The 1,050,000-nt window shown below is 40.5% G+C and overlaps 1 protein-coding gene across 2 annotated transcripts; it reads left to right on the top strand.

Moving 5' to 3' along the window:
- Nucleotides 1-83,763: 83,763 nt before the first annotated feature.
- CDH12 (cadherin 12) lies at nt 83,764-979,914 on the top strand. 2 transcript variants are annotated; one of them, XM_070747113.1, is made up of 16 exons: nt 271,121-271,151; nt 293,763-293,831; nt 358,133-358,219; nt 492,692-492,774; nt 627,065-627,215; nt 762,002-762,420; nt 839,301-839,595; nt 896,966-897,085; nt 907,613-907,780; nt 928,581-928,768; nt 938,493-938,746; nt 953,351-953,487; nt 957,078-957,199; nt 965,062-965,179; nt 967,413-967,664; nt 978,602-979,914. In XM_070747113.1, exons 6-16 carry the CDS (start codon nt 762,190-762,192, stop codon nt 979,099-979,101), a joined length of 2,385 nt encoding a protein of 794 aa, XP_070603214.1. In that variant the 5' UTR covers nt 271,121-271,151; nt 293,763-293,831; nt 358,133-358,219; nt 492,692-492,774; nt 627,065-627,215; nt 762,002-762,189; the 3' UTR covers nt 979,102-979,914. The 2 variants fall into 2 exon arrangements, with proteins under 2 accessions (XP_070603216.1, XP_070603214.1); XM_070747115.1 differs by lacking the exons at nt 271,121-271,151; nt 293,763-293,831 and adding an exon at nt 83,764-84,120.
- Nucleotides 979,915-1,050,000: the final 70,086 nt, after the last annotated feature.

Below are 1,050,000 nucleotides of genomic sequence, written 5' to 3'. Positions count from 1 at the left end.
TAAAACTTCTGAAGAACTTGTCAACTTCCTTACTTTTTTTTCTCTTCTTCATCTTGGAACTTTGTAACACCTGCAATCTCTATTTCACCAAGACTAAGGTTTGATTCCATCTCCTTGGCTTTATACCCCTCCACTAAAGACTTACTAGAACTGAACTGAACTGAAATCATTGGAAACCGATATTACTCACCTTACTTGATATTCCATAGAAATACTGCCCTAACATTTACTGATCTTTGAGATTAATGAATTGAACTCCTGAATTGTACTGTTTATTTTTGAACTCCGGATTCTGATTCTGACCCTTGGTTCCCTTTCACTTTAACATATTATACAAATATTATATTATATACAGTGGTCCCCCGAGTTTCGCGATCCCGATCTTCGCTAAACGCTATGTCGCGATTTTTCCACCCGGAAGTAAAAACACCATCTGTGCATGCGCGGCCCTTTTTTCTATGGCCACGCATGCGTAGATGGTGGAGTTTGCGTTCCCCCAACAGATCAGCTGCTGGGCGGCTTCCCTGGGTCTTCCCCCTCTTGCTGGCGGGAGGGCGAGCGGTGGGCATCAGCGAGAAGCCGGGGTTTCCCCTTTGCGTGGGCGGCCGGTAAGACCCCAGCGCCGCTTCCCAGCTGAGTCCCGAAGCTAAACGCGGAAGTTCGCCTTTGCCTTCTGGCTTCAGGACTCAGGTGGGAAGCGGCGCGAGCGAACGGCGTGGGCGGGCGAAGGGCGGGCGAGCGGCAGCGAGGAGTTTGCGTGGGCGGTGGGGAAACCCCAGCGCCGCTTCCCAGCTGAGTCCCGAAGCCAAACGCGGAAGTTTGCCTTTGCCTTCTGGCTTCAGGACTCAGCTGGGAAGCGGCACGAGCGAACGGCATGGGCGGGCGAAGGGCGGGCGAGTGGCGGGCATGCGGGCAGGCAGGCGGCGGACAAGCGGCGGGCGGACAAGCGGCGGGCGCGGCAGCAGCGAGGAGTTTGCGTGGGTGGCGGGAAACCCCAATCTTCGGCTCCTCGCTGCTGCAGCGGAAGTAAAAATACCATCTGCGCATGCGCAGATGGTGTTTTTACTTCCGCACCGCTACTTCGCGAAGAATCGATTGTCGCGAGGGGTCCTGGAATGGAACCCTCGCGATAATCGGGGGACCACTGTATATTGATAAAACATATATACCTAATTGTGCAACATATAAGACATTCTAACATTTACTTTAATTATTGAATTACTCAGATAGACTATATGTTTAGATAGACTATATCGTGATTTGACAGGTTTATTCTATATTAACTTTAGATTATAGATCTCATTATTAATTATCTCCAATTAACTTCAAATAATACTTAGACTTATTTAACTGATTCTATAAACTGTGATAGACACTAATTTAATGTCCTAAGATTTAATTGATTTAATTGATTTAACTGATTTAACTGATTTAAAGGGCTTAACCGATCGATTGATTGATTGTTTTTCTCTTATATTGAATAATTATTATAGAAGATACCATTATTGGGGTTATACTAAATTAACTATCAACTCTCTGATTGTTTGAAATTTTAATATAAATTTTCCTTCTTTTCCACCTCTTAATTTTAACAAATTTTGATTTTTCCTTAATAATATTCTATTAACTTTACTCTTAAAACTTTACTATATATACTATAATTTTCAACCCTACCTGAACTACCCCAAATTAATTACTTTTGATTACATTATATACATCGTTTTTATTACACCATATACATACCTTACTACTTATACACTTTATATAACTGTCATAACAATTTCCGTCTACTACAAAAATGTCTACTTCAAACCAACCGACCTTAATGAAATCATGGAAGAAAAATTCTAACCAACCAGCAACACCAACTTCAACTCAACAGAATCCAGAATCGTCAGACAAAACATCTCTCCAGCAATCATCACAGGTGACCCCAACCATAACTTTAAACTCCTTATTTGAGATGATGATTAAGATGCAAGACTCACTAGACACTAACTTTGAATCCTTAAAGGGAACGATGGGGGAAATGAAAGAGGACATTAGGAAAATTCAAGACCATGCGGGTCACCTTGAAGAACGTACGTCCAAGCTAGAAGACTGAATGGAAGTCGTCCACGAAACAGTCACGAAAAATATAGAAAAAATAACCACCATTGAAGATTTAACTAATAGGATGGACACTAGATTTCAATTCTCAGAAGCTAGAGCAGAACATCTTAACAAATCCCTGGAAGAATCCCTCATAAATTTGGAGCTTGAAAAATCAGCCTTCTTTTTACACTTCCAAAACATAACTGAAACTGACCAACAAGACCTCCCCACTACCATAGCAACCATAGTAGCCAAAATTACTGGCAAACCCGCCGAAGAAATCCTAGCGCAAATGGACGAGGTGTATCGACTCTCCACCTCATATGCTAGACGAAATAGGCTTCCCAGGGAGGTCCATGTACGTTTCCTTAAAAGGAAAATGAGAGATGAGATCTATATCGCCTCCAAAGACAATCCAGTCACTCACCAAGGCCGAGACATTGTAGTTCTTCGCCAAATCCCAAGACGGGTTAGGGAGAAGCATAAACCATACCAAACTCTAGCTACTAAGCTAAACAAAGAAGGCATACAATTCAGGTGGTACCAGAAGGCATGTCAATTACACTCCTGGACAAAAAAATACAAAATCTCTTCCCCCAAGGATACCAGAGATTTCTATGCCCATATTTTGAAAACGGACCAGACCACCCTGAAAGAATTTGACACTAGAGATACACTTCCAACCGAAGAAACCACTTCTGACGACAACCTTCAGGACAGGGACCAAGAACCTCAAAATCATAATGGAGAGTCACTCAGACAAGGACCAATTACCCGGGCGAGGACGGAAGCAAGAAGAGAAAAGACTAAAGAAACCACTTCGCAACAATAAACAATCCAACATTTCATTATTCTCAACTAATATAAATGGTCTGAACTCACATAAAAAGAGACAAAAAATATTTCACAAACTATCTGAGAACAACTATGACATTATTTCTTTACAAGAAACCCACATTAAAAATGAAGAGATTACCCTATTAGCTATTCCAAATTTTGAATTTTTTTGTACTTCCGCTGCTGAAAAAAAGAGAGGCATAGTCCTATATGTTAAAAAAATTTACTCCCCCAAATTAATACACTCCCACGATAATGGCCAACTACTAATTGTTCAAATAGCATTAAAAAATAAGAAAACAATAAATATCATAACAATATATGCTCCATCCGCTAAGCAATCTACTTACTTTAAGAATCTCCATAAAAAAATATTAGAATTAGACTTAACTAACTTTGTAATAATTGGAGACTTTAACGCAATAGTAGATATAGACAAAGATTACAAAGGCAATTTCAAACATCGTACCCGCAATATTATTCCTTCAACTTTCAAACAAATAATTTATGAATTTGCCTTAAAAGATATTTGGAGACATTTTTACCCAGAAACCACACAGTACACCTTTTTTTCTCCTCCCCACAGAACCTGTTCACGTATTGACATGGCTTGGTCCAATATAGAAATCATAAATCAAACTATCGACATTCAAATACTTAACGCAACTTGGGCAGACCACAATCCCCTATTATTGACATTAACAGATACTACTTACAATGCTTCTCACAGATGGGCAATGTATCCAACGATTATTAATCAAAAACAATTTCAACAGAAAATACAAAATGATATCCCTCCGTTTATTAAAATCAATTTCAATGGCGAGATACCAAATGAAACAGCCTGGGACGCCACTAAAGCCTATATATGTGGCATTTACATCTCCTATACTGCAAATAAAAATAAAGAAAAACATGCTCAACTCCACAAACTAAATACATCTCTCCAAGAAGCCGAAAAAGCACTTCATAATGATCCTAAAAATAATACAATCTTACTAGAAACAAAAACAATTAAACACGAAATAAACTTAATAACTCAAGAACACATCGGCCAAAAAATTAGGGCTGCAAAACAATCATACTTTGAATTCGCCAACAAACCAGGCCGCTGGCTATCATCAAATTAGCCCACCAAAAATTAGATAGAAATATAGATGCCTTAGTTGACTCCTCCGGACATCTAAAAACGACCAATTCTGATAAAAAACAAGTTATCCAAGATTTTTACCGTCAACTTTACAAAGCTTCTAATCCAGATGCCGATTTATTATTGAAATACTTACACACAAATGAACAAAAAACCATGATAACAGACGACCAAAGAACACTTTTAAATAAGTCAATCTCTATTTCAGATATCGAAACAGCAATAAACAAACAAAAAAACAATAAAACCCCAGGGCCAGATGGAATTCCATCCGAATTTTACAAATACCACATTGAAACAATGGCACCCATACTTTTAAATATCTATAATAACGCACTCTTGCATGCAAAATTACCTATGTCCTGGTCCGAAGCCTACATCACTCTTATCCCTAAGGACACCCAAAATAGACACCTTCTGGAGAACTATAGACCAATTGCACTACTCAATACCGACTATAAAATATTTACATCGATAATTGCAGACAGGCTAAAAAATATACTAAACAAAATCATTCATCCAGACCAAAACGGATTCTTACCGGCAAGAAACATTTCCACAAATACAAGAATGATATTGAATACCATGGAATATTACGATAAAAACTACGATAAAACAATTGCACTAATATTCATGGATCTAAAAAAAGCCTTTGACAGCCTTCAATGGCACTATATCATTAATCAAATTGAACACATGAATTTCGGCTCCAAATTTCTTAACTTAATTAAAACCATCTATACTACTCAATTGGCTAAAATTCTCTTCAATAATAACATTATGGATACAATCTCTATAACTAAAGGCGTGCGCCAAGGATGCCCTTTGGCCCCTCTCATTTTTATTCTGGCCATAGAAACTTTCCTGAAAACTATAAGAAACAATATACAAATTCAGGGCATCACGATTAAAAAAGAACATTACAAACTACAGGCTTTTGCGGACGACATTGTATTTATACTGCAAGATCCTATACAAACAGCACCTGTGTTATTTGACGAAATATACAAATTTGGTGAAATATCTGGCCTACAAATTAATAGGAATAAAACCCAAATTTTGACCAAAAATATGACATCAAAAGATATACTTTCCCTGGAAGAACTAATTAAAATTAAAACCACTAAAAAAATTAAATATTTAGGAATATGGATGACCTCAAATTATGCCACGATCAAAAAAGATAATTACGAACGACTCCTTAAAGAAATTCAACAAGACCTCAATAGATGGTCGAAACTAAATCTATCCCTTATGGGGAAAATATTTGCTATAAAATCGAACATTCTTCCAAGGTTTCTCTATCTATTTCAAGTTGCCCCACTAAATTTGAAAAAATCTTTCTTTAACACTTTGCACAAGCAAATAAAGAAATTTATTTGGGCAAAGAAAAAGGCCAGAATAAAACTGAAAAACCTTCAAGATCATAGATCTAAGGGCGGACTTGGACTCCCGGATTTTTATATTTACTACCAATCCACAATCCTAGCAATGATAAAAGACTAGATCACTCTTAAGAACACTAGACTTCTAACCTTAGAAGGTGTCGATCTTCTTGCTGGGTGGCATGCTTTTTTAACATCAGACTACCACAAAATACCCAAATACTTTAAAAATCACTACTTACGCAAAACTTTAATAACAATTTGGTTTACAATTAAGAAAAACTGTTACATTTCAATACCAAAATGGACCTCTCCCAATGAATTACTAATTTTTCCCAACCTTTTTTCCCACACCAAAATTCTGAGATACCAACAATTACTTGATAAATCAGATGCCCTCATATCAAAACAAAAATTGAACGATCAAGGAATAAACATAGATTGGTTAACATATTTACAAATTAAGTTAAAATACGAACAACACAAAAAACAATTTGGATTCCAAAATGACAATGTGATAGATACAATTCTTTTCGGGCCCCCTACAAAAATGATTTCTAAATTATATAATTACTTGCTATCACAAGAAAACTGTGAAGAACAAGTGAAAGGCTGCATGATAGCCTGGGCTCAGAATTTTGGGTATACGATCAATTTAATCGAATGGGAGAAAACATGGACACTAAACTACAAAATGACTACAGCGATGTCCTACAAAGAGAACCAGATAAAAATGTTCTATCGATGGCATCTGCCCCCAGCAAGAATATCCAAAATGTTCCCCAACTTCTCACCTATATGCTGGAAATGCCAAACAAAACCGGGAACGTATTACCACACATGGTGGACATGCCCGCTCGCGGAAAAATACTGGACAATCATTCAAAACTTAATCGACCAAGTCATGTCAATTAAATTGCCACTCAAGCCCGAGCTTTACCTTCTAGGTATATTTAGACAAAACCTTACCAAATCACAAAAGTACCTCATCCTCCAAATTATAACTGCAGCTAGGATATCCTACGCTCTTTTCTGGAAATGAGACCAAATACCCTCTTTATTTGTAATAATCACAAAAATCATAGAGTGTGCTGAAATGTCGAAAACAGCAATGGAATCACAAAACAAAAAAGATTCAGAATATTACGAAATATGGGAACACTGGTACAAATGGATTTCTCAAAGAAAATATCAAAATCAACTATAGCAAAATCACTATCTTATTAAACCATCAAACATATCCAAACCTCGAACACTCAAATCAACTCCAAGTAAAAGATTGAGCACCAAAAACCATTCAAATTCGCAATAAAATGCATACTATATCTCTTTTTATTTGACTTTTAACAAACTCAATACATATTACAACTCTAACAACCTTCACCAACAAAACTAACATGTATAACCTACCTACTATATTACTTATATACTCCTTATACTACTATCTGACAAAAGTCGTCACTGAAAGCGTCTGCACTAAATGCAGATTTTTCTTTTCTCTCTTTTCCCCTCCCTTTTCCTTCCCTTCCCCCTCCCTTCCTTTTTTTCTTTTTCTCTTTCTCTTTCTTTTCTTCTATTTTCCTTTCTTTTCCTCTATCTCTCTTTCTATCCCTTTAATCTACCAATATTTCTATAACCTGTTACTACCTAATACATATCAAAAGAACTATAACATTTACTATCATAACCTTAGACAATCTCTCTTTTTTTTTACCCACTCTTTATTCACTCTTTGTTTATAATGTTTAAAAATTACAATATTTCTACTGAAAAGTTGATTTAATGTCTATGTACAATGATTAAGAAATATACTATTCCTTCTAAGAAATATATGTACTATAATCTACTCCTAACATAATGTATAACTATATGCTTTATTTCAACTATTTGATTATGTATCTCTCCCCTCCTCTTTCCTCCCCCCTCTCCCTGACTCCCTTCTCCTCCTCTCTTTCCCTTCTTTCCTTTTTCTCTTCCACCATATTTATAAATAAAGTATATTTAAAAAAAAAGAGTTATCAGTTATAAATCATCATAAAACATGCTTATAGGAATATTTTGGATTGGTTTTTTAAAAAAACCACAAAGCCTAAATAGACTGCTCTTATTTTTAACAAAAATCTCTATGAAGATTATGATTCTACTGTTTTTCTCCATAAATGTCTTATAGTTATCTGAAATAAGTGCTTGGCCTTATTGACATGCACTCAAAAGGCCAATTAGGCTTATTATCAGGAGATGTCTTATTTTGGAGAAAACAAGGTAGTGACACTTTTGTTAATGGCTAGGCCATGTCCTTGCATACTTATTATATATTGATTTGTGTTACTTTTGCACTTTGGACAAGATACTACACAACTGCATGTTCTTTATTAGCTAGGTTAAGTTTTGTTATAGCAGTCATTTTTTACTTTTAGACTTTTTTATTTTATATTTTTACATTGGTGTATTTTTAAAAAGTTACATTTGCTTAGTTGTTTCATTTAGAAAAGTTAGTGCCAACTGACTACTGATGGCAATCAGTCTCTTTCAAGTAGGACCAAGTCTCAATATATTTTCAAAATAAGTTATACTAATGTGCATAAATGAACACTGCAATTGATAATTGCATTCTGGCAAATTTTATAGTCAATAGACAAGAAAAATTTCCATGATGACACTATCATCCAAATTTAAAAATGCAAGAGATTTCATGAGACTTACATTCTGTAAACTTTAATATTGAGATTGTAAATGAAAACATCAACATTTCATATTGCAATCAAAAAATCCCATAAAATTCCATGTGAGGCAATGTAAAACTAAGATGTCTCCAGAGTAGCAGAGACAATGATATTGGCAAAGACTAGAAAACTGGTGGTAACCCGGGTATAGAAAAATCTCTCCAGAAAAGGAAAAGTTGATAGATTGCCCACAATTCCTTATTGAAGCAAACGATGGCTATTCCTCACAAAGATACTACAGGATACTGGTTGATTAACCCATTCGTAAAGGGGCCAGAGACAAGAAAAGCTTATCAAAATCCCCACCATAATGCAGCATTTGAAGATCCTGGTTTGTCAATACCAGTGTAAAGGGCCAGCGTTAGAGCTGGGGCTTCCATGCTTTGCGGCCTGTGGTTTAAACACATAGGTGGTGTAGATTTCCCTAAGGTTTTATCCATATGTTTTTGACGTAATTGCTAGTGCCAATACGTATCAGTGGTTTAAGGGTTTGTACATTCAGTTTCTTTGTTATTCAAAATTTGTGTCAATCGATGTTTACAGTTTGTCGTTTCAATTTGATATTATAGATATTATGATTTGTAACGTAGATTGCTGGTTTTACAAGTTGTTTTTGTTGGATATTTTTCTTGATGAATAATTTTTAAGTAATTTCTTTTTTTTAACCAATGGTACCATTTGTCTCATGCTTTATAGAAATCTGTCTCATCCTTGTTTTGCAGTTCCATTGTTAGCTTGGACATTTCTGCACATTCCATTATTTTAACCAAAAGGGATAGAACGGTTGGGTTTTTTTCCTGTTTCCAGAATTGTGCATATAAAATCCTTGCGGCTGTAATAATGTGAATTATAATATATATGTTTTCTTTATTAAAATTTTGTCTTATGATTCCTAATAAAAATAGTTCGGGTTTTGCATGGATGATCTGGGAGGTGATTTGTTCTAGCATAATTTTGATTTTATACCAATATTTTTGGGTGGTTTCACATGTCCACCAGATGTGGTAGTATGTACCTGGTTTTTTTCTGCACTTCCAACATAGTGGTGATAAGTTTGGATACATTTTTGCAAGTCTAGCAGGTGGCAGGTGCCATCTGTAGAACATTTTGTAATGATTTTCCTTATATGAAGTTGCCATCGTTAGTTTGTAGTTAACAGTCCAAATTTTTTCCCATTCATTAAATTAATTGTATATCCAAAATTTTGTGACCACGCTATCATAGTTCCTTTAACTATTTCTTCTACTGTATCGTGTTGAAGGAGGATATTGTATATGTTTGATATTTGTTTTTTTTTGTGGACCAAAAATTATCTTATCAAGGAGATTGTTTTTTTGAAAGCCTAATTTGTTCTTATCTTCATTATATTTTGATTTAATTTGTAGGTAGTGTAACCAATCCACTTTAATACCTTTTTCCATGAGTTTTTGTTTAGGGATTAGATCATTATTTTCATTTAACAGTTGGTCCTATGTTATAATTTTGTCAGGAGTTAATGCATTCAGGTATATAATTGCTTCTGTTGGGGATATCCATTTTGGGATACAGAGGTAATGGTTTTTTTTAATGAAGTGCCAGGTGTTAATTAAGGTTTTTCGTATGTAGTGTGATCTGAAGTATGTTGGTATTTTATCTATGTCTGCCATCAGAAACTTGTGCCACCTGGATTGAAGGTCATAACCTTCAAGTATTAATATTCTAGAATTTTTTAGTGTTATCCATTCTTTCTTTCTTTTTTTAAATATTTTTATTGAATTTTTTAAAAAGACAAACGAAGACATACAACACTAAACATTTTTTAAAAATAAATTTTATTAGTTTTCATAAAATAGACAAACAGACGCACCAACATTTAACATTAAAAAATGGGGTCATAATTTCCCCACTTATCTTAAAAGTATAAATTTGAATATAGAAAAAAGAATACATGTTCAAATACAATTCATTGTTATAGATGTTAAAAAAAATGATTTGTTAAATTTCACATTAAAATTTTTCACATTTAAACTAATACTAATATAAATTCAAAATTCTTCTCGTGATAATTCTTCATATATAAACTAATTCTAATATACTTCTAAAAACCAAACTTATTCTGTCTAATACTATTATAACTCATAACTCGTATTTTTACCCAAATAATTTACACATTCATTTATTTGTTCATCATATTACTATTTCTTCTTATTTATCCAAATATAAACTTTGTTCCATGTTTCATAAAATTCCGTATCTTCTTGATCATTTAAGCGTCTTGTCATCATATCCATTTCAGCGCAATCTAATATTTATATAATAACTTCTTCTTCTTTGGGGATATCCCTCCCTTTCCAGTTTTGCACATATATAATTCTAGCCGCAGTTAAAATATGTATAACCAAATATAAAATTTCTTTCTTGTAAGTCTGATTTGTAATTCCTAATAGATAGAGTTCCGGGGTTGCTTCTACATCCTTCTTCACTATTTCTTTTATCATTTTTTCTATCATTTTCCAATAGAGTCTAGCTTTACTACATGTCCACCATTGATGATAGTAGGACCCTATTTCCTTTTTACATTTCCAACACAACGGAAACATTTTTGCTATCCTATTTGGACAACACTAAACATTTAAGGAGCTACCATTGCTCCGCTTGTTGTAGAAGTCTATCTAATACAGAAATATAAGAAATCCTAACTGTAATCAGATCTAAGCAGAAATACCACACATGTAAGTTGTTTTTTTCCGCTGCAAATGATATTATTAACCCACGTATGTAAGCTTTAGTTGTATCCCATAAGTTTTGAGGGGTAGTATCAGTATTTTTATTTATTTTAAAGAAAAACTCTAATTCTTTTTCTATCCATTTTTTATACTCTGGATCTTTTATTATATTTCTATTCATTGACCAATTATTTATTTTTCTTTTACCTTTCCAATATATGGATAAGGGGTTGTGATCTGCCCAAGTATTTGTCTCTATTTCTATTTTACTAATTTGTTCCATTATATGAGACAGGGTCCAAGCCATATCAATTCTAGACCAAGTCTTATGGGGATTAGAATAAAAATTTTGTCATTTAGCATATCCTGATCTTCCTTATTTATTTTTTCTGTATTTTCTAAGCTCTCGAATAGTTTATTTATTAGTTGTTCATTTACATCATCTTTTTTATACAATTCCTCAAAGAAGGATTTAATTATTTGTTTTTTATCACTAAGTGTTTTTAGGGCACCTGTATGATCATATATTGCCTCTATGATTTTATCTGCTTTTTGATGGGCGAGTTTTGAGGCTAACTATCGCCCGGGTTTGTTTGCAAATTCAAAATGCTTTTGTTTGGCAATCCTTAATTTATGTGAGAGTTCTTCTTGAGTTTGTAGGTTTATGTAGTGTTTTGTAATATTCAGTTCTCCTAAAATTTTGGTGTTGTTTGGTTTGGTTTGTAGGGTTTTTTCAAGATTCTGAAGTTTTATTTTTAGTGTGGATAGGCTGTTTTGTTTCTGTTTTTTCTTTTTACTTTGGTATACAATATAGATTCCTCGCACATAGGCTTTCATTGTGTCCCATAGGTTTTGTGTGGAAGTGTTACCATCATTGTTAATTTGGAGAAATTCACATATTTCTTGTTTTAAAGTTTTTTTAAAGTTTGCTTCTTTAAATATTGTTTGTTTCATAGTCCATCGTCTTGAATAGTTATTAGTTGAATCTCTCCATTTCAACAATATGGGGTTATGATCTGCCCAGGAGTTTGGAAGTATTTGTATGTCTGTTACTTCATTGATAAATTCTAAATTAGGCCAGGCCATATCAATACGGGACCATGACTTGTGAGGAAAAGGGAAAGAGGTATGTTGTCTATTGTTTGGATTAAAGTGACGCCATATATCTTTTAGAGCTAATTCAGTTGTTCAAAAGTTGTCGGTAGTTGTTTTCTCTTTTTCATTTGTTTAGTGCTTTTATGATCCCTTTTACTATCTAATATTGCATTGAAGTCGCCCACTATTATCATATTTGTCAAGTTTAATTCCGTAATTTTTTTGATGTAGTTTTGCATAAAAACTGGATTGATTTATTGTGGGAGCATAGATTGCGATTATATGTATTTTCTTTGTTCCTGATGTAATTTGTACTATTAATATCGGTCCGTTGTCATCTGTGTAAATTAGTTTGGGGTTGAGTTTAGGTTTAATGTATAGTACTACTCCTCTTTTCTTGACTTGGGCAAGGGATGAGAAGATTTCTCCAAGCTTGGGATGGTTTAAAATTAATTGGTCTTGTTTTCTTACATGCGTTTCTTGGAGACAAATTATATCTGCATTTTGTTGTTCGATTTTGTGGAAAGTTTTTTTCCTTTTACTAGGAGAGTTGAGGCCATTAATATTAATGGAGAATAGTCTTATTCCATTGTTCGGTAAGGTTTTTTTGTGATGTAGGTTAGTTTGCTGGTTCTCTTCTTTTCTCCTTTCTCACCTCCGCTTGAGATCTTGTTGTTGGGCCGTCTCTGCCATATTCTTCCATTAATTTAAGTCCAGTTTCCTTATCTGAGAGAATGTCTTCAGAGCTAATTTCATCCAGGCTAGGTTTATCTTTTGATTCTTGTTCCCTAATACATTCCTCATCCACCTTTTTGATGACTTGATCATAAAAGTCCCTTGCATCTTCTATCGAAGTTATTTTGTATTTTTATCAATTAAGGAGATAAGCATGCCCTCAGGTGTCAGCCATCTAAACGGTATCTTGTTTCTGTTAAGTTTATTAGCTAGTGTTTGATAGGGTTTCCACTTTTCACGAACTCGTCTGGGAACTTGACATAGGACTATGATCCCTTTTCCTTTATATGATGGAGGATTTTCCTTTGACATATTGTAGATTTCATCTCTTTATGTACGCTTTATGAATCTAATATGTACTTCCCTGGGTAGGTGATTTCTTTTTGCATAGCTTGTGGATAGTATGTAAATTTCATCCATTTGTTGATACATTTCTTGTGGGGTTTTGTTTGTGATGGATGCAAGAATTTCTGACATGATCTGATGCAGGTTCTCTTCACTTGATTCGCTAATATTCTGAAACCTCAAGAAGAATGCTGATTTTTCAAGATCGAGATTTAAAATGGCCTCTTCCAGATTTTTATTAATATATTCTGTTCTACTTTCTGCGTATTGTAGTCTGGTTTCCATTCTGTCATTTAGTTCCTCAATTTTTTTAATTTTTTCATATTTGAATAGAAAATTATTTCACAGTTAAAAGAGGATTTCCATGCTGTAAGGTTTTTTTTAAAGCTACTTTGTGAGTAAAACTTAATCTTCAAATATATAAAAAATGAAATAATAGTTTGATAAACCTGGAGAATGTAAAGTAAATGGCCAAAACACTAATAAGACTTTAATTTAAAACAGATTTAAATGGACTAAGGCACAATAAGAATTTACCATATTGCGACATATTTAAAGTTTTTTAAAAATAAGATCAATAAAACAATGATCTTTGTGAGAATCTAAATTTTTAAATCTACCAGGAAAGAGATAATTACTGAGATTTTATATAATTTGGATATTAGAATGGTGGGAAAATAAAGAGAGGAACAAGATTTATTTTTATTTTTTATTTTGGATTTAAAAATTCACAAAATTACACATTAAATTCTGCTGGCTGGCTGGCTGGCTGGCTGGCTGACTGGCTGGCTGGCTGGCACGATGGCACGATGGCTGGCTGGCTGGCACGATGGCACGATGGCACGATGGCTGGCTGGCTGGCTGGCTCGATGGCACGATGGCACGATGGCTGGCTGGCTGGCTGGCTGGCACGATGGCTGGCTGGCTGGCTGGCACGATGGATGGCTGGCTGGCTGGCATGATGGATGGCTGGCTGGCTGGCACGATGGCTGGCTGGCTGGCACGATGGCTGGCTGGCTGGCATGATGGCTGGCTGGCACGATGGCTGGCTGGCACGATGGCTGGCTGGCACAATGGCTGGCACGATGGCTGGCACGATGGCTGGCTGGCACGATGGCTGGCTGGCATGATGGCTGGCTGGCACGATGGCTGGCTGGCTGGCACGATGGCTGGCACGATGGCTGGCACGATGGCTGGCACGATGGCTGGCACGATGGCTGGCACGATGGCTGGCATGATGGCTGGCTGGCTGGCTGGCTGGCACGATGGCTGGCTGGCTGGCACGATGGCTGGCTGGCTGGCTGGCTGGCTGGCACGATGGCTGGCTGGCTGGCACGATGGCTGGCTGGCTGGCACGATGGCTGGCTGGCACGATGGCTGGCTGGCACGATGGCTGGCTGGCACGATGGCTGGCACGATGGCTGGCTGGCACGATGGCTGGCTGGCATGATGGCTGGCTGGCACGATGGCTGGCACGATGGCTGGCTGGCTGGCACGATGGCTGGCACGATGGCTGGCACGATGGCTGGCACGATGGCTGGCTGGCTGGCTGGCTGGCTGGCACGATGGCTGGCACGATGGCTGGCACGATGGCTGGCTGGCACGATGGCTGGCACGATGGCTAGCTGGCACGATGGATGGCTGGCACGATGGATGGCTGGCACGATGGCTGGCACGATGGCTGGCTGGCACGATGGCTGGCATGATGGTTGGCACGATGGCTGGCACGATGGCTGGCACGATGGCTGGCACGAGGGCTGGCACGAGGGCTGGCACGAGGGCTGGCATGATGGCTGGCACAATGGCTGGCACAATGGCTGGCACAATGGCTGGCACGATGGCTGGCACGATGGCTGGCTGGCACGATGGCTGGCTGGCACGATGGCTGGCTGGCACGATGGCTGGCTGGCACGATGGCAGGCACGATGGCTGGCTGGCTGGCACGATGGCTGGCACGATGGTTGGCACGATGGCTGGCACGATGGCTGGCACGATGGCTGGCACGATGGCTGGCACGAGGGCTGGCACGAGGGCTGGCATGAGGGCTGGCACGAGGGCTGGCACGAGGGCTGGCACGAGGGCTGGCTGGCACTATGGCTGGCACGATGGCTGGCACGATGGCTGGCATGATGGCTGGCACGATGGCTGGCACGATGGCTGGCACGATGGCTGGCTGGCACGATGGCTGGCATGATGGCTGGCTGGCTGCCTGGCACGATGGCTAGCACGATGGCTGGCACGATGGCTGGCACGATGGCTGGCACGATGGCTGGCACGATGGCTGGCACGATGGCTGGCATGAGGGCTGGCACGATGGCTGGCATGAGGGCTGGCTGGCACGATGGCTGGCTGGCTGGCACGATGGCTGGCTGGCACGATGGCTGGCACGATGGCTGGCTGGCACGATGGCTGGCTGGCTGGTATGATGGCTGGCACAATGGCTGGCACGATGGCTTGCACGATGGTTGGCATGATGGCTGGCACGATGGCTGGCACAATGGCTGGCTGGCACGATGGCTGGCTGGCTGGCACGATGGCTGGCACAATGGTTGGCATGATGGCTGGCACGATGGCTGGCAAGATGGCTGGCACGATGGCTGGCATGATGGCACGATGGCTGGCACGTTGGCTGGCATGATGGCACGATGGCTGGCATGATGGCACGATGGCTGGCACGATGGCTGGCACGATGGCTGGCATGATGGCTGGCACGATGGCTGGCACGATGGCTGGCTGGCTGGCATTTCAAAGGATCCTTGAAGAGTTGGGAGAGAAGTCAATAAAAACAAAAGGAAAACAATAATTACTATACATAATAATGTATTTATTATAATATATACATTTTTGAACATTTTATGGTTGGGAGAGAAGTCAATAAAAACAAAAGGAAAGCAATAATTACTATACATAATAATGTATTTATTATAATATATACATTTTTGAACATTTTATGGAGACTAATTTTTGGCCGGCTGAAACAGGGAGGAAGGAGTCTGCATGACATCAAAGCCCTGCCCCCGGAATCCCATCGTGGGATTCCCCACACACTTTTGCTTCCAGCGCCAGTGCGGCTGGCTGGAATGCCCTACCTCCTTGTTTATTTTTACAGAAATGGATGCCGCAGCGGATTGTTGCTGTTCGGGTTCGGCGAACTCACCTCAACTTCATGGCAAAGTTAGGGTGAGTTCGCCGAACCTGATATTTTTGGGGTTCGCCCAACACTAATAATAACAGCAACAGCAAAAATAAAGAAAAATATTCATACCTGATGGTCTAGCAGTTAGGATTTGGTCTCTGGTCGTCTAGTGGTTAGGATTTGGTCCCTGGTAGTCTAGTGGTTAGAATTCAGTCCCTGGTGGTCTAGTAGTTAGGATTCGGTCCCTGGTGGTCTGGTGGTTAGGATTCGGTCCCTGGTAGTCTGGCATGATGGCTGGCAGGCACGTTGCCTGGCTGGCTGGCTGGCTGGCTGGCATTTCAAAGGATCCTTGAAGAGTTGGGAGAGAAGTCAATAAAAACAAAAGGAAAGCAATAATTACTATACATAATGTATTTATTATAATATATACATTTGTGAACATTTTATGGAGACTAATTTCTGGCCGGCTGAAACAGGGAGGAAGGAGTCTGCATGACATCAAAGCCCTGCCCCCGGAATCCCATTGTGGGATTCACCACACACTTTTGCTTCCAGCGCCAGTGCGGCATCCTGTACTGTAAAACTAAAAGGAAGCAAAAGGTGGTGGGGAATGCCCTACCTCCTTGTTTATTTTTACAGAAATGGATGCCGCAGCGGATTGTTGCTGTTCGGGTTCGGCGAACTCACCTCAACTTCATGGCAAAGTTAGGGTGAGTTCGCCGAACCTGATATTTTTGGGGTTTGCCCAACACTGATAATAACAGCAACAGCAAAAAATAAAGAAAAATGTTCATACCTGAGGGTCTAGTAGTTAGGATTTGGTCCCTGGTCGTCTAGTGGTTAGGATTTGGTCCCTGGTAGTCTAGTGGTTAGAATTCAGTCCCTGGTGGTCTAGTAGTTAGGATTCGGTCCCTGGTGGTCTGGTGGTGAGGATTTGGTCCCTGGTAGTCTGGCATGATGGGTGGCAGGCACGATGGCTGGCTGGCTGGCACGATGGCCGGCACGATGGTTGGCACGACGGCTGGCACGATGGCTGGCACGAGGGCTGGCATGATGGCTGGCACGAGGGCTGGCACGAGGGCTGGCATGATGGCTGGCACGATGGCTGGCTGGCTGGCACGATGGCTGGCACGATGGTTGGCACGATGGCTGGCACGAGGGCTGGCACGATGGCTGGCACGAGGGCTGGCAGAATGGCTGGCACGAGGGCTGGCACGATGGCTGGCACGAGGGCTGGCTGGCAGGATGGCTGGCATGATGGCTGGCACGATGGCTGGCATGATGGCTGGAACGATGGATGGCACGATGGCTAGCATGATGGCTGGCACAATGGCTGGCACAATGGCTAGCTGGCACAAGGGCTGGCACGATGGCTGGCACGATGGCTGGCTGGCACGATGGCTGGCTGGCACGATGGCTGGCTGGCTGGCTGGCACGATGGCTGGCTGGCTGGCTGGCTGGCTGGCTGGCTGGCACGATGGCTGGCTGGTTGGCTGACTGGCTGGCACGATGGCTGGCTGGCACGATGGCTGGCTGGCATGATGGCTGGCACGATGGCTGGCTGGCTGGCACGATGGCTGGCACGATGGCTGGCACGATGGCTGGCACGATGGCTGGCTGGCTCGCTGGCTGGCTGGTATGATGGCTGGCACGATGGCTGGCACGATGGCTGGCACAATGGCTGGCACAATGGCTGGCACGATGGCTGGCTGGCACAATGGCTGGCTGGCACGATGGCTGGTTGGCACGATGGCTGGCTGGCACGATGGCTGGCTGGCACGATGGCTGGCACGATGGCTGGCACGATGGCTGGCTGGCACGATGGCTGGCTGGCATGATGGCTGGCACGATGGCTGGCACAATGGCTGGCACGATGGCTGGCATGATGGCTGGCACGATGGCTGGCTGGCACGATGGCTGGCTGGCACGATGGCTGGCACGATGGCTGGCTGGCTGGGACGATGGCTGGCACGATGGCACGATGGCTGGCACGATGGCACGATGGCACGATGGCTGGCTGGCACGATGGCTGGCTGGCTGGTACGATGGCTGGCACAATGGCTGGCACGATGGCAGGCACGATGGCTGGCATGATGGTTGGCACGATGGCTGGCACGATGGCTGGCACGATGGCTGGCTGGCTGGTTCGCCCAACACTAATAATAACAGCAACAGCAAAAATAAAGAAAAATATTCATACCTGATGGTCTAGTAGTTAGGATTTGGTCCCTGGTCGTCTAGTAGTTAGGATTTGGTCCCTGGTAGTCTAGTGGTTAGAATTCAGTCCCTGGTGGTCTAGTAGTTAGGATTCAGTCCCTGGTGGTCTGGTGGTTAGGATTCGGTCCCTGGTAGTCTGGCATGATGGGTGGCAGGCACGATGCCTGGCTGGCTGGCTGGCATTTCAAAGGATCCTTGAAGAGTTGGGAGAGAAGTCAATAAAAACAACAGGAAAGCAATAATTACTATACATAATAATGTATTTATTATAATATATACATTTGTGAACATTTTATGGAGACTAATTTCTGGCCGGCTGAAACAGGGAGGAAGGAGTCTGCATGACATCAAAGCCCTGCCCCCGGAATCCCATTGTGGGATTCCCCACACACTTTTGATTCCAGCGCCAGTGCGGCATCCTATTCTGTAAAAATAAAAGGAAGCAAAAGGAGGTGGGGAATGCCCTACCTCCTTGTTTATTTTTACAGAAATGGATGCCGGAGTGGATTGGTGCTGTTCGGGTTCAGCGAACTCACCTCAACTTCATGGCAAAGTTAGGGTGAGTTCGCCGAACCTGATATTTTTGGGGTTCGCCCAACACTAATAATAAAAACAACAGCAAAAATAAAGAAAAATATTCATACCTGATGGTCTAGTAGTTAGGATTTGGTCCCTGGTCGTCTAGTGGTTAGGATTTGGTCCCTGGTAGTCTAGTGGTTAGAATTCAGTCCCTGGTGGTCTAGTAGTTAGGATTCAGTCCCTGGTGGTCTAGTAGTTAGGATTCGGTCCCTGGCAGTCTGGCATGATGGCTGGCAGGCACGATGCCTGGCTGGCTGGCTGGCTGGCTGGCATTTCAAAGGATCCTTGAAGAGTTGGGAGAGAAGTCAATAAAAACAAAAGGAAAGCAATAATTACTATACATAATAATGTATTTATTATAATATATACATTTGTGAACATTTTATGGAGACTAATTTCTGGCGAGCTGAAACAGGGAGGAAGGAGTCTGCATGACATCAAAGCCCGGCCCCCGGAATCCCATTGTGGGATTCCCCACACACTTTTGCTTCCAACACCAGTGCGGCATCCTGTCCTGTAAAAATAAAAGGAAGCAAAAGGAGGTGGGGAATGCCCTACCTCCTTGTTTATTTTTACAGAAATGGATGCCGCAGCGGATTGTTGCTGTTTGGGTTTGGCGAACTCACCTCAACTGCACGGCAAAGTTAGGGTGAGTTCGCCGAACCTGATATTTTTGGGGTTCGCCCAACACTAATAATAACAGCAACAGCAAAAATAAAGAAAAATGTTCATACCTGATGGTCTAGTAGTTAGGATTTGGTCCCTGGTCGTCTAGTGGTTAGGATTTGGTCCCTGGTAGTCTAGTGGTTAGAATTCAGTCCCTGGTGTTCTAGTAGTTAGGATTCGGTCCCTGGTGGTCTGGTGGTTAGGATTCGGTCCCTGGTAGTCTGGCATGATGGCTGGCTGGCATGATGGCTGGCTGGCTGCCTGGCACGATGGCTGGCTGGCTGGCTGGCATGATGGCTGGCTGGCTGGCTGGCTGGCTGGCTGGCTGGCTGGCACGATGGCTGGCTGGTTGGCTGACTGGCTGGCACGATGGCTGGCTGGCACGATGGCTGGCTGGCACGATGGCTGGCAGGCATGATGGCTGGCACGATGGCTGGCACGATGGCTGGCAGGATGGCTGGCTGGCACGATGGCTGGCTGGCATGATGGCTGGCACGATGGCTGGCTGGCTGGCTGGCTGGCTGGCACGATGGCTGGCACGATGGCTGGCACGATGGCTGGCTGGCTCGCTGGCTGGCTGGTACGATGGCTGGCACGATGGCTGGCACGATGGCTGGCACAATGGCTGGCACAATGGCTGGCACGATGGCTGGCTGGCACAATGGCTGGCTGGCACGATGGCTGGTTGGCACGATGGCTGGCTGGCACGATGGCTGGCTGGCACGATGGCTGGCACGATGGCTGGCACGATGGCTGGCACGATGGCTGGCTGGCACGATGGCTGGCTGGCATGATGGCTGGCACGATGGCTGGCTGGCTGGCACGATGGCTGGCACGATGGCTGACACGATGGCTGGCACGATGGCTGGCACGATGGTTGGCATGATGGCTGGCACAATGGCTGGCACGATGGCTGGCACGAGGGCTGGCACGAGGGCTGGCACAAGGGCTGGCATGATGGCTGGCACGATGGCTGGCATGATGGCTGGCTGGCTGGCACGATGGCTGGCACGATGGTTGGCACGATGGCTGGCACAAGGGCTGGCACGATGGCTGGCACGAGGACTGGCACGATGGCTGGCACAAGGGCTGGCACGATGGCTGGCACGAGGGCTGGCACGAGGGCTGGCTGGCAGGATGGCTGGCAGGATGGCTGGCACGATGGCTGGCATGATGGCTGGCATGATGGCTGGCACAATGGCTGGCACGATGGCTGGCACAATGGCTGGCTGGAATGATGGCTGGCACGATGGCTGGCACGATGGCTGGCACGATGGCTGGTTGGCACCATGGCTGGTTGGCACCATGGCTGGCTGGCACCATTGCTGGCTGGCACCATGGCTGGCTGGCTGGCTGGCTGGCACCATGGCTGGCACGATGGCTGGCACGACAGCTGGCTCGATGGCTGGCACGATGGCTGGCACAATGGCTGGCATGATGGCTGGCTGGCACGATGGCTGGCACGATGGCTGGCTGGCTGGCACGAAGGCTGGCACGATGGCTGGCTGGCACGATGGCTGGCTGGCTGGTACGATGGCTGGCGCAATGGCTGGCACGATGGCTGGCACGATGGCTGGCACGATGGCTGGCATGATGGTTGGCATGATGCCTGGCTGGCTGGCATTTCAAAGGATCCTTGAAGAGTTGGGAGAGAAGTCAATAAAAACAAAAGGAATGCAATAATTACTATATATAATAATGTATTTATTATAATATATACATTTTTGAACATTTTATGGAGACTAATTTCTGGCGAGCTGAAACAGGGAAGAAGGAGTCTGCATGACATCAAAGCCCGGCCCCCGGAATCCCATCGTGGGATTCCCCACACACTTTTGCTTCCAACACCAGTGCGGCATCCTGTCCTGTAAAAATAAAAGGAAGCAAAAGGAGGTGGGGAATGCCCTACCTCCTTGTTTATTTTTACAGAAATGGATGCCGCAGCGGATTGTTGCTGTTCGGGTTTGGCGAACTCACCTCAACTGCATGGCAAAGTTAGGGTGAGTTCGCCGAACCTGATATTTTTGGGGTTCGCCCAACACTAATAATAACAGCAACAGCAAAAATAAAGAAAAATGTTCATACCTAATGGTCTAGTAGTTAGGATTTGGTCCCTGGTCATCTAGTGGTTAGGATTTGGTCCCTGGTAGTCTAGTGGTTAGAATTCAGTCCCTGGTGGTCTAGTAGTTAGGATTCGGTCCCTGGTGGTCTGGTGGTTAGGATTCGGTCCCTGGTAGTCTGGCATGATGGCTGGCTGGCACGATGGCTGGCTGGCTGGCTGGCACGATGGCTGGCTGGCTGGCTGGCACGATGGCTGGCTGGCTGGCTGGCTGGCTGGCTGGCTGGCTGGCACGATGGCTGGCTGGCTGGCTGACTGGCTGGCACGATGGCTGGCTGGCACGATGGCTGGCTGGCACGATGGCTGGCTGGCACGATGGCTGGCACGATGGCTGGCACGATGGCTGGCTGGCACGATGGCTGGCTGGCACGATGGCTGGCTGGCACGATGGCTGGCTGGCACGATGGCTGGCTGGCATGGTGGTTGGCACGATGGCTGGCTGGCTGGCATGATGGCTGGCACGATGGCTGGCACGATGGTTGGCACAATGGCTGGCTGGCTCGCTGGCTGGCTGGCATGATGGCTGGCACGATGGCTGGCTGGCACGATGGCTGGCTGGCACGATGGCTGGCTGGCACGATGGCTGGCTGGCATGAGGGCTGGCACGATGGCTGGCACGATGGCTTGCACGATGGGTGGCTGGCACGATGGCTGGCTGGCATGATGGCTGGCACGATGGCTGGCTGGCTGGCACGATGGCTAGCACGATGGCTGGCACGATGGCTGGCACGATGGCTGGCACGATGGCTGGCACGATGGCTGGCACAATGGCTGGCATGAGGGCTGGCACGAGGGCTGGCATGATGGCTGGCACGAGGGCTGGCACGATGGCTGGCATGATGGCTGGCACGATGGCTGGCTGGCTGGCACGATGGTTGGCACGATGGCTGGCACAAGGGCTTGCACGATGGCTGGCACGAGTGCTGGCACAAGGGCTGGCTGGCACGATGGCTGGCACGATGGCTGGCATGATGGCTGGCACGATGGCTGGCATGATGGCTGGCACGATGGCTGGCACGATGGCTGGCACGATGGCTGGCACAATGGCTGGCTGGCACGATGGCTGGCACGATGGCTGGCACGATGGCTGGCACGATGGCTGGCTGGCACGATGGCTGGCTGGCACGATGGCTGGCTGGCTGGCACGATGGTTGGCATGATGGCTGGCACGATGGCTGGCACGATGGCTGGCACGATGGCTGGCTGGCACGATGGCTGGCACGATGGCTGGCTGGCTGGCACGATGGCTGGCACGATGGCTGGCTGGCACGATGGCTGGCTGGCTGGCACGATGGCTGGCATGATGGTTGGCATGATGCCTGGCACGATGGCTGGCATGATGGCTGGCTGGCACGATGGCTGGCTGGCTGGCACGATGGCTGGCACGATGGCTGGCACGATGGCTGGCTGGCACGATGGCTGGCTGGCATGATGGCTGGCACGCTGGCTGGCTGGCACGATGGCTGGCACGATGGCTGGCACGATGGCTGGCACGATGGCTGGCACGTTGGATGGCACGATGGATGGCATGATGGCTGGCTGGCTCGCTGGCTGGCATGATGGCTGGCACGATGGCTGGCTGGCTGGCACGATGGCTGGCACGATGGCTGGCACGATGGTTGGCACGATGGCTGGCATGATGGCTGGCACGAGGGCTAGCACGAGGGCTGGCATGATGGCTGGCACGAGGGCTGGCACGATGGCTGGCATGATGGCTGGCATGATGGCTGGCTGGCTGGCACGATGGCTGGCACGATGGCTGGCAAGATGGCTGGCACGATGGCTGGCACAAGGGCTGGCACGATGACTGGCACGAGGGCTGGCACGAGGGCTGGCACGAGGGCTGGCACGAGGGCTGGCACGAGGGCTGGCACGAGGGCTGGAACGATGGCTGGCACGAGGGCTGGCTGGCAGGATGGCTGGCACAATGGCTGGCACGATGGCTGGCATGATGGCTTGCACGATGGCTGGCACGATGGCTGGCATGATGGCTGGCACAATGGCTGGCACAATGGCTGGCTGGCACGATGGCTGGCACGATGGCTGGCACGATGGCTGGCACGATGGCTGGCACGATGGCTGGCTGGCACGATGGCTGGCTGGCACGATGGCTGGCTGGCTGGCACGATGGCTGGCACGATGGCTGGCACGATGGCTGGCACGATGGCTGGCACGATGGCTGGCTGGCACGATGGCTGGCTGGCACGATGGCTGGCTGGCTGGCACGATGGCTGGCACGATGGCTGGCACGATGGCTGGCACGATGGCTGGCACGATGGCTGGCTGGCACGATGGCTGGCACGATGGCTGGCTGGCTGGCACGATGGCTGGCACGATGGCTGGTACGATGGCTGGCTGGCACGAGGGCTGGCTGGCTGGTATGAGGGCTGGCACAATGGCTGGCACGAGGGCTGGCACGATGGCTGGCTGGCACGATGGCTGGCTGGATGGCACGATGGCTGGCACAATGGCTGGCATGATGGCTGGCACGATGGCTGGCACGATGGCTGGCACGATGGCTGGCATGATGGCACGATGGCTGGCATGATGGCTGGCATGATGGCTGGCATGATGGCTGGCACGATGGCTGGCTGGCTGGCAGGCATTTCAAAGGATCCTTGAAGAGTTGGGAGAGAAGTCAATAAAAACAAAAGGAAAGCAATAATTACTATACATAATAATGTATTTATTATAATATATACATTTTTGAACATTTTATGGTTGGGAGAGAAGTCAATAAAAACCAAAGGAAAGCAATAATTACTATACATAATAATGTATTTATTATAATATATACATTTTTGAACATTTTATGGAGACTAATTTTTGGCCGGCTGAAACAGGGAGGAAGGAGTCTGCATGACACCAAAGCCCTGCCCCCGGAATCCCATCGTGGGATTCCCCACACACTTTTGCTTCCCGCGCCAGTGCGGCTGGCTGGAATGCCCTACCTCCTTGTTTATTTTTACAGAAATGGATGCCGCAGCGGATTGTTGCTGTTCGGGTTCGGCGAACTCACCTCAACTTCATGGCAAAGTTAGGGTGAGTTCGCCGAACCTGATATTTTTGGGGTTCGCCCAACACTAATAATAACAACAACAGCAAAAATAAAGTAAAATATTCATACCTGATGGTCTAGTAGTTAGGATTTGGTCCCTGGTCGTCTAGTGGTTAGGATTTGGTCCCTGGTAGTCTAGTGGTTAGAATTCAGTCCCTGGTGGTCTAGTAGTTAGGATTCGGTCCCTGGTGGTCTGGTGGTTAGGATTCGGTCCCTGGTAGTCTGGCATGATGGCTGGCAGGCACGTTGCCTGGCTGGCTGGCTGGCAGTTCAAAGGATCCTTGAAGAGTTGGGAGAGAAGAGTTGGCACGATGGCTGGCTGGCACGATGGCTGGCACGATGGCTGGCTGGCTGGCACGATGGCTGGCACGATGGCACGATGGCTGGCACAATGGCACGATGGCACGATGGCTGGCTGGCACGATGGCTGGCTGGTACAATGGCTGGCACAATGGCTGGCACGATGGCTGGCACGTGGCTGGCATGATGGTTGGCATGATGGCTGGCACGATGGCTGGCACAATGGCTGGCTGGCTGGTCCGCCCAACACTAATAATAACAGCAACAGCAAAAATAAAGAAAAATATTCATACCTGATGGTCTAGTAGTTAGGATTTGGTCCCTGGTCGTCTAGTGGTTAGGATTTGGTCCCTGGTAGTCTAGTGGTTAGAATTCAGTCCCTGGTGGTCTAGTAGTTAGGATTCAGTCCCTGGTGGTCTGGTGGTTAGGATTCGGTCCCTGGTAGTATGGCATGATGGGTGGCAGTCACGATGCCTGGCTGGCTGGCTGGCTGGCTGGTTGGCTGGCATTTCAAAGGATCCTTGAAGAGTTGGGAGAGAAGTCAATAAAAACAACAGGAAAGCAATAATTACTATACATAATAATGTATTTATTATAATATATACATTTGTGAACATTTTATGGAGACTAATTTCTGGCCGGCTGAAACAGGGAGGAAGGAGTCTGCATGACATCAAAGCCCTGCCCCCGGAATCCCATCGTGGGATTCCCCACACACTTTTGATTCCAGCGCCAGTGCGGCATCCTGTTCTGTAAAAATAAAAGGAAGCAAAAGGAGGTGGGGAATGCCCTACCTCCTTGTTTATTTTTACAGAAATGGATGCCGGAGCGGATTGGTGCTGTTCGGTTTCAGCGAACTCACCTCAACTTCATGGCAAAGTTAGGGTGAGTTCGCCGAACCTGATATTTTTGGGGTTCACCCAACACTAATAATAAAAACAACAGCAAAAATAAAGAAAAATATTCATACCTGATGGTCTAGTAGTTAGGATTTGGTCCCTGGTCGTCTAGTGGTTAGGATTTGGTCCCTGGTAGTCTAGTGGTTAGAATTCAGTCCCTGGTGGTCTAGTAGTTAGGATTCAGTCCCTGGTGGTCTGGTGGTTAGGATTCGGTCCCTGGTAGTCTGGCATGATGGGTGGCAGGCACGATGCCTGGCTGGCTGGCTGGCATTTCAAAGGATCCTTGAAGAGTTGGGAGAGAAGTCAATAAAAACAACAGGAAATCAATAATTACTATACATAATAATGTATTTATTATAATATATACATTTGTGAACATTTTATGGAGACTAATTTCTGGCCGGCTGAAACAGGGAGGAAGGAGTCTGCATGACATCAAAGCCCTGCCCCCGGAATCCCATCGTGGGATTCCCCACACACTTTTGATTCCAGCGCCAGTGCGGCATCCTGTTCTGTAAAAATAAAAGGAAGCAAAAGGAGGTGGGGAATGCCCTACCTCCTTGTTTATTTTTACAGAAATGGATGCCGGAGCGGATTGGTGCTGTTCGGTTTCAGCGAACTCACCTCAACTTCATGGCAAAGTTAGGGTGAGTTCGCCGAACCTGATATTTTTGGGGTTCACCCAACACTAATAATAAAAACTACAGCAAAAATAAAGAAAAATATTCATACCTGATGGTCTAGTAGTTAGGATTTGGTCCCTGGTCGTCTAGTGGTTAGGATTTGGTCCCTGGTAGTCTAGTGGTTAGAATTCAGTCCCTGGTGGTCTAGTAGTTAGGATTCAGTCCCTGGTGGTCTAGTAGTTAGGATTCGGTCCCTGGCAGTCTGGCATGATGGCTGGCAGGCACGATGCCTGGCTGGCTGGCTGGCTGGCTGGCTGGCATTTCAAAGGATCCTTGAAGAGTTGGGAGAGAAGTCAATAAAAACAAAAGGAATGCAATAATTACTATACATAATAATGTATTTATTATAATATATACATTTTTGAACATTTTATGAAGACTAATTTCTGGCGAGCTGAAACAGGAAGGAGTCTGCATGACATCAAAGCCCGGCCCCCGGAATCGCATTGTGGGATTCCCCACACACTTTTGCTTCCAACACCAGTGCGGCATCCTGTCCTGTAAAAATAAAAGGAAGCAAAAGGAGGTGGGGAATGCCCTACCTCCTTGTTTATTTTTACAGAAATGGATGCCGCAGCGGATTGTTGCTGTTCGGGTTTGGCGAACTCACCTCAACTGCATGGCAAAGTTAGGGTGAGTTCGCCGAACCTGATATTTTTGGGGTTCGCCCAACACTAATAATAACAGCAACAGCAAAAATAAAGAAAAATGTTCATACCTGATGGTCTAGTAGTTAGGATTTGGTCCCTGGTCGTCTAGTGGTTAGGATTTGGTCCCTGGTAGTCTAATGGTTAGAATTCAGTCCCTGGTGGTCTAGTAGTTAGGTTTCGGTCCCTGGTGGTCTGGTGGTTAGGATTCGGTCCCTGGTAGTCGGGCATGATGGCTGGCTGGCACGATGGCTGGCTGGCTGGCTGGCACGATGGCTGGCTGGCAGGCTGGCACGATGGCTGGCTGGCTGGCTGGCTGGCTGGCTGGCATGATGGCTGGCTGACTGGCTGACTGGCTGGCACGATGGCTGGCTGGCACGATGGCTGGCTGGCACGATGGCTGGCACGATGGCTGGCACGATGGCTGGCATGATGGCTGGCTGGCACGATGGCTGGCTGGCACGATGGCTGGCACGATGGCTGGCTGGCTGGCATGATGGCTGGCACGATGGCTGGCACGGTGGCTGGCACGATGGCTGGCACGATGGCTGGCTGGCTCGCTGGCTGGCTGGCACGATGGCTGGCACGATGGCTTGCACGATGGCTGGCACGATGGCTGGATGGCATCATGGCTGGATGGCATCATGGCTGGATGGCATCATGGCTGGCACGATGGCAGGCTGGCACGATGGCTGGCTGGCACGATGGCTGGCTGGCACGATGGCTGGCTGGCATGATGGCTTGCTAGCATGATGGCTGGCTGGCATGATGGCTGGCTCGCACGCTGGCTGGCTGGCACGCTGGCTGGCTGACACGAGGGCTGGCTGGCACGCTGGCTGGCTGGCATGATGGCTGGCTGGCACAATGGCTGGCTGCCTGGCTAGCACGCTGGTTTGGATAGCCTGCCTTGCCTGCCTTGCCTGCCTTGCCTGCCTTGCCTGCCTTGCCTGCCTTGCCTGCCTTGCCTGCCTTGCCTGCCTTGCCTGCCTGCATACCTACCTGGCACGATGGCTGGCTGGCTGGCTGGCTGGCTGGCTGGCACGATGGCTGGCTGGCATGATGGCTGGCTGGCTGGCACAATGGCTTGCTGGCTGGCTGGCACGCTGGTTTGGATAGCCTTACCTGCCTTGCCTGTCTTCCCTGCCTTGCCTGCATTGCCTACCTTGCCTGCCTGCATACCTACCTGGCACGATGGCTGGCTGGCTGGCTGGCTGGCTGGCACGATGGCTGGCTGGCATGATGGCTGGCTGGCTGGCTGGCACGATGGCTGGCTGGCACGATGGCTGGCTGGCACGATGGCTGGCTTGCACGATGGCTGGATGGCATCATGGCTGGATGGCATCATGGCTGGATGGCATCATGGCTGGATGGCTGGCACGATGGCAGGCTGGCACGATGGCTGGCTGGCACGATGGCTGGCTGGCACGATGGCTGGCTGGCACGATGGCTTGCTAGCATGCTGGCTGGCTGGCACGCTGGCTGGCTGACACAAGGGCTGGCTGCCTGGCTAGCACGCTGGTTTGGATAGCCTGCCTTTCCTGCCTTGCTTTCCTTGCCTGCCTTGCCTGCCTTGCCTGCCTTGCCTGCCTTGCCTGCCTTGCCTGCCTTGCCTGCCTTGCCTGCCTGCATACCTACCTGGCACGATGGCTGGCTGGCTGGCTGGCTGGCTGGCTGTCACTATGGATGGCTCACATGATGGATGGCTGGCACGATGGCTGGATGGCTGGCTGGTACAATGGCTGGATGGCACGATGGCTGGATGGCCGGCTGGAATGACAGCTGGCTGGCTGGCATGATGGCTGGCTGGCTGGCTGGCTGGCATGATGGCTGGCTGGCACAATGGCTGGCTGCCTGGCTAGCACGCTGGTTTGGATAGCCTGCCTTGCCTGCCTTGCCTGCCTTGCTTTCCTTGCCTGCCTTGCCTGCCTTGCCTGCCTTGCCTGCCTTGCCTGCCTTGCCTGCCTTGCCTGCCTTGCCTGCCTTGCCTGCCTTGCCTGCCTTGCCTGCCTTGCCTGCCTTGCCTGCCTTGCCTGCATACCTACCTGGCATGATGGCTGGCTGGCTGGCTGGCTGGCTGGCTGTCTGACTGGCTGGCTGGCTGGCTGTCACTATGGATGGCTCACATGATGGATGGCTGGCACGATGGCTGGCTGGCTGGCTGGTACAATGGCTGGATGGCACGATGGCTGGATGGCTGGCTGGCACGAGGGCTGGCACGAGGGCTGGCTGGCAGGATGGCTGGCAGGATGGCTGGCAGGATGGGTGGCAGGATGGCTGGCATGGTGGGTGGCAGGATGGCTGGCACGATGGCTGGCACGATGGCTGGCACAATGGCTGGCACGATGGCTGGCTGGCACGATGGCTGGCACGATGGCTGGCTGGCACGATGGCTGGCTGGCACGATGGCTGGCTGGCATGATGGCTGGCTGGCTGGCATGATGGCTTGCTGGCACGATGATTGGCTGGCACGATGGCTGGCTGGCACGATGGCTGGCTGGCTGGGAAAATGGCTGGCTGGTTGTCATGGCGGTTGCCTAGCTGGTTGGCTGGATGGCATGATGGCTGGCTGGCATGATGGTGGGCTGGCACGATGGCTGGCTGGAACGATGGCTGGCTGGCATGATGGCTGGCTGGCTGGCACAATGGCAGGGTGGCACGATGGCTGGATGGCACAATGGCTGGATGGCACAATGGCTGGATGGCATGACGACTGGCTGGCTGGCTTGCTGGAACGATGGCTGGATGGCTGGCATGATGGTTGGATGGCTGTCACGAAAGCTGGCTGGCACAATGGCTGGCTGGCACGATGGCTGGCTGGCACAATGCCTGGTTGGCACGATACCTGGCTGGCATGATGGCTGGCTGGCTGGCACAATGGCTGGCTGGCAGGCTGGCACGCTGGTTTGGCTAGCCTGCCTTGCCTGCCTTGCCTACCTTGCCTGCCTTGCCTGCCTTGCCTGCCTTGCCTGCCTTGCCTGCCTTGCCTGCCTTGCCTGCCTTGCCTGCCTTGCCTGCCTTGCCTGCCTTGCCTGCCTGCATACCTACCTGGCACGATGGCTGGCTGGCTGGCTGGCTGGCTGGCACGATGGCTGGCTGGCATGATGGCTGGCTGCCTGGCACGATGGCTGGCTGGCACGATGGCTAGCTGGCACAATGGCTGGCTTGTACAATGGCTGGCTGGCATGATGGCTGGCTGGCATGATGGCTGGCTGGCTGGTACGATGGCAGGCTGGCATGATGGCTGGATGGCACGATGGCTGGATGGCACGATGGCTTGCTAGCATGATGGCTGGCTGGCATGTTTGCTGGCTGGCATGATGGCTGGCTGGCACAATGGCTAGATGGCATGATGGCAGGCTGGCACGATGACTGGCTGGCTGGCTGGAACGATGGGTGGATGTCTGGCATGATGGTTGGCTGGCTGGCACAATGGCTGGCTGGCACAATGGCTGGCTGGCTCTATGGCTGGCTGGCACAATGGCTGGATGGCATTATGGCTGGCTGGCACGATGACTGGATGGCTGGAACTATGGCTGGATGGCTGGCATGATGGTTGGCTGGCACGATGGCTGGCTGGCACGATGGATGGCTGGCATGATGGCTGGCTGGCATGATGGCTGGTTGGCTGGCATGATGGCTTGCAAGCACGATGGCTGGCTGGCATGATGGCTGGCTGGCACGATGGCTGGCTGGCTGTCATGATGGTTGCCTAGCTGGTTGGCTGGATGGCATGATGGCTAAGTGGAACGATGGCTGGCTGCCTGGCTGGAACAAAAGGTTGCTGGCTGGCTGGAACAATGGCTGGCTGGCTGACATGATTGCTGGCTGGCTGGCACGATGGCTGGCTGGCACGATGGCTGGCACGATGGCTGGCTGGCACGATGGCTCGCTGGAAGGATGGCTGGCTTGCACGATGGCTTGCTGCCACGATGGCTTGCTGCCACGATGGCTGGCTGGCACGATGGCTGGCTGGCACTGGCTGGCACGATGGCTGGCTGGCACGATGGCTGGCTGGCACGATGGCTGGCTGGCACGATGGCTGGCTGGCACGATGGCTGGCTGACACGATGGCTGGCTGGCACGTTGGCTGGCTGGCACGCTGGGTGGCTGGCATGATGGCAGGCTGGCATGATGGCTGGATGGCACAATGGCTGGATGGCACGATGGCTTGCTAGCATGATGGCTGGCCGGCATGTTTGCTGGCTGGCATTATGGCTGGCTGGCACAATGGCTAGATGGCATGATGGCAGGCTGTCACGGTGACTGGCTGGCTGGCTGGCACGCTGGCTGGCTGGCACAATGGCTGGCTGGCACAATGGCTGGCTGGCACAATGGCTGGCTGGCACGCTGGCTGGCTGGCACGCTGGCTGGCTGGCACGCTGGCTGGCTGGCATGCTGGCTGGCTGGCATGATGGCTGGCTGGCTGGCACAATGGCTGGCTGCATGGCTGGCACGCTGGTTTGGATAGCCTGCCTTGCCTGCCTAGCTTTCCTTGCCTGCCTTGCCTGCCTAGCTTTCCTTGCCTGCCTTGCCTGCCTTGCCTGCCTTGCCTGCCTTGCCTGCCTTGCCTGCCTTGCCTGCCTTGCCTGCCTTGCCTGCCTTGCCTGCCTTGCCTGCCTTGCCTGCCTTGCTTGCCTGCATACCTACCTGGCACGATGGCTGGCATGATGGCTGGCCGGCTGGCTGGCACGATGGCTGGATGGCTGGATGGAATGACAGCTGGATGGCTGGCATGATGGCTGGCTGGATGGCACGATGCCTGGCTGGCACGATGGCTTGCTGCCACGATGGCTGGCTGGCACGATGGCAGGCTGGCACAATGGCTGGCAGGCACGATGGCTGGCTGGCACGATGGTTGCTAGCATGATGGCTGGCTGGCTCTATGGCTGGCTGGCACAATGGCTGGATGGCATTATGGCTGGCTGGTACGATGACTGGATGGCTGGAACTATGGCTGGATGGCTGGCATGATGGTTGGCTGGCACGATGGATGGCTGGCACGATGGATGGCTGGCATGATGGCTGGCTGGCATGATGGCTGGTTGGCTGGCATGATGGCTTGCAAGCACGATGGCTGGCTGGCATGATGGCTGGCTGGCACGATGGCTGGCTGGCTGGCAAGATGGCTGGCTGGCTGTCATGATGGTTGCCTAGCTGGTTGGCTGGATGGCATGATGGCTAAGTGGAACGATGGCTGGCTGCCTGGCTGGAACAAAAGGTTGCTGGCTGGCTGGAACAATGGCTGGCTGGCTGACATGACTGCTGGCTGGCTGGCACGATGGCTGGCTGGCACGATGGCTGGCTGGCATGATGGCTGGCTGGCACGATGGCTCGCTGGAAGGATGGCTGGCTTGCACGATGGCTTGCTGCCACGATGGCTTGCTGCCACGATGGCTGGCTGCAACGATGGCTGGCTGGCACTGGCTGGCACGATGGCTGGCTGGCACGATGGCTGGCTGGCACGATGGCTGGCTGGCACGATGGCTGGCTGGCACGATGGCTGGCTGGCACGATGGCTGGCTGGCACGATGGCTGGCTGGCACGATGGCTGGCTGACACGATGGCTGGCTGGCACGTTGGCTGGCTGGCACGCTGGCTGGCTGGCATGATGGCTGGCTGGCTGGCACAATGGCTGGCTGCCTGGCTGGCACGCTGGTTTGGATAGCATGCCTTGCCTGCCTTGCCTGCCTTGCCTGCCTTGCCTGCCTTGCCTGCCTTGCTTGCCTGCATACCTACCTGGCACGATGGCCGGCTGGCTGGCCGGCTGGCTGGCACGATGGCTGGCACGATGGCTGGCTCACATGATGGATGGCTGGCACGATGGCTGGCTGGCTGGCTGGTACAATGGCTGGATGGCACGATGGCTGGATGGATGGCTAGAATGACAGATGGATGGCTGGCATGATGGCTGGCTGGCTGGCACGATGTCTGGCTGGCACGATGGCTTGCTGCCTCGATGGCTGGCTGGCACGATGGCAGGCTGGCACAATGGCTGGCTGGCACAATGGCTGGCTGGCACGATGGCTTGTTAGCACGATGGCTGGCTGGCTCGATGGCTGGCTGGCACAATGGCTGGATGGCATGATGGCTGGCTGGCACAATGACTGGCTGGCTGGAACTATGGCTGGATGGCTGGCACGATGGTTGGCTGGCATGATGGCTGGCTGGCACGATGGCTGGCTGGCACGATGGCTGGCTGGCACGATGGCTGGCTGGCACGATGGCTGGCTGGCACGATGGCTGGCTGGCATGATGGCTGGTTGGCTGGCATGATGGCTTGCAAGCACGATGGCTGGCTGGCTGGCAAGATGGCTGGCTGGCTGGCAAGATGGCTGGCTGGCTGTCATGATGGTTGCCTAGCTGGTTGGCTGGATGGCATGATGGCTAAGTGGCACGATGGCTGGCTGCCTGGCTGGAACAAAAGGTGGCTGGCTGCCTGGAACGATGGCTGGCTAGCTGACATGATTGCTGGATGGCTGGCACGATGGCTGGCTGGCACGATGGCTGGCTGGCACGATGGCTCGCTGGCTGGCACAATGGCAGGCTGGCACGATGGCTGGCTGGCACGATGGCTTGCTGCCACGATGGCTGGATTGCACGATGGCTTGCTGCCACGATGGCTTGCTGCCACGATGGCTGGCTGGAACGATGGCTGGCTGGCAAGATGGCTGGCTGGCTGGCACAATGGCAGGCTGGCACGATGGCTGGCTGGTACGATGACTGGATGGCTGGAACTATGGCTGGATGGCTGGCATGATGGTTGGCTGGCACGATGGCTGGCTGGCACGATGGATGGCTGGCATGATGGCTGGCTGGCATGATGGCTGGTTGGCTGGCATGATGGCTTGCAAGCACGATGGCTGGCATGCATGATGGCTGGCTGGCACGATGGCTGGCTGGCTGGCAAGATGGCTGGCTGGCTGTCATGATGGTTGCCTAGCTGGTTGGCTGGATGGCATGATGGCTAAGTGGAACGATGGCTGGCTGCCTGGCTGGAACAAAAGGTTGCTGGCTGGCTGGAACAATTGCTGGCTGGCTGACATGACTGCTGGCTGGCTGGCACGATGGCTGGCTGGCACGATGGCTGGCTGGCATGATGGCTGGCTGGCACGATGGCTCGCTGGAAGGATGGCTGGCTTGCACGATGGCTTGCTGCCACGATGGCTTGCTGCCACGATGGCTGGCTGGAACGATGGCTGGCTGGCACTGGCTGGCACGATGGCTGGCTGGCACGATGGCTGGCTGGCACGATGGCTGGCTGGCACGATGGCTGGCTGGCACGATGGCTGGCTGGCACGATGGCTGGCTGGCACGATGGCTGGCTGACACGATGGCTGGCTGGCACGTTGGCTGGCTGGCACGCTGGCTGGCTGGCATGATGGCTGGCTGGCTGGCACAATGGCTGGCTGCCTGGCTGGCACGCTGGTTTGGATAGCATGCCTTGCCTGCCTTGCCTGCCTTGCCTGCCTTGCCTGCCTTGCCTGCCTTGCCTGCCTTGCCTGCCTTGCCTGCCTTGCCTGCCTTGCCTGCCTTGCCTGCCTTGCTTGCCTGCATACCTACCTGGCACGATGGCCGGCTGGCTGGCCGGCTGGCTGGCACGATGGCTGGCACGATGGCTGGCTCACATGATGGATGGCTGGCACGATGGCTGGCTGGCCGGCTGGTACAATGGCTGGATGGCACGATGGCTGGATGGATGGCTAGAATGACAGATGGATGGCTGGCATGATGGCTGGCTGGCTGGCACGATGTCTGGCTGGCACGATGGCTTGCTGCCTCGATGGCTGGCTGGCACGATGGCAGGCTGGCACAATGGCTGGCTGGCACAATGGCTGGCTGGCACGATGGCTTGTTAGCACGATGGCTGGCTGGCTCGATGGCTTGCTGGCACAATGGCTGGATGGCATGATGGCTGGCTGGCACAATGACTGGCTGGCTGGAACTATGGCTGGATGGCTGGCACGATGGTTGGCTGGCATGATGGCTGGCTGGCACGATGGCTGGCTGGCACGATGGCTGGCTGGCACGATGGCTGGCTGGCACGATGGCTGGCTGGCACGATGGCTGGCTGGCACGATGGCTGGCTGGCATGATGGCTGGTTGGCTGGCATGATGGCTTGCAAGCACGATGGCTGGCTGGCATGATGGCTGGCTGGCTGGCAAGATGGCTGGCTGGCTGGCAAGATGGCTGGCTGGCTGTCATGATGGTTGCCTAGCTGGTTGGCTGGATGGCATGATGGCTAAGTGGCACGATGGCTGGCTGCCTGGCTGGAACAAAAGGTGGCTGGCTGCCTGGAACGATGGCTGGCTAGCTGACATGATTGCTGGATGGCTGGCACGATGGCTGGCTGGCACGATGGCTGGCTGGCACGATGGCTCGCTGGCTGGCACAATGGCAGGCTGGCACGATGGCTGGCTGGCACGATGGCTTGCTGCCACGATGGCTGGCTTGCACGATGGCTTGCTGCCACGATGGCTTGCTGCCACGATGGCTGGCTGGAACGATGGCTGGCTGGCAAGATGGCTGGCTGGCTGGCACAATGGCAGGCTGGCACGATGGCTGGCTGGCACGATGGCTGGCTGACACAATGGGTGGCTGGCATGATGGCTGGCTGGCACGATGACTGGCTGGCTGGCTGGCACGATGGCTGGCTGGCTGGCTGGAACTATGGCTGGATGGCTGGCACGATGGCTGGCTGGCACGATGGCTGGCTGGCACGATGGCTGGCTGGCACGATGGCTGGCTGGCACGATGGCTGGCTGGCAAGATGGCTGGCTGGCTGGCACGATGGCTGGCTGTCTGGCACGATGGCTGGCTGGCTGGCACGATGGCTGGCTGGCACGATGGCTGGCTGGCACGATGGCTGGCTGGCACGATGGCTGGCTGGCACGATGGCTGGCTGGCTGGCACGATGGCTGGCTGGCTGGCACGATGGCTGGCTGGCTGGCACAATGGCTAGCTGGCTGGCTGGCATGCTGGTTTGGATAGCCTGCATTGCCTGCCTGGCCTGCCTTGCCCGCCTTGCCTGCCTTGCCTGCCTTGCCTGCCTTGCCTGACTGCATACCTCCCTGGCACGATGGCTACCTGGCTGGCTGGCTGGCACGATGGCTGGATGGCATGATGGCTGGCTGGCTGGCTGGCACAATGGCTGGCTGGCTGGCACGATGGATAGCTGGCTGGCTGGCTGGCACGATGGCTTGGATAACCTGCCTTGCCTGCCTTGCCTGCCTGCATACCTACCTGACACGATGGCTGGCTGGCTGGCTGGCATGATGGCTGGCTGGCTGGCACAATGGCTGGCTGGCTGGCACGATGGCTAGCTGTCTGGCTGGCTGGCACGATGGCTTGGATAGCCTACCTTGCCTGCCTTGCCTGCCTTGCCTGCCTTGCCTGCCTTGCCTGCCTTGCCTGCCTTGCCTGCCTTGCCTGCCTTGCCTGCCTTGCCTGCCTTGCCTGCCTTGCTCGCCTTGCTGGCATGATGGCTGGCTGGCACAATGGCTGGCTGGCACAATGGCTGGCTGGCTGGCACAATGGCTGGCTGGCTGGCACGATGGCTGGCTGGCACGATGGCTGGCTGGCTGGCACGATGGCTGGCTGGCTGGCATGATGGCTGGCTGGCTGGCACGATGGCTGGCTGGCTGGCACGATGGCTGGCTGGCTGGCACGATGGCTTGCTGGCTGGCTGGCACACTGGTTTGGATAGCCTGCCTTGCCTGCCTTGCCTGCCTTGCCTGCTTTGCCTGCCTTGCCTGCCTTGCTCAACTTGCTGGCATGATGGCTGGCTGGCAGAATGGCTGGCTGTCTGGCACAATGCCTGGCTGGCTGGCACGATGACTGGCTGGCAAGATGGCTGTCTGGCTGTCATGATGGTTGCCTAGCTGGTTGGCTGGATGGCATGATGGCTTAGTGGAACGATGGCTGGCTGCCTGGCTGGAACAAAAGGTTGCTGGCTGGCTGGAACAATGGCTGGCTGGCTGACATGATTGCTGGCTGGCTGGCACGATGGCTGGCTGGCACGATGGCTGGCTGGCACGATGGAAGGCTGGCACGATGGCTGGCTGGCACGATGGCTCGCTGGAAGGATGGCTGGCTTGCACGATGGCTTGCTGCCACGAAGGCTTGCTGCCACGATGGCTGGCTGGAACGATGGCTGGCTGGCACTGGCTGGCACGATGGCTGGCTGGCACGATGGCTGGCTGGCACGATGGCTGGCTGGCACGATGGCTGGCTGGCACGATGGCTGGCTGGCACGATGGCTGGCTGACACGATGGCTGGCTGGCACGTTGGCTGGCTGGCACCCTGGCTGGCTGGCATGATGGCTGGCTGGCTGGCACAATGGCTGGCTGCCTGGCTGGCACGCTGGTTCGGATAGCATGCCTTGCCTGCCTTGCCTGCCTTGCCTGCCTTGCCTGCCTTGCCTGCCTTGCCTGCCTTGCCTGCCTTGCCTGCCTTGCCTGCCTTGCTTGCCTGCATACCTACCTGGCACGATGGCCGGCCGGCTGGCTGGCTGGCTGGCTGGCCGCCTGGCTGGCCGGCTGGCTGGCACGATGGCTGGCACGATGGCTGGCTCACATGATGGATGGCTGGCACGATGGCTGGCTGGCTGGTACAATGGCTGGATGGCACGATGGCTGGATGGCTGGCTAGAATGACAGATGGATGGCTGGCATGATGGCTGGCTGGCTGGCACGATGTCTGGCTGGCACGATGGCTTGCTGCCACGATGGCTGGCTGGCACGATGGCAGGCTGGCACAATGGCTGGCTGGCACAATGGCTGGCTGGCACGATGGCTTGTTAGCACGATGGCTGGCTGGCTCGATGGCTGGCTGGCACAATGGCTGGATGGCATGATGGCTGGCTGGCACAATGACTGGCTGGCTGGAACTATGGCTGGATGGCTGGCACGATGGTTGGCTGGCATGATGGCTGGCTGGCACGATGGCTGGCTGGCACGATGGCTGGCTGGCACGATGGCTGGCTGGCACGATGGCTGGCTGACACGATGGCTGGCTGGCATGATGGCTGGTTGGCTGGCATGATGGCTTGCAAGCACGATGGCTGGCTGGCATGATGGCTGGCTGGCATGATGGCTGGCTGGCTGGCAAGATGGCTGGCTGGCTGGCAAGATGGCTGGCTGGCTGTCATGATGGTTGCCTAGCTGGTTGGCTGGATGGCATGATGGCTAAGTGGCACGATGGCTGGCTGCCTGGCTGGAACAAAAGGTGGCTGGCTGCCTGGAACGATGGCTGGCTGGCTGACATGATTGCTGGATGGCTGGCACGATGGCTGGCTGGCACGAAGGCTGGCTGGCATGATGGCTCGCTGGAAGGATGGCTGGCTTGCACGATGGCTTGCTGCCACGATGGCTTGCTGCCACGATGGCTGGCTGGAACGATGGCTGGCTGGCAAGATGGCTGGCTGGCTGGCACAATGGCAGGCTGTCACAATGGCTGGCTGTCACGATGGCTGGCTGGCACAATGGGTGGCTGGCATGATGGCTGGCTGGCACGATGACTGGCTGGCTGGCTGGCACGATGGCTGGTTGGCTGGCTGGAACTATGGCTGGATGGCTGGCACGATGGCTAGCTGGCACGATGGCTGGCTGGCACGATGGCTGGCTGGCACGATGGCTGGCTGGCACGATGGCTGGCTGGCACGATGGCTGGCTGGCACGATGGCTGGCTGGCACGATGGCTGGCTGGCAAGATGGCTGGCTGGCTGGCACGATGGCTGGCTGGCTGGCACGATGGCTGGCTGGCACGATGGCTGGCTGGCACGATGGCTGGCTGGCACGATGGCTGGCTGGCTGGCACGATGGCTGGCTGGCTGGCACGATGGCTGGCTGGCTGGCACGATGGCTGGCTGGCTGGCACGATGGCTAGCTGGCTGGCTGGCATGCTGGTTTGGATAGCCTGCATTGCCTGCCTGGCCTGCCTTGCCCGCCTTGCCTGCCTTGCCTGCCTTGCCTGCCTTGCCTGACTGCATACCTCCCTGGCACGATGGCTACCTGGCTGGCTGGCTGGCACGATGGCTGGATGGCATGATGGCTGGCTGGCTGGCTGGCACAATGGCTGGCTGGCTGGCACGATGGATAGCTGGCTGGCTGGCTGGCACGATGGCTTGGATAACCTGCCTTGCCTGCCTTGCCTGCCTGCATACCTACCTGACACGATGGCTGGCTGGCTGGCTGGCATGATGGCTGGCTGGCTGGCACAATGGCTGGCTGGCTGGCACGATGGCTAGCTGTCTGGCTGGCTGGCACGATGGCTTGGATAGCCTACCTTGCCTGCCTTGCCTGCCTTGCCTGCCTTGCCTGCCTTGCCTGCCTTGCCTGCCTTGCCTGCCTTGCCTGCCTTGCCTGCCTTGCCTGCCTTGCCTGCCTTGCTCGCCTTGCTGGCATGATGGCTGGCTGGCACAATGGCTGGCTGGCACAATGGCTGGCTGGCTGGCACAATGGCTGGCTGGCACGATGGCTGGCTGGCACGATGGCTGGCCGGCTGGCACGATGGCTGGCTGGCTGGCACGATGGCTGGCTGGCTGGCACGATGGCTGGCTGGCTGGCACGATGGCTTGCTGGCTGGCTGGCACACTGGTTTGGATAGCCTGCCTTGCCTGCCTTGCCTGCCTTGCCTGCTTTGCCTGCCTTCCCTGCCTTGCTCAACTTGCTGGCATGATGGCTGGCTGGCAGAATGGCTGGCTGTCTGGCACAATGCCTGGCTGGCTGGCATGATGACTGGCTGGCAAGATGGCTGTCTGGCTGTCATGATGGTTGCCTAGCTGGTTGGCTGGATGGCATGATGGCTAAGTGACACGATGGCTGGCTGGCTGGCTGGCTGGAACAAAAGGTGGCTGGCTGCCTGGAACGATGGCTGGCTGGCTGACATGATTGCTGGCTGGCTGGCACGATGGCTGGCTGGCACGATGGCTGGCTGGCACGATGGCTGGCTGGCACGATGGCTGGCTGGCACGATGGCTGGCTGGCACGATGGCTTGCTGGAAGGATGGCTGGCTTGCACGATGGCTGGATGGCACGATGGCTGGATGGCACGATGGCTTGCTAGCATGATGGCTGGCTGGCACGATGGCTGGCTGGCACGTTGGCTGGCTGGCACGCTGGCTGGCTGGCATGATGGCAGGCTGGCATGATGGCTGGATGGCACGATGGCTGGATGGCACGATGGCTTGCTAGCATGATGGCTGGCTGGCATGTTTGCTGGCTGGCATTATGGCTGGCTGGCACAATGGCTAGATGGCATGATGGCAGGCTGGCACGATGACTGGCTGGCTGGAACGATGGGTGGATGTCTGGCATGATGGTTGGCTGGCTGGCACGCTGGCTGGCTGGCACAATGACTGGCTGGCACAATGGCTGGCTGGCACAATGGCTGGCTGGCACGATGGCTGGCTGGCACGCTGGCTGGCTGACACGCTGGCTGGCTGGCATGATGGCTGGCTGGCATGATGGCTGGCTGGCTGGCACAATGGCTGGCTGAATGGCTGGCACGCTGGTTTGGATAGCCTGCCTTGCCTGCCTAGCTTTCCTTGCCTGCCTTGCCTGCCTAGCTTTCCTTGCCTGCCTTGCCTGCCTTGCCTGCCTTGCCTGCCTTGCCTGCCTTGCCTGCCTTGCCTGCCTTGCCTGCCTTGCCTGCCTTGCCTGCCTTGCCTGCCTTGCCTGCCTTGCTTGCCTGCATACCTACCTGGCACGATGGCTGGCATGATGGCTGGCCGGCTGGCACGATGGCTGGCTGGCACGATGGCTTGCTGCCACGATGGCTGACTGGCACGATGGCAGGCTGGCACAATGGCTGGCTGGCACGATGGCTGGCTGGCACGATGGTTGCTAGCATGATGGCTGGCTGGCTCTATGGCTGGCTGGCACGATGGCTGGCTGGCACGATGGCTGGCTGGCACGATGGCTGGCTGGCAAGATGGCTGGCTGGCTGGCACGATGGCTGGCTGGCACGATGGCTGGCTGGCACGATGGCTGGCTGGCACGATGGCTGGCTGGCACGATGGCTGGCTGGCTGGCACGATGGCTGGCTGGCTGGCACGATGGCTGGCTGGCTGGCACAATGGCTTGCTGGCTGGCTGGCATGCTGGTTTGGATAGCCTGCATTGCCTGCCTGGCCTGCCTTGCCCGCCTTGCCTGCCTTGCCTGCCTTGCCTGCCTTGCCTGCCTTGCCTGCCTTGCCTGCCTTGCCTGCCTTGCCTGACTGCATACCTCCCTGGCACGATGGCTACCTGGCTGGCTGGCTGGCACGATGGCTGGATGGCATGATGGCTGGCTGGCTGGCTGGCACAATGGCTGGCTGGCTGGCACGATGGATAGCTGGCTGGCTGGCTGGCACGATGGCTTGGATAACCTGCCTTGCCTGCCTTGCCTGCCTGCATACCTACCTGACACGATGGCTGGCTGGCTGGCTGGCATGATGACTGGCTGGCTTGCACAATGGCTGGCTGGCTGGCACGATGGCTAGCTGGCTGGCTGGCTGGCACAATGGCTTGGATAGCCTACCTTGCCTGCCTTGCCTGCCTTGCCTGCCTTGCCTGCCTTGCCTGCCTTGCCTGCCTTGCCTGCCTTGCCTGCCTTGCCTGCCTTGCCTGCCTTGCCTGCCTTGCCTGCCTTGCTCGCCTTGCTGGCATGATGGCTGGCTGGCACAATGGCTGGCTGGCACAATGGCTGGCTGGCTGGCACAATGGCTGGCTGGCTGGCACGATGGCTGGCTGGCTGGCACAATGGCTGGCTGGCTGGCACGATGGCTGGCTGGCTGGCACGATGGCTGGCTGGCTGGCACGATGGCTGGCTGGCTGGCACGATGGCTTGCTGGCTGGCTGGCACACTGGTTTGGATAGCCTGCCTTGCCTGCCTTGCCTGCCTTGCCTGCTTTGCCTGCCTTGCCTGCCTTGCTCAACTTGCTGGCATGATGGCTGGCTGGCAGAATGGCTGGCTGGCTGGCACAATGCCTGGCTGGCTGGCACGATGACTGGCTGGCAAGATGGCTGTCTGGCTGTCATGATGGTTGCCTAGCTGGTTGGCTGGATGGCATGATGGCTAAGTGGCACGATGGCTGGCTGCCTGGCTGGAACAAAAGGTGGCTGGCTGCCTGGAACGATGACTGGCTGGCTGACATGATTGCTGGCTGGCTGGCACGATGGCTGGCTGGCACGATGGCTGATTGGCACGATGGCTGGCTGGCACGATGGCTGGCTGGCACGATGGCTCGCTGGCACGATGGCTCGCTGGAAGGATGGCTGGCTTGCACGATGGCTTGCTGCCACGATGGCTTGCTGCCACGATGGCTGGCTGGCACGATGGCTGGCTGGCATGATGGCTGGCTGGCATGATGGCTGGCTGGCACAATGGCAGGCTGGCACGATGGCTGGCTGGCACAATGGCTGGCTGGCACAATGGCTGGCTGGCAAGATGGCTGGCTGGAACGATGACTGGCTGGCTGGCTGGCACGATGGCTGGCTGGTTGGCTGGAACTATGGCTGGATGGCTGGCACGATGGCTGGCTGGCACGATGGCTGGCTGGCACGATGGCTGGCTGGCACGATGGCTGGCTGGCTGGCACGATGGCTGGCTGGCACGATGGCTGGCACGATGGCTGGCTGGCACGATGGCTGGCTGGCATGATGGCTGGCTGGCACGATGGCTGGCTGGCACAATGGCTTGCTGGCTGGCTGGCACGCTGGTTTGGATAGCCTGCCTTGCCTGCCTTGCCTGCCTTGCCCGCCTTGCCTGCCTTGCCTGCCTTGCCTGCCTTGCCTGCCTTGCCTGATTGCATACCTCCCTGGCACGATGGCTACCTGGCTGGCTGGCTGGCATGACGGCTGGCTGGCATGATGGCTGGCTGGCTGGCTGGCACAATGGCTGGCTGGCTGGCACGATGGCTAGCTGGCTGGCTGGCTGGCACGATGGCTTGGATAACCTGCCTTGCCTGCCTTGCCTGCCTGCATACCTACCTGACACGATGGCTGGCTGGCTGACTGGCATGATGGCTGGCTGGCTGGCACAATGGCTGGCTGGCTGGCACGATGGCTAGCTGGCTGGCTGGCTGGCACGATGGCTTGGATAGCCTACCTTGCCTGCCTTGCCTGCCTTGCCTGCCTTGCTCGCCTTGCTGGCATGATGGCTGGCTGGCACAATGGCTGGCTGGCACAATGGCTGGCTGGCTGGCACGATGGCTGGCTGGCACGATGGCTGGCTGGCACGATGGCTGGCTGGCTGGCATGATGGCTGGCTGGCTGGCACGATGGCTGGCTGGCTGGCACAATGGCTGGCTGGCTGGCTGGCACACTGGTTTGGATAGCCTGCCTTGCCTGCCTTGCCTGCCTTGCCTGCCTTGCCTGCCTTGCCTGCCTTGCCTGCTTTGCCTGCCTTGCCTGCCTTGCTCAACTTGCTGGCATGATGGCTGGCTGGCAGAATGGCTGGCTGGCTGGCACAATGCCTGGCTGGCTGGCACAATGACTGGCTGGCAAGATGGCTGGCTGGCTGTCATGATGGTTGCCTAGCTGGTTGGCTGGATGGCATGATGGCTAAGTGGCACGATGGCTGGCTGCCTGGATGGAACAAAAGGTGGCTGGCTGGCTGGAACGATGGCTGGCTGGCTGACATGATTGCTGGCTGGCTGGCACGATGGCTGGCTGGCACGATGGCTGGCTGGCACGATGGCTGGCTGGCACGATGGCTGGCTGGCTGGCACGATGGCTGGCTGGCACGATGGCTGGCTGGCACGATGGCTGGCTGGCTGGCACGATGGCTGGCTGGCTGGCATGATGGCTGGCTGGCTGGCACGATGGCTGGCTGGCTGGCACGATGGCTGGCTGGCTGGCTGGTACAATGGCTGGATGGCACGATGGCTGGATGGCTGGCTGGAATGACAGCTGGATGGCTGGCGTGATGACTGGCTGGCTGGCACGATGCCTGGCTGGCACGATGGCTTGCTGCCACGATGGCTGGCTGGCACGATGGCAGGCTGGCACAATGGCTGGCTGGCACAATGGCTGGCAGGCACGATGGCTTGCTAGCACGATGGCTGGCTGGCTCGATGGCTGGCTGGCACAATGGCTGGATGGCATGATGGCTGGCTGGCACAATGACTAGCTGGCTGGAACTATGGCTGGATGGCTGGCACGATGGCTGGCTGGCACGATGGCTGGCTGGCACGATGGCTGGCTGGCACGATGGCTGGCTGGCACGATGGCTGGTTGGCTGGCATGATGGCTTGCAAGCACGATGGCTGGCTTGCATGATGGCTGGCTGGCACGATGGCTAGCTGGCTGGCAAGATGGCTGGCTGGCTTTCATGATGGTTGCCTAGCTGGTTGGCTGGATGGCATGATGGCTAAGTGGCACGATGGCTGGCTGCCTGGCTGGAACAAAAGGTGGCTGGCTGCCTGGAACGATGGCTGGCTGGTTGACATGATTGCTGGCTGGCTGGCACAATGGCTGGCTGGCACGATGGCTGCCTGGCACGATGGCTGGCTGGCACGATGGATGGCTGGCACGATGGATGGCTGGCACAATGGCTCGCTGGAAGGATGGCTGGCTTGCACGATGGCTTGCTGCCACGATGGCTTGCTGCCACGATGGCTTGCTGGAACGATGGCTGGCTGGCATGATGGCTGGCTGGCTGGCACAATGGCAGGCTGGCACGATGGCTGGCTGGCACGATGGCTGGCTGGCACAATGGCTGGCTGGCATGATGGATGGCTGGCACGATGACTGGCTGGCTGGCTGGCTGGCACGATGGCTGGCTGGCTGGCTGGAACTATGGCTGGATGGCTGGCACGATGGCTGGCTGGCACGATGGCTGGCTGGCACGATGGCTGGCTGGCACGATGGCTGGCTGGCACGATGGCTGGATGGCTGGCACGATGGCTGGATGGCTGGCACGATGGCTGGCTGGCACGATGGCTGGCTGGCTGGCACGATGGCTGGCTGGCTGGCACGATGGCTGGCTGGCACGATGGCTGGCTGGCACGATGGCTGGCTGGCACGATGGCTGGCTGGCACGATGGCTGGCTGGCATGATGGCTGGCTGGCTGGCACGATGGCTTGCTGGCTGGCACGATGGCTGGTTGGCTGGCACGATGGCTGGCTGGCTGGCACAATGGCTTGCTGGCTGGCTGGCACGCTGGTTTGGATAGCCTGCATTGCCTGCCTTGCCCGCCTTGCCTGCCTTGCCTGCCTTGCCTGCCTTGCCTGCCTTGCCTGCCTTGCCTGCCTTGCCTGCCTTGCCTGCCTTGCCTGACTGCATACCTCCCTGGCACGATGGCTACCTGGCTGGCTGGCTGGCACGATGGCTGGCTGGCATGATGGCTGGCTGGCTGGCTGGCAGAATGGCTGGCTGGCTGGCACGATGGCTAGCTGGCTGGCTGGCTGGCACGATGGCTTGGATAACCTGCCTTGCCTGCCTGCATACCTACCTGACACGATGGCTGGCTGGCTGGCTGGCATGATGGCTGGCTGGCTGGCACAATGGCTGGCTGGCTGGCACGATGGCTAGCTGCCTGGCTGGCTGGCACGATGGCTTGGATAGCCTACCTTGCCTGCCTTGCCTGCCTTGCCTGCCTTGCCTGCCTTGCCTGCCTTGCCTGCCTTGCCTGCCTTGCCTGCCTTGCCTGCCTTGCCTGCCTTGCTCGCCTTGCTGGCATGATGGCTGGCTGGCACAATGGCTGGCTGGCACAATGGCTGGCTGGCTGGCACAATGGCTGGCTGGCTGGCACGATGGCTGGCTGGCACGATGGCTGGCTGCCACGATGGCTGGCTGCCACGATGGCTGGCTGGCTGGCTGGCACGATGGCTGGCTGGCTGGCACGATGGCTGGCTGGCTGGCACAATGGCTTGCTGGCTGGCTGGCACACTGGTTTGGATAGCCTGCCTTGCCTGCCTTGCCTGCCTTGCCTGCCTTGCCTGCCTTGCCTGCCTTGCCTGCCTTGCCTGCCTTGCCTGCCTTGCCTGCCTTGCCTGCCTTGCCTGCCTTGCTCAAATTGCTGGCATGATGGCTGGCTGGCAGAATGGCTGGCTGGCTGGCACAATGCCTGGCTGGCTGGCACGATGACTGGCTGGCAAGATGGCTGGCTGGCTGTCATGATGGTTGCCTAGCTGGTTGGCTGGATGGCATGATGGCTAAGTGGCACGATGGCTGGCTGCCTGGCTGGAACAAAAGGTGGCTGGCTGGCTGGAACGATGGCTGGCTGACATGATTGCTGGCTGGCTGGCACGATGGCTGGCTGGCACGATGGCTGGCTGGCACGATGGCTGGCTGGCACGATGGCTGGCTGGCACGATGGCTGGCTGGCTGGCACGATGGCTGGCTGGCTGGCACGATGGCTGGCTGGCACGATGGCTGGCTGGCTGGCTGGCTGGCATGATGGCTGGCTGGCATGATGGCTGGCTGGCTGGCTGGCTGGCACGATGGCTGGCTGGCTGGCTGGAACTATGGCTGGATGGCTGGCACGATGGCTGGCTGCACGATGGCTGGCTGGCACGATGGCTGGCTGGCACGATGGCTGGCTGGCTGGCACGATGGCTGGCTGGCACGATGGCTGGCTGGCACGATGGCTGGCTGGCTGGCACGATGGCTGGCTGGCACGATTTCTGGCTGGCACGATGGCTGGCTGGCACGATGGCTGGCTGGCACGATGGCTGGCTGGCTGGCACGATGGCTGGCTGGCTGGCATGATGGCTGGCTGGCACAATGGCTGGCTGGCTGGCACGATGGCTGGCTGGCTGGCACGATGGCTGGCTGGCTGGCACGATGGCTTGCTGGCTGGCTGGCACGCTGGTTTGGATAGCCTGCCTTGCCTGCCTTGCCCGCCTTGCCCGCCTTGCCTGCCTTGCCTGCCTTGCCTGCCTTGCCTGCCTTGCCTGACTGCATACCTCCCTGGCACGATGGCTACCTGGCTGGCTGGCTGGCACGATGGCTGGCTGGCATGATGGCTGGCTGGCTGGCTGGCAGAATGGCTGGCTGGCTGGCACGATGGCTAGCTGGCTGGCTGGCTGGCACGATGGCTTGGATAACCTGCCTTGCCTGCCTTGCCTGCCTGCATACCTACCTGACACGATGGCTGGCTGGCTGGCTGGCATGATGGCTGGCTGGCTGGCACAATCGCTGGCTGGCTGGCACGATGGCTAGCTGGCTGGCTGGCTGGCACGATGGCTTGGATAGCCTACCTTGCCTGCCTTGCCTGCCTTGCCTGCCTTGCCTGCCTTGCCTGCCTTGCCTGCATTGCCTGCCTTGCTCGCCTTGCTGGCATGATGGCTGGCTGGCACAATGGCTGGCTGGCACAATGGCTGGCTGGCTGGCACAATGGCTGGCTGGCTGGCACGATGACTGGCTGGCACGATGGCTGGCTGGCACGATGGCTGGCTGGCTGGCACACTGGTTTGGATAGCCTGCCTTGCCTGCCTTGCCTGCCTTGCCTGCCTTGCCTGCCTTGCCTGCCTTGCCTGCTTTGCCTGCCTTGCCTGCCTTGCTCAACTTGCTGGCATGATGGCTGGCTTGCAGAATGGCTGGCTGGCTGGCTGGCACAATGCCTGGCTGGCTGGCACGATGACTGGCTGGCAAGATGGCTGTCTGGCTGTCATGATGGTTGCCTAGCTGGTTGGCTGGATGGCATGATGGCTAAGTGGCACGATGGCTGGCTGCCTGGCTGGAACAAAAGGTGGCTGGCTGGCTGGCACGATGGCTGGCTGGCTGACATGATTGCTGGCTGGCTGGCACGATGGCTGGCTGGCACGATGGCTGGCTGGCACGATGGCTGGCTGGCACGATGGCTGGCTGGCTGGCACAATGGCTGGCTGGCTGGCACAATGGCTGGCTGGCTGGTACAATGGCTGGCTGGCTGGCTGGCACGATGGCTAGCTGGCTGGCTGGCAGGCACGATGGCTGGCTGGCTGACATGATTGCTGGCTGGCTGGCACGATGGCTGGCTGGCACGATGGCTGGCTGGCACGATGGCTGGCTGGCACGATGGCTGGCTGGCACGATGGCTGGCTGGCTGGCGCGATGGCTGGCTGGCTGGCACAATGGCTGGCTGGCTGGCACGATGGCTAGCTGGCTGGCTGGCTGGCACGATGGCTTGGATAGCCTACCTTGCCTGCCTTGCCTGCCTTGCCTGCCTTGCCTGCCTTGCCTGCCTTGCCTGCCTTGCCTGCCTTGCCTGCCTTGCTCGCCTTGCTGGCATGATGGCTGGCTGGCACAATGGCTGGCTGGCACAATGGCTGGCTGGCTGGCACGATGGCTGGCTGGCTGGCACGATTGCTGGCTGGCACGATGGCTGGCTGGCTGGCACGATGGCTGGTTGGCTGGCACAATGGCTGGCTGGCTGGCACGATGGCTAGCTGGCTGGCTGGCTGGCACGATGGCTTGGATAGCCTACCTTGCCTGCCTTGCCTGCCTTGCCTGCCTTGCCTGCCTTGCCTGCCTTGCCTGCCTTGCCTGCCTTGCCTGCCTTGCCTGCCTTGCCTGCCTTGCCTGCCTTGCCTGCCTTGCTCGCCTTGCTGGCATGATGGCTGGCTGGCACAATGGCTGGCTGGCACAATGGCTGGCTGGCTGGCACGATGGCTGGCTGGCTGGCACGATGGCTGGCTGGCACGATGGCTGGCTGGCACAATGGCTGGCTGGCTGGCATGATGGCTGGCTGGCTGGCACGATGGCTGGCTGGCTGGCACAATGGCTTGCTGGCTGGCTGGCACACTGGATTGGATAGCCTGCCTTGCCTGCCTTGCCTGCCTTGCCTGCCTTGCCTGCCTTGCCTGCTTTGCCTGCCTTGCTTGCCTTGCTCAACTTGCTGGCATGATGGCTGGCTGGCAGAATGGCTGGCTGGCTGGCACAATGCCTGGCTGGCTGGCACAATGACTGGCTGGCAAGATGGCTGGCTGGCTGTCATGATGGTTGCCTAGCTGGTTGGCTGGATGGCATGATGGCTAAGTGGCACGATGGCTGGCTGCCTGGCTGGAACAAAAGGTGGCTGGCTGGCTGGAACGATGGCTGGCTGGCTGACATGATTGCTGGCTGGCTGGCACAATGGCTGGCTGGCACGATGGCTGGCTGGCACGATGGCTGGCTGGCACGATGGCTGGCTGGCACGATGGCTGGCTGGCACGATGGCTGGCTGGCTGGCACGATGGCTGGCTGGCTGGCACGATGGCTGGCTGGCACGATGGCTGGCTGGCACGATGGCTGGCTGGCTGGCTGGCATGATGGCTGGCTGGCACGATGGCTAGCTGGCTGGCACGATGGCTGGCTGGCTTTCATGATGGTTGCCTAGCTGGTTGGCTGGATGGCATGATGGCTAAGTGGCACGATGGCTGGCTGCCTGGCTGGAACAAAACGTGGCTGGCTGCCTGGAACGATGGCTGGCTGGCTGACATGATTGCTGGCTGGCTGGCACGATGGCTGGCTGGCACGATGGCTGGCTGGCACGATGGCTGGCTGGCACGATGGATGGCTGGCACGATGGTTCGCTGGAAGGATGGCTGGCTTGCACGATGGCTTGCTGCCACGATGGCTTGCTGCCACGATGGCTGGCTGGAACGATGGCTGGCTGGCATGATGGCTGGCTGGCTGGCACAATGGCAGGCTGGCACGATGGCTGGCTGGCACAATGGCTGGCTGGCACAATGGCTGGCTGGCATGATGGATGGCTGGCACGATGACTGGCTGGCTGGCTGGCTGGCACGAGGCTGGCTGGCTGGCTGGAACTATGGCTGGATGGCTGGCACGATGGCTGGCTGGCACGATGGCTGGCTGGCACGATGGCTGGCTGGCACGATGGCTGGATGGCTGGCACGATGGCTGGATGGCTGGCACGATGGCTGGCTGGCACGATGGCTGGCTGGCTGGCACGATGGCTGGCTGGCTGGCACGATGGCTGGCTGGCACGATGGCTGGCTGGCACGATGGCTGGCTGGCACGATGGCTGGCTGGCATGATGGCTGGCTGGCTGGCCCGATGGCTGGCTGGCTGGCACGATGGCTGGTTGGCTGGCACGATGGCTGGCTGGCTGGCACAATGGCTTGCTGGCTGGCTGGCACGCTGGTTTGGATAGCCTGCATTGCCTGCCTTGCCTGCCTTGCCCGCCTTGCCTGCCTTGCCTGCCTTGCCGGCCTTGCCTGACTGCATACCTCCCTGGCACGATGGCTACCTGGCTGGCTGGCTGGCACGATGGCTGGCTGGCATGATGGCTAGCTGGCTGGCTGGCTGGCTGGCAGAATGGCTGGCTGGCTGGCATGATGGCTAGCTGGCTGGCTGGCTGGCACGATGGCTTGGATAGCCTACCTTGCCTGCCTTGCCTGCCTTGCCTGCCTTGCCTGCCTTGCCTGCCTTGCCTGCCTTGCCTGCCTTGCCTACCTTGCTCGCCTTGCTGGCATGATGGCTGGCTGGCACAACGGCTGGCTGGCACAATGGCTGGCTGGCTGGCACAATGGCTGACTGGCTGGCACGATGGTTGGCTGGCACGATGGCTGGCTGGCACGATGGCTGGCTGGCACGATGGCTGGCTGGCTGGCACGATGGCTGGCTGGCTGGCACAATGGCTTGCTGGCTGGCTGGCACACTGGTTTGGATAGCCTGCCTTGCCTGCCTTCCCTGCCTTGCCTGCCTTGCCTGCCTTGCCTGCCTTGACTGCCTTGCTGAACTTGCTGGCATGATGGCTGGCTGGCAGAATGGCTGGCTGGCTGGCACAATGCCTGGCTGGCTGGCACGATGACTGGCTGGCAAGATGGCTGGCTGGCTGTCATGATGGTTGCCTAGCTGGTTGGCTGGATGGCATGATGGCTAAGTGGCACGATGGCTGGCTACCTGGCTGGAACAAAAGGTGGCTGGCTGGCTGGAATGATGGCTGGCTGGCTGACATGATTGCTGGCTGGCTGGCACGATGGCTGGCTGGCACGATGGCTGGCTGGCACGATGGCTGGCTGGCACGATGGCTGGCTGGCTGGCACGATGGCTGGCTGGCTGGCACGATGGCTGGCTGGCACGATGGCTGGCTGGCACGATGGCTGGCTGGCTGGCTGGCATGATGGCTGGCTGGCTGGCTGGCACGATGGCTGGCTGGCTGGCTGGAACTATGGCTGGATGGCTGGCACGATGGCTGGCTGGCACGATGGCCGGCTGGCACGATGGCTGGCTGGCACGATGGCTGGCTGGCACGATGGCTGGCTGGCTGGCACGATGGCTGGCTGGCACGATGGCTGGCTGGCACGATGGCTGGCTGGCACGATGGCTGGCTGGCACGATGGCTGGCTGGCACGATGGCTGGCTGGCTGGCACGATGGATGGCTGGCACGATTGCTGGCTGGCACGATGGCTGGCTGGCACTATTTCTGGCTGGCACGATGGCTGGCTGGCACGATGGCTAGCTGGCACGATGGCTGGCTGGCTGGCACGATGGCTGGCTGGCTGGCACAATGGCTGGCTGGCTGGCACGATGGCTGGCTGGCTGGCACGATGGCTGGCTGGCTGGCACGATGGCTTGCTGGCTGGCTGGCACGATGGTTTGGATAGCCTGCGTTGCCTGCCTTGCCTGCCTTGCCCGCCTTGCCCGCCTTGCCTGCCTTGCCTGCCTTGCCTGCCTTGCCTGCCTTGCCTGACTGCATACCTCCCTGGCACGATGGCTACCTGGCTGGCTGGCTGGCACGATGGCTGGCTGGCATGATGGCTGGCTGGCTGGCTGGCAGAATGGCTGGCTGGCACGATGGCTAGCTGGCTGGCTGGCTGGCACGATGGCTTGGATAACCTGCCTTGCCTGCCTTGCCTGCCTGCATACCTACCTGACACGATGGCTGGCTGGCTGGCTGGCATGATGGCTGGCTGGCTGGCACAATGGCTGGCTGGCTGGCACGATGGCTAGCTGGCTGGCTGGCTGGCACGATGGCTTGGATAGCCTACCTTGCCTGCCTTGCCTGCCTTGCCTGCCTTGCCTGCCTTGCCTGCCTTGCCTGCCTTGCCTGCCTTGCCTGCCTTGCCTGCCTTGCCTGCCTTGCCTGCCTTGCTCGCCTTGCTGGCATGATGGCTGGCTGGCCCAATGGCTGGCTGGCACAATGGCTGGCTGGCTGGCACAATGGCTGGCTGGCTGGCACGATGACTGGCTGGCACGATGGCTGGCTGGCACGATGGCTGGCTGGCTGGCACACTGGTTTGGATAGCCTGCCTTGCCTGCCTTGCCTGCCTTGCCTGCTTTGCCTGCCTTGCCTGCCTTGCTCAACTTGCTGGCATGATGGCTGGCTGGCAGAATGGCTGGCTGGCTGGCACAATGCCTGGCTGGCTGGCACGATGACTGGCTGGCAAGATGGCTGGCTGGCTGTCATGATGGTTGCCTAGCTGGTTGGCTGGATGGCATGATGGCTAAGTGGCACGATGGCTGGCTGCCTGGCTGGAACAAAAGGTGGCTGGCTGGCTGGCACGATGGCTGGCTGGCTGGCTGACATGATTGCTGGCTGGCTGGCACGATGGCTGGCTGGCACGATGGCTGGCTGGCACGATGGCTGGCTGGCACGATGGCTGGCTGGCACGATGGCTGGCTGGCACGATGGCTGGCTGGCACGATGGCTGGCTGGCACGATGGCTGGCTGGCACGATGGCTGGCTGGCACGATGGCTGGCTGGCTGGCACGATGGCTGGTTGGCTGGCACGATGGCTGGCTGGCTGGCACGATGGCTGGATGGCTGGATGGAATGACAGCTGGATGGCTGGCATGATGGCTGGCTGGCTGGCTGGCACGATGGCTGGCTGGCACGATGGCTTGCTGCTACGATGGCTGGCTGGCACGATGGCAGGCTGGCACAATGGCTGGCTGGCACAATGGCTGGCTGGCACGATGGCTTGCTAGCACGATGGCTGGCTGGCTCGATGACTGGCTGGCACAATGGCTGGATGGCATGATGGCTGGCTGGCACAATGACTGGCTGGCTGGAACTATGGCTGGATGGCTGGCACGATGGTTGGCTGGCACGATGGCTGGCTGGCATGATGGCTGGCTGGCACGATGGCTGGCTGGCACGATGGCTGGCTGGCATGATGGCTGGTTGGCTGGCATGATGGCTTGCAAGCACGATGGCTGGCTGGCATGATGGCTGGCTGGCACGATGGCTGGCTGGCAAGATGGCTGGCTGGCTGTCATGATGGTTGCCTAGCTGGTTGGCTGGATGGCATGATGGCTAAGTGGCACGATGGCTGGCTGCCTGGCTGGAACAAAAGGTGCCTGGCTGCCTGGAACGATGGCTGGCTGGCTGACATGATTGCTGGCTGGCTGGCACGATGGCTGGCTGGCACGATGGCTGGCTGGCACGATGGCTGGCTGGCACGATGGCTGGCTGGCACGATGGCTCGCTGGAAGGATGGCTGGCTTGCACGATGGCTTGCTGCCACGATGGCTTGCTGCCACGATGGCTGGCTGGAACGATGGCTGGCTGGCACGATGGCTGGCTGGCTGGCACAATGGCAGGCTGGCACGATGGCTGGCTGGCATGATGGCTGGCTGGCTGGCACGATGGCTGGCTGGCTGGCACAATGGCTGGCTGGCATGATGGCTGGCTGGCATGATGGCTGGCTGGCACGATGACTGGCTGGCTGGCACGATGGCTGGCTGGCTGGCTGGAACTATGGCTGGATGGCTGGCACGATGGCTGGCTGGCACGATGGCTGGCTGGCACGATGGCTGGCTGGCACGATGGCTGGATGGCTGGCACAATGGCTGGCTGGCACGATGGCTGGCTGGCACGATGGCTGGCTGGCTGGCGGCACGATGGCTGGCTAGCACGATGGCTGGCTGGCAGGATGGCTGGCTGGCACGATGGCTGGCTGGCACGATGGCTGGCTGGCTGGCACGATGGCTGGCTGGCTGGCACGATGGCTGGCTGGCTGGCACGATGGCTGGCTGGCTTGCACAATGGCTTGCTGGCTGGCTGGCACGCTGGTTTGGATAGCCTGCATTGCCTGCCTTGCCTGCCTTGCCCGCCTTGCCTGCCTTGCCTGCCTTGCCTGCCTGCCTTGCCTGCCTTGCCTGACTGCATATCTCCCTGGCACGAAGGCTACCTGGCTGGCTGGCTGGCACGATGGCTTTCTGGCATGATGGCTGGCTGGCTGGCTGGCAGAATGGCTGGCTGGCTGGCACGATGGCTAGCTGGCTGGCTGGCTGGCACGATGGCTTGGATAACCTGCCTTGCCTGCCTTGCCTGCCTGCATACCTACCTGACACGATGGCTGGCTGGCTGGCTGGAATGATGGCTGGCTGGCTGGCACAATGGCTGGCTGGCTGGCACGATGGCTAGCTTGCTGGCTGGCTGGCACGATGGCTTGGATAGCCTACCTTGCCTGCCTTGCCTGCCTTGCCTGCCTTGCCTGCCTTGCCTGCCTTGCCTGCCTTGCCTGCCTTGCCTGCCTTGCCTGCCTTGCCTGCCTTGCTCGCCTTGCTGGCATGATGGCTGGCTGGCACAATGGCTGGCTGGCTGGCACAATGGCTGGCTGGCTGGCACGATGGCTGGCTGGCACGATGGCTGGCTGGCATGATGGCTGGCTGGCTGGAACGATGGCTGGCTGGCTGGCACAATGGCTTGCTGGCTGGCTGGCACACTGGTTTGGATAGCCTGACTTGCCTGCCTTGCCTGCCTTGCCTGCCTTGCCTGCTTTGCCTGCCTTGCCTGCCTTGCTCAACTTGCTGGCATGATGGCTGGCTGGCAGAATGGCTGGCTGGCTGGCACAATGCCTGGCTGGCTGGCACGATGACTGGCTGGCAAGATTGCTGGCTGGCTGTCATGATGGTTGCCTAGCTGGATGGCTGGATGGCATGATGGCTAAGTGGCACGATGGCTGGCTGCCTGGCTGGAACAAAAGGTGGCTGGCTGGAAGGAACGATGGCTGGCTGGCTGACATGATTGCTGGCTGGCTGGCACGATGGCTGGCTGGCACGATGGCTGGCTGGCACGATGGCTGGCTGGCACGATGGCTGGCTGGCTGGCACGATGGGTGGCTGGCTGGCACGATGGCTGGCTGGCTGGCACGATGGCTGCCTGGCACGATGGCTGGCTGGCACGATGGCTGGCTGGCACGATGGCTGGCTGGCACGATGGCTGGCTGGCTGGCACAATGGCTGGCTGGCTGGCACGATGGCTGGCTGACTGGCACGATGGCTTGCTGGCTGGCTGGCACGCTGGTTTGGATAGCCTACGGTGCCTGCCTTGCCTGCCTTGCCTGCCTTGCCTGCCTTGACTGAATGCATACCTCCCTGACACGATGGCTACCTGGCTGGCTGGCTGGCACGATGGCTGGCTGGCACGATGGCTGGCTGGCACGATGGCTGGCTGGAACAATGGCTGGCTGGCTGGCACGATGGCTAGCTGGCTGGCTGGCTGGCACGATGGCTTGGATAACCTGCCTTGCCTGCCTTGCCTGCCTGCCTGCATACCTACCTGGCACGATGGCTGGCTGGCTGGCTGGCATGATGGCTGGCTGGCTGGCATGATGGCTGGCATGATGGCTGGCTGGCTGGCACAATGGCTGGCTGGCTGGCACGATGGCTAGCTGGCTGGCTGGCTGGCATGATGGCTTGGATAGCCTACCTTGCCTGCCTTGCCTGCCTTGCCTGCCTTGCCTGCCTTGCCTGCCTTGCCTGCCTTTCTCGCCTTGCTGGCACAATGGCTGGCTGGCACAATGGCTGGCTGGCACAATGGCTGGCTGCCTGGCACAATGGCTGGCTGCCTGGCACGATGGCTGGCTGGCACGATGGCTGGCTGGCACGATGGCTGGCTGCCTGGCACGATGGCTGGCTGGCTGGCACGATGGCTGGCTGGCTGGCACAATGGCTTGCTGGCTGGCTGGCACACTGGTTTGGATAGCCTGCCTTGCCTGCCTTGCCTGCCTTGCCTGCCTTGCCTGCCTTGCCTGCCTTGCCTGCCTTGCTCAACTTGCTCAACTTGCTGGCATGATGGCTGGCTGGCAGAATGGCTTGCTGGCTGGCACAATGCCTGGCTGGCTGGCACGATGACTGGCTGGCATGATGTCTGGCTCACACGGATGGCACAATGGCTGGCTGGCACAATGGCTGGCTGGCACTATGGCTGGCTGGCACAATGGCTGGCTGGCTGGAACTATGGCTGAATGGCTGGCACGATGGTTGGATGGCACGATGCTTGGCTGCATGATGGCTGGCTGGCACGATGGCTGGCTAGCCTGATGGCTGGCTGGCATGATGGCTGGCTGGCTGGCATGATGGCTTGCTGGCACGATGGCTGGCTGGCACGATGGCTGGCTGGCATGATGGCTGGCTGGCTGGCATGATGGCTGGATGGCACAATCGCTGGATGGCATGATGGCAGGCTGGCATGATGGCTGGCTGGCTGGCATGATGGCTGGCTGGCACGATGGCTGGCTGGCACGATGGCTGGCTGGCACAATGGCTGGATGACTGGCACGATGGCAGGCTGGCATGATGGCTGTCTGGCACGATGGCTGTCTAGCACGATGGCTTGCTAGCATGATGGCTGGCTGGCATGATGGCTGGCTGGCATGATGGCTGGTTGGCATATTGGCTGAATGGCATGATGGCAGGCTGGCACGATGACTGGCTGGCTGGCTGGAACAAAAGGTGGCTGGCTGGCTGGAACGATGGCTGGCTGGCTGACATGATTGCTGGCTGGCTGGCACGATGGCTGGCTGGCACGATGGCTGGCTGGCACGATGGCTGGCTGGCACGATGGCTCTCTGGAATGATGGCTGGCTTGCACGATGGCTTGCTGCCACGATGGCTTGCTGCCACGATGGCTGGCTGGAACGATGGCTGGCTGGCATGATGGCTGGCTGGCTGGCACAATGGCAGGCTAGCACGATGGCTGGCTGGCACGATGGCTGGCTGGCACAATGGCTGGATGGCATGATGGCTGGCTGGCACGATGACTGGCTGGCTGGCTGGCTGGAACAATGGCTGGATGGCTGGCATGATGGTTGGCTAGTTGTCACGAAAGCTGGCTGGCACAATGGCTGGCTGGCACGATGCCTGGCTGGCAGGATGCCTGGCTGGCATGATGGCTGGCTGGCTGGGACAATGGCTGGCTGGCTGGCTGGCACGCTGGTTTGGCTAGCCTACATTACCTGCCTTGCCTGCCTTGCCTGCCTTGCCTGCCTTGCCTGCCTTGCCTGCCTTGCCTGCCTTGCCTGCCTTGCCTGCCTTGCCTGCCTGCATACCTACCTGGCACGATAGCTGACTGGCTGGCTGGCTGGCTGCCAGGAACGATGGATGGCTGACATGATGGATAGCTGGCACAATGGCTGGCTGGCTGGCTGGCTGGCACAATGGCTGGCTGGCTGGCAGGCACAATGGCTGGCTGGCACAATGGCTGGCTGGCACAATGGCTGGCTGGCACAATGGCTTGCTGGCTGGCTGGCTGGCTGGCACGCTGGTTTGGATAGCCTGCCTTGCCTGCCTTGCCTGCCTTGCCTGCCTTGCCTGCCTTGCTCGCCTTGCTGGCATGATGGCTGGCTGGCACAATGGCTGGCTGGCACAATGGCTGGCTGGCACAATGGCTGGCTGGCTGGCACAATGGCTGGCTGGCACGATGCCTGGCTGGCACGATGCCTGGCTGGCTGGCTGGCACGATGGCTGGCTGGCTGGCTGGCACAATGGCTTGCTGGCTGGCTGGCACACTGGTTTGGATAGCCTGCCTTGCCTGCCTTGCCTGCCTTGCCTGCCTTGCCTGCTTGCCTGCCTTGCCTGCCTTGCCTGCCTTGCCTGCCTTGCCTGCCTTGCCTGCCTTGCCTGCCTTGCCTGCCTTGCCTGCCTTGCCTGCCTTGCCTGCCTTGCCTGCCTGCATACCTACCTGGCACGATGGCTGGCTGGCTGGCTGGCTGGCTGCCAGGCACGATGGATGGCTCACATGATGGATGGCTGGCACAATGGCTGGCTGGCTGGCTGGCAGGCACAATGGCTGGCTGGCACAATGGCTGGCTGGCCCAATGGCTGGCTGGCCCAATGGCTGGCTGGCTGGAACTATGGCTGGCTGGCTGGCACGATGGCTGGCTGGCACGATGGCTGGCTGGCACGCTGGTTTGGATAGCCTGCCTTGCCTGCCTTGCCTGCCTTGCCTGCCTTGCCTGCCTTGCCTGCCTTGACTGCCTTGACTGACTGCATACCTCCCTGGCACGATGGCTACCTGGCTGGCTGGCTGGCACGATGGCTGGCTGGCATGATGGCTGGCTGGCTGGCTGGCACAATGGCTGGCTGGCTGGCATGAGGGCTAGCTGGCTGGCTGGCACGATGGCTTGGATAACCTGCCTTGCCTGCCTTGCCTGCCTGCTTACCTACCTGGCACGATGGCTGACTGGCTGGCTGGCATGATGGCTGACTGGCTGGCTGGCATGATGGCTGGCTGGCTGGCACAATGGCTGGCTGGCTGGCACGATGGCTAGCTGGTTGGCTGGTTGGCACGATGGCTTGGATAGCCTGCCTTGCCTGCCTTGCCTGCCTTGCCTGCCTTGCCTGCCTTGCCTGCCTTGCCTGCCTTGCCTGCCTTGCCTGCCTTGCCTGCCTTGCCTGCCTTGCCTGCCTTGCTCGCCTTGCTGGCATGATGGCTGGCTGGCACAATGGCTGGCTGGCACAATGGCTGGCTGGCTGGCACAATGGCTTGCTGGCTGGCACGATGGCTGGCTGGCACGATGGCTGGCTGGCACGATGGCTGGCTGGCACGATGGCTGGCTGGCTGGCACGATGGCTGGCTGGCTGGCACGATGGCTGGCTGGCTGGCACGATGGCTGGCTGGCTGGCACAATGGCTTGCTGGCTGGCTGGCACACTGGTTTGGATAGCCTGCCTTGCCTGCCTTGCCTGCCTTGCCTGCCTGCATACCTACCTGGCATGATGGCTGGCTGGCTGGCTGGCACGATGGATGGCTCACATGATGAATGGATGGCACGATGGCTGGCTGGCTGGCTGGCACAATGGCTGGCTGGCTGGCACAATGGCTGGCTGGCTGGCACAATGGCTGTCTGGCTGGCTGGCACAATGGCTGGCTGGCTGGCTGGCTGGCTGACAAGATGGCTGGCTGGCTGGCAGGATGGTTGCCTAGCTGGCTGGCTGGATGGCATGATGGCTGAGTGGCACGATGGCTGGCTGGCTGGAACAAAAGCTGGCTGGCTGGCTGGAACGATGGCTGGCTGGCTGACATGATGGCAGGCTGGCTGGCACGATGGCTGGAGGGCACGATGGCTGGCTGGCACGATGGCTGGCTGGCACAATGGCTGGCTTGCACCGTGGCTTGCTGCCACGATGGCTGGCTGGAACGATTACTGGCTGGCATGATGGCTGGCTGGCTGGCACGATGGCAGGCTGGCACGATGGCAGGCTGGCACGATGGCTGGTTGGCTGGATGGCTGGAACGATGGGTGGATGTGTGGCATGATGGTTGGCTGGCACGATGGCTGGCTGGCACAATGGCTGGCTGGCACGCTGGCTGGCTGACATGACGGCTGGCTGGCACGCTGGATTGCTGGCATGATGGCTGGCTGGCTGGCACAATGGCTGGCTGTCTCTCTGACACGTTGGTTTGGATAGCCTGCCTTGCCTGCCTTGCCTGCCTTGCTTTCCTTGCTTTCCTTGCCTGCCTTGCCTGCCTTGCCTGCTTTGCCTGCCTTGCCTGCCTTGCCTGCCTTGCCTGCCTTGCCTGCCTTGCCTGCCTTGCCTGCCTTGCCTGCCTTGCCTGCCTTGCCTGCCTGCATACCGACCTGGCATGATGGCTGGCTGGCTGGCCGGCTGGCACGATGTATGGCTCACATGATGGATGGATGGCACAATGGCTGGCTGGCTGGCTGGCACAATGGCTGGCTGGCTAGCACGATGGCTGGCTGGCACAATGGCTGGCTGGCACGATGGCTGGCTGGCACAATGGCTGGCTGGCACAATGGCTAGCTGGCTGACATGATGGCTGGATGCCTGGCTGGCACGATGGCTGGCTGGCACGATGGCTCGCTGGAAGGATGGCTGGCTTGCACGATGGCTTGCTGCCATGATGGCTTGCTGCCACGATGGCTGGCTGGAATGATGGATGGCTGGCACAATGGCTGGCTGGCTGGCACAATGGCTGACTGGCACGATGGCTGGCTGGCACGATGGCTGGCTGGCACGATGGCTGGCTGGCACGATGGCTGGCTGGCTGGCACAATGGCTTGCTGGCTGGCTGGCACGCTGGTTTGGATAGCCTGCCTTGCCTGCCTTGCCTGCCTTGCCTGCCTTGCCTGCCTTGCCTGCCTTGCCTGCCTTGCCTGCCTTGCCTGCCTTGCCTGCCTTGCCTGCCTTGCCTGCCTTGCCTGCCTGCATACCTACCTGGCTGGCTGGCTGGCATGATGGATGGCTCACATGATGGATGGCTGGCACGATGGCTGGCTGGCTGGCTGGCACAATGGCTGGCTGGCTGGCACGATGGCTGCCTTGCCTGCCTTGCCTGCCTTGCCTGCCTTGCCTGCCTTTCCTGCCTTGCCTGCCTTGCCTGCCTTGCCTGCCTTGCCTGCCTTGCCTGCCTTGCCTGCCTTGCCTGCCTTGCCTGCCTTGCCTGCCTTGCCTGCCTTGCCTGCCTTGCTCGCCTTGCTGGCATGATGGCTGGCTGGCTGGCTGGCTGGCTGGCACGATGGCTGGCTGGCACGATGGCTGGCTGGCACGATGGCTGGCTGGCACGATGGCAGGCTGGCATGATGGCTGGCTGGCTGTCATGATGGCTTGCTGGCACGATGGCTGGCTGGCACGATGGCTGGCTGGCATGATGGCTGGCTGGCTGGCAAAATGGCTGGCTGGCTGTCATGACAGTTGCCTAGCTGGTTGGCTGGATGGCATGATGGCTAAGTGGCACGATGGCTGGCTGGCTGGCTGGAACAAAAGGTGGCTGGCTCGCTGGAACGATGGCTGGCTGGCTGACATGATCGCTGGCTGGCTGGCACGATGGCTGGCTGGCACGATGGCTGGCTGGCACGATGGCTGGCTGGCACGATGGCTTGCTGGAACGATGGCTGGCTTGCACGATGGCTTGCTGCCGTGATGGCTTGCTGCCACAATGGCTGGCTGGAACGATGGCTGGCTTGCACGATGGCTTGCTGCCGTGATGGCTTGCTGCCACAATGGCTGGCTGGAACGATGGCTGGCTGGCAGGATGGCTGGCTGGCTGGCACAATGGCAGGCTGGCATGATGGCTGGCTGGCATGATGACTGGCTGGCTGGCTGGCTGGCTGGAACGATGACTGGATGGCTGGCATGATGGTTGGCTGGCTGTCACGAAAGCTGGCTGGAACGATGCCTGGCTGGCACGATGCCTGGCTGGCATGATGCCTGGCTGGCATGATGCCTGGCTGGCACGATGCCTGGCTGGCACGATGCCTGGCTGGCACGCTGGTTTGGCTAGCCTGCCTTGCCTGCCTTGCCTGCCTTGCCTGCCTTGCCTGCCTTGCCTGCCTTGCCTGCCTTGCCTGCCTTGCCTGCCTTGCCTGCCTTGCCTGCCTTGCCTGCCTTGCCTGCCTTGCCTGCCTGCATACCTACCTGGCACGTTAGCTGGCTGGCTGGCTGGTTGCCAGGCACGATGGATGGCTCACATGATGGATAGCTGGCATGATGCCTGGCCGGCTGGCTGGCTGGCACAATGGCTGGCTGGCTGGCACGATGGTTGGCTGGCACAATGGCTGGCTGGCACAATGGCTGGCTGGCACAATGGCTGGCTGGCACAATGGCTGGCTGGCACAATGGCTGGCTGGCACAATGGCTGGCTGGCTGGCACGATGGCTGGCTGGCACGATGGCTGGCTGGCACAATGGCTTGCTGGCTGGCTGGCTGGCACGCTGGTTTGGATAGCCTGCCTTGCCTGCCTTGCCTGCCTTGCCTGCCTTGCCTGCCTTGCCTGCCTTGCCTGCCTTGCCTGCCTTGCCTGCCTTGCCTGCCTGGCCTGCCTGCATACCTACCTGGCATGATGGCTGGCTGGCTGGCTGGCTGGCATGATGGCTGGCTGGCATGATGGCTGGCTGGCTGGCACAATGATGGCTGGCTGACTGGCACGATGGCTTGCTGGCTGGATATCCTGCCTTGCCTGCCTTGCTCACCTTGCTGGCATGGTGGCTGGCCGGCCCAATGGCTGGCTGGCTGGCTGGCATGATGGCTGGCTGGCACGATGGCTGGCTGGCACGATGGCTGGCTGGCACGATGGCTGGCTGGCTGGCTGGCCGGCTGGCTGGCTGGCTGACTGGCTGGCTGGCTGGCTGGCTGGCACGATGATTGGCTGGAACGATGGTTGGCTGCACAATGGCTGGCTGGCACGATGGCTGGCTGGCACGATGGCTGGCTGGCTGGCATGATGGCTGGCTGGCTGGCTGGCACAATGGCTGGCTGGCTGGCACAATGGCTGGCTGGCTGGCACGATGGCTGGCTGGAACGATGGCTGGCTGCCACGATGGCTGGCTGGCACGATGGCGGGCTGGCACGATGGCTGGCTGGCACAATGGCTGGCTGGCTGACATGATGGCTGGTTGGCTGGCACGATGCCTGGCTGGCACGATGGCTCGCTGGAACGATGGCTGGCTTGCACGATGGCTTGCTGCCATGATGGCTTGCTGCCACAATGGCTGGCTGGAATGATGGATGGCTGGCACAATGGCTGGCTGGATGTCACGATGGCTGGCTGGCACGATGGCTGGCTGGCACAATGGCTGGCTGGCTGGCTGGCTGGCTGGCTGGCTGGTTTGGATAGCCTGCCTTGCCTGCCTTGCCTGCCTTGCCTGCCTTGCCTGCCTTGCCTGCCTTGCCTGCCTTGCCTGCCTTGCCTGCCTTGCCTGCCTTGCCTGCCTTGCCTGCCTTGCCTGCCTGCATACCTACCTGGCACGATGGCTGGCTGGCTGGCTGGCTGGCACGATGGCTGGCTGGCATGATGGCTGGCTGGCTGGCACAATGGCTTGCTGGCTGGCTGGCACGCTGGTTTGGATAGCCTTACCTGCCTTGCCTGTCTTCCCTGCCTTGCCTGCATTGCCTACCTTGCCTGCCTGCATACCTACCTGGCACGATGGCTGGCTGGCTGGCTGGCTGGCTGGCACGATGGCTGGCTGGCACAATGGCTGGCTGGCACAATGGCTTGCTAGCATGATGGCTGGCTGGCATGATGGCTGGCTGGCACAATGGCTGGATGGCATGATGGCAGGCTGGCATGATGACTGGCTGGCTGGCTGGCTGGCACAATGGCTGGATGGCATGATGGCAGGCTGGCATGATGACTGGCTGGCTGGCTGGGATGATGGGTTGGCTGGCTGGCACGCTGGCTGGCTGGCACAATGGTTGGCTGGCACGCTGGCTGGCTGGCATTATGGCTGGCTGGCACGATGGCTGGCTGGCACGATGGCTGGCTGACACGATGGCTGGCTGGCACGCTGGCTGGCTGGCATGATGGCTGGCTGGCTGGCTGGCACAATGGCTGGCACAATGGCTGGCTGCCTGGCTGGCGCGCTGGTTTGGATAGCCTGCCTTGCCTGCCTTGCCTGCCTTGCTTTCCTTGCCTGCCTTGCCTGTCTTGCCTGCCTTGCCTGCCTTGCCTGCCTTGCCTGCCTTGCCTGCATTGCCTGCCTTCCCTGCCTTGCCTGCCTTGCTTGCCTTGCCTGCCTGCATACCTACCTGGCACGATGGCTGGCTGGCTGGCTGGCTGGCTGGTACAATGGCTGGATGGCATGGTGGCTGGATGGCTGGCTGGAATGACAGCTGGATGGCTGGCATGATGGCTGGCTGGCTGGCACGATGGCTGCCTGGCACGATGGCTTGCTGCCACGATGGCTGGCTGGCACGATGGCAGGCTGGCACGATGGCTGGCTGGCTTGCTGGAACTATGGCTGGATGGCTGGCACGATGGTTGGCTGGCACGATGGCTGGCTGGCATGATGGTTGGCTGGCACGATGGCTGGCTGGCACGATGGCAGGCTGGCATGATGGCTGGCTGGCTGTCATGATGGCTTGCTGGCACGATGGCTGGGTGGCACGATGGCTGGCTGGCACGATGGCTGGCTGGCTGGCAAGATGGCTAAGTGGCACAATGGCTGGCTGGCTGGCTGGAACAAAAGGTGGCTGGCTGGCTGGAACGATGGCTGGCTGGCTGACATGATCGTTGGCTGGCTGGCACGATGGCTGGCTGGCACGATGGCTGGCTGGCACGATGGCTGGCTGGCACGATGGCTGGCTTGCACGATGGCTGGCTGGAACGATGGCTGGCTTGCACGATGGCTTGCTGCTGTGATGGCTTGCTGCCACAATGGCTGGCTGGAACGATGGCTGGCTGGCATGATGGCTGGCTGGCTGGCACAATGGCAGGCTGGCACAATGGCTGGCTGGCATGATGGCTGGCTGGCACAATGGCTGGCTGGCATGATGGCTGGCTGGCATGATGACTGGCTGGCTGGCTGGATGGCTGGAACGATGACTGGATGGCTGGCATGATGGTTGGCTGGCTGGCACGAAAGCTGGCTGGCACGATGCCTGGCTGGCACGATGCCTGGCTGGCACAATGCATGGCTGGCATGATGCCTGGCTGGCACGATGGCTGGCTGGCACGATGGCTGGCTGGCTGGCTGGCACGCTGGTTTGCCTTGCCTGCCTTGCCTGCCTTGCCTGCCTTGCCTGCCTTGCCTGCCTTGCCTGCCTTGCCTGCCTTGCCTGCCTTGCCTGCCTTGCCTGCCTTGCCTGCCTTGCCTGCCTGCATACCTACCTGGCACGTTGGCTGGCTGGCTGGCTGGTTGCCAGGCACGATGGATGGCTCACATGATGGATAGCTGGCATGATGCCTGGCTGGCTGGCTGGCTGGCACAATGGCTGGCTGGCTGGCACGATGGTTGCCTGGCACAATGGCTGGCTGGCACAATGGCTGGCTGGCACAATGGCTGGCTGGCACAATGGCTGGTGGCACAATGGCTGGCTGGCTGGCACGATGGCTGGCTGGCTGGCACGATGGCTGGCTGGCTGGCTGGAACTATGGCTGGCTGGCTGGCACGATGGCTGGCTGGCACGATGGCAGGCTGGCACAATGGCTGGCTGGCTGGCACAATGGCTTGCTGGCTGGCTGGCTGGCACGCTGGTTTGGATAGCCTGCCTTGCCTGCCTTGCCTGCCTTGCCTGCCTTGCCTTGCCTGCCTTGCCTGCCTTGCCTGCCTTGCCTGCCATGCCTGCCTTGCCTGCCTTGCCTGCCTTGCCTGCCTTGCCTGCCTGCATACCTACCTGGCATGTTGGCTGGCTGGCTGGCTGGCTGGCATGATGGCTGGCTGGCATGATGGCTGGCTGGCACAATGATGGCTGGCTGACTGGCACGATGGCTTGCTGGCTGGCTGGCTGGCACGATGGCTTGGATATCCTGCCTTGCCTGCCTTGCCTGCCTTGCCTGCCTTGCCTGCCTTGCCTGCCTTGCCTGCCTTGCCTGCCTTGCCTGCCTTGCCTGCCTTGCTCACATTGCTGGCATGATGGCTGGCTGGCCCAATGGCTGGCTGGCTGGCTGGCACGATGGCTGGCTGGCACGATGGCTGGCTCACACGATGGCTGGCTAGCACGATGGCTGGCTGGCACAATGGCTGGCTGGCTGGCTGGCTGGCTGGCTGGCTGGCTGGCTGGCTGGAACTATGGCTGGATGGCTGGCACGATGATTGGCTGGAACGATGGTTGGCTGCACAATGGCTGGCTGGCACGATGGCTTGCTGGCACGATGGCTGGCTGGCTGGCATGATGGCTGGCTGGCACGATGACTGGCAGGCACGATGGCTCGCTGGCTGGCATAATGGCTGGCTGGCTGGCAAGATGGCTGTCTGGCTGTCATGATGGTTGCTGAGCTGGCTGGATGGATGGCATGATGGCTAAGTGGCACGATGGCTGGCTGGCTGGCTGGAACAAAAGGTGGCTGGCTGGCTGGAACGATGGCTGGCTGGCTGACATGATGACTGGCTGGCTGGCACGATGGCTGGCTGGCACGATGGCTGGCTGGCACGATGGCTCGCTGGAACGATGGCTGGCTTGCACGATGGCTTGCTGCCACGATGGCTTGCTGCCACTGTGACTGGCTGGAACTATGGCTGGCTGGCATGATGGCTGGCTGGCATGATGGCTGGCTGCCACGATGGCTGGCTGCCACGATGGCTGGCTGGCATGATGGCTGGCTGGCACAATGGCTGGATGGCATGATGGCTGGCTGGCACAATGGCTGGCTGGCTGACTGCCTGGAATGATGCCTGGCTGTCATGAAAGCTGGATAGCACAATGGCTGGCTTGCACGATGGCTGGCTGGCACAATGGCTGGATGGCATGATGGCTGGCTGGCACGATGACTGGCTGGCACGATGGCGGGCTGGCACGATGGCTGGCTGGCACGATGGCTGGCTGGCACGATGGCTGGTTGTCATGATGGCTGGTTGGCTGTCATGATGGCTTGCTGGCACGATGGCTGGCTGGCATGATGGCTGGCTGGCTGGCAAGATGGCTGGCTGGCTGTCATGATGGTTGCCTAGCTGGTTGGCTGGATGGCATGATGGCTAAGTGGCACGATGGCTGGCTGCCTGGCTGGAACAAAAGGTGGCTGGCTGGCTGGCACGATGGCTGGCTGGCAAGATGGCTCGCTGGAACGATGGCTCGCTGGAACGATGGCTGGCTTGCATGATGGCTTGCTGCCAAGATGGCTTGCTGCCACGATGGCTGGATGGAACGATGGCTGGCTTGCACGATGGCTTGCTGCCAAGATGGCTTGCTGCCACGATGGCTGGATGGAACGATGGCTGGCTGGCATGATGGATGGCTGGCTGGCACAATGGCAGGCTGGCACGATGGCTGGATGGCACGATGGCTGGCTGGAAAAATGGCTGGATGGCATGATGGCTGGCTGGCACGATGACTGGCTGGATGGCTGGCTTTAACAATGGCTGGATGGCTGGCATAATGGTTGGCTGGCTGTCATGAAAGCTGGCTGGCACGATGCCTGGCTGGCACGATGCCTGGCTGGCATGATGCCTGGGTGGCTGGCACAATGGCTTGCTGGCTGGCTGGCACGCTGGTTTGGATAGCCTGCCTTGCCTGCCTTGCCTGCCTTGCCTGCCTTGCCTGCCTTGCCTGCCTTGCCTGCCTTGCCTGCCTGCTTACCTACCTGGCTGGCTGGCATGATGGATGGCTCACATGATGGCTGGCTGGCACGATGGCTGGATGGCACAATGGCTGGCTGGCTGGCACGATGGCTGCCTGCCTGCCTTGCCTGCCTTGCCTGCCTTGCCTGCCTTGCCTGCCTTGCCTGCCTTGCCTGCCTTGCCTGCCTTGCTCGCCTTGCTGGCATGATGGCTGGCTGGCTCGCTGGCTGGCTGGCTGGCTGGCACGATGGCTGGCAGGCACGATGGCTGGCAGGCACGATGGCTGGCAGGCACGATGGCTGGCTGGCACGATGGCTGGCTGGCTGGCACAATGGCTTGCTGGCTGGCTGGCACGCTGGTTTGGATAGCCTGCCTTGCCTGCCTTGCCTGCCTTGCCTGCCTTGCCTGCCTTGCCTGCCTTGCCTCCCTTGCCTGCCTTGCCTGCCTTGCCTGCCTTGCCTGCCTGCATACCTACCTGGCTGGCTGGCTGGCATGATGGATGGCTCACATGATGGATGGCTGGCTGGCTGGCACAATGGCTGGCTGGCTGGCACGATGGCTGCCTGCCTTGCCTGCCTTGCCTGCCTTGCCTGCCTTGCCTGCCTTGCCTGCCTTGCCTGCCTTGCCTGCCTTGCCTGCCTTGCCTGCCTTGCCTGCCTTGCCTGCCTTGCTCGCCTTGCTGGCATGATTGCTGGCTGGCTCGCTGGCTGGCTGGCTGGCTGGCACGATGGCTGGCTGGTACGATGGCTGGCTGGCACGATGGCTGGCTGGCACGATGGCAGGCTGGCATGATGGCTGGCTGGCTGTCATGATGGCTTGCTGGCACGATGGCTGGCTGGCACGATGGCTGGCTGGCATGATGGCTGGCTGGCTGGCAAGATGGCTGGCTGGCTGTCATGACAGTTGCCTAGCTGGTTGGCTGGATGGCATGATGGCTAAGTGGCACGATGGCTGGCTGGCTGGCTGGAACAAAAGGTGGCTGGCTGGCTGGAACGATGGCTGGCTGGCTGACATGATCGCTGGCTGGCTGGCACGATGGCTGGCTGGCACGATGGCTGGCTGGCACGATGGCTGGCTTGCACGATGGCTGGCTGGAACGATGGCTCGCTGGAACGATGGCTGGCTTGCACGATAGCTTGCTGCCGTGATGGCTTGCTGCCACAATGGCTGGCTGGAACGATGGCTGGCTGGCATGATGGCTGGCTGGCTGGCACAATGGAAGGCTGGCACGATGGCTGGCTGGCATGATGGCTGGCTGGCACAATGGCTGGATGGCATGATGGCTGGCTGGCATGATGACTGGCTGGCTGGCTGGCTGGCTGGAACGATGACTGGATGGCTGGCATGATGGTTGGCTGGCTGTCACGAAAGCTGGCTGGAACGATGCCTGGCTGGCACGATGACTGGCTGGCACGATGACTGGCTGGCACGATGCCTGGCTGGCACGATGCCTGGCTGGCACGATGCCTGGTTGGCTGGCTGGCTGGCACGCTGGTTTGGCTAGCCTGCCTTGCCTGCCTTGCCTGCCTTGCCTGCCTTGCCTGCCTTGCCTGCCTTGCCTGCCTTGCCTGCCTTGCCTGCCTTGCCTGCCTTGCCTGCATACCTACCTGGCATGATGGCTGGCTGGCTGGCTGGCTGGCTGGCATGATGGCTGGCTGGCACGATGGTTGGCTGGCACAATGGCTGGCTGGCACAATGGCTGGCTGGCACAATGGCTGGCTGGCACAATGGCTGGCTGGCTGGCACGATGGCTGGCTGGCTGGCACGATGGCTGGCTGGCTGGCTGGAACTATGGCTGGATGGCTGGCACGATGGCTGGCTGGCACGATGGCTGGCTGGCACGATGGCTGGCTGGCACAATGGCTGGCTGGCTGGCTGGCTGGCACGCTGGTTTGGATAGCCTGCCTTGCCTGTCTTGCCTGTCTTGCCTGCCTTGCCTGCCTTGCCTGCCTTGCCTGCCTTGCCTGCCTTGCCTGCCTTGCCTGCCTTGCCTGCCTTGCCTGCCTTGCCTGCCTTGCCTGCCTTGCCTGCCTTGCCTGCCTGGCCTGCCTGCATACCTACCTGGCATGATGGCTGGCTGGCTGGCTGGCATGATGGCTGGCTGGCATGATGGCTGGCTGGCTGGCACAATGGTGGCTGGCTGACTGGCACGATGGCTTGCTGGCTGGATATCCTGCCTTGCCTGCCTTGCCTGCCTTGCCTGCCTTGCCTGCCTTGCCTGCTTTGCCTGCCTTGCCTGCCTTGCCTGCCTTGCTCACCTTGCTCACCTTGCTGGCATGGTGGCTGGCTGGCCCAATGGCTGGCTGGCTGGCTGGCACGATGGCTGGCTGGCACGATGGCTGGCTGGCACGATGGCTGGCTGGCACGATGGCTGGCTGGCTGGCTGGCCGGCCGGCCGGCTGGCTGGCTGGCTGGCTGGCTGGCTGGCTGGCTGGCTGGCTGGCTGGAACTATGGCTGGATGGCTGGCACGATGATTGGCTGGAACGATGGTTGGCTGCACAATGGCTGGCTGGCACGATGGCTGGCTGGCTGGCATGATGGCTGGCTGGCACGATGACTGGCAGGCACGATGTCTGGCTGGCATAATGGCTGGCTGGCTGGCAAGATGGCTGGCTGGCTGTCATGATGGTTGCTTAGCTGGATGGATGGATGGCATGATGGCTAAGTGGCACGATGGCTGGCAGGCTGGCTGGAACAAAAGGTGGCTGGCTGGCTGGAACGATGGCTGGCTGGCTGACATGATGACTGGCTGGCTGGCACGATGGCTGGCTGGCACGATGGCTGGCTGGCATGATGGCTGGCTGGCACGATGGCTCGCTGGAACGATGGCTTGCTTGCATGATGGCTTGCTGCCACGATGGCTTGCTGCCACGGTGACTGGCTGGAACGATGGCTGGCTGGCATGATGGCTGGCTGGCACGATGGCTGGCTGCCACGATGGCTGGATGGCACGATGGCTGGCTGGCATGATGGCTGGCTGGCACAATGGCTGGATGGCATGATGGCTGACTGGCATGATGACTGGCTGGCTGACTGCCTGGAATGATGGCTGGCTGTCATGAAAGCTGGATAGCACAATGGCTGGCTTGCACGATGGCTGGCTGGCACAATGACTGGCTGGATGGCTGGCTTTAACAATGGCTGGATGGCTGGCATAATGGTTGGCTGGCTGTCATGAAAGCTGGATGGCACGATGGCTGGCTGGAAAAATGGCTGGATGGCATGATGGCTGGCTGGCACGATGACTGGCTGGATGGCTGGCTTTAACAATGGCTGGATGGCTGGCATAATGGTTGGCTGGCTGTCATGAAAGCTGGCTGGCACGATGCCTGGCTGGCACGATGCCTGGCTGGCATGATGCCTGGGTGGCTGGCACAATGGCTTGCTGGCTGGCTGGCACGCTGGTTTGGATAGCCTGCCTTGCCTGCCTTGCCTGCCTTGCCTGCCTTGCCTGCCTTGCCTGCCTTGCCTGCCTTGCCTGCCTGCTTACCTACCTGGCTGGCTGGCATGATGGATGGCTCACATGATGGCTGGCTGGCACGATGGCTGGATGGCACAATGGCTGGCTGGCTGGCACGATGGCTGCCTGCCTGCCTTGCCTGCCTTGCCTGCCTTGCCTGCCTTGCCTGCCTTGCCTGCCTTGCCTGCCTTGCCTGCCTTGCCTGCCTTGCCTGCCTTGCTCGCCTTGCTGGCATGATGGCTGGCTGGCTCGCTGGCTGGCTGGCTGGCTGGCACGATGGCTGGCAGGCACGATGGCTGGCAGGCACGATGGCTGGCAGGCACGATGGCTGGCTGGCACGATGGCTGGCTGGCTGGCACAATGGCTTGCTGGCTGGCTGGCACGCTGGTTTGGATAGCCTGCCTTGCCTGCCTTGCCTGCCTTGCCTGCCTTGCCTGCCTTGCCTGCCTTGCCTCCCTTGCCTGCCTTGCCTGCCTTGCCTGCCTTGCCTGCCTGCATACCTACCTGGCTGGCTGGCTGGCATGATGGATGGCTCACATGATGGATGGCTGGCTGGCTGGCACAATGGCTGGCTGGCTGGCACGATGGCTGCCTGCCTTGCCTGCCTTGCCTGCCTTGCCTGCCTTGCCTGCCTTGCCTGCCTTGCCTGCCTTGCCTGCCTTGCCTGCCTTGCCTGCCTTGCCTGCCTTGCCTGCCTTGCCTGCCTTGCTCCCCTTGCTGGCATGATTGCTGGCTGGCTCGCTGGCTGGCTGGCTGGCTGGCACGATGGCTGGCTGGTACGATGGCTGGCTGGCACGATGGCTGGCTGGCACGATGGCAGGCTGGCATGATGGCTGGCTGGCTGTCATGATGGCTTGCTGGCACGATGGCTGGCTGGCACGATGGCTGGCTGGCATGATGGCTGGCTGGCTGGCAAGATGGCTGGCTGGCTGTCATGACAGTTGCCTAGCTGGTTGGCTGGATGGCATGATGGCTAAGTGGCACGATGGCTGGCTGGCTGGCTGGAACAAAAGGTGGCTGGCTGGCTGGAACGATGGCTGGCTGGCTGACATGATCGCTGGCTGGCTGGCACGATGGCTGGCTGGCACGATGGCTGGCTGGCACGATGGCTGGCTGGCACGATGGCTGGCTGGAACGATGGCTCGCTGGAACGATGGCTGGCTTGCACGATAGCTTGCTGCCGTGATGGCTTGCTGCCACAATGGCTGGCTGGAACGATGGCTGGCTGGCATGATGGCTGGCTGGCTGGCACAATGGAAGGCTGGCACGATGGCTGGCTGGCATGATGGCTGGCTGGCACAATGGCTGGATGGCATGATGGCTGGCTGGCATGATGACTGGCTGGCTGGCTGGCTGGCTGGAACGATGACTGGATGGCTGGCATGATGGTTGGCTGGCTGTCACGAAAGCTGGCTGGAACGATGCCTGGCTGGCACGATGACTGGCTGGCACGATGACTGGCTGGCACGATGCCTGGCTGGCACGATGCCTGGCTGGCACGATGCCTGGTTGGCTGGCTGGCTGGCACGCTGGTTTGGCTAGCCTGCCTTGCCTGCCTTGCCTGCCTTGCCTGCCTTGCCTGCCTTGCCTGCCTTGCCTGCCTTGCCTGCCTTGCCTGCCTTGCCTGCCTTGCCTGCATACCTACCTGGCATGATGGCTGGCTGGCTGGCTGGCTGGCTGGCATGATGGCTGGCTGGCACGATGGTTGGCTGGCACAATGGCTGGCTGGCACAATGGCTGGCTGGCACAATGGCTGGCTGGCACAATGGCTGGCTGGCTGGCACGATGGCTGGCTGGCTGGCACGATGGCTGGCTGGCTGGCTGGAACTATGGCTGGATGGCTGGCACGATGGCTGGCTGGCACGATGGCTGGCTGGCACGATGGCTGGCTGGCACAATGGCTGGCTGGCTGGCTGGCTGGCACGCTGGTTTGGATAGCCTGCCTTGCCTGTCTTGCCTGTCTTGCCTGCCTTGCCTGCCTTGCCTGCCTTGCCTGCCTTGCCTGCCTTGCCTGCCTTGCCTGCCTTGCCTGCCTTGCCTGCCTTGCCTGCCTTGCCTGCCTTGCCTGCCTGGCCTGCCTGCATACCTACCTGGCATGATGGCTGGCTGGCTGGCTGGCATGATGGCTGGCTGGCATGATGGCTGGCTGGCTGGCACAATGGTGGCTGGCTGACTGGCACGATGGCTTGCTGGCTGGATATCCTGCCTTGCCTGCCTTGCCTGCCTTGCCTGCCTTGCCTGCCTTGCCTGCTTTGCCTGCCTTGCCTGCCTTGCCTGCCTTGCTCACCTTGCTCACCTTGCTGGCATGGTGGCTGGCTGGCCCAATGGCTGGCTGGCTGGCTGGCACGATGGCTGGCTGGCACGATGGCTGGCTGGCACGATGGCTGGCTGGCACGATGGCTGGCTGGCTGGCTGGCCGGCCGGCCGGCTGGCTGGCTGGCTGGCTGGCTGGCTGGCTGGCTGGCTGGCTGGCTGGAACTATGGCTGGATGGCTGGCACGATGATTGGCTGGAACGATGGTTGGCTGCACAATGGCTGGCTGGCACGATGGCTGGCTGGCTGGCATGATGGCTGGCTGGCACGATGACTGGCAGGCACGATGTCTGGCTGGCATAATGGCTGGCTGGCTGGCAAGATGGCTGGCTGGCTGTCATGATGGTTGCTTAGCTGGATGGATGGATGGCATGATGGCTAAGTGGCACGATGGCTGGCAGGCTGGCTGGAACAAAAGGTGGCTGGCTGGCTGGAACGATGGCTGGCTGGCTGACATGATGACTGGCTGGCTGGCACGATGGCTGGCTGGCACGATGGCTGGCTGGCATGATGGCTGGCTGGCACGATGGCTCGCTGGAACGATGGCTTGCTTGCATGATGGCTTGCTGCCACGATGGCTTGCTGCCACGGTGACTGGCTGGAACGATGGCTGGCTGGCATGATGGCTGGCTGGCACGATGGCTGGCTGCCACGATGGCTGGATGGCACGATGGCTGGCTGGCATGATGGCTGGCTGGCACAATGGCTGGATGGCATGATGGCTGACTGGCATGATGACTGGCTGGCTGACTGCCTGGAATGATGGCTGGCTGTCATGAAAGCTGGATAGCACAATGGCTGGCTTGCACGATGGCTGGCTGGCACAATGGCTGGATGGCATGATGGCTGGCTGGCACGATGACTGGCTGGCTGGCATGATGGCTTGCTGGCACGATGGCGGGCTGGCACGATGGCTGGCTGGCACGATGGCTGGCTGGCACGATGGCTGGTTGTCATGATGGCTGGCTGGCTGTCATGATGGCTTGCTGGCACGATGGCTGGCTGGCACGATGGCTGGCTGGCACGATGGCTGGCTGGCTGGCAAGATGGCTGGCTGGCTGTCATGATGGTTGCCTAGCTGGTTGGCTGGATGGCATGATGGCTATGTGGCACGATGGCTGGCTGCCTGGCTGGAACAAAAGGTGGCTGGCTGGCTGGCACGATGGCTGGCTGGCACGATGGCTGGCTGGCACGATGGCTCGCTGGAACGATGGCTGGCTTGCACGATGGCTTGCTGCCAAGATGGCTTGCTGCCACGATGGCTGGATGGAACGATGGCTGGCTGGCATGATGGATGGATGTCTGGCACAATGGCAGGCTGGCACGATGGCTGGATGGCACGATGGCTGGCTGGCACAATGGCTGGATGGCATGATGGCTGGCTGGCACGATGACTGGCTGGATGGCTGGCTGTAACGATGGCTGGATGGCTGGCATGATGGTTGGGTGGCTGGCACAATGGCTGGCTGGCTGGCTGGCACGCTGGTTTGACTAGCCTGCCTTGCCTGCCTTGCCTGCCTTGCCTGCCTTGCCTGCCTTGCCTGCCTTGCCTGCCTTGCCTGCCTTGCCTGCCTTGCCTGCTTGCCTGCCTTGCCTGCCTTGCCTGCCTTGCCTGCCTTGCCTGCCTTGCCTGCCTTGCCTGCCTGCATACCTACCTGGCTGGCTGGCTGGCATGATGGATGGCTCACATGATGGATGGCTGGCACGATGGCTGGCTGGCTGGCTGGCACAATGGCTGGCTGTCTGGCACGATGGCTGCCTGCCTGCCTTGCCTGCCTTGCCTGCCTTGCCTGCCTTGCCTGCCTTGCCTGCCTTGCCTGCCTTGCCTGCCTGCCTGCCTTGCCTGCCTTTCCTGCCTTGCTCGCCTTGCTGGCATGATGGCTGGCTGGCTCGCTGGCTGGCTGGCTGGCTGGCACGATGGCTGGCTGGCACGATGGCTGGCTGGCACGATGGCTGGCTGGCATGATGGCTGGCTGGCACGATGGCTGGCTGGCACGATGGCTGGCTTGCACGATGGCTGGCTGGCTGACACAATGGCTGCCTTGCCTGCCTTGCCTGCCTTGCCTGCCTTGCCTGCCTTGCCTGCCTTGCCTGCCTTGCCTGCCTTGCCTGCCTTGCCTGCCTGCATACCTACCTGGCACGATGGCTGGCTGGCTGGCTGGCTGGCACGATGGCTGGCTGGCATGATGGCTGGCTGGCTGGCACGATGGCTGGCTGCCTGCCTTGCCTGCCTTGCCTGCCTTGCCTGCCTTGCCTGCCTTGCCTGCCTTGCCTGCCTTGCCTGCCTTGCCTGCCTTGCCTGCCTTGCCCGCCTTGCCCGCCTTGCTGGCATGATGGCTGGCTGGCTGGCTGGCTGGCTGGCTGGCACGATGGCTGGCTGGCACGATGGCTGGCTGGCACGATGGCTGGCTGGCATGATGGCTGGCTGGCTGTCATGATGGCTTGCTGGCACGATGGCTGGCTGGCACGATGGCTGGCTGGCACGATGGCTGGCTGGCTGGCAAGATGGCTGGCTGGCTGTCATGAGAGTTGGGTAGCTGGTTGGCTGGATGGCATGATGGCTAAGTGGCACGATGGCTGGCTGGCTGGCTGGAACAAAAGGTGGCTGGCTGGCTGGAACGATGGCTGGCTGGCTGACATGATCGCTGGCTGGCTGGCACGATGGCTGGCTGGCACGATGGCTGGCTGGCACGATGGCTGGCTGGCATGATGGCTGGCTGGCACGATGGCTGGCTGGCACGATGGCTCGCTGGAATGATGGCTGGCTGGCACGATGGCTTGCTGCCACAATGGCTGGCTGGAACGATGGCTGGCTGGCATGATGGCTGGCTGGCTAGCACAATGGCAGGCTGGCACGATGGCTGGCTGGCATGATGGCTGGCTGGCACAATGGCTGGATGGCATGATGGCTGGCTGGCATGATGACTGGCTGGCTGGAACAATGACTGGATGGCTGTCACGATGGTTGGCTGGCTGTCACGAAAGCTGGCTGGCACGATGCCTGGCTGGCACGATGCCTGGCTGGCACGATGCCTGGCTGGCAGGATGCCTGGCTGGCATGATGCCTGGCTGGCACGATGCCTGGCTGGCACGATGGCTGGCTGGCTGGCTGGCTGGCACGCTGGTTTGGCTAGCCTGCCTTGCCTGCCTTGCTTGCCTGCCTTGCCTGCCTTGCCTGCCTTGCCTGCCTTGCCTGCCTTGCCTGCCTTGCCTGCCTTGCCTGCCTTGCCTGCCTTGCCTGCCTTGCCTGCCTTGCCTGCCTTGCCTGCCTTGCCTGCCTTGCCTGCCTTGCCTGCCTGCATACCTACCTGGCACGTTGGCTGGCTGGCTGGCTGGTTGCCAGGCACGATGGTTGGCTCACATGATGGATAGCTGGCATGATGCCTGGCCGGCTGGCTGGCTGGCACAATGGCTGGCTGGCTGGCACGATGGTTGGCTGGCACAATGGCTGGCTGGCACAATGGCTGGCTGGCACAATGGCTGGCTGGCACAATGGCTGGCTGGCACAATGGCTGGCTGGCTGGCACGATGGCTGGCTGGCTGGCACGTTGCCTGGCTGGCTGGCTGGAACTATGGCTGGATGGCTGGCACGATGGCTATCTGGCTGGCACAATGGCTTGCTGGCTGGCTGGCTGGCACGCTGGTTTGGATAGCCTGCCTTGCCTGCCTTGCCTGCCTTGCCTGCCTTGCCTGCCTTGCCTGCCTTGCCTGCCTTGCCTGCCTTGCCTGCCTTGCCTGCCTGCATACCTACCTGGCTGGCTGGCTGGCTGGCATGATGGATGGCTCACATGATGGATGGCTGGCACGATGGCTGTCTGGCTGGCTGGCACAATGGCTGGCTGTCTGGCTCGATGGCTGGCTGCCTGCCTTGCCTGCCTTGCCTGCCTTGCCTGCCTTGCCTGCCTTGCCTGCCTTGCCTGCCTTGCCTGCCTTGCCTGCCTTGCCTGCCTTGCCTGCCTTGCCTGCCTTGCTCGCCTTGCTGGCATGATGGCTGGCTGGCTGGCTGGCTGGCTGGCTGGCTGGCTGGCTGGCATGATGGCTGGCTGGCATGATGGCTGGCTGGCACGATGGCTGGCTGGCACGATGGCTGGCTGGCACAATGGCTGGCTGGCTGGCACAATGGCTTGCTGGCTGGCTGGCACGCTGGTTTGGATAGCCTGCCTTGCCTGCCTTGCCTGCCTTGCCTGCCTTGCCTGCCTTGCCTGCCTTGCCTGCCTTGCCTGCCTTGCCTGCCTTGCCTGCCTTGCCTGCCTGCATACCTACCTGGCACGATGGCTGGCTGGCTGGCTGGCTGGCACGATGGCTGGCTGGCATGATGGCTGGCTGGCTGGCACGATGGCTGGCTGCCTGCCTTGCCTGCCTTGCCTGCCTTGCCTGCCTTGCCTGCCTTGCCTGCCTTGCCTGCCTTGCCTGCCTTGCCTGCCTTGCCTGCCTTGCCTGCCTTGCCTGCCTTGCCCGCCTTGCCCGCCTTGCTGGCATGATGGCTGGCTGGCTGGCTGGCTGGCTGGCTGGCTGGCTGGCTGGCTGGCTGGCTGGCACGATGGCTGGCTGGCACGATGGCTGGCTGGCATGATGGCTGGCTGGCTGTCATGATGGCTTGCTGGCACGATGGCTGGCTGGCACGATGGCTGGCTGGCACGATGGCTGGCTGGCTGGCAAGATGGCTGGCTGGCTGTCATGACAGTTGGGTAGCTGGTTGGCTGGATGGCATGATGGCTAAGTGGAACGATGGCTGGCTGGCTGGCTGGAACAAAAGGTGGCTGGCTGGCTGGAACGATGGCTGGCTGGCTGACATGATCGCTGGCTGGCTGGCACGATGGCTGGCTGGCACGATGGCTGGCTGGCACGATGGCTGGCTGGCATGATGGCTGGCTGGCACGATGGCTGGCTGGCACGATGGCTCGCTGGAATGATGGCTGGCTTGCACGATGGCTTGCTGCCGTGATGGCTTGCTGCCACAATGGCTGGCTGGAACGATGGCTGGCTGGCATGATGGCTGGCTGGCTAGCACAATGGCAGGCTGGCACGATGGCTGGCTGGCATGATGGCTGGCTGGCACAATGGCTGGATGGCATGATGGCTGGCTGGCATGATGACTGGCTGGCTGGAACAATGACTGGATGGCTGTCACGATGGTTGGCTGGCTGTCACGAAAGCTGGCTGGCACGATGCCTGGCTGGCACGATGCCTGGCTGGCACGATGCCTGGCTGGCACGATGCCTGGCTGGCATGATGCCTGGCTGGCACGATGCCTGGCTGGCACGATGGCTGGCTGGCTGGCTGGCTGGCACGCTGGTTTGGCTAGCCTGCCTTGCCTGCCTTGCTTGCCTGCCTTGCCTGCCTTGCCTGCCTTGCCTGCCTTGCCTGCCTTGCCTGCCTTGCCTGCCTTGCCTGCCTTGCCTGCCTTGCCTGCCTTGCCTGCCTGCATACCTACCTGGCACGTTGGCTGGCTGGCTGGCTGGTTGCCAGGCACGATGGTTGGCTCACATGATGGATAGCTGGCATGATGCCTGGCCGGCTGGCTGGCTGGCACAATGGCTGGCTGGCTGGCACGATGGTTGGCTGGCACAATGGCTGGCTGGCACAATGGCTGGCTGGCACAATGGCTGGCTGGCACAATGGCTGGCTGGCACAATGGCTGGCTGGCACAATGGCTGGCTGGCTGGCACGATGGCTGGCTGGCTGGCACGTTGCCTGGCTGGCTGGCTGGAACTATGGCTGGATGGCTGGCACGATGGCTAGCTGGCTGGCACAATGGCTTGCTGGCTGGCTGGCTGGCACGCTGGTTTGGATAGCCTGCCTTGCCTGCCTTGCCTGCCTTGCCTGCCTTGCCTGCCTTGCCTGCCTTGCCTGCCTTGCCTGCCTTGCCTGCCTTGCCTGCCTTGCCTGCCTGCATACCTACCTGGCTGGCTGGCTGGCTGGCATGATGGATGGCTCACATGATGGATGGCTGGCACGATGGCTGTCTGGCTGGCTGGCACAATGGCTGTCTGTCTGGCTCGATGGCTGGCTGCCTGCCTTGCCTGCCTTGCCTGCCTTGCCTGCCTTGCCTGCCTTGCCTGCCTTGCCTGCCTTGCCTGCCTTGCCTGCCTTGCCTGCCTTGCCTGCCTTGCCTGCCTTGCTCGCCTTGCTGGCATGATGGCTGGCTGGCTGGCTGGCTGGCTGGCTGGCTGGCTGGCTGGCATGATGGCTGGCTGGCATGATGGCTGGCTGGCACGATGGCTGGCTGGCACGATGGCTGGCTGGCACAATGGCTGGCTGGCTGGCACAATGGCTTGCTGGCTGGCTGGCACGCTGGTTTGGATAGCCTGCCTTGCCTGCCTTGCCTGCCTTGCCTGCCTTGCCTGCCTTGCCTGCCTTGCCTGCCTTGCCTGCCTTGCCTGCCTGCATACCTACCTGGCACGATGGCTGGCTGGCTGGCTGGCTGGCACGATGGCTGGCTGGCATGATGGCTGGCTGGCACAATGGCTGGCTGGCTGGCATGATGGCTAGCTGGCTGGCTGGCTGGCACGATGGCTTGGATGCCTTGCCTGCCTTGCCTGCCTTGCTCACCTTGCTGGCACGATGGCTGGCTGGCACGATGGCTGGCTCACACAATGGCTGGCTAGCACAATGGCTGGCTGGCTGGCTGGCTGGCTGGCTGGCTGGCTGGCTGGCTGGCTGGCAGGCTGGAACTATGGCTGGATGGCTGGCACGATGGTTGGCTGGCACGATGGTTGGCTGGCACGATGGTTGGCTGCACGATGGCTGGCTGGCACGATGGCTGGCTGGCACGATGGCTGGCTGGCACGATGGCTGACAGGCTGGCACGATGGCTGACAGGCTGGCATGATGGCTTGCTGGCACGATGGCTGGCTGGCACGATGGCTGGCTGGCATGATGGCTGGCTGGCAAGATGGCTGGCTGGCTGGCATGATGGCTTGCTGGCACGATGGCTGGCTGGCATGATGGCTGGTTGGCATGATGGCTGGCTGGCTGGCACGCTGGCTAGCTGGCACGCTGGCTGGCTGGCACGATGGCTGGCTGGCACAATGGCTTGCTAGCACTATGGCTGGCTGGCACGATGGCTGGCTGGCACAATGGCTGGATGGCATGATGGCTGGCTGGCTGGCTGGCTGGCTGGAATGACAATGGTTAGCACAATGGTTAGCACAATGGATGGCTGATTGGCACGATGGCTGGCTGCCTGGCACAACAGCTGGCTGGCATGATGGATGGCTGGTACGCTGGCTGGCTGGCTGGCTGGCACGATGGCTTGCTAGCACAATGGCTGGCTGGCACGATGGCTTGCTAGCACTATGGCTGGCTGGCACGACGGCTGGCTGGCACAATGGCTGGATGGCATGATGGCTGGCTGGCTGGCTGGCTGGAATGATTAATGGTTAGCACAATGGTTAGCACAATGGATGGCTGATTGGAATGCTGGCACGATGGCTGGCTGGCATGATGGCTGGCTGGCTGGCACAATGGCTGGCTGGCTGGCACAATGGCTGGCTGGCTGGCACGCTGGCTGGCTGGCTGGCACAATGGCTGGATGGCACGATGGCTGGAAAAAAATATACACAATTAACCATTAACTATAAAATGACTCTGGCTGTCTCCTACAAAGAAAATCTTTACAAAATGATATACAGATGGCACCTTCCACCAGCTAGGCTTTCTAAAATGTACCCAAATGTATCTTCTTTATGTTGGAAATGTAAAAAAAACCAGGGAATGTATTATCATATGTGGTGGACCTGTACATACGCCCAAAAGTTCTGGACACAAATTATGAGAATAATGGACCAAGTCATATTGACAAAGATCATAATTAAACCAGAGTTATTTCTTCTGTGCATTTTTAGACAGAAATTAAGTAAAGAAGACAGATACCTCACTATTCAAATACTAACGGCCGCTAGACTAACTTATGCACAACATTGGAAAAAAGAAGACATCCCGACAAATCTAACTGTCATTAGTAAAATTATGGAATGCGCAGAACTAACAAAATTAACAATGGAAATTCAAAACAAAAATGATTCAGAGTTCTACAAGGCATGGGAGAAATGGTTTAGATGGCTATCCAACTCTAAAGATGACAAACCAAAAAATAATCAAAATCGCTTAACATAAACTAAAATTAAGATACGTATAACCAAAAAACGGACCAAAAACAATTCAATCCCTATCTGAGTTCAATCCATTTGATAACTACTAGAAATATACTAATATCACAACTTACGATAAACTTTCACTAACAAAAACAACAAATATAATTCATCTAAGTCGTCACAACTTAAACGCCTGCTTGGTTGCAGGTAATATTTCTTACTTTCCTATTTCTCTTCTTTCTCTTCTCTCTCTCTCTCCTTTTTTCTCTCTTTTTTCTCCCTTTTTATAGTTTATTTTCCCACATTATTGTTGGGTTACCAAATACTACAGCTATAAAATATTTAAAAAAGAACTCTCAATACGAAATATTTACATATGGACAAATATCTGAAATGTATATACAATAATATATATAAGCTGTGATATAATAATACTGTTTACCCCACTCCCTTCCTACCTTCTTTTTTCTGTATCCCCATTTCCCTTTCCCCCCGTTTTATTCCTTTTTGTATAAATTAATAAAGTATATTTTTTTTTAAAAAAGGAAAATGATAGAAAGAATAATAAAAGAAATAATAAAGCAAGAGATAGAAAAAACTCCGGAATTTTTCTTACTAGGTATAAACAAACAGAAATATAAGAAAGATATTTTACATTTAGTTATTCATATAACGACAGCGGCCAGGATAGTATATGCGCAAAATTGGAAGGGGGAAGATATTCCCAAAGAGGAGGAGGTTATTAAGAAAATATTAAACTGCGCTGAAATGGATATGATGACAAGACGGTTAAATAACCAAGAAGAATCTGAATTTAATGTGATTTGGAATAAAGTGTATACACTTTAAAGTGTATTCACTTAAAGTAATAGGTTGACTTAACATATTAATAATGTATTCTTTTTTCTGAAATGCAAGTTGATTTCTTGAACAAGCGGGGTATCTGCAACCCCAATTTTATGTTAAATGTGTGTTTGTATGTTTGTCAATTCTAAGAAAATCAATAAAGTTTATTTTTAAAAAAGGAAATGGCATTGGAGAAATATTTAATCAAGTTTATCAAATAAACTTTATAAATAAAATTTATGATGTCAGGAGTCAAGGCTGACTCAAAGGATAGAGATGGAGATATGTCTTAAGCTGTTCTTTGACTAATTCAATATATAGATAGATAGATGTATTATTGAGAAAAATTGGAAGAGAGGGATCAATTGAAAGCAAAATACAGAGGCAGGGAGTTGTTTATGTGAGAAATATTACACTGCACCTAGTATTAGGTGAGCTGAATACAGTAATGATTACCTTTGGGGGAGGGCAATCATTGAGTTCTCTTTGCTGAGAAGTGTAAAAATCTCATACCTTTCCATATGAAGACATTTGGTAACATTGCTCTAAGATCTTAGGCAAAAGCCTTTATTGCAGTTTTCCCAGAAAAAAATTACATGTAACTTGTCTATGATAACTGCAAATATATTCAACACTGTCCATTTGCATAAACAGCACAACAATTGAAAAGCATACCTAGGCAGAATTACAGTAGCACTCTCCACACAAGATTTCCATATACTGTAAAGGGAATGTCATTTATAAATAGTGCTGTTGTGACTTCTTTCTTTAATGTTCCGGGTGCCTTATTTGAACTCCAGATCATTTAACTACAAATGCCATCTGGAATTTAGCTAAGCAGACTTCAGTGTGAAAGGGATCACAGAAAGATCCCCCCCTCCCCTTCAATGGAATGGTTAAAAAACAATTTGCAGAGCAATCCAGGAACAGATAGAGCAATTGTAGAAATCAATGGAAAGTCCACGGACTGAGAAACAGAATTGTCATTTTCTAGAAAGCGCTGAGCTAGATGGGCCAACCAGATAGTAAAGATCTCAGCTTGAACAGCCTTTGGGTTTTAAAGGAGAAAATGCAGCACTCGGGGGCTTCATTACATGGAATGCTCAAATGGAATACCATCTAAGACATGTGTATCGAAAAACCCAATTCACAATATGTATGTGAATTATTTCATATTGACGTACGCTCACTGTACTCGATGAGAGAGGCATGGTTGGAGGCCAGCAAGGTTTGAAGCACTGTGGATCCTGTTTGAGTCTTTTTGCGTTAAGGCACTTTTCTCCTTTAAAGATGCCAGCTGGGGGCTTCTTAGCTTAGTCAAGGCATCTCATCAGGCAAAATAATAGCGAAGCTTGGAAAGTCTCTGACTCTCGCTCTCCCGCGCGCACACACGCAAATTGAGAGAGGGGTTTAAAGGATCTAGCAAGGGGTTAAGATTAATTGTCCTCCTTTGCTCATAACTAATAACCTTCTCCAATACATGGTTTGCGTGTCTCTTTTTGAGGGCGGGCGACAGGAGGCGGGGATCCTCGGTACTTATTGGCTGAGCTCTATCAGCTGCAGTTTAGCTCAAGCTGCTGCTAAAGAGCTGTATTGATCTGAAGCGTAAACGTGGGGAGGGAGAGCGAGCGAGCGAGCGCGCGCGAGAGAGAGACAGACAGTTGGAGAATCCGGAGCCAGATTCCCCGGTCATTTCTGAAAAGAAAGAAGGACTTCGGCTAAAACGAACGTGATTTCAACCTGTCTGCTCTGTCTTACTTACTCATCTGTTCGGTGAACGAAAAGAAAAAGAAAAAGAGTGTGGGGGGGGGAGGACTGTGGAGAAAACAGTTTCTTGCTACGGTGGAGTAGAAGCAAGATTCGCTTAGCAGGAGCTGCTGTTAGCGCTGCTTCCGCTGCTTTTTCTCTTACAGCTGCAGTTTTCGTACAGCAGGTAAGCCTTCTTTTCTCAACCTCCCCTCACCCCCATCAAGTAAAACCAAATCAGGGGGATTTAACAATCGACTTCGGCATCCTGGATCCAGGATGTGTCATTGCTGCATCGCTAGATAATATACAGGATCTTACAAACTAGAGAAGAAGGAATCTGTCTGTTGCTGGACAAGATTATCCCACCAACGGTGAAAAACGAAAACTTGAATAAGTTCTAAGGAAAGTGGGCAAGACTTAGGAAGACAGGCTGCATCATTTGAAATGAGAAAGAGGTGTTGTGAGATAGCAAAGGATTTTCCTTTCCCTAAGGAGATGAATGCATATGTCAGATGCTTGGATGCTAAGATGTTGATCTTTCAATTAAAGAAGGTGTGGGGTCTGTTTTTTGGAAGTAAAGAAAAAAAATCTTGCACTTTTTTTGTACATCTGATTGACAATTACTTGTAGTTTTCCAAACAGAGATTCACCTAAAACAGATAAGATTTGCAAGAGCTGACATCAGATTGCCAGTTCCTTTATCTTGGCTAAATAAATTACCTGGCAGTGGACAATAGGTCCCTCTTTTTTCAATTAGTCTGATATGAATAAAATGTAAACATACCAGAAAAATGCAAAATATTGAGGTGAGAAAGTACACCTGCCTTCTGCTTTCTTCTCTGGAAGTATAATTTTATTCTCTCATCAGAAATGTGATTCACAATTCTGTGACTTGAATAGCTTGGTAGTTGTTTGATTTTTTCTTTCCCTCCTTCCCTTTCATGTGTGCATATTTTTTTTTCCAAATTAGCATTCTAACCTAAAAAGAAGCTTCAATGGATTTTTGTATTGAGGTTCTGTGGGAGGGAGGGGGGTTGACAACAGCTGTTCCTTGGGTTTGTTTTGGTTTTGGTTTTGGTTTTGATGCACTGTGGAATGAATCCAATCAATGATCAGGAGGAAAAATATGCTTTGCTTGATGCTGGAAGAAAACCAAAAAGCCATCTGAATTTTTCTTTGCCCTATGGTTTTTTGACTTCCAGTGTAATGAACAAAAGCCTTCTAATGATAGGGAGACCAAGAAGGTGTTAAGAGCAAGCGTTAGGAGTTAGGAATTCCATGCATAGGATTTTTTAAATGGTCAGATAGCCTTTTTTCTCCATTAAGACCCGATTAAGATGTTTCAATGATTGCCACCAATGACCAAGAGGGATTCTAGGGTTTTTATAACCAGAAAGAGAGAAGTCAAATGTTTTTATAAACAAAATCCCAGGCAGTTAAATTTAGAATTGATTCAGAATCCCCTACAATCCTAATAGTTAATTTGGTTTGTGTTCACTTCTACCAAAGGGTCCTTGGTCAGAACAGGTACCATAATATATTTTCCTATTGGTCATATTAATGTGGGTAATACATCTAACATTTTAATGTAGAAAGTTACATTGGAGGAAAAAAATGTTTTCTCCCCAGTCCCTCTTTATATTTTACTCCTCCTCCTTTTGTCTTGAGGTATTTGGGATTATTTTGAAGATCCCTGGGCTCTTTTGCTACATTGAGCATCAGCTGGAGTCTGCAAGATCTCCCACAGCTGATGTTCTAGTCACCATAGCAGAAGGCAGTTCTGCTCACACAATGTGAAAGTCCTGCTTACTCATCCACTCCCTGAACTATACGGCTAACTGCTTGAAGCCCTTCATTATTATGATCGTTTGTTAGAGCTGTATAATTGCTGGTGTACATCTACTCAGGGCTTTTGCCTGCCTCCCGGATAAATTTGTCCTTTGCTTGCCAAACTAATAGCATGGATGTTTCAGTGAACCATAGTAGATTGAAATGGTCCAGAGACTTATTCAATAAACTATTTACTTTACTTACAGTGACCCAAAGCATAGGATGATTTGTTCAGTCAGAAGGAAACTCACATAATTGGATTTGATGTAAAATGCTGGTCCACTCAAACTATTAAATGGCTTATTCTACTTCTTTAAATCACAACCAAACTACATTTACTTAAAATAATTTTCCCAATATTAATAACTAATGGGCCCAGCTGACTTCCCCCCCCCCCCCAATGTTGCATGAACCAATATAGATTTTTGTCTTATATGTACGACTTGGAAACACCAATAAATCTAGAATTTTATAGAAAAAGCAAAAGACTCCTCTGGAAATTAAATTCTAATCTATATTGAGGAGACTTTCATGGGATTTGAAGTTTCTACTAGATGTATTTTAGCAATGTGACTATTTCCCCTTCCATAATTACATAATTGCTGCCTGACTACATAAGACTACATAATTGGTAGTCCTCAACTTACAATCATTTAGTGATCTTTTAAAGTTACAATGGCACTTTTAAAGAGTTATTTGTGACTTTTCACACTTACGCCCATTGCAGGATCCATACCAGTAGTCATGTGATCAAAATTTGAATGCCAGGCAACTGGTCTGTATTTGTGATGGTGGCAGTGTTCTGGAATCCCATGAACAGCTTTTGCAACTTTCTGACAAGCAAAGTCAATAAGGAAGCCAGATTCACTTAACAAATGTGTAACTAGCTTAGGAGCTACAGTAATTCACTTAACAATTGAGGAAAGAAAGGTTATAAAATAAGGTAAAACTCACTCAACTGTTCTTGCTTAACAACAGAAATTTTCTGTTCCCTTGTGGTGGTAAATTGAGGACTACATATGGAATAACACTGGATTATCCCCTTACATAGAGAAAGTTGTTGGTTTGGGATCCAGCAGATTTTTTTTTAAAGAAACCGCTACTTTTTCTGTGCCCCCCCCCATCTAGCAGTTCATGATGCATTCATTTAAAAATTTAACAATTTGTTTTTAAAAATCTGGGTTTCAAGGCAATTGTTGTAAGCATTGTGCTACAGCATCATTCATGGTAAAGTAAGCTGTCAAACATATTAGAGACAATGGTAAGTACTGACTTAGCTTATGAGATATATTCCTACCTCTGCAAAGGATTCAGTGAACTGTGGCGGTTTGCCTATATCAAATTATAGCACACTTTCCCAACAGAAATACTTGCTATAATTTGAAGATTGTATTTTGGAAGTTATATAGAAAAATGCACACTAGCAGAGAATGAGGGATGAATAGAGAATAACAACATCCATCAACCAATAAGCTCTCAGACTCTTTCTGATAATTCTTTCCAAAGTCCACTATAAGAAGCACCAAAAATGAATGCCAGCACAGATTGCAATACTGTAAGTGGGCACTTTCACATGCTGCACAAGATAAACTGTTACATGAGTACAAAGTAAGAGTGTAGGAATAAGTAGATCACCTTGACAATTATCTGGCTCTATGGATTTGGTATATATAATTTTAAACATGTCTTTGGTGACTCAGGTGAAGGACCATTAATAATTTCTGCAGTGGCCAACTTAACTGTGTGGCTTTGTACATTTTTATTGGGCCTGATTTGATTTCATCTGAATAGTTTTAAAGTAGGTTACATTTAAAGAAACAAAAAAAAACCCCTTGTTATTTTACTTTTGCTCCATAAGCTGTGCATCGTGTGAATTACTGAAAATGTGGTTTGTCTTAATTTTACTTTCCTGACAATGGAATTGAGACATAGAGATAAAAATTAACCCTAATAATCCAATACCTGATCATTTTGTTGTTGCGGTTATTCAAAGCAAATTGACTCTTTATTGCAATAGCTTTTCAGAACATGAAAGTATGGTTCCTAGATAAAGAATGGGATGATCTTCTAGATATTGTTAGGATGCAATTGAGAATAATGAAACTTGCATACCATTTCATAGTACTCTATAAACAGTTTACAAAGTCAGCATATTATTATTATTATTATTATTATTATTATTATTATTATTATTATTAATTAGATTTGTATGCCGCCCCTCTCTGAAGACTCGGAGTGGCTCCCAACAATCTGGGTCCATATTTTACTGACCTTGGAAGGGTGGAAGACTGAATCAATCTTGAGCTGGTCAGGATCAAACTCCTGGTAGTGGGCAGATTTAGCCTGTAATACAATACAATGCAATATAATATTATATTTTTACCTCAAAATGGTAGAAATCCATGTCAAAAACTGAACGACCTGCAGTAATACAGCAATAACTTTATGAAATGAAAATAGGACTCAGATTCAAGTCAGGTAGTCCTCACTTAGCAATCATAATTGTAACAAGCAGCTCCATCACTAAGAGACATGGCTATTGAGTGAAACATCATGTGACCGTGAAGGATTTAAAACTTCACTTCTGCCACAGTCATTAAGCAAATCATCCACAGTGATTAAGGGAGATATCATGTGACTACAACTTGCAATGACTGCTGGCTTGTCCATTGACTCTTCTTATTGGAAGTCAACTGTGAAATGCACTATTGGCCACTAATCATGTGATCATACGTGCAATGATTGGTAATAAAGTTGCTTTTTCAAGAACCATTTTCCTGCGATGTGCCAAATCAACTTAAGTTCTAGAAAAATAAAATTTATGGAGGAATGGAATTAATTATCTCTTGAATTTCATATACATCCCCTCTAAAACAGATCTTAATTGTAAGAAATTATAAAAAAAATCAAGCAAATAAAAACTGAAAACCATTGTAACAACAGTGTCATATTTTAAAACATGCTAATAAAGCAAAATTATGAATATTACACATAGTACATAATTCAAATACTTTTTGCCTGCAGTTACTGACTTGTAATCTATTGATCTGTAATGTTCTGGGAGTAACTATGAATATGAAAATAACTGTTTTAGCAATCCTTTCTTTTTATATACACTGTCATTGTCTCATAGAAGTGCTTCCTCTTTTAATGAAATGTTTACATAAAGTTTCAAATATAGAAACGTTTTCCAAAAGTATAATAGTATTTGATGTGATATACCTATAATGCTCATGGTACGGCAAAGGCACTTTCCATGCACATTAGTGACCTATGACATGTAGACAAACATTTCTAAGAAGCAATATTGTCAAGATATCAGGGTCCTCAACTTCTCATACTAATGACAAATTATTAAATGTATATGATGCCCAACTCCAAATGATTGCAAATGGTTTATAAGCTGTTGATAACATTTTTTTAAAAACAAGAAACTACGCAGAACAAAAAGGAATAAATAATACAGAGAAAATAAGCATACTGTAGTTGGGAACATCTTGAACAACAGCTGATCATCTTTAGATTTCCAGGTCATTCATATGAAACCCAATTTCTTGTAACTTCATTGAAGTGATTCAGGCAGTACTTTCAACTACAGTTATTTAAATAGCTTGAAATTGCCTCACAATATTTTGTCTGATTTTGTTGTCTAGCTTATGGACGTGGGATTTCCTACCCAAGCAGTATCTTATCTAAGCAGTAACCAGGCTTCATGCCTTTAGCTTTGAAACCTAGATAAGGTGAACCAAGCACTGTCCCCCATTTGATCCACTAACCATTGGGGGAGGGGAGCTTCATAAAATCAAATCCTTTACCAGGAAATCTAAAGCAAGATTAACAATAGAGAATTGGACCCTTCAGAGTAGCTCCAAGTCAAATAGTATGTTCAAAGGGCAGGAAGCCTTTCTGTTTGTGATCAGAAGAGTATGGAGCTGAAGACCTGATGTAATATAAAATGGGAACATATTGTCTAATCGAGGAATGCAATTTCCAAAAAATACCAAAGTTCCTGCATCTCATTAATTTCCATAAGTATGTCATACATCAAGGGTGGTAGAAAAGCAGATATAATAACAAATGTGATAAAGAAAAGGTTTGTAAGATATTTTAAAATCAGTGAAGTGTAACCACATATTATTCAGTTACATCTATGGACTCTTTTTAACATTCCAAGGCAGTACCATATGCTGCAACGTCCTGCCTGTCGGCGACTACTTCAGCTTCAACCACAACAACACAAGAGCACACAACAGATTTAAACTTAATATTAACCGCTCCAAACTTGACTGTAAAAAATATGACTTCAGTAACCGAGTTGTCGAAGCGTGGAACTCATTACCGGACTCCATAGTGTCATCCCCATTCACTGTCAGTCAAGAATTCACAGCCTCCTTCTGGCTCTGTTGCAATATCACCATGTTTATTATCATTAAGCTCCTTTAATGTTGTAGTACTCTTCTCCTATAGTTCATGTTGTCTTCCCTTAAGTTGCATATCAATCTTCTGGCACAAGAATAGGAATTGCACAATTCTGCTCATATAAAAATATATGATATTCATGGAATGCCATTGAAGACCTTTACAATGGAAGTTGTACTGAAAAGTTGCTATTAAATCACATGGGCTGCATGAAATTATGTTGACAAGTAAATCATTTTGGATTAATTTATTGGTAGAACTCTTGGTTTAAAAGGCCTTTAAAATTGGAGAGGGAAAATTATGCACAAATGCGACTCTTATTTTATTTCCTGAAAAATGTTCCTATGTCCTTAAAAATTGAAAATGTGGTGATTTAATTAGGTGGTTTCCATATTTTCCTAATGTTCACTTAATGATCTTAAATGCAGAATAATAGAAATGCTGCCATAGGGAAGAATCCTTTATTTGAGATTCTGCAGAATAGCATTTACTTTCTGGAGAGAGAGAGAAGACTCCTGCCATAAATAGATATTCAGCTTTGTATATGGAAATGGATCAGAAGCAATGGTGTTCTATTCTTAATCTCTGATCCTACTAAGCAGCCTAATGATTGTGGTTTGAATAATATATAGTCTCCAAACCTCAGATCTCAAAGGCATCACAATATACACAATACATTACAGCATCTAACCAGATATTATCAAAGCATCGATAGTAATAACTATTTCTATTCAGAGTCTGGGTCTGGCATTCTAAAATTAGCTGGCAAAACAATGTTAATTTGGACTTTTCTAAATGAGTTCATCTAGACTAGGTAGGTGTTTGGGGTTGCAAATATTGTTGACACTCTCTAAGTTCATTCTATTCAGATCGAAAACTAATTCAAACATCACATTAAGAAAACTCATCAATTTTCTTCAACCAATTTTAGTTGATTTGTTCTATGTTAGGGACTGCATCCTAACTGGTTTGAGGAAATTTTGTTTATAATCATTTAGCGTACTAAGGAATAAAATTTCTGTTTGAAATTAAAATAGTGTCTTTTCCTGTGATTGGTAAGTAATTGTATGGTACAGAGAGATAAGGAAGTAGTCCTGAAGAAAATATAAGACAATCATTAGAAATGAAATATGAACTTAGATTGGGGAAAAATGAATCCATGAGAAATTATCTCAAGATTGCTCTTCCTTGATGCTCTTTGCTATAAAATGGAGGGAAGGGGACATGTTGCCAGGCTTTCAAGTTTCTGTATTGTAACCTATATCAATAAAGTAGAATTTTAGCATTTCTTGGGATGTCTGCTTCCTGATTTTGTGTACCTTGAAAAGTTGGTATTTGAACTAAATCAACAGGTTTTATTAAGATTTAGAATATACAGCCAATAAATAGATTAATAGGAAAATATGTCCTACTGAAAAGGTTAAGTAAAATATTGCCTACCAAAAGCTTTTGATTTCTAGTTCTGCCATCATGTCAGGATGGTCCATTATGGGACCTGTGCCTTAAAACATTAGGGCAGCTTTCCTGCCCAAAAAGTAATATTATGAAAATAATATTATGAAGATATTGTGGTTCATATTTAGATAGAGCTATATTTTCTAGGTTAAACTGTTATTTGGTCAGTTAAGAGTTAATATCTTTTTGGGTATAATTTTTTTATTGTTTTTCACACCTTACAGAGATTCCAATTTACATACCTCAAATTAAAATATAATACAATACAATATCAAATGCTAATTTCTTAGTCAAATTAATGATTTTTTTCTAATTATTTATCCAATTATTTCTGGTATATATCATTCATCCTGTGCTACCTCCTTTCCAAATGCTATCATCCGGATTTTAGATAATGTTCTTAGCTTTCATTTATATTTAAAGTGCTATAGCTATCTGAATTTCTCTTGGCTATTTGCTGTTTTTCCTAACTATGCCATCGTGCTTCAGTCCCTTTCTAGTGTTCTTAGAAAACACATTCCTACTTTCATTTTTTTTAAAAACCCTCATTTTATCATAACTTCCCTTAACAATAGAAAATATCCAAATTTACATCTCTTTAAAAGTCCAGGAAGGAAAGAAAAAAATAAAGAAAGAATAAAAGAGAAAAGGAAAGCAAAAGGAAAAGGAAGAGAAAAGAATAAGAAAAGGAAAAACACTACTCATATCATATCTTAGTCTATACATAGAAGGAAGGGTTAATATTAGAAATTTTAAAATACATTTCCTACTCAATTCATTTATTTCACTTCTTTCATTATATCAGTATGTCATTTCTACTTTAACAAATCAAAATAAATATAAATCATTATTACTTCATTATTTTATGCAAAAAATATCCTCCACTAAAAAAATAAAAAAAATAAAAATATTAATATTCTTCCCTAATCTAGATATTTTCCACTGCTGTTCTTAGTGTGATAATCTTCCCTAATCTATAAACCCCGTTGCCAATCCCAGCATAATAATCTTCCCTAATCTATGTGTCACTGTCATATCAGTGCAATAATCTTCCCTATTCTAATTGTTTTCACTGCTAAATGCAGTGTCATAATCTTTCCTAATCTATATATTTCCCTAATCTATATATTATCCCCAGTTCTAAATGTCTTTCACTATCCAATTCAGTGATAATCTTCCCTAATCTATTGATTTTAACTTTTCGTTGTTTCATCTGTCTTTCCTATATAATACCTAACATAATTAGTGCTAGTTATTATCCCATACAATCCTACTCCTGTTATTGTAACTCTCCTCCCTTATCTTTTCCCCTTCCTCCCACTTTATTTATTACCATAAATCAAATAAGCAATTTATAATTCAATCAATCAGAATAATAAAATAAAGGGAGAAAGCAAAGCAAAGAAGAAAATAGAAAAAAAGGTTGTCCAAAAATAATCATACTCATCAGAATCATTGCCAAATATCTCATATATATTATGCACAATAATAAAAGCTATTTTCATTTTTTTCATTTATAAGCCATTATATTTTCCCCTCTTATATAATTCTTCCATTTTACACTTTATATCACTTGCTTGTATATTTGTATATATATATATATAAGCTCCCATAAGATTAAAATATTAAGAAATCCAATTCATTAAGTATACTCAATTATTTTTGTAATTTATAACTTTGTAAGAACACAGAAAAGAGAAAAAGGGTGCTAATATCTTTTAGTAACTTTTAAATATCCTTACACGTATTTTAATTTTCTTTAAAACATTTAATTCTTAAAAGTATTTAATTTCAATTTATATTATTTGATGTAATTTCAGTCAAATCAATCAATCCAATCAGATCAAATCTATTCAAATCAGTTTAATTACATTTAAGTAATTTCATCTTGAACATTACCTAACTTCCATGGGTTTAGCTAATCAGTCTTCCCATGGCAAGAATACTGTCTTTAAACCTATGACAAATGTAATTTCAGTCAAATCAATCAGTCCAATTAAATTGAATCAATTCAAATTAGTTAATTCAGTTCAAATAATTTCATCTTGAACGTTGACTTCCTTAATGCATTGGCTGGTCATTCTTCTCTATAATACTGTATTTAAAACCAGTAGCAAACTGCTAAATTTCCTCCGGCCACACAATGTTTCTAAGTGATCAATTCTCCAAGTCTTCTCTATGTGGCTCTTCTCTGGATAGCTTTAAAGGAATCTTTTACTGTAGCTTCCTGTTTCGTACTTCCTGTGTTATGATGTTCTTTGTTTATAGAGGAAAGGAAAGATAAGGATTCCAAAACAAAAATTAAAAATTTCAAATTCCAAAAGGGGAATTTCAAAGAGAACCAATTAGATAGTTGAAAATAATCCAAATGATGGGCAATTTCGCTATTTTAAAAGCTTTCGCTGAAATGCCACGTTGCAGTTAGCTGCCTTCTTCAATCTCAGGCCATTTTAACCCCATCCAGCAACCAAACAAGAAACAAAAGTCTAAAATCCCATCCAGGCATTCTCCGCTTATCATCATAGACAGAAAAATCTCTGCTTCCCCTCTGCAAGTAAGTCTTTCAATTCTCTTTCCAGATGGAATCATTCGGCTATCTTCCCGGCTTGGCTATCCTCTGCAGCTGTGTTGGAACAGGCATGGCTGCCTGTCTGGCTTCACCACAAGCCAGTTCACCCAGCGGGGTATGCCAGCCCCTGCCAGGCCCCTGGCAGCATCCCGAGCATCACTCTCCCTGCAGGAGAGATCTGGTCTAATCCAAAAGGACCAGAACCCCCAGACAATGGTCCTTGGGGACATTTCCCAGGAGAGAGGGAAATATCCTGGTGCTACAGTCATGAGACTCCGCCCCCCTCAAAAGAGTTAATATCTTCTGCTCCAGATATAGTTATGGTTCATTAAATTATTCAGTGATCATTCACAAAAAGTGACAGTCTAACATACAAATTTTGACAGAAGAGTTTTTCAGAGCCCTATACAGTTTTGAACTTGTTCTCTCATAATTCAGTTCTATAGCATTTATTCTTATTTTACTTCAGACTGAATGCCTACTTACCTGTATAGCCTGCCAATGGAATGCAACAGACAATGAGTGTTGAACGCAGCCCATAAATCTAATTTATTTTCTCTATCTGCTACAATGAGTTTCTGATTGGGCTGTCCTCCATACTTCTTACATAGTAGATTAGATACTGTCTGAGACAGATTGGGAATAACTTGTAGTAGATAGCTAAAAGTACAGATACAGATATGAAATATTTTAATGTAATAAAAGTATACAAAAGAAAGAGAGAGAGAGAGAAAGGAGGGGGACACATGACCTTTTTTCTATTGATTGAAAGCAGCTTTTTTTCCATAGTAACACTCTACATATTCCCATTCTGTTAGTCTTGCTGTTCTTGTTTGTTACACTCTGTTGAAGTTCATTTTTTCTGCTCTCAGTTTTTATTATTTTCTTAGGTTTGCTACTGTTCTAACTTTCATGCTACTACCTTGGAAGGCAGCTCTGTCTAGTCTCAACCTGCTGTGAACCCCAAAAATCTGTTCCTTGAAGTTAGAGAAACTTACTGTTTGAGGTGGGGTTGCAAACCACAAGAACATCACATAGGACATTTGTCTCAAAAACATTATATGCCCCCACTCTTTATATTATTTTAATGGTATATACACATCCATAGAATATAGAGTTGTACATATTGTACGTTTCTTAATCTTGCCCTCAATTTCAATGTCAGATCTTGGTTGACTTCGCAAACAAAAACTAGATAGTTTTGACTTTTGTTTTGAATCCTATTAAAGACCTGAGATTTAGAATGGCTGAAGTCTAGCATGTTCAAAGTATAATTGATTTTGAGTGACCTATAAATGGCCTAGATATAATGTTGCCATTTGAACTAAAATGTAGCTTACTCTTCAAACTCTTTATGGACTAATCTTTTGGTGCCTTCAGCTTAAAACTTTCTATTTGCTAGACCTATTGTGTCAATATTCTTGATATACCCAGAATGACCCCATGGCTAAAATCAATTGATCCATATAAAAATGTTGTAAGATGCATTTTCAAACTGTTCTACAAGCCCCATGAACCTTCTCTCCACTCGCATAACCCCAAACCTATCACTTCCATCCTTAAGGCAACATGGAGGAGAGAAGCAGAAGGCAATTGATCCTTCTCTGCTAAGAAAGCAATTGTGAAGTAAACAAACAAAAATGGGTCACAAGCTTTTGAGGAATTCCCTGATTATGATAAGTGAACTTCAGGAAATATAAATCAAGCCAAATCACAGAGTTTAGAAGATTCATTCATTCCAATGAGCATTGGCAATGTATCAATATTTTGCAACCAGCCTTCTAAGAGGAGATCAAACTGCCTAAAACATAGCTGGAAAATAACTGTTGCCTGAAATGTTAACCTTGGACAGCTCACTTGAGAGCAATCTTTAAAAAAAGAAGAAAAAAACCCCTAATGTTCAGTTTCTGCACTGTGCAATATCCCCAGATTGCTGCATTTTCTCTGATTAAACTAAAGCCTTTGCAACTGTGACAAAGCCTTTGAAACTTTCCTATTAATTGGGTTTGAAATTGAGGCGGCTATTGGAATGGAATAGGGAAGAATCAGTATTAACACCTGGATACACGTTTATGAAAAAAATCCAGCATTCCTAAAGCAGCAATTGAACAGCTTAATCTTTAAACTTGCCTAGGTTCAATTCAAGATATCTATTCTGAAGGGCACTTTTAATTCATCATTAATTGCTCCTTCACTTTAGAAGTTGCTATTTTAATTTGCTACTAAATTTTAGACCCCCCTTCGAACTCCATGATAGAGCTAACTTTTAAAAAAAACTTAATTGTTTGTCTTTTTCTCCAAGATAAATATTTGCATAGAAAACTGTAGCTTTCTGTGTAACCTCCAAGGGGTCACATGACTATGGCCCCAGCAGAAGAGCTGGTGAAGCATATCAAATTATATCCACTGCAAAAAGATAAGAAAAAAGAAAAAAGTATCAGGCTAAGAAGGAAAATGCTGACCCCAGAACAACTAAGACTGAGCTACTGGGACTTCAGGTATGGGATGGGTAACTTCATGAAGACTTAATATAAAAAAGAAGCTGCCATGAGTTGTTTCATAGTTAGGTGGGACTACAAGCGAATATATGCTCTAAGTCGGGAAAAAGTACATTCCTTGAGGAGGGATCAAAACAGTAATAGATAAACAACAGTAACTCTGAACTGAAAGTGGTATTTATACAATCAGAGTATCGCCCTCCATTTGGAAATATATATGTTATCGTAGAATCACAAGGCTGGAAAGAAAATTTGGAAGCCTTCAAAGTCCAGCCCCCTGCCTATGACAGAAGACTTTATACAGGTAGTCCTCAACTTCCAACCACAATTGAATTCAAAATTTATGTTGCTAAGCGCCAAGTCACAAAATGGGGCAAAATGCACTTAAGTGAATCACTACATGACTACATTGAATGAATCTGACTTGGCTTGTCCGAAGGTTGCAAATGGTGATCACATAACTTCAGGACATTACATTGATTTAAATGCAAGTCAGTTGTCAAACATCCAAATGTAAATTGCCTGATCATGGGAATGCAACAACAGTCATAAGTATGAAAAAATGTCATAAGTCACTTTTTCCAATGCTGTTGTGATTTCAAATGGTCACTAAGCAAATTATTGTAAGTACTATCCTGAACAAATGGTTGCCATTTTTTCCCCTTAAAATCACCAGTGATGGTGCACTGACAACTCAATGAGGCAAACTGTTCCATTGATTAATCATTCTCACTGTTGGGAAATTTCTCATTTTCAGGTTGGATCTTCTTCTTCTACACATTACTTCTAATCCTGCACTCAGGTCCTATGGAGTATCTCTCTAAAATGACTTTGTCACATAAAACACAGGCATTTATTTCTACTGCTAAATCTATATAGTACAAGACTATATACAGAGAGTACTTAGTTTTCGTTCTTTCTTCTACTTCCTCTTACTTTAATAGAATATAAGTCTCTATAGCATTAACACATTTCAAAACCTGCAAATCAATTGTGACCTTTTCATTTAGAGGGCTGTTTCAGTAATGCAGCAGCTCAGAAGGTTAATGATGGCTCGTGACAATACTATTTCCAGAGTGCTGTTCTCCCAATGCTTGTTTGGCTTAGATTATTGTATTTAAATGACGAGGCAAGCCATCTCCTCATTCCTGGAGATGATGATGCTACTTACCATCAAACACAGTCTGCTGGGAACAGTTTAAAAAAAGGGCAGCGACAACTTTAAGTATATTTGAATGTCTGCAGATTGGCTCTCCTTTCCAGTTCTTTAAAATTTGGGCTTGTATTCATTTCAAAACCTTATAGGCTGACTGATTTCCCAGCCAACTTTTTTTTTACTGTAGCAAAAAAAGCAGGGATGCAAAGAAAAATCACCCCAGGTTTTTAGCAGAACAAGTGCAATGTGACAGGTTCTTCCATGGCATAGATTAACTGCAAAAGGAAATAGTTGGCACCAACTTTTTTTGGACCAAATAAAAAAGTGTATCATTTAAAAAGGATATGTCTGAACTTTTATTTTTGTGCCTTTCTCTGATTTTTCTATGAGACTTTCTGGTAAGAAAAAAATAATAAGAGGGAATCCCTTGCCTTTTCTTTAATTTTCTTTCTTTCTTTCTTTCTTTCTTTCTTTCTTTATTTGATTTTTATGCCGCCCTTCTCCTTAGTCTCAGGGTGGCTTATAACATGTTAGCAATAGCACTTATTATCTTTTTATTGATGATCTGTTAAAAAATGTACGCATGTCTCTTAGAATTAGAACGAACCTTGATAAATTCACTTTGGTGAGTATCAGGAGACTATCAGACATTCTAGTGAATACAAGTTATAAGGGTGTGTTTCAAGACAATAAGTTTATTGGATTTCTTCACTTGCAAGATTTATGGTCTGATCAATTATAAAACAGAAAGTGAAGCAGACTTTTTTTCTTACTAAGACACATAAGTATCAGAAATTTGTATTTCAGAGAGAATTAGATTTGCTACTCTTTCTGAAAGATGCTTCATCAGGTGCTATCAAAGGGAGAAACTTCTGGATACATTTTATTTTTCAGGAAAGAAAGTTATGTTTTAAAAATCCAGATAGGGAAAGTATTGGAGGAGAGGGGATCCTGATAAAACAGTTGTTTAATTTTCTATGTCACAAAGGCAGTGCCAATGTCCCATAGCAACTAGATAAGCCAAACAGAAAGTTTTATCTTTTTTAGCAAGAAATTTGAATATCCAAACCTGAAAGACAACATTTTCTTGCTTAACAAAACCTGGCAAATGGGAATCATGCCATGGCCATTTTGAGGGCATCGCCAACAAGAAGAATGTGGACAATAGAAAATGACTGAGGCATTTCATTAAATTGTGAGCATTGCCTCATTAACATTATAATTCTGGACCAATTTTAAAGCTGTCTTCAACACTCATTAACCCAGCTGCACTCTAAAATGCACTTACTGTGAAAATGGAGAAAATGATGGCTTTAGAAGCCCTTGCTGTATAATTACTTCAAAAGTTTTGCACACTTCATTTGACTGAGGTCTTTGACATTCTCTGTTCTTGGAAATACCTCAACATTGTCATCAGGCATTTGAATGCATCATTTGGAGGTGATGTTCTGAAGGTGGTCATTTCAGTCGTTCTAATCCAGAATTGCCTGGTCTTGGCTAATCTTCATTAGCAATTCAGATCAATGGCAATAGTGATTTACAGAGCAAAAGATTAATCCCAGATGCTCAGAAGGATGCCATGGCTAATGGTGTGAAAAGCTGCCAAAATATTCAGATCTAATAGTACATATATATTTCCTTCTGTCCAAAAGTCACAGATGGAAGGGAGCCAAAACCTCATATAGCTAACACTATATTCCTCATGCCATGGTCAAGGGTAGAAGTTATACAAGGCTTAATACACATTGTCTATGATGGACAAGGTTGTTGGTAGCATATATAGTACAACCTATGCAGTGGAGGGATTAAACTAATTTAACCAGTTCTTCCTAATGACCAAGTGGGTGTGTCTTGTGTGTAGGGTGGGTGGGTCATGTGACTGAATCGGCATGACCAACTTGATGTAATGGCAAGGTGAGGTAGCGCAGGTGGACCGAAGTGGCGGTGACGATGGCCAGAGTCTTAGTCTTACCTTTATACAGCAACAGCAATGGTGATACTACAATGCCTGATCTCTTGCTGGATCTTGCTGCCCATCAGTCAGGGTTTTTAAAAAAAAAATCAGCAGGAAATAGTGGGCAGCAACTTCCAGTTTTTGTTGATTCAGCTGGATTTAGCCAGGTTTCTAGATTTCCAAGAGAAATCAACCTCATCATAAGATGAACATCACTTTTGACAAAAATTGAGGTGGTTGAACTGGGCCTCATTCCATCACATATAAAATGTGTGTATGTTACACAATTCAAGTAATGTTCTTATAGCTACAATAGAGTTCTGACGACTATAGCTTTAATCACATTTCTTTCTTTTTTCTTAGAAATTGGTTTATGTTTCAGAGGGCTTTCAGAATCGAGATAAAATGGATTGGGGACAGTTGGCAACTGAACAAAATCTATCCAAATAATGCATACCTCAGTGTTCGTATACTGCTAATGAAAAAACAGGCAGGTTCCTGAAAATCTCTTAGCAGGCTGGCTGGCTGATTATTTACCATCCTACCTGGAGGTCATTATTAGCTATTTAGTGTTCTTTGATTATCTGACAGGTGGCTATAAACCTTGATGGATGCCCCCTGCCAGCAAAGCAAAATGTGATCTCCCTCTCCCCAAAAGTTTGTGAATCTTAATAGCATAGATTACTTGATTGATGCACACGCTGCCATTTAATTACAGGAATAAATGAGGAAGAGGAAATTTGTTACTTCCCCATTTATTATTCCATAATTAGACTGCAAATAATCAGGCCCCATGATTGGCTAAAGGGAACATAGAAATAATTTACTGTAGCTCCTCTGTAAGAAGATAAAAGGGAGGCATAAATTATCATAAAGCCAGGACAAGACAAAAGTTAAGAATATTTTTTTAAAAAAAAATCCCAGTAAATTGAAGACTGAATCTTCAGCCTGTCGGGTGAGCAATTTATTGCAGCAAATGAAATGCTTCTACTGTACAATGACAGAGTACTTTTTCAGTTTCTAATATTTATGCATATGCTATTTTGGAGTGCAGCATTGATCAATATCATAGCAGAGAGCAGGGCATTTATCTTGCTTTTTGGCTTGCATGTAACACACTCCGTATACTTTGTTTAATGAAGCCTAGTGAACATACTAAAAGCATTGTGATATTATCACAACTCCAGAATTATCAGATCTTCATTGTGGCAACTTGATGCTAACTGAAAAATTTAATTAAATATTAACACCAGTTAGAATTTGTCAGTTTGGTTTGGAGAGAGTACTAACTTTTCTTTGCTGCTTTTGATAACCGGGGCAGATACTAGCTTACAAAAACCCTTGAAGCTTCTACAATTGACAAGAATCTCTCTGGTCGCCAGCTGTGTTGTTTCAGATGTTTTCTCAATTACTGCTCTAACATCAATGGTAGAAGGTTTGTGCACTGTTAGAAAATGATTCAGAATAAGTGTTTGACACCTCATATGAGGGCAGAACCTTTCTGCTATTTTTGGCTTCTGAGTAAGCCTAGAAAAATATATTGCTGCTCCAAAGAATCCACCCATTCAAGTTAAGGCAACTTCAAGCATAAATCTTCTCTTTTAGGGTGGGTGGAAAGCTTAAAAATGTGATTGCTATAATAAATAGGAAAAAATAGTGCCCTTGGTGCTGAGAAAAATCAAGGCAATAGTAAGATAGGCTAACATAAGACAACTGGATGCTATGAATGATAGCATAAATATGAGTTTACAAGAAGTCAACTTGTACTGGCAAATTATCCTCTTGTCCACTGGATTAGGCAAAGTTAAGAATAGGGGACAATAATTCTGTGATTGCATTCACCATAAAACCTGAAGCTTGGTTTCTGAGTATGTACATCTTAATCTGTAACACTTCAAATGTGTAACATCAATCCAAGTTTGTCTCCAGCTACAGAAATAATCTCTTTCTCCTATTTGAAGAGATTGGTTTGCAGTAGCATTATCAAAACATTCTGAGTCATTGTTCAGAAGAATGAATGAGCATTGGAATGATTTAGCAATTTACTAATAACAGATATTGCTGTCTAAAAGAAGGGAATGGCACAATTATACAGTCTAGAGCAGGGGTCTCCAACCGCCGGTCCGCGGACCGGGACCGGGCCGTTGGGGGTTTTCAGCCGGTCCGCGGCGCCAGGGCCCCCTCGGCCTTTCCGCGCTGCCCACCGCCCGCCCGATTTGCCCCCTCTGCTCCTCTGCCACCTCCTGCCTTTCACCGCAGCTCCTCCCGCACCCGGAACGCACGCCCTGCCCGCCTCACATTTGCCGAGAGGACTTTCGCCCCGGGCTCTCAGCAAGGGGGCTGCATGAGAGGCGGGGCCGGCGGAAGGTGATATTCAATGTCGGGGGCGCACGGGCGGTTTTGCGCGCGCTCCCTATCTCCCTGCTAGCCCACTCGGAATACTGTATTCAAAATAAGAAAAGCCTTCGCCAGCAAAGGCTTTTCTTATTTTGAATACGTATTCCTTCCGCCGGCCCCGCCTCTCATGCAAACCCCCTTGCTGAGAGCCCGGGGCGAAAGTCCTCTCGGCAAATGTGAGGCGGGCAGGGCGTGCGCGCGTCACCGCTGAGAAGAACGGAGAGAGAACGAGAGTGAGTGAAAGCAACAGACAGCAAGATAGAGAGAAAGTGAGAAAGAGAGAGTGAGAGAAAGGGGGGGAGAGAAAGAGATAGCAAGAGAGAGAGAACAAGAGAGAGAAAGAGCGTGAGAAACAAAACAAGAGAGAAAGAGTGAGAGAGAGAGAAAGCAAAAGAGACAGAAAGAAAACAAGAGAGAGAAAGTGAGAAGAAGAGAGAGAAAGAGGGGGAGAGAGAGAGAAAGAGAGAGGGGGGAGAGAGAGAAAGAGAGGGAAAGGGGGGAGAGATAGCAAGAGAGAGAGAGAGAAAGAGAGAGGGAAAGGGGGAGAGAGGGGGGAGAGAAAGAGGAGATAAAGGAAGAGGAGAGAGAGAAAGGAAGAGAAAGAAAGAAAGAGGGATAGATAGAAAGAGAGAGAGTGAGAGATGCTCAGTGAGCCTTTCTTTGAAGTTGCCTTTCTTTCTTTCTTTCTTTCTTTCTTTCTTTCTCTTTCTTTCTTTCTTTCTTGCTCTTTTTCTTTCTCTCTTTTACCTTTCCTTCCTCTATTTCTTTTCTTTCTCCTTCCTACCTTCTTCCCTCCCTCCCTCCAGTCCTTCCTCTCTTACTCTCCCCTTTCATAAGTTTCCTTGCTTCCTTCCTCTGTTCCTGTCCCTTCCCTCTTTCCTTCTTTCTTCCTTCCTTCCTTCCTTTCCTCCCTCCATTTCTTGCTTTCCTTTTCCTTCCTCCCTTCTTTCCTCCCTCATTCCCTTCTTTCACTCCTTCCTCTCTTACTCTCCCCTTTCACACCTTTCTTTGCTTCTTTGCACCCTTCTTCTGTTCCTGTACCTTCCCTCTTTCCTTCCTTCCTTCCCACCCTCCGTCCATTCATTCACCCATTCCTCTCTTGATCGCCCCTTTTACGGCGCCGCTGACAGCTAGCTCCCCCCCCCCCCCCACCGGGCCATGGAAAACTGGTCTAGCTGAAAGCCGGTCCCTGGTGCAAAAAAGGTTGGGGACCTCTGGTCTAGAGGCTAAAATTACCTAATTGCATAAGTGAAGGTTCATTTTCCATCATTTGGTAAGGACCCAGGACTCATTCCATTCCCTCTCTTGATTGATCTACAAAATATCCAAAGTATCCTTAAAAAGGGAAACAATGTCCAATCTCTTGCAGGAATACTAATGATCCCCATTATCTCCAGTTTACAGAAACACATTTATGTTTCCCAAAATTGGATTTCTACAGATGCAATAACTCTGAGCATTATTTTTTTCTGAGTTTCAGCTAAAAGGTTTTGAGTCAATTTGAGTCAATTTTTTTAAAGTATGTAACATATGAAGAGAGAATAGATGAGAAAAAAAATAGGCCAGATCAGGGGTGAGTTCTACTTACATTCCCTACTGGTTCACTTTGTGATGGAAGTGCAGCTTTTGCATCAAGTTGTGCAAATGACCCTCTGTGAATGGTTTTTTTGCAAGCTGTGACAACTGGAGAACTGGTTCAGGGACATGGACAGACAGCCATCTTTGATAGTTCAGCAAGCAGGTGTAAATTCCCGCCACTGGTACGGGCAAATAGGTCTGAACTGGCAGCAACCATTGGGCCAAGATCCTTTAATTCTGTAATTACCCTCATAACTGGACTTTTATGATGTTGCTGACATAATTTCAGAAAGTGCACTGATCTCTCAAACAATGTCAAGTATTTCACATTGTAATATCAAGTATTTCACATTGTAATGGGTATATTAGGATTATAAAATCTTAACAAATAGGTAGATCAAATGCCAAAGAGTACTGTAGATAATTTAATAAAATTCCCATTTGTATCAGTTATGTTTTTAATCTCATCTTATCTTTTTCTTTAACATGCAATTTGCATCACAAACAGCCTTGTGCAATATATCCATTCTCTATCAATATATATATATATATTTGCATTTTTCTCCATTCTCAAAATAATCAACCTGCAGGCATGACATGGGAGGTTTTTCCTGTAGGGTATCACATGCTGTATCAGAAGAAAAACTTTATGGTATCCATTTCAGAAAAAAAAACAGAAAATAAAATTTAGGATTTAAAAATGATAATCTGAAAGCTGTGATATGTCATATGAAACTTCACATTTATAATTTTTTTATACCATCTAACTTGGCTGTTTTTTTAAAAAAACAACAACAGTCATTTCTATTACTTCTATTTCTAGACTGGCCTGTTTTAGGATTATTGTTTTAGAAGGGCTTCTTATATGGTTATCAGATCAAATTAGAATGTTTCAGATAAACCTAGCCAATGAACTATTTTTATAACTCCAAACTGGGCTCTTAAACAGCTGGTTAGTATCTAGAAAGCCTTAAAGTGCAGCACACCTCATATATACTCCCACAACAAATTCAAATACATTTGTCATTAGTGAAAGCTAATAATAAAGTGAATATTCCCAAAGACTCAATGAAAAAGTTGTGTGGACGAATCATATGATACTTTCTTGTAATATTGATGAGGTTTTTTTCTTTTTCTCTTGATGTAATATGTTTCCAAGTCCACTGAGTTGTAAAATGTGAACATATCTAATAAAGAAACTAGCAATAACTTTTCACTTAATGGTTAAAAATGCATCAGATAATGTCCATTTACTGCAGTGCTTAATTAGATCCCATCCATCCACACTGTGGGATGAAATTTGTTTTCATCACAATCACATGACTCAGAATTGCTATATTTTCATAATTTAATAAGGTTAAAAAAATCAATTAATCAAAGAAGGAAACATCCAGCTGTTAGCTGAACTCTGCCATGATGGTGTGTAAATACATGCAGAGGATTTTAATAAGTTCTCTTGGCACACTGTAGATTTATAAATACTGCAGTGTTTAAAAAAAGCAGTATTTTGGTTTATTAAAATGTTTTCCTCTCATATTTAATAATAATAATGGAGCAATTACAACTGCTAATAACTAAACAAGTAAATATGGATTATTTGAAAAGCAAAAGTAATATGTTTAACCTGAAGTCTTGACAACTGCATCAATATTTCTGTTGCTAAACAAGATACAGTATTTTTCGGATATAAGACGCACCAGAGTATAAGACGCACCTTCGTTTTGGGGGAGGAAAATAGGGGGGGGGGAGAAATCTGTCTACCAGATATTCATCTAGCTAGTGTCCTTAGTCTAGTCAGTATCAGCACATTATTTTATCCCCTGGTTAGGGCTTTAAAAAAAACCTTATTTGGAGAGAATAACAATGAAAGAGGTGGCAAGCTGGTAAGAACTAGGAACATTGTTAGCACCTGGTTAGGGCTAGAAAGAAACTTATTCGTATCAAGTAGAGCAATGAAAAAAACCTGTAAAGACTTAGGTCTTGGAAAACATTCTTTGCAGAGAGTTACAATGAAAGAGCCTGCAAGGTAAGAGCTGGGAAGATAGTTAGCACTAGTTAGGCTGAGGGGAAAAAGCTTTGAAAAAAGCTACATTTAGAGTATAAGACACACCCAAATTTTCAGCCTCCTGGGAAGGAAAAAGGTGGACTTTATATTCTGAAAAGTATGGTAATCATTAAATGAGTTGTGATCTCTTTTTTTTGGCCACAGTTAAGGAAATCATTTCTGTTAAGTGAATTGCATGATCTTTAAACAAAACCAGTTTCCCACATTGTCTTCCTTGTCAGAAATAATTTGTGATGGTCCTAAATGGCAGTCACATGATGTTGGGAGATGCAGCTGTTTTAAATGCATGCTAGTTGCCCAGTGCCCAAATTTTGATCACATGACTGAGGGGTTGTTTCTGCAACATTTGAAAGTGTGAGGACAAGTCATGTGTCACATTTTTTTAATGCTTCTGTAACTTTGAACAGGTGCTAAAAATTGTTTTTAATTTGAGGACTAACTGTATTCCTAACCTTTCAGATAACCTCATTGTTATTGTAACTCTATATCCTGAAACTGAGCCATATTGAACGCATTTGGTTTTACTCTGACAAGATATGCATAGTATCTTGCTGCAAAGTGATATTTTTATGCTAATTCTATTCCCACTGAATATACATGTAGTCCTTGACTTACAACTAAGCCCAAAATATTTGTAGCTGAGACAGTTGTTAAGAGAATTTTGCTCCAGTTTAGGACTTGTCAGGACTTTCACAGTTGCTAAGTGAATTGCTCTAGTTGATAAGCTAGTATGAATTTTGATTATGTGACCATTGGGATGAGCAACAGTTGTCAGTGTAAAAAACAGTCATGCCAACAATGTTGGAATTTTGAATGTGGTCATTAAATGAACTGTTGTAAGGTGAGGAGTATCAGCATTAGCTTCTCCACTAACAGATTAATGAAAGTTGTAGCCTATCAAAGTATGCAGAAATCATGCTGGTATATTTCTATAGGTTCCCCATGAATAAACTGATTGGAAATTAGTACAATTTAGTGCTGTTTTCAGGAGCACTGCCTTATAAGCTTCCATTGAAAGTGTTATTATATTATCTTGAGCTATTGCAGAAAGATAAGATACCAAACAACAAATAAATATACTGTGTGGAAATAGCATGTTGGATAAAATTCAAGCATACCTTCAACCATAGAAACTCTCAGATTCAATTTGAGTTAGGATAATCCAAAACTTCATAGCATTGCTCTCATAAAACTGAAATAAAAACAGAACACCCTGTAAGACACTTAAACTTCTAGAAGATCTAACAATCAAATAAATATTGTATAATCTATCTTTTTTTCTTGAATATCTGCCGTCCTGGGTTATATTCATTTGAGTTCATCATTGCTCTGTTGCCTAGAGCTCTCCTGAACCTTTTGATAACATGATCCATTTTTTCTTGAGGCTATGCAAGCTCAGAATTTTCTTCTAAAAGTTAGAAAATCCAAATTGCAAGTCTTGTACTAGACATAAACAAGCACATTTGCCTCAGTGATATATCTAGTCTATTTGATAGCCAGAGCAGAATGTTTTAATGTCTCCCTCCTTCATTGCTGAGAGTCAGTTTGAAGTTTGAGGTACAAGCATCAGAAACTAGGAGACTGCCTTAGTCACAAAATCAACTGGGTGATTTTGGATCAGTCACTTTTCTTAGCTTAGAACAGTGTTTCCCAACCTTGGCAACTTGAAGATATCTGGACTTCAACTCCCAGAATTCCCCAGCCAGCGAATGCTGGCTGAGGAATTCTGGGAGTTGAAGTCCAAATATCCTCAAGTTACCAAGGTTGGGAAACACTGGCTTAGAAAAATTGACAAGCTTTTTCAGGAAAAATGCTGCCAAGAAAACTGCAGGGGATAGGTACCAGGAGACTAAACTGACTTGAGGGGTCACACTTTTTTCCTGTGTTGCTGCTGTGCTGATGACAATCACCAGACAGCTGCTTAGAAGTTGTACAACAGCAATGCAACTCCACACCCATCATTAGTCCCTCATGTATTTTGGTAGCACCCTCATTATTGCCTCCACCTGGGGTGAACAATCTCCTTACTTCTCCTCCCATGTTGACTGTATGACTGTAACTTGTTGCTTATATCCTAAGATTTTTATTAATATTGCTTCATTGCTTATTTGACCCCTATGACAATCATTAAGTGTTGTACCACATGATTCTTGACAAATGTATATTTTATTTTATGTACGCTGAGAGCATATGCACCAAGACAAATTCCTTGTATATCCAATCACACTTGGCCAATAAAAAAAAAATTCTATTCTCCCATCCCATCCCATGCCAATACACCACCGCCCTTGATTTCTTTTCCCTTTCCTTTCCTGATTTTTTAAAAACTTTTAAATTGTAAGCTCTTCAGAACACAGCTGTTCTTGTTTTTTGTGGTTTTTAATGCATAGAACATTGATGTTACCCTTGTTGTTTTCATTTATCTTATTATGCTTTTGCACAGTAGCTAAAAGAAAAAAACAGTTTTCTCTATGGCACAGATTTTATATATGCAAAGCATACCTTACAGTTTAAGACTATTAAGCAATGAAAAAACCTGTGAGCTTCTTTGTCCTCCTAAGGAACCTTTTTTGGTTGCTCCCTAGAAAAATTGGAACACAAGTCCCATCAGCCAAAGCAAGAAAGAATGGTCGGATTAGTCTGCAAAATCTAAAGGAATATTTTTTATAAAGGCAAAATATATACAACAGATTGTATCAGGAACGCCTGCTTGACAAGAAAGTGAAGGTCTCTGAATTCTTACCTTACCCATTAGATTTACTTTTTCTCTTAATTTTTATATGGTACTTTCTGCTTTTGTTGTGCTGAAATGCACCAGCATAGAGTCTAGCTCCAAGAGCTTGAATAAATCAAATTCAAACCATTTTGTGAATCAATTAAATAAATCCTACTGTGTGAGGTATTGTTTCCTCCCCATTTAGATCATCTTAATTGGACAGTTCATATTGCAGCTAATGTGCTGCATGTCCTTTCATGCTTATGGTGTCCTCCCCATTTATATCTCTATCACTGCTGATAGCTTAGGAAAATAAATGGATTTAACGAGGGAGAATAAATAGGGAAAATCAGGCAAAAAATCAGGCTTGATCTGAGAAAAGAAACACAATGGAATTCAGTACCTGTTATTAAATCCTATATGAAATCCCTTTTCTTACCTTCACCTAACTTGATGTAGACATGACCTGACACCTTTTTTTAAAATTCTTGTCACTTCATCCTCAAATCATACCTGAGACAGCTTAAAATTATTTTGATGTGATAATATTCTCTCCTCTCCTGCCTGTCTTTAAGAAAACATCAAACTAAGTGCTGTTGGGAAAGTACCAGCTAGGCTGGAAATGGACAAGGGGACAAAGCAGCTCGGGATTATTGGGCAGCCACAAAAGGCATAAGCTTGACCCTGCTCAAGATCCTTGAAGGCTGATTTTGATTTTTGATTTATTTATTTTGTCAGACACATATTAGATAGTACATATAACAATAAACATGATTTGAATACATGAAATGAATACAATAAAAATAAAGGGGTACATTAGGACAGTGATGACAGGCATGCTGGTGTGCTTATGGACGCTTATGGACACTTATGGATGCCTATGCACACTAGATAAGGGAAGTCAAGCAGTCTGAGAAAATTATTGTAACTTTGGTAGAAAATAATAAAGTTGCTTACCTGGCAGTTTACCAGTGGTTCTGCTCGCTTGAGCCTGAGGGTTCATTGTTGTCTTCATGTGAGATCATAATCACCTCTTTATGGAGATATATCCTTCAGTGTCTAGGCAGTATTTTCCAGAACTTATTCTGCTTTGGGCAGAAAAAGAGCCAATTCATTGAAACATGGGTGTCTTTCTGATCTGGGAGATTGGATCAACCCCATTAGCAGTGGCAAGAGGACAGAGAAATTTTTTTCTGACACTTTAAAGCAGAAATATTTTCATGTCCGTTAGTTGTTTCCTTGTTACATTTGAATGGGATTGAATGGGTTCTTACTGACATGCCTTTTACATTGTACATAAAGTAGCATTTGGTGCCAGTATCATACCTCTGGCAAGATAGTGGTCACGAGTAGGGTCAGCAAAAGTTGTGACTCCTTTTTCTGTTTCCATTAGGTCAAAGACTGGTGAAACAGTGAATGTGGCACAAAGAAGAAACTAGAGTCTCTATTTCATTTTCCCCTCACTGTTTTTCTCCAAAGTGCTTTTTCAAAAGGCACTTGGGCTGGGTTTCCATTCCCTCTTAATTAAAGAAGGAGAACAAAATGTTTTACTTCTCATCCAAGAAGCTCTATCACTGATGAAAGGTTAGGAGTTGGCAGTGGGCAGTTGGCAGTTGACTGTTGAGATTCAATTGTGGGGTGGGGGGAGTGGAAGGAAAGATTCTAACAGGATGCGGGAGGGGGGAGGGAAATGGGAGGATTGTATTTCTTTGAAGTAAGCACTCTCCTTATCTTTATCTTTGCCCTCAGTCACCTGATTTGATTTTTTGTATTGTATTTTTTCTATTTTTGATTCAGATGACTTTGAGGTGAGCCTGAGAAGTGTGCTAGAACATGCCAGTTTTGTTGATAATTACTTTAGGGTGCTCATCTTCTATTTTTTTAATATTGTATATTTTATTTGTTATTTATTTATTTTATGGTAAGCCATCCAGAGCCATGTATGTGAGATTGATGCTGTATAAATCAATCTAACAAAAGTATGCTTATTTTCAGTGGAAAAAAAATCTTAGATAGAAACATAATCTTTGGGGATTCTCTTAGGAGTTCACAAACTACTTCTGTTATATATTACAGGCATTTAATTATTTTTCTAACTGCACCAAAGAAACATTTCTTTTTTTTATTCTTCTACACATATGGTGGTGTATTTTTAGCTCTGACAATCAGTTTTCCCATATTCAGAAAATGTACCCTTATTCTCTGAAAATCCTTCTTGTCTTTGCACAATTTGTCTGAAATTTGGCACAGTTTCTTCCCACTAGCTAGGGCTACTGTCACTGTAAATGCTATAAACTTTCTCAAAATTACCATGTTACAGACCCAGAAACCCCTTCATTGAAATGCAAGAAATTTGGCAGACTTGGTGTAAGCATAAAAGGGTAGCTTGCTAGCAAATTTGAACAGAAAAGAAGAAAATGTGTTTTAATGAATCCTGTACTAAATTCAGACATGAAATCATATCACACAATTTGAAATCTGGAAAAACAGCAACATTGGAGATGGGGGGAAGGTGGAGATCACGATGCGTAAAGGAGGTATCACAGGATCGCAAAACTATTTCCAATCCATTTCTATCTATGTCACAACTTCACAGGTGCAGCGAAAATGGCAAAACTTTGTCGTGTTGTGGTGATTCTGCTTTTTTTCGTTTTAAAGAAAGCAGAGAGATCCCATGGAAGCCACTGCATCAAGTAGTTTCCAAATTGATGGAGTTGGTCCCCAAACTAAATAGATTTGAATGGGTTTTCATAAATGACTTTGGAAGAATATGCTACTCTCCAATAAATACTAGTGAAGGCTTCCCACAAGAGGTAACTGTAGTGTTTGTTTTGTTATAGTAATCAAATATACTGAGAAATCAGTGTGGGCAAACAGTATTCCCCCATGGAGCTTTGTTGTCTCAGTAGGAAATCTTGTTTAGCATTACATTTAGCTAAGCCTTAAGCCTTTTTATAAAAAGTGTGAAACTAACAGGATGCCTCAGTTTTAAATGTGCAGAAGCGATGTGGCAGCTGTGTGAAATTTTACTTACTATTTCCCATGTAGATTTGTAACTACTGGTCTTGATTACTTTTATTTATAAGCAAATGAGCACAGGGATTGGAGTTGAAGAATCATTGGCATGTGCAAATTTAAGCACCTGTCCAGAACAAATTGGCATTATTCACAACCCTGCTATCCTTATCTTGGAGGTGGGTTCCTCCAAGTTCGGACTGGTTCATCCAAACCAGTAGTGATTTGCTGGTGATGTCACAAGGACATCACTGGACCGGATCAGTCAGTGCCGGTCCATAGGCACCACCATCTTCTTTACATTTCTTTAAAGAGAGTAAGGAAGATTAAAAGAGAAAAAAAAAAGAAAAAGGAAGGGGGAGAGGAAGAAAGAGAGAGAGAGAGAGGAAGGAAGGAAGGAAGGAAGAGAAGGAGGGAGGGAGGGAGGAAGGAAGGAAGGAAGGAAGGAAGCCTGGTAGTAGACATGGCTTCAGAAGAAATTTTGAAACAGCACAGCAATTTAGGGCTGGAAGACATCTTGGAGGTCATCAAGTCCAAACCCCTGCTGCAACAGGAAACCTTACACTGTCTAGATTATTTTGGTGCCTCTGATACAGTGGTTCTGAACCTGGGGGTTGGGACTCCTTTGGGGGTCAAATGACCGTTCCACAGGGTTACCTAAGATCATGGGAAAAGACAAATTTCCCATTGTGTTAGGAACTAAAGCTGTCGCCTTGGAACACGTTTTTACAATCCAAGCAATCAAGCGTTTACAGTGGGGGTGTCCCTCTGACCTTCCTGCCAATCAGTTTAAAGTTCCCCCAACACAATTAGCCGTTCTTCCATAGAGGGTCCAATAGCTTTTCCAATAAACAGCACAAATCTTTTATAACTTATACAATTTATAATTTATACAACTTTTTTATAATATATACAATTCCTATTCAGTACATTTTGAATAAATGAGGTTTAATGAAGTTTAATAAAGGTTTTCAAAGTTTTTTGCATTAAAAATAATTCCCATAATCCTTGATTGAGAGAGCTATAGTTATAGGAATAGAAAATTGGCTGTATTTAAATGTTTATTCTTTGTTGGTGGTGTCACAAAGAACTCCACCAACTTTAGAGTTCCATGGAGCACAGTTTTAAAAACCCTTGTGGAACTCAGGTTGGAAGAATGTTATTACCCATCACAAGCTTAATTAACCAAGATTCCTTTCTGCTTACCTCTTGAACTGTCCCACCTAATTAACAAAACCAAGTCATGTATTAAGTTTTGGAAGAAGCTTAATGGTATTCAAGGTTTCATGAAGAAAATGACTTCAACAAGCATTTGACGAAGTATATAAAAAAGATTTGAGCTCAAACTAACTTTTGATATAATATAATTAAATCCATCACAATTGAAACTGTTAACTTGTTCAGTTGTGAGTCATTTGGTATCTTACTGGTATCTTGGTGGGCAAGAATCAGGAGGTACTAGCACATGATGCATAATTTCAGATTAGAGAGCCAGATTAGAGTAGTGATTAAGATACTAGGCTAAAAATTGGAACACTATGAGTTTTCAGTCCTATCTTATTCACAAAGTTACTTGGGTGACCTTGTGCCAATCACACTTTCTCAGTCCTGGGAAGGAGGCAATATAGTAGAAATGTATCATATTTACAATTCTCTTCTGAATTTTTTAAAAAAGATTCCCTACAGCAGAAAATACTAAAATTAGAATTTTCAGCTCTCAAAGATTCAGTGCTCAAATTATATGTTGTGGGGTTATTTTTATTTCAGCAAAAAGACTACTGAAAACATATTCCCTCCTCCATGACTAATGGGATGTCTTTCTGTCCCATGTAGTTTATGGCTGTAATCTCATTTTTAAATAATATAAATAATATTTAATGCTTATAGTAATATAAGCATTTCCCTTGAAGTCTTAACGTCCACTCCACTAGAATATCTGGAAATTTTGACATGTATGAATGCTATAAACATATGGTCATATGTGTTTACTAAAGTTGTGCAGTAAAGGGGAAAACATGATTTGGAACATGGATAGACACACATGAAGCACTTATCACTCTTCCATATAACAAACGTATTTTTCTCATGGAATCTCATTTAAATGTCTGTAAGGGATTGCCAATAGGTTCTCCATGCAATCTCACACAGTTCAGGAATGTTAAACTTGTGCCCCCCTGTTGCTATCATCAAACGTAATGCAGGGGCAGATTCCTCTTACCTGCTGCTACCGGTGCGCTGCGCTCACAGCATGAGAATTCTTGCATGTGTGTGCACGCCCCCAGTGCGATTTTGCTTCCACGCATGCACATGCTCACAATCTTGTGAGGGGATGTGTGTACGCATATCAGATTTTGGTGAGTTTTTGCTTCTGCGCATGCATGGAAGCAAAAAATCACCAAAATTCACATGCATGCGTGTCCCCTTGTGAGATTTTGCATCTGCACATGCACAGGAAACAAAAAAGGTAAAAATTAAAAAAAAGAGAGATGGCAGTGCCTGAAGGCGCAGCACTGGAGTGGTCACATGCAAATTGCACAATCTGGCGGCCACTACCGGTATGGAATTGCCTACCGCACAGGTAGCAACCCACCACTGACATAACATGATGTTTTTTCTTTTTGCGAAGCTAGGGTGGGCATGACTTACATGTGATGCATCTGGCTTGCAGGCTTCTAGTTTAACACTCCTGCTCTAAATTACTTCTCTGTTCTGTCCCAGCTGCAGACCAGAGAAAGGGCAGCGCCGGACTTACCCGGCAGGCAGGCTTTGCTGGAGGGACCGGGAGACACGGTCCCTCATGGCGGCCGCCATCTTGGATCCCGGGCGAAGTCTCGCGATGCGAGACTTCGCTCGGGAGATCAGGGCCTGATTGGCCAGGCCCTGATTGGTCCGGGCGGGTCCTGCTTGCCCTATATAAGGGTGAGCAGGCCCGGGGCTCTTCCTTTTCGCCCGGACCGAGCTTCTGTGCAGACACCCGCCCGCCCTCCACTATTTTGCAGTGTGCTTCTGGGTCGCCCTTAGGGGGCCGAATGGGAATTTTTTGCAGTTCTGCCTCTTAGCCGAGCTGTTTTTTCGCCCATTCCACACTGGGGTGACGGATGTGCGGTTAGGGGGTGCTTGCATTAATTAGGTTAATTGGCTTACCTTTGGTCATTTGGGTAGGCAGGTTAGGGGCGGAAAATTGGGTGGTTTAGCAACCGCGCGTTCTCCCTTGGGCATCTTTGGGGATGATTGACAGGTTCTCCGCAAGCTCATGGAGGGAGTTTCTGCCTGAGCAGCTGGGGGGAACCTGTCTTTGGGTCCTGCACCTTTAATTCCCCGATTCGGGTTAGCCGGTGGGACCCCCCTCATGCACAGCATGGCAGAAAAGGTCACAGGTGACGGCCTGGCCCTCACCTGGACCTTGCATCGAGATACGCCCATGAGTTGCCCAGGAATGTTTACTGGCATAACGTCATTTCCGCCCCGGAAGTATTTGTTTGACCCTGCAGGTCCAGTTCCGGGTCATAGTTGTTTATGCTAATTTATGCAAAGTATTTGAATAAATTATGCAAATTTATGTTAATAAAAATGACCCAATTTTAAATCCAGCTCTGGTGTCCGTGTCGTTACTCCGTCTCTCCAGCAAATGTAGCACACATGCAGTTTGTTCAAACCTAAATAAAATGTTCACACAAACAAATCTTAAATACGGCATTAAAAACTGACATAAATCCATAAAATCATAAAGCAAAGATAAGTAATTATTCCTGGATATCTCAGGAAGCTTATGGAGCTTGGCAAGATGCCTAGAATCAGTCCACAACACAGAATCCAAAACAGATAAGCTGAGCAGAGGTTTTCCAAACAAGAAGCACACAAACAAACAATCAAATGAGTTGTTTCCTGCAGAGTTTTTACTGCCTTAAGTAGGCTTGGGGAATGGCCAATTAGCCCCAAGCCTACTCTCAAGGAGACCTTCTTCTGAGTAGCTATTCCTGCCTTTTGGGAGCTCTGCATGCTCATGCATTAAGAAAAGACTCCTCCTCTTCTTCCTCATCATTGCTGTGAGTTGCTGGAGGTTCCGGAGGCTCTGGCTGAACCTCTGCCTCCGGCACTGAATCCTTGCTTGCCTCCACTGTACAATTGGGTGCCAGCTGCACAGGCTACTTGCCCATTACTCATTGGCCTCATTTCAAATGGGATCTGCTACCAGTTGCACAGGCTGCTGGAGGGTCACAACATTTTCCTCTTCAAAATCAGATTGCTCTAAAGCACTAATATGCAGCCCTAATTCCATTATTAGCTTACTGAATGTTGAGGAATAATAAGTAACATGTGACTGAAACAATCCAACCTTATGTCTCTTTGAAAGACAGACTCTAAACCTGAAGGCAACTGCCTTGGCTTTTACAAAGTCTGTAAAAGATAGGAATATTATATCTTTTCATGATAAGAATACTTCTGTTTAAAAAAATAAGAATCATTTTCAATACCAAGAGGAAAAAATGTACCCCCTTAGGAGGAAGGTAAGGCACTGACATTCACAAACTATTCTATAAATGTCAAGGCTGGCACATTTGCAAAAAAGTATTTTTCTTAAAGCAAGTTTTAAATTCAATTTTACAAATGACTTGTTGCCAGTCCCTTTACTCCTTCCCTCTCTCCTGATCTCTCTCCCCTATTAATCCAGTATTGGATTATTATCAGTGTATGAGTACCCATAACTGTATAATGCCATGCAATAACAGAAATTTAGTTTGACAATATCCCTCTTTTCTATTTCCCACAAATATTACCCACTCCTCTGTCCCCCCTCGACATATATTTACCACATTTTAGTCTGATAACTTGAATTTGAATTTAAAAGCTTTAATTCTCAGGTTATTTTTCATACGTGCTTTCCCTTTTCTATGATGTACCAGTGGTGGGATTCAGCTGGTTTGCACCAATTTTGTAGAACCGGTAGCTATTTTTTTTCTGGAATTCAGAGAAACAGCTGAAATGCGGAGCAGGAAGCCCTGCCATGCGCGGCAAGAGGGAGGGGTTTGGGGAAGACAGCAAGAGAAGCCCCATCTCACTCCAGCCACTTCCCTGCCCTGCCCTCTCCAGCACTGAAAGCCAACTGTCAGCTATGCACTTAGTCATCCATTCATCCTTCTATGTGTGTCTGTGTTTATATCTTTGTCTGTTTCTGTGTGTATCTGGGCTCACCTGTTGCCACGGTCCATCGTGCAGGCTGGGAGCTGCCCTGACATCCTCCACAGATTTGAGATGCCACTGAGGAAAGGTGCCTACAACCTGAATGCAGGTATGGGAGAGGTGCCATGGAAAGAGGCAGTGTGGTCAGGTGCATCAAATCAGAGGCCTTTAGGAGAAACACACTGTTTGGGGGCTGAAAAGCAATGCAGGTGGGCGCTGCTCTTGTGTTTCTTCTTTCACTTTGTTGGGTCTGGAGGTGCTTTCTGCCTTGAGTCGCTCTCCTCACTTTATCCAGGTAGAGATGGCATCTTAGGAAGCCATGGTTTAATCATGGCATGATGTAATCCTCTTTCTTTCTCCAACTTTCTGGGGGAAGTGAGGGCATCTGTGTGGTGGTGGATGGAGCAAGCTCCACAGAGTAGCACTGCAATGGAGAAACAGGAAATGGAATGGACAGTGTGAGGAAGAAGGAGGCCACTTGCACTTGCCCTCTTCCTTCTCCCTGCTCCTCCTCCTCCTCACCCCATGCCAGCTGTTCAATTTCCTATTTCTCCATTGCAACACAGTGCCCAGGATCCACTTTTATAATGGTGGTGATGGTAATTTAACAACTGATTTGCCCAGGGTCAGGTTGACTGTTGCAGGAGGCTCTGTGCATGTGCAGTGGAGCTAGAGGGTGGGGATGGGCTATGCCTCCCACGATGGTCAACCTGACCCTGGGCAAACTGGTTGTTAAATTACTTGAATCGCACCATTGCTTTGAACCATAATTGCACCGATGGCTACAGAAACATTTTTGAAATGGTCAATGCAGTGGGCTCCATCTTGTACAATAAGATTAGTGGCTCTGGAGGCGACCTTGGAAGTCCTCTATCCAATCCCCTGTGGAAGAAGGTGACCTTACACATTTCAGACAAATGGCTATCTAGTTTCTTCATAAATAGTGCCGATGGTCTTTACTCACCGGCGCCTTTTGCTGGAGGCTCGGGAAGACACGAGTCACATGGCGTAGCTGCCATCTTGTTTTCGGCCGAAGTCTCGCGAGATTTTGCGAGATTTCAGCCGATAATCAGGCCAGAGTGGCCTGATCGATGACGTGTCCGGGCGGGGCCTGCCAGCCCTATAAAAGGGCGGGCAGGCCCGGAGCTCAGCCTTTTCGCCGGGACTCTTCACCGACAGCAGACACCCGCCCGCCCTCCCTATTTTGCAGTGTGCTATTCTGGGTCGCCCTATGGGGCCGAATAGGAATTTTTGGCGGTCCGGCCTCTTAGCCATGACCGTTTTTTCACCTATTCCACACTGTGGAGACGGATAAGCAGTTAGGGGGTGCTTGCACCTGTTAGGTTAATTGGCTTACCTTTGGTCATTTGGGTAGGCAGGTTAGGGGTGGAAAACTGGGTGGTGGTTTAGCAACTGCGTGTTCTCTGTTGGGCATCTTTGGGGATGATTGACAGGTTCTCTCCAAAGGCTTGTGGTTTTGACGACCTGAGCAGTTGGGGGGAACCTGTCTTTGAGTCCCGCCCATTTAATTCCCCTTCTAGGGGTTAGCCGGCGGGACCTCCCACATGCAAGTGCATGGCAAGGTCTCAGGTGAGGGAGTGGTCCCTCACCTGGATTAGCATGGAGCTACGCCCAGAAGTTGCCCCAGAAGTTTATTATACGTCATTTTCCGCCCCGGAAGCAATTGTTTGACCCTGCAGGTCCTTGTTAGGGTCATAGTTAATTATGCTAATTATGCTAATTTAATGAAATAAATTATGCAAATTTATGTTAATAAAATGACCCAGTTTTAAATCCAGCTCTTGTGTCCGTGTCGTCACTCCGCTTCTCCTGCAAAAGCCTCCAGTGATAGAGCACCCACAAATTCTGAAGGCAAGCTGTTCCATTGGTTGATTGCTCTCATTGTTAGGAATTTCTCCTTAATTTGCTACCCAGAAGACATTTCTTTATGATGACTCCACTGTTAGTGTCATTTATGAGACATGTCTTATAAATGATATATAACTGCTATCAGGTTAATAACTTGCATTAACTTGATTGAGAATTGGCAGGGTATAAATTATAGGTCATAGACATACTCTCCTTTTTTTTTTTTTTGCAGCTTGCTGAGTCTTGTTGGAACTCAGAAGTTTAATTTCCCCCCTATTTTCCTCTTCCTGAAAGTCAGCAAAGATAAGCCTTAGAATAAGAAGCCTGCTGAAATTTCTAAGACACTTGAAGCCAAAAGTCAATGGGCTTTGCCTCTGTGTGATGTTTTGAAAGAAAGTACTTCTGCAAACAATAGCCATTTGTGTTCTTTAGCTTTATCTCTAAAAACAATATCCTATATTCTGGAATTTTTTAAAAGTTATCTCCAAGCAATTTTACAATTAGGAAATTATAAACAAATATATAATATTACGTAAAACTATTAAAGCGGAAAACATTCAAAAGTCCATAACCTAATTGCAAGAAAATATATCTACAAAAGTAATCATTATCAACCTCCCTCAAATTGAGCTTTTTTCCTGGTGAGTTTCCATTTACCTTTGTGAAGTTTTCTTCACAATATGGAAGTTGTTTGCTATTATCAAAGTTTCTTTCTTTTTTCTTTTTTTATCATTCCTGCAGATTAGGCTGCTAGCCCAAGTGCATTGTTCCTTAGGTTTCTTAGACCAGTCAAAGCTGAGCAACAATCAAAGTAATTCCCTATAAAATGTGAATTGGAGCAAAAGTATTTTTAGGACCTGTCTGATGAAAGAAGAGCAGGCCATGGGATTTTATTTTATTTTTTAAGAAAAGCCTTGTCTCCATGGAGACTGCTAACTGATTTTAGGAATGGAAACTAGGCCAATAAAGTGCAAGGCAGTAATGTCCTGCCTGCCATAGCTATACTTGTGGATATTTGAGTTTATGCAAGACTTTCTCATTGGAAGGTACTGTAACAGTGATAAACCACACGTTTTGCATGTAAATGATCTTGGATTCGATCACTTTGAGTATTAGGAATAGGAATGATTGTCACTCAGTAATTTTAGAGAGCTTTTGCCAGTGTAAGATTATTTAGTTAGTTAAATCAATGATCTGGATATTTAGAAACACTGAGATTACTATCTTCATTTTAGATTTGGATTTAATTTGATTGGCTGTTCTTAAACAGCCTTAGTTTTCTTGTTGTGTATATGCTTTTGTTCATCAATCATGTGCTTATACACAATTCTAGGAATTTCTATCTTCCCTCCATTCTGGAGAGGTTTTACACATTGGAGATATGATGCATTCTTTTTTTGCTAAAGATTCTTGAATCAGACCAATGGTTCTTAAGAAGGACTGGAACCTTGAAAATCATCAGCAAGTGATAACAATTAAAATATACTCATTGGTTTTTCTATACTTCATGTTGTATCTTTAAACACAAATCTGTATCTTCCTGCTCATGATTTAATGTCTCAGTGCAAATACTTAGCTAATCTATTAATATTGTGATCTTTATTTTTCCATACCTTCATGTCATTCACTTTCTTTAAACACCATTGCTGTGCTATTCCCTGTGATTAATGAAACAATTGTAGCTATTCTATAAAGTATATCATGGAATCAGAACAATTGGCATAAATGATCAAGAGTATTAGGTCTAAAGGTTGAATCGTGGAAACTGGACCAATCTTTGTTAAACTGAAACATTTTATTGTTCTTCCAAGTAAATTCATCAGTCATAACATAATTAGTTGAGGTTCTCCCTCAAATGGGATGCAATATGTCAATGAAGACTCAATTACCCAGGTCAAAACATCTCAGATTAACATGGTCCAGTTGCTATCCATCCATCCATCCACCCACCCATCCATCCATTTATTCTATTTCTATGCTGCCATTCTCCTGAGACTCTTTAGCCTGTAGACATGCTATTCTTGATCTTTTATGCCACATCCCGTTGAGAAAAGTTTCAGGAGTTAAATTAAGTGCTCTCTTTCTCTTGCCTTATTTAACCATGCAACTTTTGGACACAATGATAAAGACATACAAGTAGTCCTCACTGAATGATGCTAATTGGAAATTTCTGTAGCTAAGTGAACCAACACCAATTAATGATAGCAATTTCAATAGCCCCAGTTTTTGTTGTATACATTTCTCTACTATACAAAACATTATAAAAACATAAAATCTGGGTTTCAAATTAGAGTATGAACCATATTCCAATTTTCATCAATGCTTCAGAAATCATCCTTCCTACAATTTGCCCACAATCACTTCCCACCCACACATACAATGAGTTCCTTCCTTTTATGAGTAGTGCAATGTAATATGATATTCAAATAGTAGCAGAAAATCATAGAATTGTACAATTCATGTTTAATCTGTAAGGACATGATTGAGCCCTCTTAAAGCACATTTTTAATGCTGAGCTGAGATTCAAGTTATTTCCATAAGATGCAGACTATGTTAAATTAATTATTGTTACATGAGTCTGAGTATTTTAACATCAATTTGTAAGAAATTTCAGCTAGTGCTGGCTGTTGCACAGAGGCACACTAACATGCAAATACTATAATCATTGTGCATATTAACAGCCTGTTACAGTACTGTGCTAGGCCACATACAATGCAGACTGGTACTCTTCCTGCACCAAGCATCTCATTTAAATTATCCCCTGCCCTTCACTTACATATAGGGCAAACTCCTGGGAGCAGATTTATTTTTACTCCCTTCTGAAGACATGACCTCCCTTGTTTTGTGTACTTGAGCTGTTCTCTCTTTGTTAACAATGCCATTCGAGAGGGCTCGCAGACAAGGAAATACCTTAACATTTCACTCTTTAGGTTTTTCAAATCTTTAATTGGTCACAAAGTCACTGAGGTTTGCAGCTTTGGTCAAAACACATGTGTATATATCATTGTACAACAAAGCTGCAACTTTGTCCCATCACTTAATTTTGACACTGACTTTCTGCTATGAGACATATGCTACAGTTGCTATGAAATTTGCCTTTAGCAAAAGGTTAAAAGGTGAAGACAAATCAACTTCAGAGGCAACCCTGCAGCTCTGAAGATGGTCAGGAATGAGTCATTAGCTTTCAATTGAAAATGTCTCAATTGCATTGCTGGGAGGATAAAACAAGAACCTGCCATATACGCTGCCATGAATTATTAGAAAAATATCAGTTATTTAAATGTGATTAATACATAACCATACAACATGTGGCTATAGTCAATCTTAAGTTATGGACCACATTTACTGTTCGAAGTGTTTGGGTCTATACATTACACCTCTCCCAAATAAATAAACAAAATAACATAGGATGTGAAAACCTATTCATCTGTAAGCAAGGGATTTTGTTAACACAATGTGAACACCCTAACCTCATTAGAAGGGAGCAAAAGAGACTGTTAGGCTTTTGGCTGTTTGGGGGCAAAGCTATTCCCTTCATTAGTTTATTTATTTATTTATTTTGTCCAATACACAATGAGAGTTTTAGTGGGTATATATATATATATACATACATACATACATACACACACACACATAGTAAAATACATGATGAAGGTTATAGAGGAGATACTCATGGTAAAATATATCTATGAATGAATAGAAAAGAAGATATAGTAATAGAACATATCAATGAAAGAATAGAAGAAGAGATATAGGAATAGATAAAGGAATAGGAGATACAGGAGAGCAATAGGACAGGGGACAAAAGGCACTCTAGTGCACTTGTACTGGCCCTTTACTGACCTCTTAGGAATCTGGATAGGTCAACCGTAGATAATCTAAGGGTAAAGTGTTGGCGGTTTGTGGATGACACTATGGAGTCCGGTAATGAGTTCCACGCTTCAACAACTCGGTTACTGAAGTCATATTTTTTACAGTCAAGTTTGGGGTAGTTAATATTAAGTTTAAATCTGTTGTGTGCTCTTGTGTTGTTTTGGTTGAAGCTGAAGTAGTCGCCGACAGGCAGGACATTGCAGCATATGATCTTGTGGGCAATACTTAGATCATGTTTAAGACGTCTTAGTTCTAGGCTTTCTAGGCCCAAGATTGAAAGTCTAGTCTGGTAGGGTATTCTGTTTCAAGTGGAGGAGTGAAGGGCTCTTCTGGTGAAGTATCTTTGGACATTTTCAAGGGTGTTAATGTCTGAGATGTGATATGTGTTCCAAACAGATCAGCTGTATTCGAGGATGGGTCTGGCAAAAGTTTTGTAAGCTCTGGTAAGTAGTGTGAGATTGCCAGAGCAGAAGCTACGTAGGATTAGGTTTACAACTCTTGAAGCCTTTTTGGCTATGTTGTTGCAGTGGGCTTTGGCACTTAAATCTTTTGTTATTAGTATACCGAGGTCTTTAACCGAGTGGGGATTATCTGTGATAATTTGATTATTCAGTTCAGATTTGAAGTTCAGATTCTTCTTCCCAATGTGTAGGACAAAGCATTTGCTAGTTGAGATTTGGAGTTGCCATGTATTAGACCACTCAGAAACAGAGTTCAGGTCTTTTTGGAGAGTAGTTGTGTTATCGGTGGTGTTGAAGAGTTTTACATCGTCAGCGAAGAGGACACAGTTGTATTCTACAAAGAGGCACAAGAGGAAGTTTACTCTGAGTAGCAAGGACCATGTATTTCTGGGACAATTTTGTCCTGAAATCTACAAAGGGATAAGGAATTAGCAAAAATCATGTGAGTTTATTTGGAAAAACAAACATTTTCTGATGAAGCAAAGATGCAACAAAATATACAGTGGAATATCTATATTGTTCTGTATTATTCTTAATTTTCAATTTAAATAATGTTTCTACATTTTAGGAGTTAGTTCAGAGTAGTTATTATAGGAAAAATAGCTAAAGGGATAGAGGACAGAAAAATGGAAGAAAGAAGGGAAAGAATTAAAATATTAGCAAAAACTATTATTTTTTCTCTCCCTAACTTTCAGAATGGCTTTCAGTGTACCTCTCTCTCCTTTTAATTTAAGAAATGTAACTTTATTGCAGCATAAGACTTTTCCTTAGTAATATTGATTAAAGTGGTTATGCCAATGTAGAAGAAAGTTGGAATTTTCAAAAGAAAACAAATACAGCAAATCAGCTGAGTGCTTTTCTCCTATGAAAGGTTTAGAGGAAGTGGAGCAAATCTGAGCAGCATATATGTATACTGCATCTTATCCTTCCTTTTTTTGCACAAGGGATAATAATTTGTGCTTGTATAGGTTTGCAATGAATTTTTTTTTTCTCCTTTCTTTTTTTGGCACTGTACTGTGAAATGCTGAAACCTACTGGGGGAATGCAAGACTCAAGCTGCTGGTTACAAAACAGATGGCTGAACTGTACTAATAAAAAGCAGTAACTGGTACCTGTTGATGCATCTGGATATAGATTCAGAAGAGGATGCAGCTGGGCCTGGGATAAAAGTTGGGGAGGAAAAGAGGACTCAGAAACAGGCACATTAAAAATTGGTGAAGTTTGAGGTTTTGGCTCAGAAGCATCCCTTTTCAATGACACAAGTCTTTCCATTAAAAAACTGAGGCCAAGCATCTGGAGAAAAAGGAATCATAAGACTGAAAATAATAGTTTGGAAATTTAAGAGTAAAAGCAGAAGGTAGGATAATAATAAACCTACAGGAAGTAAGTAAAATTGAAGATTGATGAAGATCTGGCAAATCTAACAAAGGAAGATTCAACAAAAGGGGATGCATCAGGCAATCATTTGCTTATCAGGGCTGACTAGTGTGGTAGTTGATGTAGCTCAACAGTATCTAGCTGTAAACAAGTTCTTGCCACCTAAGCAGAAGGAAAATCACCAAACAGCATAGAAAGAAGCATGCATGCATGCATAAATAAATAGATAAATAATAAATAAATAGATAGATAGATAGATAGATAAAGACACACACACAAACAAACAAACAATAAACAACAAACTAATAACTAGAATGTAGCATAGATTGATTACAAGAAAGCATTTGACTCCCTGCCATATAATTGGAAAAATGCCTAGAAATAACAGGTGTCTGTAGAAATATCAGAAGCTTTGTGCAAAGATCAATGGCACAATGGAAGACCCAGTTCTTGGAAAATTGTGACAGATTGGGAGAGATATCAATATCAAGAGAGGAATCTTTCAAGAAGACTCACTACCACTGTTTGCCAATTCGCTGTTTGTCTATAAAGTACTAAACAAGTCAGTCTATCTATACCAGTGATGGCAAACCTATGGCATAGGTGCCACAGGTGGCACACGGAGCCATATCTGCTGGCGCATGAGCTGTTGCCCTAGCTCAGCTCCAACATGCATGTGTGTGCCGGCCAACTGATTTTTGCCTTGCACAGAGGCTCTGGGAAGGCGTTTTTGGCTTCCAGAGAGCCTCCAGGGGGATGAGGGAGGGCGTTTTTACCCACCCCTGGCTCCAGAGAAGCCTTTGGAGTCTGGGGAGAGAGAAACATGAACCTACTGGGCCCAACAGAAGTTCCCAACCTCTGGAGGGCCTCCAGGGAGTGAGGGAAGCTATTTTTGCCCTCCCCGGGCATTGAATTATGGGTGTGGGCACTCACATATGCACGATAGCATGCATGCATGTTCTTTCAGCACCCAAGATAAAAAAAGGTTTACCTTCACTGATCTATACAATACTAAACAAGTCAGGCCATGGCTATCAAACATGAGAATTTAATTTAATTTAATTTATTAGACTTGTATGCCGCCCCTCTCCGCAGACTCGGGGCGGCTCACAACAAAATAGTGACAATGTAGCAAATCTAATATTAAAAACATTCTAAAACTAACATTGGAACCATACAACACATCATACCATGTGTATACTGTATAAGCATGGGGGGTATCTCAGTTCCCCCATGCCTGGCGACATAAGTGGGTCTTTAGTAACTTACGAAAGGCAAGGAGGGTAGGGGCGGATCTAATCTCTGGGGGGAGTTGATTCCAGATGGGCGGGGTGCCCACAGAGAAGGCTCTTCCCCTAAGGCCTGCCAGATGCCATTGTTTAGTCAATGGGACCCAGAGAAGGCCAATTCCGTGGGACCTTATCGGTCGCTGGGATTTGTGCAGCAGAAGATGCTCCAGAAGGTATTCTGGTCCAATGCCATGTAGGGCTTTATAGGTCATTACCAACACTTTGAATTGGGACCAGAAACTGATCGGCAGCCAGTGCAGGCCGCGGAGTGTTGCAGAAACGTGGGCAAATCTAGGTAGCCCCATGATAGCTCTCATGGTCGCATTCTGCATGATCTGGAGTTTCCAAACACTTTTCTTTTCTTTCTTTTTTTTTTCAAAAATTTATTTACAAATATAATACAAGGTACATAGAATACATGAAACATTACATCCAATAAGAAAAATAAGAAACACAAAAAACAAATAAAACAAAAAGAAACCTATATATTAAAATAAAGGTGTGTACAGGATCAGTATCTATATTCTTCTGAAACTGTAAATTTTCTTTAGATTCAGTAACAGTTTTTATCGAAAAAGAAAAAACATTTTGATTTTTTTAGACATTCAACTCATTTAGTAAATCATAACATTATCTTACTTGCTCTTTTTGTCTTCATCAGGGATATATATATATATATATATATATATATATATATATATATATATATATATATGTATGTCACATGTTTAAGCTGAATTTGAAAATTAAGGGAGACTAGGATAGATCTATTTCGGCCTTATTTTGGCCTCATCAGCTAGCCATACCCACTGGGACTTGAACCTGCAACCTTTGCCTTGTAAGGCAGAGAATTATCCTCTAGGCTACAGTATCCAATCCCTTCAGCTCACATGTTTAAGCTGAATTTGAAAATTAAGGGAGACTAGGATAGATCTATTTCTATCTATAGATCTATATATTTGTTTTCGTAGATTTTCACGGGTATATGTATGTAGATTGTTCTGAGTTCAGGTTTTGCCCCGTGTAATATTTTGAGTGTCTATGCGACGTTTCAGTGAAATCACATTCACCATCATCAGGCTGAAGTTTTAAGCTTCGTGCTGTTGTAAATATGGAATGTTTGCAACTGCCATTTCTTCCTTATATATAGTGTTAGGGGTGGAGATTTGGTTTGAATGTAGCAAATAGATTGGGTGACTATGTTTTAGTGATTTGATTGGTTGGTGGAATCACAATTACTTGAAGGATTGACATGGTGATTATTATGAAATGTTTTTTTTGTTTAAGGCTGGTTTCCAAATCTCTGGTAGGCGGGACGTATCATCTCTTTTGTTTATGCAGAGGGGGTGTTTCTCAATCTCTATTGCTTCCATAGTAATTCTTCTATATAAATTTTCTGTTTTGGAAAGTAATTTAGTTTTTTCAAAGTCAATTTCGTGCCCTGTTTTTTTAATGTGCTGGACAAGGGGGGAAGTCTTTTCTTCTTTTTTAACTGCATTCTTATGTTCTGCAATGCGTGTGCTCACTCTTCGATTGGTTTGTCCAATGTATGTGGCTGCACATGTTTTGCAAGGGATTTCATAGATTCCTTGGTGTTCTAGTCAGATTTTATCTTTTGGGTTCCTTAGGATGTTTGCTATTTTTTGGTTAGTGACAAATGAAGTTTTGATCTTATGTTTGTGCAGAATTTTACTAATTTTGTCTGTGGTGCCCTTGATGTAAGGGAGGAGGGTGGTACCATTATCCTGTTCTTGATCTTGGTTTTTGGGGGGTGTCTCTTTTTTTATTAGGTTTGTGATTGTTTTCCTTTCGAATCCATTAGAAATTAATACATCTTTGAGTTTGTTCAATTCAGTTTTTAAGTGCTCATGGTCAGCTAGGCGTTTGGTTCTGGTGATGAGAGTTTTGGCTACTGAGGTGATCTGTGCGGGGTGGTGGTGGGAGTGTGCATTTAAATAATGGTTGGTATGGGTTTTCTTTTGGTAGATGGTATGTCTTAGGGTGCCATTGGGTTTTTTATAGATTAGTACATCCAGAAAGGGAAGTTGATCATTGGCTTCTGTTTCCATAGTAAATTTTATTTTGGGGTGTAGGCTATTGAGATGTGTGAGGAAATTGTCTAGTTTTTCTCTTCCACGTGGCCAAATTACAAAGGTATCATCAACATATCTCAGCCAAAGTTTAGGTTTGTGTTTAGATTGCTCTAATGCATTATTTTCAAAATATTCCATATAAAGGTTGGCGATGACAGGTGAGAGGGGTGATCCCATGGGGGCTCCCTCTATCTGTTTATATCTTTGTTCATTATAGATGAAGTATGTATTAGTCAGACAGTGGTTGGTTAGATCTAAGATATATTTGGGGGGCTTGTGTTTGTTTTGGATAGCTGTTAAGGCTTCTTTAATAGGTATTTGGGTGAAAAGGGATACGACATCAAAACTCACAAGTAGGTCACCAGGTTGTAGGTTTTGTTTTTTAATTATTTGTATAAAGTGGAATGAATTTTGTACATATGAGGTGATAGTTTCTGTATAGAGTTGAAGATATTTGGCTAAAAATTTGGCAAGATTTTGTAGAGGGGAGCCTATGGAGCTGACTATTGGCCTGAGAGGTATTCCTTCTTTGTGTATTTTTGGAAGGCCATAGAGTTTTGGACATATGGAAGATTTTTCTCTGGGGATGATTCTTTTTTTGATTTCTTCACTGATGGGAGAGGCTTTTATTTTGGATTTGGTGGTTTTTTCCAGGTAGGTGGTAGGATCTGTGTTTAGAAGTTTGTAGGCAGGGTTTTGTAGTAGGGTGGAAATTTTTTCTTTGTAGTCTGATGTGTTCATCACTACTGTGGAGTTTCCTTTATCAGCTGGGAGGATGATTATATCGTTGTCTTTCTTCAAATTGATAAGTGCATCTCGTTCCTCCTTTTGTATGTTGCTTTTGTATGTAGACACACCATACCAACCCATACCAACCATTATTTAAATGCACACTCCCACCACCACCCCGCACAGATCACCTCAGTAGCCAAAACTCTCATCACCAGAACCAAACGCCTAGCTGACCATGAGCACTTAAAAACTGAATTGAACAAACTCAAAGATGTATTAATTTCTAATGGATTCAAAAGGAAAACAATCACAAACCTAATAAAAAAAGAGACACTCCCGTGTAGGATTTGGAAATTTCTGGTGACGTTTCGACGAGGTCCCACTCGTCATCTTCAGGCTGGTGCTTCTGTCCTTGTTCTAGGGCGAACACAGCGAGACCTGAGCTGCCTTCCTTCTATATATACTGGTGGCTGGGTGTGGTTTGATTGCTCAGCAATTGCCTGCTGTGTAGAAACTTCCTGGTGAGTCAGTGGGGTAACACCTGGGGTCGTTGATGTAACTGAGGTATGCCGATTAGTTAATGATTGTGGATTAGGAGTGATATCCTGAGTAGTTGGAGCTTGCAGGCTACTTGATTGTTTTGCAATGTGTGTTCTGAGTCTAGTTTCAGTTTCTATGGCTGGGATACGTTTGAGGGCTGGTTTCCAGATGTCTGGTAGGCGGGAGGTATCATCCCGCTTGTTCATATTTTGGGGATGTTTTTCTATCTCGATGGCTTCCATGATTATTCTTTTGCTGTAGTGTTCTGTTTTGGAAATTAATTTAGTATTGTCAAAATCAATTTCATGTCCTGTAGTTTTGAAATGTTGGAAAAGGGAGGAGGTTTTTTCTTTTTTCTTTAATGCATTCTTATGTTCTGCAACATGTGCATTTACTCTTAGTTTGTCCAATATATGTGGCTTGGCAGGGCAGCTCAGGTCTCGCTGTGTTCGCCCTACAACAAGGACAGAAGCACCAGCCTGAAGATGACGAGTGGGACCTCATCGAAACGTCGCCAGAAATATATATATATATATATATATATATATATATATATATATATATATATATATATATGTTAAAATGTTTTCAGCTGGAATTTTAAAATTAAGGGAGACTAGGATGGTCCCATTTCGGCCTTATTAGGCCTCATCAGCTAGCCACACCCCTTTCTTTTACTGGGATTCGATCTGGTGAACTCTGCATTGTAAAGCAGAGAACTAGCAGTTAGAGCTATTCGATCTGAATCCTTCCAGCTCTGTACCAGGGAGGGTACAGAATATAGTTGTCGGCTATAAATATATTAACTGCCTTGTAGTGGTCCTGGGTTGGGCCTAGAGGCAAAAAGGAGCTGTGACGTTCCTTAAATATACCAGGGTGATCCGACATAAGAAAAACATATATATATATATATATATATATATATATATATATATATATATATTACATGTTCATATTGTAATTAGCAAGGATTTTTTCTTTTTTCTAACCAGTGGTAGAGTAAATTCCAACAATCATAAAATTGTGATCTTCTTTGCCTTTAATTTGTAGGGTCAGTTTAGACATTTCTGCACATTGAGTTATTTTTTCTAATACCAATTCGTCTTGGGTGATTTCTGCTTTTTTTCCACGTTTGAGCAAAAGCTAGTCTTGCTGCGGTAGTAATATGAATAATCAAATAAATATGGTGTTGGTTAAGTTGTTGGTGTATAATCCCTAATAGGAAACATTCTGGACTTTTTTCTATGGTTATCTCTAGAATTTCATCGATCCACAGCCCCCCACTCCCAACCCCTCCAGCTGGCGCAGAAGGATACCATGGTCAATGGTATCAAAAGCCGCTGAGAGGTCAAGAAGCACCAGGACAGAGGACAAGCCCCTGGCCCTGGCCCGCCAGAGATCGTCCATCAATGCGACCAAAGCAGTTTCTGTGCTGTAGCCGGGCCTGTATCCTGACTGCTAAGGGCCTAGATAATCGGCTTCTTCCAAGGACTGCTGGAGCTGGAGGGACACCACCTTCTCAACAACCTTCCCCATAAAGGGAAGGTTGGAGACTGGACGATAGTTATTAAGCACGGCTAGGTCCAGGGAAGGCTTCTGCCAAGCTATCTTTCCATCTTTATATGGATAATATGAAGCTATATGGAAAGACATCATTTGAAATAGAATCCCTGTTCAACAGTGCAGTATATGCAGTCAAGATATTGCATATCCAAGATATGGAATTTCCACTGGACAAATGTGCTACCTTCAACATCAACAGAGGAAAAATAATAAAAACTGAAGGAATCTAGATGCACCTATGAAAATAGCATCAAGAGATGGATAAAGATGATCCCTATAAATAACTAGGCATCCTTCAAGCTAGCAAATTGACAGTTGAATACAGAAAACACAAACAATTGGAAACCAATTTATTATTTGGAAATACAAGTCAATTTATGGTCAATACTTGAAAAAAACAGAAGCAAAAGTTGATTTTAAAAAAAGCACATGGAGTTGCCAACTAATTGCGTGCTACAGCAAAGGTTACTTTTCTAGTAAAAAGGATGAAACAATTGCCATTTGATGCAGCAAAGGTTTAATAAACTGATCAAAGCAGTGTTATGACCAAGTAACCAGAATTATTCATTGGAAACTTTGTCAGAGGTTTGGATTTGCATGTAGGAAAAACTACTGAGACTATCAAATTGAGAAGGTTTTTGGAAGTAAGTGGGCTAACATCTTAGGCGATTTTAAAATCCAAACAGACAGGCATTTTGTTCATAAGGTGACCGATTTGAGAGTTATTGAAAGAAAAGAAGAATGCATGGCTCATTGATGTTGCTATACTGAATGATGCTAGCATTAAAGAAAAACAATTGGAAAAAAATTGTGAAATGCCAGGACTTATAGATCCAAGCTTATGGAAAAATAATTCCATTGGTGTATCATTGGAGCCTTTGGAGCAAAATAATAATAATAATAATAATAATAATAATAATAATAATAATAATAATAATAATTAGTTCATACACCACTGGTTCTGCTGGATGGGGGGGGGGAATTGTTGAATCTGAACTTGCACTTTATCACTTATAATATGTATTCTGATGAAGCAAGAAATATCAAATAGACTAAAACCTGTTTTCTGTAAGATATTGTACTCTGTGCCCCTGTTCTTGATACAGTCTTTTTATGAGCTTTTCAAACAGCAATAAAATCAAATGGAATAGTGTATAACAAAGATGGTAATGGGAGAAAATCACAATTCAGCTGTGTGCAAATTAAAAGGGGAGTATATTGGGAAAAATGCATTTGAATTTCCCATGTTTCTGAATTTTAGGTTTGCTGGGTGTGGATAAAGACAAACTTGTAGGAAGGCTTTTTTTTTTTTTTTACAGCATTGCCAATAAAAGGCAAAACAAAACAATCATTTCCCTATTTTTTTTCATTGCATATAATTCCAGGAAATGTGATACAGAAATAAAGTAACTTTTTTAAAAAGAAAGAATGATGTTGCACAAAATGAAGCGGAGCTCAGCAAGGCTAATTGACTGTGAAATTATTTCCCAAATACTGTGTTGGAAATTTGTGATGTCTTATCTTTTTAATGGGGTTAGAAAGTATACAATCTGAAACAGACCCTTTTCAGTGTGACTGAGGCAAGAAGGAGCAAAAAATAATAATCAAGGACAGTATGGGACACGCATTCCAGAGGCAGTTAATTCTTCAGGTTTCATATGGAGAGAATATAAAAATCACAATTTGGCCCTGGATATGATGACGAGAAGGCTGAATGATCAAGAAGAATCTGACTTTTATATTATTTGGGATAAAGTTTATACATGGATAGATAAGAATAAAGTTGAAAATAAGGTAATGAGAACGGTATGAATATAATTAAATGTTATTGATATTTTTTGGTGTTTTTAGTGTTGTTGACTTTTTTATTTTATCAATTTAACTTTATGTCTATTAGAATATGTAAACAATAGTTCTTCTTTTCAATTAGAATATTAGTTTGATTTAAAGATTTAAGATTTTATCCTTTTTTCTGCATTAAAAATTGACTTCAAGAAAAGAGGGGTAATTGTAACCCCTAACATGTGTTTAAATGTTTGTAAGTTTGTATGTCTTTTTAAATTTAAAATTAATAAAGTTTATTAAAACAAATAAATAAATCACAATTTGGCCCAACCATAGAGCACAGTGGGTGTCTGTGGTCTCAAAACAAATCTTAGACCAGCCAATCAAAAATATTGAAAGTAAAATTAAAGCATCCTTTATTAAATGAAAGAATGTGGAAGTAGAATAATGCTGGGGGAGGGGGAGTCTGCTGAGCCCCAATTCTGGGCTTCCCCAAATTCTCTGTAGCTACTGTATTTTTTGGAGTATAAGATACACTTTTTCCCTCCCTAAAAGAGGCTGAAAATTTGGGTGCATCTTATATTCTGAATGTGGCTTTTTTGAAGCTTTTCCCCAAGCCCTAACTGGATGCTAACAATCTTCTCAGCTCTTGGTTTGTAGGTTCTTTCATTGTTATTTTCTGTGAAGAATGTTGTCCAAGCCCTAAGTCTTTGCAGGTTTTTTCTCCCATTGCTCTAGCTTGCTCCAAATAAGTTTCTTTCCAGCCGTAACCAGGTGCTAACAATGTTCCAGCTCTTACCGGCTTGCAAGCTCTTTCCTTGTTACTCCTTGCAAACAATTTTTTCCAATCCCTAAATCTTTGCAGGGTTTTTTTTCATTATTCTACTTGCTCCAAATTGTTATTTTAGGTCCTACAGAGTTGGCCTTCTCCAGGTCCCATCGACTAAACAATGTCGTCTGGTGGGACCTAGGGAAAGAGCCTTCTCTGTGGCGGCCCCGGCCCTCTGGAATCAACTCCCCCTGGAGATTCAAACTGCCCCCACCCTCCTCGCCTTCCGCAAGATGTTGAAGACCCATTTATGTTGCCAGCCATGGGGGGACTAATCCCCCCTTCTGACTTGTAGCATTTGAGTGTGGTGTAATTGTGTAGCATTAATTGTTTTTAGTAATAATGGGTTTTAACTTGTTCTTTTTAATATTAGATTTGTATTATATTGTATTGTTATTGTTGTTGTGAGCCGCCCCGAGTCTTCGGAGAGAGGCGGCATACAAATCTAATTAATAATAATAATAATAATAATAATAATTATTATTATTATTATTATTATTATTATTATTATTATTATTATTATTTCCAGCGCTAACCAGGTGCTAATGATGTTCCCAACTCTTATTAGCTTGCAAGCTCTTACATTGTTACTCTCTCTGAATAAAGTTTTTTAAAAGCCCTAACCAGGGGATAAATTAATGTGCTGAAACTGACCAGACTAAGAATGCTAGCCAGATGAATATCTGGTAAGCAGATTCTTTTCCCTATTTTCCTTCCCAAAAACTAAGTTGAGGCTTATACTCTGGTGCATCTTATACTCTAAAAAATGCGGTAATTTGTTTCCTTTAGCACTATGCTGCTAAAATTAGCAGACACCAAAATGCTGTCTGCTAAATAAACAACTTTAAAAAACAACTTCATGATGAGGCAGAGAGATGATACAGGATATAGCAATCAATAGATTTATTCAAAAAATTTGTATTGCTGCCCATCTTAAAAGCAAACTCCAGGCAGCTTATAACCCAGCAATAAAAAACCCCAGATATAACAATAAAAACAAACATAACCATTCACTGATCCTACCTACTACCATATTTTTATCTTCCCTAATCTTTGCTGAAATCAAACCATTAGAATCAGGTTACCCATATCACAATGTCTTAGGATACAAAAGGAAGAAAAGAATGAAATAAATCCTTAATTTTACTACCCACTCTACCTGATTGTTGCTCACCTCCCATGCAGGGAAATTGTGCAAAGACTGTGTGCCTGAGCTGGCCTTATATTAGCAATGGATGCATTTTATATATGAAAAAGGCCACAGCCATTTCCTTATATTTCCGCCTTCATCCCTGTAGTCACAGCCCCATCAAAGTCCAGGAGAAAACATAATAATTTTGTAAAATACTCTTTCCTTTTTCATCCTCTTCAGCGTAGCTATTTGGCACAGGCATTTCCCTGCCGCTGTGGTTTTTATTGCTAAATCTTTATTGTGTTCCATCCCCAAACAACTAAGCATAATCTGCCCCTCCCGCTAGAATTGAAAGAAATACAATTGAAAGTCCCTGCTGCAATTTATACGAAATTTGATACACCATCCTCCACAAGAGCATTTGCTTTTCTATAAAATTCATCCAACTGTACAATCAATCAGCAAGTGAGCTACACCGGTAGACTATAGGAAAGCATGAAAGAAGAATAAAAAATATATTTGGAAATTTATTTCTTAATTTAATACAGAAGTGTACACTTTCTTTTCATCCCAAGAAGCACACTTAACCTTAGGGCTGCGTGCCTGGGCTTTGTTCTCAAAAGTAATGATTAGGGTCAGGATAAAACTTAATTTGATTTTTATCTTTTGTACAATTCAATTTAATTAAAATCAATCTGATTACTCTTTAGTCTTGTATTTAGTAATTTTCCCCTTCTGTTACATTAAAAAATAGAATTTAGCAACATGTGTTAATAGGCTCTGAGGACTATGCTCCAGGCTTAAGAGAGCATTGTATAGCCCTGAAGCCTCAGATTTTATAGGTCTGGTATATTAATATGTGATCAATGAACTCTGCAGCAAGATAAGCGGCTTTCTAACATTGCAAAACCTGAATTCAGCTATCTAAGCAAAATAATGAAATTGCTTTAGAGTGCTGAAAGCTGAAATGTCAGGCTAGATGAGAAGAAAGTTGATAATCTAATGGTAAACCTTGTGCAATAGCGGGAAGGAAGTGCAGTTATTTTGTCTCCCTTCAATGATGAATCTTGAGCGAGAAAATGTGGTCAGCAAAACTGCATGCAATTCTGGATTCTGCTTTTATTCCTATTTAAATTACAGTAGGAATCTTCTCTATTGGGATGTTTCTGGATGTGTTGGGAAGCCATAATGCCTTGGAAATAATGAAAATTATATTGCAATATATATCAGCTTTTCCCCCATCCTCATTAATGTGTCTGTTAGATTGTTTGAGATTCAGAAGTGACAAAGCCCTTATTGTATAGCACACCAACTATTCTTGCAAGCTGTGAAGCTCTCCTGTTAAATATAGTAGTTTTTAAGGCTAGTGACTAGTGATGGGCGAACCGAACCCACACAATTCGAGTCCGTACCGAATTTTGTGGTGTTTGGTATGCCAAAAACAAACCCAAAATTTTTTCAAACTTTGGGCAAAGTTCAGGGTCATGTTCGGCGTTCTGAGCTTTGACGTCACCGGCAGGTTGCTAAGGACGCCAAGGTGATCACCTTGGTGTCCTTAACAACCTGCCAGTGATGTAAAAGCTCCGCCCCTGGAATCTCTTCATGGGAGGGATTCCCCAGCTCCTTCAAAGGGAGGTCTTAACGTAAAAATAAACATTGTTATTTTTACGAAAAAGGACACCGCAGAGGCTCTGCAAGCAAAGGGTGGTTCTTTCACGTAAAAATAACAATGTTTATTTTTATGTGAAGACCTCCCTTTGAAGGAGCTGGGGAATCCCTCCCATGGAATCCAGGCATTGTGTGGGTTCATTGGCATCCTTAGCAACCTGCCGGTGATGTCAAAGCTCCGCCCCCGGAATCTCTTCGTGGGAGGGATTCCCCATTTGAGTTCGGGTTTGGTTCGGGTTCGTCTGAATTTTGCATAAAGTTTGTCCAAACTTGCCAAACCCAAACACTGTTGGGTTTGCCCATCACTACTAGTGACCATGCTTATATTTGTAGGATGAATATAGGTTATGGTGAACAATAAACAAGGGGCAGATGGCAACCTAATAGGGAGCAAGGATATAGATTAAAAATTATGTTTAGAATTCTTGGTGAGTTTGTGATCTAGATAGTGTGTTATTTGTAGTGCATCTTGTTAGGAACTGAATGATGTGTCCATCATACACATCTACAAGAGGGAATTGACAAGTCTGTGATAATTATAGAGAAATATCACTGCTTTCCATTGCAGGCAAGATCCTTGCACAAGTGTTGCTGAATCGCCTGACTGACCATCTGGAACAGGGTTTATTACTTGAGGCACAGTACAGTTTCTGCAAAGAGTGTGGCACTGTAGACATGATATTTGCAGCCCGGCAGCTCCAAAAGAAGTGTCAAGAGCAGAATTGTGAATTGTACACCACCTTCATGGATCTCACTAAGAATTTGGTCATGAAGGTCTGTGGCGCATCATGTCAAAATTTGGGTGCCCTGATAATTTAATCCTGATAGTACATCAGTTTCACGATGGCATGATGGCTAATGTTCTGGACAATGGAGAAGCTTCAGAGACCTTTCCTGTTACAAACATCATCAAGCAAGGGTGTATGTTGGCACTGATCTTGTTCAGCATTATTTTCAGCCATACTATTAGATACCTTCAAAAACAGTTCCTTGGGAGTTAGTTTGAGATATAGGATCGATGGAAAACTGTTCAACCTGCGAAGACTCCAGGCTGTCACCAAGATAAAGGAGACTGTGTTACATGACTTTGCTGATGACTATGCCCTAAATGCTGGATCAGAGCAGGAAATGCAAGCCAGTGTGGACAAATTTGCAGCAGCATGAGACAACTTTGGTCACCTTATCAACATAAAGAAGACCAAAGTGATGCAACAGCCAGCTCTGAAAGCCAAATACCAAGAGCCCACCATCACAGTGAAGGGACAAAAGCTACAAGCAATGGACCAATTTACATACCTTGGCAGCACCTTCTCCCAACTGATATTGAGGTCAACTGCAGAATTGCCAAGGCAAGCTCTGCATTTGCAGATTATTGACCCACATATGTGGGACTGTCATGGAATAAACCTTGCTACAAAGCTCAAAGTCTACTGAGAAGTAGTACTAACTACCCTAATGTATGCCAGTGAGACTTGGGCTGTATAGAGGAGACATGCTAGGCAATTGAACCATTTCTCCATGACCTACTCCATAGAATTTTGAGGATCGGGTGGCCCGATAAGGTGACAGACACATAAACCCTCTCCAGAGCAGGCCTGTCATCAATTCACACCCTGCTGATGAAAACCCAGACAGGCTGGGCAAGCCATGCTGCAAGGATGCCTTACTACATTGCACTCCTAAACAGCTCCTCTATGGTGAACTGTCTAAAGGAAAGCAATCACACAAGGGACAAGGGAAGCAATACAAAGACACATTGAAAGCCTCCTTCAAGTCTGTTGATATTGACACCACCTCCAGGGAAACCCTGGCACAAGATCAATCAACATGGTACATGCTGATCCACCAAGGCTGCCAGACATCTCAGGACAGAAGAACAATCCTAGCAGAAGAGAAGTGAGCACTCGGCAAATCCAGAGCTGCAAATGCTGCAATAATGGTGCCAACACAGATCTGACCAACGTGGCAGAACTTTTTGTGCCCATATAGGCTTTACCAGCCACCTGTGGACAGATCATGGATAGTGATGGGCGAACTGAACCCACACAATTCAGGTCCATACCGAATTTTGCGGTGTTTGGTATGCCAAACACGAACCCGAAATTTTTCTAAAGTTCGGGCAAAGTTCGGGGTCATGTTCAGCGTTCGGAGCTTTGACATCACCTGCAGGTTGCTAAGGACACCAAGGTGATCACTTCCTGGATTCCATAGCAACCTTCCAGTGACGTCAAATCTCTGCCCCCGGAATCTCTTCATGGGATTCCCCATTCGGGTTTGGTTTGGGTTCGGCCAAATTTTGCGTAAAATTCGGCTGAACTTGCCGAAACCAAACACCGTTGGGTTCGCCCATCACTAATCATCGACAGCCCACAACTTGTTAAATGTCAATGTCTTTTTCAAACACAATGGACAAACATCATCAACTTGTTAATCCATGTCAGTAGTAGCATAATAAATGTAGCTTATGATAAAAGAAAGAGAGAAACCAAATAAAACATTCTTGCAGCTACTATTAGATTACCTATCAACTGCCAATACGCAGCATTGCAGATAGCAATCCTGGGTACACTTTTTAAGGAACAGAGGGCTGATATACTTATGCAACAAGATAATCTATGAAGGGCAGTATCATGGGAAACATCAAGGAAACTGCTTGAAGTAAACTGAAGTCTCACAAGTCCCACTGTCCAAGCTCTCCCTAGCCCCCCCCCCCTTCCTAACACACATTAAATGAAGAAGTATATTCCCTGACTTAAATATATTTCTTCCAGCTAGATACAGTAGTGTACATGGTATGTGATAGTTCAGAAGAGTCAAGGTTTAAGGTTCCACTACTAGCATATTAATAGACTCAGAAACTCTTAGGGTTATAAAAAGAGCTCTATTTGATTCCAGGCTGTCAGCTCGCAGATGAACCACTGAAAACAATGGGTCTTATATCTTTATAAACACTCTAGCATAAATCATCTATTAAAGCTGCAAAATAAATCTAAGACTGTCTCTGGTTCTAAAGCATTTTGATTAATATTTCAGTACTGTCTAGTAATGTAAACATAGTATTAATCAATGAACATCTAAGAAAAGATAAAGACATAAATTTTGTCAAACATTTCTGGGAAAGACAATTGAGAAGGTAGCAGCAATTCCAGAAACATCTGGATGATACTGGTTATTTGAATATTTTCAAATGTGGTTTCATCTGTAATGTTCACTGACACTGTTTTGATTGCTTTGATGGATGACTTATGCCACAAAATAGATTGGAATAGATTGGAAAATAGTGGAACATGCTAATTCTCCAAGATTCTTGATGAGTTTGATGATTGCTATGTCCTTCAAAGTGTCTTCTTTTCATTGTTTCTTGTCAGTCCACTTTGGAGTATGATGCTAGAGGACCACAGATCCTCAATTTGATTACTTACTTTTGTTGTCCCAGAGTACAATTTTGTCCCACATACTGCTTAACATCTGCATGAAACTGCTGGGGAAGGTCATGCAAAACTTGGGAATTGGATGGCATCAATATTATCATCCAATTCCAATGAATCAGCCGGTATCCTCTAGCATTGTCTAAAAAGTTAAAGTGTTCAGATTTGTTGTTTCTGTTAAAAATGTTTTATTGTATTACAATTCTTTAATAACTTTTCATATGTTTATCTTTAATAAGAAAAGAGACCTGTCTCTTTAAGGAAAAAAAAAGTGGCGGCCTGTTTTATGGCATTGCACTTGTCAAATACTTTAATGAGCTCCCAAGAGATTTTCCAAATAGAAGTATTATTTCACATATCCAGACCCATACCATTGAAATGGTCTTTTACCAGATCTGTGTCTCTTCTTGTCTTTCTTCTTGTCAAGTAGAGATGGAGGTATATGCAACTTTTTTTTCAGGGCTCAGAAATAGTTTTTCAATGACTGAAGCTATTTGCAATTTCATTATCTCAAACTCAAGAGATCTCTAGATTTCATCCACATTAAAACAATTAAAAGGGTAAGGTAGAACAGAGTTAATGGAAGAAGGAAGACAAATACAGCTTCTCAGGTAATGCTCTGTTTAAAAATAGCCAATATCTTATATTCAAATGACATAGGTATGGAAAACCTTATCACGCTATCTTGGGGCTAATGTAAGCAATGTGCAAATTGCTTAATTGTAAGCAGAGAATCACTCTTTATAAACTAACACAACCTCTTCTAGGTTTAAATAAGTATTTTTCTTTTCTCTTAATTCTTAGTTTTTGTTCAGTTTAATTGTACTGTACTTGATTATTTGTTTATGCATTTATTTGATAAGCTCAGGTGGTGGTGCTGGGGGGTTAAAATTAAAACCTGCATACAGAAGAAAAGCAAACATAAAAACCAGTTGAGCAGAAAGGATAATTGAGATGCCTCTCATTCAATAACCCCCTTAAGCTGTGCAGTGATCATATCCAGAACACTTTATGCTTACATAAAGTATTGTAAACGTTAATAAATAACATAAGTAAATAAACATTAGCAACATTTAATGATATGTATAGTAAGTCCACTGGATGAATTGTCAAAAGAAGAAAATTGTAATCATATTATCATGGTCAAACTTCTGCTGCGGTCTTTCCTCTTTTGAACCATCCCACAAGGAGATTGCTGCTTCCTGATTGTCCTTTTAAGTAGCCAAGCACGTTTTTATCATCCATATGAGTTACTCAAAACTAGTCCACTTTTTTGTTATCTTAAAGCTGCCTTATACAATTGGAATGAAGTTGTACCTGCCTATACATACTGAAAGAACTTTCCATTTTACATCATTGTAAATAAAATATATATTTATTATTCACAATTTAACAAGCTTGACTTCCAAACCATGCAGCCATAACACAAACTATTTTTGTGATAGCATATTCTGGATGGCAAGATCATTAAAATAGGATGCTTTTACTAGGTCAGTGTGTGTTTATATCTCTCTCAAGAATTCATTAAAATATTACATATTAGAACCGGCTTTGGTTATGCCTTCAGTGTTGTCTTTTTGACACTAGAGAACCAATCTTTCAATTGAACACAAATATCTAATAATTGGATAGCTCAGCTGAGATTACTTTCTTGAGATTGCCATAAGTGGCAAAAGAGGATAGTAATAGTATATGACAAAATGTTGTAAAGTTTAGGATTTTCAGCCACCAACTTCAAGGATTCTGCTATTTTTATACCTGAAGAACTTTTTCTATATACATTCATTCACAAAATTATTTTTTGTTTTCACCAATATCATTTGTCACAATGTTTCACAAGGTGAAAATGTAGATCACTGATTAAAAACAAACCAACCAACAAAATAAAACACAGCAATTTCATTCTCCCAAGATACTTTCAGTTTGGATAACATAATCCTTCATTTCACCTAAAAGATGCAGACACCATTCAATTATTTATGTTTTCTTAAATTTATCTACCTGATTTTTATACCATTGAATACTAACATGTCTATTGTTCCGTTCCAAATGACCCAAAACAGTATGCAGCCAAAATAAGGATGAAAACCAAAAGAACAAATAGAAAACAACCTCAACCATCATAAGACAATCCAGCAGGAACAGATCACAAATAGGGTTAGATCCCAAGCACTTCAGTGCTTTCTTCCTGACCCATTATCAAGTTTTTGTGGAATCTCAGCAGGAAATTGGTAGTTCATGTTTGTATGCATGCATGTAGCAAGTTATTGAGTGGTGCAGTGGCTTAGAGATGGAACTCTTACCTCACAATCAGGAGGCTGTGAGTTCAATCCTGGGTAAATGCACAACGAGAATATAACTGCTAAACAAAACTCTGCATTGGCAACAGGAAGGGCATCTGGCCATTAAGCAATCTGCTTGCTCCATTCAGTCGCCCAGACTCCACACACAAGGGATTATGAAATCATTAAAAGAAGATGAATATAGCAAGCAATTCCACAGGAGGTGTGTCACTACTGAGACATCTACCATGAGATCTCTGCAGATGGAATCTTTACATGATACCTTCAGCAAGGCAATTCTTTGAGATCTTATTGGAATAGCAAATAAATTTGAGCTAGATAGCTTATATTACTTGTGTATCTTGCATGATTTTAACTTTATTTAACTTTCTTAGTTATTCCTATAGCCTAGAAGGACAGATTATTTGTTAATATGGAGGACTGTTTTCCATCATGGGCATCTTGCAAATATGTGACCTTAAATTTCCACAATTTTCAGCCAAGATGATTCTGTCTGAGGAATTTTGGGAATTGAAGTTTAAATATCATTTGGGCCCCCAAGTCAGAATAGATATAGATTGGATTTCAATAGCAACTGATGTTTGGCTGATGAGATAGTATTTATGAGGAAAATCATGGATGGCTGCTAGATCTGGACAGCAAAATCTATCTCAAGGAAAGAGAAGATGAGTGTGATAATGCATGTGACTCCAGACAGGTCTTTCCTGTAAACAGGAAAAAGGAATTGTGGTTAGCTTATGAGTGGAATAGCTGGGAGTCAAAGAATATCAATTAAGGTCATAGCCTCTTAAGGACAAAGGAACCTCATTCAGTAATCACTTTTTGGATAGTGTTTTCATTGTTTCTGTTAAAAGTAAGACCCATCAAATCAGCAATTTTTTATTGTATTCACTGGGTGAATTGCCTTCTTCTTGGAGAAACATTTTTTTTAAAAAAGAAGAAATTACTTTAAAAGTACTGGAAAATAATATTATTTTCAATTAGCATTTTTTGGAGTATAAGATGCACCTTTTTCCTCACTAAAAGAGGATGATAATTTGGGTTATTATACTCTGAATGTAGCTTCTTTTTTTCCCCAGCCCTAACTAGCTGCTAACAATCTTCCCAGCTCTTATCTTGCAGGCTCTTTCATTGTTTCTCTCTGTGAAGAAAGTTTTCCAAGCCCTAAGTCTTTGCAGGATTTTTTCCATTGCTCTACTTTCTCCAAATGTTTCTTTCCAGGTGCTAATGATGTTCCCAGCTCTTACTGGCTTGCAAATTCTTTCATTGTTACTCTTTCAAAATAAAGTTTTTTTAAACCCTTAACCAGGGGATAAAATAATGTGCTGAAGCTAGCAGACTAAGGATGCTAGCCAGATGAATACCTGGTAAGCAGATTCTTTTCTCTATTTTCCTCTTCAAAAACTAAGGTGGGTCTTATAATCCAGTGCATCTTATACTACAAAAAATACGGTTTATACCAAGAGAGGGCTTAGAATATGGATTTTTGAATATTAACAACTGTCAGGCACAAGTAATCAGATCTACCTGTGTACAATTCATGCTAACTGCATTATTGATTTCTGCTTATAATACAGAACTCTTTCTGAACTGCTTGCCTTCCTTGGGAACAAATAGATAAGGTTCCATGGAAGTTAGGGAGGAAAGGGATGTGTCAATCCTGGATATCTTGCAGCTACACAATGATTCAAAGCTAACTTCCCATTTGATTCCTCCTGTCTGCCTGGCTGGGCATTTGCCAATGCCAGCAAATTCAGTGTCCTGATAGACTTGGAATTATAATTTTCAGTTAATTAGAATTCTTTCTGTGGAAAATGGTGACTGTTTTGGTCTTTTTAAAAGTAAACATGATAATGCAATCTAGGAAGGTAGAGGATAATAAATTTATCTGATTAATGAAGTATGAAGTAAAAACTTGGATGAATATTTTTCACTATTCATCTTTAAAATTACTTGATATGATAAATTGTGTATTTATAAAATTACAAAAAATGGATACATTTTAAATAAATGTGGATTTAAATGTGTCATTAAGTAATTTTTAAAAAGGATCTGAAAAAGAAGTCTGCTAAAAGATGTCTGAAAAGAAGACCAAAACAGTCACCATTTCTCACAGAAACAATTATTCTACTTAACTCAAAATTATAATTCAAAGTACATTTGGACACTTAATTTGCTGATACTGGGAAATGCCCAGCGAGGCAGATGGAGTCAAGTCGGGAATTAGCCTGGAATCATTATGAAGCTACAAGAGATCAAGGATTGACACTTCTCCTCCTTCCTGAAAGATTCTGAAAGATTCTTGGGACAAAAAAAGAGGAACAGAAATCAAGTGCTAGGACTATATTTGAAGGAATTAAAATTAATATTATTTAAAATATAGGAAAGTTTAGTTTAGTTTACTTTTATTGGATTTATATGCCACCCCTCTCTGAGGACTTGGGACAGCTTACAGCATATAAAAAGATTAGATTAGATTAGATTTATTGGATTTATATGCCGCCCCTTTCCGAAAACTCGTACAAAACAATGTACATCAAAATCCAATTGATTAAAATTAAGAATTATATCTAAAAACTAAAGAACCAATTAAAATACACACATATCCATTCAATCAACAAACCCACTATACACTCATCTGCTAGGGGGCAGAATCTAATGACCCCACGTTTGGCGGCATAGGTGAGTCCTTAGACTCTTATGAAAGGCAAGGAAGATGGGGGCAGTATGAATCTCTGGGGGGAACTGATTTTAGAGGGCCGGGGCCTCCACAGAGAAGGCTCTTCCCCTAGGTTCCACCAATTGACATTGTCTAGTTGACGGGAACCTGTAGAAGGTTGACACTGTGGGACCTAACTGGTTGCTGGGATTCATACAGGAGGAGGCAGCCCCATAAGTAATCTGGTTCCATGCCATGTAGGGCTTTATAGGACATTTAAAGGCATACAGGGTTGGCTTATTTGATCAAAGTTATTATTATTATTTTTTAAAAAGTTATATTTGATTTCCCTTACTGGACATGTCCTGGTAAAGAATGAATGATGAGGATTTTGGATTTTATTTTTTGGTTTAAGGGACGAATTACAAGATGAAGGGAGTATATGGTTGTACTATGAGATGGTGATAACTGTTAAAATTGTTTTTACTTACTGGGGAAAATTACTTCTTTTGTTTTCTACATTTATTTTCTTTTTCTTTTTAGATTTCTATATTTTTTGTATTTGTATTAGGATATATTCCTTTTATTTGTAAATCTTACTATTTTTAAAAGAGCACATTTAGGCTAATATGTTTACTATGACTAGCAATAACTTTCAAAGTCACTTCATCTGCTATTTGAGTTCTTTGACCGAAGAAATGAAGGCAATATTACATAGGAGCAATGGCTTGAAGCCATGGCAGATTAAAATTGCAAGGAGGGAAAAGGGATGCTCTCTTCTCCTGGCCCAAAATGGGAGATATTTCAGTTATAATATCAATACTAATACAGATAATGAAATAAAAAATATGTTCCTTCATATTTATTTTAGAGATGCCACTGAAAACATGATTATTTGGGTGTCTTTCCTAACTAAAACATTACAATAGTATAATTCATAGTTTCAGAAAAAGCCTGCTAGGTTATCAGTAGAATTTGTGCAAAGCAACATTTGAAGTTCGTTTTTTCCCTTAGGCTAAAGAGCCAAGAATAGTCAGTATCCCTTTGACAATAGTGCCTCAGTTTTGAAGAGATAAGATGTGCATATCCCTCAACTTGTCTGTTTTAGCTTTCTACAAATGTTGAATGTGAGTGTTAGATGCTCAGTACTATCCAGTGCAAATTCAGGACCTTTTATCCTCACATGTGGTCTAACTATCTATTTCTATTTCTATGGATGGATATATATCTAACATATACTGTATATACTGTAGATTATGTGCACACAAAAATGCTCACCTGCATACCCACATCATATACACTGCATTTACATCTCCCTCAAAAAGGGACTATGGCCAGGATACAGTACACTCTGCATATTTGTGTATATACCGTAAAACATCTGGTCCAACCAAAAAACCCCCACAGTTTTCTTTTCACAGCCAATTTCCCTTTCCACACCTTTTTCTTCTTTTTTTAAGTGTCAAATTTCCAAAATTAGGTTCGGGTCATGACCAAATCATTTTGCGACCAAAGTTATAGAACAAATTATGGTCATGACCACAGGTTCTACTCTGTGAAAGGTGAATATATATATTCTCTCTCTCTCTCTCTCTCTCTCTCTCTCTCTCTCTCTCTCTCTCTCTCTCTCTCTCTCTCTCTCTCTCCCCCTCTCCCTCTCCCTCTCCCTCTCCCTCCCTCTCCCTTTCCACACACATACTACACACACACACTGTCTGGGGTTACCTTTGCAAACAAAATTATGCATACAACTTTTGTCACTACATGGTCAGCATGCAACAGAGCTTGCTTTATTGGTCAATTAATTCTTTTTTATTTATTTCATTATGTGACCAAGTGGTTTTAGTCAAGAGATGTATATGTTAATGGCACAATAAAACATACCCTAGAGTACCCTAATGCTAAAATAGAGCTTTGGTTAAGCTTCAATACTTTTATTAAAAATGCCCTTTTTAAAACAGTTAAACAGTGTCAGGTAATTCATTAGGATTATAGCTTTTCAAAAACTGTTTTTTCTTCTTTTTTCATTTAATTAAACTCTTCATTTCATTCACCATCCCCTGTATGTCAACTTCCAATGGGTTACTTACTGCTAAAATGACATGCAATTAATGTGTTCCCTGCTGTAACAAGTTTCATGGTTTTTTGAAGCTCAATTGTCCCTAAATTGCTGTAACTTCTCTTGGGAAGAGAAGATTTGCCTCTGAAGCTTCACTCCTGTAGAGCAGAGATATTATCTCCCCTCCCTCATTATATTACCTATTCATATCAGACTACATGGTGATCATTCAGACCAGTGATTTTCTTAAAGATTGGCATCTTCCTTCCCAGTTATCATATTTAAAACTCAGCCAAGCCTTACTTCATTTTTTGTCTTAGGGTAGTGACAAAAGTTGTATGCATAATTTTCTTTGCAAAGGTATCCCCAGATACCTACAGAAAATTGGAAACCTACAGAAGCAGTCGCATATTATGTATGCTGCAATAATGGCCAAAATTCCAAACTCCATTGTGGTTGTAAGTCAAGGTTTAATACAAAATGCTATATTAACTGTATTTTGTTCAAAAAATCATAATTGGCCAAATTCCAGAATTTGTTATGCCATTAACCATAAATCACAGTATCTACATTCACACAATACACTAAGTCTAAGCCTTATGCATGAACAAGTTAATGTATTCTAGTTATTGTACCTTAAAAATTGAAAATTATCAAAAAATGATTCTAGTTGCATGATCATCTTTGATCTTATCCCATTTATAATAATGCCCTTCAACTTTTACATTAGTTCAGTGATTGTTTGATTGATAAGCAACAGTTCTCACATTTTTAGGGTTTAATATTTGATCATACATTTCTGTTTTTCTTGCAAGAATAATAAATATATAAAATGTATATTTGAATAAGAATCAGATTAGAAATTGGAATGAATTAGAAACTGATGAGGCAATTGGTTTTGGCAATTGTTAATATATTCTGCATCAGGATCAATGTAAATAATAGTGCACATAAGATCTGGCATATATTGGTATGCAATCCTATAAAATAACAATTTGTCATGCACATATCCTATAAAATAGATAGCTTCAATCAAAGCAGAAAAAGTTTATTATATCTCATTGATAAGGCTATCAGCATCCCCATAAAATCCTGAGCTTCTCCATCTTTGTTCTGACTCTTTACAAACCCTTACATTTATTTCAATAAAAATAACAGTAATCTGAATCTCATTATAAACACTTACAAACCTGAATAAAATATAATATAAATGATATATTTTCACCTGAATTTACTAATCTATCATTCATAAAATAAAGTGGGGCGGGGGAGATGAATCGTGAAAATATAATTGTTGAAAAATAATATCCCAGCAGTGTGAGAGAACATATGTTATAAATCCCAGGGATTCCATCCTCAGATATTTCAGTAGTATAATACCTGTTCAAAGAAAGCAGTTTATGTATATAAATTATAGGATAATCTTACTTTAACACTGCAATTTTCTCTTCCATTAAATAATGGCTCTAATATGTTTTCTTTCCTTTTTTAAAATCAAGATTACACTATTTATTTGCTTCAAACTCACTTCTAAACTACCATCTGCTCTTGAGAACTTGCTTTTGATCACTAGAGCTGATTTTCAGAAGCACATTTGGTTTGGGTCTCAATTGCAAAAGGTTTCTGCACCTGGCAAATAACCAGGCACTTTCAATAAATTAAAATGTAGCAGTATTCTATCTCATAGCTTTTCTGAAACTACTCATGCAGATGGTTATTTATAAAGGACATGATCAAAGGCTAAACCTATTTCTGTATAGGTTTTTCTTGTCTACATATTTATTTATATATACTCTACAACATCTGATTCTATATTTAAACTATATCTAACCTTCAGCTATTTCATCAGTTTACCATATTTTTCGGTGTATAAGATGAATCTTTTTCCTCCCTAAAGAGACTGATAATTTGGGTGCATCTTATACTCTGAATGTAGCCTTTTTCCCCCCAGCCCTAACTAGCCAATCTCAAAATCTATTCATTCCTCTTCCACTTACAATGAGGGCAGTCACCTAGCTATCTGCTGGAAATAGGAAGGAAGGAAGGAAGGACGGAAGGAAGGAAGGAAGGAAGGAAGGAAGGAAGGAAGGAAGGAAGGAAGGAAGGAAAAAAAAGATGGAGGCAGGAACAGCAAAGAGAAGAAAGAACCATCAAATATCAAACTACTGCCACTAAGTTCTATTTTAATTGATCCCATAGATAGAACAAAAAAAATGTATCATGGAGTTGCAGCATTGCTTCATTGAAATTAAAATTATATATTAAATGACTCAAAATAACCATAAAATAGAACTTAAAATACTAATTTAGTATAAAATTTAGGAATCCCAAAATGAACTTTGTAGTTACTCAAAGCCATTGATTTTAGCTATTAATAATTTTGCACTGAATTCAGATTTATTTATGGCTAAGTAAAATTCAACTTGAACTCAAAAACGTTTAAGTCAGTAATACTTTCATGAAGTCAGAGAAATAAAATATGAGTAAATATGCTTTTGGGATTAATTTTAGAAGGGGAGGTTGGTCCCTGTATATGTCACAAATTTTTCAGAAGAAATATTCTGAACTTTATGTAAGTAAAGTTCCTGTCTAAAATTCATTAAAGTCATTCATTTTCTCTTAGGATTTCTTAAAATTGCTGCCTCTGCATGGAAGAAACTAACCTTAGACTATTTATTTATTTATTTTAGGCCCACAATAAAGTTTGCAGAGAGGAAGATTAAATACTTTAATGAATGGCAGAGAAGTGTTGTGCTCATTGGAGGCTGAAAAATTTATTCTAAATTGTACCTGAAGCATGTACTGTGTACATGATGTCCTCTGCAGACATGCATTTAAAAAAAACTAATTGCCAAATATACAGAGCACTGGTGCTTATCAGTCTCCTGCAGTGTTTTGTTAATTATCTTGCCATAGTTGTCAGAAACAGATCACAATCTCTCTAAAATAAAAGGCAGATTTAAAAAGACAGAATTAATGAAAATTGATTTGTGCAGCTGGTTGTGGCAAGATCTGCTGGGAAAACCTCCTTTCCACCATGAGCCACCAATATATTTCTTAGCATAGATAGTGTCTCTGTTGTGGAATGCTCATTATGGTCCCTCCACAGGATACATCTGTCCTGATTGACAGCTGCATGCATGACAAATATCTTCAGAACTGGGTTCGTTTTGAAGTACTCGGGGAGGACCACCTAACTATAAATATAGGGAGGCCTTAGAAATTAGAAACCAAAAAATCAGGACAATGAATGCATGATTAATTAATGATAGAATAATTTGCATGCCAGAAAATATGCTTTGTGTTTAGATGAGGTATCACCATGCAAACTTCAGATGCTGCCATATGAAAACTAACAGAAAGTAAAAAAAATACCTTAAAAGGTGGCACTACTACTATTCCAAAATAATCTGTGCCCATCATTCTTGCTGTCCTCTATCTAGTAACACTGTAACCATTAATACTGTAGTTAAACTGCTCCAAACTCGATTGCAGACTAGGTCATACAAAACTTTTGCCAAACCAGTCCTCAAATACAGCTCGTCTGCCTGGAATCCACACTGTATATCAGACATTAATACAATCAAGCAGATTCAGAGATATTTCACTAAAAGAGTACAATAGAATGCCTTATGCCACTAGACTTGAAATTTTGGGCTTGGACAACCTTGAACTTAGATCTGACCTAAGCGTAGTACACAAAATTATCTGCTACAACATTCTACCTATCAATGATTACTTCAGCTTCAGCCACCATAATACACAGGCAAACAGTAGATACAAACTCCAGTTAAAACTGCTCCAAACTCGATTGCAGAAAATACAACTTCATCGATGCCTGGAATGCTCTACTGACTACTGTCTACCCTGGACCTAACCCCATTCCTAAGAGATCTGTAAAGGGGGTGTGCATAAGTGCACCAGTGTGCTACTGTCCCTGTCCTACTGTCTCCGTTTATTTATATTCATTTCATGTGCCCATGTCCATGTTTATATTTATACCTGTTATCTTGTATATGTTATGTGTTTATGTTATAAAACAAATAAAATAAGAATACAGGTCTTTATCCTGTATTAGGCATAAGATTAAGAGAGTTTACTAGATTTGATAGATTCTGTTTTAATTGATAGATTCAGGTTTTTTAAAAAAATATGTGTATGTTTGAATATGTCCTTCCTTCTTTTTCTTCAACGATCTTGAATTAGTTTGAAATGACAGTGGGGTCAACTTGGTTTTCATCCTCCAAGATTATCAAAACAATTCCATTGGTTTTGACATAGACTGATGATTGGCTTCAAAAGCTGTATTTCCTAACTTTAAAAATGTACAGTATGTAGGCCGTACATTCTGGAAAAATGTCTGTTCACATAAATCTTCCCATATATTAAGAAAAAATCAATGAGATGGCATGTTCCCCAATTTTGCCCATTTACAAATGCTTAAATTGGCTTAAATTCCGTTTGATAGGAATCTTTTGGATTCATTTCATTGTTTTAAAAGGAAGAATAATTTGATAACTATCATTCTTCTTCCCTTGTCCCCAAAAAACATCATTGAAAGAAAATGTCACCTGCTTTTTCAAATGTACTTGTGAATTTCTATAGTCCTCTGAAACTTTAGGAGAAGATATAGTATGTTTGGTTCAGCTCACTTCCAAAATTTCCAGACTTGCTTGCAACAAGGTTCAGATGTCTCCCCAATCACCCATTCAGGTATTTATGTAAGACTCATCTTATGGAAAAGCTCTTCTGGGTTGTATTAGCAAATCTGGGTCCATATTTTGCATGATCTCTAATAGAAAGTAGGAAGCTGCTTTTTGCCAAGTCAAATTTTATAGTTAACTGTATTTCAAACCAGCATTTTCTAACCAGAAGAACCTCTCCAGGAAGAGATTGGGAGAGCCTTTGTACAGGCTCATCTTATGCACCAGTTGTAACTTTTCTTCATCCGGAAGGTTCAGACAGTTACTCATTCTCTGGTCACCTTACAGCTGGATTATCGCAAAGTGCTCTACATGGGACTGCAAGTGAAAATCATCTAGATGCTGTAGCTGATACAAATTCATGGCACCCACAGCAATAAGCCGATTTTCCACCATTGCTATGCAAGCTACATTGATTATCAGGTGCAATGCAGAGTGCTGGTAATTACCTATAGAATCCTCTATAAGGTAGGCCTGAATTCTTATGGGGCCAGCTATCCACAATTATTTCTGCCTGACTCGTGTGTTCTGGCATAGAGAGTACATTCCAAATACCTTATAAATGTCATCATCTTATAGATCAAGGAAGTGTGCCTCCTCTCTTGCAACCCTTGCTCTCTGGAACAGCATCTCCCAACACCCCCCTTCCCAAGTTATGAACACCACCTTCTCTCCTAGGATTCCAGAAAGCACTTAAACCTGGTTTTGGTCATAGGCTGCGACTACTGGTTTGTTTTGTTATTATTTTATTGTTTTAATCTTTACAACCTACAAAGTTGTTAAAGATTAAACTGGTTTTTATTGTTTGTATTTGTAAGCTACCCAGGCTATGGGAATGGTGGCTACAATAAATTTAAAATGATGATTATTGGGCAATGTACAAAAAAGGAGTTTCCATGTTTCCAAATATATTCTTAGCACCTTTTAGTACAGTATAATAATAATTTTATTGCTATTAAAGCATTCATTTATTAGTTGGACTATATAGCCCCTTCTTTCCTTATAATCAGGCCTGGTAGATTTAATGTATTTCATATTCTAGATGGTAAATCTTTTTTTTCCTTGGGTACCAACACCCATAATGCAATGCCACCCCTTGTGCATGCACACACAACATCCCTGCATATGTGCACAAACACCCCTCTGCACTGCCTCCCCTCAGTGCATGTGTGTAGACCTCACTGAAGCCTCTGTACCTCTGGTAGGCCCATTGGGTGGGGGGAGGCTGTTTTTGCCCACCCCAGGCTTCATGAAAGTCTCCAAAGCAAATGGAACCAAACAGGCCTAGGGGAAGTTTGTAAACAAATTTCCATTTGGCTCTATTTCTTAATTTTCTTGCTGATTCCATTACCATTGACATGTTTTCTTGTTTGCCTCTTCTCTAGAAAAGATATATTCATCAAACACTTTTTCATTCTTTAGAAATCATCTCATTCCATATTTGTTTTCAGTGGAGAAACATTGTACAAAACTGGACAGCAACTAGACAGAGGTTTTATTTAATTATTGCTTTTGATCTGGGCTGTCTCCTACTTTTGTGTCTTCTGATGTGGTTCTCATAGAACCTCTTTGGAACGTTGCCCCATCAAAAGCTTTGTCAGATGGCTTAGCATTATGTATATATTTTCAGGATACCTCCTCCCTCTCAAATGATAATGCAAGTAATTCTGCAAAACCCTTGAGACTTTGGATGCATGTTCAAGCACACATATCTTTTGACAAGCTATTTTTTGTTCTCCAGGGAAGGCTGAATTAAATAAAAATCTACTTTTGTTGAATCTTTGTTTAAAAATAAGCTTGTATTTTTTTAAAATTGGAATCTTTGATTCCTAGTCACTATCTTCATATAATTTGAATCACATATAATGCAAGTCCATATGTGTGCCTTTGTATATCTGCTGTCTTGGTTTTTTAAATTATGTATTTTACAATGGAACTAGGTTTAATGATTAACTGGCTGTGCTGAAATCCCCTTGTCTGCTTTTGAGGTCACTTTGTAAAACTGAAACATTGATCTCGGGTCTTTCATTCTGAAAATATGTGTCCGTTTATACATAGAGACAGAGATTTTGCTATAATGCAGGAATTCACACAATGCTTTAAACAGGTAGAAAATGTTTTATGTGACATTATCCTTCTAGTAGCTGAAGAATATGTTTGAAGAAAATCTCTCTAGGAATCAAAATATGCAATAATAATCAGCTTGATTGTGATGCTGCAAGTAACATTTAAAAGACATTGCACCAAATTTGTGCTTCTTGTCCAATAGAAAAGCACAGAGCCAAGGAACGCAGCAGTGAGCTATTGTACAGACAGCTATAAAAATGATACTGAATGTTATTGGGGGGAAGCAGGCATTGTCACTTTGTTCTGTCATTATTGAATGCATCAAGTATCTTACAAAATACCTGTTTGCAAAAGATTGAGTCCCCTATAATCCAGGTTATTTTGCAGTCTAGACATCGTAGAATCTGGAATGAGTTCCATTATGTGAATCATCATGCTTAGTCATTAACAAGAATATTGGCTACTGAGAAATAAGGGTTTGTTACATTTGATAATAAATGGGCTTCTCTAGGATTTGGGCACACTCTATGATTACTTATCATTAACAATCATAATGTTCCTTCATGTAATCCACTTTTGTCCCAAAGTGTAGGTCCACGATGGAGAACCTATGTGTATCAGCCTCTCTGCTGATACGCAAACCATTGCCCCAGGTCAGATCTCCACAGTGTTTCTTTTGTGAGCTTCTATTTCCCTGCAGACAACGGAACAGAAGCTCACGAAAGAAAAAGATCTTACCTTTTGCCATGCTGCCAGTGTTGGGATGCCCTGCCTTCCACTGGCCAGATAGTCTTTGGGTCTGTGCTGCACATACACAGTCATGCATGTTTGCACATCCACACATTTGTGTATGTCCATGCATGTGCAGGTCCACACATGTGCATATTTGCACATATCCACACACCTTTAAGTTTGGGCAAGTGCGAACATGCAGTTTCGGCACTTGGTGTCTAAAAGGTTTGCCATCACTGGCCTAGATACCTCAAGCTTCATATAACATTTTTCAGAAGCCTAAGAAACTACAAAGGAAAGGAAGAGAAGAAAATGAATATCCCTTATATGAGTATTGTACCAGATAAAACCTTACCATCCTCTTCAGTTAATGTTTTCAGGCTACCCTTAACAAGGAGATTTTTATATACAAACACACAAACACAAACTGGACAGTAACCCTCTATCTCTACTATTATATGCATAGAATGTCTTATGTTCATGAATGCTGATAGGCCATGGATGTTCTGGGCCATTTCTGTGAAGAACATTCACAATTTGTCATAGACATACATACATACTGTTCTGTCTGGGTGCCCCCAGACTTCAACACCAACTGGAAAAAGCAGCCAGACACGCTGGTAAAAGCAAAAGCACTTTATAGTTTGAAAAATAAACACAGAGAAAAACCTGTTCTTCCCAACAGGCAGGCTATGAGACTTCACAGCAGAGTCCTGATGGCCAGACAATACAGCAGACTTCTTGCTGGCACACCCACCACTGTAGAGAATAAGACCCACACCTTTTCCCCCCAAGGTTTCAGTATTCAAAGTCACAAACCAGAATTCCAAGACGCCAAAGATCACAGCCAGGTCCCAGGACTCCCAAAGATAATACTCCACAAGCCAGGAAGGGTGGGTCTGCCTTTTCAGCCTTTCCAGAGAGCACCACACCCAAACCCAGCTGTTGCCTCTTTAGTGCTGAAAGTACCTGGCTAATTGTCCCCTTCGTTGTGTTGCTCTTCTCTGCCGGAGATCGATTATTGCTTGTGCATTTTCATCTAAGGAATCCAGGCTGCTTGCTGGGGAGAGCTCCCTCTCGGGGGACTCTGGCTGTCCTCCCTCTCCCTCAGCCTGAGATTCCTCCTCCCCGTCTGCCTGAACCTCCTGTTCCTCATCCTCCCCCTCTGAGCAGGAAGCCGGCAGAGGATCAGCCGTTCCCTGAGGGGCCTCAGATGGAATCACAACACATACACACACACACAAAGAGTAGTGGGTTCTAAATCCCATCACTATTGGTTTGCTTGTGCATGCACACAACATTTCTGTGCCTGTGCAGAAGTGGCCTGGGCAGGTGGGCGGAGCCTCCTACCACCACAGCTACTGTTTTGCCGAACTGTGCCAATTGGGAACAACCCACCGCTGATACACACCCCTTCCAAGTGTAAGGAGTTTTAAAAACATTAACATAGGATAAGTTCCTAGTTTCAAATACTTTGACTGAAAGTATCACATTCACAGTGCTGGACATTCCTTCAGATGTCCAGAGACATTGAGCAGCAATTCTTTCTTCCATGGAAATGCCCAGTAACCACTGGCTGCCATACTTGAAATTGCAGTTTAACTAGGAGAAATTAATTCTAAAATTGGATTGTATCCACTTTTCCTTCCCCCCCCCCTGCAATTTACTGTAGCACCCTTTCCCATTTTATCACTGTTCATGTGCACATTGTTAAAACATAAAAAAACAAGCAACTGTGATGCACTGGCATTTGAATTTGTTTGAAGTTCTTTGTAAGTGACATGCATCACATAATGACAATTTTGAATCATGCACCAATTTTACTGGTTGCTTTGTTGTTTCCCAGGTGTTTTATCAATGCACACATATTGATAATGTAAGCTTCACTGCAATCATACACTCTATTTACCCATTTGTATTCTCTTTGTATAGCTACGGTATATATAGGATTATACTGAGAAGTCTAGAATAATCAGTATTCCAAATTGTCAAGGGAGACAAATAATTTAATACTGTGAAATAAAAAGTAAAGATTAAGTGATAAGAAATTTAGAACCATTTTTATTACTGTTGGTGCAATGTTAGAAAGGAGATATCATTAATGCTCTTTATATAATATGTACAGTGAACCCTCGATCATCGCGAGGGTTCCGTTCCAGGACCCCACGCGATGATCGATTTTTAGCGAAGTAGCGGTGCGGAAGTAAAAACACCATCTGCGCGTGCGCAGATGGTGTTTTTGCTTCTACTGCCGCCCGCCCTTCGCCCGCCCACCCCGTTGCTCGCGCAACGGCTTCCCTGGGTGCCCGCTCGCTTGGGAACATCCCAGCTTCGCTCCCCAGCTGGGAAGCGGATCTAGGGAGTCCCCACCGCGCGCGCGTTGCTGGGGAAAGCGCGCACGCTTGGGAACATCCCAGCTTCGCTCCCCAGCTGGGAAGCGGATCTAGGGAGTCCCCACCGCGCGCGCGTTGCTGGGGAAAGCGCGCGCGCTTGGGAACATCCCAGCTTCGCTCCCCAGCTGGGAAGCGGATCTAGGGAGTCCCCACCGTGTGCGCGTTGCTGGGGAAAGCGCGCGCGCTTTCCCCAGCAACGCGCGCGCGGTGGGGACTCCCTAGATCCGCTTCCCAGCTGGGGAGCGGAGCTAGGCTGCCCCAAGCTCGCGCGCGCCGCCCGCCCGCCCACGCTGTTGCCGGCTCCGCTTCCCAGCTGGGAAGCAGAGCTAGGGTGCCCCAAGCTCGCGCTCCAGCCCACCGCCGCTGGGGTCTTACCGGGGCAAGAGGGGGAAGACCCAGGGAAGCCTCTGCCCGGCGGGGAAACTCCACCATCTACGCATGCGTGGAAGGGCACGCATGCGCAGATGGTGGAGTTTACTTCCGGGTTGCAAACTAGCGAAATAGCCCTTTCGCGATCCTTGAGGACGCGAAACTCGAGGGTTCACTGTATTTGGTATTGAAGAAGTGCCTAATTGTTTGGAGTCCCCACCTTCATTTCTCTTTACATAAGATGTTTATTGTTTTTACTAAAATGACTCATAATTACAGTAAGCTCATCAACATTTGGAAAACAAATGAAGTAAATTGCCAGCAACTTTAACATCATATTTTTCTTCTTTATTGCACACATAGTTGAGAACAAAGACCTAACTCAATTTGTTTTAGTAACTAGGAAATTAAAAATTCAAGACATGCAAAGAAGAGAAGGACTATTTGTGTATCCTTTGTTGACTTTGAATTTATTGTGAAGAATATCAAATTATTCCCTACACTAGTGTTTTCTGATTTTCTACTCAGAAACGAAACAAAATAAAACCCCACTTCATTTATTTGTTTGCAACAATATCCTGTATGTACCAAAGAATTATCTGGCATGTTCTCAAATGCAGACTAGCTTAATGGAAACTACTTGTCAATCTTACATATTCCTGCATGAAATGAAGCTCTACTCAAATATTTGTGAAAATGAGTAAAAGTGAAACACTAACAGAAGAGTAGGGGTAATGCTATGTTTTCCACAGTGTTCTATCCCGGGCCTATGCACATTGAAAACAAAGGAGAAATCCACGCACTGATATTTCAAATTAATATTTTTATATAGAATGCATCATTTATACAAGCCAAATTCATTAACAGAGGACTAGCTTTGGTACCTTCCCTTCATAGTAGCTATTTCAATTTGTAGGAAAATTACCAACATCCACATATTTTTCTTGGCAGCAATATACTGTATTGTCCATTTTCTTCTTCCAAGATGGATGGATGGGTGGGTGGGTGGGTGGGTGGGTGGATAATTTACTTTTGAGCAGCCTATACAATAGAATTCCCTGGTGATTTTCCACGAATTAATTAACCAAATCTGGTCTTACTTAGCTTTTTCAGATCATCAAAAATCAGTGAGCTCCTGAGCTAAAAAAATGGCAATGAAACTCCTATAATTTAATATTTCAACTCTGTGTTGGAAAGTAGTCTTCATGTTTTCAGTTTTGGTCTTGGATGTTCATATTCTCAGACGGTTGGATATTTTGAGGGAAAGGGTAACTTACACAAACACACACACATACGCACACATTGTCAACTTGCAAAGATTTCAAGTTGCCATGAAATGGAGTAGGAGAGAGACGGAGGATGGCTGACTGCATTAACTGAAACCACATTGCACAAATGTTACTTTTACGGATTGTGTCCTACTGCAGTCAGAAGAAGAAGTGTGGGGCTCACAACTCACCAACATGATTCACTGAAGAATGTGATTTATGACATGTCCAATGAGAAGAGGGAAAATAGGGTCATGAGGGCGTGCAGCCTAGTTGAACTCAATTCTGACGGCATCCGAGTATTGCCAGAATGTCACTCCTACTAAATCTTTATATTTCTTTTGGACTTTGGCTTATGACTCATAAATTAATTAGGGCATCTTTCGGAAACTTCACACACACACACAAACAAACAAACAAACAAACAAACACACACACACACACATACATACATACACACTACACAGTTGGATAGATAAGTATGCTTTTCTAATTTGCTGGTCTCCAGGGGTTTTGAATAGTAACTCCTATCCGCTATGGCCAGCATGACCAATGATAAGAGAACATATTGCAATTAGAATATACAATGATCTCCCAGGTTTGAAGGAAAAGGCTATAGTTTTTATGATTTATGATAATCATATGATCTTCAACTTGGGGAACAGCAAATTTCTTCTTTGTAAGACACAGAGGCATCATAATGCAAAATGAATTAGTGAGGGTTATTTATCTTTCTAAAGGTAGCATAGATTTTCTTTCTTTCATACATTGAGGCTACATCTTGACATTTTGTGCTGAATTCCTTTATCAAAACACTATATCTTTTTTTGTCTTTTTTTTTTGTCCAGAGAGAACAATTTGATCAGAACCCTTTAGGTCATACTAAGCATGGCAGTACTTTATTTCTGAGTCTTTGTCCTAAAATCTCACCATAGATCCTGAGCTTCATATAAGCTGATTTTTTTCCAGTGCCTCTCAGTCATGAAGGAGCAATGTGACTTTATTCATTTTATCAATTTTTATTACTGTTATGCAACTTAAATTGGAAATAATTGACATACATCCAACAATCTCTAAAGACTTATTACCTATGGGGAATCATCTATTAAATCAGCTTGTGTCAAATTAAATGTTTGGTCTACGGGGAACTGAATTTAAGCAGCATTTTTTAAAAAATCAGGTGGATTATTTCAATAGTAGTTAGATCAACCACAGATAGCCAGTTAATTCACATTTTTAAAATGTTTTCCTGAGGAAGAAATATAGAATATAATTAATTATAGGTATTTTTATCAGATCCAAAGGTTTCTCCAAATTCAAGATCACGAATAGTGACTGGAAATTAACCAAGGAAGCAGCACTATTGATAAAAAATAGTGAGGTAAAAGAATATGAAGAAATTAAAATTGCAGCGATAGAAAGTGCCCAGGCAACTATAGTGCTTGGGTGGAAAGATGCTAATAAATGGACGATAAAAAATTGGTGCAGGTAGATGGTGGATCACATTCACTACAAAATTATGGAAATTAGATTACATAATAATAATGAAGAGAAATTAGCAGCAACAATGAGGCAGTGGGAAAAGGTTAAAAATCATATATTAATAGTAGTAAGCAATGCAAATGTAAAAAATAAAATTCAATCACTCTAGAAAGAATGAGCAATGTAACCCAGAGCTGAGGTAAATGAAAGATATAGAATTGAATATTCCCTGGTGGAGGGATATATGATTATTTTTGTTTGGTGATGGTACACACATTTATGTTTTGAATTTATGTTTTATCTTTTTGTTAAAAAAAATAAAAAATAAGAAAAATAAGAAAAAAAAATCAAGATAATTGAAGTGTTTTAATGGGACTGTCATGCTTGCACTTAGTGTGGTTACTGGCAGTAAGTATTGCTGTACTTCAGAAGGGTTTTTCTTTAATAACAATATTTAATCTAGTTAAATATATATACACATACACATAAATATAAATTTATCCAGATATACATTTATGTGTGTGAGAAAGTGTGAATAAATTATAACCATGTTTTGAACAGACTTTTCTAGACAAAAATATGTTTTCTCCAAAGAAGTCCCTTAGCCCTTCAGAAAATGTCACCCATATTACTAAATATTGAGTACTGAAGCAAAACTAAGTATGATGAAAGAGAAAGAATAGTCAAGGACAACTGAGTTACAAAATGACAGGTAAATCTGCAGAAAATAAATGACAGGCTTATGAACAGAGAAGGTCATTCTTGAAGGTTAATAGAAACTGTATACAACCACAATGTGCAGTTTGGATTTTTTTCTTTTTTTATGAATGTTTTATCTAAGCATAGAAATAGCCTCAAAGTGATATTATAAATATATCAGTAAAACATCTGTGATTGGTGATAGCAAGAGGGAAGTCAGCATGAATACATGAAGAAAGAATGTCCAAAGAATTATTCTTCTGTCAAGATAAAAGATAAAGGGAATGTTCATCATGCATTGGGACATTTAGCTGTAAATGTAGCTGTTATCCCATATTGCTATCAAGATGCTGAAATATTCCTGGGCAGTGCCAATCCTCTTCAAGCAACAATCCTACTTCATGGAAACAGAGATGATATTACAAGATGAAGGCTTTTCTTGAGCCTTCATGATTATGTAACAGCATTCTGAGGAAGGTCATTGGGGACAACTCTTAGTTTTTATGCTACTTTAGTAGAACATCTTCATCTCTTGCTGTCTAGTAACAGAAGGTGGGATTTGGAGTTCTGGGTATGCAAGCATGTTTTTAGACATATATTAGTAGCCTATAGTGGGAAAATGATGGGTCTAGAACCAGGGTCCATGAATTCTTAGTCACAAGTGATCCAGGAAAGAGCCATTCTTGGAGAATTCAGTGTGTCCTACTAACTCTGCATTGCAGCCCCTTGGGTTGTACCTGTACTTGGTCATTAGATTCTCAGATATACAGATTTTTGGCTGCTATTGAATGTCAGATTTGCCTGTAGTAAGACCTACCTATCCAAGACTTTAATGGAGAGGTTTCACTTGGCATATATTACCAAGATCTGGCTAGACATGGAAAAATGATGGATAGTTCCCCTCTCGGAAATCCATGTGCACTTTAGATGTGACACTAGGGAAGAGTTGAGTTTAACTCTCATCTGAACACATAGATCAATTTAGGTATGAAATTTATGCACTGCCAGAACTCATTCTGTCCTTAACATTTTTTCAATAATAGTACTAATAAAATTTATTCCCAACACCCTATATTCCATTTTATGTGGACAGGAAGCATTAAGTTGTAGAAAATTGATACATAGTAAATTAAACCAGTAGTAGCCCATCATCTGTGATTATATGTTTCAGAGATTACAACCTGTAGTTTACTCTAACCAGCTTCAGGGGTGAAATGCTACCGATTTGGACCAGTTTGGCAGAACAAGTAATGGACATGTGGCCTGGGTTGCAGAACTGGTAGTGACCGCTGGCTGCCATGCCTCCAAACTGGTCCCCCAGTTACCGCTTACTTGCCCTGCCCCACCCAGTCTTTACTATGTTGCTTGCTTACCTGTACCCCTGCACCCCTCGTCTGCCTGCCAGGTAAGCCTATGAAGTCATGGCCGACCTAACTGCTTCAATTCCCCACCATCCCAGCCTGCCTTTCTTACTCCACTCCCTGTAGCTCATGACCCCGACATGCTTGCCTGCCTTCCATGCAGCCTTCCTGGTGTCCTCATGGCCAGCTTGCAAAGGCAGACTAATGGAAGGCCATGTGGAAGACAGGCAAGCATGTTGGCCCATGGGGAGGAAAGCTAGCATAGTGTGGAGAGTGACAATTATCTATACCCTCTCTGGGCTTTGAACTTGAACTTCCTGTTACTGTGGCAAGAGCATGTATTCTATTGGTTCTATCTATCCCATGGGGCTATGCAGTAGTAATTACTGAGGTTGTCTGAGTTAAAGTTGGTTGAAATCTGGAGGGTGATGATGCAATGAACAGGCTTCCTGTGGGCAATTGTGTCTTAATGGCTTTGCCTTGGTTTGTATCTTGAATCTACCTTTGTTCCAAATATCCTCTTTTGAATGGATTACCAAATCTGCATTTTTAAAAGCTGGGCTCAGCTTAGTATCTGCTTGGCTGCAGGGAATTGTGGTTCTGAGTTGCTTTAGAAACATGTTTCTCCTTTAAGGGAAATATAATATTGTGCCTTTTTAATATTTCTTTAAATATTAAAATATTATTAAAATAGTGTGGGTGGGTGCTAACATTCTATAAAAGAAATAGTATGTATATGTTGAAAATGTGTATAAAATACAGAGATGTTTCCACAAGGGATGTACCCTGTTTTTTGCTCCATAAGACACACCTTTTTTTCCCTCTCAAAAGTGGGTGGAAATATCTGTATGTCTTATGGAATGAATATGGGCAACAAGTAGCAGCGGCGAATGGCGGCAGAGATTCCCACTGCCTGGAATAGCTGATTGATGGTATTCTGGGAGGTTGATCCAACTGCTGATCACCTGCTTGGACTTGAAGGCTCCAGCATTCCCCAGCAGAAGCAGCAGACACAGAGGAGGCAGGCTGTTTCCTGTTTGCTGCAAGGGTACTAGCCAGATGAATATCGGATGGATGCTGGGAGGCAGAGGCAGATTTTCTTTCTTGTTTTCTTCTTCTAAACCTAGGTGCATATTTAGTACTGTATAAGCAAAGTACGGATCTTTTTGAAGATTCTTTTTGATTGGAAAAAAGAACAGCAATTAAATATGTAAAGCAGCAATATTAGACATAGGCAAGAAAAATGTGCAATAATGTTCCAAATGCTAAGCTTCAGAAAGCTATCACAAAATATTCACCAAATCCCTGGCATTCCAACAAATACTCTGAGGGTCATGAAAATGTTACTACTATGTTTACTCTTTTTCTTTCTGCCTCTTTCTTCTATGGAGTCTTTTCCATAGAAGTGGGTCTTTGTTAATGTGTCCAAAGTTGTTTAATTTGGGCCTGATCATTTTTGTCTTGAATAATAGCTCTGGTTAGATTTGTTCAGTGATCCATCGTTTTGTTTTCTTAGCTGTCCAGGGTATTCTTAGGAATCTTCTCCAACACCAAAGTTGAAAGGAAATCAATATTCTTGCTATCCTGCTTCTTTATAGTTCAACTTTTGCTTCTGTAGAGTGTCACAGGAGAACCACTGTTTGCATGGTTTTCATCTTTGTGAATACAGACACATCACAACATTTAAATATATTTTCCTAGGCTTTCAGGTCTACTCACTGGAATTCTAGTCTGTGGTGTATTTCTAGACTGCTTGTTTACTGTTGATGGTTGATCCTCAAAGATAGAAGCTATCACCACTTTGACATTTCTTTGTCAGTTCTAAGGTTAATTAGTCTATGCATTATCATCTTTTTGGTCTTCTTTATATTTAATTTTCATCTCATTTCTTTCCTCATGATCTTGGACTTCTAGGACTGGTTAATTGAGAGACCACTAGTTTTCCAGCAATTTAATCTTGGAAGGTTGACATGCTCCAAGTCCCTTCCAACAATGCTTTGTCTCAAGATTCTAGGAGTATGCCTTTTTTTGAGCAGATAATGTACATGAGAACTGAATTTATAAAACATTCCATTGTTATTTCATTGAAACTATTTTAGCTGTACGTCTACCTCAAAAAAGGCATTATCATCACAAATCTATTGCCAATCAATCATTTAATAAATAAACATTCATTTATATTTTTTAAAGCTTTGATAAGGGGAAAGTAAGTTTACTGCTGCTTTAAGACAATTGACAATTTAAAGAAGGCTATACAAAAAGATACAAAGTGTACACAAAATTATATTTGCTGTCATAAAGTGGGCTTATGGACTTTTGTGATCCCAAATATGGTTGAGGCATCAGGCCTTCCTGCCAAATAATTTGAGACGTGCATCAAAAAAAGGGCGGTAAGAGAGGGTAATAATGAAATATAAGAATATAAGCAGTGCCACATTGGATTGGACCACTCACTCATCTAATCCAATACTTTGTTCTCATATTGGTCAACCAACCATACAGGGACGCCCATTTCTTACAGCAGAAGATAACAGATTAACAGAGTTTGAAGGGACCTTACAGGTAATCTAGTCCAACCCCTGCCCAAACAGGAGACCTTTACTTTTGGTTCTACCTAGGATCGAACTCCCAACCTCCTGATTGTGAGTTCCCTCTCTGGGCCAAGGTAATAGTCATTGATTCCCCGACTTCTATGAATCAGTCCAACATTATTTTTAAGTCATTGAAGCTGGTAAATGACATCACATCATGTGGCACATACCTCATGAGACAATAATCATAATTTGCATACTTGTGTCAGATGTTGGAAGGCAAATACAGTGGTACCACTACTTAAGAACTTAAGCAATTTTTCCCATAGGAATCAATGTAAAAGCAAATAATGTGTGCAAGCCCATTAGGAAAGAAATAAAAGCTCGGAATTTGGGTGGGAGGAGGTGGAGGAAGAAGAGGAGGAGGGCAGTCGCTGCTGAAGGAAAAGATGAGGTGAGGGGAATAAAAAAAATCCAAAACTTTAAGGCTTAAAAGAAAAAAAAAAGAGGGACTCTAAGGCGGCAAGGAGGAGCACACACCTCCCTCCACCAATGAAGATGTTCCGCCCCAGACGCCTGATGGACCCAGAGGGCTTTCAGACGGCACTTGGGGTTATTCCAGAGGCACTCGTCCACAGTTCGGCGGAGTCTCTCGCGGAGGCCTGGAACACGGCTGCAGCGGGGGCTCTTGACCGGATTGCGCCTTTGCGACCTCTCCGAGGCGTTAGACCCCGTAGAGCCCCATGGTTCAACGAGGAGCTCCGGGAGTTGAAACGCCAAAAGAGACATCTAGAGAAGCGATGGAGGAAGAGTAGGTCTGAATCCGATCGAACACTTGTAAGAGCTTTTATTAAGACTTACAAAGTGGCGCTCAAGGCGGCAAAATGCGCGTACCATGCCGCCTTGATTGCATCAGCGGAATCCCGCCCGGACGCTCTGTTTAGGGTGACCCGCTCCCTTCTTAATCAGGGGGGAGTTGGGGAGCCCTTGCAGAGTAGTGCCGAGGATTTTAACACGTTTTTCGCTGATAAAGTCGCTCGGATTCGGGCCGACCTCGACTCCAATTGTACAACAGAGTCGACTGACAACGAGTCAGTCGAGGTGACTGGGGCACGTACTTGTCCACCTGTCTGGGAAGAGTTTGATCTGGTGACACCTGATGAAGTGGACAAGGCCATTGGAGCTGTGAGTTCCGCCACCTGTTTACTGGATCCGTGTCCCTCCTGGTTGGTTTCGGCCAGCAGGGAGGTGACACGGAGCTGGGCCCAGGAGATTACCAACGCTTCCTTGGGGAGGGGAGTTTTTCCATCACTCTATAAAGAAGCGCTTGTGCGCCCCCTCCTCAAGAAGCCCTCCCTGGACCCAGCTGTCCTTAATAACTATCGTCCAGTCTCCAACCTTCCCTTTATGGGGAAGGTTGTTGAGAAGGTGGTGGCACTCCAGCTCCAGCGGTCCTTGGAAGAAGCCGATTATCTAGGTCCCCGGCAGTCGGGTTTCAGGCCCGGTTACAGCACGGAAACCGCTTTGGTCGCGTTGATGGATGATCTCTGGCGGGCCCAGGACAGGGGTTTATCCTCTGTCCTGGTGCTCCTTGACCTCTCAGCGGCTTTCGATACCATCGACCATGGTATCCTTCTGCACCGGCTGGAGGGGCTGGGGGTGGGAGGCACTGTTCTGCAGTGGTTCTCCTCCTACCTCTCTGGCCGGTCGCAGTCGGTGTTAGTGGGGGGTCAGAGGTCGACTCCTAGGTCTCTCCCTTGTGGGGTGCCTCAGGGGTCGGTCCTCTCCCCCCTGCTATTTAACATCTACATGAAACCGCTGGGCGAGATCATCCAAGGACATGGGGTGAGGTATCATCAATATGCAGATGATACCCAGCTTTACATCTCCACCCCATGCCCAGTCAACGAAGCGGTGGAAGTGATGTGCAGGTGCCTGGAGGCTGTCGGGGCCTGGATGGGTGTCAACAGCTCAACCCGGATAAGACGGAGTGGCTGTGGGTTTTGCCTCCCAAGGACAATTCCATCTGTCCGTCCATTACCCTGGGGGGGGAATCATTGACCCCCTCAGAGAGGGTCTGCAACTTGGGCGTCCTCCTCGATCCACAGCTCACATTAGAACAACATCTTTCAGCTGTGGCGAGGGGGGCGTTTGCCCAGGTTCGCCTGGTGCACCAGTTGCGGCCCTATCTGGACCGGGACTCATTGCTCACAGTCACTCATGCCCTCATCACCTCGAGGTTCGACTACTGTAATGCTCTCTACATGGGGCTACCTTTGAAAAGTGTTCGGAAACTTCAGATCGTGCAAAATGCAGCTGCGAGAGCAGTCATGGGCCTACCTAGATATGCCCATGTTTCACCATCACTCCGCAGTCTGCATTGGCTGCCGATCAATTTCCGGTCACAATTCAAAGTGTTGGTTATGACCTTTAAAGCCCTTCATGGCATCGGACCAGAATATCTCCGAGACCGCCTCCTGCCGCACGAATCCCAGCGACCGATTAGGTCCCACAGAGTGGGCCTTCTCCGGGTTCCGTCAACTAAACAATGTCGGTTGGCGGGCCCCAGGGGAAGAGCCTTCTCTGTGGCGGCACCGGCCCTCTGGAACCAACTCCCCCCGGAGATTAGGACTGCCCCTGCTCTTCCTGCCTTCCGTAAACTCCTTAAAACCCACCTTTGCCGTCAGGCATGGGGGAACTGAAACATCTCCCCCTGGGCACGTTTAATTTATGCATGGTATGTCTGTGTGTGTGTCTGTTAGCATATGGGGTCTTTAATATTTAAACATTTTAAACTTGTCTGATTACCCATGATTTGTTTCTACATGTTGTGAGCCGCCCCGAGTCTTCGGAGAGGGGCGGCATACAAATCTAAGTAATAAATAAATAAATAAATAAATTCACTCTGGACTGCCAAAGCCTCCTTAAGCGCCACCAAAAGGGTTCTCTGGCAGCCCAGAAAAGCCTGAGATGGCCGGGATTAAAGGGGGAATGGCAGGAAACTGCCCGGGCCTTCGTGCCACTCTCAAATTTCCTGGGAAATTTTTCTGGGCTCAAGTTCTTAAGTAGAAAATGGTTCTTGAGAAGAGACAAAAAAATCCTGAACACCCGGCTCTTATCTAGAAAAGTTCTTAAGTAGAGGCATTCTTAAGTAGAGGTACCACTGTATTTGTATGAAAATTACATAATTTTAGGGCCATGCATACTTCAGAAATCCATCATAAGGCATGTATGCTGAATTTTGAGAAGATGAGTTTCAACATGATAAATTCCTCGCCCATTTATATTAAGATCAAATTCCCACCTTCATTTGTTCTTGAGTCAATCTCTCTTATGGGCTTAGACCTAAAAACAGTTACATGAATATGTGTCACATCTGTGCTGAATGCAGTCCAATTTATAGTAATATAAAGAACCATTATACAGTATGCACTGTTGAGAAATTCAAAAGAGGCTTCTATTAACTAAAGCTCCTCCTCTGATAGTTTGGTAAGCTCCACTTATTTTGAGGTTTGTATTTTCAAGTGCAAGATAAGCCCAAGTATTCAAAAGCTACATCTGTTCAAAGCTTACAGATGGTCTTTTATATTATCTCCAGCTTCTGTATAATTACATGCGATGCTGCATTTCTTTTGGAGGTACTGCTGCTGTGTAGAGATACAGTATAATTGAACGTGAATCTGTGCATGTTCCATAGGGTTTTCCACAATGGTTATAATGAATTCTTCAGTCTGCACACTGGAACCTCCTGAGCAAAGATTAGATTTGCAAGCATTAGGCAATGATACTGATTCCTACAGTACTCCTGGCAAGATTGAGAAAAGAGGTTAGTTTCAATGGTCATGTTTTTTTAATGCAGACATCTCTTTCTCTTTACCTTATCCCATAGAAAAAAGAAAGCTCTCTAACATAAAAATATTTGACAATCGAATTATCAAACCCAAAAAAATTACATCAATGCTATTAAATTTGCTGGAGAGACGGAGTAACGACACGGACACAAGAGCTGGATTTAAATTGGGTCATTTTTATTAACATAAATTTGCATAATTTATTCAATACTTTGCATAAATTAGCATAATCAACTATGACCCGGAAATGGACCTGCAGGGTCAAACAACTACTTCAGGGGCGGAAATGACGTTATGCCAAAAAACATTCCTGGGCAACTCATGGGCGTATCTCGATGCAAGTCCAGGTGAGGGCCAGGCCGTCACCTGCGACCCTGCCATGCTGTGCATGAGGGGGGTCCCACCGGCTAACCGGAATCCGGTAATTAAAGGTGCAGGACCCAAAGACAGGTTCCCCCCAGCTGCTCAGGCAGAAACTCCCTCCATGAGCTTGCGGAGAACCTGTCAATCATCCCCAAAGATGCCCAAGGGAGAACGCGCGGTTGCTAAACCACCCCAGTTTTCCGCCCCTAACCTGCCACAGGAGTGGGGGTCAGATCTCTATCTTGGCCCCCCGACTCCCCCCTCTAGCTGCGCCAGCTCACGCAGAGACCGCTGCAGGTCCTGTAAGAAAATGGCGTTCCCCCGCTCAGACAGGTGAACGCCATCGTCCCGGTAAAGCCATGGCCGGTCTATTGTGATAAGGGGATGGGGCACTACCACTCCACCCAATTCCCTAACTGTTTTACCCATAGCCCTATTCACCCGTCGCCTAGCCCGGTGAATGGCCCTAAGGGAAGAGGCGTCCCTCCACACAAGCCTAGGTAATATTTCTGACCACACCACTTGCGTGGTGGGCCATACCTCACGAAGCCTTCGCAGGTCTTCGCGTGCCTGGATGATCAGCGCCAGGCCTCCCAGTATGCACAGGTCATTGCCACCTAAGTGCAATACCAGCCACCTGGGTGCGGCCACAGGACGCTGCCCACCCAGACCCCCTTGGGCACGACTCCAGGAGCTGCCCCCCATAGTGCCGGGCGCAGCCACAGAATGCTGACCGCCCAGCAACGTCGGTAGGAGACCCTCCCACCGCATACCTCTCCGGCCCATCCAGGTAACCTTGACTCACTGCCCCAGGGACAGATGGGTCCTGATGGCGCTCCTGGCTGCTGCGCGGCCAGCCCAGAAAATCATGCTGTGGCCACACAGCAGCGCCGTCGGTTTCGTGTTAGCCTGGGGACCTGCAAGAGAACACACACACAGAGAGGTTACCTAGCCTAAGCCCTGCCTAGGATCCTCAGCGGGCCTAACATAACCCAAATATGCTGCTGACCGCCAGCGGCCGATCTCCCGAATCCGATGGGCCGGGAAACCAGAAAGTGCCGCGCTAGTGGCGGCGCCGATACGGAACGAATGCGTTCCGTAACCGGAGGGATCCATGCCCACCTGGGCCATCGCCCTGGATACCAGCGCCCAAAATTGGAAACGGGTCAGAGGGGTGCCGTCCCAATGCCTAAACAGGTACCCCTGACCTGACCCCCGCAGACCACAATAAAGCTGTAGGGCGGCCACCGGACACACTGACTGGTCGGTGGCCGCACTAAGTTGGATGGTAACCCCTCTGTGCAGCTGATCCGTCTTAGACCGCCTTACTACAAGGGACACCCTCCCTTGTCTAAAGGCCAGATCAGCATACTGGAAGGCTCGGAGCGAAGTGTCAGCCTGAGATGAAGCCATGGCCTCACTGACCCGAAGGGCCCCAAAAAACATGACACAAGCCGCTGCCCTGAAAAGACGGGCCTCGTACAATGAGGAACACAGACTGTCAAAAACCACGTTGATTAAAGACAGCTGCTCCACCGTCAGAGCCTGACGAGTGTCACCAGGGGCCCCCGCTCACTCCCTAAGCCAGCCTTCCAGCATCTTCCGGATGCGAAAGTCACCCGAAAGATCTGCAAACCCCCCCGCCTTGGACAGAAAGGCGAGGCCGGCTAACCGGGACCGGATCGTCCTAACTGACAGGCCACGCTGCCTAAGTTGGACGCAAAACTCGGCCAAATGCTCTACAGGGACAGGCCAACTAAGCTGGTAACCCCTGCCCTGCCTGAACTCCCCAAACTCCTTACCTGCACGCTGGTATGCCCTGAGGGTGCCGGGCGCTACAGACAAGGAGATTGCCCGGGATGCCTCGTCTCTCCACCACTCTGGATCCCCCCCCAGACTCCAGAGGTGGCTGGGGAACGCTTCTGGCAACTCTCGGGCCCACGGGGCCAGGGTCCGAAACCTGGACAACTGACCACGGGACAAGGCATCAGCAACCCCGTTATCTAACCCGGGGACATGCTTAGCCAAAAACAATGCGTTTAGAGACAAGGACCTGTGCACAAAATGGCGGACAAGCCGCATGACCCTGTCGCTCTTTGAGGACAGGGCATTCACCACATGGACAACCGCTAGGTTGTCACACCAAAAGTGCACGGTCTTGTCCCTAAACTGCTCCCCCCAAAGCTCTAAGGCCACTATTAAGGGGAAGAGCTCCAAGAACATCAGGTCCTTAACCAACGAAGAGGCACTCCATTCCGGAGGCCATGCCGACCAGCACCACTGGTCACCTAACACCACCCCGAAACTATAAGTCCCCGCGGCATCAGAGCAGAGCTGCAACTCAGCTTCCAAAAGAAGCTCGTGCCTCCAGAAAGACAAACCATTAAACCTAACCAAGAAATCCCGCCACACACCGAAGTCAGCCCTTACCCCAGCGCAAAGGCGGGTACGATGATGGGGCAAACGGAGCCCCTTCATCGCATCATACAACCTCCTGGAAAAAGCCCTACCAGGAACCACTACCCGACAGGCAAAATTAAGAATGCCTGCCAATTCCTGAAGCTGCCGTAGGGTCACCTTCCGGCAGCCCAGCACCTCATCAAGCTTCCGCTTAATCTTAACCAACTTCTCTAGGGGCAATCTGGAAGATTGCTCCTCTGAGTCCAATTCAATACCCAGAAAGGTAATCCTGGTGGCGGGGCCTTCGGTCTTCTCAGAGGCTAAAGGCACCCCCAATTGAGCACAAAGGGCTTCGAAGTCCCGCATCAGAGCAAAACATTGCTCAGAATGCGCAGGCCCCGCCAACAGGAAATCATCAAGGTAGTGAACGACAGTACCCAGACCACTTTGCCTCCTGAGCGCCCATTCCAAAAAGGTGCTAAAACTCTCGAAAAGAGAGCACAAGACAGAGCAACCCATGGGCAAGGCTCTGTCCACGTAATAACCCCCCTCGAAATGGAAGCCCAACAGCTCAAAGTCGTCTGGGTGTATGGGGAGGAGCCGGAATGCCGACTTAATGTTGCATTTACCCATAAGGGCTCCCACCCCACACTTCCTAACCATAGTCACGGCTGCGTCAAAGGACGCATACCGGACTGAACACAGCTCGTCAGGAATGAAATCATTCACTGACTCCCCTTTTGGAAAAGACAAATGGTGAATCAACCTAAATTCACCACTCGCCTTTTTGGGGACCACACCTAAGGGAGACACGCGAAGATTCGGGAAGGGCGGTTCCGGGAAAGGCCCGAGGACCCTGCCCTCGGCCACCTCCTTCCGAATCTTCTCCCTAACAATGTCTTCATGCCCAACAACCGACCTAAGGTTGTCAGACATGAAGGCCCTCCTAACACCCAGGTAAGGGATCCTAAATCCCTCCGAAAAACCTAGCAAGAGAGCGGCCGCTCTCGAGCGAGGGTGGTAGTCACCCAACCAACCCTCAAGCACCATTAAATTAATTGGGCTGGGCCCCTTTTCCCCCAGCAGGTGGGGGAGGCTTTGGGAGACCCGAGCCTTTCTTTTCAATCCCCTTCTTGGGGCGGGGGCACACGGCTGCGGAATGGTTCCCCCCACAACTCCCGCAGGCGTGACGAAACCTGCAAATGGGACGAAAACACGCCCCCTTTGCAGCGAACTCGTGACACACCAAAGAGGCCCCTTTTCCAACGGCACCCGCCACGGCCTCCTCTTCCATAAAGTGACCGCTATCGGTCCTATCGCAGCCCTCCTTCCCTGACATATGCGTGGCCTGGAACCACAGGTCCGGAACCACCATATCCCAAGGCAAGTAGGGGTCATGGGCAATACGCATCCTGAACCCCTTGTCGTAATGCCTCCATATGGTGCCCCCATATTCAAAATGGGCCCTCGCTATAAGGTCGATGTACTTCAGCAAGGCAGCGGCCCTACCCGGCTGCCTCTGAATTACCACCGACGCAAAGGTCAGAAAGGCGTACAGCCACGAGCTGAAGCACTTTGTGACCTTTGTTTTCTTAACCTTCTCCCCAGGGACCATCTCCTTGTCCTGCTTAGGGACCTCCCTGTTTAAAATGGAGAAAAGATCGACATACTCCCCCCGCCAGATTGCCTCCTTCACTGACGGGTGAAGATGGTACCCTAAAGGCATCGCGGGCAACCCACAAGGGATGGCCCCAGGCTTGATGCTGGCGAACGGGTCCCACACCGTGGTGGCCCCCGAGCCCAGCACACCAAGCCCCGGTGGATACATAAAAGGGACCGGTGGCATAATGGCCGGTGGAGGAGGGATCCAACCCCCCACCCCCGCCCCGGTTGGGACAGGTACCCCTGGCGCCCCCACTGGCAGAGCCGGCGGGGACCAGACCTGTCCACAGGTTCCTGCAGCAGTCCCCATAAAGCTGTTGCCGCTCCCCAATGCGGGGGGAATGAACCCGGGACCCTGCACGGGAAGGAGCGGTGATGTGCCTACATGTGGTGCAACCTCACCTGCCCCGTAAGGGGTAGAAGCCATCCACGGTGGGCCCATCCTTGTTGGGCCCTGGAACGATGACCACTGCCCCGACTGGGCCATCTGCACGGTGTGGGCCGTCTGCCCGGTGTGGGCCGTCTGCCCGGTGTGGGCCATCTGCGCGTTGTGGGCCACTTGCCCTTCTGGGGTTGACTCCTCTTCGGGGTCGGTGCCCCATGCTGCGGGGGCAGTCGAGGGAAGCCCCTCCAGGCCTGCACCCGACCGCCACCTCTCCAATTCATCAAGCCGCTCCAAGACCCTGGCCCAGGAGAGAGAAGGGGACATCTTGGGTTGAGGGACCGTGGGTATAAACCCCACCACCACCCCCGCCGGGATCCCCCCCGGGGGCCCCTCTGCCGCAGCCCGAGCCCGGGCAGACGGCCTGGCAGCCCTCCTAGGCCGCACCACTGGTTGGGTAGGGAGGGCCTGAGCTTGCCTCCTTTTAGGGGCCATTACCTGAACTTGGTTCTATTTTTAACAGAAGGAAGGAGAGAGGGCGTGACCAAACCCCCCAAAGGACCCTGCACCCCTTAGGCAAGGCCTGCCTTAAGCAGCAGGCCTCAGCAGTGCAGACCTCCCAGGAGGCGAATCCACCCCCCTCCCAATGGGCAGCAAGGCCCCCCACCAGGCCTTTATACCCAGGCCAAAGGCCCCCCGGTAACCACCGCGGGCCCGCGAGGCCACCAGAAGGCGGCACCCCCCACAACACCCAACCAGGCAATGGGGCTCCAAACCGGAGCGGAGCCCAGCCGATGCTGGCTCCGCTGTTACAAGCAAAAGGCTTTCCGCAGTCCTGCAGGCCACAAAATGGCGCCTCGCACGAGGTTGCCAACAAAATGGCCGCCACGAGCAGACTGATGAATGTCTGCTCAGCTCTGCAGTCCGGGCGAAAAGGGAGAGCCCCGGGCCTGCTCGCCCTTATACAGGGCGAGCAGGCCCCACCCGGACCAATCAGGAGCCTGGCCAATCAGGCCCTGATCTCCCGAGCGAAGTCTCGCATCGCGAGACTTCGCCCGGGATCCAAGATGGCGGCCGCCATGAGGGACCGTGTCTCCCGGTCCCTCCAGCAAAGCCTGCCTGCTGGGTAAGTCCGGCGCTGCCCATATATTAGAAAAGATGCCTTTTCCTGGAAAAACTGGCTTTCTCTTTGTAACAGACTTTGTTCTGTTGTAGTGAGTTGCTTTCCTATTTCATTTTATTCAAAGATTGGGATATAATACACGCTTTCCAAGACATAGCTAGTTCTTCTCTACGCTGCATACATTTTGAATACATGAACTTCAACTTTCTGGACACAGAAACATTTATCTTTGACCTTAATTGAAATGAAAGAAAATGTATTTAGATATGGAATTTTGCTTCTGACTACAATAATAATAATTTCAACACAGGAGGGAAGTTATCAGTTAAAGATGGTGGATTCAGGTATTATTGACCTGGTTGTCATTTGTGGCTTAGACTGTAATTCTATGAGCATGTGTTGGGGCATTCACAACTTCTGGAGGCAAGCTGTTCCACTGGTCAACCGTTCTGACTGTCAGAAAATTTCCTGACAGTCAGAACGATTGACCAGTGAAAAGGCTTGCCTCCAGAAGTTGTGAATGCCCAACACTGGAAGTTTTTAAGAAGATGTTGGGTAACAATCTGTCTGAAGTAGTATAGTGTTTCCTGCCTAAGCAGGGGGTTGGACTAGAAGACCTCCAAAGACTCTTCCAATTCTGTTGTTGTTGTTGTTGTTGTTGTTGTTGTTGTTGTTGTTGTTGTTGTTGTTGTTATTATTATGTGAGACTACTAAATAATACATTTTTGAGCAGAACATGAAGAGAGATGAACAGTTTTTACCCTCTAGTTGTGATGATACTGAATAGCTTGTTTCTACAAGTACAACCTGATTATCTTTATAGCAATCTTTCATCTATAAGCTGTGTGTGAAAATGTCCCCCTAATCTCAAACATTGTTTTTATTGTTGCTCCAGTTCACATGAAAACATTTTCCAATACATGAAAGACTTCATTTCCAGACAGCGATGCTGTATCCATGGTCTACCTGCTGTTTACTGATGTGAGAAATGTTGCTGAGGTTTTTATAAAATATAAGTTCCATTTATTCAGTAAATCTTCTTCTGAGAAAGAATTATCAGGGTTACAGAAATTAAATTACAGCAGCTGGATGTATTTGAGGAAGCATTGGATATGGCTAGAAATGAGAGCACAAAATTTAGTTTAAAGAGTCATGGACATCTGAGATGACTTTTGCTGCTGCTAGTGGTGCTACTGAGTTTTAGTAATGGTCTTATTATTTACCCTGGCAACATTTTAGAAGGAATCTAACTTCAATCCCTAACATATAGTTTACTTATTCATAATAAGTTCCATAAGTCATGTATAACTATTATGAAATCATATTCATTGAAACATGAAAAACTGAGAAGCTTTTTTTGTACACAGAGTGAAATCTTTATTGTATAACTGTTATGATAAATGAATATTTCAGGAAGCGATATTAGCAGAAATATGTGCGGGTATATGATACACAAACATGCTCAATATTATATCCATATCATATCATGATTTATTGACTGAAAAATAAAAACCATCCCATTGCTTTTGCTTGCCTTATCTTTGTGCTGCCTAGCTTACAGAATATATATATATCTCTCTATGTCTGTATTTATATCCTTGCAATTAGGTCCTTATTGTTCATCATTTATCTTAATCACTAATTGTCACATTCAGTAACAATAGAGAAATTGCTTCTGTCACCTGTCTTCCAAATCAGAATTCTAGGGGGGGAAATGTAGGCTACAATAGCAGCTTTGCTTTTATGTTGTGTCTGGTTCTTCTTGGCAGCAATAATATTTATCCACAGGGAAATGAATTGGTTATTTTGTGTTAGCCATCCTATCCCATAAAGAATTTGCTATCAGAATTTGTACAATGCTTCTCACTAGGGTTTGTTAAGAAAGAGTACTTAGATAAATACTATCTGGCAGCATTTGCCCAAGCTCTCAAGCTGGAACCTTTCACATCGCCTATCTTTTCCTATGAACTAGAACTATCAGGCATCAAATCTGAATATTTTTTTCATAATGAAAAAAATAGATGAGGAACGGGAGTGGGCAGGCATGATAAAGATGTACAAAATCTTTGAACTGAGGATGTTTCCCTAAAGAAATTTTGTGTCATTTGCATTTACTGGCATTTGGAGCCATCCAGGAAATCTCAGTGCTAAGAGATTCAAAAATGGAATCACTCCTCTATGCTGTGCAGTATTATAAATGTAGAATTTCTAACAATGGATCTAGCATTGGCTACAGTCTTGGAAGTTAATCTCATCTTTAAAAGGAGGTAAAATATATATCAAACCTCAGGGTTTGCCTTAGGGTGGTGTGTGTGTATGTGTACAAAGGTCCGATGCGGGGGGGGCTGTGGCCATGCTCTGGAGTTGCCCTGTTGAAGCTATGTGCCTGGAGGCAACCAGTGCAACGCAACAGGGACGCCTGATGCTTTGCACCCGGGACACCCAATGTTAAGCTGGGCTGTCAAGTGGAGCCAGACAAGCAATTTCTGGGCATGGCCTGTGCCCGCAGAGGATGGGGCCTGCCTATGTAATGCACTGAGAGGTGACTGCTCCCAGCGCTGAATATAATTCCGGATTGCATCTGTTTCGTGACTAGTGCTTTTTGGAGTTCATTCGTGTGCCTGAGTCTGGCTTATTAAAACCCAGTTATCACCTATCTACATGGTATTGGTGGTTGTTACTGCTGGGGTAGGTTCAGACAATTGGACAATTTGAGAATATATTTATGAAAAAACAGGTATGGTAATTGGTAGTTCCCAGATATAATGGCATACACTTTATACACCTGCCCTCCCAGGAAAACCAGACAGGAAACACAACTAGAAAATCTATTCTACGTTATTATAAAGCTGGAGTAAGAAAATCTTGAAAGTCTGAATATATGAACTTCCTGCTGCCAACTTTAACTACTGATATATCTTAATTTTCTTTCTTCCTTTTTGACCACTAACCCACTTGGGGCTCCTGCCTTGTTTATCTGATTGTTTTCTAGGCAGCTATCTCTTTATATCATTCCCCAAGGTAATCCACACTTTCAGTTACAGTATATTACTTCCAGTTAAGGAAATATTATATATTATGGTTACATATTATGCTGGGAAATAAGAGTAGGAGTGGTCAATTGCATACATCCCCCATTTATTGGTTCAGACTACATTTACTTTAGCCTTACCTGGCTTGTGGCCATCAATAGATTATGCTTGAAGATCTGAAATTCTGCGTGTCAGGACTGGAATGGGAGGGGAAGAATGTCCATTGAAGCTGCTACAAATGTTTGTTTATTTTTCTCCCCCCAATATTGACTGGTTTAACAAGAAGTTCCTATGCCTGGGAATATAAAAGAAATAGTTGTGTGAATGAACTTCAAGGTCTATAATTCAATACAGTGGTACCTCAAGATACGAACCCCTCGTCTTACGAACAACTCGTGATACGAACCCGGGGTTCAGAAAAATTTTGCCTCTTCTTACGAACTTTTTTCGAGTTACGAACCGGCGTTCGGAGACTGTTGGGAAGCCGCACGGCTGTTTTAAAAGGTGACAGCCGGGCGGCGGGGCTTCCCAGAAGCCTCCCGAACGCCGGTTCGTAACTCGAACAAAGTTCGTAAGAAGAGGCAAAAATTTTCTGAACCCCGGGTTCGGTTCGGGAGGTTGCTGGGAAGCCCCCCAGCCCGGCTGCGACCTTTTTAAACAGCCGCGCCGCTTCCCAGCTGTCTCCTGAAGCCAAACGCGGAAGTTCGCGTTTGGCGTTGGGCTTCAGGAGACAGCTGGGAAGCGGCGCGGCTGTTTTAAAAGATGGCAGCCGGCCTGGGGGGCTTTCCAGCACCCCCCGAACCCCCAACCCGGGTTCGGGGGGGTGCTGGAAAGCCCCCCAGGCCGGCTGCGACCTTTTAAAACAGCCGCGCCGCTTCCCAGCAGTCGCCGAAAGCCATTTTTTTGCGGGGGTTTTTTGGTTGCACGGATTAATTGACTTTACATTGTTTCCTATGGGAAACAATGTTTCGTCTTACGAACCTTTCGTCATACGAACCTCCTCCTTGCACCAATTAAGTTCGTATCATGAGGTATTACTGTATAAGCAAGATCATGTCTTAGATTTTAAAAGAGTAATATGTGTGTATTGTCTCTTATTATTTCTTAGTATATTAAACCACATATGGCCAAATTCAATGGAATACCAAAAAAATGTGGTTTATTTATTTTTTTAAAAATACATTTTCAAATCAATAACATGTTTGAGTATCTTCTTTGGAAGATTATATCTAGATGGCTCCATTGTTGGGATGAATATTCTCATTCTGTGTTTGCCTGGGGGTTGTATATTTTGTTTTTAATAATATTTACCTTTTAATATTGATTCTTATATGATCATTTTATATATGTTCTGTGTTATTAGATGACTTTATGATACTCAGTGTCACTTTTTTGTATATATAAAATAGTAATTTATGGCCTCCATACAAATAACAAGTACACCCATAAATTAAATTTTGTAATGTATCTACAACAGATGTTCCATTTTGAGATCAGAATATTGTCTGCAGAATAATACTGTTAATTTTATATGGTTATTATGTATTTCACCAATAATTAATTATTTAATACAATTGGATTTTTAATTTTTGATGGATGTGGACTTTCTTATTCTCTTTATGGATTAAGAAATGTATTTCAGGAGTATACTTTTGGGTTTAAAAACCAGATGTTAAGATTAGCTTTAGCTTCAGAATTTCAATATTTGCCAAGTCTCTTCTGCAGACACAAAATATCAGTCCCTGGCAGGATTTCTCTTTAAAGTATTTTATTTGTGGAGAGGGGCATGGCCAAGCACCACGGTGACACAGAGTTCCCCACACTCTACTGGGGAACCCCGATACTCATGTCACCTAGGGACCTGGTTCAATCAGAACCAGATCAGAACCATCCTATAGGAGTGGGGAAGGAGAGAGATACCATCAGGGAACTGGGAGGGAATGGCAACACCTACACCCCGCCCGGGTCCCAACAAAGAGCTCTTCAGCAGCAGCACTGGGAAAGGCTTGTAAAAGACGACCAAGCCACGCAGCCATGAACGGATGGATTGATTTGGTTTTTTAGAAGGTTGGAAGTTACCTGGAAAAAGGAAACTAAAGAAAAGTGCTGGAGAGAGGAGAAAGAACAAAAGTTAAGCAAAAGTTTTTTTAAAAAATTAAATAAGGAACAAGTAGCTATTCAGTAGCTGGAATCAGCCCAAAACAAACTGAGGAGTAAAGGAATAAAGATTAGTTTAAACCTGGGGGCAAGGGGAGGGCCCTTTTATACACAGCAGAACAGGAAAAAAACATTCAAAACAGTAAAAACTTCACTAAACTTTTTTTTAAAAAGGCAGAATTGATGGACTGATACCGACTAAACCAGATCTGTGACACCATTGTCCCATCACCAGAAAGTCACTAATGGTTCGGGTCATCTGGTCTGAACTGGAAGGCACCTACCCCAATATAGATGCTTTGTTGGAAAGTACATTTGAGTCCCCTAAAACTCCTCTCCCAAGTCACTCTAATAAAATTTTCATGATTAAGATTCCTATTGATTTAAATGATTATGAATGAACAGCTTGAAGCTGTTCCCTTTATAATAAATAATTCATAACTATTCAACAACTAAATATTATTCTTTTTCATTATAGACTGAAGTTTCTTGGGATTCTTTATTTCTTGCTGTGTTTTTCCATTTCTATTGCACTCCCTGCCTAAATAGCAAAAACAATAACACCATTTGTGTTTTCTTACAAGTGCAGGTGATGTATACTTGGCAATTATTATAAAACAGGGCAGCTGTTTTAAGAATACTTAATCTGATCTGCAAAATTATCAACAACTTTTCCTGGACTTTCTGAAAGTATTCACTATACTCGTAACCATATGTATGTGTGTGTGTATATATATGTATGTATGTATGTATGTATGTATGTATGTATGTATGTATGTATTTATTTATTTATTTATTAGATTTGTATGCCCCCCTCTCCGTAGACTTGTATGTATATACATACCCACACATAAACACACACACACATATATATATATATATATATACATACACACACACACACACACACCTGTTTTTCTAGTTTTGTATCTATAATGGTCAGCCTTTCAAGGTAACCCAAATCAAGGCTAGATTCCACAAACTCCACAACCACATTCCAAAAAAAATTTGGACCTCTACTTTTTTGACGTAGGCTATAAACAGGGGTGGGTTCCCACCAGTATATGAACACTGATAGTGGCCCACTGGTGATATAATTTTGGTGTGACTGTTCTGGTACTGTCTGTGTCAGTTCATGTGAACCACCATCTTTTGGGGAGAATTTTTGAATCTTCTGCTTTGAAGAAAAGTCTTCCCACCTGCACCCAGCTTAATACTGACCTTTATTTCTTAGTCTGAAGCACAGCTAAGCTGCTCCTCAGCTGTGTTTCGAATTCAAACATCCTTCTGAGCATGCACAGAAGTAAAATCATGCAAGGGGACGCATGCATGAAACATTGCGGTGTACACCAGTAAAGGCAACTGGAACCCACCCCTGCTATACTAACAGAATCTTGAAATCCTTACTGTGTTTTCCTTTCCTTTGTTTATTATTACCCATGTTTCCCCCCAAATAAGACTCTATTTTTTTGAACCCTGAAATATGCCTTATTGCCATGCACTCAAAAGTGATTGGCCTTATTATCAAGGGATGTCTTATTTGGAAGGGAAACAAGGTACATTTATATGCTGCTCGTGTTGATGTTCAAAATGACTCATTTCCTTCTATATTTCTGTGAATTACTGTGTAATCTTAACTTTTTCCGATCATTTTTTCTGAGTTTAAAGTGAGCTTTTATTTTTGTAACTGTTTCTGCATAGTCACCTCTGTGATTCTCTGCAATAACTCCTTTTTACAAACCTGTAATCCCTTCATTTGGGGTAGAGTTGGATGAAGCTGGATGGAGCTGAGCATTTACTGGTTGGATGCCCTGCCTGAGCATTTTTCTTTGCACTCTAGGAGAGAAATATCTGCTGCTACCTAGGATTGAACTCTCAATCTTCCAAGTGGGATGCAAGCATCTTCACCAGGAGTCTCTATGATATCTATGTCTATCTACAGAGACCTAAAAGAATGTAAATATTGTTGTTTGAAATATGGTTAGCTGGCAGTTTTTGGCTACAATGCATTACTTTTCTTTTTGGCTTTTTGGGGGGGCATTACTACTTTTTTGACTACAATGCATTACAGTCTAACTTACAATTTTGCTTTTTGCTTTATTTATTTTATTTTATTTATTTATTTTGTCAAGTACGTATTAGTAATATGCAAAGATATAACAATGTTTATATACATAAACATTGGAAGAAACATTAGGACAGGGGACGGAAGGCACTCTAGTGCACTTGTTTGCTTGCTTGCTTGCTTGCTTGTTTGTTTATTCAGGTTTTTTTATGGTGTCCTTCTCCTTAGACTCAGGTTGGCTTACAACATGTTAGCAATAGCACTTTTTAACAGATCCAGCATATTGCCCCCACAATCCAGGTCCTCATTTTACCCATCTCGGAAGGATGGAAGGCTGAGTCAACCCTGAACCTTATGAACTTATGCACACCCCTTACTGACCTCTTAGGAATCAGGAGAGGTCAACAGTAGATAGTCTAAGGGTAATATTTTGGGGGTTAGGTGATGATACTACAGTCAGGTAGCGAGTTCCATGCATTAACTACTTGGTTACTAAAATTGTATTTTCTGCAGTCGAGTTTAGAGTGGTTTCACTAATTTTGAAAAGAAGAATCGACTTAGTAACAGGAAAAGTTCAAATGGCTTTCCATAATAACTTATCCTTGATGTTTTAATACAATCTTTGGCAAGCAGTTAGAAAGCTTTTCCCTGGCCAGATTTAGCAAGAATTGACCATTCATTTTTTTTCATGCCCTAGCCATACCAAAGCTATCCAGCATTGTGTGTTTTATATATTTTGTTTTTACTTGTCCACTGCATTTTTTTAAAAAAAACAAAAAAACAGCAACTTGTCCTGAAGTACTGAATGAGCTCACTATCAAGAAGGTCTTGAACCTTGGCTTCTGTAGTTGCTGTCTGTAACTTAGCCTCTGGCATACATGATTGCACTTCTCTTAATTTCACTTTTAAATAATATGCCATATAGCAAGTTAATATTATCTTTGTAGGGAAGAAGGGGGATTGAGGTGGAAGGATGACACTTTTAATGGGATGTGTTATTGTCCTTGTATTTTATTTTATTGTGTAGGTATTATAGTTTAAATAACAGTAGCCAATTCATTTTCTTCTATATTCTTCTTCTTCGACACAGAGATAAGGGAAGAGGGGAAAAATAGCAATAGCATATACTGCTTCACAGTGCTTTACATCCCCTCTAAGTGGTTTACAGAGTCAGCATAATGTTCCCAACAATCTGGGTTCTCATTTGACCAACCTTGAAAGGATGGAAGACTGAATCAACCTCAGGAATCGAAGTGCCAAACTGATGGCAATCAGCAGTCAGCAGAATTAGCCTGCAATGTTCCATTCTAACTACTGCGCCACCATGGCTGATAATGTTTTTCCATTACCTTTCTCCTTCTGGACTGGAATTTAATATTTGTTGTGTTTGGGCTTGGGCCAGCCATTGCTCCTACAGATGGGAGAGATGTGGCACAAAGTGAGTGCGAAAGCCTGGCTGACAGCCAGGAAGATGTGGCAGACAGCCATGAGGATGAAGCCACTGGTTCAGAGGCTTTGGCAGACAGCACGCAGGACCCAGAAGACAGCCCAGGGGATTTGGCAGGCAGTCACTCAGACAGTCTATCTTCCTTGGATTCCTCTGCAGACCAGCTCATAGACATGCGTAGCCGAAGAGCCATGCAAAGGAGGGCTCAATTAAAGGATTATTATCGGTGATCAGAGTAGCACCTGGGCTGGGTGTGGTTCTTATACTGAGGGCTGGGTGTGGTTCCCTTAATGAGGGCTAAAGGTATAAAAGGAAACAGAGGCAAAAGGCAAACTGTGGCTGTTTATCTGTGTGACTTGGTGGTTCCTGCTCTGAAGTTTCTGTTCCATGCCTTTGGATTTCAACCCAGCCTTTTCAGGCACGTTGGAGGTGAAACCTCTGGGACTTGCTGTTTGCTCTCGAGTCTCCAAGATTCAAAGTACTCCTGAAACGTTTCTGCTCCATGCAGGTTGTCTTTGTTTGCTTTTTCCTGTGTTTTGTATTTGGGCTGATTTACGCCTTGCACTATCGTTTATTCCTGACAAGGACTGTTTTTGTTAACCCTTTTTTGTTTGTTTAATACAAGTTTGCTGATCAGAACAGCACGTGTGTGCTTGATTTCTTTTCCTTGGACTGTTACTAATTGCCTGAGCCCACTCAGGCAGAACAATATTCATGGTCAATGTTCTAATAAATTTCTGTATCAAACATAAATAACTAGACTGTGATATTCATTTTCCAATGGACCTGTATAAAATGTATAACGCATTGTGATACAACCTCTTCCCATTAGTCTCCTCAAGGAAATGCAGCTGGGGAAGGAAAACATTAATGTACAAACACATGTTTCTTGAGAAACAGAAATTTGCAGTATTTTGCTTTTATGATCTGTCATTTAAAACTTATGTAATATAGGTCTTACATATAGTTCTTACCCTGTCACCAAACCTATATTATGGTGTTAAATAAATAGGAATATATGTCTGGGGAGTGCAATTTGACTTTCAAGAATGGCTACTTAACCTGTGCAAAATTATTGAGGCTGCCCTTATGAGTACAGTTCTATGTGCATTTGTCTCCTTGTGAGCATGAACCTGGACATTAAAAATTATTCATTGATGGTTAAACTAACAGTGGAAATTTAATGCATCAAAGGTGTCATTCAATTAAATTGTCCTAGATAGTTGATATACCAATAAAATCCCTGATCTGTCAGTGTGACTTATCTTTACTCAGAGGCATTTGCGGCAATCACCTTCAGAGCAGTGCTTAATATCATCAAGAAAGCCCACAAACAATGACATCTACCTCCCCTTCCTGGCCTTGGTGTTGCAGCTTCTGTATGACCTGAAACCTGAATGGACAAATTTCTAACAGGGCTATATCTCCATCATTGCCCAACTCTCCACCCTTTGCTTAGTCACTGCTATATTGTAAATGGATGCAGTTGTGTTTCAACCAACTTGGCATCTTTTCATAGCACCTGGGGCCAGACTGCTGATAATGGAATATTGTATTGAGCTCATACAGGCTTGTGAATGCTGGTTGTTAAATTTTCTGAAAATTTCTGATTAAGACCAGAGCCTTGCCTGCCAATCAGGTGTTTGGTAGCATCTAGAGTGACCCATTAGTGGCAAGGGAACCAGCAAATGATTGTTGGTACACAGTTTTTAGCAGATCACTGGCTCCAAATCAGGATCAACTGAATTAGAAGAGTGACTTGCTAGAAAGGCTTCATCTCAGTTTAAACTCCATTGTGTCACCCCAGAGATTAATTCCAGTCCCCTTCTCATAACATTCTGGCAAGCTCCAATTCACCATTCAGTAGACCAGCATTAACTACCAGAAGCAGGCAAGACACTCCTATAGGCTTTGCATAGTCACCCAATAATTCATAGTATGTGATCTTTAAATCTTCTCATCCCTAAGGTAGTAAATTCTCATTCCTCTAAACTAGGATTGGTGAGGCAGGACCTCACCAGTCTTCTCAAGAAAGCAGAACTCTTGAAAGGAAAGCCATTCCAAAAGTCCATTTTTAGAAAATATGAATAGCAAGAAGATGTAGTCAGGAATTAAAGTTTCCTGCTCAGAACATTAGATCAAACCATTGCAAACAGACCCCCTCCAGTCTATCAGCAAGCCAATCCTAAGGTGTAAAAATTTTATGAGAAATGCAGGCCAAGAAGATGATACTGCTACTCTTCTCCGGAGAGGAGAGAAGCCAGATGACTCCAAAGGCACATTCCTTTCCTCCCCCTCCCAAGGTTCCAAAAGTTAAAGTAAGACAAAGCAAGGAATAGAAACAGAAACCCCATACAAAGATTCCCCCAAGCCTCCCCCTCCCACCAGAATGATAGCATCCCTATAGGAATTAATGGGACCTGACACACTAAATAATCCCTGTCTTGCCCTTCTGCCTCAACAAGGGTGGATGTATTTATTTTAGTTAGTTGGTTATTTATTTATTTATTTATTTATTTATTTTATTATTTTATTATTTAGATTTGTATGCCGCCCCTCTCCGAAGACTCGGGGCGGCTCACAACAAGATAGAACAAATCATAAATAATCCAAATAACTTTAAAATATTTAAAGATTTAAAAGAACCCCATATACTAACAGACACACACACAAGCATACCATGTATAAAATATACAAAATATAGTTAGTTAGTTAGTTAGTTAGTTAGTTAGTTAGTTAGTTAGTTAGTTAGATAGTTAGGTTATCAATTATAAGTATTAACATAATGTATAAACATATAAATGTTTATACTTATATTCTATTGCAAGCAGGGGAGTGGAGTATTCTCATGAAATACCTCTGGTCTTGCTCAATTGTATTAATGTCTATTATACAGTGTGGATTCCAGACAGATGACCTGCATTCTAGAACTGATCTTGCAAAGGTTTTGTATACCATGGTTTGTAGTACAATGTTAGCAGAGAAGAAGCTCCACAAAATTAGATTTACCACTGTTAATGCCTTTTTGATAATGCAGTTACAGTGAGCTCTGAGGCTTAGGTCTTTTGAAATGAGTACTTCTAGGTCCTTGACAGAGTGAGGGTTTTCTAAGGGGCCATATCAGCCTAGCTTTTATTTAGTGTTCTGATTTTTGTTGCCAATGTGTAAGACAGAACATTTGTAGGTTAAGATTTGAAGTTGCCAATTGTTCAATCATTCTCACACATAGGTCAGAAAGGTAGCTTTATAGGGCAACAGTATTGTCGGTGATGTTAAATAGTTTTATGTCATTAGCAAAGAGAATGTAGTTGCTTATAATGATCACAAAGATCATTTATGTAAATTAGAAAGAGTGTGTGCCCTAGAACACTGCCTTGGGGGACACCACTGTTAACTGGTGCAGGGTTTGAATAGGGCACTATTTAGTTTTCTTATCATTTTCCTTTCTATCCTCTTCAGGAATGAAGTAGAACATCTTTTGGTATAGATTGCTCAGAAAAGGATAAGCAAGCCACTAATAGTAGTTAATCATTGTTTCTTGGAGGAAGATAGAAGGAAGACTTGCTTCAAAGTCTAATACTAATAACAGAAAACTGATCAGACTTGCCTAGTATTCTTTCTTCTATTGCTTGAGGCAACTGCATGTCAAAAAGTTAGAGCCCTCGGGCACTGTTTATGTTTTTCATGCTTCCCTTCCTTCCTGTTGTAATAGGCAAAACATTTACAATTGCAATATTCAGTATAAATGAGTGAGGACAGGGTGAAAGTGAAAACACTAGCAAGCTCTTTTTATTCATCGATCACCGGAACATAGAAACTTTAATAAAACCACTTAGCTTTCGTTAGCGTGCTGCTAACTTCGTCAGAGTATTAAAAATGCCATGGGAGACAATCACCTTTATAAAGCATTATTCAGTCTGCTCATTGCCCGCGTCATAGGGCCACACCCGCGGGCAATGAGCAGACTGAATAATGCTTTATAAAGGTGATTGTCTCCCATGGCATTTTTAATACTCTGACGAAGTTAGCAGCACGCTAACGAAAGCTAAGTGGTTTTATTAAAGTTTCTATGTTCCGGTGATCGAGATGGCTGCTGCCTCATCATTCACACACGTACCTGGAACTCGCAACGGTTGCAGGTTCAAGTCCCAGTGGGTATGGCTAGCTGATGAGGCCAAAATAAGGCCGAAATAGATCTATCCTAGTCTCCCTTAATTTTCAAATTCAGCTTAAACATGTGACATATATATATATATATATATATATATATATATATATATATATTTATGAAAAAGACAGAAGTGTTAAAAATCCCATATCTTTTAAACATATTTCAGTCTACTATCTACTACAAATTTTAGTGTGAAATAATGACTTGGAGTTGAAGCAAGTTATTCTCTCATAAACATGCATGTGCTTTCAATTATCTCACTCCATTCAGAAGTAAATCCCATTAACACTTATGAGACATATACTGTACACTCCACAAGCCACCAGTTCCTGGTATTGGAACTTTCACTAACTTGTCTTATAATAAATGTGTGTTTTGCATTAGCCATTTTCTTCATAGCAGCCATTTCATAAAGCAGAATGCATTTGAGACAACATCCATAAAAGCTTATCGAGATTCTTATCAATAATGAGAGATTGCTTCCTGTTACATTTTGAAAGTTGGAAGACCAACAACAGTTGCTTTGAGATATTCAAGTGAAGTCATTCCTTACAGTGTGGATGGCACACACATTTCTTTGGTTTGCAGCTGCTTCAGGTAAGCCTCGAAAAAGTCTGCACAATCTGCTTACCCAGGAAAGGAAAAGAGGGTAAATGTGTACCCCACAAGCAGCAATATATCTTTTGCACCACCTGAAGCTATCAGAAGAAAAGTGTATGTCTTCCAGCTAGACATGTGTTAATGGCATGTGGTTTCTCCAGAAAGAGGGAGGGAAATGTGGAAGTGGGGCGAGGGGGAGGATGAGAAATATTAAGGGAGACTTGGCCATAATGTTGCCGTATTTTGGCCATCTTCCTTTGCATTGGTTAAGTTTTAGAAAGTAATGGATTAAAAAGAGGAGAGGGACATTCTGAAATGTGTTCAGTTTGAAGCTGGCTTGGTCATGATGCAAAATGGCTCAGGATTCATGTCTTTATAAGCAGTTACTGGTATTAGAAGGAGATTATCACAGAGAAGGGGTAAATAAATATGCAAAGAATCAAGCTCAAGAAAAACAGTCTAATATGCAGTTCCTAATGAACAATTAGCATAATTTTTAAGAATTAGTTGCACTAGTTTTGAAAAGCCAAATGTAAGAATATTACTATGTAAAATAGGCTTTGGCTGGGTCAAAGATGAAAACATTTCCCCTGTGTCACTCACTGAAGTTGCAAAATCAGTTCACATATACTTGGGAACTGGATAGCTTCTTCCTATTTTATTCTCAGATGCTTTTGAATCTTGTCTACCTTCAAAGTGATCCAAATAATATAATTTATGCTGAGGTTACTGAAAGTATTACATACTTGTGGAGGAAACTTTTCCTGTATTTGAAACTGTAATGGAGAAATGGTATTTTTTTAAAAAAAAAATTCAATAGTTTCTTCAAATCCAATTATCATCTAAGGCTTAGATTTAGAGTAACAGGCAATTGTTTATGCAAAGAGACTATACTTTTAAAGCACTGAACTGATTTTCATACAGTGAAAACCATTGTGTGTTGCTTTGGGTAAGGCTTAAAGCAGCAATATTCTTTTGAATATATTATGTGTTGGAGGCTTATTATTTTTTTAGTAGCTTTCAGATCTTGGAGTCCATGCAATTTCATGGCTAGCTTTGTTGAATGTTAGAAATGGAAATGGATCTAAATGTTATATATGCTACATAAAACCACACATTTTGTTTTCTTTCACTACAGTTAATGTGCCAGTAACAAACAAAAACATTTACATATACATCTTTATACAATACTTAAGGGATAAGGCTAGCTGACTTTTTTCATTATATTCATTCTATTGTTATGTCATCTCCCTATGTTACAGCAACTGGAGAGTTAGTTACATTTTACACTTATCTTTAAGACATTACAGCCCCCCCCCCATTGCACTGCTGACATTAGCATATTTGTCAAGGCCATTGTTGGAAGTGTTAATCCAATAGCAGTAACTTGTCAACAGAGGCAAGAGGCAGTAGTATGTAGATAAAATTAAGAATGTTCTTTGGTTTCCTTTTTGCCTAAATCTCAGGTCACTTTCATCTGCTTTTCTTTCCAAGTACATAGGCACAAAACACATATACTCTGACTCTTTTTCTGGTAGAATGTGTTCTGCCGGGCTCTCTGATAGGAGCCTCCTGAAAATTCAAGGGTACAAATTTCAGACACACACACACACGCTTGAAAATTAAAAACAATGTTCTTTATCACAAAATTCAAAATAAACAAAGCACTCTTTGTATTGCAAAGAGCACTCTTCCCAAAACAACCGGATAGTCTGTAGTTTCCCTTAAGCAGTCATTAAGTACTTAGCTAGCAGCTGTGAAGAAACTTCACACCCCTTCTTCTTCCAATGAAGTGAGACACACACACACACATTGCTCTGCTTTGGTTTCAAAGGCGTGAAAAAGCAACAAAGTCCAGCAACACAAGATTCCTGACAAACTCCGATCAGATATTCTTCCACAACGGCAGCAGCCCTAATTACTGGAGCCCCACCCAAACACAGGTGGCCTCCCTTATTTCCTGTAATATGTTCTTACTTGGTCTCTTCTACGCATAATTCTGTGCTTGCGTGGGTCCAAAATGTCATCATCTGAATCAATGGAAGATTGCCTGGGCTGTGTGCCAAGCCCTCCTCTGCTGAGTCACTCCCACCTTCTTCTTCATCCAAGAAAACTAAACTCTGAACGGATTCTGTCGGCAATAACACAGGCCTGTGACATGTTGAATTTTCCCCTGCATCCACCACCCCATTCCCTGGGGCAGGAGCTGGGCCAGAGCCAACCACAACAGAATGTAGTACATATGGGCATAGGCTTTGCTGGGTGTTGATGGGGGCGGAGAGAAGGAGGTCCTCTTTTATAGAATGCATAAAATTAATTTTAAAAGATGCAATAATTTAACTTCTTATGAAATAAGAAATCCTTTGAGAAAATATTTTCACATGCCAATCACTCTTGTTCTGTCATACAAACACATACAGAGATTCCTCTAAACATCAAAAAAAAGGAGGGTAAGAGAGGGTGATAATGAAATATAAGCAGTGCCACATTGGATTGGACCACTCGCTTATCTAATCCAGTACTTTGTTCTCACATTGGTCAACCAACTACACAGGAAAGCCAATTTCTTACAGAAAAAGATAACAGATTAACAGAGTTGGAAGGGACCTTACAGGCCATCTAGTCCAAACCCGAGCCCAAATGGGAGACCTTTAATTTTGCCTCTACCTAGGATCGAACTCACAACCTCCTGTTTGTGAGCTCCATCTCTGGGCCAAGATCTTCAGAGACAGGCACAATGCCACCAAGGTAATAGTCGTTGATTCCCCTTGACTTCTATGATTCAGTCCAACATTATTTTTAAGTCACCCAAGCTGGTAAGTTACATCACATCATGTGGCATATAATCATATTTTTCATACTTGTGTCAGATATTGGAAGACAAATACATAAAATGACATCAAGATGTCAGCCTACAGGTGTCATTTTAATGCAGTGTCAGTTTATTTTGGTCACTTTCTAGTAAGGAAAAAAAACCAGTAGAATTAAAATGAAAACAAAAACCAAAACCACTATCTACAGAAAGATTATTGAATTGGCATGAAGTGATCAGGCAGGACAGAAAGTACTTGGATATAACTATGAAACATTAAAATTCAGCTATCAACCACAGCTAATCTTCAATATTGTTTTTCAAATAGAGTTTTTTTTAACAAGGACATCAGCAACTAGATAACACCCTCCTCCAATAATCTTTTGATTTTCAACAACACCTCAAAGAATATAAAGTTTCTCCCCCAATTCAAATAAGTATCATTTTTAAATCTATCATTTCTGGCTACCTTAAAAATGAGACTTTTCCCTTCCAAATATTCATTCTGCAATATTGCTTAAATTAAAAAAAAACATTTTTTTTAATGGAGAACTATATGGCAGAAATCATTGGTGTATTGGTTTGATGTGCAAATTGGTTTAATTTGCATGAAGATGCATATCAAGATTTCCTGTCCAATTACTAATGAATTTTTCAAGTCGGTATCACAAACAAGTACTGTTGGCATTGTACAATAGTGTGGGGGAGACTTTAGTACTGATTTTTCTCCCATTAAGTGTTGTGGATAGCTCTGGCCCAGCTCCTGCCCCAAGGGCTGTGGATGCGGGGGAGACATCCACATGCTGCAGGCCTGTTTTGCCCCCGGTGGAATCTGCTGATGAAGGCTCCTCTGACCAAGAAGACATGAGTGACAGGGAGCAGGAGAGTGTGGCAGACAGCTCAGAAGGAGATCAATTATCTAGCTCTTCCTTGGATTCAGAACAAGAGTTAATGATACAGCCACGCATGCGGAGAGCGATGCATAGGCAACAACAACTGAGAGATTATTATCAAAGAAAATGAGGCCACCTGTGGTTGGGTGGGGCTGTGGTAATTAGTGAGGCTGCTATAAATAGCAGCCTGAGGGTTTGGCCATTGTGGAGGGTTATCTGATCATTGTGTTTCATGACTGCTTTACTGACTTTGACCTTTTGTGTGCTGATTTTTCCCCGCTTTGAAACTAAACCAGAGCAAAGTGTGTTTCACTTTGTGAAAGAAGGACTGTGAATTGCCTCACAGCTGCAAGCTAAGTAACACAGAACTGATAAGGGACTTGTACAAATTACCAGTTTGTTTGGAGACCAGTGCTCTTTGCTATACCAAAAGAGGGCTTGGTTTAAGTGAATTTTCATTATAAAGAACATTGTTTTGAATTTTCAAATGTGTGTGTGTCTGAAATTTGTACCTGTGAATTTTTGGGAGGAGTGTACCATAGAGCCCGACAGAACATTAAGCAAGTTATTATCTCTGAAAATCTATCCACTCCTTTCTATTAAAAAAACAAAAAAACAACAGTTATTTTCAACCTGTGTGCAGTATATTCCATGACCACTGCTCTATCTCTCAAAGCTTTTGTAGCAAACATTAAGAGTGCTGTAAAAGCCAAACATATAAAGGTAGGAAATTGCCAGGCAAACATGCATTGTAAAGATATATTATAAATAAACTACATACTGTAAATAAGTCTTGTGTGAAGTAGTGCTTAATAGGTTGGACTAAACCTCCGAACAAGTTTCAGTTCCCCATAGAAACATAGAAACATAGAAACATAGAAGACTGACGGCAGAAAAAGACCCCATGGTCCATCTAGTCTGCCCTTTTACTATTTCCTGTATTTTATCTTACAATGGATATATGTTTATCCCAGGCATGTTTAAATTCGGTTACTGTGGATTTACCAACCACGTCTGCTGGAAGTTTGTTCCAAGGATCTACTACTCTTTCCCCATTGAGGGGAATTGCTAAAGAGAACTGTTTTTTAAAAAAATGAGTGACTTTAACTGCTTAGAGGGAAGGTAGAATATATAATGAATAAAAAATTAAGCAGATAAATGAACTACAGTACTATTCATTTATTATAGCTTAATCCCTGATATAAGGGTTGTTTTCAAAAAATTGGGGATATACTTTATTTTTAAGCAAAAAATGTAATCTTAATACATACACTAGGTTTCATTTTTCTAACAGAAAATGAAATATCAGTATTTACTTCTACTTCTTTGTCCTTAGAGAAAAGATATGTAAAGCAGTCATTCAGGTTTATCCTTAAATTAGGATAGCTATAATTAAAAGTATGCGTTTTTTAAAGAGAAAAATTCATTTTGGGAGTTCCCCCCCCCCCAAAAGGATAGTTTGATTTGGAAGAAAAAAAATGAAAAATAAAGTGTTTTTTTCTCTGTGTGTCTTTTTCCTTCTTTCTCTGTATATATTTTATATATGCATGTGTGACCACACAAACAAAGCATGTATGCATAAAATGCTGTCTCTTATTTGTATTAAAGAGCAATTACAATACAATATAATTCATTTTATGCTTTGAATAATTATACTCGAGATCGGTTCCAAGCCCCTAGCTGTATTTCAGATATGAATTTTCCAGGTACATATATTGCGCTATATCAATCTGGTTATTGGTTTTTCATGACACATTGACTCAGAGTCACCTGACAGAAAAGGATAAAAAGGCTTAGCTAAAGTTCAACAATAACAAGTGGGAAGGTGGAGAGGGATAAAACTGATGAAATCAGCCTCATGATGCAGATTCTAATCCTTTTTGACATATGTCACCTATGTTGCTAATCACACACACACACAAACATCCCTTTTCAATGGAAATAGCAAGATCCTGTGGATACCACTTTATGAGAGTGTGACACCCCTCTCCCAGGTACGGATTGAACATGTAATTTTAAATATACTTACCAAAACTCAGCCAAATGACTCTATGTGAACTTTGGGATTATTACTGCTTTTCAGCAGTTTTAAGCACTAAGGAAGATCACCATGGATTTCTGGAGAGGTCACATATACTCAAAATACTACTTGGTGACTTTATATTTACTTTATATTTCAGTTATTTTTTTAGATCATGAGATCATGTTGCACATGTAGGCACATTCACACACACCCACACAGAGGGAGAGGAAGAGATATTTGACCCGGACCGAAAATTTTTCATTTTAGGTACTTATTTTTGGTCTTTTTGAAAGCTTTTTTCACTTGGAAACTAGTTTGAACATTTCTGCACACAATGAAATGAAAATTGAACTGAAAAAAATTGATGCTTATTGGTTTATTTTGGTCATAAAAGGCGGCCCCTATGCTTATACTCAAGTAGGCTATGGTCTTATATTGGAAAATAAACCGATAAGCATCATTTTTTTCAGTTCATTTATATTTTTCTTATGATCAGGAATGTTCAATTATGTATATCAAACCTTTTGGGGGGAAATCCCTTGGAGATTTGTAGCCTAAAAAAAATATAAACTGACACAAAATGCTCAAAAATGGGGGTGGGGGCCTTTTGATCAAAATAAACCAATAAGCATCAATGTTTTCAGTTCAATTTTCATATCATTGTGTGCAGAAATGTTCAAACTAGTTTACCAGCAAAAATGTTTTCAAAAAGACCAAATATAAGTACCTAAAAAAATATTTTTGGTCTGGATCCTATAAGACCCGAAACATTAAAAGTGTAAGTTTTTTCCCCAAAAAGATTTGCCCCTACCCCCCCCCCCCAAAATATTTTTATGATGATCAGCAATGTTAAATTTAGTAAATCAATGCCTAAGATGTTAAAAATATTTCAAATTTGGAGCCTAAAAAAAATTTAAATGGTTGCAAGCAGCCGGGGGGGGGGGCGGCTTATTTCTGATTAAAAAAACCAATAAGCATCATTTTTTTCAGTTCATTTATATTTTTCTTATGTTCAGAAATATTTTACAGGGGCTCAAACTTTGATTTCAGGTCTCTCAGACCCAAAAATAACAGCAGGGTTATTTTAGGCATGTCTATCCACTGCAAAATGAAGGCCTGTTCCACATACTCCTCTCTCTTTTATCAAATACTTGGCTCATCCTTTCAGTGAACAAGACAGAAAAACAATTTAAAAACAAAATACTGAAAAAATATGTTATGAGGAGCCCAATTTATTCAGAGCTAAATACTGGTATATTTGTTGAGAGATTGCATGGCATCCATTGAGATATGATACGAAGATCTGGAAATAGAAGCAAATATGATCAATTGTTTTGCAGTTGAGGGATACATGTTAATCAAGAATTGCCAAGTGTACATGCAGATATGCTCTGATATCATAGAACAAGTAAAGGGAAAATAATTTTATTGTTTAGGACTGATAAACCTATTCGGTTCTTCCTCTGAATTTGGGGGTGTAATTTTAAAAGCCTGTAAGTTGTACAACATGAATTATAAAGCTTCGTGGAAGTCAACAGCTGCCAAATTTTATACAAATGCACGGCCAGTGTTTTAAAGCGCCAGCCGAAATTGCCCCCGGAGCTGGGCGACTCTGCCGGAGCTCTGTACTTCTGGTTGCTAGCGAAACCGGATGTTCGGCTTCTGGCAGCACACCAGGCTGGTGCGCTGTCTCCTGGACCCTGGGGGGAGGTCCTAGGCTGCCCTATTTAAGGTCGGCTTGAAGTGGACCTCCTCCTTTCCACTTGGTCATCCTGAACACGAACACCCACCCGTCCTCCTCTATCATACAGTGTGCCTAGATGGGGTCGCTTCGGGGCTGAATAGGAATTTTTTGCGTCCTCTCTTACGGGTGCAGCCATTTTTCGCCTATTCTACACTGACGTTAAGGATGGACTGGTTAGGGGATGTGGCACAATGTAGATATACATTTGATCAATTCGGCTTCCCTTTCGTCACTGGGTTTGGCAGGTTAGGGGCAGAAATGGGCAGTAGGAGCAACTGCATGTTCTCCTTTTGGGCATCTTTTCAAAGATGATGGGCCGCCTCTCCCCAGGAACTATAGATTGGTGCAACTTCGGGGACTGGAGAGAGGATGCCCATGGGACTCACCGGATCCAATTTCTCTTGGGGATTGGAGGGTGAGCTCCTCCCACATGCTTATGGGTGTGGCTCGAATCCAGGTGAAGGTGGCTACCTTCACCTGGTTCAGCAAGGAATTATGCCCAATAATTGCCTAGGAATGTTTTGATAGGAATTTCCACCCCATTAGTTGTTGGCCTCTGCAGGTCCATTGTTTACACTGTTATAATGTTTGAGTTACGTTATTTAAATTGACATTATTTAAATTTATGCTAATTTAATAAAGTGACCCTATATTAAAACCCATCTACTGTGTCAGTGTCGTTACTCCGCTTCCGGGGCAAAATGGTACTGCTCTGATAGAGATTCCATTGAAATATATCTGATGTTGTCAATTCAATTATTCCCAAAGCTTCTCAAAATATTGCAAACTGCAATATTTTATACTGATTTACTTTTTTAAAGTGAGGATTTAATTTTAGATATCAGACATCAGGATCTCCAGAGCATTTGCTGCACCAAATACAGTATGAGCATAGGAATAAAGATTTTCTCTCTGATACGATTAGAAAGATAGAGCCTGCTTTTTGAGGAATTTTTAAAAGTAAATAAAAAATAAAAAAATGTTGAGAACATATTCTAAAAGATTTACCTGAGAATAGACATATTTGTTCCATTTTAGGCTCAGAAAGGAAGAGGAAGGGGAGTAGGTTTCACATCAAGCTGAGTATTTTAATTTTAGATGACTGGAGCAAATGTTATCAGCCAAGATTTTAAATTGCTCTACAAGCAAAAGGCAATTTTGGTCTGGTACTCAAAACTATATGTTAAAGTTGAACAGTTCACATTTCCCTTTTAGTTAGGAGAAAAATTTGTTCAAAATCTTTGAGAGCCACTTAATAAGTTTTAGTATTCTTAAAGTTAAAGGGTTTGCCTGTTAATTATCAACTAATGGTATTATTACTAAAATTGATCTTTGTGTCTTCTGGATTTTTAAAAACTTTCTGTTTGCACTTTATTATATACATATAAAAAAGAGAGAGACTAAATAGTTAGGCAGACAAACAGGTAGGCAGACAGGTGGATGATAGAATTGAAATGTAAATGCAAGTGGAGTTCAGCCATGTTTTTCAGAATCATTCAAGGACAGACTAGTTATATGAGCTGCCAAATCAAATTCAGTTTTTTCTTTTATTACAACTTTCCTGTCTACTTGCTATTCCTGAAAAGAACAAAAAAGTTTATTCTCAAGGTAAGGGAAAGCTGCCAAGTTTTCCTAGCATTTCCAAGAAAAAAGAATTTACAATACTTATAATAGAAATCTTACTTATGCGTACTGAAAAGTCTTACATTTATTCTATTTGAGACTGAAATTATAAAAAGCCATGTCATTGCCAGATTTTGCATAGTACATTATAGGACTGTTATATAAAATGCTCCATTCAGTATAATTCACATACTTTACATATATTTTACACTTGTCTATACTGTATTACATATTTCAAATGCTAAAAGCACTTCATACATATTATCTCAGTAACCATTTCATAAATATTACTTTAACAGTTTTTATTATAAACTTGTAATTTAGCCTAGTGTCCTTTCATAATAGGGATGTGAAATGGTTAAATTGGTATGGAAACATTCCAAAATTTTCAATCTACTGTAACTTACAAGGTGTAAATGTAGCAGGGCAGAATGCAGAAATATTTAGGATGAAAGTTACTTTCCTCCACCTTTTCCCTCCATCTCCTTCTTTTTTCTGTTCTTTGACATTCACAGAAGATTATGCAGTGGGGAACAAAAACCACACACCACACCATTATGGTGCAAATTAACTTTGAATCCATATAAATATGACTGAAAACAAATGAATATGCATTGCTTGCAGGAGAAAATGGATGAATAGGACACGGTATTCTGGAAACAGCTAACACAATCTCCCCAGTAATCAAAGTGCTGCAATGTGTTATAATCAAAATAAATCTTTTGGAAATCAGGAAACATTATTTAGCCATGTATACATTGTGCAAATATTTTTTGTAAGGATTTTCCACGTACATTTGGAAAAGTCACCAAAAGTATCTCGCTTTGAGAATGTGTGAAAATGCTCTTGATCAAAAAATTCCTTGTCTAATGTGACAGGCTGCTATGCTAATCTAAAAATGATGAGGTGGAGGTTTGTTCTCTGCCTTTGTGGGCTAGTTTCCAAACATTTTGTTACCAGGCTAGGTAACATCTTTAGCAGAGTTTAGGGGGTGTCTGTTTATAAGGGCCTCAGGTGTGAGTGTGTCAAATGAGGGTCTTCTGATGGACGAGTATGAGTCATCAGTGACCCATCACAACACCTGACTTGACATACAAATCTAATAAATAATAATAATAATAACATCCATACCTGAAGCCCTTATAAACAGAAGAACACTGTCATTCCCTAAACTCTATTGAAAGTTATCCAGTGTGGTAATGAAACATTTGAAAATCAACCTACAAGCTTAGAGAACAAACCTTCAGCCTCATCCTACACCCAAGCAGTGGTGGAATTCAAAAATCTTTTGCTACCAGTTTTGTGGGTATGGTGGTGGGCGTGGTATGACTTGGCAGGGAAAGGATATTGCAAAATCTCCATTCCTTCCCCACTCCAGGGGAAGGTTACTGCAAAATCCCCATTGCCTCCTCATCAGCTTGGACTCGGGAAGCAGAGAATTGATGGGGGCAGGGCCAGTCAGAGATGGTATTTACCAGTTCTCCAAACTACTCAAAATTTCTGCTACCAGTTCTCCAGAACCTGCTGAAACCCACCTCAACATCCAAGCTACTGATGTTCACTATTGTTGCTACATTCTCATTTTGGTGGAGGGGTCAGAATGAATGATGTTGGGTGATGGGAGCATGCATCATTGTGTATTTTCTTTTATGTAGTGTGTATTTGTTGTTATTAAAATAATAAAATTTATTTTTTTAAAAGATGTTCACCGCTGTTGCTATAAAAAGAGCTCCCTGGGAAAATGACATGCCATTTTTTGGAGTAACTATTTTCCAAGGATGATCTTTGGTCACCCACATCTTTGAAGTGCCAGAAGATATTTTTTCACTGTTTTTTCTTTTAAAAAAAATAATTTTATTAGATTATTTACATTAAAACAAGAACAAGAAAATGCAATACAAAAACTAACAAAGCAGGGGGAAAAACACATACCCGTATATACTCGAGTATAAGTCGCTCCGACTATAAGTCGAGGCGCCTACTTTTGCCACAAAAACTGGGAAAATTTATAAACCCCTGTATAAGTCGAGGGTGGAAATTGCAGCGGCTACTGGTAACTTATAAAAATGGAAACCAATAAAATTACATCAATTCAGGCATCAGTAGATTAAATATTTTAGAATATTTATTTCAAAGAAAGCCAGTAAACTAGCTCTGTAAGTTTAAAAGAGGGTAAACAGGTATATATCCCCCCAAGGCAGGTATAGGCAAAAAAAATGCAAGTACCTAGGTACTTACCTCAATCCCCTGCTCCTGCTGGTTTGGGTTAGGGTTAGGGTACTTGACCTCTCCTTGCCTCAAAGAGATACAATTGCCCTCTATATTTACTATTACTGAACATCCAAAATATACTTAATTCTATGTATATATGCCATATGTGTAAATAAATATTACACACAGGCACACAAAAATATACTGTACATTATCTACTATATAAACTGTATGTGTATATACAGAGAGAGAAAGAGAGAGAGCTCTTGTAAAATTATATATGGTACATTCAACCTCACTTACTGTAATAGGAAAAACAAACCCAGAGTCCACTTTCTGCCACACAGTTAACCATAACCAGAACATTACACATGTCTTCAGATGTATCGGTACTTCCCCAGCTTGCACATCACTGTTAGAGCTAGAAAATGTCATGGATTGAGTAAAATGTGGTGATTCTCACTTAACAATGCTTTTGCTTAACAACAAATTTTGAGCTCAATTGTGGTCATAGATCTCTGTCTGTCTGTCTGTCTGTCTTCCTTTCCTGTCTGTCTGTGCCCCCCTCCTCTCCCCTCCCCGGGTAAATTACAGAGTCAATACTGTATTGTTTTTTTATTTAAGGTTACAAAGCAAATGAAGAATCATTTTGAGTATTCTTTAAAATTTCTTCAGTGGGATCCATAGCTAATCTGGCAAAAGATTTTTCACCTGGCAAAACTTTATATTGTTGACATTAGGCACAAGCAGACAGATGTCTTAAAAGGCAAACAAACTGTCAAAAAAGTATGTTTTTAAAAAATATAATATTTTGGTTGTTGAATTAAATTCTGCCTTGGCAGCCCCTGCAGATGAGTGGCTGGCGAGGACCACGCATTCCCATCTTTGTGTCCGCTGGAGTTAAAGGAAAGTTTAGGGATCCCCGCCCCTTGGAGAAATGCCTCGGTGGTGACATTCTGAGCGTTTTTGCCTCCCCACTCCGAAAATCCCACTTCTCGGCAGCTTGCCGAGGCTGAGAGGAGAGTGATTTTAAAAGGTACTCTCAGCTTGGGGTTTTCTCCCCACTGAAATGTTTCTCTCGCCACTGACAAATTGTTCGCCCGCCGCCCTCAACACCCGCTTTGTCCTCGACCCGGCAGAAGAAAACCGCGTCCTTTCCTGTCGCTCTCTTCCTGAGAGGTGGGGGGGGGGTATTGAGAAGACAGAAGCAAGAATCCACCCCACCCCACACACACACACCGGCTTTTTTTCCCTCTAGCACGACCTTGGAGTGGTTGGCTGGCTCTTTTGCTTGCGGCTAGAGGGGGAAAAAGTTGGTAAAGTGGGTGGTGGTGGATTCTTGCTTCTATCTTCTTGCCACCCCCCCTCACTGGCTTAGGAACATCGTTGCCTCCCACAGCCACTTCCCCACGCGCTTCGGATGTTCCTGCCTCTCCTACAGCGAAGACAGGCGGCACCTTCCCGAAGCACTCAGCTAAGTGGCTGGGGGAACGGCTGGCCATTTGCCGCCTCTCTCCGCTGTAGGAGAGGCAGGCGCAACCAAAACAATGTTCCAAAGCAGTCTCCGGGAAGCAATCGAGGGAAAGGCAGTCATCTGCCTTTCCTTCAGCTCTAAAGAAGCGGCAACTGCCCTGCCTTCCCCCAGCCGGTTAACCGAGCGCTTCAAGTTAACCGGCTGGGGGAAGGCGGGGCATTTGCCTCCTCTTTCGAGCTGAAGGAAAAGCAGACGACTGCCTTTCCCTCAGTCACTTCCCGGAGACCGCTTTGGAACATCGCTTTGGGAGAGGGGGCAACTGCTCCCGGTTAAGAAGCAAGAATCCACCCCCTAGCCAAACGGCTTTTTTCCTGTTTAGCGCTCGAACGCTGCGCTAAACAGCAAAAAAGCCGTTTGGCTAGGCGGTGGATTCTCCCTTCTTAACCGGGCAGTTGCTGCTTCTTTCTGTTTAGCGCAGCATTCGAGCTCGAACGCTGCGCTAAAAAGCAAAAAAGCCATTTGGCTAGGGGGTGGATTCTCCCTTCTTAACCGGGCAGTTGCCGCTTCTTTCTGTTTAGCGCAGCGTTTGAGCGCTAAACAGCAAAAAAGCGGCAACTGCCCGGTTAAGAAGGGAGAATCCACCCCCTAGCCAAACGGCTTTTTTGCTGTTTAGCGCTAGAATGCTGCGCTAAACAGAAAAAAAGCCATTTGGCTAGGGGATGGATTCTCCCTTCTTAACCGGGCAGTTGCCGCTTCTTTCTGTTTAGTGCAGCGTTCGAGCGCTAAACAGCAAAAAAGCGGCAACTGCCCGGTTAAGAAGCGAGAATCCACCCCCTAGCCAAACGGCTTTTTTGCTGTTTAGCGCTCGAACGCTGCGCTAAACAGCAAAAAAGCCGTTTGGCTAGGGGGTGGATTCTCCCTTCTTAACCAGGCAGTTGCCGCTTCTTTCAAGCTGAAAGACGGCTGTCTTTCCCTAAACCGCTTGTGCCCTCTTGTGGTGACCTGTCAGTCACCCGAGTATAAGTCAAGGTCGGGTTTTTTTAGCCCATTTTTTGGGCTAAAAAACTCGACTTATACTCGAGTATATACGGTACATAGAAGAAAAAAATAAAAAAATTAAACAACGCACTAACAACTATACAATGTAACCCCTAGGGTTCTCTTACAGCAATTCAAATCAATAATTTACATTAATATGGTTTGTATAACTTACATTATTTCTCTACTATTCTTTTTCTCCCAGCAATATGTTTTCTTTACCACTCATTTACAACAGTTATAGTCTCATATTATATACAAAATGCCATTTCCATTAATAAGTTGAGTATTAACAATTCTATATATTTTATTTATTTATTATTATTATTTTCTTTTTTCCTCCTTTCCAACCAATTGTAAAACAAGTTCCAGAAACCTTTTTTTGTCACTTCACATTGTCATTATTTTAATGCTACTTTAATGTCATTGCATGCTATATTTAGTGTTTTCCTTAATACTCCTCTTGATTTTTCTTATATTGTGTGGTTTTTCTACGTGCACTTTTGTTTGTTTTTTGCATTATTTTATAATAGTTTTAACTAGTAATATTCTGTCAAAGAACCCTTATTACTGGATTCATAATGGTACAATAAATACTCAAACCTAAACATCTTGAGGAAATATACTCAACTACAAATAGCAAACCAGAAATGGAATTGTGTGAATTGTGTTTGGCCAATTGTAGGTGTGATGTCTGGTGAACAATGAAATAACCATGTTTAGCCTAACTGTGTGCTGAAATAAAAATACAGATATGCTCTGCAAACCCTGTTATAACATATTCCATTCATTTTTAAGCCACTTGTTTCCCCCCTTAGTGTTGTGATTCAGCCTGAGGCTCCTTAGGGACCGGCTGGAGCTCTGCCGGATCCATGCCCAGAGGAGGAGGACAGTGACCAGGAGGGGGAGGACCAGGCAGACGGGAGAGAGGAACGTCAGGAGGAGGAGGAGGGAGAGCAGCCTGAGACCCCCGGGGGGGGGCTCTCCCCAGCTAGTAGCCTGGATTCATTGGATGAAGACGCACAGGCTATAATAGACATGAGGCAGAGACGTGCAGCCCAAAGAAGGGGCCAATTAGAAAGATATTTCCATCCCTGAATTGGCAACAACTGGGAGTCCTGTGACCTTGCTTCGATTCTTGGCGTCTCTGATCTTGGCTTGTGGCCTAGAAGCCTGGAAGACTTGGGGGAAGCGTGGGTTTTATTATCTCCAGAGTTGTTTTTGCCAGCAAGAATCCTGTTTTATTGCCTGGCCTTCGTGAAACCTCTGTGAAACTGCATCGTGTTCCTGTCTGTAAGAACAGTTTTTGTTACCTGTGTTTGCTTTCCAGTATATAAACTGCCTTTGCTTTTTACCAGTGTGTCTGGATACTCTTTTTGGTTGGTGTTGGCATCTGGGGGGATCCAGACAGAACACTTAGGAGTTTGGTTTTTTTTTTTTAAAGGCAAGAATTAGATTATGGATTCAGTGTAGTCTATCCTTTCACAAATTTTTGAGATTCCAATCTAATGAAAGATTGAGGTATACAATTCTGGGTAAAAGCAGATGAGAAACAGTTCTTTTAAAAATGATTGCATGTACAACAACAGATCTGTGAATTTGTGATTACAAACTAGGTAAAAAATGGGGAGATATTTCATTCATCATCATTATTCTTCCATACTGGGTGTTGGACATAATCTAGTAAGCAAAATAGGATCTCAGCCCAACATCTTTCTAATAGAATATAATTATCTTTAAAAGATAAACCATACATATAGACATATACACAAATACCCAAATGTACAAGATTCAGAAATGAACCAATGAATGTGTAAAATCCAATGCAACTGTGCAATGAAAAATTTCTAAGCCATTTGTCCCGATTCAGGAAAATTTTCCCATTTAGCTTTTAGAGTTGAGTTGATGTATAATGGCAGGAGAAGAGTCAAGATAAAGGATATAACATTACAAGGTAATCAGCATCCTCTTTTCCTATGTTTTGTGCATATGGCACAAATAAAGTTATAGGGCTAAAATCACCATCATTGCAGCTACCATCTTTGATTTTTGAGCCCCCACTCAACAATGATCTATAATCTAAAATTAAACAATCAGTTAATTCAATTTAGATTATACCTGAGGAGCTATAAATGCAAAATATGTACATTGCTGTTAAGCCAACAGACATTTTCTATTCACATATGCTATGTACAAATCTCCATTGTAAGCGGAGGAATAAATCCCTTTGCTAATTGAGGTTTATCTCAAGATTCATTTGGCAGTAAGCTGTTCATATTCAGAAGGAGCTGATAAACTAAAATAGGTTGTTCTTTCATTGCTATTGCTAATTTAATTAAGGTCATGAAATGGGAAACAACCAGTGTGCTGTAATGTCTCTGTATGCCACTTTTCTATGACTAATAATTTAATAACTGAATGAGACTTCCCCCTCATCTATAAAAGCCTAGCAGACAAATTCAAGCTGGAAAAAGAAATCCTAAAATTTACCCTTATTAATGTTTCACAAAATATTCACGCTGCTAAATAATAGAGCCAAAATGCATATCAACATTATTTGTACTTTTAAAAAAAACACGGAATCATTCATTCAGTTAGCTTTAATGCAATATTGACAATCCTATAGATTAAATGGCAACAGATTTTTTTATGTAAGGGGAAAAAAGACACCATTTGTATGATCTTCAACTACCATTTGGGTTTAAAATTTCCAGAATTTTTAAAAAGGTTTCCTAGACAAATTAAAGCTGGTTCACCAAAACTTTGGCATACTGGGAATTACCAGACATGAGTAGCCACATCTTATTCTATGGGGTTTAAGCAATCTCTCATAAAATAAGCTCATGAACTTTAATAGTCAATTGCATACAGCTTTAGGAGCTATCCAACTCCAGATACCCAGTAATTTCAATAGAATATTTGTAGTTCATGGTTGAAATGAAAGGTTCTTGGTGCTCTATGAGCTTGGTTGTTTTCTTGCAGGCATTTCATTACCCAAATTAGGTAACAACCTTACTGCAGACACTAGCACTGATGATGTTACCTTGTTTGGATAATAAAACACCTGCAAAAAAACAACCAAATTCAGAGAGCACCAAGGACCTCTCATACAGTGATTCACAGGAAAGGAGAATGATACAATCCATTGTCAATGGTAAAGGAACCAGCCAGTCAAGAAATGCACTATAGACTGGCACTTAAAGCAGAACTGTCAAACACCTGGCCTGCGGGCTGGATGCATCATGCACTGGCCATACCCACGCCCAGTTTAGCCAAGGAGAAAAATTCCCGATATAGCATGACTCACACGATGCTTTGATGACAATGTGAGTTTGACATTCCTGACTTAGAGTAACAGTGAAGGCCTTGGAAAAGATATTCAAATGCTGGAATGTGTCTGTACCTGCAAAAATCAGAATATTGCAGACCATATTTTACTTGTGACACTCTAAGGAAGACAAAGTTGAACTTTGAAGAAGGTAGTATTGACACTTTTGAACACTGATGTGCAGTGAAGGGCTACCAAAATTTTTACTACCACACTGTTGGCGTGGCTTATGCAGGACACCCTTCATTTTCTTTCCAACATCTTTCAGTGCAAATTGGATGCTCTGGGGTGGAGCTCCATTTTTGCTACCCCACTGCGTCAACCCCCGTCCTGGTAGTAGCCCACCCCTGCTGATGTGGGAGAAGATTCTTGACGATTCTGCGGAGGCACTACCTTAGAGCAATAGCACCTAGACTTACAATGCTTTACAGCCCTCTCTAAGCGGTTTACAGAATCAGCATATTTCTCCCAATATTTTAACCACCTAGGAAAGATGGAAGGCTGAGTCAATCTTGAATCTGGCAAGATTTGAACTGCCAAATTGCAGGCAGTCGGCAAAAATAGCCTGCAGTACTGTACAGTGATCCCCCGCTCGTTGCGAGGGTTCCGTTCCAGGACCCCCCGCAACGAGCGGGTTTTCGCGAAGTAGCGCTGCGGAAGTAAAAACACCATCTGCGCATGTGCAGATGATGTTTTTAACTTCCGCAGCGCTAGCGAGGAGCCGAAGATTGGGGGCGGCGGGGCTGTTTTAAAACGTCGCCGCCGACATGGGGGGCTCGCTAGCACCCCCCCGAACCCCCAACCCAGGTTTGGGGGGTGCTAGCGAGCCCCCCATGTCGGCGGGGACCTTTTAAAACACCCGCGCGGCTTTCCAATGAGTCCCGAAGACACGTCTTCGGGACTCATTGGAAAGCTCCGATCGTTTTAAAACAGTTGCGCCGTTCTCCGCTGACTCCTAAAGCGGGGTGCGAAATGACTTGGAGGAATGGGAAGCTGAAACCGGCCGATTTGGACTTCCCATTCCTCCAAGTCACTTCGCCGCTCGTGTCCTGGCTAAACCGGGCAGCAGGAGACAGGCTTTGAGTTTTGGCTGCGGGGCGAGGGAGTTAGGAAAGTCCTACTTCTCCCCCCGCAGCCAAAAACTCAAAGTCTGTCTCCTGCTGCCCGGTTTAGCCAGGACACGAGCGGCGAAATGACTTGGAGGAATGTGAAGCTGAAACCGGCCGGTTTCAGCTTCACATTCCTCCAAGTCATTTCGCACCCCGCTTTAGGGCGACAGGCGGTGGGCTGGGAGCCGCAGATGAAAGGAGCTCGGGCATTGTTCTCCGGACCCCGCCCGCTCAGCCCCGCGGCGGCCCTTTCCCTCTCCAGGCTGCGGGCGGGGTCCGGAGAACAATGCCCGAGCTCCTTTCGCCTGCGGCTCCCAGCCCACCGCCTGTCGCCCGGTTTAGCCAGGACACGAGCGGCGAAATGACTTGGAGGAATGTGAAGCTGAAACCGGCCGGTTTCAGCTTCACATTCCTCCAAGTCATTTCGCACCCCGCTTTAGGGCGACAGGCGGTGGGCTGGGCGCCGAGAACGAACGGCAAGGAACGGCTTTTCCACGCTGTTCATTCTCGCCGCTTTCGAGCTGAGTCCGGGAGCAAATTCGCTCCCGGACTCAGCTCGAAAGCGGCGAGAATGAACGGCAAGGAACGGCTTTTCCACGCCGTTCATTCTCGCCGCTTTCGAGCTGAGTCCGGGAGCAAATTCGCTCCCGGACTCAGCTCGAAAGCGGCGAGAATGAACGGCAAGGAACGGCTTTTCCACGCCGTTCATTCTCGCCGCTTTCGAGCTGAGTCCGGGAGCAAATTCGCTCCCGGACTCAGCTCGAAAGCGGCGAGAAGGAACGGCAAGGAACGGCTTTTCCACGCCGTTCATTCTCGCCGCTTTCGAGCTGAGTCCGGGAGCAAATTCGCTCCCGGACTCAGCTCGAAAGCGCCGAGAACGAACGGCAAGGAACGGCTTTTCCACGCCGTTCATTCTCGCCGCTTTCGAGCTGAGTCCGGGAGCAAATTCGCTCCCGGACTCAGCTCGAAAGCGGTGAGAACGAACGGCAAGGAACGGCTTTTCCACGCCGTTCATTCTCGCCGCTTTCGAGCTGAGTCCGGGAGCAAATTCGCTCCCGGACTCAGCTCGAAAGCGCCGAGAACGAACGGCAAGGAACGGCTTTTCCACGCCGTTCATTCTCGCCGCTTTCGAGCTGAGTCTGGGAGCAAATTCGCTCCCGGACTCAGCTTGAAAGCGCCGAGAACGAACGGCAAGGAACGGCTTTTCCACGCCGTTCATTCTCACCGCTTTCGAGCTGAGTCCGGGAGCAAATTCGCTCCCGGACTCAGCTCGAAAGCGGCGAGAACGAACGGCAAGGAACGGCTTTTCCACACCGTTCATTCTCGCCGCTTTCGAGCTGAGTCCGGGAGCAAATTCGCTCCCGGACTCAGCTCGAAAGCGGCGAGAATGAACGGCAAGGAACGGCTTTTCCACGCCGTTCATTCTCGCCGCTTTCGAGCTGAGTCCGGGAGCAAATTCGCTCCCGGACTCAGCTCGAAAGCGGCGAGAATGAACGGCGTGGGCGGGCGAAGGGCGGGCGGCAGCGAGGAGTTTGCGTGGGCGGTGGGGAAACTCCTCGCTGACGCCAGCAAGAGGGGGAAGACTCAGGGAAGCCGCCCAGCAGCTGATCTCCCGGTTGCCATCTACGCATGCGTGCCCACGGGCACGCATGCGTAGATGGTATTTTGACTTCCGGGTTGAAAAATAGCGAAGTACCCTGTTCGCAATGGTTGGGGACGCAATAAACGGGGGATCACTGTACTGTAATCACTGCACCACCACCGGTCATTATGGTTTGATCATTATGATCCTGATGATTCCAAAAAAGATGAAACTGCTAATATTGTATCTCCTGGGGGGTGGGGGCGCTATGTAACTGAAAATACCATAGTTTGTGAAAACTAGAGAAATTTCCCCTCATTCTCTGAATGAATGGGGTGGAGGGATTTGGGTGGAAGCAATTTAAAGTCCTGCACATACTGACATGACATAATGTAACATCTGTATCCCTATCCTTTGAGAACATAAGTAGAAGTGGACCTAGGGCTGGAACAAACCTAATAATGCAATGTCATCCAGAGACATGTTGCTGCCTGTGACAATTCTAATAGAAACCTGCTCCTTGGTGAACTATGACTGACAGTGATTTTTTTTCTTTGCCTTTCAACCTTTCCAACCTTCATTTATAAATTATTCCCATTGCCCAACATGCCATTACTGGAAGCAAATCGTGTTATCTTGTGTAAGACAAGCCAACTCCTAATGTAGTTGAGCTGCCTAGTTCAGTGCCTTTCCTTTTAACAACTGGCAGAAGGTGTGGCTTTTATTCAATTAGGTCTCATTTGCAGTGATCTCTGTTGAAAAAGCAGTTGCAAATGCCTCCTGTAGTTTATGAGCCCTTTCTTGCTTCTCAGAAGGCATTACTTAATTTATTAGATAACCATGCTACCAAGGGTTTCTGTCCACCAACTGTCACTTTTGAGACCTTTTAACTATCTACTCCAGCAGCTCCATTGACATAATTTTCATCATTCCCTAATTGTCCATGACTCCTTCCCTTCTTTTTCTCCATTAAAGTTAGAATGATAAAAGCAGTCCGGCAGCGTAAGCTTTCAGAATCATCAGTAATTGAATCTTCTTTCCCACTTCTGCTTTTCAAATGAATTTAGGCACTTGAAAGCGGAGTCCTGTTATTCTCAGAACCTCTGTTTCAATGTTCCCTCTATTTTTTTTCAGTATAGACAAGTATAGCATAGAGCACCTGAATTTTTCAGATGAGAGGCTCATGGGTTCTTTGGAAACAAGGAGTAAGATTTGTTTGCTGCATGAGTTACTGTATTTATGAAAAATAAAGGTGAGATAAAGTGATTACAAAATATAATACTATCAAATAAAACCCCTTAAGCAAGAGGTCTTTCTCAATTTTTTGTCTTTTTTGTCTTTATTTCAGAATCTAATGGCATTTGTCTTCTTGTAAGACTAATTTTAGGTTTCCCCCTTTAAAGGTAATTGGTGAGAAGACACAGGAGTACATGATGGGGGGAAATAAAACTTTCCCCCCCTTGCAGATCTCTTCGAACAACTCCCATGTTCCTCTGCTGGCATCGTTGTACTTTTTTTAAATTATTCATTTGTCCAATACACAAATACATAGGAAGAAAAGGAAAGACAATTGGACAGGGGACGAAAGGCACACCAGTGCACTTATGTACGCCCCTTCCTGGCCTCTTAGGAACCTGGAGAGGTCAATTGTGGAGAGTCTAAGGGAGAAATGTTGGGGGTTAAGGGGTTATTGAGTCCGGTAATGAGTTCCACGCTTCGATAACTCGATTGTTGAAATCATATTTTTTACAGTCAAGTTTGGAGCGGTTCGTATTAAGTTTGAATCTGTTGCGTGCTCTTGTGTTGTTGCGGTTGAAGCTGAAGTAGTCATTGACCGGTAGGACGTTGCAGCATATGATCTTGTGAGCAATACTCAAATCGTGTTTTAAGCGCCGTAGTTCTAGAGATATAAATTAAGCACAAATGTGGTAACCAGAATTTTTAATGACCGAATTACAATCATGCTTCATACTTACTTTCACAAAAGCAAAAAGAAAGGTTAACCCTTTACTAACTAGCCAATATATAGTTGAGTTTATGCAGTCAAACCAAAGTGAATGTTTGGCCCACTGAAATATCTGCAGCTGTGATTTCTTGTACTCCCTCTCTCCCAAGAATAACTTCACTGTCCTCAACAGAACTTTCCCCCGGCAGATATACTCGGACTCTTCAAATTCCTGTTTACATAGCTCACATTAGATGGAAACTTTAGCAACTGTAATCCAGAGGCTTTGAGAGGAACAGAGTTGGCAGAGGATTCTGGAGGCAAATTGGAATAAAAGGAATGATGAAAACTGAAGGGGAAATCCATTTGGCTTTGACTCGCCGAGAGCTCACTGTAGTTTCTGCCCAATCCGTTCCCTCTATTACAAAGCGAGGAAGCTTTTTCCATCCACCCGCATTCTTGAGCCCAAAAGGCGAGCTTTTCTCCCCACCACACACCTCCCCTGCAGCCAATGGCTCTTCTTGGTTAGGTTTTCACTTCCCCTGTTTTTAAGTCCTTAAAAGTAGGTGACTGCATTCTCAGATAGGCTAACTCTGGACTGTGGGCATGCTTTACTTTTCCCCAGCCATCATGACTGTGTGGCAGTTCAAAAGTGCTGTGCAACAGTGTGTTGTGTGTGTGGCCGCACAGCTTAGAGGGAACAGTGCTGTATTCTAAACAAGAGGAATGTAGCTGTGAGCAATTCAGTGCCATGATGAAGTGGTGTGAGACTAGGGGTGGGGATGGGGGTTGAGGATAGTGGATATGGAGGAATGCGTGGAAAAGAATAAAGTTTATTCACTCACTTTTCACATTATAATCTTAAACTGAGCAATCAAAAGTTACATGCAGGTACAGGTAGTCCTCCTTTAGTGACTGGCTTGTTTAGAAACTGTTCCAGCAGTGGGTTGCTCCTGGTTCAGCCTGGTTCTGCGAGTTGGTAGTGGTGGTGGCAGAAGTCTCCACCCACCCACCCAAGACACTTCTGCGCATGCGCAGCATTGCACAAGTGCAAACTGGTAGCAATGGGATTTAGAACCCACTACTGAACTGTTCTTAGTTACACTGGTGATAAAAAGTAACTGTACAACCAATCCTCACATTTATAATTGCCACAAGTTTGTAAAGCAAAGAAAAGCTGAAGTAAGTTCATAAGCATAGTCATGGTTTCAGTTAATGAGCAAGTTACTGGCTCCAATTGTGGTCACTAGACAAGGACTACCTGTAATGTAGATCTGTAACACCAAATAGGCAAGTCAACCATACATTTTAGTTTGTTGATGCTCAACAATCCTTCAAATTGTCCGAATTTCACAGGCATAAATTCAGATCTTTATTGAATCCTAGCAACTATGATAGTGGCAGGGTAGTGAATCTTCAACATTTTATAATTGGCTGTTGTTTAAGTACTGTGCAAGCAGAGCTTGGAATTCAAAGTATTTTTGAAGTTAGGGATGTTATATAAATATAAAATATTGCTTAATGTTTAGATCACTGGATCATCTATCATGACTGAGTTATATCCCTCATCTTTACTCTCTGGATCTAGATTATTATTAAGTGATTATTTCATGAACTTGATGCATCAATCAATTTGCATAATTTTTATTGTAGGGGAAAAAACTGCAGCTTTGAAAAATGACTAGAAATAAATTGATGAAGTAGAAATTAGATAACAAATAATTTAGATATTCACATAACAAAGATTTATTAGCATGATTCGTACTTTTCCCCAAATTTCTTTCTGAGTATTTGTGCTTTGTCACACTTTTTTCTATATTGTAACAATAGAAAACTCTGCTTTTTCCTTTCTAATTTATTAAGGATTAATACATTTCTGGAATATTTTATAAGGATGGCATGGTAACAATCTAAAGCATTTATTTGTTAAAAGGAAATTAATGGGTATTCTGAATGAACTTATGATATCAGTGCAATCTGTAGAAGAAATTCTGAAAAGTAACTTTTTTCTTTGCAGACAAATGGACTTTCCCAGGAAAAATATTTATTATGGATTAACTGAATGCAAATAGACTTGATATATTTGATTTTGCTCACTTTCTCATCTTGCAGTCCTTTAATTCATTTCATCCTGTTTTCACACCAGTGTCTATATTTTCTTTTAAAGAAGCCTTGAAAAAATAATTATATATACTTCTTTTGTTCCACTTCACTGTATAATTTCATTTTTACATATTTTTCCCAAAAGAAGACATGTTTTTTATTTTGATCTAGTTTTTCCTCAGAAATACTATTTTGCATACTTTATATTCAGAATTGAATTGCAAAGGCTTAACATAATCAAATAAGCACTTTACTTTAACATACACATTTATATGCTCAGGAAGGGAAAATTGGATAAGATCATATCCAGATGCAAACCAAACAAATTACTTCACTATTTTAAAAGTGTGTGCTAAGAGCATTATCTATATTATTTAGATGTTATCAAGAAGCTTCCATAATTATCAAACTGGCATTCTTGACCACTTTCCAAGTTTCCATTCAAATTTCTTCATTTTTAAAAATATTTTTAATATTTTTAAAAAAAATATACAATTCAAGAAAGCAGCAGTGGGCTACTAGATGGAATGCTAAATTGTGTTCGCCGCGGCAACTCGTAAGTGCTTGCAGGGCCAGTGCGATTTTGCTGTTGCACCTGTGGAGGTAGTAAAATTGCGCCCGAAGCCACAGGTGCACCGGTGTTTCGGCGAGGTGTTTTTGCTTATGTGCATGTCAAAACATGGGCGCACCTGTGGCTCCATGCGCAATTTTTCTACCTTCACAAGTGCAGCAGCAAATTTGCGCTGGCCCCACAAGTACTTACGAGCTGCAGCGGTGAGTGCAATATAACGTTTGGGCTAGTAGCCCACCGCTGCAAGAAAGCAAATATACTAAATACTTTTGCTGAAAGAAAATAACTAGTCCAAAGTTATCTGGCTGGCTTTTATGCTTAATGGAGGCCTGTAACTCACTGATTTCTGGCTGGCTGTCTCATCACTACCCCAAATTCTCAACACTAGTGGCACAGCTGATTGAAATTTGGTAAGTGTGGTTCTATCTCCATTTTTTTTCTTTTTTACTTCTGACATTAAGCTCATAAGCTCACCATTCCTAATTGATATGATAAGTAGTTTACAATTGCATTAAGTGTTATATGACAAAAATGCCTTTATGCGCTGAGCTCTTTGCTGAGAGAGAATTGCATCTTTTATGCAACTATATAATCATGTAAGTGTCCAGTTTACATTAACTTAGGCAACTGGTAGCTCTGACATTTGACAGCTCTTTGATCTCCCAGTCTCTCCCTAACAATTCTGCATACATAAAAACATTACTCTTGATGTAAACTTGTTTACAGCCAGAGGTCAGATTTTTAAATTTAGTTTCCAGAGAGTGCACGGGGTTTAGCTGTTGATGTCAGAATGTCACCGGTGTTAGCAATAACTTGCTGGGTTTTGTTGTTATTGTTGGGTTTTTAAGAAGTCTGCGATTGGAAAAGCCTTGACTCTTGAAAACCTATGGCATCATTTTACTATATTCACCTCTTCAGAAATAGGAATGTGCTTGATTTTAGAGACTTGTAAGAAGTGAAATGGGTGTCTCAAGTTTTTATATATCAGAAAACATTCATTTCAGCCCCAAAAACACATATGAAAAGATGTGACTGTATCTATTTCTGTGATGAAGCTGACATAGCTGTTTTAGATGCCATAAAATGGTTCTGTCGGGACATATGTGGTGTTCTCTTGGGAATCACTGCACCTGTGGATCAAAAAAGGTGGACAATTTGCCACCAAGCCAACCTTTTCAATAACACAGCAGACATGAAATATATGGATCATAGTAAATAGACTTCAATATAAAAATATTTTATAAAACAGTGACTTTATTGCTCTATGTTCCTACCTTGTTATAGCTCTTTGTAGCCTATTCAAAAACCAATGAAGCCGATAGGCAAAAAAGTCAAGAGTTCTGATTCAATTTAAGGAGAGAGATTTTAGAAATTCATGGGAAGGGTTGAGTAAAACATTGCAAAGCCAGCACCATCCTTTTGAACATGTGTAAATGGTACATGCATGATCAGAGGAGGTGGAATTTATAGCAGAAGTTGCCCACCCATCTTTCTGATTTTAACTTTGGGGGGGCGGTGTTGGCGCGTATGCTATTGTTTTGGTGGGTATATAATGCAAATTATGATGTACCCCTGCTGAAGATTCTGAACATCCTATTTTAATGAATCCTCTAAAAAGTGTTCTTATATATGAGAGAATATGTGAATGTTTTGCATCCTACTTTGTCACTCCACAAATCAATCCTCTATTTTATTTTGCATCCCTCCTAGGTAACTTCAGCAGAATTCATTATTATTATTTTTCACCCCACAGGGATAACACATAAAAGAAAAGCTGCATGCAGTCTAAAGATACCTGAAATCATATTCCTTCTGTTTTAGACAATGTCCTTAATTCGTTTTCTTTGACTTGATTCCTAGGGAGAGGGAAAAAAAGTCTCTCATGCTCATTTTTGAGATAAAGGTAAATCTATGTAGAAATAGCTGTGATTTCTCCACTGTTCCCCCCGCCCACTTTTTTTCCTCCCCACCTTCTCTGTTGCTCATCAAAACACCAACCATCTGTCGGAACGACAATTGGTGAAAGGCATGTTGGAGACAGTTTTCTGAGAAATAGATGCTGGCATATTTTGTAAGTGTCAATGGCATTGATTTGAGGTAGGGCTTTCTTATTCAATGAATGACAAGAGTAGCTAAGGATAACAAAAAAAATACATATTTCCCCTGTCAATCACACAGCCTCTTTTGGCTTTCTAGAGTAAACTTGGAATTGTGTCTGAAGTTTGCTTTGCAAATTCATGCCAGGTTCAGTAGTGCCTCGTTTATGAATCATATAACTGAAGGCAATTGTTGTACCATTCTGCCTCATTCCTCTTGGGAGAACCATGTGTGAAGTAGAGGCAGATGGAGCTCACCATTGTTTGCTCACTCTTCTCTTTAAACCTGATGGATGCCTCTGATGCTGATGAGATTCTCTGTTCCCATCTGGGGGGAGGGGGGCAATTGTATGCAGCAAAACAAAATTAGAGCAATATGGAATCCAATGTGTATGCCTGTATTTTAAAGAGATGTACCACAAATGAAAATATTCCTGACTCTCTCTGATCCTGGCATCCTTGTGTAGCTGTTGGCAAACCTTTCACAGAGTTACAGTTCTTATTTTAGTGAAAAATCACTATTGCTAAACTCATTGAGCTCCTTGGGATTCTATATAGCCTTAATCCTAAAATAGTTTCTGGAACTTCAGCTGATTTAACAGCAAGTTGAAACTAATAACCTACTCTCTAACAAACAATTTGGTTTCAGAAAAAAATTATTTTGCAACCTGCAACTCCTTCACTGCAAAAACCTGTTCTGCCGGAGCCAACCACAACAAAATATATGGACTACACATCTCGAACAGGGCAAATAAATAGATGCAATTTTCATTGACTTCTGTAAAGTCTTTGATTCAGTGGTTCATGATAAACTACTTCTAAAACTCAAATCCTATTGCATCTTAGGATCCCTCCATATTTGGTTAACTGTGTTCCTATCAAACAGTCAACGTTGTCAAAATAGGGAATATAATAATTTCTAAATAAATTCTTTGAATTTGAGATTGTTTTCCCCAGTGGTGAAATCCAATTTTTTTTTACTACCTCTTCTATGGGCATGGCTTGGTGGGTATTTGAGAGTCTTCTAGGTGGAGGGGTTTCCCGGGCATGCCAACGGATGCACCATTCAGTCCGCGCTCAGGTGGAGGGAGAAGAGTGGTGGAGAGAGGAGAGAAGGGGAGGCCTCCGTTGACCATCACCATAGAGCAGGAAGCACAATCATATATCAGCTGCTGCCCTGGCTGGGGGTTTGGGAGCCACAGAGCCAGAGTTGGGGGTGGGGGAGAGAAAGAAAGAAAGCTTCTGCTGGTTTCTTTACCTGCAGCCAAAAGCATGTCTGTCTGTCTTTCTTTCTTTCTTTCTTTCTCTTTCTCTCCCCCACCACCCTAAATTCCAGCCCTGTGGCTTCCAAACCCCAAATGGACAGCAATTGAGCTGGACTCTTCCTGGGGAGGGGAGCCTCACAGGGACCCTTGCCTGGACTCCCTCCCCCCAGTCTCTGCTTACTCTTCCCTGCAATGAGGCACCAGGCAACCATGCTGAGAGCAGCCCAGACAGCCACAGCTCTGCCTGCAGCTGAGTTTGGCCTGCAAGGGGGGTGGGGTGGTAGGGGCTTCCGTAGGCACTGGCAGCAGCGAGAGCAACAGCAAAACCCATAGCGCTTCAGCCATCCCTGCCGAGCAGAAACCACTTGGGCAGAGGGACAGCATAGCACCGAGACAACGGACCTTTTAGCTGCACACTGCAGTGCAAGAAATCTTTCTCCACTTTCACTCTGAGAAGGCTGCGCAGGCATGAAGACTCTTTTCTGGTGGAGTTTGGGAGAAAGATTTCTTGCCTGCAGCCAAAAAGGTTCCTTGTTCTGGGGCTGTATCTCCCACATCCTGAGAGAACGAAGGAAGGAAGAAGGGAGGAAAGGCAGGTGCTTTACCTCAGGCAGCCTGGGCCCACCTTCCTGGAGGATTTCTTCCCACTGGTGGCTCCCAGGCAGGATTGGCTGCTGCCACTGGCTACAACAGCAGAGGCACCCTGTCAATCATGCCCAGAAGCCACCAGCGGGAAGAAATCCTCCAGGAAGGTGGACCCAGAGAGCGTGTGCTTTCTGGGCCCACTTAACGGAGGGTATTGCTGTTGCTGCTGGCTGAGGCAGTGAGATTTGGCTTCTGCAGAAGTGCAGAAGCCGAACCTCGCATCCACTGCGCATGCACACGCGTGAAAAGCGAGCGATGATGGAGCTGCACACACAGCTTCATTTTTGCCGGTGGAACAGCGTTCCATGCCATGGTCCTTGCTGCCCAACTCTGGGTACAACACATTGATTGTCATGGGGTCAAATGAACAATGAAGAAACAATCACTATTAATAAAAATCTTAAGGATACAAGCAACATGTTACAGTTATACAGTCATAAGTGGGAAGAAATGGGTGATAGGAATGATGAGAAAAAACTAGTAATAGAACCAATAGAAAATAGAAAATCATTTGTTTTTAAATGAGTGGATCATTTGTAATTTGATTACCCCTTTCATCCAGCAATATTTCTTAATATAATCCTTCACACATTCTCACATATCAGCAACTGTGTAGGGGAAATTATGATTTTAGGCTGTTTTTTAATGTTGTAAACTGCCCGGAGTTACCTGTGGGTGTATTGGACAGAAATATAAATTTGTTCAATAAATAATGCTAAATTAAATCATTGCTCCAATTTCTGTGAAGAAGGATTAGAGGTTATCTAACACATTTTGATGGGTTCAGATATTTCATGAAGAATCATAGGGTCCTTTTCTATGTATGATATATTTTACTATTAATAAATTTTATTTATTATTCCATAACGATGTACTGCAAAGGCCTTGTTTCCTTTTATTCATTATAGTTCTAAAAGCATGATAGGGATTTGTTGGTAAATCCCAACATACACATAACTTATGCAATTATACATGTAACTTAATCCAAAGCAGGGGAAGAAACATTATGTATTCATGACCCATGTGCATTATGTCACCTTGAATATTTCCTCCTGATGTTTAATATAATCTACTTCACTGTCATTGTTTTAGAAATGAATATAGAGAATAGTATATGGGTCATTAAGTTTCATTGGCCTTGGCCTTAATGTGTGATCTTCTGCCAAGAGTAATACGCAGAAAAAGCAGGCACAATTTTATCCTTTTTATTACATTTACAGAGATCTCTTTATTTATGCAGCTAAATTAAGGACGGACTTCTTTATTTCTTATTCTGATCCAGTGTAGATGAAATTTGTACTTGGTAAAGAAGAGTCCTGCATGTGTTTATGAATTATTGCCTCTCTCTACCACCATTATTTTTTCATTGGCTCTAAGTACTGCCATGGATTTTTTAGAGTCAGAACTTTAAATTAATAGCCAAGTAAAATGAAAAACTTCCATGTAAAAATTGTTGTTAATCTGTCGTGATAGACCACAGTACAGTAATACCTCATGATACGAACTTAATTGGTGCAAGGAGGAGGTTCGTAAGACGAAAGGTTCGTAAGACGAAACATTGTTTCCCATAGGAAACAATGTAAAGTCAATTAATCCGTGCAACCCAAAAACCCCCCGCAAAAAAACGGCTTTCGGCGACTGCTGGGAAGTCGCGCGGCTGTTTTAAAAGGTGACAGCCGGCCTGGGGGGCTGGGTTTGGGGTTCGGGGGGGTGCTGGGAAGTCCCCCAGGCCGGCTGTCACCTTTTAAAACAGCCGCGCGGCTTCCCGGCTGTCTCCCGAAGCCGAACGCCAAAGCCGAACTTCCGCGTTCGGCTTTGGGAGACAGCTGGGAAGCCGCACGGCTGTTTTAAAAGGTCACAGCCGGCCTGGGGGGTTTCCCAGCACCCCCCCGAACCCCGAACCCGGGTTCGGGGGGGTGCTGGGAAGACCCCCAGGCCGGCTGCGACCTTTTAAAACAGCCGTGCGGCTTCCCAGCTGTCTCCTGAAGCCGAACGCCAAAGCCGAACTTCCGCGTTCGGCTTCGGGAGACAGCTGCGAAGCGGCGCGGGTGTTTTAAAAGGTCGCAGCCGGCCTGGGGGGCTTCCCAGCAAGCTCCCGAAACCGAACCCGGGATTCAGCAAAATTTTGCCTCTTCTTACGAACTTTGTTCGAGTTACGAACCGGCGTTTGGGAGGCTTCTGGGAAGCCCCGCCGCCCGGCTGTCACCTTTTAAAACAGCCGCGCGGCTTCCCAGCAGTCTCCGAACGCCGGTTCGTAACTCGAAAAATGTTCGTAAGAAGAGGCAAAATTTTTCTGAACCCCGGGTTCGTATCACGAGTTGTTCGTAAGACGAGGGGTTCGTATCTTGAGGTACCACTGTATGTGTGTTGTCTATTTCAGAGACTGTAAGCCACACAGAAAGGATTTTGGACAGTGGAATTTAAAAAAGGAGGAGGAAGGAAATACAATGGGGTATTAGACTGTTAGACACAAAAGCTTGAATTTCCAGCTTGCAATTTTTTTCATACAAAACGTCCTATAACTCAAATATTTTTTTCATATCAAGCTCAAGCTTCTTTATTATTAAAAAAGTAAGTAACTAAAAGATTTGGCGAACTCAATGTCAAACATACTTCGACATCCTGTCACACTGGTGAAGTACCATACATCAGTGACAAAGTATAAGCTTTTTAACGGAAAAAAAATAGTTTGATCCATAGCATCTCATGATATGCCTGGGGAAAAAAAGTACGAAACTGAAGAATAATTCATAGTCAGTATCGACAGTTACTAAGCTAGGTAAGCTAAAGTTTTGGCTCAAATAGAAATTATTTCTATATGTAACAAGACAACCAGTGACTAACTGGGTTATTGTTTCAGAGATATTTCTTTATCTAAATAGAGAAATAGGATGGCAAGGGTAGGCAAAAAAGAAGAAAAAAGCTGTGAGAATGGCAGTGAGTTCTAACTTCCTGCTGGTTTCCCTATTTGCCCCCCCTTTTTTTTCTTTTGTAGAAAAGGTTCAGGAAACATTAAAAATAATCATGTCACTGCAGCTGACGATGCAACACAATGGTACAGCACCACAGTAGCATTAAATCAGTCACAACTTTACCAAATTTCAGTCCCATTGGTATACAGTGATCCCCCGAGTTTCGCGATCTTGATCTTTGCGAAACGCTATATCGCGATTTTTCCACCCGATGACCTCACTCCCTTCCTTTCTCATCTTTCTTTCTCTCTCTCTTTCTCTATCTTGCTTCTTCCTCTCTCACACTCTCTTCCTCCCTCTCTCATCTCTTTCTTTCCTTCTCTCTCTTTCTCTATCTCTCCCCCTCTTGCTCTCGAGCGGCAAGCGAGCAGCCGGGCGGGCGGGTGAATGGGCAAGCGAGCAGCCGGGCGGGCGAACAGGCAAGCGGAGCGGCCGGGCGGGCGAACGGGCAAGCGAGCAGCCGGGCGGGCGGGTGAACGGGCAAGCGGAGCGGCCGGGCGGGCGAACGGGCAAGCGGAGCGGCCGGCCGGGCGGGTGAACGGGCAAGCGAGCAGCCGGGCGGGCGGGTGAACGGGCAAGCGGCAAGCGATCTTGGGGTTTCCCCTTTGCCTGGGCGGCGGGAAGACCCAGGGAAGGTTCCTTCGGCCGCCCAACAGCTGATCTGCTCCGCAGCGCGGCAGCAGCGAGGAGCCGAAGATGGGGTTTCCCCGTTGCCTGGGCAACGAGGAAACCCCATCTTCGGCTCCTCGCTGCTGCCGCGCTGTGGAGCAGATCAGCTGTTGGGCGGCCGAAGGAACCTTCCCTGGGTCTTCCCCGCCGCCCACACGCAAACTCCACCATCTGCGCATGTGCGGCCATGAAAAAAAAGGGCGCGCATGCGCAGATGGTGTTTTACTTCCGCACCACTATATCGTGACAAATCGAGTTTCGTGAGGGGTCTTGGAACGGAACCCTCGCGAAACCCGAGGGATCACTGTAATGGGATCTTGCATTTATTCTATAAATTAATCAGCAAGGTTCATTGATTAAAAAACTATAGCCCTGTGAGCATGGTTATAAAGGATACAAACAATGAAACAGATACAAGAGTTTTAGCAGAATATAAATGCAAATTGCTGGTTCAAATGGAATTATAACTGCATCTCATACAAGAACCATCATGGAGCCACTGTTAGACCCCTTGCAATTTGCCTACTGAGCAAATAGATCAAGAAATTATGCTGTTAATATGACTCTGCACTACATCCTACATCTTTAATCTCAAAAGACATATGCAAGGGTCCTCTTTGTAGACTTCAACTCAGCATCCAGTACCGTTATTCCAGACACTCTTCTCACTAAACTAAACCAGCCTAGCTTCCACCAGAAGAGGCAGGTGAAGCTAGGCAAAATCACACCAGATACCTGCACAATTAGCACAGGAGCCCCCCAGGGTTGGTGCTCTCTCCACTTCTCTCTACATCTCAAAAGATCCCTCTTTTAAAATATTGAAGTTTGCAGATGATACAACAGTGACTGCTCTCATTTCTAGATTCTATGATATCTCAAGACTTAAAATGGACATCTAACATCAAAAACATCATCAAAAAAATACAACAAAGAATGTTCTTTCTATGCCAACTCAGAAAGCTCAAACTGCCCAAAGTGCTGCTGATAGAGTACTACAGAATTATTGAGTCTGTCCTCTACACCTCCATAACTGTCTGGTTTGGCTCTGCAATCAAACAAGACAAAAACAGACTTCAATGGATAATTAGAACTGCAGAAAAAACAATTGCTACCAACCTACATTCCATTGAAGATCTGTATATTGCACAAGTCAAAAAGAGGGCTGTGAAAAGATCTATAGACCCCTCACACCCTGGACACAAATTGTTTCAACTTTTTCCCTCAAAACAACACTATAGGGCGCTGCACACCAGAACAACTAGACACAAGGACAGTTTTCCCTCCCCCGAATATCATCACACTACTTAACAACTAATTCCGACAACACTGTGAATTAATTTATGAAGACGGTATTACACTTCTTCTCTTCCTTCCTAGTACCTATCTATTCCCACGTATGACTATAACCATGTAGTTTGTATCTTTCAATTTATGTTGTTTTTATTTTTTTCAGTCAGGTCTGCTTCGCTCAGAATTTAGGAAAGTAAAACTCAGAGTCCATTTTGAACTTAAAAGGTCACTTTTACTAAATCAGAAGTGAATGCATCAAAAGAAAAGAAAAGTCTGAGGATAAACGCCGAGAGATGGCTATTATAAAGTACTGTAACCCCAATACACACATACCCTTGGCAGTTCATCCAATCCACATTGTCCATAATCATCAGGTGGGTGCATCTTCGCTGGCGTGTTACGCTTTTGGAATGTGGCTGTTAACCTTGGCTCGCTGATAAGCAGGTGTTCTCTGCGCATCTGTGCCAGCTTCCAGCTGCCCCCCTTCTTCACCCTTTCTCATGCAAACTCAAAATTCCCCTGGGCTCCTCCAGCAAGTCCCTCCCCGCAAATACTGAATGCCTCCCCCCACCCCCATTTCTTATGACAGCTAAAAGTGCAGTTGAAGATAGGAAGGAAAATGAATGGAGGCTGACAGTAACCTTGGCTATCACTGTGTTGTATCTTTTTATTCTTGATGAATGTATTTTATTCTCCTTATGTACAGTGAGACCATATACATGAAAGACAAATTCCTTGTGTGTCTAATCACACCTGGCTAATAAAGAATTCTATTGTAGTCTATCTCTACCTTTATTAAGAGGATTGCATTCTCTCTCCCTTTCCTTCTCCCTTCTCCTCTTTTTCAAGAACTCAAGGTAACTTTCAGGAATCAGCTATCATTATTATCCCAGCAGCATGCAAATTGGATTAAAAGATAATGACTAGTCCAAAGTCATCCATTGGTTGGTGCTCCTTTTTATTTGTGCTACTTTTTCTTGCAGAAAATACTTGTGGACAGGGGGATAGCAAATTGAGTTCACTCTCTTAATATCTTTGAATTTTGAAATGCAGCTCTCAGCTCAGGGTTATATCAAAAATAATAATGATTCAGGAAAAAATGATTATTTTATGGAAATACAATTTAAGATATGTATCTTCAGGAAAGTTGAAAATACATGCAAATTTCATTGTGGGCTTGTGTTTTTTAATTGCAAAATGACATAGCAAAATTATATCTAGCCAATAATAGAGGAATAAAAATGTTCCTTGCATAGAAAGTATGCAAATTGAGAACAAAAAACCCCAAACCACCTTATAAAACCCTTTTCATGTTTCAATGGGAGATATAACCATAATAATCATCATTAGTTAGTAGTTCAATAGATATACTATAATACCTATTTTTCCCACTATTTTTGCCATTATAATATTATTATTATTAGAACTTATTGCATTTCCATCTTCATCCCTACTTCTTCCATCTTGCTTTATAGATATATGTTTTTCATTGGGGTTAACTCAACCACATTTTATCCTCTTGCCATCCCCCTTAAAAGAAAATAAAAGTATTCTTTTCATTAATTGAAAGATGCTGTAGATTCTACACAAACTAGTTATTATCATCATAAATGGGAATGCCTATATTTAAGTGCCTTTATAGATGCTCAAAATGTGTGAAGATATTTCAGCAGCTATTTAAAGAGGTTTTGAGCATGAATTTGATGATGCAAGAAGAAGAAATATTAAGTATTTCCCAGTTTTTGAATTTCTTTTTAAAATTTACTATCCAATTGCATCTGAGATTTGCAATCTCTTGTTACAGCTGCTAATATTAATGATTAAGCTTTTTTCTGATAGAGGTGAATATTTATATTGTATAGGGTTGCTTTCTCAGTGAAATCACTGATAAATTGCATTTTCTCATTTTTATTCCCATGGGTTTAAAATTAAGCACTGGATTCCTAAAAAAGGTCTTGTCCATGGATCGTTTATGATAGAGCCAAGACTCTTTACATCTTCCCAAGATATTATCACCAGGTAGACTGACACAGTTTTGGGGTAACAGTATAATGTAATCTGATTCTATAAGGTTCACATTTCATTGGTTATAAGAAGAACTTTGAATTGAACCTGAAAGTCCACTGGTAATCATCTTAGAAGACATGTTACCTACAATGATAGTTGACATCACATAGGTCTTCCCATGGCATTCAGGCCCAGTTGTAGCTCCCATGTCTTATCCAAAGGCTGTTGTATATAAAGCATATTACATAATCTAGCCAAATGGGGATTTCAGATTTGAAACATCCTGATTCTGTTTACTAAGGCTGGACAATGGTCCCAACATTGGATCTGATTACTTGAAAGCAGTAGTCTATGAGACACTTGTAGCACGACACACAAAACATCTTCTTGAGCATGTTTTCTTAATCTTTGGGATGCCATGAACACCATTGAGAATCTGGTCACAGACACTTCTCAGAAAAAAAAATTAAGTGCAAAGAGTAAAATACAATAAATTCAAAACTCTGTTCAAACACACAAATATGGGGAAAATGGTCATTTATAACAGAAATATGCATGATTTTTTCAATTCTACAGAGGTCTTGGTGCTCTCTGAGCTTGCAACATTGCATTAGCCGATGAAACTATGGTTGAATCTGTCCATGTGTTGTGAAATTAAGATGCTTTGGAGGGCTTTAGGTTGTCTCTATGTTACAGTGATGATGTGTAGTTGTAATAGTCTATTTTTTTAAAAAAAATATTAAATCAATAACACAATTCCTTTTTTAAATTATAATGATTTTAGAGAGTAAGATTTATTGAAGCTGAGCAACATTTTAAAATCTAAAGATCATAAATTTATTGTTATGCAATCACTCACTAAGTCATGTCCTACTCTCCACAATCCCAAGATCACAGCATCACACAGACACACAGACACACACACACACACACACACACACACACACACACACACAGAAACTGTCCTCCATTCTTTCCCAGTCTGCCCAAATTGATGCCCACAGTTGTCAATGACATAACCAAAAACCAAAATCAAAAACCAAAAAATTTGGTTATATCCATTATTGAATGGAAAGCTAAAATTGGGTTAGAGATTATTAAAAATTAATGTATTTTTCCCCAACCAAATTCAAATAAATAGCCAGTCTGATGAGTCCAAAACAGGATGGAACTAATCATATAATGCCTTCTGATGGTAATATAATTGAAAACCATACAGGATATATGCTATGTAAAAATACAGAAATTCTCTCTTCAAAATGTAATGTCTGAGAATTTAAGGGAAGCTGAAATATATATGCCATTCTGAAAAAGTGATGACAGGGAAGGAACTTAAGTTACAAAACTGCCAGGCCCAAACAAGGCACAAAACTGTCTGCTTAAAAATATAAGTTTAAAGTGCCTATAGAATCCAAATTATAAAGAGCAAAGCCCAAACCACAGAGAAATCTATCTACTTTCTTGAGTGCAATAAATTCTAAAGAATTCCTCAAGACTTGCTCACCATACTGGATTGTGTTCAATTGGAGCAAACATGAGTAAGCATAGATGAAGAACTGATAAAATCATATAGCAAGACTTCTCACATATCCTTCCTCCAAATAATCTGATTAACTGAGTTGCTGAATTTGGATTACAATATCCTGTTCCCCCACCTTTGGAGTGTGCATTAAGTAATCAATATGTTTTTTTTAATGGAAAGTTTCTGTTCCAGGTTTGCTCTTTGCATTTTTAAGAAGATAGAAATTGATGCAAAAATGCAGATTTCAGCCAATATGTGCTTTTATTTATTTTGAGCTATATAAAATTGCTTGTCTCCAACAGAGATGTTTCCTGATAATTTTTCCCAGGTATATGAAAGTAATGTATCCTTTCACTATATGTCCCTTTCTCCTTTTCCTATTCGGATTATATGTTGTGGTTACAGAATACTATTTCTAAAATTATTTAATTTATTAAATTATTAATAGTTAAATTATTAATATTAATAAAATTTAAATTTATTAAATAATTTTATTATTTAATAAATTAAATAATAAATTAAATAAATAAATTAATAAATTATTAATTATTTAATAACACACACACACCAACCTCTTCAGGTGCTGACTGATTTAGATACACATTTCCTTTTCCCTTATTGGTATTATTAATTAAGCCAACATTTACATGTTCTTTTACTTACCCACTACTCCTTAATCAACCATTTGAAATTACAATAGCACTGAACAAGTTTGTTTGTTTGTTTGTTTGTTTATTTGTTTATCTATCTATCTATCTATCTATCTATCTATCTATCTATCTATCTATCTATCTATCTATCTATCTGATTTGATTTGTATGCCGCCCCTCTCCATAGACTCGGGGCGGCTAACAACAATAATGAAACAATATGTAACAAATCTAATATTTAAAATGATTTTAAAAACCCTTATTTTAAAACAAACCAAACATACACGCAAACATACCATGCATAAATTGTATAGGCCTGGGGGGAAGGGAATATCTCAGTTCCCCCATGCCTGATGACAAAGATGGGTTTTAAGGAGCTTACGAAAGGCGAGGAGGGTGGGGGCAATTCTGATCTCTAGGGGGAGTTGGTTCCAGAGGGTTGGGGCCACCACAGAGAAGGCTCTTCCCCTGGGCCCCACCAAACGACATTGTTTAGTTGACGGGACTCGGAGAAGGCCAACTCTGTGGGACCCAACTGGTCGCCGGGATTTGTGCGGCAGAAGGCAGTCCCAGAGATATTCTGGTCCGATGCCATGAAGGGCTTTATAGGTCATAACCAACACTTTGAATTGTGACCAGAAACTGATCGGCAACCAATGCAGACACAAGTGATCCTTATGTGCCAGCTGTCAGATCACGTATGTGATCATGAGAGAGTTATCTTGGTGTCTGGCAACCAGCTGGCAATTATATTATTGAAGTGCCTCATTATTATTATTATTATTATTATTATTATTATTATTATTATTATTACTATTATTATTACTATTATTATTACTATTATTATTATTATTATTATCATTATTATTATTAATTAGATTTGTATGCCGCCCCTCTCCGGAGACTCGGAGCGGCTCACAACATAAAACAGTACAGATCCAATGATTAAAACAATTAAAAAACCCTTAATATAAAAAGCAATCATACATCTCATATAAACCATACATGAAACAGAACAGCCCAAGGAAATCAATTTCCCTATGCCTGATGACAGAGGTGGGTTTTAAGGAGTTTGCGAAAGGCAAGGAGGGTGGTCAAGTGATCACTATTTGTGCCCTTCCCAGCTTCCAACGAGTATAGTCAACAGGGAAGTCAGCAGGGACAGTGAAGTCCCCCTACATCTCCATGTATTAATAAGTAGCCTATACTGAGCCTCCCAAGACTCCTCCAACCTCCCACACTCCCACCCACCCCATGACACATACGCACTCCATGGCACCCTGCATTTCTTACTTGGATTCCTGCTACTTCCTGATTAATGATCCACATATCTTGGACTTATGATGGCACTGAGGACTGCCTAGTTGAGGTTGCTAAACAATACAGTTTCTCTTTACAGCCTCTTTGTATAGTTGACAGAAATTTGGGTTCCAATTGCCATCATAATCCAAGGACACCTGAATACATCAGTAAAATTTGTGTTAGTTCTGTTTTATCAAAAGGACAGAAAAAGAGAAAACACGAGTTACCATTACATTAGCACTGAATCTCTATAGGAGCACCAAATTACCTTGAAGTAATAATTATAATACATTAGTGGTGGTTTAATTTCCAATAAGTGCTGTCTGTTTAACTAATGGCACTCATACCCAAGCTAAGAAAACAGTAGATTGTATTGCTGGTGAGGGGAAAAAAGATTCTGCATGGATTTAAAAGATGGATCATTAAAAGTGCATCATTATTAGAAAAATGGAACCAACACACATCCTTTCTCCTATTTTTATAGGAGGAAAAACTCCCTTTATTTGCTTAATGTGTTGTATGATAAATATTGTCATTTTGCTATGTACAAACACTCAAATCTATCACACTATTGTAGAATTGGATGGAACCTTCACTTTGATGCCTTATACCCGGAGACACTCATACACTGTGGTAAATGATAGGATGAAAAAGTAGTAGCCATGCCTTAATTTTAAGATACTGCTTTCCACCCTATCAGTTTATATTCTGTATTTCCAGGAGTCATGTCCATGTAGACATTCAATTGACTCAGTCTTCAATATATATATGCCATCCTCACCTCTTTAGCCTGGAGCTTGGCATGCTGGTGGCAGGGTTTGTGAAAATGGGAAGTTCCCAGCTGCCACCACTGTTCTGTTTACTTTGCTTACTTATTTGCTAATCTAGCTGTCCCCCTTGCTGTCCATTGTGAGTTGTCCCAAATGCAATACCTTGGGGAGTTGTCCTGCAGTGACCAATCATCTGTGAATTGGCAGATGCAACGTGGCGGTTGTGAGTTGCGACAGAGAACTGGCCATGCCCAATTGTCTGACGACCCTATTACAAAGGCACCAGGTTACTGAGGACTTTTGGAGTGGGTACATAGTTTGCATCTCATTGGGGTGAATGATGCCTGTGTGAGCAAGGAACACAAAAGTGGGACGTGATAATTGGCAGCAAAGGCTTGGTATGAAACTCAGATCTACATGGCACATAGGTTTGTGTGATAAAGTATTGTGAGAATTCTCTTCCATCTGTTACCTGGTACATTTTCCACCACTTGATTTAATCAGATGTGTAGGAAACAATTATGTTGCAGTAAGTATTTCAGAGAATGTTTTTGCTTGTGAGATAGAGACCCATGAGCAGAGAAGAAAGTACACAAATAAATCTTGTTCTGTTTCATTGGAAATATTAAAAGTAAGTACAGTAAGTAACCACGCCATTGAAAGGAAAGGTAAATCTTATGTACATGTTCTGGCCTCAAACTAAAGTTTTTGTAACTGTTGAAACTAAAAGATCCTTGTTCAGTTACAGGCCAGACCAGCATGAAGGCATCCCATTGAGGTGCCCTGGATTTGGTACACAGCAGGACATATTTCTGAGTAATTGAGCCTATGACTGGAATCAGATTGTATTTTAAAAAATGATAATGTAGAAGCATTTATCATTTTTAAATAAAGAAGATGCTAAAGGAAACACTATTACACACTTAATAATTTCAGCCGGCAGATATTAAATGCCTCCATTAATGTGGGGGTGGACTGGGATGGTTTGTTTCTTTTATTGATTAGAAAACTTGTGACATTTGAAAAGTGGAAAGTAGTTAATCAAGCTGGCAACTTCCAAAGTCATCATAAGTCTTGAATTGGCATGGCTTAGCAGTAGAGTACCAATTTATTTTGTTAAAGGGATCAACATATAGAATATCTCATTCATTTCAATGGAAGCCTTATCTTGCCTTTTTATGAATGACAACACCATTTCCAAGGCTAGAATCCCACATAATATGCTATAGCTATGCTATTAATTAATGTATTTTTCGGAGTATAAGACGCACCGGAATATAAGACACACCAGAATATAAGACGCACCTAGATTTTAGAGGAAAAAAGTAAAAAAGTATTCTGAACCAAATGGTGCAATAATATATTATTTAATAAAATACCAGTGTAGCAGAATACTTTTTACAAACATGTATACTATTTATAACCATGGGCAAGTTTTACAAAGTTCAAACTTGCTTGCTGCCCCCACCCGGATTCTTCACCTCCTTTTGCTTGCACCGGCAATCCTGAGGTGGGGAATCCTGGCTGTGGCAAGGACCCGCGTGTCAGCATCAGACAAGGCTCCCTGGCTCTCCCTGGGTCACCCCGTCGCCTTAAAGCAATGAAGCCCCCCACTGCCGCTTTTGCTCGGTCCTCCGTAGGGGGGAGGAAGAGACACGCCTGAAACTGGAGCCTGCTTAGGAGCCACTGCCTGTTCGCTTCCTCTCACTTGTTCTACTTCAGCTCTCCCCCCCTCCTGCGGAGGATCAGGCAAAAGCAGCAGCAGGGGGCTTCACTGCTTTAAGGCGACGGGATGACCTAGGAAGAGCCAGAGATAGCCAAGGAGCCTTGTCTGAGGCCGAAGAACGGGTCCTTGCCACAGCTGGGATTCCCCACCTCTGGACTGCCGGTGCAAGTAAAAGGAGGCAGGGAATATCAGCGGGGACGGCAAGCAAATGGGAAATGGGATTGGCTCCCAGGCGGCCTTGGTGCAGCAGTTAGAGTGGGCAGGATGGGCACCTTTGGTGAAGGGGAGGCGACTGGCAAGGCGGGTGGGTGGGAAGGTGGCAGCTCTGGGCTCTCCTGTCCATCCAGAAGCTGAAAATTCTGCCCTTCCCTACACCCGGCTTTGGCCCCTCATAGGCTTCTGGCAGGACGGGGCGGCGGGCGATGGATGACCAGAGCTCCCACAGACACATTTTGGCAGTGAGATGGTCTCGCCCACCGCTCCCTCGCCTCGCCTCTGTCCCCACTCCGTTCGCCTCCACTTTGTCTGCCCACCACTTTTTTAAAAAATGGGCTTGCATGCATTATTCGCTTTTACATTGATTCCTATGGGAAACATTGTTTCATCTTATTAACTTTTCTACTTACAAACCTTGTCACAGAACAAATTAAGTTCATAAGATGAGGTACCACTGTATATACTATTTGTAAATAAACCAGTTGATTCTGGTAAATGAAACCATTCATGCTTCTCTCACACCTCACTAAATTCCATACATTTTCAATCAAAACAACCTTTCTGTGCTTATGTTCATTGTTATTCTACTTCTTTTTTAGATTAATATTCTGAACCATTTTCACATCAGTAAAATTGGATTTCTGCATTCTCACTACTACCTGCTTCCCAGTTTATATTTGCCAAACTTCATTCCTTGTTTGTCCCAGCATTGATATGTGAAATCCAATGTATTCCATTACTGTGTAAAGTTTGTGATTTGATTCATATATGTTTTTTCCTTACAGATTACATAAGTGACAATTTATTTATTCAGCTTTGTAGATTTAAAGTCAGAATGTCAGGTACAGATCTATTTTTTTTTAAAAAAGACGGTGGTGGGTTGCCCCTGGTTTGGCCCATTTCTATGTAGTGATACCGCTGGAGGCCAGAGGCTCCGCCCTCCCTTCCCGGGATACTTGTGCACATGGGCAGAAGCTTCTGTTGGATTTAAGTATAAAGAAGTCATAGAGCAGCAAAAAACAACAACACATTTTGTCTCAACAGAAGTTTTGAAGAAAACCATGTGAATTTCAGGCCATACCCCAAATACATCTATCCATCTCAAGCTGAGAGCCAGCTTTATCAAGACATTGGCCTTCCAAACTAGAACACAACAAAACTGTTTGAAACAGATATGTAATAGTATCAATACCAATTTCCTTGAAGAATCACATTTATTCATATCAACCTACTTATACACCCTCAGGTTACATTTTTAAGCTACACATTTTCTTCATAGGTATAGTTACAAAACCTGCCTCATCAGCCTGTTTGTCATGTTTTTTGGCAAGTCTGTCTCTAGTTTTGCCTAAATCAGATCATTAAGCTGCTGTGGAAAAACAATTTTACCTTTAGCTACTTGCATTTTATTTTTATTTTTATTTACACTTTCTTTCCTTAGAGGAGTTTTGTCTTTCAAATGGCACAGTATTGATGTTTTAAGATGACTAATTGGAAGCCAATGTGAATTTAAATTGTCATGATTTAAAGCAATCGCAGGATCTTAAATCAGTTTTTCATTAGCTACAACTAAAACAGGCTATTAATATAGATATATCTTTTAATGATTATTTTTAATCTTTCTGTCTTTGAAATTAATTTTCTTCAATATCCTTCCTATATTACTTTTATTACTTTAGTCATTTTTCTCTTTTTATGACATTTATTTCTCTAATCTCCCTAATTATTTTTCCCAGACTCTTCACACAATTAATTTTTGTTTCTCTTCCCTTTTCTTCTGTTTTATATATTGCCTTTATTCCCAAATCACCTGTTATTCATTCTTTCCTCTTTGTATTGAGAATGGATGGAGCTGTCAGTTTCAATTTTTCTCATTTTGCATTTTTTTTACTCTTCAGTTTGCCCAATTTCCACGTTGTTTTGATTTCTTTTAAAGAAACATTTCCACAAACATTGTACATGTTATTGAAACCTAATTTATACATATGAAAATACTAAAATATTCATAGTGTTGATCTGAAAATCAATTGGGGATGCCCTTGGGATAAAAATAGTTTCTTTAGCTTAATTTAAGTTTTAGATTTAGGCAAATGTTTAGCTTCAGAAAACAAATGTAAACTTTAAAAACATCTGTATTCAATGCTTCTATTGAGATTAGTATTTCTAAAATAGATTAGTATTTGTAAGAAGATAATTAAAGAAAACATTAAAGATAATTAAAGAAAACATTTTCAATGTAGCTAATAATAGTAATCTGTTGCTTCAGATTTGCAGCTGGAAACATTTCACACATTATAAATTCCATTGACCCATTCAAAGATATCCTTTATTTTCCAATATTTTGCAGGAATAAATTTGTGGATTTTCACTATTCAGAAAAAAATAATCTTGGAGAAAATTAGAGGAAAAGAAAGGAGAGGGCAAAGCAGCTCAGCTAACAATTTAGAAGTAGGGACACAAAATAAAAATTAGGAGACTAAGCAATTCATTCTCTACAATTCCCAACATCCATATTAGGATATTGAATTTCCATATTTACTTTTGAGTAAGCAGCAAGCATGGAACTACATCAGTGCTTTCTGCTTACTCTACTTTAGATGGAAGTAAATATGGAAAATGTGGTCCAGTTTTGAACCTTAATCCTTTACTCTTCCTTATTGTATGAGACAAGATCATATATGCAAATTTAACACCAATGATATATGCAATTTACATGATTTATTTAGGAGAATATAAATAAACTTTTCCCCTGTTTTAATGACAGATTTCTTGTGTAATAGTTATTTATTTATTTATTTATTTATTTATTTATTTATTTATTTATTTATTCATTCATTCATTCATTCATTCATTTATTTGTTTATTCAATTCTTATGCCGCCTTTCTCCTTAGACTCAGGGCGGTTTACAACATGTTAGCAATAGCACTTTTTAAACTGAGATAGCATATTGCCCCCACAATCTGAGTCCTCATTTTACCCACCTCGGAAGGATGGGGGCTGAATCAACCTTGAGCCGGTGATGAGATTTGAACCGCTGACCTACAGATCTACAGTCAGCTTTAGTGGCCTGCAATACTGCACTCTACTTGCTGCACCGCCTCAGCTTTTTATACAAATAATATATGATTTGAATCTATACAATGTTGCCAGTGGGATGTTAGAACTACATTACTCTCCACTAAGACCTTTATGTTCTCAAAAGGTCCTGTCTACTTTTTCCACTTTTCCCAGGTAAACCTTTTCTTGTTGTTTATTTTCTACCAACACTCAATAGGGCAAGCAAATTATCTCATGTGCATTATGACATCATCATAAATTTCATGACTTAAGCACTTCCATGAGCTGTCATAATACAAACATATATTCATCAGATATATTTATTATTTATTCAGTGACATATACAGTATATTCAGAATATCAATCTTAAGATCAATATGGTCTGAAAGATGTTATTGGTAACTTCTCTGTATTGCTAACTCAACTTGCTTAGTCTTATAGTAATGACAGAGTTGTCAATGTCATTATAGTCAGTGAAAATTGTAACTCTAAATGACATGTATTTTTTAAAGAAATTCCCATAACCTGGTGATTTGAAACATTTCCAACTATTCCTGACAGATGTGCTTTTATGAATTGATAATCCACAAGCAACTATGATATAATTCTGAGGCTCATAAAATTTACGGTACAGTAACTTGATTGGTTAACAAATAATTTTTATCTACCTTCCTAGCATAAAAGATTTATGACTATGTATAAAAGATGGGTGTGAGCTCGATAAATGATTTTTTTCCTCTTTTTTGTTCTCTTCAAAATGTTTATTGAAGCCATAATCCTTCTCTAGTGAATAGAAACAATAACTAATTCTGCCTATTATTTCAAGTAAAATCTAAGACATGTTTAAAAAATATTTTAGTGTAAGGACAGTATTTTACCTTTTCTAACATTATTCAATTGATTACTTCAAACAAATATTTTAAAAAAACCTTGCTTACTTTGAAACAAAAACAACGAAGATAGTTTCCTATTAACATTGGCCAAGAATAATGAAGGTGTGAAATTAATAATAATAGCAATCAAAACAGAATGAAGACATTGTTTTTTTTCCTCAAGAAATCAAAATCATTTTCTTCTGAAGCATAGATGCACTAATATATGTTGATGACATCTGAGCTAATATTGAATAATCGGGAATGAGTTCTTTGAGTTTTGCTGGAGAGCAAGCTGAAAATAACACTGTGGTTGATATTTGTTGATACAGCGTTTGGTTTAGTGAAAATGAACAGTTCAAAACTAGATCCCAAATATTATGTCTGCATACAAATATATGCTACATATCAAAAGTGCGGATTAAATGGGAAATGTGCTTTGTTTGAGTTTTGAGTAAAACCTCCAACTTACAATGTCTACTGTGCATAGACTACTGAATTTGCTTCTGCATGGCATGGTGATAAAACTTCCAAAGTAGTCTTTTTTTACAAAAACAGAATGCATGGTAATAAGGCTATCTAATGGCAATATATTAGTTCCAACATGAGAAGATGCTTCAATATTACTTAACACATGAATAAGGACGCTGCTGTCTCGTTTCACTATGTGCTTCGCTTAGGCCTCAGGGCAGACATTGTGGGAAATGGGATGCTGCTCTAGATGTTTTATGATGAACACTGAAAGTCACCTGACCATTGAATCATCACGTAATCATTCTAAAAGTAGAGAAAATAAGTTATTGTGTTGCTGTAAGAACAGTGAACACAATAGATAATAAAGTCAAAGCTGCAGAGATTGGTTGTTGTCCATGTTGACCTGATAAAGCACTTCATGGAATTGAGGTTCAAACAGTCAAACAGCAATAGTTAGATGTCATTCCTTCGAAGGATTGCTTCAGCTGAAGCTTTGCAAATCAATTTTATAGAGAACCAAGTCGGAGAGAGGCGACATATAAATCAGATAAATAAACAAACAAACAAACTTAAATTTAAACAGCAAATTTGTGATGGCCTAAAGGTGTAGGTTCCTAGTGGTGCAATCTGTTGCGGGTGCTCCAGTAGTCGCCCACCAATGATGCAATTTGGCGCAATGGCTTCGGTGCCATCTGTGTGTGCCACCATATTTTTTTCCTAATTTTTGATGATTTTTTTCATAAGCATGCAAGGAAATAAAGTCGTCCCTCTGAGCATGCACGGAAGTAAAATCGCGTACAGGGTTGACGCACCAATAGCTGAAGGTAAGAAATTTTTGTTTTTAGAGAATAGAACATAGAATAATAGAATTGGACATAGTCTCAGATGTCTTCTAGTCCAACCTTGGATTGTTGTTTTTAAAATTTATTTATAGAAAGTAAATGTCCTAGGAACAATCTGAGCAATCTGAATTAATTCAATTAATTAACTTGCAGCTCTATGTTCTAGATGAACTGCTATCTAGAATATAATGTAAAAGTAATTGGCTCAACTTTGACTTTCTGGAAAACTTTTCCTTTAAATAATTAATGTTCTTGTGGCTGCTGTTCTCAAATATCTCAGTAGAAGGATAATAAAAGTAATCAAATTAATTTCTACTTTTCACTATGTTTAATTACAGCTCACAAACAACCCTGTTGCTTTTGTTTAATAACAATATATGCACAAGATGATACAAAAAATGTAGGAATCATTATAGCAACATTTATAATACAGGTCAGAAGAGGCAGGTAAGAAAGATAGAATACTGTACTGTCAAAATAAAGCCAATGTGTAGTAATGGTGAGACTCAGAACTGCTGATGACAATGATTAAAGATCTTCTATCAGTCCATTTTTCTGATGAACATTGCCATTCATCTCCCCCATTGCTATTTTCTCCATTTATCCAAACTTCTCCAATAGCTGATTTGGTTCCAGTGCAACCAAATCAACTCACGTGCATTAGTCATGATTATTCACAGCTTTCCACAATTTATTTGAAGAAAAGGGGAGGAGACTATTTTCTGCAGATAATCTAATAATAGATCTTATCTTAATGCTCTTACTGATTCTTGTTCTCACCTTTGAAGAGAGAGACAACTATATAAATTTGATGAATAAATATTGCTTCTAAGATTAATGCTGAATTAACACATGCATATACATTGGGATGATAGACTGTGAGTGGCTCTCAGTCATCCAGCTGGATTTCATGGCTAAGACACAACTTGAACTCATAGTCTCCTGGTTTCTTGCCTGGTGCTGAGTCACTTCGTTATGAGAGAGGTGGCAAATAAATTTAATAAATAAATAACTAAACTGGTCAAGTGGGCAGAATGATATGAAATTAAGAGTTAACTAACAGACCCTTCTGATTATATTAATTATTCAATTTTTCCATTGAATATAATAAAGGAGTTTAGAGAAATCCATATTTTGAAGTATTTACTTTGGAGCTCTAAGAAATGAAGGAAGAAAAACACGGCAGCTCACTAATTATCCAGAAAATAGTCTATAAATAAGTTATAATGACTGTTAAGTATGCTAAGCATGAGTTACTTGGGAGAATTCAAAAGTTCATGGTTTTGCATATTCTGTTCTGATTGGTTGATTGCTTTGGCGCTAAAATTGTAACACTGTCAAAGTTGCCTGTTGCTGGGGCCAGTTAGTATAAATACTTAGAGATGAGGCATACACTCGCTCGCGTCTAGACTTGTTATATAGAATCCATTTAGCAATAGTGTTCCTGTCAGTCAATAAACTGTGAGAAACAGTATCAGACTTGTCGAGAGTTATTTCAATGACCAATACAGAATATCACCTGTTCCAGCTTAACTATAAAATCATTTAAGAACTTGAAAAACTAAGCAAGATAGAAAAAGTCATCTTTTTTTTTGACGAGGCATTTCTTTTCAGCTAAAAATGCTTGTTGGCATGGCTCAATAACCAGTTTCATTTTCTGTTGTCAGTATTAGGGAATCCATTACTATACTCAACCATAGTTCCCTCTAAGCTGAGCAGTGAGCAATCGCTCACTTAAAAATCATCATCAACTCAGAGTTTTCCAAACCTGCCCAGAAGCCGAGAGGGAAAGAGTGAGAGGGAAGGAGAGAGAGAGGAAGAGAGGAAGAGAGAGAAACAGATAGAAAAAAGAGAGGAAGGAAAAGAGAAAGAAAAAGAATGGGAGTAAGGAAGAGAGAAAGAAAATCAAAATCTAGTTTGAAACTAGCTCAACTATTTAAGTGGCATTTTGATATTGATAGAGTTGCCCTATTATGAGTTCACTGTTATAGACACACAGTACAGTATTTTATTTTGAAATTCTCTGAGGCAAAACAGGGTGGGTTTTTTGTTTGTTTGTTTGTTTATTTATTTATTTATTATTTCTGTGTCACCCAGTCCCGAAGGGACTGCCGCTCAGACACTATACATTTCCGCCGCCCCCCCCCCCAAAAAAAAAAAATTAGAGGGAACACTGCACTCAACACTTTCTCAGTTTTGTTCTTGTATGGAAGGAAAAAATACCACAACATTTGAAGAAGCAGAGTTATAAATCATTAGAAAGTCCATCAAATTTTCAAATCATCTAATTTTTCCAAATCTATTTGAAGATGGCTGTTTCTATTCAATGATTGAAAATAATTTCAAGAATTGATTTGAAGATTTGGAGGGATGCTTTAACTGATTTTCTTTACACTTGAATCACCCTTTCAAAGCTTAAAACAACCTAATATTCAAAATTTTCTCCCTCTGCCTCTTTGAATACTTTTGGGTTGGTCAAATATGTTTTAGTTTCCAATATATTAGAATGATTCTTCCACTCAACTGATATACCATAATTGCAAATTGGTCAGTCATGGTTTGTTTCATCTGAATTTGCCATAATGGCTTTGTCTGATTCACTGTTGCACAGGTAAAAAGTTGCGAGCACGAAAATAGCAGTTCTGTCATAATTTTGGGTTGGTAAAAAGGAAAATGACATTTTAAAATGTATATTGGCTCTAGTTTCCATGATATAAGCAACCGACTAATGAAGTAAGGTATATAAAATGCATCTTACATATAATATATAACATATAACAATCTTACCTAAACCTGAACTATTCTTGCTAGGCATCTTCAGGCAAAAAGTTACAAAAGAAGATACCTTATTATTCAAATCTTGACAGCTGCTAGAATTACCTATGCCCAACATTGGAAACAGGAAAATATCCCTACTGCTATAAATATTATCACAAAAATTATGGACTGTGCTGAAATGACGATGGAATTACAAAACAAAAATGATTCAGAGTTCTACCGGGCTTGGGAGAAGTGGTACCGATGGTTATCCAACAAAAAAATATGAAGCAACTACCAATAAGACAAAAGAAATTATTCAAACGCACGTTTCTATCTCACAACAGACCACGTTGTAATTTTAAAAAATAATGCCGTTCACATACAATCGAAAGTACTAAATAGACATTAGTTTCATAGACTGTCTGAACTCAATCCTATTGATATCGATTCATTATTACTAATCAACTATATCTACCTGTAAACACTTACAATCCTACTCTTTCCTTTTTATCATATACACCCACCATACGTCACAACTTAAAAGTCGTCAAGTCAAAATTGCCTGCTATCTCGCAGGTCTTCCCCTCTCCTCTTTCTCCCCTAAACTTCACTTTCTCATATATCTCTCATCACCCTCTTCATCCTCTAATACAATGAATTAAGCTAACCCATTTTTGAACCCCTATATGTACTTGATTTGAAGTTCTGTTACTATATTTGTTTTGAAGTTATGTTACTATATTTGTATAATCTCGACCTTGAACAAAAATGCTACTTTATCATGCATAATTTACTATCCTATCTTAATATGTATAGTTTCTCATGTTATTCTGGTATGTGCTTTTTTGTGTCTTTTTTTTCTGTATACTTTTCCCTTTCGCCCTTTTCTCCCTTCCTTCTTTTTTAATAAATCAATAAACTATTTTTTTAAAAATGCAGCTTACATAATCAGTATTGGTGACCAATAGAAAACTGTCACGCGTACCAAGATGATGCAATAGTAGCTAATATTACATAACCAAATTCTATAAAAGTCACAGTATCTGCTGCTTGGTGAGTTAGACAGCATTTTAAAACATTGTTTTGCGCTAGTTAATTTAGTTATGCCTCAAACCTGTTTAAATAAAGCAGATAATTTCTGCTATATTTGTGGTAAAGTTACTTTTGCATTCCAAAAACGAAGGATCACAACCATGATTAAGAAAGCCTACAACTTGTACTTCAGTTGCATAATGTGAGACCAGGACAAAAACTGGGCACTACACATATGCTGTAATTCATGTGGATCGAGACTTGTCCAATGGTTGAATGGGAATAAGCCTTCTATGCAATGATAGGTTCTTACAGGTATGGTCAGGAGCGCAGTACCAGTAGCAAAATTTGGAGCTCCACCCCAGAGCACCCAATTTGCATTGAAAGATATTGAAACAAAATGCATAAGCCATGCCCACAGTGTGGTAGTAAAATTTTTGGTACCCCATCACTGCTTCTATGCCTTTCGCAGTGCCAATGATTTGGAGAGAAACAACAGATCATGTCAGTAATTCTTATTTTTGTATGGTGCCTACAATTGAGAAAGGTCTTACTAAGAAAAAAAGTTGTTTGTGCAGTATCCAAACATTACATCAGCAAAATGTCCAGTATCTCATGGAGAAGGACTACCAATTCCAAAAGTGGCTGAATCTTTTCATAGTTGAGTCCAGTGAGGAAGAACCTCAGGAAGCTGAGGGGTGTGCATGAGGGGCGTGCATAAATGTATCATTGTGCACGCCCCTTATTGTGTGTTTCCTAGTGCTGTGTCTTTCCTAGTATCCTCGTTTATAATTACTTTTACTTATGCTATATTTATACAAACTATTATACTATACATGTTTGACAAATAAAATTTACAAATTTTTTTAAAATAAGATTGTAGTAATGAACAAACAGCCTTTCATGACCCAGATTATCTGCCATCCACATCTGCTGAACCACACTTCATAACACAAATGGAATTGAATGACCCAATAAGAGATCTGGATCTTCTGAAGAACAAGGCATAGGTTTTGGGTTCAAGATTAAAGCAGTGGAATTTCCTGGAAAGTGATGTTCGTACATCTCTATGCCATGACCATCAAAAATATCTTCTTCCATTCTTTGACCAGGAAGATGACATCACATTTTTTTGGAAACTATAAACCAGCAACTACAAGGAAGTGGTTGAAAAACTCATCCAGGCCTACAAAAATCTTGGTTGTAACATGTCCTTAAAAATCCATTTTCTGCACTCTCATCTAAATTTCTCTCCTTCAAATTGTGGAGCAGTGAGTGACAAGCATGGGGAATGTTTCCAGATATTAGTGTGTTTTTGTGTTTTTGTTTCTGCCTATTCCATAAATTTTAGCATTGTGTCAATTATAGTAATTTTTTTGGTCTCAGTTGGACATGGTTGCATTATTTTTCTCAGTTGTAAAATTGATATTGACTTTTTTTCTGGGAGTTAGGACGTTTAGTTTAAAGGAGGAAAAGTTAATTTAATAATTAAAAAAGCTTCAGTTCAATTATTATTTGTAGTTTTATTCTTTAAAGGACATTTTTATTATTGTAAAATAATATTTTTATACTAATAATAAATACTAATATTCATAAATTATTATTAACATTTTAAAAATTTGGTAGCCTAGCCTGTTTCATACAAGAGGGTAAATTATTTTTTTCTTCTTCTGTGTCTTTGGTATATTACCTCCAGATTGAAGATGTACCAGTATAGACTCAACTGGAACAGAGCTGAAAGATCAGGTCCACTATTTTCATATTTTTAGGAACCTCTAATATATTAAGGCCAGAAACATAGTTGAAATTTAATTTGATGGAAATGGGGGTGGAGGAGATAGATCATTTGTGTATTATTTTTACAGTTAACAATACTGCCTAACTTTGCAAAGACTTACAGCACAGTGAAAAAGTTAATGGCTGTAAACAAATTGCTTAAGCAATTAAAGGATGATCCCAGTATTTTGGTACAGTTACTGTAAATCATTGAGACATAATTTCCTTCTTCTAAAGATACAGCATTCATGAGCAAGAGAAGATTACTACCCTGGAAAATTCACATCCATTTTCATTGCCAATTATTCCTAGTTCATAACATTTTCTGTTTTATATATTTTTTTAAAAAAAATATTACAGAATCTTGCTCATAATTTTCCTCAATATGACTGAAATAAATATTCCGTCTGTTATGCATATTCTTTTATGCTGTATATACTTGCACTCTGTGGTTCTTCTGTAAGCATCCTTGATTGGGCAATACAATTGGGGCTAGCATTTCCACCAGTAAGTGATGCAGTCACTACTAAGTGAAATCAAGACTGTGCTTATGATCTTCCTTCAGTTTTCTTTTACTTTACAGACCTGTGAGAGTTATAAATGTGGTCATAAATGTTTTTCCCGCTATCACTGTCATAACAGTGATGAAAGAAATTTTGCTAAATGAAGTTTGCTAAATGAAGCAGTCACTAAACAAGGATGGCTTGTATTGTATTCATTTCCCAAATGTATACTTCCTCCCACTTTCAATTTAGCTGACTCCTTTCATTGCTGCTTCTTCCTACCATGACAGATCCTATTTAAAGACACACTTCAATGTGCTTTCATGAAAAAAAATTCTTTCATACCCTTAATGAATAGTACATAGAGCAGATGTTGGAGGAGCATTTTATATTTATTTATTTATTTAATTTGTCTAATACACAGTAATACACAATGAAGGTAGTAGAGGACATTTTCAAGGAAATAAAATTAGAGAAGCAATAGAAGAGAGAGTATAGGATAAAATAAATCAATGAGAGAATAGAAGAAAGATAAAGTGATAGAAGAGAAGATATATGGGATATAGGAGAGACAATAGGACAGGTGTCAGAAGGCACTCTAGTGCACTTATGCACGCCCCTTACTGACCTCTTAGGAATCTGGAGAGGTCAACTGTGGACAGTCTAAGGGTAAAATGTTAGCGGTTAGGGGATGATACTATGGAGTCCAGTAATGAGTTCCACATTTCAACAATTCTATTACTAAAGTCGTATTTTTTACAGTCAAGTTTGGAGCGGTTAATATTAAGCTTGAATCTGTTGTGTGCTCTTGTGTTGTTGCAGTTGAAGCTGAAGTAGTTGTTGACAGGCAGGACGTTGCAGCATATGATCTTGTAGGCAATACCTAGATCACTTTTAAGGTGGCATAGTTCTAAGCTTTCTAGGCCCAGGATTGTAAATCTAGTTTCATAGGGTATTCTGTTACAGGGGGAGGAATGCAGGGCTCTTCTGGTGTTAATGTCTGAGATGTGGTATTGGTTCCAAACAGATGAGCGGTATTCTAGGATGGGTCTGGCAAAAGTTTTGTAAGCTCTGGAAGGAGCGTAAGATTGCCAGAGCAGAAGCTACATAGGATTAAATTAACAACTCTTGAAGCCTTCTTGCTGAGGTTGTTGCAGTGGGCTTTGGCACTTAGGTCTTTTGAAATGAGTACTCTGACGTCCTTAACTGAGTGGGGGTTATCTGTGATAATTTGATTATTCAGTTTGTATTTGGAGTTTTGATTTTTTTTGCCAATGTGCAGGACAGAGCATTTGCTGGTTGAGATTTGGAGTTGCCATGTGTTAGTGTCTAGGTCTTTTTTGAGAGTAGTTGTGTTATCAGTGGTGTTGAAGAGTTTTACATCAGGGTAAAAGGGAAGTTTTAAAGAAAATTATGGATTGTGCAGAGATGAATAGACTGACAAACAAGATTCTGATTTTTACAGAATTTGGGGAAAATTTTATGAATGGATGGAGATGTTTTGATGTTGTTAATATTCAGATACTGTCGATAAAATTGAGACAAGAAGGTTTAGTTTTAAATATTATAACCCAGATGGAGAAGATGAATAATGGTGGTAGCACTAAGTATTAGTGATGGGCGAACCCAACGAAGTTCGGGTTCAGCGGATTCGGGCGAACTTTGCAAAAAATTCGGGTGAAATCACCGAACCCAAACCCCAAACTTTTTAAAAATAGAGCCGCAGAAGGCAGCCCTGTTGGTTGCCCACAAATTAAATTTGCAAGAGGGTGAACGGGGACGCAGAGTAGCAGGAGGAGGCAACAGCAGCCACCCACCAGCTTTTGCACAGCAATCTGATAGGCGGCAGCCACCCACCAGCTTTTGCACAGCAATCCCATATGCAGCAGGCATCATCTTTTTCACAGTAATCCCATGTGATGGAAGGCCATGCGCTCTGTGGCACTATCGGTCTTTGGCCGCTGTGACCAGTAGTAGCAACTTGAGGCTTCAGATTACACAGAAAAAGGAAAGGCAGAGAAAGAAGGGAGCCTTGTGGTTGGTCAAAAATTAAATTGAGAGACACCGCTAGTGGCTTTTTCTTGCATAGAAAAAGGAAAGGCAGAGAAAGAAGGTGGCCCTGTGGTTGGCCAAAAATTAAATTGAGAGACACCGCTAGTGGCTTTTTCTTGCACAGAAAAGGGAAAGGCAGAGAAAGAAGGCGGCCCTGTGGTTGGCCAAAAATTAAATTGAGAGACACCGCTAGTGGCTTTTTCTTGCACAGAAAAAGGAAAGGCAGAGAAATAAGGCGGCCCTGTGGTTGGCCAAAAATTAAATTGAGAGACACGCTAGTGGCTTTTTCTTGCACAGAAAAAGGAAAGGCAGAGAAAGAAGGCAGCCCTGTGGTTGACCAAAAATTAAATTGAGAGACACGCTAGTGGCTTTTTCTTGCACAGAAAAAGGAAAGGCAGAGAAAGAAGGCGGCCCTGTGGTTGGCCAAAAATTAAATTTGCAAGAGGGTGAATAGGGGGTCCTAGAGTAGCAGGAGGATGGAACAGCAACCACCCACCAGATTTTGCACAGCAATCCTGTGTGATTGGAGGGCATGAGCTATGTGGCGTGCTGGGTCACTGGCCACTGTGGGCAGTAGTAACAGCAGACTGAACACTGAGGGTTTTCGGTCCACGTGTGATCTAGCACCTCGTCATCACCCCTGGTATCTTCTTCCACCGACTCCTCCTCACTAGCCTTACTCTCAGACTCTACATTGCAGTAAACTGCAGGATCGGTGATCTGGGTCTCATCATCTTTCCCAGATGATGCGCTGGACACCCCCTCTTTCTCTTGTTCTGTTGCCATGGCTGGATGGCTTTGCACACTAGACAAGAGTGGCACACTGGCAAATTGCAACTGGTGGAGAGAGAACACAAACTGTGTTTGTCAAACCCAAATATAAGTATAAGTATTGATATAACACACATACAAAAGTACTGTTGGGATAATCTACTGTAAACATATTCAAATTAACTAAATTTTAAAAAAATATTTAGCTTTTTTAAGATGTGATATTCAAATGTACTTTATATTTAATTTACTTTACTATAAAATATGATATACTTTCTTATTAGAATAATTATTTTATTAGATATATAAGAAATGAATTTGTTGACCAGCGATTAATGTAAAGGTTATTGTAATGTTCTAATATTAGAGAAGAAAAAGCTATACTTCAAAAGTTTTTTTGAATATATGACATGTTTTTACAATTACTTTGTGAAAGAAAGAGATATAAGAGCCCCCATTGAATGATTACAAGGTAAAAAGGAAAATTTGTATATGTTTGACAATAAGCTGGACTTTGTGTTGGAAACTATGTATTTTTTTTTGTTGGAGAAAAAAAATTATGATTGAAATATATATATATATATATATATATATATATATATATATATATATATATATATATATATATATATAGCTACCCCGCATCCTCTGCAGGATTCGCGGTCAGATCGAGAGACAAGATAGTTTCTTGTTGTAATAATCGAGCCATGGATACACTGGATACATTGAGGATACATTGGATACATTGAGGATACATAGGATACATTGAGCCATGTTTCACAGATAAAGACAATATCAAAGACTGAGGAGTCTAGAAGAAGGAGGAATTCAGACATCTTCTTGACTATACTTCTGGCATTTAATAATTTGCATTTGAGATTAATTCTGTGTTGGGAGTAAGTTTTGGGTTGGTTAGAGGTAGTAATGGGCGCACTTTCCTATTCTTTGTTTGTGGTGTTTGGGATGCCATTTTGTTGTTGTTGTGGTAGTGTGGTTAGTTGGTGGGTATCAGTTTGTTGTTGTGGGATGGTCAGTTGGGAGATGTAGGCTGGTTGATGAGAAGAGTTTGACTGGAAGAAGTAGGGAGGGTTGTGGGTCCTCGATTTGATGCATTCATTGCGGTAGTCTATGTATAAATTGGTTTCACCCAAATCAAGGTGTCTCTTTAGTTCTACCCTTAGTTCATGGGAGCAGATGCACTGAATGAGCAAAAGGTCAGGCCTGGCTCTGAGTCTGTTGTATGTGATGTTGTTTCTGGTTATGAAATTAATGGTCTTGATGAAAAGCTGTTTTGTAGGTTTATTTTTACAGACCACTCTGCAGAAACGTGGTTTCTGAGCTTATGCTCTGGTCTGTTTCTGGAGACTTATAATATTTCATCTGGGGAGATTGATTGAGAGTATTGTTGGAGGATAATGTTCCTTATTTTTGTTATTTCAGATTCATCATTTTCTTCAAGGCCCAATAGGATGGCGTTCCGGCGTTTATGTTCATGCTCCATTGCATCTTTGACAAGAGTGGGGATGTCTGGGGAAGAGTTGGATTGTCTTTGAGTTATGGCTGGTGGTTGAGGTGGGCTTGTTGGAGTGTAGTCAGGTCGAGGTGAAGTAGTAGAGGTAGAGGGGATAAGGTTTGGAGGCATAGTTCCCTCTAAGCTGAGCAGTGAGCAATCGCTCACTTAAAAATCATCATCAACTCAGAGTTTTTCAAACCTGCCCAGAAGCCGAGAGGGAAAGAGTGAGAGGGAAGGAGAGAGAGAGGAAGAGAGGAAGAGAGAGAAACAGATAGAAAAAAGAGAGGAAGGAAAAGAGAAAAAAAAAGAATGGGAGTAAGGAAGAGAGAAAGAAAATCAAAATCTAGTTTGAAACTAGCTCAACTATTTAAGTGGCATTTTGATATTGATAGAGTTGCCCTATTATGAGCTCACTGTTATAGACACACAGTACAGTATTTTATTTTGAAATTCTCTGAGGCAAAACAGGGTGGGTTTTTTATTTGTTTGTTTGTTTGTTTATTTATTATTTCTGTGCTGCCCAGTCCTGAAGGGACTGCCGCTCAGACACTATACTTTTTCGCCCCCCCCCCAAAAAAAAAAAAAAAAATTAGAGGGAACACTGTTTGGAGGTTTTGCATTTAACAGTGCTTGGATGTTTTTTTCCATGGATAGTAGGCGTGGCTATATGCTTTTCATGAATGTTTGATGTGTTTTGGAAGTTGTTTTCAATGTATTGATATCTTCAGCCAGGTTGTTGAGGATCTCTAATTTTGGGGTAGTTAACACAGAAGTAAAAAAAATGAAGAGTTCCCACGGAGAAAGGTGGCTATCTGGTTATTTATGTTTAGGCAAAAGTGGTGAGCAGAATTATTGCAGGTTTGACATTTGATGTATTTGTCAAAATCATTTATAGTGTCCTACAAACTTTCTTCTTATCATGTTGGGAAATACACACTTTGTAGGTTTGAATGTGCTTTCATACTGATCTAATGCATTGCTAGTTTGGGTCATAGTTCCTTTTGAACTTCAGGCCAACACATACATCATGCCCTTATCTAAAGGAAATTATTCTCATTGCAAAGGAAGATGAGCAGAAGATGCCTTCTTAAATACTGCATTGGAAGCATTGCATCATTTGTGTTCATTTTATTCTGAATCAATATCTGAAAACCCCCTTTGGTCTAAAAACTCATGCACTTAAATTTTGTTTCATTGGGTTTTTGGAGAAGATTAACTGTTAGAGAGGCTTTTGCTTGAATTACCTGGGGCTTTAATTTGACTTTTACAGAGTGCATTTGGTCCTTGCCCTATTGACTCTTGATTTCTGTGGAAGATCATCAAAGGACTGACTTGTCTGTAATGCCTCTGACAGGTTCAATAAAACATGCTAACTGCATTTAAGCTGAGGTGAAATATTTTTTATACCCTAAACTCTAAGTTAAAGGGCATTTTTTGTCTATTTCATGAAATAACACATCTTCACATTAATCTACCATTTTTTAAAAAAATGGTCAGTCTTACAACTGTAAGGCTGAAGTTATTGGCTTCGTGCTGCTTTGAGTATAATCCTACTTTATTTATTAACCATACTTTATAACCATACTTCCAGCAGACATCCAAGAGATATGAGTAATTATTCAGTCATACAAAACAGATACATAAAACTTCAATTAGTGTTTAATTTTGGAAATAGCACAATCAAGTCAAAACAGTCTGGTCATAGATATTCAAATCAGTCAATATCTTTCAATACAATAATAATAATACTATGAGCCTATCTTTACATATCAGACATACACTACAGCTTACAAATACATCAAACTGTCATCAAATACACAGAGCTTACTACATCAGCCATAGTGAATCAATAGAAAAGAACAGAGAGAGAGAGAGAAAAAAAATCATGCTTTCTGGCTCCCTCTTATGGCAATTTGCCACACTACCACTTAAAGCTATAGTACTTCAATGCATACATTCATTGTTAGCTTTTTAATATATTGCAAATGGTCTTGTACCTAGTACTAACAAAAAGAGTCTCCATATGTGAGTTGGGTAGCCATAAAAAACTGTTTAATAAATAGCAATAGCAATAAGACTTGTATACTGTTTCATAGTGCTTTACAGCACTGTCTAAGCAATTTACATAGTCGGTATATTGCCCCCAACATCTGGGTCCTCATTTTACTGACCTTGAAAAAATGGATAACTGTGGAAGACATCTTGGAATGCTAGTTGGCAAACATTTAAATATGAGCCAGAGGTGTGCTACAACTGCCAAAAAAGTAATAATGGGCTGGCGGTGGGGTTCCCTAGACTTATTGTCTTGGGGGACCTTAACCTGCCATCACTCGGCAGGTCCTCTGGACTGGCACAGAAGTTCATGGCCACCATGGCAGCCATGGACCTGACCCAAGTAGTACAGGGTCCGACTCACGAGGGAGGGCACACACCCGACATGGTATTCCTCTCTGAGCAACTGAGTAATGGTCTGAGATTAAGGGGCTTAGAAGTGTGACCTTTGTCATGGTTAGACCATTTTCTGCTGCGGCTTGACTTCCTGGCTCCAATTCTCCCTCGCAGGGAGGCGAAACCGATTAAGTTGTTCCGCCCCAGGCGCCTGATGGATCCAGAAGGCTTTCAGAAGGCACTTGGGGCTCTTCCAGATGCACTCGTCCACAGTTCGGCAGAGTCTCTGGCTGAGGCCTGGAACAAGGCTGCAGCAGAGGCCCTTGACTGAATTGCGCCGCTGCAACCTCTCCGTGGCACTAGACCCCGCAGAGCTCCATGGTTCAACGAGGGGCTCCGGGAGTTGAAACGCCAGAAGAGATATCTAGAGAAGCGATGGAGGAAGAGTAAGTCCGAATCCGATCGAACACTTGTAAGAGCTCATATTATGACTTACAAAGTGGCGCTCAAGGCGGCAAGATGCGCATATCATGCAACCTTGATTACATCAGCGGAATTCCACCCGGCCGCTCTGTTTAGGGTAACCCGCTCCCTTCTTAACCAGGGGGGAGTTGGGGAACCCTTGCAGAGTAGTGCTGAGGATTTTAACACGTTTTTCGCTGATAAAATTGCTCGGATTCGAGTGGACCTCAACTCCAATTGTAAAACAGAGTCGACTGACAACGAGTCAGTTGAGGTGACTGGGGCTAAACATCTTTGTCCATCTGTCTGAGAGGAGTGACTTGGTGACACCTAAGGAAGTGGACAGGGCCATTGGAGCTGTGTGTTCTGCCACCTGTCTACTGGATCCATGTCCCTCTTGGTTGGTTTCGGCCAGTCGAGAGGTGACGTGGAGCTGGGTCCGGGAGATTGTCAACGCTTCCTTGGGGAGTGGGTCTTTTCTAGCCCCTTAAAAGGAGGCACTTGTGCGCCCCCTCCTCAAGAAGCCTTCCCTGGACCCAGCTGTACTCAATAACTACCGTCCAGTCTCCAATCTTCCCTTTATGGGGAAGGTTGTCGAGAAGGTGGTGGCATTTCAGCTCCAGCGGTCCTTGGAAGAAGCTGATTATCTAGGTCCTCAACAGTCTGGATTCAGGCCCGGCTACAGCATGGAAACTGCTTTGGTCACGTTGATGGATGATCTCTGGTGGGCCCAAGACAGGGGCTTGTCCTCTGTCCTGGTGCTTCTTGACATCTCAGCGGCTTTCGATACCATCGACCGTGATATCCTTCTGCACCGGCTGGAGGGGTTGGGGGTGGGAGGCACTGTTCTTCAGTGATTCTCCTCATACCTCTCTGGTCGGTCGCAGTCGGTGTTAGTGGGGGGTCAGAGGTCGACCTCTAGGTCTCTCCCTTGTGGGGTGCCTCAGGGGTCAGTCCTCTCCCCCCTACTATTTAATATCTACATGAAACCACTGGGTGAGATCATCCAAGGGCATGGGGTGAGGTATCATCAATACGCCGATGATACCAAGTTATACATCTCCACCCCATGTCCAGCCAACGAAGCAGTGGAAGTGATGTGCCGGTGCCTGGAGGATGTTGGGGCCTGGATGAGTGTCAACAAACTTAAGCTCAACTCAGACAAGACAGAGTGGCTGTGGGTCTTATCTCCAAAGGACAATTCCATCTGTCCATCCATTACCCTAGGGGGAGAATCACTGGCCCCCTCAGAGAAGGTTCGCAACTTGGGCGTCCTCCTCGACCCACAGCTCACATTAGAGAAACACCTTTCAGCTGTGGCGAGGGGGGGCGTTTGCCCAGGTTCGCCTTGTGCACCAGTTGCGACCCTACTTGAATCGGGAGTCACTGCTCACAGTCACTCATGCCCTCATCACCTCGAAACTCGACTACTGTAATGCTCTCTACATGGGGCTACCTTTGAAAAATGTTCGGAAAATTCAGATCGTGCAGAATGCAGCTGCGAGAGCAATCATGGGCTTTCCCAAATATGCCCATGTTACACCAACACTCCGCAGTCTGCATTGGTTGCCGATCAGTTTCCGATCACAATTCAAAGTGTTGGTTATGACCTATAAAGCCCTTCATGGCACCGGACCAGATTATCTCAGGGACCGCCTTCTGCTGCACGAATCCCAGCGACCAGTTAGGTCCCACAGAGTGGATCTTCTCTGGGTCCCGTCAACTAAAGAATGTCGCTTGGCGGGATCCAGGGGAAGAGCCTTCTCTGTGGCGGCCCCAGCCCTCTGGAACCAACTCCCCCCAAAGATTAGAATTGCCCCCACCCTCCTTGCCTTTCGTAAGCTGCTTAAAACCCACCTCTGCCGTCAGGCATGGGGGAATTGAGACCCTCTTCCCCCTAGGCCTTTACAATTCTATGCATGGTATGTATGTATGTATGTTTGGTTTTTTTTATATTAATGGGTTTTTAATTGTTTCTAACATCAGACTACTATTGTACACTGCTTTATTGTTGCTGTTAGCCGCCCCGAGTCTCCGGAGAGGGGCGGCATACAAATCCAATAAATAAATGAATGAATGAATGAATGAATGAATGAATGAATGGATGAACGAACGAACAAACAAACAAACAAACAAACAAACAAACAAATAAATAATGCCTTGATAAGACCATGCTTGAAATACTGCATCCAGTTTTGGTCACCACAATATAAAAAAAGGATGGTGAAACTTTGGAAGGAGCTGATTAGGCAGCTGGATGCTAAAACATATAATGAATGTTTGCTGGAATTGTGTATCTAGTCTAGTAAAAAAAGGAGTGTCATAATAGCAGTGTTATTTGAGGGGCTGCCAAAAAGAAGGTCTGTGGTGTGTGTTTGACTTATTCTTCAAAGCACCTGAAGGCAGAACATGAAGCAGTGAAGGGAAACTTATGAAAGAGAGAACCAACCTAGAACTAAGGACAAATTTCCTGCCAGAACAATTATTTGGTGGAATCACCTGCCTCTAGAAGTCCCTGGTACTCAAACACTTGAGGTTTTTGAGATGAACATTTGTTTGAAATAGTATGTTTCCTGCTTGAGCAAGGGATTGAATCAGAAGATCTCCAAGGTCCCTTTCAACTCTGTTATTCTGTTAAATAAAATCTAGCAAGATAGGTTAGCTAAAATCTTTCAAGGGATGATAAAAAGAATGTAGAGGCATGGATGTCATCAATGGAACTTCTATACAAGCATCCCTCTGTTGCACAAATACATTGAAATTGTAAAATGTTTACTGCTGATGTCCCCATCACCCAAGCCATTTTCGGATAATAATCTCTGAAACACGAGTCTAACTTTGGTATTAGTTGGAAGCAAAAAAGCTTCCAAGTTAAACCGTAAAAAAAAAATGTCCGTAAACCATTAATTGAACTAGCATAGAAACACATCATAAAAACAGTGGCTATTACCCATATGACTTTTAATGAGAAACAGTAGTAGTTAGGAAATACTTTAAATAATTACTTAAAGTCGTGACTTTTAAGCTGGTAATGAGAAAAGATGAGGATGGGAAACCAGCCTCAATAGAAAACATTTTCAAATCGGTTCATGTTGTATATAACAGTAATGCTATGCTGTCATCATTTGGCTCTTAATTAAGAGTTAAAGGAATCTGTGCATAAATTTGAATTGCAACATATCTTAAGTTTTTATTTTCTCCCAGAATATGCATTTGTAAAATTTACAAAGCTTTTACGTGTGCTTTTGTGCAAATAACACAGGAAATGGAAGCATGCTCACAATAGTAATAGCTTAGATTTCCTGCACCTAAAATTCTTAAAGTCAAATTTTCAATATGTGCCAAAAGAAGAAATTGAATGGACTATAGCAGTGTTTTTCAAACTTGGCAACTTTAAGATGTATGAACATCAACACCCAGAATTCCTGAGGCAGCATGCTCTTTGAAGAATTCTGGGAAATGAAGTCCACACACCTTAAAGTTATGAAGTTTGAAAACACTGGACTGAATCAACTAATTTTGTAAAGTATTGTTTGAAAAATGCATCAAAATTCCATGTTTTGTGCTCCTTCTCTTTTTAGTAAAATTAAAGATAGAGGGAAGGGCAGAACAAGTCTTCATAAATTAAAAATTATGTTTTGCCTTATAGGAAAAAATGTGAATGAAAATCCTCCTTCTGTTGGAGAAAAACATCTAGATTTCCAATGAAATATATAGCAATCTTGGAATTTTGAACCTCTTTAGAAAGTAGAATAAAATAATTAAAACCTGCATGCAAAAAATAAAATCCTGACACCCCTCCCCCACCATGTAAAGTTGCAATAAATTATAATAACAGAGTTGGAAGAGACCTTGGAGGTCTTCCAGTCCAACCCCTTGCTTGGGAAGGGGACCCTATACTACTTCGGACAAATGATTATCCGACAGTGTTGAAGCATTCACAACTTCTGAAGGCAAGATTTTCCATTGATCAATTGTTCTAACTGTCAGGAAATTTCTCCTGATTTCTAAGTTGCTTCTCTCCTTGTTTAGCTTCCATCCATTGCTTCTTGTTCCACCCTCAGGTGCTTTGGAGAATAGCTCAACTCCCTCTTCTTTGTGGCAACTAAATGTAGTATTCCAAGAGTGGCCTTACTAAGGCATTATATAGTGGTATAAACACTTCATATGATCTTGATTCTATTCCTCTGTTAATGGAGCCTAGAACTGTGTTGGCTTTTTTGGCAGCTGCTGCTCACTGCTGGCCCATATTTAAATGGTTGTCCACTAGGATTCCAAGATCTCTCTCACAGTTACTACTGTTGAGCAAGGTACCACATATACTGTAACTTGTGTATTTTGTTCTTCTTGCCTAAATGTAGAACCTTACGTTTTTCACCATTGAATTTAATTTTGTTTGATAGCACCTAATGTTCAGGTCCGTCAAGATCCTTCTGTAGTTTGAGCCTAACTTCTGGAGAGTTGACTATTCCTGCCAATTGGTGCCATCTGCAAATTTGATGAGTTCCCCATCTATCCCTTCATCCAATACTTTGATGAAGATGTTGAAGAGTACTGGGTTTAAAACAGAGCCTTGCGATACTCCGCTGCATACTTTCCTCCATGTAGATGCAGTTCCATTGAGCACTACATGTTGAGTGCAGTTGGTTAGCCAGTTTTGAATCCTTCTTGTACTGTTGCTGTCCATCCCACATTTTTCTACTTTATCTAGTAGTAGGTTATGGTCAAGAGTGGGCAAGCAGGCAGGACGGGGTAGAACGCAGTTCCACTGGTGGAAATGAAAATGGGTGCTCAGCTCCAGCTGATCGGCGACTGTCACTTCCTGGATTACGGGTCTTGGCTCAGCTCTCCTTTTTTTCCCTGCTGCTGCTTCTGCACTCCTTGCTTTTTCCCTCTTTCTTTCCTTTTTTTTTAAAAAAAATATTTTTTATTATTTTCAAAGTAAAACGAACAAAGACATACAACATTAAACATTTAAGGAGCTACTATTGCTCCGCTTATCTTAGAAGTGTAACTAATACAAAATATAAAAAACTCTAACTGTTACAAGATCTAAGCAGAAAAACCACACTTGAAAATTACTTTATCATTAAATTTAATTATAGATTTTTAAAATTAAGATTATTGATTGAGTTTCTCTCTCTATATTTTTTTTTGTACAAAAAATAATAATAATATACTTATATGTATATATATATCAAAAAACAATAAGCAAATTATTAGTAATGCAAGAAGAATAAAGAAAATAATAATATAAACACTTAAACTATATAATTCTATCTTATAATTTTTAAGTAATCATTTATTCTTATATGTTTAATTTTTAATACTATTTTTAACATTCCACCAATCATATACTTTATCCCAAATTTTATAAAATTCTGTTTCAGTTTGATTGTTCAACCTTTTAGTCATCATATCTAGTTCTGCACACTCTATGATTTTTTTAAACACCTCAGAGTCTTTCGGTATCGTCTTTTCTTTCCATTTCTGCGCGAATGTTATTCGTGCCGCAGTCAATATATGTATTATTAAATAGTAAATATCTTTTTTATACTTTATATTTGAAATACCCAATAAAAAAAATTCAGGAGATTTTTTAATCTTCTCCTTTGTTATTTCATTTATCCAATTCTCTACTTTATTCCAAAATATTTTTGTCTCCGAACAGGTCCACCATGTGTGGTAATATGTACCAACTTCTTTTTTGCATTTCCAACAAATGGGCGATACCGAAGGAAACATTTTAGAGATTCTATATGGTGGAAGGTGCCATCTATAAAACATCTTAATTTGATTTTCTTTGAAAGAGATTGATTTTGTTATTTTCCAATTATAGGTCCATATCTTTTCCCAAGTATCTAAATCAATCTCTTTGCCAAAATTTTTGCACCAACTGATCATATTATCTTTCAATATCCAACCTATCGTTCTATGATTTAGTAAATATTTATAAACATTTCCAATTGTCTTTGTTTGATTTTGGAATAATAATTTGCCCAGTACATTATTTTCTTTTTTAAAAATGTAAGTCTTTACGTCTATTTGATATCTAGAACTAATCTGCATATAATGCCACCAATCTAAGTCTATACCTAACTCGTATAACTCTTGTTTTGTTCTTAATTTTAATTGATTATTTAACAAATCACTATATTTCCAAATCTTACCTTTTCCTTTAAGATTTGGGTGTACTATGGCTTCAAGGGGTGAAACCCATTCTGGCATTACTAAAAAATGATTTTTCTTTATTTCATTCCACACTTCTATCAATGCCTTTCTAATAACATTATTTTTAAAATATGAGTGGGTTCTTAACTTATCGTACCAAACAAATGCATGCCACCCGACCATCAAGTCGTGGCCTTCTAGGTTAAGCAATCTTTGATTTTCTAGTGTAAGCCATTCTTTTATCCATGTCAGAGCCGTGGCAAGATAATATAGTTTCCAATTTGGAAGCCCCAGGCCCCCTCTCTCCTTACGGTCTTCTAATGAATTTTGTTTTATTCTTGATTTTTTACCTTGCCAAATAAATTTTCTTATTATCTTATTCAATTCGGCAAAGAATTTCGCTCCTGGATTTATCGGAATCACTTGAAAAAGGAATAGTATTTTTGGAAGGATATTCATTTTAACTGTGGAGATTCTTCCTACGAATGATAATTGTAAATTACTCCATATTTCTAAATCTTTTTTAATCTGACTTAATAATTTTAAGTAATTGTCGTTTTTTAAAGATAGGGCTTTGGAGGTCATCCATATCCCTAAGTATTTCACTTTTTTCGTGATCTTCATGTTTGATAAGTCTCCTAAGTGTTTTCTCTGTATTTCAGTCATATTTTTTGTTAGTATCTGTGTCTTTTCCTTATTTATTTTCAACCCTGCGACTTTCCCATATTCTTCAATCACATTTATTAAATTTAGGATAGATTCTATTGGGTCATCTAAAATAAAGACTACGTCATCTGCAAATGCTTGTGTTTTATAAACTTCTTTTCTGATTTTCAATCCTTTTATTTTCTGATCTGCTCTTATTTTTATCAGCAATACTTCTAAAGTCAAAATAAACAACAATGGTGATATTGGGCAACCTTGTCTTACTCCTCTTTGTATAACTACTTTTTCTGTTTGTTCACTATTTATTATAATTTTAGCAGTTTGTTCAGAATATATAGCGTCTATTATGTTAAAGAACTTTGTTCCTACTTCCATCTTATTTAATTGTATTTTCATAAAATTCCAGTCCACGTTGTCAAATGCTTTTTGAGCATCTAAAAATACAAGTGCCATTTGCTTTTCAGGGTGTTGTTCGTAGTATTCCAAAGTGTTAACAATTATTCTTAAATTATTTTTAATTTGTCTTCCTGGTAAAAACCCATTTTGGTCACTGTGTATCATGTTGTTTATAATACTTTTAAGTCTATTGGCAAATATTGATATAAAAATTTTATAGTCTACGTTCAACAATGAGATAGGTCTATAATTTTCAATTTTTTCTTTCTTGGTATCCGCCTTATGTATTAAGGTTATTAAAGTTTCTGACCAGGTTTTTGGTAATTTACCTGTTGTCAATATTTGATTATATATCTCTAGCATGTTGGAAAAGAATATTTCTAAATCTAGTTTGTAAAATTCAGCTGGTATTGCGTCTGGACCGGTCGCTTTATTATTTTTTTGATTCTTTATAGATTGTTTTAATTTTATATCTGTAACGGGTCTATTTAATCTTTGCTGTTGGGCTTCCGTTAAAACTGGAAGTTTTATTTGTTCCAAATATTTAAAAATTAAATCCTCGCTTATCTCTTCTTTCTTATATAATTGTTTATAGAATTCCGAAGCTATTTCCTTTTTGTCTTCTATTCTATGTTTTATAGTACCTTTTGAATCCATCAGATTTTTTATAATTTTATTTTCTCTCTCTTTTCTAAGTTTGTATGCCAGCCATCTTCCAGGTTTATTTGCATATTCAAAATAATCTTGTTTTGCTCTTTTTATCTTTTCTGCAATTGATTCTTGTTCTATTAATCTCAATTTATGTCTTATTAATTCTCTGATTTTTTAATTTGTCGTCCTTATCCTCTTTTTGCATTAAAATTTCTAATTTTCTTAATTCTTCTACTAATGTTTCTTGGTATTCTTTCTTTTCTTTATTCTTTTTTGCTGTGAATGCTATTGTTAATCCACGTATATATGCTTTGGTTGTGTCCCATAAATTTTGAGGGGTAGTATCTGCATTTTTATTTATTTTTAAGAAAATCTTTAACTCCTTCTCTACCCATTTCTTATATTCAGGATCTTTTATTATAATTCTATTCATTGACCAATTCTTTATTATCCTTTTACCTTTCCAATATATGGATAGAGGGTTATGATCGGCCCAAGTATTTGTTTCTATTTCTATTTCACTTATTTGTTCCATTATTTGAGTAGGAGCCCATGCCATATCAATTCTAGACCAAGTCTTATGTGGATTGGAATAAAAAGTATACTGTTTATCTTTTAAATGCTGTTCTCGCCATACATCTTTTAATGCCAATTCTGTTTTCATTTTCCAAAATGATGCCGGTAATATTACCTTTTTTTTCTTTTCTTTTCTTTTCCCATTATAATCCATTTGGTCATCTGATATTGCATTAAAGTCTCCTATTATTATCATATTTTCAATTGATAACTCATTGATTTTTTCATGTAGGTCTTTATAGAATTGTTTTTGATTATCATTTGGTGCATAAATTGAGACAATTGTTAAAGGTTTTATTTCTAAATCTAATTGTACTATCAAGATCCTTCCATCACCATCATTATATATTTCTTTAGATTCAATTAAATCATCAATATACATTGCTACACCTCTTTTCTTTTGGTTTGCCAAACTTGTGTATAATTTTCCCAATTTGGGATTCTTAAGGAGACTTCTTTTTGATTTTTTGATATGAACTTCTTGTAGGATGCTTATCTGGGCTTTTTGTTTCATAAGTTTAGTTAATACTTGGTTTCTCTTCCTTGGGTTATTTAATCCATTTACATTGACTGAAAATATTTTCAGATCATGTGTCATCTTTATTTATAGTACCTTTTGGGTTCTTTTGGTTCTTGAAGTCGGGTATCTAAAATTAAGTCTTGTGAGATCTGTAGTTGTTTCTGCCTTACCACCAACGCTTCTTCCCCTCCACCACCTGTGGCCCCCTTCACTTCGTCGCCAAGCTCTGATTGGATCTGAATTTGCGCAGTACTGTCCAGTCCACTTCGTACAAGGAAAGATCGTGCTTGTTCTACACTTTCTATTTTCACTCTCGTTGATTGCCATGTTAGGGTCAAACCTTCTGGTATCAGCCATCTGAAAGGAATGCTCTTTCTGATTAAAATACTTGTAAGAAAATAATATTGTCTTCTAGCCTCTCGGACTCTCCTCGGAACTTGTTTCAGAATCGCAATTTCTTTTCAATTACGTTGGAAAGACTCGTTTTTTGTGTATCTCAATATCGTATCTTTGACAATTCTTCTTGTGAACTTGATGTGGACTTCTCTGGGTAAGTTGTGGCGCCTAACATATCCAGTCTGAACTCGGTAGACTTCGTCGATCTCTTTTACCAGGTCTGTTGGGTCCAACTGCAAAATGGCTCCCATAACTTCTGCCATTTTTGCGGGAAGATCTTCGTCTTTTTCTTCTTCGATGTTTTGAAACCTCAGTCCATGTTGAGCAGAGTGAAGTTCTAAATTGGTTATTGCTATGTCAAAGTCTCTACGGGCAGCGTAGTCACGGTCTTCATATTCTTCTACTCTCTGTCCCACATCTTGAATTTTCCCTTCTGTCACTTGTATTCTCTTTTCGCTGTCTTGTAATTTTTGTTGAATAACTTTTATATTTCCATCCATTTCGGCAACATTTCCTTTTACTTCAGTTAATTCAGTTCGAAGTTCTGCAATTTCTTTTTTAATTTCGTCTTTCATCTCCTTCATCTCTTGCCTCAGTTCCTGTAAGTAGGTTTTCATTTCCTCTTTGTCTGTGTTGCTTTGATTTTTTGCCTCGGTTTGTAATGCCTTGATGTCAGCTAATGCTTCTTGGATAATCTGAAGACCAGGGTCCATCGTAGGCTTGTCTTTTTCTTTCTCTTTAGCTAACATTGTGGGTATGGTCATTTGTTGTAACGGTGATGAAGTTGGAGAAGTCCTAGGTGTTGAAGTTGGAGCGGGAGTAGTTGGTTGTTTTCGCGTTGTTATTGTAGTCACTGAAGTCACACTCTGTGCCCTCTGGGAACCTTTCATAGTCCAAAATTTACTGTTAATTATTTTGTGTTAAAAAAAAATATTTTAATCTGGATCTTATGTATCTTAATAGAAAAATGAAGCAGTAAAAGGAAAAAAGAAAGATTAAATATATTGATTTAATTCAATTAATGCTATAATTTATTGTTGAGTTTAATTAAAAGGAAAGTAAAAAAGAAAAAGAAAATAAAGGGGTAAAGGTAAAGAAAGAAAAAAATATTTTGGTGAGTTCCTAGATTCCTTAAGTGGGGGTCAGGTAGGGGAAAGGAAGAAACCAATATTCTAGCACATATCTATTTAATAATAATTAAAAAAAGAAAAAAATATAGAAGAGAAAAAAAAGGGGGAAGAGAAAAAGAGGAGAAGAAAAAAGGAGAAAAGTAAAAGGAAAGAAGGATAGAGAGGGTTTCTTCAAAGAGGGGTAAATAGAAAATAAAATCAATACCTAGATAGAATTTCTTTTAAGAAGACAGAAAAGGGAGAGAAGAAATAAATATTCTATATATATATATAAAAAATAGAAAAATATATTTAAAATTATTTAAAAAATATACTTATATGTGTAGGAGTGCAAAAATAAAATAAAATGAAATAATAAAATAATATAAAAATTAATCCAATTAATAAACAGACTTTTTGTTAAAAAAGAGAGATATATCAAAAACTCTAAGGGAAAAAGGGTTCAAAAATTTCTAATGAGTCCAAAAAAGAAAAAAAAAAACCCAAAAAGAAACAGTAGGCCTAACTTATACTCTAATAAAATTATCCAGAGAAAAAGGGAAAAAAGAGAAAAATAGGTCCAAAATCAATGTCCAGAATATTTTCTAAATTCAAATACCAATGAGATGGTCCAAGTTTCTATACTATATATTTAAAAAGAGAGAGAACAACGAGAGTAAAAAAAGTAAAAATACAAAAAATATCCTTACGCCTCTGAAATCAGACAAAAAATAGTCCCAGCAAGTCCAAGGAAAGATTTATAATAGAATAAAAATAATATCAAAAGTTTTAAGAATAGGAAAATAAGATGTATACTCCAAAATTCGTTTAAAATATTTATAGCTTCAGAAAAAATCCATTGAAAAGAAAAAAAAAACATAAATTGAATTAGTTCAGTACATTAGTTCCACAATGCTCAATTGATTAATATATTAATATATTTTACTTCATTCACTCCATGATTTCCAAGTCAAACTTTAGTTTTAGAAGAGAAAAAATTGTAACAAGAAAAAATATACGAAGAAAAGGGAAAGTAGACACACCACACTATAATCTTAAGTAGCAAAAAAAAAGTGAAAGTTATACTCAGTTGTAACAAAGGCAAGTAGTTCCGGCTGATCTTCTCCACTGCGGATGGATATCACTTACAGTTTTCTTCTTTTGTTATATTCGCCTTAGAGTTGAAAAAATCTTCTTTTTCCCAAACTTGTGAAGATACCAAAGGAATTCCGTGTGGTGCTGTGAGTCTCCTCTTTCTGCTGATCAATTATTTGTAGACTTCTTCTATTTTTTTGACCTTCCGCTGTCGGCGACCGCTACGGCTGTGTCCAGGCAGCCGCCTGGGCACAGCTCTCCATGCCTGCAGCTGCGGGGCTATCCCTCACCCCGGGACCATGGCGATCCGTCCCAGGGTGTCCGGGAGACCCCCTGTCCTGTGCCGATCCCTCCAGAGTCGGCACCACGCGAAACCGCGTCCTGCAGGCTGGAAAGGAGGACCGCGGTGCCGGAGCTCAGCCTCCGCTCCTCCGGCGCGATCGGGCTCCACCCGGAAGTCCTCTCCCTCTTTCTTTCCTACTGGCTTCGGATGAGCTTCCCTCTCTCCTGCCCAGCTCCCCTCCAGTCTCACGCAGCCTGAGGTGCAAGCAGAAGGCATGGGTGGAAGCAGCGCTGGAAGAATTTATACTTCTGGCAGCACCTGTTCACCTAGCTACCCAGCCTGAGGTGGGGGAGGACCCAGGAAGGAGAGCACGGGAGACACAAAGCAAATTGTCACCCCAGCGAGCGACACTGGTAAGGTTGTAAGGCGAGGACTTAACAGTTCACTTGAACGATTATCATTCAAGCCACTCCCACCTGGTCACATGGCCGGCAACCTACTCCTACCCAGTCACATGACCATTAAGCCACACCCACAAAATAAGCCACACCCACCGCGTGGCAGTAAAAAAATTGGCTGCCCATTAGTGGTTATGATCAACTTTATCAAATGCCTTACTGAAGTCCAAATATATAATATTGACAGCATTCCTCTGGTCCACTAATTTTGTTATTTTGTCAAATAATGCAATAAGATTACTCTGGCATGATCTATTTTGGACAAACCTATGTTGCTTTTGGTTATTACTTTGTTTACTTCTAGGTGTTTGTTGATTCTTTGCTTGATTGTCTTTTCCAGAATCTTCCCTGGTATTCAGCTCATGTAATCTCCTACACTGAGTATTTCCAATACTATTTACAGCCATGCAACTTTACATGCAACCCTTTAAAACATCTGGTATAATAAATGAGTTTAAGATTGGCTTGTGGACAGTGTTTTCCACTATTCCCATTGGCAAGGTATTCATTTTGAAAACTAGTTAGTTGTTTATTTTCCCATTTTATCTATATGCTAGATAGGGCTGAAATGTTTTGTCTATTTTATTTTTATCCTAAGAAAACATCCTTCTCTATCAAGTTGTCTGCAATTAAAACTTTATACAGTTATCACATCCTTTGGGTTTCAGAGAGTCCATATATAGATATGCTATCTATTTATTTTGTGTTCAGTTAATTATAATTTATCATTTATATTTAACACTCGGTTTAGTAAATAATCAGTCTAAAGGATCAGTGTAAAAATTTTCATAGCAAGTTCACATATATATCCTGTTTATTTCAATGATACTCTCTCTTTTTCAGCAAATCTTATCTGCCAACATACTTTATATTTATTTGTTTCTCCAGAATCTGCCAACTTGTGGATCTGAGTTTTAGAGGGGGGTTTTCTATCAGTCCTAACTATCTTATTCATATTTTCAAAAATAACATTGTGCTATTATTTTCAAACCTAATAGCAAGGCTCTGCAAATTACCCAAGATCTTATTTCAATTTGCAATTCAAGCTGAATAATAGATTTGATTTGTGTCTGTGATTGGCTGAATCGATTCAGTGATAAGTTCAATGTTTGAATTGATGGAAAAAACACTCAGTTCAATATATCAAATTGATTCACAACCTACATTGGGAAAGGTGAGTTGATTGAATTGTGTACAAATGAAAACTCCAAAAGAAAACTGTTTTGAATAGACCTCAAATGAAATGCTCTAACTGCTTGCCTATTTTGACTCTTTTCTTTTTCTTTCTTTTTTGCTGTTTTAAAATTAGGTGACACTGGCTTGTATTTTAAATACAGTTGAATGCAAACTTCTAAAAGCAGTAAGATTCTCACCAAGTTATTTTGAGATGCCAAATTACCATTCCTTTATAAACAAATGAGAATCATTCACAAGTGCATCCTAAAATCCACTATTTAATTTTAATATCCAAAACTGCCTAATATTGTTTCATCTGAAATAATATGTAGTTGTGTGTGTGTTTCAATTATCTATGAAAAGTAAACTGCTACTTTTAAAAATTCTTATTTGGGTTAGACATTGTTATTCCTATTGAGACACTTTTTCAAACTTGACGGATCTTCAGACCATAATTATTCTTTTGGTTCTTATCTTGTCTTCTCTTGAGATACAACCATGCATCCCCCCCCCTTCAAAAGTCAAGAGTTCAGTTTTAAATTTTAAAACACCTTGACAAAGTATATCAAATTAATATTTAGACCAGTGATGGCGAACCTATGACACGCGTGTCAGCACTGACACGCGTAGCCATTTTCGGTGACACGCGGCTGGAGAAATGGGGAGCTTTAGGGCAGCGGTCCCCAAACTACAGCCCGCTGAGGCCATTTACCCGACCCCCGGCAATGTACGAGATTTTACCATAAGCTCCCGAATCTCCCCTCCACTCTGCTGCTGAGCGTCTGGCGGCAGCAAGGAAGAAAGCCAGGGGGCGGGGAGGAAAGCATCCTATGGCAGAGCAGCAGCAGTTCCTCTCCCTGAAGGCGAGAAAGAAATTGGCCAATTGCAGGCCCGCTTTCCTCCCCGCCCCCTGGCTTTCCTCCTCCTCCTCCTCCAGACGCTCAGCTGCAGACCGTCTTGGTCCCTCCAGTGCCGCTTTTTTGCTTCTTCGCCACCCCGCGGGAAGCCTGGAAGCCCTGCAAGAGCGGCTGGAGGGGGCCGTAAGCAAGCCATCAGGACCCCTGCCCACTAACTTGTTGACGGCCATGCCGTCCCGGATCGCAGGGAGGGGAGCTCTTCTCCCGCCAAGCACCGGCGAGGCCCTCCCAATGCTTGCCCGCCCAGGCCATGCACTTGGAGCCGGGGTGACGGGCCTAGCCTCAGCTTACTTGGCCCCAGCGCGGCCAAAGCGTGGGGCGGAGTAGGCGGCGGCTGCTTCAGGCCCGCCCCCGAGCTGAGCTTCCTTTGGCTTCCTTCAAGGCAAAACTGCAAAGCTCACCTGCTGCCTCGAAGGAAGCCAAAGGAAACTCAGCTCAATAAGGATCGGCTGTTGGTCTCTTCAAGCTGCTGCCGCCCACTGCGGAGATCCCTTCGCCCGAACAGAGGCGGCGGCGGCAGATTCAAGGGACCAACAGCCAGTCCTTTTCGGGGCTGCGTTGTTGCAGCGTCTGAGGCCGCCGCCGCCTCCACCTCCAGGCAAAGGGATCTCTGCAGTGGGCGACAGCGGCAGCTTTAAGGGACCAGCAGCCGGTCCTTTTCGGGGCTGCGTCGTTGCAGCCTCCAAGGCCGCCCACCGAGGAGATCCCTTCGCCTGGAGGCGGAGGCAGCGGCGGCCTCAGACGCTGCAACAACGCAACCCCGAAAAGGACCAGCTGTTGGTCCCTTGAACCCGCCGCCGCCTCTGTTCGGGCGCCCCCCCCCGCCCAGGAAAGAGTTGCAGCAGGAAAGCAGCGCATTTGAAAAGCGTGCTACTTTCCTGTAAAACCGGCTTTCCTGGCTGGCACAGGGCTTTCCCGGGCAGCTGGCTTGAGCCTTGTGCCGGTTAGCAAAGAGGAAGGAAGAGAGTGAGAGAGAGTGAGAGTGTTTTTTTCTCAAGGTGACACACCACCCGAGTTATGCTCGGTTTTTTGGCAAATTTTGACACACCAAGCTCAAAAGGTTGCCCATCACTGATTTAGACTAAGGAAGAGCAATCTTTCTAATATATATTTGCAGACTCCAGATTAAGTTGTTCAATTCAGGAGATAAGTGGGAAAATGTTGAAGGTAAGGTTTAACTGAGGAGCTTATAACAATGAGGATGGGACTGGTTTGCTACCCAGATGTTTCCTGTTCCCATCTCCATACTAGCCCACTATCATTCCCAAAGTAATCTCTCTCTCCTAATCATCATATCACCAGATGGCCTCCTATAGCCAACTAACGTGAAAATTGGAATTTGAAGCCCAAATCTTCTGCAAATATTGGTCATCTTCACTACAAGATATCAGTAATCCTTATAAAGCTATAATGGACCGTTCACAAATAACATCTTCCATTTATCTCCTCAGTGTCATTTGATCAAATGTTCATACCAGCTAACAGCACAGTTCAAAAATATTTGCAATGCTGCTGTAGCTTATCATGTTGAATCAAGGCCTGGGAAAAGATTTCTAGGGATTTTACTCCTTTGAATTTTTCTGAACCACCTTTCAATATGAGTAGAATGAAAGACAATTCAATAAACCAAGAAACAAGGAGATAAACTATTTCAAAAACACACAAAAAGCCCAGAAAATGAATGTATTAATATTTCCAGAGATAAAATGTATACATATGTTATTGCTTCCACCTATTGTAAGAATAAAATAAGAAATCACACATTCTTAAAGATTATGAATTTTCAATGCAAAGACTTAGCCTTAAGCCATATGTTTCCCATAGTGTGGCTGCCATAAAATATATATAGGCCATGTGATACTTGATATAAAAATGACAGTACAATATATCTTTTCTCTTTGCCAGATGCTATGTGTCACTGTACCCAAGGGTGAGCCATGTTTAATACAACCCATATGGATTCCAAAAACATATGGAGTAATTAAAATTCCTAACTTTCTTTTCAGAGTGTGTACTTATTTAATAATCTGCATATTCTGTATATCACAGGTGATAATAATTTGATGCACATTTTTAAAGTATCTTCTATAGCTCAACATGAACAATTTTATTACAGCTTATTCCTCTTTATTTTTGAAAGTTGGCCCAAACAATGTCATTTATCCTCTTCGCCAACGATGTAAAACTCTTCAACACCACTGATAACACAACTACTCTCCAAAAAGACTTAACTCTGTTTATGAGTGGTCTAACACATGGCAACTCCAAATCTCAACTAGCAAATGCTCTGTCCTACACATTCATTCATTCATTCATTCATTCATTCATTCATTCATTTATTAAATTTGTATGCCGCCCCTCTCTGTAGACTCGGGGCGGCTCACAACAATAATAGAAAAAACAATGTAGAATACAAATCTAATAATTAAAACTAAAAACCCATAATTTAAAAAACATGCACACAACAAACCATACATAAACAATATAGGCCTGGGGAAGTTATATCAGTTCCCCCATGCCTGACGACAGAGGTGGGTTTTAAGGAGTTTACAAAAGGCAAGGAGAAATTGGGAAAAAGAATCTGAACTCCAAATAGGAACTGAATAATCAAATTATCACAGATAACCCCCTCTCATTTAAAGATCTCGGTATACTAATAACAAAAGATTTAAGTGCCAAAGCCCACTGCAACAACATAGCCAAGAAGACTTCAAGAGTTGTAAACCTAATCCTACGTAGCTTCTGCTCTGGCAATCTCACACTACTTACCAGAGTTTACAAAACTTTCGCCAGACACATCCTCAAATACAGCTCATCTGTTTGGAACCCATATCACATCTCAGGCATTAACACCCTTGAAAATGTCCAAAGATACTTCACCAGAAGAGCCCTTCCCTCCTCCACTCGAAACAGAATACCCTATGAGACTAGACTTTCAATCCTGGGCCTAGAAAGCTTAGAACTAAGACGCCTTAAACAAGATCTAAGTATTGCCCACAAGATCATATGCTGCAACGTCCTACCTATCGGTGACTACTTCAGCTTCAACCACAACAACACAAGAGCACACAACAGATTTAAACTTAACATTAACCGCTCCAAACTTGACTGTAAAAAATATGACTTAAGTAACCGACTTGTCGAAGCGTGGAACTCATTACCGGACTCCATAGTGTCATCACCAAACCCCCAACACTTTACCCCTAGATTATCCACGGTTGACCTATCCAGATTCCTAAGAGGTCAGTAAGGGGCGAGTACAAGTGCACTTGAGTGCCTTCCGTCCCCTGTCCTATTGCTCTCCTATATCTCCTATACCTTTCTTCTATTCTTATATCTCTTCTATTCTTTCATTGATATCTTCATTGATATGTTGCTATATCTTCCCTTCTCTTCTTTCTTAGATATATTTTAATATGAGTATATCCTCTATAATCTTCATCATGTATTTTACTATGTGTATACCCACTAAAACCCTCATTGTGTATTGGACAAAATCAATCAATCAATAAATAAATAAATTCTTGTCACAGTAAGTCCCAAACTCTTATGATTGTGCCTTAATGATGACACCATAGCTTTAATAAATATCTTCCTTATTTTTTCTTGTTTCAGAATGTCTCAATTCCTTCTCAAGTTTCTTGAGGATTTCCCCTTAAAGTTCGGTTCAAATGTGATTCACTGAGAACCTTAAGAAATTATCTTAGCTTCACTAAAATTGGATTTTCTAAAAGTTCCTCAAATACCGGAATGTCACTGAAGATTGCCCTACATCTCAAATTATTATTTGTTGCATTTCTGTGGGAAAAAAGACATATGGATTTTGCTCTAACAAGAACAGTATTTAACTATATGCTATTTTTGAACAAAAAAGAAAATTAATTTATTCATCAGAACTTTTTATTGGAAGGCCAAACTAGATATTATGAAGAAAATCAATTATTTAGATATCCACATCTTTTTTAAAAAAACCTGATTACTCCACACTAACAAATGAGTGAAATAACTCTGGTCAGTTGGCACACTGAGATATGGGACATAGTCTACAAATAGAGTAGTTATGTATTTCAAGCCATTATAGTTTGAAGCAGAATAGATTTTAATCAGTCTACATATTCAAAATCAGGTTATAAATATTTGTGCCTTATTATGAAACCTTTAGCCTTTAGTTTTCCTACAAACACACTTTCTTTAAATTTCTGTAAATTCCATGAATATTTTATGTGTCTTTCAAAACAAACAAGATACTTCATCAAGTTGCCATTTGGATGATTCCCTCAGGTTCTTTTTTATGAAGAAGACAAGAATGACAAAATATCCAATTAGATCATGAAAGTAAATTCAATTGTGGTGTGATTTTCCAGTGTGCCCTGAGACTCTTTGTGTTGTTTGTGTCTATTTATTGAACCTTATCTAATATTCATTAACTTTAAAAAGGACATGGAGAAATTTGCTTCCTGTCAGGAACTGTCATACATTTATTATTTTAAAATATCTCTTTTTTCCCCAGATAGTTTCTAATTATAATTACCTCTGAGACATTTTTCAATCACATCAACACACAAAAGAGGTAAGTTCACTATAGCTTTATTTCATTATTCTTAATTAGCTTTCATACCAAATCCAGACTATTGGCCCTCACAAAGTTCTAAGAATTCAGTTATTAAACAGAGATTGATAATAATTAATCCAAGAGGGAATTTAATGGAGAGGGGGGTTTAGCTTCACTTATTATTTATGAAAAAAGAAATCCTACAATAGCATACTAAAACTTCTCTAGTTAATTACATGAAGCTTTATTTCCCATAACCTTAGCAAATTAAAAAATATTTATTAGTTTGGAAAAGTAATTGTTCATTATTATTTTATCAAATGCATTCTTCAGGGGATATACATTTGCTTGTTGCATTTGCTATACTATGAAGTGGTAAGAATTACCCTTTACGTTTGGTGCAACACAGCTATATATCTATGCACATCTGAGATTGAATGTCTTCTTTCTTGGGCTGAATGGAATATTCAAATAAATTGATTTCCACATCATAATTTACTTTCTTAGCTTTTTATCCTACTTTTTAAGTGTCATAAATAACTCAAAACTGCAAATATGCTTCTATTCTCCTCACGTTCACTGCAACAATGAAGGACTACCAAAATTTTTACTACCACACTGTGGGCGTGGCTTATACAGAATGCCCTGCATTTTCTTTCAACATCTTTCAGTGCAAACTGAGTGCTCTTGGGTGGCGCTCCATTTTTGCTACCCCCCTGTGTCCCCCCCCTGTCCGGGCAGTAGCCCACCCCTGCCTATGAGGTGAATTGGCTCACATACAGTGACTGACCCAAATTCACATAGACAATTTTCATGCCTTGTCCATATCCGTCTCTTTCCTAATCCTAGAACCTCTCCTTGGAACAACAACATCGCTAGTACTTAGCACATGTACCCTGTACTAACAGAAATGTACATTATGGCAGTAAATTAACACCAGAAAGTTTTCTTAAATGAAGTCACACTAACTCCTCCCAATTATTTAAATAGATCTACTCGAAACATGACTAAGTCAGGGTTTAACTCAGCTGCCTTATCTTAATACTACAACACTGTTACATTTCAGACTACAGTGATCCCTCGATTAGCACGGTCTCGATTAGCGCGAAACGCTGCAACGCGGTTTTTCAAAAAATATTAATTAAAAAATAAGTCCGTGCTAGTTCTCTCTCTCTTTCTCTCCCTGTTGCCGGCGTGGTATATGAGAGAGAAAGAGAGAGGCAGAGGTCGGGCGCATTACCGGGAGGTGGAGGCGGCGTGGGGACGCTGGGTGCCGGGGACACCGAGGAGGGGGTGGACGTGGCCTCTCAGCTGCAGAGCCGAACAAGGGCGGAGGCAACGGCGGAGTCCGGCGCTGGGGCCATGCGGGGCCGCTCATCCAGGGGGGCGTGGACTGGCAAGTCGCCCTCCTTTCTCTTTCTTTCTCTCTCTTATACCACACCGGTAACAGGGAGAGAAAGAGAGAGAGCGGAGGGCACCTTGCCGGTCCACGCCCCCCTAGATGAGCGGCTCCGCATGGCCCCAGCGCCGCCCAGGCAAAGGGAAAACCCCAAGATCGCTTGCCGCTTGCCGTATTGCAGCGAAGGAGGCGAAGCAAGGCTCCAAGCTGCAATACGGCAAGCGGCAAGCGGCAAGCGATCTTGGGGTTTCCCCTTTGCCTGGGCGGCGGGAAGACCAAGGGAAGGTTCCTTCAGCTGCCCAACACCTGATCCGCTCCGCAGCGCGGCAGCAGCGAGGAGCCGAAGATGGGGTTTCCCCTTTGCCTTTACCCCATCTTCGGCTCCTCGCTGCTTCCGCACTGCGGAGCAGATCAGCTGTTGGGCGGCTGAAGGAACCTTCCCTTGGTCTTCCCCGCCGCCCACACGCAAACTCCACCATCTGCGCATGTGCGGCCATGAAAAAAAATGGCGCGCATGCGTAGATGGTGTTTTTTACTTCCGCACCACTATAACGCGGAAATCAATTAGCGCGGGAGGTCTTGGAACGTAACCCCCGCGCTAATCGAGAGATCACTGTATACTTGTACAGAGGCTGTTAAAATTGATGTGGCTTTCTGGAAATATAAATTGCATGCCGCCCCGAGTCTGCGAAGAGGGGCGGCATACAAATCTAATAAATAATAATAATAATAATAATAATAATAATAATAATAATAATAATAATAATAATAGTATAAATTATTCTTTGCTATTTAAAAGAAGATACAAAAGCACTGGGCCTCTTCAGATCAAGATTCAGATTCCCCCCCCTTTTCATTGGTAATTTAGAATATTAAAGCCCTCCTCCCCCCCCCAAAAAAAAACTCACAAAAAGGGGGTAATGACCTGTCTTTCATATTAAGTGAAAGACACAAGTTGAGGCCCAAAAATGGGTAGTCAATCTTCAGAAACTAAGCTTTCTGAGGCACATTACTAGATCATAAATTCCCAATACACAAACTGGCATGAAAATAAAATATTTATTTTATTCAGAAAGATATGAAAACAAAGAGAATCAATGAGATTTACTGTGCTTAGAGAAGAGAATAAATATCTAAACAAAGGGAGAAATGGTAAATTCCTTCATAATTGAGGAATTTGAGATTGGGGATTGAGTCTCTGGAAAAATAGCTGTTAAAAATGCTGGGCAAAGTTTTGCACGTAAAAGTCTTCCTGTTGTTGATTTTTGGTTTTGATTTGTTTTAGAAAATATAAATTATATGATGCTGAAAGTTTTTCCCCTTTCTCCCCATTAATCCTGAGTCTGGGAAGATTTAAAGACAAAAATCTTCCTTGTCATTTTTTTCTCTCAAGCAAGAACAATCAATTTACAAAAAAATAATGAGCTAATCCACTGTTTAAATATGGACCTGTTGCTGGTGCAATATGAACTTTAGATTTACATAGCTAATAGTACCTAATAAAGTATACTTTATGTTTAATTTGCTCAAAATCTGGTCATCCAATAATATCCACAAATAATGCTAATTACCCATCAATATCCACTTAGTTTCTTTGTGTCTAATTATAACTCCCAACCTAATGCAGTCATAAAAACATCCATTTCCCAGATAGTAAAGGCAAATATGTTCCATGGAGTCCCAGAGCTTTTGCAAATGACCATCATCTCCAGTAATGCTTCATCTATAAATGGAAAGATGGAAGAGTCCTTTATGAAATAACTTTGTGTCAGTACATTAACATACTCTTAGTTGGTAGGATGCCATCAACAGACCATCAGCTTGAAAAGTTCTTTCTAAATTGAAGATCCAAATTTATATAGAATGTTTTGAGTATCCTTGGAATAAATGAGGCTTTGGTCATGCTTGTGGCTTACTGTTCAAAAAATACCAGCAATGATTCCAATGCTCTTACTATTAGCAGAGCATATTGCATGTGGTATGGGTTCACTAAAGTTAATAACATAGTGTACAGCTCCTTCACTTTACTAGGTGAAATGTGAAAAGCTCAACTGGCCAAAGTCAAGACATGTGGTGTAAATCAATCAATATGGAGCCATCTAATCAAAACAAAGGATTGAAGTTTGCAATTTTAAATGTTAAACTTGTGAATGACAAGTGCATGAAGTCATAAATGGAAAAAGAAAAAAAAAGAATGTGGAGCTGTGAAGCTAAAAGAAAGGAAAGCCAGTAACAGATGTAAAGAAAGGGCCTAAACTTATACTTGAGGATTAAATATAAATAGGACAATGTATGTGTAGATTTAATATGGATTAAAATATGTGTTAGGAACTATGAGTTAGAGTTATTTTGATTTTTCTGAATATGAAATTAGGACATAGATCGTGATAGTAATGGTAGTAATGATTATACTGCAATGGCTCTGGATAATACAGGAACAGGAATGAGTTTGGTGTGTGTGTGTGTGCGCGTGCGTGCACACTTCTAAATTCATGCAACTTAAAGGGGGGTTTCTTGAATAACATGAATGGAATGATAGTAACAAGATGAGAGAATATAGAAAAGCTGATAGAGCAATTGGAAGACGCAAAAACATTTGGAAAAACAATGATTATGGAAAAAGGGGAGTGAAAAAAACTAGAGTGAAAGTAAAACAATTGCAAGAAAAGAAAATATGAGTCCAGTATGAGGAGGGGAGTATTAGAAAATGGATTAATCTCCTAATAGAACAAATGGAAAGTGTGTGTAAAGAAAGAAACAAAATAAAAACATCCTGTTTGCCATAATGTCCTGGACCTGCTAATCCATAACTCAGTGGCTTTATGCAAAACTATCTAAGCCGTGATTTTTTCTTGTGATTCAACAAAGGAGACAGTATTCCATCATCTAAATTTTATTAAATGCTGCAAATTCTGCAAAACTGTAAAACAACAACAACAATAGTATATGATAACAACTACCTGCCATGCTCCACAAATGAGACCATGTGCTCCTAGATATAAGGCGGGCTACTTACTGTCTAGCCCAGGATAGGCAAAGTTGTCTCTTCTATGACTTGTGGACTTCAGCTCCCAGAATTCCTGAGCCAAGCTCAGGAATTCTGGGAGTTGAAGTCCACATGTCATAGAAGAGCCAAATTTGCATACCCCTGGGCTAGCCAAAAATGTAACTGTTCCTAAATCCTCCAGGGCCTAAACTGCCTAAAGATGTGTAAGGATATACTGCTTACCTAAGACTCCTCCAGGTCAGGCAATATTGTATCTGAGTGGTTTCTCTGAATGAAAGATGAAATATTCCCATCAATGCTTGTAACAGGAAGTGACGAGACTGGGAAGGGGAAGTTAAATATGGTAATAATCCCTGAACACTTCCTTATTAAGGAATATTCTGTGCCTACTTTGATTAGAAAGGTAAGTATTGCCTAATTTATCTGTAAGCTAGCTAAACAGAAAGAAATCAACCCTCTTGTGGCAGAACAACAAATGCTCTGGGGACAGAATACACAGAAATACATGGATGTATAATAATGAAATATTTAAAAAGATGTTTGGTGGAATGTAGACATGAATGATACTGTGGCTGGGAGGAGAATGATTGTTGTAAAACAAATCATGATGAGAAAAATATTACATAAAATATTGAAAAAGAAACCAGTTGCAATGAATGAAGTAAAAAAGGAGCAATTAAGATTTTGAAATAAAGTAAAATTCAGAATAATTTTTGCAGGAAAAGTGTTTTGAAAGACTTAATAAGAGCTGAACAAGAAACTCTCTAGGGTAATAAGTGACAAGCCTGTCTAGGATGAAACTATTTTGAAGAATATTAAAAAAAGCATTTTAGAGGTCAATGATATCCAAAAATAGAAATTAAGCAAATGTTTTCAATGTTAATTTCCAACCAAAAATAATGAAAAGGAAATCAAAACTGTGAAGATAGTGAAAAATTATCAGTTTATAGTGAAACTAACTGATAAATTTTAAAAGATGGATGTGGTTTGCTCATGGAGTTCTTGGAAAAGTGATGTTATTATTCTCCCAAAAAAGCAGAAAGGAAGAAAATATTAAAACTTATTGGAAATTAATTAATTAATGGAGATTCACTTTGGTATAGTGGTTCAAGTACTAGACTACAAACTGAGAGGTTGTGAATTCTCCTTTAGACTCAAAATCAGCAGAGTAGCCTTGGACCAGACACCCTCTCAGTCCTAGAATGCAATGGTAAGCCATTTCTGAAAATGGCCAGAAAATGGCCCAAAAATGACTTTTAAAAGGCCTGTTTTTCAGGGTGTTGTCAGGCTGTATTTTGTGCCATTTTCAGGCTGGGTTTTTTTTTTTTTTTCAGTTTTCAGGAATTTTTTGGGACCAAAACAAGCCTGAAAATGGCCCGCACAATGGCCAAAAATCAGGCATGCACAGTGCAGCCAGCTGGTCTAGGGTTTCTGGTACTCCAGCACATGCACATGTACATGCATTCTGGTTAAGCACTCAGTGTCGAAAAGGTTCACCATCACTGGGATAGGTTGTCCCCTTCTTCCTTGTGACAGCCTCTCAGATATTTGAAAATCATGTCACCCCCAGTCCTTCTTTTTTTAGGCTAAACATATTCAGTTCCTGCAACTGTTCATATGTTTAGTCTCCAGATCCCTAATCATCTTTGTTGCTTTTCTGTACACTATTACAAAGTTTTAATATCTTTTTTTATATCATTGTGACCAGAACTGGATGCAATATTCCAAATATGGTCTTATGTTCCCAAGAAAGCTGCAGGGACTTTTTCACACAAGAGTCAATGATGACTCAAAGGCACTATAGTACTATTACTATTACTGCTAATAAATCCAGACTAAACATCTGGCTGTCTCTGCAACCAACCATAATTATAATTTATTAAGCATCCTTATGACGTTATTTGGCATATTTAGATTAAAATAGTATGAGAAGTGATAGTCAGCAAAATTTCAGCAATGCTTTGTGCCAGCAAGGCAGTCCAGGCCAGATTTGTGGATTTTTTTTAGCGGATCAATACGAAATGTATGAATATGATAAAGTGTTGTGTATTTGTAAATCAAAAGAAAGCACATCATAAATTTTATATATTTAAATTATGGAATTCACTGTGTGAATATTAAAAGTTTGTTGCTAAAGGTGACAAGTGTGATTGATGATGGAAGTAAGTCATGTAAGAATGAATGGCATGCTTAGAGAATTATTCATTGTTTAGTAGAGACTAAGACGAGGATATGAGTTGTCCCTTGATTGTGAATCTATGGTATTAATTGATGAATATGTATAAAATGTTTGTATAGGTAACAGTAAAGGTGTGTTGGTTGGGAAAATGAATAGTCAGATGTCTAAATGGCATGCCTTTTAGCCATTTTGTTGGCTAAGAACATATATTATTTGAAACAAACATAGTGTAACTGATGTGTTGCAAAGATAAGTATGGAACTAAAAATTAATACAGTATATCAAAACCAAGATAAATGTGTTTGAAAGCAAAAATGGAGTGGATGGTTGCAAGTTACAAATGCATTTTTTAAAAAAAAAAAATCTAGAGCAAGTAGATGAATCTGTGCATTAGGTAGAATGTGTAAGGTGGGAAAATGAATGTAGATATTTCAAGACAGCCAAATGATGGAGACATTAGTGGGCTTTATACATCGCCTATTGTGAGGAATGCTTTTTTTGTCAAACCAAAGAAAAATGGCTCTGTGAATGCATGAGAGATCTGTGGCATATAATAAATAAATATGCCAGGAGAAACAGGTAAGCTGTATATAGTTGAAATGAGGTATTTAAGGATTGTGTGAAAATAAGAAGAGATGTGGGACTAGAATAATTAAGTGAATATGGATTGTATACAAAAATACTTTTAAAGTGCTTTGGTTGTATAGAGAGAATGAATGAGAACTGTATTATAAAACCAGTGTGTAAAAGGATATTTGAATGAATCGGGAAGAAATAGGACCCAGAAAAACCAATTGTATGCAGTTGATGAGGTCCTCATAAAAAGAGAGGTAAGAAGTTTAAAGAACAAAAAGCCATGTTGAAATGATATATGGAAGGGGTGAAAGCAAGGATGCTTTTCATGAATAAAAAGTTATACAGTATAGAGATATAGTGAATGAGGTTGGTGTTAACTAGATTTTATCTATTCTTTTCCGCTCTCAGCTTACTATTTCTTTCTCCTTTCTATACTTTCCATACAAAGGTATAGTGTAGGTGTGCGTCTCTTGACCCACTGTAACTGCAACTTTCAAAAACTGCAGCTAATGAGGCTATGAGAAAAAGGGGAAAGGTTGAATGGTTTTAAATTGTATTATAACTACACCCCTTGAATAATAATAATGAAAAAAACTTCTTGCAGCAACCAACTACTTGTTGATAAAATGTCTTCCTTATCTTTAAAGCAATAACAATACTGCCTTCTATCTTCTTTTTCCTGTAATGGGTTGAGATCTCTTCCTATTCCTTCTTTTTTTAAAAGATTTGGCTTGTTACTTCCTTTTAATGAGTATGCTGAGGTTACCAAACCGGGCATGCAGATTGATTACTACATATCAACAAAGAGTATCTGTTATCTAGAGATTATCCAGATTTTTTTCAGCCAAGATCAAGTATCCATGTAATACATTCCAGTGCATTACAGAAACATTTGTCCATTAAGTGACAGAAGGTTGTAATCCATGACAATAACTTTATTCCAGAGGAAACCCAACTCCTATAATTGTTGCTAAAGTTCTTAAGACTCATGCACTTATAATAAAGAGTTGCAATGAGAAACAAAAAAAAATTTTTTTTTGGTAATATATCATGTAAACAAAAGGTGAGAGAAAATGTGAGTCATTGCGGGTAGTTTTAATGAGAAAATACTTTTTAATCATGAGATGGTCATGCGAGGGATGCTGCAATTTGGGCCAGCTTGATATCCATTCAAGGCAATTTATTTTCATTTATTTTCTTTCTGGAAAAGAAATAATAGCTCACACATGGCGCTGGTGCAGTAATTTGAAGCATTTGGATTTGCTGGCTCTCTCTCATCTCCTCTATTGCTGATTTCACATGAAGCCTCCAACGATGGGAGGCAAATAGAAAGAACAAAGCTGTCACTTGAGGGATGAAGTAATAGCTTTTTAAATAGGACAAATCATTCTGTTAATACTATTGGTGCATATTAACAGGGTGGGACTTGCAACAAGGTGCAATATGTGATGCTTTTCTTCATGATCTCATTGAATTTGACTCTTTCAGATGCCTGTCTATCTTAACTGAGTCTTTAGTTTTAGGTAGCCAACAAAACCCAATATTCCATGTGTTCACTGAACTGTGTCGGTTTCCCACTCTCTCCAGCAAATTAAGATGTTGCTTCTTTATGTATTTGGATTTTGAGTTCTGCAAGCTTGGAATTCTAATTCATATGCAGCTGTCCTTTCGCTCCAGACTATTTTGACATTAGTTCCCAAATACAAGGGACGATGGTCAGTAGATGCAGAAATACTAAAAACACAATTTCAAATGCTTTTCCCAATGAGAGGGAAAATGAAGGCAATATATGGGTTCCTCAAAAGCTTAGTGAAAATCTGAAAATACAACAATAAAAAAGTGGAGATAAAAGAGCTGGGAAGGAGGGCAGATCTCCAAGGAAGAATATATACAGACTGAGATAGCATTAGAAAGGTTAAAGCTTACAATGGACTGAGATTGACAAAGGTTGCTAAGGACAACAACTCTGGCCTTTTTCAGATTTGTTGGGAAAAATATAACAAAGAATGAAAAGAATTAGGATACCAGCTGGTCAATGGAAAATGCTAACAGTTGAGTAAAGCAAAACTACTTAATTCATATTTTGACACAATTCTCCAAAAAGGTACTTATTGGTTTGAAAAATGTATAAAATTATACATATAATATTATATATAAAATTATACATATAATATATAATATATATAATATATAAAATTATATATATAATATAATATATATAATATATAAAATTATATGTATAATATATAATATATATAATATATAAAATCTATGAAATCTACACCAAAAAAATCACACGTAACCCTTCCCTGGTACAAGCTGATACAGGAGTTGCGCCTGTAGCCTAATGGCTAAGGTCTTTACCTTACAAGGCAGATGCCTGAGGTTCGAATCCCAGTAAAAAGGGTGTGGCTACCTGATGAAGACAAAGAAGCCCGAAATAGGTCTATAGTACTCTCTCTTCCTTTTCATTATCAGCAAAATATGTTGCATATGTGTGTGTGTGTGTGTGTGTGTGTGTAAAACATATTTTTGCTGAAAAGGAAGGGAGACTAATATAGATCTATTTCAAGCTATTTTGCTCTCATCAACTAGCCATACCCTTAGCGGGATTTGAACCTGGGGAGTAGCTTTAACCTCTAGAGCAGCGTTTCCCAACTGGTGTGCCGTGGCACACTAGTGTGCCGCGAGACACAGCCAGGTGTACCGCGGAGCTCCTAGGGAAGCTCCAGCTGGGCGGGGCGCTGCCGGTGCCGGTGCGGGCTTTCCCAAAACGGACAGAGAATGCCCTCTCTCGCAGCCCCCTGGCTGGGAGCGCTTTTGCTGCGAGAGAGGGCTTTCTCCGTCCGTTTTGGGAATGCCCGCCACCCCTCTCTCGCGCGTGCCGCTCCCCTTTTCTCTCAGCCCTCCCTGGCTTCGCTTCTCAATCCCTCCCTCCTTCTGTCTTTCCTTCCCCTCAGCCGTTCTGTCTGGGGGTCTCCCGCTCTTCCCTTCCCCGCCTCCCAGGCTTTGCCTTCACCACCCCACCCCCTTTTTGGTTGGCAAGGAGTCCTTTGCCGCATCCTGCAGTTCGCACTCGGCTCGAGGCCGCTTTCCCTGGCTGCGCTCTTTCTTTCTCTCTCTCTCTCTCCCGTGAGCCGGGGGAAGGAGAAAACAAACAAACAAAAACTTCTTGCAATGGGCCCGCGTGCGCGCTCGTGCCCGCGCTCGTCACTTCAGCAGCGAGGGAGGGAAGTCAGAGGGCGAGGGAGCGAGCGAGCGCTCTTGTCCTCGGTGCCCTCTGCAGCCTGCCTTCCTTCTTCTTTGCCGCCGCTGAGGGACGGAGAGAAGGATAGAAAGGAAAGAGGGAGGGAGAGATAGAAAGGAAAGAGGGAGGGAGGAAAGAGGGAGGGAGAGATAGAAAGAAAATAGATAGAAAGGAAAGAGGGAGGGAGAGATAGAAAGGAAAGAGGGAGGGAGAGATAGAAAGCGCTGCTTGCTGCTCCATCCTTTGCTTGGTTGTCATAGAGACGGAGAGGGGTAGATATTAAAGGGGGGTTGGGAAGTGTGCAGGAGGAGAAAAGTTTTGTTAAGTTTCGATTTCCCAGATGTCCGCGAGACCATTAGACTGGCAAATTCCTGAGATGCCCGGGAGGAGCATCTTGGAACCACCTGATGCGTCTGGACAATGAAGATTGGACGGATGTCCAACAGGGGGGTGGAAAAGGGGTTTTTAGTATGTGGGTTACGCGCCATTTTCTTCAGATTTTGCTTTGCTTCTGATGCTTCAAGTTCTGATTTTGATAAATTCACTTTTAAACTTAAATGAAAGGACTCTGAGTTTTATTTGTCTGAATTCTGACTGGCAGCACCTGACATTAATTTTATGAGTAGCATGTCAATAAAGATGGCATGATAATGAAATTGAAGTATAAGATGCATCAAAAATTATCAAAATTCCTTCATCGTCTCATCAAAATGGATTTGGAGTGGAGTGTCATATGACATGTCATAAAGTTCTTCCATGACCTCTCTGTTTCTTAAACGTTTCTTTATTAATGTTTAGATAAAGAACGGGGTCAATGATCATCAGATCTGTAGTTGACACAAAATTGGGTGGGCTCTATGGACTGAAAATGGACTGAATAAAATTTAAGAGTGTCAAATGCAAAGTTACTCACTTAGGAATCAGACAAATGTGGCTCCTTGTTTTACAGGAGCATGAAAAAAAGGTATCATGGAAATGTTTAGAAGACAGTGTCTGATTTAGAGCAAGGATTTTGAATTCTATCCTCTATTTATATCACTATATATAAAAAAGGAAAGACTTTGTGCAAGATTTTATTAGACTGTTAGTAACTGAAGAGCTGACAATGCTCTGGCAAAGCAAGAGATTTTTGTTGTTATCTGTACTCGTGTAGCTGTCTTTATGTATTAAAGGTAAAAGTTTCTGTCAGTCACGTCTGATTCTAAGGCATGGTGCTCATCTCTATTTCTTGGCCAAGGGAGCCAACATTGTCCAAAGACAATTTTTGTGGTCATGTGGCCAACATTGCTATACACCAAAGGTGCACAGAATATTTTTACCTTCTCATCAAAGTGGCACTGTTTAATCTACTTGCATGTGCATGCTTTGGAACTGCTAGGTTGGCAGGAGCTGGGGCAAGTAATGGGAGCTCATCCCATCTCACAGAGCTCAGGTCTCAAACGTGGGCTGTCAGATCTCCAGCTGACAAGCTCAGTGTCTTTTAATCACTGAACCATCATGCCCCCTTTTCTATGTCGGAGGACAGCACCCAGAACAAATAGAATAATTTATTTCAACTACAGTATTATCTTTAAAAAAATTAAAATATGAGCCAAAGTTTTTTATAGGGGAAAGAGATGTTTCTATATTTAAGAAAGATAATGTGATATGACTGGCACTTGACACGAGATGGCACTTGTTGATCTAAAAAACAGATCCTGCAGCTGCAGAAAAGATGATGATGATATGATGATGATTGTGTTATATGCTGACTGTTTTTGCAGGGAATGTTTGTTGAACTGATCTGGAGTGCAAAATCCTAGCATAAAGCAAGGAGGTATAGAAATCCCTTTGATGCCATTGATTGATTTCTGCATTTTGCAAGCTAGATGTGTGCACCATCAAGAAATGTACTATATAGTCATATTCTCACTTTTTCTCTACAATTTTCTCCTTTAGATTTTCAAATCATTCTCTTATATGTTCCTTTGGTATTCATTAAAATCAATCCTGCTTGCCTTTATCTTCTTGCCCAAGGCCTTTTATAGTTTTATTATGATTTTATGTGGGCTTTTTATGATTCGGAGCTGATTGTAAGATGGGTGGCTATATAAATATTTAAATTAAATAAATAATATACTAAACTTCTTTTTCAGATAGGAGTACTTTTTAGTTGATTCTGAGACTTTTCAAACAGTTGAGCTGGCATTCTCTCAGCTCCATTAAACCCCTGCAAGAGCATTAATAATATTACAGCATGTAAGAGCCTGTCAATTACTGTGAATCTCCTTAAAGACCCAAACCATCTCATTTCCCTACACAACATTCCATTCATAAACAATGTGTGGTTTCCTTGTGAATGATGAATAATGTAAGACATTCCACAAGAAACTTCAATAATCCATCAAGTTTCTTTCAACACACTTATTACTGGTATTGAATAATGAAAGTTTTATTTACTTAGAAAAAAAAACACACTTAAATAAAACATTGATGTTGTCATGACAGTCAGCTTTTCAGAAACCATAAATAGCCATTAGGAAATTTTCATACATTAGTTCATTGATGAGAAGAAGAAAAATTGCTACTAGATACAGCCTGCTGAAAGGTGTAGAGTTGATCAAATAACATTGTCCTTGCTTGTGAAACTGACCAAGGGAAATAGACCATACAAGTAATATACATACTGTATAAACATACCATATTCAAATTTTGGTGTATTGTTTATGCTTTTATTTTCAAGATCAGAGCATATTTTAATTGGGTTAGCTGAACATCCCCTTCCTTTCTTTAATCAATAAAGATTTATATTAGTCAATATACTTTTCCATTCAGGTTGCCAAAAGTAATAAACTCTGACATGAAACCCAAATTCCATTCACTCTCCTAATGAGGGATCTAGTAACTCCAAAGGGAGGCAGCATTTTAGAGATGACAAATGCCACAATTATTTCAGTTGAGTGACAAGTCTGCTTACCATTTGTTGTGCTGTATAATTACTGATTTTGGATAGTGTTATAACCAGTTCCCTTCAAAATAATGAGACTTGAGTCAAAACAGATTCACTTCCAGACTGTCAGTCGTTCATTCTCCCTTGTGATTATTTCTTTCTTCTTTCTTCGATTCCCCATATCTGATCTTCTTTGCCATTTAGATTTAGAGGTTTTGACCTGATTGTATAACATTCCCCTCTATCCTGGGCTATTTATACAATCTGACCCCCCTCTCCTATTTATTTATACTTATTTATATTTATATTCATGTCTACGTATCTATTTATCTATATCTACCTACCCCGTTTCCCCGAAAATAAGCCCCCCTCTAAAAATAAACCCTCCCTAAAAATATTTAAATGCATTCACAGCCGGTTCCTGCCATTACCTCTAGTTAGGGAGACAGCTGAGAATCAGGTAAGACGGCAAGAGGAGCCCCATCTTGCTCCATGCACCCCAAAATAATAAGACCTCCCTCAATTCAGGTCAAAAACTTTGTCCATGTCTTTTCACATGATGTTCTAAGATGTACCTTGTCTCTCCTTTTATTTCCAAATTTGAGAGTTCTACAGATAAATGATACAATCATTATTTTTAAGGGATGTCAACTGTTCAGTCACATTCCAGTTCGCCAGATGCTGTTTCATGCCTTATGACAGTACAAAATTTCCCGTTAGACATGCTGTTCTGTTGTTTGATGATAATTTTTTTCTGGGGAGAATCCTGTATCAACTTACCATATTCCTTTTTAAAGAAGTATTATTTATAATGCTGATCAAAGAATGTCGCAGAGAAATTTAATTTCATACATATTTACCAAAAGTTAGATTCCACTGAACATGGTGGTTTACTCTGCAATACTTTTTGAAATGTGTCCCTTTATTTCCAAAGATATGGATTTCCCCACTTGCTGATTTAGACATGCCAGCTCTTTTCTTGATTCAGATTTGCCCAAACATTTGATGCACTTTGCTTGATGCACTTCTGTATTTAAAAAAAGCACACGTCCCTTCATGATCTTCATTCAAAAGTCCATAGCTCAGAACAGAATCGCTGCTGTTTTCTTTGTGGTTTAATTGTACATGGCCCATTCACCCATTCACCCATTCTGAGCTTTGAAAATATTGTCAAACATATTACTGTTTAAAATATCACACAACAGCAAATACTTTTTTTTTTTTGCATAAAGCTGGAAAATGCATCTTGCAAAGTTGTTTGTGAGTCTGTGCAGTTGACACCCCTACCCCCCCTTTTGGAAATACTAAAAGCTGCCAGAGGCACATGTGAGAGTAGTTGGCAAGATGTCCTTGAGTTGAAAGACAAATGCTGGAATGAGAATGGAAGGTTCTTTGCCAGTACAGTGGAACCCCGACATAAGAGCTGCTCTACTTAAGAGCAACTCGAGATAAGAGCTGGGAGGGGAGAGATATTTTTGTTCTACTTACAAGCCCAAATTCGAGATACAAGCGCCAAGGAGCTGTCTCCTGAAGCCAAACGCTAACTTCCGCGTTTGGCTTCAGGAGACAGCTGCGAAGCGGCGCGCATGTTTTAAAAGGTTGCAGCCGGCCTGGGGGGCTCGGGGGGGGCTTGCAGCTTTCTTTCTTGCTCTTTTTCTTTCTCTCTTTTACCTTCCCTTCCTCTATTTCTTCTTTTCTTTCTCCTTCCCACCTTCTTCCCTCCCTCCCTCCCTTCACTCATTCCTCTCTTACTCTCCCCTTTCATAAGTTTCCTTGCTTCCTTCCTCTGTTCCTGTCCCTTCCCTCTTTCCTTCCTTCCTTCCCACCCTCCGTCCATTCATTCACCCATTCCTCTCTTGATCGCTTAAAGCCGGTCCCTGGTGCAAAAAGGATTGGGTGGCAGAGAAGTTGAACATATGTAAATTTAAAAGTTTAAGAAAGTTTACAAGTTAAGTGAAAGAAACTTCATTATTCATTTATATGTACATGTACATTTCTTCATTAAAAACATGTCTTTCTGCATAATTTAGACTAACTTTGTGAGTTTTTTGAGGGCTGGAACCAATTAAAATTATTTACATTAATTCCTATGGGGAAAAGTCGTTCGAGATAAGAGCTGCTCGACTTAAGAGCCCAGGTCCGGAACGAATTAAACTCGTATCTCGATGTACCACTGTATTTTATTTCTACCTATCTGTCTATCGTTTAAACTATGAAGCAGATTGTGTAATATTTCTTTAAGTGACAAGTGATTCTGAGAAGGCAGTCACTGTTTCACAGGAAAATGATTGCCTGGTTAATGTCAACAATGTTACATAATGAAAGAAATCAAGAAACGAACAATTTAGTTAGGGTCTTGCAGATCATATAGCGTAGCTCGAATAGCCATTTCTTAGAAACCTGGGTTTCCCATGCACTGGATGTAGGGATATTCAATGGGAGAGGAAAAACCCCTAAGTTTGTCAAGCTTGCATTCCTTGAGAATCTACAACGTGTACTTTGGAGTGTACAATCTTTTCCAGACATTTCTAGCTTTAGAATTAGAAGTGAAAAATAAGTGCTAATATTACATTCTGAAGAATAAAATATTAAAATATTTTAAAAGATGCTTCCCCCACCTGCTTCCTGAAAATTTTCATTGAGGATATTAATTAATTTTAAAAGTGCAGTCCCTCCCCAATCCATGGCCTTAATGGTCTAAACATCATTTGAAAGTTGTTTAATTATATCCGAGGAGTTTAACTATTAGAAAGACAGTTCAAAACACTAGTAGATTTCAAAGAGGAAAATGTTTTACGATTATATATCATTATGCTGTATACCAACCTGCCTTCCATACTGAAGGATTCAAAAAGAGGGCTGTGAAAATATTTACAGACCCCTCACATCTGGATATAAACTGTTTCAATTCCTACCCTCAAAACAATGCTAATAGAGCACTGCATACCAGAACAACTAGACACAATAACAGTTTTTTCACAAACTCCATCACTCTGCTAAACAAATAATTATCTCATCACTGTCAAACTATTTACTAAATCTGCACCACTATTTATCTTCTCATTGTTCCCATCAACCATCATCTCCCACTAATGCCTGTATGACTATAACATCATTGCTTGTATCCTTATGATTTATATTGACTAGTTCCTAATATGATTGGTACCTGGGCTATCATTAAGTGTTGAACCTTATGATTCTTGATGAAAATATCTTTTCTTTTATGTACACTGAGAGCATGTGCATCAAGGCAAATTCCTTGTGTGTGACACTTGGCCATTAAAAAATTACATTTCGGATCTTTATACAGATTATAAATTATCTAAATAATGATCCCAAAGAGATAGTGGATGAAGACAGAGGAGGAGGCCAAATTAAATTGATGCTTTATATTCCGTTTTATAAATAGTAATGTATCCGATGGATACTACTTAAATGCTTCAGAATAGGCTTCAAAGGTGACAATTGTATTGATTTTCAGATGTTATGCACTATTAGGATACCACAAAGCAAAGTGATGCTGTTAGACTCTTTATGGTCAACCAGAGGTCTTAGGAATCCCTATAGACAATTTCTAAAGTCAAGATCCAAAAGTGTTTAACATTTCACAGAATCTCATCCGAAGGTTCAGAACAAACAAATCAACAAGCAGTGAGAGACAATTTTTGTAAGTCAGTTTGACACACATATCCCATTGACAGAATACCAGCTCCAAAATACTTGGTATGTTTCCATAACAATCACTTATATAAAATGAAAAAAAATCAAGCAAGTTCAATTTAAGGTGATTTTGGGAAAAACCATGTAGATTTTTGGCAACAGTACAATTTACCATTATCATTTCCTTTTAATTTCCTAGTCTAGTGAATCTACAACCCTGCAATTTTGGATAGTCTCTCATTTGAGAACTGATTAGGCCTGAATGCTTGGCTTTGAAATTCAGGCAAGTTCAGCCAAGTGCTGCCATCTGCTGAGATGATTGCTTATGTAGCTAATCATAAATAATAGTGAATTACTCAAAGAGTTTCATATTTGCAATTTCTTAGGTTTTGTGCATGTTCTCCAAAGCCTCAGAAATACTTAAAGAAACATCAACAGAAGGCAGCAGTGGAGAAAGCGAAGGACTCTTTTAATGCACATCTGAAAATAAGTCATTATGGGATTACAAGCTTCAGAAACTAGTGATAAACTGATGTTATTCATGTTCTTCCCATCAAGGGGAAATAGGCGTTGATTGCTTACCTGAACGCCTCTTCTCGTACGGTGAGCGGGTACAGCAGTCACATGGGTTGCTCATGTCCAATCCGGTGGAACTGAGCCTAGTATTAAAAAAGCTTGCCGGATCCGCCCCTTCCCCAGAATTCGCGAATCCATAGACTAGGCTCAGTTGTGAAGCTCTGTAGTGTTCAACTCTCATTGTTAGAGGAAAGAAAGATATAGAAAGGTAAAGAAGACACATACAAGGGCGGGAAGTGACTGCTGTACCCGCTCACCGTACGAGAAGAGGCGTTCAGGTAAGCAATCAACGCCTATTCTCCGTACTGAAGGAGCGGGTCCAGCAGTCACATGGGACATACCCAATAGATGGTCCCTAGGGAGGGATTAGCTTGCTATCGTGTGAGATAACGGATTGGAGTACCCTTCTGCCGAAGGCAGCGTCCGCTGAAGCGTAAGAATCAATTTTGTAGTGCCTGATGAAGGAATTTGGCGAGGCCCAAGTGGCTGCTTTGCAGACCTCCTCCAACGGGGCTTGAGTCGCCCAAGCGGCCGAGGTGGCTGCGCTCCTGGTGGAATGCGCAGTGATGTTCCTTGGAACTGAGAGGGAGGCCGACTCGTAGGCCTTAGATATAGTCCCTCTGATCCAACGGCCTATTACTGATGAAGACACTTTGGCCCCCATGACTCTGGGATGATAGGCTACAAAAAGTGCTTCTGACCTCCGAAAGGGTCCTGTGCGTTGGATATATATTCTCAGCGCTCTGGTGAGATCCAGGGTGTGCCATCTAATTGCCAAGGGATGGTCTCGTTGGAGGCAGAAGGAAGGTAGTACAATATCCTGAGATCTGTGGAACATGGAACTGACCTTGGGTAAGAAGGTGGGGTCCAGTCGCAAGACTACCTTGTCCTGATGGAATTGGCAAAGGTCCTGCCTGATTGAGAGGGCAGCTAGCTCCGAAATGCGTCGGGCAGAGGTAATAGCCACCAAGAAGGCTACCTTAAAGGATAGGTACCTGAGGGACGCCGATTTTAGGGGTTCGTATGGTGCCTGCGTGAGGGAATGTAGAACCCGAGGCAAATCCCAGGATGGATACCTGTGGACCTTGGAAGGTCTGAGGTTGGCTATGCCTTTGAGGAATTCCTGGACTTCAGGGAAGGATCGGAGAGGCTGTCTGCGGGGACCCCCTAGGACAGATGAAATGGCTGCCAGATGACGCCGGAGGGTGCTGGTGGAAAGTCCTTTATGGAAGCCTTGCATAAGGAAGGAAATAATTCTGTGTATGGGGATGCACAGAGGGGAGAAACCTTCCTGTAGGCACCACTGGTGAAACTTGGACCACGTGTGGTCGTAGATTCGATTGGTCGAGCCCCTCCTGGCCTTTAGAATGACCTCCACTGAATCGGAGTCATGACCACGCAGTTCTAAATCTCTCCTGATAACAGCCAGGCGGTGAGGTGGAACCACTCCGGGTCTGGATGGAAAGAGGCCCCCTGCCGCAGCATATCCCCCGAAACGGGGAGTCGCCAAGGGTCCTGGACGGACAGCTGTTGGAGATCTGCGAACCAGGGCCGGCGGGGCCAATGAGGGGCGATCAAGATTACTCGGGCCCTCTCGGTGAGGACCTTGTGAATCACGTCCGGGAGGATTGGAATTGGAGGAAATGCGTAGAGTAGGCCTGGAGGCCATGGACTCCGGAGGGCATTGATTGCTTCCGCTCCCGGGGATGGAAATCTGGAATAGAAGCGAGGGAGCTGGGCGTTCGCATTGGTCGCGAAGAGATCCAGGACTGGTAGGCCGAATCTGAGGGTGATTTGATGGAACAGGTCTTGGTGAAGGTTCCACTCTCCTGGGTCTATCGTTGCTCGGGATAGCCAATCCGCCTGGACGTTGAGACTCCCCGAGATGTGATCGGCTAGGAGCGACAGGAGATGTTTTTCCGCCCAAAGACCCAACTTGAGGGCCTCCCTCATGAGAGCCTTGGATCTCGTGCCCCCCTGTCTGCAGATATGGCTTTTTGTGGCAATGTTGTCGGTGAGAATGAGAACGTGCCGGTTGGGAATGCGAGGGGAGAAATGTTTCAGAGCCAGAGAAACGGCTCTTAACTCTAGCCAATTGATTGGCCTGGAAGCTTCCTCCGGGGACCACGTGCCCTGGGCTATCATCCCCTGGGCGTGGGCGCCCCATCCCGATAGACTGGCATCTGTGGTGATGACAAATTGATCCGGGCACCTGAACGGGGATCCTCTGTCCATGGCTGGAGACTTCCACCACTTGAAGGATCTGCGAACACTCAGTGGGATGACAATGCGTCGATTTGAGTTGCTGTGCCCCGATCTCTGAAAAGGCAATAGTAGCCACTGGAGTTCCCTAGCATGAAGGCGAGCCCAGGGAATGATGCCTATGCATGACACCATCTTCCCCAAAAGGGAAGATAGAGTAACTATGGATACTGAAGGCTTAGATAAAATGTTAGAAATTAACTCCACTATACTGAGTTTTCTCTCAGGAGAGAGAAAAACCTGGGAGGATTTTGAATCAATAATGGATCCCAGGTGAGAAATGGAAGTGGAAGGTTGGAGGTGACTTTTATCAAAGTTGATGGAAAATCCATGGTCCTGGAGGACTGACATGGTGACAGAAAGGTCTGTTTTCACTCTCTCTAGGGAGTTCCCATGAATTAAAATATCATCAAGATAACATAAAATGTGGATGGGAGACGCCCGGATATAGGCCGCCAGGGACCCCAAGAGCTTTGTAAAGACCCGAGGGGCCGAGGAGAGGCCAAATGGCATCGCCCTATATTGGAAATGCCTGCCTTGAAAAGAAAAACGTAAAAATTTTCTGTGGCACTTGGCTATAGGAATGTGAAGGTAAGCCTCAGTGAGGTCTAAGGAGACCATAAAATCTCCCGAGTGAATGGCGGCCAAAATAGAAGACAAGGAGTGCATCTTAAACTTCCTATATTTGATGAATAGGTTTAGTTTCTTTAAATCCAAAATGGCTCTCCAACCTCCGGAGGACTTTGGAACCATAAATAGGATGGAATAAAAACCTAGGCCCCTCTGACCGGAAGGGACCGGTTGAATGGCTCTGATGGACAATAGATGAGAAATGGCCTCCTCCATACGGTTACAATCTGAGGATGACCTGGGAGAAGGGCAGGAAATAAAACGTTTTGGGGGAGGAGAAATAAATTCTAAAAGAAGGCCTGATTGAACAGTGTCAATGACCCAAGGGTCCTTGGAGGAGAGACGCCAATTAGAGGCGAAATGAGCCAGGCGACCCCCTATGGGAATGGAGGTAAGATTACCATCTAGGTTTTTTTGAAGCCCTGTTAGAGGAAGCTCCCCTTTGGAAACGAAACCCTCTACCCCTGGAGTTCCTGCCTTGGGAACGAAAGCGGGGGGAATACTGACCTGGAGATCTCTGATAGGAAGCCGCTTGCTCTTGCTGGCGCCCTGGGCGACGAAAGGACTGCGTTTTGGTAACCTTTTTCGTGGTTGGACCCAAAACCTTCTTCTTGTCCGAGGTCTCCGTGAGGAGTGGATCCAGAAGATCACCGAAGAGAAGGTCGCGCTTTAAGGGGCCCTGGGATAACTGCCACTTTTGGCGAACTCCCGCTTGCCAAGGGCGAATCCATAGGAGTCTTCTTGCCGTTGTAGAAGCTGCAATAGACTTAGCAGAAAATCTAGTAGATTGTAAGGTGGCATCAGCCACGTACTGGGCAGCTGCAAAGACCTTGTTGAAGTCTTGTTGACCTCTCAAGTCATCGGGAGGAATGTGCTGTTGAAGTTGGCGAAGCCACAGCAGCATGGCTCTGGAGAAGAAGGAGGCCGCTGCAGAACTTTTAATAGCCCAGGAATCAGCGGTGAATCCTCTTTTGAGCATTTGCTCGATGCGCTTGTCCTCTGGGCGGAGGACTTCCTCCGCCTCGCCTGGCACAGCCGCTGCCGAGTGAAGAATCTTGACAGGTTCATCTGGTTTGGGAAAGGATAGAAGCTCTTCATAGGAAGAAGAGAGTTTATACAACTTTCTGTCCTTGGTAGAGGGATTAAGGCCAGAGGCTGGAAAATCCCACTGTTTGAGTAAGGCATCTTTAAACAGTTTAGGCATAGGAATTACCTCGTTATCCTCCTGTTCCTCTGTGAAGTAAGGTAGATTCTCCTCCGGGGGATCAGTGGAAGTGGAGGCTTGTTTCTCCTGGGCCGCTAATCCCGTAGAAATTCTAGCTTTGAGGAGGAGAGATTTGAATAGTTGAGAAGGAAAAATAGTAATTGGAGGAGGGACCTTTATTTGGGATTCCTCATCCTCTGATAATCCCTGAAAAGGGTCTTCATCCTCCTCTACATCCTCATATTCATCCTGGGAGGATTCTGAATCATCCTGAATAGGAGCTCTGACCGCTGGGGAAGAACCCAAGGGGCGGGAGGAACGAGAAGGAGGAAGAGGTAAGGGAAGCTCATTGATGGTAGAGAGTTTGGCATCAATGGCTTTGGACAGCACAGCAAATATAGACTGGAACTCAGGAGGTAAACTGGAAATATCAGCAGAAATGGCAGAAGAATTCCTAAAGGCCTGGGAAGATCCTGGCTGGGGGGAATCTTCAATAATATCTGGTTCCTCTGGACCTATGCCCCATAGGTTAGGTTGGGGTCTGTCTAGGTTTGGCTCATCCAGAGATAACACAGGGACCCCAGAGGGAGGCAGACTAGAGGCCTCTGGTGGGTCTTGACTACCGATTACTTGGGCCTGCACTTTCAAACGTTTGGCTGATTTGTCATGAATTTTTTGTAGGGCTAGGTCCCTTCTCTTCTCGGCCCTGGTGACTTTGGTCGAGGGGCGGGCCCCTGGAGAAGAGGAGGAAGAGGCCTGGGGGATACTGGTAATCTCATCGCCTGTAGGCCTGGCCTCTCTGGGACCTTTAGTTGTGCCTCTCTTGGGAAAAGAAGCCATAGTCTGACAATTAACAGAAGACAAGGCTGAGCCAATAATTAAATAATGAGGAGAAGAATTTCAAGGACTTCCCAAGAGGAATGGATCCTGCTTCGAGGCCTCGAAGCTGCTGAAGAGTGAGGACAATCTGGGCAAACCCAGAGTTCGTGCCCCCAAATCCAGCGGGGCCAGCCTCCCTAAACTTTGTAATTAAGTAAAACCAAGGCACTCTGGTTGGAGGCTTAGCCGGTGGAGAATTTAGCCTGGGACCCCCAAGGCCCGCTCCCGGATCCACGCGGTGGACTGAGGCCTACGCGGCTGGCAGAAGGCCAACACGAGAGGCCTAGATTTTTAAAAAAAGGGCGCGAAGGCCTTCGCGCCGAAAAAATCGCTTCGTAGAAATTCTTAAGGGGAAAGCGATCGACTAAGTCCAGGAGACTAGAAGGCGTCTCACTCCGCAGGAGGTATTTTATAAGCCCTTAATATTTTTGTATACAATAAATAATCAATAATTCAATGGATAAATACTTGCACCGGGACCTCCAGGCCAAGGGATTGGAAGAATCCACAAGCGGCCGCAGGAATCGTAACCGGCAAAACCGCCGGGGGAAAACGAAACCGCAACTTCTCCCAAGGAAAAAAGCCTAGCCGCTTTTATTCTTTTTTTCTTTTAAACGGCTGGCGCAATTAGTGCAAGTAAATAATAAAAGACAATAAATCTTACTACTTTTTGAAGGAAAAGATCGAAGGGAAGGTGTTAGAATGTTGAACGAGCTATCACATACAACCGCAGGATATGCGAACTGAGCGAATTCTGGGGAAGGGGCGGATCCGGCAAGCTTTTTTAATACTAGGCTCAGTTCCACCGGATTGGACATGAGCAACCCATGTGACTGCTGGACCCGCTCCTTCAGTACGGAGAAGCCTTGGGGCCAGAATCCTCTCAAATACACTTATTTGATTTCGCCCATTTGAATTAATTTTGGAGTGTAACTTCACAATAAGGTTCCTCTTATCATAACATGCTTGAATTTGATGAGAGATGTTTTCCAGATTTGTATATGGAATTTTCTTTTCCAGATTGTATACAAAATCTAACTCTCAAGAGATAAGATACTTAAGAATCAGTGATTATTTCCCCCCCAGTATTTCTGGAATGTCTTTCTTGGTAAGCACCACCATATTCTTTAAAGTTTTGGATAGCTCTTACAAAAAGAAAATTATCCACTTTATGACCTTCTTAATTAATTTACTAGAATTACTTACCCTGAAGTCATTATTAATGTAGCCATTTTGCCAGTTGCTCAAGAGGTATCTTTTTCAATGAGGAGGATGACAATGGTTGCTGTTTTATAATGCAATTTTAAGCACTTATTGTCATTTTTCCTATATTTTATTGTAGCTCTTAAATCTTTATATTATTTTACAATCATTATATAATAATTGCCTAAAAAGTAATAATACAATTACATTAACTGTAGTTTCCCAAGCTTTCTGCTAATGTTTGTGTTGGCATAAACTTTAATCTGATGTTTTTTTGAAGAATAAAACTATTTTCGAAGATGCTAAAGTATTTTGATGAAACTACTCAAGTAAACAAATTGTTGAGCATTCCTGTTAATATTATGAGATTGGTAGTACATGAGAGGTGGGAAGGATCACCCTCACATCATGGGGCCCATAGATAGTGTAATCAAAATTCCTCATAAGTATTGTGTTTGGGGTGATTTGAGATTACCAATTCATATTGATATTATGAGATACATGCAGCTGTGATGATTACCCAATTAATAGTAGTACTATTGTACTGATAATTGTAAAGCCCCTATTACTAAATGTATTGCTAACATTAATTGGGATAGATTTTTTTTTTAAAAAACCCCAAATCCTCACAATATTTATCAAAGAAATAAGTCCCACTGATTTACTTAAAGTAGGCCACAATGTGGAACAATTTAATGTTGCTTCTGCAAATAACATATTTGTTTACTTAATGTGCTGGTGAAGCAAATATGGACATTGCAATTTATAACAATATGGTGGTTTACAATATAAACTGTTGTACATGTCAGCTTATCTTTCTCTTGCCTATAGGGTTATTTATCTCAAGGGTAAAATGTTTTATGGTCTTTGCTTTTAAAATCAGTCCTTCAAGGCGGTGGTGGGATTCAAAAATGTTTACTACTGGTTCTGTGGGTGTGACTTGGTAGACATGGCAGGGGAAGGATACAGCAAAATCTCCACTCCCTCCATGCTCCAGGGGAAGGTTACTGCAAAATCCTTATTTCTTCCTGCTCAGCTGGGACTTGGGAGACAGGGAATAGATGGTGGTGGGGGGAGGAACAGACAGAAGTAGTATTTATCGATTCTCCGAAGTACTCAAAATTTCCACTATCGGTTCTCCAGAAGTGGTCAGAACCTGCTAAAACCCACCTCTACTTTAAGAGTCAGAGGGCACATGGCAGTAACACAGTGATATAAACAGAGGGGTAGAAATGTTGTCTTGCTTCATTTTCAAAAATTCTCAGTTGCTGATTTGTTTTACTTTGTTCTAGTCAGCGGTGGGCCACAATCGCCCGGTGCTCCCGGAATGCAGCATGAGCATGCATATGCTCCTAGCACACGCACGTGTTCCTGGCGTGCACTCATGTCCCCGGCAGGAGATTTGGCTTCCTGTGCATGCACAGAAGCCAAATCTCCTGCAAGGATGCTCGTGAATGAAGGATTTTACCAATTGTCAGTTTCTTTGCTTCCGCGCATGCGTGGAAGCAAAAAAAATAGTGATTTTTACCGGAATCATGCCGGTTGCATGTGCACGGCGCATGCATTGTGGCCGGTAATGAAGCTGCACGCACAGCTCCATTTCCACTACTGGAGTGGCATTCCCCCTCCCCCTCGGTTCTAGTAGAGATTCAGCACTGATCAAAGAAGTAGAGACCCAGAATTTTGATAAAAGGATTTTTTTTTAAAGCGGCACCGAAGTTTACAGATTTTCCGTGATTTTTTGTGACATGAGCTTTGATTACCCACCTTGGATTCCACTGACATGCTATCATCATCTTCTGCATTCTTCTGCCCTGATCAGTTGTAACTCATGATTTATAATAAAAAACAAGTTATTACATAGTATGTTGATGTGATGGCTTATGATGACAGAGGTGAATCTAAAGAGAGTTAGGATTGTCTGTACTTTGTGCCCTTATTCCTTAAGAATCCTGATTTCAGTCCTATCTGATTAATAATCTGCTTTGTAACTAATGTAATCAACTGCATTTAAATGTTTGTGCATATTACCAAAATCCTTCTTAGTATGCAGAATAAAGTGTAGGGTAATATGCAATTTAATAATCATAACACATTGTTTCAAGACAAAGCCACCTTTAATTGTTTCTCTTTTTTTCATTCCATTTTTTCTGGATGCACATGAGAATCAAAATAACTTTCAAAAACAAACAAATGTGTCTTAACTTGCAGTTCTGCTGATTAGCATTTGCCCTCACCAAATAATCAACAAAAGCTTGAGTTAATTAATCTACTGTTTTATCCAATTAAAGCTTGCAGCTCTAATAAACACTGTTAGTACTCTATTAAAGGACTCAACATTTACTATTTGTTCCAAAGGCAATACAGGGTTGGCAGGAAAAGCTCAATGACATCAGCTGTCAAATGGATGAAAGAAGATTAAAAAAACTATTAAGGAATTAAATCCATTCCATAAATTCTGCTTTAAAAAAAGGCTCCCCCAGAAGGTGCATGTTAGATTGTAGGAATTATGGTAGGAGACAGACTTCAATGTAACTCTTTACTTGGGAACTGTTCAAGACCAGCAATTTACAATCTGACAGCTAGCCCTTTTATAGCTTCCTTTTATAGGGAGCTGTCAGACACAACAACCAATAGCATTTGAGTATTCTCCCGCTCAAACGCTGGACCTGGATGAAACCATGTATAACTTAGTACATAGTAGCCCTCCCCTCTAGGGCACACTGTGGGTTTGGGAATCCTGCAGATTGCCCCTGGGGGCTGGGGGAAGGCAAAAACACCCCTAGTTTTGCAAAAAAAAAAAATGCCCTATTTTTCACCTCCCCTCCCCCCCAAAAATGAGGTGTGCAGAGGGTTTGGGATGTGTGCAGGTTGCTCCATTTTTGAAAAAAAAATAGGCTTTCTTTGCCCATTTTTTCACAAAAACAGGAGTGTTTTTGCCTTCCCCTAGCTCCCAGGAGCACTCTGCAAGCCTACCAAACCCTCTTTTGCATAAAATCGGCCATATTTATTTTTGCAAAAAACTTCAGGAAGCCAAAAATTTGTATTTGGTGTATAAGATGCACTGACATTTTCACCTTCTTTTTTGGTGGGGGGGAGGAGGGAAGGTGCTTCTTATACTCTTAAAAAATATGGTAACACTTTACTTGACAACTGATCAAGACAATCAACAACTGTCAGTTTGACAGATAGACTTTTATAGGAAGCTGTCAGACCAACCAATAGCATTTGAGCATTCTCCCACTCAAATGCTGGGTAAAACCATGTGTAACTTTCAGTACATAACAGTGCATCCTGTATACAATTTTGTCTCAGAAATATATTTTCCTACAAGAGGTAGAGGTTTGAAAGAAGTAAATATTGATTTGGGTGACCATTCAATGCATGTTTAGCGAAACAAGGGGAAGATGAACTGCTTACTATTCTCAAATTCTCAGTTTCCAAACCAGGACTCAGAGTATCTAGTTTATGGACTAAGCTCAGTAATAAAGAACTTCAAGAAATTGTTAAACCAGGGCATAACACAATCCAAGGCCTTACAAACCCATGATGAAATGCTATTTCTAAAGTCAGCATTGAAGCATCAGGAAAGCAAGACAAATTCCTGCTACCAAACCAAAGGCTTACATGCCACGGTGTTAAAAAACTCTACATTATTATTTCCTTCAGGTCCCAATCCTCATCTTCTTCTTCAGAAGACAACTTGTCCCAAAGAGGCATGACCAGAAGAAAATAAAGGTACTGAATCCACCAGAACTGGGAAAAGAAAAATGGATTAGCCAGTATTTTGCCCTGGAAATAACAATTATAAAAATAATGGAAGATTTTTAATTTAGTGGTAGATTTCACATTTCACATTCTAATACAGTGGTACCTCTATCTAAGAACGCCTCTACTTAAGAACTTTTCTAGATAAGAACCGGGTGTTAAAGATTTTTTTTGCCTCTTCTTAAGAACCATTTTCTACTTAAGAACCCAAACCTGGAAAAATTTCCCAGGAAATTTAAGAGCGGCAAGAAGGCCAGTTTCCTGCCATTCCCCCTTTAATCCCTCGCCATCTCGGCTTTTCTGGGCTGCCAGAGGATCCTTTCAGTGGCACTTAAGGAGGCTTTGGCAGTTCAGAGCAAACAAAGCATTTCCTTTCTCTGGGTGCTTGGAGAGGGAATAAACTTCTGCCAATGCCCAGAGAAAAGAAATGCTCCCTTCACTCTGGGCAGCCCAGAGCAAACGGAGCATTTTCCTTACTCTTGGTGCTTGGAGAGCAAACACTTCACAGTGGCGACTCCCTCGCGCTGCCTACCATACACCCGGCGCAAGGTTGCCTCTTGGAGCATCTGGGTGTGGAAAGGCAAAAGGGGGCACTTTGCCCTGGCTGGATCAACTCGGCTTCAGCCAAACTGAGGAGTCAATACAGTGAAGGAAAGGTGCTGGCTACAGGTAGAAGCAGCCACCACCTTTCAGTCAAAGGAACGGGAGGTTCCCCCCTCTTGCCCGCCTGGGTTTCTCTCTCTGGCTCAGTGTATGGGAGACAGCCTTGCGCCGGGTGCATGGGAGGCGCGTGCTCCTCCTCACCGCCTTTTTTTTTAAGCCTTAAAGTTTGGATTTTTTTTATTCCCCTCACCTCACCTTCTTTTTTCAGCAGCAACTGTCCTCCTCCTCTTCTTCCTTTTCCTCCTCCCACCCAAATTACGAGCGTTTATTTCTTTCCTAATGTGTTTGCACGCGTTATTTGCTTTTACATTGATTCCTATGGGAAAAATTCCTTGTACTTACAAACTTTTCTACTTTAGAACCTGGTCACGGAACGAATTAAGTTCATAAGTAGAGGTACCACTGTATCTAATAACGGAGACAGATATAACATTGTTGTGGTGCAGTTAGGTGGGCATACAAAAAGAATTAAAGAAAAGATTTATTCAGTTATTTGGGTGGAGGGACATTTCAACTGCTGCCCTTTTCTCAGCAATTAATACCTTATAAATGATGGAGTCTATTGTAGATCACTCATAGTCCTGATATTTGTCCATCCCTAGATGATGGAGGAGGAGGAAGAGAAGGGAGGAAGGAGGGATGGAGGAGGAGGAGAAAGCACTTGGGCCACAATGTTCAGAACATATTCTTTTCTGTGTATATCCAGAATTCTGTCTGTAAAGTATCTGTAGCAGAATATTTAATTCAGCCGTGCTCCTAGACCTCCCAGCAAAAGTCAGAGACTATTTTGAACAGCACAGATATATGTTCTTTTGTGTTTTGATTGATAAACCCTCTGGAGCCAAAAGATTGAATGTTGGTATGGAATTTACAATTCATATTAAATCTCTGCAAATTCTTCAAAAGAAGTAGAAACCTGTATGAAGTAGCTTTCTCCAAATCATTTAAAGAGGCCACATCTTTTTCCAGACTTCTATAACTTTGAAAACTATTCTGCACCTGTATACATAGCTTCTCTATACAGATGAAACTCGAAAAATTAGAATATCATGCAAAAGTTCATTTATTTCAGTAATGCAACTTAAAAGCTGAAATGTAATATGAGAGCCGCCCTGAGTCGTTTGAGAAGGGCAGCATAGAAATCAGATAGATAGATAGATAGATAGATAGATAGATAGATAGATAGATAGATAGATAGATAGATAGATAGATGAGACTCATTACATGCAAGGCAAGATAGATCAAGCTGTGATTTGAAAACTCCAAATCCACCATCTCAGAAAATTAGAATTACATGTGATCAATAAAATAAGGATTGTACATAAAATAATATTGGACTTCTGAAATGTATAAACATGCATGTGTACTCAGTATTTGGTTTGGGTCCTTTTGCAGCAATTACTGCCTCAATGGGGTGTGGCATGGAAGCTATCAACCTGTGGCACTGCTGAAGTGTTATAGGAGACCAGGATGCCTTCAGTTCTTCTGCATTGTTTGAACTCATGTCTCATATCATTCTCTTGTCAATGCCCCATAGATTCTCTATGGGGTTCTGGTCAGGCAAGTTTTCTGGCCGATCAAGCACAGTAATCCAGGGCAATTGATCCAGGTTTTGGTGCTTTTGGCAGTGTGGGCAGGTGCTAAAAGCACCAAAACTGGAAAATTGAAGTCAGCATCTCCATAAAGCTCATCTGCGGAAGGAAGCATGAAGTGCTCCAAAATCTCCTGTTAGATGGCTGCATTGACCCTGGACTTAATGAAGCACAATGAACCAACATCAGCAGATGACATGGCTCCCAAATCAACACAGATTGTGGAGACTTCACACTAGACCTCAAGCATCTTGTTGTTTGTACCTCTCCATTGTTTCTCCATACTCTGGGTCCTTGGTTTCCAAATGAGATGCAAAAGTTTCCACAGTCTCTGTTGATTTGGGGAGCCATGTTGTTCTGTCGGGCTCTCTGGTACACTCCTCCAAAAATTCACAGGTACAAATTTCAGACACACATACGTTTGAAAATTCAAAACAATGTTCTTTATAATGAAAATTCACATAAACTAAGCTCTCTTTTGGTATAGCAAAGAGCACTGGCCTCCAAACAAACTGGTAATTTGTACAAGTCCCTTATCAGTTCTGTGATACCTAGCTTGCAGCTGTGAGGCAATTCATAGTCCTTCTTCTTTCACAAAGTGAAACACACTTTGCTCTGGTTTAGTTTCCAAGCGGGGAAAAAGCAGCACACAAAAGGTCAAAGTCAGTAAAGCAGTCACGAAACACAATGATCAGATAATCCTCCACAATGGCCAAACCCACAAGCTGCTATTTCTAGCAACCTCACTAATTACTACAGCCCCACCCAACCACAAGTGGCCTCATTTTCTTTGATAATAATCTCTCAGTTGTTGTTGCCTATGCATTGCTCTCCGCATGCGTGGTTGTATCATTAACTCTTGTTCTGAATCCAAGGAGGAACTAGATAATTGATCTCCTTCTGAGCTGTCTGCCACACTCTCCTCCTCCCTGTCACTCATGTCTTATTGGTCTGAGGAGCCTTCATCAGCAGATTCCACCGGAGGCAAAACACACCTGCAGCATGTGGATGTCTCCCCCACATCCACAGTCCTTGGGGCAGGAGCAGGGCCAGAGCTAACCACAACACATGTCATCTGCTGGAGTTGGTCCACTATGCTTCATTAAGTCCAGGGTCATCTACCAGGAAAAATAAATGAACTTTTAAAATTTACTGAGATAAATGAACCTTTGCACAATATTGTAACTTTTTTTAGTTTCACCTGTGTTTCTTAGGAAAACAGGCTATGCATGCAGGTGCATGTGAAGACAGCCAGAAAAAAACTTCCACAGCTGTTTTTATCTTCCAAAGCACCTCCTCTGAATGTTAACTCTCTCTCAAGGAATATGAAGGTTTGTGGCTAGGATTAATATGAAGGATTTTGGCTAGGATTCATTGATTATGAATCAGTCTATTCATATGCATTATTCAATTGGAATTGGTGAATTGAGATTTAAAAGCAAATCAGTTTGATCCCATCTGTTTTGATTTTTAATTTGGAGGAAAAGGCCCATATATGTTAACGGGGAATTATTGAAATGGATGATATATCTGCCACACTCGTGACCAATGTAATGAATGTAGCAGGGATGACAGAATGTTTTTCAAACTTGAACTGTTCATTTCCACGTGTTTCATAGGAATAAATTGTTGAAAAGAATTGTTGAAATATTCTTCCTTCACCTGCAGAGATGGTTGAAATATTATTGCAGTCTCCAGCAAAACTATACATTGTCTTTTAATTTACCACTTACTTTTCTATAACCTTTACCTGATGCTGAAAAACAATCCCTCAGCAGTAGTGGGTTCTAAGACTTGTTGATACTGGTTTGCATGCGTGTGTACTTGCTCATGTGCCCTTCTGTGCATTCGCAGAAGTGTCCCAGATGGGTGGCCAGAGCCTCCCACCACTGTCGTTACCTGTTCGCAGAACTGGACTGAACTAGGAACAACCCACCATTGCCCTTGATTTGTTGTAATTTTACTCCCCCCCCCCCAGGAGTTATCTGGGGTATGTTAGCAAAGTTGGCAAATTTGACCTTTTCTAGGTGGAAAAAGAATCTCATTTCTTGGCTTTGTGGAATATTACAGTAGACAGGCAATCATGACTAACTATGCATCTTTTGGACTTTACACAAAAGAATGATCAGTGAACCTTTCCCTTATTCATTCACGTCATTTTCTGTCTCTGATCTCTTAATTTTTTCCAGGTGAAAGGAAATTTTGGCATAACTAGTTGATAAGTCACATTTATTTTCCCATGAAAACCTTTCTCAAAAGCAGAGTCTGCCAAGGAAAGAGCTTTATAGCAATATAGCAATAGCATTTAGACTTATATACTACTTCACAGTGCTTTACAGCCTTCTCTAAGCAGTTTACAGAGAGTAAACATATTGCCCCGAACAATCTGGGTCCTCATTTTACTGACCTTGGAAGGATGGAAGGCTGAGACAACCTTGAACCTACTGAGATTCAATCTGCCATTCTACTTCAGTTAATTAGCAGACAGAGCACAGCCAATCTAACCTGGTAACATGCAACACCAAGGAAATAGGCAGTCTATAGAGAAAGAAGATGAAATAAATGATATTAGTCTTCTCTCTGTCTACATACACACACATCCAATTTTCATAAATAAATAAATAAATAAATAAATAAACAAACAAACAAACAAACAAACATCTAGGCCAATCCCTCTATCTCCTGGCCTTGATCTAATGTATTCCCTGACAAGAGACTTGCATTTGGCCCAAAGGTTGAACCAACCATGAGATCAGCCTTGAGCTCATTTTCAGAGAACTGAAATACTTTGAGCTCCCAGCTGCACTGGCAGGACTAGCATAATAATTTCCTTCCCAGTACAGGAAAAGATAGCAAAGTTAAGGCTGACACCATCCCAAAATAACTTTAATGTCACAATCTGAGTATCTACCCCATTGCTCAATCCTTCTCAACATTTCCATACATAGAGCTGAAACAACATTCAGTCCTCGGAAAGGGGTGGCATATAAATCAAAATAAAGAAATAAAGAAAAAAGAAAGGAAGGAAGAAAGAAAGAAAGAGAGAGAGAGAAAGAAAGAAAGAAAGAAAGAAAGAAAGAATTTTTTGAGTGTAAGACACACCTTTTTTCTCCCTAAAAGAGGCTGAAAATTCAGGTGTGTCTTATACTCTGATTGCAGCTGAATGCACAAAATAAGCTATGACCACAGAGTGGTAGTTTTAAGAAAAAAGAAACCACCCCTGTGTACCATGATGGAATTTTGTGGTAAATGAACAAAGCTTTATCATATTTTGAATAGAGTGAGCAAAACAGAAAGGTCAGTAAAGCTGGTTCACATAAATATCTATATTCTTATTCAAATTAGCCAAATTCTTATTTATTTATTTGTTTGTTTTGTGAAGTACATATTGGTGGTATACAAAGATATAATAATATTCATAGAGGAGAGCTCTCTTCAGAGAGAGGTGGCAAGCGAATCTAATAAATAATAATAATAAATAATAATAATACTAGTAAAAAAGAAACATTAGGACGGGACGGAAGGCACGCTGGTGCACTTATGCACGTCCCTTACTGACCTCTTAGGAATCAGGAGAGGTCAACAATGGATAGTCTGAGGGTAAAGTTTTGGGGGTTAGGTGATGATACTACAGAGTCTGGTAATGTGTTCCATGCATCAACTACTCGGTTATTAAAGCTGTATTTCCTGCAGTTGAGTTTAGAGCTGTTTACTTTAAATTTGTATCTGTTGTGTGCTTGTGTGTTAGTGTGGTTGAAGCTGAAGTATTCGTTGACAGGAAGGATGATGTAGCAGGTGATTTTATGGGCTATGCTTAGATTGTGTTTAAGACGACGTCTTTCTCAGCAGTAATGGGCAGCCAAAACTTTTACTGCCACACTGTGAGTGTGGCTTATTTTGTGGATGTGGCTTAATGGTCATGTGACTGGGTAAGAGTGGCTTGCCTGCTATGTGACCAGGTGGGAGTGGCTTGAACGATCATTATCATTCAAGTGAACTGTTAATTTCTCGACTTACAACCTTACCAGTGTCACTCACTGGGGTGACAATTTGCTTCGCGTTTCCTGCGCTCTCCTTCCTGGGTTGTCCCCCTGCCTCAGGCTGCATAGCTAGGCGAATGGGTGCTGCCAGAAACATAAATGCTGCCAACGCCACTTCCACCCATGCCTTCTGCTTGAACCTCAGGCGGGAGGTGGTCACGTGAGGCTGGATGTGAGCCAGGCAGGAGAGAGGGAAGCTCGTCCAAGGCCAGGCAGGAGGAAAGAGGAAAAAAGCAAGGAGCACAGATGTAGCAGCAGCAGCAGGGGAAGAAAGGAGAGCTGAGCCGAGACCAGTAATCCAGGAAGTGACAGCCGCCAATCAGCTGGAGCTGTGGACGCATCTTCATTTCCGCTGGTGGAACTGTGTTCCACCCCGTCCTGCCTGCTTCCCACCCCTGGTTCCAAGATTTCTAAACCTAAGATTGTAAGTCTAGTTGCGTAGGGTATTCTGTTGTTGAGATCTTGTCACTTAATGCAGCAAGGCCAAGAAATGAAGAGAGGGATCCAAGCAGAAACAAAGATAACAGACAAAAGATTATCATATGCAATCCTGACACATTACTGTATGTAATTTGACCCTCACAAGTAGAAGGAAGTTTATGCAAAGAGGTATTGGGGATTGTTCCTTAGGAGGTAATATCCAACACTTTACTTGCTTCCACTTTAAGGATAATTAGGACAAATAAACATTATATGCCTGGGGAAAAATAGTCCTGCTGAAACAAAGTTTCCATCGGATCTAACATTCTGTTTCAGTGCACACTTCCAGAAATCCCATAAGGAAGATAATTATAGTAATTGTCCCCTCCTGCTATGGTTTAAATGAGCATTGCTTAGTGACATGTTGACTCTGAATTGTGACTTACTGGCACTCCATATTTCTATGCTTCTACTTTACCTATACCTACAATCTCCAAGCAACTTCTACTCTATGTTTTCCCCCCTAAGAGTTCATTTGTGCAAAATGTAAACATGTGGGGAAGTACGCTAGCCTATTTCCATTAATTAGAATACCTAAAGAGAACTCCCATATTCACAGAAATAGAGATAGGAGTCATCTAAAGATGTTGTAATAAAGAGAGGGGTCAGTAGGTGGTAGAATACCATAAATACCATAAGATTTCCAACAATACATATTTATTTTGTATAAATAATATGTGAAAAGAATTTAACCATAGGAGTCTAACTTTTTGGTTTGCCTTGGCCAATGATGGTGAACCTATCTTCTGGCACGCAAGCTGTTGCCCTAGCTCAGCTCCAACATGCATGTGTGTGCCGTCCAGCTGATATTGGCTCACATAGACGCTCTGGGAGGGTGTTTTTGGCTTCCATATAGCCTCCAGTGGGGGAGCTTATAGGGAAAGGCATTTTTACCACACACCCCAGCTCCAGAGAAGCCTTTGGAGCCTGGGGAGAGCAAAACACGAGTCTACTGGGCCCACCAGAAGTTGGGAAACAGGCTGTTTCTGGCCTCAGAAAGGCCTCCAGGGAGTGTGGGGGAGAAGGTGTTTTTGCCCTTCTCAAGTATTGAATTATGGGTGTCGGCACTCATGCATGTGCAGTAGCGTGCACTCCTGCTCTTTCGGCACCCTAGGGAAAAAAGGTTCGCCATCACTGGACATTCAGTGAAGATGAATTGTCTTGGGCCATAAATAAAATATATAATATAGTTAATTGTTATTCGTATGTATGTATGTATGTATGTATGTATGTATGTATGTATGTATATGTATATATATATATGTGTGTGTGTGTGTGTGTACCTACATACATGCACGCACACACACACACATATAATCTTGTGGGATGGTGTTGGGCCACATACGGCCTGTGGGCCAATAATTGGACATAACTACCTTTAAACAAAATGCTTTTGGAGAACAGGAGATATACAGTGAATTGACATGGATTGGATTGCCAAAATATTAGAAGGAAGAGTAGAACGAATCAAGAGTCTTTTTCACATCTACCTTTGACCTTAAAATATTAGTATTCTCTACTATTCTGTATTCTGGGACAATCCACAATAAATATTCTTGAATCAACAGCAGATGTCAAAAATAGCTTATAGCAGCTCCTGAAAAATTAAAAAAAAACATTCTGCGTTGATAGCTATCTTTGCTTTATCAAGGTTTTTAAAATACATCCATCAGCCTGACAAATTGAGGTCTGATTTCTGCTGTATTTTCTTTTTTTGTAATATATGGAAGATGAGGATCATAAAGTTTAACTACAGGGCTCTTGTTCTATTAAAAAAAAAAAGCCATATCAGCTGCCATTGAAGAGTTGTATTTCTAAGCATTAATACATCTAAGAAAAGAAGCTAAATCCTAAAATATGTGTCTGTTTCTGTAAGTAGTTTAGTATTTATGGTCACTGACTCTGAGCTACTGCAATGGACTTGTAACGGTGTGAACTAATCATTTGCAACAATTCATGGTCTTAATCCTTCAGTGGAGTGGTCTGTAGAAGAATGATAGCTTTGCATGATGTCCTGTATTTCAAATCATCAGGGAATAAGAAAAGTTCTTTGCCTTAGATTTCACAAAATGGTTGCTAATAGCAAGAACACTTCTTATATACAGCTTCACAGTGCTTTACAGCCTTCTATAAGTGGTTAACAGAGTCAGCATATTGCCTCCAACAATCTGGGTCCTCATTTTACTGACCTTAGAAGGATGGAAGACTGAGTCAACCTCAAGCTTGGAATCAAATTCCTGGAATGAGCAGCGAATTAGCTTGCAGTACTGCATTCTAACCACTGTGCTACCATGGCGCCTAGTGTAGCATATAATGCAGAGATAAAAGGAGAAACTCCATTCCTGCACAAGGCAGCTCCTCGAGTTGCTAGGATACAAAACAGGGATAAAATTCAAAAATTTTCCCTGATGGTTCTGTAGGCATGGCTTGGTGGTCATGTGACTGGGTGGGTGGGCATTGCCAAGTCGATGTCACTTCTTTGCCTTAATGACCTACAAAAAGAAGCTCTATCAATTATTATACACAAAACAATAAAAGAGGTACACAAATACTTACATAAGAGCAATATGACTCTTATTGCTCTATTGTAAGTATTTGTGTACCTCTTTTATTGTTTTGTGTATAATAATTGGTATATCGTTTTGAATTTCAGCCCCGATCTATCTACTTGCTTTCTCCAATCTGGTGCTTTCCCATTTGTTATTAAACTACATGTCCCAGCATCCTTGTAACCTTGTAACCTTGGTATTAATGGGAATTTCTGTGTACCTAATAAAGTAAACAAGAGCTGATAGCTGGATAAAGTTTGTTTTCCTGTTTGATAGGACGCTTATCTGTGATTAATATGTATGTATGTGTGCTTCTCTTTTTTTCTGCAGAAAATAATGTTGAGGATGAGGAGAAGGAAATTTCTTTTCTTTTTCTTGGGAAATAGTGTTATAAATTATATGTAATTTTGTCTTCTCTCTGTTCACTTCTTTATTTTGATCCCCAATGCATAACTTAAATGTTAATTGGTATTATTAAGCATAAACAATACTGAAAGAGTAGTAGATCCTTGGAACAAATTTCCAACAGACGTAGTTGGTAAATCCACAGTAACTGAATTTAAACATGCCTGGGATAATCATATATCCATCCTAAGATAAAATACAGGAAATAGTATAAGGGCAGACTAGATGGACCATGAGGTCTTTTTCTGCCATCAGTCTTCTATGTTTCTATAATCTTAACACTCCTCTACTTTAAAGGCATACAGGTAGAACCTTGTTTAACAACCACACTTGAGATCAGTCACTAAGTAGTTTGGTTGTTAAGACAAGACATTGTTTGGTTACAATAGGACTTCAACCTTATTTCTTTCATGATCATGATGTGACTCACCCATGGTTGTTAAGTGAGATATAATATGACTGTAACTTGCTAGCAATTTTAAATTTTACTGGCAATTTCTGTATTGACTGGTCATTGGAAGCTGGTTGTGAAGCACGCAAATGGTGATCATAACTGTGGGATGCTGCAGTACTCATAATCATCTGCTGGTTGAGAAGTGTCTGAATCTCAATTGCGATGACAATGGGGATGCTGCAATGGTTGAATGTAGGGTACTGGACTTAAAGTTAAAGTTAAACAGGCAGTCATTAAGTGAGAATTAATTATAGTATGTTCCAGCATACATATACAGACATGCAATGTCCATAATTGGTTTAGGCCTAGGATTTACAGATTAACAGGAAGGTACCTTACAGGTCATCTAGTCCAACCCCCTGCCCAAGGAAGAGACCTTATATCTGCCCTTTACCTAGGATTGAACTCACAACCTCCTGATTGTGAGGCAAGAACTCCACGTCTAGGCAACAGCAGCTGGATTTAATGTGTGTTAGATGGTCCTTTTTGAAATGATAGTTCAGCTCCTTGTTTGCATCAATTTGCCCCCTTAGACACTCCCCATCTTTAAACCCCTGTCAGCCTCCAAAAAAGCACTTGTTTACTCTCTTTTGATGCTATTTAGTGTTGCATCAACATCATCTTTTTTTAGCATCAGCTTCTTACAAGAGTATAATGTATAACGTTCCTGAGTATAATGTTCCTGATTGTTATGCATTATAATCGAAGAGAGCAAGAGTTTGCCTTGCATACTAATAAATAAAGCACATCTCATCCATGATTTCTGAATGTGGTTAGATACTTTTGCTACTATATATGGGTTTCCCGTAAAGCAGGCCACTGCTGTCTCTTTATTTTACAAATAGCATCACTCACAAAACTATATTTCCTTCTCCATATTCTCTCACTTTCTGCTACATTTTGGAAGAGACATTTGAGTTTTCTTCATTTGCATAAAAAGTAGAAGTTAAAATCCTTCTTGCTTATTTCTCCCAGGAGCCTGCTGCTTGAAAGAGGGAATATTACATTCATAGAAAATACCTGTTTGTTCCTGTCGTCTCCCCTCAGAAATCTTTCCTGAAAATTATGAAACAGACTATATAACCTTCTATGAGATGTCATGTCTTAACGTATGGTGCTTCCGAAAATATTGCCATCCACCATTTTCCCCTCTTCATCTGATTTTTTTTCTGGCTCACATGAGGGGTGGGGGAATAACTTATTTTACGATGAAGCTCAGCTGCTTAGTTCTCTGGCAGATGTGTTTTGTTGTGTTATGACAAAGTCTTGTTTTATGAAAAGGTTTTAATCCAAGAAAACAGCTGCCAGGAGCCCCATAAGGCTTGCTATTATGCTAGTCAGAGTTCAACCTCCTTAGAAATATACTCCCAAGTGATGCTAAACTCCTGGATCTGAATTTGCATTGTACTTTCCCACCATATTTCCAATATATTATCAGTATGGATCCACCGAGTTTTGAAGATATGACTATCCACTACCAAAGATAAGAACAGTATAGTTTTCCATAATTGGAAAGTACAATTTTGGCGAAATCCTATCAAAATTTAAGTGATTGGACTATTTTTATATGTTACTGCAGTAGCAGCTGGAAATACATGTACCTGTTTTACCATGCTCCTATTGTGTCATGGGTTCCTTTCCTCTCTACACATTTTCTGTGTGAAGAATAAAATATTCTAGGATTTCGCTTTCTCCAAATACATTTGACAGCTCTATATGCTCAACACAATCAATGAAGCACCTATTGACACAATCTTCATAGCCTTCTCTTCCCTGTTTTCTCAGTTGCCTGACACATCAGCAGTACTGTCTGTTCTTCCTTGGCCTTTTCTAAAAGCACTTTGAACATCTGGCAACTCCCTGTCAGTGTAGGATTTTAATCTGCATTAAATTATGCTAAACATATTTTGCCAGAATGTCAAATTATATGATAGATACATTTCCACATTTAGTTAAATCTCCTTATAATAACTGTTCAATTTGAATGAAAATTAAAATTCCCAAGGTGCAGAAATTAAAAGATGAATTTCACAATTGCTTGGAAGGTTAATGTTTTAAACAAACAAACCACTGTTCAATGACTGGAATATGATTGCTTTTTTTTTCTAAAGAAAAATTTCTATCAACAACCCCAAGTATGTTGATTTTTTTTCCTCCTTAGTGACTCATGAAACTCTCTCTGATTCTCACAGAACTTCAGAGAACACTATTTGAGAATTCTTGTTGTAACATATTTTGGGAAATTACAGAATTTTAGTATACTCCTTCCACCTGAATATACCTAACTATTTACCCCCAACCTTGGGATTCACACATGTTGGAGCCATTAGTCCTGCATTTCCTTTCTGGCTTTTTCATTTATTTTTAGCATAGCTTTCATGTTCATAGATCACTGCTAAGTGCTGCTAAGACACTCATTTTAGAATGCATTGCTCCCAAAAGTACATTTTATTTTTCAGATAATGCATACAATAGTCATAAAAGGGTGAATAATAAAGCAGAAGTACATTTCAGTATATATAATGTTTCCAGAAATGTAGTTTACAAAAGTTTATTCCGAAAGAGCACCTGAATGAAAATCCCCCCCCCCCTTTATGCTAACTATGGTTCCTTCCTATAGTCATAGCATGAGCCTTTTCTTAAATACAGTCCTCCATATAAAACTCTTCCCACAATCAAAGAAAAAAAATAAGCACGCTTATCAGAGTTGAGAAGAACAAACTAGCCATTTTGGAAGGAAGGAGAGGTTAAATGAACACTTTGTCATATTAAATGGTCAGATTTGCTCACCCACATCCAGGCAGCTGCTGAAAAAGTCTAATGAACTGGCAGTGATGCAACTAATTAGGCCAAATAGGACTGTATAGCTGGAGGCATTATGATTACAAATGGCACTGCAATTTCCAAATGAGACATATATTCACTCTTCATTTCACTATAATTGTTTTTACATTTCTTATAATCTATACTGTAGTCTTCAAGCTAGACTATAGGAAATCCTAGGGGTTTATTTTATGGCATAATGGAAGTCAAATACCATAAACCCAGATAAGAATAATCACTGAGTTTATTATTTCTATCACATTAGGGATTGCATATATTGTTCCATTCTAATGTAATGTTGTTGGGAAGGGGTTTGTTTGTACCAAGGTCAATGAATGAATAATTGTTGCAGAACAACAAGCCACAGTTTGAAAACATTTGTGTGGGTTTATGTTTCACATATAAAAGGACCTTAGAGAAATTAAGAAAATGTACATTGCAGTAAAAGAGACAAAGAGGCATAAAATAAATACAAGCATCCATCAGATCTCAAAAACCTAAATACTGACATTAAGCCTACTACTGCTTTATGTCATAGAACAATGTGGCCTGGCTGATTCGATAAGAGTAGCTGATGTACATGGACAGAAGTGTCATACTCGTCATCTTCAGGCTGGTGTTTTCAGCTTTGTGCTTGGGTAAACAAAGCATGACCTGACCTGTTGTCCCTTGATAGGTAGGTAGGTAGGTAGATATACATTATAGATATAGGTATAGGTATAGATATAGTGTGTGTGTGTGTGTGTTAGTGAGTGATTTTTTTGTCAAGTGGTACAAGCTGATACAGAAGATGAGCCTGTAGCCTAGAGGCTAAGGCCACTGCCTTACAAGGCAGAGCCCCAGGTTCAAATCTCTGTAAGGGTGTGACTCCCTGATGAAGGCAAATAAGCCCGAAATAGATCTATTGTAGTCTCCTTTCCTTTACATTATCAACAAAAATATGTTACATACATACATACATACATACATACATACATACCTAAACACACACACACACACACATATATGTCACATGTTTTTTTGCTGAGTTTGAAAATTAAGGGAGACTAGGATAGATCTATATCGGCCTTATTTTGGCCTCATCAGCTAGTCATATCCACTGGGACTTGAACCTGCAACCTTTGCCTTGTAAGGCAGAGAATTATCCTCTAGGCTACAGTATCCAATCCCTTCAGCTCTGCACCAGGGAAGGGTTACATATTTTTGTGTTGAATCATATGGCTCAAGATAAGACAATAAGGAAGGCAGAGAATTATCCTCTAGGCTACAGTATCCAATCCCTTCAGCTCTGCACCAGGGAAGGGTTACATATTTTTGTGTTGAATCATATGGCTCAAGATAAGACAATAAGGAAGGCAGCCATAGATAATCCAGCTATTTGTGATCCCAATTCTTATATAATTCAGACCTTGAACTCTGATCACTGTTTCCCAAGGGAAGACCTATCGCTATGCAAATAAGAAAGCATGGGCAAAAGCTTCACTGAAGGAGAAGCATCTGGCCCAGACTTGTCTACTTGGGAGCTGTCTTGTACTGAACTCAGGAGTTACCACTGGCAGATGTGCTCAGGTAAGGCCTGCAATTTCCTTTATTTAAGATCCCAGATGAATTTATTTAGATTAGAGTGGTAAGTGTTAGGTATCATGTGTCAAGCAGGCTGGTATGTTTTTATGTTTCAAAGTAAACTCTTCTTGTATCTCACTGTTTCCCCTCCCTTCAATCATTATGTGAAGTAGATTGAATAAAGAAGCAGCTGAGAGCAGACTTGAACCTGGGTCTCCCCAGTCTGGCATGTCAGCTACTAATTGCTAGTTATTTAACTCCATGTGATGGGGACCAGGATGAGAAGCACTCTTATCAGCTTGAAAGGAAGCAGGAAAGGCATTGTACTGCCATCAATAGAGGTTTTTTTCTTTGCAGCATTACTCCAAAAAGCACTTTAACAAAGCTTCAAACAAAGTCCCCTTTGAAGATCTGTGTGGCCTTTTAAGTAGATCATGGCAGCTGAGCTGTTTCATCATGAGCAATCTTTGACACTTTGGAACTTATTAGTAATGGTAGATAAGCATCCCTCAAAAAAAAGCATCCCTAAAAACCATCCTGCATTGTTTTTCATTCTCCTTATAAATATAGAATTATGGAAAATATAAGATAAGCAGGTAGCCAGATAAAGTTTAACACAACAGCAGAGACCCTTTATAATACAGCTGTTCAAAAAGAATGTCCTATTTTTAAATACATAAATGTATCCAAATTTTATTATATTTGTTTTTACCAGAAGCCAATATGTAGGACAAGCAATAGTAGATTTTGACTGCATTATTATAGTCTGATAAAATTAAATTAAATGAGAACCAGGTTTTCTTCTCCGCAAGACTTGTAGCACAAACATTTATATTTTACTAGACAGGAGACAGTGTAAAAGGAAATGAGGTAATTCCACTTCCCTGGAGTCACAGAGTCAAATAAAGAGTATTATGGTATCTAGATCCAGTGCCAAAGAAAGAATGAAATAGTTCGGTATATGGGGTCAGGTGTCTTGAGTAGTTTGAAGGTTCCACAGACATTTTATTATAAATAAATACATTTTGGCACAAAAAATATTAGATAGGTAAGCAAAGGATAGTAAACTTGTTCTAAGAAACACTGGACATGCTGGACAATGAGTATGTTCTGGTAGGTTCGTAAGGTATATTAATTGTTCTCTTAGTATTTTCAACACAATGAGGAATTCAAAAGAAAATCAGTAAGACCAACGCTGCTTATTTAACTATTTTGCTCAATTAGAACTTATAAAACAGCTTACTTCAAGCCAACAGGCTGAAAGAAAAAAAAAGGTTGTACCGTCACTACAAGCATATTGTAGAACACATATGGGAACTGCAGTGAGAGTATAAGAATTTCTAATTATAGAACTGTAGAACTTCTAACAAACTGCAATCCTTGTCGGAACATCTGACATAAGACATAACATAAGACCATTCTGTTCAGAAAGTTTCTCTTCAAAATGTTCAAGGCAGCAAGGGACATCCAGAAGTATCTAAAACTTTGACTCATATTTCCTTAAGCACATTCTACAGAATACAGTATCTGTAGTGCAGCAACCCAGGTTTCAAACCTTAGAAGACAACCTAACTTTTTTGGGGGGAGGGGGAACCCTCACATATTTAATAAGCATCCCATCTGAATCCCATAAAAAACATTTGTATGTTCTTTATTTTCTAAAGCCAGAGCTGTTTAACTGTAATACTGTATTGGCAAAAAGGACGTACATCAGGGTTGTCAACTCCCAGCCCATGGATCGGTTTCATCACAGGCCAATCCACCCCCATTTTAGCAAAGGGGAGAGAAGTCCTGATATATCACGTGATGCCGCCATGATGAAGTGACTTTGACATCCCTTCCTACAGAGTTCTTCTCAAGTCAATAATGATTCTCGGTCGTGTCATTCTCCAGCCTTGTAAATAGGATGAGTGGCAGTTTATCAGCAAACCTTGCATTATGTCATAAGGCAAACTCTGCAACTTCATGACAACAGTAGTAATAAATGACTTAATTTGTATTATGACATCATCACTGACAGTTTGATGTTATTTTGGTTAGGAACAAATGCATGCACAGCAAGCTTAAATATAGGTGGGTTGGTGATTTATATATCTGTGTGCATCCACATCATCAACTAGCTTGACAGTGCTAGTTATTTGTTTCTTTTGGCCATTAAGGGATAGGGACTCTTGGGACTACTATTTGAAAGTTGTCCTACCATCCAGCCCATAGTATCCAACCCTTAAGACATCACTGGACCCAACAATTCTGGACAGTCGTTGAAAAGTTGTGGTTGACAACTGCAGAGAATCCTGGAAGAAATTAATTATTTCAACGCATTTAATTTGGGCTCCAGACTGGAGCATACTACTGACAAAGCATTGATTGCGCTTGTTGATGACCTTTGAAAGAATTAAGGTAAGGCCGTGCATCCATTCTGATTCTTTTTTTAAAAAATATCAATTTTTTATTTTATCCATTTAAAAAAAAACCTCCCCAAAAATGGGGGGAGGAAGAGATCTTGTTTCTTATTTATTTCCCATCAGCTTTCAAATCATGTTATCCTTCTGGACTGACTGAAAAGATTGGGAACAGAGGAATATCATTTTGTGGTAATTCTCTTTCCTCCATGATCACTTGACAAGATGAGAGAAATTTGAAATGAGAGGTCCTTGGTGCCCTCTGAACTTGATTGTTTTCTTGCAGACATTTCATTACCTAAACAAGGTAATGTCATCAGAGCTTGGACTTGCCTATGGACTCAGCATTCTTTTCTTTAATTTCTATATAAAACTGCTGGTTAAGATAACTACTTCAGCTTCAACCACAACAACACAAGAGCACACAACAGATTTAAACTTAATATTAACCGCTCCAAACTTGACTGTAAAAAAAATATGACTTCAGTAACCGAGTTGTCGAAGCGTGGAACTCATTACCGGACTCCATAGTGTCATCCCCAAACCCCCAACACTTTATCCTTAGATTATCTACGGTTGACCTATCCAGATTCCTAAGAGGTCAGTAAGGGGCGAGTACAAGTGCACTAGAGTGCCTTCCGTCCCCTGTCCTATTGCTCTCCTATATCTCCTATACCTTTCTTCTATTCCTATATCTCTTCTTCTATTCTTTCATTGATATGTTCTATTACTATATCTTCTTTTCTATTATTTCTTAGATATATTTTACTATGAGTATCTCCTCTATAACCTTCATCATGTATTTTACTATGTGTATATATATATTTACCCACTAAAACCCTCATTGTGTACTGGACAAAATAAATAAAATAAAATAAAAGTATGCTGATAAAACCTAACTCTAATCTCAACTCCCAGGTCACTCAAATGATGGTGTTGATGTCCTTGAGGTTATTTGATTCTGAACAAAGAGAAACAGTTTCAAGGTCAATAATGATAAGACTGAGTGACTTATGATTAGAACCCTCAGACTCTGGAAAATTGGGTATTTAATGGGGTTGCATTTTTCTAAAAAGCTATAAATTAATCTAGAATTGAAACAAGTTGAATTCTGCTGAACTATGCTGGGCTGGAGAAAGGTATAGATGACATCTTGTCTTTCCTGGCTGAATGAGACAAGAAATGTCATATTCTAGGTATTCAGCTAGGTTTAATAATATCATCCAATGAAGACAGGAATGGTTGACTTTATCTGGAACATACTGTACTACTGTGTGTTCTTTCCAGTTAGTTCTGAAACTAATTGTTAAAAGTTGATGCTCAATATTCTTTGATCCTTAGTACCTCATATGCACACTCACACCATATCTTAAAACTAACTTCAATATGAATGAAAAGTCACACCATGAAAATTTTGGTCAATAGCACATAAAGCTATGCTGGCGTGAGATTACTGAACTATTTGCTGCTGAGGATACGACAGCTTTCATCATAATCTGTAGCCCTGTTCAGGTTTTATAGAAAATAAAGGTTCTACTAACTACAGTCTAGTTAAGTTTCTTTCATTTCTAATTTCTAATTGCTATAATGGGGCTTGTGACTGCTTTAGTATACTCCCCACTATCTTTCCCAATCTGAAAGGCTTCCATAGCAGATGGATCATTGTAGAAATGTTTCTCATGAGAATAAAAAAAACCTGATGATCTAAGCATGCTAGGAACTTTTCAAAATTTCATCTGTATAATTAAGGCTTTTGGGAACTGCTGAAAGGGCTAGGTTGGCTTACTTCACGGTGATTAATTGATTGGATGAAACATAACTGGCCACAAATCTTGCTATCAGTCACCATGAGATATTAAGCATTGATGGAGCAATTTTGTGGAAAAAGGTTCACTGAAAAATTTGAAGAGGGGAGGTTTGCTCACATCTGATTCTCAAAAATATGCCGAGTTGGACTGTTAATTTGTGATATTGATAAGCCTGAAATTCACCTATTAAATGATGCATACAGCTTCAATGGATTTACAGAATAAATCTGCTTGCTATAATTGTACATGCCCAACATTAGAATATCTTATGTAATTTTCTGTCATCCTGACAGAATTAATAACCATCTACAGATCCTTGCTATTCTCCAATGCAAGTAGGTCCATAACTTTTACAGGATAAACATTTACTTTGTCAGCAAATGAACCAGTTACACACTGATGGAATAATCCAATGTGTTTAAGGATGTAGTATTTAAAGATGAACTATTTTTTTCAATATCGGTAATGATATGTATTATTATCATTTGGGATTCTCCCCCACTCTTTTTTTTAATTTGCTAAATGGTGCAATAGTGATGCTTAATGGTGAAAGTTGTAATGTGAAATACACTTATCTGAGGGTAAATCTAATGAACTCAAAACATACTCCTATGAAACTCTGCACAGTTTTGCCCTATTAGTATGAGCTCAAATTGCTAAATGCTAAATTTAATTCAATGAATAGTTTGAGGCAAAATGAGATACTATTTCTTTTTTTAAAAAAAATTAAATTGATTTTTATAATATAAGAAAAACACACACACAACATATAACAAGTGCTCAGTGATTGTGCCCACCACCAGACAAACATTCATACCCCACCACCAATCGGGGGTGTTTCTTATATAAATCATTTTAACCCAAGAGTGAAATATTTATTTACATATTATAAAGTGATTCCAACTTGTTTATTATAGCTTGGTCTCGGATCCTACTCGCCATATATCGTCTTACCTTGTCCCATCACCCCATCAGTTGACGCAATTCAGTTTCATTAATCAAATTCATCCTTTTGTCCATAATCTCAAATTGAATGTGGCCAACCATGTACCTATACCAATTTTGCATTGTCCATTTTGTCGCGTCCTTCCAACCTAAGACTATTACCGCCTGAGCGCTTTCTATCTCTACTTGTTTTATTTCTCTGAATTCTCCCATTTCATTACTTTTAACTAATACACTGCCATTTCCTTAATAATTATCCATCTTATATTTAATATCCTATTAATATCCTCTTTCATTTTTTGCCAAAAATTCTGCACTGCTGGGCATTCCCATAGCATATGCAGAACACTCCTTTAACTTGGAATGAGATACTATTTCCACCTTCACTTCATTATAGAATAATCCCAGTTTAGTCATCAGATTTGAAATACTTCAAATACTTACTTAATTTAAGGGTATTCTCGTTCCAACAGGATTGCCATCTGAATAGAGGACTTTAGGAGAATAATCTAGGATTGGGGGGGAAATATACATCATTCCAGATTGGATTGGAGAGTTCACCAATCCGCTGAAGCAGATTTCAAAGGGCAAGGCAAGGGAAAATTATGTCCCCAAAAAAGCAAGGATTGAAAAAAGCCTTGATCTGTCTAGCTTACTCTGCCACAGGGCATCTATCATATCTGATAGAGAGAATGATACTTCAAACTTTTGCAGGACATTTCAATTGAAGTTCCTATAATCCATCTGGTGCCCTCCCAAACCCAAAATGACATGCATAGTGCTTTGGTGATTTGAGTTTAATTAGGACTGAATAACATACAGAACATATCCTCATCAACCTTTCCATAATCTTCTCTTATACTTAGGATTTGTGAATACTGTATATAAAGGCATTATATCTGCGTTCGATTTAACTGCCATAATTATAGCATTTTTTCATTTTAAATCAGAAAGGCTCTAATGCATAATGTTTTCTTCTGTTGTAAAAATATTCCCCAGTCACTTCAATTTCCTTTAAAAGTAGCTTGGGGACGGGGTGTGGCCAATGTTGCAGGGCTATGGGTGTGTCCCGTGGTAGCTCCATGGGGAAACCCTGAATCCCAGTTACTTGGGGACCTAGAACCAGACTGGAACCAACTTGGAACTGCCCTGGAGGGGCATGAAGAAGAGAGGCACCAGTCGGTGGCCCAGGGAGACTAGCAACCCCTTAGGGAGCCAGCACCAGCCTCTTGAACAGCAGCTTTGGAAGATGATTTTGTCATCATTTTGTCATGGGACAGCCATGATCGGAACAATAGGAGCTGGGTGAAAAGATCTAAATGTTTGTGCTGGAGTGATGTGAAGAAGTGTTGAAGCTGGGCCGATTTAATGATAAAATGAAAAAAAAGGAGACATAAGAGATTTCAAAATGGAGTGAGCAGCTATCTAGCAATTGGAGATACCATAGAGAGGTTAAAGGAACAGACTTTAAAAGCCCAAGAAAATTGAGGATGTTTTTATGATTGGACTTGGTGAATGTTTTAAAGTAAAAATCACACGTTTGAACTTATTTCATCTAAATGGAATTTTCTTCTATTTAAATTGGTCTGTCAGGAAAAGAAATACTGTTTTCTATTGTGTAGTATTCTAATTGTAATGTCCTTCCATCTGTATCCTCAACCTAGTATTGAAATACTGTTGTAAAATATGAACTTTCCCCCCCCTTCTGACAAATGACATGAGGACATCAGTTGGAACAAATCTTTAAAAGTATTAGATCTTTTAGATCTTATCAACATCTATTTTACTGTCACCATTTTGTTCTAGATCTTAAGCAAAATTCTTTTTCTCTCAATGTCAGTAATACCTTTTTCCATCTCTTTATTTATAATCTCATACATATACCTACATACACATGTATGTATGTATGTATGTATGTAACATATTTTTGCTGATAATGAAAAGGAAGGGAGACTACTATAGATCTATTCCTGGCCTGAAATAGATCTATAGTAGTCTCCCTTCCTTTTCATTATCAGCAAAAATATGTTACACCTATAGATTATAGCAAAAAGGAAGCTGTGATGTTCCTTCAATATACCAGGGTGACTCGACAAAAAATCATACATATGTATGTATGTGTGTGTGTGTGTGTGTGTGTGTGTGTGTATGTATGTATGTCGCTCTCTCTCTCTCTCACACACACACACACACACACACATATGAAGGTCTTGGCATATATACAGTATAACATATATACTGTATTACATAATCATTACAGATTCTTCAATCTTCTTAAATTTCTTCTTTTACACCTTCTGGTTTTATTTTTAACCACTGCAGTCAACCTATTCCTAAATTATTCAAACATTTCTGCATTAAATTTCATGACATATGCCCCAAGCCATTAACTGTTGTAGTGAACTCTTATCCTTCTCCTGATATATCAGCTTTTCTTCTGGTTGCCATTATGGGAAATTATGTCCATTGCTTTAGTGAAAGTATAGACAGGTTTCTCTCTCTTTCTCTTTTTTAATGTTTTGATGGTCTATCTTTGACAGTTAATGATATCCAATTAGCTCTCTACAGTTACAGTCTCATAATTCTGATCATGTTTTATAAAATCCATCAATTACTTCTTAAAAATAAACTATCAGCCTTCCCATGGAGGTCCAGTCTGTTAATATAACTAATTTTGTTATTTCCAAAAGTCCTTACATTACTTTTTTTTAAAAAAAAATACTGCCCCTTTATCCATGTAAACTTTCTTTTAGCATGATCTTGTTAAACCTTTTATTTTTAAATTAAAATTCCTTAAAATAATGTATGTGGAGTGTTCCCTATTTTTAATTTCAAAAAGAAATTAAATACCTACCAAGAGTTTTGATCTTCACTGCCATTCAGAATATCATTCTTAAGCTTTAAATGAATATATTTTAAAAAAAAATGTATGCTCATTTAGTTGTACAGCGATTAAAGACGCATTGTAAATTATTTGGTTCTGATGCCACTTCACTCATGGTTCACAAGAAAGTCTATTCCTGCCTTCTTCTTGGAATGAGCAGCTATTCCAGAGCATTAAAAAAATAAATACTGTATTTTTCAGAATATAAGATGCACCAGAGTATAAGACGCACCTTAGTTTTGGGGGGAGAAAATGGGGGGAGGGGGAAATCTGCCTACCAGATATTCATCTGGCTAGTCCTTAGTCTGGTCATTTTCAGCATATTAGTTTGCTGGTTTGACCATGGGTGCTTGGTTTTTATCTTCTGGTTGGGGATAAAAAACAATTTCTGTCCTACATCCTCCACTTTATCTTCCATTGTTTTAATTCTTTTTTCATTCTCATGCAAATTTTGTTGTATAACTTTTATGTTTCCATCCATCTCTTTCATGTTTCCTTTCACTTCTCCCATTTCAACTTTGAGATCACCCATTTCATCTTTAAGATCTCCCATCTCAATTTTCATTTCTTCAGGGTATTTTTTCACTTCTCTATTTGTATCCATAGAGATTTGAGTTTTCTGCATAAAGTCTTGAATAGTGGCCAAGGAGTCTTGTATGGTCTGAAAATTTGGTTCTGTCAGAGCTTTCTCCTTTTCTTTTTCCTTGTCCTTGGCCAACATTGTTGTTATTGATCTTTGTTGTAATGGAGATGGTACTGGAGATGCCTTTGGGGTGGAGGATGGAGTGGATGTCTGTTTTTTTTTTTGTTATTGTGATGGTGGTCGTACTTAACATCCTGGAAGAACTTCTCATACCGCTAAAATTTTTCAATCTAGCATCCAATTAATAGTGCAATATCTTAACTTATTCTCTATTGTTCTTAATATTACTGCTATGTTGTTTATAGCAACTATAATCAAACTAATTAATAATACAATAAAAGGACAAGGAAATAAGAGAGAAGTACGATAATAAAACAATGAAGTATCAAAAAAGAATTCTAGTATAAAATATAGAAAAAAAACTTAATTAAAAGGCTAAGTCTATAATTTTTAACTTCAGTGAAACAAATATTTATCAATACACTTATCCACACAATTAATATATGTATTATATTTGAAAAAAATTTAAAAAGAAAAAAGAAAAGAAATAACACTATGTAATTAATTAATTAGTTGTTAATTTCAATCCAAACTATTATTCTGTTTAATCTACAGAATCAACAAAGGATTAAAAATTCAGAAAGAGGGGGAATAGGCAAAAAAAGAAAGAAGAGGGGGGGAAAGCAGATATATATCAACTTATAGAGAATAACCTGTCTGTAAAAGTTTGGAGGTATACCAGATCAAGAGGGGGGAAATTAAAAATTTAACACCTCATTCTATAGCTTAACTATCTATAATAAAAAGGAAAATATAATGAGAGAAAAAAAATGAAAAAAAGAAGTCAGTGAATACTTGGGTTGTATGTTCAATATAAGTAATTCCAGACAGAGCAGTAAAAAAAGATTTTTAAATTTAGTCTTTCTTAAATCCTTCTTAGGTTCTTCTTCTTCGTTTCCTCTATCTTTTATTCTGTGATATTTGGTCTATGGTGTTTATTCCTTTCTTGGGTTCATAATTGTTTTAATCCGTAAGACAAAGTCCAAAAAACTTAGCATTAATCCATAAAAAGAAATTTCTAAAACACTTCACTTCTCTCTCTCTTCAGAGAAGAGAGAAAAGCAGGCAAAGGGAAGATCGCTTGGCTAGCAAAGCATGGCAAATTGCTTCCTTTGTTAGCACCTAGTTAGGGCTGAAAAAAAGCTTCTAAAGGACAGGAGCCCAGCTGATTGTCGGTGAAAAAAAGTGAGCTGTAGATCTGTAGGTCAGCGGTTCTAATCTCATCACCGGCTCAAGGTTGACTCAGCCTTCCATCCTTCGAAGTGGGTAAAATGAGGACCTGGATTGTGGGGGCAATATGCTGGCTCTGTTAAAAAGTGTTATTTATTTATTTATTTATTTATTCATTCATTCATTCATTCATTCATTCATTCATTCATTCATTCATTCATTCATTCATTCATTCATTCATTCATTCATTCATTAGATTTGTATGCCGCCCCTCTCCGGAGATTTGGAATGGCTATTGCTAACATGTTGTAAGCCACCCTGAGTGTAAGGAGAAGGGCGGCATAAAAACCAACCAACCAACCAAACAAACGAACGAACAAACAAACAAACAAACAAACAAACAAAAAGTAAATCAGTGAAAAAAGCAGGTAAAGCGAAGATCACTTGGCTAGCAAAGCATGGAAGATCACTTCACTGGTTAGCACCTTGTCAGGACTGGGAAAAAAAGCTTAGTAAAAGCAACATTCAGAGTATAAGGCACACCCAAATTTTCAGCCTATTTTAGAGGGGAAAGGTGTGTCTTATAGTCCTAAAAATATGGTAATGACTAAAATGTCTCTTTATCTACAGATATACTTTTGTCAATCAGAAACTAACTCCTGCTTAACATTACTGTCCCCATTAATGGAGTTGATTGCAGGGACATCTAACCCACTATTAGTCCTCACCTGCAAGTTCATTTTCACAAAATTCTTGATGTAACAAGAAATATAAAGTTCATAGAACTGACAATAAAAAGCAAAAAATAAAATTCAAAAATGTATTGTAAACAGGCAACAGAAATGATATGTTTTCTGAGGTCTTAGACCAAATGTTGATTAAAAAATAAACCTGGGTTCCTGATCAAAAACAAACTAAGTATACAAAGACAATTAACAAAATGAATTTTGAAAAAGAAAATTCACTAAATAACTGTATTAAAGACACAGTTGGAATATAATATATAATATAGTATATACTGTAATATAGAAAATATAGAAGCCAGTATGTTATGAATTCGCCATAAATTGATGGACAGTGAAAAGACATAATACTTAACATTTGTAGGTTCTATATTGTTTACCATACGGTAGTTGGATATCAAATTGTCTATCCATCATATACAGTGGTAGTTCTACTTAAGAACACCTCTACTTAAGAACTTTTCTAGATAACAACTGGGTGTTCAAGATTTTTTTGCGTCTACTTAAGAACCATTTTCTACTTAAGAACACGAGCCCGGAAAAATTTCCCAGGAAATTTGAGAGCGGCACGAAGGCCCAGGCAGTTTCCTGCCATTCCCCCTTTAATCCCAGCCATCTCAGGCTGCCAGAGGAGCCTTTCAGTGGCACTTAAGGAAGCTTTGGCAGTCTAGAGTGAATGAAGCATTTTCCTTTCTCTGGGCACTTGGATAGGGAATAGCACACAGAGAAAAGAAACACTCCCTTCGCTCTGGGCAGCCGAGGAGTCACCACAGCAAAGGAAAGGCGCTGACTACAACAAAGCAAGCGAGTGAGAAGAGAGTGGAGCCCTTCAGCATGGGAAGGAAGAGGCAGCAGATAGCAGCAGCAGCCAGTATATGGGAGGCAGCCTTGGGCCAGGTGTAGGGGAGGCGTGTGCTCCTCTTTGCTGTCTCAGAGTCCCTCTTTTTTTTTTTAAGCCTTAAAGTTTTAGATTTTTTTGATTCCCCTCACCTCACCTTCTTCTTTCGGCAGTGACTGTCCTCCTCTTCTTCTTCCTCCTCCTCCCACCCAAATTCTGAGCTTTTATTTTTTTCCCTAATGTGTTTGAACACATTATAATGTAATATATATAAATATATAAATTATATAAATTATATAATATATAAAATATAACATTCCATGACCAGGTTCTTAAGTAGAAACGTTCTTAAGTAAAAGCAATTTTTCCCATAGGAATCAATGTAAAAGCAAATAATTATTTGCTTTTACATTGATTCCTATGGGAAAAATTGCTTCTACTTAAGAACCTGGTCACGGAACAAATTAAGTTCTTAAGTAGAGGTACCACTGTATATACACACACACACACACACTCACACACACAAATATATATACACACACACAGTGAAGGGCTACCAAATTTTTTACTACCATACTGTGGTCGTGGCTTATGCAGGACGCCCTGCATTTTCTTTCAACATCTTTCAGTACAGATTGGGTGCTCTGGGGTGGAGCTCCACTTTTGCTACCCCACTGCGTTCCCCCCTGTTCGAGCAGCAACCCACCTCCTGCACCTCCCCCCACACACCTGTTTTCATAGATTTTCACAGGTATATGTACGTAGTTTGTTGTGAGTTCGGGCTTTCCCCTGTGTAATATTTAAAAAATATTACACGGGGGAAAACCCGAACTCACAGCAATCTGTCTGTCTGTCTATCTCTATCTATCTAATCATACATATAAAATTATTGATTGATGTTTAAATAGAATGTTCTAATACCGCAAAAATAGGCCCACTGTAACAAAATCTAGAAGGGTTTACTATATGGATAGTAAGATCAAAATATTTTAGTGATCACCTTTTGCATCTTCACACATAGTTTAAAAGTTAATTCTGGAGATTGTGAAATGATAATTCGGAACATTTTATGAGGAAAGACAATGGTAGTATTATCTTGGACCAAGGTGAACCATGTAGTCCGTGTACTTTTCATGAGGGGGGTGATCAAATATAAATGGGAACTTGTGATGAAAAAAGACTGGTGCTTGAAGCTCTGCCTTATTTCATTCGCTTCGGGGAGACATGTTTACAGCAGATTGATGAGTTTGACAACTTGGAACAAAGCTAAATGTTGTTTTATCCATTAGAAATAAATGGGTAGGACATTTATAGCTGCCCTAATTTTGACCTGTTAGTTCATTTAAATATTCTATAAAGTGCAAAACATTCATCTCTGTCATTCACTTCTCCCCTTTAATTCCAGAAAATCCATATAAAATCAGGTTTTATTTACTGTTTGATCCTGGAAAAGAACAGCAAAGGCTGCTTGTCCACTGCAGTTATGGCACAGTTGAAGATAATCCAAAATCAAGTAATGAATAGGTTGCAGCTAACCTTAAACTATCTATCAATCTAATAATTTCAAGCCTTACTTTTGTAGAGTTTTTCAGAGTGAAGAATTGATTGCTGTTCCGTTCGGGTCGTATGTAAAAAATTTTCTCTACATATCTGGAACTTGAAATTACATGACATTATATCACGTGAGGGGTTCTTTTTTTGATAATTTTTTTTGGGGGTTGGGGGGGTTAGTTTTTGCTGGGCAAAAAAAGTCACACTTGTACTGCAGGTCGTATACGATCCGGACCAAAAAAGGTTTAATTTAGGTACTTAGATTTGGTCTTTTTGAAAATTGGGATCCTAATTTGAACTTTTCTGAACACAATAAAAGTAAAATCGAGATGAAAAATTTTTTGTGCAATTTTGTTCATTTTTATCTAGCTCAGACTGTCAGTTCAAACTGTTTTTCCCCTTTTTGTGTTGGATCACTATTTTGAACATCCCTGATCGTTAGAAAATAGAAATGAAGTGAAAAAAGTTATGCTTCTTGGGGTTTTTTGCTCAGAAATAGGGCCTCCCCCCCATGGCTGTGTGCAATCATTTTCACTTTACCATTTTTTAGGCTCCAAATCCTGCCAGTTGCAACCTTTTTGAAACCTTTTTCACTGTGATACTAATTTGAACATTTCTGAACATAATGATATGAAAATTGAACTGAAAAAATAGAAGCTTATTTGTTTATTTTGCTCATAAATTTCCCCTCCTCCGCTTTGTGCAATTTTTTCAATTTATATTTCAGGCTCCAAAATCAAAATATTATTAAAACTTTCTGCATTGAATTACTAATCTGAACATTTTGTTTAATACCCTAGGCATTGATTTACTAAACTGAACATTGCTGACCATCATAAAAATATTCCCTAAGGTTTTAAATTGATGGTTATATTTTTATTTCACTCAGAAAGCCAAAAAACGCATTTCGGCTGTGTGCAATCATTGCCACTTTACATTTTTTTAAGCCTGCCACTTCCAACTTTTTTGAAACCTTTTTGGATTGGATTACTAGTTTGAACATTTCTTAATGTAATGATATGAAAATTTAACTGAAAAAAATGATGCTTATTTGTTTATTTTGCTCAGAAAAGGGCCACCTCCCCTTGGCTTGCTGTGTGCCATTATTTTCAGTTTTTATATAGATTTGGCTGAAAATATTTGGAATATTCTTTTGAAAAGCAAGTACACGATGGCCAGACAACTAACTTTATGAAAGAAATCCATTTTACTAAAAACAAGTATGTAATCTTGAAATCAACACCATAATTTGTATATAAACTGAAAAAAATTGAGCACAGGCTAGTGGGGGCATTTTCTGAGCAAAATAAACAAATAAGCATCATTTTTTAAGTTCAAATTTCATTTCATTATGTTCAGAAATGTTTAAACTAGTAATTCAATGCCTACGTTATTGAAAATACTTGGAATTAGGGGCCTAGAAAAATTTATAAAATGACATGGTTGAAAAAATGGGGGGCGGCCCTTTTATGAGCAAAATGAACAAATAAGCATCTATTTTTTCAATTCAATTTTCATTTCATTTTGTTCAGAAATGTTCAAACTAGTAACCCAACACCAAATATAGCAAACTTTTTTGCAGTTTGCAGGTTAAACTATCTATAAATTGAAAACAATTCGCAAAAACGCTAGGGGCGGCCTTTTCCGAGCAAAATAAAAATATAAGCCTTAATTCTTTCATCTCAATTTTACTTTCATTGTGTTCATAAAAGTTCAAATTAGTATCCCAGAGAAAAAACTTTTCAAAAAGACCAAATTTAAGTACCTAAATTAAACCTTTTTTGCTCAGGGTCGTATACGACCCAAACAGTGCAAGTGTATACTGTAGTCATTTAGAATAGAACAGCAATGAAAAGCTTCTTAGTTGTCTGTCTGTCTGTCTGTCTGTCTGTCTGTCTGTCTGTCTGTCTGTCTGTCTGTCTATCCATCCAATTGTGATTTAACAATAAACCCTATATCAGTGATGGTGAACCTATGGCACGTGTGCCAAAGGTGACACATGGAACCATATCTGAAGGTACATGAGGCATAACAAATGCCTCATGTACCTTCAGTAGCTCCAGCGCACATGTGTGTGCTAACCAGCTGATTTGGGGGCTTCTTTTTGGCCATTTTTCATCATCCCCAGGCTTCAGGAGACCTGGGGATGGTGAAAAACAGCCCAAACGACCCAACTGGATGTTAGTTTACAATATTCCAGTTGGGCCATTTAGTCATTTTTCACCCTCCCCCAGCTTCTGAAGGCTTTCCTGAACCCTGGAGAGAGCTTTAGTGAGGCCTGTGTGCATGTGCGGGGGGTTTGTATGCATGTAAGGGGGCAGCACACATACACCAGTGCGAGGGCATTGCATCATCATTATCATCATCATCATCATCATTATTATTATTTATTAGATTTGTATGCCGCCCCTCTCCGCAGACTCGGGGCAGCTCACAGCAGTAATAAAACAATGTACAGTAACAAATCTAATATTAAAAGTCTAAAAACCCATTATTTAAAAAGCATACACACAAACATACCATACATAAAACTACATAGGCAAGGGGAGATGTCTCAGTTCCCCCGTGCCTGACAACAGGGGTGGGTTTTAATGAGTTTACGAAAGGGGGTGGGGGCAATCCCAATCTCCGGGGTGTGTGGGCACATGCGCGCATGCTATCTCACATGTGCACACCCTTTTGGCACTCAAGTAAAAAAAGCTTTGCCATCACTGGCTTATATAGTATCTTTCTTACTTTGGTTCCAGAATTCCAAAATGATATATTCTCAATTCCAGAATATTCTTTTGATTAAATAATAGAAAAGGATTGTCCACAGATATAAAAGTTCCATAGTTCAACAGTAGATCTACGGTTTTTATTAAAAAATGGAGGACAGCATAAGAAAGCCATGTGGTTAAACAAAAACATTTAGTGAAGATTTAAAAACTGAAAATACACATTCAGGAATTGATCAAAAATATTACAAAGAAAGAGTATGTATAATATCCTGGGATTGTAGAGGAAGGCTAAAGTTCAAAATCAGATAAATCCAACAGAAAGTCAAAATTATTCAGTTACTGTATATTTTGATTGAATTTTCTCTTAGACTAGGACATACCGGTATATTCTACTAACTAGACAATTGTAAAAAGCGGGATGAAAGGCAAGATTAAAGCTTAACAGAGGGAGAAGCGTTATCAAGGAATATCTATTTAGATTGAATCTGTTTAAACCCCAGGCAACTGCATTCAAGGGAAATGAAAAAAAGTTCCCATGACCTGCTGAATCTTTATATATTATTGTGGAGCAGGGATGTCAAATTCACATCATCACAGTGACATCATGTGATGTATTGGGACTTTCCCCCACTTTATTAAACTGGGCAGGAGAGGGGCCAGTACATGATGCAACTGGTCAGTGGGCATGAGTTTGACATCCCTACTCTGGAGAATAGGTGAAGAGCTAGATGGCTAGAAGGGGTTAATTTTTAAAAAACAAACAAACACGTGCTTTCAAAATAGAAATTAGAAGAATTATGAACCAATCAGTCTGTAATAATAATTTGGAAAGACTATACAACAGATAATAAAAAACAGATCTATGATCATCACAAGAACAAGAGAGTGATTTCTAGAAGTCAGCAAAGATTCCTGTCAAGTCTTGAAGACTAACTATATCCTATTTTTTTCTAGTTATCTTGTCTAAAATAACTTCCTTTGTAGAGTGTGGAAATACTCTAAATGTAATATACCTTGCTTTCAGCAAAGTATTTGAAAAAGAACCACCAGATATTCTACTTAGCAAGCTAATTAAGTGTAGGGTAGATGTCTTGGCAAAGGGATACATAGATGAATCAAAAATTGATCAGAAAATCCTTATTAAAACTTCCTCATTAAAAGGGAACAATGTAGTACAAAATTTAGTCCTAGGTCCTATTTCTTATACTCTTTAACACTCTTTATCTGGTCGATGAAGTGAATGGAATGCTTATCAAGTATGCTGATAGCATTATTGTGCAGGATTAATATAATTTTGGGTGAAACAGAAATAATATTCTGAAAGGGAGGGTACATTAAATAATCAGCATTTCTTAGTGGTAAGAACAATTTGACAAGAGGCGCGAATACTGTGAGAAGTGAGATAATCTCCTTCTGTTGCAGACGTTTTTATTTAGATTGCTGTCCTCAGCAGAGCTTTTCCTCAGTGATGTAAATGGTCCCTTCCAATTCTGTTCATCAACAATCTGGAAACTTCATCTAATTAAAAAAGCATTCCTTCTCTGTGTTGTGGTTAGCTCTGGCCCAGCTCCTGCCCCAAGGACTGTGGATGTGGGGGAGACATCCATATGCTACAGGCCTGTTATGCCCTGGTGGAATCTGATGATGAAGGCTCCTCTGACCAAGAAGACATGAGTGACAGGGATGAGGAGGGTGTGGCAGACAGCTCAGAAGGAGATCAATTATCTAACTCCTCCTTGGATTCAGAACAAGAGTTAATGATACAGCCACGCATGTGGAGAGCAATGCATAGGCAACAACAACTGAGAGATTGTTATCAAAGAAAATGAGGCCACCTGTGGTTGGGTGGGGCTGTGGTGATTAGTGAGGCTGCTATAAATAGCAGCCTGTGGGTTTGGCCATTGTGGAGGATTATCTGATCGTTGTGTTTTGTGACTGCTTTACTGACTTTGACCTTTTGTGTGCTGATTTTTCTCCGCTTTGAAACTAAACCAAAGAAAAGTGTGTTTCACTTTGTGAAAGAAGAAGGACTGTGAATTGCCTCACAGCTGCAAGCTAAGTATCATAGAACTGATAAGGGACTTATACAAATTACCAGTTTGTTTGGAGACGAGTGCTCTTTGCTATACCAAAAGAGGGCTTAGGTTAAGTGAATTTTCCTTATAAAGAACATTGTTTTGAATTTTCAAACGTGTGTTTGTCTGAAATTTGTACCTGTGAATTTTTGGGAGGAGTCTACCAGAGAGCCGGACAGAACACTCTGTGGCATCATATTATTAGTATTGGGAGAAATCCCATTAAGCAACTAAGCATGTTTAAAGCACCCGCTTCCTGTCCTCCGTTGTAGCATTTTTCTTCCCTTGTTCTTTTTCAAGACACATGGAATAAGAGCAGGAAGTTGGCTACCTTTCTTCCCCTCCATGTTCCTTCTGCCCAAGTTGCAAATTCCACTAAATTTATCATCTTGTTATCTGTCAGGAGATTTCCTTGAGTATTTTTTCCCCTCAGTTTGATAGAAATGTTCTCTCTGTTGCTTTATCTTTTCTTTCTTATTCAGACATGTGCTTAAGAGATTTAGGTTTCCCAAGGAGGCTACATTTTTTTGATGTTACTGGTGTTGATGACTATAAGAAAGCTAATTACATGCACACAGGCATCATGCAGATGGGAGGATACTGTTAACAGTATGCTTTGGGAAAAAATACTACTATATCTTTCACATCATACAACTGAAACAAGGCTTTTCTGAAATCAGAATTGGTTCCTCTGTGTTGCTGAAGGATGAAAATTGCCATGATATGTGTCTCCCTTTTCGGCTTCTAAAATATCTTGAAGGACTTATCATTATTATTATTATTATTATTATTTATTGGATTTGTATGCGGCCCCTCTCCGTGGACTCGGGGCGGCTAACAACAGTGGTAAAAACAGCATGTGACAATCCAATAGTAAAACAGCTAAAACCCCTTGTTATAAAAACCAATCATACAAACATACCATGTATAAATTGTAGAAGCCTATGGGGAAAGTATATCTCAGTTCCCCCATGCCTGATGACAGAGGTGGGTTTTAAGGAGCTTACGAAAGACAAGGAGAGTGGGGGCTATTCTAATCTCTGGGGGGAGTTGGTTCCAGAGGGTCGGGGCCGCCACAGAGAAGGCTCTTCCCCTGGGTCCCGCCAAACAACATTGTTTAGTTGACGGGACCCGGAGAAGGCCCACTCTGTGGGACCTAACTGGTTGCTGGGATTTGTGCAGCAGAAGGCGGTCCCGGAGATAATATGGTCCGGTGCCATGAATATAATATTTTATTATGTATGGTTTTCTTTAAAAAAAAACCCCTTTCTGATACTAGAGGACCAGAAATAAATGTATAACAGGTGAAAGCATAAGTCTCAATAACTGCTCTTGGGTGGGAGAAGATCATATTATTATACAAACTTTTATTGAAAATGAAAACAGTAATGTTAAACATTGCATGATAAAATGGTCAAAAATTAATTTTAATATACTATTGGACAAATGGAAAAGTATGGACAAAAGGATTTATATTTTCAGTGGATTACACAACCGGCAAACCTTCATCTAACTAAGTGTATTTACTCAGGCTAGAGGTAAAAATATTAAAATATAAAATATATAATAAAATATTTAAAAAAAATTCCCTCAAGATATATATATATCTTTTCCTTTGAAATGCTCAGCACCTCAGGAATGCATGATGCAGTATGACTAGGGACTTCCCTCTTTATCCTGGATGACTTTCAGAGCTATTATTTAGATAGAGGCATTAAAAAAAATACAGGCAAGATGAAAGTAAGAGAAAATATGTCTGATGGCTTATTTGAGGTCTTGGTGTTCTGAAGAACATTTTTTCTTTTAAAAAAAGAAAAGAAAAGTCCCAGTTTTGCTGCTGCAGTGCAAATTCCCCAACCTATAACTTGTGACAAATAGGTTTCAGTCTTTCTAAAGCCTAAATGCTATATGAGGCACATAGTTTCTGTGCTTCAGAGTTTATATCTTATGTTTTATTATGAGCTACTTTGAATGCCTTCAAAGATGTGCTATATATTACAATAGCAACGAAAGCAGTAAAGAAACCCCATTTTCCAAGGCTTTGGTCATATCTGCTACCCGTCTGTAGATTATCCCTTTGGCCAAAACTGTCCTTTCGGGGGGGGGGGGGGGGAATTACATGGACTGAATTTTACAAAATAGTAAAAACAGTGTGAAATACTTAGTATGTTTTAAAAATCACTCATCTAGCAAAAATAATATCATAATACAGCTGATTGACCGTTGCACATAAGATGGCATAGTGAACTCTGCAGGGCTTTAAAAGAATGAAAATGCATTAATATGGATATACCATAGTCTTGTGACTGTTTGGTTATTTTCCAGAAGTAGCCAGACTTTTCCCCCCCTTTTTGTGTCATCATCGAGTAGTGTAAGTAAAGGAGACAGTGGTGCTACTTTATTTTCAGATTGCCTGCACCACACTGTGTAACTGATTGTTTTACTTGGCAAAACTCTTATCTGATATCAACACTTTAAAAATGTGTTGCCATGTACATTTGGTGGATTTTATTAAATGTATCCAGTGACAAATTGTACACTTGAAAAATGCCATGGAAAAAGATTTATATAGAAGCCGGAGGGCTCTGGTGCTTTTTCCATCAGTAGAGGGGTAACGACTGTGGTTTAGAAGGATATCTTTTGCTTTTCTTGTTCTGCGGCAAATAAAACACTGTATACTGCAGGTGCTTGAGATAAGAGCAAGATATATATTGCAGATTGTCTATCTGTCTGTCTGTTTCCAATACTTTGGATGATAGATAGCTAGATTGTATCTATCATCCAAAATATTGGAAATTGCCAGGTGCAAAAGATCAGGTCCATATGTGAAGGTACAATGAAATTGATTTACTGCTAAATAACCTTCTAAAATAATTAAAAGATTAACAGAGTTGGAAGGGACTTTGTAGGTCACCTGTGGCTACATAGGGACTCTAGGCTAATCCCTCTTTTAACTACCCTCCCCCCCATTTGCCCACTCCTTTTACAGAAACCAGGTCACCTTCCCAGAATGCAATACTAACAGGTCTTATATTGAAGGACCTATATTCATAAGCTGAATCTAAGCCCTTAGCCTTAAGGAAGAGGTGTGAGGTAGCAAAGTCTTCTGCAAAACCTTTTTTCCCTAGGAAAATGCAAACACAAAAATGATTTTCAGCCCAATTCCACTTTTCTCAAAATAACTCTACAGTATTTCTTTTTATGCTTGTGCTACGTTCTTGTTCATTTAAGATAATTTAACCAGAGGCAGACTTCATTTTTGTTGTTGTTCTATTTTTAACTTGAACTGCAAGAAAGATGCCTGTTTTAAACTAGCCAAGTTTTCTCATAAATCCTCTAACTGCAAATGGTTATGAAGGGAGCCATAAACCAGTCTCGTAAATGAATACTTTTCCTCCTCCAGATGTAATGAAGGAGTCCAAAATAGAATGCAGGTTATCTCCAAGTTACATGTAGGTGTTTTTGTTCATGGGGATGTGCATGTGTGGTTTTGTGATGTCTGCAGTGTTTCACTGGGATATGTTATTCCAGCCAGGCAGGCAATTTTAACTCCTTTTCAAAGTCATAATTCCAATGAAGCTTGAGATAACTGATCAAAAACAAAAAGTTTTTAAAAAGCATACATAGACTAGAGTTAGATAAATACGGATTGATTCATTTCTTTTGCTTGCTGTTCTTTTTGTATCTCATTCCTAAGATCCTTTCTGGTTGCTTTATTTTTAAGACACACACGTGCACACACACACACACACATACAAAACATAGAAACATAGAAGACTGACGGCAGAAAAAGACCTCATGATCCATCTAGTCTGCCCTTATACTATTTTCTGTACAGTATTTTATCTTAGGATGGATATATGTTTATCCCAGGCATGTTTAAATTCAGTTACTGTGGATGTATCAACCACGTCTGCTGGAAGTTTGTTCCAAGGATCTACTACTCTTTCAGTAAAATAATATTTTCTCATGTTGCTTTTGATCTTTCCCCCAACTAACTTCAGATTGTGTCCCCTTGTTCTTGTGTTCACTTTCCTATTAAAAACACTTCCCTCCTGGACCTTATTTAACCCTTTAACATATTTAAATGTTTCCATCATGTCCTGCCTTTTCCTTCTGTCCTCCAGACTATACAGATTGAGTTCATTAAGTCTTTCCTGATATGTTTTATGCTTAAGACCTTCCACCATTCTTGTAGTCCATCTTTGGACCCGTTCAATTTTGTCAATATCTTTTTGTAGGTGAGGTCTCCAGAACTGAACACAGTATTCCAAATGTGGTCTCACCAGCACTCTATATAGCGGGATCATAATCTCCCTCTTCCTGCTTGTTATACCTCTAGCTATGCAGCCAAGCATCCTACTTGCTTTCCCTACCGCCTGACTGCACCGTTCACCCATTTTGAGACTGTCAGAAATCACTACCCCTAAATCCTTCTCTTCTGAAGTTTTTCCTAACACAGAACTGCCAATACAATACTCAGATTGAGGATTCCTTTTCCCCAAGTGCATTATTTTACATTTGGAAACATTAAACTGCAGTTTCCATTGCTTTGACCATTTATCTAGTAAAGCTACATATTTTTACTGATAATGAAAAGAAAAGGAGACTAGTATAGATCTGTTTCAAGCTTATTATGTTCTCATCAGCTGGCCATACCCTTACCAGGATTTGAGCCTGCAGAGTCTGTCTTGTAATAATATGTATGTGTGTTTGTTGGTTGTATTTTTAGCTGATTTTGAATTATGCGATTAACACTATCCATCTCTCCATTTCACTACCTATAGTTTCCTATCTGACCAAATTTTCTGAACCAAAAAAGAAAAAAACCCCACTTTTTTCATGATGTCTTCCTTTAGGTTTAAATTGATGCAGGAAGGCCACAGAGATGATGCTACAATTACAGAAAGGACGTTCACTTACATGTTTCAATCACTTTGTAGATCAGTTGAACACTGGATCCCCACATCTAACTCCTTTAAATTGCACTGATATGTTATATGAAGGATAAATGAGAACAACTTTTCACCGAACTGATTTAGATTGGTTGTGGGACACTAGGTGGAACATGATTTATTAACAGCACAGCACTAGCCCTATTATTAACTAAGGTTACTCTGGTCATTTCTTCTTTACTGGAGAAGCTGTTGGTAGCAAAAAACCCTAACTTTAGGAACCAATTACAAAGCTGCAATCTGAAAATATTTCTTTCTGAAAAGTTCATTGCAACTGCTAGCTTTTACTTTACATTATGTTTCAGGATAAGGGCATAAGAATCATTTTGTTTAAGTATTTACTTCCTCTTTCCCTGTCTTAGTTAATACCGTGAACTTGAAATCACATTTTTATTGCTTAGCTCAGCTCAGTAGTCACTGAACTGGGGAAAGCGGCTGTAAAATGCAGTGGAATTAAATGAATTTAAAAGTTAGACTTTTCGGTAAATTGTTTGTTGGTGAGTTGTGTTAATATATGTATTGGCAAAACCTTATTTTTTGAGCACTTTGGGTTTTCTTCATGTTCCCAGGTATACATAAAACATCCATTATATGTCTCAGATACTCCTCCTCCTCCTCCTCTTCTTCTGCCCCTCCCCCAGTCCCGAAGCCTGGCAAAGTTTGCAAAAAGTTTGCAGCCAAATGCACGCAGCCCTTCCAGGGAAGCGCTGAGCTTCCACCCTTCCACCCTTCAGCTTTGGAGTTGGCCTCTCCCGCAGCTGCAGCACCCCGTCAGGCTGGAGATTTTCTGGTGGTGGTGGCAGGTGAGCTTTGGGGCCCAGCGGCAGCAGGTGAGCTTTGCAGCTCTCAGGCGGTGGGAAGGGCTTGAGTTGAGGTGAGCCTGCATGGGGCAGTGGGGCAGGAAGTGAAGGCAGCACCACCAGGCAGTAGCCACGGGGCGGTCAGCTGTGAGCAGGAGCTCCAGGGCAGAGGCACTGATGGTGACAGCTGGACATACATGCTGGCGCTGCGCTGGGCATGGGCATGGGCTGGCACCTCCTTCCCAGGCCAGCCATTGGTGCCTCTGCCTTGGAGCTCCTGCTTGCAGCCGACTGCCCCACTGCCGCCCTGCGGCTACTGCCTGGTGCTGCTGCTGCCAGCACCCTCCCACTCCTACTTTGATCCCTGCTTGGCGGCGGCACTTTTGCTGCCCACCCTGCTGTGCTGTGCCCACCAGAGCTGCCCTGCCCTACTGCTCCCGCAGGTCCACCTCAGGCCTGAGCCCTTCCTGCTGCCTGAGAGATGCAGCGGGGGAGGCAGCAGTGTGGTGTACAAGAGAGAAAGAGAGAGGGGGGGAGAGAGAAAGAGAGAAAGGGAAGAAGGAAGGAAGAGAGAGAAAAAAGGAGAGGAAGGAAGAGAGAGACAAAGAGACCAAAAGTGAGGGAACGAGGGAGAGAGAAAGAAAGAGACAGCGAGGAAGGAAGAGAGAGAGAGAGAAAGAAGAGAAGACTGGATTAAGAGAGTAAGAAAGAGGGAGGGAGAGAGAGAGAGAAAAAAAGAATTTCTTTTGATGAATTTTTTAGCGCCACCCCCCCCCCCCTCCCCGGGTCCCTCTTTCCCAATCTTAAAATCTGGTCACTTTATATTAGTGCATCCAGGTACAAATTTCATATATACACAGAGAGTAAAACACACAATCCTCCTCCTTTCTACAATTGAAATGTACTGTATATAAAGAAAAGCCTAGGAAAGGCCATCTTGTCACATTGAATTTGTATATACTGTCAGTCATAGAGTTTAGAATAATTTATGTACATTAGCTCAAGAGAAATATTTACAACCCAAAATCAAACTTGGCAGATTACTGCAGTACCTACCCTATATAAACAACTTTGGGAAGAAAATAAAGGTTTAATATATCAAGTCAAGCATATAATTGCACAGAAATACAGGAAAAGGGTTGTAATAGAGTGCTGCAATATAAATAATTGGATACCTATTCTCTGACCTCTACTGAAATATCTAAAGTAGAAGAAGATGTAAACACAGAAATTCTTTACAAACAGACGGATCTTCTGTTTATTGTTTTTACTTTGAGTAGTGGCATCCATATATATATAAGGAACCTTTGTAGTAGCAATTAAATAGATTCTTACCTCCCCTATTTTGATACAATCTTATGGTTATAGTAGCCCAGGAATAATACGTTGCATTTAAAATCAAAGTTATGCAAGTTGAAGAATACTGTCCATTCTGAAGTCAATATTAAATTGAAAAAAACTGATCATCTTCCCTCCCTCCCACCCACCCCCACCCTTAGGCTTCACTTTTCTTTTTAGTTCTGTTACAAAAATATATTCATTGCTCTTTCTAGAAATCTGCATTAATCACCTGCAAAGGACTTTTCAAATAATCTTAAACCTCTTATGGAAGGCCAAAGGTTCCTGGTGTCCCACCTGTGTCATATATTGAACTCATTTTTCAAAGACTGCTGCTTTGTGATGAGGTGATTAGCATCCTGGGAACAATTTAAGGCTTTGCAAAAAAATATATATATATATACAAAAAAACCCACCTTGTTTGAGGAGTGTTTTCTCTTAAACATTACATACTTAATGACTATGGAATTATTATTGGCCTAAGATGAGCTAGTTGGGAGGGAAAGGAATGGAATAGAAGAAGATGTAATAGATGTTCTAGAATTCTGAAAAACAGCACATTTTAATGCAATAATTATTAATGATAGTTGCTGGTACATACAATCCTATGTCAAGGATTCAAAGTTGTCCACAGGAAGGGAACAAGTGTTGTAATCATTTTTTGCCATATTGTGATGCAAGTATGAAAAAATAGAACTTGTGTTACAATACCAAGATGCACAGTCTGTATTTAGTCAACATTGTAGTTAGGAAAAGATCTATGTATGATAATTTCCAAAACAGGCTGAAGGCAATATATACAAAAAGGGAAAAAACAATAAAAATGACTTAAACACCACATAGCATTGGAACAAAACAGATGCATGTGAAATAAAATTAAGAATCACCATAATGAAATTACAGTTGCATTTATTTTTATTTGGAAGGACCTTCAAGCAGAATATAAATTTTACTAAAACAGGGTATCAAGATGAAATTTCATGTAAACAACCTCCTACTGTTAATTAATGCTGCAAGAGTTTGCATATCCTTCCTTCTGGTTCCATTACAATTCTAGAATAGAGATTAGTGTCAGTGCTATCATATTTGCCTGTCCACAATTTCAACTCCTCTGGAAATAGAACAACACTATTTTTCTCTTAGTTTTTCTTTTACATGCGAAATTATTTATTTCATCTAGTATGGAAGGGAGGGAAGGAAATAAGTCATTTTTATATCATGGCATGCATAGGCTTAGAGGATCATAGGAACTTTTTTTGGGGGGGGGGGACTGGATGTTGGATGTGTTTGGCATGGAATAGTCACAATGTGCCAACACTGTCCTTTACGATCCTTACCTTCTTAATAGGATATTTACATATGGTATGGCACTATTAGGGCTAGTAACTAAATCTACATGTTATTTGCCTCCTCTAACAAATGTTATGTGATCTAAGCAGATCAAAGCTCTGATGACTAGTGAAAGTCAATATTTTGGATGCATCTAGTGACAACTATTGCATATAGTGGACTGCAACTTGGAAGGTTAAAAGAGTAAGTCATGAAGTGCATGATCATAAGTTAATGAATGGAAAGAAAAATATTTTTCATAACTGAAACAAAGAGAAAAGGGAAAAGTACAATAGATCTGAATGAATGAAATTGTTCTTGAGGGCTGAAGGTAATGAAAATGTATCAGGACTGTTGCAATTTTTGAAGACTAGAATTGGTTTTCAAGAAAGAAAAACATGAAGAATCGTAAGATTGAACCTTGTAGATAGTGTAACTGGAGAAATATTAAAAGTCAGATGTAATTAGGTTATGGTGAGCTTATGCAACCTGTTTATCCTGTTTCAAGATTGTCAAATTGATATTCTCCCAGAATTTTAGCAAGAAAACATGAGACCTTGGACCGGCTTACAAAATGTTTCCAGACTTCTATTGTTAGTTCAAAGTGCTTGATCTCTAAAATGTAATCTATACAATTGATTTATTATACATTCAATCATTACCTTAGCAATGTAATAATATTTATCTGATATTGACAGAAAACATCCTAAACAGGATTGGATCTTGTTAATACTTGGATGATGAACACCAAAACATCCCAGGCTGATAGATCAGATTTGGAAACTGGAAATAAATAGGGTAAAAGTCAGTAGCAATAGCAGCCACCTTCCATATTGTTGTTAGGATCATTTCATGAATACAGTGATCCCTCGATCATCGCGAGGGTTCCGTTCCAGGACCCCTCGCGAAGATTGATTTTTCGCGAAGTAGCGGTGCGGAAGTAAAAACACCATCTGCGCGTGCGCAGATGGTGTTTTTGCTTCCACTGCCGCCCGCCCTTCGCCCGCCCCACCCCGTTGCTCGCGCCTGGGGTGCGCGCGCGCGCTTGGGGACATCCCAGCTCCGCTCCCCAGCTGGGGAGCGGACCTAGGGAGTCCCCAAGCGCGCGCGCTTTCCCCAGCAACGCGCGCGGGGTGGGGACTCCCTCCCCAGCTGGGGAGCGGACCTAGGGAGTCCCCAAGCGCGCGCGCTTTCCCCAGCAACGCGCGCGCGGTGGGGACTCCCTCCCCAGCTGGGGAGCGGACCTAGGGAGTCCCCAAGCGCGCGCGGCTTTCCCCAGCAATGCGCGCGGGGTGGGGACTCCCTCCCCAGCTGGGGAGCGGACCTAGGGAGTCCCCAAGCGCGCGCGCTTTCCCCAGCAACGCGCGCGGGGTGGGGACTCCCTCCCCAGCTGGGGAGCGGACCTAGGGAGTCCCCAAGCGCGCGCGCTTTCCCCAGCAACGCGCGCGGGGTGGGGACTCCCTCCCCAGCTGGGGAGCGGACCTAGGGAGTCCCCAAGCGCGCGCGCTTTCCCCAGCAACGCGCGCGCGGTGGGGGACTCCCTCCCCAGCTGGGGAGCGGACCTAGGGAGTCCCCAAGCGCGCGCGCTTTCCCCAGCAACGCGCGCGGGGTGGGGACTCCCTCCCCAGCTGGGGAGCGGACCTAGGGAGTCCCCAAGCGCGCGCGCTTTCCCCAGCAACGCGCGCGCGGTGGGGACTCCCTCCCCAGCTGGGGAGCGGACCTAGGGAGTCCCCAAGCGCGCGCGCTTTCCCCAGCAATGCGCGCGGGGTGGGGACTCCCTCCCCAGCTGGGGAGCGGACCTAGGGAGTCCCCAAGCGCGCGCGCTTTCCCCAGCAACGCGCGCGCCGCTGGGAAGCAGAGCTAGGGTGTCCCCAGGCTCGCGCGCACCGCCCGCCCGCCCACGCTGTTGCTGGCTCCGCTTCCCAGCTGGGAGGCGGAGGTGGGGTTTCCCGCGCGCGTGCCGCCCGCCCGCCCCACGCCGTTGCTCGCGCCGATGCTGTCTTACCAGGGCAAGAGGGGGAAGACCCAGGGAAGCCTCTGCCCGGCGGGGAAACTCCACCATCTACGCATGCGTGGAAGGGCACGCATGCGCAGATGGTGGAGTTTACTTCCGGGTTGAAAACTCGCGATATGGCGTTTCGCGAAACTCGAGATCGCGAAACTCGAGGGATCACTGTATATCTGAATTATCAGAAGTTAAGTTAGATTAAAGAGTTTTTAAACTTAAAAAAAAAGAATCTGAATTTTGTTTTATTTTTACCAGGGAAAATACTGGAAAAAACCCTTTGTACTTTATAATTTGAAGAATTTCACTGCTTTAGATGAAAAATATTGATTCATTTGACTATTTAAAATATTTTCCATGTGAGATGGAACAGTGCTGCTTTTTATTCATTTTTACTAGATGACATGATTGTTTTAATAATTTGTGCTATATTTTGCTAACATTGAAAGACTGCCATTAGATGAAATGCTGACTTTGTTTTTTTAAAATTTCATATTAATAATAAATATCCCCTTAATCATTTAATTTTTCCTCATTTTTTTCTACAATAATCCACTGGAATCTCAAAGATGTGCTGTTGGTTTGCCATGTCTAATAATTATGAATTTTAATATAAAAGAAATGTATCATTGTCTTGATACATAATTGTTTTGGCTTTGTTTTAACAACATGAGGGATTCTCATCAAATTGATTTGGGTAGATAATTCTGTCATACAGGTTGTATGGTAGGTAACTACAAAATCACGGTTGATTGGTCCCAATAATAATATATAGTATACTACTATTTAATTGAATTAATTGTTTCAGGCTTTCCAAAACACAGGATCCACAGTATATGGAAGCAATTAGTAGAGATCAAAATTTTGGTAGAGCGTATTCATGCACAGCATGTCTTAAGCTAACTGCAGAATCAGTTATTATAGGACCAGGGCCCCCCAAACTTGGCAACTTGAAGACTTATGGACTTCAACTCCCAGAATTCTCCAGCCAGCATAGCTGGAGTTGAAGTCCACAAGTCTTCAAGTTGCCAAGTTTGAAGACCTCTGTTATAGGACACTTGACACTTTATATGTACAGTAATACCTCGCCTTACGAACCTAATTGGTTCCCGGGGGAGGTTCGTAAGGTGAAAAGTTTGTAAGACAAAACATTGTTTCCCATAGGAAACAATGTAAAATGAATTAATGCGTGCAACGAAAAAAACCCGCAAAAAAAAACGCCGCCGCCTGGCTGTTACCTTTTGAAACAGCCAGGCGCTTCTCAGCGTTCTCCCAATGCTGAACCTGGAAGTTCGGGTTTGGTGTTTGGATTCTGGAAGACGCTGAGAAGTCCCCCGGCTGTTTCAAAAGGTGACAGCCAGGTGGCGGGGCTTCTCAGCGGCCTCCCAAACCTGAATTTTTGCCGAACTTCTGGGTTCGGCATTCGGGAGGCCGCCGAGAAGCCCCGCCGCCCGGCTGTCACCTTTTGAAACAGCCGGGGGGGCTTCTCGGCGGCCTCCCGAACGCCAAACCCAGAAGTTCGGGTTTGGCGTTCGGGTTCAGGAGGACGCTGAGAATCCCCCCAGCTGTTTCAAAAAGCGACAGCCGGGCGGCAGGGCTTCTCAGCGGCCTCCCGAACCTGAACTTTTGCCGAACTTCTGGGTTCGGAGTTCGGGAGGCTGCCGAGAAGCCCCGCCGCCCAGCTGTCACCTTTTGAAACAGCCGGGGGGGGGGCGCTTCTCGGCAGCATCCCAAACGCCTAACCCGGAAGTTCAGGTTTGGCATGTGGGTTCAGGAGAACGCTGAGAAGCCCCCCGGCTGTTTCAAAAAGCGACAGCCGGGCGGCGGGGCTTCTCGGTGGCGGCGGCGGGTTCGTAAGATGAAAAAAGTTCGTAAGAAGAGGCAAAAAATTTCCAAACCCCGGGTTCGTATCTCGGGTTGTTCGTATGGCAAGGGGTTCCTATCATGAGGTACCATTGTATAAGTTTCATGACCTATCTAGTCCTACACATATCCAAGGTAAATGCCCCATATCTACAATTGCTTTTTTTGGGCCTCCTTTATTGAGTTATGGAGGTAAAGGGAAAAAAAATAAGTTCTTCTCAAAGAGATTGCTCTTGGAAGAAGATAAGTTGTAAGCAGGGGTGGGTTCTAAGTTATCTCGCTGATGGTTCACTTGCTCCTGCGCTGCGTGGATACTTCTTGTGGGCACACATGCTTTGTGTGCATGCTTATGTGCAGTGGCAAAAAATCCCAAAATATTCCCCCAACAAACCAAACCTGAAAACAAGAGGGTGGCACATATACAGTGCTGGAAGTTCAGCTTCTGCACATGTGCAAAAGAAAAAAAAAACAGGAAAAAATTCAGTAAACAAATTCAGAAAAAATAGTTGGTGGCACCCACGGACCAGCACTGACCGCACCGGTTCTATGACATCATTGTGACATCATCAGTAGGTTGCTACTGGTTTGAGTGAACCAGACCGAACCAGGAGGAACCCACCTCTGACTGCAGGCAATATTACTTGTTTTCCTCCCCCCCCCACTTCTCCTCCTTATACTGTAATTGCTACAACAACAACAAAGAATGATAATACATAGGTCTTAACAGAAGCTTGACATATAATGTTACAGCTTTCTTAAAATATATACTCTGGTTCCTATATTGATAACAGATCATTAGACATACCTGATATTTTATCATCATTACTGTACTACTATTTTTAATTTATTATTGATGTTATGATTGGTAGCACAGTCAAGCAGATGTTTAGATAGAATTTGGCATTTTTATCCACCTATCATATATGTTGAAATTCAGTGCTTCAATTCATGTTTTGGATTCCACCCAAGCACCCTATTAAATTAATTGGTTTTTATTTTATGTTGTACATATAAAAATATGACACCACAACTGCCAATTATTATTATTATATGGAAAATATGTATTTTAGATCTGAAATGTTTGCAAAGTTGAAATGTTTGCAAAGTAGGAATGTAGTCCAATTTCTTTAAAAAAAATCTTCTTGTGAGCCACTGACTGACAGGTAAACTAGGTAAAACACAACTTTCTTTTGAATTAGGGGTGCTTCACAGCTTGTAGAATATTATATGTAATGTTCCATCTGGGCGTATATTCTATATCAACACACTTGTCCTCTTTTTCTTATTTTCTTCTAATGGACTATATATGGAAAAAAAAAAAATCTTCCTAGCAATGTCATTCGTTACCAGATGAAATTCAGAATTGTGGTTCTTTCTACAGAACTTTTAGATTCTTTAGCCCAAAGTACTGTACATCAAAGAAGGTTTTCATATTTTAAGCCCACAAAAGTTATGCAAATAACAATCCTTATTTACATGCAATATTTATTTATTTATTTATTATTTAGATTTGTATGCTGCCCCTCTCCGCAGACTCGGGGCGGCTCACAGCAAGATACAGCAAATCATGACAAATCCAAATAAATTTAAAATATTTAAAAATATTTAAAAAGAACCCCATTTATTAACACACACACAAACATACCATGCATAAATTGTACATGCCTGGGGGAGGTGTTTCAGTTCCCCCATACCTGATGGCAAAGGTGGGTTTTAAGGAGTTTACGGAAGGCAGGGAGAGTAGGGGCAGTTCTAATCTCTGGGGGGAGTTGGTTCCAGAGAGTCGGGGCCACCACAGAGAAGGCTCTACCCCTGGGGCCCGCCAACCGACATTGTTTAGTTGACGGGACCCGGAGAAGGCCCACTCTAGATGACAAATATTGTCTATCAGTTGCAATTCAGAGCATATCTCTAAGTTTCTTTGCATTTGGGATGTCTCTAAAAATGGAACAAGGAAACTCACAAGATGAGGAGCAAAAGCACAAATTATTTCCAAAGATGAATTCTTTGATGCCTAAGAATGCCTAAGAAGCACTAAGAATGGAATAAGGAAACTTACTGGATGAGAATCAAAAGTGCACATTATTAACCCAAAACCTCATTGTTGGTTCCATGTAAAACATATATTAATGCGTATGCTCCATTAAAATAAAATAACAAATTCACATTCTCTGGCATAAGTAAAATATTTTTTAAACATGTTTGATATTTCTATTGGTTCACCTTCTCTTCATTTTAATTATATATTAGCTGCACCTTTATCACAAAGCTATTTGGTAATGCCTGGTGACAGATTATCTTTGCTTCAGGGTTATATATTGAAATGAGTGTCTTATTAGAAAAGAGATGTAGATGTTAGAAGTGGGAAAGAAATTACTACATTAGATTTACTTTCTAGTCAATGTGGTGGTTAGCTCCAGGGAAGTAAAAATAACAAGCTTTATAGTATTATATTTGAGTCTGCAAAATAATGCCAAGGGGAATTAATTAGACTAGCATCATTGAGGTCCATGTGTGGCCCAGTTAGATAACACATTAGCAATTTTGAAAGCCCATCAGATAAATCTTAATAAAATCCAGTCTCTTTTCCTTCTCCTCTGTCTCTCTCTTTTCCTCTCTCTCTTGTTTGAAAGTGTGGAACATTGTTTTTTATGTACTCTAGAATTAATACACAGCAAATTAATTATTTCTATTAGTAGCAACTGCCTAAGGATTTCAAAATTGGAAAGATTAAAACAACAGCAACAACATTAGTTCTTTCTGCAAGTGTGATTTCCCATTTCCTTTTAACAAAACATGTTAACACAGCAGAGTACACACAAATGAACAAAAAGCACAATGCATATTCAGCATTCATCACAATCCTTCCTCAGAAAACAGGACCAGAATAAACTGTGGAGAATCAGGGGACTCTGTACTCATAGTAGAGTACAATGTGTTCCTAAATTTGTATTTTTAAATTTCCAGATTAATTCCATCCTTGAGAAGTTAAAGGAGCTACAGACCACTTAGACCAGGAATATCAAATTCGAGGTACGTGGGCTGGATCCGGCCCTTGGGGTGCTTAAATCTGGCCTGTGGGGCTGCTTTGGAAACACTGAAGGACTGGCCCTTAGTGCCTTTGTCAGTGAAAATGGGCTTCTGATTTCCATTTTCAACTGGGATGTCCTCCTGTAATCCTCTGCCAGTGAAAATGGAGCTTGGGAGAGCCACACTGGCAGAGGGTTGCAGGAGGCCATCCCAGCCGAAAATAGAAATTGGGAGCCTGTTTTCACTGACAGAGTGCTTGGGCCACCTCAGGCTCCCAACACGAGTGACATCAACCTGGCCACACCCACCCTGGCTACCCCCCCAGCTCCCCGAAGGTCAAACACAACCTTTATGAAACTCTCAATGTAATCGAGTTTGACATCCCTAACTTAGATTAACTTCAATACCTAAGAAAATTTTGGAATAGATTATAAAGTGATAAGTCTATTGTAGTAGTGGTGGTGATGATGATGATGAACCATCAAATTCTTTTTGATCTCTAGTTACTACATAGTGCAGATGGATTTACTTCATGTGATTACTCTGTAAAATGCATTGTTTTAAAAGTATCTATTGTAGAAGTTACTTGAAAGAAAACATGAAGTTCATTTGACAAGAGTTCTTCTTTGTCAATCTATGTCATCTTGCATTGTTTTAGACATGGATTGACAACGAACATCTCTTTTCAAATAAACTTCATGTTTTCTTTCAAGTACCTTCTTCAATAGATTGATGGGAATGCTATGGACATAGGGATGAGCAAAGCATTTAACAAACAATTATATATCACGTTGGTTAGCAAGGCAGTAAAATGTGGGCCAAACTTCAATAGGTGGCAAGGTGGAACCTCTGGGCATTGGCTATATTTAAAAATTAATCATCATTACCATCATCTCAGAAGACATCAGTGGGAAATCAGTGTTTTATTGTTGCTCTGAAAATGGTTGGCTTCATGACTGTGAATATGCTGGGTATAAATGAAGTATAAAAAATAGATATCATTACCAGTCATCAAGCTTAACTATAAGACATCTTTACATCTTTACACAAATATGGATGGATGGATGGATAGGTAGGTAGGTAGATCTTAATATTATAATTTTTAGGTGGATCCAGGTCCATCAAGATTAAGATGTTTGCTAAGTACTCTTTATCAATGACCTGATAAAGATATGGAGCAAATGCTTATTAGGCAGAGTACCTAGGAGTCAAACATAAAATTTTAAATAATCTTGGAAGGTTAGGATATTGTGATGAAAATAATGGATTTAAAGTTAATGGTATCAGGTTTCACAGACATGTTGGAAAGAACAGTTTGAACACACTTCATTTGGAGATTGAAGATTTTTAATCCGCAGTCCGTGGCATGTTCTAACAATCAATAAGTCCAAAAGAAATGTTGTCTGCAGCGAAGGCTCAATATTCCCGCCTACAATATAAATGTTTCCACACCACACTCCGCAACTCCACCTCCTCTTCCTCCATCACTCCAACTAAACCAGGATCTATTAGAGTCTGTGTTAGGCGCAAGCAACCCAAGACGCCCGCCAGCCAGCTGGGTGATTGTTGGCTTCGTTAGAAGTGCCAGCAGTGTCTTCCAAGTCACAGCAGAACCATCATAGCAGGAGCAACGAGGGATTTTCCCCCAGCCTGAACGACAGACTGATCATTCAAATAGAGGAAAATGCATAATTCTTCACTTATGAGAAATATATTAAAAAGTTATAGTAGGCAATTTCCTACTTGGTAATAGATGAATATATAAGACACTGCAGAAGGAAAGAAAGGACACACAATGGTACACAAAATGGCTGCACAAACTTGCTTGCAAATGCAATGTGATGTAATAATTATCTGATCAGAACTTAGATTAGGAAAAATAGAACTAGACTAGTGGCAATGTTCCCTCTAATTTTTTTCCGGTATGAGCAGAAAAGTATAATGTCTGAGCGGCATATTTTCATGCCTGGGCTTGGTTCGGTTAGAAACCCGGTCATTAAGTGAATCTGGCTTCTCCCCCTCTCCCCCATTGTCTCTGCTTGTGAGATGGTTGCAAAAGGGGGTCACACGTGACCTCAGGACACAGCAATGGGCATAAATATGAAATGGCAGTCAAGTTTTGATCACATGATCATGGGGCTCCTGCAAAGGTCGTAACTTGCAACCCCTTCCTTCCTTCCTCCCTCCCTCCCCTCCTTCCTTCCTCTCCACTTCTCTTCCCTCCATCTCTTTCCCTTTTCTTTCTTTCTCTCCACTTCTCTCTTTTCCCTCTTTCACCGTCTCTCTCATTCTCTCTGACAGCTTCAAGACTTGTGGATTTCAATTCCCAGAATTCCCCCACCAGTCATGCTACCTTAGGAATGGGAGATTAGTCCACAAGCCTTAATCTTGCCAGATTTGAAGACCCTTGCACTTTTAACCCCTAACTCAGGGGTCTTCAAACTTGACAGGTTTAAGATTAGTGGACTTCAACTCCAAAATTCCTCCACTAATCAGGCTACCTTAGGAATGGGAGTTGAAGTCCACAAGCCATAAACTTGCCAGGTTTGAAAACCCTTGCACTTCTAACCCCTAAGTTAGGGGTCTTCAAACTTGACAGCTTTAAGACTAGAGGACTTCAACTCCCAGAATTCCTCCACCAGGGCCAGGACCGCAACTGTCTAATGCTCCTGAGCTGCTGTATTACACCCTGCCTCACCTGCCCAATGGTGGTCGTTCCTCCCCACTTCTTCTGAGCTTATCCGGGATAAGCTTCCTGGTTTTACAGCCAGCCAAGCAGGATCCACTTCTCTGCATTCCAGGTTTCTTGGATCTCTGGCCAAGCTCCACCCCGCGGCTCTGGTTTCAGCTGCTGCTATAGGGACCCCCAAGAACATGGCACTGGTGCAGGTGATGGTTCTGCCCCTTCAGAGCCTGTTCGCCAACCTCCTCAGCCTCGCGATTCAGCGGCGGTGGTGCGTGCCTGTGGTGTGGACGTGACATTCCCTGGAGGAAAAACTCGGTGTGATTGGCAAAAAGGTTCCAAGTGATATCTCTGAAGTGTTGGAAAGGTAAAACATAAGGGGAAATATACTACCATTTATGGTGGGCATACCCAAACATAAGAGGATTTTGAGATAAGATTAGAAGGTTGCTGGAAGAAATTTTACAAAATAAAATTGACTTGAAGCAGGAAATGTTTCTACTGGGGATATTTTGTATGAAACTTACAAAAAAGGAAGGATATTTGGTATTACATATCACTACAGCAGCTAGAATAGTATATGCCCAGAACAGGAAAACAGATAATATACCCACATCCTTGATGGTGATTAGAAAGGTGTTAGAATGTTCAGAGATGTGTAAATTGATGATGGAGATACATGTATATAATAAAGAAGATACTGAATTCTATGAAATATGAATACAATGTATAGTTGGTTAAAATGAAGTCCAAATTTAAATATCTGATTATGAAATCAAGATGAATGAAGATAAATCCATAAATGTTCATACTTTCTCTTAACCTCGGAAAACTTAAGTTAATGATATAACAAAAGTAGGTTAAACTGGAGACACTGAAAATAGAAGTTTAGACAAATAATAAATATAGATAGCCTTAAATAAGTAATAGTATTTTGGCAAAGCTGTAAAAATGACTATTTACTGGTTTTGTATTCAACGTCTGTATTATTGTAGTTGTATGCATGTTTTTGGTTTTGTTTATTAGTTTATCTTGTTTGTTGGTTGATATGGGTTATATTAAAATTCAATAAATATATATTTTTAAAAATAATTTAATCTGATCAGAACTAAGTAGATAATGAAATAATTATTTAAAACACTGTTATAAGGCGTTATGCAAACTGCATGATATTTCACAATAAACTAGCTAACACTAGCCTCAGTACATAAGGCTTACAAATGGCAGGTCTTTTTTCCAAGTGATTCCCCCCCCCCCCCCCATTGAAGTCACAAGGAATTTAAGAGATTTTACTTTTAAAATTTCAAATGTGGCTTGTTGGGTCAAAGAAACTGGGGCTATGTAAGCTTCACTCCCTCCTGAATTGTGAACTAGCATTAATCACTTTAAACTGAGCTGACCAGCAAATAAAAGCAAGATTCTAAACATAAATAAATAAAATAAAAAAATATACTGATTGTCCACACTTTTGCAGCCTAGATATGGGGAAATATTGAAAATTCCAATGAGCAAAATTGACTACATGTTTATGATTCCCTATTGTGATATTGTTGTTGTTTCAATAATCATCATTATCGCTTTATTTTGCCCACAGGGGAAATACTTTATTGTGCAAAACTCCAGAAATCTCAGTATTAGTCTAAAATGCATATCAACAAGATCTATATGTAAATTTATTCTCTGGCTTGCATATGTAAATACAATATAATTAACAATATTAGAAATATATGATTATTTCATTAGGTATCAATAAATTGAGCTAGATTAAACACACACATACACACACACACACACACATACTTGTTGAAATAATATAGCAAATATAATTTTATAGTTACAACCATTGAATTATTGCTTTGCCTTGAGAGTTAGAAAATCAAGTTAGGTTATACACAATGCTCATTGATATAATAAACCTAACATTGCAGTTGCAAACATTGATGATTATAAGAATTACGAAAGCATACATTTATTTTTCCTCTCAGCTATTAAAGATTTTTAAAATTATTTTCATTGGGTTCTTGCCAGTGGTGAAATCTACTTACCTTTTTTAATGTTCTGAAACACATGTGCATACCACCCTTGTGCATACTTTTTTAGCCTCTGTGCATGAGCAGAGGGTTAAGAAAGAGAAAATGACAACCTCTGGGTGAGTGGGCGGAGCCTCATGCTGCTGCCGCTACCGGTTCTCTGTATATAGACAGCCGCTGCTACCAGTAAACGAGTGCCAGGCCGAACTGGTAGCATTTCACTCCTGGTTTTTGCCCATTTTTTATTAATTCATACTAATAATATTCTAAAACTAAATTCCAACAATAGTAGTTCTTAAAGGCAGGCTATATGCAGTAATGTTACTGTCTTCAAAGTGGAGAGTGAAAAGGAGTAATATCCACCCCCTTTAAAGGTCTATTTGATGCATACTCATAAAAAGGAATGGCTTTTGTTTGTGTATCCAATTAATACTTAACATTTTGAAGTCAGTAACTGCAATAAATTCTGCTTAAAATGAAACAAGCTAAGAACAAATTTATTTTTTTTTGCTGTTTTGTTTGATGACCCAATAAAGATCTGGCTTTAAAAAAGGTCAGAAACATATCCAAGAAATTACAATTTGGAAATAACAATACTGTAGCTATATTTCTTACCCATGCAACAACCTGTTTGGTTGATTAATACTTTGGGAAAACTTGTAAAAAAAAAAGATTGAATATTTAAAGGTAATATAGTTGGTTTTGGTGATTATGTAATGAATTATCAGTTCAGATGCCAACTATTGTTTTTGAAAAGACAATAACTGATATTTGTCAAGATTATTTGCAGAAGCTCCCAGTCTGGCTCCCCTTAGCACCCCACCCCCTCCTCCACATACAAATGCTTAGATGTTTCAAGCTGAAATGGGCTCATTCATTCCCAGACTGAGCAGTTTACTCCTTTTCAATCATTGCAAATGAAATTGGTCATTAAAGCACTGTTGGCAGCAGGCTTTTAAAAATACAGTCATTTATTCCACTGCACTTGCTAATAGTGTTTTGGATAGGCTAGGCAAAATGAAAAATAAATGGCTATTTCTAATAAGTACTTGGGATCAATAGATGCAGGGGTACAAAATTTATATTAATAAAGCACTGTACTATGGGTTGATTACAGGTGAATTGCCATCTTTTTATTATCCATTTATTACTATCATTAATAGAATCAGCTTGGCACTAACAAACATCTCTTGAAACAAAATGTTACCAGACTCTATAAATTAGTTGGCTGTACTGTATTCATTAAGTATAGGATTTAGCAAACTTTACCTGCTTCACAATTGAACCTGAAAGAACAATTCAACATAGAACATTCTTAACACACACAAAAAAGAAACCAACTTCTTAGACTCCATCTGGTTGCTAGGCAATCAGAACTCTAATTAGATTTGCATCTAAGGTGACCTTGCTTTTGTACTTTTTAATGATCTCCTAGTTTGCTCCCTGCCATCACTTTTCCAGCCAATTTTCTAGCTAAATTTGAAGTGCATGCAGTTCAATTTTGTAGAATTAGGTTTTCATCCTAATAATATGGATTAAAATAAAACTTTCATTTGAATATCCACATTATTCTAAATCTGTCTCCATTCCATTAAAAAAATATTCATACATGTATGTGTCTGTCCGTATATTTTTGAAACAACTTGTCTTTAAAATATTTGAGCAGTTTTTCCATTTTAGAACTGTATAATCTCTAGTGTATAATTAGGCTGGAATCAGCAAATTAATTTAAGAGTTTTAGATTAATTTAGTTCATAACAGAATCCACAAAAGTTGAGTATCTCAAGAGTTCATTCTATCAAAATCACCCTATAACTCACATTGTTCGGGAGAGACTCCAGCCTTTTAGAAAGGCTTTACAGTAACAAAAGTTTTTGTGTGGGGGCTGTATTCAAATTAGAGACAGTTCTTTCCTAAGCATCCATAGCATGAGTTCTCTTCTTCTGATTTCACCTTTAATGTTATGGGCAGAACAGGGAAATACTATGCAAGCAAAGAAATGTTTTCCTTAATATACAGGTAGGGCCTTTTGCATTAAGGGTAAGGAGTATGTAAGAAAATTGATGTGCTTTAATGACATTGCAGTGTGTTGGAAGAAATGTCCATCTGAATTCAATTCCAAGTGGGGAGCAAGACACTAGAACATGGAGGCTGCTTGGAAAACTGCTTTAATGAAGCGGAATCATTAAGCACATGGTCCTGGTGCAACTGAATACATGGAGTGGAGATTGAGTGTTATTTATGCCCTCTCTTGGGCTTTAAACTTAAGCTTCCTGTTCCTGTCGCAAGAGCAAATATCTAATTGGTTGCTGTAGGGATCATATGCAAATGCTAGGAATTTGTCTGAGATAAGTGGTTGAACTGTGCTGGGTGATGTAATATCCCCAGGTGCCATGTGGTGAGTTCTGCTGCTAGATGGGTAAAGGGCTAATCCTATTATGTCCTGAGGGTGAAGGTCTTTTGTCTTGTAGATAAGCTAGCACCAAAATATCTGTTGGGGGCAGAGAGCTGGAACTGAGTTTCTGTCTCCAAGAACAAGTTTGTTTGTTTTTTTAAAATCATCCAGTAAAATACAATATTATGCTTTTTTAGTGGTTCCTAAAATATTTCATTCTTCTAGGAGAGGCGTGAGTAAGACTTTCCACAAGTGTAAATGTCTTAAATATTTGCATGCAGCTTAACATGGGTGCTGTTGTCTCTGCTTTCCCAATTTACATACTATATGAACATTTCAATACATAGAGTTTGCCTATCTGTATCATTTTATTGCATGTTTCCTTTCAAAATAGTTCTCAAGGTTGGTAATATTTTTTTAAAAGCAGACAAAACACAGCAGTAAAATTACAAAGTATCCCAATCTTTTGGAAGAAATCCAGTGTCTATTGATTAGATTGGCTGTTCTCTCACCAACAAAAGTCCAGCCTATATTGGGAATAAATCAAGGAAGGAATAGATCACTACCATTCCTAAAATAAATGTTTTCCAAAACCTCAAATCTACTTGAAATTGTAGCACCCAAACAGTGATCCTAGGATTGGGGTTTCATGCAGCTTTTCAGTTTCAAATACTGCCTGTAAAATAGGCAAAAACATAAAATGTAATAATTAATACACAAGGTCCAATAGTTAAAACACATTTCAGATTTAAACCACTTGAATAACATGCTTTCCAGAAGGCTGAAAGGCAGCAGCCCAGGACTATGAAAACTCTCCAAATATGCATCTACATGGACCTTTAGACAATATGATCCTGTTCAAGGATCTGAAAGTTTTGGCAGGTTCACATATGGGAGTAGATGTTATTTCAGAATCAAAATGGCCCAGATAATTCTTATTTTCTACTCCTTCTGCTGTTACAACATTTCTCATTTCTTTAGTTCTTCTGTACTACATCACATGGGAATATCATAACAAATTTCAGGGGTATACATTTTTTAATGTTTTTCACACCTTACAGAGATTCCAATTTACATACATCAAATTAAAATATAATACAATACAATACCAAATGTCTATACCGAGTCTACGGAGAGGGGCGGCATACAAATTTAATAAATAATAATAATAATAAAATGCCAAATTCTTAGTCAAATTAGTCAAATTTTTCTAATTATTTATCCAATTATTTCTGGTATATATCATTCATCCTGTGCTACCTCCTTTCCAGGTGCTATCATCTGGATTTTAGATAATCTTCTTTGCTTTCATTTAAAGTGCTATAGCTATCTAAATTGCTCTTGGCTATTTGCTATTTTTCCTAACTATGCCATCATGCTTCAGTCCCTTTCTAATGTTCTTAGAAAACACATTCCTACTTTCGTTTAAGAAAAAACCCCTCATTTTATCGTAACTGCCCTTAATAATAGAAAATATCCAAATTTACGTCTCTTTAAAAATCCAGGAAGGAAAGAGGAAAAAAAAAGAATAAAAGAAAAAAGGAAAGAAAAAAGAAGAGTGGAAAAGAAAAAGAAAAGGAAAACCACTATTCATATTGTATCTTAATCTACACATAGGAGGAAGGGTTGTTAGAAAATTTAAAATACATTTCCTACTCAATTCATTTATTTCTACTTTAACAGATCAAAATAAATATAAATCATTATCATTCCATTATTTTATGCAAAAAGTATCTACCATTAAAAAAGACCATTAAAAACTTCCCTAATCTGTAAACCCCACTACCAATCCCAGCGTAATAATCTTCCCTAATCTGTGTGTCACTGTCATATCAGTGCAATAATCTTCCCTATACTAATTATTTTCACTGCTAAATGCAGTACTATAATCTTCCCTAATCTATATATTTCCCTAATCTATATATTATCCCTAATTTTAAATATCTTCCACTATGGAACTCAGTGATAATCTTCCCTAATCTATTGATTTTATCTCTTTGTTATTTCAGTTGCCTTTCCTTATAAAGCCTAACAAAATTAGTGCTAGTTATTATCCCATATTAATCCTACTATTATTATAACTCTCCTCCCTTCCCCCCTTCCTTCCACTTTGATTATCACCATAAATCAAATAAGCAATTTATAATTCAAACAATCAGAATAATAAAAAAAGAAAACAAAGGGAGCAAAGAAGAAAGAAAAAAAAGGTCGTCCAAAACTAATCATAATCATAACCAATTTTAGTTGTCACAGCCTCTTTTTAGTCACATTTAGTCATATTCCATTGTCACAGTCTCTTTATTCACATGATTTTCTTCTATTTTGTTTACATTAGGATATTGGGACCATGTTATGCATTTAAATGGGAATTTGCTTATAATTAAGACTTGAGATGTGGAATATTGACTTTGCTATATGTTAATAAATGCTAATATTTTAGAGCTTGGTTTGGACTTTTTGCTGATAATTGGACTGGCGAAAATGTTACTTATTTGATTTGCCTGGGATGAATATACGATGAAGAGGGCATGAAGAGCTTGTTAACTAAAAGGAGGTGAAGAGATTATGAAATTGTATATACTTGACATGATGGGGGGGGGGGGGAGTTGCTTTCTGGTGTGTGTGTGTAAATGTGTGTGTTTCCATATCTTTCCTTTTTTTAGTTTGCATTATCTCTTATTGTTCTAAAGCTGCATAAAATGTTAATGAAATTATTACCAACCCCTGTCTTAATTTATAATAAATATTATCCAGAAAGAAAGGGTTGACACATGACCCCCATTTTTGGCAGCAATCATGAATAAATCAGTTGAATGGAATATAATTAATCATATATTGATTGTATCTGAGTGTGTATTATAATTTTACTTAATATGCTTCCTTTCATATTCTTTCCTTTGCACATTCCTGAGTTTTGCAATGATTCGGGGCACTTTAAAATAGTTTCTTCTTTGACAAAGTCATGTTTTGTGTAAACTTTAATCTTCTCTGCAACTAAGCAAATTAACTAAGCAAACTAACTGACTGAAAGCAAAATCAAGACAAAGCAATTAATGAATTGATTTGTTTTGCAATTATGCAAACACTTATAAGGATAGCAAATCACTTCTATTTCTCAGAAGTCAATACAAAGCAAGGGACACTGCAAGTAAAAATCAGGATGTCTCCATGGCTCCAGGCTAGACTAGTAAAAATCACAATGGAATTTTAATATTAAGGGAAGGGAAAGGAAAGGAAAAGGAAAAGGAAAAGTTTTGCCTCTTTCAGGAGTAAAGGAAAAATTGTATATCAGTTTAGTTTAAAGGAACTAATTCAACACCCAAAATTGTGACTAGGATTTTATGAATCAGAATCTCTCTCCAATCTTGCCCTCATTAGATAATTTTCTGGTCCTATGACTTTGCACATGGTGGTGTGCATGCACACATTTAACATACATTTCTCATATGCCCATTTTCCTTTGCATACATAACTTTTTATTCACAAATTATACAACTTTCATAGATTTTTAATATTGACCGCCAGGATTTTTTAAAAAAATATGTCTATTGCTTATGTTTATTTTCTTAATATGATTTAAATTTAGATTGCACTAGCCATTTCTGATAAAATGACTGCCCCATGTGTAGATATTGCATATTGAACTTTAAAACATGCTCCTTTTTCCACAGACATTTTTTTAAAATACCTTTTTGTACATTTTTTCCCTCTTTCAGAGAAAGATGGATGCTACAAGATTCTGTTCAGTATGGCCATCTTTATTTCAGCAGGTCACACAAATCTGCTTCCACAGAAATACAAGATTTATTTTATACCCCTGTAACCAACTCATTTGGATGGAGGCATTTATGTGATTCATAGAAGCACAGCAAACAGAGAGCCCATGATCTGGTGCCCCAGGGATGAATAATGTCTCACCTCAAAGCCTTCTGGGTAATACCAGAACTCCACCAAATGTTTCCACTGAATTATGCATTTTTTTTTAGTATTACAGAAGATGGAAACTATTTAATGTGCAAATAATTATCATATTCACCATATCTAATATCAGATTTAAATTAAATTCCAACATGCCACTAAAACAGAAAATGCATCTATTTATTCATTTTTAAATTTATTTATTTTATCCCAACTTTATTATTTTTTATAAATAACTCAAGGTGAGTGAACATATCTAATACCCCTTCCTTCTCTTATTTTTCTCATCACAAGAACCCTTCAAGAGCAGTTGGGCTGAGAGAGTGATTGGCCCAAAACAGAGGTGGGTTCTTCCCAGTTCGGACCAGTTCTACAGAACTGGTAGTAACTTGGCAGCCTGGGTCGCTGGAACAGCAGCGACCCAGGCTTGCCATGGCCCTAAGCCGGGTCTCTCGGTGGTGCCAAAAGTGCCACCATTTTGCTTTTTTGCTTCTGTGCATGCACAGAATCTTTTTTTTTTAGTATTTTGCATGCACAGAGGGTCATTTCTGGGAAGTGACCTGCATGTGCGCACAAAACATGCACTTATGTCATGATGCGAACTGGTGGGAAAGGTAAGTAGAAACCACCCCTGGCCTAAAGTGATACAGATGTCTTTCATAGCTGCTGAGATGGGACTAAAAATTATCATCTACCAGTTTGTGGAAATCACTAGCTAAAGGAGAGCATGGAGAAAAGATGCATGACAATATGAAATTACTCTGGGGTAGGAAGCAGCATAGGCTGGATCAGTAAAGCCCTTATCTGCTGGTTCAGATGGGAATTCAATCAGTCTGGTGAGATTCTTATAAGTAGATTATCAACAATAAAGAAACTGCTTTGGCTTATTCACAAAATTATTTTCATTGATTGCACCTGATGCCAGTTTCTAGCCTGGTGCCTTAACTACTAGGCCAAACCAACTCTTTGCTTCCTCATACCACCCCGGTAAGAATATTTATTTTACTCTTTTCATTGATTGGATTTATCGTCTAGCTGTTCTGACTTTTTCTGGATTTCTAACAGGAACTTTTTTAAAAAAAAGAATCATTGTCTAGTTGTTAGACAACAGTGGCCTTAGAATTGATACCTCTTTTGCACTTTTCTCATATTTATGAGTGAGAAATATATGCAAGCACAAATCATAGATAAATTTTCATTCATTCATTCATTCATTCATTCATAAATTTATTCGCCACCTTACTCCTGGTGCATATAATCACTAAGTGATCATTTTAAAAATCTCTCTAACAATCCACCCCTTTCCCTCAAAAACTCAAAACAAAGAGAATTTTTCTGCTATTGTCAATTTTATGTCTGAAGATAAATCAACTGTACCATACATCAGAATATATCGTGATTAAGACCGAAGTGGTTTAATCATCAGTCATTTTTCCTGGTTAATTCTGGAAGACAACATCTATTTAGATCCCCAAATATTGTGTAGGAAGTCATGACAATGAAACTTCTTCAACTTCAAAACATTTTCATTGAGTCAAAGATTTCTGTCCATCTCGCTGTCTCTCTCTGTCTTTGTCTCTCTAACTCTCTTTCTAAGTATATATGACTTTGGTTGAATTAGTCTCTCTCAAACCAACCCACCTTTCAGGGCTTGTTCTGGGAAAGTAGGAAGAAGGAGGTGTGTTGGATATGTTTGCTAATTGAGTTATTTGTAAAAAAAATAATAAAGGCGGGATCCAAATATTGAAATAAAATAATGTCTGTTTGTTTAAGTCTGTGTCTGTCTGTCGGTCTCTCTCTCTCTCTCTCTCTCTTTCCCTGCCTATCTATCATCAAATGTCTCTCATATTTTTATATTAAACCATGAAATATGGGGAAAAGTAGGAACTGCATAGAAAAATGTATACAACTCGAAAGATTGCTGCTGCTTTCTAAAGTGTGCATTAAGCTGAAAATTGCAGAACAGATTGGTTCACTTTGAAATTGAGACCAAAGAAAACCCTTAAGCCCTTCTAAGTGTTAGTAGGAAGACATTAAGGAATTTTTCTACACACACCGAGTAATGATTCCAAATCAATATGAGGCAATTTTGAAAAAAAGATTCACTGCATGTTTATTTCCCTTCCCTGTCAGGATAAAAAACAATGGAAATAAAACAATGGAAACTGCTGGATGTTATACTTGCAGGATAAGAACATCTCATAGTTTTTTGGAAATTGCTTGAGTAGTCCAGGCCAATACTCTAATTTTCTGCTTCTCCCCATTAAGTTCCAAAGAAACCTTATTCTTTTCATGGATACTGAAAAGTAGCCAACAATTCCAGAATAAAAAAATATATATGAAATTGTGATTGTACATAGTTTTGCCTCTTAAGCAATTAACAAAGAAGAACAGATTTGGCAAATTCAAATCTCAACTAATAAATAATCAGAACATCAGACACCGGTTGGGTGGAAACGAACTCGTAGACAATTCTCACTTTATCAAGGACCTAGGAATACTCATCTCAAATGATTTAAGTTCCAGAATTCACTATAACAGCATTGCCAAAAAGGCATTAACACTTGTTAACCTAATCTTGCAAGGTAACATTGTATTGTTAACTAGGACATATAAAACCTTTCCTCATCCACCTGGAATCCACACTGTATATTGGACATTAACATGATTGAGCAGGTCCAAAGGTATTTCACGAGAAGAGTACTCCACTCCTCTACTCACAAGATAATCTGTTATGCCACTAGGCTTGAAATTCTGGGTTTGGACAATCTGCTGTCCAATCTAAGCACAGTACACAGAATTGTTTGCTACAATGTCTTACTCGACAATGACTTCTTCAGTTTCAACTACAATAATACATGCACAAACAACCAATACAAACTCAAGGCAAACCACTCCAAACTCAATTGTAGAAAATGCGACTTTAGCAACAGTGGTCAATGACTGGAATACTCTACCTGACTCAGTTGTTACAACCTCAAATTCTCACAGCTTCAAACTCAAACTATCTACTGTGGACCTCACCTTCTTCCTAAGAGGTCTGTAAATGGGGCATGCATAAGAGCACCAGCTTGCCTACCATCCCTGCCTTAATGTTACCATTTATGTTTACTTGTTACTTACTTCCTTTGTTTATGTTTTTGTTTATACCTATATCTGCTATCTTGTACAGGTTTGGCAAACAAACAAACAAAATGAATTTGTCACTGAATCTTAAGTATGGGCTTTTTCAAGCAGTAGTGTTTTAAAAAGTGCAACAAATACACCACATAAATATTAGCAGAATCCTACTTGGAGTGGGCAGGTGATTTACATATACATATACATCTACAATTTATTCTTTTAAAATGCAACATTTGAGTCAATGAGCAGGGAAAGGAGGACTATATAGACCAAATGAAACTACCCAGGAAGATGAATCTTTTGCAGGGAGGCAGAATAGTTTAAAACCCTGCTGTTCTGTTCGGGTCGTATGCGACCCGAAGCAAAGTTTGAGTCCCTGTAAAAAATTTTCCCTGCATATCTGAAACTTGAAATTTCATGACTTTTCATCATTTCAGGGGTTCTCTCTATGAGAATTTTTTTGGGGGGGTGGGGGGCTTAGTTTTTGCTGGGCAAAAAAAGTTACAAATCTTCTGTTCCCGGGTCACCCTGACCCGGACCGAAAACTCTTCATTTGCAGTGCTTATGTTTGGTCTTTTTGAAAGCTTTTTTCAGTTGGAAAGTAGTCTGAACATTTCTGCACACAATGATATGAAAATTGAAATGAAAAAAGTAAATCTTATTGGTTTATTTTGCGGATATAATGCACGCCCCCCCATTTTTGTGAAAAAAATTTCAATTTATGGATAGTTTTGCTTGCAAAATGCATTCTATTTTACTAAAGTTGGTGTGGGATTGGTAGCTTGAACATTTCTGAATATAAGAAAAATATAAAGGAACTGAAAAAAATGATTCTTATTGGTTTTTTAATATCAGAAATAAGGACCCCCCCCCCTCGGCTGCTTGCAACCATTTTCACTTTTTATTTTTTTATGCTCCAAATCCGAAATATTCTTTAAAATCTTAGGCATTCATTTACTCAATTTAACAATGCTGATCATCAAAAAATATTTTTGGGGTGGTGGCTAATTGTTTTCTGGGCAAAAAAAAATCATAACTTCGAGTCTGTTTCTGTTCGTATATGACCGGACCAAAAATAATTTTTTTAGGTACTTGAATTTGATCTTTTTGAAAATTTTTTCAACTGGAAAACTAGTTTGAACATTTATGAACATAATGATATGAAAATTGAACTGGAAAAATTGAGACTTATATTTTTATTTTGATCAAAAAGCCCCTCCCCCCATCCTTTTTGAATTTCGTGTCAATTTCTATTTTTTAAGGCTACAAATCCCTAAGGAATTTCCCCCCAAAAGGTTTGATATACTAAATTGAACATTTCTGAATATAAGAAAAATATAAATGAACTGAAAAAAATGGTTCTTATTGGTTTATTTTTGCCACAAAAGGGCCACCCCCCGGCCTTGCTATGTGCCATTATTGTCACTGTTTATACATATTTGTCTAGAAATATTTGGAATATCCTTTTGAAAATCAACCACATTGTAGCCAGAGAACTAATTTTATGAAACAAATCAATTTTACTAAAAAAAAGTATGTAAGTTTGAAATTAACAGCATAATTTTTATATAAATTGAAATAATTGAACACGGGGGGAGGCATACATTTATGTGCAAAATAAACCAATATGCATCAATTTTTCCAGTTCAATTTTCATATCATTATGTTCAGAAATGTTCAAGCTACCAATCCCACACCAACTTTAGTAAAATAGAATGTATTTTGCTAGCAAAACTATCCATAAAGTGAAGACTATTTTAAAAAAACCGGGGGGGCGTGCATTTCATCAACAAAATAAACCAATATGCATCAATTTTTCCAGTTCAATTTTCATATCATTATGTTCAGAAATGTTCAAGCTACCAATCCCATACCAACTTTAGTAAAATAGAATGTATTTTGCAGGCATAATTATCAATAAACCTAAAGAAAATTCACAAAAACGGGGGGGTAGGCATATTTATGTGCAAAATAAACCAATAAGGATTAATTTCTTCAGTTCAATTTTCATATCATTGTGTGCAGAAATGTTCAGACTACTTTCCAAGTGAAAAAAGTATTCAAATTGACCAAACATAAGCACTGCAAATGAAGAGTTTTCGGTCCGGGTCAGGGTGACCCGGGAACAGAAGATTTGTTACTTTTCTTATTAAGCTTTTTAATCATGAGGTGGAACACCTCTGAAGTTCACCATAATTTGCTTATTTATTTTATTTATTTGTTTCAACTTCTATGCCTCCCAATCCCATGGGATTCAGGACAGTTTACATCTTACTTAGAGTAATTGTGACATGGTTCCAAAGGTCTTGCACTGTAAAGTAATTCATGTTTGCAAGCTTTATTTCTCTATATTACTATTTTCAGTAAGACCTTTTTGTCTTTCTATTTTGGCAGACCATCTTTTTGACTTCGTTGGTTCAGGACATGACAAGTTAAAACTGCACTACAGAGATCTTGGAGGATGTGGATTCATCTTTGCAGGTAGAAAATAAATAGTGACTGAAGTTTAAAATCTTATTTAGATGCTCCCAAACTTGGTCGGTACTGGAATTTAAAATCCCCACGCGAACCTCCCTACATACTTAAAGATCTGTACTATTCACTTACTTATTCACACACATCTATTTTTTTCACCTACTCAAAACATTCAGATAATAAAAACTATTTTTTTAAAAAAACATACATGATAATAAAATAGGCCTCATACATGTTAGTCAACCTAAACAGTGCCAATAAAAAGCTTTTGCCCTTATATTATTCTCTCTGTTCCCAAGGCCCTGCAGAAAAGTATTGCTTTTGTTGCTTTGTGGCCATCCTGACAGGGTTGAGTAGGCTATTTTCAGTCTGGGGAAACCTACAACCATTAAGATCAACTCCCAGGCCACATTTTCTTTTCTCAAGAGAGAAAGGAATCTGCAGCATACCTTTCTGGCCAGGCTGTATTCAGTAAACAGATGTAGTCTGGGGAATGCTGTTTATTACATGTTAATGTTTATGTTTATTAGATTTGTATGCTGCCCCTCTCCGTAGACTCGGGGCGGCTCACAACACAATAAAAAACAGTTTATAACAAATCTAATAAATTTACAATTTAAAATATTTAAAAAAAACCCATTATTAAACAGACATACACACAAGCATACCATATATAAATTGTATAGGCCCAGGAGAGATATTTCAGTTCCCCCATGCCTGACGACAAAGGTGGGTTTTAAGGAGTTTACAAAAGGCAAGGAGGGTAGGGGCAGTTCTAATCTCTGGGGGGAGCTGGTTCCAGAGAGTTGGGGCCGCCACAGAGAAGGCTCTTCCCCTGGGGCCCGTCAACCGACGTTGTTTAGTTGATGGGACCCGGAGAAGGCCCACTCTGTGGGACCTAATCGGTCGCTGGGATTTGTGCGGCAGGAAGCGGTCTCGGAGATATTCTGGTCCAATGCCATGTGCTATAAACTCTTTGAAGTATCTTATGGGGTTTTTTTTAAGTTTCCCGTGTGGCATGAGACTTGGAAGCAATAATCATTGTCTTTTAATACCCCATAATCTCTTGTGGGCTGGGAGTCCGGGCAACTGAATGGAGCTGAGTGTTTACTGGCCCTCCCTGATGCCAATGCAGAGTTATATTCAGTAGATATAATCTCATCCTGCTTAGAGAGAGTAATATCTGCCTCTACCTAGGATCTAACTCATAGCCTCCTGATTGTGAGGTGAGAGCTCCACCTCTGGGCCCCCGCATCATTACCTGAGAGCAATATATCCTAAAAATAGAAATGTGAACATTATGTGGAAAAAATGAATGACCCTCTTGATCAGTGATGGTGAACCTTTTTTTCCTCGGGTGCCGAAAGAGTGTGGGCATGCGCCATTGCGCATGCACGAATGTCCACACCCATAATTCAATGCCAGAAATGACCTGTTTCCCAACTTCAAGTGGGCCCAATAGGCTCATGTTTGGCCCTCCCCGGGCTCCAAAGGCTTCCTTGGAGCAGAGGGAGGGTAAAAATGCTCTCCCCCATCTCCCGGAGGCTCTCTGGAAGCAAAAAACGCCCTCCAAGAGATTCTGTATCAGCCAAAAATCAGCTGGCCTGCACACACATGCACATTGGAGCTGAGCAAGGGCAACAGCTCACGTGCCAGCAGATATGGCTCGTGTGTTACCTGTGGCACCCGTGCCATAGGTTTGCCATCTCTTCTCTAGATTGCGGTGTTTTGAATACTGATTTTCTATTTAAGTGATTTTAAAGTATATTTCCCCAGCATTCTATAATAATTTAAAAGGGGACATGCCAAGAAAAAACACTTGCTTAAAGAATAGCTTTGAGTGTTGAATGGATAGAAATGGCTTTCAGAAGATCACAGGTTCTTTGCTACTTGCAAATGGCAGCTTTTATCAGCTGATAATGTGTATATTATTTCCCCAATATGCAGTGACATTTTTGTTCTTCCTGCATCATTCAAAAGGTTAGAGATAAAATAGGTTACGTGAGCATTATTGGTACAAGTGATAAATCTATCACTGAAAAGATACCATTCAGTATAATACCTGCATCCTTTTAAAGCATTCCCTTATGCAGATGTCTTTCCAAGCTAAATGCATGTTTATACTGAACCTAAATATTGGTCTAAACTGTAACAGCAAAATACAGAAAAGCAATAACAATGATATAAATAACTTCCATAGGAATCAAAGGAATCAAGATTAAAAACACAACAACTCCTTTTAGGTTTTTCTGATTCTTACAATCCTGAAAGTGTTGAAAAATAAACCATTACCCCCCACACTAGCCAGACAACATATCAGCCCCCTCCCCTTTTACAATTCATTTCTCAGGAAAAAGCCTTAAATATGATAGAGGTTTTATAGATGGGTTTATTTGCATCTTAATTGGTATGGCATAGTGGAATGTAAGTACTTATAGCTATTGAAGGGAGGATTGAAGGTAAAGATATCCATAGAACTAGCAAAGTAACTATGCTAGTTATTCCCCTTTACCATTGCTTACAATAAGATGGTCCTATATTTTAAATGTATATTTGAAGTAAATGTAAATATAATTATAAAAATAAAGTTCAAAGGCTTATCATCTGGATCCATATATTCACAAGATGTGACTATTGTATTTATTGGCCATCTTTTTATTATGTAATTTTTTACTCTTTTGTTAATTTTTTCTTGACAACTTAATTATTGGTGTTCCCCACTTTTGTGTTGTTCTACGGGTACTCCAAAATTCTTCTCTGATTCATCAATATAAGGTATGAAAGCGTATTAAAGTTAGATCTTTAGAGGAATGAAGCTAAACAAAGGAATTGCTGTATTTCTTTTGTTCAGTGTGTATTGATACTTGCAAATAGATCGGACTTTCCTTTTATTAGTCTTGACTCAACTACCTCATATGAACTTAATATATTTCAGAAGTTTTAGGAATTATGGAAGGGTGACAAAAAAAAGGCCCAGCATAGATCTGCTGTTCTGCACAATTATTAGACTAAAGTAACCAAATGAGGGAGAGGAACATACCTATATGCTCCTCTCTTCAACTTGCTGCACCTTGCAAGATTTCATACTCCCAGAATTCCAATTCCAACCAATTCTGGAAAATGTCAATTTAGAAAGCTCTATTCTTGCATCCTAGGCTGATAACTGTTTTCTTTTTTTAAGCAAGCCACAGTACATCATTTTGCCTTTACCTGATGTAATTACAACAGAAAGAAAAATGGAAGGCTAATCCAAATGATGTGATTGCCAGTTTGATGTATCATGTTTTCTTTGCATTAGGCACATCTTGCTTAACTTGTAATTACCCTCTTCAGTAAGCAAGAGCTCCGAATATGTTGTGCAACAATAGAAGCCAAAGCTTTCAGCTGTTTCTCTCATGAGTTCATGCAGCTGCTGTTATAGCCATGTTGCTTTCAATTTAGCATGACAAGTGATCATCCAGGGCCTCATAACACTACCTACTCTGATAGAATCCCTCTCCCTCAAGATCTTAATAACCAAGCAAAGAAGTAACATTCTTTGTGGCAATCAGGGGACCACTGCAGGATAAATAAGGAAACTTCTCTGTTAGAGGACAACAATCTGCCATTTACTTCACAGATTTATCTATAATTTAAGCCACAGATAGAACAACCACATGTTCTGTAGATACTCTCAGCGGATGGGGAGAAGTTATCTGGAGTCTCATGAATCATAGGGAGGATTAAAAGCAATGAACATTTATCTTCTTAATCCTGCGAAGCAATACTATAAAGCCAAGGATTACAACTTGCTGTGCATGTAATCTTTGTTTGGGGATAAAAAGAAAAGTGTCAAGCTTTTCCTGTATTATTCTGGGTCTTGTTTTGCTTTATTTTTTTAAAAAAATACTTAGGGAAAAAAAATTCAATTAGCTGTGATGATGCCATTGAGGGACCTTAAAAATTTTTTGGGGGAAAGTATTCATTTAATTCTCAATAAGGTCACTAACATGGACAAAGGTGATGCTAATTTCATGTTGCATCTCCAATTCTATATCTTATTCATGAAAACTGAAATTGCTGTTATGACACTTCTAGTCAGAAAGATCATAAAAATCTCTACTAATATGGGTTCTCTACCATGTGTCCAAAATATTGCACAACTATTGTGTCTGCAAAAGTGCCAGTAATGTTATATGCTTAAAAGAGAAAATAGGGGATGCCTGACTAAGAAACAGACAACAAGCACAAACAAATAATGCTTCCCATACCACTTACAAAGAATATACTTGATTGAATAATTTGTTTAATATTTAATCTGTTGTAACGTATCATAAGAAAGCAGAATCATTTATTTATGCTAAATCATCCCATTTGTTGTTTGTTTTTACACTGAGTGAGTAGTAGCTTCTTCCCCTTGGCTAGAAAGTTAGTAGAAGGAGGACTAAGACAAGGCAACTGGAGTCAGCCATGGAAAGTTCCAACACAAATAATAGAAGGGAAATGGCATTAGCATTCAAGGTTCAGGCCATGCCATTTCAGATTTTATACCAGAATCTCATCTATATCCAGGAATGGTACTCCCTCATGTGAAAAATCAGGAAGGTGGAGGAGTGCTTAGCTGCAACGAATCAGCTGATTAGCATCAGTTATTTTCCAACACTGACCAAATCTCTCTAAATCCCAGCTATAAAGAATTTGCCTCCTTCAATACCAACCATGTATTTTAGTGGATACTTTGCTTTAAACTTCCCTTGTATCACCATTTATATAGTCATTGGGATATGTCTTGATCTGTAGCCATTGCTTCACTCATAACGTTATTTGATCCATGAAACTTGATAAAAAATTGCGGTAGTTTTTATTCATTTAGGTTTTTTACAGTGATCTTCCTTTACAAGAGGCCTATATCAGGGGTGAAATTTAGCAGATTCTGACAGATTCTGGAGAACCAGTAGTGGAAAGTCTGAGCAGTTGAGAGAATCGGCAAATGTTTCTGGCTGGCCTCAGAGTGGTGTGGGAATGGAGATTTTTCAGTATTCTTCCTCCAGGAGTAGGGAGGGAATGGGAGTTTTGCAGTATCCTTCCCCTGCCACACCTAACAAGTCACACTCACAGAACCAGTAGGGGGAAAAATGAATTTCACTTTCTGACCTATATGCATTATCTACAGCGGTGGGCTATGAGCCGGAACGCTAAATTGTGCTCACCGCCGTGGCTTGTAAGTTCTTGCGGGACCAGCGCAATTTTGCTGCTGCACCTGTGGAGGTAGCAAAATTTATTTATTTATTTATTTATTTATTCAATTTTTATGCTGCCCTTCTCCTTAGACTCAGGGCGGCTTACAACATGTTAGCAATAGCACTTTTTAACAGAGTCAGCATATTGCCCCCACAATCCGGGTCCTCATTTTACCCACCTCGGAAGGATGGAAGGATGAGTCAACCTTGATCCAGTGATGAGATTTGAACCGCTGACCTTCAGATCTACAGTCAGCTTCAGTGGCCTGCAGTACAGCACTCTACCTGCAGCGCCACCCCGGCTCTTGCGCATGGAGCCGCAGGTAAAACCTCACTGAAACACGGGTGCAATTTTGCTGCCTCCACAGGTGCAGCAGCAAAATCACACTGGTCCCACAAGAACTTATGAGCCGCAGCGGCAAGCGCAATTTAGCGTTCTGGCTCGTAGCCCACCGCTGATTATCTATTCCATCAAAGAATGGCTGTTTTGCAGGTTTTTTCCCTGTAAACTTTGAGTAGCAGAAGAGTAGGCTGGAACTGATTCTCCATCTGTTTTGCCAAACCTGCTAAATTTGGCAGCCAAATGACAGAGTGTTAAACTCCTTGGTTTATTTTGCCCATCTTACTATTATCTGGTGTTAAAGTAGTTATCCTGGGTCAGGAGCCTTGTAAAATATATTGAGGAGGAGGCATTGCTTATTCACTAACGAAGTTTCATTAAAGCAAAGAGAGCAAAGGAATCTGTATAACAATTCTTCTTCCTTTTATTTGCTTCATTCTAATGTGACACTGGCATTTCTCTTTAAACAACACAAGAAGCCATGCACAATTAGTAATCAGAGGTGCAACATTATTTAGGTCAGCCATAAGTTGCAAGTACACACACAGCTGAAGGCAGGCTGCTGAGCTGAAAAATAAAAATGGAAACTTAGAACTAAAGCTAAACAGACAGAATCAGTAATGACATTTTCTGTCTTGCAATATATGTACCCTTAGTGGTTTAGCTTTTGGTTGTCATAGCTGATCTCAGAGAAGTGTTTATTTAAAAAAAAAACAGTAACACCATCTGTCCCACCCCCTCCTTTCTTATACCAACAACTGTGTTCCTAATTAGCTCTGTTTGGATCACAGCCACCCCTGGTATTGCCTCTTTTATTTTTTATCTCTACTCATCTTGTATTAGATGGAGTACTCATGTAACAGCTTTGGTGGACTCAGAATGCATTCTTTGACATGGACCTCAGGCTGGTCTGCATATGCTCAGGGCAAGAATAAATTGAATGCATATCGTTCTTAGTGCTGCTTTTTCACAGTTTGATCACTTTGTTCTTTACTGCATGCTGCTATATACAAACTCTTTATTTTTTAAGAGGACAATAAACTGAAAATGGTAACCTATTCACAAAATAAATTGTCCAGTGAAATATTTTCTTACAATGTCAAAAGTTGCCATCAGTAAAGTAGAGAAGCAGGCTAGTTATCTGAATCTACATGAATATAAATTTAATTTGAAAAAAAAATATGATTTCATACTATTTAGACCAGTGGTGGCGAACCTTTTTAGCACTGAGTTCAGCAGCCGAACTTCTGGGTTCTAGCATGCATGTGCTGCTGACAATCAGCTGGCTGGTGCACATGCACAGGTCGGTTTTTGGCACTGCCCTGCATGCAAAGGGATCACGTTCCGGAAAAGCCAAAATTCTGGGTGCTAGAATGTATGTGCATCTGACAATCAGCTGGCCAGTGTGCATGCACACATCAGTTTTTGGCACTGCTGCATGACAGCTGATCGTCATGTGCACATGCATGCCAGAAACCTGGAAGACAAACAGGCAAGGCTGTGTGTATTGGGAGACATGGCTTCACGTGCCACTTTGGTACACATGCCATAAGATCGCCATCATTAGACCAGCGCTGGGCTACTAGATGGAATGCTAAATTGCGCTCGCCGCCATGGCTTGTAAGTTCTTGCGGGACCAGCGCGATTTTGCTGCTGCATCTATGGAGGTAGCAAAATCGCTCACGGAGCCGCAGGTAAAACCTTGCCGAAACAGGGGCACAATTTTGGTACCTTGACAAGTGCAGCAGCAAAATCGTGCTGGTCCTTCAAGAACTTACGAGCCGTGGCGGCGAGCGCAATTTAGCATTCCAGCTCATAGCCCAACACTTGTTTAGACAATGTGTTGCTGCGTTTAAAGTGTATAGTTCATATAGTTTTTCTTTTTTAAAAACAAAATGATTCTGTTTTGCTGGTACTCATTGCTGATTCAAAAATCAGTGTTTCATTTTGTTCTTTCTTCCTTCGTTAGTCACTTCAAAGTGAGTTGAAGATGCTCATTTATTATAAAACTTATATCATAAAGTCACCCTCAAAACTCATTTTATTCCTGCAAAATCAAATGAAACCACCTGGCAATTAATTTTAAAAAGTACTATATATAATTGCCCTTTTTTGGAATACTGTTCACAAATCAGGTTGAAGATATGACTTGCTAATATCATCATAGTCTTATTTGTGCATTATGAAATTAGTATACTTATGCAGAATAGTTTAAAAGTAATATATATACAACTTGCAATAATTTTGGAGGGCATTTTTGATATACCAGCTTCCTGTGTAAGGAAGAGAAACCTTTTAAAAATCTTTGGTTGTACTTTTAAGTTTTAAAATTTGTTTAGGATTGTTTGATTTTGCAGTTTATATGACTGCCCAAGTTGTGAACTGCTAATGTAGGATTGAAACATGAACAATGTTCAATGAAACAATTAACATGAAAAAAAATCTGAAGGTAGAACATAAAACAACATAATAAGGCTGATCCCAAACTTGGTAAAAGACAGACAACCACTTATCAGATGAGACTAGCCAACATCTTAGCCAGTGCTGAGGAGGAAAACAGAATAACTTCCTTATTGAAGGCCAACAGAATACAGGCTGTGCAAATCTCATGCATACAGGTATGTTATCCCAGAGGATAAATGCCATGAGAAAAAAGCAAAGCTGTAAAGGTTCCATTAGGTAACACTACATCATAGAGGGAACCTGAAGAAGGTTCAATTTTCAGATCTCACAATTCAATTACACACATTTGAAATAGGCAATAATAGGCAATAAGTTAACTTTGTGCTACTAAGGTGAACTTGTATTAGAATCTTGTTTTCTATTGGATATACTGTATACTTATTTATTTATTTATTAGATTTGTATGCCGCCCCTCTCCATAGACTTGGGGCGGCTCACAGCAACAATAGAAAACAGTTCATAAATCTAATAATTTTAACGATTAAAAAAGAAAACATTAAAATCCCCGTTATTAAACATACAGACATACCATACTTAAATTGTATAGGCCCGGGGGAGATGATTCAATTCCCCCATGCCTGATGGCAAAGGTGGGTTTTAAGGAGTTTACGAAAGGCAGGGAGGGTGTGGGAAGTTCTAATCTCCGGGGGGAGCTGGTTCCAGAGGGTCGGGGCCGCCACAGAGAAGGCTCTTCCTCTGGGGCCCCCCAAGCGACATTGTTTAGTTGACGGGATCTGGAGAAGGCCAACTCTGTGGGACCTAATTGGTCGCCAGGATTCGTGTGGCAGAAGGCAGTCCCTGAGATATTCTGGTCCGATGCCATGAAGGGCTTTATAGGTCATAACCAACACTTTGAATTGTGACCGGAAATTGATCGGCAACCAATGCAGACTGCGGAGTGTTGGTATAATATGGGTATACCTAGGGCAGCCCATGATTGCTCTCGCAGCTGCATTCTGCATGATCTGAAGTTTCCGAACACTTTTCAAAGGTAGCCCCATGTAGAGAGCATTACAGTAGTCAAATCTCGAGGTGATGAGGGCATGAGTGACTGTGAGCAGTGAGTCCCGGTCCAGATAGGGCCGCAACTGGTGCACCAGGCAAACCTGGGCAAACGTCTCCCTCGCCACAGCTGAAAGGTGGTTCTCTAATGTGAGCTGTGGATCGAGGAGGACGCCAAAGTTGTGGACCCTCTCTGAGGGGGTCAATAATTCCCCCCCCCAGGGTTATGGACGGACAAATGGAATTGTCCCTGGGAGGCAGAACCCACAGCCACTCTGTCTTATCCGGGTTGAGTTTGGATATATTGGATATATATATTGGACATATTTTCTGTTGTATGCTGTCCAGAGTTACTTGATTGTGGTTGACCATGTAAATTAAATAAAAATAAACCATTTCACCTTGCAAAGTACTAGTATTACATGGGTACAGTACAATGCACTGATAATCACCTGTGTTGCCCTATTCTGGATCATTTACACCTTCTGAATGGTCTTCAAGAGTACTTCATGTATACAATTCAGTAGCATAAGCAGGAAGTAACCAAGAACTAAGTAACTATGAGTAGAGCCTCCGATCCAAGAATGGGAATAAGTGGCACGCAAGGTAGAATTTATCCTGGCTATCTGCTGTTCATGTGGGTGTGGGGACATAGGGTTGAACTTTCAACTGGGTGGTGAAACCCTGGAAACTTCAAATTCAGGTTTCATCCAGATGTAGCAACATGGACCTGAGAATAAATTGGGACTTTGAGGAATACTTTCACTTGGACTTTGATTTATTTCTGGATGCTATTTGGAACCATGACATCTACCCTGTAAGCCTGTGAAGTCACAGCCTACCTAGCTGCCCCTGTCCACCCCCACCATCCCACCCTCCCTTCCTTATTCCATTCCCTACAGCCCACAGCCCTGACATGTTTGCTTGCCTTCCATATGATCTTCACAGCATGCAAAGGCAGGCAAGTGGGAAGCCACGTGGAAGGCATGCAAGCATGTCAGGGCCACAAGGAAGGGAGCTAGCAGCCTACTCCATTCCCTGCAACCCAGAAAAGGCACAGCCTTTTCATCTCACTCCCCTCTTTGAATTGCCCTGCAATTTTCTGTCTTTGCAGAAACAGGATGGATGATTTGTATGAGGATTGGCAACAGAAATATTGGCAGCCCTCTGGGATGATGAGTGGGGCAAGAGATAGCTCCGAGGTTTACTTGGGCAGTCAAGCCAGGTGGCGGAGGGAAACTCAAAGCGTTGGGGGCTTCAGAAGGGTAGAATGTGCTTCAAAATGTGCAGCTCCTGGCTCTAACAGTGAGTGACATGAGTGATGTCAAGTTGGCCATGAAGAGACTTATGAAGAGAGATTGCTGAAACTGGGCATGGATAGCTTAGAGAAAAGAAGGGCCAGGGGGGACATGATAGCAGTCTACAGGTACTTGAGGGGTTGCCACAGAGAGGAGGGGGTCATGCTGTTTTCCAGGGCACCAGAGGGTCAGATGAGGAACAACAGTCAGAAGCTGACCAAGGAGAGATTCAACCTAGAAATAAGGAAGAACTTCCTGACAGTCAGAGCGACCAACCAGTGGAACAGTCTGCCAGCGGAGGTTGTGAACTCCCCAACTTTGGATATTTTCAAGAGGAGATTGGACTGTCATTTGGCTGGGTTGCTATAGGATTTCCTGCTTAAGCAGGGAGTTGGACTTGATGACCTGCAAGGTCCCTTTCAACTCAAACAAACAAACAAACAAACAAACAAACAAATAAATTTGACCACCAAGCCACACCCACAGAACCAGTAGGGATTTTTTTTTTAGATTTCACCACTGCTTTGGAGCATACTCATCTGGAATTTAGTAACATCTTTGATGTGGACTCCAAGAGCTTTCTGAGATTAACAGTTGGCCTATGAATTGAAAAATAATTTCTGTCCTAGTATTAGGAGAATAAATGCAAGCACCTATTTATGAATTCATGATGAGTTCAATAGTCAGTAGAAGAGTTTGTGCAGCGGTTTGATTTCTTGCAACTAGGAGTATATTTGGACTAGTCGATTTTTATATCCAGGAATTATTTATGACATTGCATGAAAGCACATATGTGGTATAAGAACATTTGTCATCTTTAGTCCTTTTCAAAATACAGTCATACCTCGTGTTACGAACCTAATTGGTTCCAGGGGGAGGTTCGTAAGACGAAAGGTTCGTAAGACGAAAGGTTCGTAAGATGAAACATTGTTTCCCATAGGAAACAATGTAAAGTCAATTAATCCGTGCAACCCAAAAAAAAGCCCCACAAAAAAACGCTGCCGCCCGTCTGTCACCTTTTAAAACAGCCTGGGGGCTTCTCAGCGACCTCCCGAACGCCGAACGCCAAACCCGAACTTTCGGGTTCGGCGTTCGGGAGGCCGCCGAGAAGCCCCCAGGCTGTTTTAAAAGGTGACTGCCGGGCGGCGGGGCTTCCCAGCAGCCTCCCAAAGCCCGAACCTGGAAGTTCGGCAAAAATTCGGGGTTCAGGAGGTTGCTGGGAAGCCCCCCAGCCTGTCTGTCACCTTTTAAAACAGCCGGGCGGCTTCCCAGCAGCATCCCGAAGCCGAACGCCAAACCCGAACTTCCGCGTTCAGCGTTCAGAGGTGCTGGGAAGCCGCCCGGCTGTTTTAAAAGGTGACAGCTGGGCTGGGGGGCTTCCCAGCAGCCTCCCGAACCCCGAACCCGGAAGTTCGGCAAAAGTTCGGGGTTCGGGAGGCTGCTGGGAAGCGCCCCAGCCCGACTGTCACCTTTTAAAACAGCCGGGCGGCTTCCCAGCAGCCTTCCGAAGCCGAACGCCAAACCCGAACTTCCGCGTTCAGCGTTTGGAGGCTGCTGGGAAGCCCCGCCGCCCAGCTGTCACCTTTTAAAACAGCCGGGGGGCTTCCCAGCAGCCTCCCGAACGCCAAACCCGGAAGTTCAGGTTTGGCGTTCGTAACACGAAAAAAGTTCGTAAGAAGAGGCAAATTTTTTCTGATCCCCGGGTTCGTATCTTGAGTTGTTTGTAAGATGAGGGGTTCGTATCTTGAGGTACCACTGTATGTGAAACAGTTGGGACTGCATTTTTTGTTTTGCATGATGGTAGACATTTTTGTTTCCAATACAAGTTTCTTTCTGTGTATCATACTGCTCATTGAGAGAAAACAGAACAATGAAATATTATGCTGCTTAAGTAAACATTAGTAAAGCAAATATGAGTTTATGCAAATCACTATATGTCTTGTGACACAAATTCCAGCTAATAATATTTCACTATCTTCTACTTTTGAATTACATAAAGGTCAACAAACCCATCTGATCATTATTTGGTGTCATTGTGTATGTGAAATGAAATGGAAGTTTCAGCTCAGTTTCTAATGGCTGAAATTGTTACTGAAAGACTATAATCAAAGCTAACACTAATTGGTACTCTTGCTGAATAATTGTGATCATATTGTGTGCTTAAATATGGGAGTTAACAATCAATAATTACATAAAAAAATTCTTCCTCTGACAGAGTGGGATGAAAATACAGTGATCCCTCGATTTTCGCGGTCTCAATTTTCGCAAAACGCTACACCACGGTTTTTCAAAAAATATTAATTAAAAAATACTCCACGGTTTTTTTGCTATACCACGGTTTTTCCCACCCGATGACGTCATACGTCATCACCAAGAGTCTTTCTCTTTCTCTTTCTCTTTCTTTCCTGTCATTCTCTGCTTCAATCATTTTCTCATTTCTCTTTTTTTCTCCCCTTTTTTCTATCATTTCTCTCTCTCTTCCTTCCACTCTTCTCTCTCTCTCTTTCTTCCTCTCTCTCACTCTCTTCCTTCCTTTCTCATCTTTCTTTCTCTCTCTCTTTCTCTATCTTGCTTCTTCCTCTCTCACACTCTCTTCCTCCCTCTCTCATCTCTTTCTTTCCTTCTCTCTCTTTCTCTATCTCTCCCCCTCTTGCTCTCGAGCGGCCGGGCGAACGGCGGGTGGCCGGGCGGGCGGGCGAGCGAGCGGGCGAGCGAACGGGCGAGCGATCGAGTGGCCGGGTGAGCGAACGGGTGAGTGGCGAGCGAGCGGCCGGGCGAGTGAACGGGTGAGTGGCGAGCGAGTGAGCGGCCGGGCGAGCGAACGGGTGAGTGGCGAGCGAGCGAGCGGCCGGGTGAGCGAACGGACGAGCGGCGAGAGAGCGGGCGGGCGGGTGGGCGAGTGACGAACGGCGGGTGAGCGGGTGCTGGGGGGACGGGGGCAGCCGACATTCAAAGCAATCTTTGTCGGCTTCCGCACTTTCGTCGCTCCCCGCCTCCACCATCTGCGCATGCGCGGCCATGGAAAAAGGGCGCGCATGCGCAGATGGTGTTTTTACTTCCGCACCACTATACTGCGGAAAATCGATTATCGCGGGAGGTCTTGGAACGTAACCCCCGCGATAATCGAGGGATCACTGTACTTCAAATTGTTTCTGCATAATAAGGGAAGTTTTCAAAGGAAAAAAAAATCTGCTTTTCCTGAAATCCAGTTTGATTTCAGGTTTACAAATAACTTTAAAGAACAAGAAATTATCCTAAGTGAATTAATTGTTTCAAGAGCTCATACGTTAGAGATCATTAATTAAACAACTGAATGATAAATCATTTTTTCTAATAATGAATATGGACACTATATGATTAAATGGTCCACTGTGTTAAAATCACATACTATAAGTTTGAAGCTTTGAAAGGTTGACTTAATGAAACTTTAATTAAATTATTATATCATGGCCTGCTTAGAAGTCACAATTTAATCAGATGATTCCAAAATGCTTCAGAAAACTGACAGATATTTCTATTTCTATTGCTCCTGGGATTCTTTTATACCAGGGCTGTCAAACTCCCAACCCCTGGGCCAGATGCATCCCATGCCAGCCATGCTCATGCCTGGTTTAGCAAAGGGGACAAAAGTCCTGAAACTTCATGTGACACTGCAACGATGATGTGAGTTTGACACCCCTGTTATAGACATTCTATAAACTTTTAATTTAAATTCTATGTATGGAGAACACTGAGTGGGTAGGAGTTGAGTTATAAGGTGGGCTTTCTGAAAATAACACGAGTAGCCAGCTGAAGAGTTTTGTCACATTATTAAATAATTCTTTTTTGTGCGCCTAGGTTAATATTACTTTGAGTATTAATTAATATTACCAGCCCTAAGCCATATCTTTAGTGGGAGATCAACTTATGTTTCAGCTATTTTAATTGTGCTCAGAACGTATCAGTTTAACACTATGGTCTTGGTCAGATTTCATGACCTACCTATTATTTTACATACTGCACATAACTAGGGCAGGTTGAGACATTACATTACAATAAGTCAACATCTGCCAAGCTTGCACTGGTAGGCAGCAGTCCAAACATCTTTTTGCTTTTTACAATGGAGGAGAGAAGCTATGACTGACTTTTTGTTCTATGCTAGTCAATTCTGCAGCCTTTGCTAATTAACTTATTGCCACACGCTATCAGTATATTAAAACAAAGTCATGACAGTGTTGAGAGGGTTCTTTCTGGGAAAGGCCAATTATATCAGATTTCACCCAAGGAAATGTAGAGGCAAGAAGCTGAATGAATCCACACTGACAATTAGGTTCTTCTTCTATGTCCTAACTAGAAATGGGTTCTGTCCATCCTGACACCACACTAAAGCCACAGACTGCATACTCATCAGCTAGAGACCTTCACGATGAAAGATAATATATAAATAATGCAAAAAATAGCAAACCAATACTTTTATTTATCCATGAATGTTTACTAAAGCTTTCTGCACTGGAAGTTTTGTTTGTTGGGTTTTGCACATGTTGTCACATGAAGCTTCTATTGCAGCAGCACAATGTTAAATCACTCTACCATCTTGGTTTCCCCTGCAGATATCACTATCTCTATATTTTTATTAGCACGATCTCTATATTTTTATTAGTGCGGTAATAGCCAAGTATGATTGATTACCTGACATTGCAGTAGTGAACACTCAAGGATCATTAGAAATCAAAGTAATATAGTAAAGAAAAAGCAGTCTCAATCAATGAAGAGCTGAAGAGTGCATTACAGCAGGCAGACAGTGGGGAAAGTCAGATAAGCGGTTATCTTCATCATTTCAAAGTAGATTTAACTGTGTAAACTACTATAATTTGTGAAAATGCCACTTTTTCTGGCTATATAACACCCCTTATCTTGTTTGCTAGGGGAAATACAAGAAAAATGAACTGTAGACATCCAGCAGAAATGAAGAAAGATTAAGTACCCTTGGTAAAAGAAATGGAGTATAAAATGTGCTGTACTATATGAAAAATGTTTCTTGGAGATTTTGAGTATCATTTCTCCACTTTACTTTACCAAGGGGAAAGGAAGTATCACCAATCCATATTAGAAAAGAGCAGTGCTCTGACAAATAAATTATGCCTACCGAAACAAAGCTACTAACCTTAAACACAACAATAATACCTTTTAAAAATTTAGAATGGTTCTAATCTGAGCATTTTTTCTTCAAACATCAGGGGGTAAAAACAGAGTGTGTTTTTCAGGAAGACAATATATCTTAGGTTTATTATTATTTTGCTTCATCACATAGTCACACAGATACTTAAATTGGATTTAGCATTGTTAACCAACTATTGAACCCCTCCCAAGAACATTGGATAGGCAGATATTGTTGTTTAATAAAAAATAAAGCTATCACTGAAGGGTGTCAGTGCTCCAGATAGAATTGCAATTGACTGATGGTGATTTTGTTAATCCCAATAATGTTCAAATGGTGTTCCAGTTCTTTAGGGATTTCACCCAAGGTACCTTATTATAATTACTGCTGTCTTTGCTTTCTTTTGTCATAGTCATTTTAGTTCCATTTGTAGGTTTTTGCATCTTGTGAATTTCTCCAGTTTATTCTCTTGTCTCAAAGATGCTTTATCCAAAAGGCAACTGGACTTCCTTATTCTTTTTTTTTCTTTGAAAACATTTCTCATCCAAGAAGCTTCCTCAATTCTGAAACGTCATCTGAACTGAAGAAGCTTCTTGGAGGAAAAGCAAAGAAAAAAAGAATAAGAAAGTCTAGTCGCACAAGGGGATGTGCGCATGTGCATGAGCAGAGCGAGCCCATATGTGTGAATTGTTGTGATGCAAACCAGTGGCAAAGGTAAGTGGAATCCACCCCGATCCTAACTACTGGACCACCAGAACTTTATCCTAACCACTGGGGCATCAAATCTTAACCATTGACCACCAGTGATCAAATCCTAACCACTGAATCACAAAAGAATGAAACTTAACTACTGGGACATCAGTAAATGTATTCTAAACACCAGACCAGGCATCAGCAATCCATGGCTCTGGAGCCGCATGTAGCTCTTTCACCCCTCTTCAATGGCTCCCTGTCAGTAGTTGGCTCCACAATTGATAGGACTTTCAGTTAGGACAGGTAGAGGAAAAAGGATGCTGGGCTAGGAGGGAACTCTATAGTGAGGGAACTGGACTTCTGGTCGGCTCAATAATTGAATGGGGGGCTTCCAGTTAGGACCTTTGTGGTTCTTTGAGTGTTTAAAGTTGCTGACCCCTGCACTAGACCACCAGGGACCAAATCCTAACCACTGGATCCCCAGGGACCAAATTTTAACAACTGTATCACCATGGACCAAATCCTAACTACTAGACCAACAGGGACTGAATCCTAACCACTAGATTACCAGGGCCCCAAAACTAATCACTAGGTCACCAGATAAATTCTTAGACCACCACTAGACCACCAGGAACTGAATCCTAACTATTTGACTACGAGGGACAGAAGTCTAACCACAAGACTACAAGGGAAATCCCAACCACTCTGTGTTGTTGTTGTTGTTGTTGGTTCATTGTACAGTCAAATAGATATTCGGTGGATTCTGTATTTTTGCCTACCTATCAAGTTGTTTCCAAGAATACAGATATTGTCACAGGATTTAAGCTGTTCCAAGTAAAGTTACCTTTGCAACTCACTGATGGTGAGTTGCAAAGGCAGCCAACAGTATTCCAGTGGTGCTCCAGCTGTTTTGGGATTGCACCCAAGGTGCCTATTACTATTGGGACTACTTTTCTTGCTTCTGTCATAGTATTATATTTCTATTTGCAGGTCTTTGTATTGTACTGCCATATCCTCTGTCCAAAGTTTTTTCTCTTTTTTTATTGACAGTTGTTTAGTCTGAGGTGTTATGTGGCAGGCACCTGTCTGTTTGAATTATAAAGTCCCAGAGCAATTTAGATTCTTCATTTTCTATGACTCTCTATTTTATGGTCTCACCAGTTCTTGCTAGCAGGCAAGTGTTATTTCTTGCAGATTTTCCAGAGCACTATAGTTGCTACTTTGTCATGACATTGCTTGTAGTTAGTATGGTCATTTTCTGGCAGCCCCTAACCAGAAGGTCTACTATTTATTCAGCTTCTGTGCGGAAATGGCATGTTCTATTTGTTGCTGTCTTTTCAATTCTGGCTTTGTGTGCATTTTTTCTGAAGACTTGGTCTTATGCAGTCAGAATTAGCTCTTTCTTCAGCTTTCCTTCTCCTAGCCATTGCCAGGTCTTGTCATTACCTGCTTTCCATGCATTTTTTAAAAAAATACTCTGCCTATGTAGTGCTTTGTTTTCCTATAGCCACTTTGACTATGTAGTGCTCTGTTTTCCCATGTCATCCTGTTCTTCCATTCTGTTCTTCTTCATTCTTACCAACCAGTTATACTTACATACCTCAGTGCATCTTCTTCACTATCTTTCATCTATTCTTTCTTACCTTCTTCAGCTATCTGGTATACTTGCAACATTCCATGCCTACCTAATTTTGTTGGTGTGTGGAATCTGTCAATGTCACTGCAAAGATGAAGAACATGATTCATCATCATTATTTTTCTAGTATTCCTATCCATGGCTTTTAATTCTGTTTGTGTTCTGTACCACTATTCCAACTGTGTATCTAATGTTTGGAATTGCCCAACTGTTGATTGCCTTGATAATATTTCCGCCACTGAGCCTGGACTTTAAGATCTTTACTCTCTTTATGTATTCACTTCCAATCTTTTCCTTAATTTCAATGGGCCTAATGTTGTCAGATGGATACTCAGGTGTTTGTAGTAATTATCTTCGTCCAGACTGTTGATGTTGATGTTATTTTTTCTGATTGCTTCAGTTTTTACTATTTTTCCCAATTTGATTATGAGTATGGCATATTTGCCCAGTCCAAACTTCATTGCAATACCTTGTCTGTATATATGAACACAAACAAAATGTTAAAAAGTTATGATATTTATGTACATAGCAATACTATCCAAATTATATTAACGTAACAAGGATATATTTACAATTCCCAGGGCATGTCACAACGTTTAAGTACCCCTAATGTTTGGAAATGGAAAGCTGAAAAATTGACACATGGCCAGTGATAAGCAGTGATTCTGTTTAATAAGATGTTTTTTCCACACAGCTTCAGATTGTCCATGTAAAGGAAGTTGGAGAGCCTGGCAGATATTTTTGATATTGGATAGCCATGGCGTGATTTTGTTGTTACAGAAATGGCTTATATTTACTAAAAAATGTAAAGGAAAAAGTTGAGGCTACATCTATATTTTGTATTCTACTGAACTGAAAAGTCATTCCTTTTCTTTTCTTTTTTCCTTTCCATTTTCCCTTCTGATTTTTATTTCCATTTTTATTTAATGTTATATGACTGATACATTCTTTTCAGATATCTTATTTTTGTTGGACTTCATTTGCAATGACAAATGCTTATTTCTTTGTTTTCAATCTTTGTATATTGATGATGGATAAACACTTTTCCCCCCTAGTGGTCCTTCAAGCTTATGCCCTTTGTTGCTCAGACAAGAGTCTTAAGACCTATCATTCATATTTCACCAAATGTTCAGTAACTTCAACATTTAGTGCTATCCTTGTTGACCGGGGTGATGACCAAGACAGTATGAGTTTCTGTAACTTACGTCTCACTGTATTTTTATTTTATTTTTATGGGAGAGACATTGTTTGATTCTTCTAATGAGACTTGTGTAGTATGGTTGAGCCTCTAGTATAGTATGGAGCTCATCTTCAGAGCACACAAGACTCACACCAACATCACAGTATTTCCTCAATATTTTTAAATGTTTTTTTTTAGAAAAGATAGCATAGCTAATGATTCCCCTATTAAATAAATTAAAGTATTTTATGCAAGACAGATAAGTGGGAAAAACTTCTTAATGCAATTTTTGTGTCCTAACCTTTATTCTAGATAATGCAGACATTTTAATTTATAGATTTCAGAGAACTATAGTGCTTGCAAGAACCTTGTATGTTTCAGATCCAAGTTTCACATTGCAGAAATTACTACCCTGTTTTCCCCAAAATTAGACATTCCATGATAATAAGTCCAATTGGGTTTTTGAGTGCATGACAATAAGACCAAGCCCTTATTTCAGGGTTTTTAAAAAAAAGACAGGGTCTTATTTTCAGGGAAACATGGTATGAAAATATGATGTAGGATTATTGTCAACATTGGTATTTCCTATTTGTTCTCATTGTGATTTAAGTGGTTAAGGCAGTCTTGCCCTGAAACAAAAAGAAATAAAGTCATAGTATTAACATGGACAGTGAACAAGGTATGACAAAAGTCTAATAAAATGAAGAAATGAAACTGACAGCAAAGCGAGTTTTCAAATGATGGGAGTCCTGAAGTCCAAAGTCTTCAGATCAATTATGAGTATATTTAAAAGCTTTACATCATGAGTGGCCCATTCTGAATTACTTCAAAATTTAATGCTTATTATTCTGATTTTTTTGGAAAGCTCTTTAAATTTAAAAAATCCCCCTTTGATTGCAGAACCCCTGCAGAGTGCTATGATTTCTTGAGGTGGAACACAGATGTTTATTGCGCTTAAGCATGGCATTGAAGAAGGATGGGGTTTTTTTCTTTTGGCATGGTAAACATATCATTTACTGATGGCTTTCTCTTCTCCCATTTACCCCATCTTCTCCCACTGACCATTGAGAGGCAGTAACAGGAAAAAAAAGACACAGGAGATAAGATCTGATTTAGTTCTGTTCTCTCCACTATGATGAAGGATTGGGTTTAGAAATGGGCATTCTTAATAGTAGACCCTGGCTGGTACATTGAGTTTCTGATGCACTCATTAAGGGTCACACAAACCTCAGAGGGGTGCGGTGCTGAATAAAAATTCAAGAGAAACATCCTTCAAGCTGTGCTGTGTGAAAAAATTTGACTATTTAATTCTAATTCTGTCTAATAAAAGGATGCCATGGAATGACTTTCCATCACTGCTTGGTTGTTCTACTTTGTGTCACTGCTGTATGGCTTCAAGTTAATAACATCACAATGATTTTATAATGATGATCATGATCATCAAGTTATTATCAATGCAGCAGTATAATTTTTTTTCCATAGTGATCAGTTCCTAGGCTATTCCTTCAGTCTTTCGGTTCATCACTATTATAACTGAGTTTGTTTTCCCCAAAATAAGACATTCCAATTGGGCGTTTCAGTGCATAGTAATAAGGCTGTGCGCTTATTTCAGGGTTTAATCCTTATAAAACTGGTAAGGTAAGTAGCATTGTATTATTATGCTGATTTTGATAGGAAACCTTAGATATCTTATGTCTAAGGGCATAGTTTGTCTGTAAATGATTATTCAAATTAGTGATCTCAGGATATGAGTTGATGCAGAACAAAATTATTTATTTTATTTATTTATTTTGTCCAATACACAATGAGGGTTTTAGTGGGTATACACATAGTAAAATATATGATTAAGGTTATAAAAGATATACTTATAGTAAAATATATCTAAGAAAGAATAGAAGAGAAGTTATAGGAATAGAACATATCAATGAAAGAATAGAAGAGATATAGGAATAGAAGAAAGGTATAGGAGATATAGGAGAGCAATAGGACAGGGGACGGAAGGCACTCTAGTCCACTTGTACTCGCCCCTTACTGACCTCTTAGGAATCTGGATAGGTCAACCGTGGATAAACCAAGGGTAAAGTGTTGGGGGTTTGGGGATGACACTATGGAGTCAGGTAATGAGTTCCATGCTTCAACAACTCGGTTACTGAAGTCATATTTTTTACAGTCAAGTTTGGAGCGGTTAATATTAAGTTCTTGTGTTGTTGTGGTTGAAGCTGAAGTAGTCGCCGACAGGCAGGACGTTGCAGCATATGATCTTGTGGGCAATACTTAGATCTTGTTTAAGGCGTCCTAGTTCTAGGCTTTCTAGGCCCAGGATTGAAAGTCTAGTCTCATAGTGTTCTGTCTGGGTCACTCCGGAAGCCAATACCAACCCAAAAAGAGAAGCCAGACACACTGGTAAAAGGCAAAGGCAGTTTTATAAAAGTCAAGAAAAACACAGGTAACAGAAAATGTCCTTACAAACAGGAAAATGCTGTATCTTCAGATATATCCACGAAGGCAAAAGTCCATGCAGCAATACAGAATTCTTGCTGCCAAGCCAAGGCTGTAGATAGCAGACCTACACCTCCCACGGGTCTTCCAAAGCCACAAGCCAGGAACAGAGATGCCGAGAAACAAGACAGGATAACGCAACTTCAAACTGATAACACTCCACATGGCTTCAAGGGCTTGCCTGCCTTTTAAACCCTGCTAAGGAGGACCACACCCAAACCCAGCTGTTCCTAATTCAGTGCTGATAATACTCCTTTAATTGATCCTTTCTTTGATCTTACCGTCTCTGTCGCATGTCAATGACGGCTTGTGCGTCATCACCTAATGACTCCAAGCTACTGGCTGGGGAGAGCCCCCCCCCCCCCCGGGGCTCTCATGCTGTTCTCCTTCATCCCATTCCTGAATTTCCTCTCCCCCGTCCGACTGTTCAGCCCCCTCCTCTTCGCTGTCCTCCTCCTCCGGGCATGGAGCCAGCAGAGACACAGCTGGTCCCTGAGCAGCCTCAGGCTGAATCACAACACATAGGGTATTCTGTTTCGAGGAGGAGGGAAGGGCTCTTCTGGTGAAGTATCTTTGGACATTTTCAAGGGTGTTAATGTCTGAGATGTGATATGGGTTCCAAACGGATGAGCTGTATTCGAAGATGGGTCTGGCGAAAGTTTTGTAAGCTCTGGTAAGTAGTGTGAGATTGCCAGAGCAGAAGCTACGTAGGATTAGGTTTACAACTCTTGAAGCCTTCTTGGCTATGTTGCAGTGGGCTTTGGCACTTAAATCTTTTGTTGTTAGTATACTAAGGTCTTTAACCTAGTGGGGTTAAAACAGTGCATAGCACTGCATAACAGTGCATAACACTATGCACTGTTTTATGTTGTGTGTATATTAAACTTGCTAAAAAATCAGTAACTATATATTAAAAAAACCGAGTGGGATTAGGGTTAGGGTTAGGGTTAGATGAGATACTAAGAACTCAAATTCTAGTTGTGCACTGATTCAGTGTAAAGGCTGCAGTTGATCTGGAATGAGGTGATACTGGGTGGCCTTGAGGACAAATGGAACTGCCTAACTTCCATTATCATCCATGAACTTCTGAATCAATAGCCTTTTGGAAGAATGACAAGATCATGAAGGGAAAAGAGAAACATTGATTATATATTTTGCTATTCTTGCAATTGTTCCTCGGTATTGTCCAGGATTTCTTCTTTTCCATCCGTATACGTAGTGATGTTTCCTTTGTCACCAACCAATTTATATTTTAACTATTCTTGATCATGTTTTCACTTGATTTACTATCCAATTAAAGAGTTTTTCTAGTTGCCACCTTTCATACCTTTCATTTTCATATTTTTAATTCTTTCATTCTTTGGCAATTATATTTTAGTATATTGTATTTAAAGAAAATTACTTTAGTTGGTTTTGTGTATTAACACCTGCCTGCTTCATTCATATATTCTTTGCATAAAGCATCATTTTTAAATATGAAAATATATAAATCATTGTACATTGTACAATATTGTACATTTTATACCATTTGCTTTTTTCTTCCTTTTAACTCTCATCTGATAACAGCCTTGTCACAAATTAAATGTAGTGGTTTGAACTAATCATTCAAAAGTAGAAGCAAAGTGGGGATGTGAGTTAATTTGTATTGAGCACATCTAAGCACAAAACATCCTTTTCTTGAAATGTTGTTCTTGCTTAGCCTCTGAAATTCCATAGGTTGTTTTCTACTATCCTGACTTTCTTGTATTTTGGGTGTTAGGTGGCAACCATCAACCAAGTAATTTTGAAAGAATACTAATGTGGAGCCAGGAACAATTACATAAGCAGAAATTATGCCAGATAGCTGATCAGTAGCCACCTTTGAGGAAGATCTAGAGCAGGGGTCCCCAAACATTTTACACAGGGGGCCAGTTCACTGTCCCTCGGACTGTTGGAAGGCCGGACTATAAAAAAACCTATGAACAAACCCCTATGCACACTGCACATACCTTATTTTAAAGTAAAAAACAAAATGGGAACGTACTATTTAGAGGGGGGGGGGGAAGAAGTCTGAAATTCATATATGTTTATGTTTTGTTTTTAATTTTCTTTTGTTAACATCTGATTGGCTATACTGTACAAGGTTTTCTTGGCTTATAGAAAAATGTATAAAGAAAGAAGGAAGCACTTTGGCATAATGGTTAATAAGTTAGAAATATAATTGGTGTTGTACTTTTTTGAGGAGGGAATTTAATTAACTGGATGGCAAAATTAGAAAAAAACCTTTTGCAACATTTTTGATGATTGATATTAGTTACTAACAAAATACAGTGATCCCCCGATCATTGTGAGGGTTCCGTTCCAGGACCCCTAGCAATGATCAGGTTTTCGCGAAGTAGCGCTGCGGAAGTAAAAACACCATCTGGGCATGCGCAGATGGTGTTTTTACTTCCGCAGCGCTAGCGAGGAGCCGAAGATTGGGGTTCCTGGGAAGGGGACTCAGCTGGGAAGCGGCGCGGCTGTTTTAAAACGTCGCCGCTGCCATGGGGGGCTTGCCAGCACCCCCCGGACCCCCAACCCGGGTTTGGGGGGCTGCTAGGAAGCCCCCCATGCTGGCGGCGACGTTTTAAAACAGCCGCGCCACTTCCCAATGAGTCCCGAAGACAAACGCGGAAGTTCGCCTTTGACGTTTGTCTTCGGGACTCAGTTGCGAAGCCGCGCGGCTGTTTTAAAACGTCGCTGCCGGCATGGGGGGCTTCCTAGCAGCCCCCCAAACCCGGGTTGGGGGTCCGGTGGGGTGCTGGCAAGCCCCCCATGCCGGCGGCGACGTTTTAAAACAGCCGCGCGGCTTCGCAACTGAGTCCCGAAGACAAACGTCAAAGGCGAACTTCCACGTTTGTCTTCGGGACTCATTGGGAAGCCGCGCGGCTGTTTTAAAACGTCGCCACCGGCATGGGGGGCTTGCCAGCACCCCCCCGAACCCGGGTGGCCAGGCGAGCAGCGAGCGAATGGCGGGTGGCCAGGCGAAGGGCGGGCGAGCGGCGAAGGGCGGGCGAGCGGCGAAGGGCGGGCGAGCGGCGAAGGGCGGGCGAGTGGGTGCTGGGGGGGGGCTTCTCGCCCTCCCGCCAGCAAGAGGGGGAGCGAACGGCGTGGGCGGGCGAAGGGCGGGCGAGCGGCAGCGAGGAGTTTGCGTGGGCGGTGGGGAAACTCCTCGCTGATGCTCGCCCTCCCGCCAGCAAGAGGGGGAAGACCCAGGGAAGCCGCCCATCAGCTGATCTGCCCGGCGCCATCTACGCATGCGTGGCCATAAAAAAAGGGTGCGCATGCGCAGATGGTGTTTTGACTTCCGGGTTTAAAAATCGCGATTTAGCCCGTTCTCAATGATCGGGGTCACGATACCCGGGGGATCACTGTACTGCATTTTATTCATGGAAAATTAGATGTGCTCCTGTCACTCACCCGCGGGCCGGATAAATGGCCTCAGTGGGCCGCATGCGGCCTGCGGGCCGTAGTTTGGGGACCGCTGATCTAGAGTTTAAGGCCTAGACCAGATATTGGCTGTATGACTGTAACTTGTTGCTTATATCCTAAGATTTTTATTAATATTGCTTCTTCATTGCTTATTTGACCCCTATAACAATCATTAAGTGTTGTACCACATGATTCTTGACAAATGTATATTTTATCTTATGTACACTGAGAGCATATGCACCAAGACAAATTCCTTGTGTGTCCAATCACACTTGGCCAATAAAAATTCTATTCTATTCTATTCTATTATAATGAAGAAATACTTCAATGAATCAATCAATCTATCAGAATAGAGCTGAAATGGACCTTGGAGGTCTTGTAGTCCACCCCCCTGCTCAAGCAGTAGACACTATACCCTTTCAGAGAAGTGACTTTCCATTCTCTTCTTTAAAACCTCCAGTGATTAAGCAACTTCTGAAGGTAAACTATTCCTTTGGTTATTTCTTCTAACTATCAGGAAATTTCTTTTAATTCCAGATTGTTTCCTTTCTTGATTATTTTCCAGCCATTGTTTATGTATTATATAAAAATCCCCTTTGCATCATTTGTGTCCCATTTAACTAGAAATGATGAAAAGTATCATATGAAAAATAGAGAAAGCATCCAAAATTCTTCTCTCATCCATTTCTATAATTTCAACATTTTTGAGGTCCTTGGTTTCCCAAAAATATTAAATGTAACCCTTGATTTCCAGAAAATTGCCTGTCCCTGAGCTAGTCAAGATAGTCAATATTCCTGATATAGGTAGAAAGTTCTGCTTGACCAAATGCTTAATTGCTTACGTTTTTTTGACCGTACATTTCCTTTTTGCAAGATTGTTAATCTTTACTAGAATAGAGCAAAGGATTTCATATTGGCACATCTTCACTTTATTTCCATTTTGATTTTAAATATTGTTTCCTTGTCATTTTTTCTTTCTTTTCCTTCCTTCCTTCCTTCCTTCCTTGTTTCTTTTTTCATGAGCACTCACTGCTCTTTAGTTTTGGTTCCTGTGAGATTTGAAGCATTTTGTGTTTCATCATGACTAAAAATGTTACATGATTTAAAAATGTGTGTGATTTCAGCCAAATAAGGGGTGTGTATGTGGTGATGTCAAATACTTAAAGGCAATGCATTATTGTAACATAATGCAAATGTTTGAGAGATGAATACTTTATTCTGCAAATGTTGACTTTGTGCTACTTTAAAGTGAATATTGATAGAATTCTTGTGCAACAATAACACAGTTGAAGTTATTAACATTATTATCTGGAACAATATCCAAGATATAGGAAAAAACTGAAACTTGTGGTTGCAGTGTAGAGTCATTTGGTTAATAGCTGTCTCCTGACAGCATATTTTACAGGACCCGATAACTATGTGTGATGATGGAAATTTAGCAAGCATTGTCTTCCCAAAGACTTCCCAATTACATAAAAACCTTAGAAACCATGTACATTGTTCTGTTCATCAATAAGCATTCAAGAAAAATGGCAATTACTATGAGATTAAACTGATATCACTGATATATTTCAGAAATAAAAATGTGTCCTTGACACAAAGTTAGTTCTAATCAATTCCATGATATGAATTTGCATTTATATATATAAAAATCAAGTATCTCTGAAAATTATTCACAGCCCAGAGACTTTGGGACAATTTATATTACAACATCCAGCAGTGTTAATTAAGGGAGAAGCATCTCTTGGGTTTAATGCTATGTTTGCTAGAAGAGGAAACAGCCATAGTTAATTTTGACTTCTAAGTATGAAAGAGAGGGTCTTCTAACATTATTACACTAACTGAAGGAAACCACTGGGAGGTAAATAGTTTGATAGGTTATTTTCTTACTTACTTTGTTACTTCATCCAATCCAGAATCTGGACAGGAAAAATACAAAAGCAGCATAAAAGATGAATTAATTGACTCCATGTTGAATGCTGCAAAACAGATGGAATACCACTGCTTTGTTATGGAATGTCAAGAGCAGAGGTCTTCAAACTTGGCAACTTTAAGACTTATGGTCTTCAAACTCTCAGAATTTCCCAGCTAGCTGGCTGAATAATTTTGTGAGTTGAAGTCCACAAGTCTTAAAGTTGTCAAGTTTATCAACCTCCTGGAGACAAACTGGTCCAAAACATGGGAATCACAATAATTTCCTGCCCCATAGTCCACTTCTCCTTAATATCACACTGAAGGGAGCTTCTCGGTAGGCTGTTCCAAGATATTCTTATTAGGCAGGCAGATTCAATTCTAATATTCAGTAATGTTTGTTTATTACATTCTGTCTTACTAGCTCTGCTATCATTTATCTAATCAGTAAATGCAGCGATTGTACTGTGGCCTGTTTGTGGCAGTTTCCTACTGTTTGTTAATTATGTATCTTTTTTCAGCCTATTTTCCTCTCTTCACTGTCCCCTGCTGGAAATATTACTGCCCATGGCTTTATAATGATGTTTAAACCTCCTGTTCTTGAATGAAAAGAAAGAAATCAAGTCACCTATAAGGCTGAATAAGAATTTTAGTTCATTTTTTAAAATAAGAGTTGACTACAAGCATTCATACATTTCTTCCTCATTGGGACAAAGAGTATTGTTTTATATATACAATCTAAAAGATTAGTAAATTAAAATGTCCAAATAAGTTGAAGAAGTTAGTTCTTTAAAATAATGGTTCATGATTCCTATGCATTCAGCTCGTGCTCAGCTAAGGATTCAAATACGCCTTTTATATTTGCCATTTAATATCAGACAGGCATATTACAAAATAGTTATTTTTCTTTGTTAAATTTGATTGATAAATGATAACTATGCCTCTGAAATTAACTTCAAATTAATAATTTATGTGGGAGAAAACAAACCGAGCCTTCTGAAAGTAGCTTTTCAAATTGTAGTTCCACCTAGATTTTGCCACAAATTTCACTACATATGCAATATAGGCCTCTTTTTGCTAGAAACAGCTGCTCCAATTGCAGCCAGGGCAAATAGGTAAGAATTTCACATGTTTTTCTCCTAGTATGAGCATAAAGAGACTCAGCCATAGAATTACATTAAATTAAATATGGGGAAAGATGGAAAATCTGGCTTTCCTTTGACACCGGTGATAGAGAGAAAGGAAGGGATGTAATCTCAAAGTGATATTTAAAGGTTTAAAGATTTTTGAAAATATTTGTCTCGAGGCTCCTGGAAAACATTACATCTTTCATAAACTGCTAGATTCCAAATGGTGGTGGTACTCTTGTTCTTACAACAGGTGAAGAATGGGAAACTGTTATCAGCATGTGCTATAAAGAATTCTTTGCATACAGTGAACATTTCCTTCCAAGGGATGTAATATTGAGTCTTGTTATCTGCACCTCCTTTAATTTCCCTAGCCAGAGATTATGTCACCTTCTGCTGAAAGTTGAAGCTTGCAGGTTCTTTAGTCAGTCTCCCAGCTCTTTGTCTATTTCCATATCACACTTTCTTGGGTAGTAATAGAGCATTCCTGCTTCCATTCATTAAGGGATAGTTCATTCAAAAGATCAGGATTAACTTGCCGGCATGGTATACATTCGTTAATTCCTTCAAATTTTTCACAATTTATTTTTCATATTAGTGGATTGTGTCACTACATTCTTTAAAACAAAATTGGAAGGCATTCCAAAACAATTGTTAGAAGAGGAGGAGGTCCAAGCTTTTACCTATAAACTAGGGGTGGGCTACTGCCAGACGCGGTGGGAATGCAGTGGGGTAGTGAAAATGGAGGTCCATCCTAGTGCACCCAATCTGCACTGAAAGATGTTGAAAGAAATGCAGGGCATCCTACATAAGCCACGCCCACAGTGTGTAAAAAGTAAACTTCACTGCTATAAACATACATACATGCATACAATTCCACACTACTGCCATATGATATTTAATCAGGCATATGCCTTGACACAGTATTTACAGTAATATATTGATTATCTGACATAAATGGGCAGGCTGATCGTCTTATAGCTGAAAATGTTGGCTAATCCAGAGGGTCTAAGAAAAGCCTTGAAATCAGGCATGGATTCATGTGAGTTTTGTTAGGAATGGGCTGCATTTTGATTAGTCAGATGCTCCTTGGGGGCGGGGGAGAAATACGCTTTACCTTTATTTAGGGACATAGGCATTATCTCTGTTAGAATATATACAGTGAACCCTCGATCATCGCGAGGGTTCCGTTCCAGGACCCCACGCGATGATCGATTTTTAGCGAAGTAGCGGTGCGGAAGTAAAAACACCATCTGCGCGTGCGCAGATGGTGTTTTTGCTTCCACTGCCGCCCGCCCTTCGCCCGCCCACCCCGTTGCTCGCGCCTGGGGTGTGCGCGCGTTTGGGGACTCCCTAGATCCGCTCCCCAGCTGGGGAGCGGATCTAGGGAGTCCCCAAATGCGCGCGCTTTCCCCAGCAACGCGCGCGCGGTGGGGACTCCCTAGATCCGCTCCCCAGCTCCCCAGCTCTGGAGTCCCCACCGCGCGCGCGTTGCTGGGGAAAGCGCGCGCGTTGCTGGGGAAAGCACGCGCGTTTGGGGACTCCCTAGATCCGCTCCCCAGCTGGGGAGCGGATCTAGGGAGTCCCCACCGCGCGCGCGTTGCTGGGGAAAGCGCGCGCGTTTGGGGACTCCCTAGATCCGCTCCCCAGCTGGGGAGCGGATCTAGGGAGTCCCCACCGCGCGCGCGTTGCTGGGGAAAGCGCGCGCGTTGCTGGGGAAAGCGCGCGCGTTTGGGGACTCCCTAGATCCGCTCCCCAGCTGGGGAGCGGATCTAGGGAGTCCCCACCGCGCGCGCGTTGCTGGGGAAAGCGCGCGCGTTTGGGGACTCCCTAGATCCGCTCCCCAGCTGGGGAGCGGATCTAGGGAGTCCCCACCGCGCGCGCGTTGCTGGGGAAAGCGCGCGCGTTTGGGGACTCCCTAGATCCGCTCCCCAGCTGGGGAGCGGATCTAGGGAGTCCCCACCGCGCGCGCGTTGCTGGGGAAAGCGCGCGCGTTGCTGGGGAAAGCGCGCGCGTTGCTGGGGAAAGCGCACGCGTTTGGGGACTCCCTAGATCCGCTCCCCAGCTGGGGAGCGGATCTAGGGAGTCCCCAAACGTGCGCGCGTTGCTGGGGAAAGCGCGCGCGTTTGGGGACTCCCTATATCCGCTCCCCAGCTGGGGAGCGGATCTAGGGAGTCCCCAAACGCGCGCGCTTTCCCCAGCTGGGGAGCGGAGCTGGGATGTCCCCAAGCGCGTGCCGCCCGCCCGCCCACGCCGTTGCTCGCGCCGCCGCTGGGGTCTTACGGGGGCAAGAGGGGGAAGACCCAGGGAAGCCTCTGCCCGGCGGGGAAACTCCACCATCTATGCATGCGTGGAAGGGCACGCATGCGCAGATGGTGGAGTTTACTTCCTGGTTGAAAACTCGCGAAATAGCCCTTTCGCGATACTTGAACACGCGAAACTCGAGGGTTCACTGTATATATAAATGCCAAAATGGGGAGACAAAACGAAGGCTTTATGTGCCTCATATATGTTCGGTAAAAATCACCCAAGAATCCTACTTTCCCATTAATTCTGGCATTAATGATTTTCTTTGCTCTGGAAACAATTTAGGATTATGTTATCTTCTGAAAGTTGGTGTCTCCCCTCATCAGTATTTTTAAAATATTTGGGGTTGTCTTGCTACTAAACATTGTGTTGTAACTGTTTAAAATTCCTGATCATTAACCTGGATGAACTCTTCTTTGAAGAGTAAATGTTTTATTCTAAAAGGAATAAATATGTGAACTAAAGTTCGTTTAATTGTACCTGTTGAAAACAGGTTTTAACGACATGGTTTTATTCCTTCTCCATTCAAATGTTAATTAAAAATTAACATTCTTTCAATACCTTACGTTGCAAGACTCAAGTTATTTAAGAGAATTCTAGTAGAAAACTGGGGTGTACATCTGATTAGAGCTTGAACTGGGCTACTTTCAGATAAAACATGCTGGGTGTTTGGAAATAGCCTGAGTAAAGTTTAAGATCTTTAAAGACAATGCTTTTAAATGTAAGCTTGAAGAAATCGAGCTTCCCTAATGCTAACTCCTAATCTTCCATACCTGTTCTGCTGTCTTAAAAAAGGACCTACCATGCATTTCATTGAAAGTTGTTCCTTCTTGAGCCGTGCGACAAATTGTACCATTGGTTAAAAAAAAGAAATTACTTAAAAATTATTAATGAAGAAAAATATTCAACAAAAACAATGTGTAAAACCAGCAATCTACAACACGAATCATAATATCAAATTGAAACGACAAACTGTAAATATCAATCGACACAAATTTTGAACTACAAAGAAACTGAATGAACAAACCCTTAAACCACTGATACATGTTGGCACTAGCAACTATGTCAAACACATATGGATAAAACTTTAGGGAAATCTACACCACCTATATGTTTAAACCACAGGCCGCAAAGCATTGAAGCCCCAGCTCTAACGCTGGCCCTCTACACTCGTCTTACTACTCTTTTTTGCTCTAATTTTCTATCCTTCCTCCTTTTGTATCTCTTCCCCTTCTTCCCCAATCCCCCTCCCCTTCTTCTTTTTTCCTTCCCCACTTACGTGTACTATATAAGTAAATTATAATTGCTAGAATGTACATTATATATATTCCCTTTACTTTTCTGTACCCTGTTTTTAATGTATATATTCAATAAACATATTTTTTTAAAAAAAATAAAACTTCCAGAAATCTCACTGAATCCATAGATTGTAGACTGTCAGCCTCTAAGATACTACTTCTAAAATAGTACATCAATGAAATCTGGTTAAAAAAAAGGTCATAGTCCCCATGCATGCGCTAGCAGGGAAAACATTGACAGCGGGTAAATATGCACATATGCCAGCTTTGAGAAGGCATGCATAGTTCCCTGGGAGCTATAGATACAAATACTAATTGAACTATTTTCCCCTGGAAATTTGCTGAGAAGCATTTGTCAGGTTTCTTTTCCCAAATCATGGATCTGCAAGATATTGTTTGCTGTTTCATGCTGCTAGCACTTAACTGATATGGATTCAGCTGTTTGCAGTATCAGCTTGAGTTCCAGATACTGAACAATAATGCAAATGCTATTAATCAAAAGCTGCAATCCATTGGATACACTACTGAATATAAATCCAACGCTGGTCTTGGAAATGTGAACTGAATAATTTGTTCACAGAGTTAATGTTCACATTAAAACAAAATAAATCCATTAGTCTTCATGCTATTATGCGGCTTACCTGGCATGCTAAAATAGGTTTTCCCCTATTTTTGGACCAAATATGTCAGAATGGAGATAGGTGAAAATGTAGGCTGCTATTTATGTTTGCATGTTATGACTTTATTAATTTTTATGATGTACAAAAGGCATATTTATATGAGAAAGCAAATTATGTATCAATAAAATCACTCTTTTTTGTTCCTTTTTTGCCTACCTATATAATACCAGAGTATCTTAGATTCATATATCTTCAAACAGAAGACAGAAGCCATAATATGATAAACAAAAAGAAGGTTGAACTAAAAGCAGCAACTCTGAACAACTCTAAAGAACTCAAGGAATAAAACTTCTCCTATGTAAATTTGTTTAAATATCCCCATGAGCCTCTTCAATTAATGCTCAAATAATCTGACAATGTGACATTGGTTCATATGAGATACTCTTTTTATTTTACTTTCTTCTTCTGACTTAAACAATTAGAAAGTCAGTGAGAAACCTTCTGAAGGTATCATTGGCCTACTTTTTAAAATGTGTTGGCAGTTCTTTGATTTAAATTGGGAAGAGACAAGATACCTAGAATCATTCTAATTGCATGTTAATTCTCCATAGCCATAGCCTTCATAATATATGTGGGAGTTGCAGATTAAGGCAGTTTCTGTCTTGATGTAGAGGGACATTTAGATTTCAGACCTGACATCTGAAATTATAGAGTCTGACACTTCTCCATAGTAGATAGAGCTAGCCTCCAAGAATGGGAAAAGACACGGCCCTTCACTAATTAGGACTGAGTCTGAACCTCCATGCCTCAGTTCCCACTCTTTTGACTCAGTCCGGAACCAAAGACTTTTCTTTACTTAAGACTTCTCCAACGTCATCTTTCATCTGCTTTCTACATTTTTGAGTCCCCTGACATCACACTTGGGTTGAAGGCAGCCCAGGGTGTCAACCCAGCTGTTGCTCACCCATCTAGCCGAAGGCCCTGTATTTTGCTGTCATCTCATACATACTATTCTGGCTGTGGAGGGAATGAGGACTGTCTCTTTTGACCATCCAAGGGACCAGGGCTTTTCATGATCATTGGCTGGCCTGTGTCTTAAGAGCCAATAAGGCTGCCTGGCAAGTCTTTCAAAGGTTCTAATAAAGGGCCGTCTTACATGGCCTCAAATGGGAGATCTTTCCGATCCAGTCCTTATCTTGGTTGTGGGCCACCGTGCTTCGCTTTGAAGCCAGTTGAATCACTCTACAGCTGACTGTCAAATCAAAGAGAAAGAGAGAGAGAGAGAGAGAGAGAGAGAGAGACCGAAGCAGAGCTCTGTCAGCTGCTGTCAGTGATCATAGGCCTCCCCACATGGACCCCGCTGGGCGAGCGAGGCCCTTATCTTCTTTGCTGATTGTTCTGCCATTTGAAGAGGCCGATCATGCCATGGAGATTGGCAGCGTCTTGCACACAGATTCTTAAATTTCTGGTGCCTTTCTTAAGCCCTGCCTGTTGTTTGACCACTGTAGCCTTCTGGAAACCAAGAGATTTAGTCCCTCAGTGCTATCAAGCCCAGCTCTCCCCTCACAAAGGCCTGTCAGCCATTTTGAATAGGAACCTCATAGGCGACTGTCATTTTGAGCTTGCTGGCCAATCACTTCAATTTCTGATTCCAATGGCAGATAAGAGTAAGGAAAAATGGCATGAAAAAAAGTAAAACATGTTTGGGATAGTGTGTTGAACATACTCAGTGGATGCCTTGCTGGGGGAAAAAACCCCTAGAAGGAATATTTAAATGTTCCCTTATGATCAAATTTTGATCCCATAAAAATGGATGAATGTTGATACCTCTGGCAAGAGAGTAAATCTTTTTAAAATATGTGAGAAATTTTCAATTCAGTGGTCGTTTCCATTAGTTGATTGGCTCTCAAGAACCAAGTATTCTTTCCTCAGCTCACTTTTCCACAAACTGAATGTTATTAAAAAAACCAGAACCATATAATTCAGAAATGAAGACAGTCCTATTTCTAAGTACCAGTGAATCTAGGGAGACCCTGTAAGCGTCCTACCCTATCCTTAATTTTGTTTAGACAGAAAATTGGTATTTTCCGAACATGACAATACCATATGAAAGTATCCATTATACGCTTTCAACATTTCAAATGTGTCCAAAATGGTTGCTTACCCAAATAATTGTTAAACATAATCCGTCTTACATTCCTGAGATCTTGGCAGATAAGCAAAAATATGTTTTCTGTTTTTTTAAAAAGGATTTTAAGAATAAAAGTAGCTTATTTCAGACTCAAGTCATTTGCAAAGTTGTTCAGGTACCATATTTTGTTTGTTCTTTAGTTTTGTTTGCCAAATAGTGGAAATTAATCCTTTGATTCTACCACAGGTTCTTGGCAGTCTATTCTTCTTTGTATCCTGGCATCATGTTCCACAAAGTTTCCACGGCTCATCTTTTTGGTGTCAAATGCGAGATATACTGTGGCTTTCAAGTATAACTCAAAATTATAATGCTTAGGGCTACTGGCAGTAGTGAAATAGATGTTCTTGTTTGAAGTAGTACAGACAGAATTTGGGGCGGTACAAAGAGTAATAATATTATTTTTCTTACTTTAAAAAGAGATAAAATTCAGTATTAGCAAAGATAAGGGCAAAAGTGGAAAAGAAAGATTACTTAGTTAGCTCATTTAAAGACCATCTGCTATAATATACAGTGGTCCCTCGAGTTTCGCGATCTCGATCTCCGCGAAACGCTATATCGCGAGTTTTCAACCCGGAAGTAAACTCCACCATCTGTGCATGCGTGCCCTTCCACGCATGCGTAGATGGTGGAGTTTCCCCGCCGGGCAGAGGCTTCCCTGGGTCTTCCCCCTCTTGCCCCGGTAAGGCGTGAGCAACGGCGTGGGGCGGGGTGGGCGGCACACGCGCGGGGAAACCCCAGGGCCGCTTCTCAGCTGAGAAGCGGCCCCAGCAACAGCGCGGGGAGCGGGCGGCACGCGCGCACGGGGGGAAACGCCAGGGCTGCTTCTCAGCTGAGAAGCGGCCCCAGCAACAGCGTGGGGGGGGCGGGCGGCACGCGCGCGCGCGGGGGAAACCCCAGGGCTGCTTCTCAGCTGAGAAGCGGCCCCAGCAACAGCGTGGGGGGGGCGGGCGGCACGCGCGCACGCGGGGAAACCCCAGGGCTGCTTCTCAGCTGAGAAGCGGCCCCAGCAACAGCGTGGGGGGGGCGGGCGGCACGCGCGTGCGCGGGGAAACCCCAGGGCCGCTTCTCAGCTGAGAAGCGGCCCCAGCAACAGCGCGGGGGGTGGGCGGCACGCGCGCGCGGGGGGGGAAACCCCAGGGCTGCTTCTCAGCTGAGAAGCGGCCCCAGCAACAGCGTGGGGGGGGCGGGGCGGCACGCGCTGCGCGCGGGGAAACCCCAGGGCTGCTTCTCAGCTGAGAAGCGGCCCCAGCAACAGCGCGGGGGGGTGGGCGGCACGCGCGCGCGGGGGGGGAAACCCCAGGGCTGCTTCTCAGCTGAGAAGCGGCCCCAGCAACAGCGTGGGGGGGGCGGGCGGCACGCGCGCGCGCGGGGAAACCCCAGGGCTGCTTCTCAGCTGAGAAGCGGCCCCAGCAACAGCGCGGGGGGGGGGGGGGCGGGCGGCACGCGCGCGGACAAGCAGCAGCAGCGAGGCGGCGGGGAAACCCAATCTTCGGCTCCTCGCTGCTGCGGTGGAAATAAAAACACCATCTGCGCATGCGCAGATGGTGTTTTTACTTCCGCACCGCTACTTCGCGACAAATCGATCATCGCGAGGGGTCCTGGAACGGAACCCTCGCGATGATCGAGGGACCACTGTACTACTAAAAATAAGATGTAAGATGACATTCACTTAAATGCTGAATAGAAATGGAAGGGAAAATAACTGGCTGTGAGTGGCATTTATATTAAACCCAACAGTTCTTACTTTATCAGCTCTCTACTCCTCACATGAATTCTGCTTTTAAGCATAAAGGTTCAAACACTTGTTTATCAGAAAACATATTTAGGCTTCCCAAACAATTTTTGAAGGATCTAAATTTGGAGGGAGAGGGGAAAGAGAGAAGTCCCTATCTCTGTCTCTGATGAGATGCATATGAAAGAAAGCAAACATGAGGCAATTCAGAAATTCCAGGAAATAATTTATTTTTCCTATGCGTCCTTGGAACAGGAGTTATAGGCCTGAGCTTCTTATCTCCAGCCCTTGTTATTAAACATACTCCTTCTCTGCCAGTGACCAACTTCGGGTACAATTAAGTGCAAGTTATAGTACATAGAAGATGAATATATTGGAGTTGCTTCCTATTGGGAGGATTTCAGTCCAGAGACCGTTTTCTACCGTCAGTCTTTATATTGATTAGATTTTTAAATTTCTTGAAATTAGTACTTACCCATGGCAAGATTCAGTGTTTCACACATCCCCACCCACAGAGAGACAACAATCTATTATACCTTAGCATCATTTATAATTCCAAGACATTCTCCATTGTGGGTGGAGCCAGCAGTCAGGATGAGAATTTTCTAGTTTTACCAGCACTGATTTCATCTCATGAGTTTCTATAGAACCAGTAGCCAGAGCAAGCTCTGATGGCGGTTAGTGAGCTGATGTTATTCAAGGCTGAGATCCTACACCAGAGCACGCTCTAATAGCCAGTGGAGTCAATGGTGATTTAAAATGGCATTCTGCGGCTCAAATGGCACACAGCTGGAACTGGTCTGCAATCTTCAGAATGGAGCCACAGCCCCTTATTGTCCCTGCACCAAGAAGGACCAGTAAATAAGTCTTAAGTGTTGTTATTTATTTATTTATTTATTTATTTATTTATTTTGTTCAATACAAATTGAAAGTTAAGTAGAATAAAAACGTGTAGTAGTAAATATCAGGGAAGGGATAGAAGAAGATATATGAGAATAGAATACATCAATGAAGAGTAGAGGAAGGATATATGGATGGGAGAAAAGATATATAAAATATAGGAGAGACAATTGGACAGGGGACGGAAGGCACACTAGTGCACTTATGCTCGCCCCTTACTGACCTCTAAGGAATCTGGAGAAGTCAACAGTGGAAAGTCTAAAGGAAAAATGTTGGCAGTTGGGGGTTGACACCATGGAGTCTGGTAATGAGTTCCACGCTTCAACAACTCGATTGCTAAAGTCATATTTTTTACAGTCAAGTTTGGAGCGGTTGATATTAAGTTTGAACCTGTTGCATGCTCTTGTGTTATTGCAGTTGAAGCCGAAGTAGTTGTTGACAGGCAGGATGTTGCAGCATATGATCTTGTGGGCAATACTTAGATCATGTTTAAGGCGTCGTAGTTCTAAGGTTTCTAGACCCAGGATTGCAAGTCTAGTTTCGTAGGGTATTCTGTTATTATTAATAGTTATTTCTAAAATATCACTGCTACTAGATAAAATGTAATTCAGGTTCAGATGTACATGGCTTCTTTTATTTTTAGATGTTTTTATGCCATGTATATAACTTCTATATCGTAATTCAAGAAGTTCAGCCTCTAAATGTTCATTTGAACAAGTTTTCTTTGGCTGGGGGGAGATTTTGATTTTCCAAATAAAAATTATATTGTTATATAATTTATTTGAATGAAGCAATGTGCAGATTTGCTTATCTAGTAAAGGCTAGACAATATTTTACTTTTGTTTCTAAAGAGTTTTTCTAATCAGGATTACTTGTAGATGAATTGTCTGAAATCTGAGCTTAATCAAGATTTTGTTCAGCATTCAAAACAGCAGAACATGGGAAATTTACATCCTGCTAAGTTGGCACACAGTAATGAAACTGGATGTCCTTTTTTATTTATAACAACAACTCGAGAATTCTCTTTCCCACAAAGTGATAGATAAAAAATCCTGTTGACTTGGAAGAACTGAAAATATTGTAAAAATATAATTACATTCAGCTAATATATTTATACTCCCTTTGAATCATGATGTCCTCCTCTGGTGATGCATTCTGAACAGATTTTGGAGGGCTGATTATGACTTTTCCCCCCCAAAAAGAGTTTTTAAACACTTTCAGTAGTTATTGTAAGAACTCCATATGACTAAGGAGTGAAATAGGAATACAACAAAGCACAAATAGATAAACATATTTTACCTGCTATATCTGTGCATTGACGGAAGAACTGCAATTTGAGCTAACTGGCTTTATGCAATAGCTTATAATCTTAAGAATAAACATGTACCTGTAATTTCTTTTCTAGGTAGAAGTACAGAGCAGGAAAAATAATAATAATAATAATGACAACAACAGAAGAAGAATAGAATGTCAAAAATAATTTTGTTTTCATTTTATCCAATTTGCTAAATAGACTGAGTACTCCTGTGGAATCTTCTTGCTTTTTGACTATTTTTTTGAAAAGTTCACGAGTATTTATGAGGAACACTATTCAGGTTACTGCATATTACTCTCAAATGTTGAAGTGAATAGTTTTTGCACTGTATAAAGAATCACATAATCAGTTTCAATGGAAAAATATGCTTCACCTGCATAAAGGACATAGTGAAGTTTATGTCCAAGAAAGAAGTGTGTATATACAATATGTGTGCAAGAATGCATTCTGTACAATATTAACATATAATATTTATTTATTTATTTATTTATTCATTCATTCATTCATTCATTCATTCATTCATTCGATTTGTATGCCGCCCCTCTCCAAGGACTCGGAGAGGCTTCCAACAACAGTACAATTTACAAATCCAATATTAAAACCAGAACATACTTAGAAACCCTTATTAAAAACAATAACACAATTCAACAAACCATGCATAACGTGGGACAGCTGGGGGAATCAATTTTCCCATGCCTGGTGACATAGGTGGGTTTTCAAGAGTTTGTGGATATTTTCATCTTATTGAAGTGAAGCCCCAATGCTACTTTCCCCTTCAAATTTTAATGATGATTTTTGTGCCATTTTGGGCATTAATTCTTGGCTTCATATATCCCCATTCTGCTAGAACCACATCAAGCAGAACATTTAACTCTAGTTGTGCAAACAGACTCATGCCAAGCTGGAAGTGCTCTCCTCACATAATTTCAAATCTCTGGAGAATGTGTCTGTCTATAGCTGAACACCTTGTATCATAAACCAACCAGCTACATTTTATCCCAAGATACTATATAAAGCCATCTGGTATGTCAGATCATTTTTCAATGTGTCATATGTTTATTAAAATTGAGTAAAACAAATCTCTAATAGCCATGGATAAGCATGTTGAATATTCTATATCTAGAAATGTCTAATGTGATTGTATAGAAATAATGGAAAGGCAAATACATAAATGCCATGCAAATATAGTCACTAAAGTTCAATAAAGACATGGATGGAATCTGCCCCATCTGGTCAGTGTCCCTAACTATTTTTCAATATGTGTGAGAATGTGATTGACATAGTCTAGGATGTCAATACATGGTGAAAAATAACATTGGGATAGGGAAAGGAAAGCAAGTACTGTACTATTAAGCTAAAGTGCCATTTTATCATTGAACATTAAGTAGTATGTGTTTTATTACTTTAATTGATAGGACATTATGCATAACACTTAGAGGGAGCGCTTTCCAATTACCAGTGAAAAGATCCCTTAAAAAAAGAAGTATCATCTTCATATTTTACACTGCCATTTTTTAAAAAAAATGCTGTTATAAATTTTACATTTATGTTCCTACTTTTATGTTTCCACCTAAAAATGTCTGATTAAAGTGATGAATGATTACTGTTAGGCTCACATCTACAAATTTTGAATATTTTCCCCATTTTTGATTAAACCCATTTTGCTTTAATGATCCATTTCTCCAGACAATAGATAAATTCCCTGAAAAAATACATATTGTATCTGTTATGAAAACAGAAAAAAAAGATTGATATTTGTAAATATTGTCCAAGAAGGAATCATCATACTTTCTCCTACTTCTATTTGAGATGTAAACTGATGACAACTTTTGCATAATCCCCGAATAGGATAGATGGATAAATGGAGTGATATAGATGATTTACGATATGATATGATGATTGATATGATATGATATACTATAGATTAGATAGAGATAGACAGGTATAGATTATACCCTATGTAGAAAAATATAAATAGATACCAACAAGTGATAGATGTCTTACTGTTGGGAAAAACAACTACAATTACTCTCCTGAATGTATAAAAAGATGGGATAGGAGAATCTGGGCACTCCTTCTCACATTTCTCCTATTCTCCATCAGCAATGAGTCAGAATATTTTTCAACTATTATTTTTTAAATACCAGGATTTTTTTTTTAAAAAAAACACCAGTCTCCTTGGACAGATACTCCTACTTTAGCCTGCTTGCTTTGGCATGTTTGTCAAGCTCTTTCTGGAATTCAACAAACTTGCATAAAGACTCATTTTTTCAGGGTTATAAATCTTAATTTTTGTTCTCTATTTATTTGCCATAATATTGATCTCTCTCTCTCTCTCTCTCTCCCTCCCTCCCCCCTCTCTCTCCCTCCCTCCCTTTCTCTTTCTCTCTCTCCTCCCACATTTTGAAACAAAAAAAGATAAAATATAGATGCAGAAATTGAATGATAAGAAAGGGAAACTGCATTCAGGCATTTTTGTTCATTGAAATAAATCTACACAATACATGATTAAAGATAAGTTAATCCAGGTACAATAATTTTTGTGAGACAATCAATTTTTTTTAAAGAAAACCTATGAATTTGATAGCCAGATTCTGCCGCAAGTAGTGCAGGCCTAACATATTTTGCGCCACTATTACCTTTGTGTTCCCTCCCTAGGGACTGGCAATTTGCTTTGATATGTCCCTATCTGAATGCAGACTCCAATCTATTCGGAATGGGTGTTGTCCTACCTGAACGCCCTTTCTCGATGGTTGGAGTCAGCCACTCTGTATTCTTCAGTAACCATTACCTGTTCATTGTTATATGTTTGTATAATGAAGCAATTTATCTCTCTACTTCGGCAGTTGATGTGTCTTTTGTCTGGAGGGGCTTTCTTTTTCTTCTCTAGCAGGAACTCTGGATGTCTATTCCATGCCGAGTCTCTCTGTCCGGCTTCATCTAAACTGTATATGAAGGCAACATGGTGGCTGGATCTATCAATCAATTGATTGACAGACTCAGTCCTTGATATGATTGGATGAGGAAAACCCTATCTGAATGCTGACTCCAACCATAGAGAAAGGGCGTTCAGGTAGGCAACGTCCAATCTCTGAAAATCATTTAATAAACTATCTTCACGTCACAGCAACTGGACCATGGGGATGAATCCTTAGACACACATAAATTTTTCAGAGTTACAGAACAATTCTTATTGTATACATTAGCATTGTGATTTAATAATAATAATAATAATTTATTAGATTTGTATGCCGCCCCTCTCCGAAGACTCGGGGCGGCTCACAACAAGCGATAAAACAATATTGTACAGGCACAAATCTAATATTAAGAAAAAACTAAAAAACCCTATCAATTAAAAACCAAACAGCACATACATACCAAACATAAATTATAATAAGCTTGGGGGAAAGGTGTCTCAAATCCCCCATGCCTGGCGGTATAGATGGGTCTTAAGTAGTTTACGGAAGACGAGGAGGGTGGGAGCAGTTCTAATCTCCGGGGGGAGTTGATTCCAGAGGGCCGGGGCCGCCACAGAGAAGGCTCTTCCCCTGGGGCCTGCCAGACGACATTGTTTAGTCGACGGGACCCGGAGAAGGCCTGGGGAAATGATATATATGCTCCCCCAGAGTCTCTTATATCCCTGAAGATTCTTATAAGAAAAATAACATAAGAGGGTTTAAATTCTCATTGGATTAAAAATAATTCTTCATTAGTAAATACGGTATTGCTGTATATGCTGTAGAAACATAGAAACAGAAGACTGACGGCAGAAAAAGACCTCATGGTCCATCTAGTCTGCCCTTATACTATTTCCTGTATTTTATCTTACAATGGATATATGTTTATCCCAGGCATGTTTAAATTCGGTTACTGTGGATTTACCAACCACGTCTGCTGGAAGTTTGTTCCAAAGATCTACTACTCTTTCAGTAAAATAATATTTTCTCATGTTGTCTTTGATCTTTCCCCCAACTAACTTCAGATTGTGTCCCCTTGTTCTTGTGTTCACTTTCCTATTAAAAACACTTCCCTCCTGAACCCTATTTAACCCTTTAACATATTTAAATGTTTCGATCATGTCCCCCTTTTTCCTTCTGTCTTCCAGACTATACAGATTGAGTTCATTAAGTCTTGCCTGATACGTTTTATACTTAAGACCTTCCACCATTCTTGTAGCCCGTCTTTGGACCCGTTCAATTTTGTCAATATCTTTTTGTAGGTGAGGTCTCCAGAACTGAACACAGTACTCCAAATGTGATCTCACCAGCGCTCTGTATAAGGGGATTACAATCTCCCTCTTCCTGCTTGTTATACCTCTAGCTATGCAACCAAGCATCCTACTTGCCTTTCCTACCGCCTGACCACACTGCTCACCCATTTTGAGACTGTCAGAAATCACTACCCCTAAATCCTTCTCTTCTGAAGTTTTTGCTAACACAGAACTGCCAATGCAATACTCAGATTGAGGATTCCTTTTCCCCAAGTGCATTATTTTACATTTGGAAACATTAAACTGCAGTTTCCATTGCTTTGACCATTTATCTAGTAAAGCTAAATCATTTACCATATTACAGACCCCTCCAGGAATATCAACCCTATTGCACACTTTAGAGTCATCGGCAAATAGGCAAACCTTCCCTACCAGACCTTCCCCTATGTCACTCACAAACATATTAAAAAGAATAGGACCCAGAACAGACCCTTGTGGCACACCGCTTGTAACCTCTCTCTGCTCAGAATACTCGCCATTAACAATAACTCTCTGATGTCTATGCTTCAGCCAGCTTGAAATCCACTGAACTATCCAGGGATTAAGTCCAATCTTCACTAATTTATCCATCAGCTCTTTATGTGGAACCGTATCAAAGGCTTTGCTGAAGTCCAGATAGGCAATATCCACGGCACCACCTTGATCCAACACCTTTGTGACATAGTCAAAGAAATCAATGAGATTAGTCTGACATGATTTGCCTTCAGTAAAGCCATGCTGATTTGGGTCCAATAAGTTATTGTTTTTTAGGTGCTGATTTATCCTCTTTTTGAGTAGAGTCTCCATAATTTTAACTACAACTGATGTCAAGCTAACTGGCCTGTAGTTACCAGCTTCTTCTCTACTGCCCTTCTTGTGGATAGGCACAACACTGGCCATTCTCCAATCCTCAGGAACATCTCCTGTTAACAGGGATTGGTTTTAAACAAATCAGTCAGGGGGGGTAGCAATGACAGATCTGAGTTCTTTAAGAACTCTGGGGTGGATGCCATCTGGACCCATTGCCTTATTTATCTTTAATCGTTCAAGTTCTTCTAAGACATCGGCTTCTAAGATCACTGGAGCTGAATCCGTACAGCTGGAAGCAATGCTATATCCCCCTATAGTATTAGTTTGTAAGGTGTCTTTTGAGAAAACTGAACAGAAGTAGCTATTGAAATGGTCAGCGATCTCCTTATTCCCATCAATGCATGTATTATTCCCGGCACTAAGCTTTGTGATGCTGCAGTTTTTCTTCTTCCTATCACTAATATATCTGAAGAAGGTTTTATCCCCCTTCTTTACAGATTTTGCAATTTCTTCCTCTTTTGAGGCTTTAGCAGCATATATTATCTGTTTCGCCTCCTTCTGTCTCATTTTATACACCTCTCTATCAGCTATACTTCCAGACTCTTTATACCTTCTATAGGCAGCCTTTTTTTCATTGATTATAGCCCTTACATCATTGCTAAACCATAGCGGTTTCTTCTTCCTTTTACCTTTAGTTATTTGCTTTACATAAAGTCTTGTGGCTTTTAAGATGGCCTTTTTTAATACAGTCCACTGGGTGCTCGCTCCTGCCATTTTATCCCTCCCTTTTAATTCATTATTTAAATATTCCCCCATTGCATTAAAATTTGTTTTTCTGAAATCTAATACTTTGGTTGCAGTGTAGGATTGCTCACAATCAGTTTTTACATCAAACCACAAACATAGATGGTCACTGCAACCTAAATTTTCTCCCACCTTGGCCTCTGAAACCCAATTCCCATTTGTAAAAACTAAATCTAGAATATTCTCCCCTCTAGTTGGTGTCTTAACTAGCTGTGCCAGAGCTGCTCCTGTAAAGGCCTCTACTATATTCTTACTTTTGCATGTAAGGGCACTGGGGATATTCCAGTCAACATCAGGCATGTTGAAATCACCCATAACCACAATATCTCCCTTTACTGCCATTTGGGTAATTTCTTCCACCATCTTGTTGTCATGTTCCTCAGATTGCCCTGGAGGCCTATAGATCACCCCAATTCTAATGACAGAACCGTCTTTATTTTGCAGGCAAATCCAGAGGGTCTCCAGATCTTTACATGTATTTTGAATTAGTATTGTTTTTAGACTTTCTTTAACATAAATGGCTACTCCACCTCCCCTTCTCTCTATTCTATCCTTCCTATACAGTGTATATCCTGGTATGGATATTTCCCATTCATTAGAATCCTTAAACCATGTCTCAGTTATGGCGACCAGATCCAAATTATCTCTAGATATTATGGCCATTAACTCACAGAGCTTGTTGCTCAAGCTTCGAGTATTCGTGCACATTACCCGAAGAACATTATTTTCCTTGTTAGTTTGACCCTTATCATCAACAACTACATCTATTTTATTTACAGCTCCCTTTTCATAAGCTTCCAGAAACTGATTTATCCTCATTGGTCGGGGACAGAAATCATCCACATCTGGTACATCTCTGTCCCCTTTACCTAGTTTAAATGCCTGTCCAAAAAAGTTCTGAATTCCTCACCGAGCACCTGGGTACCTCTGTATGATGGATGCAAACCATCCCTCTTAAACAACTCCCTATTAGACCACCTACTGACATTATGACTTACATAGCCAAAACCTTCAGCTTTACACCACTGCCTTAACCACACATTAAACTCTCTGATACAAGTTGTTTTATCCTCCTGGCCACAAACCGGTAACACCTCTGAGAAAGTCACTGAATCAGTTATTTTACCCAGCTCCACACTTAGACATTTAAAATCTCTTTTTACTACATTAACATTTCTCTGGGACAAATCATTTGTGCCAAGATGCACCACCACATCAACGTTATTACCTTTACTCACAGCCTTGATAATGTTTGCAATCCGCCTCCTGTCCCTGCGGGCAGTGGCTCCTGGGAGACACCTCATCACCTTCACCACATCCTTCCTCTGTCCCAAATCAACACCTCTAACAATCGAGTCACCCACAAGAAAATGTGTCCTCTTTTTATTTCTACTAACTGGACTTGGTTTGGTGTCACTATGCACCTCGTTTACAACAACTTCTCCTTTGAACATCCCCTCATTCTCCGCCTGAGGGGCCTTGCTAATACCTTCAACATCCTTACTATTTAAATCCGCAAGAACATTATAGGAATTGGATACAGAGAGACCAAAATTGCTATGTTTTTGCTCAACTGCACGTAATCTTCCTGAACCAACAGTTGTCCACACAGCCCTCCTCCTCGGGGGGCGCTGTGGAAGTGGAGGCTGCACACATGGCTGCATTACAGCACGTGGCTGGGACAATCTTTCCACTTCTGCCTGCAAGCTACAAACTAAGGACTGCAATCTAGAGATCTCGCCATCTAACCTAGATGTCCTTATGCAAAGAGGGCAGCACCCCAAGTTCCACAAGGTACTACAGAACACAACAGCCAGACAAGTGTTACACTGCACCAAGCCAATATATGGGTAAGTGCTATTTGAAACAATTCAACAGAATGTAAGGCACCACGTTATGATAATATGTCAGCAAGTATCAAACTATTATGTCACGGTAAACAGGTATATCATACTAGGAAACAAAATTGATGAATGCTAATACAAGGCTATGGTAAGGGAATTTCTGCCCTCTCTTTTTCATTAAGAGAATTAGAATCAAACCTGTGATTGTTTTCTCAAATTATATTTGTGCCTCAGACTCAAATTTCTTTTGCCTGCCCTTTGTGGCTCTTCCTCCTGCTTCTCAAAGCTATTTCTATTGCCTATTATAAATCTGTACATTCATCCAATCCTCCCTCAATTCTGGTGATCATATAAATGCAACCTATGAAGCACTGGTGAAATTCAATTTTTTTTACTACCAGTTCCATGGGTGTGGTGGGGGAGTGGTGGGCGGTTGCTTGATGGATGTGACAAGGATACTGCAAAATCTTCATTCCTACCCCACTCCAGGGAAAGAATACTGCAAAAATCCCTGTTTCCTCCCCACTACTGGGGGAAGGATATTTCAAAATCTCCATTCCCACTCCACTCTGGGGCCAGTTCTCCAAACTACTCAAAGTTTCCGGTATCAGTTCTCCAGAACTTGCTGGATTTCATCCCTGCTATGAAGTTGTTGTTGTTGTTGTTGTTGTTGTTGTTGTTGTTGTTATTATTATTATTATTATTATTATTATTATTATTATTATTATTAATTATACTTGTATGCTGCCCTTCTCCGAGGACTTGGTGCAGCTCACAGAATACATTACAATAATAATATGTGTACAAATCTAATAGTTAAAAACTCTAAGCTAAAATCCCATTACATTAAAAAGCAGTCAATTAACTCAATCACATCCATGCATAACATTTAATGGTCAGAAATAGAGGGGCATGATCTAACTGCCCCATGCCTGGCAACATAGGTAGATCATAAGGCTTTTGCGAAAGGCGAGGAAGGTCGGGGCAGTGCGAATCTCTGGAGGGAGCTGATTCCAGAGGGCTGGGGCTCTTCCCCTAGGTCCCGCCAGATGACATTGTCTGGTCAAAGGGACCTGGAGAAGGCCAACTCTGTGGGACCTAAACGGCTGCTGGGATTTGTGCAGCAGAAGGCGGTCCCATAAGTAATCTGATCTGATGCCACGTAGGGCTTTATAGGTCATCACCAACACTTTGAATTGTGTCCGGAAACCAATCGGCAGCCAATGAAGTCTGCGGAGTGTTGGAGAAACATGGGCATATCTGGAGAGACCCATGACTGCTCGCGCAGCTGCATTCTGCACAAATTGAAGTTTCCGAACATTCTTCAGAGGTAGCCCCATGTAGAGAGCATTGCAGTAGTCGAACCTCGAGGTGATAAGGGCATGAGTGACTGTGAGCAGGGACTCCCTGTCCAGATAGGGCCGCAACTGGTGCACCAGGCAAACTTGGGAAACGCCCCCTTCACCACAGCCGAAAGATGGTGTTCTAAAGTCAAGTGTGGATCGAGGAGGACGTCCAATTTGTGGACCCCCTCTGATGGGGTCAGTGATTTCCCCCCCTCCCCCAGGTAATGGAAGGACAGATGGGATTGTCTTTGGGATGCAAAACCCACAGCCACTCCGTCTTGTCAGGGTTGAGTTAAAATAATTTCTAAAATGCAAGATTTGGGAAATGTTCCTGCAAATCAGTAATGTGCAGAGAAAAAAAGAACGATCAGAAAGATGAAAACACATTATAACACTGCGGTATTGCAATGCAAGTTCCATCCAATCTACATCAGGGTTCTGACATAGGACATCATTCTGAAAAGATAACGCTCATTTTGATAAAAGCAAGATGCTATGGACATCACTGCTGTAAATCATACACTTTGATTTAGAAATTAGCCTTTTCTGCTGAACAAAGATTGTAGAACAACCCCCCCAAAAAATAACTCTGTTAACTCTGCCTTTGGAAAGAAAAAAAAATAGATTCTAGGTTCAAACTCAATAGCATTAGTTTGAATGCTATTAGTTTGATAAGTTGTCTCTGTGAACCCCCAAATTTGTTCCATCCTACATTATAGTAGTTTTCTCATGAATATATTTATATAAGGAATATGTTTCTTGTAAATCTTTCACATCACTTATTTCTCTGGATGGACATTTTTAGAAGTGGTCACAAATGATTTAGTATGGAATGATAATTCTGGGGAATCCCATAGAAGCTCACTAGGTGAACTTGGACAAGATTAATAGAGGAGAGAGGATTTCTCAAGCTCCTGAATGAAAGTCAGGATATGCATACATCTATCTGAAAAACATAATACAATTAACAGATAGATTTAAAAGCTAGAAGATGATACATAAATTTTATCATTTCTGCTCAACGTAGTGTGAATGGCAGTTAATTGTTCCAAAGCGACTTAAATTATGGAGAACTCTGCTGTAAAGTTTAAGGTAATATGTCTTTTGAAAAATAATATAAGAAATATGCTGACTATAGGAATTTTAGTTACAAATTAAGAAAATCACGAGAAAAAAAGTATGAGTGTTCTTTATTTTATCCATTTTGTTTTTTTCTTTTGCAAAATAGATTATGCAAATTTATACATTCATTTTATTCTTCAGGATTTTTATTTGTTTGTTTGTTTGTTTCGTAAGACATTAGTAAAACATAGAAAATGGCAAACATTCCCTCATTAAACAACATGGAAGCAGCAAAAATAATGAAAACAATTTCAAGGACTAAATGAATGATGAATTAATGAAGAAAATGCTTTAAAAAAAGTAGAAAAAAGCTTCCCTTGATCAACTTTGACAATCAGCTGTACTGCACAGTCATTGGAACAAGGTGTTTTTTTTTAACTTTTTTAAAGCCTTTTTTTTACTTCTGGTTCTGGCGAATAGGTAGTAAAAATGCTTTTAAAAAGTAAAAAAAAAAGGTTCCAATAATCATGGGCACAGCTGATTGTTACAGCTGATTGTCGGAACTGTTTGTGGGGTTTTTTAAGCATTTTTTTTTCAGGAACCTGGTAGTTTAAAAATGCTTTTAAAAAGTTGGCCATGCCCACCCAGTCACATGACCCCTGCCAAGCCACACCCACCAAGCCATGTCCACAGAACTGGTAGGGAACATTTTTCAATTTCACCACTGGCCCATTTCTGCTACAAAATGAGGTTCAGCAGTAGGATAATTAATGAAGTATTTAGCTGAATATTCAATGAGCATAATATAAAACTATGAAGCCTGCTTGAAGGCAATATTTCTTCGCTTTTATTTAAGCTAGTTCTGCTTTTCTTGTAATTCTTAAAGAGTGCTCAGCTGAGTCCTGCACTTTTATTTTAATAGTGGCATTTTACATTACCATGAAATTAATTGGCAACTCTAAATTGTACTCGTTTACTCTAGTCACTAAACACAACTCCTTGAAACTAAAAGCTATAACATGTTCCTGATGACTTTAGAAGCTTCATTAACTACTTGCTTTCTTCAATGCGATAAACAAAGATTTAAAAAAGGGCTGCTCATTTTGAAGCCTCTGCTTTATGAATCTGGGAGCTTAATGCAACCCTGGGAAAAGGGAACCATCTAGGGCAGTGATGGCGAACCTATGGCATGGGTGCCACAGGTAGCACGCAGAGCCGTATCTGCTGACATGCAAGCTGTTGCCCTATCTCAGTTCCAACATACATGTGTGTGCTGGTCAGCTGATTTTTGGCTCACACAGAGGCTCTAGGAGGGTGTTTTTTTGCTTCCAGAGAGCCTCTGAGGGGGATGGGGGGGCATTTTTACGTTCCCCCAGCTCCAGGGTAGCTTTTGGAGCTTGGGGAGGGCAAAACACGAGCCTTTTGGGCCGACTAGAAGTTGGGAAACAGGCCGTATCTGGCATCCAGAGGGCTTCCAGGTGGCTGGAGAAGCTGTTTTTGCCCTTCCAACACATTGAATTACAGGTGTGGGCACTTGCACATGTGCGATAGCATATGCCCATGCCTTTTAGGCACCTGAGGGAAAAAAGGTTCACCATCATTGATCTAGGGGGAAATGAATGAGAGTGGCTACAGTAGTTATGCCATGGAATTGAATTAAAGGAATTCAATAAGGGATGGCAAACTATTTGGCTACAATTATCTTGATAGATTTACTAAAGAGTTCCTCTCATCCCTTCATTTCTGAGGTCACCAGACCAAAACCCTGCCTTCTTCCACACCCTTCTTTCATTTTGGATGATCAGAGACATGAGCATTCCATGATTTCACACAACTTCATTACCTTGGATAAATCCGGATACTTATTAGACGATACCAGAGGAAGGTACCTGGTGGTTCAGACCGGTTCTATAGAACAAGTAGCAGGAATTTCCCTCTGCACACTAAACCAGCAGCGCTGGCTGGCTGGACACTCCTCTGAAATGCCTCTCAACAATGCAATTGGTGGCACCATCTTGGTTTTTGCTTCTGTGCACACACATAATCTGGGGTTTTAGCACTGTGCATGCGTGCCTACTCCTGCATGTCATGTCAGGAAATGAACCGGCAGCAAGGTAAGCCAAAACCCACTCCTCGATGATACCCAACAGGCATATGCTCCTACTCTTTTCTGACATTGAATGGTCATTAATGGTTTGAGACCCAAGTGTCATGACTTCTGGTGAAAGTGACCAACTGATGCTACATCCAGAGAGGTCACTTTTTCAACTTACTAACAGAAGGAACCAACATTCTTTTAGTTTATATGATTATTCTGGATGAGGAAGAGTCCTTGAATTACCTTACAAGAACTTGCATACAGCAACAGTCTGCAAGTAGCTCCAGGAGCTGGACTTTGGAGTAACTGGTGAGCCAACAGCCTGCGGGATAAAGCTGCAATCACTTCATTGTTGAAAAAGCAGCTGTTTAGGAATTTATTTTTCAAATGGACAATAGTGTGCCTTTAATTTCTTAATCACTCTTAAGATTATCTTTATTAAGCTAAAAGAGGCTCTCTGCAGCCACAGCCTATTATTCCTTTTTGAAGATTATGCTATTTTGGAGACTTCTTTATTGTTCAACAACAAGGAAGAAGGTTGCTGAAGAAAAGCTAAAATTAGGGACAGTGAAGTCTCTTTAAAAAACTGTGATGGAGAAACATAAAGGTAGAAGGTTGTGATTTTATTTTACTATTTTAAAGTAATTTATATCTTGGTCTTCTTTGCTATGGGTGGCTAAAATGTTTGGATTTTTACAAATTCTGATTAGCCAGCAATTCTTAAATATCTTAAAAATATCCTTTGACCACAGAAGGGAGTTAAGAAGATGGAGTACAGATTTGAGTAAATTATTAGAGATATATTTGGAAAATTCTTAAATAGAACCCTTTACTTTATAGATCAGTTACGTTCTAAGGATATAATAAATACTCAAACTATTCTAGAAATGCAATTATGTGCAGAAAGGTACCAAACCACTCAGGAAATTTTACAAGTAGCTAACAATGTAAAGGACCCAGCTGCAATTGTGGAATATAAATTGGACACCAATCTTTTTTTATGATGATGGTTTGAATCAGTGGTGGGATTCAATTATTTTTTTTTGCTACCAGTTCTGTGGGCATGGCTTGATAGGTGTGGCAGGGGAAGGATACTGTAAAATCTCCATTCGTACCCTACGCCAGGGGAAGGATACTGCCAAAATCTCCATTCCCTTGCAATCAACTGGGACTCAGAAGGCAGAGAATAGATGAGGGCAGAACCAGTCAGAGGTGGTATATGTCGATTCTCTAAATTACTCAAAATTTCTGCTACCTATTATCCAGAACTGGTCAGAACCTTCTGAAACCCACCTCTGGCTTGAATATAAACCTCCCAGCACAAATGAAAGAATAATTTCAAGAAAATCTTCAACTTTCAAGAATACAAGTTTGTTTTTGTTTTTTCCCATGGAATGAAAAAAATAGTTGAGAAGCCATTGAGAAAAAGAGAAGTCTATAATTAATTATTAGACACTCCTGAGAAGAAAAAGAAAATATTCTGTGAAGATAAGCTAAATGGGGGAAATTTAAATTTAATGAATTAATTGGAGTTAAGATGAATTTTTACCCATCAGATATATGTAATTGAAAGTTTTAATGTACATTAGTTTTGAAAATATGTTTTCTTCTTTTTTTATAATAAGTAATTTATAAAGCTTATAAAATATTATTGACAGTGTATTTGACAGTATCTATGTTAAAATACTATCTATTCTCCAAAGCACCGGAGGGTGGAAACTAAACAAGGAGAGAAATAACTTAGAGCTAAGGAGAAATTTCCTGACAGTCAGAACAGTTAATCAGTGAAACAGCTTGCCTCCAGAAGTTGTGAATGCCCCGACACTAGACGTTTTTAAGCATATATTGGATAACTTTCTGTCTGAAGTAGTGTAGGGTTTCCTGCCTAAGCAGGGGGTTGGACTAGAAGACCTCCAAGGTCCCTTCCAACTGTGATGTTGTTATTGTTAAGAGAAAGTTAAAAAAAAGATGTATAGTAAAACCTCTGTTCACAACCATAATTTGTTTCATAACTTTGATTGCAACCTGATTTGGTCATGACCCAAGCCAAAAAAATTGGCAGAGAAGTGAAAATCAACCACGGAGAAAAAAATTGTGAATTTTTTGATCCGGACTCAATTTGGTCATGGTCAGAAGTGTTTGTAACAATAGAGGTTCTATTGTATTGCAATTTGATTTTACAAATATTTTTAAAGAAAAGTTAAAGAATCTGAAAAAGTACAGTAAATTTTGCTCGATTGAATAATAGTTTTTAAAGATTAAGAAGTGCAAATCGAAATATTTTCCACAACAAAGGAAAAAAAAGAAGAGTAGAAATTTAATTGATTCCTTTATTCAAAGAAAAGAATATAATTTTATTTTTATTTGAAATTGCACCTAGATTTTCTGCTTGTGATAGAAAAATAAAACTTTAATTCTGATTTTGCTGTTTAGACAGGTTTGTTGCTAAAGAATGACTAGTATAATGACTAGTAAAAAGTTGAGGTAGTAACGGCATTATTTTCCACTCTGCTAAAGAGAGTGGGAAATTAATACCTTTTCTGTTTTTTTCCGTTTCTATCCCCTACTTTCTTTTTTCCCTCCCCTAGTTCCCACTATTTTTATTTTCCTTTGTATTTTATAGCACACTATTGTTATACAGTGTATAAACTATTTGTAGTTTAAATTCATATAAACTATAAAAATGTCTTTTTTTAAAAAAGAGAACCAAGTATGCATGATGGGGTGACCTCCCATTACCTGCCTCAGCTCCTGCCCACCTAGCAGCTTAAAAGCATGCCAATGCAAGTAGATAAATAATGGGAAGGTAACATCATTCCATCCATACATCTTGGTGTACAGTCATGCTAACCACATGACCACAGAAAGATGATCTGACAATGCTGGCTTCCTCAGATTGATTGGAAAGTGGATTGATTGGAGTACCCAGACCAATATCTCTGGCATTCTTAGTTGCTGATGTTTGCATTTCAGCCAGAAGAAATCACAAATGACTGTATTTCAGCGCTGTGTGGAAAAACTGTACAGACAGATGCACAACATGATCTCTCGATGGTTGTGCAATAGCGGCAAAGTGTGTGGGCAGTGTGATTTATGCTAACATGTTTTCCACCTGGTTTCTGGCAGGAAGAAAGTACAGCAGTATAGTGGTGTTTGTCAGGATATAAAACCTGAAGTACTATTGCAAGTATAGTAGAAATGCTGTAATCACTTTACTGTAAAGGTAATGCTGAGTCATGGTGTTTTAGCAGAATGATGCAATCTGTTCTATGCCCTGATTGGTCAGTGCATGTATATAATGTTTTACACCTTTTGTGTGGGTGTGGTTAAGTATGGTTTGGTGTGGTCTGGTCTAGTGTGGTTTGGTAGTATAGTTTAGTTTGCTGTGATCAAGATTAGTTGGTGTTTAATATAGTGGTTTGTTCTGTAATATAGTATAGAGTGAATAGCTATTTTTGATACTACTTCTGAAGAAGTAAAGGACCTTTTGATAAAACTCCTGCTGTAGTGCATTTATCAAGAAACCCTTCTAGCGGCTGGTGTCCTCCATGTTTCCAATTCAAATTTAAAATACCTCTGATAGGTTATGGGCCCAGAGTTGGAAGTCAACCAGTATTGGAAGGAAACCAGAGCTGGTGGGAAACTAGACATAGGCAGGTAACCAGAATTGGCAAGAAGCCAGGTCTACGACAGAAAATTTGTTCCAGAGTGAGTTGAACTTTTTTTTTTCTGTGAGGGCTGTTTAAATTTAGAAAATGGCATTTTCAGCAGGCAGTTTTCCGTTTGAGAAACTCAACGAGACTAACTAGCATGCCTGGATGAGCCATATGTGTTTCACCAATTACTACCATTTGTCCCATCCCCAAATCTGTTCCTATATGAATACAGTCCTTTGACTTAATAAGAGTTCCTATGTCTAAAGAGTACAGGGGAGTTGCAGTATGCAAGGAGAAAAAAAATATTCCATGTGGAAATTTTCTTTCTGTAATATGATAGATTTTCTGATAGCTTCAATATATGTGTCTTGGGGGTGGGGTGGGGTTTTCCTCAGTACTTTAATTTTCATATTAGCTTGAGGTCAATAGTTATCAATATCATACTCCTTAAGTCATATTGCCACTTCAGACTTTTTTCCCCAGATAGAAGCCTCACTGAAAGATGAAAGCCTGAATCCAATAATGCTGGCATTTATATTATGTGGCCTGTGTGAAAGTTTGAACTACAAGGAATGTATAATGTGTAATATGCCATTTATGGAAGGCAGCATGGGATTAAAGTGGCTGTCTGACTATTTATAAAGAATGGTGATAGATAAAAGACCATTCTTAATAAAAGATATTAAAAATCACACTAGCCAGATTTACAGAAGCATTGTAAATTCAATTAGATAGGTAGAAAAGAACCAGACCAGAATATATTTTGAGTTCATATGGTTTTAGTTTATAATTTTAGGCAGTGGTTAATTTCTGCCAATGATTCTCATTGCTCAAATGGAGAAAATGTGTCATTCAAAATATTTATGTATATGTTTCGTTGCTCAGGTGACGCTTTGATCGCACTGGGAGGACGAAGACATTGCTCCGTCTTCGTTTCTCCCTTTTCCTTGTTATAGGGCACGTTTTGTGCTTTGCTCAAGCCCAAAGGGCTCGGCACAGAACAGGGGGTCTCCCGGGTCCCTAGGGGCAGATCGCCACTGCCCCGAAGGGTAGGGGAAACCCCGCAGCTGTAGCTTGGAGAACCGCGCCCCAGCATCGGCAGGGACGCGGCCATAGTGGTCTATGGAGGGAGTTAAGAAAATGGATGTTTGCTTTTCAAGTGGTACTCTATTATTTATACATCATCTAAAAGCATATTTTATATGGTAGTTATTTACAGAGCATGCTTTCCTGTATATTCAGTGAATGACATCCGTTCTGGAAATCAAGTCCATCCTTTCCTTGACCATCAAGTAAATTCATGCACCCATGAAAATTACTTTTCTTAGAATTATTCTGTTTGCCTTCCCTTTCTCCACTGCACTGCTCAGAGAGTCCAACGTGGGTAATACTTCAGCCTTATTGGCAGGGACTGAGTTAAAAATTAGCATAATTATTATGTCCCGCCCACCACTGCCCCCTCTTAGCCAGTTTTAAAAACTCAGTCATAGAGTAGGGACTATGAGTTTTGTTCTCTCCAATTAGGAGATAGATTCTAATAATAAATGCATGCTTCTGTTTCTTTAAAACTAATCTTTTCTTCTCCCTTTTTTTATCTCCCTCTGCAGGAAATAAAAGCTGGAGTTCCTGGACTGAGAGCCTCTTCCCTCTGGGGTATCGTTCTCCAACTCTTCACCCCTGAGAAGCCTCTGCTCCCCGGAGCAAGCTTTGCTGACAGGGTGCGCTGGTATGGGGTCACTGACGTGAGCGATCAAACCCCCCTCCCCAATTAGACCCAGGTACCTCCTTGGGTGGCCAGCGTGAGGCAGCACCTCCGGTTCGGTTGCTATGCCGAGTGTGAGGAGTCCCGGCTGTCTCATTCCATTCAAAAGCTTGTAAAACAGCTATTTAGCGGCTAAAAGGACCGCAATTTAATCGCGGCGGCAGGGAAGCCTTGTAATTGCCGAGCAGGAGTGGATTGCCCCCATCAGCACGGGGAGCACTAAATTGCTGAGAGGGGGCTGGAACGCCGCCCCAGAGCTAACCGGCAAAATGGCAAATTATGGGGATTAAAGATTCTCCTTGCCTCGTTAAGGGACAATTTTCTCCTCCTGCCTGACGTCACAGTCGCCATTTTAGCAGAATGACTCAGCTACTTAAAGTTTTCCCCAGCTGCCATGTTTTGGAGACTAACAAGAGTTGCCATGACAACGAGGTCAGTCAACAGACTTCTCAAGTCATAGACCAATCAGCCACTAGGGGGCGATGACGCGCTTTTTAGGTGTCACAATTTGCTTAGTCATTTTGCAATCTACTGGCCTGGTGAATAAGGCTCTCCTTGTTGGCTGTCTGTGAGTAATTATATGATTATGTCGCAGTTACCACAAAACCCCCCTAGTGAGCTTAAAGTTCCCTCAACAAATAAAGGGAAAGGCAAGGCTCATGGCACAAAATCTAAGGGGAAATCCTGCCAATCCTCAGGGAAGGCCTCCCAGTCCTCAGCACTAAAAGAGGCTGAGCAAAAGATTAAAGCCTTAGAAGCCCAATTGGAAACAACCAAGGCTAAGAAGGGCCCTAGCCCCTCAAGCAGTCTTCCCCCACATCAACAGAGCCCCTCGGTCTCAGAGATTCCAATGGAGACCTTTCACTTCACAGGTGCAGGGGGATTGTCACCTGATCGCCCTTTAAGTGCACCACCTGCAGAAGGCTTTCAGAGGGCAGAATGGTCCAGACCATCTATACAGCCAGGGTCTCAACCATCTTCAGCTGCAGCAGCCACATTCACACCAACTGCAGCGGGCTTTAGAGGGCCCATGGACAATTGGCAAACAATGTCTCCATCCTTGCAGGATATGATTGCTTCGGTCTACTCTCAGGGCATTGCAGTGGGTGCCCAGCAGAGGCCTTCCACTCTCCCTAGGCCTACCAGACAGGATCCTTGGACTGTACCTGAGGTGGTCACATCTGTGCATGATTCCTTCCAGGAGGACCAAGACCTGGGTGAAATGCCCATGGACCAGGAGGATGAGCTTTCAGGAGATGAAGCCACCTTGCCTGAGCAACCTCCGTTAGCAGGTCTATTCAAGCAGTCTCTCTTCAGAGTTCTGTTAAATAAGGCCAAAGCCACTTTAACTCCTGATAACGCTGCAAAGCCAGCAGCTCAGGATGTGGGCATCATGCCAGCAGCCAGACTCATCAACGAGCCACAGAAGGAGTCTGAGCACATCCCTGCAATACCCATCTTTGCAGAGAACATCAAAAAGCCCTGGAAGCAGCCAACTGTAGCCCTAGGACCATCAGCCTGGGACAGGAAGTTCTATACATTTGACCCAGAGGTGGAGGATCTACTCCAGTATCCCTCGGTGGATACACCAGTAACATCCTTGATGTCCAATGCAGTCGTGCCATCTGACATGGCAGATGGACTGAAGCCGGATGATAGAAGGGCGGAGAACATGATCAGACGAATTCATCAGCTGTCCGCCTGGTCACTCAGAGCGGCATCGGCCGCATCTTTCTTTAACAGGGCCTCCATCCTATGGTTGAAGGATATGCTTGCCAGACTAGGCCCGGAAGATGCCAGGCTCCGCCAAGATGTTAATAAGCTTATTGCTACTACAGAATTCTCCGCGGATGCCACTTTAGCGGCAGCTAGGTTCTCCTCCCGCACCTTGGCATTGAACTTATCAGCTCGACGCTTGCTTTGGCTCCGTTCGTGGCAGGCAGACGCCAAATCGAAATGGCGCCTCGCTGCGGCCCCGTATCAGGGCTCTCAACTCTTTGGCGAATCCCTAGACAAGGTCCTCATTGAGGATAGGGACAAGAAAAAAGTTTTGCCACGATCAGCAAGGCGTCAGGACAGGCGGGGAGCCCCTTATTACCGCAGGCAGTCCTTTTGTTCTGACCCCGCCTCATCTTCATCCCCGGTCACAAGACCTTACGGTCAGGGGACCTATACACCCACCTATCGCACTGACCGAGGAGGCTATGGGAACAGAAATCAACAGTTCCAACAATCCCGTAGACCATTTCGAGGAGGCAATAGGGGAGGCTATCGAAATCAGAAATGACTCCTCCCAGGACAGTCCCATCGGTGGGCGCCTGCAGTGCTTCACCGACTTTTGGGAGTCCATATCCACAGACGTCTGGGCCTTGGACACCATAGCTCAGGGTCTTCAACTAAGATTTCTACACCGGCCTCCCAACAGGTTTATAGAAACCTCATTGAATCAACCACAAAAGCGAGCCATCATCCTGCAGGAGGTTCAACACCTCCTCGACATAGGAGCAATAGAGCCTGTACAAACGTGTCAGGAGATGCTGGGATTCTATTCCATCGTGTTTGTGGTACCCAAGTCTTCCGGCGGCTGCCGCCTAATTTTAAACCTGAAACAGCTGAACCTTTACATCAGGTACCAACGCTTCAAAATGCATTCTCTGCACACTATTCTAGCATCTATCCGCCACCGGGACTGGATGACCTCCATCGATCTCAAAGAGGCATACCTCCATGTCCCGGTCCATCCACACCATCGACAATTCCTCCGCTTCTCCCTTCTCAACCAGCACTTCCAGTACAAGGCCATGCCCTTCGGACACAACCGGCAATTGCCCAGATTCTTCTCCCGATTTCCGACACCAGAGGCCGAGCAGGTCAATGCACTGCTATCACCATGGCCCAAGGGGCTTCTGTACGCTTTTCCCCCAGTCTGTCTATTACACAGGGTGGTGGCCAAGATCATTTCCGAGGAGGCGGACATTCTCCTCGTAGCTCCTTACTGGCCCAGGCGCCCCTGGTTTGCCGACCTGATGGGATTGTCAATCTTACCACCATGGAGAATCCCACTTCAACGGCTGGTCCTGACACAGGGATCAATAGTGCATCCAGACCCACAGTGGTGGAAGCTTGCCGTGTGGAGGTTGAAGGGAACCGCATGAGAGAGAAACAGGTTCCAGAAAGTGTCATTAACACCATTCAAGCAGCACGGCGACCATCAACGACGCGTATTTACCAGGCTACCTGGGCGGCATACTGCACCTTTTGCAGAGCTCAGGGAATCACGCCCTTGTCGTCCTCAGTACTACATCTCCTGGAATTCCTCCAGAAAGGACTAGATCAAGGGTTGACGCCCAACACACTCCGACGACAGGTGGCGGCGATAGCAACAGTTCTCCGACCAGACCCGTTTTGTCCAATTTCTCATCACCCTTGGGTGAAGGACTTCCTACGAGGAGCAGCAAACCTGTCTCCTCCCGTCATACACCACTTTCCATCCTGGGACTTACCATTGGTTCTAAGGGCGTTAACAGGACCCCCCTTTGAACCTTTGAGGGAAGTATCACTTCGTTTTCTCTCAATAAAAGTAGCTTTCCTAGTAGCCATCACCTCGGCCCGTAGGGTCTCGGAACTTGCAGCACTATCGGTTTGGCCGGACCTCTGTGTTTTTCATCCAGATAGAGTGACTCTGCGTCTGGACCCCTGTTTCATACCCAAGGTTAACACCAGGTTTCACAGAGCCCAGGACATTGTCTTACCAGATTTTTGCACACATGGCTCTCACCCATCTGAGCTGCGGTGGCATAAGGTGGACGTGAGAAGAGCAGTTAAGATTTATATTCGCCGCACTAGCACCTTCCAAAAGTCGGAGGCCCTCTTCGTGTCTTTTCTCCCTTCTTCAATGGGAGGAAAAGTTTCATCTAAGACCATCAGCAGATGGATCAGGACTTGTATCATCGAAGCCTATCGGTCCACAGCAACACCCTTACCGGGTAGGATTACAGCCCACTCTACCCGAAGCGCGGCTACCACAGCCGCTTGGACTACGCAGGCGCCAATTGAGGACATTTGCAGGGCAGCTACCTGGGCTGCCCCTACGACCTTTATTAGACACTACCGCCTAGACTCTTTTGCTTCAACGGAGGCAGCCTTCGGCAGAAGAGTACTACAGGGAGTTTGTGTTCCAGCGCCCCTGGTCCGGCCTATCCCTCCCTAGAATGTGGCTTGGGTATATCCCACGTTGGACTCTCTGAGCAGTGCAGTGGAGAAGAACCGTTGAACTTACCTGAACGGTCTTCTCGTTGCACTGCGAAGAGAGTCCAAACCCGCCCGGCTTTTTGGCCCAGGTGCACAGTTTCTTAAGGGTTACAGTTGTTAAATAAAAGTTTTTGTTCCTTACACACAAAAATCTCATGAGGGGATGCACACATGCGCATGCACGGAAGCAAAAAAATCACCAAAATCTGACACGCATGAAAGTCTCCTTGTGAAATTTTGCTGCTGTGTATTCACAGGAAGCAAAAATACAAACAATTAAAGAAAAAAGATGGTGGCACCCGAAGGACTGGCATTGGAGCGATCGCACACGAATTACACAATCAGACAGCCGCTACCGGTGCGCAGTTGCCTACCGCACCAGTAGCAATCCACCACTGCAGCATTGAATGAAAATACACTTCTCCCTAAATGCCTGTTGCACTTGACGGGCAGGGACAGAACAAATACAGGTTTTAATTCAATTTACTGAAGTACAATTTAACTTTAGGTAATAATTAAAGCAGTAAAGTTAATGATCTTGATTGTGTTCAGAATAAACTGCAAGATGAAAAATGAAGCTAACCTTTGTATTAACAAGTCAAACAGCAGTATTTCCCAGATCATGAGGGGAAATGTAGAAAAAAGGAAATTAAATCTAATGATTGTAGACTACCAAATGGTCTGTTATTCAATTAAATTATTTCTTAATTTATGGAGAGGGTACTATTCATATTTTCTTTGTAGTGCACGAAGAGATGTAGCCACCTTTGAAAGAGTGACTTTAGATTATGAGGAGTCATCAGATGGTAGAGGGAGTTCCTGATATAAGTTGACATACCTATATCAGCAGCTGATATGTGAATTCTTCCCCTCTTGTACCTTACTGATGATACATATATGCTGTGGTGATATATATTTTTGCCTTACACTCATGATGTTCTCAACCCATGAGGCTTAAGCTGCTCTTAGTTGTACTGTTCCATTTCTCTCTTATCCCAAAACTGTTTTAGAGCAACAGATTCCATAAAATTTCTCAAGCTTCCTTAGTCATTATTTTGCAGAGCAGCTGATTCCATGACCTAAAATAAAATAGGTAAGGCAGAAATTATAATGGGAAATAAAATGTGTTTCTATAGATTTCCGCAAAATCAGAAATGGATGGAGAATATTTCAACTAAGTATTGGGGAAAGGCAAGTCTTGAAACTATGGGACAATTTTTCAAAGAAAATATAGTCATGCTTTGCAATTGTATCTTTCAGTCAAACACTGTGTTGTTTTGCTTGTTCTTACTCAGTTGACAATATCTAATATTATGACTTAATAATTTCACTGAATTGCCTTATAGGTTATCAGTTGCCTTGGGCATCTGGAAAAAATAGTTTTCTATCCCATTAGATTATCTCTCTATCGTGTAATGTCAGCCCTGCTAAATGCTGTATAGCCAGATACATGTCTCACAAATATCACATACTTTGTCAAGGAAAGGCCACACAGACCCAGATGTGCATCTTTTCTTATTCTCTTTTCTTTTCCTTTTTATTTACTTAATATATATGTGTTACTCTATCTTGATTTTAAAATGCTGATTCTTTTTCAGGGTGCAAGACATTCTATATCATCTCAATGATTGACAGGTTTGAATTATGAAAAAATGACATTGGGCCAAAGATAATCGCTTGGTGGCTAAATAATAACAAGAGAAACTGATTAAAGCAGCAATATGGATTACAAATTGTTGCTGTGCCGCTTGGATGGGGGCAGAGGGCTGTGTTGAGGTAGAGAATAATAATCTATTTTATTTTATTCCTTTTAAAAGATATTGAGGGAGATTTTATGGCATTGCTTATGCCATTGTCAAAGCAACAATGGCAAAGTTCAAACCCAGCAAGGCTCATATTATGAGATGATTAAATTGTATTAGGATTTGAAATACACTGAACAGAGACTTGCAAGCTTTGAAATGGCCTTGTAATAAACAGTGAGAAATATAATCAATGAGAGTCACAGATACAGGTATCATTCATTGTCCAGTTGATTGAGATCTTAGGAACCATGGACCATGTTTCTCTATTGTTTTATTTTTCTCTCCAGTGTACTAAAAATCATCTTGAGTAACTACGCTATCATGTCTTGAATGCCAAGCAGATAATTTTCTCTCAATAAGGGACAGAGGCTTGTGAAGAATGGCATAAGGCAATACTGTATTTCTTTTTGGAAATACGAGTTAGATGTACCTGGTGGTTAAATAAATGAATATGGTGGTGATAAGAACTTCAAATCTTAGTTAATATATGATATAAAGAATACTCCATGTTATTGTAAAAAAAAAAATGGGGGTGGTGGTCACCAAGATTTTGTTAGTATAACGGCCAGCCACATATTTAGATGGGATCTGGCATTTTTGTCTTCCTACTGGGGTACTTATTCTACTTATTCCATCATTCCAGATGAGCCATTCGAAATCTTAAAAGATGATACAGTAAAAGTGCTACAGTCAAGATCTTTGGAAAAATCAGTAGTGGGCACATGATTAGAAAAGGTCACTTTACATTCCAATTCCAAAGAAAGGAAATGCCAAATAATGTTCAAACTATCGTACCATTGCGTTATCGTATCATTTCACATGCTAGCAAGGTTATGCTCAAAATCTTACAAGCTATGCTTCAGCAATATGTGGACCAATAACTAGTAGAAGTACAGACAGGATTTCATAGAGGCAGAAGAACTAATCAAGAGATCAAATTGCCAACATACGTTGGATCATGGAAAAAGCTAGGGAGTACCAGAAAAAAAATACTTCTGCTTCATTTATTCTAAATCCTTTGATTGTGTGGATCACAACAAATTGTGGCGAGTTCTTAAAAAGATGGGAGTACCAGATTACCTTATTTGTCTCTTGAGAAACCTATACTGTAGGTGGGTGAAGAAGCAAGTTGAGAATTGGACCCAAAACCACTTATTGGTTCAAAATTGAGAAAGGAGTCCAGCAAGGCTGTATACTGTTGCCTTGCCTATTTAACTTATAGGCAGAGCACATCATGAGAAAGGTGGGGTTAGATGAATCACAAGTTGGAATTAAGATCACTGGGAGAAATATCAACAACAGCAGATATGCAGATGATACCACTCTAATGGCAGAAAGTGAAGAGGAACTAAAGACCCTCTTGATGCAGGAGAAGGAGGAGAGTGCAAAAGTTGGCTTGAAACTCAACATTAACTAAAATAATGGCATCCAGCCTTCTCAATTCCTGGCAAATAGAGCGGGGGAAATGGAGGTAGTGACAGATTTTATTTTCTTGGGTTCCAAGATCACTGCATATGGGAACTACATCCAAGAAGTTAAAAGATGCTTGCTTCTTGGGAGGAAAGCTATGGCAAATCTAGACAGCATACTAAAAAGTAGAAATTTAACCTTGCCAAAAAATGTGTGTATAAGTCAAGGCTATATTTTTTCCAGTTGCAATGTATGGCTGTGAAAGTTGGACCATAAGGAAGGCTGAGCACTAAAAAATTGAGGTCTTTGGACTATGGTGCTATAGAAGACTCCTGCGAGTCCTTTGGACTGCAAGGTGATGAAACCAGTGAGTCCTAGAGGAGATCAACCCTGATTGCTCTTTTAAAGGCCAAATCCTGAAGATGAAACTCAAATACTTTGGTCTTTTTATGAGAAGGAAGGACTCATTGGAGAAGAGCCTAATACTGGGAACGATTGAGGGCAAAATAAGAAGGGGACAGCAGACAATGTGATGTCACAGAGTGCAGCACACAAGATGGCGATAGGGACAGTTGCCTAGAAGATAGTGGGGAATCCAAGTTGTAAAAAAACGTTGAAATCTTAGTGTTAGAGTTGTTATTCTGGTGTTAGAGTTAGAACAAGTTGTTAGACAGACTACAACTGCCTATAAACTGACCTAATAATATGCAGAACCAACTAAACAAGCAGAAACCATTGAGCCACGAGGAATCCAAAACCTACCGGACAAAGGCAGGACAACTCAGGACAACTGACCGTAAGTGATTGAACCCTGCTGCCCATTAAACCCATGAAGCCTCAATCTGCCCCAGCGCACCCCTGGATCACAAGCCCCACCTAATCAACCCTAGCGCTCCCCAGGACCTCCAGCCCCAGCAAATCCACCCCAGCACACCCCAGGACCATCCTCAGCAAACACCAGCAGCCGAATCCCCTGCAGAGACTAACTTACCTGGTCCCCATCCAAGCTGCCATATGAGGCTTGGAACTGCAACGTAGTCTGCATGAGCTCAGCCTGCCTGTTCTCATTCTTGGTGCCATCCGAGGTTTTTAATAAGCAGCGGAGCCATCCCGAATCCCCCTGCCTGCCGGGAAATATCCCTTGCTGAGCGCTCTGTCCATTTGAAGCTCGGAACTAGGAAGAAATTGCCTGATCTTGGAGTCCCAGCTGAACAGTGGAAGATTCTGCAAAAGCCCTGTATAGCTGCTAGCGAAAGAACTCCAACCTGAGGACTCTCAAAATGAGAGGGAATAGGCTGAAACAGCTGTTTTCCCCAACCTCATTACTTTGAATCATCTGAAGCCCCCCTGACTCCCCCCTGGCAGCCAGCCTGAAAGAAAGAAATTAAAATTACAAGGAAGGAGAATTTCCTCCTTGGCAGCCAGCCTGAAAGAAACAATAAGGAAGGTGTGATCCCTAGGAGAGTTTGTTGAAACAGCTAATTCCTCCCTGTAGCCACAACTTTGAACCTCCATCATATACTTTTTTACATTCTTTTTTACTGATGCCATTACTGAGGACACAAAGCACCAACCCACGTGATCCTCCATCATCTTTCCTCAGATCTACATAGCATCTCAAGGGCTAGCCAAACTCTAAAGCATCAGGTAACTAAAGCCCCGCCACTCAGTATACCATAAAACAATAAATGCCAGTGAAGAAGAAAACACAGAATCTTCATTCAAAAGATTCAAACAACATTCTATGTTGCAACATATGCAAAGACACTATAAACGATCTTGATAAATACATCAAATGTCAATCTTGCAAAATTCCTACACACCAGTCTTGCCTAAACATAACTAATCCAGTAGCCGCCTTTCTTCAAGCAAACTCTTCATTTCTTTATATATGCTCATCCTGCACCCCCAAGCTAAATATACTCAGCAGTTTGTCTGAGGAGATTAACACCTTAAAAGAAGCCATCAAAACCCAACAAGCATTCATAGAAAGTATTGAACCAAGATTTCTCAAAACCCAATAAGCATTCACAGAACATATTGAATCAAGACTTTCATCCATGGAGAAAAATATCCAAACACTGATTATTCCAAATCCACCCGACAAAATACCACTCACCACTTCACCACCTCAACCTCAACCACTGTCAATACTCCAAAAACCCACTAAATCTACCACTGATATCCCTATCCTAGTCAAGGATGCCATGGAACATGAACAAAAATGCCAGAATGCTATCCTCTTTGGTCTTGAAGAAAGCCATGAATCAGATATAACAAAAATAAGCAACATCATCCACCTCCATCACTCACATGCACAAACAATCGCCCAAGAAGACATTTTGGAAGTTACCAGAATTGGACCTGAGCACAAGTATAATGATGGCTCAATAGCACCCCGCTTCTGCAAAGTGGTATACAAAAATGAACAAATAAAACAGCAATTCATCAAGACCATTAACCACATTGCCAGAAATAACAAGTCTTTCAACAAACTCAAATCCAGACCAGATCTTTCTCTCCTCCAATGTATTCACTCTCCCTTACTTCCTCTAACCACCCCAAAACCAATCCCAAACACAAGACTAGTCTCAAATGTGAAATTTAGTCAACAAAATGTCTGAATTCCTCCTTCTACCTGACACCTCCAACTTCGATATAATTTTTGTATGCAAAACATGGCTAAATGCTTCCTACCCAGACTCCATTATCACATCAAAAACTACCATGTTTTCCGCTCTGACCATGAATCCTGCAGAGGAGGTGGAATAGCTATATTCTACAAAAAATAGCTGAACTTAAAAATCCTCAAAGTTGCACAGGATCTATCGGTACCCGAAACTATTGTCTGTGATTTATCCCTAAATACCACAATTCGCTTCTTACTCTGCTATAGAGCCCCGGACTACGACATCAAACATGCTAACAAATTATCCACATTACTCGTGTATTGCTGTAGTTGAAGATGAAGTAGTCATACTTTTTTTCATAGTAAAGTCTTTCTTCTCTTTTTCCAAATTATATAAAACAGTGAGCTGTTTACTAAATATTATGTCACATGGGCTAACAGATGTCATGATATGGTAATACAATTCCGTAAGTTATGAAAGAATTAGTGCAAAGCTGGTTGTATACAAGGAACCAGTAATTGCAATCAATCAATTGACTGGTAGATCTCACTCTGTAGTTAAAATCATATTCTCTTTTTCTGAATGATGAGGGAAAAGATCCTTTTCAAAATCACCATGCATATATTTCAAAACTGTTTATTTCAACTTGAAGTCATTTTTCTCGAGTTGTATTTTTTTTTAATAATATACTTTCAGGAAATCTGTCCCATTTTCTTTCGGCCCCTTGTCTTCCTTCACTTCACACTATTATTTTATGGACTGTCTTATCATCCTCAGTTCTCTGGCTGAGCTTCTGGAAGGAGAACAAGAAGACATATGATCATGAAAATATACAGAACATAGCCCAGTAACTTCCATCACTTAATCAAATTCAAATATAGAATTAATACATATTTTCCATTATGTACATAGTGACTGCTAATTATCTATTTATTCATCACTGTTAGAAAGAAATAAGAATTATATTGTACCATTAAAATATTATAGTTTTGTTTTGAGATCTCAAGTATAACAATAGTTAGCAGACTATCTGAGTGATTTTGTAATCTTCCTAAAAGAGTCATGTTCTTCAAAATCAATTCACCATAAGCATCAGATCACAGAAACATGTTGGATCTTGCTGAAGCAATAACATTTTCTTAATTAGGTCTGAATATTCCAAAACAATACACAGCCTGAACATAATACACAGCCTTACTGAACATAGGTCTGATAGCGATGTCTATCATATCTTTTTTCTACTATAAGCTTGCTCCACAACATGTGACACTATTCCTCTAATAAACTTCTTGGTTGCCTTCAGTTTCCACTGTGTCTATGATGAAACTGAACTAGCCCTTGCTATCACCAAGCCTCAATTTTCTTCAGATTTTATAGATGAGAACAATTTTGAATTCTGGCCAAAAACCAAATAGCAAGGCAGCTTTTCCAAACTACAGTTTCCAAACTATAGGAACCTTCATAGAGACAAAAGTGTTTCTCAAAAGTCCAAACTATAAATTTATCAGATTTTAAAAGACTGTGAGCTTTATACAGTAGTATCTGGAAAGTCTTGGTGACCGTGAATAGGAAGATGGGTCATATCTAATGTGTTCAAAGATTTAATAATAATAATAATTATTATTAGATTTGTATGCCGCCCCTCTCCGTAGACTTGGGATGATCTCACACACACACACCCAATACTAATGATCGCACACCCCCTTCAAAAAAAAGTTAGAAAAGCCTACCTGCATTTATCTTATTTTTTATGGAATTTGAATCTTTCAGCATAAAAAATGCATTTGTCACATTTTTTCATAGCGTAAAGAAAGAAGATATTCTTAGAGAATATTTAAGAGAAAAAAATTAAAAGAGGTAAGAACAGAACTAGTAATCAGTAACATTTTGATTTTTTTTAAAGCCCCTTTGCTTGTCTACAGTTCTTTGATAAATTAAGTGTGCTGCTGCCACCACAGCTGATGGCATTATTTGTGTATTGGTGTTGGGCATGCACTTCTTAGACACATAATTCTTTATTATCAAATGCTAGCCTTATATAAAAGTTAGAATAAGGCACACGAGAAAAGTTTGTCAGTAACATCCCTAGCACCAGATACACTGCTGATTTATTTGTTCTGAATAAAGTGAAATAACCAAAATCGATGTGTGTGGGATTGAAACATTTTATCCACAGCATGGTATATGATACGCCTTTACTTTCTCTGCTTGAGATGCCAGAATGTTTTCAAATAGGATGTAAAACTGCTTTATAACCTGTGCACAGATGTTATCCTCCTACCTCTGAGAAAATAGTTGGGGGTAAATGGAAGGAACTGTGAACATTTTCTAATGTTCTGTGCTTTTTTTCATACGCATTGAAAATAAGACTTAATGTTGCATAATCTCATCTCAGGTAAGAGGGATGAAAAAGTTTCATACTGAGTTTCTTAAAAATTACCCTATGTTTTGGACTATAAGACACACTTTTTTACCTCCAAAAGTGGATGAAAACCTGGGTGCATCTTTTACACCAAATGTAGTCCCACCCAGCCACTTCCACACTTTGGCCTCTTCCTCCCAGTAATTTACCTCCTTGTAGCAAACAGAACAGAGCCTGTAAAGTCAAACAACTGATTATCAGCTTCCCAACCCTCAGCTGATTGAGGCTGCAGGCGGGCCATGTGCTAAAACTGAAAGTGAAACTAAAGCTTCAAGGAGGCTAATTGCTGGGAGGTAGAGGTAGAAGCAGAGACAGAATTTTATTTTCTTGTGCTAATCAGACTACTGAAACTGGATGCAAGGAGATAAGTCAATAACTATAAATATTTATAGAATATTCAAATTATTAGTCTTATGTTTAAAGACTGCTTTATTATTGTTCTAGACAACTTAATAAAATGAAGAAATGTTTTAAAATAAATGCCTGATCTGAAAAGGCCCAGTGCTATTATATATTCTTTTAAATGGCAGATAATAATGTGTAATTCAAGAAAGCCACATCTAAGACACATCTTTGGGGGGAGTAAAACAAGGGAGGGAGATCTGCCTCTGCCTCCCAGCTATTTGTCTCCCAGCAAACATTGCTGATACACTGTTTGCTATGTATTTTTGTGCATGTGTACCTGACCCATAGAAATAGCAAAGAATTGGAGAAATGTACATTATGGCAGTATATTAATGCCAGAAGGCTTTCTTAAATGTAGTCACACTAACTGCTCCCAATTATTTTAATAGCTCTATTGAAAACATGACTAAGTCAGGGTTTAACTCAGCTGCATTCTTAAATTTCAGATTATACTTGTACAGATGCTGTTAAAATTGATGTCTTTCTTGAAGTATACATTATTCTCTGGTATTTAAAAAAAGATACAATAGCATTACAACAGGCATTTATTTTAAAAATCTTCATTTTGTTAAGTTGTCTAAAACAATAATAAATCAGTCTTTATAAAATAAGTCTAATTGAACATTCTATAGACATTTGTAATTATTGACTTACCTCCTTGCATCCAGTTTCAGCAACTAATTAGCACAAGAAAATAAAATTCTGCCTCTGCCTCTCCTTCCTAGCAATTTGCCTCCTTGCAGTTTTAGTTTCACTTTCATTTTAGCAAGTGGGTCTGCTTGCAGCCTCAATTAGCTGCTGATTCGGAGGCCAATAATCAGGCTCTGTGCTGTTTGCTGCTAGGAAGCAGAGGTCAAAGGGTGAGGCTACATTCAGTGTATAAGACACATCCAAGTTTTCACCCTCTTTTTGAGGGTAAAAAGATGCATCTTATACTCCCAAAAATATGGTATTTCTTTGTGATTAGCAAAATAAAGTATTTCGTCATTCCATTACTCCTGAATCCAGCATTGCGAGCCTTGAAAAGCAGGCGATCTAACCAAAATTAGTTATTTAGTAGTGAGTTTACACAGATATCATCATAAGAAGATTAAATTATTATTGGAGTAGTTAAAGAAGCTAATAAATTAATTTGATATCTGCTTCAAATCGCAAAATCAAATCTAATTTTTAATTTTTAAATTCTTTTAAATGTGTTGTAAATGTAGATATCTGAACCTGGGGACACCTGAGCCCCTTGGTGTAAACCAGGTCATTGCTTACCATGCCTGAGAGTCCTACTCTGCTTGCTCATTTCCTGCAGTGAACTCACCCATCCCTTACCAATTGCTGCTGCAGGGATGGAGAGACAAAGAGGTTGATACACAGGCTGGTCTGCACTTGCTGGGCACATTCTGTTCCTGGAGAGATAGGGTGAGCAGGGAGACTCCCATGGGCTATAGGGGACAGGACTTTCCTGTGGAGTGCCCATCTGCCATTATCAGGTCAATGCAGTCACTGGATGCCATGTCTGGAAGTCTCATACTGCCCACGCTTGCTCACCTCCTGTGGTGCCCCAGGCTCTGCCAGCCAACAATGAAAAAATGATTTTTCATTGATTCAATCTATCCTGTCAAAATAAATTGTGAATTGGCCAATTTCTTCACATCCAACTTGCTTTAGTTCCAAAATAATGTAAAACTGAAAATTAGTAGATTAATTAAATTTCTGGTAATAACAACTTTGAATTATTGAACAGATTTATGAGAGAGTAGTATTCAGGGTTTTTCTTTCCCAAGTCTTTTTTTTAGGAGTAACATTAATGGGTAATATATCTAACTCTTGATTAATTAACATGTGATTAAATATTTCCAAGGATTTAAAATTATTTGCATTGTTTACTGGCTTGTTTTTCTGATCAAATAAAAATAATGCATATTTAATTTGTGTTCCTTTTATCACTTATTCCCCAGATCCACTCAGTGTTTTTTATATTAATAAGCAATGTGCTAAACCAAAAATAGGGGGGAGGCTTTTCTTAAACACAATTAGATATTACATAAATAAGAATTTACATTATTTATATCCTTGTTAGCTAAAGAGAAATGATAAATCTTTTGATAACTGCTTCAGATTTGAAACCAATTTTTCTTTTCTCAAGTTTTAAATAGCTCCAATATAATTTATCAAATGTCGTTTGATAAATTGGGGAAAAAACAAGTACAAGATAAAAGAATAAAACATTAAAATACATTTAATAATATATTTACAGAATAGAATAGAATTAGAGAGTTGGAAGGGACCTTGGAAGTCTTCTAGTCCAACTCCCCTGCTTAGGCAGGAAACCCTACACCACTTCAGACAAATGGTTATCCAACATCATCTCCAGCATTGGAAAATTCACAACTTCCGGAGGCAAGCTCTTTCACAGATTATTTTTTCTGTCAAAAAATTTCTCCTTAGTGTGTCTCTCTTGATTAGTTTCCACCCATTGCTTCTTGTTCTACCCTCAGGTGCTCTGCAGAATAGTTTGACTCCCTCTTTTTTATGGCAACCCCTGAGATATTGGAACACTGCTGTCATGTCTCCCCAGTCCTTGTTTTCATTAAACTAGACATATTCAGTTCCTGCAACCGTTCTTTATATGTTTTAGCCTCCAGTCCCCTAATTATTGGTCTTCTCTGCACTTTTTCTAGAATTTCAACATCCTTTTTGCATTGTGGTGACCAAAACTGAATGCAGTATTCCAACTGTGGCCTTATATAATGGTATAAACACTTCACATGTCCTTGATTCTATCCTTCTGTTAATGCAGCCTAGAACTGTGTTGGCTTTTTTGGCAGCTACTACACTCTGCTGAATCATATTTAAATAGTTTTCTACTAGGACTCCAAGATCCCCCTCACAGTTACTATTGTTGAGCAAGGTACTACATATACTGTACCTGTGCATTTTATTTTTCTTGCCTAAATGTAGAACCTTTTTTTTTTCACCATTGAATTTCATTTTATTAGATAGCACCCAATGTTCAAGTATGTCAAGGTCCTTCTATATTTTGAATCTTCCTGCAAGTTTGGTATCGTCTGCAAATTTGATGAATTCCTTCTCTATCCCCTAATCCAAGTCATTAATGAAGATTTTGAAAAGTAGTGGGCCTAAAACAGAGTCTTGGGGTACTCCATTGAATACTTCCCCCCATATAGAAGCAGTTCCATTGAGTACTACATGTTTTGAATCCATCTAGTGGTAATACTGTCTAATCTACATTTTTCTACTTTATGAAATAGTAGGTTATCAATATAGTGGAATGGCTGAATTGGGCACCTCATCTCTGCTTAGAGATTAGAGAGTACAGATTAGAGATTCTAGACAAGTAATCTGTCCTCATAAAATTTTGAGTAGTTCAGAGAACCGGTAAATACCACCTCTGTTCTGCCCTGTCCCCATCTATTCTCTGCCTCCCAAGTCCCAGCTGATCAAGAACAAATGGGATTTTGCAGGATTTTCCCTGGAGTAGGGAGGGAATGAAGATTTTATAGTATCCTTCCCCTGCCATACCCACCAAGCCATGCCCACCAAGCCACCCCATGTACACCAAGCCCACAGAAAAAAATATTTTGAATCCAACTGCTGACACAGAAAGAGAGAGAGACTCAAATGCACAAACACAAAATATACAGGGTATGCAATGTTGTTCTAACCTACTTTCCCAGTTGTTGTAAAATACTGTAAAAGTATTTTTCCACTCATCTTCACTAAGCAGAAAAATTGTGTGAAATTTCTAGTACTAAAACTTTTGTGAGTTTTTTAAAATATATATTCTGTAAACAACTGCTCCAATCTAGGAACATATTTTGTTATTTTAATCCAAATAACAGAGCATCTGTTAATACGTAACACTCCAGTGTTAAAATGAAGAATGTAATACTGTATATTTACATGAGGTTATTAAAGACATCTGACTGTTATGCGAAACTCAAATTATCCTTCTGTAACACATCTATTCTTTTTAAAATTCAAATTTATATAATATGTTCTATAATTTATTTTAACATTTCATCTCTTTTGAAAATAAAAAATGGTTTTTTATATGTTTTGGAGTCTCAGGTTAAACTGTGCTTACTAGATTATATTTTCTTTCATAAATAATTTTAATTTTTAATGAATTTTATTGTAAAAAAAAACACCTTTGAATCTTAGCAACATATTGGTGTTAACAGTTTTTTGGCATGTCTCCAGCAGCGTTTTGCCATTGTCTTAATCCTAAGATTTTTAGAGACTGACCTAAAGCAATCCAGTTCACAAGATTAACAACTCTTCGTGCCTTTTTAGCAATGTTGTTACAATGGGCACTGGCACTTAGGTCATTAGATATGAGTACTCCAAGGTCCTTGATAGAGTGGGGGTCATCTACAAGGTCACATCCTCTAAGCTATTTGCACATGGAAATGTTAGAATTGGCTTTGCTACTTCTATATCCAAGTCAGCTCAATAAATAGTTACCCTTGGCAACAAAAAATGTCCCAGAAGTCTTGCTGCATGCACTGAGTCGGGCGGTTGACAATTAGTAAGTAAAAACCTGTACTGGATCACAATACTGTACTTTCTTAAGCACAGGGTGGTAGATTCATAATTATATGCAGCCTGAAACAAATTATCACAAGTAGCAAGAAACAATAGAACATTGCTAATGACATGGGAATAAAACCTGCAACAAATCCAGATGCCTATTTAGCTCCCATTTTCACCCCAACAAGACTGTAATAAATTCTTATAACTTTTCTTCCCTTAATGTGATAAAACAAGTGCAGGAATTATCCGTCTGGATTCTACATGGGATAAACAGGTCAGCCTTTGTACAAAAGTATTAATGGATACAAATTAGACACTGGGGCTAGGATAAAGTACTAGCACAGCTTTATAACCTGCTAGGACATTATATTATAGCTCTCAATGTAGGATTTTGGGAATAATGTAAATATATCAGCACAATCAAGGAGAGACTTTAAAACTTCAATATATCAAAACATTCTGGCTATCTCAGAAGACTTTAAAAACAACGGGTTTAGACACATTATAAATTGTTAACTGATATGATATCTATATGATATCTGTATCACATATAATCTTCTACTGTATAACATCCTTTATTCCTCTATATGTCTCATTCTAATTTAAATCCTACATTACTTTCGAAACTAGGCATATCTGATGATGTGATCTGTAGCTCACAAAAGCTTATGACTTTTAATAATATTTGTTGATCTAAAATGTTGCTACCAGACTCTAGATTTTACCTATCATTGACTAATCTAGCCAAGGATTATGTTAGGTGTATTAGAAATTGAAAATGCTGTTTAACCCTTTCCAGATGTTTAAAGTATGCATTATTTCATTTACTTTAATTGCTTAAATGTGTATGTACATTTGGCAGGTTCAACATTTATTAAAAATTAGATTAATAATTAGTAATTATTAGGAGATTCCATTCTCTCCTCATTTTAACCATGTTCCAGTAAGGTATATGAAAAATGTGTATGAGATTACTGTGATATCATAAAGAACTGAGCTTTTATTTACACTTTGAACCAAGGTTGGATCTATCATTATTCAATGTTTAGTATTTGATCATGCTATACGTGATCTATGATTTTTTTTGCCTAAAATAAATGATGATCATCTTCTCATATACTAAGTTAATATCATTAACCATATGAGAAAAATAATTATGTACTGTATATAGTTGTTAAAATTAAAATTCTCGTAATCTATCTTTTTTAAAGTGGTCTACCCATTGAATCTTTAACTTTAGACACATGTGCATGGAATTTAAGTGAGATGATGAATTCATACATTTATAAAGTGAAAAAACAGTAACTAGAAGAGAAGGTTATAACTAATGGATTGCATAAGAACTTGCATAAAGGAGATATAATTGCATTCTGAAAGATTTAAATTAAACAATCGTTACAAATTCACTACTTTGTAATGCAATCAAAATATTTCTTTAGATATCATAGAATTTTCGGAGGAACATTTGTAACCTGATTAAGGGAATGTGTGGCAAATATAAACAATGAGCTCTTTGGAGGAAGAAATGAAAATTAAAAGTTGATGCTTAATTATTCTAATAACACATTATAAATTTTGCTTGCATATCTAAAATGTTTTCATAAATGATATGTGAACGACAAATGCTACTATGGCTACATATCCAGCAGCCATGGACCTTGCTGAAACATTTCATTCACGATCTTCTAAGGACAAAGTCCAATAGCACATGTTTTATTGGTTAATAATTGAACATTTGAAATCAAATTCAAAGCAGCAGGTTCTCTCTCTTTCCCTCCTTCCCTCCCCCTCCCTCTTTCTCTCCCCCCCCCCCTTTGCTTCTTGGTCTTCTGAGCAGCCTCTTTCATAAATAATAATAATAATAATAATAATAATAATAATAATAATAATTTATTAGATTTGTATGCCGCCCCTCTCCGAGGACTCAGAGCAGCTCACAACAGCAACAAAATACAATATGATACAAATCCAATATTAAAACTAATTTAAAAACCCATTATTACTAAAAAACATTCAATTCTACACAATCACACCATTCTCAAATGCTAGATTCAGAAAGAGGAGGGGGAGCGTTAGTCCCCCCATGCCTGGCAGCATAAATGGGTCTTTAACATCTTGCGGAAGGCAGGGAGGATGGGGACAATTCAAATCTCCATGGGGAGTTGATTCCAGAGGCCGGGTCTGCCACAGAGAAGGCTCTACCCCTAGGTCCTGCTAGACAGCATTGTTTAGTTGAGGAGACCTGGAGGAGGCCAACTCCATGGGACTTAATTGGCCGCTGGGATTCGTGCGGCAGAAGGCGGTCCTGTAGGTGTTCTGGTCCGATGACAGATAGGACTTTATAGGTCATTACCAACACTTTGAATTGTGACTGGAAACTGATTGGCAACCAATGTAAGCCGCGGAGTGTTGATGAGACGTGGGCGTATCTAGGGAGGCCCATAATTGCTTGTGCGGCCGCATTCTACACAATCAGGTAGCCCCATGTAAAGAGCGTTACAGTAGTCAAACCTCGAGGTGATGAGGACGTGAGTGACTGTGAGCGGTGAGTCCCTGTCCAAGTAGGGCTGCAACTGGTGCCACAGCCGAAAGATGATGTTCTAATGTTAGCTGTGGATTGAGGAGGACCTCCAAGTTGCAGACCCTCTCCGAGGGGGGGTGTCAATAATTCCCCTCTCCAGGGTGATGGATGGACAGATGGAATTGTCCTTGGGAGGTAAAACCCACAGCCACTCCATCTTGTCAGGGTTGAGTTTGAGCATGTTGACACCCATCCAGACCCTAAGAGCCTCCAGGCACCTTCCACTGCTTTATCAACTGGACATGGGGTGGAGATGTACAGCTGGGTGTTATCAGCATACTGATGACACCTCACCCCATGCCCTTGGATGATCTCACCCAGTAGTTTCTTGTAGATGTTGAATAGTAGGGGGGAGAAGACTGACCCCCGAGGCACCACACAAGGGAGAAACCTGGAGGTCAACCTTTGACCCCCCTAATAACACCGACTGCGATCAGCCAGAGAGGTAGGAGGAGAGCCACTGCTGAACAGTGCCTCCCACTCCCAACCCCTCTAGCCGTCGCAGAAGGATACCATAGTCGATGGTATCGAAAGCCACTGAGAGGTCAAGAAGCACTAAGACAGAGGATAAACCCCTATCCCAGGCCCGCCAGAGATCATCCATCAGTGCGACCAAAGCAGTTTCTGTGCTGTAGCCGGGCCTGAATCCTGGCTGTTGAGGGCCTAGATAATCGGAGCTCTCCGGGGTCTAGTGCCACAGAGAGGTTGCAATGGCGCAATCTGGTCAAGAGCCCTCACTGCAGCCTTGTTCCAGGCCACAGCAAGGGACTCTGCTGAACTGTGGATAAGTGCATCCAGTAAAACCCCAAATGCCCTCTTGAAAGCTCTCTGGGTCCATTAGGCATCTGAGGTGGAACCACCTAGTTGGTTCCACCTCCCTGCGGGGGAGGATTGGAGCTTTGAAGTCAAGCCGCAACAGAGAATGGTCTGACCATGACAAAGGCAGAATATCTAAGCCCCTTAATCTCAGACCATCACTCAACTGCTCCGAGAGAAATATCATGTCGGATGTATGCCACCCTTGTGAGTCAGATCCTGAACTACTTGGGTCAGGTCCATGGCTGTCATGGTGGCCATGAACTCCTGCACTAACCCAGAGAATCCGCCAAGTGATGGTAGATTCAAGTCCCCCAAGACAATAAGTCTGTGGAATTCCACCGCCAACCCAGCTACCTCCTCGAGCATCACAGGCAGGGCTGTTGACACGCAGTTGGGAGGCAGGTACTTGAGCAACAAACCCACATGAACCCCTAGGTCCAACTTCACAAAGAGGGACTAACAACCCGTAATCTCAGGAGCAGTGAGTCTGCGTAGGCTAATAGTCTCCTTGGCTACAATAGCCACTCCTCCCCCACCTTCCCTGGGGTCGTGGCTGATGCCATACCTGAAATCTGGCTGGGCATATTTCAGAGAGAGGAACTCCTCCCTCTGGGCCCAGCCAGGTTTCAGTCACACATGCCAGATCGGCCTCCTCATCCAGGATCAAATCCTGGATGAGGAGAGCTTTATTTACCATCGACCTGGCATTGAGTAGCAGCAGCCTTAGTGCAGGGCCAGAATTACACTCATCACCAGTATCCTGGGTTGAGCTCATGGAGCCGTAAGAAGGGATCGCTATTAAGCAGCGATCTTTCCTTCCCCTGGAATGGCTGGCTTCGTGGTTCCTGCCATATCTGCCACTCCCCAGCAAGACCGGAATATTCTGACCCTCTGCCACCCCAGAGATAGGTGCCCCCTCCCCTCCTGCCTCTCCAACGTCAGGTGTGCCAAGTATATCATTCCTACCATATCCATTCCCTTCATCCACACCATAGTCCCACCCACCCCCATCCCACCCACTCCCATTCCATCCACTCCATTCATTCCAGTAATCATAAGCATCCATCCTTAAAAGAACTCCCCAATAATTAATTAAAATATAGATTAATTAAAACACTAATTAATTAGCTAATGGAATATAGACAGAATAATTATATTAAAATCCAATCCCGCTAAAATCAATTAAATTAATATAGCAATATGTTCACTTAATTAATGTAGCAATAAAGTGCAATATAAGAGACAGGTTGAGTCAGTTTGCAGCATTGTCCTAGAGGCAGTTAAATCAGAGTTTTTTTCACAAGTAAGAAGTCTTTACAGTCTTACAGTCTTTACTGTCTTTACAGAGGGGAATGAGGGAATAGGACTCTCCTTCTGAAGGTGACAGTCCATGTGGGGGAGGGGTATCACTTCAACCTCCACCCTCAGCAGTCTCTTCTCCCCCCATCCTTGCCACCTCTGTCTCCTGGTGCCAGATTCATCCACCTTTCTGTCCACTGATGCAATGGGGGAGGGGGGGTGTCGGTCATCACTGGCTGGATCTTGATTTCCCAAGGACCCTCTCCGATGCCGGCCATACATGCTGGGTTCCATCCGGCCTCCTGTGCCTCCTGGTGCCCCATGCGTTCGCAGCATGTCCGACCATCAGCTCCTCAATAGCTCTCCTTCTGGTGGCCGGTTTGGGGCTCGTCAGTCAGCAGATCTTGCAGCGCTGGCTGCTCTTCCTCGCCAGCACCCCAGGTCCACCCGGTCTCCTCGGCCAGTTCCCAGACCCGCCCGATCGATCTCAACTCGCAGCTTCCGATGATGTTTTGCTCGATTTTCACTGGTCTTGCTCTCTTAGCCTCGCCCGGCATGGCTTCCATCGGCTTAGCTGCTAATCGCTCTTTCCGCCTTCCTCACACAGATTAAAACTGCAGAACTCACAATTTCGGCTCAGTGGTCTCTGGTCACTCAGTTCAACTCCTCTGCTGCTCTCTACATTTTCCAGTACTTTAAAAGCAGAGGCGGAGGCGGTTCCAAGAGGCAGACGCCATCTTCCGCCCTACAGCTGATCTCCTCGCTGTGATCTTTGAAGTTTCTCACCAGTTGCCTCAGTCTCAGTCTCCTGAACCCCGGACAAGCACAAGATTTGGCTGCAGGTTTTTATTCAGTAGGACAGTGCTACAATACTAGCTCAAATTGCATAAAGCTGTCTATATTCCAGATGGTATGCTGTAGTCCGGCGGAACAGCGCTTCTCTCCTTCCTCCTGCTGCCCCCACCGGAACTGGTGTCATGCTGTAGCAGTATTTCCTTTTTTCTTTCTTTTTTTAAAATGATAGTTTCTGTGTACCTCTAGTGATTTTGTTATATTCTGGCAAACATTCCTGGTTTGGAAAGTGGCAGTTCCGCAAAACTATGTAAACTTTCAGTTTTACACTTCCTTTGTCATTGAATGTCCCTATAAAATCTCTCACCCGTCCAATTAACTTTGATTCTGAAAATATATATTATTGTTCCATGTAGAAAAAGGACTGCTCATATCAGATGTACATCATATTCGGGCCTGAAGTACTTTGAAGTTGACCTCCTCAGAACTTGCTGCTTTACCTTTCCTAATGGGGAAGGTAAGAGAGGGATAAAGCCAGTTCAATGGTTTCCCAGTTGTCAACTTCATCTGGCTTTAGGCATTCTTCTACTGAAAGGTCAAGATTGAGTGAAGTGTTTGTTGAGGTGGAAACTCCCCAGTGATCCAGATTTATTCCATCTTATCTGTTTCTGAAAAAAGAAGGTGTGTTAAAGTGAACTCTACATTTCCCAGCAAGGGAAGGGAATGCTTCTTTATTTAAGAGTATGGTAGTCTAATGGAAAAACCTAACAAAATTAATCTAGTACACAGACTGGAGAGTCTGCATGTCCTGCCTTTGACCACAAACCTACTTTTCTCCCTACAGTGGTTGACAAGAAAATGTGGAGTCCGTTATAGTTAATCTGTAGGGAAGAAGATAAATTTTGTTTGTCATGTGAAAAAAAAAGTTACAGAACATGCAAGAAATCTAAACTGTAACAGAAGAGGCAACCATGGTGTTTTTGTTTTGTTTTTTAAAGAAAGATCACGATGATAGATGCCTCTATAAGAAGCCTGGAGAGATGAGTAGTTTATTGTACTCATTGTTTATTTATATTTGCAGGGCTATTAATGGACATTAAGCACTAAATACTGCCCCTGTGCAGAATCTGCTGAGATTAATGGAGGCTATTGCTTGATAGGGTTTCTTGAAAGTGCTAAAGGATTGTTCCATCAGAACCCATCAAACAGAGTTTGAAATCTAAAATGGCAGAGATTTAATTTGGATGAGTGTATAAATTGTGTGCTTAATGTTAATAATGATTATGTCAAATAAAGCACAACCTTTTTGTTTTGTTTTGTTTCTTTATTCCCGCAAGAGTCTTTCATGTCATTGCTTCTGTATTATGTACTAGATAGTTCCTGTTAGTGTATGAAAGCACTTAACCTGAGAGGAAAAGAGAGGGTATTTTTAGATCACTTTCCATTTAACATTAAAATCCAGCTTGTGGTCCCTTCTGGCAAAGCCTGGATTGTGCCTGTAAGCCTCAAAATAGAAGGGCTATAAAATGCCATTTGCTAAGATGTACAAAAGATTAAATGCATTAAAAGCAAAGCTATTATATTATTAACCTGCAAGTAGGAAATAAATGTCACTGTGATTTTTTTAGTAAATAATACATACCTTTCATGTTACCCAGATTATATACGATAGAAGAACAGGAACATCACTTTTGTTCACAATTAAATTATTATTATAGCAGGAAACAGAATTTCATTTTTCACGCAGGCCGAAGTGCTTGCAGTAAAAAAAAAGACAATGAAATTATCTTATCTTATCTTCCAAGCTTCTGCATGTATGTTATCCAAATCTAAGCTGAAACTGTTCTGTAGATCTCCCATATTTTGTTCGGGAAATTTTGGATTAATTTAAGATGACAGCAAAGAGATACCAAAAACTAATGCTGCTGTGGCATTGAATTTTACAATCCAAATATGGGAGTTTTATTATTCTTTAATCTCCCAATATTCATATTCCAGTTTATTGAAGCATTTCTTATAGTTTATGTTGATAAACTTGAGTTTAAGCAGTTTTTTCCCCAAGTCTACTTCTTGATCTGGCCCTAAAAAAGCTCTCTTCTGCTATAGCTGAACCTCTGAGCATAATTTTTGAAAAATCCTTCAGCAGCAGCACACTTCCTAAGCTATGATCGAAAGCAATGGTCATCCCCATCTTCAAAAAAGGAGACCCCTCTCTTGTAGATAACTACAGACCAACATCACTCTGCTGCGTCCCATGCCAAGTCATGGAATCAATTATAAACCAATCAATTACCCTCCACCTTGAAACTAATAATCTGCTCTCCAACAAACAATTTGGATTCAGAAAAAAATTATCCTGCAACCTACAGCTCCTCCACTGCAAGGACATATGGACAACTCATCTTGATCAAGGAAAATCTATAGATGCAATCTATATTGAGTTCTGCAAAGCCTTTGATTCAGTGGTCCATGGCAAACTACTACTAAAACTCAAATCCTATGGCATCTCAGGATCCTTCCACTGCTGGATTACAGCATTCCTATCAAACAGACAACAAGTGGTTAAGATAGGAAACACCATATCTACCTCTGTCCCTGTTAAAATCTGTGTCCCCCAAGGTAGCGTTCTGGGACCAATGCTCTTCATTCTCTACATCAATTACCTTTGCGATCTCATCACAAGCAACTGTGTTCTCTTTGCAGATGATGTTAAACTTTTCAACACCACTGATAACACAACTACTCTCCAAAAAGATCTAGACTCTGTTTCTGACTGGTCTAACAAATGGCAACTCCAAATCTCAACCAGCAAATGCTCTGTCCTACACATCAGTAAAAAGAATCAGAACCACAACTACAAACCTAACAAACAAATTATCACAGATAACCCCCACTCGGTTAAGGACCTCGGAGTACTAATAACAAAAGACCTAAGCGCCAAAGCCCACTGTAACAACGTTGCCAAGAAAACTTCAAGAGTTGTTAATCTAATCCTATGTAGCTTCTGCTCTGGCAATGTCACACTACTTACCAGAGCTTACAAAACGTTTGCCAGACCCATCCTAGAATACAGCTCATCTGTTTGGAACCCATATCGCATCTCGGACATTAACACCCTCGAATATGTCCAAAGATACTTCACCAGAAGAGCCCTTCACTCCTCCACCTGAAACAGAATACCCTACAAAACCAGACTCACTATCCTGGGTCTAGAAAGCTTACAACTACGACGCCTTAAACATGATCTAAGTATTGCCCACAAGATCATACGCTGCAATGTCCTGCCTGTCAACTGCTACTTCAGCTTCAACCACAACAACACAAGAGCACACAACAGATACAAGCTTAATATTAACCGCTTCAAATTGGACTGTAAAAAATATGACTTTAGTAATCGAGTTGTTGAAGCATGGAACTCATTACCGGACTCTGTAGTATCTTCCCCTAACCCACAACATTTTACCCTCAGACTATCCACAGTTAACCTCTCCAGATTCCTAAGAGGTCAGTAAGGCGCGTGCATAAGTGCTCTAGTGTGCCTCCCGTCTCCTGTCCTATTGTCTCTCCTATATCTCATATATCATATCTACTATTCTTCTATTCTAATCTTCTTATACTACTCTCATATTATCCTTCTATTCTCTATTTGATATATTCTATTCCTAAATTTTCACTTCTATTCTTTCTCTAATATATTTTACTCGACTATAACCTCTATAACCTTAATTACGTATTGTTGTGTATTGGACAAAATAAATAAATAAATAAAATAAAAATAAAAAATTCAAAGAACTGACACTATCTCCCCCACAACTGTATTCCTCCCAGCTGTGTTCTTTTTCAAAACGGTTGGCAGAACAGTGCTCACCTATAGTTGGTGTAGTACTTGTGATATATTCTGATTTAATCTCTATTGATAAAAGACTTGACACATTACTTATCTTTTAGAACACCCTTCCATCACTTCATCTGCTAAAGAGAATAAATCTTGGAATTCAATGAGGATTTTCATTTCCTTTTGGAAAAATGGATCTCCTTCATGTTCAAACAGCTTAAATTATGCTTCCTAGTAATTCCAGTACATAGATATATACATTTCTTACTCTTCCGCTGATTGATTTATTGAGATTTATCTTTCAGGTGGACTTTGAAGCAAGAGGTTGGCTTCCTGCTGTCTCTGACAATTGCAGAATTTTCCTTAGGTTTCGGATCCAAATCATTCCATCTATGCTATTTAAGATGATGAACTATGTGACCCTTTGGGAAATCCATCCCGTATGTTTGTTTTCATTCTAAATATCTCATTTTTAGTTCTAAATGCAGGTTTAATTCTTAAATACAAAACAATAAAACCATTACTTTATTTAAAGCTAATGTCTGAAGCCTTATCTTGCCTTATGCAAATGTTATGTATACAGTGTCTTGCCTTGTGCAAATATCTTGTCATTAGAATCAATAAAATTCTCATTTGTGAGACCTACACCTTGAGACTCAAACTCAACCCAGACAAGACGGAGTGGCTGTGGGTCCTGCCTCCCAAGGACAATTTCATCTGTCCATCCATCACCCTGGGGGGAGAGTCATTGACCCCCTCAGAGAGGGTTCGCAACTTGGGCGTCCTCCTCGATCCACAGCTCACATTAGAGAAAAATCTTTCAGCTGTGGCGAGGGGGGCGTTCGCCCAGGTTCGCCTGGTGCATCAGTTGCGACCCTATTTGGGCCGGGAGTCACTGCTCACAGTCACTCATGCCCTCATCACCTCGAGGCTCGACTACTGTAACGCTCTCTACATGGGGCTACCTTTGAAAAGTGTTCGGAAACTTCAGATCGTGCAGAATGCAGCTGCGAGAGCAATCATGGGCTTCTCTAAATATGCCCTTGTCACACCAACGCAGTGCTTAAGCTTGTAATAAATCTTCATACTCAATTGAACTGTCTGAATCACCTGATTTCCCCAGCACTTGACACTCAATTCCATAACAATTATGAAAATACAGCAACACAATACAGGAAACTTCAGATCGTGCAGAATGCAGCTGCGAGAGCAATCATGGGCTTTCCCAAATATGCCCATGTCACACCAACACTCCGCAGTCTGCATTGGTTGCTGATCAGTTTCCGGTCACAATTCAAAGTGTTGGTTATGACCTATAAAACCCTTCATGGCACCGTTACCTCAGGGACCGCCTTCTGCCGCACGAATCCCAGCGGCCAGTTAGGTCCCACAGAGTGGGTCTTCTCCGGGTCCCATCAGCTAAACAATGCCACTTGGCGGGACCCAGGGGAAGAGCCTTCTCTGTGGCGGCCCCGGCCCTCTGGAACCAACTCCCCCCAGAGATTAGAATTGCCCCCACCCTCCTTGCCTTTCGTAAGCTACTTAAAACCCACCTCTGCCGCCAGGCATGGGGGAATTAAGACTTCTTCTTCCCCTAGGCCGTTACAACTGTATGCAAGGTATGTTTGTAGGTATGTTTGGTTTTATATATTAAGGGGTTTTAATTTACTTTTAGCATTGGATTCTATTGTATATTGTTCATGATTGTTGTTAGCCGCCCCAAGTTAAATCCAATAAAACTTGAAACTTGAAACTTGAGATACATACACTCAGTTGCCAAATCTGTTCTTCAATTAGAATTGGGATACATCTTAAAGACAGATTTATATAAAAATATCCTTAAAGATAGTGAAAATATTTTAAATATATGTGGTCATGAAGGTAAAAACTCCTCTTCCCAATTTATTGAGGTTCCCACCTAACTCCAACATCTAGAGACTATATACCATCTGGAAAAAGAGTCACAGTCTAGTGAATGACAAAGCTGCTCTCATGGATGACACCCAGAATACACCTGTAAGATAGCACCCAAAGATGAGCTGCTAGGGGAATTCCTGAGGCAGCAGCAGATGTGAGAAGAAGATCAAGCAGAAAAGATGTCATGGCAAAAAAGATCTTGCATACAATAGAAAAATAGCTGAGGTGGAAAACACTGGGAAATCCTAACAGTGGTTGGAAAGGGCTGAACTAAAAGGCAGCATTGAAGTACTGATCATAGAAGCTTAAGAACAAGAACCAAGCACTAAGATCCATAGAAGCAGGGGTCTGGACCCAATCTATGCAGTAAGATACAGACATTAACATCATGCACTGAATGCCATGACCAAGGAGCTGGCATTATGTACAGCAACATCTGTACCGAATATGAGCTAGACCTACCTAAACAGACAAGATAGATAGGCAGGTACAATCAACCAGTTATCATGGTAGTAGACAAGGACTAGAAGAAATGGTAGTTTATAGATATAGCAGTGGCAAGTGACAGCACCATCAGGAGAAACTGAAGAGGTACCAGAGCCTGAAGTTAAAACTAGAGATGATGTGGAAAGTAAAGGCCAAAGTGGTCCAAGGAGGAACATTTAGGGCTATAATTACTAAGATATTAGAATAGTTCCAATAGATCCCAGGAACGACATCAGAGTTTTCTTTCAGAAAAGTGCAGTGTGACAATATAATCCCATATCACTTTCCTTTTGTTATATTTAAAGACTGGGAACACAATATTTCCATTAAAATCACAAGCGAATCAAAGTTTGTGTTTTCTAATTCATCCATCAAATCCAAGAATGTTATTGGGTCAACTTATTTTAATTTACAGCTACTTCTAAAACTTATCTAAAGTCAACAAATCAAAGATAGGGAGCCAGAAAATATACCAGAAATCTCTGTGGAATAGAAATAATCTTTTAGAAAAGACTTCAATATGAGCTTCAGAGAGTGCAGGAAGGCAGTTCTATTTGCTGTCCACAGCTGGAAAACACCTGCATTTTTCTGCTTTGGATTTTTTCAGATGTGTTCCACTTCTGTCTTTGGTATTTCCTTCTGACTAAGACTAAACAAGAAACAAAAACCCCCACAATCTCCCCCCTCCCAAGACATGGCTAAGACTGTCTGCCTTTCCTGTTCCTATTCTTTTAAACAATATATAATTATTGCAACCTCCACATCCAAGTTTAAAGTTCTTTATCAAAATAAGCCATGTAATTTTTTAATGAAATGCATATGAAATATCCCCAATATTTTGAGCCAGCCATAATTTGTTCAAGTCTCTGTGTGTTCCAGCAGTCAAATGGAGAGTTTTAATAATCCCCTAATGCTTCTGTGATGACAGCTATAACCGCAGCCATTTCTATCTCTGCAGCTGCCCCTTTTCCAAGTCCCCCCAAAATATCTGGAGCTATTGCTGAGAAGAGCAGCTGGCTAATTCTTCTCCATGTGGCCATGTAACACATAGAATACAAACATTGCTTTGAATAAAATAATCCAGAAAGTCGTGGGATTCCATGAATATATCATATCCTAGCTGCATATATAATTATTAATAAACTTTTTTCTCAGATGTTCTCTACTTTCCTAATATTAGATTATGGATTTTTACTTTTTTTATTGTTTATTACTGAGAAGTAACTAACAAGAAGCAGCATAACTGTCCTTTATTGCATGACCATTTTATTATACCATCTTTCATTTTATAACCATTTTTGTTATACTTGCATTGCTTTGAGTGGTCCAAATATAATTTGTATGCAATTTACCTTTACAATTGTATTTTATTCCATTATATTACAATTGCTAAATTAAAGACAAAAATTAGGGCACTGCAAAACATTGCAATAGAGTGATCAGCATCTGGAATGCATTACCTGACTTTATAGTTTCTTTCCCAAACCCCAAAATCTTTAACCTCAGATTGTGTACAGTTGACCTCTCCCCTTTTCTAAGAGGTTTGTAAGAGGCAGGGGGTGCATAAGTGCACCATTGTGCCTACTGTTTTATTGTCTTTTTTATCATTATTTTCTACTTATGTTATGCTTATACAAACTGCAATCCTATAATTGTTTGACAAATAAATAAAATAAAATAAAATAAATAAAATAATGATAACATGCATCCCTTCAAAGCCACTCCTCTTAAACAATGACAATCTTCTATAAGGCAAAATAAAATCATACTCATTGCAGAAGTTTCTGATCTGAATGCTCAAAACTGTTTGAGATATAATTTAGGGAAAGTGCTTCATTCACACTGTCAATAATGCAATGCCTCTCCAGATATGTTAAACAGCTGCAATAATTGAATCCATGTTCTTTCTGGTCTCAATCTGAATGATTGGTCAGGACTTGATATGCTGCACACTTCCACACTAGTGTTGAGAGGCTCTAGTTTTTATTCTCCTTAAGACCCCAACATGTTCTCCTGAATTCCATCAGAGCTAAGTACAAAACAATGCAGGTAGAAATTCATAAGAATCTCCCATAAATATCTCCCATATTAACTGCAAGTTGTTTAAGGACAAAACTAATAGCCAGAAAGTGACCAACAAAAACATAGGGAAAAAAGGAGAAATCCCTCCAAACACAGACACAATTTGTTATTTATATTGACTGGCTCCTAATATGATTTGATTGCTTATTTGTATCCAGACTATCATTGTGTGTATCCTATGACTCTTGACAAATGTATCTTTTATTTTATGGACTCTGGAAACATATTCACCAAAACAAATTCCTTGTGTATCCAATCACACTTGGCCAATAAAAAAATTGTTCCGTTCCATTCCATTCCATTCTATTCTATTCTATTCTTTTCTTATTCTATAAAGCCCTTATGTTTCAGGTTTCATTTTGAAACTTATATACAGGGCTAATGTATAACATTAAAAAGAAAATGGATTGTTGATTGGGAAATTTGCTTTAAAAATATTTGATATTTAACCCTGCTGTTCTGTTCGCGAAGACAATACACTTGTTCTCTTCCTGGGTCTATTTGACCCTGTTGTGATTCCGTCTGAGGCTCCTCAGGGAACGGCTGAACCTCTGCCGGCTCCCTGTTCAGAGGGGGAGGAGGAGGAACAGGAGGAGGAGGAGGAGGCCCAGGCAGAAGGGGAGGAGGAATATCAGGCCGAGGGAGAGGGAGAACAGCCAGAATCCCCCGGGGTGGAGCTCTCCCCAGCAAGCAGCCTGGAGTCCTTAGATGAAAATGCTCAAGCCATCATCGATCACAGGCAGAGAAGAGCAGCACAACGAAGGGGACAATTAGCCAGGTACTTCCAGTTCTAAATAGGTAACAGCTGGGTTTGGGTGTGGTTCTCCCCAGAAAGGCTGAAAAGGCAGACCCACCCTTCCTGTATTGTGGAGTATTATCTTTGGGAGTCCTGGGACCTGGCTGTGATCTTTGGCGTCTCTGATTCTGGCTTGTGGCCTAGAAGGGTGAAACCTTGGGGAAAAAGGCGTGGGGGCTTATTCTCTACAGTGGTGTGTGTGCCAGCAAGAAGTCTGCTGTATTGTCTGGCCGTCAGGACTTTGCTGTGAAGCCTCATAGCCTGCCTGTTGGGAAGAACAGGTTTTTCTCTGTGTTTATTTTTCAAACTATAAAGTGCTTTTGCTTTTACCAGCGTGTCTGGCTGCTTTTTCCAGTTGGTGTTGAAGTCTGGGGGCACCCAGACAGAACAGACCCGAACTAAAAAAAGATTGATTTTAGCTACTGGAAGTGTTTTTTTGAATACCTTTTGCATTAGCATACTAATTTGTACATTCCTGATCATAAACAAATGAAATGAAAAAAATAATGCTTATTTGTTTATTTTGCTCAGAAAAGCCCACGCTGGCTGTGTGCAATTTTTTCACTTTATATATAGATTAGGCTGCAAATTCCATTTTTTAAAAATACCTTTTGCATTGGTATACTCATTTGAACATTTCTGATCATAAACAAGTGAAAAATGAAGTGAAAAAAATAATGCTTATTTATCTATTTTGCTCAGAAAAGGGCCTTCAGGCTGTTTACAAATAAATATGTTCACTTTATACATAGATTAAGCTGCAAGTTCCAAATTACATCCTTGTTTTAATACAATGGATTTCTTTCATAAAATTAGTTGTCTGGGTATCATGTACTTACTTTGCAAAAGTATTCAAAATATTTGGAACTTGCAGCTTAATCTATATATAAAATGAACATAATTGCACATAGCCGGGGGAGGGGGGCTTTTCTGAGCAAAATAAACAAATAAGCATTAATTTTTTCATTTCATTTTTCATTTTTTGATGATCAGGAATGTTTAAATTAGTAAACCAATGCAAAAGGTATTCAAAAAAACACTTCCAGTAGCTAAAATCAACCTTTAAAAAATCTGGGTCAAATAGACCCGGGAACAGAACAGGTGTAAGTTTTTTTCACCCAGCAAAAACTAAGCAACCAAAAAAAAAAATACTCATAGAAAGAATGATGCAAGGTCATGTAATTTCAAGTTTCAGATATGCAAGGAAAATTATTTACAGGGTCTCAAACTTCATTTTGGATTACATATGACCCAAACTGAAAAGCAGAGATAAGTATATCAACCAACTTTGGCTGATCTGTTAAAACTATACTTGGTCAGATCTGGTTATTACTTTCATGGGAAACCAGCCAGAAATTCCATATAATTCAAAGAAAAATCCCAGAAAATGCAACTTATTTTAAATTACTCTCTAGAAAAATATAAGTGTCTATGTAGTCACTAATATCCAAGCTCAACTTGATTTACCGTATATACTCGAGTATAAGCCGAGTTTTTTAGCCCCAAAAATGGGCTGAAAAACACAGCCTCGGCTTATATTCGGGTCATTGACAAAGTCACCACACGAGGGCGCCATTGCTTGAGCCAGAGCGAGGAGGCACCAGCTTTTGTCCCCTCTGGCACGCCGTAGTTCCTCTCCCTAGCTCCAGCTCAAGCAAAGAAGGCAGCCATTTGCAATGGTGAGTCGGATTAAAAAGGCCCCCTGCTGTCAGATTCTCCTCCCCCTCCTTTGAAAGGATTTAAACTGTTTAAAAAATGGTATTTTGTGGTAGTTGCTGTCCTTGCTTGGATAGGATCTAATAATGTGTTATGAGGCAGAGCTAGACAGGAATTCTTTTTCTATCTGTCTGTCTTTCTATCTATCTATTTTTCTATCTATCTATTTTTCTATCTATCTATCTATCTGTATCTATTTCTTTCTATCTATCTATCTATCTATCTATCTATCTATCTATCTATCTATCTATCTATCTATCTATCTATTTTTCTATCTGTCTGTCTATCTTTATATCTATCTGTCTGTCTATCTATCTATCTATCTATCTATCTATCTATCTATCTATCTATCTATCATCTATCTATCTATCTGTATCTATTTCTATCTATCTATTTTTCTATCTAACTATTTTTCTTTCTATCTATCTATCTATCTATCTATCTATCTATCTGTATCTATTTCTATCTATCTATCTATCTATCTATCTATCTATCTATCTATTTTTCTATCTGTCTGTCTGTCTGTCTATCTATCTTTCTATCTATATCTATCTATCTATCTATCTATCTATCTATCTATCTATTTTTCTATCTGTCTGTCTGCCTGTCTATCTATCTTTCTATCTATATCTATCTATCTATCTATCTATCTATCTATTTCTATCTATCTATCTATCTATCTATTTTTCTGTCTGTCTATCTATCTATCTATATCTATCTATCTATCTATCTATCTATCTATCTATCTATCTATCTATTTCTATCTATCTATCTATCTATTTTTCTGTCTGTCTGTCTGTCTGTCTGTCTGTCTATCTATATCTATCTATCTATCTATCTATCTATCTATCTATCTATCTATCTATCTATCTATCTATCTATCTATTTGGTTTTCTATGCTGATAACCTCACAGCAGCTAATGCTGAAGCTCTTCTTTGGATACATTTGTTTGTTTGTTTGTTTGTTTGTTTATTTATTTAATTGGATTTGTATGCAATCCCTCTCCAAGGACTCAGGGTGGCTCACAGCATATATAAAAATAGAACAATAATGTAAATCCAATTAATGATGAGAAGGAATCCAGTTTTGAAGGATTTTAACTCTTAGGTTTTAGCTTTGTTCCTGATCGAGCTACTTTTTTTACTTTTTAATTTATTGTTAATATTGTTAATTTGTTTACCCTCTTTTAAATTTACAGAGCTAGTTTACTGGTTTTCTTTAAAATAAATATTCTAAAACATGTCTCAATTAATGTAATTTTATTGTTTTCCATTTTTATAAGTTACCAGTAGCCACTGCATTTTCTAACCTCGGCTTATACTCGGGTCAATACGTTTTCCCAGTTTTTGTGGCAAAAATTGGTGCCTCGGCTTATACTCGGGTCGGCTTATACTCGAGTATATACGGTACTTTATATAGTCTACTTACAGTATTCTAGGATATTGACTTTTACATATTTTTTCATTTCTTTAAACATGGATTAATTTATCACATTTTTATTAAACTAATCTAAACAAATACAAATAATTGCAGATATAGAACTCTGCTCTAACTTTAACTTAAATGACATCCTGGGGAAGAGCTAGGAAGTAAGTAGCCCAGATGCATATCATAAGCTTCCGTGGTTGAGGGTAAATTTAATTGTGGATTGTTTGATTGTGGTCCAGAACAGGGCATCATGTTGGCTTTCTTTGGTACCTTAAAAATATTCTTGATGACCTATAAATTACCAACTTTTTGAATTGCATAGTGCATTTGTTTATTTGTTTTCTCACAAACAACTACAAATTCAAAGAGCATAATGTTCAATTTGCATTTATTTATCTGCATTGATGAGTAGTGCCAGTCTTTTCATTCATTAGAAAGCACTCAAAGGTGTCTCTCAGTGAGCTTCAGCTAGGGAACTTCGCATAGAGAACCAAAAAAGCTAATGCATTGTCTTTCATTGTAAATACGATCTCAACTTTGACAAATTGAACATGCTAATTCTTACTCAAAATGGCATTGTCACATTAATGCAGCTGGAAAAAGGCTCGAAAAAGAGAAGTCCATCTAGCAGTAAAGTGGTTATTGACTGAAGGTTAATGTTGTGTGTCAAAGAGATCACTCTGCATCCTTTTGATAATCAAATAAGTGCAGAATTTAATGACTGACTAAACTGCCTGGGTGAATGTCCACTGGAGTTAACAGAGGATATCAGCATTGATTATTTAAAGAAATATCCACAAGTCTGAAAGGTTTTGAGTTTTCAATCCTCAAGTTGCTGGTTGACTGGAAATGATAACATTTATATCAAATATAAAATATAATTTGCACAAAAACAAATTTGTTTTTTTTAAAAAGCATGTGCTTTTATTTCTTAATACTGAAAAACAGATTTTCATAAGCTTTGCAAATGTAGTTATTAGAAAATAGAATATTATTCCATATCTACCAATCAATCAATCTGTATTAAAACATAACATTGTTGTAAACAATGTTTAAACATAAAATTGCCTGCTACAATGTCTTACCTGTCAAAGACTTCTTCAGCTTCAACCATAATTGTACATGGGCAAACAATTGATAGAAACTCAAGTTAAGCTCGGTTGCAGAAAATATGATTTCAGAGTGGTCAATGCCTGGAATGCTCTATGCAACTCTGTAGTTATAGACTCAAACCTTCACAGCTTCAACCTCAAACTCTCTACCGTAGACCTCACCCCATTCTTAAGAGGTCCGTAAAGGGTCATGTGTAAGCGCACCAGCACCTACCATCCATGTCTGACTATCCCATTTATCTGTACTTACTTCCTTTGTTTATGTTTATGTTTATATCTACACCTGCTACCTTGTACATGTTTGACAAACCAACCAACCAACCAACCAACCAACCAACCAACCAACCAACCAACCAACCAACCAACCATGAAATCAAGGGCAGCCTAGTTATCATCGTATCTCACATAGTGACTAGCAAATACCTGGAATACTGTAGGTCCCAGAGTTTGAGGATCTTAGCTCTCATCTCTTGCTACTATTCTCACTGTAATATCAGAGGCATAGTATATTAGTATCATATATAAATAGATTTCCAAAATTTAGACTACAACGCTATCCTGTTCATTTTATTTACTAACTTGTAATAAACAACAAATGACTACAGAAACTCTCTTCTTCCTCTCTCACGGGGCATTTGTGAAGATGAGATTAGAGTTTGTTCCCATTTTTAATAACTTTAGTTCAGCTCAACCTGGATAGGCTCTAAATCTTCCTTGAAATAAGTTGTTTAGCTTTCATAAACTGTATTTGTCAGTTGATTATCTGTGAAGAAAATTGAGTTTAAAGCAAAAAATTCATGAAAATTATTTTATTGCCAATCAATTATGTTCCATTTGTATTCAGTCTCATGGGTTTTTCCTTTATATAAGTGAAACAGCAATAATTTTTAAAATAATGAACAATTCTAATATTTATTATCTCCATGCAAACACTGAAGCAGCAGAACATTATGAATCAATGGAGTGTCCACTTTCTATTCTAACTTTGGAGATCCTTTCTAGCATTGGTTCATGTCTCAACTAACTTTTCTGTCTTGGTCCAACACTATCCGTTCATGTAGTCTAACAGCAAAACCATCCTGTTTGTGATTCCTTACTTTATTTGGAGAGACTTTCATATTGCTTATAGCTGATTTATATTCCTGACAAGCATACAAAGTGTAGTGAAATTCCATGCATTTTTATAGTGAATCCTGTAAAAGCCACCCTTTGACTAGAATCACAGGTTATCCAAACAACTCTTAAATATGGTGAATGAAATATGTCTAAGGATCCAATACAAACAGTAATAATCAAGCATTGCAATAGTCTATGCCAGTAGCCCATAATAAATTCTAATATATATATGATTAACTTTTCACTGCAAACTCCTGGCAGACCTATGACAAATGTCTGATCTTCTTGATACAAATTGCTTTAGCTTCATATATTTTGATGAGATTAATATTTAGTGTTCTTAAATTACCTCAGCTAACAATTAGCCTGTCTAAAAGAGTCAATTTCCATTTTCACACTAATGAAATTCTCTTTAGAAAAAGTCCTGAGACAATTCACAACTTAATAATACAGTATGTGTGACCTGAATATATTCATATCCTATTGACCCACGATTGTTGCAGATAAGGTAGAAAACCAGCTTTGATTACATGTGAACAAACTAGCCTATAGCAGTGAAAAATGGAAAAAAAATTCAGAGACATTTATACTTTTTTTCTTTAATAGCAAACCAAAAATAAAAGTAATGGATTGATTGATTGAGTGATTGATTGATCGATAGTTATGTTAGCTGACTATGTCTGAGTATTTCTCTCAGCATAATTTCTCTTTGACTTTCAACAGTAATTGCTTATTTTACTGCATAATATTCATACCAGAGTTCTGTTTCCTTCCCTGTGATGAGATTAGTTTTTCTTGGTTACTTCATCCATATTTTAAAGTATTTATATCCTACTTAAAGCCAAAGCAGCATACTAATATGTGAGGCAACACAATGAGAGTTGACATAAAATCATTCATCTCATTTTAGCTACTTTTTCCAACCTTTCTGTGATTTTCAGAAAACAATTTCCTGTAGTAGCTCAGGTTTCCATAATGTTCAGAATGTGTAGTAAATGCATTATTGCTCTTGGTGTGTTGATTTTTTTCTCATTTCTCCTTCTTCTGTCATTGGATTGTGACAGAAATATTAACACTTCTATTTTGTGGTGGGCTGCAGTTGGCAAGAACAGACCACATAGATACAACAGCATTTATTGACTCAACTGCAACTGTGGAACAACCGGCAAATCCCTATAATTTATACTCTGGGCCCACAGGGCCTCAACCAATCATAATACTTGAAAGATCCCACCCAAATAGGAATGTTTTTATCATATCCCCCTTGCTTATTTATTTTGCCAAATTTCTGGCAATCTCGTCTTAATCTGAATATCAAACAACACACATTTCTGCATCATCTGCTTTAACTTTTAAATAATGTGGTTGGATATACTACCCAAAGAAGCTGGGAATAGGAGTGAAAGTTATATATAAAGCAGGAAAAAATACTGAGAAAGTGAGATATACTCCATATACACAGTTGTATGGTGGTGGGAAACCAGTATATACAGAAATCACTCACATATATAATTATCCATTCAAGAAGGCAGAAGCCAGTTTTAAGCATATATGTAACCTTGGATCAGAATGATGAACCATAGGACTTCTAGAAATTTAGGTAATTTAGCCCTAGAGTAACATTTGTGTCTATGTACTGTACATAATTGCATATGAACTTATTTAAATGTGACTGCATAATGGTATATTCCATGTTGCACAGTGAAGCATATCCAGGAACCCTGGGCTCTTAGTATAATTTATACAGAATCTTCATATTTTTACATATAAATCTTCTACCCATGCATTTTTAACACAGTGGTACAGTGCTCATTTCTCAAGATACTGTACTCTATAATATATCAAACTAAGGACCTAGTCATTACTTTGATTCATGAGATTCATTTTACTTGTAGCAAATAATGTACGTATTATGGTGGTATGGATCAAATATATAGTTCAGAAAAGAACAAGTCCCAGGTTTGTTTTTTGTTTTTTTAGTGTTATTGTATTACATTTTCACTGTTCTTTTTAACATCGTTTCTACAATGGAAATAAAGAGAGAGAAAAACAGAAATTCATTTCCAAAAGTAGATTTCATTGACTTAGATCAATCTACATATTCATTGATAAGCAAAGTTTGGATTATCTAATTTTTAAATGCACCCTGTCATTATGAAGGCGCAAGAACACCACAGGATCCATATTCACATCAAACATTAACAAAGCAAACCAATATTGCAAATTGTGGTTGCAAATTAAACAAAATCTGCAGCATTAGGAACATTTTGGAGAAAGAACAGCATACAGGCAGTATATCTTTTTGAGGCCTGCCTTCAAAATAATGCATAACACAACATAAATGAATTTGTATTTATTTATTTATTAATTTTGTCCAATACACAATGAGGGTTTTAGTGGGTATATATCTATATACACATAGTAAAATACATGCTGAAGGTTATAGAGGAGATACTCATAGTAAAATATATCTAAGAAATAATAGAAAAGAAGGTATAGTAATAGAACATATCAATGAAAGAATAGAAGAAGAGATATAGGAATAGAAGAAAGGTATAGGAGATATAGGAGAGCAATAGGACAGGGGACGGAAGGCACTCTAGTGCACTTGTACTCGCCCTTTACTGACCTCTTAGGAATCTGTATAGGTCAACCGTAGATAATCTAAGGGTAAAGTGTTGGGGGTTTGGGGATGACACTATGGAGTCCGGTAATGAGTTCCACGCTTCGACAACTCAGTTACTGAAGTCATATTTTTTACAGTTAAGTTTGGAGCGGTTAATATTAAGTTTAAATCTGTTGTGTGCTCTTGTGTTGTTGTGGTTGAAGCTAAAGTAGTCGCCGACAGGCAGGACGTTGCAGCATATGATCTTGTGGGCAATACTTAGATCTTGTTTAAGGCGTCTTAGTTCTAAACTTTCTAGGTCTAGTCTCGTAAGGTATTCTATTTCGAGTGGAGGAGTGAAGGGCTCTTCTGGTGAAGTATCTTTGGACATTTTCAAGGGTGTTAATGTCTGAGATGCGATATGGGTTCCAAACAAAAATTCTGCTCAGCCACATGGATTTTATTACATTCTCCTGGGAAGGAAGCAGCTCTGAGCAGCCTTCTTCCTCTACCCAGCCTATTTGTATAACTTCTTTCTCATTTCCAAATCTACTGCAAATCTATCTGTGTTAATTAGAGCTGGTAGAAATTATAGATATTTTGAGAATTATTGTTCTTACCTTATGAAAATAGCACTATATTGTGACTTTTGTGAAAGATGCTTCAATGGGTCTGATGGAGCAAGCTCAGAATTTTTCTTTGTAGTTAAATTCAAGGATGGGTTCTAACTTACCTCGCTGCCAGTTCACTTCCTCCCACGCGGGCATGCGCAGTGCCCAAAAATCTGATAAAGCAAAAAACAAGATGGTGACTACCTGCACAGTGTTGGAAACTCAGCTTCTGCGCATGCTCAGAAGAAAATACAAAAAATAAAATAAAATAAATAAAATTCAAAAATATTCCAAAAAAATGATGGCAGTGCCCACCAACCAGCACAACTGAAGTGGTTTCATAATGACATCATGACATCACCAACAGATTGCTATCAGTTCGAGTAAACTGGTCCAAACTGGGAAGAACCCACCTCTGGTCACATTCAAAAGATATTCTGTTGGATACAACTTTCCCTTCTGAAAAAAGATTAAATGAGAAAATCATAGCTAATGAAGGCAACTTAGGTCTGGTCTGAAAGGGATGTGTCTGCATGTCTGTATTACATTTAGGCCAGCAAATTTTCACACAATGTATATTATATGGTCAAAATATCTTCTAAAAAAAATAACTTTCTATTTTGCAACAATTTCAGTCATGCAGTTATACCTTTTGAACCATTTAGGAAAAAAATAGAAAACATTTAACCAATTATTTATGTTGTAGATATTTTAGTGCAAGATGTCTGCCAGTTTATCTTTATATTTTTAATTAAATTATTAATATTCATGGTGAGTTTTTTTGTAAGCACACATTTTCATTTCCTGTTCCAAATTTTCCATGTCAATTTCCAATAACCAAGTTGTACAAAAGGTACCTGTTTGCTTGATTTTAATGTCCCATTATATAATTTATCCAGGCATTACATAACTTATTTTAAATAATGCAGTACAACACAATTTAATTGTGCAAAAATAATGCAAAATATAAATGCATAAACTTGCCAAAGCATTGTAAAATAATATATCTGCAAACCTAAAAGTATGATGAAATACAGGGTTTATTATTATTATTTTTTAATCACTATTTCTTGAACAGATTTTAAAGAGAATAAATTAATACATATGTGCTAGAGCGGAAGCTTCAGAGGTGTTATTCAGCTGGTTTGGACTGTTTCAGACAAAGTGGTAGTGGAGACCTGCAGGTGATCAAAAAATTGCATGTACAGAAGCCCCGCATGTGACCGAAGCGAGCATGCATATACTCACATGGGTAAACTGGTAGGAAACTGATGGGAATCCCCCCTCTGCGTAGTTTGCTGCTGAAACATAGCTCTGCTCCCTGTAAAGAAGTTTTTTGGAATCCAAATCAGAATATGAGAGAGAATGTGAGAGTGGGGGAGGGAGGGAAGGAAAGAGAGAATATGTATTAAGTAATTTTACTTTAATAAAAGAAAGATAAGCAACACAGTACTGTATATTGAAAGATGGAAGAAGGAAAAACATTTCAAAAAAGAAAATGTACAGAAAATAATGCAATTAAAAGAAAAGAACGTTGGAAGATAATTAAGGAAGTGACATCCAGATTACATTTCAGCTGTTACAATCAAAATTATTATTCTTCCTCCCTTTTAAACATAACAAAAATCACCTCTTATTCCACACCTTTTCAATCATCCAATCTAAATGACATCATTTTTGCTCTTTCGATCAAAAAGTCCTTAAAAGGTTCGGTATTCCACAAAAGTACTTGCAATTTTAATTTCCATTGTGAGTACTTCAATATATCTCAGTTTTATGCACATATAATAATCTTGCTGGCTGACAAAATAATGTCATATTCTATGAATTTATTCCTCATAAATAAATATATTTGTCTAGTCCAAGAAACCTCCCTATCCAAAAGTCTTAATTTTCTTCAACTTAATATATTACTGTGTCTGAATATAGCACTATGTGAACAATTGCTATGATATTTCACGGAAGAATCCTAAATATCAGATACTTAGGTATTTTCTTTAAATATAATTTCCTTTTTTGTCCCCTTAGGTAGATCACTTTCTTACTAATTGTATATTCATTTTAATATAATTAAATTGTGGGGATTTTCTTTCTTTTTTTTTGCTTTCTAGTTAAGTTATATAACACCTATTTCTTATGTTTTCTTAGACCACATCTCACTCTGCAAGATTTTTTTCCCAGGCATTATATCTTATTGAGAGGTGGGGAGAAGTGATTATCATAGAGATGCTGGTGTCCCTTCTCATTGACTAAAATTACCTGTCATTTACTGCAACCAACTTTATACAACTAGAAAAAATCGTTGTTAGTTGTATGTTGGTAATCTTTTAAAATAATATATCTTGATTTCTGTTTCAGAATTAAACTTACAAAAAGCTGGGTCAAACCACACGGCTATCTTTGTGATACTTTCTTCTCCATATAAAATCAAGAAGAACTGTTGTAACTCCCTTGCTGCCTCCATAATGCAGCCATATATACAATGGGGCCATGCTGTGTTACTATCCATACTGCATAACTTTCTAAAGAGATAGATTCTTGTGTTCCCCTGTCTGAAATATAAATGTCACTAATTGCAGGGAAAACCATTGTTCTCAAAAGTCATCATACAGAATGTGTGTTAGGCAGGGGTGGGTTCTACATACCTTCCCTACCAGTTTGCATCGCATCTGAAGTGTACATTTTGTGTGTGTGCACTTGCTTCACTCGCACAAGCGCCTGCATCACATCGCAGAAATGAAGCTCAGTGTGTTCTTTGCAAACTGTTTCAGACTGGAGGACCAGTTCACTGAGGAGAGGCAAATTTCCACCACCAGTATGGGTGAAGTGGTCTGAACTGGCAGCAACCCACCACTGGTGTTAGGGTAACATTTGTAAGGCCAAGGCAATTGCTGCATATTATTTAGTTTTTCTCATTTCTTTTTCTAAAAGAGCTACCAACTACAAGATGGCAACATGGATTCATCCCTTTTGATTTCAGAATGGTTGTGCAATCAAGATGCAATGTGTTTGTGGTTTTGGCACATGAGAAACATCTTAAACTGTGGGGTCCTCCTAGATTGTTCCATATCTTTTGCAAAATGATTTTTTTTGTTTGATCTTGGTTCTAAAAGGAACCTAAAAGTGACAGCAAAGAGGTATGGTTTTTGTCTCTCTTAGTTGCCGTCTACTGGTCATTGTTCTTGCATTGCTGGGATTCCCCTGAGCCTCCCCTCGCTGGGAATCTCCACCTCTGGACTTCCTTTGCCACCCAAAGCTCCCGTTCTTGCACTGCTGGGATTCCACTGAAGCTCCCCTCACTGGGATTCCCTTCATTTTTGCCGGCGCCGCTTTGAATCCCAGCGAGGGAAGGCTCAGGGGAATCCCAACAGTGCAAGAACGGGAGCTTTGGGTGGCAACAGAAGTACGAAGTTGGGGATTCCCAGCAGTGCAAGGCTAAAGGGGTGACTTTTGGGATGGGTTTGCATACATTATTTGCTTTTATATTGATTCTTATGGGGAAAATTGTTTCTTCTTACGAACCTTTCTACTTACGAACCTGGTCATGGAACAAATTAAGTTCGTAAGTAGAGGTACCACTGTACTGTTACATTCTAATATTAATTTCATTTTATTCATGTAAATCTTCATCTGTAGTCTAAAATATGTTGAACAAAAAGGATTAATTTATCTTTGTTTATGCTATACTTATATTCTTTTCTGAATTAATTAGTAAACATAGTCTTACAAGAGTAGGAAACATGAAGCCCCTCTTGTCCTATCCCAAAAGACTAAATGATAGGAAGAACTTCTATTATATTGGTCTGTTCCTTCTCTTTATCATTTCTATCATAACCCTCCTGCTTTGCAATGTTAAGCAAATATCTCTCCTCGTCTGCCTCAAAATGTCTGCTTATTAGAATTTATGGGAAGGGAAAGGGTGTTAATAAGAAATAAGCACCCTCTCATTCAGCGCAACATACACAAAAAAATAGGGACTAAGACCCAGATATAAATAGCACACTAGTGCTAAATGAACTGGATACCAGAGGTAGTGATGGATGAAAAAGTAGCAATGCGAATAAATGAAATAATTTACATTAGCAATAAAACAGATGGAGTAAGTTCAGCTAGTTGATTCAGCTCAGGGGAAAAACTCATCTAGCCACTTAGGAGAAGAGTTTGGAGAGGCACATGGAGAAGATAATAAAATATTTATTCATTTTGCAATATGCTGAGTCTGAGGTGGCAAATAATTGTCTCATCACTATCCCCAATTTCAGGGCACTCTACTTAATGTTTGAAGCCTAATATATCTCTTTCTTCTCTACCATCTTTCCTCCATGCTGTTATTCATGAAAGAAATGCTACTTAAGAGAAACAGTTTCTCTCAAGCTTGGCTTGGAAATAATCAATTACCTCATCCCAAAAATTGTTGACACACCCTCAAAAATAAGCTTAGATATGTGGTGATGAGATTTATCTTTCTATTCCCCTGGGAGCTGAAAAATAAATGGAAATATCTGCATTTACCCAAAGCTGATATCTCACTGGAGGAGAGGTATCAATAATTTGTAGCCTTTAAACCCTGCGTTACAATTGTTCAGTCTAACAATATATATTTAACTATATGGGAATATTTTGCTTTGGAATCTGTTATTTAACTATATGTTGTAGGTAATCTATCTTGAAGAACAGAAAATTTTCTTTTGTAGAAGCATGTCAATCAAATACATAATTTTTATCAAAGCAATTGTGTCTCACTAAGAAAAACTGGGAATAAAATAATTTTCTAATGAACACTTGAAAATTAACTACTTAACTAATTTTCCTACCAACCCCCCCTGAATTAACTAATTACTTATATTTTACTCCCTGCTCTAACAAATCAGAGTGAGTTTTTCTTCCCAAATACTTCTAAATCTAAAATTGCTTATGAAATTTCATACATACCCATTTTATATGCCCAGGCACATAATACTATTTTCAGTCATTAATAGCTTCCACTTTGTCATGTTAATAAGTTTCAGATGAAGCTAAAGTGTATTGAAAACACTGGTCTCAAATGCCCCAATGCAGCATTAAAAGGAGAGGAATTAGCTGGAAGCTTTAAAAAGCTCCTTAGGGAATTTGCAATTGTCTCTAAATTGCCATCATTTTGTATTTTCAGGATTGGAAAGAGGAGTATTGGGAGAAAAAACAAAACAAAACATGTCAGCTGTTTAAATTTAAGGTGTGCTTTTATGCCATATGTATATCTTCATGATATCTAAGATGTTTATAATACAGAGAGTATTGGTTAAAATGTATAAGAATTAAATCATGGTTGAAGTGATTTTTGGAAGGCAAGAGGAAGGGGAGACAATGTATCTCTTAATATCTGTTGAAGAGAAGGTCATTGTGTTTTAACGAGTTAGTTTTCTTGCTTGTTTTTTCTTTTCTTTCACTTTTTTTCTTTTCTATCCTTTTCTCTAGATTTGCTTCTCAATTTTTTTTTTACCTCCATGTCCTTAAATTTTACATCCCATTATGGATACTGTTTCTTGTTTTAATGATCCGCAAAATAGTTTTAAAAATTCCAAAAATAAGACAGGCTAAGAATGAGATGTACAGGGTGCGTAATGCAATTTTTTTAAAAAAGTAATTTATTGAACAGATTTGCATAAACACTTAAAATTCTTCAAAGTACTGTCCTTGGGCCTGTACACATTTTTTCCAGCGACTCTGCCCTGACTGGTACGCACCCTGGAAGGTGTCTTTGGGGACCTCTCGCAAGTTCTTCGTCACAGCTGATTGGATCTCTTCTATGGACGAAAAACTGGTTCCTTTAAGGTTGGGAACAAAAAGAAGTCTGTTGGGGCGACATCAGGACTATGGGAGGGGCAACGTTGGCACCTGGTGTTTGGCCAGAAACTCGCGGACTCGTAGCGCGTTGTGGCAAGATGAATACCATCTGATCAATGAAAAGCCAGGTCTTCATGGATTTGTGGAAAGCTAGTAGGGTGGAAGCAGTCTGCATCTCAGGGGGTAGCTGGTTCCAAAGAGATGGAGCTTCCACAGAGATGTCCCTCCCTGCAGACCTACCAGCCGACACTGTTTAGCTGACAGGACCCAGAGAAGGCCAATTCTCTGGGCCCTTATCTGTCGCTCGGAGCTGTGCGGTAGGAAGCGGTCTCGAAGATAGTCTGGCCCTAAGCCATGTAGGGCTTTAAAGGCAATAACCAACAGCTTGAATTGTGCCTGGAGACCAATCAGAAGCCAGTGCAGTATGCAGAGAATTGATGTTGTGTTGGTGTACCTAGGTGCAACCACAACAGCTTTCATGACTACATTCTGGATCAACTGCAGTCTCTGAACACTCTTCAGGGATAGCCCCATGTAGCACATTGCAATTATACCTTATTGCCCAGATTACTTCTCTTTTCAGGCACTTAGACGTTTGCAAATATATTGCATCTGACAGTCAACAGAATATTAATTATACTACATTTTAACAATGAGCTTTATGGCATGTACTTTCCTAGTGTACATATTTCAGCAAATGGTGTAATTACTTTGCAAATTCAAAACATGCAAACATTGTCCCTAATTCAATTTAGCAAGATGCCAGTAGCTTCCCCAACATATTATAAACTTTGTCTTGTTAGACAATTAAATTAATAAACTGCTGGAGCTTCTAACAAGATTTGTAAACCATGATGCCTACCACATGATGACTTATTTCTATCATAGAGCAACAAGCATTATCACTTTTCCCTATCGTTCGTGCATAGGTGTGAGAGAGAGAGAGGCGGGGGGAAGGAGAGAGGGAGAGAGAGCAAGAGAGAGAGAGACTGAAGTGCTATTTAGAATCGATCAAAATATACATTTGAAATCTTGACTTAAATGTATTTCCTTCTCACACCTGCCATCTCTGATATTTTAAATTTGGACTTCAAAACAATGTACCAACTTTTTCCAGCCTTCCTTCTTAGCTAGTTGTTCATCACATCTGACAAGTAGTGACTGCATAATCATTTTCCTGTAATTCTGCTCCAATTTCCTGAAGATAGAAATGTGAAAGCCACTTAAAACATTAGAACTCACAAATGCCATCATTGATTTGAGGTTTGCTGACCTCTAAGTAACAACCAATGTGAGTTCTGTTTAACAGTACATATATTATACATTACATATATACAATTTCAGAAGGCTGGATCCACAGGAAAGAGCATTTGAACTTAACAGATTTGGAGCATCAGCTGATACTGCAAAGCCCCATTATTGCCAACTTTACACTGGAGAGTAAACTGAAGAGTAAATGCAAATACAGCATTTGCAAGCAGAAACATATAAGTATTTTATTTTGTATTTTGTATCTTACTATTTAATTTCCTTCAGATCAAATTGATATGACTGAATTCTATGATTTAGGGCTTAACTAGAAATCCATAGCAACATACACACATACCCCAAATGAACTAAGAAAGCATTGTGAGAAATATCCATCTGGATTCAGTTCCAAGTGGGGAGAAAGACACTGAAAACATGGAGGCTGATTGGAAAAATGTTTATTAGTGGACAGGACAACATGGATTTGAAGTCCTGTTGCAGCTGAACACATGAGTTTGAGAGAGGTAGACATATTAATACTCTCTCTTGTGCCGTGCCCTTGAGCTTCCTGTTCCTGTGCAAGAAATGTATTCTATTGGTTGGTGGCAGACTCCCACATGGAGTCATGTTTGTCTGAATCAAGTTTGACTGAACCTTGGCCTGATGTAATATCCCCAGGTGCTACATGGTGAGCTCTGCTGCTAGATGGGTAGAGGGCTAATCCTATTATATCCTGAGGGTGAAGGTCTTTTGTCTTGTAGATAGGCTAGGGGCAGGGAACTGAGGCTAAGTTTAAGATTTGTATTTATATTTTAGGGAAAATATTCTGCCTTTTTAATATTTCCTAGAATATTTCATTCTTCTAGGAGAGGGGTGCATGCTAACTTTCTACAAAAGGAATAAAAAACCTCTTTGGTACAAACCTGGGACTGCCTAGTATTTTATGTTGATATGAACCTGCTTTCCTAATACTGTCACAATTTTTTGGACTATTCAATAAACACAAACACAGAGAAGTATTTATAGACCAACTGTATGCTATACATAAAATATCTAACCCAAGTAATTTTTAAGCCACCTATTTTAATATCTCTCTGTAAAACAGAATATATCAATTTTGGGGGAAATAATATAATGATAATAATAAATGTTTATTTATAATGCCTTTTTGACAAAGGGCACAACAGCACGTTAGCAATAGCACTTTTTAACAGAGCCAGCATATTGCCCCCACAATCTGGGTCCTCATTTTCCGCACCTTGGAAGGATGAGTCAACCTTGAGCCGGTGATGAGATTTGAACCATTGACCTGCAGATCTAGCAATCAGCTTTGGTGGTCTGCAGTACTGCACTCTACCCACTGTGCTACCTCAGCTCTTAACTTTATTCCCCCCTCCCCATCCTTTAATGGCTTTTCATCCAGAATTGTAATAACTTTCTTCCATATTATCATGTTCAGCATGAACACGCTTTGTTGAAAATAGCACAGCGCATTGCCATATTTCTGGGAACTGTATGGTTAAATCCCAGTTCTCTTGGTAAAAAGTAATTCAGAATTAAAGCATGTTTCAGGTAGGACCAGCTTTGAGCAATCAAACTGCAAGTTTCATTAATCTTAGATGTCAACTCTGTTCAACTTTAAGGAAAAAAGGTGACTACCTAAAAGGGTTGGGGGAAATGAGCACTGGGCAAGAAAAAAATTGATACTGTGAAGCTATTGTACAACTAGAAATACTAACATAATAATAATAATAATAATAATAATAATAATAATAATAATAATAATAATAATAATAATTAATAATAATAATAATAATAATAATAATAATTTATTAGATTTGTATGCCGCCCCTCTCCGAAGACTCGGGGCGGCTCACAACAAGCGATAAAACAATATTGTACAGGCACAAATCTAATATTAAGAAAAACTAAAAAACCTATCAATTTAAAAAAACCAAACAACACATACATACCAAACATAAATTATAATAAGCCTGGGGGAAAGGTGTCTCAAATCCCCCATGCCTGGCGGTATAGATGGGTCTTAAGTAGTTTACGGAAGACAAGGAGGGTGGGAGCAGTTCTAATCTCCGGGGGGAGTTGATTACAGAGGGCCGGGGCCGCCACAGAGAAGGCTCTTCCCCTGGGGCCCGCCAGATGACATTGTTTAGTCGACGGGACCCGGAGAAGGCCGACTCTGTGGGACCTTATTGGCCGCTGGGATTCGTGCGGTAGTAGGCGGTTCCGGAGGTATTCTGGTCCAATGCCATGTAGGGCTTTAAAGGTCATGACCAACACTTTGAATTGTGACCGGAAACTGATCGGCAGCCAATGCAGGCCACGGAGTGTTGTAGAAACGTGGGCGAATCTGGGAAGCCCCACGATGGCTCTCGCGGCTGCGTTCTGCACGATCTGAAGTTTCCGAACACTTTTCAAAGGTAGCCCCATGTAGAGAGCGTTGCAGTAATCGAACCTCGAGGTGATAAGGGCATGAGTGACTGTGAGTAATGACTCCCTGTCCAAATAGGGCCGCAACTGGTGCACCAGGTGAACCTGGGCAAACGCCCTCCTCGCCACAGCCGAAAGATGATGTTCCAATGTCAGCTGTGGGTCGAGGAGGACGCCCAAGTTGCGCACCCTCTCTGAGGGGGTCAGTAGTCCCCCCCCCCCAGGGTAATGGATGGACAGATGGAATTGTCCTTGGGAGGCAACACCCACAGCCACTCCGTCTTGTCTGGATTGAGTTTGAGTTTGTTGACACCCATCCAGTCCCCAACAGCCTCCAGGCACCGGCACATCACTTCCACTGCTTCGCTGATTGGACATGGGGTGGAGATGTACAACTGGGTATCATCCGCATATTGATGATACCTCACCCCATGCCCTTGGATGATCTCACCCAGCGGTTTCATGTAGATATTAAATAGCAGGGGGGAGAGGACCGACCCCTGAGGCACCCCACAAGGGAGAGACCTCGGAGTCGACCTCTGACCCCCCACTAACACCGACTGCGACCGACCGGAGAGGTAGGAGGAGAACCACTGGAGAACAGTGCCTCCCACTCCCAACCCCTCCAGTCGGTGCAGAAGGATACCATGGTCGATGGTATCGAAAGCCGCTGAGAGGTCAAGAAGCACCAGGACAGAGGACAAGCCCATGTCCCGGGCCCGCCAGAGATCATCCATCAACGCGACCAAAGCAGTTTCCGTGCTGTAACCGGGCCTGAAACCCGACTGTTGAGGCCCTAGATAATCGGCTTCTTCCAAGGACCGCTGGAGTTGGAGCGCCACCACCTTCTCAACAACCTTCCCCATAAAGGGAAGGTTGGAGACTGGACGGTAGTTATTAAGCACGGCTGGGTCCAGGGAGGGCTTCTTGAGGAGGGGGCGCACAAGTGCCTCCTTATAAGGAGCCGGGAAGGACCCCCTCCCCAAGGAGGCGGTGACAATCTCCTGGACCCAGCTCCGTGTCACCTTTCGACTGGCCGAAACCAACCAAGAGGGACACGGATCCAGTAAGCAGGTGGCAGAACTCACAGCTCCAATGGCCTTGTCCACTTCATCAGGTGTCACCAAGTCAAACTCCTCCCAGACAGATGGACAAAGACGTTTAGCCCCAGTCACCTCAACTGACTCATTGTCAGCCGATACTGCTATGCAATTGGAGTCGAGTTCCGCTCGGATCCGAGCGACTTTATCAGCGAAAAATGAGTTAAATTCCTCAGCACTGCCCTGCAAGGGTTCCCCAACTCCCCCCTGATTTAGAAGGGAGCGGGTCACCCTAAACAGGGCAGCCGGACGGGATTCCGCTGATGCAATCAAGGCGGCATGGTACGCGCATCTTGCCGCCTTGAGCGCCACTTTGTAAGTCTTAATAAAAGCTCTTACAAGTGTTCGGTCGGATTCGGACTTACTCTTCCTCCATCGCTTCTCTAGACGTCTCTTCTGGCGTTTCAACTCCCGGAGCTCCTCGTTGAACCATGGAGCTCTACGGGGTCTAGTGCCACAGAGAGGTCGCAGTGGCGCAATTCGGTCAAGAGCCTCCGCTGCAGCCTTGTTCCAGGCCTCAGCAAGAGACTCTGCCGAGCTGTGGACGAGCGAGTCTGGTAAAACCCCAAGCGCCTTCTGAAAGCCCTCAGGGTCCATCAGGCGTCTGGGGCGGAACCTCCTAATCAGTTCCGCCTCCCTGCGGGGGAGGATTGGAGCCAGGAAGTTAAGCCGCAGTAGAAAATGGTCTGACCATGACAAAGGCAATGCTTCTAAGCCCCTTAGTCTCAGACCACTATTCAATTGCTCCGAGAGGAATACCATATCGGGTGTGTGTCCACCCTCGTGAGTCGGACCCTGAACTACTTGAGTCAGGTCCATGGCTGTCATGGTGGCCATGAACTCCTGTGCTAATCCTGAGGAACCGCCGAGCGACGGCAGATTGAAGTCCCCCAGGACAATGAGTTCCTGGAACTCCACCGCCAGCCCAGCCACCTCTTCGAGCAGCACAGGCAGGGCTGTTGACACGCAGCTGGGAGGCAGGTACGTGAGTAACAAGCCCACCTGAACCCCTAACTCCAACTTCACAAGGAGTGACTCACAACCCGCGATCTCAGGAGCAACGAGTCTACGCAGATGGAGGCTCTCCCTGGCTACAATAGCCACTCCTCCCCCCCTTCCCTGGGGTCGAGGCTGGTGCCATATCTGAAACCCGGCTGGACATATTTCTGAGAGAGGCACCCCTCCCTCTGGGCCCAGCCAGGTTTCAGTAACACATGCCAGATCGGCCTCCTCATCCAGGATCAGATCCCGGATGAGGAGAGCTTTATTCACGACCGATCTGGCATTGAGTAGCAGCAGCTTGAGCCCAGGGCCCGGATTACACTCGTCACCAGGGCTCCGGTTTGAGCTCACGGGACCGGAACAAGGGATCGCTATTAAGCAGCGATCTCTTTTTCCTCCAGAACGGCTAGCCCCGTGACTCCCGCCATATCTACCTCTCCCCAGCAGGACCGGAATATTCTGGCCCTCTGTCACCCCAGAGAAAGATACCCCCATCCCTCCTGTCTCTCTACCGCCAGGTAGGCTAAATTCTGCATTCATACTGACCCTATTGTTCCCATACATACCGTCCCACTCACCCCACCCGTTCATATTATAAAAATTGCAATTACCATTTACCTCATCCATACCCCACCCATCCTGCAAGTTAGTCCCACCATTCATTCAATTCATTTCATATATACCTTCCATCTGATCCCAAATATCCATCACTAAAATTACCCCCCAATAAATTAGTTAAAAAATGTATAAAAATTAAAAAATAGTTAATTAATTAAAAAGGTTAACCAGTCAGTTATAAAATTAATCTGAGACAATTATATAGATAGAATCAATTAATATAAAACTAGTTCTTGAATAAATAGGTAAATTAAAATTCATCAGTCAATCAGCCAATCCAGAATAGGATGATAAAATGTCTTTAGTAAAATCCTTCATTAAGTATGTTGTAATTATAGAGCCATCCACCAGGGGCGCAGTTCTTCAATGTAATGCAATAGGGAATACAGGAAATGAGAAATGGGAGATGGGAGCAGGGGGAGGAAGAGGGGGGGAGACAACAAAGCGACGATCTTAACATCTACCAACACCCTCAAAGTTCGACAATTCAGTTTCCACTGTTCACTCTCCCCCAGCTATATCCACTCTGTTCTTTTTAGTCCAATCTCAGCCAATGGCCTCAGCTCCACACGACAGCCCCCAACTTGCCTCTGTCTCCTTCCCTTGAACTTCAACGCCGCTCCCTTCATCCCCCCTCGGCACTCTCACTCACTGGTGCCATACAGAGGATTAAGCTGCCGCTCCTTGTCCACCAGATGACATTCCCAACTCCTCCACTCTTCCCAAACGACCTCCGGCGCCGGCAACCAACTGCACCCTCGGCGTCCTCGGTCTCACAAAACAGGCAGGCACAGGCAGGCACGTCCCAGCCTCGACGGTGGTCTCCGCTCCGTCTACTCGACTCCTCCATCTCTTCTGTCATTCTATCGCTACGGCCCCAGTCACTCTCACTTCCTGGTGCCTCGCATTTCTTTCCTCTCCATCTCGGCATCAGGCATCGGGTAGGAGCAGACGCCATCTTCCGCTCCCCAGCTGATCACCCCCAGCAGTTTCTCAAGGCTATTTTGTCCCCAGCGCACACAGCGGCATTCGGTTTTTGGGTTCCCAGCACGAAAGGCTGACAAACCAGAAGGAATCAGACAGCATCTGATCTGGATTGACTCATTTTTTGATGAATTTTGCCGTTGTCTCAGAGGAGCAGCGAATCCTCCATCTTCTCCCCGCTGCCCCCGGAACCGGATTAATATTCTCATGTTGCCTGTTATTTATTTAACTTTTTGTTATATACATTGCCAAACAGACACTAAGAGTTGTCAATTTAATCTTGTGTAGCTTCTTCTCTGGCAATATTACACTGCTAAGTAGAGCATTCAAAACATTTGCTAGATGAATTCTTGAATACAACTTACCTGTCTGGAACCTGTGTTGCATATCAGACATTAATACAATTGTGAAAGTCCAAAAATATTTCATGAGAAGAGTCGGTCACTTCTCCCCTCGCAATAGAACCTTCATGCCACCAGACATGAAATTTTGGGCTTTGGCGACTTAGAACTACGTCACCTTCGAACCAATCTAAATGTAGTTCATAAAATTATCCGCCAAAATGTCCTATCTGTCAATGATTACATCAGCTTCAACTGCAACAATACATGAGCACACAATAGATACAAACTTAATGTAAACCTCTCCAAACTCGACTGCAGAAAATTCAAGTTCAGCAACAGAGGAATCAGTGCATGGAATTTACTGCCTGACTCTGGTTTCTTCCCCAAACCCCCAAAACTTTAACCTTAGACTGTTTACTGTTGACCTCACCCCATTCCTAAGAAGTCTGTAAGGGGTGTGCATAAGCACACCAGGGTGCCTACCGTCCCTGTCCTATTGTCCTCATTTATCTCATTTATTTATGTTTATGTTTATACCTACCTTAAAATTCATACTTTTAATGTGCTTTAATGATTGGTTAGTTAAAACATTGATACTGATCTCCCCAGTTCAGTATGATAAAACCCAAGGTCTACAAGCCAAACACACTTCCCATTTTGTTTAATTTGTAACAGTTACTAATACAATGTTTATTTATTTATTTAGACTTATAAGCTCCTCGTCTCCTAACAGACTTAGGGCGGCATACAACAATAAAATCATATACAGAAATTAAAAACCCCAAAACAACATACAACAATAAAATTGAATACAAAAGTTACAAAAGTTAAAACCCCAATATAAAAACATGCAACCATCTATCATTCATATTACTGGCCGGAGCAGAATGTTATCACTCAATGGCCTCAGGTCTGCCGGCACAGCCATGTTTTTAAGCTTTTCGGCTTTAAACTATGTTTCCATAGTTTGGCTTATTAATGTTTGAATATGAATTATATGCATGGATTTGTCCTCTGACAATATAGATCTTCAGGGTGCATTTAACAATGTAATAACTGGCTGATTTGTGGAGTTTTTCATGTGTGCATACTTATGCAGGCTTTTGTTTTTACTATTGTCATGAAGACCTACCGTAAGCTCATTCTGCGAATGCAGTTAGCAATTGCAAGCATCCTTTGGGGAACAGAATAATAACACACACACAAACACCTAGTTTCCAAACTGACTTACAGTGCTGGCACATTTTGGAATAGTGCACTAAATTTTCATTTCTATTTAGTTGAAGACATGGATAGTAACAGTACTGGGTCAGAATTCTGATCTCTGAAATTCAGTGTGATGAAAGTTCAGTGTAAAATAGATTCTTCAACAGTTCAAAGAAGGGGGAAATACAATCAATAATTGCTTTGTCGGTGCTTTATGCCTGAGCTTGCTCAGTTTGCTTTTTGACTTACTGAAACCAGAATTATCTTGGAGCTGGGCATACAGAAGAGACTAGGTAGATATTGGTATACCTGTCCTTTGTCTGATTCTGGATCTACTTGATTAAGTAAAGCTAGCAAAGTATTCCAATATATGATGTCCAATTCAGCCAAGTTGTTTTAAGGATCCAGGAAACATTTTAGTACATATAAGAAAACAGTGTATTGGATAGGTTTGAATCAGCATAGTTAAGGCTTATTTTTTTTGTAAAGCCAACTCAGTGAAAGACTCCCAACAGATCTGGCAAACATGGGCATGTTCCATGTATCAATGATAAAACAGTGTCACCTGATGACCCCCTAGAGGTGTGCCTTTTGTGTTATGGTGCCTGTCCTATGAAGCAGCACAGCCTCCTGCCACAGACAGCAAATATGGGCAGTGTCTATCTTGTTGGCCCTTTGCAACCCCCCCCCCCCCCAGGCATTGGGCTTAGGATGTAGTATATGCCAATTGGATTTTTATTAAGTCTCAGTATAGTTTTACTTGTTACTTTGGTTTACTAGCTAGTCAACTGTTCATTATAAGAGCACAAGCAAAAAAGTATTGGTAGCTTGAGAACTACTATCCTATATTTTTATATCTTCAATTGGTGGTCAAAGAGAAACTTTACTATCTTGATTTTTGAATATTTTGTGGCTGTGAAAGGGCGTTGACTTACCTGAATGCCCCTTCTCGTAAGTTGGAGTCAGCCTTCAGATAGGGTTTTCCTTGTCCAATCACACTGAGGACTGAGCCTGTCAATCAAAATAACATGATATATATATATATATATATATATATATATATATATATATATATATATATATATATATATATATATATATCCGGCCAGCATGTAATATCTCCAGTTTGAGACGAAGCCGGAAAGACAGACTCGATGTGGAAGATTCCTGGAAAAAAAGTTACTGAAAGAACTCACACCGAGGATATGATAAATGATACACTGACTGCTAAATAACGAGCAAATAAACCTGGTGCTTCATTGAATAAAAATGCAGAACTAAATTGAACATAGAACAGTAAGAGAACACAATTCCTCATAATAACACAGGGTGGGACTGAAGGCTGACTCCAACTTACGAGAAGTGGCGTTCAGGTAAGCCCCCGGCACCTGTAAGATGGTAGACATGAGCAGGAGATTTAAAATCTGGTGACTGGAGCAAGCTCCGGTAATCACCTTGTAGAGTGGAAAAACAAATACCAGCCAGGAGATAGTATAAAATGATCGGGTAAGCCCTTTGTGATCAGTATGACTGGATTACTGTCCTGAGCTGACTTTGAGAAGTACAGCCTGTGACAAGCGGTCCAGTTACTGAGGTAAAATATTGCAGCCGAGTTAAAAATACAGTCAATTGTGATGAGGTAACAGCAGAAGAAAAGCTTGTAGTGTTAAATTTTCTTTTCTTGTGGCTACCTATCAATCAGCAGTCAGATAGGAATTCCACGTCCTTCCTCATGGAGGGCTAAGTTTCAAACTGGAGATATTACATGGTAGCCGGATATGTATATCATGCTATTTTGATTGACAGGCTCAGTCTTCAATGTGATTGGACGAGGAAAACCCTTTCTGAAGGCTGACTCCAACTATCACGGAGAATAGGTATACGCTCTCAATCTAATAGTTATTTTGTGAGAATGTCTACAATATGCTTTCAGAATTGTTTGTGTGTGTGGGTATGTGTGTGTATAAACATGGAATCTCTCCATATTTCTGACTAGTAAGTCAGTTTTTGAAAACATGGTATTGGTTCAGGAGTATTGGTTTTTCCTAACCTCCATACAATTTTCCTACCTTGTCAAATAACCTTTGTGTGCACTCAAAATTGTCAATCAAGGAGCTGCTTGAGGACATTTTTCTTCTTGAAACAAAGAAGAATGTCTATCACAACTACAGGTTAAGGTACATAATGTGCTCATATCAAAACCCAGCAGAATTTCTTTTTCAAAGATAATGCTAATGTGTTTCTACACAAAGTAATGCATCCTTTAAAAAAGGTATAAACAAATTTATTGAAACAAAAACACTACTAGGGTTAAAACAAAAAAGTATCAGACTATTGTTTTATTGTTTGCCATTTTCAAAAATTTTATTACTGGCGATTTTGGATACAGGTGCTAAAAGGCAGATGGTAAGCTGGAACTATAGGAGAAGAAAGAAAGCTAGTCAAGGATTAATGAAGGAAAATACAGTTTATCCTATGTATCTTCCATAGCAATTTACAGAAAAGTGAATCCTCTACATTGCTTGCTTAGAAACAGACCACTGAACAATAACAGAGTATTTCTATATCTGTAGTGTTACAAAAACCTGATGCAAATTATTTTTATAAGAAAATCAATTTTAAAGATCAATTCTCTGTCTGGAAAAATTGCTTTACTTTCCCTAATATGAATATTTGTTTTATTCTATAATAATAGAGTTAAGGAACAAAGAGTTGCATTAAAAGCATGAAGAAGAAGAAGGGGAAGAGAAAAAAAGAACCAGAGAGTTAATAAATGATAGGAAATTTGGGGAATAAAGATCAGAGTTTTCAGACATAAAAGGGGAAAAAAGATAGATATACCTAATTAAGATCATTACCTAGATTTTATCTATATGATGTAAGTATGTTCTGTGTAATAGAAAAGAAACACTACAGTATTAGAATTGTAATGAAGGTACGTCACAAAACTGTCCAAATCTTTTTTCTTTTTTTAGTGTTCTAGTCTTACTGTTTATGTCCGTGTTTTATAAATAATGTTTTTTTAAAAGCATGAAATGTCTCTCATATTATTTTATTATTTTATTTATTTATTTATTTGATTGTTTGTTTGTTTTTTATTTATTTATTTGTCATGTATAGGACAGTAGTTTGTATAAACATAAAATTAATGATAAAAGGACAATAGGACAGGGACGGTAGGCACAATGGTGTGCTTGTGCTTTAACATTCAACCTTACATTTGAGAATATGTCATGGCTGCCATATTGCCTCCACTAGAAATAAGAATATTTCATTTATAAATTTCAAAAGACAATAATTAGTAATTACCTTGGTTTTTCCAGGATTATACCACAGATGTCAGCATTCTGAGTAACACATCCAAAGAAATCAGAACTCCAAGGTAGCCAGGTCATTCAAAGAACATGTTTATTGGATGCATCATATCGGCATGGCCAATGAAAACCAACTCTATACGTTTTCTGTAGTTGCTGTATAATTAAAAGAGCAAATGTTTACCTCTTCAGGTGCCACAGATCACATTGTCCAATCAAACAGGTGGTGGCCTCCCTCGATCACTTCTGCACCTCCTCCAACTACTACCTGTTGGGATGACCTTGGTTCCCACAGAACAGCTCTTTATTATTTCTACAAGACAGTCTAGCTCAGTGGTTCACAACCTTTCTAAAGCCGCGACCCCTTAATGCAGTTCCTTATGTTGTGGTGACCTCCAACAATAAGTCTAGCACCAATTCTCCCAACAGAACTTTAAGCTGATTGGCAGGAAGGTCAGAGGGACACCACCACTGTAAACACCTGATTGGTCCCAAGGTGTCAGATTAGAAGCTTTAGTTCCTAACACCATGGGATAATTTGTCTTTTCTATTGGTCTTAGGCGTCCCCTGTGAAACAGTCATTTGACCCCTAAAGGGGTCCCAACCCCCAGGTTGAGAACCACTGGTCTAGCTATTTCCCCCTCATCTCTCCCCATAGTGCATGGAAACTGTGAAGCAACACAAAATGGCTTTAGCTAGATTCAGTTCAGAGTTGGCAACAGGGTTTACACACACACACACACACACACACACACACACACACTTTCATGAAATTAAAGTGGAAAATGGTGGCATTATGATTTACTAAAGTTATAATTACATGTAGCCATATAAATACTTACAACTATTTCAAAAACAATTCAGTAGTGCATATGGCAGCTATTAGTTTTTCTTGGATGAAACCAATTGTTTTGGTGCATTTTAGTTCTAAGTGACCTTAATCTTCCCTTTCCACATTACCCACATTGATAACAATACACCTGTCCGGGTTCAAGGGACACAATTCACTCCTGTCTCACCATGGAACCTGGATTTCAACATACAGAGGGTAGTATCACTGTTCAAAGCTACATTTCAGAGTAATTTAATAACTTGTAAGATTCTGAGATCATTAAGACATATGGCTTGCCCTAGTACAAATGATGATTGACCAACATTTTTTCAAGGACAGGAATACATAACATCTTCAATTCACTCTCAGTCCATAAGAAGGCAAATGCTTTGTTTCCTTGTTCTGTACTACAGATAGTTCTTTTTCAAAGAGTGCTGTGTGATGTGCCAGATTGCTCCACTTTACTCCAGGTCAATGTCCCTATTACATTTTGTTTATGTGTCTCTGAGGTAACGACCTCTCATCGAATCACTAATCATTGCTGTTTATAGATATTTCATCCTGAGATTTTATACTGCCTGCCATAGTTCCCTCTAAGCTGAGCAGTGAGCAATCGCTCACTTAAAAATCATCATCAACCCAGAGTTTTTCAAACCTGCCCAGAAGCCGAGAGGGAAAGAGTGAGAAGGAAGGAGAGAGAGAGGAAGAGAGGAAGAGAGGAAGAGAGAGAAACAGATAGAAAAAAGAGAGGAAGGAAAAGAGAAAGAAAAAGAATGGGAGTAAGGAAGAGAGAAAGAAAATCAAAATCTAGTTTGAAACTAGCTCAACTATTTAAGTGGCATTTTGATATTGGTAGAGTTGCCCTATTATGAGCTCACTGTTATAGACACACAGTACAGTATTTTATTTTGAAATTCTCTGAGGCAAAACAGGGTGGGTTTTTTGTTTGTTTGTTTGTTTGTTTGTTTGTTTGTTTATTTGTTTATTTGTTTATTTAATTAATATTTCTGTGCCGCCCAATCCCAAAGGGACTGCCGCTCAGACACTATACTTTTCCGCCCCCCCAAAAAAAATTAGAGGGAACACTGCTGCCTGCCATACTTTTTAGTGATATTTTGACCATAGGCCCTAGCCAGTAAAGGGCAGTCATTTGCGGCCCTAGCTTCCTGTGCATGTGCAGAGACATGACCAGTCCCACCCGGAAGCCATCAGCAGGAAGAAATCCTCCCAGAAGGAAAGCAGCACATCGGGGAGATGACACTCCCCTGTCACCTGCTTGCCAGAGTCTCCCTGATGAGCTGCTCTCCTTTCTGGAGGATTTCTTCCCGCTGGTGGCTCCCAGCTGGGACTAACCACCACCACTGTGCCTTGCAGGACCCAGCCACACGGCTGATGGCTGGCCGCATTGGCAGCAGCATAGGCGCCCCAGTCAGTCCTGGCTGGGAGCCACCAGCAGGAAGAAATCTTCCTGGAAGGAGAGCAGCTCGTTGGGGAGATGACACTCCTCCATTGCCAGTGTTGCCCGCTTGCCAGAGTCTTGCCAATGAGCTGCTCTCCTTTCTGGAGGATTTCTTCCCGCTGGTGGCTCCCAGCTGGGACTAACCCCCACCGCCGTGCCTTGCAGGACCCAGCCACACGGCTGATGGCCGGCCGCATTGGCAGCAGCATAGGCGCCCCAGTCAGTCCTGGCTGGGAGCCACCAGCAGAAAGAAATCTTCCTGGAAGGAGAGCAGCTCGTTGGGGAGATGACACTCCTCCATTGCCAGTGTTGTCCGCTTGCCGGAGTCTTGCCAATGAGCTGCTCTCCTTTCTGGAGGATTTCTTCCCGCTGGTGGCTCCCAGCTGGGACTAACCACCACCGCTGTGCCTTGCAGGACCCAGCCACACGGCTGATGGCCGGCCGCATTGGCAGCAGCATAGGCGCCCCAGTCAGTCCTGGCTGGGAGCCACCAGCAGGAAGAAATCTTCCTGGAAGGAGAGCAGCTCGTTGGGTAGATGACACTCCTCCATTGCCAGTGTTGCCCGCTTGCCAGAGTCTTGCCAATGAGCTTCTCTCCTTTCTGGAGGAGGATTTCTTCCCGCTGGTGGCTCCTGGCCAGGACTGATCGCCGCTGCGCCTTGCAGGACCCAGCTCCATGGTCGCCGGCCAGCTGCATCAGCAACAGTGGCAGAGGCACCCCGTGCCCGCCAGACAAGTGCTGCACTCTCTGGGCCCACCTAGCAGGGGACGCTGTTGCTGCTGGCTGGTGCGGTGAGATTCGGCTGCTGCATATGTGCAGAATGCAAATCTTGCATTCTTTTTTTTTTTAAAATAATTTTTATTGGTTTTATAGGTTTACATAAAACAAACATATAACAGTGCACGTGCCCGTCACCTAACAACACACACTGTGAATCTTGCATTCACAGTGCGTGCACAGCCACCTGTGATGGAGCTGCGCATGCAGCTCCATTTCTGCTGGTGAAACAGTGTTCCATGCCATTCCACTTCCTGCCCACCCCCGGCTGTAGCCTTCCTTCCTTCCTTCCTTCCTTCCTTCCTTCCTTCCTTCCTTCCTTCCTTCCTTCCTTCCTTCCTTCCTTCCTTCCTTCCTTCCTTCCTTCCTTCCTTTGATAAAGGAGCCGGGGAATCCACCTGTTGGAGCCTGTAGTAACTATTATTGGAACATAAGAGTTAGCCGATATAACTGCCAAAGCTGAAGAAGAAATTAAAATCTGAAGAATAATTTCTGAAACAGCTTCATGTTTAACCAGTTCCTCATAGGAATCAGGCATATTTAGACTACCATTGGGGAGAATTCTCTGAATATCCCTCTGTAACAGCAGTCCCAATACTCCAATTTATCCATGCAATGTCATAGAATAAGATATTAATGTCATGTCAAAACATTTTAAGTGTGCTTTTCTAATAGTTCTTATTTAAATGAACAAAGAGACTGTTATCTTAAACAGTCTGCCACCATGGTCCTACAGACTGCTGGGGAAATGGACTGGCTAGGTGGGCATGGCTTGATGACCATGTGACTGGGTGGGCATGGCTTGATGGCCATATGACTGTGTGGTTGTGGTCAATTAAGCAGTCCATTAAATAATACACAGAAATTAAAATTAAAACGTAATTTATTTTCCTCCTGGGGATATTTTATTTGCTTTTGTTTGACTTTTCTTTTTACTAAATCATTTTTAAGTTGTTTACAAATCTAGTGGTCCACTTTAGAAAGCTCTGTTTGCAGCAATTCTTCTCAGCCCCAAGGAGGTTACAATTGATATCTCTCATATTTCCCACCCTCCCTCCCTTTCTCTCTCTTTCTCTGTTCTCTATGGAGAGGGAAGAGAAACTCTCCTAGCAAATAGGGATTGGGAAGAGAAACCTTGCTGAAATCCATTCCATTCCATCCTAAACAAATGGGGGTGGGGGAAAGAAACAAGGACATGGGAATACTTGATGGATACAGAGATGAGACTGGCTCCTGGGGCATCTTCTGCAGGATCCCCTTCAATCCTGACTGTGTCTTAGCATACCTTTGCTGAATTCCATTCCATTCCATTTCCATTTCCTCTCCCATTCCATCTCATTGTTATTCCATTCCATCCCATCCCTTCCTATTCCCATTCTATTTTCTCCTATTTCCATTTTATTCTATGTTCAAAAATTTTATCTGCAGGATTCCCTTCAATCCTAGCAGTGCCCTGGGATATCTCACTCAATTCCATGCCATGCCATTGTATTCCTTCCTATTCCCATATTGCTTTTGCTATTCCATCCATCCCATCTCATGCTATTACTATTCCCATTCCCATTCCATTCACTCTCTTGATCTTTCAGCGGCTTTTGATACCATTGAACATGCTATCCTTTTGGGTAAGCTCAGAGGGCTAAGTGGGGCTGGGCAGTACAATTTTTCACTGGTTCAGCTAATTCTCCAAAGCTGGTCCCAATCAGTGTCCATAAGGAGTGAGAGGTAGCCTTCAACCTCTATTTTGTGGTGTGCTGCAGGGCAAGGTACTCTCCCCACACCTTGTCAATATTTACATGAAAACGCTGGGTGAGATCTGTTGTCATCATAGGTTGAGGTGTTGTAGTATAGTGACAATACCCAAACCTATATTTCCATTCCTGGTGGCCCAAGTGATGCCATGGCTGCCCTCTCACAGTTCCTGGAAGCTGTGGGGACCTGAATGGGGACAACAAGTTTCCACTGAAACCTGGCAAGACCAAGTGGATACACGAGGCCCAAAGATCCAGGACTATCCATGCCAGCAGAGAAATCATTATTATTTACTGTGATTATTGCAGCTAGCTGGGTCCAGAAGAAAGGACTTCTCTGCCATAGCACCTGCCTTCGGGGACATCTTGCCCCCCCAATGTGAGGTCAAACTCCACCCTGTTGACATTTCATAAAGGCCTAAAGATCAAACTTTGCCAAATAGTTTGGGACCCCAATATGGAAGCATTACAATGGAGTTGATTGACTAAGTAACAACAGATCTTTCCTCCTCCTCAACCTTCCCCACCCTCCTCATATGTAATTGGGTTTTAATTATTGGTTTTAATTTGTATTTGTGTATATATCATCTATATCTGTATATCATCCATATCAACATATAGATGATATACAGCAGATATAGATATACCTATAGTATGCAAAAAGCTATAGATATGCATATACATATAAATGTAAACTGCCCAGAATTACCCTGTGGTAATACATATATACATACATGCGTATGTACATACATACATACATACATACATACATACATACATACATACATACAGTACATACATATACATATCCCTCAGAAACACACACACACCAAATGTGAAAGAAATTCTTAAGTACCATGTTTAAGTAGCAAAGCCAGAAGAAAAAAATTGAGAAGTTGCAAAGTAATTTTTAATACAGAAACTATTTTTTTAAAAGGATGAGCTTTTGAAAGTTTATTGGACCTTGGGCATTAAGAACTTTTAAGGTCAGACTCTGAATCTTTAGTAATTGCTATAAGTTAATGCTGGGATAAGCATTTCTCATTGTGGTTCTGAATTGGACAATTCCAGATTTGCTTCCATCATGTGTTGAATTTGACTCTTAATACTTGAGGAGGCAGCAAATTTGCTGATCAAGGGCTGCCTATAAAAGTGTGACAGTGGCATTTGTTCTTCTGATACTACGACTTTATTTTCTGATATACTTGTTTGGAATAAGACGTGAACATACTATGATATAATGGCTTCAATGATTCAAAAATCCACCAAATCCAGCAATTAATATGAGATTGCTTTGAGAGCTACCTGACCTTTTTCCAAAACGAAATATCAACTTGTCCATCATCCTATTCACATCCATGATTACAGGAAAAATCTCTCTGGAAATTTAGGATTTTAATAGGCAAGTAACATACAATTCAGTTGTTGTTTTTTCCATCCGATTCTGAGAAGATACATAGTTAAAATTTTCTGAGTTACGATTTTCTGAATTTAGATGTGAGATGGAAAATAGAGGATAAAGAACTAGGTTGAACAAAAAAAAATATTTCTATTGACACTATTGAAATTAACCTCTGAGTCCACTGCTGTTAACATTCAACATACCTATAAATATGTTGAATTTTAACATATTTGGGTTCATTATGTATTAGTAAGTGAGGTTTGGTTGCCCTTTAATTGTAACCTCTGGTTCTTTCTACTACCCTCTGGTATCCAATTGTTAAAGTCTTACCTTATTATTATTATTTAAGTATTCAAAATGAAAGCATTTTTCTATGGTAAGCATTCTTTGTAATTAATTCCAAAATCTTATTTCAAATTTATCTTGATCCTTATTCTATTTGTAGCTTTCTAAAATCAAAGTTTTAATCACCTTTTTGCTGTTTATTTTAAAATTTCTTTTAAAGTTCTTAAGCTCATTTGTAAAACTTAGTTTGCTAAGAATTGAAAGAGACATACCTGTAATTTTAAAAATTGTGGACTCCAAGTTTTGTAATAGCTGAAAACCGGTTTACAAGCAATTTCTAAAAAGGTATTATAGCAATGGCATTTAGTATACCACTTCAAAGTGTTTTTACAGTCCTCTCTAAGTGATTTACAGTATCAGCATATTGCCCCTAACAATCTGGCTCCTCATTTTACCCACCTCAGAAGGATGGGAGGCTGAGTCAACCTTAAGCCAGTGGTGAGATTTGAACTGCTAAACTACAGCTAGCAGTTAGCTGAAGTAGCCTGCAGTGCTGCACTCTAACCATTGCTATAAAAGGAAGTATCATTTGATACACTCAGTGTCCTTTTAAAAGTTCTGTCTATGGTTTGAGCAAAATGTTACTTTCTCATCTACCAGATCTCTAAGTCCACTGGAGACTCCTTTCATACCTTCTCCTCATGAGAAGCAACTGTCTGGAGCACTTGTAGGCAATTTCAAATCACCTCCTTGTGCCAGTCATTAGCTCTACTTTTCATGAAACCATCTTCAGTTCATTATTTATTTCCCATAAGTCAGAAAATAAACCTCTAGAGAAGATTTGAGGCCACAGGAAACCCTAGTAAAAGCACCAGGTCTAGTTCTGGAAAAAAAGGAGAAGTAATAATTTTTAGACAACTAGACCTGGTTGTGATGCCTTTAAAAAAAGAAAAAAATCAACTTTTTAAACTTTAAAACCTCAGTTCCAATTAGCTCTACTTTTCACGAAACCATCTTCAGTTCATTATTTCTTTCCCATAAGTCAGAAAATAAACCTCTAAAGAAAATTTGAGGCCACAGGAAATCCCAGCAAAAGCACCACGTCTAGTTCTGGGGGGGGAAAGGAGAAGTAATAATTTTTAGACAACTAGACCTGGTTGTGATGCCTTTAAAAAAAGAAAAAAAAATCAACTTTTTAAACTTTAAAACCTCAATTCCAATTTTACAGCAATCCAATATTGGTATCAATCCTGTTTACAGTTTTTCCAGATTGCAGCCTTTGCTTAGCTTGATTGGTGGCTAATATCTAGTTTGGGTTACTACAGGAGAGTTTGTACAGAAATATCAATTATAAAAAAATTCAATATAAAACCTTTGTCATCATAAAATTATAAGGAGAGGGTAAATACACTTTTGGTGTTAATAATCATATGCAAATCAAAATTAAATACCATTCAGCACATACCAAAACCTAGTTGTGCATTGGTAAAAAGGACTTGTTTATATAAAGTTTAATATAAAAATTTGATATGTGGGGCTTTTTTAAAAATCTGTGTGTGTGTGATGAAGATCATATGGTATAGCTAGGATGGGGAAATGCAGACAGTTATGTATACAATAAAAACATGTCTATAAGGAAAATATCCATTTTTTCTATGTGCCAAAATGATTTTAAAACTTCTAACTTACTATTATTAAGTATGCATTGATTGGTGGCATATTGCCAGGCAAAGCTCTAATTTTTCTTTATACAGCCTTGAGAGCCTAATACTAAATGAGCAATTTACTCTGAAATTAATTTGCATATTTACTGAGATTTTCTTTAACAAAAGCTCTAGACGAAATTCAGCAATTTTGGGAGAAGAGAATGGTGAAAATATTGAATTGAAAACTGATTGTAGAATAGGAAAAAGAAGTACAGTAGTCCCTCGCTATACCGCGCTCCACCTACTGCGGCTTCACTTCATCGTGGGTTTCTGAGGAAGCCGATCGGCAGATTTAAACAGCCCGCCAAACTCGATCGGCAGGTTTTTCAAAAAAAAAATAAAATCTAAAATTGTAAATACTGTATTTAAATACTGTATCTAAAATAAATACTGTGTGGGAAGGGTTTATAAACACTTAAAACAATGAAAACTTACCAAACAGTTACAATATAAATACCTAAATAAGTACTATCAGTCGATAAATTCCCCATCGCGGATTTCACCTATTGCGGCCAGGTCTGGAACGTAACACCAGCGATAGGTGAGGGACTACTGTAACACCAACCATTTTCAAATTGGGTAGATACTAGTAGGGTCCCAATGGATTAATCTTTAATTTATTTATTAATGATCTTGTGTTAGAAATGAATGTAAAATTGATATAGTAAAAAATTCAAGTGAGTACAGTTAAAAGAAAGTCTAAAGAGATTTAAACAGCCCTCTCTAAACAGGGTGGCTAAGCTTCCAAAAGACAAATGCTTCAGATTTTTTTATTTTTTTATTTTGGCATTTTATTTGTTTACTTGTTTTTAGAATAAAAAACTGCAAGTATATATTAGTGGCATATATATTAGTGGTATTAGTGGTGTATATATTAGTCAATTGGCAGTGCCTGATCAGGAATGCAACTGATGAAAATGTTTACCTAATGTGCAACTATTGTGAAAAAAGGAGTAAAACATGCTTGGAATAATTAAGATAAGTAATAAGAATAAAATAGCTAATTAGGTTATATAAATTTGTGATGAGACAAGAATTTGGAACATAATATACTATTCTGATGACCATGATAAGGACAATATGGATAGATATAATTTTTCCTTCTTTTCCACACATTCATTAAAACTAAATACTTGAAAATTCCAAGAGTGGTAACAGAAAGTACTTCAAGTGGGCTGTGAAATTGGCTACTATCAGATGTGGTGATTGCCTCCAAAAGTGAGAGTTAAAAGGAACCTGGACAATTTCATGCCCAGTATTGTTCAAATTTATGTAGGATTCAGGTTTCGATGGCTACAGCTTGATTGCTTCAGTGGCTGCAGCTTGATTTTACAAGTTTAATCACAAAGAGTATACTGTACATTAAATGTCAGAAACATGCTACTGTTAAACAACTGGGCATCTGAAATCTTTACTAAGTAATTCAAAATCACTGGTTGATTTTGCAGGGGTTATTTTACCAGTAGATAAAATCTATTTTCTTTCCACTTTGAACTAACGTCATTCTTCAAAGTCAAGATTTTAGGAAATTATATATCTACCATAATATGGTTGCTGGGAGTAAGAATATAAAATAATTCTACCATTAATTGTGATTTTCTTCTACCACTGGAACATGAAGCCAAGTTTTCCTAGACAGAAATAAACTTTCTAGACACAAGAAAATGTTTAAATAAATTTGCCCTCAAGAAAGGCACACATCAGAGTAAGTTACGGTATATAAAATATACTTGTCTTGGATAAAGCTCCTTCACAAAAAAGAGGATCATATCTTCTGAAATATGAGGGGTTAAAGAAGTACAGTAATACCTCATGATACGAACTTAATTGGTGCAAGAAGGAGGTTCGTAAGACGAAAGGTTCGTAAGACGAAACATTGTTTCCCATAGGAAACAATGTAAAGTCAATTAATCCGTGCAACAACAAAAAACCCCCGCAAAAAAACGCTGCCGCTCGGCTGTCACCTTTTAAAACAGCCTGGGGGCTTCGGCGTTGGGAGGCTGCTGAGAAGCCCCCCGGCTGTTTTAAAAGGTGACAGCCGGGCGGCGGGGCTTCTCAGCGAAAGTTCGGGTTTGGGAGGCTGCTTTGAGGAGGCGGGGAAGCCTCTTGCAGCAGCTGCCACAGCCGCCGGCTTCCCCGCCGCTCGCCCACCGAGGATGCTGACCTGCTGCCTCGCGGGGAAGCCGGGCAAGAGCGATCGTCTGCCGGCCATGGGCGAGCGGCGGGGAGTCGCCCATGGCCGGCAGAAGATCGCTCTTGCCTGGCTTCCCCGCGAGGCAGCAGGTCAGCAAGAGCGATCTTCTGCCGGCCGTGGGCGACTCCCCGCCGCTCGCCCATGGCCGGCAGAAGATCGCTCTTGCCTGGCTTCCCCGCGAGGCTTCCCCCATCCTCGCCCACCGCCCGCCCGTCCAGAATGCTGACCTGATGCCTCGCGGGCAAGCCGGGCAAGAGCGATCTTCTGCCGGCCATGGGCGAGCGGCGGGGAGTCGCCCATGGCCGGCAGAAGATCGCTCTTGCCCGGCTTCACCGCAAGGCATCAGGTCAGCAAGAGCGATCTTCTGCCGGCCATGGGTGACTCCCCGCCGCTCGCATTGGGGTGGGGGGGCTGTCAGGACACCCCCCCACCCTAGCACTTTGCATCCCGCCGGCTAAGAGCAATCGGGCAGCAGCTTCTGCCGGACACGGGTAATGAGCGGGACAGAGAAGCGGGGAGAATCAGGAGGCTCCTTTGGCAGCTGGAGCCTGCCTGGCTTTGTGTTTTTGGCTGGGAGAGGAAGCAGTAGGACCTTCCTAACTCCCTCCCCCCCAGCCAAAACCCCAAAGCCTGTTTGCTGCCACACGATTTAGCCAGGACAGGAGCGAAGTGATGTGGAGGAATGGGGAGCTGAAACCGGGCGGTTTCAGCTTTCCATCCCTTCACGTCACTTCGCCGCTAAATCGTGTGGCAGCAAACATGCTTTGGGGGTTTGGCTGGGGGGAGGGAGTTAGGAAGGTCCTACTTCTCCCCCCCAGCCAAATCCCCAAAGCATGTTTGCTGCCACACGATTTAGCGGCGAAGGGACGTGAAGGGATGGAAAGCTGAAACAGCCCGGTTTCAGCTTTCCATCCATCCACGTCACTTCGCCGCTAAATCATGTGGCAGCAAACATGCTTTGGGGGTTTGGCTGGGGGGCAGGGAGTTAGGAAGGTCCTACTTCTTCTCCCCCCCAGCCAAATCCCCAAAGCATGTTTGCTGCCACACGATTTAGCGGCGAAGGGACGTGAAGGAATGGAAAGCTGAAACAGCCCGGTTTCAGCTTTCCATCCATCCACGTCACCTTTGATATTGACCCAAATGCATTCAAGGAACAACATGGGACTAGAACTCAGTCTCCTATTTTCTAACTTGATACATTAACCAAGACTCAAGAGGTTAAATATTTTGGACTTTTAATAATACTCTCATGTACTGTAACATCTCTGCTCCTTGAGCTGAGTCTCAGTGAGCTTCTACATACAATTTAAATTTCTAGTTTTCATCTATGAATCTCTAAATAGCACAGAGTCAAGTTATTTGTATCAACACTTATCTCTGATTGTTACCGCATGCCCCACCAGAACTGGCAAATGTATCATGTTTCAGGTCTCTTCAATCTGATGATGCTATCTTGTGGTACAAGGAGTTGCATATTCTGTATTGTAGCATCTACCCTATGCAAAGGTTCCAACTTTGCTAGTCTTTCACAAGGCATAAATGACTTGACTGTTATCTTAGGCGGTGGAACTGGTAAATTATATACAGTCCAGTATTATCAATTGATTTCTTTGGTTCCAGTCTTAACATCAAATGTTTATTCTGGGTGTTTAATTTATATTATGTTGGGTTTGGTCTATTTCCTGCTTAGAGTCACTCAAATAAGATAAGTGTTCATATAAATTGTATAAATCAAATAAAAGAGGTGTGATTTCTCATGTGTGCACATGCCCAGGTATATGCATGTAATCCCTAATCTGCTGGGTGCAGAGTATGCTAAACCAAAGCCATAAGGCTTTTTGCATTTTTTTTAATCATTAGGCTAATATAGTGATGGCAAACCTTTTTTTTTATTCACATGCCAAAAGGGAATGTGCGCAGGCACTAGCATGCGTGCACATGCTCACACCCATTTCCTCCCCCGCCACACATGTGTGCCCCCTGCTGTGCCCATTGCACATGTGCACAGGCTTCAATGAAACCACAGAGTGTGAAAAACAGCATAATGGGCAAACCGGAAATCTTTTTTTTTTTGTAAGTTCCAGTTTGCCTACGGGGCCGTTTTTCGCACTCCAGAGCTTCAGGAAGCTTCCCTGAAGCCTCCAGAGTGCAAAAAACAACACAATGGGCAAACCAGAAGTCCATTTTTCCGAACTTCTGGTTTGCCTGTTGGACCAATTTTTCTCACTCCAGAGCTCCAAAGGGTGGAATGGCCTAACCCAAGGCTGAAAATCAGTTGGCCAGCATGCGTATATGCGCTGGAGCTGACATAAAGCAACGCCTCATGTGCCCTGTGATATGGTTCCGTGTGCCACTGTGTGGTAAGTGTGCCATAGGTTTGACATCACTGGGCAAGTACAACATAATACAAAATTTACTATTCAAATAATGCCATACAGTAGTATGAACATGACTACACTCTCTGTCTCCTATTTCTTTCTTTAATCACAACTAGCAGAATATTCACACCACCATAGGAAAAAATCAAAGTCCTCTCAAAACTGAAATTTCAAACCTTCTTTGCATGAGCCATACGTAATGATAATATTGGTATTGCCTGGGCTACTATAAAAACCAGACATTTTCTAATTTACCAGTTTTATATTTCCAAAATGCTACTCTGCCCAGCTGGTGACTTCACTAAACACTCAAAGCATACAAACTTTAAATATACAATATATTTCAAAAGCGCATGGCAAGGCATTTATTTTGGGGAGGGAACACAGTCTATCATTATAGGGGAACCAAAGTAGGCTGGTTTGTCCAGTCATACATTCACACACAGTTTGTGAATAATTGGAATCATGTCTAATTAGGCAACCCTCTCCTTCTTTAATTCAGGCCACTGAAAGCCAAGACAGCCATATTTGTGTATATTTGTTCTGGTTATTTCTTCTGATTACAGCAGCCCCATTCAGGCATTTACATGAATGTATGCAAGCTCCAGAATGAACAGAGAACGGAACCCACCTTTATCTTTCTGTATCCTTGATATTTTGAACAACACTTCCAAAGATGACCTTTGTTAGCGCTCATTTGAATGCAAGCGTAATTGCCACCACTATCTGAGATCCAGTTTTCTTCAGCCCTGGGATTCACTTTTGCTTCAGTCCCAAGGTGCAACAAATTAGGGAAAGGCTTCAGGCCATGCTCCATTTTCAGTTCTATTTACTTATTTAGGTAAATGCTTGGAAAAAGCTTTTAAGAATGACCGATGTATTAGAAATTTAATTTTACAGAGCCCTGCAACTAAATAATGAGACAGGTAGTTTTAATCTCGTGAAGATACAATACTATTTCCTCAATTTATTCTTCTTTTTTTATGTCTTCCTTCCTACTCATCCATTATTGTTTTGATTAATACATCAATTTTTATTCATTTACGCTCTGTTCTATTTCCTCTTTCTGATGTAGGAAGGTGAATGGAGAAAACATTAAGGAACTGCTGTGAGAAATTACTATATAGCCTTTAATTGCCAAAATATAATCTCCTTTAGTTACACCAATACATTCTGTGGCTTTATAATCTCTTCAGTACAGGCAGGAGAGGGGAAATGATTCAAAGAAGATTGAATAGAATCAATAATGATGTATTGTATTAGGTGAAATTTAGTAACCAAAGCACACTGCTAAAATTTAACCAATATGGAATAATGCAGTAATAGGATACATTACAGAATGTGAACAGGAAGTTAAAAATTATGCCTAATAATTGTGTTGAGATGTTCTGAAAGATGTTCAACAAATTGTTTGACCTTTCTCTGTCTATTTTTGCTATCTGGTAGAGCAACTAGGTTGCACTCATAATTTACAAGAATGGTGTTGTGTCGGTAAATAATATTGACATCATTAGACAAAATTGGTGAGGAGATGACACTACAGTCTTGTGACAGGAATTATAAGTTTTTCCAATTACTCTTTTAGGATGTGCAATACATAATATATATCCAAATAGAATGCAAATTATTGTGAAATACCATTGATGTCTTTGGCCTTAAAGGTCTTTGCTCAACTGTGTTTTGATGTTATATACAAAAAATGAATTCCTGATTCATTACAGGCTAAAGGTGACATTTATTGACTTAAACAAGTTGGTCACGAGTTCCATAATTTATACAAATAAAAGGGATCATTCATGTTCATGCAGGAATACAAATAAAATTTTCACAGATAAATGAATTATTTGGGAAAGAAATATTCAATGAGGAAGAGACCACCATTTATCTACGTAATTGGTTCCAGTGTACTGAACAATTTAGTATAAGTAGTACAAGGTAAAAATTTTATAATTAAAAGTGATGACACTGTGGCCCTTCAAATCATATTAAAGTTACAGTCAGTATCCCCCATACACACACACACACAATGAGAGTTTGGAGGTACATAGAATTGGAAAATAAGTAGTGTATAAAGGAAGGGAATATAGATATCATAAAATAAAAATAACTCTTATTACTTCTTGGTAACTCTTAATGGATTTTTTTTAATGAATAGAACTGAATAATGAGGTTTTATGGATGTGTGTATAGATAAAAGTTGTGATACGTGATAAAGAGAATATTTGCATTTCTTTCTTTCTCTCTCTTGGTAATACTTTTATTTCAACTTTATTTCCCATACATTCTTTTATATTATTCCTTTTTCTTTTCTTTTTCTTTTCTGCACTCCTTTCTGTGCTATTTATTTCTGTAGTTTTTATTAACGTTTATCTGTAACATATATATGTGTGTGTGATAAAGATAGAGGATAGTAATTTTTGCTACTTTACTGGTAGGGAAAATTCTTACTCAAAATTTCTCAACCCACCCTTACCTCCCCCCCAAACCAAACTTTCTTAAATTCTATTCAAAATTGGCTAGAAGAATAATTAGCTCAGTTTTCCTAAACTAAGGTGACCAGATTTTAACATTGGTAAAGTGGGACATCATTGATTGGGGGGGAAGGGGTTCTTGATTAAAAATTCGGTCTATGAAATAAATAAATAAATAAATAATTTACCTAAAAAGAGTGCTTTTGTTCAGTGATGAAATCCGTTTGTTTTTTTTTACTATCTGTATTGTGGGCATGGCTTGGAGGGCATGGAGTGGCTTGGTGGGCGTGGCAGGAGAAGGATACTTCAAAATCCTCATTCCCACCTTATTCTGGGGCCAGACAAAAGATATATTTGGGGATTCTCTGAACTATTCAAAATTTTCCCTAGCAGTTCTACAGAATCTGTCAGAATTTGTTGGATTTCACCCCTGCTTTTGTTCCTTTTTTGCTCTCCAGAGAGTTTAAATAAATGGCCATTTATTTCATCTTTCATGATCTCACAACCAAATAGGTTTAGGGCTAGTGGTTGATAAATAGATGTTTTGGTACCTGCGCTGTAGTTACAATAACATCATTCCAATTGTGTCCACTTCAACAATTACAAAAGACATGATGTTCTGCTCTTCATTGGGTGTATTTAAGCAAAGGCCAATTGTCTGGGGTGCTTTAGGAGTTTGGATTCCCAGACTAGTGGACTTCGTTTCTTAAACTGTCTTGCTTGTAAGATTCTAAGTTTCCTACTTTGTCTTATTGAAAATCCAACAATTGTTGGAAAAGTATATGTAACACTCTGAAATCTCCCATCACCCATCCCACCCATTTCCCAGATAAAGTTTTAAAACAAAATAGCATCTTTTATTTGTCTTTCGGGCCTATTCATGATGTTATTGTGTATTTCAATCTTCTCCTACCCAGTGTGTCCCAAATAGGCAGAGATAAAATCCCAGTCACCACGTTCAGCTTTTGGGACAGTTTGTTGTGATCCAACATAATTATAAGGACTCTGACTGGGAAAAAACATGCAGAGCTAAAATTAAGCACCTACGCCTTTAAGAAACAGACACAGCCTGAATTTTTCTATTACAGCCCATTGCAGAGCATTCTGGTAGCTGTAGTTTCTTATCAACTCAAAACAATCGGTGCCTCAGGACATTCAAACTACAATTCCTAGAATGCTAGGTGCCCAAGGGGCACTAGTTCCTTGTGAGGCCGCTCTCTCTTGGTGTCAGGGCAGCTAGTTCAAGTTGCCAAAGCAGCAGTGGGGTCAAGAAAGTATCTTTGTAGTATCTGGACGAAAGAAACTTTGCAACGGGTAACAGTCATACAGCCCAATTATGTGCATCAAAAGTAAAGGAGATTGTTTCAAAAAATCAGGACTTTTTTAAATGCAGCAGGACGTGGGACAAATAGTTAAAAATCGTGGCTGTCCTGCTGAGAGCGGGATGTCTGGTCACCTTATCCTAAACATGTCCTGTCCTTACTGTGTTGTCTTAGAAATCTTCTATCCTCCATTAGTACAGGAGTAGACAAAGTTGGCTCTTCTGTGACTTATGGACTTCAATTCCCAGAATTCTTGAGATCCTGGAGTTGAAGTCCACATGTCATCTTTGCCTACCCCTGGTTTAGGATGTTATTTTTAAGTGCATTATTTTTTGTTTTGCATTCCTAGAACAATTTGAGTTCCCAGAAATCTCCTGATTCTTCCTCTTATATTTTCAAGGTTGTTCTTGTTATATACTGAAAGAATACATTCACTATTAATATTCACAATAGTGTACAAAATTACCCTGTTCTTTCTCTAGATGCTTTAAAAAATGCATATGCCTTCCATCCAGGGAGTTTATATAGCAAGAGTTATTTAGCTTCAGCAGTAGAATTGTTACCTGGGAAAATAACAAGTTTCCTGGAGAGAAAGAGACAATCCTTTCTGCCAAGTAATTTCTATAAAGATTGAAATAGCTGCAGTTATACTACAGATGATGGACTGGAATAGTAGATGTGATCTAGAAAATATGGAAAGCTATTTTTGAGTCTGTGAAATCAGCAAGATTGAAGTAGCATGATTTTCAAGCAAAACACCAAAACTCAATCTCTCCTTTTGTTAAACCCACAACTTGTACAAATGTATGTTATGCTTTGTTTGCTTTCTGTTTGGTGTGCCATTTCAAATATGTTTAAATAGTATTAATTGACTGCACAATAATTGAAGAAAAGAACCCCCTGCCAAATGTTCCATTAAATCAAGAATATATCACAAGAGACCAATTTTTAATTTCATGATGGCTTTTCCGGTGGGCAGAAATGAAGGAGAAAAATAGATAAAATAGCAAAACAACTACCGCCCATTGGCAGCTTATCAAGGGCTTCCACAAGGCGACAAGAACATTTGTATTACAATGTCATCTCTCAAATGACACAAATTGAGTAATGATACAATTCATATAACCTTGCACAATTATGTCATGACATATGACATCATCTTGGCTAGTACCAGAAACTTAAGCTCTTTCTTTTAACTTTGGGTATCTCGAGAGAGAGACAGAAGCAGGTGTTGCTCAAATAGTAGCATTAGGTTTATAGAATTAATCTCAGGCAGCAGAAATTACCTTGGAGAGACTTTCATCCTCATTTGCTCATACTCAAAAAATATTTGTATGCAGATACATTGATAAAACGCCTCCATTGAGAGTAACCTAAAGAGTGAACTATGCTTCTGTGCTGCCTATGGAGAAGTACTCTCTCTTTTTTTTGTCTCCTTCTGATTCTTAAAATATGGAATTTAAAGAGGTTCATTTAGAAAGGTTTCATAATACAGACTTTGTGCAGACAAAGGTGAAAATGTTCTAAAGAGACAAGCTAAAACTGTAAGACATTTCAACAAGTTATTCATATTTATAGAAACACTTCTCAACTTTGTTAAAATCTATAATAATTGGGGGTGTTCATGATCTCACTTTTTGCCTTATACAGTGGCAATCATTATTTTATCTATACATTGAAACCACATGACAATTTAATGTAATGATATTCTGTATACCATTTTTAAGAGATCTTTTGATGTGATATTTACATGATTATAGAATGTTTCCTGTTCATGTCTGTCTGTCTGTCTGTCTGTCTATCTGTCTGTCTGTCTGTCTCTCTCTCTCTCTCACACACACACACACACACAACACACAAACACATAAGGCTTATCTGGAAAGTAAGGTTACACGGCATATAGCTCTTGCGGGGAATGTTCATGGGGGAAGTTAGTATTACTATCGTGTAGCAGGAAGCCAGCAGAACATAACAGCCTTATTTTGGCCTCATCAGCTAACCATACCCTCACTGGGACTTGAACTCGCAACCTTGGCTTGTAAGCCAGAGAATTAACCTCTAGGCTACAGTATCCAATCCCTTCAGTTCTGTACCAGGATAGGGTTACATGTTATTTGTGTTGAATCACCCTGGTATATTGAAGGAACATCACAGCTCCTTTTTTGTCTCCCGGCCCAATCCAGAGCCATTTCCAAGGCAGTTAATTTATTCATAGTTGACAACTATATTCTGTCTGTGTCACATGTTTTTGCTGAATTAGAAAATTAAGGGAGACTAGGATAGATCTATTTTGGTCTTATTTTGGCCTAATCAGCTAGCCATACCCTCACTGGGACTTGAACTTGCAACCTTGGCTTTGTAAGGCAAAAAACATTATATATATATATATATATATATATATATATATATATATATATATATATATATATATATATATATTTGACACAAACATATGTAACCCTTCCCTGGTGCAGAGCTGAAGGGATTGGATACTGTAGCCTAGAGGATAATTCGCTGCCTTACAAGGCAAAGGTTGCAGGTTCAAGTCCCAGTGGGTATGGCTAGCTGATGAGGCCAAAATAAGGCCGAAATAGATCTATCCTAGTCTCCCTTAATTTTCAAATTCAGCAAAAAAATATGTGACACATACAGATAGAATTGTCGTCTAGCAATAAAATTAACTGCCTTGGAAATGGCCCTGGGTTGGGCCGAGAGGCAAATAAGGAGCTGTGATGTTCCTTCAAATACACCAGGGTGATTTGACACAAACATATGTAACCCTTCCCTGGTGCAGAGCTGAAGGGATTGGATACTGTAGCCTAGAGGATAATTCTTTGCCTTACAAGGCAAAGGTTGCAGGTTCAAGTCCCAGTGGGTATGGCTAGCTGATGAGGCCAAAATAAGGCCAAAATAGATCTATCCTAGTCTCCCTTAATTTTCAAATTCAGCAAAAAAATATGTGACATATATATATATATATATATATATACACACACACACACACACACACACACACACACACACATATATATATAGTATATACACACTGTTCACCCACACCATCTAAATAATAGCCCTTGTTTTTTGACCATAATTTGGAAGTGAGTTGAGTGTTAAGAGACATAGTCTGAATATTTACATGACTGCAGCTGTGCTTATGGACTTACTTCCGTTCTCTCTCTCTTGCTTTACAGTATCAAAAGGATATAAACCCAAACTGCTACGTCAGCCGAAACATCAAGGAAAGTTTCTGGAACTCAACTCATGAGGAAACCAGGTAAAAGAGCAGATTTTACAACTCTTTCTCCCATTCCCTTCCTTTTTTAATGCTCACCCTGGTCCTGGGATAATTATCCTGAAGATAATGTATGTTTTTATTTACATTCATTGAAGAATAAAACATTGGAAGAGAGCAAAAAGGCACATAATAGGAATATGGTGGGAGGTTCACCAAACCGGGACCAATCCACTGCTGGCTAGCACCAGCTCTTTACTAGCATTCTAGGAAGCAAAAGCCGTTCCTGTGAAACTGATTATGTCAGCAATTTCAGGCAGCAGGGTTCTAATCAAGTAATTAAGACCTCAAAATAGAATAATCACAAAAGAATAGTTAGCACTTTTTTGGAGGGTTCTATTCTAGAGTAAAGGCAACTCAGGAAGGGAGAGGAAAAGAAAAAAAGTGTCAGGCATAGGGCAATGCATATTGCTTGACTGTAATGGGTAACACATGACTGAAAGAGGGAGAAGATGAGAGATTTTGTGAAAGTCACTAAATGCAATATTGCAGCCAAAAACTTAAGAGTATGCCAGGAATCACATTTTTTTCAGGAAAGTTGTACCGTTAGCCATCTAGCCTAGGCTTGCACACATTGGCTGCTACTGACTTCACCATTATGGAAATAGGTCCTTTATTTAGAGCGGTCGAAGATGAGGTGGTTTATTACTTTTAAGAAATGAAGGATAAGTATTTTTTGCTGCAGTTCATTGATACCAATTGTCCCATATCTTGTAAAAGTCTGAGTCTTTTTTGTTTTGGATGGTGTGACAATCCACATGGGATGGGGGAAACTGGCTGCCAAAATTATCTCCGGATTAAGGAGATAATTTTGAGATAGCCCCATGTAACTCTGCACAACTGTTCCTCATGAATGAATCACAAGATTTGTCATTTTATGAGGTTTGCCTACGGGCTGGGGATCGAGGGAGGAATCATCTTTGCTCACAGTTCTTGGTGTAGCCTTTAAAGCACAATATCTTAATCACATCTACTCTGGATGTGAATTCCAAAAGATTCTTCCTAATGGCAAGTTATATTGCATTTGCTAGGTCAGTCAGCTTCTTAGAAAAATAAGCGGTGCTTTGAGTATGGACTTTAGAAAGTTTAATGGTGGATTAAGGGCTCAGAAAGACTTTTAATTTTAATTTTAAATGCCAATGAAGAGTTTTGACTAGACTAAATTTTCCCATGGGAAAAATGACAACTTATCTGATTTATTTTGAAAGAATGATAAGAGGAAATGGAAAATTGAATACTAGAGGAAGCTAAAGAAAAAAAAAGTTACTTTTGAATGCCCTTTCTGTACTTTTCCTAACAAAAGATGAGGGATAAAGCATTTGGATTTTTGTTTTGTTTTATTTTTCCTAAATAGATGAGCTATGAGTGAAGAGAGATTGTGTTGTATTAGATATAATGTTAACTATTAAGACTGTTGTTACTTGTTGGGATGAAAGGAAAGCCTACTTCATTCTTTATTGCTTTCTTTTTTCCCATTTATTTAAATTTTGTTCACACTTTTCTATTCTTTTGTATATTTCTGTTTTGACTTTTTGTAGCGTGTATTATTCTTTTCATTTGTAACCTTTAATTACGTGGAAAAAATAGACGGCTTTCCTAGCCCTACCTGAAGATGCTATTCTTAGAACTTGGCAATGCTTACAAGCAAAATGTGTCCTCTGCTCTTAGTGATCTTGTGTATCTATATTTATGTCTATGTATAGGAAAGATTGTGTACTGTTTAAATGCATAGAGATAAAGATGCGGCTTAAATATCTTTAAACATGTAAGATGTTGATGTGATATTCTGATGTGTGGGGTTTGATTGGTTGCTTTGTAGAGTGCTTACTATTCCTCCTCATTGTGTTCCATTAGCTATGTCAATGATCAAAACTAGGGCTGCCAAATTTTTCACTGCAAAAATCCAGATCTGAAGGCTCACTTAAGATGATAAATTCTGGGTTGTGTCATTCCTCACTATTTGGAGAAGGTTGCAGTGAAGGTTTTGATCACAGCTTCCCAGATTGCAGGAGTGTAATTATTTCGTTTAGCAACTGAGCCAGAAACAGATTTATGCAGAGTTTATTGCTATTTTGTTTACTTGGTGGACAGAAATGGTGTAACAGTATGATTTGGAATGTCACTAGGAGTTCTCCCGCCACATGCCTCTCATCTGTATTCTTCACAGTTACTCTAAACAGGCAACCAGCTAGATATTTTTTCTTTCACAATTCCACATCTCCTCCAACACCAGCCTGCCTTTTAACTTTCACGGATCCCCATAGGGATTCTACAACTGCAATATCATTCTCATCATTGCATCTGGTTCATCATTGTGACACCAAACACTTCACTATTTGGGGGCGAGGGGAGAGATAGTCAAGGATATGAAGGGAAAAGAGAAATAAACAACTTCCCAAGAGAAGCAGTTGTGCTACCAGAAACTGTGGGAGGTAAAAGAAAACCAATTTCTTTGCCAGCTGCTAGACTGAGTGTAAAATACTGGTTGGGCAAGTCCTAAGAGTTTTAGGAGTGAGAGGGGAGGCAGAATCATGGAACTCTTGATTTCTTTCCAAGCAGGGCTGAAATTCAGCAGGTTCTGACAGTTCTGGAGAAACAGGCAGCAGTAATTTTGAGTAGTTTGGAGAACTGGCACATACCACCTCTGGCTGTCCCCAGAGTGGGGTGGGAATGGAGATTTTGCAGTATTCTTCCCCTGGAATGGGATGGAATGGAGATTTTGCAGTATCCTTTCCCTGCTACGCCCACCAAGTCACCACCATAGTACTGGTAGAGAAAAACTTTGAATTTCCCCCGTTTCTGAGTGCAAAAGATTAAGTGAGAGAGTAGATAGAATAAGGACAAAAACAAGGCAGGGCGAGAAACAAAATAATTAAGTGAAGTGTAATATTGTGTACATTACATTAGTTTTGAAAAGCTAGTTTTATATTATCATTTATTAGAATTCCAGAGAATGGTCATTTGTATTGCCTAAATATAAGCATGATATGGGTCAGTTTGGAATTTGCAAGGCAGTAACTATCATTCCTTTCAAATATATGTAGGATCTGAAAAGAAACATTGCTGCAAATGTACATTATCAAAGCCCCTTTTGATTTTTTTAGCTGTTGCAAATTCCATCATTAAATTATCTGATCCATGCATCTCATATGGGGAGAAGATATTTAGAATATTATAAAGGCACAAGCATTGATAGAAATCTTTGGATGTTCTTTAAAATGCATATTTCAGATTTTAAGATGTTACTCACAACAAAAGAAATTATCAAAATTTAAAATAAAAAAAGTAGAAAAAATGAATTAGCTATTATTAAATATCCAAAGGCATAATGAAAAAGAATGAATTGATTATGTGACATCAATTCAATATCGGACACTTAGCAACCACATTCATGTTTTGCTCCATGGTAATCCTTAATTTGGTCTTTCCAGTATTCTGATACATACATTAAATCACTGTAACTGAATGGAAGATCATACCTTGAGATCTGGGGGCACAGTGGTTAAAATGCAATACTGCAAGCTAACTTTGCCCACTGCCAGGAGTTTGACCTTGACTGACAATTTTGGTTGATTCCGCCTTCCATTTTTCTGAGGTTGGTAAAATGAGGACCCAGATTGTTGGGGGAAATATGCTGACTCATAAATAGTTTAGAGAGGGCTGTAAAAACACTATGAAGCAATATAGAAATCTAAGTATTATTGTTATTGCTGTATATTCTGTGCTTTTGTGTTTTCAGCATCATATTTTTAGAAACTGCAATATTTCTGAATTAGTATTTCCTCCAAAGGGGAAAAAAGTATTCAGCATCTCAGATATTTCTAGATAGGTATGAAAGTATACTGTATGAGAAATTTCCGATATGCTCAGCAGATGGAGTAAATTAGTTACTATCTATAAAGAACTCCTTGACTTAAATTGACCTCCAGGAACAGTAGAATTAAATTAAAATAGACTAATCTTTTTCAATCATACTTTCCTATAAAACATTGCTAAGGGGGTGATGAAGGGAACCCAAGATTAGGATTACTTTTAATTTTTGATGAATACATGTAATGAACAAAGTTACCATTTGAGTGATTTGAATAGCAATGATTTTAATTTGGAATTGCAATTTGCAATACATCTATACAGCTGTGGAAAACACAGGATAAAAATATGAAGAACAAAGCTGTGCACCCAATGTCACATATATTTTATTGCTTAGGCTGAAGAACTTTGAATTTTCCAGTGTATAATCCTGCACCACTAAATTAGCAGCTTCAATTTGTGTCTATGTACAATCCATATTTTTTATCTTCATATGCTAATAAGAATAGTGACCTCCATCAAACGGTTGATTAGATAAGTACTGTTTTCATCCTGTAGTCATTCTATGGAGATCATCATTTATGGCAGCAAAATTATCAGGGGTGTCACATTTTGAGAGAAGGGAAAGGCTGTGCTTGCTTGATTTCATGACAAACATGATGTAAGTTTGAAATTTACATTATTAAATGTTACAGCCATAAGAGACAGAATTAAGGGCTACATAATACTCATCTAAAAGAGCAACATAATTGCTATGCAAAAAAGACAGCCAGCTTTTGTTATGGTGGTTCCATTTTTCCTAAACTCAGAAACCTTCTCATTGGTCTTCCAAAACCCCCAATTAAGTTGCTTATCTGAGCCTTCCTTCTGAGAAAACTTTGTTTGAAAGGCCTTTGTCCTTATTGTCTTCAGCCTCATCCTCAGTGACAATTGTGTCTTAGCTTATTTACCTTTTAAGATCTTAATGAATAGCTGGGAACACTGGAGGAGATATACCCTGATATAGTTGCCAGTGGAATGCTTTAAAGGTCAGAGCCAGTCTTCTGAATTCTTTCCAGAACGAATTGGCAACTAGCTGAGTCCTTCCAAACCCCTGTAATGTCTTCCCTGAAACTTATGCCAGCTAACAAGCTGCAATCTGGACCAGAATGAATTGATACAGCCAGCCCACAGAACATTATGGATGATATAAACTCATTATCTTTCACACTGCTAAGTTTGTCTGTACCCTTGCCAATACAACCCCTAGGGGATTTTTAAAGCTTTCCCCCCCCACATACATGGAGTTCTGCAGAACCAGGAATGAATTTCCTGCCTGTAATTACCAAACAAATCAGCATCATTTGTCACATGCTTGATAAATAAATAAAATAAATTAAAATAAATTAAAATAAATAAATAAAATAAATTAAAATAAATAAATAAAATAAATTAAAATATCACTGCAAGAATCATTTCATTCCAAAACAGCAATATGAGCAAGATTGCTTGTAAAATGTAATTCATAAGTTCTGTAATATATAAGGGATGTATTATTCAAGCAATAGATGAAGTCAATGTTTTTTGTAGGATGTTGTTCCTCGCACTGGATATAGCAGAAAGAAAACAAGGTGGTTTGAATATCAGTTAGTAACAGAAAACAACTTTCCATTTTTATTTGTAACTCTGGTGTTTTCTAATGTAAAAACATAGTTGGAAATAGAGATGAGATGAGCTCTTCTGACATTTATCTTCTTATATTTTATTTTCCTTGAGAATTCTTGATTATTTCATTTTACTGAATACGATAATAAAGATTGTTCCAAATGTCAGGCAAAAGGTGATTATTTAGAGTCCCCCTTCTTAATTTTCCTGTAACAATTCATCTAAAAAGAGGCATAACATTTGAATATTGATGATAGCAAGTATCTCTCTTCTTTTTCATAATCCAACAGTTGATTTTAGTTTTTTTTCCGGTACAGGGAACGGATACAACTATCTTAAAATTGAGGCATATGTCTGGCTGCCCAATCTTCTCAGTAATGCCATTTTATTGTACTGTGTCATTTTTGTGGATTATGAAACTGAGAAGGAAAAATAGAGAAGGGATGAGAGATATGTGAAAGCTGAATACAGAGAGGAATAAGATATTCAGAAATCAGACAGAACTAAATCAAGCTGAGAATTAAACAAATTCTGGATTAATGCAAACAGCAGGAAACTACATAGAGTGTCTGCTGAGAATAATAATCAGCCAAGTGACTACATCAGCAAGAGGAAGTGTATTTAGTTGCAGGCGTGTTAGCATGCACTGTCTAGTATAAATACAGCATTGTGACTTCACAATCCTTAATGCTGAGTTGAGCCACCTCCTTTTATATCCCGCCTCAAGGTTGGGATGGAGAGGGTGGGGAAATAGTCGTCAAAGCAACAAAGGAAAGTGCATCAGGAATTAAACTTAATGGTAAAGCAGAACATTTGAATGGCATGTTCACTGTACCTCACAGAATAGAAGAAGAAATATCTACGTGCAGCCTCTGTGAAATTTTACAAGGCTGAGAGATAGTAGAGAAATGAAAATAGAAATGATAAAAAAGTGAAATAATAATGTTTGGATCAAACATACTGAAAAGCTTGTAGGAGTAAGATAATGTGTACATCTGATAAAGATACATACATACATATGCAAAAAAAAAAATGTGACACCTACAGATAGAATTGTCGGCTATCAATAAAATTAACTGCCTTGGAAATGGCCCTGGGTTGGACCGAGAGGCAAATAAGGAGCTGTGATGTTCCTTCAATACACCAGGGTGATTCGACACAAAAATATGTAACCCTTCCCTGGTGCAGAGCTGAAGGATTGGATACTGTAGCCTAGAGGATAATTCTCTGCCTTACAAGGCAAAGGTTGCAGGTTCAAGTCCCAGTGAGTATGGCTAGCTGATGAGGCCAAAACAAGGCCGAAATAGATCTATCCTAGTCTCCCTTAATTTTCACATTCAGCAAAAAAACAAAAACAAACATGTGACATATATATATATATATATATCTCCAACATCCTCTGTAAGGTCCATTTATATATCCAAAATTTATATATATACATTTTCCTGCATGTTAAAGATACTGTATATGCAATTTCTGGGAACCTGGACCTTACAGAGGATGTTGGATTTCAACTCTGAGTATTCATTGCCCTTATAGCAGCTAAGAATTCTGGGTATTACAGTTCAGTATGAGATATACAATTCCAGATTGATCCTCATTTCCTGAATCACATTTAATATGAAGGAAGAATCTTGCTGGATCAGACATCAGGAAAGCAACGCCTTTGGTGGGAGCAGTAGACTGCTTTAATGCAACAGAATTTCATCAGACTGAGTATGCACCTTTAAGTCCTTGAAAAAAGAAAAATATGGATAAACGAGGAGCAAAACTATATTTGAAAGAACAGGTCACCTGACCTGTTAAGTGTCTTTAAATTAACCAAATAAATCCATGAAGAAGAAGTTGCTTTTTCGTCTTCTTTTCCTTCTCCTCCATTAGCCTGGTTTTTTTAAAAAAAAATGTTTAATTCAGCTGTCTTTTCTCCTTTCCTGATAAGTCAATAAAGTTATCTGCTAATAAGCATCATGTTTTATTATTTATACAATGGATATTGTACAGAAATACTGTATATCCTTTAATTCATGACCTTTTCAGACAGCTTTTGACAGAATTTGGAGTAGGGGAGATTTATAAAAAGAAGTCAGATACAATTTGGAATGAAAAGAGAACATGCCAGTTGAAATAGGGGAATTTGGATGATAGGTGACCGTGGAATTGAAAAAAATAAAATAAAATAAGGCTTGTTAGCAGCGAACAAGTGACTTAATAAAGTATAGAAAAAGGAATGAGCACCTACTTCCTAAATCTATTTTGGGATTGTCATTTAATAGAGTTGCTGTATTGGAAGATTTGAGAAAATGAGATTTAAGAATCATCATCATCCATATTTTGCATCATAATCACATTTCCTCAGACCCTTTACCTAAGGCAAAACTGAGATGTTCCTTTCCAGTCCTTCCCCCTCCATTCATCATCCACATGAATGTTAAAAACATATTTTTCAGAAGGCTCAGATCCTGCAAGAAGAAATGTGTTCCAGCAGCCCATAGAATGTTTATCTTTTGATATGAAAACTTATTCTCCATTTCAAACTTTGATGCATAATTTGGAATAACAACCTAGTTTACATTCAGATTCACTGGAATGTTATTCTATTTTGATAGCACAGAGTTTTGGATGAATTAGAGAATGGTTTTATCTGTTGCAGGACATAGAATCTTATCAACTGAAAGTGTAAGAATTAAAGACATTTTGAACAGATAATTAGAGTGCTTCTTAGTGAAATGTGCACAAAATAAAATATAATAAAGGGAAATGATAATATTGTACTGCACTATACTATTTTACCATTTGTATTCCTTTTTGTAGTTGAATATTACTAAGTATTGAACAACTAATTGTTCAACCTCCCATTGGTTACAGACTCATCACCATCTCAAATGAGGCCAATGACTATTTTTCATTGATATGTCCAATATATTATGTCATTCTATTTTGTATTCATTCTGTTTTGTAAGCCGCCCTTAATCTATGGAGAAGGGCGACCTAGAAATCCAACTAATAAATAAATAAACCGAATTTGTATAACTAATAAATAATGGAGCAGAAAGGTTTTTTAAAATCTTTTATTAATATTAATAAAGGAGACGATAAATTCATCAACCAAACTATATTATGACCTATTGGTATAATTCATTCTGATGGTTCAATAAATAATAGCAACATGACGTTCTCCCTGTTCTATTTAATTTAAATTTGAAAGGAAACACATGCATAAAAGTTGTTTCCTAAATTAAATTGGACATAAAATCATAATGTCCTTCAGTGCTAGTGAATTTATATTTTCTAGAATAAGTCTAAATAAGACAACACTTTTATTCTAGCTAGATAAATATAATTCATTATGTTTAAATATTTGTTTGCAAATTTAAGAAGCTTGCATGTTATTTTTGACACTGTAGATCTTTTTTTAACAGTGGGAGACATATTTTTTTCAAATATGAGCATCTGTTTCTCTTTGTCAGGTAAAAAGGGTTCTAAAAATATGAAAGGAAAAAATGGTCTAAAATAGTGGAATTAAAAGAGATATTAAATTGTTTTTGTAATGGAATTCATATTTCTGGCAAAATGATTTCCTGTTGTTGAATTTATTATGGCTTTGGATATCCTGGCGGAAATAAATCTATAGTGTTGTAGCCTCACAAGTTTATCAATGCCAGCCTACATATTAATCTCAATTTCATTGGAGAAAATCAGTACTGATAAATAAACATAACTTTTTGCATCAATGTGTTGGGGCTGCGTTTCACAACTGGCTTGTCAAAAGGAATGTTTATTTACCAACCGACTTTAACTCATAGATCCTCCGGGATATGCATGAGACCCAGAAGCAGAGGGGGGAAAATACACAATCAATATGTTTATGTTTACTCTTTGATTGCTTTTCTTTTGAATCTTGTTGGATTCCTGTAACTTCATCTCCACGTGCATGCAACTTTTTTGGCCGTTTGCTGTTGTGTAAAAATAGGTGGAAATGACCTTGTGTGATATTCTGTCTGGGTGCCCCCAGACTTCAACACCAACTGGAAAAAACAGCCAGACATGCTGGTAAAAGCAAAAGCACTTTATAGTTTGAAAAATAAACACAGAGAAAAACCTGTTCTTCCCAACAGGCAGGCTATGAGGCTTCACAGCAGAGTCCTGACGGCCAGACAATACAGCAGACTTCTTGCTGGCACCCACATCACTGTAGAGAATAAGACCCACGCCTTTCCCCCCAAGGTTTCAGCCTTCAAGGCCACAAGCCAGAATCAGAGACGCCAAAGATCACAGCCAGGTCCCAGGACTCCCAAAGATAATACTCCACAATACAGGAAGGGTGGGTCTGCCTTTTCAGCCTTTCTGGGGAGAACCACACCCAAACCCAGCTGTTGCCTATTTAGGGCTGGAAATACCTGGCTAATTGTCCCCTTCGTTGTGCTGCTCTTCTCTGCCTGAGATCGATGATGGCTTGTGCATTTTCATCTAAGGACTCCAGGCTGCTTGCTGGGGAGAGCTCCACCCCGGGGGACTCAGGCTGTTCTCCCTCTCCCTCGGCCTGATATTCCTCCTCCCCGTCTGCCTGGGCCTCCTCCTCCTCCTCCTGTTCCTCATCCTCCCCCTCTGAGCATGGAGCTGGCAGAGGTTCAGCCGTTCCCTGAGGAGCCTCAGACGGAATCACAACAGTGTGATATATACAGAAATGAGATAGGAGGAAGCCTAGATATTGTAAAATGCAAAGTTGTGCACAGATGAAAAGGGGGCATGGGAACTATCTCAGAAAGGACTCTTCCTAGTTTCTTATACAGTACAAGTAAAGAAGGAGAGAAGGGCATTCACACAAACCCTTTAAGGACAAATCATGAGTTGTAAAGCTTCTTTCACTGTCAGATTACAGTAACAAAATATTTAGATGAAGCTCTAATGAAAGAAAAAGGGTTGTGTTTAAATGAACTTATTTTACCTCTAGTGCATAAGTGCACTAGTGTGCCTTCCGTCACCTGTCCTATTGTCTCTCCTATATCTCCTATATCTTTTCTTCTTTTCCTATATCCTTTCTCTATTCTTTCATTGATATATTTTATTCCTATATCTTATTCCTATATCCTATATCTTTATTCCTATATTGTATTCCTATATCTCTTCTATTCTTTCTCTGATATATTTTACTACGAGTATATCCTCTATAACCTTCATTGTGTATTGGACAAAACAAACAAACAAATAAACAAACCCTAGGATTCCATGGATATAAATTTGAAAAACACTCTTCTAATTTATAGGTATATCTTCTAAATACTGAGCTAAAATTTTATTTCTAATTTCCAAAACAGTTTTCTCTTTTTCATAGAAGAGGTTTAATTTTCTCTCATTTTGTCATATCCGTGTGTGTTTGTATGTGTGTGTAACATATTTTTTGCTGATAATGAAAATGAAGGGAGACTAGTATAGATTTATTTAGCTATCATCAGCTAGCCACACCCTTACTGGGATTTCAATGAAGAGTTACAGTATATATGGTTTTTTTTTCCTGTCAAATCATCCTGGTATACCCAAATATAGGAGGGAGTACACTGCTTCCTTTTTGACTCTTGGCCCCTCCAGGCGCCATCCAGGCAGTTGCTTATAGCCAACAAAATATTTTCTATATGTGTAACATATTTTTTGCTGATAATGAAAATTTGACAGAAAAAAAGTACAGTATATAACTTTTTTCTGGTACAAGCTGATACAGCAGGAGAACCTATGGTTCAGAGGTTAAAGCTACTGCCTTATAAGCAGATTGGCCAGGTTCAAATCGCAATAAGCGGATGGCTAGCTGATGAGAACTAAATAGCTTGAAATAGATCTATACTAGTTTCCATTCATTTTAATTATCAGCAAAAATATATATTACACATATAGTAAATAGTTTGTCAGCTACAATATAAGCAACTACCTGGATGATCCCTAGAGGGGCGATAAGCAAAAAGGAAGCAGTATACTCTCTCCCATATTTGGGTATACCAGGGTGATTTGACAGAAGATAGATAGATAGATAGATAGATAGATAGATAGATAGATAGATAGATAGATAGATAGATAGATAGGGGTATGGGTATGGGTACAGGTACGGGTATGGGTACAGGTACAGGTACAGGTATAGATATAAACAGATATACGTGTATGTATCTGGGGTAAGGTTCGGACAGGTTCTATAGAACCACTGATGGTGATTATATGCAGTTTGGAGAACCGGTAAATAACACCACTTACTGGCCCCTCCCATTCACTCCTTCTCTCTTCCTTTTTGAGCTCATACACACAGAGCAAACATGAGAAGGAGTCGAGAATCATCCAGGTTGAACGTTAGAATATTTGGCCGAACTTGGCCAAAGAGAGAGAGAGAAAAAACACAATCCAAACTATGTGGCACAGCATTAAGTACTGGCAGTTCTATATAGAACCAATTCAAACTATCAATTCCAACATAGAAATAGTTTAGTTATCACTCATTTCTCCTCTTCCTCCCCACTTCTCAACTTCCTTCCTTCCTTCCTTCCTTCCTTCCTTCCTTCCCTCCCTCCCTCCCTCCCTCCCTTAAAACACACAGAAAAGAAACATGAAAACCAAAAGAAGATAGAAAATGTATTTCCAAGCTGTATAAAACTGAGTAAAAAGTTCAAAGTAACAGTATATTAGCATTGCATATAAAAATGATCAAACCCATTATTAAAATCAAATCAAGATTAAATAATTAACAAAAGTAGCCAAGATAATAAGATTCCTGTTGGAATAAACAATTTGCAAGAGTTTAAAAAAGAAAATATTCTGCTTATTAAGAAGCTAGGCAAGATCTAATGTATTAAACATTCTTATGTTAACAGAAATCCAAACTTCAAATGTAGCAGGGGTCGGTTCTGGCATAGCTTGCTGCTAGTTCGCTTCTTGACGTGCTGTGTTGGCACGTATACATTGCATGCCACATGCACAATGCTAAAAAGCCAGTTTCTGCATGTGTGCAGAAGCAAAAACTATGGTGCCGCTGCAAGAACCAGTTTGGTGATGTGGCAGGCCTGAGACACTGCCAGTTCCAGCAACCCAGGCCACCAAATTACTACTGGTTCCATAGAAGAAGCCACCTCTGTCTGGTCTACAGTGTATAGAATTATATGCAGTAGAATTATAGTCAATTGCTGGTCATTATTTAGCCTTCTCTTTCAGAAGAAAATGCAATTGTATTCAGTAGTAATTAAGATGTGCACAGGAGGACGTTTGCCTGAAAAAGAACAAAGTATTTGCTAATTGTCATTGCACAACAGAAGTTAAATGAAAGGATTAATTCTTTGTTTTCTGCTGTTCCTCCTGATTGAGATAATTGAGATCCCTGATATAATCCCTATATTTGGAATATATAGATGCATGCACATGAACATACAAACATATTTTCTCTGAATCAGAACTGCCAGTGATTGTTGGCCAGGGAAAATTGTATTTTTAATTAAAAATGTTAGTTTTTACCACATGGTGCCTTCTAGTATAATACCAAGCTTTCAAAATCAGTCGCTAGAATTACTATTTGATACAAAGTGGTTAACTGTACTCCATGAGTTCTTGATGCTTATCATTTTAGTCACTTGTGTACCTCATGAAAAAAAGATGCTAGATACATGTCTTTTTATTGGAGTTAATTGGTATATTTAGAAAATGCTTAGGAAGAGATGCTTCAGACCTCCTGCTAGCACTTCCATCTGTAGTTGAAAAAAGTGCTCTGACTATGAAAGCTTTGTTCTTGGGATCTGTAAAAATTCAAAGACAATGTGTCCCCAAAAATAAAGAAGGCAGTTCTCAAAAAATAAAATGGCAAGATGAAAGAGAAGCTTTGTGTGTGTGTTCTTATACAAAATTGGCTCTATTTATTCTAACATTTAGAATTGGGAGGAAGGTGATTTAATGGGATTCAATTCTAATTCGACATATATAAAATAGCTTGGTAGGTTCCAATTCGAAACCAAAGAACCAAATATTTATATCATTCACTCACTCACTCACTCACTCACTCACTCACTCACTCACTCACTCACTTACTTATTTGGACTTGTAGGCCACCCTTCTCCGTAGACTCAGGGCTGCTTACAACATACAAATGAATACAAACAATATGAGAAATCCAAACTTAGTTCTATAAACTAATCCTAGAACCTAAAAACCCATTACAAATATAATATAATCCAATTAAAACTAATCCTAAAAGCCCAAGAATTAAAACCCATTCAACTACATACATCCATATCATAATCATACTTTTTGACTGGAGCAGGATGTCAGTGTTCAACGGTCCCATGCCTGCTGGCAAAATGTGGTTTTTAAAGCCTTACAAAAGGCCAGGAAAGTGGGTGCAGTGTGGATCTCTGGAGGGAGTTGATTCCAAACGTCTGGTGCCACCATAGAGAAGGCTGATGGGACCTGGAGAAAGCCAACTCTGTGGGCCCTGACCGACCGCTGGGATGTATGAGGCAAGAGATGGTCCCATAAGTAACATGGTCCTAAGCCATGTAAGGCTTTATAGGTAACAACCAACACTTTATATTGTGTTTGGAGACGAATCGATCACCAATGCAGCTTGCGGTATTGATGGTGATACATGGGTGTACCTAGGTAGGCCCATGACAGCTTGCACAGTTGCATTTTGGATTAGCTGCAGTCTCCAAATGCTCTTTAAAGGTAGCCCCATGTAGAGGGCATTGCAGTAATCGATCCTTGAGGTGATGAGGACATGAGTGACTATAAGGACAATCTCCCTGTGACCAAAGCAATTTCAGTGTTGTAGTTGGGTCTGAAACTGGACTGCAGAGGGCCCAGATAATTGGCTTCATCCAAGGACTCTTGGAGCTGGAGCACCACCACCTTATTGACAACCTTCCCTAAGAAGGGAAGGTTGGAGACTGGACGATAGTTGTTCAAGATAGCCAGATCCAGGGAAGGCTTCTTGAGGAGGGGACACACCACCACCTCCTTTAATGGGGACCCCTCTATCAAAGATGTGTTCGTAACCATCTGGATTCAGCCTCATGTCGTCTCTCTACTAAACAAGACTAATCCTATAAGCAGGTGGAGGAGCTCACGGCTCCCATGGCCTTGTCCACTTCATCAGGCATCACCAGATCAAACTCTTCACATTCAATCAGACTAAAACAAACCCCAGTCACCTTGACTGACTCATTGTCAGTTGAAACTGCTTTCCAATCATAGTCCAGGTCCGCTCGGATCTGAACAACTTTATCTGTGAAAAACCTATTAAAATACTCAGCACTGCTCTGCAAGGGTTCGTCCACCCCTCCTGTATTTTGGAAGGAGCGAATCACCCTAAGCAGGGCAGCTGGGCGAGATTCCACAGACCAAATCACGGTAGAAAGATACAGGGATCTTACTGCCTTGATCACCACTAAATAAGTCTTGATATAAGAACTTAATAGTGCTCAGTCAGATCCATATTTACTGGCCCTCCAATGCCAGATTTACTGGCCCTCCAATGCCTCCTCTAGATGTCTTTTCTGGCACTTCATCCCCTTGAGTTTCTCGGTGAACCAAGGAGAGCTCCTAGGTCTACTGCCACAGAGAGGTCACAAGGGCACAATCCGGTCAAGAGCCCCATTTTCCAGCCCAAAACTAGGGACTCCACCAAATTGTGTATTAGTGAATCTTAAAGTATTTCCCTAAGCACCATCTGAAAGCTGTTTGGGTCCATTAGGCATCTAGGGTGGAACCATTTAATTGGTTCTGCCTTCCTGCAGGAAAGGATTGGATTGGAGCCCTAAAATCAAGCCGTAGCAGAAAATGATCTGATCATGACAAGGGCATAGTGCCTAAGCCTCTTAAATTCAGGTTATTACTCAACTGTCCCAAGAGAAATGCCATGTCCGGATGTGCCCCCCATTGTGAGTCGGACCCATGGACCTCAGGTCCATGGTTGCCATGGAAGCCATGAACTCTTGAGCCAACCCAGAGGATTCACTGAGTGACAGCACATTAAAGTCCCCAAGACTATTAGTCTGGGGAACTCAACCGCCACCCTGGCTACCTCCTCAAGTAGCGCAGGCAGGGCTGTTGATACGCAGCTGGGAGGCAGGTACATGTGCAACAAGCCCACCTGAACTTCACAAAGAGGAACTCACCACCGGCTATCTTGGGTGCAAAGAGACTGTGCAGGTTGAGGATCTTCCGGGCTATAATAGCCACTCCCCCCCTTCCCCTGGGGTCGTGCCACACCTGAAACCCGTCTGGGCACATTTCCAAGAGGGGAACATCTCCCTTGAGACCCAGCAAGGTCTCAGTCACACACGCCAGGTCAGTATCCCCATCCAAGAGTAAATACCAGAAGAGGGGAGCTTTATTCATTACTGAGCTGGTGTTGAGTAACAGCAGCCCGAGTCCAGGGCCCAGATTTCACCTATCACCAGTACCACGGGATGAGCTGGATGGTTCCAAGGGGCTGGAATGAGGAATCACTTTCAATCAGCGAGCCCTCATTCCCATGAGCAGCCTACCCCTCCCCCCCGGTTCCCACCATACTTGCCTCTCCCAGTCAAAACCAGTATGCTCCAGCCCTCTCCCCCAGAGATAGTCTCACCACTCTCCAGGTCTCACTTGTTCTCAGCAGGCCTGTCAACCTCTCATTCACATGACCATCTACAGTGATAGAACTATTCTCAAGTATTGGTGAATTTAAATATAGTCATCTGTTATCAAGGATTACTCAATTTGCAACTGATTATAATGGGCTTTGCTTATCAGTTACAGAAACAAGTCAAGACAAAACAATTTCCTTCCTTCCATCCATCCATCCATCCATCCATCCATCCATCCATCCATCCATCCATCCATTGTACTTCATCTAATTATTGAAAATAAAGGTGAAAATGAATCCATCCATGCATCCAAAGTGCTGAACTCATGTCAAATCTATTTAATGAGAGGCTTAACACACCACTGTGTATTTGCTGTTTTCTAGTGTAACATATATAACATGAAGGTAATATATTATTATGCTGTTGCTCATGTGTTATAAATGTTCACTATGCCATGGCAAACAGTTGTTTCTTGCATGGAACTGATGGCTGCTATTACCTGACAGATTACCTCAGACTTTGTTAAATGAGAGTCAAAGGATCAAATAATATCATAAAGAAGTGTCTGTGCTGAACTGATTGATATGTTTTTAATTATAAATCAAATTTTAATTCTGTTGCTCAGTGTATTCAGGCAGAACTTATGAAATTTAATATATAAAATATTCATATGTGTAATAATTGAGTTTGTAATGTTGGTGAGTCCCATTGCTCAGGAATGCAGAGAGCTTCCTAATTCATTATTTAAAGTTTTGTAATCTGCACCAATGCAGTTAGAAACTGGCAGCTTCCCCAACTTGAAGTTTCTCAAATATATTGGGAAATTAACTTCCAGGATTCTCAAAAAGCATGTTCAACCACCACCACCACCACCACCAAAAAAAAATTTCATCTCATCTTTATATCCCACAGGATATAAAGTATCTTCTTACTCTCAGTCAAATCCTACCATTCATCATTGTATGTTATATAACCACTTTGCGTGTATAACTCTATAGAGATGGATACTATAGGGCAGGGGTGTCAAACTTGTGACCTGCGGGCTAGTGAAGGGGCAAGAAGTCATTATATGTCATGTGATGACAACATGACACCACAAGTTTGACATCCCGGCTGTTGTCTCTGGATGGTAACCACCTACTAGTTAGCAAGTGAAGCTGTTAAATCTAATATACATATATATCAACTATTCTTTCTCCTTATGTTCTGGTAGCAAATCAAGAGCATGAGGTTTGTAGAGCACCCAATAAATGGAAATTTTAACCATCTTTCTCCAAAATGGGCTTTTGGTTTGTATATCTGCATTTCCCAGAATTGTCTCTGAAGCCTGGGATTTCTGAGAATTTTATTCCCAGCGTATCAGGAGCATACTGTATTGGGAAAGCTGTTTAAACTATACATTGCTACCTGGTCAATCTTATATTGTGTTATGGTAGTCAAGTACAAGTAAAAAGAAAAGTCATCATTTTTTTTCTTTAGTCTCTTGAAAAAAGATAGTAACACAGAGCCCACTTATTGTACTGATATGGTCAGAGTTAATATACAGTTGTGCCAATGATGGGCTCCTACAGGAACGGTCAGGAACGCAGTTCCAGTAGCAAAATTTGGAGCTCCACCCCAGAGCACCCAATTTGCATTGAAAGATGTTGAAACAATGCATAAGCCACGTCCACAGTGTGGTAGTAAAAATGTTGGTAGCCCATCACTGAGTTGTGCCGTAAGTTTATTTCATTGATTCATCTTATCAAGCTGACCAATTTTAAGAATTGAATTATTATATCTTCTTAAACAATGAGACATGACACAGATGTAGCTTAAGCTTTATTCTAAGTTGCCTAAAGGCCAATTAAGGTGATGACTCAATTGTCACTGGCTGCTAAGAATCTTCTCTCTACAAGAATCTTCTCTCTATAAAAAAAATCTATCTATCTATCTATCTATCTATCTATCTATCTATCTATCTATCTATCTATCTATCTATCTATCTATCTATCTATCTATCTATCTATCTATTTGACTTGTATGATGCCCCTCTCCATGGACTTGGGGAAGCTCACAACATATAAAAAAAAAACCCACCCCCCACCAGTATTCAATAACACAGCCTCTCTATAGAAATAGATTAAAAAATCATGTACCATGTCCCTGTATTTTCTTCCAACTAACCCAATTCTATATTTACATTCCTTATCTCCTCCTCCTTAGTTACTATAGAATTTCTACATTCTTCATATTTTTCTCATAGAACTAGACAAGGTTGTGACCTTAGTCTGAGAAACATCTTCCCTTTGTAGTGCCATTTCACTTGCACTATAGATTTTGTGTGTGTGAATAGAAGCTAAGAAAATTAAGCTGAGATTATTTAGATATGAAGCATGGTTAGTATGTTTTGAATTTTCAACATTCATATTGATGTTACCCTCATGCCCTACAGTTACTACTAACAGTAATTTGATTTCAAAACACACACACACAGAGAAGAAGTACTCAAATTTACTAATAATGTTTGATGTAGATTGATGGTAAACTGGAAATTTATATGACTAGATAAATTTTGTAATTTGCATAATGAAAGCTCAAATACGTTCTCTGTGATTTTAAAAACAAACACATACCGGTAATTGTTAATTGTCTTGTCTAATAGAATTCCATGTAAGATCAATTAGAAGATATTGCAATCTTCATGTTAACTTGCCTTTTCATTTTGTTATACCTCCGTTGAAAATAATAGCTCAGTTCAACTCATATTAGCAAGGAGAATCTGTAATCAACTTAGATTTTCCTAAGAATAGGATTTCCTTCTCTAAAAGAGACAGGAAACAGTGGCCCTCCTGATATTTCTGAGTTATAATTTCCATACAATTTCCTTGGTTATGGATAGTAAGTTGGTAGGTCAGTGAATGGTTAAATAGTCTGATCTTAGTCAGACTGAGGGTTAACTGATAGATATTTATTTACACAATTTTATAATTTAGAGACTTGGGTAACATAAAAAAGTATAAATATCTTAAGTGTAATAAATGAAGAATGATATATCAATGACTATAGTCTAGAGAGAAAATTGAATTTCCAATTTTACAACTTTGCCATCAGCCGTTCTGCTTTTCAAATTTTAATGATTCACACAGTGTTCCCTCTAATTTTTTTGGGGTGGGTGGGTGGAAAAGTATAGTGTCTGAGCGGCAGTCTCTTCGGGACTGGGCGGCACAGAAATACTAAATAAGTAAGTAAGTAAGTAAGTAAGTAAGTAAGTAAGTAAGTAAGTAAGTAAGTAAATAAACAAACAAACAAACAAACAAACAAACAAATAAAAAACCCACCCTGTTTTGCCTCAGAGAATTTCAAAATAAAATACTGTACTGTGTGTCTATAACAGGGAGCTCATAATAGGGCAACTCTATCAATATCAAAATGCCACTTAAATAGTTGAGCTAGTTTCAAACTAGATTTTGATTTTCTTTCTCTCTTCCTTACTCCCATTCTTTTTCTTTCTCTTTTCTTTCCTCTCTTTTTTCTACCTGTTTCTCTCTCTTCCTCTCTCTCTCATTCCCTCTCACTCTTTCCCTCTCGGCTTCTGGGCAGGTTTGGAAAACTCTGAGTTGATGATGATTTTTAAGTGAGCGATTGCTCACTGCTCAGCTTAGAGGGAACTATGGATTCACATAGCAAAAACACAACCCTAGCAATATCATTCTGCTATCACCAATCTCCTCTACATCTTAAGAGCTGGGTAGCACTTGATATATACACTTTCATCGGCTCCCAGGTGTCTAAGTTAGGCACAAAGCTTAGTGTTTCTATGATACTTCGTGTCATGCCCCAGCAAATAACTTTTATGTACTATTGTTGCTCTCTAGCACCATCTAGTGGCCAGAGAGACAAAGTATATTGTTTGAAGTTGACCACACCCCATTGCCCATCATCCCGCACTCTTAAAACAAGTGCGTGTTGGGAAGCCAGACTCCATTTCCTTTAGCATTTGGAGAAGGCAGAAGCACAAAGAAGAATACAGTGGTACCTCGGTTCTTGACCACAATTTGTTCCAGAAGTGTGGTCGAGAACCGTTTTGCTCAATTTTCTGATTTTTCTTCCATTAAGTGATGTTCAGTAATATTAATAAACAGAGATTGTATCTTTTTGAAGCCTTTGAGAGGAGCAGCTTTGAGAGGAGGTATGTTCTGGCGTGATGAGTGGTTGTTGGTCACACCTGCCCAGTCACATAACCACCCAGCCACGCCTCCCCAGCCAAGAGTGGGTTGTTAGATAATTTGAATCCCACCACTGAAATAAAATATATTGTCTGTTTTAATAGATGTCAACTTCCCTGTGTGTATTAAAAGAATGGCTTACTGTCAGTGAAGGACTACCAAAATTTTTACTACCACACTGTGGGTGTGGCTTATGCAGAACGCCCTGCATTTTCTTTCAACATCTTTCAGTGCAAATTGGGTGCTCTGGGGTGGAGCGCCATTTTCACTACCCCACAGTATCCCCCCCCTCTGAGCAGTAGCCCATCCCTGCTTACTATATACAATGTAGTCCTAAAAGATTCTTCAGGGTCTGACATGTTTTTTCAAAGTCAATATGCAACTTATCTACTAGTTACACTTTTTCTTCTTTAAGGTACAATAAAATACTATTTCCCAGTGTATCACAACCTGACAAATTTCAGATATAATTTATTGGATGGCTAAGAATTCTTGGACCATAGTAGAGAGGGTAGACAGCATCAAGCTGAGCCAGTTTTTCAGAGTAGATGGGGAAAATATTACTTTATAAGCTTCCCTTTTTGTATAAAATCAGAAATGGATCAATAACAGGATCAACTCTGGAAATAAAAAAAACAGATGCAAAGAGCAAACTGGAAACGTGATTGTAAAGCAAGATTCTTAGCTGCCTCAGTGCTGGATCTTAGGATAAATCTAAAAATCAATTGTAGGTCATTAGTTCACTTAATCCTGCCATATTCTTTTCTGGTGCTATATATAATTTAGTATGCATTTGTAGGGCAAAGACTGTATTAATCTGATATCCTTACAATTTATATTAATATTGATTGGTTCTTGATTGCTTATTTGTATCCTATGACATTCATTAAGTGTTGTACTTCATAATTCTTGACAAATGTATCTTTTCTTTTATGTACACTGAGAGCATATGCACCAGAGACAAATTCCTTGTGTGTCCAATCACACCTGGCCAATAAAGAGTTCTATTCTATTCTATTTATGGGAGACAAATGAAGAAATAGACCTCAGAATTCCTGTATAACAACAATGACCAATGGGAAATCTTCCCAATGAGCTAGAATCTACATGATAGGATTTGTCATTTAACAACTTGTAAGAATTTAAAACATCCTTTGCTTTTGAGTGAAGGCAACACACTATTCATCTAATTTAAGATGATTTCCCTACCTCACGCAGAAGATTAGTCAAAGAATACCTATCACATTTTAATCTTCTTTTAAAAGTGAATTATTTCACATAAATATAGTAAGTAATATTTCAGACCAATCTAGAGAAATTTCTGCCCAGCTATGTGATAGCATCTACTGGATCTTGACTGATCTCAGAAAGCAGGAATGGGCCTGGTTTTGTTTGTACAGGAGATATGTATGCAACACTGGAAAATCAATACAACAATTTCCAAAACTGACTGATCCAAGAAAATTGTATGTAGATTTCCATATATTCACAAAGAGTTCAGGTTGACCTGAGCAAGAGTTTACCTTAGGTAAAATTACTGTGTGGGTGTAGAGGTTTAATAGTGGGAGATTAGTATTGTTTGCAGAGTCCTACCTCAGACAGATTTGTGATAGATGGATGGTTATATCCAATAATAATTTGTACATAGTGTTGTGGTTGGTTCATGGCCAGCTCCTCTGTATTCTGCCGGCGTGTCCCAACCACCCGCAATTACAGGGTAATTAGTCCAGAAAGACACACACCACACGATAGAAGGAAAACTAAAAGTCTTTATTAATAGAAAAGCAGAAAAAACTCCCTTTTAAATGTCAAAGGGATTTTCTGGTACACACAAGGCACAGGTTAAATGCAATCCAATTTCTCACCCAGTAACTGGGAAATTGAGTCCAAATTCCAAAGTCCAGAAAGTCCACACTCAGTCTTGAACAGGGAAACAGCAAAACCACGATCTTGCCAAACTATGAATCAGATAAACTTCCACAAGGCTAAACCAGCACGCTGTTCTTTTTATCTGTAGCACTAATTACAGCAGCCCCACCCAACCACAGGTGGCCTCACTTATCTCCTGTAATAATCCTTCAGTTGTTCTCTCCTATGCATCACTCTATGCATGCGTGGATCTGTCATAAATTCTTGTTCAGAATCCAGGGATGATAAGGATAATTGATCTCCTCCTGTGCTGTCTGCCAAACTCCCCCCTTCCATGCTACTCACCCTTCATCAGAGGAGCCTTCATCAGGAGATTCTGTCGGGAGCAAAACAGACCTGTGGCATGTGGCTGTTTCCCCCACATCCACCGCCACATTCCTTGGGGCAGGAGCTGGGCCAGAGCCAACCAAACACTATGGTCACATATTTTGAACTGGATGAGCTAGGTCTGTTGGAGCATAGGAGACCTGTGTGGCTCTCGGAGGGTTCAGACAGTGAGGGGGAAGGAGAGATGGAAGCGAAAGATGATGGAGAGGCAGAGGTGGAGGCCCCTGCAGTGCCTGTGGAACCCCCAGTTAGAGCCTCGGCTGGGTCGGATGAATAGACCCCATTCTCAATGTCAGGATGTGTAGAATGATGGGACGCCAGGAGCAGCTGCGCAGACGCAGACGAACATCTGAAAGCACAACTGGAAGCATTTAGGGAATCTTATTTTATCTATCTATCTATCTATCTATCTATCTATCTATCTATCTATCTATCTATCTATCTATCTATCTATCTATCTATCTATCTTACAGCAGGCTTAAAAAGGAGAGATCTTGTGGGAGAACTCTTGTGGGAGTTATCATTTGCAGTTAACAGGGACAATGATACAGAGTTCCTAAACTGACATCTTGCATCTTGAGACAACTCTTGCATCTTTGGACACTTGTCTTTGAAAAGACTGTAGCTCTGAAAACAATTGAGTGAGTACTTCTGCTGCAGCCCATTTTGGAGGCATTCTTGAAGAACCTTGGGGGGTTCTGAGACATTTGTTGCCTGCTTGGCGATTAACCCTGACCTTTGGGTCATAAACCAGCATTCTTCTGCAGTCCTTGTGGCTCTCAGCCAATTTATTTATTTATTTATTTTATTTATTAATTAGATTTGTATGCCGCCCTTCTCCAAAGACTTTGTACAGCAATATTATTTTGGGTTCCAAAATCCTCAGTCTGTGTGTATGCTTGTGTACTGCCTTGTTGCATGACCAGCCCGTCAGGCAGAACACATAGCAAGTTTCATTTCTTTCAAGATCACAAGGTATAAACATGAGTGTTTTAAATTTGCTATGAAAAGAATGCTTTGTTTCTTCATTATTTAAATAAAGAGCTTTCAAGGACTTTTCAATTCTGTAACTAAAAAAGTAAAAAAAAAAAAAACCTCAAAAAACACCGGAATAGAAATGCGGCTTCTAAAAAAACTAAGCTTTGAGAGGATAAGGATAATGGGCAAAATATTCATTTCTCTTACATTGTTTTACTTGCCTTGATTTCAGTAAATGCAGATCACTGTTTGCAAGACGCCCTCCCCTTTGAGGGGAAGCTTTGTATGAAAATATCAAGGACAGCTCAAGAGAATATGTCTCAGGAGAAACATCACAAGAAAGAAAAAAGATTGATTAAAGGAAGAGGTATATTTGGAAGCATCTGTTGAGCGATTGTAACTGAGTCATAGGATAAAAGGACAGAAGATAAAAACAATTTTTGAGATCTCCACCACCACTCCTTTTTTTTGGGGGGGGATAGCATTGTTTCTTCATTCAATACATTTTTAAAAATCTAGGCTCTCCAGAATGCATATGTTAAAACATGCACTTCCATATGAAGCTTTGTCTAAAACATTTATCTTTATCTTTCTGAAACATTCAGGGACAATTTTGCACATAGCCTGTTTCTTTTCAGCTAAAATTAATAGGACACTATATTATTTCCCCTTTTCCTTTATCATTTTTTTAAATCTTAACACAAAGCTATCAATGCTCCTTTGTTTTTCTGGTACAGAAAAATTGACAAGTTGTACATAAAATTGCTTATAAAGTTTCACATTGTTGGTTTATCTCTCTGAGTATTGCCTGCACTGCTTGGCTTCAGAACTCCCAACATTCTGGGGGTACTACCTGATAATGGTGGGAATTGAACCTGGGATTCTTCACATGCATAGCATATGCTCTATTGTTGAGCTATTTCCAATGAAAAATTGCAGTGCATGTGAAATTAATAGAAAAGAACTGGGGGGAAATAATAAGTCGGAAACCAGAACATGATTTGAATGTTGAAATTCTAGGTTCAGAGGTCTCTCCATGTTTCCAAATAAGACTGGGGAAAAAATGTGCTTCAAGCTCTTGATGTTCTGCCAAGATATCTAGGCAATTCTGGGCTGTAAGAGAATCCTAACATTTTACTTTACTATTTATTTCTTTTTGATATTGAGTGTAATAGCAGCAGTGGTGGGCTGCTAGCCGGTATGCCTAATTGGGCTCGTCTCTGTGGCTGTGGAGGTACTGTGAGTTCAAGAGGAATTATGCTTCTGCGCCTGTGCAGGTAGCAAACTCGTGAACGGAGGTGCAGGTGCAACCATGTTCTGGCGAGGCTTTTTGATTGAACTCACGGTACTTCCAGAGCCATGGAGACGAGCCCAATTAAGCATATCTGCTAGCGGCCCATCACTGAATAGCAGATATAACATGGTATTATTCCTAAGTCTTTCTTCCTCTAGCCTTACCCTCATCCCTAGGCTTCTTTGCTCCTTAAAGACTGTGTTGTTTTCTGTTAGGAATAAACGAGTTATCATTGTATTTATTGATGTATTACAAGTAATTTTATTTATTTGCCTATGTTGTTTTAACACTTTTATTATGCTTGATTGGAAACAAGGCAATATAAACAATAAGACCATAAAAACAATATCGTACATACATGCATATATACATGTTTATTCTGTCAATCTCATATTAGATAACACATATATGTTTATACATAATTTGGACACATGAAATGAATAAAAGTAAAAGGAAACATTAGGGCAAGGACGGTAAGCATGCAGGTGCACTTATGCACACCCCTTACAGGCCTCTTAGAAATGTGGAGAAGTCAACAGTAGACAGTCTAAAGTTAAAATTTTGGGGTTTTGGGGATGAAACCAAAGAGTCGGGTAGTGTATTCCAGGTATTGACCATCTGTTGCTAAAGTCATATTTTCTGCAGTCGAGTTTGGAGCAGTTCACTTTAAGTTTATATATATTGTGTGCTCATGTATTGCTGTGGTTGAAGTTGAATTAGTCATTGGCAGGTAGGGTATTGCAGTGGATAATTTTATGACAGCTTGCCTCCAGAAGTTGTAAATGCTCCAACACTGGAAGTTTTTAAGAAAAGATTGGACAGACATTTGTCTGAAATTGTATAGGGTTTCCTGCCTGAGCAGGAGATTGGACTAGAAGACCTCCAAAGTCCCTTCCAACTCTTTATTTTGCTCGGTTAACATCTACTTCCAGACCTAGCCTAACCTGCTAATGTAGATCTTCAAGAGCTCAGTTTCTTTATTCTTACCTATTCGGGTTTTTGGAATAAGCAGAATTATATTTTGGCTTTGAAAGTTTCATGATACAATTAGCTATTTAGTAATTTCCAGGTATCTAATTTTACACACTTTGAATAAAATGGATGATTGAAAAGTCTTGCCAATTAGAATGTCCAGTTTATAAAAAAGAATAATTAAATGTTGACATAAAATTAACCAGCAAATGGAGAGACTCCTAGTTGAAGAAGAACAGATACTCTTCACTTTCATAAACTTTCTAATTGAGATTCTGTATCCTGCATCCAAGCAAAATGAGTTTGAGCTAATAATACTAATCATTCCCCCAGCATGGGGGTCAACAACCTTAAACACTCAAAGAGCCACTTATCTTTCTTTTTCTCCTATCTGTCTTTCTTTTTCTCTCTCTCCCTTTCATCACACTCTCTCATTTCTCTCTCTCTCTCTCTCTCTCTCTCTCTCTCTCTCTCTCTCTCTCTCTCTCTCTTTCTCTCTCTCTCTCTCTCTCTCTGTGTGTGTGTGTGTGTGTGTTGCTCTCTCTTGCTCCCTGCCTCTGTGTCTCCTCTCACTCTTGAAAAGCCCTGCAGCCCTGCTTGCGCTTTTTGGAACTTTTTGCCAGCTCTTTTTCTTTCTTTGTTTTGGAAAGCTGGGCTGGCAGAGCAATGAGCACAACCTGCAACAGAGGCTTCCCTCTTGCTGAAAGAGCTGAAATCGGGGAAGGCACAGGAAACAAAAAGTGGTGCACTCTACTGCAAGTGTTGGACCACATCTCTCTGCCATCCAACTTGTCAATGAGGGCACTTCCTCTGGGCCATCTCCCCCCAGGATGTTGTGTTCAGCAGGGCAGGGGAGTGCTTCCCCACACCACCCCCTTCTTTCTCTTGGCCTCACAGACAAGAGAGGAGGAAGGCCATGCTTGGGAGATGGCCCCCACCCTGCAAGACCTGCCCCACATTCTCTCTCAGCAATCTTTGCAGGTGGCAACACCAAATATATCAAGTGGAATTATGTTTGTTTGTTTGTTTGTTTGTTTATTTATTTATTTATTTATTTATTAAATTTGTACGCCGCCCACTCCTGAAGGACTCTGGGCAGTGCAAGGGCAATTGCAGGGGTGCCTTGCTCCACACTAAGGTTCCAACCATGGCACTGCCACAACAGGGTGACAGGGAGCTGCAGCAGAGAGCCCAAAGAGCCACATGCAGCTCCAGAACTGCAGTTTGCCGACCCCTGCCCCAGCACATACTATAGATTGTGAATTTGCAACTCACTTATATTACAATGAAGTAAATGCAAAATTATTCAGACTAATGAAATAAGGGAAAGGATTATATGATGATGTGCTTTGCACTGTCACAACAAAACTCTCCTGTGCATGTGGTATGATGTCTTTCACATATAGAATAATAGTGAAACTTTGGACTTTATTATTACAAGGGTGGTGCTGGCTATCAGCTTGATTGGCTTTAAAAAGGATTGGACCAGCTCATGGACCTTATTAACCTAATGGCAGTGTGACTGCCTCTGAAGGCCATTCTCTGAAAAACTGTTGAGCTTCCTTTTGCCACTGAGATAAAAGCCTGCTGTATTATATCAGGGTTTACTGGAGACTTTTAAGAAGAGAATGGACAACCATTTATCTGAAATGGTATAGACTCTTCTGCTCAAACAAAGGGTTGGACTAGAAGTCCTCCAAGGTCTCTTCCAACTCTGCTATTCTATGTTCTAATAATTAAACTATTATGTAGTATCATACCACAATACTTTTTTGTTGTTTTGATAAAGGTTCTGGGTTCAACAGAAGCCTTTGATTCAAGCTAATTCTTGCTCCTTTGCTTAAGAAATGTATTACTTCCTCTAAAAAATGTAAACTTTTCTTTGCCTTTTTCACAAACTAAGTTAATTGCTCAAAGGGTGATGGGGGAGGAGAGGTCTTTTTTCCCTGACAGTTGGGTTGCATATTAATGTGAATAGCAAGATCAAAAGCATGATGGTAAGGAGGTTTTTTTAAAACAACAACAACACACAATTTGTTTACTGCTTCTTAAGCCTTCATTTCATGAAAATATCTCCAATTTGAATCCCTGGATATGGGCTTGATAGCAATTGTTTTTCAAAATCCAACTACAAGTATGAAAACCTTTAATTAAAATAGTACTATTAATTAAAATAGGGATATATTCAGTGAAGAAAACATATCTAACCATATGCAGGGCAAAGAAAACACAAACTCAAAACAAGCCATAGTCCAATTGAATACAGGAAAATATCTAATTACAAAAATCACAAACGTGTAAGGAATTTATTTGATTGCTAGCAATTTGTACTATAGCTACAAAAGGCCCATTAGAATTCTCCCAAGATTTAGGCAGGAAATTCAATGCAATGTTTTTGCAGTCCAGTCATTGATCTTATTAATAAGCTAAGCACATCATTTTTCTGTACTTACTCATATAAATTCTTTTTCCTCTTCTACTGTCTGTTGCAATATATTAGGATAACACAAGACAAAAGAAAACCAAAGTTGGAGTTTTTTGTAACACAGTGGTACCTCAGTACTCATTGTTATTTGGTACCAAAAAAGATGAGTACCAAACAAATTATTTCCATAACGAAAAATGTAGTGAGTCCAAAGACAGCAGACACTGGCAAGTTCTAGTTTCTATCTATGTTGAGTACCAAACAAATGATTGAGTACCAAATGATGCAACATTTTTTTTACATCAAAATGCATTGAGTGCCAAATTTTATGAGTTTCAAAGCATTTGAGTAACAAGATACCACTGTAGTCTGTCTAGGAATTGAAGATATGCTTCAGTGATTTCATTGCTGAGGGAGCCATTCTTGTCTTTTTTTAAAATAGGGTTTGTATATTTATTTATATAATATTTATTTATTTAATGTGGATTTTTATATTTGTTGTTCTATTTGATTGTTACACGCTGCCCAGATCATTTTTTGAGAGTTGGGCAACTATACAATTTGATGAATGATTTTTTTTAAAAAAATATTTTACTAGTTGCTATCAAGAACATGTAAGTGGAGCTGTATAAGGTGATGAAAAAGTTTAATATGGGTAGCCGAAATCTCCAGCTAGTGGGAGGCTAGGCTGTTTACCACAGATACTTTAATCCAGTTTTTTCAAGTTTAGCAACTGTAAAATGCTTGGACTTCAACTTAAAGAATTCCCCAGCCAATATCCTCAGCCAGCAGGAACAAAAAATGAAAAGCATGTTTGTTGGAAATAGTGATGGAGGATAAAGTAGTAATCACTGGGGAAATAGCGTTCAGTGGGGAAATAGTATCTATGATAAAAAAAAAAACCCAGTGTTGAAGGAATTGAAACAAACATGCACACATACACCAAACTCCATAAAGCATTCCGTGAACATCAGCAGCCTCTATATTAAGCAATGAAAATGTCAAAATGTTCCATGCTTTGTCCTGTTATCAAGCCAGATTTCACTTTTATATAATAACACAATGCCATTTGTCCATATTGTCCCCTATTTAGGAATTCAAGTGAAAGGCAAGGGGAAATGGCTGCATGGCATACATAAACTCAGGGGTGGTTTCATCCCAGTTCAGACCAGATTGCCCAAACCATTAGCGACCCACTGGTGACATGAAGGTGGCGTCCCAGATCTGGTTCTGTCTGTGCTGGTCGGTGTGTGCCGTCATCTTTTTTTCTGAATTTTTGGCAATTTTTTCTCAGTTTTGATGGCTTCTCGTCATCCTCTGCTTTGAAAAAAGCCCTCCCACCCACCTCCAGGTTAATACCACCTTCTGAGCATTTGCGGAAGTGAATTAGCACAAGAGGATGCACTTGCAAAATGTCACGATGTGAACCGGTGGCGAAGGTAAGTGAAACCCACCCCTGCATACATTGATCACTGGAAAGGATTATTCAATAAAGAAATACCATTTAAGCAGAACTAAAAGAGCAGCCAAGAACATTACAAATATTATTTTATGGAACAGAACAAAGGCCATATATGTTTTGCAGAAACTCCTTTCTTTGCCTAAAGAAAAAAGAAAAAAAAATTCTGGGCAGGTAACATGATAGCTCTGAAACATATACTTTAAGAATTAGAAGTGGAAGGCAGGAGTACTGAGAATCAACCCTGTGTATAATAAATAAATCAGTTCCTTAAGAAAGACTGATGAGGTAGCAAGCAGTAGTTTTAGGTTAGAGAGAACTCTGATGAAAACATTTGTCAGCAACAAGCTTCATATTGGAAATTTGGAAGGGCAGAAGCCTGAAATTTAAATGAGAGTCTCGCAACATAACTCTCAGAATATGTCTACGCTGCAGTGAGCAATCAAATATTTTGTTTGGGACTTTATTCTTGTCTGCAATGAAGATTCTGTTGAGTTGAGCTGTGTCAGGAAATCTTCTGCCAAATCCAGCTAGGAGGTAAATTAAGGTCCTAGTGTTGTGGTTGGAAGTTGGGAAAGAAAGAGCAAGAAAGAATAAGAGAAAGAGGGATGAGAAGCCAGCCTGTATACAAAGCAAATAATAGCTCAGGAAATGAAGAAATAAGAAGGATGGGTGCATAGTTACCTTTCTGTCTACAATCTTCTTAAGAGTTCGAGCCTCCAGGAGTTTACAGAGGGAAGCTAGGCAACTCCTATCCATAGATTCTCACCACTGCTTTATGGCCATGTCAGCTCAATGCATTTCTGAACTCTAAAATGAAATTCAGACCACTTCACAGGATGGTCATTGGTACTTTTTTCTGGGTCTAGAATTAGATGATCAGACCAAGAAGACTGTCTTTATGAAATCCAACTTAGTGCAGGTTCCTCCCTAATCTCGGGATCTCTGTTTCTGTGGTCAAAGAGGCAAGCTACTGGATCAGCCATCCACACCTCACCCAGCAACTTGTTTGGCCTAGTCTAGTTGAGCTGAATGTTATAAGAAGTCTCTACCCACTATGAGATCATTGTTATGAGCAACCAAGAGATCTATTAGGTCCATTGAGATCTAGCATCAGATGGTTCGGAAGATTACCATGAGCAAAATTTCCAGGAAGAACAATCCAATCCTTAGAGCTAACTGCAACTTTCCTTTGAATACATTCAGTTAGAAATAGATATATATTTAAACGTTCTTTTCTCCTCATTCTAGCTGAGCTAAAACTGGTTTTTAACATGTCACGCAAGATGTCTGATTGTGTACTATGCACCTGCCAGCATCTCCTTAAAGAAGTTGCTTTCTTTACTTAGCACAATAGCTATTTTGCCTGGAAAATAGATGCTTCAGATAAAAGATATTCTGGCCAGGTGTAGCAAAATGTTTTAGATAGGTATCGGCGTTCTTAGTGCCTCATAGTCAACCACATATTTTCATGGGATCTCAGAGTTAAGGGCAAGAAAATTTTGGTTTCTTTGAAAAAGTTTGTGCATCTAAGCCTTCTTCAAAACAATATTTCTGCTGTGTATCCATTTTCTTTTCATATCCTTACTAGCCCTATGTCTCCCCTAACACCTGCCATATTACAAAGTCTCATCTTCCCTTATAAACTTAAAATTTGGTATTTCAAGTGTGATATATCACGGGATAATTTGAAGTCGGGTGGATTTCAGCAGACATATTTCATTTCAAAGCTAAAACATGGCTTGGAAATATGGATTTTATGTAAATACCGGTAGCTATATAATATGTTTTAAAACCATATCACACTGTTTCTGCAATATGATGATACAAAACAATAATTACCAGTACAATATAGGAATAGAAAGTGGAGGTGGGGGTGAGGGGGAGCCAGTCATTTAGCTTAACCTGTTAAGGTCAGGTCATTTCCAAAATGTGATTGAGCTTTTTCACACATTCTCTTTCACATTTTGTCTCCTTCTGAAAATCTTACTTATAGAAAACTTTCAGCCAAGCAAGTATATCAACTAACATGTGAGAACAGACACTCCCTGCTTCCCATAATATACTTTCTGTCTCTTAAATCTTAGAGAGACCCAACCATATGAGATTTTAGTAACTGGGGATGGGTATTTGACTTTGAAAGAATATTATTCTCCTTAGAGCAAACCAATGTGATAAATAAGATGTTCTGGCTTTTGTTCATCTGCACGCATACTTCACAGCTGGAAACAGCAAATGCAAATGTCTACAGAGGTTTTTGTTTTGTTTTTTTAACCAAGTGAACTTCCATAGCATATTTGCTTGGGTTTCTAATTTAGCACAATATGGTTTTGGAAACTGTTCACTCTAAGGTGTGCGCCCGTGTGGGCGCGCACCCAAAAATACCTCCCGCGCACCCTTTTCCAAGGCCGCGCAAGGAGCCGGGTATTGGAGTTGGGGGTGAGGAGCAACGAAAGTGCGGAGGTGCCGCACGTGCTCCCCATCCCCCTGCCAGCCCACATGGGGGTGGGGGCGGGGAGGCACTGGCAGTAGACATAGGTGAAAGGGAGCTGCGGCCACCCCCGCCTTCCCACAGTGCCTCCGGCCCCCTCGCACCCCTGGCCTCTTGCCGCTGCCCTCCGCCCACCTGATCCGCCCCTCTCCGGTTTTTCCTCTTCTGCCTCCCGCCTTGGGCCGCAATTTTTCCCGCGGTGGTGGCTGCAGCAGCGGTGGTGGCTGCGGTTTCTCCTCCTCCTCATCCGCGCTCGCAGCCAGGGGGCTGCGAGAGGGTTTTCTCCACACGCTTCAGGAATGCCCGCCCCACACCTCTCATAGCCCCTTTGCTGGGAGCGCATTCGTCCCGGGCTGTCAGCAAGGGGGCTGCAGTAGAGGCAGGGCAGGCGTTCCCGAAGCGCTCGGAGAAAGCGCTCTCACAGACCCCTCGCTGACAGAGAGAGAGAGAGAGAGCAACAGACAGAGCAAGATAGAAAGAAAGAGAGAGGGAGAGAGAAAGTAAGTGAGAAAAAAAGAGAGAGAAAGGAGGTAGAGAAAGAGAGAGAAAGAGAGATAGCGAGAGAGAGAACGAGAGAGAGAAAGAAAGCAAGAGAGATAGAAAGAAAACAAGAGAGAAAGCGAGAGAGAAGAAAGCAAGAGAGAGAAAAAACAAGAGAGAGAAAGAGTGTGTGAGAGAAAGTAAGAGAGAGAGAGAAATGAGAGAGAGAGAAAGAGAGAGAGAGCAACAGACAAAGCGAGATAGAAAGAGAGAGGGAGAGAGAAAGTGAGAAAAAGAGAGAGAGAGCAAGAGGGGGAGAGAGAAGAGAGGAAGGAAGAGAGAGAGAGAAAAAAAATGATAGAAAAAAGGGGAGAAAAAAGAAATGAGAAAATGATTGAGGCAGAGAATTAGAGGAAAGAGAGAGAAACAGAGAAAGAAATGACTCTTGATTTAAAACATATGGTAAAAAGCACCCAAATAATAACAGAGAAAAAAACACCCAGTCCTCACCTGTTTTTGGAAATGGTTCAAGAAGATTGATAAAAGTTAATAATAGTAAATGCTAAGTGCCTGAAAATTAATTGAGTTTGGAAATATTGAATGAAATTATAGAAAAATATAATTTATGGAAATATATTAATTGATGCATTGGTGTTCAGACAGATTTTCATCGTATTACTAGATTACTATAATACTATGATAAATATTTAAGAAATGAAGATTTTAAAACATGGATTTATTGATTTTGCTAGTTATTTTAGTTTTATTAGTAATATATTTTGGTTTTGTTTATTATTTTTTAATATAAAAGAAGGGAATTATCTATCTATCTATCTATCTATCTATCTATCTATCTATCTATCTATCTATCTATCTATCTATCTATCTATCTATCTATCTATCTATCTATACTTCTATGCCGCCCAGAAACTATACTGTTTTGCCCACACCGAAAAAAATTTAGAGGGAACATTGGTTTTGGATGTAGTTTATATTCTTTTGGATGCAAAAAGAGCTTGAAGCAACTGTTGCAGATAAAATACTGTTCTTAATACGCAACAACTTTGACTATATCAGTATTGAGAAGTGTGCTAGACACCAAAAGCTACTCAAACCTCCAAACAAAGACTTCATCATTTCTGTTGACCAGCAATGTCCAATATTTATAACTCATCCCAAGAATTCCATGCATAATTATGTGATGTGTGAGTTCCATATCAACAAAGGTATTGATCAAGTTCCTTGATCTCAACAAATACATTGCAATGTTCTAATGCAAAAGTGCTGTCTTGGCTGCACTGCCAGTTTTCTGCACCAGTAAGCCAATAGACCAGTACGATCCCTTTCTTTACTGTAATTAAATTTACAATCCTAGGTTTAGAAAGCTTAGAACTACGTCGCCTTAAACATGACCTAAGCATAGCCCATAAAATCATCTGCTACAGCATTCTTTCCTGTCACCGACTACTTCAGCTTCAACCACAATAACGTACGAGCACACAACAGCTATAAACTTAAAGTAAATTGTTCTAAACTCAACTGCAGGAAATACGACTTTAATAACTGAGTAGTTAATGCATGGAACTCACTACCAGACTCTGTAGTATCATCACCTAACCCCAAAATCTTTATCCTTAGACTATCGACTGTTGACCTCTCCAGATTCCTAAGAGGTCAGTAAGGGGCGTGCATAAGTGCACCAGAGTGCCTACCATACCCTATCCTAATATTTCTCTTTTACTAGTATCATGCATATTGTTCTGTCTGGGTCACTCTGGCAGCCAATACCAACCCAAAAAGAGAAGCCAGACACACCGGTAAAAAGCAAAGGCAGTTTATAAAATTCAAGAAAAACACAGGTAACAGAAAATGTCCTTACAAACAGGAAAACGCTGTATCTTCAAATGTATCCACGAAGGCAAATGTCCATGCAGCAATACAGGATTCTTGCTGCCAAGACGAGGCTGTAGATAGCAGACCTACACCTCCCACGGGTCTTCCAAACTGCTGGGCCACAAGCCAGGAACAGAGACATCGAGAACAAAGCAGGACACCGTAACTCCAACTGATAACACTCCACATGGCTTCAAGGGCTTGCCTGCCTTTTAAACCCTGCTAAGGAGGACCACGCCCAAGCCCAGCTGTTCCTAATTCAGTGCTGATAATACTTCTTTAATTGCTCCTTTCTCTGATCTGAACGTCTCTGTCGCATGTCAATGACGGCTTGTGCTTCATCACCTAATGACTCCAAGCTACTGGCTGGGGAGAGCCCCCCCCCCCCGGGGCTCTCATGCTGTTCTCCTTCGTCCCGTTCCTGACTTTCCTCTCCCCCGTCCGACTGTTCAGCCCCCTCCTCTTCGCTGTCATCCTCCTCCGGGCATGGAGCCAGCAGAGACACAGCCGGTCCCTGAGCAGCCTCAGGCTGAACCACAACACATATAAATATTATTATATCTTTGTATACCACCAATGCAGACTTCACAAAACAAACAAACAAAAATAAATAAAATATATACTGTTGTTGTTTTTTGGCTCCATCTAATGGCCAGGGCCAAATACCAATCTGTATTGTTTGGAAGCTGACCTGGCCTTTTAAGTGGCATGTACCCATAAACCCACACTCCAAAAGGTAAGTGCATCCTGAGAAGCCAGACTCCATTTCCTTTAGCATTAAGAGATGCATGCTGCTTATTTTACATATTGGTTTTTATCTATTGTATGTGCCATACTTTTCAGAGTATAAGACCCCCTCCTAAAATTGGATGAAAAATGTGATGCGTCTTATACACTGAATTTTGCCAAAGGCCCCTCCCACCTTTTGGGCATTTTTGGCCTCTACATGTTACATTTTTGATCTCCACATGCTCTGTTTTAGACCCATTCCAGGCTGCAGGAATCTATGAAACCTTGCATAAACACTGAGGCTGTCAAATCCATGAAGCATTTTTATGGCAGGTATAAACTTGCTGTTGATCCTTCTAGGAAGTTGAGAAAAGAAGCACCATCTGGACTTCCGGTCTGGATCGAGACCGCAGCGGAGTCTCCCCGGGCAGGGCTCTGCCCCGAGACTTCTTCTACCCCTCCGAAGGTCGCTGTTTGCGATCGGATCGGGTCCGGATGGCCCGATCCTAGAACAGGGGGCTCCCCTCTGTCCGAGGAGCCATCGCCGAAGCTCCGGAGACAGCGGTTTGCCCCGCAGCTTCGGAGAAGGGAGAACCGATCCTCCTTCCATAGGAGGATACGGCCAGAGCGTTCTCTCCAAACCTAGCGGGAAGCAACGAAAAGTTAAAGAAAGTGGAAACTATTACAGCTTACTTGATTGAAGAAGAATACAACAGACGAGAAAATCCAAGGTAAAATGTTATTGTTTCATGTGAAAAAACAGAAAATTGGATCATAGTAAAAGTTTTAAGTGAAAGTTATTTTTTACAAGGTGAAGGTGAAAGTTATTGGACAATTTGTATCCAACCGCAAGTTACAGCCGGATCTAATTTTTTTTTCTCTCACTTTTGTGTTTCTTTCACTTTGAACCTCAATTTTGGAATTTAAAAAATATTTTTTTAGATGGACTAACGAAATAATTTAAATCTGACATGAAAATAGAAAAGATTTGATTTGTCAAAAGTTACTTTGCAATGATGATTGGAATCTGGAAACTTTAAATTGTCAACAAGTACTGTGTTCTGGGCTCTAATTTTTACAGCGGAGGAACACACTTTTGCTGTTTTTTTTCTTCTCTGCCGTTTTTTCCACAACAATAAAATGAAATAAATCATTAATTTGAAAATAAATGAGAAATAAATGAACTGAAATACTAAAGTTAAAAGAATTCACTCAGCCTTTTTTTTTTTGGATTATTTGCCTCTGGATTATCGCATTTGGATTACCTGCTGATCGCTTTTGGATTATTTGCGGAGATCTTCTTTGCATCTGCCTCGGAGTGTGAAGCATAAATTGACTCCATCTTAAGACCTATTTGCTTCCATCTGTCTTGGACTGGGAAATATCAACTGACTCCATTTTAAAATAAAAGAAAACTTTTAATTCGACTTTGCTTCTGAGCTGAAAATTGGAACTAAATAGAAACATACTTCCTGACATTTGGATTTATAACTCTCTATCAACAAAGACTACTTGATTCATAAGAAGAATATAAGTATATAATAATGATATCTTGTTTTCCAGATTAATCGCTTTCTTTTCCTCCTATTTTCTTTTGTGTGTTTATTGTTGTTTCTAAAAGAAATTTGACTTAAAACATATGCATTGTTAATAAACCTTGGTTTCCTGCTCTTCCTTAGTGGAATTAAAATACCCCCTTTTCTCTTTCCTTCTTAGAACACTCCTTTTTATCCATCTGGTTACTCCTTTTTTTTTCCTTTCATTCTCTTCTTTTCTTTTTATATTCCTCTTCTTTTATTCTTCTTTTTCCTTTAAAATAGTTACTTTTCCATCTTCTTTTCCTATTAGACCCTCTCCCTTTTTCTTCTTCTTTTAAAAGTGTTATACTTGTTTTCTTTGGCTTTGCAAATTTAAATTAAAAAAAAAACACATTGTGAATTTTGCTAGCAACTTGATTGATATAATTGTTGTCCTTATTAAGTAATAATATATTATTATATTTTAAGGGAAATTGGTAATAAGGTCAACTGAACAGGTTTGGAATTTACAGGAATTTTCTTCCTTTTACTACACACAAATTAATAGCAATCCTAAATTTGAAATAGTGAACTTAAATTTGAAAATGTCAAGCACTTCAACTTATGTCAAAACAGTTAAAAAGCAAGCAGCAGCAGCAACTTCTTCTCCACAAGGGTCGCCCCATCCCTCCCCGACGCACCAGGTGTTATCTGTAACCATGTCTACTAAGGAGAAAGACAAAGAAAAATCGATGCAGTCCAACTTCACAACAATACAAGAAACTTTAAATACAATGAAGGACTTTATGTTCAAATCTCAAGAAGATGCAACTCAACAACGAGAGGCTATAAAAGAAGATGCAACACAACAAAGAGAAGCCATAAAATCTGAGTTGGCGGAATTTAAAATAGAGATGGCTGAACTGAAAGTTGACATGGGAGAAATGAAGGCACAGATAAAGGAGATGCAACAAACACTACAAGAAAGTGAAGATCGTGTCAAAAAAGTTGAAGAAAAGTCTGACAAAACTGAAAAAAGAATGGACTACTTTGAAGGCAGAGCTGATGCACGATACAGAAGATATGATGAATCAATCACTCATTTGGAGATGCAACGAGCTTCGTATGGGCTACGATTTCAGAATATAATAGAAGAAAAAGATGAAGATTTAAAAATGACTATGGCTGAAACTATTGGAGGAATACTCCAAGAGGATCCCACAGAAATATTGAAAGAAATCGATGAAGTTTTCAGAATTTCAAACAGCTACATCCGTCACCACAATCTTCCGAGAGAGATTCACATAAAGTTTACAAGAAAGACTCTGCCAGATGACATACTGCACTGGGCAAGAAATTCAAAATTGCAACATAAAGGACTTGAAATAAAAATACTAAAACAAGTTCCAAGGAGTGTCAGAGAAAGTAGAAGAGATTACCATTTTTTAACTAGAATTTTGATTAAAGAAAACATAACTTTCCGTTGGCTCATTCCACAAGGACTATCATTGACTTGGCGTTCTACAAGATATAAGTTGGAAAATTTGGATCAAGCTATGTACTTTTTTGAAAATAGTGGTATAAGCCAACTGGACCACTCAGCAAAGCAACAAACTGTACAACAACAACCAGTACAACAGGAACCAGTGGAAAAATTAGCAACACTACAGGAGCAAGCAATGGGGGCGACCGCTCAAATAGTTGAGCAGGACCAAGGTGCTAGGAGAGTTCAACCTCAGCGAGAAACCAAAAAACCTACTAAATGATAATAAGTAAAGATTTAAAAATCTTTTCCGTAAATGTTAATGGATTTAATGAACCAAGGAAAAGGAAACAAATTTTTTCCAAAATCAGAAACCAAAACGCTCAAATCGCAATATTACAAGAAGTGCATATTTAAAAAAGCAATCAGAAATTATTACTGAATCCCAAAATTGGAAAAATGTATGCTGCATTAGCAGATCAAAAAAAGAGAGGAGTAGTGATGTATGTTGAGAATTCTATAAATTCCAAACAAATATTCAAGGATAATGAGGGCAGAATCTTGATTGTACAAGTTGACATCGAGCCTAGACCTCTAGTTATTGTTTCGATCTATGCCCCTAATGAAGATCAAATGACATTTTATAAAAAATTACATCAAATAATAACAGAATTAGCTATTGAAAATATATTAATAATTGGTGATTTTAATGCTATTGCAAACAGACAATTGGATCATTCGGGGGGGGGACAACAAAAGTAAAAAGAGAAGAAAGAATCTATTACCTAGTACCTTTCAAAAAATGAAAGTAGAATTATTATTAAATGATATCTGGAGGGAAAGACATCCATACAAGAGACAATATAATTTTTACTCCAACCCCCATAAAATTTGGACAAGAATAGATATGATATGGGCTCCAAAAACCATCGCAGAACAAATAAAAGAGGTCGAGATAGATGTCAATACATGGGCCGATCACAATCCCGTAGTAGTTTATATGAGAACTAATAATAAACAGATTAACTGGCAGATGAATAGAAACATTCTAGAAGATAAGAAATATAAAGACTGGATTGAAAAAGAACTAAAAATATTTTTTGAAATTAATAAAAACTCAGACACTACTCCACAAAATTTATGGGATAGAGTTAAAGCTTACATAAGAGGATTAACGATATCTTATACAGCTAAATATAATAAGGAAAATAAATTAAAATATGCACAATTAATAAATGAATTAAAACAACTAGAATCTTTATCACAACAGCATATAAGGAATAGAGATTTAAAAACAGAAATAAACGTAGTTAAACATAAAATTAGACTGATAGAACAAAATCAAATAACTGAAAAAATTAAAAGAGCAAAACAACATTATTTTGAGCATGCAAATAAACCAGGCAGATGGTTAGCATACAAACTTAGAAAACATTAGAATTAAAAAATTAGAAGATAAAGACGGCTCAATAAAATATGACACAGAAGGAAAGGCAGCCATTGCGTATAATTTTTATAAAGATCTATATGCAAAAGATAATATTAATGAGGATGAAGTTTTTAATTACTTAGAACTTTCAAAATTACCACAAATAACAGAAGATCAACAGATTACTATGGACGGACCAATAACAATGGAAGAACTCCTAACAACAATTAAGAAACAGAAAAATAATAAGGCCACGGGCGCAGATGCTATACCGGCAGAATGGTATAAAATAGAAAATGAAGTAATAAGAAATAATATGTTAGAATTTTTTAATGAATGCAGACTTGAGGGTAAAATTCCTAAGTCCTGGTCAGAATCATTAATAACTTTAATCCATAAGCCAGGTACAGAACCAGAAAAAATTAAAAATTACAGGCCCATATCATTATTAAATGTAGATTATAAGATATTTACTGCTATTTATGCAGATAGACTTAAAAGAATCATAAATGGGATAATACATCAAGATCAAAATGGCTTTTTACCAGGTAGACAAATTAAAAAATAACCTTAGAATAGTTATAAATACGTTAGAATACTATGAACAACATCCAGGTAAGCCATTATCTTTAATGTTCTTAGATGCCCAAAAGGCCTTTGACAACGTCAATTGGTTATTTATAAAAATGCAATTAAATAAAATGAAATTTGGCTCAAAATTTGTCAATTTAATAGACGCTATCTATTCAAAACAAACAACGAAGATAATACTGAATAATAACCAACTACCAATACTTGAGATAAATAAGGGAGTTCGCCAAGGCTGTCCTATATCACCATTGTTATTTATTATGGCTTTGGAGACTTTATTAATCAAGATAAGAACAGATCCCAAAATAAAAGGTCTAACTGTAGGAGATGAAACTTATAAAACCCAAGCATTTGCAGATGACTTAACGTTTATAATTGAGGAACTGATAACAACTGTCCCAATACTAATGCAGACAATAGAACAATATGGAAAGGTAGCAGGTTTAAAGATAAATAAAAGCAAAACACAATTTTTAACTAAAAACATGAGTAAAATACAAGAAACTAAATTAGAATGTATTTCCGGAATAAAGATTGTTAAAAAAGTAAAATATTTAGGAATATGTTTAACAGCTAAAACAATAACTTTAAAAAATGATAACTATATAAAATTACTAACAGAAATTTAAAAAGACTTAGAAATTTGGAATAATTTGAAAATATCTTTTTTGGGAAGAGTGGCAACAATTAAGATGAATATTCTACCTAAAATTTTATTTCTTTTTCAGGTAATCCCAATAAACCCAGGGGGCATTTTTTTCAAAAATTTAACAAATATAGTTAAAAAAAATTTATGGCAAAGGAAAAAAGCAAGGATAAAAATAAATTGTTTAGAAGATATTAAAGAAAGAGGAGGATTTGGTCTTCCAAATTGGAAATTATATTATCAGGCGGCTGCCTTAACATGGATTAAAGATTGGATAACCCTAGAAAACAAAATAATATTAAATTTAGAAGGGTACGATCTTATGCTTGGATGGCATGCCTTTATATGGTATGACAAGGAGAAAAATCACTCATATTTTAAAAGACATACATTAAGGAAATATTTATTAGAAGTTTGGAAAGATATAAGGAAAAAATCACTTTTTAAATATTCCAGAATGGCTTGCCCCCTTAGAAGCAATAATACACCCAAAATCTATAAAAGATTTAAAAAAAATTATAAGATATAAAGATTTATTAAATGACCAAATGAAATTAAAATCTAGGATTAAATTACAAGAGGAAGGGATAATAATAGATTGGTGGCACTATGCTCAGATTCGATCCAGATACCAGAAGGACAAAACACTCTATATTTTTAATAAAAGTAAAAATTTGTTAAGCAATTTAATTACTCTTAACCAAACAAAGACAATAGGGAAAATATACAAATTTCTCATTGCACATAAAAATATAGAATTGACCCTAAAAGATAATATGATAAGATGGTGCAGGAACATCGACAAGGAAATAGATATCGATACATGGGAGAAAGTTTGGATTAATAATTGGAAAATGACCAAATCAGTATCATTAAAAGAAAACCAAATTAAAATGTTCTATAGGTGGCACCTTCCTCCAAATAGGATAGCAAAAATGTTTCCTAAAACCTCTCCATTGTGTTGGAAATGTAAGAAAGAAATAGGAACCTACTACCATCAATGGTGGACTTGTGGTAAAGCTAGAATATATTGGAAGATGATAGAGAAAATAATAAAAGCAATAGTAAAGCAGGACATAGAAAACACCCCAGAATTCTATCTATTAGGAATTACCAACCAGACTTATAAGAAAGAAATTTTATATCTAATTATACACATATTAACTGCGGCTAGAATTATATATGCGCAAAATTGGAAGGGGGAGGGAATCCCCAAAGAAGAAGAAGTTATAGTAAAATTATTAGACTGCGTGGAAATGGATATGATGACAAGACGTTTAAATGATCAAGAAGACACTAAGTTTTATGAAGCATGGAACAATGTTTATAAATGGATAGATAAGAAAAAATAAGACATATAATCTATTTTTAGTTAACTTGTTATACTTGTTTTTACTTGGGTAATAATAATACTAATATTAGTTTAAATTTATTGTTTAATGACTAAGGTAGAATTAGTTTATATATAAGAATTAGTTTATATATAAGTAATATAGTAAGAATTTTGGTTTTATATATATATTAGTAACAATGTGAAAAACCTTAACTCAAATTTAGTAAATTTTTTAACATTCAATATATATCTAATTATGTATTCTTCTTCTGTATTTGAACTTATACTTTCAAGATAAGCGGGGAAAATGTATCCCCATTTTGTGTTCAATGTTTGTTTGTGTGTCTGTCTATTTTAAAGAAAATTAATAAAAATATTTTTTTTAAAAAGAGAAAAGAAGCACCATCTATAAGTGTTAATGCTACCTTTATTATATGGTTATAATAACATAATCTTACAAGTCTGAAAGTACTTTTTTTTCTCCCTTGTATTTAGAGTCAAAAAAAGCTAGGAATGGTCCTTTCTGGAAGGTTTCCCATGCTCCCAATCATTTTACCTTTAACCAGTTCTGAATTAGTAAACTTTATAAATCCATTTTCTTCCTCAGTTTTCTAGGTCAATGAGCAATAAAAATGTTAAGATGTTATGCACTATTTATTTCTGTTTGATTTATTCTTTTCTTTGCTTCTGCTGAAATCCTTTGAGTAGAACATTTATAGTATTATGCCAAATGTATAACGTTAATATAATGGATCAATTTATATTATTTTGTAATGGCCATTGATGTTTGTAATCACTAACATGGCATGAAATTCCACTCCACTGCAGTCAATAGCATCTTGGCAAATCATGTCAATATCATGCAGATTCTGCCTTTGTTCAATATTATATTCTTCATGATTGGCATCAGATGGCTCTACAGTATAGATTTTTCAGAGCTGCTTGAATTATTGCCCATACAAAAGTGTGTAGGTACATTAATTCAAAATTTATTGGTGAAAATCTTCCAGCCTGATATACCTTAATGTAGGGTTCTTTTTATGTCCCAGCACTTTTACCAGTCCCTGCTCCAATAAACACATCAGCAGTGCCTTCTTTGTTTATATTATTTATATTTCTGACAGTATGTTTATGTGTAAATTGTGTAAATTTCCACATAGGCAAACTTAGTGGAGTTCTGTAATATGAAAATGCAGTAGATGGTCAATAAAGGGAGGAAGAATTACAGGAAGAATTACCTGGAAATATTAATGAAACCTGTACTGGTTCTAGGGCAGGAAAAGGTTAGTCCATTCTCATTACAACAGAGGTGGGTTTCCGTAGGTTCTGACAAGTTCTGGAGAACTGGTAGCAAAAAATTTGAGTAGTTCAGAGAACTGGTAAATACCACCTCTGATTGGCCCCACTCCCATCTATTCTCTGCCTCCTAAGTCCCAGCTCATCAGGCGGAAGTGAGGATTTTGCAGTAACCTTCCCCAGGAGTGGGGTGGGAATGGATATTTTACAGTATCCTCCCTCTATACAACAACCCACCTAACAAGCCATGCCCATAGAACCAGTAGTAAAAAAAATTGAAACACACCACTGCATTACAACTACTCAGAATTTATCATTTGAAACTAAAGATAATTCCAATCTCATCATTTTCCTTATGGCTGTCAATAGCTTCTAAAATAATTCCTATGCTTTTGAAAGATTTGTGGCAAATAACTATTCAGTAGTAGAAATTTTTTCTTAAAGATTTAAACGAAGGATACACTTACAGATCTGGACTGCAAACTTCTAAAGAGCCACTAGATGTCAGTAAAAACATGTTTCCATGTCTATTTGCTGCTAACTACTGATTCTCTGGATTTTTGCAACCCAAATTTGGTGACACTCATTATTCAGATATCTGCTATATGTGTGTGATGTAAGACTGGACGATGCCAAACCCCTTTGACAATTGGGGTATTTACAAAATAATTGAATGGATTTTTCTTCCCTTTGAAATTGTTAAAGTTTCTATAGATGTGGTTTTAAGATCTTGGCATTATATATCATCTATCTCATATATTTATAAAGTGTTAAGAACGCCTCTACTTAAGAACTTTTCTAGATAAGAACCAGTTGTTCAAGATTTTTTGCCTCTACTTAAGAACCATTTCCTACTTAAGAACCCGAGCTGGGAAAAATTTCCTAGGAAATTTGAGAGTGGCACGAAAGCCCGACCAGTTTCCTCCCATTCCCCCTTTAATCCCAGCCATCTGGGCTGTCAGAGGAGCCTTTTGATAATGCTTAAGGAGGCTTTGGCAGTCCAGAGCAAACAAAGCATTTTCCTTTCTCTGGGCACTTGGACAGGGAGTAAACCTCTGCTACGCCCAGAGAAAAGAAACGTTCCCTTGGCTCTGGGCAGCCCAGGAGTCACCACAGTGAAGGAAAGGCAGCTGCTACAAAGTGAGCAAGTGAGCGAGAGGAGAGGGAAGCCCTTCAGAATGGGGAGGAAGAGGCAGCAGGTAGCAGCAGCAACAGCAGCCAGTATATGGGAGGCAGTGTATGGGAGGCAGCCTTGCGCTGGGTGTATGGGAGGCACGTGCTCTTCCTCACTGCCTCAGTCCCTCTTTTTTAAAAAAAGCCTTAAAGTTTTGGATTTTTTTGATTCCCCTCACCTCACCTTCTTCCTTCGGCAGCGACTCTCCTCCTCCTCTTCTTCCTCCTCCCCCCCCGACCCAAATTCTGAGCTTTTATTTCTTTCCTAATGGGTTTGCATGCATTATTTGCTTTTACATTGATTCCTTCTACTTAAACGTTTCTACTTAAGAACCTGGTCACGGAACGAATTAAGTTCTTAAGAAGAGGTACCTCTCTCTCTCTCTCTCTCTCTCTCTCTCTCTGTGTGTGTGTGTGTGTACATTTCCCTCCAAAAAATAATTCTGCCTATCACACATCTTACCTCTACTTTTCATGTACATGACCAGAATGTCAATCATAGATCTATAAAGAATATGATATTGCAGGCATTTTTTGCTTCCTCTGTATCATACGATACTTATTCTCAGCAATAGTAATGATGGGAGGAAGGGGGGGAGGGAGGGAGGAAGAATATCCATTCTTAAACAACCTCATATTCATTTCCACTTCACTTATTTCACTTTAACTCCCAAATGTAATTAAACACTGTTTTACTAATACGTATATCTGTAAGTACCTTTTAGATGTTATTTTGCTCAAATAAGCTGAATACTTATTTTTAGTTTTGTTTTTAATTAGTGAGCCGTATATAGGCTTCACAGTTCTGTACACAGTTGTTCATTTTCACTATCACTACTGGGAATTAAGTTTTAATTTTGGATTTACTTTGAACTGTGATGTGACAGAAATGGAAGGAAGGAAAGACAGACAAATAACCAGCATTAAAATATTTAAATATAGTTTAAGGTGTTTGCCTAAAAAAACAAAATAATTGGGGGGGGGGAGGACTAAGCTCATAGTTGGATTTTAAGGGGCATATCTGGGGGGGGGGCACAGAAAATAGCCAGATATAAAGGAAAGTTAGATTTTTTTCAACTTTATTAAACAAGGGTACAGCTTGACAGCCTCATTTCTCTTTTTATTCCTCTCTGGTTTGTTTTCTTTGCACTGTTTGTTCTATTTTCTTCTTGTTGTTATGTGTTCTTTATATTTCCTTTTTCTCATTAAATGTTTTTAACAGTTGAAAACTGCCCAAAGTCACTGAGAGCCAAATGGCATATTATTATTACAGTAGTTGGTTTGCACAGTCATTATTAATATTACCTATGTATTGTTGTAAATGTGAAAAAAAAAGGTTAGAAATAATGCTGGGCTTTAAGTATAAAATCCTCCCAAGATGCAAAGGAATGAGGAGATTTGGAACTGTCAGATTTGAAGCTGTCTTTTGCAGCCTGCTACCTGGTTTGGATAAGAGATGGGTACTAATACGAATAAGAGAAACAGCAGACAAAGCCGAGATAGTTAACATACAGTGTCAAGAGCGCTTAGAAAAAGAACATGGAGACTATAAGATGAAATCAAGAGCTCAATTAGGTATAGAAGGATTTTGTTTTTAATGGTTTTCCTACACATAAGTAAGAGAAAAATGTGAAGTAGATAACACGACATTTTGAATTGAACAGCGTAAGAACAAGACAGAGTTTGAAAATGAGCTATGTACAAGTGATGAACATGTAATTACAAAAATGTATGAACTTTTGTTGAAGAGAAGAAGAAGGAAAACTTAAAACTTGGGACATAACAGAATGAATGAAAAATAAGAAAATGAATGGTTGAAAGGACTGACATTCATATTATATTAGAATTTAAAAGGGATATGTTGATATATATTAATATATGACTTCAGAAAAATTATTTAGAATGTGCAAAAGTACTTCAAATTTATTATGAAAATATGCAAAACATGAAACTGCATTTTATTTATTTATTTTTAATTTTATTATGCCTTGCAAAAAAAGGCAGAAAAGTTTGGATTGAAATACCCATAGCTAGCCACACAAATATTTTTAAACATTAATCTTCAATTGAAATAAGATCCCCCTCCCCCTCATTGGGACTAATGGATAGTCAATTAGGAAAGAGTTATGGAATACTGGGTTTTTTATATATATGACACCTGCTGCAGTTTATTATATTAAGAAAAATAGAAAGAGTCTGAAATAGCCACAATAGAGGAATGGCTGCTGAAGATGACAGTGTCAGCTGATTAAAGAAAGGACAATAACCAAATTTATTAGTGACTGGAAACTTTTTTTGTTACTTTTTACTTTTGTTGCAAGCCTTTGTTCATTATGAGCCTTAGATTTCCTCACTTCATCTTTACAGGCTCAGGCTATTTGCTGGTATTCTGCCTTAGTTATTTATTTTTTAAGTTGTTTATTTATTTATGTCCATTTTGGTTAACCCTGTGTTTACTGTCTACTTAACCTGTGTTGTGCCTGACAGCCCCTACTTTCTTGCCACCTGTTGGATTAGTGCACATGGTATGGCACTCACTATTAAATGCTTGGCTTTGTTTGACAGCAGGGCTGATAAACTCACCCGTACACATATCTATGTTGTGTGCACTGTTAATCCTATTAATTTTAGATTGCTGGGGACATAAATGATCTGTATCAATTAATTCTCTCTCCCTGCTGTTCAGTTTAAATGTTTATCCAGGAAATCTGTGAATTTAATACCAAGTAGCTCACTCCCTTTCTTTGATGGATGCAAAGAATATATATATAGTACTGGTAAAACCTCTGAAAAGATAAACCTATACTACTAAATGCATACCCCAAGTTCTTGAAGTAATTTAAAAACAGAAAAAATTCTAATAAATAAAGGCAGTAAGTTTAGTCATGAAAATTCAACAGTACTAACCATGTTCTCATTTCATTTACATTTTGAAAAAAAAAGCATCTCTGTATCTCAGGCAACTGTAAAAGTGAGCACCTTAATAGAGAGAGGGAGGGGATTAAAGGAACTAAAATATGGATACTAGATTCTTTTGAGCTTTCTGTTGTTTTTCCTCTAGGGTATTCATCCATTAAAGTGTGATGCAAGTAATTAAAAACAAACAATAACAAAAGACAACTCTCCTGAGAATAAAACACTCTCAGAATAAGAAAAGGATTTTACACATTAGTCTTCCATATTATGTCTACTGCTTCTACCCAGACTATTTGAATGGAGCAATGTTTATGTCAATGGTCAATCTTGCAGATTTTATAGTCACAGATGAATGTATGTTCCTTGTAATTTATTTCTTAGATTTGTATTCCATGCTCAAGATGTTGTAACTAGCATCCTCTAATTCTCCTGGAATTCCAAGGTAAACCAATGAATTTCCCAAGATGCACAATTGAATCTGGATTTTCCCAGTTCTAATCCAATACAACCATAATCATAAACCTTACAACAACTACATTCATAAAAATATTCTTTTACATCAAAATAACTGTAGTTCAGTAATTGAGTAACAGGCCTGGCACAGAGAGAAATCAGCAAGATAGCCATTGGATATGATCTCATCCCAAACTTGAGCACATCTATATGCAGGCAAACATTTGAAAACAACTGTGTTGGAAACTGAGAATGTGTTGAAATGCCCTTCAGTCATATTGAGCATTGCCCTTTTATTTTATTAGCACTGGTATAAGCATATTATTCAGAAACAATTTCAACTTCAATCAAAGTGACTACTTAATAAATATGGTGACATTCACTTCTGGGGAAAAATATAATACTAAGGTCACTATATGTAGATACTGACGTACCTCTCATGCTATTTCTTTTTGAGGTAAACAACTTCATGTAAAGTGCAATCTCTAAACAAACAAACATAATATACAATTCAACACCATCGCTAAATTAGCTTTCATTGACTATCTGATTAGCATTCTGCCAAAAATATGTATCCCCCCTTTTTTTGAAGAACTTAATGTAACAATATTCAAAGTTATATGTTTGGGAGTTATTCCATTCTCACTTCTAGAAATTTATCTGGAATAATCACATTGTATTTAACTTTCAACAAGTTTTTGTTACTCACTCTAAGTTCTTCCATGTAGAGTTATTTACAGTAGTTGCACATTAATGCAAAACCATTGCTCCATGAAAAAGTGGGCAAGACCTTGTAACATCAAAAATTGAAAAGTAAGCTTAGTAAAAAAAAGATTTTTCAGTATCCCTTATTTGATTTTTTTGCCTGCAGTGTGTTATTATATTAATTATTCATCTGCATATGATATTTATAATTAAAGGGTTTTCCATGTTAAAACTAGAACTACAAATGTATCAAATGCATATGGTCAAAAATCGAGTGCAAGATTGTACTGGCTCAATTTTTGAAGATGCTTTAGAAAGTCTCAGAGATTTTTGCATCGTAAACATGTTTTTTAAAAAATCCATATACATAGTACAGTAAATGGTGCTTTAACACTACAGTCAGGAAGAATGAATATCCTTCTATATACAATCTTGCTTATTCTAGGTGGTATCTCATGTAAATATACAGTACATCAGTACTGATGTAGTGGGTTTTAAATCCCACTGCTACCAGCATGCACAGAAGCATCCTGGGTGGGTGGGCAGAGCCTCCCACCATTGCTACTGGTTCGCAGAACGGAGCCGAACCAAGAGTAATCCACTGCTGCAGTGCATATAATTTGCAAACATGGTGTCTTTGTATTTGTCAAAGCTGGACATATTTTGAAAATAATTTGAAGTTCTGGTTCAGTCTTGCATGAACATAGCACCTCTCTGTTCTTTATTAAAGCAGCCTGACTTTTTCTTTTCTTTTTTTTTTAAAGAAAAGTTTATTAGGTATTTACAATAAAATCACACAACAGCAATACATATAATACAACAATACATACACAAAGATTCAGATAGAGAAAAAAGAGAATGTAAGTAAAAAGAAAGAAAATAAGAAAGAAAAAATAAAGCACTCTGCTTTATATATTACATATTTGATATCGTTATTTACAATTGAACTACTCTAAGAGTAGTGAATTTGGTGTGCAGCTTAAGTCTGATCCATAAAGGAAAATCTTCCTTTTGCTACTTTGTTATACATCGGTTTCATAAATACATTTCCAATTCTTCATATCATTTTATCAATCATCAATCATATATCCTTTCTGTTTTCAATGGTATAATGGTGCTATGGTATATTGTTGTAGTATTTAAGTTTATTTCTTTTGAATTTAGTATTGGGGTTCCTAATTTTAACTTAGATTAGTTAAGTTTTTATTCTAATTTGTTTTTGGCAACCCAGATATACCACCTGTCCCAGCTTTTATGGAAGTCTTCCATGTCCTTATTTTGCAACTCATAGGTCAGTTTTGTCATCTCAACTACCTGGTACACTTTAATTATCACATTGTAGATTGTGGGTGTGAGTTCCTCCTTCCAACTTTGAGCATACGTGATTCTGGCCGTTGTTGTGTTTTGCAAAATCACATGTCTGTCATGTTTTGTAAAGTGTTGCCTGAATATACCCAGTAAGAAAAGTTCTGGTCTTATGTTTATTTCCTTCCTTATAATTCCTTCAATCATGTTTCTAATTTTCCCCCAAAATTGCTTGACTGATGGACATGTCCACCACATATGGTAATAGGTGCCTGGTTTTTCTCGGCACTTCCAGCAAATGGGGGAGAGTTTTGGGTACATTTTGGACAGATGGGCTGGGGGAAGGTGCCATCTGTAGAACATCTTGTATATATTCTCCTTGTATGGGGTTGAAAGTGTTATTTTGTAATTATTTACCCAATTTTTTTCCCATTCTGGTAAATTTATCGTATAACCGAAATTTTGCCCCCAGGCTATCATGTTACCTTTTACTTCCTCCTCGGCAAGTTCCTGATAGAGCAAGTATTTGTATATTTTAGAAATTTGTTTCTCATCTGTGCCCAATAAAATTTTATCAAATGTGCCAATTTTTTGGAATCCTTGCCTTTCTCTATCCTCTTTATATTTAGATCTACAGTGATCCCCCGATCATTGCGAGGGTTCCGTTCCAGGACCCCTAGCAATGATCGGGTTTTAGCGAAGTAGCGCTGCGGAAGTAAAAACACCATCTGCGCATGCGCAGATGGTGTTTTTACTTCCGCAGCGCTAGCGAGGAGCCGAAGATTGGGGGCCACACGGCTGTTTTAAAACGTCGCCGCCGGCATGGGGGGGCTTGCCAGCACCCCCGGACCCCCAACCCGGTGAACGAACGGTGGGTGGCCGGGCGAAGGGCGGGCTCGCTGCTCGCCCAGCCACCCGGGTTCGTTTGGCTTCGTGACATGCCGGCGGCGACGTTTTAAAACAGCCGCGCGGTTTACCAACTGAGTCCCGAAGTCAAAGGCGAACTTCGGGACTCAGTTGGTAAACCGCGCGGCTGTTTTAAAACGTCGCCGCCGGCATGTCCCGAAGCCAAACGAACCCGGGTGGCCGGGCAAGCAGCGACCGAACGGCGGGTGGCCGGGCGAACGGCGGCCGAGCGGGTGCTGGTGGGGCTTCGCCCTCCCGCCAGCAAGAGGGGGAAGACCCAGGGAAGCCGCCCAGCAGCTGATCTGCCCGGCGCCATCTACGAATGTGTGCCCATAGAAAAAAAGGGTGCGCGTGCGCAGATGGTGTTTTTACTTCCGGGTTCAAAAATCGCCATATAGCCGTTTCGCAATGATCGGGAGCGCAATACCCAGGGGATCACTGTAATTTGGTAGTATTGGATCCAATCCATTTTGATCCCTTTGTCCTGCAAATCTGATTTGGAGATTAATATATCATTTTCATTTAATAATTGGGCATATGTTATCTTATTTTTTAGAATCATTGTTTTGGGATAAGTTATGGCCTCATTTGGTGAGAGACATCTTGGAGTCTGCAAATATTGAGACTTTTGCACTGACTGCCACATTTCTATTAAACTTTTTCTCATGAAATGTTGCTTAAAATGTGTAAGTAGTTTGCCCTTTTTCCCAATTAAATATGAGTGCCATCCGAATTCAAGATTATAGCCTTCCAGGGCTAGTGTTCTTTTATCCCTCAAAGTGATGCGGCTCTGTAATATATTTTCCAGTCCGGAACTCCCATCCCTCCTCTGCTCCTATGGTCTTGTAGATGTTTGTATTTTAATCTGGCTTTTTTTTTTGCTCCAGATAAATTGATGTGTAAACTTCTTTAATGAGTCAAAAAATTTCCTGGGTAATTTTATTGGTGCTGTCTGATAAAGAAAGAGAATCTTAGGAAGCACATTCATTTTTATTACTGCGATTTTTCCCAAGAATGAGAGTTGAAGTTTGGCCCACTTATCTAAATTTGTTTTTGTCGTTTGCAAAAAAAATTCATAATTGTCTTTGTATATGGTACTACACTTGGCTGTGAGAATTATTCCTAGGTATCTTACCTTTGGAGCAGTTTGGAGTTCTAATTCATTTTCTAGTTCTAACTTTTGGTTTAGAGTCATATTTTTAACTATTATCTTAGTCTTATTTTTATTTATTTTTAACCCTGCCACTGCTCCAAAGTATTTGCCCGATGCTAGTGGGTCTTCCAGTATAAATACCATATCATCCGCATAGGCCTGAAGTTTAAATTCTTCGTTTTGGGTTTTTAATCCTTTTATATTCGAATTGTTTCTTATCTTAATCAATAGTGCTTCTAATGCGGTTATAAAAATCAATGGTGCCAATGGGCATCCCTGCCTTACACCTTTTCTAATTTGTATTTCCTCAGTCATTTCTGTATTAATTTTATTATTAATTATTACTTTTGCTTTCTGCTGAGTATATATAGTGTTAATTAAACCTACTAATTGATCTCCAAAATTCATTTTCTGAAACTGCAGGATGAAGTATCTCCAATTAATTTTGTCAAAAGCTTTTTCCGCATCCACAAAGACCAATGCAGCCTGTCTTCCGATCTGTACATCGTAATATTCGAGTGCATTTAGTATTGTCCTAGTGTTATTTTTAATTTGTCTGTATGGGAGAAAGCCGCTTTGGTCAGTGTGGATAATTTGATTTAAAATTGGTTTTAGTCTTTCCGAGATAATTGCTGCAAGAATTTTGTAATCAGTATTAAGAAGGGTAATTGGCCTATAGTTTTGGATTAGGGATTTTTCAGATTCACTTTTAGGGATTAAGGTGATGTATGCGTGCTTCCAAGACTCTGGTATTTTCCCTCCCGATAGGATGTCATTAAATAATTCTAACATGTGTGTTTCTAATATTCCTTGTAGCATCTTATATAACTCAGAGGGTATCCCATCTGGACCCGGAGATTTATTATTTTTTTGCTTGCCCAAAGTTTGCCTTAGTTCGGTTATTGTGATTTTATCATTTAGTTTTGTTTTTTGGTCTTCAGTGATTTTTGGTAGTTCTATTTGTCCAAGGTACTCGTTAATTTTACTTTCCTCCACCTGTTCTTGGTCATACAAATTGGAATAGAATTGTTCACCTATAATTTTTTTGTGTGTTTCCTTTGTTTGTCTTTCTCCCTGTGGGTCAATTAGAGCTTCGATATATCTATCTGATTGTTGAGAGGCTAGCTTCCAAGCTAGCCATCTTCCAGGTTTGTTGGCATTTTCAAAAAAGTTTTGTTTTTGACTCCTAAGTTTTTGTGCCAGTTCCTCTTGGTTATGTAAGTTCACCTTATGCTTTGTCAGATTCAGTTCTTTTAATGTTTTTTGATCTAGTGGGTTTTTGTGAAGTTCTCCTTCTAAGGTGGTAATTTTCTGGAGCAATTTTTGCATTTCATTTTTCTTTTGCTTATTTTTGCCCGCTAAGTATGATATCGATAAGCCTCTGATATAGGCCTTCATGGTATCCCATAGGTTGGCTTTACTTGTTTCTCCATTATTGTTTATTTCTAAGAAATATTTTAACTCCTTTTCCATCTTTAGTGTGTAATCCTTTTCCTTAATAACTGATTGATTTAATGACCACCTTTTTTTGATAAATCTTTCCTGCTCTTTCCATTTTAACCAAATTGGATTATGATCCGCCCAGGTGTTAGGGAGAATCTCTGATTCTATAATGTGTTGAATAAATTCTTGGTTAGCCCAGGCCATGTCTATTCTTGACCACGACTTATGTGGGTATGAGAAGAATGTATAGTATCTATTATCTGGGTGAAGAAATCTCCACGTGTCCTTCAATAAGAATTCTTCTACCATTTGATTGAAAGTATGTGGCAGAGTTTTCCTGACTTTTTTCCTGTTATTACTTTTATAATCTTTTTTTCTGTCCACTATCGAGTTATAGTCTCCGACTATTACAATTTTTTTTGAGTCAATATCTAACAAAATTTTATGTATTTTAGCATAGAATTCAGTCTGTTTGGTGCTTGGAGCGTAAATTGAAATTATTACTGTGGGGGTGTTCCCTTTATTTATTTGTATTGCTAAAATCCTTCCTTCTTCGTCAGAATATAATAGTTTGGGATTTAATCGTGGTTTAACATAAATTACGGTCCCGCGTTTCTTAACTGGGGCTAGAGAAGCAAAAAGTTTTCCTTATTTTGGATATTCTAGGACTGAATACTGATCTTTCTTGATGTGTACTTCCTGGAGACAGGTTATATCTGGGTTGCTTTTAGTTAATTTGTGCCATATTTTATTTCTTTTCTTTGAAGTATTTATACCATTGATGTTTATGGATATTAGTGATAGTTCTTCATCTGTGGTTGTTTCCTTAGTTCCGCTCTTTACCTCCTGCTCTAGACCTTGTAGTTGCCCCTTCTTTGCCATCGATTGGTTGTTTGTATCTGATCTCTGGTTCTTGTATATTCTCATCCGATATTGATTTCTCTCTACTCTCCACCTCCTTTCTCCCTCTCCCCCCTAATTCCTGTGATTCAATTATCTTAATGTTTTGCTCTAAAAAGTTTTGAGCCTCTTCTGTTGTATTAATCCTATGCTTTTTCCCTAGAAGGGTGACTAGAAGACCTTCAGGGATAAGCCACCTAAAGGAGATTTTGTGTCGGTGTAGTTTAGATGTCAAAATTTGATATTGTCTTCTCTTTTCTCTAATTCGCCTGGGGATTTGCTTTAGAACTATTACCTCCTTTCCTTTATGTATTATCGGGTCATCTTTAGCCAAATGGTATATCTCATCCCTCGCTGTTTTTTTTAACAAACCTAACATGGACTTCTCGAGGTAATTTATTTCTGTGGGCGTATCCAGTGTACACACGATATATCTCATCTATTTCCTTCAGTACCCTTCTAGCTGTTGATCCCATTACGCCCGCTATTATCTTCGCCATTGTTTCTGCTATGTTTTCTTCCTTGCTTTCTGGTATGTTTTGAAATCTTAAGAAAAAAGAGGCTTTTTCAAGCTCCATATTTAATAGGGCCTGTTCCATGTTTTTGATGGCTGACAATGTATTTTCTTCTGTTTCCTGCAATTTAGCTTCCAACCTTTCGTTTTTCTGCTCTATCTCCTGTATCTTTTGTGCGTTTTCAGAAAGTGCACCTTGGATAAGCTCAATTTTCCTGTCAATCTTACCTACTCTGTCCTCCACTCTCTGTATATCTTTTTGAATTTCCCCTCTTACATTCTCTATATTCCCCGCCAATTTTTCACAATTTTGGTCCAAAGATTCTTGCATTTTTAATATTAACTCTTGCAGTGATGCAAGTGTAATTGTTGAGGACTGGGAAGCCATAGCTGTCACACTTTCTGCCCCTTTAGAACTCTGAGGGGTTGTGGGTTGGGATGTTACTGATTTATTACCACCTTTGAATTGGGAAGCATTTGCTAAGGGCCTTGACATTTTTAAATAAGCTTAGTACCCACTGTATCACAGGTTATACAGTCAATTTGCCCACCAGGTAATTGAGCAGTCAAATAATCAAATAGTCAGTTAATCAATTTCTATAATTATTCAATATAATTAATGAGAGCGGCTAAACAGTTAAGTTAAGTTAATTAATTAATTAGTTGATTTAAATAACAATCAATATAAATTCAGTCTAATCAATTCATCAAAAGTTGTATAATTACCAATTGGTTTAAATTTATAAAATCTTTATAAAATCTTCATAACAATAATTTATTTCCAAAAATACTTTGATGCTTTTAATTAAATAGTACTCTGGTATTTGACTTGGTATTCTTAGTTATTTAGCGAGTAATAGTTAAATCTTAAACAAACTCAAAACTTAAATCCAATCTATCTAATAACAATATTCCTAAATATATAAATATATAAATATGTAAATATCAGAATCTTATATTATATTATTATTACTGTATTATATTACTAAAGTAAAGGAGAGAATAAGAAAAGGTTGAAGTAAAGAGATAAAGTATATTAGAAAAGGATTATAAAATTTATAGTTATGTTAGAAATAGGGTGTTTTGGCATGATTTTAAGTAATTTCTTTTTCTTCTTCTTCTGTCTTCTATCTTCCGTCTTCAATATTTATTTATTTTCCTTAATCAGATATTAGTCAACAGTTTAATGGTAGTCAATTATTCAAAAAGTCTAAGAGTATTATAATAGGAAGAAATGAGTTAAATCCAATATAAGTAATCAATAATCAGGAGTTTAGTAGAAAATCTTCAAAGTTTGTAGTGTAGTCAGAGACAGAAAGAATCAAAGAATTTATACAAGAATGAATACCAAACTTTGGCCCGCTTGTGCCCTCTTATATTTATGATTCCAAAAGCTGTTCAATTATTTCCAATGAATCAAATACTTCAAACTTGTATATGCTGAGTTACCCTTGTGTCAGCGCCGGCTTCCAGTTCACAGAGTTCGGTTTGAGGGACTCCAAATAGCCAAGTATCGCTCCTTCTCGTAACTTCCAGAAACTTCCACAAATTTTCGCCGACCTCCACAAACCACCATTCACTTTCACTGAGAATCCACTTTGCTCCTGCTGCCGATCCAAACAGATGTTATCCTCTCCAACACAAAAAGCCGAGTACGGGGGAAAGTTCCAACCAGGTTCCACCGTCAACACCGATCCGTCTAATGCGATCCCCCGACCTCTCTTCCTCACTCGGTAATGGCCGCCGCCTTATGATCTTGCTGAGTCACCGAGTTGGTTCTTTTCTTCGCAGCAAGGAAACACGCTCACCACCACTCGTCACCGTTCAATAAGGACCCTTCTCAATCTCACCAACCATCATACCATCCAATACGATACTCAATATTCACATCCCCGATACTTGGTCTATATTAGCTGCTCTTCTAGCTTCCTACAGGATGTCGGGCAGCCACATCTCCGGATCGGCACAGGCCGATCTCTTCAGCCCCAGGCCTTGGCGTTTCTCCGCTCCCCCCGCGGGTTGCCTTACCGCTACGGGTGCACGGAGAGTTCCCCTATAAGTTGCTCGTCCCTCCAGGCTGCAACTGCCTCAAACAGCGGACCTAAGAGCTGAAACGTGGAGATCAATCTCGAGAGCCCTCGAAGACCGCTCCGCCACGACGTGACGTCAAACCGGAAGTTCCTAAGCAGCCTGACTTTTTCTAATGTGCCAAGGAGTGCCACTTTTAAAAAAACATACTTTCACAGAGTCTGAAAACGTTTAGGCTATTTTAATATAAAGGTAGTCTTCTTATAATGCATTTTTGAAGCTTACATAGTTCTTGTGTTTATCTTTGTTCTTTGACAGTGTTATTAAGGTGTGTGCAGAGCAAATCTTGAGTTATCAAGGACTTGCACATAGAAAGGAGATACTGCAGTAGATATGGGTAATTATCTAGTCACACATACAGACACGTTAAAATGCATATAGTGTTTACTTTAAGAAACAAAACAGTCCAAATAAATAGTCCAGGTCATTACACGTTCAAATCAGTCAATCTCTAGAAGTACAATAATCTTCTTACCAGTTTGTCTTTGTCATCTACATTCAACAAAGATATTACAGCTCACAATCACAGCCGGAATATCAGAGAATAACAGAGCATAATACGGAGACCACTGTCAAGTCAATGATTCAATCAGAATGAAACAACAGAGAGAATAAGCCATGATCTCTAGCTCCCTCTTATGGCAACGTGCAATACTACAGCCAATCAGAACATAGCATACATTTTAAAGATATATTACATCAATCCATACAACAATACATTGTTGGCTTGTTTACATATTACCAACCCAACCATTACCAACAGTCAGTATACATACTAAGATGATTTTCATCTTTGTAGGATGGTCATAGGGTAGAAATGCATCCATACACATGATCTTGGACTACTTTCAGAGCTGGGGATCTGGTCACAAAATCTATTGGGTTGTTCTTGCACAATCCTAATTTTGATGCTGGTACCATTGGAAGTGTGAAAGGTTTGAATTAAAATAACATTGTTGGGTACTGCTAACAATTTAAAATCAATTGTAGGAACTGCCTTTACACTCATTTCCCTTTATAAGGATTTTTTTTTAAAGAAAATCTTGTCTTTGAATCAATCATCTTTGAAATCCTTCTCTGCACCTCTGAAATAAGAAAATAGGAACCGAGGAAATACAAAAAGGGGGCTAGAATGTGGCACATAACCAATATTCTGCAATGTTTGTACCCATATCTAGGATTCTTAAAAGTGAAAACTGACAAAAATAAGAAAACATCTACACTTGAAGCAAAACCAGCAGGATGTCAAAAGTATCTCATCACTTTTAATAAAATAGTTGCATAGTAGTTATCACTTATTCTTAATTAATGAACTGCTTAACTATTTGGACCTCTGGAGATAATACTACTTGTTTTAATACATGTTGCAAATTGGATGTCACTTTATACAGTGATCCCCCGATTTTCGTGGGGTTTACGTTCCAAGACCTCCCACAAAAATCGATTTTCCACGATATAGCGGCGCGGAAGTAAAAACACCATTTTTGGCTGCCCCCGCCCCCCAGCGCTTCCGGCGCCCTCGCCGCTACCGCCCGCCTGCCCGATCCACCCCGTTCCCCGTAGGCACCCGCCTGCCCACCGTTCGCCGCTCACCCGCTCACCCGCCCGCTGCCCACTCCCTTCTGTCCAACCTGCTGTTAAGGACGGCTAAGCAACTTTTCCCCGCGCGCACACACACACGCACACAAAGCGAGAAGGGGCGGGAAGGAGAAGAGGCGGCGGGAGGCAGTCCCGTGTCCCGCTGCCCTAAGGCTTCCCTTCCCCCAGCATCTCCCCCTTGGCTCGCCCCTCAAGCTCACGCCTCTTCTCCGCTGGAGCGGGCAGCTGTCCTCGCCCGCCTCTGCTCCCCTTCGTCCAGCTCCCACTCACCCGCCGAGCCCAGGAGCAGCCACATTGCCACCAGTGCAACAGCCGCTCTGCAAAACTTTGGGGGGGGGCTCTCCCGAGAGCCTCCACCTCTCGGCCCGGCCCAGGCCCAGGCTGCTGCTGATGTGGTGGTAGTGGAGAAGAAGAAGGAGGAGGGTCAGGGGGAGGCTCCCTTCCAGCCAGCCGGACTTTCACGCCCAGCCTGCTGCCTGCCTTTCTCCTTCGCTCCCTCGCACGCGCCCTCCCTCGCGCTTCTTGCCAAAAGGGAATGGCCACTGCGCCGCCCTCATGATGTCCCGGAGCCCAGGCTGCTCCTGCCTTGCCCGAAGGTAGGAGTGGTCGCGACGGTGGTTAAAATTATTTTCTGAGCCAGAACTGCAGAAAAAACAATTGCTGCCAGTCTGCCTTCCATTGAGGACTTTATATACTGCAAAAGAGGGCGGTCAAAATAACCGTGGTATAGAAAAAAAACCGTGGAATATTTTTTAATTAATATTTTTTTTAAAACCGTGGTATAGCGTTTCGCGAAGTTTGAAGCCGCGAAAATCGAGGGATCACTGTACAAGCCAATAGAAAATATCTTTTCTCTTCTGAGGTTTAGAAAAGAAAGAAAGAAAATTCATGTAAAGCCAACATCATGTCTCCCTTGTCATACACAATAGAGAATAGTAGTCTGATTCACAAGCTTAGTTGGTTTCCCCCTTAGGAACACTCTAATGTTCAGCTACAAGGAGTGCAAGTATACAATTTCTTTCTTGCCTCTACAAGTTCTTATTTCTATGTGCTGGCGCTACAGGATGTATGAGCTGTCAAGCTGAACATAGCTGAGCAGTCCTGAGCTCTGCTCTTTTGCAAAAGCAAACAGGATATTTATCAAGTTCATAACACAGCACAGTACACAACTATCAGGTTGTTTTTGGCTTCTCAGCTCCAGCATTGTGCAGGCCTGAATTAGAGCAATCTAAATAAAACTGAAGGGCAGCTATATTTCTTTTTCCTTCACTATTTTTCTAGAATTCTCTTTCTGTGTGTATACATATAGAATACCTATACCTATACCTATACCTACCTACCTACCTACCTATCTATCTATCTGTCCGCATATACATACATACATACATACATACATACATACATACATACATACACATATAGAATTCTAGAAATATATTGAAGGAAAAATAAACATAACTGCCCTTCAGTTTTTTTTTAGTGTGTGTGTGTTATACAGAGCCATGGGGAGGCAGTTTTCACCCTCCCAGAGGCTGGAGGAAAGCCTCCGGAGCCTGGGGAAGGTGAAATGGCCTCCCTGCCATGGTGCAGAAGGCTGGCTAGGCCATGCCCACCATAGCCACACCCACCCAGTAACCAGACAGAGAACCCATTGATGAAATTTTTGAAGCTCACCCCTGATACTGGCAAGATGACTACAGAGATGTCTTCGGACAGTGCTGTTCCACAGCTTAGAAACTGAGATGAGTACCACCCCTGGAGCTGGAAACAATTAGTACACATGTATGGGGAAACCTTTACCTTTACAAATACACACACACACACATATTCTTGATGTATAACACAATGGAACTGAATAACATTAGGCTTTTAACAAACAACAGTATGAAAACAGATGTTGCCCCCATCATAGAAGGTGCCCCATCACTAGTAACTGACACTACTTTTTCTGGCCTTCTGTCTTGTGACGAAAAAGCCTCCATCACAGCATTGTACATATTATGCCTTGTGTTCTTTCAAGCAAAGACACCAGTTTCATTAGTTCTTCTCTCATGATGTCACCAGCAGTATAACACAAAATCACTGCTAGCCTTGCATAATGATTCACATCTGTGCTTTCATCCAAGCACATGGAGTAACAGGCTGCATTTTGTAAGTCAGTGGTGAGCTGCTGACTAACACCACTTACCATGCTCTGGACTTGATATTTAACAATATTTTTACTAAGTGGCACCTCAGAGGTGTGTTGCATAATTTTATCCCTGTTTGGGAGATCATGAAAAAGGTAATTACTCCCAGACAACAAGGTACTTTTGAAAATATCCCCATCAGAGAGTGACTTGTCATGTTTTGCTAGGTCAAGTGAAAATTGAAAACTGGCAGCTGTTAGATTATTGATACTGGACAGTTAGTTGGAAAAACTAAGAGACTAGGAATGATAGTTCCTCACTTTCCCAGCAATAAACTCTTTTCTTTCAGTTTCATCAAGTTCAACATTTTTGTGGTTTGTGTCAAAGTGCCTTCTGACACTTGATGTGGGATACACAACATTTTCATTACACAAAGTACATAATGCTTTCTCACTGTGTTCAATCACTCCAAATGACTCTGTCCAGACCTCTTGGAATGATCTTTCACTATCTGCTTTCACTTTTTTTTGCTTCACTCATTTTGGGCTATTCAAGATTTGGAATCTACAAAAACACACTGTGGCATCCAAGAGAAATCTATCCCATTACCAGAAATAGCTAGCACTATTAGTTAACACTAATAGTTAACTAATTAACACTAGTTAAAGAAATCCCCTGAATGAAACAATTCTCAGCTGGGAATTCCTTTTGAATTTGCTGACCACCAGCTAGTGGAAGAAAGCAATCTCAAAGAAGAGGGGATGGAGAGGGCTGTAGGATATTTTGTCTGGGAAAATTTACATCCACTCCCAAATCCTTTTGGAATCAACCAAGACACCTGCATCCCTTCCCTGCCTGCTGGCATTGAAACATGGGGGGATGCTTTTGAAGGAGACACAAGGGGGCTGAGAGCTGGTGTTGTCCCACAAGTAATTGGTCCACTGCCACTTTCCTTCAGATGGCCAGAGCAAGGGCCCAGCAGCAGCACCTGGCATGTTCATCTGCTGGATCCCAAAGGAAAGGAAGAAGAAGAAAGGAAAGAAGAAAGTGTCTGGCATCACTGCTGACCCTTTGGCTCCAGGGAGGGCAGTATCAGGGTGCAGCTCTTACTCCATCCATCTGAAGGAAAGTGGCGGTGGGTGGATTTATGCATGGTGGAGCCGTTGGTACAGGGCAGCATCGGTTTGTGCACTTTGGGAGCCAGCAGATGAACATGCCAGGTGCTGCTGCCTGCCCCTCGCTCCAACACCTGCAGGGAAGTGGCAGTGGGTGGAGTTGTCCATAGCAAAGCTGCTGGTGCAACTCCCAGCAAAGAAGGCTGCTTTGATTGTGGGATTTTGACTCGTCGGAAGTGGCAGTGGAGGGGAGGAAAAATCGCTGCTGCAACTATAACAGCTGAGGTTTCCAGCGAAGCAAGTTCCAACCAGGCTTCTCCCATTCCAGGTGCAGACGGAGCTGCAAGGGACTGAAGCGACAGTGGTGGGGACCAACCAGGGTTTCTCCCTCTTCATGCCCCCTGCCCCCCTATGCACCCCCGCCCCCCTCACCACTCCATGCACCATCCCACTTACAATCCAGCAGGTGAGGAGAGGGAGCAATAAACAGTGAGCCTGCTACAGTGAAGAGCTGAATCAACTTTCAGTTTGGGGTAGTATTCTGGTCACTGTGCATGCACGCATCAGAAACCCGGAAGTTCCATGGCCAATACCTGGTGTGCTAGGTGACATGGCTCTGCATGCCACCTGTGGCACGCATGCCATAGATTCGCCATCACGGGTCTATAGGGTCATTGTTGTGGTTAGCTCTGGCCCTGCTCCTGCCCCAAGGACTATGGATGTGGGGAGACATCCACATGCTGCAGGCCTGTTTTGCCGCCGGTGGAATCTGATGATGAAGGCTCCTTTGACCAAGAAGACATGAGTGACAGGGAGGAGGAGAGTGTGGCAGACAGCTCAGAAGATCAATTATCTAGCTCCTCCTTGGATTCAGAACAAGAGTTAATGATACACATAAGCAGTCATATGATATACAAAAAGCCTCTTTCTGAATTGCTTTGATTGATAATGATGAATGATTGAGACTATTAGGAAAGAATTTGAGGTGAATGACTTCTTAATGTGGAGCTATTATTTATCCTATCTAAAGTGGCTCTTCAGAAGAAAATGGATCTTGAAGAACAAGCACAGAAATGGGGAGAAAAACAACTAGAATGGAGGCAAAAATCGTTTTAGGAAAATTGTGTACATGTCTTGTATGTAGAGAAATTTAGATGATAAATTCATCTTCAAGCAGAATCAGTTAAAAACATACCTAAAATGGATTAAGTTAAAAGGATTGTCTTACCAAATGGTATGGAAACTGGTGGACTTGTGATAATAATAATAATAATAATAATAATAATAATAATAATAATAATAATAATAACAACAACAACAATAACAACAACAACAACAACAACAAAACAACAACAATAATAGTTGTTGTTTTGTTGTTGTTGTTGTTGTTATTATTATTTTTATTATTATTATTATTATTATTATTATTATTATTATTATTATTATTATTATTATTAGATTTGTATGCCGCCCCTCTCCGAGGACTTGGAGCAGCTCACAACAGCAAAACACAATGTACAAATCTAATGTTAAAAGCAGTTTAAAACCTTTCTTATAAAAAACAATCACACAAACTAACGAACCATACATTAAAAACCATGGTAGCTAAGAGGTGTATCAGTTTCCCCTTGCCTGGCAACATAGGTGGGGTTTTAAGAGCTTTTGAAAGGCAAGGAGGGGGGGAGTCCTAATCTCTGGGGGGAGTTGATTCCAGAGGGCCGAGGGCCCCACAGAGAAGGCTCTTCCCCTGGGTCCTGCCAGACGGCATTGTTTAGTCGATAGGACCCGGAGAAGGCCAGCTCTGTGGGACCTAATCAGTCGCTAGGATTCGGGCGGCAGAAGGCGGTCCCGAAGATATTCTAGTCTGATGCCATGTAGGGCTTTATAGGTCATAACCAACACTTTGAATTGTGCCCGGAAACTGATCGACAGCCAGTGCAAGCCGTAGAATGTTGACGAGACATGGGCATATCTGGAAAAGCCTATGATTGCTCTCGCGGCTGCATTCTGCATGATCTGAAGTTTCTGAACACTTTTCATGTAGAGAGCGTTGCAGTAGTCGAACCCCAAGGGGATGAGGGCATGAGTGACTGTGAGCAGTGACTCCCTGTCCAAATAGGGCCACAACTGGTGCATCAGGCGAACCTGGGCAAACACCCTCCTCACCACAGCTGAAAGATGGTGCTCTAATGTTAGCTGTGGGTCCAGGAGGACGGCCAAGTTGCGGACCCTCTCCAAGGGGGTCAGTAATCCCCCCCCCCAGGGTAATGGACGGACAGATGGAATTGTCCTTGGGAGGCAAAACCCATAGCCACTACATCTTGTCAGGGTTGAGTTTGAGTCTGTTGACACCCATCCAGACCCTAACAGCCTCCAGGCACCGGCACATCACTTCCACTGCTTCGCTGGCTGGACATGGGGTGGAGATAAGAAGAATGAATAATTATAGTTGGTGAAATTATAAAATTATGAAGCCTGTGGATGAGGGGGGAAAGTAGATGTAAGAGGATGAGTGATTTTAAAACGATGAAATATAATGTTATGTATCTGCAGAGAAAAAATATAAGCAATGTTTGTGTAGCTTGGTTTAACTTGTATGTGAAGAATGTATCTGTCTGATAATTGAAAATATGCTGTTAGAATTTCAAAGCTGGAAAACACAAGGAATGAGTTATACTTGCAATGAGCTGCCTTTATTTTCAAACTGATATTGGTGTAGTGATGAAGGATGGGGGAAGAACAGCACAAGAAGACAGAATTTGAAAATGAGCTATGAACATATGATGAGCATGTAATTACTAAAATGTATGGAATTAACTTCTGTTGAACTTAGAAACAGACGGCGTTGACTTCCGACTCCCTCTGTTGCAGTAGAATAAGGCATTAACATTGAACGTCAACTTTTTACTTTTTCATTATAATATAAACTTTTTTTTAAACTAGCCAGTTCTATAGGAGCAAATCAATCTAATCAGTAAAACTCAAAATCAAAGTTTAATTTTTTTTAAAATCCCATTATTTTTTGACATGGCAAGAAGAGCTTTGGCAGGGTTTTAGGAAGTTCTGGAGCACTCTTTTTCCTCCTAGGATATAAATATGAAACTCACAAATGAGTATCTCCACTTAAAGCTATATGCATGGTATTTGGCCAGCCTATGGAATGAGGCTTTATTATTAGGCATGCTTTTTTATTTTGTTTTTGTAACTACAAAGACAGATTATCCATTTGCTCATATCATTTATCTTTGTAACTTGAAATTGTTCCTATTTCATTCAATTGTTTTGCATAATGAATAGCTATAACCCGAATAGTTTGATTTAACCCCAACATAAATTTAAAACTAATTACATAAAAGGTTAAAATACCTTTCTGTCAGCACCTCCTCTTTAACTATTGTTTTTCATATTTAAGACTCAAAGTTCTAAAACAGGCAGATTCTGGGTCTGTAAAATGCTTTAAAGTTTTGCAAATTCTATTCAAGTGAATGAACTCCTAGAACAGCTTAAATTTAACCAAAAGTTATGAACCATCTCAGAAAGCAACAATCATAATAAAATTGTGGAAAATGCATTATAGTACATAGTTTTAAACATGTTGTAGAATTCCTGTTTCCTGAATCACTGTTTGGATAGCAGCAATATTATCCCTCAATTCCATAGTTTTTTTGTATTTACAGTGTATTTTCTAATTTTTTTAAAGTTAGTAAATCAAGAGATTTGATAACATGATTTAGTGATTGAATACATACAGAACTAGGGTTTGATACAGAATGATCTGTAGATTCCTAAATCAGGCAGACTAATAGCATGAAATTTAGCAGATTGTTACAAAGGAAAAGGTTAGGCTTATTTAAGGAAGAAAATGAATTCAATAGCACATAAACATTTTGTCCTAGTGAGTTCTTATGTTATAGCTGTGATATAATGACCTTTGCAACGGTTGTTGCCTGTGTAACATGGATCAAATTCTCTCTACATTTGAGACAATTTTATAGCGCCTAAACTATGCTACAATTTGATTTAAAAGCAGGATTTTATGTTCTGTTTTTACATTAACCTTTAAATGCTTAGCTTCAGATATCTCTTGCATATCACTTAAAATAAATTAAACAAGGATTCAATATATGTGTCTTCACTCTAATTTCCATAGAGGTAGGGCAAGATTTTAAATTGCATTTATTTATTTATGCCACCCAAATCAATGCCAACTATGACTGGCATACATACAACAATAAAAAAAAAAATAATCCACAACCAAAGGAATTAATGGGATGTAGAATAATTTTAGGCCTTCTGTCAATATACCTAGAGATATTAAAACATTTTTAAATCTCATATTCATCTCATATTAAAAAAACTATCCAAAACATACTTCCTGAATTTTGGCACCATCCATAATTATTGGGCATTATTTTTTAATATATTTGAAATTCTGGATAGCCCTTCATTCCCACCCCCCAACACTCCTATTTCCACTTGATCAATCATGGCAGGTAGAAAAAAATGACTGCTCTGAAGACCTTATTAAGAGAGCAGTGGCACAGCAGTACTACTTTGGATTGCTGGTTGGTGTGTCAACCTTCTTGTAATGATGCTGGGACCAAGACACAGTGATCTCAGCTGGGAGCACTGGAGATAAGAGACTTTAACATTTTGTTGTTTCTTTTCCCATCAGTTTTCTCATTGTAATTGTCATCATAGTTGCTTCACCTTACTAGGCATCTGTTCATTTGACAGGAAGGAGAGTAACTTTGCTCAGCAGCAACAAATCAGTATTTGCTTTTCTACAGTTCACAACAAGGAAAGAGCAGGAATGCTACCCGTTTTACATGAACTAGTGTGCAGTCAATTTTTAAAAATGTATATGCCATATTTTTTGGTAGTATAAGACACACCTTTTTCCCCACTAAAAGAGACTGAAAATTTGGGTGTGTCTTATACTCAAAAGGTAGCTTTTACTAAGCTTAGGGTGCCCCTAACCAGGTGCTAACATGACCTTTCCTGCTGTGCTAGCTAAGTGATCTACTTCTTCCAGTTAGCTATTGGATAATGTCAGAACAAGAATCCATTCTACTTGTGGAACCTTTTTTGCCCTAAATGAAGGAACATCTGAGAGATTAGGAGGAGGAAGCAAAACTCCCTAGTTTCTGGGAGCAGAAAAATCCAAAAATGAATGTGTCACAGGTTTTTGTACACCGATATCTTTTTTTTAAAGGGAGCTGGTCAAGTGGTTTAGAAAAGGATAAGTTAAAATTGACTTGAGACATGACCTTCTGTGAGGTCTTAAAAAGCTGAATAAATTTCTAAAAGGTTGAGTTATAAATCTCTTAAGAGCAGATCTTATTGCAAAAGTGCTGATGCAATCTTAACCATAAGGGAGGGCAATTCACAGCAATATAATTTTATTAAACAGAAAATATGTTTGCTTCTGCCTAGCAATAACTAATATATCTTTAAATGTAAGTGGCAAAGATAACCTGAATGGTAAATGCTGATCAGGAAAGATGAAGATGAACTACAGCTGTGATGAGCAAGTAAAGAATGTTAAGACCCCATGGAAGGGGGATTTGGGAAAGTCAACAGTGAGAGGGAAAATAGGGAAATATTAATTGTTAAATCAAATCCTTGGAGAGTGTATATAGTATTATTTACACGGGTAGCAAAGATATAACTGAATGTTGAAGAAGTTGGTGTGGCATACAACATCATTTGCTAGGGTTTTTTAATTAAAAATAAATATAACACAGTTATAGATTTTATTATAATTTACCTTTAATCTGATTTATAATAAAATGTTAATACTGTTTTAACAAGGGTGTCACGAGGAGAGATTTGGTTCATTTCTACAGAGGCATAGTCAGAACAATTTTTTTCTTTGTCATTTGGTTCTTTGTGACAAAAAGCTGGAGGGAAAAAAGGTTTGCTTGCAATTTCTTCCTTATCTATCTTCTGGATTAAAGTATTAAATTATTTCCTAACTGGTTCCATTATTAGTTCAATACTAGGGATAAAGCAGTTCACCAAAGGCTGCTTTTATCAAAAGGAGGAGATGTAGTCAACTATACTTAGATTTAATGAATGGGCAAATCGTGAGAAAAAAGAAAATTGATCTCAGATGATGTGAGTATTGGAAAGTATTACAGCTTTTTTTGAGTTTCTCAGTGTGATGCTGTATTTTCATTTACAAGCGTAGTGATAAATCATATTTCTACTTGATTAAAATACAGTGATACCTCGTCTTACAAACGGCTCATCATACAAACTTTTCGAGATACAAACCCGGGGTTTAAGATTTTTTTTGCCTCTTCTTACAAACTATTTTCACCTTACAAACCCACTGCCGCCACTGGGATGTCCCGCCTCCAGATTTCCATTGCCAGCAAAGCACCCATTTTTGCGCTGCTTGGATCCCCCTGAGACTCCCCTCCATGGGAAACCCCACCTCTGGACTTCCGTATTTTTGTGATGCTGCAGGGGAATCCCAGCAGGAGAATCCCAGCAGCACAAAAATGGGCGCTTTGCTGGCAACGGAAGTCCGGAGGTGGGGTTACCCAGCGAGGGGAGCCTCAGTGAAATTGCAGCATCACAAAAACACAGAGGTCCAGAGGTGGGGTTTTGAGGACTTCATTGTTTTTGCGATGCTGCAATTTCACTGATGCTCCCTTCACTGGGAAACCCCGTTGCCAGCGAAGCGCTTGTTTTTGCAATGCTGGGATTCCTCTGCTGAGATTTCCCTGCAGCATCGCAAAAACACAGAAGTCCGGCGGTGGGGTTTCCCGTGGAGGGGAGCCTCAGGGAAATCCCAGCAAAAGGGGTGAATTTTGGGCTTGCACGCATTAATCGCTTTTCCATTGATTCCAATGGGAAACATTGTTTCGTCTTACAAACTTTTCATCTTAAGAACCTCGTCTCGGAACCAATTAAGTTTGTAAGACAAGGTATCACTGTAGTTGCTGCTTGGAAATCCTAGGAATTTAAATTTGTTGGGTACAGATATAAAGGAGTATTTTATTGTATTTGGAGTAATGAGCCCAGACGTTCAAACACTATTCCCTAGTGACTGCCAACTGAAACCTCAGGGAGGAGTAGAACCACTAAAAATGAAACTCCTAATGTACAACCCTTGCAAGTGAGCCAAAAAGGTATTCTAGTCGACTATATCAAATGCCATGATAAGTATAACAGGACCAAGAAAGGTACTTATTCCCCATTCATGTCTAAAAAAACAAAACAAAAAACAAAAAATCCCACAACATTTTTTGGGGCGTATAAGACACACCTTAGTTTTTGGGGAGCAAAATGGGGAAAATAATCTGCTTACCAGGTATTCATTTGGCTAGCACCCTTAGCCAGCACATTATTTTATCCCCTGATTAGGGCTTTAAAAAATTTATTTGGAGAGAGTAACAATGAAAGAGCTTGCAAGCCAGTCAGAGCTGGGAACATCATTAGCACCTGGAAAGAAACATTCGGAGCAAGTAGAGCCATTGAAAAAAAAAACCTGCAAAAACTTAGGGCTTGGAAAATATTATTCACAAAGAGTAACAATGAAAGAGTTTGTAAGCTGGTAAGAGTTAGTACCTTGTTAGGGTTGGAAAGAAACATTCAGAACAAGTAAAGCAATGGGAAAAAACCTACAAAGACAGGATTTGGAAAACATTCTTCACATAGAGTAACAATGAAAGAGCTTGCACGCCGGTAAGAGCTGGGAACATCATTATCATCTGGTTAGGGCTGGAAAGAAACTTATTCGGAGCAAGTTAGAGCAATGAAAAAACCCTGCAAAGACTTAGGGCATGGAAAACAATGAAAGAGCCTGCAAGTTAAGAACTGGGATGATTGTTAACAGCTAGGGAGGAAAAAGGTGCATCTTATACTCTGAAAAATACGGTAACACGCCAGAAAAGTCAGTGCAATTTTTGTCATGAAAATTGATCTGAATCAATTTTCCAGATCTGAATCCAGGAAGTGTATCTTCTAGAAAGTCTGTATCACTTTCACAACAAGGTTCCTCCTAAAGGGAAAGTTTGAGATTGGATGAAAGTTGTCAGTTATGGACAAATCACTGGATAATTTGTTTGGAATTCTTTACTGGAGAGCACATTATCACCATTTCAACCCTGGGTGCCTTTATTAGTACATTATCACTACTTCAGAGTCAAATCTAACATCTCATGTCCTGCCTGGCAATGTGTAGAAGCCAGAATAAGCATAGGTGTCAATATAGAGTTAACAGCATTTAAACTAAAGGAACCTTTACACTTACCTGAATTCCAGAAGTTCAGAAGAACATTACAAACATTACAAACACCACTTAACATTACAAACACCACTTTGATGATCACAATAAACTGCCCAAATGGTATCCCATCCTGTGGATATTTTATCCTACCTTTTGCACTTTCAAACTATTATTCTGACTTCCACAATGCCCATAGGTGTGTTCGAGCTACAAAGTACCTTCACATTTCTTTCATAAGAATGTCTAGAGGGCAGCAAAACTCTGTACTTGTTCAAATGTCAATATAATACGTATATATGTGTATATTGTATTTATGTATGGGGGGTAGGTAGGTAAGTAGGTAGGTAGATATAGATAGATAGGCAGACAGACAGACAGACACAGAGAAACACACATACACACACACACACACACACAGAAAGTTGAAACTTCATTTGATTTTGGATCTAGTTCAGAATCCTGTCTTTTATTGTATAGCTGCCAAGAAAGGAATTTTTAAGTTAAGAATAGGAGGAAGAAGAAATACATAGCTGAAAGGCTGAAAGGTGTTTTGAATTTTCTAATTCTTAAGGGTAAATGACAGTTATTTTTAAAATGAAAATCTGCTTCAGATGCTTGTTATCCTGCATGGAAGAAAGGTAATAGAAGACAGGGAACAGTGTTTGGAGAGATGGGAGGAAGAAATAGTGTGTGATCCACCTTTTAATTTACCTGACCTCATTTATATTTCCTGGAGCAACATATAACCATCTTTTGGTTTATGGATCTTTTTAAATTTGACAACATGGTTTTCAGATCAACACTTGCATAAAAATGTACATACAAATGAAAGTTTCATAAAGGAAAGCATATGCTAGAAAATACCAAAATGAATGCTGACTGATGTGGAAATTAAGTGGAATGGATTTTCAAGTAAATCCATAAAGAATTGGCATGATTTGAAACAGTCACTTATTTGTCGGTTATGGGTTCATTCATGTAAAAATGGCACCCTTCTGGAAGACAAGTGCCTGATCTTGAGGTATGTAATTTTTTTTTAAGTGAAAAAAAAAGTTAAAAGGAAAGTGTTAAGCCAGCACTGTCAAACTTGTGGCCCGCGGGCCAGATGTGCCAGTCATGGCCACACCCAGTTTAGTGAAGGGGGGGGAGTCCCAAAATGTCATGTGACAATGAAAGTTTGACAGTCCTGTTTTAAGCATTTCCATATCATTAATTGAATCATAATCTCTTATGACCTCTGCTTCTCTTTCTTGAAAAAACACTAAAGACTTTGTCCTTTATTTGGGGCCAAGTGATTAAAATTTCCTCCTAGAGGGGTAAATTTCAGTTCCTGGTTATTGTTTTCTGTGTTTTTAACCTTGCTTGTTGTCTGTTTATTTTATTAATTATATGTTGCTGAAAATCTGAATTGGGTGCAATATATATGTATTAAATAAGTGGAGAATAAAATCTGATAGAGTCTGCTAAAGACATTTGTTCACAGTGATTTTTTTCTGTTTGAAGAAATATACAGTTTATTATGTATAACTAGAGTGCTCAAGTCAGATTGAATGATTCATATGTAGTTCAAGGGTGCTTCAAAGCAAATAAAGCTCCTTGATCTAACCTATTTATACAGATTAATTGCTTCTGTTATAATATTAATCTCTTTATCCTCTTTAGGTCTTAAAATCTTTGAACCAAGTTTTTTTTAAAGAGATATACCTGTATTAGGTAGTGAGTGAAGGGTCTGTATGAAATGAGGATTTAATCAATTTAGGCCAAATTTACACTAACAGGAAATATCATATTTTAAAGACAGGTGATTTTTCAAAAGCAGTTTTATATTGAAATGATTTTGTGGGATAAAGTGGTCCAAACTGAAAAGACATTGCTGTTTGGATTTTTAATCCTTCAATTCAAACAGACATGAAAAGATAATGATTCCATGTTCTTCATATAATCCAGATTAAAAGTCAGAATAGCAAGAACTAATTATATTTTTAATGTGCTTCTAGGATGTGTGAGGTCAGAGAGTGTTACAATAACCCAGTCTAAATCTTATACATTTCAATGCTGGATATAAACTTTCATGACAGCCGACCATTTTGGTACAAACATGAAGCCAGTGGTTTTCAACCTTTCTTTAAAAAAAAAAAAAAAATGTTTATTGGTTATATACAAATATAAGGTTTTCAACCTTTCTAATGGCGCAACCCCTTAATATAGTTCCTCATGTTGTGGTGACCTCCAACCATTAGTCTAGTGCCAATTCTCCCAACAGAACTTTAAGCTGATTGGCTTAAAGAAGGTCAGAGGGATACCCCCATTGTAAACACCTGATTGGTCAGATTGTAAAAGTATGTTCCAAAGCACCAGGATAGAAGCTTTAGTTCCTAACACCATGGGAAATTTGTATTTTTCTGTGGTCTTATGCGACCCCTGTGAAATGGTCATTCAACCCTCCAGGTTGAGAACCAGTGGATTAAGTAGTAGGAGTAGGATTCTAAACAGCAAGTTTAAATCTACTCATAGTAATGGATGCTCACTGGGTGCTTTTGCCCAATGACATTAGCAGCGCACTCTATCTCACATGGTAGGTGGGGGAGTGCAATATAAACCTAAGTAATGAAAAAAAAAAGGAACATTCCTACTTAGTCATTTTGACTTCTTTCAGAGAAAGTGAATATAAAACTAAATATAAATTTATAAATTTTAAAAGAACATAAATATAAAACTGCTACTTTGTATAATGACATCAGTTTTATGGTCATGTTTTATGCTCATGTAGCTCATACTGAACACATAATGGTTTGTTTCTTCACTCTGGAACTGTAGAAGACAACAGAAGATGACACCCTGTCCATCTAAACTTGTAGCTTTGTAGCTTCATCAGTTTCAGAATTCATGCTGGAGGCAGTGTCAAATGTTCTGCAACGTCAGCAGGGCATGATTTGGCTGGCCCGTTAGCCAAACTTTAATGAAGAATTAATAGTGAAGAAACTAAGAGCATAAAAGAAAGGGAAAATTCCAAGGACTTCAGGGAGAAAGGCAATCTTCCCGAAGATTCAGGAATACTTCCTTGATTCCAGCCATTTTTCACCAATTTTTTCATAACAATCGGGTGGGAAACCTGCAGAAAGTTCCTGGGTACTGTGGGAAGGCAAAAATGCCCATTTTTGTGAAAAATGACCAAATTTTTGCTCATTGTTTTACAAAAATGGGGGCATTTTTGCCTTCCCCCAGTCCTCAGGATCTCTCTGCAGGCTCCCCAGACCCTTTCCCCACCCCAATTTTCTGGAAAAAAACGGGTGGAAAATGTCTCATTTTTTGCAAAAGCAGATATTTTTGTCATCCCTCAGTACCCAGGAAGTCTCTGTAGATGGGGGTCTTTGGGGCAGCCGGGCGGGGGGAAAGGCTGTATTTTAGTGTATAAGACACACCAACATTTTCACCCTCTTTTTTTGGGGGGGAGGTGCATTTTATACTCAGAAAAATACGGTATCCAGGCCACCTAACTAATGATTCAGGAAAGAATGACTAGAACCAAGGAAGCCATAGCCAATAACCATGAGAAGGCAAGAAGAAACCATGCTGACAAAAAGACTCCTACAAGCAATTTTTGGAATTTTTTCTACAAATTTTTTGGAAAAGTTTATCTTTAAAACATTAAGTCCTACCTACATTCTTGACAAGATAGGCTCGGAGTTTTAAGCCAGACTTTTAATAACTCTTTGGGGAATCCATAGGTTTTGAACTTGATGAGAACTTGATGAGGTTCTATGAATAACCAGGGGCAAAACCAACAAGCAAATCACTTGAATGAAACCAATCATAAGAGCTTTGCCTCTTGATTAGAGGCACTTCAGTCATTCAGGTTCCATCAGAGTGGGTTCCTCCTGTTTAAGATTGGTTCTATGGAACCGGTAGTAACTTTGCAGCCTGGGTCGCTGGAAACAGCAGCAACCCATGCCTGCCCTGCCCTCAAACCAGGTCTCTTGACAGCACTGTAGGCAGTGGCATCTTGTCTTGTGTTTTTAGCACTGCAAATGTGCATTCATGCGTGCAAAGCACCACTGAGCAAGACGGCAGCGAAGAAAAACAGAAGCCACCCCTGGGTTTCATGGCCTGAAAAAAGAAATGGAAAACCCTTGTTCCAAGCTCCTTAAGACTATGTTTTGAACTGAGTTGAGGAATCTACTGGTTATCCAATACCAATCTAGGTTATACAATTACATCAAGCATGAGTTACCTGGTGAGCAGATAACATTTTGGCGCAATTTATTTATTTTTATTTATTTATTTATTTCATCCAATACACAATGAGGGGTTTAGTGGGTATATATCTATTTACACATAGTAAAATACTTGAAGAAGGTTATAGAGGAGATACTCATAGTAAATATATATCTATGAAAGAATAGAAGAGAAGATATAGTAATAGAACTTATCAATGAAAGAATAGAAGAAGAGATATAGGAATAGAAGAAAGGTATAGGAGATATAGGAGAGCAATAGGACAGGGGACGGAAGGCACTCTAGTCCACTTGTACTTGCCCCTTACTGACCTCTTAGGAATCTGGATAGGTCAACTGTAGATAATCTAAGGGTAAAGTGTTGGGGATTTGGGGATGACACTATGGAGTCCGGTGATGAGTTTCACGCTTCGACAACTTGGTTACTGAAGTCATATTTTTTACAGTCAAGTTTGGAGCGGTTAATATTACTTTAAGGATAGCCCTATCTAGTTATGATGTAATTAAAGCACAAGTAAGTGCTAGCCATCTCAGGAACAGCTACAGCTGACACACAAAATCTAACAATGCAAATTCACTGCTACCAGTTGGCCTCAGATGGAGGAAACATTGCCCTCAAAAGTATGAATCACATTATTTGCAAGGAATTAAATTTATTTTAGAACAGCCCAATTCCTGAGCCTGATTTTGCACATTTAATCTTAGCTTCATCATGCTTATCTAATCTATTTCTGAACACAGATGTGAGAGATCATTAACAGATCATTTTCAAGACTCTCTTGCTTCATTTGTTTTAGGAGAAAGTAATAAACCTGAGTGAATTCTTGATATAAATTTAATTGACATGTGAATTTTTTTAAAAAAAACCTTAATCTCAAACTGTATATTGGACAGATTAGATGTATATAGCAGTCTCCACAAAAAAAAAGATATGGCATTAGTAAAAATAAAGAGGGAGGAAGGAAGGGTCATTTTCATGGGCTACAGCCAAACTCAGAATCCTTATCCTTTCTAACAAACTTGGTCCTACACATCAGAGTAGTTATTTTGGGAGTGGAACACTATAAACAATGGAATAGGCCTATGTTGTGAATTATAAATGAATGTTTTAGCTAGCTCTTCCTTTTTCAAAAAGATTTGCCCAGGAAATGTTCATGACCTATCTGTTATCTTTATGCTCATTCTTTTCATCATTTTGTCAAAGATGATAAATCTTTTGAGAAGTGTTGTTGTTTCAGTCACTTACCTTTGCATCATTTTATGTTTGTCAGCCTGTTTGTTGGTCCCTGTTAGAAAATGAGAGTACTAACTCGATGCAAGCCACATACAGGTATATGTCATGTTTGGCTTGCCTGGAATGGTAATGATATGCAGACATAGTGAAATTGCTGCATTTGTATGTGCATGCGCAGCGTACAAAGGGAGATATAAAATCAAGTATTATGTTGGATGAGGATAGTGGTGATGAAGATAATGGTGATTAGTGACATAATCAGCCAGATGTTGAGAATGGATTTAGCAAATTTATCCATTTGGTAAATCCATTGAGTCTATTGAGTCCTTTCCAAAGATTTAGGACGGGGAGATTGTTATGTCCAGAAGTTTCCACTAAATTATGTAACTAGGGAAAGTCTAAACATGAGTTGTTAAGCAAGATTCACTATGTACAAGAAGGATTGTTTACCTGCCTCTCATTGGCTGCTGTGGTTGGTTGAGGTCTCCCTTAGATAGGCTGCACCCCTCTTATGTAAAATTGAAGCCTGAGAATGTAACGACCCCTGAGCGCTCAGTGTTTGTGGGTCAAAATGTATATGTCAAAAATTTTGACAGGGGCAGACAGTGGGAGAGTAGAATAGTGACCGATCAAACAGGTCCAAAAACTTATATGATCAAACTTTGTGATGGCCGCCTCTGGAAGAGGCACATAGATCATATCCGGGGGAGACTGGAAACAGCCAGTATAAGGGAAAATATGGCTAACACTAGTAATGGGGTCTCTACTCCTTCACGCCCCACAGGGAGTTATGCCAGACCTAGCAGAAATCAGGAACAAATAGACTGGGACTTATCTGGGTTCAGTGACCAATCCAGCGCTGCCTCAGCTCGGTCATGCTCCAGCCGTGGAAACTGCACCAACGACACCCGAGGAACCATCTTCTTCTGTGGACACCCAGGTCCTCAACAAGCCCCGCAGGTCTGAGCGAACACCCAGGAGGCCTGCCCGTTTGGACGATTTTATTACTTGTTTGTCAGAATAAACATCTGTAAAAAATCCAGCCAGACGGGGTGGTGGTGTTATGTCCAGAAGTTTCCACTAAATTCTGTAACTAGGGAAAGTCTAAACATGAGTTGTTAAGCAAGATTCACTATGTACAAGAAGGATTGTTTACCTGCCTCTCATTGGCTGCTGTGGTTTGGCGCCAATCTTAGAGAGCTGTCAGGCGTCGCTTGTTGCCGGGCGAAAATGTATAAATAGAAGTGCCTCCGGTCTTATGCGGCTTCTGTCAGACACGCGCCAGAGTGAAAGTGTTTCCGCGGCTTGTTAGTCTCCTGTTGAGAATACAGTGATCCCCCGATTATCGCGAGGGTTCCGTTCCAAGACCCCTCACGATAATCGATATTTTGGGATGTAGTGGTGCGGAAGTAAAAACACCATCTGCGCATGCGCGCCCCTTTTTCCATGGCCGCACATGCGCAGATGGTGGAGTTTGCGTGTGGGTGGCAGGGAAGACCCTTCGGCCACCCAACAGCTGATCTGCTCCGCAGCGCGGCAGCAGCGAGGAGCCGAAGATGGGGTTTCCCCATTGCCCAGGCAACGGGGAAACCCCATCTTCGGCTCCTTGCTGCTGCCGCGCTGTGGAGCAGATCAGCTGTTGGGCGGCCGAAGGAACCTTCCCTGGGTCTTCCCGCCGCCCAGGCAAAGGGGAAACCCCAAGATCGCTTGCCGCTTGCCGGTCACCCGCTCGCCCAGCCGCTCGCTTGCCGCTTGCCCGTTCGCCCGGCCGGCCGGCTGCTCACTTGCCGCTTGCCCGTCACCCGCTCGCCCGGCCGCTCGCTTGCCGCTTGCCCGTTCGCCCGCCCGCCCGGCTGCTCGCTTGCCGCTCGAGAGCAAGAGGGGGAGAGATAGAGAAAGAGAGAGAAGGAAAGAAAGAGATGAGAGAGGGAGGAAGAGAGTGTGAGAGAGGAAGAAGCAAGATAGAGAAAGAGAAAGAAAGATGAGAAAGGAAGGGAGTGACGTCATCGGGTGGAAAAATCGCGATATAGCGATTCGCAATGATCGGGATCGCGAAACTCGGGGGATCACTGTAAACCATTGAAGTTAGAAACCGTGTTTCTCGGTCATTTCAGAGATGTTTTTAATAATAGTAAAGATATTGTTGCAGGATATAAACTATTCCAAGTAAAGCTACCTTTTGCAATTGACTGGTGGTGATTTTGTCAATACCAATGGTGTTCAAGTGGTGCTCCAGCTGCTTGGAGTTTATACCCAAGGCATCTATTACAATTGGTACTACCTTTGCTTTTTAGTTTGCTGCAGTCATTCTATTTTTATTTGCAAGTCTTTATATTTTGTTATCTTTTCCAGTTATTTCTCTTCTATTCTGCTGTGTCCAGGTACTGCCGCAACCACTATTCAGGCCTTTTTAAATCTTTCTTATTGACAATTGTTAATCTGGGGTGTCATGTGGCACGTGTGTGCTTCTTTGAATTCTGGTGCACTTTAGCCTCTTCATTTCTATTATTTTGTCTAGTTTGTGGCTCTACCTGTTCTTGCTTGCAGACAAGTGATATTTCTTCCACATATTCCAATGCACCTTTATGTCAAACCCCAGACTGGGGTCTGCCATATCTGAGGGAGTGACTCCAGCACAGGAGGTGAGTGGTGGGAAGACCAGCTGTCACACAAGGCTGCAAGTGGTGTTCAAACCCTGTAGAAAAAAGCACACAAAGCGGCAAACTATGCAACACCGATGAACAGCTGATTGTTGGGCGACTTGCATTTGGCCTGGATCATGATTACCTGCAAATTGGTCAAACTGTTGATTGACTCTGTCCATGGCCTGATGATCAGCTGATTAGGCCTGCTGCCTGCTTTGGAGGTGGAAAGATGTGGCTCCAGCATTTAGAAGCTCTGGGAGGCGGAGGCTTCTAGCACAAACATTAGCCCTATATTTTCCAGAACTCAGTATGTGCCAAGAATCTGGCTTAATAAACCAATGAGAACTCCAAATGAGTGGCATCCTTATTATGGATTAGGTCCAGAGCGCAGACCTTTGAGACATTGTGTTATGTTGTCATGCCACTGTTTGTAGTTTTCTTGCAGCAGCTAACAAGATGTCTACTGTTTATTCAGATTATTTGCAGAAGCTACATTTGCTGTATATTCTCTCTGGCTTTATATATGTTTGTCCTTGTGGTTTGGTCTTTTGCAGACAGAATTAGTCCTTATGTCTCTTTCTTCAGCTTTTCTGCACTTAGCCATTGCCAGGTTTTGTTGTTATCATATCTGCTTTGCCTGTTATATTCTTATATTTTGACATAGTAGTACATCTTCTTCACTATCCTCCCCTTTTTCTTCTTCAACCCTTTGGTCTAGTACAACATTACACATCTACCTTGGTAAGTAGAATCTGTTAATTTTGCTGAATGCAAGAATTCTTTTTCCCCCTGGTCTTCCTACTTTCAATTCTTTTCAATTCTACCTCTGTGAATATTTTATTTTGTATTATAAATCAATCTTGATCTACTAACCTTTGTTCTATTATTTATGATTCTGGATATTATTCTTTCCAGAACTGATGCATTCTTTTCAGATATCTTTTTTCCTTATTCATTTGATTGTATTAGCAGATCATTATTGCTTTCTTTTCAGCCTTTGAATATCTGTAATGGTAAGCAATTTTCTTCCAGCAGTCTAGCAGCTCCTTTTCATTTAGCAAAGCTCTTCATAAAGTCAGGTAATATCTATATGAAAAATATTAAACAGTTTGGGAAAAAGAATGTTAATTCATCTGAAAAAATTGGCAGCTGAACCAGTGAAATGATGCTGTAACTTCAAATCCACCAAATGAATGTGCCCTTCATTTATATTAAAGACATATATCTTGTTTTTCTCATGAAGAGAAAGATTTTTATTTTCCACATAATAAATATAATCAAAATGCATGAATTTGCATATTCTCCAGTATAAGAAAAACCTTTTCCATCAAACTTTCTATGAGTTCTTATTATAGTGCCCACTAGCTTCATTCAGGGAATCCAATAGTTTTAGGATACCATTAAATACATTGGTAGAGACTATAAGCAAGCATTTGTAACCTATGGAAGCTTAGGTTGTTTGACCAATTTTGGCTGCAATATTCATGCCACTTAACACTGGTTATCAAGAAGTAATCCTTAATGTTATCAGCACACAAACCTAGTATTATTCAAAGCATATATTTTATTTTCCCATTTGCAATACACTAAATATATAAATAATAATTTCCCTTTAATTTATAAATCACATACAGTGGAACCCCGACATAAGAGCTGCTCTACTTAAGAGCAACTCAAGATAAGAGCTGGGAGGGGAGAGATATTTTTGTTCTACTTACAAGCCCAAATTCGAGATACAAGCGCCAAGGAGCTGTCTCCTGAAGCCAAACGCTAACTTCCGCGTTCGGCTTCAGGAGACAGCTGCGAAGCGGCGCGCGTGTTTTAAAAGGTTGCAGCCGGCCTGGGGGGCTCGGGGGTGCTTGCAGCTTTCTTTCTTGCTCTTTTTCTTTCTCTCTTTTACCTTCCCTTCCTCTATTTCTTCTTTTCTTTCTCCTTCCCACCTTCTTCCCTCCCTCCCTCCCTTCACTCATTCCTCTCTTACTCTCCCCTTTCATAAGTTTCCTTGCTTCCTTCCTCTGTTCCTGTCCCTTCCCTCTTTCCTTCCTTCCTTCCCACCCTCCGTCCATTCATTCACCCATTCCTCTCTTGATCGCTTAAAGCCGGTCCCTGGTGCAAAAAGGGTTGGGGACCTCTGTCCTACAGGATTGGGTGGCAGAGAAGTTGAACATATGTAAATTTAAAAGTTTAAGAAAGTTTACAAGTTAAGTGAAAGAAACTTCATTATTCATTTATATGTACATGTACATTTCTTCATTAAAAACATGTCTTTCTGCATAATTTAGACTAACTTTGTGAGTTTTTTGAGGGCTGGAACCAATTAAAATTATTTACATTAATTCCTATGGGGAAAAGTCGTTCGAGATAAGAGCTGCTCGACTTAAGAGCCCAGGTCCGGAACGAATTAAACTCGTATCTCGAGGTACCACTGTACTATGTACAACTATGACTTTCTGCTGATGAAATTAATCAATGTTTACAACAATAATTCCTGTTGTACAGCAAAGCAAGGTGTGTGGAAACCAAGACCAATAGCTAAGTCATGTTGTAGCATCATTGAAATAAGTTTTCAATCTGTGAAAGCATCATTTCTAGTGCAGTTGTTGATTACATTTCTGGATTTAAAAATATAGCAGGTAAATTATTTAGATATTGGGATTAATCATATCAATTTTAGCTGATATGGCAGTGGAACTCATTTTTCTTAGTACAACAGGTAGAAAACAGAGAAAATGTGTAATTTCTCTATCTTCTAAATGGCTATAAATTCAGGAGCTATGTGCAAATTACCCCAAGTTATATAACCTAAATGCATAGTTTGGGGTGGGGGCATATTTTAGAAATAGAAATTAAGGGCTTCATAAAATATGTCTTCTAACATTTGCTGGTACAATGTTCCATGTACCATGCAAAAAGTAAATAAATAAATAGTTCAGTTTCATTGATCTCTTGTTTTAATATTGTCCTTTCCTAATGATCAATTAACTTAAATCAATATTCTAGTCCTGCTAAAAGATATAGCTGTCAAATAAAAAACTGAACAATAATTAACATTGGGTTACACCAATGCCTAGTGACCTTCTAGTTCCCCTTCATTTATTTCTTTACAGCTACTTGTTCCTTTGCTTTATAGTTTAAATCCCCCACTCCTGTTTTCTATTGTTTCTTTACATTTTAAAATCACAGCACTGAAAGCTGTTAGAGAAGCAGGGCCTTGTAGATTTATTCAACCTCATAATCCTTCTAGCATGAACACCTGGCCATTTACAATCATCATTGTATATTAACAACCCTATTATTGCTTTCTTTTTTCAAATAACCATTACTTCCTAACATGAAATACATTTTCAGTGGAAATCAGGGTTCATCTGCATACATTATCTGCCAATCAGCACTCTCTTCTGTGAAGGTCTTTAGTCTTCTTCAGAGAAGCAAATTAGACACTATCCAATTAGATTATATTTTAATAATAGTGGCAATATAAAGTAGCTGCATTCAAAACTCCAGGTACCTGTGATCAAATTGTATGTTTTAGTTAATCTTTAGGTGAACTGAAGCTGATGAAAGTTTACACCACAAAAAATTAAATAGTTTTCTGACAATGTGAAAGAAAAGTTATTATATATTTCACATTGTCTACAAATTCAAAATTAAAAAATGGTAAATATGAAAGATATGGATGTGTAAATACCTTTCAATCTGTATTTCTTTGGGCAAAACAACATCTTGTATTTCCTACAGCCATTTAAGAGTTTTCCTCTTCCTTTTCAAGTTCTCTCTTCTACCCTACAGAATTCTTCTACCTCAGAAATATTCTTAGGCCTCCATGCACCCATTTCATATTGAAGATCACCCCTAGATTTCAATATTATACAAGTCTGAGATCTATGAAGTTCATTCCAAAATCTTCCTTCCCCCCCCCCCTGCAAGTTCCGCATGGTTCATTTGGAGTTATGTTTGAATGTTCGTCTTGCTGAATTAACCAATCTCTTCCCAGCTTCCATTTTTTTCACCAACTGTGGGATGATAGCTTTTTCAATATGTTATTTGTGATTTCTATTTTGAAATTTTTATGAGTCGTCAAACAATTCTACCTAATATTAGTCGTCGGCTTTTATTTCTTGTTTTCACTTCAATAGTTCCATTTCTTAATGTTTTTCATAGTGGAAATTGCTAGCTGCAAGCATCCAAATTTTAAAAATTATCTTCCCCTGGTTTGCAAGAATGAATGGTCTTCATTTATAAAGCCCTTCATGGCATCGGACCACAATATCTCCGAGACTACCTTCTGCCGCATGAATCCCAGCAACCGATTAGGTCCCACAGAGTGGGCCTTCACCGGGTCCCGTCAACTAAACAATGTCTGTTGGCGGGCCCCAGGGGAAGAGCCTTCTCTGTGGCGGCCCCGACTCTCTGGAACCAGCTCCTCCCAGAGATTAGAACTGCTCCTACCCTCCTTGCCTTTCACAAACTCCTTAAAACCCACCTTTGTCGTCAGGCATGGGGGAACTGAGATATCTCCCCCGGGCCTATATAATTTATGTATGGTATGTTTGTAGGTATGTCTGCTTAAATATGGGGTTTTTTAACTATTTTAAATTTTAAATTGTAAATTATTAGATTTGTCAGGAACTGTTTTTATTGTATTGTGAGCCGCCCCGAGTCTACGGAGAGGGGCGGCATACAAATCTAATAAATGAATGAATGAATGAATGAATGAATGAATGAATGAATGAATGAATGAATAAATAAATAAATAAATAAATAAATAAATAAATAAATAAATAAATAAATAAATAAATAAATAAATAAATAAATGTTCATAGATCTGTTTAGAAGAACTGTTAGTTGCTGGAAATACACAAAACAGATAGTACAACTTGAAAGGTTAAAAGAACCAAAGAATTTGTTCGTCTGTGAAATAGTGTTCATTTGGCTAAGTATGTCTAATGAATCTATTGTCTTTTTCTCTTTTATTGAAAAAATTCCCATTGGCTCAAGGTTGACTCAGATTTCCTTATTTTTCGAGGTCAGTAAAATGAATCCTGATTGTTGGAGGCAATATGCGGATTCTGTAAACTGCTTAAAGAGGGCTGAAAAGCACTATGAAATGATATACTGTATATATAGGTGAAACTAAAAAAAATTAGAGTACCATGCAAATGTTTATTTATTTCAGTAATACAACTTAAAAGGTGAAATTTAAAATATGAGAGATACTCATAACATACAAGAGAAAATAGTTCAAGCTGTGATTTGTCATAATTGTGATGATTATGGGGTATAGCTTATGAAAACCCCAAATCCACCACCTCAGAAAATTAGAATATTACATGCAATCAATAAAACAAGCATTGTACATCGAATAATATTGGACCTCTGAAAAATATAAGCATGCATATGTACACAGTATTTTGTTTGGGCCTCTTTTGCAGCAATTACTGTCTCAGTTCGGTGTGGCATGGACCCTATCAGCCTGTGGCACTGCTGAAGTGTTATGGCAGACCAGGATGTTTCAATAGTCGCTTTCAGTTCTTCTCCATTGTTCAGTTTCATGTCTTTCATCTTTCTCTTGGCAATGCTCCATAGATTCTCTATGGGGTTCAGGTCAGGTGAGTTTGCTGGCCAATCAAGGACAGTAATTCCATGGTCATTGAAGCACATTTTGGTGCTTTTGGCAGTGTGGACAGGGGGCAATTCCTCCTGGAAAATTTAAGTGACTATCCCCATAAAGCTTGTAAGTGGATGGAAGCATGGAGTGCTCCAAAGTCTCCTGGTAGACGGCTGTGTTGACCTTGGACTTAATGAAGTACAGTGGATCAATACCAGCAGATGACATGGCTCCCCAAATCAACACAGACTATGAAAAATTTTGCATTTCATTTGGAAACCAAGGACCCAGATTATGTAGGAAGAATGGAGACACACTGCAAGATGCTTGAGGTCCATTGTAAAATTACCACAGCCATGTCATCTGCTGGTGTTGGTCCACAGGGTCAATGCAGCCATCTACCAGGTAATTTTGGAGCACCCCATGCTCCAAATGTTAAATTAATTTTGCCCCATTTGCCCCAGTTGTTAAGCAAATAATTGCAGTTGTTATGTTAATAATATGATTGTAAGATAAAACTGTCTTCCAGATTGACTGTTCTTGTGATCACATGACCCTGGGACACTGCAACTGTCATAAATAGAAATCAGTTGTCAAGCACATGAATTTTGAGCACATAACAAGGGGAATGCTGCAATTATTATTGTTCTGATCCAAGCTTAGTGCTTTTCTCAGTCAGATAAAACTCCATACAAATGGGTAAAATATACAGATTACATTCACTGTCTGGTATCTCCACATCATAGAATTTACTAATGAGGCTGTCCATAATCTATCCCATTACACATAGGTGAAAAGAGATTCATTTCTCCCATCTGCAGGCAGTTGCATGGTCCTTTGTTAAGACTTAAAAATGACTGTTGGAGAGCATGGGAATCTTGGTATAGCTTGATGGCCAATATGGCCACACAGATGGGATCACATGTCATGGACTACATTACCCAGAGTGCAATTTCCAGCTACATTCCCCTAATGCAGTGGTTCTCAACCTTGGGGTCAGGAACCTTTTGGGGGTTGAATGACCGTTTCACAGGGATCCCCTAAGACCATGGGAAAAGACAAATTTTCCATGGTATTAGGAACTAAAGCTTCTATTCTGACACCTTGGAACATATTTTTACAATACGACTAATCAAAGGTTTACAGTGGGGGTGTCTCTGACCTTCCTGCCGATCAGCTCAAAGCTCTGTTGGGAAAATTGGCACTAGACTTATGGTTGAGGATCATTACAACATGAGGAACGGTATTAAGGGGTCCTGGCGTTAGAAAAGTTGAGAACCACTGCCCCAATGCAATATCTTAAAGGAACAACTCCAAATCTGAGCTAAATATCCCATTAGTCTGTCAGCATAGTTACCATATATAGTTACTGTATATATAATATTTTTTCAGTGTGACTTTAATTTTGATCACTATATGAACTGTTATATATCAGGACTATCTATAACAAGATTCTATTAGATGTGATATCCTAAAATCTCTTTGCAAGTCCTGAAAACTACGGAAAGGCACAGAGTATGATATTAATGTAAACTGGATTTATTATGCATTATGAAAGATAATTCATAGAAGGCCATTAAGACCTGCTTCTTCCCTCAAGGCAGCATTGGGGCCAAATGGCAAATGAGCTTTAGCATTTGTTTACTTGTTTTTGAAAGAGTACTGACATGGCACTGATGATGTATTAATTTGAATTTTGTGTCTTTTATTTATCTATTTTGTCAGCTGCCTGGGGCTATTTTTATAAGGTGGCCATGTGTACCTCTATTTTTCAAATGAATAAAACAATATTCCACTGTATATTCATGGTTCTCCCATTTTAGATATGACCTAAATGAGAAGGTAAAGGATGATTAGCTTGGAATAACTAATTAATTCCACCCATGTGGCACCTGATTTTCAAAATTTGTAGCATGAAACAAACCAGCCCATGTTGTTGTGGGAAAGCAGCTTTTCTCCAAGGTAAAGGGCAAAAGCAGTACATTGTTTCTTTCCAGGTAAGATAATGAAGCAGAAAGGAAAAATAACAAAGGATGTAAATTCATTTGCGGCAGACAATGTATTGGAAAAATAACATTGTTCTAGTATAAAGAAAGTCCATGAATAAAACATAACAATGCGAGTGTTGATTCAGAATGCATCAGTCTGAAAGAATGTCTGAAAGCAGCAGACCAAAATGTCTTGCTCCAAGCAGATCATGTCGCAGTGTTTTTATTATTATTATTATTATTATTATTATTATTATTATTATTATTATTATTTTAAAGCTTTGTTTATTGTTTTTATACATTTAAAACAGAAAACATTTATTTACAGATCATCACCTGTTTTTGTATACAATTACATTTTGTCTTTACTTCTATAATACAGAAAAATGAAAATAAAGTGACAGGAAAATGAGAAACTTACTTTGATCCAAAAAGAAAGATATTAAGATAGCAAAAGTTGTGAGCGTATACATAAATAAGCCAATTGAAGACAAAATTATCAGATATTTCGATACACCTTTAGTCTGTAATTAACTGTCATTCTGTCTGATATCTTTTTTGAATCCACTTATGTCATTTCTCCCATATTTTAGCGGTTTCATTATCTTTTGTTCTCTTAATCAACTCATCCATTTCTGCACATCTGTATATTTTTTCTATAATTTGACCTTCTGAAGGTATGTTTTTATTTTTCCAGATCTGGGCATGAACTATTCTAGTTGCAGTGATTTATGTGTGATTAAATATAATGTATGTCTTGGGTATTTTTTGTTCTAAATTCCAAGTAGGAAGCCTTCAGGAGTAAATTCTATTTCTGTTTCTGTGATTTCTGTCAACCACCTGTGTACAGTCTTCCATATCAGTTTTACTTTAGAACACTTCTACCACATGTGATAATAAGATCCCATCTCTTTATTACATTTCCAACATAATGGTGTGGATCTTGGGAACATTTTTGCAATTCTTGATGGAGAGAGATGCCATCTATAAAATACTTTATAAAAAATTTCCTTATAGGCTGCAGATAGTGTAATTTTAGTGATTATATTCCATGTTTTCTCCCATTCTATTAAATGAATGTTACGACCTACATTTTTAGGCGATGCTATCATGGGTCATTTTACTATTTTCTCTAGGTAATCATTTTCCAGGAGATAATTGTATACATTTACATTTTGTCTTTACTTCTATAATACAGATAAATGAAAATAAAGTGACAGGAAAATGAGAAACTTACTTTGATCCAAAAAGAAATATATTAAGATAGCAAAAGTTGTATCATCGTTATATTTTTCTTGTCTGGTCCTATAAAATTTTTATCTAGTCGATTAAAGGATTTTTCTATGCCTACCCCACTTATGTCCTTGTTGTATCTGGATCTAATTTGGGTATAGGTCCACCAGTCCATTTTATTATATTGAATTTCTAGTTCTTGTTCTTATTATTATTATTCAAAACTGCTGTAGTGTTTTGGATTTAACTTGCACAATTTTACTAGGTTTTTTTATTTTTTTAAACTTGAAAGGTGTTTTTTTAAAAAACATTATTTAATGCCATCTGTGATAGAGCATTTGTCCTTATAAAGCAATTCATGGTCTCTAAGTGTATTTCTGATTGAGAACAGTCTACAACGATAACAGAAAGCCTTTTTAAGTATGTAGTACATAATCATAGTGCCGAATAGGGTATGCTTAGTGTAGATGTATTCAGTTTTAAACATCTAGGATACATAGTTGTCTAGCTTCTACCTGAATATGTTTGGGTAATTGATTCCAATTGGTTCTTTTTCTGCTGAAGTAGTATATCTCCCTCCCTCCCCCCCTCTTTCTCTCCCCCAATCTAACATTCAGCTGGAATCTACTTTCCTTTAGCTTAAAACCATTATTTTATGTCCTGCCTTCTGGAATGATATAGAAAAAGGTCTTGACCTTCTTTGTGAGGTATTTTTTCAGAGGAGAGAGCTAAAATAGGAATTAAGTAGTTCTCCTTTTTCTTTGTCACTGGTTAGCACTTTTGCTGCCTTCATCGAGCACCTTTTCTCATTCTTTTATTTTGAATGCATCGAAAGAAACCATTTTCCCCTATACTTAGCATCTTTGCTAACTTCAACTCCTCATGAGTTTCACTTTTATTGATTTTTCTCTCTATAATTTCCTAGAGACTCAGTGTACTGTTTTTTGTGTTAGTGTGAGAGAGAGACCTCATTCTTGCCATTCCTCAGTTTCCCAATATGTATTCCAGATTTTTATACATATTTTTATGTCAGCTGACTGACTTCTGCTGTCTTTCATTGTACTCCTCATTGCAATAATTTTAATTATCTGTTTTTAATATTTCATCTGTTATGAAACCCTGCCAATCATGAACTACTACTTCTATTAGGTTCTCTAGCCCTGGAATCCTTCTTAACATTCTTATTTAAATTTTATTGAAATGCGATATTTGCAATGCAAAGTGCATGTTTAATTTCAATCAGATTTTTTTTAAATGTCAAAAATATCCTTACATAAGCCTGTAGCTTGGTTTTGGGTGACTGCATGAATGCATCTTTTTTGGCAGTATTACAGAAATAATTTACCACTTACTAGTTCCATGGAACCCTGGTGGTACAGTGATTAAAGTGCAATATTACAAGCAAACTCTGCTCATAACCTAGAGTTCAATCCTTATGGGGCTCAAGGTCAACTCAGCCTTCCATAAGGTTGGTAAAATGATAATCAAGATTGTTGGGTGCAATATACAAATAATGTTTCCACATTGTAAACCACCCAGCTATCACTATAGAGGGTTATGAGATAGTATATAAGTTTAAATGCTATTGATATTCTCATCTTTTTTTAAAGCTATCTAGCCTATTTACATCCTAGGAGTATCCAGGCAGTTTCCTATCCTAGTGTTATGCAACTTTCGTTTTCTTTTAGATACTTAACATTCTGGTGTGATATAAATGTACTAAATAAATAAGTAAACTAAGAATTGCAGAATTAAACAATCACTTTTCCCCAGCAGTTCTGTTATTTCCATTTACTCAAACAAGTCTTTTGATTGGTGTCAAGTGAAGAGTAGCTTAATCTATGCCTTATACCTTTGTTTAAAAATGAAATTGTCAGGAAGATAAGTTAGGAATTTCTTGAAAGTATCATACCTGGCATAATTTGTTCCCCAACAGGTATCAGGATAATAAAAGTCATCAGCCATTACTGCTTTGCCCTTTTTGAAAAATCTCTAAGTTAGATTTGAAAGGCATTGTCTTGTCTTTTCCTTTTCTCAGTAGATGAAAGAAGACATTAATCATAGTATTGCTTGTTCATTCCTCTACTTATTCATACTTCTACTTTAACCCAGTTGTACATTTTACCACATTTAGACACTAGGATTTCTGAGATCTGCACATTTTTATCATGCAGCACAACACCTTCATTTCCTTTTAAATACATTGGATCATCCAAGGACATGGGGTGAGGTATCATCAATATGCGGATGATACCCAGCTTTACATCTCCACCCCATGCCCAGTCAACGAAGCGGTGGAAGTGATGTGCCGGTGCCTGGAGGCTGTTGGGGCCTGGATGGGTGTCAACAGACTCAAGCTCAACCCGGATAAAACGGAGTGGCTGTGGGTTTTGCCTCCCAAGGACAATCCCATCTGTCCGTCCATTACCCTGGGGGGGGGGAATTATTAACCCCCTCAGAGAGGGTCCGCAACTTGGGCGTCCTCCTCGATCCACAGCTCACATTAGAAAAACATCTCTCAGCTGTGGCGAGGGGGGCGTTTGCCCAGATTCGCCTGGTGCACCAGTTGCGGCCCTATCTGGACCGGGACTCATTGCTCACAGTCACTCATGCCCTCATCACCTCGAGGTTCGACTACTGTAATGCTCTCTACATGGGGCTACCTTTGAAAAGTGTTCGGAAACTTCAGATCGTGCAGAATGCAGCTGCGAGAGCCGTCATGGGCTTACCTAGGTATGCCCATGTTTCACCATCACTCCGCAGTCTGCATTGGCTGCCGATCAGTTTCCGGTCACAATTCAAAGTGTTGGTTATGACCTTTAAAGCCCTTCATGGCATTGGACCAGAATATCTCCAAGACCGCCCCCTGCCGCACGAATCCCAGCGACCGATTAGGTCCCACAGAGTGGGCCTTCTCCGGGTCCCGTCAACTAAACAATGTCGGTTGACGGGCCCCAGGGGAAGAGCCTTCTCTGTGGCGGCACCGGCCCTCTGGAACCAACTCCCCCCGGAGATTAGAACTGCCCCTACTCTTCCTGCCTTCCGTAAACTCCTTAAAACCCACCTTTGCCGTCAGGCATGGGGGAACTGAAACATCTCCCCCTGGGCATGTTTAATTTATACATGGTATGTTTGTGTGTATGTCTGTTAGTATATGGGGTCTTTTTTAAATCTTTAAATATTTTAAACTTGTCACATTATTTATGATTTGTTCTACGTGTTGTGAGCCGCCCCGAGTCTTCGGAGAGGGGCGGCATACAAATCTAAGTAATAAACAAACAAACAAACAAATAAATAAATAAATAAATAAATAAATAAATAAATAAATAAATAAAATTGCACTATTGTGGTCAAGGAAAATAGCATAATCCTTTGATCTGATCAATCTTCATCTTTTCTTATAAGCTGTGAGCTGATTTGTTGCTCTAATCTCCAGGCTTGTTTCAAATGTTCTCCTGCTGCAAATAAACATACATACATACATATACATACATACATACATACATACACACACACACACACACACACACACACACACACACACACAAATACATATATACAAGCACACACACTGTATTTTTCGGAGTTTAAAATGCACCTAACCCCCCCCCCCCCCCAAAAAAAAAGAGGTTTAAAATTTGGGTGCTCTGAATATAGCTTTTTAAAAGCTTTTCTCCCCAGCCCCAATGAAGTACTAACTATCTTCCTGGCTCTTCCCGCTTGCAGGCTTGTTTTCATTGCTTCTCCCACTGAAGTAGTTCCCCACACCCAGCTCTGAGTCTTTGCAGGCTTGTTTTCATTGCTATACCCTCCAAAGAAGGTTTTTTTCAGCCCTAAGGAGGTGCTAATGATCTTCCTGGCTTGCAGGATTTTTTCATTGCTACTGCAAAGACATTTCCCCCCAGCCCTAAGTCTTTACAGGCTTGTTTTCATTACTACTATCTCCAAAGATATTTTTTTTCTGCTCTAATGACGTAGTATTGAACTTCCTGTCTTGCAGGATTTTTTCATTGCTACTCTGAAGGTTTTTTTGAGACCTAAATATTTGCAGGCATGTTTTCATTGCTACTCCCTTCAAAAAAGGGTTTTTTTCCAGCTCTAAACAGGGGGAAATAATGTGCTGAAGCTGACCAGACTAAGGATACCAGCCAGATAAATACCTGACAGGTAGATATTTCACCTATTTTCCTCCTCCAAAACTAAGGTGCATCTTATATTCAAAAAAATACTCTCTCTCTCTCTCTCCCCCCCCTCTCTCCCTCTCTCTCTCTCTGTGTATTTCACAGTGTTTCAACTAGTAACATATGCATCCTTAGTATTGTTACAAAATCCTGTATCCATTTTTACTTTTATTTTTTAAGACATGAATAACAGAAAACATTTTTTTTGGTCCACAAAGCAAATAAAGGCAAGGTCCTTGTAAAACTCCACTGCACATATTTTACTTAACAATTAATTTAATACTCTTCCTATTAATGGCACTGCTTACTGGGACTTGTGAGAAGGCAGGTGGATGAGTGGGTAATTTTGAGTCATTATTGACTCTTGATAATTATCTAGACACGGCTCTACAATTTTCTTGGTGAAACAGATATATTTATTAAGTTGGCTTATTACATATTATGTGTTGCTGGTTATAAGTCAACTAGACTTCGATAGAAAATGGGTGGCTATGTAAAACTGGATTGCCATTGCCTCCTTCATAGGGCTGAAAGAAATGACCAGTCCAAGGTCTTCATCGGGCCTTGTGCCTAAGGTGAGACTAGAACGCACAGCCTTCCATTTCTTAATCTGATGCCTTAATTGTTACATAAAACTGGCACTGTTCCTGAAACCAAGCCATCTGAGATACTGTACCTTATAGAAACTCTGTTTATTCAGCAGGATATACTGGTATTCAAACAGAATGGAAAATCAGGACTTCTGGTAATTGCCGATATATCTATGTGTGTGTATATATATATATATATGGTATTTTTTTCACATTGCAAAATCTTGCACAAAGAGACATGTGAATAATATTATTATAACCCTAAGTCATAATATAGGAATGCTATAAAATACAATAAAATAATAATAAAACAAATGAGAGGAATAGAAGTATTAGATGTAAAAAAAATTCAACAAAACAAAACCAAAGCTATAAGTAAGAACATAAATAATATTTCTAAGTTTAAATGACAGCAGAGCAAATGTAGCAATGTGGTTCCTGACAGTTAGAAACACATCTGCAAAGAGCTAGCTAATTTTCAATGTCAGAGCCATGAGTTCACCTGCCATTAAAGATTTGGTCGTGATCTCATTGTAATTCTTAGAAAAATATTGCCTAGTTGTTATTGATATTCACACCATGTGAAAATTAGAAACTGGTTCAATTTGTGGATACCAAATCTTTAATAAAAAATAAGCTAGGAAAAAAGGGTGCCCATGTATCTGTTGATTTAGTAAAGAAGGAAGAAAAAAATCTAAATTCTGAGGCATATGCCTATATGAAACTTTCAAGAAATGTGGATTACTGTAAGCAGAACATTTGTGTATGAAGTCACAAAAGTTCTATTTAAGAAAAGTTCATATTTCTTGATTGGGGAAGGGAGGGAGGGAGGGTGTGGTCCTCATTAGCAGGGAAGGGTTTATAAGGCAGGTAAACTCTTTCGGCAGTGTGGAGTGTTATCAGAGTGGAGTTGCTGTAATCTGCATTGTCTCTCAGTGTTTCTGTTCCTGGCTCGTGGCCCAGCAGTCTTGAAGACCCGTGGGAGGTGTATGTCTGTTATCTACAGCCTCGTCTTGGCATCAAGGATCCTGTGTTTCTGTACGAACAATTGCCTTCATGTATCCATTTGGAGTTCCAGTGTTTTCCTGATTTGTAAGGACATTTTCTGTTGGCTTCTTTTCTCTTTACCATTATAAAACTGTGTTTGGATTCTACCGGTGTGTCTGGCTTATCTTTTTGGGTTGGTCATAGCTTCCAGCGTGACCCAGACAGAACACAAGGTCTTTTTGCTTCCGCGCATATGCAGAATAAAAAAAAAACCCTGAAAAATCACATGACATTCAGCTTCTGAAGGACTGGGAATGGTAGCCCACCACTGGAGACCTACCACATTTATTCTCTGCCCTGTATGAATTTTAAGTTTTCATTAGAAACTTTAAAAGCAATAGAAATAATGTTAACAGAATAGGCGGAAGGAAGAAAGCCACACAAAACTTACAGCATTTGTTTTGCTTAATATGCTACACTTCAAAGTCCCCTACACACACACCAGAATGGCTTACAGTGTTCTAAAATGTAAATTTGTCTGTTGTCATTTAAAAAAGATAATATAGTCACCACCACTCTTCATTCCATTGGAATATTATTTTGTCTCATGGCATCTAATAACTGAAGAATATAATCACACTGTGTACACAGTTCAATAACAATAACAATAAAAATCTCATACGGTTAAATAAATTTTAATTATCTTAGCTAACTAGCAGTTTTGTAATGATCCCCTAATCTCTCATTACAAACATGTCTGGGGCCTTAAGCAATCTTTTGTCTATTTCTTTCTTTGTTTTTCACTATTTATTTTTATACTGCTGGATACTATTAGCTATTCTTAAGCATGTATTGAAAATTTGTATTGGCTTTTATACTCCAGCTTATTATTTTATGATTTAAAAAACAAAAAACAACACCCTCCCCCCAGTCTTTAGAGTAAAAGGACATGAGTGTCACAGACTAAATCAGGTATGAATATAAAGGTGCAAGGAATTTGAACAATAAATATTCCACAGACATTATTCTTAAAACTGAGATGTATCAAATGCAACATAATTTAGTGGCAATTTATTCACTTATTTCAAAATGACCTCTTTATTAGGGAAGCAGAGGTCTTGAGTGTTATTCAAGTTAAAAGGGGAATTGATTTATAGATTTTATAATTTTAAACATGTGAGCCTCGTTAAGATTAGGGAATATAAAATTTCAAGTGGTGAGAAGGTGCATTTCTTGTTTATTTTTTATATTTAGAATGGTATGTATAAATACTGCCCTAGATTTCCCTTTCTAAAATTAAAGAGCTATTTTTTTAAAAAAAAATTGAATACATGATGGATAGAGATCAAGCATCGCCAACAATTGTAGTTCAAAATACCTGGAAGTCATCAGATTGTAAATGCCTAACATATCAATAATCAGGCAGAAGATAATCTTGAATTAGCATCTGGCCCAGAATATGATAGGGTAAAACAGGACTTCTATGAGATTTTCCATACATCTCAACTTGAAGTAATTTGACTGATTGCCGGGTACAGTCCAATTCATTTCATTGTTCAAAATGCTCTAGTTTGCTCTAATCCTTGTCTCATTAGTGCATGTGTTCTCCTTTGGATATATTTAGCATCAGTAATTTATTGTGATAGGACCCACATTAGGAAAAAAAATATACTGTACTTGGAATTAGAGCCAGAGCTAGCTAATTATAATTGAGGATGGTTCATATTATTTATTTTTCCGTGACTTTTAAAGAAATAATTGTACTGTAGTGTATCAATCTATATCTGTAATGAGTTTCATTTACCTTTGCTACCAGTTCGGAGATGTGCGCATGTGCATCACTTCTGTGCATGTGCAGCTTATCCATAATGATGTCTGGGAGGATGGGCAGAGCCTGCCACTGCCACCGCTACTGAATCACCCAAATTGGGGCAAACCGGTAACTACCCATCACTGATCTGTATACAGTACTGCTAAAATTCTCATTGTCATGACCTTTAACTGGATATTGTCATGAACTTTAAATTGTTCATCATAGAATAAAAAAATTCAAACCAAGCTACCTCGAATGAGCTAACATATAGAATAGATACAACATTCAAGACTCATAACTCCCAAGGGAATGAAATTTGGGGAAGTTATTAGTTCTTCAATACTATTGGCTGCTGCTGCATTGCTGGGCTGCTGCTGTGGTCATGTGATATTCATTTTTAATGTTAGGTGACAGTTGCCTAGCAGTCTGACAATCCCTCCCTACCTCCCTCACACAGCTTGTCTTCCTGCTAAATAGGGAGCCTGGGGGGGAAAAGGCGAAAGAAAGAGGAATGAGGAGGAAGAATCAACTGTACACCCCTTCTGGACTATGCCACCCACTGCACACTCCTCCAACTGTCCTGTTCCCACTCCCATGCATTTTCTGGCAATCTCACACTACTTACACTACTTACCAGAGCTTACAAAACTTTTGCCAGACCCCTCCTCGAATACAGCTCATCTGTTTGGAACCCATATCGCATCTCAGACATTAACACCCTTGAAAATGTCCAAAGATACTTCGAAATAGAATACCCTATGAGACTAGATTTTCAATCCTGGGCCTAGAAAATTTAGAACTAAGACACCTTAAACAAGATCTAAGTATTGCCCACAAGATCATATGCTGCAACGTCCTGCCTGTCGGCGACTACTTCAGCTTCAACCACAACAACACAAGAGCACACAACAGATTTAAATTTAATATTAATCGCTCCAAACTTGACTGTAAAAAATATGACTTCAGCAACCGAGTTGTCAAAGCGTGGAACTCATTACCGGACTCCATAGTGTCATCCCCAAACCCCCAACACTTTACCCTTACATTATCTACGGTTGACCTATCCAGATTCCTAAGAGGTCAGTAAGGGACGAATACAAGTGCATTAGAGTGCCTTCCGTCCCCTGTCCTATTGCTCTCCTATATCTCCTATACCTTTCTTCTATTCCTATATCTCTTCTTCTATTCTTTCATTGATATGTTCTATTACTATATCTTCTTTTCTATTCTTTCATAGATATATTTTACTATGAGTATCTCCTCTATAACCTTCATCATATATTTTACTATGTGTATATAGATATATACCCACTAAAACCCTCATTGTGTATTGGACTAGATAGATAGATAGATAGATAGACAGACAGACAGACAGACAGACAGACAGACAGACAGACAGACAGACAGACAGACAGACAGACAGACAAACATTTGCTTTCTTTGTCCTGTGCTGGTCCTCTTGCTCATCCACACATATCTTCCCCAATCAGTGCCCCTTCTACATGCCTTTCCTGACCAATGCACATCTTTTTGGCCCTTTCTGACTCATGCAGCCTTCCTGTGGGCTGCTCTGGATCTGCACAGCACTATGCATACATCCCTGCAATTCATTCTTCTTGATCTGCAATTCTCCCTATGTGCTCTACACGATCCTTACAGCACCATTACCCCCAGGAACCCTTCTTGTCCTTCATTGTTTCCCATGTACTCTATTTAATCCACACAACACATCTTTCACACCCATTGACATCCTTCCCAATCTAGCCCACTCACTCATGTGCCCTCCCAAAGCCATGCAGAAAGGCAAGGAATTAAAAAAGAAAGCAATGACACATTTTTAATGCTGCTTCTCTACATAGGACTTGCTCTTAAAATCTAGCAGTTGCTAGAATTTGTTTGTTTTGGCTTGTATGTATGCTTTCCCATAAAGGTTCCTTATCAGAAGTTCTTGGATTATTGTGAACTGATGTAACTGATTCTACTCTTGCTGTCTGACAAAAAGCTCCTTGGTGAATAATTATAATTTGGGCATCTGGTATGTTGTCATCTATTAACAATTGCTGCTAGGTTTGAACAATGTCCAGTTTGGCACAAACACTTCCCCCAGTAGTGTGTGAGATTTAAAGCATTAAAGTAAAAATGTGGCTATATTTACAGTGCATTTATAATCCCTACAAGTGCCGACACAGCTATCAGGCTCCATGACAGGAACAACAGGTGTTGCCGAACTAGTGTGCATGACTGGTTCAATAATTCCTTGTGCAGTGATATGTGATCCAATTTTGTATTGATCTCTGGATGCAAAGCAAAAATGTGATTCAAACCTTCACAGGCATGGACACTATATGGGTATCCAGCTGGAATGTCATAGGTTATCTTGTATTCACCTAACACTTTCTTGAAAAGCTGCAAGAAACTCAGCAATAAATGTCTGGGTCCTACCAAACTGCAACACAGTGAACATTTAAAAAACACCATTAATCTGTTTATCACAAAGCTGATAATTGGGTTTTTCTATCTTAGGAAGTCATTAGGAAAATGTCATTTTGCCAGAATCTGAGTCAACTTTCTTTATGGATTCCTAGCCATATTTATTTGCAGACACCAACATATGTGACTCTGATTCTTCTGAAAAATAATTGTCAGTGAAAGTTCATCCAGGAAATTAATGGCAGAAAAATGGTTTGAGATCAGAAGGTGAGGAGAATACTTGATTGGTATTACTTAGCAAGAGAAAGTCTTTAACATTTTGGCACGAGAAGTATAAAAACAATGTGTTAGTGAAATATGCTGCTTTAAATGATACTGGGTCTGATTGGCTCAGTTTCTGAAGGTTTCAGCTATTCAGTTGAACATATAAGATAGGAGTTAAGAGCAAGGCTTTGTTCAATATAAGCTTCATCTTGGCTAATGGTAGAGAATGCTGTGAGTTATAGTCCAACATGGGAGGGCATTGGTTTACAACTGAACCTGCTTAACCTATTTAATCATACATGTAGTCTTAACATAATCTTTTCCAAAATCTAGCAATTGGAGGCATGTGTTTTGCATTCATCTCCAATTATAAATATGTATTATGCTTTCCTGTAAGTTAATGAATAGAAAATATATGTACTCTGATAATAATCATTATATCATATTTTAGAGATCTATTACAAGCCATATATATTTAAGGGGATTGGCAACAATTTTGTCTATGAATGTGATGTGCTTACTTCAGACAATGACAGCTGAATGATAGCTCTTTAATGAAAGCTAACCCTGTGAGCCTTTCTATGGTCAACCTGGGCTTAGCTGTTATTTACCTTTGGCAGAAGTCTATCGCTTGCTGTCCAAATTTAGTTTTCTAATGTTCTTCTTGAGACCCACATGGAGTGTGAACACTTTTCTGAATGTGGAAGAATAGGTTGCTTAGCAAACTTGCAGGTACCTGGACTGCCTTCTTTCCCTCTCATTTGAGCTTTCTCATACGTATCAGCATGCAAGAATTGCCAGTAAAGCTGAAACTTGACAAGACTTGAAGAGACAGCAGAAGGATGGAGATGTTTGTTTCGGGGTGCTGCAGCCATCAGCAAACTCTGTATAGCAGCCAACAAAAGGAGATGTTTTTCCTTCAGATGGTGTGGATAGTCTAAAAGAGAGGGAAAGTAACTGTGTGTATATTAGCCATTAACAGGAAAAGAAGAAATCTCATTAAGAGGGGATTTAAGACAGAATAGCCTTACGAAAGAAGTATTGATGCATACTAGTAACTAGTAACAGTATTAGAGCAGTGATGGTGAACCATTTTTTCCTCAGGTGCCAAAAGACTGTGTGCGCACACTATCACGCATGCATGAGTGCCCATACCCATAATTCAATGCCCGAGGAGGGGGGAAACAGCTTCTCCCACCTCCCAGAGGTTCTCTGGAGGCCAGAAACATTTTCCCAACTTCTGATGGGCCCAGTAGGCTTGTGTTTCACTATTCCCAGGCTCCAAAGGCTTTCCTGGAGCTGTGGGAGGGTAAAAATGCCCTCCTCCATCCGCTGGAGGCTCTCTGAAAGCCAAAAACGCCCTCCCAGTGCCCCTGTGCGAGCCAAAAATCAGTTGGCCGGCACATACTGCACGTTGGAGCTGAGTTAGTGCAACAGCTTGCGTGCCAGCAGATATGGCTCCACCTGCCACCTGTGGCACCCGTGCCATAGGTTCGCCATCACTGATATAGAGGATAGTGTTGTATATAGGTAACAGTAATAGTAATTGAATAGTATTGATATACATACATACATACATACATACATACATACATACATACATACATACATACTGAACATATATAGTAATATAAAGCAGTAGAAGGAGTCACATATCACTGTTGTATGCTTGTTTTTACAAATTAAGACATCTTCCTAATCCTTATAAAAAGGTATGAATATTGTTCCAATGCTTGTTTGTCAACCTTGTGGAAATCTAATTGGGTTAAATATTTTTAAATGTTTTTAAAAGGTATATGTGATACATATCCCATATAGTTTTCACAAATCTAAAGATTTTTGGAAATGTCAATTTTTCATCTAGTGAAACTCCAGGTCTCTGGAGTTTGCTTTGACTTCACTCATGCAACATTTAACTGATAAAAGGTTATAAGTAAAGTAATAACCTATATTGTTGTCATTACTTTTATTACTGCTGAGACAATAATATATTTCAAGTGTATAATTGGTATTGAAGGAAGGAGAAAAAAAAGTACTATTACTTTGTGTCTCTGAAGAAAGAGCCTGAGGTCACTTACAATGTAGTTAAATGCCAAGTTGTTTTGGGCTGAAACAAAATATAATTAAGTTTTATTAACATGTCATATTATTATTATTTTTTACTGGAAGATGATCCATATTAAATTGTGTGTATTTGTATAAGTTGTAATTTGCAAAATATCCCAATGTAGGACATGATGCATCCTGTCAGTGAAGGCAGGAAAAGGAGTAAAGAAGACATCTGAAAACTTGTACATGAGAATAAGATGCCACCGAAGCAATTAGCAGTCACTTGTAAAAGTAGCACACTTCCCTATCTATTTCAAATCCCTCTTCTTTTGTCCCCTATAACTACTATTTGCATTAGATGGCATGTTATCTGTGCAAATAGCAGAGATAGATGGGGAGCAATGACTTCTTCCTCAAATTTTGTTATTTTAAAGGACAGTTAGGCAATTGCTGGCCCCCCTGAATTAATTTCATCTAGTTTGACCCATTCAGAGGCACCCTGTTATTGGCAGAATAAATCTGATACATTTTACTAGCTATTGCACTATATTACAATAAAACAGAAAGAGAGGGGATTGACCATGATTTATTGTCCAGATCACAGTTTTCCTTATATGTCCTAGTTTAGCATAAATAGGCAATTTCAAACATTGGATATACCAAGGTAAATATTATTGGAAGTATGGTAGCAAATCTTCATCAAGATGCTACTTTTTTAAAAAAAGAATTCAGAGTATAGGTAGACCCAGAACTTTGAATGACTGTTCAATATCTCAGAGAATTTGGCACCAATTGCTACTATTGGATATATTTATTGCTTCTTGATTTGTTCAATTTATAATCCACTTTTTCTCCAGAAGCTAAAATTGACACATATGGAGATTATTATTATCCATTTAATTACAATCTCTATAATTTTGAAAAGAAGTATTACTGGCCTTGGGAATTTCTATAGGCAATGCCCCAATTCCTATTTCAATACCTCCTTCTGTGCCATATGGATATTCAGATTCCCCTAATAAATGAATTTGAGACAAAAAGAAAAGCTTCCCATTCTTCTCCCGTCATCTACTGTGGGCAGGAACAGAGCAGAAATAGTCAGAGGTGGGCTGCTAAGGTGGAACAGTGACATGTGTTCACCCCCGTGGCTCTGAGTGTTAATGGAGTCCAACGCAAATCTGCTACTTCACCTGTGCAGGTAGCAGAATCGCGTGCATAGACGCAGGTGTTCCCTTGTTTTGGCATGGTTTTTTACTTCCATGCATGTGCGGAAGCAAACAACCACACCAAAACACGGGCACACCTGTGTCTCCGTGTGTAATTCTGCTACCTGCACAGGTACAGTAGCAGAATTGTGCTGGACTCCGCTAGCACTCAGAGCCACAGGGTGAGTACACATCACCGTTCCACTTTAGCAGCTCACCTCTGAACAGAGTAGACAATTACAGTGCAATTATATACGTGGATACAAGGCAAGTTAATGCTTTTAAAAGTTACACCTTCCATGGCATACCTACTTGAGACATCATCTTCTTCATATGTTTTTGCCAGTCTCATTGATTAAACAATGTCACTTTGCAGTGCCCAAGAAGTATGCTTTCTTAGCAATGGTTCCTTGTTTAATGTTCTCTCCAGGACATCTATACTGTTCTCATTATAGTTTGTAATGTTTTATAACATTACAATGTTATAATGTTATTCTAATATCTTGCAATTTTTTAAAAGCCTGATTGGTCTCCATCCTTTTTTGGCCCTCTTGCAAGAAAGAAAGAACAAGAGTTTTATACATGATAGGAAACTAATCAAAATTCTGGTACACAATTGCATAATGTGGCAGGAATAATGCTCCTCCTGCATCCAGATGTTCTGCTATGTACAGTAATACCAACAAATATGATTAAAAACCAAATAAAATCAAGACTTTTTAGTGCTTAAATCTTTTGTAAACCGTTAGACAGGAAATAAACAAATTTCCTGAACAAAAAACTCAGTTCTATTTTATTGTCAAGAAAATGTTACTATGTCTATTAATGGATCAGAAATTAAATCCAAGTTGCAGAAATGAAGAAATTATGTGACCCCAATTTTTGGGTCTTGATAGTAACTGCCAGAAATGTTTATCAAATTATGAAGTCTAGATAGAGATAAATTGTCCTATTCTTGTAAGGAAGGAGTTTGCTTTCTGTCTATAAGATTCAACTATTTTTTTTTTTGTATTCAGTTGAGTCAGTCCAATAATTGTAATGATGAGTTATTATGACTTTCTAGAGTCAGAACTGAATTATCTTTCCTAGGGATTGCTGATCAGTGTATATTTTGTCTGTAGCAATTCACATATTTTGTTTCTGACAATAGTTTTATAAAATGACACAAAGGCCACAGCTGCTTCACAATTCAATTTTCAATTCATTTTTCCACAAAATATATTATTTGTATAATTCAAATAATAATTCCAATATGTAGTACGTATATGTCTTTTGTAAAACATCTAATATTTGTATTTCTGTGCATTACTGCGAAATGTAAACTTTATTTAAACATAATGAGTTTTAAAGTAGTTTCCCAATAATGTGCTGATTTCTATGAATCTTTCTTAGATATTTCTTCTTTCATGTAGTATTTCCTCCTATGGATGACATAGGCTAATAAATCCATTTGCTGTGTACATATATGACAATGAAAGTTTAGCAGATTATGGTATTTTCTAACCAAAGAATGTGACTCACTGTAGTATTTCTTGAATTTCTCCATTATTTTCTTCCTGCTTCACTTTCCTAGTTCAGTTTTTCAAAAATGTACCTTTAGCAAAACTGCTATCAAATGATTTATTGGTTTATTTAACATTTGTATGCTATTGTAATAAAAGAAATGAATCTTGGTGTTGCACATAAAAATATAATATATAAAAGCTCCATAAAAAATACAGCAATGCTTTAGAAATAGAAAAAGAATGAAAGATGGTAACCACAACTCAAAACAGGGGAAGACTTCCCCTCCTCACAGAAATACTAGTTCATAGAAGATCAATGAAGAGATAGTCAAACTGATCTTCCCAGGAGACCAAACCACAATATCAGCACCAAAGTCTCCTTAACCCAGCTTTCAGATCTCCCCAAAGTATGTGGGACTTGCTTCAGCTTCCTCCTGCTAGATACAGTCTAATTAGGCAGACATGAAATCTACCAATGCCAGAATCAGTGTAGATTGAATTCCATAAGCAGAAGGCGGTATCACCTATTTTTAACATGGGAAGACATTTTTTCAATGATATAATACACAGGCCAAAATGAAAAGTGCATATGCAAATGTGTGTTGGGGTTGTGTGTATGGTGTGTGTGTGTGTGTGTGTGTGAGAGAGAGAGAGAGAGAGAGAGAGATTAAAGGGTAATAATTAGAGATCACATTATGAATATACAGTACCATAGCACAGAGGAAGAACCTGTAAGAAAAAAATATATTACTGATATTATTATTGCTCCATCTACAGTCATAGAGCTGAAGAGAAAGCTCTTAACACCTTTTCTAAATGTAGAAAGAATTGTGGATTAGCAAATTACCAAGAGGTGCTTTTCCTTGTTTAGGAATGAAGCAGCGAGAAATGATGCTCCACTTCTATTGCTCAAAATCATGGCCCTGTAGCAATTGGGCTTTAAAAACAACAGCAGTTTTACGAAGCATCCAATGGTTCTTATTAACGTTATTGAATGGCTAATTGCTACGCAGAGAGATGGTTCATTGCTGAGGAACTGTGGTGTTAACCCTGCTTTCCCTAGGCATTTCATGAGCAATTTAAATTGGCCTCTCAGAAGCAATTAAGTTTTCATAGAGCTTCCATAGGTGCTGATGTGGAAGTATGCAGGCACATGGGTGTATTTAAAGCTGTGGGTGGCAGATAATTCTGTACGATGGGGGATTGACTTAATAGATAGTGCAGAGGAGGGGAAGCAAGGATCGTAGGTAGGGAAAACATCACTCAAAGTGTATTACTTTTATTACATTCCTGCTCAATAAACAGCCTTTGAAAAAGCTCCAGTGGTCCTATAACTGGACTTTTAAATAAATGAATGAATGAATGAATCAATGAATGAATAAATAAATATTAAAGCCCAATATGATAGAAGGCTGGGGAAGGCAAGGGAAAGCAAGCAATGAAAATCGGAGGCTTTATGCTATCTTTTTTTATTCTTCTTAGAGCTGAGAGAAAGTGACCGGATCAAGACAAGACTAGAATTCCTGGTCTCCTGGCTTCTAACCCGATAACTTAACCAATACACCAAACTGGATCTTTTTCTTAATATAATGATATGTTAATATTCTCTATCTTACTTTTCATAAGATTGAGAAAATATGTATAATCTGATTTCTCGAATTCTTTCCAACCCTTTACCATCAGGACTCAGTTATAGAAAGTGTTTATACCCTTCCGCCTGTATTTGTGTTTGTGAAGTCCTGCTCTGCATACACTCCCTGTTGCCTAGTTTGGAGGGGTGAATATGTGTTGCATCTCTTCGTGCATATGTTTCTGATTTTCATGTATGTAGTTTATGCACATTCACTGGGATACACAGGATGAACTGCAGATATTCTGCTATAGGTTTATGTACCAGGAAAGAAGGAGGCTTAGAATAGAGAAAATGCTGTTTCGTATATCACCTATAAGATCTATATCACCTATAGTTTTATTTCTCAAATTGGAGCAATTTAAGATGTGTGGACTTCATATCCTTGAATTACCTACCCAGCATGCTGTTCAGCTTCCAACGTACTGTAAACAAACAGGTAGACAAATTGGTGTTGTTGTATTTTCATAATTGTTATGGAATTGAGTGTCAAGTGCTGGGGAAATCAGGTGATTCAGACAGTTCAAATGAGTATGAAGATTTATTACAAACGTAAGCACTCTACAAGAATCTGAAACACTAGTGGTCAAGGGAAATGAGTGGGAGCTAAGAAAGAAATTCAAGGTGGATTGAATTACCAGTAGTTCCCTTATGAATATTCAGTATGATGATATGTTTGATTGCTCCTTTGGGCTCATCCTGGTCATCTTATACATTAAGAATCAACAGTGAGAGTTAAAATTTGCTGATTATTTTGAAAACTATTTTTTCCAAGATTAAAATTCAAAGTGCAAACAAAAGTGAATGTGATATGTAAGGCGGTACATAATAGGACAAAAATAAACTTTATGTAAAGAATATGTGGCATGAAAATCCATTTAGTTCTACAACCTGTTTTGATAGCGAAGCTTTCCATCAACCAATAACTATAGTAAAATCCATTTTAAAAAATATTGTAGGGAATGGGAGGTGTAGTAAGTGTGTCTTTTGAATTTTGAATCCTTAATGCCTCTCTATCACTGCTGGATGCTTTTTTGAGAGTTTTTTCCTAGCACTTCATGGGAAGATCATATGACAGGACATTGCCAAGCTTTTAGAAAGTTAAAACAGCAACTGCAATGTTTCTTGGGATAAGAAGGACAAATGATAGTCAGATTATGCTTCTGGCTAATGTTTTTCCCTATATTGATTTGTTCAAGTTGACAATATTAACATAGCATTAAACTAAAATCCAGCAAACCTTATTACACTTTAATGAACGTTGTGAATACAGCTTCTATACAGCTAGAAGAACAGAATAAAAATACCAAATTAGAAAGAAATGAACATTATTTTGAAGTGTCAGGTCTTTTAATGGTATGAGGAAAATGTATAGAAGTATGTTTGGTATATTAATAGTAGACAGAACATTTTTTTCTCATAATACTAGATCTCCTGAATATCTAGTGAAGCTCAGTGGTAGAAATAATGATTTTTCCCCCACACAGCATGTTAACTCATTAATATAGTATTATTGACCATAGACATAGATGGAGTTAAAAAGAGAATAGACCAATTTATGGTGGATAAGTTTGTTCTTGAATATTAGTCATTATAACTTTCCATTTTATATATATCCATTACTTCCAATATCAAAAAATAACCAAGCCTGTTACCTGTTGCTTACAATTGTCAGTGGGAAGATGCTATTGCATTCATTTTTGGGACATCAATTTGGCCCAGTAATAATAGAATATTGTTTGAGATGCTTCTAAATATTATTCAGCAAAACTCTTATGAGCATAATGTCCATTTTGTTTTCAAACTTCATATGTATGATCAAGTTAGACAATGTGTTAATTGAATGGACAGCCTAATCTGAGTAAAGTTGTACTTTACATTTCTATCCCTGGTTTAGGTTCTAAATCCCTTTAGTAAGGTTCTAAATTTAGGCAAGAAAAACAAAATGCACAGGTAGAGTATATGTGGTACCTTGTTCAACAGTAGTAACTGTGACAGGGACCCTGGAGTCCTAGTAGAGAACCATTTAAATATGAGCCAGCAGTATACAGCAGCTGCCAAAAAAGCCAACATTTATTTTTTGCTCCAGGCTGCATTAATGCAGAGGGAAGTTCCAGGTTACATTAAAAGAGTTCCAGGTTGCTTTAACAGAGGAATAGAATCAAGATCACATGAAGTGTTAATACCACTTTATAATGCCTTTATAAGGCCATACTTGGAGCACTGCATTAAGTTTTAGTTGCCACAATGCAAAAAAGATGTTGAGACTTGAGAAAGAGTACAGAGAAGAACAGCAAAGATGATTAGGGGACTGGAGGCTAAAACATATGAAGAACATTTGCAAGAACTAGGTATGTCTAGTTTAATGAAAAGAAGGACTAAGGGAGACATGATAGACATGTTCCAATATCTCAGGGGTTGCTACAAAGAAAGAGGGAGTGTTTTCTCCAAAGCATCTGAGGGTAGAACAAGAAGCAATGTTTGGAAACTAACCAAGGAGAGAAACAACTTGGAACTAAGGAGAAATTTTCTGACAGTTAGAACAATTAATCAGTGGAACAGCTTGCCTCCAGATGTTGTGAATGCTCTAACACTGGAGGTTTTTAAGATGTTGGATAACCATTTGTCTGAAGTGATGTAAGGTTTCCTGCCTCAGCAGGAGGTTGGACTAGAAGACCTCCAAGGTCCCTTCCAATTCTGTTATTCTATTCTATTCAAGTCTGGTAACATTATACTTTACACCAAAAGACTTCAGTTTTTCCATATCAGAAGTATAATTCCTATTGCTCTCATTGTTTATTCATTCATTCATTCAGTCAGTCAGTCAGTCAAGTACATATGGTAGTATACAAAGAAATAACATTGTTTATATACATGATATTTGATACTAATAAGAGACAAACTAGGACAGGGACAGTAGATACGCTGGTGCGCTTATGCACGCCCCTTACTGACCTAGGAATTGGGTGAGTTCAACATTGGATAGATATACATTTATAATTATATTTAGATCGTCATTCAGATCAGCTGCATTAAGACCACCTCAAATAGATCTGAGATAATATGAAAACTCCATCTGCACAGAAAATATTGGTTCTCTTACTTATGATGTCTTATGCTGCAATGATCACGATGCTTATGCGAATCAACCAATAGATGTGCCAATTTCTTCAGAACTTCTTAAATCTCTGCAGTCTGATGATTATTTTTAAATTTAGTCTAATTCAGAAATATATTAGAGTTTCTTTAATTGAGGGGAAGGCATTTCAGAAATATTTTACAGGATATATATAGGTTACAATTGTTCATTATTTGGAAGACTGGATTGACCACAATAATAGTCCTTAACTAAATTATTGATCTAAAAACAGTATGCTGCAGTACATATGTAGTCATTGACTTCCAATCACAACTGAGTCCAAAATTTATGTTGCTAAGTGAGACATTTGATGAACTTTGTCCCATTTTATGATTTTTCCTGCCAGTGAATTTTCCTGTTAAGCGAATCACTGCAGTTCAGTTAATAACATGATTGTTAAGTAAATCTGACTTCCCTATTGTTTTGCTTGTCGGAAGGTGATCACATGATCTGAGGACACTGCAGCAATCATACATTTGAGTCACTTACCAAGCATCTGAATTTTTTCACTGTGGGGATGCTGCAACAGTCATGTGTGAAAAAGTGTAAAAAAAAATCCCATTCATGTCACTTTTTTCAGTGCTTTTGTAACAATTGATCAGTGGAACAGCTTGCCTCCAGAAGTTGTGAATGCTTCAACACTGGAATATTTTAAGATGTTGGATAACCGTTTGTCTGAAATGGTGTAGGTTTTCCTGCCTAAGCAGAGGGTTGGATTTAGAGATCTCCAAGGTATACAATGGATTTATGTAATAAGCATTCCCTACAGAAACAAAATATTGAAGATGTAAATATTTTAAGATTTACCTCCCCAATCATAGAAATGCATGTTTTTCTTACTTTCTGTCACCAATTTTACTCAACTCAAGAACAACTGAATTATAAAAATCATTTCAATTTTAGCTGACCATGCTAAATAAATGGCTAAATGTTTATACTGAACATATAGATGGATATAAACAGGACTCTTACATGGTTTGTTTTAATCATAGTCTCCTCATTAGGAAATTCATAAATTGTGCCATTTTAAGTATAGAATAAAAAAAATGCAGGGTTTTTTTCCCAGTTACGTTTGAAACCTGTGTATGAAATGAACAACATTTGATATTTTAAAATTATTATTTAATGAATGGCAAGTTTAGCTAATTTGGAAGAGCACATGAGATAATTTATTGGTACTCAAAAGTATATTTATACATAGTGATATACAGTTGGGGGGGAAATCTAATTGGTCTTTCCAGTAATAAGACATTAAAAGTGTAATATATAAATTGTTACAGTTGTTTAATTTAGCTTAGCATATTGCATGAATTTATATACATGGATTATTCAATAAGTCATGTTTAAACCAAAGCTCAGTGACAGGTGAAAATAAAGGATAAAATAAGATAAATTGCTACTGACCCAAGGATCTATGAGTTGTTATTTTTTTTCAAATTATTAATACTGAATGAGAATTTAAGCTTTGTTTTATACATGATCAGAGAGGTGAAACACTCTTTTTGAAAGTAAGTAAAGGAAACGTGTTCCCCTTTTCCTTTCAAAGCAAACACAAAACAAAATAAAACAAGCACAAAATCTAACATATGGTGAAAAAAAATAACATAAGGTGGAAATGATCTTTTAACAAAGTGGCATTGTGTAATGAATTCTAATCACCAGCTTGAAAGTTTTGTTTTTTGCATGCATAGAATTTTAATATGTAGGCAGGCATTTATCAGAAGGCATTTGTAGTTACTTATTTCCTATATGTAAATATTGCACATTGCAATTTTTATATCTCCTGTGAGGCCTTATAACAATTTGAGCAATCTTTTAAAATTAAATGTAATGGGCATTATAGTGCATTGGGATTCTGCAATAGGGACTCATTACATGAAAGAATCATTTAAATCAGAAAGGCTACTGATCTGAACCTAGTTAGGCTGAAGTAGTGCTATCAAAGGCATAATAACTATTACAGAATTAAAATAAATAGTGATATTTAGTAAAAGAAAGAAAAAGAGCTTCTTCGTACTTGGTAGGTTCCACTATAAATTTTCGCTGTCAAGCATCACCAAAATTTATTTCTGCAACAACACTATCCTAAGAATACAGTATTTCCTATTTTTTTCCATCCCTGTCTGGTTGTTTTGAATGCACATACTTGAACAGGCAAGGAAATTAGATATAATCATTAGATGTAATTATTAGCATTAGATAGCTCATTCCTTATTGTTAATTTATCCATACCAAGTATATGGATGCATTTAATTTAGTCTGAAAATGAGGAGATTACATTTGGGAATGGCAAGGAGATTAAAATCTTTGCATTGTAATGGAACAGGTTGTGTTTGCACAATTTCCTATTATCATTACAGTAAGAGTGGGTTCATGTTGATCCATATTCTCATCTCATTACAAGTCTCATCACAGGAATATAACATTTCTCCCCCTCCCCCTTGGTCTTCTTTTTTCGGGGGGAAGGGGAGAGCAGGGAATAGGACAAATATGCTAATCTGTCCATTACCAGACAGCAAGATGGTCCTTCCTGCTATTATTTTTTAAACTGGTTTAAAATAAATCAGGGTCAGTCCCATTACAGTGCTTATCTTAAGAAACGAAACCTATATAGGGAATCACTCTTTTCATTTTGTTATCTTTCTTTCACATATCATATTTCTGGTTTCAAAGATGTTAAAGTATATCTTTAACAATGATGTTATGAATGGGACAAACAAATATAAAAAATGCTGTAGGAAGCAAGGAAATCCCAAGACAGCAAGGCCAGTGGGGTGGCACAATGAGCAGATTGAAGGTCAGGAAGGCAAGCAAGGTGGCAAACACAGCAGTGTGAATAGAGTGCAACAACAAATCCAGGGGGCAACTGAATGGAAGGAGCCAAGGCTGGTGGACCACTAGGGCTAAAAGAGTGGCAAGGCATTTAGAGCAGCGTGGTCCACAAGAAAATTTTGTGGTCTGCAAAAAAATATTTGCATTTTTAAAAATTGCACTAAATCAGGGGTCCTCAAACTATGGCCCCTGAGCCAGATGTGTGCAATGAATAGTTGTGTTGCTGCAGAGAGTCTCCCCCTTCAGAGTTTTTTGGGTGGATCAGAGGATGCAGATATTCCAACTTAGGGTCTGCTTCAGCCTCCTGGTATGGGGCTTTGGGCAAAGGCTGGAAGAAAGTGTTGGTGGTGGTGAAGAGGGACTGTATCATGACTGGGAACTGGTTGACCATCTCAGCCTGCTCCCTCTCTAGGCACCAGTATCTGGCCTTGCAATCCCATAGGTCATCCCTCTGCTTGGAAAGCCTATGCTTGAAGTCCTCAGTGAAGTGCTTCTGCTGACCCTCCTTCTTGGTCAGATCCAATTTAAACTGAGCCAGCTGTTTCTCGTGGTGACTACTTAGCTCCAACAGCTGCTTCCTATTGGGACCCTAAGGAGCCTGGGCAGGCAGGCGAGGAGTGGCTGGGAGAGGAGGGGCGAGTAGAGGCCAGTGAGGTGCTCCTCGATGTGAGTGACATCAAGTTGGCCATGGCAACCCAGTCACATGACCACCTAGCCATGCTCACCAGCTAGTCATCAGGCAAATCATATTAGTAGTCCGCGGGATTTAAAATTATGAATTTAGTGGTCCCTGAGGTCCAAAAGATTTGGGACCCCTGATGTAGTGTGTAGAATGTAGGAGTGTAGGATGGCAAGGCCAACCAAGCAGCAGAGTAAAAGTTACTGAAAGGACAGAGATAGTGGGAGAGCTAGGTGGGTGAGTGGAGCTGAAGAGGAGGCAGTTCCTTACCTTACCACGGTTGAAGCTAGGAGAGACCAAGCCTTTTGGGGGGTAACGGTGGGGTGGTAGCTCTTAGCCTAAGAACTAATGGGATTCAGTCAATAGTAAAAGGGAATGTTAGGATTGACATCGCTATGTTAGATGGTCACACAAAATTATATTTGATGACTATACCATGAAGTGACAGAAATTTTTGGTCCCAATTACTTGACAACTACCCGTATGATGATCTGAATTCATTTTCAAACTTCAAACTCTCTGTGGAGCCAAAAGGATTAAAAAATACTCCAACCTAATCCGCTGACAAAAATGCACAAGCCCTTCCAAATCTCTTATTTATGTTGTGTGCATTATTGTCATAATCTTAACAAATGAGTTAGATGAAGTGGTGTAATTCCATTGCATGCTTTTTAACAATTGCACATTAAAGAGTTTAACAGTGAAAGCATCCCTTTCTTTTTCATGTAATAACATGTACTTGGATCTCTATTACTTTTAAAGCACAAAATAAACTATTAGGGATGTTTCTGCCTCTATCAACTAGATAAGAAAATAAAAAGTATGTGTCTTATACCCTCCCTTATAATACTCTTTCTATTATATAGCATTTATAACTTTAAAGTGCATTTGAGATTACCTTGACTTGTGATGTATTTTTCCTTATGATTTTCCTTATGATTTATTTTATATGAATTATGTTGCCCTGAGAATTTTTACTATGACTAAAGACTAATTTATAAGTTGACTAAATAAATACAGTGGTACCTCGGTACTCGAACGCTTCCTTTCTCATACATTTCGGATACCAAACAAAATTTTCGGCAAAAATTTGCTTCGGTATCTGAGCAAAAATTTGGATACCGAACAGCCACAGAAAATTTTGTTTATTATCCGAAATGAGGGGACGGGGTGAGAAGGAATGGGAGTCGGAATCCGACACGCCCATTCTGGACGCCCACTAAACAGCCTCCCAGTCGTGCTCCAAGCTGTAGGGAGTGGGGGGGGGGGGGCTGCAATTCCGGCAGTTTCGGGGGAGCTCCTTTCCTTTAAGCAGTTACACCAACTTTCTCTTTCCCGAGAGTAGCGACAGCAGCAGAGGCTTTCCTTAGAGCAGAGCAGCACCGGGAATGTGAGATGAGAAAGAGAAGCCTCTGACATTCCCGGCGCTGCTGCTGCTCTAAGGAAAGCCTCTGCTGCCGTCGCTACTCTCGGGAAAGAGAAAGTTGGTGTAACTGCTTAAAGGGAAGACGAACCACTGAGGAAAGGAGGCCCGCTCCCGAAACTGCCCCCACCCTAACTACAGCTTGGAGTGCTTAGACCTCATATCTTTCTCCCATAGGAAATAAAAGAAATAGGGGCTGGAAACCAATTAAACCCATTTCCATTATTTCCTATGGGATAAATTAATTCGGTACTCGACCAAATCGGTTCTCGACCACACTTTTGGAACGGATTATGGTCGAATACCGAGGTACCACTGTATGTATATATTCCATCTATTTAGCTCCACTGTAATGTAGTGATGCTACTCTAGTATATTTTTCCAGATAATGTGGACAAAGAAACTAAAAGGTTAAACAGGCTACATGATTGAAAGGTTTTCAACATTACACTGAGATTGTTATGCATTATTTTAAATTAGAAATAATAATATTAAAATACATGGCATGCTTATACATTAAGAATGCTTCAGAAATTCAACATTTCTGGATTGTCTGCAATTTAACTGCATCTTCTGCATTAATGTACAGATCAAAGCATTGTTGTCTATCAACAATAGTTTTTTTCTTATATCCTAATCAGTGAAGGGCTACCAAAATTTTAACGACCACACTGTGGGCTTGTCTTATGCAGGATGCCCTGCATTTTCTTTAAACATCTTTCAGTGCAAATTGGGTGCTCTGGGTTGGAGCTCCATTTTCACTACCCCATTGCGTTCCCACCCACCCATCTCGTCCGGGTAGTAGTCCACCTCTGATCCTAATATAGTACTCTCTCTCTCTCTCTCACTCCCCCTGTGTGTGTGTGTATCTATGTATCATATCTATGGAGTCTACGGAGAAGGGCGGCATACAAATCTAATAAATAAATAAATAAGTATCAATTTTTATGCTACAAAATGACAGTGGAAGAGGTCTTTGTTGTGCTGTGTCTTATGTTGAATTAAATTGGTTGTGTGAAATGGAGTGCTGCAATTTTTTAAATACAATATCTAGAAATATATGCTTAAATATGAATTTCAGAATGGATTTTAGAGGCGGGAGAGGGAAGGAGGGAGTTGACTGAATGAATTTATGTAATATGACAAGCAAAAAGGCCAAGATTAGAAACGTTGATTATCTGTCCCTAGGCATATTCCAAATATTCCAAGTAGAGTTAAATATTTACAAATGTGAGACTTTTAAACTACTATTTAAAAAAAAAGAATTGAAGAAGTGCCTTATTTTTGACTACTTAATGTAAATTAAAAGAATTTGATGTATTAGCAGATTTCAACATTAATCAACAAAAGACAAACATGTTAACAAAATACAACAATAAAGATCAAACAGAATTGATGAATAAAACAGATTTTAAGATTAAGAAAATAAAATATCTGCATATTGCTGTATGGTATTTCAAAATAACTATGTTAAGACATAGAATAACATTTTTTTTAAAAAAACATGGGAGATACTACAACTTTTATTTCTGTGAAAATTTTATGTGAAAAAATGCAATGTCTTGCCTAGAATGATGGTGTGGTTTCCCCACTCCCCGTTGAAAAATGATGCACCATTTACATAGTGGAGAAGAAGAAGAATACTGTATATCTAAATTTGTGGGGGCGGGGGGGCAAGTTAAATGTAAGGTGCTACAAGAGTCAAAAGAAAGAGGAAGATTGTGTCTGCCTGATTTGATATTTTGATGCTTGTTGTTTGGCTTAATGAATGCTGCTGAGTGTCATAAGGTTCTTGGATATAGATATGGCTCTTTACTAGGCTTTTGGAGATAGAAGGATATGATGTCAAATTTGAATGGCATGGATATTTGTGGCCTGACAGTTTAATGAGGACCATTTGTGCAAAGCAGAAAATGAATATGTGATTTGCCGTTTTGATAATTAGATAGACTCGACTTACAATAGTTAACTTAGTGACTGTTCAAAATTACAACCACACTGAAATAAGTGAATTATGATTCTTTTTCACACCGGCGACATCCTTATGGTCACATGATATTTTTCATGGCTGCATATCCCGGAGTCATGTGATTACTGTATGTGACCTTCTGTCAATGGGAAACTGGATTCACTTAACAACCCTGTTACTCTATTAACAACTGCACTGATTCCCTTAACAACTGTGAGAAGAAGGTTAAAAGGTAGGGCAAAACTCACCTAATAAATTGCACTTGGCAACAGAAATTTTGGGGCTCAATTGTGATCATAAGTTGAGGACTAACTATAGAAAGAAAGCAGTTATGTTATTACTATAGAGCTATTCTGTACCTATGGCATGTGGAACCATATCGGAGGGCACATGAGATGTTGTCCTATGTCAGCTCCAGCACACATGTGAACACTGTCCAGATGATTTTCAGCCTTCAGGAAGGATATTTCACTCTACGGAGGCTTCAGGAAGCTTCCTGAAACCCCAGAGTATGAAAAACAACCCAACGGGCAAACCAGAAGTTCAGAAAATGGACTTTGTTTTTCCCCGTTGTGCTGTTTTTTGCACTCTGGGGCTTCAGGGAGCTTCCCTGAAGGCTCCAGAATGCAAAAAAAACAACACAATGGGCAAAATGTCCATTTTTTGGAATTTCCGGTTTGCCCATTTGATAATTTTTTCATCATCCCAGGCTTCCGTGAGGCCTGTGTGCATGCACAGGAATGGGAGGGGGGATTGTGCGCATGCACAGGGAAAGTGTGGGGGTATGCATGTGTGTGTGGGAGGGAATATGTGTGGGCACATGTGCACATGCTAGCACGTGCACATACACACTTTTGGCATGCAAATAAAAAAAGATTTGCCATCACCGCGGTAACTTTAAAATCATATTTAATTGATCAAAAACTACTCTGTATGTGTGTGTGTGTCTCTGTGTGTGTGTTTCTTTTATATTTTATTCTTCAACTTCTTTTCCTTTCTGGCACTTTTATCTTTCTCTTTCTTTCTCTTTCTCTTTTCTTTTTCTTACTTCATATTGGTTTTAATTAGTTTTATATTATTTTTTTAAAAAAAACGATTTAGTAACATTATACTTTGATTGATTTGTTTGTTTGTTTTGTTTTGCTTTGCTTTGTTTTGTTCAATTTCTATAATATAATATAATATAATATAACATAATATAATATAATATAATATAATATAATATAATATAATATAATATAATATAATATAATATAATATAATATAATATATATTATAATATATAATATAATATTTACAGATTTTCCATTTTCCATCTTATTTTGCCCATTCCAATATGTCAGGTCACATCTATTCTTAATAATAGTGCTTATTTTCATATAATCATCATCAAACATGTGACCCTCCTCCCCATCTTTAATCAAACCACCTTCTAAATCATTTATCTTTTGGGATCCCTTCCTCCCTTGATCAATCTCATAAAAAAATTCAATTGGCAGTATTTTTATATTTGCATCATTATATTGCTGTTGAGGAATCTTTTCCATCTGTTCATAACTCCTTCTTCCTCCTCTTCATCATTTCCTTGATTTTTTTACCTCCCCCCCTTCCTGTAATGTAAAGCCTTATATAGGCTTAACTGTTTAAAAGGCAAAGGAAAGAACTCAAATTCACTCTGTAGAATATAAGACAAATAACCATTTGATTATTTCTCCCTCTGGGCATTAAAAGGTGTGCTAAGTATGGCCCTTGTCCATCTAAAGGCTGTTTTCCTGATCTAGTAGAAGTAAGTAGATTTAGCAAAATCTTGGTGTCCCTAAGGACAAAAGGAAGTACAGTGATACCTCGTCTTACAAACCCCTCGTCATACAAACTTTTTAAGATACTAACCCGGGGTTTAAGATTTTTTTGCCTCTTCTTCCAAACTATTTTCACCTTACGAACCCCCCGCCGCCGCTGGGATGCCCTGCCCCCGCCTCCGGACTTCCGTTGCCAGGCAAAGGCTCCCCTCATTGGTAAACCCCACCTCTGGACCTTCCGTTGCCAATGAAGCACCTGTTTTTGCGATGCTGCAATTCTCCTGCTGGGATTTCCCTGCAGCATCGCAAAAACATAGAAGTCCAGAGGTGGGGTTTACCATGGAGGGGAGCCTCAGGGGAATCCCAGCAGCGCAAAAACGGGCACTTCGGCTGGCAAAAGGGGTGAATTTTGGGCTTCCACGCATTAATCGCTTTTCCATTGATTCCTATGGGAAACATTGTTTCGTCTTACGAACGTTTCACCTTACGAACCTCGTCCTGGAATCAATTAAGTTCATAAGACAAGGTATCACTGTATAGTATGCTAACAGGATTTGCCAGACACAGAACTGAATGTGCAACTGCTGCCTCAAAAAGATGTTCAATGATCTGAGGATATATTATAGGTAACGTGTAAAAAAGCAAGTATAGATGTGTATTACAGGTAAATCTTCCTCAAAGAATCCGTGTCCATGTCAGGTCTATGAAACGACCTGGTGATGTACCAAAATGTTCCATCTTGCAGAATCCAGTGAACTGAAATTATTCTTTAATTAATTAGGCTACTTCATTGGGCATTGATACGCACACACACCTATATGCATACTTATACCTATATTCATACACCCACATTTACTGAATGCACTGGTTAATTTTTATTTAATCTCACTTAGTTTTGATCTTTATATTTATAAAGATCTACATATAAATATATATAAATATATATCTACATATTTATAATATATTTTTCTTAATCTGCTATCTATTCATTTTTTGAATTGCAATTGGGGAAAACTACTTTGGAGGAGCTTTCAGAAAACATTTTTATATAGGTTTATCTGAAAACAAAATACCACAAAAGCTATGCAGCTCTCTTAAATCCATTAAAAGCATTAGAAGAGCCCTGCTAGATCATACAATTATTCCTTGTAGCCTAACTATTAGTGTCACTTTACAGACATCATTGTATATAGTGGATATTTCCTCACCCAGTGAATCATACAACTAATGATCTCCAGAAGTAAATATTCTAGGCAGTAGGTGAGTCACTGAATGGCTTTGAGTTAATCTTACATGTTTACTATTGTGAGGTAGCATCATTATAATCATCCTCATCATCCTCATCATCATCATCATGGCAACAGCACTGAAATGTAGATCAGTGGCCACACTTAATGGATTTCTGCTGAGCAGGATTGAACCACAAAGCTTTAAGGACTTGTTTATAGATAAATATGGAAAGAAAAGAGGGTGATAAATTATTAAAACCATTTATATGTGATGAAGGAGGAACTGATTTCTTTAAATATATCCCTTTCTTTACTATATTCTTATTTTTTTCCATCCTTTATTTTCCCCCTGCCATTTCTATCCCTTCCTTTTAAATATGGATTAGTTATCTTATGCCTGTAACTCATTCACTTATTATAAAAATGGAATATCAGATAGTCATAATGTTTGATACAGTCATTATAAAAAAGGAATATCAAATAATGTGTTTCCCTGAAAGTAAGGCCCTGTCTTATATTTTGTTGAACACTGAAATAAGTGCATGGGCTTATTATTGGGGCATATCTTATTTTGGGGAAAACAGGGTAGTTCCATAATTACTGTCCAGTGGTGGACCACCATTCCTAGCCTTACCGGAATGAGCTGAGAGCATGTTCCTGTTTGCCCACCAGGTGCGCATACTGCCCTGTGCAGGATTTGGCTTATGCATATGCGCAGAAGCCAAATCTTGCATGAAGATGTGCGTGAGAGAGATTTCCAGGGCTTTTTTGCTTCCACACGTGTGCAAAAGCAAAAAGGCCCAAAAACTGGACAGAAGAAGAGATGTTGGTTGCTCTGACATGACCGGCAAAACAAGGTAAGAGCTGCCAGTCCAATCCCGTCTGCCTGCCTGTGCAGGTCCGCTCGTGGCTACTGCATTGGCTCGCCCCTCTATCATGCCTCCCCCTGCTGCCCCGTGCCCCGCTCCCCCCCAGCGTGGCCACGAGCAGCCTGCCTGTTGCACCGCGAGTGACATTTATGTTGGCTTGCCCCTCCACCGTGCCACCCAACACCACCCCACGAGCCCCCACCGCACTGCCCCCTAGCATCACCACGAACAGCCTGCACATTCTGCTGCAAGTAGTAGCTCTGTCCGCTTGCCCCTCCACTACGGCCTCTGCGGCCCTTACTTTGTTCTTCTGTAAACTCCTGCAGGTCGATTGGCCAAGGCGCAGGGAACAGGCTGGGCAGCTCTGAGTTCCAGCCATGCAGCCTCCTCTGTGCTCTTCCGGGGTCACCGAAATATGCCTGTGCATGTGAAGCAGCCAAATTCCTGCGTGGACGTCCTTGTGGGAGCGAGATTTGAGCAAAAATTTGTGATTTCTTTGCTTCCACACATGCACTGAAGCAAAAAAACTGGCAATTTTTACCGGAATCACACCGGTTGTTTGCATGGCATGGCATGTACACACCCGGTGGCAATGGAACAAGGCTACATGCTCCATTTCTGCTGCAGAAACGGCGTTCCCACTGTTCTGGTTCGTGGCCCATCCCTGAAACTGTCCCAAAACCCGGAAAAACATGTGGCTGTCTTGATAGGATTTGTTGCTAATCTGTTTAATAGTCTTCAGTGAGCCTTAAATGTTTTCCTAAGCTTCTTGTTTAAAAATAATGCTGGCCCCTATGACCTCAGTTTCCAGAAAATGAAAAACAATAGCATCTCCCTTTCAAGCATAGAACTGTGCTATGTTCTGAAATAAATGCCAAAATCATCTTGTTTGGATACTATAATAAACACTGCTGAAAAAATAATATTGGAAAACGTGACCATATTCTTGGCAAGTAAATACTATTTTTTAAATGTCCTCTGTTTTAAAATAGTTATAATGGCAGCTATATTTAAACTTTGGTTATGTGGGTACATATACATTGGGGGTTGATGCTCTATTTTGTATTCTTATAACTATAGCAGAAATCAATAATTAAGCCATTTGGCAACAAATGAGTCACTAGGAAAGAGGCATTATATTTACCCACTGAATTTCTGCATTAGAAACCTGCTACTGTTGTTTCCTATTTTTATTACATTTCAGTTATAATCCATAACCATTAAAAAAAAAAACCACTGAATTTATTCAGGATCTAGAAAACAGTATTTCTGGGACATACAACAGAAGCCTGATCATCTGGGTTGCTTTTCATATTGGGAAGTATAATGCAAACCATTCCTATTCCTTGCCTTCAATTACTGTTACACTGTGCTTGGTATGCATACATTCATCATCCTGTTATCTCTTTATCTGTTATGACTGCTGAATAGAGAAGAAAAGTGGACTTGTCTTATGTACTATTTTAAAGCATTCATCACAGTCTCTCAATAGAGGAAACCAGGAAGTCCTCAAATAATGCTATGAAAATTCTATCATTTGTCATATCATTCTTACAATTAAAAAATGCCCAAGTAAAGACAATCAGACAATGCTCAATAAAGACAGATACCTTCATTGACTAATGAAGATATCTGTTATATTTGAATTTACCTCACAGATTTCCTTTGGATGTATTTAACTTTCACTCATTTGACTTACAAGAGACAAAACAAAACAAAAACATTGACCTCTCTAGGCTGCTTCTCAAACTTGGCCCATATTCTAACTCTAGATCTTCTGATATAGATCAAAGGCAAACACATATGTTTATAGATGAGGTTGATGAAGAAAAATAACATAACATAACATAACATAACAACAACTTAATACTGTTCCAAGCTATTATTTGAAGGTATTAAATTCTAAGATTTTTAAAATGAAAGGGAAGAAATGTCAAGTTGGTCTATTTGAACAAAATTAAAATAGATAATGTTATTTCTGGTAACCCTTAAAGGAGTTTTGTTGAGTAGGATTGGAATGACTTTGATTTAAAGCTTTTTCTATACATAGAAATTATCCATTACAATTTGGAAACAGCTGGGGTTTTTTTCTCAGTCCCAATACCAAAAATGTATCATAGAAACTTTTCAGAAAATATAGTCACACTAATCGATTGTTAGGCAGGAATCAGGTTTGGCTTCATGCAAAGAAAGATACAGGTTATCTCTCTTCAAAACAAAAGTATGTTCATTCAGCTGAACAAAAGATTGGAAAACCCCTAAATGAATTTTGAAGCAAGTACAGTAGTATCTCTAGATACGAGTTTAATTCGTTCCAGAACGGAGCTCGTATGTCAAACAACTCGTATCTGGAACAAATGGCTTTAGACTTTGTTTTTCCCCTCCGAGATAACCAGAAGCAAGGATTCTTGCGCCACCTAGTGGAAGCTCAGCTCGTATCCCGAATTTGAGCTCGGGTGTCGAAAAGAAATTTCGCTCCTGTCGTGGCTCGTAACTTGGAATACTCGCATGTGGAGCAGCTCGTATCTAGAGGTACTACTGTATATATATATATCTTATTTTTACTTGCTTACATATGAGGCAGCCAGCATATAGTAGATAAGGTAAAGAAGTTACAAAAATATTTGTGCATGCATCTTGTAGTTTTATCATGTGTACAGCTTACAGGCTTATGGTTTCTTTTGGAACTTTACACAGTACACAATTGCCAAAATCCTGATAAGGCCTGAACTTAATTTTGCCATTTCAATTTACCTTTTGACCAATTGTCAGAATTATCAGAGTCTGGATCAACCCTATAGACTACTAAAACACTTGTGTTTATCTGTTTGTCACCCTCAATTGGACAAAATGGTGCATCATTGGGTAACAGTGTTTAAATTAAGTTATTCCAAATGTGTTGGCTTATAGAATGGCAGGATCCGTTACTCCTAGAGAATTGAAATTTTGAGAAGTTCAGTGTTGGTTGCTGCTTCAGTACTACCACACTGCTATGGTTAGTCATAGTCACCTGATCCTCATTTTGAATATTCCCAGGCAGCTTCTCACAAGTCAGTGGTGAAGCCAGCAAGAAATGTAAACTGGTAATTGCTGATATTCCCTGATAGCTTCCACAAGCAAAATCATTTGCTTTTGGAAAACTGGCAGGGAGCTTCAGCAATGGGGAAGGCAGTAGGAAAGAAAGCAAGTTGCTTTAATAAATCTCCCTGACTTATACATTTTCCCCAGTTTCTCTGTGCTTTTAACCACACTAGCCACTGATGAATTTTTGAACATACATCCCACCTAACATGGTACCTTTAGTGCAACCCTGTGCAGTTCATACACCAGGGAAATTTTTTAACTTACCTTGCTGCCAGTTCTCCTCCTCCTGTGCCTCAGGGCCGTGCCTCGTGGGCACGCATGCACTTTGAGTGTATGTGCAGTGATAAAAACTCCATTCTTTTTAAAAAAGTGCCAATGACAGGATGGTGACGCATACACAGTGCCAGAAACTTGGCTTCTGCACATGCACAGAAGAAAAAAAAGCTGGAGAAAATTTGGAGAGAAAAAAATTGGAGGGGGGAAATATGTTTTCTTTTTTAAAAAGATGGCAGCCTCCATAGACTGGCACTGACCAAACTGATTCTGTGATATTATTGTGACATCGCCAGCAGGATGCTACCAGTTCAGGCAAACTGGTCCAAACTTGGAGGAACCCACCTCTGTCACACACCTTTCTTGACCAATACAGAATTCCCATGTGCCTGCTCCATCACCTGAGACACTTGTTAAGCACTCTTTTGCACCCTCTCTGACTTGCACAGTTACTCATATTTCCTAATCCATGCATCACGCCACATGCCGTCAACGTCTGTGGCACATCTTGCATGACCTCTTGCATCTGTGTTGGACATTTCATGCCTTCTCCATCACAAAGGACATACAGGGTTGCACATAGTTTATCAAAACACCATGTAGGTCAGAAGGGTATATAGGTATGTACGCAAGGGGATCCATAAGAAACCCCTTGCTGATCAGGGGTGTGTGCACAAGAGGCAGTGGGTGGGCTTCAGAAGATATGTAGGGTTTGTGTGGGTGCAGTATGGGTCAGGGAGGGTGTGTGGGAGTATCACCTGTGTTGGGAAGGATACACAGAGATGCACAAGAATTGCATTGGGGATATGCAAGTGAATGTAGAAAGGGTAGGAGGTACTCCATAGTGTGAGGAAGGTATGGTCAGGGTCAGTAAGGGTCATCAGGGGTGCACAAGTATAAGGAAAGGATGTATCTATGAAACAATGACCCAATAGGTTAGAGGTTGTGACCTGTTCTAATATTGTGTATATGCTTTGCCCAAATACATTACATAGTAAGAAAAGAAAACAAGCATCAGTTGATGTTGCTTGTTTTACACATCTTTAATAACAAATAGTATGTCTCTATGTTTTGTTTACCAAATCAGAAAGTAAAAGAAAAATATTTTGTTAGGTAGAATAAATGTTTTGTACAGGCCTCCTGACATTTCCTTGTTCCCATAGTCTTGTGCATTTAAAAATTGTGATCAAAGACCATGGCAGTTGCAAACATAATGCAAAAATGTCAAGAAGTTAAACACATTTAAACAAAATAAACACATAGTTTTGCATAATTCTTTTTCTTGGGGGCGGAGGAATACTGACAGTACCTGTTTACAATTCTTCTGTTAAAGTCTTTGCCAGCAGTGCATTAATATATGCAGCAGTATCTTCATAACAGTTTAGTCTGCTTATAATATTCCTTTGTATCACAATATGCCTTTTTTTCCTTCTTCTACCCTCCCTTTTCAAGGTTAAAAAGTTTAACATATATATCCCCATTACCAATCTGAGCCACTGCCAATTTCAAAATGCACAGAACACAGCATGACATGATAATTGAATTATCAACTGGCCAATAGGAAATTATATATATAAAAAGCATCTAGTGCCTGTTGTACATACTCCTAGTCAGTTGGAGGATGAAGAGCTTGAGGACTCTGATACAGATAGTGTTTATGAATTAGTGGTAGGCCCTGGGTTACAGGTATTAGAACAGTTGGGAGGCCAGCCACAGGATGTTGCTATGAGTCCAGAATCTAGCGAGGAAGAGACAGACATTCACTGGGTTAATCCTCAATTCAGAAGGGTCCAAAAACACAAGGAACAGGTGTTAGGAAAAAGATATTAAGGGGAGGAATGGGTTAAATACTGGAGTGATGTATTTGGCACGTCAGGGGGCCAGTGGGGAAGAAGGGCGGAGTTTCAATGTTGTAGTTCCACAATGAAACTTGTTTCAGTTTGGCTACGGAGCGAGTAAGTTTATTCTGTGTTATTTTGCAGTCATTCCTGCTGTTTTTGAATCATGCTGTAAGTACATAAATCTTGGGAGACGGAGGAGGCTTGAAGGAGTGCACGTGGAATGTAATTAAGAGAGATAACGGGAGAAAGGAATGTGCCAGTCTGTATTGCATTTTCAATACGGAAGTGAAAAGAATAAAAATGGAGTTTCTTTGTTTATGAAATACTGCATTCAGTAAACATTATTTTTTAATAACTAAAGTTCTACCAGAAACCAGAACAGTGCCAGGACTCTAACATTGCTTTTGTGGGTGTGAAAATATTTTCATAAACCTGGATAAAGGAGAGCATTCATAACCAGGGGAATTGCCAAGTTGCTTAATTAATTTAAAAACAACATTGCAGCAGTAATGGACAAATAAGAACAGGAGAAAGAACTTCAACCAAAATCAATGGTCAGAGAAAAGACGTTTGAGTCTGCACCAAATCTGTAACTTGAGTGTTTCAGACAAGACTCTTCCTATTTTGCATAAAGATAAAAGGAGACAGAGGAAAGTGTATTTAAAATTGTACAATTCTGTTATTACAACCTAATTAAAAATGTAGTATTCTGTTTGTGAATAAAAAAAACTATAAAATAATGTGGTATTAGCTTGCATGACTTCAGTTTCCTAATCTTGTCTGCGTAAAAGACTGACAGAAAGTAGAAAACCCAAAAGCTATTAGGAAAAGTGTGGCACAACTTTTAAGCTCATAGGAAAACAAGTCTTTAAGCTGGATCCATTGCAATTTCTGAAATATCATAACTGGAATGTAGTATGAATTGATTACATGCAGACATTTGACTATTGCCACATGATTAGATAATCAAGAGCCTAGAAATAACAGGAGTTAGTAAAAACATCAGATCAATGGCAAAATGGAGGATATAGCTCCTATCCAATGCCTATAGACTGAGAGAGATTAAGATAGGAATATGTATTTCAAGGAGACTCACTTTCACCACTATTGTTTACCATTTCACTGATTCCTATATCAACAGTTTTGAACAGACCAGCTCATGGCTATTAAGCATCACAAATATCTGCCAGGGTAACCATCCTCCTTTATATTATGCGGGGGGAAGGATCTGAAAGTGCATTACTGCTCAACACTGTCTGTATATATCTAGCCGAGATATTGCAATATAGTTTGGACTGGACAAATGTGCAACCCTTAACATCAGTAGTAGAAAAATTATGACCACTGAAGAAATCAAGATGCCTAATGGAAGTAACATCAAGGATCTGGATGAAGACTATTACCACAAATACCTGGGTACCCTTCAGACTGACAATATTAAGTATATTAAAATCAAGAACAAGATTGACAGAATCACCACCAGTTAATTGTTAACGGCAACTTTACGTATAAGAGTTTGCATTATGCATTTGGTACCTTTAACAACCTGAAACAACATCTATCTAACCCAAGTCATTAGGATGGATTTGATAGGTGGATAAAAATGCCAGTTCCAACCATAATAATAATGGTCCCAGTGGTTATCAGTACACTAGGTACCATACTAAAATCTTTGAACACCATCTTAAAAAATCTACAAATTGTCAAAATTTTCATGGCAATTATAATAGCTCATGCAGCTTGGATTCAGACATAAAATACACTGATACAATTTCAATACCCCAGGTTCTTGGGAAGAACTTAATGTGACATCAGCTAAAGAACTGGCAATTGTGATTTGAGGCCCACCAACTCTCATCAACTGGGTAGCTCACAACAATCAAAGAAATTACAATAAATGTCATCTCAAGGGACTCAGGAAGAATGTCTTTTATGTCTGGGGCCTTACACTGGAAAAAAAACCTCCCCAGAGATAAGGGCAATGCTCTCTCTGGGCCTGGGGTTAATGCATGATGAAAGAGCGGGGGAGAGGGGAGGGAGGAAGGTGAGTGGGACAGAAGGAGAAGAAAGGAGGGAGGCGGAGAGGGGGCATTGTTTGATTTACCTTGCTTTTAAAACCATATATATTTGTGTGTGTGTGTGTGTGTGTGTGTTATTGTATATTTTATTGTATTCATGTGCTATAGTATTGATGTTTCAGAATATTTGTAATGGAAGTTATTAGACATGGACAATTCCAGGTGCAGAGTGTTTTGCACATCTCTTGAGATTTAAAAAAAAACCATCATTGCAATGTGCAAATGAGAGATCAAATGTATATATCTATGTTCTTTCTGTTTGCCCTTCAATACATGGTTCACTGCCAATAACTCTCTTTGTAAAATCAAGACTTTTACTAACAAGAAGTCAGATCTGTTTCTTTTTCTAAATTATTGGTGACATAATGCAGACCAGAGAAACTCATTCGAGAGAGAAAGGAACTGTATATCTGGGCAACATGCCATGTCTTTCTGTTTCCTTTCTATGATGCATACTTAGCAGTTCAAACATATCACCAGTACCTTTTAAAATAATGAAAATAAGATATTCATTGACTAATTAGCTGGGTTATAATTACCATGATAATTGTATGAATGATTATACAATTGAATTATTGGCACCATAATATGAAAATGCATGCAATCATTGGCTTATTCTGGATACCAATGGTTGTGATAAGCCTTCATGACTTCTTTTGTTTGTTTTTATATAGTATATGACTATATACTATATTATAACATTATTCATTAACTCATCCTTGTACATTCTTCAGCAAGCTAAAAGCAAGTAATGCTTTAGATTGATTCGTGAATCTGATAATTATATAAATGCACTATGCAGGAAATAGTAAATTCTGTGAGAATTGAATTTACAAGTGGCTTGTGCCCATATTGCATTCACCTTTCAAATATCTCTATATTGGCATACGCTGAAACCACGGGCTATGTGCAGAGATTTTTAAGTAATATAGTGCTTTGCACATTAAAAGCAGTACTTCTAGTTTTGCCCAGAGGGTAAAAGGAAGAAAGTGCAAATCTTGGAGTAAAAGTCTCATGTGCTTTTGACATAGCATATCAACATAGTGGAAACTGCTTTAAATTCCCAAGGCAGCAAAAATTGTTAAAAAAAAAAAATACAAGGAAACCCTTTAGGATTTAGACAAAGGTTATCAGTACTGGCAGATGTTGTAAAACATGAACTCCTGATTAATATAGGCCATCTCAGGCTTGTGTTGCATAACAATATATTAAGTGAACTGGATTTTCCCCCCTCTTGTTTTTCATTCATGTTAAATGTTATAAACCTAATCAGTGGTGTGGCAATGCAGGATTTCTGGATTGTTTTCAGTTATATTGAGAGGATACTTAAATCTAAATTTAAAAGAAAGATACGGTATGTGAGCAATAAGCCCACCTGAACCCCTAAGTCCAATTTCACTAGGAGGGACTCACAGCCTGCAATCTCTGGAGCAACAAGTCTACACAGGCAAAGGCTCTCCCTGGCTATAATAGCCACTCCTTCCCCACTTCCCTGGGGTCTAGGCTGGTGCCATACCTGAAACCCAGCTGGGCAAATTTCAGAGAGAGCCTCTGACCCTCTGGGCCCAGCCAGGTTTCAGTCACACATGCCAGGTCGGCCTCCTCATCCAGGATCAAATCCCGGATGAGGAGAGCTTTATTTACCACCAACCTGGCATTGAGTAGCAGCAGTCTGAGCCCAGGGCCAGAATTACACTCGTCACCAGTACCCCGGGTTGAGCTCATGGAGCCGGAACAAGGGATCGCTGTTAAGCAGCGATCCCTCCTTCCCCTGGAACGGCTAGCTCCGTGGCTCCCGCCATATCTGCCTCTCCCCAGCAACACCGGGATATTCTGACCCTCTGCCGCCTCAGAGATAGGTGCCCCCTCCCCTCCTGCCTCTCCAGTGCCAGGTGGGCCAATTATGTCAATTACACCATTTCCATTCACCTCATCCATGCCACACTCCCACCCATCCCACTCATACCAATCATTCATTCCATATATATTCCTAGACCTGCCCCAATTCTCCATCACTTAAAAAAACCCAATAATTTAATTGAGATATAGATTAATTATTAAATAGTCGCCAGCAGCCCCCTCCAGTATGCTTTCAGCTGGGCTCCTTGGGTGCTGCCCAGGTCGCAGCGGTTCTCCCCTGCCCCCCACGTTGGGCATCTTAGATGGTCCTCGGAGTCTATTATTCTAATTTGCTAAATAAATTATATTTCATCCTTAGTTTAGACCAAGTTTATAATGGGTAACTATTTAAAAAGATTATTTCATAAACATTTTAAATCAGAATATGTTGATTAATTGGAATTAATTTGAACAAGTGGCTTCAAAAATACCTTTAATGCTCAATTGTTTGTAAAGAGCAACTGTTTGTAAAGAGATTTGCATGTGTGCAAGGTTTTATTTGTTTGTTTACTAAGCCAAATCCTTTAAAACATATGTACATAATAAAAACTCCGCCCTCCTCAAAAAAAAATGCTATAAATAATTTATTAGAGTAGGGGAAGAAGCAATAGGTGGAAACCAATCAAGAACAGAAGCTTAGAACTAAGGAGAAATTTTCTGACAGAATAATTAATCAGTGGAACAACTTGCCTCCAAAAGTTTTGAATGCTCTAGATTTCAAGAAAATGTTGGATAACCATTTGTCTGAAGTGATGTAAGGTATCCTGCCTAAACGGGGGGTTGGACTAGAAGACCTCCAAGGTCCATTCTATTCTATTCTATTCTATTCTATTCTATTGTTTAGATTCCCAGAATTGGAATGTGGACATCTTTTCATCTTAAAAATAAAGCTGTTTCAGAAGCAGATAAAAACTTCAATAGATGCAACTAGGAGAAAAACGGAAAAAGGAGAAAAGCATTGGTGGTTCTTTCTGTATCTTTTCAAATCCCAAATAGCATGCCATTAACATTTGGTAATATCAAAGATGAAATTGCACGGGAAAATGATAGTTTAAGAAAGTAATAATTAGTAATGAATATGTAATAAAAATATTTCTATTCCTACTAATGTTTTGTTTATTTTATAGAGAAAAAATGTTTGGACATCAAATGAGAACTAAAGAATTTGATTAGTCAAAAATATACCGATTTAAAGATATTTATGGAAAAAAAACTATAATCAAGACTTTCCCTCTTTTTTTAAAGAAAAAAAACTCAGTATTGCCCCAGTTGGTTTTAATTATCTTATTTCTGGACTTGCCCATATCAGAACTTCCTTAACAGAGACTCAAGTACCTGGAGATTATTGTCTTAATTGAGAAAATGTGTAACTTCTTTGAAATTAGTATATTAATTCCAAGGTATGAACTGTACATATTAGAATAGAATAGAGTAGAATAGAGTGGAATGGAATAGAATAGAATAGAATAGATCTTTTTATTGACAAAGTGTGATTGAACACTCAACTATTTTGTCTTGCTGCATATGTATTGTGCAGAATGGTTACATTCATTCAAATAAAAGAAGAAGAAATGAAAAAAAAACTGTTAAGATAAGAACATAAAAAGAGGATGGGTTTTCAATATTTTTTTCCAGGCTCCATTGGGCTGTAATTGTAAAATTTAGAAAACATTTGAGTTGGAAAAAGGAGGAAATTCCATACGGATACTGGGATGATGCAATGTAGATTCTTTTTTATTTTTTTTAGGTCCAAATATACTGCACTGGGTTCATGTTCAAAGATTGATGTAATGTTTCTCCAGGCATTGCTGTTTGCAAAGGATATTCACCCTTAAATATTCTATTTGATGTCCAAGATACGTTTGGCAAGCCTGTATATGGGGCAGCAATTAGGAACTGGCAATTGTTATGCTATGGGGAAATGGCAACACATCACAGAGCACAATTTGCAAAGTTTTTCTCATGGAGGAACACCTGGTGCATAAACAGAAGATAGATACACTTAATCAAAACAGAAGAGGGTTTATAAGCAAACGTAGTCAATAATATATGGGGCCAAAAACTCAGACAGAACTCCTTGGTCAGATTTTATCTTTGGTATAGATTCCCTTTTGTCCCTACAATGTGATAATTAAACTAAATCTAAGGATATAGTGTTTGCTGCTGCTATTAGCATACTCTCACTACAGGTAGTCCTTAATATATGACCACAGCAGGTAATTTACATCATTAAGCAATGCAATCATATGTTTGATGTCATGTGTCTGCATCATTTAGCAAAGGAAATTCCAGCATTTCCCATTTTCATTGTTAATTGATAACTGCAGGTCATTGAATAAATACCCACCCCAATCCAAAACATTCTCGGCTTGGCCCCTCCTAGACCTGAGCCTCAGTAAGATAAGGAATTGTTTCCTTTTCAATTCCTTGAACCCACATACTATATTTGCTGTTTTGGCTACCCTGCTCCTTGCAGGCCACAAGCAGTCCCAAATGTCTATAGTTCAGAGACTTCTTGGTGTGCTCTGAGGTTTAAGTAGACCTTGATCCTTAGCATAGTATGAGCACCAGCACCATGCACCAGTTGCGGCCCTATCTGGCCCGGGACTCACTGCTCACAGTCACTCATGCCCTCATCATCTCGATAATGCTCTCTACATGGGGCTACCTTTGAAGAGTGTTCAGAAACTTCAGATTGTGCAGAATGCAGCTGCAAGAGCAATCTTGGGCTTCCCTAGGTATGCCCATGTTTCACCAACACTCCGCAGTCTGCATTGGTTGCCGATCAGTTTCTGGTCACAATTCAAAGTGTTGGTTATGACCTATAAAGCCCTTCATGGCATCGGACCAGAATATCTCTGGGACCGCCTTCTGCCGCACGAATCCCAGCGACCAGTCAGGTCCCACAGAGTTGGCCTTCTCCGGGTCCCATCGACTAAACAATGTCATCTGGCGGGACCCAGGGGAAGAGCCTTCTCTGCGGCAGCCCTGACCCTCTGGAACCAGCTCCCCCCGGAGATTAAAATTGCCCCCACCCTCCTTGCCTTTTGTAAACTCCTTAAAACCCACCTCTGCTGTCAGGCATGAGGGAATTGAGACATCTTCCCCAGGCCTATATAGTTTATGTATGGTAAGTTGTGTGCATGTTTTTTAAATTATGGGTTTTTAACTTTGTAATATTAGATTTGTATTGTACATTGTTTTCTATTGCTCCTGAGTTTGCAGAGAGGGGCGTCATACAAATTTAATTAATAATAATAATAATAATAATAATAATAATAATAATAATAATAAATGACACAAAGAGACTTCTGGGTGTACTGAAGCTTTGGTGCTGCAAGAATCCCTTGAGCTGCAGTGCGGGATGAAACCCTTTATAGAACAAAGCCCAGTATCAGCACAAAGCACATGGTGCAAAACCATAACCTCAGGTATCCCCAGTTGCCCCAGAAGCTTGGTACAATGCTGATACCCAGCAATCTAGCACAAAGTAGATTTCCAGAAAACTTCATACACTCCAGTCCAGATACCCTGATTTTCCTGTATTCCAAGACCCTTGTCACCCCTATATTTTGCCAACTCAACTGACCTTTGGTGTCTTGCTCCACCTTGAACAACCTGGAAAAGAAAGCAGGCTTGCAGGATGATAGCAGCTGCAGAGTGCAGTGACCAAAGGAGTATAGATAGGGGAGATAGGAATAGGGGGAGAGTTGAAGCACTCCTGAGGTCGTAAGGGCAGAAGAACTGCATGAAATTTGATCATAAGATTGTAGTAGCACTTAATTGTCATGACTTTGGGGACATTCACTGTCACTGTAACTTTGAACGATTTCTGAACAAATGGTCATATGTCAAAGACTATCTATTTGCATTTTCATGTATTTGAGTGCCAAAGAGTAGTTGGTTAATCTACTTTGCAAGCATATATTTCTCAGTTCTCAAGTCATTCAATGTGGCTCTATTTAAGTTCAAGCTGAGGCAACTTGAATATTTTTATTAGATTACTGCAGGTCAACATTGAAGGACTGTAGTAGTAGTAATATTTGCACATTTCTCATAAAATGTAAACAATATAATTTTTTTATTAATATTCAAACGACACAAACCTATCTCATGTTCCCAAACCTTGCTATTCACTGTCCACTGTAAGAGAATTCAGGGGATTTTCCCAAATATTGTTTTAGACAGTTCCATCTACCCAATATACTTGGTGAATAAATCAACATTTTGAATTTATGATTGCATTTAAATTTGAGATAGTGAACTCATAGGAAACCATTCACATCTTTTTTTTTAATGATGGACATAAGTGTTGTTTCAGGGGGAGAGATAGACATGCATACTTTTCTGGATCATTGGATGTCCACTAAATGTGGTTCTGTTAAATCAAGGGTTTACTATCCTTGCATGGTCAAAGAAGTCATGAGGATGTTATGGAATCCTGGATAAATCAGACTCCTCTTCTATAAAGAAGTCATACTTCAGATAGGCATACCTTAAAAGTCCCCAGATACTAAGGAACTATTGGAACAACTGCTCTAGACTGATTGACTGTCTATCTTATACTCTGTATTCTTCTTTTTCTCTGGAAACACTTTCTTAATGTTTGGTTTTGGCTCCGACTGTAACATTCCTTTCCTTTATGAATTCTGTGATTGAATTAGGCTTGCTATCTGATCCAGTTTTCAACTCAGTGAAATTGTTGGTTGTTTCATAGCTAACTTTGCCCATAAACAGACATTTTGGCTGCATTTTTATATTTATTCAGTATGTAAGTCAAGGACCTAATTTAAAACTTAAATTTACTGTCAATTCATTTCCCCCCATCAAATCCACTTTGCAGGATGTTTATATGGATAAGTTTATATATGATGCTGGAGAAATAATTCATGTCGATGACCTCATTGTAAGAAAAGAAGCATAAAAGTGCAGTCAATCAGTTGTATATAGGCAGGTAGCAGGGATGGGTTCTAACTTACCTCACTGTAGGTTTGTTTCCTCCTGCATGTGCAGAAGAAAAAAAAAATCCAGAAAACAATTCCCCAGAAAAAATCCAGAAAAAAAATTGAAATAAATAAATAAAAAGATGGTGGTGCCCATGGACCAGCACTGACCAACCTGAATCCATGATGTCATTGTGATGTCACCAGTGGTTTGCTACTGCTTTGGCCAAACCATCCCAAACTGGGAGGAGCCCACCTCTGTTTGTTAGACATACCAAAGTAGCATGTATGTTTTATTTTCAATACATGTTGTACTACAGTGCACAGTCCTCGGAGAGGGGCGGCATACAAATCCAATTAATAAGTAAATAATAAATAAATAAACAGCACAATATTTTGTTTTCTTAAACATTTTTGTGATTAGGGAAACTATTCAATTCAAGTGTGTGTAGGGGCAAGGGGCAGTGTGGTGTAAGTCAACTAACCACTTAGGCTGGCAGATGGCTTCTCTCAAACCTTTTCAAAGAGTCTGGGAATTAAATAATGGCCTGTTTACTTTAATATGTTATAGCTTATCCCTTTTGTTGTATCATGTTGTCATCTAATATTAATGGTAAGAATGATAGCCACTTCCCCCCCCCCCCCCCAGTCCTGCAAAATTCAGGTCATGCATGCATACCATTTCTTTATTTAAGAATAGAACTTCTTTCCCTACCTCAACAGTTTCCGATAAATTTCTTCCCTCCAATCTCTGAACCAAGTTGCATGCCACTATTTTTGATGGACCTGGCTGCAAGAATCCATGGGTATCAAATAGAGGAGTCAGGTAGCAACATAAGCCAATTACCTAGCCTCAATGTAGTAGCATAAATTGTAAAAACCCAGACATCAGGAATGTGAGAGATGTCAAAATACTGATCCTTGAGGCAGAACATCTAAACATCTAACATATATTGTTTTGCCTCTCCTATATCAATAGTGGATAATTTATTGAGCAATTTATGTTTTATTGCCTTTCAATGGCACCCTAGTTTCTGTAAGGCTCAACTATTGTATCTGATGCAGATGATCACCAAATCAGTTTCACATTTTCTGCAGGAGAGGAGGCTATATGCAACCAGGTATGCAAAATATGTCCTTTCACAAACTTGCACCATTGATTTAACTAGCCTCAAGACTACGAACAGGTGTCTTTCCTAGGAAAGAACTTGATAGCTTATCTATGCAACATATATGTTCTACTATTTCTTATTGTGCATTTTAAAAATATATTACTATTCCTTGAGTATTATTTAATGGAAAGCTGAGATGCAAATATAACCAAAATCAAATAGATTAATAAAAACATTTAGTACTGGACTAGTATTTGATCTATCCATCTGACAAATATCAGATGTACTGTATAACCTGTTATCTTCTCTTTTTTTGGACAGCTGAAACCCCATTGTGCATTTATAAAACTGGCTGCCCATTTGGTAACCTTGTTTGAAGGGAGTGTTTCTCTCATGGAATATAGTATCATCACCTAATGATAATGTAGTATCATCACCTAACCCCCAAAACTTTACCCTTAGACTATCCACTGTTGACCTCTCCCGATTTCTAAGAGGTCGGTAAGGGGTGTGCATAAGTGCACCAGCATTCCTTCCTTCCCCTGTCCTAATGTTTCTCTCTTACTAGTATCATGTATACAAATATCATTATATATTTGTATACCACTAATACGTACTTGACAAAACCAACCAATCAGTCAATCAATCAATCAATCAATCAATAAAACTTTGCATATCTAATGGCTTACTCCCACTAAAAAATATGCCATGCAAAAATACTCTCCTCCTACCCAACAATAGTAAATTGCCATCCAGGAGGTTTGTCCACCAAAATAATTTTGTTTCTGTTAAGCTGAAAGCAGAGTTCCTACCTCACCTTTCAGCTCCCCCTGTTTTGTATATGCTGAGCATCCTATCACGAAACCAGATCCATCCATCTGCTTTAATTAATCAGTCATAACCTGTTTGGAATGCTGACGCACTTTAGAAAAAGGAGTATCGCAGAACATTTCCTTTTGAAATCGTTAAATTGCTTTGTGCTGTGCATTACCCACCTTGCAAATTACAACCTCAGCTGGAGCAGCACATTTATTAATCTGCATGAGATGACATTCCCAAGTGGCCTCGGTGTCTTTTGCAGCTCCCGGGTGGACCAGGAATCCTCCCAGTGCTTTCTCTATGTGTAAGGAGTGTGCTGTGTATTAATCAGGTCAGCGATCATTCTTCGGCTCAGGGGACATGATAAAAACCTCTCGCAGCAGCCACAGGATTCTTCAGACCCAAGATGTTTTGTTGAACATCCTCCTTTTAAGCCACGGGGCTTCTGTATTCTCACTTTACTCAGGATCTCTCCGGAGGATTCCAGCTGATCTTTCCTTCTCTCCCGTTCTTTTTTTCCTAGACAGTGAAGAGTTCAACGTCAAGAGCAAACGTCAGCCCAGGATGATTCTTAACCTGAAGGGTGCTGATTGAAAACTTAGTTTGCCCTCTAAATAACAGCTGAACTTGCCTTCTTCTGTTCACTTTGTCAAAAGAAAGGAATTTCAATTAAGGTAAGTGCTGCGTTATCTGGTTGACTGCATCACTCTGTATTTCTGCATTGAAAGTTCTAAATGAGTAAACTGACATTCTGCAGTGCAGCAGCTCCATCCGTTTGTTGTATGAGAAGAAAGCGAGAGAGCTGGAGGAATAGAGAAACCGAGTTTAGGGAGAAGTATTCCAGAATAGAACAATTGTCTCAAGAGAATGTCTGTTTCATTGGTTTTTAACTTGTAAAAGGGCAAACTCTTCTTAGACAAGAGAAACATTTCCTGATCTGAAATATTCAGCATCCCACTGAACTGTTTGAATTGTCTTCAGAGATCTATATAGATATATGCATGAAGCATGAAAAAGTTGTATCACTGTTGTTTATTGTTATTATAAAGCATGGTTAGATTAATAAAGAAATATTATAATCAGAACCTTACAATAAAGGCAAGCAGTGATGATTAAAGTTGATATGGGAGCATTTATTCAGTATTTTACAGTAGAAATAATGTGTGTAAATGTGTATATATGTATACACATATACATACTCACACACAAACCATAAATCTTAAGTGAACATATATGACACACAGATATATATATATATGAGGATGCTTAAACATAAAGCCTGGCATGTAATGGTTGCCTCTTGTAAGATTAACAGCTGAATTTCAGTGGGGGTATGAGGTAAAGAATTGCTTGTGATGTGTTAGGGAAATGAAATCTGTAGCTGTCAGCAGTAATAAAGTGTGACATGAATAGTCATTTTGATTAAAAGGTCGGGAACTAGAACAAAGAGAACAGTAGCATGTTATGAGAGAGAACTAAACTGACGGTTGAGGTATTTTATTGGAGAAGGATATAAAGTAGATGAAAGCAGCATGGCTTAAAAGATTAGCAACCTTTTAAATAAAAGTCTTCAGATGCTGCCATCCAAAACTACTATTGGTTAACTAGCCTAAGCATGCCAAGAGTATCAGATTCCCAAATGTATTCAGTCTAGTTTTCTTGACCTAAATCACTCTACAAGTTAACAAAAACATAAGCTGGAAAAGTGAATACTCTTTAAGAAGTTTGTGGAAACAGAAGGGAGTACATGTGTAGTTTCTCCTCTGTCTTCACTTTTGTTTTCTTTAATGTGAAAACTTTCACAAAGTGTGTTCTAAGATTGGTCTGAAATGTAATAAAAGAAATCAGAATCATAATGTAATAATGCACTATACTGTTATGTATGCTTTTGCAAGGTTAATTAAAAAGTATTAACTAGGACAACAGTTCACAGCATTTGTATATGGCACATATTTTATCACATGATATTTATTTATAAGTGTCCTGAAGAGAATGCCACTATATTCTCATACTTGTGCTGTAGAATGCCTGAATTCTTATTATCTTTTAAATTTATGGTTTGGATGCAGATCATGATATCTCTCCTCCCCTCCCCCTTCCTCTCCCTCCTCCCTCCCTCCCCATCTCTCCCTTGAATAAAAGTGTTATATTAGCTTGATAAATTACTATATTTGCATCATTTACTGCCAATCTGCATCATTCTAATTTTCTAAAGTCTGGAAACATTCTTCTAAATTTCATAAGAATTGAACATCTATACCATGTGAGAAAATAACATAGCCCACTATGTCAACTTGGATTGGCAGCAGTCTGATAACTTCTTAAACTGAAGTCTTACCCATCACCTTCTACCTCCTCTTTTAACATGGACTTTCCAAGGCTTTGACCTTGAGCCTTCTGTATGCAAGACATGTATATTGAACTTGAGTGACCATTTCTTTTTCTAACACATCTATTTGTATTGGAATTTAGTGGAGGAAATTGTGTTACTTGGATTGGATCTTGATTTGGGTATCTTTAGATTCATTTGTATCATTTCTGGATAATATTACTCTCAATACTTGATTGGTATTTTATTGACTTGGGGAGGAGGTTATATTTTTTAATCTTTGTTTTAAATGTACTTTCACTATAGGTAGTATATACATTTTTAAATTTCCATGATACAGTGAGGTGGGTTTTTTTTAACTTCATGGCTCCTATCATACAGTGTGTGTTTATGTGTACACAAATGCATACATATTTACATTGTATTTTCTACCATTTGCAAGCTCCTAAAATCTCATTTTTGTCGGAGGCCTGGGGCTATTGAGCACTAACATCTTGCTCCAGCTCATATTATGAATGTAGGACTGTGGTTGAATGACTTTGAATGTCTGGTTTTAAATAACTTTGGGGTTTTAGCATTAGTTTTTTGTTTCTATTTCTCTTTGCTATATTTTGTATTTATTCCTATTTTTGTAAGCCGCCCTGAGTCTATGGAGAAGGGCAGCATAGAAATAAAAACAAACAAACAAATAAATAAAAATATATACTGCCCCCCCCCTTGTATAGATTTGAAAGCAACATTGAGAAATCCCAAGTTGCATGGAATCCAGCATATATTTTATTTTCCAATATGTAGTATCAATTGGGTAAATTCAAAATATTCTAACATGTTTCTAATAAGAAACAACTTGATCTGAACTTAGATACATACTGATATAAAGTGCAAATAATAAGTACCCATAACATGAATCCATAACATGTTATTAACTTATACTTAGTATATTTCACTATTTGAAACATTTCATATTATTTCAATAGTCCTTAAAAAGCTAAATTGCTTAATATTATTCTCATGATTAGAGGATCAGTAATTAAAGCTTTGACAATACAGTGGTACCTCTTCTTAAGAACACCTCTACTTAAGAACTTTTCTAGATAAGAACTGGGTGTTCAAGATTTTTTTTGCCACTTCTTAAGAGCCATTTTCTACTTAAGAATCCAAGGCCGGAAAAATTTCCCAGGAAATTTGAGAGCGGCACAAAGGCATGGCCAGTTTCCTGCCATTCCCCGAGGTTTCTCTCTCTGGCATAGTATATAGGAGGCAGCCTTGTGCTGGGTGTATGAGAGGCGCGTGCTCCTCCTCGTTGCTTCAGTCCCTCTTTATTTTTAAAGCCTTAAAGTTTTGGATTTTTTTTTTATTCCCCTCACCTCATCTTCTTCCTTCATCAGCGACTGACCCCCTCCTCTTCTTCCTTCTCCTCCCCCCACCCAAATTCCGAGCTTTTATTTCTTTCCTAATGGGTTTGCACACATTATTTGCTTTTACATTGATTCCTATGGGAAAAATTGCTTCTACTTACGAACCTTTCTACTTAAGAACCTGGTCATGGAACGAATTAAGTTCTTAAGTAGAGGTACCACTTAATTGGGTTGACAAAAGAATTTGGTTTACTCATAGCTGAAGAAAAGTATTACAAAAACTCAAGGTTGTTGCATAACATCTTCCGCCAATATTTAATTTGTGCCATAACACTAAGAACCAAAGTCATGCTGGGTAGATATTATTTTCAATATTGCTATGATGCATATATATGGTAGGTTCCCTAGAAGCAATATCTCTAAATGGTCCATATAGGAAATACCTGTACAATGCTGTATTTAGCAATATAAAGACTTATGAAGTTTTCAATCTAAAATAAAGGCTCTTTGTTCCTTTGTAATATGTCTCCTGATATTAATATTCAAATCATATGATTCATTACAGTACTTATTGTAGCTTTCACAGGTTCTTTAAAATCAACCCAGTAATTCATTAAGAACTATCTTAAGGGTTCTTACCTAAAGGCTAGACAAGTGAAATGTAATATATGTGTTAAACTCTTGCTACAACTTCAGCCCAGTCATTAATCTTAATGGATGCCAATGACTAAAAACTGTTCCGAAAATGGGGGGAGGGGAAGGATAATCCATAAAGCCATAAGTTTCCTCAAGGAAAGTAAACTAATACTAATACGATAACACAAGATAAGATGATAATCAGTGAGATACTGATAACTTTGATCACCCAAAAATGTCATTATTTTTATATTTGACTCATAAAAATTCTAATCATGAGCTCTAGCTTTCTTTCTTAGTTCCAGAGTATCATACTTCATACAATATTGCATCAAGAAAGCTTTCTGATTTATATGTTTTTGCTGAATCAAGTTTTATAAATTATCAAAACCTTTTCCACATAGTCTATATATCTGATCAAAGCATTCAGATTATAATTAATCCCCCTTCCCTACCAAACCTTGGAGAAACAAAGAGTGGGGGGACCTTTATTGTCTTTTCGAGAAAATATTAGCTCAAATAGAGGTACAAGAGTTGTGTCATTAGCATATTTGTATTATTTACATACCAATTATACTACAATCCTCATTAATATCCCCTTCATTTTTCATGATAGCAGGAATAGCAGAATTAAGTGGATAAGTAGTATCATTGAGGTTTCAAAATTAAATAACAAAAAAAAAAGAGTCTGTTTTTATAGGCATGGAAACAAAAGCCAAACTACACACACATTAAGTATGTGATTTGGAATCCTACAATATTTTCTCTTTCTTCCCATCAGAAATAGGTGCATCTCCCCCACACATGCACACACAATTAAGTGCATATATTGGAATATCATTAAAACCTCAACATCCAGGGGGAGAGTTTGTCTCACATCATTTCCTGCTATGAGTAGAACAAACAAACAAAAACCTGACCATTTCTTCCAGTATTACTGGATCAAAAATAATAATCATTGGTGCTGATGAGAGCTTCTATTGGAGAATAATGATAGAGTGACAACAGATGGGTATTGTTTTTCCCTCTTTGCAGTTATGATGCAGGAAATTAGGGTTAAATCTTCATTCTTGTTTACTGGGGCCTAATTGATTCTTATGCATGTTTACAATTAGTTACTGATGTTGTTAGGCCTTGGGCCAATATCCCAAGCATAAAGAATTATCTGCCTCATCTAACTAGGTATATAGAATCCATGGCTGAAGGGCTGACATGTGTATATCCCTCTGCAGTCTATATAAGAAAGGATGTGACATTGAAAGTTCTAGATATTCCTTCTGAAGAGAAATGTGTACAAGATAGATTTGTACAGTGTCGTTTATTTGGCATCTGTATGGTCAACAAATCCACCCATTTTGGTTTCTAAGCTATGGTTTAATACTTAACATATTGTGTTAATATACTCAACTCTTTTTAATTTAATAAATTGTGGTGAAGCAAGTATGGTGTAAAGCCTACCGCATCACTCTTTAGACTCACCTGGATCTCTGCCATGCACCTGCCATGTGGGAGGTCTCGCCGTCTAAACCCCTACAAGGGGATAGAAATGGGTGGGACCCAAAGACGGGTTCCCCCCAAATGGTCAGATCGAGCTAAAGGCACCATGACCTTTGGAGAGAACCTGTCAATCATCCCCAAAGATGCCCAACGGAGAACACGCAGTTGCTAAACACCACCCAGTTTTCTGCCCCTAACCTGCCTACCCAAATGACCAAAGGTAAGCCAATTAGCCTAAACAGGGGGCGAAGCACCCCCTAACTGCCTATCCATCACCACAGTGTGGAATAGGCGAAAAAACAGTCGCAGAAAATACTGAGACCGCCAAAAATTCCTATTCGGCTACCCTAAGGGCGACCCACAGTGGCACACTGAAAGATAGGGAGGGCGGGCGGGTGTTTGCTGCTCGTCGTTGTCGGGGCGAAAAGGAAGCCCAAAGCCTGTGCAGCCCCTTTTATAGGGCTGGCAGGCTCCGCCCCCGACGACATCATCGGCAATAGCCGATGAAATCCAAAATGACCGGGATCTCGTGAAATCTCGCGAGATCCCGGCTTTCCAAGATGGCAGCTGCGCGGAGGGCCATGTCTCCCTGGCCCTGCCACAAATCCGGGCCGGGGAGTGAGTCACCAGCCCGCCATTATATGTAGTAGTTGGCAAATTCCAAATTTAGATTCCTGAAAAATTCCAATCTTTCATAAATAAATAGCTAGAATATGTGGAATATAATCATAGCAATATAGCTTATCAATCTTAAGCATCTTAAGATATCTGCTGTAGTTTAACTTGATGTGTATTAGGGCGGAGTTAGTGCTTTTACCTTATGGCAACTTATTCTTTCACTCTAACAAATCCTGTCTAAGTTCAGCTATAAATCGTTTTGCAATGTTCTTCAATAAATGATGGTTTGTGGAAGCAAGATGGTAATTAGGGCAACACTGTAGCCTTGGCAGGTGGCAATTCCTTTTTTAAGATGGCTTTGCAAAGATATTGATGATAACAAGTCAGAATGTGTCTAAATGGGGCCTAAATAATAGAAAGTTAAAAGTCTTGCTTCTTTTTGTGGTATCAGAAACCATTAAAGAAGGCCCATTTTGTTCCTGATTTCTAGAAACCATATATGAAAACCCTCAAACAAACATCTAGGTTGTTAACACTGAGAATGAAATAAAATTAGAAGTCATACCCTTAAGTCTTCCTAGGATTTTGAAGGTAAAATATTGCAGGGGAGTTTCAAGTTGTCAATCTAAGAGAGTGAAGAGAAAGAGAGAGAAAGTGAAGAAAGATATTTAAGCCAATTAATTGTCTTACGTAAAGTGAATTAACTGTAAGTTATTAATAATGGAAACAGGCCTGGATTAATTGTTATGCTGAGAAAGCTCCAGAATAGGGACCTGATTTCCCTAGAGTTCCACTATAGTCTAATTGTCAGAGAGTATCGCTTATTTCCCACTTTGGGTTCTTTTAGAGATCTCAAATTAGAATGCCACATTGCAGCATCTAATCATCTATTGTGATGTGAGCTTTTAATGTGATATCTCTAAAAGAATCTATTCCTATTCAGATTTTACAAAGTAAAATGTGACATTTTCTGATAAACCACTCCCAGAGGCAATAGTGCTCAAATGACTTTAGTTTGCAGAAGAAGGACATTCCTCATATATACCACTGTACCCTTTAGAGTCCTGATCAGCTGGGTCCCTGATATAGTGCAGGCAGATTGTGTATGTGTGTGTGTATGTTTTTGTAGATTTTCATGGGTACGGGTATGAAGGTCTTGGCATATTTAGGTTTCTTCCTGTTTAGGATTTAGAGATTTCTGGCGATGTTTCGACGAGGTCCCACTTGTCATCTTCAGGATGGTGCTTCTGACCTTGTTCTAGGGCGAACACACATTACTTAAGGTATATAAATAAATAAATAAATAAATAAATAAATGAATAAAGCAAAAACATGTGAGATATATATATGTTTTCGTAGTTTATATATCTATATATTATCTATCTATCTATCTATCTATCTATCTAATCTATCTATTAGATAGATAGATAGATAGATAGATAGATAGATAGATAGATAGATAGATAGATAGATAGATAGATAGATAGATAGATAGATATCTTCCTTGTGCCAGTCAGATATATTAGTACCTTATGGCATGGCTTTGATATGATTACTTAAGGTACATTAATTATTATTGGTTAGTTGTATATTCTTACTTTTAACTCTTCTGAAACCTTAAAATAGGTTTGTGTGATGTGCAAAACCTACTGCAAGTGATACCATTTTTTCTGATCCTTCAGCAGTCTATTTCCATATAAGCTATATTGTCCCATTAGAGTTGTATCTAGTTCCTTCGATTGCTCTTATTTTTATTAAGTTAAATGAAGCAAATAAAGGAAGAAATGTATTTTGTTTAATCTACAGCGCAGATATCAGTGCAAAGCAAAGGAGAATGCAGAAAGCCATGCATTTTGTCTTAAATATATATAAACAATCTATTTTGCATGTGTGTTCTGGCTCATTATGTACAACAGCACGAAACTTTTTGTGGGAGTTCATCAGTTTTGATGTAATACAAGTAGTTGGTGAATCAATGAAATTACAAAATATAATTTGATGCAGAAGAAATAAAATATAAGAGTTACAAAATTGCATCCACACAAAATATTCCCCACAAAGCCATTGGAAATTCAATGTATATATGAATGGGTAGTGTATTCCACAAAAGCAAGCAAAGCATCTTATTTCTATTAAACTTCCCTATTATTTCATCACTTGTATATTTTTTACAAAATTCTGATCTTCAACAAAATTTCAGCCTTTAAAGAATATTGGCATCTACTTAACTTTAACCTTCTGGCTCACCAGTCGTGTGAGTAACTCTATTATTCCTTCCTTGAATAGTCTAGTCATATATAACTACTATGCATATTTCCTTGTCCCCAACACATGTGACAGTGTTTTATATTATGATTACTAGTAGTGCTACTACAAGTGAGAGCTTGTATAAACAATATATTTGAATGTATGTTATTTTGATAAGTGTTTGTGCTGAAGACACTATTATTTTTGTAGTGTAGGAAGATGTAGAAGACTATGCAGTTTCTTAGACATCCAGGTCATGGATAGCCCAAAGGTGCTTTTCAAATGGTAGCTGGACTTTCTTTCTTTTTCCTTGAAAACATTTCATTTCTCATCCAAGAAGCATCTTCAGTTCTGAAATAAAGCTTAAGTGAAGAATTGAAGAAGCTTCTTAGATGAGAAATGAAATGTCTTCAGGGGGGAAAAAAATTAAAAAGTGCAGTTACTTTTTGAAAAGCACCTTTGGAACATATAGATTAGTGATCCAGGGCAGGGAAGATGCTTTTGTGTCTTTGTCTGTATACTTGTATGTATTGTATGTCTCATTGCATTGTTCCAAGGAGCGATCGTAGTCTTTTGATGGATAGACATCACCCAGTTGGATATAAAGTTAGAGGTAATTAATAGCAATAAATAAGTAGTTTTTTTCATTGCTGATATCAGAGATGTCCCCTCCCTTTATTTTATCCTGTACCTTTCCTGAAATTATGAGACTGAGGTCATATAAATATCAATATATGCAGCAGAGTGTGTGAGTTTCTTCACTGGTGTAGCAGTGTGTAGTATGTCAAAGTGTTGTTGTCCAAGATGCCTCCTTTTTAATGCAGAAAACTCAAGCATGTTATATATGTTGATGATGTATCCATCCATTAAGAAGTAAGGTAAACTATTTGAAAAACAGATACAACTTGGACAACCACGTGTGTAGTTTTAATAGGTCAATATGAAAGAATCAAAGTAAAGAGAATTATGTAAAGAGATTATATTTGAAAGGTATAATCTCTTTGGATAAAAGACTCCCCCCCCACATGCTTTTTATTTAACTCATCATTTCAAGGGTCCTGATATATCTTCTGACAATGCATGTCCTCCAGCTCCTTTTAAAAAAGAACAAATGCTATGTAAAGTAACCTATTTTAATCAACTCCTTGGTCTTTGTAAAACTGGATGCCATCTTTGACCTATTTCTAACCAATCAACATGTAAATTTAAATCTTAAAGTTACACACCTGGGTGTCTTGTTTGACTTGATCTGTTTGTTGTTTTGAAGAGTACCTTTACAAAACACATCTGTTTGCAAATTATGACCTAATTTAGAGAAGACGGAAACTTCCCCTGGTTTCTAATTTGTATTGAAGTAATTTGTGGACATTAACATTTCCTACAGGTCACTATGGGTCATCCAAATAGGCCTGTATTCTGTGAGGCAAGCATAGTTATATGTAAAAATATAATTACATATATACATTTTACATACACATTTGCTCAAATGCTACGAGGATCAAGCAATGTTATGCAGAAAAGGGGTTAACTAATGGTAGTCCAAAGTAATTAAAGGCATGAGATAGGAAAAAACAACAATAAAAATTTGTACCAACAAAATTATCTATACTTCTTCATATTTTCTATTCTTTCATATTATCCTCACTTCTATACACCACTTCATGTATTAACTTTCTTTCTTTAAACTTCTAAACTTTCTTTTTATGTTACATTCTTTTGAACCTCAGAATACAAATAATATTTCTTAATGTCTTCTCTTTTTGAACATAGTATTGATTTTGTCTTTGTTTAGTTTTTCTACATGGAAATATCAATTTTAGATCTTTATATTAGTCATTCACCTTTCTATTAAATCAAACCCTTATTCTTCCATTCCCTTGAAGAGTAAGGAAATACCCTGAGGAAATTATTTATCCAAGAATGTCAGGTAAGTCATTTTCAGCAACTATCAGAAAAGGCTCTGACAATGGGGGGGGGGGGGGGGGGGGGGGGGGGGGGGAGGGAGATCCTTAGACATTCCCTTTTGTCCATTGCTTATATGGATGAATGGAACAGTAAAACTAGGAGCGAGGGAGAGTATTTGGAATATCCGATTATATAGTACTCTTGGCCTTCCTATTTGCAAACTTGTACAAATATATAACAAAGTTTCTTCCAAGAATAAATGTGAATCAACTTAAGCAACAGTACTCATGTGGCACATAGAAAATTTACCAGATATAATGTCAGAGTACCTAGTTGATGACTTTCATGCAATAGAAGAAGGAATCTTTTCTGCTTTTGATACATGAAAAATAATGGTCTTAGACAGAAAAGGCAATAAGGAGTTAATTTACTATAGCTCAGTATTAAGTGGCATTATATGTTGAATCAGTGCCTGCATCTTTACTTTTTTCTGACCACTAGATCAAAAAGATCCAAGCTGTTTTTTTCCTTCATGTGTTCTGAAAAATTGTATGAGATTACATATTTCCTTCTGGCATATTTCTTTTCACTAGAGAATATGATTGAGCTTTTTTCTTCATCATTGTTGAGTCATTCAGTTGCTTCTGATTCTTTGTACTCTGATGGATAGTGATTCACTAAATCTGTCAGTAACTGTTTGTAACTTTATGCTTGTGGAATTACTGAAAGTATCAACTCATCTTTACTTCTGCCAGTCACTTATTTATCACCTGTTCTTTATCCAAGTACTAGAGTGTTATTCAAAAGCCAATATTTAAGCTTTAACTTCATTATTAATACTTCGAGCGAGTGGTGTGTTTTACTTCATTTAATATTAAACAGTTTGTTTTTTGTCTTGCTGTCCTCATCATCACTCAGCATTTATTCTGTGTGTCTGCCTAAGATGTATTTTACTAATAATTATCAGCTCAAGGTTTCTTTTACAACAGCAGGGTAAACGTTTGTTTAGAAATGGATGGAGCCTGGTAATCTCTTATATAATCAGGAGTGTTGATACAAGAACATGAAAAAAGAATGATTCAAAACAAACAATTTATTTCTTTAGTCTGATGCACAGACTTAGGAAGTAAGTAAATTAAAAATAAAATGCTAATTACTATATCAAGGAAGGATGTGCAGTTAAAATAGAGGATTTAGTTTAAATTAAAAATGACTCATAAACATTAGGAATAAATATGTTTTAAATAGCAGATGCATATGTGCTGTTCTTTGTATGCTTAGGTGGTATTCATAGTAACTACTGTATTGCTTCTATAAATGACTGTCTATTAGGTTTAACAAAGAGGAACATTAGATCAATCGCTTCTCTTTTTGTGTGTCATTCCACCTACCAGAATTGTACATTCAGTGTAAGATTTGGTTGTTATTCAGCCATGGCAGACAATTATGCAAAACCTTGTGTCCATTGTTGGCTAGTCAAGCAAGGAATTCTTGCTATAGTCAATTTCTGTGCATCTATAGTTGCTAGCATTGTGATAGCATGATGAACAAAACCTACATCTTCATACTTTTCCGTTCTTGCTTTGAGATAAAACATTGCTCAGGTGTAACATGAACAGTGCTTCTCTTATTTATCTGTTTCATTTTGATGAGACTACATGATGATAATGAAGTGTGCATACGAACTGGAAGTTAATATTCTATTATATCTTCTACTTTATTTCTCCAAACAGAGAAAAAAGAAGTGGATTGAGTGTGAATCAGAACTCTTTTAAGAATAGACACGAATTGAATACTATTGTTTTTATTTTAATGGAAGTTTGTTCCAAGATGTAGAATAGTATCCAATTCCAAAGCTTCAGAAAACATTTCCCAACTAGTTTCATGAAGATATTTCATGGAGAAACATTTCAATGAATGTTGCAAATATATTGCTCCCAAAGCCAAATCCCATTAGGTGTTTCATAAAATACTACTGCTGGTTAGTATCAAATAGCTATTGAACGATCCAGAAGAACTAGGAGGCCTGTATTCCTATATTTTGTTTCTGATGCAGAAATGGGAACCCAACTAACATCCATGACTCCAGAAATTCAGTTTTATCCAATCATGTTTGGAAACATGAGACAAGCACTTTTTTGGTCATCTTGCCCAAGAACTGAACATTTGTACTAGCCTAAAATTAGAAATGTATTCTAGAGAGATTTTTCTTCCATAAAAGTTTTATAGCTATAGCTCTTATTTAGGCAAGCTCAAGGAAATATCAATCACCTTCCTTAACAATGAATTCAGTCCCAATCTGATTGAGTTAAAGATAACTCTGATATTGCTGTTAGAAATTAATCCATTTGCAATGGAAATCTGCTATAACCCATTTGAATTAAGGATCTGTTATATTATCAACATTGCTATTTTGATCTTTTCAACTGCTATTCTTTTCCATATACATATTGGTGAAAATTGTCCAAAATCCACATACTTAAATTGTCCTTTCTTCAAATTAATATAGCTTTAAGATGATTTGTATTTATAACAGTCTCATTTCAAAATGTTATATTTTAAATAGTCTGCATAGGTTACCCAGAGAGATTAATGCAAATCCACAAAATATGTCTTTTCCTACCTTCAGAGCCCCTCAGGGCAAACATTTTTAAAGGCAAGGGAAACCATAGTGCCAAGATAAATGTTTCCAGTATGATCTGGGGATAAATATAATTCAAGGATAATAAAGATAAATGTCTTTTCAGAAATAAGAAAAAAAAATGAATATTTTATTGTTCACCTAGACTATCTCCTGTCAGGAAGCTAATTCGATAAAAATAGTTTGCATGCATCTGTGAAAAGATTTTAAAGTTCTTGTTTTAAAAAGCCAACCTATTCAGTTTTTTTTTTCAACAGTCAATATTTTGGATGTTAAAATACATAATGTTCTGCCGGCGTGTCTCAATCGCCCATAATTACAGGGTAATTAGTCCAGGAAGACACACACCACACGATAAAAGGAAAATCCAAAAGTTTTTATAAACAGAAAAACAGAAACAGCTCCCTTTTTAAATGTCAAAGGGATTTTCTGGTATACACAAGGCACAGGTTAAATGCAGTCTAATTGCTCACCCAATAACTGGGAAATTGAGTCCAATTCTAAAGTCCAGAGAGTCCACACACACAATCCCGAAGAGCAAAAACCACGATCTTGACGAAACAATGAATCAGATAAACTGTCATGAGGCTAAAACACCAGACTGCACTTTTATCTGTAGCACTAATTACAGCAGCCCCACCCAACCATAGGTGGCTTTATTTTCTCTTGTAATAATCCTTCAGTTGTTCTCTCCTATGCATAACTCTACGCATGCATGGATGTGTCATTAATTCTTGTTCAGAATCCAGGGATGATACAGATGACTGATCTCCTCCTGGGCTGTCTGCCAAACTCCCCTCTTCCCTGTCACTCACGCTTCCTTGGTCAGAGGAGACTTCGTCGGCAGATTCTACTGGGAGCAAAACAGGCCTGTGGCATGTGGATGTCTCCCCCACATCCACCTCCACATTGCTTGGGGCAGGAGCTGGGCCAGAGCTAACCATTACACATAATTCAAAATGAAAATATGCCTTCCTTTGACAAAAAAAGTACTCTAAGCTCTGTTTTAAAATTATAGTGAAAATAATACATATAACCAGAACAATATGACTAACACAGAGACATTTTCCTGTCCTGTTTGCTGCACACTACAGATGTCCTGTGAAATGTTTATTTATTTATTTATTATTAGAGTTGAAAGGGACCTTACAGGTCATCGAGTCCAACCCTGTGCTTAAGCAGGAAATCCTACAGCACCCCAGCCAAATGGCAGTCTAATCTCCTCTTGAAAATGTCCAAAGTTGGGAAGTTGACAACCTCCGCTGGCAGGCCGTTCCACTGGTTGATCGCTCTCACCATCAGGAAGTTCTTCCCTATCTCCAGGTTGAATCTTTCCTTGGTTAGCTTCCAACCATTGTTCCTCATCCAGCCATCTGGTGCCCTGGAAAATATTGTGACCCCCTCCTTTCCGTGGCAACTCCTTAAGTACCTGTATACAGCTATCATATCCCCCCTAGCCCTTCTTTTTACTAGGCTATCCATGCCCAGTTCCAGCAACCTTTCCTCGTATGGCCTGGTCTCTAGTCCCTTAATCATTTTAGTTGCTCTTTTCTGCACCCTTTCCAGAGTCTCTATATCTCTTTTGAAGTGTGGTGACCAGAACTGGATGCAATACTGTCAGTGTGATCTGACCAGGGCCTTATAGAGTGGTATTATTATCTCTCTGGTCTTGGAGTGTATCCCCCTGTTCATGCAGTTTAGGATTGTGTTGGCTTTTTTAGCCGCTGCTGAACATTGCTGGCCTATGTTTAGCTGGTTCGAGTAAGGTCTGAGCATATTGTTTGCCATCCCACCCCTTTTTACATAAAAATTATCTGGTAAATTCTAGATAGGACCAGGAATAATTCCTACCTAAACCTAGATTAAAGTAATCAACCTGGTGGCCATTTGAACTACATTGCACACAATCATTTCTATAAACCTCATTAGCAGTAGCTAATGAGATCTGGAACTCAAAATATTTGGCAGATGCTAACTCCTTACCCTTAGATAGAGGATTGGTTTTACATGAGATTAAGAATAATTCCAGACAGCTCATTGGTGCTCACTAAAAATACTGCAAATAAATCCAAAATGTCCTAGCCAGGCATTCATGTTTCTGTATTTAGCATTCCCATTTGTGGAGGTCTTGAACAAGAACATAAAATGTTCTTTTATTTTTATATTACAGTTATTCTTCTCTTATTAAAAAAAATAAAAACCTGATATTATCACAATTTATAATAAAATGGTTAAGATTGTTGCTATTCTGATGAAAACAGGCCAGGCAACATTCAGTTCTATCATATCTTAGCCTGTCAAGTCAGAATATGCAAACCATTGGGTTTTAGTTTGAAAAGCATATTAGTCTTAAATGCATTGAATATAATGCTGCTTCTGTTGTAGATATAGCTCGTACTATTGTGAAATATATTGTATTGTATTGTACTTATGCCTTCATTTTACAAGTTGAGTAGAATAAGAACATCACTACCAGTGTGAATTTGGTTACATATGTTCAATCATATAATGAGTTATTTAGCCAAATTTTGGTACTTAATTGCTTGTTCTCCAATAGGAGAGAGACAGAGAGAGAGAGAGAAAGAAAGAAAGAAGAAAGAAAGAAAGAGGAAAGGGGGTGGGAATGCCATAGCACAGTATATTTGCATTAATGCTTGGCTTGAGCAGATAGAAAGTTGTTAGGAGCACTTTAGATCATCCAGTCAATGCTAATGCTGCAAGAATGCTCAGTGATACACAGAATATAAAATGTTAATAATAGCTTTAAACAATACAAAAAACAATTTTCTTTAAAGCAACTGACAGGCATAGGTGAAATCACATTCATTGAAGCCTGGTGTGAGACTTGAAAACCAATAGAATTTTAGTTGAGTTGATTTTCTGATCACATATTTACTACACAGATATCTGGCCTCTTCCAACAAATTTGAAACACTTTATTAAGGGAATATGTAGTGCAGCAGATTAAATTAAACGAAATTGAAAATTTGATTTAGCCAAATCAAGCCTATTGAACTTTGTACATAGATGGGCAGGTTTTGAATCCAAGGCTTGATCAAAGTCCAAGTCCATGCTTGTTTGTGTCCCCACATGATCCCAAAGATAATCACTGAGAGAAAGATTAATTGGTATAAATGACTTCTTTGGATTCTAGTTTAATTGGATTTCAAAGAGATGTAATAAAACTTTCCTCCAATTATTTTATAAATCATTTTGGAGGGTTTTTGAGCTCTTTTTTGCTCATTGTGAGAGAAAGAGCATTTGAAATTACAATAAATACAAGAATATTGGAGGTTCCAGAGAATATGACAGTCATCGTTGATTTTCAAGATATTAGGAAGCTGAAGGACAAAAACGTAAAGAAAGTTTGGGGATGATAATCTTCATAGATTTGATGATTGGGAAAATTTAAAAAGAAGAATTGGAGACTACTGTGGAAAATATAAATCAATTCTCCTTTTATCTTAATTATTGTTTAAGTGTAATTAGTACATTATGCAAGGTACATACATTTATTTTTAGTATCTGGCCTGTTGAGGAAGATGCTATCGACCCTGAACAACCAGTCTTTCAGATGGATGGGTCAACAATTCATCACTGACTGCTGTTACAATTTCTTGCTGAAAAATACAACAGACACATGCTAAATTATAAGATGTGTTTGCTCATCTTGTAGCAGCACTGATTTCTAGGAACAGAAGTAGGTTTTCTGCTTCTGATATATAGGTATAGGGCAGAGGTGGGTTCCTCCTGGTTCAGACCGGTTCACCCAAACCAATAGCAACTTGTTGGTGATGTCATGATGATATCACTGAACCAGTTCGTTTTGTCATGGAACTGCTTCAGTTGGTGCTAGTCCATGGAGGGTGCCATCTCTTTTTTAAAAAATGGATTTTTTAAAAAAATTGTGGACGAGAATTTGAGGACGGTTCTTCTGTGTGTGTGCAGAAGCCAAGTTTCTGGCATTGCAAATGCGTTGCCATCTTATTTTTGGTTTTTTGGGGGAGGGGGTTCTGTTTTTTTACAACTGTGCATGTGCGTGCAAAGCACGCACGCAGCCATACAACATGGCCACGTAGCATGGGAGGAAGTGAACCGGCACTGAGGAAAGTTAGAATCCACCCCTAGTATAGGTATAGGTACAGGTTTAGGTATATTTATATTTTATTTATATTTATATTTATATTTATATTTATATTTATATTTATATTTATATTTATATTTATATTTATATTTATATTTATATTTATATTTATATTTATATTTATATTTATATTTAGTTTATATTTTTTATATTTATATTTAGTTTATATTTAAATAGGTTTTAAATAAATAAATAAATAAATAAAGGTTTAGGTGTAGTATATTTATATTTATATGCAATGTATGTAGTAAAGGTAAATAATTCATATGAGAAGACTGATTTAAAAATAAGGACAATCACTAGGGAAACACTTCTATATATTGAGACTTGACGAGGAATGAAACTAGCTTGTATTATAGCTCTGTTTGCCCCTTAATACTTGAAAAATGTAGTAGTACTCTGTTGAGGTTCGTGACCCAAAACTATTAAGAAAAAGAATTTCAATTCTTTTATATGCAGACGATGTGTTAATACTTTCACAAATGCAAGTTGGCATGAGACTTCATCATCTTTTTGAAAAAATGAACATTTGATCGTAAATTATGAAGAAGTAGTGTTTTTCCAACAGCAGACAGAAGCACTAATCAACAATTAACAGTCATATTAGCAAGCCGGTTAATCAGTATAAAGGATCTAGTAGTTGTTTTTCAAAGCAATAGGAAATTAAAGACTGATATTACCCATGCCTCTTTGTAGGCACAGAGGAATGCCCTAGCCATTCTAAGATTTTATAGAAAACAAGGAGGGAAATTCGCTTTTGGCAGCAATTAAGCAATTTCAGGCCAAATCAATAGGGTAAATGATATATGGAGTACAATTTGGGTCCGCACTCACATTTTACAGCCCATGAATGGATTTGGTCAGCTTTACTTAGGGCCATAATAGGTGTTCCCAGATGCATATATAATGTAATCCTGAGGCTGGAAGCAAATTTGGCAAGTACTAAAACTCAGACCTTGTCCAGAATGTTAATAACTTGGGTCAGAGTTACTTTAAACCCCAGTGAATTACTTCTCTTGTTAATGGGTAAATATAAAGACAACTGGCAATTAGTTTGTGAACAAAAGCTCATTACCTGTGGCTGCTGACCTGAACATTTAAGCCAACTGGGATATGAGGATGCTAGGAGAATTCTTAACACTAGAAAGAGCTGGCCCAAGTCCCAGGCTTCTTTTGCTTCTTGGTGGAAGATACTAATGGTATCCCAACTAATTGTTTACAACATTTTTTTAAAACAAAAATGTAGCTAGCCCTTTTTAACAGCACACATTAATGTTTTCTTCTCTTCGGTATGGGAGCCCATATATAAGAAGAATCTTACAAGAAGACTGCCCATGATGGTTCACACTCTTCTAAGCTGCAGCTTCTTTGAACCAGCCAGACACCAAAGGGAACTCCATTTATTAAAGGTTTAAAAGCTACTCCGCTGAATACAGCCCTTCAGAACAAGTTGCAAGCTTAAATGCCTCGTGGATAAAAACTGTCACCAGATTTAGCAAGGCAAAAATATATATTTCATCACACTTTAATACTGTATGCTGTAAAGTTATTTACTTCCACCATTTCATCTTTTCTTACTTATTTTTTATGTACACACAACCAAAGATTATAATGTATAAAATACAGTGATCCCTCGATCATCGCGAGGGTTCCGTTCCAGGACCCCACGCGATGATCGATTTTTCGCGAAGTAGCGGTGCGGAAGTAAAAACACCATCTGCACATGCGCAGATGGTGTTTTTACTTCCACCGCCCTTCGCCCCCCTTTCCCCAGCGTGCGCGCGTGCTGCCCGCCCCCCGCGCTGTTGCTGGGGCCGCTTCTCAGCTGAGAAGCGGCCCCGGGGTTTCCCCAGCGTGCGCGCGTGCTGCCCGCCCCCCGCGCTGTTGCTGGGGCCGCTTCTCAGCTGAGAAGCGGCCCCGGGGTTTCCCCAGCGTGCGCGCCTGCTGCCCACCCCCCCGCGCTGTTGCTGGGGCCGCTTCTCAGCTGAGAAGCGGCCCCGGGGTTTCCCCAGCGTGCGCGCGTGCTGCCCACCCCCCGCGCTGTTGCTGGGGCCGCTTCTCAGCTGAGAAGCGGCCCCGGGGTTTCCCCAGCGTGCGCGCGTGCTGCCCGCCCCCCGCGCTGTTGCTGGGGCCGCTTCTCAGCTGAGAAGCGGCCCCGGGGTTTCCCCAGCGTGCGCGCGTGCTGCCCGCCCCCCGCGCTGTTGCTGGGGCCGCTTCTCAGCTGAGAAGCGGCCCCGGGGTTTCCCCAGCGTGCGCGCGTGCTGCCCGCCCCCCCGCGCTGTTGCTGGGGCCGCTTCTCAGCTGAGAAGCGGCCCCGGGGTTTCCCCAGCGTGCGCGCGTGCTGCCCGCCCCCCGCGCTGTTGCTGGGGCCGCTTCTCAGCTGAGAAGCGGCCCCGGGGTTTCCCCAGCGTGTGCCGCCCACCCCGCCCACCCCGTTGCTCGCGCCCAGGCTCGCGCGCGCTGCCCGCCCCGCCCACGCTGTTGCCGGCTCCGCTTCCCAGCTGGGAGGCGGAGGTGAGGTTTCTCGGCGCGCGGGCTTTCCCCAGCAACGCGCGCAGAGCTAGGGTGTCCCCAGGCTCGCGCGCAGCCGCCCGCCCGCCCACGCTGTTGCCGGCTCCGCTTCCCAGCTGGGAGGCGGAGGTGAGGTTTCCCGCGCGCGCGGGCTTTCCCCAGCAACGCGCGCAGAGCTAGGGTGTCCCCAGGCTCGCGCGCAGCCGCCCGCCCGCCCACGCTGTTGCCGGCTCCGCTTCCCAGCTGGGAGGCGGAGGTGAGGTGTCCCCAAGCGCGCGGGCTTTCCCCAGCAACGCGCGCAGAGCTAGGGTGTCCCTCCCAGCTGGGAGGCGGAGGTGGGGTTTCCCGCGCGCGCCGCTGTCTTACCGGGGCAAGAGGGGGAAGACCCAGGGAAGCCTCTGCCCGGTGGGGAAACTCCACCATCTACGCATGCGTGGAAGGGCACGCATGCGCAGATGGTGGAGTTTACTTCCGGGTTGAAAACTCGCGATATAGCGTTTAGCGAACATCGAGGTCGCGAAACTCGAGGGATCACTGTAGTACATAGGTTTAGCTAACAAGATCATATCAGCTTCTAGGTTTTACATCTATATTATATCTATATCTTAAATTTAGCTACTTGTTTATTTACTTATATATACTGTACATGGATATTTTCCTGTATTTTTTTCTTTCTGTTTTTCTTTGCACTGGTCACTGACCATAATAAAATTTGTTCTGATAGTTAAAATCCCCCAGTACCAAACCTATTTACTGAGAATCTGAGTTTCTGAGAAGGATTGAGCCCAATGGGACTTCCTCCCATGATGATCCTGGATTACTACAAACATTTTTCTTAGTTTTCTTGGTCTTTTGTAATGAAAGATTTAACTGGAGACAATAAATAGGTGATATTTAATTATACTTATGTTCTTTTGGTCCACAAAAGTTTATGTTATAAAACATTTGTTATCTTTCAGTTGTCAAAAAACCTCTTTCTCTTTTCATAATAACATAAAGTGCTGCTGCTAACACAATATATAAATATGTTCAGTCCAAGAGAAAGAAGTTTGCCTATGTAGCATTGCATATTAGAAAAATGTGTGAACATTCTATGATGTCTTGTTTTCTCACTTGGTAGCCTCTGCTATCTTAGTTATCCTTGTTTGGTTGGTTTTGACCTGATAACATCACCATCCTCCACCCCCAAGAAAGTACTGAATTGGAACTATCCAGCAACTACATTGTGAAGAATGCAGGATTTTTTATGTGACCTAAAGATATTTACCTTAATAGTAATCAGTGTGGAGGCAGCCACTTTGCTTTACAGAATCACTTTCTAATTAATTCAATTTCTGTTTATTAAAACAATAGCAATAATTAGAGGGAAAGATGCTTATTGATGCCAATAAAGCAAGGAGATTCTTACGCCACCTAGTGGAAGCTCGGCTCGTATCCCGAATTTGAGCTCGGGTGTCGAACAGAAATTTTGCTCGCGTCGCGGCTTGTAACTTGGAATACTCGCATGTGGAGCAGCTCGTATCTAGAGGTTCTACTGTGTTACTTTTCATTCTTAATGATAGATTAGTTTTAGGTTTGGAATGATTTAGTACATATATATTTTATTAAATATTTCTGTAATATGTTATCCTTTTTGCTCTTCCTATTAACCATTAACTACTTAACATGTGATTTTCTTGGCAAGAGTAATACAGTTCTAGAGCGAACAAAGCATTTTCCTTTCTCTGGGTGCTTGGTGAGGGAATAAACCTCTGCCAGCACCCAGTGAAAAGAAACACTCCCTTCACTCTGGGCAACCCAGAGTGAACAGAGCGTTTTCCTTTCTCTGGGCGCTGCCTCAGAGTCCCTCTTTTTTTTAAGCTTTAAAGTTTTGGATTTTTTTGATTCCCCACACCTCAACTTCTTCCTTTGGCAGTGACTGTCCTCCTCCTCTTCTTCCTTCTCCTCCTCCCACCCAAATTCTGAGCTTTTATTTCTTTCCTAATGGGTTTGCACGCATTATTTGCTTTTACATTGATTCCTATGGGGAAAATTGCTTCTGCTTAAAGAACGTTTCTATTTAAGAACCTAGTCACAGAACGAATTAAGTTCTTAATTAGAGGTACCACTGTATGTATATGTATGTGTATGTGCATGTGCATGTGCATGTGTATATATCACTATTTCGGCCTTGTTCTGGCCTCATCAGCTAGCCAAACCCTTACTGGGATTTGATCCTGTAGCTTCTGCCTTGTAAACCAGAGAATTAATTTCTAGGACACAGAATCTGATCCCATCAGCTTTGTACCAGGGAGGGGCTATATGGTTTTTTTCTGTTGGATCACCCTGGTATATTGAAGAGTGTCACAGCTTCATTTTTGCCTCTCAGCCCAACCCAGGCCATTTCAAGGCAGTTAATATTTTTCATAGCCGACAAACTATACATATAGAATATAGTTTGTCAGCTATGAACAAAATTAAGTGCCTTGAAATGGCCCTGGGTTGGGCCGAGAGGCAAAAAGGAAGCTGTGATGCTCCTTCAATATACCAGGGTGATCCGTCAGAAACACACACACACACACACACGTAAATACACATACACACACACCCCAGTGAAGGGTTACCACACTGTGGCCATGGCTTACACAGGATGCTCTACATTTTCTCTCAACATGTTTCAGTGCAAATTGGGTGCTCTGGGGTGAAGCTCCATTTTTGCTACCCCACTGCATTCCCCCCTGTCCAGGCAGTAGCCTACCCCGATACACACATATGTAACATATTTTTGCTGAATTTGAAAATGAAGGGAGACTAGTATAGATCTATTTATTATTCAACAGAAAACACACACACACACATAACATAGATATATGATATATAGATATAACAATATAGATATTCAAATCCCAGTGAGAGGGTATGGTTAGCTGATGAGGCCAGAACAAGGTAGAAATAGATCTATCCTAGTCTCCCTTAATTTTAAATTCAGCAAAAAAAGTGACTCTGTGTGTGTGTGTATGTATGCATGTATGTACGTACGTACATACGTACGTACGTACGTACGTACGTACTTACATACATACATACATACATACATACATACATACATACATACATACATACAGTGGGGGGGGAGTATTTAGTCAGACTCCAATTGTGCAAGTTCTCCCACTTAAAAAAGATGAGAGAGGCCTGTAATTTACATCATAGGTAGACCTCAACCATGAGAGACAACATGAGAAAACAAATCCAGAAAATCACATTGTCTGATTTTTAATGAATTTATTTCCAAATTATGGTGGGAAATAAGTATTCGGTCAATAACAATAGTCCATCTCAATACTTTGTTATATATCCTTTGTTGGCAATGACAGAGGTCAAGCATTTTCTGTAAGTCCTCACAAGGTTGGCACACACTGTTGCTGGTATGTTGGCCCATTCCTCCATGCAGATCTCCTCAAGAGCAGTGATGTTTTGGGGCTGTCGCTGGGTAACACAGACTTTCAACTCCCTCCAAAAGTTTTTTTTATAAAGTTGAGATCTGGAGACTGGCTAGGCCACTCCAGGACCTTAAAATGCTTCTTACAAAGCCACTCCTTCGTTGCCCTGGCAGTGTATTTGGGATCATTGTCATGCTGAAAGACCCAGCCACGTTTCATCTTCAGTATCCTTGCTGATGGAAGGTGGTTTGCACTCAAAATCTCACAATACTTGGCCCCATTTCTTCTTTCATGTACATGGATCAGTCGTCCTGGTCCCTTTGCAGGGAAACCGCCCCAAAACATGATGTTGCCACCCACATGCTTCACAGTAGATATGGTGTTCTTTGGATGCAACTCAGCATTCTTCCTCCTCCAAACACGACAAGTTATGTTTCTACCAAACAGGTCTACTTTGGTTTCATCTGACCATATGACATTCTCCCAATAATCTTCTGGATCATCCAAATGCTCTCTAGCAAACTTCAGATGGGCCCGGACATGTACTGGCTTAAGCAGGGGGACACGTCTGGTACTGCAGGATCTTGAGTCCCTGGCAGCGTAGTGTGTTCCTGATGGTAGGCTTTGTTACGTTGGTCCCAGCTTTGTGCAGGTCATTCACTAGGTTCCCCTGTGTGGGTCTGGGATTTTTGCTCACTGTTCTTCTGATCATTTTGACCCCACGGGATGAGATCTTGCATGTAGTCCCAGATCAAGGGAGATTATCAGTGGTCTTGTATGTCTTCCATTTTCTAATTATTGCTCCCAGAGTTGATTTCTTCACACAAAGCTGCTTGCCTATTGCAGATTCAATCTTCCCAGCCTGGTGCAGGGCTACAATTTTGCTTCTGGTGTCCTTCAACAGCTTTTTGGTCTTCACCATAGTGGAGTTTGGAGTGTGACGATTTGAGGTTCTAGACCAGTGATGGGCAACCTTTTGAGCTTGGTGTGTCAAAATTCGCCAAAAAACTGAGCATAACTCGGGTGGTGTGTCACCTTGAGAAAAAAACTGGGCGGCATAGAAGTATATATATATATATATAGGTAGGTAGGTAGGTAGGTAGATATATAGGTAGATAGGTAGGTAGGTAGATAGACAGATAAACAAAAAATAAATAAATATAAATATAAATAAATAATAAATCCCTTCTTTTTTATTAAAAGAAATTAATAATAAAACAAAACAAAACTCTATAACTATTAAAACTAAAACAACCAGCAAATTCAAAAACATAACTATTAATAAAAACAGGTGAGGGTTGGGGTTTTTCTTTCTCTGTTATTATTTAAGTGCTTTTACCATATGCTTTAAATCAGTGATTTTCAACCTTTTTTGAGCCGCGGTACATTTTTTACATTTACAAAATCCTGGGGCACACCACCAACCAAAATGAAACAAATCTAATAAATAAATAAATAAATAAATAAATAAATAAATAAATAAATAAATAAATACATACATACATACATACATACATACATATACATACATAAATAACCCCCCTCATATATACAATCCCATGTAACATCCCCTTATAAATACAGTCAATCATCAATCATCCCTCCTGAAATTTATACCACTCTCTCATTTCTGGGTACTTCTCCTGTCCTTCCCCCTTTTCTCTCTCATGTTTCTCATTTCTCTCTCTTCCTCCCTTTTCCCCTCATTCCTTCTCCCTCTCACTTCTCCTCTTTTTCCATCCCTGTCTCTCTCCCACCCTTATGTGTGTGTGTGTGTATACACTCGAACCATTTCCAAAACCAGTTGAGGGCTGGGTTTTTTTTTATCTTTTATTCTTTTCAAAAACAGGTGTGGGCTGGGGGGGGGGGGTTCTTATTATTTGGATGCTTTTTACCATATGCTTCAAGAATCACCTCTCTCTCTCTTTTGTTTCTCTGTCCTCTCATTCTCTGCCTCAATCATTTTCTCATTTCTCCTTTTTTCTCCCCTTTTTGTTCTCATTTCTCTCGCTCTCCTTTCCTCTCCCTATCTATCTTGCTTTCTCTCTCTTGCTATCTTTTTCTCTCTCTTGCTTTCCTTCTCTCTCTCTCTCGTTCTCTCTTATTTTCTTTCTCTCTCTCTCTTGTTCTTTCTCTCTAATGCTTTCTCTCTCTTGTTCTTTCTCTCTCTCTTATTTTCTCTCACTCTCTCTCTCATGCTTTCTCTTGTTCTTTTAAAAATTTTTAAAAAGTGTGGGCACACGCTACTACGCATGCGTGAGTTCTGACATCCATAATTCGCTACCCCCTCCTCTCTCTCTTTCTCTCTCCTCCTTCCTCTCTCATCTCTCTTTCCTTTCTCTCATTCCCTCTTTCTATCTATCCTTTCTATCTCTCACTCTTTCCTTCTCTCCCTCCCTTTCTCTCTTTCCTTTCTCTCATTCCCTCTTTCTCTCTATCCTTTCTATCTCTCACACTTTCCTTCTCTCCCTCCCTTTCTCTCTCTTTCCTTTCTCTCATTCCCTTTCTCTCTATCCTTTCTATCTCTCACTCTTTCCTTCTCTCCCTCCCTTTCTCTCTTTCCTTTCTCTCATTCCCTCTGTCTCCTGGGGCTGACTGCGCCTGCCCTGCACCCCCAACCGCGGAGGGAAAGCATTTGCCTTTCGGCACCGCCAACCCCCCTCCACCAGCAGCAAAAGCCTGAACGACGGAGCCGAAAGGCAAACGGTGCATCCCTCCAGAAGCAGCAAAAGCCGCCCTAAGCAGCGGGGCGCGCCGTTTGCCTTTCGGCTCCGTCGTTCAGGCTTTTGCTGCTGGTGGAGGGGGGGGTTGGCGGTGCCGAAAGGCAAATGGCACACCCCGCCGCTTAGGGCGGCTTTTGCTGCTTCTGGAGGGGGTGGGCGCCGATGTAGCAAAAGCCTAAGCGGCAGGGTGCACCGTATGCCTTTCGGCACCGCCAACCTCCCCTCCACCAGCAGCAAAAGCCTGAACGACGGAGCCGAAAGGCAAACGGTGCATCCCTCCAGAAGCAGCAAAAGCCTAAGCGGCAGGGCGCGCCGTTTGCCTTTGGCGCCTTCACCTCCACCAGCAGCAAAAGCCTGAACGACGGAGCCGAAAGGCAAACGGTGCGCCCTGCCGCTTAGGGCGGCTTTTGCTGCTTCTGGAGGGGTGGGCGCCGATGCAGCAAAAGCCTAAGCGGCGGGGGTGCACCGTTTGCCTTTCGGCACCACCAACCCCCCCTCCACCAGCAGCAAAAGCCTGAACGACGGAGCCGAAATGCAAACGGCGCGCCCCGCCGCTTAGGCTTTTGCTGCTTCTGGGGGGGGTGCACCGTTTGCCTTTCGGCTCCGTCGTTCAGGATTTTGCTGCTCGTGGAGGGGGGGGTTGGCGGTCCCGATGCCAAATGCTTTCCCTCCGCGGTGGGGGGTGCAAATGGCGCGACGTCTATGCAGGGTTTTTTTTTCAGACTCTCTTTTTTGCGAGCCCGGCATGATTTTTTTAAATTACAAATTAATAATAACCCCTCATCCTTCCCCTCTTCCCCTCCCTCTTTTTCTCCTTCTCTCCCTTTATATTTAACCCTTCCTTCCTCTCTTCATCTCTCCCTCTCTCCCTCTCTTTCACTTTTCTCTTTGGTGAACCCCCCAAACTGTTCAGACTCAAGAAAAAGCTTATCAAAGGGGGTGGGGGGGTTGTGAAAATCTAGTTATGAGCCACCAAAGGAGGAAGCAAATGGCGCGACGTCCACGCAGGGGTTTTTTTCCACTCTCTTTTTTGCGAGCCCGTCATGATTTTTTTTAATTACAAATTAATAACCCGGTAAGGGTTTACCTGTAACAGCTATAAGAGAAACGGCAATTAAGTTATTCAGCCCTCTCCGATGCGATCGACCCAAGGTGAGGAGACACCATATGCTGCTCGTGGAGGGAAAGAAGCGAAGGAGGGGAGGGGAGGTTGGAGTAGATTTCCTGGCGGAGCGATATGGGATGAGCAGTTTAATGTAAGCAAAGTAGGACCCCGGGTAAATAGCCCTGGGAGTGAAATTAAAATTGCAACCGGCGCAATTTTTTAAAAAATTGGTGCAAAACAAAATTAAGGGGAGAGGAACAATAATAATAATAATTGCAGTTGCTGTACTTGCAGTCGGTGGGAAATTGGAAAGCGGGGAAATTTGCATCTTCACCACTCTAAGCTCCCTGTTTCTCCGGCGGCCGCGTGTCACCTAAAATGGCTCCGCGTGTCATAGGTTCGCCATCACTGTTCTAGACAGATGTCTTTTATACTGAAATTCAAACAGGTGCCATTACTGCAGGTAATGAGTGGAGGAGAGAGGAACCTCTTAAAGAAGAAGTTACAGGTCTGTGAGAGCCAGAAATCTTGCTTGTTTGTAGGTGATCAAATACTTATTTTCCACCATAATTTGCAAAGAAATTTGTTAAAAATCAGACAATGTGATTTTCTGGATGTGTTTTCTCATGTTGTCTTTCGTGGTTGAGGTCTACCTATGATGTCAATTACAGGCCTCTCTCAACTTTTAAAGTGGGAGAACTTGCACAATTGGTGTCTGACTAAATACTCCTCCCCCCACTGTATGTATGTATGAGAGAGAGAGAGAGAGGACTCTATAGTTTATTCCCTGCAACAAACTCACTCTAGAATGTTGTTTTTTTATTACAAAATCAATGCACTCTAATCCATTTCTTTAAATAGTAAAACATTTAGAAATTAGACAATCTTTACCATCTTACCATTTAAAACTATGATGGAGACTTTTAGTTGCAAGAAAAATGAAACCCAAACAGAAACGTATCCATATCTTCCATATTATAAACTAAACCAGAAAACATCATATTTCAATATGAGGATTAATTGTGAAAATGATAATGTTAGTTTTCCAATAATTTAAATCTTAATTATAACTTTGTTAGGCCAATTAGTTTGGAACACAAGGCTAATGTTAGGGTTGGATGGCTACTTGGCATCTGTGCACAAGTGAATGACATATGTTGCCAGGCACTAGAGTGATAGAAAGTGTCAGCTTGCCAGCTGTGAAGTCAGGAAAGCTCTTTTTAAAAGAAATTTCAGGCAACATAATGATTCAACTCACTTGGGGAGCCATAATGCTTATTGCCCTTATATAACTAGTACACACTACAGAGTATCATTGAAAAGACAATTTAGTGGATACTGGTTAGCTAGTGATTTTATTTCAAGCAAGATTTACTTGTTGCATATCTGTGATGGAAAACTATCTAAGATGTTTTATTATTATTATTTTATTGATCGGATGTTCAGACTGGGTTTGGCATTTTTGTCTACCTACTGAATCCTTACCATGGATCAGGGATGGGGAAATCAGGATGTCTGACAGTGTTACAGATAGGATGGAAGTAGTTCCAAGTAAAGCTGTCTTCTGCAATTGACTGATGGCAAATCTGTCAATGTCAATGGTATTCAAATGCTGTTCCTGTTGTTTTGGGACTTTACCCAAGGCACCTATTACTATCAGTACTACTCTTGCTTGTCTTTGCCACAGTTGTTCTATTTCTATTTGTAGGGTTTTGTGTTTTGTTATCTTCTCTAGTTCTTTCTCTTCTCTTCTGCTGTCTCCAGGCACTGCCACATCCACTATCCAAATAATTACTACTACTACCGTGTTTCTTTTTACCCCCAAAAGCCCCACTATGTCTTACTTTCGGGGTATGTCTTACATTGGAAAAAAATTGAAAGGGTCGCGTTCCCGAAGGCATCTCCCCAGAGTCCAGAAGGGCAGCCGCGGGACAGGAGCCTCGTGAGCCCTTTTCCAAGTTCAACCTCAGGCTCCAAGCGGCGTGCACGCGTGGAGCCACAGACACGTGTCGGGGAAGCGTGTGTCTGGAGGGGAGGAGCCGCTCTGCGCAGTTGGGCAGCCCCACCTGCCTGCCAGAAAGGAGGCGGGCGAAGGAGGGCGCAGCTCCAGCCGCTCGCCTCGGAGCTGGTCGGCCTCGCTGGCCGCTTGCAGCCAAGCCTCGGCAGGACTCGGTTGCTGGGATGAGCGCCTTTGCTGCAAGCCGTCGCCCGCTCGGCTCGCTTCAGACCAGCGCCGTCCTTCGCTTTGCCAAGCCAGGGAAGAGGCGGTGGCGCCGCGGCGAGGCGAAGGCGAGGGACGCGCGGGGAGCTTGGAAGCGACGTCATCGGGCTCCCCCCCCCCCCCGGCAATACCCCTGTGTTTCCCCAAAAGTAAGACATATGTCTTACTTTCGGGGTACGGCTTATATTAGCCGACCCCCCTGAAACCCCCGATATGTCTTACAATCGGGGGTGTCTTACTATCGGGGAAACAGGGTACTACTACTGCTACTGCTGCTGCTACTATTACTATTTATTATTATTGTTGTTGTTTTTGTTGTTTGTTTGTTTTTGTTTTTATTCTTATTCTGAAGCCAAACTGTAAAAATCTTTAGTCTGAATTGAATTTTGAACAACGAGCAGATGGCATTTTTCAACACCAAATATATTTCTGAAAATTAAAAGCAGAAATAATAGCAATACGACTTAGACTTATATGCCACTTCATACCATTCTCTGAGTGGTTTACAGAAACAGCATATTGCCACCAACAATTTGGCTCCTCATTTTACCGACCTCAATAAGATGGAAGGCTGAGTCAACCTTGAGCTAGTTAGGATTGAACACCTGGTAGTGGAATGCAGATTTACTGCATTCTAATCACTGCACCACAATAGCTCTAAAGCCAATATGAAATTGAATGCTAATGCATTATTATATTATTTTAAAATGTTTGTCCTATATCTCCTAGTAGCTTTTTCCTAACTCCTTTCTGTTTCACAGATACAATGCTGCCTTCTGTAAAAGCCCTCTGTAATTCTTGATTTGACGGTATGATTTTAGGACATAGTGGTTAGAATGCAGTATTACAGGCTAAATCTGCTGATAGCCAACTGCCAGCAGTTTAGCAGTTGCAATCTCACCAGCTGAAGATTGACCTTCCAAAGTTGGCAACATGAAAACTCAGATTATTAAAATATTAATGAACTGGGCGAGACATGATAACAAGATAAGCCAATGAATAGGCATAACAACTAAGTCAGTCAATGGGAGCATAAACATATCTGAGTCTGTGCAGAGAATTGAAAGTGAAACTTAAACTAGAAGTGTTGGTGTGGCTCAGCCGACTGTTGACTCTGTCTGCTCTGAATTCTGAAATGAAACTAACTGCTGTCTCCTGTCATGTGTTTCCTTGGAAAGAACTACTTGTGATAGTGTGCTTGTGTGTGTGTGTGTGTGTGTGTGTGTGTGTGTGCGTGTGTGCGTGTGTGTGTGTGTGTAAATGTATATATATAATATACATAAAGAAGTTAATGAATCCAGCTGAATCAGTTATATGTGTGTACCTCTGGATTTCATTTTCTGCAACAAACTCTGACAATTTTGCTGAGTCTGTAAACCGTCTAGCGAGGGTTGTAAAGCATTGTAAAACAGTATATAAGTCTAAATGCCATTGCTATTTCAGGATGGAACAAGAGTCCTTCATTGCACATTTATATTAGAAATTAGCATCTTGAATTGGATTCAGAAACAAATGAGCAATTCTATTTTTCCAGCTAGTAATAATGTGCTGCCTTTTGCTATATTTATATACAAGGTAAGCTGTACGTTCTATGTTGTTTCCAGCTCATCATTAACAGCAGTAACATCCTGAAATACTTGTATATCTAAAAGAAAAGATGGTAAATAATGAATGACTGGAGTCATAATTAGTTTTCCCTAACCTGGATACCCTAGTTGATGAAGACAATGAATTTTGTAGATGAACACACCCAGAGAGTAGAAAATTTAGAAGATAAAAAGTCAACGTGAAAAGATGGTATTGAGGACAGCAAACACTTATGGTATATAGAGAGGAAACAATATCGAAGGTTTAAGTAACATCATTTTTAATTTTACAGTATCCATTTTCTTTGACTGACCATGGAGGGGAAAAGATATAGGATATAAAAGATGCATTAATTATAGATTCTCCAAGCATTTAAACTTTACCAAATGCAGAGTGGCAGGATTGGGTTTTATTGTCTCTAACTATTAAAAGCAATCTTGATAATGTCTACTATTGCTGTCCTCAATTGTGGACATTAATAATATTACTAACTTTATGGAGATGTACTTAATATTAATGCATGGTTAATATTTAATGCAAGCATCTAAACTTTCATAAAATATAACCAGCTGGTATCAAGGATAGCAAAGAAACAACATCAAAATTGGTGACAGGATTGTGTAGAACATGAATGTATGCACTTCCACTAAGAATTTATGATAAACCTTTGCAAATAATTTAATTTCGGTTTTTAAAAATTTGTTTACACATAAAATTACAGATAAAGGGGATGAATTTTCTTTGAATAATATTGTTCTTAGTTTAGATAAAATATATGATTTTTCAGTGCATATGGACCTGCACTAAAAATGAACCTCCAGTCCTGGTAGAATATTCTTGTCTCTCTACAATAAAAACAAATTCTGTCTTATACCCCTTAAAAACAAATACAAATATATCATTAAATTTTAATTTAATTTAATTTATTTGACTTCTATGCTGCACAACACCATGGGACTCAGGGCAGCTTACAACAATAAATAATACAGTACAATGTTACAGAAGTCAAATATTAAATACTGTATTAAAATAAATAAATAAAACCCATTACAAAAATCTTAGTGAACTGTCCAATCAAATTCACATACATAGCAATCAATCACTATTCAGCCATGACTAGATGTTAGCATTCATGGCCCCCAGGCCTGCTGATAAAGCCAGGTCTTCATGGCCTTTTGGAAGGCCAGTAAGGTGGAAGCAATATGGACATTGCGCGGTGGTTGGTTCCACAGGGCCGGGGCAGCCACAGAGAAGGTCCCACCAACCGGCATTGCTTAGTCGACAGGATGTGGAAAAGGCTACCTATGTGTGATTTGATTGGTCTCTGGGAGGTATGTGGCAAGAGACGATCTCATAGTCTGGTCCTAAGCCATATAGGGCTTTATAGGTAATAACCAATACTTTGAATTGTGTCCGGAGACTAATTGGCACCCAAAGTATGGATGTTATATGGGTGTGCCTAGGTTCACCTATGCCTGCTCGCGCAGCTGCATTATGAACTATCTGCAGTCTTTACCAATGTAGCAATGATTATGGCATTGACTTAGTGTTTATTCTTTATGACTACATACATTTTCTTCAGGATGAATTGTTTTCAACCTGGTTCTTGAGGTCTTCCAATGGTACTCCCATTGCTGTTGTAATTGCTGTTGAACACTCTATTTTTCATTTTTATTTTCATTTTTTCCCATTTTTCTCAATAAAACCTTGTCTTCTCACAATATGTCCAAAATGTGGCAGGTTGAGCCCAGTAATTTGTGTTTAGGGTGTGAAGGTTTTTTCCACTATAATCCATTTATCAATATACCTTTACTTCTGCTATTTAAATTTCAACTTCTGCTTCCATGGGCCGAATTCCCCAAAGCAGAAATGAAATATTATTTTTCATTACTAGTTCTAAGGCTGGTTGATGCATTTATTGTCATTAGTTTATTCTTTTTATATTTAAACCTATGGGGGTTGGTTTTTGTTTTGTTTTTTTCACCTTGCTCCTGGGCTTTCCTGCATGCTCCAGTTGCTAGACGTTGCAAATCCTTTGCGTTTTTAGCTTAGGTTGTCAGGGATAAGGATATGTTTTGTTCTTCTGTTTTTCTATTTGAGTTCTTCTATTTCAATGTACCATTTAGACAATTCAATTTATTTGTGCCCCAGTGATGTCCACATTATATACCCATGGTTGTTAGAAGATTATGTCAGCAGGATAGAAGTTATTGAATTAGCAGAAATTACTAAATCATTATTTTGCTTCATTTTGATTTCCAAGTAATTTCCTCCTTAAAATTTCCAATCTCCAAACAGCTTATCTTGCTAATAATACAGGAGTGGTTTATTATTGCATTTTCCCACATAGGATGAACTTTAAAAACAAAAGAAAACATTTTGCTGAGGTTTTTTTCTCTCTCCTGGAGTTAAGTTAAATACACCAAACTCTTTCCTGCTCATAAGTACATAGATTCAATTCAGATCAATAATATTTATTTCTACGTTTTGGAAACTTTTGCCTAGGGAGGAAAAAACTCAGATTTTCTACATTTTTCAGTTTGCTCCAAGACCATGATTGCAAACTTACGGCCCGTGTACCTGAAGTGCCACATGGAGCCATGTCACCTAGCATGCGTGGCATTGCCTGTTCCTCTGCCAGGTTTTTAGCATGCATGCGCACACGATGATCAGCTGGCCTGAAACTGGAAGAGCTGGTCTTCCATTATCCTGTGTAAGCATGCGCAATGGCCAGCTGATTGTCGTGTGTACATGCCCACCAGAAACAATGTGCGTGCCGAAAACCAGACGTTCATTTTCAGGCATGTGCATCTGCCCTGAACAGCTCCTCTTCTGGTTTGTGGCACATATGAGTGCATGCACCACCACTGTTCTCAGTCACTGCATATAACAGAAGTCAGTGAAGCAAAGAGGAAGATAATGATTAGTTTTCTAGACAGTTTGTCAAGAATCTGTTTGTTCTCATTTGCTTTAGAGTTTATATTGATTCCATGAACTTACTTTTGATGATCCCAGGATATTGTTATGGACACTTTCCATTTATGCAGACTAAAGAGATGTTGGAAATGGATTTGAGTATTGGTTTTCCTAGAACTTTAAACAATCAGACAGAAGCTGGTCATGTACTAAAATTGGGGGTGGGGGCAGAACTGTGACCTTCCACATCTTGTATATGACTGTTAGATGCACAACTTTTAATGTATAGTTAGGGAGGAATTAGTAAATAGGTAAGACATAAGCTCATGAATACTTGTTAATTAATGGACACAAAGTTGCAGCTCATAAAGTTTACACAGTTGAAATTACAATTTAGCTGCAAAATGTTGCCTTTTTAGATAGTATGAGACTACAGTACTTGCATACTTTTTCTTAGTCTGCCAATTCAAATAGATTTTGCAGGATTGTAAGACATGAATTTGGAAGTGATAAAGCATGATGTTGCTTGACAAAAATGGAACAAGAAATCATTCTGACAGTCTAGATCTTGGTCTGTGTCGCTGACTGTGTTGCCTCCTCCCTACGCTTTCAAGGTCAATCTTCTTTATTCCGAGTACATCTAGTATGTCAGTACAGAAAGAAAAGTGGGCAGGCTGGGTTAATGCATTTGGGGTCAAAATGGACTCACAGAATAAGAAAGGCTGTCCCTTTGAGAGATGGGACTGACACTCAGCCATTAAAACTGATTGGAGATTAAACCCCAGCTGCCTAGAATGCATAAAACATTCATGAGAATCAGGAAGAAAACTCTGAAACAAAATAAAAACACACAGCAAAACTTCATTTGCTTTTCTAATATATACCACATATTTAGATATGTGTGAACATGCATCTGCGCACACAAACCTACCTACATGCACACACACACACATGCATATACTCATTTGCTTCCTTCAAGGATTTAAATACAATTGTTGTTGTTGTTGATGTTGTTGTTGTTGTTGTTAGTAATAGCCCAAAATCATCCACCACAGAATGAAGACCTCTTCATTGAAGATTGTGAACAATAAATGTTTTTAACATCCCAATATAGAGCTGAGAGTCTGTGATTGACTCAAAGTTGCACAGTCAATTTCCATACATAATGGAGATCTAGAACATAGATCTCCTATTCTTACTTCTGGTGTGAGGCTAAATAGTTAGGACAGAAGCACCAGCCTGAAGATGACGAGTGGGACCTCATCAAAACGTCACCAGAAATCTCTAAATCCTACACAGGAAGAAACCCGAATATGCCAAGACCGTCATACCTGTACCCGTGAAAATCTACGAAAATATATACATACATACATACATACATACATACATACATACATACATACATATGTCACATGTTTTTGGTTTTTTTTGCTGAATTTGAAAATTAAGGGAGACTAGGATAGTCTCCCTTAAATATATATATATATATATATATGTGTGTGTGTGTGTATGTGTGTGTGTGTGTGTGGTTTTTTTTTGTAGATTTTCACGGGTATATGTATGTAGATTGTTCCGAATTCGGGTTTTGCCCCATGTAATATTTTGCATGTCTATGCAATGTTTCGGTGAAATCACATTCATCATCATCAGACTGAAGTTGTAAGCTTCGTGCTGCTGTAATCTGCTTTACAATGCAGAGTTCACCAGATCGAATCCCAGTAAAAGAAAGGGGTGTGGCTAGCTGATGAGGCCTAATAAGGCCGAAATGGGACCATCCTAGTCTCCCTTAATTTTAAAATTCCAGCTGAAAACATTTTAACATATATATATATATATATATATATATATATATATATATATATATATATATATATGTTTTCGTAGATTTTCACGGGTACAGGTATGACGGTCTTGGTATATTCGGGTTTCTTCCCGTGTAGGATTTGGAAATTTCTGGCGACGTTTCGACGAGGTCTCACTCGTCATCTTCAGGCTGGTGTTTCTGTCCTTGTTCTAAGGCGAACACTGCGAGACCTGAGCTGCCTTCCTTCTATAAATACTGGTGGCTGGGTGTGATTCCACCAGTATTTATAGAAGGAAGGCAGCTCAGGTCTCGCAGTGTTCGCCTTAGAACAAGGACAGAAACACCAGCCTGAAGATGACAAGTGAGACCTCCTCGAAACGTCGCCAGAAATTTCCAAATCCTACACGGGAAGAAACCCGAATATACCAAGACCGTCATATATATATATATATACTATATTTACAGCAGCACGAAGCTTACAACTTCAGCCTGATGATGATGAATGTGATTTCACCAAAACGTCGCATAGACATGCAAAATATTACACAGGGCAAAACCCGAACTCAGAATAATCTACATATGTGTGTGTGTGTAATCACCCTGTTGTATTGAAGGAACATCACAGCTCCTTATATGCCTTTCGGCCCAACCCAGGGCCATTTCCAAGGCAGTTAATTTTATTGATAGCCGACAATTCTATCTGTATGTAGGTGATTTGACACAAAAATATGTAACCCTTCCCTGGTGCAGAGCTGAAGGGATTGGATACTGTAGCCTAGACTAGAGGATAATTCTCTGACTTACAAGGCAAAGGTTACAGGTTTAAGTCCCAGTGAGGGTATGGAAGCCAAAATAAGGCCGAAATAGATCTATCCTAGTCTCCCTTAATTTTCAAATTCAGCAAAAAAACATGTGACACATACAGATAGAATTGTCGGCTATCAATAAAATTTAACTGCCTTGGAAATGGCCCTGGATTGGGCCGAGAGGCATATAAGGAGCTGTGATTTTCCTTCAATACACCAGGGTGATTCAACACAAAAATATGTAACCATTCCCTGGTGCAGAGCTGAAGGGATTGGATACTGTAGCCTAGAGGATAATTATCTGCCTTACAAGGCAAAGGTTGCAGGTTCAAGTCCCTGTGAGGGTATGGCTAGCTGATGAAGCCAAAATAAGGCCGAAATAGATCTATCCTAGTCTCCCTTAATTTTCAAATTCAGCAAAAAAAACATGTGATATATACCAAGACTGTCATATATATATATATATATATATATATATATATATATATATATATATATATATATGTTAAATGTTTTTAGCTGGAATTTTTTAAAATTAAGGGAGACCAGGATAGATCTATTTCGGCCTTATTAGGCCTCATCAGCTGGCCACACCCTTTCTTTTACTGGGATTCGATCTGGGAAGCTTCTGCATTGTAAAGCAGAGAGCTAGCAATTAGACCCATCAGATCTGAATCCTCCCAGCTCTGTACCAGGGAGGGGTATATGTTTTTTTCTTATGTCGGATCACCCTGGCCTAATAAGGCCGAAATAGATCTATCCTGGTCTCCCTTAATTTTAAAAAATTCCAGCTAAAAACATTTAACACATACAAAATATAGTTTGTCGGCTATAAATATATTACTGCCTTGCAGTGGCCCTAGGTTGGGCCTAGAGGCAAAAAAGGAGCTGTGACGTTCCTTAAAAATATACCAGGGTGATCCGACATAAGAAAAAACATATATATATATATATATATATATATATATATATATATATATATATGTTTTCGTAGATTTTCACGGGTACAGGTATGACGGTCTTGGTATATTCGGGTTTCTTCCCGTGTAGGATTTGGAAATTTCTGGCGACGTTTCGATGAGGTCTCACTCATCATCTTCAGGCTGGTGTTTCTGTCCTTTTTCTCAGGCGAAGACTGCGAGACCTGAGCTGCATTCCTTCTATAAATACTGGTGGCTGGGTGTGGTTTGATGGCTCAGTAATTGCCTGCTGTGTAGAAACTTCCTGGTGAGTCAGAGGGGTAACAATTGGGGTCATTGATGTAGCTGAGGTATGCTGGTTAGTTAATGGTTGTAGATTAGGCGTGATGTCCTGTGTAGTTAGAACTTGTAGGCTGCTTGATTGCTTTACAATGTGTGTCCTGAGTCTGGTTTCTGTGGCTGGGATATGTTTGAGGGCTGGTTTCCAGATGTCTGGTAAGCGAGAGGTATCATCCCGCTTGTTCATATTTTGGGGATGTTTTTCTATCTCGATCGCTTCCATGATTATTCTTTTGTTGTAGTGTTCTGTTTTGGAAGTTAATTTGGTACTGTCAAAATCAATTTCATGTCCTGTGGTTTTGAAGTGTTGGAAAAGGGAGGAGGTTTTTTCTTTTTTCTTTAATGCATTCTTATGTTCTGCAACACGTGCATTAACTCTCCTGTTTGTTTGTCCAATATATGTGGCTGGGCAGATTTTACATGGTATTTGATAAACTCCCTGGTTTTCAAGTTGGATATTGTCTTTTGGGTTTCTTAGGATGTTGGCTATTTTTTTATCTGTACCAAAGGCTGTCTTTATGTTGTGTCTGCGGAGAATTTTACTGATTTTATCTGTGGTGCCCTTGATGTAAGGGAGGAGGGCGATGCCATTGTCCTGTTCTGTGTCTTGGTTCTTGGGGGGTGTCTCTTTTTGGATTAAGTTGTTGATTGCATTAAAGAAAAAAGAAAAAACCTCCTCCCTTTTCCAACACTTCAAAACCACAGGACATGAAATTGATTTTGACAGTACCAAATTAACTTCCAAAACAGAACACTACAGCAAAAGAATAATCATGGAAGCGATCGAGATAGAAAAACATCCCCAAAATATGAACAAGCGGGATGATACCTCTCGCTTACCAGACATCTGGAAACCAGCCCTCAAACATATCCCAGCCACAGAAACCAGACTCAGGACACACATTGTAAAGCAATCAAGCAGCCTACAAGTTCTAACTACACAGGACATCACGCCTAATCTACAACCATTAACTAACCAGCATACCTCAGCTACATCAATGACCCCAATTGTTACCCCTCTGACTCACCAGGAAGTTTCTACACAGCAGGCAATTACTGAGCCATCAAACCACACCCAGCCACCAGTATTTATAGAAGGAATGCAGCTCAGGTCTCGCAGTCTTCGCCTGAGAAAAAGGACAGAAACACCAGCCTGAAGATGATGAGTGAGACCTCATCGAAACGTCGCCAGAAATTTCCAAATCCTACACGGGAAGAAACCCGAATATACCAAGACCGTCATATATATATATATATATATATATATATATATATATATATATATATATATATATATATATATATATACACATTGTGTGTGTGTGTGTGTACTGTGTTCCCTTGACTTTCGCGGGGGATGCGTTCCAAGACCGCCCATAGAATACCCATTTTTGCATTTATTTTTTCTTTTATTTTCTGTAAATATAACTTTTTATATTTTTCTTTATTTGTACTACTTTTTATTTTTGCGATAGATGTCTTGGTTCCAAACTGACAAATCACTTCTTTATCATATGTTGCCTTGACCTTCTACATTTCTTTCCCCTTTATTTTTTAAAAAATAAATTTGCATTTGGTATGCTACAAATCAATCTTTCAACCTGAAGTATTATCATGGTCTGCCAGATTTGAGCTGCAATAATATAGTTGGCTACTAAGTGACAACAAGAGATTAAAAATATGCTGCAGCTGGAGTTTTGAGCCCAAATCTAATAATCCTCCATATTTCTTATGGATTCTTTAATACACCAGAGCCCCTATTAGAAATTTAAAATAATAAAGATTGAAAATAATGCCTAATATTTTTTGGGGGAAGTGTGTGCCAACCTGTATAGAAAAGTTCTAAATGAAGTAATTTACTGTTACTGGCCACTCTGATTATTACAGTCATTGTATAATATGTGTTTTCAAAATTCATCATGCTTCAAACTACCTCAAAAGGCTGCAGAATTTTATTCTTCGGTTTTCATACTAAATCTTGTTTCAGGAGAGTTGTTTCAAAAACTTTCTGAGACAGAACTGGAAAAGTTCTGTCTCAGAAAGTTCTATTTTGAGAAATAGCTTGTTGAGATGGGATTAAAATCTTATTTTGCAATTGTAGTTCACCAAAACCATTTTGGAATTAGGATGAGTAAAAGAAGAAAATAAATCTGTGGAGAGATGGTGATTGTAGAGCTTATTATATTTAGAATACCCATGTCTGTTTTTCTTTTCTTCCTCATTCTTAAAATGAGTTATTAATAGTACTTTATTTGTCCACCTGTAGTACATAAAAGTATATTCTCATGGATAAAATCACATTTTTGCAACACTCAACTGTTTCAAGGATGATATAGCTTTATAAGTTTTTTGGCAATTGCTTTTTTGTGCTCTGATAGTTTTCTAGCTCTCTCAATAAAACCAGTAAAGGTAGGTGTTTCATACATAGATAATGAGCCAAGATTTGGAATATATCCAAGCTTCTACCTATTGTGTCTCTAAGCAGATGGCATGTTGGAGTAACACCAATGAGGTGTTTAGCTCTATAGTTTTTACATATATCATGTAGGGGGTTGTTAGATGCTGATTTACAGGCTGTGATTTGCTTACCGCCTCAAGAGCTTATGTGTTTGCCATAACAAAGATAATGTTACTGCTGTATGTTCATGTCCATAACAATATAACTATGTTTTCCCTCCTTTGGTAGAGCATCCACAAATAAAACTTGTATGATCTCATACACAACTTTATAGACACTCACAGAACTTTATAGATAGGAAAAGTCATTTACAAATTATTTGAAATAAGTGTGGCACTGGTGCTCTTCAGTTTCCTCTTCTCTTGTGAGAATGAAAATACTTTTAGTTGAAAGGAAGCAATATGTGCATCCATGTGCATTCCTGAGAGTGGGATTTTGAGAGGATGAAGCAAGTTTTTAGCTATAACAAAAAATAAGTTGTTGATGAGATATGATAGACAAACTACCTCTAAAGTTAATTAATTGCATCATGCCAAAGAGGAGAATTAAAAGGTAAGAACTCACTGCATACATGCCTGGGAACAAAGGTAGAAGGAATGATGCTTATATTAATAATCTCAAACAAAGAACAGGCAGCGTTAGAGACAAAAAGCAAATATGTAGCCTCTACTTACCTTTCTTTCTCCAGTCAATAAGGTGTGAAGTGTGGAGAATTATTGCCACTGATGTCAGTCTTCTAACATCCTTCTCACTGATTAAGATGCAGATTTACAACTCTTAATAGCATTTCTTGGAATATTTTATGTTGACTTCTATAGAGTACATCTGCCAGCATTTCTTTTTACAGGTAGCAATCTAGTTTTATGTCTCTTTTTGAATATTTCATAATTCTGCTGTGTGGCAGTTGCAGTTTTCTAATCTAGCAGATCTAAATACATTCCTAATTGTGCTCAAACATGATTGTTTGTTTTGGTTTATCTATGTCCAGGTCTCCAAACAACTTATATAAACATAAGGTCTATGGACATGTTTATGCTATAGATACACGCACTGTTTCAGTGGAGAGTATAACAACTATTAACTATGTTTCTTCTATCTATGGGTTTCATTACCTCCATACGGGCACAATTATCCATTTGTTCTCCTATAATATGCCCTATCTTCTGCCTAGTCTACATTCTTATGGCCTAATAATTTGATAGTAAAGATCTATATTTACGGTGTCATTTAGATATTTACTTATCCTCTCAAATTCAGTCCCCTTTGGTTGATGCATTCACTTCCTATAAGGGATAATCCTTTTGCAGTAGTCATTGGCTTTGCCAATGTGGCTATGTACATGTGGTTTCCAGTTACAAAATCGTATTCATCAGTTTCAAGAGATGAATCAAGTCAGTTGCTTTAAGAAGTCAGTTTCTATTGGCATCATTGACTTTAGTCAAGAAAATCCCTTATTTTGCTACTGTATAAACCAAAGTAGCAAAACAAAGTATTTTCTTGACTAAAGTCAATGATACCAATAGAAACTGACTTCCTAAAGTAAACTGATTTGATCCTCCCTTCTCTCTATCTTTCATTTTTCATTTTTCATTCTATAGCTGTACTGAATAACTTTGGAATCTCTTAGGTAGCCTTCTTATCTTGATAGCAGTGACTAAATCATCCATAAAAGTGTAAATTTATTCCATCTGTTCTTTTTGAATTTGGAATAAAATTGGAATGAATTTTACCTTCACTGATTTTTTGTTTGTCAAGCCTCTGGTTCAGATTTTCATTCTAGGTTCTAGCTTGCTTCAGGATTGTCATGCCCCCCTCACCCCGAAACTTTAATCTTTAAAACTGGGTGGATGGTATATGTTAGGTATCAATATCTCCATGAAGTAAAGTAGTATTTACAATCACTGAGCCTGCTTCTTACATGAGGCTACCTTTGAAGAGTGTTCGGAAACTTCAAATCGTCCAAAATGCAGCCGTGTGAGCGGTTATGGGCCTTCCAAGGCACGCCCATATTTCGTCATCACTCCATGGACTGCATTGGCTGCCGATTGGTTTCCAGACACAATTCAAAGTGTTGGTTATGACCTATAAAGCCCTACATGGCATAGGACCAGACTATCTCCGAGACCGCCTTCTGCTGGAGGAATCCCAGTGACCGGTGAGGTCCCACAGAGTTGGTCTCCTTAGAGTCCCATCGACCAAACAATGTCGGCTGGTGGGACCTAGGGGAAGAGCCTTCTTTGTGTGGGGGGGCGGCCCTCTAGAATCAGCTCTCCCTGGAGATTTGAACTGCCCCACCCTCCTTGCTTTCCGAAAGAGTCTAAAAACATATATTTTCCGTCAGGCCTGGGGACATTAGACCTTCCCCTATCCAACGAAATGTTGTTAGCATGATTACTGTATGAATGTGAATGAATGTTTTTAAATTAGAAGTCTATGAATTGTTTTTAGTATATTAATTGGTCAAACCATTGTTATTTATTTTGATGTATTTTGTATGTTGTGAGCCGCCCCGAGTCCACAGAGAGGGGTGGCATACAAATCCAATTAAATAAATAAAATAAATAAATAAACATGTTTGACATTCAAAATGTTCATTGGAGTCTTTGTTGTATTCCCAGGTGTATCTTTAAAGTACCAATTTGACTTTGTGATAATACATATCCTGTTCTGCATCATGCTTGTTCTTCAGGCTTATTTGTATTTTATTGTTTTCCATTCTGTATTAACTTGGCAAACTTTCATTTCATATCATTCTTGTGGAACATCCGGCCTTCTCTTCTGCAACCTTTCTAAATTTGTCTTCTGTGATGATTGACCTTTTGATGTTCCTTCATATGGAGACTCTTCCAATTCCTTCTCTTGGTAATGTAGGAAAAGAGACATTATCTCTTTGATGATCTCTCAGGGAATCTGGGCTGTTCATGCAATATCTTCTGTTTCTGGCTCTTCCAAATCTAGTCCTGGGCATGTGAATAGAACTGCCTCAAAGGTTTGTGGTTAATGCTTTCCATTAATGTAGATATGGAGGACAAAAATCTGCCACCACAAGGGACATTCACATAAAATGTAGAATCAAATACTTTTAATGTGTCTTAAGCTGGTCTTTCTTCCATTCCATGACACATTTGGTACTGCACTTCATGACTTTGCTTGCTCACACTTCCAACATTAAAAAAAATTCCATCTCTCTCTGAAGCCCCACCTCCCATACTGGGCTATATTTCTTTTTCTTGGTCAATCAGATTTTATTTTTATTACACTGCATGAGTCAAAAAGAGGGCGGGGAAAATATTTACTGACCCCTCACATCCTGGACACAAATTGTTTCAACTCCTACCCTCAAAACGTCGCTACAGAGCACTGCACACCAAGACAACTAGACACAAGAACAGTTTTTTTCCGAACGCCATCACTCTACTAAACAAATAATTCCCTTAACACTGTCAGACTTTCTACTAAATCTGCACTTCTATTCTACTAGTTTTTCTCATCATTCCTTTCACCCATTTCCTCCCATGTTGACTGTATGACTGTAACTTGTTGCTTATATCCTAGATTTTTATTAATATTGCTTCTTTGTTGCTTATTTGACCCCTATGACAATCATTAAGTGTTGTACCACATGATTCTTGACAAATGTATATTTTATATTATGTACGCTGAGAGCATATGCGCCAAGACAAATTCCTTGTGTGTCCAATCACACTTGGCCAATAAAAATTCTATTCTATTCTATTTTATGACCAGAAATGTTTTCTGTGATTGCATTTTTCTGAAGGGTTTTTCTCAAATCTGTCAAAATTCCTGTAATTGAATATTTACAGGGTTTTGTAAATTTGAAGAGCATTGAAAAAATCTACCTTTATGAAACTAGACAGGTGGGATTGAGAAATAAACAGACAATATATTGACATATTAGAATGTCGGGGTGGAAAAGAAGTAATGTAGTCAACCTCCTTGTGGCTACTCAGGGATAGCAAGATCTTTGGACTTAACATGAGATACAAATACAGTGGTACCTCTGCTTAAGAATGCCTCTATTTAAGAACTTTTCTAGATAAGAACCGTGTGTTCAAGATTTTTTTGCCTCTACTTAAGAACCATTTTCTACTTAAGAACCCAAGCTGGGAAAATTTCCCAGGAAATTTGAGAGTGGCACGAAGGCCCGGCCATCTTGGGTTTTTCTGGGCTGCCACAGGAGCCTTTCGGTGGTGCTTAAGGAGGCTTTAGCAGCCCAGAGTGAACAGAGCATTTTCCTTTCTTTGGGCACTTGAAGAGGAAATAAACCACTTCACTGTAGTGACTCCCTCATGCTGCCTCATATACACCCGGTGCGATGTTGCCTCCTGGAGCATCTGGGCATGGAAAGGCAAAAGGGGGCGCTCACCTCACCTTCTTCCTTTGGCAGCAATTGTCTTCCTCCTCCTCCTCCCACCTAAATTCCAAGCTTTTATTTCTTTCCTAATGGGTTTGCACGCATTATTTGATTTTACATTGATTGCTATGGGAAAAATTGCTTCTACTTAAGAACGTTTCTACTTAAGAACCTGATCACGGAATGAATTAAGTTCTTAAGTAGAGGTACCACTGTATAGACCTTTATGCAATTTTAACTAACAGAAAGGAAACATCAAAAGCAGAAGCAGAAAGTGTGGGAGCATTTTCTTTTCCTTTTGAAGATCAAAAAACAGTGAGAAAATGAAATATCAACCCCAATAAGAAAAAAGTGATGGAGACAAACACAAAGATCTATATCAGGGATGGGTTCCTTCTGGTTTGGATCGGTTCGCCTGATAGTGGCTCACTGGTGATATCATGATGATGTCACCAAACTGGATTGGTTGGTGCTAGTCTATGGGCACTGCCATATTTAAAAAAATAAAAATAAAGATTTTTTTGATTTTTTTAAAAAAGTTTCTTCTGCACATGCAAAGAATCCACGTTTTCTGGCATTTTGCATGCAGTCACCATGTTTTACACATTTTGTCAAGCTGAAAAGAGATTCTATATAATAGTGAAATATGTATAGACAACCTCTTAATCACATTTGAAATTGTTGTTTGCATGCTTTGAATGCTAGCAAACTTTAAATTTCACTGTTGGGTGTTACACAAGACTTTTTGCCAAAACAAACAACAAAATAAAACAAACAAACAAAAAAAACCCAAATAAAACCAAAACTAAAATGAAAGTTGAAGAGGGCATTGCATTTTCATTTTAAATTTCCATTTCATTGTATTGCATTCAACTTTTCTATAGTAGTCCATTATCCATTTTTTTTACAATGCCAGGCATTGCCTCCTTTATTGCTCAACAGACCTCTTTCAAAAGAAGAAGAAAATATTTTTAAGGTAGCCTTTTCCAGCCTAGTATTTCTAGTGTACTGGGACGAGTAGTCCTAATATATTCAGAGGACAGCAAATATGGAAGATTGTTGTAAGAGCTTTATATTAACATAAGTGCCGAAGAACACTCTGTAATTTATCACTTTCCTGTAAACTTCACATGTCCTATCAGGTGCCTTCAGTTCTTACATTCAAAATATGAATGTGGTATAAATTTATTGGAAAAAAACACTAGCAATCTCAACTGAACCCTGAACATTATTATGGAACAACATTTTTACATTGAAGTATACAGCATTATAAATGAAGCCACCCTCAAAGAGACTTCTTCATGCAGGCAGGTGATCTAAAGACACAAATTGATACATTTTGGCCCAACTAAGAAGTCATCAGGGACAAGTATGAGCCTGGTACCATGATCTATAATTGGCTACAGCTGCTCAGTTTTGCATTATTAAACTTGCTGGTCATTTGTAACAGCTTTATTCATTCACTAGCTGATTTGGTATTTATGAGCACTAAATGCTGTTTCCATGATCAATTATTTCCTGATAGACAAGCATTTTAAGCCTGCTATTAATGAAGTCAGTTATTGACAGAAGTAGGGTTTGATTGCCATCTGGTTTGGCACAATATCAGATTTAACTTGAAAGGTATAGCTCACTGTCACCTGCCTTCTTGTTTCCAGCTGAATTTAACTATAATCTCTACTGTGTGAAGTGTTTCAGAATAGATTTAATGCCCTGTGATGAAATGAAGATGATGTTGATGTGGTGTGATCTCTGATAACTCCTCTGAACTGCCAATCATAGACAATTTACATTGACTTGTGAAGTTTAGGGATTGGTACCAGTCACTTCCAAAGTTTCACTTGGGTTGCTTATAGTGAGATGATGGTGTATACATTTAAGAAATAAAACTTAAGAACAACAAAAGTAAAAGAATCTTACAAAGTCACTGTGGGGCCACTGAGGGTGGGGTTGGTGGAAATACTCTAATAGTCCATTATATTTATAGGTCATTCACAATGATAGGGAAAAAAGAACAAATCTCACAACGAAAACATTCTGGTATCTTAGACATCTTCTATGACTAATGGTAGAATGAGAATATTTGACTGATATAGTCAACAACTCACACTCGCATATGAGATCTAAGAATAATCATTTCATTAGTATGGAACATACTCAATTTAGCAACTGCTGAAAAGACAATGTCCACCTGGTTGGAAAAATACCTCCCCAAAAATCTGGATCAGCCTAATACAGTCTGAAACACAGCAGTTATGTTCTAATATCATAAAATTTGCAGTATTTGCTCAGCAAAGAAAACACTGGGGAAATAACTGCAGGGACTTATTAGCCATGGCTGCCATTGCTCCAGCAATTATACTTTAAAATTTGCATTGCTAGAGTACATGAATTAATGAATGAAACCTGAATAACCTGGTGCAGAAATAATGAGTTATATGGTATAGCTATTAGAGGAGAAATTATGTTTTAAATAGTGAAATAAGAAATCAGTGTTTCTCGTAATTTTTTTAACCTGATACAATAACAATTATTTCACTTTAAAGCTGTGCTTGCATCAAAGGGGTGAAGAACATAACTCTGATTTTGATAATGAAGTTTCATTTGGTTCTGTTATAATGAAACAAAGAAAAAGACCACAATGTAGCTTCATTATTAAACAGCAATGAATGTTTCACTTTTCTATTTCAGCATGTGTGTAAAGGATAAAGATAGACAATACAGCCCAGAATGAATATTATTTTTTTTAAAAAAAATGTGCTCACAAATATGAAACTGATCCTTTAGAAACTTTCTGCTCTGTGTAATTCACATACTTAAAGATATTTTGAAAAAAAACCTCCATATTTTGAAGGGCAGTTTAATGCCTTTAATTTGACTCTTATTCCAAAAGTATTCAATTAGTGTTGCTTAGAACAAAAAAATGTATTTAAAGCTGTAGAAATATTGAACTTCCTATATTAAAAAATCACACATTTTTACTAATTATTCCTCTTGGGGTATGAAGGATGACTTTTAATATTCACTTGTTGTCTCACTCAGCAGTTTAAAATTATACAGATTTATTTATAAACTTAGAGCAATCTCTCACCAAACCTGCTACTGCATCTGCCTCTATCAACATCATATGGTAAAAGATTTAAAAAAACAGATTTAAACAATATTTTTCTCTACATAGGGCAAATAAAGAAGCACAGTGAGATATTCTATCACTGAATATCCACCCACATAAGTGAAAGTTCACACATGTGTTTGACATCATTCACTGCTATTTTTGAAGGCGGATAAAAGCCTGATCAGTAACATTGATCAAGAAAATTGCTATGTGTTTTTTTCTATACTCCTTTAGTTTATTCATTTAAAACAAGAATACAGTGGAACCCCGACATAAGAGCTGCTCTACTTAAGAGCAACTCGAGATAAGAGCTGGGAGGGGAGAGATATTTTTGTTCTACTTACAAGCCCAAGTTCGAGATACAAGCGCCAAGGAGCTGTCTCCTGAAGCCAAACGCTAACTTCCGCGTTCGGCTTCAGGAGACAGCTGCGAAGCGGCGCGCGTGTTTTAAAAGGTTGCAGCCGGCCTGGGGGGCTCGGGGGGGGGGGGGGTGCTTGCAGCTTTCTTTCTTGCTCTTTTTCTTTCTCTCTTTTACCTTCCCTTCCTCTATTTCTTCTTTTCTTTCTCCTTCCCACCTTCTTCCCTCCCTCCCTCCCTTCACTCATTCCTCTCTTACTCTCCCCTTTCATAAGTTTCCTTGCTTCCTTCCTCTGTTCCTGTCCCTTCCCCCTTTCTTTCTTTCTTTCTTTCTTTCTTTCTTTCTTGCTTGCTTGCTTGCTTTCTTTCTTGCTCTTTTTCTTTCTCTCTTTTACCTTCCCTTCCTCTATTTCTTCTTTTCTTTCTCCTTCCCACCTTCTTCCCTCCCTCCCTCCCTTCACTCATTCCTCTCTTACTCTCCCCTTTCATAAGTTTCCTTGCTTCCTTCCTCTGTTCCTGTTCCTGTCCCTCTTTCCTTCCTTCCTTCCCACCCTCCGTCCATTCATTCACCCATTCCTCTCTTGATCGCTTAAAGCCGGTCCCTGGTGCAAAAAGGGTTGGGGACCTCTGTCCTATAGGATTGGGTGGCAGAGAAGTTGAACATATGTAAATTTAAAAGTTTAAGAAAGTTTACAAGTTAAGTGAAAGAAACTTCATTATTCATTTATATGTACATGTACATTTCTTCATTAAAAACATGTCTTTCTGCATAATTTAGACTAACTTTGTGAGTTTTTTGAGGGCTGGAACCAATTAAAATTATTTACATTAATTCCTATGGGGAAAAGTCGTTCGAGATAAGAGCTGCTCGACTTAAGAGCCCAGGTCCGGAACGAATTAAACTCGTATCTCGAGGTACCACTGTATTCAATCGTGCCATTTACAGAACTAAAATTATATGTTCAAGGAAAGGCTTACAACTCACATATTTTTTTTGTAGTGCTGGTTTTACGATCATAAAAGGAATTAGACCTTTGTAATAGCCAATTGGAAGAATTATCTTCATAGGGTAGGAAATACATTAATAAATATTATTTCTATTTATTTACACACATATCTTAATACCTCATGATAAACATTTCATTAACAACCTACAGTAATCTGTATTTGCATCAGTCCTACATTTTGGCAGAATGAGGCATTGGCTTCTCATAGCTTTTAGCAGCAATTGGGAAATAGCAATAAGATTGTGAAGAACAAAACTGAGTATGCTCTGTCACATTTTCCTGAAATTACCTTAAGTCAGGGGTCCTCAAACTTAACAACTTTTAGACTTGTGGACTTCAACTCCCAGAATTCTCCAGCCAGCATAGCCACAAGTCTAAAAGTTGCCAAGTTTGAAGACCTCTGCCTTAAGTCATCTTGCTACAATAGATAAAATGTGGATTGTTGTTCAGTTGCCAGGGCCAAAATGACATAATTTAATTACCTGTCTGGTTGAGGTTCTTGTTTTGTTTTTAATGTGAAAGGAGATTGGCAAGATAATTTACCTCATTTCTCACCTCAGGCAGAAAATTATATGATTTTCATAATCAGCATTCCCCCTTTTCTATATTCAGCTATATTAGTTAAAAAGCACAAAGACCAGCATTACTATTTAGACTTAGAAAATTAGGGGGGTGGGGACAAAAGGAAAGGACATGATTCCATTGTTTGGTGTCTGATTACCTCCATTGGAAAGGGTCAGATGAGCTATCCTCAAAAGATATCAGCTTGAGATATGATAAGACCAGGGCCAGTCAAAACAAATTGAAATATGAAGCAGCTCCATGTGCTCAAAGTTAAACTTGACAATTTATCCCAAAGCACCTCAATTTCTTTCTTAACTTTGCTACAGTTGGACACACTAATTAGCTTACCTTGGGTGAGGTTTTTCACCTCCTACATTTCAGAGGAAGTTTTAACTTTACATTTCAGTTTCTAAATGAATCATAGAGACTATTTAATGAGTATATTTTTAATCTCCTTGGAGACCTTTCCTGCCAGGTTGTCATTGCTGAACTTTGGTTACAAGAAAATATCTGACAGCTGTTTGAAAAGAGGGCAATTGCTGAAAAATTAAAGACTTATTAGTCTGTGAGGTGAACATGTGGAAGGTTTTCTTTTGGGATAAATACTGTACAAATAAAGGTCATACTCATTCTCTCCCTTTCCCCTTTTAAATATAGTCACTGGTGGAAAGCTGTAAGTTAATTAAAGGGTTTTTTTGCTGGTAATATCAGGATCCAAGTTCTGATCTGAAAGAACTATAAATCTACCCTGAAAGCTGAAGGATTAAATGTATAGATTGGGTATGATTTGACAATTTGTCACTTGTACATTTTAAAACTTCAAATGCTTTTAAAATATTTTCTTAGTGTACCTGTGTGTGTGTGTGTGTGTGGTGTGCTTGTGTTTTCATTTGAGTTCAAAAACACCACTTAAGCTGTAATTCTTCAGTTAAGGTAGGGCCTAACTCCATTGATTTCCATATCCTGTTGACAAATTCAAGAACAAATGTGTTGAAGTAGAAATGCATTATTTAAAATAGCTTTGAAAAGTGGTGCTGCCAATTTTCTAGTTTGAGCACATTTTGTTTCAGCTTTCATTGCTGCCAGTCCCGATTGTCAGAAATGTTCCACATAAAAGTCTGAATCTGAGCCATTGCAAATCACGCTCATCTACTGCATGTCCTAATAGTTAGAGAGTAAAATCAGCCCAGTCTTTTTATTAATGTGAATCCTGTCATCATGCAGGGCAGTTATACCTAGCTTGATTTTTCTATTTTCATGTGTGATTATCATTAAAGATGAGTGAATTTTCCTCACTATACTGCTTTCTTGTGGAGTGAGTATGATTGTTCTGCAGTTTAATCCTCCTCAATTACTTTAAATCAACATCAGAAATAGAACATGGAAAATTTGTCAGACTTTTCTGTATTGTTCCAGCTTTTCTTCAATTATTAATGTTTGTGTAATAGATTTTTTTAAAATCCCATTTGTGTGGCTATAGATGTGGCTTTATATTAAAAATAATAGTAAATGGAAATCTGGTATACTAGAAAATCAAACACGATAAAGTTAGTCGGAACCAGTTCATAAATAGAAAATGAGAATGAATGAATGAATGAATGAATCAATCAATCAATCAATCAATCAAACAAACAAACAATCAATCAATCAATGAAATGAATCTCAGAAGATTCTCTAGAGTGAAGAAAACTCTAGAGAGTTTTCCTGATTCACAAACTCCTAGCTACTAGATTCTAATTGGTGATTGTTATATATCCCGAAGCCAAGTTTAATCATTCAAATTAAAAACAAGAATGTAAGTTATGCTTCTGGATGGCTCACCAGAACTTATATGAAACTCATAAAAGCCTGAGAAATGATTAGTTTAAGAGTCTGATTAACTTTCTTGCTCTTGGCTTAAGACAGTTGGTAAAATTTATCTTTTGAATCTACCTGAGTGTTGAAAATATAATTACAATGTATAATATCTAAGAAGGGAAAGATAACAAGATATAAAGCCAAGAGAACAGGAGGCATACCTGGGCGAACCTGGATTGCATACTCAATTTCCTGTTGGGTGTCAGATTTGGTTCTTAACATAATTTGCATCTTTCCATTTCTATGCTCACATACATATCTCTCTCTCATGAATATTAAAACAGTATTAGGTCTTTTACAGTTATTTCTTAATATTATGCACTTCAGGCTAAAAGTTTTGGGAAAAAACAATTTGTCATGAACTTAACTAGTCTAAAGTAACTGTAGAAAACTGAAGAGAAACAGTAGTTAAATTGCTAATTTTCTGTAAGCTGAGGACACCAAGTTCACTTTTGTGCAAATTGCACAAGGCAACACAGAGACATTGTGGAGGTGTCACGAGCCATCACAAAGGGCCAGCAGCAGTGTTGGCTGGGTGTGCCTCATTACTTGGGTGTAGGGAGGAAAGAAGACAGTGAAGTTCTGCTGAGGGCCATGGGGATGCCATGAGAAGGTGGCAGTGGAATGAAGGACAGCCAAAAGGGCACAGATGGAGGAAAAGATGGGTGAGTCAGGGGAGTTGAAATGCATGCTGTAGTCAAAAATTTGGGCAGACTGCCAAGTGCCCCAATTTCAATAATGTGAGTGTGGGGGCACTGAAAGAGCATAATTTTGAGGATCAATTATAACTGCTTTTTGTTCAGCACTGTCATAACTTTGGATGGTCACTGAAAGAATGGTTGTTAAGTGACTTGTTGATGCAATCTAAGTGGCGACTTACAAATGTCCAATACTATTCCAGTTTGTATTTTGCTACCTTTTGGGGGGAGGGGGGTTCCTTTGATTTCTTTTTTATGTTTACAGTGTGCACAAAGCCAAACAAAAGATTGTTTCTTTAAACAAACTAAAGATGTTCAAATTATGGAGTAACATTAGCTTTATTTATTTTTGAACTGAGTTCCATCTCAAATCCAGCCTAAAGAACTCCTAGGTTCTACCTCTAGTGGAATTTGGAATAACCAGAATGCACCCTATTGCAGCCAATTCTGACCTGCTTCACAAATGAAACTCTTGCAAGTAGGTCAACAAATAACTTGTGAAAATGTCATATTCTGATCTGGAGAAAAATGGCTTTCATGGAAAAACAGGATATTCTGAATTACTCATAAACCACTTTATATGCCACAATGATACCGTAATAATACCTCTTTGAACAAAACTAACTTAAATCATTTAATAGGTTAATAAGTCTGATCAAGAAGTTAAATTACTATTATTCAAGATAATGAAGGAAGATATGAGTTTATGTTCAGACACCACTATCTTTGAGGTATACTTCTGGATTATTAAGGAATATGAGTTATTATCAACGAATAGATTCTATTAAAGGAAAGCCCAGTTTAATATTCCAAAAAAGATTTTTTTTTTTGGGGGGGGGGGGGGGCTTCAGATATAGCTTAATTTTGTTTGAAAAGACTATCTAAGAAAAAATGTTTATCTCTGGCATTGTTGGAGAATCTACAGACACACACACACATACACACACACACATACACTGTATAATGATAGGAATAAGTTTCCACGAGCTACAGCTACAGCTCACTTGGATCTGATTAGGTGAACTATATCTTATGAAAACTTATGATTTTTAATAACATTCTGTTAGTCTGAAAAAAGTTGCCATCCTCTTTCTGATATTTATATCAGTTGCAGGGATTGATATTTCCCTTGAGATTATTAAATAACTGAATATTAAAATAGCATCATTATGTAATATATATTTTTCTAATCTGTTCTCGGTAAAAGGATTTGGAGAAATGTCAAGACATGGTTTTTACTTCAGATAAGTTAAAGAGATGCTTTCATTTATGACAAAAATAAGATGCAGCATAAAGCATATTCTGAATGTACACAGCTATGCTGATTAAAACAGGTGTGAAACCTTGTCTTTCTTTTGGCATACAAGTATTCCAAGGACTTAGACACTAATGGAATAAGATTTCTTGGGGAAATATTGTGTGTTTACATTGTTTCTCTGCCAAGGGATTGATGTTTCTTATAAAAAGGAGGTGCCCTGCATAGCTGTTTGATTGCTTTTCTATCCAGAGATACTCTTTCCTTTACTCTTTTATTAACTCGGTGTTCCTAGCTCCCCCAGGGAGATCAAGGATACTAGATCATCTCTCTAGGTTGTTTGACAAGATCAGTTTTCAGTTTATTTTGAATGAATTTTATCATGGATCCCACTTGGCCTTTCACTTATTGTTTTACTCTCGTACTACATGACATAATACACATATAAAAACCAACAGAATTTTCTCTTTCTCTCCTGTCAAAGACTGACTAAGCTTCATATAAATCAGCCTTGTTTCCCTTTTCTAAACTGAATTTTCTGAAAGGCTTTTATTCATGGGAAGTTATGACAACTAATTATTTCCATGTATTTCTAATTCCATGTCTCTGGAATAAAGTATTGATACCGCTATATAAAACAATACTTCTTGGAAACTCACTTTAAGTGTCCAAAATGGAGCGATAATGATCCAACCTGGTTTTCAAATGATGCTTGGAAACACTTCTATATAAGAATAAATAAGGCTTTTAAACATACTTGTATATCACACTGCTAAGAGAAGTCCTTGGAAACAATTGTCTTGAGGTCCCTAAAACATTATTTGTAAGTTTATTTCACAGAATTTTTTCATAGGAAAGTATAAACTAAATGAAAGCAAAGCAGAGTTATTTCTTCTACAGTATATATACAATGCAAATACAAAATCAATACAAATACAAAATTATATATATATGTGTGTGTGTGTGTGTGTGTGTGTGTGTAGATTGTTCTGAGTTCGGGTTTTGCCCTGTGTAATATTTTGCATGTTTCCATATTTACAGCAACACGAAGCTTAAAATTTCAGCCTGATGATGGTGAATGTGATTTCACCGAAACGTCGCATAGACATGCAAAATATTACACAGGGCAAAACCCGAACTCAGAACAATCTACATATATATATATATATATATATATATATATATATATATATATATATATATATATTTGTTTTCGTAAATTTTCACGGGTATATGTATGTAGATTGTTCTGAGTTCGGGTTTTGCCCTGTGTAATGTTTTGCATGTCTATGCGACGTTTCGGTGAAATCTCATTCACCATCTTCAGGCTGGAGTTCCAATCTTTGTGTTGTTGTAAATTTACAACAACACAAAGATTGGAACTCCAGCCTGAAGATGGTGAATGAGATTTCACCGAAACGTCGCATAGACATGCAAAACATTACACAGGGCAAAACCCGAACTCAGAACAATCTACATATATATAAATTAAGGGAGACTAGGATAGATCTATTTCAGCCTTATTTTGGCCTCATCAGCTAGTCATACTCTCACTGGGACTTGTATATATGTGTGTGTGTGTATCAGATATGTGCTGTATGTGTATCAAGAATTGTCCTAAAAATGCGAGTTCCAGGTTTATTTATAAATGAAGAGGCAACAGCCATTGCGATCTCCAGAATGTTTAAAATTTATTTTAAAATTACTAAAATTAACTAAGTTTTTGTTAGTCCTCTACTAACATCGTCAGAGTGTTAAAATCCCCATTGAAGACAGTTGATTTTATATAATGCTGCTCACTTGGCTCATTGTCCGTGTCACAGACCCACGCCCTTCCTTCCCTCCTGTAATTAGCTTAGCCGTTGTTAGCTTAGATATGTAAACAGGTGGAGATGCTGTTCCTTCTTTATCTTTTGTGTATTGCGTCTTTCTCTCCCTAGGGGGCAGAGTAGGGTTATGAGGCAATACTTGGGGTGTGCTAATCACCACTTTCTCCCCCTTGTTTTTATTCCTCCCTTCCTTAGGTACCGGCATTGTCTCCTCTAGCATCTTTTTTGCCCATAATCGTGTATTTGGTCTGCATTGTTCTGCACACACCCTGTCTCTGTGCTCTTCCAGTTTGCAATCCTGTATGCAATTGGAGTTTGTCCCACCTTCATTAGGCTGTTCCTTATGCCTATTGGGGGGGGGGGAGGTGGGTTCAGATCTCCATCTAACCCCAGGGCCTGGAGGGGTTGGATCATTAGGGTTAGATGGGTCCAATATTCTAATTCTGTAAGTCACTTAGAGAGTCCTCTAAAACACTATGAAGCGGTATATAAATTATTAAAATTATTAAAACTATTTACTGCTACTGATATAAACTACAAAAAGCATTTTATTATGCTGGATGGAGAAAGTTGCATTAAGTCATACTGTAATGACAGCATACAGTTTATTTAATAATAAAGCAGTTCTTTTTTAATACAAATCTGTAGGTGCCATTTTTGAACCAAGTAAAATATTACATGCTATGCAGCATCTTTGGGAACATCAAATTTAATTTCTTCACAACTCATGGAAATTGTTTGCAATGTTAACATGTTAATTTTTTTGTAAGTTGAATTAAGATGCTGAAGCTGTTTGGCTTCACACTTCACTTGTTTTCTTCTCTATACTCACTCTTTAATATATTCTGCAATATTGTTAAGTACACTAGCACAACTAAATAGCTTAAAACAGCTTTCTTTATTACACTGCATCAGCTACTGTGTGAAACCCAAGATTGACTTTGCATAAAATACTCTCACATGAAGAAGCCAAACAGTAATGCTTCCAGTTTTGTTTTTAAAACCTAGAGAACGCAAGAAAGGGGAGAACAATACTAAAACAAATTGTTTCACTTCTCCATTTTCTTTGTTTTAATCCCAATAACTTGGTTGGGGGAGTATAAAAATGTTTGTGAACCCCATGTAAAGCTATACATTACACAAGAAGTATACAGTACTTTCCCGTGAAAGCCCATGTGATGAATTTAGATATCTCCAGCCACATTTCACATTTACATGATACTACTAGATGAAGCCATCTGTCAGTTCAGGATTTGGTATTATAAATATGCTTCTGATACTCAGGATTGTGTAACCCTACTCTGAGGTTCACTGATGATGCTGAACCAGTGTCTGTACAGGTATTTAGGTATAAATAGAAGTGATTCCAATTCATCCTGTCAAAATTGAGTGATTATGAGAATTTAATCCCTTGGCTTTCACTAGGGCTGTATTTCCACATTGCATTTCCCCATCTGAGACAAGGGTACAGTTTGTAGATTGTACAATTTGTACAACAATACATCTACTGTTCAAAAAACAGGTAGCAACTGTGGCCAGGAAGGCTTTTGCACAGATCTACATGATAGATAAATTGCACCTTTCATTGGTTCTACACAGAACCAGCCTTGAACTACCGCAATATAGCATTGAGAACAGCAATGAATTCTTGTTATTCCTATGTGTCATTGCTGCTTTACAAAGTGCATTGACTCCCATTGGGCTTCTAGGAACAATTCAAGGTGATGGCTGACATTTATAAAGCTCTTCATGGCATAGGGCCTGATTATTTGAGGCCCAACGTTGTCATTGTCCTACCAGGTTTTCAGAATTCTATTGTACAAATGGAGTTAAACACAGCAATGTTTTTTCTCACATGGTCAATAAGAAATATTATAGTAAGTATGGGGCAAAAGTGTGACTTGGACTGGAAACTTCACTCATTTTCATAGTCATTATTCAGACAGTTTCATTGCTCTGCATCATTATCAAGCATCAGGACTTTCGTTAACATATTTAGGGACTTGCCTCATCTACTTGGTTAACATCAGCGGTCCCCAAACTAAAGCCCACGGGACAAATGTGGCCCGCTGAGGCCATTTATCCAGCCCACGGCAGCGCACAAGATTTTACACATAGATATAATAAGCTCTGCCCCTATGGCAGAGCAGCAACAGTTCCTCTCCTAAAGGCAAGAAAGAAAGGGGCTAATTACAGGCCCGCTTTCCTCCCTGCCCCTTGGCTCTCCACCTCCTCGCTGCCACCAGATGGGAGATTCTTGAGCTCCCCCTCCCTGCTTCCCAACCATCCCCGTCTTGGTCCCTCCAGTGCCGCTTTTTTCCTCTTCAAGTCCGGGATTTTGCGAAATGCACAGCACTGGTGAGGTTTGCATGTGTTTGGGCACTTTTGGTGAGGACGCTTTTACAAGCGTTGGGTAAGGACTCGGGGGGGGGGTCTGCTGCAGGCTTCTTTCTGCTGCCCTGGTGACAGTAATGCGCTAACCGCCCACCATTGCTGGAGAGAAAGAGAGAGAGAGAAAGGAAGAGGGAGAGATAGAAAGAGTGAGTCAGAGAGAGAGAGAAAGAAAGCAAGAGAGAGAGAGAAGGAAAGCAAGAGAGAGAGGGGGGAAGGGGACAGAGAGAAAGAAAGAGAGAGAGAGAGAGACTTGGGGGGGTCTGCTGCGGGCTTCCTTCTGCTGCCCTGGTGACATTAATGCACTAACCGCCCGCCATTGCTGGAGAGAAAGAGAGAGGGACAGAGAGAAAGAAAGAGAGAGAGATAGAGAGGGAGAGATAGAGAGGGAGAGAGAAAGGAAGAGGGAGAGATAGAAAGAGAGTGAGAGAGAGAAAGAGAGAGGGACAGAGAGAAAGAAAGAGAGAGAGGAAGAAAGAGGGAGAGATAGAAAGAGAGTGAGTGAGAAAGAGAGAGTCAAAAGCAGGCCCATAGTTCCCATTGAAATACTGGCAAGTTTGTTGATTTAAATTTAAATTTTCTTCTTAATAAAGAAGTATAAATAACTTTATTACTTAATTACTTAATTACTTTTTCTTTATTTTAAATATTGTATTTGTTCCCATTTTGCCGTGTGCATAGGGATTTGTTCATAGTTGGGGTTTTTTATAGTCCAGCCCTCCAACAGTCTGAGGGACAGTGAACTCACCCCCTGTGTAAAAAGTTTTGGGGGGGGGACTGGTTTACATGCTTTGAAATGAGATATCAAATATTGCTTGTCAACAGCAAAGGATGTCCTTTAAGACCAATTAAAAAAATGCTTAGTGAGATGTAAAATAGCTATAATTTTCCTGTTAAATGAAATGGATTTGAGGAGTTTGTACCAAAAATAGGTTACCGTATTTAATGTATTAAGTGACAGAACTATTAAAGTTCTTGACACCAATGAACCGTACATAGCAATAATATTCATGACTGTGGTGAGGTTTGTGAAAGGACTCCATAAACATAATGGTGTGGTGAGTAATATTTTGCTTGAGATGAATTATATATTTTCATCTCTCTTCTGGTTTGATTGACATACAGTTTGAACACCTAATATTAATATGCAGTGAGCTACCGCCAAGGGGAGTAGGGACTAGTGAACATGGTTCAGACATTGCAGAAAGAATTGTAAATGGTACAATCTCATTTTATAAAGGATGAAAGTATTACTGCTTAAAGCAGTATTCTTGTATTCAGCTAAATAGATATCTGACTTCTGGGAGTTGCATATCAATTTGGATCCTGAGTAAATATCATAACAAAACAAATACAGATCAAACCAAACAGTTGTCTATACAAAGCAGTTTTCCATATATGATGCCTTCCAGAGATGTTAGACTATACTGACACCATAGTCATTGACTATGGGGTCTATATTTGGTCTGTATTCTGAGAATATGATCTGTGAGAGGTCTAATACAGATAATCTATATAAGATAAAAGACCTGCAGCCATATTGAAAAAATGAAGTATGTTTTCAGAAGTGGTAACTTCTCTTTTATTAAAACAGCTCTTCATAGTTTCTTTCCATAACTATAAAGAAAAATAGCAACCTAATATCATACAATAAACTTTGTATCTTGTGTGCTTATGGATTTGGATGCCCAATTTAGACATTTTAACCAGAGTTGAGAAAGACAGGGAAAACATTGAAAAGAAAATGTTTTGAGCACTCAAAAATTAGCTTGCCAGTTTGGTAGGCTTCCATTTTCCAAAAAGGTTATCTACTGATCACTGGTTAGTTTGTATGACCAGAAATAAGTATGTATAACATTATAGTTTGTATCACCAGAAATAATAATGTAACTTAAAATGGCCTTGTGAGACACTTTCTGTTACATTTTTGAAAGAGAAGTGATCTGTTTATCTAACCCCTTAGGCCAGCTATCTGTTTGACTATTTAACCTGAATGAACATGGTTTCTTGCCTTCAGATACTTCTCTTTGGGGACAATTTTCAACCACTTTTCAGCTTTCCTGTGGGTTTCCCAGGACCAATTTGGGCATAATTGCATCTTTGTGTACACTTTGGTTGTTTTGCCTTTTACAGCTATCATTAGGTATAATTAAAAAGCAATTTTGGCAAGGCTCAATTGCTTTTGTTTTCTACAAAAAAGTATTTTGGATCTTTCATTTTCAACACTGAAAAGAAATGAAAGATAATAGAAAGTGCCTAAAGCTTTCATTGAAACTGAAATTAAAAATTTCCTTTATTCCTGGAAACATTACATTGTTTGTAAAATTTATATTCTGCTTTCCTCCATGACTTTAAGGCAAGATATATTCTAATTCATTCTCAGGTTTTTCCCAAAATTTTCCCTATGAAAAAGATTGAGAGGTAATGACCTAGATTTTTCCTGCTTACTTCTGTGGTTATTGAATATTCCTATTTCAGTAACTTTGTTATGGCATTCTATTGCAGATATAGAACCTTGCCTTCTATCCCCAAAGCATATTAAAAAGAATCCTTTACATAGTCAAATCATTGTGAACTATCAATCTGTTTCATTGTGAACTATCAATCATATTATCCATACTGTTAACTGATTTCTAGATTATTTCAACGTCTCAAGTTCTCATAAAATCTTATAACATGTGGTATCTAAAAAGTCATTTCTTATATACTACCTGAAGTCGTCTTCAGGTATATACTACCTGAAGTCATCTTCAGGGTTTCAGTTGTTGCCTGGTTGTAGTATGTTAGATGGTTGTTGAAAGTGGATTTCCCAACAATTAGTCAAAATCCTCAAAAAGAATGGTATTTTGTTATCTTTTCATTGGCAAGTACAATTCTGCATCTCTTTTTCTGCAATTCCTGATAAGAATAGGCATCCTATGGCATAAAGCCTGTAACAAAAGTAGGCTCCTCATGTTATGCCGGTTGCATTCAACTTCTATCATCTTTTCTTGTGCTACCTGGAACACTCCAGTATTGCTCTCATGATATTAGATTACAAACTGATAAGTAACAGTGCTATTGTTATTTACTCCTCCCCACCCCAGGAAATTGCAAAACCACAGGAAATATAGGCATATTACCCTTGCTTAAGATTCCTAGATCAGTGAAATTCCAATCCTGTATAATTAGATCAAAAGGGCTAAAACCATTGGTGAAATCCATTTTTTTACTACTGGTTCTGTGGGAGTGGCTTGGTGGGTGTGATGTGGCTTGGTGGGGGTGGTTTGCTGAGTGTGACAGGGGAAGGATACTGCAAAATCTCCATTCCTACCCCACTCTGGGGCCAGTCAGAGGTGGTACTTGCCAGTTCACCCACTTACTCAAAATTTACGCTACCGGTTCTCTGAACTACTCAAAACTTCTATTACTGATTCTGCCACAACCTGCTTGATTTCATGTAAAACTGGTCCTCCCTAAACATATAAGTAAGTGAGGAAGGAAGGAAGGAAGGAAGGAAGGAAAGAAGGAAGGAAGGAAGGAAGGAAAGAAGGGGAAGGAGGGAGGGAGGAAAAGTGACCACCACACTGTCTAGTTCTACCTTATAACTTTGTTATTTGTTTTGTTTTAAGTGGTGCAATCGATTTTTATTCTCTGTGAGTTTGGTACTTGATTTGATTGGCCTTTCTATTCTAACTGACACAATTTCAGCATGCTTTTCTTTCATGTTTGAATTGTCAGAAAATATAACTAAGCAGTTACTTGTAAAGGTCAAAACAGCTGAATACATTTCTAAGTTAGTATAATTCATTTAAGGGTAAAATATCAACACCTTTCTTAACTACATATTTCCAGCTAAAAGGTAGAATAACACATGCATTTATTTACTTATACACAAATTTTATTGTCTATGCCAAATACTTACGAAAGAGAACTCAAGAATATAATGCATACGCAGATAATAATGTTGACTTTGAAATTAAATATAGCTAATGTTTATTTATTTTTATTTATATATTTGTCAAACAATTATAGGATGGTAATTTGTATAAGCATAACATTAGAAAAGTAATGATAAAAAGTAATAAAATAGGATAGGGACGGTAGGCACAACGGTTTGCTTATGCACGCCCCTGTTCTAGCTGCTTTAATTGAATTCAATGCAGGGGGAAATGTTATAGGTTTTGTAATTTTATTTCAATAAAGTAGAACAAATGGTCTAAAAATAATAAGATTTTACTCTGTGTGCGTGTATATGTGTATTATGTGTATTGTGCGTGTTGTTCATTAATTGTGTGGAAAGCAAATATTTCCTCAAAATGGTGCTTTTGAGTATGAAGTTCCACTTCCCGCCAGCTTTTTATCTTCAATATTATATCTAAAAGTAGATCCTAATATTGCAATGGATTGTACAACTCCTTCATGGCATAATAACTTTTGTGAACATTTTTTTAAAAAAATCTGTGTCATATTTCTCAATCTAGGTATAGCTCAGATACAATTTATATTTCTTAAGCTGTATTGATTTGAGATTTTCTTTTTTGATTTGATTTAGTATAGTAATCAGAGTTATTCAGAAATATATACCGTATTTTTCGCTCCATAAGACGCAGTTTTTTTCCTCCCAAAATAGGATGAAAAATCAGCGGCGTCTTATGGAGCGAAAATGCAGGCAGGGAGGGGGGGAGGCGCTGGAGCAGAGGGGGGGCGGCGATATACTCACCAAAAGTGTCCCGCCTCTGTCGCCGCCTCTCCTCTTCCCAACCCCGGAGAGAGCCGCGCCTTTCGGCCTCCAGAAGTGCTGGGCCGGGAGACGCCTCCTCTGCGCAGGTTTAGGAGGCGGAGCGGCACCGGAGGAGCGTTGGCGGCTCCGAGCCTTTGGGAAGGCTACGGGAATCGCTTCAGGAGGCGGGGAGGTCTCGAAGACCCAAAACCCAGCCAGTTTCTCGCAGCCGGTCGGAGCTGCCCGTCCGACACCTCCGTCCGACCCATCCGATGCTGGCGCCTCCCTCCCTCCCTGCCTGCCGGCCCCTGCGCGCCCCAACCCCCCCCGAACTCCCGCGGAAGGCAGTTCCCGTTCCCCCCCCGCTTGCCAGCTCTCGCTTTGGTGTTTCTCCGGTGGAAGTAAGGCGGTTGAGTTGCTCCGAGGTTCTGCTTCCAAGCAACCGTTTGCCGCCTCCCCGCAAGCCCCCTGCCCGAAGCTGCAAGCACGAGATCCTGGGGCGAGGGGGAGGTGGCAGTCCTGCGCTTTGCACTGGGGAGGTGCAGCGGGGAACTGGGGAGGAAGCCACCCCTCTGTGCTGGGAGGGAAGAAGGAACAATATTCACTATCTCCCAGGACCACCAAGCCCCCTTCCAACAGCACATGCGAGGCTCCTGGCCTGCCAGCTCTCAGCTTCTCATTTCTGCTTTCTCTCTTTCTCTCTTGCTCTTTCATTCTTTTTTCTTTCTTTCTCTTTCTTTCTTTCTTTCTTTCTTTCTTTCTCTTGCTTTCTCTCCTTCCTTCCCTCCTTCCATTTCTTTCATTCCCCCTCTCTATTTTTATTTCTCTTTCATTCTCTTTCTCTCTTTTTCTTTCTTTCTTGCTCTTTTCCTTTCTCTCTTTTACCTTCCCTCCTTCCATTTCTTTCATTCCCCCTCTCTATTTTTATTTCTCTTTCATTCTCTTTCTTTCTCTCTTTTTCTTTCTTGCTTGCTCTTTTTCTTTCTCTCTTTTACCTTCCCTTCCTCTATTTCTTCTTTTCTTTCTCCTTCCTACCTTCTTCCCTCCCTCCCTTCATTCAGTCCTTCCTCTCTTACTCTCCCCTTTCATAAGTTTCCTTGCTTCCTTCCTCTGTTCTGTCCCTTCCCCCTTTCTTTCTTTCTTTCTTTCTTTCTTTCTTTCTATTTTTTTTCTATTTTCCTCCTCTAAAATCTAGGTGCGTCTTATCAGCAGGTGCGTCTTATAGAGCGAAAAATACGGTAGTTATTCAGAAATATGTAATATAAAAATATAAATAAGAGAAATATAAATAAGATCTGAGGTGGCGCAGCAGGTAGAGTGCAGTACTGCAGGCCACTAAAGCTGACTGTAGATCTGCAGGTCAGCGATTCAAATCTCATCACCATCTCAAGGTTGACTCAGCCTTCCAACCCTCTGAGGTGGGTAAAATGAGAACCCGGATTGTGGGGGCAATATGTTGGCTCTGTTAAAAAATGCTATTGCTAACATGTTGGTGGAATAAAAAGAATAAAATAATTATTTTTAGAAATGTTTGTTTTATAAAAAAAAAAAAAATAGCCCTTATGACACCTGTAGTCTATCCCCTGCCATGTTTAAAACGTTAAAATATTGTACCTGTCAGAAATGTCATGTTTTTGGTTTGGTTTTGTTTTTACAAAAGAAAAAGAAGAAGATCTTGTCTGTCTGGGCTTTTGAGTTCCTATCTCCTATTTTTTAATAATTTTTAATATTTTTTAATAATTGTGATTTTTAATCATTGTGATTTTAATGTTTTATATGTTTCTATTTAATGTTCTTATTGCTGCTATTTTAGATAATTTATTAGGAGATTAATTTTTAGGGATGGATGGTGGTGCATGAATGAATAGAGAACATGAGTGAATTGGATGGAATGTCTAGCTTGCTCTGTGATGCAGAGGAGGGGAGAGAGGAGGGAGGCTATCTCTGGGGTGGTTGAGGGCCAGAACATCCTGGTCTTGCTGGGGAGGGGCAGGTATGGTGGAAGACATGGGGCAGGCCATTCCCGGGGAACAAGGGATCGCTGCTTGAAAGTGATTCCTCGTTCTGGCGCCATGAGCTCAGCTTGGGGTACTGGTGGTAAGCGAAATCTGGACCCTGGGCTCAGGCTGCTGCTGCTCAATGCTAGGTCGGCTGTAAATTTAATCCTGGATGAGGAGGTCGACCTAGCAATGTATGATCGAGACCTGGCTGGGTCCAGATGGGGGGGGGCTCTCTCTGAAATATGCCCAGATAGGTTTCAGGTGTGGCATCAGCCACACCCCCAGGGAAGCCAAAAAGACCATCAGCCTATCCAGGCTTGCTGCTTCTGAGATAGGGAGTTGTGAGTCTCTCCTTGTGAAGTTGGACCTAGGGGTTTTGGTGGCCTTGTTGCTCAGGTACCTGCCTCCCAGGTACGTGTCAACAGCCCTGCCTGCACTACTTGAGGAGATAGCCATTGAGGACATGGCCGTTGAGTTCTTCAGACTTATTGTCTTGGGGGAATTCAATCTGCCGTCGCTCAGCGAATCCTCTGGGCTGGCACAGGAGTTCACAGCCACCAGGGCAACCATGGATCTGACTCAAGTAATTCAGGGCCCAATTCACGAGGGAGGACACACTCTCGACATGGTATTCCTCTCAGAGCAGTTGAGTAATGATCTGAAACTAAGGAGCTTAGAGATTTTGCCTTTGTCATGGTCAGATCATTTTCTCCTACGGCTTGATTTTAAGGCTCCAATCCTTCCCCGCAGGGAGGCAGAACTGATTAGGAGGTTCTGCCCCAGGTGCCTGATGTACCCTGAAGGCTTTCAGAAGGAGCTTGGGGTTTTGCAGGATTCGCTTGTACACAGTTCGGCAGAGTCCTTTGTTGTGGCCTGGAATACAGCAGTGGCAGAGGCTCTAGACCAGTGATGGCGAACCTATGACACGCGTGTCAGCACTGACACGCGTAGCCATTTTCGGTGACACGCAGCCGCCGAGAAAAGGAGACCTTTAGGGAGTGGCCAAGATGCAAATCTCCCCACTTTCCAATTTCCCACCGACTGCAAGCAGGTACAGCACGGCCGCCGATAGGCCGATACTACCAGGACTGGCGTCAGGGGCCCGGCCAAACTGAAAATTGGGGGGGGGCTGCCCGCCCCGGTTTTGGCTCGCCACCGTGTGCTGGCTCCCTGGCGCCCGCAGCAGTCATTGTGCCGCACCGTTCGCTGTAGCCTGCGCACGACTGCGCCAGCACACCCCAAAACTCTGCCCGCCCGCGCACCCTTTTCCAAGGGCGCACACGAACCAACCACGCGCCTCTAGCCCCCTCGCGCCCCTGGCTACTCGCCGCTGCCCCCTGCCCGCCCGCCCGCTTCGCCTCTCTTTCTCCTCCGCTGCAAGAGAGGCGCGGCAGGCATTCTCACAGCGGGGGCCGACGAAGGTGATTTTCAGTGTCGGGCGTGCGGCCCAGCGCGCGCTCTCCCCATCGCCCTGCCAGCCCGCCAGGAACATTCAAAGTAAGAAAAACATTAGCTCTTACTTTGAATGTTCTGGGCGGGCTGGCAGGGCGATGGGGAGAGCGCGCGCCGGCCCGCACGCCCGACACTGAAAATCACTTTCGCCAGCCTCCGGAGAACGAAAGAGAGTGAGAGCGACAGAGCAAGATAGAGAGAAAGTGAGAAAGAGAGAGGGGGGGAAAGAGATAGCAAGAGAGAGAGAAAGAGTGAGAGAAAGAAAACGAGAGAAAGAGTGTGCGAGAGAAAGCAAGAGAGAGAGAGAAAGAAAACAAGAGAGGGAAAGTGAGAAAAAGAGAGGGAGAGCAATAGGGGTTATTAATTTGTAATAAAAAAAATCATGCCGGGCTCGCAAAAAAGAGAGTCCGAAAAAAGAACTGTGTGGACGTCACGCTGTTTGCTTCCTCCTTTGGCGACTTGTAACTAGATTTTTACAACCCCCTGCCCCCCTTGATAAGCTTTTTCTTGAATCTGACCAGTTTGGGGGGTGGCCCCCCCCCCAGGAAAGAGTTGCAGCAGGAAAGCAGCGCATATGAAAAGCGCGCTGCTTTCCTGGAAAGCCGGCTTTCCTGGCCGGCACAGGGCTTTCCCGGGCAGCTGGTTTGAGCCTTGTGCCGGTCAGCAAAGCCGGCTGCCCGCCGGAGATGTGGAGAGAACGAAGGGAAAGCAAGGGAAGGAAAGAGGAGAGGAAAGAAGGAGGGAGGGAGGGAGGGAAGGGAGAGAAAAGTGAACGAGAGGGAGAGAGAAAGGGAGGAAGAGAGGAAGGAAGAGATAAATATAAAGGGAGAGAGGGAGAAAGAGAGGGAGAGGGAGGGGAAGAGGGGAAGGAAGGAAAAGAGAGAGAGAAAGAGGAAAAAGTGGAAGGAAGAGAGAAGGAAAGAAAGGAAGGGAGAGAGAGAGAAAGAGAGAGAGAGAAGATAGGAAGGAAGAGAGAGAGTGAGAGAGAGCAAGAAAGAAAGAGTGAGAGAGGAGAGAGGAAGGAAGAGAGTGAGAGTGTTTTTTTCTCAAGGTGACACACCACCCGAATTATGCTCGGTTTTTTGGCGAATTTTGACACACCAAGCTCAAAAGGTTGCCCATCACTGCTCTAGACTGAATTGCACTTTTGTGATTTCTCTCTAGCAGTAGACCCTGGAGATCTCCTTGGTTTACTGAGGAACTCCGGGGGATGAAATACCAGAAGAGACATCTAGTGTAGTACTAGAGGAAAAGTAAATCTGAATCTGATCGAACACTATTAAGTGCTTATGTTAAGTCTTATCAAGTGGCGCTTCAGGCGACAAGATATGTGTATCATGTCACTCTGATTGCATCCACGGAATCCCGCACAGCCACCCTGTTTAGGGTGACTCGCTCCCTTCTAAATCAGGGTAGGTGGGTTGACAAACCTTGCAGGGTAGTGCTGAGGACTTGAATAAGTTTTTTCACAGATAAAATTGCTCAGATCTGGACAGACTTTGACTCCAATTGAAATGCAGTGTTGGCTGACAACGAGTCAGTCAAGAGGACAGGGGATTGTTCTGAGGGAGTTTGATCTAGTGACATCTGATGAAGTGGACAAGGCCATAGGAGCTGTGAGCTCCGCTACCTGCTTATTGGACCTGTGTCCCTCCTGGCTGGTTTTGGCCAGCAGGGAGGTGACATGGAGCTGGGCTCAGGAGATTGTCAATGCTTCCTTTCCAGCTCTCTACAAGGAGGTATTTGAAGAAGCCTTCCCTGGACCCAGCTGTATTTAATAACTATTGTCCGGTCTCCAACCTCCCCTTCATGAGGAAGGTTGTCGAAAAGGTGGTGTTGCTACAGCTCCAATGGTCCTTGGATGAAGCCAAATATCTAGGCCCACAACAGTCAGGATTCAGGCCCGGCTACAGCATGAAAACTGCTTTGGTCGCGCTGATGGATGATCTCTGGCAGGCCTGGGATAGGGGTTTATCCTCTATCCTGATGCTCCTTGACTTCTCAGTAGCTTTCGATACCATCGACCATGGTATCCTTCTGCACTGACTAGAGAGGGTGGGAGTGGGAAGCACCGTTTTATGGTGGTTCTTCTCCTACCTCTCTGGTTGGTTGCAGTTGGTATTGGCAGGGGTCAGAGATCGACTCCGAGGTCCCTCCCTTGTGGGGTTCCTCAAGGGTTGGTCATCTCCCCTCTGCTGTTTACTATCTACATGAAACCACTGGGTAAGATCATCCGAAGGCATGGGGTGAGTTACCATCAGTATGCTGATGATACTCAGCTATACATCTCCACCCTGTGTCCACTCAGTGAAGCAGTGGAAATAATGTGACAAAGATTAATCAAGGAATGTTATAGATGAAGTATACTTTCCTCAAGGTAACCAGAAACAGACATTCTCTTTGTCAAAATCAAATTAGACATCAATCTGTCTTATTTGTCTGCATTCATTTATTTTAGTGGGACATCAAATTCATTTGAGCAGTTATATAAGAAGTAAGGTAAATGTTAACACAGAAAAATATCTACTATGATAACTTACAGAATTCTATGAGTCTCTTAGTCTTTCTTAGTCTCTCTCCCTCCCTCCCTTGGATTTGTTTTAATAATATTCTGTGCAAAACCAGTGAAGCAAATGCAAACTTGAAATACTGATGCTTTTAGAGATCTCACCTTTATCTATAATTTATGGCAAATATTAAAGTGAGAATTCAAAGAGTTTTAGACATAATGTCTGAGCCATTGGGAATGATCTGCACCTGCAAATGGAAGCATTACTTACATTTTGTGATATGTTTAATTGATTTTAAGCAAGACTGTGTAATTTATTTAAAATAAATGTCTTTCTTTGGGCTTAGTTTTAAAAACTAAGCAGGTGCTTGATAGTCTCATTAAAATCAGCAAAATTCTACAATGTTTTATATGGATTGGGCCATACTTTATATGCTTTGTTATATGTCTGATTTAACTTGCTTTAATTCATTATTCTTTCTCTAATGAAATACATTTGGGAGGAATCCAAGCATTGAATTAGAACCAGAGATACTGGGTGGGATTCAAATTCATTCTCGGCTTTGAAAACTCACTGGGTGCCTGAATCAGACTTTCTTAGCCCCACCTTATATTTTTTTAAAATTGAGTTGTGCTACAAATTCATTTTGGATGATTCAGCATAAGCAAATAGGAATAGATTGGATCTACAAAGAGTTTTACAGGTAGCTCTCAATCTACGATTATCCATTCAGCAATTGCTTGAAGATATGACAGTATTGAATGAATGGAGTTACAACTGGTCCTTGGAGTTCCAGCAATCCAGGCACCAAGGCGGTCACATGATTGCAGTCTAGTCACTTATCAGTTGGCTCACATTTTCAGCAGATTGTAGCATCCCATTATAATCTGATCTCCATTTGCAGTATTTCCTTCCAGCTTCCCCAGAAAGTGGGGAAGCTGGCAAGGAAGGCTGCAAATTTCTAGAATAAGTCTCCACTACTTGAAGCCCCTCCATCCAGCAACTGTGTGCTGGCACTGCACCTGTTGCCAGTGAAGGGCTACCAAACTTTTTACTACCACACTGTGGGCGTGGCTTATGCAGGAAACCCTGCATTTTCTTTCAACATCTTTCAGTGCAAATTGGGTGCTCTGGGGTGCGTTTCGCTACCCCACTGCATTCCCCGTCCGGCCAGTAGCCCACCCCTGCCTGTTGCCCTTCAGTGCACACCCCCTCACTTGTGACCCCCTATCACCCTCAAACCCTCTCCTGACTCACATGGGTGCATCACTGGCAAATAAACATCATCTTTTACCTCAGAAGATAGACTTTCTCCTTTTGCTCCCAGGTAGTTCTTAGCTTTTAACTGAGCCTGCTTTTTTCCTATTAGTCTCCACCAATTTAGCTCTTCTCCTGGCTGTTCCATGTCATTCTCTTTCCAGACTCATATTTCCGTCTTGTTTAGATGGGACAATATCCTGCAGGCTTAAATATGTCAGCTCCTTTTCCAGAATACTACAAACTCCAGTTCCAGCAGCCACGGAGCAATCCAGCCTTCAGCCAGTGTTCCAGTTTCTAAATCTTATTTACCAGTTAGTAGCTGACAAATCCCACGGTGCTGCTCCTATTAGAGTTGTGGATCTATGCCAGGGAAAACAAGGTAAACATTTGGCTCATCTCCAAAACACTAGCATTGGGAAAAGGGTATTTTTCCAAACTATTGGACTTTTGTGTACATATATACATGTAAAAGAAAAGTTCACATTCCACAGGTTTTCCATGTGAGCTTCAGAGTTATTATCTTAAATTTATGGAGCAAAGGCAGGCTAGCACTATAACAAATTAATTTTAAAATGTACATTTCAGGTAATATCTTCTTTCCACTTTAATCTGTACTTCTCCCCTGGTAGTTAATATCCTTAAAATCAATGTGTCTTATTTTATTGAAACAGTGTAATTTTTTTAAAAAACCACTTTTTGACAGATAACATTTTATGGTATTTGAAGGGCAAAGGAGTTCTACAAGAACAGAACTCCTGAGACAGACTGAAGAACAGCTACATAACAGTAGAGAAACATGAAATGACCTGTTCTTAGTGATCTTGTCAGTTATTTGCTTCTTGGGAGTTGGGTGGGGGAATAGGCTCTGTGAGCAGGAAAATTAGAAGAATACAACTGAAAAGCAGTCTTTTGGCAGAAAAGCAAGATAGATTTTGATACATTTACCCAAACAGTTTCTGTGTAGTGGATTTATTTTTTGACTAATTGAAACCTGCTTATTAACCTGTACTTCATAAAATCATGTTAACCTGGAATTCTCCTCTGTAGGCATTTTTTTAAACATAGCTGTCCTCAATCTGATTCCTGCTTGGGGAACTGGAGTTAAAACTCTCAGGCTTTCCAACAGACCCTTAGCTAGTTTGACCTGGGAATTTTGTGAGCTATAATCGTAATAGGACTGTGGGTTTGAGAAAACTGCCTCCTTTCCTTCTCTCTTTCCTTTGTTCCCCTAAGTTACCTTCCCATATACTTGCTATTTTAATTATTATGATGAAGAACAGAAAATACAGGAATACAGGCATCCCCATCTGTCCATTTCTCCAACACAATAGCATAAGCCATGCTGGCATAGTGTTTAGAATGCAGTATTACAGGCTAATTTTGCCCACTGCCGGGAGTTTGATCCTGACCTGCTCAAGTTGACTCAGCCTTCCATCCTTCTGAGGTCAGTAAAATGGGTATCCACATTGTTGGAAGCAGTATGCTGAATCTGTAAACTGCTTAGAGAGTGCTGTAAAGCACTATGGAGTTTGGACCGGTATTTAAGTGCTATTGCTATTCTCAATAGCCTGCAAATATGACAAATCCGGTTTAAATGAGGGAGGTTGATGATTCCCTTTCCTGCATGCAAAAATAAGATGGAAAACAATGTGCATTCACATGTGTGTGTACACTGAGCTCACACATAAATAGGTGTATATGTCTAACACATCACTTGATGTGCGTTCATGAGTGCCCGCCTATGTATATGTATCTCCACAAGAATGTAGCTATTCACAAGTGTGGCACTGACACATTTTAACATAAAGGCAACCCACAAGTGGCTCTGGGCATTTTCTTTGAAGGACCATTCCATCTGCCCTTCCATTGTTCTGGGGTGGGGAATCTTAACTCCCTCAGAAAGGGTCCACAACTTGGGAGTGCTTCTGGATCCACAGCTGAGCCTTGACCATCATCTCTCAGCTGTGGCCAGGGGGACCTTTGCCCAGGTCTGCCTAGTATACCAGTTGTGGCCTATTTGGATCAGGAGGCTTTGTGTACAGTCACTCAGGTCCTCATCACCTCCTGTCTAGATTATTGCAATGCGCTCTACATGGGGATATCCTTGAAGAATGTTCAGAGACTGCAAATAGTCCAGAATGCAGCCACACAAGCTGTCACGGGTGTACCTAGGTACACCCGTATAATATCTACGCTCTGCACACTGTACTGGCTGCCAATTAGTCTCCGGTCACAATTCAAGGTGTTGGTTATTATCTATAAAGCCCTACATTGCTTAGGACCAAACTGTTTACAGGACCATCTCCTGCCATATACCTCCCAGAGACCTATCAGATCGTGCAGGGTTGGCCTCCTCTGGGTCCCATCAGCTAAGCAATGCAGACTGGTGGGCCACAGGGGATGGCCTGTGGCTGCCCCAGCCCTATGGAACCAACTACCCCCCCGATGTCCGTACACCTCGCACCCTACTGGCTTTCTAAAAGGCTGTGAAGACCTGGCTTTGCCAGCAGGCCTGGGGGCCATGAGTGATACATCTTGTCACGGCCAAAATGTATGATTGATGTATGTGTGTCTAATTAGATTGTTTGTTGTGGTTTATTAATTGTTTATTAACTGTTAGTATAATGGATTTATTATTATTTTTACTATTTTGTTATATGTCCTGAGTATGGTACTATGACTTCATTTCCAAAGGATATTCAGTATAAAAATGTGAAATTTCTAAAGACAGAGCAAAACTGAAATCATATTTAATTTTTCTGTATTTCCTGTCCTCGTTCTATATCTGATCATAAATTTCCCATATGGAAGTCATGAACATGTGAAATATTTTCCTTCTAACATTCAGATTCTGATATATGTTTGGTAACTGTTTTTATTAATGTTATGTGTACACAATCTTCATAGCATGCCTTTCATGCAGGCTTGTTTATTTGTTTTTGTTGTTTGTATTTTTATATGCAGACAAAAATGCACTGCCAGTTCAGAATATTTAATTATTATTTCATATATTCAAATACTTATTATTTCATATATTCTCCAACTATCCTATAGATTTAGACAGAATGAATTACAGCACTTCATGTTTAAATCCAAACAAAAAGAATTCCTGCATGGACCTCTATCCAAATATACAGTACTCTAGGACTGAGCTTGCTTAGCTTTTGAGAGGAGTCAATTACTGATACAGAACTAGTGCATTGCTTGCTGATGGATCCTTCAACTTCTCTTTTCCATTATTTTATATCTGTTTATGTTTATGTTTATTTAGATTTGTATGCCGCCCCTCTCCGCAGCCTCGGGGTGGCTCACAACAAAGTGCAAAAGACAATTTACAACAAATCTAAATTTCTACTAAAAACATTTTAAAAGCCCCATTTCTAAACACACATACATACATACATACCATTCATAAATTGTATATACCCGGGGGAGATGTCTCAGTTCCCCAATGCCTGACGACACAGGTGGGTCTTAAGAAGCTTGCGAAAGGCAAGGAGAGTAGGGGCAGTTCTAATCTCCGGGGGGAGTTGGTTCCAGAGGGTGGGGGCTGCCACAGAGAAGGCTCTTCCCCTGGGGCCCGCCAACCGACATTGTTTAGTTGACGGGACCCGGAGAAGGCCCACTCTGTGGGACCTAATCGGTCGCTGGGATTCGTGCGGCAGGAGGCGGTCTCGGAGGTATTCTGGTCCAATGCCATGAAGGGCTTTAAAGGTCATAACCAACACTTTGAATTGTGACCGGAAATTGATCGGCAACCAATGCAGACTGCGGAGTGATGGCGAAACATGGGCATACCTAGGTAAGCCCATGACTGCTCTCGCAGCTGCATTCTGCACGATCTGAAGTTTCCAAACACTTTTCAAAGGTAGCCCCATGTAGAGAGCGTTACAGTAGTCGAACCTCGAGGTGATGAGGACATGAGTGACTGTGAGCAATGAGTCCCAGTCCAGATAGGGCCGCAACTGGTGCACCAGGCAAACCTGGGCGAATGCCCCCCTCGCCACAGCTGAGAGATGGTTTTCTAATGTAAGCTGTGGATCGAGGAGGACGCCCAAGTTGCGGACCCTCTCCGAGGGGGTCAATAATTCCCCCCCCCAGGATAATGGACAGACAGATGGAATTGTCCTCTGGAGGCAGAACCCACAGCCACTCCGTCTTATCCGGGTTGAGCTTGAGTCTGTTGACACCCATCCAGGCCCCAACAGCCTCCAGACACCGGCACATCACTTCCACTGCTTCGGTGACTGGACATGGGGTGGAGATGTAAAGCTGGGTATCATCAGCGTACTGATGATACCTCACCCCATGCCCTTGGATGATCTCACCCAGCGGTTTCATGTAGATATTAAATAGCAGGGGGGAGAGGACCGACCCCTGAGGCACCCCACAAGGGAGAGACCTCAGGGTCGACCTCTGACCCCCCACTAACACCGACTGCGACCGGCCAGAGAGGTAGGAGGAGAACCACTGAAGAACAGTGCCCCCCACTCCCAATCCCTCCAACCGGTGCAGAAGGATACCATGGTCGATGGTATCGAAAGCTGCTGAGAGGTCAAGGAGCACCAGGACAGAGGATAAACCCCTGTCCCGGGCCCGCCAGAGATCATCCATCAACGCGACCAAAGCAGTTTCCGTGCTGTAACCGGGTCTGAAACCCGACTGCTGGGGACCTAGATAATCGGCTTCTTCCAAGGACCGTTGGAGCTGGAGCGCCACCACCTTCTCAACAACCTTCCCAATAAAGGGAAGGTTGGAGACTGGGCGATAGTTATTAAGTATGGCTGGGTCCAGGGAGGGCTTCTTGAGGAGGGGGCGCACAAGTGCTTCTTTATAGAGAGTTGGAAAAACTCCCCTCCCCAAGGAAGCGTTGGTAATCTCCTGGACCCAGCTCCGTGTCACCTCCCTGCTGGCCGAGACCAACCAGGAGGGACACGGATCCAGTAAGCAGGTGGCGGAACTCACAGATCCAATGGCCTTGTCCACTTCATCAGGTGTCACCAGATCAAACTCTTCCCAGACAGGTGGACAAGTACGTGCCCCAGTCACCTTGACTGACTCGTTGTCAGTCGACTCTGTTTCCCAATTGGAGTTGAGATCGGCCCGGATCTGAGCGATTTTATCAGCGAAAAACGTGTTAAAATCCTCGGCACTGCTCTGCAAGGGCTCCCCAACTCCCCCCTGATTAAGAAGGGAGCGGGTCACCCTAAACAGAGTGGCCGGGCGGGATTCCGCTGATGCAATCAAGGTGGCATGGTACGCGCATCTTGCCGCCTTGAGCGCCACTTTGTAAGTCTTAATAAAAGCTCTTACAAGTGTTCGATCAGATTCAGACCTACTCTTCCTCCATCGCTTCTCTAGACGTCTCTTCTGGCGTTTCAACTCCCGGAGCTCCTCGTTGAACCATGGAGCTCTACGGGGTCTAGTGCCATGGAGAGGTCGCAAAGGCGCAATTCGGTCGAGAGCCTCCGCTGCGGCCTTGTTCCAGGCTTCCGCAAGAGACTCTGCCGAACTGTGGACAAGTGCCTCTGGTATAACCCCAAGCGCCGTCTGAAAGCCCTCTGGGTCCATCAGGCGTCTGGGGCGGAACATCTTAATTGGTTCCGCCTCCCTGCGGGGAAGGATTGCAGCCAGGAAGTCAAGCCGTAGTAGAAAATGGTCTGACCATGACAAAGGGAATGCTTCTAAGCCCCTTAGTCTCAGACCATTACTCAGTTGCTCGGAAAGGAATACCATGTCAGGTGCGTGCCCTCCCTCATGAGTCGGATCCTGTACTACTTGAGTCAGGTCCATGGCTGTCATGGTGGCCATGAACTCCTGTGCCAACCCAGAGGTTTCGCCGAGTGACGGCAGGTTGAAGTCCCCCAGGACAATAAGTCCGGGGAACTCCACCTCCAACCCGGCTACCTCCTCGAGTAGCACAGGCAGGGCTTTTGACACGCAGCTGGGAGGCAGGTACGTGAGAAATAAGCCCACCTGAACCCCTAAGTCCAACTTCATCAAGAGAGACTCGCAACCCGCAATTTCCAGAGCAATGAGTCTACGTAGGCAAAGGCTCTCCCTGGCTATAATAGCCACTCCTCCCCCCCTTCCCTGGGGTCGAGGTTGATGCCATATCTGAAACTCGGCTGGGCAAATTTCAGAGAGAGGAACACCTCCCTCTGGGCCCAGCCAGGTTTCAGTAATACATGCCAGGTCGGCCTCCTCATCCAGGATCAAATCCCGGATGAGGAGAGCTTTATTTACCACCGACCTGGCATTGAGTAGCAGCAACCTGAGCCCAGGGCCAGAGTTACACTCATCACAAGTACCCAAGATTGGGCTCACGGAGCTAGAACAAGGGATCGTTATTAAGCAACGATCCCTCGTTCCCCTGGGACGGCTAACTCTGTGGCCCCCGCCATATCTGCCTCTCCCCAGCAACAATCTACCACACAGAGGGGTGTTACAAGTGGCATCCTTATTGCCACGACATATGACTTTCTGTATTCCTATTTTTCTTTATTTTTTGTCACTTTCTGTTTATTAGGACTTTATGGTTCCCCAAGTGCATAGCTAAAAATATCCCTCTTGCTATTTTTCACTTGTGAAAATATGTGCCAGGGATAGGTTTGTGTTAACCGCAGACAGTTTGATAAGATATAGACAGTATAGATCATATATACGACTTTATTGCAAATGTAGAGGAAATTAACTTTTTAATGACTTATGGCACTCTCTCTGAAGTCATACTCTGGGAAGAATTCTTCTCTAACTTTTTACAGATCTTTCGGTAGTGTAGCACTGTTATAGACAGCCCATGTTTAACAGCTGTGTCCTGCCAAAATGCAAATTTTGAGCTCCGTAGCTAATAGATTAAGACTACTTTCATATACTTTTTTTTCTTCAGTAACCATAGCTGATTTAACTTGTCATAGGGCTACTGTAATATTTATTTCATAGTTACATGTTATTATTAATTTAATGTAATTCAAAGGACTTGGGGTCAAAAACAAATGCTAATTTCTCTACCAAGTCCTTATCTCTGGTTGTCCAATGCAAATCGGAGAAAGACCCCTATTAGCAAAATAAATTGGTATATTAGTGGATTTTTAACATGAAAACATTAGAAATAACAGCTATAAATCAAATCATCCCACTCTTATGTAGCTTTAGGCAAAGTGTTATAGCCTATCCCTCTTTTGGATACAAGTATAATTTAAACTTTTGGCCTAGGTTTGAAACATGTGGTGGTTGAAAGAGCATAAGATTGTAAGTTACTGCCTTAGAGAAATATGAGTTGCAATACATGTGCCTTCAAAGGGCATATGTTTGTCACCGAGTACCAAAGAAATATGTTTTTCCCCCCTCTCCTTTTGCTACTCTTTGTGCTTAATTTTAATGGTGTGCTGGTTAGTTAAAGACACTGATTTATTTCTGTATCTGTTTGCTTTCTCTTTCAAACAGGGATGGGCAATGGGAGATTTGGAAGTTGATTGATTATCAAATCTTGCTTCAAAATACCTGGCCTATTTCTTAAGTTATTGGGGAATGCTTTTCATAGTGAATGTTATTTGCTGTTCTGTGGTGGTAATAGTTCTATTATAGATAATAGTTCTATTATAGATTAAAAATAAGAAGATGTATAAACTCATTGGCCATTTATTTAAATACACTGAAAACATTTCAAGTATTGACTATTGTGAGAAAGGATTCAAGATAAAGTTTCTTCTGTACCAAAATAATGGATCTCTGAAATTTGGCTAAAAAAGGATTATACTGTACTTTCTTTTAATTGATTCCATGTAAATAGCTCTGAGAGTTGTTTTGATTGGTGTGGAACACTGATAAAATGCTTTAAATGCTTTATCAATAGTACAATAACTATTCTCCAACATACAGTAAACATATTTTAGTCTATATTCCAGCTCTGGTGTATGTATTTGTGTGTGCATTGGTGCATAGTTGGAAATAAATATACTATGCACTCACTCAAAAGAAAATCCATGCTTCTTTAGTTATAGCTCTTATGTTAATGTATACAGGATTGCAAACAGTTCAGCAATGGTTTTATTTAATTATTATTTTAATAAAACCTAAAAACTATACACACATACAGTACATGTATTTTTTTAAAAAAAATCCCAAATTGTTTCTTTATACAAACCTACTTGCTGCAATATACAATACTTCTAGCTAGTGATCCTACTGATAATCAATAAATTATTCCAAGTCATTCATCCTGAAATGATTAATACTCCTCTCCAAGCAAAGCTATTCAAAGAGACAGAAAAGAATAATAGTCTCTTGGTTATAATGGTTCTTCTAAAACAAAAGCCAAAATTCAGAGCAATTGCCCATTAGAGTTGAACCGATGACAGGCTATGGTCAATAATTTTAATAGCTCTGCTAAACCTTAATTGTTACATGCACAAATATAACAAGTGCACACAGAGAAAGGTTCTGCAGTGGTTTTTAAAACAGTATGGTTATTTTTTACATATCTTAAATTAGAATTATTATGTTATATTTCTCAAATATATAGCGCACAGACATATATAAAGGCCGAAACCAGCCCTACAATTTTAATTGACATTATAATCAGGGGTGAAATTCAATTTTTTTCCTTACCAGTTCTATGGATGTGGCTTGGTGCATGTGGCAGAGGAAGGATACTGCAAAATCCCCATTCCCTCCCCACTACTGGAGGAAGGATATTGAAAAATATTCATTACTACCCCACTCTGGCGCCACCCAGAGGTGGCATTTGCCAGTTTTCCAAACTACTCAAAAATTCCACTACCAGTTCTCCAGAACCTGCTGAATTTTACCGCTGATTATAATGTAATGTATGCTACCCCAGGTTATAATGTATGCAATGTATGCTCAAAAAACCAGACACTTAATTCAATAAGTGTCAGGAAAAGGAGTTCAATGCAATAACTTGATCTGTAGAAGATCAACAAAGTCAAAATAAGATTTTTCTAGAAAAATAATAAAGCTATCTCAAGTTTCCTTTAGGCTATGGGGATTTCATTTGCTAAAATTTTCTGTATTGATTATGCTTGCTAATAATTTTGGAGCAAATTTATGTGTTCAGGGGACAGATTGAGGAAGATTGAATTAAGGAATACCATATCATCACTAGCATTGATAACGGCAGGGGGGAAAAATCTTCTTTGTAAAGTACGATTGTACAAGGGGCAAATAATGGTGGAAAACAATTATACCAAAACCATAGTTTTGATTCCCAGAAAAACAATATTATACCTGATCTTGCAGGAACTTCTGTGCTGTACATAATATAGGCTGCTGAGCTGTTTTCTTTTTACTAAATATGTCAAGAGAACTGTGGGGGAAGTCTGAGAGTGACACTGCTCTTTCTCTAGCAACTCGATGGGCCGATACTCTGTAATGATCTTCTACACAGGTAGAGCTCTTGATCAATCTACCAATGTTCTAATTCAATTTATGGTTTCATTTATTCTAAATGTAGCCTTACTCATTTTAATAGCTTTCAAGCAGCCATTTCCAACAAGGATGTGGCAAGGAGTGACACTAGAGGAATATGGATGTAAAGTGGAACTCATAAATTTATTCTGTATTAGTGGTCCTTATGAAACTCATATTTTTCCTACTATGGATTAAATCACTGAACCTCTTGGTACTGGATTGAGAAAGAAGAAATATTTTTTTCTGCTCCAAGAACCATAAAAATATGTGGGGGAGAGAGAAGGAGAAGAGAGATATCTCTGAATGAGTTTCCAGTCTATATTAATGTGGCCTCCACAATGGTTCTGAAGATACATTAAAATATTTACTACTGATACTCATATAAATGTCCATGTGCCCAATCTATAGAGTGACCAACATATAATGGACCAGTTTGTATGTCTACCTGCATATAGACTGGCTACTCTTCTATGAATTTGGCTATTTGATTGCCAACCTTGAGAAATTCCAAAAATAACTTCTGTAGACAATATATTATAAAGCATTAGAGTTTATCATCAGGACCACTGTGTTATTTTGTTAATGGATGTTCACTTTTCCTGTGATTTTTATGAATTAAATATCTAAAGTAGTTTTGAATCTGCCTGGAAGTGTTGCACTTCTTGCCAAAGGAGCTTTGTTGGCATTATCACAGTGCCCCTTTAGATAAGAAGAGATGTGGCTTTGCACATTTTTAGACATGCGCATCATCAAAAAAATGGCAGGTAAATTGCTTTAAGTTTGTAGAGACAAACCTGTCAGGTTTTTGACAGCCAATTTGCCATACTGCTAATTAATAATGAAGTGCCAAGTCTGTTACTATTTATGAAGTGATAGGAAGTGTCATAAAGAAATGAGCATACCCTCAAGAAGAAAGTAATTCATAGAAGCATTTAAAAAATTGTTTCCCTGTATATTTAACATCCTGGCCAAAACTCATTTCTTTTAATCATTTAGATTTGTCTGCTTCTTAATGTAATTATGTAACCGAAGCATCCAAATATACATTATCTGACATACTTGACTTATTAATTTCACACTTTTGAATGACTGTATGAACCAAAGCTCAATTATCTATTTAAGTTAATTTCTCTAAATAAAAATGTATATAGAATGTATATTTTATGGGAAAATACATGTAAAACATAATATTTACATATGAAAATAGGTACAGATACATTATTTTAAACTAAAACCCACCATTATTTTAAACCAACCTTTAAAACTTGCTAAAATGTACACATTAAATAAGATTCTTTATAAATATGTCTGATAGGATAAAATTACAGCAATTGTTGAAGTGCAAACAAAAATAATTGCCTAGGCATAGAACACGCTCAAACCAAAATTAAACCAAAATAGATAAACACTATAGAATCTGAAATTGGTTTATTCTTCCTTGTCATATTTCTTCCCATTGCATATTTCCCTTCCTCCCTCTCTTCTGTCAAAAATTGATGATGGTTCTAATATATCCTACAGACATTTGAAAAGATAGGCTTTGAAAACTGAAGTTTAAAAGTTCCAGTAGGATTGTCCCTTTCAATAATACTTTCATTAATATATTTTATTTTAAAAAATCATGTTGCTATGTAGTTACTATTTTTTCCTATCCATTTCATTTGTAAGGCATCTATCACTAGTTTCTCTAGAAGGATTTACAAAAAATAAATAAATACTGCAATGAATGAAGCAGAGCGAAATAAAACAAACATTTGTGCTAAGTATTCACCCTGGTCTTGCTTGTATGTGAAACTGGTTTGTATTTTGAAGCAGAAATGAGTCAGGTTGTGTTACTTTTCCATCACCATCATAGCTATGAATTATTGCTAAATAAGGCAGTTATTAAGTGAGAACTACTATACTAAAATTCTAAGCTAATAAGTGTGTTGTAGGAATGTATTGGGGCATCAATAATATTAGTTTTATGATTTCAGAGGGTACTATGTCCCAAAACTCATGTGCAAATTTGATCTTTTACTTTCAGACAACTATCTCAATGTTAATAAATTAATAACTATCTTTAACTTTAATAAATAGTGGAAATCAGACAGAAAATGTTTTCACTTAAGTAACTTGACCATAACCATTAAAAAGCTTAAACATAAAAAGTGTTCCTTTTTAATATTAAACAAAGTTTGTTGTCATATTTTGAAAATACAGAAGGCAGTGATATGTAGAAGGTTTTCAGTTTCAAAGGTTTCTAGAATATTCACTGTTTAAGTTTATTTTAATCTTTGAATGAACATTGCTGCGGTATCAGCAAAATAGATTTAAAGGGTTTTTGGTTGCTGAATCCTTCTATAGGATTAATGAGACTATTATATTAAGGAGGGCTTTTAAACTATGCACTTTTTCTGGAAGGATATAATTTTACTAGAATGACAATATCTCTGAGATTGCCTTCTGCCGCACGAGTCCCAGCGACTGGCTAGGTCCCACAGAGTTGGCCTTCTCTGGGTCCCGTCGACTAAACAGGACCCAGGGGAAGAGCCTTCTCTGTGGCGGCCCCGACCCTCTGGAACCAGCTCTTCCTAGAGATTAGAATTGCCCCCACCATCCTTGTCTTTCGTAAACTTCTTAAAACCCACCTCTGCCGCCATCATGGGGGAATGGAGACTCTCCCCTGGGCCTATACAGTTTATGCATGGTGTGTTGTGTGTATGTTTTCTTTTACTAAGGGGTTTTAAGTGACTTTTAATTATTAGATTTGTTATATACTGTGTTATTACTGTTGTGAGCCGCCCCGAGTCTATGGAGAGGGGTGGCATACAAATCTAATAAATTGAATTGAATTGAATTGAATATTCCATCTGCAGCATTTTTTGTCTTTGTATTTAGTTTTACCTACTATAGCATTCTACATGTTTCTAATAACATTATTATTGCCCTGTTTTCTAAATCTATGGTGTCCTTCTTAAAATGAATTACTAAAATTTTACACAATATTCCAAACAAAAATAATATTTTACCAATATTTTATTTTGTTGTGAGCTGCTCCGAGTCCACGGAGAGGGGTGGCATACAAATCTAATGAATTAAATTAAATTAAATTAATTACCAATCCTCCAAGAAATGATGAATTGCAACTTCATAATAGGCAGCCCACAATTTGCATACTTGTTTCAAAGTAGCATGTAATTTTCAAGGATTGGGATTGAAGAGATTCTGAACACATCTTTATTTTGTTTGTTTGTTGGTTTTGTCAAGTACGTATTGGTGGTATACAAAGATATAATAATATTTATATACAAGATACTAGTAAAAGAGAAACAATAGAATGGGATGGAAGGCACTCTGGTGCACTTATGCACGCCCCTTACCGAGAGAGCAACAGTTGATAGTCTAAGGGTAAAGTTTTGGGGGTTAGGTGATGATATTACAGAGTTCCATGCATCAACTACTTGGTTACTAATGTTATATTTCCTGCAGTTGAGTTTAGAGTGGTTTACTTTAGGTTTGTATTTGTTATGTGTTCATGTGTTGTTATGGTTGAAGCTGAAGTAGTCGTTGACAGGAAGGACATTGTAGCAGATGATTTTATGGGCTATGTTTAGGTCATGTTTAAGGTGACGTAGTTCAAAGCTTTCTAAACCTACGATTGTAATCTAGTTGCATAGGGTATTCTGTTGTGAGAGGTGTGTCTCCTTTTGTTAGCTGCTTGATTAGAGGCATTATCATTTCTCCCCCTAAAATTTGTATCACTTTGTCACATCCAGAATACTAATTTTTATGAAGTTAGTGAAATTACCAATTACAGTGGTACCTCAAGATACGAACCCCTCGTCTTACGAACAACTCGTGATACGAACCCGGGATTCAGAAAAATTTTGCCTCTTCTTACGAACTTTTTTCGAGTTACGAACCAGCGTTCGGAGACTGCTGGGAAGCCGCGCAGCTGTTTTAAAAGGTGACAGCCGGGCGGCGGGGCTTCCCAGAAGCCTCCCGAACGCCGGTTCGTAACTCGAACAAAGGTCGTAAGAAGAGGCAAAATTTTTCTGAACCCCGGGTTTGGTTTGGGAGGTTGCTGGGAAGCCCACCAGGCCGGCTGCTACCTTTTAAAACAGCCGCGCCGCTTCCCAGCTGTCTCCTGAAGCCGAACGCTAAAGCCGAACTTCCGCTTTCGGCTTCGGGAGACAGCTGGGAAGTGGCGCGGCTGTTTTAAAAGGTCGCAGCCGGCCTGGGGGGCTTCCCAGCACCCCCCCGAACCCCGAACCCGGGTTCGGGGGGGTGCTGGCAAGCCCCCCAGGCCGGCTGCGACCTTTTTAAACAGCCGCGCCGCTTCCCAGCTGTCTCCTGAAGCCGAACGCCAAAGCCGAACTTCCGCGTTCGGCTTCAGGAGACAGCTGGGAAGCGGCGCGGCTGTTTTAAAAGGTTGCAGCCGGCCTGGGGGGCTTGCCAGCACCCCCCGAACCCTGAACCCAGGTTCGGGGGGGTGCTGGGAAGCCCCCCAGGCCGGCTGTCACCTTTTAAAACAGCCGCGCCGCTTCCCAGCAGTCGCCGAAAGCCGTTTTTTTGCGGGGGGTTTTTTGGTTGCACTGATTAATTGACTTTACATTGTTTCCTATGGAAAACAATGTTTCGTCTTACGAACCTTTCGTCTTACGAACCTCCTCCTTGCACCAATTAAGTTCGTATCATGAGGTATTACTGTACTAATATAGGTTTTTTTTCAGATGCTCCCTTAATTTAGTTTTGTATCTGTAGATCAATTTTAGTTTCTCAGTCAAGGAGCAATAATATAAACATGCTTTTGAGGATTGATATGGATATTCATAGAGATTTGTAAGGCTTACATTAAATGCTTCATGGCCTGTTTGACATACAGGTTTATTCTATCCTAAGTATGCCTTTCCCTGTTGCTTCCACGGAGCCTATATCAAAAGAATGATAGCTCTCTCTAAGTGTTTCATATAGATGGTAAAAAAAAAATGGAGACAGAATGGAGCCCTGGGGAGCAACATACAAAAGCTGTCAAGAAGCAACCTTTTTCCTAGAAACACCATCTGGTATGTCTGAGAGATAAAAACAGAATCTCCGCAGAACACAATCATCTCTGTCCAAATTTCTCAGAGAACTTAGATGTTTACATTAAAAGTAAGAGAAGAGAACAAATCCATTGATCACTGTCTCCTAAGTAGGTGGCACAAAGTATATCAGAAAAAAAATTAACAGACTAAATCATTCCAAAATCCTGCACCAATTGTATAACCTAGAAATAAAAGACCCAGTAAGCTTGTTACTCAAGGCAGTGCTGGGATTAAAAAATGTTTGCTATAGGTTCTGTGGGTGTGGCAGGGGAAGGTTACTGCAAAATCCCCATTTCCTTCCTATCAGCTGGGACTCAGGAGGCAGAGAATAAATAGGGGTAGGGCCAGTCCGAACTACTCAAAATTTCCACTACTGGTTTTCCAAAACTGGTCAGAACCTGCTGAAACCCACCTCTGCTAGTTAATATGACACCTAATTATCCTTGAACATAGTCTAAATATACACATGGGCAGTGAAGGGCTGCCAAATGTTTACTACCACGCTGTGGATGTGGCTTATGCAGATGACGCCCTGCATTTTCTTTCAACATCTTTCAGTGCAAATTGGGTGCTCTGGGGTGGAGCTCCATTTCTGCTACCCCACTGTGTCCCCACCCACCCACCCGTCCCAACAGTAGCCCACCCCTATAAATGGGTGATATCAGCAATTCCTTTTCAGGGATTTTGTAAGAGAGATGTGATGCACCTTCTCATCATCTCTTCTCATCTGTTCTACTGCAGAGCTAAAGAGCATTTTTTCTCCCCTTGTGTCAAACTCAAGACCTGGTGATAAATTAGATTTCTCCAAATTCTTTCCTCCTCTTTCAACATTTGATTTGACTTGGCAGAAGACTCTGAGACGTACTAGAGCAGGCCTGGGCCATTTTAGGATCACATCCAACTCTTTGGCTGTCCCTGTCTGATCTATATGAGGTCAATCGAAAATTAGAAATCAAATGTAAATAAATGTGCACCTTGCATCGCTTCCATTTTGAAGGCAACTGCTTTTTTTTCTAATTTATGCATGATTGTGCCTGCCTACAACTTCTAAGTGCTATTGATTCAGCCCTCCACAACAGTCCCAGTATTTCATATGATCCTTAGGAAAATTAATTGCCCAGTCCTGTACTACAGTAATCATTAATGAGGACAAAAGGCAACATTTCACATAAATAATATTTGTATATTTCTCTCTCTCTCTCTCCCTCTCTCTCTCTCCCTCCCTCCCTCCCTCCTTCCCTCCCTCCCTGTAATAGCATAGCTAAACATAATATGAACAACACAACATAAAATAACTAGGCTCTAGAATTAAACTTTACAGCCTTTTCCTACTTATTACTGTTAATAGTTACATGGGCAGTCTCTCAATAGCCTTTGGAGGCAGTTGAAATGCCTTTACACAATGGATTTCTTGGCCCTTACATCTAAATTAATATCTGCAATCCTAGACAGGCATTAATTGTAGCGGTATTAGCATTACTTTGTAGTCATACTCCCACTAGAGTAACTTGTTGAAATTTGAAATGCAAAGTTGTAATGAGAATGTGATAACAGTTTCTCAGAATGATTGCAGTCCTTCACCAAGGATGAGAAAGAGAAGCACTGGGTTCCTGAGTGATTTTTTTTCTTGGCCCAATTCCATTAAGTTACTTATGTTTACACCAAGCTAATAACTCATACATCACTCTGCAATCATTTTAAATCCTGCTGTATGTCCAAACTGATACCCAAGGAGGCTTGCTGATTAAGGATGATGTGCAAGCTTCCTGTCAGCCTTCGCTTCACAGAATCTGAATAAAGGACAAGGTCAGGCTTTCCAGGCTGGCTGGCTGGATTGACATATGATAATAACTCATTCCCAGCCTTTTCAGAAGGGCAAGCAGATATGATTATCTAAGAAGCTAAAGCCTTCCAAAGGGCCTTATTTGTACTCTTATAACCCCACAAAATGGTTGACTGATTGGCAGGGACAGAAAGGGTAGGTGGGGGAAATCTGATGAAAAGCTTCATGACAGTTTAGTAGAAAATTGTTTATAGCTGTGTGCATTGTTTCTCTGAAAATAAACAAAAAAAATAATCAGATTTTACAAAAGGATTTTAGAATCCCAATAGGCCCAGAAAACCAACAGATGCATTCAAAGTTATTTGACATACTTGTGAAAAGTTTGCCCTTAACATCTTTCAGACTGAATGAATAGGATGACTCTAGACACTAGCAATATTATTGTCTTTATTTTGACTAGAACTCTTGAATGCTAACATCTTTGTGTACTTAACCCCATCTTTTTCAGCATTCGGCTTGGAAGAAGAAAAGTGACACTTTCCGGTTGAAGAAATGTCAGAATCATGGTTGAAGTCTTTGCCTGTGGTCCTGGTTTTCATTGATAGGTTTTCAGGAGGACCTCTGGCTTATGGGAAGGGAGGCTTTAAGACTCTTGTTTTCCAAACTCAGACTAAATCTGAGATAGATTCCTTTCAAATATTTTAACACATTCATAAACATGTTAATACTTTCTTCTACTTCTGAAAAAAAGGAGGCTTTCCTGAAGTTTTTGAACTTTCCTCTGGGCTGTTTTTAGCCATTCACAGGCTTCAGAGGCTTTCCTGAAGTTAGGGGAAGGTGAGAACTACCTCCCCCTGCCCTCCAGGAGGCCAAAAATCAGCTAGTCAGTGTGCACATACGTGCTGGAGCTGACATAGGGCAAAGGCTTGTGTGTCCTCAGATATGGCTCTGTGTTCCATCGGTGGCACGCATGCCATAGATTTGCTATCACGGCTATAGGGGATTGTGTTTGCATTTCCTAATACATGTATAGCATATGTGTACATGCTTGAAATTGACCTCTGTCCATGTCATATCTTAATAAAAAAGGAGGCAGTACAATGCAAAGCAAAACCACAAACTCTAGTAATGATTTTATTTTCAGCAATCTTTCTGGGAGACAAACTGTAGTAAATGCTGGGTAGAACTCCCAGATTGAAGTGATGATGATGATGTTCTTCCATTGTGTTCAAAGAGGACCTTGACATCTAGTGTGTTGTGGGTTGTACGCGATGTGTCCCCAAGTGGCTGGTAAGGCCTATACTGGCACAGAATTTCTGCCACGTATTAGACAGACATGTGTGTGCACCATTGTTGCAGCATTTGCAGCTCTGGCTTTGTGGAGTGCTCACTTCTCTTCTACTATGAATGTTCTTCTGGGTTCAGATGTGTGGTAGCCTTGGTGGATCAGCATGCACCATGTTGATCGATCTTGTGCCAGGGTTTCCCAGGAGGTGGTGTCAAAATCGAGGGACTTGAAAGAGGCTTTCAACATGTCTTTATATCGCTTCCTTTGTCCCCCATGGGATTGCTTTCTTTTAGACCGCAGAGTGGTGAACGCTCTAACACTAGTGACCTTCAAGAAAAGACTGGACTGCTATTGGACTAGTGTGATATAGGGTCTCCTGAACCAGCAGGGAGTTGGACTAGATGATTTGCAAGGTCCCTTAAAACTCCAATAATAACTAAAAGATAAATAGCTCATCGTAGAGGAGCTGTTCAGAGATGCGATGATCTGACATCTTAGCAACATGGCCTGCCCAGCGTGTCTGGGCTTTCATCAGCAAGGTGGGAATTAATGTCAGTCCTGCTCTGGAGAGGTACTCAGTGTCAGGCACCTTATCCTGCCACCGGATCCTCAGAAATCTGAGATAAATAATACCTTTACTATATGTTGGCCTGGGTTATTGACTTTCCTTTCCTTCCTTTTCCTTCCCTTCTCTTCTTTCCCTTTTCCCTTCCCCTCCCACTTCCCATATTTTGTATAAATATATGGGTTTTCACCATGAAAAAAATAAAATATATCTTTTTTTTAAAAAATAAAAATTGAAGTATATTGATCAAATTGGTAAATAGTTTTCTTCTGATATTTGGAATGACAACTGTCTCATGTCATTGCCTGTGGCCATGTTGACTGGAATATATCAGAATTGTGAATAGAAGGAGATGTACACAAAAACATGAATAGAAGGAGTTGTATCATTATTTATTTCTTTGTCAAATTTATATGGCTTCCCATTTCACATGAAGTGACTCCGAACAGTGTACAATAAAATTGTCTATAATATAGCCTCCAGCTGAATGCTTGGCAGTTAATTGTGTGGTTTACGGGCCTTTGGGTTGAATCATAGGAATGATTTTGTCGCTATGGATTTTTCACATAGTGTGGGATTACTGTAATTGGATAAAGCTTTGCTTGCTTAAGTATTTCCTTTCTCTGGTGCTACTAAATATACAGGAGAGCCTTTTGAATCCAGGTGCAGTAATCTAAATCAAATGAAGACAGACTTGCCAGGAAATAAGAGGGGGGGAAATCCTGGGACATTTTCAGGATTAGATTTTTAAAGAATTATTTTCTGTGATATGCATCCTGCAAAGTGATTGCATATCAGATTCAATGCTGGAATAATACAGTGAAAGTTTGACAGCCTACATACAAATGCAGGGTGTAAAGCAGGTTGATATACTCTTATTTTTTTTCCAGATATAACTGCTTTGTCTTCCAGTGCAGCCTAATAAAAGAATGCAGGAATGCAGTTTTGCATGTTGTTAGAGTATTCTTCTTTGGAATATAATCCCAGAGGAAGAATTCTCATGAAAAGTGTTCCAATATTAAACCTGCCTTTACAAATTTTAGTAGTCTGCATGCATCAGTGACCTCCATCCTCCTGGTACAGTATGACCTTGCACAACCATGGATCTGATTTTTCACTTGAATTGGTTTCATTCTGTGCTATTAAACCCAGGCTACTTCAATCAGACATGGGAGATTCCATTTGCATTGCAAACAAAGTGTTTGTAGTTTCTATGCTTATGGAATACACCAACTTTAAAAAAAGATCAGCAAGTTTTGTTTATCCTTTATGTAATAGCAAACACATAGGGCATTGAAACAGAATTTCCATGAATATTACAGAAAATATTGAAAATATCTAACAACATGTATATAAATGTATATGTGTGTGTGTGTGTGTGTGTGTGTATACATACAGTGATACCTATTCGAGATACGAACCCAGGCTTTAAGAGTTTTTTGCCTCTTCTTCTGAACTATTATCACCTTACGAACCCGCCCCTGCTGCTCGGATGCCCCGCCTCCGGACTTCCGTTGCCAGGTGAAGGCTCCCCTCATTGGGAAACCCCACCTCCGGACCTTCTGTTGCCAGCGAAGCACCCGTTTTTCCACTGCTGGGATTCCCCTGAGTCTCCCCTCCATGGGAAACCCCACCTCTGGACTTCCGCGTATCACCTTATGAACCTCATCCTGGAATCAATTAAGTTCGTAAGACAGGGTATCACTGTATATACATACATACATACATACATACATACATACATACATACATACATACATACTGTACATACATACATACATACATACATACACCTAATACAAATAGAAATATCGTGTTATACTGTACTACATTTGCAATATATGACTATATGAAAATTTATATTTTTATATTATCTTCCCCTGTTCTTAACTAAACTTTGTTTTCCTACTATACTCACGTGCCCCCTGATTTCTTTAAGTGCAGATTTAAAAGAAGCTTTTCTATAAAATTGAGAAAAATATCAAGAAGGATATTATAATTTCATATTTAAATTTGAGAAATGTTAATAATAAGCATGCTAATTCACATTATAATGTGAGCCAAATAAACGCAGAAGGCAAAAAGACATAATTTTATATTCACACGCTCAATCAGGCACATGATCATCATGACTGAGGTTTCCCTGGACAGGGAAGAGTAGACAAATAATGATATCTGTGTGATGATGTTATAAATGTGGATGTTTGTTGGATTGCAAAGTTTTGAAATTATTTGTATGTTGGTAGCATTTGGTTTGTCTAATTTCTTTAATATTTATTTATTGGGTTGTCTATTAAATTGCAAAGTAATTTTATCAAACAGAATTTTGTAATTGATGTGTCTTTTTGCACATTAGGAAGTACAAGACATAAATATTGTCATTATCATTGTTTAATGGGATAATAGGTCAAGGCTTAAGAAATAACATCATACTTATGTAAAAGATTGTTTGTATTTTGATAAAAAGAAGCAAAATGTTAGTCTTGTGAGGTAATTCAGATAAAAGTACACCCAGGAATAGCAGTTCTGTATTTATTGTAAGATTACATTAATAGAATCTTACAAGTCTAACTGTACATTTCTTTCCCCTTGCTTTTACAGTCCAAAAAACAAATCTAGAGAGGGTGCCTTCTGAGACATTCACTATGCCTTATTCCTTCTGCCAGCTCAGCTGCCATTTATCTAATCTTTGTCTAGTTTGTAGCAGTTCCTTCTTTCTCCCAAGGTCCTTACCACATACCATTACACAGAAAAGCTATTGGATTCAGAACCTTGGAATGCGGAATGCTTGTTTCTAGAAGAAGGTTTTGCTTCATTGTTAGTTTTGTCTATTTCAGTTTTAGATACTGTACTTTAAAAAATTCTAATTGAGACTAAATAGAAAAAAATCAGTCAATTAGGCTCTCATGCAAAATTACTGTTCTTAATCTCATTAAAGTAGAAATACCATTCATTCCTGGACTATTAACTCCATAATTCCCTTGAAAATGGTATTGCACTTAGGCTCCTGCATCACTTTATATTCTTCGAAATTACAAATAAAGATCTTTACTCCACAATTTAGCATTTTCATCATAATTCTGAGTTAGGGCATCATGTCCTGTGCCTTAGTCATTTTAATCTGTTGAATTCAGCGTTAGTGATAGCATTGCAATAGCAATAACATTTAGGCTTATGTACCGCCCCATTACAGTTCAAACCACACTCTGAGTGGTTTGTAGTGTAGCGGCATTATTTGCATATTGGCCCCAACAATCTTCATTTTACTGATTTCTCAAGGATGAAAGGCTGAGACACCCTTAAAATGGTCAGGATGGAACTCCAGTTTGGGCAGAGTTTGCTTGAAATACTGCACTATAATCCCTATGCTACCTCAGTGTTAATACTAAAGTTATTTATTGACCAAAATGCTTTATGTTAATACCTACTTATTTATTTTTATATAAAAAATTATATGTATGATATCTCACAACAGTGAATCTGGACAGCATACAAGGATTAATATAACAACAAATAACCCACGAGGCCCAAAATTAAAACTATCAACCCAAATTGTAAAACAAACAAAACCAAAACCCACCCCTTATGAAGAGCAAAGTTTGCTTTATCTCACCCATGGTAAGAATAAAGTGCTTCATGTAATTGTTAAATAGGAGCAGGAAGAAAGTAAAAACCTGTGACAACCTAGGAAAGAGCTCAACCTGATTCAACACTGACTAGAATTAGCTTCAGAGAAATGAGGAAAACTATTGTAAAACTATTGATCCCCAAAGTTGGTCCAGAAATATACTGTTATTGTTAGTACAAAATACCTTTGGGAGATCAAGTAGTCACAGAAAGGATGCACTACCATCATTTTGATCCTAACAGAGATTATCAACAAGAAGCATCAATCCTATCTCAAACAAGCATAAATCCTGACTAGAAGGTATTCAGATAATTTGCTTCTTTTAGGGCACATAAACCAACCACCTTTGTCAAGGGGAGGGGGGGAAATAGAACCATTCTGTCTAACACAGAAGGATTCATCATATGTCTCTTGCTGGGAGACTTTGATCAGTGAAGAGACAAAAGGATCTAAAATACAGGTAGCTGAACATAGAACTCCAAAGAATTTGTCCATTTTGTCAAGGTCAACAGATTTAGACCTGTCACAGATAACCATATATGGCTGTGCCTCAGATAAACTCATTGGAGGTTTTCAAACAAAGCTGAATAATTATCTTTTGAAACTGGTGTAGTGCATCCTGAAGTATGCAAAGGCTTGAATCTAATTACTTGTTTTCCCGACTCTATGATTCTGTGAATTCCACAAGATCTGTAAAACCAAGTTCCAATTCAGAACAAATTTATTTGACAATTACCTAGAACAATTACTGCAGCAGAGATATTCCCAAGGCCTCTTCCTACTGAAGAGGTACAGGTTAATGTGAACAAGACAACTGATTGCCTCTCTGCAGATACAGTAAGGATATAGAAATAGCTAATTTTAATTTATCACCATGAATCATAATTCTTAAGAAAGGTCTTCAACCATTTTGGGACAGGTTGACTTTTCATTGTTTTACAGTGGTGTTCTAAGGATCTCTTATACAATTTTATCCTCTGAAAACTGTTGTGGTTGGCTCTGGTCCAGCTCCTGCTCCAAGGAATGTGGAGGTGGAGGTGGGGGAAACATCCACATGCCACAGGCCTGTTTTGCTTCTGATAGAATCTCCCGACAAAGGTTCCTCTGATGAAGGAACTGTGAGTAGCAGAGGAGGGGGGAGTTTGGCAGACAGCCCAGGAGGAGATCAATCATCCTTATCATCCCTGGATTCTGAACAAGAACTTATGACAGACCCCTGCATGCGTAGAGTGATGCATAGGAGAGAACAACTGAAGGATTATTACAGGAGATAAGTGAGGCCACCTGTGGTTGGGTGGGCTGCTGTAATTAGTGCTACAGATAAAAAGAACAGCGTGCTGGTTTAGCCTTGTGGAAGTTTATCTGATTCATTGTTTCGTCAAGATCATGGTTTTGCTGTTTCCCTGTTCAAGACTGTGTGTGGACTTTCTGGACTTTGGAATTGGACTCATTTTCCCAGTTACTGGGTGAGAAATTGGATTGCATTTAACCTGTGCCTTGTGTGTACCAGAAAATCCATTTGACATTTAAAAATGGGTTTTTTTTCCTGCTTTTCTGTTGATAAAGACGTTTTGGTTTTCCTTCTATCATGTGGTGTGTGTCTTTTTGGACTAATTACCCTGTAATTATGGGCAGTTGGGACACGCCGGCAGAACAAAAAGTAGGAGAATCTCCAGGATCCATGCGTCTGCATAGACATGCTCTGATCCAAGACCAAAGACTTCCTCTCATTCCAAGCAGCAATTAAAGCCCAGTCAAGTATCAGAGCTTCTGGGATTATTCCAAGCTTTTGAAACTCAAGCGAATTCTCTTATCTCTCACAATTTTTATCCCCAAGAGAATGAATAATTCATTTTGAGACTCTCCTGAACATGAATCCTCTTTCCAGGACTTTAAGAAATGGCTCTATTTCCTATTTATATTACAGTTTATGAATATTTCCTTCAAGAATGTCTTTGTGACTCTCTACACCCTGCCCCCAAGGCCAGCCAGATTTCCGTAATTTATTTATTTATTTATATATTAGATTTGTATGCCGCCCCTCTCTGGAGACTTGGGGCGGCTCACAACAACAATAAAACAATGTCCAACAAATCTAATAAATTAAAAACACTAAAAAACCCTTATTAAAAGCAAACATACACACAAACATACCATGCATAAACTGTTTAGGCCCGGGGGAGATGTCTCAATTCCCCCATGCCTGATGGCAGAGGTGGGTTTTAAGGAGTTTACGAAAGGCAAGGAGGATGGGGGCAGTTCTAATCTCCGGGTGGAGCTGGTTCCAGAGGGTCGGGACCGCCACAGAGAAGGCTCTTCCCCTGGGTCCTGCCAAACGACATTGTTTAGTTGATGGACCCTGAGAAGGCCAACTCTGTGGGACCTAACCGGTCGCTGGGATTCATGCAGCAGAAGGCGGTCCTGGAGATATTCTGGTCCGATGCCATGAAGGACTTTATAGGTCATAACCAACACTTTGAATTGTGACCAGAAACTGATCAGCAACCAATGCAGATTGCGGAGTGTTGGTGTAACACCGGCATACCTAGGGAAAAGGGGGAAAGGTCAGCCTTGTCATCCACAATTCAATCTTGTTGGAAGTAAGATTTGTTATGTGCAGACCATACATTAAGCAGCAGCAGGCAGAAGAAAGTATTTCCAGTTCCCTATTTACCAGGCCTTGAAGCAAAGCCTAGAGGACTGGAAGACAATATTGATATTAAACTTTGAGGTTGTCCTCCATGAGGGAAGTCTAACTATGTACTTAAATAGAATGGCAAAGGATCAGAATTGAGCCATGGGTCAAACAAACACAATATTCATATTAAATAAAAATGATTAACAACAATCTTATACGTCTTGAGATTCAGTAGAGTTGCAAAAGACACTCTATTTTCTTTTCTAGCTAGCTAAAATATTTAGAATCAAAGTTTTGTTTAAGAATGTATCTTAATCCTCATGGACAAAATCTCCATATGAGATATATAAAAGATCAGTTGATAAATAGAAAAACTTAGCTTCAGTTGTTAGAAAATCATGTGAGATGATGGATGTGAGGAAGGATGTAATTCTGAAAGATATACTGATATAATGATTCAGCTATCAACTATTTTGTAACCTTTTCTCCTTGATTTTCTAAGCACAAAGATAATCAATACAAGAAAGGAAAGAGAATTTATAATACTTAGCTTGAGCTTTGCTTGCAGAAAAGTCAACATTTATCTTTACATAACGGAATGGTTCTGACTTGATTCATAGTCCTTGTTGATAAAACTTTGTCATCTCTCATATATTAAGAGACATTTGAAAGACAAGATATCAATATTTGCTTCTTTTAACAGAGCTCCTAATAACATCATCATCTATGTTCTTTAAACATAGTCTTTATCTTTTCCAGATTTTTAAAAAACTTACATTTTAAATAAAATACGGGACATTTCTAATTTTAAATATAGTTGGACTTTTTAAAACCATACACAGTGCAACATTATTGCTAAGTGAAAGGGTTCTAAACACAAATATCAGTTATACTTACTTATTCCACTTACGTTTCTAACTTCTCATGATTTTGGGGGGGGGAGGAGGCGGGTTTACAAAACTGAATATCAATACAAGTAAAAGTTATATAGACAGCCCAAATTCATTACAAACTTTGATTATTTATGAAAACTTTCATTTACTTTTCAATAGTAATTTAATAACAAAATCCAAATACATAGTGTGAAATGTATTTCAGGTCACTTTTTAATTCCTGGCAATTGTATTATTACAACTATTTAATTGAAAACTTTGTCCGGTTAATCAATTAGTTTGGCACATCCAAGCTTATAAGTGTCTTGTAAGTCTTATCACTGTCTTGAGCTGACAGCTTCTACATGGCTGAACATGTAAATTCTAGTCCCAACAATGAAAAGTTGTGGGAGAAGAAGGTTGAGAATATAGATTTACAGTACACATACATCTATAAATGTCTACGGAAAGGGGCAACATACAAATCTAAATAATAATAATAATAATAATAATAATAATAATAATTATTATTATTATTATTATTATTATTATTATTATTATTATTATACACAAACTCACACAAACATGCAAACCTGCATACACAAGACCGTTTTGATTCAATCATTATACGTACTTGGCTTAACGATACAATGGTTTTGAATGCATTTTGAATGATTATCTATCTATCTATCTATTTTGTCTAATACACAATAATACACAATGAAGGTTATAGAGGATATAGTAGAGTACAAGATATAGGAGAGACTATAGGACAGGGGATGAAAGGCACTCTAGTGCGCTTATGTATGCCCCTCACTGACCTCTTAGGAATCTGGAGAGGTGAACCATGGATAGTCTAAGGGTAAAATGTTGGTAAAATATTTTTAGATTGCTTGTCTGTACATTGGAATTTTATCTATAAAAATTTAACCCAAATCTAAACTAGATGTGCCAAAAACATTTGTTTATTCATTGGCTGTTTTGCTCATTTATAAATGGGCTTTCATTAGTGTTTGCATTTATTAAATTTATTGAATTGTGAACTAAAGACATAGGTTGAAACTTAGCCATTTGTGGGCAAACATAATATTAGATCACTATTAAAGAGGAAAATTCAATTTAAAACAGAGGTAAACAATAGTTTCCTTCTGGTGCTTTCCTTTCTGTTTCTTTATCTACCTAGATAGTATGGATGGTACTATAAATTAAGAGTTCTAATTAATTTCTGGAGGAGGAACTTACCAGTGAAGATGGTATATGTGGAAAGAGTCTTAGAGTCAATAAAACTTGAAGTGATAACAGTCAAAGTGGACAGACAAAGCAAGCCAGTAACTTATTGCTTTAGGCTAAAATAAATCAGTGTACTCCCTGAATATTTGCATGTTCTTTACAAGCAACCAAATTGTTCCATTTTGAAATTAATGAACAAAGTTGTAAAAAGTATACACTGTAGAATGAATTCTAAATCATCAATTTAAGAAAAGAAGGAACTCAGCTTATTCATTAAATATTTCTTTCTTATTTCCTAACCCAAATGAGCATAATCTTCTGTTTCTGCGCCCCAGTCTTATGTTAATAATAGACTGGCTCGATTAACAAATATCTTGGCAACACTAATAAATATTGCTACAAAGTGCAAATGATAAAATTTGTTAGGCAGAAATGTCCCCTGGTGCCTGAATAATGTATTAATTTCTTATTTTCTTTACATAACAATTATTTAGAAAACAAACATGATTGTGGTATAATATTGATTTATAGTAAACTATTGTTTGTACAATCAGAATTATTTATTGATCACTAAAATTATTGACTCAGCCCATCTCTCTCCTATAGAGACTCCCGGGTGGTGTATTTATACCGAACACGGTATAAATATATACAATTTGAAAAGGCAGAGATTGATTAAGAATTAATATTAAAAATTAATTAAAAGGAGGTGGGATGGCTTTCAGCAGACTAACCAGACCACTACTAGGTGCTTTTCTGTAAGCTCCAAGCAAAGCTATAGGGCCATGGTTTTACACTTTTTCAAAAAGCCAGGGGAGTGGTGCCTGCCTCACCTCTGGGAAGAGAATATTCCACAGAAATATTCTGCAATGGCAGAAAACACCTTTTTTCTGGATCCCTCCAATCTGAATTAGTTCATAGAGTCTACAACATGCCTTCCCTGCTTCAATAATATATTGGTTGAGTATATTGCTGAAAACCGTCTAAGAATATATTATAAATATAAATAGTATATTTATAATTTCCAATTAATTGGTCAAGTTCACCTTGAATTTTGTTTTCATCAGAGTCTAATTTCAAAATAGACAGATAAAGGCCTTTTAGTAAAATGTGGAAATGCATACTGAAGCTTACTTTCAGATGTTAAGATATAACCAGGACTTGCGATTGTACTTCCAGTGTTTTCAGAAGCCTGATTTGCAAGCTCTGCAGTCTGCTCCAAACTGTCCTTGTCAGAAAATTCAATTGAGACCATAGCAGAGGTGGGCTACTGCCTGAATGGGAGGGGGACGCAGTGGGTAGCAAAAATGGAGTTTCACCCCAGAGCACCCAATTTGCACTGAAAGATGTTGAAAGAAAATGCAGGGCATCCTGCATAAGCCACGCCCACAGTGTGGTAGTAAAAATTTTGGTAGCCCTTCACTGGACCATAGCCACCCTGGAGGGGGTGGCAAAGCAAAGGGGGAGTGCTTAGCAGGTGAGCTGCATCTCCCTTCCCTGACTAGGAAATCCCTCTCTGCTGATGACAAGAAGCAGCGGTAGAAAATATGGCTGCCATGAAGACAAAGACAACAAGAATACCTAAGACAGAGCAGGAGGAGAGAAAGTGAGTGAGTTGTGATCTGGGCACAAGAAAACTTTTTAAAATTAACTCCAAGAAATATGAAGGGGAAATATATAGGAGATATGTGCTGGTAGTGGAATAATAAACTAAAAGGAAATTACAAAAATTTAAGAACTGATTAAAGGAAACTGAAAAAAAAACCTTTCAAAATGAAGACATGGCTTTGGAAAGGTATTTTTAAATATTGGGATTTGATCTGGAAATTGTTACTATTTTATTACTATTAAAGTGATTATTATTTACTTACCCACATTATATTTAATCTAAAAGAATAGATTAAAAATTTGGATGCGGGTGAAGGATGTGGGATAAAGGGGAATGAAAAGAGGAGTATTAAGCAAAATATTTTATGAAATTGTATAAGTTGAGCAATTGTTAGTATGTAATCTAAGAGATAAAAATTACTTTTGAATATTTGTTAAAATGGTAGCAAAGGAATCTATATTTTTATTAGAATCGTATAAATGGGAAAATGAGTTTTTATTAATAGTAAGAGTACTACGGAGAGGGTCGGCATACAAATCTAATAAATAAATAAATAAATAAATGGATAATTGGAAAGAATATATACATAAAAATTGTAAGCAATAATGAAAAGCTAGAGAATAGATTGTGATTGAAATATGGAAAAACTGAATAATGAAAAAAGGAAAGATCACATCTTTTATTATTAGAATGATAGGAGGAGGGAGAAAAAGGTTGAAAATTGAGATAGAAATATAAAGGGGAAAAGAGTAAAATTGATATTAAAATGATAGGAAGTGTGGAAGAGTTATGTGAAGGAATAGAATTGAAAGATGATAATAGACATTATGTGTTAAAAGCAGAAATGAAAATGAATTGTAATTATTAAGGATAGTATTGTTATGATTATTTGTATTGATATGTGTGAATCCTGGAAAACAAAACATTTACGACATGAGATATGTAAAAATACAAAATAAAAAACTTTTACCTAAAAAAAAGATGTTAAGATGTAGGCTTAGCAGGAAATATAATACTGGCTTTGAATTTTTCTGATTTATTTATTTTTTTTACTCGCTGTAATTCAGAGGAATTGTTTTGAGATTCCTAGCATTAATCTAAGAACATTAACCAATAACTCAAGAAGGATTTTGTGAATAACAGTCTGCATGTAATCTTTTGAGGAAAAACCAAGGTTTCAAATTGTCTTTGAATTGTCTTAAAAGGTTCTTAAGAAACTTAAAACATAATGGAAATAATTGATTAGTAACCTAAGTTAGAAAGTATAGGATATCTGTAAATGCTTTCTTTTGAAAAGTAAGAGCATACACAAGCAGTGTGACCTTCAGTGGTTTTTGATGAAAATTATGTTACAAAATATGTGCAATGCTTGCTGAGGAAGGAATAAAAAAAGATTTGACACACAATTTAGACATATAGTACTGTATAACACTAAAACAAATTAATAATAATAATAATCATCATCATCATCATCATCATCATCAACATCAGACAAGGAATCCAGGGGGACTCACTTTCACCACCACTTTTCAAGATCATATTAATTCTGCTGACAATAATCCTATGAAACAAAAAACTGGGATAACAAATCTCAAGTCAACATGGCAAAATATGCCATCTACTCTACCTGGATGACTTTTAAATGTATGCAAAAAGCCCCACTGAACTTAAATCAGTACTCAACACAGTTCAATTGTTCAACAGTGATATCAAAATGCCTTGAAAAATGTGTTATATTATCCATGCAGTGAGGAAAAATGAAAAAAAATTAGAAGGAATAGAACTGGGAAATGGAAGCACAACGAAAACCAGAAAATTAATGACGATCCATCATGCACTACATCATGCACTACACCCCTGCAGTGACGTTGACAGGCTGTATTTACCAAGGAAAATAGGCGGCAGAGGACTTTTGCAAGTGAAGCAGACAGTGGAAGAAGAGAAGCATGCATTAGCTGACTATGTGAAGGAAAGCAAAGAGTCAGTGTTGATGGAGGTCAACAATAGGAAGCTTCTCAAGGTGAAGCAAACTAAGGACCAGTACAGAAAAACTGTAACTCAATGTCGTATGGACAGTTGGCGGAACAAAGCATTGCATGGCCAGTTCTTGGAGAAGATTGAAGGCAAAGTGGATAAAGAAAAGACCTGGTAATGGCTTACAAGTGGAACACTCAAAAAGGAGACAGAAGGACTAATACTGGCGGCACAAGAACAGGCCATTAGAACAAATGCTGTCAAAGCCAGAATTGAAAAATCAACAGACGATCCAAAGTGCAGACTCTGTAAAGAAACAGATGAAACAATCGATGACATACTCACTTGCTGCAAAAAGATCACACAGACTGACTACAAGCATAGACATGATGCTGTGGCACAGATGATCTACTGGAACTTGTGCCGGAACTACCATTTACCAGTGGCAAAGACTGACCGAATTCTGAAGCATAACACACCAGACATCCTGATTGTGGAGAAAAAGAAAGTATGGATCATCGACATCGCAATCCCCGGGGACAGCAGAATTGAGGAGAAGCAGCTAGAGAAATTAGTGAAATACGAAGATATATTTATTTATTTATTTATTTATTGGATTTGTATGCCGCCCCTCTCCGAAGACTCGGGGCAGCTAACAGCAATAACAAGACAGCATACAATAATAATCCAATACTAAAAACAATTAAAAACTCATTATTATAAAAACCAAACATACATACAGACATACCATGCATAAAATTGTAAGGGCCTAGGTGGAAAGAGTATCTTAATATATAAAAATCGAGCTGCAACGACTCTGGCATAAGCCAGTGACAGTGGTCCCAGTGGTACTTGGCATGCTGGGCGCAGTGCCAAAGGATCTCAGCGGACATTTGAAAACCATCAGAATTGACAAAATCTCCATCTGTCAATTGCAAAAGGCCACTTTACTGGGATTGGCAAACATAATTCGCCGTTACATCACGCAGTCCTAGGTCGTTGGGAAGCACCCGACTGGTGATGAAATACGAAATCCAGCATAGTGATCTTGTTTGCTTTGTTATATTGACATAATAATAATAATAATAATAATAATAATAATAATAATAATAATACCTGCATATTTGTTTTTATTTTTATCTTTTAAAAAATATTTTATCTATTTTTGAAAATAGATAAAAATAAAGACGATATTACTGCTGGGTTTTCAGTTCTCTTTGATGTAAGCTATTCCAAGTCAAGCTGTATTTTGCAGTGGTGATAACTGTGTCAATGCTAATGGTATCAAAGTTGGTGCTCCAGTTGTTCTGGGATTGCACCAACATGCCTGTTAGTATTGGTACTATCTTTACTTTCTTTTGCCACTGTCATTCTATTTCAATTTGCAGGATTTTGTATTTATTATATGCTCAATTTCTTTTTCTTCTATTTTGTTGTGTCCAGGTACTGTCAAATTTGTAAAATCTGGGATGTTATATGGCAGATGCTTGTCTGCTTGAATTCTAAAGTCCCAAAGTACAGTAGTTTAATGTCTTCATTTTCTATTACATTGTCTATTTTATGGCCTCAGCATAAATGATATTTCTTGCAAATATTCTAATGCATCATTGTTGCTATTCTGTCATGTCATTGTTTATAGTTTATTCATTTTTTTTGAAGCAGCTAACTAGATGTACGGCATCTGGATTCCTTCAATCTTCACTGTTTTTGCTCTGTTGATGAAGTGGCACATATGTCCAATCCAATATGGCTGTATAAACAGACAGTGTTAAGCAGCTACTTTATTCTATTTCAGATGATGTTTTCCCATCATCTTGAGAATGTCTATGAAACGTTGGGATAACCTGGCAGGTGTTTTTGATGGTTGATAGTAGTGGCCTGGCTTGTATAATATTGTTGACAGAGGAACCAGTACAATGAGAGAGAGTGAGTCTCCTTGAAATATTCCTCTCTTCAAACTCTCTTCTCCCAATTTATCACCATTGACCAACAACTGTTCTTTCATTGAACCATTGATCTTTGCATAAAGTTACTGATATTTCTACTAATTCCTGTTATTTCTTGGCACTTGATTATTCAATCATGTGACAGGTAATCAAGTGCCTATTTATAATTAATCCTTACTACATACATAGTGGTCTTCCTTCTCTTGACATTTTCCAGAATCTCCTTGTCATTTAGGAGTTGGCCCTTATTCCTCAATTGTTTGCATAGTTTCTTTCAATTTGGCTAGAATGAGCTTGTTTTCAACTAGATGGTATTGAACTGCATCAGCTACCATGTCAGCAATTGAAAGTGGTTGGTATTGGCCTATATTTGCCTAGTGATTATTATTATTAATCAGATGGATAGATAGATCAAGATGACAAACATATCTAATATTTCTACCTTTTATTTTCCTACTAACAGCAATCTGTAAGATAGGCTGAACTGAGAGAGTGACTGATTCAAATTCACCCAATCAACATTTATGCCTAAAGAAGGCTCAGAATTCACATAAGGGAAAGTAATCAACATGGTTAGAATTGTTTTTTTTAAAAATCAGTGATTTATTCAAGAAGCTTTCCTTCCTTACTGGAATTTTCCAGCACTGTTCTGGCCATCATGCAAGTATTTTCAGGTCACACTGGGTGCTTCCTTAATTCTTGTATTGTGAACATCTATTTCAAATTTCTTGAATATTAAGAATAACATTGAGGCCCTTCCAGCAAAGCTTAGACCCAGGGTAATTTTGTTGAACTGAAAATAAGGTGTTTGTGGCCTGAAATATTTTGAAGTTGAAACGCTTTCCAACCTCTATAAGAGGAATAATATTAAGAGATAAAGAACATGACTGTGCAGTAGTCAATAAGTTTTATTTTCCTAATCTGCAGTTAAAATTCAGACAGATATATTAATGTGGGGAGGGGCACAAGGAGGTAAGATGATTGCTAGCAGATAGGAAAGGATAAATCTGTGGCAAATAATATACCAACACATCTAACAATTTTTCATTCAGAACAGACTGTAGTGACTGTATTTATTGAATAGCCAAAGGGCCAGTAAAATCATACAGATACAATCTCAAAATTTTACTCATTTTTCTGACTTGGAGTTAGATTCTTAATTCTCTTGGAGGCAACAAGCTATACATATTGTATGTTTGCACAGTAAAACAGAGTTTAAAATAAAGGCTTTTTTGAGTCTCTTTGAAAGGCTCCTTGTAAAACAGAAACCCTTCAGGAATATCAAAAAGGTCCAACAACAGAAAAATCTTTTGTTAAGGATGGTAATGTTACAAAAGCCATTTGAATCTGGGATGAACTAATTTCAGAGGCAAACTTGCATTGTCTTTCATGTCTTTCTTTGTTTTTTACAGCTTTCTGACAAACATAGACAAGCAAATGCTTAGTAAATGGTAGAATAAATTCTTTAGCTAATGGTTTGTTGAATAAACTATGACAATATATTTTTTTCCTAAAAAATACTTTGCTATCAATAAGAAGATAACTGTAACCTATATCCACTTGTGCATTCCGTTGTCTTGAATAATGTTAGTTCATGTTTTCTTGAAGTGTTAGTTACAACACTTTTTATACGTGACCACCATGTTTGAAAACACATCAAAATATATCTTACTAATTTAATTATCTAGTCCAATATCATATTATAAACAGCAATGAATCAGTAGTTTTCAGTGAAATATATATCTTTGAAAATTTCTCTAGCCAAATGTCAAAAAAGGAACACTTTAGATTTTTGCCTTTGAGTAAGTGATTATTTTGTGTGTGGCCATTTTAATCATGAAGGCACCTTTATGACAATGCTCAAAATGTGCTTTCAAACTTCTAAGTGAGATGTTTCTGTCATTTCACTCTTCTATAGCTGCTCACTTCTAGGATGTGGTAAATTTGATGACCTGCTTGTTTTGAGCCCATTGATATGGGTATTCTTTTGAGGTTCTTGGAAAATCCTTGGTCAAGTCACATGATTGTTAAGCCATTCCCATCCCCACCTGGTCACATGACCATCAAGCCACTCCCACAAAATAAGCCACGCCCACAGTGTGGTAGTAAAAGTATTGGTAGCCCTTCACTGCTTCTCTCCTTGGTAAAATTCCATCCCTTGCTTCTTGTCCTGCCCTCTGGTGCTTTTGCATAAATATATATTTTAAAGGTTTTTCATGTGAAGATTTCCAAATAAATATACTTCATAAGCATTTTTGTAGAAATGATTTTTTTTATTCTTCTTTTATCAAAATGTTCTCTTTCCTCTATTTCTCTCTCTTCCTATTGTATGTCAATGACTTTCATTGCATCATTTAGTACATAGATTGGTGATTCTTCCTTCTCTTTTTTACCTTTGCCATTCAAGTTTCTTTGGGCTTCATTATTCATGTGTGAGTGAAATTACCATGATGTTGTCAAAATGATGTTGCCATTCATTTAAACAAAGTTATACAAATAGTAAATATGAAGAACAGAAAAAAATGCATTCCAGAAGCAGGTGTTAGCATGGTTGCTTCAAGCCACATACATGTACAAATGTCTGGGGGGCAATATACCAGCTACATACCTCTTGATTTTTATAAGAACAATAACCTTGTGCTTTCCAGTCCCATGGAGACTAACACAAATGCACTTTGCAGAAGAGACGGAGTAACGACACGGACACAAGAGCTGGATTTAAAACTGGGTCATTTTTATTAAAATAAATTTGCATAATTTATTTAATTAAATTAGCATAATCAACATAACTAATTATGACCCAAACAATGGACCTGCAGGGTCAAACAATTGATTCCGGGGCGGAAAATTACGTAAAATAAACTTCCAGGGCAACTTATGGGCGTAGCTCCATGCTAGTCCAGGTGAGGGACCCCTCCCTCACCTGAGACCCTGCCATGCACTTGCATGTGGGAGATCCCGCCGGCTAACCCCTAACAGGGGACTTAAATGTGCGGGACCCAAAGACAGGTTCCCCCCAACTGCTCAGGTTGTCACCACCACAAGATTGGATAGAACCTGTCAATCATCCCCAAAGATGCCCAACGGAGAACACGCAGTTGCTAAACCACCACCCAGTTTTCCACCCCTAACCTGCCTACCCAAATGACCAAAGGTAAGCCAATTAGCCTAACAGGTGCAAGCACCCCCTAACCACTTATCCTTCTCCACAGTGTGGAATAGGTGAAAAAACGGCCTGGCTAAAAGGCCAGACCGCCAAAAATTCCTATTCGGCCCCCTAGGGCGACCCAGAATAGCACACTGAAAATAGGGAGGGCGGGCGGGTGTCTGCTCGCGATGATGTCCGGGCGAAAAGGCAGAGCCCGGGCCTGCATGCCCTTTTATAGGGCTGGCAGGCCCCGCCCGGACACGTCATCGATCGGCCGAAACAACATGGCGGCTACGCCATGTGTCCCGGTGTCTGCCCGAGCCCTCCTGCAAAAGGCATTGGCGGGTAAGTCCGCCGGCGCTATTTATGCATAAACACCTCAACAATCTAGATATCTTTGTTCAGATAGATAGATAGATAGATAGATAGATAGACAGACAGACAGACAGACAGACAGACAGACAGACAGACAGACAGACATGGTCATTCAGTGTTTTAGAGTGCAGATTTGGCAGCCCACCTGTAAATTTGGTATGTCATTTAAACTATGTGTCATTTATTAGCAGCAAAAAGCTTAAATCAGAAAAGGAGAAAAAGTCAAAATGCTGAAGTACCTAAAATAAGTGTAATTAAACCAACCAAATTTAAGAGCTGAATAAATCATAGATAAAGAAGTAAGTGATTTTGTTTAGCATGCTTAGGAAAGATCCTGTATTTGAGAGAGGAAAAGAGACAGAAATAGTTAATAGTGGTATGGGAGCAGCAGCTGCTACTTTATACTGAGCTGAGCTATTGTTCCATGAAGACCAATATTATCTATATTATAAATGGTAGTGGCCCTCTGAAGTTTGAAGCAGATGCTTTATTATGTACTATCCAATCTTCCATCATATTTTTAGATATAAGGTACTGAACTTGCCATTGCCTAGATACATGGCATATGTTTTTTCTACTTAATTGTCACATTTCCCAAACTGGAACAATGGAAAAAAGAGCTAGCATGAATTTTGATGCATTTTTAGCAAGTGCATCGTCAAGCAGAAGATTTAGATACCATATACTTTGCTATTATCTCAAAATAATAATAATGTTAATGATTATGTACTTTTCATGGTTAGAAATAATAGCAAGAGCAACAGCAATTCTAAGAGCAAAAAAAGGAACAATAGCACCAACAAAATTTCTTGTTCGATAAATAAGCTTTCTCATGAAAGCCTGCAAGATGTAGATCCAGTTTTTTCACAACAGGAATAGAATTTCACAATAAGAGTGTATAATATGTATTTTTAAAAAGGATATCCTCTTTTGAATTAATACATAGAGAAATCCCTGAGCAATTAAGACAGAATCTCCTAATTCTTAATTGATAGACCAATATATAAAAGAGAACATGGTACATCGTTTATATAGGTACTAAAACATATTGATAATTATATTGTCCAAATGAGTATCTTGAAGTTGTATTTGACTTTGGCTCAGGATCAGATTGACACTAAACAAGTACAACACCATCATATTCAGCTCAACCTTGAGCCTCTCTTTGTCAAAGTGACAAAATGACATCCTCTTTTGTCTCCTGAAACAAATACATTCAGAGGATCAACAGGATGCAGTCAATTTTCTTTAACCATGGAGATAAATCATCTATTGGCATATGTCTGTTTTAACTGGGATGAGTGAATTAAAGGATTTTTTTTTTCAAAATCCATATTGTATCATATATCAAAGTGTCTCCCTTCAAAACTGCTAACATTCTCTTTTCTCTATCAGCAAAGCAGGGCTCTTTTTTTTTCAGCCAAGAATTTATAATATTTGTAGAGGTCTATCACTCATTTCCCCAGCATCCTTTGGGGATTATTTCTAAATTTCATTTCAGAATTACTGAATATTAGAAATAAAGGAATAAAGAAAGAAACAAGGCAGGTGAGCAGGAAAAGGCCTGAAGGTTAATGTAGAGTTTTCAGTTACCTTTTGTTTTGATTGCTGGAGTGACCTATATGCTGGTTGTGGCTCTTTGACTGATATTTTGAAAAAAAAAATCTGAACTCCTATCCCCCCTTCATCCTCTTCTTCCTCCTCCATTATCATTCCTTTTCTTAAAAATAATTACTTATTGGCAGTTTCTCTGAAAACATAAATATATTAAAAAATACCACAACAATCCACAACTGTTTTAACCCTTAGACATTTCTCCCCCCACATTAATTGGAAATTGTGTATATACTGACCATAGAAAGTAAGTGCTTAACAGAATTCCAAAGAAACAGTGGTAGGGTTCAATAAGACGTGCTTATTACATATGCCAAAACTAAGTGAAAGAGAGGAAATGGAAAATGACAGATAAATGCTTAGAATAATCAATGGATTATATGCCATCAAATTGGTATCGACTCAGCAACCACATACATCGATTTTCTCTTTGATAATTGTTGAGATATGCATGAGCTGGAAGCGCCAATGTTAACAAGGTCAGCTTATAAATAAGCATAGCAACTCAGTCAGTCAATGGGAGTTAACTGCTATTGAGTCTGTGCAGGAAACACTGTAAACTTAAGGCTGGGTGTGGTTCCACTCTCCACAAGGTATCTATTAAGTCTGTGTTGTATCTCTGTAATATCTCTGCTCTGAACTCACTATAATGAAACTAATTCTCTGTAATTAAATGAAGAGAAATACTCTGCATATGGTATTGTAAATATCTGTTATGATGATGATAAAGAAGTTATTTAATTCAGCTAAGTAAGTCAGGTATTTGAGCTTCTGGTTTATTTTTCAGTGGAGAAATTGTCCAATAGTAATCTGTTCCCAACCTAGTTGTTTAAAGTCTACAATGATGTACTGATCACCACTGTAATTGAGTTCTTCTATCTTGCTGTGGTCATCCTCTCATCTCTTTCTTTATACCTTTCCCAACTTTCTCCAAGGGGAGAGCTTTTTAGCAACCCCTAGATATGTCTGGATATTAATTTGATTTTAAAGTATTACCTCCAATTTCTGAAGAAGTATCAATATAGCAATTATGTTCCATCATCTTTTTTCACAAAACTATACAACAATTATATGCATCAAGAGAGTCTTTTTATTAAATATATCCACATATCCACATGGTGTAAAAAGCAACACCAAACAGGTTTACCAACACTCAAAATTATTTTTCTGTGTGTTCTTTTTTAGTCTGTAGGCACACATAAATAACATGACACAAGCACTCAAGTGATTTAATAAATGCTTCAATTTTAAAAAGCAAATTTACAATTCCACGTTTTTAAAACTGAAATGGGAGTAATAGAATACAATACAGAGCAAACTTCAAGCTCAATAATGGAACAAGACAGGATAAATTTATTCACGCCTAAGAGCAAATTGGCAGAGTCACTTAGAATCAGTAAGGAAGAAACAGATTTCCAGACAATGTTAAAACCATTACTTTGATAACAACTTTCTGATTTTTTTGTTTTTGTTACTTCTACAAATTCATTCCCCGAGTGCTAAGCTCTCACATTCTAACATAATCAACATTACACATCTTTGAATTTGCATGACAAGTGAATTTGTTTAGTTGGAGAAACAGGACTTGGACTATGGGCACATAGTCCAATTGGCACAAAGAGAAGTGGGAAGTTTCTTGGGAATAGAATCATGAGAGAGAGCATGGTAGGGCTCATATAACATTCCGGCAGGCTAAGGTAGAGGTTAGGAGAGTGTGTGACTTGCAGGCTGACTGAGTATGTGCGGCTTAATGTAATTGTGCTTCTAATCTATCTTTCCCTCTTGAATATCTGTAGATTACAGAAGATTAGGCTAGGCTAGACTAGACTAGACTAGAGAGAGGGGGAGAAAAAAAGTTATATTGTACATCTCTCTCTCACACACACACACATATACAGGGAGAGGGGAGACTTCTTTTTAAGTATATAACAAACTGAGGGTTGTTGCTTGCTTTTTTTTCTTTTACTAATATAAAAAGATATGGAAGATTTTTTTACAAAAGCATAAACATGGATAAAGATTTGACTTCTGATATACAGAGGAGTACTCTATACACATAGGTTTTAATCTATGTAAAGCAAACATGAAGAATTAATTAAGGGGAACAGAAACAGAGAAGATAGCAGGATAATATAAATTCTAAATACAGTGTACTTTAATTGAAGTCTAATGCAGTATCTTTTCAAAACTTCTGTTCCATTTGATTCCACTGTATGTGTTGTTTAGCGGCAAAACAGAGTTCTTGGTTTTACCCTGCTAGCATACTACTTTTCATAAATGTAATCTATGTATCATGGTGAAGATTTCTTTCATTCATTCCTTTTATGTTTCAATTTATTTGATGTTAAGAATAGAATATGTGTAGTGCATTTACTAGTCAGGACTTGCCTAGGCAATGGCTGTTCACAGTAGTATAAACTCTCAGTATGAAGCCATTCATTGTTGGTGTATTTTTCAGAGATATCATTTCATCAAGGACCATGTCAAAGTACAGCTTCAGGGAAGCTTAACTTTACAAATGTATCATTGATTTTGTATCTAAACCACATGCTGTCGAGCTTCAACGAGTAGACAAATTTATGCTTATTGTCAAAGGTTGGGCAATAAGCATTGTATTAAATCTATTGATTCCAGCTGCATTTATTGCGTTTCAGACAGCCTTATAGTAAAATAAATAAACTGTATGTTATCTGTAATTGGTGTTAGGCCAAGTATGATTTAATTTCATTTTTCAAAATAGTCTAAAATAAAATAGTCTGTTTGAATTAATAAAATTTCTTCTGGAAAATACTACCTGAATTGTTTCACTTGCATTTGTCCCCATTACTTGCCTCTATTCGTGAATTGATCACACTTGATTATAGAATTAAATGCACTAAGAATCTTTAATCCAACAGATTTTTTTAATCAAATTAGATATGTGAATAAAGTTTTGGTTCCTCCAAACTCACATTGCCTATGGGGTGAAGGTAGGTGTCAAAATCTGCAAGATGACAGGGCTGACCTTGTGGCTGAATCTCCAGTCCTTTTGTATCTACACAATATACATATAAAACAGGGTAGGCTTCATCATTATGCTGCACCAGCCATCTTGCTGTTTTCATGCTGGTTCTTTTTCTTGATAGTATGTACCTCTTGAACCTTAACCAAAGAACTACTCTTAGTAGGAGATAAAAGCCAATAAAAACAGAAGTTAGAAATATGGAAATATAAGAGAAGGATTAATTTTATAAGGAAGGTTACATTATTATTATTATTATTATTATTATTATTATTATTATTATTATATTGTAAATATTATGATTATTATTTCTCAAAATAATTTGTATGAAGACAAACCACTATTTATTTATAAATGGAATTATTTTAATGTAATAAAATTTTTAAAAGAGAAGAAGAAAACAATAAAAGACCCTAATAACTGGGGTTATTAGATGTCAAGTGAAAGGAACTCACCTCTTCCTTTTTGTTATCTCCATTTGGCAGGCATAAACTTAAACTTAAATATTGTCCAGCTTTTTAAGTATCTCATGCTATTTCCTCCTAAGCAACTTTTAGTGCAGAGATTCTTTAATAAAGGTACAGTAGAGTTTCGGTTATCCGTCCTTCATTTATCCGACACTCTGGATTATCCGACGTTGTGGTTGCTTGTGGGCATGGCTGTAGACATTTCCGCCCCCGCAGGCACCCCCCCCAAACATAATAGCCATGATGAGGAAGCAAGCTGGGAGGAGACCTTCCCCAATGACAGCAGGTAGCTTTTGCCTCCCCTCCTCTCCCAAGCTGCCCACCTCCTGGTCCTGGCAGCGGCAGGCAGATTCCGTAAGGAGTTGGCGGTGAGGAGGAGGAGGAGGAGAAAAGGGAGGGCGAAGAGGGCCAGAAAGTCAGAAAGGAGCAGCAGCAGCTCTGGCGGCAGCAGTGCTGCTTTTAACCATGGCAGCCAAAACAAATGGAACCTTTGCTATTTCTTGGCGGGGGCCAGAGTGGCCTGCCTCAGAGTGGACCGACCAACTCAACTGCCCCTTTGCTGCATGGCCCACGGCTGCCCTAGAATGGACCCCCCCAAGCTGGTGCCAGACACCTCCCCAGCCCTCCTCGACTGCAGGAGGCCAAGGATGAGGCTGGCGGTTGGTGGCTCATGCTGACGCTCCCTCAATCCCACCTCCCTTAAAGCCGTGGAAGAGAGAACACGCTTGGGGAAACATGGGTGTGGATCGGTGACCCCTCCAATGACCCTGTTTTGGGTGTCTTTCAATCTAAGGGCAGCCAGCGAGGGTCTCCTCGGAAGGAGAGGTTAGGCTGTTAGACCCAGAGCTATTTCTCCCATTGCAGCGGCTCCCCATTCTTTCTCTGCTGCTCTCTAGTAGGTCCACCAACGTGATCTCTTAATTTCCTGTGGGACAGTGCTGTGGACATCCACAACCTGCTGTGACCCCCCCCTCCCCCGGGGATGGATGGTTTACCTAGAGTGTCTCAAGGAGCTGACACTACAGCACTTTCTAGGGTTGATTGCCCTGCCTCCGCTTTCCCTTCGAGTGGCCGTTGCCGCCCCATCAAGCCTGGGGTATTGTGTAAAGCCTTCCAGATTTGGGAGTGCAGCATTGCCTTTCAGTCCCTAGCTTTTTTTTTTCGAATGAGGATCACTCCAAGTTGGGAAGGGTAATGCTTACAGAGGGCGCTTACCAAAGGCAGACAGGGAATCAGCCTGCTCAGGCTGTCCCTTCTTCTTTGCCTTGTATAGGTACCCACATTTCCAAATGGCAGAGCTGGAATGATCTCTCTTTTTCATATTCTTTGCTTGAAGCTTTCACGCGAATGCAAGCTCTTTCAAAATTCAAAGGCTCAGCAGAAAGAGCATGGCGTCTAAACACAATTTATCTTCAAACCTGAGAAAGGGAAGTGAATGAAAAGGGAGAGAGAGAGAGAGAGAGAGAGAGAAACGAGGACGGAAGCAGTACAGTAGAGTCTGGATTATCCGACATTTTAGCTATCCGACTATCAGCCCGCCCATGTATATTGGATAACCAAGACTCTACTGTAGTTCTCATTTAATAACAGCAATTAGGACCAGAGTTGTTACTGCTAAGTGATATATGAAGTTGCAGCAATCCTAGTTGCCATCATTTATCTTATATGACCATAAGTTCCAACTTCTAACTAGTTCTAGTGTATTCCTATGCTTTAAAAAAACTCAGTTCTTCTGATCACATAAAAATAATATATGGGACGTTCTTTCTTTCTTTCTTTCTTTCTTTCTTTCTTTCTTTCTTCCTTCCTCTCTCTCACTCTCTCTATCCTTTTCTTTGCTCTTTCCTTCTCCCAATAATTTCTGTTGTGCCAAGAAAGGTAAACCCTTAAAGCCCATAAAGCCTTTCCTCCCATATATCCTCTTTTCCAATTTTCTATGTCCTTCCTTGCTTGATAAGATATCTGGTAGCATAAGATACAATTAAAGTAAATTGAGAGGCCAATATAAATGGTAACTCTAAGGAATTGCATAGCAATAATAGTAATAAAAAAGGTAAAGGTGCTTATCTTCAGTTGCTACTGTTTTCTCCTTAAGTACAACAATAATTTAGAGGATCTCTTTCAAAAGTCCTCACTCTCAATTAGAGCTTGCATCCTCCTGGATCCAAATGGAGATTTCTTTCCAATTTTGATATAAAAAGATCAGAATATGACTGATCAGATTCAGCACAAGGGTTTTTTCCCCATTTGCATTAGGTGTTATGTCACTTGCTTCATTGTGATCAGCTCTGGCATATGTCATAGAAATTCCTGTGGCCATAACCTACTTCTTGGTAAGCTAAAAAACAATGTGGGATAGACAGCAACACCACCAGATGGATTTGTAACTGGCTGACAACCTGTACTCAATAAGTAGTTCTTAATGGTACTACATCTACCTGGAGGGAAGTAAACAGTGAGGTACCACAGGATTCTGTCTTAAACGCAGTACTCTTCAATATCTTGACAAATAACTTAGATAAGGGAATAAAGAGGAACTTATCAAATTTCAGATGACACTAAGCTGGCAGGAATAGCCAATACTCTAGAAGACAAACTCAGGATACAAAAATATCTTGACAGAGTTAAACAACGGGCTCTGCCCTGCAAAAGGAAATTTAATGTGGAGAAAAGCAAGATTTTACACCTAGACAGGAAAAAAAAACCCCAAAGGTAGAAAAACAGTAACTGTGAGAGGGATCTTGGAGTCCTAGTGGACAATCACTTAAACACCAGTCAGCCATGGGCAGCAGCAGCCAAAAAAGCTTTCCAACAAACTGAATATTATCTGTTTCCTTCATTCATTCAGCAGGGAGCATATTGGCTTGTGTGTTTAGGATGTGTTTGACACCCAAGTGCTGCCATGGGGTTAAGGGGTAAGCTCTGGTTCTTCTCTCCAGCAACTGCCATTGACATAAAAAGAGCCCCCGACTGGGCATCCCCCGCAACAATGATATCACCAGCTAATCCTTTCAACCTGAAAGTGCCTCAGTACCTCCAACTTATGTGTGATTCAATTCACTAAAGAGTCAAGATAGAATGCTACCAGGAGTAGAAGTAAGAAGGCTGCATAGCATGGCCTTAGGACTGGCAACTTTTATTGCCAGGGAGAAATGTTTCTTGGTAGGCTGAAAGGACCTCACTTTTCTGCAAGCAAGGTGGGAAAAATATAGTCAATCTTACTTTTTCCAGCACTAGTAGTTATCTTGTAGGAATTGCTTGAATAACCAGTGAAAATAATATTGAGTTTGCAAAAGCACTTGCTTGAATTAATAATGTTCAGATCCCCCATATGTCATTTTTGTCATACTCCACCTTGCCTTCTGACAGAAAGCTCAAGTTAATATTGTTTGTGGTCAGAAATCTCAAGGCTAGATTTAGAAAATCCTTTCATGAAAGTACCAACATTCACTTCAGAAATGAAATATATTGCATTCGACTTTCTGTGATGTAGCACCCAACTTTGTCCCTGAACGTTAAAAACCAACTCAGCATCTGTTGCAAAATTGCTCAGCTCATTAGTCATGAACCTTGGAAATATGCAGAGTACACAGTAGAGACATTTTAGAATTCATAATCATGTAGGTCAAACAGATTTCTTGCCTTCTTTTACCAGGGGAGATAGTGTAACTCGTTTTAATGCATGCTGACATTTCATGGCTAAATCTGACTTATAAGCATTCGAGGAATCTTTTAAGAAGGGAAAACTGATTTGCTGCAAAACCATTTTAATATCATTTGAAGTACAAATGTTTATTTCTATTTGGAAAATGACGGGCAACAGTAGACAGAAATTGCAATGAAAAATATGTGGGATTAGTATATTAGTACAGCAATCCATTCCCCCCCCCGATTTATTGAAAGTAAAAACTTAGAAAAGGAAATAGAGCAGGAATCAACAACACCAAGCCTGCAAGCAATCAGATCAAGTGTGTTTGTGCATATACTTTTATGCAGTGTCCAAAATGCTATGAAATTGCATTATCTGCAAAATTTTGTCTCTCCTGTAATAATAGCAATATGGGTCATGGAATAAAAATAAATTAACTCTAGGTCCTAGGGAGTACTTTTGTATATAAAGTATAGTCAATTGCTATTCTTCAAGGAAAATTGCAAAGTGGAACATCATAACTTACGTCCATTCATAGTTTCTGTCAGAGGTAAGATTGTCTAAGTGTGCAAGTCATCTTTGCATACAGAATTAATAATAATACAATTTATTGCAGCCATCATGGGACCATCTAGCAAGTAGGCCCTGACTCTATACTTTGTAGAATGATATTTGCCATTTTGTTAGTTACTTGAAACGCACTTGTGACCTTACTTGAAACGAGTGGTTGTTATTTTTATTTATTTTTTTAATTATTTATTTTAATTATATATTTTAAATGTTATTTTTATTTATTTTTTAATTATTTATTTTATCTACCGTATATAATTTATATACTCATTCTTAATGACTTTGGGCGGCTTACAAAATATAAAACTCCAATATATATCAATAAAAACAATAACCTCTCACCCCCCACCCCACCCCTTATGATGATAACAATCAATCAAACAAGCCACTTGATGGGCTCCATCCCACTCTTGGGTCCCCAGGCCCACTGGAAAAACCAGGTCTTCAGGGTCTTCTGAATGCGGGTTAATGCAGAAGCAAGTCTAATCCTTGCAGAATTAATATTCCAAAACAGGGACATTTAATTCTTTAATTCTTGACTACCATTGAAATGCTTAACTTTCAGATACTTTTAAATATTCCAGTTGTAGCATAGTATCACTGTTCAGTACTATTGACATTTTGGCCCATTTTCATGATGACCTAAATTAGGGACCTTGAGCTGGTGTATTATGCCAAAGGACACAGTCTCCTTTTCAGGTAGCACTACAACTCTGTATTCCAGGAGGAGCAAAATCTGTCTTCACTCCAGATAATCACTTCACACCTCCATTGTGCACAAAATGAGATCAACAGGTTTAAAAATGTGATAAAGAATGATAAAACAGGTTCCAATATTTTAAGGCTATGTATCAAGTAGGTTTGCATTTTTTTTAAATGCAGAAGACTCGTGACGTATCATAAAAAATTCAATAATTAAAGAATGTTGTTGGTGCTTACTTTAAAATCAACAGTGGGCCAATACTACATTATATATAGTATTATATACAATGTATATAATGTAGCCGTATATAGCCATATATAAAAATACAAGAAACCAAAATCAAACCAACTAAAAAGAAGCATCTATGTGTGTTTGGTTTTATTTTTTAACAAAATAGCTTGGGACTATAGAACTACATTTATAGCTGTAGACTAAATTGAATGTTTTAAACATTCATATTCAATCTTTTGATACAGATAGCTGTGTAAGTATTTATATCATCAGAAACAATCTATTAGGATATATTCCTGAATACAGTAAAACAACCCTGAATAAAACAACCTAGCCTAAAAATTCTACAGGACGCCTTGCTCTTTGTGTCCTTCAGCCAAATTTATGTTATACATATTTAACAGTGACTAACACACACATGTGCACACACACGAACTTAAATTTTATTATGACAACTATGTCAAAATTTTCAAAATTCATAGAAACTACATTTGCTAAATCAGAGATTTTATAATTTTTCTTTTCTTTAAGTGGCAGCTTAAATCTGCTCTGAAAAATTCACTATTTTTATCATAATTATTTCATTTCCTTTTCAGTTGCTAAATATTTGAACCTGGAAATTAGTCTTAAATTTATTTTGAACACCATTGTAGGACCTCCTTGTCACCTAAACATCTTTAACCACTAATTTGAAAAGCCTTGCAAAAACATTGTTTCCATGTAAGTAATTTACTGGGGCCTCATTTGATGATGTGATAGGATTTTGCACTATCTATGCTGAAAATATAGTGAATAGTTGCTGGTTGGATTTATCAAAAAGAATAGTACATTATATGCTTCTGGCTCTCATCATATGTTATATGTTTGCCTCAGCAAATTGTTCAGGTTTCCACAGCTGCAGGATGTTGCTTATACATTTTGCTTTTCCAAAATAATATTTCATTGTAACTATTCTAGTTATGATCTGTTTGGTTCATAGTTTTCTTAAAGGCTGTTTAGATTTGAAATTCTCTCTCCCAAAATAGATTACCATAAGCAGGAATTAGAGGTTAATATGATACAGGTACTTACTATGTACAGATATAGCGGTTCCACTATAGATTACTTCATACTTGTTTTGATAACATTTGAAGAAGTTCATGTAGAAAATTTAGAGACTAAACTTGCTGACCTACATCTTTGCTAACAATTTTAAAGACTACTAGAAATGCTTCAGGGATGTTGTGCATTCATCTGACAGAACCTTCTATTTGGAAGCAGCAAGATTGGTTCAATAAGAATGATGAGATACAAGTTTTACTTCTTGGAAAACATCACCTTCATTGTGTCCAACAGAATGATTTATCATCAGCCGCCAAGAAAAATGTCCTTACCAGTACTAATAGGATAGATGAGAATAAACTGTGTAAACTGCAAGATTCCTGACTGAGTTCCAAGGCAAACAAATACAGGGATATCCTAATAGAAACCAATTAAAAGTAGCTCAGTGAAGACCTTAACACTCTCTGTGGACCAGAGTCTATTGGAGTTTCCTCCTTTATAAGTACAGTCCTTGTCGGCTCCCTACAAGGAGGCAGTTGTGCGCCCCCTCCTCAAGAAGCCTTCCCTGGACCCAGCTGTACTTAACAACTATCGTCCAGTCTCCAACCTTCCCTTTATGAGTTCCATGTCATTTGGAGTTCCCAGGCCCAATGGCAAAACTATGTTTTCAGTGTCTTTTGAAAGAATATTAAGGTGGAAGTCAATCTTACCTCTGAATTTTAATATAGGAAGAGAAACACTTCTGTTTTGCTTTCAGAAGAAAAATAAATAACATTAACAAATTATGTTCCTCCTCTTTTTCCTCTTCCTCCTCCTAACTAAATTTTCTCATGTGTTTCACTATTATCTATAAAAACGGTATATTAGAAAGGACAATAACAAACTCTTAAAAGCCATAGATATTTTAATTCTAACATATTTTATTAACAGACATAGATTTTAAGTGAGGAGAAGTGACTTGGTATATTTGAGAGTGTAAGTAGGGATATCTATGAAATAGCTGTTCTGAATGGTTAGATTATGTAAGATCTTCTTCCAAATGGCACATTATATCCATTCAAGCATATCTCTTTTGGACTGGGAAATTGTTTAATTAACAACAGAATACATAAACTTTAAGTTAATATTTGTATTCCAGGTGCTAGCTATAGCAGCAGCCAATGCATATTATACTGCCAGAACCTGTTTGGATACAATATTTTGTTGGGGGAAAAATGCAGGCTCTGGAAGCTTGTGTAAAAACAATCTGAAATTACAGTTACATCTGTTCCTGTATTGGTGATGAAGCACTTTCAAATGATTTTCTCATGATTTGGCAAAATCCCATTTTGGGAGATGTTGACTCATCTGGAACTGCTCCCTTGTAGTTTGTCCCTGCTACCCTCAGGTGCGAGGAAGCAGGGCAAGCGAGAGACGGCTATATGTTCAAGCAGGGCGAGTAGAAGAATGGCTCATCTGGAGCAGCTAAACTATGTTTAAGCAAGGCTGTGTTTGGCTATATCTGAAGCCAGCTATAAAAACCCTAACCCAAAGGAATGGAACAAGAACTGCAGCTTCCCCTCCCCTCTTCCCCACCAATCCCAGCAGTAGGACTCAGAACAGTGGTTCCCAAACTTTTTCAGTCCACCATCACTGCCTCCCAGTCCCACCCCTTCATGTGGCCATGGCTTGGTAGTCAAGTGATCAGGTGGGCATGGTCAAATTGTAAAATGTGGTGAAACTCACTTACCAACACTCTTGCTTAATAGGAAACCAAAATTTTGGGCTCAATGATGGTCATAAGTCTTTCTTTCATTCATTCTTTCTTCCTTACCTTCCCCCTTCCTTCCTTCCTTCCTTATTTCTTTTTTCTTTCTTTCTTTCTTTCTTTCTTTCTTTCTTTCTTTCTTTCTTTCTTTCTTTCGCAAGGCTCTCCTGGCCTCTGCCCATTATCTCCTTGCCTTCTCAAGTTGAACAACAAACCATCTTGGGAGCAAAAAAGAATACAACTTAATAAACCCCCCCACACACACACATGTAGAGAACTACCCTTAGCACAAACTACCACAGAGAAACCTCTAGAACAGGGGTCTCCAAGCAAGACATCTTTAAGACTTGTGAACTTCAATTCCCAGAATTCCCCAGCCAGTATAACCAAATAAATAAACTAACTTTGTGCCGCTGCCAATCTGCCTACCCATCCTGTCTCTGCTGAGAATAAACATTGCCCTGAATCATTTGGGCTGGGGGGAAAACCCATCCACCTCATCCCTTTATCCACTGGAGTTGTCTTTCTGCTTTCCCTGGTTTCCTCCCTAATTCCTCCTGTTCCTTTATTTCCCCCCTTGAGTAAGGTTTTGCTGTGCACAGGCACAAATAACTCACATTGGGAGGAAATGTTGGGTTCTCTTTTGAAATTAAACAGTGCTGCTACAAAACTGGAAGCTTTCCTCATACTGATTTGGTGTGTTTCTCCTGGTCAGTCCCTTCCCTTCCTGTTAAGAGAGCCTCCTGCAAAAAGGACCAGTCATTCTGATTTTTCAATGGTTCTTCTGTAGTGCAGGAATCAGGGAAGCAACTGGGGAAAGCAGAAAGACAACTCCAGTGGATAAATTGTGGGGGTGGGGGTGTTATCCAGCCCAAATCATGGGTGAATTCCAACTTACCTTGCTACTGTTTCACTCACTCACTTCCTTGCCGTGAAGGATATGCCTCATGGGCACGTACCTGTGCAAGTAACAAAAAACCATGGAGGGAAATCTAAGCAGAAAAAAAGATTGTGACTGCATGCACAGTGCTGGAACTCAACTTCTGTGCATTCCTCAAAGGGAAAAAAAATAAAAAATATGATGGAATGCCTAGGGCAGTGTTTCCCAACCTTGGCAACTTGAAGATATTTGGACTTCAACTCCCAGAATTCCCCAGCCATCAAATGCTGGTTGGGGAATTCTAGGAATTGAAGTCCAGATATCTTCAAGTTGCAAAGGTTGGGAAACACTGGCCTAGGCAGGGCCGCCGATAGACGGGTACTACAGGGAGCGCGCTACCGGGCCCCGGGCAAATTGGGGCCCGCAGTCAGCGGCTCCTTGCACTGAGCTCCCGTTCGCAGCTGTCCCCTGGCTCCTGCTCGATGCCACGGTTTTCGGCGCTGTCCTGCTGGGCCCCAAAGACGGAAGGCAGGAAGAAGGAGAGCTCCATTCTTCTCGCCTTTTTCCCGCCTTCCGTCTTTGGGGCACAGCAGGACAGCGCCGAAAACCGCGGCATCGAGCAGAAGCCGGGGGACAGCTGCGAGTGGGAGCCCCAGGAGGGAAGTACTGGCAGCGCCCCGCCCAGCTGAAGCTTCACTGGCGTCGGCGGCAAATGTCCTTTGTGGCCCGGTGGGGGGGGGGCTGCAGCGGCCGCAGGCAGTCGCAGGGAGATGGCGGCGGCGAGAGGGAGCTCCAGCTGGGCTGGGGGTTCGGGGGGGCCATGAACGCCGCCCGGAGCCAATGGCTTCTTTTGGGCTTACTTGAATTCCTGCTGCTGGTAAGCGCGCGCGGGTGGCCGGGTGGGAAGGGCGAGGCGTGAGGGGGAGGCAAGTGGAGAAGCGGAGAGAGAGAGAAGTGGACCAAAAGAAAGAAAAGGGAAAGAGAGGGAGGGAAAGAGAAATGGAGAGGAAGGAGGGAGGGAGGGGAGGGAGGGAGAGAAGGAAGGAAGAGAAAGGAGGGTAGAAAGAGAGGGGGAGAGAGAGGAGAGAGAAAGGAAGAGGAGAGATAGAAAGGAAGAGAGAGAAAGAAAGAGGGATAGAAAGAGAGAGAGAGTGAGAGATGCTCAGTGAGCCTTTCTTTGAAGTTGCCTTTCTTTCTTTCTTTCTTTCTTTCTTTCTTTCTTTCTTTGTCTCTTTCTCTCTTGCTCTCTTGCTCTTTCATTCTTTTTTCTTTCTCTTGCTTTCTTTCTTTCTCTTGCTTTCTCTCCTTCCTTCCCTCCTTCCATTTCTTTCATTCCCCCTCTCTATTTTTATTTCTCTTTCATTCTTTCTTTCTCTCTTTCTTGCTTTCTTTCTTGCTCTTTTTCTTTCTCTCTTTTACCTTCCCTTCCTCTATTTCTTCTTTTCTTTCTCCTTCCTACCTTCTTCCCTCCCTCCCTTCCTTCAGTCCTTCCTCTCTTACTCTCCCCTTTCATAAGTTTCCTTGCTTCCTTCCTCTGTTCCTGTCCCTTCCCCCTTTCTTTCTTTCTTTCTTTCTTTCCTTCCTTCCTTCCCTCCCTCCATTTCTTGCTTTCCTTCTCCTTCCTCCCTTGTTTCCTCCCTCATTCCCTTCTTTCACTCCTTCTTCTCTTACTCTCCCCTTTCACACCTTTCCTTGCTTTCTTTGCACCCTTCCTCTGTTCCTGTCCCTTCCCTCTTTCCTTCCTTCCTTCCCACCCTCCGTCCATTCATTCACCCATTCCTCTCTTGATCGCCCCTTTTACCATTCCTTCCTTCCTTCCGATGTGGGCCTGGGCCAGCAGAGTAGTTTGCTTTTGCACCCCGTCTCGAGCTCCCTTGGTGCCAACCCGGCCCTCCCCACTTCAGAGAGAAGGGGGAGAAAGAGAGAGAGAGAAAGAGAAAGAGAGAGATAAAAAGAGAAAGATAGAGGGAGGGAGCGAGGGAGGGAGAGAAAGAGATAGAAAGAGACAAAGAGAGGGGGAGAGAAAGAGAGAGAGAAATAGAGAAAGGGAGATAAAAGAGAAAAAAGAGAGGAAGAGAGATAAAAAGAGGAAGAGAAAGAGAGAGGGGGAGGGGGAGGGAGAGAAAGAGAAAGAGAAAGAGAGAAGGGGAGAGAGGGAGAGAAAGAGGGAGAGAAAGTGAAAGAGAGAGGGAGGGAGAGAAAGAGATAGAAAGAGAAAGAGAGAGGTTGGGAGAGAGAAAAAAGAGAGAAAGATATAAAGAGAAAGAGAGAGAAAGGGAGAGAAAAAGAGAAAAAGAGAGAGAAAGGGAGAGAAAAAGAGAAAAAGAAAGAAAAGTAGAGAGAGAAAGAGAGACAAAAAGAGAGGGAGAGAGAGAGAGAAAGAGAGAGAGAGAGATAGAAAAGCAGGTGGGGGGGCACACCTATTTTGCCAGCCCTCGGATGGGCCATAGGGATCCAGTGTATGTGGAGGGAGAGGTCCCCAGCTTCTGTTCTGCAGAGGGGAAGCCAAAGCCCCCGCATGGGTTATGCAGAGTGCCAGTGTTTGGGGCAAGGTGGGGGGTGGGGTCTTCCTTAACCCCCATTTCTTTGGTGGGGCTAAGAGGCCTGCCCAGCAGGGCTGATGTGTTGCGGAAGGTCTTGTCGAGGGAGACCAGTGGAGCCCCCCCCCCGCTCCCATCCCCAGGGAAGGGGGTTCTGGCATCACTGCCACTGGCTTTGGAAAGAAGCCCCCGGCCTCTTCAGGGGGTGGAGGGAGGGGTCCATAGCACAGGGCTGGACAATGGCTGAAGACAGTTGACTGCAGCTTTCAGAATTCCTCAGCCAGGAATATGAAGAAGACAGTTTGAAAATTTAAAAGGGAAGGAAGGAGGGAGGGAGGGAGGAGGGAGGGAAAAGAAAAAGAAGAGAAAAAAGGAAAGAAAGAAAAAGAAGAAAGAAAGAAAGAGGAAGGAAGGAAGGAAGGAAGGGAAAAAAACCAAAAGAGAAAAAAGAAAGAAAAAGGGAAGGAAGGAAGGAAGGAAGGAAGAAGGGAGGGGGCCCCCAGACACTTAGGCTGTATGGGGCCCCAAAATTCCTGATGGCGGCCCTGGGCCTAGGGACCAGCACTGACCTAGCGGGTTGCTACCGGTTCGGACAAACCAGTCCGAACCAAGAGGAACCCAACCCAATGTAATCTAATGTTGACCTGACATTATTAACACAAAAAATTAAAATAGCATAATTATAGTTCTTATTCATTTGGGGAGGGGTTGTTACACATGAGGTATTGTTTGTTACCTTTCCATGTGCACAATTCAATAAATGAGTTCTAATGTGCCACAAGATCCATGAGCTACATGTGAGTCTTTTTTTTTCAATTGTTGAATTTCAGAAGAAAAATGGGTTTTGCTTGTTATTGCTCTGAAGTTTCTTAATGGATCTCCATCAATGCTTTTGGAATTCTTCCAACAAGAAAATGTATTCCTACTTTGAAAAAATAGAATAAATGATGGGAAATAAATAGATCTGAAGAATCTCATCTCTATGCAAAAGTCATTTATCTCAAACCTTTTATTAGAATTTGAGATTTATTATTTTGCATTTCCAGGAATGCTAAAGTGTTTTTTTTCCCCCAATCCTTTTATTACTGTCTTGTAAATTAACCCACTAAATAGGTACCTTCATTTACAAATTAATCACTTAAGAGGCTAATAATCTATACTACTCTGCTATCTCTAAGAGAGGGAAGCCTTTTATCTAGCATTGGGAAAATACTTCTAGTGAATGAACTGAAGAAATAAATAAAGTGATTTGTCCTTTCTCCAGCAGCACAGTTTACTTCACTCTTCTGAGGCCAGCATAGAAATGTAGGGTGGCAGAAAAAGAGTAATAAATCCACCCTTTACCTGCATAGAATTCCTTCCTTTTGCCTGAACTATTTTTTTTAATTAAATAGCGTTTATTTTAAAAATAGTGCTGCTTCTATTACCAATGCTTAGAGCAATTTACAATAACTATACATGTCAAAAGCAAGGTAAAAACAGATACAAATCCAAATGAAAAGAATACAAATAACATAAAAAACAAAAATAGCTTTGAAGCCTCTGATACCACAGAGGATAAAAATAATTACACGGGACAGGGTCACTATATATCCATACATAGCAAAGTACTTTTTTAAAGGAATATTTTTCTGGGTTCAGTTCCAAGTGGGGAAGACACTGGATTCATACAAGTTGTTTGGAAATAAGGTTTAATGGTGGAAAGGAGCATGACATGAGTTCCTGAACAGAAAAGGTGGATCACATGCTTCCAGATGTTGGGTGAAGGGAAAAGGGCTGAGATGCTGAGAGTTCCTTGTTTTATGCCCTCTCTTGGTCCCCGCCCCAGGGCCCTCCTCCTCCTGTACAAGAAATGCACTGATTGGCTGACTCCCATGGGACCATGCAGGGGCAACTCTGCAAAGACTTCGAGCTTGGAATATGTTCCTCACAGAAAGAAACAATGGAAGAACTTGGGAACATTAATAGCACCTGGTTAGGGCTGAAAATAAACATTTGGAGCAAATAGAGAATGGGGGGGAAAGTCAAAGACAGGATTTGGAAAACAATCTTTGTAGAAATAACAATGAGCTTGCAAGGGATAAGAGCTGGGAACATCCTTAGCACCTGGTTAGGGCTGGAAAGAAACTTCTTCTGAGCAAGTTAGAGTAAAACCCTGCAAAGACTTAGGGCTTGGAAAACATTCTTCACAGAGAGAAACAATAAAAGAGCCTGCAAGGTAAGAGCTGGGAAGATCGTTAGCAGCTAGATAGGGCTGGGGGGGAAAAGCTACATTCAGAGTGACACACCCTAATTTTCAGCCTCTTTTAGGGAGGGTAAGGGTGCATCTTATACACCAAAAATATGGTAATATTCTGCCTTTTTAATTCCTAGGATATTTCATTTTTCTAGAAGAGGGGTGGGTGCTAACAGTACAATGACAATGCCCCCCCCAATGATAACACAATAAATTTATCCCACAAATAAATATTTGTGCCATGTTGGATGCAAACAACCAGATCCACATATGTAGAGTTTAAGCTGACCATTTCATTCTATTCTGCCTATAATACAGGAATTTTCCAAAACTGCTTGTCATTCCTTTGGAACAGGTGGGTAAGATTCTATGTATCTTAGGGAGGGGTGATTAGCCCTAGATTTTTGCAGCTGAGCAATAATTGAAGGCTAATTTCCCATTTGAGCCCTTTTCCCTGGCCTGGCTGGGCATTTCCCAACAAGCACATAAGTCATGGGACTGAATAATTATACAAACATCACTCTTGCAGTTGCCTATGATTCCATCCTAGCTGGATTATCATATCTGGGCTCCAAAGACAATTGCTAGATACCAGCAGATCCATCTTGATTTTTGGACCCCAATTTGGTAACCCTGATCTCAGTGTTATTGCCAATCAGCAAGCTACACAGTACAGTTCAAGATCTTTCCCACAGATTTTTGGTTCGTGAGAGATGAACAAAATGGCCTATTTCTATGTTTGTCTCTGGGGGTCCCCGGCATTGTCAAATGCAAGATCATTTTTCTCTGAACTTTACTCTTACAACTTCCTGCATTCTGGCCCATTCTTTCAAAGCTGCCTTCCCTTTTTAATTCTTCTGCAGGATAATATAATTGTTATGTTGATAACTTTTCACCTTTATATAGATATCTCCTTTGTGTATATCATTTATTTTATTATTTATTACTTAGATTTGTATGCCGCCTCTCTCCGAAGACTCGGGGCGGCTCACAACATGTAGAAACAAATCATAAGCAATCAGACAGATTTAAAATATTTAAATATTTAAAAACCCCATATGCTAACAGACACACACACAGACATACCATGCATAAATTAAACGTGCCCAGGGGGAGATGTTTCAGTTCCCCCATGCCTGACGGCAAAGGTGGGTTTTAAGGAGTTTACGGAAGGCAGGAAGAGTAGGGGCAGTTCTAATCTCCGGGGGGAGTTGGTTCCAGAGGGCCGGTGCCACCACAGAGAAGGCTCTTCCCCTGGGGCCCGCCAACCGACATTGTTTAGTTGACGGGACCTGGAGAAGGCCCACTCTGTGGGACCTAATCGGTCACTGGGATTCGTGCGGCAGGAGGCGGTCTCGGAGATATTCTGGTCCGATGCCATGAAGGGCTTTAAAGGTCATAACCAACACTTTGAATTGTGACCGGAAATTGATCGGCAGCCAATGCAGACTGCGGAGTGATGGTGAAACATGGGCATACCTAGGTAGGCCCATGACTGCTCTCGCAGCTGCATTTTGCACGATCTGAAGTTTCCGAACACTTTTCAAAGGTAGCCCCATGTAGAGAGCATTACAGTAGTTGAACCTCGAGGTGATGAGGGCATGAGTGACTGTGAGCAATGAGTCCCGGTCCAGATAGGGCCGCAACTGGTGCACCAGGCGAACCTGGGCAAACGCCCCCCTCGCCACAGCTGAAAGATGTTGTTCTAATGTGAGCTGTGGATCGAGGAGGACGCCCAAGTTGCGGACCCTCTCTGAGGGGGTCAATAATTCCCCCCCCCCCAGGGTGATGGACGGACAGATGGGATTGTCCTTGGGAGGCAGAACCCACAGCCACTCCGTCTTATCCGGGTTGAGCTTGAGTCTGTTGACACCCATCCAGGCCCCAACAGCCTCCAGGCACCGGCACATCACTTCCACCGCTTCGTTGACTGGGAAGGGGGTGGAGATGTAAAGCTGGGTATCATCCGCATATTGATGATACCTCACCCCATGTCCTTGGATGATCTCGCCCAGCGGTTTCATGTAGATGTTGAATAGCAGGGGGGAGAGGACCGACCCCTGAGGCACCCCACAAGGGAGAAACCTAGGAGTCGACCTCTGGCCCCCCACTAACACCGACTGCGACCGGCCAGAGAGGTAGGAGGAGAACCACTGAAGGACAGTGCCTCCCACCCCCAACCCCTCCAGCCGGTGCAGAAGGATACCATGGTCGATGGTATCGAAAGCCGCTGAGAGGTCAAGGAGCACCAGGACAGAGGATAAACCCCTGTCCCGGGCCCGCCAGAGATCATCCATCAACGCGACCAAAGCGGTTTCCATGCTGTAACCGGGCCTGAAACCTGACTGCTGGGGACCTAGATAATCGGCTTCTTCCAAGGACCGCTGGAGCTGGAGTGCCACCACCTTCTCGACAACCTTCCCCATAAAGGGAAGGTTGGAGACTGGACGATAGTTGTTAAGTACGGCTGGGTCCAGGGAGGGCTTCTTGAGGAGGGGGCGCACAAGCGCTTCTTTATAGAGTGATGGAAAAACTCCCCTCCCCAAGGAAGCGTTGGTAATCTCCTGGGCCCAGCTCCGTGTCACCTCCCTGCCGGCCGAAACCAACCAGGAGGGACACGGATCCAGTAAACAGGTGGCGGAACTCACAGCTCCAATGGCCTTGTCCACTTCATCAGGTGTCACCAGATCAAACTCTTCCCAGACAGGTGGACAAGTACGTGCCCCAGTCACCTCGACTGACTCGTTGTCAGTCGACTCTGTTTTACAATTGGAGTCGAGGTCGGCTCGGATCCGAGCGACTTTATCAGCGAAAAACGTGTTAAAGTCCTCGGCACTACTCTGTAAGGGCTCCCCAACTCCCCCCTGGTTAAGAAGGGAGCGGGTCACCCTAAACAGAGCGGCCTGGCGGGATTCCGCTGATGCAATCAAGGCGGCATGGTACGCGCATCTTGCCACCTTGAGCGCCACTTTGTAAGTCTTAATAAAAGCTCTTACAAGTGTTCGGTCGGATTCAGACCTACTCTTCCTCCATCGCTTCTCTAGACGTCTCTTCTGGCGTTTCAACTCCCGGAGCTCCTCGTTGAACCATGGAGCTCTACGGGGTCTAGCACCTCGGAGAGGTCGCAAAGGCGCAATCCGGTCAAGAGCCTCCGCTGCGGCCTTGTTCCAGGCTTCCGCAAGAGACTCTGCCGAACTGTGGACAAGTGCCTCTGGTATAACCCCAAGCGCCGTCTGAAAGCCCTCAGGGTCCATCAGGCGTCTGGGGCGGAACATCTTAATTGGTTCCGCCTCCCTGCGGGGAAGGATTGGAGCCAGGAAGTCAAGCCGTAGTAGGAAATGGTCTGACCATGACAAAGGCAACGCATCTAAGCCCCTTAGTCTCAGACCATTACTCAGTTGCTCAGAAAGGAATACCATGTCAGGTGCGTGCCCTCCCTCGTGAGTCGGACCCTGAACTACTTGAGTCAGGTCCATGGCTTTCATGGTGGCCATGAACTCCTGTGCCAACCCAGAGGTTTCGCCAAGTGACGGCAGGTTGAAGTCCCCCAGGACAATAAGTCCGGGGAACTCCACCGCCAACCCGGCTACCTCCTCGAGTAGCACAGGCAGGGCTTTTGACACGCAGCTGGGAGGCAGGTACGTGAGAAATAAGCCCACCTGAACCCCTAAGTCCAACTTCATCAAGAGAGACTCGCAACCCGCAATTTCCGGAGCAATGAGTCTACGCCGGCAAAGGCTCTCCCTGGCAACAATAGCCACTCCTCCCCCCCTTCCCTGGGGTCGAGGTTGATGCCATATCTGAAACCCGGCTGGGCAAATTTCAGAGAGGGGAACACCTCCCTCCGGGCCCAGCCAGGTTTCAGTAATACAAGCCAGGTCGGCCTCCTCATCCAGGATCAGATCCCGGATGAGGAGAGCTTTATTTACCACTGACCTGGCATTGAGCAGCAGCAACCTGAGCCCAGGGCCAGAGTTACCATGTAATGTGGTTAAATGTTAGATTTTTACTTTGCCTTTCCCCCCCTTACATTTCTCTCTTCCTGCTTTCTCTTGGCTCTGGTAGCACAAGATTTGCCAAATTTAGTCTCTACTTCAGGCAGCAACTTTTAGAGAGTTCATTTACACAAGACTTTCTTTGCTAAGAGAATTTTTATCTATCTTTTTATACTAGGCAAAACAAGTCAAACACTGCAGGAGAACTTGGCTAATAGCTTAATGAGTAATGCTTGAGAGGCAGTGACCTGCTTTGTTTGGTTGCCTGGGAAACACAATAGTAGAAAACCCAGTATTTCTTTTGATCTCTGTTTACCCAGAGGTGTTAGCAACCTCAGTTATGGTTCTTTTGAAAGTAGAAAGCATCTTGATGCACCTTAAAGGACATGAAATGTATTATGACTTAAGCTTCCATGAACCGCAGGCTCCTTCTGCGGATGCATATGTAATAATAATAAAAAATCCCATAGTCAATAGAGAAACAAATTATTTTCCATGACAGATGCCACAGAACTCTTCATGGTGTGTTTAGGAGCAGATAACATCATTGTGTCCTTCTCAAAAATGTTGTTGGGAATGATGACTAATTTAACTTGCATGCATTTAAATGCTGAGTGAATTGTCATGCTATTTAAAACTCATCACCAAGTAACCTAAAGCTTTAACAGGTTTCCCTCCTCTAACAACTGAGGTATATATTTTACCAGTTGGGAGGTATGCTGTAATCATCTATAGGAAATAGAAGTTTCCTAATAAAGTGATCCCTCATTTATTGTGGTTGTTACGCTCCAGGACCACCCGTGATAAAAGAAAATCCGTGAAGTAGGGATGCTATTTATTTATTTATTTATTTATTTTATTTATTTATTTATTTATTTATTCATTTGTCCAATACACAAATACATAGGAAGAAAGATAGGCATGTGATAATATAAAAGAGGGTGAAAGTGAACTTAGAGGAGAGGATATATGAAAGGAAGAGAATATACAATTTATGTATGGTATGCTTGTATGTATGTCTGTTTAATAATGGGGGTTTTAATATTTTAAATTGTAAATTATTAGATTTGTCATGAACTGTTTTTATTGTGTTGTGAGCTGCCCCGAGTCTACGGAAAGGGGTGGCATACAAATCTAATAAATAATAATAATAATAATAATAATAATAATAATAATAATAATAATAATAATAATATAAGATAGGTGAAAGAAAGGAAAGACAATTGGACAGGGGATGAAAGACACACCAGTGCACTTATGTACGCCCCTTACTGGCCTCTTGGGAACCTGGAGAGGTCAATCGTGGAGAGTCTAAGGGAGAAGTGTTGGGGGTTAGGGGTTGACACAATTGAGTCCAGTAATGAGTTCCACGCTTCGATAACTCGATTGTTGAAATCATATTTTTTTACAGTCAAGTGCTATATTTATTTAAGTATTTATACACTATTTTAAGGCTTTATACACTTTTACGCTACATAAACCTTTCCCATTCCCTTAATAACCATTCCCACATTGTTCTGTGCATGTATTGTACCTTTACACTTACTGTAAAATATTTTGAATTCCTAAACCTACGTGATGAAACTATGCTCCACGTGAAATGGCCAAGTGGAGGAGCAGACTCAGAGATGGGGAAGCTGCGCACAGACGAAAAGTAAACAACGTGCTACTGTACTGAGCCAATCAGGCTCTGGGATACAAAGCAGCACTCTCTGATTGGTCACTTCTCAATAAATCAACCAATTGTGTGTTGCTTACAATCTCATGTAGGCAAATAGCATCTCAGATCGAGTTCCGCACAAAACCCGCGAAGAAGTGAAAATCTGTGATATATTTTTTTCATTAACATTTTATAAAAAAACCCGTGATGCACCGAGTCTGTGAAAAGTGAACTGCAAAATGGCCAGGGATCACTGTATTAGAGAAGCCACCAGAGTCATTGCTTTCTAAGGACATTGTTTCTGATCTGTAACAAATGGAAAAAGAAGGGTATGTTTGTCATGTATCCCCTTGTCTAAAGCTCTGTAAATATTTAAAAGCAGAAAGGGAAAGTTATATACACATAAAGGAGAGTTATAAGTGGAGAAGGAGAAATTAGATATAGGGAATAATTGTACTTCTTTCTCTTTTATGAAGAAAAAAGATGGCTCTGACATATCGCATAACTATCCAATGGAAAATAAACTGTTTTCCATTTCCATGATACTGAATAGCTAACCTCCCCTCCTCCCTACAAAAGTTCTCTGAATGCTTTATTTGGCATAAAGTCTTCTACATATACTTCTGCAATAACCTGTGTTTTAAATAGTTATACTGGCATTGCCAGTGCAGGATCTTGGGACAGAATATAAGGGCTCTATCCAGCAATATAATATGTATCCAGATCCTCTTTAACATAAACGTCAAGACATTCTAAAGTCAAGCTTGACTTTTGATGACTAATTCATGGCCACAAGGATGCAGTTTCCTGGATAGCAATAATGAAATTGTTATCCTAGTTTTAGCTTATAGCTCTTGATAGCCCTTGGTGCTAGCCAGGATTGATTCTGCTTAGCTTCTGAATCCAAACATGGTTGGTCCAATGCTATTTCTGCACCTAGCTACACCAGGGGTGTTTATATAGCAGGATAAATGACAGGTCTAATATCAACATGTTGTGGCATTACCAGTCAAATATACAGTATATACTGTATTTATTCTGTAGCTGAATTCAGCTTCTCTCATTTTATTCCCTATTTTTGTCTTGTATGACTTCCTGGGCCTGTCTGGTTTTTAATAACATGGTCTACTTATCTTTGTGTGTTCTGCTAACCTACATCTTTCTGCAACAAAAACAACACGACTTTATGCCACCTTGAAAGAATTAAAACCCTCTGGGTCTGCCACAATCATTAATTAAAGCTCCAAATTAAGTGAAATTCATTCGATTTGCCCTTAGTCATAGAAATATTTAATTATACCCTTTTAATGTTACCAATGTACTAAGTAATAACAATTATTTAGAAAAAGCATATATGTGGAAAGCAAACACTCACAATGTCTAATTACAAACTGTAACTAGGAAGCATACATTGGCATGATGTGTAGTACCAGGGTGGCTTCCAATTTTTTTTACTACCGGATCTGTGGGTGTGGCTCATTTTGTGGATGTACTTTGATGGTCATATGACTGATTGGGCGTGGTCAACTTGACATCACTCACACCCATGCCCTAAGTCACATGACCCCTACTTAGCCACGCCCACAGAACCGGGAAAAAATTGTTTGCTAACTGGGAAGCTTGCAAAGAAGCCTAGCTTTCCCAGCCACAGTGGCTGCTTCTGCTTCAATGCCAGCAGGAGCAGGATGCTATGGCTGCAGCAGCAGGGAAGTCTTCTCAGAGGCAAGAAGGGTTGCTCCTCTCACAGTTGTTGCAGCATCCACCCAGGCGATCCACTTCCCCCCTCAGGCCCATGCCCCCTCCCCAGCCACAGTGAAAATTTCTGTTTTGTCAGATGGGAGGCTGGCAAAGAAGCCATGGCTGCTTCTACGGGTGGGTGCTAATAGTACAATGACAATGCCCCCCCCCCAATGATAACACAATAAATTTATACCACAAATAAATATTTATGCCATGTTGGATGCAAACAACCAGATGCACATATGTAGACTTTAAGCTGACTATTTCATTATATTCTGCCTATAATACAGGAATTTTCCAAAACTGCTTGTCATTCCTTTGGAACAGGTGGATAAGGTTCTATGTATCTTGGGGAGGGGTGATCAGTCCTAGATTTTTGCAGCTGAGCAACGCCAAATGGCCCATGCCCCCTCTTCATACACACACAGAAACACACACACATCGCTTGTCCTGGCAGCACTCTGGCAGAAGCATAAAAGCAAGGGAAAGATAGGGACTGGAGAACAAAATGAGCACAGCAGCAGCCAAAGCCACCACATATTTGCAACAACTAAGGACCGAAGAAACACCTTTTCCATCATCAGCTGTTGCAAAAAAGTGCCAGTTCTGTGTGTGCCACACCCGTTTCATTCTTTTTGAGATCTGCTTTGCACCTTGTTTGTAATCCACTCCAAATGGAGCTCAGATTGTGGTGGCATTTTGGTTTCCATTGCCCTGTGATGTCTGAGGTTGACCTGGTGACACAGGCATGTTTTTGGGCACGTAAACCCCCAACAAGGCTAGCCATGCAGCTTTCTTCTCACCGGCCAACCGAATAACTTTTTGGTGTTTTGGTTGCCAAGTTCTTGGAGAGCCACACTCATGCTAGCCTACATGAGCGTGGAGTGTGGAGCCAGCCGGGGGCAAGCTGGGCAGGCCAGGGGCAATGGCAATGTCAGAGTCAGGCACTTGAGGAGGGCAAAGTTAGCACATTCCCAGCCACACCCTGTACTACCTCCGCCAGCTCACAGAAGCAAACTCAACTGCAGCCCAGATGAGCCGAGGAACTGTAGGTATCCTCCCATGTGTTGCATCCCCCTCTCACCCCCTCTGGCCTTTGCCCACACCTTCATGCCATTTTTAGCTCCCTACTTCCTTGGCCAGCCAGCTGAGCTGACCGGTGAGATTACATCCTCTCCAAAGTGTGCATCCTAGCTTTGCTGAGCTGCACGGATGTGACTTGCCTGGTTGCAAAGCCCTTTGCTGTGCAGGACAGACAATAAGGCCCTGCATTGCCAGTGAGTGGTGGTCTGTGTGTGGGAAGGGGTGGCTGGGGGAACCTGAGCTCTCTCTGTGCCATTGCAAGGAGAGATGTGCACCAAATCATGGCAGAAATCACCCAACCCTTTGCTCACTCTGCTCCAGATCCAACTGTGCTGAGGGATTGTAGCTAAAGTCTCAGAGCAGATGCAATTTTCTGGAGGTCTCTCTGCTTCCTGGGCAGTACGCTTGCTGCCTGCCCTGCATGGCTCAGTGCACTTTGACTCAGAGCAAAGGGCCTTGGGGCTGCGGACAATGTTGCTGCTACTGGGCCAACCCAGCAAGGATCTGCATGGTCCAGCCACTGTGCCAAACCCGACTCTCCCCAATGCAAGAGAGGGCAGCAGACGAAGAATAGGGCAGCTGTAGGGGAGGGCAGTGGTGGCAGGGAGGACACTTGGGGGATGCTGGCCGGGGGGGGAGAGGGGGCCGCTGGCCTGGAAAGCTTCCACTGCATGAAGGTTGCCAGGCTGCCCTCTCCTCCATCCCCACAGTCTTTGGGAGATGCTGGCTGGGACAGGAGGCTTCTAACCACAGTACAAAGTTGCCAGGCTGCCTTCTGCTCCCACTATCCCCACAGCCTTTGGGAGATGCTGGGCAGAAGTGGGAGACTTCTAACCACCATGTGAAGTTGCCATCTGCCCTCTCCCCGCACCTCTATTCCCACAGCCTTTGAGAGATGCTGGCTGGGGACAGTAGGCCTCTAACCACAGTGAGAAGGTTGCCAGGCTGCCCTCTGTCCCCCTCTCTTTCTATAACTGTTGGGAGATATTGCCCAGCGGGGAGGTAGGCTAGGCTAGCGGGAATGCTTACTTGTGTGTAGGCAGGAGGCAACAGTTTTGTGGATGCACATGGTGAAGGAGAGGCAGGGTGAACATGTGCAGAAGCAAAAATCAGCAAAAAATAGGGGAGGGACAGTCAAAAAGAAGATGGTGATGCATATGAAGTGTCAGAAACTCAGCTTCTGCACCAGAAGAAGAAAAAAAAATCAAAAATGTTTCTTTAAAAAGATGGTGATGCCCACAGACAGGCACTGACCAAGCTGGTTCAATGACCTCATTGTAATGTCACCAGCTGGTCACTCCTGGTTCAAACCAGGAGATATGAACCAGGAGGAACCCACCCGTTTAGTACTCATCATGTACTTAGTGAACAGCAGAGTAAAGCTAGTGAACACTTAGAGTTCACTATATGAAGATGTTTTCCTATGATAACTATGCCTCAGAATGGTTTTACCTTGGGCAATTCCCATTCAGTGCAATTGATCTTCTGTGGGAAATATTGTCCATGAGATGTTGTCAGATATTAAAATAACTCATCCCTCAACTGGTACCCTTCCTCATTCTTCTTGCCTACAGTTATATACTCATTTATTTGGGGTCAGCTACCTCCTCCCTGGCATGTACCTCCCCCACCCCGAACAACATTTTTCTGGAGCTGGGAGTGAGTTCAGGATGGTTCTGTATTATACAGTGTACAGCACTATGCCACAGGACAATGCATATTCATTGACTGTGATGATGAATGTGGGACTAAGAGAGAGCAATGCTGAAAAGATAGTAAATATAGTCATTCACAAACTTACTTTTTTGTCACTGTCATAATTATGAAAGTCACATGTAAGGCAAATTATTTGTACTATGTTTGCTGCTGTGCATTTCTGGTACCTTGTGGCTAGACGGAGGAACAAGAATGAGATCTTGCATTATGTTTCTTTTATTACAGTTTTTAGGAAAGGAAACTTCAACAGAATTTGCATTTTTTAATTTGTTTTTGTATTTCTACTCGATGAAACTCACATCTATGAAAATAATGGCACTGGTTAAAGTCATTCCATAATATCTCCTGTTTTAAAAAAAGACCTAATAAACCTACATTCTTTGCAAAATGAGGTAACTGGAAAAATAGAAATATTTATGTTTGCTTAGCTGCAGTAAGTCCATTATGGGCGGAGCACAGCAGCACAAAATACAGCTGGGCACACAAATAAGAAATGTCTTTGTGCACATTGTTATAAAATGTAACACCCATGCTCACCTTACCACAACTTCTCTCTGTGTGTGTTTATGGAGTTGCTTGATGCCTCTCTTGTAACCAATAATTTCATAGTACTTATTTTTGGTGATAGGAGGGAGACTTTCACTTTGGGAATATTGGAAATATGTTCTAGAAACCTTTAAAAACCATTATTTGGAGACTGAGTATTGGTTTTGCAGTCCTGAAGGAGTAGACAGTAAACCAAGTTAATGCTGGTTGTAGTATACCGGTAGTTGAGAAGAGAGAGTATTAAATTGGTGGGTCAGAGCTGACAGGAATGGAGGCAGACCCAGAGGAGAACAGCAAACAGCAAAACTATTTCAGCACCACAGAACAGAACATAGAACAGGCAGCTTGACAGCTCCTTTTATATTGGAGCTGTCAAACTCTAAGTCAATAACAGGGCTCCATTTTCCTACTCACTGGCTGCTTGCATCAGAGCCAATCAGGCTTCAACAGCAGCCTGTGTGGTAGTAACTGTTAGGACTTAACAGAGAAGGAGGTTACAAGTTTTCTTTCCAAGCTAACAGAAATGTGCCAATGAGATGGGACTAGCCTTGTTCTCATTTTTTTTGTTTGTTGGTTTTTCCTTCTTTTCTCGTGTGAATCATGAGTAAATAATAACTACATTCACTGGCATGTAACGGCTTTATTTTATAACTGGACCATAAAGGGCATAAACTAAAATAATACATAGCAGAAGCAGAATGAGGTACTGTAAAGATTACTTTAGTATTTGGTTGTGAATCAGTTCTACAGCATAAAATACCAATAATACTTTGAGTTCTCTCTCTCTCTCTCTCTCCCCCCACCTCTTTTTTTTTTGTTCCTATATTATTCATTGTCTGCAGAAGCTAAGTAGGTGTGATAGTTTGGATGACTACTTCAGTTTATTTTTTTATATAATTTCATGCTGCCATATAAATTTCTTTTATAGGTCCCTTTAGATGGAAGTTTATGCAGCAGAAACCTTGTCAACAGAAGAATTAATGTTTGTGTTAGCATTTTGGCAATAGAAAAAAAAGCTGAGCAGTGAAGGTCAACAGACAGCCTCAAACCTGGATTCTTCAGCTCATCATTCAACATTGGAGTTTTTAAATCCTTGCAGTAGAGAAACCATTGCCAATGCTTACAAGGAACTGCTTATCCCTGCTTCTCTGGTTCCTGTTCAATGGAGGTATCTTAATGTTACTTCATTCACAACCACAACAGATTTCAAAAGCTGAGTCAAGGAGAAATGTTGTCACCAACCAGGAATGGAGGATACCCACCTTACGGGTCAAGAGAGGCTGGGTTTGGAATCAGTTTTTTGTCCTGGAAGAATACATGGGCTCCGAACCCCAGTACGTGGGAAAGGTAAATATTTTTTTTTAAATCAAAATTCATTCAAAGGAGTTTCTTTCTTTAACTTAGAATCACAAATTTGGGGGTGTTTTTTAATTAAAACAAACCAATATTTTTTTCAATCTTATTACTATGTTATTTTAACTTGTCATTATTTTTGCATGGTTTTATGAAATCAGATTTTTGGAAGAAGTATCCATTATATATAATCATTGCCTTGATTTTTGATAGCTCAAAGAAGAATTCACCAGCACTTATATAATTAACAATATTTGAAGGATGTTTTTTTGAAGATGGGCAATCCCTAATGTTCAGCACAGAGAAACAAATTCTAATAATTCAGATATATATATGATTTAATACACCATGTACTTTGGATTAGATCCCAGTTAACTTAATAAAGCTCTCTTTGGAATAGACTTGTATAGGATTTTGCTTTATTCCATTGAAAGTAATTGAATAAAGTTCAGATATTTGGTACACTGTAGATCAAAGTTGTTAATGAAATGTTTAATGTTCAAAGTTGTTATTGAAACACTTATATGTGTATATATTTGTGTATACCAATGTTACAGTAAGAATATCAGCTTTGTAATATGATACAACATAGTATATCAAATAATTTATGTAACTGAGTAATTTTATGAAATTAAAAGGCACTTTCCTGTTTGTCAATTCAGCAATATGTACATACACATGGATACACAATGTACATATGCCCTTTGGAGATATGTTATATATATTTAATTAATTCAAGCAAATCATGAAAAATGGATGGATATTTGATTTCCATCAGGTTGCATCATCGTTTGCAAATGCAACAATTAGACATAATTGTGCTCTCTTTATACAGAAAACATAGGCATGTCTTACCCCCTGTCCATGTAGACTTTTATACCCACAAGGAAAAATGCTATACATATACTAAGAATTAGATTCTACTAAGAGAGAGAGGTGACAATGTCATATTGAACTATTTTTTCCAAGCTTTTTCTTGTAATTTGAGGCTTTGTTTTAGCTTGTTTTATTGTATTTTTACATCTATTAGACTTAACGCAAGGAAACAGCAAGTTGTCATAAGATCTTGTATATTGTACCTCTTAAAATATATAGGCATTATAAATATTGCTGTTTTCCTAAAAGAGCAATAAAATCTTCTCTAAACAAGAATGAGATTTCATAATCTTCCAAGTTTTATATGATTCTGCCTGCCCATATTTGAATGCCAATGTTATGAGATGATGAAAGTTGAAGTCTAATAATAACAAAAACAAAAGCCACTTTTTATGGCCCAAATGATACTTTGGTTTTTTTTTTAACCAATAACCAAGTGTGGTAACTAGTGATGGGCGAACCGAACCAGCACAATTCGGGTCCGTACCGAATTTTGCAGTGTTCGGTATGCCGAAGCCGAAGTTTTTTGAAACTTTGGGCAAAGTTTGGGGTTGTGTTCGGCGTTCGGAGCTTTGACGTCACTGGCAGGTTCTAAGGACACCAAGGTGATCACTTCCTGGATTCCATGGAATCCAGGAAGTGATCTCCTTGGCGTCCTTAGCAACTTGCCGGCGATGTCAAGGCCCCACCTCCGGAATCTCTTCGTGGGAGGGATTCCCCAGCTCCTTCAAAGGGAGGTCTTCACGTACAAATAAACATTGTTATTTTTATGAAAAAGGACGCTGCAGCGGTGCTGCAAGCAAAGGGCGGTCCTTTCATGTAAAAATAAACATTCATAAATACATAAACCATTTAATTTCAGCATGAATTTGGGAGACTATCTCTCCCGTAAAAATCATGGATTACTACGGACCTTCAGTTTTGTCCATGTGCTTTTTAAAATGAATTTGAGGCTGAGAAAATATGTTCTTATTTCTGAGATTAATATTCATTCAGATAACTTTGTTCATTTTACTTTGTTGTTGTGAGCCGCCCCGAGTCTTTGGAGAGGGGTGGCATACAAATCTAATATATTATTATTATTATTATTATTATTATTATTATTATTATTATTATTATTATTACTATTATTACTATTATTATTATTATTATTACTTTAACACTTTAAAATCTTCTTGTTGATGTTTCTATTTTTTAATCAAAATTGTAGCTTCTGATGAGTTAAAACAAGCAGGAACAAAATTATGAGGATCTGTTATATTTTATCTCAGATTAACATGATCTAATTGTTACTTAGACATTTTATTACAGAGAGGAAAGGCTATAATGATGAATAAAGGTTTGGTGTTTTTGTTTAGCTAGGCATGTATCCTGGGTATAGTTTCAGTTTAAGATGAGTAAATTGATGCATCCTTGAGTACTCAGTGTAGACTTTTAAGCAAATAAGTCCCCAGTGTGCTACTTCTATTTCGAAGATAAAAATAAAATATGGATGGATCTGGATCATAGAATACAACCTAATGAATGCATAACAAATACCTCATTAACAAGAAAGCAAGTAGCTCAACTGCGAGCATGATCGTTTTTGTTGTTGTTGAAGAGTTATGAAATTGATGCTTATGTCTGACTTTAAAAAGGATTTATATCAGCCAAAATACTTCCATTCAGTATCAAACTTTTTATGCAACATTCTCTGTTTTGATAGTTATCTATCTCCTTGGTTATTTATTTTCAGCTGTATGTACATACATATAAAGCTTGATATGATAGGCTGTTCTCAGATGGTGTTCTCAAAATAATTTTGGTCAATCTAAATGCAGCTCTATAAAATATAAACAAAATAGGTTCCAGCATTGCAATTGGAAAAGAAAGCTGACCTTTTGTCTGTTTTTCAATTCTTGCACACAACAGAAGCATTGGTTCAGCTAGTCGATAGTTTCAGCATGCTGACTTGTGAGAAGTTGTCACATTTTCTTAACTGCGATATTTTTGCCAAGCCAGTAAAATTAGTACTGGACTATTTATAGTTCTGTCTCTTTATTTAAAAATTCCCAATTAGCTGAATTCGGGTGAATAGATGATTTCACATTTACTGACTGATGTCTATGTTATATTCATTGCGTTGTCCAGAACAAAGCAATGTTATATGTTTTAATTCTTCAGTTCCTCCCTTCCATCCATGGAAAAAAATACTAATCTAAAAAGTGATGATTTCATTATTTATTAGAGATCTAGAGCACCAACAGTATTAGCGTAATTTATAAATAGGTCCCTAATGGGTCTATAAAATTAGCTGTCAGTTTTGTTAAACATTCTGGATAACTAGTTAATTTTGGAAGCCACCTAGAATAGCTCTGAAGAGATTAATAGCAGCCATGCCAGATGTTAACAGCCCAGATTCTCAAATTAATTTATGCCGACATTCACCACCAGCACAAGCCCTTTCGGGATATTATTTGAAACAATGTCAGGTTAGGGAACATGATGATTAGTCAAATTCATAGACAGGAAGTCTAAAAAAGTTATTGAGGTTGACCGGGGGTGGGTTCCAGATTGGTTGGTGCTGGTCCATGAGCGCCGCCATCTTTTTTGAATTTTTTTCAAAAACTGTTTGATTTTTGATTTTTTTTAAAAAAAATCCTTCTGAGCATGCGCAGAAGCCAAGTTTCAGCACTATGCATGTGGTCATCATCTTTGCTTTGGCTTTGGCTTTGTTTTTTGTTTTTAAAAAATTTCTTTGATTTTTCATTACTGCGTGGTAACTGCAGGAGGGAGCAAACTGGCAGCATGGTAAGTTAGAACCCACCCGTGAGGTTGACACTTTCAAATCAGGACAGTATGCTTCTGCCCTCATATCAATATCCTATATCATATCAGAAAAGGCAGGTACAGCCACACAACTCTGCTTTTCAATTGCGGAGGTGGTTAGAAGTATCAGTTTTGGGGTGTGTAGCTGATGAGCAGGTTAGCTTGGTCACTCAACAATGGGACATTGGTGAAGTGTGCACTATAGCACCTGCATTTTCTGCATCATATGAACATAAGAAGAGCTATGCTGAATCAGGCCAAAGCCCATCGAGTCCAGCATTCTGTGTCACACAGTGGCCCACCAATTGTCCATGGGGATCTTGAGCAGAAAGAGAAGGCAAGACCCTCCCTTTCCCTTGACCCCCAACAAGTGGTTACTCAAGGGAATCCTGCCTGCCTCAATGAACATAGAGGCAGCACAAGAGACAAGAACATCCTTTTTCCCTATCATTAGCACTTCTTACAGAGGGAAGATTTAAAGGATCCTATTGTATTGTATTACTGTGTGATTTGGAAGTATTACTATTTTTAATAGAAAGAGTGGACAAAAAGTAGGGAAGACAGCAGAAAAGATAATTGGAAGTTCACTTCCTTCAATCCAGGATGTAGCATATAAGCAATGCTTTATCAGGGTCCATAGTATTATCTAAGATGCTACACATCCTCCCTATGACCAGCTTTCTTTGTTACTTTTTGGGAGGAGACTTTGCAGTATCTAAAGCAAAACAACTAGGTTTGGTTTATATTATAAAATATTGACCCTGTTAACTCTCAAAAGTCTTTTTTCCACTGTGCTCTATGATATATCTGTGTGTACAGTATATGTATAAATAGCAAATGTATGTGTATGTATGTGTATGAAGATCAGCATTTCATTTTTTAATAATAATAGTTTATTAGATTTGTATGCCGCCCCTCTCCGAGGACTCGGAGCGGCTCACAACAATAAAACATCATATACAAATCCAATGTTAAAACAGTTTTTAAAAAACCCCTATTAAAACAGTCATTCAGCCCAAACACACCATCCATAAAATCAATAGCAGCTAAGGATATATCAGTTCCTCCATGCCTGGCGACATAGATGAGTTTTCAAAAGTTTGCGAAAGGCAAGGAGGGTGGGGGCAGTCCTAATCTCCGGGGGAGAGCTGATTCCAGAGGGCCAGGGCTGCCACAGAGAAGGCTCTTCCCCTGGGTCCTGCCAGACAGCATTGTTTCATCGATGAGACCTGGAGAAGGCCAACTCTGTGGGACTTAATCGGTCGCTGGGATTCGTGTGGCAGCGGGCAGTCTCAGAGGTATTCTGGTCCGATGCCATGTAGGGCTTTATAGGTCATAACCAACACTTTGAATTGTGACCGGAAACTGATCGGCAGCCATTGCAGGCTGCGGAGTGATGACGAAACATGGGCATATCTGGGAATGCCCATGATAGCTCTCGCAGCCGCATTCTGCACGATCTGAAGTTTCCGAATACTTTTCAAAGGTAGCCCCATGTAGAGAGTGTTGCAGTAGTCGAACCTTGAGGTGATGAGGGCATGAGCGACTGTGAGCAATGACTCCCAGTCCAAATGTGTGTGAGTGTGTTCATCACTGGTTCGTTTCCTCCCATGCCATGTGGCTGTGCGTGCATTGTGCACTGTATGGCTGTGCCATGTGTGCACACGCATGTGCAGTGCTGCAAAATCACAACCCCCACCATCACAAAAGCCAAAACCTAGATGATGGTGTTTGCACAGTGTTGTGGACTTGACTTCTGTGCATGCGCAGAAGAAGAAAAATGAGCCGAAAAAAATCCCCCAAAAGAGATGCTGGCTAACATGGACTGCCACCAACAGAACTGGATTTGTGACATCACCAGCAGTTTGCTACCGTTTGGGGTGAACCGGTGAGAACTGGGCGGAACCCACCTCTGCTCAGTTTGTATATTGTGATGCTTCTTTGATGCAAATTGACTCATGGACACAAATTGTAATCTCACACACCTCTGTGATATAACTCCTTTCCATGTGGGATCTCTGAATTTTCTCTCCTGCATTGTTCAGTTACGTTGAATGTGTTCACTTGAAGGGTGAAAATTGGGAAAGGAGGAGATCTCTTTTTGAAGAAGAAAGTAGTTGCCGACCCTTCAATTGTGCATGTGTGAGTGCCCACGCCCAAAATTCAATGCCCAGGGAGGACGAAAACAGCTTCCCCCACCCACGGAGGCCCTCTGGAGGCCAGAAATTACCTGTTTCTCAAATTCTGATGGGCCCAGTAGACTCGTAAAATGCTCTCCCCCATTCCCCTGGAGGCTCTCTAGAAGCTAAAAATATATTCCCAGAGCCTCTGTGAGAGCCAAAAGTCAGCTGGCCGGAACACCCATGCAAAGCTGAGTTAGGGCAATGCCACGTGTGCCAACAGATATGGCTCCGTGTGTCACCTGTGGTACCCTTGCCATTGGTTCGCCATCACTGCAGTAGTGCATCAGTAATGAGGTGTTATAGTTTGATCACTTTTGAAGGGCACTTTGAAAGAACAGATGTTAAAAAAGAATAGTGCTGACACATTATGTTGCTCGAGGTTGTTTTTTTTTCCTCTCTCTTTTCTAATAATTTTTAACATCAGATTTGCCTTTCTAATGGCCCACATACTGAATTGACATTTTCATTGACCATAGCTTCAATTATACTTACATAAATAGTCCTTTCCACTTCAGTGCACATATAAGATTAGAAAGTTTTTCTACAAAATTCCAACTTACAAACATATCCTCTTTTCTCATTGTGGAGTTGTGGGAGAGAATGGGACTGCATAAAATTCAACATCAACCTTTCTTTAATTTCCACACATTTATCTGAGAGATCTGAAGATAATTTGTTCTTTTATTCAAGAGAATGAATGACTGAAAAACTAGCAGTGAAAGGTTTGTGTCATCAAGGTAGATCGTGAAAGGTTTTTTTTAAGGAAAAAAATGTTTGATCCATTTAAATAATCCAAACTAAGGAGGCTATATTACATAGATGTTCAAAAGTGGAAACTGTCCTCTTTCCATTACCAACAAAGAGACTTTAATGTTTTAAAAACAATATTTTAACCACCAAAAGCAATCACCATCAAAAATTGAGGTTCTCAAATGTTCATCCTATTGTTATTAGAATCCGTTGTGTTCAACATAAATAGAAAATAGATGTAATCGACCTAGCAGAAACTTAACATGCCTATTTTCACACTTATTTCAATGAAAACTTGTAACATTGCTCCTTAATTGAATAGGGTTTCACTGAATTTCAGCAAACTGATCTTTGAGCATTCTACAGACCACAAAAATGGAGGCTTCTGGACAATTATAGGGTTTTTTTTTCCTTGATTTGAAGGGACAAAGTTAAGAGACTCAACAGTGCTGGCTGAAAAATGATAACATGGAGATAGAAATTATTCTTTTAGGGCAGTAACAGATTTACAAATATACAGAGTGAGCTTTTTTTCCTGATGACTTTTAATAACCAAGAATACGTTCTGTTTCAAAAGAGTAGCCAACTATAATAAAAATGTAAAGGTTATTGTATTAACTGCAACATGCAGTTTAAATGGCATAAATCTATGTCAGTTCCATGAAGCTGACAGTGAAATTGTTGAATATTAAGGGGTAGTATGGATTTTTAAAAATTCTTCAGGCAAAGAAATTATGCATTGTCCTTTCCCAGGACTATGCCCTTCAAATATATTGAAATTACAACTCTCATAATTGCCAAGCAGAGCTGGCCCAATATAATAGTGAATATAAATAACCTAAATCCTTTAGAACTGCAACTTTTCCTTACAAAATGAATATTGTCCTCAGTTGATTTCTCTCTGGAATTCAGGCTCGTTAAGCAAAAATATCTACATAGGTTAACCATACAGAGTTCATTTTAATTGGTGGTAGTAATTCATGCAATAAACTCTCAAGCTTCTTTCTGATGCCCATGTGAGCGGTATGAATGTAGGTGGACGTACAAGTTGGACTCTCCATAATTTCTGAATATTCCTTGCATTTTTGAAGATGCTCCTGAGTACAAGTGTTATAAACCATTGGAGGTTTTTTTGATGCACAAACAAATGAGTCCATATTTCGGAACATCCTTGAAAAAGTCGTACTGAGTTTTACTGTAAGTAATTAGAGCTGCTTCATCATTTTGGGGCGTGTATCCAAAATAAAGATAGATTCTGTGGTCCTATTATTGCTTGACTAGGAGCAAGTCCCAATGAATTCTGTTCTAAAACTATTTGTTTGCTCTAGTTTCACAGCTCAAGCAAACCAGAAACTTTCCCACTTAGATTTTCCTGTAAAGAATTAAACTACAATGTTTACTGGAATTCTTACATTGTGATCTTCAGCTTCCTTCTAATTGTTATACAACTTAAAAATTGTGTTAGGCAAACTCTGAATAGTAAGTTCTTAAAAACATAATTGTAAGTTCTAAATAGTTAGATGGAACCTTGAACACTAAAGTTTAGTGGTAAAATCTTTAGATTTGGTGATAGCCTGATTTCACTTTGGCAAATATGATGCTTTTGTGTTTGCATGTCCTTTGACATAAGAGTTTAGGTTACTTTGTACTAGGAGTCACTCACTCAGACTGTTTGCTGGTGAGGCGCCCCTGTTGCTCAAATGCAAGGATAGGTTCCTGCTGGTTCGGATGGGTTCAGCTGAACCCGGGGGGCTACAGGGAGCTTGCTAGGCTCAAAATGGGACATGGGGGGGAGAAACACCCCTGCACCCATTTTTGGCTCCCAGGGGGCTTAGGCCTTGACTTATGACCACAATTGAGCCCGAAATTTGGTTGCTAAGCAAGAATGTTTTAAGTGAGTTTTGTCACATTTTACTCAATCCATGACATTTCCTGGCTCTATCAGTGATATGCAAGCTAGGGAAGAACATCTGAAGGCACGTGTAATGTTCTAATGTTCAGAAGTTATAATTAAATGTGTGGCATAAAGTGGACTCTGGGTGTGTTTTTCCAAATGCAGTAAGTGAGGTTGAATGTGTAGTTTTAGAAGAGGCATGTGTCTGTTGAGGCCTTTCAGGCAAGGTGAGGCAGGCACCCTGACCTTTGATGTGAGTGATGTAAAGTTGGCCATATCCACCCAGTCACAATCCCACCCAGTCACATGCCCACCCAGTTACATGATCACCCAGCAACCCCCCCACCAAGTCACATGACCACAAAAGTCACTCCCACTTGGTCACATGACCATGAAGCCATGCCCACCATCACATGACCATCAAGCCACACCCACAAAATAAGCCATGCTCACAGAGTGGTAATGTTTGCTTTTTACTGTTGTCTGGTTAATTTGACATGGATGGATGGATGGATGGAGAGAGAGAGAGAAAGAAAGAAAGAATGAAAGAAAGAAAGAAAGAAAGAAAGAACTTTCAGGATTGTTTTCAAAGGAAAATAATTATTGTCTTGGCCATGTTCAAGTATATTAATAACCATAATTACAAGTTGATATATGAATGTTTTTGTTGTATGCTCATTACTCCAGAAATGTACAGTCTTTTAGGCTTCTGAGATTTCACCCAAAAGGCTTCATGAACATTTTCCTCTCTTCATGGACACACAATGAGGGAGTCGGAATTGCCCATCCTATTGCCCATCCTATTTTATGAGGGAAAGAGCTTCACTAAGCTTGATTTGCAAGTAATTTCATCACTTTTAAAAAAAATTATCCACAGCATATTTTGACGCATTCAATATATTATTTGATGCATTCAATATATTACTTGATGCATTCTATTATTATTATTATTATTATTATTATTATTATTATTATTATTATTATTATTACTACTACTACTACTACTACTACTACTACTACTACTACTCTAAATAAGAAATTGTTTCAAACTGAAAATCTCTTTCCCTACCTTTCTGAGCTCAGTAATGTGGAAAAGCATGAAAAATGGATTACAAATTACAAAATTGTTATAAGGCACTGTTAGAAGGACAGTGTTGGATATATTTTTTTTTTACTAAACAACAATTCCTTTTAGCTCATAAGCTCATAAAATAAGTTATTTTTGAATAGCAAAATATGTGTGAGAGAAAATAAAGTACTCGGCAGGTTTGTGCTGATTACTATGAAAATTGAGAGGAAAAATATTCAGTCAGTAGCACATGATTTGCTGCAAGGGAAATGGCCTACTTCCAAAGTTGGTATCTTGTGGTTTATTCTGTTTTAATCTTAGGTATTTCATTATATTAACACCTTGTTTATGGTTCTTTTCTGTTTTATGAGAACTTCTATTAACTTGGGCCTGTGATTCATATTTTTTTGCTCTGCTTTCATATTCCACTGGTAAAAGAATATTACCCAGCACCATAAATATGAAAATTATTAGGTTGAGATAGAGATAGAAAAATAGAGACACAGAGATGATAGATATTGAGACAGAGATAAAGGTGTGGCTCTCTATTCCTTTGTGGGTATATGTGTGATACAGAAATAGAATGGAATCATGGAGAAGTGGCTGATTAAACTGAAGTTCAATTGTGGAAAATTGGCTTTTTATACATAATTTTCCAGGTCCCAAACCTGGAAGTTCTATTGAAAAAATATCTGAAGTATTCTGGATGAGAATGACATCTTAAAGTCAAATCCATAGTTACCAGTATTAGATAAACCTATGATCTGACTAGAGTTGTTATGCTCTGAATGAATCCAGTTCCAATTAATAAAGGATGTAAACAAAAATGAGAGAAAACATCAGCATTTTGTATTTATGGCTCATTAACACAAGGATTTTGTATACATACATTTATATGCAAATTTCCCTAATGTACACATTGTTTTATGCAGCTGTCTCATATATGCTCATTTCTGTACACAATTGCTCAGCAAAAACACATTTTTAATGGACAGTAGCTGGCATTAACTACATATTTATTCATGCCACAGTGGATTCATAGCATCTTGCTTGAAAAGAAATCAGAGACTGATATCTGTGGTATATCTTAAAACAGTCTCAGTATAAATTAGCATTATTCACTGGAATTTAACTGATTTTTCTTTTTCTTTTTTCTTTTGCCTTCTTCTTGGACTGTATTTTGACATTCCAGTCCCATTCTTTGTAAGTTGTGATATATGGGTTTGCACAGCAAAAAAAAAAGACTTTTGAAAAAGAGACCCACAAAGCTGAACATTCCCAAAAGTTTCCCATAAGAAATGAGGAAGTAACTGAAATTTACAGGATAAAATTTGTTCACTATGATTACACTATCATTCAACCAAGCTTTGTATTGGGAAACATTCCACCTTAAACATGAACATCACTGAAACCTCTATTATTGTGATTAGAATAATACTTACAGAACTCTGCATCCTCAATCAATCAATCAATCAATCAATCAATCAATCAAGGTCCTTTCTCATCTGCACAACCTGTTGCAATCCAGCATCAGGCAAGTTCTTCTAGTCTAAGCTTAAATAATACTAAATTAATGGGGAAAAATGAATTAATCTAGCATCTGTTGTGATTCAGCCTGAGGCTCCTCAGGGACCGGCTGGAGCTCTGCCGGATCCATGCCCAGAGGAGGAGGACAGTGACCAGGAGGGGGAGGACCAGGAAGACGGGGGAGAGGAACATCAGGAGGAGGAGGAGGGAGAGCAGCCTGAGACCCACGGGGGGGCCCTCTCCCCAGCTAGTAGCCTGGATTCATTGGATGAAGACGCACAGGCTATAATAGACATGAGGCAGAGACGTGCAGCTCAAAGAAGGGGCCAATTAGAAAGATATTTCCATCCCTGAATTGGCAACAGCTGGTTTTGGGTGTGGTTCTCCTCAGCAGGGTTGAAAAGGCAGGCCCGCCCTTACAGTCTCGTGGAGAGTTATCAACTGGGAGTCCTGTGACCTTGCTTCGATTCTTGGCGTCTCTGATCTTGGCTTGTGGCCTAGAAGCCTGGAAGACTTGGGGGAGGCGTGGGTTTTATTATCTCCAGAGTTGTTTTTGCCAGCAAGAATCCTGTTTTATTGCCTGGCCTTCGTGAAAACTCTGTGAAACTGCATCGTGTTCCTGTCTGTAAGAACAGTTTTTGTTACCTGTGTTTGCTTTCCAGTATATAAACTGCCTTTGCTTTTTACCAGTGTGTCTGGATACTCTTTTTGGTTGGTGTTGGCGTCTGGGGGGACCCAGACAGAACAGCATCAAAGTAAAATTAATAAATAAGTGTAAGCCTCTGTAGATTTGACAGGAAATTCACACTAAATCCTACTGAAAATTTGCAGCGAAGGTCTGTAACAACCATTGTGAAACAAGGATTAGACTCTTTCATAAATTGTCTATTTGGTCTCCTATTTTTCTGAGACCTCTGGGCATGAAATAATACATGTATTTTCCTAGGTCAACAAATAACAAAAAATATTGAATTAAATGCTTTCAGGAGCACAGAGTTCAGGCCAATTCCAGCTTCATGTCACACCATGATAACAATTTATTTCAAATATTAAACTTACTAATGGGCTTGATGTAATGTGGACTTTCAAACATTGCACTCTCTTTAGACATAGCTTTCCTTTCCTACTGCTCTTCTGGAATCTGACAATTGTTGCTTATTTTCCTCATGCTTTCATGCTGTTTCAGTTGGCTATTGTTAATGTAGATGAGCAAATAAATAAATAGTTTCTCTCTGGATAAAAAGAGAAATATCCTAAATATGTACACCTGATGCTTAATTACTGGATTTGAATGTCTATTTTTCAATTCATAATAATGAAATGAGAATCTACATTCAGGTGCATCTTGTCATCTGGAAAGGGTTCTATATTCAGTAGTATTTGCCCTTCTAGGCTGCAGCATTCCTGCAACTTTGCAGGACAAAGCCTTTTTGCCACTTCATCAGCCTTCCTTTGTAGTTCCTTAGATTTCCAATCCAGCCTTAGGGAAACAATAACACTTAAAGATCCAACTCTTATGTGCCCTGCTGATTTCAAGGCAAAACATAGAGGACTAGTTGCTTAGATGGATAGCCCATGAATTTATAGTAACGTGGAAAGAAATTTAATAAGATAAGGAACATTATTCAGAAGAAGGGTATCAAAGTAGGAATAGGAGGAGGGAGTAAAAAATTCCCTGTGTTCAGACTAGCAGATAAAAAGGAAGAAAAACATTTACAAAAATAAGTGTATTTGTAAGAGATTTATAGCAGATTGTTTTCTGAAAAGAAGTATCAAGTTTGTTATCTCATGGATGAATATCACCTAATTTTTGATTAGGAGAAAACTATAAAAGAAATCAGATTAGAGGTGGATTCCTATCAGTTCAGGCTGGTTTTATAGAACCATTAGTAACTTGGCAGCCTGGGTCACTGGAACCGGCAGTGACCCAGGCCTGCCACACCCCCGAGGCAGTATTTTCGGAGGTGCCATAGGCACCGCCATCTTGTTTTTTGCTTCTGTGCATGCACAGAAGCTTTTTTTTTAGTACTGCACATACGCCCACCCATGGGGCAAATCCTTAGGTGAACTGGCAGTAGAAGAATCCGGAATCCACCCCTGAATCAGATCCATTCATTTTTAAATCTATTTGATTTTGGGATAGATGGAAGAAATATTACAAAATGTCTGCACTAGTTCATCAGCTCATTTTTTCTCTTGCATTCAGTCATGTCTAATTCTTGTGACTGCTCTGACAAGTCCTTGCAATTTTCTTGGCAAGGTTTTTAAAATGTAGTTTGCCATTACCTCCTTCCTAGGACTGATAGAATGACTTGTCCAAGATCATCCAGTTGGGTTTGTGCTCAAGATGGGATTAAAACTCATGGTCTCTCCTGATTTCTAGCCTGGTACTTTAGCCACTATACCAAGTTGAGTCTCAGTTTCTCTCTCTCCAGCTTAGGAAAAAGTCAAAAGCCAACCACTTCTGAAAATCTCACTAAAAAAATCCAGGTAATCATCAGGAATCAAAACTCATCAATGCTAAAATTATAGCTGAATCTACAGTAATAAAATATAAAGTATTCCACTTTGACAAACTGTTATTAGAGCCAGGGTGGCGCAGCAGGTAGAGTGCTGTACTGCAGGCCACTGAAGCTGACTGTAGATCTGAAGGTCAGCGGTTCAAATCTTATCCCTGGCTCAAGGTTGACTCAGCCTTCCATCCTTCCGAGGTGGGTAAAATGGGGACCCGGATTGTGGGAGCAATAGCCTAGCTCTGTTAAAAAGTGCTATTGCTAACATGTTGTAAGCCGCTCTGAGTCTAAGGAGAAGGGCGGCATAAAAATTGAATAAATAAATAAATAAATTTTGAAGTTCTTGGAACTCTATCCATATACCCAATCCTTAGTTAAGAACAAAAATGGGAAGCAGGAACTAAGTAATACAGTTATAAAGTAAAATAATTGTACCAACCTATGAAGGCAATTCTATCCATTTTTTGAAGTAATTAACTGAATGACATATAGTTCTTATGCATTATGTCATATGGCTGCTATAAGTATTTGTCTGCTGACTTCCACATTGCTTGTCAGAGGTTAGCAATGAAGATCACAAATAGGTATCACATTTGAAACCAAAAATATTTAGGAATTGTCCACCCATCTCTGCCTCACTGTGAATCAATCCCATACAGTACAACGTTGTATCTATGGGCTAGCTCAAAACATATAAAATCAGAAGGCAACATGCAATAAAATATTTCAGTCTACTGTCCTCTCAGATAATACAGTGCTACCTCTACCTAAGAACCCCTCTACTTAAGAATTTTTCTAGATAAGAACTGGGAGTTCAAGATTTTTTTGCCTCTTCTCAAGAACCCGAGCTTCCGAAACTAACCGGAAAAGGCCGGGACAAATCTCTGTGGGTCCTCTCTAGGAATCTCCTGGGAGGAAACAGGGCCAGAAAAGGTGGGCAGAAGCCTCCATGGGGCCTCTCTAGGAATCTCCTGGGAGGAAACAGGGCCTCCACCCTCCCTGTGGTTTCCCTAGCCGCACGCATTATTTGCTTTTACATTGGTTCCTATGGGAAAAATTGTTTCTTCTTACAAACTGTTCTACTTAAGAACCTGGTCATGGAACAAATTAAGTTCATAAGTGGGGGTACCAGTTTAAAGAAGGAAATGTATCATTTTCTCTTCCAGCTAAGAAGAGTGTTGAGTTCATTTAATGGATCCATGTGAATTGCTGCGTACTGTGGTTTTCCCCCTGGATAAATATTTAATTTTACCCCAGAGGTTTTGGTACCTTCTTGTATAAGCTTTCATTTATGCATTTTATCTCCCATATTCCCTTTGGTGTTTTTACTTAAACAGTGCATAACTTTGAATCCTAAATTTCTTCACTTCAATATTTTTTTTCCCTTCATATATATGAAACTGCTTTTCTGCCTCCATTTTAATAGGGGTATATTTAATAAGGCCTGGACATGGAAAATGTTCAGTGGTAGTAGCCCTGTCCAATTTTAAAATATCGGGCATTTAGATACCATTGGCACCATCAGTAATATATTTTTTACCACATTAAAGAAGTATTTACTTTTCAAACGCCTTTTAGTGCTGTATTACTGCTGTTTTCACTCTTCGTTATATTCTTTATTTAAAGTTTTAATATACTTTAAAATATGTTAACCTAGTATTTTAATTCTTTGCATTTTATTCTAAACAGATTTAAGGTTTATTTTTATTTTGGAAACGAAGTTGGCACTAATATTTTAAATGAAATACATGCTAGAATTCTAGCTACTCACAACAATATCACAACAAAGAAACAAAAAAAGACTAAAAGTAGAATCTTGCATCCCAATCAACATTCTCAAATATATCAACAAATACAATCCCTGGACTCCAATTCCATTGCTTATAGGGATTTTTCATGACTTTCCAGAAAACTAAAGGACACAGACTTTCCAGTTCCCAGGGAGAAGGATGATCCCCAAGGCAGAGGTTGCTGCAGGAAAGACATTTTTATGGGTCCCAGTAGATGGAAACATTTGTAGAAAGGAACCTAGAGTGCATTTACCCTATTTGACCTGGTGGAACAGGTAAATAGCAGCAGTGAAATCTACTTACTTTCACTACTGGTTCGGAAGTGCACGCTTTGTATGTGCGTGCCACAACCATATACACATTCTTTCACTCTCTGTGCAAGGACAGAAGGCTTTGCACATGCATAGATGTTTAAAAACAAGAAAATGGCAACATCTCGTTGGGTGGGTGGGCTGAGCCTTGTGATGCCACTGCCACTGGTTCTCCAAACCACCAGCGGCAGCTGCTACCAATACGCCCAAGCTAAGGCCGAACCAGTAGCATTTCACCCCGGTAGATAGTGGTATCTAGATTAGATTAGATTAGATTTATTGGATTTATATGCCGCCCCTCTCCGCAGACGTGGGTCGGCTCACAACAATGGCAAAACAGTACACAGTGACAAATCCAATACCCACCAATCCAATTACAATTTTAAGCTAAAAATTCATAAAAACAACCCCAGAATATATAAAAAACAAACATACAATCAATCAAACACCAAAACAACATGGGCAAGGGGGAGATGTTTCAGTTCCCCCATGCCTGACGGCAGAGGTGGGTTTTAAGGAGTTTGCGAAAGGCAAGGAGGGTGGGGGCAATCCTAATCTCAGGGGGGAGCTGGTTCCAGAGGGTCGGCGCCGCCACAGAAAAGGCTCTTCCCCTGGGTCCCGCCAGACGACATTGTTTAGTCGACAGGACCCGAAGAAGGCGAACTCTGTGGGACCAAACCGGTCGCTGGAATTCGTGCGGCAGAAGGCGGTCCCGAAGGTATTCTGGTCTGGTGCCATGAAGGGCTTTATAGGTCATAATCTATCAAGAAGCATAGGTCTCTGTTGAGTATGTTAATATGCCATGTAAATAGTTGCCTGAGGTGAATGCTGTTACCAGGCAGATTGGAAATGCTAGGAGGCGTCTGATTGGCTCAGACGCAGGACAGCTCTTTTGGCGCGAGCCTTAAGAGTATAAATAGAGCCGAGTTTCTCATTGCCGGCTGGTGAGTTCCCAGCTGATTGTCACTTGCGGAAAGAGCTGAATAAAGGGAACCACTGTTTAGCACTTCGTCTGGCGTCTCAATACTTTTCACTGGTGACGAGAACCGGAGAGAACCTACAAGCAAGATGAATCCTTCGCAGATCGGCCGAGCACCCGACTACTTCGACCCCGAAAAGGCGTCTTGGGAAGCCTACATGACCCGCTTCGAAATCTTCCTGGAAGCCGCCGGTATGGGGACCGCCGAAGACGACAGAAAGCGAGCCATCTTCCTTAACTATTGCGGCCCCGAAATTTTTGATTTGGTTCAAACGCTCACCGATCCGCTTCCTGCCAAGAACGTGCCGTGGCCAGACTTACAATCCAAGCTGGCGGGTCACTTCAAACCCACGAAGCCGGCTGTGGTATACCGCCATCAGTTCTCCAGGATGGCCCAACGAGAAGCTGAGTCTATTAACCAATTCGCCACCAGACTCCGAACTGTACTGTCAAAATGCCGTTTTGACAGCCCAGAAGCTCGACTAACAGACGCGATCATATTCGGCATGAAAAACGCCACAGTACGCAACAAACTCCTCACCGAGGACGAACCTACCTTGCAAACCGTCATCAAGCTCGCCCAGACAGCCGAGGTCGCCGAAGCGGCTGCCAAAGACCTCCAAAGCCACGTCAACAAAGAGACCGTCTCCAAAATCTCCTCCGCAGCTGATCCAGCCGACGACCTCAGCCCTCCAGCCGCCGACGACGACACATGCCTCCTGCTTCCGAGCGACCCCTCAAGACAACCGAGATACCCTCGCACACCAGCCCCATGCCCAGGTTGCCGGGGAAATCATCCGCGACTTCGCTGCCCTTTTCGGGACGCCATCTGTCGCCGCTGCAATCGCCGCGGTCACATCGCTGAGGCCTGCCGGGCTCCCCTGCCTGAAGAAACCTTTTCCGCTCCTCGCCAACAGCGTTTCTCCTACCAGGCTCCACAAGCCCGTGAAAACCGGCCTCCAAGATCTTTTACCCGGAAAACCAACTCAGCCGCTAACCGCGACTACAACAGAGGTAACTGTCAAACTTACGTAAATTGCGCAAATACAACGCAAGGCACCAAAATCATTATTTCTCTACTTTTAAATGGCAAGCCTTGTGATTTAGAACTGGACACCGGGTCTAGGCACTCTATTATGCCTTGGGACAAATTCAAAATGTATATGCCAAATGTTTGTAAATCTAAGTTAACTCAAACTGCTTTGATTATAAGGGATTTCCAGGGACATGTCATCCCTGTATTGGGTAAAGTTGATATTCCTGTACAATTCAAATCTGTTAAATGTTCCCTACCTTTGGTAATTGTGGATGGGGCAAGGCATTCCCTCCTTGGGTTAACCTGGATGGCCCCCTTAGGAATTGAGATCTCTGGCATCTGTTTGGTTCAGTCCCCCTCTGATACCCCAGATTTTGTACATGAGTTTCCTGAAGTATTCAGCCCCACTTTGGGAACTTATAAGGGGGACCCTATCTCTTTCTCCATAGACCCAAAGGTTCCACCCATTCGCCTGAAGCCACGAAGGGTTCCTTTACCTTTACTGCCTAAACTAGACCACCAGCTAGATCAACTTATTGCTCAAGGAATCCTAGTCCCTGTAGAGCAAGGGCCATGGGAGACTCCAATTGTCACACCATTAAAACCGGACGGTTCGCTAAGAGTCTGTGCGGACTATAAGTCTACTATTAATAAGGCCCTTCAGCATCACCCCTATCCCATACCAGTAGTTCAGCACCTCCTACACTCCCTAGGAGAAGGAAAAGTCTTTGCAAAGATCGATCTTGCTCAGGCATACCTGCAGCTTCCGGTCGATGAGCCTACCTCTTTGGCTCAGACAATTGTCACGCACAGAGGTGCTTTCAGATGCACCAGATTGCAATTCGGGGTAAGCATAGCCCCTGGGATATTTCAGAGTCTAATGGAGCGAGTGTTAACGGGTCTTGAAGGAACCATACCCTACTTCGATGATATTCTAATTTCGGCTAAATCCATTCCCCAATTAAACCAGAGAATCAGGGCTGTGCTACAACGACTCCAATCCAAGGGGCTCAGAGTAAAAGCAGACAAGTGTGTATGGGGCACCACTAGCATTGAATTTCTAGGGTATAGAATAGACAGTCAGGGCATCCACCCCACAACTGAGAAATTAAAAGCAATTACCGAAGCACCTGAACCAACCAATAAGACTGAACTACAAGCTTTTTTAGGTCTTCTGAATTTTTATTCTATTTTTTTGAGACAGAAGGCAACGGTCGCAGAACCCCTCCACCGACTCCTTCAGAAGGGAATTCCCTGGACCTGGGGCAGACCTGAACGCGAAGCATTTTCTCTAATAAAGACCTTATTGACTTCTAATAGTGTGGTGGTGCAATACAGTTCAGTCTTGCCCATAAGGCTTACATGCGATGCTTCGGCTTATGGGGTGGGCGGAGTATTGGCCCACGTAATGCCAGACAACACTGAGGCACCTATAGCTTTTTTCTCTAGAACGCTGACCCCTTCCGAACGAAACTATAGCCAGTTGGATAAGGAGGCCCTGGCTTTAATAGCTTGCATTAAGAAATTTCATAATTACTTATTTGGAAGGAGGTTTGAATTAATAACAGACCACAAACCCCTTTTGGGACTGTTGCCTTCAGATAAACCTACCCCTCCGTTCATGTCCCCTAGACTAATTAGATGGGCTCTATTCCTCTCCAGTTATCAGTATACCTTAATACATAAGGGAGGTAAGTCCATAAGCCACGCTGATGGACTAAGCAGGTGCCCTTTGGCACAAAGAGGGGAAGACCCAGTTCCTTCTGATGATGTACTACTATTAGAAATAGAAGAAACCCCTCTAACTTCAGCCAGGGAAGTGGCTGAGCATACTAAGTCAGATCCCATTCTTCAAACAGTAATAAATTGTATACACAGGGGTTGGCATGGGGGACCAGAGGAGGGGGGACTGGCAGACTTTAAGACAAAGCGACTAGAATTGTCCTACATGAAAGGATGTGTACTATGGGGGGATCGAGTGGTCATTCCAACTACACTTAGGAAAAAGGTACTGACTATGTTACATGTGGGACACCCAGGCATTGTCAGAATGAAGGGTTTGGCAAGGGGATACCTGTGGTGGCCGGGCCTAGATCTCGATATTGAGCATTGGGTAGGCCGGTGTGACCCCTGTCAAGAGTCACGGCCAAATCCCCCTCGAACTGCCCCCGTAGAATGGGGAGAGCCCACTGGACCTTGGTCCAGGATACATATAGACTTTGCTGGCCCCATTGGGTCCCAGTACTTCCTGGTTGTCGTAGATGCTTTTTCTAAGTGGGTAGAGATAGTGGCTATGCAAAATATAACAACATGTGCCACTATTAAGGCTCTGTATCATTTGTTTGCAACCCATGGGTGTCCTGATGTCCTTGTTTCAGATAATGGGCCACAACTGACTGCTCGACAGTTTGAGGTGTTCTTGAGTAATCTAGGGGTCAGGCATGCGCTAATCTCCCCTTACTCCCCATGGGCTAATGGGTTGGCTGAACGTTATGTACGGGTGGCGAAAGAGGCGCTGCGCAGAGCAGGCCCTGGGGAAATACAAAATAAATTAGACCAATTCCTGTTAATGCAACATATTACTCCAAATGCTGCCACCCATAGAAGCCCTGCAGAAGTCTTAATGGGGCGGAAACTAAGGTCTCCTTTAGACAGGTTACACCCTCGCTATTCAAATACCATGGGTCAAGGTGAGATGTCTGTGTTACCTGAAAGAAGCATGTTTCTAGGCCAAAATGTATTTGCCCGGAATTTTGATGGGGGAGTTCAATGGGTAAAAGGGAAAGTACTACAACAAAAGGGACCTAAAACATATTTAATACAATTAGAGGATGGCCGTATTTGGAAACGGCACATTGATTACTTAAGAGGGCGGATTAACTCTGAAAATACGCAAACCGCCATTGTAACCTCTTCCCCCAAAGCAGACTCTTATGCACAACCCGAATTATTGGACGTAGATTTGGGCTTACCAAGGCTGGAACGTTTCCGCGACACCAACGAGCCACCATCATCCTCCTCCGACGTCGATTCAGCTTCCATCCGGACATCGCTGCAGGCCGGAGCCCCCACTCGGGCCCAGCCAGGCTCCGGATCCGACAGAGAGCCATCCTCCACCAACGAAGTCCCAGACTCAACTGATCTGCGCAGGTCTGAGCGAGCCTCGCGCAGACCCACTCGATTGGAGGACTTCATCACATGGCTCAACTGATGGACAGTTGGCACTTGACTAAGGAGGGAGGGGTGTTGAGTATGTTAATATGCCATGTAAATAGTTGCCTGAGGTGAATGCTGTTACCAGGCAGATTGGAAATGCTAGGAGGCGTCTGATTGGCTCAGACGCAGGACAGCTCTTTTGGCGCGAGCCTTAAGAGTATAAATAGAGCCGAGTTTCTCATTGCCGGCTGGTGAGTTCCCAGCTGATTGTCACTTGCGGAAAGAGCTGAATAAAGGGAACCACTGTTTAGCACTTCGTCTGGCGTCTCAATACTTTTCAGTCTCCTCATAATAAGATGAGAAATTTCAAGATGGATTAGGACATACAATTAAAACTAAGGCCAATACATTAGACTAGGGGGTATTAAAAATACCCCTCCCTCTCATTTTTCACTTTTGAAAACAAACAAAAAACACAAAATGCATGAGTTGCTAATAAGCCCATGCATGTTCTCTTTATTAGAACCTTTTCAGTTGCAGCTCTGTTGTCCTCACTATGCAGATTAGAAACATTAGCAGCTTTTTGCTGAGTTTTCTAAAATAAAAGTGTGAGAGAAATGAGGAAGAACAAATCTCTTACTGATAAGATTTTACTTTCCCCTAATCATTGCCACTCTTGTTCAACAATTTGCTTTTCTTTTTAAGCCGGGTCAATTGACATTAACAGTTTGAAATTTATTGCTGCCCAGTGAATAAAGCTGTAGGGGATGCAGAGAAAGCAGACAGAAGCATAAGGGAAAGTTGTCATCTCTTACAAGTTTACCGGCATAGGTCATCATTCTGAGCCACTCTCTTTAAGCCACAAGGGACAAACAAACCGCAGAAGAAAGCTATGCATGCTATTAAAATTCATAAGGCCCATTGCTCCTTCCCTGCAATTTAATGCTGGCATTTTGTAAATCATCCTGCTGCTTTTTTTCCATGGAAAGTAACCTTTTACTTACCTGTATCACAAAGATTGCTGACCCTAAGCAAATGATACTGCAACATTTTAAAGCAAGTGCTCTATCTCCCTTGAAGTATGGGAAATAATGCTAGTAACAACATGCTTTTTTTTAAAGGAAGGAAAAAGAAAAATAGCTATAGATAATAAAAAGGGCAAACACTTTAAAGGCTGCAAAGACATTACTTGCCACCCAGACATGATTTTCTGCTGGCTTTTCTAGTTAAGTCACAGTAGATGGTATAAGTTATCTGACCTTGGCTAATCTCAAAAAAGCTTAGCAAGCTAGACCTGGCTAGTATTAGAACTGAAGCCAGAAGGGAATCTCAGGGCTATGGACTAAATTAAGAAGTTGAAAAAAACCCAAACCATTCTTGAAGAAGCCTGCAGCAAAGTATTTTTATTTCATTGCCAAGAAAAACACTTGGAGTTGAATTATGCTGGAGTTGAATTATATAGGAAAGCTACTTTTGGCCAGAGAAGCCCAGGCCAGTGAAAAATATCTTAAGGAAATGCTGCTTTGAGAGGAAAAGGCTTTGGCACATGAAGCGTATGAATGCTTGGGCCTGCTTGCCTTGCTGCTATGTGTGTGTGTGTGTGTGTGTGTGTGTGTGTTCCAGAATAACTCTGGGATGGCTCTAGCAATTTCAACCAAACTTACTCTCTGAAACACATTAACACATTCTGAGGGAGGGGAGACACACCTAACACCCTTCAGTGTGTGTGTGTCTGTGTGTCTGTGTGTGTGTTCCAGCATAACTCTGGAACACCTGCCTGTTAAGGAGAGCAAATGTGACATCCTAGAACAGCAATTTTTTGTGACGTCACTTCCATTACAGCATCCTCTGGAAAGCTAGCCATGATGTCCACTGGACCAATGGGGAAGTGCCTGATGTTCCTTTTTCTTGGCAGAAAGCGCCCTCTAGTGGATTTAGGGCAAAGTGCCAGGATCATAGGAAGGACAGGAAAGAGGAGCACATGGAAGGAAGAGAGTACAGATGATGGCCATATAAGTAGGGGAAGGGGCCCTTCCAATGGCTCCTCATCAGACAAACACTCCTACGTCTATAAATACCTGGGAAACACTGGATTATCAGCTAGTATAGTATAAACTCTAAAATAGCTAAATCATCATGTATACAAGCAGCATACCAAATGTATTTTATTTCCAGTTGTGCTTGTCGTAAGAGGACTCCAGCCCTTCTTCCATCCTCTTTACCATTAAATGTAAGTGTACATTCTTGGACTCATCAGTTGGAAGTGATTGGGATTAAGGAAAATGCAAGAAATGGGTTGTTCTGTTTACTTCCCTGTTGCTCTGTTACAAAGATGTCAAACTCAATTTCATTGAGGGCCATACCAGGGTTCTGTTTGACATTGGATGGGCATGGCCAGGATGGGTGTGGCCAGTTTGACATCACTCGTGTTGGGAGTGCCTGTGGTGGCCTGAGTGCTCCTCCAGTGAAAATGGGCTCCCGACTTCCATTTTTGGCTGTCCAAGCCTTCTGCAACCATCTGCCATTAAAAATGGACAGTACCTGGGGCCCTCCCAAGCACCCCGAGGACTGGAAAAAAGCTGATGTGAGAACTGGAAAAGACCTGATGTGGTTCCCATCTTCAAAAAACAGGACAAAACCCCAGACCCAGGTAACTAGAGACAAGTCAGGCTAACATCAATATCTGGGAAAATACTGGAAAAGATAATTTAAATAAACAGATCTGCTATCACCTAGGAACAAGCAAAGTAATAAACAAATGACCTAGATGACAGAATGGAAAGTGAAGCTAACCGAATTTGCATTATGATACTAAGCTGGCAGGAATAGCTAGCACCCAGAGGACAGACTCAAAATCCAGATGGATCTTGACAGTCTTGAACACTGGGTCCTATCTAATAAAAATTAAAGTCCTACGTTAGGTAAGAAAAATGAAAGGTATACATATAAACTGGGCAAAACCACACTCAATAGCAGTGACTACAAGAGGGATTTTAGTCTTAGTAGACAACCAGTTAAACATGAGCTAGCGGTGTGTAGCAGCAGCCAAAAAAGCCAATGCAATCTTAAATTGCATTACAGGAGGGATACAATATAGGACTAGCGAGGAACTAATTCCACTCTATAATGCCTTAGTTAGACCACACCTAGAGTACTGCATCCAGTACATACGAAGAATGGTTACAGGAAGTAGACATGGCTAGTCTGGCAAAGAGAAGGACCAGGGGAGAGATGATAGCAGTATTCCAATATTTAAGGGGCTGCCACATACAGGAGGGTGTCAGACTTTTTTCCAATGCACCAGAAGGCCAGACAAGGAATAATGGATGGAAACTGATCAAGAGAGATTCAACCTAAAAATAAGGAGAAACTTTTTGACAGTGTGAACAATCAACCAGTGGAACAGCTTGTCTGCGGAGGTTGAAGTTGTGAGAGCTCCAACACATAAGACTTTCAAGAAGAGATTGGACTGCCATTTGTCTGAAATGGTGTAGGGACTCCTGTTGGGCTAGATGACCCACAAGTCCATTCCATCTCTAGTAATTGTTGTGGTTAGCTCTGGCCCAGCTCCTGCCCCAAGGACTGTGGATGTGGGGGAGACATCCACATGCTGCAGACCTGTTTTGCCCCCGGTGGAATCTGATGATGAAGGCTCCTCTGACCAAGAAGACATGAGTGACAGGGAGGAGGAGAGTGTGGCAGACAGCTCAGAAGGAGATCAATTATCTAGCTCCTCCTTGGATTCAGAACAAGAGTTAATGATACAGCCACGCATGCGGAGAGTGATGCATAAGCAACAACAACTGAGAGATTATTATCAACGAAAATGAGGCCACCTGTGGTTGGGTGGGGCTGTGGTAATTAGTGAGGCTGTTATAAATAGCAGCCTGTGGGTTTGGCCATTGTGGAGGATTATCTGATCGTTATGTTTCATGACTGCTTTCCTGACTTTGACTTTTTGTGTGCTGATTTTTCCCTGCTTTGAACCTAGACCAGAGCAAAGTGTGTTTCACTTTGTGAAAGAAGGACTTTGAATTGCCTCACAGCTGCAAGCTAAGTATCACAGGCCTGATAAGGGACTTGTATAAATTACCAGTTTATTTGGAGAGGAGTGCTCTTTGCTATAACAAAAGAAGGCTTAGTTTAAGTGAATTTTCATTATAAAGAACATTGTTTTAAATTTTCAAACATTTGTGTGTCTGAAATTTGTACCTGTGAATTTTTGGGAGGATTCTACCAGAGAGCCCGACAGAACAGTAATATAATCTAATTTAATCTCTGTTTTTACTGGCAGAGCCAATGTGGGCTGGTCCTTTGCTGTTTTCAGGACAGCCATGCTCTAAAATCTAAGCACCTCATGGACAAGATCTGGTCTTTAGTCCCACCCCACCTGCTGCTCTATTATAGCTTAATGCTTCTTGAAGCTGTGTTTTTTGTTAGTTCTGTTTTTTGTAAATGGTGATACTGGGAACCCTTTGGGAACTCAATATACATACCTGCCTCTAAGCTATTTGTCATTTTTTAAAATGATTTTCTTTTTTTCCCCTTATATGAACACAATGATAGATGTATACTAAATAGAAAGCAATGGTAATTGGATGGATTGGTTCTTGGTTTATATGGGAAAGGGAATGTTCTGATTGATATTCCCAGGTTACTGAGAACTATTATATAATACAGTGGTACCTTGGTTCTCAAACGCCTCGGTTTTCATACATTTCGGATTTCAAACAAAATTTTCTGCAAAAATTTGCTTCGGTATCCAAACAAAAATTCAGATACTGAACAGAAAATTTTGTTTACTATCCGAAATGTAAGATCTGAGGGGACGAGGTCAGAGGGAATGGGAGTCGGAATCCCGACACACCCCTCCTGGCCACCCTCTTAACAGCCTCCCAATCTCTACCTTGTAACTGCTCCAAGCTGCAGGAAGGGTAGGGCTGGCTGCAATACCGGCAGCTTCGGGGGGCTCCTTTCCTCAGCAGTTCAGTTCGGTACCTCCAGGCAGCTGCACCAACTTTTTCCTTCCCGGCGGCGGCGGCTCTGGCGGCTTCCCTACGAGGAGGAGCAGCGTCAGGAACGTCATGTGATGAAGGTAAGCCGCCGGAGCCGTCGCTGCCGGGAAGGAAAAAGTTGGTGCAGCTGCCTGGAGGTACCGAACTGAACCGCTGAGGAAAGGAGCCCCCCAAAACTGCCGGTATTGCAGCCAGCCCTACCCTTCCTGCAGCTTGGAGCAGTTACAAGGTAGAGACTGGGAGGCTGTTAAGAGGGCGGCCAGGAGGGGCGTGTCAGGATTCCGACTCCCATTCCCTCTCACCCCGTCCCCTCAGATCCTTATCCCATAGGAAATAGAGGAAATACTGTAGATTTAATTGGTTCCCAGCAAGTCAATGGGCTGGGAACCAATTAAATCCATTTCCATTATTTCCTATGGGATAAATTAATTCGGTTCTCAACCAAATCGGTTCTCAACAACACTTCTGGAACGGATTGTGGTCGAGAACCGAGGTACCACTGTATTTATTTAGCTGCCTTCCAAGGCCAGCAAAAAATCAGCTTTGTATTTTTAATTTAAACAGTAGAAAGAAAGCTGTGGAGCACATGCTTATGTAAAGAGACTGACTTCTGTTCACTTCAAAGATCTAGCATTGTTTTTAAGGCTTCATTTTAGTCCATGATAAAGCTTTTAACATAATCTGGATTTAGTGTCTCCTGTCAAGTTAATCCTATTGTTGTATAAGGGACAAAATGACGTGCTAGCAAAGCTTTACTGCCAAACACTAGTTTGAAATTTGTCAGTGTGAAACAAGAAATCCATAGTTTTGTGTTAGTTACATATTACACTCTAATGAATACTTAGAACAATAAAGAAGAAAGGATGAATTTTGAGGAAAAACTGAGCAACATCCTAAATTAATATGATTCAGAGAAAAAAAAAAGATTAGGTAGGAGCAAGAGAAAAGAAAACAGTAGTCAAAAAGTAATTAGTCAATATGGTGAACCAAGAATGAATGAGAATGGTATGGGGCTCGGGTTAGAACAAAATCTGCTTTGAATATATGATTTATATGTGGCATGGTCATTTGCTGATGAATATGGATTATAAAGAAAGGAATATGCAGAGGGTCCTGGGGAAAATGAATTTAAAAGGGGAGAAAGTGAATGAATCTAGAATGAAAATTGAACAATTGCAGGGGGAAAAGGTTCAAGTCTTGTAGGACAGATTTGTCTTCCAAAAGAATGAATGGAAAGTGGAAGGAGTTGTTTAGAAAAGAATTACAATATGGGCTACTAGAAAAGTGTTTGAAGATAGGTTATAGTGAAAAGGCTTGCTGAAAGATGTTTTGCACCAATTGTGAAAATTGATTAGAAGATAATTGTAAACAAAAAATTTATATTTTGAAAGTAAAGCATGCCTGAGAATGGCTCAACACTGAACAGAAAATTAGCCAAGGATGTATTATTTCTACTTCATTATCTAATGCAGTGATTTTCAACCTTTTTTGAGCCGCGGCACATTTTTTACATTTACAAAATCCTGGGGCACACCACCAACCAAAATGACACAAATCTAATAAATAAATAATAAATAAATACATACATACATACATACATACATACATACATACATACATACATAAATAACCCCCTCATATATACAATCCCATGTAACATCCCCTTATAAATACAGTCAATCATCAATCATCCCTCCTGAAATTTATACCACTGTCTCATTTCTGGGTACTTCTCCTGTCTTTCCCCCTTTTCTCTCTCGTGTTTCTCATTTCTCTCTCTTCCTCCCTTTTTCCCTCATTCCTTCTCCCTCTCACTTCTCCTCTTTTTCCATCCCTGTCTCTCTCCCCCCCTTATGTGTGTGTATGTATACACACTCCAACCATTTCCAAAACCAGTTGAGGGCTGGGTTTTTTTTCTCTTTTATCCTTTTCAAAAACAGGTGTGGGCTGGGGGGGTTTTCTTATTATTTGGGTGCTTTTTACCATATGCTTCAAGAATCACCTCTCTCTCTCTTTTGTTTCACTCTCCTCTCATTCTCTGCCTCAATCATTTTCTCATTTCTCCTTTTTTCTCCCCTTTTTGTTCTCATTTCTCTCACTCTCCTTTCCTCTCCCTATCTGTCTTGCTTTCTCTCTCTCTTGCTATCTTTTTCTCTCTCTTGTTCTCTTATTTTCTCTCTCTCTCTTGTTCTTTCTCTCTCTCATGCTTTCTCTCTCTTGTTCTTTCTCTCTCTGTTGCTCTCTCTCTCTTATTTTCTCTCTCTCTCTCTCTTTCCTTTCTCTCATTCCCTCTTTCTCTCTATCCTTTCTATCTCTCACTCTTTCCTTCTCTCCCTCCCTTTCTCTCTCTTTCCATTCCCTCTTTCTCTCTATCCTTTCTATCTCTCACTCTTTCCTTCTCCCCCTCTCTTTCTCTCTCTTTCCTTTCTCTCATTCCCTTTCTCTCTATCCTTTCTATCTCTCACTTTTTCTTTCTCTCCCTCCCTTTCTCTCTCTTTCCTTTCTCTCATTCCATCTTTGTCTCCTGGGGCTGACTGCGCCTGCCCTGCACCTCCCACCGCGGAGGGAAAGCATTTGGCATCGGCACCGCCAACCCCCCCCCCTCCACAAGCAGCAAAAGCCTCTGCGACTGAGCCGGAAGGCAAACGGTGCACCCCACCGCTTAGGCTTTTGCTGCTCCTGGGGGGGGGAGGATTTTCTCCTCCCCGCCCCCCCGGCAGCCAAACGTCGCTGGTGCAGGAAAGCAGCGTGTTAAAAGGCGCGCTGCTTTCACGGAAAACAAACCCGGCTTTCCTGGCAACGGAGGATGACAAGCAGGATGAAGCGGGGTGGAGCAACGCGAGGCTCAAGCAGGCAGCTTCCGTGCGTTTCTTTCAGCGGAAGAGGAGGAGAGGGAGCGGATCGGGCGGGCGGGGGCTGCGCCTTCTACTGCCGGCGCCTCCCCGCCCCCGCCCCCGCCCCCAGGCAGGCAGGGGAATGGGGACTGCGCGCCCATTGAAAAGGGCACGCAGGGGGGGTATTTTGGGGTGCGCGGGTAGCGGCGGCGGCGGGCAATAGCCGGGGGGCGGCTTCTGCAAGTGGGAGCTCCAGGGCTGAAGCCTCAGCCCTGGAGCTCCCACTTGCAGGAGCCACCTCGCGGCACACCTGGCCATGTCTCGCGGCACACTGGTGTGCCGCGGCACACCGGTTGAAAAACACTGATCTAATGTATTTATTGGTACATGTATTCACATCATATTTATTGTTTATTATTTATTAATTGGATTTGTATGCCATAACATATTTGAATCCATAGCAAGCTTTACATGCTTACAGCAATGTGAACATACATATATGTTTTCACATGGATGATAATCTGTTAAATCTAAATGATTTCTACTCAGGTTTTTTAATAAATTGAATAACTAGCAACAAGGATTATGGAACTGCACTTATCTTTGACAGGGGAATGAAGTGAATGATTGCAAGAGAAAGGGAAAAAATCTGGAGTAGGCAGATAAATGGAAGAATGTTTACTAAATATGAAATAATAGATGGAGAAATTATAAAGTAGACAGGTTGTGAGGTATAGTTGTTTAGAGAAACAATAACAAACATTTTTAAGGACATGCTTTCCTCATTTTGCTATCTGGGGAGCTGAGCATAAATATAGTAGGATAAATAAAACAGTCAATTGAATGCAGTGGGAATTTGGGTATGTGAGAAATATGTGGGTGGTAAAACAAGAAAAGGTAATGTCAAGAATCAGTGTGTGCTAAATTAATGTGTATTGAATGCAAATGTGAGTGCCCAGTATGAAATAAGTACATTGAGGTGGCTTGCTGAAGTAGAAGGAATGAATGAGGCTCATTAGATGCCCTTGACTGAAGCAGCATAAAAGCACTTGTAATAAATAAATAAAAACATATATGAAGGAAAAATAAATGGGTTGAAAGAGAGGGTGAAATAAAGAACGTTGTGGTTGGAGGGAGCTGGTGAGATACTCAAAAAGACAGAAGTGAGGGTTTTAAATAACAAAGGCAATCTATGAAGCTGGGTATGGACATGGTGAAAACAAGGATGCTTTGTAGAGGCAGAAAGATATGGAGCAGCATGAGGAATGGCATTTATTTAAATGGTTTTCAGCTATGGAAGTTTTCCATACTTATCTAATATCTTTAATTTCTTTGATTTGTATCTTATCGCTTTTATGAGCCCTGTAATGCTCTGCTTACTTCATAGTGTAATAGTGTACTACATGCAGAAGATTAAGGCAGCCTTGATCAAATTGTATATTTTAATGATTGGTAAGTGAACTGAAGCTTACACAATCTCTATGTAGTATGTAGCATCTTACTACACATCTGAAGGCAAACTTAACCATTTATATTGTTTTTAGATTTCAATAAGATTACTTTCCCATAACTTCTATATTTAGCTGTTATATTATATTATACAGGTATTCTCAATATCCACCAGTTTTCCCCACCCCACATGCAAATGCAGAATTTCTAACATCACCAAAGACCTTAAAGAAAGTACAAATTGGGAAAAAAACACAACAACAACAACAACAACAACAACAGGATAAACTATAAGATAGGATGAATTACAACTGGAAAGATATTTTATTTATAAGGTTATGGAGAATGATACAATTTATCTAAATACTTCCAAGATTTACTTATTTGATATTTTATGAAAATTAGAATTTAGATAGAGAAGTAAATGCCTATTTATCCATCAGTTTCCTATTGTTCTGCCTTGACCATTCCATTTCATTTGTTTCTATTTCATTCTAAGAAAGCTTAAAAATGATTTCATTAACCATTAATATTATGCATATTTCCATTGGTTTATTGAAAGTAAAGTTTTAGTTATGCTGATTAATATTTCCACATTGTGGAACAATAGCTAAGTTAGTTTTTATATAAATATTTATTTTAAAACCACATATTATTTTTGCCTAAATTCACAAGTAGAAATCAATTTAGAACAGGGGAAAAACATTCTCAAACAAATTAATTGCCCTAGAAGAAGTCACATAATTCCATTTGCCAGTTAAATAAAACCAATATGAAAATAATTCAATCAATTGATTACAAATGCTAATCAAGCACTGAGAGGTATGGATTTTCAGCCACAACATTCATTGAATCTCTCATCTCTTTTTCTTTGTTAAATTGTCACCTTTGTCACTGAACATTGGAATTATAGACACTGAACATTGGAATTATACAGAAATGAGGATGAGCTTCCAAGCCATGCCAAGACAACACAATTTTCTAAAATATTTGTTTCACATGGAAAATAAGTTTCTTGTACAGGCACAGAGGAGGCTGCAAGAAACAGGACCATTATATTTCTCTAACTCTATAGTAAATAACTAGGTACTGCCCAGTTATTTTAGTTAATACGACACTCAACTTTGAGTGGTTTCACAAAGAACAGAAACAGCATCCATACTATCCCCCCAAAATAAAACTATCCTTCCATATCCCCTTATAATTTTAAGTGACAATTTTCTTAATCGAAGGCTTGAGGAAAGGACCAAGTTTTTAAAGATTGTTTGAAAGCAGGCAAAGTAACAGTCATACAATGAATACTTCAGCTTCAACCACAACAACGCACCAGCACAAAATAGATACAAACTAAGGTAAACTGCTCCAAACTTGATTGCAGAAAATACAACAGTAACAGAGTTGCCAATGCCTGGAATACACTACCTGTCTCTGTAGTTTCTTCCCCAAACCCCCAAATCTTTAACTTTAGAGTCTGTCTACTGTCAACCTCACCCCATTCCTATGAGGTCTTTAAGGGGCGTGCATAAGTGCAACAGTCTGCCTATGGTCCCTGTCCTAATGTACCCATTTATTTTTATCTATTTATTCATAATTATATTTTTATATCTGTTATCTAATACATGCCTGATGATATACATACATGCATGCATGCATACAAGTATCACAAGTATCTGAGGGATATCACCTATTTCTTGCAAAGGGAATGTGTAGTGCCCACTGCATAAGTTTAATTGAAGAGATTTGACGCAAGCTAGTTTTGTCAGAACATACAGGATGAGCAGACATTAGGGAAAACTGGTGATCCCTATAATAACTAGGTTTTCCTACACATCTCTATGTCATAATCAACATTTGAATTGCACCACAAAGCCAGCTGGTGAGGAGTACAGCTCACTAGCAGTGTTATATACTGATAACAAGCCTAACCCAGCTTTGCTCAGGCAACCATCTTCTGGACCAGTTGTAGCTTCTGATGATCCCCAAGAACATCCCATATAGAGTAAGTAGCAATAGTCTATCTGCAAGTTGATCAAGCTATGAATACGATGAGGAAAATCTTTCAGTCCAGAAATTAGTGCAACCTCTACTCAAGTAATTAGAAAGAAGATGCCTTAGTCTTCCCTTATTTGCTGCCAGACAGATTTGATGGATTGGGATTTGATGTCTGGAGGACAGAAAATTAGAAGGACTATGATACTTAATCCTGATCTTATGGCCAGATGACCAAACTAGATTAAAAAGCATAAAACAGAACTGCCATTCTGGTATACAATAGAAAACAAATTGTGAACAATTTATCTTTTATTAATGGGAGATATGAGATGCTGCCATAATCATAAATCATCCAGTGTTGTTATGTTTTTAATGTATAGCAAAAATGTTAAAAAGCACATCAAAATTACATTCTCAATGAACAAATACGAAAGCATTTATAGCATGTAGTATAAAACTACTGTATATATAATAGTTTTATTATATAGATTTATTGCTATGTTAGGATATTATATTTTCATTTTCATGTACATTTTGTAATTTTACTCTTTAATAAGTGAATAAAGATTCACTATGGTATTATTTTTCCGATGTCTATTAAAAATGCTATGGGTTTTCATAATAAAACAATCATCAATAAAACAATTATGAGAAAAATAGTGTAATCTCTAGCATTTTTTTTAAAATAATTTTTATTAGTTTACAAAAAGAAAAGTATGTACAAAGGGAGGAAGAGTAAATATCTCTTAATTGCCATCATTGTGATAACATATACTCGCAAGTGTAATATGATTATTCTGTTCAATTAAACTTTATCCAGTCAGTATACATATCAAACCCAGAACCAATTATGGAAAATTCGTTATCATTTAATTCCTCTGACTCTTCCTTCCCTCCCCCTCCCCCCCAGTGAACTGTAACAGTTCTGAAAGCTTTAAATTACTAATTGGGCGGCATATGGGTGCCGCGGTTTTTGTTGTTTTTTGTTTTTCTGTTGTTTTATTTTTATCAATACATTTCTAGATTACACTTGAGATAAAGTCATATTGGGTTGATCAAGGTGTTCATAATAATCCGATAAAACCGTTCAGAGTTTTATGTTATGTCGCTATAAAGGTTTCTCCACTATCCGTTAATGTATTTTTGATCTACAATTTGTGTTGTTTCCTTGTCTTTTTTTTTCTTTCTCCATTTGTTTTTTGATTTTTACCCAGTCGTAAAATTTTCCCCAATTCTTATAGAATCTCGAATCTTCTTTATTTTTAAGTTTTTGGGTGAGCCTATCCATTTCTGCACAATCATAATTTTTTTTAATAATTTCTCTTTCACTTGGTGTATTGTCTTTTTTCCAATTTTGTGCTATTGTGATTCTTGTAGCTGTAATTATATGCTGTATTAGGTATAGGTCTTTTTTATTTTCCAAATCCATTATGCCCAGGAGGAATATTTCTGGTCTAAGTTTTAATGAAATTGCTGTGATTTGTTGTATCCATGTTTGAATTGTTTTTCATAGTTTTTTTATGCGTGGGCATGTCCACCATAGGTGATAGAAGGTTCCAGTTATGCTGTTGCATCTCCAACAGTTCGGTTTTAGGTTGGGGTAGATCTTAGCCAATCTAGTTGGGGGTAAGTGCCATCTATAAAACATTTTTTGTAGATTTTCTTTGTATGGTATTGATTTAGTAATTTTCAGGTTTCTCCACATTTGTTCCCATTGTTCTATATAGATGTTATGACCTATATTTTTGGCCCAAGTAATCATATTATCTTTTACTATTTCAGTTTCCATAGTGTACCCCATTATATGATTGTACATTTTGGTTATAAATTTTTTTTCATATCCTAATGATATTTTGTCAATTATACTATCTTTTTCTTGGATTCCTTCTTTCTTTTTGTCTTTATTCCATTTCGTCAAAATTTGAGCATAGGACCACCAATCAATATTGATATTTTGGTTTTGTAGTTGTTGTCTAGATTTTATAACTCCTTTCTCATCTAATGTGTGATTATAATTCAGCACTTTTTGTATTTGAAATAAATTAGGGTGTCTAAGGGCTTCAAGGCTGGAATACCACCTAGGGATTTTGGAGTAGTGTTCTTTTTTAATTCTTAACCATACATTTATTAAGGAGTCCCTAATCATGTGGTTTCTAAAATATACTGGTATTTTCTCTTTTTCATTCCATAGGAAGCTATGCCAACCCTGTAGAATGTTGTGTCCCTCCAACGCCAAAGTTCTCTGGTCTTGGAGGGTTATCCATTCTTTTGCCCATAGAAGAACCGATGCTTCGTAGTAGACTTGAACGTTTGGTAGTCCAAATCCGCCTTGTGTTACTCTGTCTTGTAGAGCTTTAAATCTCACCCTTGGTTTTTTTCCCCGCCCAGATAAATTTTGAAATAGTTGTGTTTATTTTGGTGAAAAAGTTTTTGTTCAATTTTATTGGGATAGTCTGGAATAAATATAAAAATTTAGGTAAGATAGACATTTTAATTGTAGCTATCCTCTAATCTCTAGCATTTTTAAGGTATTTTGTTACAGTGATTTAGAAGCTGTTTAGTCCATTTTTGTCATTGAATAACAAAAGAAAGGGAAAGAAGCCATGACAACAGGGAACAATTATCTCTTTTACCTTGGTCAGAATCCCCTGTTATGAAACCAAAAGTTTAAAAAGACAGCTTCAATATATTTTACCATAGGTTACAAGGCAGTGAATTCCTAGTTACAGGGGGAATCTCATTCGTAGCAGCAAATGGCACTAAGGAACTATCATTTGGTTGGGCTTATAAAAGGGAAACAAACTTTGGCGTACTGGAAAGATGTCTTCCATAGGATCATTCAGTGTGCTTGTAAAGACTAAGAATGATATCCTACAACATCTCAGCCCACAAATTCTAGGACTGGCCTTTGGAGGCCTCTTTTTTGGTCATCTGGCAGAGGCTTTCCACTCTACCCATCCGTCTATCAGTTCTTCATTTCATTATTTTTAGGACCAGATAACTGAAGGTGGGAAAGAAATATAGGGGATATCTAGCAAAGGACCAAAATGAGAGATGTCCAATTTTGACAATGAAGGAAGAACCTTCCATTGGTTTGTCCCAGGGCAATGCACTCAGTCTCCTGTTAATCAAAGGTTGTTGTTGTTGCTTTTACTCTGTCAGTTCACAAATAATCAGATAGTCAACAGGATGACTCTCCATGCATGGAATTTGGATCTGGTATAGGTTGCACCAAAGCCTCAAGTTACCATAATCAGTAAAATATAAGAAAACAATTCCGACTTTCTGAAGCATTTTATCATATGAATTATTTATGTTAAGCATCTTTTATTTGCGGTAACCCTCTTTTGTCTATACACTTTTATCTAATATGCTGCATTTAACACTGTTGAACAAATATATTTGTTTCAGCTATAAGTGGTAGACAAATATTTAATCATAAGATCAAATGTAAAATAAAATTCACTAAGGCTTTATAAATATTTGCCTTCAGAAAAATCAATGTTTGTGTTGGATTGACTAGTGCTTGTGATTTTTTTAGCCATGGTAATACAGTATCAATGTACAGTATTTCACATTCTCAGTTAATGAATAACAAAAGAAATTATGTGCAATATTCTCAACTTTCTCTTAACTATAAATGGAATGCCTTCCTTGAATTATTACATTACATTGCAAAGAGGAAAAAGGAATATAATCTAAAAATGCTTTTTTTACAGACATCTGAAATTAAATAATCAGAAAATCCCATCATATTAAAAAGCATAAAGTTCAGTTTCACTGTGATCTGTGTTTCTCTGTAAAAAAAAAAAATCTAAGTTTGGATTTTAGAATTTTGGAAGCTTTTCAATTTACTTCAATTGTGAAAACAATATAAACATGCCTATATTTTCATTAATAATATTCCATTTTAAATTCATGACATACCTTGAATTCTTTTCTTGGTATTCTTATATTTTATTTTGAAGAAACTTTTAAACAGATACTTGTAAAATTCCTAGTTCAAAGAACTGGCAGTATATTATTTGAGATGCAATTCCTCTGAAGTCTACCTGAAGTTTGTGTGTATTTGTGTGTGACTAAAAACCACATCTGATAATGTGTATTATGAGCAAGGGACATGATCTGGATAATGTGATTTTCCACAGGCGGGATATTGGAATAAAAATAAGTTCATCATTAAAGAACTCATGATGGCAAATATGCAAGTTAACTATTTTTTTTTCAAGATAGAGAGCTTAGAAAACAAAATTCTTGTTGAGCCAAAGGCATATATCCCATTGCACATTCCCATCACTAAGACAGTCACAAAAACTGGGACAGATTGTCCCCTGTTAATCTATTAGCCTTAGGAAAATTATAGTATGATGCAGAGTATTAGAATTGCACTAAATCTAAATGTAAAAGTGTGGGATCCTTAAAATGCAGTTACTTTTAAATGTTAATACTTTTCTTTGAAAATGAAACAATCTCCCCCATAAAGTTACTCATTCTAATGTTGATAGAGTTTAACTTCTTCCCTTTCTTGTGTAGAGAGATAAATGCAACAAATAAGAAGACATGTATTATTCACAAACCTTGATAGAAACATCTTGCACTTTTAACTCAAATTATAGTCTATGCGCTTCCTTTTTCAGAATTACTGATGTATTACATTTCCCAAGTGCAAAATATATTTGGATTTTTTATTCATGATGATGTATGTAATGTATTCTACTTGCTTTCCCTACCGCCTGTCCACCCATTTTGAGAAATCAGAAATCACTACCCCTAAATCCTTCTCTTCTCAAGTTTTTGCTAACACAGAACTGCCAATACAATATTCAGAATGAGGATTCCTTTTCCCCAAGTGCATTATTTTACATTTGGAAACATTAAACTGCAGTTTCCATTGCTTTGACCACTTATCAATAAAGCTAAATCATTTGCCATATTACAGACATCTCCAGGAATATCAACCCTATTGCACACTTTAAAGTCATTGGCAAATAGGCAAATCTTCCCTACCAAACCTTCCCCAACATATTAAAAAGAATAGGATTCAGAACACACCCTTGTGGCACCCCGCTTGTAACCAGTGAGTTTAAGTGTAAGATTTCTCTTCCTGGGAAATATTCTGGATGAGATAAAAACATGATAGAGGACACCTTGCAAGCTGGTTACTAGATGAACCAAAAATAATTAAAAGAAAATTCCCACTAATGCATAATGGAGAATTTATTCTGGAAAAATGTAAGGATACTTAAGAACTTATATTTAATTAAAAATAGCCTCAAAATAAACAAAGTAATTGAATGTAGTGAATTAAAATGAGTGGATTTAAAAGTAACAGGATATTAGACTAGGATTGACAAAGATTTCATACAGAACCAACAAATGAAATGATTTTTTAAGAAGAGATGCACAATTAAAAAACCAGAAGAATGGCTTGGATACCTGGATCTTAACTCAGAAAAATGATTTTTCTGTTATATCTATGAAGAAATTCCTGAGAAAAAAAAGCAAAAATAAAGAAATCAACTTTGGGGAGACTTCTTTTATATGGTATTCTTTTATACCTTGTGTTTTTGGCCTATTCCTTTGATCTTAACGTTCCTTTTTAATCCATTTGAAGCAGTGAAGGGCTACCACAAATTTTACTACCACACTGTGAGTGTGACTTATGCATTTTCTTTTAACACCTTTCAGTGCAGTGGGTGTTCTGGGGTGGAACTCCATTTTCGCTACCCCACTGCGTTCCCCCCCCCATCCAGGCAGTAGCCCACCCCTGATTTGAAGGCTTCCAGTTTATCACTGTGAGGTGATCAGCAAGAGATTTTAATATATTATGGTTGCTCTTTTATAAGGTATAAAGCCCAACTATTCTTAAAAAGACATTCTATAGCTCACTGTGACTTCCAATGGTGTGGTGTCTTGATATTTCTGATTCTTCATAAATAATTTTGATGAATGGTAGAGATACTACACAGTTACATAAGGGTATTAGATTGGTTACTAGTGGAATAAGAACGATAAATTTTGTTTAAGTTTAGCTTTTCCTCTTTTTTTAGAATATGTCAACTTCCTAGTGGCAAATTTGTCTATACTCTCTAAAGTACTATTTCATCATAATGAAAGATACATTTTAGCAGAAGTTGAAACATCTTATCATGTTTGAGTTCCAGCAGCAATAATTTAAAACTTACATTTATCAAAGGGAAAAGACAGAAAATGGCTTATGTTGACCTGCAAGATAATTAATGGATTATTAAATAATGGATTATTAACTAAATCATTGCTCTGTTGCCCACTTTTTGCATTTTAATCATTTATTTGGAGAAAAGCATAAAGCATATCAGGATGATTCTAAGGGAACCTTAATCATTATTTCACAGCACCAAATCTTATTCCCTGAATGTAGCTGGTACTTGGTATCCCGGAAGACTAATACATATGATATTTAGAGATTTGACATTAAAATGAAATAAAATTGCAGTATTAAGTGATATATTTTCTTACACAATTGTCAAGGCCCCTTTCATCATCTATATTTTACACTACTATAAATAAGACAGATTAAATGAATTACGATTCCTCACTCAAAAGTTGTGTCATAAAACTTATTTTTTCAGACTACTGTACTAATTTCGTATACCAAAGAAGATGTAATTTTATAGCCATCCTATTCTATCTTATCCTATCCTATCCTATCCTATTTAAACTATTCCCAAATACAGAATAGTGAGTATCTTGTACTAAACTGAGAATATTTTAAAGTGTAAGAGTTTGTTATCGAATTGAATTGGTTCAAAATAATGCTCAGTCTTGTTCCAATATTGTAAAATTGGGAAGTATTATTTGTAATACATTGAAAAAATAGATACATCATTTATCAGTAAACTATACTGCTCAAAAAAATAAAGGGAACACTCAACACATCCTAGATCTCAATGAATAAAATATTCTCTTTGAATACTTTGTTCTGTACAAAGTTGAATGTGCACAATAGCATGTGAAATTGTCAACCAGTGTTGTTTCCTAAGTGGACAATTTGATTTCACAGAAGTTTGTTTCATTTATTTGTGTTGTTTAAGTGTTCCCTTTATTTTTTTGAGCAGTGTATATTTATTATCTCTTGAAAAACTTCTGAAACAAAAATTTACAAAGATACATATCATTTAGCAACCAAAAATGTAATATTTATAAAGCTAGAATAAATATGGTATATGTTAAGTGCTATTGCGTATTTGAAATTGTTATAAAATAATTCCCCATTTGAAATCTTGGTTTGTACATAGAATTTATTCATTCATTTGTTTGTGTATTTATATATTTATATGCTGCCCACTACAATAGGATTGAGGGTGGCTAAAAGCAATTCTAAATACTAAAAACAATAATAAAACACAACAATGATAAAACAGCTATGTTATAAAAATATGTAAAAGCCTAAAAAAACAATAAATACATACAATCATTCTTAATTCCAGGTGTGCTGGAAAAGCCAGGTCTTAATGGTTTTCCAGAAAACTGGTAGGGTGAAGATAGTATGGATCTCTGGAGGCAGTTAATTCCAAAGTGTTGGAGCCACCACAGATAAGGCTCTTCCCTGAGGTCCTGCCAGCCACATTGTTTGGTGGATGGGACCTGAAGAAGGCTGACCCTGTGGGCCCTTACTGGCTGTAACAAGGTATGAGGCAGGAGGCAGTCCTGTAAATAGTCTGGCCCTGAGATATTTAGGGCTTTAAAAGTGATAACCAACCCCGCGAATTGCGTCCAGAGACTAACTGGTAACCAATGCAGCTCATGTAAGGTTGGTGTGATACGGGCGTACCTTGATAAACCGTTATTGCAAGTGCTGCTGCATTTTGCAGCAACTGAAGTTTCTGAATGCTCTTCAAGGGTAGCCCCATGTAGAGTGCATTGCAATAGTCAAGGTGAGAGGTGATGAGGGTGTGACTGTGCAGAGTACCTCCTGCTCCAGGTAGGGCCGCAACTGGTAGACAAGATGAACTTGGACCTGAAATCAAGTTAGCAGCCATTGTAGCTTGCAGAGCATATTTCAGGAACTCATGCCATTGTACCAGCTGAAGCTTCTGAATATTCTTTAAAGGCATCCAGTATATATCCAGTAACCCAATCTGGTGGTGACTAGGGAATGAGTGACCATAAGTAAGGCCTGCCAATCCTGGAATAGTTGCAAATACATACAAGACAAAGCTGTGCAAAGGCTCTCCAAGCCATCACTTCCACCTGCTTATGAGTCACAACTCTAGGAGACCCTCCTATATTGCAGGTATAGAGTCTGTCTTAGATAATGTAACCCCAATCAGCACCAAAAATGCCTTGGTCCTGGAAACAATAAGTGCCAAATTCCAAAGCCTTCCTGAAGCCTATTGTACCCCATTTGGATTCTAAAATCTCCAGAGTCCAAACACTGGGTTAAGACATTCAGGACATCATTTCATTTGTCAGAAGTAGAAATGTATAATTGATGGTTAAGCTCACCCAACAGTTTCATTTGATCTTAAAGAGGTGAGGAGAAAGCACCAAACCCTTTGGCACCTCATAAAAGTGCAATCCTCTCATCTCACTCATGTCAGAGATCACCCAAAGGTTTGACCAATGTTGCTTCTGTTCCATACCAAGATAACTGAATCCTGACTGAAAAGGATCCAGATAATCTGTTTCTTCCAGGGTCCTCTGAAGCTGTTCCATTACCCTCCTTCTTCACTACTTTTCCCACCTTATGAAAGCATCAGCAAGTCCCCCCCCCCTAAAAAAATCAAAGGTTTTCAGAAACTAAATGAAAACTTCAATATATTTCTATAGGACAGAATGCTAACTGGAAGGAAAACTGACTACAAAGTGAAATAAAACTGAATATTTTGGGCAATGATAATTCACTGTTGAATAGTTACATAATTGTCATTAATTTAAATAAGAATATTATCGGTTAACACTGAAGGAACATTAGATTCACTCTTGAAGATCCTTCAGAAACATTTACAGTGGTACCTCTACCTAAGAATGCTGCTACTTATGAACTTTTCTAGATAAGAACTGTGTGTTCAAGATTTTTTTGCCTCTTCTCAAGAACCATTTTCCACTTACAAACCCAAGCCTCCAAAACTGTAACTGGAAAAGGCAGGGAGAAGCCTCTGTGGGGCCTCTCTAGGAATCTCCTGGGAGGAAACAGGGCCTCCACCCTCCCTGTGCTTTTCCCAAACGCACACATTATTTGCTTTTACATTGATTCCTATGGAAAAAATTGTTTCTTCTTACAAACTTTTCTACTTAAGAACCTGGTCACGGAACGAATTAAGTTCGTAAGTAGAGGTACCACTGTAATTGGAATTGAAAACAAAAGAGGAATTCCTCTCCAGGAACTGAGAGCATTGCTCAGATCAATAAATCAATCAATAAACCTAGTTCTCCTTAGTAAATATGTGAATCAATTCACAGGGATAAATCTGATGTTAATCTTTACCTACTATTTAATGAAACTGAACAAGAATGGGAATCAATTTTTCATTAGTTATTGTATTCAAGGATAAATATTATCTTATGCCCACAGATAAAGTGGAAATCTATATGCTTGATTGTGTGTAAGGGAAGTATGTATCATAGGTAAATGATTTAAAGAGTGAACTGTACTTTATTAATGTGATATAAAATACACTTTTTACCTCATGAAGAATGTGTGAATCCAATATGAAATAAAAGGTTTTAAGTTGTTGAAATATTCCAGTGATAACTTGATAGTAGTAGTCAGCAAACAACAAAAAGTTGATTATATTGCACCAGTGTTAAAATATAGCTTAGCATTTGGGATTCATCATCTTATTTCTTTTATTGAAGTGAACAAAGTATGCATGTAAATAAAATCAGGTTGAGATTAAGTTGTAACTTTGATCAATTAGTTTGTCACTGGCAACTTAAAAAACTAGTTTTCAGAACTTTGTAAATTCTACTTATTATAATAAAAATATTATTCAATTAAAACATTAATTTTATTTTCAATTAATTCTAATTAAGAGGTTGTCTAGTGCAGTGTTTTTCAACCAGTGTGCCGTGGCACACTAGTGTGCCGCGAGACATGGTCAGGTGTGCCGCGAAGCTCAGAGAGAGAAAGAAAACAAGAGAGGGAAAAGAGAGAGAGAGAAAGAAAGAGCAAGAGAGAGAGAAAGAAAGCAAGAGAAAGAGAAAGAAAGAGAGAGAAAGAAAGCAAGAGAGAGAGAAAGAGAACAAGAGAGAAAGAAAGCAAGAGAGAGAGAGCAAGAGAGAAAGAAATAAAGAAAGCAAGAGAGAGAGAGAGAAAGAGGGAGGGAAGGTGGGAGAGAGAAAGACATAGAGGGAGGGAGGGAGGGAGAGAGAAAGAGAGCAAAAAAGAGGAAAGAAGGAAGAGAGAAAGAAAGAGGGATGGAGAGAGAGAGAAAAAAAGAGGAAGGGAGAGAAAGGAGAGAGAAATAGAGTGAAGGGAGGAAGAGAGAGAGAGATTTTTTTTGTCCAAACTTTTTTTAGCCCCCCCCCCCCTGCACACTCAATGTGCCCCATGGTTTTGTAAATGTAAAAAATGTGCCGCGGCTCAAAAAAGGTTGAAAATCACTGGTCTAGTGGTTAAGGCACCAGGCTAGAAAGCAGGAAAGTCAAATTCAGGCTTGCTTTAGCCATGAAAGCTAGTTGGGTGGCTTTAGGACAGTCACTTTCATAATTCATTTCACCGGATTGTTGTGAGGAAGACAGGAGGAGTAAGGATATGTTTGCCAACCTGAGTTATTTGTAAAAATGATAAAGAGGAAATACAAATCAGTAACTAATTGAAAGTTTGCTTTAGTCAGAATTTGATATTACCCCCAATAAAAAAAAAAATCTGGTACATAGAGTAAGAAAGAATTCTGACTGAAATATTATTTTAATACATGTGTGATAAAATGTCACATGAGAAAAAAATAAATGAAATTGTGGGAATGATTATTGAATAAACTTTCTTTTTAAATTATTTATAAACATGTTTTTCCAAAACTCATTGATTATTTCTGCATGATATCAAACTGAATGCACCCAAAATATGAATCATACTTCTGTATAATTAATGTATTTATGCAAAGAGTAATAGTACTTTTTTAAAAAAAAATACTGAAATAAAATTAAATGTGGTCAGCATCTTATATACAAGAATGGAACTGGCTGTTCTTGTTCAGAAAGTAAATTAATTGATGCACCCCAGTAGAGATGTGCTTGCAAAATTGCCCAACCTTTTTCCAGTGTATTTTAGAAAATAAAAATGTGTAGTAGGCAAAGTGAGCTGCTTAATATAGTTTCATCATGTCATAGATTTATTCTGTGTATGCCTTTAGCTTACTTCTGCACTGTGATAATATTCTTGGCAATAGAAATTATTTCTCACCATAAATATTGCTCAGTAAAGAGGAATAATAAGGAATATGGGTATGTTGGTGTTGGTGTTGGTGCATATCTGTAATCTATCTTGTTAAATGTAAAACTAGCACTACCCTTGGGATAAAGACTTATCCCTGTCTCCTCTAAAAATTATTCTACACCTTTATTATGTTCCTATCTTTCTTAAATTGTGCTGAGGCCCCGTGGCTTAAAGCTACTCTAACAAAATTGAGGTATAAAAATAATTTTATTTTCCAAAAGGTCTGAAAGATTTTTGGATATATTGCTTTCCCCCCCGTGTTTTATTTTATTTTATTTTATTTTTATCATCTTTACATTCTTCCAATCAAGATAAATTAAGGTTGCTTTTTAGGGTCTTTCTGTCCAATATAAAATGATGTTGATTAATTCCCATGGAATGGCTCAGACCTGGAAGAAGTATGTTTGATCAGCAGCTTGGATTGTGCTAATGAGACTCTAATTCAGAATGGAAATTAGTCTGTTTAAACATATGTTGCTGTTCTTTCAAAAAGAATGCTGTCTTGATTACTGAAGTAAAGACCTGGATTGGAAAGTTAATTTTGATTTTGGTTGTGGACAAGCTAAGTGGTAATTGAGAAGCAAATGTAATCAGGGTTGTCACAGTTTTAAAACTGCTGTGCTAAGAAACAGAAGTCTATGATACATAGACTTCTGAAGTTCGATTCTGAAATTTATTTTTCTTTATTTATTCAATTTCTATAGCTATCCAACTCAATCAAGTGACTCTCAAGTGACCTCCATTATAGCCTTTTTTTCCTGTCCCTTCAAATGATATTTGCCACAAGAGAGATAGAGGAAGTTGTTCATAAATATTTGAATTCATTCTATGTAGGTATTTTCTGACACAAATATGACAAAATTATATAGTGTCACTAAGCTAATGCCACTGTCAGGGTTCCAACGGATGCTCTAATTAAATCATGAGCTTCGAGCCAAGCTACAAAAGAAATCCAGTCATTTATTAGGAGCTTCATGTTGGCACAGACCCAGATGAAGCTAACTCTGACCCCATGTAATTTACGGCCCTAATTATAACCCCATTTCATACCTCCTCCCGAAGGTGTGTCATCAATCACATTCACCAACAGAGCAATTTTGCGGGCTGTAGAGTTCACTCCTCTCAATCTACTGTGGGGCAACCCTGGGATACAGTCTTGAGAAAGAAATGTGTGGAATATGCTCCAATCTTTGGCTGCCATATTGCTACTTCAGTTTTTCTATACCTCTGCCTATAGCAAATCAAAAGCAGGCAAGGGATGCTTTGCAAGTTGACAGCCACTTTATAACTAAATATAAATATCTAATTATCTAGATATCCAACGTGGTTATTTTTAGTAATTGTGTAGTATATAGAGGAACCATTAATATTTGGCTATGTAATATATTAGTACATATTAATAAATATATGTACCGTATTTTTTTGGAGTATCAAATATACTGAAGTATAAGATGCACCTTAGTTTTTGGGGCGGAAAATAGGGGGGGAAAATCTGCCTACCAAGTATTTATCTGGTTAGCATCCTTAGTCTGGTCAGCTTCAGCACATTATTTTATCCCCTGGTTGGGGCTTTAAAGCAAACCTTATCTGGAGTGAATAGCAATGAGAAAGCCTGCAAAGATTTAGAGCGAAAAAAACCTTCTTTGGAGAGAGTAGCAATGTAAAGCTGCCAGCGGGGAAGATTGTTAGCACCTTGTTGGGGCTGGAAAAAACATTCTTAGAAGCAATTAGCAATGAAAAAAAAGCCTGCAAGCCAATAAGAGCTGGGGAAGATCATTAGCGTCTAGTTAGGGCTAAAAAAAAGCTTCAAAAAATTACATTCAGAGTATAAGATGCACCCAAATTTCCAGCCTCTTTTAGAGGGGGAAAAGGGTGCATCTAATATGTATTAAGAAATGCATATCTACCTAGCCTAACACTGAATAGTGTTATAGGAAAAGTTAACTAAATGATGGAAGTCGGAGAAATGACTAAATGACTAAAATAGGAAAAAATATTCAGATTAGCATAATCACAGCTGAGACTTTTTTGCACAATTTTCTGCTACTGAGGTAATGAATAATATGTGTAGTTTGCTAAATTTAATAATAGATAAAATTCACCATAGATGTTATGAAACTTTATTAGTGTACAGTATTTTTATTTTTCCCTCTCTAACAGCAACAACAATAAATGATATTCATATATGGTCCAGTTAAAGCTTTCATTAAAAAATGAAATAAACTATTTAATTAAGTTATCAATTGTCTGTTTGCTTGTTAACTATGATACATCTGTTTCTCCATTGTCAGAGATCAGGCATGAACATTATAACCTTATAGTTACAGCTAGCTAAAACACATGGTCTTTACTTATTATAGAACTGTTTTACAATAGACTCTAATTAAGATGCATTTATTTTTATTCATGTCTTATTTTACTTTCCCGTCAAAATCCAGAATCCTTGTGGTTCGCAAGTATAATTATAGACCTAGAAGCTTCCTTCTTCCTAAGCAACAAGAAAGGCATACTGTCTAGCTATGTCCCTATTACACTTACATTTTTCAAATAAAAAGTACCAGTGATTGTTCCACCGATGTATCTCCTGGGTAAATAAAATCGGTACACCTGCCATAGTTATAGCTATACTGAAGCATTCTGTCTAGCTTGACAAATTTTAAGTGTCATTTAAAGACAGTATATGCTCAGCGCAGTCACTTTGTGTTAAACAAAGTAAATATTTTTGGCTAAGTTTAACTACAGTAATGAGCTTTTTCATATGTGTGTGTGTGTATGTATATGTATATGTATATATAATGGTGACGTTTCGATGAGGTCCCACTCGTCATCTTCATGCTGGTGCTTCTGTTCTTGTTCTGGGGCGAACATGAACATTAGGGGGGGGTATGTGTGTACATACAGTATATACACACACACACACACACATACATACATATTGTACATACATACATACATACATACATACATACATACATACATACATACATATTTCCATTGGGAAGTTAGAGGAATTGAATTTCCCCCCCTTTTTTCTTCTGTGATTGTCACTTGCATTCCTTTGTCATTTTTTGAGTGACAACTGGAAACCAAGATAACTTGCAATCTCTTTATGTAGCTCGTAGTTATTTGTGGAATTTATACTCCATTTTTTTTTGCCGACAGCAAAACACAATAATAGTAAACACAAATTCCTTGAAAGTACAGTTTAAACCTGCTTAAAACTCCACAGAAATGCATTTATAAAAACAAGACAAAATATTAACATCTTTTGTCCCCACAGTTTCAGCAAACTATGAAACCTAAAATTGACTACACATTAGGAGTCCCCTATGGATTTACCTCTACTAGTCATTGCCAGCTATTGGGGGCAGTAAACAACTCTGTTTCAAGGCCACTGAGCCAGCACTGTTCAAAGATATTTCCCCAGTCACAAGTAGATAAATAGGTACCAGTAAGATGGGAAAGTACCAGTGCTCTGTGTCATGAAACAGAGTGCTGTTTTCTTCCCAGGATAGCATTGGTGTTTGGGTCTCATATCTGAGATTCTGGCAAATGTTTCCTTCATTTAATGTGGGAGAAAAATCTGGAGGTTTGGGAACAAAAGCACTCTTACTTTCTCCATCTACCCTTTCCTCCTCCAAACTTTGAAGTACTGTATCTCTAATTTTCAACCACCTGGGAGGAATTAGATATTAACACCCCTACCAACTATTGTTCTGTTGAGTTTTACAAAATGTTTGGCATTCTGCCCATTCATATCTAAGAGCTAAACATGTCTAGGGCAATATAATAATCAATGTTAAAATGGCTTCTGTTCTGAGTTAGACCTGGCGGCCAGATTGTTTATGATGCAAGTTGCTGTCAAACACAGACTGGCAGATTGAAGCAGAAGCTTCTTAATCTATTGTTTTCTGAAATAGGTAATTTTCAGTCTAAATTGTAGCAGTGTGTTTGTTTTAAAGACAAAAATGATTACCATATGTTGATTTTCATGGGGCTGACAGCATAAGTAAAAAGAAAATGCTTAATTGCTTTGAGTGGGAATGCTAATAAGTAAACAGTATGCATATGTAGAAATGATTCTTTATTTGTCTCTCTCTCTCACACACACACAGAAAGAGAGAGATTCACACATAGACACAAACATATTAAGATGTGTGTATATAAAACCCCCACGAAGATCCATCTTCAAGATTTAATTTGAACATTTAGTATGAACTGGAATGATTTGGATCAAATAAAAGGAAATATATATATGCTTCATATCTGCATCTATACAAATGTTCATATTCTGAGAAATAAAACTATTGCCTTTAAAAATAAATGTAAATGTTGACGTATGCTGTGAATGAAAGGAAATAAGAGATGGGCTGGTATAGCAGAGGAGTAGAAAACTGAAGAAATTAATTAACCAAAACAGGATAAAGTGTGAATGGATCAAGCAGTATATGAATATATGTAAGTTTTTTAAAAGGTGGGGGGATCATAGCCATTGTTCATTTAGAGGAGAGATTGTATGTAGCGCAGGTGGTAGAAAGATATGGTTGCAGTGACAATAGATTTGTCACAAATTTACTTTTATGTTCCCCTCCCCATGATTTTGTCATCTATCCAAAAATATATGTTTGAAGCAATTAACAGCAAGGACCACTAGTACGGAGTAAGATCTCTTTAATCCCTAAAAGTATTCTTTTAACTTGCTTTCTCACCAAAGCCATATAAAAATATAAAAATAATCTTTTTGGTGAATGGCATGATGTTCTGCTCATTGCTAAATGTCCAAATGAAATATCCAAACAAAATCTTAAAGCTGGATCTCTATGGAGATTTTAATTTTATATGGAAAGTTAGAGATGTACTTCCAACCACAGGGGACTTAACACTACCAAGGGCCTTCACTGTGCATAGGATTTAGCCTTCGGGGCTTCGCTCCAAGTGAGAGTACAGTCCTGTTCTACAAAGAAGGAAAGTGATCCTTGGCTTTACTCCAGGTAGATCACAAGAAGTATGGGGTACATGGAATACTCCTGAGATTATATGGAACACACACACACACACTTGCCTGATTCTTTCTTAATGGTAGAATACAAAACTTGAATTGCATCCCTGCTAGTTACATAATATAGAAATAGCCGTAATAAATAAATGTTCTCCATAGTTCTGAGGTTCTCTGGACTCCTTATATCAACATTCCCTGTTGCACAGGTTCTTGAAAGGGGCTGTAATTTTTGTCCTCCCATCATCCATCAATACCAAGCCTGGGACCTCGCAAAGGTTCTCCTGTCCTCCCTATGAACCCCTGAGGACCACTTTGCTTTGCCACCTTACCTGTAAGGTGGCTTTCCTAGTGGTGATCACCTCCGCTTGGAGAATCTCTGAGCTTGCTGCCTTGTCTGTTGGGGGAATCTCTGTATATTTCATTCTGATCAAGTGGTCCTCTGACTGGACCCGTTTATCCCCAAAATAACCTAATTTTCACAGAGCCCAGGAAATTGTCCTGACTAATTTTTGCCCCAATCCTTCACACTCTTAAGAGAAACAGTGGCACAAACTCCATGTTAGGAGGGCCCTGAAGATCTACCTCAAGTGCACTTCCACCCTGAACAGATCAGAAGTCCTTCCTTCCTTCCTTCCTTCCTTCCTTCCTTCCTTCCTTCCTTCCTTCCTTCCTTCCTTATTTAATAGATTTGTATGCCGCCCCTCTCTGAGGACACGGAGAGGCTCACAACAAGAAAACAGTACAAATCCAATATTTAAAACAGTTAAAAACCCTTAACATAAAAACAATCATACATCTCATACAGACCATACATAAAGTGGAAACGGCCCAGGGGAATCAATTTCCCCATGCCTGACGGGAGAGGTGGGTTTTGAGGAGTTTGCGAAAGGCAAGGAGAGTAGGGGCAGTCCTAATCTCCAGGTGGAGTTGATTCCAGAGGGTCGGGGCTGCCACAGAGAAGGCTTTTCCCCTGGGTCCCGGCAGATGACATTGTTTCATTGACGGGACCCGGAGAAGGCCAATTCTGTGGGACCTAGCTGGTCGCTGGGATTCATGTGGCAGAAGGCGGTCCCGGAGATATTCTGGTTCGATGCCATGAAGGGCTTTATATGTCATAACCAACACTTTGAATTGTGACCAGAAACTGATCGGCAACCAATACAGGAGTGTTGGTGTAATATGGGCATACCTAGAGAAGCCCATGATTGCTCTCGCAGCTGCATTCTGCACGATCTGAAGTTCCTTCCTTCCTTCCTTCCTTCCTTCCTTCTCCCTCTCTCCTTCTCTCCCTCCCTCTTTTTCCTTTTTTTCTTTCTCCACATGGATTTGTGCTGCTGAAAATGCTTGATTTTTTAGGAAGTTTGAGTAGTTAATCACCTGTTAGAGGTTATCTTATGCTGTCTTTCTTTTTACATTTTTACCTACTTTCTCAAAGAGTTTCTCCCATGGTGATTGCTTCAATAGTCCTTAATGTGGGCTTTCTTGACCTTTATCTCTTTATCAGTGGACTTTTTATTTTTTTTAAACACAAAATTAAGCTTCAGAGAGCATTTTAGTATACAGGGTACAATGATCAGTTTTCATAATATAAGCTGGATTTATGTGGCTGGGTGAAAAGTCTATAATGTGTTAAAATTCTGCCTCAATTTGATCGGCTATCCTATTTATCTAATGTTTACTATCTCGTACAGGAACAGATAGGGGTTTTTTTTAGAAAGAGGAACTTGATAGGCCAATAACACTTATGCTGCTTGCTGACATGTAAACAAATTGCTTATCTATTTCTAAAAAACAGAAATAAAATCTTCAATCAATTTTTTTCCTATTTCATTTGTATGTATAAAAAGAACAATCCCTTTAACCTATTCAAATTCTCACATCAAAAATGTAATAATTAATCCCCATGACAACAGTTTAGTAGTTTAGTCCATTAATAGTTGTTTAAAAGCAACAACCATTATCATTATAGGAATGTGATGTTTAGAGTTTTTCTTTATGTTCCAAGATAGCCAAGGGGAGGGAGTGTACGTGTGTGTTTGTGTGGAAGTGTGTTTAAACTTTCATCAGTGCCTTACAAGCTTTCCAGCTTCCTGCACTTTGTCAAAACCCAGGGGAGTCTGTCATGAGACAAAACTTCTCATATGGGACCCTTTGCTTATTTCAGATCACAGAACTGACGCATGGAGAGGAGAGATTGCAAGCCATTGAATACTGTACTTATTAATGGGAGGAAGACAGAAATACTCAATTCAGGAAGATTGTATACGTTTTAAAGCAAATCTACTAAACCTAGTTTCCAAATGGAATTCCTAAATAAATTTGGAAATTAGATTAAATAAATAGGAAATCTATATCATGAGAACAGAATAATTTTCTGAATATAGAAGACATGTTTTGCTATAACACTAAGACACTGAAGTTATCCCCCCCCCCCCATTATTAGTGAAATAACACAAACTTGCACTAAACATATTAATTTTGTTTAGTGGAGGGGTTTTTTGTGTGTGGGTTGATATTGGTGAGTCTGATTGCCAGTTACTGGTTCAATACTTGAAGCCAGTCCAGGAAATTAGTTAATCTGCAAATCGGGTTATGTGTGTTGTATAGATATAACCACTGTAATGACTTCAGGGCATATTATAAATTGAACTGGATGCTATGAACCAGAAAAAGGAATTCAATATAGACCTGATAGCTCTATGTAACACTCAATTCTTATCTTAGCATTTGCAATGTGCCAAAATTCTTGGATTGCCTGTGTTGCATTGAGATATTGAACAACATATTGTCCCCTGTCCTTATGTTTCTCTTTTACTAGTATCATTATATAAATATTATTATATCTCTGTGTACCACCAATACATACTTGACAAAACAAACAAACAAATAAATAAATAAAAATAAATATCCTCTCCTAGAAAGAAGTTTCCTGAGGGTGGGTTCCAGCATGCGTCATTAGCATTACAAAGAATGAAAATGTATATTTAGAGAAATACTCAATACTCTCATGAATGAAGGTGAACATACTTGTCCCAGGATAATGTTGCAGGATCTAATCTGGGTTTACAGAAATGAACCTTCATATGATACTTAACAGCCAAGCTTCTGTCGTCTGGCGGGACCCAGGGGAAGAGCCTTCTCTGTGGCGGCCCCAACCCTCTGGAACCAGCTCCCCCCGGAGATTAGGATTGCCCCCACCGTCCTTGCCTTTCGCAAACTTCTTAAAACCCACCTCTGCCATCAGGCATGGGGGAACTGGGATAGCTTCCCCAGGCCTATATTGTTTATGTATGGTACATTGTGTGCATGTTTTTTAAATTATGGGTTTTTAGTTTTAATTATTAGATTTGTATTGTATATTGTTTTTCTGTTACTGCTGTGAGCCGCCCCGAGTCTATGGAGAGGGGTGGCATACAAATTTAATAAATAATAATAATAAATAAAATGGAGGATTTTCAGATGGTTGTCTGAAGCCTTGTAAATCTGCCCAGTAAATGTGAGAAGCTGTCCCACATATAAATCAGTCCTCAAACTCTAAAAATAGCTTTAGTACTTTAAATTATGCCAGTATACAAGTGATGGCCCATGCAGATTGTTTAGCCCATAAATTATATACCTAGTACCTGTGTGAAAGCTGCAATTTCACAACACTTTTCAAGAGTAGACCCACATAGTGAACTGCAGTAGTTAAGGCAAGTTGTAATTAAGTCATGAATAATTGTTTCTGATTCACTCAGTTGATGCAGTAACCACAGTTGTACAATATATCCCTTGCCACCTATCAATCCAGCCACAGCTGGAATATAAAGAGCACCCCCAAACTGTGGGGCTTCAATTACAGTATATCCTGAACAAGCTTCTCCACAGTCTCAAGAGTTGAGCTTTTTTCTTTCCAACAGCATTTCCATCTTGTCTTAGATTTAATTTCAGCTTCTCCTTCCTCATCCAGCCAAATGTCAAAGTTAGGCAATGTACAAAGGAGATGATTATGTCTTTGATGATACTACAGAGGTGATGATACTACAGAGTCTGTTAGTGAGTTCCATGCATCAACTACTCGGTTACTAAAGTCGTATTTCTTGCAGTCAAGTTTAGAGTGGTTTACTTTGTATCTATTGTGTGTTCTTGTGTTGTGATTGAAGCTAAAGTAGTCGTTGACATGAAGGACATTGTAGCAGATGATTTTATGGGCTATGCTTAAGTCATGTTTAAGGTGACATTGTTCTAAACTTTCTAAACCTAGGATTGTAAATCTAGTTGCATAGGGCAGTGATTTTCAACCTTTTTTGAGCGGCGGCACATTTTTTACATTTACAAAACCATGGGGCACATTGAAGGGGGGGCAGCTAAAAAAAGTTTGGACAAAAACATTCTCTCTCTTCCTCCCTTTCGCTCTATTTCTCTCTCCCTCTTTCTCTCCCTCTTTTTTTCTCTCTCCATCCCTCTTTCTTTCTCTTCCTTCTTTCCTCTTTTTTGCTCTTTCTCTCTCCCTCCCTACTTCCCTCTATGTCTTTCTCTCTCTCTCTCTCTCGCTTTCTTGCTTTCTCTCTCTTGCTTAATTCTCTCTCTTGCTTGCTTTCTCTCTTGTTTTCTTTCTCTCTCTCTTGCTCTTTCTTTCTCTTGTTTTCTTTCTCTCTCTGAGCCGTGGCACACTGGTTGAAAAACACTGGCATAGGGTATTCTGTTGCGAGTGGAGGAGTGGAGGGCTCTTCTAGTAAAGTATATCTGGACATTTTCTAGAGTGTTTATGTCTAAAATGTGGTATGGGTTCCAGACAGATGGGCTGTATTCAAGGATTAGTCTGGCGAAAGTTTTGTATGCTCTGGTTACTAGTGTGAGATTACTGGAGCAGAAGCTACTTAGGATTAGATTAACAACTCTTGAAGCCTTTTTGGCAATGTTGTTGCAGTGGGCTTTAGCACTTAGGTCATTGGATATGAGTATTTTTCAATGTCTTTTACAGAGTGAGAGTTGTCTGTAAGGTCTTGTTTATTCAGCTTGTATTTGGTGTTCTGATTCTTTTTGCCAATGTATAGGACAGAGCACTTTTTGGTTGAGATTTGGAGTAGCCAGATGTTTGATCATTCAGACACAAATTAGAGGGCAACTGGGCAGTAAAATCAGATGGGACAGAGTTGACATCAGAAAATAAGATAACAAAAGATAGTTATTTTAAAAAAATTCTACTTCAGCTTGTAAGTCTTGGAGACATTTTTATATTTTTGTAAGCCCACCTTCGCCTTTGCCACCAACTGTAAGTTCATTATGTGTGCAGTGATTAAAGTGTTGGATTGGAATTTGGGACATCCAGACTACTTTCGGGTTGCTATCTGGTATATGCCACACAGCACACCAGTAGCAAAAATGGAGCTGCGTGCGCAGCTCTGCATCACTGGTGTGCATGTGTGCACCTCCCAATGACCCCATGTTCAGGAAGCAAAATTGCATGGGGGGACACATGCATGTGAGAGATTTTTGCAATTTTTTGCTTCTGCTCATACGTGGAAACAAAAATACCACCAAAATCATGCGCATGTATGCGTCCTCTCACCAGATTTTGCTTCCTGCATGTGGGCAGAAGCAAAATCTTGCTGGGAGGCACACGCATCCACACCAGAGGCCCGAAACTGCACGCATCGCACCGGTAGCAGCGGTAAGTAGCAATCCCTGCCTGATCCAGACTCAGGTCCACTAATAACTATAGAAGGTGGGTAGATGAATTTAGTCAGTCTTTCCCTCTCGGTTCTCACAACAGATTCTATTTAATTTTAAAAATTTCTCAGAAGATTAATCAGTGTTCTGATACATTTATTGATTTGATTTGATTTGATTTGATTTGATTTGATTTGATTTGATTCGATTCGATTTGATTCGATTTGTATGCCGCCCCTCTCCATAGACTCAGGGCGGCTAACAACAATAATAAAAACAGCATATAACAAATCTAATATTTAAATTACTAAAAACCCTTATTAAAAACCAAACATACACACAAACATATCATGCATAAATTGTATAGGCCTAGGGGGAAGGTATATCTCAATTCCCCCATGCCTGACGACAGAGATGGGTTTTAAGGAGCTTACGAAAGGCAAGGAGGATGGGGGCAATTCTGATCTCTGGGGGGAGTTGGTTCCAGAGGGCCAGGGCCGCCACAGAGAAGGCTCTTCCCCTGGGCCCCACCAAACAACATTATTTAGTTGACGGAACCCGGAGAAGGCCCACTCTGTGGGACCTAACTGGTTGCTGGGATTCATGTGGCAGAAGGCAGTCCTTCTATATTATAATGGTATGCTATTTTTATAAATAAATTTCTCCTCTGTAATATATTTTATATCAAATATGAAATATCTATGAAATGAGTTGTTTTAAATGTCTTTTCTTACAAATAACTGTCCAAGAGTGTCTCACCATATTCAGAAACATGTAAATGCTGGTAGTTACCAACTATGTTATTCACATCTAGTCATTATGGGAAACTGCAAATTTCTCCATTATATTAAGAAAAAAGCCCACACTGACTGAAATGTTATCACTGGTAGCATCATGTATTTTTATAAGCATACACTTGATAATTGCCCAACCCACTGTTCTGTACATATCGCTGTAAAATATGGTACTTTATTTGTTCCTTTTTCTATCATTCACAGCTTGTCTTTGCTACATGTAGAATCTTTAAAATGTAGATTTAAGACTAATTAGATATCACAAATCAATTAAAATCAATTACTAGATTTCTGAGATTTATAACATTAATTATAGTATGACTAACCTGATTTAGATCATTTTCCCCCATTATACTAGGTTAAAACATGCAAGTAATCTTTCGTGTTATACATAGAATCAGGAAGTGGAGAAAACATGTGTAAATACTAAAAATAGACATTTTATTAGTTTACATGAAATCTATTATTAGCTGATGTGACGTATATACAATTTTCCTCTTAAATGAGAAAAATCTTGAATTAGTAAAAGTATTCAGAAAATAAAATGTTTACCTTCAAAATATCATACAATGATTTATTTAGAGATGTCTTATCAGATTTTTTTCCTGTGTGTTCTTTTTCATCCATTTGTCATTAAATATAGTGTATAATTTTACTTCATATGTTTTTCAATATTTTAGATTCTTTATAATTAATTCTAAAATCTTTTCAAACTTATCTGGACCATTAATCTGAAACTTTCTTAAACCAATGTTTCAATCTGTCAGTGTTTATTCCAAAACAACAGCAACAACAATAAGAAAGCCTTAAAATGTAAAAATTATTTCACTAAGGATTGAAACTCAACCAATTCTACCAAACTTGTTGACCTAATGGCTTGTTAATAGCCATTAGCAAGCTATTTCTAATAGTGATTAGAAAAAAGCATAGTACACATGAACCTAGTGTTCTTTTAAAAGAATTGACTGTGGTTTGAGCAAGATAGCTGTTTCTCATCTCCCAGAGCTCTCCAGAGATTGCTGTCTCAAAGAAAGAACTGTTCCTATAAGAAGCCATCTTTGCATTTTAATTTCTTGAGCACCACTTCTTTTGAGAATGAAATGCACTGTATGAAAAGATACCACAGTTGCACTAGAAAGTATTTGTGTTTCGTTGTTATGGACTACATGAAAAGGTAATGTACCTTTGGCCAATACATTCTACTTTTAGAAGCTAAGTGAACAGAGTAATACATTAATGTCAGTGTCAAGCTCCATTAGTCATTAAGCTTAATTTTCTGATTAATCAAATACTCACTTTATTTTGACTCTACTTTCTTTACAAAAATAGCAAAGCACATCAGCATCTAGGTTAATGAATGAAACAAGTTTTCTATGCCAGTCTATGTAGTAGGTTACTGAATTTATATGCCATGTTTGCTAAATAGAGAAAGTATTACAGAAGACTACTGTAGAAACTATGTGAAAATCAATTTATAAATCTTTCCAGAAGTTTCCAGAAATTATGTAGATAGAAAAAAAGAAAAAGGTAGATACATTCATTATTCATTGACTACAAAATAACACTGCTTTACTTACTTTGTATCGAACTTTTTTATTTGACGTACTAGAGACAAACTATTCTTATTTTTCTCCATGGGGAAGAAAACAATCAACAGTGATGTGCAAGGCAGAATATTTGCTGTCATTGTCAACTGTATTCGCCACACTAGCATTGATTATTCTTCTGTGGCAGGGAAGTTTGTTAACTACTGTCATTTGACAAAGCTTTTCAATTTATACATGCCATGACAACTATAAAGAATTTGTGTTGGTATAAATTGTCCCTTCCCCCCTTAAAATATACAGAATAATATACAAACAACAACATCAGCAAGGAAACATTGGCCTTGAAATGAATGGAACTTCATTTTTAGAATTCTTTTAAGGATAGAACAACATAAGCATCTGTAAGGAGCAGGGGAAGTGTGTGTGTGTGCGTGTGTATGTGTGTGTGTTCATAGATTTTCACGGGTTTAGGTATGTAAATTTGGGTGTGTTTGGGTCTTTTCCCATGTAAGATTGAGAGTATCTTTGTGATGTTTTGATGTTTGATCTCGTCAAAACGTTGCAAAGACATTCTCAATCTTACATGGGAAAATGCCCGAACATACCAAAACTTTATATATAAGTGTGTGTGTATGTTTGCGTGTGTGTCTGTATAAAATGTATGTGTGTGTGTATGTATGCATCTCTGTGTGTGGTGTGTGTGTGTATTTGTGTTATATATATGTATGTGTGTATGTGTGTGTGTGTGTGTGTTTGTAGATTTTCACAGGTACAGGTATGAAGGTCTTGGCATATTTGGATTTCTTCCCGTGTAGGATTTAGAGATTTCTGGAAGCTCAGGTCTCCCTGTGTTCACCCTAGAACAAGGACAGGAGCACCAGCCGGAAGATGACGAGTGGATCCTTGTCGAAACATCGCCAGAAATCTCTAAATCCTACACGGGAAGAAACCCGAATATGCCAAGACCTTCATATATATAGGCCAAAATAAGGCCAAAATAGATCTATCCTAGTCTCCCTTAATTTTCAAATTCAGCCAAAACATGTGACACACACACACACACACACATGTATGTATGTTTGTTTGTTTGTTTTAATGTCGGATCATCCTGGTATATTGAAAAAAAATAAAAATAAAAAAAACATATAGCCCCTCCCTGTTACAAAGCTGAAAGGGATCAGATCTGGTGGCCTAGAGGTTAATGCCGGATCAAATCCCAGTAAGGGTGTGGCTAGCTGATGAGGCCAGAATAAGGCCGAAATGGTGCCATCCTAGTCTCCCTTAATTTTAAAAATTTAGCAAAAAAACATGTGATACATACATACATACATGTGTGTGTGTGTATGTGTGTGTGTGTGTGTGTGTGTGTGTGTATATATATATATATATATATATATATATGTAGATTGTTCTGAAAATTTACAAAAACATATATATATATATATATATATATATATATATATATATATATATATATATATATATTCGTAGATTTTCACGGGTATATGTATGTAGATTGTTCTGAGTTCGGGTTTTGCCCCGTGTAATGTTTTGAGTGTCTATGCGACGTTTCGGTGAAATCACATTCACCATCATCAGGCTGAAGTTTTAAGCTTCGTGCTGTTGTAAATATGGAATTTTTTTTCCATATATTTTTTTCCATATTTACAACAGCACGAAGCTTAAAACTTCAGCCTGATGATGGTGAATGTGATTTCACCGAAACGTTGCATAGACACTCAAAACATTACACGGGGCAAAACCTGAACTCAGAACAATCTACATATATATATATACACACACACACACACACACACATACATACATACATACATACATACCAGGGAGTAAGCATATTGATTCCCTTTTGACTCTCGGCCCCTTCAAGGGCCATATCCAAGGCAGTTAAATTTTTATAGCCAACCAACTATATTTATTACATGTAACATATTTTTGCTGATGATGAAAAGGAAGAGAGACTAGTATGAATCTATTTTAAGCTATTTTATCCTCATCAGATAGCCATGCCCTTATTGGGATTTGAATCTGGGAAGTCATAGGAGGAGAACCTGTGGTCTAGAGGTTAAAGCTACTGCCTTACAGGCAGATTTCCCAGGTTCAAATCCCAGTAAAGGTATGGTTAACTGATGAGAGCAAAATAGTTTGAAATAGATCAATACTAGTCTCCCTTCCTATGATTTCTATCCAGACCTGCTGTTGTGGAATCTCTGAGATGAACACAAGATTTTATTTTAATACAAGATATGTCATCTATGCAGAATAAATAGTTTTAAGATAATATGGTTTTTCTAACAAAGATTTACATTTCTTTATGGACTTTAATGTAGCACCATGGTAAATAAAATGGCAAGACACAATCATTTTTAAGTCAGTTTAAAGTGCTTAAGAAACATTTATGTGGAATTTTATCACACCAAACATCTATTAGTTTATATCACTGGGTGGCTCATACTGCGTCTGACAATTAAATGAGAAATGCAAAATTTTTATTTGTTATTATTGTGTTTTTATTTGCGATCAGAAGCCAAAACAAAGCAAAAGACCAAACAGAAAATCTACCATTTTCATTTCAAATTACATATTTCTTGATAGAAGATATTGTTCAATGAACAGTACTCAAAGCACATGAAAAATCAATTCTGGGAATAGTGTCATGCATTTTTCAATCCCTTTATGCTGTTTTCCCCGTACATTGACTTTCTGAAATAAGTTAACAGCACACACTTTGTCATTGGCACAAACATTCAAGATTATAGCAGGTGTGTAATGATATTCTAAGAAAAGCTGAAGGACTTTTTTAAAAACTCCCCATAAGCATCTTGCTGGTTTTCCTCACCTGTCTTGTACTCTTTCTCAAACTCTCAATTGTGTATAATTGTAGAGCATTGTTATTTCTTTCATTACTTGACTCCTATGTAAGCAAAACCAATCTCAAAATCCTCACAGTGCCAAAGCTGTTATTTTTAAATTTTCTCCAAAATTTTCTCCAAACTTTTCTCCAAACATTCAACTCAACCTACTTAAATCCATTGATTAAGTGCCATTACATTGGTATTGAATCTTGCTGACCACTTAGATAATCCATGATCTTTTGGCTCTTCAGATCCTCCAACAAAGCACCTAGGGCTGCTGTAATCATCTTCTTTCCTGATAGTAATCTTGGTTTTTTTTCTTCCACTTTTAGCAGCATTATAGGCTGCTTGAGATAAAGCCAACCTAAAACTAAGGTTATATTTCCTCATAGTGGGAACAATTAATCAGAGGAATGCATTGCCTGCAGAAGTTGTGGCTGATCCATCACTAGAGGGTTTTATGAGTAGATTGGACATCCATTTGTCAGGAATCGTATAAAGCAGTGGTTCCCAAAGTGGGCTATATCACCCCCTGGGGGCGGTGGAATGACATAGGGGGTGCTGAGAGACAAGATGGGCAGCAGGGAGGGCGCTAAGAAGGCTAGGAAGTGACAGGTGCTTCACATCAGTAGCAACAGTGGATGGCCATGCCCCCAAACCTGTCCTTTCACCACATCCCTGACACTCATGTCTTTAAAATATTGGGGTTTTTACTTTTGTATATCATTTTATTGTTGTACACCACCCAGAGTCCATTTGGAGATGGGCAGCTTATAAATCTAAATGAATGAATGAATGAATAAATAAATAAATAAATAAATAAATATCCACCCAGTCACCTGCTCACCAATTTTCCCACCATGCTTTTTTCACCACTTGGTGCTTCTAGCCCACCCATTCCTCTCGCGGCCCTTATAACTTGTTCCCCTTGGCCACATAGGCACTCAATTCGCCAGTACCTTGCCTCGCCCTGATTGCTGCTCACTCGCCCTGCCCTACCAGTTTCTGCTCTGCAGTTTGCCTGCCTAAAGTACTGCAGCCCTGATCTGCCTGCCAGGTAAGCCTGTGAAGTTGTGGCCTACCTAGCTGCCTTGCCACCCCCACCATCCCAGCCTGCCTTTCCTACTGCATTCTCCATGGCACGCAGCCCTGTCATTCTTTCCTGCCTTCCACAGGGCCTTCCCAGTGTCTCCATGGCCAGCTTGCAAAGGCAAACAAGCAGAAGGCTGCATGTCTACTTCCTTCCAAGCTCAGTCCAGCTCACATGCAGGCTGCCCTGCACATGTGGCTGCCATGTTTCTGCAAAGGTAGAACCTCCCCTTGGCAAGGTGGTCCAAAGAGGGGAGGGGGATTCTGCAGAAAAGGCTGCCTTCCACCCATGCCAGCTCTGTGGTGCTTGTGGCTCCAAAGCAGCCCAATGCCTTCTCAACCAGCCAGCTGCCTGCTCTCTTTTCAGATCAGCCCAGCCAACCGCTGGCATCACTCTGGGAACTCGGGCTGTGAAACTGGGTTGGAAGCTAGTGGGCTGCTCCAAAGTGCCAAGTCTCACAGAACTGGCACAGGAGGCATGGGTGGAAGATGCCCTTTTCTACAGTCCTGTTTAAATTGTCCTGCAGGGCTCTGCCTTTGCAGAAACAGGGCAGGTGGTTTTACAGAAGATTGGTGGGGGGATGAACAGTCCTCTGGGATGGAGAGAGGGGCAAGAGAAGGCACAATAGGCTGGTCTGGCCCCACTCAACCACACTTCTTCCAGCCCATCCACCACACAGGACAACAAGACAATAGGCCGTGTCTCCCCACCCAACCTCCTTTGCTAGGCGCTGCTGCAACAATGGTTCCGCCCTGTCCAGCTCCATCCGCTGCCACTTCCCACAAACTTTCCAATAGATAGCCAGAGCGAAAGATATGCAGGAACACATGGGCCTAGCTGGTGCTCAGCTTACCTTCTTGGCAAGGTTCAGAAACTACATGGCATGCCAATCTGCTAGCTCTCCACTTTCTGCCTGCCCTGCCAAGACCTCTGCCAGCCTAGAGACTGTGCTACCAGAAAGCGCATGACAGGGGACTCGATGCTGCTGGACTGTGGTTGCTGCTTCTATCGTCCCTGTCACTTTTCTGGCTTCAGTTCCGGGACTTTTGCGGGCCAAGAAGCATTGGGGTGTGCACCTATGCAGTCCACCAGGCTACAGGCTGGTCGGGAACTTGGAGGGGCAGGCCCAAAATGGAGAGCCAGTAGATGGATGTGCTGGGTGGTCTCCAAGCCTTGACAGAAAGGTAAGGTGAGCGCCGGCCAGGTTTACACATTTTTGTGAAAGAAATAAAAATATTAGGAAGGAAGACAGACAGACAGACAGACAGACAGACAGACAGACAGACAGAAAGAAAGAAAGAAAGAAAGAAAGAATGAATGAATTATGGAAGGAAGGAAGGATAGAAGACAGCCAGAAAGAAAGAATGAAAAAGATGGTAGGAAGGAAGACAGACAGACAGAAAATAAGATGCCAGGTAGGTAGGTACGTTGGTAGGTAGGAAGGATGGAAGGAGGGAGGGGAGGAGAGGAAGGAGGGGAGGAAGGAAGACAGATGGACTGACTGACTGATAGACTGACATAAAAAGAAAGGAGGGAGGGAAGGGAAGGGAGGGAAGAAGGAATGAAAGAGGAAAGAAAGAAGGAACAAAAGAATGAAAGATTGTTGACCACAATTGAACCCAAAATTTTGGTTGCTAAGCAAGAACGTTAAGTGAGCTTCGCCACATTTTACAAGTTGACCATGCCCACTGGTCACCTGACTACCAAGCCATGCCCACCTGAAGGGGGTGGAGAGTTTGTGGCACTGGGGGGGACGGTGGACTGAAAAAGTTTGAGAACCACTGATTTAAGGTCTTCTGTTTGAGCAGAGGTTTACATTACAAGACCTCCCAGGTCTCTTCCAATTCTGTTATACTGTCTTAATATGATGTCTTAGGATAATGTCTCCAAAATATGGTTATCTGAACCAGATCATTTATGCTCTCAGTGAGAAATCTGAATTGATTTTTTAAAATAATACATTTGTTTGTCTCCTTGATTATTCTCAGAACCATTCTCAAAAGCCAAAATTCAGAACTATCATTACTTTTAAAAAATCTGTTTGTTCAAACCCAAACTTCTTCTCCATGTAGTATAACACGGGGAAAATGCCTGCACAATTCTCATGTTTGTACATTTTAACATCTGAATCTCTTTTCCCAAGGCCTTCATTGTTACTCAGTCAAGTGCTAGTCTATGGTATATTTCTTGATTGCTGGTTCTTGATTAATGTTGAGTTGATCCTAAAAGGCAAAAGCTATCCATCACCTCTGTATCTTCATTGTCAGTTCTAAGGTTGGCTTGCTATATATGTTGTCATAAGTTTGGTTTTATTTACATTTAATTTTAGTTCCCTTTTTTTCCTCTATGTTACTTGACTTTCATTACTAGAGCTTCCATTCATTTGCATTTTCAGCTATCAGAGTAATGCCATCAGCATAGCACAGGTTATTTATGTTTTCTCGTCCACTTTCAAGACTACACTTATCTTATTCTAATACAGCTTCCCTCAATATATTTCCAGATGCAGGTTGAATAAATAAAAAGAGTATACTGTCTGTCTGGCATACTGATATTTTTCATTGATAATAGTCATTAATCAATAGAAAACTTTTTTAAAAAAATTATAAAGGTTATGTTTATATGCATGTCTGTACTTTTATACAATAACATCCCCTTTTTTCAAATTATACCACTGAAATTAGAAACAAATTATGTGTTGAGTTTGTGGATACAACCGAGAATCTGAAATAAGATTTGAAAAACTTAATTCTGTATGTCGAAAAGAACAGAATATAATGGGACTACATGGTAACCCATCCAAGAATGATCAGCAACAAATATTTTGAAGGATATGGAATAGGACTGAATTCTAACACAAAATTAGGTATTTTATTCTGAGAATTTTTATTTTGGATCTTTATTTACTTTTTTCTTACTCTGACAAGTACATAATAGCCAGAAGCTATGCTGGCTAAGAATACTTGAAGTTCTATAGTAGCCCAAAGATATTGGGAAGATAACAGGTTAAGGAGAGCTGTTCTAAACTTAAAACACTATCTTAAAAGTACTATCAGAATAAAATAGTAATAATCAAAAAGGAAGGAAATAAAATAAATAAATAAAATACTATTGCTCCAGTATATAAAATTCTTTAAGAGACAAACAGGATTCTTATATTTCTTTGTTTTATTGTCATTGATTCCTTGAGGTGGGATAGAGGAACTGTGCACAATATATTAGAAAGTTACAAACATTAGGCGTTCAGGTACAGATAGTTATTCCTATCCACATAGGAAAAAAGTTGTTCCTATATTTTTTTATATGTAGTCCAAATTATATTTGGACAAAGAATGGGACCTAAATTTTAAGCCTGAGATGAAATACATCCTTTGCTGCATGTTAGAGAAGCAATGAATTTTCAACACATATAAATAAATAGTATTTGAATTGGAATAAAATGTTGGAGATAATAAAATTTCAAAACCATGGCACCTTCCACCAGCTCGCTTAGATAAAATGTATTAAAATTCTTCATGGAAATGCTGGAAATGTAAAGAAAATACAGTGGTACCTCTTCCTAAGAACACCTTTGCTTAAAACTTTTTCTAGATAAGAACCAGGTATTCAAGATTTTTTTTGCCTCTTCTCAAGAACCACTTTTTAACTTACAGACCCGAGCCTCCGAAACTGTAACCGGAAAAGTCAGGGAGAATTTAGTTATTGAGTAATCCAGCAAAAATTGAGGAGGTAAATTATAGACAAATATGGAGGAGAATGTTAAAACAGATGAGGAGTTGGAAACAGAAAAAGTTAAGGAGAATGGCCAAAATAAGAGCATTAAAAATGCTGATAGTTCCCAAGGTGATGTCCTGTTTCAGGTATTGCTAGGGGGCTTATCAGCATCAAAGTTCAGGGAGTGGGATAAAAAACTTAACTATTGAGTAGAAGAAGATAAAAGACCAAGAGTAAGGGAAAAGTGGTTAATAGCTAATGAAAAAGGGAATAGGGAATTCCCTATTTGGAGCTATATAGAGATGCATTTCAAATTGAAAGATTAATGGCGCTGCAATAAATGGGCAGAATTAGAAAAAGAGATGAACGGGATAAAGAATAGAGAATTAATTTTTATAAGGTGGAATAAGAGCGATTTAGATAAACTAATAGGTCCCTTGAAAGGGACTATGGAAATTTGGAAAAAATGGCAGGGGGAAATAAGATTATATAAATCAAAACTGTCATTGTTATATGTAATAAATAGAGATAATGAAACAAATCTAAATAGGGTTATAGGAGAGTTGAAGGGAAAAGGGATAACTAAGATAGAACAGTTATATGAGAAGGATGGGAGGCAAAGTAGAAATCATATAGAATGGTGGTTGGGTAAGGGAAGATGGCTACAAATAAATGCTACAAATAAATGCAATATGCAAATATCTGAATGAAAGGGAGAATAAAGAAGCACTGTTTAGGGAGGAGATCCTCCAAAACTGTAACTGGAAAAGGCAGGGAGAAGCCTCTGTGGGGCTTCTCTAGGAATCTCCTGGGAGGAAACAGGGCCGGAAAAGGTGGGGAGAAGCCTCCATGGGGCCTCTCTAAGAATCTCCTGGAAGGAAACAGGACCTCCATCCTCTCTGTGCTTTCCCCAATCGCACACATTATTTGCTTTTACATTGATTCCTATTGGAAAAATTGTTTCTTCTTACAACTTTTCTACTTAAGAACCTGGTCACGGAACGAATTAAGTTCCTAAGTAGAGGTACCACTGTACAGGAGCATATAACCACCTATGTTGGATGTGTCCATCAGCAAAAAGCTTTTGGAAAACATAGAAACATAGAAGTCTGAAGGCAGAAAAAGACCTCATGGTCCATCTAGTCTGCCCTTATACTATTTTCTGTATTTTATTTTAGGATGGATATATGTTTATCCCAGCCATGTTTAAATTCAGTTACTGTGGATTTATCTACCACGTCTGCTGGAAGTTTGTTCCAAGGATCTACTACTCTTTCAGTAAAATAATATTTTCTCATGTTGCTTTTGATCTTTCCCCCAACTAACTTCAGATTGTGTCCCCTTGTTCTTGTGTTCACTTTCCTATTAAAAACACTTCCCTCCTGGACCTTATTTAACCCTTTAATATATTTAAATGTTTCGATCATGTCCCCCCTTTTCCTTCTGTCCTCCAGACTATACAGATTGAGTTCATTAAGTCTTTCCTGATACGTTTTATGCTTAAGACCTTCCACCATTCTTGTAGCCCGTCTTTGGACCCGTTCAATTTTGTCAATATCTTTTTGTAGGTGAGGTCTCCAGAACTGAACACAGTATTCCAAATGTGGTCTCACCAGCACTCTATATAGCGGGATCATAATCTCCCTCTTCCTGCTTGTTATACCTCTAGCTATGCAGCCAAGCATCCTACTTGCTTTACCTACCGCCTGACTGCACTGTTGATTAGAACTAAATTGATTAGAACAAATTATGACTAAACAAATCCCATTAAAACCTGAACTTTTTTTACTATGGATAATCAATCACAAAACTACTAAAGAAGACCTCCATATAACAACGGCAGCCAGGTTGTCATATGCCCAAAGTTGGAAGTTAGAAATAGTCCCCTCAACATTAAATTTGATAATTAAAATCCACAAAATTGTGGAAATGAATAAGATAACATTAGAGCTCCAGGAAAAAGATGTTACAGAATTTTATAACACTTGGAACAGGTAGGTATGATTAGCTAAATAAATTTTAAAAAAACTGAAACTTTAAGATTATACATGCTTCAAAATGAAAACAATCATAAAAATAGAAATCTTATAAGTCCTTTAATCATGATTACAAAATATGCAGACAAACTGCTGTCAAACACATTTATTGATATATTGATTTATAGCTATAAATACAATATGACTTAGAAATAGTAACACAATGAAATGTAAATTATGTAAGTCATGAAATTTAACCTATAAGAAAGTCTGAAAGTGATATAGTAGGCTGTAAGGAACAAGGGTCAACTGGATAGTTGACATATATGCTAATTGTTAAACCCTTAAGTTCTAATATTAGAAGCAAAACATATTCTGTACATTTGTATGTTTTTGTACGTCTTGCATGTTTTGTTTCATGTTTCTATCTTTTTTATATCTAAATATTTAATAAAGATATACTTTTTTAAAAAGTTCAAAATTTTTGAGAAAACCATAGCAGATTGTTTTTAATTGTGTTTTTTTAAATTTCTTATTTTGTTTTGTTGGTTTTTATTTTTTTTATTTCCCTAAATCCATGATACTTAAATGTAAGTATCTCTGCTTACATTTTTTTAAAAAAATCTTCTTTGAATATTTATGTTTTGTCACCTCCATTTAACAGCTTAGGTACAAGATTTTTTTTTAACCCTGCTGTTCTGTTTAAAAAAAGTAACAAATCTTCTGTTCCCGGGTCACCCTGACCCGGACCGAAAACTCTTCATTTGCAGTGCTTATGTTTGGTCAATTTGAATACTTTTTTCACTTGGAAAGTAGTCTGAACATTTCTGCACACAATGATATGAAAATTGAACTGAAGAAATTAATCCTTATTGGTTTATTTTGCACATAAATATGCCTCCCCCCTGTTTTTGTGAATTTTCTTTAGGTTTATTGATAATTATGCCTGCAAAATACATTCTATTTTACTAAAGTTGGTATGGGATTGGTAGCTTGAACATTTCTGAACATAATGATATGAAAATTGAACTGGAAAAATTGATGCATATTGGTTTATTTTGTTGATGAAATGCACGCCCCCCCCCCCGTTTTTTTTAAATAGTCTTCACTTTATGGATAGTTTTGCTAGCAAAATACATTCTATTCTACTAAAGTTGGTGTGGGATTGGTAGCTTGAACATTTCTGAACATAATGATATGAAAATTGAACTGGAAAAATTGATGCATATTGGTTTATTTTGCACATAAAGTATGCCTCAATTATTTCAATTTATATAAAAATTATGCTGTTAATTTCAAACTTACATACTTTTTTTTAGTAAAATGGATTTGTTTCATAAAATTAGTTCTCTGGCTACAATGTGGTTGATTTTCAAAAGGATATTCCAAATATTTCTAGACAAATATGTATAAACAGTGACAATAATGGCACACAGCAAGGCCGAGGGGGGGTGGCCCTTTTGTGGCAAAAATAAACCAATAAGAACCATTTTTTTCAGTTCATTTATATTTTTCTTATATTCAGAAATGTTCAATTTAGTATATCAAACCTTTTGGGGGAAAATTCCTTAGGGATTTGTAGCCTTAAAAAATAGAAATTGACACGAAATTAAAAAAGGATGGGGGGAGGGGCTTTTTGATCAAAATAAAAATATAAGTCTCAATTTTTCCAGTTCAATTTTCATATCATTATGTTCATAAATGTTCAAACTAGTTTTCCAGTTGAAAAGGTTTTCAAAAAGACCAAATTCAAGTGCCTAAAAAAAATCATTTTGGTCCGGGTCTATATGACCCGAACAGACTAAGTGTGACTTTTTTTTTGCCTAGAAAAAAAAATTTTCCCCCACCCCCACAAATATTTTTTTGATGGTCAGCATTGTTAAATTGAGTAAATGAATGCCTAAGATTTTAAAGAATATTTCGGATTTGGAGCATAAAAAAATAAAAAGTGAAAATGGTTGCAAGCAGCTGAGGGTGGGGGGAGGCCTTATTTCTGATGTTAAAAAACCAGTAAGAATAATTTTGTTCAGTTCCTTTATATTTTTCTTATATTCAGAAATGTTCAAGCTACCAATCCCACACCAACTTCAGTAAAATAGAATGCATTTTGCAAGCAAAACTATCCATAAATTGAAAAAACTTTCACAAAAACGGGGGGGCGTGCATTATATCAGCAAAATAAACCAATAAGAATTACTTTTTTCATTTCAATTTTCATATCATTGTGTGCAGAAATGTTCAGACTACTTTCCAAGTGAAAAAAGCTTTCAAAAAGACCAAACATAAGCACTGCAAATGAAGAGTTTTCGGTCCGGGTCAGGGTGACCCGGGAACAGAAGATTTGTAACTTTTTTTGCCCAGCAAAAACTAAGCCCCCCACCCCCCAAAAAAAATTCTCATAGAGAGAACCCCTGAAATGATGAAACTACATGAAATTTCAAGTTTCAGATATGCAGGGAAAAATTTTTACAGGGACTCAAACTTGGCTTCGGGTCACATACGACCCGAACAGAACAGCAGGGTGTTAATGGAACAACTGGCATTCCTTGTACAGTATGAAATCAATTAAAAATATATAATAGAATAAGTGTGGTAGAGTGATCACAGTATTTGAATTCAAAGTTCAAATTTCCACATTCAAGAACTTCATGCAGTAATCTAAATTCTGAGGGTTATGTTGACACTCAGAATGGAGGTGACATTTCCACACTTGAGCCATTCAGTGGAAATGTAAATTTTAATATTAAGATTGCCTTATTCAGCCGCCACTGTTTAAATCCTGAGCAATCAAGTACTGTAGAACCTGCTACCATTTTGCAGCTAAGTAAAGAGTGTTTTGTGTTGTGCATCGGTGTGTGTGTATGAGAGAGAGAGAGAGAGAGAGAGAGAGATTTCCCCTCCTACCTTCTGTTAATGCAGTTATTATGCATATTATTCATCACCTGACATGCAGGTTTATGTTTCACTTCAGTACCATTTGGCCTTTGAATATTGTAACAGTTTTTCCTACTGACTAAGTGATGCAGACCAATTAGGATTACATATTATTATGGTTTGATAAAACATGAACATGATAAGTGCAATGCGCTACAAAACCAGGATGTTGTCATGAACAAGGGTAATGATTTAAACCTTCATGATATCCCTTCCATAGAACATGTGCTTGTCTATTTCAATATGGCATTTCCAAGTACTGCTATTTTAATCAATTGAAATGAAAATGCCAGGTTTTATTACTTGAATATGTGAAAATTCATGCACATACTGTATGTGACTATTCCAGGACTTTAATTTTGGAGGAAGATGCAAAAAGCAATATCATTTTATTTAATATAAATTAATACATGCTTATGCTAAATACAACCTTAAAAAATGGTAAATGGATAATTTTTTATGTATTTATAAATAATAAGATTCAGAAGAGCAAATTGCTTATTAAATAGTTCAGGACCATCCAAACTATTGCCACTTTGCTTGACCTTCAAGGTTTTTGTCACCTCGGTGTGATAATAGAATTATTGGGTCTGTCTTGGTTATTTTCATAGGCCTAGTTCCATATAGATCTTGCTGTAAGAAATTTCAAGGAAGGGACAAATACGATGGAAGGGGAAAAAAAATCAATTTAAACCGAGATATAACTTAAACTCTATATTTCATTATACACCATGTAAAAAACACTTTTAAAGAAAAAGTTTCATTTTAACACACTACAATTATAGTTTTAAAACACTTTTGTACATTTTCCAACTTAATATAACTTTAAAAACATTCCTCAAAATTGTAAGTCAGATGTATTCTTTGAATTAATTAAATTATATCCAGTAAATATTATAGGAAAGTAATTTATATGCAATCTTATCTTTTCATTAAACCCCACCCGTAACCAAATACAGGAGATGAGGCATATTTTATATTTTAATTGTAATAAAATTAACACATCAAAAAGTACTTTATTAGTGCCTATAAATGATTGTTTTGTACTATATAGAGTGAATACCCTGTAGAATTCATCTATAAGTAGTAACAATAAACAGCTTAAAGATGAAAAATAAGTAAAGCCTGACTCAGTACTATGTATAGAGTTTCCAATCATTTATTACTGATCAAATGGTACAGGCAGTATCTGGTAACACCAATTACCGGTTTGAAAGTTAGAGTGAACTATATTTAACCTTCCCTTCAAGGCAATTTGATCAAGGTTGCTTTTGCAGGAACCACATTCCATGCAGAAAATTCAAAGCAGTTATATCTTTTTCATTTCATATCAGCAAAATATGATTCTTAGCCAGCACACTTTATTTTCAATGCATTGTTTTAAATTGTAAAGTATCCGTCAAATTATTGGCTGAAAAGGCAGTGTATATCTTTTTTAAAAAAAAAACAAATATGAAATATTTATATTGAAGCCTGCTTCTAACTATGCTAACACAAAAAGGTTTATCGTGGCTTATGTGTTTCCAAATGGTTAATGTTTAGCATTATCAGTCAAAAGCTATCCTGTACCTTCTTCATCTTCTCTTGATTAGATTTTCTATGATTTTCTATGATTTTTTCACAATGAGTAGGCTGCTAGGAAGTTGCACGTTATATGGAAAAAGATGTTATTAGAGCATTGCTACAGCTCTTAATAGTTAGGGGTCGCACTAACATATAAGCAATACTGTACTAATATTAAAATGAAGGTCAGTGGAAGAAATAACTTCCTCAGGAAATTAATGAGTTCTACCTAGGGTTCCAAACCAAGGGTCCTTAAGACAACAGCTTTAGCTCTTTGCTACTTGGCAGGCAGATGCGCCTGCTGTCTGCTGTAAATCAGCACATGCTGAGAAAGTAGATGTTGCTCTGAATGAAGCTAGCAGCATTATTACTGGATGCCTTAAACCTATGCCTCTAAATAAAATCTACAAGCTAGCTGGCATTGCCCTGCTTGCTCTTTGCAAAGAAGCTGAAGCGAGGCTCAAGTCAACAATATCTAGACAGGGTTTAGGACATTTTGCCTCCACCAGTTGGATGAAGCTCTTTCTTCCGCAGCAGCTGATAGGCTGCTGCATTATCTCCCTCGCCCAAAGCCCTTTCGTCACAAAAATCCACATTCAGCCACAGCCTTTTGTCCACATGGGACACTTCGCCACCATCCAATCAGAATGGTTCTAACAAAATGGTACAGTTTGCTCTTTCATACACACACACATCAGTTGAATGATAGAGATGGAAGGGGCCTCAGTGGCCATCTAGTCTGATCCCCTTCTCATTCAGGAGACTTACAGAATGATAGAAAGGGAAGGGACCTCAGTGACCATCTAGTCTGACCCCCCTTCTCATTCAGGAGACTTACAGAATGATAGAGAGGGAGGAGACCTCAGAGACCATCTAGTCCAACCCTCTTCACACGCAGAATTAGTCTTCCAGTCAAATTCATGGGCTGCTAAATTGGCTGGTGGAACTCCCTGCCTCACAACAAGCTAATCCTTTAAAAGCTAATTTGGGAACCTAATCAGAGCAGGCCTCTCAAAAGAGGGGTGGGAGAGAGAGCTAGGTAGCATTCTCTTAGCAAAGGACAGGTGTAAAGTTACTGGTTACTGTCTGGGGCCCCTTTATGACCTGCTCCTCATGGTAATCTTTGGAATTTTTACGATGCATGGAGCACTTATGACAAAAGAGTCGAGAGAGGCAAAAACCTGGAGGCCCCAGAAGTGGGGGTAGGGGGCCACCTCCACCCATACACATTTAACAAGAGTTGGAAGGGAACTTGGTGGTCATTCAGTCCCACCCCATCCTTCCACCCATACACATTTGACAAATTCTGACCTGCTAAATTGGCCGGGGGAACACACTGCTACATGGTCCTCTCTCTCTCTCTCTGTGTGTGTGTGTGTCTCTCTCTCCCTGTCTCTCTCCAGGGTCCCTTCCAACACTTGTTAATTTGTTTGGGAATCTGTAGATGTCACCAACTTGAGAAAGGGGTTGGACTAGATGACCTCTATGGTCCCTTCCATCTCTCTGATTCTGTAGAAATTTGCTTGAGAAGGGGGTTGGACTAGGTGATCTCTATGATTCTAGATGACCTCCTTAAGGTCCCATCCAATTCTGTAAGGGTCACCTGCTTGAGTGAGTGGACGCATGGAAAGCTACAAAGAACCACTCTGGATGGAATCAATGGAGGTGCTGGAAACTAGGCCTAGAGAAAGCTGGGAAGTATGCACAATTATTGAATGGATGGCATATGAGTACAAGAAGATTCAAAGACACTCTGAACAAATGGGGCTATCTAGTGGCTTCTGATTTTTGCAATAGTGCGACATGCAGGCAACATCACATATGTATATTCCCTTTGTGTCTTTATCAGCGTACACTTGAAGACCTCATGGCAGTGTGACAGAACACAATTAATGTTGCTAGTTTCTGGACAAGATTTGTTTAACTTGTACATATTTTAAATTTGCATTTTATGTATAAAGTAGGGTAGGAATAAGAATAGGACTGGGGAGTAGAGTGGGGAGTAGAGTGGAGTGTGGAGTGGGGTGGGGTGGAGAGAGGAGAGGAGAATAGAATATATACTTCATTTTGTCAAGTGTGGTCATTAGGCACACAATAAATTTGTCTCTGATACAGACGCTCTAATGTTGTATAATATGCCTTATTTTAATTGTGATCCTTCTGATACAAATAAACATTAAAAAGTTTTTTTAAACTGTAAAAATATAGGAGGATTGCAAGTGAAAGATAATTATTAGCCGCCCCAAGTCCTCAGAGAAGGGCAGCATATAAATAAATAAATAATGTTTTCACTTGCACACAGTAAAATTCTTTTTTCAATAAAGTTTTTATTATTTTTCTCCATTATACATACATACATATACATATACCTTAATGTATAACAAAATAGACATGTTGTGGCCCGTTTGCATCCTGGGCAATTTGCAATGGATCCAGAGGACTCAGAAACAGTGGAGGCACCGTATAAGCGACCTGTGTTCCTGGCACCCAAGACTGACAGTGAAGAGGACATGGTATCAGAGGCTGAAGAGCAACCAGGCCCTTCTGTACCTTTTGAGATGAGTGACTCAGGAGAAGAGGAGGAGCCTCTTCTTGATGCTAGGATTCGCAGGGCCTATAGGAGGCAAGAGTGGTTACTCAAGAGGAGGCATCCTCATGAGTACCATTGCTGGTTTCTGGGCCATGCCCTCAGGCTATTTAAGGAGGAGTCACACAATGCTTTGGTGCAGAGGACAATACAGTTTGTTCCAGAATCTTGTTGCAGCTCTTGTCTCTGGCTTGTGTTTTAAAAGAAACACATTCTTGCCTGCATTAATTGGCTTCCAGCCAATCTCTGTAAGTCTACGATATGGAACTTTACTACAATCTAGTAATTACTGTTGTGTTTACCAATTCTTGGGACTCTGGCCCACTGCTAAGATATTATAATCAGCATGGTGAAGCCTTTGTAAGATTTTACTCTTTTAAAAAAGACACAAACTACTAAGACTTTTGTTAATAGTAAAACTTTTAGTACTAAATCCAGTGGTGTGCATCTTATTTTGGAGGGCTTGCTGTTTGGAGAAAACACAGAGTTATACATTTCTGTTCAAGACAACTGAACTAACTTCCTAATTTGCACCTTTTATACTTTTAGTACCTGCCTGTTTTCCCTTTTATGTCATATCATTCCCATTCCTCTATCTCCCTCTCTTCCCTCTAGCTTCTTTCTCCTTCTCTCTCACTTTCTTACTTCCTGTTGTGGTTGGATCACAGCCAGCTCCTCTGGTAACAGACTTTGAGCCAGAGGAGCTGAGTCCGTCTGAGCATTAGAGACCTGTGTGGCTATTGGAGGATTCAGACAGGAGAGATGGGAGATGAAGGTTCTGGAGAGATAGAGGTGGAGGCCCCTGCAATGCCTATGGAACTCCCAGCTAGGGCCTCGTCTGAGTCAGTTGAGGAGTGGGGTGATTTATTTATTTATTTAATTTATTTAATTTGACTTCTATTCCACCCAATCCCAAAGGACTCAGAATGATCCAATCCTGAATGTGTGTGTATGAAGGGGTAGGGGGAGACAGGAACAGTTGCACAGATGCAGGAGGAGATCTTGATCACAGCTGAGAATATTAGGGAATTCTGTAGCATGCATAAAAGGGAAGGTTTGTGGGAGTGTTCTTTGCAGGAGTTATCATTCATGGTTTAACAGAGAAGGAGAAACAGATCCAGAGTTTTCTCTAAACCAACAATCTGCTTCCTTGGAGAAACCCAGCCTTTGGACAATTGTTTTATGAAAGATTGTAGCTATTACAAAAAAGTGTGAGTACCTTTGCTTGAGCCCAGTTCGTAGACATTATTTACAAACCTTGTGGTGTTTTGAACATTTGTTATCAGCCTTGAAGATAACTCAGACTCTCTGGCAGTAAACAGACATTCTTTTGCTGTAATTGCGGCTCTCAGCCACCTTGTTAAGGAAATATATTTTGGTGTTTCTGAAACTCCAGTCTCTGTGTTGGATTTTGACCTTAATCACTGCTCAGCTGTCTTGCCAAGCAGAACACTTCCCTCCTCTCCGCTTCTTCCCTTCCTTCTCTACTTCCTTTTCTCCCTCTTAACCCTTTTCTGAGTGAATCTAATCAAAATTCATCTTATGTCCCTAAATCCATTTAGTTATCAGTGCAACTCTTAAGGTTATTTCCCCCCCTCCAGTATCCATACCTGTACATATTTCTTATATTTTCCTTGGTATATTAACTAATATCATAATGCTTCAGCTACCTAATTTTGTCACCTGGATCTACCATCTTCAATTTTATATTTTCTTCCAATTTAGTCAATATTGCTTGTCTTCTATACATATTCATTTTCCAACCAATCATAAAATTTCCCCCATACATTACAGTATTCAGAGTCTTCTTTATTTCTAATTTTCATTGTCAATCTATTCATTTCTGCACAATCCAATATTTCCAATATTATTACCTCTCCTTCAGAAGGGGCTTTTCTCACTTTCCATTTTTGCAGAAATGCAATTCTAGCTGCTGCAATTATGTGAATAATAAATATGTATCTTCTTTATTAAATTTCTCTGGTAATATATCCAAGAGGAATATCTCTGGTTTCAATTCTATATGTCGTTTCAATATTTTTTTCTATCCATAATTGAATTGAACTCCAGTACATTTTGGCTTCAGCACATGTGCACCATATATGATAAAAAGAACCTGGTATTTTCTGACATTTCACAGATTTATCTTTATTAACATTTTTGCTATCCTTTCAGGTGACATGTGCCATCTAGAAAACATTTTATACAAATTTTCTTTATATGCCATTGTCCGTTTATAACTTTTCCCCAAAGCTGTTGCCATTTATCCAATTCTGTAGTATAACGAAATTTCTTCCCCATTTAATCATTGTTCCTTTATTTGTTCTTGTTCTAAATCAACATATAATAAGTAATTATACATTTTTTAATTAGTCTTTCATTTGTTCCTGTGAGTATTTCATCTAATTCACACACTAAAATTCTGTGAATGAAATACAGTGATTGCAAAAAAAACCTGACCTGAAAAAACCCGGAGCTGGAAGCATTCTCTGTTACCTACCATGTAGCACTTTATCTTCATTGCCACTTACGTACAAGAGAAAACAGAGCAACAGAAATCCTATGTGATGGATTTGACAGTCGCAATCCATATTTCTACAATCTTTGACAGACACCGAATCCTGGAAATATATTGGGCCATAATCCATGGCTGCTGAAAAGCATTCAAGCTGCTATATCAAAAACTGAAAAAAAGGGCTGAGACTGCATTTACGGTTTAAATGATAAGAAAGGTTGATCAACTGCAAATCTACAGCAGATCATCAGCGTAAAATTCAGAAGCTTCCTGAGAGAACATTGAAGCCACTGCCATTATCAACCAATCATTTTTTTCCCTTTAAAAATTACAACCAAAAATGGTGTATCAGAGCAGGAAAGACAACTGTATGTAAATTAAAAGTCACCATTTTATGATTACCAGAATACTGAAAGTATGAAAGGATGATCAGATTTTAAAACCTGTTTGGTATAAAATTAAGAGCAGTTTGGAATGTTAAGAATGCTTATAAATCAGTGAAAGGAAGTAGAGCTGTGTTTGTGCATATTAGAAATGTGGTCCTGACACCTCATGAATGTCCTGTTCAAGGAAATGTATGAGACTGAAATAAAATAATGGAAATGTTACCCAGTTGAATGTCCTTGCACATTTTGTTGTAAGCTGCCCTGCACTAGGAGAAGGGCGGCCTATAAATTTGAAAAATAAATAAATAAAAATAAATACATAGTTGAATGTATGTACACATACAATGTTATTAACATGAAACTGAGATCCATGTACTTCTTCCTCTTACAAACAAAAGAAATATATAGTATTCTTACTGATATTTCCAAAATGACCCCATTTTGTCTTGCAAAGTGTTGTTAACAAATATAGTTATAAATATATAGTTATGATGTTTTACAAACTTTGAGTCTATATACTTGTGATTCAAATATCCATGTCTTTAAAAGCAATTTACAATAATTCAGTTAAAAATTGCTATTCTTCCATCCAGGAATTGTTCTATTAATTATTTTGCCCTTTTCTTTTTCTGCTATTAAGCTTCATTCTGACTTGGACAAGGGAGTGGGAAGTGTTAAGTATACCTTATCAGGAGACGGAGCTGGTACAGTATTTACCATTGATGAAACTACAGGGGACATTCATGCCATAAAGAGCCTTGATCGTGAAGAAAAGCCTTTCTACACCCTACGCGCTCAAGCAGTAGATGTTGACACAAGGAAGCCATTGGAGCCTGAATCAGAGTTCATCATCAAAGTGCAGGACATTAATGATAATGAACCAAAATTCCTTGATGGGCCTTATATTGCCAGTGTTCCTGAAATGTCACCAGTAGGTAAGTAATATTTTAAAGAATTCTTCCTCTCAAACATGAAAGTTAATTCCATCTCTCTTCCCCTACCCTTTTTAATACATGATACAAATTAAAAAGTTTATGCTTGGACAATTGTAGGTGGTGTTGACACATGAGGTACCTGCCAAATCAGTTCCTTCCAAGATAAGAAAGATTATTACTTTGCAAATATACTCTGTTTTTCTGCCCTGTCATTTCCCCATAAAAGATTACTGAGTTCAATAGAGTGATGGTAGCTAGCTTTTTGTGTAAATTTTCATGCAAAAATGTAGGTAATCACTTAAATTGTATATTGCCATGAATGAACTTGACTTAACAAACGGATGTGATTACACAGAGGTTCAAAATAAAAAGATAGGGAATGTGTTGGTCCAGAATTTGGACAATCTTTCAGGCAGTACTTTGTAATTTCTTCCTTTCTGTAACCAGCTAATAATCTTTCTTTTTTTCTTCAGTTATTCTTACACAATTCTAACTTCAAACTGCTTGTATGCCTTCCTGCATTTGCTGCATGTTTGAGTTCTCCCTTCAGATCTTTAATAACATTGTATCCGAGGACCTTTCTTTCTTTTTGCTGTATAAATACTTCATGTTTGATTTGTAATTAGGTCTTGGATTGATGTCTTGCTGAAATATTCAACTTTTGAACTTCAACCTTTTCACTGACTTAGGAACATTGCTGTCATGCTGACATGGAGTTGAATCTATTTTCCTTTACATTTGCACAATATTTCTCCTATCGATGGCTGCCAAATAATCTTTAAAAAATTACAGACACCCTTGTGCAATGTGTTTCCTCCTAAAATGTTTCATCCCCAAATATAAGTTGCGTGATAGTGGCAGTTCAATATTCCATTTTCCTTTGTCAGTCCAAAAGAACTTTGTTCCAAAATGGCTTATTATGTTTTATTTCCACATACTTCAATTGATGACTTTTCTGATAAAGACAGATGGACATTTCATTTCTGTAAAATTCCCGTGGAGACTAAGGCCCTTTGAACAACTTCTCTGATGTCAGCTAAACTGTTTATCAAACCATTGACAGTGAATTGGCCATTTTGTTTTGCAGATTTGACTAATTTTCAGGCAGTTGTAATAGTATTTTCTTGGTTGTCTGCTAGCTTCAGAAGTCTCACATGACTTCTATTTCTTAGTAATGTTCTTCATAACTGAAAATGCTAGCTGAAAATGTTTAGAAAAGTTTTTGTGGCATTTGCATCTTTGTAGGAATAAATTGTATTTATTTTCTATATTTAGATGGTTGCTAAAAGTCTATTGTTTTGAAGTTAGCCAGAGCAACAATTGTAATCTGAGAGATTGGAAAGATCAGAATTTCCCCCCTGTGAAATTGTCATAATTGAGCTATTTATACACCCAATGAGTCAATTATCTTATTGATAAATTTAAAGAAGAAAAAAGTAACACTTCAGCAACAGTGTTTAAACTTGTCTCCTAAACACATTTAGTGTTGTCTTCTAAATTATGGACAACTGTGCAAATTAGTAAATATGTATTCAAATTTGGAGAAAAAATTATGTTTGTACCATAGCAATGTTATATCAAATTCTGTTTGTAGGAAAATATTGAACATACAATTTCACCAGGATTTTGCATAAATTTTATAAGCAACTATATATGTAATACTATTGTGGGAATGTGAGCTTGCATATTTAGCACAAACAAACAAATGGTGCTGATCCCAGAAACTGCAAAATTTTAAAAAATAGAGAGACATTGCCATGTGAACCACATACCATTTAGGTAACTACAACTATAATGATGTCCTAACTTTGGATAAACTTTAATTTCATGATAGCATTTTAAATGTACACCAACTTTATTTTGATTAATATGTTACCATCAAAGATGTCATACAATAATGGCCTGGCCTGAATAAAAATAAAGGGTTAGATATAAAAAGTGTTAAAAGGTGCCAATATTCACAGTCCACATGCTATTCTTACTATCCAGTAAAGTAAACAGCTTTATGGTCACGTGGCCTATCTGGCATGAGGCTATGCCAGAAGTCTTTTATTCCTAGATATATCTCAGCATGGAATCTAATTTTTTCACTTCCCCAATTTCTGGATTCGTTTTCTTTTTAACCATCAAATGCAGCATCTAATTAGACTTGACAGCAGGTGATCTGTAATCAAATATATTGCCATGTTTTAAAAACTAATGAAAGCTGGGAGGGAAGTGACTGCTATTGGAAGTTAAAAGTAATTGCAATTTCATTTGCATTGCTTCTATTTGTCAAAGGGTCATTTAGGTTTATGTTGTTTTTCATGGGCAAGATGAGAACCTAAATCATTTAAAGATTATGGCTACTGGTTATACTTTTTAAAAAATTACGTATCAATTTAATGTGGTTTCCCTTTTTCTCTTCTGAAGAATATTGCTACAAATAACACAGTTGCTAATAATAATAATAATAGAATTTGGCAAGTGCAAGCCAAATTCATTGCATTCCAGTCTTACCTTAACATTTTAAATTAATCAGCAAGATTTTCTGAGCCACATAAACATTTATTTTCCCAATAGAAGATTTTGCTCTTTAGCATTTAGATTGTTTAATTTTTCAAAAATAATTGAATCTTTGTAGTATTCTAGAAGCAGAAATAAATATTTTTGTCAACTATCTATTACTATATTAACACAGTCTACAAATAAGAGTGCCTTTATTAGAAATCTCGAACCAAGATACAAGATGTTTTACAGATGGCATTTAGCACCAGAAAGGTTATCAAAAATGTTCCCGAATCTGTCTCCCAAGCATTGGAAGTGTAAAAAGGTAAACGGAACATTCTTACCAATGAAGGTGAATATATACATATGTCCCAAGATCATGTTGCAGAAGCCAAACTGGGTCAGTCACTGGGACCAGAAGTTTAGTCTTTTGAACTTTTGGATTCGTGCTGGAGCCTAGACTCAGGGATGAATTGAGGATGGGCTCCAGCACAAGCTGAAAGCTCAGAGGATTAAACTTTTGATTCCAGTGACTGATCCAGATTGGATCCTGAACACATTTCTTTTTATGTACCATGTTCATTTAGATACTATACAGATTCATTTCCTTTTGCTTCCTGAATATTTTCACATGCTTCTTGTTTGCAGTGTATGTTATGTTTGCATGCTGTTATGAAAGAGATTGGATCAGACACAGATCCCTGATTGGATCAGACACAGATCCCTGATTGGATCAAACACAGCCAATAGGAGCCCGCAGGCTAACCAATAGGAAGCCTGCAAAGACAACCAATCAGGAGCTTCAGCACGAGGACTGGAAACAATGCCACCAATCCCAGCGCTGGCAACAAAGTATATTAAGTGTGGGTTTTTGCCAGGGTTTCCCAATCTCTCGCTAGATTCTTTTCCAGCCTGCGAGCTGGGCTGTCTGGATGCTCCTGCTGATCAAATAAAGAGCTGTTGTCACTTCCCTCTTGCCTCTGCCTCTGATTCAACAGTGGCGACGAGGGGCTTCGAACCTCCATGGAAAAACCAGAGATGGCTACACCGATACCCCACGCTCTGCCTTTCTTCAACCCTGAAGAGGACACATGGACAGCATATATGTCCAAATTTCGACTCTTCCTTCAAGCAAACAACCTCGATGATGCCACAGACAACAGAAAACGAGCGATCTTCCTCCTCTACTGCGGCCCCATGGTCTACAACCTGGCCACCATGCTTACAGACCAAGAATCCATAGAGGACATCTCCTGGGCAGCGCTACAAGAGAAACTCGCAACCCATTTCCAGCCAACAACTCCTGTCCGCCTCAGCCGCCACCAATTCTCTCTGCTAAAACAGGCTGAAGGCAAATCCATAAATGACTTTGTCACCCGACTGCGCGCCCTGCTAACGAAATGCAAGTACAAAGAGCCAGAGGAACACCTGGTGGACCGTTTAATCTTCGGGATGAGCAACCTAGCCTTACAAAAAAAGTACCTCATCGAAGAAGAAACGTCTTTACAAGACATCATGAAAGCCGTCAAAGCCACTGAGATCTCCGACGCATCTGCCGCCGAACTCAAACGCACAGCTGCACCCGTGCACAAGGTGACAGAAATCACCCCATCACACATGGGAGACTCTGCCGAACAACCGCCCGAAGCAGCAACTGACGAAGACTACTGCCTTCAGATCCGCCGCTCCTCACAATATGGCAATCCTCGGCGACCTTTCCCACCATGTTTTGGCTGCAATGGCTCCCATTCCCGATCCCGATGCCCTTTCGAAGATGCCCTCTGCCGCCGCTGCCATAGAAAAGGGCACATCGCCGAAGTTTGCCGAGCGCCCGCCCCAGGGGATTTCAACCAAACCTGGCAGCGCCAGCCAGCCACAGGCAGGAATTCCAACGCTCCCTATAACCGCGGGAACTTCAAGCAGTCCACAGGCTTTCACTCAGGATCCCGCAAAGGTAATTCCCCTTTTTCAATTAACCACAACTCTACACCGGCCCAGGGGAAACTTTTCACCTCCCTTCTAATTAACAATCGGCCCTGTAAGATGGAAATTGACACGGGCTCCCGCTACTCCATAATGCCGTGGCACAAATTCCACCTATATTTGCCACATATACTAAAAGACCAACTAACCCCCTGGACTTTTGGGCTGGCAGATTTTCAAGGGAATACCATTCCGGTATTGGGGTCTATCGATGTGCCTGTATGCTCTGATCATTTCAAAGGACTGTTGCCACTAATTGTCGAAGACGGCCCTAAACACACCCTGTTGGGGCTACATTGGTTCCAGCCACTAAGCATGGGCATCACAGGCATTCACTCCATTACTGACCAAAGAATGCCCCCAAAGGACATAATGAAGGACTTTGCTGACGTATTTGAACCAGGGCTGGGCACATATAAGGGCACTCCAATATCATTCAACCTCGACCCATCGATACCCCCAATTCGCCTAAAACCCCGGAGGGTACCTTTGCCATTACTCCCAAAGGTCGACCAGCACCTAGATAAATTAATCGCCCAGGGAGTCCTCATACCAATTGACCACGCCAAATGGGAGACCCCAATCGTCTTCCCCCTAAAACCTGATGGCTCAGTTCGTATATGCGCTGACTACAAAGCAACAATTAACAGGGCTTTGCAACACAATGCTTACCCAAATCCAGTAGTTCAGCAGCTATTACATATTCTGGGAAATGGCTCTGTCTTTGCAAAGATCGATTTGGCCCAGGCTTATCAGCAATTACCAGTCTCAGAGGAAACTGCAGAAGCCCAGACAATCGTGACTCACCGGGGGGCATTCAAATGTTCCAGGTTACAGTTTGGGGTAGCTACCGCCCCAGGCATTTTTCAAAGCCTCATGGAACGCTTGCTAAACAAAATCCCAGGGGTGGTGCCATATTTTGATGACATGTTAATATCTGCAACATCAGCCCCCCAGCTATGGGAAAGAATTCGACAAGTACTCACTAAATTTCAGGAAGTGGGCCTCCGCATAAAACCGGAAAAGTGTTCTTGGGCAGTCTCCAGCGTCAAATTCCTGGGTTTCTCCATAGATAAAAGGGGGATCCATCCAACAGAAGAAAAAGTCTCAGCAATAAAAAACGCCCCTGTCCCAACGAACAAAATGGAACTACAATCATTTCTGGGTTTACTAAACTTCTATTCCATCTTTCTCAAGCAGAAAGCCACAACAGCGGAGCCGCTTCATCACCTACTTAAGCAAGGAACAGCCTGGACATGGGGACCGGCCGAGCAGGATGCCTTCCAAGCCATCAAAGAAATGCTATCATCAGACAGTGTCCTCGTGCAATACAACATAACTATGCCCGTGACCTTAACCTGTGATGCCTCACCGTTTGGCATAGGAGCCGTCCTCAGCCACACTTTCCCAGATGGCACGGATGCCCCCATCACTTTCTACTCAAAGACCTTGTCCCCGGCAGAAAGGAACTACTCTCAACTGGACAAGGAAGCGCTAGCTTTAGTCGCAGGCGTCAAAAAATTCCACGGGTATTTATTCGGCTGCCCATTCACCTTGATTACAGACCACAAACCCCTATTAGGAATCTTAGCGGGAAACAAACAGACGCCCGCATTCCTTTCCCCGAGAATGACCCGCTGGACAATCTTCCTAGCAGCCTACAACTACACTCTCATACACCGAGGGGGGAAGGAAATCGGCCACGCAGATGCCCTTAGCAGATGCCCCCAGACAGACCTGGTAATAGACCCAGCCCCAGCCACGGACATACTGCTAATTGAAATGCAGGAGAACCCGATAATAAGCGCAGAGGAAATTGCCCGGGAGACAAATAAAGATTCGGTATTGTCTCAAGTCAAGCAGTGGGTCCTGAGGGGGTGGCCAGAGAAAATCCAGGGAGAGGCATTTCAAACTTTTAAAAACAGACAAACGGAACTGAACGTGTTAAGGGACTGCATATTGTGGGGTGACCGGGTAATAGTTCCAAAACAGCTACAGAAAAAAGCGTTAAAATTACTGCATCAAGGGCACCCGGGCATGGTACGAATGAAGAGTCTGGCTCGGAGTCATTTATGGTGGCCCGGGCTGGATCAGGACATTGAGACCTGGGTAGCAACATGTAACCCGTGCCAGCAAACTCGCCCAGATCCACCCAAAACCAAGCCAACGGAGTGGGAAACACCAAAAGGGCCCTGGTCTAGCATTCACATAGACTTCGCAGGACCAGTGGCAGGACAATCCTTTCTAATCGTAGTAGACGCCTACTCAAAATGGCTCGAGGTAATTCTAATGACCTCAACTACAACGGCAGCTACAATAAAGGCACTGCGGAGAATTTTCTCCACACATGGGTTACCAGATGTCCTAGTCTCCGACAATGGCCCCCAGCTGACATCTAGACAAATGGAAATCTTCCTAGCCGAGTGAGGGATCCGGCATGCACTAACCGCGCCCCACTTCGCGGCCTCTAATGGCCGGGCTGAACGAATGATGAGGTTCACGAAAGAGGCCCTTCACCGAGCACCAACTGGAGACTGGCAACAACTAGATGAGTTCCTACTGGCCCAACACATCACCCCTTCAGCCAGCACCAAGAAAAGCCCGGCAGAACTCCTCATGGGAAGAAAGCTCCGCTCCCCTCTAGACAGAATGCACCCAGAATACACAAAGGAAAAAGACAAACCAACAGCAGAGCCGGAAAGAACCTTCGAATCAGGCGACCCAGTGTATGCCAAAGACTTTGACTCAAACGTCCGCTGGAGGGAGGGCACCATAGATCAAAGAACCAGCCACAAGTCGTACACGGTTCTGCTACGAAATGGGAAAATCTGGCGAAGACACATTGACCAAATCAGGAAGCGACACCCGGGTGAGTCCCCACAAAATAACGATCACATTTTCCCCACAGAAAATCGCATAGAACAACCATCCTACTCACCACACCATCTTCTGGCATTCAGCGATGGCTGTCCGGGAGCCCTGGTGGCCAGCAGAGGTGAGACCGCACCATCGTCCACGGGCCAAGGCAACCCTTGCCAGGACGGAGCAGCACCAGAGCCAGCCGCCCAGGAAGACAGCTCACAGCAGACTGAACTGCGCAGGTCCGGCCGGGCGACCAGACCACCAATCAGGTTACAGGACTACGTAGCCTATCTAAATGACTGACAGTTGTAAAAAGACTATGGGGGGAGGGATGTTATGTTTGCATGCTGTTATGAAAGAGAGATCCCTGATTGGATCAGACACAGATCCCTGATTGGATCAAACACAGCCAATAGGAGCCCGCAGGCTAACCAATAGGAAGCCTGCAAAGACAACCAATCAGGAGCTTCAGCACGAGGACTGGAAACAATGCCACCAATCCCAGCGCTGGCAACAAAGTATATAAGTGTGGGTTTTTGCCAGGGTTTCTCAATCTCTCGCTAGATTCTTTTCCAGCCTGCGAGCTGGGCTGTCTGGATGCTCCTGCTGATCAAATAAAGAGCTGTTGTCACTTCCCTCTTGCCTCTGCCTCTGATTCAACAGTGTATATATTACGTAGATTATTTAGCCCCCTCAATGTTTTTGAAATAAAATGTAATAGACTATATAGCTGGGAGAGAGACAATATATAACAGCTCAGCACAAAGTATTGTTCTGCAGAGTGAAGACATTAAAACTAAATCAGCACTACTACAGCTCCTCTTCTCCCATATAATCCACCACAAATTTACAGTACATCACAAAATATTTTTCACAAATGATAACATTAAGAACCCATATATAAAGCCATCTCTTTTTCCATCTATATGCCCATAATTTTTTTAACTCCTATTCTCATGTAGGTTTAATCACATGCAAATATGTTGAAAATTGTAATTCTTTCAGACAAAAGTTTCAAGAGCAGTTACTTTGAGATATCTTCCACATAGGACAGATAAACATCAGTTGAGTCTGCATTTGCTGAACCATGTTTCTAAACAAAAAGGTAATTCTTGATTTATGGCCACAATTGAACTCCTAATTTCCACTGCTAAGTGAGAATGTTGTTATTATTATTATTAAGAATAGACTAGAATAGAATAGGATTTTTATTGGCCAAGTGTGATTGGACACACAAGGAATTTGTCTTGGTGCATGTGCTCTCAGCGTACATAAAAGAAAAAGATACATTTGTCAAGAATCATGTGGTACAACACTTAATGATTGTCATAGGGGTCAAATAAGCAATGAAGAAACAATCAATATTAATAAAAAATCTTAGAATACAAGCAAAAAGTTACAGTCATACAGTCCTAAGTGGGAGGAAAAGGATGATAGGAATGATGAGAAAAACTAGTAGAAATAGAAGTGCAGATTTAGTAAAAAGTCTGACAGTGTTGAGGGAATTATTTGTTTAGTAGAGTGATGGCATTCGGGAAAAACCTGTTCTTGTGTCAAGTTGTCTTGGTGTGCAGTGCTCTGTATCAATGTTTTGAGGGTAGGAGTTGAAACAGTTTATGTGAGGGGTCAGTAAATATTTTCCTCGCCCTCTTTTTGACTCATGCAATATACAGGTCCTCGATGGAAGGCAGGTTGGCTGCAATTGTTTTTTCTGCAGTTCTGATTATCCTCTGAAGTCTGTGTTGGTCCTGTTGGGTTGCAGCACCAAACCAGACAGTTATAGAGGTGCAGATGACAGACTCAATGATTCCTCTGTAGAACTGTATCAGCAGCTCCTTGGGCAGTTTGAGCTTCCTGAGTTGGCGCAGAAAGAACATTCTTTGTTGTGCTTTTTTGATGATATTTTTGATGTTAGGTGACCATTTTAGGTCTTGAGATATGATAGAACCTAGAAATTTGAAGGTCTCTACTGTTGATACTGTGTTGTCTAGTATTGTGAGAGGTGCAAGGGTGGAAGGGTTTCTCCTAAAGTCTACCACCATTTCTACGGTTTTGAGTGTTTTCAGTTCTAGAGCGTCCTGGTCACACCACCAGGATAGTTGTTTAACCTCCTGTCTGTATGCAGATTCATCTTTGTCTGGAATGAGTCCAATAGCTGTTGTATCGTCTGCTAACTTCAGTAGTTTAGCAGATGGATCGTTTGAGATAAAGTCATTAGTGTATAAAAAGAAGAGAAGTAGTGAGAGTACACAGCCTTGGGGGGCACCTGTGCTTATTGTACATGCTGCTTCCTGTCTGTTAGGAAGCTTGTGATCCGCTTACAAGTGTGTTCTGGTACCGCTAGCTGATTTAGTTTGGTTAAGAGAATGTCCAGTATGATGGTATTGAATACTGAGCTGAAGTCTACAAAGAGGACCCTAGCGTAGGTCAATGGAGGTTCAAGATGTTGAAGGATGTAGTGTAGAGCCATATTAACAGCATCATCTGTTGATCTGTTTGCTCGGTTTGCAAATTGAAGGGGGTCTAACAGTGGATCCGTGATGGTTTTCAAGTGAAACACCAGCCTTTCAAAGGTTTTCATAACTTCAGATGTTAGAGCAACTGGTCTGTAGTCATTCAGTTCCTCGATGGAGGGCTTCTTTGGCACTGGGATGATAGTAGAGCATTTGAAGCAGGAAGGAACATAGCAGAACTCTAGCGATTTGTTGAAGATTTGGGTGAAGATGGGAGCCAATTGGTCAGCAGAGACTTTTAAGCAAGCAGGAGTTACCTTGTCTGGGCCTGGTGCTTTTCCAGGCTTCTGTCTGTGAAATAGATCTTTCACTTTTCTGTGATCACTAGGGGTTGTAAACCCAACGGGATGGATTCAGTTGTAGAAGATTTGGCTGTTGTTGGTGTGTCTGGGATGGAGGTTGTGCAGATAAGTGGTTGTGGTTTCTTTTCAAACCTGCAGTAGAACACATTCAAGTCATCTGCCAATTGCTGATCTCCTTCAGCTTGGGAAGGTGGTTTGCTGTAACCAGTGATGTTTTTGAGAGTTTTCCACATGTTTGCTGGTTCATTTGTTGAGAATTGATTCTTTAACTTTTCAGAGTAGTTCCTTTTTGCTACTCTGATCTCCCTTGTTAATATATTTCTGGCCTGATTGTACAGCATTCTATCACCTTTTCTGTAGGCTTCCTCTTTGGAATGACGTAACTGCTTGAGTTTGGCTGTGAACCAGGGTTTATTGTTACTGTATATTTGCAAGTTCCTGGTTGGTACACATAGGTCTTCACAGAAGCTGACATATGATGTTACAGTATCTGTGAGTTCATCTAGGTCTGCAGAGATGTCTTTAAAAATATTCCAGTCTGTGCAGTCAAAGCAAGCCTATAGCTTTAACTTTGCTTCCTTAGTCCAAGTCCTCACTGATTTAATTGTTGGTTTTGTGGTTTTAAATCTTTGTTTGTAAGCAGGTACAAGGTGAATCATGCAATGATCAGAGTGGTCCACAGCTGCTCTTGGTAAGGCCCATAAACATTTTTTATTGTTGTGTAGCAATGGTCTAAGATATTATTGCCTCTAGTGGGACAATTTACATGTTGAAAGTATTTTGGTAGCTCATCTCTTAAGTTTGCCTTGTTTAAATCTCCCAAAATATTGGCCAGTGAATCAGGGTATTTGGCTTCAGCCTCCATAATCTGATCAGCTAGGGTTTTTAGTGCCTTTTTTACAGATCCTTGTGGAGGGATGTAAATCTCAGATATTAAAAAAGAATGAATCTCGCGAAGAGAATAAAAGGGTTTGCAATTAATAATTAAAGACTCCAAGTTTTCATCACAGAATTTTTGTATAATGGTGATGTCTTGAGACCAACTGTTGTTGATATATATACATAAGCCTCCTCTCCTTCCCCCCCCTAATAATTCTGCATTCCGATCTGCGCAAAAAATCTGGAAGCCCAATATATGCATACTATTATAATCAATTTCCTCGTTTAGCCAGGTTTCAGTAAAGAATAGGGCAGATGCGTTGTGAAAATCAGAATTGCATCAATTTAAAAGCAGTATTTCATCCATCTTGTTGGCAAGTGAACGTAAATTGGTAAGAAAGATGGAAGAGAGCGGGAGTTTTTTAATTCCCTTGTTCCTTAGTATAATAACAAGAACAAGAACAATTTATTAGATTTGTATGCCGCCCCTCTCCGTAGACTCGGAGCGGCTCACAACAAAATAATAACAGTATAACAGTTGTGTCTCATTTTGCAATCTTTTTTGCCATAGCTGGTTTTCAATGGTTTGCATCGGGGGTGAAATGCTCGTGGTTTACTCGTGCTTATTGGTCATCGGAGAGCTGATTGAGAAGGGAACATGAGGCTCCACCCACCAACCCAAATACTGCCATTTGGGATCTTTTATCTTCTGTGCATACACCAAAAGCTTTGTACATGTGCAGAGGGTAAAAGAACCCAAATAGCGGGCTCTGGGTGGGTGAGTGAAGCCTCGTGCTCCCTTCATGACTCCAACAACCAATAGGCACAAGCAAACCACAAGCATTTCATCCCTGATTTGAATGGTTTTAAACTATTTAAAGAGACATTTGCCCCCTGGAGACTTATTGTGTAAAATAGCTAAAAATGATCCACTGACCAAATTTTAAGGTTATCTTTAACATACGCATGTATTAAGTTATATTTTATAGGGATGCTGCAGTAGTCCTAAGTGCAAAAAAACTGCCGTAAGAGTTTTTTTTTCCTTTTCAGTGTTGTTTCAACAGTACTTATAAGAAAATAGGTCTAATGGCATTAATTTTAATACCATTTAAGCAACCCATGTAGAGTATTACTAACATCTGAGTATCTGGTCAGATAAAACCCTTGGCTCTTTTCAGCCACCCAAATATTTGTAAACATTAACTATATTTTATAAAAATTGATTTTTCTGGTTATTGGTTGAGTGGTTATAAGCATAATTTTCCCCTTCCAGCTGCTGAGTTATTTTTCTCCACTTTCACATAGATCTATTTATATTTCTCACATCAAAAAGTAGGCAAGTGATGCTACTTTCATCCAGGCAGTCTTGTTTTATGACTAGCAATAATAACCCAGTCGTTCAGCTGTCATAAAGACATTGGAGGTAATGAGACCAAGCTGAGATTTAAATAGATTATAATGGATATTTGGCACATTTCCTGGCTATTTTGCTTTTAAATGCTTTGTTTTCCTGTATTCCTTTCCTGGGAATAGAGCATATTACTTATATAGTAAATGAGAATAATGCAGCGTCCTGACTGTGCAACAGGGCTGGCTGATTTTGAAGACCAAATGCAGGTGGATTGCAGGAATCCATCTAGAAATCACCAGCCTTGAAGAAGAAAAAGAAAGAGTAAGTAGGAGAAATAGCTATTATAAAAGAAAATCAAGGAAGCTGAGCAAATGGGAATTAGCAAACCAAACTTGATTAATGATTTTAATTCTACATATAGAAACATTGGTGAAAGAGGTAATACACAATCTGAAGAAAGGTTAACCAATTTGCTCATTAGGGGACTGATGAATGAACAAAAATAAAGAGAAATCACTGACATGGAAAAAGACAAGGATGTTTAAGGTCAAGATCAGATCTTTCTAGAAATAATAATAATAATAACAATAACAACAACAGCAGCAGCTTCAGCAGCAGCAACAACCAACAAGAACAACATATGTAATACCGTTTGTTGTGGTTAGCTCTGGCCCTGTTCCTGCCCCAAGGACTGTGGATGTGGGGTAGACATCCACATGCTGCAGGCCTGTTTTGCCCCCCCCCCCGGTGGAATCTGCTGATGAAGGCTCCTCTGACCAAGACGACATGAGTGACAGGGAGGAGGAGAGTGTGGCAGACAGCTCAGAAGGAGATCAATTATCTAGCTCCTCCTTGGATTCAGAACAAGAGTTAATGATACAGCCACGCAAGCGGAGAGCGATGCATAGGCAACAACAACTGAGAGATTATTATCAAAGAAAATGAGGCCACCTGTGGTTGGGTGGGGCTGTGGTAATTAGTGAGGCTGCTATAAAGAGCAGCCTATGGGTTTGGCCATTGTGGAGGATTATCTGATCGTTGTGTTTCGTGACTGCTTTACTGACTTTGACCTTTTGTGTGCTGATTTTCCCCCGCTTTGAAACTAAACCAGAGCAAAACAGTGTTTCACTTTGTGAAAGAAGGACTGTGAATTGCCTCACAGCTGCAAGCTAAGTATCACAGAACTGATAAGGGACTTGTACAAATTACCAGTTTGTTTGGAGAGAGTGCTCTTTGCTATACCAAAAGAGGGCTTAGTTTAAGTGAATTTTCATTATAAAGAACATTGTTTTGAATTTTTCAAACGTGTGTGTGTCTGAAATTTGTACCTGTGAATTTTTGGGAGGAATCTACCAGACAGCCCGACAGAACACCATTAAACATCCAGATTTGCCTACCCCAGGTCCTTGGTAAGGACTCAAGAGGTAGACAAAAATGTCAAACCTAGTCTGAACATCTGAGTGTGCGATGATTAATAACAACAAGAGTTAAGATTCAAAAGAATGTAAGAACTGTTAAAGTAACATTTGAGTAAATAGACAGTTCTGAGTAAGATAGTTCCGAGAGTTGCACTAAGTACAAAGTCAGATGATGATGATGGTCATGATTTAATCATCAATTCAATTCATAGTCTGGGACTGGTAAAATCTTAACAATTGAAGTCCTAACCAAAGACATAGGAGCTGTTAAGGTAACAACTGAGTATATAGGCATTATTATTGTTGTTGTTGTTTATCACACAGTCAGCCAATGTTCAGACTGGTTTGGCATTTTGTCTACCTATCGAGTCCTTACCAACGACGTGGGATAGTCAGATGTGAATGTTTGATAGTATTACCAGTCTCATCACAGGATGGAACTGTTCCCAGTAAAGTTATCTTTTGCAATTGACTGATGAGAAATTTGTCAATGGCAATACTGTTCAAGTGGTGCTCTAGTTGTTTTGGGATTGCACCCATGATACCTATTACTGTTGGTACCACCCTTGCTTGCATTTGCCACAGTCATTCTATTTCTATTTCTAGGTCTATGTATTTTGTATTTTGTCAAGTGGTATATCTTGATTAGTTATTTTTGGTCTTCTTGTTCTTCAACTTTTCTTTCATCTGTTCTACCTTGCTTACATCTGATCTCAACTTGCTGATTTTATTTTCCAGTCTAATCTTCCATTTTTGCGATGCGCTGTTCATTTCCCCCCCTTTTCTGTTGATTTTGCACCCCAGGTATTCAGTGAAAACTGTTTTGGTTGTGACTATATTAAAATTTAAAATATAAGTATATTGTTAATGTTCTTTTAAATAGGCTATACCTTTCAGCAGACAAACCTAAAAAAGGAGATGCTTATACATCCTGACATCATGGGGTTTTTATTTCCTCTTTTGAAATCTATTTTTTAAATATAATATTAATGAAAACTGAAAAACATACTTGGAAAACATCTTGGAAAAAGACTGCTGGGTTGTCATATTGGAGATATTAGCTTCATATAATTGCTTTTGACGGTGCTTATTGCTCAATATTGAGCCTTCTCTTCAAAAGAAATAGCAAAAAGATACATGTGATTTCCTTCTATGAAAGATACTGAAGAGTAACTTGAATTAACCAACTTTCTTTGGTTCATCCCTTCAGAATCATCCCTTTTCCCTGGTGATTTCTACAGTGCTGTCCCTTATGGCTACAAGCCAACCAGACAGTTGTCAGCAGATGCTCTGTCATAACTCTCACATGTAGTGATCAAAAAATCCTCTGTTCACAAGTTCTTAGTCCTCAACCAATAATAATCAGTGAACATAATCCAGTGAGACAAAACACCTTACTGCTCAAATAATAAATGATCTTGCTGCTCATCCAGCTGCTGCTGCTTAGGCAGCAGAAGGAACATTCTCTTCTATGTATCTTTGTTTTTTTAAAAAAAAAACCTTACCCAGTCAAGTTGAAAAAATATGTTTATGATGATAAGATGGTAAATCTTGGCCATCTGGTGCTAGAAAAAAAATGTAATAATAGATCTGGAAAGAAGGTGATTTGTTTATTGCAAAGAACCTCTAATTATTAGGATCACATGATGCTTTGTATCAGGAAAATGCATGCAAAAAATATGTTTTAGTAGGGGAAAATCTGTAATAATGAAATTTGAGGAAATTATTTAAGAGTTCATGCTTTAAAGTACTATAAACTTCAAAATACTAAGTAACAGTTTGTTCCCTAACTTATAGTTTCTACAGAAACTGTATTTATGCCCACTCTGAATTCTGTTATGTCTTTTGTACTAAGGAATTTGATTTAGTGTATTTATTTACTTGAGTCTTACCTTTATTATTTTTTTACAAAAACACAGGGCACTGATAAAATAATATTTATAGCTCAGGGTTGAAATTATTATTATTTATTGGATTTGTATGCCGCCCCTCTCCGCAGACTCAAAATGAAGGGTCCTTGGTGGTCTCTGAGGTTCTTTCTTGCAGACATTTCATTATCTAGACTAGGTAATTTCATCAGTACCAGCAGAATCATCTAGCACCAATGATGTTACCTCTTTTGGGTAATGAAAAGTCTGAAAGAAAACGACCAAGTTCAGGTTGCTCCAAGTACCCCTAACTCAAGTTAGTTAACATACACGGTACATGTATGAATCCCAGCGACCGATTAGGTCCCACAGAGTTGGCCTTCTCCAAGTTCCATCGACAAAACAATGTCGTCTGGCAGGACCCAGGGGAAGAGCCTTCTTTGTGGTGGCCCCAACCCTCTGGAATCAACTCCCCCCAGAGATTAGGACTGCTCCCACCCTCCTTGCCTTTCATAAACTCCTGAAAACCCACCTATGTCACCAGGCATGGGAAAATTGATATACCCCTCGGCTATTTTTTATTTATTTATTTATTTTATTTATTTTGTCCAATATACAATGAGGGTTTTAGTGGGTATATATATATATACACATAATAAAATACAGGATGAAGGCTATAGATGAGATACTCATAATAAAATATATCTATGAAATAGTAGAAAAGAAGATATAGTAATAGAACATATCAATGAAAGAATAGAAGAAGAGATATAGGATTAGAAGAAAGGAATAGGAGATATAGGAGAGTAATAGGACAGGGGACGGAAGGCACTCTAGTGCACTTGTACTCGCCCCTTACTGACCTCTTAGGAATCTGGATAGGTCAACCGCTTTATGTTTGGATTGCATGATTGTTCTTAATAAGGGTTTTAAATATTGGATTTGTATATTGTATTGTTTGTTGTCAGCCACTCTGAGTCCTCGGAGAGGGGCAGCATACAAATCTAATAAATAATAATAATAATAATAATAATTATTATTATTATTATTATTATTATTATTATTATTATTATTCCTCTTCCTATTGTCCTCAGAACAACTTTCTGAGGCGGATCACACTGAGAGAGACAGTGACGGTCAAGGTCACATAACTGGTTTTTGTGGCTAAGGATTAAGAATTAGATGAACATTTTGGAAACTGGTCTAATTATTTGTGCATTGATTTAGGGAAAATGGGAATGAAATAGTTAGGGTTAGGGTTAGGGTGGAGCTCAACTAATGCGACTGAAATACTGTAGATGATGTGATTCAGTCCTCCAGTTCAAAAACAATATTTTCCCATTTAAATATTCTTGTATCATGTTCAATGTGAACTTTATTAAATCAAAGGTGGTCACGGTAAATCAGATTGACCTAATTCGTTTGAGAGTGAAAAGGTTCTACATAGAACGTTTTCAAAATGGTAGGGTGACAAATTTTGTAAGACAACTACAGCTTGTCAAGTTTAATTTCCCTGCATAGTAGTTCACTTTTGTCAAAATCTTATCTACAATAGAATATAATCAATTTACTCATATTGTAAATGGGTTTAGAATTTACAACGGTTTTTGGAGAGTATGGAAGGTATGATTTATAACTGTAGAAATGGCAATGATGAAGCAGTTGATCAATTATTGCCCTCTAATTTATCTATATAAAATATTATGTTATTGATTAAACATATCCCATTAACCATGAATTGTAGACTGCTAAGTGTTCAACAACCCATCTATTCATGATGATACAAATTGGTACCAAAAGCAGAAGGTATATGAAATTTGTCATAAATAATTATAGGCGAGATAAATGCATTCAGTTTATTGGTTCATGAGTTGTTTACATTTAGTATACTGTAATTCATAAAGTGAATATGATGATGGACTTTACGTTTTATGCTGTACTTCCACTGCAATCAAGAGGAGTAAAACTGATTCATAATATCGGAGGCTCTGTCAAGTGTCCTATTACAGTGTCATAAATCTTTACTCCATCCTTGCTGTAACTTTATTAGACTTTATTCATCACCATACCTGGCTTTTTAAAATAGTTTCGAAGTTTGAATTGTGAAGTGAACCATTTCTGGAGAAATAAATATACTTTGCTATGTATTCTGAAACATTATTTTTTTTCCTTGACAAATCATTCCTTCCTGTCTGAAACCTTTTAAGTTAAATTACTATCTTTGGAATACTACTTTGGTCTGACTCCGTTTTTTAAATTCTACTGTACATGCTGAAATATACTTGTCAATAGTGTGTATGGAAATTCACTTCTTGAAGATTTTGAGCTCAATTCGTTTTTTCAGTGACTTTATCTTCATATATACTCTTCTTTAATTTCATTGTGACAAAAATAGGGTGTTTATTTTGTAACTTTGACAGTAGAGCTGAGGGCACTTGGTCCAACATAAAATAGTTTGAGCTGTCCTGAAACTTACTGAAAACAGATATTGATTTTTCTGTCTTCCCTTGGTTGTGTACCAAAATTGTGATGATGACCTTGCTATGCTACATTGCCATTGTGGCATAGTATTAGTACAATATATTGGACTTGATTGACAGATGTAGGTCAATCTTCCCTTGCCAATGTCACATGAGCAGTATTGGCTGTCAAATCATGCTGAAATGGGCAAGCAGAGGTTATTGTCAGTAATCTGAAAGGCAGGGAATATAATTGACTGTGTAACCTGCAGTCTTTCAACTGGAAAAGGAATTATCAGATAAAAGAGGAAGTACCACTTTGTCCATCTCCTGAATTCCTTATGACAGAAGTCAGTGGCTCAAGGTTTAAGCCCTGAAAACTTTGCTTTCATCAAGTCCCAAGGAATCTAAATTGTAATATGATTCAGATATTTAGGAGTGAGAGCAGGTCTACCTTGCTTCCACTCACCTAGCCTTATAAAAGCTAGATACTATGATAAATATTTCTGAACAATCTACACATACCAGAAAATGCCTCGGATAAATTTGCAAAAGGGATTATTATAAACATGGCAAAATAGCTGGGACAAATTTAATCAAAAGCTGTTTTTCGTAAATGTAGAACAGGGCACTCATTATCCATTGCTTTTTCTTTGTATAAGGAGCCATCACTACTATGATATCACTAGCTCTGAGACTTTTTATTTCAAAATCCTTAGCCTGTTTGTTTGAATAAGAATTTTCCAAAGGAAAAGAGTAAAAACTGCCATTCTTTACACACTTAAGAACAACAGTGAATGTAAACACAGGACTGAGCAACAAATAAAAGATCTCTATCTTCTTTTGGAATTTTCCCCATCTCTGAGAGCAATTTTTACTTGTTCTATCTATTTATGTTTTCAATATCTATCTATTTATGTTTTCAATATCTGTCTATTTATGTTTTCAATATCTATTTTAAATTGAGCTTAAAGAACATTTCTGAGCATACATTGATAAAACTGAATAATATTTCTTGGTTCAGGGTGAAAAATCACTAATATAAATTTATTACACACTAATAAATTCAAAGTAGTAAAAAATACTACAAACTGGATGCTGTCCAAACTCTCTGGGTAAAATTGTTTTCTTCTTAATCTTCTTAAAAATTATCATTTTTCTCCTTTCTTAGCATAGGAATTTTTTTTTGAAATGATAGAGGAAAAATAATGTAGAAACAAAATTAGAGATATATAAATTAAAAAGAGTGGTAAAGGGCAATCTTAATTGCTATAAAACTGAGGGCAAAGAGGGAGGATTATAAGAAAATAAGGAATGTTTCCGTTGCTTATTCTTCTTTTTTACAACAACAAAATCTGTTGGATTTCATCCCAGGTTTCAAAATAAAGCAGAGATAACACAATATTATAAATATTGATTTACGTTTATGTAAGCTGTCCTGAGTTTGCGAGAAGGGCGGCATAGAAATGCAACCAACCAACCAACCAAACAAACAAACAAACAAATCTGATATTTTAAAAATACTTTAAAATCTTGGTTTGATTTTAATGTGTTTGTGTGAATGAACAGCTTCTCCGTACTGAAGGAGCGGGTCCAGCAGTCACATGGGTTGCTCATGTCCAATCCGGTGGAACTGAGCCTAGTATTAAAAAAGCTTGCCGGATCCGCCCCTTCCCCAGAATTCGCTCAGTTCGCATATCCTGCGGTTGTATTGTGATAGCTCGTTCAACATTCTAACACCTTCCCTTCGATCTTTCCTTCAAAAAGTAGTAAGATTTATTGTATTTATTTATTTACTTGCACTAATTGCGCCAGCCGTTTAAAAGAAAAAAAGACAAAAAGCGGCTCGGCTTTTTTCCTTGGGAGAAGTTGCGGTTTCGTTTTCCCCCGGCGGTTTTGCCGGTTACGATTCCTGCGGCCGCTTGTGGATTCTTCAAATCCTTTGGCCTGGAGGTCCTGGTGCAAGTATTTATCTATTGAATTATTGATTATTTATTGTATACAAATATTTAAGGGCTTAAGAAATACCTCCTGCGGAGTGAGACGCCTTCCAGTCTCCTGGACTTAGTCGATCGCTTTTCCTTTAAGAAATTCTACGGAGCGATTTTTTCGGCGCGAAGGCCTTCGCGCCCTTTTTTAAATCTAGGCCTCTCGTGTTGGCCTCCTGCCAGCCGCGTAGGCCTCAGTCCACCGCGTGGATCCCGGAGCGGGCCTTGGGGGTCCCAGGCTAAATTCTCCACCGGCTAAGCCTCCAACCAGAGTGCCTTGGTTTACTTAATTATAAAGTTTAGGGAGGCTGGCCCCGCTGGATTTGGGGGCACGAACTCTGGGTTTGCCCAGATTGTCCTCAAGTTTCAGCAGCTTCGAGGCCTCGAAGCAGGATCCATTCCTCTTGGGAAGTCCTTGAAATTCTTCTCCTTATTATTCAGTTATTGGCTCAGCCTTGTCTTCTGTTAATTGTCAGACTATGGCTACTTTTCCCAAGAGAGGCACAACTAAAGGTCCCAGAGAGGCCAGGCCTACAGGCGATGAGATTACTAGTATCCCCCAGGCCTCTTCCTCCTCTTCTCCAGGGGCCCGCCCCTCGACCAAGGTCACCAGGGCCGAGAAGAGAAGGGACCTAGCCCTACAAAAAATCCATGACAAATCAGCAAAACGTTTGAAAGTGCAGGCCCAAGTAATCAGTAGTCAAGACCCACCAGAGGCCTCTAGTCTGCCTCCTTCTGGGGTCCCTGTGTTATCTCTGGATGAGCCAAACCTAGACAGACCCCAACCTAACCTATGGGGCATAGGTCCAGAGGAACCAGATATTATTGAAGATTCCCCCCAGCCAGGATCCTCCCAGGCCTTTAGGGATTCTTCTGCCATTTCTGCTGATATTTCCAGTTTACCTCCTGAGTTCCAATCTATTTTTGCTGTGTTGTCCAAAGCCATTGATGCCAAACTCTCCACCATCAATGAGCTTCCCTTACCTCTTCCTCCTTCTCGTCCCTCCCGCCCTTTGGGTTCCTCCCCAGCGGTCAGAGCTCCTATTCAGGATGATTCAGAATCCTCCCAGGATGAATATGAGGATGTAGAGGAGGATGAGGACCCTTTCCAGGGATTATCAGATGATGAGGAATCCCAAATAAAGGCCCCTCCTCCAATTACTATTTTTCCTTCTCAATTATTCAAATCTCTCCTCCTCAAAGCTAGAATTTCTACGGGATTAGCGGCCCAGGAGAAACAAGCCTCCACTTCCACTGATCCCCCGGAGGAGAATTTACCTTACTTCACAGAGGAACAGGAGGATAACGAGGTAATTCCTATGCCTAAATTGTTTAAAGATGCCTTACTCAAACAGTGGGATTTTCCAGCCTCTGGCCTTAATCCCTCCACCAAAGACAGAAAGTTGTATAAACTCTCCTCTTCCTATGAAGAGCTTCTATCCTTTCCCAAACCAGATGAACCTGTCAAGATTCTTCACTCGGCAGCGGCTGTGCCAGGCGAGGCGGAGGAAGTCCTCCGCCCAGAGGACAAGCGCATCGAGCAAATGCTCAAAAGAGGATTCACCGCTGATTCCTGGGCCATTAAAAGTTCTGCAGCGGCCTCCTTTTTCTCCAGAGCCATGCTGCTGTGGCTTCGCCAACTTCAACAGCACATTCCTCCCGATGACTTGAGAGGTCAACAAGACTTCAACAAGGTCTTTGCAGCTGCCCAGTACGTGGCTGATGCCACCTTGCAATCTACTAGATTTTCTGCTAAGTCTATTGCAGCTTCTACAACGGCAAGAAGACTCCTATGGATTCGCCCTTGGCAAGCGGGAGTTCGCCAAAAGTGGCAGTTATCCCAGGGCCCCTTAAAGCGCGACCTTCTCTTCGGTGATCTTCTGGATCCACTCCTCACGGAGACCACGGACAAGAAGAAGGTTTTGGGTCCAACCACGAAAAAGGCTACCAAAACGCAGTCCTTTCGTCGCCCAGGGCGCCAGCAAGATCAAGCGGTTTCCTATCAGAGATCTCCAGGTCAGTATTCCCCCCGCTTTCGTTCCCAAGGTAGGAACTCCAGGGGTAGAGGGTTTCGCTTCCAAAGGGGAGCTTCCTCTAACAGGGCTTCAAAAAAACCTAGATGGTAATCTTATCTCCATTCCCATAGGGGGTCGCCTAGCTCATTTCGCCTCTAATTGGCGTCTCACCTCCAAGGACCCTTGGGTCATTGACACAGTTCAAACAGGCCTTCTTTTAGAATTTATTTCTCCTCCCCCTAAACGTTTTATTTCCTGCCCTTCTCCCAGGTCATCCTCAGATTGTAACCGTATGGAGGAGGCCATTTCTCATCTATTGTCCATCAGAGCCATTCAACCGGTCCCTTCCGGTCAGAAGGGTCTAGGTTTTTACTCCATCCTATTTATGGTTCCAAAGTCCTCCGGAGGTTGGAGAGCCATTTTGGATTTGAAGAAACTAAACCTATTCATCAAATATAGGAAGTTTAAGATGCACTCCTTGTCTTCTATTTTGGCCGCCATTCACTCGGGAGATTTCATGGTCTCCTTAGACCTCACTGAGGCCTACCTTCACATTCCTATAGCCAAATGCCACAGAAAATTTTTACGTTTTTCCTTTCAAGGCAGGCATTTCCAGTATAGGGCGATGCCATTTGGCCTTTCCTCGGCCCCTCGGGTCTTTACAAAGCTCTTGGGGTCCCTGGCGGCCTATATCCGGGCGTCTCCCATCCACATTTTATGTTATCTTGATGATATTTTGATTCATGGGAACTCCCTAGAGAGAGTGAAAACAGACCTCTCTGTCACCATGTCAGTCCTCCAGGACCATGGATTTTCCATCAACTTTGATAAAAGTCACCTCCAACCTTCCACATCCATTTCTCACCTGGGATCCATTATTGATTCAAAATCCTCCCAGGTTTTTCTCTCTCCCGAGAGAAAACTCAGTATAGTGGAGTTAATTTCTAACATTTTATCTAATTCTTCAGTATCCATAGTTACTCTATCTTCCCTTTTGGGGAAGATGGTGTCATGCATAGGCATCATTCCCTGGGCTCGCCTTCATGCTAGGGAACTCCAGTGGCTCCTGTTGCCTTTTCAGAGATCGGGGCACAGCAACTCAAATCGACGCATTGTCATCCCACTGAGTGTTCGCAGATCCTTCAAGTGGTGGAAGTCTCCGGCCATGGACAGAGGATCCCCGTTCAGGTGCCCGGATCAATTTGTCATCACCACAGATGCCAGTCTATCGGGATGGGGCGCCCACGCCCAGGGGATGATAGCCCAGGGCACGTGGTCCCCGGAGGAAGCTTCCAGGCCAATCAATTGGCTAGAGTTAAGAGCCGTTTCCCTGGCTCTGAAGCATTTCTCTCCTCGCATTCCCAACCGGCACGTTCTCATTCTCACCGACAACATTGCCACAAAAAGCCATATCTGCAGACAGGGGGGCACGAGATCCAAGGCTCTCATGAGGGAGGCCCTCAAGTTGGGCCTTTGGGCGGAAAAACATCTCCAGTCGCTCCTAGCCGATCACATCTCGGGGAGTCTCAACGTCCAGGCGGATTGGCTATCCCGAGCAACGATAGACCCAGGAGAGTGGAACCTCCATCAAGACCTGTTCCATCAAATCACTCTCAGATTCGGCCTACCAATTCTGGATCTCTTCGCGACCAATGCGAACGCCCAACTCCCTCGCTTCTATTCCAGATTTCCATCCCCGGGAGCGGAAGCAATCAATGCCCTCCGGAGTCCATGGCCTCCAGGCCTACTCTACGCATTTCCTCCAATTCCAATCCTCCCGGACGTGATTCACAAGGTCCTCACCGAGAGGGCCCGAGTAATCGTAATCGCCCCCCATTGGCCCCGCCGGCCCTGGTTCGCGGATCTCCAACAGCTGTCCGTCCAGGACCCTTGGCGACTCCCCGTTTCGGGGGATATGCTGCGGCAGGGGGCCTCTTTCCATCCAGACCCGGAGTGGTTCCACCTCACCGCCTGGCTGTTATCAGGAGAGATTTAGAACTGCGTGGTCATGACCCCGATTCAGTGGAGGTCATTTTAAAGGCCAGAAGGGGTTCGACCAATCGAATCTACGACCACACGTGGTCCAAGTTTCACCAGTGGTGTCTACAGGAAGGTCTCTCACCTCTGTGCATCCCCATACACAGAATTATTTCCTTCCTTATGCAAGGCTTCCATAAAGGACTTTCCACCAGCACCCTCCGGCGTCATCCGGCAGCCATTTCATCTGTCCTAGGGGGCCCCCGCAGACAGCCTCTCCGATCCTTCCCTGAAGTTCAGGAATTCCTCAAGGGCATAGCCAACCTCAGACCTTCCAAGGTCCACAGGTATCCTTCCTGGGATTTGCCACGGGTTCTCCATTCCCTCACGCAGGCACCATACGAACCCCTAAAATCGGCGTCCCTCAGGTACCTATCCTTTAAGGTAGCATTCCTGGTGGCTATTACCTCTGCCCGACGCATTTCGGAGCTGGCTGCCCTCTCAATCAGGCAGGACCTTTGTCAATTCCATCAGGACAAGGTAGTCTTGCGACTGGACCCCACCTTCTTACCCAAGGTCAGTTCCATGTTCCACAGATCTCAGGATATTGTCCTACCTTCCTTCTGCCTCCAACGAGACCATCCCTTGGCAATTAGATGGCACACCCTGGATCTCACCAGAGCGCTGAGAATATATATCCAACGCACAGGACCCTTTCGGAGGTCAGAAGCACTTTTTGTAGCCTATCATCCCAGAGTCATGGGGGCCAAAGTGTCTTCTACAGTAATAGGCCGTTGGATCAGAGGGACTATATCTAAGGCCTATGAGTCGGCCTCCCTCTCAGTTCCAAGGAACATCACAGCGCATTCCACCAGGAGCGCAGCCACCTCGGCCGCTTGGGCGACTCAAGCCCCGTTGGAGGAGGTCTGCAAAGCAGCCACTTGGGCCTCGCCAAATTCCTTCATCAGGCACTACAAAATTGATTCTTACGCTTCAGCGGACGCTGCCTTCGGCAGAAGGGTACTCCAATCCGTTATCTCACACGATGGCAAGCTAATCCCACCCTAGGGACCATCTATTGGGTATGTCCCATGTGACTGCTGGACCCGCTCCTTCAGTACGGAGAATAGGCGTTGATTGCTTACCTGAACGCCTCTTCTCGTACGGTGAGCGGGTACAGCAGTCACTTCCCGCCCTTGTATGTGTCTTCTTTACCTTTCTATATCTTTCTTTCCTCTAACAATGAGAGTTGAACACTACAGAGCTTCACAACTGAGCCTAGTCTATGGATTCGCGAATTCTGGGGAAGGGGCGGATCCGGCAAGCTTTTTTAATACTAGGCTCAGTTCCACCGGATTGGACATGAGCAACCCATGTGACTGCTGTACCCGCTCACCGTACGAGAAGAGGCGTTCAGGTAAGCAATCAACGCCTATTTTATATCTTAAGTGCCTTGAACCTGGTGAGAGTAAAACAGGAAATAATTATCTCAGATAAGGATTATGATACGGAGTATGATATTCTAGCTGTTAATATTACCTGCTTTTCCCACCTCTCTCTTTCATTCTCAGTGATTATGTTTTACTCATGCTCATCATCTGACTGATTATCATATGTGGTGTGAAATAAAGAAGAAATATCCTAGTTTTATTCAATAGTCGTTTTCCAATCCCAGGTTCTTAGAGTTTACTCTAACTTTGGCATGGTGAGACATATAAATAGCTGGGCTCCAGATTCTTTCATTCAGTTTGTACAGAGGAAAAGGGGAGTTTGACTGATGACAATACCATCACTGAGTCACAATGTGTGTGGATGTGTGTCTCATAGTGAAGAATACTCGAGATAGGCAGGTTCAAAAGACGGTCCCTTTATTTAGCTCTTTTTGGAAGTGACACTCAGCAGGGAACGCGTCTGCTGTCAATGATAAAAGCCGCTCTATTTATACTTTTGCGGCTCGCGCCAAAAGGAACTGTCATGCGTCTGAACCAATCAGACGCGACCTCTTGTTATTTACATTTTCTGCCCGGAGACAGCTTTGTACAAGGCTTTAACTATTTACATAGGATTTAACACCCCTCCCTCCTTAGTTCAGAATATGTCAACCAGTTAACCATGTGATATAGTCCTCCAATCTGCTCGGTCTACGCGAGGCTCTCTCCGACCTGCGCAGATCAGTTAAGTCCTCGCTTTCAACGGTGGAGGTCGGTTCGCCTGTACCTCCCCAGTGCGGCTGGGGCCGGGTTTGAGCTCCGGCCTGCTGAGTTGAGTGGGCAGGCACAACACCGACCTCTGAGGACGAAGATGGCTCGGCGTCGCTGGAGGACCGTTCCTGGCTCGGTAAGTCCATTTATAATTCCAGTAAATCGGGTTGTGAGTAAAAGTCTGATAGGGGGGAAGAGTTTTCGTTAGCGGTTTGTCCCTGGGAGGATTCAATGCGTCCTCTCAAGTGATCAATGTGCCGCTTCCACATGCAGCCATCTTCTAATTGTACATAATATGTTTTGGGAGCAGTTTGCTGCACAATCTTTCCCTTAATCCAGTTCAACCCCCATCAAAATTTTTAGCAAAAACATTTTGTCCCAGGTACAAATTTCTTTCAGGATTTACAGACATATAATCAAGACATTTATTATTACAATATTGTGGGTGTAACCTGTCCAGAGGTGATCTGAGTTTTCTACCCATTAGAATTTCTGCAGGACTCTTGTGTGTAAGGGAATTGGGTGTAATATGCTGTACTAACAAGAATTGGTCCAAATGTTGCTGAATTTCTCCAGGGCCTGCTCTGCGCAATGCTTCTTTGGCCACCCTTACGTACCGTTCCGCCAAACCATTAACCCATGGCGAGTAAGGTGATGTGAGTGCATGTCTGACCCCCAAGTTACTGAGGAATATTTCAAATTGCCTGGCTGTCAATTGGGGCCCATTGTCTGACACTAAGATGTCAGGACAGCCATGAGTGGCAAACAAATGGTGCAAAACCCTTATTGTAGCACAAGTGGTTATATTACTCATTGCAATTATCTCAACCCATTTGGAGAAAGCATCTACCACAATCAGAAAATACTGAGACCTTATTGGGCCTGCGAAATCAATGTGTATCCTGGACCAAGGTCCAGCAGGCTTTTCCCACTCTACTGGAGCTGTTTTGGGGGGATTAGGCCGTGACTCCTGGCATGGGTCACACTTGGCTATCCACTGTTTATTATTTATTTATTTATTACTTAGATTTGTATGCCGCCCCTCTCCGAAGACTCGGGGCGGCTCACAACACGTGGAAACAAATCATAAATAATCTGACAATTTAAAATATTAAAGATTTAAAAAAGACCCCATATACTAACAGACATACACACAAGCATACCATATATAAATTAAACATGCCCAGGGGAAGATGTTTCAGTCTGCATCCAGACCTGGCCACCACAAGTGCCCCCGGGCTAAACTCTTCATTCTGACAATACTAGGATGGCCTACATGTAACATAGTGAGTACTTTGGTCTTCAAGCTTTCAGGAATGATTACTCTATCACCCCACAATAGACAACCCTTAATAAAAGACAATTCTAACCTTTTGGTTTTAAACTCACTTAATTTTGCCTCCTCGGGGTCTCCGTGCCAACCCTTTAGTACACAGTTAATAACCTTTTGTAGAGTTGGGTCTTGCTGGGTGTGCGCCGCCACCTCCTTAGCTGTTGTTATTGAATTTTCCTCAAAGTCTATTATTAACACATCCTCAGATGGGGCTGGGTCTTCAACTAAGTCTGACATAGGGCACCTACTTAGGCCATCAGCGTGGTTGATGGTTTTGCCCCCTTTGTGAATGAGCTCATACTGGTATCCCGAAAGAAATAAGGCCCACCTAATTAGTCTGGGGGACATAAATGGGGGTGTTGGTTTGTTAGAGGCCAGGAGGCCCAGTAAAGGCTTATGGTCAGTAATCAATTCAAACTTCCTTCCAAACAGGTAGTTATGGAACTTTTTAACCCCAGCCACTAAGGCTAAAGCCTCCTTATCTAGTTGGCTATAATTTCTTTCAGTGCTGGTCATTGTTCTGGAAAAGAAAGCGATTGGGGCTTCAGTATTATTAGGCAGAACATGTGCCAATACCCCACCTACCCCATAAGGTGAAGCATTGCACGTAAGCCTGACGGTTAGTAATGTACTATATTGAACCACCACGCTTTTAGAGGTTAATAATTGTTTAATTTGAAAAAAGGCTTCGTGCTCAGTTTTGCCCCAGGTCCAGGGAATTCCCTTCTGAAGCAGCCGGTGTAGGGGTTCTGCTGCCGTTGCCTTCTGTTTCAAAAAGAAAGAGTAAAAATTAAGAAGGCCTAGAAAAGCCTGTAGCTCAGTTTTGTTTTTTGGTTCTGGCACTTCTGTAATAGCTTTTAACTTTTCGGCAGTGGGGTGGATACCATTCCCATCTATTCTATATCCTAAGAATTCTACACTCTCAGTTCCCCACATGCATTTGTCAGGTTTGATCCTCAAGCCCTTGGATTGCAGTCTATGCAAAACCTCCCTTATTCTTTGGTTTAGTTGTTCTTGGTTTTCTCCACAAATTAGTATATCATCAAAGTAGGGGATAGTCCCTTTAACCCCGGTCAATAAACGTTCCATTATGCTTTGAAAAATCCCAGGGGCTATGCTGACCCCAAATTGTAGTCTGGTGCATTTAAAAGCACCCCTGTGGGTAACGATAGTCTGAGCTAGAGATGTTGGTTCATCAACTGGGAGTTGTTGGTATGCCTGTGCGAGGTCGATCTTTGCGAATACCCTCCCTTCCCCCAAAGAGTGAAGGATTTGTTGCACTACTGGAAAGGGGTATGGGTGATGTTGGAGGGCTTTGTTGAGTGTGGATTTATAGTCCGCACAGACTCTTAAGGAGCCATCTGGTTTTAGAGGGGTGACTATTGGCGTTTCCCAGGGCCCTTGTTCTACAGGGACCAGGGTGCCGTGGGCTATGAGTTTGTCGAGCTGTAGGTCAAGCTTGGGAAGAAGAGGTAAAGGCACTCTTCGGGGCTTAAGTCTGACCGGGGGGACCTTAGGGTCAATAGAAAACGATATAGGGGGTCCTTTATAAGTTCCCAAGGTGGGGCTAAAAACCTCTGGAAATTCCTGTAAAAAATTGGGAATGTTATCAGAGTTCACAGTACAGATACCCGAAATTTCAATACCCAATGGGTGCATCCAAGTTAATCCTAGAAGAGAGTGTTTAGCCCCTGCAACCACAACCATAGGAAGGAGACATTTAACATTTTTAAAATGAACAGGTACATGTACTTTTCCTAACACAGGTATGATATTCCCTTGAAAATCCCTAATTACCAATGTAGTTTGCAATAGATCGGATTGTAAGAGGTTAGGCATGTACATCTTAAGTTTCTCCCATGGCATAATAGTATATTTAGACCCCGTGTCCAGTTCCAGATTGCATGGTTTGTTGTTTAGGAGCAGCGAGATTACGATTTTGCTCCCATTTTTTGTTGTTGTGCTATTCACAGAAAATTGTTCGTTACCTCTTGTGTAGTCGTGGTTAGCGGTTGGGTAGTTTCGGCGGCTGGAACCTCGGGAAAATCTGTTGTCTCGCGGTTGGGTTGACTGGTTGGAAAAGCGCGGAGGGCGAGGAGTGGAGAAGGATTCCTCGGGCAGAGGGGCTCTGCAGGCCTCGGCAATGTGGCCACGTCGGTTGCAGCGGTGGCAGATGGTGTCCCGGAAGGGGCAGCGTTGGCGCGGATGGTTTCCCCGGCAGCCGGAGCAAGCAGCAGTGGGGCGAGGGTATCTGGGTTGTCTCGATTGATCACTCTGGAGTAGGAGACAGTTGTCCTCGGCGATGGCAGGTGGGCTGAGGTCGTCTGGGGCCTTGGCGCGGGAAGGCGAAGAGACGATTTTTGAAACGGTTTCTCATTTGTCATGTTCTTTTAGCTCTTTGGCGGCAGCGTCGGCGACCTCGGCGGTTTGTGCCAACTTGATTACCGCCTGGAGAGTAGGCTCGTCTTCGGTGAGGAGCTTATTGCGGACTGTGGCATTTCTCATGCCGAAAATGAAGGCATCGGTGAGGCGAGCTTCTGGGCTGTCAAACTTGCATTTTGACAGCACCGTTCGAAGTCGCATGGCGAATTGGTTGATGGACTCGGAGTCGAGTTGTGTCATTCTGGAGAACTGGTGCCTGAACACGACGGCTGGTTTCGTGGGTTTGAAGTGGCTAGCGAGCCTTGCTTGTAGGTCGTCCCATGGAATGGATTTTGCTGGCAGCGAGTCAGTTAGAGTTTGTGTGAGGTCGAAGATTTCTGGGCCGCAGTAGTTTAAGAAAATTGCCCGCTTTCGGTCGGCGTCGGCGTCCCTCATCCCGGCGGCTTCGAGGAAGATTTCGAATTTTGCCATGTAGGCGTCCCAGGATGACTTCTCCGGATCGAAGTATTCAGGAGCCCGGCCGATTTGAAGGTTGTTCATCTTGCATGCGTGGTTCCTCCGTCCGTCGTCGCCAGTGAAGAATACTCGAGACAGGCAGGTTCAAAAGACGGTCCCTTTATTTAGCTCTTTTTGGAAGTGACACTCAGCAGGGAACGCGTCTGCTGTCAATGAGAAAAGCCGCTCTATTTATACTTTTGCGGCTCGCGCCAAAAGGAACTGTCATGCGTCTGAACCAATCAGACGCGACCTCTTGTTATTTACATTTTCTGCCCGGAGACAGCTTTGTACAAGGCTTTAACTATTTACATAGGATTTAACACCTAGCAACATAGGAAAGGAGTAAACCTTGCAGAGCACGCCATGATACTGCTTTTCAGAATGGCAGCAGACATGCTCTATAGTTGTCATTGAAGTTTTAAGTAACGAGCTGGGGTGGCGCAGCAGGTAGAGTGCAGTATTGCAGGCCACTTAAGCTGACTGTAGATCTGAAGGTCAGCGGTTCAAATCTCATCACCGACTCAAGGTTGACTTATCAAGGTGGGTAAAATGAGGACCCGGATTGTGGGGGCAATAGGCTGGCTCTGTTAAAAAGTGCTATTGCTAACATGTTGTAAGCCGCCCTGAGTCTAAGGAGAAGGGCGGCATAAAAATTGATTGATTGAATGAATGAATGAATGAATGAATGAATGAATGAATGAATGAATGAATAGCCACTTGCATGGCTCTATCTGTCAGGAAACAGATACTGTCTCTTAGTGAAAATGCATTGGATCCCTGTTAAGGGGGGATGGAAATTATTAAATCAACCCATGTATATGCTGCATACTGTCTTCAGTTAGTATGCTGTACCAAGCTAACCAATTTAAAATGCATCATTGCCAATTTCTTTTCATGTTTTGGCATATTCTTCTGAGTGATTGCTTTAAATGATGACTGGAAATGGGTCAGCCTTTTTCCCATGTGAGTGATTTCTCCTGCTTCCATTCCTGACACTAAATTTCCTGTTTCCCCCACCCCACCCCGAGCTCTTGCACTCGCTGCAATATATTCAACCTGACATATCTCATTCATTGAAGAAAGCTTCTGTGGTATGAAGTTAATGACTGTACAGGCAGCCATGAACTCAAGTCACTTTTCTTCCTTTTGTCTTATAATAATGAGGGTGACAGGTATAAAAATGCATAATAAAATGTTTCTGCAACGGTTAATATAAGTACAGTACATGCTTCCACAGAATCATTTTTTAAAAATGTAATGTAATTTTTAAGCTGCAGACAAACAAAAGCCAGTTTCTGCTAAGAATTGTAACTCAGGGTTTTGTTCTTCCTGTTTTTTAGATTTTTTTTTAAAAAAAGTTTAGATCTTCCAAAGATGAATTTATCAGTTTCAGTTCTTTCTGTTCTGATTTTTCTGTCTTCAGTTATTTCATCTTTTAAAGTCCATGTATTTTTCAAAGTAGGTTGCATGTGTATATTTGTCTATTTTGTGCATAATTTACATGCAAATTTCTCCCATAAAATTGTCTGAACATTTTGGAACAATTTTCGTTTGCGTTTCTGTGTGGAATTGCAGCTAGTATATCCTATCTAAATAGCTATATTATTCTGAGATTTGCCTCACAGAATTTGGAGAACTACAATAAGAAGTATTTTACATATTGATTTGGTAAGTAAGAATTCTTTACCAACAATTAGGTATAGGTATCAAATGTTGGGAAATATAAACCCATAATTTCAGTGTGGTATTAAAGTATATGGCAACAAAATGTTCCATGTTGAGTTTGGATAGATTAACAAACACTATATTTATCTACTCAGCTTGATCAGCCCAGAGTTCAATCTAATCTAATGTATATTTTGGACTCCATATGAGAAATGTTATTTTGATATCATTTAAATTCTTCAGATATTTCACAGCAGGGTGAAGCTATGAATTCACTTCATAGTTTATTTCAGGAAAAATAGAGGAAGATACTATGAGATATTCATGAATATTGTACCTTTGTTTTCTTTTTTAATATTAACAGTAGACATTATCTGTGGGATTTTGTACATCAAAAATTGTAATGAGATTGAATAAGGCAGATACCATTGCTATGAGAATTAGTGGAATGTACCAAAGTAAAAACAAATGTGCACAGCATTTTAACATTTATATAAGCCATTTCATAGATATATTACTGTTCTGTTGGGCTCTCTGGTAGACTCCTCCCAAAAATTCACAGGTACAAATTTCAGACATACAAACGTTTGAAAATTCAAAACAATGTTCTTTATAATGAAAATTCACTTAAAATAAGCCCTCTTTTGGTATAGCAAAGAGCACTCATCTCCAACCAAACTGGTAATTTGTACAAGTCCCTTATCAGTTCTGTGATACTTAGCTTGCAGCTGTGAGGCAATTCACAGTCCTTCTTCTTTCACAAAGTGAAACACACTTTGCTCTGGTTTAGTTTCAAAGCAGGGAAAAATCAGCACACAAAAAGTCAAAGTCAGTAAAGCAGTCACGAAACACAATGATCAGATAATCCTCCACAATGGCCAAACCCACAGGCTGCTATTTATAGCAGCCTCAGTAATTACCACAGCCCCACCCAACCACAGGTGGCCTCATTTTCTTTGATAATAATCTCTCAGTTGTTGTTGCCTATGCATCGCTCTCCGCATGCGTGGCTGTATCATTAACTCTTGTTCTGAATCCAAGGAGGAGCTAGATAATTGATCTCTTTCTGAGCTTTCTGCCACACTCTCCTCCTCCCTGTCACTCATGTCTTCTTGGTCAGAGGAGCCTTCATCAGCAGATTCCTCCGGGGGCAAAACAGGTCTCCCCCACATCCACAGTCCTTGGAGCAGGAGCTGGGTCAGAGCTAACCACAACACATTACATTATTTTCTACTGCCTTTCACAATCACAGTTTAGAGCCATGATGGCAAACCTATGGCATGTGTGCCACATGTGGGATGCAGAGCCCTCTCTGCGGGCACGACAGCCATCTCCCCAATTCAGCTCTGCCACACATGTGCGGACACCTCCTGCTAGTCAGCTGATTTTGGGGTCTCTGACACCAATGCAAGGGGGTGGGGTGCACAAGGGGGGTTTAAATGTGCATGATCAGGGGGTGCATGTGTGGAGTCACACATGCATGCATGGAAGCAGGGTGGGGTGCATATGGGGGCTCACATTGCATTATGGATATGGGCACACATGCACATGCCTTTACACATGTGTGCCCCATGTAGAGAGCATTACAGTAGACGAGCTTCAAGGTGATGAGGGCATGAGTGACTGTGAGCAGTGACTCCCAGTCCAAATAGGACCGCAACTGGTGCACCAGGCGAACCTGGGCAAACGCCCCCCTCGGCACAGCTGAGAGATGGTTTTCTAATGTTAGCTGTGGATTGAGGAGGATGCCTAAGTTGCGAACCCTCTCTGACGGGGTCAATAATCCCCCCCCCAGGGTGGTGGATAGACAGATGGAATTGTCCTTGGGAGGCAAAACCCACAGCCACTCCGTCTTATCAGGGTTGAGTTTGAGTTTGTTGACACCCATCCAGACCCCAACAACATCCAGGCACCAGCACATCACTTCCACTGGACATGGGGTGGAGATGTAAAGCTGGGTATCATTGGCGTACTGATGATACCTCACTCCATGCCCTGGGATGATCTCGCCCAGAAGTTTAAAAAAGAGCAAACAAAACAATACTCCAAGCTTAATTAACCCTTCTCAAACTCCAATTTCTTCAATCTGAGCAGAACTTTGAACAAAACCCTTTTCTTTTTTCTTTTTTTGTATCCCCTTTTAATCCCCTTTTCCATTTTATTCTTTCTATTCTTTCTAGGAAGAAAGGATTTTGTTAGAAAAATAAAGGGGCTATTGGATCAAACTTTGGACACTTGACAAGTTAGTTATGATGGTGGCCATATCCCAGGGTTATGTGACAATCTTTTGGGATCTTCTGACAAGCCGCTGCAGGGATTCACTTAACCATTGTGGCAAGAAAGGTGGTAAAGTGAGGCAGAACTCACTTAATAACCGTTTTACTCAGGAGATAGAAACGTTGGCCTCCATTGGGGTCAGAACAGAAGTCGAGGATTATCTGTCTGACCAGTGCACTCTTTTAGAAGCAGATCAGCAGATCAGGAGTCCATTTTGAAGCTCCACAGAAAACATCTAGGGGGGGAGGCAGGTTGTCCTCAATTTACAATGGTTCATTTACTGACCGTTCAAAGTCGCAACGGCCCTGAAAAAAGTGACTTATGCCTCTTTTTAACACTTAGGACCTTTGCAGCAGCCCGATGATCGCAGGATCAAAACTTTGCTATGGTTTCATTTTTATGACCGTTGCTGTGTTGTTTCTAACCGATCCACGCCCAGGCATGGAAATGTGCTGCTCAGACATTATACTTTTCTGCTCACACCGAAAAAAAATTAGAGGGAACACTGGTCCTAATGTCAGATGATGAAGAAAGATAACTGGTTAAGAATTATTACTGATGGTTAATTAGAACGGTGGCCAATAAAAGAAAATACAGGGCATTCTCGAATTACAGGCTGGAATTTCTATTGTTAAGCAATGGAGTCATTATGCACAATATTGCTTAATGCATTACTTCATGATGGCAATCCCTGAAATCTCTTCTGCCATCATTAGGGAAGGATCACGGGTCATCATTAGGGAAGGATCATGGGGCAGCTTCCAACAACTAAAGTCAATGGGGAAGCGTGAAGGAAGTTGCGTGTCCCAGGAAGCTTGCAAGATAGTCTGCCAGCTGTGTAAGAGAGGAAATGAGGGAGTCTCTGAGTAGCATGGTGGGATTTAGGGAGGCTACCTTTGGGAGGGAAGATGCTCAAGGGTGTATGGATGATGGTAAGTGTGTGTGTGTGAGTGGCCCAAGGAGGATGGGAGAAGGTGTGGAAATGGTAAGGAAAGTACAGCTCTGAGTTCAGTGAGGCTCAGGATGGGTGCATGTGTGGCAAAAGAGGCATAGTAGCACATCAGGGCTTGGTGTAGCTAGTGCAAGTATGTCTGAGGCTGTGCAGATGACTGTCAAGTTGTAGCACACGCACAATACAACTGGGGAGAGTGAATGTGAGGCGGTCAATTATCCAAGTGACTTTGTCAATTTCCCTGCCACCTTTCTCATTATGACTTTGCTTATATGAAGCTGACAGAATAAGACCTAAACTGTGATCATGTGACTCTGAGACACTGCATCTATCATAAGAGCAAGCTGGTTGCCAACCTCCCAGGTTGCAATCATGTGACTGCAGAATGCTAGAATAGACTGCTCATAAACACCACTCATTCAGTCCCATTATACAGTATAAATAGTGTAGCCATGTGTAAAATAGCTTGTTATATCCCCCCCCCCGCTTAGTATCCTGGTTTCTAGTGCAACAGGATTCTGATATTGTAATCTATACCTTAGAAATAATAATTTCAAATGAAAATTGAAGAACGTAGTTTAAAATTCAAAGTTAGGCCTGGTGTCGGTCAAAAGTTGATTTTGGTCAAAGACCAGTATAGAGCGAAGCAATTAACAAACAGTTTAGAAATATAGAAATATAATTCCATTGTTCAGAAATCAGAGTTTATATGTAGAAAATATTTGAATGATTTGGATATTTTATCAAATAACGGGAAATAGAATAGATTTTTTTTTAAAATCTGCCTTCTAAATTAACTGAAGACCAGTATTAAGGCCTTTCCCAGCTTGGATAATGTAATGTCATTTAAGTTGTCTTGCTGGCCTGAATATTGGCTGCTTTGGGCAGTAAAGACCTGTCTTGTTTTCTTTGCACATCCAGGATGTGACATGAACAAGCCAATCTTCTTGGCTTGTTTGTATCCCAAAGGAAGGACAGCCTCTTGTGAAAAGCCGTAAAAGTACAATTTATCAAGGTATTTATCAAGGAGATATTGCTTCCACCTAGCATTAAAACTATCTGCTAATGTCAAAAGGGGATGGGGTGTTATCCTGGTGCAATCATAGCTTTTCAGATCTAAAGTTTTGTTTGATTTTATACTGTGTGAAAAGAGACCAATTTTAACTGTCTGCTGTTCCACTGTTCAAAAGTAAATAATCAGCACCGAATAACCTTTCAGTTGTGGGCTCTTCTTTTCCAAGTTATTGCCCTCTGAACACCTTGAGTCTGGTCTTGAATTTCTAACCACAAAGCTCAATGGCACAAAGGTTGGGAGTTTTAAGGCTTGAAGTCCAACATATTCCAAGGCTGCCAAGATTTGAAAAGATGCTCTTGTAGATTTCCCAAATCATTATAAGAACAGGCCTTTTGGCCACATAATCTGTTTTCAGATCCAGGCAGTTATGTGGGTATTGTGCTGTGTGTGTTGTTGTTGGGGTTTTTTTGTTTTTGTTTTTTGCCATATTTCATGCATCTCCTTCCACTTACATTGTTGTTTTAATGTTGACTATAATGACTTCATTAACTGAAAATAACTATTATAAAGAAATGTTCCAGCACTGGTGACTTACTTAAGTAAAATATTATTTGCATGTTTATTAAAGTTCTTTTTTTTAATAAAGCAAAGTTTAATTTCACAGTCATTCTTCAAAATACAATTGTGTGTCTTCCAAACAAGTAGTACTAAAAATAATTGGGTACAAACAATGTACTTTTTTATGTTTATAAATTGTGTAAGTTTCAGATATTGGTGCCATAGCATATTGCAGCATAAATTTTGCAAGGAGAAACGGATCATTTAAAAAGCTTCAAATTGAGGAACAGAGAGATAAAATGAAGGTGGATTAATCAGTAGGATCATGTTGATATTTTATTATTACTTTGAAATATTTTATTCTGAAACACTCAAGTAAGCACTGTAATTCTTTACATCAAGTGAATGTGTGCTGAAAGAATTAAAGCATCTGGGCATTAAAAATGATCAGACCATTCCTCTATTTCATTAGGCTGAAGATGTGCTTGTACCCATTAAACAGACAACAGTATAATACCCAAACTGGGTAGTGTTTATTTGGTGTTCCAAGTTTTATCCAAAGTGAATGTATACCCTGCCTTTATATTCCTTAAACCCATAAATATCCAGCTAGCCCAAGAATCGGGCTTGAATTTAAAATTACAGTAGAAAACATGAAATCAAATGCAATGCCTCTTTTTTAATGCTCAGGGTTCAGGCATCTCCTAATATTAAGTTCCATGTGGAGAAATGTGCTTTATGTATTTGTATGTTCAGTGATACCTCGTCATACAAACTTTTCGTGATACAAACCCAGGGGTTAAGATTTTTTTGCCTCTTCTTCCAAACTACTTTCACCTTACAAACCCAAGCCGCTGCCACTGGGATGCCCCTCCTCCGGACTTCTGTTGCCTGCGAAGCGCCCATTTTTGCGCTGCTGGGGTTCCCCTTAGGTTCCCCTGAGGCTCCCCTGCATTGGAAACACCACCTCCGGACTTCCGTGTTTTTGCGATGCTGTAGGGGAATCCCAGCAGCGCAAAAATGGATGCTTTGCTGGCAATGGAAGTCCGGAGGTGGGGTTTCCCAGCGAGGGGAGCCTCAGGGAAATCGCAACATCACAAAAACACGAAAGTCCAGAGGTGGGGTTTTGAGGACTTCCGTGTTTTTGTGATGCTGCAATTTCGCTGAGGCTCCCCTCACTGGGAAACCCCATCTCCGGACTTACATTGCCAGCGAAGCACCCGTTTTTGTGCAGCTGGGATTCCCCCTGCTGGGATTCACCTGCAGCATCACAAAACACGGAAGTCCGGAGGTGGGGTTTCCCATGGAGGGGAGCCTCGGGAATCCCAGCAGCGCAAAAAAAGGTGCTTCAGCTGGCAAAAGGGGTGAGTTTTGGGCTTGCACGCATTAATCGCTTTTCCATTGATTCCTATAGGAAACATTGTTTCGTCTTACAAACTTTTCACCTTACAAACCTCATCCCAAACCAATTAAGTTCGTAAGATGAGGTATCACTGTATTTTGTAATGTATTTTGGGTTGACCTTTTCTTGTTCATGAGCAACTGGTCTTCAGAATATATGAATATATAACTGAATATATAGTCCATCAGGCTTGATAGCAAGTGATAGAGTTTCCCCTTCCCCATCAAAGTAGCAATAAAGAAAAATATCTTAGGTTTTTTGACTAAGAGAAAGAAGGAAAATCAATTTCTAATTGAAGTCCTGAGCTTTGCTAAGGAAATAGCACCATCTGCTGATAGGAATAGCATTGTTGAAATAAATTTCTAGACCTCGTTGTTTTAATGTGGAGCTTGCAAGCATGGAGAGGAAGATGCTATTTAAGAAAAGGAATGTGGATTTTCATGCATTATGTACATATTTTCATATCTTGAGGAAAAGCAAAGTGTAATACCATGGAATGTGTTTAGATGTAATGTTTTGCAGTTCACTACTTTCTGGAATTTTTTATCATATGTGAAATGGAGAAAAATTAATTAGTGGAATGTGTTGCCTTCAGAAGTTGTGGGTTGCACCATCACTGAAGGTTTTAAAAAGGAGATTGGATAACCATTTGTCTGAAATGTTATAGGGTTTCCTGCTTGTGCAGGTGATTGGATTTGAAGGCCTCCAAGATTCTTCCAACTCTGTTATTCAGTTAAGCCATGAAAAACGTCTGATTCAAAAAAAGTTTAAATTTATTTACCTATGGCATAAACTGAGCAGGAAGAAAGGGAGGAGGATTAAGAGGAGGAGGAGGAGATACAGTATATACCGAGGGTTTCATGCATGGAAAATTAAAATGTAGGCATTTGGGGTTTTTTTTTTTTTAAGTAAATGCATGAAAAATTGAAAGGCATATATCTTGGCACACAAACAAAAAATGGGTTTTAAATAGTTGTATAAAATTTGCCAGATTATTTTTCCCCATTCCAAACTGATCCAGCACAAATGAACAGGGCCATGGACAACTCACTGTGAGAATGCATTCAGAGTCAGGCAAAATACCAGATTTGCAGACAAATGAAGCTGAGTTGTCTTTCATTCCAGTACCATTCTGCGAAATATTAGATGTTCCTAATGTTCCTGTTGGGTATAATTGTATAGAATGTCTGTCCGTCGTTTCTGGAAGACAACACTACAAAATCAATGGCTGTGATTTCAGTTTAGAAATAGCTTTTGTATTTGTAGTTTTGCTTCACAACATAAAATGAGAAATAACCAGAAAGGGCTTAAAATCCTTACAGCCACACCTATAAATAAAATATCCACTCACCATACGAAACATAGGTGGCTTATTTATGTAGCAACTAAAACTACTGTTAGGTTACAGTGAAGAACTATATACCTGTATTCCATAAGGAATTTACTGGATTAAATAAAGTGTATATGGCATGGGCAAAGAAATGGAAAAGAAATAATAGACAGTATGGTTAGAAACCTACACAGTCAAAACTCTAGTGATTTATAGCTCGGCAAAGGTTTTTGACTGGTGCAGTTAAATAATAGCAGCGATAGAAATATTCCCATTTACTCTGAATGAAGAAAAACAAGAGTAACTATTTCTATAAGAGAAGTGTGACCTCATTTCTGGTAATAAAAACAAAAAGACATCCATCCTTCCTAAGTGCATGAGGTCTCCTCTCCTATCTTTCATTTGTCTCTTGTTGCTAGATCTTAAAGTTCAAATAAAATGCAATGTGTTTCAGTTGGATACCTGAAACCTTTTCATCTGTATGTTGGACAGCAAATTATAGATCCCATTATCAAAAACAAATACAGTTTCATAAAATATATGCCTTTTTCTAACCAAATGCTAACGTTTCATTAGTTACGTACCATTAAATCAGGCCTAGTTCTTGATAACTTTTTGAACAAATGTCCATAACCTCAAGCTTTTTTTAGTAAGAGCTGAATGCAGGCTTACTTACCTTCTGTATTTTTCATTAATTAAGGTGTTCTGTCTGGGTTTTCCCAGACCTCAACACCAACTGAAAAAACAGCCAGACACTCTGGTAAAAGCCAAAAGTATTTTATAGCTGGAAAAAATAAGCACAAAGGAAAACCTGTCTTCACAACAGACAGGCTATAATACGTTACAGCAGGGTCCTGATGTCCAGTCAATACCACAAGCTTCTTGCTGGCACCCCCCCCCCCCAAGGTTTCAATAGTCCAAGGCACAAACCAGGATTGTAAGCCACCAAAGTTCACAGACAGGTCTCACGAATCTCCAAGATAAAACTCCACAAGCCAGGAAGGGTGGGTCCGCCTTTTATCCTTTCCCAAGAGCACCACACCCAAACCCAGCTGTGACCTCTAATGCTGGAAATACTTAGCCAATTGAGTCCGTCTCTGATTAGCTCTCCTTTGTCGCATATCTATGATGTCTTGAGCATTTTCCCCTAAGGAATCCAGGCTGCTTGCTGGGGAGAGCTCCCCCTGGTGGGACTCTGGCTGTCCTTCTTCTTCAGCCTGGGATTCCTCTTCCTCGTCAGTCTGCACCTCCTGTTCCTCAGCCTCTCCCTCTGAGCTGGAAACCGACAGAAGGTCAGCCATTCCCGGAGGGGTCCCAGACTGAACCACAACACGATCCCCCCGCGGAAGGCCCCTCCCCACCTGCCAGCGGAGAGGACGCGGTTTCTGAGGGAACTGGGCGTGAAAATCCCGAATAAGGTCGGGAGCGTCCAACAACGCCGCTTCCACCCAGGAGCAATCATCAGGGTCCCCCTCTACCCATTGCACCTTGTACTGGAAATAACCATCCACCCAACGGGAATCCACAATGTCATGTACCATAGCTTCAGGGAGGTGGTCACGAACACACGGGGCAGGAAACACGGGAACATTGGGACGGAGCGGACAATCGGGAGGGACAGGGACTAACAGCGAACGGTGAAACACAGGGTGAACCCGCAAGTTGGCTGGCAGGGTGAGCCGGTAAGCCACCGGATTGATCACCCGCTCAACGGGAAAAGGACCTAGGAACCGGGGATCTAATTTGTGCCGGGGTAATTCAGAGGCTACATATTTCGTGGACAACCACACCTGATCCCCCACCACCAAGGGGGGCACATCCCGTCTGGAGCGATCAGCCACCCTCTTGTAGTCCTCCTTGGCTTTATTCAGGTACCTCTTCACCATCTCGTGGACCGCCTGCAGCTCTGAGAGAAAGTCCTCAGCAGCAGGCACCGGGGAATCTAGGAGGGTCAAGGGAAAGAAGCGAGGGTGAAATCCATAATTTGCGAAAAAGGGCGTGAGCCGGGTCGATGAGTGATGGGAATTGTTAAAAGCGAACTCCGCTACAGGGATAAACCGGGACCAATCAGTCTGGCGATCCGCCACTACACACTGCAGGTATTGCTCCAGTATCCCTATAACTTTTTCGGTACCTCCATCGGTCTGGGGGTGCTGCGTCGATGCGAGGCACACGGACACATTCAGGGCCGACATCAATTCCCACCAAAACCGGGCTGTGAATTGTGTTCCCCTATCAGAGACCACTCGATCCGGAAGCCCATGTAACCGAAACACGTGACTGATAAACATTTGAGCCGTGAGTTGGGCAGTGGGCACCCTAGTGCAAGGTACAAAATGAACCATCTTGGTGAGCATGTCCATCACCACCATGACTACCGTGAAGCGAGCAGAGGAAGGCAAATGAGTTACAAAGTCAATGGACACGGCACCCCAGGGTCTCTCAGGCGTGGGCAAAGGTTGCAGTAATCCCGGTGGGGCTCCAGTCACCCCCTTGGCCGTACGACACTGGACACAGGTGGCCACATAGGAACGCACATCATCTTGGAGGCGTGGCCACCAGAATGTCCGAGAGACTAGCTCCAATGTTTTGAACAGGCCAAAATGCCCCGCCACTGGACAGTCATGACACTGGGTCATAATCAACCCTCTCACTGGGCCGGCGGGTACATACAGCTGCCCCCGGTACCGAAGCAGACCGTCTTGAAACGTCCATGGGGAATTGGGTGTTAACTCCCGCACTCTCTGCGCTACAAACCCATCCTCCCGCTGCGCCTCCCGTAAACGGCGACGCAAGTCCACTGGGTCCTGAGTGGCAGCCAAAGCTGCAGGGGGTAAAACTGTCTGCAGAGGAGCCGGCTCCTTCGGGTGCGTGTATTCCGGCTTGCGCGACAAGGCATCTGCTCGAGGGTTCTGGGCACTGGGAGTGTACCTGATGCGGAAATTGAACCGCGCGAAAAAGAAAGACCAGCGGATCTGTCTCTGGTTTAATTTCCGAGCCGTCTGCAAATACTCGAGGTTCCGGTGATCCGTCCGTACCTCGATTTGATGCCGGGCCCCCTCCAGGTAATGCCGCCAATGCTCAAAGGCGGCCTTCACCGCTAAAAGTTCCTTCTCCCAAATAGTATAATTCCTTTCCGAGGGAGACAACTTCCGGGAGAAGTAGGCACACGGAAACAACATGTCACCGGGACGATGGGCTTGGAGGAGCACTGCGCCAACCGCTACATCTGAAGCGTCTGTTTCTAACACAAACGGCCGAGCGGGATCAGGATGGCGCAGAAGCAGTTCCGCCATGAACGCCGCTTTCAGGGCATCAAAAGCCCGCTGTTCCGCCTCCCCCCAACCAAATGGGACTTGTTTTTGTAACAACCGAGTCAAGGGCGTGGTTAACGTGGCATACCCCGGAACAAAAGCCCGATAGTAGTTCGCAAACCCCAAAAGACGTTGTACGTCTTTCACCCGTCGTGGAGGTTGCCAAGACTGAAGTGCGGCCACTTTGCTCGGGTCCATGGAAATGCCACCTGGAGACAAAATGTGCCCAAGGAATTCGACGGTAGTCTGGAAGAATTGGCACTTCTCCAGCTTGGCATACAACTGCTGCTCCCGCAACCGGAGCAGGACCCGGCGCAGATGGTTCAAATGCAAGGCATGGTTCGGGGAATACACTAAAATGTCATCAAGGTAAATCACCACAAAATGGTCCAACATGTCCCGGAACACGTCGTTCATCAGATGTTGAAACACGGCCGGGGCGTTGGTGAGGCCAAATGGCATCACTGTATATTCAAAGTGGCCATAACGCGTGCCAAACGCTGTCTTCCACTCATCCCCGGCCCGCATCCGGACCAAATTGTACGCACTGCGCAAATCGATTTTGGTGAATACCGTTGCCGTCCGCAACCGGTCCATGAGTTCAGGGATCAAGGGCAAGGGGTACCTATTCCGCACCGTGATGGCGTTAAGGCGGCGATAGTCACAGCAGAGGCGAAGATCGCCTGTTTTCTTTTTCACGAACAAAACAGGGGCAGACAAAGGGGACTTGGATGGCCGAATAAATCCCTTGGCCAAATTCTTTTCCACAAACTCCTTGAGAGCCACAAGCTCCGGCTCGGACATGGAGTACAAACGACCAGCCGGGAGCTTGGCGTCAGGGAGCAGGTCAATAGCACAGTCATACGTCCGATGAGGTGGTAGCCGATCCGCCTCTTTTTCGTTGAACACATCGGCGAACTCCTCGAGGCAACGGGGTAATTGAATTGCGGGAACTACTGGGCCGTGGGCTGCGCACACATGTCGGTGATGGTCCACACACTGCAAACTGGAGAATGTGACCAGGTTCTGAGACCACACCACCTGCGGGTCATGTGCACGCAGCCATGACAACCCCAACACGAGGGGAAAATGAAGCCCCTTGGTAACATAAAACTGTAGGGCCTCCTCATGAGTTCCGATGCACATCCGCACCGGCAGGGTCTGGAAACGGATGGGACCAGCCAGCAAAACCCGCCCATCGATAGTCTCCACAGTTAATGGCGGGGTAACAGGACAAAGGGGCAAGGAATGACGTTGGGCAAAGGCTTCGTCTAAGAAGTTCGTCGTCGCCCCCGAATCCACGAGGGCCAACGCAGGGTAAGTCCGAGTCCGTTGCGCGATATGCAGAGTCACCGCAAGCGTCAGGTGTCGAAACGGTCCGAATTCGGGAGTCGTGGAGTCAGAAGAAAGTGGGATCCCCGCCCGACCTAATGTTGCCACCAAGCCGGGCCCCCCTCATTTCCCGATCGTTCCGGCGACGGAGGACATCCAGACGAAGGCCCCGCCATCGGAGAGTTCAGGGCAGGGACGGGGACACCAGGGGTTGTCTCCTGTAACTGCACAGGGGACGCCATGGGAAGCACGGGAGAACTGTAGGGTACGGGAACGACGGCAGCCACTGTGCTCTGCCTCTTGTGGGGACAAACGACAGCAAAATGTCCCGGGGCCCCACAATAGAAGCACAACCCAGCTGCCCGCCGACGCCCTCGTTCCTCCGGGGTACAGTTTCATAAAATATATGCCTTTTTCTAACCAAATGCTAACGTTTCATTAGTTACGTACCATTAAATCAGGCCTAGTTCTTGATAACTTTTTGAACAAATGTCCATAACCTCAAGCTTTTTTTAGTAAGAGCTGAATGCAGGCTTACTTACCTTCTGTATTTTTCATTAATTAAGGTGTGTTTTTTTTTACAGTAATGAGCATTTTAAGTTTTTTTAATCAACGAAGTGGCATTATCTTCATAAATGTTAGTATTTTGACTTCCATTTTTTATTCTATATGCTATTACTTCCAATTCTGTCATGCTTGTAGTACACCCCTGAACAATTTAAACAAATATGAGAACAATATGCATCCTTGTGTTACTCCCTTCCCTATTCTGAACTAATGTTATTCTCTTTATTCTGAAAAGAATATTCAGATTAGGGTTAAAGTTAGTTTTATAAATTCCACACCCTTGTATGAGCTACACAATCAAATAGTTCACTGCAGTCAAGGAAACAAAAATAAATATCCTTTATAAATTATTTTTCTCTGTCCATTGTCCATCTGATGTTAGCTTTTTGACTGCATTTTCTGTCCATACTTTCTGAATTCTACTTTTGGCATTCCTGTCATCATGTTTGGCGCTTTCTTTCTCTCTTTTCTGAGAAGCTCACCCGCAGTTTCTATTTTTGTGGTGTTTGAAATAAAATTTCATGTATATAAGGAATGATTTTCTTGTATCTCTCTTCTGGCAGTATAAATACTAATCCTTTCCAGTTGTTTGGCCACAGGATCTTGTTCCAGTCAACAAAAACAGTAAAGATGTGAATATTATCAACTGTATTACCCTTTTTTTAAAAAAAATATTCTGGAATACTTTGCCAGGCAATTCTTTACTGTCATTATTTCTGCCTTGCAACTGATGTTGCTTGGAGACAGGTGCCTCTCAAAAAGTGTTTTGCGTGTTATAACAGTGATATAATACAATGTTCCTCAGAGTCAATTTTGCACATAAAATGGTTCAATATCTACATAAAGATGCTTAGGAAATCATCAGGAAACATGAAGGTGAGTTTTATCCCTAGGCTGAGGACACTCACATCTATGTAACATTTTCAGATGTGAGTTTTGTATCCTTCAATGGTTCAGTGACAGAATTACATTGAATGTAGACAGAAATAGACTTCATCAAGTGGGTCAACTGTGGGTTGCTCCTGGTTTGGCCCAGTTCTGCAAACTGGTAGCGGCAGTGGCGGAAGGCTCCATCCACCCATCTAGGATGCTTCTACGCATGTGGAGAAGTTCCTTCGCACATGAATGTGAACTAGTAATAATAGTTTTTGGAACACACTACGGTGTGGGGTCATAACTGTAGAGAAGTAACATATTTTGTTCTGCCCCAGCTGTGGATCACAAAGAATGCCGCACACACACAAAGAATATACAAATCTTAGTTTACTAATTAAGGATGACTAATGAGCTTTCTTAGTAGTTGTCAAACACAAATACAGTTTAAAGCAGTATTTTCTGAACACTGGCTGTTAATTCAACTTCATTAACAGGCAGCATGAGTCCACAAAATAATTACTCAATTCTGAGTATACAGTCTTGTAGATAACAGCAATCTTATGGTGGTTGGCAAAATGCCCCAAAGCAATTTGCAGGAAAAATGCTAAGAGAGAGAAGATGAGCCGATCAGACGTTTTTGGAGTCAAGACATGAAGGAATATGAACAAAGTTGTTTCTTACAAATTGGGTCCTTCATTGTTGTCCCTTAAATAGGCTAGAGGAGTGGCCAATTAGCTCCAAGCCTTACTCCTGAGGAGACCTCCTCCTGAGGAACCATTCCTGCCTTTTGGCAGCTCTGCATGCATGTGCATTAAGAATAGGTTCCTCATTCCTCATCACTGATGTGGGCTTCTGGAGGTTCTGGAGACTAGCTGAATCTCCACTTCTGGCAGAGAGACCTCTCCAGCCTCCTCACTGTCTGATTCAGGTGCCAGCTACACAGGCAGCTGGCACATCACAACATCAGACTCTTTACTGTTGGAATTAGGTATCAGCCGCACGGACCGCTGGCAGGCCAAAACGTTTTCTTTTGGATTCAGTTATACTTTTTCAAAGATCTGACATAAAGCTTGGGGATGCATGATGATATGTGTCTTCCTTTGTTTTCCTAAACTAAGACAGCAGTCAGGAATAATTTTTAGCAGCTTTGGACAATGCATCTTTAGTTACTTGACTTAGATAATGTGTTGAGATCCTCTAAGCTTTAGTAGTGTAATATACTGTTTACAAGAGTTGCTTTGAATCTATTCTGGAAATCCTAATTAGTGGGAAAATCAGTATCCATTTTATCTTTGGGAGAATTCAAAAAGGTCCTTTTACACCTATGCTAAAAGCTTTCCCCTGTCTGCATATATTTGTGTTAAATCTTATACTTTTAAAACTGTACAAAATTAGAATCTGGAAACCAGGAGGGAACCCTTTGCTAAATATTACATTGGTTGATGTCAAATTGGGCATTTTTTTTGTTGCTATTGATTTATTATAACTGTCTTAGTTAATTTTTTAAAGATTGTGATATTAATAATGGCCAACATTTAAAAAAATCTAATATCAACCAATTGATAAATTTTAAAAAACATACCTAATGTGCATTTTATTGAACATTTCCAGAGAAACTAGATATGTACAGAACGTTAGGAAGTGTGAAGGGGAAGGAATATGTAATAGCATTGAAATCTATAAATTAATCCAGGAAACATGAGTCAACTTGGTTCACTAAAAAATGGTAATATTTCTTAATCATTCCTTATTAGCATACAATAAATCTTGCTTCAAATGATCTCTTCAAGCTCATATTCTGTAGCAGATTAGAAAATGATCTACATTTGATCATGTAGATGGTATCCTTGCAGTCAGTTATCCCAATCAGAAATGACAACGATATTTGTTTTTTGTGACTCATTCAGAATGGTGTTCTGTTTTTGAAGTGTGAAGTTATTTGCCAAACTCTGTGGGAAAACCACTGTTAGCCTTAAAATTTCTCTGACACAATAGTAGTGATTTGAGGTTTATGGCAAAATTCTCCCCAAATTCTCCTCTCAGACACAATATTAGGGGGAAGGGGCATTTGTGATGTTATGGAGAGATCTCTTTATTGTACATCTGGCTTTGAGGAGGTGAAGTAGTAATTCAGTATGTGTCATATTCAGTTTTTCTCAAGAAGTTTCACATTCCCATACACTACCTTATGTTTGGATAATTATAGTGTCAAATTGGAAAGGCAATAAGTTGATGTGTATGAATATTGCACATTCTGAATGACATTAGGTCTATCAGTATTAATGTTCAAATGTTGTACAACCATCTATTTCTATTCCCACTCCTCATGTGTGGTGTTTTATTTAAAGACCACACATGGTGCTTATTCGTTTTCTTTTATTTTTCCAATCATATATAAAATTACAGAAAAAAATGTAAACATGATTATGAATGGCATCATGGAGGTTGCTTGCCTGCATAAATATGCAGAATTTTGACATATACGATGTCCATGGTTCGAGATCAGGGTTGTAGAAGGCGGGTGCCTGAGCCATAACTGAGTTCATTTTGCCCGGTGGGAGTTCGATCACCTCGTCACCACTGTAAAATCAGCGCACTGGAGACTGATTCAATTTACAAAGTGATTTATTCGTAACAGGAATAGAACAACCACAATCTTCTGTAACACCAAACTCCAACAAGGGAAACAGCTAGTCCATTGCCCTCTTTATACCTTTTTTTAGTGTGGGAACTTTTCAGACAGTCGTTTATTTTTGGCGGCTTTTTACAGCTAGCCATGTCAGAGCCAATCAGCGATTAGTTTGCTTGTTTTAGCCAGATATAACAGGGTGGGTTCCTAATTTTTTTACTATTGCTCTGTGGGCATGGCTTATTTTGTGGCTATGGCTTGATAGTCATGTGACCAGCTGGGAGTGGCTTGCTTGTTTATTAATGATAATAAATCTCATCATATGCTATCTGCAGTCTTATCAAACTTTGCAACCCTGCAAGCGATACCAGCAAAAATTTCTACCCAGTTGAAGAGTACAGTCTGCAAGGGAACATGCTGGCTAGATGCTGTAGGAATTTCAATCATACAGATTGAGAAGGCATCAGGGGGAGGGAGGTGTTATGGGTTGGTTATCTCCTCATAAATGCTAAAATTGGACCAATTTCTCTCAGTTCTCCCATGCATCCTTCCCCCTTACCAAGAAAGCCAGAAAAGCCCAGCACACTTTTGTGGGAAGCCCCCACCATCCCACTGAAGGGTTTGCCACAGAGCCTCAAAGAGGAAAAGAGGAAGTGGACCATAGCAGAGGCTAGAAATGCTCCCTGGGAGCCTCTGCCTTTATTAATAACTAGGTATCCATGTGGTATGCTGAGTGGGAGAGAGGCTGTTGAGGCTGGTGAAATCAATGGTAGACAGTCTAAGGTTAAAGGTTTGTGAGTTTGGGGAACAAACCATAAAGTCATTGATCACTCTATTGCTGAAGTCTTATTTTCTGCAAGTGTGTTTGGAGCAGTTTACATTAAGTTTGTATCTATCATGTGCTCGTTTATTGCTGCAGTTGAAGCTGAATATTCATTGACAAGCAGGACATTGTAGCAAATAATTTTATGTGCTATATTTAGGTCAGGTCGAAGGTGGCATAGTTCTAAATTGTCTAATCCCAAAATTTCAAGTCTAGTGATATAAGGTATTCTTTTGAAAACAGAGGGGTGGGGGACTCTTCTTGTGAAATGTCTCTGGACATTTCATTTTAGAGTAGGATAAGGGCAGGGGTGGGCTACTGCCCGGACGGGGGGGGGGGATGCAGTGGGGTAGCAATAATGGAGCTCCATCCCTGAGCACTCATCCAGAAAAGGTATCATGCATGCATGCAAACCAATAGCAACAAATTTTAGAACCCACTACTGATCCCAATGCATCATATGTTTTGTTTTAATTCAGAAGTAAAAAAGAATCTCAAGTGATTCTCCTTTACAAACAATATTCTTCTTCTGAATATTTTATTTTACATCTGTCGCTCAATTGCGGTAAATTCCCTTTGCTATGTAGCAATGCTGAAGATTTAGATTACAAGCATATCTGAATAAATTAGATTTCCTTCTGAATAGACATTCATAGGATTGCTTTTACAAGCTTATCCTTGTAAGGAAGAGCTTATTTTGAATCATTTGCTTTTCTGAATGAACAATTGATAGAGTGTTACTTCTTTTTGTTATCCCTGCAATATATATTATTTAGCAAGACCCTCAGTTGACATGCAAGTCCTTTTAAATTAGATACCTGAATCTTCCACCCACCCAAAGAAATTTTCTTTAGGCTTATGAAGGATTTGGACTACACCTAGGTTTTTTCAAATGTAGCAAGATTTCAATAATATATGAAGGTAGGGAAGGAATTCTGGATTGAACATCTCATTGAACTAGATTATTCTTTCCCACTTTAAAAAATATTGCTTTGTCAAGACAGTTTCAAATCGTTAGAGGCATCCATAAATATAATGATTTAAAGATCTTTCTCTAAATATGGTAAACCTAAGAAGCTAAAAAATAGTTTGTTAGACATAGTCTATGAACAGCCTTTTCTGCTATATACATCAGAGCAACATGAATAAACATGGGCAATATATGCAGCAGTTGGAACATATGCTTAGTATAGATTGGATGTTTTTCTGTCTATCTGTCAGGGAGCACAGAGAAGAATATTAAATATTTTTATTCAGGAAAGATACATTATTCACTTAGAGCAAGGAAATTAGAAATGAAGTCCTACTACAACTACTCTTTGTAGTTACCGTTTTCACTTCCCACAGTGACCCATGTTAAACACTCTGTTTTATTATCCCCAGATACTAGGCATACAATGACTGAATTAGTCTTACAAGTGTAATGGTAAAATGCTCAACATTTCCTGATATGAGCCATTTTTTGTGACATGAGGTTATATTTTCCCATAAGTTCTGGGAGTTGTATGGGCAGAATAATTATTAAGGTGGATATCTCTATTACCATCAAGGACATTGGAAAGAAAACTATAAGTGCTTGATCTTTGCAGTTACAAAACCTGCCTGCATGGATTTAAAGCTACAGTACAATCTTTTTTAAGACAGACTTGGCGCCTGGTAAATTCTCTTTTTTGGGGGGGGGGTAATTTTTTAAAAAATTACATATATTTATACCATACAGTATACCTTCTATTTCCAGGACAATAAAAGGCAATATAGTGTTAGTAAACGATATAGAATTACAAAAAAAAATAATAGTTTATACCTATTTAATTTTGGTATAAATCATTTTACTTTGCTGCCAACTTTCTACTTTTGTCATCCAGGTAAAGCAATAATCTTCTAATTTAATTTCATCATTGATATTCCTTCAAATGTTTAATACAAAAAATACCTCTAACATCTTAAACTCTAAGCCCTAGTGCCTCCTTCCACTCTTTATACATTTGTCTAAAAACTAAATACAGTAATACCTCATGATACGAACTTAATTGGTGCAAGGAGGAGGTTCGTAAGACGAAAGGTTCGTAAGACGAAACATTGTTTCCCATAGGAAACAATGTAAAGTCAATTAATCCGTGCAACCAAAAAAACCCCACAAAAAAACGGCTTTCGGCGACTGCTGGGAAGCCACGCAGCTGTTTTAAAAGGTGACAGCCGGCCTGGGGGGCTTCCTAGCACCCCCCCGAACCTGGGTTCGGGGTTAGGGGGGTGCTGGGAAGCCCCCCCAGGCCGGCTGCGACTTTTTAAAACAGCCGCGCCGCTTCCCAGCTGTCTCCTGAAGCCGAACGCTAAAGCCGAACTTCTGCGTTCGGCTTCGGGAGACGGCTGGGAAGCGGCGCGGCTGTTTTAAAAGGTGACAGCCGGGCTGGGGGGCTTCCCAGCAACCTCCCGAACCGAACCCGGGGTTCAGAAAAATTTTGCCTCTTCTTACGAACTTTGTTCGAATTACGAACCGGCGTTCGGGAGGTTTCTGGGAAGCCCCACCGCCCAGCTGTCACCTTTTAAAACAGCCGCGCGGCTTCCCAGCAGTCTCCGAACGCTGGTTCGTAACTCGAAAAAAGTTTGTAAGAAGAGGCAAATTTTTTCTGAACCCCGGGTTCGTATCACGAGTTGTTCGTAAGACGAGGGGTTCGTATCTTGAGGTACCACTGTACCCTTATATTATAAAAAAAACCTAAACACAAATAAGAACAAAAAAAATTCAAACTTTTTTCATCTCCCTCTTGATAGTACTATATATATATTTGTTTTCATAGATTTTCACGGGTAGAGGTATGAAGGTTGTGACATATTTGGGTTTCTTCCCATATAAGTTTCAGAGATATATACACATACACAAATACATACATACATACATACACATACATACATACATTTACTAATTCCATTTTTTAAAATTTTACTCCAAGCCCAATTAACATTCAACCAATTAATAATTATTAATACATGTCAACTTTTGTTACTTTCAAATACATAATATTCATTTTTCTATATTTACTCTAAACCCAATTAACGTTCAATCAGTTAATCAACTCCTATCAACATTTAACAATCCTAAATTTGACTCTAAATTCATATGTACTTTTGACAAATTTAATATCTCATACAAAATAATAGCTATACATATAAGCTATAATGTAGCTTTCTTTTTCCCCCCCAAACTTCATTCAAAGTTTGAACTCAAAGCTCACAATATTTCCTTTCATTTCTTCTTTATCACATTTTATAATGGGGGAAAAAACAACACTCCAAATAGTTTCTTTTTCCAAGGTCACAGCTTAACAAACAAGTCACAGCTGAACACGCAAGTATTCAGATCTCAAACCAATAAATTTTCTACCAATTTTCTTTTAGGTTTGTTTTAAATCCAAGAAAAAAGTTTTTAATTATTTTAAGTCCATGTTTTAAGTCCATAAAACGATCCAACAACATGGGTTTTAGCTATAGCTTTGCAAGTCTATTCAGTGTCACTTGAACACTTCTGATATTAATTAGCCACTCCACCACCTTTCCTTATATCATTTGCCCTTTAATCAAAAAAAGAGTTCTTATAAAACAAATTCTTTTTTGCTTAGCTCTTTTTTCCCTTAGCTCTTTTATCTTCTCGCCAATCAAATCCCCTTCTTCATCTCCCCTACAGGGAGGATTTGGGCTGGTTCCAAACGGAATCAGCATCTCCAAATGATGGGGATTTGGGGTTTCCCACGGGGCATGAGAAACTCCATGTTGCTGTGGTAGATGACCACACCCCTTCTCTCCAGCTCCTGGTAATTTCATAACGATATCTAAAAAGATTGGTCCTATTCCAACTTAGTTACCAAAATGGCATTTTCAAATGTTATCTGGATGTCTTTGTACTAATAGTTTATTATTTGAGATGTGGACATTCTTCCATTATGGCATGATAGATAGATGGAGTCAACTATTCTATTTTTGCAACTCCTTTCCATGCATTTTTAGATACAGATCATTAAATTGTAATTTTGAGCAAACTAGAAATGCATAAAGTTACTCTAATGCAGAAATCAAGAAGGCCTGCATTAAAAATATAATCAGAGAAATCTAATTTGGATGAGTTATAAATATTTTAATAATAACATAATAATAAGGAGAAATAAAGGAAGATCATTTTCTTCTATGCAAAGAGCTCAGTTTCAGATATAAAATTATTTTCAGCCTTGATTATTTTCCTACTTTTTAAAATTAAACCAGAATAAAACAAAGGAAAATTGCTATAGCTTTAAAACATCCAAGAATAAGCCCTTTTTCCTACCTTCCCTTCCTTTTTCTCTCTCCTCCTCTGTCTTTCATACACACACGCACACACACACAAAGAGAGAGGGAGGGAGGGAGCTTGGTGTCCAGTGTTCATTTCCCGTCCAATGCAAGGACAGTTTCTGCCCAAACACCAAATCTGCTAAACAAATAATTGCCTCAACACTGTGAAACTATTCACTAAAGCTGTATTACTATTGCTATTAGTTTTTTCATTGTTCTTATCACCCATCTCCTCCCACTTATGATTGTATGACTGTAACTTGTTGCTTGTATCCTTGCAATTTATATTAAATCATTGAGTGTTGTACCTCATGATTCTTGACAAATGTATATTTTCTTTCATGTACACTGAGAGCATATGCACCAAAGACAAATTCTTTGAGTGTCCAATCACACTTGGCCAATAAAGAATTCTATTCTATTCTATTCTATATTCTCTAAATGAAAAGTAGTGGGATAAACATGATTTTTGTTTTAATCACTCCTGTTCATGTTTCAAGAACTCAGAACAATGATAGACAGATTCTAGCCTCTGTTTTTATCTCAATTTTTCCTTATCACATGGGGATGCAATATATAGCAATAACCATTCAAAAGGGATTACTTTATGTACACCTATATTAAATTGTTTAAGAAGAGAATTTTGCAGCAAATACAAATGTTCCTCTATAGGCACTTTAAGGCAGTGTGAAAGATGCTACGATAATGTTAGTAAAGTTAGCAACATGCTAACAGATTTTATTTATAAGTGATTACCATGTTCTAATTCTAATCACTGTGCCACCACAGCATCTACAGCATACTTTAATATGTATCTGAATTATAAGAACCTTGTATTATTAAATTGATAAAAATATTTCTACAAGGTAATTGTGTCCCAAGTACAGTGATACCTTGTCTTACAAACTTAATTGGTTCCGGGATGAGGTTCTTAAGGTGAAAGGTTTGTAAGATGAAACAATGTTTCCCATAGGAATCAATGGAAAAGCGATTAATGCGTGCAAGCCCAAAATTCACCCCTTTTGCCAGCCGAAGCATCAGTTTTTGTGCTGCTGGGATTCTCCTGAGGCTCCCATCCATGGGAAACTCCACCTCCGGACTTTTGTGTTTTTGTGATGCTGCAAGGGAATCCCAGCAGGGGAATCCCAGCATCGCAAAAATGAGCACTTCGCTGGAAACGGAAGTCCGGAGGTGGGGTTTCCCAGCAAAGGGAGCATCAGTGAAATCGCAGCATCGCAAAAACACCGAAGTCCTCGAAACCCCACCTCCGGACCTCTGTGTTTTTGTGATTCTGCGATTTCACTGAGGCTCCCCTCACTGGGAAACCCCACCTCTGAACTTCCGTTGCCAGCGAAGTCCCCGTTTTTGTGCTGCTGGGATTCCCCTGCAGCATCACAAAAACACAGAAGTCCGGAGGTGGGGTTTCCCATGGAGGGGAGCCTCAGGGGAATCCCAGCAGCGCAAAAACGGATGCTTTGCTGGCAACAGAAGTCCAGAGGTGGGGCATCCTAGAGGCGGCAGTGGATTTGTAAGGTGAAAATAGTTTGTAAGAAGAAGCAAAAAAATCTTAAACCCCGGGTTTGTATCTCAAAAAGTTTGTATGACGAGGCGTTTGTAAGATGAGGTATCACTGTATAATCCAAAATCTTCTGTCACTGCCTAGTGAATCTTGTCTTAAATCTGGTTCTGCAGTTTTTGTCCAACTCTGATCTATATGAAGTTTACTTAGTATTAAATTCCCATAAGTGGAAGTTGGGTAGAAATTAAACATTTGTTCTTGGGAACTTTCACTAAATTGCATATTTAATAATTAACAAGCAGAGGAATAAAGTGCTTTATTCAAACCTTTTTGCTCATATTGACAATACCACGGCTGTACCTAATGAAGTGCAAGATCACAAGCAATTTTTAAATGCCTTGAAATGCCTCTCAGAAATTAATACTGGTAATTTTTAATATAGCAAGAGGATGATTATTATATATTTTTGGATTAATCATGCTCATTGCTTCAATAAAATAAAATGCATAGCATATGATGTAGGATTATTTCTGTCCTTTCTGTCTAGTCTTGGTTCCTTCATCCACAATTCCCCCCCCCCTTTTTTTTGGTTCTACAGTGAGTCTCTAGCCTACTACTCAAAAGTCATATACAGCGCTCATCCTGAAAAAGATTTCAGAAAGACATGCCGATAATTGCATAAAGGATAACTTATCCACAAAATATGTTATTCCACTGAGCAATAGTGTTTTCTACTCTTTTCTGAGTGCTGAGAAACAATTTGGATATATTTTTAAAGTAAGTTTGTACAGAGGAAAGACAGTAGCCAGACCCAAGATTTATTTCAGTTGTGCTCAGAAAATACATTAGTATCTGATGATAGCAATAGGTGTATCTTTTGGAAAAAAGAAAAAGAATAACAACATTTGAGAAATCATATAGCATAATCAAGATTTAACATATACAAGAATTCCTGAGAAACAATGTTAAAAACTGCCCATTAGGTCTACTCAAATTGCAGTCAGGAGTTTGTCCCAAAATATCCGGATATCTAATAATAATCTTCAAAATGGTGTTGGATGTTTTGTGCTTCCAAGTATGCATTTCACGACTAAATGTAAATCAATGCATCATTCTTTCTTTAACCTCTGTGAGTCATATATACAGCTTTTCATAAATTATAATCAGAAATGGCTGAGCTGTTCATGTGTAGACTGTTACATCTGGAGTAAAAAAAAAGGAGGAGGAAATACATATTCATAGTATTTTGAGAAATCAAAGCAGCAGATGAAAATTGTTCTTTGTTTCTAGCATCTAGAATATTGATAAAGGCAGCAGCTACTATTTAATATATAGATATATAGGACAACCCTGGTATACACACTGCAAATTGAAAAGAAAAAAAAGTTTGCTCTAGATCAGATCTTTCTTGTATCATTACTCATGTTTGAATTGACTGCAGGAATATATCTTCACAACATGGTATGAGTATTTTTACCAGCTCTTTATATTGCTGTTCCATATATTTTCATAGTTATAAAGCTTTACTAAATCTTCCACTGCCTGGTTGAAAAAGCATATCCTGAGCCTCTGAGATCTTCCTCCTACAAAACAGCAATGTGGAGACTTTAAAATCTTTTACAGTGTTTCCATCTCACCAAGAAATAAAAATAGATTACACATTTCAGTTTTTCTTTTGGGTGTGTAATAATTATATTTCACTTTTGTTATATATGACCAATGAACGTTCAATGGTTTTGTCCTTCCATCCTCACAACAGTCCTTTGAAATAGGTTGGGGATAAGTGATTTCATTCAAAATAATCAAAAAATCTTTACAGCTGAATGGTGTTTTGAACTTGGACCTTCCCATTTTAGCTCTATGTCTGACCACCATACAATCACTGCCCTAAATGATGTAAATCTCCCTATTTGTAAATACATTTGAAGTAGTTTCAAATCCTCTCTTCATAATAATGGTTATGTGATTTTTTAAAAAGTGGCTTTAGAATAGTTTAGAAGAGAGTTCCCTGTTTATTTAGCGTAGCAGTTGGCTCTAGGCAAAACAAAGTTTTAACATTCCCAAATGACCAAGTACTTTACTGATTTAGGAAAGAAAAAAACCCCAAAATTGAGCAAATTAGAGCAAATCCTATTTCTGTATGCTTTGCCATCTTGAAATTTTAGGACATTGTTAAAATAAAAATATCACAAAAGATATATCCAAGACTGTGCTATTTTTAAAACGTTGTTTTACTGTTTTGTCTGCTTAGCTTTATGTGTTGTTCCTTTCACAGGGGCATATGTGCTGCAGGTCAAAGCAACTGATGCTGATGACCCAACTTATGGAAACAGTGCCAGAGTGGTTTATAGCATTCTTCAGGGACAGCCATATTTCTCCATTGATCCCAAAACAGGTAATTGACATTCAGTCCTTTGGAGTGCTTTCTTCTTTTCTCTTCCATGTTTCAGGCTGATTTGGCACTTACTGTATCTCAGCACACTTTATTTAATTACAAAGGAAGAAAATAAATGCCATTAATGCTCACTGAAAAATGCTAACTGCTTTCTTTTGATAATAGGACTGTATTCCCACTTGGAAAGCAATTGCTGAACAAAAAGACTAAACAGATGTTGAAGAACTCTACAGGTCCTGTTGCATAAGGAACATTCTGGGATTGTGTGATATAGCTATTTTCATTTTCCTGAGTGTTTTATTATATGAAATGGGAGTAGCATTCAGGGTTTCATTGGAGCAGTTCCAACTTCCGTGAGCTTGGCAATTTAACCAAAAGCTTTCTTAGCTGAGCTGTGTTCATGCCATTCTATCTCTAACCAAAATTAGGCAGGTAGTTTAGAGTTTTAATTTGGGCAGTTCCAAGGAAACTATGGATCTCCAGAACTTAACCATTATCTGACTTTATCCCCTACTACAGCCACTGTTAGGATTTCTATTCAGCACTACCCGGAAATACAAAGCTTTAGGGTTCTCATTGATAATGTAGCATAACAATAGAGAAGGAAATCATTTTGTTCATAGCATTTTTCCCACAGATGTTAGTGCAGTAGTAGTAACTATTAATTGTCATCAAATGATATAGATTACAGGGATGTCAAACTGGTGGCCCGCAGGCCAGATGCATCACACGCAGATCATGCTCACCCCATCTCCACGAAGAGGGAAAATATTGTGAAATGTCACGAGATGGCAATGTGTGCAGCGAGTTTGACACCCATGATATAGAACAGTGATGGCGAACCATTTTTCCCTCGGGTGCCGAAAGAGCATGCATGCGCGCTATCACACATGCGTGAATGCCCACTCCCATAATTCAATGCCTGGGAAGGGTGAAAATAGCTTACACCACCACCCGGAGGCCCTCTGAAGGCCAGACATGGCCTGTTTCAACTTCTGGTGGGCCAGTAGGCTTGTGTTTCACCTTTCCCAGGCTCCAAAGGCTTCCCTGGAGCCGGGGGAGGATAAAAACACCCTCCCTCATTCCCTGGAGGCTCTCTGGAAGCAAAAAAATGCCCTCCCAGAGCCCCTGTATGAACCAAAAAGCAACTGGTCGGCATACTCATGCACATTGGAACTGAGCTAGGGCAACAGTTCTTGTGCCAGCAGATATGGCTCCGTGTGCCACCTTTGGCACCCATGCCAGAGGTTCGCCACCACTGATATAGAACGTATAGAACTAGGAATCCCATGAATGCTATTAAATATATTTAGATTCATTTTTTAAAAAATGCTGCCTATTTTGATATTAAAAAGTAGCTTCTCGTGACATCCCTGTCTTAAACCTAATAGTGTTCTTTTACATAAAGAAATGTTTGTCTTTGAGGGAACATTTGTTTAAGAGATGTACCTTCTAGTTCTACCATGTAAGCCCCACTTCTGAAGAATAGCCAGGATTGTTTTATTTTTGTTTGTTTTTTCAATGACTGTCTACCTGATTGACAGATAGAATATTAAAAACCTTTTGCTTCCGGGCTGATCAATTATTCCTATAATACAATCTCCCTATAGAAAAAAAAAACCATAGCTATGTATTTTTCTTCCATAAATTTACAGCAATCTTGTATTAACCACAAAGAAAATATGTGAGTAGTAGGGACTTCGGAGCATGTGCTATGCTGATAAACTCTTATAATTATATTTTAATCTGGTATTTTAATGAACATTGGTGTTCAGTGGAAATCTATCCTTTTCCCCCTCAGCAGCCTGCTTTTGGCAGGTGGGAAATGGATGTTAATGTCAGCTGTTGTTTGGAGGTCATTGCATGTGGTGGGTAGATGCATAAACAGCCAAAAATGCTCATGGGATTGGAGGACAGTTAATTGCATATCTTGTCCTATATTTTGAAATGTCATCCCTGCTTCTGTATTTAATAATTCAATGACTTAACCAAAATGTTCCACACTAAATGCTGCCAATTGTGTGCCTTGAATGCCAGGCAGACAGGGCTGCTGGTCTGCCTCCTTTCTGAAAATGGAATTTGTTTTCCCAATGAGTCCCTACTTGAATGTCAAATGGAGTATTAAAAACCCTTGCTTCCTGGCTAATCAATGCGTGGAGATGGAAGCAGCATAACACAGCACAAGCTCTCCAGAGGTCATGTTCCCTGTCAAATATACTCTGTTTTAACAAAAGAACATATCAGAAAAGTGAATCAGTAGCTTTATTTTTATTTTTTTTTGAATGAGCTGCTTCCCTCTTCCATTTGCTCCAGGAGATTAAAAAATCACCTCTTTTTAATGTTTTCTCTTAATTAGATCTCACTGGCAATAGAGAAGTTTTAAAATCTAAACTCCTATGTCTTTTACAACATTTCTGGATCAGGTGAATGACAATATAGAGATACCCTTAGGGATATCTGCTGTTCTTTTCTTTTTTTATTAATTATAATTAAAGGAACCACCAAAGCAGAAGCAGGTTAATTTCAGTTTTAAATACTTTGCATTGCAAAGGCATTAAGGTTATTCATCATAGGATGAACAAAAGACACAGGCTTCATATTAGGATCAACTATAAAATGTAAATATGGCATGTGATGGCTCAGTGGCTAATGCCACGTAAAGGGATGAGCTCCTGTTACTTGTCCCAGCTTTTTACTAAATCTGCACTTCTATTTCTACTAGTTTTTCTCATCATTCCTATCATCCTTTTCCTCCCACTTAGGACTGTATGACTGTAACTTGTTGCTCATATCCTAAGATTTTTATTAATATTGATTGTTTCTTCATTGCTTATTTGACCCCTATGACAATCATTAAGTGTTGTACCACATGATTCTTGACAAATGTATCTTTTTCTTTTATGTATGCTGAGAGCATATGCACCAAGACAAATTCCTTGTGTGTCCAATCACACTTGGCCAATAAAAATCTATTCTATTCTATTCTATTCTGTTCTATTCTGCTAACTTAGCGGTTCGAAAGCACGTAAAAGATGGAAGTAGAAAAATAGGGACCACCTTTGGTGGGAAGGTAAAAGCATTCCATTGCATTTTGCATTTAGTTAAGTCGGCCTCATGACCATGGAGATGTCTTTGCACAGCGATGGCTCTTCAGCTTTGAACTGGCGATAAGCACACACCCCCCCCCCGATGAGTTAGGAACAACTAGCACATATGTGCAAGGGAAACCTTTACTTGTGTAAAATATAAGCTTAACATTTAACTTGTTATTTATGGCAAGGGGGGGTTCGTTTGCACAGGTTCGCCTGGTGCACCAATTGCAGCCCTATTTGGACAGAGTCTCTTCTCAGAGTCACTCATGCTTTCATCACTTCAAGGTTCGATTATTGCAATGCCCTCTACATGGGGCTACCTGCAGTTAATGCAAAATGCAGCCACGCAAGCCTTTGTAGGCCTTCCAAGGTATGCACGTATTTTACTATCACTCCGCGAGCTACATTGGCTACCGATTGGTCTCCAATGCAATTCAAAGTGTTGATCATGACCTATAAAGCCCTACCTGGCTTAGGACCAGATTATTTATGGGACCATCTCCTGCTCACATATCCCAGTGGCCGGTGAGGTCCCACAGAGTTGGCCTTCTCCAGGTCCCATCAGCTAAGCAATGCTGGCTGGCAGGGCCTGGGGGAAGAGCCTTCTCTATGGCAGTTCTGGCTCTTTGGATATATGTTTATCCCAGGCATGATTATGATTGTGATAGGATGAATGTGGGAGACTGTTTTAATACTGGGGGTTTAGATCAGATTTTATGTTTGGGTTTCTAACATGTATTTTGTACTCATTCTTGTTTTGTAAGCTGCGCTCAGTCTACAGAGAAGGGTGCCATAGAAATCCAAACAAACAAATGGGACTTGACCTACTGATCAGATTGGTTTTTAACTTGTGGTGTTCTTAAAATTAATTTAATATTGGATTTGTCTTGTATTGCTGTTGCTGTGAGCCGCCCCGAGTCTGCGGAGAGGGGCGGCATACAAATCTGATTAAACTGAAACTGAAACAGTAGGCCCTCCTATACAGTATAACCTGATTTGTCTTTTATTGCAGATAAAGGAATATCTGTACATACCACATATATTCCCTCATAATACAGAAAACATAATCTATATAGATCTGTGCTCTAGAGTTAAACTATATACTTTTTCATTGTACCTTTCTGAGTTAATGGGTACTTTGCTATTTTCATATGGCCTAGAGATACTTAAATTGTGGTTGACAAAACAATGTTCCCCAGAATGGAACTGCTATTTCCTACTTCACCAGTTTCATTCTTTACAAAAACCATTACAACCCTGTTGAAATAATTCTTATTTGGAGTCAATAACTTTTGCCTTCTTGTATCCTGAGTGATTTTTTTTTTTTTGTAATGGGCTGATATTAGCATACTCTTTGTCACAACACAAGCTTCATGCTGATCCACCAATCATCCAATAGTAAGACATGGAAAATGACCAATTTAAAAGAGTGTAAAGATTGGGAAGGCAGTAAGTAGAGTGCTACACTTTTTCTGTTATCCTAACATAGAAACATAGAAGATTGACGGCAGAAAAAGACCTCATGGTCCATCTAGTCTGCCCTTATACTATTTCCTGTATTTTGTCTTAGGATGGATAAATGTTTATCCCAGGCATGTTTAAATTCAGTTACTGTGGATTTACAAACCACGTCTGCTGGAAGTTTGTTCCAAGCATCTACTACTCTTTCAGTAAAATAATATTTTCTCACGTTACTTCTAATCTTTCCCCAACTAACCTCAGATTGTGCCCCCTTGTTCTTGTGTTCACTTTCCTATTAAAAACACTTCCCTCCTGAATCTTATTTAACCCTTTAACATATTTAAATGTATCGATCGTCCCCCATTTCCCTTCTGTCCTCTAGACCAGTGTTTTTCAACCAGTGTGCCTTAGCACACTAATGTGCCGCGACACATTGTCAGGTGTGCCGCGAAGGAGGAAGCTCAGGTTCCGGTCTTGCAACTTTTTGCTGAGAACGCGAAGAGCAAAAAGTTGCAAGAACAGAAGCTGAGCTTCCTTCTTTGCGCCTCCAAGTTTTCTGGCAGCTGCAGCGGAATGAGAGGAAAGAGAGAGAAACAAAAGAGAGAGAGAAGTGACTCTTGATTTAAAGCACATGATAAAAAGCACGCCAAAAATAAGAGAGAAAACCCCTAGCCGTCACCTGTTTTTGGAAAGAATAAGAGAGGAAAAACCCCCAGCCCTCACCTGTTTTTGGAAATGGTTCAAGAGTGTTTATAGACACACACACATACACTTGTGTGGGGCGGGGAGAGAGGGATGGAAAAAGAGAGGAGGGTGTCTTAGAGTGTCATTTTGTGTCATTTTGGTTGGTGGTGTGCCCCAGGATTTTGTAAATGTAAAAAATGTGCCGTGGCTCAAAAAAGATTGAAAATCACTTCTCTAGACTATACAGATTGAGTTCATTAAGTCTTTCCTAATAAGTTTTATGCTTAAGACCTTCCACCATTTCTGTAGTCTGTCTTTGGACCCATTCAATTTTATCAATATCTTTTTGTAGGTGAGGTCTCCAGAACTGAACACAGTATTCCAAATGTGGTCTCACCAGTGCTCTATACAGCAGAATTACAATCTCCCTCTTCCTGCTTGTTATACCTCTAGCTATGCAGCCAAGCATTCTACTTGCTTTCCCTACCACCTAACTGCACTGTTCACCCATTTTGAGACTGTCAGAAATCACTACCCCTAAATCCTTCTCTTCTGAAGTTTTTGCTAGCACAAAACTGCCAATACAATACTCAGATTGAGGATTCCTTTTGACCAAGTGCATTATTTTACATTTGGAAACATCAAACTGCAGTTTCCATTGCTTTGACCACTTATCTAGTAAAGTCACTGATCTAGTAAAAGTTCAGCCGTTCCGAGTCTTCATAGAGGGGCGGCATACAAGTCTAATAAATAAAATAAAGCTAAATCATTTCCATATTACAGACGCCTCCAGGAATATCAACCCTATTGCACACTTTAGAGTCATCAGCAAATAGGCAAACCTTCCCTACCAAACCTTCCCCTTTGTCATTCACAAAGATATTAAAAAGAATAGGACCCAGAACAGAACCTTGTGGCACACTGCTTGTAACCAGGCTCTGCTCAGAACACTTGCCATTAACAACAACCCTCTGATATCTACACTTCAGCCAGCTGCAAATCCACTGAACTATCAAGGGATTAAGTCCAATCGTCACTAATTTATCTATCAGCTCTTTATGTGTATCAAAGGCTTTGCTGAAGTCCAAAGTAGCATTCTAATAATAGGGTTGAAATGACTATCAAAATAGTTTTAGATGTGGAGTTTGGCTATTGGAATGTCTTTCTTCCATTCCCTGCAGTTCTCTGGTCTACCATAGCACACTCTTGCCTTCATTCTAGAAGATCAATCTAGAATTCTTTGTTTTCTTAATGTTGGAATTGGGGAGTTATTTCTGGTCTCCTAATAAAGCTGGCAAATCTCAACAGTCAGCAGCAAAATGGATGAAATATACCATTTCACAGCTTAAAATGTATTACTTAAAAGGTACAGTTATGACTAAACAGCACTAAACACTTAATGACATAACTGTAATTGCAAATACTCAAGATATCTAAATGATGAGGAACTAGCCTAAAGCTATTTAGAAAAAGGAAACATATTAATGTAAAGGAGGGAAATTCATTCCCCTTGAGGCAAATTCAGTGATTTACAGTTATTTTTAAATGTCTAAGCTTTGGCAAAAGACAATCAAGACAATCATCTTTGTTCTCGCTAAGCCCAATTCTATTTCCTTTGGAGGCCTTGAGTTTATTTATTGCTGTAATTATCAGTTTACACTTGGGTGATGGGAAGAAAGATTAGCCTTGAAAATTAGTGTTGGGTATATCTATCAGTTGTGCTTTCCCTTAGTTTCTCATTTTTCTGACCATTAGTTCCTTTCTGCCTTTGATCTTTGTTGTTTTTTCAACATTACAAAACTAAGTGAAAATAAATGTATGCATTAGAAGCAGATGTTCTGTTCCCACATCAGAAATTTAGTTCATATTGCAGTGCTATACAACAGTGTATCTATTTTCATATATGTCTCTGATATCTCTAATATCTCTAGAATACATATAAATTTATTCCCCATCCGGTGAGCTAGTAATTTCAGTTTGCAACCTCAAAATGTTATTGTGCTCTAAAACGTTTGTGAATGGACACATGATAGAGCAGGGGTCGGGAACCTATGGCTCGCGAGCCAGATATGGCTCTTTTGATGGCCGTATCTGGCTCGCAGACAGGGCTCCTAGCACTGAGCTCCCGCTCGCAGCTGTCCCCTGGCTCCTGCTCGATGCCACGGTTTTCGGCGCTGTCCTGCTGGGCCCCAAAGACGGAAGGCAGGAAGAAGGAGAGCTCCATTCTTCTCGCCTTTTTCCCGCCTTCCGTCTTTGGGGCACAGCAGGACAGCGCCGAAAACCGCGGCATCGAGCAGAAGCCGGGGGACAGCTGCGAGCGGGAGCCCCAGGAGGGAAGTACCGGCAGCGCCCCGCCCAGCTGAAGCTTCACTGGCGTCGGCGGCAAATGTCCTTTGTGGCCCCGTGGGAGGGGGGGGCTGCAGCGGCCGCAGGCAGTCGCAGGGAGATGGCGGCGGCGAGAGGGAGCTCCAGCTGGGCTGGGGGTTCGGGGGGGGCCATGAACGCCGCCCGGAGCCAATGGCTTCTTTTGGGCTTACTTGAATTCCTGCTGCTGGTAAGCGCGCGCGGGTGGCCGGGTGGGAAGGGCGAGGCGCGAGGGGGAGGCAAGTGGAGAAGCAGAGAGAGAGAGAAGTGGACCAAAAGAAAGAAAAGGGAAAGAGAGGGAGGGAAAGAGAAATGGAGAGGAAGGAAGGAGGGAGGGAGGGGAGGGAGGGAGAGAAGGAAGGAAGAGAAAGGAGGGTAGAAAGAGAGGGAGAGAGAGAGGAGAGAGAAAGGAAGAGGAGAGAGAGAAAGGAAGAGAGAGAAAGAAAGAGGGATAGAAAGAGAGAGAGAGTGAGAGATGCTCAGTGAGCCTTTCTTTGAAGTTGCCTTTCTTTCTTTCTTTCTTTCTTTCTCTCTCTCTCTCTTGCTCTCTTGCTTTCATTCTTTTTTCTTTCTCTTTCTTTCTTTCTTTCTCTTTCTTTCTCTCCTTCCTTCCCTCCTTCCATTTCTTTCATTCCCCCTCTCTATTTTTATTTCTCTTTCATTCTTTCTTTCTCTCTTTCTTGCTTTCTTTCTTGCTCTTTTTCTTTCTCTCTTTTACCTTCCCTTCCTCTATTTCTTCTTTTCTTTCTCCTTCCTACCTTCTTCCCTCCCTCCCTTCCTTCAGTCCTTCCTCTCTTACTCTCCCCTTTCATAAGTTTCCTTGCTTCCTTCCTCTGTTCCTGTCCCTTCCCCCTTTCTTTCTTTCTTTCTTTCTTTCTTTCCTTCCTTCCCTCCCTCCATTTCTTGCTTTCCTTCTCCTTCCTCCCTTGTTTCCTCCCTCATTCCCTTCTTTCACTCCTTCTTCTCTTACTCTCCCCTTTCACACCTTTCCTTGCTTTCTTTGCAACCTTCCTCTGTTCCTGTCCCTTCCCTCTTTCCTTCCTTCCTTCCCACCCTCCGTCCATTCATTCACCCATTCCTCTCTTGATCGCCCCTTTTACCATTCCTTCCTTCCGATGTGGGCCTGGGCCAGCAGAGTAGTTTGCTTTTGCACCCCGTCTCGAGCTCCCTTGGTGCCAACCCGGCCCTCCCCACTTTCAGAGAGAAGGGGGAGAAAGAGAGAGAGAGAGAAAGAGAAAGAGAGAGATAAAAAGAGAAAGATAGAGGGAGGGAGAGAAAGAGATAGAAAGAGACAAAGAGAGGGGGAGAGAAAGAGAGAGAGAAAGAAAGAGAGAAAGGGAGATACGTACGGCTCTCGCGGAATTATATTTCAAAATATGTGGCGTTTATGGCTCTCTTAGCCAAAAAGGTTCCTGACCCCTGTGATAGAGTTTCCCTCTGTAGTATGGCAGTACAAAAATAGTTAATGAATCTTTAATATTTCTTATGAACAAGAAATAAGTATTTTTTATTTGTTTTGGCTTTTCAAAGGATTGTTTCTATTTTACTGATAATTGGAGCAGAAATCAAGAATAAGAAGGAAATATTACTTATGTGCACTTATAAACATGCCAATTATTTCCGCTTTTTATTTCTAAAGAGAAGACATGTCACAATAAACAGTTGGACTAATAATATTTATTATTTTATTAGGTAGCTTTTTGGTGGAATGACACCCAGTTGGTCCTACACTGAATTATTAAAAATACTCAAATTATTTGTTCAATACATGCATAAATATAATTATATTGTTCTTCTCAGAAACAGTGTCCTTCACCAGATAAATCCAATTCCTCTCTTCAGTATGTCAGCAAATGCCCATTATACTTTCAGCCTCAGGGTTTATCTGAGTTCAGCCTGGTTCCAAATTCATCAGTCAGGGAAGTTCCCATTGGGACATCTTAACAGGACCTATTGCCTGAGGTGAAAGGAAAACACATTACTTCCATCCTGTTTCCTCCTGCATATGCTTCCATACTAGCCAATACCACAACAACCTCAAATGCTCAGGACTCCCTAAAAAGACCATTTATTTGATTTATTTATTTTAGTTAAATTATTCATATGACTACTCATCTCACAAAAGTGACTTTGGGTGATGTACAGAGAATAAAGCAAAAACAAAACATGTGGTGCCCGAGGTTAAAACCATAAAAAGTCATAAAAAGAAAGCACATCACCAACAGCAGAGATTGCACAAATATGTAGAGGGGCAATCAGGTTTTTGGAGCCATTTTAAAGGCTAACAGGATCATATCAAGATTTTGAGGAGGTTGAGGGAGTGGTTTTGTTCCTTAGTGCATATAGAAGATGCTTCCTCTGCTGCATCTGATGGGATGACCAGAAACAATGGGGAAGAAGTGGTTCCACAGTGGCTCTATGCCCTGTAGGGCTTTGTAGGAGATTGAATCACATTCAGGAACCTATGGAAATGGATGGAATTCTGGAATCTCTGAAACACAACAAAGGTGGCTGATTGAAAATATATATGATGGAGACTTGGCCACAATATATTCCCTGCTCCAGTCTTCTACTTAAACCTGCTGCTATGTTTTACCTAATATAAAACTTCCCTTGATACCCATAATTGAAATATCTGCCTTGCTCATTCCTCAGTCTCAAAAGATGATATAGGGATGTCAACAACTTTGTCCAAATCTAATACTATTCACAGGAAGCTATTTTTAAACTTGCAGATGGAAATGATGCACTGCAAAATTTCCAGAGCATCATTTTATTGCTCTATAACATCATAGTATAGAATTCCTTGTCTCTGAATAGCAATGGATACCAAATAATATATGTGCTAGGGGACACATTTTAAAGTCTTCTGAATTCTGTTTCATAAATAAATAGTTAACCAAAACAGATTTTTTCCTTCCTAAAGGTGTTATAAGAACAGCCTTGCCAAACATGGACAGAGAAGTAAAGGAACAATATCAAGTTCTCATTCAAGCAAAAGACATGGGAGGTCAACTTGGGGGACTGGCTGGAACCACAACAGTGAATATCACTCTGACTGACGTCAATGACAACCCACCAAGGTTTCCCAAGAGTAAGTTTTCTATCATCAAAACTCAGAATGAAAGTTGTTTTTTGCTAAATGGGACAAGAAACCAAGTAGATTGGTTTGGTTTGTGTGTGTGTGTGTGTGTGTAATCTAAAGACCTTGATATGAAAATTAACAGATAACAGATATTACAGTTGTTGTCTTTTGATACTGTATCTGTCAGAATTTGTCCTGTCAGATAATCAGAATATTATTTATCATTGCAAGTAGTCCCCAGTTTAATGTATGTTCACGAGATATGTCCTTAAGCTGAATTTGTACAGAAACTGTACAAATATGTTATCCATAATGCTGTATATTTTGTATTGAACTCAAACCATTGTGAATTTAACTTGAATCATTGTATCTTTAACTCAAATGTTGCTACAATAGATTCTGTCTTAACTATGAGCTGTCCTAAACGTAGGGCATTCTTAATCCAGAACTTAATGTATATTATTTGTCATCATTTGAACTATACATAGACAACTTATAATTTCTCAGAACATTGGAAAAGAAATAGGAATTTGAGTAAATTGGGATGAAACATTATGTACAAAACAATTGTGGAGGGAAAATTAAGATTTCATCACCCTCTATCTGTTAGAGATATTGTGTGTGTTTGTGAGTATATATAGTCCAACTTCCTACTAGTAGACATTGCTTTTATCTTTCCCCAACTCTTTGTTACAGTATTAGCAACCATTACACCCATTGTCTCTGATGAGGAACACGTTAATTTGGGTTTTCACCATTTTTCATTTAGCCAGCAGCTTTCATTATGCTACTGAAGTATTTCATAAGAGCTACTCAGAATTATAGCTTACATAATTAGTGTCTAAGCTTGCTTTGATGGTCTTTCCTCTATCTACCCTTGTACTATTATATCTTTCAGACTGTAGGACTGAAAGTACCTGACTGCCTTTTTTTCCAATCCTTAATCTACTCTGAGAACCTTTTGGGGGTAATTAAAATACTTTATGCATTAAAGTTGTTAAAAAGACAGAGTTCTTATTCCACCTATATTCTATAATACAGCCTATACCACATTCATGCCCTCAAGAAGATATTTTATATGAGTCTTATCCTCAGTACTTTTAACATTAGTGATGCATTTTGTTTTCTCTATGATGAAACTGATGAAACAGACTGCTTTTGGAACAGAAGTGGGTTCCTAATGCTACAGCTCAGGAGGAAGCTTTTTAAAGTTCTAATGATTCAATTTTGGGGAACCTAATTTTTCAAGTTTTATATTTCCTTGCTCAGCTATATTTTGTGACTATGTTTTTGTAGCATTTAGCTAAGGTGCCCAAAGTTGTTGAAGGAACAAAAGCATATTTGTTTGCTGAATTTTCGTACAGGGGATACATTTAGAGACTTCTATCTATAGAATAATACTCTAATAGAGTTTTTGCCTATAAAAAGGAATAGCCAGATTACAAGAATGAGGGTTATGCACACAGGCGTGCAAAATTTTATTTGCACAAAGTCTATGGAAGTGGGTGACTATAATAAAAGTAATTAAATAATAAAATCAATACCATGGTTGCCCTAATGCAATGAGTGAATCAGATCATATAGTTAGATTAATTAGTTTTAACAGCCTTATAACTGACATTATGCTAACAGAATCAGAATAGACTACGTTTCTGATATTTCCTCCATAGCCTAAGTTCTATTGTTTCTCTTAAGTATCACATTAAGTACAACATCTGACTTATCCAGAAAATTCACAAAGCGGTCTAAATTTTGCGTGATGCTTGATTTCATGTAGTTTTCACAATTGCAGTGTGTTTTTTTCTGCTCCCACTATTGATTGATTGATTGATTTCATTTCATTTCATTTCATTTGTATGCTGTCCCTTTCCAAGGACTCAGGGTGGCTCACAATATATCAAAACAATAAACAATATACATATCTAAAAATCCAATTAATATAGCTAAAAAGCTTTAAAAACTGTAACAACATTTAAAATCATTCATTCCCATTCACACAGCAAGACATACTACAATCATTGACCAGGGGGCTAGGGTCTAATGGCCCCAAGCCTGGCAGCACAGATAGGTCTTTAAACTTTTACAGAAGGCAAGAAGAGCAAGAGCAGTGCGAATCTCTGGGGGGAATTGATTCCAGAGGGATGGGGCCCCCACAGAGAAGGCTCTTCCCTTAGGTCCTGCCAAACCACATTGTTTAGTTGATGGAACCTGGAGAAGGCCGACTCTGTGGGACCTAACTGGTCACTGGGACTCATGCAGCAGAAGGCGGTCCCAGAGGCAATCTGGTCTGATGCCATGTAGGACTTTATAGGTCATAACCAACACTTTGAATTGAGTCCGGAAACCAATTTGCAGCCAGTGCAGACTGTGGAGTGTTGGAGAGATATGGACATATTCTGGGTAATCCCATGACTGTTCACGCAGTTGAATTATGGACAATTTGTAGTTTCCGAACACTCTTCAAAGGTAGCCCCATGTAGAGAGCATTGCAGTAATTGAACATTGAGGTGATAAGGGCATGAGTGACAGTAAGTAGAGACTCCTTGTCCAAATAGGGCCGCAACTGGTGCACCAGGCAAACCTGGGCGAATACCCCCATTGCCACAGCCGAAAGATGATAGTCCAATGTTAGCTATGGATCGAGGAGGATGCCCAAGTTGTGGACCCTCTCTGAGGGGGTCAAAGGTCCCCCTGCAGGACAGATGGAGGTGTCCTTGGGAGGCAGAACCCACAGCCACTCCATCTTGTAGGGATTGAGTTTGAGCCTGTTAGCACCCATCCAGACCCTAACAGCCTCCAGACATCAGCACATCACTTCCACTGCTTCACTGAGTGGACACAGGGTGGAGATATATAGCTGAGTATCATCAGCATACTGATGGTAACTCACTCGTGCCCTCGGATGATCTTACCCAACGGTTTCCTGTATATATTAAACAGCACAGGGGAGAGGACTGACCCCTGAGGAACTCCCCAGGCCCACCAGAGATCATCCATCAGAGGGACCAAAGCAGTTTCCATGCTGTAGCCGGGCCTGACTCTAACTGTTGAGGGCCTAGATAATCGGCTTTATCCAAGGATCATTGGAGCTGGAGCGACACTACCTTATCAACAACCTTCCCCATAAAGGGAAAGTTGGAGACAGGACAATAGTTGTTAAATACAGCTGGATCCAGGGAAGACTTCTTAAGGAGGGAGCGCATGAGTGCCTCCTTGTAGGGAGCCCAAAAGGACCCCTCCCTCACAGCTCCCATGGCCTTGTCCACTTCATCAGATGTTACCAGGTCAAACTCCTCCCATACAGATCGACTGACTCGTTGTTAGCTGACACTGCATTCCAATTGTAGTCAAGGTCTGTCTGGATCTGAGCAATTTTATCTGCGAAAAACTTGTTAAAGTCCTCAGCACTACCCTGCAAGGGTTCGTCAACTCTCCCCTAATTAAGGAGTCACCCTAAAAAGGGTGGCTGGGTGGGATTCTGCAGATGCAATCAAGGCAACATTATATGTGCATCTTGTTGCAGTGAGCTCCACTTTGTAAATCTCCATATGAGCTTTTACAAGTGTAGACACCTCTTCTGGCATTTCATCCCCCAGAGTTGCTCAGTGAACCAAGGAGATCTCCAGGATCTACTGCCATAGAGAGGTCGCAAAGACACAATTTGGTCTAGAGACTCTGCCAAACTGTGTACAAATTAATCCAGCAAAACCCCAAATGCTCTCTGAAAGCCCTTTGGGTCTATCAGACGTCTGGGGCAGAACTTCCTAATCAGTTCCGTCTCCCTGCAGGGAGGATTGGAGCCTTAAAATCAAGCCGTAGCAGAAAATGATCTGACCATGACAAAGGCAAGGTAACTAAGCCCCTTAATTTCAGATCATTGCTCAACTGTTCTGAGAGGAGTGTGTCTTCCTTCATGAGTCGGTTACTGAACTACTTGGGTCAAGTCTATGGTTGCCATGGTGGCCATGAACTCTTGCACCAACCCAGAAGATTCACTGAGCGATGGCAGTTTGAAGTGCCCCAAGACAATAAGTCTGGGGAATTCTACCATCAGCCTGGCTACCTCCTTGAGTAGCACAGGCAGGGCTATTGACACGCAGCTGGGAGGCAGGTACATGAGCAACAAGCCCACCTGTATCTCTAGGTCCAACTTCACAAAGAGGGACTCACAACCCACTATCTTAGGAGCAGCGAGCCTGTGTAGGCTGATGGTGTTCTTGGCTATAATAGCCATTCCTTCCCTATTGCTAAGCTTAGGTTCTGATATCACTTGGTTTGCAGCTTAATACATGCCAATATTTCCAAGAGCAAAAGATAAATAATTCTTGTAACATGCAACTCAGATTTATTTCTTTTTCTTTTAAACCAACGAGTGATAATGCCTGTTTACACTTCCTGCTATGAATCTTACAGCTCTGCATTTGTCAGTATAAAGCCATTCCTTATAAGTGACACTTTTGCTATCAGAAAAAAAAACCCTGCCCTTCTGTTCTGCTCAGTGCTAAAGTTTAAGACCTTTTCTCTCCATCACATAAACAAGCACAAAAGCTGAAACAGCCTTTGCCCTTTGTTGGGAAGAGAAAAATATAAGCAGCACAAGCTGGGACAGAAAGATAACATCATTAAATTAAAAATTAACATAACCTGTAGCAGTTTTCTAATTCAATGCTTCATCTAAATGGACTGTGCTTTACTGGAAAGTTATTGTACAAACCATAGCTTTAGCTGAACCAGTTCTCTAAGTAAGGACAAATTCCATCCATGCCAACAAATATATATGACTTTGAGATGCAGTTCTAATGATCAAGTTCTTAATATGTGAAAGCATGGAAATATGCATTAATTGTTTTCCTTTATTATAAAATCTGGTATTTGTTTAATGTCCAGTTTGTTTAATGTTTTGTTTAGGATAGTTTAGGGCTACATTGATCCCGAAATTCTTCCGATGTATTTATTTACATTTAATCTTTATTATTGTTACAAATAATTCAAGGTGGTAGATCATATGCAACACATATTCTTCCTCCTATTTTCCCCACAACAACCCTTTGAGGTATATTAGGGAGGGAGGGAAGGTATGAGAGTGTGTCACCAACTTGGCTTTCATGGCTAAAATGGGATTTGAGCTCACAATGTTCTGCTTTCTAGCCTGGTGCCTTAAATGGATGCAGTGATTAGCAATATTATGTCATTTAGCAGTTTGTAGCTTTATGGAAGAAATCTGGGGAAAAGACAAATATCTAATTATTATAAACTATTACTATAAACTATTATAAATTATAAATAATTATAAACTATCATAATTATTATAAATTGTTGTGCACATGTCATTATCATAACATACAACTTTTAAAAATTCTATTAGAAGGAAAGTATTTTTGTAAAAAAAAAAATCCATATCTAGTTCAACATTATTCCTATAAAGCCAACTTTCTTTACATTAAAGCAGTCCTTATTCAAATACATATTTAACAACCCTGCTGTTCTGTTCGGGTCCTATGTGACCCGAAGCCAAGTTTGAGTCCCCTGTAAAACATTTTCCCTGCATATCTGAAACTTGAAATTTCATGACTTTTCATCATTTCAGGGGTTCTCTCTATGAGAATTTTTTGGGGGGGGTGGGGGGCTTAGTTTTTGCTGGGCAAAAAAAGTTACAAATCTTCAGTTCGGGTCACATACGACCCGGACCGAAAACTCTTCATTTGAAGTGCTTATGTTTGGTCAATTTGAAAACTTTTTTCACTTGGAAAGTAGTCTGAACATTTCTGCACACAATGATATGAAAATTGAAATGAAAAAAGTAAATCCTATTGGTTTATTTTGCTGATATAATGCATGCCCCCCCCGTTTTTGTGAATTCTTTTCAATTTATGGATAGTTTTGCTTGCAAAATCCATTCTATTTTACTAAAGTTGGTGTGGGATTGGTAGCTTGAACATTTCTGAATATAAGAAAAATATAAAGGAACTGAAAAAAATGATTCTTACTGGTTTTTTAACATCAGAAATAAGCCCCCCCCCCTTGGCTGCTTGCAACCATTTTCACTTTTTATTTTTTTATGCTCCAAATCCGAAATATTCTTTAAAATCTTAGGCATTCATTTACTCAATTTAACAATGCTGATCATCAAAACAATATTTGTGGGGGTGGGGAAATTTTTTTTTTTCTGGGCAAAAAAAAAGTCACGTTTAGTCTGTTCGGGTCATATAGACCCGGACCAAAATGATTTTTTTTAGGTACTTGAATTTGGTCTTTTTGAAAACTTTTTCAACTGGAAAACTAGTTTGAACATTTATGAACATAATGATATGAAAATTGAACTGGAAAAATTGAGACTTATATTTTTATTTTGATCAAAAGCCCCTCCCCCCATCCTTTCTGAATTTCGTGTCAATTTCTATTTTTTAAGGCTACAAATCCCTAAGGAATTTTCCCCCAAAAGGTTTGATATACTAAATTGGACAGTCCTGAACATAAGAAAAATATAAATGAACTGAAAAAAATGGTTCTTATTGGTTTATTTTTGCCACAAAAGGGCCACCCCCCCTCGGCCTTGCTGTGTGCCATTATTGTCACTTTTTATACATATTTGGCTAGAAATATTTGGAATATCCTTTTGAAACAATCCTGAACATAAGAAAAATAGAAATGAACTGAAAAAAATGATTCTTATTGGTTTATTTTTGAATATAAAACCATATTGTCTTGTACTCGAGTATAAGCCTACTCGAGTATAAGCCTATTTGAGTATAAGCATGGGGGCCCATTTATGTGCAAAATAAACCAATATGCATCAATTTTTCCAGTTCAATTTTCATATCATTATGTTCAGAAATGTTCAAGCTACAAATCCCACACCAACTTTAGTAAAATAGAATGTATTTTGCTAGCAAAACTATCCATAAAGTGAAGACTATTTCAAAAAAACGGGGGGGGGGGGAATGCATTTCATCAACAAAATAAACCAATATGCATCACTTTTTCCAGTTCAATTTTCATATCATTATGTTCAGAAATGTTCAAGCTACCAATCCCACACCAACTTTAGTAAAATAGAATGGATTTTGCAAGCAAAACTATCCATAAATTGAAAAAAAGTCACAAAAATGGGGGGGGGGCATTATATCCACAAAATAAACCAATAAGATTTACTTTTTTCATTTCAATTTTCATATCATTGTGTGCAGAAATGTTCAGACTACTTTCCAAGTGAAAAAAGTTTTCAAATTGACCAAAATAAGCACTTCAAATGAAGAGTTTTCAGTCCGGGTCGTATGTGACCCGAACAGAAGATTTGTAACTTTTTTCGAACAGAACAGCAGGGTTAAATTATCTTATTATACATATTGGTTTCATTAAGGAGGAATATTTGTAGGGTTGAAATGGTCGTATATCTTTTATAGAGAACTGCATATTGGTTTTCTAGAAAAAAGAAATACTAAAATCAATGAAATTGAAGCTGAAATATGCAAGGATTCAGGTACTTAGATTCCAAGCTATACAGTGATCCCTCGAGTTTCGCGATCTTGATCTTCGCAAAATGATATATCGCGATTTTTAAAAAAATATTAATTAAAAAAAAAACCACTTCCGTGTTTGGCTTCAGGACTCAGCTGGGAAGCGGCGCGGCTGTTTTAAAAGGTCGCAGCCGGCCTGGGGGGCTTCCCAGCAACTATCAACTATCTGAATGACATGATTCAAGAAGATATTAGTGCAGTGAAGATAAACCTTTTTTGGCTCCCTTGCCAAAAGGGTGTGTGTGCATACACTAGCGCGAACATGTATACAAATGTGTGCTTGTACCACACCCATGCCTTCCCTGCCCATGAACAGAACCCCCGTCCTGCCCCACGCACTTGTGCATACACATTCCTGCACCCTCACACATGTACACAGGTCTCACTGAAGCCTCCAGACTTCTGAAGCCCGGGGATGGTGAAATATGGCCCAATGGGCAAACCAGAAGTTCAGAAAAACTTCCTTCTAATTTGCCAGTTGGGCCATTTTTTTTGCCCTCTGGAAGCTTCAGGAGGCTTTGTTTTTCTAAACTTCCAGTTTGCCCATTTGGCTGATTTTTGCACTTCTGAGGCTTCAAGAAAGCTTCCTGAAGGCTGGGGATGGTGAAAACTGCCTTCTCCAAGGCCAAAAACCACCTGGCCAGCAGGCACAGGCGCACTGTTGCTGACATAGGGCAGCGCCTCATGTGCCCTTAGATATGGTTCCAAATGCAAACTGTGGCATGTTCAATTACTATGTTTAGAAAATGTACACCTACGCCGTCTCCGAACTGATTTAACTGTTGTTCATAAAATCATACATCACAATGTACTCCCTGGGGGGCGACTACTTCACCTTTAACAACAACAACACAAGAGCATGCAATAGATACAAACTAAATGTAAATCACTCCAGACTAAACTGTAGAAAATACGATTTCAGCAATAGAGTGGTCAGCGCCTGGAATTCACTACCGGACTCTCTTGTTTCTTCCCCCAATCCCAAAATCTTCAACCTTACATTATCTACAATAGACCTTTCCCCTTTTCGAAGAGCTCTGTAAGAAGCGTGCATAAGTGCACCTTTGTGCCTACCGTTCCTGTCCTAATGTGTTTTTATCTTTTCTATCTCTACTTTATACTTATATTATGTTAAACATACTACAATACAATACTATATTTGTATGACAAATTAAATAAATAAATAAACAAATAAACAAACAAACAGGCGCACTGTTGCTGACATAGGGCAACGCCTCATGTGCCCTCAGATATGGTTCCAAATGCCAACTGTGGCATGTGTGCCATAGGCTTGCTATCACAGCACTAGTGCGTTCTTTCCCAACTTGATTGTGACCACATTATGTTGGGACTGTAGTTGTCAGAATTACTGATTGACATTAATGATGTTTTCTAGAAATATTGAGAGTCATCCTAATACATTTGGCCAAGACTCATTTGTGTTTGGCCATGAACAGATTAACCAAATCCTAGAAAAATCTGGTATTTGTCACATGGCATAAAATAGGTGCCTTTGATATATAATTCTGAAAATTTCCTCTAAATTCAAAGCTAAATGATTGCAGTATAATAGTAGCAAAATATATTAGGACAGTTCTATGGCAATTTTAGTGGATTTCTGACCATCTTAGTACTTATATAGGTAACCCTCAAGTTACAATAGCAGTTTGGATCCGAATTTCCACTGCTAAGTGATGTGGTTGTAAAATGCAATGCCACATAACTGCACTGCTTAGGGGCAGCAATCCTGGCAGCCCTAATTGCCATCATTAACTGAATCCCACCTATTGTTAGATGAGTCTTACCTAATCAGTACCATTACCAGCATGATCTATTCCACCCAGAGCCTCTTCTTCACCTCCCCCCAGTCACCCACTTATATACAGTACTTCCCTTTTCTGCCCCTTGCACTTTGCTGCTTCTTTCAGCCTTGCTTCTTTATTTTATTTTATTTTAAAAATAGTCTTTATTAAATATTAACATTAAAAAAAGACAACAAACATAACGAAGAGGTATATTGCATAATATAACAAAAATAATATTATCAGGTATATATAAACATAGAGAGACCGAGAGAGAAGGAAAAGGGAGAGATAAAGAGAAAAAAAACAATTAAAAAAGGTAGAGATTAGAGAAAAGATGGGGAGGGGGTGTCTGCAATATAACTAACACTTCGGAGTTGTACGACCTCAGAATGCGGATGAGTATGGGGTATGTATATCCCCATTGAGTTTTAATTGGTGCAATTTAGTGAATCAGTATTGCTTAAGCCATATGGTTTTATTTTATTTTATTTTTGTTTACTTGTTTGTTTGTTTGTTTGTTCATTTATTTGCCACCAACTCCCAATGGACTCTGGCCAGCTTACAACTTTGAGCAACTAGACCTGTCGCTCATGGACTGTTGGCCATGCTGCAATTAATTGTAATTTTAAACTAGCTACCAAGTGCCCAGGTTACAATCACATGACCAAGGAGGAGCTGGAATGACTGGAACTCCAAGGACTGATCATAACCATCATTCATTCAGCACCATCACAACTTTAAATGGACATGGAATGAATGGTTGTAGGCAGTGAAGGGTTACCAAAATCTTTACTACCACACTGTGGGCATGGCTTATACAGAACGCCCTGCATTTTCTTTCAACATCTTTCAGTGCAAATTGGGTGCTCTGTGGTGGAGCTCCATTTTTGCTACCCCACTGCGTTCCACCCCATCTACAACCCCTGGTTGTAGGCCAAGAACAAAGGAATCTAACGGGTCAACCTAAGAGACTTTTTGAACATAATTCTATGAATTATTTTTCCAACACGTGGGGTGGGGGGGTCATCAGGATGCTTAAGCTTAGTATAAAATCAGAAAATGCAATAAACTGCATAAGGAATGGTAATAATCACCATTTGTTCAACTGTGTCTCAACTTCAAACAGTCAAACGTACCATTGCAAGGGTTGCACAAGGGTTTGAAGGAAGGATAGCGAGGGTTGGGAGAATGTGCAAGGATATGCAAGTGGTTGGCACAGTGTAAGCATAGAGGGCCTAGGAAAAAATATGCAAGTGGGGGATATTTAGCCCAGTAACCTATGGCTTTTCCTGCCAGTTTCTTCTTCTTCTTCTTCTTCTTCTTCTTCTTCTTCTTCTTCTTCTTCTTCTTCTTCTTCTTCTTCTTCTTCTTCTTCTTCTTCTTCTATTATTATTTGCTCTCCACCACCTCTTACCCCTTGCTACCATGAGTTCTCTGGTTCTGCCACTTTGTTGACCTTGCCTCCCTGCTACCCTATACTTGCTGCCCTGTTTCTCAGGCTTCCAAAACCTCACAAGAAGTCATATGCAATTTATACAACAGGGTGCAGCCTTGGGAAGGACGACTGGCGCAGCCAGCAACTTCCTTGCAAAGAGCCAGGCCAAGCATACCTTATCAACCACAGCAAGAAGAAAACTGCAAAAGTCATCAGGGATGGCTGATGTTGTAAGTGTGGGTAGGCTTTTGAAAGGCCAAATTTTGATTACGTGTGTGCAGGGCACTGCAACAGGCAACACTGGGCATAACTGCTATCTGTTCACTGCTGCTTTACATTTGAACAGTTATTGAATGAATAGTTGCAACATGAGGAATATATATTCAGGTGGTGGGATTATGATTAATGTATAGTATAAACCACAGACCAGGAGGTATAATGCTTTTCCTTTGATTTTACAAGAGGAAGTTATATTAAAGTCTTTTCTTCCATACTTTTTCAGTGTGAAATAGTGTTTTCTTTACTTGTTCAAGCAATAGAAGGTAAATAATTATCTCTGACAAATTTTGCATTATAGAATCAAGCCAATTAAATGGAGTGGATAATTCATATGTTATAACATTCCAGTCCTTGTTTCTTTACTGCTTCTTATTGGTAGGACAGAATGCAAAAGCAATTAGATATATAATACTATAGCAGTGGGCTCCCGTAGGAATACTTTACTTTGAATATTCTCACTATTTTATTTTAATGCTAAATAGTATCTTACTGATATAATGCTCACAAAAGGTAAAGCAATTGCTAACAAAGTTAATTGTACCTAGTTTTCATTTTAATTGTCACACATAAGAAATTTCTACTCAGATAATTGAAAAATTGCCATGACTTTCATTCACAAGAAAAGTAAGACAGCCAGCTTAATTGTTTGCATAAAAGAAAACTGAATTAAAAATGTGATGGTTAGGATTAGGGTTAAACTCAGTCTCAATCTGTGCGAGAGTAGGGAAAAGATTTTAAAGCTTTTTCTTCCACGTTTCAAGTGGTTGGATTACTTTTTTCAATAATCTACATAGAATAAAATAATTGCTGTGGATTGGAACATATAGATAACCCCCCCTCCACACACACACACATGCTCTTCCATTTCAACCAATCATTTATTTATTATTTTATTAATTAATTAATTGAATTTATATGCCACCCCTCTCCAAGGACTCTTGTATAAATAACCAATTTATGGATAATGAGACTTTAAAAAATGTATTTCACACATGTGCAAAACCCCATCCACTATTTTGTGCATACATAAACATATTCCTATCATTCTCCATAGAATAACACAAATGAACCACACCTACATGAAAGCTTTATCTGTGATTATCTTCTGACATGCATTTAGCAACTACCAATGTGCACAAATTGAGATGATGAAATGAAGAATTACGACAGCCACGTGTATTCTTTTATGCTTTCAGTAACAGCAAAATCATAAAGCAGTCATTTATTAACTTTCTTTCTTTAGGGAACCCTTTGCATATTGACTTCCTGAAGATGTTGCTGGAAAGAATAGTAAAAAGTGAGGTTGTGGGTCAAAGGGAATGAAATTATTCCACATGTGAAAAACACATCACACATATGAGTGGCTCCTTAAATAAGCTGCACATTTTCATGCACTCATATGACAATAGCTATGCAGCCCCAGGAAAATATATGTTTGATTGAGGGATGTGCCGGAGCAGTGATGTGTATATCTACCCATATTCAAAATTACCTTCTCCACTTTGAATCAGGGACTCTGCACAGTCCTAGTAGAAAGGAAGACAGCCAGCAAGAAATATCAAGTAAAAAATAGATATCCAAATAGAAATTAGATACCCAAAATTAGAATCCTAAATAACTGTATAGGGAACTAAACTTTCTTAATGACTTGCATGGACAGTGCAGCTTCATATATCCTATATGTTGAAATATTTCAAGCAAGGAAGGAAAAAGGTATTTAAATTAAGAAATCACAGGCAAACAAGGGTCCTGGTGATTTGATTGCTCAAAACTTGTCACAGTCCATAACTAATTCAAAGGAAAAATATAATCAGAAATAATTTTAAGACTTGTAGTGGCTACTTCTTTATTTAATGCCCTTCCCAGTTTTTTATGGATTTGGAATGAACAATAATCTGTTATGCAATCCTGAATGATGAATTTACATTTACATTTATTTATAGAAGCTCAGCACAGCCTCAGAAGGCAGCTTTAACAATTCATAACACATTAGAAAAACACAACTCCAATTAAGAATTCAGTAAATAATGCCAGCAAACAATAAGGCTAAACTGAAATGCAAACAGTGAGATCAAATTACATACTAGTGTAATTTCATGAACACTTGGTTGTGTGAATCAGCTCTGATATATCAAGTCAAGGGACAGTTGGGGGGGCAGTGTTATGCACAGAACTCACATAATATCTGTGAATTCAATTATATGGTAAACATTAAATGTTTCACAGGGGAAGTAAGAAGTAAAGCAGTGAACTTAATACAATGTGACATTTTCCGATAGTCACTGTTGCCATTTGGGTAACTTCAGCTGAGCAAAGGCAATGTGTTCATGTGTAAATTAGAGTGTTGCCTTTAAATAAATCAAGATTGTGTGGCATTTGGAATCAGCTTGCCCTTTGCAGGAGTCTTGCGCTGACTCCTACCTATGTGACCATTCTTTTGAATCTAAAATTTACAGGATTATTCTATTTCCATTATTGTCCCTTTAGCAATAATATCAAGCGAAATTTTTTCCCCTCATAGTTTTTCTTCCCGTGCTTCTGCATATCTCCCTCATATTTCATACAACTAACCAACACAGCACAGAACTTAATAAAATGTGAAAGTCCAGCCCAGGAACGTATTTTGTACTGTCAAGTTTCAAAAATTTTACAGCAGACTTGGACAAATTACATCCTGCCATGTTAAACATATTGTGATGGATTATTTGGGAGCTTGGAAGAGAGAAAAAACAGTATTCAGAAAAGTTATTTACTGATTCCTGCAGGCACCATTGGTTTGCCATCACCATCTCCATCTGCCTATTTGTATGAAGCATCTAAGTTGAGTTTCTAGTGGCCACTGTTCTTTTCCAACTTTCAGGCTAGATCTCAGATCCCCTTCCTTGACTTTGTTGTTCTCATCCACCAGAGTTCCATTTCTCCTCTCCATTTGTCTTTTTTACTCTCTTTTTCCAGCCCAATATTTCCCCATATCAGAATCATACATTCCTCATCTTTAATGCTTGCAAGTAATCTGGCCTGATGCCATGTAGGGCTTTATAGGTCATTACCAACACTTTGAATTGTGCCCGGAAACCAATTGGTAACCAATGCAGTCCACAGAATATTGGAGAAATATGGGCATTATTTTATTGTGGTTTGAAAGGATTGTTTGTTTATATCAGAACTGAAGTCAATGGTAGACCATATATAGGCCTGCAAAAGCAAGATAGGCTGTAAGATCCTTCATACCTAATAGTATATGGCTGATGTGTAGTGTTCAGCTTGGTAGGTTACCAGTATGGATGAATGAATCCATCAAGCTCAAGCTTTAGCTTTCATTTTTAACCTTACATTTATTCTGTCTCATTTCTGAATCCATTTGCACATTTTATTAAACCCACTATGACAATTGTGGATATTTTTCTCAGTCTACCTGTTTTAATTCATCTTCTGTTATGCACACAAATATGTGTTTTCTGCCTATTTTTCCTAATATATGTGCTACTTTTTACCATTTTTAAAATACACTATATGGCTCTCTTATAAAACTAAATACTCCCTCATTTGGACAAGTACAATATGGAAAGATAATTCAGTGATTCACTAAAATCAATGGGACCCTGCTGATTTCAGTGCATTTACTTTGTGCATGGCTCCATTTAGATACAGGCCAATACCTCTGAACAGAAAAAGAGAAATAGCCGCACAAGGCTGTCAAGCAAACTGCATGCTTCTTAATTCTTTCTTCTTATACAGTCTCTCTTCCCTGTAATTAGTCAAAGGAAATGGCAAAGTGAATCTAACATTTTATCCCTCAGTTGTTTGTTTTCATTATTTCCCCTAACAGTATGCTGCCAAGGTAAGAGCCATTAAGATGTTCCATATGCTACTAAGGTACTATTACTGGTGGATGATGGCAGTATAATTACACAGTAAGTCATCAGAAATATGAGTTTGGCAAGAGTTGAAGAATCCATCAGAATTTCACATTAATTTGAATGACCTCAGTTTTCACTGTTGTTGAATTTCTGGAAAACGCTAGAATGTCAGATGGTTGCAAATAGACTCTTGCAGCCCAAACAGTTTGAAATAAGCAGTGGGCAACTTCTTTGATGTAAATCATGAATACTATATAATAGAATATAATTCTTTGATGGCTGTGTGTGATTGGACACAGAAGGAATTTGTCTTTGGTACATATGCTCTTGGTGTACTTAAAAGAAAATATACATTTGTCAAGAATCATGAGGTACAACACTTAATGATTGCCATAGGGTACAAATAAGCAATCAGGAAACAATAAATATTAATATAAATCATAAGGATACAAGCAACAACAAGAGTGAGCAAATCATGGGTGTTTTTTATTTTAAGACAGTAATCTCTTTCTTTTTTTGGGGGGGGGTGTATAAATTTTATTGTTTTTCCACACCTTACAGAGATTCAAATTCACATACCTCAAATTAGAATACAATACAATATAATATCAAATGCCAAATTCTTAATCCAAATTTCCTAATTATTTATCCAATTTATTCTACTACATATCATTCATCCTGTGCTACCTCCTTTTCAAATCCTATCATCCGGACTTCAGATATTATCTTTTGCCCTGATTTGAATTCAAAGTGCTATTAGCTATCTCAACTTCTTGTGGCTATTTGCTGTTTATCTACCAAAACTGTGCTATCATGCTACAATCCATTTCTTATATTCTTAAACTCATTCTTACTTTTTAAAACCCTCATTTTATCATAGTTGCCCTTAACAAAAGAAATTTCCAAATTTACTTCTCTTTATATCCCAGGAAGGAAAGAAAAGATAAATATTCATATCACATCTTAATCTAATTATAACAATATCAATATACATAGGAGGAAAGGTTGTGTTTACATTTTTTAAAAAATACTTCCCATTCGCTTCATTCCTTTCATTATACCAGTATATCATTTCTACTTTAACAAATCATAATGATTATATATCATATTATTGTATTATTTTTCAATAAAAGTAGCTTCCATCAAAAATCCCCAAAAATAGTAGTAATATTTTTCCCTAATCTATGTATCTTCCACTATTGCTCTTAGTGTAATAATCTTCCCTAATCTATAAATCCCACTGCCAAACCCAGTGTAATTATCTTCTCCAATCTATGTGTCACTGTCATACCAGTGCAATAATCTTCCCTATTCTAATTATTTTCACTGCCAATTGCAGTGCGATAATCTTCCCTAATCTATATATCATAATCACAACCTTTTTCAATTTTCTCATTCATAACCATTTCAGTTTCCTCTCTTATTCCATCATTCCATTTTAACTTTTTTTATCTCTAATTTTCTTTTCAGTAATAAACTCCAATAAAATTAAGTCATAAATAATTCCAATTCATTTAGTTTCATAGTCATTTCATTTTATAATTTATAGCTTTATGGGAAAAAAACTCAATCACTTCCTCTTCTTTGAAGTGCTGCTATCTTCTGCTGTCTTCTGGGTTTTCAATGTCAATGTTCTTAAAATGTCTCAAACCTCTTTTCAAATTGCATTATCCAATATGTTTTCAAATAATTCAGTCAGTTCCATCTTGAATAGTTTCTTTCTTCCAGGCCATAGCTGGCATCCTCCTTTCTCATAGAAAACAAATGTGAAGGCCAAGCAGATAAGATATGCTTCCAAACCATGTTAACATATTTACACAGATTGGCTGCTATGTTTCCTCCAATCACAGGATGGTGCTAAATAACAAATTTATTCAAGTCTTCCGGTACTTATAGACTTTCTTTAATGCGTGTAAATGGAGAAAAAAATTAAAAAATAAAATAGCCTCCACAGCGAGAATTTAAGGAGTCCCAATTCAAAAAGACAAGTTTAAAAATAGTTAAGAATATTTAAGATCCAATCTTGGGCAATTGCTACTTTGAAAAGTTTTCACCATTTGCCTCATTGCAAAGACAGCTTCTTCCTGTTCTATTTCAGGCTGTTTTAGCTCCGTTGAAATCAAATCCAAAATCCCTTTCGACTGCTTTCACTCACCAGCACCAGCTTTAAATCTCTTCTTTCCTCTGTAAGTACACCTCCAGCTCTTTTCAGATGTTACTGATCATCTTTCCATCCCGGCGTTGTGTTGTCTCCGCGGCTGTATCGGCTCAGGCATGGCTGCCTGGCCAGCTTCACCCCACACCGGTGCAAGACTGGGCTGGTTCGTCTGGTGGGCCATGCCAGTCCCTACCAGGCCCTTGGTAGTGTCCCATGCATCAACTTCCCTTCAGGAAGGATCAGGTCTGTTCCAAAAGGACCAGAACCCCCGGGCAGTGGGGATTTGGAGCCTTTCCAAGGGAGAGGAAAGGCTCCTTGCTGCCACGGCCATCAGACCCCACCCCTCTTCCCCCAGTAATCTCTTTCTTAATGGGTTGTAATGCTCTATAGTTCTCTAAAAGAAAATGGAGAGGAAAAAAGTAGAAATCTCCTCGTTTGAAAATTAAAGGCATATGCATACATTAATGAAGAATAGAAGCATAATTTAGCTTTATGACCCACTTGCCAGGGGACCTGAGAGGAGTTTGAATCCATTTTCAACACCAACTCTATTGTACTTTCTCTATTAAAGCCTGCATATATTTGCAGAATGTTGAAAGGGAAGTATAATTGTGTTCCTTATTCATATGGCAATTTACACCCTGATATAATCCTAGTTGAAAACTGCAAATAAATCACCCCTTCTCCTGCTGAAGTCATGGCCATATAGGATTATTAATATAATACTTTAAATCAGCTTATTGCTAGTCAGGTTTTTAACTGTTTGAATTATGGCAATGGAAGTGTGGATTGTAAAATGACAGAACATTCAGTTAAAAGATATTGATTTTGCAGTTTGCTCCAGAACATTAGCTGTATCTAAAACTCCTGAATTATCACTACCATAATGTGTCTGGAAAGATTCTGTCTGCAATATTTTCTGTTTAATTGTAATATATAAGGCATGATTTTATTACCTAAAGAAGTGGAAACACTCCCTTAGCTATAGTCCTTAGCTAACTGCTCTTTGGGATTGGTAACTCTGCCATTAAACAATGTGATTGTTAAGTGGGAAAACCACATGACAATGACTATGCTTTCCTATGGAAAGAGACAAGACCTTTGACTTTTGTTTGCCTCAACTTTTGTAATGTTTAAATCTCTGCTTACTATCTCGTACACATTGAATGCAAGTGATTCTGTAGGCAATGATTCTGTAGACTTGACTGTTTTCTGATTGCACTTGCTTTCAATGTGTAAAAGAACAAAGAGCCTACTTTTTGAAATCTCTTTCTTTCCATTCTCTCTACTCTGTGTGGGATGGGGGAAAGCAAACAGTTTCTGTAAGCAATCACTGCTTTATATGATAATTCCCCTCTCCACCACCACTCCAAGTAGCAGAGAGACTAGTTATTTTCTACACATCAAGAACAATGTGAGAAAATTGGAAGAGGGAGGACTATTATGCATGTTCACTGCCTTGACTTATTCATAAAGTAATAAAGGCAGAATAAAAGTCTGTTTAAGGCTTATGTAGCCACTTCATAAGTTGTGTTTTCTCTGCATACAGGTCTCTTGGCCTATTTCTTTTTAGCAGACTGGAATCCTCTTCAAGGGTTTGCATAGCTTTATTCCACATTTTACAAAGTATTGAAAACACAGTGGTACTGATGATGTACAATAGTTGAAAAGAAATGATATATAAAAGCAAAAATCATTCACACATTAATTACAAAATCGCCAAAACCGTAAAGCCTACAAACTTGAAATTTGCCACACATGTTCCTCTTACCTTCTAGGTGCTAACCAAGAAAGGGTTTTTCAAAATGATCAATTGGAGCATTAGTATTTCCTATATTATTATTAACATGCTCAGATGCTAAGACGTTCTACTTCCTCTCCTCATCTGAAAAGAAATATGATCCAAATGCAAGATACAAGCAGAGGAGTTTCAGTTTTGCTTTTACAGCAACAAGTACCTTTACTATAGAACAGTTTAGCTAACAACACCCAGGGTCCTTCCTGTCTCCTTGCTCACACAGCAAATACTGTTTGAGTTTTCAAACACCTCTCAACTCTCGCACACATTGACAGTATGCTAGCCAGATGAATACCAATGGATGATGGTAGGCAGAGACAGATGCCCCCCCCTCCACCATCACTGGAACTTGATTTATATTTCCACATATGCCCATAGTCTTTCTACTCTTGAATAACTATAGTTTCAGCATGCATGGAATTGCAATTTTAGGAACTTGTGTCTAGCAATCCGTAGATGATCCAATGTTAAACACAAATAGTAGAGATTTTCTTTGAACCTGATGGCACACTTAGGAATTGACATGCGCCAAATCACAGTCAGTTTAAATGATAGCTTAACTAAATAAAGCTTTTGCTCAGAAGTGGAACATATATGCCTTCTAGCTCCTCTTTCTTTTTTCAGCCTCTGAAATTTAGTATCATGCTGTTCTGCCCAGCATTATTATTCCTTGATGTACTTCTGGGAAAAGAGAACTGATATAACCCCCATTTAAGTTTACACATCCCTATAAACAGAATACCATATCCAAGTCCTCATGAAACTTAGCCCATGTGAAACTGATGGTGCCATATCAACCATCAGCATAAAAGCCCAGACTTTTAGTTTTGATGGAAGTAATTATCAAATAATTATCAAAATGTTATTCTTAATTTTTTGGAATAGGAGCATTTTATAACAGTGAAGATAATCTTTTTGATTTTAGAAAGAGCCAACATAGTCATACTTCACTCAGTATCAAGAATGTAGTGTAGAGGTGGTCAACAGTATTAAGTATCTGGGGTGCAGACAACCAACGATCTGAAATGGTCTCTCCACACATCATCCTTAGTGAAGCGTGCAAACCAGTATCTCCACTTCCTGCATCTTTCTCCTTCTGTTGTAGCCACTTTTTACAGAGGCATAATTGAGAGCATTTTAACAAACTGCATCACTGTTTTGTTTGATGACAGCAATGCCTCAGATAGAAAGTCCATTCAGAGAGTGCTAAGGAAAACTGAGAAGATTATAGGAAACTGGCTTCCTGTTATTCAGGATACTGCTTATAAGTGCTATGTGCTTAGAGTTCAAAGCATTATTAGAGATTCCCACACACCCACTTTACAGTCTGTTTCTGTTGCTGCCCTCTGGGAAGAGGTTTCAAAATATTTCTAGCAGGACTAACAGATTCTGTAACAGCTTTCTTCCCTGTGCCATTCATCTGGTAAACTTCAAGATTCACTTTTCTCACCATATACATATATACATCAGAAGTAGACTGTGTTGTTTGTCTGTGTCATATAATATATGTGGGTACGTGGGTATATGCATGTCTGTCTGTCTGTCTGTCTGTCTGTCTGTCAGTCAGTCAGTCAGTCAGTCAGTCAGGTTTATGTATTGTACATTGGATAATATGTCACAAAATTTCATTTACATTTTTGATGATTAGTTTACATTCAAAGTGACAATAAAGTTGTTCTAAATTCTAAGGCTATCTCTACTCATTGCCAATTAAAGAAGATTTGTGTTCTCAGATTGTGTGATATCCGCAAGTGGTTGTGCGGTAATGTTTTATGTCAGAATTTGAGATTTGCTAGCTCTCATACATAGGGGAAGATTTCTATCTGTACTAGTATAAGGTTTATATAGTCCATGTGGTATACTGTGTTAATAACGATAATGTAGGATATATTTATTCTCTGATTAATTTTCTATAACTGATCAAGGGATGATCCAATTAATTGTCACTTCATCTTAGGTATCTTCCACCTAAAAGTACCAGAGTCATCTCTTGTTGGTTCAGCTGTTGGAAGAATCAGAGCAGTGGATCCTGACTTTGGGAGAAATGCTGAAATTGAATATACCATTGTTCCAGGAGATGGGGGGAATTTATTTGACATTAGCACAGATGAGAACACACAAGAAGGAATCATCAAACTGAAAAAGGTATTTAGCTAAGATACAAGATAACTGTCTACCTGTCAATTTAATCTACTCAGACAAACTAATAAGATACCAGACTTGCTGACACATAAGACTGAATTGGAAACAACCTTGATGTATGATTTACATGTTCATATTTATGTAAGTTTGGCTTGAGAATAAAACTTGATAATTTCATTCAGGATGGGTAAGTATATTTGTGCTCTTCAGAAAATGTCAGGATAGTAAATGATACTTCAAATCATGGTTTAAAATCCTGGCTTCTTCTTTAAGTAGAGATTAACCCAGTTCAAGTGAAATGGAAGACTGTAATTTTAGGCTTGTTATACAACATAAATTTTGTCAGCACGTTTTTTGTTTGGGGATTTTTGCTCTGTTTCTTGTTTATTTCGTTTCACAAAGAGTTTTTATATTGGCTATTTTTGGTGGATTATGTTGAAGCCCTGGATGGTGTGATCTAGCATTGTGTCACAAACCTTTTCTATTAGAGTTTGCAGCAATCTAACCAGCACACAAGTAAATAATTCAGCAGAATTCGTGTATAAAAGAAACTTCTTTATATACAATAATATAAACCATGATGCAGGTATCCAATACCCACGCAGCCGAAGCCAGAACCAGAACCAGAGCCAGAAACACAGAAGCTATATAATACAGAGACAATAATGCAAGGACAAACCAACTCTTTTATACATAACAGTCAAGCTAAGCCATGCCCTGAACCATCTGAGTCACCAAACAATCCTCGTCGGCTGACCTGTTACCATGTCTATTCCAATTCATGAACTCTCACACGCTGACATTTTCCTTATACAATGAAAACATTTTGAAGCTGCAAACTCAAGCTTATCAAAAGAAAATGTAATAGGGGGGAAAAACACATTATTATGGGCACTAGATTTTATATGTCTGGAACCTTCAGAAGCAGATTTTTCTAATTGCAATTTGTTGTAGCATAAACTCAGGCAGCTGAACCCATGCGTGACCAAAATCTAAGGCTAATCTGAATTATTGCTACATAGTTGGCTTAATTGTACAACAACTTAAGTAAACTTTCCGTTCTCTTTAAAACTGTGAAAAGTAATTGCACCCTGGGGCTTGTTTGGAGATGGCTTATGTAAAAGTAAATGTGAGTGGGTTTAGATGAAGGAAGCCACTGATATTGAAAAGCTTTCCTGTGCTGCCCCACATAGCTGTAACTTCCCTCTCTCCACTGGGGAAGAAAAGATTGAAAACAATGTAAACATTATCTTTTCTACTGAGAATATTTCATCAGATATGCTTCATCCACTTCTGCTTATGTTTGCGCATTAGTCAGCCATTATTGTTTCCATGTGCAGGAGCCAGTCCTTAGTCTGCTTCTAGTTTTCCATAAAATCCACTTGGAATTCCTCTTTTGATCTCAATGTTGTTTTTTATCTTCATCTAATCATTATCTATTAGCAATTTAGTATTACTCATCAGCAAAATCTATTTGAATTGTATCCCACTGAGCCAGATTCACAAAACCAGACAGCAGTTGAATTCAGATCATCAGTGCTGTCACTTCATTGAGGTATAACCTTAAAGAGATTTTTTATAAAATGATGCATATTGTCATATATCACTGCCTAAATGTAAAAAAAAAATATTAAAAGGGAGTTTCAAATATTTTGGGACAGCTAACAAACGGTACATTTTTCCATCTCTGGTGCATACCAGAAAAGTAGAAAATACTGAGAGCAGCTGTGTATTTTGATCCAGGACATTTTAAAAGTGAATGTGCAATTGAAACTAAAGACTTTTCTTTTTGATTTAATAGATAAACAAATGGAAATAACTTATGGAACTTTGTTTATATATTTGATAACAGCAGTGAGATTTTTAAATGCACAAAGATAGAAGGATGTTGAAATACCTACAATGGAAAAATGGATGGTGACGCTAATGGGATTGGCGGAGATGGTGAAATAGGCAGCATTATTTAAAGAAAACACCTTGAATAATTTTGTTTCTACTTGGAAATCACTTTTCAATTATTCTGAGAGAACAGCAGTAATAATAGCACTTAAGTTTATATATTGCTTCATAGTGCTTTACATATGTCTCTAAACATTTTATAGAGTCGGCATATTGCCCCCAACAATCTGGGTTCTCATTTAACTGACCTTGTAAGAGTGAAGCAGTGAAAATCGAACTGCTGGCAGTCGGCAGAATTATTCTGTAATACTGCATTCTAACCACTGCATCATCAACATGGCTCTGGCTATCTGAAAATAATGAAATGTTGATTTGGGGATTTGATGATTAGAAATATATGGGATTACAGAAATAACAGGATTATGTTAGCCTTAGAGTAACAGTTTGTTTTGTTCTTTTTAATTCATATCTGTAACATAGAAAGTTGAAAATCATCTTTCTTTTCCTCTTACTTTTTCTTTCCTATATATCCCACATACCCACAAACATATACCCACATACACCCACTGTATATGTGTGCGCATGTATGTATGCAAGTGTGTGTGTGTGTATTTGTGTTTGTGTTCATGTACATTTCTGTAGTACTTGTAATTTATAATGCTACTCTAAGTTTATATTGTATAGATTGCTAATTTTCTTCTTGTATATGTGTAGGTTGAAAACCCCTTTTTAGTATATTTGATTTCAGATAGTTTTTTAACCATTTTTTTATTGTGGGGGAAGGTCTGTATGAACTTTACTTAACTATTTTGGCATTGCGGATTTAGTTTTGGATATTTTGATATTTGAATACCAGTTCTCTTGTGTTGGTTAATGACTGCAATAAAGTTAAATAAGATATATTCCAATACCTGTTATTAACATATGCTTGAATGCATGTCAAAACCTTTTGTATTGCCTAAGGGAAAAATGATAATAAATTTGTTGGCTGGAAGAATATGTATTAAATTCTATTTCTAATTATTTTCAATTATTTTTGTAACACAGAATTTATGGGGAAGGGGCAGAGTAAATATGTGTAATTCACCTTATATCTCAAAACTGCAGTTGCTAACTCTTTGTCTTTTAACAGACAACAGTTTTGCTATTTCCCAAGAATATCTAGTTAGTACCTTGCTGATAATCTTATGTCCTCTTACGCCACATAGTGGTTTCTGTAAAAAATAGCAGCCAAATAAAACTAAGCAAGTTTAATGCATTGTTAGAATTATAGCCAAAAAGTACAGTGCTTGTATGGTCTCTAACAGCAATTTTATTATTTATTTAGGGGGTTCTAATTTGGAGTACAGTAATTCAAAACACTTGATGTTCTGTTAGCTGCAACTTGCAAGATAGGAATGGGGAATCTGTGCATGCCTTTTGTTATTTCTATTTTTCTACCCTTTTATTGGAAAAAATAAATAAACAAATAAACCAGCTGAATGTAGTAGGAATGCTAGCTGCTCAGGAAGGGAGTGAATAGTTTTCAGAGCCTCAGATTGCCGCATTTTAACATCAAAAGGAATAAGCCTTAGAGGCTGATAAGAAGTATTGAAGAGAATCACAGATCATATGTAAAACATTATTTGGGGATGGGGCAGGAAACATAGAAACATAGAAGACTGATGGCAGAAAAAGACCTCATGATCCATCTAGTCTGCCCTTATACTATTTTCTGTATTTTATCTTAGGATGGATATATGTTTATCCCAGGCATGTTTAAATTCAGTTACTGTGGATTTACCAACCACGTCTGCTGGAAGTTTGTTCCAAGGATCTACTACTCTTTCAGTAAAATAATATTTTCTCATGTTGCTTTTGATCTTCCGCCCAACTATCTCCGGGACCGCCTTCTGCCGCATGAATCCCAGCGACCAGTTAGGTCCCACAGAGTTGGCCTTCTCCGGGTCCTGTCGACTAAGCAATGTCGTTTGGCGGGATCCAGGAGAAGAGCCTTCTCTGCGGCGGCCCCGACCCTCTGGAACCAGCTCCCCCCAGATATCAGAGTTGCCCCTACCCTCCTTGCCTTTCGCAAGCTCCTTAAAACCTACCTCTATCGTCAGGCATGGGGGAATTGAAATTTCCCTTCCCCCTAGGCTTATAGAATTTATACATGGTATGCTTGTATGCATGAGTGGTTCTTTAAATTGGGGTTTTTTAGATTGTTTTTTAATATTAGATTTATTTATATTGTCTTTTTATATTGTTGTTAGCCGCCCTGAGTCTTCGGAGAAGGGCGGCATACAAATCTAATTAATAATAATAATAATAATAATAATAATAATAATAATAATAATAATAATAACTAACTAACTTCAGATTGTGTCCCCTTGTTCTTGCGTTCACTTTCCTATTAAGACTTGAGAAAGAAACTTAAAGTGGTCAACTTTGATTGTTTTTGAAGGGAAGGTCAATGGCTTTTCAATTTCTGTTCTGTAGCCCAGTGTTTCTCAACCTTGAAAGCTTTAAAATCTGATTAAGCTGGACAGCATCACACGGAGTCGTGTGGTGCAGAGGTTAAAACACAGTACGGCAGGCTACTTCTGTTGCCTGCCAGCTGCCTGCAGATCCAATCTCACCAGGCTCAGGGTTGACTCAGCTTTCCATCATTCCAAGGTGTGTAAAATGAGGACCCAGATTGTTTTTGGCTGATTTTGTAAACCACTTAGGGATGGCTATAAAAGCACCTTGACATGGTATATAAGTCTAACTGCTATTGCTATTGCTACTCCAGCTTGTACAAAGGCCATTATATAGTGAAGAAAGAAGTGCCAATGGAAACACTCAACTGGAAAACAGCATTTTTTAAACAAAAGACAGGAATTTCATTGATTTTATTCAAGTAGCCAAATCATAGATATATAGCCAAGAGCAGGAGTCTCCAACCTCTTCAACTTTAAGGCTTTTGGACATCAACTCCCAGAATTTCTTAGCCAGCTATGCAGGCTAGGGAATTCTGGGAGTCGAAGTCTATAACTCTCAAAATTGCCAAGGTTGGATACCCCTGGCCTGAAGTGTTCACTGAATCAGTTGCAAGAAAGAATAGGGGAATGTTTCAATAGTGTTTTTTCAATAGTGATTCAATTTTACTCTGAGACAGTTTCTTTATACACAGTGATCCACACTAATAAACAAGCAGAGTTATTTAGAACATTCTTCGTTATTATCCATTCTGTGATATATTAGGAAAGATGTAACATTTTGTTCAAACTAACTAATAGGAATGATGTGGAAATCTGAAACCAAGAAATTAACATTTTTTAGTTTTAAAATCGTGGCACTGTACACAGTAGAGATAAATTATTTATTGTCTCCCATTATGATCTTTCAGATGACTTGAAAAAGAAGCACATTTCATAAGGTTCCCTATTATACTTCTAGGGAGTATACCAGGGTTGAAATACAGCAGGTTCTGACAGGTTCTGGAGAACCGGTGGCAGAAATGTTAGTAGTGCGGAGAACTGGTACAGGAAGTTTGGAGTAGTTTGGAGAACCAGAAAATACCGCTTCTAGCCCCAGAATGAGGTAGGAATGTGGATTTTGCAATATCATTCCCCCAGGAGTGGGGATGAATGGAGATTTTACAGTATCCTTTCCCTACCAAGCCATGGCCACAGAACCAGCAGTAACAAAAATTAGATTTCACCCCTGGAGTATACTGTGTTGGTTCTTCTTTTTCTCACTATAACATTATTTCAGGCATGTGGAAATTGGACAGCAAAATAATGTTTATAATTTGAAAAGCAATTGAAAACAAAGCAGTTTATTTATTTATTATATTTCTGCACCACTTCAACATGGGATAAGGCAGTCAACATATAGAATTCTGGTTGAAAGAGAACCTGACTTGCTTTCATTTCATGTCCCATGTTGCCCGTAGTCTATCTATATTTATCAAGTTTTTTTACAGCAAGAAAATGTAGCAGCATTAGATGATTGGCCCACAACTGAGAAACAGCCTTGCCTAAAAATTCATCAAGGATTGTCCTGATTTCTTTTGGGGGCTCTGTGAGTTTGACATGCTGTTAATACTTTCAATAGCTCACTCTGTGCTAGCAATCATTAGAAGAGCAGTGGCAGAGAGCTGATAAGTAAGAAAAAGAAACACAAGATTTTTGCAAATGAATTATTAAATTTATGGAACTGATCATATGCATTTAAGAAATGAGGTTTTGTTTTGCTTTGCTTTGCTTTGTTTTGCTTTGCTTTGCTTTGCTTTGCTTTGCTTTGCTTTGCTTTGCTTCGCTTCGCTTCGCTATGCTTTGCTTTTTTTTCTTTTTCTTTGCTTCTGATGAGTACTCCATTAGAGGGGATTTCAGATTCATCTGATTCATTGATCAAGAGATATACATGTAGGTGAATCAGACTCCCCAGCTAACAACTTAGCCAGAGTTTGGGGTGGGGGGGAAGGAAGGTAGTTGAGCTACTTAAATCAATGTATCACTGTGTGGAAGCTATGAAAGCAGATCCCATAGTAAGAATAATCTGTAAAGCAATTGAAAACAAAGCAGTCTATTTATTTCTATTATTTCTACATTATTTCAACAAGATGTAGTGATAGTCATTAATGTGCATGCTTTCAAAAGAAGATAAATTCACCAAGGAAATGTTGAACAATAACTATATAATTGAAGACTCCTCTAGGTTGAAAGTAGCATACTTTTAATTACTAACTAAATTGAAAAGAACAAAGCGGTGAAGACTATTTCACTTTCTCCTGCTTGCAAGCAACAGAAACATCCAATTTGCCACAGTAAGAAACAAAATGCTGATCTTAGATGGTGCTAGTTCTAATTCAGCAGAGTTTATCTTACATTCTTATGGGCAAGCAGGTATAAAGCAATTATAAACATTTGTTTTTAATGTTTCCCATTTCAGTGAATATGCATTTTAAGGCTATCATTTCCCAGACAAAACCTTAGAGATGAAACAGAAGAAGAACCGAAGTAATACAAGGAGTTGTCCATATGTTTGCCAGACTGTGGTGTTTTATATAATGTTTCAGGCTGTTGCATTTATCTGTAGAGATTCTCAGTTATCCAGGTCATGTTTGTCCCAAAGTGCTTTTTCAGGAGGCAATTGGACTTCCTTCTTTTTTTATCATTTGAAGTTGTTTCAGTTCTCATCCAAGAAGCTTCTTCAGTTCCGACAGGATAGTGGGGGATGGAAGGATTTATATTCCTTGCAGCCAGGTGGTCATTTCCATCATTTTAGAGGGTCATTGAAGCACTTAGAGGGTTATCTGTGTCCTCAAGGTCACCTGAGTAGTGCATTACTCAATAGGATCCTCTAAATCAGTGGTTTTCAACCTTTCTAATGCTGATTGGCAGGAAGGTCAGAGGGACACCCCTACTGTAAACACCTGATTGGTTGGATTGTAAAAATATGTTCCAAGGCGCCAGAATAGAAACTTTAGAAATTTGTCTTTCCCCATGGTCTTAGGCGACCCTTGTGAAACAGTTGTTTGACCCCTAAAGGGGTCCTGACCCCCAGGTTGAGAACCAATGCTCTAAAAGGATGCAAATTTACCAGCTGTCTGCAAGGAATATCAATCCTTCTATTACCCTCTATCCACTGATACAGCAGCTAAAGAAGCTTCTTGAGTGAGAAGTGAAACATCTTCAAAAGAAAAAAAAACCAAGGAAGTCCAATTGCCTCCTGAAAAAAGCACCTTTGGGATTGTTGCATTTATGTTTTCCCTCCTGAAAGCAGATTGAATGGAAATACCAAATACCAAACTTTATAGCCTTTGACTGGTGGGTCACTAACTGTATGTTTAAATTATAGAGAGCTTACAAGAATCTGTTTTCTTAAAGTAAGACTGAACAGCATTCCTAATTCTGTGTAAGGATTCTTCCCTAATTCTGTTCACACAATGCCAGTCAGTGGATAAATATAGAATCTGTTTAGCTGTATCATTCTTTACAGACAGTAAGCAGCACTGTTTTGTTTCCTGTTATTGTGCCAAGACTATGAATGAACATAAATACGCCCCTTTATTTTTGTGTTTCTGCTTTCTTTACAGCAACTGTCTAGTCAATCACTTTGCTTATGTTGTGTTCTTCACTATTATTAAAAGAAATAAAGAAGCATTCTGTTATCCCTTTCTTCGACTCCTGGATTGTTGTGAAAACTGAGCCATGATTTTAGAGGGGGGGGGGGTTTTTTGGGGGGGGGGGTTGCTCCAAAGTGGAACAATTCAAATTCCACCTGAGGTTTAACTAGAAAAGAAATAAATTGGGAAGTGGCAGAGTTAATTACTCTGGATCCATGTGTGTGTGAGAGAGAGGGGGAGAGAGAGAGAGAGAGATTTTTTCCTTGGTGTTTTTTAATGTCTGCATATGTGTTTGTATATTTAGTTCTGTCTCACCCTAATTAGAGCTACTTTATTGACATTAGAATATTAATAGATGTTTAAGTGTTGAATATAGATCATTTTTACTTTTGCATCCAATAATTTTCTACATGAACATTCACATCATAGCAATGATCCAGGTCAGGATTCTGCTACCCTGCTTTGTGCCCTATTAAATAATAGCAATTTATGAATATGCAGCTTCGTAGTTTTAATTCTGGTTTGTGTGTCAGTTTATGATGCAAAATCTTAAATATTTTGTAATTGTCATGATCTTGAAAAGTTTAGTCTTCTTGACTCTCAATGGCTCCCTATTTGAGGCAAATGAATAATCTTGCTTTTAGAACAGGCTGAATATATGGTTTAACTCATGCTTTGTAAATGAAATTGACACAGCTTGTGGCAAGAAGTCCCCATTGACAATAAAAAATAATAAACCACAAGAAGAATGAGGGTCATGGAAAGTTAATCTTCAGTATTTATAGTCTAAACTTGTTATCTTGTTAATCTACAGAACACAATGAAGGAGATTATGATAGAAAGATAAAGAGAAAGCTCTATGAAATGCTGTAGAAAGGCATTTCATAATTAATATACCCATATTATCTTCATTGTCTTTTCTATGCCACACAAGAGCACTTTATTTCCCCCAAAGCTTTTTGTGATTTGTTATTTGTGATAGATTTAAACATTTATTACCATTTTTACTCTTTATTATTGTTTTTACAGTATATATTTAATGTTTATTGTGTCTTGCATATTTTATACAATGTAATGATCTCAACTTTTATCAATTATTTTAACCTTCCATTGGAATTTTAGAATTTATTGCAAGTGTTTGAAATAAAAAATATTATATATTATATTTTCATTTTTAAAAAATTAGACACAGAGATTTTCTGATATCCTTTCTGATACTTTCATTTTTGCATTTTCAGATAACAAAACGAGGTTGTTATAATACAGACCACAAGATGTCAGTGTTTGCCAGGAATCCACCAAAAATAGCCAATAAATGCCAAATACCCAAATCCACTTAAATTTTTGTAAGGATAGGAACAGCTTTTGTTTCCTTTTGAGAAGGCATCAATAAATGACACCAAGAGCCCAACTGTACAATCTTAAAAAAATAATAATAAAGATGTTTCTTGATTTTTTTACAAAATATCTGTAGTTAGACACTGTATTTGGTACTAGTGTTTGTTACATGTTGCAAAATGTGATGAGTCTTCACCAGCACCATCAAGATTGTGTTTGTATTATAAACAGTAACAAAAGTTAATATTCTAATTCAGTTAAATAAAGAAAAGCATAGAGGCGACGTTTTCATTCTGTAAAAATATCTGATATATAGAATAAATAAATAAATAAATAAATACATAAATACATAAATAAATAAATAAATTTAATCTGAATTATTTGTCTACATTGCAGCCACTCGACTTTGAAACAAAAAAGGCATACACTTTCAAGGTAGAGGCTTCAAATGTCCATCTTGACCATCGCTTTCATTCTGTGGGTCCATTCAAGGATACAGCAACTGTGAAGATCAATGTCCTAGATGTGGATGAGCCTCCAGTTTTCAGCAAACCATTTTACACCATGGAGGTATATGAAGATACTCCAGTTGGGACTATTATAGGAGCAGTGACTGCCCAGGACTTGGACATTGGAAGCAGTGCTGTCAGGTAAGGAAATTTTCCACAGCTTATTAACTCAAACTCATGCATGAATTGAGAGCAGTAAAAATAATCATGGAAGGTATAAAGATGTGTAAAACTGACAAGTTTATGAAACAATTCCTTGGATTTCTGGAAAAAAATTTATTCCTAGTAGGACATTGTAACCAAAGTTTGAAATAATTTTCCTGAAAAACTTCCACCTTTTATAATTTAGGCAGAATTATTCTATGTCTCTTGTTCACTCCATCCCCACATTCAGGAATCTCATCTATAATGACCCCAGGATCAATTTATCTATTAGACACAATAGACACACTGTTAATCAGAAACAATGAATTAGAAGTTTGTTTTAATAAAAACAGGCGAGAAATGCACATTTGAACATCATAAACATTCCTTAGTTCTCTGTAAAAATGCAAATACAATGTTGCAAATCATATTTCATGTAATTTCAATACTATTATTTTAAGGGAGGGAGGTTCCACCAAGATATGTAGGGTCCACAAAAGTGACTATACAGCCCTCAATTGTCATTTCCTTCCTTAACTTTCTTGCTGCCTCTTCTGTGTTCTCAAGGTCAGTTTGGCATTCCAGTCCAGAAGGTGAAGTTCAAGACAATAAAGCTCTTTATTCTGCATTCAAAGCCTGGGATCAATAAGTAGGTTGGTGAAGCCATATCATTTTCAGTCAGGCAGCATCTTCTGGGTCTCTTTTATATATTCTGAATTTTATTCCATATCCTACATCACTCTTGTGTATACTTTGTAACCCTTGAGATTACAAATTCAGCTTATTTCTGTAACCTGTAACCTGCATAGCCATAGTCATGCCCTCAGTCTCTCCCACTAAAAAATAGAAAGCCACCATCTGTAAGCAATATATTGTTTTCCAGATATTTAAGTTATATACTTGTTGGGGCTCATACTTGTTGAGGCCCAGTACAGATACAATACAAAAACATCCTAAATCCACCAGGGTTGTTCTCCCTGCTCAACTGATTGATTGGTTGATTTAAATATTCTGCATGATGATCTGTCTCTATAGCAGACGATCCTTCAGATCTTCTATCTCCATCAAACTGAGTCAATCCAGCTTGTGGCTGTTCTTCCTCTTTTGATCTTTCCTTCTACATTTCCCAGCATCAAAGTCTTCTTCAGAGAACTAGGTTTTCATGTTTTATTTATTTCGTTATTTGATTGGACTTATATGCCACTCCTCTCCAAGGACATAATGTGTCTGAAATATAATAATTTGAATCTGGTCATTTGTGCCTTAAGAGAGCCTTCTAATTGTTAATTCCACAATATCTATAGTCATCAGATGGTCTCCTTGGATTCTTCTACCATATTTCCATGAATATTCTATTAGTGCTTATCTAGCACTTGAGATTCTTGTAAGCAAGGAATGTCTTGTAGGGTATCTTACATTTTGATTCTTTGAATTTGTTCTTTCATATCTTTTAACATATTAGCTCAAGATTGGAACTTTTTAAAAAAGTTACAGATCTTTACCAAAAAAAATTCCTTTCTTTTGCATGTCTGTATACCTCTTCATATATCATTTGTTCATGTCATTAAATCCAGTGCTTGTCATTTTTAACAGCTATGTTGGGAAGGATCTGAATGCTTTATTAAATTTTTCCCCAAGCCTTTTTTTTTTTGGCTTTGGCTTCTCGTGAATTTCCCTGGTTTATTCAGACATTGTTTCTTCATCTTCTGTCATTCATTCATTCATTCATTCATTCATTCATTCATTCATTCATTCATTCATAACATTTTAAAGTTCATTCCTCATGTCCTCTGGCTCTTTTTCACTGAGGTTCAGAACTTCAAAGAAATTCCTGATGTTCTCCTTTAAACAGTTGTATATGCCCAATATGGCCTTTTCTTCTTCTTCTTTAGCTTAACTTGGAACTTGTACATAAATAGTTTGTGATCTGCTTCACAATCAGAACCTGAGGCATGTCTTTGATGCTATAACTGAACTCATCCACTTCAATGTATCAATAGCATAGTCAATTTGATTTCCATGTACTCCATCTATACTGTATATCATTTCCATGTTCAGAGCATTGTTTTGGTTGTTTAAAGATAGTGTTAGCAGTGAAGAAATAAATGAATTGACGGAGTTTGACAAGTTGTTATCCTGCTTCATTTTGGTTTCTTAAACCATAGAATACAACTACATTTTCTTCAATATTTCCAACTTTGGCGTTCCATAAGCATAGTTTATTTCAAAGTTTTGACAAACATTCTCATCTTCTGCATCAGTGACTGGATTATAGATGTGGTTAATTGTCATGGTAAAGAACTGTCCACAAATTTATATTATTCAATCACTATTGTATTGTATTGCAATACAATACTTTTGCATTGTATTTAAATTCTGTTATTGCTATACCCTTCCTAACTGTTATTCTGTTAAATTCTGTTATTGCTATACCCTTCATAACTACAAAAGTAACATAGCTGCTACTTTGTTTTCAATGTTCTGCATAGTGAACAGTTGATCTTTTGACAGAAAATGTGAATTCCCACTGGACCTCAATTCACTGATGCTTGAGATGTCAATGTGAAGTTATTTCATCTTCACTGTGTTGAGCATTCGTCTTACCATGCTTTTACATTAGCTATTCACATCATAATTCAGTCTTTGCAGCTTTGGATTTTCTCTTCCAGTATGGTAACATCAACAGTTACATACCCAAGAGGCCTTTTAATCTAGTAACACCATAAACATCATTGTACTGTATTCTAAAAAGCTCCTTAGCTGTTCTCGGTAGCATTTTGAGTGCTATCGGATCTGAGTATCTCATAATACAGTACAATGTTTTCAATCTTTTTTTTTTTGTTGTATTCTATCCATTATTATTTTTTGTTTAAAAAGAACCCAGTTTATTTGCCATTGCTTGTTCCTAAACAGTATGAATGGATGCCTTTGCCAAAGAGACTAAAAGATCATCCACCTCCTTCATCTTTCTGTATTACTACTGCCTGATGTAGGTGCCTGTATCCTTTAGCTATTGTAGCTTGCTTTATTAATAATGTTTCCTGGTTGCCTACCTGCTTGGGGCCTTGCCCCAGGAATGGAGACAGGAAGAGAACCTGAGGGACATCTCCCACCCCCACTCCTGGGCAAGATAGTCCCCAGCAGGAGGAATAAGAGGATTGCTTTAGGGAACTGTGATTAAAGAAAGGACAGCTTGAAAAGAGTCAGGGTAAAACAGAATTTAGGGGAAGCTGAGGAAAAAGAGACAAAAGAGAGGGTGCAGTAAGAATAAAGCTGCTACAAGGGAAAGAGGCTGCACTCTTTCAGAAAGAAAGATTAGGAGATTGCCACCACAGGAAAGAGAGAATGGCTACTGTTGGCCTAGATATTGCATCCTGGCTGCCATAAAAGAAAAACTAGATAGACCAACCTCTCTCTTGGTTTTAGAGGACATGTTGATTGGTGAGATGGTGGAAAAGGCCCCAAGTCCTGGATCAAGATAGCTCAGGTTTGTCACATGGGGGAAGTGATAGAAGAAGGCCAGATTGTCAGTGGCTCTTTTGGAGAAATAGTTACACTAGAGAGGTGGAATGATCTTGGGTGATTCTGCTGGTAGTAGTATGTATGTGTGTATGTATGTATGTATGTATGAATGAATGAATGTACATATGTATGCTTAGAATGTCATCCCACCATTCTTCACTCATCCTTCCCTCTATCTCCCTTTCCTCTTCCTAATGAGACAGCACAGTCAGTCTTGATAATAATAATAATAATAATGATGATGATAATAATAATAATAATAATAATAATAATAAATAAATAATTTATTAGATTCGATAAGTCTAGTTATTAGCATAGGCTTATTTGACTTATCTGATAAGCCTTGCATGTTGGGATGGGGGGGGCAACGACCTTTGGAAAGGACAGGAAAGAAAAAGTTTACATTTATTTCATTTTCTCCAAAAAATTATAAATTAAAGATGGATGCTGATTTCATCATACATCTCATGTCAGACTTCAATGGCAGCAAGGCATTCTTACATTATCTCTATAAACAATATAAGGGTTTTTATGATGTCCCAATAGTAATATTGCAAGCTCTATTTAGTAGTGTAGGTTCTAGAGGCATCTGCAGTGGGAATCAGATGGGACAATGCAAGATATATGTGTACCAGTACCTTTTTTTTAATGTACCATGAATTTACACACAAATCCAAAAGTGTCTGAGCTTATAGTATAATGACTAAATCCTTATATCCAAGTTGAATGTTCCCCGACCAATTGCTTCTTGGTATATGAAGAATATGTCAGGTGCCATGAAGAATAAATCAATGCTCTCTTCCCTGTGACAGTCTTTCAAGTATTGAAAAACTGCTATTGTGTCTCCTCTGAGTCTTCTTTTCATTAGGCTAAACATGCCTAGTTCCCTTAGCTATTTATTGTATGGTTTAGCCTTCAGACCCCTTACCATCTTTGTTGCTCTTCTCTGTACTTTCTCTACATTCTCTTTTTCAAAATGTGAAATGTATTTTTATTTATTTATTTACTTACTTACTTACTTACTTACTTACTTACTTACTTACTTACTTACTTACTTATTGGATTTATATGCCACCCCTCTCCGAGGACTTGGGGTGGCTTACAACATATAAAAGAAACAATAGAATACAATAGCTAAATCCAATTAATTAAAACTGAATAAACTGGTCTAAAATCCCCTATTATGTTAAAAATCAATCATACCCATTCAAACAACAACCATGCAAACATTCATTGGCAAGGGGGCTAAGATCTAATTGCCCCAAGCCTGGTGGCATAAATGAGTTTTTTGGAAGGCAAGGACGCTGGAGAGTTGCAGTACAAATCTTTAGGAGGAGCTGATTCCGGAGGGCCGAGGACTGCACAGAGAAGGCTCTTCCCCTAGGCCCCGCTAAGCGACATTGTCTAGTTGATCGGACCTGGAGAAGGCTGACTCTGTGGGACCTAACCGGTCCCTGGGAATCATACGGCAGAAGGGAGTCCCGCAAGTAATAAAATATTATAGAGACTGATTAATAAAATAATTGACACAATTATTAAGAATGTTATTAATTATTAAGAATTACAGGAATGTATTCCTGAAGATTTACTCCTAGAAAAAGGAAATTTACAGCTTTAGAGAAGCACTATTTATTCATTTTAATTTGCCTGTTTTTGATATTGAGAAATATGACAAATTCTAAAAACCCTAAACTCTTATGAATATAATTAACAGTAACAGCCAAGAAAAAGATGAATGCATATAAGAATGTAAATAGATTATCAAATAATCTTATAAAAATGAGAATGGGTGAAAGACCATTTACTCATTCTTAAGCTTCTGAAGAAAGGATGGCATGTAAATCTAATAAAATTTCCAGGTGATAGCTAGAGAGCTATGCAGGCAGGTAGACAGACTGACTGACTAACTGACTGACTGACTAGACAAAGGGATAGAGATAGATGGAAATTCTATACAGAACTATCATATTGTCTGTTGACTTTTCCGCATAGGATTTCCAAAGATTTACTTGGGGTTTTTTTTCTCTCTGTCATAATTACCAATGCTAAGCACGCAATAGCATTCGCTGGATGAGGAATTCTGGGAGTTGAGGTTCACAAGTTGTAAAGTTGCCAAGGTTATCAACCCCTGCTTTATAGTACTTTCTGATAAGCAGAATCAACAAAAAAAGGCAACAATGAAAGCACACGTTACAGTTGTGTGATTTATCATATAATAACCATAATGATTCGCTTAATCACAGAAGCAGAAGTGAAGTTGTCCATGTGAAATAGTCACATACTTAGTGACATGGTGCTCAGTATTGAAATTACTGGTCCCAGTTCTGATCAGTGAATGAGGACTACCTATTTTCACATAAATAAAAATAGATGGTTCTATTTATGTGAATAAAAATGCTTTAGTTATACCCTAACATTTTACACTTACCGTATTTTTCAGAATATAAGATGCACCTTTTCCCCCACTAAAAGAGGCTTAACATTTGAGTCCTAACGTGATCTTCCGTGCTTTGTAGCTAAGCGATCTTCCCTTTGCCTGCTTCTTTCATTGCTGCTCCCTCTGACAATTAACTGAGCCTTTTTTCAGCCAAAAAGAGGTGCAAAGAGTGAAGCAATCTTCCATGCTTTCCTAGCAATCAATCTTTCGCCTTTTTTCCAGCTCTAACAAGGTGCTAGCGAGTGAAGTAATTGTCTGTGCGAAGCAGTCATCTCTTTGCTGGATTTTCTCACTATTTCTCTCTGAAGAGAGAGAAAAGTGAAGTATTTTAGAAATTATTTTTTATCCCCAACCAGGGGATAAAAAACAAACACATGGGCTCAAAACCAGCAAACTAATGTGCTGAAGCTGACCAGACTAAGGACTAGACAGATAACCTGGTAGGCAGATTATTTTTTCCCTATTTTCCTCCCCCAAAACTAAGATGTGTCTTATACTCCGAAAAATACAATATGTACAATATGTACTGGCACTTAAATGATATTTTTTTTAAAAACAAAAAATTGTAATTTTCAAGATTTTTAAGTAGTAGCCAATTTATTAAACTGTTTTTTCTTATTTATTCCCTGGTATAAATGAGGGACAGAAAATATATTCAGGCCTTAGTTAATGATGTGTTAAACTTCACTACTACATAAGGTTTATGTCCCTAATTTAAATTGAAAGTCAATAAATAGATGTTGATAAAATCATAAATTACCCTCTGACAATTTTATGTGATTACAACTTCTGAGTGTGTCTTACAACCATTATGCTGTGTTAGCTTTTAAAGATCGAGTTTGCCTTGTCAGGTAAATGGCCTGTTGTGTCAGTTTTGGAATATTTTTAGAAAAACTTGCAAGTAGAATAGGCGAAAGAGGTAGAAAAGAAATAGGTCTTTAGGAAGATAATATGCTTTTCTCTATACAATCACCAATATAATGTGCTGTGCAGTTTTATTGCAAATTAATTCATTTTCTCTCAGATACTTCCCAGACACAGCTTTAGCCTTCACAATGCCTATTACACTGATCTATAATCTTCAAAACAAAGGAAAAAGAAACAAGACAATAGATCTGTGCTTTGTGCAACAGATGGCATAACAGCAGAATGCAAAACAATCCAAAACAGTTCATGTTAGCAGGAGAAACACTAAGTCCTAATAATTTATCATATTCTATAAGGGACGAAGACTTCCAAATATGTTAGCTTTGACATATGACAATCAGGAGATAATAGCTAAATGACAGTGGAAAGGAAATCCACTTATTTAAAAAATAGGGGAAAAGGAGCATATTTTCAAAAGATGATTGATAATACTGAGTATATTTTTCTTTTTTTGGACAAAACCAGAAAAGTTTTTTTTTTTAAAGCAAGTGTTAACTAGGTGAAGAACAAAACCATCAGGTTTGTGTTAAGAGAAAACTCGAACGCTAGAAGAAGAGCAAATTGAAAAGATGTACTGTAATTTCAAAATGGACGGAACAAGGTCATTACATATTTTTAGACTTTAGGGGAGTGATCTCCACTATGTCAGGTTTAGGATCCATATGCCATGAAAACCAATTTTTAATTTCTTTTTTCATCTTGAAGTTTCATCTTGAAGTGGGTTGAATCTTACTTTTGGTGTACTCTTAATTATATAGGAAAGTAAAACAATTTGTATTATTTTAGAAATAGAGTATAAAAGTGTAATAGAGGTTCAGAAATACTCAAAATTTTGTATATAGGGCAAAATGTATGATACCTTTTTCATATATTTATCCTGTACTGACACTGATAAACATTCTGGATCAATACAGTGTAATGGCAAATTCTCTCCTGCATTCTCTCATTGGTATACATTCTAATATTTTTTTCTCTTGTTGACATTCATTCTGTATGACCCGAGTCTTCGGAGAGGGGCGGCATACAAGTCCAACTAATAAATAAATAAAATAAATAAATAAATAAAATGGTTCCACCTATTATTATCTTTGACCAAGGTATCTGCTGAGAAATCTCTTGACATTGGAGGACTGACTTTCTCCCTTCTGTCTTTTGTTCCCTTATTACAGCCTGAGAATCATCACAATCTAATATGCTTTAAAAAGAAAAGAAGGAAGGAAGGAAGGGAAGGAGGGGGGAGGGAGGGAAGAAAGGAAGGAAAAATACCTTGATGCATTATGGAATTCATAATGAGAAATAAAAGATGACAACAAATTTGGCAAGACAATTTATTTAATAAATGCACAATTCATCTAAGAAAAACAGGGTGGTGAGTGATGAAATGTTTAGATAGCAATTAGGAAGTGTTGATGACTGCAATGTAGTCACTTTTTCACCTCTCCTGTGCACAGACAAATTTGTTTGAAAAGAGACGTGACATGTCTTCTTCTCTGGGAAACATTAGCAACTGTTTTCCCCTCACTCTGCTTCATTTGACTCTTTGAACCTCTAGGGTTATCTGTGTAAATTAGTTTTTGCATCCTGTCAAATCAAATGAACACTTTGCATCTTGGGCATTTGCAGTAAAACCGTGCTTGCTCAGGTCAGAGTAGCTCACATCATATCTGCTGTCACACAAGCAGCCAGAGGAAAACAAACAAAAGAGAAATAATTGAGTTCAAACTTTAAAGATTTCAGTATTCACAGATTCTAGGTTGGCATGCATTTTAAAAAGCTTTTTTAGGTACAAACACAGACCTTAGTGTAAACAGATTATTCAGCAAATTAATACAAAAGTATAGTGAGCTCACAGTTTTCATGTATTTATTTATTTATTCATTCATTCATTCATTCATTCATTCATTCATTCATTCATTTATTTATTTATTTATTTATTTATTTATTTATTCAATTTTTATGCCGCCCTTCTCCTCAGACTCAGGGCGGTTTACAACATGTTAGCAATAGCACTTTTTAACAAAGCCAGCATATTGCCCCCACAATCCGAGTCCTCATTTTTACCCACCTCGGAAGGATGGAAGGCTGAGTCAACCTTGAGCCAGTGATAAGATTTGAACCGCTGATCTACAGTCAGCTTCAGTGGCCTGCAGTACAGCACTCTACCTGCTGCGCCACCCCGGCTCATAATCATAATCATTCATAATCAAATATTAGATAAAATTAGCTAATCAATTATTTTCAGGGAAAGGCTCACTTGCTATAACAAGGGAGCTTTATCTTGTGTTGTTGAGTATGGCACCTTCCTACATGAACCATATAAAAAATGAATACCTGAGGTTGTACTTGGAATAGAATTAGCTGTATTAAATGTACAGTATTTCTTTTAAAATAGGGGCATTTATTGCTCACGGGAAGAAGATTAAGATATCCCTGCAAGTACCAGACTGTGGCCCATATAAGAACCAGGTTTTAGCTACTGCTGCTTTAAAAAATTCTTGAAAGCTCTAACTAATTGCATAGAAGATATCCAGGGTTTCTTAGTCAATTAAATTGACCATATCCTAATAGTAGCCATTGCAATTTCTTCTTCTGTATGTCCTTATATCTCAACCATGTGCTTAAGCTTCCTTGACTTTATGCTTGGGATATATTGCCCAAGAAAATATTGCTAAATATGTTCTTTGTGTGGTTGCCCAAACTTTGCAAATTCTTAATACTGGAGACTTCACAAATTGTATCTTGGCAAAGCAGAGGGACAGACCTGGACCTCATCACTTAGATGATTAGATGATTGAGAAGAGATAAGGTGCTGAGGAAACTGAGATAATTTTCTCCAACTTTTCCCAGAAATTTGTTATGATCCAGTTATTTCAGAAGGCCTCCAATGAGTAATAATGTTCTTGTCCTAAGTAAAATGCAGCACCACAAACATTGAATCTTGTATGCTATATTGTAGGATGGTGCATTTACTATGAAACAAATTATATATCATTTTCCACATGAAGTAATATTAAAATATAATGCAATATAATATAAATGAGAACAAACAGGAGGAAAATGTATGTAAGCAGTTTGTAGCTAACAAAAAGTGAGAACAGCATAGAATTCATGAGGGCTCTTAATGCTAATCAAGAAAAGAACTTGATCTTAAAAACTAATAGTAAGTTCCCAGGTAGACTTATGGGAAGCCAACTAATGTAAAGTTTCTTTGAATCATTGTGTTCTATTGCCCTTTCTTTGACTTCTGCCTGGTTCCAACAGCCTTTCATGCCTCAATGCAAGTTGGACTCTCTAGTCTTGAACTTGCTAAATCCTATGAGTGAGCTGACTGTATGGAAACTTAGTATTATTCCTTTCCCATTTTCATTATGTCTATAGTAGAATATGCTAGAGAGAAAAGGATGTCAATTCTTCCTTCATATATTTATTTTGTGATTTAATAATTTACTCTTTCTATCTGGCCAATTTATTTTCATGTATTTGTTCCATGCTGATAAGTCACTCTTGTATTCAATCTACATTAATTCAGGGCTTATCCATTCTTTGGGATTTTTCTTTTTATTTTACCATATGCTGTACAATTCTGAACTGTTACATTCCCACTGAATTCCACTTAATTTTATGTTTCGCTTGCCATCCCCAATTTTCATTTCCATTTATCAAATCAAACATAATGCAATTGTCCCTTCCTTTAACATTTGTCCTTCCTTTTTGTACATAAAAACACAATATGCTATTCACTACATTTCTGTCAAAACTTACAGATCATTTCTCCATCCATTTCTCCACTTTTAGTCAAAATTATATGAAAGTATATTAAAGTACTGTATCTCCTTTTTGCCAGTTAAGTATAACTTTAAAAAATTAATTCTATTGCCTTGGTCTTTGGTGTATTAATTTTTAAATCCATGGCTCCTTGTTACATTATTCAATCTAACACTTGCAGCAAATCATTTGGATTCACTACTAACAATAGGGCATTTACTGAATACAGATAATTCTTGACTTATGAGAGGTTGCTTAATCAACATTTGAAGCTACCATGGATCTCACTGGGGATAATTACAATTAAGATTCAAAGTTGCAAGAGTTGCCTGCCCATGGTCATACTTTAGGCACTTGTCTACTATACTGCATTTACATTGTTTTCATTTATTTCCAGTTTTCAGCAAAACCATGTCCATAGTGAGGCTATTTTGATGGTACATTTTTGACAGCTCAAGTTAATTGACCTGAAGTTAATGGGCTTGTAATTAAATCTTAAAAATATACTAAGTTTTATACCCCAAGGCAGCATACTAGGACCAACACTCTTCATACTCTATATAAATTTGCAATCACATTACAAGCAATTGTGTTCACTTCGCTGATGATGTAAAACTTTTCAACACCACCAATAACACAGCTACTCTCCAAAAAGACCTTGACTTTGTGTCTGAATTGTCAAAAATCTGGCAACTCCAAATCTCAAGCAAAAAAATTATCTTTCCTATACATTGGCAAAAAGAATCAGAACACCAAATACAAGCTAAATAAACAAGACCTTACAGATGGCCCTCACTCTGCAAAAGACCTTGGAATACTCATATCAAATGATCTAGGTTCCAAAGCCTACTGCAACAACATCGCCGAAAAGGCTTCTATAGTTGTTAACATAATCCTACATAGCTTCTGCTCCAGTAATCTCACACTACTAACCAGAGCATACAAACTTTCGCCAGACCAATCCATGAATACAGCTCCTCTGTCTGGAACCGGTTGTGAGTGCTTCTTGTCCACCTCTGGTGATATCAGATCTTGAGGAGGATGAGCCAGTCCCCTCTGGATACCCTGGGCCAGTGGGATTGTCAACTGATGCAGAATGAGAGTGAGGGGGGAAAGTGACCTGAGTGAACCCAAGGAACTATTAGAGGGAGCTGATATAACAATGGGGGAGTGGTCCCAGTTGGAGGATGAGGAAGACATTAGAGTGGATAACCCGTGGTTAGATGCCATATTTGGGAGATTTCTGAGAAGGCAAGAGGACTTGTATAGTAAAAGGAAATAAACTTACAGCTTTACCTCTTTGCTGTGTGATGTCACTTCCAGGCAGTATAAAAGCAAAGGATTTTGGGTAATTGGGTTTGGGGTTTCAACAACTACTTCAGCTTCAACACACGAACACACAACAGATAGAAACTTAAAGTAAACTGCTCCAAACTTGACTGCTAGAAATACGACTTTAGTAACCAAGTAGTTAATGCATGGAATTCACTACCTGACTCTGTAGTATCATCACCTTACCCCAAAAGCTTTACCCTTAGACTATCCACTGTTGACCTCACCCAATTCCTAAGAGGTCAGTAAGGGGCGTGCATAAGTGCACCAGCATGACTACCATCCCCTGTCCTAGTGTTTCTTTCTTACTAGTAACAATATAAACATTGTTATATCTTTGTATACTACCAATACGTACTTTACTAAATAAATAAATAAATAAAGTTCAGAAATTATGCTAAGCTGTTGTATGCTTGGTTTGCTTTCAATTAGCATGTCACACAGTCCTGTTATGATATCATGACTTATGTCTTAATGCAGGGGTACCTAACTCCTGGGCAGTGATCTGGTACCAAGCCCCAGTCTATTTAGAACTGGGTCACATGAGCAGTGGTTGAGCAGTTGAGATGCCCAGCTCTACTTGCACTGAACCATCCTCTCTCCTCATCTCTCTCCTGCCACCACCATCACCAATCCACAAAGCTGGAAAGGTTGGGGACAACTGTCTTAATGTATCATGTGAACCTAACCAAATTTGGTTTGTTCTTGAAATTAACTAAATCAACACATTGTGTGAACCCAGTTAGAGTCTGATGCATTACTATTTGCTTTCAGCAAGAACAACATGTAAAAACAAAACAAAAAATGGTAAGGTATCAGTTATACAATCACAAGTGCTGTCTTTACATTGTTGACCTTCTTTCCTATAAGCACTCCATCTCCCAGAATTCTATTTTTTTTCAAGGAGTTGTTTCATTTAATCTTATTACTTTGTCTGCAAATATTTGCTTCATTAAATAAGGCATTGAATAAGATCACTGCAACAATAGCACTTCATAACCTATGACTTTGTATTGTCACACATCTATTTGTACTTGCATGTTGGCACTGATATTAGCTTTACTTCTAAGAACATTTATTTAGAATTACATTTCAATGGATTCAGAAGAGACATTTGAATTTTCATGATGAATAGTAAATCATCCAACTGAACCCAAAACCCACCAAATTCATACGACATACATTAAACTAAAAAACCTCTATATTATTATTATTATTATTATTAGTAGTAGTAGTAGTAGTAGTAGTAGTAGTAGTAGTATCATCATCACCATCATCATCATTATTATTGAGAAATTTTGTAAACTCTAGGCTATCATTTTCTATGCACACAAATTTAATAACTGATTTAATTTATGATTCTGTTTCTGAATTATCTCTCACTAATCCTGGGCCTATTTTAAACTGTATTATGTTAAATAATGGTAATGTAATATGTTGTAATTCTCTGCATGTTTGCCTTTATCCTTAGTAGTTGCTGTTTTTCCTTGTATTTCATTCAAATGCCATTAGAAGCAGTATTTTGCTAAAGTCAACCATTAATCTTTCAGCAACTTCTATGATACCTGTTTTTTTATATATATAATAATACTATTCTTATCAGGTTTGCCCAGTGCACAGATCTCCTGCTTTTTCGGACAGCCTTTATTGTGATTCATTTAAAATACTTCCCCAAAATAGTGAATGTGTGACTATTTCTTTTCCATTTCACGAATAAAAAATCTTGGGTATTCCTGGTGCTTTTGATTAGACTGATTTATTTACTCCTTCAAGTGTTTACTCAGTAATTTGTTTCCAAAGAAACAAGTCTATGCCAAGCCTCAGATTTCTGCATAATTAATAATATGAAAACTCAGTTTAGGTGCAAGACTCGTCAATATGATTTTTGTTTATATTCCATTAAAATCACTTCCAATCGATAAAACAAATAAAGTAGATTTAAAAGCAGCAGTAACCAAATTACTGATTGAGATAAAAAATGTTTTAAATTATGACGATCTCTCCGGGGAAGAGAAAGGCTGTGGAATTGCACTCAATAACACAATTCTGAATGCTTTTATTGGAAATACAATTAAAATGTTTACATATTCCCTATTATTATTATTTTTACTCAAGTCTTTCATTATTTTCCATTTAGCCTTCTAACATGGTGTTAAAGCAATCATTGCTTCTTGGTTACAAGCAGAGAGATAACTCCTGAGAGTAGATTTAAATCAGGGGTGAAATCCAGCAGGTTCTGACAGGTTCTGGAGAACCAGTAGCGGAAATTTTGAGTAGTTTGGAGAACCGGCAAATACCACTTTTGGATGGCCCCAGAGTAGTGTGGAAGTAGAGATTTTGCAATATACTTCCCCCAAGGGTGGGGAGGGAATAGGAATTTTGCAGTATCCTTCCCCTGGAGTGGGTTGGGAATAGATATTTTGCAGTAACCTTCCCCTGCCATGCCCAACAAGCCACAGCACACCCACCAAGCCATACCCACAGAACCATTAGTTAAAAAAAAAATGGATTTCACCACTGATTTAGATGCACCAAATGCTATTATTATAAATGATTAGAGGCTGTCAACTTCTATTGTTTATTCTATTTCCTTCCCTCTCAACCTTCTGAATCTGCAGGTACTTCATAGACTGGAAGAATGATATGGATAGCTACTTTACTATAGATGGAATGGAAGGAACTGTTGCCACAAATGAGTTACTTGATAGAGAGAATACTCCACAGTACAATTTTTCAATAATTGCAAGTAAAGTTAGTAAGTACAATAGAAAATGGGATAGTTGTCATTTCGGAAATTGTCATGGTTATAAATTGTCATGAAATCATTTGGCAAAATGTTTGTTTGTTTGTTTGTTTTGTCTTATGAAACAGAACACATCGGAACACTTCATTCAGAGATTTCCTATATTGTCTGGCAGATTCCTAGGGATCTCTTAGGGATCGGCTTCAAACAATCTATATCTTTTGTCAGTAATTAATCTCATTCACTATACGGCATAATTCCTGAGGTGGGGAAAATATTGAATAAGCAGTTAAAATTACAGACATGATTCTTTCTCCTTTTGGGTTAGTTTTAGTGGAAGTCTGAACTTCCATTTAGTTGCCTCATATCCAGTGCCCTGTAGTGTGTCTATAATTTGGATTGATGTATGCCTCATATTTACCACCTGGCACAATGTATATAGGTTATTCATTCTCTGAGAATAGTCAAGACTCTGGATTTCAGTGTAAAGTAACATATACAGTTCCAGCTGCAGGTAATGAGTTGTCAGGGGTAGTTTTGTATACTTGTTAGTTGCAAATCTAATCCAGGAATAATTTATTTGATTGATTGATTGATTGATTGATTGATTTTGTCCAATACATAATGAGGGGTTTAGTGAGTATAAACATAGTAAAATACATGATGAAGGTTATAGAGGATATACTCATAGAAAATATATCTAAAAAGAATAGAAGAGAAGTTATATGAATAGAACATATCAGTGAAAGAATAGAAGAGATATAGGAATAGAAGAAAGGTATAGGAGATATAGGAAAGCAATAGGACAGGGGACGGAAGGCACTCTAGTGCACTTGTACCCGCCTCTTACTGACCTCTTAGGAATCTGGATAGGTCAACCGTGGATAATCCAAGGGTAAAGTGTTGGTGGTTTGTAGAAGCAACTCAATAAGCATCAAATGTTTTATCCTACTGCTCACTAGAGTCATAGAAATAGCAAAGCAAACATAAACCACCTCTTTATCTATGTCTTTATCTCTGCTCTGTTTTTCTCTAATTGGAAATCTGTTAGACTCTGTCTTTCAATCTGCTTCTTACAGGAAGACACAATGTCTTTCTTTTTTCTTTTCTTTTGCTCAACCTTGGAAGCTTGGAAAAGTAAAGTAGGCTTTGCATACAACTTCATTAATACATTTTACTTGTTCTTTTTGACCTTTAATATATGTGTCCAGAGATGCATAAAAGGGCTTAATTTTACTCAGATTTATATGATCAACTTAACAGAAACCCTAGAGAATGAATGGAAGGATTGTTTCTCCAAGGATTGCAAAAATCCTACTGCATCACAAGGGAATCTACTCCCATGTGGACAATGATATGGACAGAGAGATGGCAGCTTTATGATGAACAGAGAACGTGTTCTATGGTTAGGTGAACTGCTTTCCTTCCAGACTAATGGTTTAATTCCACTGCTTTCCACTATGCATAAAGAAATCTCCCTGAATGAGTCACCAGTTGTTTGTTTCCAGTCATATTTTAATAACTTTAATGGCCTGTTTTCTTCCTTGATTATTCTGTTTAATTTAAGTTTCAATAGTCTTTTTTTTGTCTTGTTGAAGGTGGGTGGGTAGGGGAATTCATATGTGACTCTACAGTATAATGATGACTCAGAAACAAGCAGGCTTCCAAGAACAATTTTCAAAGCTATTTCAGTGCTCTCATAAGCTTGTATAATTACTGATTAAACATTCTAAGTATGGCATGCAGAAATTAATCATAACTAAATACACTGGAAATGTATTGTGGTTATGATTAATAAAACCCATTAATAATACTGGTTTCAGTGGGATTTGTTCTGAATATGTTTTGCATGAACCTGATTATTATTGTTTTTAAGTATTAAAAATATAGTTAAGTAAACAAAAATCCTTGATGGGGGCTCTGGTTTCATCTTTATTTGAATCTCATTGATAATAAACATTCACAGAAAATCCCTAAGTCATGCATATTTTCCCTTCTATTTATCAAATATATCATACATCATGAAGTATATGTACTCATAACTTAGGGATTTGTGCCTTCCTTGTTTATGTTCCTTTTTTATATTTTAAATTCACCATTCATTGAACATTTAAATCTTAGAAATGCTAAACAAGTCTACTGCTGACTGATAAATGCTAACAAGCATCCCTATACAAGGCTTAGCAAAAAATATATATCATTTTTTTAAAAAATATTTTCCATCTAGTTCCAAAATGTCTGGAGGTGTTACAGTTCTATGTAAAACTTTGAATAGTTTCTGATTCCAGCAGCTATATATATGTGTTCGTACATAGCTACATACATACCTACATTCTAAATTATTTTGTACAACATATATATAAATCAAAGTTGCCCTTAGATAATGGGAAAATTATTAAATAAGGAATCATATGAATTTATTCAACTCAAATTAATTAAATACATGTATATAAAATTTCATTTCATTTTTGACATGATCCAATTTACTCATTGCAGTGCAGTGTATTGTAGTAGTCAGCCCAAAATATAGCTGACTACTACAATACACCTAATGTTTGTAGACATGTACAAACTCCATCCAACCATCTACATTTGTTTTTTTCCATCAAAACCTGAATAGCCTCTAGATTTTGGAGCCAGGGTGGGTTTATTTCATTCATGGAAGACGTCAGTACTCATCATTATTTGGTTCTTGGAGGCCTGATGAGTACCAAAACAATGATTTTCCCCCCCCATAAGTAATGTCAAAAAGTAAAAAAGCAACATCAAAAGTTCTAGCTTGTGCATCAAGTACCCAAAATGATAAAAACTGGGACAAAAATTTCATATCATAATGCGTTGAATATCCAATTTGATGAATTTCAAAGCAGTTTACTACCATGGTACGACTGTACTACCTTAGGTTTCACAAGCTCAAAATAACTTTGGTTGAAAAGCAACCAGGTTGCCTCATTCACCACCACCACCCTTGTCTCTGTTCAACAGAATATTTTTGTAGAAGAAATGCATTTGTTTTCTTGCTAAGTTTGATGTTCTCTGACATTGGTCATGTCATTGGGATTGGTAAATCTCTTTAAAAATTGAAGCAAAATCATATAAATATTATAGTCATATACTTTAAAACTGACATGTAACTGAATTGCCTTTGGAATACATGATCTGCATATGATGAGTTTTCTCTTTGTGGAAAACTGTTTACCATGCATAGGTATATTATCTGCAAAAGTGTGAAGATAGTTTGCTTTGGTGCTGTATGTATATGGTTGTTTAAGCCTAGATCCTTGGTTATTTATTGTACTGTAAACAAGAAAAAATATATATCCTGCATGAATGGTACACTATAAATATTTACTCAGAACAAAAACATGATAAGTGCTTTCTAATAAATATGATAAATTATATAACTAAGTTTTCTGTGCAGTCATTATATCATTACTGGGCACAGTCCATTTTTTATAAGAATTTACCAAATCAGTCTAAAATTAGTGTCTAAAATGACATATAAAAAAAGATGAGCACTGCCATTTTTCATTGCTTTGTGCAATATTGCCTAGGATAGTAACAATACTTCATGGTTCGTTTTAAAATTATTTTCCTAATAGGCAATCCACTCTTGACCAGCAAAGTTAATGTCATCATAAATGTCTTGGATGTCAATGAATTTCCTCCAGAAATTACAGTACCCTATGAATCTTATGTGTGTGAAAATGCACGGCGGGGACAGGTATATTATTCTTTTTTTCAAATATTAGATGTGCAGTCTATTATGTGTGGATATAATCATAAACAGTGTAATGGTTAACAAACTATAAAACTGACTTAAGAAAGCCTGCTTGAAATTCTATAATTTACTGTTTTATTTATATGCTTATTAATCAATGGTTCTTACAGCCAAGTGATTTGTTTGAAAGTATATTGTCCAGTGATTTTTAAAAAATGAATGTGTATATTGCCTGACTAATTTTTCTTGGCAAATGGATAGTTTGCCCATGCACAAAAAATATGATGCCATTTAATGTGAAAATTTAGAATGTGCTCTCAAGATTCATCAACTAATCTAAAAAAGTTGCCTAATACTCATTTGCGACAACTCTAAAAAACAGGTTAGTTTAATTAATCCTATATTGCATACTGAGAGTGGAGGATAGTTGTACAATTGTTTATCTACAGGGTACGTTCCAAAAGTAATGCAATTTTTTTTAAAGTAATTTGTTGAACAGATTTGCACAAACACTTAAAATTCTTCAAAGTACTGTCCTTGGGCCTCTACACATTTTTTCCAGCAACTCTGCCATGACCGGTACGTGCCCTGGAAGGCGTCTTCGGAGACCTCTCACAAGGTCTTTGTCATGACTGATTGGATCTCTTCTATGGACGAAAAATGGGTTTCTTTCAGGGCTGGGAACAAAAAGAAGTCTGCTGGGGTGACATCAGGATTATTGGGGGGGGGGACAGCATTGGCACCTGGTGTTTGGCCAGGAACTCATGGACTTGTAGCGGGTTGTGGCCAGGTGCGTTTTTCATCCATAGAAGAGATGCAATCAGCCGTGACGAAGACCCTTGCGAGAGGTTCCCAAAGACGCCTTCCAGGGTGCGTACCAGTCACGGCAGAGTTGCTGGAAAAAATGTGTAGAAGCCCAAGGACAGTACTTTGAGGAATTTTAAGTGTTTGTGCAAATCTGTTCAATAAATTACTTTAAAAAAATAATTGCATTACTTTTAGAACGTACCCTGTATGTTCACACAATAATTTCTCAGGAGAACTGGTAGCAACAAAAGCAACACAAAAATCCACTGAAGGCCAGTGAAACAATGCTTCAATTTTTATCTTGATTCAGTTTTATGTTTAGTTTCTCATGCTCTTTGCCAGGAAATCCATAATTTAATGCAGAATAAGTTGTCTTTTGTGTATATAGCTAATTAGGTTCTCTTAATGGAGATGGCTACTATTACTATTACTTTTCTCATCATTCCTATCACCTATTTCCTCCCACTAATGTAACTTGTTTCTTGTATCCTTACAATTTATATTAATATTGATTGTTTCCTGATTGCTTATTTGTACCCCATGGCAATCATTAATGGAAAATGCATTCATTGTTCAGCAAATGAACAGCGGTTTACAAAATAGATATTCAGCTACTATACAATGAGTCTTCAGACAATCCTTGAACCTACTTTGTTCTATATAAGCTGTTTACCGTTGAACCAATCCTATAAAAACTATAGTTGCCTTGTCAGGTTAGGAAAAATGATCGGCTGAAATATACTCATGGTGATAAAGAGAAGACATTTCAGCCTGTTATAGTCCATAATTCAGTCCTGTTTTAGAAGCTGTGTGGAACAAAATGTAATGTTCCAAATCCTATAGGCTCTAATAGTTTTTTCTTGTACAAAATTGTTGCTCAAAGGACACAAGATACTCTCCTCTGTGTAGACCATATAATATTTTTAAAGATCTGTTCCTGGAAACTGCTTATATGAGGTTTGTCCCTTTTATGGTATTAGTTCCTGTGAAATGCTTAGAACATACAGTAGATGTACAACAACAAAGGTTCCAAACAATAAAAAGATTGGCATCAGAATGGAACATCACCAGGCCTGGACAAAGAAGGCTAGCATTCTTGCCATGCCCTCTCTCTCAGAATTGAAGGGATAGGATAATCTTTTGCTGGAGAGACGGAGTAACGACACGGACACAAGAGCTGGATTTAAACTGGGTCATTTTTATTAACATAAATTTGCATAATTTATTCATTAAATTTGCATATATTAGCATAATCAACTATGACCCGGAAATGGACCTGCAGGGTCAAACAAATACTTCCGGGGCGGAAATGACATTATGACAAAAACTTCCTGGGCAACTCATGGGCGTAGTTGCGACCCTGCCATGCTTTGCATGAGGGGGGTCCCACCGGCTAACCCGAATCCGGGAATTAAAGGTGCAGGACCCAAAGACAGGCTCCCCCCAGCTGCTCAGGCAGACGCTCCCTCCATGAGCTTGCGGAGAACCTGTCAATCATCCCCAAAGATGCCCACCAAGGGAGAACGCGCGGTAGCTAAACCACCCCCCAGTTTTCCGCCCCTAACCTGCCTACCCAAATGACCAAAGGTAAGCCAATTAACCTAATAAAGCAAGCACCCCCTAACCGCACATCCATCTCCTCAGTGTGGAATGGGCGAAAAAACAGCCCGGCTAAGAGGCAGAACTGCAAAAAATTCCCATTCGGCCCCCTAAGGGCGACCCCTAAGCACACTGCAAAATAGGGAGGGCGGGCGGGTGTCTGCTCGTGGCTGCTGTCCGAGGCGAAAATGCTGAGCCTCGGCCTGCTCGCCCTTATATAGTGCGAGCAGGCCCCGCCCGGACCAATCAGCAGCCAGGCCTGTCAGGCCTGAACTCCCGAGCGAAGTCTCGCCTCGCGAGACTTCGCTCGGGATCCAAAATGGCGGCTGCCATGAGGGTCCGGTGTCTCCCGGTCCCTCCAGCAAAGCCTGCTGCCGGGTAAGTCCGGCGCCGCTATTGCTGGAGAGACGGAGTAACGACACGGACACAAGAGCTGGATTTAAACTGGGTCATTTTTATTAACATAAATTTGCATAATTTATTCGTTAAATTTGCATATATTAGCATAATCAACTATGACCCGGAAATGGACCTGCAGGGTCAAACAAATACTTCCGGGGCGGAAATGACATTATGACAAAAACTTCCTGGGCAACTCATGGGCGTATCTCGATGGTAACGGGTCAGAGGGGTACCGTCCCAATGCCTAAACAGGTACCCTTGCCCCAACCCCCGCAAGCTACAATAAAGCTGTAGGGCGGCCACTGGACACACCGACTGGTCGGCGGCCGCACTAAGCTGGATGCTAACCCCTCTGTGTAGCTGATCTGTCTTCGACTGCCTTACTACAAGGGACACTCCCCCTTGTCTAAAGGCCAGATCAGCATACTGGAAGGCTCGGAGCGAAGTGTCAGCCTGAGACGAAGCCATGGCCTCGCTGACCCTGAGGGCCCCAAAAAACATGACACAAGTCGCTGCCCTAAAAAGACGGGCCTCGTACAATGAGGCACACAGACTGTCAAAAACCCCGTTAATTAAAGACAGCTGCTCCACCGTCAGAGCCCGACGAGTGTCACCAGGGGCCCCCGCTTGCTCCCTCAGCCAGCCTTCCAGCATCTTCCGGATGCGGAAGTCACCCGAAAAATCCGCAAACCCCCCCCGCCTTGGACAGAAAGGCGAGGCCGGCTAACCTGGACCAGATCGTCCTAACTGACAGGCCACGCTGCCTAAGCTGGACGCAAAACTCGGCCAGGTGCTCTACAGGGACAGGCCAACAAAGCTGGTAACCCCTGCCCTGCCTGAAATCCCCAAACTCCTTACCTGCATGCTGGTATGCCCTGAGGGTGCTGGGCGCTGCAGACAAGGAGATTTCCCTGGATGCCTCGTCTCTCCACCACTCTGGATCCCCCCCCAGACTCCAGAGGTGGCTGGGGAACACCTCTGGCAACTCTCGGGCCCACGGGGCCAGGGTCCGAAACCTGGACAACTGACCACGGGACAAGGCATCAGCGACCCCGTTATCCAACCCGGGGACATGCCTAGCCAAAAACAATGCGTTTAGGGACAATGACAGGTGCACAAAATGGCGGACAAGCCGCATGACCCTGTCGCTGTTAGAGGACAGGGCATTCACCACATGGACAACCGCTAGGTTGTCACACCAAAAGTGCACAGTCTTGTCCCTAAACTGCTCCCCCCAAAGCTCTAAGGCCACTATTAAGGGGAAGAGCTCTAAGAACGTAAGGTCCTTAACCAACGAAGAGGCACTCCATTCCGGAGGCCATGCCGACCAGCACCACTGGTCACCTAACACTACCCCGAAACCACAAGTCCCCGCAGCATCAGAGCAGAGCTGCAACTCAGCTTCCAAAAGAAGCTCGTGCCTCCAGAAAGACAAACCATTAAACCTGACCAAGAAATCCCGCCACACGCCGAGGTCAGCCCTGACCCCAGCGCAGAGGCGGGTATGATGATGGGGCAAACGGAGCCCCTTCATCGCGTCGTATAACCTCCTGGAAAAAGCCCTACCAGGAACAACCACCCGACAGGCAAAATTAAGAATGCCTGCCAATTCCTGAAGCTGCCGTAGGGTAACCTTCTGGCAGCCCAGCACCTCATCGAGCTTCCTTCTGATCTTGAGCAACTTCTCTAGGGGCAATCTGAAAGATTGCTCCTCTGAGTCCAATTCAATACCCAGAAAGGTAATCCTGGTGGCGGGGCCTTCGGTCTTCTCAGAGGCTAAAGGCACCCCTAATTGAGCACAAAGGGCTTCGAAGTCCCGCATTAGAATTATCTGAATGCGCAGGCCCCGCCAACAAGAAATCATCAAGGTAGTGAACGACAGTACCCAGACCACTTTGCCTCCTGAGCGCCCATTCCAAAAAGGTGCTAAAACTCTCGAACAGAGAGCACGAGACAGAGCAACCCATAGGCAAGGCTCTGTCCACGTAATAACCACCTTCGAAATGGAAGCCCAACAGCTCCAAGTCGTCGGGGTGTATGGGTAGGAGCCGAAATGCCGACTTAATGTTGCATTTACCCATAAGGGCTCCTGTCCCACACTTCCTAACCATAGTCACGGCCGCATCAAAGGATGCATACCGGACTGAACAAAGCTCATCAGGAATGAAGTCATTCACTGACTCCCCTTTTGGAAAAGACAAATGGTGAATCAACCTAAATTCACCACTCGCCTTTTTGGGGACCACACCTAAGGGAGACACACGAAGATTCGGGAAGGGCGGCTCCGGGAAGGTCCAGAGGACCCTACCCTCGGCCACCTCCTTCCGAATCGTCTCCCTAACAATGTCCTCATGACCAACAACCGACCTAAGGTTGTCAGACATGAAGGCCCTCCTAACACCCATATAAGGGATCCTAAATCCCTTCGAGAATCCTAGCAAGAGAGCGGCCGCTCTCGAGCGAGGGTGGTAGTCACCCAACCAACCCTCAAGCACTTGTAAATTGATTGGGCTGGGCCCCTTTACCCCCAACAGGTGGGGGAGGCTTTGGGGGACCCCCGCCCTTCTTTTCCGCCCCCTTCTTGGGGCGGGGACACATGGCTGAGGAATGGTTCCCCCCACAATTCCCGCATGCGTGACGAAACCTGCAAAAGGGATGAAAACACGCCCCTTTTGCGGCGAACTCGTGGCACACCAGGGAGGCCCCCTTTCCTGCTCCACCCGCCGCGGGCGTCGCGGGCTCCTCTTCCATAAAATGACTGCTGTCGGTCCTATCACATCCTTCTTTACCGGACATATGAGTGGCCTGGAACCAAAGGTCCGGGACCACCATATCCCAGGGCAAGTAGGGGTCATGGGTGATACGCATCCTAAACCCCTTGTCGTAGTGCCTCCAGATCGTACCTGCGTACTCAAAGTGGGCTCTCGCTATTAGATCTATATATTTCAGCAAGGCAGCGGCCCTACCCGGCTGCCTCTGAATCACTACCGAAGCGAAGGTCAAAAAAGCGTACAGCCAAGAGCTGAAACACTTTGTGACCTTCGTTTTTTTAACCTTCTCCCCAGGCACCACCTCCTTGTCCTGCTTGGGGACCTCCCTATTTAAAAGGGAGAAAAGGTCGACATATTCCCCCCGCCAGATTGCTTCCTTCACCGAGGGATGGAGATGATAGCCCAATGGTGTCGCGGGCAACCCACAAGGGATGGCCCCAGGCTTGATACTGGCGAACGGGTCCCACACCGTGGTGGCCCCCGTCCCCAGCACCCCAAGCCCCGGTGGGTACACCAAAGGGGGCGGTGGCATAATGGACGGCGGAGGAGGGATCCAATCCCCCACCCCTGCCCCAGGTGGAAAAGATGCCCCTGGCGCCCCTACCGGCGGGGCCGGTGGGGACCAAACCTGCCCACATGTGCCCGCAGTGGCCCCCAGAAAGCTAGTGCCACTCCCCAATGCAGGCGGGATAAACCCTGGACCCTGCACGGGGAGGAGCGGTGTGGTGCCAGAGTGTGGTGCAACCTCACCTGCCCCATAAGGGGTGGAAGCCATCCACGGGGGGCCCATCCTGGTTGGGCCCTGGAATGATGACCACTGCCCCGACTGGGCCATCTGCCCGGTCTGGGCCGTCTGCCCGGTATGGGCCCTCTGCCCGGTGTGGGCCAGCTGCGCGGTGTGGGCCACCTGCCCATCCTGGGCTGGTTCCTCTTCGGGGTCATTACCCCATGCTGCGGAGGCAGTCATGGGAAGCCCCTCCGGGCCTGCTCCTGACCGCCACCGCTCCAGCTCGTCGAGCCTCTCCAAGACCCTGGCCCAGGAGAGAGAAGGAGAAACCGCAGGGTGAGGAGGCGCAGGCACGAACCCCACCACCCCTTCAGATGGGTCCACCCCCAGGGGCCCCTCTGTGGCAGCCCGAGCCCGGGCAGAAGGCCTGGCAACCCTCCTAGGCCGCACCACCGGTTGGGCCGGGGGTGCCCGAGCCTGCTTCTTTTTAGGGGCCATGGGACTCGGTTGAAGAGAAAGGGGGAGAAACCACCCCCGAGGGGCCTACACCCAAGAGGCAAGGCCTACTCTGCACAGCCGGCCTCACGAGTGCCACCCCCCTTAGAAGGCCAATCCGTCCCCTTCCCTAGTGGTGGCAGCTAAACTGCCTACCGCTTTATGCCTAGGCCCTTTATTATAGGGCCACACCCCCCAGGGACCCCCCCCCCGCCGAGGGGAAACACCACCCGACCACCGGGGCAACTGGGGCCTCAAACCAGAGCGGAGCCCAGCCGATGCTGGCTCCGCTTTGGATCCGCTTGGGATCCAAAATGGCGGCCGCCATGAGGGTCCGGTGTCTCCCGGTCCCTCCAGCAAAGCCTGCTGCCGGGTAAGTCCGGCGCCGCTATTATCACATCACTAATGACTTGAAAGCTTAATATAAGTTTTACTATAAAAGCATTCACAAATGTTATAAGCATTCAATCTCAGAAGATGAATGTAATGCTTTCTAGTTGTGTTCCAGCCAAATGTTAACATCTTCAGGAGTTTTTTTTTCCTCCAAAGTGATATTTTATAATAAAGAAGATTAAAACAGAATAACAGAGTTAGGAGGGATTGTGGAGGTCTTCTATTCCAACCCCTTTCTCAGGCAGGAAACCCTACACCAATTCAAACAAATGGTTGTCTAATCTCTTCTTAAAAGCTTCCAGTGTTGGAGCACTCACAATTTCTGGAGGCAAGTCATTCCACTGATTAATTGTTCTAACTGTCAGGAAATTTCTCCTTAGTTCTAGGGAATGGTCACATGAAATTTATTGCTACAGATGGATTGTATTGCAGAGTAATGTTCTTTGAGATGGACAGCTATGCATGTACATCTGCTAAATAAATATTATAATGTTAGACTACATTGGCTGGTCTTGTCCAGCTCATTAATATAACCACATTTCAATTTAGGATTGACATCTCACTGTCTACTTCTATCTATCAGATAGTTAGATAACAATCTATAGTTATCTAACTATCAAATTAAGATCTTGTTTTATTTTCATATTTTTTTTATTCCATTGTGTGTTTAGGTAATTCAGGTTATTGGTGCAGCAGACAAGGATTTGGCTCCTGCTGGGCAAAAATTCTCTTTTCGACTGTCTCCTGAAGTTACTGCGAAGCCAAATTTTACAGTCCACGATTTCACAAGTAAGATTGTTTATACTTCAAACAATTATGGGACCAGTTTGTTCTGTCATTCCTTTCCTCCTGTTTTTATTTATACATGTGATTGTGAATTATTTCAAAGTGTAATTGTTTCTTAGATGCTGAGCAAAAAAGAAGAGTTGTTTTATATAAATGACTTCATTTCTAGTCAACAGTTCTAAAGTTAGCAGTTGGGTTACAGAATAGGTGAAATACTATCGGTTCGAATTGATTCACCTGAACCGGTATATTCGATGATCAGCTGCGCCATACCATCTAGATTAGCTAGAAAGCAGTATCCCCTGTTTTCTAGCTAATCTAAATAATGTGGCACAGCTGATTCTGCCTTCGCTGTTCTACTTAGCTTTGCAGACTCTGATGGCTTCAAAATGCTCATTTTTCAGTGCTGTACGGTAGTGTCTGAAGTACGCATGAAGCGAACCCATAGCAGAGTTCAGAGGATTTCACCCCTGAGTTATAGTCATGATTTCCCCTATACTATGAAAAGCTGCAGGCTAATATAATATGTATGATACACTGCTGGGTATGGGAAGGGTCTTTTTCAGAAAGAGGGACAATTTTAGCAATTTCCCTGAACGTCCCATGATGGATTGGGCTGCAGGAATAACCTTAAAGAGCAAGAGGAAGAGCTACAACCAAGACAATGGTTAGAAAATTTTGGTCTGAGGCAGAAATATAATTTGAGGAAGATCTTAGGCTTTACTCATAGATAGAGGGAGGGGAGAAGCACACTCAGACTGCAAAAAGTATGTTATGGTAATCGTATAATGAAAAAAAGTATTATTATTCATAACTTTGGCTTCTAATCTGGTTTAGCTTAAAGATTTACCTCAAAGAGCTGATCTATCTGGTTTACCTCAAAGCCCCCATCTGTACTGTAAAAAAATCCGACAGATCATTTTCCCCCCTTCTAGTCACTCTAAGCAGTAAAAATAATAAGTTTAAACATAATACCAATAATTATTTTAGAACGTTGAGTTTTCTGAATACTCCTGTTTCTTGAACCTTTGGTTTCAATTGACATAACATCAAAAAAAGGGCACAGTGGGAAGGAAGTTGGGTAGAGAAATTGGTAGACTTGGTAGAGCTGAGGAAACAAGAAAAAAGGAGAAGATGGCATTCTTCCTTCTTATGGTAATTTGGCTTTTCTTATTTTTACTATTCTCTGACAAGCATGCTGTCAAACTGACATAGATTGTATAGTAAGAGTTACAATAATTGTTATTTGCCTGGGGAAGAATGGTAGAGTTGCATTATTTCAATGTGATGCTTTGGGCAATGATACAATGGAGGATTCCTGTTAAAGCACAAATGAGATTGACATCAGCTCTGAATCTCCATCTCTTCTTTCCCTCCCCCTTAATAATGTAAAATGTATGTCATGAAGGCCTCCCAGAGCAAATTTCCACCTTATTTAGTTGCTGCCCATAGAGAAAGAAACTTGCAACCATGACATCTAGTTCTAGGCCAAAAATGTATTTGTTATTTTTTGTTAACCATTCTTCTTCATTTTACTGGAAAAGAAATTTATTTCTTTAAAGAGAGCAAAGGCAAAGGAAGACTTTAGACAGTGACCTAAACACCAGGGACCGATTCCACAGGGAAAGGTTTTTCCATGGACCGGAGGGGCATGGTTTTGCCCCTTCATTGCTTGCTGAGTTGCTGGCATACCATGATGGCATATCAGTGCTGGTTCGTGGACTGGAGGTTGGGGACATCTGCTTTAGATTATTTCGCACTGTCCATGGTTTCCTACATTTAATTTATATTCCATGGGAAATGCCATATGGATTATCTTCATGGTGAGCCTTTCAAATTGAGATGCTGAGGAAGGCAACAAAATAATGAGAAGATGAATATTAGAAAAATAACATGAGTGGTACCTTTCAGCATTTTACAATAAAGTAATAATAATTTTAAAATATCTCTATTAAAGTGCTCTGGGTAATACCCACCCACCCTTTTTAGCACACGGCCATAAGAAGAATTTGGCCCAGGATAAATCATTTTATTTGTTGTGTGATGCTGGAGGTTAGTAAAATAGGAAAAAAACAAGGCTACTGCATTGCTGACAATTACATGTAAGCCATAACATTTTAGGCCATTCTCCATAACTTTTATTCATTTATTTCCTGCATTTTCACAAGAAATCGTGCTCAGTGCCATTTCTGAGCCATGATGATAATGAGAACAGTAACTCAATCCTGTTTTTCAGACAACACAGCAGGAATTGTAGCTGGCAGAAGCGGTTACAGCCGTCGACAGCAAGAGTTCTATCTCCTTCCAATTGTCATTGAAGATAGCAGCTATCCAAAACAAAGCAGTACAAACACAATGACAATCCGAGTTTGCAGATGTGACTCTGATGGCTCCGTCCTCTCCTGTAATGCTGAAGCAATATTCTTGCCTGTTGGACTCAGCACGGGAGCATTGATTGCAATCCTGTTGTGTATTATTATACTCCTAGGTTAGTAGTACTCACCTATTTGCATAAAGTAAATTGTGTTACCATAGATATGTGGAGACTTTCCCCTTCTCCAAAATGGAATAACTGTCACACGGGCAAAATGAAAAGGTTAATTGGATACAGACTACTGCTTTTCATCCATTTCAGAAATTTCATCAAGCAAAGCCCTGACTAGTGGTTTGAATGTAGCCCTACTTTGAAATTTGGGAACATTGCAACAGGAAATTTAATAAGCATCCTCAAATCATATTGAAACCTTGTAAAGGTGAATCCTATATGTATGATAACTGCATGGAATGATGAAGTCTCATCTTGAAAGTTCTTGCTTGGCTAAACTTTAATTTAAATAACATTCATTATCAAGGAAACACCCATCATCAAGAAAAGACACAAATGTACCCTGAACAACTTCACTTTCCCCCTTTTTATTATAATATGTATGATTTAACATATATGATTATGTAAAATATAAAATAACATTGAAATAGGGCTCCAATAGTGGGCTAAAATAGTGCTGAGCAACCTTAAATAGTTGGGCTAGCATTTTCTTCTTTTGTTACAGTTTTTCTTCTGGGTTCTGCACTAATTTCTTTTTAAGTCTATTCTCAAATATATATTTTATTTAATTTTTTAAAATGGCATTTGTTAAATGTAATCAATGAGTAGTATTTTGGATGCACTCACTAGTCCCATCTGATGATCCTTCTTACCTTCACACATAGAGAAGATTAAATGAGAAATATTTAATTATAAAAATAGAGGTGAAATGTTAGCAAGGAAGGACAAGGAAATTTCAGAGAAGCTGAGGGAAATCATCTCCATTAATTATCTTCATGCAGAAGATAATGCAAACACCCACCTTCCATTCATCGCTTATGTACAGATGGTCTGAAGCTTTGTGCAGGATGCAGGAAAAAAAGCTGGATGTTTTAGAACTGATGGAAAAATTGGTAATATCTTTGGCAATGTCATTGTTTGCTCATGTATATGACAGCTGATATATTAGCCAGTGCTTTAGTTCTTGCCTGAAAAGAAGCTTCTTTGAAATCCATGGCACTTGCTCTCTAATGAACCATAAGTCATAGGGATCATCTCTGCCATGAATTTGTAAGAAGATATGGTTTAGTAAGCTTCCTCATTTCCCCAACCTCTCAGCCAGTCTTTTATATATAGGTCAGGCAAATGTTTAAAGAAAGTCCAAAAGATTCTGCAATAGTCTGTACAAGAGACTGACACTAAATTAGCCAATGGTCTGTTAATCTCCTTCAGTGCTTGATGGAAAATTTTTCAGCATTATTTCTCTGATAGTGAAGACAGAGCATCAACAAACTAGCCCATATCATCTCCTTTTAATTTCATAATCCCTTGCGGGGTGGAGTCAGGGCAACTGAATGGAGCTGAATGTTCATTGGCCAGAGGCCCTTCCTGTCACCGATGCAGAGTTTTGTTCAACAGATATATTATAATTGTGCCTAGAGAGAGAAATATCTGCATTCATCTAGGATCCAACTCACAGCATCCTGATTGTGAGGCGAGAGGTCCACCTCTAGGCCAACACACCACTCAAAGAAATATCCCATAAGTATGTCAGAAATACAGCAAGGCTAAATGTCCTATACCTAGTCCACATATTCCCACCATACATTCTGGAAAAGAACCAAGAACACTTCCTGTCTTGAAGTGGCATAATTAATTAATTTGGTTTTTTAACTAAGGGTCTTTTAATTATTTTAAATGTTAGATTTGTTATATGTTGTTTCATTACTGTTGTTAGCTGCCCCAAGTCTACAGAGAGGGGCGGCATACAAATCTAATAGATAGATAGATAGATAGATAGATAGATAGATAGATAGATAGATAGATAGATAGATAGATAGATGATAGATAGATAGATAGATAGATAGATAGATGATAGATAGATAGATAGATAGATAGATAGATAGATAGATAGATAGATAGATAGGCCTTAGTTGGCATTTCATTGTTTCCTTTTGTATGTTGAGAGCTGCCCCAAGTCCTCGGAGAGGGGCTGCATATAAAATCCAATAGATAGATAATAGAATAGAATAGAATAGAATTTTATTGGCCAAGTGTGATTGGACACACAAGGAATTCGTCTTAGTGCATATGCTCTTAGCGTACATAAAAGAAAAAGATACATTTGTCAAGAATCATGTGGTACAACATTAATGATTGTCATGGGGGTCAAATAAGCAATGAAGAAGAAAGAAAGAAAGAAAGAGATAGATAGATAGATAGATAGATAGATAGATAGATAGATAGATAGATAGATAGATAGATAGATAGATAGATAGATAGAGTTCATGGTGATTCCTCCATTGTGGATTCTGCTCTTTGCTGAAGAGACGGAATAACGACTCGGACACCAGAGCTGGATTTAAACTTGGGTCATTTTTATTATAATAAATTTGCATAATTTATTAATTAAATTAGCATAAATTAGCATAATTTGCATAATCAACATACTGAACTATGACCCGGAACCAAATGGACCTGCAGGGTCAAACAAACACTTCCGGGGCGGAAATGACGTAAAAGGTCAACATTCCTGGGCAACTATGGGCGTAATCGATGCTGGTCCAGGTGAGGGACCTCTCCCTCACCTGAGACCCTGCCATACACTCGCATGAGGGGGGTCCCGCCGGCTCACCCCTACCCTGGGACTTCAATAGCGGGACCCAAAGACAGGTTCCCCCCAAGTGCGCAGGTAGCACCCACCATGGTCTTGGAGAGAACCTGTCAATCATCCCCAAAGATGCCCAAGGGAGAACGCGCAGTTGCTGAAACCACCCAGATTTCCGCCCCTAACCTGCCTACCCAATGACCAGAGGTAAGCCAATTAACCTAATTAAATGCCAACACCCCCTAACCGCCCATCCATCTCCCCAGTGTGGAATGGGCGAAAAAACAGCCTGGCCTAATGGGCGAGGCTGCAAAAAATTCCCATTCGGCCCCCGCAGGCGACCCCGAAGCACACTGCAAAATAGGGAAGGGCGGGTGGGTGTCTGCTCAGGCACCAGGTCCGGGCGAAAAGGCTCTCTTCCCGGCCTGCTGTCCCTTAAATAGGGCCAGCAGGCCCCGCCCGGACCCGACGTCATGCCCAGCCACGTGGGCAGGGCCTTCTCGGCCGAAATCTCGCATCGCGAGATTTCGGCCGAAACCAAGATGGCGGCCGCCATCGGGAGGGCCCGAGTCTGCCGGCCCTCCAGCAAAAGCGCCGGGAAGCCGGTGAGTCGGCCGGCGATATTGCTGAAGAGACGGAATAACGACTCGGACACCAGAGCTGGATTTAAACTTGGGTCATTTTTATTATAATAAATTTGCATAATTTATTAATTAAATTAGCATAAATTAGCATAATTTGCATAATCAACATACTGAACTATGACCCGGAACCAAATGGACCTGCAGGGTCAAACAAACACTTCCGGGGCGGAAATGACGTAAAAGGTCAACATTCCTGGGCAACTATGGGCGTAATCGATGCTGGTCCAGGTGAGGGACCTCTCCCTCACCTGAGACCCTGCCATACACTCGCATGAGGGGGGTCCCGCCGGCTCACCCCTACCCTGGGACTTCAATAGCGGGACCCAAAGACAGGTTCCCCCCAAGTGCGCAGGTAGCACCCACCATGGTCTTGGAGAGAACCTGTCAATCATCCCCAAAGATGCCCAAGGGAGAACGCGCAGTTGCTGAAACCACCCAGATTTCCGCCCCTAACCTGCCACGGAGCGGGGGTCAGATCTCTATCTTGGCCCCCCGACTCCCCCCTCTATCTGCGCCAGCTCACGCAGAGACCTCTGCAGGTCCTGTAAGAAAATGGCGTTCCCCTGTTCTGACAGGTGAACGCCATCGGCCCGGTAAAGCCACGGCCGATCTACAGTGATGAGGGGATGGGCAACTACAATCCCCCCTAATTCTTTGACAGTCTTCCCCACGGCCTTATTCACCCTACGTCTAACCCGGTGGATGGCCCTAAGGGAAATGGCGTCCCTCCAAACGATCCTTGGAAGGATCTCTGACCACACCACTTGCGTGGTGGGCCACAACGTGCGAAGCCGCCGCAGGTCTTCGCGCGCCTGGACGATCAACGGTAGACCGCCAAGCAGGCATAGGTCATTGCCACCAAGGTGCAAGACCAGCCATCTGGGTGCGGCTATGGGCTGCCGACCACCCAGTCCCATCTGGGCGCGACCCTGGGTAGCCGCCCGCCCAGCAGCGCCGGGTACCGCCCTGAGATGCTGCGTACCCAGCAGCGTCGGTAGGAGGCCCTCCCACCGCATACCCCTCCGGCCCATCCAAACAACATTGACCCACCGTCCCAACGACAGCTGGGTCCCGATGGCACTTCTGGCAGCTGAGCGGCCGGCCCAGAAGACCATGCTGTGGCCACACAGCAGCGCCGTCGGTTTCTGCCTGGACTGGGAACCTGGAAGAGGACACACACAGAGAGGTTACCTAGCCTAAACCCTGCCCCGGATCCTCAGCGGGCCTAACATAACCCAAATATGCCGCTGACCGCCAGCGGCCGATCTCCTGAATCCGTTGGGCCGGGAGACCAGAAAGTGCCGCGCTAGTGGCGGCGCCGATACGGAACGAATGCGTTCCATAACCGGCGGGATCCATGCCTACCTGCGACATAGCCTTAGACACTATCGCCCAGAATTGATACCGGGTCAGGGGGGAACCATCCTGGTGTATAAAAAGGTACCCATGCCCTGACCCCCGCAAAACACAAAATTGCTGCAAAGCAGCCACCGGGCAAACAGACTTATCGGTGGCTGCACTAAGTTCAAGTCTAACCCCTCTGTGTAACTGATCCGTCTTGGAGTGTCTCACCAAAAGAGAGACACCCCCCTGTCTAAAGGACAGATCAGCGAGCTGGAAGGCGCGGAGCGACAAGTCAGACTGCGAGGAGGCCATTGCCTCGCTGACCCTGAGGGCCCCGAAAAACATAACGCAAGTCGCTGCCCTGAACAGCCGAGCCTCGTAAGGAGAGGCGCACAGACTGCCAAACGTCTGATTAATCAGAGACAGCTGCTGAACCGTCAGGGCCCGACGAGCGTCAGCGGGAAACCCCTGTCGCTCCCTCACCCAACCTTCCAGCATCCTCCGGATGCGAAAATCACCCGTAAAATCATCAAACCCCCCCGCCTTGGACAGAAAGGCGAGGCCGGCTAACCTGGCCCTGATAGTCCTCACTGAAAGGCCACGCCCCTTCAGCAGGACACAGAATTCAGCTAGGTGCTCAACCGGGGCAGGCCAGCAATGGGGGTAACCCTTACCCAGCCTGAAATCCCCAAACTCCTTACCTGCACGCTGATAAGCTCGCAGGGTACTAGGAGCTACCGATAAGGCGATCGCCCTGGAGGCCTCATCTCTCCAGCTCTCGAGAGCCCGCCCAGGCTCCACAGGTGGGCTGGAAACACCTCCGGCGACTCTCGGGCCCACGGGGCCAGGGTCCGAAACCTGGACAACTGACCACGGGACAAGGCGTCAGCCACCCCGTTATCTAAACCAGGGACGTGCCTAGCCAAAAACAAGGCGTTCAAAGACAAGGACCTGTGCACAAAATGGCGGACAAGCCGCATCACCCTGTCACTCTTAGAGGACAGGGCGTTCACAACATGGACAACCGCTAGATTGTCACACCAAAAATGCACAGTCTTATCCCTGAACTGCTCCCCCCAGAGCTCTAAGGCCACTATCAAGGGGAAAAGCTCCAAAAAGGTTAAGTCCTTAACCAATGAACAGGCACTCCATTCCGGAGGCCATGCCGACCAGCACCACTGGTCACCTAACACTACCCCAAAACCGCAAGTCCCTGCGGCGTCGGAACACAGCTGCAGCTCCGCTTCCAAAAGAAGCTCCTGCCGCCAAAACGACAACCCGTTAAAACGTCCCAAAAACTCCCGCCACACGCAGAGGTCAGCCCTGACCCCTGCACATAAGCGGGTACGATGGTGGGGCAAAGTCAGCCCCTTCATCGCATCATACAACCGGCGAGAAAAAGCCCTACCGGGCACCACTACCCGACAGGCAAAATTAAGAATCCCAGCCAACTCCTGGAGCTGCCGAAGAGTAACCTTCCTGCAGCCCAGGACCGCCTCAAGTTTGGACCTGATCTTAATCAACTTATCCAGGGGCAATCTAGAAGATTGCTCCACTGAATCCAATTCAATACCCAGGAAGGTAATCCTGGTGGCAGGGCCTTCGGTCTTCTCGGAGGCTAAAGGCACCCCCAATTGAGCACAAAGGGCTTCGAAGTCCCGCATCAAAGCAAAGCATTGCTCAGATTGCGCAGGCCCGGCCATCAAGAAATCATCAAGGTAATGAACGACAGACCCCAGGCCACTCCGCCTCCTGAGCACCCACTCGAGGAAGGTACTAAAGCTCTCAAAGAGGGAGCAGGAAATAGAGCATCCCATCGGCAATGCCCTATCCACATAAAACCCACCTTCGAAATGGAAGCCCAGCAGCTCGAAGTCGCCTGGGTGAATGGGGAGGAGCCGAAATGCCGACTTAATGTCGCATTTACCCATAAGGGCTCCCACCCCACACTCCCTAACCATAGCCACGGCCGCATCAAAGGATGCGTACCGGACGGAACAAAGCTCGTCAGGAATGAAGTCATTCACTGACTCCCCTTTTGGAAAAGACAAATGGTGAATCAATCTAAATTCACCACTCGCCTTTTTGGGGACCACACCTAAGGGGGACACACGAAGATTCGGAAAGGGCGGCTCCGGGAAGGGCCCAAGGACCCTGCCCTCAGCCACCTCCTTTCGAATCTTAGCCCGTACAATGTCTTCATGCCCGACAACCGACCTGAGGTTGTCGGACATGAAGGCCCTCCTAATACCCACATAAGGGATCCTAAATCCCTCAGAGAAGCCCCTCAAGAGCAACTCGGCTCTCGGGCGAGGGTGGTAGTCGATCAACCAACCCTCAAGCACAGAAACATTAATTGGGCTGGGCCCCTTTTCCCCCAGCTGGTGGGGGAGGTTTACCTGGACCCCCGCCCTTCTTCTCCGCCCCTTTCTTGGGGCGGGGACAGACTGAAGCTGCATGGGACCCCCCACAATTCCCGCAGGCATGCTTGTATTTACAAAAGGGACGAAAACACGCCCCTTTTGCAGCAAACTCATGACAAGCGGGCGAGGCCCCCTTGCCAGCCACACCAGGAGTCGCCTTGGCCGGCGAAGCCGCGCCGGGCTCCTCCTCCATAAAGTGCCCACTATCCGTGCGCTCACACCCTTCCTTCCCGGACATATGCGTGGCCCGGAACCACAGGTCCGGGACCACCATATCCCACGGCAAGTTGGGCTCCACAGACATCCTCATGCGGAAACCCTTATCATAATGGCGCCAGATGGTGCCCTTATATTCAAAATGGGCCCTGGCGATTAAGTCTATATACTTAAACATGGCAGAGGCCATAGCCGGCTGCCGTTGGATCACTACCGACCCATAGGTAAGAAAGGCATACAGCCATGAGCTGAAGCATTTCGTTACCTTGGTCTTCTTTGTTTTCTCACCCGGGACGATCTCCTTCTCCTGTTTGGGAACCTCACGGTTCAACAGCGAAAAGAGATCCACATACTCGCCCCGCCAAATAGCCTCCTTGACCGACGGGTGAAGGTGGCAACCTAGAGGGGTGGATGGAAGCCCGCACGGTATGGCCCCCGCTTTAATACAAGCGAAGGGGTCCCACACCGAGTTGGCCGCCACACCAAAAACACCCGCCCCATGGGGATAGGGGAAAACCGGGAGCGGGGGCATGACCGGAGGGGCCGGAGGAACCCACCCCCCTGCCCCGGACACCGCTGGTGTCCCCACAGGACCCGTCCCAGACACCGTAGCAGCGCTGGCCGCCGGCGGCCCCGGAGGAGGTGCCGGCGGAGCCCACACCTGCCCACAGGTGCCCGCGGGGGACCCCAAAAAGCTGGACCCACTCCCGACCCCCGCCGGGGGAAAACCCGGGGCGGGGGGAGGAAGAAAAGACAGGGATGTGTTGTGTGGTGCAGCCTCACCTGCCCCGTACGGGGTTGAAGACATCCACGGGGGGCCCAATGGCGCGGGGCCCGGGAAAGCCGCCATCGGCCCTGCCGGGGCCTGCCGTCCGAACGGAGCCGGCTGCCCAGCCTGGGCCGCCGCCGGCTCCCTCCCCAACGCTGCGGGCACTTGGTTGCTGGCCGCTCCGGGAACTGCACCGCTCCTCCACTGCTCGAGCTCGTCGAGCCTCTCCAACACCCTGGCCCAAGACAAAGCAGGAGAAATATCAGTTTGAGGGGCAGGAGGCAAGGAGACCGCCCCCCCCTGGTCAGGGACCACCCCCGCAGTCCCCTCCCTGCTGGCCCGGGCCCGGGCAGAAGGCCTAAGGGCCCTTCTGGGTCGCACCGCTGGCGGAGCCATCGGAGTAGAGGCAGGCCTCTTCTTAGGAGCCATCACCCTGCTCCTTGTATGCAATGAGCCAATAAAATACCTAGACCACAACCCACCGCCCGGGTGGCAGGCCCAACTCCCCCAACGCAGGGCCCAACCTAGAGCCTAAGCCCCAGAAACCCCTCACCCCCTTTATAGGGAATAATACAAATGATAGATATATAACACAGTATTAAGTGATTGATATCCCCAAAGGCAAGCCTCCCTGCGCAGGCAGGCCTCAAAGGCCTGACCTCAAGCCTCACAAGACCGGGGGCCCAGACAAAACACCCCCCAGCACGCCCTCCTCCCAGCCGGGAGGAGGTTACCAGTCCCCCTCGGGCCCGAGGGGGATCCTGAAGAATGTAGCCACGCGAAGATGAATAAGGCCACACGTCGTCTTGCTGGAAAGCCAGATAACCTCGTTGCGCAACGCAGCACTTTTCGCCCCCTCGGCAGGCCACAAAATGGCGGCCGCGACACGAGGGAGACCCAAAATGGCGGCCGAGCAGCACCAAAGAAGTGTCTGCTCAGGCACCAGGTCCGGGCGAAAAGGCTCTCTTCCCGGCCTGCTGTCCCTTAAATAGGGCCAGCAGGCCCCGCCCGGACCCGACGTCATGCCCAGCCACGTGGGCAGGGCCTTCTCGGCCGAAATCTCGCATCGCGAGATTTCGGCCGAAACCAAGATGGCGGCCGCCATCGGGAGGGCCCGAGTCTGCCGGCCCTCCAGCAAAAGCGCCGGGAAGCCGGTGAGTCGGCCGGCGATATTCTCTAATGGGTTTGCTCAAAATAACAGAGCAAGCAGCCCTATTAGGTTTGAGCTTCTGCCCATGAGAAAATGTCTCTTGGCTGCTAATGTTTATTGAAAAGTTTCTGAGACCCAAAATAGCAGTAAAGCCAGTTTGGGCGAACCAGTAGGGACAATTTGAATTGGTTCACCAGACTGGTACAAATCACCGCTGGTTGGCCCTGCTCTTGTCTGTCAGCCTGCTCACCCCTTACAGCTGCTTGACCCTTCCAGCTGTTCACTGGCCCCTTCCAGCCACTCACCCCACTATATATATATGCCCTCTATATGTTCCCATCAATATGCAGCTCAGCTAATCACCTCACCAGTTACCTCACCCACTCACCTGAACTCAGCTCACCAGAGGTAAGCAATGCATGCTGCCCACTTCCCCTTTGCTTTGGGTTGGACGCCGGGGTCCAAAAATACACCATTCCCTGAGGCCCCAAATCTGCTATTTGCTTGCCCCCTGCCTCGTCTGGGTTGGACAATGTACAATTCCTTGGCTCTGGCCTTGTACCGGAGCCGCCACCTGCTCACCGTCCTTTACCACCTGCTCACCCTCTACCTCAATCACCTATGTTCATGCCTGGGGGAGTGGGGGAGTGTTGAGGTTTGGCCATCTTTCACACCAAGAAGCCTCCAGCAACTGGTGGTTGTTTTCAGTTGCCTTCTGTGCAGCTTTGTTGTGATGAGATCCCTCTGGCTGCTTCCTTTCTCCTGGCCAGATATCGGCCACAAGCTGCACCAGTAGGTAATGGGATGAACGTGCATGGTGGCATGAGCAGAGTGGCGATGGTGGTGATGGTCATGGGACAATCCCATCACCATCATCCCCATTGCCACCCTGTTTGTGCCAGCCATGCAGGCGCCGTTGCCTGCCGGTGCAGCTCGTAGCTGGACCCAGCCAGAATAACGGCAGCAGATAGAGGGATTGCATCACAGTGGAGCTGCTCAGAAGACAGCTGAAAACAACCACTGCTGAATGTAGTCTTTAAGGTATTTTTATGCGGGAGGAGGAGGGACCTTAAAGAGATAAGTGGCCACAGGAGTTGTCTTCTTAGCAGCTCCACTGTGAAGAGAAGGAGAAAAGTTGGGCCTCTCTCTGCCACCAAAATGTAGCTACTTTTCTCCTCCTTCTCGGGCTCATACACACAGAAAAACATGAAGGAGGCAAGAAGCAGCCAGGTTGAATGGTAGAAGACTTGGCCAAACTTTTCTGTTGGTTCTGTAGGCATGGTTTGCTGACATCCCACCTTGCCATGACTGGCATCAAGTATGCCATGCCCACTTGGTCACATGACCCCTACCAAGCCTAATCCACCAAGCCATGTCCACAGAATCTGTAGGAAAAAAATTGAATTTTACCTGAGTAAAGCTTTTTATCACCTAAAGAGACCTTCTACTACAATAATTCTGATCCTTATGAGAATTTCTTCTAATATATTAAAAATAGCAGGACTACCTCCCCAACACTCTCTCTGTGTGTGTGTGTGTGTGTGTGTGTGTGTGTGTGTAAGGTGCAAAATAGAGGTGCATTTTTCAGTGTAGCATTAGCAGTGAGACTGTTCCCCCAGCCTGGTACCATAGATTGAAAAATATTTGGAACTGGAGCAGTCAGATCTTAGATCGTAGAAGGTGATATGAATTTGACTGACAAAAGTCATTCCCTAATTGATTTCTGTTTTTTTTCCTCTTTTCTTAGTTATTGTGGTTCTTTATGTGGCCTTGAGACGGCAGAAGAAAAAAGACACCCTAATGACCTCCAAGGAAGATGTTCGAGACAATGTCATTCATTATGATGATGAAGGAGGGGGTGAAGAAGACACTCAGGCCTTTGACATTGGGGCTTTAAGGAATCCCAAAGGAATCGACGATAACAAAATACGTAGGGATATCAAGCCAGATGCTCTCCGCTTGCCTCGCTCAAAACCACCCACAGAGGATAACACAAATATTAGAGATTTCATAAATCAAAGGCTGAGAGAAAATGATGGAGATTTATCAGCTCCCCCTTATGATTCACTAGCAACTTATGCTTATGAAGGAAATGGATCTGTAGCTGAATCTCTCAGCTCTATAGATTCTGTTGCAACAGAAACAGATCAGGATTATGACTATTTGAGTGACTGGGGACCGCGCTTTAAAGTCTTAGCGGAGATGTTTGGAGAAGAAGAAAGCTATACTCCAGATAAAGTCACTTAGCTGGAGGTGGAGGAGGACCATGAAGGAAAAGTAAACCCACAAGTTTTACATACACACACAAAAAAAAAGCTTTATAGAACAAGTTTCATTCATTATAAGAGACAACAGCTGGTTCCAGCAAGTTCCTTTATTTATCATACCATGGATCTTGGTTTACTATTTTTCAGGGGGGAAATGTTCTTTGACTATTCTTTTTGTTGCTGTTTTAATGGTGGTGGCTGAGTTTAATTTAATTTAATTTTTTAATTTTATTACCTTGAAGTCACACTAAGACTGTCTTGGGCCTATTAGGTACGATTTATTGATACAACAAACAGAAAGTATAGCTTTCCGGCATTGTGGTGGAAGAGTGGTAGATTTTTCTTAATTCCACTGAAGTGCCTATTGAAACTCTTACCAGTAAAGTGGAAATAACCGCAGCAACAGAATTAAGGAAAAACAGGATAAAAGAAAGGACATTAACTTTTATCTGGAGACACAAAAGACATCTGCTGACTTCTGGTTCTTTTAAATCATACAGTGTAGAACAGAGAGTAGAATCTGTCCATGGCAGAAACTTGTTGAGGAAAATGTCAGGTTTGTTTTGGGGAGGGGTTGTTTTATTTCACTTTTTTAAAAAAAACAACAACAAGAAAACAAACTGTCTAATAGGACATCTTTCTTATGCTTACATTTCAGAGGAAATTTTTTTGAAAAAGCTAGTACTCCAATTCAAGTTGTAAGATCAAGTCTTAAACTGAAATAATGAATATTTAAAATGTTTATCAAATGTTATTCTTTTTTCTCAAGAATTAAAAAAAATGAGATACAGAAGTATGCATAGACATATGTGTTTGCCTAATTAGTTGGTGCGTTTATTCAGAGGAAAGCTGTTGGGTGGCATTTGATACAGAGGATTATTTGACCATATCAAGTGATTTGCTGATTATATTTTTCCTTTCATTTTGTTTTTTGTTTTTATCAATCTAATAAGTTGGTGAAATTATATATGTAAAATAATGTATTTCACATTTGTTTTCTCCAGCAGAAAAAAAATCTTCATTTCCCACCATTTATTATTCTGATGCAGATTAATAATTCTCATCATAAGAAACAATGAAATAATATAATTAGGGACACAATATCCCTAAACAGTTTTCAGTCATGGTCTGAAAGCCCTTTTCGGAAAGATGAGTTAAATACTAGAAGTATCTGCGCAAGAATAGTATGAATCATAATATGAGGATTACTTTTTAAACAAATCTTGACTTAAACAGTGCTTCTCAATTGTTTTCACCTCCCCCACCAGGAAGAAGTAGACGTTTTACGCGCCCCCCCCCCCCAGCTGTCCACTGGGATTATTATTTGCTATATTAGCCATGTTTTCATTGAAAAAACTCAAGCAGCTTGTCAGCATGATTGGAGTGTAATATGTTTAAGTGACGCCTTAATTTATTTGTCTTCATGCTGACCATTGCCAACATTTTTAGACACAGTAAACATACTGGTCTTTCCTTGTCTCCCACCGTAGTCAAAGTGAAACCAAGCTCTACAAAGGCTTCTTCATATTTCCTTGTCTTAGCTTTTGGGAGACTTACGTTTGTCTCATTATCTCCGTCTCCCTCCTCCTTTCTTTTCATTTGTTAAATATTTTTCCATGGTGTTTCTTAAGGGTTTGTTATCTGCACTTCATATCTCTTGCTCTGTGTTGTGTGCTATTGTTCGGTGCAACACCCCCCCTACTCCCTGTGGCAAAAAAAGCACATTCCCTGGGGTCATGCATTCCCCACTTGGCTTCACTCCATGCCCCCCCCGGGGGGGTCCACCCCACTATTAGAGAAGCACTGGCTTAACAGAACTTGACATCATTAGAAATTATTGATCTTAAACATATTCTGAGATTATTCTTGAGGCTTGTCTATTATTTGCTATTATCATTCAAGTCTCTATTATAAAGTAGATAAACAACACGATTCAAAATTTTATACTAAGTAATAAGGGAAATGTTATCATGGGATAACTGCACATTCATAGAGAAATGTATAAGGGCGTTGTTGTTGTTGTTTTTCTGCAACCTTAAAAAAAAATTCATAAACTGATTCAGATACCAAAGGAACACTTCAGCAAAAATAAATAAATAAATCCTACCATCCTTAATGCTACTAGGGAATGGATAACAGATATGTACTAATGGCAAGATGTGAACATGTTACTTTAGTATTAAATCAGAGTCCGACTCATTACATCTCTAAAGCAATACAAGGTACATTCTGGCTTCCCCTTGCAGCAACATGAGAAAAATCTATAGATGAGAACAAAGTAAAGCATCTTTAAAATGTGGGAATTAAGTAAAATCATAAATCAAATTGCAGGGATAAAATACAGAGAAGGAAATGGCTTAGTCTTTCCACACCATTTCCAAAGACCCTAAATTTCCTAGAAGTAAATCCTCTCATTCCAAGAAATCAAGAATGTGGGAACAAAAAAGTTGGTTATCGGGGAGCTGCATTATGCAGATATTTCAGGGGTGAAATTCTACTAGTTCAGCTCGGTTCGAGTGAACCAGTAGTGGTAGCTGGCGGTGGTTCAGATAACTGCTAATGGCGGCATCATTAGGCTCCACCCACCCGCACAGACGTCACTATTTTCTTGTTTTTTAACACTCTATTCATGGACAGAAGGCTTTGTGCATGCTCCATTCCCTCCACTGTAGATGTTTCAGTATTTTTCTATCTTCGTGTATACTTCTAGATTCAGCTTAATTTAATAACTGAAGTATAGTCAGATGTCATGTACATTCTTTCTGAATAGTGAAATGGAAAGATGCAGAAACATGGGAAAGTATTTTCATTGTTATAATGAAATGTAAAAAGTACAGGTGAATAGATTGCTATAACCTGTAACTGAAACAATTTTAATTGCTTCAAATTAAACCCAATAATACAAGTGTATTTTCCACTCTTCTACTGCAGAGATCTGAAAATACTTGATAGATCTCTGGAGGGATTTTGATTGGGATTGTGCTGCTTTGACCTCATTAGGCACATGCTGCTTTGTGCTAGTTGTTGAGTAATGCTCCAGGAATATGGCCATCCTTTGTGGTTTTTCTAATTAATTTTAACTCAATTTTACTTGGTTAGGCAAAATAAGTGATACTGCCTTGAGCTATTTGAAGTCTAGATTTCAAATGCATATACTTTAGCTTTCTTATATTATCAAGTTCATCACTTCTAAAATCTACAATTAAATACGTCACAGGTGGGTAAACCCAGAATTGGGCTACTGCCCGGACGGGGGGATGTAAAGGGGTAGAAAAAAAATGGAGCTCCACCCCAGAGCACCAACAAATTTGCACTGAAAGATTTTGAAAATGCAGGGTGTCCTACATGAGCCATGCCCACAGTGTGGTAGTAAAATTTTTGGTAGCCCTTCACTGGGTAAACCTAAAATTTTATATAAAGAATACCTCAGGGTGTTTGTGCATATATTTTCATCGTTGTTCTGTTAAATATTTTCTGCATTGTAAAATATGTACAGTATTCAGCATAGTACAGAGATTATAAATCTGTGCAGCATTTGGCATAAAAGAGTTACATGGAATATCAATTACATGCATATATGAAGCCCACACCAGGATTGTTTTATGAAGAACATCAGGAACAACATCCTTTTGTGTTGCTAAAAACAGAGCACAGAAGTACCTTTCTTGAAAATTGTGTTCTTCTCAATAGAGCACTGTAGTCATATGACAAAACTGTATGACAACATTAAGAAAATAACGACAGTTTGGAAATTCCCATACTTTATATAAGCTTACTATGGAAGGAGCATAATTTTAATAATTTATAGCATCATTTTAATAATTTATCTTTTCTTCATGGAATGACTTTTCTGATTGGGTCGTAAAGAGGCAATGGAGAGGGCAGGAAATTAATTCTATAATTCTTAATAATATTTCAAACCCTGGTATCTTTATTAGTTCATTGGAATCTCACTGGATAGGTGCTACTTCTTTCAACATATAATTTATGATCATGGTGACTGCTTAGATCAGCAAAGCTTTTCTCTTTTTTTCCTTTTAAATATACAGAAAGTGGAGAAAATTAGCATTTAGAAAGGCATACATTGCAAATCTGCCATATGCAATATCCTTAAATTTGTAATAACTTGTTAGAAAGCCTCCAACATTTCTAGTCTTATTTTTTTGAATATATATTTTGAGCTGATAGATAAATTAGTGAAGATTGGACTTAATCCCTGGATAGTTCAGTGGATTTGCAGCTGGCTGATGTGTAGATATCAGAGAGTTGTTGTTAATGGTGAGTATTCTGAGCATAGCCTGGTTACAAGCAGTGTGCCACAATGGTCTGTTCTAGGTCCTATTCTTTTTAATATGTTTGTTAGTGACATAGGGGAAGGTTTGGTAGGGAAAGTTTGCCTATTTGCTGATGACTCTAAAGTATGCAATAGGGTTGATATTCCTGGAGGCATCTGTAACATGGCAAATGTTTTAGCTTTACTAGATAAGTGGTCAAAGTAATAGAAACTGCAGTTTAATGTTTACAAATGTAAAATAATGCACTTGGGGAAAAGGAATCCTCAATCTGAGTACTGTATTGGCAGTTCTGCGTTAGCAAAAACTTCAGAAGAAAAGGATTAACCCTGCTGTTCTGTTTAAGAAAAGTAACAAATCTTCTGTTCCCGGGTCACCCTGACCCGGACCGAAAACTCTTCATTTGCAGTGCTTATGTTTGGTCTTTTTGAAAGCTTTTTTCACTTGGAAAGTAGTCTGAACATTTCTGCACAAATGATATGAAAATTGAAATGAAAAAAGTAAATCTTATTGGTTTATTTTGCGGATATAATGCACGCCCCCCCCCATTTTTGTGAAATTTTTTTCAATTTATGGATAGTTTTGCTTGCAAAATGCATTCTATTTTACTAAAGTTGGTATGGGATTGGTAGCTTGAACATTTCTGAACATAATGATATGAAAATTGAACTTGAAAAATTGATGCATATTGGTTTATTTTGTTGATGAAATGCATGCCCCCCCGTTTTTTTAAAATAGTCTTCACTTTATGGATAGTTTTGCTAGCAAAATACATTCTATTTTACTAAAGTTTGTGTGGGATTGGTAGCTTGAACATTTCTGAACATAATGATATGAAAATTGAACTGGAAAAATTGATGCATATTGGTTTATTTTGCACATAAATGTATGCCTCCCCCCGTGTTCAATTATTTCAATTTATATAAAAATTATGCTGTTAATTTCAAACTTACATACTTTTTTTTAGTAAAATGGATTTGTTTCATAAAATTAGTCCTCTGGCTACAATGTGGTTGATTTTCAAAAGGATATTCCAAATATTTCTAGACAAATATGTATAAACAGTGACAATAATGGCACATAGCAAGGCCGGGGGTGGGGGGTGGCCTTTTTGTGGCAAAAATAAACCAATAAGAACCATTTTTTTCAGTTCATTTATATTTTTCTTATATTCAGAAATGTTCAATTTAGTATATCAAACCTTTTGGGGGGAAATTCCTTAGGGATTTGTAGCCTTAAAAAAATAGAAATTGACACGAAATTAAAAAAGGATGGGGGGGGAGGGGCTTTTTGATCAAAATAAAAATATAAGTCTCAATTTTTCCAGTTCAATTTTCATATCATTATGTTCATAAATGTTCAAACTAGTTTTCCAGTTGAAAAAGTTTTCAAAAAGATCAAATTCAAGTACCTAAAAAAATTATTTTTGGTCCGGTCATATACGAACAGAAACAGACTCGAAGTTATGATTTTTTTTTGCCCAGAAAACAATTAGCCACCACCCCAAAAATATTTTTTGATGATCAGCATTGTTAAATTGAGTAAATGAATGCCTAAGATTTTAAAGAATATTTCGGATTTGGAGGATAAAAAAATAAAAAGTGAAAATGGTTGCAAGCAGCCGAGGGGGGGGGGAGGCCTTATTTCTGATATTAAAAAAACCAATAAGAATCATTTTTTTCAGTTCCTTTATATTTTTCTTATATTCAGAAATGTTCAAGCTACCAATCCCACACCAACTTTAGTAAAATAGAATGCATTTTGCAAGCAAAACTATCCATAAATTGAAAAAAAAATCACAAAAACGGGGGGGCGTGCATTATATCCGCAAAATAAACCAATAAGATTTACTTTTTTCATTTCAATTTTCATATCATTGTGTGCAGAAATGTTCAGACTACTTTCCAAGTGAAAAAAGTTTTCAAATTGACCAAACATAAGCACTTCAAATGAAGAGTTTTCGGTCCGGGTCGTATGTGACCCGAACAGAAGATTTGTAACTTTTTTTGCCCAGCAAAAACTAAGCCCCCCACCCCCCAAAAAAAAATTCTCATAGAGAGAACCCCTGAAATGATGAAAAGTCATGAAATTTCAAGTTTCAGATATGCAGGGAAAATTTTTTACAGGGACTCAAACTTGGCTTCGGGTCGCATACGACCCGAACAGAACAGCAGGGTTGGGATAGTGATTTCTGACAGTCTCAAAATGGGTGAACAATGCAGTCAGGCAGTAGGGAAAGCAAACTTCCAGCAGACGTGGTGGGTAAATCCACAGTAACTGAATTTAAACATGCCTGGGATAAACATATGTCCATCCTAAGATAAAATACAGGAAATAGTACAAGGGCAGACGGACCATGAGGTCTTTTTCTGCCATCAATCTTCTATGTTTCTATGTTTCTAATATAAAAACTGTTTTGAATTTGAAGAGTTGGCTCCTTCAAAGATCTCTCCAGGGAAATCCCTCTATTCCTCCCCCCACCTTACTTTAAAGCAGGGGTGTCCAACCCTGTCAACTTTAAGACCTGTAGACTTCAATTTCCAGAATTACTCACACAGACAGCATAGCTGGTTGGGAAATTCTGGGAGTTTAAGTCCAGAGGTCTTAAAATTGTGAAGTTTGAATGCCCCTGCTTTAAACAAAACCTCAGCCAAATCTCTGATCATTGGAGAGAGGAAGACTTGAAAAGCACAACTACTTGCATTAGAAAATTGGCAACCACACTTACAGTATATACAGGCCCTTAGGCACAAAAAGTAAAGACTACAAATTTAGTGAACTTATTATGGTATCCTTTTCTCTTACGCAGATACTTTGTCAGACCTTACAGCTCACCAAGCAGTCTCCTTAGAATACATATTTAAAATAAATCAACTTTCTTCCTGTTTTTAATAGGAAAGTGAACACAAGAACAAGGGGACACAATCTGAAGTTAGTTGGGGGAAAGATCAAAAGCAACGTGAGAAAATATTATTTCACTGAAAGAGTAGTAGATCCTTGGAACAAACTTCCACCAGAAGTGGTTGGTAAATCCACAGTAACTGAATTTAAACATGCCTGGGATAAACATATATCCATCCTAAGATAAAATACAGAAAATAGTATAAGGGCAGACTAGATGGACCAGGAGGTCTTTTTCTGCTGTCAGACTTCTATGTTTCTATGTTTCTATGTTTCCTGCATTAAAAAAGCCCAACAGCAACAGTTATTTCTATGCAAGTGGCATGAAAATGTTCACACATTTTTTGGCTATTTTATTCTTTCTCGTAGACTGGCAGGCCAGACCGTTTGCCTCCACATTGGCTGAACTGCCAATCAATATTCCTGGATTCTTTCCACACACATCCAAAAGAAGCCCTTCTCCCATTGTTATTTACAGGAAGTGGAACTCCATTTGGACAAATTCCTGCTTATTATTACGAATACGTTTTGCTGTCCTATTTCCTGTCGTCTCCCCCAGGCATTGCTTGGTACACTGAACTATTACTGCCTTTACACTTTCCCCATACATCAGAGGTAGGTTGCTACTGGTTCGGATTGGTTTGTGAAAGCCGATGGCAGAAATTTGGCCCCGTTCACTGAATCGGTAGTAATGGCTGGCTTGCCATGCCCCCAAACTGGTTCCCCAGTTGCCACTGCTTGAAAGCAGCCAGCAACAAAACCTCTATACATGTGCAAAGACTTCTACCCAGGCACAGAATGCCAGAACCTGAATGTAACCTGTGAACGGATGTAACCCGGATGTAACACATGCACTTCCAAACTGATAGGGAAGACAGACAGAAAGATAGACAGATGAGAAATGATAGAGAGATGACACTCTTAAATGATTATAAGTTGGAATGAATGACATATGAATGAATATATTTCCTCAGAAGTAAATCCTGTGATATTAAGAAATAACTGTTCTTTTAAAAGAAATTATTATTATTTCTTATTATCATGGTTTTCATTTTAGACTTACAAAAAATAAATGTCAATGTTTGTAATCCTTCCTTTGATCTAAAATAATTGTTGATTTATGGTACTATGCATTCATAATGTGCTCTAAAACCTTATTACTTGAAGTTTGAAGCATACTGAGCTGCTTTGGTTTTTAAAACACGTAGCATCAAAACATCAATCAATTCTATGTCATCTATGTGGGGCATTAAATCCAAGTAGACTATTATACATTCCAGACAACTATGAGTGCTAAGAACCATGTACAATATGTATCCAGTATTTCTAGAAGAATTATTCCCAAGTATATTTGCAATGCAGCATTTTTTTGGCTATGGGATTTGTTCTAAGCAAATATGTTCAAAATGTATTTACTAATTCAAGAAGAAGAAAAAGTTTCCTTATTTTGTCATTAGATTTTGCAGGTGTATCTAACGTAAAATATTTATTGTTAATGTTGGATGTTCACCCTTAAGCTTAGGCTTTAATACAAATGTCAGGAATGATGTGATATTTCTTAGATCACTTTCAGCAGATTACATAGGCATCTTCCTGTTCATGCAACAAGTTGTCCCTTCATTCTTCTCCTTTTTGCTTCATACTGCATTAAAAACGGGGAAAATAAAATATTGGAGAGCATTTTGGAGGAGGGAGCTATGTGTCAAAAATGCAAGATGGCTGCCATAACTGCACAATAAAAGTTCACCCCCTTTTTTTAGCCTAAATGGTTCATATGAGAGTATCCCTCAAGTTGAGCTCAATTTCCAGCAATACATAGCCATGTCCAAGTAATTGTATCAGCAATTATACAAGATAAAATTGCTTTTACCCTTAACTATACAATTTACAACCCTGAGAGTTCCTGACACTAATCAGCATATGACTCAAATATTTTTTAGAAGGTTCCATCCTTCTAGATTGGCCAAAGGTAAAAGGAGGGATTCTTGATGCTCTCTGAGCTTGGTTGTTTTCTTGCAAACATTTCATTACCCAAATGTCTACAAGAAAACAAGCAAGTTCAGGGAGCACCAAGGAACCCTAAGCTACAAATATTCCCTTTTATTGGTAAAAGGTAAAATGTGCTTGTGTTAGTGTCAGATTTATTTAGTCCACAAAATGCCATGATAGGCTACAGCCCAATCTAAAGTCAGCCAGGCAAAAAAAATAAAATGCCCAACTTTACTTTACAATTTCCATTTGTTTTCATTATGATTAAAACTCATGTTCAAGTGAATATGAATGTATTGAAATAAATCATTGGATCTATTTAGCTTTCCAAAATGTTGCCTATTTCTAATATTCAACCTTCTATTGTATTCTGCCCATTTGCATAAGAAGCTACTTAATTGTAGAGAAGAAAAATGCCACAGGCTAAGATGTCACCGAAGAGGAATTCCTTCATGCGCCAACATTTCTTACAAGTTCTCCTTGGGCTTTATAGAAGCTTTTCTATGTGCTTCATTTTGTGACCATGCAATGTTATTGTGTGAGACATTTGATCAATTGTCTGTAGTTTCACTCATTTGCTGGAATTATTTGTACTGCATGATCCTTCTCATAGATTTAAGTAGCAATAGCACTTAGAGTTATAAACTATTCCATAGTGCTTTGCAGCACTGTCTGAGCAGTTTACAAATGTTAGCATATTGCCCCCAACAATCTGGGTTTTTATTTTACCATCTCAGAAGGATAGAAAAATGAATCAACATTGAGCCAGTCAGAATCAAATTCCTGGCTATGAGCAGAGTTAGCCTGAGATATTGCGGAGTCTGCGGAGAGGGGCGGCATACAAATATTATTATTATTATTATTATTATTATTATTATTATTATTATTATTATTATTATTATTATTAATTCTAGCCACTGTGACACCACTGCTCATGGTGTGAAGGAAGTAATTGGCTTAATTCATAGAAATGCTTAACTGGTTTATAGAATTAGCTCATTCTTTCAATTTGGACAATATACTGAAACATAAACAAAAACAATGATCTAGGTTTGACCAACACACTAAACCAAAAAGCTAATCATGTTTAGCTCTCACAAAGTTTAACATGTATTTTGAAATGATGATGATGCAAACTTTGCCTTTTCATTGTTGTATTCCAATGTAGCACACAAGGACATAACACAATGATGTTACAGTGTACATTTCAGCACTTGCTTCTCTTCATCCACTACTCCCTTATGTTTATATCTCCAATCATAGAAGGAATCCACGTTTTCTAGATTTTCTTCCACAGCTGGGTACTTGAATCGCAATTAAATAATGTATGTTTGGTTTCATTTATTCAGTTCATGGATGCATAAGCAACATGTTTTATGAATGTTCTTTCTATATACATGCTTAAAACCAGGTCTTGCTGAATCTGGCAATTTGTTCAAAATCTGAATGAAAACTAACAAAATTCAATTTTATTATAACTATTATTTTATTTTATAATAACTATGTGTGTGAGGCATAGTAATGGTTGAACTGCAACAACAGAAATTGAATATTCAGAATTGTTTTTATTATTAATGCTGTTCTGTTCGGGTCGTATGCGACCCGAAGCCAAGTTTGAGTCCCTGTAAAAAATTTTCCCTGCATATCTGAAACTTGAAATTTCATGACTTTTCATCATTTCAGGGGTTCTCTCTATGAGAATTTTTTTTGGGGGGTGGGGGGCTTAGTTTTTGCTGGGCAAAAAAAGTTACAAATCTTCTGTTCCCGGGTCACCCTGACCCGGACCGAAAACTCTTCATTTGCAGTGCTTATGTTTGGTCTTTTTGAAAGCTTTTTTCACTTGGAAAGTAGTCTGAACATTTCTGCACACAATGATATGAAAATTGAAATGAAAAAAGTAAATCTTATTGGTTTATTTTGCGGATATAATGCACGCCCCCCCCCCGTTTTTGTGAATTTTTTTTCAATTTATGGATAGTTTTGCTTGCAAAATGCATTCTATTTTACTAAAGTTGGTGTGGGATTGGTAGCTTGAACATTTCTGAATATAAGAAAAATATAAAGGAACTGAAAAAAATGATTCTTATTGGTTTTTTAATATCAGAAATAAGCCCCCCCCCCCCCCTCGGCTGCTTGCAACCATTTTCACTTTTTATTTTTTTATGCTCCAAATCCAAAATATTCTTTAAAATCTTAAATTTAACTCAATTTAACAATGCTGATCATGAAAAAAATATTTTTGGGGTGGTGGCTAATTGTTTTCTGGGCAAAAAAAAATCATAACTTCGAGTCTGTTTCTGTTCGTATATGACCGGACCAAAAAGAATTTTTTTAGGTACTTGAATTTGATCTTTTTGAAAACTTTTTCAACTGTAAAACTAGTTTGAACATTTATGAACATAATGATATGAAAATTGAACTGGAAAAATTGAGACTTATATTTTTATTTTGATCAAAAAGCCCCTCCCCCCATCCTTTTTTAATTTCGTGTCAATTTCTATTTTTTAAGGCTACAAATCCCTAAGGAATTTTCCCCCAAAAGGTTTGATATACTAAATTGAACATTTCTGAATATAAGAAAAATATAAATGAACTGAAAAAAATGGTTCTTATTGGTTTATTTTTGCCACAAAAGGGCCACCCCCCACCCCCCGGCCTTGCTATGTGCCATTATTGTCACTGTTTATACATATTTGTCTAGAAATATTTGGAATATCCTTTTGAAAATCAACCACATTGTAGCCAGAGAACTAATTTTATGAAACAAATCCATTTTACTAAAAAAAAGTATGTAAGTTTGAAATTAACAGCATAATTTTTATATAAATTGAAATAATTGAACACGGGGGGGAGGCATACATTTATGTGCAAAATAAACCAATATGCATCAATTTTTCCAGTTCAATTTTCATATCATTATGTTCAGAAATGTTCAAGCTACCAATCCCACACCAACTTTAGTAAAATAGAATGTATTTTGCTAGCAAAACTATCCATAAAGTGAAGACTATTTAAAAAAACTGGGGGGGCGTGCATTTCATCAACAAAATAAACCAATATGCATCAATTTTTCCAGTTCAATTTTCATATCATTATGTTCAGAAATGTTCAAGCTACCAATCCCATACCAACTTTAGTAAAATAGAATGTATTTTGCAGGCATAATTATCAATAAACCTAAAGAAAATTCACAAAAACGGGGGGGGGGAGGCATATTTATGTGCAAAATAAACCAATAAGGATTAATTTCTTCAGTTCAATTTTCATATCATTGTGTGCAGAAATGTTCAGACTACTTTCCAAGTGAAAAAAGTATTCAAATTGACCAAACATAAGCACTGCAAATGAAGAGTTTTCGGTCCGGGTCAGGGTGACCCGGGAACAGAAGATTTGTTACTTTTCTTAAACAGAACAGCAGGGTTAAAACTAATGTTGCTAAACTGAGATGAAATAATATATATCAACTGCTAATGTTAAAACTTCTGATGAGTAAAATTGTCTTGCTATCAAATATGACACTGTGCCCATCAGCCAGTCTCAGTTCAAATCAATATAGATTCAACAACCTTTCTAACAGATCTTAGTAGTCATTTAGGAGCTGGCTTGTTTTCACACTACCATACTTCCACACCAACCACAGCTGAGATAGTTAAATGAGATAGTTGTATAATGAAATTGAAATATCTCATTCTGTCAGCATTATAGGTATGTTAGTGCAGACAATAACTTCCAAAACTGTGATGCTTTAAGAAGGGCTACTCTTGGTAAGGCATTAAATTTGAACAATGACTTGAAAATTATATTTAAAGTTTATTCTGCTTCAAAAAACTGCTTCTTAAAGTTACAAAGGCTTGGCTGAGGATGGCAGCATTGATTCAAAGATGGAATCATTTTCAAATGCTGTCTGTCTGGTTTTGATAACAATACACACACATTCATTTTCTTTATTCTTTTATTTTCTTTTGAACGTGACTATGCAAGGGGGAAAGCTATTGATTTGCTTGGTAAGTTCCATAAAATGGACGAGGAGACTCTAAAAAAGGGCCCACAAATTGAAAACTATTATTAATAGCAATAGCTTCCCCAATAAAACAGAATGATTCCCACAGATGAGGAATTTTATATCCTATAAAATTGGGTCTTAGGGTTCATTGTTTATGTAAACTAATTCACTAGAGCAATGTACCAGCCTTGTTTTTTTTAAATGGGCTTTCTGTCTGTGATTCCTCCCCACCCCCACCCTTTTCCCTCTTCAACAGCTTTTGGAGCAATATTTTAATGATTTTTTTCACATAAGGAAAGAATTAGCTTCAATATGGAGAAATGCTGAGGGATTTTTTTTTCTGGGTGAAGTATAATTTTCAACCATATGCTTTTCCAGTTGATGCCTGAGGAAAGTCAATCTTTTGGACGGAGAAAGTATTATGATAAAGTATAATAATTAGAGCTTCTGCAGAAACTGATATGTGATTAATAATGTGATAGAAATTATTATTTCCTCAAGTCTGCTGTGCTGCCTCTTTTTTTTTTAATGGTGATAGGTGTATCCAGTGAAGTACTTTGGCATCAAGTTGGGGCTTCCAAGCTGTGAAAATCATCCTAGCTGCCCATCTAAAGCAAGCAGAAAACTATGTTGGGCAGTAGCCACCACAGGAAGTTACTAGAAACACAAGATTATTTTATTGACAAAAAAGTTTCATCCTTCTCAGAGATTACAATGGTAAATCAACTTTGTATTCTAGGGAACTCACATAACTAGGAAAGATAAAGCTTCCGGGAGGCTTATAAAGATAAGATGTTAGTTTTTCTACTAGCATTTATCTTTGTAAGCCTCCTGGAGTCATTAAAAGTGAGTTGGGTGATCATATAATCTATTTTAATAACTAATAAATAAGATACAGTGTCAGATAATGGTAAGATGGTTTTCAACATGCTACCGAGGAACAGCTGAGAATGTTTCTGATTACTAATTGTGTTTATAACATGAGTAGATTGAAGCCTTTGGGATGTATAATAGTGGATGTTGCCATGTAAAAAAAATAAAATCTGAAGTTGCAGAGAGAAAATTCCAATGGGTCCATGAAACATAAGAAGCATGAACACAGAAATGCTCAACATAGTGAAAGATTAAATGAATCAAATATACATTTACATTTTAGACATCAGTAAAAACAGATTAATTGGAATTTATATTTTCAGTCCAAAAACCACACAATTGATTCCTTAGGAAAAGTGAAGAAATAGTATTGCTTTTATAGTTAAGAATGATATAGTAAGGACAGTAGTTGGATACATTTCAATGAACAAATAATATTTTTTTTAAAAAAAAAATCCTGTCCTAACAATAAAGACATGGCCAATGGTTTACTTATGTGCAAATTCTAAGTTAAGATAAATCAGAAGAAAGCCTACACATTTCTACAATATATTAAGCATATACCCACATTTTTTGAGAAGAATATAAGAAACCACTTTGAACTCCTGAACGTCATTGATCAGGAAGCAGAAAAACTATGAAATGGACTGAAGGAAGTTGTGAAGGATGAACATGTAAAGATCAAGAGAGAGAAGAAAGCAAACTGAATGTCAGAGAAAAACTTTGAAAATTACCAGGAAGAAAAGACAAAGTCGAGGGAAAAAAATATTAAAAAGGAACTGAAGAAAAGAGTTTTTAGCAGAGAGCAATGTTACAACATTAAACATTAAACCAAGGTAAGTTTTTCAAACAATCAGGAGATTCCATCCTTGGATTATGTAAAAGGAATTCTGTGGTCAAATAATATCTTATTCAAAGAAGATCAAAGAAAGAGGGAAAGTGTGTATTAAAATTTGGTGTGTAATAGAAAAATGGAGGCAAAGAGGGTAAAGGATATAATGGTTACCTGGGCCCAAAACATAGGTCATTCAATTGACTTGGGCAATTGGAAAGATCTATGGAATTACAATCCTAAATTAACAATATCTTCAGCCTATAAAGAAAGTCTATATAAAATATTTTATCGTTTGGACCTCCAGTAAGATTAGCAAAAATTTACCCAGGGGTTTCTCCTAAATTCTGGAAATGTAAAATGGAGCTGGGAACATATTTCCACATGTGGTGGACATGTGCGGAGGTCAGAACCTACTGGAAAAAAATTGGAAAAGGGCAAGAGACATTACACAAATTGACCTTCAATTGAAGGCAGAAATATTTTTATTAGGTATGATTATCCCAAAATAAACAAAGATAATAGATACTTGATTATACATCTGATTACAGCAGCGAGAATTTGTTAGGCCCAAGATTGGAAGAAAGACACCGTGCCCTCCAACGTACACATCAAAAACAAAATAATGGAATTGGCAGAAATGAATAGATTAACTATGTGAATAAAAGAGAAGGAAGATTTGGCCTTTTATAAAATATGGGACAAATGGTACAATTGGCTGCAAAAACTAAAAAATAAGTGAAACAAAAAAATAAATGATCAAGAAGAAAAATAAATAACTTAAATACAGCACATTGAAGACACTTTATAAAAACGAAGAAAAATATCTTAGTTATGTTAGATAGGAAATTATGAACTACATTATAGTTTTTCAATGAAAAGTAAGCTATATTAATTTGGTTTAGAATGAATCTTATTTGTTACTAATAATTAATTCTTCATAATTAATACAACTTTCTATTATTAATTAATAACATTACAAGGAATAGAGTTAAATGAAAAGATATATATGCTATTGATAGGAAAATCTGCAAACAATTTAGAAATGCATAAGTTAGAACAACTAAATAAAGAGAGAGCAAGGTTATCTCTTGTTTTTAAAGTTGTGTGTTTATTCTTGTATGTAACTCATATTTGTATATAAACTATTCTTTTTCTAATAAAAAATAAAAATAAAATAAAATTTGGTGTGTAATAGAAATTTCAAGATTACTTAAAAGATATTCCTACTTACAGAAATGTCTAGCATTAGAAGATGAAGTTAAATTAACAGTTTGGCCATCAACATCAATAATCTGTGTTTATGCTGATAACATACTCTAATAGCATAAGGATTATGACCTTGATGGGCTATGGAAAAAAAGGGGTAAAGCATTTTTAAAAAGTCCACAGTGAGATAATACTTGGAAGCCACTAAAATATAAAAAGGAGGACATACAGCACAACCAGGCTTCCAAAACTATTGTTCCCAATTTCAATAAAAATAGGTTGGTTTTACCTTTTCCTGTTCATTAATTTTATTGTCTGTTTACCCAGCAGAATTACTAGATAGCCAAAAAATGAAAAAATGGTTGATTTCTAGTAGTGAAAAGCAACATGACTAGGTTCAAATTATATTTTGGACACATTATACAATGATCTAACTCTCTGACCAATGCCCTGGGGAATTGATCAATAGCAAAGTTGACTAACGTAGAGCAGTGATGCGTCCATTTGTCAAAGACCTGAGGAACCACGTTGAGGACAGATTCTTCTCAAGAAAAATCTATGTGGTTACTAAGAGGTAATAACACCAACTGGATAAAAGTCAATCAACCAAATGTTTTGTAAACATGTATCCCCCCCAAAAAAATACTTGTGTAATATCATTTATATCTCACTGCTCCTGTTTTGAGCTCCAACCAAATGAAGATCTATCGCTTAAGCACAACAATTTTTCAAAGGCAACTCTTTCTTCTGTTTTGGGGTGTTTTTTATTCAAGGCAATGAACAGATATAGGAAGCTGAACTTTAACACAGTGGCTTATATTTTCAGATTTTAGTCGGAAATTAGAAATTCATCAACTCTACCCATACTTCAACCAGATACTACTTTGCAGTCTATATGGCTATTGAAGCATATTGGATGTGTTCTAGCTTTATAGAACAACAGGGTCAGGAACTGAGGGCACACACTGGATAGAACAGAACTTTATTTAACACAACTGTCAATAGAACAAAGCAGTAACAGACAACAGGCAAGCCCCTCTCAGGCTGCTATTTATATAGTGGCTGTCAAAACTGGTAGCCAATAGTGGGGTATAATTTTCCTGCTGGCAGAACTGTCAAAAGACAGAGCCAATAGGAAAATAGCTTTTAGTTGCTAGGTAGATTTCGAGTGTGGAGATGCAGCAGGATGTATATAAGTATTCCTTGCTAACCATTGGCATCCTTCAGTCTCGAAAGACCATGGTATCATGTTCTGGATTCCTTGTTCTGGATTCCTTGCTCCCCGACTGCTTGTTTATTAACTGCTTGAAGTTATGATGCTGCTGAAAAAGGAGATTTGTGGCTAGTCCTCAAATTGCAGCCATTGCAATGTTCCACAGTTCATAATCACCATTATTATCTTTATAGCTGACTTCTGAAAACCAAAGTCATTGAGGAAGCTGGCAGGATGTTGCAAGTCATGGTTCCGTAACATTATGTTAGCAACCACTGGTGATTCACTTCACAACTGCAGTGGAAAGTGGTGTCTTAAGTCAGGTGCAGTGAGGTGATTTTTCATATTACAACTGTGCTGCTTAACAATGAAGTTCTTGATCCCAGTTTGACCATTAAGTGAGAACTACCTATACTGTCAACTCAGAGCAAAACACCATTGAAAAAAAAAGAAATATTTATCAGGATCTATTGTCCTATATTCTGGCTGAGAATTCCAGGAGTTATATTTGTAATATATCTGGAATAACAAGTGTCAAGTATGGCAGACACTATATGATTTCTTTTTTATCAAACCAGCAAAGAGACATCCATAGTAATCTGTTCAGGTGCAGTGATCTCTAATTGGATTAGGATGAATTCAATAAATTCACTGAATTAAATCAATGCATTTATATCTATTACAGAGGCTTGTTTCATGGTGAATCTAGTGCTATCATTTCAAACTTCAAAAGCTTCCTTTCCTTGCTGCAATCCTTTCTCTTGCCTTTCATTCCCAGGTGAGCAATTTTCTTGAGCAAAGAATAATATTGTGACAGCATAGAAAGCAGCAAATTAACCTGCTTATGAAGATTATAGGCAAATGGTGGCTCAGTGGCTAAGACACTGAGCTTGTCAGTCAGAAAGATTGAGTTAGGTGGTTCGAATCCCTAGTGCCACGTAATGGACTAAGCTTCCTTTACTTGCTCTAGCTTCTGCTAGCCTAGCAGTTCAAAAGCATGTAAAACTGCAAGTAGAAAAATAGGGACAACCTTTGGTGGGAAAATAACAGCATTCCATGCACCTTCAACATTTAGTCATGCCAGCCATATGACCACGGAGACACTTTCAGACAGTGCTGACTCTTTGGATTTGAAACAGAGATGATCACCATGCCCTAGAGTTAGGAATGACTAGCACATATGTGCGAGAGGAACCTTTATATTTACATCAGATTATAAGAGGGTTAATCTAAAGCAATATATCATATATAACACTATTTACCATTGTGAGCAAATAGTTTTAACAGAATAATCTCAGTTACTTAAGTGTTCTTTTTCAAAGTCACTATCTAATTAACTTTAAATATTCATTTTTAAGATGGCATTTAAAGCACTAAACAATGCATATTTTTCCTAGAAATTATCTTTCCAATTTCAAAGACTATTTATGCTTAATTGTGACTTCCACTGAAGCAAATCATTAGTCAACTTATTGTCCTGATTTCTATTATCCGAGTAACCTACTACTTACCCCAGATGAATCAGATATTTAATTAACAGCCTAGAGCCAAGTATTTAAATTTGTGGAAAATAAAGAAAAGAGTCTTCAATTATTTTGAGTAATAAAGGAGAAAGAAAAACCATCTATCTGTGGTCAAAATAAATAGACTTTTCCACGATAAGAGGCTGCGAACAACATAGTAGAGCCTTTAAGATGTATAGCTATAGAGCAGAAGTCTTGACCCCATTTGCAAGCTAACCTTCAGACTGTAGTTATTAATATTTCTGTGACAGTGTATTGTCTTCTTGCTGCAGCGATTCACCAGACAGACAGACAGACAGACAGATATACAGCATGGTAATAAAACCTGCAAAAATTAAAATAAAAACATTCTTGGTTTTTTTAAATATGTTAATATTAAGAAACCGCCTCCTTTGAATTTTACTTGTTTATCATAAATAGAATTAGTTGATCCTATAATGATTTTTTAAAAAATTCAGCATCTGGTGGGAAATATTTTATGAATTATAGTATACATTCATATAAGTAAATATATAAACATTTTAACAATTATGATCCATCTAAGATTATTCACTTTAATTAAATTAATCCATCCAAGTATCATCAATCATTTTCTATCCAAATAATTCTACTGTAACATTCTATGTTTGTTTTAGGAAATCAAGGCTGATATATGAACTTTGATTTTCAACTTTGATTTTCAGAGCAACAATTCCCATGACATAGATGAGGGTAACAGATAATGACTGACCTGAACTCGTCCATGAATTTTCTGAAAAAACTAGGGACATTAACAGTTGACATGAATCAGATTTGATACAACCATTGATATATATCACCATTGTTCTTCTTCTTCAGTAGCCACGGTCATCCCCATCTTTAAAAATGGAGATCCCAGTCTAGTAGAAAACTACAGACCAATCTCTTTATGCTACATCACATGCAAAGTCAGGGAATCAATTATAAACCAATCCATTACCCTCCACCTAGAAACTAACAACCTACTTTCAAACAAGCAATTCAGTTTCAGGGGAAAAAATATTGTGCAATATTCAATTACTGCACTGCAAAAATATATGGATCTCAAAACTTGACCAGGGCAAAACAATAGACACAATTTATATAGCCTACTGTAAAGCCTTTGACTCAGTGGCTCATGATAAACTACTTCCGAAACTGAAATCTTGCAGCATCTCTGTACCCCTACATGACTGGATAACTGGGTTTCTGTCAAACAGACAACAAGTAGTCAAAATAGGGAGCACCCTATCTAATCCCATTCCTGTTAACAGTGGTGTACCCCAAGGCAGCGTACTAGGACCAACATTCTTTATACTCTATATAAATGACCTTTGTGATCACATTACAAGTGACTGCATTCTCTTTTCTGATCATGTAAAATTCTTCAACACCACTGACAACACTGCTACCCTTCAAAAAGGCTGTGACTCTGTGTCAGAATGGTCAAACATCTGGCAACTCCAAATCTCAACCAACAAATGCTCTGTCCTGCACATTGACAAAAAGAATCAGAATACCAAATACAAGCTGAATAAAAAGACCTTACAGATGACCCTCACTCTGTCAAAGATCTTGGAATACTCGTATCAAATGACCTAAATGCCAAAGTCCACTGCAACTACATCATCAAAAAGGCTTCAAGAGTTATTAACCTAATCTTACATAGCTTCTTCTCCAGTAATATCACACTACTAACCAAAGCATACAAAATATTTACCAGACCAATCCTTGAATACAGCTCATTGGTCTGTAACCCACACCACATATTGGACATAAATGCGTTAGAAAGTCTCCAGAGATACTTTAAGAGAAGAGCCCTTAACTCCTCTACTCACAACAGAATACCTTGCACAACCAGACTTGAAATTCTGGGCTTAGAAAGGTTAGGACTACATCACCTTTGGCATGACCTAAACATAGCTCATAAAATTATCTGCTACAATGTCCTATCTGTCAACAACTACTTCAGCTTCAACCACAACCATACACAAGAACACAACAGATACAAACTCAAAGTGAACCACTCCAAACATGACTGTAGAAAATATGATTTTACCAATACAGTGGAACCCCGACATACGAGCAGCTCTACTTACGAGCTACTCGAGATACGAGCTGGGAGAGTAGAGAAATTTTTGCTCGACTCACGAGCTTCCATTCGGGATACGAGCCGAGAAGAGCCGGCCTGGCTTGCTTTGCTTCCGAGCTGATGCAGAGCCGAATAAAGCGTCACGCCCCTCTGACGCTTTCGGCGGCTTCCGAAGCGATGCTGGGCTCTTTTGCCGCCAAAAGCGTCAGGGGGGCGTGACGCTTTATTCGGCTCTGCAAAGCAAACCAGCCTGGCTCTTCTCCGTTCGTATCCAGCGCTTGGTGAGTCCTTGGCTTCTGCTGGGGGTGGGGGGATCTGAACGCTTTCTGCTGGGGGTGGGGGGATCTGAACGCTCTCCCTGGCTGGGAGCACTTTCGCTGCGAGAGAGGGCTTTCCCGAAAGGGACGGAGAAAGCCCTCTCTCGCAGCGAAAGTGCTCCCAGCCAGGAGGCTGCGAGAGAGGGCTTTCTCCGCCCTTTCGAGAAAGCGCGCCTGTCTGAAAAGATCGCCGCCGGTCTGGTGGGGTTTTGCAGCAACCTCCGAGCAACCTGGGCTCGGAGGTTGCTGCAAAACCCCACCGGACTGGCGGCGATCTTTTCAGACAGGCGTGCCGATTCTCCGCTTTTAGCAGTGAGCGGAGAATCGGCGCGCCTGTCTGAAAAGCTCGTAGCTGGCATGGAACATCCCCCCATGCCAGCTACGAGCTTTTCAGACAGGCGCGCCGATTCTCCGCTCACTCCGGGTGAGCGGCGAATCGGCGCATCTGTTTAAAAAGATCGTAGCCGGCATGGAACATCCCCCCATGCCAGCTACGAGCTTTTCAGACAGGCGCGCCGATTCTCCGCTCACTCCGGGTGAGCGGCGAATCGGCGCATCTGTTTAAAAAGATCGTAGCCGGCATGGAAAATCCCCCCATGCCAGCTACGAGCTTTTCAGACAGGCGCGCCGATCCTCCGCTCACTCCGGGTGAGCGGCGAATCGGCGCATCTGTTTAAAAAGATCGTAGCCGGCATGGAACATCCCCCCATGCCAGCTACGAGCTTTTCAGACAGGCGCGCCGATTCTCCGCTCACTCCGGGTGAGCGGCAAATCGGCGCATCTGTTTAAAAAGATCGTAGCCGGCATGGAAAATCCCCCCATGCCAGCTACGAGCTTTTCAGACAGGCGCGCCGATTCTCCGCTCACTCCGGGTGAGCGGCGAATCGGCGCATCTGTTTAAAAAGATCGTAGCCGGCATGGAACATCCCCCCATGCCAGCTACGAGCTTTTCAGACAGGCGCGCCGATTCTCCGCTCACTCCGGGTGAGCGGCGAATCGGCGCATCTGTTTAAAAAGATCGTAGCCGGCATGGAAAATCCCCCCATGCCAGCTACGAGCTTTTCAGACAGGCGCGCCGATTCTCCGCTCACTCCGGGTGAGCGGCGAATCGGCGCATCTGTTTAAAAAGATCGTAGCCGGCATGGAAAATCCCCCCATGCTTTTCAGACAGGCGCGCCGATTCTCCGCTCACTGCTAAAAGCGGAGAATCGGCATGCCTGTCTGAAAAGCTCGTAGCTGGCATGGGGGGATGTTCCATGCCGGCTACGATCTTTTTAAACAGATGCGCCGATTCGCCGCTCACCCGGAGTGAGCGGAGAATCGGCGCGCCTGTCTGAAAAGCTCGTAGCTGGCATGGGGGGATGTTCCATGCCGGCTACGATCTTTTTAAACAGATGCGCCGATTCGCCGCTCACCCGGAGTGAGCGGAGAATCGGCGCGCCTGTCTGAAAAGCTCGGAGCCAGCATGGAAAGCCCCCCCATGCCGGCTCCGAAGCACCGGGCACCCCTCAGCCGACGTCTTTTCCCCTCAGCCCTCGGGCTTGCACGCATTAATCACTTTTCCATTGTTTCCTATGGGAAACAATTCTTCGACCTACGAGCTCTTCGACATACGAGGTTCCTTCCTGAACCAATTAATTTCGTATGTCGGGGTTCCACTGTATAATGGTTAATGCATGGAACTCACTACATGACTATGTGGTTTCATCACCAAACCCCCAGACTATCCACTGTTGACCTCACCTGATTCCTAAGAGGTCAGTAAGTGGCGTACATAAGCACACCAGCGTGTCTACCGTCCCTGTCCAATTGTTCCTTCTTATCAATATCTTATTTATATAAGCAATGTTATATCTATGGATATTACAAATATGTATTTGACAAAATAAATAAATAAATAAATAAAAAACATCAAGTATTATCCTCCAGTTTAATGCTGTAAAACACTGCATTTTAAGCATGCTTATTTTTGGTTAGGCAGGTTTGGTAAACTGGAAAATATCCTGGATGTGGTTGTTTTAATTAAATGAAATAATTAAATGACATGTTATGCATTATATAATAGAATGGAATTTTTTATTGGCCAAGTGTGATTGGACACACAAGTAATTTGACTTTGGTGCATATGCTCTCAGTGTACATAAAAGAAAAGATACATTTGTCAAGAATCATGAAGTACAACTGTTATGCCAGGCTGACGTTACGAGCCGCAGTGAAGTCAGGAATGTAAATTCAAACACACACACGCTGATGCAGATTAAACAGCAGAGCAGTTTATCAAAGAAAAATGCACTTTAAACTGAGCAAATGAGCTCAAACACATATAACAGGCTTTGCCAGCTGTGAGAACAAACCAAACCAAAGCAGATAGGAGCAGCCGTGAAAACGTCACAGCCAAAACCCCTTTTAGTCACTCCACAGGTTTAACTGTGAAATCTCCTCAAGAGTCTGTGAATAGTCAGGAACAAAGTTCAAGCACGACATCCTTATCCAAACAGATAATCTCCCACGCACGCTCTCAGCAATGCTGGCAATTTATCATAAGCCCCATTAGCCTAATTGCCCCAGCCACAGGTGTTCTCTCTTATCATCTATAAAACTTGCGCAGTTGTTCCCTTCTCATCATAAACCTGTGCCTGCAAGCATCTATTAATCTTCCTCTGAGTCTGATGACTCACTAATGTGGTCATTAGCTAATGGGCTGCCTGCATCTACCTCACAGTCTGATTCTGCTTCATTCCCAGAGTCTGCCCTTGACACAGAATCTTCACTGTCCGAAGCTGTTGGCAGTAAAACCAGTCTTTGAGAACTTGAGGATTCTCCCAAACCAACATCCACAGTCCTCAGAGCAGAAGCTGGCCCAGAGCCAACCACAACACCAACACTTAATGATTGTCACAGGGTACAAACAAGCAATTGGGAAACAATCAATAATAATATAAATCATAAGGATACAAGGGACATTTTATGGTCATACAGTAATAAGTGGGAGAAGATGGGTGATAGAAGCAATGAGAAGAGTAATAGTAATAGTAATGCAGCCTTAGTGAATAGTTTGAGTGAATTATACAATCTTCCAGTTATGAATGAAGGTCAATATACATGTCCCAGGATAATGTTGCAGGAACCAAATCAGGGTTGGTCATCAGGACCAAAGGTTTTGTTTTTCAAGCTTGTAGACTCTTGCTGGAGCTCATCTTCAAGGAACTTCTCTCTAGCCTTGAAAGTCAAAAGAGGAAACCTCTAGTCATGGTGACCAAACCAGATTGGATCTTCCACTTATGTTTAGATTTACATGATAAATGTTAACTACAACATTAAGCAATGGGTAGAAACTAATCAAGGAGGGAAGCAACTTAGAACTAAGGAGAAATTTCATGAGAGTTAGAACAATTAACCTGTGGAAAGGCTCACCTCCAGAAGTTGTGAATGCTCCAACACTGGAAGTTTTTAAAAATATGTTGGATAACCATTAGTCTGAAATGGTGTAGGGTTTCCTGCCCAACCAGGGGGTTGTACTAGAAGACCTCCAAGATCCCTTCCAACTCTTCTCTTCTCTTCTGTTCTGTTCTATTCTATTCTATTCTATTCTATTTCTTTAAAAAAAAACACCACTGACTGGTTGCAAGTACAAATCTAAACAGATATTGTAGAATTGTAATCAAACCATCCCCCAACAATTCTGGATCACATCATTCTCAACATTCCTACACTACCTATCTGCACCAACAGTAAATGTTCTGGTTAGCTCTGGCCCAACTCCTGCCCCAAGGAATGTGCAGGTGGATGTGGGGGAAACATCCACATGCCACAGGCCTGTTTTGCTCCCGATAGAATCTGCAGATGAAGTCTCCCCTGACCAAGGAAACGTGAGTGACAGGGAAGAGGGGAGTTTGGCAGACAGCCCAGGAGGAGATCAATCTTCCTTATCATCCCTGGATTCTGAACAAGAACTTTTGACAAACCCACGCATGCGGAGAGTGATGCATAGAAGAGAACAACTGAAGGATTATTACAGGAGATAAGTGAGGCCACCTGTGGTTGGGTGGGGCTGCTGTAATTAGTGCTACAGATAAAAAGAGCAGTGTGCTGATTTAGCCTTGTGGAAGTTTATCTGATTCATAGTTTCGTCAAGATCGTGGTTTTGTTGTTTCCCTGTTCAAGACTGTGTCTGGACTTTCTGGACTTTGGAATTGGACTCAATTTCCCAGTTACTGGGTGAGAAATTGGATTGCATTTAACCTGTGCCTTGTGTGTATCAGAAAATCCCTTTGACATTTTAAAAGGGAGTTTTTCCTGCTTTTCTGTTTTGGTTTTCCTTCTATTGTGTGGTGTGTGTCTTTCTGAACTAATTACCCTGTAATTACGGGCGGTTCGAACACGCCGGCAGAACAGTAGACATGAGCATATTCTACTCTGTATATTTCTTCACTGCCTGATGGTTCATTTGAGAGAGTCTGAAGAAGGCAGTTATGTTCTAAAGTTTTGCTTTTCTTCCTTTAGGTGATCTAATAAGTGCATATCGCTTAATTCATTGCTTAACCTACAGAGGTATGATGTAAACAGCATTATTTCTCTTTCTCTGAACATAAAAAAAACCAAACTTCTGCAATATTTGTACTCAAAAGAATTGGCAATGTTTTTCTTAAAAATGGCACCATAAAATGCAGAGATTGAAATAAACAACCAACCCAATCTTATAGATGCATAAGATTACCGGGCATGACTGCAATTCCATAGGCAAGTACCTTGAAGGAAGATTTGTTGAACTCAGTGGTATATCTTGCTAATTACTAATAAAAACACATTGATTTTTGATGAAGGATTATCAGTTAATTGAAATGCAACCATTTGCTTTTAATTAGAAATGCAATTAGTGTAAAGTAAGAACTCTGACAATTAAAGAGAGAGAGAGAAAGAAAGATATAGTTTTTATATTTATTTTGTCTCTTGATGAAGGACATAGCTCCTCCAGCTCTGGGAACTTTTAAGTAAGTTGTAAGATTAAGGCAAAGTTTTGAAGGCCATTCATAAAGTCATAGCATTGACAGTGGCTTCAGAGTTCACCGAATCCTCCACTTAGTGCAGTATTTGTTAAAGCTATGAAAAGCCAGGGTTCAGCTCAGTTTCAAGTCCTTCATGAAAGGGAACATCACATTTCATGAGGCAGTCTGTTTCACTTGCTGAAGTGAATGTCTTCACTTTCTTTCAATGTATTCCTCCTGATATCTAAGTGAATCTATTTACTTCATTGGTTGAAAAAAAAGGAAAGCTTTCTTAGACTGATAAATTTAGAAGTAGAATGGCTTTATGGAAAGACACAGAAGTTTAGCGCTGGGTGGAACCTGCAGAGGAACTGAAACCTGTCCATAAAGAAAATTGGGAAGTTTAGAAATCAGTAAATAGACCGTGTATGGGTGCAGCAAAAAAACAAGAAACACATTGATTAAATGACGATAGAGAATTCTGACTACTGTGAATGTGGAGATCTGCAGGCTACCACACACATGTACACCTATTCCCTGTTCTCCACCCAATGACATTACAATAAAATGCAATTAATGTTGCACGCTTCTGGGCAAGTGCTGCCTAAATTATATTTTAGACTTCATGTTTTATATTAGTACTTATATTTATGCCTAAAATTTTAATAATAAATCTTTTGACATGAATAAATAAACTAATTGATTCTAGTCCTACTCTCTTCTGTGTTAAATATCTCAAAACTGCTACCATACTTTCCCTCATTATTCTCTTCTGCAGGCTAAACATTTATTTATTTATTTAGTTATTTAGTTATTTAGTTATTTAGTTATTTAGTTAGTTAGTCCAATACACAATAATACACAATGAAGGTAATAGAGGACACGTTCGAGGAAATAGAATTAGAGAAAGAATAGAAGAGAGAGTATAGGATAAAATGATCAATGAGAGAATAGAAGAAAGATATAGGGATAGAAGAGAAGATATATGGGATATAGGAGAGACAATAGGACAGGGGTCGGAAGGCACTCTAGTGCACTTATGAACACCCACTTACTGACCTCTTAGGAATCTGGAGAGGTCAACCGTGGACAATCTAGGGGTAAAATGTTGAGGGTTAGGGGATGATAGTACGGAGTCCGGCAATGAGTTCCACACTTCAACAACTCTATTACTAAAGTCGTATTTTTTACAGTCAAGTTTGAAGTTTGAAACACAAGCCCCCCAAATATATCCTAGACCTTACCAACCACTGCCTGACTAATACATACTTCATCTATAACGAACAAAGATATAAACAGATAGAGGGAGCCCCCATGGGATCACCCCTCTCACCTGTCATCGCCAACCTCTACATGGAATATTTCGAAAATAATGCATTAGAGCAATCCAAATACAAACCTAAACTTTGGCTGAGATATGTTGATGATACCTTTGTAATTTGGCCACATGGTAAGGAAAAACTAGACAATTTCCTCACACATCTCAATAACCTACACCCCAAAATACAATTTACTATGGAAACAGAAATCAATGATCAACTTCCCTTTCTAGATGTACTGGTCTATAAAAAACCCAATGGCAGCCTAGGACACACTATCTACCAAAAGAAAACCCATACCAACCGTTATCTAAATGCATACTCACACCACCACCCCGCACAAATCACCTCAGTGGCCAAAACTCTCATCACCAGAACCAAACGCCTAGCTGACCATGAGCACTTAAAAACTGAGTTGAACAAACTCAAAGATGTATTAATTTCTAATGGATTCGAAGGGAAAACAATCACAAACCTAATCAAAAAAGAGACACTCCCCAAAAAACAAGATCAAGAACAGGACAATGGTACCACCATCCTCCCTTACATCAAGGGCACCACAGACAAAATTAGTAACTTCATTTTGCACTAACCAAAACATATCTAATATCCTAAGAAGCCCAAAAGATAAAATCCAATTGGAATACCAAGGAATCTATGAAATTCCTTGCAAAACATGTGCAGCCACATACATTGGACAAACCAATCGAAGAGTAAGTGCTCGCATTGCAGAACATAAAAATTCAATTAAAAAAGAAGAAAAGACTTCCTCCCTTGTCCAGCACATTAAAAAAACAGGGCACGAAATTGACTTTGAAAAAACTAAATTACTTCACAAAACAGAAAATTTATATAGAAGAATTACTTTAGAAGCAATAGAGATTGAGAAAAAACCCCTTTGCATAAATAAAAGAGATGACACGTCCCGCCTACCAGAGATTTGGAAACCAGCCTTAAACAAAAAAACACCTCATAAAAATCACCATGTCAATCCTTCTAATAATTATGATTCCACCAACCAATCAGATCACTAAAACATAATCACCCAATCTATTTGCTACATTCAAACCAAATCTCCACCCCCACACTATATACTAGGAAGAAATGACGGTTGCAAACATTCCATTTTTACAACAGCACGAAGCTTGAAACTTCAGCCTGATGATGGTGAATGTGATTTCACCGAAACGTCGCATAGACATGCAAAATATTACACAGGGCAAAACCCGAACTCAGAACAATCTACATATATATATATATATATATATATATATATATATATATATATATATATATATATATATATATATATATATATATATACACACACATACATACATACATACATACATACATACATACATTTATTTATTTATTACTTATACACCATTCTTATTTTCAAGCCCTATATACAATTTTTCCCACATGGTATAAAATTCTTTTCTGTTGTCATTCTGCAATTTCATAGTGACCCTACTCATTTCTGCACAATCTAACATTTTCTTTATTACCATTGTTTCTGTAGGGGGGGTGGTTTCATCCTTCCAGGTTTGCGCAAGTGTTAATCTGGCGGCTGTTAGTATATGTATTATAAAATAATAATTGGTTTTTGTATATTGCCCTTTCATAATTCCCTGGAGATAAGTTTCTGGCTTTAGTTCTAATTTATATCCTGTCATTTCCTTTATTCAGTTATTGATCATGTTCCAAAATTTTATAATTATTGGGCATGACAACCATCCTCATGTTCTTTTAAACTACACTCCCACCTGTTAATAAGGCATATAGCTAGGTATCAGTAGAGAAATCAGAATTTTATTCTACTTCCTCAGATGGCATTAAGCCAGCACTCTTGAGTTTGGATATATAAACCAGTTCTGACTTCATACGAACTCCAAGCATTGGATGATAAAGAGTGCAGGGACGCCAGCATTTGATACACAAGGCCTTGAAGCCAAACCAAATGTCTAATTTGAATGATAATCTGAACCAAGCTGCATCATTGTACTTACAGTCAGAAAGCTGCTAGAGAAAACAGTTTCTGCTATGTCTGAAAGTAAATGTTCATAATTTCTTACTTGAACTGAAGAAATTACTCTTCTGAACTCCACCAGTATCAAATGAAGACATCTGGCTTTATGATGGTCTATGAACATAATAAAGACTTGATTTGATCTGATGTCTTGCTGGTTAGGGTGGAGCACAAATGATGTTCACCCACAATCTAGCAGACTTCAAAGCTGCATGTGCCATTCATACTTCAGCTCCTGCCTCCATTTCATCAAGCCTCCAGAAGTGTTTTCCAAAGTAGCCGACATCTCCCGGTTGAATGACAGACCAGCTTTGAATGTAAATCTTGCTCCTGCCTTTATTAAATATTATTTTAAAATTCATCCACGAGGGGGTAATTGCAAGGAAAGGTTTTGTTATAATAATAGATTCCAGCATCTCATTCAACCATAATGACGCCATGCTGGAAATAGATAATAAAGTTCTCAACAATGAAACAGAGGCATCATAAGTTGTGTTTGTCTCAGAAGCAGCCCCCAGCATGTAGAAAGATTGAAATCCAGCTCCCAAGTTTGAACATTTACTTTGTGTGCCAATGACTCAATCAAGCAGAAATTGCAGAAATGCCCACACTGTGCTTTGGAGCATCTGAACTCATAATGAAATCTGTTTGATACTAGGGAACCTGCTGTTCTGAGACTATCATTGTGATATCAACTCTTCTGGAGGAATTTCAACATTTGCAGCTGTTTTCCCTTTGCATAGGAAGTTATTTAAAATTGTTTCTTAATAGATCACTAATTATAGGTCCAGACATTTAGATAGTCCTGTAACACTCATTTAAGCTTTGGCTCATTTTGGAGGTTTATTTGTTTGTGAAACAGGCATATTAGAAATCCTTCATAATTTACTTCTGAATACAAACTGCTGTGCTGATGCCTTCATTTGTTTCCATAAATTGAGTTTCCCACATATTGTCAATCTACATTGAAAGAAAGAAAGAAAGAAAGAAAGAAAGAAAGAAAGAAAGAAAGAAAGAAAAAGAAAGAATAGTATACTAAGCAGGAAATATTTTCTGCACAGGAACTATTTTATTCAAGAATAGAGAATAAATAGAATGTTTCTGGGTTGAGGGAGGAAAGAGACATAGATAATGGGGAGGGGAAACTTTTTTAAACTGCTGGAATGCACAGTTTTGCTTTTCAAATATCATTTTGACATGAAGCTTCTAACAGAAGGAGGTGAAGGAAGATGGAAGTCCCTTTCAATTGTGCTTACTGGTGTTCTTTGTCTGGGCCCATTTGGGGTTCTCTTTGGTTTCCTGAAATGATGCTTCCACTGGAGCTGGGATAGATGGCTGTTTCTGGAGCCAGCTGCTCTGATGAAACCAATTGGCTCTTCTAACCTGTAAAACTCAATTCAGTAGCATTGTTGCAAATACCTAGGAAATCTAAGAAGCCAATATTCTTGGCAGAAGGATTTCTGCTCTTAGAGGCCAAGTCAAGCAGTCTCCTTGAGGATGGAACTGCAAATCCAATTCAGTGAAGACTCTCACAGGTTTCTGCCGTTTTGAGGATTATATTGACCAGCTTCAAGTCCAGTCAATGAGGAGTATGATGTCAGGTGCCTCATATAGTTCTTTCTCTGGAATAGGCAAGAAGTTATGTGGTGCAAAAGCTTCCAACAAGCAGATGAGCTGAGATCTAAAATCTAAGAGTTGAGTGACTTCAGTAATAGATGGAAAGAAGGAAGGGCCAAAGAAAGAGCCTACTCCTCTTCCTCTTGGTGTAGGTTTCTGCACTAAGACAAAATAAAACTAGTTAAATTAGTTGAATTAGGTCTATTTTGGAAAAAATAGGGAACCAAAATAGGTAGTCAAGACATAAAATATATGTTTAGATCTATCTATCTGTCTGTCTGTCTGTCTGTCTGTCTATCTATCTATCTATCTATCTATGATATGAACACATTTTTCAGATTCCTATTATTAATAAAAGTAAATTCCACGCAACAGCTGATGATTCATTGAAAACGTATGAGTGTTGCTTTGAATAACCAAAAGAGTGGTCCTGACAAAGTTCATAGCATGATGGATAGGTATATTTAATAACCCCAAGCAAATGGAACTATGAATTCAAAACATAGTGGAATACTGCAGTTTGTCCTTAGAAGACAATGTAGGAAATACATTTTTTGTAGGAAATACATTTTTGTAATTAGTGTTGAAAAATATTGGCCAGCTTATTTTCTTTCTTTTTAAAAATAAATTATTCTACCTCTCTCTTTTCTCTTTCACAGACAAATAATGAAGTTGGCTCAAGAGATACAAAATTACTATAAAGCATTGAATTGTGTATGTCTGTGTGTGCATACATATACACACATGCATATGTATATAAACATTCTCCTTCAAATATAATTATAGATTACTGAAATGTGAGAGGAAGCAGAGCTCAAGGCAACTACAGTGGTACCTCTACCTAAGAACGCCTCCTTTTCTAGATAAGAACCGGGTGTTCAAGATTTTTTTGGCCTCTTCTTAAGAACCATTGTCTAATTAAGAACCTGAGCCTGGAAAAATTTCCCAGGAAATTTGAGAGTGGCACGAAGGCCCGGCCAGTTTCCTGCCATCCCCCCTTTAATCCTGGCCATCTCAGGCTTTTCTGGGCTGCCAGAGGAGCCTTTTGGTGGCCCTTAAGGAGGCTTTGGCAATCCAGAGCGAATGAAGCATTTTCCTTTCTCTGGGCACTTGGAGAGGAATAAACCTCTGCCAGCGCCCAGAGAAAAGAAATGCTCCCTTCGCTCTGGGCAGCCCAGAGCGAACGGAGCATTTTCTTTTCTCTGGATGCTTGGAGAGGGAATAAACAACTTCACTGTGGTGATTCCCTTGCACTGCCTCCCTTCACTGCCTCCCGGAGCATCTGGGCGCAGAAAGGCAAAATGGGGTGCTTCGCCCCAGGTGGATCAACTCAGCTTCAGCCAAACCGAGGAGTCACCACAGTGAAGGAAAGGTGCTGGCTACAAAGCAAGTGAGCGAGAGGAGAGAGGAGCCCTTCAACATGGGAAGGAAAAGGAAGCAGGTAGCAGCAGCAGCCATTGCCTTTTGGTCAAAGGAGTGGGAGGTTCCACCTCTCGCTCACCTAGGTTTCTCTCTCTGGTGCAGTGTATAGAAGGCAGCCTTGTGCCGGGTGTATGGGAGGCATGTGTTCCTCCTCGGTGCCTCAGAGTCCCTCTTTTTCCCCCCTCACCTCACCTTCTTCCTTCGGCAGCTGCAAAGGAAGCTGCAAACCTGATTCCTATCCAAAGATGTCCCCAGGAGACCCTTCTCATTCTCTACCAATGCCTCCCAGCCAGTCCTAACTTGCAAAATTAACTGAGTTGCTCCCTTGCTCTTCCTTAATATCAAAATATTGAAATGCATTCACTCAATTTATGGTCATCCATTGGGAATTAGTTGATTGGGTACATGAATTAGGGACACATTGGAAAAGATGGCAGAGATATGTATCATCCAGATTGTCTTATGCCATACAACCTGGAACAGCCATAGCTGTATCAAATGTAATCTCATGAGAGTAATGGATTCCAGATTTTGGATGCATTTTTTTAAGTTATCCCATTTGAGGTATGTTAATTCAAAAATTATTGTCTCTCTGGGTGGCAATTTCTTAATTGGACTCTTTTGCTCAATTCATTGTTACAACTGAGAGTTTTAATAATATATAGAAATAAAATAGATGCACAGTGGTACCTTGGTTCTTGACCACAATCCGTTCCAGAAGTGTGGTCGAGAACTGATTTGGTCGAGAACCGAATTAATTCATCCCATAGGAAATAATGGAAATGGATTTAATTGGTTCCCAGCCCATTGACTTGCTGGGAACCAATTAAATCTACAGTATTTCCTCTATTTCCTATGGGATAAAGATCTGAGGGGACGGGGTGAGAGGGAATGGGAGTCGGAATCCTGACACGCCCCTCCTGGCCGCCCTCTTAACAGCCTCCCAGTCTCTACCTTGTAACTGCTCCAAGCTGCAGGAAGGGTAGGGCTGGCTGCAATACTGGCAGCTTTTGGGGGCTCCTTTCCTCAGCAGTTCAGTTCGTTACCTCCAGGCAGCTGCACCAACTTTTTCTTTCCCGGCGGCGGCGGTTCCGGCGGCTTCCCTTCGAGGAGCAGCAGCAGCGTCAGGAACGTCATGTGATGAAGCCCTACCCTTCCTGCAGCTTGGAGCAGTTACAAGGTAGAGACTGGGAGGCTGTTAAGAGGGTGGCCAGGAGGGGTGTGTCGGGATTCCGACTCCCATTCTCTCTCACCCCATCCCCTCAGATCTTACATTTTGGATAGTAAACAAAATTTGCTGTTCAGTATCCAAATTTTTGTTCAGATACCGAAGCAAATTTTTGCAGAAAATTTTGTTCGGTATCCGAAATGTACGAAAACCAAAGCGTTCGAGAACTGAGGTTAATAATAATAATAATAATAATAATAATAATAATAATAATAATAATAATAATAATAATACCACTTCACATTGCTTATACAGCCCCATGATTACAATTTATACAAAGAAATACAATTTCTATATTCCTGTCAATATGTTTAAGGTACATTCCCTGTACCAGGCATAGGCAAAGTTGGCTCTTCTATGACTTGTGGACTTCAACTCCCAGAATTCCTAAGCCAATCATGCTAGCTCAGGAATTCTGGGAGTTGAGGTCCACATGTCACAGAAGAGCCAACTTTGCCTACCCCTGGCCTAGGTAATAATGCATTTCACTTGTGGTGTCATTTTGGAAATATCACATGTGCAGTAAATTTTAGTAAATATATAGTTTTGCAGTAAGTTATGTTCCCCTTTTTATTTGGTAGCATTACCATTCAGTAGTGCCTGTGGTGAGAGAAAGGGTAAAACCATTGCGGCACCTCAAGTGAAGGGGATAGTGATACATGAACAAAGAGACAAGTCTTTGATTATAATAAAATAAAATGACTCAACCGTTATCTGTATATTTGACACAACCCTATCCCTTCACTTTTACAGATGTCATTGACTTTATTTAGCTTTTCCAGCCATGTTATGGCATTTCACATGTTGCAGCAAGTCATTTCTTTATTTTAATATTTCAACACCTGTTTTTTAGGCAAGAAAACTTTAATAAAAATCAAACATGCAAGTGTGCCCCAGCATATCCACACAACTCTATTAACATTTTAAAATGCAATAAACAGCAAACATCAATGAATAAAACATCATAGATGTATGATAGCTCTAAATGTCATGATTTACATATAAAGTTAGAAAAAGTCACACTTTCTTCTCCATCGCTGAATTTGCTGGTTGTTTCCAAGGTAAATTATAAGAAGAAAGTTTAAAGCTAATGGTGAGTGTGTATATATGTGTTTGTCGGAATGGGACTGTTCACCTCCTCCACTTGGCCGTGCCTGGCTGGTCTCTAGGGTTCTGGCCACAACCATTTGCCACTGCTTTTTCTCCTTGGCTGAAACATCCCTAGCTCTTCAGCTCCAGCCCTTCCATCACAGCTCCTTCATCACAGCCCTTTCGTGAATCAGCCCAAAAGCCTGTTCACTCTGGGCTTTTGGGGCTCACAGGACGCTTTGCCACCAGCCAATCAGAGGAGCAAGAATCCCTCTCCTTCTCCTTCATTTCTTCCTTTCTGTTCCTCTCTGCCTGCGCCTCTGTGTTTGCATGAGGATCCATAATAGATAACAATGGGAGAACAATCCCAACTGCCTTCTCCTTCTCCCTTATATCTTCCTTCCCGTTCCCCTCCACTCTGCCTGCACATGTGTGTTTGCATGAGCATCCACCACAGGACAACAAGGGAACCTGGCTCACCAGAGCTGCTTTTTTAGCCCTTGGCTACCAAAGCGGGAAAAGAGAAGAGCGGGGATGGGGAGGGGATCGATAGCTTGGACCTACTGTTTCATTTCGCAAACTTGTTGCAGCAAAGCCCAGCCAAGTGAAACAAGGAAAAAACAGTCCCACCTATGCAAACACACGCCCAGTTCCACCTATGCAAACACACACAGAGTGAAACACTGTGAGACAATATAGAAAAAAGTCCAAGAAATGGGATCATGAAAACATAGTGCATTGTGTACATTAGGTACCTCTATCTAAGAATGCCTCTACTTAAGAACTTTTCTAGATAAGAACCGGGTTTTCAATATTTTTTGCCTCTTCTTAAGAACCATTCTCTAATTAAGAACCTGAGCCTGGAAAAATTTCCCAGGAAATTTGAGGGCAGCACGAAGGCCCGGCCAGTTTCCTGCCATTCCCCCTGGGTTTTTCTCTCTGGTGCAGTGTATGGGAGGCAGCCTCACATCGGGTGTATGGGAGGCGTGTGCTCCTCCTTGCGGCCTCACTGTCCCTCTTTTTTTTTAAGCCTTAAAGTTTTGGATTTTTTTCATTCCCCTCACCTCACTTTCTTCCTTTGGCAGCGACTGTCCTCCTCCTCTTCTTCTTCCTCCTCATCCCACCCAATTTCCGAGCTTTTATTTCTTTCCTAATAGGTTTGCACGCATTATTTGCTTTTACATTGATTCCTATGGGGAAAATTGCTTCTACTTACAAACTTTTCTATTTAAGAACCTGGTCATGGAACAAATTAAGTTCTTAAGTAAAGGTGCCACTCTATTGCAAATAGATATCTAAATAACAATGTATGAGATTTGGGTGTAGATCTGTATAAAAATGATAAGATGTTTTAAGACAAAAATAATAATAATAAACCTTCAGAACAAAAAAAAATAGGTATGTTCTGGCTTGTGTCATCCCTAGCTATGCTATCTGCCTCACTAGCTTCATTCACTTCCACTTAGGGCAACTATTCTACTGTATTTAATTAGCTCCTGCATCTTGTTCAACCTGTTTTCAAGGTAAAACAAAGTGTTCTTATCATATTTACCCATTTTTTTAGCTTACCATATCTCTTTTTAAAGGTATCGTATTAATTTTGATTAAAAAAATTGAGAAAATGTGTTTAAGATGCCACTCCTTCCCTTCTAACTTTTCTAGGTAATACAATAGCTAGTATGGAAAAAACAAGTTATACAGGGAATCTTTATGGAAAATAAGTTGTGCCCTCTCTTTCTTCCTTCCTCCCTTCCTCCCCCACCCTCTCCCTCCCTCCCTCTCTCCCTCCCTCTCCTTCTCCCTCTATCTAGCTATTTATCCAGTGAAGGGCTACCAAATTTTTACTACCACACTGTGGATGTGGCTTATGCATTTTCTTTCAACATCTTTCAGTGCAAATTGGATGCTCTGGGATGGAGCTCCATTTTCGCTACCCCAATGCATTCCCCCCCCCCCCGTCCAGGCAATAGCCCATCTCTGTATCTTTCACTCCCTCCCTCCCTCTCCCTCTCCTCTTTTCTCCCTCTGTCACCTAAATACATGTCAGTGCATTTTAATATACATTTATATTCTTCCAAAATTTCAGTAAAAAGCATATACATTTTAGCAATTATATGTTCATCATTTTGACATAATTAGTATTAATGAGGATTGAAATTGTAATAGCTCTGTTTAACTCAGGTGGATTTAGGAAGATAATGCAAGCAATTCTTGGTCCTCCTTCCATTCCTTCACTGCGTATAGACAGAGAGCTGTCAAGTAGAGCATTTTCAAGGAAATGCTATGTGATAAATCACATTCATTTATTTTTCTTCATGAAGGAACTGTGAAAGGAAAACACTGATTATGTGAGAAGAAAAACAGAATTGTGTGCAGATATGTGGTGGGAGGGAGAGAACTTTTATTTCCAATACAGACTAATAAAATACAATAATTGTGTGTTCCAAAAGAGTTCCTCAATTCTATCTGCATTATGCTATATAAACATATTGATTGGCTTGGCTGTGTCACATCGAAGTAATTTCTAGATCATTAAATGTGAGAAACAAGCTTCATTTTGCCAATGATTCAGCTGCATATTATATGTAGCTAGATTTATTCCATGGATGTTTATAAGCCAGACCATTTTCATACTTTACTGAAGTTATACTAATGGAATATAAAGACTCAGGTTCTGATGTATCGGTGCTGTTTAAACCACAAAATATATGAACATTGAGGACAGCTAATACAGTACATTCATTTACAAATAATGGTTCATTGATCATTTGTATGAAAATGCTTTGTTAAGACTATTTCATTATACAAATTGAAGGAAGGTATAAAATAAAGATTTAAATAATAAAAATTGAAGAATTGTATAAATTCCCCTCACTACCAGTAAAACAAAACAAGGAGAAAGGGAGATTTTTTTCTTCATATTTCAAATGAAAGAGCCCCATTTGAAATGTTGTGCTGGAATATTCCGAGTTGCCTATGTTCCAAGAGAAAAAAATTAAAAACTAGTAGAGCTTTTTTAATTCCATCTGAACAAAACTTGAAATTATTTGTCTGAGTCCCTACAAATTTTAGGGTGAGAATTAGAAGTCCCACAATTGAAAGCAGTAATTTTGCTCACCACAGAAATTTAAATAGCTTACCTATTTTGTAGATAATTGCTTCTACTATTAAACTGCCTTTATTGTTATAAAGGTTTTCTTTTTCCCTAATGTTAAATTTCTGCAACTCATTCTATATCTTTGATTCCAGAATCAAAAGTCTTGATTTTCTTTTGCCTGGCTTTCTTTCAGGCACTTGAAGAATTTAATCATATCCCCCACCAGTTATTTTCAAAATTTTAAATAAAAGGCAAATTTGACATGCTGTCCTCTTCCATCCAGGTTATTATTAAAAAAATAATTATAGAGAGTCTATGACCAAATCACAGGTCCCTTGATATTTCACCTTTATTAAGAACCACTGATAAGAACTCTCTTGGTAGAGTTTTCAATCTATATACTTAATTATTATGCCATCACTTTATACTTAACTAGCTTGCTGATAAGAATGATTCTTAGATTGATGCTATGAATCTCAAGCTTTAGTCCTGTCCCTCTAGTTTTCTGTTCATAACTGCCTTATAATAAAATTCCCCAGCTTCTTAAACAAAAGTGATATAATAAAGAACATAGGGTGTTTGACATCCTATCAGCTGAGGCAAATAGTTACAGTAAAAGATAGCATTTTCATGTCTAATATGCTAAAACAAGAGAACATTTCGTTTTTATTTTTATATAATTTCATTAAAGATTATAATTACAAACAGTACAAACTAATACAAAGAAAAGATGGAGAAAAGAAGAAAAAAATAAAAATAGAAAAGAAAGAAAAAAGGCATAGTAAAAAAAGAGAAAGATATAAAGTGATTTTCCACTTTAATGAAAGTGTAAACAATTTTAGTATCTTATCTTTTCCCCATATTTCATCTTTTATATAAAAACAAATCCATAAATCATCATCATTCCAGTTTTGATGGCTCCAAAAGTCCATTAAGGATCACCAGAAGTAACAACATCTGTTATAACCTTGATCAAATAAACCAACTTTATATAGTGCCTTCAGTCACTCAAAATCTAGTTATCTTATGCAATGCATCCTTCATGAGGCCACACTCAAAGAGAATTCAGAAGCTACAACCAGTGCAGAGTGGTTCATATAACAGCATTGTTCTGCAAGCTGTACCTATCCATCAAGGTGAAATTCAAGATGGTGGTTATCATCTTTAAAGCCTGTATGGCATGGATTCAGGCTATCTTAGGAACCATCTCACCACAACATCTGCTGGCAGAAGAGGCATTCTTCAGGCCCCATTGGTCAAGGAATTTTGGGTAGTGGGATGCAAAAAAGAGTCTTTTCTATCATGGTTCCTGTTCTGTCTTGCATGGTAGCCGGCCAGTAATTAGCCCCAAATGAAAGTTCAAACACACTCACAGGTTTCAAAATAAAACAAGAGTCCTTTCACTAGACATTTGTTACTTCACAAATGCAAATTAAAGCAATGTCTCTTCCTTTGCCAAAATCCAGGGGTGAGGGCAAATTGATAAGATAACGGCACACACACTTGCTTCCCAGCCAAAAGTCTACTCATAAGATTAACCCTATAAATGTCCAGCATTGAATCCAGGTCTGTCAGGTAAAACACTTTTTACAGGCTTTTCTCCTCCGGAGGCATGAACGTTGACTTCTTGCAAAGAGCAGCCTCTAAACTCCTCTCCTTAAATACTCTCGGGGAGTGCTGACCATGCAGAGCTGTGCTCATGTCTTCTTCCTGATCTTTCTCAACTGCTCCTTCTCACCCAAGCATTCAGGATTGGGTCCCTCATCACTTTGTCCTCAGACCCTGGCAAAGCCCCAGTTGGGGGCTGCACATCCCCAGTTGGGGTATCTATAACCTCTGTAGGCTCCTCCCACCCAGACTCTCCCTCTTCCTCTGGCTTGCTCTCTCACTCCTCTGGCAGCCACACAGGCCAGCCATGCTCATCAGGCTCAAAGTCCATGGCCAGAGAGCCTAGCTGCAAGCCAACCACAACAGTTCCGACCCTTTGGAACATCTTAACTCCCACCCCCAAAGTGAGATCTGCTCCCAACCTTCTGACATTACCTATCGGCCTGATTCCTGGCTCTGCTGGTTGACTTGGAGCCCCAATGGTAATATATCACATTGGAGGTAGTTGGCAGATTAAAAGACAACCCCATCTTCCACCATGTGCATTCTGCTCCTTTCCTCCCCAACTTTTAAATTATAATTTTGTACCATTATTATGAATGTTTATATTTCATGGTTTTATTAGTCACCCATAGTTTCTGCAAAGTGAGATGAGTGGCAAACAAATATAATAAATAAATAAATATGATTTACTTTTACATCTAGCAACCTTAATCTTTAGTCTTTTCAATGTTATAGACCTTGATTTATTCTTTACATTTTTTCTCTGTCTCTTCTCACAAACCTCTTCGGAACTTTAACCAGTCTTCATATCTCTCTCTCTCTCTCTCTCTCTCTCTCTCTGTGTGTGTGTCTCTGTCTCTCTCTGTCTCTCTCTGTCTCTCTCTGTCTCTCTGTCTCTCTCTTGTTTGTATATTCCTTTTGATTATTAAGAATATAGCAGGTTTCTTTTTCATGTTCAGTGTAACAGCCTTTTCCATATTATTCTTGATCTTGTCTGGTAGAATCATCTTTCATTATATCATTTAGACACAGTCTTTAGACTGCCAAATTAAGATAAAATTCTGGGTTCGATGTTCAAAAATATCTTCAGTATGTCTAATGTTAAAATGTTTTGCCTCATTTTGTAATTGTAAGTCAAATGTAAGTCTTCTCCTTTTATTGTAATGTTTAGTTCCCAAACATGTTTTAACCACCCCTTTGCTTTCTACAAATAAAAGACTTTCCACTGTTTTGGATCCCCAGGAGATCTCCAATCACAAAACATTATATTTATCTGATAGTCTGAAAATCTTTTCCTTTAAACTTTAAATCAGCTGGATATGTTATAGTAATTAATGTAAAGAAACTTCTGGAGAGTAAGTTGCCTAATTAACCACATTTTTTAACAATGGGATGAATTTTAATTTGTGATCTACATATTAACTTCATTGCAATATCAACATGGAGAATAGATACCATGCAAAAATGTTATGTGACAAATTATTGGAAAAAAAAATAAAGTAAATATTTCATTGATGCTATTTGGGTTAACAAAAACCCCATTGAGTTAAAAGCAAATTTTAACCCACTGGGTTAAAAGCAAATGTGTCAGGACTCCAAGTAACTCCAAGTTAATGCCAGGTCGGTGGTAAATAAAGCTCTCCTCATCCGGGATTTGATCCTGGATGAGGAGGCCGACCTGGCGTGTATCACTGAAACCTGGCTGGGCCCAGAGGGAGGTGTTCCTCTCTCTGAAATTTGCCCAGCTGGGTTTCAGATATGGCATCAACCTCGACCCCAGGGAAGGGGGGGAGGAGTGGCTATTATAGCCAGGGAGAGCCTTTGCCTACGTGGACTCATTGCTCCGGAAATTGCGGGTTGCGAGTCACTCTTTATGAGGTTGGACTTAGGGGTTCAGGTGGGCTTATTTCTCACGTACCTGCCTCCCAGCTGCGTGTCAAAAGCCCTGCCTGTGCTACTCGAGGAGGTAGCCGGGTTGGCGGTGGAGTTCCCGAGACTTATTGTCTTGGGGGACTTCAACCTGCCGTCACTCGGCGAAACCTCGGGGTTGGCACAGGAGTTCATGGCCACCATGACAGCCATGGACCTGACTCAAGTAGTACGGGGTCCGACTCATGAGGGGGGGCACGCACCTGACATGGTATTCCTTTCCGAGCAATTGAGCAATGGTCTGAGACTAAGGGGCTTAGAAGCAGTGCCTTTGTCATGGTCAGACCATTTTCTACTAAGGCTTGACTTCCTGGCTCCAATCCTTCCCCGCAGGGAGGCGGAACCAATGAAGATGTTCCGCCCCAGACGCCTAATGGATCCAGAGGGTTTCCAGACAGCGCTTGGGGTTATTCCAGAGGCACTCATCCACAGTTCGGTGGAGTCTCTTGCGGAGGCCTGGAATACGGCTGCTGCGGAGGCTCTCGACCGGATTGCGCCTTTGCGACCTCTCCGTGGCGCTAGACCCCGTAGAGCCCCATGGTTCAACGAGGAGCTCCGGGAGTTGAAACGCCAAAAGAGACGTCTAGAGAAGCGATGGAGGAAGAGTAGGTCTGAATCTGATCGAACACTTGTAAGAGCTTTTATTAAGACTTACAAAGTGGCGCTCAAGGCGGCAAGATGCGCGTACCATGCTGCCTTGATTGCATCAGCGGAATCCCGCCCGGCCGCTCTGTTTAGGGTGACCCGCTCCCTTCTTAACCAGGGGGGAGTTGGGGAGCCCTTGCAGAGTAGTGCCGAGGAGTTTAACACGTTTTTCGCTGATAAAGTCGCTCAGATCCGGGCCGACCTCGACTCCAATTGTAAAACAGAGTTGACTGACAACGAGTCAGTCGAGGTGACTGGGGCACGTACTTGTCCACCTGTCTGGGAAGAGTTTGATCTGGTGACACCTGATGAAGTGGACAAGGCCATTGGAGCTGTGAGTTCCGCCACCTGTTTACTGGATCCGTGTCCCTCCTGGTTGGTCTCGGCCAGCAGGGAGGTGACACGGAGCTGGGCCCAGGAGATTACCAACGCTTCCTTGGGGAGGGGAGTTTTTCCATCACTCTATAAAGAAGCGCTTGTGCGCCCCCTCCTCAAGAAGCCTTCCCTGGACCCAGCAGTACTCAACAACTATCGTCCAGTCTCCAACCTTCCCTTCATGGGGAAGGTTGTCGAGAAGGTGGTGGCACTCCAGCTCCAGCGGTCCTTGGAAGAAGCCGATTATCTAGGTCCCCAGCAGTCGGGCTTCAGGCCCGGTTACAGCACAGAAACCGCTTTGGTCGCGTTGATGGATGATCTCTGGCGGGCCCGGGACAGGGGTTTATCCTCTGTCCTGGTGCTCCTCGATCTCTCAGCGGCTTTCGATACCATCGACCATGGTATCCTTCTGCACCGGTTGGAGGGGTTGGGGGTGGGAGGCACTGTGCTTCAGTGGTTCTCCTCCTACCTCTCTGGCCGGTCGCAGTCGGTGTTAGTGGGGGGTCAGAGGTCGACTCCGAGGTCTCTCCCTTGTGGGGTGCCTCAGGGGTCGGTCCTCTCCCCCTTGCTATTTAACATCTACATGAAACCGCTGGGTGAGATCATCCAAGGACATGGGGTGAGGTATCATCAATATGCCGATGATACCCAGCTTTACATCTCCACCCCATGCCCAGTCAACGAAGCGGTGGAAGTGATGTGCCGGTGCCTGGAGGCTGTTGGGGCCTGGATGGGTGTCAACAGACTCAAGCTCAACCCGGATAAGACGGAGTGGCTGTGGGTTTTGCCTCCCAAGGACAATCCCATCTGTCCGTCCATTACCCTGGGGGGGGAATCATTGACCCCCTCAGAGAGGGTCCGCAACTTGGGCGTCCTCCTCGATCCACAGCTCACATTAGAGAACCACCTTTCAGCTGTGGCGAGGGGGGCGTTTGCCCAGGTTCGCCTGGTGCACCAGTTGCGGCCCTATCTGGACCGGGACTCATTACTCACAGTCACTCATGCCCTCATCACCTCGAGGTTCGACTACTGTAATGCTCTCTACATGGGGCTACCTTTGAAAAGTGTTCGGAAACTTCAGATCGTGCAGAATGCAGCTGCGAGAGCAGTCATGGGCTTACCCAGGTATGCCCATGTTTCTCCATCACTCCGCAGTCTGCATTGGCTGCCGATCAGTTTCCGGTCACAATTCAAAGTGTTGGTTATGACCTTTAAAGCCCTTCATGGCACTGGACCAGAATATCTCCGAGACCGCCTTCTGCCGCACGAATCCCAGCGACCGATTCGGTCCCACAGAGTGGGCCTCCTCCAGGTCCCGTCAACTAAACAATGCCGGTTGGCGGGCCCCAGGGGGAGAGCCTTCTCTGTGGCGGCACCGGCCCTCTGGAACCAACTCCCCCCGGAGATCAGAACTGCCCCTACTCTTCCTGCCTTCCGTAAACTCCTCAAAACCCACCTTTGCCGTCAGGCATGGGGAAACTAAACATCTCCCCTGGGCACGTTGAAGTTATATATGGTATGCCTGTATGTGTGTATGTTAGTATTGGGGATTTTCTTAAACTCATAATATTTTAATTAATTGGATTGTATTGGATTGTTTTTCACTTGTTGTGAGCCGCCCCGAGTCTTCGGAGAGGGGCGGCATACAAATCCAAATAATAAATAAATAAAATAAATAACTGACCCAACAAAATCAAAACTCTGAGGCTTGGAGTTTTCTCAAAGTAAAAATTTATTAGGAATGCCATATATTGGTACAGCTGGTGAAAACCCGGCCCTGAAGGACCTGAGGTATTCCCCACCCAAAGCAAAACCCAAAATTCATGCCCCCAAGTCATACATCCATCACATGATCCAATCAGGTCATAGTCCTCCTCCACCTGTCTTTGGTCCATACCTTCCAAACACCTTGTGGAGATATCCTTGGCTGTCATGGGAAATAATGTTATTTTGTCTATGCTTCCCCCCAGTTATTTCTAACTCTGTCCTCACATTCCCACAACTGCAACCATCCTTGCTGTGGCAACCCCAAAGACTTCCAAAATGGTGGGAAAACCTGGAGTCCTTCAGAATCAGGTTTTCACCAGCTGTGCCAATATGGCATTCCTAAAAATTTCTTACTTTGAGGAAACTCCAGGCCGCAGAGTTTTGATTTTGTTGGGTCAGTTACTTGGAGCTCTGACAATGTTTTTAGAAGTTGTTGCAAAACAATGCTCTACCTCAGACTTTTTTTTTTGCATTGAATCGCACAAAAAATGGCTCTATATGATAAAAGGGAAATGAAAGAGAAGTGGTTAAGCATATTTTTCTGCAGAAAAAGATGGGTTACAATCAGCTGTTAAAAATACAATGTTCAGTGCTAAAGGGGCTACATTATTTACATGCCCATAACCATGGTCTTTAAATACATTGTTGCAATCAAAGTTTATTATTACAATAAATCTCCTTCTGTCTTCAGCATTGGAAATGATTTTGGGAGGAGAAGGGTGGTGACGACAATAATAGCAAAGTAGGTACGCTTTTCTTTACTGCTTCAGTAGAGTCTGTCTTGTAAAACATTGAGTTAGGTCCAATCCTGCTAGCATGGTATCATCAATTCAGACTTTTGCACACATGAAGAGATTCTGATAGGCAAAAATGAACTGACTTAGTTGCTTTGCTGTTAACAAGCAAAAGAGCTGCTTTTTTTCAGACTCTTACTCCAGGGGGGTGTTTCATGCAAGTCTTCACTGAAGAGAAGTGTCTTTTTACAACTTTGGTGCATTTATTTGTTTGTTTGTTTCCTTATTGAACAATTCCTATGCCATGTGTGTAAAGCCAAATAAGAAGCCAACTGAATGTCAAACATTTATTTTTGGGGGGTTTTCGGAGTGCTTTTCCTCTGACAGATTCAGATTTGTCTGATTTCCCAAGGGAGCTGCTTCCCCAATGTTTGCTTACTGAATTATCTTTGTTCTTTCACATGCTACATCATTTAATTGTCTCCTGGATTTTGCTACTCGTCTGATTTTGGAAAAGAGAACTACCTGGTGCCCATGTAAATTTTTTCAAAGATATAATTTATAGCCACAACAGTGGAATTTTCAGTCCTGACCTTCTAATCACTGTCTCCACCCAAAACTGGCACAGAGAAAGCCCTTGGTTGATGATATAATGCTATTCAACATATCCAGCTCTAGCAACATGCAATAATACCAGGAACAGTCCTAAGAAACATGTCAAAATTTGACTGGGAGCAGTGAGAAATATGAGATAAGGACAGAACTGGGGGGAAATGTGTTTCAGACATTCTTTAGGGGTTGTTAGACTTTCTGCTGCTGAAGACAAATCCTTTCGTACTGCAAACTATTTAAAATATTTACAGTATTTGTACAAAACTGACTCCACAGGGGTTTTTATAAGAGCAGGCATAAATCTGATAATTGTTACAAACACAAGCAACAGAAAAAGGCAAAATCCAACCAATTCTGGCATTTCCCTTTATCATTTCTCATGTTTATTATCCTCAATACTAATCATAAAATTGATCATTGAAAGCTCTGAGGAAGAACTCTGGATTATCTTCCTGAACATTACCAGGGAAGGCCCCATCTGTATCTCTGCAGCTAGGAAATGCCACAGAGTTGAAGCATAATTTCAAGAAATGCTACATTTTTTTGTGTGACTTCCCTATGCGTGGGAGAGTCAACATCTCAGCTTGAGACAAATGGATCAGGTGGTCAGTTCTACATGAAGGTGCACAGATGACAAGACATAAATGGATTTACTGGTTAAAAGTGGCAATTTGTATTGTCTTCCAAAGCTCATTAATACATGAAAAACTGGGGTTACAGAGCACTGATAGTTCCCATCTTCCAGCGTGCAGGAAAAGTGGATTTCATAGCAGGAATTCATACTATTCCATTAGTTGACCAGATAGACAATCTTAACTACTTCCCTGCCTTGCAAAAAATGCTAGTTGAATAAATCCCAAACAGACCAGTTTACTTTTTACAGACTTTTTTTTTAATGACTCTGTAAACCAGAGGAGGGTTCCTCCTTGTTCAAACCTGCAGCAACCCACTGGTGATGGGGAATTGTGGGGGGGGATTTTTTCCAGGTTTTTTCTTTCTGCGCATGAGCAGAAACTTAGTTTCTGGCACTGTGCATATGTTCCCATCTTGGTTTTGCCTTTTTTATTTTATTTTTTTGGCACTATGTATGTGTGTGAAGTAGCAGCAAAGTAAGTCAGAACACACCCCTGCTGGAAACCCTTGTATTAGGGTAGAGTTGGAGTGACTGAATGGAGTTGAGTGTTTATGGGCCGGATGCTCTTCCTGATGCGTACATGATGTTTGCAGTAGATTTTTTTCTCTTTGTGCTCTGATAGAGAAACATCAATCACTGTCTAGGATTGAACTCTCAGCTGCCTGAGTGTGAGATAAGTGTCTTCACTTCTAGGCCACTGCACTGCTCAGACCTTGACAGACTCTAACACCCTCTAATTTCAGTTCATCTATCAACTGCTCAGAGGTGAAGGCTATTTATATGAATTTATATAACATGGGAAAAGTTCACAATTGCCATTGTGCCCTTGAATTGAGTAGAGAGCTTTTCAGTATTTATACTCACAAGATGATTCAGAAATAGGATTGCTTTCCTACTTAACCAACAAATCCTTCTACACTTCACCTTCAAACTATGAAGAGCAAATAGAGGCTTCCATATATCCAAAACTATTATCTCCAGATTACAGGTAGCCCTTGACTTACAACAGTATGTTTAATGACCATTCAAAGTTATGACAGTGAAAAAAGTGACTTATGACCATTTTTTATATTTATGACCATTGTAGTATCCCCATGATTAGCATTGTCCTGGAGTCATGTGATCCCCTTTTGCGACCTTCCAAGCAAAGTCAGTGGGGAAACCAGATTGACTTAATAATCATGTGACTCATTTAAAAACTTCAGAGATTCATTTAACAAATATGACAAGAAAGGTTGTGTGATGGGGCAAAACTCATCCAACAAATGTCTGCATAACAACATAAAATTTGGGCTCAACTGTGGTCATAAGTCAAGGACTACTTGTATTGTATAAGGAAAGAGAGCAAATTCATAAACAACATGTTATCAACATTCTTTTCCCATTCAAAAGATTGTCTAAAGTTCTACATCTGAGAGCAAACTGTTCAAATGTCATGCTTGAGCTTGATAAAATCATAGCTAGGAAACATCAATGGACCTTGAATGTATTTGACACATCACGCAAGAAACAGCTACACTTTAAACCTCTTCCTTTCACGGAAGAATGCATCTGTGGAATAAATCATGTCAGACATTGTTGGGGGAGGGAGGTTAGAATAGCAAGCAAAATTACATCTAGCTCAGCATCGGTTCAGATTTCACTTCAGGATATCAAGTAGACTGCTTCACACTTAGCAGATGATTTTTTCTCTCTTCTTTTTGGCACTGTACCTATCTTTTAATATATTCCTGCGTAAGGACTGACTCTGAGGTCGGTTCGGTTATTTTAGCATTATTGATGCAGGATATGCATGAGCATTATTGGTTTATAACCATAGGTTTTCAGTAGCATATTAGTTAGTTATTCATTCCCAATGTCCAATGTTGCATAGCTTCATAGTACATCTTTGTTTGTTTTTGGCTGAGTAAGTTGTGCTTTTCAGGAAGAAAATAATTACTGAAATTTTGTTTAATGCACTTATTAGGTTCACCTTGTGATATGTTGGCCCGTTTAGTCATAAATTCAAACTATCTGGTTTCTCCATTTTTCTAGCAATTTGTAAGAAAATGCATTCAAAATTGCATGTCCACTTTTTCCTTCTTATATACATTTTATATACAGTATATTATACACATTTTCCTTAGATATGCATCCTTGAATGAAAATGTTTGTCAATAACTGCATTGTAAAATTATCTTCACTTGGAATGCTGTTTTTGTAAAATTTCAGATACATATGTTGCTATTTTGGAATTAACCTTTTCAGTGACGTTGGGGAGGGGAGTAAGCAATTCTAATACATGATTTCTGTTAATCCTGACTTAGAGTAGCAAATAAAAAACTTATTCCAAGAATGAGAATAGAATGGCATGCCCCATGTAGAAGAGCTTCTATTGTAAACAATAGTCAGTGCTTTTCATATGAATAAAAAGAGCAGCATGTTCAAAATCCATATAAACAGTGTGATGTCTGATTACAATTCTTTTGAATAATATTCATCATGATAATTAGTATTCTCTAGTAGTAATCGCACAATAACAGTGCTTTTCCTTCATAATATTAATACATAGGTAAAGGTAAAGTTTCCCCTTGCACATTACTTGTCCCAGCTTCTGCCAACCTAGCAGTAAAAATTCAAGTGGAAAAACAGGGGCCATCTTTTGGCAGGAAGATAACAGCATTCTGTATACATGACTGAATGCTGAAGGTACACAGAATGCTGTTATCTCCCCACCAAAAGATGGCCCCTGTTTTTCCACTTGAATTTTTACATGCTTTCAAAACTGCTAGGTTGGCAGAAGCTGGGACAAGTAACAGTCACTCCGTTACAAGGCGCTAGAGATATTAATACATATTAATTGCTAATACGAATCAAAATTAATCAAAATTAATAAATTACAGTAAACAACCCTAATAATTAAATTAATCTTTCTCTAGTAATTTTTGAAGTTCTAACTCCTGTTTTTTAAAAATTTAATCATTAATATAACAGATCCCATACCTCAAAATATTCGGTGTCTTCCTTTTGTTTAATTTTAAATGTTAGTTTACTCATCTTTGCACATTCTAAAATTTTTGTTACTATTTTTTCTTCTGTGGGAATCGCCTCACCTTCCAATGCTGTGCAAACACAATTCTGGCCACTGTTAACAAATACAGTGATACCTCGTCTTACAAATGCCTCGTCATACAAACTTTTCGAGATACAAACCCGGGGGTTTAAGATTTTTTTGCCTCTTCTTACAAACTATTTTCACCTTACAAACCCACCGCTGCCGCTGGGATGCCCTGCCTCCAGACTTCCGTTGCCAGCAAAGCACCCGTTTTTGTGCTGCTGGGATTCCCCTGAGGCTCCCCTCCATGGGAAACCTCACCTCCGGACTTCCGTTGCCTGCAAAGCGCTTGTTTTTGCAATGCTGGGATTCCCCTGCTGGGATTCCCCTGCAGCATCGTAAAAACACAGAAGTCCGGAGGTAGGGTCTTCTGTGGAGGGGAACCTCAGGGTTATCCCAGCAGCGCAAAAACGGGCACTTTGGCTGGCAAAAGAGGTGAATTTGCACGCATTAATCGCTTTTCCATTGATTCCTATGGGAAACATTGTTTCATCTTACAAACCTTTCACCTTAAGAACCTCGTCCCAGAACCAATTAAGTTTGTAAGACAAGGTATCACTATATATTATTAAGTACACATTTCTTTTCTTGAGCATTATTTCCTTTTGTCTATTTTTTGCCATTCTGTCCATTTTTTGCCATTCTGTCCATATATAAATGTCTCTTCAGAACTCTGCTATGTAATTGTAAGTCAGCATTTTGTCTTCCTTTCCTGAGACTGAGATTATGCTAGAGGAAAGAGGCATTTCAGGAGGGAAATTGCAGCCATGAAAAAAAGCTGATCTGATCTCACATTTCATAACTGGCATCAACTTTTTGTTCATTTCAGAGATAAGCTATTAGATCTCTTGTTTTACGATTGACCAATGGCATTAAGAGGTTGACCTTGAAACACACATTTTATTTGATAAATAAGCCAACAGAACAAACATCATTTCAACTGATACCAGTTTACTGAAGTGTTTCACAAAGACATTTTGCTGTATTTAATATAAGAAGGCAGGTGGCAGAATAGCACCGCAATGAGCAGAAATCATTCTCTCTTTGGTTTATATTATGAAAGGCCTATTCTTTACTGTTTTTCTCTTACTCAGGTTGAGGAATGTACATTCTTTTCCTCAGCTTGAAAACCCACATTTATGTGGAATACCTGTTCAAGCAATGAACTAGAAAACCATGTAATCCACATGGGAAAAAATAATATCTGGTGGTCACCTTAAGAAAAGAGATGCTTGGGGGGAAAAAATCAGTTTTCTCCTTAATCACAATAGGATGAGGCACCAAAATATTTGCACTACCATTTATCTGAGATGAGAATGCTACCACCCCATTTGGAGAACCTCTCAATTTATCTCTTTTCATGGCTTTTCTTACTGATGTCTCCTTCCTTTTTAGATAATACCGCATTCTGGAGTAATGTCAAACTTAATAACCTGGGAGTTCATAGATGCTTTGTAGCTGTGCATCCACCCCAATTCTTCAACCTGAGCAATCTCTAGAACATGTTATTATGGCAGCTGATATTCACAGACTGACTGTCCATTCTGAGAATTTTGCAGGACAAGATGTAGAGCAGGGTGGTCCTGTTAGCTGTTTACTTCCACCATAATATTTGCTCCAAAAATCCTGAGAGTGACACATCAGACTGATGGCTTCTCCAGCTTAGAGATCAGGACAGTGATGAATAATGACATGACAGTCTGCCACCTATGACAAAGGATCTTCTGTTCCAGATATATGAGTAAATGCAACACAATAATTTAATGATTGATACATGCCATGCTATTTGGAGCTTTATAAAACTTGGTTCAAATGCCCTTACTAATATGATTTAGTCAGAAAATATCGATTCTCAGCCTTGTGCTGTCGTAGTTTATTATTATATTCAAAGCCAGGAACCATTTTGGTGGAAGGCTAAAATTATAAATTATAAATATATGAATTATTAATTACCAAGTTCTATTAGATTTTTGTAAAATCCCACCCTCCTTAATTCTTATAGGCATGCTTCAATTTCCTTCAAAAATATCCAACCAAAGAGCAAATAACATTGATATGTTTAGCTACATAGACCAACCATTGCTTCCTCATGCATGTTCCCTAAGGACAATACAGTAATACCTCGTCTTACAAACACCTGGTCATACAAACTTTTCGAGATACAAACCCAGGGTTTAAGATTTTTTTGCCTCTTCTTACAAACTATTTTCACCTTACAAACCCACCGCCGCCACAGGGATGCCCCACCTTTGGACTTCCGTTGCCAGCGGAGCATCCGTTTTTGCACTGCTGGGATTCCCCTGAGGCTCCCCTCCATGGGAAACCCCACTTCCGGACTTCCGTGTTTTTGTGATGCTGCAGGGGAATCCCAGCAGGAGAATCTCAGTCTCGGGGTGGAGTTTCCCAGCGAGGGGAGCCTCAGTGAAATTGCAGCATCACAAAAACACAGAGGTCCGGATGTGGGGTTTCGAGGACTTCAGTGTTTTTGAGATGCTGCGATTTCTCTGATGCTCCCTTCACTGGGAAACCCCACCTCCAAACTTCCATTGCCAGCAAAGTGCTCGTTTTTGCAATGCTGGGATTCCCTTGCAGCATTGCAAAAACACAGAAGTCCGGAGGTGGGGTTTTCCATGGAGGGGAGCCTCAGGGGAATCCCAGCAGTGCAAAAACGGGCACTTCGGCTGGCAAAAGGGTGAATTTTGGGCTTGCACGCATTAATCGCTTTTCCATTGATTCCTATGGGAAACATTGTTTCGTCTTACAAACTTTTCACCTTAAGAACCTCGTCCTGGAACCAATTAAGTTTGTAAGACAAGGTATCACTGTATTTAGTTTACATTTTTGACTTATTTCCAAGGCTTTCCTCCCTCATTCCCTCTTGATTACATGGTTGATTAAAATATTTGCTCCTATTCAATCATTTCTGTAATCTAATTCTTGATTCCCAAATTGAGAAGAGCATCTGTGATCTGTATAGGTTTAGGTTTAGAGTAAGGGTTATACTTACTTCATACTCAGAATGGAAATAAAATAGAATGGGGCAAAAATAGTAATGTTATTCCAAATGTTCAGTTTGGAAATAGTGATACTTTTAAAGACTCTTTTTTTCTATTTTTTTAATCAATTGTCAGTTTCTATTGGTCTTTTTGGATTTATTTTGGTGAAGAACTAAAGACAATGCTGTGTGTAGTGAAGATTATTCACTTTCTTCCCCCCCCCCACAGTGACTAACTCTCTCTTTCATGCTCTCTTCTTCTCTCATTGTGGCTTCCCCTTTCTTCTATTCAGGATATCAGGCATCATAGAACCCCCCCATTTGCCAATTTAAGTTAATGGCTTTGAGCTGCAAAATCCATTTTATCCTTATATAGGATATAACAATTTAGTGTACTAAAAACCTCTCCTCTATATCACTTCAGACAATCTATGTAATCTGCATCCCATTCTATGCCCTTCCTCCAGCAAGACACAAGGGTGTGTATGCCCAGTTGGTGCCACTCCTTGTTCTGGTCACAAAGCCTTGTAGCTCTGCTGAACTGTCTTCTAACGGCCTCACCCTCTGTGCCCAGTGACTAACAGTACTTCTGTCAGCTGCAGATTCTCCATAAACTGTACACAAACATTTGTGAATGTTCCCAACAGTTTCTTTCTCCGCAGTGAGAAATTCAATGACAACACGCTGCTTGTAACGTACATCACTTACAGACGCCATTTTGAAACAGTGCTGCAGCTATCTGTCTGAAGAAATGCAAAATTTCCTGACAATTCAAATAATGTACAGTGGTACCTCTACTTACGAAGTTCATTCATTCTGTGACCAGGTTCGTAAGTAGAAACAATTTTCTCCATAGGAATCAATGTAAAGGCAAATAGTGTGTGCAAACTCATCCCAAAAGTCACCCCTTTTGCCTTGCGCCGCTTTGAATCCCAGTCCAGAGGCGGGGATTCCCAGTGAGGGAAGGCTCAGGTGAATCCCAGCAGCACAAGAATGGGCACTTTGGGTGGCAACGGAAGTCCGGAGGTGGGGATTCCCAGCAAGGGGAGGCTCAGGGAAATCTCAGCAGTGCAAGGACAGGTGCTTCGGCTGGCAAAGGAAGTCCAGAGGCAGGGCATCCCAGCGGTGGCTGCTTGGGTTTGTAAGTGGAAAATGTTTCAGAAGTAGAGGCAAAAAAATGTCAACACTGGGTTCATCTCTCAAAACGTTTGTCAGTAGAGGCATTCGTAAGTAGAGGTACCACTGTATATCTAAAGTTTCACATTTGTACCATTACTGTAGGGTGAGAAAAAAGTGTGGTGCATTCCTTTCTGGGCGACCCTTTTAGATTACAACAAGCATTCAGTAAAACATTATAAAAATGTGAATACTCTTGGCTTATTTTATGCAAATATAATTTCAACTTTTTTTTTTGCAACTAATTTTATAAAATCTCTCTTCTAATGATCTACTGAAATCTCTAGAAGACTAAGCTGACCTGCTAAAGAAGCAGGATAAAAGGTGGGAGGTGAAATGAAAGAGGTATTTCAGGAAACTCTTGCATCCTCTCTTGCAAACCATCAGCATGGCTCCCTAACACAGAGAATGCAGCTGTCAAGAAATGAATGGTTGCTATTCCTAGTCAAGAATGAATAACCTGCTGCTCCAGGACTACATGCAGTGCCTGAACTTCCTTCAGCAGCCTTCAGATCCTCTTTTGACCTGACTGCTGAAATCTGAAGGCACAGTTTCTTGCCATTTGGATGTAAGGAAGACATGCAATTTTTTTGTGTTAAAAGCGATACCCATGAAAAGTTATATGTAAAAGACCTTTATATTATTATAAGCCATCTAGAGTAGCCCTGTGGTGAGATAGACGAAAAATAAAATTGGTTTTTAAGCAAATAATGAAGTCATTAACCAATCAAGTTTCTTCAATGGTGGTTGCTTCTTAGAAACTGGCTGGAAAAATAACAAATCTCAACCACATGATCGCAGGATGCTGCAACCAGTCGTAAATGTGAGTCTACTTTGAAATGCTCAAAGAACAGAACAGAACAGGAAAGGACTCTGGAAGTCTTCTAGTCCAGCCCCCTGCTCAAGCAGGAGAACCTATACTATTGGGTGTGTAGTTTCCTTTTAAAAACCTCCAGTGATGGAGTGCCCATGATTTCTGAAGGCAAACTATTCCACTGGTTAATTGTCCTCACTGTTAGGAAGTTTCTCCTTAATTCCAGGTTGCTTCTATTTATTATCTTACAATCATATGATTATGTTGGGTGGTGCAAAGATTAAAAAAATTGACAACCAATCATAAATAATTTTTCCATGTTGTTGCAACTTTGAACTTTCATCAAATACATGGTCATAAGTAAATAACCTCCTGTGCATTTTTGGTAAAATAACTACTGTAGAAGAGATCACACTGCTTATTTAACCAGGACTTTTTTATTATTATGGTTAATTGTACATTCAGATTTTCAGTCAGGATTTAGCATTTTAAGCCACCTATTGAGTTCTTCCCAAGAACTGGCCTAAGTAGATGTTCTTGTGTGATGGTATCAACACAGAATATATAAACTGTTCCAAGTAAAGCTGCCTTTTGCAATTGACTTGATTGTATTTTTGTCAAGGCTGATAGCATTCAAGTGGTGTCCCAGATGTTTTGGTATTGCACAAAATTGGCTCTTGCTATTGATATTATCTCCTTTTTTGGGTTTTCTTTTGTCACAATTGTTTTATTTCTATTTGCAGGTCTTTGGATTTTGTGGTTTCCTCTGGTTTTTCCCTTGTATTCTGTAATCTCCAGGCATTGCCAACTCCCATTATCCAGACTTTTTTTTATCAGCAATTTTTAAGTCAGGATGCTATGTGGTAGGTGCTATGTGGCAAGTGTTATTGTTGTTGTTATCATTATCATTGTTAATCTCTTTTTTCATTAAACATGAAACATAATCAATTGAACATTTAAAAAAATATCACAAATACCACTGATTGGTGCTAATGTTTGATTTGGGTTTCTGAACCATTATTATTATTATTATTATTATTATTGTTGTTGTTGTTGTTGTTGTTGTTGTTATTATTGTTATATCTGAAGCATTATTTATGAAGATATCTGAAGTATCTTTCCAGGTTTCCTGCTTTTTTGCTCTAACTTATTCTCTTCATTGTACTTACGACTGAAAATTGGTACCAAACTTGATGATTACCACTTATTTTTGCATTATTGTTGTTCAATTACTTTTATTCTTTTGTAATTGTATTGTTAATTATGTTTCTTTTTTAGATAGATTTCTTATCAATAATTTTAGATTTATATGTTTATATATTTTTAGCCTAAAGGGTATAAAAGAGATTTCTTGATCTAGTTGTTTTGGTTACACGCTTGGAAATAAAAGATGGACATACCTGTCCCTATGTTTCCTGCTTTATCTAACTAGAAGCTAAAAACATACATTGTACAGTATATTACATATACATCTGTAATATACAATATAAATATACAATATACATCTCCTTCTGCAGTTTCATGTAATTTTCCCTATAAAGAGCATTGTGTGTGTGATTATGTATACAGAGGCTTGTTAGCATGAAATGTTTGTTGATTTGTGTTGACATCAAAATGGTATATCAACATTTTGAAAGCTAATAATTTCCATTAAAGATACTTTCCCAATGTCTCATCACCTCCCCCCCATATCTATCTATCTATCTATCTATCTATCTATCTATCTATCTATCTATCTATCTATCTATCTATCTATCTATCTTTCACATCAGTAGTCATGCCACATACTATATAAGCACTGATTGTTAAAGTTGATTTTACTTGCATTAATTAAGGAAGTAAATAATAATCTGGGGGAAAAGATGAAGGAAGCAGAGACTCTCAGTAATAATAATGTCACTTCTGCTAGCTCTTTATAAATGTGTTTTGATAATCAAGTATGATTTTGGCTTTTGTTTGACTATGCTGCTCTGTCCAGGTTTAGGAGGCCAATTAAACTCTTAGCTTAGAAACAAAGAAAGTCAAGTTACTAATTATCTGCTGTCTACCTGGAGGAGAGAGGAAGGTCTTGTCATGATTAATGACTTGGTGTCTGGGTTGTGTTTTCCAGCCAGAACTCCTGGAGGGGTTAGCATGAGTTACAAGAGCACAAAGTTCAGGTACAATCTTTCTATGATGTAAAGGAATTCAACATTCTAACTCAAATGATGCTTTCCTACCAGAGGCCAAAATGATTCTGCCTTTTGTTATTCTCTGTCAAATACACTACAGAACAACTAACAGACTGTTTTATTTCTTACAGCTTCTCGTGGTTACGTTGACTTGTAGGCCGTCAACTTTAGTGTTCAGTTTAAACAAGTCACTGCTTCAACACCATTAAAAAGAATGTAGCTGCATCTATCAAGCAGATTTCTTTTCTATTTACTTCCTTCTTATGAATTTGTTCTTTTTGTAACTTGGTATCTGGGTAATAACAGTTCTAGTCTTTCAAAGACCTTCTGGGGAAGAGAAGAAACAACTTGGTCTTGTAGCTTTTCTTTCACCTGTTAACTGTTACCAGCTTTTAGCAGATTTGGCCTAAAAAGGAATGAAATATAACTGAAAGCAGATGTCAACTATTGAACTTCTGATAAAGTACAGAGTTCTATTCAGGAAAAAAAAAGACTATGAAAGAAGAGCAGCTTTGCACAGAATTTCTGAAAATTCTTATAATAGTAGATTCCACTCCACAAATGCCTTGGCAATTCCATCCAATTATGCCAAGCTTTATGGTGTGTGCAATCTGATATCTTTAGACCTACAGTAAATAACTCAGATAATTTCTAAAAATGGAATGTAATTGCTTTGGCCCTTCCCACTCTAATTATGTCATCAGATCTCTGCTATGCTGATAGGGTGCTGAAGGACAAGAGCATGCACCAGGCACCATTGAATTAATTTCTTGTCTTCTTAATGTGGAACCTTCTGCCAGCTTGGATAGAAATTAGAGATGCTGGTAGTTGTACTTTAGTAAGTTTGGAAACCTCATATCTTTCTTAGTTGTGTTCTTCAAAAAAGAACATCATCTTCAGTGATAAGTCACTGTGACCATATCATCCTCCAGCCCCACTGCGTAATCAGTTCTACAATAATTTTGTTAATATGTGACTTAGGTGATCCAGAGTAGCAAAGCTGGTCTTTTTTTAGAAATTGGTGATGGAAATGAACCAAAATAGCATGCTTTATTTGTTTGTTTAACACAGCCAGTCCTGATGGAATTTTAATGAATAAACATTTAGTGACCAGCATTAGTCTAAACAATTTTAATTGGGAAACATTCCATTTGCTCAATGATGCTTAATTATTTGCAAGATAATTTCTTCTAATTAACATTTAATTTTTAAATTGGCTCATGCTGATTTTGAGATTGACTGATCAAGAAGAGGACATAGAATTTTATTTGGTCAGGTCTTATCTGAGTTGCATTTCAGATGGTCTCCTAGATCTGCTTCTTTTGACCTTGTCCCTTCAATATATGTTGCATTTCAGTTCCCTCTACTGTGACAAAAGGGGGAATTAAGGTTTGTGATGAATGGAAAAGTCTACTTGCTTGAAGTATTCCATAAAGAAATTGATTACATGGGAAATGCTTTTAACATAGACACTGTATCTCTACTAAAAACCAACAGAGCCCCATTATTCTAACAAGAATCTGAAGTGTATCTATTTTTCTCTATCGCTTTCCCAAAGAACAGTTGTCTTAGATGCTGTTTGCTTTTATTCTAGTTGAACATTATTAAAAGCTTCAATTTTACAATATAATTCTTGCTTTGGAGTAATCTCTCCGAATTTAGAATAAATCTCTACTCATTTTTACTAAACTAAAATACTGAGTCAGTATTGCATAGTCTGACCAATGCTGGTTAAGGACCCTAATTGTCTATACATCCAAGCCTAAATGTTAGTTTGCTAATCCTATATTGCATGAAAACATGTAGCATTAAATGCCTTCAGTTATCCAGTCCTAATGCAAAAATAATACAAAGTCCTGAAGCATGATTCTAATAATATTTTTCTTCTGGAAACCCTGATAAATTGAATTTATAGTAGAAGAAGAAAATTATATTAATATATCTTGTGCCTTATGGCAATGAAAATCATTGGCATGCTCAATTATATAATGTCAAATATATCATCTATTTGGTACCAAGCTGAATATTGTACTCTGTAATACACAAGATCAATGGAGTAGATAAAATATGCACAAGAAAAGGAACAAATTATATTCTGACACTTATTAAATGTTTTCTTTATTTCCTGTTTGTGTAGGGCCAATACATTGCTTAGACAATAATACCATTGTACTTTGAGATGGGTTTATCAATGAAGCACTTGAGCAGATTATGCCAAAAAGAAGAAGTACACACCTCATTTTTCATTCTAAACACTTTATCACATACTACTGGCCCAACTCAATAAGTTACTATTTATATAATAATTCTTACTAGAGGAAAATGTTAAACTTGTTTGTACTTATACAGTAACTTGGACAAATCCTCCTGAAAGCAACTGATAAACGTGATGAAAACTGTCAACAAATTTGGGGATAGCATTACTTTCTAAACAATTAACTGATTAAATAAATGTATCAATTAGTCAGTGGGAGGGATATCTCTAAGATATTTAAAAGTTGGATAAGTTATTTTCTATAGAACAAGTTCCACCTCTCAATTAAAATATAATATTTTAGTTTTGTGGAAACTGTTTTCTGGAATATGTTTGGGTCTAAATCAGGGGGCTTAAACTATGTCAATTTTGATATGACATCTTCTAACATTTATACAGTTGCCAAAAAAGGACTGTTGGTTATACGTATCACTTTTGTAAGTGTACAAACATAAATTCAAATATTTCAACATTTGTCAGGGTATGTGATTTACATGCAGGGGTGGGCTACTGCTCGAACAGGGGGGAACACAGTGGGATAACAAAAATGGAGCTACACCCAGAGCACCCAATTTGCACTGAAATATGTTGAAAGAAAATGCAGTGTGGTAGTAAAATTTTGGTAGCCCTTCACTGTTTACATGTAAATTCATTTTGAATCCTCTCAAATATATATCTCCCATTCACATTGATACTTTCTTAGCTGATCAATGGCTATATTTTATATGACATAGCTAACCTAGTCCTACTCTCTCTTAGTTATTTTTTGTCTCCCTTCCATACTGGTTCCTAGGTTTACATCAGCTATTGTTTACTTCTATCTAGCTAAAGAATATAATTTCTTTGTTTCTGGAGAAGTACAAATTTTCTTGGTATAAGAATCTTGTGGTAGTACTAGAGATGTATCAGTTGGATTTGTGAATGTATGTGCACATTCATATCACATCATTTTAGTAACTAAGAACTTAAATGATTTTAAACGCATGTTAGATAGATTGTATTATGCAACAAAAACTATAGTTTTGAAAATTAATATTTCAAAAATCAAGGTAGTTGGAATAATCTTTGTAAAATGTTTATTAAAATTGGAGAAATTGATTATATAGTTTTAAGATGTAAATATATTGGTGTTACAATGAATGGGGTAGGAAAGGATTTCTTAAAGTATTTTCAACATGAGATGATTGGGTCAAGATTGAATGGATGATGAATGATCAATTAAATACAAAAATGAATGACATGTATGTAAGAAGTATATTGAGATGGTTTGGTCATATTCAGTGAAAGAATAAGGAACAATCCAGATGACAAACATATGAAGAAAAAATGAATAAGTTGAGAAAAAAAAAAGATAAAGAAAGCTGTAATTGGATAGAATTCATAAGACCTACAAAAAGAGTCATGGTGGGAGGAATATAAAGCTCAACAGCATCTAAAAGCAAATGAAGCTTGGAATTGCTAGACTGCTGTGTTCAATGTCAGGAACAGGGTAGATATTATCTTGTATTTGTTTTGATGAAGAAAAAAAGCCCTTCTTTCAAGAATAGTGACTTAAGTCATAATACAACTATTGCTTGCTATGGGTATATAATAGATTGGGATTTGTATATATGCATCTCTGTGTTACTGGAACATTTATGTCAATGTTTCCTTGCAGGTGTACATATGCAGTGGTTGTGCTAGCAGGGCTCCTAATATGTCCTCAATCTAAAAGGTTTGTCTTAATCTCTTTGGACATACCTCTGCCACACTATTAGCATCTATGCTCCACTTAAACTTTAACTTTAAAAATAATTGTCCCCATTACATTATTACTAGTCATGGAGAAAATTACTCTGCTCCAGGAAATGAAACCATCAAATATAATCACTTTTCTCCCATAGAACGCGATTAATTAAATTATTCACAATACAAAATATTGGAAGTAAAGTTCATTGTTTGCCAGTGTGAATTGAATCTATCACTTAGCAAATAAGACAGAGATCCAAGTCTTTGCAAATGGTTTCTTCACCTCAGCCATTACTCAATGATAGTCAATGTACAGTATATGTTTTTACTACCAATACAGTGCCAATTCGTCCCTTGCTTTAGAAATTCTTACTTTGGAAGATTGTGCACTTGATGAGTGTAATGTTAAGGAAATACTGATGAAAAGTATTTTTTTATCATTTTGCTACCAGAGAAAAATATAGGGAAATGATAAAGGAGACTTTCCTTGATTACTTTAGTAGAACTTGAGATACAGTAATTTATTTCCACAAATACTATACAGATGCTGATAGGCAGAGGGTTCCAGGATGATTAACAGCAGGTAACTGACTAGCTGAGATATCAGGTTTGAGTCCTTCACCTGACAGCTGAAGAATACATGAAGGAAGAACTGAATTTCTTAGTGGAAATTCTTCCTTTAAAATACAGTACTGGTTTGAGGAGAACTATCTTTAAGGCAGTTTAAGTGGCAGTTAAAATTGCCTTTATCCCATTAATCTCATTCTTTAAAGCAGAGGTTGTAAGCCCATATCCCCTACCTCCATTTTTGAGGACAGAAATATTTTTGGAAACTGTATAGAGGCTTTAAAAAAAATTCTAGGGTATCCTACAAACCTGGAAACTCTTGGTATCTGAATTCCAATTACTAATTTGATTCAACCCAATCACGTAAAATTAAAATAGGCCACTAATTTCAACTTCACTCTGCTGATATCATTCTTCAGTCTTTAGAGGCCAAAGGTAATGAGGAAATATGTGAACTGCCCATCCCTGATTCAATAAGATATTATGGATAAGATCCACCCAGACCTAAATTATGTAGGTCCCATACAACTGGCTGCCAAGTCTGAAGATGGTATGATGCCCTGAAAGAGGAAGTCTTTCAGACTCTTTTTTTCAGGATCTTCGTAAGGTTTGGAGAAAAGGTAGTTCGGGTAACATAACACCACCCTGAGTCGCTTCGAGAAGGGTGGCATAGAAGTCAACTAACTAACTAACTAACTAACTAACTAACTAACTAACTAACTAACTAACTAACTAACTAAGTAGCTAACTAACTAACTAACTAACTAACTAACTAACTAACTAACTAACTAAATTTTATTAAAAGTGTCTTTGCAGTTATCCTATCAAGAATCATAAGCAATGCAATCATTTTCTGAGGTTGAGAAACAGAAATCAGATAAAAATACATGGGCTCATATGCAGCGTATGAACAAATTATCTACTTTCCAATTTAAAATGAACTGCCTCAAGCTGTTGATCATCAAAACTTTATTTTCTTGGTACTTGGAATACATATTCTGATCAATTCTGATTAACAGTGGCAAGGTATTTCACATACAAGTCAGAATTGATTTTCTTGGTTTATTTTGCTTATTGTGAGAATTTGATCATTTTTAATCTATCTCTTTGCAGGTAGAAGGATATTAAAGGAGTCTGATGTTGTACAATTAATTCAAGACCACTAAAATGTCACAATCCCAATCTATTTTATTATTAAAGGATAAAAGCAACACCAGATCTTGAATGTACACTGAAGTAGCCTAAGAAAAACTAAATTCTGCAAGAGGTGGATCTATTCTGAGGAATATATTTGATGAAAAAATAGGAAGTAACATATGCCTAGGGATATCGTTGTTGTTGACATCCATGCTTATAATGAAACTTTCATTTTGTCTCCACTTCTCTGCAGCCCCCTTCAAATTAAGGTTCTCCAATCTTCTGGGGAAGGGAAGTCATAAATACTGCAGCAAACTGAAGCTTTTTCATTAGTGAATGAATGTAGTTAGATAAAACTTATCAATAAGCGTTATTGGATCATTAGACTGTCTAGCTTAGTATTCTCTTCATTGAGTGACATCTTTTCAAGGATATAGTATTTGACAAAACTCATTCTGAGTTCTCTCAAGGGATTTTCACTTTTTAGGCACACATTTTTATTTTCATAAGCTACAAATGTGGCCACTGTGGATTCCCCCCTCCCCCAAGTAATAGCATTCAAGAATTATTGACTCTCTTAAAAATAAACTTGATTCATAAGAACTAAATAAGGTGATAAGTGATTTGCAGGGTTAAGCACTATTTGCTGCAATTCATCATTGTAAATATATAGCACATTGCTTGTAGGCTAAAGAGTAAATATTGTCTTATCAACCTTGAGGAAGTCATTCATATATGGCATGTATTATTACTGCTTGGAGCAATTAGTGTTTAGCTCAAGCATACAATAGTAATGGGCATTAAATTCAACCAAATCCCAGATCCTAAGCAAAACAAGATAATTCTCAGTAGCATTTTTTTATAATAGTCCCAAACCCCTTTACTCTGATTCTAGATGCTACAAAACTCAGTTTTTAAACTATTTCCCTGAAGTTTTATTGTTTGATGACCTACCCATCCCCAAATTAATAAGCAGCACCAATAACAATAGTTTGGATTGCTAGATCTCAAGGACCAAGCCATTTCTTCCTGGTACCTGCAGTTACTGCATTTGAAGGGGAAATCATAGGGCATTCCTTAGCCTGATTATGTATCCATGTCATAACTTTGCTTCATTGTCCTCCAGTTTTTATTCTTAAATAAATGTCTACTTCCATAGAAAGTTCCAGTCAGAACATTTTCCAGAGGTCTAGATGTTATTGCCATATTGAACCAAGTGGCCTAGTTAGGTCCCATTGGGTGTCTCTTTTGATTATAAATAGATACACTGTGTTCATATAGAGAGAGGGAGAGAGAGAAAAAAAGAGAAGCTAGGTATATTGTATCAGTGTGTAGCTATTTTCAAGTTTCTTTCTGTTGTTTTTTTACAGCACAAGAATATTTTTTGCAAACTGCAAAGCTATTTTTACCATAATTTGTGTCTATCACCACTGGAGAACTAGTTTTGATTAAAAAAACCTAGGAATTGATAAAACTACATTGAAATAAATCTGTTTAAGAATACTTTATTTCTTTTTATTTATCTATTTGTATCCCTCCTTTGTTTTTTTTTAGAAATAAGGCAACAAACACATCCAACACACATTCCTCCTCCTTCCGCACAACAATAACAACAACCCTATGAGGTGAGATGAGTTGAGGTGAGAGAAAGAGACTGGTCCAAGGTCACCCAGCTGACTTTCTTGGCTAAGATAAGACTAGAATTCAATGTCTCCCACTTTCTAGCCTGGTTTCTTAAGCACTAGAGCAAACTGGCTATCTGATTAGTGTATCTCTATTGTGACACAATCAACAATATACTGTCAAGATTTAATGATCAGCCTGCATTCAAACAAAACTCTGGCAGATCATAATAACATCTTAACTGTACAATTGTGATAAGCCACAATAGATCCTATAAATGCTGATAACCTGCATGAAGTGCCTCTATTTTTTTATGTGCACCCATTACCTCTGCTCTTAAAATACAGTACTATGTCTGACCTAAAAAACCCTCCAGCATACCACCATGGGAGCACAGCAAACCAAGAGAAATTGTGTCTCTTTGCTACCATTCTAGTCATCACCCAGATATTTGCAATCCAGATAATTTAATTGGTACTATATTTAGGCATGTACAGTACATTTTTTATTTGTATTCTGAGACTCTATTTTTTAAATAATCAATTCTTGACCCACAAAAGAGGAACCAAACGGTTTCATTTAATAGATAAAGTTGGGAACAATCATTTATCAAAATGCTTCTAACAAATAGCTCTGTTTCATATTCTGAAAATATCTTCAGTCCCAAAACTTAATCTCAGATGTAGGATAGGGATTGTCACTTTCTTCATTGCTTCTTAACTAATCTGTCTGAGGGGAAAAAAGTTAGATGTCCCTTAATCAGCTGAGCTACTTTTTAAAGCTTTTTGAATCCAGATCTGTAGCTCTTGAATGTACTTTATTTAACTTTACTTAACTATAGAAGAAAATGGAAAGAGTCAATGAATGGATATAGAATATTTATTCTTCATTTATTGCAAGATTACCGGTTGAATAAAAGAGAACAATGATTTCAGGACAGATAGATTACCGTAAGTAGGAAAGTAGAGAGGGAAGATTTTCCAAAGCTCCTGGGGAAAGAAGGGGTAGAAAAAAACAGATTTCACTAAGAACTTCAGTGATATCAGAGGCATGGAATCTGATTTAGCCGAGAAGTAATTAAAAATAAGACAATTCATTTTATGAATTTGTTTGATTTTTGTTTGGTGGGGAGAAGAATATTTAATTTTCCAGACCCTGTTCTGAACGTGGTAAAGTGAGTTTACTCAACTGCTAATATCTTCCCAACTATAGCTCCTGATTAAATCATTTTTGCATGGAGGTGTTTAAAACCATTAGAAAAGAAAAGATGGTTCACAAATTATCAAGCATTTTCTTGTTTCTACATCCTTATATCTTTCCCGCTTAAGAATGTCCTTCCCTACACTAAACTCCAACTTGTTTCTATTATAGCCCTTTTTTCTTCTTGTACTGTATGTGTAATGAGATAGAAAACCTATAACCTTATTAAGAATTGTAATTAGCATCTAGCAAAGATGAAGCATTAGAAGGCAAATTCTTCCTCAAATTAACATTTTTATAACATTGGGAGTATACTTTTCTAAGCTAAGAATTTTTTTAAGGAACTATCCATGGTCTTGAATTAAATAAAGCTAAACCCCGAGCAGCACCAATTTCCTGTAGCCTTATTAAATTTAACTCTAACCTACCTATTTTTAACCTCAGATATTTGAGCAGACCTGATTAGTTGAAATTGGTTTATTTAATTCAATCTGGATTTATCAATAGGATCATCATGGGGCAATTTGATGAAGAAATAATACTTCTACCAACTGTAAGAATTATTTCTATCCTAGGAGATACATTACTGGAATTATATTTTAATACATTTAATATATACATTAAGTTTAGCAGTTTAAATAAACTTGTTCTTTTACCAATACATCATTAATACATCTCTTGCTTGACAGAGTAGCTAAGACGATGGGATGGAGTAACTATTGGTAATAAATCCTTCATCTCATTTTATAGGCAGTTGTAAGAAAGTGATGACCAAAAATTCTTGCTTGACTCCTTAGAAAATATATCTCTATATGCATTGAGACATACATTTCTCATATTTAAAATGTATGTAATTTGATGATCTGAAGTTAGAATTGGGCAAAATGAAAATATATGTGGAAAGTCAATTTATATTAAATCAAATTCTTAGAGCAAGAGATTGAAGGACTATTAAATAAAGGGAAAAACTGACAGTTGCTTGGTATCTTAGGAGGGATACAAATATACTTGTAGTAGAAACATGTATTAATTAGAATTACATTATAATATAGTGTAACACTATATTAGGAAAAATGAAAAGGGGGGAAATGGCAGTTACCCTTCCTCAGGAAACTGATTTTATTTTAATAGTAACTGGAAAACCAAGCATATGGAAATGAGAAGTTTCTTTGTCAGTTCTACCTGGCTATGATAAGAGCTCCTTGTAATGAAGGATCTCATTTTGTAAATGTCCACCAATTATGGTATAACTCAGGGGAAGTGTATATAGTATACAACAAAATATAACCATTATACTGTTTGTCAAAATAAGCTTTTCAAGATGGAAAGGAAACCTTTATTCAACATTAAGCTGTTGAGCATAGAGTTTGGATGCTGAGATTTCAGGGTGTTAATGGGATGAATGCAGTCTTTGCTCTTGTCTGATTTGTTCTCTTGAGATTTCATGTGTCATGTGACTTTCTATTGTGTGCTTTTCTTGTATTAGTGTTGTGCTATCCTTGTAGATGATGTATCTGCCAAGAAACACAAGTGCTGATATGTGTGCACACACTGTTGTTTACTTGGAGAACATTTCTCAAGAGGATTTCAGAAGTTTTCTTTCCTTGTTTTAAGTAGCTGTCAAAAGAATAATGTTTTCTATTAAGGGAGAGGGGAATGAAGAAGACTATAAAATCTGTAAGAGACGTTCTGGCTTTTCTTTCTACTATTACTGCATACTAATTCTGAACAATAATCTTGAACTCATTTTCTGAATATGGAATCCAGTTTAGACAAAAAAAAATTCACCCACCATCCACACCCATAAAAAAGGCACTAACTCATCAACCTTGTTAGCATTCTTGTTAGATTCTGTTTTACACTATGTATTCACAATGGACTGTGATTAATTCTGCACATAAAAAGACCTTGTATCTTATCATCTTATCTTATCTTATCATCTCCTCTTATCTTATCATCTTATCTTATCTTATCTATCCTATCCTATCCTAGCTTAGCTTATTTTAGCTTACCTTAGCTTACTTTATCTTAGCTTAGTATAGCTTAACTTAGTTCAGCTTAACTTAGTTTAGCTTAGTTCTTATTTTTCTTCTTTCGTATCTTGACTTATCATCTTAAATCTTACCTTAATTAACTTTATCTTACCTTAATAGGACTGAAGGAGTTGTATGTATTAAGTAATACTAAAAGTTAGGTGAATAGTAATTGTAAATAAGAGGGAAAAAAACATAAATTAAAATATTGGGAACTGATAGTAAATTGGAAGAGAATATCAAACATCCATGGCTAGGCAAGGATATGGATTAGTCTAGTAGAAGATAGAAGATAATGATAGCTGTGCCCTGCATAAAACCATTCAATGCTATAACTAGGGTAAAAATGTTCTTATATTAATAGAGTTTATAGATATGTATGTATGCATGTATACATGAATGTATTTACTTGACTTTCACTGCCACTAACTTTCATGGCATTAGTTCTATAACATCTTTGACAATATGCCATGAAGGCTCCATCCTCAAGAGTAGGGTAAAGAAAAGTGTTTCTGTAAACAATCAAGTCTTTATAACCTTTTGCAAACCCAGTGAGATGGAGGAGAACCAGCTAGCCCCCACTTTTTTGCTAGAGCTGTGCACGTATCTCAAAAAATATTCACTCTGCCCACTCCCTCTCTATTCAGCATCACAGCAACGGTAACAATAGTTAGTCCACACACTTGAACACAATGGGTAGTTTTCCCCTTACTTAGGATGAGGAGCCAAAATTAATATACAATAGCAGACATTATTGTTTGCTGTTCTCTTTCAGATTATGGTTGAGTGTTCACACATTTTTTTCCTAAAATAATTATCAATAAATCCCATCATCAACTCATTCAATCCTTCATCTTCTTTCTCAATTACTGTGACTGATACTTCTGTTACAGTCTGGCTGACAGAAAGGTCTTCTAGTAATTTGAGGCTAAGATTTAAATATAACATAATCTTCTGAAATTTCCTTGATCTCTCATATGGCAACTATGTTGCCTTGGAATTCTGAACAGTGCAGCCTTAAAATTCTGGAGGGGGAAATTTAAGAAAGCTTCCTTAGAGAAGTGGAGTCAGTTCTCTTTCTTTCTGGTTCTCTCTGTAGATAAATATATAAGTAGGTAGATATTGGATTAATTAATTCCAATTAGTTGGACTATTTAATTTAAATCTTTTTAGTTTTTATCTAGAAAGATCAGGGAGTGGAGACCTCTACTAACCAATCCATAACTTACAATAAGAAAATACTGAATTATTTGGATCAATTATCTAATCTGATCCAAGGATATTTCTTGTTTTTCTTTAAAGTTTTCCATAAGTAAATATATATACGCTCAAATATATAACCACTTTTGAGATAAACATGGTAAATACAGGTAACACGATTGTATATGTTTTGGAGCTTTTTCACTTGATTCTCTTCTCCTAGATCTTAACAATGCAGTCAAAGGCTGTTTTTTTCAGAGTGTAATAAATTCAATGAAACTTACTCCAAATCCCTGCAAGTCCAGTCAGATTTCCTTTCTATAACTCAGGATTTCAACCTTTAAGGTTTTTTGAGATATATGCCCTAGATATTTCTTATAAATGTTGTCATGCACTATGCATTAGCAAGTGTGAGTTGCAAGTCTATTGCTGAGAAGAGTTTTGTTTTTCCAAAGTAATTGCTGCAAAGTGGATAAATAAAGAAAGGGGTCAATGGGAGGTAGCAAAATGTACACTTTTCTCCTTCAGATGGGAAGGGGAAGACAGTTTTCACATGAAAGGAATAATAATAAAGCTGTAGTTACACAGGCTATACAATTAAAAGGTCTAAATAGAGGTAATTTGATCCTATCCCAATTGCCTGAAAAAGAAAGAAAAAAAGAATTAAGTAGGCCTCTTAGAAGTTGCAATTAAGGCTGCCTAAATTTCAAGCACCTTGAGCAAAATAGCAAGCCAAATATACTATAGAAAACATACCAAGCCAATTTTGATAACAATTGTAAACATCATTGGAAATAGAAATGGGTTATTTGTTTAATCTTTCCTATTTTTTTTTCTTTTAATGACCCTGCATCGCAGTGGAGTCAGAGCAACTGAACCGAGCTCGAGCATTTACTGGCAGGATGCCCTTCCTAATGCCTATGTGGCATTCACAGTGGACAATTACTCATTGTGCCTAGAAAGAGAAATATCTGCCACTACCTGGGACCGAATTCACAGCCTCCTGATTTTGAGGTGAGAGCTCCAGCTCTAGGTCACTGCACTGCTCATTTCTAACGTCTTTCCTATAAGCCCCCATATTTTCAGACTGGGAGTTGACTTATTCTCCAAAGCACCTGAGGGCAGGATAAGAAGTAACAGATGTAAACTAATCAAAGAAAGATCCAACCTAGAACTAAAAAGAAATTGTCTAACAGTGGGAACAATTAATCTATGGAATGGCTTGCCTCCAGAAGTTGTGATTGCTCTTGAATACTTCTTGGAAATATGGTTTTATATAATTTTAGTGTCCCTGTATTTTATTTGTTGGATATTACAGTATAATTTAACCACAACGCCATTATGTTTCAATGATTATATTTATAGCTACGGGTGGTTTTATTGCTGTAAGTTTATTGTGAACTTGTCAACATTATTAAACACTCAGAGGAACAATATTAAGAAGAAGGAGTAAGGTTGCCATTCCAGAACAACTGCCAGACTTACAAGGTAATCCAGACAAGAAGCACACTCAAGAATGCTAGCTCTATCTTCATTGGATGGTATATTTTTTTTTAAAAAATCCAAGCTCTAAAACTACATTTGTCCTTCATTGCCTTTACAGTTCAAGAAAGTACAGAAGATCCCATTCCTTTTGTGAGTTCATTTGCTTCTTATATGACCATTACCAAGTCTGACCAAGCCCCCCTGATCAAGAAATGTGATGCACGGTGTGACTGGATCATCATCATCATCATCATCATCATCATCATCTAGATTTATATGCCGCCCTTCTCCGAAGACTCGGGGTGGCTCACAGAATACAGAAAAACAACACAACAACAAATCTAATTAATTAAAAATTACTACTAAAATCCCATATATATTAAAATCAGTCAGCTAACTCATTCACAACCACACAAATTGATTGTTTGAGTAATACATAGGGTTTTTAGCTGTACTTTTAAAAAATGTATTAGATTTGTTTTGTATGCTTTGTTTTTATATTTTTCTGTAAATCGCCCCGGGTTTTCGGAGAAGGGCGGCATACAAATCTAATTAATAATGATGATGATGATGATGATGATGATGATGATAATAATAATAATAATAATAATAATAATAATATAGCTCTTCCTCCTCCTTCCCAAGGTCATTCCCACATTCCATTGGAATAACCTTATTTATTACTTTAATTATTATATTTGTTTGTATTGTGCCAAATTATTTAAACTTCTTTGATTACGTCCTGTTTGTGGAAATTAGTATAGATTGGGCAAGGAATGTATTTAAAGCAGAGTGAATAGAAAAAACATAGATAGGAAAGTGAAGGTTGTTTTTACTTTAGTCAGTGCTGGTGTTTCTTTTTCCATTTGCACTTTTGAAAAGCTTCTGCAGATATTCTGAGTGGTGTAAGCCCTTGTCTCCATCTGCTTCATCTTTTTTTGTGCTGTCATAATGCGTGATCAAAAACTTATTGTAAAAAGAAGAAAGAAATTAGGAGAATGCTCTTGAATGAGTTATTTAAAAAAATAAGAGAGAGAAAGAAAGAGTGTTAGCAATTGATCATTA

Source organism: Erythrolamprus reginae, chromosome 3 (genome assembly GCF_031021105.1).
Source record: "Erythrolamprus reginae isolate rEryReg1 chromosome 3, rEryReg1.hap1, whole genome shotgun sequence".
Classification (NCBI taxonomy): domain Eukaryota; kingdom Metazoa; phylum Chordata; class Lepidosauria; order Squamata; family Dipsadidae; genus Erythrolamprus; species Erythrolamprus reginae.
This window is presented reverse-complemented; position numbering and strand designations above follow the sequence as displayed.

Coding starts and splice junctions, on each gene's coding strand:
- CDH12 (XM_070747115.1), top strand. CDS start 762,190: ATGCTTACAAGGAACTGCTTATCCCTGCTTCTCTGGTTCCTGTTCAAT. Junction 907,781..928,580: donor CCCACCAAGGTTTCCCAAGA/GTAAGTTTTCTA, acceptor ACTTCATCTTAG/GTATCTTCCACCTAAAAGTA. Junction 953,488..957,077: donor AATAATTGCAAGTAAAGTTA/GTAAGTACAATA, acceptor TTTTCCTAATAG/GCAATCCACTCTTGACCAGC.